The 1153433-nt window shown below is 43.0% G+C and overlaps 53 protein-coding genes and 7 long non-coding RNA genes across 181 annotated transcripts in view; 31 read left to right on the top strand and 29 right to left on the bottom strand.

Moving 5' to 3' along the window:
- The window catches only part of LOC122571820, a 158718-nt gene extending 102788 nt beyond the window's left edge, over positions 1 to 55930 (bottom strand). For 4 of the 9 annotated variants that reach the window (XM_043736012.1, XM_043736015.1, XM_043736016.1 and 1 more), the window contains exon 1: positions 55869 to 55917. The gene's annotated coding sequence lies outside the window, so the exon portion shown is untranslated. Of the gene's footprint in view, positions 1 to 4678; positions 4764 to 31568; positions 31739 to 55775; positions 55795 to 55868 lie in introns of those variants that run through there. The other 5 variants (XM_043736017.1, XM_043736019.1, XM_043736018.1 and 2 more) reach the window with 5 other exon arrangements.
- A 12450-nt stretch (positions 55931 to 68380) lies between these two features.
- LOC122571827 lies at positions 68381 to 84139 on the bottom strand. 2 transcript variants are annotated; one of them, XR_006318242.1, is made up of 5 exons: positions 83358 to 84137; positions 80499 to 83021; positions 78189 to 78421; positions 77445 to 78120; positions 68381 to 69714 (listed from the first exon to the last, which is right to left on the bottom strand). It is a non-coding gene; the product is annotated as an uncharacterized LOC122571827 (long non-coding RNA). The 2 variants fall into 2 exon arrangements; XR_006318243.1 differs by lacking the exon at positions 68381 to 69714 and having other exon boundaries at positions 77893 to 78120; positions 83358 to 84139.
- LOC122571828 lies at positions 73235 to 78163 on the top strand. The gene is made up of 2 exons (XR_006318244.1): positions 73235 to 76531; positions 76612 to 78163. It is a non-coding gene; the product is annotated as an uncharacterized LOC122571828 (long non-coding RNA).
- A 12516-nt stretch (positions 84140 to 96655) lies between the features above and the next one.
- On the top strand, positions 96656 to 104788 carry LOC122571821 (MAP/microtubule affinity-regulating kinase 3-like). 2 transcript variants are annotated; one of them, XM_043736025.1, is made up of 10 exons: positions 96656 to 96915; positions 98302 to 98506; positions 98593 to 98739; positions 98813 to 99133; positions 99211 to 99334; positions 99416 to 99630; positions 99746 to 99891; positions 100396 to 100940; positions 101018 to 101436; positions 102293 to 104788. In XM_043736025.1, the coding sequence occupies exons 2-10, from the start codon at positions 98381 to 98383 to the stop codon at positions 102425 to 102427; spliced, it is 2178 nt and encodes a 725-aa protein (XP_043591960.1). In that variant the 5' UTR covers positions 96656 to 96915; positions 98302 to 98380; the 3' UTR covers positions 102428 to 104788. The 2 variants fall into 2 exon arrangements, with proteins under 2 accessions (XP_043591960.1, XP_043591958.1); XM_043736023.1 differs by lacking the exons at positions 96656 to 96915; positions 102293 to 104788 and adding an exon at positions 97771 to 97787 and having other exon boundaries at positions 101018 to 101803.
- LOC122571825 (39S ribosomal protein L41, mitochondrial) lies at positions 104782 to 106130 on the bottom strand. 2 transcript variants are annotated; one of them, XM_043736030.1, is made up of 3 exons: positions 105717 to 106130; positions 105312 to 105583; positions 104782 to 105196 (listed from the first exon to the last, which is right to left on the bottom strand). In XM_043736030.1, exons 2-3 carry the CDS (start codon positions 105469 to 105471, stop codon positions 104847 to 104849), a joined length of 510 nt encoding a protein of 169 aa, XP_043591965.1. In that variant the 5' UTR covers positions 105472 to 105583; positions 105717 to 106130; the 3' UTR covers positions 104782 to 104846. The 2 variants fall into 2 exon arrangements, with proteins under 2 accessions (XP_043591965.1, XP_043591966.1); XM_043736031.1 differs by having other exon boundaries at positions 105312 to 105517.
- A 4174-nt stretch (positions 106131 to 110304) lies between these two features.
- Positions 110305 to 113344, top strand: LOC122571823 (sorting nexin-17). The gene is made up of 9 exons (XM_043736028.1): positions 110305 to 110739; positions 110980 to 111350; positions 111418 to 111783; positions 111874 to 111964; positions 112039 to 112289; positions 112385 to 112591; positions 112657 to 112845; positions 112911 to 113006; positions 113075 to 113344. The coding sequence occupies exons 2-9, from the start codon at positions 111291 to 111293 to the stop codon at positions 113264 to 113266; spliced, it is 1452 nt and encodes a 483-aa protein (XP_043591963.1). The 5' UTR covers positions 110305 to 110739; positions 110980 to 111290; the 3' UTR covers positions 113267 to 113344.
- A 176-nt stretch (positions 113345 to 113520) lies between these two features.
- LOC122571822 (serine/threonine-protein kinase 3) lies at positions 113521 to 118750 on the bottom strand. Of its 2 annotated transcripts, none has more exons than XM_043736026.1 (10): positions 118559 to 118750; positions 117980 to 118060; positions 117698 to 117878; positions 117394 to 117621; positions 116987 to 117305; positions 116778 to 116911; positions 116485 to 116647; positions 116326 to 116417; positions 116050 to 116244; positions 113521 to 115908 (listed from the first exon to the last, which is right to left on the bottom strand). In XM_043736026.1, exons 1-10 carry the CDS (start codon positions 118570 to 118572, stop codon positions 115729 to 115731), a joined length of 1587 nt encoding a protein of 528 aa, XP_043591961.1. In that variant the 5' UTR covers positions 118573 to 118750; the 3' UTR covers positions 113521 to 115728. The 2 variants fall into 2 exon arrangements, with proteins under 2 accessions (XP_043591961.1, XP_043591962.1); XM_043736027.1 differs by having other exon boundaries at positions 113521 to 115887.
- A 345-nt stretch (positions 118751 to 119095) lies between these two features.
- On the top strand, positions 119096 to 134552 carry LOC122571455 (transcriptional coactivator YAP1). Its single transcript, XM_043735196.1, has 6 exons — positions 119096 to 120928; positions 129398 to 129621; positions 129786 to 129976; positions 130050 to 130236; positions 130663 to 130748; positions 130834 to 134552. Exons 1-6 carry the CDS (start codon positions 120285 to 120287, stop codon positions 130927 to 130929), a joined length of 1428 nt encoding a protein of 475 aa, XP_043591131.1. The 5' UTR covers positions 119096 to 120284; the 3' UTR covers positions 130930 to 134552.
- Positions 134553 to 145911: 11359 nt separating this feature from the next.
- Positions 145912 to 153160, top strand: LOC122571686 (uncharacterized threonine-rich GPI-anchored glycoprotein PJ4664.02). Its single transcript, XM_043735749.1, has 4 exons — positions 145912 to 146318; positions 148968 to 149132; positions 149510 to 149877; positions 149957 to 153160. Exons 1-4 carry the CDS (start codon positions 146289 to 146291, stop codon positions 152880 to 152882), a joined length of 3489 nt encoding a protein of 1162 aa, XP_043591684.1. The 5' UTR covers positions 145912 to 146288; the 3' UTR covers positions 152883 to 153160.
- A 2472-nt stretch (positions 153161 to 155632) lies between these two features.
- On the top strand, positions 155633 to 156495 carry LOC122571469. The gene is made up of 2 exons (XM_043735245.1): positions 155633 to 155719; positions 155786 to 156495. Exons 1-2 carry the CDS (start codon positions 155633 to 155635, stop codon positions 156089 to 156091), a joined length of 393 nt encoding a protein of 130 aa, XP_043591180.1. The 3' UTR covers positions 156092 to 156495.
- Positions 156496 to 156990: 495 nt separating this feature from the next.
- LOC122571367 (adenylate cyclase type 10-like) lies at positions 156991 to 162836 on the top strand. The gene is given in 22 exon segments (XM_043735016.1): positions 156991 to 157154; positions 157241 to 157467; positions 157535 to 157641; positions 157714 to 157841; positions 157913 to 158267; positions 158351 to 158557; positions 158633 to 158917; positions 158919 to 159255; positions 159348 to 159500; positions 159503 to 159700; positions 159789 to 160012; positions 160094 to 160274; positions 160357 to 160566; positions 160646 to 160837; positions 160923 to 161164; positions 161245 to 161501; positions 161578 to 161698; positions 161763 to 161946; positions 162000 to 162084; positions 162142 to 162238; positions 162309 to 162590; positions 162630 to 162836. Coding segments are annotated over 22 exon segments (4317 nt in total). The 5' UTR covers positions 156991 to 157083; the 3' UTR covers positions 162804 to 162836.
- Positions 162837 to 162871: 35 nt separating this feature from the next.
- On the bottom strand, positions 162872 to 205529 carry LOC122571364. Of its 5 annotated transcripts, XM_043735009.1 has the most exons (18): positions 204044 to 205529; positions 203699 to 203967; positions 203126 to 203620; positions 175524 to 175701; positions 173920 to 174015; positions 172110 to 172557; positions 171571 to 171626; positions 171132 to 171286; positions 170814 to 170986; positions 170658 to 170707; positions 169878 to 170009; positions 168992 to 169033; positions 168248 to 168441; positions 167164 to 167389; positions 165006 to 165135; positions 164619 to 164926; positions 164343 to 164541; positions 162872 to 164204 (listed from the first exon to the last, which is right to left on the bottom strand). In XM_043735009.1, exons 3-18 carry the CDS (start codon positions 203196 to 203198, stop codon positions 164040 to 164042), a joined length of 2625 nt encoding a protein of 874 aa, XP_043590944.1. In that variant the 5' UTR covers positions 203199 to 203620; positions 203699 to 203967; positions 204044 to 205529; the 3' UTR covers positions 162872 to 164039. The 5 variants fall into 5 exon arrangements, with proteins under 5 accessions (XP_043590944.1, XP_043590943.1, XP_043590942.1 ...); XM_043735008.1 differs by having other exon boundaries at positions 203126 to 203967; XM_043735007.1 differs by lacking the exon at positions 167164 to 167389 and adding an exon at positions 165845 to 166070 and having other exon boundaries at positions 203126 to 203967.
- A 141-nt stretch (positions 205530 to 205670) lies between these two features.
- On the bottom strand, positions 205671 to 210968 carry LOC122571366 (exostosin-1). Of its 3 annotated transcripts, XM_043735015.1 has the most exons (9): positions 209808 to 210203; positions 209078 to 209518; positions 208456 to 209002; positions 208181 to 208382; positions 207986 to 208105; positions 207671 to 207901; positions 207326 to 207592; positions 207004 to 207254; positions 205671 to 206274 (listed from the first exon to the last, which is right to left on the bottom strand). In XM_043735015.1, the coding sequence occupies exons 2-9, from the start codon at positions 209337 to 209339 to the stop codon at positions 206094 to 206096; spliced, it is 2061 nt and encodes a 686-aa protein (XP_043590950.1). In that variant the 5' UTR covers positions 209340 to 209518; positions 209808 to 210203; the 3' UTR covers positions 205671 to 206093. The 3 variants fall into 3 exon arrangements, with proteins under 3 accessions (XP_043590950.1, XP_043590949.1, XP_043590947.1); XM_043735014.1 differs by lacking the exon at positions 209808 to 210203 and adding an exon at positions 210742 to 210968 and having other exon boundaries at positions 208456 to 209518; XM_043735012.1 differs by having other exon boundaries at positions 208456 to 209518.
- Positions 210969 to 211482: 514 nt separating this feature from the next.
- On the bottom strand, positions 211483 to 212664 carry LOC122571511. The gene is made up of 3 exons (XM_043735355.1): positions 212013 to 212664; positions 211834 to 211941; positions 211483 to 211755 (listed from the first exon to the last, which is right to left on the bottom strand). Exons 1-3 carry the CDS (start codon positions 212348 to 212350, stop codon positions 211557 to 211559), a joined length of 645 nt encoding a protein of 214 aa, XP_043591290.1. The 5' UTR covers positions 212351 to 212664; the 3' UTR covers positions 211483 to 211556.
- Positions 212665 to 212784: 120 nt separating this feature from the next.
- Positions 212785 to 261454, top strand: LOC122571509 (protein FAM76A). Of its 10 annotated transcripts, XR_006318103.1 has the most exons (13): positions 212785 to 213190; positions 213679 to 213743; positions 213824 to 214037; positions 214109 to 214245; positions 214403 to 214646; positions 214726 to 214963; positions 251478 to 251726; positions 255107 to 257542; positions 257735 to 257795; positions 257981 to 258073; positions 258144 to 258208; positions 258263 to 258393; positions 259057 to 261454. XR_006318103.1 is itself a non-coding variant. In XM_043735351.1 (7 exons), the coding sequence occupies exons 1-6, from the start codon at positions 213095 to 213097 to the stop codon at positions 214957 to 214959; spliced, it is 990 nt and encodes a 329-aa protein (XP_043591286.1). In that variant the 5' UTR covers positions 212785 to 213094; the 3' UTR covers positions 214960 to 214963; positions 215645 to 216230. The 10 variants fall into 10 exon arrangements, 2 of the variants coding, with proteins under 2 accessions (XP_043591286.1, XP_043591285.1); XR_006318102.1 differs by lacking the exon at positions 258144 to 258208; XR_006318101.1 differs by lacking the exon at positions 258263 to 258393.
- Positions 216331 to 257700, bottom strand: LOC122571505 (PR domain zinc finger protein 1-like). Of its 7 annotated transcripts, XM_043735339.1 has the most exons (9): positions 227264 to 228395; positions 225408 to 225620; positions 224570 to 224689; positions 223984 to 224109; positions 223755 to 223881; positions 221826 to 223676; positions 221395 to 221736; positions 221145 to 221313; positions 216331 to 218257 (listed from the first exon to the last, which is right to left on the bottom strand). In XM_043735339.1, exons 2-8 carry the CDS (start codon positions 225612 to 225614, stop codon positions 221153 to 221155), a joined length of 2934 nt encoding a protein of 977 aa, XP_043591274.1. In that variant the 5' UTR covers positions 225615 to 225620; positions 227264 to 228395; the 3' UTR covers positions 216331 to 218257; positions 221145 to 221152. The 7 variants fall into 7 exon arrangements, with proteins under 7 accessions (XP_043591274.1, XP_043591273.1, XP_043591271.1 ...); XM_043735338.1 differs by lacking the exon at positions 227264 to 228395 and adding an exon at positions 257604 to 257700 and having other exon boundaries at positions 216331 to 221313; XM_043735336.1 differs by lacking the exon at positions 227264 to 228395 and adding an exon at positions 257406 to 257530 and having other exon boundaries at positions 216331 to 221313.
- On the bottom strand, positions 260500 to 330541 carry LOC122571502 (four and a half LIM domains protein 2). Of its 14 annotated transcripts, none has more exons than XM_043735320.1 (10): positions 330248 to 330541; positions 308475 to 308560; positions 286156 to 286330; positions 285410 to 285643; positions 285125 to 285334; positions 272514 to 272714; positions 270762 to 270936; positions 263159 to 263328; positions 262774 to 262960; positions 260500 to 262656 (listed from the first exon to the last, which is right to left on the bottom strand). In XM_043735320.1, exons 1-10 carry the CDS (start codon positions 330290 to 330292, stop codon positions 262499 to 262501), a joined length of 1641 nt encoding a protein of 546 aa, XP_043591255.1. In that variant the 5' UTR covers positions 330293 to 330541; the 3' UTR covers positions 260500 to 262498. The 14 variants fall into 14 exon arrangements, with proteins under 14 accessions (XP_043591255.1, XP_043591250.1, XP_043591253.1 ...); XM_043735315.1 differs by lacking the exon at positions 330248 to 330541 and adding an exon at positions 311153 to 313729; XM_043735318.1 differs by lacking the exons at positions 308475 to 308560; positions 330248 to 330541 and adding exons at positions 289492 to 290365; positions 292869 to 293010.
- On the top strand, positions 275916 to 281001 carry LOC122571513. The gene is made up of 2 exons (XR_006318104.1): positions 275916 to 276509; positions 278932 to 281001. It is a non-coding gene; the product is annotated as an uncharacterized LOC122571513 (long non-coding RNA).
- LOC122571508 (DNA-directed RNA polymerase III subunit RPC4) lies at positions 293255 to 334579 on the top strand. Of its 5 annotated transcripts, none has more exons than XM_043735347.1 (8): positions 293255 to 295084; positions 332724 to 333004; positions 333075 to 333201; positions 333272 to 333512; positions 333586 to 333678; positions 333735 to 333859; positions 333934 to 334173; positions 334258 to 334579. In XM_043735347.1, exons 2-8 carry the CDS (start codon positions 332751 to 332753, stop codon positions 334375 to 334377), a joined length of 1200 nt encoding a protein of 399 aa, XP_043591282.1. In that variant the 5' UTR covers positions 293255 to 295084; positions 332724 to 332750; the 3' UTR covers positions 334378 to 334579. The 5 variants fall into 5 exon arrangements, with proteins under 5 accessions (XP_043591282.1, XP_043591283.1, XP_043591284.1 ...); XM_043735348.1 differs by lacking the exon at positions 293255 to 295084 and adding an exon at positions 332218 to 332364; XM_043735349.1 differs by lacking the exon at positions 293255 to 295084 and adding an exon at positions 332349 to 332470.
- A 479-nt stretch (positions 334580 to 335058) lies between these two features.
- On the bottom strand, positions 335059 to 341905 carry LOC122571504 (serine/arginine repetitive matrix protein 1). 4 transcript variants are annotated; one of them, XM_043735329.1, is made up of 16 exons: positions 341788 to 341897; positions 341647 to 341725; positions 341441 to 341530; positions 341183 to 341305; positions 339412 to 339582; positions 339068 to 339231; positions 338797 to 338988; positions 337923 to 338729; positions 337708 to 337839; positions 337121 to 337633; positions 336748 to 336973; positions 336574 to 336659; positions 336254 to 336489; positions 336031 to 336186; positions 335461 to 335951; positions 335059 to 335378 (listed from the first exon to the last, which is right to left on the bottom strand). In XM_043735329.1, exons 2-16 carry the CDS (start codon positions 341656 to 341658, stop codon positions 335166 to 335168), a joined length of 3612 nt encoding a protein of 1203 aa, XP_043591264.1. In that variant the 5' UTR covers positions 341659 to 341725; positions 341788 to 341897; the 3' UTR covers positions 335059 to 335165. The 4 variants fall into 4 exon arrangements, with proteins under 4 accessions (XP_043591264.1, XP_043591265.1, XP_043591268.1 ...); XM_043735330.1 differs by having other exon boundaries at positions 341809 to 341889; XM_043735333.1 differs by having other exon boundaries at positions 337454 to 337633; positions 341647 to 341905.
- A 1227-nt stretch (positions 341906 to 343132) lies between these two features.
- LOC122571510 lies at positions 343133 to 350912 on the bottom strand. 2 transcript variants are annotated; one of them, XM_043735354.1, is made up of 5 exons: positions 348133 to 350912; positions 347506 to 347666; positions 347248 to 347408; positions 345726 to 345894; positions 343133 to 345288 (listed from the first exon to the last, which is right to left on the bottom strand). In XM_043735354.1, exons 2-5 carry the CDS (start codon positions 347664 to 347666, stop codon positions 345099 to 345101), a joined length of 681 nt encoding a protein of 226 aa, XP_043591289.1. In that variant the 5' UTR covers positions 348133 to 350912; the 3' UTR covers positions 343133 to 345098. The 2 variants fall into 2 exon arrangements, with proteins under 2 accessions (XP_043591289.1, XP_043591288.1); XM_043735353.1 differs by having other exon boundaries at positions 350519 to 350912.
- On the top strand, positions 345115 to 345791 carry LOC122571514. The gene is made up of 3 exons (XR_006318105.1): positions 345115 to 345233; positions 345332 to 345539; positions 345654 to 345791. It is a non-coding gene; the product is annotated as an uncharacterized LOC122571514 (long non-coding RNA).
- A 136-nt stretch (positions 350913 to 351048) lies between the features above and the next one.
- Positions 351049 to 355296, bottom strand: LOC122571506 (nucleolar protein dao-5). Of its 3 annotated transcripts, XM_043735341.1 has the most exons (5): positions 355100 to 355296; positions 353032 to 354807; positions 352872 to 352958; positions 352183 to 352665; positions 351916 to 352093 (listed from the first exon to the last, which is right to left on the bottom strand). In XM_043735341.1, exons 1-4 carry the CDS (start codon positions 355199 to 355201, stop codon positions 352204 to 352206), a joined length of 2427 nt encoding a protein of 808 aa, XP_043591276.1. In that variant the 5' UTR covers positions 355202 to 355296; the 3' UTR covers positions 351916 to 352093; positions 352183 to 352203. The 3 variants fall into 3 exon arrangements, with proteins under 3 accessions (XP_043591278.1, XP_043591276.1, XP_043591277.1); XM_043735343.1 differs by lacking the exon at positions 352183 to 352665 and having other exon boundaries at positions 351049 to 352093; positions 355100 to 355295; XM_043735342.1 differs by lacking the exon at positions 352872 to 352958 and having other exon boundaries at positions 355100 to 355295.
- Positions 355297 to 355428: 132 nt separating this feature from the next.
- LOC122571512 (mitotic spindle assembly checkpoint protein MAD2A) lies at positions 355429 to 356770 on the top strand. The gene is made up of 3 exons (XM_043735356.1): positions 355429 to 355822; positions 355934 to 356296; positions 356378 to 356770. The coding sequence occupies exons 1-3, from the start codon at positions 355750 to 355752 to the stop codon at positions 356575 to 356577; spliced, it is 636 nt and encodes a 211-aa protein (XP_043591291.1). The 5' UTR covers positions 355429 to 355749; the 3' UTR covers positions 356578 to 356770.
- A 209-nt stretch (positions 356771 to 356979) lies between these two features.
- Positions 356980 to 555636, bottom strand: LOC122571467 (protein vein). Of its 7 annotated transcripts, XR_006318061.1 has the most exons (9): positions 551894 to 555636; positions 442151 to 442313; positions 417926 to 418068; positions 400004 to 400112; positions 380003 to 380061; positions 365342 to 365416; positions 364641 to 364962; positions 361840 to 362073; positions 356980 to 361032 (listed from the first exon to the last, which is right to left on the bottom strand). XR_006318061.1 is itself a non-coding variant. In XM_043735235.1 (7 exons), exons 1-6 carry the CDS (start codon positions 553206 to 553208, stop codon positions 365364 to 365366), a joined length of 1842 nt encoding a protein of 613 aa, XP_043591170.1. In that variant the 5' UTR covers positions 553209 to 555636; the 3' UTR covers positions 363656 to 364962; positions 365342 to 365363. The 7 variants fall into 7 exon arrangements, 4 of the variants coding, with proteins under 4 accessions (XP_043591170.1, XP_043591168.1, XP_043591169.1 ...); XR_006318062.1 differs by lacking the exon at positions 364641 to 364962; XM_043735235.1 differs by lacking the exons at positions 356980 to 361032; positions 361840 to 362073 and having other exon boundaries at positions 363656 to 364962.
- Positions 555637 to 664477: 108841 nt separating this feature from the next.
- On the bottom strand, positions 664478 to 673280 carry LOC122571617. The gene is made up of 2 exons (XM_043735585.1): positions 667969 to 673280; positions 664478 to 667592 (listed from the first exon to the last, which is right to left on the bottom strand). The coding sequence occupies exon 2, from the start codon at positions 667567 to 667569 to the stop codon at positions 666229 to 666231; it is 1341 nt and encodes a 446-aa protein (XP_043591520.1). The 5' UTR covers positions 667570 to 667592; positions 667969 to 673280; the 3' UTR covers positions 664478 to 666228.
- An 18093-nt stretch (positions 673281 to 691373) lies between these two features.
- Positions 691374 to 694557, top strand: LOC122571438 (reticulocalbin-2). Of its 2 annotated transcripts, none has more exons than XM_043735176.1 (4): positions 691374 to 692175; positions 692666 to 692901; positions 692988 to 693591; positions 693666 to 694557. In XM_043735176.1, the coding sequence occupies exons 2-4, from the start codon at positions 692685 to 692687 to the stop codon at positions 693835 to 693837; spliced, it is 993 nt and encodes a 330-aa protein (XP_043591111.1). In that variant the 5' UTR covers positions 691374 to 692175; positions 692666 to 692684; the 3' UTR covers positions 693838 to 694557. The 2 variants fall into 2 exon arrangements, with proteins under 2 accessions (XP_043591111.1, XP_043591110.1); XM_043735175.1 differs by having other exon boundaries at positions 691376 to 692175; positions 692678 to 692901.
- A 113-nt stretch (positions 694558 to 694670) lies between these two features.
- LOC122571440 (DNA-directed RNA polymerase II subunit RPB3) lies at positions 694671 to 695999 on the top strand. The gene is made up of 5 exons (XM_043735180.1): positions 694671 to 694883; positions 694967 to 695111; positions 695191 to 695398; positions 695476 to 695682; positions 695744 to 695999. The coding sequence occupies exons 1-5, from the start codon at positions 694798 to 694800 to the stop codon at positions 695926 to 695928; spliced, it is 831 nt and encodes a 276-aa protein (XP_043591115.1). The 5' UTR covers positions 694671 to 694797; the 3' UTR covers positions 695929 to 695999.
- A 157-nt stretch (positions 696000 to 696156) lies between these two features.
- LOC122571430 (structural maintenance of chromosomes protein 3) lies at positions 696157 to 702586 on the top strand. 2 transcript variants are annotated; one of them, XR_006318051.1, is made up of 19 exons: positions 696157 to 696375; positions 697324 to 697399; positions 697488 to 697666; positions 697757 to 697915; positions 697981 to 698140; positions 698211 to 698496; positions 698575 to 698749; positions 698809 to 698922; positions 699001 to 699251; positions 699323 to 699466; positions 699525 to 699836; positions 699933 to 700244; positions 700324 to 700816; positions 700888 to 701150; positions 701239 to 701404; positions 701509 to 701647; positions 701726 to 701963; positions 702039 to 702370; positions 702487 to 702586. XR_006318051.1 is itself a non-coding variant. In XM_043735161.1 (18 exons), exons 1-18 carry the CDS (start codon positions 696361 to 696363, stop codon positions 702163 to 702165), a joined length of 3609 nt encoding a protein of 1202 aa, XP_043591096.1. In that variant the 5' UTR covers positions 696157 to 696360; the 3' UTR covers positions 702166 to 702586. The 2 variants fall into 2 exon arrangements, 1 of the variants encoding a protein (XP_043591096.1); XM_043735161.1 differs by having other exon boundaries at positions 702039 to 702586.
- LOC122571443 (probable signal peptidase complex subunit 2) lies at positions 702403 to 703936 on the bottom strand. Its single transcript, XM_043735182.1, has 3 exons — positions 703780 to 703936; positions 703110 to 703414; positions 702403 to 703030 (listed from the first exon to the last, which is right to left on the bottom strand). The coding sequence occupies exons 1-3, from the start codon at positions 703807 to 703809 to the stop codon at positions 702787 to 702789; spliced, it is 579 nt and encodes a 192-aa protein (XP_043591117.1). The 5' UTR covers positions 703810 to 703936; the 3' UTR covers positions 702403 to 702786.
- A 270-nt stretch (positions 703937 to 704206) lies between these two features.
- On the top strand, positions 704207 to 706500 carry LOC122571432 (pre-mRNA 3'-end-processing factor FIP1). Its single transcript, XM_043735163.1, has 4 exons — positions 704207 to 704444; positions 704691 to 705599; positions 705714 to 706057; positions 706136 to 706500. Exons 1-4 carry the CDS (start codon positions 704265 to 704267, stop codon positions 706254 to 706256), a joined length of 1554 nt encoding a protein of 517 aa, XP_043591098.1. The 5' UTR covers positions 704207 to 704264; the 3' UTR covers positions 706257 to 706500.
- A 5636-nt stretch (positions 706501 to 712136) lies between these two features.
- On the bottom strand, positions 712137 to 775576 carry LOC122571429 (pumilio homolog 2-like). Of its 3 annotated transcripts, XM_043735158.1 has the most exons (20): positions 775443 to 775557; positions 774287 to 774609; positions 773185 to 773406; positions 772903 to 773031; positions 772692 to 772814; positions 770284 to 770433; positions 761796 to 761928; positions 758774 to 758885; positions 758595 to 758694; positions 758378 to 758508; positions 755914 to 756265; positions 719798 to 720181; positions 719227 to 719467; positions 718594 to 718758; positions 718189 to 718308; positions 717808 to 718102; positions 717479 to 717719; positions 716918 to 717308; positions 716669 to 716837; positions 712137 to 716529 (listed from the first exon to the last, which is right to left on the bottom strand). In XM_043735158.1, exons 2-20 carry the CDS (start codon positions 774380 to 774382, stop codon positions 716214 to 716216), a joined length of 3870 nt encoding a protein of 1289 aa, XP_043591093.1. In that variant the 5' UTR covers positions 774383 to 774609; positions 775443 to 775557; the 3' UTR covers positions 712137 to 716213. The 3 variants fall into 3 exon arrangements, with proteins under 3 accessions (XP_043591093.1, XP_043591095.1, XP_043591094.1); XM_043735160.1 differs by lacking the exon at positions 718594 to 718758 and having other exon boundaries at positions 774287 to 775576; XM_043735159.1 differs by lacking the exon at positions 770284 to 770433 and having other exon boundaries at positions 774287 to 775572.
- A 378-nt stretch (positions 775577 to 775954) lies between these two features.
- Positions 775955 to 778737, top strand: LOC122571431 (alpha-(1,6)-fucosyltransferase). The gene is made up of 5 exons (XM_043735162.1): positions 775955 to 776138; positions 776530 to 776806; positions 776908 to 777081; positions 777166 to 777466; positions 777551 to 778737. Exons 2-5 carry the CDS (start codon positions 776583 to 776585, stop codon positions 778610 to 778612), a joined length of 1761 nt encoding a protein of 586 aa, XP_043591097.1. The 5' UTR covers positions 775955 to 776138; positions 776530 to 776582; the 3' UTR covers positions 778613 to 778737.
- A 1028-nt stretch (positions 778738 to 779765) lies between these two features.
- On the top strand, positions 779766 to 781033 carry LOC122571441 (dnaJ homolog subfamily B member 14-like). The gene is made up of 4 exons (XM_043735181.1): positions 779766 to 779985; positions 780059 to 780149; positions 780268 to 780422; positions 780510 to 781033. Exons 1-4 carry the CDS (start codon positions 779906 to 779908, stop codon positions 780817 to 780819), a joined length of 636 nt encoding a protein of 211 aa, XP_043591116.1. The 5' UTR covers positions 779766 to 779905; the 3' UTR covers positions 780820 to 781033.
- LOC122571439 (arylalkylamine N-acetyltransferase 1-like) lies at positions 781017 to 787335 on the bottom strand. Of its 3 annotated transcripts, none has more exons than XM_043735177.1 (5): positions 784201 to 787335; positions 783743 to 783854; positions 783123 to 783387; positions 781843 to 782059; positions 781017 to 781681 (listed from the first exon to the last, which is right to left on the bottom strand). In XM_043735177.1, the coding sequence occupies exons 1-5, from the start codon at positions 784257 to 784259 to the stop codon at positions 781483 to 781485; spliced, it is 852 nt and encodes a 283-aa protein (XP_043591112.1). In that variant the 5' UTR covers positions 784260 to 787335; the 3' UTR covers positions 781017 to 781482. The 3 variants fall into 3 exon arrangements, with proteins under 3 accessions (XP_043591112.1, XP_043591113.1, XP_043591114.1); XM_043735178.1 differs by having other exon boundaries at positions 784759 to 787271; XM_043735179.1 differs by lacking the exon at positions 783743 to 783854 and having other exon boundaries at positions 784201 to 787253.
- A 2169-nt stretch (positions 787336 to 789504) lies between these two features.
- LOC122571447 lies at positions 789505 to 791510 on the bottom strand. The gene is made up of 4 exons (XR_006318053.1): positions 791370 to 791510; positions 790742 to 791125; positions 789787 to 789996; positions 789505 to 789643 (listed from the first exon to the last, which is right to left on the bottom strand). It is a non-coding gene; the product is annotated as an uncharacterized LOC122571447 (long non-coding RNA).
- LOC122571435 (fasciculation and elongation protein zeta-2) lies at positions 789554 to 802652 on the top strand. 2 transcript variants are annotated; one of them, XM_043735173.1, is made up of 9 exons: positions 789554 to 789686; positions 794523 to 794775; positions 800547 to 800669; positions 800847 to 801003; positions 801071 to 801179; positions 801262 to 801524; positions 801603 to 801678; positions 801743 to 801808; positions 801888 to 802652. In XM_043735173.1, the coding sequence occupies exons 1-9, from the start codon at positions 789614 to 789616 to the stop codon at positions 801902 to 801904; spliced, it is 1137 nt and encodes a 378-aa protein (XP_043591108.1). In that variant the 5' UTR covers positions 789554 to 789613; the 3' UTR covers positions 801905 to 802652. The 2 variants fall into 2 exon arrangements, with proteins under 2 accessions (XP_043591108.1, XP_043591107.1); XM_043735172.1 differs by lacking the exon at positions 789554 to 789686 and adding an exon at positions 792599 to 792910.
- On the top strand, positions 791407 to 792646 carry LOC122571446. Its single transcript, XM_043735186.1, has 2 exons — positions 791407 to 791587; positions 792465 to 792646. Exons 1-2 carry the CDS (start codon positions 791407 to 791409, stop codon positions 792644 to 792646), a joined length of 363 nt encoding a protein of 120 aa, XP_043591121.1.
- Positions 802653 to 802875: 223 nt separating the features above from the next.
- Positions 802876 to 803848, top strand: LOC122571445. The gene is made up of 2 exons (XM_043735184.1): positions 802876 to 803139; positions 803300 to 803848. The coding sequence occupies exons 1-2, from the start codon at positions 803116 to 803118 to the stop codon at positions 803675 to 803677; spliced, it is 402 nt and encodes a 133-aa protein (XP_043591119.1). The 5' UTR covers positions 802876 to 803115; the 3' UTR covers positions 803678 to 803848.
- On the bottom strand, positions 803691 to 805497 carry LOC122571436 (arginase, hepatic). The gene is made up of 7 exons (XM_043735174.1): positions 805198 to 805497; positions 805056 to 805128; positions 804766 to 804971; positions 804532 to 804695; positions 804334 to 804449; positions 804144 to 804266; positions 803691 to 804081 (listed from the first exon to the last, which is right to left on the bottom strand). Exons 1-7 carry the CDS (start codon positions 805294 to 805296, stop codon positions 803846 to 803848), a joined length of 1017 nt encoding a protein of 338 aa, XP_043591109.1. The 5' UTR covers positions 805297 to 805497; the 3' UTR covers positions 803691 to 803845.
- A 133-nt stretch (positions 805498 to 805630) lies between these two features.
- Positions 805631 to 808597, bottom strand: LOC122571433 (fumarate hydratase, mitochondrial-like). Of its 3 annotated transcripts, XM_043735167.1 has the most exons (8): positions 808333 to 808474; positions 807927 to 808076; positions 807357 to 807491; positions 807071 to 807271; positions 806717 to 806999; positions 806380 to 806642; positions 805919 to 806308; positions 805631 to 805842 (listed from the first exon to the last, which is right to left on the bottom strand). In XM_043735167.1, exons 2-8 carry the CDS (start codon positions 807927 to 807929, stop codon positions 805714 to 805716), a joined length of 1404 nt encoding a protein of 467 aa, XP_043591102.1. In that variant the 5' UTR covers positions 807930 to 808076; positions 808333 to 808474; the 3' UTR covers positions 805631 to 805713. The 3 variants fall into 3 exon arrangements, with proteins under 3 accessions (XP_043591102.1, XP_043591099.1, XP_043591101.1); XM_043735164.1 differs by lacking the exon at positions 807927 to 808076 and having other exon boundaries at positions 808333 to 808597; XM_043735166.1 differs by lacking the exons at positions 807927 to 808076; positions 808333 to 808474 and adding an exon at positions 807569 to 807640.
- A 69-nt stretch (positions 808598 to 808666) lies between these two features.
- LOC122571434 (acyl-CoA:lysophosphatidylglycerol acyltransferase 1-like) lies at positions 808667 to 814316 on the top strand. 4 transcript variants are annotated; one of them, XM_043735169.1, is made up of 8 exons: positions 808667 to 808907; positions 809430 to 809534; positions 810418 to 810635; positions 810720 to 810934; positions 811017 to 811290; positions 811392 to 811543; positions 811622 to 811895; positions 812029 to 814316. In XM_043735169.1, exons 1-7 carry the CDS (start codon positions 808804 to 808806, stop codon positions 811856 to 811858), a joined length of 1305 nt encoding a protein of 434 aa, XP_043591104.1. In that variant the 5' UTR covers positions 808667 to 808803; the 3' UTR covers positions 811859 to 811895; positions 812029 to 814316. The 4 variants fall into 4 exon arrangements, with proteins under 4 accessions (XP_043591104.1, XP_043591105.1, XP_043591103.1 ...); XM_043735170.1 differs by having other exon boundaries at positions 811017 to 811281; positions 811622 to 814316; XM_043735168.1 differs by having other exon boundaries at positions 811622 to 814316.
- A 1021-nt stretch (positions 814317 to 815337) lies between these two features.
- Positions 815338 to 816596, top strand: LOC122571444 (N-alpha-acetyltransferase 20). Its single transcript, XM_043735183.1, has 6 exons — positions 815338 to 815527; positions 815641 to 815665; positions 815800 to 815890; positions 815965 to 816094; positions 816169 to 816305; positions 816378 to 816596. The coding sequence occupies exons 1-6, from the start codon at positions 815475 to 815477 to the stop codon at positions 816461 to 816463; spliced, it is 522 nt and encodes a 173-aa protein (XP_043591118.1). The 5' UTR covers positions 815338 to 815474; the 3' UTR covers positions 816464 to 816596.
- Positions 816590 to 915182, bottom strand: LOC122571427 (uncharacterized protein CG43867). Of its 15 annotated transcripts, XM_043735143.1 has the most exons (22): positions 914884 to 915182; positions 912822 to 912991; positions 902320 to 903535; positions 832256 to 832318; positions 825757 to 825924; positions 825305 to 825490; positions 825021 to 825238; positions 824344 to 824575; positions 823999 to 824173; positions 823685 to 823921; positions 823310 to 823601; positions 822950 to 823223; positions 822476 to 822865; positions 822184 to 822402; positions 820167 to 820459; positions 819749 to 820082; positions 819436 to 819675; positions 819224 to 819360; positions 819020 to 819149; positions 818737 to 818946; positions 818530 to 818665; positions 816590 to 818458 (listed from the first exon to the last, which is right to left on the bottom strand). In XM_043735143.1, the coding sequence occupies exons 3-22, from the start codon at positions 903289 to 903291 to the stop codon at positions 818394 to 818396; spliced, it is 4971 nt and encodes a 1656-aa protein (XP_043591078.1). In that variant the 5' UTR covers positions 903292 to 903535; positions 912822 to 912991; positions 914884 to 915182; the 3' UTR covers positions 816590 to 818393. The 15 variants fall into 15 exon arrangements, with proteins under 15 accessions (XP_043591078.1, XP_043591077.1, XP_043591080.1 ...); XM_043735142.1 differs by lacking the exon at positions 912822 to 912991; XM_043735145.1 differs by lacking the exon at positions 912822 to 912991 and having other exon boundaries at positions 820167 to 820456.
- A 342-nt stretch (positions 915183 to 915524) lies between these two features.
- On the bottom strand, positions 915525 to 921887 carry LOC122571909 (thyroid adenoma-associated protein homolog). 2 transcript variants are annotated; one of them, XM_043736223.1, is made up of 12 exons: positions 920573 to 921887; positions 920360 to 920500; positions 919657 to 920301; positions 919172 to 919591; positions 918858 to 919100; positions 918416 to 918775; positions 918077 to 918355; positions 917280 to 917477; positions 917018 to 917205; positions 916255 to 916952; positions 915932 to 916194; positions 915525 to 915862 (listed from the first exon to the last, which is right to left on the bottom strand). In XM_043736223.1, exons 1-12 carry the CDS (start codon positions 920738 to 920740, stop codon positions 915557 to 915559), a joined length of 3909 nt encoding a protein of 1302 aa, XP_043592158.1. In that variant the 5' UTR covers positions 920741 to 921887; the 3' UTR covers positions 915525 to 915556. The 2 variants fall into 2 exon arrangements, with proteins under 2 accessions (XP_043592158.1, XP_043592159.1); XM_043736224.1 differs by lacking the exon at positions 920573 to 921887 and having other exon boundaries at positions 919657 to 920303; positions 920361 to 920490.
- Positions 921888 to 933004: 11117 nt separating this feature from the next.
- LOC122571914 lies at positions 933005 to 934929 on the bottom strand. Its single transcript, XR_006318291.1, has 3 exons — positions 934884 to 934929; positions 934535 to 934742; positions 933005 to 934353 (listed from the first exon to the last, which is right to left on the bottom strand). It is a non-coding gene; the product is annotated as an uncharacterized LOC122571914 (long non-coding RNA).
- Positions 934904 to 1040980, top strand: LOC122571907 (putative uncharacterized protein DDB_G0271606). Of its 10 annotated transcripts, none has more exons than XM_043736222.1 (12): positions 934904 to 935094; positions 936079 to 936376; positions 941846 to 941901; positions 1012487 to 1012627; positions 1017609 to 1017735; positions 1034570 to 1034817; positions 1035156 to 1035657; positions 1035746 to 1037264; positions 1037990 to 1038769; positions 1038852 to 1039018; positions 1039100 to 1039299; positions 1039458 to 1040980. In XM_043736222.1, exons 3-12 carry the CDS (start codon positions 941869 to 941871, stop codon positions 1039491 to 1039493), a joined length of 3753 nt encoding a protein of 1250 aa, XP_043592157.1. In that variant the 5' UTR covers positions 934904 to 935094; positions 936079 to 936376; positions 941846 to 941868; the 3' UTR covers positions 1039494 to 1040980. The 10 variants fall into 10 exon arrangements, with proteins under 10 accessions (XP_043592157.1, XP_043592156.1, XP_043592155.1 ...); XM_043736221.1 differs by having other exon boundaries at positions 934904 to 935171; XM_043736220.1 differs by having other exon boundaries at positions 934904 to 935619; positions 935697 to 936376.
- Positions 1040813 to 1048618, bottom strand: LOC122571913. Of its 5 annotated transcripts, XM_043736229.1 has the most exons (7): positions 1048478 to 1048618; positions 1048252 to 1048344; positions 1042778 to 1042888; positions 1042525 to 1042705; positions 1042012 to 1042453; positions 1041713 to 1041939; positions 1040813 to 1041638 (listed from the first exon to the last, which is right to left on the bottom strand). In XM_043736229.1, the coding sequence occupies exons 2-7, from the start codon at positions 1048259 to 1048261 to the stop codon at positions 1041557 to 1041559; spliced, it is 1053 nt and encodes a 350-aa protein (XP_043592164.1). In that variant the 5' UTR covers positions 1048262 to 1048344; positions 1048478 to 1048618; the 3' UTR covers positions 1040813 to 1041556. The 5 variants fall into 5 exon arrangements, 4 of the variants coding, with proteins under 4 accessions (XP_043592164.1, XP_043592165.1, XP_043592166.1 ...); XM_043736230.1 differs by lacking the exon at positions 1048478 to 1048618 and having other exon boundaries at positions 1042778 to 1042994; positions 1048252 to 1048343; XM_043736231.1 differs by lacking the exons at positions 1048252 to 1048344; positions 1048478 to 1048618 and adding an exon at positions 1046706 to 1046781.
- Positions 1043585 to 1046624, top strand: LOC122571910 (ESF1 homolog). The gene is made up of 8 exons (XM_043736225.1): positions 1043585 to 1043743; positions 1043847 to 1044559; positions 1044643 to 1044818; positions 1044884 to 1044991; positions 1045063 to 1045263; positions 1045332 to 1045554; positions 1045628 to 1046385; positions 1046468 to 1046624. Exons 2-8 carry the CDS (start codon positions 1043848 to 1043850, stop codon positions 1046570 to 1046572), a joined length of 2283 nt encoding a protein of 760 aa, XP_043592160.1. The 5' UTR covers positions 1043585 to 1043743; position 1043847; the 3' UTR covers positions 1046573 to 1046624.
- LOC122571905 lies at positions 1046859 to 1059552 on the top strand. 8 transcript variants are annotated; one of them, XM_043736207.1, is made up of 11 exons: positions 1046885 to 1046978; positions 1048001 to 1048101; positions 1048595 to 1055173; positions 1055276 to 1055926; positions 1056658 to 1056987; positions 1057059 to 1057569; positions 1057641 to 1057822; positions 1057905 to 1058052; positions 1058127 to 1058333; positions 1058759 to 1058874; positions 1059119 to 1059552. In XM_043736207.1, the coding sequence occupies exons 2-11, from the start codon at positions 1048095 to 1048097 to the stop codon at positions 1059232 to 1059234; spliced, it is 8847 nt and encodes a 2948-aa protein (XP_043592142.1). In that variant the 5' UTR covers positions 1046885 to 1046978; positions 1048001 to 1048094; the 3' UTR covers positions 1059235 to 1059552. The 8 variants fall into 8 exon arrangements, with proteins under 8 accessions (XP_043592145.1, XP_043592142.1, XP_043592140.1 ...); XM_043736205.1 differs by lacking the exon at positions 1046885 to 1046978 and adding an exon at positions 1047745 to 1047886 and having other exon boundaries at positions 1047979 to 1048101; XM_043736206.1 differs by lacking the exon at positions 1046885 to 1046978 and adding an exon at positions 1047747 to 1047886.
- A 453-nt stretch (positions 1059553 to 1060005) lies between these two features.
- LOC122571911 (diphthine--ammonia ligase) lies at positions 1060006 to 1065817 on the bottom strand. 3 transcript variants are annotated; one of them, XM_043736227.1, is made up of 13 exons: positions 1065741 to 1065817; positions 1064568 to 1064771; positions 1064312 to 1064496; positions 1064167 to 1064240; positions 1063845 to 1064025; positions 1063569 to 1063660; positions 1063407 to 1063497; positions 1063160 to 1063334; positions 1062923 to 1063090; positions 1062512 to 1062813; positions 1061877 to 1062204; positions 1061715 to 1061816; positions 1060006 to 1061645 (listed from the first exon to the last, which is right to left on the bottom strand). In XM_043736227.1, the coding sequence occupies exons 2-13, from the start codon at positions 1064680 to 1064682 to the stop codon at positions 1061341 to 1061343; spliced, it is 2118 nt and encodes a 705-aa protein (XP_043592162.1). In that variant the 5' UTR covers positions 1064683 to 1064771; positions 1065741 to 1065817; the 3' UTR covers positions 1060006 to 1061340. The 3 variants fall into 3 exon arrangements, with proteins under 3 accessions (XP_043592162.1, XP_043592161.1, XP_043592163.1); XM_043736226.1 differs by having other exon boundaries at positions 1065590 to 1065793; XM_043736228.1 differs by lacking the exon at positions 1064568 to 1064771 and having other exon boundaries at positions 1065590 to 1065793.
- Positions 1065818 to 1066816: 999 nt separating this feature from the next.
- On the top strand, positions 1066817 to 1073724 carry LOC122572035 (REST corepressor 3-like). 2 transcript variants are annotated; one of them, XM_043736549.1, is made up of 10 exons: positions 1066817 to 1067073; positions 1067601 to 1067669; positions 1067791 to 1067865; positions 1067939 to 1068153; positions 1068234 to 1068416; positions 1069104 to 1069214; positions 1069730 to 1069818; positions 1070135 to 1070309; positions 1070435 to 1070749; positions 1070814 to 1073724. In XM_043736549.1, the coding sequence occupies exons 1-10, from the start codon at positions 1066971 to 1066973 to the stop codon at positions 1070895 to 1070897; spliced, it is 1419 nt and encodes a 472-aa protein (XP_043592484.1). In that variant the 5' UTR covers positions 1066817 to 1066970; the 3' UTR covers positions 1070898 to 1073724. The 2 variants fall into 2 exon arrangements, with proteins under 2 accessions (XP_043592484.1, XP_043592485.1); XM_043736550.1 differs by lacking the exon at positions 1069104 to 1069214 and having other exon boundaries at positions 1066818 to 1067073.
- Positions 1073725 to 1074286: 562 nt separating this feature from the next.
- LOC122572032 lies at positions 1074287 to 1081775 on the bottom strand. 2 transcript variants are annotated; one of them, XM_043736542.1, is made up of 8 exons: positions 1081441 to 1081775; positions 1079769 to 1080021; positions 1078781 to 1079664; positions 1077947 to 1078709; positions 1077491 to 1077878; positions 1077276 to 1077418; positions 1077036 to 1077187; positions 1074287 to 1076974 (listed from the first exon to the last, which is right to left on the bottom strand). In XM_043736542.1, the coding sequence occupies exons 2-8, from the start codon at positions 1079844 to 1079846 to the stop codon at positions 1074757 to 1074759; spliced, it is 4626 nt and encodes a 1541-aa protein (XP_043592477.1). In that variant the 5' UTR covers positions 1079847 to 1080021; positions 1081441 to 1081775; the 3' UTR covers positions 1074287 to 1074756. The 2 variants fall into 2 exon arrangements, with proteins under 2 accessions (XP_043592477.1, XP_043592476.1); XM_043736541.1 differs by having other exon boundaries at positions 1077276 to 1077878.
- Positions 1081776 to 1081927: 152 nt separating this feature from the next.
- On the bottom strand, positions 1081928 to 1087869 carry LOC122572036 (Golgi SNAP receptor complex member 2). 4 transcript variants are annotated; one of them, XM_043736552.1, is made up of 3 exons: positions 1087727 to 1087869; positions 1082901 to 1083155; positions 1081928 to 1082738 (listed from the first exon to the last, which is right to left on the bottom strand). In XM_043736552.1, exons 2-3 carry the CDS (start codon positions 1083038 to 1083040, stop codon positions 1082240 to 1082242), a joined length of 639 nt encoding a protein of 212 aa, XP_043592487.1. In that variant the 5' UTR covers positions 1083041 to 1083155; positions 1087727 to 1087869; the 3' UTR covers positions 1081928 to 1082239. The 4 variants fall into 4 exon arrangements, with proteins under 4 accessions (XP_043592487.1, XP_043592486.1, XP_043592489.1 ...); XM_043736551.1 differs by lacking the exon at positions 1087727 to 1087869 and adding an exon at positions 1083972 to 1084090; XM_043736554.1 differs by lacking the exon at positions 1087727 to 1087869 and adding an exon at positions 1083407 to 1083523.
- Positions 1084071 to 1086926, top strand: LOC122572034 (beta-catenin-like protein 1). The gene is made up of 10 exons (XM_043736547.1): positions 1084071 to 1084157; positions 1084245 to 1084374; positions 1084502 to 1084881; positions 1084960 to 1085291; positions 1085364 to 1085587; positions 1085710 to 1085892; positions 1085962 to 1086109; positions 1086182 to 1086348; positions 1086409 to 1086592; positions 1086658 to 1086926. Exons 2-10 carry the CDS (start codon positions 1084345 to 1084347, stop codon positions 1086744 to 1086746), a joined length of 1737 nt encoding a protein of 578 aa, XP_043592482.1. The 5' UTR covers positions 1084071 to 1084157; positions 1084245 to 1084344; the 3' UTR covers positions 1086747 to 1086926.
- Positions 1087870 to 1088087: 218 nt separating the features above from the next.
- Positions 1088088 to 1126776, top strand: LOC122572033. 4 transcript variants are annotated; one of them, XM_043736546.1, is made up of 13 exons: positions 1088088 to 1088356; positions 1112435 to 1114973; positions 1119634 to 1119728; positions 1119813 to 1119942; positions 1120156 to 1120259; positions 1120398 to 1120575; positions 1120962 to 1121205; positions 1121292 to 1121466; positions 1121537 to 1121663; positions 1121736 to 1121909; positions 1122032 to 1122114; positions 1122516 to 1122554; positions 1123076 to 1123214. In XM_043736546.1, the coding sequence occupies exons 2-12, from the start codon at positions 1112847 to 1112849 to the stop codon at positions 1122535 to 1122537; spliced, it is 3459 nt and encodes a 1152-aa protein (XP_043592481.1). In that variant the 5' UTR covers positions 1088088 to 1088356; positions 1112435 to 1112846; the 3' UTR covers positions 1122538 to 1122554; positions 1123076 to 1123214. The 4 variants fall into 4 exon arrangements, 3 of the variants coding, with proteins under 3 accessions (XP_043592481.1, XP_043592479.1, XP_043592480.1); XR_006318349.1 differs by lacking the exon at positions 1122516 to 1122554 and adding an exon at positions 1124381 to 1126776 and having other exon boundaries at positions 1088089 to 1088356; positions 1123076 to 1124260; XM_043736544.1 differs by lacking the exon at positions 1122516 to 1122554 and having other exon boundaries at positions 1088089 to 1088356; positions 1123076 to 1126776.
- LOC122572038 lies at positions 1090044 to 1096864 on the bottom strand. Its single transcript, XR_006318350.1, has 3 exons — positions 1090920 to 1096864; positions 1090691 to 1090797; positions 1090044 to 1090624 (listed from the first exon to the last, which is right to left on the bottom strand). It is a non-coding gene; the product is annotated as an uncharacterized LOC122572038 (long non-coding RNA).
- Positions 1126777 to 1127053: 277 nt separating the features above from the next.
- LOC122571499 (protein O-mannosyl-transferase TMTC4) lies at positions 1127054 to 1129943 on the top strand. Its single transcript, XM_043735310.1, has 9 exons — positions 1127054 to 1127232; positions 1127311 to 1127536; positions 1127607 to 1127790; positions 1127873 to 1128052; positions 1128114 to 1128574; positions 1128645 to 1129025; positions 1129093 to 1129200; positions 1129301 to 1129442; positions 1129509 to 1129943. Exons 1-9 carry the CDS (start codon positions 1127202 to 1127204, stop codon positions 1129941 to 1129943), a joined length of 2148 nt encoding a protein of 715 aa, XP_043591245.1. The 5' UTR covers positions 1127054 to 1127201.
- Positions 1129919 to 1132121, bottom strand: LOC122571500 (snRNA-activating protein complex subunit 3). 2 transcript variants are annotated; one of them, XM_043735311.1, is made up of 6 exons: positions 1131994 to 1132121; positions 1131261 to 1131936; positions 1131002 to 1131191; positions 1130655 to 1130927; positions 1130338 to 1130582; positions 1129919 to 1130251 (listed from the first exon to the last, which is right to left on the bottom strand). In XM_043735311.1, the coding sequence occupies exons 2-6, from the start codon at positions 1131449 to 1131451 to the stop codon at positions 1129981 to 1129983; spliced, it is 1170 nt and encodes a 389-aa protein (XP_043591246.1). In that variant the 5' UTR covers positions 1131452 to 1131936; positions 1131994 to 1132121; the 3' UTR covers positions 1129919 to 1129980. The 2 variants fall into 2 exon arrangements, with proteins under 2 accessions (XP_043591246.1, XP_043591247.1); XM_043735312.1 differs by having other exon boundaries at positions 1130338 to 1130548; positions 1130804 to 1130927.
- A 192-nt stretch (positions 1132122 to 1132313) lies between these two features.
- Positions 1132314 to 1150938, top strand: LOC122571501 (paired box protein Pax-1-like). 2 transcript variants are annotated; one of them, XM_043735314.1, is made up of 3 exons: positions 1132314 to 1133667; positions 1148475 to 1149092; positions 1149775 to 1150938. In XM_043735314.1, exons 1-3 carry the CDS (start codon positions 1133649 to 1133651, stop codon positions 1150239 to 1150241), a joined length of 1104 nt encoding a protein of 367 aa, XP_043591249.1. In that variant the 5' UTR covers positions 1132314 to 1133648; the 3' UTR covers positions 1150242 to 1150938. The 2 variants fall into 2 exon arrangements, with proteins under 2 accessions (XP_043591249.1, XP_043591248.1); XM_043735313.1 differs by having other exon boundaries at positions 1148448 to 1149092.
- The last annotated feature ends 2495 nt before the right edge of the window (positions 1150939 to 1153433 follow it).

Raw genomic sequence — 1153433 nt, 5'->3', positions numbered from 1 at the left:
GTAAACAGAGAAGAGAAGAGAAGAGAAGAGAAGAGAAGAGAAGAGAAGGTAAGAAATTAGAAGAGGGACGAGAATGTTGGAATAAAAGTGAAACGAGAGGCATTTCTTCATCGAAGGTTTTGCTGTTTCGTAGCGACGTGAACAAACGAACCTCTTGCTTTTTGATTAATGTCTCCGAGGAGACGAACAGATGCGAAAAAAAGTGTCGTCGTGTTCTATGAAAGCTGCTCGGCAGCAAAAACGTGGAAAATAATGGAGGAACAGGTGAAGATACGGGCTTGCAGATTGATGAGTGTTATGTTGAATAATGTTTCGTACAGACGCGTCGAAATGATGCGATTTGTTGGAAAATCTCCTAGCGCTCGCAACTAAGCTGTTATTGTAATAGTGTTTATTGTATCAGATAACGGGGAGAACGTGTTAAATTATATTTGAATGAAGCTTTAATCGAAATCTAGAATGAAATATAAATACGTATCGAAGGCTAAACTGTGTATAAATAAAGCTATATTAACATGTATTCAATTTTTTATTGTTCATTATTAGATCAGTGGCACGTATACGTACACGCTTGTACATGAAATAATAAACAGTCAGCAACGAGCTAATATCGTTTGATTAAAAATCCGCGAATGATAAATATAATTCGCGTTTGTAATTAAAATGTCACGAGGATGAATATTTATGTGGATTTAACTTGGAAAGTGCGGAAACTGCTTGAATTCTCGTTGAATCGTAGATAATAATAGTATATAGAAGAGAGATCTGTCCTAGCGTCACGGCAATTTATCATAGCTGGAAAATAAAAGTATTTATCCACTCTAATCTGAACATTCGACAAAATAAATGAGAAACGAGGTATAATCTAGAAATAATGAATTGAACTCGGAGATGATAAGATTAATCAACGTTTCGTGTTGGAATAACTAAAACAGGCAATCGCTTTGCTACAATATCGCTTTGTATGGATTCAGCTTCGAAACTGCTATTATAAATTCATCAAAAGATCTCCCAATTTACTCGAATTCATAAATAAATAAGACGGTAATATGAATTCCTATGTACGTCAATTTATTATGAATACACGATAACGCGATATTCGATAAAAGATTTAAATGGCTAAGATGAAATCAAGTCGAAAATGAATATTGTTTAAAGAACATAAGTGTCTGTATAAAAACGCCGATTCGAAATGGAGGAAAGAGGTTTCCACGTCTATAGTTTTCAGATTAAATCGTTGAACAAATGCTTTATCAATTACTACGAACAAATATCGGAAATTACATTATACCTGTTACACATATTTTCGAAGCTTGAATAAATATCATTCGCTGTTATCTTCTACATTATCGGAAACTCTATTGACTAGACATTCGGAAAAATATCCATTTCCGCCCAGGATGCAGGGATTACGCGAACCTTCTGCAAATTTCCATCAAAACAAATACTTCGTTAGCACTCTAACAGTTTTTAGTAATATTAATCCAGAAATATTCATGATAATGAAATAATTATAATTGTAGTATTTAGCACGTACGTATTTTTTATAAAATTGTGGTTCGATTATTTATTAACAGTTTCAATCTTAAGTTATAAATATTTCAGGAAAATTACAGTTATACTGTTTCATACTACGATACAGAGGAGAACAATATTTGAAAAATTAAAAATATGAAATATAAAAATGGTTCTATAGAAAAGTGTTCTACAGAAAAAAGTTTGTGAATTTTTTTAGACTTCGTTAATATCGGTTAAATTAAACTAATTTTTCAGTTAATTAACATCTTCTGACTGCTACGCTTAATGAGATTTTATTCCATTATTATGAACCTCGCTCAGTTAGATCTTCGTTAAAAAACTAGATGAACGTAAAAAGGACAAAACCAGGTCCATGCAATTACAGTGATTGTACTGTTTTAATAAATTCTAATAACAACACAGTACAACTACGTGGAAACAGGATAAAATCGAGAGGACATTGATTAAACGAAACGTTAAGAAATATGAAAATAATTCTTAGATTAATTAATTGCACCTACGATTTACTTTTGCAGTATCTCAAAGCGTAAACAATTCGATATCATATGTTTTATATTAAAAACAGCAATAACGAAATTTTTAATTTATATCAAATTACATTAAAGATAGACCTTGTTCAAATTAATAAAATTATTTTATAGTTACACAATATTGTTTCATAAAAATGTACCTAATCTTTGATTAATACAATTGGCCTTTTCTTTTTCGTCACAATAATGGCCAATCGATTATTAAGAGTCGATAAACATCGACTTGGCTATACTACGACAAACATATACTACTGATTGTTGAAAGAAGAGTAATTTAACGAGAAAACTGAAACAAACCTTGTCTTTCTTCTTATACGTATACCCACCATATTCGTTAACAAAGGAATCTATTTACACAACCATTCTTGTTTACACACACGTACGTACGATACAAATAATGCATGGTCGTGTGTGTCAATGTGCAAATATTGAATATTATCAGATTGATGGAAAAATATCGTCCTTCTTATTCTTTAAAAGGAACAAGATTAAAAAGTATCGACGCACTATCTCTTGTCTGAAATATCTTTACACATTGAAATGGTACATTGATATCAAATACTTACGTCCTTCAATGTCATTATAAATAAAGAAGTAGCGTGATTTTCTCAAAATACTTAATAATTTTGTGGAGGGAAATTATGAAAGAAAAGTATTCTTTTTTTAAATACGCTTACTAAACTGTTTTCATATAACAAGATGGTGCATAGGCAAATGAAGGAAATTTCTGAACTAATTTAATTAGAAAATATGTGATATGAATGTCTATTAAAGTTTGTAATTAATTGCAAAGTTCCATTAAAATTTCATATTAATTGTAACGTTCGATTGAACCATTAACATTTCATTTCCGCAATGATATTATTGAACATTATCAAACTCTACTTAATACATGCTATCTCAACCTTCTCGAAACGCAATCTCCAACTCCAATCCTCTATCATTTTTCCCAATTTTCCTGTATTCGTATTCAATTATCCCTGTAATAATTAACGAAAATACAATAACGTCGCGTATGAATTATTTCACTGGCACTACAGGCATTTTGTGAGAACAATTCAAATTTATTAATTAGGAATGCAAATAGTCACGGCAGAAGTAAATCCTCTAGCGTATCCCCGCAGCTCGTCAATAATTTACACGGATGTTATCTTGTCGATCGTCAAAGCTCGTCGGCAGGAACATCTGCATACCGTACAATTAATAGTTCCGCCCGATTATGGTAAACTGCGGCCTATACGTGATTCGCGAACCGAATTAGTGGAACATTACTGCTAACGATTACATTCCGTGCATCTTTATTCGGACAATAAGGGACAACATAGGAATATTGTTATCGTAAATAACCGAAGCTGCTTTTCATATATTACCATAATGAAGTGCTGGACAAATTAAATAATCGAACGTGATAAAAATAAGAAAAATTTGAAATTGTCGACTTTCTAGCTCTTTTATAATGTAAGAAAAATTCAAACAAGTAGCAATCATTTTTTCTAGACAAACTTTTTTGATATATTCTATGTATATATGTAAATTAGGAAAAATGTTGTAAATTAAACGGTGTTAAATGTTATAGGTAGTTTGAAGATTGATTAAAAAGTTATAAGAAAGATACGAAATATGAAAAGAATGGTAATTGATTTGAGACTGTGGTACAAGAGAAGGATAGAAAACCCCATTTCGAAATGTCCACCATCCCTGTCAGTAAATAAATACGAGACTGACGATAGTGTAGAAAATCAAATTCGTCAGTCGACGAAGTTCATTTCGATTTTATATCGCTTATTTTATTATATTATTTCAGTGAATCGATCATCGATACTGTTCCTTTTCCAAAACTTTCCACACGTAAATAGTAACATGAAGTAACATAAAGCATAAAATGGAACATATATAAAACACCAAAAATTTTGTAACACCTTGGAAAATGAAAATTGATAAACAGGGCACTTTATTAAGTGTACAAATTAATCGGATGCCTTTATATGTAATCGATTGTAACTCTGTTCTAAATTTACAAATTTCTCTTATCATTCTAAGGTTTCGGAGTGACAAATTTCAATTATAGAATTTATTAAATTGTTTCTATTTAATTTAGACTTTTATCTAAGTATTTAAATTATACTTTTGTTGCTTATATTTTGTGTTATTCTACACCGCTGACTATCTGGAAGATTGGAATCTATTTTGCTTTCGATAATATGTTTAATTGTATAAATAAATTACATGTGATAAAGGCACCGAATCAATTTGTACATTTAATAATTAAGCAAAACAGTTATGTTTCCAGTGAATGTTATTGCCGTACTTAGTAATTAAAAAAATAAGTTGTACATCAAAAGTTTGACATTTTCATGATGCAGATATACATAGTCATTATACGATTATATCCTAACATAGCTGTTTCAATTAGTATTCGAAAGGAGTATAATTACTGTTGGATACAGTTTATACTCAGGGAGCTGAAATTGTAACAGCTATTAAGACACGTGTAAGAAAGGTGTTTTGCTTATGGTAATATCGATATAGTGCCATGAAAAGTAAGTACATCAAGATTTCGTAGGGATATAATTAGTAGCCGCGATATAGTTATCGATGAATTTACTCACAAGGTAAGTTACCCAGATGTTAAATTAGTTTTGAAGAAAAAAGACGGTCGAAGGAAAATGGTGTCAAAGTCCGTCATAAGCAGCTCTGAAAAATGAATATAAATAATTTTCTGTTTATTTCCAAAGTTCTTTCGTACACACACAAATAAAACAGTTAAAACGGAAACATGAAACATCGATGTAGCATATAAGATCGATAATGGATGTTTAAAAATTAAATATCGTGGTGGGGACGTTAGTGATTTGAACGAAAAGTTTAACGAGCAAGCAAACTCGAAACAAAATTTAGTGTATTAATGTATAGCTTAACATCCAATGAAATATTGAATTTTATCCTCTTACGGAAATTCTTCATAAAATTCATAATATTATCAATTGCCTATTAGAATAATTTTATTAAACAAAACATTGAAACCATTGAAATTCTTTTATTAATTTTATGAATTTATACTTCGGTACTTTACATTCTCGCGTATTAATGCTTTCGTCGATACTTCACGTTACTATTTGAAAAATATTTTTATTAATACTTCGATATTTTACATTTCCCGTTATTAATATTCCATAATTCCTACGTCACTACGCTATCCAGAGAACCTACGATTCGACACAGAGAATAGCAGAAAATGGCTTTTTCAAAAGTTACACGACCCCACAAAGTTACACTATTAAAGGAAACAAGATGAAATCGTGAGTAAAACTACGATCCTTTCAAAGTCGGGCAAAGGTAAAAGGCGCACGTTTGAACGCCGTTCAGAAAAGATTTCCCTCCGATACTACCACTTTACCTTGACACGTGCTTTGCATTCGTCGTCTCCGTGTCTACGATCGATGAACCTCCGATTCGAGACGTACGAAAACGTCGACGAAAACTAGATTCGCCACGGAACGTGACGTGTCCCGGCCATGATTTTTCCCTCGCTCGAAATTTCACTGAAATTTCGGCACGTAACCTAATAATCGAACTTCGCTCCATCGGGACTACGAAAGCGAGTTTGCGACGAAAGCATGAAACGACGACGTTTAAACGTCGAACAGGGATCGAACTTGGTTCCCAATCTTTGTAATAGAATTATTATTCCGGAGTTACTCTTTTCTGCAGGGGTAAAAATAATAAGAGAGAAAGGAGAAGAAAGTTGGAAAGGGTGTTACGCCTTGGAATTCGTGTTTTATTTGATTGATTTGGAAGTTTAGTTTCATGGAAGTATGAAGAATAGGGTGAAAGAAAATGATATAATTGGATTGATCCGTTGGATTTGCAATGTAGAAAAATTCAATCTAAATAATCTCCTTCCCTTCTAAGAGTTTGACGCTTTACAGAAAGAATTTGAAAATAAAACTAATTGTATGACTCATTCACAAATTAAACTTTCCTTATAAACGTGTATTTAACTTACTATCTTACGACAAAACATCAAACGATCTCAACAATTTCACGATTTTCCTGAAACCAATATCCCCAACAATTAGACGAAGTATATAGTATCGATATAAGGTATTTCTTCCTTTCTTTCTCACATATCTTTCTTAAATCAAAGCGACCCTTAAAATTAAATAAACTTGAATAAGCCAAACTCAGGATAAATCGCTCCGACATTACACATTCTCATCTTATCCAAAAAAAAAAAAAAAAAAACCAGAACCTGGTATTCTGGTAAATATCGCAACACCGACAACACCATCGAACAGCTACATTGCTACTGGACTAGAATTCGAAGAGGCAAGACGCAACTTAGAGATACCCAACAATATACAATCAATTCTAACTGATAGAACACAATGTAAAAGAGCTCCGAAGTTTCTAGAAGAAATGTACTTTTTTCACCGTCTATAGAAGCATACAAACCGTATCAACTTGCTAGCTAACAAAGAGCTAAATAATTACTTAATAAATAACTAAGACAGCTGTATCAAGAGAGCTAAGCATGTAAATATTACTTAACAATTGTATATATAGAATACACGTAATCACTAATACTTTACCAACTAATGTAGCGATAAACAAGAAATATAACAGAACTTAAATAACATATTCAAATATAAAACTAAGCAAATGGATTATACACTAGGCTTCCCCTAGAACCATGTATCCACTTCATCATCTTCCAATGAAACCAAACAGCCTGAAACCTTCCACAACTACCCAAACCTCGATGATTAAATTCCAACCTGTCCTTCGCCATCTCCGCAAACATCTCCTCCAATCAACGCAACTATGAGAACCAAATATATTCAGACAATAAGACCGCTGTCTTATGCCTAAGAAAATAATCTGCAAGACATACATAAGCCGCGGAAAAGAATCTAAACAGGTCACACAAAGAGCCGAAAAAGGGACAGCTAACGATCGAAGGAACGCTCTGTCAGCCCCTCGTTGTCCAGGGACTTAAGCTCCATCGATTTCGCATGGGGGTTAGGTTGGCCCGCGATATTAGCCCCATGGCATGAAGTACGCGTGGCTTTTTCAACGGGATTTTACACAGAAAGGACAAAGTATGGCCAAGAATAAAAGGGAAGCCATGGGCGACGAGATTGAAGGCGAGGAAAGATAAATAGGCGGCGGGAATGGCGTATTGGTGTTATGAAACGGGAAATCGCGACGAAAAGGGACGAGCAGCGCACGTCGAAATCATGGTATCACGGGATTTCACTGGAAAATAAGGGGACAGAGTGTGACGTGACTTCGGATCTCGTTTGACACGCTGGCTTGTCGGGCCAACTCTGATTTTAGGATAGTTTGGTTGAATTTTAGTTGGACAAGGTCGAACAATGTGCTTTTTCACGATAATGTAACAAACCTGGATATTATGTAAATATTTGATTATTTGGAAAATTCGTGGGCCACAATGGTGCAAAAATTCTACAATCGAAATTTGATGTATTGTTTACAAATTTCAATTTTTCCATCTCGGCTATAATGGCCATCGTCATTTCTTCAATGAGAATATCAATACATTGATTACAAAATATGTTTCCAATAATTCTTTGGAGACTACTTCATCAAAATCAATGATTTATATTTGAAACCTCTGTGTTGATATTAGTGCGATTTCTTCGGTATCTCATCTCGGAAATGGATTTATCGAACCCGATACGTTACGTCTTTCCCGTTCTTCTTTATCTTATAGTACACATTTTTATCAAAATCTTTTATTAACACGAACCTTACCACGGCCGGTCAAATGACTGGTTTCAAAATTTAATTAAAATGGTACGTTCGTTGCTGTTTCTTTTGTTCATTTAACTCTATGTAAATTCTTGCGTTATCTGATTAATCAATTTCTCGATTTTTGTTAATATAAGGAATTACATAAAGTTAAACGAACAAAAGAAATGGCAAGGAATATACAATTTTAAATTCAATTTGAAAATCCAAATTTCTTCTTCAAATACAAATCCTAATTCATTTGATCCATAGACATTCTTTTGTAGACGATTCTCCTATCGACATTCACATTCTAGATGCTTGTCTCTACTGCGGAGACCACGATAGATGTATAACAGATGCCGTGACGTGGATGGAAAAGCAGTTGCACGAACGATGAACAAGAGACGTTGCTGGAGAACACACGAGCTTTGTCTAATTCCTATGAATCCCTCTGTAATCTATGAATTCTACTCTGTAGGTTTACAACACGCGCGACACGAGCATGTAAAACATTGATTTAGACGAGATTTGCGTCAGCAACAAGCACTCGTAGTTTCTCTAAAATGTGAAAATAATAGCCGAAAGTTTAAAAAAGGGTAGACGGAATTAAGATAATATAATATTTTACTCGTCCGAAAATCACGAAGAATTCACATATTTAAAAGATCTAAAGATTAGTTGACTCTTTTACTCGTATTTAAATTACTGTTTAAGCTTAGCTTTTAAGATTTCTTTTACAAATATCTAAAAAGTATGTAGGAAAAAATTAACATACAGAAGGGAGAAAGATACGATTAAAAATGATTCAAAGGATACGCTACGGATAATTTCAAATAATTATGCTATCGCTTCATATTTAATCCTTTGGCAGCGTAATAAAATAACGATAAATTGAAAACGAACGATTTAGAAAATTATTTCCTTCTCGTCTTAAATTTCTTACGTGTTTCTAGAAATCTGCACTTGTACTTATTTACTCGTATATGTTCACAATTGTACGTTTATAAGGACGAAAGTATTTGTCAGCAAGAAAGAGATTAAGATGATCGATACAACGAAATCGGGACAAGTTATATATGTCATAAGTTAATATATGGAAAGAAACCTGCAGCCGAACGTCATATCGATTGGCTTGATGTTCGAATTTCAGCGAACTGACCGAGAACTGATTTCCAAGATCGGCATAGTTCCCGTGGCCCGCAAAATCTGGAATCGTGTCTGACGCGTCCGGGTCAGAATCAACAGTTTGCTCTATCGATTAGTCGCCAGTCGCCGTGGCTTACGAAAAAGAGCGGAAGCGTAACCTTACTGACAACAGCAGGGAATCTTGGCGGAATCTAGGTTTCCACGTGTCGAGGGGGGCACGTTCTCGTTTCCAAGACAAACAATACTCGAAGACGCTCGATAAACGAAACGAAGAATAAATAAAAGTATTATATAAGAGCGCGATACTTCATCGTTCGTAAAATATTGCATTTCTGCTAGATTTAATACATTCTTTATAGATATAGTGGTATAATTATGAGTACAATCGGATAACGAGGTGATTTTACATGGAAAAAATAAGTCGAAAATATGATATTAGATTTTATTATTGGAGGCACGGTTTTCGAGAATTTACTGATTTTATAAATTTATGAATTATTTTCGATTTTATGAATATTAAAGAGAAAGAGATTTAGTTGATTTTATTAATTATTTTCGATTTGCAGTTTTAAATACAAACAAATGAACTTGGTTTCATTAATTCTTCTTGACTTCGCAATCTTGAACAAAAATATAGATTTCGTTGGTTTTGTTCGTTTGTTATTTAAAAATCTCGGAGAAAAGTAAAGATTTATTTAATAATAATAATTATATAGATAATTCTTATAAATGGTTTTTTATTTTGAAACCATAAAAAATACAAATTTGATTGAATTTACGAATCAATCATTTTACGTGGAGCCTTAAAGAAGAATAAAGTTAGTTACTTTATCCACGACATAATGTAATAGCATTTAGTCGCAGACGAGATCTCCTCAACCACAACGACATTACTTTTATATCTGTCGACAATTTATTTTTATTTCTCTCGATATCACGTCGATATTAAATTCATCTTCAACTAGCCTCGTCCTAATTTCATTAATCCGATATTTACCCATGACCGAGACTTTTATTTACATTAATACTTTTACGTCGCCCTCTCCAACTTCAATTTCTCGATATTTTGTTTGTCATCGATTGTAGTTCACCTACGTATTTAATTAAAAAAGATTTCATCGTATCTTCGCCTCGGTTCGTCTTTTCAACATGGAAAGACGATATGAAACATGGATTGTGCTGCATTTAGAAAAAGGAAAACAACTTTCGTATTCGTATCGAATTTTTTAAATTCGAAGAACGTTTAAACGAAAGTTTAGTTTAGTTTAGTTGGAAAAGCTAACACGAACCGATGTACGCAATTCTAGTTTTGTGACCTACTTTTCCATCGGTTATTTGTCAAAACTTGTTCAACCATGTGCATTTTATATTTACTACGTTCTAATAAATCTCGGTAGAAACAAATATTACGTGCTAACATAAACACTGTTCGCAAAGTTGCAACAAGGGACCAGCGATCGTATAAATTATTACGTCATGGAGCCAGCTATTTGACGCGTTCGATATTCGATGATTTTATCTTTTGAATACTTACATATATAAATGCATTTCTTTTCTATAGAAAAAGCTTCATTCTATAATAAATTTCATATTCGTAGATATTCACAAACAATACGTTTTACGTAACATTATACATATGTATATCAATAGAGAAGAGCAAACAAAGCCAAAGTCTGTTTCTGATAAATATTTCTTTTATTCTAAAATAATGGAGAAAGAAAAATTATACACGACACGCCTATATCTTAAGTAAACGTGAAGTATTCAAATTACTAGATACAGTGCTTACGTTACGTTTTATACCTTTGTCATCAAAATTTTCATAAATTATTTGCAGACATTTTCCAACATAATATTTCAATTTTACCTTTTTCTATAAAACTCAGCAGAGTAAAATTTGTATGGAAAACCCTAAAATACTTTGTGTACACAAAGCACGCGCTTTATTAATTTCACAGTCCAATATCTCTCGATTCTATTGGTTGGAAAAAGAAGCTTTTCATCGATAGGAGAAAAGGGATCATGGGTCCTGGTTGCCAGTTTAATTTGAAAATCGGAGATAGTGGTAGGGAAAACAGCAATTTCCGTAGCTGTAATCCCATCCAAAAAGGAGGGTGCAAATCGGCAAGCCGTGACTGAATCAATTATCCGTCTCTGATCTTCCAATCCCTCCTGGTCCCATTTTTTCACGCAGTTGAGTTCAACGAATCGGTTCGTTTTCACCTTTCTTTTATCCTACGCTTATACCTCATTTCGTTTCTCTGTCTCCTGTTTACGAAAATTCGGATAAATGAATATCTGGAATTGGGTCACAAAATGGGTGAATTTCGAATCACCTGATACGAGGATTTATTTCAACGAGCTACGAGAAAACTGAAATGGTATTTTGGATAATTATAGTGGAACGTGATGGATTTTGGTGATTTATTTTAATTGCCGTAACGACGAGTGGAGAGGGAATTTTATTCGTTGAAAAATATCTTGACCAAGTTAAGGATACTTGATGAAGATTCTGGCGAAGTAATAAACTGTGGAAATAATAGTTTTTGCGCTGCAAATTAATTGTTTTACTGTTCTAATTGCTTTTTTAATTACTTTGTTTTTTCTTTAATTCATTAGTGATCTTTGAATTGGTTGAATTATATACATCTTCGTTATCGCATGATTAATTAATAATTAGGAAAATTTTCATATTAGGTATAGTCGATATAAGTAACTATAATTATATAATAAGTAATCGTAAAGATTAACATAATAATATACAATTAACTTGTGAATCAGTTTTCTCTGAAAATTTTATTCGTAATTTCTCTGTTCAATTTTGCGTTAATGTTTTTCTGAAAACGTACAAATCTTCGCTTCTTTAAACCACAAATGCGATCGAGACATGAAAGTTCAAGGATCATAACAGAGGTTAATCAAACCAAGGGAGGGATCGTTCCAAATATCGTTCGATCGGCGTTCAGAATTTATGAAAATCATCAGTGTTACCACGTTTCGCAGTTCGTTACCGAGAAGCTCGCCTAAATAGGGTACATCGGAGCAACCGATGCGACGGGTAAATTCACTGGAAACTTCAGAAGTTACGAGGTAGGGAAAGGAGGCCAGCCAGTGGCTTTACGAGAGCACCGCAACCGCTGTGACGCTGATATCCGCAACAGAGGGACCAGACGCGGACGGTTCGAAAATTTGAGAAGCCCCAACAGGACTCTGTTGAGTACGAAGAAATTGAAACTTCCTCGAGAGAGTTCGACATTGCATGTCCGTCTATCTCGTCCTCTTCTCTCTCTCTCTCTCTCTCTCTCTCTTTCTCTCTATCATGGCATTTGCTCAAGGATCCTTTTGAAGGAACTTCATTTTGTTCAAACTTTCTTTAGGATAAGGTCACATTTGATAAAGGAAAAAATAGGAGGATTATTCGGTAAAAATGCAAAAATTAAACATATTTGTCACAATTTGATCATTTAATCCTAGAAATATATTTTTGTCAATAAGCATTACGATATATCCTGATTTTACACAAGATCTAAATTTTCGAGCAAACGATTAATCGATCAAAATTTTGCAAAGTTCGACTTAAGATAATGATTTGAGAATTTATGGAAATTATTTGTAAAAGTTACAAGAGGAACATGATGAATTAAAAATTATCCTATAATTATTAATATCGCTAAAAAAAATTCGATTGCTTGGTAGACCTTAACTTTGCAAACATCAGAGATCTTTTTACAATACAGATCTTTTCGTATATTCAGAGATCCAACGTAATTCAATTACAATTTTTTATATTTCTATTTCACAACTGCAATTTCGTTCTTTCTCAATTACCGACGACGTTGAATCAAAGTATCACTTTCAATTAAAAACCAACATCCCCCACGAATATTTCTTTTTACTTTCACATAACAACTAACCAACATTCGAAACAATCATCGCCACGTTATTCTTCTCCCTTTCGAAAACATTCCAACGTAAGAGTGTCAATCTCTACATAAATAGAAGAAAGGATCTGTTTTTCGTAGGTTAACGTCCTTTCTTTCTTTTTCTCTTTTCTCAACAAACCTTTTCCTTCCCTTTGTTTTCTTTCTTTTCCTTTTTCTTGTTGTTGTTGCTGTATCTATAACAGCGTTCAATTTATCGAACTTAGCAAGTTGCTTGTAATAAACAAAATAACCGAAATAATTGAATTGGAACGGCATACGATACATATAAATGGTAAAAAACAAAATAAAGGACGATTTTTTGTCAATTAGTTAGATATATATCAGTATACGTCAACCTTATAAACCAAGAAATCGAATCGAATTGCACCTCATCATCATGAAACGAGAAAGTTCCGAATAAATTCTGCGAACAAAGGATTTCCATGGAAACCGTATGATAATTAACGAACATGCTTCTCATTAGTACACAGGCACCTGATATCGTTAACCGGATACGAATCCAGCGCGATGCTGATTCTGCATTTATTAGATTTCTACTAAATATTCGTTATTGAAGCACGAGCAAATTTTATCTGGAATTTCGGTGCATGTAATACGATAAAAAAGCGCAACTGTTTTCGAAGAATTTCAATTTAAAAAAATGAACACGATTGAATGCTGTACAAAAAACAAACGATACAAAATACATTCATTTAACGTTTTTTTAATAATTTTGTGCGTAGCTGAAAATTTATTAATAATAATAATAATAAATAACAGTTATTAATCCAGTGAGTTTTTAATCAAATTACAGTCGATGCAAAATTCGTTGTAAAACAATATATCATTTTAAAGTACACCAAATTGTAAGAATGTAAAATTTAAAAAGTATATGTCTTATTACTAACTTTTTTAACAGCATTGAAATTTGTAATTTGTTGACATCATAAAAAGGTGGTAAACATCGCTCTTAGTCTATTATTAACTAAAAATTCGGGAAATTTTATACATCGTTACCACGACTTTAAGGAAATATTTACATACTTGTGAGCAATGATGTATAAAATATAGTATATTTCTAAGTAATTAGAGTACGTTCAAAACCGATTAATTAAATCATTTTTACGTCTGTTTCAATGAACTTTAAAGGATCCGAGTGAGATATTAAGTTAGAATAACACGAGCGTACAAATGGCAATTTCAAACAGTAAAATATTATTAAGATCGAATATGATTTTATTAAGCAAGAAATTCATTATTTCATTATTTAAAAAAGTAGTCATAATGAACGACGGTAAAAAAAATAGACGTTTCGAATATTTTTCGAAGCACGTCAAGAAATTATGTAGCATTCTCTTCGTTTTCCAACTGTTATTATCAAATGACTCTCCGAATGTATATTTTACCTGTAATTTATTCAGAACGTTGTGAGTCTTGGCCGAGCGCAATCAAGAATCTGTTTTCGAAACGACGACCTTGTTAAAGTAATATATTTTAAGTGACAATGGCATTTTTTAGCATTTAAATTTGTTTTAAGTAAAGTCACAGTCATTTCGATATTTAATTAATGATCAATTTTTTTCTTGAATCTATCCATTCAAAAAAAAAAAAGCAGTCTTGACTTTGTTAAGTTTATAATTAAATTCATAAAATGTAAAATTTGTATACGTTTCATTTTTATTACTTCAATTTTTATTTTCTAAAGGATTCGGTTACAGCTATCTTTGTTATTGGTTAGACTGCGAAGAGAAAATTACATTTTTCCTTCTACAGTTCTTTTTATTAAAACTCAATTTAAATCTCGATTAGATTTCCAAGGTTTCTGATTAAACATCCCTCGAGTCTAGATATCTAGTACGCCAGTCGTTCCCGACTCAACCTGAGAATCAACCAAACCATGGAAATACAGTATTACACAGTCATTTAAAAAAATTTTAGTTTGCAATATTCGCTGAATATAATCAAACAATCAAAGGCAAATTGTTCGGAACCTCAAAAGCAGCGATCTATACGTGTAACAGAATTCTATCTACCGATCGAATACATGCAAATACGATTTCTACCTATATACGTACTTCCAAATTCTAAAAATTGAATATAAACTTTTAATCCTTTCAGTGTTGAAGTCAAAAGGAGATAAGTCCATTAAAATCTCAAAGGATAGCGATAAATATAAATAGAGTTCCACTTATTCGCTGAATACACAACGCAGTTCCATTTATCGACAAACAAACCAATTTCACAGTACTAGCAAATGAAATCTAACTATATCTACATCTTTTATGTATAACATAATACATCGAACTTAAAATTCACGTTATACAAAACTATAATTAAATAAACTAAAAGCTATAATAAACTAAAGTAAACTAAAGAACCAAATAAAATAACTTAGAATGCGATATTATAGTACCTACGAAATATTATTTTATCCCACCGATAATTATTGTTACCTCTGTTTCATTCAACGATAATCATCATCCTTTTTTCGATGATCTTAGTCGATAGCCCTATAATTTCCGGCGTTATCGACGTCCTGTCACGAACAGATATCGAACAACCGATACCTCGTTGGAAACAGGCTTTTGCACAAATAAAAGGTGTACCAAATACACGATGGTAAGTGAAAACGGCGTGGTATTCTTCCAACTTGTTGCTCGATTCTTTCTCTCGTTGATTTAAGCGGTTACTCGAGAACGCAGCCACCGACAAATAGAATGCTTCTCTCCAATAAAATGTCTTTCACAACACGTTTGAAGGATGAAAGGAGAAGTACGATCAGTTGCATTAGTTTGTAGGAAGCTTTAAAGTTCAGAAGGTTTAACCGCGTCAATTAATCCTACGTTGGGTCACGGGAATATTCGTACACTTTCAGTTGTCGTCCTCGAACGACTAATATTTTTTCGCGATACTACTTTCAAAATTCTTACCAACGATCAAGTTTTTTTCCTGTGATTTTCATTTGAAAAATATTGTTGAAGAAAGTTGAAATATATTGAACAGATGAAAAAATATTTGAAGATGCCAGAGCATATTTCTGTTCTCATGAAAAAAACAAAATACGGATAACAGCTTTCTCGTCAAATTCGAAACAGGGATTTTTGTATCTTTAACTTTCACCATGTACAAACGAAGAAATTTTATTTTCGAAAATTGAATCCCACGTTGTGGCAGAAATGATTTTTGGGACCGTGCAATCGAAGGTGTATACTAACGCAAGAACTATAAGATATGCTTCATGAATAACACTATAGAAGTGACTTTGAAAATAAACAACATATGGTCCGTTCATTTTCTTAATTGAACGTTGCTTTGCGCGTTGCATTTTACTTCAAATTACTTCGGCTTTCATGTAACATTTTCTCAATTAATTTGTCTTTGCACCGTGGCGAACGCTTTATTATTACTTTGAAAGTTGATTAATTTGGGAGAACGTTTCATAGCAACATGGAGTTTCCAATTCCATTAAAAAATGTTTCTCTGTCGAAGGTTATATAGCTTCAAAATATCTCTCGCTGTGCTTTATAGAATTTTTAAAAACTCCCACGATTCCAACATATGAAAATAAAATTAATAAATCTTTAAACCAGCAGCATATCAAACTTGAATAACGTAAAAAGTAAACAAATATAGTATACTCTGTAATCTTTTTCGTGCTGTTAATATATAGAACGTACTGTAATCTCTTCATAGAGATATAAAATGTTTCGATAAAAAAGAAGCAACAGGAAAAAGCACCGAAACCATGGAAAATTTTAACGAACAATGTTTTCATCTCATATTTATTCTTCATAATTATAACCCAACAAAATCCACATGGAGCGCTGTGTATCGTGAAAATTATTCAGAAACACAGAACGCAGAATTTCGAATTCAGTCGAGTAAACGCGACATTTTCGACCGATTCTCAAAAACGACAATACATATCGGTTACAGAGACTGGACGTCAAATATTTAATTGCTGCAATGAAAGTTCGTTCGCGTAGAAATTTCCCCGAAACTACCCGAATCGATGTTCGAATTTGTTTCTAATTGAAAGCAAACAATGCGACGCGTTGTGATCTAAAACGATGGAAAAAGCGAAAATAAGCATTTTCACTCGCTTTCTTCTACTATATTCTTTTTCGTAATTTTGAAAGTAAAATTAGTTAAAATCTTCTTTTTAATTCCCTTGGTATAGATTGAAGACTGCAGGAAGAAGATATAGTGAGATCATTTTTGTTGATTTTCTAGCTTCAATTCTATTCAGAGGGTAAAAGAGAACTTTCTACATTCCTAATATTTATAGTTGGGAAGAAGAATTGTTAAACTTTCATGGGCGGCCTTGTACACACCGCGAAATTTCACTCATAAATCTCTGTGAAACGAATTTCTCTCCCAGAAACTTCTTCCAAACCTTTATATAGAAATTTATAATGTATATCATGACATATATTACATATTAATGTATATGGTAAAAGTTTCAAGAAGTATCCTAGAAATTTTTCGCATCTTTTTGCGAATAACAAAAATTGAACATTGATATAAACGAACTGGTTCATCCATGGAACGTATGAGAATATATTTATCCACGGAGGGTCTTTTTGAAGTATTTTAAACCTGAAGATACAAACCTTTCAGACACAGCTCATAAATCTATAAAATACCACGATGTTTTTTGAATGTATTTTGAAATGTTCGAGAAAGTGGCAGAAATACATATGTTAGATAACATTAAAGCCAAATAAAAGGGCAAAAACTAACAATAGAAAATTCCTTGACAATATATTGAATTTTAATACTGTTCCTCTGTAAAACATGAAAAATGAAACCTACCATGTTCTTCCTCCGCGATCTTCCATTGAAAGCAAAAGATTGCGCAATAATATACAGCTTCGTTTTAAACGTTGTCAAATTAACGAATTCCTTTCGAAATCGTTATTCACAAGTTCTTTGAAAATTCTCCGTTTGCATAACTCGCGATACTCCAAAAGAATTTCCTCTTGAAAATGGAAGGGAGAAACCTTCCAAAGGGACACAAAAAGTCCACTCATTTCTGAAAGTATTTGCCCTGAAGAAAGAAACAGCAGTTTCCAATATGTTAAAAACAACTCGTTTCTATTTTTCTCTCTTGCTTTCGCTTCTTTTTCCCCTTTTTTTAATAAAAAAAGGGAAATGTAGGATACGCCTAAGAGACACGGAAACCTTGGAGTGCCCATCAGGGAAATTTTTAAAAACTGGAGAAGAGTAGTTACGTCATTTGGCAGGGCAATTCCTTGTAACGAAAAGGGGAAGCTTCGAAAATCTTAAAGGAACTTCCCTGCGGGGAGGAGAAAACTGAAATTTTTCAAGGGTAGCTACTTCTGTCTCCGTGAAATTATGTAAATTACAAAGTCTTAAGTTAAGAAGGATACGTGTAACACAATTGTTAATTTAAAATTTCTAGTCTTAAATTTTTGTATCTTCGCATATATTATTTACATTATAAACGTGTTACAAGATGCAGTAGAAAAATATATTTACGCAAGAATTTTATTACGAGTATTCGAATACCTTTGTCTGTCACTATAGATATACAGGTATTATAAATATCGAATTTCTGTATCGTATTACAAAAGAAATATCAGGGCGAAGCTTTTATATTTAGAATGCATTATTGAAAGGTATCAAAGAAAAGAAACATTACGATTATGCAAAGAAACCGGGTCAAAATTTAAAAGTAAAATATCTCCGAACTCAAATGTATAATAATGAAATATTAAACATTTTCCTGCTGAAATCTACAATTTAAATTATCTGAAAGCCTAGTCAATTTTCTGATGAGCTTGTCGCCTCCACAATGTTTACCCATTACTCGTTCGATCTGCAGTATACGATATTCTGTCACAAAAGTATTATGTACTACCTGAAGGACATTTAAATTTAATACTTTTCTCTATGTTCCTTTAATATACAAATAAAGAATAGGTAATCAAATAATATTCAATATTTAACGATAATAATATTCACTAATGGTATTAATGATAATTAGACCGTGGATTTTCATGCATTTATGAAAAATTTTAATTCGCAAATATATACAAAATACGTGTAATATACAAAAGCATAAAGAGTATTCAAAGTGAAGTATTTGTTACAATATTTGATGGATAAGATAGATCCTTATGTAGGTTACATTTCCTTAGTTACGTTGATAAGAATACGAAATTCCATAAAAATCTGCAGTCTAATGGTAATATTGCAAGCGTTTTTCCTGATCGATATTAAGTTACTATCAATTTATCTACTGTTGGAAATCAACTATTCCCGAGTTTCAAACAAACCTTTTAAACGATCCAATAATATTTAATACTCCTTCAATCCTCAAATAAACAATATCATGTGTAATACTATCCAACAAATTTATCAGCCACAAGTTCCATAATGTTCCTAAATAAATAAATAAATTCACGCTCACACAACAATTCGCTTGTGTATTTTGCATCGAGCATAACAGGTGTATCAAAAACTATGCAAACTAATGTCAGTACTTCCCTGGTGAGACTGCATGGCTCTCGTTTCTCATCTTATCGTCTCCAAAGTGGAAAAAAACTATACGTGCATGAACACCAACACTCGTAATAATATAATCTTTGATATGATAATTTACCGAGCGGATTTCCATGTTCTATGTTCGTTCTATCTCGATTAAGTTACACTCGATGAGAGAGACATACGCGAACCATTCGAACGTCTTCTAAGGATCTGTCCGCGTGGATGAATCGTCCTATTTTTTATGTAGATTAAATGTTGAAATCCCTGCAAGCACGTACACGCTGGAATATCACAATGGAATCGTATGCCTGACGCTTTACAAGGCTCTTTATAAAAAAACCAAGCTCCGTGAGATTTTGCTGAACAGAATATCCAACGTTGGCATTTTGTAGAATATGTATAATACGTATGATGTATGATAGAACTTTTTCTAAGCGAGTAAAAACGATTAAATATTGGAAAAGGAAGATTAATTTGAAAACTAGATGTAAAAGGTAATTGTTTTAAAGAATAAAATGTATTTTGGTTAAGGGACGAAACAGAAAGAGAGAGAAGAAAAGAATGTAGGATCAAAGGTTATTAGCGAACTTGTAACTGACATTACCTATTAGATGCATATTTTATACGTCAGCATAGTAACGTTGGAAGAATACTTTTTCGATGCAAAATGTAAAATGGAGATACAAAGTGTAACAAAATAAAATAACAAACATAATAGAAAAATAAAAGGGTCTAAATTATGCTGTCCTCAAACGAAACTTCAACCGACTGATTGTAACACTAACAACTAGAACGCGGATTTTTATGCAAATTCGTACTTTTATAAATATAATGTAAAAGCTTTGTTCTACCTATTAAATACTTAAAACAAATTCTTAATATTCTAAGAATTATTAATTGATTTAAACCTTCCATAAGCTTCTCATAAATCCATCGAAAAGCGCAATCTACTAATAGCTATATCTCTAAAAGTAATTAAGATATCAATAACCAATTAATTATTATAAAATGCAAATACCATATTCCTCTATCGATCGATTCTTGTGTTACAAACAATTTACCAGGGTACGAACAGGCCAATTAAAAATATCTTGGCAAGCTGCCGAAGGAATTTGAGGAAAGGAAACTCTTTCAAGCGGTGGTTTTCCTTTGAACATGAAGAAACCACCACGATCTTTCTCTCGTCTTCTATCCTTCTCTCGTCAAACGTTCGTTTTCCTCCTTTCGACAGACCTCATTACGCAGAGGTTGAAACGTTCCGGTTTTTAAAAAAAGGGATTAAAAAGCTCAATCTGAAAGAAAGGAAAACGCGTAGCCGCTGGTCTACCAGTTGGAAAACAGTTTCTGAGTATGCCACTAAAACTAAGTGTTTCCTGCGCAAACGAATCGTTGAATAATTAAGCGAAGAACGCTTTGTTGTGGATCGCTAGGATCAGACTTGGAAAGCACTTTCAGCGGCCGTGTTTCTGTCTCGCACTGAATAATAACGATGAGTAGAGTGCGTATATTTATGCAAATTTATATTTCTATGAATATCATTAAATTAAGAAGATGGAACTAGATTGACAACTGTTTCATTTATTGACTATTATAACGAGTATTATATCTTTGATATATTTATATATTTCTTCTTATTATGCGCATTCTGTGTGTTTTTGTGCCTTTCCCTTAAATGCATAAAAATCCGCAGTCCAGTGATAATATTACAAACTAATATTTCTGCCAATCCGTAAATTATTATATATTACAAAGTACCCGAATAAAAACGAAAACAGAGAATAGTAAAATGAAAAGTGAGAAAAACCTTTGGAAAAATTGTCGATAATGCTGGAGAGAAACGAAAACACTTGGCAATAGAAGATGAAAATAATTGGCTGGCGATGCAATAACGCGATGAAAATCGAAAAAAAGAAACTGGCTAAACGAGTGGAATGAAAGCGCTGTGAACGCTTGCTCCTTCACGGAGAAATAGTTCTCCTGTAAACTGAAATTATTGAATACGCGTCTGCTCGTTTCGCGGCGTAAATAAATACGAGAAGTTCGAAAAAGGAATATTCCATTCTAAACCGATACAACCAGTTTCTCAAACGTCCTACGTGCAAACAGACCCGATAGTAAGTATTACGCAAAAGAAAATAAACCTCTCCTGTCTCTTTTCATTCTATTCTTGATTTCTCTCTACTTTTTGCCTTGTTTGAGAGTAGGTAAATATCAAGATGAGAAATACCAGAGGACCTAATAGACCATTTCATGCAGGTTTTAACGGAACGGAACAAAAAGGATGCTTGAAGGCTCGTTAGAATATTGTATGTCGTCGTGCGTAAAAAGTCTCTTAAATTTCTCCCATCTTCCACGTGTCTCGTATGCTAATCCTTTTTCCAGCGAGAGATGAAAGTAGAGGTAAAGGTTGAAATAAAAGAATCGCAATAAAAGGCAAAGGATATTCTCTTTACTCATGACAGTGCTTTTTTTCAGAGACCTTATGTATTCCATTTTTTCCAGATCTTACTCGTTTATGTAAAGCAACATTAAATAATGTCTTTCAATAGAATTGAGTCTCGTCAGGAGTTAAAGGGGATACTCAGGAAATCAAATGTAGCAGGATAATTTAAATTTACCCCCCAAAAAAAAGATTGTAGTCGAGAGTATAATCCAAACACGTAGGAAAATAACTTAAACTTTATTGAAAAAAGATTACTATAGATTTCGGAAAATTAAACATTTTTGTATTATTTATAATGTAACAGAATTTACCACTTTTATTAAAATTATGATTATTAAATTATATCGTATAAAAATGACTGATGTCGGATTTTTCTTTTGTACAATCACAAAATATTGTACGTCTAACATACTTTTAATAAAATGAACGTTAATTGTTACTCGAATTATATCTTTCATGTTAATAATAGTAAAATCTACATCTTCTTTTTGCGCGCAAGCAATCTCAATTTAGAAAGCTGAATCAGAAACGCCGGAACTCTTCAACTACGAATTCTTAATCGTTATAAACGTACAAACTCTTAGCTGCTTCTATTGTCAGTACCCAACTCAAGAAACACGGATCAAACACGATTGGTCAGCACAAAAGAAAAGTCACCAAACGAAGAAGAAATCGTGTCACCAAGTCCATCCAAGTGCTATTACAAACGCAGCCGAAAGCTCTTATTGTGCTATCACAAAGCAAAAGCAAGTTGGATAATCATCAATGTGGCTAATCGGCAAAGAAAACTCATTCGTTACAAAAGGATTGTTTTTTTCACGCAATTCAATGATTACATTGTTTCAAAAGTTTCGACACTGACCAATAAAATTCTTGGCCAGTCACCGAACGAAGCAAAGCTACCGATGAATGAAACAACTTTCGCCGCGTCTATAGAGTCGCGAAATGAACAAACATTTCGCTTCTCGACGACAAAATGTGAAAAGCCAGTGGCCAGGGAAACAAAGTTCAATAAAGGGTACAAAATGGAAGCGCTGGAGGAACGAGAGAGGTTGAAAAAGTACGGTGCAGAGGAACAATGGCATTGAGGAACAATTCATCCGTCAAATGAAACGGCGAGGGTGCCAAGGAGAATTTAATCAAGTGAATTTTGTTTAAGATTCCTCGAAACGTGACGTTTGTGCTTGTAACAGCTAAAGGGAGACGTTTATAGAAATTCATCATGATGGAGTTTATTAATCTTTTGCATCCCTCATGTTCTTTTTTTTTTCTTTTTTATTAAAGGAATGTTTATCTAAAACACACGTATACTACGCTTGATATTGGGGCGTTAGTGAAGAAAATCGATGTAGAATTAACACGTGAGTTCAAAGGATTAAGTGTCAATATAGTGTCATATAACACGATTACATTAAACTAATTGTTACATAATTAATCAATAATCGATGTTACTTGTTTCTGACATTAATCCGTAACTCAGAAGCTGTAATTAATTTTCCTCTAAAGGGCAGTACATTTTTATCAAACGGGTGTCACATCTAACTACATACGTTCTCATACCACTTATAACTACTCGTTCAATATTTCTTCGTCAGATCACGAATGGTTTCTAATGGCTTTTTGCCATCCGTCGAACGTCAAGTGGACGAAAACTAAAGACTACAGTGCCTTTTATTACACTTTTAAAAATATTTTTCCCGGAAATGAAGTTAAAAGTTAAAATACACGAGACCTATTTATACGTGTTTGGTATAGTATCGGCATATTACTTTCTCGTGTAATAGAAATTAAAATAACGAAGAGATAAATTGAAATATAAACATTCAGAAGTTTATGAAGTGACATTCAAGTAATAAAACTTTTTGAAAAGATTGAAATGTTTGTGGTAGTGTGGTGAATTTTTCTTCTTGAATCATGGAATTTTCTTTATGTCTCTGATTTTTCTTTATCGAGCTTGCGTAAGAACTATTTTATATATTCTGATGCATTATCTGTACATTGATAAAACAACATCTAAAATATTTTATTTACATTTCTCGGTAATACTCTATATTCTATATTCTGTGTATATTATACAATTTTTCATGTACGTTTTGTTTTTAATGGGTCAATAAAATGGATGAAAGGCAAAGTATGGGAAGAAAGAAAGAAAGTAAAATAAAGTGCGGTAAGGTAGCGAGTAAAGTAGGATATCGGGAGTTGATATTAATTAGTCTTACTAGTGAAAGTTTAATATTTTGAGTCTTTCTCTGCGTTGAAGAAGCGATGTAAATTTCGCATGAAATCCACGGAAGTTCGGCACCGGAGACAGAGTTTAATATTCATGAACACGGCGTATGCAAAAGTTTTAATTCGACAGTTAACTTCTCAGTAAATCCTTCCTCGACTTTTTGAGAGACGTATTGTCTTTGCCGACTTATATTTAAAGCAGTAGAAAAGTGCAGATTGTTAAAAAGTTTTGCAACGTTCTTCGTTTTAATGTGTCACACGTTGATGTACTGCTTCAAGTTTTAATTCTTATCGAAGTAACTTCGAGTCGTGTACAAATGTTTAATATTTAATGGCAAGACGTTTACAGAATTGAAACCACTTTCTCATATTTTGATATTTTATTCAATAGTTACAAAATATATACAATATAAAATTTATAAAATATACACGAAGTTTCGTTACTCGCTGTATATTTAGAAACTAGAACTACTAACGATATTGTAAAAGTTTTAGAAACTTCGTATAATTGAGAATGTTCTACAAAATTTCATAACGCACGCACAGTTCAAGATACACGAGAAATGGCTCGATCTTTCGTTTATGTACCATTATCTGACAGCGAATTAGGTCCTGAGCTTTACAGATAATGCTTTGCCACGTTATCGTGTCGTAAACAGTTTTAGAGAGAAAACTTTGACAAGGTCATTGGGCTAATCCTCAACCACAGTAGCTACCATAAGAAAGAACTCCCCTCAATCTGCACGAACAGTTCTCTGTTTCGTTAACTTGCGTGTTCACGCGTTACTCGCATTGATCTAACACCGCAATTTTCCACGTCCTTTCATCAAACCGGGGAAACAATAGTAACCGTGATGAATCGGACGACATATCTTGACGTCCGTGTGATTAATTTCGGAGAACGAAAATGTTGAAGAAAACCAGAGATTTTATACCGAACTTCGAGTATTTAGGTCGAGATTATTTTCATCTTTTTTTTTTTATTTAACTATGCTTAGATTAATTTGCGCAATTTTAAATAAGTAAATAATTTTCTTCAGACCTTAATTTTTAATCGAAACAAATATCTTTTTATAGTTGGTAGAAACATTTTATTTACTCGATGCACATACTTTTCTAAATAACGAACAGTAAGCTGAATGAGCCATTGGTTTTCAGGATACTCACATAACGTCTAACCTTACTGTCTGGATAATAATGCAAGTCCCTATACATGTAATTTAGCAGAAATTCGTTTATCGCTCGAGATAAAATGTATCCATGATCGACGAACCATCGATACTCCACAATATGACATGAAATATCACGTCGACAACCATAGCGGTAGCACGACAACGACTCAGCGATTCCCATTACGAGCCGGTTAAAGCCATTACTGGGTCGAGGTTCCGGAAGGAAAACACGCACCGAGTAAAAATAGAGTAAACGATGGGTAGCGAGGTAAAGGCGGATGGAAAATGAAGGAAGGGATGAAAGAAGGAAACGGGAAGAAACTGGAGTCGATATTCGTTAGGGTGACCTGCAATGAAGCAGCAGCGGAAGAGTCGCTGGTTTTGCTCGCGAACGATGCGTCAACCAGTTGAAGAACGACCGAGAGAAATCCATGGAAAAAGATGTGGAAAAAATGAGGGGAAGACACGACTCAGTTGCAACGATACGTAAAAGAGAAAAGAAAAAGGAAAGGATACTCGGAAAAAATCTGATAACAGATCTTTTAGAATGAAAAAAAGTGAGGAATTTTAACATTTATGCAGTGTCGAATTTAAAATATGAACTTAAATGTATATACTTGTTAAAATACACGAATTAATGGTAAATTGGTGATAACTAGTACAGAATATTATAACAAGATTAAATTGATTTTTTGAAAGTCAATATGCATTAACAGATCTGTATGAAAGACAAGAAGAGAAATAAAACAATAGATTTATGCGTTCTTTGTCTTTCATACATTAAATTTTGCAAAATTATGAATCATATAATTTCATTTATAAAACTAAAAGAGGACTTTAAATCCATAAAACCTCTCCAGTACAAACGTATGTATCACGTAACCATACAACTCCATCTCATTTTGTCTAATGAAATTTCTTCCTGGCTTTTATTCTTAGATTATGGTTTAGCCTAGTTGCCTCTGCGTATATAAATATAATTTTTCTTCTAGACATGAAATGGCTGTTAGCAGTTTTCAGCTACAATTACAGCTACAGCTAGTTGCAGCTAAGTTATCATATTTTCAGAATGAAAAGCTTTTAGGAACACAATGCGTACACATTTGTAAAATACAATATTATTAATCTCTTGCAAGAAAAATTTCATACAGTTTAATTTAATGGTATATAACAGTAAATTTATGCTCAATGTGTAATTTCATTTAAAATAAAGTACAATCACAGGTTGACCAGAGACATTGACAATCGCTGTATAAATGAAATCTAAAAAAACTCTTGTTTCCAACGATCAAATCAAATCCATTAATCCACCACAGATAATTGTCGGAACAACATTTATTTAATTACCATTCCATCATCCCATAACACTACAACCATTTAACCGATCACATAGAATTTCAATTCGAATCGAAACTACTTTTATCTCGAACACTGCATCTCTCTACGATCGATAACCGATATCCTATAAATTTTATGAAAAGATACAAATATCCCTAAAGCAGCCACTAAATAAACCATCAACTGAACGAAAATGAAACGAAGAACAAAAGAACACTGACAAACGTCCAAAAAGAAGAAGAAAAGAGAAATCTGCGCTTTCAAATTTTCTATAAATGCATAAAAGTTCGCAATCTATATTAAATAAATATCATAATATTTAATACACGAAACAAATCCCATTTTTTCGATCCCATTTTTCAGTTATATTCATGGAAATATGAAACTGCATAAAAATCCGCAATTTATTTATCGTTACCATTGTACAGGGTTCTATCAGAAATATCCAACCGCCATTTCACTACCTCGCCATATTTTCAACAGGTACCAAAGAAAAATCGTTCGAACTAGAAGAAAAAACAAAGAGAGAAAGCATATATATCTCTCGCAGAGAGACACGAACGAGAAAACCACGGAGAAGAGTAGCATAGAGAGGGTGGAAAGTGGATGGGAGCCGCGTCTGTCCAGGGATGATCCCGGCTGTGTCTATTTATACGGGCCAGGGGACCAGCGCAGCTACCTGTTGGCTGGCTGTGCATAGTGGGTAACAGGGCGCGTTTCACTTCTCTGTATTGTACGATGCTATACAGTATACTACGGACGATAGGCAGGCTAGCTGGGCGCAACAGGGAATGCCTGTATAGCTACGCGCGTATACAGTATACACATATACAGTATATACACGTAGCAGGCGAAAGCGGATCGACGACGGGTAAAGCTAAAACTGGGTCAGCGGCTGGAGGAAAGTAGGTCGACTCAGACCTACCAGAGCCATGATAAAGCTTCGTCGCCGGTAGACGCGCGGTGTTCTCTTATGGGGGTGCGTCTCACTCACTGAAAATCCGTTGCACTTGCGCACACGTCGATCTCGGTTGATCGACGGCTTATTTTATGTTGAAAAGAGTATTATGAGAAGCTTCGGTGAAATGATGGAATGAAATTTTAAATAAATTATCGGTTATTCGAAACACATTGGAAAATGAATTAGTAGTGTGTACTTAGAATTAATGGAGTGCCCGAAATGACAAATCTGTAATTTTCTATAAAAAGACTTTATGCTAGATATGAATTACTATTAATTTAGATAGTTATATAATACAGTCTGAATTATTATTTATTTCAAAAGGTTATATATAGTTTAGTCATTTAACATGTTACAGCTTCGTTTTTTCTTTTCTTTTTTCTTTTCTTTTCTTTTTTTTTTTTTTTGACAAGTTAAGTGTGACATATTAAATCAAAAAGATACATCATTTTGCAGTTAGAATCTCTACACGCAATTATCCCGAAACTGCATTCTCAGAAACGACGATAATTGTTTAAAATTGTAGTTACTAATTAATGAATAACGCGAAACAATGAAATGTAATCATTTACATTTACAGTTAATCCAAGTCAAAGTGAATTTTCCAGTTAATTAAGACTAAAAGCAATCAAGCTCCCAGTTGGTTAAAATTAGAAACAATTTAGATTTCAATTAATCGAAGTCCAGTTTACCAACTTGTACTCAACTTTCCTTAGTAAATCTTCGCGTAACTACCACAGTATCGTACAAAATAATATTCTCTAACTATCCTAACCACTAGTTATTGCTTTTCTAATGATCAAAATGTTCTAAAGCGACCGGAATCGTTTACTTAAAGTTGATTTTCCCACAGACAAATCTTTCCACGGAACACAATTCGCAGACTTTTTACCAACTGATTTCTGCCCTGGGGTGACATTTTCCTGTATGAGGTTCCATTCTCCGTTACTAAACAAGATCCTTTGGCATGAAACATCACAGGAAACAGTTACAGTTTAATATGCTTGTCGTGATTTATTAGTCAAACACTGATCATACGTTTAAAAGTTATACTAAGCTTTAACTACGAGGGCTTTGATCGGTTAAAAGACGTTAAAGCACAGTCTTTATGAAATATAAATTATATTTTTAAATGTGTTTGAAGTACAAATGAGAAGTTCCACATATTCTAACCTAATTATGCAATTCATGAATTTAACAATTCATTTCAATAATTTGCGGGTCAAAGATTCAGTTCAAAGGAACCTATTAACCCATTTGCTTAAAATCTGGATAAAGGAATTAACTTAAATTGTGAAATCAATTTACAATATACCTAATTTACAACTACCTAATTTACTTGTTTCATTTTATTACAGAGCGTAGCACAATTCCCTCGTTTCTTCCCCTACGTTCATCCCTGCCGTACCGATAATCGTTTAAAAATCACCCTATATAATCGTGCATATTTAATCAACCGACCAGAGGCTGGTCGATGTTGCAGCACGACGCCTATTTTAAGATTAATTCTCCGCCGATGAAAATACGCGTGAAGGACGCGTCACGGCCTTCCATCGTTCTAATAAAACGCGACCGGTTCGTTTTTGCCTCGAACGGCTCCTGCATGGATCACCGATGTTTTCTCAACTTCCATCCGCTGTTATGTGAACAGCCGTGAATAATCATCGAAACAATGCACCCTCTCGAGCGAATGACATCCAGGAAAGAGAAAGAAAGAAAGGATAAAAAATGAGGAGAAAAGTTACGATTCTATGGTACATAACGGGTGGAGAAATCGAATTATTAATTAATTATCGAATTATGGATTTCTGCAAATTGAAATTTATCGTTCGTGCAGAATTTATAAGATGATTAGTAGTTCGCGGATATTAATGAAACTTATATTTTTATGAACAAACTTAAACGAATCGAACCTAACAAAGATTTGTTTCACCTTCTACGTGCTACAACGATTACTTTGCTTTAGACATCGTGTATATATATTTCTGCGTATTATGTGCGATAACGATAGCCATATTATCAAGTAATACGCTTCTTGATACGATCCAGATGGAAAATTAAGCGAATATTTTAATGTCACAGTTTAATGCATTTAAAGTTAATATAATAATGCTGATACTAACTACGCAACTATATCGATATTAACCTGATGACGCTCGTACGCTATTAGATTGGTGTCAACCTTAAAATTCATCGAGAATGGGCCGAGTAGCTTGGAAGGCGCGTTAGTTGCAAAATCGATACGCATTCACCGGCTGTGTTTCGCTGCGAGTGGGTTTTATGTCTACATACACCCTAACTTTGCGACATTGAATGTAAAAATAGATGTGGGGCATATATGCAAAATTCTGGCGTGAATATCGTTAGGAGGGAAAAAATCTGAAGATGGATTATTTGGGGGCTGGGAGGTGGAAAAGTTACGTTGCGGAATAAAGGTCATAGGAATGAGAAAATACTAGGGTGTCCTTTCGATCTTCAGGGAATAAGTTTATAATACAACGTGTATAAAGTGTCGGGTATTATTTGAATAAATTCTTTTTTGCATTAAAAATAACAAATCAAAGTTTGTTCTGCTAATAGCGATAATAATTTTATAATACCAATTAAAATGTTCATATTTGTAATTTTAATTCCTTATTCATTTATTCGTCGTCTGTTTTACAATTTTATTTATTCTTCTTTTCGAAGCTCGACCCGTTGGGAAAGACCAAGTGGGTGTTAGAAATTAATCAAAGTGTTTAACGCAGGATAATTTGGAAAGTGCACATCGAAATGCTCTTTATGGAACTTTCGAATCGCAAAACGAATAATTGAAATTTCTCCGTAAATACGCTTGCACAGAAGTGCAGAATCTTAAATAATTTGATAGGTAAAGTTTTCCGTTCGACGGTGAGGAATTTATTAAGACCGTAAAATGCTTGATGAAAGGGAACTAAGGCGAACAACGAAGCATGGAACTTCAAATTGCGATTTATTATTTATCGTGAAAAGCTTTCGATTTACGATACGATTTCGTATCTTCAATTTATGTGCATCATGATTTCTGCATTTATGGTAAAATAATTCTCTAAGAAGTTGCTGAAGAAAAGGCTCTGATAGAATAAAGCACAGTGATGGACAAAACAAAGTTTCGAATGATACCAGCTTTGTATAGTATTGATATAATATCAGTATTATATATGAATATCAGTAATCTTTACATATTTTTGTATCATGTTAATAATAGTCATCTATCTTTGAATATATTATCAGTCATAAGTATTGCGATACATACATATTCGTTACCTTTATTGGGAAACTATATCAAATTTTATTTTACAAACAAAATAGTAAATTTATAATAAAATAAATAGAAAATAAACATAATGGAAGACATTAAAATTTTTCTATCAGCAAATATCCTAATATAATAAGAAAAAGAAAAGACATACATATATGTTATATTTGCTAATAGAAAAATTATGCATATATATATGACTGGTAGTACACACTGATAGTGTACATTAACTTCAGAAAGTTTAGAGCATTTTTTATAACTGTTATGTCCTGTATTAGATCTTGCTAAATTTGAACCAATTTTGTTATTATGTAAATGATAAAGACAACTAAAAAAGGGGAAGTATTTAAGAATTGGTTAGAAACTTATAATAGGGGCATCAATGAAAATTCTATTTTATTCACTGAATGCAGTATAATCGTACTATATTTATTCTGATCTTCACAAATCTTATTCAATTGCAAAATATTGTATATTTTAGAGATTCATGAAAGCTACTCGAAATATAATTCGTTACCAAAAGGACGAAAACTTTTCAAAGGTGGTTATATTATAGTCATTCAAAAATACGTACGTGTAAATTATTCATAAACTGTGAATTCTATGAGAAGACATTATTTGGAAATCTTTCACAGATATCGCTATGAACTTTCTGAACAGTGTAATATTACATCTAATTAACTTTGTCAAACAAATCTCTGGTTCGTGAAAGTAGAATAATGTTATTTCGCATGACTTACTTTTAGAAGACGAGATGGAACAGGAAAGAAATTTCACTCAGATAGTTGCTGCACTGTAATGTGTACTCCACTCATTATTTGCACTGCAAATATACTGAGAAGAAAAGAATATTGCACAAAAGCTTGCTTGGAACGAAGTTCGAATTCAGCCTCGGACGCGTTACTGCGCAGCGCAGTTTCTGGCGTCTCAGTGGTGCCAACCTAAAATCGATGGACGAACAGCGCTAAGGGCGCGCGATTCGAACGTATTAATGTACAAGCTTACCGAAGTATTCAATTGCTTGCAGACACTTTTTGCGAACGTATTATTTGTATTATACAAAACGTCTTGAAATTTTATTAGCAGTCGGCTATTATGATTACAACAATAAACAATATATGTAGAAATTACAAAATATTTAATACAAGTATACAATAGTAATTATACTTAATATATTAAAATATACATAGTAATGTCGCAGAGATTACAAAAGTATACAAAAATATAAAAGTATAACATCATTTTATCTATTATTTATCCATTATATCATCCACTGCATTTGCAAAAAGTATCTTGTAACTTTTACATATATTTTAAGACTTGTTTCAAATTTTTTAAATTTGACAGGTTTGGTTCCAGCTAGTTTCAAGTTCTAAGCTCATATTTCTCTAAATCCTTATATTCTATATCCACGTAGTAATCTCAATAGCAATTTCATCCATTTTGATAGGTTTTCAACCAAAATATTCTAAGCTGACATCTATATAAATTTTAACTCGCATAATTCTTTCCAGTAGTGTATATCTTTATTCAGATATATGTATACCAATTGTATAACAAAAGATCAACGTTACGAGACCCTCTATCCAACTGAAACAGGCGAAAATCTGCGGTTTAACGAACTTTCGACTCCACGCATCATATAGACATGGTACATTCACGATTCAGCGACTGTCGATTCGCTGAAGTCGTTCGATATTGTATTTAGCCGAGACAACGGACTAGTCTCCAAGTGTTCGAACACGGGGATGAGAGACCGGAAGTAGCGAAGGAGTGGAAGACTCGACAGGTTGGAGAGTTGGCAGAGCCTACACAATGCGACTATTGTACGAGCAACTCCATTACAGCAAACGTTCTCCTTCGTTGTTACATGGAAACAGAAAATGGAGGCAAGAAGGGAATGAAAAATTCAGGAAAGACTATAAGCGTTACTATCATGCGAAGAAATTCGCTATAACCCTTGGATGACGCTTAGATACGTGTCGATCTACACGAACTGTTAGATTGTACTATAAGTAAATATTGTATTTCCACACTAACTTTAATTATCGTTTAAAAGTATTACAAAATAATTTTATCTGAAATGTATCCTTTTTCCTATTAAATATAACTTCCCCCATTTATTTGGCAACATATCAATTCTTAATACAAAATAATTAGATATCTTATTTTGGTAAAAGGGCCTTGTTGTAAGGATTTAATTAAATAATAAACTCTAAAAAATTAGCCAAAATCCGAATCTTTTATACTCTAATGTTGCAAATGAGATTATAATGCTTAAACGTTTTGATAATTTCCTAATGATTCCTCAAGTTTGCATAAATTCTGAGATGCGTGTAGAAACGACAATTTTATAGAAATGAGGAACATGTTCCTCACAAGTAGAAATTATGAAATAGTGAGTGGATCAGGTTTCGATTTGTGCAAATCGAATCTATTCGACAACATTTTTCAACTAACGTATGACGCAAACGATGCCCTCGATACTAAAAGTCGTGCGACATACGCATTTCACGAAGCTTGCAAAGTAATCCGATCGTATGGACATCGATGTGAAACGTTGCCGTGGCGTTTCGACGATTACATTCTACGTAGTGGTACTTGACCCTATTGAGAATACTGGAAATTCGGGAATCCTCCCTCGAGATGACTGAAGAACTCCCAAATGAAACTTCTTTTCAATGGTAACGTAGAAATTGTACATCACAGTGTCCAATATCGTTAAAATAAACTTGAAGCTTTGAAATTAAAAGCTGTTAATAAATAATTCAAGTAATAATTTTTAAATATTTTTTGATCATATAAATAATACAATATTATCGAAATGACAAATAATAAATGCTAAATTATAAACTATTGTTGTACGAAAGCGACTTCTCTATAATATCACAATTTTAAGTTAAACAGAACAACAAACTTGTAAATCCACTTACAGAACTGCTCTTATTTTATTATCAAACTTGTTCCTGTTATACGCTTAGAACTTTGTTGATAATATTAGTTCAATTGTCCGAAAGCCGAAAGTTGAGTTAGGAAATTAACCAAGAGTCAGGATTAAAGCTGAGACTCAAAAATTAGCAATAACAACATTGAATAGAAGTACAATAGTTGTATCATTATTCTTCGATACAGTTTCATTATTTCATTTAACATTTCGTGAAACAAAACTCTTTGCAACCCAAGATTTACATATTGTACATTACCTGTAAATATTAAAAGCGAAGTTCAGCATGAAATTTCATTTGAGTTTTCAAATCCAATACACGAAATATTCAACACGACTTTTTTGAAAATAACAAACACAAGTTCAAACAAAAAAGAAACCCTTTAAAGAAGCAAATAAGGGTACAAATGTAGGAGATTATTGATGTAAACATTTTATATTTAGTTATACATCAGTCGTATCAAACTCCTTAAAGCCTCTGTTTTCGTGATAGCTGCTCAAGCAATGACCTCCCTTTCTTCGAGTTCCTGTAATATACGTATCAAAAAGTCGACGTTTCGTCCTCACTTATGTTCGTTGGAGGATTTTGAAAAATAAATAGAAGGTATCGTAGCATCGTATGATCGATCGTCACCAAGATCTCACGGGGATAGTATTCCCGTAAGTAAGTTCAATTTTTCCAGGCTTATAATAGCCGGCATCGGTCACAATTTACAAGAATGCCATTGCGAAGGAAAAGAATCTCTCTATATGCGATCTACGCTGCGATCGATTTTGGAAACAGAAGAATTCTGTGAAATATTTTGTGGAAATTTCGACAAAAGGCTTGTGGATGAAGAAAGAAGAAATGTTAATGTCTTACTTATGACAGAAATCGTATTCATTGCACCTTGTGTAAAATACACACGCTTATCAGAAAGAATTCGAAACAAGAACTTTTCGATTAAATTTGATAGAATCGAAACTGTGCTAAATTTTTTAATTAATATTTTAGATATAAACGAACAGTGGAACATTGCTAATGGCTGTCGATGTTGAAGCAACGTTGAAACCAACTTAAAAAAAAAACAGGAGAAAAAGGAAATAGATCCTAACCAATTGTTTTATTTTACATTTTACAAATCAAACTCTACCTGGCCCAGGCTATCTAAGTATATATTCAAAAATTTAAAAACGTGTATATATAAAACGAGTTCTGTATTTCACGATCTGTGTCACAAAATTTCCAATTATAAATTATGGTCTATCAAGCAAATATAGAACGTAACAAATTTCCAAGTAAAGTCCAACCGGTTAATTAGCTCCCACGCGGTCACCATTCGCTCCGCTCTATAACAAACTCGATTGAATCGAATGTGGCTGGCCCCGTGACAAACTGTTTCGCGGCCAGCCACGGAGTCATGCGGAAAATTTTCGCGAGGAAGCCGTCAAAGCGTCCCAGCCAATTCGATACACCGATTAGAACGCAAATTCATTTCCGTGGCGCGTTATCGAAAACCGATATTTCCTTCTCTTTATGCGGCGACGCTGTGGATTCTTTGCCGATGCGATCTACTCTAAGCCAACGACGTCTCTCCACTACGTTACCTGAAATTTATAGACAACATCCATTTCCATGGAATTTCTTCGTTCCATTTTCGTACAGAGAAGAGCAATTATTTGTAGAACGACGTTGTTCCAATTTTAATCAAGTTTCAGTACGGAAGTGCGAGGAAGACTTTAACACATGTGATGCTACTAAAGTAGGGGTAACTGATACAGAAACTGCACAGTGGAATAAAATTATGTACATTACGCTTATCTCCAACCAATTAAAGAATATCGATCATCATTTGGCAATCACTTCAGAAGAATGTTATAAAACGTGTACATTACAATGAATTATTATGTTCGGCGGTTTTCAAAATTATAGTGTATTATGTCTTGGTGATCAGTAGATAAATTACCGTATTAATACTGTTATGAAAAATATAAAGAAATTATTTACAAGATGCTTTGTTTTTTCGACCAATCGCGGGGAGACGCGTTCGCGAGATATCACGTCAACGGGAGTCGTAAATTCCCGCTACGATTATAGTAATCGACACCACGATTTGATCGATCCCCTGATTTCAGTTAAGATAATAGAGGTGATTGGTTTGATACAACACCGCGGTAACAGAATCTAAAATATGTATATTTCTAACAATTTACTATACAATATGGACACAGAGAATTCAATGGTTACAGAACGTGAGCCAGAAGATCAACAACTGTCTGTCTGCTCTCATGTAATCACGGAGGAAAGTTCGATTGTATTGTTTTGTAATAAAAGAGAGAGGGTAACTATCCCCGCTGCTTGTGCGTGACGTAGTTTCTGGAAGAACCCAGCTTTTCCGTTACGCAAATACTCGATTTCTCAGTGATTCTTGAGAGCGTATAATAAGCCTAAGGACTATTTTAAGAACCAGCTATAAACCGAAACCTTAGCAGGATTAAACATAATGTTAAAGGCTAAACTAGAAGCGTAGGTTTATGGTGGGTCCTTAGGTCTATTGAAGTCAGAATTACGGTATCGGGCCTTGGCAAACCTTGCTATGCGAAGGTTCTAATATCTTTAGTAAACTCGTAACTTATCAAAAATCTGAAATATCTCACGAAATATTGATCCTTTCAATAATGTAATCAACGTACAAAAGATATGCAATTTCGCGTTTAAGAGAAGAGGTATTTTTAATTTGCAGATACACATCGTTGTAATTATGAAGTTAGCGGTGAGATCATTCAATTTTTTTCAATTCGATTTTTAATCAAACTCAATTGCAAATTATATTTATTAATTTATACTTAGTTGATATTTATTCTTCAAAACTTGTTGAGAAATAATGCAAAATAATAATAGAAAGTGTTGCGAGTGTGAAGTAATTATATAGGAAGCATTCGCGCTACAGGCTATTAATCCTAATTTTCAGAAGACATTAATCGTAAATAAAGGCGAACACCCTTTTCTCGCGTGCACCACTTCATTGCAGATCGAAACAATTCCCTTGTTAACCTGTATCTGATTTGCGTACATTTCCATATAAGTGTATAGTTTTGTTTCGTTGAATTGGAATCAGTTGGAGAAGAATAATGGCGTGGATATGCATTACTTCTAATAACATAAATTTATAGAAAGTCCTGTTACCAAATTTTACTCGTGTATTTATAATTTTATTTAGAGGTTTCTATAAATCACAGATAATTAAAATGTAGGATAAATGAAGAATTGTAGATAGATGATCATAAATAACGATGTATACTGCATCGAAGACTAATTAATAGAAATTTATATTAAATCGATTTGATTTTTTTTCTTTCAAAAAAAAAAAAAAAACAACGCTCGACGGAGATTTTCGGGCAACCTGATACGTTAATATCCGATCCAACGCATTTAATATGAAAGTTTCGATAAAACTCTGAAATCGAAGCTCAGAAGTTAATTAGAAAAGTAGTCTACCCTGTTTCAATAATTATTCAGCGAAAGTTTTATCAGTAATAATGCAATATATAATACATGTAACTCGCAGCGTGTTACACGAAAGTATATTCAAAAATACATTCTGAGCAGCCAAGCTGCAAATATGGGACATCTATCAGATTACATCCTTTAATTTCCTGTCGTGTACATTGTGTTTCGCTCAGTTAGGCATTAACTTGACGCGCAAACATTTGTATTACAAATTTAAATAGTAATTAATCGGAGTGGTTTTTATTTGAAGAAAAATAAAACTGGCTGAAATTTATTCAAAATATGAATTTAAACGTACAGATAAAATCGATTCAGTGACTTGATTTCAAATAAACTTCATATAAAAATTCTTAGATTTCGTCATAAAAAAAATGTCAAAAAATGCCTAAAATGATACCAAATCGCTTACTCGTTTAATTCCGTTTATTACTTATGCGTAGCTCATTTGTTTCGTAATTTAACTTCATTGATGAAAACCAGTATCAAACAAGAGAACGCACTCTTTCCCACTAAAAAATTAAAGATAAATTAAATAAACGCTCAAAGAAACAAATATCAAACAGTTCACAGTTGCTGTCCTGTGTAAAATTAATTTCAAAAGGTCATAACCATAAAGAACATAGACACAAAAGCACACAAAGTGGACAATTACATTGGGGAAATTTGCAACAACGCGTATATCTTTCGTTATCTCTTCGAAATAGATCGTTACAAAAATAATTTCGCAGAAATCAGACTCGTTATATCAACTTCACAGAGGAAACATTTCTCGTTAACTTCTTTGGTATCATAAAATCCGGAGAAATGGCAATGTCATGAAATTTCATCGTAAATATCAAAGGACCGGAGTGAAAAAGCTACAAAGAACGGACGAATTCAGCGAAAATTCATTACTCGGGGCCATAATCTTGTACAGAAGCGTAAGTCTTCCGATATCGGAGCAAAAGTTCCAGTGAATCCTGGTCTTTGTCGAGAAAGAGTGCTCTCGCGTGTTCGTTGATTGGCGTATCGGTAAAAAATCGGTTCCAATCGCCTTTTTCCGTTTCATCGATGAGATTTCCTCTTTCACAGGAAGCTCGTGCACGATCGAACAACGTCCGCGATCTCGATGGTCCTCGGGGATATTATTAGCAGATTTTATTAGCCACCGATGGCAACAAACTGCTGATTGCCTTTACTGACGACGATCCATTGACGTACAAGGCGGTTTTGGTTCTGATAATTTAACAAAGAAATTTTTCCAACAAAAGCTCATTGGTATCAAACGAAGAATTTACCGATATAAAAGAGAATTGATATTAAAAATTTGTATTATCTTCTCGTAGAAGGTAAATATTATTTTGTATCTTTTAAATAGCACGTTATATTTTTCTTGTCATATTCTGAATAGATGCGCTATTTAAAAAACATACAGAGAACGACTCTTGTTTCTTATGAAAAAATAATACTTCGCAAAATTAATTCGTTTTTACGTCGGCAAATTTTTCATTTGACAGGATATTTTCAATGGGCTCGTTGGGAAAATCTTTTATTCAAACCGCCTCGTATAATATTGTGCTCCACGATAAATTTCCAGGACGAAATTAATATCGCAATCGTGGAATCGTAAAATTGACGAATTTAATTATTTGTAGCAATTATTTGCAGAAATGAACATTTTTATTCGTAGAATTATTTGGAAAGCTAATTATTAAAAATGCAGATTATACGGAGAACGGAGATTTTAGAGACGAATAATTTTTACAAGTCGAAAGTCATCTGGATGAATAAATTACGTGCCGAGTTGGTAATTCGAATTTTATTCATGAAAAAATTGTGCTACGATGCGCAGATCTGAATTCGTTATAGCAACGTGTAACGTTTGGATGATTCTAATCTAAAAGTAATCTTTAATCATACGCCGTATGAATTTAAGTAATTAAGTTCTACTTCAAATAATTACAAATATAATATTCCTTCCAATGTTATAATAAATGTAAATCGCGTGTCCAATTACAATGCAATTTATCCCGTACCTTTAATCAACGTCACAGATAATCTTATAAGAGATATGTCTTATTCCATCCTTCTGACAAATCAGTAAAAATACTCGTTTCTTCGGTAGATCATTTTACCATCACGTCCATAACCTTACGTACCGAGTGCTCGAGCAAAGAACCCCGTGGATATGTTTTCTCTCTCTCAACAGGTGGTAGTCGATTGGAAAGAAACAGAAACAACGTCAGGATTCCCCGGAGATTGAGACAGTAACTATAGCGCGATATCGATAGCGCGACGGTATACCAACCGATAATAACTTTGATCACGATGGACGAATCAGATATAGGAATTATAGACTTTTAACGCTCGCGAAACTTTATCTTCATTAATGGAAAAGAAAAGAGAGGACAATTAGGAAAAAAACTTCGTTTTGACGAAGAAAGGGAAAAACAGTGAAATTCTTTCTGATGTCAAATTTCTCAAATTGTTAAGGCGTTGCCAAGCGTTAATTTTAAACCGGCTTCGTCACGCGGACGCGATTTCTCTATTTTTGAGTTTTAGATTTTTATACGCATTTTTAATATATTTCGTTTTAGATTTATTCATAGGCAGAAGAACTGATTTTCTAAGATTAACAAGGAATCCGTAGCTTCTCCTGCACCTGAAAAGCAACTGACGCATTATGAACCCGTGAAGACTCGGGCTTTAGCTGATGCGAGAAAGCAATGGGTATTGTTTTGGATTTTTTCTAACTTGGATGACTGTACGTCGCTCCGATACTTCAAAGTAGACTTTGCCAATATTCAAGAATTCAATTAATTCGTTGTTGTTCATCACCAACCAGAAATAGGGTTTTGTGTATCTTGCGCATCAATTAGTGCCAACGGAATGTTACAATATTTCGTATAACACGCATAATACAAATATTCATAAAAGGTATCTACCAGTCTACGAATATTTTCGTGAATCTATTTGTGCGTGACATAAAATCGATCGCACGTTTACGATAAAAGAAAAAGAAGTTCAAGGATGAAATTTTCACTTGGCGCTCTCCGTGTCGAAATCTATTTGCAAACAGTTAAAACCACCTTACGTCCACCTACGTCAGGGAAGGACAATCTCAGAGATAAATGTATCTCCGGGCTGTTTAAACAGAAGCTGTTTCCGTTTCTCCTGAAGAAAACAACGGTGAGATGCAAGTAGTTTAATCAATAAATACGGAGGCGGAATGAAGTGGAACAGTTTGAAACGCAGGGAACGAGCCCTGAGGATGTGATTATACATCCGGCCAGACGTGTCGTTGCTACGCGTGATAAGCCCGATGAACAAACGTCTGATCATAATTATAATGAGCTGCAAATTTTGGCGGCCGATAACGTTCGTCGCATCACAGCGGCTAATCAGAAATTCAAAGATTGAATCACCTCTGAAACCGGATGACGAAAACGCTGACGAAGTTCATTATATACCGAGTGATACCGTTAAAGAATCGCGAAACGGATTTGCATCGTGACCGCTGCGCTGCATCGTTATCTTTACATCTACGATCGTTGAATGTCGCGTTCATAACTGAGATGGATTTGGTCTATCGTTAAGTTAAATCAGGTTCAGCTTGCGTTCGATCCAAATTGGAAATAACGAAATGGAACATCGTTTGTAAATATTTACGTTGCATTACGAATTATTTGCATTACGTTAGTTTTCGTGGAAGTTAGAGGGCAGAGATGGTAATGAATTTTGTTTACAGAAATAGTAAGTAAGTAAGTATAGTAGTAGAAATGGAGAATTAATAGATTTTACGTGAAATAATTACGTTGACATGTCTACGGAGTATTAGAGATACGAGTATTGGCAAGTAACATGTCATTTGAATAAGCGTACATTTTAGTGACGTAGAAATAAGAATCGAAGCATCACTGATACATCTTTAAATTCTCATTCTAACACTAATTAATTTAATAAAAGAAGATAGTAAGAATGATTTGTTGCGGATCGGTCAAGAGGTTTCGTTGTGCTAATTATGATAGCTCCTGGCGGTAGATGTCGTATTTTCTTCCTATTTATGTATCGCGAAAGAAAAATATCGGATTACGGGCGACTGAAATCGAACCCGGGTCCCGAACGTTCGTAACCTATGTCGCTAACCGCTATCGTCGTTTTCCTCTTTTTGTGTTGTGCCTATGACCGTGATGATTTCTCGTTCGTTTCCGTGAGCGTTTGTGAGAAAGAGTTCGACATCTGCGGATTTGTCCTTTCGTTGCGAGATAAAGGCGTCGACCCCGTGTAGTCAAACCCGTGCAGATGTTGCGCGAGGTCTTCGATGTGGCAACGGTGCGGTCGTCGTAGCGGTACAAGGCCCCCAGTTTTCCACAGTCGTAGGTTCGCGGCTTGAAGTCTCTCGGTAGCGCTATCACGGTCACACCTCTGTTGTTGCGTGTTCATATCACGTCGGGGTCACCAATGTCGGTCGGGTCGGGATTCGGCCAGAATTCGCATTAACTCATCCTTCAATGCGTCGTACTCGCCCGTGGCCAAGAGATTCACATCGTGACATCCTCGACCCGCTCCGGGTATTCCGTATCTAGGCATCCTAAGGAGGGCTGCTGCTGCTGGCTGTGGCTTTATATCTTCATCGTCCGTGATGCTTGACCCCACCCCAGTAGTGGAGGCACATTGATTACTTGACTGGTAGTAAGCCCGTTTGTTTTTGTGTTCGGACAACATTGTTAGCATGTTTAAAATCGCGGTATCAGAAGGTTACGGCGTGTTCAAATCGCGTCAGGGTCACCAATGTTGTGGATCGGTCGAGAGAGGTTTTGTTGTGCTAATTATGATAGCTCCTGGCGGTAGATGTCTCGCTGGTGAGGTACAGTCGTATTTTCTTCCTATTTATGTATCGTAGAAGAAAAATATCGGACTACGGGCGACGGGATTCGAACCTGGGTCCCGAACGTTCGTAATCTATGTCGCTAACCACTGCGCTATCGTCGTCCGGTTATTAGCTAGTGTCGAATGGCGGTATATGTGCTGTTGAGTGCCGCCACAGATTTGTTGCAATGTTTTCAAAGAAGAAAAAAAAGATAATAATTCGTAAAAATCCACGATTCTAAAAATGCCAATCCAAAGTTCAAAAATTTTAATTCAAAACCCACAAATTCTAAAGCCAAATTTCTTACAATTCTCGATTCTTACATGGAAAACGTGCAAAATAAAAAAATAAATCTTCAGAATTTGAAATATTCTATATACATGAACTGTTTCCTATCAATCACAGAAGAAGCGAAGAACTGAAAGCTGGATGAAGATAGCACTCTTTTCTTGAAAGGTGAAAGAACAAAAATTTTGCTCGAACAAATGTGATCAAATGGTGGGCAAACGAATATCGTTTTTTTCTCTTTTTTTGTAAAAATTCGCATTGGAGGTGCCATTTTCGCCCGGCTAAAATCGAAACGTGTGAAAGATACGAGGCTACATAAAAATAGTAACACATAATCGATGGCTTGTGACCATAAATATGGTTCTCGTGTAAAACGGTGTTTTCTTAACTTCCAGCAAAGTTTCCTCCGAACTTAAACTCTTCTACGCAATTTTCCTGAATTTTATAAGGCACGCCTTAGCAAGTTAAGTGGCCTTAATGGATGCAATAGTAAGCACTTTACAATCCAACAATTTTTTAGCACATAACGTTTCCGTTACGATTTCTCCATCCAGTAAAAAGAAAATTGAATTGCTCGTGCTACAATTAATTTTCAAATTGAAGAACAACAGTAGAACGCACGTTAAACAGCGTGTAAAAATTTAATCGAATAGTAATTAGTACGAAACAGTCGAGACAAAGTAATTTCGATGTTAGTTGGCGTGCAATTAAGTAGGTTGCTTAAAAATTTAATTAAACGAGACACTTCGACTAACTATAAATTAAACACGCTGCCTCATTCACTTTGTTAAAGCCAAGCCCGGATAATTACACAAAATCCTTCCCTTTCGCACGACTTTCGTTGCAATTAACCCAGGTGAAACAAATCTTGGTTGTGGAGTACAAGTATTTTTCTCACACAGTTTTTAATCGCCTTTGTGCGTGGAATACACCGAACGCTGAAGAGGTAAAAGTGGAAAAATCCAAAGGTGAATTTGTAGTAATCAAAAACTGAACAAAGGCTAACCCTTAATTATATAACATTTATCGCTGAGGCAAGGCTGAAGTTTCGTTTTATTAATAACAATCTAACGAGGAACTCCAGTGAGCAAAGAAATCATAGAGGTGTAACTCAAGACTTAAATGGTTTATGGTTCATGTTATATTTTTATGGTTTAAAAAATATTATAAATTTTGTATAACAATTAATTGGGAATATCATTTCACGAAAAATAACATTGGACGATTTTAACAATGTTAAAAATGTCGATTTTAAAACGCACATTTGTTCGTTATTAGTATTTTATACTTTTCGTGATGAGTACTATGAAACCTTAAATTCCTCTATCTTTTGACTCTGTATATTTTATAAGAAATATGAAAAAGTCTCAAGAAAAACTCATCGCAGAATATGAATACCAAAAGTGTAGAAAAGATGTAATTTACATTCAAGACCTAGAAAGAGTTTAATTTTCACAAAGCTCGTGTGCAAATGTTGAGTTACACAATACATGTGCAAGATTAAAATGTATGGCATTTCCTCTTTGATTAGAACTAACAAATACGTAGAAGAATAGAAGCAATATGAAAACCTATTTTCAGGATATTCATTCTTCTCATAAGTTCGAAGTTAAATAGCCTATTATAAAAGTTTCTTTCATTTCAAGAGAATTTTTACTATATCCATGAGAAGTAACATAAGAGAAACTGAATTTCAAATTATATCACATTTTCCTGGAATTTTAATAAGAATTTATCTACTGTGAAAATATTTCTGTAACTTAATAAGCTTAAATTAATTAGCTACAATGTATATTTCATTGAACGTACTGCAGTTGAAAACAAATAAAATAAACGTGCTGCTATATACATTATTCAAGTTCCAATTGTAGAGTTCCGGCCAATGGAAAGTATGAAATTGGTAGAATTTAATATAACACGAATTTCACGAAATCTTTAATCGTTATTAAATATTCCGTGATAGAAAATTAATCGTATAAGAAAACACAACATTCCATTTAATCGTACTATCGCTCTTCCTATTGCTTTATATTGCGTGAAACACGCATCTGTGAACATTCATATTCATGTACAGAATATGAGATTTACAAAATTTTTAAAATTTTCATACAAAATTCAAAACTGAATCTACACATTCTAACAAAATGTCGCGTTTATATTTGAAAGAGAAAAAGAGGAAAAGTTCGGGGAAAAAGTTCCTACCTTTAAAAAGTGGGGACCGTTTGAAAACTGTATCGTGTTGTTAGTTTCGAATTTAATCGATCGGGTGATATCGCATTTCCCAACCGCGGTATCAACGTTCTTGCTGGTAAAAGCATCTCGTGTTCTCTCTAACTAATTGAATCTGCCGCGTTTTCCTCGATAAAACACGCGTCTGTCCCATCTCACGAAACATCGCCACGTGTACGCTTCCGAATTCTCAAATTTCGACAGTGAACAAAAGAGAAAAAAAAATTGGAAAGTTTCGAACACGAAATAGAGGTAAACTGAAAGTGTAATGAAGATTTATCGTAACTTCTTATGTCTATCGTACTGCAGATACAGTTGCAAAATAAAACGCAACGCAGATTGCTACAAACTATACTTGAGAATGTGTGAAAAGAATTTATATGGTTTAAAAATTTACAATCTAAGTTTTTAGATCTTACAAATATATATATAAGTTTTTTATACTTATTTTTGCACATAATTTTGCATATGTAATTTTCTTTGAACAACTGATTTGCTACATATATCAGTTGTTAATATAATATTGAAGACATTCTCCAAATGTATGAATTCGAGATGAAAAAAGAATTATGAAAATGCATGAAAAAATATATCTTATACGTAAAATTTGTTCCCATCTTAATACCATCTTTTTGCAAATATTAGATAATAGAATATTAAGGGGACAAAAATAGGATGATGGAGAGAATTATCACCTATATGCATATATTCTACGAATGAAACAGATGACCCTAAATTATCAGAGTTAATCGACGAACAGATCTAGATATCAATTAACTACAATTAGTTGAATTAGCATTGAAGACTAATTAAGGACCACTGGAACAGGTTATTCCGCGTCGCGTTATTAATTAAATCACGTCACGTGGAACGAATGTTTTGCTACTAGAAAATGAAATTGCTTGATCGGTTCGCAATCAATTGGATTCGATAAATTGAATAAACAATTTGTTGTATATGTAGAAGCCTGGAATAGATTTGTTGGTGATATAATTCTATTATTTTTCCAATATAAACGAATAGTATTAGCGTAAAAAAAAAATAACATTAGAATAAAATTGTAATGAAAAGAGTATGATATCGTAAAATTGGATTAATTACCTATAAAATCTAAGAATTATAGACAAATATTGTCCCTAAGATTTTCTTCTAAAAGGCAATCTTCTGTATAACAAAGAATCGAAAATATAAAATAGAAATTCAAATCTCGACTTCAAAATACACTCACACGAATCGCCAAAGCTAATTAGCCTTAAAGATGTAGCAATACCATCAAACAGATTTATATTCAAAGGAGTTTCCAAGGTCGATCATTCGATCCAGCGATAATAATTAAACGCTTCATCTTGATGCAGATTAAAGCTTTCACGCTTCAACGTTTAGCACGAATTTCCATCGACTATGTAAATTCGTATCTTCGTACAAATTTCCTGCTCTTATTTGCTTTCATTGCTATCGTAAGCTAGATGAAAAAGAAGAAACAGAGTTAATAAATAATTTCTTCCAATGAGGTCATCCATGATTGAAATTGCTTTCAAGAGGAATTAAGAGAAAAATCGTTATATACCAAGGGGAAGAGGAGCAAGAATTAAAATCTCATTCGATTTTTTAACGAAACAAAACTTCAATATCGTCTGGTAGAAGAGAAGTGCTTATTTAATTTTGTACCGATCACAATATGATAAAGTTATCGAGAGGAACGTCTGAAGAGGCAAGATTATGTTAACGTGAAGGAAGAATTATCAAAAGGATCCATTCAGATGCTCGATGAATTCGTCTTCGCAATTGTAACGCGTTTATTTTGTGTTTGCAACTTTAAAAATAATACAACTCGTAAGGCAAAGTGTATAAATCACATGGACCTTACGAATTCTCTTATTCGTAACCTATCAAAAGAGTAACATTGGATTTTTACGAAAGATACTTACATCCATCTATTGGGTTGGCAACTTTTGTCATTAGGTGGTATTGACAAAATCCGCAATCACTTAGTTGCCAACCCAATATATATTCAACAGCCATAAACATTGATATAAAAATTGCCACGATCATTTCCTACGAAGTCTACAGATTGAAAGAGAAAGCTGAGCAAAAAATAAAACGAATATTCCACATTAAAGGACTAAGTGGAAAAGCAAAGCAATAAAGGGATTAATAGCTAAGAGTTGCGAAGTTACAACACGAGTCGGCTGGAAAGTGAAAAAGACGAGGTGTACAATCTAGTCGGTTATTCGATTTCAACATGGTTGCTCCTTTTTTCGATACTTTGACCATCGTTAATTAACGGTACCATGGGAGATCGTTAAGTGAATTACTGGCAGAAATGCGATTTAACGACGATCGTATCGGGTTCTCAACAGAAATTAACGATCGACCAATGAACGTGGGAGATGATTCTTAACGACGTGTCGACGATGAAATCGACTACGGGAAAGAATCTCGGACGAAGGAAATCTCATTTCGATCGCATTTCATCGCGTTTCTGCTTAATTTCTGGTCGCTTCAACCGTTTTCAAACGCGATGATGTAGCAATCGGCTGAAAACAGGAAGAATCCAATACTACGAGGATAGAAAATTTAGAGATCCAACACGAAAGAAACGGAATGTAATAATTTTACAAAAGAATTTTAAGGAAAATAATCTTACTCAGATCATTCGCTATTAAATTGTTATTGTTACCAAAGATTAAGTTTGATGGTAAACAGCAAACATTCTTAAACCTTTAATCTTATATAGGAGATTCAAGATAATGATATAAATCATTAAATCTTTAATTTGATATTGAAAATTGAAAACCGATAATTATAAAGATAAATTTTGATAAAAAAGATCTGTATGCTTCCAAATATTAAAATACGTCAGTATACATATTCACGAGAATTTGGAAATTCGTAAGGACATTTTCGAAACAAATACAAACCTGGAATATCATTTTCTTGCGAAAATTACGCTTGTAGCACCATTTCCCACTGAATTCCTCGATTAAAACGATCTTAAACGGTAGTACCATCCGATTTTTATTATTAAAGTGAGTAAGAGTATTTCTATGTGCATGTAGAATCGAACAAGGTGTAGCCAGGTGGCGCGTTAATTAGAACGAGCTCCACTTTGAATCTCAAACGACGATGTGTATCATTAACGATACACCTTTTAATGCTTGCGCGATTTGTTTCAATTGTTCGTTGAGCAAGCCAATTAACGACGAGTGTTACAACACCAGGCAACATCTCTTTTCTTTTTATCGAGAAATCGAAATTCAGATAAAATTTTAATAATTGATATCGTTGATAATACGTGAATCGTTGATAAAGAAATAATTATTTTCTTAATCTTTCATTCTAAATTCTTTCTTATTTTATTATACTATCAAAGAATTAAGAATCGTCTTGGTTTTCTTCCAGTAAAATAAGTGGAGCAGACAGAATCAAGCAATAATGGTCACAGTATCTTTAAGTGACCGTGACCGTAGTAAATGCTTGGAAAAATTCTTCCGATTCTTCTTAGAAAAACTGTCGCTAAAAATAGATGGTCTGAACTACGATACCCTTAATTCGAAGAAACAGATTTTTATAAATAAATTTTTTATAATTAAAAGAAATAGAACCTAAATAGAAATTTATTTCGCCTGCTAAATATTCTAACAAGTGCATTACTTTGAATATTTTATATATTCTTGCATATTATGTAGATTCTATATATTTTTATACGTTTAAATGTCTACTAAATACACAAAAATCCGCAGTATAGTAATCGTTATATCAACACGAAGAAGAAGAAACCTATTAATCTGCTAATGACATTCTATGTCAAAATTACTCTAATTATACAGTAGATAAAGTCGTCGACGTGGAGTCATACGACTCTCTTAGTTTTCATCTCGCCGAGTTGCTTTTATCGGGCCGGATTTAAAACAGATTTCGTTCGCGGAAGAGAGGCGAAAAGCGATCGATCGACGTACGGAAGGAGCCGCGGCAAAAGGAGATCTGGCAAATTACCATATGCATTCGAGGTCTCCAATCACAGGCTACGTGATTACTCCGGAAGGAAAAAGTTCCATTCCGTGGTTGCCCGCGAAATTGCTCGATCGGAATCCTCTCCACAATTTTTCCGACATGCACAATTTCAACGACTCAGACATATTCTAATTTTCGCGAAGCTATTCGTTTCAATAATCCTGTTCAGACTAGCCAAATCGCTTGAAGTCAACCTTATGTTCATAGTAAGCATTTGTATTTGATATTCTTCGCACGAATTTTTCTATTTTTATTGGTTGTATACGATATCCGATGCAATAATTCGTTTTTCCATTAATAAATTATCAAGATTTAATAAGAGAAGTCTCGTTTAATAAGAACCGCCTTGTACAACTTTTTATCTCCTTCTCTATGCTAAATTCAAATATTGGCTACAGTTTTCAATTTATGAAATAGATGTTGTTTCCTAACAACAAACCCTAGGCCTGTGATACGATAGAGTTATAACAATGAAGTGACCTCAAATGAGACAGTGTATTGCATTCGTGGTGCAAGTCAACTCAATTGAATTAAGCAGCTATTCACCTCCAGACATTAAATTCAAGTAGGGAAATTGTGATAAGAAATCATATGTACGCATATCAGAAAATAATTATAATAGTATTTGAAACCACGATAAATCAAATTTGATGTGACGAAACAACATGTAATGAGGCGAAGAAATTAAGAAAAATTGGTATCGACCAGTTCAGCTTCTTCTGAGAGACTCGCGTAATGTATGACACACGAATATGAATATGAAGCAAAAATTCCAAAATGTTCATCCTTTGTGTCTCACATCCGCTGTGACAAGGAATGTCTCATCAAAGAAACTAAGACAAGTACCTAGCAAATTATTCCTTGAATACTTGAATGAACAAGGAACCAACAGGTTTTCCTCCACCTTTCTTCCTCTCCGCCAACGCGTCGAACTTAACGACTCGACCGATCGATCGAAAAACTTTGACCCAGTTACGTGTTTCACCCTCCTGAACAATGAGTGAAAAAGTCGGCCTGAACATCGACCCTGCCATCGTCTACTAGGAATCCTGCATTGTTTAACACTGAGGAGGAACGAAACGAAGTCACAGAAACGAAAGCAACGACGAAACAGTGGCGAAATATGTTCAGAATCAAAGCGTGTTCTCGACCGCTTTTCACAGCGAACAATAGACCTACTCATGGAGCACGGGGACCTGTTTACGATACCTGCGTACGACGTAACTTTGCTCTCACAAGTTGAATTTAGCTCGTCCCACCAGATAGAAAGCGCTGCACCCTATATTCGGAGTTTAAGTGGGCTGGCCTGAGAGTAAGAGCAAAACTGGAGGCTATTAGTTTGATTTCTGACTACATTATGGAGGTGGAAAGAAATGGCGAAGCGCGTTGCTGATAGAATCTGCGATGTGAGCATAAGATTCCTTTTATTTCACCTATTTCTTATTCCTATTTTATCCGCTTAATGCACATGTTTATGATATATAGGAACATGAATTATTTCTGATTTAGTTGATTATTTTAGCCATTGATCTTTATAGATTTTAACTACGATATTTTACAAACTGAAATATCTATGTATCTTCTAAAAAATATATTATACTATACCTACTTGCATTGTTGATTGTCTTTTACTATAAAGGAAATTTATTTTCATCGCTTCTATTAATAAATCGAGGAGAAATTTACGTTTTAAGGAATTAATTCAAATAATTTTAATTGGAGACTATTAAATATCTGATGGCATTATAAAGATGGAAGAGGCTACTGAAACCTATTGCTACTCGCTATATTAATAAAATTTAGGATGTGATTCTACGATCTTTTCCTATTTAACCTACTTTCATTTTTTTTAATTGAAATAATTTTAATTGAAGGCTACATCAGTTCGATTTCTGTCGACGTTACGAAGATGGAAGAGGCTAGTGAAACCTATTGACGATCAAATTTAGCGTGCAATTATAGGACCTTATTATTTTATCTATGTTTATTTCCTCTCTATCTTCTTCCTTTCTAAAAACGAATTTAATTGAGATCTATTGCTTCTAACGTGAATTTTTTTTATTGAGAACTCTGTTATGTCCGATCGTCGACACGATCCTGAAATCTCCTAAATGAGAAATTCACTCTCTTGATTTCTCTTGAAAAGAATAGAATATATTGGTTACTTTGACGGGGCACGTTATTGTCACACATATACACACATAAAGTAGTATTTGTGCACAGTTGTTTGTTGTGGTTTACATTCATAAAAAAAGAGCAGGGGACGGTTAGTGCTGTCAGGACAACACACGATTCACGTGTACGCAACACCTTGGCAAAAAGTAGTTTCCAGGCACAGAAGTGTGTGTGGAAACACTTTTCGAGGCTCAATTCAAAAAATATTTGTATTTCATATCGCTATAGAATAATTTGCAGTATTAATACAATTTCATATAATTTTACAAATTCAATATAACTCTGAGATAAAAATTTTCATATTGAAAAATTGGTAATTTATGATAAGATTGTAAGAAGTAACTTTTTATAATACTAATTCTATGTGACGAAGTATTTCTATTTTGATGCTGGTAATTTGGATTCTTGCGTATAATTTATTTTTTTTCAGGGTTAATTCTAATTGGATAAATTTGAAATTGCAGAATTAAATTTTAGACTTAAACAAAATTAATTTGAATAATATTAGTAAATAATACTTTTAGATTATAGCTGCAATAAAAAGGAATATTTTTGAGTGACATTTGCACTAAAAAGCAACATTTTTAGACAATATTTCACGAGACTGACTCATTTATATTGTCATCTGTCTGAAATTTTTATTCCGAGTACTTGTTAATTCACTAGAAATACGATACAGCTATTTCATGACATTAAAATCAACTTTTATTCGATCATTTAAATAAAAGTTGTAATGAAACTATGCTTAGGTTAATTGAAAGGTTAGGGAAGTAGAAAATTTTTCAACGCATGAATAGGCACGAAGTAGGAGTGAACGAACAACATGTCAATTTCATTTGCTCAAACGCGATGCATGTATAAGCAAACGCTTTGCATCCTAAATTTTCTTTATCGATTTATTATTGCGCTTCGACAATTTTCCTAAGACGTTCAAGTTCGCCTATATTTAGTTTTATAATATTTCGAATTACCGTGTGGTCAAGATGTTTCAATAAAGAAAATTTTAAGGATAAAAGTTAAAATAAAATAAATCAAAAATTAGAAAAATACTTCGAAATACCTCGAAAAACTTATATTTAAATAATATTCTTCTCAGACATTCTTACTTATATTTAAATAACATTCTTCTTAGATCCAATTATGTAGTTTGAAACAAAAATTCTTGAATCACACTACGATACACTTTCACATTTTTCAACATTGAACGATACCCGTTACAACTTCTCTAACAGCGGAACCCTCTTGAAATATATCATTAGTAAAAGTCTATAAGTTACAAGTTACGAGTTATTAATATTAATAAAGTCTTCACTATATAAAATGAAGTAACGAAGTAAATCATTCATTCGACTATCCGGTTTGACGTAAATTGCAAAATTATGAAAGAGAAATATAACCTTCATCTTGTCACTTGCCAATTCACTAACATTGTTAGTTCATAATCTATCGCGCAAGAGGGCTCAGCGATCACTTATTCTCCTCCGATATGACATCATAACTAGCCCTGTCGTGTCAAGCCCTGTCCTGAAGTGCTCCAGCCATTATAAATATTATCATAATTTCGCTCTCAAATAACACGTGGCATCAAGTGTTTCAATAATCTTCTATTATATAATCTACGAATCCAAGTTTCAGTTGTTCATTAAAATATTTTGCAAGTGTTTCAATAATATTCAATTAATTTAGAACCTATAGTTATAACCTATAAACTCAAATGTCTCTAAGTTGTTTATTGAAATATCCCACAACCTCGTCGTACAAAACACGCATTATACCGTACAAAAAAATCTCAACGCAAACACACAAAAACGACATGCCACACGTAAATAGTTACATACATAATAGGTATATCATGTTACTTCTCACAATCTTAATCAACGCAAAAATAACACAAACGTGATCTTCACCTTTGTAGATTCTACGTTTCAGACAATTTGAAACCTCGAAGACAATTGTATACAAACAGTTCTTGAATCGAACCGCGAATGTCATGGTCGAGAAATCTCGTGGAAGACGAGGGCTGGGCACACGAGGCAGTGTTTGCATTTTGTATTGTGCTAAAGCAAACAAAGGATCAAACGGTGACACTGTCGTTTATAATCTCGTTCTGCTAACCGCGTTTCCTCGGATCGTTTAAAAACAGCTACGGGGATGGTTGGTAAAGCATCGTTTCCCGATATCGTCGAAAGAACTGTGCCATGTTGGAGGACCTTAATTTCGAATAATTGCGGAAATTCTCCTCCGTTCGTTGAAAAATTCGTTTTCGATTAAACGTGCCGCGTTCCGCGTTCCGCGTTTCGCACGCGCGAAAACTCTTTGAAAGCACTTCTCTCTGAAAACGTTCTCGGTATGGATTAATTTTGAAAAATTGTGAAAAAGTGGTGAAATGCAGAAAAGTTAAATTGAAGAGTTTTTCATATGGATGGATTCGGCTTGGCTGGCAAAGATTTTTTGAATTTACAAGTCTTCAGGTATGACGCATACATTTTTTATTTATTTTTCTATTTTTGTGTTTGTACGATATACGCTGTTATTAAAAATTTGGGATTGTTTATCTTACAAGGGGCGAATTTAGATTGTTAAATAGAAATTTTAATAATAAAGGGACCCAAATTTTTAGTAGAAAAAACAATAGTGCATGTGTTTGAACTTTTAATATTTTAAATTGTCAAGTGATTAAGTTGCGATAATATTTAAGATTAACAATGAGAAACACATATAAGTTATAAATGAGACAATCCGAGGATAAGCTTTTAAAATATCAGAACTGATTTTAGATATCGTAGTTTTCAAAACATAAATACGTACGTATAAATACGTTATTTTTACGTAAATTACGTAAAAATAAATACTCTCTCATTTACTCTTTCAATTTATTCCTCTCTTTTCTTTGATTAACAATCAATGTCAGTTAATTTGTTACAAAATTAATAGCAGCAGCTTATAAAATGTATTGCATTCTATGTGATTACGTTTAGTTGTATATATTATATTAAAAGTTCGATTAATTTTATTTCTCGTATAAATCTCAACAAATCGTGGATCTTTTCTCGTTCCGGGAGATAATAAATGTATTACGATCGATGTAAAGTTATAATCCCGGCTATCGGGTGCTTATAAAAAGAGAAAGTGCTTCCGTATCATTAGTCGGTTACTCGAAATGATTTAATAATAGCACGAAGGGAATCGATCAAAACGTGAACCCACAGAAGATTCACTAGGATGCTACTATGCAATGTATAAGAAAAATTGCATCGTTTAAATCTCCAATGAAATATATATTTTTTCAGAGATAAAAATATCCTTTATCAAATTATATCGTCGATTTGCCAGAAGAGTGACCGTACTAAATAAAGTAAATTTCCCAAGAGATTAATTTAAAATAGAAAATAATTAATTATTCAATTATTTATTAACGAAACAATTTTGTTTTTTACAATCTAGTTAATATTCTTGTATGTTGTATGTTCTTGTAAAACTTTCTGTTTAGATACACTAAAATAAAATATTGTTTATACATATCTCCTCCATATACTTTACGTCATTCTTGCTTAATATCTATAGCATTTTCTCGTATTATTGTCAGTCAGTATAATTATTACATAATTAAATTGAAACAAATTATATTTTTATAATTTATCTAATTAAATAAATACAGAAATTGTAAAAGGCGTTCACACTTTTATCAAACCGACGATATAATGAAAATAAAGCTTCTTTTGTTCTTCAAAATAAAGAGAACATGTGTTTAAAATGCAATTTTTGTCTAGTTTCTCGAGATACATCCGAAAAATCTTAAATAAGATCCATTCGAGATCTTCAAAATTTTGCACGATGTAGGTTTTAGCAATATCAAGAAAAAAAAGACAAAGAATAATCAAATAGCGAAGAAATAAATCTTGATTCCGTGGCCCATGGTTTATCCACGCGGTTTAACGTGATTTCACCCCCGTCGTTCCATGAGATCCTCCGCGAAAACATTCAGAAAAACGTATGACGAAGTGTGAAGAGCCGCGCCGCTGAATCAACTCTTAAACCGATCTACCACTCGGTGAATAATTCGATCCTTAATCGAGGAAATCGGACGATTAACTATCTTAGGAACACTTAACATGCATCCTTCCAAGAATAAGAACTTTTGAAATTTATTCATCGTCAAATATGAAATTTTCTTAAAGATCTCTCGAAAAATTCTCGAAGACCTCTGATTATTTTTTGTAAAAACTATGGTAATATGTAATATTAATGACTTAGAAGAATTTGTAATAGTTATGAATTACAGAAATCTTTCAATTGTTATTATGAATCAAGAGATTTAGAAATTTCTTTAAATAATTATCAAGAAATGTATAAGAAATCGTAAGTATATTATCAGTAATTTAATAAGAAGTTCAAAGGATATTTATCAATAATGTGCAATTTAATTTCGATTCAGAAAATTCTTTGTTATCTCTGGTAATCTTTGCAAAACGAATAACAAGAAGAACGCTGAGCCAAAAGAATTTAATTACGGATCAAAGAAATCTTGCACTTGTTATGACCGAAACAATCTTAAAGAATCCTTTGGTTACCAACAACTATATAATTTCACGTTATTATGTATATTCCAAAGAAGACTTATTTACAGCTCGAAGAACCTTGTACTTGTGACAAGAATGTGCAATTTAAATATGGGTCAAAGAAATCTTACAATTGTTGTGACCCACGATATTTTAATGAACTCTTCAGTTATCATGTATATAGATAAGTATACATATAATTCTACATTATTATACACCAAAGAAAATTCATATCTAGTCCAGAGAATCTTCCATTTATCAATAACATATAAATTCACGTATTGTGTAATACATAACTTTACGTTTTATATAATCTGGAACTGTTATCTTACCCGTAATACGAAAGAAAAAAAAATGTGGAGGAAAAAGACCGTGGATGAATCTGTTAATATCACGTACCCAGTGAATCCGGTTTAAGAGTGGACGAAGGACACGACACAGAAAGACAGAGAGAGAATGTGTGATCAGCCAGGGTGAAGGAGATTTACTCACGATTATGTTGCACGTTTCGTTGATGCGGCAGGACTGTCGTCGAGGGTGGAAAAGCACGTCGGACCGGCCGCGAATGAGGCTCTCCTCTCTCGACGCGCATCGCGCAGACGTGCCTCTCCAACCCCCTCTGCATTTACGTGTACACACGATAAACGCGGGGAGTAGAAGGAAGATCGCTCAGCGGTTTTCTCGGGGCTGATACAGCGGGACAGAACAACCGAAGGAACGTCAAGGGATCGTATCGCGAATATGCTTGGTCAAACATACACGTGCAACTCCGCGAAATATTCTCGAGCGCAGAAAAAGCGCAAAAGACCTTCAATACTCAATTTTCTTTTTTAACTGGTTTAGGGTTGAATATTATGACTCGACGGTGGATGCTTTTACTTATGAATACAACTAAATAAAGTGGAATTTAGGGAGAAAGTTGTTTCGTGGAAAGGATAGATCCTAGTTTGAACGATGGTGGAGGATAGGTGAAATTTTTCTTTTTTTTTTTTTTTTTGTTTTCTTTTTTGCTGACTTGTTAGAGTTGAATAGAAATTCTTATTCTTGTAGATATAATTAAAAGGATATATTATGTTATATTATAAATTTTGCAAACGTGAAGTTATTTTGAATGCAGGATGAAAAGCAAAAAATGTCCCAGTTCAGAAGCTTATTTTTCAATTTTGCAAATGAGAATAATTATTCTAAACATTGGAGTGGAACTTGTGTTTTAATACAGAATATGATAAAGATTATTTGTTGGAATTTATGTACAAACGAATATCTTCAAATTTTCAAACAAAAATTGGAAAGATGATATTTGCAATGAAATCATCACTTTATACAGTGGGATATATAATATCATTACATATTATTGGATACAGAATTGAAATAGTAATATAAATTTAAAAGTATATATTCGAATTCGTACAAAATAGAGAATTTAGAATAACACGAGAGTTGAGAAAGTTAATTTTTTAAGAATCTTTAATAAAAAAAACTGTTCAATTTATATCGCTTAACTATTAGAGAAGGGATTAAGACAGTTTTTAAATCATAATATTCTTATTAAATATTACAATCTCATTAGGTAAAATAATGACAGTTCCATTCCAGGAAATAGTTCATTTCTAAAGCCAATTTCCACAGATATTTCAAGATTGATGATTCTTAAAGCTTGTCACCCTTCTATTTAAATCTGAATAATTATAATATCCAATGAAATTCAAAAAGTTACTCGAAGCTAGAATTTGTTAAATCCTGTTACTATACCCAAGACAAGGTAACATGGCATGCTACATGTATAAGATGGCGTGTAACATCTTGCGCGACGACGCGACGTGGAGAAATACGTGCGATGGAAGAACATTTCCGCAGATTTGCTGCTCGATGTTCAAGGGAATCGTAGTGAAATTTGGGCGAGTGACCGTGAGGAATCGGAACGCAGGTTTTAAAGGGCGTTTCTGTTTTAAAAATCCTTTCGGAGAACTCCTGAAAAATATAAAGCAGAATTCGAGTTACTTCGTTGCGCGCACGAAGAAAGCAACGTTTATTATCCGGTGGATTTTTGTCGCAAACGGTTTATGCGTTGAAAGTACCTTACGTTTTCTATCTATAGTTTCCTGGCTACATTTTTCTTTACGAAATTTCTTTCAGGACAGCGTCAAAACAATTGAAAGATCGTAATAAGGTTCGTGAAAAATATGCGTGGGTTTTGGGGATAAACCGTTTTCTACTGTACAATTATTTTTCTATGAGAATAAAATTGATAAATCTCTTTATGAGAATGAAGATTTCAGAAAAGTTTTGAAACAAAATATTGCAAAATTATAGTAAGATTCGTGAAAGAGAAGCCTATTTCTTAGGAATGTTCTTCTCTTTTGTTTCGCGCTTTGCAATACTTTCTGATAATTCAGTTGAAAAATGTTTCAACAATAAATAATTCTTTTTACTAAATATACATGGGGTTAAAAGACGTAATCAATAAAAGCTTGATTTGTAATAAAAACATGATGAAACGTAGCAATCTACTTCCGTTATTTCTGTAAACGAAGGGGAAAGTTATAGGAGTTCGAAAACTTTCATGTTGAATGTGTTGATTCGTAAAGGGAAGAAAAATCAATGAACCTGTCAATTATTCAGCCGGTTGCAATAAAAAGAAACATCGTGATCGTGGGATACTACTGGATGTTTTTACTCTTACTTCTTCTCCGAAATGACATCACTAAGTCTTCCCTTGTACGTGGGTATCCGGCCCAATTTTACTGCTCTACTCAAGACCCCTAACACACTGGCTTTTCCCAAAATTTACTTTTTCTCCTGACAAATACATACAGTTTAATTTAGAAAGAGGATAGAATATAGAATAAGGTCTGCATTCTTTAAATCAAGAATTCTCTTTAAAAATGTATATTGTTTATTTCATAAATATCATTGTATTTACTATAACTTGAGAAAATTAATAGCACTCTATGAGCAAAGAAAATTAGCTTGATAATCACAATTTTTGTTAAAGATTAATTACTTTCTACATAAAAAGAATATTTTTCTTCTAATTAAACATAATTTACGTATAATAATTGCATATATGGATATAATAATTATACATTTATTAACGTTTATACGATAAAACTATAGAAAAAGGACTTTTACATTAATTTCGCTAATATTTGTGTGTTATACGAAGGGTCCTGAGTAAAATGCACTTTGTCCGAGGCCTGGGATAATCAAAAGTTACGAGAGAAAGAAAATTGAATATATTACGTTACATTTGGTCTAATATAAGTTATTTTTCTTATACGATATTGACCTTATTCTAGGCAATAAGTCAGTGTTTATATTCATTAGTCCTAACCTTTGTTTCTGTGTGTGGCCTCTAATACTCTCAGTGTGATGTTATTTGTTCTTAGTGTACCTTCAGATTTTTGTTCCTTTGTACGAGCTTTGAGCACAATGAGTTCATACAAATTTTATTCTTCTTTATTTCGATTACTCTTACGCAACTTGAAAGCATGATTATAAAAATGTAAGACGTAACGCACAAATTTTACCTAATCTGATCGAACCTAATTTTTTTGCCAATAATTTTATTATTTTCTATAGAAAAAATATCAAAATCTGTGACAAGAACTCAATAGCGAAACCATTTTTCTATAGCTTTACATCTAAATACATCTAGATAATTGTAACATCGTAACGTTATATATATTTTGTGGCAAAATTTCTCTGCTCCGAATACTGATCTTAATCTTTTTTCCTTTTTGATAATTAAATGAAGAATCCTCGAGAAACTGTCCGTCTGTTCGAGACAGAATCTCAATTTTCAATTTTTGGTTTTCGTGTCTTCTTTTAAACTGCAGATTCACTGAAATAACTTTTAAGAAAGTTACAGGTAAAAAGAAAATATAATGCTGGATACAACGAAAAATATGAAAGAATTGAAGAAAATGCTCATAAAACTTAAGAACAGGGAGACAATAGACATTCAGACGTGGATAATAATAATATGCGTATCGATCGGACGATGAAAATTGTATATCATTAGATATTCGGTCAGCTTATTACCTATAAATTCCATCTATAACTTCCTTAATCGAAGAAACTTTCTACCCCTGTACGTGATAGAAATCCGTCAGAAAGATAAGATAAGAGTACAACTTCTAATGAAATGTTTATGGAAAATCTAACTACATACTTCTAGAATTTAACCGAAACTATAATTCCTCGCGAAGATATCTGATCTACTTGTACGACAGAAATGTATCGTGTTTTTAATGATACGATTTTTTAATTTTTTAATTTGTCGACATAATCCCTTTATTTCATTTTGTTTTTGTCGTACTTCAAGATGATTTATGATAAAATAGGAATTGTTAATCGATATTAAATTATTTGAAAATACGATTCTTATCTTACTTAACATTACATTTAAATCGCCTTTACAATACGGACTTCAGTTAACTATAAAATAACAATTATTTTCTCAACAAAATACACAAGTGCAAAAATTTCTACGTTTGTTTAAACATCGAAGTATCCAATGTTCGAAGATAATTTTATCCGAATTTTATTATTTACGTAATAATATATCTTCTCTGATTAAATAACTGAGATATTTAAAAACATGAAAACATCACCCATCTCATCGTTTCTCGCTTTCTTTTCTCTTTAGCTTTATTCTACTCGAAAGATACTTCCTCCAATAGAAATCTGAGTATTTTCAAGATGGTTACAGAACTAAAAAATTCGATTCAAAAATAAATGGCCCTGCGGAGGAAAGGAAGACTCTTTTTCGTGGTTTTATCTGTTCCTTTATATTTCCAAGGGTTGTACAACGTGTCAAAGATGAAAAGCATAGATCTCAAGTACTTCTTCATGCAAGTTTCATTTAACTGCACCTACGGTATTCTTTATCTCGCGAACATATTTTCGAAGGATAGTATTTCGTTGAAGTATTCGGTTGAAATATTTTAAGAAACGTTGTCGTGTACGAAACTTCCTATTCTCTTTCTTGCTTCATCATATTTAATGTTAAAGGTAAAATATCTCGCAGCAACAATATCGCTTAGATATGTATTTCGTACGGTCTCAAACGCGAATGAAATGAATTCTTTCTTCTACCCTTCGCGTCGCCACTGAAAAATCGTGTATCGTTGAATAGCAAACGAATATGATACAAAGCATCAAAGATTCACTGAAAAACTACGGCTACGTGTTCGACGCTTCAAAATTCGAGGATAAAAACAAAGCAATAAATGGAAGAAAGATGAAACTTTTAACGAACATAAGAAATTGAGGTGGCTGTAGAGTGCCAGGGTGTTTAAAGGATTTGATGCGTACAGCCAGTGTTGTTAATATTAATCTCTTATATATATATATATATATAATATTCTATATATATAATCTAAATTATAACTTCTCTAGGGAATAACTATAATCTAACTGGAGAAATACTGGCACATGTATCAGGATTGAGAGATATAGAAGCGAGAATTTAGTTAATCATGATTTCGACCTCCTGAAAGCATCATCAATTTAATTTCACAGTTAATTAACAAGAAATGGTAATTTCGAATTATATTCAGAGCGCCGGTTTATGAAAAATAATAGTAGTCTAACTTTGTCGTTTAACAACAGAGAAATGTTTATTCGTCGTTAAATACCGAATGTCTCGATGATAGTGATTATTCTAGTTAGGAATCGCATAACTTTTTCTACATATTTTTCTTCCTGTTAAGAGTATATTATGTTACATTTGCGAAAATTCAGATCAATTTGTTTGAAATCGATTTATCTCGATTAATTTTTAATCCCTTGGTCCTGAAAACTTTTAATTAAAAAACGCCTCAGGCAACAGATTAATGATAAATTAATAAAAAATCGATCAACGAACTAATAATTGCCAAAGGAAGACATTTTCCATAGTCCCGAAAAAAAGAACACACTTAACCCTGAAATGTTTAAAAACATAATTAAACAACGTAAAGATCGACGTCCAATATCCTGAAACAGTGTGATAAAGAAACTTCGCCAAATTGCATGCAATGTTTATAATGTATCGTCCTGGAAACGCATAAGAAAGTGTCCTGACCTGATAAACACTCCATTTGGTCCTCTAATTAAAAAGTTGTACAGGACACAGCCGGTGCAACGTCTTCGCGGCGCTCTTGAATCTTTCATGCGTCACAGGATACGCTCCATTACGAGAGCAGATGTTCCACCTGCGCCCCAAAAAAAAGCGAATATCAACGGAAAAACAAGGTTGTTCCCTCGTGAACGGCCACTCCAAGAAGATTGATGGCTGCTTGGAACACAAAACGATTGCTCCTTTCTACAACCCAAACGTCATGGTTACTGTTGCTTTGCATCTGACGATGTTAACTATACCAGTGTGATCTCTTGGTGGTTGATCCTTTTTTTGAGTTTATGATTTATTTCGAAGTTTCGCGCAGGTAATAAAAAAGACCAAATTTTTGGCGACTTAACTTTCCTTTTATTGTATTTCTTAATCGATATATATATATATATATCGTGAATATTTTATAGATATTCATATTTTATGAGCACACCGTGCTTTTATACGACGTTGACTTTTGTCTTTTTTAAATGGGAACTGACAGAAGAAATACGAGCGGACGTAAAAACCATAATACCGATTATAATTCTAATCGATACTCATTACAATAGGAGCAGAACGTACGAAGAAGCAAAAACGCTAACTATACTTTTCTTGCTATGAAAGAATAAAGGAAGAAAAAGAAAATAAACGGAGACAAAATGGGCGAGCAAAGAGAAAGGAAAAATGAACGAGCGTCTGTCATTAGCTAAAGATGAAATCGGCGTGTCTGCTGCCGATGATCATCGAAACATACGTAACGTAACGTAAGAAGAGAAAAATACAGAAAGGAAGATAAACAAAAATATGTTTTCTTTACCGTGCCATTGTGAAAAAAGGAAAAGGATAAAGAGATTAATCACGAAAGGAGGAAATAATTATTCGATATTGCTCGCAATAAGACACATTCTTGTGAAAGATATAATTTTGAGATAAAAAGATAATTTTATCCAAAAAACTGCATCATTGGATAAATTACTAAATTGTATAAGAAAGTTCGTTTGGCTTCTGGTAATACATTTTGAATACTATTATAAAATCATTACTTCGAGTGGACATGAGAATAATACGAATAAATATTAATTATAATTGCATCATTTAATGATAAGAATAAAGGCAAAACGGATATTATGAGTTAATATTTTAATGAAAGAGTTATTCATCAATATATACATGAGATTATTGACTTCTTTCGTGACACAGCGAAAATTATTGTTAATTTTGCTCGAGTTTACAATATTTCAGATTATTCAGATTATTGAAATAGTTTATTAATATTGAAATATCGTTTGTTTTAATATCTGGAAATATCTTTCACAAGTAATCATTAAATAATTAGAAAAACGCAGGGATATCGACAATTTTTTACGAAAAAGCTTCGTTACACATATTCTTTTCTTTTTTTTAATTCTCATGATGATTAAGCTAAAGAAAATGAGAGACTGAAAAGGAAAATTATTTCATCATACTAATGCAGTGTGCAGAGGAAAGAAAAATACGAGAGGAATGAAACAAAAGTGGCTGGTGATTCGAAATCCTTGGCTGATAGTTGTTAGGAAAAAGAGGAGGAGATAAGTAAGTTAGAATGGAGGATAATAAAAACGGAAGAACTCGAAGTAACGAGTAACCTCGAACTAATTTAACGCAGGTGACGCTAAGCTTTTAATCATTGAAACAGAGACAGGAGAAATAGCGGTGGAAAAGGAGCAATCTCGTAACAAGAATTAAGCCAAAAGACGAACATATGTATTCCATTAATAGTGAACTTTCAGTGAACTGAGATTAACGACGTTTTTATCAAAATAATAAAGGAAATCAAAACTATTAGGCGAGGCTAAGCTATTGGATATTTAAATTAATTCGTCGATGATTCGGTAAAATCTAATTCCCAGTAACTGGACTGAAGATATTTATGCAACTTTATATTTCTACGAACAGAGGTAAAAGTAGAATTTAAACACAGATTTATTTCATCTGTTACAAATTATAACGAGTACGAGTGCTTTCTGTATTTTATATATTTTTGCATATCATGACCTGTGTATTTTTCTACCTTTAAATTTCGCGTAAATATATAAAAATTCACGATCTATGTATAGTATACATACAAAGTATACACGAACGATGAATGATGGGAAGTTTCCTATAGTGAGTGTTGAAATACTTTCGTGAATCGCTTCATGTATGTATATACCACTCTAGTGAAATAAATAAACTTCGCTAGAAGAATTCGCTCACGGTTGCGAATTTTACTTTAGAAAAATGGAAAATGTTGGAAACGTTGAGCGATTCTCCATAGAATTCGATAGACAAAAACTGTAGAGGAATCTAGAGTAAAAGGCAGAGAGAGTAGAGGCGAGAGATACAAACTCAGGCTTTGGGTAATGATTACTCCAGCAAGCTCATGGGGGATTTTAATAAGGAAACGAGAGCTTATTCATATACCTTCATGGCGCAAGCGCCAGAAAGCCACCTGTAGCCCCAGCTTCCAATCAATACATCACAGACGCATATCGTGCAGCTTTCCAGGTAGCAATGTGCATACATGTATATACGTAAGCAGGTACGGATCCATTCTACGAAGCCAGAAATCGCCTGTTGCTGTTGTCCACGTTCTACCAACCATAGTGATTTCGATTGCGATCATTTCAACTCCCTCAGACATCTCCGATTTCTCAAAAGCAGCTGGAAGGAATTGGATCCATACATTGACAATTTCGCTTTCTACGACCATCCACGATATGATCCATAGTCATATTCCAGCAAATCAATGTAGGTCACCGTTTAAAATCGGTCGTATCGAATATTACAACTTCGAAAGTAAATACAGTACGTTCTCTCCCTTTCTCTCCCTCTGTTTGTCTGTCTGTCTCTTTCTCTCTCATATTCTTTCGTTCTTTACGAATGTTGTAATGCTATTCAGTACTTGCTAATCCCTTTCCTGCAGAAAAAAGGCAGCTTGTCCTTGCTCAATGTTTAATCGATATTTTCCTGTTACTACCGAAAGGCAATAATGGGAATTGTTGTATTAATCGTCGAATTTGAGAGTATTAAAGTTCATCGCAGAGTCAAATATAAGCTTCTTAACGCCTCTAATATATGTATATCATTATAGCCTAATATCAGTTGACTTTATACGGTAAAGCCATTACCTATTCTGCGCTTTAGAGTTGCTAACAATTTTTTCAGAAAATAATAAAAGCTATTTAACTGAAAATTGTAAAATTCTAAAAAGGGAGTCTACAACCTTGTAACTTCTCAGTTCATCGATATTGCTGTGAATTATTGTGCAACAGTGCCCTGATTTTTATATTCTACCATAAGCGTAATACATCGTCTGCGTAATTATGTAAACGTCTACCCGATCGTGCTACGAATCTCAAGTTTGTATTCTTAGGATTTCATTTTCTTAATTCGTATGCTAAGAGATTAATTTTATTATCAGAATTCTTGGTACTAGCCAATGTTAATATCGGAAAATAACACGATTAGTTTAATGTTTCAGGATTGAAAAGATCAATATAGAATTGCTTCGATAGAATTGGTCAATTTGATTTCAATGTGTATCTCTATATCATATAATATTAAAAAAATTAATAAATATAGCAAATGAAAAAAATTCACGCTGCGTAGAACTTCGAAACTTCTGAAATCAACGCGTGAATGAATCATAAATATTGAAGGATTCATAAGAGGATTGCGCTACATGCATTTATCGTTCGCGAAACAGCTTAATGGAAACATTACTTGGATTCGTGTAGTATCAGTGGAGCATTTATAATATATGATTATATCCTGTCTATAATCAGACAAGTGATAATTATATGCGTTGCCCGATGGAATGAGAGAGACAACGGTTTCGATGAAAAATTCGTTATACCGATAGGTTCCTATTTACGGGACGAAATTTATCAAAACCTCACCGCGTAAAACCGTTTTAATGATAATATGATTTATGGATCAGCGCAGAATAAATTGAAAAATAAAGCGAAAGGGAAAACAGCGTTACCGCGTATCGAATGTGTTTCACGCGTGTTTTCGTATGAAAAAATAAAAATCGTTTCATCGACGATGAAATAATTAATCGAGTCGTGAAAGCTATGTTTTTATCCGCGTAGAAATCAATAACAGCGAAGAAAGTCTCGTTTATACTGTGAGTTCGCTCTTAAAAGGATTTTGCAGGATCGAAAGAAAAACTACGACGAATCGGTCTTCTTTTCTACCTATACAGTTAGCCTTTATCTCTCACAAATATTTCACTTCACGTATAATCTAAGTTTACGAGACTTCTTTATTAAATCACTCAAAATGCTTCAAAAGGAATTCTTCGTACTACTGGTGATAACCATTTTTATTCATATTTCAAATACATTTCTTTAAGAACGCTGTGTATTATATGTATAGTATAATAAACGAACTCTAATTTCAATCCATTCATCCACATACAAATCTTTAAAACGTTCGAAGGTATCCTCTTCGTGATATATCTTTGAAATTGTTGACGTACGTATGGTAAGGTAAATATTTCGTAGAACAGACTATACGCTGAACGACTTTTAAAACGACTCATGAAGGGGTAGTCAATTCAACCCAGCCCGTAATACAACAACCCCTCGATGTTCGTGAAGAAAATTTTGCACGAGATCGTTTTCTTTTTTCACAGCTCCCTTAAGGTTCTACCCTAGCCTCTTTGTTAGCCTCATCTTCGCGTAGATCGACATCACTGCCGGTCGGATGTGTTCATAATGGAAATATGACAGAATCAGCGATCAGGATCTCGAATGTCATCTCGACGATGTTCAGAGAAAAGCTCAGAAATAATCTGTGCGCTCTTGGATTTACGTCGTTTCAAGACTTCATGGTTCTCCTTGGTACTTCTAACTCTGAAATTGTCAGAAGTACCTACACACATCATAAGTGTATAAATCTTTCATTTGTTTCAAAATATAAGCGGATCGATAGTTTATAGATTTTCATACATTCCAGTGACTAATTTAATATCTATTCGAATGTTCTGATTCATAATATTTGGATCTTTGGATTTTTCGATTGGTTACTTTTTTTCAAAATGTTTGATACGGCAGAGTTCAAAGGACTTAGGACACCTTTCATTTTGAACAAAATTTCAGTATCTAATTAAATATCATTAATACGAGCATCTACGCGTAATAATAAGTGTAGAGGAAGAATTTTAAGTTAGTATCTGCGGGACAAGCCAATGTATATTACACAGATAAACTCTCTAAGGAGTTAAAGTTACCACATACGTTCTATAGTTCTATGGTAGACATCTATGAAAGAGTTGTACAATGACGCGCGTAAAATCGACTAACGATTTATCACGGTCATTTTTCACTTAGAGATGAAAGTTTCTATTGACTGGTTAGCTCGATAAATGAGTGATATATGGGGGGCAGATTAATGGAGTTTCCAGATTTTTCTTATTCGTTGTAAAATAAGTTGTTTAAATAAATTACACCTGGCTAGATTTTTCCGTGTGAAAGGTCGGTCTTTTACATCGAATCTTGATTACCTCAACACGTTCGATGTCGATGACTTTGAACAAAACTCTTCAAAATAAGCAACAACTTGTTTGCATTTATGATAAAAAAAAATAAGTGAAACTAGTCGATATAAAAATAAAAAGGATCGCTTTGGACAATTTTTATTCAAAAATAAGTCGTAACGTTATGTAATCGAGCAACCGTAATAATTTTGGTGTCGTACGTCCACGTAACATAACGTGTACGTTATCCGAGTAAAATAGCGTTTTAGTTAAAACTTCATAAAGATAAACACACAAAAAGGTAATTATATCTGTTTCAAGAATGAGACAGTTATATAACGTATGTATGACAGGAATAAACGTTATTCATATTTGTAGGCCAAAACCAACAAAATATGACACACACGCAAAATATAAAAATTTTAATAAAATATGTAGATATGTTGATATATATAGTTAAACGAAAAAAATTGTTTAAAGTAATATAAATCATACGTGACGAAAATTTTTTAGATGCTCTCCCAAATATAAATATTATCTCTGCAGTCACTGTTTTGTTGACTGTTGTCTGAAAATTGTCTGAAAATACTGATGATGTTACGTCGTGCCAGATGGGCCGTGTGACGTAACTCTGGATCTGACCGTCAAGGCCCCACATACCGTAATTCCGACTTCAATAGACCTAAGGACCCACCATAAATCTAAGCTTCTAGTTTAGCCTTTAACATTATGTTTAATCCTGCTAAGGTTTCGGGTTATAGCTGGTTCTTAAAATAGTCCTTAGGTTTATTATACGCTCTCAAGAATCACTGAGAAATCGAGTATTTGCATAACGGAAAAGCTGGGTTTTTCCAGAAACTACGTCACGCACAAACAACGGGGATAGTTACCCTCTCTCTTCTATTACAAAACAATACAATCGAACCTTCCTCCGTGATTACATGAGAGCAGACAGACAATTGTTGATCTTCTGGCTCACGTTCTGTAACCATTGAATTCTCTGTGTCCATAGTGTATAGTAAATTGTTAGAAATACATATATTTTAGATTCTGTTACCGTGGTGTTGTATCAAACCAACCACCCCAATTATCTTAACTGAAATCAAGGGATCGATCAAATCGTGGCGTCGATTACTATAATCGTAGCGGGAATTAACGACTCCCGTTGACGTGATATCTCGCGAATGCGTCTCCCCGCGATTGGTCGAAAAAACAGATGATATACATGTGTTGTCATGCGACAAGATACTGCATGGCATATATGCTATGCCACCGGTCTCGGATGAGTTAAATAAATGCTGTTTATTTTTAATATTATACGATTGCATAATAATATATTAATTTAATACTGTCTAATTATTAGGTATTTTCTACTCTCCTGTTTCCAATTAGTAGATCTAATTACATGAGAACATTCGCAGCCTAGTAATCAGTTAATAAATTATTTTACAAAATTGCCACAATGTTTCGAATGAATATCCGGTAAAACAAAGTCAAAAAATAGTTCATTCATTGCCTACCCTGTATACGTGATACGATGCAACCTTCTTGGCAGCCTTTACTTTATTAATAAAACCGCGTGTGCGCTGTATAATTAAAGTAAAACGTAAACATTGATAGCGTCGTCGACGAGAACTGTGGCGACGGCTCCTGTAAAATTTTCACAGTCGTGTTTGCTATTTGTGCAAACCAAACGCGAGTACAAATCGTTGAAACGACGACGGAGATAGGACTTTTAATGTTTTAAGCTGATGTAATAACAGTGTAGCGAACAACGGAATTCGACGGAAACCGAATTCTTAGAAAAATATTTTCCTTTAATCGAACCCCCTGCTATGTATATTTAAAAAATTCAACTTTACTTGGTGATAAAATTCTTTCGCTCTTTTTAGTTAAAAAATGGGATATACGAAGATTGAGAAGGAATTTTATGAGAAAAAGATCGATGGAGAATTGAACATTTTTGTTCGAATTTAATAATTTTACGTTTGGCCAAATCATCAAATCCTATTCATTCTAATAACGATATTTGTAAGATTATTTTTCGTAGGTACACATTTCCCTATTTAGAATTTAATTAAATTTATAATTATTATGCCTTTTTTATTAATGTTCAAATTTGTGTACTTTAACGCAAATTACATTGAAAGGAGGAGAATTTTGTAGTAAAAAAAAATGGGTCAAGATAGAATTAGTTTATTTAGAATAACAGATCTTGCAATTTATGATTTTAAGATAATTTCTTCGGTTAAAAAGTATTAGATTAAAGCTGATAAAAGCTATTATATGAAAATCAAGGAAAATAGAAACACAAGAAAATTTCTTTCCATCAATAATTGAACTATGTAATGCAATACAGTAGTCTCGCTAATGACCCAAAAAGATTCGTGCTTCTCCTGACAAATAAGTTAAATTAAATTAAAGTAAATTAAAAAAGTATTATCTATAGAATCGTTCGGTATACTGTCAGAAGATCATATTAAAATAAGTAGAAAATTACTGTTCTCTCTCATGAAAAAAATGTAATGGTACTTTATAGAATTCTAATGAACTTCTCGACCTACTTGCGAATATTCAACCTACACAATTTCTCTTCAATTCATCATGTTGGCCGATATGCACCCGTTTATAGATTAAAGAGAAAGCTTCTTTATGCAGGTTTACACATCACACGTTGGTTTCATATTGAAAGAGTATGTAATTTCCGTCTCTGTCCTTTTCCTTTTCCAATGTGACCCCTGAAATAATAAAACATTCATTAAGAATCTTATTACCGAAGTGTAATCATTCAACAATTATACTTTAACAACTCCTTTAACTATTTTTACAATTTCTATGACAACTTTGTTATTTTTATGCTGTATCTTTACATATAGGATATTGAAATAGCAAAGTCTAAGGTTTTAATCGTCTGCATATAGCGTTCCGTGAGAAGATTAAAAATAAAAAATTATATTATTATGCTGTATTAAAAGAGCATTGCATAAATTATAAATAAAAGTATAATTAACGGGAGAGACATAGGGGAAACACGAAACATCATGTTCATTTCACAATTTGAATATAACATTCGCATATATGAATTATGAATTAAATGTTACTGCCTTGTTTCATATTGTATGACATACAAACGTTTCTTACTCAACTACGTGATAATAAATTCAATTTTCTCTGTACATTTCAGATTTCCTTTCAAACTTTATCAATACAATCATGATAATCCTGTCTCATTACAGTGATATTAAAATTTCAAAGAAATTTCACATAACATAATAATATATTTATAAATTGTTCCTATAGGCGTTCAAATGTTGTTATGAGCTACTGTAATTCCATTTTCTAAGATTATCGTATCCTCTCTTAGCAATCACTTTTAAAATTCTCTTTCGTCTGCCACTATAAATTGCGTGTTTATTCAATTTCGATCCTTGCCTGTACCAAAACCGCATACATATCCCAAGGTGTGCATATAAAAGCAAATATTCACCGTGGCTTGATGTACGACACTCAAAGTATCAACGAAGATGGGATATAGAATCGAACGTCGCAATATCTGCTTTAGCCACCATTGAGAACCATGCATACGAACTTTTATGCTTTCAGATTCTAATATCGGTCACGGATGATTCCACGGAAAAAGATAAAATTAGAATATGACGTTTGTCCTTCCTAGAGAATTGATACGTTTGAAATATTAGTACTATTTCGCGTAAATTTTCACAAACATTGAACGCTTCCATCGAATCTCCTTTCTCGAATTTCTTTTTTTCATACGTTATATCGAAATGCAACCTTTTTTCTTTTTTTTTCTTTTCTAAGTTGTCGAAAGGATATTTTACTGTTTACAGTAAATTATCCAATTCTTCGATCCAATGAGAGAGAAACAAATGGAACGACGGGTAAACAGCAAAAAAGACTACGCAGAATAATCTTTGAAGCAAATTTAACTCATGCTTTTTATATTTCTCGCGATAGAAAAATATAAAAAGGATGATATACGCCAGCGGACAAAAAGATATGTAAAAAACTTTCAAAAACAAAACTCAAAAATTTGAAAAATCAAACATTTCGAAGAATATTTTTTCATCCAATTAAACTTCCAACATGTGAAATAAAGTCATTCTTTGCTGGAACAGGAAAGAAACAAAAAAGACGACATGTCACTGAACAAAATGGGGTGCGATAGAATTCCAAGAAATAAAGAAAAATATAAATTGTACAAATACAATAAACAAAAATATGTTTCTACAACCAATTGAACTTGCAAGATTCGAAACCAAATACACACACGAGCACACTACATATTTGTGTTATATTTCTCGTCTCAATAAAAGAGGAACGAAATGATTGAACAAAAGCGTCTGTATAATATTTGTGCCAAACAAAACCTAACAATTTTTAGGGTTGAGAATAGATAAAAATATTTCTTTAATAAATTAATACTTAAATTATTGATAATCGTATTATGAAACTTGTAGACTTTTTTTTACTGAGGAAACTAACATCAAACTTACCTTATCAAATATCATTCAAATATAATAATGATTTGCATATATATAGGTTCTTAGCCTGCTTATGGTTTACATACACCTATTCTACCTACGGTTTACGTAGATTCAGTTCAACCAGAGGAATCAAAATAAATTGCCTCTGAGACGAACAAGTTAACCTAACCCAACTTAGAAAGACTGACTGCGTCGAATAAAAGCTCATGTCAAAACAATATGCCACCAAAAAAGGCACACGAACGTTACGATCACTCGACTCTACCGCACAGAGCTAAACTTCGATCGAATGGAAATAAAACAACGAGAAAATCGACTAACCAAAAAAAAAAAAGAGAGAAAAAGGAATAGTCATCCACATAGAATAACGCACAATGCTTCGTTAAGATACAACAGAAATCGTACGAGCCTGTTACACGCGATATCGCGCTGTAACATCTCGATATCTATCCAGTTGGAGATTGATACCGATGGGATCAAAACTTTCAAGCGTTCTAAGCTTCGAATCACGTTATAAGCGACTTTTTCGTTACATAGACATATTCGAAACTTAGAAATCTTGAAAGTTTTCCTGAATCTTGAAAATGTGGAACGTCTTAGACTTAAGCCTAAAAAAAACTTGGAAGTCTTGGAATTCTTGGGGATATCTTGTGAGGATGATTTCTATATTGAGGAAGTATAGAGCGCGGATTTTCTTTTCTTTTTCTTTTCTTTTTCTTATTTCCGTCCCTGTCATGTATGGTATATCACGCCATATGAGCGAGCGTGCGTGCGTGCAATTGTGATTCTATATAATCCAGTCGAGTTTTTCTATTCGATTCACTTATTACACGCGATACATTAACATATTCGTCGTATAAAGACACTCTGAATTATTATTTCAAGGCTCAGCATGTCTTAAAAGCCTTGATAAGTTTCTCTCAAATTCTTGAGAGTTTCGTTTGTAGTACACGTTACGAGCACGTAAATGGTGGACCACGATGCAGAAACGGGCATTGTTAACCGCGTTAATATCCGTTTCCAGGGGCAGTCGCGCGAGGTCCACCGTTCTACCGTGCTACTTGATGACGAGGGAAGGGTCTATATCTAAATATAACGTTCTGGGAAGGGCTCGTCGGTTTGCGCGGAGCGAACCTGGATAATATCGATTTTTCCCGTCTCTGTACGCCTCTACCAGGCGAGCTTTCGGCTCTCTGCTTATCTACCGTAGATAGCAGTATTTTACCGTGGTCTCTGCTCGAGTTCTGGCGGCGATCCAGCCCTAATAACAACATACGGTAATTATAACCAGACGATTTATTACCGGTTCTCGCGTTTTATGTACGCGAGCCACGATTTGATAAGGTGTCCTCCTCCTTTTGATTTAAATTTCTGAGCTACGTGCGTGCACGTTGTCGCAAGCAGTTGCGAAAGGGAGAAGGCTATGGAAGTCACAGAAACCTGATATACGTCCTCCACTTCCGGTGATGCTAACAAATGGCTTCCGGGAGAGTAGGCGCTGCGGTGTTATGAAAATATTGCCACTGTGCCGGTTCTAATCGATTTCTTCCCTTTTTCTTTCGAAAGGTGCTTCCTTAATCAGGGTTTCGGACAGTTGGAAGTATTTCGCGGATTTCTTATTGAGAAATTGAAGTTAGGCTAATTTTATTAACTTTATCGATTTTGAGAAATTGTGGAAAGGGAATGGCTAGATCGCTGGGTAAATCTTGTAAGTTGAAATGTTTATTTTCTTTTTGGTGAGAAAATTGAACTATGAGACAATTATAGAAAATACATAGAGAGGTTGAGTTTAGTTTAAAATATTATTATACCTTGAAGGATGGAAATATAAAAAAGATCGATAAAATGTCTGCTTGATCGCAAAACTTTTTCTAAAATGTATCTGACGTTTGACTTTTGTATACCTTCAAAGGTAACTACGACGTTTAAAGTAAAAATGTCTAATAAACTATCTTATTTATCGACCCTGTTTCATCGAGTAATTTGTCTTAACATATTTTCATTGAAACTTTTCTTCTTTTCTTGACACATACTTTTCTACTAAAAATTTTACGCTTTGCGATTAACGTATACACTGAAATTATACTTCTCTAAAACTTCATTAAAAAATCAATTCAAAACAAACGAATAATACACCTTACAATTCGTCTATACGCTTAATTTATACGCCTTGAAACTAATTTGAAACAACGTTTCATTCTTCGTGGCTTAATAAATCCCGCCATTTAATTTGTATTTCGTACGCTTTTGCAAATGCTGCCAACGGAAAATCCGGGAAGCATTTCATCGAACACACGTCGATAAATAAATTTCCATCCTCTAGAATGCTTCTACACCAATTAAACTCAAATTCTCCCTGCGAATATTAATTATAAAAGTATTAATCACTGTCTTAGTTCTTTTTTCGCCCAACTAAAACTAACAAACTGTTAACGAGCATATTTACATTACAACATTATCAACCACTCTCTTATCTATTCTCAACAATCAGCATTGTAATTAAACGAAAATATACTTTAATCGATTTATCCATCATTAATCATTCGATAAAAAAAGCGAAAAATCCAGCTAAATAATTATTAGCAATTATATTTATCGACTTGTTATTTAAGCAATTAAGTCAATCAATATATAAGATATCAAGTTGACAGGTCATTAATATTAAGACAGTAGAATTATTTTTCATCTTTACGTAAAGAGTAAATATACCTAACCGATATGAAATTTCGCTGTAATTTCTCTCTGTGCATACAGGGTGTTGAAAAAATAAAGTGCAAATTTTTATGATTTCCTTATTGTGAACTACTTATTGATAATATCAAGAAATTAACACGGAATCAAATTCAAACGAAGCAAAATTTTTTTTTTTTGGATAGAGCGTAACTTTATACTATGTACACACAGATTTATTTTGTAATTTGATCTCTGCTTAAAACCTGTTGTATCGCCCTTGGATACAAGGTCACCCTTCCCTTCTTGGACCAAACAAAGTTTCTCATACATTCTTCTGAAAAGTACTAGTATTACAACTGCAACTTACGTTTTTAAATATCATCAATTACAGTTTCAATACTACCAGAAAATAATTCTATGATTGAAATATCTATTTACTTAAGGAAGACATTGTTTCATTTGAAATCCTAACACGCTGCAAACTTCAGAAAGGTCAAGTACAACTACTCGCGACAATAAATCATTTTTTGAATAATCGTAAATAATATATATGTATGTATATTAATATTCGATAAAAACAAGAATTCTAAATAAAAATATAATAATTTCTTTCAATGCCCATTTTTGTTCAGCAATTTTTCTTACACAGGCCAATTCCCAAATTTTCGATATTCCCACGATCAATCGTATCGTTAATCGAGATTCTACCATTCAAACGCACGCTTGCTTGCTTCAATTACAATATCACAAAATACATCGAATTGTAGTGATCTTAATCCGTGGAAAAAATTATTTCGCGATTATGGTAGCAATAATGCTATATAATAATATCGCGATACGAAACGACTTTTCCGGAAACCTATTGATAGATGGCGACGTCGTACTGCTGCATAGACGCGATACGAAGATAATGAATCCTCGGCGTTTTTCGTTGTTTATCGATGCATCTATCGCACGCATGCACCAATGATACAATGGCGTGCCGTTCTTTAGAAATATCTTGCCCTTGTAAATTTCGCGCTACAAAAGCCACCGTACTTTACATTGGCGGCAATAGAGCGGAGCAGCGAAGGGCATGAAAGGTTGTTGCAGAGGACCCGGAGTCATTGAAAATTGTAGGCTGTTGTAGATGAGATCGTTGCTCCCCTTTGTCGCGGCCAACCTTTTTTCGCCCTGGTAATACAGATATTGGCCATTATTTCGCGAACTATTCATTCTTGCGAGACTAATCGTTGATGCTTCGAGACGAGTCAACGGTATTTTCTTGAAGATCGTTTCTCAACTCGTTAAGGATCAACCGTTGAAATAGTTCGTCAAAAGTTACGTAAATGCAAATAAAATAACTAATTGCGAAAGTAACTTACATACGGTTTCGTCAAGACAAAAAGTATGTTACATCAACAGACGCTTTTCAGAAGCTCATTACACGAATAAAAGATGGAAAAAATATTGCCGTGATTTTATGAAAAATAAATTATCGCGCTGCTATAAATACATCAATTTCTTGACATTCTCGAATATTGGGGTCGTATAATTTCATATTTTACAAGTTCAATGAGAAAAGAAATCTTAATGAGATGCTATAATTTCTTTTCCTTTGTATAGCGATAAAAAATAGATATTATTCGAAAGACTCGTTTCTTATTAAAAACAATATAATAAAAGAATTCCCCTCCTGTCTCTCTATCTTGTTGAAATGCTAATTAGCGTTTTTACGAACGCTTGCGTAAGTGTTTCCAGACACCTGCCGTGTGAAAAGCATAACAGTAAACAAAATACTGTTTGGAACAACATGCGTAACTTTCGCAACATTCGAAAACTGACGAAAATTACATAATTGCATTATCTGCTCTCTATTTGCGCAAATACTTCATGCTCGACAGAAGAAAACGCGCGAGGGTACGCATCATGTGACGTACATTAAACCGAGATTTCCTACAGCGAGAGCTTCGCATACGCGAATCGAGCCTCCTACGCAACAGCTGTTTTTCTCCAAATTCGCCAAAATTATCTATCGATCCTTACAAAACTAGCATACAACTAAATTATTACGTTAACGTTAACATTGCTTTCCCAGTGAAATTTTCAAACGGTGTTTCAAACATTATCGAGGACGCGCGATTTCTCTTTTATATTTTTCAGTGTCTCCCGCGTAGATAAAGAAAAATGTCGAATTTTAATTCGACTTGTTGCTGGATAAACCTGTCGTCACGTTAGAAGGATAATTTGTGCTCTAGGATGGATTTTGCGAAGCTTCGTTAATGGTAAAATATATCATCAACACATTCGATGTAGAACGAAATATTATTTCGAAATCGTCGCAAAAATGCTTCGATAAAAGAAAAATTATTCGTACGTGCGACTATTCGAATTCATCGTACGTATTATATTTCACCGATATACCATTATTGATAGTAAATTAATTCAAATGTATTCCTCACGATTATTCCTCTCTAGATATCACGTAATCCTATGAGAATTCTAATCTATATACAGTGTAACAGAACAGCAAAAGTAAAAGTAACATCTCACATTTATACCGAACTAATATTTATCGAAAAAGAAGACAGACACCTTTGGACTTCATATTCGAATATTGGCTGTCCAGGAATTTTTAGCACGTTTGAAAGAGTGATTCGACGCAGGTACGTATATTCGCGTACGGTTCCTTTGTACCGATCTAACACAATGTAAATATTGAAATTGCCTTATCGCTGCTGGCGCTTCGATTGTAAAAATTTCTAGCTTAAACGGTGGCTCGGTTAACAAAGTGAAACGATTCACATGGATAGAAGAAAAATGGTAGTTTCGATTCGACGAGAAATCATCGAACGATTAGCTTTTCAGAGACGTTGCCCTCGAAATGCGAATTGAATAAATCGCCGTCACGCTCTAGGAAACCTTTTCGTACAAAGTACTCGAGGTACAGAAAGGTTTCGTCTCGGTTTCCCTCGTACAATCCCCTTAACGCCGAGTGGATCGAACTCTGGTGCATGCTCGAGGTGCTCGAGATCGCATCTCTTCACGAATGCTCTCACGTGATACCACTATAATGTCATACGTCGTAACGATCGCGGCATAGTAATAGTCCAAGAACAAACCTGTCACGCTACACGTCTCTACCGGCACACATACATATATGCACTCCTTCCACCCGCTTACATATACAAAAACGTGTAGTATACACAGAGATGCGTTACGCGACCAATCGATCGAATTAATATTCACGATTGTTGAAGCATGGAATCGACGTCGATCGGAATCCCTCTTGGTATGCCTGATTAGCTTACTTGCTCTTTAGCCACGTTCCAAGTCGAAGGAGATATTATCGACTCGAGGATATCGTTGACTACAAGTTGTTGCATCCACGTGGTTTCGACGTTAGCCACATTAAATCGAAAAGCATCGAAAGGCGATGATATTTGAAACACTATTTTTGAAAATCTTGGCACTCAGTATCGTTATTCTTGTCATCTTCTTGTAACAAATGAATGTAGGTAAATACTCGTGGTAGTAGACAATTTGCTTCCCGAGAATCGAATATTAATCAGTTGCTTAAATTGAGAAATTGAGAAATTGTTTAAAAAGTGGAGTTGACCTGTTTGGTCTGTGAGAGGCTCGCTTATTTGCGCATGAATGAAGAGGATGAGGATTATCGTTGGTAGAGTGGATGTTTGTGTAAACGTTCATTTTTATAGGAGATCCACAACGAAGGACAATTTGAATAGAAATGTAGAATTTTGGAATTGTTAGGTCATTTTATACGTTACAGTCTAATATTACACTTTTGCAACGAAACAACGAAATACTTCCTCTTCCTTGGTAATTATTTCCTCAAGGCTGGTTGAGCAAGCTGTGTTGTAATCTCCTCGAGCGGATTTTCATTGTAGAAGCGTATCAAGCGCGTTTGTAGAGATACACAAGACCCAAAGTCGGAGAACGTGCCCATGTTTTTTTTTTTACTACCTTGATATTGTGAAATTTTTTAATAAAGGAATTCGACTAACAATGAATTGAATATCTTATGAAAGTACCTCTACTGGTTTGTTAAATGCGAGATCGCAACCATTCCATTATCAGTCTTCGGCTCGTTCTAAATCGTTCCTACGTGTAATATCCTAATTGAGATAGTAGATTTTTTGTAGCTGGAGATAAAATTTTATGACAGATAAATTGAGTTTCTTTGTGGTAGCTGTGATATGGATTACGATGTTTCCTTTCTTCTTTAATAACGGTATGTAGATGGAATAATTATTCGCGGTGGCTTCTTTGAAAATATTGAAACGATACATAAATTATCGAGATGCCGTTTTTCTTAAAAGCTTTAATACGATCAAAATTTATATTTTATTTTATATCACCGAAACGCATAATTTTTGTTAACACGGAAAAAGAAATAGGTTCAACAAGTTTAACATTTTGTTGGAAACTTTCTACTATTTACAATTTTTATTATACCATCTTTTTGCATAAAAATTTATCTTTTAAGTACAATAGAATATCAGATCTATGCTTAATATTTCATGCAATCGAAGTCATTGAACGTGAAGATATTAAAATCTAGAATTATTTAAGAAAAATGACAGCGCCCATATGACTCAACCTTCTAAACTTTTCAACGTCAATATATATTATTCGCGACCATTATACTACTAATAAGAACGTAACTGACGTATACGTGCACAAATGAGGAGAAAATTCTGTACAATTTCGTAACCTAGATTGCTCAATCTTGAACTTTGACGTCAAGCCTACCTTTGTCACGAGTAATCGTCCACGACTGAAAAAGAGCACGCCAACATACGAGACTAACGTCATGCGAAAAATTAAAATTTAGAGTCACGGAAGAAGCATTTTGTTTATTTCGAATTCTCGTTCTAACTTCTTTGTCAAACGCGTATAGAATTTATTTGCAGCTCAAACACTTTTGAAAACTACATATGTATTTCCTATCATATTGTACGCAGTAGTCTATGCACAATATTATTCAAATCGTTTTACTCGTTAACAATTAAAGTACACAGCAAGAAGCGAAGAAATGTGATAATCGAAGTGTAGAAATGTGATACAGAATTTTCAATAGAAATAATTATTATATTATCCATATAAAAAATACTTTACTCGAAATTTAATTCGATTTACTTGAAAATTTAGTTTTATAATTGCTGAAAATTTTCAAATTTAATTTTGTAACATTATTAAGAATAAATTGCATAAAAATAAGTATATTATTTTATCCTGAATATTCGAAACATAATGCTAATAAAATATTTGAAATATTTTGTCTATTTAAAATTTTGTTGTGTATTTCTTATAATTTTCGACACAGTCTATATTATTTGTTAATGAATTTACAAATTTGTGATAATAAACACGTATCAAAAGTTGAAGTTAGAGCGTTTCCGATTAGATAGGCAGCGAACTGGAAAACGTGCTTAATGTTCGTAATGAAATTTTCCAACATTCCTGTTCCGCGAAGCACACTTTGCAAATTTGCATACACACGACAATAAGATTTCACCATAATCTCGTTTACGTACTATGGTAACTAACACTAGTTAATAACTCTATACTTGCATCTTCAAACGATAACACGTTCCTTACATTAATCTTCGTGATTTTGTCAACAATAAGGATCATTTTCGCGGAACAAAGTTATCATGCTTGAAATGTATAAAATTTTGGATGTTATTATCGAAACATTTTTTCGATAACAGATGTTATTATACACATTTTCTTACTCGATGGCGCAATAAAAAATCAACTAGAAAAAAGAATTGCGTTAAAGCAACGTGCTGAGTAAGTTAATGTGGAATTATGATTAAAGAAATCAATATGAAATTGGAATATTTATTCCAAAAAGTTCTACGAAACAATTTTCACGCATGATCGGTACTCGAACAACGAGACACTTGTTTAAAAATATTTTACGAAAAAGGATTCACGCAAGGCTGGTAATTAATAAAGATGCAAAGTAGAAAAATAATCTGGCTATAATAGTAACCTTTAAGGGGGGCTGAAATAACAAAAAATTGTAATAATTTCTTTTAATACATTCGACAAGGTTCTTAAATGTCAAGACATATAAAAAGTCGTAGGTTGCGAGTTATATAAAACGCCTACACGCCATATCCGAACGCGAACCTTTGGCTCTAATTATTATACGCGAGTAATTTGTACCTTTGTGCGTGCTTATTACGCGTTCGCTATTAAATACACAGAATAGCAAAGAATAATAGAACCGACAGGAAACATAATTAGTACACATCAAGGTGTATTACGTGTCTAACGAATACAGTTGAAGATCGCACGGCAATAATATAAGTCCATTTTTATTTATTTACCAACTATTATGTCGTTTCGTAGATGAGAAACAGCATGAGCCTTGGAACAGGAACTGTTTGGTCTTTCACACCGTTCGTTACTCGTTTTCCTCTTTCATCGTATTGTGCGTCAATGGGATGAATCGTGTTGCAGAATTTTTGCTAATTACGCAAACGAAATGACGCAAGTTCGTAGTACTGAGAACTACAGCTTGCAATTGGTCCACGATAACGAGGAATGACTTGAAATTCAAAAAACCGATTTGCGATGCGCGTGTCAAGCCATTGATCGATAGAGAAACAAACTGTTTACGCTGCGTCTAAACAAGTTGCAACAACGCAGCACTCCAGGTAGTGTTTATTGCGTCAGTCTTAAATTTCCACAACGATATTGTTGATACAGTGACTCGTATCCGAAGATAAATATTTTGCAATATCTACGTATTTGCCTTTTTTTTTTTTTTTTTTTTTAATGAATTGTAGATAGACGTAGGACTATGTCTTTATAGGAAAATATATAATAGAAGAATTTGCGAAAAATTATTTGAATTAGTATTGTGCCACATTTTATAAATTTCATTTTGGCTGAAGTTTTAGAATTTTTAGGAGCTTCGAGAATTTAATCTTCGCGTTGAACAGATGTACGCATACGTATTACTCAGAAATTATTCGTAAAAAAGCAAGGAAATTAAACCGATGCCAAAAATCTGTCCTGTGGTAATCTTTTATAAGACGTAAAAATATTCGTGGCCACGAATTATCGCTGCATGTTTTGTTGCGATGTTGCAAACGAATGAAATATTATTTTATAAAATTATGCGCACCTTTTCTTATTTATCGTCACCACCCGCCAACCAAACGTTTCTCAAAATACACGTATACCGCAATTTCTAAACGTTTTGCCGTTTTTTCAGCGCGGAAAAACTAGTATTTCATTGATCATGAATATTCATTCGAATCCGTGCGATTTCATTTTCCTTTCAGGTGTTCTTTTTTTCTATGTCGCATACGTTTTATTAAATATTGGAGATTTATTTATTTAATTCGATATTTATATCTTGGTACACTTTGAAACAGTTAAAATTTCTTCCTAGCAATTAATCACCGTAAATTAGCCAAATCAACATGCAGATCCTTGATGAAAAATAAGATCAAGAGAACTACTTTTCCATTGACGTGGCTGTATATGTGAAAGCATTATTATCTCATCGAGGGATTTCCACATTTTCTGATAACATGATGGATAGTAGCCAACATTTCTCGACTATCTTTTTTAACATCGTTTGATATACGTATACATATATCTGTCGTGGATGAATGAGAACGCAGATCATTTCCATTTCACCATCCATTCTCGTTCAAACGATGGACCATTAAAAGCCGTCATCGCTAGTTTTTATTTCGCTTTATTTATTCCGTTTTTTCTTTTTTTTTTTTTTAATCATTTCGTAGCCAATATACCGAATTTTAATAACGAATGGATATTTTATCACTTTTTATAACGTCATTATAAACATGTCAATGAGAATACAATATACAGAATGATGCAATACTGAAAATAGAAAATAAGCAGATTTGTAATGTTAATTATAATTCTAATCGACGCAGTAAATATGCATTTCATACAAAAATATAGCATTTAAACTATTATCATTGCAATTTGCTTCGCATGATTATCTTTTCATCGTTTTGACATGACAAATCTTGCGAAACATGTGGATCATATGACGAGTTTAAATAACACTGTAACTAACAGTAGATATTTTTTAATATTAAAATGATATTAAGAAGAATATAACACTCTGTTGGTAAATAAAGAAAATAGAAACATTTTGTCCAGTATAATACACATTTAAATGTATAAGCGTACGTGATAATCTTTAAATCATTATTATCTCTATTTTGTTCTTTCTTTTTATTTAACATGAATATTTTTAAATTATGATAAAGCCAAATTGAAATACGCATTTCACCTTGTTGGCCACAGAGAGCTTTCTGGCCTTAATCATTTCTCTCTTACCAGGGTCACTCAGGAAGTCGTAAAATATAAATATTTTTTCATTCGTAATTTTCCAAGAATACACCAGCAGTATTCTCGTTAAATTTATTGCCATATTTATGTCCTACGATACGAAATGAAATATTATTACTCTTGTTCACTTATCACCGTAGACAGGTTTCTTTTCCTTACGATACAATATACTACTGAAACTAGAAATGAATAAATTGTAATAAATGTAACATATAAAATAAAAATATAAAATGAAAAACCAACTATCTAGTCAAACAACGAAATCGAAATTCCACCGTGTAATAAACAAACAAGGAAATAATTCAATAAAGTTGAAAAATGTTCTACCTCGTGGATGTTGTCAATTGAAATTGGAAATCTCCCCCCAATTGGAAACATTTCACGTATACTTGTAGATATGTGATACAAGATTTGGCATTATCCAAATAAGTTTTTATCCAAGCAATAATTCAAATAAAATTTTTATTTTATTTGTTATTTGCTTTGCTACTTTATCTCAAGAATAGTAGTGTCTTTGGGAAATAGTTTATGTTAATATTTGTTATCTCATTTAATATACAGATATTCGGTTATTGATTTTACCAGGAATATATGAAAATATTTATGGATATAAAGAAATATAAAGAAATTAATAGAATAACTATAGTCTAATTAGTATACTATATCAATGAAAGACTGATAATTATAGAATTACAAATTTACGTTCTTCATAGATACATGAATATTCCATTAGTTACATTAAACATCACTAATTCATATAAATAAGTGGGTAGCAGTGGTCATGATTTTAAAATGCATATTGAGTATAATAATCTGTACTAAGTGTATACATATAATGAAGTACATACGTATGTAGCGTAGACGTACAAAGTGATTGCACGTGTTTCGTGTACACGTGTCTTTTCATTCAAACAGCCGAAACTACGTCTTCTAATTAAAATTGTAATACTCAATCTTTTACGTGCCCGTGTCTTAAAACTAAAATATACCCTAAATATTAAATGGTCTTCTATTAGAATGTCGGAATATAGTAGAAAATGCATATCGTCACCACCAAGCCAGATCTTCATTCTAATTTCTTCCCAGACCTTGGATTTGATCCGAAAGATCCGTCGAGGCGCGATTGTGACATAAGTTTGGATAAAGTGGCGACCGAAATAAATCGCGAGTTCGCGCGCGTTTCTGACAGGAGAACAGATAGAGAGAAGGATAAACTGTTACACGGTACACGTAGTAGGCGTGAGAACTGAGCACGTGCGAATATTTGGAATATCGAATTTGAATGAGGATGCTCAAGACCTCACAGTATCCTGGAAATTTCGCAAGAAACTGCACAAACCATGCGAACTCTCTGAAGCATTCGCCTGATCGGACTACGACCGTTTGTACGATTAAAAAATGTTCATCTTTTTTACATTGGTATATTGCGAGAAAAATAAAAAGTAGTATGAATAATTTATTGTAATGGAGGAAATTTATTCGATATGCCTTTTCTCTCCTTTATCATAATACTTTGTACAGTGTTGCTACATTTTACATTATTTACTGCTATATTTTACAGTAAGATATTATAGTCGAGGTGTTAAAGTTAAGAAGAATCTTTTGTAAACATTCTTAAGTGGAACAGAATTTAACTTCCATTTTTATATGGATGTTGGCGACTATATTTTAATGCAATTTTAATTGCATCGTTAATAATTTACTATACAACAAAATATATATTACGTATATGGTATTAATTGTATCATTGTTGATTTCAACGAAAGAAAGGTCTTTTTTAACGAAACGCTGAATTCAATGAAACACAACTTTCTGGGGACAGCAAGCGTGAAAGTAAAATTTATTAAACATTAACGATACATTTAACCATGACGCCACTAAAACAACATCGATAAACTAAAAAATTGTTTTCTACATTATTCACACCGATAAAAAGAAGAAAAGCTGTACAAATAAATTTTGCAAAAATTTATAATCTTTTTCTGTCCGAACGTGAAACAAAACTCTTGGTTTCAAAGTTTAAATTTCATTCCACAGATATATTCAAGTTGTTGGTTGATCGTATCATAAAAAAGCAAATGATTAAAGAATTGTAGAAAATAATAAAGATTAATTCTTGCTCTCTAAAGTATCCGTGTAGTCTCGTTGCAACCGTTCGCATGCACAATGCTGTTCATTTTCGAACTTTGTTCGACATACTGCAAGGATAAATAAATATAAATAATGCAATAGATCGGATATGCTTTTATTTTTCATTTTCAATTTTCATCTATATTCATTCAATGGTAACATTTAGTTTATGCTAGATGCAACATAGATGTAACGCGTAGAGCTGCATTTTTCTCTTTATCAGTCGTCTTACTTTTCCTCCTGGTTTCACAAGTACAAATTTACAAAGCAATACGATCGTAAAGCGATATAAAAAATGCGATTTTAAAGAATAAACGACTCTATGTATAATAAGTGCACGCTGTTTATTTTTTTGAAGAAACGCTATTTTTTCTTTTCCTCTCGTCGATTTTTGTCGTTTTCGCAGATGAACGTATGATAAAAAAAAGCAGATATTCCAAAAAAAAATAAAAAGAAAGAAGAATTTGTAAAATAGGGGATTTCACTACGGTTTGAATCGTTACGGTTATTTCCAGCTCCTTCTGGCTTTAGAGACTTTCATAAATTAAACTATACTACGCATTCAGCGTCGGAAAAAAGATTGTACAATGCGAGAAATAAAAGATACGAGTTGAACGAACTATTTTTTCAACTGTGTCCTTCCATCAATTAATCATTATATGCTTCCGTAATAAAATTTATTACTTCGAGTTTTCTGTTGCTTCTCAAAAATTAATTTTCCAATTATTGTAACTTGTACACGTTAATTAAACGTAATGCGTTATTGAATCTCTGATTTCCATGTATCGATTATTCTCGTATAACGTTTAAACGACCAACCGTTTCTTGAAACGACTTTACGAATCAATTTCTTCGTGATAAAAAATCAATAATCGTATTAACTTTCATCCCCAATCACATTACTATACAGTTATACCAGTCGTGATAATCGACTATTTATTTCTAGCTCTAAATATTTCAATATGCCGAAATCACAGAATAAAATACTTCCTCTTATAGAATAAGTAACTAATAATTATTAATCCATTCATTATATTATTTAGCATAGACTGTATTATCGATTCAATTAAATTGCACTAAACCATATAAATACAAATACGCGATACTTTGGTATATCAGATTTCTAATAACATGCTGCGTTTCCTAAAACATTTAGATACATTTACGCGCGCAGAACTCGGTTATGCTCGTTTAATTTACAAAGCAGAACCCTATATTCGCCCACAAGAGACAACAATCCTTAATCGTACAACCACTAACATTATCTCGAACATATGAAAAGAAAGAAGTTTGTTTTATACGTGGCTTATATTTTCGTATACATGTAAATACTTTTCTTAGTTCGTAGCATTACTATACTCGAAATATGTTTCACAAAATATATTATATATGATATAAATAAATAAATAAATAAATACATATATATATATATTGGATTAAATCCAAAAAAATTCACAAAAATTACCCAAAGACGCGAGGAAAGAAAGAAATCTCCACGCATAATACACCAATCAACGTTCAATATTAAAAACAAATATTTCGATTAAACGCATCAAAACCAACAAAATCACCTAAAGACTCAGAAAAAGAGGGAAAAACTTCTGTATAGATCAAACTCTTGGATTCTATCCTCTATAACACCTAATAGCACACTCTATTTCCTTCACCATTTACCTATCCCAACAGCGAGAATGAGAATCGACGCGAGTCATGCCAACACACAAAACCAGAACCCTAAACCTTCGACCATCGAAACATCAATCCCGTATCGTAAAACCACCCCAACAACTTCGCCCATCTTCGACAATATTAAAGACAACGACCTTTCACGCCTCTGACCCAGGATATATCTTTGCCATTTCTTTTTCCATCAAGGTTCAAGCTATGTTTCAGGAATTCGGCATTATTTCCTCTTTGCTCCCACAGGAATCTCTTCTCCGCTGTTATTTCAGGTCGATTCGAGAGTTCTATTTGCAGATGACCGATGAAAGAGAGACGGAGACAGAGAGAGAGACAGAGAGTGGTGTAGCGTTGGCATTTCGTAAATCTCGCAGGTTTAACCGTATCGGGCGACTTCTGGAGGGCTGAGGCGTCGGAGGCGGCGGTAGTTGCTGCGTCTTCTTACGTTGACGCGGTAAAGCGCGCTTCAAAGGAGGGCCGGGGGATCTGGTGGGGCCCGGGATTGACGTCATTCAATGACGTCAAACCAGGACCGTGCCGAAAGCGATCAGGAACCACGTCCAACCGAATATCCTGACTACGTGACCTACTACGACTATATTTCAATCGTACCACGTTTTGCAATACGGTTGCTCGGTAGCTGCTTGGATTAAGAAACCAAGTTTACATATTGAATCACAGCGAAATTTAGGGAGAATTTCCAAATATTTTATCTCTGTGGAATTGCCAAATTATTAAACAATACACGCATCGTGCGATCGTAACTTTTTACCGTTCATTGGATATCTTTGTGATTACTTTCGGTGAAAAATTATTTTTCAGTCAATTAAAGTATATACTTTCTACAGGTTTATAGAGCATTCGGTTACTTGTCATGGGAGAGCGTTTTGCTTTGAAGTATATTTTGCGTTAAAGTATATTTTCATTTCTTAAATCCATCGTCGTTTGAATCACCTCGATATTCGTCAGCATCTTCGTTGCAATTTTCAAATTACAATGCTTGATAAAAGTATAGAAAATATAGAATTTCCCAAAAATCAATTTGACAACCCATAGGAACTTTAGCATTTCTTAATTGTTTAATTATTATGCAAGCACGTTCAATTATGATGAGTCATAATGGCTGCAAGAAAAGGAAGCTAATATCTTTTAAGCAACAAAAAAGATACAAAAGAAATAGATGCGTAAATGAAGATTACTCAGAACTTGTAGTTTTCCCAATTTTGTATGCATTTATGTAAACGAATTACACGTATCGATAATATTTAAACAGATGCAATAAAAAGCGACAGCTTGCTATTGATAGATTGTTTCTGCATTCCTTATCAATTTTTTACATCTTTGTACTGTATTTTAACCTTCGATAAATTTAAATCCTAATATTCGATAAATTCAAATCTACCAATAATTTCACAATTTCTATACAAAATTGACATAAATTTACAAGAGTATATTTGAGATTGAAGATCAGAGACAAAAGCCTTTAAAAAACGTTCCAAAAGTTTTTGAATTTTGGACTTCAAACTCAAGACGTCAGAAATCGCCTTGAATTCCATTATGCAACTTCGGTACAATTGTCAACTCATATATATTATGTACATACGTGCGTACTGTACGATATGCAGACATTGATAAATCAAACAACCGCTCGTTATCGATAAGATCTCGCTTCGTCTTCGCGTAATGTCAATTGTCTCAAAAGAAGACAGCAAGTGGAAGACAAAAAAAGCCTAAGACTTTTGAAATTTTCAGTGACTTTTAACATCGCCGTTTCATTAGAAGTGTGACAGAATTAACGATAAAAAGGATTCTTGTCACATCTCTTATGTCTTGTACAACCATACTGGAATTAAAATATTAGATTTTTAAGATCCCATGTAATTAGATAAAATTAAACGTTTAGGTACATATATGGCTGACCAGGAATCATAATTGTATCAGAATCATAAGTCAGTCCATTGTTATTTTTTATAAAATAATATCTTAGTTCTATTGTTACATATTATATATTTATATTATTACAAATGTCAATATGTATTTTGAAATTATAAAAACACACTGTGACGTAAACTGAGTTTAATGAAATTTAATCTTTCAACTGAGCATCACAATCTGTATCGCAACCTACTGCACGAACAAAAGACATCGGGAGATTATCTTCGGTTTAATCTATCTACTACTATTAGTGTCACTTTTATCACGAATAAAATTTACAACACTATTATCTGTCTAACATAAAACTATTGTAAAAGATCCCTCGACATTCAGAATATTCTTCACTTCCATCGATCGGAAGGATTTATGTCTACGTGTCCTGACTGAGGCAATCGCCAACTATGACGGGCAAACCAAGTAGAAATCGTGAATCGGTTCATCGATGCTATTGCGTGGCTTTTCCCGTGAAATCCCTAACCATTCGACGTTTATTATGACACAAATGGTTAAAGCGCGAAGATTGTTTGCACAAGAATAGAAAGTGAGATTGTAACAAGACGTCGAAGGCAAGAAGCTGTAAAAAAGATGGAAAGTTGAGCGGTTAAGGCTGAAGGGAAAGCGAAACGTCTTGTACGGTTTTTAACTAATTCATCGAAAATTAACAGAACTCTATTAGAACAATAAGCTAACGAATCTGCCCTCCTTAATTTAAACGTTCGATCTACTACACTTTATATTTGTATATAAATTTATCGTATAATTTTCTTTGTGCCATTCTTGTCTATTTTTATTTTCATTCAATCTGTAATATTTACCTCTGTGGTAAATATTCCAAATATTTAAATTCATACGAAAACAGGCCATTATTTGATCATCGCATTAGATTAGAACATATTGATATCTCGATGGCAATTTTCCATTCCACAATGCCTTACCAATCCTTTCGGCATACAACTTTATTGTATGTATTTTTTTTTCTTTTTTTGAAAAAACAAATCCAAAATTCAAACAACGAATTAAATTTTATTCGTGGGATAACTCGAAGGAAAATTTCTATTAATTTTATTATTGTATTAAAAATATAAGAAAGATGTCAATCATATGAATCTTTATATATGCGTAATTTAAAACACTGATGCAATCATGTGATAAGTCGAAATAGTAAATAGACTGCGGATAATCACGCATTTGTGGAAAGTTTAAATATGCAATATTATATAATATATTCAAACTACAAAAAACAAACCTCTGTATACATTTCATCTCTTCAGCGTGTTTGTAAAGATGAATTTACATAAATATCCGTAGCCAAAAGAAAAAGCGATTTGCAGACGTTCGTCATTCAACCCTGTTGTGATCCACAACGTTCTTCGATCTGGAATCGTTCACGTCTCACGAACGTACGTACGATCTTCGCCTTGTTCGACGAAATAAACGAACTGATGAGAAAAAGCAAAACTACAGGATTACTTATTTTAAGAAATCATTTATGAGCCGCTATTTTAAGCTCGCGACGTGCAAACCTTTGGAGGCACGCAAACTGACCCCAGGTCCGGGTTGTTTTCCTACTTTTATTAATTGTCACACAAAATTTTTCTTATTACCGTTGTGTGATTAAAACAATTATTAGAGATTATTGTACAATAATTCGATAGTCTTTAATTGATCTTTTCGTTACATTTTATTTTTCCTATTTTATTCACATTCTTAATACAGATTAAATTTATAGGATACATATTTATATTTATTATTATTACTTGTACGCTTACATCTAAAGAAATGAAACCTAAATAGAGACTCGTTTAGGATCGTTCACTTGCAGTATTTATTTTTTCATTTTCACGATACATGCTAGAAAATTTATATGAGCATCCATTTCTTATGTTTTCCTAGTGGAAACCGCGGCAACTAATGGATTAAAATTATCAACGAAGGGAATAAATGTCCTGGAAGCCAAAGTGTGTTCCAACCATAAGTTTCTTCCCAACGCAACATTACGCTGTTTCCCGTGAGTGTCAGTTTAAGACCAATCTTCGCAATCCTATTATCCTGATCCTATTACTAGATTTTCTAATAATGCTAACAGCTTATGTGGTAGCTTAACGTTTCCTACGGTTCAATATAATATCGTTCTACCGATTATCTCGATATTTAAACGTAAAAAAATATATTATTCCAAATAAAAATAATTAAAAATGCAGAACGACGCGGATAAAACGTTCATCAGCTACATTGTTCTCTTCTATGGTGTTTCTGTATCGTACAAAATTGTGGTTCGCATGTCCGAATATCGCAGGAAAATAAAAAAAAAAAAAAAAAACGTAGATCGTGAAATAGATTCTGCTATATTAAGAGAAAGCTTTTTACTGAATATCCAATGTGCGTAAGTACTTATATATAGGTATGTATACCATATGGAGTTCGCGCGCAATATGATGGATGAGATAATTTACATACTCAATTTTTCAATTGTCGTTCATTTCTAATTTCCTTAAATTAAAATTAATACAGCCAATAAATTAAGCGATCGTTAAACTGCTTGTATCGATTTTATCTTTTTCCTTTTTTTCAATTTGCTTTATTTAACCTACGTTCAAAAATTGTATTCTTCAGTTCTTAACTATGAGCATAGCGATTCTTATTAATATATATGGATTTATTTTCATGTATACTTATATTATATTATACTTACATTGTTTCACGTACTATTCGTGCTATCACGATTACTTGCTCAGTTTGCCATTATTAAATATTCATTATATTCGAGTTCTAAATGAAATTAAACTAGCATGATGCCGAAAGAAACGGGCAATGAGTCATAGCTTTCACGTGACGAACAAAATACAGCGTTAATAGTTATCGTTCTTTCGAAAACGGGTTAACTAGAAACTTCGATAAGTTTGAATCATACCGTGAAACACGACTGACGCACGACGACTTTGTTATCAGTATAAAAAAAGAGTTAAAGAAAAACGATGGTATCCGAAGAAAAGAAAAAGTAAGAAAGGCGATAGAATGAGAAAAAAAATGGGAAAAGGAACAAAAATACTTCAGAGAGAAAGAGGAACATAAAGGTAATATAAATATCTAAAAAAAGAAAGGAAAAACATAGAAAAAAACAACAAAGGCGAAAAAATAGAAAAGGCAATGCGTAGCCTACAAGAGAAAAAAAATGGATCAGAGGAGAGGGCAAGAGAAACTTAAAAATAAGTACAGGAAAGTGTACAAAAGAACGAAACAATTTCTGCTGTTAGATCGTACTACATAATATCAATTCCCGTTGTATAAAAGATGGCTAAAAAAATGTTAGTCAAAAATTACACTCTAACTATGCTTCGACAAGATACCAAAATAAATTAATCTTTCCCAGATATTATAAGAGTCGATTTATGATTTATAGAAAAAAGAAAAGAAATTTGTAAAAATACAGAAGAGCCTAAAGAGAAAGAAATAAGTTAGCAAAAACAGAGACAGCCTATAAAAGAACCCAATAAAAGAGAACAAAAACATTAACAATGTACGAAGAAATAAGAAGAAAACGTGAAACATTCCAGAAGAAAGAAAAAGAAATGGAAGAAGTAAGAAAATAAACAGAAAGAGAGGTGTCTCGGCGGAAAGAAAAAAATAGAAAGATATGCAACAAAAACACGTAAGAAAAGAAATGAAAGAAAAGGGTGACAGATGCGTAAGAAAGGGTGAAAAGAACGGAAGTTTCCACGAGGTGATTCGTGCGAAATGAAAATACCTGGGCATCGGAGTTTCTTCCGCGATCGTCATAAGCTTTCGACGAATGTATCGTGGCGTTCGGCTGTTTTAATTATGACGCACTTGGAACATATTACACCAGCTTGTCCGTGGCATGATGCCGAAAATACGTCGATGAAAGACACGCGATGACGCTCGAAAGCCAGGTCGGCCTGAACGGGATTACGTCTCGTGTAACCCGAATAAATCGCGCGGACGTTCGCGTTGTACGATTCGTGAATTGCTTTACGGTGATTCAAGTCGTTAATTGCAAACGTGTTGATCGTAGGTAAAAAGAAAAGGGAGGAAAAATAGGGAAAAGAGAAGGGAAGCACGTCACGTACTTTATAAACTTTTTAATATGTTATCAATATATATAAATACACAGCGATGTGATCGCGTTCGAATAAATTAAATCTCTACGACGAAAAAGCAATATCGTCGAGCTGCACGTGAATATGATTCGTTCTTCGTTTTCTTATTTTTAGGAATTTTCGTTTTATTTAATCTTTGCTGACGTTTATAAAAATACGAATTTTGAAAAAATATATTTACATGAATTTATCCACGATTTAATTACAAAGTTCTATTAAACACGTAAATAATATTCGTGCCAATTGAATTTGTACGCAATTTAAAAGATAGTTTACTTCGTCTCTTAATAATTGTCTCTTCCAAGAAAACTATCGGTACTTCGACTTCTTCTCGAGTTAGACGATCACCTCTCGAGACCGTGAAACGGAATGGAATTTATTCAGATTTATTTTTACCAGTAGAAAAAAATAGATAACACGAATATCTATCCTTGACTAGAACGATTACATAGATTAAAAAAGAACGAAACGAACGACGTCTCTATTGAATAAAAACACGTTCATCAATGACACCGTGAATCGCTGTTCGTCATTTCCGTCCTATTATCTGCCATTATCTATCGTTATCCGTCATTCGAGCAAGATTTTTACTGCGGTCACGATCGTAGGCGTAACCGGCTGGAATTATGCACAACCGATGCGTTTAAATTATTACAAACGTTTCGTAAATGCACATGGATCGTTTCGATATGAACGAACACCGCCGCGTATGTAACTTTACATCTATGTATAACGTTACTACGCCCTAATGCGGGAAGTCTATCGTGTAACCTTTGCCTAACATGCAATAAATACGTTATATCGTTCATTTATGAATATTTCATTTTCCAAGCGTGGAACTACCAATTACCAAGTACATGTACGTGGAAAAGGAATGGTCATAGATATTGGTAGCATTGGAGAAAAAAATCGATGAATTTAAAAAAAAAAAGAAATACACCAATCGCATACGAGTAAGATAAGCAAACGATCGTGTATAACAGTATACATAGAGTTATTGGCGAATGTATCCGCTTGGTCTATGGATGCACGTAAAAAGGTGTTTGCTGGTTTTAATATTGAAGATGAAATGATAAGTTGAAATAATTGTACAAATCTTTATTGTTACTAGATTGTAGGCTTTTATGTAAATTTATGTTTCTGTGAACATATGCAAGGAAATGAAATCTGAACAGAAATTTGTTTCGACTTTTAAATATTGTAACGAATATTTTATCTTCGACTTTTAGTATACTCTTACGCGTGTAAATCTTCAATCTTCGATGTTGCTTTATGATTAAAAGCGATATTTTGATACGATACAGTTCAGAATGTAAAGAACTTGTTGGGCTTAATGATATGAGAATGTAAATTTTTGAAAAGTAACTGCTAGATCGATGAAACTTTGTAAAAATAAAAAGTCAAAGATATAATTATTAAGAAGCAATATTTGTATATTATGGCAGATTGACTTTGATGATAAATATAAATATTCAAAACATCTTCCACTATATCTAATATCTTTCTATTTTTAACTACTTTTGTATTAAAATATTCCTTGCTAGTCATAAGGTGACGTTAAAATCGAGGAATTAATAAAAATGTATTTATCATGTTTGCATTTCATTCGTTAAGCCTTAAGGACAAACAGAAAGAACTAGTAAAATTTAATCTGTGGGTTTCATATTAACGTATTCACGTAATTTGAATTTATGACGTACCTATTCAAGGTTAAAAATAGTTCACTGTTAGATATTGCGACTTGACATTGCATCCCGACATAAATCTAGTATTGATGAATAACATCGTTATATATATATATAGTAAAAAATTATTCATTTATATCACAAATGAATGCGCAAAAAGTTATTTACAACTACATTTTATATCTTTATCTTCTGCAATATAGACATAGATGACTTTTTTATGCATATATGTCTAGAATCGAGCTAATTCCGTGAATAATTTTCCCAATAAAACGTTTGAACACATATATTTATTAATCATTATAGCATTATTAATAAACGCATACATATACTTTTGTAATAAAAGTGTTCCAGCACAAGAGCAAGAACATTTTTCATTTGCAGATCTTGGCTTTGATATTCAAAAAATTATGACTTTCTGTGTCACCAACTCAAGCATGTGATTTTAATTAATAAATACAACAATCTTTCTTATTATTATTTGAAACTTAAACTTTAATATAATTTAACTTGAGATATTATTAAATTTATATTATTAATATTATGGTATTATGGTAAAATTAATTTTCTCAAATCTATTATTGTATTCTCAAAAATGTCTTATTTCTTATTTTTTTTTTTTTAGTACTTTTACTTATTAAAAGAAACCTTTCGGACATAAATGATCCGCGTTTATGATTCGACGCTATCAGAAATACGTTTACGGAATAAAAATTCAATATGTATCGATAGGATTATGGTAAACATGACGCTCATGAAATAATCAAGGTCGAAATAATGTTTCGTAAGAAAAATATCAATTAATCAGTAACGTAATATCTAATCAACGGAATTGGCGGCATAATTCTTGTTATTCTTTGATATTTCACAAATTTTGATAACGAACGGGAAAGGAGCATTCACCCTGTGTGTCCCTTGACCTACCGTAACAAACGATACGCGTGCCGACCGAAAGTACACAATTGCGTTCGTTTACTTTTTTCCTTTTCACTCTTACTGACGCGCAAAAAAATCTCTAATCTCGATATAATTTACGAAATACGTAGCTCGCCGCCTGTTTTTAAAAATGCTTACGATAGGAAACTCAGGTTTGACGTCAATTCGTTAAAAAAAGTTACCAGTATTTACTGGTATTAATTATCTGCGATCGTCGATGACGACTGATCGTAAAATTGCTGACGACTATCGGGAAATAAGTAACCTGTACAGATAACGTAAAATTGGAAATATGTAGTAAAGCAATTTAAATCGTAAATACCAAACGATGAACTATATACATATATTGTATGGCAACGAACGTGAAATTGGATCACGTTAAAGAAATAGGTACAGCGAGTCGTGAAAGTATCTAAACATTTGCCATAGAAATGCTTTTATGTGTATATTGTACTTATTATGTAAAACGTTTGGAAATTTCATTAACAATATATGGAGAATCAACTATCATTGGTAAAGTCCATAATAAATCTAAAAATGTATAGAGAAGTTAGTTACAAAATTTAGATTTGTTAATAAAGAGCGTACATGTAATCGTAATAGTATAGTTTCTTTCATCGTCAGTTTTATTTTTATCTTAATGTATTTATTTCTTTTATACCAGACTTTATATTCTTTTTTGAAAGATACAAAAATAGTATCTAGTGAGGGCATAAAACAATGAATTTGTATGAGAGATTTATAAATTCGTAAAGTATAATATATTACATACATTTAAATAACTTCTTGTCTTCTACTTTTAAAAAATTATTTCCCAAAGTCAAGACTACAACATGTTTTGTTAGTGATGTTACTAACAACATTAATTATCTATTTTTATGATAAATGTTCAAATATTCAAATGTTCCGTATAACATACATGATAAGTTCGTAAGAAATTTCTATATGAACATATCCAAATACGTTAACGATGTATCTTTGAAATACACTTGATAATATCAAAAACCCTTTATAGGAATTAACGATGCATCAGCTCCTACGTCAAGTAATTATATTCCACTTTCTCCCGCAAGCGAACTACCGCGAATTTCGTTAGAACGACGGATCGAATTGTGTTGGCGGTGTGCACGTAATCGCTTGGTTGGCATTTATCAACGAAAAAGAAATCATTCGAGGAAAAACCAGTAAGAAAGACAAAGAGAAAAGTCAGCAACTAGCCGACCACGTGGTGGTACACGAACTATTTGGTTAGCAATTACACCCAGGAACAATTAACGATGAGCCGATAGTAGCACGTACATTGACGTCAATTGTCGAAGATAACGTGTATGCGCGCGTGCACGTCTCCTGTAACAGTGTTAGTGTAGGAGACATGGTGGGGGAAAAACGACGATACGCAAAAATAGTAGTAGGGGAACGGTAGATAGTGTTAGTATTCGCTAAGAACGGAATGGTGGGGGTAAACGACGATACGCAAGAGTGGTGGGGTGACAGTACGTAGTGGTAGTGTTCGCTAAGAATGGTGTGATGAAGGAAAGGGTATACGGAGGGGGTTGGAAGCGAGCAATGACGAAGAGTAAAGAGTGGGAGAAAGAGAGAGAGAGAGAGAGAGAGTGAGAGAGAGAGAGAGACGAGGCCGGCGACTCTAGCATAGCAGGGGGGTAGCAACATGGCCGTCGGTCAGTCGGTATCGAACCGCCGCATTACGCGAAGCTCCTACGACCCTCGTCGTAGGACCGCCGCCGCTTTAAAACGAGATTTCGGAATCTCGTGAACGTGAAGGACGATTTTTGTACCGATGGCATCGGGTTTCCGGCCTTACGCACCCATCGAGGTCGGCAACGCTAGCGCGACATTTTCGCTTCAAAAACGGTTCTACCGGTTCGAAACGTGTACCCGGTAATTCTGGCCAGAATCGAATTGTAAGTAACAAGCACTTGTCCAATCAGTAAATGTTATCTGGGTTCTCTCTGTTGTCTTGCTCGTAGAAAAACCAACGTATAGATCCATGGAATGAGTTGTAGATTTTTTAATGTTCTTTGCACGGCTTTTTCCTTCATCTACGTGCTCATTTTTTTTTTCTTTTATCGTCTTATCGAGGACTATCGACGGGTATCGATCCTGGACCAGTCGATAGGCAAGAGGTCGTTGTCGATCCATGACGTCAGTTCAGAATACCTATTGTACTTGTTGCAGGAAGCTTTTACACTTTTGTGAGGATGCTTCTTTTGTAAAGGCCTTCCTCGTCTTTTTTAGTAGTTTTTCACGGAATAACGATGTCATTCTTGCTTATACGTTGCGGGTACGAGCGCAACGCTCTCCGTTGAAAATGTTCGTTTTCGATCAACACGAATTGTAATGAAATTTCTTATCTCGTTTAACTTTCCGCTTCCTATATACACTACATGTATAACGGAATTCTACGTACTATCTATTAGAAAGAAACGTTGCTGTTTTGAATAAATTGTTCGAGAAAATATAAAACGACTATTTGGAAAGATTTTTAAGTCGCGATTAATGGATATCACACAGAAAAAATGTTTTTTCTCGGACTTTATAAGGAAACAGTCTCAGTACACTGCCTATTAATCTTATGTTAGTAACAATGTGTATTTTTTTAATTAAATATGAAAACCATACAGGAAATGATAAGTTCATATTTGTTAATTTACTGAATTTTATATCCTTTGGTAGCTAAATAAAAGTATCTTAATACAGATTGGTTAACAAAATGTATAAAGTGATAAATTCAATGATACGTGTCATTTAAAAATAGATGATCTTGAAAGTAAAAGTAAGTGTTTTCCAAAAACAATGTTTTTTAAGAAACATGTAATATTTATTAGTATATTTTATTAATTAATGATAGTTCATGATAACTAATGCTATTAACATTTCTTAAATGTGCAAAAGGCTGACAAAAACATATTTAATCCCAAAATCAAATGCAGTTGATGTGAAATTAGTTGACAACATATTGAATTTAAAATTTGCTCTTCTATAAAATCTTGTAATGTATGTCATCTGTGATCATGTTCATGTATACCTTTGCTACCCCCTTGAATATTTCAAAAACATTACTACCTGTAACATTAATTGCGTCAGTGGTTTGTATAATACATTGTGCATGTATTATCTATTTTTGCAACTCATATGCCTAGACCTAACAAATTATTCCAATTCATTGTATTATATTAATCCATTTGTTTTTAACTATCAAGTAACGTAAAAATTAGAAAATAGATTTATCATGTTTGTTCTCGTGTAATCTTCAAATATTTAAATGCATTTTTTCTTTTTATTTTCAGTGATTTCGAACTTGTACAATAGGATTAAAAGAATACAATCATTTGAAATTGTTTGTTGGTAATAAATTTTTTAATAAAAATGGATTCTGGAGTGAGTCAAGGGAAGAAACAAATTCGTGTTGGATTTTATGATATTGAAGGCACCATTGGCAAAGGAAATTTTGCAGTGGTAAAACTAGCTAGACATCGTATTACCAAGACAGAGGTAAATATGCTTTATCACAACATATGCTTGTTGATATTTCCTGTGCTATCTTTCTCATTTAAAAGTTCAACATTCTTTCTTCTTAGGTAGCTATTAAAATAATTGACAAAACACAATTGGATCCTACCAATCTTGAAAAAGTTTATAGAGAAGTAGAAATAATGAAGCAATTAGAACATCCACACATTGTCAAATTATATCAAGTAATGGAAACAAAAAATATGATATATATGGTATGTTTCAGTGATCTTTTGTATCAAGTTTGAAAAATTTAGAAGATAATAGAAAGTTTTATATTTCTGTTAGGTGTGTGAATATGCAAGCAAGGGTGAAATATTTGACTATATTGCAAGATATGGAAGAATGGGAGAACCCAGAGCTCGGGCAACATTTGCTCAAATACTTTCTGCGGTTGAATACTGCCATGCAACGGGTGTAGCACATCGTGATCTCAAAGCTGAAAATTTACTCTTAGATGCTCAGATGAACGTTAAAATTGCTGATTTTGGCTTTAGTAATAGATTTTCACCTGGAGAGAGACTAAGTACATGGTGTGGTAGTCCTCCTTATGCAGCACCAGAAGTTTTTCGAGGAAAACATTATGCTGGTCCTGAAATTGATGTGTGGGTAAGCAGGTTATATATATTTATATAATAAACAATTTGTAATGCAAATAGTTTGACATTATGTTTTTATTATTACAGAGTTTAGGTGTTGTATTATATGTACTAGTATGTGGAGCACTGCCCTTTGATGGATCTACCCTCCAATCTTTAAGAGATCGTGTTTTGAGTGGAAGATTTAGAATTCCATATTTTATGAGTACAGGTATTTTTTGCAGCTTAGAACAAAATTTTGAATATTTAATTTAATGCCGCCTATGATAAAGCTTTAATTCTTTTATTATAGATTGTGAAAGCTTAATACGTAAAATGTTAGTTCTGGAACCTGCAAAACGATATACCATTCCACAAATAAAGAGACATCGCTGGATGGCTGGATCAGCAGACACTATTTGTTCAATGATTATAACAAGATCATCATCTTCATCCATCCAAGAACCAAATGAACAAATACTTCGACTTATGCATAGTTTAGGCATAGACATCACGCGAACCAGAGAGGTATCTTTAATATATATATTTTTTTATTTATAAAATACTTTAATATATAATGTTATAGAAAAAATATTTCAGTAATAATTTATATTTTCTAAAGCAAAGTATTTACTTCTTTCAGTCATTGAGGAATAGTAGCTATGATCATCATGCTGCTATTTATTTCTTATTATTGGAAAGGCTGAAGCAACACCGTGTCACCAGTACAGCAAACAATACTTGCTGGCCGAGCGTTGCAAGAACAAAAGATGACAAATTCAAATCAAGGTATGTTTATTGAATTATTAATATTGTTTTAAACTATTAGTTTTTATAATAATTTTTATTATAAAATTTTCCTTAGATAACGATTTTCTTGTCTTCCAATCCTGCCCGTCAAAAAAGTTGGTAAAGAATCGAATTTTAATCATATAATTTTTATTTACAGCGATAGCTTAGTGGGACGTTGATCTTTATTGACGGTGATGCATGTATTGAAGATTTTGTCAGGACAGGTTGGATTGGAAGTGCTTTGCTGTCACTTTATTTTTGGTAATTCTTTCATTTTATTTCATTGCTTTCCTTTTATTTTGAGTTGTACGTATTATATGATTTTCGTTATATATATTTTTATGTCCTTATATATGTTGATAAGAATAAGAATGATGCAGCACATAGAAGAAACAAAAGTCCAGTACAAAAATCTTGATACTTGTCCATTCATCACTACAAAAGCTTTTACCGAATAATTAGAGTATTGTAGGCGAATTTGCATTATATATTTGTTTCTAGAACAAGGGAAGACGCAACTCGCGGTGGAAAAAGATTTAGTTCAACTAGTTCTTCGACTGATGAAGGATGCTGTAGTGCGGAAGGTGAATTAGAGGAAGGTCCAAGTGGTGATGAATTGAGAGAAGCTCAAATTAAACTCGAGGAACATAGACTAGGCCTAGATCATGATATCAGTCAACGAATTGACAGTCAAATAGTTAATCGAAGATTAAGTGATTACCAACAGCATTTTGATACCCCACTTATGGATTCTATTGATCCTCCTAGTCGAACGACATTGTTTATTGCGGGTGGTAGTGGTAGTTCATCATCCGAGCTTTTTGAATCTAGTTTTGATTCTGGTTGCCCACCAGACTACTCAGGGGCAAATTCATTTACAAGTAGCTTGCCCTCTTGCACGCCTCCACCACCTATGAGCCCATCGCCAATTAGCGGTAGAATATCTAGAGTTTCTCAAGGTCGTAGAGCTTCAGATGGTGGACCTAGATTATTATTTTGTCAACAAGGCGGAGGGGACAGACCGACCAAGCAGCGAAGTATTCAAGGTACTGAATTATAAAGATATTTCATTTGTAAAGGATTTTCATCACGTGGTCATGACAAATATGTTTTGTTTACATAGACTCTGGTAAGGCTAGAGGCCATTTAGATCTTGTTCATTTGAGACCACCATCTACGCCGCCAGAAAATCAAACACAGTTTAAAATTCGTGGCGACTCCAGTACACAGCTACAGCTGTTAGTGCAACAGCGTATGTTGCAACAAAAACGAAACTTATATCACAGACATAGAGGTGGAGGCAGTCCTACTCCAATACCAGTATCAACAAGTACCACGAGTAGACGCGTTGACCACGTACCGAGACAAGACAGTTATAAACTAGCTCAAAGAACACAGATCTTACCACCTTTATCTCAGGGACATGTTGATAGAGACTTTGATAGAGAAAGAAAACGAGATGAAGAAAGATGGAAAAGTCTACCATCTCGACTTGCAGCAGATTGTCAGTTAGCAGAAAGGACACTGCTGTGGAGCCAACAGGTAATTCTATAAATAGAAATTTAAAAAATCGTTTGGGTTGAACTGTCCAATAAAAAAAGTTATCGAGTCGGAATAAAAGAACGCAAAATAACTTGTTGGTATCTGTCCAACGATCCATGACGTCATTGTTCTTTTGGAATAAATTTAAATCGTGCCAAAATTGCGTACCTATATTCGAACTCAAACAGAGTATTATGTTACCTGTTCCTTTCATAATGTTAACATTGTTGTGAGCGTGCATCATGTTCACAACGATGAATTGATGTAAATATTATTAGTATTGTTTATATTAGCGATTAGACGTTACTTGTCATACGAAAGCACAATTATTTGTGTTAGATGCAAATAAACAATTATTTTTATTTAATTTGGCAATTTATTGTTCACTCTAATTTGCCTTACTTCGTGCATGTACAAACCCTTAATTAAACATCAGTGTACAGTTAACAAAAGAGTTCATATTTGTTTAAGAAACGTCTAGACTACTGTTATTATATGAATTACCATATGTGCATTATTAATTGTTGTTATGCAAAAATGAAATTTTATTTTGATAACTGTGCAATACAATTTTAAATAGTTACTTACTTGCCTGTGTTAAATACACAAACAATAACACGACATATGCACTAGTACATAATTTAACAACAATGCAACGTAAAGAACATATATTAGCACAAATGCGATTGAAAAACCCATAAACAATGCAGTGTTAAACACCTAAACATTAAGCTTGGAAGATGCATATATCATTTGTAGCACCTTTCCCTTATTTGGCTTCCTAGATTTTATTTCTTAACATTCTGTAATGAAGATATTGAACACAAAAATGACACAAAATGTAAATAATTTAAAGAAGAAAATATATCAGGTGGGCCTCAGTGGAGGAGCATCATATTTGCCACCTGGCAGTGTAGGTGGCTTCTTGTGGCCCACTGGAAGCAACCCTCATTCAACCATCTTCGAAAACGTTGGAGATCCAATGGAATAAACATCTAATCCTGTTGTATTTTTAGTATTGGAGATTTTGAGTCTGAAAGACTAGATTAGATACAAGAAATACAATAAGCAGTATTGCCTTCCTAGTCTTTCCATATCAGTATTTTCATTTATATAATTATGTATTTTATTATATATATTTTAAGTATTCAAGGAGAATATTGTATAAATTTCATTGTAGAACTGTTTCCTCCGTGATATTCTAGCTTTCATACACAAAATCTTTAATTAAATGGAAGGTACATGTTACTAAATGTCAAAGATTTCTTCTTAATTAAATTCGGTTTTACAATCAATATGCTTTGAACAGCATAATTTATCACATATCTTTATACATTTATACACTTCATTCATTAAAAAATCATACATATATCACACACACACACACATACACACACATATAATAAAAAATGTAAACATTGTTAAAAATCTTTGTCATGTAGTAGCATGTGCGCCTGCCTTATTAACTGGCTGATTTTATCAGTCAAATATATCCAATTATGTCATAGACTGATAATTAACAAGAGAAAACACCAATCGAGTTTATATTCATGAGCAAGTGGCATATGTCTTGCTTTACAACGACTATGTTTAATTGGAAGTACAACATGTATACGCGTGCATATTTTAATGATAATTAATGAAGAGTGCTTTTGATGTGCTTCCTGAATACATTTCGATAAATTATCATATAATGGTGGCAATGTATAATCTGTACGCGTCTGTTATTTTCATCGTATTATAACGCAATAGAATCAGAAGATAGTATACAAAACAAACTTAAAATTAATTTATGCATCTTATAACTTCCATATGAAAATTTTAGACAACTGAGAGTTAGCTAAGATATTTAGTCCAGATTAAAATTTGGGAAACGAAGTAAGAAAAACCAGTGCTCAAATACGAAAATAAACTATAAATATGTTATAACATGAAATAGAGACACAATAATCTTCACTTCACAGAAACACTTGAGATAAACTTTATTTAGAACTGTGACTGCAAGAACTATGCCACTTATGCTTTTCTATGCAATTTATTGAAGAGTGGAGTTAATAAAATGAGAGAGCAAGAGAAAAAGAGAGAAAGAAACCATGTTAAAGTTTTTTGTTACACATTTTTATTGATAACTATTCTAATAATATTGTACAAAACTACGTGTTTCATCATTCCACTCTTCATTATGATCGTTATAGAAAATTAAGAAATAATAAAAACAATAAATAGTGATAAATAGTAGCTGCTGTTTAAAGAAGTAAAAAAAGTGCTGCATTCTGTAAAGATGTTTAAATAAAATTGTTGTATATATAATATTTAACAAAATGACTGTTTACATTTTGAATTATACGTTTTTTATGCATTTTCATTTTCTACATAAAATACAAATTGTATCAATAGTTATCGATACAACATTTTGCATAAATGTAAGTACAAAGTTATCATTTTACTCAGAATGAAAACCAAATAGTTTTGCTTTACAAGCTTTTTGCACGGTTATTATTAAGTGAAAAGGAAAGGAATCGATAATAACTTCAACATGTCTGTACATTTTGATACGAATACAGCACTTTTTAAAAGCAAATATATATTAGGTCCTAGTAGTCTAGTCAGTAGGAAGCAATACCGGCCGCGCACAACTGACAACGACTTTAATATTCAAATTTTCCGCCATTTTTTACCCAACAAAAACAATCAAACTTCGCTCAAAAAAATCTTTTGATAAGTAAAAAGATAGCTGTTAAGTTAGCATAATCATGCGAGATCTTGTTCTGGCATATTGTTCCCGAAATAACATTCCGAAAACTGTTTTAGAGGAACTCAGGAATTGAAAATCAGTTTTGGCATTGTTGCATTTTTCCATCCATGTCTTTTTTGTAATTATAAAAATTTGAAATTGCATGAAACAGACATCATCTATAAACGTGTATCGTTGATTTACTAGTTAATAAATTTGTTTTATTGAAGTATCATTGAATTTTGCAAAATCATTTTTGTCAGCAGTAAAAGAATTTACAAAAGGTTAGATGATATGAAATTATTTGGCAATGTACTGTACAGCTAACACGTACAAGGAAAGTAATTGTTTACCATTGATTAATATAGTGTTAAAAAATATTAAAACATGATCTAATTACACAAATCTAATGGAAACGTGCAATACATTCCACTCATAATTGAAATAGGTCGTTTTTGTACTTGCAATAAATTAATATTTTGTACCAAATTAATATCTGATTTCCTTAAAGTTATGTGTGATGGTAAATAATTACTGTTTATAAACTACAAAACTGTCAACAAATGTATACATTGTGCGTATGAGCATATTGAATAAAATATTATGCAAACTATAAAACTAAAGTTATTTTATTTATATTTATTCTAGTTTGCTTAATTTACATTTGTTATAATGTTTAAGACTTTTTTGGACGTTCTACATCCATTTGGAAAATATCTGTGCCAGTCATTTCAGCCCGAATCCTAGCTTCTTCAGGTGTCAATGCTTCATATTCATTGGGATTTAATGGTTCACCATCTGGGCTTAATTGACCCTCTTTAAAATCTTTCTTAATTTTATCAGCATACACTAAATTAAATAGATCTTTAGCAGTATATTCACGTTTTTTGACATCTGTAACTCTATAAGAGACATATGGCTTTAAATGAAAATTTTCCAAGGAAGGAACAATAAGCTCCGGTATCATTTCTGGTATGTTAACCCAATGATTGTTTACCCATTTCCCCGTTACTTTTACACCTCTCCCTGAAAATATTTGTTAATTATCATACGTTTACCATTGTGATTATTAAAGAATGCACATAGAAGATATTTTTATACTTATTATTGTATATCATATTCAAAGACCAAAATTACATACTATCAATAGGAATATCGTAGTTTGGATCCTTGGCTCGTGCTTCTTTATATGCACGACTACCTCGCTTATTGAATAGCTGTATCATACGAAAATTTCGTTTACCAAGACATGATGCTGATGTTGAAATTTGTCGAGTTACAACCATAAACGTAGATGCCATTTTATTTTTTACAAGAAAAACAATTATTTAATTCGTATACAAAATTCTAAAACAATGATCAACTTTTTTTACACATTCCTTATCGCTTATACAGAGAAACAGAAATTATGACCTAAAATTGTAGGTTATATTTTGTTTTAATTATTTGATACTTATTTAAAGATATGAAATATTTCTTATTCGATTAACATTATAATTTTACTATGTTAGTGTATCATAATTGTACGAAACAATTCTAAACTCACTTTTTTTAATAATATTTGAAACGAAAGTTTAAACAGGATAGTCCAGCTAACTGGAACCACCTATCTGCCATACTTATTGTTGAATGAAATATCTTCTCAGAATAAAGTTATACTATTTCAAGAACTACATGTAACAGTAGAAATAGTTTCTTCTCGTGATCATTTTTTTTTTTTTTACTGCATTTCATTGTCATCGGCATTTTGTTAAATAAGATAAAATATATTTATTATTGTTGGCAAAGATGGCAAAATTAAAAAATCAACGTTTTTCGGCTCGTAGACAGAGATTTTTAGCGTCTGAGGGCTCAAATGAAAGTTTAGAACCCAAAGAAATAGTTAAAATTAGTTTTGTCGAAATATCCTTCCTAGTTTCTTAATTATAAATAAGTTTTAAAAATCGCCCAACCTACAGACAGCGAAACACTGTAACCACCTAGCGGTGAAAAATGTAATTATTCTCTCTATTAGAAAACTATAAAATCAAATGTTTTGATTCGTAAGGCAAATTTTTAAACTATTCAGAAATTAAATAATTACTGTAGTTCTCTAAGATATTCTCTGTATAATATTATTCCGATTACGTAATTAATTATTTATACGTATTTACTAATTATATGCAATTAATGCAGTCTTAAGTCTTAAGTCTAAGACAAGTAAGTCACGTTTCCTTAAATCTTGCGAGACTACGGAACACGCTGTATGAAACGTTTTCTCTATATTTTCATATCGCATTCACGTGTACAGTAACATTTATTTGTTTCGTTTTTATCTTTATATCTCTATGGTTCTATAATAATTAATTATTACTTTCTCGCTTATAACATATTTATTAACTTTATTATGAAATTTATTATCAAACCAACTAACCAAAGCATGTGTTTTAGACTTAATAGCAGTAGGGGAATCCATAAATTTGATATTACTGCTATAAGCTTCTCCTAAATATTTACAAATAATATACAATAAGGTTATTATATATAAATACTACTACCTGTCCAGTTAGATTAATCTCCATGAATTCATATTGCTTTTTCCATAGATTTTCGTATACTATGTCACAGAAAAAGGATGTTGATTTTAATAAATTTCTTGCATAATCTTTTATTACTTCTGTACTTATCATTTCATAGTTTGACTATGTGGCCCGGTTGTGGAAAAAATTCAGTGTCACACAGTGGAATGATATAAATAAGCATTGGAGTGACAAATAAACATTGGAGCAATAATTTTATAATCTTTAATGTGATGTAGCATTGTAAAAAATGTAACGTATCAAATTATGTGGCTAATGTAGAATATACTCTGCTACATAAAAGAAAAAATGTAATATTTTATGCGATATGGAGGCAAAACTCTATAACGTGGTCAGATCAGATCAAACGAAGCGGCCATATCAGAACCTTTTTGGATTGCATACCTATTTCATTATTCGTTTTCTTCTAGACTATAAATATAGGATTAAAATATATTATCCCGGCAGTTTCAAAAATCTGTTAAATCAAAATATATTATCATGCTATATTGCAATGTATATTAGAAAATACTTTTTGGTTATAGTGGAGTTTGCAAATCTGTTACAGCAAGAATAATAGCTTTATATTTGAATTGTTCATTGGGATCAACTTTTGAACTTTATGGATTATGTGAAAACTGTCTAGCAATAAAAAATTCAAGTCATCCAGATGTGACTGAAATTGATGCAGCAAGTCACACTAGCATTGAGGATATTAAAGTAATCTTAGGAGATATTTACTATTTACCCATAATTTTCACATTTAATTTATTTTTTTTTTTATTTGATTTACTAAATTATAGATGAAGTACACTTATTATCCAGGATTTAATGCATTACTTAAAAATCTAAAACAACCACCATCTAATGTAAAGTTTATTTTGATAACTGCAGAAATAAAAAGGATACTAACAAGTATCATTGCATACTGTCGATTTGACTTGCATAATATTCCTGTAGCGAAAATAATGTTGCGTTTGAATGATATTACAAATCCGTTTAGATATTAATTATACCGTTAAATAGTCAACCTTACTTTAACATACGAGATCATTTTATTAAGTTGTTGGCAAAATAATTTCGTTCTTCCTATTCAGATATCGTTAGTTGTACCGTTAGGTAGCCAACACATTTTAACATATGGAATTTTTTTATTCCATCAGCTTATCAAATAGCTGGAATTATTATCTCTGCTTTCTCAGATCCTGTTAGTCCAATATGTGATGAAGAAAGAAAATTAAATACACATATTTATAAAGCATATTAAAGTCATTGAAGATATTAAATTAAGATATTTTTATGCCTAATAGGTCAAGATTACTACGAAATAATGTAGAGGAATTAAGTTTCTTGCATTGTAATTTAAAATGAAGCATCAATATACTGTTATTCTTTGTGTATTACTATTTGTTCGTCTTCAAATACAAATATATTATAATTTGCATGTTGTAAGATATGGTGCATTTTCAGGATACCGATTAATTTGTACATGGTTGTGATTGAATATATACTTTCGCAATCCCGAAATGTAAACTTATGTAGCATGCAGTTGGATATATTCGGGATACATACTCAATAGTCAATACTCAATACAACATACTCATACACCCTTACATACTAAATGATTTACTCAGGTAGTATCGAATTATACTACCCTGAGTACCTGAGTAAAAATATACCTGAGTACTCAGGTAGTATCTAATTATTGACAAGTATCCAGTCGTTATCGAGTCTCGAGTTACGGAGTATCGTTCATATAACTGTCTTCGAAGGACATGCACGACATTATTTACACGCGGGCTATTACATTGTTAAATTGTAGATATTTTACTTTTAGAATACTGCAACAAATTGGAGGAGGTATTGCTGCACTTTTGGCAGGCTCTGAGAACATGGCATTTGTACTCGAACCATGGAGGCGAAAAGTATTGATAAAATTTCATTTCTAACATGAGTAGTTGCTATCAGAAGTATTCGATTTAGTCGAAAGAGTTGCCGCGATGAACAATAATTTTAATTAATAACACCGAGTACAAAAATTAGAAGAACGTGCCTCATATAAAGTGTCTGTGAACAATTAACCCTCGCGTCATTTAGTAAAGGCGATCCCGTTTCGTTTAGCGGTTATAAACTCGGTGAGAATGTGAATTTGTGATGTGATATAATATAAAGTAGCACACAGGATCTTGTGCCATCGTAAAGGTCGTGATTAGTTGGTTTGTTAGTGGATGGTATCACTGTATAGGTACTGCACCACGCGACCAAGTGCTGAGTTTCACTAAAATTAGCATGTACAAGAACCTATAAAATTAGGGATCTACCCTGTTTGGTTATGGTTACTAGCATAGACAAGAACCTATTAAGTTCCACTCCACAAGAACCTTGTTCGGTTCTACGGTAAAGTGCACACCTACTTTTCTATCCGAGATAATTAGTAATAAAACTCTTTAGCCAATTATTATCTGTTTCATTACCTTCTATTAAGGCCCACTCCCTATGTGCCCTAGAATACTAGAGTTCTTCACAAAAACTGCAATGATATATGTGTGAGGTATAACCCAATGTAGTCGCTAATGACCTCGCAATTAATACGATTATAAATGAGCAATACAAACGAACAATTCCCAGGACTTGAATTATAACTTTAAATTATTTTTTACGGTAGTATAAACTAGCTGTTTGATCTTGAATCAGAGAAAAGGGGGCAGGAGTTGAAAATCGGAAACGAAAAAACATATTAATGTTCTAGTGTCAATCAAGCTGAAAAAAACAAATTTCTGGAATTTGGCATTAAAAAAACCAAGTTGGTAACTCTGTATTATGGAGCACTACCAGATTCAAGGAAAATGGCGGATCAAAGTACACCCACTGCCACTCTAATCTCCTCATCGCATCTACATATCAATGTAACCAAATAACGTTGTCTTTACTGGCCGTATGTGGAGAGACGTAAAACGAGTGACATAACTGACGTAGGGGTAGAATGACAATAGGGGAATGTGGAAAATTTTTCCTGGCAATCCTGAATCGCCTCCATGTTTTAAAAGAACCTTTATCGGACTTTACTGCATCAATGTATGATAGCAGAGAGAAAATAGCCATTAAGAGAATAAAATAACATAAGAAGTATTCGAAACGTTTTGAAATTCCTAGAAATGACGTTATTTTCTAAAAAAAATCCGAGAGTAAAACACTTGTCGGCCAAAATAGCGATTTTATATATATATTAGGAAAATGTAATAGCATAGAAGGTGACATAATTTCGGCGACTCTTGGAAATTACGTCATATTCCAAGAATTTTTCAAAACCGGAATTAAAATCGAATTAATTAACCATTTCCCGATCTCATTTTTCGATTTTTTGTGAGTTTTTGTGGGATTGGGTAATCAAAAATTGTAAAATGCTGTTCAACTATTCGGACTTATTGAAACTCTTTCTAAATATATTCTATATAATTTTTTCCAATAAATAATCTCATTTTTTATTGCATTATATCATCATTTCCAAAAAGATCCTCGCTACTGGTGACTGTTAACTGCTTGTGGTATCCTGATTGTTGTTTTCGTCCTCAAAGTAGCTTTTTCTGTAATCAATACGGAAAAGGAGCAATGTTTTTTCTATTATTTGATTAAACTTTAAAGCAATTTTTATGTTTTATCGTCTTTAGTCTTCGTTGGTCGTAAGTACGAATGCAAATTTCTGTTCTCGTTGTGCATATGCACGTTTTTCCCACCAAGAGCACCAGAGAAAAAATGTGTCTATAGTTCGGCTGCTGTCAGCTAGAGGCTCGTATTCTTAGTGCGCATTTTTTAACATTGCATCTGTGATCTCGCTATTCATCTCTGATCATTCTAATACATACATATGTACATATCAATGGATTGTATTATTAATCATCGTAATATTTATATTAACGTAATCATTAAAAAATGCATCAGTGTTAATCGTTAGAAATATAGTTGTTGAGTGGGTGTAAAGCGAATACGCCTATCATAAATAATGATAGAAAAGTAAGTAGACAATATGAAAATATTTCATATAATTAATAATTGAGTAATTATTGCCAATAGAAATAATATAAAAGTGAAATCATATTATGTATGTATAATTTAAGCTATTTAATATATATGAATTTGAGTTTAAATTATTGCAATATCTGTTAATTTATTATATGATAACATATATTGAAATATATTTGAATCCTTACTTAATCTATTTTCTTTATATTTTATTATTATTTTATTTTCCAGATGGAGTAATATTTGGGAATATATATATATATATATATGCATTTCTAAACTCAACTACATTTTGATTGTATATAATGTGGAATTTTTTATGTAGATATTTTTGTACATTTTGGATTATCTATTTACATATGTTGATTTTATTAAAAGTTTTTCTTAAGTAACATATGTGTATATCTATAGACAAAGACATAGAATATAAATTTCTCATATAAATTATAATTTATTATAAATTTATTATATCATATTGTTTAATATACAATGTATCTTAATTATAAAAAAGATACAAAGCATTGATACTATATTTTATAAAAATGCATTTTTCTATACCAGATACACAAGAATTTATTGATGCAACTGATAATACATATGTGGTAAATATATCTGTTATATTATGTATATTGCTATATATTAATATATTTACTTTATTTTCAATCCCAGGGTTACAACATTCATATAAATGGATTATTTCATTGTACTGTGAGATATAAACAACTACACAGTCTTCATGAACAATTGGCTAGAAATTTAGATATCTCTCTCCCAGCATTTCCCCCTAAAAAATTTTTTCCTTTAACAACAAATCAGCAAGAAGAGCGTCGTCTTTCTTTGGAAAAATATATTCAAACAATTGGACAAAATCCAGTTGTTAATAATTCGGGAATGTTAAATGGATTTTTATTAAATGCTCAGCAAGAAACTATTGGAGGCCCATCTAATAATGAATTTATGGACATTTTTCTTATGAATGGTTGTAAAATAACAATAAATGTTTCTACAGGGGATCATTCTGGTAGTGTTTTAGAGGTAACTTTTGTTGTATGAATATTTATATATATTAAACTATATATAGAATATATAAACTAGAAATATAAATTAACATTTTTTATTCAACAGAAAGTATACAAAAGCCTTAGACTACCTGAAGAATATTATTCATATTTTGTATTATTTATTGTTGCCCACGATGAAGCAAATAGTGTTCATTGTAGGTATATCCTTATCACAATATTTCATACATGATTAATGAATAAATTATTTCTTACACATTATTTTTTTTAGTACTACGAAAATTGCAAAACTTTGAGTCCCCATTTATAACTATTAAACATCTACACGTTATAGGAAGTAAAGTTGTACTTGGAAAAAATTATTGGGATGTGGGCTATGATTTGAAAATAATGGATAATGAGGTGGCAATGAATTTATTATATATTCAAGCAGTTGCAGAAATTAATTGGGGATGGATTCCCATTACAGATGAACTAAGAAATAAGCTAATAGTCTTAAAAAAGCATGGAAAGAAAAAAGAAGTATATTTATCTATATATATATACACAAGTAATGTAATAAACTATATGAAAAAATTATCAATAACTAATATCAAATTTAAATGTTATTATTTTAGTATCTGGACATAGTACGTACTTCAAAGTATTATGGATATATTCAGTTTGCTCCATGTTTTTGTGACTATCCTCAACCAGATTCAAAAGTATTAGTAGCCATAGGTAGAAATGAATTAAATTTGCGTATATTAAATGATGGAGAACAATGCGAAGAAGTATTTAAAGTCTCACGAATGCGTTGTTGGCGTATAACTACTTTGCAAAATGTAAATTGCAAAAAATAGTCGTATTTTAACATTGCGGCGCGTGTTTTAATTTATTCTAATTTCAGGGATGTGAAAGGGGAGGAGAAGAAAGTGACGAGTTTAGTTTAGAATTATCGTTTGAATATTTAATAGCTAAAAATCAATTACAATGGGTTACAGTTACTTCAGAACAAGCTATCTTAATGTCTGTATGCTTGCAAGCTATGATTGATGAATTATTATCAAAGACTGTTGATAGTAATAATAAGGCTCAGGTTAATTAAAAATGCTATTTATTGCTAAGTAAAGTTATTTGTATTAAATACTAATTTGTTTATAGGAGGTGTCTCAAAAATCCTGGATTTATGTTATGAGAAATGGCCAGAGTATTACAGTGGGATCGAGCTCTAATGAAGAATCTGAAGAAAGTAAAAAGGTATGATAGGTTAACAGTATCTATATTTTATTTATTAATATTTTTTATATCGTTGGGTTCTATTTTAGAATCGTTGTATTAAACAACCTTCTAAATCAGAACCAATTATGAAGAAACTTGCTGACAGATTATCAGTAGTAAAAATAAAAAAATCTAGTGATGTTAGAAGTAACATAAGTAGCAAGGTTCAAGGAAAACAAACATTGGAATATGATATGGAAAATAATGCATTTCGCATGATCGATGATGACGACTTATGAATATATAAACTGGAACTGTGAAATGAAAAATAGATTAGAAATATCTTGAAAAATATCAAATTTTTAAAATCATATTAATCCATATTTTTGCTACTTTTATTTTTAACCCTTAAATGATGTAAAATATAAAACTTAGATATCAATAGATTTGTAACAATTTTTTTGTATGATATATAAATATATTGTTGATAATAAACAAATTTTTTAAATTAATGCAAATATTTAATGAAATAAATAAACAGAACTAAAATAAATTATAGTATATATAATACTTTATTATTGTTCAAATCATATACGTAAAAGGCAGTGTCTTATATTAACATTTGTATTTCATTTTGCTTTATTTTAAATGAAAATTAATATCTGTTATTGTAATACTAAATGGGAGTAATTCATAGGTTACGCTGCATAATGAGATTATAATTCTAACTAGATAGGTAATTATTTGTTTGAAAGACAATTTTCTGCCTTCAGTCTGTATATTTTGCCCAAACATATAGAGAATGGTACAATTCATAAGAAAGGTGTAAAATTAGAATGACTTCCTAAACAAATAATTATAAACTGTAATATAAAATGGTAGTATTTTTCTAATACGAAAAGTAAACAGATTCACTATTGTCCTATGAAATAGACTTCTACATGTGTACATTATATTCATAAATATTATAGATCTCTATTTCATGGACTATTTAAGTTTTCATAGAAAAAAATTTTATCGCATTTTTTTAGTGTTGGATAATAGATAAATATATGGAAATGCATAACTATTTTTTACAATATCACTTCCACATGTTTTTTTTGCATTTTAATAATACAAGTGGAAGATGAACATAGAAAATTTGTCACTACAAACATATTTATGTTCTATCAAATGTGTAATTCTGTACGAGTAAAATTTATTTGTTTCTGTTAGAATATTGCAACACGCTATATATTGTATGTCGCAGTGAATGGTGCGCACTATTTTTTTCTCGAACAGTAAAGACATTTTTTTTAAAGAACATAACTTAGTTAGTTATCTGCTTTTCTTATTAATGGTGAAACCCAATACTATTGTTTTAATAATCTTGCATGTCATGGTAGGGCCATATAAAGACTAGATATAATAATTAATATTTGTATCTTTTTCGACCATAATGTGCATATCTTCTATATCAAAAATATGTTGTTATTCTGTATTGTTACTTCCTAAATAAACAGAAAAGTCAGTTCTGGCTATAGCATTTAAGTATTATAAATCTATTTCCGCTACTTGTAAAATAGCCCAACGTCAGCAAAGAATTACTCCACTATATCATAGTATTCTCAACGATACGTACACGCGTTATTGTTATTGTGGTATGACTTATAAAATGTGTATTGAAAGCTTTATCAGTACAAGAAATAATTATATGCTGTTTGAAAATTCTAAATATGGTAATGATTTAAAAGATATGTTTTAATAGAATAAAAATTTTATATAAAGCTAAAAAGTATAAGTCTTGCCATTGCGACTATCTCAACAATTTAAATTACTGACTTAACAAATTATTGAAATATCAAGATACGTTCTAATACGGAAGACTAATTTCGGTAAGTTAATTCGTCAAGTATTTCTTCACATTGAAATATTATCATTCTCATCGTAATCTTGCATGGTACAATGATACTACTACAAAATTTCCAATTTGTATTCACAAAATTTTAAAATTATTCCGTAACTTAATTATATCAATAGATAAACGCGTAATATACCTATGGCAGTTAAGGAGGAATAAATTCTTCAATATGTTCTAAGTTGTTCACTTATCTGAAACTGCTTCAAGTAAACAATACATTAGCATATAAGACTACATATATAAATATATTTTCGGGATAACTTCCATGCATATATTTCGTATGAGTGATGATACTGATAATGTAATATTATCGATAAAATAAATGGCATAATACGTGACTAGCGTAAGATGGAAACCGAATACCAATTTCACATGGACGCGCATCTAATTTCTTTTTACATCAAAAACAAAGTTGCAAACATGGCATAATTATCTTCATTTGTTTTTTTAATCTTTTAGTTTTAATTCCTAAATAAAGATGTTGAAGAGATTTTATAATATTTCTATAAGATATCCATAATAACAGTATATATGTAAACATAATGTTAAAAATTAAATATGATTACTTTTTCACCTAAATCATGTATAATAATTTACATTGGTGACGTAAGGCTATTGGCTAGTATTAGTTACTCGTACTTGATTCCCAAGGAGATAAACATTGTTTTGAACATTGTCAAGAAGAAAATATTTTTAATCGTTATTAATTATCGTTTCTCTGCTACATATTTAATTAGCAAACAATGTTGTTCTCTTTGATGAAACTAAGAACGAGATGAATAAAATCTATTCATTTATACAACTGTACACCCTTTATCTATCATCATCACACTTATTTGCATAAAAAAAGTAACCAAACTGTTAGAAGTTCTGCTGACGTTTTCGCTTGGTATCCATAGCGTCAAGAATCGGTTGTCTCTTCGTTTGGTACCTTCTTCTCAGCTCATCAATTTCTCTTTCCATTTCTGCATCCAGATTAGCCATTCGTTGCTGTAGTTCCTCATATGAGAGAAACTTCAGCTGCAGGATATGGTTGTTTATCTATATTCAAGTTCTCTTTAATGATGCCTAAAGTGGTACTATATCGATCGATTTTAAGTTAAAAAAGATACTAAAAATACTAGGAAAGTTCTTAATCTACTTTCAACCTTCTGTGAGAATTTGCAAGTGTCTATTACTTACGAAGTCGAAATCACGTTCTGTGAAGACATTTTGGAACTTGGATATGTTATTATGAGGTTGTTCTTGTACAGGGTGAGAAATTTGGTTAAGTTGTAATTGTAGGTGACTTTGAAACCTCTGAGATTCTGTAGGGCTTCGTAATTCTAATTTATTTTCATTATCTTGATTGTGTACTCCAAGTATTTGTCCATTTCCCTAAAGATTAAGAAATTAATTTCGTGCATGTATATTTTACATAATATAATCATCAACTATAACATATTTATTATTTTATACCTTTCCTATTTCAGGTGCTTCTTTCTTATCAAAATGATCTAAAAATAGTGGCCGGTATTTTTTTCCGGATTCCACTGACCCTGTATTGTGTCCTACAAATAAACGATATTTGTTACTTTCCTTTTTAGCGTTTTGTCGTTCATTACATTACGTGCTTACGTTTCATAGTAGCTTCGGTATCGGTGTCACTATTAATAACCATTGTTCCCAAATCTAACATTGCTGAAACAAGTGTACCCGTATCTGGAAGATCATGACTCGGTACTAAAGTTCCCGTGTCTTCTGGCAGAGGCTTCATTGTTCCACTACAGTCTTCTTCGTCCTTACAATAGACATCAAATGTTTATTACTAACATTAATGTGTGTACACACACACACACACACACACACACACACACACGTGTGTGTGTGCGCGCGCACATAGCATTCATAATAAATCTCAATATAAGTACCGAATCTTCTGCCTGATTTTGATTTTTAATTGCCACATTATTTATAACATGAGCACGATGTACACTTTGTTTTTCTCGTATTTCATGAGCTTCTGCAATCATCTGACTCAGAATACTTGGTTGCTTGGCATTGCCTGTAATAAAATATCTTATTGAATAATACATGCAAGAAAACTAGAGCGAATTTGTTTCATTATCATAGATTTTACCTATAAATTCATGATTTAGCAACTCAGTTGCAGTAGCTCTTTCTTCTGGATTTTTAACAAGGCACCCACTGACAAAATCTATAAATTCAGGACTCCATTGATCAGGTTCTCTAAAGCTAGGTGGTGGTTTTGTTGGAATCATAAATATTGCTCTCATTGGATGTATATCACCATATGGCGGCTTGCCTTCTGCCATTTCTAAAGCAGTTATACCAAGAGACCATATGTCTGCGACACAATCATATCCAATTTCCTGTATTACTTCTGGAGCCATCCAAAATGGAGTTCCTATAACTGTATTACGTTTCGCCATTGTATCCTAAAAGAAATTTTCAAAATTAATTCCTACTTTGATCGATAAAAAGATTTATCACATATAGCGATAAAGATTATATTTTATAGCTTACAGTTAATTGTCCTGCTACACCAAAATCAGCTAATTTTGCATGCCCTTCATTATTGAGTAAAATATTTCCTGCTTTAATGTCTCTATGTATTTTTCTTCTCAAATGGAGATATTCTAAACCTTTTAAGGTATCACTGAGAATCGTTGCTATTTCATCTTCTTGAAGGGTCTTCTTCCTTAACCTCATAATATCACTAACAGATCCAGCTCCACAATATTCCATTACAATCTATGAAACCATACCTTGATTATATACAAGCAAGGAATGAATAAAAAAATATTATTTATTATATTATCAATGTTACCCATAAATCAGTGTTTTTAAAGTAACTTCCATAATATTTAACAACATATGGAGAATCACACTGTTGCATGATGGAAATTTCTTTTATGATTTCTTGTAAATCCGTATCAACAGGGACTTGTTTAATAGCAAGTACCTGTCCACTTTCCTTATGTAATGCTTTGTAAACTGATCCATAGGATCTATATGAAAAAAAAAACATAAAACAAACATTATAAAAACAATTACATAAAAAAGGATTTCATTAAAGATTAAATGCCATTTTATATCTTTATCCACTTACCCTTCTCCCAACTTGCATATTATATCAAATACTTCTTCAGGTTGTCTGGTTAAACTTTCTTCAGACAGCTTTTTTAATTCACTAAAAAAAGAAATTGTAATACCTGATCGAATATAAATATGATAGTTGTACATAAAATGTGAAAATATACAAAGAAATAATACTTGGATTTTTCTTTTTAGCTTCATTATATGCAATTTGCATTTTTTTTTAAACAAGGTATTTATAAGATAAGTGACATGCTACATATAAATGCGTTATTTCTATTAAAATCGAACTATAAGTGCATTAGATAAGCAGGTTTGTCGGTTATAAAACAAATTAAAAGATGTGCAGAACTAATATTTTCTATATTTATTAAGAAAAGCTGAAATAACTTTAAATATAATAAATAATACGAATAAATTGATAATGCAGGTTAACAAAGAAACAAAGAATCGATACTGTACAATTGTTTCATATAACAAGTGAAACGCGCTAAAAATCGAAAGACGATTCCTTCTAGCTACAAATAACTTCCATCCATAAATTTGTGAAGTTCTGCAAGTTTAAAAACACGAAGTAAAAACAATTAAATACCTCTTCGAAGACATTTTTGCTTTTCGTGTCAACGAGTTCTTACTTGAATAAAAACACCTTCAATATTTACACAAATAACTTAACGTGGATAAAACAGATATCATTCCGGTTGTAAAAACATAGTCAATTTAAAATAGAAGTGTTACATTTTTGTCAATAAATTAAAGTAACCACACAACCGAAATATCGAAACCATCAACCATATAATATTCTAGATAGCAGAACTGAAATGTCTCAATCTAGGAGGATTGATTAAGCTTACTACTATTACTTATTATTTTAAGCATGATAAAGGAACAAGTAGAAATAGAAATAGAAGGTTTGGAGCAAAATTTTTATTTTGAACCAACTAAATGTTACATTTTTAATAAAAGAAGCTGTTAAGGTAAATTATATCTTTTAAAAGTTCCAAATAAGCGGTGACCAATCATCGTGTAGCTGCATGTATACATTCGTAAATGGCACTTCCCTGAATCTTGTAATTATATCTTCAGTACGAGATTACCGACGAGGAAATATGATTTTGAAAGGGTACTTGAAAATGTGTTTCTCATACTCTACACTACTCAATTGTTCTTGATACTTTTCATGTAATAAAGTTAATTTTAGTGTTTAAATAAAAAAGAGCAAAAAGAAGGTTAGATCTCACAAGCATCAAGAAAATTCAAATGGTATGGATGTATGGTTTTCTTATTTTATCGAACTTTAAACATTTAACGAGATAGCATCGTTTAATGAAGGCATAAAATGTATGGCCATTTTAAAAAGTTATCGAAGGTAGCGCATGTACAAATTTATTAATCGCATAATAACATCGTTAAAGTCTTTTGATTCTTTTGTGATTGTTTTCTTCGAATTTATTAAAAAGTGATGAAGTAATACTGTCTTCGCACGAAGGTAGTTTTATTTTCGTATTTGGACGTTTAGTGGCAAACAACATTATTGTATCAAACTGACGATAAACTTTCGAAAAGAGCGCCGTTACAATTTGGTAACAGTATCAGCCAGTAGGTAGCGTGGAAAGATGAGAATCAGTCGGATACACGGGAATTTCTAGGCCCTGTACGTAATCGCGTGTCCACGCACGGTGAACGCTAGCACTCGTTTGCTAGACGGCCGGCTAGCAAAACGAGTCGATTTCTCCTGGTGCGCGATATCGTGGTAAGAGGTGGAGGAGACGTTACTCGTCGAAAAATTCGAGGGTATTGTCGAAGGTTAGAGGTACAAGGGGACCTTGTGGTAGTTAGAACGACGGCGGCAGCGACGGCGGCGGCGGCGGCGGCGGCGGCATTGTCCTGCTTGTTTTGTTGTCTCTCGCGACACGCACAGGTGGAAAAGAGAAGAAGCTATCGCGTTGTCGAGGAATCGAGGAGTGACGGAGGAGAGCGAGACTGTGTGTACAGGTCAAATAGAGAAGAGACTGGTGGTGTGCTATGCACGAATGCCCATAGGTGTACCGTAAAAGACAAGAGCAAACGTAGCGTAAAGGGGAGAGGGAGAGGTGGAAAGAAGGTTCAGAACGACGGTGACGAAAGAAAAAGACAGGAAGGAGATAGGATAGGCGAGAAGACGGAAAGAAGGGAAGAAAGAAGAGTGTAAGAGAGAAAGAGAGGGGAGAACTAAAGAAGAACGAAAGGTAGCAGCAGAGTGTACAGGATACGAGGAGAGAGAGACGACAGGGCGAAAGAAAGACACGGACGAAGCGCGTTAGAGTGCGTGATCCAAAATGGCGCTGAACCAGGACGTGGACCAGTTGTCGAAAAGTAATCTGGTAGTAAATATCGATCAAAACTCGGAATCGGATCTACAGGCACTGTTCGACAGCGTCCTGAAGCCAGACTCGAAGCGTCCGCTGCAAGTACCACTGCGCATGCGCAATTTACCAGATTCCTTCTTTAATCCACCGTCGACGGGTAGCAAGAGTCCCTCGATTTCGCATTCACGGGAGAATTCGGCGGATTCCGCGTTTGGTACAGCGGCCGCGGTCGCCGGTGCCGGCCCAGCACCCGGTGGAAACGCCACCGGTACATCAGCTACCGTAGCAGCAGGTGCGGCTACTGGTGGAAGTGGAAATACTGCCGCTGGTACCGGATCAAACGCCGCAGGTGCGGCTGCGGCTGCAGTCGCGGCAGCGGCCGCGGCTGGCCTCACCGTTGCTCATCCTCGCGCTCACAGCAGCCCGGCCTCTCTTCAGCAAACCTACGCCTCAGCTCAGCAGGCGCCTCAGCACGCGCCCCAGCCGCACGCGCGTCACCATCATCACCAGAAGCAACGCAGCTACGACGTCATCAGTACGGTCGACGACCTAGGTCCCCTGCCACATGGATGGGAACAGGCGCGCACCCCCGAGGGACAAATCTACTTCCTCAAGTAAGTCTACTTTCCTCTTTTTGTTTTCCAAAGCCTGCTGTTCTATTTTTTTTTCTTTCCTTTCCCTATTTCCGGCTCATCTCCCTTCCCGCCCATTTCTATCTTCTTCTCCAATCGATCGAATCATACAGATTTTTCAACATTTTTCTAACATGTCCACAGAATCTGACTAGTTACCTATCAACGGAACCCTTGTTCATGAACGTTCTTAAGGTTTCCTCGATAAACGTTAGTTTCACGTTTGCCGATCCTCTTACGGCATTATACGAAGCAGAAGATACGGGAAGGGAATGCCGAGAACAGACGACATCGATCTGACATTTTCTTAGTCATTTCACAACCTTATTGATTCATCTCCAAGTGGATTCTATCTATGACCATTGAATAAACGATCCTACTCCGGATCGGAGCAGTTCACCGTTGTACGCGACTGCTGGCTGGTTCACATTTTCGTCGTGTTGGGGTCTCACATACCTCAAGGCCGTTACTGTCTTTATCACCACCTCGACTTACTCATCGTTGTTTCTCCGTTCCTCCGTTTCTCGGCCGCGTCTCCCCACTGCCAATTGCTCGCATATCCTCCTTGTCCCCGCTATGGATCCCGTTTTCTCGTCTTTCTCTTGGCTCGCCTCTCCTTGTCAATCTCGAGCCGCCTACTCGATACCTCCACAGTCCCTTCCCCGTTTCTCTTCCATCTCGCTCGTTTAACCTGATCCACCTGCGCCGTCACTAGGATTCCCACGTGTCACCTGTCGTGGGAAACGCTCCTCGTCTGCTTTGTCGCCTCATTCGCTTCCTTCCACCCACCTGTCTTTCGCCGGTGACTCGGACATTTCTCTCTTTTTTCGATCGCCCTGTCTAATTTCCAATATTTCACGATTTTCCTCACGAAGCTGCTTCAAACAGCAGTTTTCAAAGAATTAGAGATCGCCCAAATCATCTTTCGCTTTGTTCCACTTATGGAACAACGTTTTCTTTCAGAGAAATCTCTCTTTTATTTTGTTTATTTTTTTCTTTCTTTTTCTTTTAATTTCGAGCATAATAGCTAACGTCGGCATGCATTACCACGTTCAATTTCTTCGAGTTCACGTGTTTTCCTCGCAGTCGATCGATCGACCGCGTTACGTTTTCCTTCTTGTTTGCTTTGATGTCTGATTACGATTTCGTTGGTCGAGTGGCTGATGTCACGTACAGATATCCCGGCGATAATCGATACGTTTTGCCTCCGTATCGATAACGAGTACACCTGCGAACGAAGGGATTCTCGTTCATTCAGTTATACCTGTACTTTTGTAAATATTCATCGTGTCTTCTTTTCAACGTTCGCCTCCCTCAAAACCGATTGAAAAGGGCTTCCATTCGGTTAGCCGGTATTGTTCTTCGCCTCATTTCCAAGTATTTTCATCGTCGTTCTCACCTCCTTCTCCTTCTTCTTTCTCTTTCTCCTTTTTTATTTGTAAACGAAAAGAACGAGATTTACAGAGAAGCTGGAAAAAAACTCGAAAAGTTTCCGTTCTCGTGTATGCGTCTTCTTCCAGAAAGTTTTACCTGAGTTTTACCATTCGAACCCTGCCTATTAATGCTTTACTGCGAATTCTACCTGCTGCTGACATTTTTATAAGAACCAAGGCTAGGCAGGTTAGTTTTTGAGAATACCAGCTATTGCCCGTGAGAATTATCCCCTTATATAGTGTCCATCCCTTTCAATTCTCCACAGTCAAATATTTTCCGTTTGAACATGAATTTCCTTTGTCTTTTATTTTGGAACCCTTATTTTGTCGAAACAACAACCAAGAGAATCTACTCTACCAACTTAAAATTTTCGAGTTCGGAAGCTGTACAGCCAAGATGGTCGGTCTCGTCTCGTTTCGTTCCGTTTAAGGGGAATTTCTTTCAGGGAAATCATTTCCGTTTACGTTCCATGATTTCAGCGTGAGCTGGAAACTCGAATGAACGTCGCGCAACGAGCCTTCGCTTCGAGATAGCATCGTGAAAGTTGTAAAACTCGTCGATAGGTATCGTCGTCGAATCATCGAGCAATTTTCAGATTTGCTGTCGTTGACGTATATTTTATCGTCTTTCGTTGATCGTTATTTAATCACTCCCTCGTCCTTAATTTCTCGAGCCACTAAGTCCTACCGAAATGTTACGTAAAAACGTAATTAGACAATCTTTCCCGTCGATCTTTCGCCGTAACTTCTATGTTCTTAATGCTCGTAACACAGCTCGTTCTGTAATTTTCTAAAAGGTTCTCTTTCTAGTTTTCTAAAAGGTTTTATCGCAATCGTACTTTCTACAAGGAGTCGCGTCTTTTTGTTTGCTCATTCGTATCGAAACGTATATCTGAAAATTAGTCGTCTCTATAAAACGGAGCCGTTTTCCCTCGGTACTTTGTAATGTATCGGTAACGTTCCCATTTGCAATGCAGGAAGCGGAATGAAATGGTAAAAGAAAGAAAGGAGTGGCTCGACGAATAATTACGTTTACCCGGGTAGCCTTGTATCGACGAGAATTAATCACGTTTCAGGTTCGCGCTTCTCCTTCGACCGATTTATGGCTATTCCGACCGCGACCGATCCGACGTAAATATCGTTTAATTGTTTATAGTAAGATACAGTAGTTGCTGCCGTGCTCCGGTGCTACTATGGATTATCGTTCATGAAACGAGAAAAAGCATGGCATTCCCTCGATAGACGTAACACAGCGGCCGCGAGGAGAGTTGCTCGGTAATGGCCGATGGTAAAAGAAGTGCAGCCAACCGAGAGCCGCACGGTTGTTGTATTATGCAGTAATGACTACCGTGACGGCACCCGTGTCTTCTCTCTTATTTCTCTTCTCTCGCGCCGTTCGTCCAATTACCTCTGGCCCGTCTCTCCGAGCTTTTGGATCTTATCCAGAAGCGGGACTTATTAGAATCTAATTTGCGTAATTGAAACGTGATTCGAGCCGCGAACAAACTGACTCTTTGAAACCTTCTAGGAAGTGTCGCCTCGCCTCTCTTTCCCTTCCTCTCTCTCTTTCTCTCTGTTACGTCGCTTCTACTCCGTGCATTCTCTTCGTGTATTCTATATTCTGCCAGAGAAAATAACGAGAGAGCCTAAACAGAGAAACGTTGACGACGACGCGCCGTTTAAACGTCCGGTATCGTTGGAAGCGACCAGATCGCGTCATCGTCTTTCAACCAACTCGGTTGTTTCGCGCGAAATTTCACACGATCGACGGAGAGTTCTTAGTAGAGACCCATCGTTGGGATTTTTTCTTGGATTTTTCGTTCGCCGCGCGGTTGGCGCGCAACTCGCGCGTTACTACCTCGCCGTATAATGTTATACGTTGGTCCCGTTAGCTAGGTTCGCGTATTACATACCAGCGAGAAGCAGCAACTGTATACCGTCGAAACGAAACGACTTTGCAACGAATCAGTGGAGGGATCTTTTTTTTTTTTCTTCGTGTTTCATCGACCGGACGTAAACAGCGGCGCCGTCTCTTCTCTCTCGGAGAGACAGGCAAAGACATCTCGCTCTCTTATCGCGATGTACGTTCGCTCGCTCGAACACGACGATCTTGCCAGTTCGAGAAACACGTTCCACCGCCAGGTGAACACACGAGACATGACGAGCAGGCAACCAAGGTTTTCCGTCAACTGTATCGTTTGACGAAACATTAGTCACGAGCAGAGTCACACTATCCGTGGAATTCAACCGACTCTACATTTATTCGCTTCAACGGATCTCGTTTATCGAGCTCGTTTCACCAACCAGCGTCATTCCTCGTTGTACCGATTCTCGTTCGTTCGTATGTTTTCTTTGGTTTCTGGCGAGCAAATATCTAATTTGTTGCTTTTCCTACGATATTCTTGGGAAAGTTGAAGAATCGAACGACGATTCTCTTTGGTTGTCACTGGTATTAAGGTCGAGATAGGTGCGGATTATTCGGAATTGTTTGCGACTGGTAGAAATCACGCGTCAAAAAATCACGCGTTTCTATGTGACGCGATAAAACGTTCGAAATCGTACGAGTAACGAACCACGCCCGCGCTCTAAAGTATCCGAGAAACGAATACTGTTATATACGGAGCGTAATCGCGAGGCTGAGATGCTAATGGCAATTGATTCGCGGCTACTTCCTCGTTCGAGCGACGGAGTAACGCGAATCTCTCGCGAACTGGTCGATAACGACCGCGAGAGAAGCGATCCACGAGTGGAATCGACCGTGCCGATATATTCCAGCCGTTTTCCTCGTAAATTCATTTCGAGGACGTTTAGTATCTATGCATTTTCGAATGCAGTGAAAGTTGACCGCGTGTGCGCGACATCGGCATCCTGTTGTGTTCAGGGTCAGTCCGACAACGCGGACACGCATTTTCCTTCTGTTTTTTTTTTCCATCGTGTTCGATATTTTATCTTTTTCGTCGGTTGTTCGTGTCTTTTAAGTTTTTATCTGAGAGAAAAAAAGGAAAGGAAAAAAGGAGAAGGTGGGGGGGGGGGGAAGAAATAACGCTATTTGAGAAATTCAAGAGGAAACTATGCGCTGATTGCTCGTGGAACGACCACATTTCCGCGGCGCGGCGTGTCGAATGGATATAATCCGTTTCTCGTTTGGTGTGCCGCGTCTCGAAAGACGTTCCTCTCGATAAGCGAAAGGTACAGAACGATAAATAACATTCGTGACGCGAGGAGAGCTAAAAACGCGAGATAAACGACACACGGCAGACTTTATTTTACGCGCGCATCACGTTCGATCTATTTGTATTACAATGTACGGTGTGCTCGTGTGCGTCTGTGCGCGCGTGTGTACACGCGCGCGTAACAGTTGCATCGGTAATATTATGCGCGTTATATAGTAATCGGTGTTTTCCACGGAACGAGGAGTAGGTCGTGCTCTTTTCCGCAAAGTCGTTACAACGTTAAGACGTTCGCATAAGGATCGAAGTTTTTGCTCGGCCACTCGACAGGCTAAAGACCCCGACACACCTGTAGACGAGAGAGAGTCTTGCGCTGCAAACGCGAATGCCAGATAGCAGGACAAATCTCCGGGAGTACCTCGAATGTATCGAAAGTTCAAGGCGGACCGAGCGTCCTCGGCGAGACTCGCTCTCGCCGCTTTCCGACTAACGATCACCGTTCTGTCCTTTTTCTCTTTTCTTCGTCGTTGATTTTCAAGCGACTTGCCAGGCGTTTCATTTTGTCAGCCATTCGAACAATAACTTATCGCTCCGGCTAATCGAAGTCGGAGGGGACTACGATACGTCGATTAGAAAATTATTTTTGATTGGACAATCTTTTCGAGCTCGTACAAAGGTTTATAGGTTTTTAGTAATCCTTGTGATATTCGTAGATTTCCTTCAATGATTTTGACGCGTAGTTAAATAGAGATTTCGTGTATCGTTAGAGGTTTCCAGTCGACTCGTAAATATCATCTATGACGTCATAATCGGTCCGTGTATATTGTTTCATATTTGTTCCATGCGACGTGACGGCGATGTTCCGTTCGCTACGTACTTCGGCTACAATTTATGTACTCTCGAAGCGAAGATTCTCAATTGATACGCTGCGTGTCGTGTCTGAACGCGTAGCCCCGTTCATTCAAAGAGGCCTTTGCTTTCTCGCACTGTCTCGTATCGAGCGCTCGGTGTTCGTTATCGATGTTTCGCGCGCTTGACTTTGAAAACAAGGAATCGCCTCGATTTCCGAAATGAGCAGCCGACGCGACGCCTAGTCTAGAGAGAAGATGAAACAGCGTGGAAAGCGAGGATGCCTCGATGTCTAGGTTTATCGAGCATTGTTCGTTAAGCGGTTCTGCTGGCAGTTGTTCGTTCTCGTAGGTCGTTAAAAGCATGTATTAACTCGGTACTTGGATGTCATTTTTGGAAGGGGATCGGTCGTAGCTTTTTCGAGGGGGAGGGTACTGGAGGGATGTAACGAGTATCGTGCATCGACGACCACGGGCACGACCACGACGACCAAGACGACGACGACGACGACGAAGACGACGAAGACGACGACGACGACGACGACGACGACGGGAGAGAAGAGCAGGCAAGCGAAAGAGAGCGTCGGTGCGAGAGTGTCTATTTACGAGTTGTCCGGCGCCGTGATGTCCGGAGTAAAAATACATCGTAGTCCGTATGCTGTGCGCCACACAGAAACCCTCTTGTAATTCTCCAATGCTCTCGAGCTGCCTGCCTGGCTGCCTGGTTGCCTGTTCGCCTGCTAGCCTGCCTGCTAGCTTGCTTACTTGCTTGCTTACTTGCCTGCCTGCTTGCTTACCTCTCGCTCTTTTCCTCTTCTCGCTTCTTTCCTTTCTCTACCCTTGCCTCTCGGCCACCTAGCCCTCTCTCTCTCTCTCTCTCTCTTTTTCTCTCTACCTCGGACTCTCTTGGAACGCATCCAACCGCTCCCGGAGAGACCCGCGACATGTAGCTTTTGGAACACACCGCCGTTCTGTATTCTGCTATGCCACCGCCGATCACGCATCCTGGAGATAGATTTTCAATTTCTTTTCCTTCGCCCGGTTGTTCTTCCTTTCTTCCTTCTCTTCCTTTTTATTACTTTAGTCGTACGATTCTTCTGTCATCTTTTTGATCAACGAGGAAACGTGTGTTTCTCTCGAAGCTAAATCGAACAGTACGATGGAATCGCAGGTGGGGAAGGATAGGAGAGGCCAAAGGAAATCATCGTTTTCGAGAGTCGTCTGATAAAAGTTCATCGGGATGATCGTTCTGTTCGATTTCCTTTCGTCCAATTCGACGGAAGGAAGCGTCATTCAGCGAGAGTTCGGAGGGAAATTTGAAATTCTCTTGACCGATCAACGCGATCGTAAAGCCGCGTCTCTGTTGTTATCCGGAGATCGCGTCAGAGGAATCGACGAGCCGTGTTTTGTTCGTGTCCTTCTCGATCCGTGGCTGCCCGGTGACGGATCTCGGGAAACGACGCAGCTTAACACGCTCGATCAGATATATCTCGATTGGATAATGCTCTTAATGTTAAAACTACGTCAAACGCGTTCTGTTCCGCGGGTATTATTAACCGTGTAAGAAGATTTGTTTCTCGCTCGGAAATACTGAGAACCGGTGCACGATATCCCGATGCGGATTTAGACAACTTGTTTATGTCGTCGCCGATGACTTAAGCGAAACGCATTAAGTCATCGTCCATGGAATGCAAACGAGTGACACTTTTGGCAAAATATAAAGCGGGCTGAACTCTTCTGCGTTCGTGGTGATTCGAGAATCGGCGGCGGCCGCTGTTCGAGGAACTCGTGACAAGCGATTTGAACGTATTCGTTTAAATGGTTACGAGAATTATCATTGGAAAAGGAATCTTCTTCCTACGCGTCCACGAAATTTGTCACGCGGTTGGATCTGTTGGTTGATGATTCTGGCGATATACATCTGGCCCGATTGAGAAATTTCGGTGTTCGAACCACGGTGTCGTATTAAGCGTGCCGCATGTTCGATCGTTGTCTAAAATTTCTATGGAGTCAGGCAAGGTAATCGGTTCGCAAAGGTATTCGTTTCACGAAGGTAAATAAGAGCGGCGGTCGTGCACGGTGTAGTGTTTTCTACTTCCTCCCGGCTGAAAAGTGACACGTGAGTAAGGTAAATACGTTAGGTAGAGGGAAGACGACGAGATCGGCAATCACAGCCATTAGCTGTTATTTTTGTCGACCGAGAGACGACGTAGTGTTTTCGTGCCGAGTAAAGCCGTTTCGGATAAAACGACCACGACTCCATCCACATCCCCGTGTGCTAAGCTGCTGCCGTTGCCGAACGATGCTTTGCCATTTAATTAACCACGATGCTCGTCCCGCACAGTAGGAGGAATTAGTTGGACGATCGAAGAGACGCTCCGGGCCGTGCGTGGCTACGATTTCAAGGACCCATGCTACACCGTTTCGTCCCGTATCGGAGCTAGATCGCGGTGTGTGCGGTAACTTCTCAAAACGGAGTTCGGGCACATTCGTACGCAGAAACACACGGTACAGCTTTTGCTGCCGTCTGTTTCTGCGAAATGCTTTAAAATACGATCATGATGTGTTGGAACGTATATTCCGCGGCTTCTTGTTTCTTGAATTTTCGATTCTTCGACCTGCCACTGATCACGCGACGAATAAATAAAGGAGACGAATCCGAGCGTTTCCGCGAATAACAGAGCATAACGTTTCGATCGTTGTTTCATATTGACGACGAGATCGTGACGTGGAAGAACGGTACAAAGTGGTTTGATCCTTGGGGAAATTTCGTGAAATACGTTTTATTCTGTCTCTCGAGACGTTAAAACTCGTATGCTAACTACCGCTAGGCGCCTGCTGTTACTCCTTCGCGTCGTCTTTTGAATGGAACTATTTTTAGAATGCGCCTACTATATGTGGATAACTGTACGTGCCGTGGCGTATTCAGTTTCTGCACGGGGCCACGCTATACGTACAAAATAGCACGACGTCTGAACGTGTTATAATTTTATTTTCCAGCCACCTGACGCGAACCACGACATGGGAAGATCCACGAAAAACAGCGGCAGCAGCGAACGTGGCAGCTGTGGCTGCCGCCGTCGACAATGGGAAATCCTCGACCGGCGCTACCAATTCTCTAGGTCCATTGCCCGACGGATGGGAGCAAGCGCGTACTCCTGAAGGAGAAATCTACTTCATTAATCATCAGACACGTACCACTTCGTGGTTCGATCCAAGAATCCGTAAGTTTCATTGCGATCGGCCCACTCTGAATCGCGTAGGTTGCTTCCAAAGGTCGATCATAGACGAGTGTCTTTATTTTCATGCGAGAATTCGTACTTCTCTTCGCACGAATCGTTCAACTTTTACCGGATATTGTATCGAGCTCCGCTATCTCTTGTTTTAGCCACGCATCTACAAAGGGCTCCGACTTCAGGTGCGATGTTACCACAAAACTGGCTTCAACAACAACAACCCACAGGTGGTGGCATTCAGAGTAATCAAACATTGCAAGCGTGTCAACAGAAACTCCGTCTTCAGTCGTTACAGATGGAACGTGAGCGTCTTAAGCAACGGCAACAGGAAATTATACGTCAGGTGAGTACTTATTCCAGTGTTTGATCGCTCGCTTTTGTCTTTCATAATATCGCGCGATCTTCTCTATCTGTAGCAAGAGCTTATGCTCCGACAAAGCACTACCGACGCCGCTATGGACCCATTTTTATCGGGAATCAACGAACAACATGCACGTCAGGAAAGCGCAGACAGTGGTCTGGGTCTTGGTTCTGCTTATTCTCTTCCTCATACACCGGAAGATTTTCTCGCAAATATCGACGATAACATGGATGGCACCAGTGGTAAGATGTTCTTTTATATGCGATATCGTCGTCCTAATGCTCAATTGTTCTATCTGCATTCTTCTATCTGCAACAAATTTAATTAACCAATTCACATATATCTCATTGGTATAAAGAATACAAATTTATAATAGTATGATGAAAATCCCACTTAGAAAACAACAAATTTGTAATGAGCTTTTCTAAGTTCCAACTTCGTACAATAATTTAAAATTTCATAAACTTTGAACACAATTTTTTCAGTTTATAAATCAGCGAAGATAGAATAATCAAGAAGTAGAGCGATAATATTTCACGGGAAGAGACAACGGTCCGTTTTCCATAAACTTGAGCTTAAAGTCTTCCTTGAACGTTATCACACCTGAACTCGCTTCCTGAACAATATTACGGTAATATTAAAAGCTTTCTTTCTTTTCTCTTCTACAGATGGTGGTGCACCCATGGAGACCCCAGATCTCTCTACACTGAGCGATAATATCGATTCGACGGACGATCTTGTTCCATCGTTACAGGTATTTATTAAATCTTTATATATAAAAGTAGTTACAGAGACTGTTTCAAATATCACTCTCCTGTTTCCTGTAATTTTGTTTCCAGCTGAGTGAAGATTTCAGTAGCGATATTTTGGACGATGTGCAATCGCTGATAAACCCTAATACGACAAAACCTGAAAACGTGCTGACGTGGCTGTAGTATGGAGGAAAGAATTGTCTATGACAGGCAAGCAATTTATGAAATCGATTCGTTAAAAAAAAAAATTGCAATTTCAATACGTCTAAACTAAATGGAACGATTCTAGAGGATCTTACCAGTAAAGTAACGACTATTCCATTAAAAAAAACGCACGTGAACGAGAAAAATTATAAAGTTTAAGTAGAATGGAGCCTTAATTACAAAATGCGCTATGCTCAACGTATATACAGAAATGTGTATGCAGAAACATTCACAGGGTGTCCTAGAAATGTTGACGATAATTCGTAAGATTATAGTTCTTATTGAATTCCATACTACGAATTTCTTGTTATATATCATGCTTGTTGAATAATGAGAGGTGGTAAAAAATAGTGAAATTCGAAGCCTTAAAATCTAGTGTTCATGGCAAGCTTGTCGAGTCTTCCTGAAGAAATTTTTGAGAATGTTGAGCAGGCCGTAATTATCGTTGAGGCTTCTTCGGAAATTAGTTTTCTTTTCCACCATTTTTTACCATCTGCTGCGTGGAATAATCGAAATTGTTGGAATTGAATGAAGAATACGATCTTTGACGTTGTATTTTAAGATTTTTAGGACATCTTGTATGTAAAAAATGTATTCGGGTCTTTCTCTTTCTCTCTTATTATTAGGGTATTTGAGTGTTCGTATGCTTGTATGCGTGTATGAGTGCATTTGTCCCCACAACATTTTGTATATAAGTTTGTATTTCTATACTAAAGCATTGTACGAGAGGGAGCGAGAGAGAGGACTGAATATTATTCATTTTATTATGAGTAATAATATTTAATGTGCGTACCGTTCGGGTCAATGGAGGAGAGCGCAATGAATGGAGAAAGCTCGATATACTTCCCGATAGTATGGAGTAGACAAGTAAATTGTTGTTTAATTATATTTATATCACGTTGGTTTACAAAAGGAATCTGATATCATGACATATCAGATTTTTTTACGATCATGGATCTCGCATGTGATTTAAATTTAAAAAGAACAGCATCATACCTGATGTGTTCACGGAGTTTGTGAACGTACATTGAAAACTCGTGGAACGAAATAAGGACGAAGTGCAATTATTAGGAAAACACTATGTACAGAGAGAATGGAAGAACAAGAAGAAAGAGGGTATGATGTTCGATAAATGATATTTTATTCGATATTCATCGATTCATATAGCGGTGATCTTTATATGATGTTTACGGAAGCAACGGCAACGTCTAAAAGTATCGAAGCATTTTTAACACACGGACACTTGTCTATACTTCGAAGTTGGCATACGGAACAAGTCGTGTTACATGTATGATTCAGATTCGAAACAGATTTCTCCGAATCGCATGTGTGTGTGTATACATATATACACACATGTGCACCGCAATCGAGTGTCGATAATGCTCAGACTATTTTACAAGCGATATGCTTAAACGAAGTGCCTTTTCTTTGCAATCGATTAGAACGACAATATTGATCGTCATGTTTTAAAGCAATAACCGTCCGTCTATACGAGATGTTTATATGAACATGTGGTAATTGTTAAAATAGACAAACAAGTTTTTAGACCCTTTTAAATACTTTGAAAGGGGGAACACAAAATGAATATATATATTTTTTTTATATATAAAGTCTATACCTGTTACAAATTGCAGTTATTGGTATTTTGAAATCACTGTTAGATTATAAAATTCTCTTACGTTTTATACTACATACAGTTATATTATGGACATTAAAAAAGGAGAGTATATGATGTTTATAGATTACCTTTAAATATCTTTAGCCTTAAGGATTTTTCGCGTATTTCTTTCCCTTAGTTCTTGGGGATAAGAAAATTGAAAGAAAAAAAGAGGCCGTTAATCTTGTACTTTGTATGTTCCTCGCGAAACAACCAGTAGTAATGGTTATTATCGAATAATCAAAGCGACATGGTAAAGAGGAGACAATACGCGTACATGTATATTTAGTTACGTGGCAGCTTAAGTGTATACATATGTTATAAAAAGAAGGGAAAGAAAAAGAAAAAAGAGGAAAAAAGTCAAGAAAAGAAATATCGGAGGTTGACGTAACTTTCTTTTGTTAGTCCGAAATAATGCGGCGATAACGTTGATAAGTACTGTACCCCAGTGATAACAATCACACGATCACCAATTTTATCCGACTGATCTATTCCATGTTTTCCGTTTTTTCTTTCTATAGTTCGAAGTACACGAAGAAAGAGCTGTTATCTTTCTCAAATAATCAAAACATTATCTTGTTAACGTTTCCTTGTTAATCATCGAATTTTCATTGTTATCGAATCGTCACAGTTACGTCTGCCAACCACGGTCGTTCATCGAAGATCATAGAATTTCATTGATAAATTAAAAGAAAGAAAAGAAATGAAAACACAAAAATGGTGGAATGAAAAATCCGTAAGCTCTCCTGCCTTTTCCCTCAGTAAGGAAAAGTTCCGGAGACGCAAGTTAGATTTTTGTTTTGTAGTTATTCGCACGCTTGGTTTTATCTTTTATACTGCTACAACGGTAGCTGTGCGAATAGCACGAGTATTCGACCTCTTTTTATTTTTTAATGAAGTAATAAAACGATCATGTAATATTCGTTCGATATTTGTGTTACTATCTGTATTATTCGACTGAAACTTGGAAAGCGATCGCTGTATAGTAATTACGTGTAGCAACACAAAACACGGTAGACTCAACGCTCCTGTTATCTGCATTAAAAATCATTGTAAGAAGAAAATTTTTATAATCGTTTTATTGTAATTTTTTTTTTAATATTAGGCACGATATATATATCGTTTCTCGAATTACGAGTGTCTCTTGTTTCCTTATTATCGGTATATTAAATGTTTCTGTATAGTAATATCCTAATGATTTTAACGCGAATGGCTATATAAAGAATAAAGCTGTTGTACAAACGTATAAAAGAAGGCATTCATAGTTTGAGAAGTCTATGTCGATAGTGATTTTAATCATGTCGCGAGGCACAAAATCTTTCTTTCTATTATCGTTGTCTACTATGTTTTCTGTTCATGGTTATTATGTTCGATCGTAACGCGAAGCTTGTATTAAACGCGAAGATCTATTTTCGAGTGCGATCCAAAAAAAGTTACCATCGTTAACAAGGATCACGAAATCGTTGCGTTACGTTACTCTCGTTGCGACAGCTTCCAGGCGTGCAGGTCAGATACATTTAATGTATTATTTTTATTGCTAGTTAACGATAATATTAATATTACCATACCGTATCTTGCTTTTAGTCTAAACTCAATTTAGTTGTTATGTGTAGGGGCGGGGGGAGCATCGCGTGGAGGCGGAGACCTCTTACAAAGTGCCTTCAATTTAACGTGAAGAAAAATAAGTGTTATTTCACGAAACGGAAAGCGTTTGTTAATAACAGTCGAATAACAGTAACAGAAAACGAAAACAAGTCAAGAAACTCCCCTTGGGTGACATCCATAATATCTGAGATTATACTACGAGAAGCAATTAGTTGTTTAATATCAGTATTTATATATGCTCATTGGCAATAATTTGTGACGTACACATTTTTATATCGGTAACAAGTGCCTTAGTAATAACGATAATGATAAATATATTGTTTACTTACGTACTGACAAACAGTGTTATTTTTCTGCACTCCTAAACATTGCTTTTATTTAACACGTTCCGTATACGCCCCACGCTGAACTTTCCGTTCAGGCCATTTGGAATTTTCATTGTGAAACGAATAATTTAAAAAAAATTAATTTTCACATCGTTACAAAATATTACGTAGGAGCATCCGACTCGTCTGGTAGAGCAACTATTTCAACCATATGTTTGTTAAAACAATTGCTTAAAAATTAAATTTATTCGTTTGATGTCTAAAATACATTTAAAACAATACACCTTTTTCTTGTTAATTATGTTTTCTGCAATATTAAACAAAATTGTAAGGCATAGGCAAAAATATCGAAAGCAAAACTATCAATCGTAATAGCTTGGAGCGTATACGCCCCACGCGGTCTGAACGGAAAGTAACCAAAAATTGGTCCGGCACAGAACGTATTAAGCCACACGTGCATTTCTACATCGTAACGTATACATATAGAATTACCTATATGCATACGTACGTAGATGTAGTCAATCTCGATAGGTATGTCCCATTTACCATCGTCCCACGCAAATTGCGTGGCATCCAAGTCTCTCATTTTTCTCTATGTACGTCCTTGCGTTCCCGATTTGCCATTGTTGTTAGTCACCGCGACCGCCTCGTTTCGTAGTGAAATGATCGATCGACAAAACGAGAGGAAAGCGTAATGCTTGTTCGATGTGTTCTTTTTTCGCGATACCTCGGATCCGAGCATCAGCCATCGCTGCCGAGACGAGATGGAAGCGGCAGATTTCTGATTTGGCAAGGGGTGGGATTGAACGGCGATAGGGAACGAACGGTGGCAGTTTGCGAGGGTGGCTACGAACCCCATGACGTCCTGCACGCTTCACGAGTATTTTTATGGATTCTTCCAAATGCGTTCGATCATTCTAAACGCAACTTTCTATTTAGGTATACCTCCCTCGTTTCTGCGCATACTTAACAAAACTAATTCTTTTCGAACCATGTCTATAGAGTCGTTGCGTCGCAGCTAAAAGATTTATATTTTTATTGCTCCCTTGATGGAAAAGACGCTACTTGATGAGGAAATTTATTGAAGAAACTGATTACCGAAGAACAATACACTTTTGGGTTCAATTTTTTGAGAAGACGCTCATGAGATTATACATAGGAGAACATACAGTTTTGAATAAGCTTTTTCTAACTCCTACTGGAACTCTTTACTGTTTAATGTAAATTGCCGATTGCATACCCTACTCGCAAGCGATTCCAGGAAGCTTGGAAGGTGCTGCGAAGCTTTATTTTTGATATATTTGTGACTACAGGCAAATTAAGAAGATCAGGAACAGGCAATGGAAGCGAACGTGTAAATGGTAACAAAGTAATACTTCACAGTTCATTTGAATAAAAAGAGGTACCTCAAGATAGAAATGAAAGTTTCTTCTTTTGCAAAATCTATGTGAAAAAGAGTTTGGTGTACTAATCAATAACAATAAATCACACTGTAAATATTTACTTCCTCTGTACCTTAAAATTTGCTTATTTTCCAGTAAAAGATATTTATAAGTCTCAAAAATATATCACGTTAGTGAAGTTCCAATGCTATTTTCAATTAGTAAAGAAATTGTTTAAATGAATTCTTATCGATCAGCTGTCTTTTGAAATACATTCCAAATAAATTTATTTTAAAATTATAAAAATATTTAAAATAATAGGAAGAAAATTAAAAAGAAAATTAAAAAAGAATTAGAAGTTCATTTAGTCAAGCGAATCCTTGTACTTTTTCTTTCAAACTTTCTATCAAAACAACGAGGGTTAGCACGCGCGAGGACTTCGGTTACAAACGTTTCTCTTACGAACACATATACGGGCTAAAACCGCGTAGATCGAGTCGAGTAGAAGAAATGGTCTCCTGTCAACCGATAATAAAGCATCCGCGAGGACTGGACGAACATTAGCCACAGGATACCTGTGCTTTACCACACCTCTCTCCGTGCATCCTTTCAGCTAAAGAAAACCTTCAGGTTGTTGAATTATCTTCCACTGTAATTTTTTAACTATACTTAAAAAATTGCTCATAGTACTCAAAAACGGATAATCCTTTGTGTAGCTCTGTCATCGTACATAAGTGAAAGTGTTACACCAGGAAAAAATAATTCTCCGAATGTTTTTTATTGAATGACAGAAACGTTAAGCATCGAGGTAGAGGATCCGCGACCAATGGTGGGCTATAGCGATGTAGTTAGGACTATCCCTTTTTGTCTTAAAGAAGAAAGAGGAGTTAGATGCTGAGGAAAGTATTTCTTTGGGTTAAAAATATATCCAAAATGGAGAAAACGATAAAATAAAATATATCCGCTAATAATATGAAATCTACATATTTTCGGCGGTACCACATAGTTGCACCTGCTTCTAAACGTGGAAGATTCCGATGCAGCATGATTTTTTGTCGATCGCAAAAACTCGATAGAAAAAAAACGACTCCACACGCTTACCATGCTCTTCCCCTATGATATACCGCGTCTAATAGAAGCAAAAAAGCTCCCCTTCTCTCAACAGGTTGATATCCATTGTGCAAGCGGGTTGTAACGCGAGATCAACGCTGTACGTAAAAAAAAAAATTGAAACTTCCCTCGATGTAACAGGTGATCTTTTCACGGAAGGGGCGTTTTATAGCCGGCATCGTTGAAATCTCCGTTACCCTTCCACATGCCCCTCCATCGAAATACTCTGTCACAAACTATACAGGCTTATAAGTATTATATCTCTATTAAAAAGTAACCTACTCGATTCGATTCTACGCAGTTCATTATTTTATAATATTATTTACGCCGAATGCAGCTGTGAACGATGGATCAATGTTTCGGCAGCAGCTCCAACAGTAAGATATTCTGGAAAAACGCGTGGCTCGTTAAGGATCGTCCATATGTCGGCATCCACGACTATTCAACAATCGTACGATGACGTTGCAGATCGATCGATCGTCCCAAACGATGCGGATTTCATTTACACCGAGGGATTCCTCTTTTTTATGCGTATTTTTCTGCCGCTCCATGCTACTTTTCACGACCGTCCGGATACAGTGCATCAAAACGCGTTCTTAATGGCCACGATTTGGGTCCTTTGTAGAAACTTTCCATTTAAACGTCGTTCCATCAACGTGTTGCTCCTTCATCTTCGTGATTTGCAAAAACTCGCAAGTTACAGGGGGAAATGGAGAAAAAATAGAGAAGAAGTTTTCCAATGGATCTTGAGGCCCGTGTCATTCGATTTTTATGATTTTTACGGACAACCCGTTTGAACTCGTTCGAAGCGCATTTCCTACTTTAACGAATTAATTCTTTTTTTAAATGCAATAATGACGGGACAGAAGAGCTTCTGGTGATTAGTTAACAGCGTTAGAGAACCGCTAATCCTCGCTGACATCCAGGGAGCTTAGACTAGCGATTAAGCGCAATAAGTGGTAAAGGAAGGTGATTCCTGCGCGGTTTCTCAAGCCGACGCTTGTCTTCAGGAATCCAGAGGAAATTTACTGGCACCTACGCGTGCGCGCGCGTCGAGTTCCGTGTTCCTTTCAAGATCGTCGGATATATACGTAAAATGGCTCTATAAATAGGATAAGAGAGACGCAGCTGAGGCGGAAAGCGGAAATCACGGGGAAAGCACGCGCTTGGGGTCGTATCGTATGTCGAGGCAGCGTAACAAAAAGACGAGAGAAAAAAAAAGGGAGGAAAACTAGCAAGGGAGGAGGACGAGCGAGAACCGCGCCGGCACCAATGGGTATTCGATGTTCCTTTTTGCGGATTTTCCGAGAATCCGCTCGGACAGACATTCCGATTACTTTCGACGCCCTTCAAAAATGTCAAAGTGGAAAGTGTAGATGGGGAAAAAAATGAATTTTTTATTCTTGAAATTATTCGTTTTTACCTTAACGGACTTTAGAGTTTGAAGATTTTCGAAGAACGCGCATGCGATCAGACACGCAGGACGTAAATTGCGAACGGTTCATACTCGGGTAATACGCGAGTACGAAGAGGATAAAGAATGAAAAAGAGAATAGGAGGTGGAAGGGGAAGGGAAAAAATCCAGCAGGGTAAGGACGTTTGAAAAGTGGCCAGAATTAACGCGTGCGCCTTGGCCACCCTGCGATCTCTCTTTTCTCCCGCCTGTCCACCCTTCATACTTGCGGTGCCAGGAGGGTGCTGCGGCCCCACGCTCCGCCCTTTGAGGGCTGACTTGCCCCTCGCCAGTCGATACAAAAAAAACCCTATAAATGAAAATGATCAGAGCTCCACGTGAACGCCACCGTTTCCTCGTTTCGTAAAAACGGAATCCGATTACGCGCTTCCATCATAAATGATGCTGGATCGTTATCCGGTAGCGTAAATCCGTTGTAAAGCGTTACGGATTACGTTGTTGTTTACTGTACGCCTATCCACCACGATGATTAAAGACAAATCGCTACATTTTGCGATCTAGAAAAAGCAAATACTAAACAACAACAGTATGTGATTCGTATCGTAGCTCGCTGATGCAAGCACTGGGCGGTCTAACCTTTTGTTTGTTTCAGTGGACGGTCGCAGTTTTTGCGATCCGTAAATACGTTTTGTTATTAGGGCCGGTCAGTCATTAAGGCCGCACGCACACTCGGGGTGTCCGATTTTCTGTAATATGGGGTGAAAATACGATTCCAGACTTTCTCACTCGACAATCGTCGCGAATTCGGCAGAACGGACGGCTGCAGCAGCCGTTTTCGAAAATCTTTTGGCTAGCTAGGGCTGGAATCTGGCTGGACAATGGTCACGTATGCTTCCATCTATAAATCTTGCATTGTCCAGTGCTGATGTTTAGTCGCCCGCATATTAACCCAGGGGTGAAAAGGCCGCGCACCCGACATTGTTCAATAGTTGACCCCTCTCATGGTTCTGTGACCCCCGGCTTTCTTATTTATCAGGTTACGAGTCGCTCGTAACCGATCTACAATTCCGTCCTGTCGAATCTGGATCCGTCATTGGTTTCGTTCTCTCCCTTCTTTTTTCTCGCGTGTCCGCGCGGTGACCACGCGCCCTTCGCGAAAACCAGAAAGTCGCCGTTTCGCTTCGCCTGATCGCCGTATCTCCGATTTCCGGAAGGCATCATACGATCAAAGCCATCGAGCATTGGCCATTATTAGCATTTCCAGATTTTTGAAGATCGCAAATATTTACGAAGGTTCTTATCAATTTTGATGGCTCATCAGTCCTTTAACGTAATAAAAATCCGATGGACGGTCATTACGAAGATATGGTAGGCTCTCAAAGGGAATCGGAGAAAGAAACGAAGATGAAAAGACCGAGATCGGGATCTGTAAAGCGATCGTCGATCTCGTGAACGAGGCACGAGCCAGATGCCACAAAGAACATCTTGTATTATTAGTAATCCGAGAGGAACATCTTCAAAGGTGACTTCTAAAAAAAAAAAGCCTGTATGCAAGCTAATATTCTCGTTCGATGACACCTTGCGCTTTCAAAAGAAGAGGAGACTGGAAAAAAAAATTTTTTCATCGCATGCTCAGATCGATCCCCTTGTTACATTCCATGGGTGAGACGAATTTTTTGTAAACCTGTTCCTTCCGTCTAATAATCTGTTTCTCCTTTTTTTTCCGCTCCCCGTGCTCTCGATTCACGTTGGCTGCACGGGACCGTTTTATTCCGAAGCTGACAGCGGACTAACGATCCCTCGAATGTGTGTTTATTATACGCGATGTGAGTCGCGCCACGCGCTCGGAAAAACCAGTCGAAACGAGGAGGGGAGAGAAAAAAAGAAAGCAAAGAACAGGGTGAAAAAGAGAAAAAGAGAAAAATTGGAGGGATGTCCGTTCTTCCGATTTACGGGGAACATAAAAAGCTGGGGAGAAAGGAAAAGACGAGGGCTGGGAAAGGCAAGGGGGACATAGAAGGACGAACACGCGGACTTGTGGGTAGAACTGGCACGGAGTGGATTGGGCCACTGAATATCGAGAGCCCTTCAATCCGCAGACAGCGTCCGCGCGGACCGCTTTACGCAAGGGGGGGGTGAGGCTCGGAGGGATGCATCAGGGGAGAAAAAAAAATCTATTTCGAAAAGCGACTGCCATCGGTCGTCGCTGACCGCCAAGTCGTCACTTAGGGGTCTCTTATGAACGCCACCATTTTTTCCTTTTTTCTCTTTTTTTCCTAACAAAACGTTTCGATGTCCGGTAAAGTGAGATTAATGTCCAAGCTGGAAATCTTGAAGCTTTCTACTATTGGGTTCGATCGCGTACGAGAAAGCATCTGTTACCTTTTTGTATTGAAGATTTTTTTACATGTAGGATACACGTAAAAATCATATACATATGCATATACACGTGTGTATCTCGTGCAAGGAAAACGAAATACATTAGGCAATAACGTTCATGTAAGAGAAAAATACAAAAAAGCAGAAGATAGTGTCATGCGGTAGAACAATCTCGAGGCGAAAAAATGTTTGATATCATAACGCGAGATAGGCAAAGGGGACAAGAATGCTGTCAGCAGATGAACCATAAGTGTAGGTCAAGCTAGCACGAGCGTGGGTCAGCTGTCAGTTGTTTGTCCTTATAGAAGGGCGCCATTTGTGCGTTGCAGGCTATGCTGCAGCCGCGAACGGCCGGTCACCGGTGCCTCCACGACACTCTCGGCCACCGTTCTGCTTTTTTCTATTCATCTCGCCGAGTTTTTGGACCCCTGGACCGTTGCCCGGAACAAGGATTCGGGGCACGAGACTTCGCCTCATTCACCGTTCCACTCGTTTTCTTGGAAATTTGAATCTTTCGTTAAAAAATCTGGGCGAAGGGTTTCTTCTTTATCCGAGGAGAAACCTCATCCATTAATCTTTTTCCAACCAATACCGTTCCGTGTTTAAAGAGTTACTTGCATTGACAAATTTAAACTTACACTGATTTCGAATGGCCTCGTGTGATAGGGATTCGACGTCGAACATCGGACGAAGCAAGTTTATTTAGAATACACGTCATCGAACCAATTTTTCATCGAATTTTTCTCAAAAAAACAATGACTTCGTCCTATTTTTCCTCGTAAGTTAGCGAAGTAAATAGGCATTGTCCAAACGAGATAACAACCGATTATTGTCTCTTGGGTTTCCAAGATTATTGCCTCGTGGTTGCGGTTAATGTCGAAAGGAAGATTATAGCGTGGAAAGGTACAAGGGCCGTGTTATGGTAGAAAAAAATGACTTTAAGCCTCAGAAATATCGGATCTATTGAATTATTATCTATGTTTGTTAACAGATGAAACGGCGAGGGTTCGAAGATATTGTCCTCGTTGACAGTTTAAACACAATGAAACAAATCGTAAATAAATATCTGTCGCATCTGTCGAGACGAGAGGAAAACATCTTATTTTCTATCATCTAGCTGTAAACAACGAATGGATAAACTTGTTGTTTGCGGAAAAGGATCGAGATCGATAGGAAATAATCAGTTGGCAACGACAACGAAGAATCCAGGGGTCAGTGATTAAAAAGTAAATCGCATTAGTCGAGACGATGAGTCAAGGGGGGTTTAAAAAGGAGAAAAATCCCAGTTAAATCACGATAACGTACTCGTTATGCATTTTCGAGTTCATTTACCGATGAGTGCTCGTTAAACTTGTTCACGTTGACATTCTCCGAGTTCCTCGATTATCGCCTCTGTTGGAAAATTACCGCATGTCTTAAATTTTCAGTCGTTCGATTATTCATCGGAAAAGAAACGGCAAAAAGATGAAAGCTCAATGCACATAGCGCGTGATACGACGACGTCATTTTTATTTGTATACACAGAATGAGAGAATAGCTTTCTGGCAGAACAAGGAGGAGATTGCAGCGTATTTGTCGTACGGCTGCTGCGAAGCGGAACGGGAAAATATTTTTCTGGCAAAATTTCGAGAACTTCGAAAGGGGTGCGAAAGGGGTTACGGAGCAGCTGTTTAAACGAACTTGGGCACACCCACGGTCAGGTAAGGTAACGCGAGTTTGCCGGTGTTTCCGCTGATCCAACATTTTTGCATGAATTTCGTTAACATATATTCACGGCCTGAAATTATATATTTTCGCACAAGTACTAATTCCATGATCTTTCTTCTGTCAACAGGAATGGACAAGTAAATAAGACCGGTCAGGTATTGTGAAATATTCGCCAAGACAATTAGCGCAGTAGCGACCGGCATGTCCTTTTATTCTTTATCTGGTTGTCTTGTTGCTCGAATTTTATTAGTGTTTACGTTTAATTACTTTATCATTGTGTAATGTTCTGTGGTCTATGTTTGACTCCATTCATGATGTTTACAATATATAAATATTTATGACCGCTCCACAAGTCAATACATATAATAAGAAGCACAACAGTAAGTAGGATTGAAAAAAAAATTAAAGAATATACGAAAATGTAAGTTGAAAATATTATCCTAGGCTCCAATGCCAAAATAGGTTTACAGATTTTTGGAAAAACAAAATGGTCCGATAAATTCTATTTACAATTATATAATAACTGATTGATCGTCGAATGCATACAGTTCTTAACTAGGCTGAATCCTTGTGTGAGAATTTTATATAGGTTGCTTTAAAATCCAAAGATAGGTCAGACGGGTAAAACGAGGTAGACATATCGTAGGTGCGAGAGACAGAGAGAGAGAGAGAGAGAGAGAGAGAGAGAGAGGGAAAGAAAGAGAGAGCGACAGCAGGAAGAAAACAAGAAGGTCATTGAACAGGGAGAAGTTCTTTTCTCTAGTCTCAGACAATAATCTGCTCTACTCTTTTTAATTGTTGGCAGAAAATTTCTCGTTCTTTTTCACGTGTGAAAAATTTGTTGTTCAATTTCTCGTATTCGTAGATCTTTTGTAAACGATTAATGGAGTAATGTCGATTTTTGATGTTTAACACTTTTCGGCCACATTTTTAGATAATTTTAGAAAGTAACAACCTCAGAAAGATTACCAGGAAGGCACAGGCTCACAAAACTACGTAGGACAGCTGGCAAAATCGACAGAAGGAGAACTGAAACAGAACAGAAATAAATCAAAAGCAGCAAAGAATATTACTTAAATTTTAACCCTGTTAACAAAGTAACAGTATGTTCTCGGGATGATGACGGGAAGGATAATAAAAATTAGAGTTTCGGTCGTAAATCCTGAAATAAGAACACCTAGCAGTTCGTAAATCAAAAGGAGAAATATGCAGATCCTTTTCATATTCTAAGTAATGGATTTTCTTAAGGCGCTTCCCCAACCTTTTTCCCAATTATTGAGAAGTTAACGAGTTTTCTTCGTCGAGTACTCGTCCGCTACATCCTTTTGTTAATGACTTCCGCGTCTTTTAAGTACTTTTAAGTATTTAATATTGTCACTGTATCACGCATTTAAAACGATTTATTATTAGGCTTTTTTCCTTAAATGCTCTAATCCTTAAATGCTAAAAGGTATTTCCTAAAAGACGCACGTACAATTGAAATTCTATTAAACGCGATAAAATGGATCAATAATCACGTCAGAAGAATGCCTCTGATCATTTTTAAGGTTACACTTATACACAACATATTTCGTATTTTACAAAAATGAATATATTTTCCTGGTAACTTTACGTAACGAAATGCAAATGAAATACCTGACTGACTGAAAGGATTAAAGGACGGAAGGATTAAAGAAACAAAATTTATAGATCTCTTTCAAAAACGGTATATCCTTGTACAGCTTTTGGGTACGAGGGACAATTGTTCGAAAATATTAACACTGGTCTCTTGTTAGTAAAGCAGAATATAGCAAACTAATAACATAATAATTTATTACCACGACGGTTGTTAACTGTTGCATATAAATGTCGCCGTACTATTTATTGCGTTGTATTTATGACAGAAAATGCTATGCGAAAACGCGGATTAGCAAAGAGAAACTAGAGTATGAATACACAAAGGGTTGAGAAGATGTAAAAATATTTCCTTCTTTTATGAGAGGCGAAAACACTTTCTCGTCTTATTTCTAGACCTCTGCAAACGGTAATGAATTGAAAAGCTTTTGCAAAAGTGAAAAATTGAATTACAAGGAGATGAAAGTTGGAGGACTCGGAACCTCGTTCGCAAAATTTCTTGAATTTTTCTTGTCAATCTATTGTTACGCTATTAGGACTAAAGGGTTAAAAGGTTATTGGCTAAACATAAAAATCTTTGAACATCGATGGATAAGAGTTTACGATAAAAAATTGGCCTTTTTGCTCGATTAGAAAAACAAGGTCGATGAAGGGTTACCGTACAACTGTACGACAGACAAGAAACGTGGAAACTGTTAGAAATGTATGCGACCCTCTTTTTTCTTTTGACGAGATTTTAACTGTAAAAGTACAGTCATAAACGTACAGAAATAGTTCCGCTTGCTGGAAAAGCAGATTACGGGAAAGGTTTGTGGGAAATTTTTTCCTTTTCCTCTCCCGCCCAACTTCGAAAGGGTTAAAAGACGATTTACGGTATCGAAGCTGTTGTACCTGTTGGTCAAAGCCCTTGACAAATCCTCAAGGTTACAATTTCAATGTCATTTTCTACAAGATATGGAAAACACCGAATTCTACAGTTTTATTATTTAATTAAAATTTACTAAGATTTTCATGCTACCAGCTTCCTTCGCATCTCTCCGCATCTCCTTCTCGGGTTTCATAAAATTTGATAAAATAGCGGAGAAAAACATTGGAAATTTTGTTCGCCATTACCAGCGTTTTCTGAACCGGGAACAACGAGTTTGGCTAATGGTTTAGCTCGATGCTTTCCCGAAACGCGGGAAAGGGTGCGATGTGTCTAACAGGAGAGAAAGCAGACTGCCTCCGACGGAAAAAGAATAGGGCGCGCACGCGTATCCACGCATTTTTCGTCCCTTTTCTCCACTTGGAAATCGCCAACGCTAATTAAAACACGCTCTCTTCACTTTTAGATCTTCTGTTTCTTTTTTCTTTAGCTAACGGTGCGTAAAATCGCCAAATTCGATTAAACTCAATAAACTAACAAAAGTACAGTAAAAAGGTTAAAAAAAGGTTATAAAACAAAATTATATATTTAAAAAATCTTTAGACAAGTATTACGAACGATAAGAAACAGTTACAGAGTAAGGAATTATCGATGGAGGGAAATGTTCGAGCCAATAGAAGAGAAAGAGAAAGAAGGAGGATGCTTGGAAAACATTGAGGACAAGCAAACAGCTGTGTCTAGAGGGAACGAAGAAATGTCATTGGGTAAGGAGTGATAGTGGTTGATAAAAAGTGCTAATAGTTTTCAATGTGCAGGAAGCATGACAGGGTCAAGGGTGGGAACTGAAAAAACGAATCCAAGCGATTCGAGGCCTCCGATTGGGCAGGCGGTCTCGAAAGGGAGAGGGTAGCTGCCCTCTATACACGATCCACAAATGTAGCTAGTACTTCATTTTGGGACTTAGGTCATGTTCGCCAGTCGCTCGGCAGTTTCTTGCCAGTCATAGGACAGGTCGCTCTTAACGAGGTTTAGTTGTCTATTTGCGTACTTATTTAGCAGTTGACGTATCTGTCGGTTTACTTATTATGTATTCGATTACCGGCAGAGTTAGTTTTTTAAATTTTCTTAGCTTTTTTTCTTAGATTAAAATGTTTATATCGGACAAGTTTGTGTGATTGAGTTCGTGTAATTAAGTTAGTGTAATGTAGTGTAATGTAGTTTAAGTTCGTGTATTAAATCAGTGCTAATAGTGTGTAATTACAATCTACAGTTCGTGACAATGAAAAAAGCGAAGAATTCAAATTCCCAGGTGAGCAATCTTTCAATTTTTCTAATCTGACATTATGCGATAATTTGCGAATAAAGGTAATCGCGGTAGAAAGAAAATTTTAAACCATGCGATCCATAATTGATCCGATGGAAAAGCAAGAAAAATTGAAATTCGAACAGCAGAATCGTTTTCGGAGGGACGATCGCCGATCGTTTCCTCTCTTTCGCGCATTTGTTCGATCGTTTTGCATTCGATCATGCACTTTTTTACGCTGCTCGTTTGTTTTATACGGATGAATTAAAATGTTCAATTGCTGGTGTATACGCGTGTCGTGTCCAATTTACAGATTCACCAGCAACGATACGCTGGTTTCGAGTTCCTTTCTAAGCCGAATCCGAGAATCATTGACTTTTCTATCGAGGTATACGCGCGCATCGAAATTAGCCGTTGTTTAGTTTGCACGTTTCGAAAAGTATCGATATAATATAGCAATGACATCGTGTACGGAATCGAAACAAACACAGAGAAAATTCAACATGTCGGGAGCAACAAGGATATCGGAAAAACAAACGTTATATGTTTTCTCGTGAATATGGTCGCAAATCTTTCCGTCTTCTTCTTTCTTACTTCTTTCTCCTTTGTTCTCTTCATTTTTTCTTTTTAATTTTAATTAAAAAAGACAGGGCAGCTGCGAAGTCAGCAACGATACTCGCCGATTGTTTTCCGAATCGCCATAACGTCGGTGTACGCTGTACGGTGACCGATGGAAATTCACGTTTGCTCTAGTGTCGCCTCATTAAATAGTCTTTCAAATTTACATTCATTGTCCTGATACATCCGTATTATTGTCTTCTAGTCTAGCATGGATACAGGCTTCAACTTTATACAAATAAACATTACATCGTGATTTAATAGATAGATAGTTTTATTTCAGTCTGGCGACCTTCAAACAAGACGTGCTTCACAAATTTTACAAACTTCTCAATATTGCACACATCTGAAAATTACAAATTCGTGATTTAATATGGATATTATAATTTCTTAAAGATCGTTTTCGAATATCATCAGTTAACAGTTTTTATTCCTCTAATAATTATTACCGATTTCACAGAGATTTTAGTTGTAATTCTGTAAAAATGACTACGATTCGTTTTATTACACTCTATTAAGCTTTTTTCTTAGCATGCATTAGTTTGATACTTATCCTAATTCTAATTGTCCATCTCGAACGAGTTCGTTTTCTCTCGGATCTATAAGTCATCTATATTCGCGAGTCTGTATCCGTTTCGTCCCTTTGTTGTAAGTTTTCTATTTACCTACTGTTGTGATTGTGCTAAGAATTTCGAAAGGTTCTCTTCCTTCGACCTTTACCAAAGTCTTTTTGTTCTTGTTCAAACGAGCACGATGGAGTTCGCTTTAATCGACATATAAGCGTTCTTACTGGAACGCGAATGTTTGTGCGTCGTCGAAAGAATTCCGCAGCGGATGATCGACACGAAATTCTTCGAACTTACAGTTCGAAAAGATTTGAATTTTTGGGAATTACATGTCGGATAAATTCGTCACGTTTAAAGGTACACTATACATTTTTGTAGCTGCAATTTAAAAATTGTAAAAATTCGAAAACTTGGTGCAAAACCCATGCATTGCTAATCCAGGGTAGACCGAGACGACCTTATTAATACAAGGGTTGTTTTGTTATTAACCGATTTTTAGGTACACTATGTCGTAGAATAGTCAAGTAAAAGGGAAAGACTGCTCTTTAATTTATGACCATAGTCGTGCGGTGGCAGGCGGACAATGACAGTAGAAGTCAAAAGTAGGATCTTCCAACCCTGTCACTTTTGAACCTTTTAACTGTGCTCTACTTGAATAAATGAGGTAGACTTTAACTCTAGTGCCGTTTATCCTTCGTCTGGCACATTGCGGAAGGTAAAATATATTTTCTCGCTTTTCTTTGTTCTTAAATTACACTGGGTTATTTACATTTTTAAAATACGCATCTTGTTGTAAATATATCAACGCAGTGGACGACGATGGAAAAATAAGTTTTCTAAATATTTGAAATTAATTAGATAAATAGATCGAATAAATTGGTTCATTAAGATGTACCGATGTAGATTTTGACTAATTTCATAGGACGATATTTCGTTTCTCGGAATCTCTGAACGATAGAGATACGTGTTTTGGATCGGAACGATTTTACCACTCGTTATCATGCTTCGAGTAAAATAGCTTGACTGATTCCATACATCAAAAGTAATTTGTTCTCCTAGTGCGTACAAGGCAAAAGGACGACGAGAATAACAGGCAAACATTGTGAAATGATTTTACTAGGAATTTGCTTTAGAATAGGAGTAGGCTAGTTGCCGACGCTGTCTGTTCTCTTCTTCATGGAAATTCATACAATCATTCTAAATATTAACCCTTTTCAATTATATTGTATCGAAGATCAATTCAAGCCGAACTGTTTTATCTGTTTCATTATTGCATCTTGCTTAAATCTTTTACCTCGATCGTCGAATTTTCATACTTGTTATTGTCCGTGATACGAATTCTTAATTTTCGTCTATGTAATAATTTGAACGATTATCATATATTATCATATATATATTTATCGCATCAATTTCGAAGCAGCATGCTCCAAATTAAATACGATTAAAAACATTTGTTATTTATTCTGATAAGCAAAGGGACGATAGGGAAGCGGACAGAGACGACAGTGCAGGGGAACAGAATAGCAGTTTTGAAACAGATCAAAAACGGAAACGAACGATGCCTCAAGAGAAAAATCCCCCGCCTCAAGTTCAACCGTCAACCACGCCTGCCTGGGGTATCGCCGATAGAAGCGTGGTGAGTAATCGTTTCAACCCCTCTCCGATCAAATCCTTTTTTTCCCTTTAACACATTCATCCCTCTCGTTTTCTCTACACTCGCTTCTTCCCTTTCTCCACCCTCCCGCTTTTTTATCCCCCAACCGCAACCCCCTCTTCCTTTCTCTTCGGCGATCGACAAAATGTCGTTTCACTTAACTCGATGGTCTCGGTTAACTCTTCACAGCTTTACTTTCAGAACTTGGCTTAATTTTGCTATCGCTTGACCGACCACTCGCCAACTTTTATCCACCACCTGTCTATCATCCTACCTCACATTTTTTTGTTTTTCTTTGGGAGACAGCGTATCTGGATCGAAAACCTTAAGTAATAAAGTGCACAATACTCTTTTCACAGAAAGAAGAACCAAGCGAGGAAAAAAACGACGATTCAGGTGTATCACCTGATCATTCCACGAGCAATTCTGGTTCGCCGAGTACATCGACATCATTTTCGACGGCAACGTCTAGCATGTCACCGGAAAGTGGGAGCTCCCAGGATTCTCATAACGTAGAATGCAATACATACTGTTACAATTCACAGGTAGTGCTCAATAACAATCATCCATCTCCCGAATCTTCGGGACGTACTTCAAAGAACGAAAGTAAGCTGAAACAAAAGGGTGGCGTTTGTAAAGTGACAAAATCAGCAAAGCCGAAACAAAAACGTACACCTAAGAAGAATATCCTGCAATGTCCTATTTGTGAGTTCTCTACTTACGACAGGTAACTAATCTATCTTTAATCTTAGAGATTAGTATGAAATAGCACAAAGACAAAATAAAAGGGGGATTTTCTCTTACAGAGCACAGTTCTCGACTCATTTGACGGCACATTCTACGTTAAGAAGAGACTCTTCAGAAGCGTTAAAATCTATAGCTAACCAGCTGGCAGCAGAATCAGCATCCAATGCGGCTGAAAACAGATCGGCCTCAACTCAAGGCGAATGTTCGAGACAGCAAGCAAACGAAGAGCCGGGACTCCGAGTTCCACGATTGAATTCGCAAGGCAAAGTGAAAACTTTTAAATGCAAACAGTGTACTTTCATAGCCATAACTAAACTCGAGTTCTGGGAGCATAGTCGGTGTCATATTAAGGCTGAGAAACTCTTATCCTGCCCAAAGTGTCCTTTCGTCACGGAATATAAACATCATCTGGAATATCATCTGCGGAATCATCTTGGCTCAAAACCGTTCAAATGCAGCAAGTGTCCATATTCATGTGTGAACAAATCGATGCTTAATAGCCATCTTAAATCTCACTCGAATGTCTACCAATATAGATGCGCCAACTGTTCATATGCCACCAAGTACTGTCACTCGTTGAAACTTCATTTGAGAAAGTATGATCACGATCCGGCAATGGTGTTGAACGCTGATGGTTCGCCAAATCCACTTCCCATTATAGATGTGTATGGAACACGTCGTGGTCCGAAACCAAAGGCGACCAAGTCTCCTGATGACGCAGGCCCGAGCACCGCTGTTGACAGCAACGCTCAAGTTCCAGAATCTTCTCCTCAATCAGAGTTTCCACCGGAAGTGTCTCCGATTAACCATCAGTTATCGATATATGCAATAAATGACTTGAACATTATAAATACAGCGAACGCTGCAAATACTTTGAACAGTGCAAACAATTTAAACATCGCAAATAACTTGAATGCAGCGAATATTATTAACGTTGCAAATACTTCGAACAGTGCAAGCCCCTTGAACATCGCAAATAACTTGAATGCAGCGAATATTATTAACGTTGCAAGTATTTCGAACAGCGCAAGTCCCTTGAACATCCCAAATAACTTCAATGGACCGGATACTCTTAACGTTGCAAATAATACAAACGCCGCAAGTCCCTTGAACATCGCAAATAACTTCAATGGAGGGAATGCTTTTAACATCGCAAGCACTATGAACAGCGCAGGACCCTTGGACACCGCAAATATCTTCAGCGGAGCAAATGCTTTCAGTGGCGGAAGCCCATTGAACATCGCGAACAGTATCAATGCAGCGACTGCTTTCAACATTGCAAATACTTTGAACAACGGAAACCCTTTGAACACTGTAAATAACTTCAATGCGGCGAATATTTTTAATCTTGTACGTACTTTGAATGGCGGAAACCCCTTGACCATTGCAAATAACTTCAATGCAGCGAATATTTTGAATGCCGCAAACACTTCGCATGGTGCAAGCACTCCGCATGGCGCAAGCACTTCTCATGGCGCAAGCACTTCGCATGACGCAAGCACCTCGCATGGTGCAAGCACCTCGCATGGTGCAAGCACTTCGCATGGTGCAAGCACTTCGCACGGCGCAAGTACTTCCCACGGCGCAAGTACTTCCCACGGCGCAAGCACTTCCCACGGCGCAAGTACTTCCCACGGCGCAAGCACTTCGCACGGCGCAAGCACTTCGCACGGCGCAAGCACTTCGCACGGCGCAAGCACTTCGCACGGCGCAAGCACTTCGCATGGCGCAAGCACTTCGCACGGCGCAAGCACTTCGCATGGCGCAAGCACTTCGCATGGCGCAAGCACTTCGCATGGCGCAAGCACTTCGCATGGTGCAAGCACTTCGTATGATGCAAGTACTTCATATGACCCAAGCACTTCGTATGGCCCGAGCACTTCGTATGGCCCGAGCACTTCGTATGGCCCGAGCACTTCGTATGGCCCGAGCACTTCGTATGGCCCGAGCACTTCGTATGGCCCAAGCACTTCGTGTGGCCCAAGCACTTCGTGTGGCCCAAGCACTTCGTATAGCGTGAATAACTTCAACGCTGCAAATATCTTCAACGGCGCGCTTAGCTTGAACGGAGCAAATACTTTAAACAATGCGAATATCTTCAACTTTCCGAATATGTTGAACTGTGCGAATATATTGAACGATACTAATATGTTGAACAATGCTATCATATTAAACGCTGCCATCTTGAATGGCATCAACATATTGAACGCAAGTATTGCGAGCGGTGCCACCTCCGCAAAGGGATTCAACGGAGTCATGCAGAATCAATCATTCGTGACTTACCCATACAATCAGTTATTCGCTCGCTTCCCTTTAATGCCCTTCTTCGCTGCCAAGGGCAACAATATTATAAAAGAATTCGATCGAATACAATCTAAGGTGATGATGGACTACTTGAAGATGTTAACCGGAGAAAGGGTGATGGACGATTCACCTGAAAATCTTGTGCTCAGATGCGCCAATGAGAACAATGTTTCAAATGATGTGGCCGATGATTCGCTTAATAACGAGACACTTCGCAATATGATTTCCATTCAGCCTGATTTGATGAACATTGTGGAAGAAACAGAGGAGGAGGAGGCACCTTTAGACCTTAGTAAACCCAGTACTTCTAATGATGTTAAAAAATCAAAAGCGACAGGTACTAGCAGACGCAAGGGGAAAGCTGTGAAACTGGATCGTCAAGTAATCGAGGACTCCGATGAAGAAGAAGAATCATATGAGCCACAAGAACAATCGTCCAAGCTTTCAATTCCCAATGACTTTTGTGTCTTTGGGCAAACAAGTTACGACTGGAGCAAGTTTACACTGAGCCAGAAAATCATTTGTCAATATTGTAACATTGTGTTTGGTAACCTAGTGATGTATACTATCCATATGGTGTATCACAGTGAAAACGATCCTTACACTTGCAACATTTGCGGCGTTCAGTGTGGTAACAGAGCATGCTTCTTCTTGCACATCGCCAGATCGAAACATTGGTAGATCTGCTCGGCAGTAAATCTGCGATAAACTCTGATTGACTTTTATATAACTCTCGGGAAGAAGATCGAACGATTTTTCTTTGTACTTGTCTGGTGGTCATATTGCTTGAGTGTAGAGTCCAAAGTACCAGACGTGACTGAATCCGACGAAACACCAGAGCTTAGTTTTTTTCTAATGCTTCAAGCTACACGCTAACTTGAAAGAATAAACCTGAAAGAATAGTGTGCCATGATCCGTAAGACATTCCGTCTTTCGTGTTATACGCTTAGGCAACTGAATATGTAGCTAATTGTTACAGATATTAAAAAGGACTATAGATAGGATATCTAATAGATAGAAGTATACGGTCATTTAGATATATATATATATATATATCTAAATGTGTGTGTGTATATATATATATATATATATTTGTATTTTCATATAAATTTTCTAATAAAAATTCCCTATTTTTGTAAACGACAGATGCTCAAGGCAGCTTTACCGGAACAAGTATATAACCTTCTAATAATTTAGGATCAAGAGAAAAGTATAGTAATTGAGAATGTGTAGAATATTTCTTCACGTATTTTTTTCATGCAATCTTCTATATAGAAACGACAAGAGGGAAATTTAGTAAGTTTTATCTCATTAAGAGATCTTATTCCAGGAAGAGACTGTATATATATTATTGAAAGATTAAGAAGACTAAAGCAATCCATACTAGCTATGTAATAATACATTAATAAGACATACTTGCTCAATAATGAAGTTATTAAAATGTTAAGTTCCTGAAAGCATTAGCGCATTGTTTACGATCACATTCTCTACATGCTACTCACAGACGTCGTCTGTGAATAGCCAGAGTATCGCTAGCTTCGGGTTAAATTGTGCAATCCAACTAATTGTAATAAGAAACGATCACCGTGTGTACAATCGTACAATAGCAAAAACATTTTTGGTGGTTGACATTTTGTATTCTAAAATTTATTTGCTTCGTTTGTCATTCAAAATAGTTGGAAGATTCAAATAGAATCAAATTTTCCATGAAAATAAACAATGTTTCAATGTTTTCGTTGAGCGCTTTTCGTCTTGACAAAGTTCTTCTTTCGTTTGATTTTTATTTTTTTTTTACTTTTTTTCTATTTTCAATTATATTTTACGTTTTGGCTCTTTTTGTATCAACGAAGATACGGAGCGTATAGTGGTTAAGATAGATTATAACTTTATTCTTTTACGAAGTTTATGTTCTTTTCATTACGATTTTAACCGAGATATATTTCTTTTCTATTCCTTTCTTATACTTGATGACGTTCCGTTTCTTAATCGAATGCTCTAACACACTTAGTCACAGATCTTATAGGATTTATCATTTCGAGTTTTCGATATCTTTTACCACCTTTTATCATCTTTTACCATGGCGAAATTTGAGAAAAGATTTATCATAGTTAATCGGTTAAAAAACACTTTGTCAATGGACGAACGAGAACATCGTAAGTAAACAACTAAGATTTCCACCAATATGTCACCCAATTTATACAACAAATATGTATGAATGTCTTATTTGTGTAGTAAATTTCTTAACGTGCATCAAATTCCAATATACGATGATGTACACAAACAACATAACATGAAAGGAGATCTATTTTTGGTTTTCTTATGTTCATGTTGGAATAAGACTGAATGTTTTATTGCGGTGATCATTGTAAATAGTAGAAAATAGTTATTTCTAAGGGAAAAAAATTTATTTGGGTTGCAATAAAAATAAAAAATAATTTAAAAATAAATATAAAAACAGTACTTGAAAAAGTATTTAAAAATAAAACCAAAAAGAAACTTGGGAAGAAAAAAAATTTATGTTTATATTTGTAAATATTATATATTAAATTTTACATTTTCTTTTATCGTTTATAGGTTAGTTTATAGGCTTGACCCATTTGCATCATGATTGTGTTACTGTGTCCAGACATCAGCGTCGTTCAACTGACGATTGGCCCGTATCACCACGCGCGGCCGTATATCGGTAGTTTTATTATTTTCGTTAATTTCTATGGTAAATGACTTCTGAATAGTTCTTAGAGTTCACTTGACATGGTATTTTTTTAACAGCTCAAATGCTCCCAGATTAACAGCAAAACGCGAACTGTGTCATATGTAGAATATTCCGCGGCCAGTAATAAAAGAAAGTCACGACTTGCAGAACAGTCCGCGCTCGATGATAGAAAACGATCGTCATGTGTCAAATACTCTATTTACGGATGCAAATGGGTAAATATATAAGTTCATTTGGTTCTTTTTTGACTAAGCGTTACGCTGTTTTTTGTTTATTTTTTAAAATGAAAAGTATCGCAAAATGCGACAATATAATTATTTTGTTTTTAAGTATTCTCATTTAAGTATTATTACATATATCTTGCCTTTTTTGTATTTGTGATATTATATTTTAAATGATATAATATTCTGACATTCCTTCCTGTATTAATTAATAACATAATAAATAGATAATTTATATAAGAATTGCATTTGTTAATATCCTTAATGTTCTGTTCTTCCTACTTCCGTGAACGGTGCAAGCTTAGAGAAATCTTTCATTTTTAGAACTCTTCACGCGCAGATGTAACTTATCAATCCTTTCGATCGATATCGTATCGAAACAAATGATAATCGAATTATAATTCTTTACGAAGTGTAATCGAGCGATTCCGAGCGAATTAAAAATATATTTTGATTGCCGTATCATTCGTACTTAGATTTAATTAAAGAGTATAGTAATGTCGTATTCCGATTACGTGGAAACTGCATGGACGCCAGACATCATCGGACCGATATACAAGAAAGAGAGTACCAATTTGCGGGAGGTTAGACTTTTTCTCTTTTTACATTTAATTTCGTATCCACGTATGACATTCGAACAAAATAATTAGGTATTAAACGCTCACCGAGACGACAATTGCACTCGAATAATGGCAACATTCGTTCCTGATGAGTTAATATACGAGAGCGACTTGTCCAAGAAGAATTTCCGTAAATTTACCGCGGTCATGGCGATGATCAGCCTGACGCAATTTGTCAGCCTCTACAGAAAATACATCAGTGGTGAAAATGGCGGTAGCTATGCTCTGTTCTCTCTTTTGAACCGTTACATAGAGATTATAATCGAAGAAGTGTACCTCACTCACGGAGATGTGTTGAAATTCTCTCGTACGTCTATCGATTTCCATTGGTATTAAGAAAACAAATCTTTTCAAAAATCGTCGTTGCACGTAGATGATGCTCTACTAGTCATGTGGAAGGTAAACAGAGATGAATTCGTTTCAAAAATGGTGCATCACGCGATTTTATCCGCGCAACGAATCCAGAATGCCGTTGCTCACGCGAAGAATGAAGATTTTGTCTCGAAAGGTAACATAATCCTGTTTAGGTGCGTATAGTTAAGTAAGACGTGAGTCGTAGTAATGTATCGATCTTGACGTTGATAGTGAATATCGTAATCTCCATGGGAAGCTTGACGTTTTCGATAATCGGCGACGACAGAGCCAGACACTTTGTAATTGCTGGCAATCCAGTCGAGGATCTGAAGCACGCGAAAAGAATCAGTTTACCAGGCGATCTTGTATTGTCCTCCAGTGCTTGGGAACATTGCTCACCCAGCCAGTATGAGTACGTTATCAAAGACGCCAGGAACATTAAGGTGCGAATAACTTAATTTCGAATAATTTTGAAGATCGAAGACTATCTTTTTAAATATCGATATATCATCGATCGTCGGTATGTAATAGATTATTAAAGTGGTTGGACCACTGTCGGAACCACCGAGAAAAAGCAGCGCACCGGTGGATAACTTATCGTTGAATGGTCATCCCAGTTTGACTCGGACGTTATCGGAAGTGTCATTCGTCTCCGAAGTATCCATCGATCCCGACATTAATGTTATACATTTTCAGAGTAAATCGTCGCGATTTAGTAGCAGATTAATACAGAGATGAAAGAATTAACGATAATGATAACTTTTCACAGCGAGAGTTTCCGTAGTCGACGCGTTGCGAAGACGTATCGGCATATACTTGAAAAGTTACATATTCAAAGAGGTCCTAGCGGTCGTAAGTTTCGTAATTTCCCGTGAAAAACGGATTGCATAAAAAAATTCTGTTCTCAGATCAAAGACGAAGAATCGTTGAGATATTTAACGGAATTGAGACAAGTTACCGTGGTCTGTATCAATATGGTTCCCAGTGAGTGTACTGTGTACGAGTTGATTTCTCTGGCGGACCAACTCTTCGAAATTATTCAAAAGTATTTCCGTTGGAATAGATTCATTGGAATTGAAATTGTGCTGCGCAATTGCTAGAAGTGACGAATGTTTAGATCTTTTGTTGCAGTATAATCGAAGGATATTTTGGATGCCCGTACATGGTGAATCTATGCGAAAAGGATATATCGTTTTATATCATATACGGAATGAAAAGGTATCATAATAGCGAGGAAGAGAAAGAAAGAGGGAGCGAGAAGAATAATGCAAAGAACGCGTTATTGACCTCGCTTCAAATAATAAAAGAAGTAAAACGCGTCTCTGGTATCAAAGCGGTTCTGATTGGCATCTCGACTGGTAATCTTTTGAATTTTAAATGTCGAATTTTTCAATTTCGGATTTTACATTATTGCGTATTTAACAGGTATAGCATTCTGCGGAGTAATAGGTCATGCCGTTAGAAGACAGTACATGATTTTTGGTACGCCTGTCCAGAAAGCGATTTCTTTGGCGATTGTTTCATTCAATACAGTTTGTCTTCTAAGTTTTTAACAATTCGTTCTAAAAATTCCTTTGTGAAACCTACAAAAATATTTATCGTAGATATGTTGCGACTACGATACCGTTCTAAACAGTGCTCTGCCCAAGGAAAAATTTCTTTCGCAAGGTATAAAGATATTGAGGAAGTTTGGAAAATGTCACGTTTATGAATTCTCGGCTAAAGATCCGTCGTAATTATGCCCTTGATCGTTAATTACATGTTCCATAACGTTGTTTTGGTGTCTATTTAAATCCATTCTAGTTCCAGGAAAACCGAATTACTGTCGAACTTGGAGTATGTTTATCCCATTCTTGGCCGATATAATGAAATAGAATACTTCAAGGATATTCTAGATGACATCGGAGTGGCAGAACGTGTTTATTCCGGATTGCTTATCGAAGTTCTGGTCGAAACGTACAAATTTCGGTATATGCAATTAAAATCAGAAATTTCATTTTGATTAATCGCATAGGGCTGTGAAAGATCTGGCAAATCGAGGATTCTCGACGCTTTTGTCACAATTGTTCGAAACAGACAAATAAAGCTCGTTCAACTTTCTTTGCATCCATCGTATTCGGAGAAAGCTTACGCTGTACTGTACCATGTGTTTCTCCAAGTAAATTTAAGAATTTCAGAATTTGCTTTCATCTGTGTTTGCCGAAAGTATAACAAATTTTTCATTTTTTCTCGCGCATCTAGCTTTTCGAAGCTGAAGATTGCTCGACCATCGAGGATCGTGAAAAAATTCTATCGTACACGCTGTCCAAAGTACTGGAGCCAGAGGATTTTTGTTACCTGAATCCCATCATGAGAGTACAGTTTCCTCTATCAAAGAAATATTGCGAGGATACCGATTGGCAGCGTCACAAAAAAGCCACCGAGATCTTCGAAGATATATTAAACGAGGTTATAACGTTGCAAATGATTATTTTTATAAAGCGGTCTATAAATATTATTATATGGAGTTAAATTTCAATTCAGGTCATTGGTTGCTTGTGCATCCTCCTGGACGACGTGCAATACATGGATCTTCTTTCCTGGCAATTTTTATCCTCTACTTTGAATAATAACCGCGTGGTTGTAGGCATGACGATAATGGAATCTACTTCTTCGGATAATTTATCTCAAGTCGAATCTGGCATTTACCAAGATAAAAGACTGATGAACAGAATGCTGGACGGATTAGAGCCGAAATATTTGACAGCGTTTGCTTGCCAATTTTTAAACGTCATTGCGATTCCTGACGCTCTCGACAAGTAAATTCACCCTAGTCTCTTTCTATCGAAACGTCGTACGGGTGTATCAATCGCTTGATTCGTTTAGAATCCTACAGCAACGTAGTAAAAATATGATTTGCTGGTGCGAAGCGTTCTTGATGTCAGCTATACAAGTTAATTCATTGGAAGTTATCACGATATCGCCTATGGAAGCGGCTCGCTATGATCTCGTTTTCCCAGAGCAATCGCTATTGTCAAAGATCCCAGCATATTTGACACCTGAAGAGTTGGCACCACCGTTATACTGGACGCAGATGAACGCGTTGAACGTATGCATATTGTCCAAACAGACGAGAGGTTTCGTTGAACCCAACCGAGACGTTATAGGTGACCTGGGGTTTTGTCTATTATTCGAATTGCGTTTTCATATGCTCCAACTTAATATAAGATATTTTAAACGAGCATCGTAACGTCGTTAGGCTTGAGAATCGATATCTATAACAGAATGAACTTCTACGAGCAAAATTTCGTCAAGTGTGCGGCAACTTTGGGTGACATTTTTCTACGCAGTATGTTGGACCAGGTCATGGTTGACGCTACACCGATATACATACAAAAAGGAAGTATTAATTATTGAAAAGAAATTTCGCAATTACCATATTCTTCCTGATTACTTTAGCCGTAGCAGAGATGATCAAGTTAAGGATTTTGGAGTGCGCTATGGTCCAGAGAAAATTCTATCACTCGGAAGAGTCACTGCATCACATATTCAAACAACAGAAAACGTTCAGCAACATGCATCATTTGGTGATTTGCGAATGTCAAGCGACCCGTTGGTTGATTCGACACATACCGTCGTCTTTGATCATTCCGGATCATTCTGGATAATTCTGGATCGTGATAATAACATTCTGTTCCAGCTATATTTGTCAAGAAAACGTTGCCTTCGTACGCTTATTGTAAAATGTTGAAGTTCACAATAGCCTCGTTTCGCAAATTTTTTTACGATGTGCTCACGCCACACGAAAAGCAAGACTACCACTCGAAGGCTGTAGACGAGTTTGAAAAGGAAACTTCAAAGTGTAATACCTGTGGCGGAGGCAAATTTTTCATAACGACCTCGAAGGATGAGCTCGACGCAGTCGTAAGTATCTAAAAGATAAAAGCCTGTACTAGTAATCTAAAATGACTCTCGAATTCTTCGTTGATTGTTTCCAAACGTAAGGAAATGTCGCAGGAATTAAATCTAGCGGCACAGAAAAGAAAACCGTTCCAGACTCGATACGATAAATTAGATACTAGACGAAGCACAATTTTTGCTACCGATATTAACAACGATAAGAAGCGTGAGAATGCGAGTATTCGCAGGATTTCCATTTTGCCAACATATACTGACGAAACCGATGGTGAATACATGTATATACTGAAATCGTATCAAACTTTAAACACATGTATGTACTTGCATTTGACTCTATTTATTTTCGATAGATCATACGGAAAGCCGAGACACGAAGACGGAAGGCGATGCATCTAATTTAATAAAAAAGACGAGTCGATCTACTATTTTGGATACCGTATTAGAGGATTCATGGGACAGCCGTTTGGAGCAATTTAGCTACATTGATTATCGTAATTGCAGATGTATTGAAGTAATTGATTATGTCTTCTGGAAGTTGCATCATCACATTTTACGGTCTGGTAACGTTTCACATTTCCCCTAACGGTGTAGTTGTTATAATAGCGGATGGTATAATTATTACAGAAATATATTTTTCAGACGATTCTGAGAAATTTGTTACGTTTATGTTGAACTACAGCGCAGGTTTAATCGAAACCGGGCAGCCTCTCTCTGCAATCAAATTTCTCGCGGCCATGATCACTAATTTCGATATCGCAGAGATCAAGGAAAAGTCGGAAGTTGAAGCTATAGATCAAGCTATTGACAAGAAAAAATACTTAATTTTAATGGGTAAAGTCTCCTACCTGGTTATTGTATGACATTACAAGATGATATTCAGTAGAAATCAAGTTCTTGGAACGCGGTTGTCGCTCAGGGGATGCTTACATTGCCTGTGGAAATTATTCTCAAGCGAAGAAATTTTATACCGACGCTGTGATGTTGAATGGTGAACTACCGCAGAGCGCCAAAGCAATCTGTTACAATATTGCGTTGGAAAAAGTGCGGTATAAGATGCTAGGTATTCCCAGTCGTACCGAAAATAAAAAATCCGAGAAGGAGGTTGCTGAGAAGATAGAGCACGCTATCGCTCTGCAACGATTGTCCATGGCTTCGATGGTTCGAGACATTTGCGATCCACAAAACGATTTTAAATCTTTAATCGGAATATACGTATAACGTGATTGATGAAATTTCAGCTGCAGAACGAAATGAAAATGGCGGAACTTACCATTTTGCAGAGTCTTCGAATCGCGTTCGGAAGCCCCGACGGCTTCTTGGAGAAAGGAGAGATTTATTTATCCGCTGTGCAAACTTTTCGACAGCTCCAAGAACCATGCATGATAAAGTCCCTGGAGATACCGATATTATCAATGATTAAAGAGAAGCTTGTTTGGAACCAACCCGAAGAAATGATATTGGTAGCTCGGATCTATCAGACAATATTCGAAACCAGGTGATTCAATAGGTTTAAAATATTTTAATTCTTCGTAATAAAGAACAAATGTTAATAATTTATTTGTTGATGAAAGAATACTACAGGGCAAGCTGGTGGAAGGTATCGAGGTTGGAATAAATATCTGTAAAATATGTAATTGTTTGCACTTGAATAAGATGAAGCTTGCTATACTACCGTCGCTGATAGAAGCTATGGTAAAGCCTTTTTAACGTGGCACCATGAATCTTTTGTACTTTAATCGCGGGAACATTATATCAGGTTTGGACGAAGAAGATATACGAAGCTGTCGATTTGCTGTACGAATTGTATCATCTCTCTAACAGGGACGTAGATTATTCTGCTATCATATGGTACTATGCTCTGTGCATGGAATTTTTGTTAGACGCTGCCATGATCTTGGAAACATACGAAACTTGTTATAATTTCTATAGAAACGTTGTAGGTAAGAATTTCTCGATAAGAATCTTCGCTGAAGTTTTCTTTGATGTTTCTCAGCTTTCAGATCGAACACTTGTGCCCTACGGGATCCAGAGAGTGTGTTGCGTCTGACAAATTGTCTAGCTATCTGGCAATTGAGAATGTGAGTACTCGTGAGACTCGATCACAACATTTACCCTAACAAATAATTCTTTTTTAGGAACGTAATAGTGACCTCTACGTTAGTGGAAGACGTCGTTGAGTTAAAACCTCAGGTCACGCGTAATAACTTTCAGAAAATATGCAACTGTTTCAAGGTTAGGACGAATTAATTAGAAAAATATACGATTATATGTAAAATAATAACTTCTCGGCCATTCATCACAGGCACTCGAGTGTTATTTGTTAATACTGAAGCGTCAAATTCACATCCGACGATCGAGCGATCTGTTTAATCGACTGGAGAACGCCAAAACGATTATCAAGTTCCTTCGTAACGAGTCTCTATCCGCACCATTTGTCAAACCATTCTTGTACTTATTACAATCTTACATGGAACTGCTGTGTGCTCGAAAATTACGGTCTCAATCAATCCTCGTAAAGGCGTGCAAATTCGCTTCCTCTCAGGAGAACAAATTGGTTCAGGCTTGGATCGAACAGAACAAAAGGGTAATTAATAATTGTTGGATCATTTCCATGGTATCGTAGATCGAATGCATGTCGTAGACTTGGGAGGAGAGTAATTATAACAGTATGGCGCAGTATTGGGTGGAACACATAGGTGGTATGGACGGAATCCGGTGGGAAGAGATTCACTCGTTCAGTGTGAGCGCTTGGTCGACCATATTGTACCCGTTTCCACCTCCATATTCTAGTTTTTAATAGTCAATTCCTAATGTATTCTGACACGCGCCTACGAGGACGATGCAGCAAGGAAATAGAGGTAGGAATTGTAGCGAAATGTTTATTGAATAAAGGCGTATTACAGTTTCAGGTTCTAAAAGGTATACACGACGATCCCCTCGTATACACGATACTTCGTTTAAGGTGAACACTCGGTTCTCTCGGTTCGTTTCTCTCGTCCGCAAGGCGATCTCCGCGCGTGCTGAACCTCCAGGTCGATTTTAGGAAACCTCTCGCGACCGACGACGATTCCAGTTTTTGTTTGCGTTTGCACATCCACGATAATATACTTTGTAATTAATTAATTCATCTATCGGATTTAGGCCGAGTACGCCAAGGATACAAGCTTCGAGCTAAACGAGAAAAAAGAATCGGCGAGCGGGAAGAGGACGAAGAGTGGAAGAGAGAAGATGACAAAGCAAGAAAATGGAAGGAACGACAACGCGGTAAGAAGATAACCGCGAATCGGTCGATGCCTCGATTTCAGCATAAAGTATCGACCGATTTTTCGATTTCCACGATTCCATTTTCTGGCACAACGCTATAAAGAAACTTTATTTGACTTACGATCACGGCTAATTAATCGAAAGAATTACAAATGTTGACGCGATACGTTAGTTAATTACTTAATTAAAGAGTCTTGATTGCAATGATATGCAAAAAGACACTGTATCGATCTTACTATTCGCCAAACGAAACTAGGATCAATTAATACGGCCTAATCGAGTTATCTCAAATCGCTTAAATACAACCGACGTACATTAATATAATATACGACAGGCACACGTTGTATGGCGTGGCTAGAATTTTTGTACGTTTGCCGATCGGAATACAGAGACTCGAAACGTTCGGTCATCGTGCGTTCGTTCGCCGCGTCGAACAGAATGACTCGTTTCGGAAACGAATGCCTCAATATGAGTCGAACGACACGTTTCTTCGTGTATGTTATCGAAGACCCACCGCGTGACGCTAGTTCCTTCGCGATTTGTCCATTTTCGATGAAAAGAGGGGGAGAAGGTGGTAGTGGCGTGATTTCGAGTCGATTTCGTTGGCGTACTCGACCTGGGATATGTTTCGTAGGACGTGGCTAATGGAGAAACAAGGACGGGATATTAATCGAATCGGTGTAAAAACGTCTCATCTCCTCCGTTGGCGCTGCTACTCTTCTTCGGCTGGGTGGGCCTCGATCGCACGGAACACCGATTCTCTTTTCGTTCATTCGTGCGCTTCGACGTCGTTGTCGATACGACTGCTTCGTATTCCGGTCTTGCCCGTCCATGGATAGATGTCCGGACACGTCTGGCAAGTCTTCATGTACCTCACGCCGCTCTTATGCCACAGATTGCAGACCTTTGGATTGTTACACTTCTTCGGCCGGTCCTACGGTGAACATGAAATAAATTAAGCCGAAGATTTATGCGTGGATCATTCTTTCAAAGCTTCTTCGAGCCATCTCCCAGAGTCGTGCGAACGAAGCAGCTTTCGCCTATTAAATAATGAAAGAAGATTTATGTATACCGGGTAGTTACATCCGAAGGGTTCGAAGGTGTGTAACAGCGGTAACGGTGTAGGATTTCTGACCCATTGAATTGCCTGCCAGTTCGTCACGATCCACACGTCGTCCATAGCGACTATGGTATCTAGGAACGAAATGAAGCCCTCTTTGTGATGGGGCTGCGTGAACCAGGCGGCGTGATAGAATAGACCAAATGGCGCTCTGAAAAGTAATTTCTTCTTACAATTAGGATAACTGTACATTCGATCGATAACCGAGTAGTAATTCGCGAGACCGACCTGTTGGTCGTGTAATGTCTCTCGAAGTTCTTGATGAGCATCTTGTAAACACCGTCAGCAGTCGGTGGGTTGCTGCACGCGTCTCCCATCGAGCATCTACCTCCGTTTAGATCCTGCCACATCACCATAGGAACTTCCCACAAGCCTGGATAAGACCTGGTGGGGCAAGGAGGAATCATGCAATCGTGGAACAGCTTGTAGTCCAAAGTGTACGGCCAACTTGGGGGTCGATTCTCGTATATCGGCATGGAGGAATCGTACGTGAAGTTCGTGTCCCACAACATTTTGAACATGTTGTTTCCGCCGACCTGTTTCGTTAGAATTAAAAACGTTGTTATCGAGTACGTTATATTCTTCATTCTTATCTTTTTAAAGACGGAGGGTTACCGATAGGAACGGCGCCCTCATTCCCCTGACATCTTCCAGTTTGACGCCTCCATAGGCTGAGAGAATTTCTCGCTGTCCAGCAACTTCTCGCGCCCATTTTCGCTGAGAGAACTGCTCACCGAAACTGTGCCTATTTTTAGAATTAATCAGCCTGTTGATCATCCGATGGTAAAGAAGACATGCGTTCGCAGAGCCACGATCCAAGAAAATCGATCGACCGGTAATCGTTTGCTCGCTTCTAAGTTACGGACGCGATCGTGCAAAACTGATTCGGGAATCCTTTGCGAGTGTCGCTTTCCATCGATATCCGCGCAATGTTTTACGACGCGTTCGAAACCGGTTCTTGATCCGTTCTTGCATCCTGACCCATAGCGAGGTGCGAAAGCGGCGTCTTTTATCCGAATAAGCGATTGTGTCTCGCTCGAACGGACTAATCAAGCTGGCATTTGTTACTAATTGATCGGCGGTACATACAGGCTGAGCGTGAACGACTGCGATGCCCGACAATTGCTAGAATCGCCAAAGCGCCCAGATTGCTCGATGGTAATGAACACGTGATTAATGATCAACAACAGACGATGATGTATTTCGTTAACTCGATCGATCGAGCAGCGATTCGCGGTGTTATCTTATGAAATAGAGTCAATTACGTAGCTGCTTCAGATATCGTGTAACGTGTCGATCTTCTTGATATCGATAGACGAATACAACGATCAAAATCGTATGAAAGATTTTCAATTCGAAGGGAACTCTACCGATAAGAAAAAGGTAGAAAACGGCAAAAGATTGCTTGGAACGTTTTTGTTCAGTGATTCTTCTTCTCTATCGAGAATACTTACGAAACCGTGTGGGAGGCAATCTCATGACCACCGGCATAGAGGTTTTGGACTTGGCTGTAGTCGGTCCACTCGTGGGAGACGTAGAACGTGGCCGAGATGGGACAGCCATTTGGATTTTTTCGTCCTTTCTCGAACAGGTCGCTGTAGAGACCCTTGTTCAAATCGTTCACAGAATCGTCGAACGTCAGCAGAACGATTTGCGGTATTTCCTCCGGAAGGTAGTCACCTATTTCGGGGATCGTTGTTCCGGATCGGTGGGGAAGGGGTAAGGTGAAGGGGAAGGACGATCGGAAACGTGGACGTGTTTTATCGTGTGGGAACGTGTACACGACGATTGTTTGTATTTCCGTAATTTGTCGAAGAAACGGCCATGTCGTGTGTGTGAATGTACGTCGACGAGTGTTGCGATCGGTTCGGGTGTCGTTGCGTGATGGGAATGCGAGGGATGATTGAGTGATGCGAATAGAAAGAGTGAGAAAGAAAGAAGAGAGCGAAGAGAGAAAAGAAAGAAAAGTTGCGGTTAGTGTGCGTCATTAGTACACGGCACAGGTGCGGTGCACAGCTGGTGAAACTGCTTCGCGACCCGTGTCACCGTTCATCTCCGATCACGCTCATTTCACCAGCCGTGCGTCGCAATTTACGTTTTATCGCGATCTCCGACAATCCTCTAATTGCCTGGCCCGAGCGTAACGCGGCATTCGCAATGGGAGCGGAGCAATTTGTTCCGGAAACACGGCATCGTATCTGTGCCTGTGCACGGAGAGAAGCTATCGCTTCTTTCTACGAAACGCTCCGATGCGCGTCAATGAAATAAGTCGTCTACTTCTTTCCAAACAACGCGTCGGAGGACATCGCGCGACGATACCATCGACTCGACTTTCTTTCCTATCTCGGGCCTATTCTCGGGCCTGAAATAACACGTCGGCCGAGAATACGAAATCTTACTTTCAGATTAGCCGGTTGTTTCTTCCGTGCAGTCAGGATGTTGCTTTTCTTTTCCGCGCATCGTCTACTCCGATACAAATTATCCCGGTTTCGTTTGCACGAAATTAGAGGATCGTCGAAGAAACGAAGCGTTCCAGAGTTTTTCTTCTTTGGAACCAGCGCAGATATATAGGCGACTAGTAGACTCTGAAGTCTGCAAAGTCTAGCGGTAGAACGTTAGTGGAAGAGTGACGCAGGCAATGACGTTCGATGAACCATGTATTACGCGAGCAACGAATTAGCGTAGAAGCGCGACATTCGTAACCTCGCCCGTCCCGTGTACGGAGCCAGAGCGAAAAAAAGCTGCGGCTACTCTTTCTTTCCGTTTAACTTACGAGATCGTGTGCGATGCCATTTCGTGACCGTCCGCGTAAAGATTTTGCACCTGGCTATAATCGGTCCACTCGTGCGAAACATAGAAGGTGGCCGTGATCGGACAGCCGTTCGGATTCTTACGCTCATTTTCGAATAGATCGCTGTACAACGGTTTGTTCAGATCGTTCACGGCATCGTCGAACGTCAGCAGAACGATCTGCGGCGTTTGTTCGACTGGGATTCCACCTAAGTACACGACATTACACACATGTATCCTACGTTGCGCGACTTTCATTCGTTGTCCACTTCTAAGAGAGATCGCGAGATATCCTCGTGCAATTTACCGCGACCGAATCCATGTGATACGCAACGCTTATCAGAAAAACGAAATCTCGTCGGATAAAGAAGCGCGGTTGATCCATTGCTTAATTAGAAACGAAACATAGGCAGAGACACCCGACTCTGGCAGATTCTTCCGGATGATTTATGCGAGGTATGCGGTTGCACAATCCACTCTAGACGCATGTACAGCTAGCTAGGCTGTTTTAATCGCTTACGTATCGCTCGCCTGCGGCCAAATATTATTACCGCGACTCGACGCGTTTTGTTTCTGCCACACGCTTTAATTTAATATACATGGATAGTTTTCTTTTGATATAACGCCTATAAGATGATACCTCGACGCTTTGAGCGTCGATATAGATACTTTTGAAACACGAATGCTTAATTCGGATTCAAAGCACGATGGGAGCTTTCGATTTCGAACAGTCTTACGCGCACGTGCGAAATTGCAAGCGGCTAGGCGGATCTGTTTCACTTTCGAGCGGCCCATGGAACGGTTATGTGTAACGTTAGAACCGGAGAAAGTCACGGTGGCTGCTAAACCGATCGGCTAAACTTAACATTCATGGCGTACGGACGCTTGCGTCATTGGCTACTGGCTACCCACGTTGTATCGTTTCAACTTCGATGATATCGATTCGACTTTTCCGCGTGTTTAGCTATGTATGCGAGTCTCCTGGACGCGAACCGCACCGATCGTTTTCCCCTGCTTCGTATCGGGCGTCGAACGGATCAGGAAATAATTTGCGTGTGCTCGCATACCTGGAATGTCCGCGCCGCCGCAGCTGCAATCAGGAAGCAAGCAGACGTCCTTGCGACACTTGGCCGCCGGTTTGTCGACCTGAGGAGTCGGATAAATCGGCGCTGGCCTCGTCGGTGGATACCTGTAAATATCGATGAACTCCTGCGCTTTCGACACGATCTCGGTGGACGGTTTCAAGGTTGGTCGCGATCGCCTGAAACCCCGAATTATCGATTTCAGAGAATCAATCGCGAAAAAAAGGTCGCGTTCCGCAGTTCGCTGAAACTAGCTATTGTTTCCTTCCGCGCAACGTGATTTCACCGTTCTGTCAACGACAACGTTCGTGATCCATCGATCAAAAATTGATTTATCTCCCTTGCCGTTTCTATTCTTTCGTTTTTACTTTTCCCGGTGGCCGATGGTGTCCGTTAGAGGCGGATAATCGTTTAGTAACTTTATTAGCGACAGCTGTGCAGCTTACACGCAATTAACTTTCTAACTGCATTAATTCGATGCAGTCACGTTCGTTCACCTCGTCGGGAACGAGAAAAGACGCCGAGAGGCGACGCGACGCCAGTGGATCTCGTGATTTTCGACATCCCGGATCGCATGTTCGTTTTCGTTGCAACGATCATTCTCGTAATCAACCTTTACGATGTTAACGTTGCACGAAAGAACCCGATAATTTGTCGACTAATCGGAACTGGAGCTAGTTTCTCGAATAGACAGAAGAGCGAAATATCATGCGAAGAATCTCGACTTACGGTGGTGCCGTGCCACGGTGGACCTGCTGTGGGCGACCTCGGCTGTAAGAAAAACACAGGAAAGAATTAAAGAAAACGGAGGCGTGATAGAAATCGAGGTAAAACGTGAGGAGGAGTCGCGCGCGAGAGGGAGAGAGAGAGAGAGGCAAAGGAAAAGAAAATGGAAAAATCGGTGATGTTTCCGGTGGTGCACAAAAGGAAAATGTTCGACTGCCGGGAGAGAAAGCGAATGCTTCGTTTAGCGGAATACAGAGACCGGCGAAATCGGGTCTTGGTCGATGGAGACGCTGCAAGGCCGTTCTATCGTTCGCCGTGCAGAAATCCAAAGAATCGGTTCAAGTAGAAACGGCACAAACATCGAAGATGCTGATCGAAACACGTCGTAATTCGTCGTTACATTATCGAAAAATTTGAACGTGACTGAACGTGTTACTCTCAAGAGAAATAATCCTAAGTATATTACGGTATTCAACGTCTTCGATCTCGCTTACGATAGTTTTACCACCACTTTCACGAACTCTTGGGCGCGAGTATATAATGAAAGTGAACATGTACGAGCGTACTTACGCATTGCACTCAATCAGCGTTCACGTTTTATATTTTCGCGCTGAGTAATACCGCGTAATGATCCTCGATCATGGAACGAGTCCCCGCTGAATAAACATCGTTGGATTTTTATTTGTGCGAATACGAAAGAACGGGGGAATCCCGTATGCCTCTCGACGTTCGAAGAAAGCGAGAAATAATGTCGCATTCGTCACTATCGATTTGTCGGAATACTATCAAGCTGTGAGCGGTGATCCTCGCGATCTCAGTCCTCTCTGGTTGCATAATTCGGGAAAAAACTAGTCGACGACGACCGATAATGAGTATGTGGATACTCTACCTGGGTGCATTGACTGTGTAAGGCCTGCTGGTGGTAGTCGGAGGCTGCGTGGTCGTTGTTAACGGGATAAACGTGTCTACGATGGCATTTGGAGTCGTCACGTGAACGACAGGGTGGCTGAGCACGTTCGGTCTGTGCACACGCGACGATTAATTAATAAATTGACGAGAAACCGAGCAACGATTCTCCTCGTGATCCCATCGACGCTTTCTGCGGTGAAGGACCGCAGACGGCACTCCAGAGACGGATCGCTTATCCAATTTTTCTATGTTATTAACCATAACCAATTGTTCTTCTGCCTGTCGTTGACTTTACGTCGTTCGAATTAGAAGAGATTTATATAAATGAAATACAAAAATATAGCGATTAAAGCATCTGATAGGACAGGCGAGAAAAAGGAAATTCAGCTTGAAATGGACTTTTAGAAGCAGCGAGTCATCCAGACCAGCTGGACGGGTGTCTAGCAGGTTGCGCGCGTTTGTCTGCACCGACTACTATTTTTAACGCTCCTTAAACCGATAACTTGGCGCGTTTACGTAAGCACGATTTTCGCTTGATTTCACGGAATATCAGTCAGCGGTAAGAGTCCGCGAGCGTTGCACGTATGCGCCGATATCATCTTCAATTCCTAAGAGACGTAATTTGAAAGAATAGCAAAGAGACATCGATGAAAGCTCAAGGCGACGATAGTTTCTTTCTCGCTTCACGCTCAAGGAGAGAGTTTGAAGGTTTAGCAAACGTCGATGAGTATTTTGCATAAAACTATCAAAGATTTCTCACCTGAACGACTGGTTTTCGGTAATGCGGAACTTGTTCTTGTTAAGCTGAGCCTGGACGTACATCAGGCACATGGCAAACAGAAAAACGACACAATAATGATTCGCGATTTGCATCCAATTCGTTTCTAAACGCGCAATTAGACGCTTTCCATCCTACCTGATTCTCGTAGATATCGTAATCCTGCGCCGTAACGTCCTGGTTCAGGTTGTATTTGTCCGCTTCATTCACCGCGACCTTCTTTGGCTTTTGGTATTGTTTCGTGTTTACCTCGCTGATCTTGACACTCGGTTGAACGGGCACTGATTGGTTCACGGTATATTGGTTGTAATCTAACCGGAAAATACTATCGATTACTTTTATCGTATTCGCATTATTCGCGATGCTTTCATCGACTCGTTCGCGATCACGGACGACTTCTAGCATTTCGATTGGATAAACGAGCTACGAGTCTGTTTACGTAAACAATTATCTTACCGTCATCTTTGTAAATGGACACGTCGTCATCGTAAATGGTATAATAAGGATAACTCTGGTCCGGATCGTTGTAGTACGATTTGGAGATGACCGGGGCGACGGTGGACGCCAAGATCTTGGCGACTCTCGGCGACTCGGAGGATGGTACTTGCGTCCTGTGCCACGTTAAACAGGATTAACATTCTGGAACGTTCTCTTTAGAGGGGTACTTATCAACGGAGAGAGTTATCTTAAACGATCACTGGCAGCTAGAGCCGTTTCGTGAGATAATCGGCGTTGGAAGTTGGAAAAAAGGAACGTCGAATCGACGTTACGTAAAGGCGAAGCAGCCACCGGTAGAATTAAAGGAGCCCACGGCGAAAGAGAAATCGAGTAAAAAGGTCGTAGCGCGCGCCGCGGCAGGGCTGCTCGGTCCGATTTCAAAGCAGATTTTACGTACCTGTAATGGGCTTCCGTTTGGGCACGCGTGCTCACCAGACTCTCCTTTTCCCTTTCCTGCGGGACATTAATTGAGAAATTAATTCCCGCCTCGCTCGTTTTTTATTTCTCGTCGAATTTATCTTACTTTCAACCACGCTAATTGATTTGGCGCCCGTGTGGCAACGATTGCGCGAAGAATTCATTTCTTACGAAAGTTATTTCCTACGCAACGCGTACGAATAGATTCAGAGCCCGAAAATAGCAGAGAAATTTATATTGTACGAACACGAGTCTTCTGTGTCCCCGTTTTTACGCTATGTAGACTTTCTTGTTTAGCCGATCGAGTCGGGCAGTTCCAATCGACCAGCCTACGTTTATCTCTGATTGATTTACAATCATCTTGTCAAACGTTTTAAACAAATGGCAAACCGGTACTTAATCATGCTATTTCTGAAGTAGAAGAAAGCAAGGGATTGCTGAACTTATTGTAGCTTCGTTAGAAAACTTAAAACAAACTAATATATATATATATATACTATAGCGATTAAACGAACTCACCGAAATCACGTTTCTTCGAAGACCATCTCTATCCCGTTGAACTTGGCCAATCGTCGAGGGTTGTCCTCTGTAGACTCGTTGCTGCCTATCGCTCTCCACTTCTGACGCTGGCTCGTACTCGTCCTCGTGATAGTTCCTGGCCTGTTGCCTCTGTCGAATCTGCTTTTCGGTGATTTGGGGTACGGGAGACGGCGTTGTCGTGATAGGAATCGGTTGTCTCTGAACGGGACGCTGTTGCTGTTCGCGTCTGTGTTGTTGCTGCTGTTCTCGGATCTGCTGTTGTTCTCGGATCTGCTGCTGTTCTCGGATCTGCTGTTGTTCTCGGATCTGCTGTTGTTCTCGGATCTGCTGTTGTTCTCGGATCTGTTGCTGTTCTCGGATTTGTTGTTGTTCTCGGATTTGCTGTTGCGGCCGTTGTTGCTCCTGAAGGGTCTCGATCTTTGCCGATCTGCGCGATTCAAGAGAAACGATTGCGTCACGGTTAATTGACGGCCTTTAACGATCATTGTGGCCGTTGGGTTGGGTGGGTTTTTCTCGACCTCTGAGATTTCGCAAAGTTCCGTGTCGAACACGGCACGCTGGAGAAAATATAACCAAGTTGACCGTGTTAGCTTGAACGAAAATTCATTGCGATAAAAGAACGGCGCGTTGCGCCGGTAACCGGACCGATCCGAGCGGATCGATTCGTCGATCGAAACGGATCGATTGTAGCGTCTCATCGGCCGGGCGTGCCGATCGAACCAGTTTCGGTACCAAAACACGTTGCCAGGAATGGCAAGGACGTTGATCAGACACGGCGAGACGAAAAGAAGTGGGGCACAGGTTGGGAAATCGCTTCTTTCCCCGATTACTCGTGCACAATACGTTAATGAGCGACCGGCGACCGCTTGTTGCCTAACTTCTGCTCGCACAAGGGAAGTCGTACCCGGTTCCGAGGTGTAGTGCTCTCCGCGAGAAACAGCCGGAGAGAGTGGGAGTTCATTGTAGGCTAGCGCTCGGTTATACAACAAATTCACTGGCTTTCCGCTTAATTCTTTCGGCAACGAGTTTCAATGGACGGGAGAATTAACGCGTAGCCGTTTTGACGGTTCTTTTGATCGAGATCCAAAGAATTCTAGAAGAATAAAGTAGCGTAGTATTGTAAAGGTGGAGGGAAAGCAAAGATAATAGGAAGTCTCATATGTGGCAACCGGTCTGACAAAGCATGGCAGACCTGAATTGTAATTTTAGCGGTAAATAAGGAGGCAGAGGAAATCGTAATCGGATTAATCGCGATCGATCGACGTTTATTGTTCGATTCTTGACGTCATTGCTTCTATTTTCTCAAGGTACTGTTTTCTCGCATGCAGTCAGATCGTTGATCAACTCGTAATTCCGCAACAGTTTCGACAACTGGAAAAATACGACCGGATCGTTCCGACGATACGTTTCTGTCTCGATCGCTACGCCCTTCCCATTTCGTTTCCTCGTCCTTCGAACTCTCACTCCGTGCGGCTTTTCCTCTTTCCACATCAACAGCGAACACGAGTGAAGTTCTTTGGCAATCACCGTCAAAGCTGAATCGTTGCGCAATCGACGGACATCCGGTATTATAGATTGATCGAGAGAGGATTTTGTCTTCCAAAGACCAATCAAACAGATCGGCCTGGTCGCAGCCTGTTCTTGGCTGATCGTTCGCATCGAGTAGCAAAGCGAATAGCAAAGATAACCAAACAGTCGAAAATTGATGAATAAATTGGTACAACGAACGGGTATTGTAACTCACGTGTGTAATAGTTACAAGCGACACGTAATAGCGTTGAAAGCTCACCTTTCCAATAGCGGATCTTCTTCGGCTTCCTTACTGGGAGATCCGCCTTCGGGGCAACCTACGTTACGTGGCCAATCGCATGTCTGCAACTCGTGACTATAGAAAAGAAAGCAACACAAGTTTCTTCAATATCGATCGTTGTAGTTCGTTAACCGTTTTATGAACTTCGTTTTGGCAAACAATAGCAGGGTTGGTATACTTATGATAACTTGATTGGAATAGCATGAAACCTTTCTTTTTACGAAATTTTCATCTTGTGGAAATATTCGAGGGTTGTTTTACGCTTTAGGTTTCAGGTATGTTAACCAGTGTCTTTAATGAAACGTGGCATTCACATGAAGCTCGGTTTACTTTAGGTTAAACAAGTTTTAGGACAGATTTACTACTTCTGACACTACACGCGCAGGTTGTTTTCTTTTTAGGGTTAAAGTAAATTACGTTCTATTCTTAATTTTTAATCACATACTTAGTACTATCCTTAGTGATACAGTCAGAAGTTCGGTGATCGCTAAAATTTGGTATTCTAGTAACCTATGTTAATATTTGCAAATAGAATGTAAGTGTGAAAATAACGGTTACTTGAAAGATCGTATAGCCGATTAAAGACAGGTCGTTCATCCGACGATTCACACGCAATCCTTACGGTAATTCGTCAACTTTTATACTATTCGCCCACTATAAAACATCATTTCGACGTACGGCGTATGATTCTTTCGATCAAACATGATGATTCGACCGGGAAACAAGTTTCTTCGATTACCGACTCTGTATCACGCGAACCATCTCGCGTAAACGGAATTCTTTTATTCGATATCAAGATGTTTGTTGAAAGTATATGAAACGTACCCGCCAACAGGCGATTTTAGATGGTTGAAATCTTAGTTCGAACAACAGAGTATAGCGCATTTCGTGTTATCGAAAATGTTTAATTCCACGAGTAGTGCAGCTGGTCGGTGGACGTTCTGAGGCTTGAGAAGCATTCTGTTCAGGTCTGAAAACGGACAAGAAATAGAAATCTCCACGGAATCTCGTAATACACGAGTCCTGGGAATACGGGAGAGTATATCCATTAGACTTGTCTATATCTGGACGACAATACCGCATTTCGCTTTTGATCCGACTCCTCGTATTATTCGCTCGAGTTTCAATTTACCGCGCTACCAATTTCTACCCGTATTAGTTGATCGTGTACGAGAATCGTTTCTACGTTTTTGCTCGCAATCCGTTTGTTCACCCGTTTGCACGTGTCCTCTCGATCAATTATCAGCTGATTCGAGGAAACGTTCCGCGACTGTATCTTACAATGAGAAAAGATGTTGGCTCGACGGTAGGACAAAAATTATATATTATAACCCTTCTAATCATTTAATTAAATTGAGTTATAGTTAGGTTTAGTTAATTAAGGTAAAAACTGGGATTATATATCCTCTTGTAGAAACAATATAATTAATTTAATTAATAATAATAATTAAACGTAAAATCATTATAGTAATAGCTGCTGCTAGAACAACTAAAGATAAAATTAATAAAATTGCTGTAATTAAATAAGTTTTTTTCTTTGTAAAGTTCGATGCATTAGGATAATTTTCGAGGATTATACTTGCCTGTACATTAATCCTCCTGTGCAGGATTCGAGCAAAGCACCGCCAAACACGCAAACATAGTATTGGGTACAGTCACGCGGATGAGGGTAATATCCAAATTCCTCGGGACACTCGAATTCCAATACCGCTTCGTTTCTACTCGCTCTGGCGCTTCTAGGAATGGGGTTTCGTTGACATTCTGAAAGCAGAATAGGATACGATTAAGTTCAGACACGTTCGATATCCGCCTACGCAGCAGAAGTGGTTTAACGAAAAAATTCAGAACGATAAAAGATACTGTCCACGGGGATCCGATACAGTTTGAATTATAGTGGCGTATGTTCTCGTATCTCGATGTGGATCGGTTGGGGTATTGGAACGTGAGCGGTAGACGAGATGGTGGATTGCGTAACGCGGATTGTAAGTAACCGGATTTTTTGATCGACCTTGCGCGTACGCACATTCGAGAAATTCGAGCAACCTATTGCAGATTCGGATGCATCACAACAACGACTCGGGAAGGGAAAGAGGCAACTGAAATCGAAGATTTGGCGCCAAATTTTTCGTAATCGGTACGATGTAGTCGCTATGGTGCGAACTTGCGAACGATATTTCACCAGAAGTACAAGGGAGACACGAAGCGAGCGAGATGCGTTGCGTTTGGCAGCGGTTGCGGTGCCACTTTGTTACCAGCTAAATAACATGCTATCGTTGAAAATAGTTTCTACGTTCTACCATTGTTCCGCCTGCTGGCGGATTCGATTATCCCACTAAAGCTTTCTGGCACAACTTCATCGTGAGACCGCGCCACCGCTGGAAAGACGAATTGATTTGTTAGAAACGTGACTTACGCCATTCCTTGTTGTACTTTCGTCGTGAGAATACGTGCCTGTACAGTAACGCCTAGACCGGCTGGTTGTATGTAAATCCTTTTTCACGTCGTTACCACTTTTATAACGGTGTTACCGGAGTTGCGACTAAACTGTCAAAATCTATGAGCCAATGCTTCCGTTAGATGTTCTCGTTCACCACTTAAGACAGGGTAGCATGAGTGTGTCAAATTTGACAAAAGTTAGGAAAAACGAGAAGATGGTAAATACATACGTACGAAACGAACTATACGAGTCGAAAGTTGGCGTTCGCTTCGATTTTCCGACTTTTCCCCAATTGCCGGTCGAAAGCGATAGCAACCACGTGCATCGAAAGCATTTCTGGGTCAACGTTTTTGCGCTCAGCGGAGCTACGAGGCGCGGTGAAACCGTGGAACGCCGAACTCCCGGTGTGTTTCTTTGCCTTCCCATGTGCGGCGAAGGAATAACAGAGCGATTACGTAATTGTCATTAGGCTGCGGGCATCTGACGCGCGGGATACCGGTAATGAATTTTTGTTGATGCGAAGGACGAGAAGAGACACCCGTTACCGGTAGAATTAAGCAACTGTAATTGGAGACGCGGTTTGTATCGGAGCCCCTGCGAAGGTAAGCCTCGCGTAATAACTCGTAGACGCGATCGATCACCGAGAACGCGTTTAATTAGATCAAGACCGGTTTATCGAGGCAGCGGTCGGAAATTCAATTCTTTCGCAAGTTTAACACGCCCTTATTGTTCAACGAGACGGAGAACATTTTTCTATACGATAACATCGAGGAACAAAAAGTACGAAAAACGAGAATCGTTTGGCCAACCTTCGCCTTCCAGTTTCGCGGCGTTCCATCCAAATGCTTTCAGTTTTGCAAGTAAAATATGAAGTCATGCGGCAAGGGTTCGACGTACGTTAGAAATTTTCTTCGTCCGACAGTGTAAAAACGAACGGCCTGGTTTGTAACCGCGAGGGTACTTTCTATTAGCGACTTAACGTGGTTCGTAACGGTCGCTGTTCGTAACACGCGTGGACACATCACGAATACCAGTCGTTAATCGAAATTACACGCAATTGTGGAAACTGGTGCGCCGCGAAGCGCGATTAACGTGGCAGCCCTTGGCAAACAAACAAGAAAATATGATTATAGATGCAATCCTTCCCACCCAAGCGACTTTTACTTTTATACCTTGTTAATAAACCGACCTCGCTAAATCGCGGCACACATGAATCACACTTTCGTTTCGTAATACGAAAAGCTGCGTAAATCCTATTAAACCACTCTACCATAATCGTGGTCAATTACCATCGCGTGGTCATCGCGAACAAACTATCTGCTGGAATTGTTTATCGAACGTGGCGATGATTACGAGGGCAACGCGCGTCCTCGTGGATGTACTTCGAGTAAGGAGACGCTGCTTGGCGCTCTTCCCGGTGTCATTGAAAGTATCAACTAGCCGCGACGAAGGTCACCAGGAAAAATCGAAATGGAGGAAAGTGAGCTCTCTGGACTGCGTGACGGAATCGACCTTGAAGAGAATATAGTTCAGAAGGTACAACAAAACGAGCATTCGGACGAATATCCTGGTACCGTTCTCTCGACCTTCAGGTAGACCGACGTCGACCTTGCCGCAATGGTAAGGCAGCTGATCCTCAAATATTTGTCGACCCTTTCGATCACGAATTCCTACGATTCTCTTTTTGGAACACGATCGCTTTACGACTTTCCTTTTCGGAGGAATGATATACGATACCGATAACCCAACTCGTCGTTGTTGAAAGGAATGCGACGTTGCAGTACTTACTGCGGTACCGCATCGAGTCGCAATTCAATTTCCTCCACAGCGGTGCGATCTTTTCTCCTGGCGTGAAATCGATTTCGCGTGAGGAATCCTCTTTCCTTAAGAGGGATAATAAGATTTCTTACGGATCTCGTATGATTCTGACATTTGCTCGACGTTCGTGTAAAATGTAATGCGATCGAGCGTCAGGGCCGATGACGAGAGGTGTTTCAGACGTTCTAGAAAGGCGAATAATATACTGATCCTGTGAATGTTCGCGCACTTTGGCCGCGATGGAGTAAATGTCAAATGAAACGCGGTCCCACCTTCGACGCGCGTTCCAATTTTTCGTCACTCGTGTACGCGTACATTCTCTGACCGTGCTCCTTGGCATTCTTTTAGTCGTTTGACCTTCGTTGTTAATATGTCTCCGTGTATTTTATTTTTCCAATCAACGCGAGCTACTTGTTATCATTCGATCGACGTGTTAAGGAGCCTTTCCGGATTCGTAGGAGGGCGCGTGCTCGGCCAGACATTCCTCTCGTTAAAATCTTGATAATGGAGAATAAACGGGGGAGTGGCGGTCGTGCGCGGCTCATTGTGACGGAAAAATTACAAAACTCGTTGAACGGCCGAGCCGGGTTTCGCAAGAGTTGCGGTTTTCGGCGGGTTCTTTTTGTGAGAGAGATACTCGCTGAATTTTCACATGACATCAACCGGGGGTGGGTGGCAAAGAGAGGCGGGAGATCGTGGATGTAAAGTTACACCATTCAGCCTTATTGAATGTTGCAGAAATGTGAGAACTGTATTACCAGACAGACAACGTGGTCTCATTATCGCTCACAATAAAGCCATCCTGGAGGAACGCCTTCTTCGATGTATAGCTGAGAAATGATTACGTTACGCTGATTATCGTAACGCGCGTTTTAACGAGCGCACTTTACACCGAGAGCTACCCGATTTTTGATTTTAAATCGTTAACGATTTCGGAGTAATTGTAAAAACCGTGAAACTATAATTTAACTACCTCGTGTTCGCCTTTGGAATTCTCATATTTCGAAGCGTATGAAGCAGGATCAATCGCATCGGAGACGCCAATTTGTTCGACACGAATGTAAGAATGGGATAAGTGGATCGGCAAAAGTATCATCAATACCATGGAATCTCGAACACATAATTAACAAATTATCGTCGGCAACTTGGTACGCGTGGTTTTCCGTGCAATTAGTACCAGCGGTTGGTAATTTGCCTAATCACAGTCTTGCCGGTCGTTCAAACATAATTTGGAAACGATAAAATCATTGTTCGTGCAAAACCAATAGGAGCACCGAGTTAAGTGACGCCTAAACGTGTCGTAAAACTAGCAATTTCAGGGGTTTCGTGGAACGTGTCTAGCCTTTGGCAGCAGAGGCGATAATAGTCGAAATTTAAGAAACAGATCGCTTCTCGGTACCGATATTACCGTAAATTCGTCCCTCTAATGATCTACTGCCACGTAAGGTGCCTATTTACCACCTATAACGAACTCGTCAGTCCATAAATTACGTAATTACGACCTGTTAGAACGGCTAATTAGAATTTTTACACGCTGAGAATAAAGCTAGCTAAGTATGTAACGAAAGACAAGGATCGCTTTGCAAAACGCGGGAATTGTCGAAGGAACGGCGTTTTCAATCAGCCGTTGACGCATTACAGACCTCTCTAATCGACTACGAGATAAATATTATAGCGACAACCTGATAATCTTCCATATTGCAAGGAGCTCGGTACCTGAACACCGTACGTTCCTGGGATCGCAGGAACACGCAACAGTTGGTCCGTGCAAAACGAAACGAACAACTCCTTCGAAATATGAAAACCGGCAGGACGATTTTCATCGCCACAACGCCATCGTAAACTTTCTGTTGCCTCGTAAATTACGCGGTTTACGATTGTGTTTTTAACGAGATACGAATCTTTCGAGATAAACGTGCATGTAAAAAGGGCTTCGTTCGGAAAGGCTAACGTCGACGTTTGCGATAGCCGAGAACCGCGAAACGGGAAGCGATTTTCAGTATCGATCGGTGGAGCGATTCGCGTCCATAGTTGCAAAGCAACGATAGTCGCCGGGGCACTCTGTAAATCATAGGACTATGGTTTTCTAAGGCGTTACAAGTGGAAGTTTGCAGCGAAAGACGCGGGGCAAGGAAGGAACGACTTACGAAGCTAAGAGAAGTGAAAGTCATACGAATGGCAACGAGAGGGAGAAAAAGAACGCGGGAAGGAGGCAGGCCGAGAAAGAAGAGCGAGCGAGAGAAGTCATGATAAAAGAGTTAGCGAGTGAATGAGTGAAAGTGAGTTGGAATACCGAAGCGGGGCTTTAAAACTGGAACACGGCTTGCATAATATCGGACAGTTTAAACAGTTTAAGGCGCGTGCATGTCCGCGGTTACCGCGTGTCCACCTTGCCACTTTGCTAAACATATTGCACGGAAATTTGCTTAGAATTTCAAGCCGGACGTCTATCTTCAACGTTCATTCCCATTAATTCTGAGAAGAGATCAAGATACTTCCGCGGTACCCATGGACCCGCCACTTGCAATTTCAATACGATTGCGCAATCGAATACCATATAGCACATCGATAGTCTGTCCTTTCTTCGTAGCAGCTAATTCCATATGTAATACTCGCTTGTTAATGCATTGTACTCTCGAGTTTTCCCATGATTAATAAAGGTCCATACAGTTGCGGCAAATTAAATACCTTCGTTCGCGATTGCATGCAACGTGAAGCAGCAATTACACCGTTCTAGACTGTACAAACCCGAATCACGTTTGCGCGAGCCCGGGAATGTAGCAACGTAATATCATAAACATACTCCAGTTGCATTGAGTTCCCGCCAAATAAACTCTCAGTCGCAGAATTACGGAATTGCATCTTGTCGGTAGGATAAATTCAGATCTTAAACTTTTCGATTTTCAACTTTATAAATTGTGTAATGGCAACGAATTATCGAGTCGGTTTCTGTATTGAATAACACGGTCGATAGGTGACTCGGAACTTTTCCTCGTGACTTAGGCTTTCCTGTGTTCCTCTCCAGCGATCCGGCACACAATCTCGGAATAATTTGATTACTCCCTAGCGATCGGAAAGGATTGCTTGATGATCGAATCAGCTGCGCGCACAATTACCGTCGAGTCACGCGTCCAATTACGCAAAGGAAAAGTGTATAATTATTATAGATCCAGAATGCGCAATCCTTAGTTTTTTGTAAGAACACACCAAAGGCAACGAATCTTGTCTTTGCTTCCCATTTATGGAATTCTCTTGTTTTGGAAGGGTGAACGTAAACTTTGAAGCTGATTCCATCAGTCTCTTGGGTGGAATCGATGATGAAATTTATAGAAATTGAAATATTTTGTGATCGTGTCGAAATTGAAAGACTCTGACAGAAGCGAAAGAAGCGAACTATCAGTTGCGATTGGGAAATCGCATATATATATATATATAATTCCCCTATTAAGCTCGATCGTAAATCAAGGTAGGAAGAAATGTTGTCATTAACAAATGACATCGCTTATAAATTGGACGTAATTAACAAAATCGAGCACATGTTACTACCGATTTCTACGCGGAAGCGCAGCAGTTTGCATCAATTTCGTGATACAATTTCGAAGCCTGCTTATTCTATCTAACCGCTGTTAGTGGTCCCACCGATCAACGCCAAACTGAGCGGATTTCTCTTTCCGATATAGTTTCCTCGCGGCACGAACACCCAGATTGTCCGTGTACCGGAGCGGAGTTTCGCAATCTTGATCGTTGTGTGCGCCAGCAAAAAGAGGAATTTGTGAATCGAGCAAACAGCGTGGAAAACACGGGCCTATCGCGTCGGCGAGTCATTCCAAGTCAGAGAACACGGGTAAGTACGATTCACGTTGCGATTTGCTTCGAGTTTCATTGCCAACCGCGACTGCCGCATAACGGACAGGCGCACTGTTAATTTCGATGTTTTTCGCATCTGGCATGGAATCAGAACGTTGGGTTTCGCGCGATCGAACCATTTTGCCGAGTATATCACGAAAAACGAGGAATTTCAAGCATCGCCTTCCTGTCGTTCTTGTAAATCTCGAGAATTTATATGACTCGTTGAATAGACTTCCGACTTCAACAGCGAAAGAGAGAGAGAGAGAGAGAGAGAGAGAGAGAGAGAGATACGAGAGTCCGTAAATCAAAGCATTTCTCTCGATCGACGCACCGCGTACTTCGTTCGAACGGTAAAACGAGCATTGCGTTTGATTCGCAATAAATTAAAAGCAGAATCGTTTCCGCGTCGATTTCACGAATACCTGCGACGCCTACGGGCCGGGAAATCTAACGAATATATCTGCTCCGGGTAACGGCTTTTAGGTTTCTTTGCGTGACTTCGGGAACCGATTCCCACTTTAAGTGGAGCATCGAATCGTAACCGTACCGGTTACCGTCACCCGCTACACCCTGCGATTTATTCAATCCGATAGAGTCTTGGAACACGATATGATTGGCAACCATAACGAAACGGCTCATACAGCGCGTCTAGAAAACGCGCATGCCATTTGTCTCGCGTTTCTCGTTAGGATTGAAGCCTTCTTCTCCTTTACGAATTACGTAGCCGTCCTTCGAGGACAGGCAGATCCGTTTATCTAGGAAGGATGAAAGATAAAAGGATTGAGCAATACATAGTAACGAAGTGGAAACAGTGGATTCGGTGAAACATCCGTCGACCTTTCTCATTATTAAACGACGGAGAACGACCTCGAAAGGAAGGGACAAGTGGAAAACTAGCAAAGATGTGCATCGTGCTGTGTCTCCGCGCATGGGCATCGTGTATGGTAATAATCAGAAGATGCATAATGCTTTGCGTAATCGTCTATCTATTCAGCCATGTGTTCGAATTAAGTGAGAATTAATCCTTTCGACATTGGCAGGATGAGTGAAAGGTGGAAATGTTCCCTGACGATTAACGTCGACAAGTGTCGTGCAAGCAAGCGCGTACGAATCAGCAGAACGAAGACGCGCGCCAATAATTAGCAGTAATTGCGAGAGTATTGTATTAGTGGTTCGCAATTAAATTCGTAATCCCAGCAGTACAATTGCAAGATGAAACGTGACGACCGAGAATAACTTGCGACCCAGTTTCTACATCACGTGGACCAATTACGTTCGCCGAGGAAAACTTTCTTGGGGAATTTCTCTCTCGAAAGCGATACAGTTTCGTGGCATTGTGCGACCACCCGCTTTCGTAACACTTACGTTTTCATTTACGGACTGTGAATATTCGTTACAGCGACGTTTCATCGCCGACAAATAGCTTTGTCGAGCTAGACATGTCGAGCTAGCACACGCTAAACTTTTCCTCTTTGATACGTTTCGTCTTTTGTCTTTTTCTTTTTCATATTCATAAAGGAAACTTTTAAAGGATAAGTCTATTAGGCAACTGATTAGCAAAAACGCAAGAATCATGTGCCACTTGAGCGGCGACCGAACAGGTGTTAACAGATTCCGATACGCAAGTCGTATCGTACAACGACAAAGACACGACCTCGATAGTTGTGCCATCGCGTCCATGGAAACTGTTTTCTAGTCAGATATACGAGATTCCCTCTACTCCAGCCGTAAACCGAGTATCCTCGGGTGAAAGAGAATTTACAAGGCCGCAGGCTTCTTGGTCAAGTGAATCGGTGTTTCTAGACGCGCGTCTTAGTACGTGGATGCAATCGGGTAACGGTGCCTCGTCCACTGGACGGCCTTAAAAGTGAAAAGACGCATCTGCCGAAAAGAGGTCGTACTCGTATTCATGCATTTCCGCCTGTTTCCCTTCGATATTTCCCGCGGTAATTCCGTTTTACCTGGCGTACAGAATACGTAATATAAATAGCGTAATGCAAATTTGATAGAACGAGACAAGCGCGCTTTCGTAACCAGTGGACGACTCGATAAAAGTGCAGCCTCGACCATAATTTAGCGAGATCAGCCAAACGAATGTTAGAAGACTTCCGCCGTTCTTCCAATCAACGATATCGAACTTTCCATCGATCGACCGTTTAATCGTATATCTTTCAAAAGTCTTTTTTCAATCAGCCGGCATCGAAGCAACGCAATTAAATCATTCTTTTAACGTTAACGTTTGTACGGAACGTATCAACTGCTAACTTCGAGTAGTTTATTTAACAAATATCGGTAGCAAAGACCAGCGCGCGAAAGTAACGCTCGCGTATAATGGCTAGTTGCTTTTAACGATCGATTTCCACCGGAATATACCTACGTATTAACGTTTGAGAAGAAATTGGCAAGCAATCGAGTCGAATTCCCACGTGCGAAGCGGCTAATTAGAACGTCGCGTTATCGAACGGTTGTTCGGATTAGAAGTTATTGACCGACGACGCAACAGCGCGAACGTGACTCACAGTGACGTACGCGACGCCATCGAAAGCATATTTTACGAAATAAAACTTCACAATCACGGGATGCCGTGGGATAGGCTGCGCGTCATTCCCCTTACCCTTTTACCCGTGATTAATCGTCTGTTTAAGAGAAAGACCGCTGAGAGATCGCGTTTGTTCGCAGGGCTGCTTGTAACTTCACCGATATACACGAATGCATAATGGTAACCAGTGAACGCCCCTCGCTCCAGTCTTCAATCCTGCGGATCACTTGGGAACACCTACTCACGATTCGCTGGATCACTCGGCGTTATTAAAGATACTCCGACCTCATCGGCATTCGTGCCTCGATCCCACGATCTTCTCTCCCCTTACGAATCTCTTTCTACTTAAGTAGCGACCAAGTGCCGGAAGACGAGGCCGTTGATGCTGCGTGGGCAGCGAATTCACCGAATATTCGAACAGGACCTTAACCTTCCGCTTAGACCGTTAGGTAGATGAGCGCGCGAATCGTCGTGAAAGTAAATTCGTGAAGTCATAGCACGAGGAAGAGGAAAGTAGGCGTGAAAGGAGATACGTGAGTGAGTTTTTTTAAAACATTCGCAAATTAAGTTGCTGGATAACAACTCGCATAAAGGTACTCGTTGCGTTAGATGCGGAAGAAAGCGCTATCGATCTACGATCGGTTCAAGACGTCAGATAGGCAGCGGTAATTCGCGCATAATCAAAGAGTCCGTATGAAAGAAGCGTATAAGGCGCTGCCGTTTCTCGAGATGATAGCATTGTCGAAGCGGTAAGTAATCAGTAGGTGGTCGAAGGCACGAATCACCGATTGTTTAACCTTGCAATTCAGGTTATGCAAAAATCGTGCGAGACGGAGAACGTAGAAAGCGGTTACCTCGTTAAGCACGATTATTGCGTTCCGAACGAACACGTGATTAATTACTATGTCATGAGATTGACATCGAACGTTCGTTGCATCGACGAAGACAATTCGGAGAGATTACCTTGTGACGTGAGAAGAGAGTACAAAGAAAGTACGAAGACGAAAGGTTGCGCAAGTTAACTTCTGCCAAATATTAACATTCGAAGGTAGAAACAAACCACCGGATTAATCCTCACGAATCACGCTCCGAAAATTTATCGTGGTTATCGTTAAATAACAGACAGAACGTTTGTTCAAAAAAATTTTCCGTTATGATTTCGCGGATCCAATTCATAATTCCGATGCCATAGATTTGATTGCGTGAAATGTACACAGGCGTGGAAATGTACCGATCGGCCATGAAAGTTACGCAGTTGCAGGGGCGTGTGCGAACAACGTGTTTAACCTTTGCTATTTCGATTAGCGTACAGCCACGAGTTAGAAAGGTGCAACACGCGGGACACGGTGTTCGTTTCAAAATTTCCTGAAACCCATTCCCACCGTCTCCGTTCTAATTTTCATCTCGTGTCGTAAACAAAGCGAAACGCGCGCGGCCGCTTGGAATTTCCTTAGAAATTTACATGAATTCGCGATTCCCTTTATCTCGCCGTTAACTTTCGACCGATTCGTGGCGTCGTGAATCACGACACTAATATCGAAATCCGGGGCACGTAACGTCCATCGAAAAAGATCCTGAACGATGAATATCTCGCGCAAATCCTTAAGATAAATTACTCGTAAATTTGAAACGCTTGTTTCCATTGAAAATGACAAGCGAGGGGAAGAGAGGGATAGATGTCAAAATGTAGTTAATCTTGCCTTTCTACGCGTGACTCGAAACGATCACTTTGCGAAATTCTATGCTCTCAGTGGAACAAGGGAGCATAAGACTCGCGTGATGAAGCAAGTGGAAAAAGGAAGGTAGTGATCAGGCGCGATCTCCTGTGCCCGTAAGTACTTGTAGCCGTGATTTCGAGAAATCCGACGTTCCGTATATTCGAAGTATAAACTACTATTTTACGCAAAGTTTCAACATTGATGTCGTGTTACCAAGTCTGTAAGTACACCGAAATGCTTGATATCGACAAAGTAGCGTTTGACCACCGAATTAATTTATGAGTGTTCGTCGAACCGTACCCACTTTCGGATATCTTACGTCATCGTTATTTAGGCACATCTTTTACTATTCACGCTCATTTTTCTCAACTTGTATCGGCGATATTTTAAACATGGAGTTTCTCTTCGTTTCACAGGTCGACGGCTATAACCCAAATCGAAATACGAGTTTGCGATCACGGACTACGAAACGTGAGGAACCCAGCGAAGACGCTCTTCGAGTCTTCAAGACGGAACTACCGATGGAATGACATTAAAGATTCTCAGTATGGGGCGTTAGTTGTCGAAACGGTACAGGGCATTTTCTATGAGAATATTCCCGTGTATTAACTAGCCACGAACGTCCGCGAGGTTTCGAAATCATCTGATCTCACTCTCGCTATCGCGGGCCGGGCATACCGTTATCTTTTTCGCGCTCGATATCCGATACGGTACGCTGCACACCCACGTAAACGCTCGACGAAGTGAAACACACGTCCGCACGCTGTGTGTGCGGGAACGGGGTACGTAATGAGGTGAACGGTTCCAAGGGACAGACAGATACACATCGAGTGTGCCCTCGTCTCCTTTTTACTCGCTCGATGTTCCACGATGTGGCCTCCAGAAAGAGAAGGAGAGGCGACGGAGTGTCGCAGAGGTCGGGTTAACATTTAGTAATCGACGAACGGCCAGAGGGCTGTGGCTTGTTTCGCGGAAATTGGAGAAGAGTACCTCGTCGTTGTTAAATATGGTGATAAACGTAGTAGATTCCTAGGGGCGACACGTTCCTGACCCGGATATAACTGAACGCACGAGTATCGTTACGTGGCTCTCCGTTTCGTCATTCGTAATACCAGGACGATCTTGAATGCTTTCGATGTCTCGTCGCGAGACAACCGCGACCGAGGAAAACAAAGGACGCGAAACTTTCTATGGAAAGCGGTGGTTCTACACGAGAACCCGTGCATCGGTTCTGCCGTTCTACGTACGAATGGAAATTAACCGTTGTACCGTCGGTTATTATAGTCACTGAATCCTAAACATTACCTCTTTCTCGCGATTAATACCGTCTCGAAGTAACATTCAGACTATCTATTCAACGTTACCGCCAATTCTAGCTCGTAATCGGTAGAAATCAGCAACGAAGTTATCGGCGACAGCCATCTAACTGGTAATATCCTAATATCTTTTACTTCTATTCGCGTTTCCTAACAAATACCCCCTCGATTCGATCTATCTCTCGTCCCAATTAATTTTCGGCACGCGCAACGTTCATTGTGTTCAAAGGCTGTGAAGGCTAGGAAAGCTAGCGCTGTTGGCCAACCATTAGCCAGCCATCCTCGATTTAAGGTGAGGCAAGCGATGGCCTGTAGATCGTTAGAATAGACGTAGTAACGCGTCGAGAGAAAAGATAGATATAGCTTATCCGAGGCGCGAGCGAGTTTCATTCTCGACGTTCCTGTTAAAACATGCATCTCCTTCGCGCTCGCGTCGACGTGGAAGTCACTGCACCCACGTAATCGAACTGTACACACCTACGTCTCGTTGTACGGGTTTCTGACTAGCGGATTGACTAGCCGCTGCCATGTAACGAGGTAAACGTTTGTACGCGGCCGCCTTCGATCTTGGTTTCAATCCAATCAGCTGACCACCGGGAATGGCGTGAACCGACTCGACGGTTTCGCCGCGAATTGTCGAGCTACAGCTCGAATATGCTCGGAACGTTTCTTTAACAAGCATGATATCGAGCAAAGGAATTCGACCAAATACAATTCGCTGGACGAATGGTATGCCGATCGTAAGGGATGCAGTATCTTTCTACGAACAGATATTAATTAATGCGCGACATAAATGTCGTATGTGTGAAATTTTCTAAACTAATGGACGGGAGATGTTAGCAGTAATATTTTTACGTAACTCGAATCTTGCCGGCTTCAGCAGGTTAAGAAAGGTGTTCACTCATCAAATGGTACATACTCGGTTATGTATCGTTCGCGCGTAATCCGAGATTAACCGAGGCAGAAAGCGTCTGGCTCGTCGTATTATCTCGTGCACCGTGTAACGTAAAATGACATTTTTCCTCTTCGCGACTTTTCGACTCCTCTTGACAAGGCTATGCGCACGGCAGACGCACGGTTACGCAAGGAGAGCGGACAACTGGTTCGTTAAAACAATTGTCTTCGTCAACAACCTCCTACCTGTTATCGACCCATCTGAATGACCGATCGTTGATCTCGCGAAACAATTAGGACCGTGTCCCCATCGGTGAGGCGAAACAGAGATGGTCCCACTCTTGATGAATTTCTAGAGTCTTCTTCGCGCATCGCGATTTCGTAACCAAATCATCGACGACGTGCATATTTTCTTGCTGCGCGATTTCTTTTTTTTTCCCGTTGCGTGGCTTTCTCCCGCGTGCAAGCTCCTCAGAAACGTGCTATAAATCAGACGTAAACCAAGTTTTGCGTTTGTAGACGCAATTTAAGACATCGTTTCCACGGAAAAGGAAAGCGCGCATCATCATTACTAAACATCATCGTCGGACGAAAATTGCGCAAATCTTACGTAAATTTTCAATGACGTTCCATCCAGCTAACCCAATGCGTCAGGAGCTATCCCTCTACTCGATTCATACGTTTTCTTTGTGCAAGCCGACATTTTCCAAATGAACAGATCAGATCCTGCAAATTCCATGGCGTTCACTCTTCTACGGAAAATATTTAGAACGATGCAACGATTAACGTAAGAACGTTCTTTTTTGTTCTGTCTATCACATAGACTTGGTTCTCCGTGAAACGGTGCTCGCGAACCTTCATGTATTTACCGGTATCTTGGTATTTCTATTAATAATGAAAAGTAACGCAGCGTTAGGCGGCGGTACGAGACTTGGACTCCTGGTTGAGCAATCGAACGCTGAATCGTTTCCAGGAGCCCGTTCGTCGAGCGATTAAACAGCGCGTGCAGGCGAGGACGACACAAAAGGCTTCGCCGTGATGCAACCGGATCGTGATGGAGAGCGTGATCGTGCGTTGAAAAATAGATCAAAGTCACGCGAGCGTTGATCGCGCACGCTTCCACCCGTTTCCAAATCGGTGACGACCTTCGGACCATTTACAGCGAGGAACAAAAGCTTCGGAACGATAACCGCGCGTAACCGGTCGATCGACGTGCATCCACTTTCGTTTGCGCGTTACGATTCTGTCAACACCACACCTGAAGTTCATTATCATATTGTTATCGACGCGCGTCACTGGCGCCCCTTAATGCAGGTGCTCCTTAATTGGATCGGCGAGAACGATTACGTCGCGTTACGAAATCGTGACAATGTGACTGGAAATAAAATCGCCGAGTCGTTCTCGGCAATTAGAGCGTCTCCGATATTCGACGAGGAACTTATCGAATTGCCAACTTCCGCTTTCTCGAGGTGTCGCCAATGAGAAAGCATCACGAACGTGACACGCGTTTTTTGAATTTCGAGAAAACGTGGCATGATGCGATCGTTATCCGTCGACCGAAGGAGAAAAGAATAAGATACTCTCGATATCCAAACTGCGAGGTGTCGGCTTTGAAAAAAGGGTTGTCCGAACGCAGAACGCGCGAAGTCAGGCGATACGTTCGTGCCGAAGGTCCGGAGCAGCGATTTCACTTTCACGAGAGCGGGACGTCGTGTCCGGGGTCAGAAGAAACAGAATTCGGCGACAATCGCCAATTGGAATCGCGTTTGCGATCCAGAGAAAGGCTGGATACGCGTCCCAAGGCTGCTGGAATACCTACACAGGCGTTACCCGTTTCTTCTTGTCCGACTCGAACGCCTCGTGTACGTTCACTCACGGAACTGAAGACATTGCCGCCGCTGCCGCGGTCGATCGTTGCGATACGCGTACGTTGGCGAAATCATCGTTTCATTTGCCATTGTTTTGAACTTGTTCGACGTTGGACCATCTCTGTTGCCACGGGATTGCGCGAATATCCCGTGACTCAAAATTTGTCCTGCGCGAGACATCCTCACGTCCAATTCTCGCAACCATATGGTAATGAGCAGCGATGTCTACGCGGTGTTCTTCATTAAGATAACGATATGATTGTTCGTGATTTTAATAAGCGTGTCAAGATCTGCATCGATGCCAAAAAATTTCCTAACCGACGGTGTAAGTTGATGAAATTTTCACGATGCAACGTTCCCAGAAGCGAAGGCGAACGACTGACCTTTCGTTCTCGATACTCCTTTCCTCTTGACTTACCAACTAAACGCGAACCAAGAGTTAGCAGTGGAAAAATCACTCGCAGAGGGTGTTGCGATAGATCGCCGTCAAGATACCATATGCCTTCGAGATAATGTGGATAATTAGATGACAATTAGGATCGATAGCTCGGTGTGTTGATTAAATCGTGGGTTCGTGGGTCGATCTCGTGGTGTAATACACCGAGCTTATTTCTGCTCTTAATAGACTCCTGCTTCGTGCAATTCGCCTCTTACGTCCCGGCTATATATCCGTTTGTAACATTGGTGCGCAAGAAATAGCGGCCCCCGACCGAACGAAAAGGGATCGCTAATGCACTTCACGGTAAATGACCGCAAATTCAGACGGAATTGCCCGACTCGTCGATTTTTCGCGCGACTAGTTCCCTTGGCTAATAGTCTCGCTAACGATCAGCAAATTATGATTTATAGCCTGTCCATCGGCATACGTTCGATCGACTTTTCGATAGAATATTAGCTACACGTTCGAACGTCGTTTCGCGCGATTCTTCAGCGGATCTACTCTTTGTCCCTGTAGCAGCGTAAATCCCTGCTGGTAAGGGTTTCATCGACCTGAAAACGAGTTCCAAGGTTGTACAGATGCAAGAAGCGTTGTTACCTAGACGTGAACTCTGAGACGTGAACGCCGCACACACGCGTTCACCCATGAATCCAGGAGAGATATCGCGCTTAAATACATAAGCGCTCGGTATACAATCGGCTGCGATCGCGAGCTATACGTACGCTTACATACGTAAATATGCGTATGCCTGTGTTAAATTATCACGCCGACTCTTGTTACGTGTTCATACAGCATGATCTAGCCAGGATCAGCTCGAGAGACGGTAAAGCAACCACCGATCACGTACGAAAGATTACACCGCTTGTTAAGTTAGGAACAAAAACCGGAAAAATTGATGACGCGAATTATATATGTTCCTATGCGTAACGACGATACAAAAAGCGAGCTTCTCGTTGGCGGGCGATTTCTCAGGTGTTAACAGCGGCAGGCAATGGATCAGGAAAGAAACACGATATTCTCGCTTTCCATCGATCGTTCGGGGACAAAAAGGAATATCGTAATTGTGGTTTACGAGTTCGCATCGTAGGGACTTGGGTTCCGTTGAGCAAAACTAAAAAAGACCAGCCGGACTTTCCTGGGGAGAACCGGTAACTCGTTTGTGCGTGCTATACACATATTTCTCGATCGCGTACGCGTCATGATTTTTATCGTTTTTACGCGTTTCCACGGTCGTATATCTCTACAGGGGTCGATTTGCGAGGTGGCATCGACGTGAAACGAGTTGTACGATGCACAAGAGCAACAGGTCGAACGTCGAGACGATAGGCGGTCAGCGTGCTTCAGTATGTTCGTATTTGCCTCGATATACAGGCTCTCGACACCGAGATACGTCCCTTCGATAGCGTTCTACGTCGAACGAGAGAGGGTCAGCCGAAGGCTTTCCAGACGCGAGAAATCCACCCGTAGATATATCGTTGACATGCTCCACGTTTTGCCTTATACGTTCGCGAGTGATCTGCACGAGTTTTGCTGCGTTGCGACACATTTCTCGCGAAACCCGTCCTTCCACCGCTGACTCCCGATATGCAAAGGTAAATCGTGACCTGTCCCGTTGGTTTCTTTTCAGACCAAAATATTTCCAGGCGTCCGTCCGTCGTTATTAACGTCGGTGTCCGAACGTGACGCTTGCGTTTCGCCTGAATTTCAATAAGAGAGTCAACCAGCCAACGATCGAACTCCCTTTCGATCTCATTAGCGCACCGGATAAGCGCAGCAATGCCGAGAAACGCACGGTTCACCAACAAAAAATACCGCGTACTCGCGGCGCGGCACTCTAACGCGTATATTCTGCAATATAACTTTCTCCGTGAACGAGCTACTTGCTTGCTGCCAATTCGGCACACCGATTACGTTCTGTTCCGCTATGCCGTCCATACAGTTCGCGCGGAAACATTTTCTTTGCGATCTCGTTAGATCATGAAAGTTATGTCACACGAAGCGTTCGATACAGACGCGAAGTCATGGGAGATTCCGCTTACCATCGAAGAAAAAGATTTATACTGGAAAGATACGCGCGATAACGCGTGCGCATAATCGTAATTACTTTCTCCGTTGGCCAGGTAGATCTCAACCGGAAGGATCTCGATCGCGTTATAAAGGTCGATGCTATTCATCGCGAAATGGAAATCGCTGACTCGCCGTCTCTCTTGCGATTTCCTAGTTTCGATCTCGTTGTTCCGTTACACTATGATCGAACGTCCAACGCTCGTGACAGGAAATTTAACCGAGAAGATGGCAAACGCTCGTCATGATAGGTAATCGCGTTGTGCGAACATTCGGACGTTAAAAATCGCGGTGTCACGGCGAGCACAAAGGAATTCGATCTTTTATTGGGAATGAAAAAAATTGGAAAAGAACACCAATGCGGGTGCGTGCGACGTCGAGAAGCCGAGTTAATCCGCCTTTCTACGAGTGGAAGGTCTGTCGTGCGTTCTAACACGCGCGCCGGTTACGTGCCACGCGTGTTTCTTAATACTGTATACGGTTACCGTCAGATTTCCGTGGGAGTGTGCAGAATCAGTCCCACGGATCGATCAAGGTTTTACGTTACCGATCGCGGCCACTCGAGAAAGGAGCAACCGTCCTTCTCTTTCTCTAGTTTCGTGCCTTTTTGCTGTCACCTTTATCGCGCCTATTGTCCACCGATAGCTTCTGATAAGATCTCCTCGCTCGCCGAGGTCTTTCAAACCTCATGGTTCTTTTGTTTTTCGTAAGCAATTTGCGCAACTTTCGTGGGTAGCTGTCAAAGGGGTTATACGTTCCATGGCGCGCAGGCACTTTTATAAAATTTCTAAAAAACATAAATTCTGTTCATACAGAAATCACTGTAGCGAGAGATAGATAAAGACAGAGAAGTCAGTGGGTAGAGACGGCCAATCTATTTAAAATAATCGATAATAGCTCGTAACTAACGTAGAATGTGAATATAAAGTGGCGCTTGGATGTTTCTGTTACTTTAAATTCCACGATGAAATCTCGACGACTCTCGAAGGCGGATCCTCGTGGCTCGAACCTTTCGCAAAAAATGTCTCAGAAAATGTATGCCACTTACATCTGTTACGTCCGATCTCATTTTTGTCGAACTACAATCAGTGTAAAGAAAAAAGGACAATCGAGGGAGAAAAGGACAAGGTTACGTTCGTTGTAAGGCGATCTAAAAGCGAAAGAATCGAGATCTTATCTGCACGTTGCTCAATCTAAAAATTGTTGCCCGAGGGTGGCCGGAAACCAGAGCAGGTTTCGTAAACGAAGGTCAAATATTCGAGCAGCTATTCTTTCTCTGCCGTTCGTTTGAATGTTTGATTTATCGAGGCCGTCAACGTCGACAAAAATTTGCATAGGCAGCGAAAGGTAGGAGGCCTGCTTTTGAAGGTCCTACGTTCATTTTTTTACGTCTCGTCGAGCGACTGCATTTTAAACAAGATAAACAGAGGTTCTTTGAACTAAAAAGTTTCTATTTCACCAAAAAACCTGGTATTCTCAGCGGATCCTGTCGCCGAAAAAACCAGCAATAAGTTAGTCCAAAGTAGCACAACAATACCATCATAATGCCCGGTTTGTAAATTTGAAAGGCATTTTTTTGCATACTGGACACATAAATCGTCTCGCGACATAATTTCCTTCGATCGCTATCGGATTATTCAAATCGCTTTTGTCGTCGAATTGATATGTATTTGCATCGTAAATTAACGAGACGCAAAAAGTGAAATATTTATCATTGACAGACTGCGAGATATGGCACGATCGGAAGATTTGCCAGCGATAACGCGTGCGACTCCTGCCAACAACGAACGAACAATTATAAGATTCGAGGGTGTACGCGTAACGGAATCGATTAATGAGATGCAGCAGTATGCACGAGCGCGTTATCAGGCCGGAACATTCTCAAGAACTACGAAGGAAATCGGCAAGGACGCTTCGGACTCCGGGTTCAAGATATTTTTAGGTGGTTCGGATATCTCAGAGCGCGGACACGTATGCTGCCCTTTCTCTTTCAGCTGGTTACGAGGACTTTGAGGGAAAGGACAAGACGTCGACCTTGAAGTGCAGGCTACATTACCTTTTTTCTCGTCGTCATAACGAAAATAGTGCGAAAGAAAGATGGTGGTTAGGTAGGTATTAAAACTTAGAAAGAAACGCGCGACGTCTCAACGAACGGGTGACGGCATTCACGGAGGGCCAGCTTCTTCGATTCAACGTTCTACGTCAGTTTTGCGTGGATTCCAAAATAGTAGGTATGCGTGGAAAGTGAAACGTGCCGCGAGGCGATACACATACCTTGGATTCCGTCGAACTCAGCGAAAGGGTGACGCAGAAGCTGTTTTTAAAAATTTATAGCGGCGCCAACCGAACGATCGGAATGTAAATCGTCCCACATTGAAATAAAGAAAAAATTTAACGAGTTGTCGTTGTTTTCTACGATGCCACAAAAACAAGTTACCACGATCGGGCGACGATCTTTAATTTCCGCTAAAAAGAAAAATCTGACACGAAGAAACGAAGAAGGAAAAGAACGCGGCTGTGTACACGGCTAAAACGCAATCACTCGACTACACGGTCGAATATCTTGGTTGAGAATCGCGCTGAATTCTTTTTCATGAATTCCTTAATTAATTAGACCATGCAACGTGAGCGCTAGCCCGATGATCACACGCTGTCTACGCCGCGCCGCAATGAAACTTTGTCTACACGATGAAAGTAATCCCACAAACGAACAGCCGTCTATGCGGAACGATTGCATTCCTTTTTTTACCAACCCGTCCGTTAGGCTGCTCGTGCTTGTTTGGTTTTACTTGTAAATCTTTACTCCGTAACACTTGTGCGACAGGAATACTCGAACGAATAGCGTATCGTCACTGGGTGAACAAGAAATTCTCGACGACTGTGTTCCTTCCTGGATTTTCAGTTCAATTTACGATCTTTCTGTTATTTGTGCTTTCCACCGATCTTCTTCCCTCTGATGCTATTTCACACAAACGATAATTTAAAATAAACAATTCTAAAGCAAGAACAATACTAAAAGCTTGTCAGATTATTTTGGTAACATTGTTTCGAATTCTCTTCAATTCTTCTTGTAAATTACCGCTTATGTAATAGGACATCGAATGGCTGTGGGTGATTATTGGTTATTTACGTGTAACGTGAATCGATTACACGGTGTGCTAATAATTGCAGAGGCCAGCGAGGAAGAGTTAAACCACAAGATCGCGACTGCGTTTCCTATGTGTTCGCGTCGACTGATTACTCGATTGCATAACTTTATTAATACGAAGTAACTATTCGCAATCTTCCATTATTAGCGAATTTGTTAACCACAGAAATTCTATCTCGAACAAACTAGAGGGTAAGACGTCCCGAAGATATGAGAACAGCTACCATTACGACTATTATTGTATTTATCGACGTAAGATTATAAATTATTTGTTCCGAAACGCTAATCCTAGTAGCACCAGAAGAAAACGTAATAAACAAGTAGTTATGAAATATCGAAGAGAGCCAAACGGTACGCAGTCGCTTTCTTTCTCTCTCTAAAGTGTCAGTGAAAAACTGATACCGGATATTGACGACCTACATACAGAAGTAGCTTCTTGGTTTTGCGAACAAGCCTTGAAAAAAACTTGACCGAATTGTTACAACACTCTACCATTAGCATTGTTATTAGAAACAAGAAAAAAAACAGGTAATCACAATTTTGCTTGGAAAAGTTGCTCGTGTGAAGCGTCTGCTGCGTAATCAAGCATCTATCACGCTGTTTTCGCTATCGTTGTCGACGCAAGCGCACGCTCGCGCGAATGCACGTGCGAAAGTCCCGTGAGTAGCAGGATTTCGCTGACACCCCAAGCCTTTGGAATCGGTGTTGTTCCTCGCTTCGGACACCAACGACAGAGTGAAACTTCCTTTCTCGGCTATTTTCTGTACACGTGTCGCGCACTTCGTTTGCATTAATCGAAGATTCCAACACGCCAGACGACTATTGTTTCACCTAATTTGACAACTATACCGCGACTCGATTTCGTCAAAAATTATTCATAGAAGTTGCGGAAGAAGGAAAATTGACGCAACACTGGGTCTTGTGACAAGCAATTAATTTTCATGAGCAAGTTGGTCGGCGTAATTGCGCTAATGGCGCGGCCTCGGTAATTGCATAAGAATTTCAACCACGAAACGTGGAATATTTAATTGTTAGCAAGCTATCTGTCTAGATTTGGTCGCCTCGGGTCGCGGACGTTCGCACCAGTGAAAAGGCAAAGAGATACGGAGCGAGGATACCGTTCGAGTTGTCGAAGGAGAAGGTGAAACCTCGTTTCTCGATGTACCGTGGCTTTTCGAGGGCACGGGACGTAAGTGCGAGCGTACGCGAGCGTGTCTGTCCTTAATACCCGTTTCATTTTGTTTCTTCCCGCGTAACTCGTAAGACATAGGACACGATGACGGAGATGCGCGCGTACATAGATTCAACGTAAATTGAGTGACCGTGCAAGCGACAGAATTCATTACGTATGTACGTAGAACTTAAATGCGTTCGGTAAAAGATACGGGAATATTGGATAAAAACGGACGTGCTCGAAACTGGATAAATATTTCAAACACAGAGCATGGAGCATCTTCGATAAGCGTAAGATCGCGATAAATGCTCGCTCTTTTAGAATAACGATTTTACCAAGACGTATACGTTCGCCGTTCGCGACCGAAAGGTTAAACAACGCCCGACTGAAAAACAATAGCAAAATAACGGTGCATGAAATCGCACGTCAATATCTCGTAAGACTAATAGAGCAGACACATTACGCCACTCTGGTCGATTTCGAGATAACATCGAGAGTATGTCGTTCCATCGAACAGGATCTCATTTACGACGTAGGTAGACGATTGTCCGGTATTAAATCATATTGGACAAGCTTCGACATCCCTGACGACGTACGAATGCGTGGGCGTTTCTTTGCGACGTGAAAAATGCTTGACCTACGACACCAACCATCCTCGACAATTCTCTTACTGATTCGACTTCGACTTCGAGTTCAAGCAGCAAATCGGTGCAAATTGCGTTTAACAAGCTACGCACAAATCCTAACTGTGTTATCTAACTGTGTTGTTTATTGCGAGCCTCTGTCGAATCTCTTACTGCGGCTGATAGACGACGTAAGCGAAAGTTTCGTCTCCTAGATTGGGAACGACTTTCAGAAATTTCACAGATAGACTATACAGAAGGCGAATATTTAATCGATCGATCGTTAATGCGGTCAAACACGCGATTCTTGAAGCTCGATTGAGGCTAGCCTTATTCGGAGTAATCGACGAGTAGGGGAAATAGCACGATGACGCGATGACGAAGGATCTTGGATATTTGACATTTGATAATCGGTGATGCCGTCGCGATAGGTATGGACGAGCAAAGACTCTACGCAGGTGAGTACTTTTATTTCGGTCCTCGGATAATTTAAACTCAAGTTCAAGCTGAATTAACATCTTCGTTATACACACGAATGAACGATAAAAGTGGTTATTTCGAGTATCATAACGTGTAATGAACCTGGTTATTTGCGAACCCAAATATGGATCCTGGTTCATCGATCGATCGTTCGAAGCTCTTAAAAGCGATAGCTGGCTCTACACGTATTATTATGGTTCTCGGCTAGTCATTTCCTCTACGTATTGTTGCGAATGTTTTACGACGCGAACACAGACGTTACCGCTGCGTTCGTAATAGGTAACAAGGTGTGTTAATACCATCTGGTGCTCTTAAATTCAAGAACTTAAGAACGTACTTTGTACTTACGTTCGTTTACATAATTCGGCGAGATTTACGGTAAAAAGTGTCGGTAAATAGAAGTCAGGAGGAATTGACACAAGGGAGGGTCGCTTATAGCAGTCTGTCATGATCGTCGAAACTCGTTGTTGTTGTTGCAGAGATGGCTACGAAACCAGTCGGCGGTCCAAGGATAATGGCGGCTGAGGAGTCGAGGAACTGATATCGGTGCATTGGCCACGGTAAATTCTCTTGGTAATTGGCGAGCAGCGAGAGCTACAGCGAAGACATCGATGGATAATGCGGCGCGGAGAACGTAATAGGCAACACGGCGCGGTTCATGGCATAACCTATGTACGCCGTGGTAAATTCTCTCGGTAATTGCGAACAAGCTGCAGAGGGTGTGGGTGCTGATGGAATCCCGAGGGAAGGATAATGGCCGGAGAACGTTTCGCCGCGACACAAAGCGGCGAGTTTGCTGGTACTCGACCGGACAGATCCGTTCTCCGCGTATGCTAACAAACGGAATTACAAGCCTGCGATATTACGATATCGGATACCCTCGAGGAATACTTTGTCCGACGTGGAATTCTATCCTCGCTAAACTTCGCCCTCCCTGGTGTAATACCGTGAAAAACATCGAAACGTATGAGCATAATAACCGCGACACGGCGGTCGTCGATGAGAGTGAGAAGCAATTTCCCGTGAAATCGATGGATAAGTCGCGAGCCGCCGTTCATGCCAGCACCGATACGCGATTTATATTATATTCCTAAACGTACCATAAACACAGGACGCTATGATTGGCCGTATAACGGACGACAAGCATCACAAGCGAATTCCTGTAATAATTGCGAGGCAGAAGTGCAGTGCGGGTGCACTTGGAATCCCGGAGAAAGGATAATAGCCGTGGAACGTGTCCAGTCACGGTTTGTATCGTATTCCTTGAATATTGGACGAGCACGTACTACTCGAGCTATCGGTTTTAATACGCCGCGCGAACATAATTTAACCATCCGACTGTCGACGGATAAAATATCGTCGACTGGCTTACACGAACGCTTGTAATCCCGCCTTTTAAAGGAACAGTACCGACGAATTAAAGTCGCGAATACCTATGCGATCCGGTTAAAACGGGGGGTTCTGTTGGCGAAACGATTTCTTCCCCGCGACATACTTTGTATCAGCGAGATCGTCTCCTTCCTCGGAAAATATTGTAACAATTCGAACAATCGGTAGTTAAAAAAAAAAAAACGCGATGGCCGATCTGGTTAGTGCCGGAGAGTAACAACTCAAATTTCCGATAATTGGAACGATCACCGAGCAGGTTTCTCTTTTACTCGGAATGCTACAACCCGAAAGTCGTACGAATTTTAGCGAAATAATTTGCATTGCAGAAAAAGATCATTGTTTTCGGTTGGCGAAAATTACTTGTAAAAATTTGAATCTAAATTTTCAAATGTTTAAACCTTCGAGGAGATCGACTGGATATCTAGCACAAGGCGCATAAATAACTCGAAGCTGTAATCGCGAACAAAGAAACGATCACGACCTGCTATCCCAAACGATAATGGAAAAGCTAGGGAACCGTGAGGTAATTCATACTCTTTTTTACAAGAGTATCGACTCGAGAGGTTTCCTCAAGCCGCACCCTGCGCCACCCAAACGTAATCTCGGTAATATTTCTAACCGAGCCCTTGACGCCGAGGTTGAGATTGGGGGCGGATAAATTACGGGGCGTAAACTGCATCCTGACAGTAAATTACTCGATAGCGGTAGACGATACCGTGGAACGTGGCGCCTACGCGTGAAACTACATCTACTTCCATAATCCTAGGACCCTTGATCCGCGGGATTCCTGCGAGAATGTTACGAGGATACCATCGCGATTCCTATCTTTTGTCCGATAAATTTCCTTTTTTCTCGCGGTTCTGAGAAATCTCGACTTCGATCGACCGACAAAGACGATAATTTAATTGCCTGAATAATATTATTTTTTCAATTTCTACGCATAGGACGGAATCTATTCCAATTTGTCCGTGACTGAAAGAGCGAGAGCAAATCGGAGAGAGATTGAATAAATTTGAATACTCGTAGCGGCAGGCACGTGGCTGCGCTCAGCTGTTTTCATGGATAACATCTTCGTCATCCCGTGTAGCGGTGTATTTCTAGCGAGAAAAAAATATTGAAACCACCGTCGAAGGTCGGATTCCAGTGAATCTCTGCATTCTATTAGCGTGTTATCGCCGCTGTATCTTCGGGAAGTTACGATAAAGGTCCACTGGCGAATGGCGCCATTCAGCGACGTATAATCGTTATACTCTCTCGTGTTGTTGCAACAAGATGATTCAATCGTACGTTAAATGTCGCCGATGCTAACCTTTTTTTTTCAACTTTCCGATAGCATTTTAAGTAGCTCGTAAGAAATACGTCAAATCGTAAGCTGAGATTTCATAGAGTTGCCCAGAGTGAACGTAGCTGAATCGAACGTCACTCATATAATTTTTACAAAAGCATCGATTTCCCAACCGGTATAATTATATATCGCTCGCGGTATCAAAGTTCACAGGCGGCTAGAACCAACGGCGGATGTACGTTAGAGCGTGCGCGTTCCTTGTTAACCGATGGGAATAGATTTCTGATTCTATCCACAGCGGCGGCGGGCGTCTCTTGTGCTAAGAGAGTACCGCTAGCAAACGATTTCGCAAATGGATCGTTTCCACGGCGAGCCCATCAACCGTGTTACCGAAATCTACCACGGTGTTGTTAATATTCTCTTTTGTCTGCATCTAAGTCATCTTTGAATCGAATCGTTTCGTTCATTTAATAATTGCGATTAATAAATCGAATCTCTTCTGATACGATCATCACGGTTCACTGAGGCACGATCGATCGTCAGTTTTGCAATAAATTTGTTAGAGATCGTTTGTTGTCGATCGATTCGCGCTTATTCGAGAATCGACAGGATTCACGTTCCACCGAAGCTTTCGTTTGCCTTGCGAGAACGTAAGAAAATGATTTCGTTGTAAACAAACGATTTGTTACGGCAAGTAATTTTTGGCAGTCAGTAAACAGCGTTGTTACTTGTTACAAGCGGTTTCTGTTGATTGTCCGTTTCAACGATCGACGGGGAGAAACTCTTGCAATCGAGGTGCTGGTAGGTGGATTTCGCATGCGAAACAACCGTTTTGCGAAATCCTGTTACGGTGGCCGCAGACTTCAACGGAGGCGCCTAGGTGAATCGACGAAAATTAACGACCGCGAAATTGGATTGAATTTATTAGTACCGGATTACGACGAAAAATTTCAAACAATCAAATTGGAAATTTGCGAGTTGTCGTAAATAATTCTTAGTCAACTTGATATGCAAGATCAAAAAAAATGGATAACAAAAGAAAGTATAAAGAAGTCCCATTTGGAAACTAAAATGATATTTCCTTAAGAAAATGTTAAAAATATGTAAAAAGGTATCGAGTATTCTCGGCATCTCTCGATAAGAACCGCTAACGAGTAGCAGATTTTTCCCAAAGCAGTCCAAGCGAATTAAACCAAACTGGCTATTCAAGGAAGCGTTTTAGAACGTGTCACCGTATTTGGGGTTCGATCGAGAAGGGAACCGCCGTGAACGTCGAGAGAGAAAAAAGGATCATGCGCACCCTTGGGGCACGCCCTCAGGGATCAAAAGCATTTTGCTTGATTTCCTCGTGTACCAGTTATTCAACGATCCAAACATTACGTAAACTGACATTTTCGCGGCTAACTTAAGCCAGTCAAAGAGTGCGCTAATCGGTATATCACCAACTCGGACAGAGTTACTAGCAGAATTAATCTTTTTGAAAACTTTCTTCACGGCGTTGTCATTGAATAATATCTCGTAGTGGAAATATTAAATAAATAAACAAGTATACTTTAGAAATAAAGTTTAAATATCATAATTCTATAAAAAAAAAAAAAAAAAAATTGGGAATTCATATTTTTGTATTTGTCTTCAAGTTCTCTAGCAAATTTTTTCTAATATTTTTATTCTAAATTTTTTTCGAAACCCATTCCGAAACTAGTAAAATATCACTTGTGCATTATGTAACGTAAGCCGTAAGCTATTCAAGATATTTAAATACAAGTTTGTGTCGCGTTGCCGTTCACCACTTCGTCTACGATCGGTTTTCCTCTTCGACCTTCGAGAGTGATTTAAAGACACCGGCGCGAAATACGTTTCGCGCGAATAGAATTTCTGTATGAACGAAAGCGTGAGCATTACTTAGAGTCTCGCGAAAAGATTGAACACCGCAGTTCCAAACAAACAAGAAGGAATGGCAAAAACAGCGTACTTGTACAAATAATGATGTAATAAACTAAAAAATACCAATTAAGTATTCGACAAAAAGCAAAAATTAAAATCCAGATGCCAAAGAACGATATCTGAAATTCACTACATCGGCGCACGAAGACAAAGAGAAAATAAAATTTAAAGATAATGTTAAAAAATTGTGCAACACTCACCCACTCTTGATAGGACCACCAGTAGGAGCAACACGCTGCTCACGATGATCATTTTCGTGTTCTTCTGTCTCATCCTAACCGCTCGACGAATTCACGCAGGAAACAAATTTCCAAATCGATAACGACAATGTTGATGCTTGCTATTCGAACGTCGAAGGATTCGCGCACATATGCGTAAAAATGGTCGCAAGGCGTATACGAAAATGAAAACTAAGTTAACCGGTGAAACGGTGATATCGCGCGAAACGGCCGACTCCGCGCCGACGTTGTTGCCGCGGTGGTTTCCTTTCGTTTTTCGTTGTTTACGTTTTTACCGAGCTTGATCCCGATCGAACGAACACTGGCTGTCTCCAGGTGCGTTCTTCTTGCTCAAGAAGTCGGTAAAAATTCAACGGGAAAAAGGGAAGGAAGGAGGCAACGAGGAGCCGGAGCAGCAGCTTCAATAGTAGCGCCGTTCAAAGCCGTGAGAGCTCCATCGACGTCGCAAAACATATGCTACGGTCACGAAGAGAGAAAGGTGACTGGGTATACGCAAGGCGTGCTCAATACCTCCTGTCTTCTTGGCATAGTCACCTTTCTAGCAAAGCAGCAACAAAGAAGGGAGTGTTGGTACTATATCGCGTGGCCACCACCATTCTCGCGCTCGCGATCACCAAACGACCGATGGTGGTGGTTACGGCGGTGGTGGTACCGATACACCGATCAGCCGCCTTCCACCACCAAATCCGCCTTCCTTCGATCAGATTTTTCTGTTCTTCGTATCGGTAACCCTGAAACCATTCTCGGCTTACGTGACCGGCCAACGAGAGAAAAGTTTGACGTTGATCTCGGCGCTCTTTCTCCTGCAAGCGAAATGCCGAGGGTTAATTTCGGTTCTTTGCGAAGACACGGCTATACAGTCGCGTGAAATATCCCTACCTTTCTTCGTGTCTTCCAGGAATCTTTAATGGTGTATTATATTTCGGAAGAAATGTTGCGCAGTCGAGTAGGGGGGTTCATGGGGAAGAAATATGGTTCTTACATGGAGGTAAATCTCTAATAAAGAAACAAGCAATGCTATAGAATGAATCATAAATAAAAACGTGAGAAAATAAAATTAATTACAGATATATCCTTCCTACGAACCAACGATTGTAGGTTTGTATAAAAACTTTATTTTCTCGGCCATATAAAATCACCAATATTTGTTCAAACACACGTTATTTTGACGCAACAAGGTTACATTGATAATAAGCTTCGAATTACAACGAAAACTACGTTAATTTTAAAATATCCTCTTGTTAGAATTAAAAATTAAAGTTTGATATTTGCAACAAACGGCAAAGCTATCGCGGATAACTTTGTCCGGAATAAAAGCGACCATTTTGCACAGTCCCGTACGTAATTAAATTTATAGGGTGGAGAGTATGCAGGAAAGAAGAATCAAACTTATTCGTGTCGATAAATAGCAACAACGATAAGACTTTAATTTCTTGCGACCTTAATCTTTCGAATAAAAAAATACAATGAATCAGAAAATATTTATCGAAAATTATTCTTTGTTCCTGCTGATCTTTTTGGTATCGAAATCAGCGATACGATAAAAAATATAACACTTCCTATAACATATATTATAACGTATACCGCGACAAAGAAATGCCATTGGTGGAATTACACAGTCCTTTTTAATCCTGCATCCGATAATTACGAATATATCACATGATAATTATAAACGTATCACATATATATGTACATTATTTTCATTTTTTATATTGTGAAAACACAAATACGGCATCGAGTTTAGCTACGTGGATCGTGTACTTTTCCCTTGGATGAACCAATATAAATGAACATAAACGACTAGACATACTTGTGATGTTTTGTCACAAGTAATTTCTTACTTCCTTCCAAAGGTCTCCTGAGAGCGATCGAACTGTACACGTATTCGTAGAGAACAAAAAAAATACGCAACATCTGTATGTATACATATACAACAATACGTAAAACCTTGAAATACTTTCTACGTACTTGATTACAACTTACGAATAATCTGTGCCTTGGATATAGAGAAACTTTTTATAGAGAAACTACGAACGTACGGCGTTGTGTTTACATTGAGAAATGAATTTAAACGTTTTACGTAAATTTACATTTACTACAACGATGAACCCTGAATAGAGCCAAACATTCACTTCTCTGAAACTTGCAAGGATAACAGCGTTAATTACTATCGGCGGATTATCAAAATTTATATGTAGAAATAACAAAATTATTATCAATTGCTCTCAGTCCACGAAATCGTAAGCTGCATTTCAGTTCTCGCGTTACATAGATCCATCCCTGAGGCTACTATTATATTTTCAACACTCAATCCGACACAGCTACGTCTTTTGTCTGGTTTATATAAAATATTATCTGCGCGATGATTATTGTTTCAACGATTAGAGAAAAGTAAGCGTTTAGTAAATTTGGTTTCGAGCGATTTCAATTGACTATGATTAGAATACTTTGTGTAGCTTCCAAAGGCCGGTTTTAAAAGTCGAAGAATTTGTCAAATAATGTTAGCTTTTTTTTTTATTTTTTCGTTTTATTAGTAACTGTGAAACGATTCGTATGTACATCAATTGAACACGGCAATATATACAACAACGGTTGCACGCCGTGGCTCGAGTTAGATTCGAACAATATTACAAGATACCCCATACTTTGTACAAAATTCATTTTGCGAATACATAAAAGCGCAGAGTATCGCCATTCCTCGAGAATGAAAGACCTTCTTAATTTGCTGCCCGATAACCACTGAAACACAGTGGTTTCTTACTTACAACAATGTAAGTGTTCTCTATACATTTGGAATAGCCTCTAGCGCGCACACGCGGCTGCAATTAGCAATATGCGCCACTATTTAATAGAAATATTTGAGGCTATATATAGTATGCCCGTTTCGAGGGTAGATAACTGCATAACTGATAAAATATCCTGTATACTTCTAGTTACTAACTAATTCAATTTGCCTATACTTTTTGCGCAAGTTGCTTACAGAGTCTTTGAACAAAACAGGGTCAAGCCTCATATTGGATCGTAACAACGGCATGTACCCGAAAACAGCTACAAACGTATTCATACACGTTTGCCGTTGTATAAAATGATCTGGATCGTTCCATGGGGATCTGAAAATTTGACGTGTCAAATAAGAGAATAAACTGAAGATGCTATTCAAGAATACGACACATTGCTACGCAGGTATAACGATGCATTATAAGCATCAAGCTGACCTTATGGATAATATATAATTATTTTACACATCGACGAATAATATTTTTAAATCACAAAAAATAAAAGATTTAAGCTTACCACAACTGCAATGAAAAACAATGAAAACTCAATTACCAATGGCAATAGAATAGAGACAGCATATACATGATACATTTACGATAAAAAGCATGACACTTTTAAAACTTACAATAAATCTATGATTCAATTGTTTCCAATATTTGTTGCACAAATGAAAAACAAAATGAATACTTAATAAATTTAACTACCGACTAAACGGATTTACACATCATGGCGTCGCTTTTATTAATGGCGGAAACTTTGAAATAACGATCCGCCAATCAGAGCTGCAGATCTAATCGATATTGTGAAAAATCGATTATGCAATATAATGTCATTAACCGATTTTAAATATTGAAATATCAACGTTCCTTAATTTAAAAGATTGGGTATGAAGAAATGCTTACAGTTACCAGTGTCAGAGATATTGTGTTCATTTTTTTAAAAAGTGACAAAGTGGACCATTTGTATGCAATCAAAGAGCAAACAGTCGCGACAGCCGCTAAAATCATTCGGTAAACCATATTTACCTGCGTAGCAGCTTGACAAAAGTACAGAATACATACCTGATTCCACCCACTGTAGTATCTTTATACAATTTCCTTTGAGTTACTTTAATAGGTGGTCTTCGCGTAACATGACTTACTAAAAAATTCATAAGTATGTCCTCGCAGTTTTGTGATTGCTCGACAGTCTTGTGTAACGTCGAACTCAGTAATTCGGTATATAATGTGTTATAATAACGATGATAAAAGGCGGCACCAGTAAGAATTATACTATAATCATTTGTCCATTTGCTTGTATAACCCCATGAGCGCTTTGAATGATAAAAAGATTTGTATAAAAAGTACCGTATATATTAGATGAAAAATGTTGTTTTATACTTACTTTAGAGTCATCCCAGTAATGTGACCTTGCTGGGTAACCAACTATCCGGTCAGGAAATGATCGCCATACCGTAAAGGCGAAATCAATTTCATCTGTGTTGAGTGTGGCATCTTCGTCTAGAGATAATATGGCACTAGTTTTGATTAATGGGTGAGGATAGAAACGTTGAGATATACCATCGACCGTAACGACATGTATTGATGCTTTGATCCCTTGCCATCGTGGTCTTCTTGGTAAGGGAATGTCCGAGTTCCACATGAGAATAATCTAAAGCGAGTTGTGTGTTAGTAGAAAATATAAAAAGGAATAGAGGAAAAAAGGAGTTGATTTATATGATAAGCTCACCTTATCTAGGTATTTACTTTTCGCAAGACTTTTAAGCAGGCGATATAGCACAGCAGTGGATCCCAACTGCGAGTATATGATGGCAGTGAAGGTATTACCTGGATTACTTTTCGAAAATGGAAGTTCTTGCTGACTATCGGCAAATTGCGGTAATATTGCTAACGCTCCAGGACTAGTATTCCAAACAAATTTTTCTCTTGTACCTTCCCAAGGCAAACGCTCACGGATATTCTACGAGTTCGGCAGAATATTACGAAGTTAAAAAACGAATTATCCTCTTATCGCTAAGATATTAGCGTTACTTTATAATATTACCTCAAATACTGTAAATACAATTTTTTCTATCGAGGAAAAGTATCGTTCCCAAAGAAACTGCGTTTGCTGCCGCAATTTAAGAATATGTACATTGGACACAGACCGCACTATATCTGGAATCTGAGAAAACAACATTTATCTGTAGTTCATCTTGATCACTCTTTTGATAATAGCCTTTATTTTAATCTTATTTACTTGAAGTAGCAGTCTTTCATCGGAAAATATAACAGCTTGTGTCCAATCAATTCGTTCATGAAAAGGAAGCGCCCAGCCATTACTTAAAATAACTGGAATGCATCCAGCTCTTAAAGCTTCTAAAAATCGGAAACTGCCAAGTCTTCTTCCTCTTGGTACAAGACAAAAGGTAGCATTCATTAATAAAATTTCATAATCATACCTGAAAAAAATGAATTAAATATCAGTTTTGATTTTTTATTTAAAATAGTTGTTTATCCCTCCTTGATGCTCACGTATCATATTCTTGATTATCTTGTTGACAATGTTCATCTTGTAACTCTCTCCATGCTTTACCATGACGGCAAGTTGTAACGAATACCAAATCCTTGCCATTATGTAAATGATAGAGAGCATTTCTAGTTTCAGAACCTATACCATGGACGTATCTTTTACCTTTGAAAGCTGCAACGTATTTTTTATTATTAGGAAAATTATTTTCTAAAGCTTGACCTGGCTCTCCACCGCGTTCTGGATGTTGTTTTCCAAACAATGGTATAGATATGTCAAAATCTGGTCTATGTCTAAAGATAGACATACTGGCCTTAGCAAGCATAGCATATCCCAAATCAAAGGCCAATGATTCTTCTGCATAATCAGGCCATGTTCCAGAATATAAATTAAATATCAAATGATTTCTGCCATTATTCCAATATGGCAAACGTATTAATTTTGAAGGAAGATTATGCACAAATTCCGTTGATAATGGATCTCTGTCTAATGTATCAAGAGCTAATACAAATATACATGCCCGAGTTGGATCTGATGTATAATATCTTGATTCTGTAATAACATTCAATATTTTTTGGTATAATGGACTTATCACATCTTCAACCGGATACACATATACTGTGAAACCTTGTTTGCATCTGGTAAAGTCAAAACAAGTCTCCATACGACATTGCCTTGTACGATGAGACATAGGTGGGTTTCCATTTGATGTTCTCAAATCCTTGTCATAGAATTCTTCATTTAGACTTAAATATGAAGGCAATCGCTCATAAGGCAACTGAGATCTGCCTGTCCATTTTTCACTTTTTAACCGATAACCACCAAAGTAACAATATCCAAGAAACGCACATGTTACAAATAATAATAAATAGCGCTTCTTGGCTTGCATTTTTAATGCAATCAGGTTATACTCCAATATACATTGACTTTAAACATTATTTTTCACATATAGAATGCATGGCATTTGATCATAAATGCATTGTAATGGACCTACTACTATTTCAATTTTATAAATACACAAATTCAAAACTTACTCCAAAATGAAATTAATTTCATTCTTAAAGATTGCTGGAACAAAAGAAAAGAGAAACTGAAGAAATTGAAGAAAATGAAAACATTTTCACATGTATATATAATATATATATACATATACACAGGCATATACATATATATATATATATATATATATATATATATATATATATATATATAAGAGAGAATAATGTAATAGACTTTCATGTATCATTATCATACAGTATCTAAATACATTGCATAGCACTTATAAAAAGAACTCCTATATATATTGCAACATTTTTTTTATATTAATTTTAAATATATGAAATATATATTTAGTTACCTCCGAATTTGCATGATCCAATATTGGTTAACAGGAACGTTTTAAAGGTTGTAATTATTACAAAATACATGGCAAAAAACGCGCTGTATCCAATAAAACATCAGCTCTATATTTATATTTATGCATTACAATATGATTTACAAAATGTCGAATCTAAATGACAGATTGTAAATGTCTATGGACGCTGCCGTAAGTTAACCTATACTATCCTATATTATTACGGACATTGCACACGAGAGAGACAACGTCAAACTTATCGAAGTCGACATTCGATAAGACGGGGACAAATAGAGGTTCATACTTTTTTACAATAATCTATTTTCTTGTTAAAACAACACAGTGAATTTTTTCCTTAGTTAGGTTAGTTCTGACGTACATTCAATTCGCAGAACGTGCCGGCGTTATTACGCCCATTCGCATTTTCGGTCGGCGTCACTACACACGCGTGACATCGATCGGAAAACGCCTCCAAGTGCAAAATCATTGTACGTAGCGCATTAAATAATTGGTTTAAAAAGCAACGCGAGTTATGCAATGACGTTGGAACGATTAGACTGGCAAATCGCTTATTGGTTACTTCATGCCGAGCGTTGCAGAATGTTTGATTGTGTGAGAAACACTGCAAACTACACTCCTACAAATCTAAACAAAACTGTCGATCAAGGTTATGCCGCTACCTAGTGGTCAACCGATAAACCTTTCGAACCGTTTCACCCGCTTCGATTAAATTTATTAAAAGCACATATTTTTTTTATTGTAAATCAATACTCTTTAAGAGAGACATAGTTTAGCGTAAAGGTTGTATGGTATCAATTAGAGTGAGGGTTATTGTGTTACACGAAGAGTTTACTCAAGTAAAGAAGAGAAAATAATAATAGAATGAAAATAATAAATGAAAAAACATTGAAGTGACCTTTTTATCACAAAAACTCACCTTATATTACGTTTTTAGTATCGGACCAAAATTTTCGTTTTACTATAAAAATTATAGAATTAACCGTTATACAATTGTAACATACGTTTCGATAGAAATAAAATATTTTTGCCTTTTGAATTATTTCACACGATCATGCTTTACTCACTCTCTTAACTTGTAAACTATTTCTAAGTTAAGTACTATCCAGCAACCATGCTGCAGTAATAATGATTTTACTTTGATCGTCGATTCTTGCGAATGATTTGTCGAACACATACTATTAAAGCATGCTCTGTATATATATATATATGTATATATATATATATTTTCCAATATGGAATTTGAACTTATCTATAACGTGACGCAAAAGTGTATACTTAATAAGGCGTGTATGCATATGAATATGTCATTTGTTGCCCTCACATTATTAAATGTCATATTTATGCAAATGAATTCTTTTATCCTGCTTCTTATAGACCTTGATAATTCCTTCTAGTTTCAATTTAGCACGTAAATGACGTAATTATGAAATGAATTATTATGAATTTAGCGATATACTTTTAGTGATATATTTAAAAAAACTAAATTAATAACAAATAACTGTAATAAATAATGATTTATGATAGAGAATATTAAGAAACTAAAGATACACTTTTTTAAATAATTATATTCCCGTATTCTTCAAATTAGTAGTGTGAAATAGTATGAAATAGTATACTAATAATATGGAATAATGATATAGTAATAGAATTCAATATATTTGAAAGCAAATAAAAATTTAATAGCATAATAAATTGTATACATCTTATTTTTAAGTATGATATAACAAAGTTTTATTTCACTTTTGTAACTTCTTGTCCTATTTCTGTTTCACCATCATAAATTTTAAGAGGTTTCGATTCGTGTCTTCTATGTCTGTCTCTAGTGTCTGGATTTAACCTTAATTTTCTTCCTGCTACAGTTGGTTTATCTCTTACATTCATTAAATATTCTGCTGCTAACTGAGTACTTTCCATTTTAACTATTGCAGCCCTAAACATATAATTTTGAGATTTGTGTTTTTTGCATATGATACTATTGATACATCTACGCAAACAATAATAAACTTACTTAGATGTCTGCGAGTATGGTTTTAACATTTTAACAGATACACAGCCTGGGATAACTGCCTTCAATTCATCAGGTTTTGTTCCGCATTTGATATTTGATACAAAAAGGCTATTAAAGATATAAGCACATTTTATTATTGGTATTTCATTGTAATTATAAAAGATATGAAATGTACTTACTGTTTTGTCAATTTTTTATCTTCTTTCACCTTAGGTATAACAATCTTTTTTCTTACTATTGTAGTTTTTCTCTCAATTTTTGTATTTGCAGGTGCAACCACTATACGTTTCCCATTTATCCTTGTATTCTTCACTGCTGTTAAATTTTTCATCTTCTCCTTTACATCGGGAAATACCACATAACAATACCTACTAGATTGCCGAAGTAAATTTACTTTAAAATTACCAGTAAATAATTTTGCAACATCGTCTTTATCTCGAATTGTATGTGGCAAACGAACATATAGAGCTTGTTCTTTCTCTTGCTGTCGTTGTATAATTTTCTTTCTAACTTTCATTTTTGTACTTTCGCGAATTCAATTTTCGATAGATATTTGCATATTCAATAGTTATCAATGCGCACGCAAATTAAACATATTCATGATAGAAGTGATCGGGCGTTCATAAAATTTTAGGTTATATTTGTATTTGTGGTTAGGTTGAAAAAAGTATGTAAACTTAAGATGCGTGCATTGATGCACGTGCGTAAACGGAACTGATCAACTGCTCAAATGAATAGGGCCTACTGATTCGTTAGCTCCAACAGGTTCCAACAAGGAAAGGTCAAAGAGGACAAATTCTACAGAGGACGTCCGTAATACTGGTTAGCAATATACTAACCAATTGTCAATCAGATCTTTTAGGTAGAAAAGTAATGATTGGTTATAGCATAGTTTATATTCCGTTGGATGTGCATAAGGAAAACGAAAGCGACATCTAGTCACTGTTGTGAACTAGTAAAAACGTAAGAAGTCACAGATGGCCGTCTCAAATCAACAACCGGTACAGTGAACGAGTCAAGTGACGCGGTTATGTACGCAAAACAATCGCGTCAGACGCGGAAAACGTCGTGAAACATGTAAGGAGTTTCTATCATAAGTGCCATCGCGTTGAATTTTACGTTTCTTTTTGTTTTGCAATACCATCGATCAGCAGTGAAAGCAAAACTTGGCTCGGTCCACCGTTGCTTTCACGAATTGGTTTTATCGTCAGTGACGTACGGTTCTCGAACACCGAGGCCAAACACAATTTGCTGTTCGAGGATGAGCGCGAATAATGTGCAAGCACTTTTCGCCTGTTCAAGATGTTTCTCAAGGCATCCTTTCGAGGAGCTTTCGCCGGGGCAACAATTGTGCAAGGTATTGCTTTGGAATTTCGTATTTTTCCTCGAATTCCACCACGCGACTACCGATTCTTTTGGAGCGTCATTTTTCGTGTTTGCAAGATACGATGCTAATAATAGAACTTTTAATTCAAATGCACGTTCCAGATACAATTGTTGCTGTTTTCATACGATCAAACCTTAAAATATGAGTTAGATAAAAATTTGGTTGCATACAGACTCGCTTTTAAACTAAAATTTAAGAACAATTGTGCATATGCACCTAAGAATCAAATAATTACTGTTTTAACTGATCATTTTTATTTGAAAATTGTCTCAATTCAATGAGACATTTTGATTTGGATTTTAATAAACATTTTTTTTCTTCCAGTATTATGTGTTTTGTGCAAAAGCTTGTGTAATGTGTAAATATTAAAACTGACTAAATGTAAATACATACATTGTAAATTTTTATATTTCTGCATTCTTTTAATCAGTTTTTACTATATTATGTTGTTTATTTAGGAATGCAGAGGTGCATTTCCTGTGGTGAAATGTACATATTGTAGGTCAGAGTTTCAACAAACAATGTAAGCACCACACGAGTTATTTCCCATTTTGGTTAATTTATCTAATATATCTCTAAACAATTTTATTCTTTAATTTGCAGAAAGGGTAACACAAGCACTATTTGTAAGAAATGTGAGCAGAATGTGAAATCTTATGGTAAGCCATCGGCCTGTGAATATTGCAATACCATAGCTGCATTTATTGGTAGTAAGTGTCAAAGATGTACAAATTCTGAAAAACGTTATGGGCCACCAGTTACTTGTGAACAATGCAAACAGAAGTGTGCCTTTGACAGACAGGATGAAGATAAAAAAGTAATTCATTTTGATAAGATAATGATATGCTTGTAAATTGTGAACGATAACTACTAATATCCTGATTAAAGGTTGATGGAAAGTTATTATGTTGGCTGTGTACACTGTCATATAAACGAGCATTGGCAAAAACAAAACAGTCGGATGCTGAGAGGAGGGCACATTTGAAACTTGCACAACAACGAGCAGCAAAGCACAAAGAACAAAAGTAATTATCCAAATACATAATGTCACAAGGTAACTTTGTGCTTAGTAGTCTTAATTGTGTTCATCACAATTTCCCTTTTGTTGTAACATAACCCGGTAATGTTTAGTATCTAGGCATTTTGTACGAGTTCCTGGTCAATTCGATTATTTTGCTTCAGATTAAAAAGTCACAATAAAAGACCACACAGAGTCGATGTAACGAAACTACCGCCTCAGTCGGAAGGTGCAGACACAAACGGTCCGACACCGGTGAAAGCAGCTCGGATGGGTGGCGTTCACGATCCGCATGACCCCAACAGTTCGGATCACGTAGTTGCGGTTACACAACTTAAAGAAAAGATAGCCCATCTCCAGAAACAAATCTCTATTAAAGACGGGCAATTACTTGCTAAGGATAGACAAGTATGTATATTCCGAAAGCGAAAATCTCTGAAACGTTATCGACCAGCTTTGATTCAGTTAGAATTACTCTTGTTTACAGATTACAGAATTGAAGGCAAAAAACTTCACGTCGGAGACGGAACTGCGTAACAAGATGAAAGCGACGGAGAAAGAATACGAAGCCAAAATATCGACGATGCAACTCAAGATCTCCAGTTTGTTAAAAGAAGTTGCTTCTCTATCGAAGAGTTCTAAGCGGGGCGACAGAGTTGCTGCCACGAAAACAGAAGCTGGGACCAACAGTGGAAGTGGAACAGACAGTCCTGTACCTTGATAAGGTAGGACATTTCACATCCTCATTATTCTTTGTCAATTAATGTTCGAATGATCATATTCTATATTTACATTTTAATTCGTCGACGCGACATATTTATAATAATAAAATGTTGTAATTGAGTATATATTTAGTGTTTGGAATGATATTTTATTTGTGATTTAACGTTCATGGCTTCCTAATCTTTTACTTCTGATAAGAGCCAAACGTTATCAGGATTCCATTTCTTGTGCTTTTAGTTGTGTTCTATTATTTCCAAATATGTGTATAAGGATGTATAACTTTTACTACCTCGCTCCTATAGTTCCGTATGATGTATTGCTTTGGAGTGATTTTACGATACAAGGCTCATAGTTTCCTTTTATGTTCCGAACTTTATAAAATGCTTTGTTTTGCGTTAAAAATTACGCGTTTTAAAAAAATTATTTTGATATTGTGATTGCAATAGTTACTGTTACTACGAGTCTTCTTTATCATTCTTTTTCCTTTATGCGTTATCGTTGCTTAAATATTTTAGATATGAAATTTATAGCACCGTCAATGATTTGTGCTTATGCTCCTTGCGGTTATGTAAGATAGTACGAAGTAAATCTATTTTTTGGCGCGTATTTTAAAGAATATTTGTTCTAGACAAAGAACGTGTAATTTTTCTGCGAGATGAAAGAAATCTTAAAATTGTTTTCAGGGACTTGGTTAGCCGTGACAACATACTCAAATGTCCATACCCGCATAAATCATGTAGTATATTACATATAGCTAATTGTTTCCATTAACAAGGCAAAATCTGTATTATTTTTCTAATTAATATAGGAGTATATATTATCTTCGACGTGTATACGGAAAGTTTTACACGTTCTTCTAATGGGGGATGATGACGATGATGTAAGTGTAAAGAAAAGGTGTTATTCGTAAGTTAGGTAGCTTTCCCCCTTTTGTTCCATTTTGACCATTTCGCGGACGCAAATTTTTGCAATTTCCATTTCGCGACTAATTTGTTTATATGACAATGAAATTGCACATTATCGAATTGTACATTAATAAATCGGAAAGGTATCCGGTCTGAGAGAAGTGATTTTTAAACTTTATGATTAAAGTTGATACTTGCGTGAAATGAACAGAGTTATATGCAGACACATACATACATACACACACTATAATTGAGCAATAGTGCTGCTGTAACATTTTCCTATCTATAACGATGACGATGTAACGACGATGAACCAGGATATGGTGATTGTAGATCAATTTACAATAAAAGGTTAAAAACGATATACCTCGCCTTATAAGTTGAAACATATCCTTGGACTTCCTTCCTGTTAGAAGGATCCGTCTTTCTATTCGATCGTCGTTTTACACGATAGCTTATATCGACGGAAAACAACGAACGATTTTTAATTTTATGGAGAGGTAAAGTGAATGATTGAAATTAGACCTTACAACTAGAGAGAAAGGTGTGAATGATAGGTAGTGATATGTGCATATAAATATCCAACAGCCATATATTTATTCTTTATTTTAAGAAACAAATGCTAATTGAGCATTACCTATTCAATAATTGTAATGATAATAAATGCGTAACAATTTACTATATACGAAGTGTAAGGATAATTAACATTTAATTTATAGTCGTTTAAATACGTACGAGTGTGTACACGTGTGTACAGTACAGTTGGAGTTATCGTTTAATTATTACGAGATGGTAAGAACTAAATATTGCTTGTCTGTTGTCGAGGCGGTTAGTCGCTTGATTCCTTCGTTTATCTACTTTCAGCGTATTTACACGATCTTCTTAATTTTCCATTCTCTACACCGTTTTTTCGTTTCCTGTTTTTGTTTTCTCACAATTTAAATCTTATACTTTAGGTTTATTTCTCTTCCACTTTCGCTATTTCATTCTCTCCCTTACTTTCGCCCTCCCGTTCGTTCGTTCGTTCGTTCGTTCGTTCATTCATCTGTTTTCTTTCATTCCAGCATTCTTTCTTTCTCTTTCATTTCTTCATCTCGTTATTTATAATAGTGCGTTTAATGCAGGCAAGGTAGGAAATCGAGGCAATATACGGAATGACAATCGTCAAAACGTCACTGGAAACTATCTCCCGAACTTTCATATTATACTTGTATAATATGAAATACATATGAGTATGTAAAAAAATATACCTGATGTGGTTGAATTCGATAATCAACACTTTTGCGATCGATGGATTCGAATTGTGTCAGATGTCTTTTAGGATTCATTAGATGTCGTACAGTCGTAATCAGCACGATCACTGACCAGCGTTATATATATATATAACTGTCATGTTAGCAGTCCCGAATTTTCAAGGTACTATACTTAATTAGTTTATAGTAGCACGGTCGCAAAAGTATTAAAATTAATGATTGGAATGTACATCTGTTACGTTTGATGAGTGCGAAATGAATGGTGTCGTATCGAACGAACGTAGAATGTTCTACAGATTGTCGTTTCCAATGTCGTTTTCACGGCATAGAATACATGCAGGCCTAAATTTACTACCGAAAGTCAACATCGTAGAATCGTTCAGTCCGTGTTTCTCCTACGATTTTGATGCGATCAAGGTAGTCCTCAGCGTCCTGCGCGTGTCTCGATTAGCCGATAAATCGCTATTATAGCGTACACATCGTGTAAGAAAATTTTCATTTGGCCTAGGCATTCGGTAGAATGCCCGAGTCTTCTACATTGCCTGTTAACCTGTTTGCAAAAATCAGCATAAAGGCCTTGCGAATCGTACCGTCTTTTCTATCGTTCTCCTTCTTTTTCTTTTCTTTTTCTTTTTTTTTTCTCCCGTTTACCTTCTCCTCTGGGATACGTATGAACGGAGATTCGCCGAAATAAAGTAAACTTTAAAGCTGCCTTAAATTTATGACGCATCGAAATATCGTTTCCCGATAAAGATTCTATGATAGAGGAGCCTTTACACAAAAGGGGTCAGCGAAACGGAAGAAACGAACTAAACGATCAGTTCCAAAAATCTTACGACGAGCACCATGATATTTGCAGGAACCATAGAACTTGTCACGTTCCAAGCTAAAACGGATAGATGATGGATAGATTGCGATTATTGGACGCGGAACCTTTGGATTTCTGTAGGTTAATTGTTTACGCGAGTTGCGCGATGACTTTTTTTCTCTCGAAACTGAGACATTAAGAAAGGAAGTTTGGAATATTAATTGTCCTTGAACGCGGTCTGTGCTTCATGCCATTTGTTTCTTCGTTCTTTTCCTATCTTCCTGTTTAATCTGATTTCTCGCCCTTGGAGTCGTATCGCGATGCACGTACCTTTAGAATGTTTTTATAAACGATTGATAACCGTGCGTATATCAGTCTGCGATACGTTTTAATGTGCTATCGTTATCGATTAGCGATTCCAGCGTCACCTCGTTTTTACTCGCCTCTCAAAAGTGGGGAATTCAGGAGGCGCATGAATCATTAACCGATCGCGACTTTTATCGTTTCGTATCTAATGGTAGGCTGCGCTTTCTCACTGATTTCGACTGTCGACGATTCGGCACTTAAAAATTAGTGGAAGTACGAGTGACGAAATTTTGTGTGCAACCGAATGGAAGATACGAAAAAAAAGAAAGAAAGGGAAACAGAATCAATGGTGCGTGGCCATTGATGCGAGCCTGATTAATACGTTCGAGTTTCTTCGGCAAATTTTTTTTTTTTTTTTTTTTTGATCGATCGTTCGATAACGAATCCTTCGAACGATCGACTGGTGATCAGTATTGTTATTACTATTATTATTAATATTAATATTATTATTATTATTACTATTATTATTATTATTATTATGGATTATTGGTTATTATTAATATTATTTGCTTTCTTGTTCTTGATAAAAAAAGACTTATGGTATTTTTGCCAATTACGAGTAGCGTTCTAAAACGATCTTACAAATTTCATCGTAATCCGAATAACTTTACGTACATCTAGAAAGATACAATTCTTTATGTGCTAAACGTTGACGTTAAATCGAAGCGCGAACCGAAAGTTGGAGGAAAGGCTCAGGCGGATCTTATAATTATACACGAAAAGTTACCCACGAGACGCAGCCGTGTGTTAGTTTTTTTTTGACTAGATTTTCCTTTTTCGCGTGATTATGATTTCTGCGAATTTCTCTACCCGATGTTCCCGTGTTAATGTGCGCTTTCGACTTGTTCCCAATGAAAATCACGCCCGAGTCTTCGCCCCGACGACGAATAGGTTATTTTGTACACCGGACATAGCGAGTCAACGGCTTTCCTCGAAGATTAACGAATTAATGCCTTTTCTTCTGAATACTGCGTTTCCAGCGCGCATATTTCTTCAATTCTTCTTATTCTTTTAACGACACGAAAATTAATCAGCTTTCTTAATCGCGTTACGTCGCGACGAGTAAACGAGTTTTGTGCGCGATCGCGATAAAACGGGAAAGATAAGACGTTTTTCCGTCGAACGATCAACCGTGTGACGATGAAAATCGTTCTAGATTTCTTTATCATCGTCTTACCGCATCGGCGTTTACAATCGACGACAGAAAAAAAGAAAAACGGTACGTTCGAAAATCGATCGATCGAAACGAGAAGAATAGTGTCGCGAGAGGAGAAAATTGAAAACAGGAAGAGAACGAAAAGAAGGGCGGAGAAGGGAAATAAAAAGATTCGTTCGCGTGGACCGAGAGACTATGCTTTCCGTTTCGAAAATTCCACGACAAAAGGACGCCTAAAAAATATATATATATATATATATATTTTTATATATATGTATATGTTATTTATATGAACGTGTATAAATATAGATATAGATACTCGATCACCGAAAGCTTTTTTCTCGTGTTTTAACGTTACTACAGTACGCGGTGTAATAAATTACCTAATTTCTGAAAAGGTTTATTCCTATCAAAAGGATTATCGTAGAGCGCAGCCTACCGTGCTTCTCGCCAATCGACGACGATTTTAAATATACATATATAAAGGTATTCATAAATTAGAGCTCCTTATATTATTACCTTTTTAAATTATCGAATAATTAATAGTAATGTTAGTATATACAGGTACAGGTCTCGTATAGTTGCAGTCGTGTCGTCACTGGTTGTTCGATTATCGCGTTCTCTCGCCTTTGTTTCTCGCGCGTTTATACGCGAATATGCTGACGGATGCCGACAAAATCCGTCATCTTTCACTTTCAACCGCCTAAGCTCGAACGCATAGAAAATGGTACCGTGATATCGCGAGAAAGAAGGAAATACAATAATTATTCGACGATGCGTATGTTTCATAATAAAAATAGTGTAAACTATGTTCGTAGCGCGCAAATTACGCGTTACGTTTCAAGAGTAAGAATTATGCACGGTTGATAAAGTTCGTTGTTCAGACGAACGTTGGAAGTATTTGCGGAAGTATCTTTTATGGACCTTGTATGTAGATAGAAAAAGCAACGGCTCGGTGTACCGCGTTAGTACGGTACCTTTTCTAAGCATCGCTTTAGGATAGACCGTGGAAGGATAATCGAGAAGCTCGGACGACTTTGGTACTCGATTTCTCTCGGTTTCTATCCGATTCTATCCGGAAATGGCAGCGTGTGACGACTCGAGACATATTAATCCTATCGTTCAATTCGTCCCTCTTGTTCATTTGTTTGACGTTTTAGATTTGTTTTCGTTGGTGGCGCTACCATAGAAAAAATATAGAAACGAGTATTTACAAGGAAGGAACTTTGTATGCTCGTAGCTGGAATCTCGTCGATTCGTCCACCCTCGTCAGAGAAATCGAACTAGTTCGCGTTACGATTAACGTACGTAAAGTAACCAGCTTCCAAGAAGTGTATCTACTAAAAGCTTTGAATTCCTTCGCGTTAACAATAACCAAGCAACAATATTTAACAATCTCAAATTACTTGTTCACGTAATCTCACTCACGTTTTCGATCGCGTTCGACGATTTTCCTGTCTCCGATCGTCTCTGCCTCTTTACACGTTCTTCTTACACGCTGTTTACGACGAACGAAATGAAGAAAAGTACAATTCGAAAATTTCTCCGTTCTTGCGACCCACTGCGAAGGGAAGCACGAACGAGTATTATCGTTGTCACTACCATCTCACGAGGGCAACGTCGTTTTCGTCTGTCGTGAGCAACTCGTTTACTATTCCACGGCTGGATTTTGCGTTTGAGCGAAAGGGCTCATACCCCCATTTTTAGGTGCACTCGATTATGTGAGGCTGGGAGGTCTCTATGACGCTTGGCCGGCCTACGGAATTCTCCAGGTTGTGAAGAGACGTCGAGTGTGGGCCATGCGTGGATCCGTGCCTCTCGTAATTATCGATGTGCTCCAGTTCGCATTCCTTCGGCATATTTCCTGCGATCGAAACAACATTCTCCTTCAGAATTTCTTCCAAGTTGTCTAATAGTCGATCAATCTCTTCTCAGTTGTACTTACCGACGTTCATGTCCGGGCCGTATTCGTAATACGTCGGCGAACCCACGGCCGCGGCTAGGGCAAGTTCATCCTCGATATTATTTGGTCTGCAACTGGTTGTCTTCCAATGGGTCCTAAGACCGCTCGCGCTAATGTACTTCTTGTCGCAACCTTGACAGGTATAGGGCCTTTCGTTCGTGTGTAACCTCTTATGTAACTTGAGGTGAACGAACTGAGTAAACTTCGCGGGGCACAGGTCACAAGCATAGGGCTTTTGGCCGGAATGCAGTCTCAGGTGAGTCTTCAGATTTGAGGTCGAGCTGAACCTCTTCTTGCAGATTTCGCATTGATGTGGTTTTTCACCTATATCGTTGATACAGTATTAGTGTTCTCTCCCTCTCTCTCAAGTTTCATATCCTTTCAAATTATATGGAAAAATATAGTTAACTTACCTGTATGCACGAGATGATGTTTCTGTAGATGAGCTAGCTGAGTGAAACTCTTGGTGCAAACGTTACACTTGAATGGTCTCTCGCCGGAATGAGTCCTCAGGTGCACCTTGAGATTCGACAGTTGGCCGAACGTCTTGCAGCAGACGTTGCATTCGTAGTGCATTTTTCCGTCCTTCTTCTTTAATGGGTATGGTAACGACCTGTAGCCCCTGGATCCTTGGGAGTTCGGACTCAGCGAACCACTCTGCGAACAACCGTGGTCGTCCGGGGATAAAGAACTCGCGGGCGAGTATCGGTTCAATGACGAAGAGTTGGCATGAATGGTGAGACCAGGGTGATGACCCAGGTGAAGATTGTGCGTGCCAGCTATTAACGTTTGGTTACTGTCGATTTGCATGGTCGACGAGGTCGGCAATTGGTGACTGCTCGTGGCAGCCTCCAGCCTTCTTCCATCGGCTCTCTCGTAAACCACGTTTCCGCTAGGGGTTGGCGAATAGGCGGTGCAATTGATAGACAACGGCGCCACGTTGTGATGCAGCGAGCCATTCTGATGATAAATGCCGTAGGGATAGGACGAAGGCGATTGAATAGGTGAAATGGGCGAAACACTTTGATTGCTGTTCGCCGCGGAGGTCGGATACACCGGGCTGGATTCTATTTGACATCCGCCGGAACTGGAGTACAAGATCGTCGGGGTGGACGCACCCGTGGGATTCGTAGACGGTGACGGACTCTTGGTCTTTCTCTTAGGCGGGCAGCTACTGGATGTCGTCGAAGAGTGAAGGTTACTCGTGGATGTCAGTATCGTGCTGGACGACAGAACGTTCGCGCTGGAATGGTGATTGTTGGAATTGCTGGACGAATGGATGTTCCCTGGATGAGACTGTAGAACGTTGCTGGGTCCGGTACTGGAGTGTAGATTGCCTGTACTCGAGTGAAGGTTTCCCGTGCTGGAATGCAAGTTACTCGTCGGACTTTGCATCGGTAGCGTGCTGTTACCACTGGTAGTGGAATTGACGCACGTGTCCGCTTGCATAGGCAGATTCGAACTGGAATCGGGACTGCAAGGTAGAATGTTTCCGTAGCGATGAGACTTTTTGTAAGAGTACGCCATTTCCGTTGGACTGGATGGCGGTGGCGTGACCGAATCGGCATGCGTTTGATGGTGAATCTGATGGTGTTGCTGCGTTCCATTGTGATGATGGTTGTGGCTGTTGTTATTGTTATCGGTACTGCTACGAAGGAGGATATTTTCGAGGATAGAGCTACTCGGGCTGGTCAGATAGGCTGGTCTCCCGGAAACGGGCAAAGCACCCTTGACCTCGGACTCGTAAAAGGGCTTCGGGTTTTTCTCTGGAATTTCATCTTCGGTTACCGTCGTCAGGACGGCGTTCTTCTGAAGAATTATGGGTGACACCGGTTTCTGTAGTTCCGGGGTCACAGCTCTGCTCGGCAATTCTTGATCTTTGTCCTTTCCGTTAGCGTCTAGGTTCTTCGACGCCTGGAAGTTCCCGTAGGTCTTGGTGATCTTGATCTTAACCTTCCTGTACTCGTTCTTCGCAACTGCATTGTCTTGTTTGAGCACCTCGTTGTTGCATACCGACGTTTTCGCGTTCTTGCTGAAATCTAGCACGTAATTGTTCTCCGAGTCCGACTCGCTACTCTCTTCCGGGGGAGTGAGGATCTCGTCGTGATAACCATTGGAATGATAGCCTTCGTCCGATCTAACGGAACCGTCCGTTGGGGTCATTTGCGAGCGTCTCTCGTAAATCGATGAATCCTTTAACGGTGACACCACGTCCACCGTAGGTGGAATTTCCGTTGGTAACGTAGATTGTTGTACTTGTTGTCCTGTAACAACGAAACTTCCGTGTGAAACGTCGTCGGCCACGAAGCACTGCCGAAGCGACAAACGAAACGTGTGCTTACGTATTCTTTGAAGCATTAATTCACCCGTTAGTGGGTAATTGAGCCTTTCTGCGAACTCTCGACAATACCACACCAGAAGCTCTTGGTTCGGTAGTATTGGTTTGATTGTGTAAAAATAAATGTTCATCTGCAAAACAACCACGATCGAGATGAGTTACTGTACCAGAATGACTCTGTTAGAGTGCCTCGAGCTGATACGAACGCGTGGCGTTCCATCAATTCGGCTCACCTTATACTGGCATGCTATTAAATTCTGCGATTCGGACGAATAAGCCGGGTTTACGTAACGCATCCAATTTGATTTCTGGACGTCATAACCGTCGATGTAGTAGAACAGCTCGTTGTTTTTGTACACCTATCGAGAAAAATGTATGATTTAATCGTGACAATGAACACGGCCGATATATTCTATTGCGTAGAATGGTAGCTGCAAGAAATGTAAGATATCGCGAGAACTTTAGCTCGTGTTCAAGGTGCAGACTAAATCTTCGATGTTCGACGCAGTTAAGGCGCCGACCAACGAGGAAATATTGGCGATTTAATAGTAAGAATCGAGAGAGAACCAAGTTCTCTATCGTAACTCATCAATTCGTTACGAGGCATCAATGGCTTCGCGGGTTTCGCTTTAAGGCTCGCTAGATCGGCTGAAACCAGTTTCTGGTCTTTGCAGGCTTCCCTCTCTATCTTCTTCTTTCCCTTTTCGCCTCCTTCTTGTTTTTTTTTCTCATCATCCGAGAGACTAGCCGATGATGATAGTCGAAGCTCGCGAAATAACTGCTACGAGGATTTTGAATAGGCACTTAAATGATTCTTACCCTCCAGAAGTACTTCCGGTTCGCGTCGGCCGGCACCGAGTCCTTGGTGTACACTTGTCCCACGAGAGGACCGAACCGTGTTCCCTTGGGAATGTAACTTGTGCTCCACACTCCCAAAACCTGCGAATACGTACCATATTTTTTTATCGTCTGTCGACTCCGACTTATGCATCGTTTCGCTAGAATTCCTTTGTTTGCTTTGTCATATCAACGCGAGGAAAATTGATACGGCATTCGATACTTGAGATCTTTAATGTTCAGCGTTGACGCGAGGTTCGTAGAACGAGAATACCGAAGAACATGCACGTCAATTCGACGGGGAACGTACGTCACGTTAAACCGTTTTATCCGCGTGATATTTACGAACGTTTCGGTAGGCTGCTCTATTTTCGTGTGGAGAAATGTTATCCATACTTAGATCAGGTATATCTGGGTATCCTTCGTCTCTCCGATGCTTTTAAACTTTGATTTCATGGCTTATACTTTTTCCTCTTTTTTCGTACGTCGATTCTAATCAACCGAATAATACTTTGTACTGTTCGAACTTGAAACGCGTCGTGCAATGACCGAGACTGCTGGTCTCGATTCCTGTCACCGAGGAAAGTGTAACGATTTACTTGAGCTCTAGGTCATACTCGGTAAGTTAATTAGCTTCGTTACTCGGTCAAGTTTGATTCATCGCTGGTATCCCTTAAATCGCGACAATCGCCCGGTCCGACCAAATTGAAGGAAATCAAGTTCCCATAGGTTTTCGTAAGTCTGAGTTGCTTGAATGGTATCATTAGCGAGTCTAGGGAAATAACTAACGAGAAATTGCGATTATTCTCGCGACTCTCACCGAGGAGGTCTCGAGAAAGGATTCTTTGGCGGAGGAACGTACATCGTTGAGGGCCTGAGAAGGTTTGAGGACCAAATTTCTTGGCAGGGATGCCTCCGCACGATTGGTATCGCCTGGCGATGCCGCCACATCCGGTACCAAATATACGGCATGCTGCTCGAATTCCTCTTCTCTCAAGGTCGCGTGATCCCACTCGCTGGCCTCCATCCTTCACTGTACAGAAATTCAAAAAAGTAACGTTAAATTTCGATATTCGATTGAAATGTTAGATAACGGGCAAGGAAAGGAAGAAAAAAAATCCTAGTATTCGAGTAGTTTCGATCATAGTTCTTAATTTGATTTCGCTACACGCGTGTAACTTTGGTGCGCAGAAACGCAAAGACTCGATACGTGTTTCGATACCGTTATAGCCGAATCGTTTATTTAAAAACTTAGCACATAGCGATGCGCCGTTATCTACGAGCTTCTACAGCCAGGTTCGATCAGGTTTCGTGTTTGATTCGATGAATTATTTAATCACTCGATTCGTAGCATTTAATGATCGAATAACTCCGACTACACTTTTCAACTTTGATATTTCGATCTAAACCTTTCCCCGAGCATTGACCGGGAATGTGTGCGGAAGCGATTTTATAGTTCGAGCGTAGATCATCGCGGGTGAAAACGAAACGTGAAAATCGCGATATTATTAGAATTGACTTAGAAGTGTCTATGTATAATGACGACCGACAACGCAGAGGGTTATAAATAGTTGAGATTCCGGTAAATCGATACGATCAATAACTCCAGCCATTAACTTCGAAACGCTTGTAAAAGAAAAGCAACGCGTTCGTCCGCGTGTCGACGCTTGCAACCAACGAGAAATTTATTTTCACTCATTATCCGTTTCTCAATAAGAATCGGTGAATTTAATGATCGATCGTTTTTGGTTTACGAATGAAAAAAAAAAAAAAAAAAGAATTAGCCACGTGATAGACAAAAATCGTGCTTTTCCTTGTCCCTCAATCGGCGATGGTGCAACACTTTAACACCGCGAAAGTGAAACCCGTCCACGCATTGATCGACTGCAGGGGTGAGTGGGAGGGGGACGGGGCATAAACTCTGAAGTCCGCCCCTCCGACCTCTCACCCCCGCCCACCTAGCCATCGGGGGTTTTCGCTACTCGTTGAATTTCCATTTCCGTGGAAATAGCACGCTACCAACCCGTTCACTATTCGTTAACTTTCTGCGTAACTTTTTGATTTTCGTTCCTCGTCTCTCGATCCCCTTTGACGAAGAGGATTTGTCTTTGCTCCCAATTTTCGATGCTCTTTCGAATCGTATTTTCGTTAATCGACTGCTAAACGATATTTATTATTATATTAAAGTCGCCTTCCTTTTTCACCGTTTATCGCATGGCATTTTTCTAAGGATGAAACCTGTTCTTCAGAAATACCCTAACACATTTGTTGGATCTTTTTTATAAGTAACGACTGAACGTTGAAAATTTTCCGTTGATTGAAATTCGATCCCGCTTTTTGAACGATAAATCGTTCAGACATGGTTTAAAGCGTTTGAGACAAACGTTGCAATTTCCGGTGAACGATCACGTTCATAATGCATCATGTTAACACGTACTTCTATGAAACTGACTTAAAAAAGGAAACATAAAACAACAGTATACGTGCATCGACTCTGTTGAATTTTCAGGCATTTAAATATCTTATAACTTCCGATGGGGTACACCACTCGCCGTACGTGTTGTTTAAACGTTTCAAGTTTTTGTTCGTCGTACCATTAATTTATTGTTTTTGGTCGTCCGTTCTAAACAAAATCATGCCAGTTGATATCGTGCAGCGTTAACGTGCAGTACTCACGCCTTTTGGTGCATCGGTCGCGAGCTGCGAGTCGACGAAACGAATTTAATACCGCCTCGCGATGATTTCCTTCGCCGCTTTTTCGTCTATATTGTGCCGATGCGACTGATTAAGTCCCTCCGAGGGGATGATTTTCGAAAAGAATTGGCGGGTCCGGTTTTACGTGATCCTGTGATTTCTCAGGGAGATCGGCATCCCGACGACTCTTTGGACACTCGGGAGCCTCGGCTGGCCTCGCGTTGAGGGATGAAACACGTTGACTTTTCTCAACATTTATTTGAGAATGTCCCTCGGCAAGGCGAAATTTCGACGTCGATAAGGCCGATCGCTGCCGGCCTAGGCGGTTCTCTACCACCTATACGACGCTTATCGATTATCAGGACATCGAGAAAAGGAAATTTGGATCGGCGCTGTCGTTGCACCCGATTAATCAATCACTGACACTCTCTCTTCTGCTTGTTTATCAACAACAACTATCCTTTGGAGGATCTCGACGCGACACCACTGCCCTTCCGTTTCCTCCTTGATCTCTCCTTGCGTGTTTATTCGCGCGATCGTCGACGCTGTTTCCCGTCGAATACGAAGGAAAAATGAAACCGGAAAGCACCGTTTTCCTTTTCTCTTCTCGAAGGCACACGCGAACCACTTCCACGCACTTCACCTCTTTCTGTCTCACACCCTCTCCATCCCTCGTTACTTTTCCAGGTTGAACAACTACGAAGACGGATCGACGGCCCGAGAACTCGAAACCAACGAACGATTTTATCACGAGGGAAAAAATGACGCACTAACGATGATCGGGGATCTTTCTACCCTCTCTGTCAATGACAGAGTGGTCTCGCGGTTAAACGGCGAACGCGAGCGAGCACGCCGCGCTACGATGCCGATCGTTTGACAAACAAACCGGTGGTGTTGGAACGCGATCGATTGGTTTGGTTTTATATTTAACAAAAAGAAAAAATGTCGTCGGAAAAGGCAACACTCTTCCGCGATGACGGACGCGTTTCGCGTAATTTCGCGTTTCAACCCTTTTTCGAGGGTGGTTGGTCTCCGCCTTCGGGTCTCTTTGGATGGCACACGCAGAGCAGTGTGTGGAACTCGGGTAGACCTGACCTAGCCCAACGCGAGTCGGCTTGGCTCGTCCTCCCCCTGCGTCGGTATTGGTCGCTCGCTATCCCTCTCTCTCCATCCTTCTCCCTTTCTCTCTCTTTCTGGCGAACACGGACGCGGTGGTGTGTGCCAGCAAAGCTGCCAGACCAGAGCAGAGGTGGTGCATTTCTCTGCGCTGCGCTTTCGATCGACCCGTTGCCAGAGGTTCTCTCCCTCCCCCTCTTGCCCCGTTCTCTCTCTACTTCACCCTTCGCCGTTTCGTCCTCTTTCCCATCCTTCTCTCTCCGCTTCCCTTCCTCGCTCTCCTCCGCCCCGGTACCTCTCGTGCATTTCCCCCTTTCATCCTCGTCGCTCCGCTTCGCGTTTCTTCTTCTCTTCGTCGAGCGCGCTCTCGTTACCCCTTTCAACCCCTCCAGCTACTCCAGCGCGTGCAACCGTGTCCCCTTCCCTTTCTTCTTTCCTCTCACCGATGCCTCCCCTTTCCCTCTTTCTCTCCTCTACCTCCTATTTCTCTTTCTTCCGTCCTCGGATTTTCCATGCCGTCGGCTCTGTCTCTGTTCGTCGATGTCGACAGGGTGCATGCGCTGATCGCTTCTAAGTTTAATTCTTCGGTAACTTCTCGCGATCGTAAGACGTTTTACCATACCACGTAATGGAAAAAAATAAGGCGCGAGCCGCGCGTGCATCGCGCCAACCGAGGCCTATTCCGCGTTCATCGCCGCGCGTATTCTCGATACGAACGAGAGCACCGCTATCCACATTTCGATTCGGTTGAAAATTCGAATGGATTTCGTAAGGGAGCTTAGTTTTGGCGGAGGTGGTTTATGTAACGCGTAAAATCGATAAGGCGAGAGAGTTGGCGAATGATCTAAGAATACAGTAGCGTTCAACTTCTCTTGTGCGCAGTTCTACGCGAAAAATATTGGAGGGAACTCGTTCGAATGCGAGTCGATGTAACTTAAGGACACGCGAGGGAAAAATAGTTTGATGGAGTGGCGAAAATTTGAATTTAAACGAAGTCTATACACAAGACGATGAAATTGACCTCGTTCCGACAGGTTTCCAACTAAAATGCGACGAGCTAACAACATTCGCGATTTAAATTTTCATATTATCGTCCATGATACGGTGTATAAGCTGGAAACGATTATCGTCGTTATTATCGAAGGACAATTTTTTCTGGTCTGGTAAATTTACAAGCCAGACAGCCGTCTACAAAAATCCTGCGGTGTTTTTCTCCCGTCCTTGTTTACACCTCCTTTGAGTATGTGCTTTTTCTACGGTGCGTCCCTCTCACACGGTTTCTCCTCGTCCGTTGTCCTCAGGCAACCCCTTTACGGGGACGTGCATTTAACCCCAGCGCCACCCTTTACCTACACTCCCACCCTCCTTTTCCATTCACGGTTCGCTGCATAGACCGATCACGTTCGAGCCAGATGAATGTAAATCGGCCCAAATCGATCCAGACCAGTCTGGAATCTAAAGAGCTAACGATCTTCTCTCTTCGATCGCTTATTTTCACGTTGTTTCCTTCTTGTTCTATCGATGTCGATCTCTTTCTTTCGCAACACCAAGTACGTGGAATCCAACTGGCCCAGACCCTGGCCCAGAGTCACGGCCACTCGAGATCGGTAACCCCGTTCACTTTGGTTAAACGAGCGTCGCTCGTACATGGCTCGTTTTTTCGTCTGCGCGTCATCGTGAATATCTAGCTTGAAACTATCGGCACCTCGTAATAGACGAACATACACACGGGTCGTCGAACTTTCTCGGATTCTAATCCCGAAGACCGGTCTCGATTCCATCTACCGCGTTACGTGTACCAAATCTACCACGCACATAAAAGCCCGATTTTCATCGTGAGATAATACCGTCGTTGTCTCAGCCACGGTCGCTGCCATTCGCCATGAATATCTTTGCATATTCTCAAGGAAAACATACGTACGAGAAATAAATAAAAGACAGTGTTGCTTAAATGCGCAGCTAGGATTGTAACCATACAGACGGAAGACCGAATACGGTGTAATAAAGAGTATAGGGAGGAAAAAATAGTCTGTCCGAGGACAGACCACGAGTGGGTGTATGGAAATTTTCTACAACGTACTCAATGACCTGGGAAAAATATTTACTGCGCCGACGATGAGGCATTGCAGTGTATCGACTAGCAATAATTCACTTGGCACTGTTCCTGAAATTAATAGAATATCGTGCCAGCTGTGATTTATTCGTAATTCTGTGGAAATGCCTCTACCGGTGGAATTAAATTTATGGCAGTAATAGCGCTTTATCGGCCCTCGTGTGCATTGTCTCTGTTGCACCTGAATCCGTCTCGTCGCGATTCCATCTTCCTCTTCTTTTACAGGAATAAAATAATTCCGCTTTAATCCTACCATGCGTGCGAAATTTAACGGCAGGCTGCTTTTAACCCGGTCGCGCGTGCACTGCACCGACTACTTTCGGCGGAAATTTGAAAATAATTAAATTTGTTCGCTCCGTAAACACGCGGTGTCCCCGGGCCAGACAGACAAATGTTTCGATTATTCTCAGCGAAAGTTCAAAGCGATATTCACGATTGCGCTTTTATCAGAGAAAAGAACAATAGATCGTTATTTCGGTATCGGATCTTGAACGCGTATCCGATCGGGCTGACTTCTTTGTCATCGAGACTCGATCTCGGTGAAGTTTCACGACACGAGTCTGAGAGTGACTCGTGCCGGTATGTGGGCGAGGTCGTTGATCTCTCGGTGAATTCGTGCGACGAAATTTTGTCAGCGGAGCACGGCTTATTCGAAATTTCACTTTTCGAGGAGAATCGACGAGCTCGAGATCTACCTTGCGAATTTCCACGCGGCGCCCTCCTAGCGAAAGAAGTTTCCGCGTGAATCGCCGACGACTACTAACCCAGATACGTTCCCGGGTCGTCGATCTTTTCCCTCCTCGGAGGAACGGCTGTACCAGATATATTAATTTCCTTCGGTTCGACCGCTTCTTGCGAGAATCACCGTCAGATAAGATCGCACGATTTTGGAATAGCTCACCTTTTTTAGATGCTATGACGATACCGAGAAACAGTGTCATTCGCTTCGTTAGATCGTCGATTTAGACGTCGGTCATCCCGTTCATCCTTAGATATCTTCTGATTATCCAATTTTTCATCGATGTCGATCGAATCACAGAATTTCGCAGAAACAATTTCCATCCGATACTTCGATCTCGAATCGATCGATGTTTTCTGAACGTTGAATCGATATTGATCGGACGATATTCCCTGGATACCTTTATTATCGGTTAACGACATTAGATACCTTCGAGTTACGATCGAAAGGGAAATCAAAGGTTCTCGATCCTTTGTCCTCGTAAAATGAATGACGGAAGCGCAACGTGTTGTCTCGTGGCTGGCAAGTTTCTAATCAGACGCGTAATAGCGGCCGCGAATAGAAAACCGAATGTGAACCGGAAATGCCGTTTCCATGGAACCCATTCGAACTATTCCGTGGTGTAGCAGGATACTTTAACTCTCGTACAACACTCGTAACTGTTACTTTAGAGAATAACGGGCCATACGGGCGTATGCGTGTTTATCGCGGCGATTGCGTATACACACACGGCTTTCCGAGAATAACGGACAGAAATTCGCCTAGAATGAAATATTGTTGACTCACCGAAATGTTTCCGGGCTCTTTACAGATTTTACTTCTCTCTTTCGAGTAGCGTATACGAATAGTGCGAGGGAATTCCTGGAAGATTCGTCAATTTTTCCCGGAGAGTCTCTCGAAATTCTTTTACCGCGTAAAGTTGAACGTCGAAAGTTTTACCGATGGACGCCTGGACACCGATTATGGCGAAAATATCGCGTAACGAGGTAACTTCGATCGACTGACCAATTAACGGATAAGTTGAGGATTCCGAAGGTTTAGAAGCTTACAGGATCGTCGCATCAAATATTCATTCGGTGTTCTTGACGGTTAAGAAAGGTCTGGACATCTGTAAGAAGGTCGATGCTTTGCCGAGTCACCGCGGTGTCAATGACCCTTAAGGCTTTGAACCGGGACATGTTGCGTTTAAGCTTTTTGTAGAAAGTGCTGTTATTCCACTGATCTTGCAGAGAACTTTACTTCTTTACGCGCGATAAAAAGCATCTACTATTTTCCGCGTGTAGTTGTTGGCATCTCTAAAGAACTTCGCCTACCGTTCCGTTAGTCGATTTAAATTTCCACGACTATCCTGTGCTACCTTGTTTACAAATAATTCATTGTCCAGATATTTCGATAATTTTAAAAATCAATTTCGCTCGAGCAGCTGCAACATTTCTCGTTCGATTAGTTTCAAATTGCGAAACGAGAAACGATTTTAACGAGAAATAATTCCAATTATTTCTCGATAAAACCGAAGAACGCCTCTTCCTTTGGATCAGCGTTATCGACGGTCGATTCTTAGCGAAAATCAAAGTCCCGTTTCCGGCGCGTTTCTCGGACTAGTCGGCGGCGCGTCTTTAAAGGCCGACGTACTCTCGGCTGGTAGCAAAATGTAAACCGGAAAAGCAACGAGCAAGTGAATTAGCGAAGTGAGTTCGCGATTGCCTCCCCTTCTACGCCTGCTCGCTTCGTCCTTCTTTCTCCTCGTTCACCTGGCACCTTCCATTCTCTCTCGCCACGGATCTGAAAGAAGGTCTTTGCCGGTCATTGTCCCACTTGCAAGTCTACTTGGACTTGGACTTGGACCACGCTATAAGCATGGTGCGCTGAGTAACGAGGTTCCGATACCCCCATAGGGGACCCCCTTTTGCGCCTATATTCTATACGCAACACGTACGTGTACGTTCACAGACAGGGACGGACGGAGACAGTGTTCAAGCGGTGAACGAACTTTAACGCATCGTGTTCCTAGCCATGCGCGAAAATCTTCCTAAACGAGCGCGCTGCGTTTCCTTCTGTTTCTCAAGAATCGTAGTTTTCTTTGCACATCCAACTGCTACGATCCTTTCTCGTATGCGATTCTAAAACTGGTTGCAGCGTCCAACCGTGATTACATTTCGTATCGTAATATCGCTAATATTCGAGACGATGAGTCGCAATTTTTGTGCATCTGCATCAAGATGAATTAATTACACGCTATCGATGACGCCTGTCGTTCACAGTCTTGTCTCATGTTCCATCTAATTAATCGGCACGGGCAAAAACATATCGAATGATCGGCGATAAGTCGACGTGGCAAAATTAGTTCGTGACACACGAGTTACAATACTACGAGGCTTATGATCCGCCCCTGCATATCGCCACGTACTGGCATCGAAACCAAACCGCGTCACTCGCCTAACTGTACATAGGCTTGTGTATACCAAGGTACCGTACAGGTACGACTACCAAACGGTCGTAAAACCATGAATACGTGAAGACGTTTACACGTGGGCCACTATGCACGCGTCTATGCGTGTACAGGTGCGTAAAAGCACCGTTGTACAGCCGATGAAGGCGCGGTCAAAAGTAAAACCGAATTCGTTTTCGGTAGGACTTCGGTCAGTCGTGTTTCTCCTTATCTTCCGCGCTTTATCTCTCCTCCTTCACTTTTCCTTCCATCAACATTATCATCTGCTCGACGTTTCTATTTATCGTACGACGTACTATTCTGTATCTTCGTGACGATTTTCCCTTCGTTTTCAATAAAACGAATGAGATTTTCTTCGAGAGCTGTGCGAAAGCCGGGAAACTACCGAAGACGATTGAGCTTTCCACGATAATAGGATGAACGATCGATGATTTGGTTAATCGCATGCGTTAATGTCGCAAGGTCCGCGCACACGCGCCGTAAAAGGTAACGCCGGCATCCTCTGCTTCTTATGTAACCCAAAGGCGAGAGATGAATCGAGCTGTGCCAGGTCAGAGACATCGTTTCCTGGCTCTGTTCTCGAGTTCAGGACCTCGAACCGAAGGGAATTCGTTGAACCTTGAGAGTTCATCGTATCGAGTAGAGCCGAGCGTCACGTTGTGCCGATCTTCGTGATTAGTCGTGATCGAACTGGACGGCCCTGAATTCCAAGTATCTTTTCATCGATCTCGACAGGACAATGATAGTCGGAGTGGCGCGCCGGCTGGACTCGTTCTTCATCCTCGATGAAGTCACGAACGAACCGTGACCAATTTTGTCTTCGTCTGTCAGTCGAGGTATTACTATTATCTTTCGGGTACTTCTATGCTCAAACTCTCCAATTACGAGCGACGAAAAATTGATTTCGTTTGGTGGAATCGCGAAGAGAAGTTCTTCCGCTAACCGAACCGTCCTATATGGTCGAATGGCGTCGAAGCGTATTGCGTTGGAAGAGTATCGTATCGTTCCGCAAAAGTACAAGTGGAAACGTACAATGTCTGGTCGGCCGTGATAGAAGCAACGTGGCGCGCGAAGGTAGAACGCCGCTCTCGAGTAGTTGTGATCGACGTCAGGCCGTACGTGGCCAGCCGCTTTCAATGGGGACACGTGATCGGCAGACTACGGCAGTGGTGGAGGTCGACCGGCTGGTTCGCCGGTGTGTCCTCTCTTTCTGTTCTTTCTGTTCTCGGCCGAGGACCTCCTCTACGTACGCCGGTACGCCGTGGAGTCACGGACGACCGCTATATCATTTTCGCTACCGGCCTGCGCGCCTCGGTTCACCGTTCTCGTCGGTTGTTGAACCCGACTCTCTTTGCGCGCTGCATAACCCATTTTGTAATAGCACACTTCGAACAGGCACACCGGTATCGTTCTCGAAAATCGACGATCGACGCGTCGATACTTCGCATTTCTAGCCATTCGCTTCGATATGTTTTCGATACGTAGACAAGAGTCTTCTCTGGAGAAAAATGTGGAAAATTTGACGATACGCGAGAAAGAAGAAAACTCGTCAGAAAAATTTAGCAGAACTTTGATATTAGTTTCTTTTCTTAACGAAACTGTTCGATAGTTTGGCATAGTCAGCGAATCCTTGGAGAATTGTTAGAGCGGAGAATGAAATCGTCGAGATTTTTACGAGCACGAGTGAAATGAATTTGTACTAGGTCGCAGGTTTCTATTCTCGTCGGTTATTGAACTTGACTCTCTTCACGCGCTGCATAACCCATTTTGTAATAGCACACTTCGAGCTGTCGGCTCGACCGTCTCAAAGACAATTTACGCTTGGTTTCCATTCTTTCGCATCGAAAGAACTCGATGAACCGCCGGATACCTGTCGAAACGAATATTTGTCTCTAAACGAAACAGAACATTCTCTCGAAATCATGGCGTCTCCGCGTGTTCGATTCCCTTTTGCCGTGTGCCCGATTTTCACCGAATGAAAGGCGGATTTTCATTTTCCTGCACGGTCGATGAACTTGGCACTCGCCGCGCGGCATAACCCATTTTGTAAGACCGCAAATCGCACCGGGACCCGCACATCCTATTACAAAATGGACTACGTAACGGTGTCCTTGCTGGAAACTATCATTCTTTGCCCGCATTCTAATTTCTAGATGATTCGCTCGGGCTAAAAGTCGGATTCATAAAACGAACGTATATAAAAGGGGGCTAGAGGAGAAAAGTGAGCGCTCGAAGAAACGTTCGTTCTCATCCATGATCCGTGTTGCTACGGCAAAAAGCAAACGAATGGGCAATCAGCTTGCGCATTGCAAACCAAGGAAGAACGCTTATACCGTTTCGAAAATTTCCCTCCGCATTCCTGCCATTTCTGCCTCTCGTTTGTCCATGTAACCCATTTCGTGGAAACAGCCACGGTGGAGGGACATTTGCGCTTTGATAAAATTAATTCTTCTTGTTCGGCATACGTGGTCTGAGTGCTCGTTTTGCCGCTTTATCGCCTGCATTGATCAGCCCAGAACACGAAGAATCGAACGAAAACTCGGATGGACCTTTGCACGCGCCGCGTTCAATGATAAAAAGTGAAAATGAAGGGTGGTGATCCCTCTGGTAATCGTTGACAATTTATGCCAAAATGTTATGAAATAAGTTTCGTTAAAAGGGAAATACGCAGGATTATCAGCATCGGGATTTGCGAGACGATCCTGATAAGCGGGTGGCACGTCACCAAGTACGGACCTGCGGTACACCGTTGGAGGAATTGTCGTAGCCAGATAAGAGCGTCGGTTATTCGGGTATTGTGCTCGACTGCGTGGTGTAAGGCAGGTCAGGTACTCCTATATCTCGTTCGAGCTACTCTTCAAGGATCAACGGAAACATCGCGTTCTAGTGAAACGTACGAAAGATATAAGCAACGTTAACGTTGATCAGAGAGTACGTTCGTTTAATATTTTCAAATTTTGACCAAATCGTCGGCATGGCAACGTTAAGAATGACACGTAAAAACTACAGAAGAGAGAAGATATGTATAATCACCGGAAGCTGTAGTAGCAGCCTGTAACACGAGAGAAATTGATATTTTGCTACGCACCGCGAGAATTCTAGCCGAGCTCGTTCGACGAAACACGTAACACGCATTTGCGCTTCCGGTCGATACCTCCGGCCGATAAAACGTTCCCTCGTAATCGTTGTGAAAGAGATTAAATAACGGAGTTTGTCCGTTTCCGCATTGAATAGCACGAACTTCAATGTCAATGTCAGTCGCCCTTTCACCTTATATAACCAACGAGTGCGCTCACCCGCTCGTCCGCTCGCTCGCTCTTGCCTGCTGCATATTACCGGTTTAATGCGTTTCGAGTGGCCCGAATGAAACGAAATAATTTCCATTCGTACGTTCATTCAAGGAGCAAAGTTAATTAAGATGGAATTATCAACATCGTTCGGTAAAGTTTCTCCGAGTTTCTTTTCGAGGGGAAAATAAAAAGAAAATAACAGAATCCAACGGGAGGCGAACGTCAAAGGAAACGAGAAGCATTGTAACAAGGCTGAAAATCGTTCTGATGAATCGTCCACGGTATCAAGAAGAAATTAGAAGTTAACCGCATGGTCGTTTTGAATTGCAAATTGGCATACTTGCTCCGCGGCGATCGTTACTTCGCTGCTTATTCAAAGTCGTTCGCGGGTACTTGAGAAAATGGAAATTTTACGTGGTATCTTTTCTAGGTAAGTGTACCTCCTCTAGTAGCTTGACGATAGTAAAGCGCGTTTATTACCGGCGAGAGAGTCAAGGATAGCTCAGCCTTCGACACTAAATTTAGCCTGCATACGTAATTACCATCTGGAGGTGACACCCGGAAAATGATATAAAATCGTGTCAGAATCGCGTTAAACTTGTTCGCGATCGAACTCTGTTCGTACATCTTCCTATCGAACAACTTCCTGTTTTACGCTCTTTCCAGATAGCCCATCAGCTGCCGCGTTCAGACCACGCAACCGATTTGTCTTTTTCCTTTTTCGATGTAAACTATAATCTTCATCGTGCTCGACTCGAACAATTTAAATTCAATTGGAAGAACGATAAAGCCTGGTGAAGTAACAAAAATTTATCTCAAATACCAAATCGTATTTTAGATGAAAACTTTTGAAATCGAGTATCTAAATTTAACTCGATCAATTGATAATCGATCAACGACCTAAACCGAGTTGAACCCAACGGTGTTTTAAAATTCTATAGCGTCTAAACGACTCTTGGCCGATATCGTGCGCGTGTGATATAAAAATTTGAGTGTGCGAAAAGAAATAAATAGAAAAGTAGTCGGAACGGAAGTGACTCTGCTTAGGAAAAGTGTGTTTTGATCGTACTCGAGAGTAGCTCGGGGCTGTCGACAGGTAGAGCAAGGCTATAGCGAAGCAAAGCGAAGCGAAGGGAGGGAATCTCACGGCTGATGGCTGGCCGTGACTTTACTCAACTCAGCCGGCACTCGGGCCGGCGCAACGCGTCAATGTAGAACGGTCATTGACTCCTGGTGCTCGGCTCGCGAGCCTCCTATATACGTGCAAGCTCGAACCTTCCTCCTTCTCTTTAACCAGTCGCGCTTCTGCGCGATGTGAACACCCGGTACGTAGCTTTACGTGGCTCACCGTTCCTCGTGATACTTCGGCCTTCTTCACTACTCGATCATCGAACCGACTCATTTTTGTTACCTTTATTTACCATCCAATTGTGATCATTCGATCGATCGAACTTCATGCGCTCCGTTGAATGTTCTGCTATGCTTCCTATCGCTCGTTCTTGCTAATCACAACGTGTTTTAATTGATTTTTCTTTATCTTTGATTTTCCAAAATTTTTCAGCCTTTGCGTCTTTCGCTGTTTCTTGCATTTTTATCGGAACCAATTTAACGTGTATTTCGCGATATAGTAGTAGTAGCAGTAGCAGTAGTAGTAGCAGTAGTAGTAGCAGTAGCAGTAGCAGTAGTGGTAGTAGTAATAGTAGTAGTAGTAGTAGTAGTAGTAGTAGTAGTAGTAGTAGTAGTAGTAGTAGTAGTAGTAGTAGTAGTAGTAGTAGTAGTAGTAGTAGTAGTAGTAGTTGTAGTAGTGGTAGTGGTAGTGGTAGTGGTAGTGGTGGTAGTAGTAGTAGTAGTAGTAGTAGTAGTAGTAGTAGTAATAGTAATAGTAATAGTAGTAGTAGTAGTAGTAATAGTAGTAGTAGTAGCAGCAGCAGCAGTAGTAGTAGTAGTAGTAGTTGTTTTTTCGATAATACAGGATCGATGTAGGGCGGTTATTGGCTTTTTGCGCTAGACTCACTCGAGACCCCCTGCTCGTGTACACACGCCATTCACATTTACGCTCGACGTTGACTGGAAACGAGTCACCCGGTATATGATACGTGCCTCTGCAGGATCCGTGATACTTTAGGCTTTTTCGGTGCACCGAGCACGGCCAGAAAGTTACGATAATTTTTCTCTTTCTCTCCCTCGATATCTCGTTGCTCCGGGACAATCTTCCTTCGAACGATAAAACGTTTCAGAATGAATACGTACTTCGGTGTACGCAGGATGTGAAGTACCACGGTTCGTGCTAATGGTGTTTCCCTCGGAATACGAATGTGTTTATTTTTTCCCGGTTGACCTTGGAATCCGGCGGCAACGAAGGAATTTTACGATATTTTTATGGAAGATTTACGCGCCGCTGCCACCGCGAACTTTATCGCGGTAAATTCTTGCGAAGAACAGGGTAAGTGAGAATGAGGAAGTGAGTATAATGGCCTTTATAGCGGGGCGCATTCACGCAGACTCGCGCACCTCGCTTTTAACCGGTCCTACGCACCTTCTCGATAATAATAACCGCAACAGCGATAAAAATAATGACTTTGATAATCGCGATAAATTCGCTGTTTGATAACGACACGAGGTCGATTAATTGCGATGATGGGGCGTGAAATTTAAGGAATCGGAAGTGCACGTTAAATTATCGTTCCAGAATCGGCGTAAGAAATATCTCTAAGTACATTTTGGAGTAAAAATACAAATTGTGAAAGACGATGATACCGCAGTCATTTTTGCTTAAATGTTTCTATGGACTTCTTGTAATTTAATAGACGATCTTGTCAGGATCGCAAGGAAAACGGCGGAAAGATCACTTGAAAAGATTTTAGGAGAGGATCGAGGGGCGTGTAGACAAATGTGCGAATGCGCGATAATTAATAACAGAAACGTGAAATCCGTGGAACGGGACACCGTGTATATACCGGACGGTCATCGTTACGGTAGCGCGTAATACTTTACGGTTCGGCGTATGTATTATCGTGGAATCGCAGGACAAGCACAATTTTTGCATGGAAAATGGCGCTACGGTACTTTCAGCCTCGCCGCTCGCCCGCGGCGAACGAATCTAGGCTAGGCCTACGAACGACACGGTCATCGACCACCCTTGATTTTTTTTTTTAAAGACGGAGAAAGCGACACTGCTTCTGCCTTGTACTAATTAGATTATGACAAGATCGAAGTATCTTAAAAAAGAACGTTATAATATTAATCTGATCTTTAGATTCAGTTACATTATTTCGCTATTTTATATCTAAATTCAAATTTTTTAATTTGGATCTTTGAATTTGTATCTTCTTTGAATTTTTACAAAAGTTTGCGTACCTTCCGTCGCATTAAAGAGATTTTTCCCTTTATTTTCTGTCACGAGTGTCAGTTACGCTGTAATCATTGGAAAAGGACCCCTTCGTCGAGTGGCCCGTTTGAAAGGTGCAACGACCGTTCCAATAAATCGACCGCCCCCGTCCCCCACCTCAAAATGATTACATACACGCGAGTTTGCAATGACCGCGGCTACGAACCGCGGTCTGCGGATACCGTTATGTCACATTAGTAGGCACCTGCGAGCGTCATTATCCTCTCCTACGGCGTGCCATTCTCAAAATCGAAAACCACTTATCTTGTAACGTGGCAGAAATCGATTCCGTTTCGCACCGTTTATGTCTCGTTTGAATATCCCGACGTTCGCCTGATGGAGTCCTAGTTAAACGGGACATAGTTCCAGTTAATTCAAGCTGTTGGTTGATTAGACGTTACGTTCATTTCGATATCTTTGGTTTTCCTTTCGCACTTTTAACGAATCTTATCGCTTATCATTCCTGTTTCCGCGAAGTACAGCGAAGTACAAATGAAGAACGGAAACGCGTGATTCCTGAAGGATCGACAGATTTTCAAGCAGACGAGTGGAGGAAGAAGAGACCAACGGTGCACCGTTATGTCATATTAGGAAATACGCGCGTTTAACGGTGTTTCTTTATACTCGTTTCGTTGTTTGATACTTTCGAGGCAGCCGAATCGTTTACCAACTGTTCGATAATGAACAAACGTCTTCCGATTACAAAGAACGATAACTCGATTTGTTCATGTTCGGTGTAAATTTACGTTAATCTTCGAATGTCGAATCGGCGCACATGGATGGGGTCTAAATTACAGACATGGTGATCGCTTTTACATTAAAGCAAATATTTGCTTTCCTATTTGTCGTTGAAACTCGATGGATTTTTTCAACGGAGAAATGGGAAAAATAAAACAGTAACGACAGATCAGCAAAAATAACACGATTATTTTGGATCGACGAAGCTTATACGATGCGAATCTGTAAGACAAGGTGAATCGCGAACAATGCACTCGGGAACGAAGCACGGATTGCGTTATTACCGTTCTCTTTTTTTCCAGGCTTTAACTTTGGTCCTGGTACCGTTAGGGCCAAGGCTCTCAAAGAACCGAGCGTGAAGAAACACTTTCTGTATTCGAAGAGCTCCTTCTATGACGTAACTCGCGCACTAAAGGGTCTCAACCGTTTGAAGTAACATACTTCATGCTATTTTATTGCTCCATCGTAGTTAAGCCATCGATTACACGTGGAATTTGCTGGCAACGATTAGAAAAGGAATCTTACACGTCGTTTAGAATTGCTCGATACCATTTATTCCATTCTTTGATTAATTTTTACCAGCGGAATGTGGTTGTACGGTATCGGATTCGCAACTTTCCTCGTAACAATTTTGCTCCGTTTAGCGGTAAAACTATGTCAGGTCACCGCGTATTCTCCGGAACTCTCCAGAAAATTGACCGCTTCTTTTAGAATGATTAGGAGGGGGTGCGCGCCTACTTTTGTAGTAAACAAACGCGAACATGTTTGTTGTAAGGATTGTTAGACGTGAAACATTACTCGGACCAGGGGGTTGCTTTGAAATTTAAGACATCGTATACCAGCTGAATAGGAGGACTCGACACTCACCTTAGACGTTTCCCTGGAAGCCGGCGAATCCTGACACAACCACGGTAAACTGTCAAAGTTCACAAGTCAAAGTCACTGACATATCTTCAGGTCGTAATGTGGTCCGTCAGCGGTCACTAGCGTCTACGCGCGAAACTTTGGCGAACCGAGTCGATCTCATCGACTCGATTCTTGTTCCCGACGAACAAACAAACTTGAACCGAGTTTTTCAACTGCTTTTGCCGGCACTGCTCTCAACGTAATCTCAACTTCCTCCCGATCTTTTTGAGGTCCCGGAAGAGGAAGTTCCCTGTGAGTGGAACAACTCGAAAATAACGACAGAACGTCGCTGCTGTGTTCTCTCCCTTATCGACGATACGCTCGATCTTCGTGGTCCGACCTGTCCGTGGCTTCGTCACTAACCTCGCAGGGTTTCTCGCGGAGGTCCGAGCGCGCGTTAAACAGAGGAAGACAGGCGGTGGCGCGGAAGAACTAAGCGCGATGAAGAAGCGATCGGAATCACGCGCGGAGGACCTCTCCTCGCTCCTTGGCGAAGAGGACTGCCTCGTCCTTGACGTACGGTCGTGTACACCGTGCGAAGCCGCGTGGTTCGAACTGACGAGTACGGCGGGTAAGGTGAGTCTAGGTGTCTCCTTGTGTACGAATCGCGGTGTGCGCGTGTACGCACTAACGTAACCACGTTACCGTGGCGCGTTCGTGTGCGTCGCCGGGAGGACTGACGGAGGACGGGTAGCGAGGAAGGAAGAGGAGGCCGGCTCCGCTCGCCTCGACTCGACGAGTAGTCTCACTTCGCTTCTTTTCTCTCTGTTCCCTTCTCTTCGATTCTCTTCTCGTTCCTACTCTCTAACCGGCCCCTCGAACTCTCTTCGTCTTTCTCGGCCGCGCGAGTTCGAGAAGCGCGAGCAGCAAGCGGCGGCAGCGGCGAACCTCCTTCCTTCGATTCGTTCTTTCTTCTGCCTGACTCTTTCCTCGTTCTCTCCTTCCTTTCTTTCCTTGGATTCTCGGCTCGTTCCTCGACAGTGCAGAGGACGCGGTGCAGCCGGTACGTTTCGTTCGTTCGGTTCAGTATTCCCCATCGACAGAACCAACGGTACTCTTCCCCACCCCCTTCGCTCGGCTCGGCACAGCTCGGCTTCGCTCCGAGTTCTCCTCAGCGAGAAGGCGGTAGCCTTCTCTCTGCTTCTTCTCTCTTTCTACTCTGTGCTCCTCTTCTCTGTTCATCGCCTCGGCCATCGAGTAGCCCCGCTCTCTTCGCCTCTTTTTTCATTTGATCGCTCTCTTTCTCTCTGTTTTTCTCGACGCGCCTTCCCTCCCCAAGACGTGTCCGTACACGCGCGTAGGCCTCGCTTCTTCCGTCTCCCTTCGCGAACGAGCGCGCAACCGTGTCTTCTTTCTCTTCTGGTTACTGACCTCCGAAAATACGAGCCGAAGGACCCAGGCGCGCACACGTCTTTTCAACCTCCGAGCTTTCCACTCTAATCCATCTTTTCACCGCGGCCAGGAAGACGGCCAAGGGGAACGTGGTCGAGCCAGATCGGCAGGTCGAAAGGGGGTGTGATTTTCCATTGTCACGCTCTTGAATATTCTCACAACTTTTGGGAAACTCGAGTTAGCCGCGTCGAAAGCGAAGAACGTCGTTCCCATTGTTTCTTCTTTTCCCTTTTTTATTTCCCTTCGAAAAGGGTCTGAGTCCACAAGTCGAAGATAGCGTTAAATGGAACGACAGCCGTGGAAGGTATGGAGTCACGCAAAAAGAAACGTCTCTTAAAGGCGGCTGGAATCGGCGATCGGTTAATTATATAATTTCAATCGACGTGCCGTTTTTACGCTGGCTTGTCTCTTCCGTGTTTCTTGCTCCTGGTTACTGACCTTCGGAAATCCGAGCTATCAGCCGCCACTCGTTTTCTTTTCGCGTTTCTTCGGCTTCGTTCTTAACGGCCGAGGAGCAACGACGGGGAATCTGGTGTTGATGATCGCGGAAAAACTCGCGGATCGATTTCGCCACTTCCTTTCTTCGCCACCGTGGTAATTATCGCGCAACCTCGCTACCGTCGCAGGCTCTATTCCTCTGTCATCGTATCTTTAATCGTTGCATTGCCCGATCGATTATCGTCCACTTCGATAACAGCGCTTCTGCGAGCGGAAAAGTAGGAAAAAAGATGGTAGCGCGAATGGCCCGCGCGCTATGCCGCGTGCGTTCACCGTGAATCGTCTTTCCGGGCGTTAAAGTCTCCGAGCTGCAATGCCGCGTGATGGCGCGGCTCCGTCGAGAAATACGAGACCCTCGACAACCATGTCGATTTATCGACCTTTAACGCGTTGCGTAAGAGGGCCTCGCCGATCGAATAATACGTTTGATGCGTTGCGTCGGTGTTTCCGTCTGTGTAATCGTAAATTTGAAAGTCGATTGAAAGTAACGACGAGGGCAAGCGCGCGATCACCAGAGAATGGCCGTGAATGAATTATTTTCCATGTTGATCGTCCTCCTCTCGAGGATTCGAAACGCAAGAGAAACGTGAAATCGAGAAAGACGGATACGACGAGAAGAGGAAATGGCGGTGATAACGAAGAACGATAGGATGCGGCCACTTTTACATAATACCGCGTACGCTTGGAAACAACCACGCCGCGAAACGATGCCGAGATCGATCGACCGTGTCCTGTCGAATTACTCCCATTGGTTAGTCGCGTTAATTTTTTTCGTTCGTCGTCGCGAAGGATTTCTATCGAGCTTAGAATGTCTATGATGGGAGCGTCTTTCTAAGCAACGTCCGATTAAAATGCACGATGCTGCGGTGGAGAGAAGGGACGAGCTAACGCGCGATAGAAGCGACGAAGGTGAATTGTCTTGGAGGTAAATATACCGCATCGTTAGGATTATGCTCCAAGATCGTCGATCAAGATACTCGATCGTCGCATCGAACAGCGTTCCATGAAAATCTGCTATCGGGTTTCCTCCGTCGCGCTTGTCGTAAACTTCACCGAGACTGTTTTTATGTTATGTCCTTTGCCCGTTAGACGCGTAAAACTGAAGACAACGAAATTGATTTCCCATCGCGGCGCCGGCGTGGAAAAATTACTCGACGTTTTACGAATACTGTATAATTTTAGAGGGATTAGCAGCTTATTAAGGGTTTGTATTATTTCAAAACGTTAAGATTTATTTCTTGGAAGCGAGCAGAACAAAAAATTCTATCTCTGGATAATCTCTGGAGGAGAAGAGCGATCGGTCGTACCGCGCGGAGCGGGTAACCGGAACGGAACGGAACGGAGTGGAGCGTTCGCAAGTGGTTACTGACCTCTAGCATCGAGCACTCTTACGCTTGCACTACTTAGCTAGCTCGTCGTTACCGAGCTGCGTACCGAGCTGCCGTGATCACGTTAAATCGCCACTTTTCTCGGCGTACCTTCGACGTTGCGGCGTTACCTTTACCTTCACCTTGCGCTTCCCGCCACCGTCGCTTCCGCTCACTGAGACGCCGGAAGGCCAATAACGCGTTTCACCACTCTTCTACCGGAAGCGCATTCTCCGATCTATGTCATAGACTCTTCCTATATACATAGAATCTTCGTGCAAGGAATTTACTTTTCTCTACGTTTTTCGTTTACATATATCGTCGTCGTTGTCTAGTTTTGCAAAGTGCTTCTTAACGTCGGTAACGTTTCCTTTTCCGTAAAAAAAAAAAAAGAAGGAATCGTTGAAAATCGATAACGTTGAAAAGTAAAAGGTTAAAACGCGCGAAAAAGCGTGCCGGCCGCGGATCGACTTTCGAACTGAGTTCAAATTGAAATCACGTTCGCGGAATCGGAAGAAAAATCGATGATTTTCCCCTGATATCGCGTTAAACGTGATTCAGAAGCGCAAAGTATGACACGGCCGGCGAGAGATGTCCGCTGCGAGTTCGTTAACCCCTGAAAATACTCTCTTACATCGTGGTTGCGTGCACGGCGCACCGGGATGCACTAGTTTACTTCTTTCCATAGAGGTGGAGGTGGTCTTGTCTTGACTGTGTATACGTGTACGTTGCATCGCGCCGCGGCGCTTCTCCTCACCGGGACTCCGCATTAGAAACTTCACCTACATCGGCCAGATGCCTCTCTTCTTGCCTCGAATTCTGCACGGCATTACCGCCGCCACTGCTGCTTCGAACAGTAATTAACTCGAACGATTCAACGATCCACTGTGAAACCAGGAAAGTGTATAAACTTTGCTAGCTCTAGCAGCTCTAGATTCAATGAAAACTTTCCAACATCGATGTTAGAGATTTGCACGGTTAACGTTATACAGCACCAAGGAGCGATGCTTTTTCCTTTTCACGTTCCTCCATGGATCATGTGTATCAGGATGAACGATGAAATCGACTAAAGAAAGTATTCCCAATTGATTCCGTTAGCTGGAAAATCTATTTCACCTACATTGCAAGACTAATCTCGTCTCCGCGCAAAGTGTAATTACGCGCTCGAAATTGCCACTGTTTTCGAACGCGATAAGAACGTCGAACGATTAGTGCGGATGACAGCTGCAAGATTTGCAATCAAGCCGCGTGTCCGTTTCAAGATAAGAAGATCCAACGATCATCGAATATTACGTCCAAACACTCTGTAGAATTATAGAGTTATAAATTTCGACGAACAGATTTCTTCCAGACTTTTCCTCGAGTTATTCGACACTTTCCCTGCTTGTACGGTAACGCTTCCTGCCGTCGACTGTTCGATCCGCAACGAGATCCTCGATTTAGAAATTTTAATCCGTTTCCATGGAGCGAAGGTCCAATAACCCGCGAGAACCTTGAATACTCGATGGACAGCTCTATCCTTGAAACGTCCTCACACCAGTTGCTTAATTTAGCAACCGCGTATTCTGAGAAATGTCTCTCTATCGTAGCCTTCGCTACCGAAATACCCACGCGTAAACCAATGCACAGTGGCACTTGACAACACTCTCCTCCTCTTTTTCGGTTTTCTAACGAAACTCTATAATCCCTTGTACAAATCTCAGAACTATCAAATGAGAGAAACAAGGCTTGGTCTGGGAAAGTCATCGAAATGTCGACGCTCGAAAGGGAACGAGCCTGGAGGTCAGGGGAGAAAATTGTGTTAACGTTACTCGAGGCTGGCTGACTCGTTTTCGTTTGGGCCCAGAAATTCGAGCGGTACGTCCCTGACGGTCTCAACGTCTGGCTAGGCTAGGCACGGGAGTACTGTTAGCTTTGGGTCTGAGTCGCGAATCGAATTGAAAGGAGAAACTAAAGAAGAGGAAGAAGAAGAAGAAGAAGATGAAGAAGTAGAAGTAGAAGAAGAGAAGCACGAGATGGAAGAGGAGGAAAAAGTTGAAAGGGAGGAGGCGTTGGTGGTAGAGGGAGGGGATCGGGGAGTGGGTAGAGAGCTGCGTGGAATCCTAGGGTGAGCCATAATGTAACACCAAGTCGGAAACATCGAGGTTCGTCCTCGCTTGCCTCGAGCGAGGGACGCCGCCGCTCGCTCGCTCGTTCTTCGTCCTCGCTCGCCTCGAGACCGCTCAGAAGTGAAGTGGCACACAATGCGTAAGAGTATTTTCAGGGGTCGACGACCGCTCTGCTTCCTCGAGGCTGTCCCTAGCGATGGCTTTGACCGCGAATCGAACGGTATCGACGCCTCGCACTTGACAAGCCTTTCATCGTTCTGTGTCTGGCAGAGATAACTTTTACGATTAAATTCAATCGTGTCTACCTATGTATCAGTTAATCGCATATTCGTATAATATAATAGCGAACTTATGAGCAAATATCGAATATCAATCGGATCGGGACTATGAAATTGAACCGGGTCTGTCGTTATCAAATCCCTTTTGCTTTCCCTCACGGTCATCTGTCCCGTTATTTTTTCTTCTTCCTCTATTTGACTCGTTTCTTTTAAAAGTTGTAGCTTCTTGGTTGGCCCGAAATACGACTAAATTTTTAATCTTGCATCTTTTTTTAATCTTTAAAATTGCATCAGTGGAGTAGACCTAACGTTCTCGTGAAAAACTATACGTCATAATTCGTCCCAAGCGCAACATTCGAGCATTTAATTAACCGGGCGAAGGTTTGCCTCTTGAGATCTTTCGTTTTCCCAACATGGATTCGAGAAACTCCGACGAGAAACATTCGCGCTCGTTGAAAAAAAGCGCGGGGTTACGGTTCAACGATTTTTTTCGCCGCTTTGGCGACCGGTTTATCACATTTTTAACAACCGGTTCCTCTCGACCGACCGTTGGAATCGCGTTACCGATTGTATGCAAAGCGCACGCAACGCGGAAGTTTTTGCACCGCGAAAAATTTCCAAGGGTTACAAAAATCACCATCCTGTATGATACCGATTTTCATCGAGCGATCCTGCGCGAAACCCAGGAAACCACAGATCCTTGGTAAAAAAACGAAAAGAATCAGTGGTCTATTCTAGTCGGTAAGTCATTTTTTGCACGGAGTTCAATGCTCGAGGTTAAAGGCCCGACCCTGAAACTTTCAACCTGTCGAATTCGTAGCCGTCGATGACTAAGCTTCCCATCTATCTCATATCGACGATCGTATTATTGTCGTGCTATTTCGTAACTAACTAAGCAACATACGTATACGAATACACAACGATCCTCCTCCGCGTTGCTCGTTCGATCGCGCACAGGAAACGCGTGCTACGTGACGCAAGATCTAAATTGGCGTTGATGCCGCGCAAAAAAAAAAAATACGCCTTTTAACATTTTTGTATATGATCGCTCGATCACGCTATTATAACGGCAACAACGTGACCCACAGAAATATTCGTCAACCTAAGAACGTACGTGTTCTAGGAAAAAGAGCAACGACATCGATGATCAGTTCTCCTAGTTCGATTCAATTTCTATCGTGCAGCGATTTTGAATATCCGCGGGTGAAACGCTGCTGTAAGACGTTATCGCGAATGATCGAATCGAAGCACTGAGCAATACGACGAACAAGCTGGCGAGACATTGGCGATCGAATCGATCGTAGGTTGTCGAAGCGGTATCCGTTTCGGGGTGAGAATGGGGGCGCGCAAGGTGATCGCGCGATTCCGCTTTGAAAAGGGAATTCTCCCGTGACACATTCGTTTTTATCGCTATCTGGCTCGAGCACGAATCTCAGCCGTGGTTTCTGGGCATATACGGAAAGTCGGCGAGTCGTATGCTGCTCCGTATACGAGGCATTGACCCGACGTCACCGCGTTTCGTTCTTGTACCTGGCCAAGCTCCTATGGAATGACTCGCTTACTGTTCCCCTCGCCATTCTCGCAGGTGTTTGTCCCCGTATGTAAACAAATCCGTTTCTAACGGGGCCCCGAAACGATTACGTTCCTCATAGGGGAATACAGGAAAACGTATCGCCTTACGTAATCGTCGATTTCGACCGGGCCCGCTTGCGGTACGGTCGAATTCTTGCGACCGAAACGAAATTTCCTCTTCGTTGAGAAAGTCTCGGCGTATGGTCTTGTCCGGATCGCAGATCCTGCAGAGTCTAGAATGCTCGATTAATTAGAACGGACGATTGGCAGGACTTAGCGTAAAAATTGCTGCTAACTTATTATTCCAGAGGAAGATAAGAAATTGTCATACTAACGAAGCACTAACCGACGACGTTACAAGCTATTACGTCTTTCAGCGAATCATCGCTCGACGAAACCCAAAGCATATTACCTTGTTCGCTCGAGAAGATTAATTTCTCTTGAAACTACGAATAGAGGTGGTTTAATCTCTTAGGTTGCGCAACGTTCTCGCATTCTACTACCATCTTAGGTCCACCGAAAGTTCCACGAATTCCAAGCTTTCTCGCAATGACTGATTAAACAGAGACCTAACCGTTCGAGGGAACATTTACGAATTAAATAGAAAGATGAATGAATAGCGGTGCAGGTGTATCGCGAAAGATTAGAAAGATGACGGGCCTGATGCGCCGGTGCATTCTCGATGTCGTTGGCCGCACGGACTTAGTTGGGAACGAGGAAGACCTAGTTCGAAGGTAGAACGGCGCAACGGCACTAGGTCACGCATCGCAGTTCCTGAACGGCGCGAGCGTTTGTCTATGTGTACACGGGCTTGTGTGTACATGTGCATGTGCATCGAGCACCCGGTACGCGGCACGCATACGCGACGAGAGAGTCCGACGATAGTCGACGTGCTAGAAGAGACGAGAGGACCTTCTAACCACGACAATCACCACTACGAAATTTCGAACGTTTCAGACTCTATTGTCGTTTATCGGCCGTTTTTCAACGATCGTGCGTTAAAGGACAAGGTAAGTTCAGAAGAATGGTCCTAGAAGTGAGGTCGTTCGCTTGAAATTATTTTTGGATATGAAACTTCAAGGTAAACATTCGAAGGTTAACATTTTTTTCAACGCTAGATGTATAGTTTTAAATGTATGCAAAGCCCAATAACCTTCTTCGAACAAGATACAACTTTCATCGATGGCAGACTTTTCGAGTATCTTAGAAATTTTTCTTAGCGAGAGCAATCTTTATTGGTTTGACTGCATAGAGCTCTTGCGGTCATCGAACGCGATAACGATCACGGTTTTCGAAACAAACACGTCCATTCATGTCGAATGTTTTCGTAGGGCTTTCACCCTCTATCTTCGTGCTGAGGTGCGGCCGCCTTCGAACGAACGACGAGTAAAAGGCACGATCACCGCGAGGACTAACGGTAACGCCGAGTCGTTTTGTCCCGATTGCGTTTAGGGAACTTTTCCATTCGACGGTAACGAAAGTACCGTGGCGTGGCCTGGCGAGCGTATAGGGACCCGCATGCGAGAGAGTGAATTTCGTCATTCCAGCCATCGACGAGGAAATCTACATCCGAAAGATGTACTGTTAAGCGACCGCTCGAAGCGAAGGTGAAACGACCGAGCGGACCGTTGGGTTCAATGGAACCGATAAAACCGAGCATCGATTCGATTGCTGTTATCGACGCCAGCGAGGCTCGTTTCGACCGATGAAAAACGACCTCGCTTCTCCGACACCGGAATTCGTATCGAACCAGCTCCAATTAGCGTTCGAGGTGGATGAACGAGGAGCTCGAATGTGATCGACGCTCGATTCGAATAGATGGCGGGTGTTCAAGGATAGCGTAGTAGTATAATTTTCGGAGTGACAACGTCACTCTATTGTTTAGCGAACACTGGAGGCGACGGATTTCCAAGGGACGTAGGTAGTCGGATTTTTCTCGTCTGCCTGGAGAAGATGGACGCGGTGTTATTACGGTGACAATGCGAACGGGATGAACGTCCTGATCTCGTCACTGTCCTCGGACAATGACCTCTCGTAAAATCGTCGACAAAATTTCGCGAACGTCCCTCGCTATTCACCGATCAGACTTTGGTCATTTCCAGTACCTGTTCGACGCGAAAGAAAGGAACAAAAACTCGAGCTCCGTTATCCGATCCATCAGTTCCCCTAAAAGAAAGAAAAAAAATTTGCCCGCGATGTTTAGTCGTGGGGGAGAATTAATCTCGTGGCTGTTAATTTCCAGACGCTGTGCAGAGCGGCAGGAGCGAACCGGCCGGAGCAGAGTCGGTCCGAGCGGAGCGCGATTAAAAGTGAAGCCTCTTGACCACGTGGCCGGAGGTCAAAGTGGCGTAGGCAGACGTTACTCTCTTCGTCTGGTTGGCGGGTTGGTGGCCGCCGCGCGGTGGAAACGAGCCGCGAGGCTGACAGTGGCGGCGGCGGTGGCGGCGGCGACGACGGCGGCGGTGGTAGCGAGGCCTCGTCGAGCGGTATGGTAAGTGTGTTAACTACGTAAGCGGGGTGAACGCCCTCGATAGACCTAGACCCAAAAAGCGCTCGTTCCATGGGCAACTGCCACTGGCACTGGGTTAAGGCGAAGTCATGTGACGTGGTGCAGGCACATAAGTCGTGCACATCGCACGCACACTGGCGCAACGCCATTACTTTCACGCGTATGCGTTCGTTTCTGCTCGCATGGACGCGCACGCTGGGGTTCGTCGGCCTGACCATCTCGTGGAATGCCACGGAATTGTTTCGACACGTTCTTTTCTACGCAACATTCTACGACTCACCGTTACTAGGACGCTCGCTATTTATAAGTTTTTTTCATTTTCTTTGCTGCTCTACGACGATGGCGGATTTTGGTCAGGAAATCATTTGTCATCGCGTCCCTGACTTTTGATTTTTCGACGTCACACGTGATTCTCGTTCTTATGGCGAACGAGTTTTATAACGGACAAAGACGTGTTTGAATGATCGAACGATAGATCGTCCGAGTAGGCAGATTCTAAGCGATTCGGAGCATTCTTGTTGTGTAATTAGCGAAAGTACAAGATCCGAGTTCGATCGCGCGTCATCCTCGAACCTTTATGATTCATTGCTTACCGTTTGTGGCGTGTCGAAGCATTTTCCTTTCGATCGTTCATCGCCGGGTTCGACGTCACGCGATACCAATACACTTTCGAATATTCTACGAAATTTCAGAGGCGCAGTTCCCTATTGTTAACGAGAAGCGTCGTACTTTCAGTCGCGTCTTACAAATTTGGAGCGAGTCAGCACGGATCGGTGGTCTAAAGATTAAACGAGAATTTCCCTCGTTTTCTACGATTCCTGTTCTACATTTCGACTAAACGGCCGACCGCTCGTCGACGTCATTATCCGCTCCGGGCGGCCGTTGAAAGAAAACAACGATACTTTTTTCTCGACGGCCGTTCACCCCGACACCCGAACTCCTCCAGCCGATAAACAAATTACAATCGACACGTGAACCATCGGGATACCGGTACATCGACCGTGTGCGAGGATCTGCTCGCGCGACAATCAACGACCATTTTCAGGTCCAATAATCTTGGGCTCCTTACCAAACTGTCTTGAAAATAGAAATTAATCCCACACCGGGATACGAATATTTCTGCCCTGTTCCGCTCTATATTCCCATCACGGATACACGTTACACGCTACTGCGATCGGTATACATCGTTCTCCAAAATCCTTCCACGAACAAGCATTCTCGGTTAAAGCATTTAACTCCATTATTCTTCGTAATCGATTCCGTGATCGATCGAAACTAGTTGAACGAGCCGCGGTTGCTCGTTCGTGGGTTTAAACGGAAGGAACAAAGGAAAACTCGGAAGTAGAAAATCCAAATAGCGTTTCGCGTGAACTCGATGTTTGGGAGATGAGGATCGGGGCCGCCCGCTACACGATGATTATCCAGCCTCGCATAACTGGCGAGGAAAGGTATGGATGTATAGTACGTCCCAGCGGTCGGTGGATGGAAGTCCATCCTTGATGGAGGTTACTCCGGGCCATCGTCCCACATCTTCTTGGATATGAACTTGTGTCTTCGTTCGACTTGCCTCCGATCGTCTCCCTTCGCTTCTCCTTCGTCCTTCTTCCTGCCACCTCCACCGCGTCCCCGCCACCATCGTCACACACCATCGTCACCATCCTCGTCCTCCCTCGTCTTGTCTCCGTTCGCTTCTGGCTGTGTCGTGTTGCGTGTTGCTCGTCCTCGCCACCTCCACTCGGTCCTGATCCCCTCCAACAGCTTCGGATTTTCTCCTTCTTCGGTATTCTCATCCCCTTCCTCCGAGAGGTCGATTCCAGTGGCGTGAGTTACTCGCGATTCGGATTCCGAATGCCGATCGACGGAGAACTCGGGCTGCCCTTCGTTAAGGTAGCTCGGTTAACGGAGATCAAGGGATCGATGATACCATGTGATCATCCCTGTTCCTGCCGGTGACGTAAAAATCGAAGAGCTCCGATTACGATAGAAGAACGTAGTCGCTTGCGATCGATAAGTTGCAAGAGAAAGATCTGTAGATAAGTTTGATACGAAGAAAGTAAGTTTGAGAAGAACACTTTCGGTTAAATGTGCTTACAGATATTCCCAGAACTGTTTTTAATGCTGTACCGATTAAATATCGCCGTAACTCGGATCTTTATTCCACGATGAGACATCGTACGGTGAATCGGTCAAAATTATGCTAACTGTGACTCCTGAGAAAGAATGAGTTGTCACTAGACTGGGAGTAGGGATAGAGGTCTAGGACAGGAGGATAATGAACTGCCGAAAGATTTGGGAGTTACGTTGTTTTGAAAGTGAAAAAGGCAACGACACCCTTAGAAATATTTTTAACTCGACGCTACGTTTGCTGGCACCGAATGAGTTTGTCGCTGTTACGCGTATTAACATCAGTAACAACGTCGTTGCTGCTGTCGGCAACGAACATCATGCCGACTTGCGCAGGAATACCGCGGAAGGTCGACGGACAAGGTAGCGCGACCTGAATTACGCTCGAGTTATCGGTTCCCTTCGCACTTTGTCGCTCACAGGGTTAAAGCAATCGCTTCTCGCGATTCTGAAAAAGAAAAAGACTCGGCGAAAGAGGCGGTACTCTTGCATCTCTTCTTCGATCAACTCGATCGACGCGACTGGTGATCGATGAGCACATCCTGATCGGTGATCTCAGTCCTCAATCTCGTTTTCTATCGACGCTGACGGATTCTTTGAAATTCTTTCTACCTGTAAATCTTCTACCTGTGAATCATCAGACAAATTTCGTGTGATTCCAAATACGTGATCGTGGAGGAAATGATAATGCAATGGCGGAACATCGATAACGAAGGACTCAGCGAGCAGAGGCCAGGTAAATGGCCCGAACATTGAACCGACGAATGACCTCCGACAACAACGGCCTCCGTTTTCGGTGTCGAAATCACCGCCGCGCCAGAATAATGTCTTTACGGCTTCGTGCTTTCGACTTTTACGACTGATCGTTAAACGAAACTCCTCCTCCAAACTTGAGCTTCCGAGCTTGTTCATCGGTTACAGAGAAAACACCGATCTCTGTCTGCGGAATTTTTTCAATGTCTAATTGTCTCGTGAGATTTCGTTGGAAAGGATGTTTCTTCTTAAGGAGTCATGGACAAATACGCGAGCCATCCGCTTAGTCACTAAGAATGACTGTAACAAAAGCTTGAGAAACTTATTCTCAAGATGGAATTTCCAGCATAATCAAGTTTAACAATGAAATAAAGTTTAAACAAAATGTAAAGGGAAGCAGCTATGATATCTACTCTCTTTCAAAAATGTTCTATGCATTCATCCTGTTCTGTTAAAGTTAATAGATCCATTATCTGTAATTCTAGGAAACTGGGAGCTATAGACAATTCTGAAAACGGATCCGAAGGAGAAAGGGGGTGACTAGCTGCGTCGACCCAATAAGACCGAGGGGATTTTCAGGGACACCGGTTACAGAAACATCACGACAGCTCATGGAAGTCAGAAGAGGAAAGGGGAAAGATGATGGAAAGAGTAGGGAGGAAGAAACACGGTCGAGAGAGGGTCTCTATGTGTTCGGGACGCGGTCGAAGACACGAGACACACGGCGACCGCTCGTTACATAAGTAAGGTAAAGGATCTCCTCTTCTGCTCTCCTTGAGCCGATCCACATCCGCGATTATGCCACTTTCCATCGACCTCGCTTCACCTCAGCTCGCCATACACCGACAGCACGTGTGTACAGTGTATGTGCAACGGAAGCTCGTGATTTTCTTTATGGACTGAATTCGGAACTTCGTGAAATCGATCGTCAGGGATCTCGGATTTCAGGGAAAGGATATGCTTGTCTTAAAAAATCGAAAGGCATCGAGCGATAACTTTTTACGATTAGTTAAACAAAGTACTCGAAGATACTTTAGATCGATCTTTTAAACGGATGCTTTGGAAAATGAAACTAGTTGAGTTTGAAGTCGGAAATTCGAAAATAGAAGATTAGATGTGACACTGTATTTTATCTCCGAAATAAAAGGAACTGTGTCACTTTTTCTCTGACACACCCGGAGAAAAGGAAGCTGAAAATTATGCCGACCTATTCTGTAGCCCTTGCTACACGTTGTCCGGGAAAATGCTGCGGTGCGAAAAGGATTTATTAAATTTCCCGTTTTTTCTTTTGTCTCGGGTCAGAGATGGTTTTAATTAGATACCGAAATTTGTACTTTGGTCTATCTACTTCCTTCTCTTTAAAGCAAAGATGCTTCTCGAAATTTTGCCCTGCCTTTTTCTCGTCGTTCCCATTACTCTTTCACAATTCTTTGCAAACGGGATTCTATTTGCTCTTGATTCACCGTTAACGAAAATTAACCGCCCGAAAACATTCTTTGTTGGTATCTGTGCGGAGAGGGATCAAAGTAAATGAAACTTCGCCGAGAATAAAGTGCATCGAACGAATCGGCGGTAATCGAACTGGCGTCATTTTAGCACGCGGTTCCGTATTATGTAAAGCGATTCGCATCGGCGGAAGACGCGTCTTGCTTCGTGGACCAATTTGTTACGTCCACGGTTTTTACGAAACACTCATTCGCCGCGCTGGTCCGTTTTATTCTTTCCCCTTCCATCCTTTTTGCTCGCCATCGCGATGTAAAGTTAATTGGCGTAGCGCCGCGCGGTTACTCGATTTACATGAGTTTTAATTAAGCGACTGCGTTTGCTCGTCTCACAGCGAACGAAACCTACCGGGCCACGTGGAATTTTTGAAGTAATTGTTATGTGTTTTGCACGCCTTGCCCTGCCGAGGTATGAAAGAGGGGTTGGGCAGATACAAATCTTCAAGATCGTAAATTCGCTTTTTTAATGTTACACCGCGAGGGCTATCATTCTCATAATGGCCTCTTTAATTCACCAGCATATTTTCGACAATTACTACGCTCTCTCGTTTGCTCTCCTCATCTTTTGCCTGACGTAAAAATCGTTTCCCGTGATCGTCGAGGTTCCTTCGAATAAATGAACATTAGATCTTTTTATAGTCGGATTATGGTTCCCCGTGTGAGATCGGTGACATTGATAGGTCAACGAACTTCTCGAATGACCTTGCCTTGGCAAGTATAGCGGTACGGTGAAAAGATTTATAGGCAAGTAAGTTTTCTCCTACTGGACGAATAAGACAGAAATATTGTGTTTGGTATTATCGTTTCTACACTTTAGACGATAAATAGATACAGTTACATACTTTTTTACGTCCCGCTTTTGTTAACTCTGTTCGTTGTTTTAGTACTTTGCTGTGACATATATTAATTGTTTCGATCTTTTACATTTAGCGGGGTTTGTTCGCACGCGACTAAACGGTATGGCCATCTGGCGGTGAGAAAGCTGAACTAAAATGTTACTTATAATATGCTGCTACGCGAGTACATCTCGTCTGTAATGGTATATAAGTTCGTGTCACATGTCTCAGTCATTAAAAAATTAGAGATTCTGTTATGTTACAGATACAGACAACGTACATAATAGATGTAACATGCAACACTTTTGCCTCACGTTTTGAGGATTTCCTGATTCTCTTATCATTTTCGTGTCACATGCGATGTTATCGATTCAATATACATATCTACATAGTAGCGATTTGAATAATATAATACATAATTTACTAGAAAGAATTGGATAACTTACATAGAAAGTTTTCGAACTAGTGTGCAAGATTTGTAAATGATCCCAACCAATCAGGAGTCAGCCAGGCGAAGATTTGGCGCTAGATGACATTACACAGCGAAAAAGTGAGAAAAGATGAACATCTGTACGATTATTAGGTTCGTTTAACTAATACGTTCTTATTTAATACTTTGTTAGATATTATTGTAGTGAAATTACCTGAGTGTAGCTAACTTGTTCGCCGATTATTATTTAAGCGGACATGTTACCAGTCTTCTATTTTTCTATGTTATTATAGTAGAAGTATGTTTTTACGAGCGAAGTGTAATATTTTGCACATTTTGTTACAGATTCTGCATAGCATTTCCCCTTTCGCTAGGAAGGACGTAGCGGTGCCTCAGCTTTAAGCATGTAAGAATTTTTACACTGTATCCCAATTAACTTTATTCCCCTATTTTTCCGTAAGAATGTAACATTTTATTTTGTACTTCGTTTCATTCTGTTCCTTGTATTTTGCGATACTATTACTTCAAACTTTCAAATTAATTAGCATTGTCATTGAGAATAAATTATAATACTTTATGCTTTATTACAAGTTTCTTTTGGCCTTCGCTTCTTCCGTCGAATTCGGCGATTCTGTTTGATGACGCCTTGGTCATGGCTTCCCTTGGGTCACAACGATATCGATGGTAACGTTCTTCGCATTTAATTACGAGTCGCATGCATCTTTGTTTTTCTGGTCACTCAATCGTGTCGTAGGTCCAAATCAACACGGGTGACCGATCGTATTACGTAGAATTTTTTTACTAGCATGGTGACTGCAGGTATTTATTATATCCATGAGTAGTAACTTTTTTTATTTGTATTTTATTTTTTAGTTGACGGCAGGTTTTCTTGCGCATCACGTTTTTAAATGTTGACAATCAATGCATCAACATGTATGTCAGTATAATATTTACATACTGCAATATAAGCAACCTGTATGAATAGCATAATGTAAATAATTAATGTATGTATAAAAGATTGAAAATTACAGAATATATTCATTATAATTATTTATAAAATCAAATTATACTCAATATGATTATTTACAAAGATTAAATGTCCATACAGCATATACTGTATGAATATTGAAATAAATAGCGAAATGGCTTTGTTCAAGTATTCTGTAGTGGAGAAGTCTGATACAGTCAAACTTCGTTAGCACGAAGATTTTAATTATGATCGAAATTATTATAATGCTAATGATGATTACATTCAATTTTATCTTCTATTTTACGATAGCGTGGAACAACATTACTATTTAAGTTGTATTTTCAACATAATTTTAGTGCAATTTGGAATATGAAATATGAAGGCATTAAGTCTAATTTTGTTCACTCGTTAAAGCGTATCAAATTTCACGTGTAAGCAGACACTTCGCGACAAGAAGATTTCAGAATCAAAACAAGTTTTGAGTCATTCTTTGTGCTTCAAAGATGTATTTTGACAACGAAATAGCTTCAGGATGTTTCTGTTGGACAGTATTTCAGTTAGAATTATTGATATAAATATTATTTGAAAATTAATAATGTAAAGTAAAGTATAGAGTCAGTAAAATTTTAATGAAATGGGACTATTATCCCTTTACATGCAAATTGTAATAGATATGTCAATTATATGTGTATCCTAGAATCTTCAGGTTTAACCCCTTCCATGTTCATTGCCAGCACTTCACTCACCGACTCAGCTACTGCCGGATAGAAGAAAGACAATGGGTACGATGACTAGTTCATAAGATTAATAATTTCTCAGTAACTGATGTTGCGTGTATATCCTGTATGACGTATTTTGTACTCTGCGTGTGTCTGTGTGTGTACGGCTAGGCCGTGGAATTGCGTTGTTTCTCAGTCCTTATTACATTCACTATAATCTACTAAAATAATTATGGAGTTCACAACTGGTGACGTAATTAGAATTCACAGCTAGATCCACAATTAAATACCTACAAAGAATTATAAGCAACAAAAAATATGATTATTACTGTCAAATTACAATGATATCCTCCATATCATTTATACCAGTAGTGCTAACTTTTTAAAGATGTCCGTACGTATTATTGTAATTAAAATTGAAATTTATACGTGTTTTTATCATGTTCAATGCACACCGATAACGCCTTCGTCAGACAATTTCAGGAAGATACTACGTAGATTGAAGTGTGAAAATTGTGAGAACCGTAGAACCAGCGTGTTGGTATGTCTATTTTGTCATTTTTTAAATATACAGTTAAGTGAGATAAATAGGATACTTTCCGGTATGAGCGTTAATTGTAGATAGGGCCAGACACGTTGCTGCAATGGTTAGAGTTAGGCGCATTTTCATGTGTTTCGGGAAATTTGATTTGGGAAATCGACGGTGAATCACGATGACGGAGCATGCCATTTATCTCTGACTTTGCCTGTCGATTTTTCAAATTTCGTAGATTTTCAAACAAACGTTTATGTATTGTTGGAGCATACACATGCGAACGGACAGCTATCACTGTGCGACGTTCATGTGCATTTGAATTAGCTTCCTCGATTTATATTTTTATTTTACATCATACCTGTGACAGCATGTTCCTGCTCCTGAGTCATTTTATCCAGTTTCGCCAGTAGCTTCCTATATAACTACGCTAGAATGTTAGTAGTGTTGCAAATATATAAATCTGAATGTATAGGTTGATAATTATTACTGTTGCGCAAATAATTGCTATATAAAATCCTTAGATCTCCGATAGATAGAACTTATAAACATTTACATTTGCAATAGGTTTATGATTGATTTGTAATAGGTAGGACTTATACAAAGTTTTAAATGTCTTACAGGAATCTTTATGTAACCAGTAAAGCAAGATCCAAGTGGTATTTAAAAATACGTAAAAAGACATCCAAGGCTTTAGAAGGCATATTCATCCCACACACCTCTTCCCTTGCCCTTGTTATATTCGTATAAATTTACAGTTAGGTAGCCTGCATTTGAATTCGATTTATAGTTAGTAGTTAGAAGCAAAAAGGGAATTTTGAAAGCAACTTTCACTGTTATTTCCATCTTAGAATTTCTATGTAATGAAGTGGATGGTAAATGAAAGAGCTTTTGTAAATAATTACATTTATTTATTTATCAATTTCACAGTATAACAGTGTATACGATACGCTGAATATAGAATAATCTCTGCTCTTTATCGTTTACTAATTAAGGCGATTAGTATGTGAGTGATCGGTAAGAACATATATTATATAGCACGTGTACTTTTTATTGGTCGTCACGATATTTTTTTTTCGCTTCTTATTCTTTCGCTTTCCTTTTATTTCGTTATAGAGGTACGCTATCGTTTGTTAGCCTATTCTCTTGCACGTTTGTCCTTTCTCTTCTCGACGGTAACACATCTCTACCAAGTACCGTATCAACAACTAATTATTTTTCGTAAGACGTTAGTTTTTTTTTTATTTTTATGTACTCGTGCGGATAAGGCCACAATTAGTGATTTTCCGCGTGTGCGTGTCGCACACTCGTCCGGCATGCGTGTGTGGATGCGCGTGATTCTTTTTCCTTCTCTTCCTTTTATTTATTTTTTTTTTCGATTTTTTATCATTTTCTCCACTTTGATGTGGTTAATGCAAAAAATGCTCGCGAACGTATATCGCGGATACGCGAGATAACAAGATCATTTCGATCCTTATTGACTTTCTTGTTCGAGAAAAAGTACGACGATCGAACATGAAGGTCGATTGCATTTAAAATTCGCGTTTTCACGCATTCGCGAATATGTGCACTTGTGGGCCCGTGTGAGAGTTAAAATCGTTCCGAGGCTAACATAGGAAAAATAAAAATTTAGTTAAAACCGTTAGAGTAATACAAATGTAAAATTTGTACATTAAAAATCTCATACATCGAAGAACCCTTGAATTTGAAAAATTTTGAATTTTTCTAACAACTGTGCACCCGAGCCCCGTCGTTTTAATTAGTCGTTCGTTATACTCGAATTTTGCACGAGTCTTACTGTACAATATCGCGGAGCGATAGATAGAGATAGAGAGAGAGAGAGAGAGAGAAAAAAGGGTGCAGTTTTCGCGCGTGTTGGGATTCGCGTTAGTGTGTACGTGTGTGATTATTCGCGATCATGTTCGTGTGTGTACGTGTGAGTTTAAGTTAAATAAAAATAATATTATCATAGGTATATCAAATTTAATTCCGTAAGAATATATAGGATCCATCTGTTCTTCCTTTCTTGTCCCTGTCGTTTTACTTTTACTCCTCGCGTTGATCTTCGTCGTGCGTTTCTCTATCATTGTATAAAGCGAAAAGAAAGAAACAGTAACGTTAATAACACCACGACAGTACGTAGCTTCGTTCCACTTCTAAACACACAGCTCGATAACTTGACGACAGTAACTATACTGATTAAGGCGGTTTGATTCTCGTACTTTTCAAGGCATATTCCTTCGGTTTCTCCAACGCGCTTCTCTGCGATAATTTTTACGTTTGTTCGATTTTACTTTCCTTTGTTTCTTCGGCTGTTACGGCGCGACGGAGAAATCGGAATCGCGAGTGACTAAAATGACCTCTAAAGGCTACGAAGCTAGGAAGTACCCTCATTTCTGCTCGCGTTCTCTGCTTCCAGATAATATGCACAAAAGCTCGGCATTATTACCGAGCCGATCGAGAAGAACAGAGAGCTTTCCGACCAATACGAAAAAAATCGTCGCGGGATGGTGTCTGGTTTTTTAATAAAAAGTACCGCGTTTCTCAACTACGAGCACGTATACATACGTATAATGATATATATATATATATATTATTATACGTATGGGAGAAAACACGGTAATTTTTATCGCGTTCGAGAGATGGTGACTAAACTATTCAATTATCCTTCTGCAATTATGTTAAAGTTGGTCGACTTCCTTCTTCTTTCTTTCTTTTTCTCGAAGCGGACTCTTCCAGTTGTTTCCAAGGGAAGGTTTCTTAGCGAGGACATTATTCCCGTATATAGACTGGACACCGTAGACCCTTGATAATTCTCGTTTTCTTACTCCTTTTCCCTCTCCCCTACTTCTCGTTCGTTCTTCTTCGCTCGATGTTTCACTACCCCTCTACATCAACTTCATCTTGGCGCAATCAGGGCAGATAATGTCTTCGCCGTCGGTGATGAATCCACGACCGACCAGCGAGGTCTTGCAACCCGCGCAGATGAAACAATCGTTATGCCAATGCCTGTCCTCGAAAGAGATGAAGCGAGTTCCGCCAATGCCTGAAATACACGGACAACGAATCAGAAATTTAGCCTCTTCAGCAAGAAAATCTTCTAAGAGTTAAATGAACATCGCAAGGAATAAAGTTTATCGCAAGAAGAAACAGAGATAAATACCAGTAATCGGTTTGGAGCAGGCGGTGCATCTCTTGGCGAACAGTTCTCCAAAGCAATCGGCGCAGTAGGGCTTGTCGTCGCGGGATGTAAATCGCTGGCCAGCCAGTGAATTGTTGCAGTTGCTGCAGGTGAAGCAATCTCTGTGCCACGGTTCGTTCTTGTACGTTACGCCGCCACTGGTGATAATCTGGAACGGTAAGATCCCTTTTATCTATCCATTCTCTATACGAGAACGCATTCTCCTTCGGCAAACGAACTTTCTTCGCCAAACGGTTAAACGGCACGAGAATTCTTCGAAGAGATAATCGTTTGCTGAACCAAAGATATTCGTTAAAACACGCGAACAATTTTCTTGCTTATAATGCGCGAGAATTCATCGATTTACCTTGTTGCACTTAACGCATCGGGTGGCGAACTTGTCCTCGTAGCACGCAGCGCAATAGATCTCTTGCTCGCGCGGAATGAAGCTCTTCGTACCGATCGGGTTCTTGCAGACCACGCAGCAGAAACACTTCTCGTGCCACTGCCTGGTCTTGTACTCCATCTTCTTGGTACCTAGGATGCGAAAGATACCCTTCAGACCTCGAAAAAGACCTCTTTCCCCCAAACGAACAAATACCCTCGCGTAATATCACGTTTTCGCGAAATAATTATAAAGCAACGTCAAAGAGGTGGAATATTGTAGCAATGTCTAGACGATCGGTCTGTAAGGGTGAAAGTTTGCAGCGTAGGGTGCATTTTGCGTTTGAACGATCGCGTGCGGCGCCCAACGAGCTCGCATGTCCGTCTTGCTCGTGCAATTCTAGGGAGATGACTTTCCGACAGCTCACCGATAAGGAATCATTCTTAAAGGGAAGGCAATCTGCTAGAGAAACGCGATTCGAACCGATGGTCGTTTCGAATTTCGTCTTCCGTTCCTAGAGGAATTTGATTTTATTGGCGAGAAGTTATTTCGACCGACTTCCGTGACGATTGGTCGTGTTTGTACAAGAAGTAGGTTAGAAAGTTCAACGAGACAGGTGTAAAAAGTCGCGCAAAACCGGAAGATCGCCGGCGTAGATAGGTGTCATCTCCCGCAATGCGGTTTTAAAGTTTCATGCACGGAACTTTCTAGTCATGGCTGTTAATAATCTACATAAGATGGCTCGCTGTACTCATTCCACTCGATCGTGGTCATTTCTATCGACTAACAGAAACTTACAACTGATAGCTACCTTTTCTGCGATACCTTTACCTACAAATTCGCTAGGGACTTGACTCGTATACTCATGACCAAATTTATTCCAAGTGGTTGTTTTCTTCGGCACGAGCGGAGAAGGAGAAAATAAATTTCGCTTTGGTACACCGATCGTAACGTGTAATTCCACGATCGACAAAATTACCGGGTTGCGAGCGAGCTCATCACTGGTCCTCTATAATTGGGCAGATCATCAAGTCCCACGCTTACAATCTTTCGCTTTCCGTTTACGTGAGAAGTCGCGCGAGCTTCGAGTCGCTTCCTTTCTCGTAGTCACGATGGACACAGAACCGAAGTTTATGATCACGATCCGTCACAATCGTACGAGTGGTTACGCGTCCACTTTTCAATCGCCTTCCTTCGCTATGATATCAGAGAATCAAGCGCTGTTTACTAATCGTGACAATCGTGACACTTCGACGAGTCTGAGTTTTTACGAGCGCCGCGGAATCTTCCCTCGTAGGCGTTCCGACATTTCTCTCGCTCCTTAGCTCCTTCCTCTTTCTTTGCGCCGCACCAAGGGCAACCCGAGTTAACGATGACTCGCTATTCCGAAAGGTGATCTAATAGGACTTAGAAGAGGTCCGAGTGATCAGTTAAATAATACCATTTGTGGTCCTCAAAGTTTCATGAATCATCGGTTTCAACGTCTTTCGACACCTACTATGTTTCCTTCTTTTTTACCAGCTTTAATTCCTTTAAATGTTATCCATTTGCCCACATTTTAGGAAACTTTTTCGCAGTTCTTGCGCTTACGGAAAAGCGGTGGAGCGATGAAAGAATCGACGAGGCATACCCAGCTCCGCTCGACCATCTGTTGCCAGCAACGTCAATATAATCAACGCTTTGTCATCCACCGCGTGGTCGTTGATAAATGAACAGCGCGCCGTTACCGGTCCCATAGTTTCAGATCAATCTGTCACTGCGAATTAGCCTGTCCCTTGTAATGCCCGTTCGAATCAAGTTTATTTCCATTTATCGGGATCTTGGATCTACGCGTGGACGATCGTATGCCTAATTTGCGCACAGAAGGAAGTACAGCGTCGGATCACGCTATAATAGCAGAACAAGTTTTGGTAATGGTCTTTCTTTTCTTTTTTTTTTGATATCGTAGAATACAATAGCGTTCGAGACGTAGAAGAGATAGCTAATCATCCGACGCAGACGCTATTGTATTCAAACGGAGCTCGTGTATGGGAACCGACGAAAATATAGGTTGAGAGACCGGCAAAAGGTCCTAATTACGAGTTGTGCAAAAGGTTCTGGGGAAGAAACGAGTAGCAGGGACTGTAGCCCGTGTATTTTTTGGCCGTTTGCCTCCCGATATAGATAGCCTAGATTCCAGTGGTCCTCGAAAATGAAAAAAGCAACAGCTTTCCATGCGCTATTCCTCTGGTCCACCGTGAGTCAGGAGAAGGCTTGTGACGTCACTTGGTCCGAGCAATACCTCCGTATATGTATAAAGTCTGATGGTCCAAGGCCGGCGATGTGGTAATATCGCATTATACATGTCGCTTTAGCTCGCTCGTTACCACTGTGTTTCATCGGTCTGATCGACTGTGAAAAATTGCGCGTTCATCCGATTTACGTATTAGAATAATTCGGAGGAGCGGTACCGTTAACTGACTGTTTCCGATGTTTTTCCCAAACTTTCATCGAGATCGTGTCCGCAATCGGCTCTTTTAACCGAAGGATCGAAATAGATTCGCGAGAACCTCGTGTGATTCGAGTATTTCTGGAAACAGCTAAGCGTCGATCCGCTAACCGCAGGTCGAAGATTACAGAATCTTGAAATCGAAGATCGTTAACGCGGTCGTTCCGGATTTTACGAGATCTCGAATCGACGAGGTTCTGGTAATCCGTTGAAAGCGGCGATTCTCGGCCACGTCAAGTCTAAATATAAATTCACCGACGAGGAGAACACCGGGCCTCGGACTTTCCAGATCTACGCGAGCGCTCCGGGACTAACAGCCACGAGAATTTGGTGAAGTGAACACGTGAAATTCGACGCGGCTCAGACTTCACGACGCGTCCCTTCATAAAGCGTTATTAGTTATTGTGCAAGAGGAAAATATAGAACACGGTGGCCGCATCCGGCCCGTTTTTAAATCATTCGCCGTTGCACAACGGACTTGAAACGTTACATAAAACTTTACTCTTCGCCGTGTCGTGCCTACGACAAGCCTCGAACGATCAATCTTGCCGCGATTGTTTTCCCACGTCTCCTTTCTCGCGAGCAAACTCGAAATCGTTCTTTTCCTTACTCTATCGGGGATTTACGAGGCGTTAAATACATAGTTGATAGCGGCCAAGGTAGATTGCGCCGTGATAAGAAAGTAAGAAATTTACCTCGATAGATATTGATGCATCTAACAACAAGCGTGAATGACAATCTGGCAACAAATTACATCAGTTGTATTAATAGGATTTCTTATCTGCATGCACAATTTTTTAATTGATTGGCTCATTCTGCTCGTATCTATCGATCGCGGTTGCCCGCCTGATCTATTTGTTGTTAGCGTTTCGATCGATCCACGCAGGAAGAACGAACCGTGGAAAAGTCGCGTTTCACGAGGATCTTTTTTTTTTTTGCCAGAGTTCGCGAACATTCGAATAAACGACGGATGACATCATTATTTAATCGCAACGAACTCCAAGCTGTTTTGCAATTGACCAACGACAAATTTTGCCGCATGCATTACGCGACGATGCTAGGCTTCGTTAGACGGATTTGCATTATGAATTATCCGCAAACAAACCAAACACCAGTATCGTCCTTCAAATAAAATAGCTTCTGTTGAACGTTAAAGTTAAAATCAACTAGAAGAGAAAAACGAATTTTCCAGAAAATGTTGAAACGTTCATTAAGTGACACACGTGTCGCGACCGCAGTCGGAAGTATCGAACGCTTTATTAATCCCACGACACAGTCGATCACGATCGTATAGCTATATTAATCATAAAGCTTGAGTGTACGATTAGCATAGAAACCCGTCTGTTTGGTTCCCTACCGCGTCTCTGGGTGATTATCTCTTCTCTAAACACGCGCTTCGCAAACACGTTTCCATCTTTCCCGCTAGATTTAGTTAGACGTTTCGTTATATACTCTCGACGTTATTTAGGATTTCTTATTAAGAACCGTATGGTTGATCGAGTCACGGTCAATTAACCTGATTCACTAAGCAAATGTAACCACGGACAATCGAACTGTGTGGCCGTGCTCGTGTTTCCACATAAGGTCACGGTTCCCTTCGAATTCCCTCTTTTCCTCGGAGCCTATTTTTCTTTCTCTCTCTCATTCCGTTTTCCTTTCTCTGTTGCACGATTCGCCGACTGTCCGTTCGATCGGATAGTTTATCGCGGGCCGGTTGCGCGACATCGACCCACGATCGACGTGCCGATGTCGACCTTAGGAAAACTTGAGAACGGAACCTTATTCGTCGCCCCCGCGTGCATCGCGTGGTTTTGCAACGTCCTCCAAGATCGATCCGGAATGTCGGACACGATACTTCCCAGAACGTTTTGTTTTCGTGCGAGTTTTTAAACAAAAGATGAATAAAAAATAAGAAAGAACGTCGTTTATCATTTTCGTCACCTGGATCTGCCTTTTTCGGATCTCCCAGCAGACAGTCTTTGCCGAGACAGCATCTGAACTTAGGGTCACCCTCCAATGAAAACATGCTGAATATCGCGATATCCTCGTCCTTTTCTTTTGCCCTTCTTATCCTGTCCTCGCCCACCTTCTTCGTTTGCAGGTGAAGCTTAGTGGATAGCCGTTCGCTCAACGTGTCTGTGGCCATCTTTCTCTTCGTTTTGTTTTTCTCACAAGTCTCTTAACTTCCACGACAAAACGTTCACTGAAATTTCGATATCGCGATAGGATATAAAACACCGACCCTTAGTTTTCTCGCCCTCGATCGCGCGATACTAAAGGAGTTTGCACTAAACAAGCTGTAAAACTGTCAGACATAGAACGCGTATCGTTATCGTAAAGAATAAAAGAATCGTTGTTTCTACTATCGAGAAAGTTGTAAAAGTCAACGAGACGATCGCAAGTGCCAAGTATTTTTATACCGGTGTCGTTCGAAGTAAAAGCATTCGAGCAAGATATCTGACATTTGTCCAAGACCAGACGTGTTGCGAGACGTGTTTACACCGTCGTTAACCAAAGTAAAAGCGTCCAAAGAATAAAATACGATGCCTCTACTATCAATTTTGCCAAGCAACGCGTGTCAAGGACCGATCGAGAAGCGAGAAGATCAAGGGCTAACCTACGGGAATCGGAAGAGAGCCGGATTGACGCGCGAACACGATTCAAACACGACGCAAATACAGCGTCTACGGAGAGTAGAAGCTAAGGAGAAGAAATCGGCCGATCGTGCGATTGGCCCGGAGTCTTGCGAGCCACTGAAGCAACCGAAGCGAGCCCCCTCGCTGGACTCACCGTGCACACCGCGAGCACGCGCAACGTGTCTTCTACTCCGCTGATAAGTTCGCCTTTCCGCTCCACCAGACCCACTCTCCGCCATCCTGGAGCGCGTCCGCGAATATTTATATATTTACGCAGCGCGTTCGCTCCAGCCCAGGCCCGGCCTCGTTCGTCGAACCGGCTCCTTTTCGTCTCTTTCGAGATTCATCCGACCATCTCCTCTGCCGAGTACGTCTAGCATCGTCACAGATGCAGAAGCGAGGAATTGTAATTGACGCGTGCATTAATCGATCGAACGACGGCACGTTTATTTCGATCGTTTAGACGTCGTGACATTGATGGTTGCTTCTATAAATGCAGTCTGCTTCTTTCGGCTTAAATGATATGCATTAACCTCGAAGTTAACAGGCGCGCCGATCGCTTTAGCTGCGGTAGTCATCGGTTTTACATCTCGTTTGTCACGACGTTCACAAAGGGGAAGGATTTCTCGTCGTAGACGAACGATTTTCTCTGCACGATTACGCCACCGAGTACCGTGGTGATTAGCGCACGGGCAATTAGTGGCACGGAACTCTTAAACTTCTTCTTTTTCCGACGACCAGATTATTGTTCCTGCGGCGCAATAGCCAAAGAAACGAGTGACAAAGTATTTTGCCTGAAGAATGAACTAATCGGCCGTGATTCATCGAAAGAATTGAGTCGATTAACACGTTCCCTGATAAGCGACGTCAAACGGCAACAGAATGCGCTCAATTCACGATCGTCGGGCTAGTTTAACCTTTAGTTAGTCGTACTCGTTCGATCAAGTTATTGATTCTTCTGTCCTGTAATCTCTCGTTTCCCTTAATGGTTGAATAAATAGCGGTATCTTCATCGTCGATATCTCGAGACTGCGTTGTAAAACTCAATTACTCGTTAAAGAAATCCTATGCTAAAAATTTGCAAAGAGCGAACTTCTCTGCGGGAAACCAGATCGCTCGAATGCGGCGCATTTCTTTTTCACGAAGTTCATTCGCGATGCACCGCGCTAGATATCGCGATCCGATACGCGCGGTTCGAAAGGTCGAGCCGTATACGGACACGCGGTGGTACCGAGTCATTTTCGCAAACGATTCCTCACCGATCCCGTAACTATCTGTGCCTCTCTTAAGATTTAACGAGACTCCCACGCGCGTCACGTAAGTCGAAACCAGTCCATCAGAGGCACGAACCTCGTTCGCCAAATCGATCATCCATCCTAAGCTCTTAGCTTTCTCCTCGACAGTTTCGTTTAAACGTATTCGAAGCTTAATTCGTATTCTCCGAATTTCGTTGCCATACGGTTTTACTTACACGGTGTTTCGTTCATCTTGTGGCGTACTTGACCGAATTACCAACCCGTAATCTTTCAGCGGAAGTAGCTGCCCTCGACCGAAGAGCTACCTTTTCCCAAAAGAAACAAGGGGAACTAACGTTTAATCGCCGGGGCTCTTCCGAGGTCTACGATTCTCGAGGAATCAGCGGCTCGTTAACAGAGGCTCTCACGTTGTCGTCCCAATTACCTGTGTAGTGGCCTGAAGCATGGTCGCCGAGGCACGCGTGAATCACGCGATATATAGGTCGCGGTGCGCTCCACCACGCCGTCTGCGATCGCCGAAGGTTGCGAGGCGACAAAGCGATAAGTCGTTTGGAGATTGCGTTCCGCGCTTGTCGAAAAAGGTCGCGCGCATAATTGCTCGACAACCTTTTTCGACCCACTTTCCCGCTTCTCGATTCGCTCGGCTCGAAATCCGCCAGAGAAACCGTACAACGCAAATTTCGTTCGGCAAATTTCTTCTAAAATGCAATCAAAAATCGATGTCTGCCGGGTCCAGAAATACGACCAGGTTTGTCGTTTAAAATAAGATTCGATAGGAAGCGAAATTTTTGGGGAAATCCAACGAACCATCTGAACACGCGCTGGAGAATCAGTGGTCACAGAGGTTTAAGCATTTCCTTTCCCTTTGAAAAGGATCGCGATAATTGTTTCGAACCTTGACTCGATTGCCTTAATAAGAAACGCCGAATGCGAGATCTATACTGCCCGTGTGTCGCACTCGGGACCGTGAGTCATTCCTCGGGGGTCATCGCTGCTGGAAAACAGGTGGTTCGATCGATCGTCTAGACCGGGCCTCCTATAGTCGGCCGGTGGTGAACGAATTTGTTATTTCGGGTTACGACGGCGGTCGTATTTTTATCGCTGTTCGAACAGCGTTCCTTCGAATTCAAGCACTCGACAGGATACGCGTAAAAGAAGCGTTCTGCTATTTCTGCGATCGAAGAAATTGGTTTCGAATTACGTACCAGCACGGAAGATTTCGCCGCATCCATCGCAACGGCTGGCGAATTGGGCGTCGTAGCAGTTGCCGCAGTAGATCTTGTCCACCTTGCTACCGAACTGTTTGTCCACCAAGGACACTCTGCACCTGTTGCAGAGGAAGCAGGCCTCGTGCCAGTGCTTATCCTTGTACGACAAATCCTGCAAACGATTCGTCGCCAATTATCGTTTGCTCGCTCTCGCCTTACGGAGGTGATAATCGTTTTCGTTTCGTGTAACGGACAAGCGACGGACAGGTTGCGAAATGAAAATACGCGAATGCGAAACGAAAAACAGGATCTCGCGAATTACACGCTGGACGAGCAGAGGAAAACATCGATTATGTTTGACGGGACGGCCTTTGCGACTATAAGGAACTCACTTTAGATCCAGCGTCGCCTTAAGCAAATAGATTCGTTGTCAGTCAGTCGTCTTGCCTTTTAGGCTCGAGTTACACAAGCGTCGTGACGATGACGTCCGTTGTGACGGAAGTTGTAGCTACAGTCACACGAGCGTTGGTTTTGATCTCCGTAATTTTCTCATATCACTACGCGTATCTAGTATCCATACGTAGCCAAAACTCACGATGAATTCGAGATTACTAAAAGATGCATTTTACACGATCTACGATGCATTTCGAACCGACGAAAAGAGATTTTTTGATTATCTTCGCATGTCGCGGTCGCCGTTTGACGAATTAAAAGAACCGAGAAGACAAAACAAATTTTCTGTTTGGGTACCACCGGATTTATGCCAATTTTTATAGATCGTGTTTGCACATAACGGATATTAATTCGTGTGCCCAGTTTTTAAGGAAAACAGAAAATGCAACAACGTTCGTGTCAAATCCGACCAACGTAACCCGTGTGACTGATTTTATGCAAAACGATAGAACGCTACGACGGACGTTCTATCGTTCCGACGACCAACATGCGGATACAAATCATCGAATTTAGAGAGAGAAACGCGTTTGTATCGAAATGAAACGCGGGTTTCCATTCCGGGATCGATTACAATCGCGAACTTGTCGACCTTTAAGCAATGCTACTAGAGCAGTGTGTCATTCCGGCGAGGAAAAGGTACGCGGATCCTTGGGTGTTTGGTTCGCTATGTGAGAAGATAATTTTCTCTCGAGTTGGCAAACATCTCGCGTGATGTCGATTTGTCACGAAAACCGGCCGGCGAAATAACGCTGTTCGTGGTACGCTTCTTCTGATTTGGCTGGCCAAGTAGGAGGAATAACAACGACGAACCAGCGAGAAACGGAAATAAGCAGGCACCTGCATCATCGTTTCTATTTCTAGGAATGAGTAAATCAACGCCCATGCTCGTTCGTATATTGCCACCTCGTCTTGTGATCATACACGAACCGATAATTACCGATTTTTTTCGCGACGTCCGATCGGCTTTACTTCGAACCACGGAATTCTTCGATACGGCGAAGGTCTTTCGATTTTTTTCACGCGTGGAAAGGGTGGAACGATCGATCGACGAGTGCCGTGTGCCGCGAATCTAAATTTAGGGGAAAACTTTGGTTTTCCGCCCGGTTGGATCGTATCCAAACCCACGTATCGTTGTCGTTTCGTGAAATATCTTCGTTTCCATCGGGCGCGTGTTCGCGACACCACGTATCGAGAGAAAAATCGAGCGTTTGGGCGATCGAGGTCGGTGAGTCAACGCGTTTATCGTTGGGAAAATAAGATCGCGAGATATCGGGAATGGGACCGCGATATACGTACCTTGGAGTCGATACCGATGATTTTGTTGCACTCCTCGCAGCCATTAGCGAAAACGCTCTCGTAGCATTTGATGCAGTAAGGGTGCTCATCCCTGAGCACGTAACGCTGCCCGGTCAAAGATTCGTCACACTGCCAGCAACAGAAATGGCCGCTGTGCCAGTCCTTGTTCATCGCCTTCGTGTACTCGCCACTGAAAATCAACTGGAAACGAAAAACGCGACCTGTTTAGAAACGATCGTTCCTGCCAGGTTTCTCTCGGAACGCTCGTTAGACCCGATCCCCTTAATACGTTAAGGCAATCGAACGATTCCATGGAACAAGGAAAATGTCGCTTTAAAAGCGAGGTACTTCTCCACGACAATTTTTGGCAACGCGAAATGTTCGAGAGATAGTTTCGACTCTGTCTAATTTATACGCGACAACTTTGTTTTTCCTTTCGCGATAAATCTCGTGGCATGTATGACGACATAAATTCCAGATACGCTCTTCTCACAGCATCGTTTTCTCTCGTTTTTTCGTCCGACGAAATTTCCCACCGACCGAACCGCGAAAGTTCCTCGCAATCTCTCTCTTTCATTGCTCGGTGCTGCAGTGTCTAGCGTATCTGCGACGGTGTTGCGATAGATTTGCTGGTTATATGTACCTTGGTTGAGTGCTGTTGTATGTGCTGGCTGAGTATTTTTTGTACGGGAACATATAATCGTGGCGTAAAGAAAATGCATAACATGTATCGTACGAATTACGCGGCACTCTCGATCGTCGATCGAGAGGATCTCGCGTCGCGAACCTCTACTCCCATGAGAGAAGAGCGCCCCTCGGGACGAGAAGCTGGCCAGTTACCCGGAAATTTCTCAAAGCGAACGTGTTTTCAAAACATTACCAAATCTTTCGAGCTCTCGTTACTATCGGAGCTCGTTCCTCTGTAGTTCGTTATTTTAGTAACTCGTTACTTTGAAACGGTAAGGAGGAAACAACCAATGGAAAGGGGAGAGGGGGACGAATCGTCGAACCGACCGCGGCAAACGTAACCATGAAATTTCGCTATCGAAGTAAAGTAGGTCGAGTCGGAAAGCAAATACAGCTCGCGACCAAAGAGCTTGCTTTCGTTCGTTGCCGAAATGGATCGTCGATTTTTCTCGTTTCCAGCGAATATCGAGATTCGCGTTTGTCTTTCACCGTCCATGCTGAAACTTGGACAAACGACGAAAAAGGGAAAAATTTCACGTGACAACGATCGAGTTGGAAAATCGCGCGGGTTCACGGGTGACGGCCAAGATCTCGTTTCGCGAGGATTGCGATCGCAAACGGAAAGCTCGTGACTGAGAAAAAGGGGATCGTCGAAAACGTGTTCGGGCCGATCCGAGTTAGATCTGCAGCCAGCACATACTCTTCGATGGCGTGGTGATTCTGCGTGCTGTCGACCTCGGTGATCGTGACCTCGGCGTTCTGATCGTGGCTCTCCCTGCGCTTCGTCGTCTTCTTCACTTTGCGAATCTTGCGCTCGGTGGTCGTGAACACTACACCGTCTACTTCCGCCATCGTGTGCTACTCGTTGAAGCTTGTTCCGCGCGTTTAACAATCTCGGTCGCGAGAATACTCTCGAATGTCGTCTCACGAGGAAACGAGGAGAAGAACCGGGAACCGGACGTGTAGTCCAGGAGAAGAGACGAAAAGAAAGACGAACGCTTGGAGCTTCGGAAACGAAAAAGGCTGATTGGCGCCTCTATGAAAATGTAAAACCGGAGCGTAGTCGGAGTGTTCCGTGTGTAGCCAGCAGCTTTCGAGCTTGCGAACTGACTGAAATCTAGGATCGTCGCGCTCCGGGCATCATCATATCGGGACGCTATTTTCGGCGTCCCGACGACTCCAGAAACTCGCCGCGCGCGTCCGCCACCCTCTTCCCCCATCCTCCTTTTCGCTCTCTTCTCTTCCCTCTTCATCTTCCCTAACCTTCTACTCCTTCTTTTCCTCTGTTGCCTCCTCCTCGTCGAGATTCTCGATGCAGTGTGCCGGGTGCAACTTCTCCACGACACCCCTCTTTCTCTCTCCGACTCCGTTGTCCCCCTCTTTACTCGTTGCCATTCGACTCGTTAGCGGTCGACCGCGACAGGTTACAGGTTCGCGACAACGCCGGTCCGATTCCTTCAGATCTTTCCCTTTTTCTTCATTTTTATTTATCTTTTCTCGATAGCGATATTTCTGGACACTTTAACGTTGCCTCCTCTATCTGCCCTCTCTCGACGAAACGAGATAAATACAGACGATCCGATTTGTAAATGATCGGCAGGACGATCGTTGAGTATCGTTGAGTATCGTTCTATACATTAGCCCATTCGATAGATCGAATTAAACGAAATTATATGTTGCTTTCCGTTTGCGATCGAATCCGTTCGACAAGTCTCGGAATTGGGAGCAGTGGTAGTGTGGTAGATAATTTCGTCGATGAAACGGAACTAGGTAATCGACGATCAACGAATCGGATCGTTGCTTCACGATCGATGAAATTGGAGTAAAGATTTTTCCAAAAACTTTCCGATCTAGGTTAGATAGGATCGACGCGAAAAATACTCTTATCGATAAAGCTATTTGTAAACTATTGCGATCTATAGAGATTCATAGGAAAGGTACGAGAGCGTCATCGATCATTCACGATCGTTTCTTGAAACATCGACAAGTTGATCATGTGCCAAACAGGTGGTTCCTGGTTGACGCGGGGTGAAACTACGCGAAAAATAGAACTGGCCGGAAAAATAAAGAAGAAGTCCACGGTGTAATTGGATCGGAATGTTCCGCACATCACCAATTCGTGTGGCCCACCCACGTTCCGCATTCTCGTCGTCACTGATACCTCTTTCAGCCGTGATTATCAAACTCGACCAGTGATTCGCGTATTCTGGTCCGGTTTGGAAATCGTAACCATGGCCGGCGAGAGAGAATTACGGGAACACGGCCATGGTAGATTTAGGCGGTGGTCTCGATTTCACGGTTTCACGGTAAATCGCCATTCCATCATACAGATATTTCAGGAACGCCGGCCGTTTTATAAATAGCTGGAAAATGAAAATCGCCCGTCACAGGAGGATGTGATCGCCTACGCGGATTGAGAATCGTGGCGGGCGGTAACATAATATCGGCCATGAGGGGTCCGGAAGAGGGACGATTAAAAATATAACGCCGCTGAAAAATCGGGTCGACCAAAATAGTGGAATATCACGAGGATTCTTCTGGCGATGAGCTTTTGGTGTATCAGCCATCGGTTTGAAAACGTCCATGGTGATCGTAAACGTTCGATGATCAGCGATAGATCGCTGATACCCGATTAATACATTGCCACGATGTACATTTTGAACTTTAATTCTGTTAAGGCACTAGCCAGGAAGCTTCGAAGACGATCAGGTAAATATTAGCGTCCCCGTAATCCCATAAACGTTCGTAAAGGGAAGCCCTGAGAAAGTGTCGCGTCTGAGGTAAACGACGAGACAGGAGTGCGATGTATACGTATATTATTTGCAAGCGAGTACGAGATTGATATTTTGGGAGACCCCACGCGAGGCACACGGCACCAATGAACGTGCCAGAGAACTGTGAGTATTTTGTGCGAAATTGGGATCGCGTTTTCTTACCCCGTCTCCTTACAATTCTTTTTCCCTCTACAACGTAAGATTCCAAGATTTTGGGGATAACAATAGCGGGTCCAAGATCGCCAGTGGCCTCGGCCAGAGTCGAGGCTGAGGGATATTATGCAACCGTCGCGTCGCGTCAGTGGCATATTTTCCATCGTTTCATGTTAGAACCAGGTGGCATTTGTTTTTTTATTTCACGTAGAATGAATCTGATACCAGTCGGCGAGTAATTTCGCACACCGCCGTTGTCTCGCGGCCAAAAGCGAATGGCCATTAGTTTTACGACTTCGTCGCCGCTATTCCAGGTCGGTTATTTGACAAATAACGAGCAAGAATTCGGAACCATCAGTGAAAACACGAGACACCGTGATTTGTGAGTATACCGTCGTTGTTTCGCGCGATCTCGTTTCTACACGCACCTTCTTAACTATTTAACGACCTGGTTGAAAGTTAAAATCTATTTTATAACTGTAATCGTGGTTAATACGCAGAGTTTAAAATGTATTGCGATTGCCGAGTGTTACACGAAGCAAGTACGATGACGGTGATTAGAGATGGTCAGTGTTAGTGAGGGAGAATATTCGATAACGCGACTCCTATCAAATTGTCTCGAGTTCGAATCCCCCCTAGTGAGGTTGGAAATTAATTTCTCTGTTTTTTCTGTGCACCTTTTGGTATATTAGATCTCTAACAGTCAGCAATTAGTAATTTCTTCGAAAATAAATATTCCTAGGATTAACATCGATCTTTGGGATTTTCCGAAATCTCAATTTCTCCCAATTTCTCGATAATTGAGTAGGTGACAGCGACATTGAGTCGAGTAAAATCATACAAACAGCGGGGATAGTGTGTATGATCATTTTCAATTGTATTTCACTGTCTAAAAAGTGTTGAATGAATTGGGTGAGTGTTGGGTGAATTGGGTACTCGGAGAGAGACGGGAGGAGCTTCATTGATTGCGTCATTACCCAGAAAGCTTTGTTTCGATCGGGATCCGGTATCGAGTACTGTATCCGCCCAGTTGCTGCACTCACATCCTCCGCGTCCCAATAATCTTCGTCCTCGAACGAGGACACGGACCTAGATCCCTTTCTCCTCTTCTTCTCGTTGACGTCTTTCGAGTCGGAGTCTGTTAGGATGTTCCGGATTCTCTGATAATCCTCATCGTCCGCCTCCTCGAAGCTGGATATTTTCAGCAGACGCGCCTCATCCTTGGATCTCTCAACGGATGAAGTTGCATTAGTCATCGAGAAGTTATCTCGAGCGCCGTCGCCGTCGTCGCTGGCCTTGTCCCTGGAACCGGATCCGAATCTTCTATTCTTAAAGGTCCTTCTGCCAAAATGATCCCGAGTCGTGAGATCTCTTCTGCTCTCGGACAGACCCAGAACCGAGCCCTCCAGTTCCGTCGAAGCTTCCAAGCTCGGTAGTTCCTTCTCGAAACTGGTCTGCACCTGGACGGACACGCTCCTCCGACTCTCTGATCTGGACATCGTGGGACTGTCTGGGGGCGACGTGTTGGTCCATTCGTCTCTCTGGTAGCTGTCGATGGTCTGAACGGAGATATCCGACTTCCGTCTCTCCGGATCTCGGTGCCTCTTCGACTTTCTCGCCGTTAAATTCTCGGCGCTTCTGCTCACCTGTGCGTCCTTCGATTTCAACCTCGTGGGCTTCCTCGTGATCGTGCCGGAGGACTTGATCTTCTTCCTCTGACTCGGTACTCTTACCGATTCAACTTGATGTTCGGCCGCGTTCGGTTTCTCGGAATGAATCGATATTTCGGTTTCTCGGAAACTTTCGGAACTCTTCGAAGGTTCGGGAGACTTGGAGCGAGACTTTCTGATCGGTTTCCTGGGATATTTCCTTCGCTCGTTGCAATCGGACTCGTCTATCGAGGATCCGCCTTCCGAAGGACTCTTGTATCGTTTGATCATTGGAATCGATTCGAAGGATCTCATTGTGGGCGCTTCGTTTCCGGAATCGTTGTCGAACGACGTACCCACGTCGCTCGAAGCTCCCGAACTGGACAACGGATCGTCCAAGTTGAAAGGAATCGGCGTCGGTACTCTGACGTATTTCTCCGGTTCTGCGGTTATCACGGATAATGGTCGGTCTCTCGAACTACTTTCCGTTCGCCAGTTTTCAGCCGCATCTTCGTAAATATCTCTTTCGTATAGATCCCTGTGGTCGTCCTCCGCTTCCGCTTGATCCTCTCGAGAATCGCTCGCTTGTACCAGATACTCGAAATCTGGACTGAGCCTGGAGTCCGGGCTTACCCTGGAGGGTAACAGGAAATCTCTGGTGCTGCATTCCGACAACGCGCTGTAGTCAAAGCTCTTGTCCAGGGATCGCAGTTCGGTTCTGATTCGTAAACTGTACTCGTGGAGATTCTCCAATTTGTGCTTGGCGCCACGAGGCAAATTCACGTCGGTCGAGTGACTGAAGCTACAGATGGAATCATGAGTGCTCATAGTATCGTTCGGCTCGTGATACGAGAGACACGGTGTGGCTGGTTGATTGATCCTGATCACGACGCCGTCGGTGACGTGACGTAGGCAGGCGAGCAGCTCCAACATGCCGACGCACCCGATCAGTATCGACATCATTAAGCCCATCTCGAAAAGCGTTCTTGGATTTTCCGATGAGAAACGGTAAGAGCGGTCTTCTATCGTATTATCATGAAGAAACGATATTTCTCTACGCGAATCACTTTACAGATAGACTATGTTACGTCACGAACTCGACACGTCAAATACCCATACAGTCGGCGATGCTTCATCCTATCGTTCTTTTTCCAGAGCTCGTCGCTCTTCGGGAGCATAGAAGGGGCCCCTCCAGGATGATCTACGAGAGAAGTCCTCTCGGAGACATACACCGGAATTCCTCGATTTCGGAGGGCGAAGGGTATCTCGGTGATGTGCGTGCTACATCCATAAGATATCCTCGGGATCTGGACCGAACTCTTGGTGTCACTCGGGTAATCCTCTGGGCTGACGTCACACACCCGGGGGACGAAAGAGAGGAAAGAGACGAGACGAGAAGTTAAAACGACTTCCTAGGGGGGGCACCCACCACCCACGCGCACCCACTGGTCCACAACGGTGGCGTAGCCCGTTTAGCAGGCTGAAAGGCGTCGCGGGCCCTGGCCGAGCGGCACGTACTCGAGGAGGCGGTGATCACGCGATTATCGGCTTATCCATGCGGCCGGATGGCGGCCAGAGAACTGTTTTATTTTCCGTGGGCAAACCGTTCGGACCCGGGGTAAACTAGTGGCCGTTCGGCTCGTTATGTCGACGTAACGTTCGACTTGAGGAGCGAACTGTGGCTAAGGCTAAAGTTAGCTCGAATGTCCCTGGACGCGAATCTCTGTCCTTAATGCAGCGTACGCGTCGCGATCGATCACTCGCTCGAGATAATTAACGGAGCCCGATTTGGCAGTCGCCGCGTGCGACGTCCGATCATCGGCCGCGCGATTAATTGCGATCGATGCCGAGCTCTAATGAGCCAATCCGTTAACCATCGTTCCTCGTCGTGTTCGGAAACGTTGGCGCGGGGGCGTCGTTTCGATATCTGCACGACGTCGCGACGAGAGAACGAGAGTTTGGCACCTTTGGTCGCGATCGTTTCGCAAAAACGAACGATTCGCCGCTTGCAATTTGATTCGCGTCCAAGCGCATCTGTAAAATCGATCATACAGCAACTAGCACGGTCAGTGCGAGCTCTAGTCGCCGCCATTCTTTTCGTTTACGTCGTCCCATCTTTCGTCGCGAAACTTTCGAGCGAGAGAAAGTTTCCAGGATTCAAGTTCAATTGCGGCGTGACCTTTGATCCGTTACGTCGATCAATTAACCCAATCCCATTCATCGTTGCGCTCTCTCTTTCTCTATGTTCGTTCGAACTCGACGGAGCTCCGGCGTGGAAATTCCGGCTTGTTTACGTGGCCGAGATGCGCGGCCGAATTTCTGGCGTTACTCGGACGACTTTATTTTGGTTACCTCATCGGTTACGAATCAACGAGTCGAGCCGATCTTCGATACACGTTTTGCGCGCGGTACGTCTCTCTGGCGCACGTCCAAACAGATATCGAAACACCCAACGTCCAGCTTATCGAACTCTCGATGATCTATATTTGCGCCGTACCGCAACACTGTCCGATTGTTCCTTAAAAATCGTTTGCCTTCGTTTGTATGCTTTTCGTCCGACCGTATCGACGTATAGAATAAGATGATAGAAATCGATAGGCTAGGAAAAAAAACGCGATAAAGTTTCGAATTGCGTATCATGATAGCGTATGACGCGTAAACACTGGCGTCACGATGGCGTCAGTTTTCATTGCACGATTTATCGAACACGATCCGGTGGAGTAAATTGATTTACGATTACGTTTCCCGCGCAGAGAACACCGCTGGTTATGCAAAACGACTGCGTCACGTTCGTTTGATCTGTCGTGTAAATACGAAGAAGTGGACGGAGCGATTCCGTGTGCTTTTCTTTCGCAATGATCGAAGGAGCGCTGTTTGGATTATGAGTATCTTTATTTCCGGAGCTAAAAGAGGGTCCAACGGGACGAACGAGAGCTTTGCCCTCTGCCTCTCTCCATACTTGATCCATCGAATCTATTTCTAACGTTAGACAGGATTTTTCCTGTAATTTGTATAGTTAATCGAGTGGAACGACTTCTGAATGGAAAGCGTCGAACATACGATAAGCAGGCGCAAGGTTATCGCTCTCTGCCGGAAAGAAGATCTCCACGTCTCATGAGGTTCCTGCTGCTGTCGAACGAAAAGCTGGCCGTGTGATCGATGGTCGAATCATTTCGTCCACACCTGGCACTTGGTCGAGTAAATAAATCATCGACGAAAATAAAATTCCGTCCTCCTCGTCCTATCTAGTTTCCTTGTGTATTTACATCGAGGAACGACCCGAAACAACGTAGCGGCAATCGTGGGCCGCGACGATTAATATTCTGATTCACGAAACGTTTCTGCCAGCGAAACTGCACTCGTCTCGTTGTTTTCACGACATAGTTCCAAACTTCCTTCCCCGGTTCAATTTGCAAGGTTACGGTTTTCTAGTCACGAACCATGGAATTAATTTCTCGTTTATGAATCGTTGGTTTGGCAAACAGTCGTGGTTGGACCTTGACCCCTTTCGCTCATGGATCGACTAGAAATCGTACACGGTTTGTTTGAACAGCGAAACGAATCGAATCGACGTTCGTTCGAAATGGAAGAACGTGGATCGATCTGAAAATGCGGCCGTAGAAGGCGCGACATTCCACGGTCGTGGCGAAGGGTCGAAATTAGTCGACCCGATTGCCACGAAAGCCGGTTCTTCTGGAGGGAAACGGAACAATGCCAATGTTATTTCGGTCGATGATCGAACGTGTGTGCCATGGTCGGAGAAAAGCGTGCCACCGGATCTCTACGAAGTCATTTCGCGAGCCGACCGAATTAGACCGCTGAAAACTTTGCAGCCGTTCCCACTGTTCCTAGGACGACCCTTCGTTCCACCTTGTGTCAGGTGCATGGAATCTCTTGCTCAACGAACACGCTTCCAGCTTGCGATTTAGCGTTAGCGGCTCGTCCACGCTTTTGTGACCTTCTCGAATAGCCTTTGGATCAAAGATTAATATCCGAACGCGCACAGCTATTTTTCTACATTTTGTATCGTTGCTCGGATCGAAATTGATTCTGATCTTGCGTGAAACTTGGACGAGTCGAGTAGAGAACCGAGCTGAATACAAAATGCTAAAAACAAAAGCTGCGATCTTAGCTTGCCATCGTATTATATCGAATGTCCGTAGCGCAGGCGCCCGCGTGTTTACGCGAAATAGGTTGATGGATACACTTTTTTCGATAATCGCTCCGAGAATAGCCAACCTTCGACGCTGCATCGTCCATCGTGTTTATTTTCCACGATTCCTTGCGTGGAAACTTTCCTTTTAACTGTCTGCGATGCTCGAAGTTGATCGTCGCGGCTCATTTTGGAACCGGTCGATACGCGAAGAACGCTGTAGCAGCAGAGAAGCGGTCAAGTGCAAAGACCTAAACAGAATGCTAGTCGTACAGCTCTATGTTTCCACGACTTATCGCCCAAGTTGCTCGGTTTCGTTTAAGTATTTTTGACGAATGAACGCGGCTCCGGTGACCTGAATTCGCGTCATTCATCTTCGCGTTGCAACAGCAATGCGCTATTTTCGAAATTGCTCTCGTACGCGGCTTCTAGTCCGAACGATCGATCCTGTCTGCTATAATACTCCGAAGCGTTCGCTCGATGAAATGTTACAGAAACATCGAACGTTAATTGCTCTCGAAAAACACTTTTATCCTCCGAAGCGAAACTTGGATGGAAAAATAGTAACGCGTGGCTTATACATTTTGTCATCGATAGATCATAAACAAATTGTCGCTATCCCTTCGGATGCGCTTGAAAGCGCAAACTGCGAGACGACGTGAAATACAAAGCGTCTTGCTATTCGCTTTTCCATTCGGAACGTTCTTTCGTTTTCTAGCTGCGACGATCGAGCAGGATGTCCGATCGATCGGAAGCTAACCCGTAGCGTTCCTAGCGCGAGTTAGAACGGTCGAGCGTTCGAGGATGCACGCTCGCGGGTCAAATGGAGGCGCGTGAGACAATTTTTGCGCAGTAGACGCGTAGTACGTGAACCACGACGCTCCCGAAATAGACAACGCGGTAGAATTTTACGACGGCGACGCTATAACGACTTGTTGCGTCACTGTTACGCCACGCTTTTCTATAAAGGCCGTTTGTTTCCCGTCGCAGGCTCAGACCGTCTTCCGAAATGATCGTCGATGATGCTCGAGTCTCGCGCTTCTAAACCTGTCGCGTGTTTTTTATCAGAAATATTCACAAGCTTGCCGACGCTCTCGCCGAAATTCCTAACGAGATTCTACCGAGATCCGGTTACGATTACGTTGGCCGTACGCCCGAATACGAACTGGGAGGGAACAATGCGAATGTTCGTTGGGTGTTCTGTATTTTATTGTCAGACAGAGTGAAAGAGTATTGATCGTCGATCGACGAAAGGCTATTGATCGTCGATCAAACGAGTCTTTTGAGGATCGAACGTTGCCCTCGGCGGGTAGTGGCTCGTGTGTGGCTGAGTGTGACTCGTTTCACTTACCGAAACTAGAGACCACTGCTTTTACTGCTGCAGAAAAAATCAAAGACGATCGCGAAGATCCGAGAACGCCGGTCTCGACGTGGCTCGCGCGAATCAAGAGGACGGGAAACGCGACTAGATTCGATCGAAGAGGGAAGAACGGGTTGGTCGATTATTCTCGCGGTTTGCTAGGCCTTTCGTTCGCCTCCAATTGACTGACTCTAATAAAAGACGGGAACGGTTCTCGGTGTCTGGACACTACGCGATCGTGGTGGGAGCTTCGACAAGAAATCAAAATAGATTACCGACCGGCCGCAGGTACGATTAATAGGGTTTCCGGTTGGAAGAAAACCAATTCGGACGTGTTAGACGAACGAGAAAGGTGGTAACAAATTGTAACAGCTGAAGCTTTGTAGCATCTCGACTTAGCCACGTTCCAGAGAAACCGTCTTCCGTTCGCATCGAAGTTTTTCGATTCTGAAAAACTTCGGTTTAGGACTGTCACAGTTTGAGTTAATAAAAAAGAAAAAGATGAAATATCGACAAGTTGTTTGATTATCCCAGTCATTTCTTTGAGAAGAAGAAACGTGGAAACGCGCGGTACTCGATTGATCGTATATTTGAGTAACGTTTAATACAGACATCGAAACGAGTGAGCAAAGTTATTAGTCAGCGACGAATCGAGATAAAAAGATGGTAGGTTTGGCCAATTCGCGTTTCTACAACATAATTCGCATTGCGCAGTGGCCATGGTGACGAACATGCTTGTACGATGTTCGGCTTCAATCCTACACGATTCCTATTTCCGTCCATCTAAATAAAGCCGAAAGCGGCCCAGTTCCGGCGCAACGCGCGAGACAACGCCTCGCGATTGCGTTGCACTTCGTATCATTATGCCGCAGATATTTTAACAACAGTCAGACTGTTTACGATTAGCCAAGAGCGACGTTTAAACTGTCGCGAGAGCTCGATATCTGTCAGCGAGAACAGCGAAAGTTTCCAGACAAGGGAGAGAAAGATTCTGGAACAACCGAATAAATCGTTTGACGATTGCATAAAATTGCACGGTAACTTGTATATTACTCAATGAGAATTTATTTGCGCCGGTGATCGCGTCAATGTCGACGGTAAATTGTTCGTAAGTTCGGAAACGATGTTCTCGTACACTTAAGAGCGGTAAACAGGCCCGAGCTTGGCACGAATCGCGATTTACGCGCACCTTGACAGCTGACTGTGCGCAATTGGGTCACCGGTGAGATTTCAGGTTTTCTTAATGCGAATGCAATGCCACCGATGCAATAAAAACGCTCGGCGGAACGATGCAAAGTACCTTCGCAAAACAGTCGCGCGCGATCTTTCGTTTTTTCGCTGGATCTTAACCGTAAATGGAAAAATCAACCGCGTGTGGGACGACGAATCAGATACGCTTGAAAGAGTAACAGTAAAGATTGTTGGTTTCGTGAAAATTAATTAAAAACATATGAATTATCGCTTATTCCGCGCGAACGATTCAGTATTTCCCGCGTTAGAATTCGAAACGTGCATCGAGATTCGTTTCTATGTATCGATGGCAACGATCGATGTTAGCAAACCTCTACCGTCGATAAAGGAGATTTCAGTAGATAAGAACGTTTCGTCACGGAGTGAGCTACGGCTATCTTACTAGCGCCGCACGGTAAGTTTATCTGATCGGGTACGGCCGGTACTATTTGCTCTTTCGAGCGGGAAATTGAAAACGTTTAGGAACGTTTCATTAAGCAATTCGCAGCTTATTCTCACTTTCGTCGACTTAAACGTTGCCATAAATTGTCATGGAAATTTCGATTACCGAAATTTGCCAGCAAACGGCAAATAAACGTACTCACCTCGTCGCAAGCTGCGCACCTGGGTTTCAGCTGTTCGGCGTAATGCCTCTCGCAGAACAGAGTGTCGTCGTGTACGCAGTAAGCGAGATCAACGAGAAGCTCCTTACACTCTGTGCATCGGAAACAAGCAGGATGATACAAAAGACCCAACTTGCTCGCTGATACGGCGAGACTACCGTATTTCAGGGGTGCGTGACACGCGCCGCAATCCTACAAACGAATCAAACATTCTTAGTTTCGTACTTCGATAGAATCGCATAGAATAATAATTAATAAGATACTTACGAGATTTCTCTCGAGTACTTCCTGTACGCTTCCGATATCCAACGCGATCTCGTTCCTCGCCGCCATAAAATCGTCGGCGCTACTGGCATGTTTCGGATTCAAATGGCGACAATAAGCTCTGGCTAAGTCCTGCTTAGGTAGCTGAATCGCCAATTGTCGGTCCCTGTATCGTTCCCCAGGCGTTCCTAGCCTGGGTACGGATATCTCCGGCAGCATGGAGAAGTATTCTTCCACCTGTAACAAAAGGGAAACGAGGGTGATGTAGCGCCGATGTAATTTCTAAAGAAACAAGGACGGATCGCTGCAAAAACTCGCGTATCTATCCAATGCCCAGTAAGATATGGTAAACGCGAGTGAGTAGCGGAAGGAACGAAAGATAGAGCATCCGTCGATGATAAAGACCAGCTCCTGATAATTTACGCCGAGGGTTTTAGAAAATATTGTAAACTGCAAGCGCGCGTAAACGTGCTACTCGGCCGTGAACGCGTAACGCAACGTTTTTCACGATCGTATTACTACCGTATCTCGTTATTAGAGAGTTTGTTCCATCTGCAGATGGTATCCTCTCGACGTAATCGACCAGATAACTCCCGACAATTGCAGAATTTCATGCGTTACGATTGTTTGTTGAATCTCGGCGGTTGCGTCAAATCGAGACGGTACGCGCGCGGTTAAACGGGATCGAGCAGGAAGCGATTATCACGTTGCACGGAACGAGCACGGAGGAAACGATCGCGATTACCCACCTTGTGAGCTGGTAGACCAGGAGGAGCCCAGGCGAGGCCCTTCTCCCTGGGGTCGAAAGCAACCGGGCACGAAGATTCTTCGCCTTTAAGGCCCAAACGAGACCTGACCGATACCCATTCTTCGTGGCACACATCGTGCGCCTCTCGGGGACACTTGCAACTGGTGCAGTTCTTTCTGAAAAGGAGAAAGAATCTCTCAGTGATTCGTTACTTTGCAAAGTCATGCATCATTCATGATATACTCGGAATTTCTCGTGGTATCGAGCAAGAAGATTAATGTCTGTCTCCCGTTTAGGAAACTGCCTTAGTTTCCCCGTGGCTGTATGTAGGGCGAACACCAATACCTTAGCTGTGCGTATCTATTAAACCGAGAGGATACCACGGAGGCTAAATATTTGTCTCCAGTCTTTCATTAACTCCGGATACGTCCCCGTGTCCTGATAGAACCTTTAATCGAATCCAGTTTTATTGCGCTTTAACGCGAAGCGCTTCCTGCCGATGCTCTAATCAATGCAAACATCTGCGTTATTTTTTTCCAACGATGTCCTCGTTTCCTATTTTTTTCAATTCATCTACTGTTTCAACTTTGCAACTGGGATACGCTCGTTTCGTCAACGTTAACAACTCTCGATTCCGCGACCTGATTTTTCTTAGCGCGTAGAAAACTACGATATTAATTCCACCAGAAACAAAAAGACGTTTGGAAAAACTTTGCCTGCAGCAATCTGCCATTCGATTCGGGAATAACAGGGGAAAGGCTGATTGCGTAAAAGTCGCGACTCTAATTCCTGCCGCCTACGTATCACACGCTAATGGTCGGATCGAACGTCAATCGTATAATCAAGGGGATGCATTTGCCCTGTTGCTGGCATTCATCGCCGTTCTACCGCACCCTTCCGGATATATCAGCGACAAGGTCGACGCGACGCTAACACGAAACTCTCTTTTCTTCTTTCGTGCATTTGACCTCGATAATACGGCTACAAAAGCTCTCAGATAAATCTAACAAAAGGAAGCTTTATCCGGCGCTATATTCCGGGGGAAAACGAGGAAAAATAAGACGGGGAAGCGACGGGTGGTGCGGCGATTTGCTCACAAATCTACGAATTTCGATTTATAGAACCAGACGAATGGTGGAAACGGGCGAAGCATAGGCGAAGATCGACGCAGAGGAGAGCTCGTTAAATTTAACAGTGCCAGCGGACGCATTAATGGGCCGCCGTAAAATCGGGTTTCATAGAAGCGCGATTTCGAGACCGAGAAGACATTCGCGCTCGACGCAACTTGACACCTTATTTTCGTCGATCGAGCAACCGAGAACGAAAAAGATTCTTCGTATCTCGCTCGTAAATTCCCGAAGCTAAGCTAGTCCATCGAGAGGTCCTTTCGCGGGTCGTTCAAACTGCGACCGAGAGTTCGTAAAAGGCGAAGCACCGCTCTGTTCTTACGTGACCGCGAGAAACAACGATTTTTAGCTCGGCAACCTTTGAGGAATTATCCTCGTGGGACACAGCGAAACGCTTTTCATAATGTCGCGTCCATAATGTCAGAGAAATAGACGCTTTGTTTGCCAACGAACCATAATCCGCCCGTTGGCAAAGAGGTCTTGAGCGATAAAGGGTTCTCGCGGCTGCTACGGAACGGCTCGTTTCTCGCGCCTTTTTCGTTGACAAGGGGACGATAACGTTGAACATCCACCCGCGCGTCGTGTTACGTTCTCTCGATATTATACGAGCGGCGTGGATGTGTCCCGGCATTGCAGGGTGGATGCAAATTAACGTTGACGGCTCGTTAACTCTGCGAACGTGAAACGTAATACTCGCATGGTGGACCATAATTCATTCGCATTCATGGTACGCTGTCCTAGAGCCGTTTCAACTGGTTCGCTAGCGACACGCTCGTTTTCCTTTGCCCACGTGAATATCCGCTGACACCGATTCGATCGCGAATACGATTCCGCTCGACGTACGCGTAAAAAAGCAAATTTTCCATGAGAAACGCCGCGCTTTCGAGTAACGGACGTTTTTAAATTTGGCTCGATCGTGCCTCGCATCGAGCTAGTGAAAAACAACATCTACGGGTTTAACTAATAACGCGCCTCCTTCCAGTTAAATCTCGCTGCGAACCAGTCGAAGTGGCTCGCTACAATGCTCGAGTATAATCAACAACGGTTAGGAAGCACCATGCCCTGGTCTAAAATGGCATCTCGTAAAGAGCGACGAGAATCACGGAGATGCCATCGTAAAAAATTTAGCAGAATAATTTACGAGGTCCCACGCGCGTCACGCACGACTATTTGCGTCCTTTGGTTCGAGCAGCGAGACCATACCGCGCGATTAATTCCTCGGGCGATATATAAACCGAGCGATTTGTCCCGACATTCCACGATGGGTGATACAAGCGTAACGCGTGTAAGCGGCGCTGTTGGTGCGGAATCCGAAAAAACGTAAAACTGAAGAGACCGGAGCCAGAGTGGACTTATATTAATGCGCTTCTACCGCGAGAAAAGAAGCCGCGCGAGAGGAAAATTGCCCTGGAATCGTCGCCAGATCATCGAGTTTATTAATTACCAGCGGTGGAAGATAACGCGCCGACGTGGTTCGAAGGAACACGCGTAACACGACTCGTTAAACGACGTTAATTCGATTTGCACGAGGTGCGATTGAAGGAATCGCGCGCGTGTCACGCGGTCGATCGACCGGCTACATTTCTATGGCGCGGCGCTTCGCGTGCCAAGAAAGGTGCGCGCGTGAAATCTGGAAAAGCGAAAGACTGTGTCGTGAGAAGTAGTCGTCGACGTGACTAACTTCGATCCGACTTTCTAAGCTGCTTTCTGTCGCGAAACGGGCAACCAACGAGCCATCGACGGTAACTCTGTCTGCCTGCTAATGCCGTTTAATTATATTTATGCTGGCCTTCCCCGCCAGTCTTCTCACCGGCTCTAATGGACCTCTAGAATTTTAATTGGTCGCGATGTTATCGAGTAAACGCGTTGCCTTGAGATTGTTAGACGTCCGTGAAAGGTGTTACGGTCTGCCCGTAAACGATCTATCAACTGTGATGGCACGTGTCTGGGAGGAGCAAATATTAACCGTGTACTATCGTTAAACACGTCGGCTGGAATCGAAAGCGTATGTACCTTAGGGCGCCAGCTCGAACTCGATAAGACCCAGCGAGAGCTCGATAAAACCTGAATTCAAATCTCGTCACGGTAAAACCTGAATTCCCTACGTTTTAACCCCAGCTAAATCCAAATCCGATAGAACAGGTTTGCCACATAATCCACTCGCGGCAAACTCGTTTGCAGAAACTAACTTTGCCGCTTTCTTCAATTACCTAACTATCAGCTCGAACAGCTCGAACTGGTCGAACACCTTACAGTACAGGTGCAACACCCTGACGCAGGCCCACTTCATGCCGGGCCAGGGTGCCAGGCTGAGATCCAGCCCGTCCTCCAGGGGACACTTGCCGATGGCGAGGCCTCGTTTCAGCTCCGCACCGGAGATCGTTGGAAATCGATTTTTTCGATCGAGCATGGGATTCCTCCTGGTCCGTGGCACATCCACGCCACCGGGAATTAATCCCCTTTTGATCTCGGCGCCGGACAACGTTGGGTACCTATCCCGACGGTCCAACGATACGGCTTTCTTATAAAAATCCTTCTCGGACACGGAAGGACATCTGGCGCGCGTCGCTTCGTGGAAGGGAGGGCTCATGGGTCGTTTTTTCGGCTCCGGTATCTTCACTCTGATCCCTTGAGGTTCTGCGCCCGGCGACGATACGCAGGACACCCTCACCTCCATCTTTGGGCCCTCCTGACTCGGTCCCTTGGGACTCATCCTGGGGCCCAAACCCGAGAGCAGCGTTGGCGTCGTATGACGCCTTTGCAGTTTGTCGTTCAGGATGAGCCGCTCAATTCTCTACCTTTGATCTCCATCTTCGCGTCCGCTTCTAGAGATTTCAAGGGTTCTCCAAGCTTCGTGAATCTTCTTCAAGGTTTTTGCCGGGTGTCTAGAATGATTAATTTCAAGGCTAGGAGAAGATTTCTGCTTTCTCGTTGATCCTCGTGATCGCTGGCCGAGTCACAGGTGTACCGGACTTTCGTCCCGAGTGTGAGTCATCGAAACATCACGATGATTGCCGTCCCACAGAGCGAAGATTGGCAAACGGCACGTCGGCACGCGCGATGATCTTTCAAGACGTGCAGTTTCTGGAAAATCACGCGCGAACATACTTTCACCGGACAAAAAGCTAATCGAAGAGTAACGGAAAGCGGGGCGCGGATGATCGAACGTTCTTCTAGCGTGCAAGAAACGCTCCCGATCCATACTAGCACGTTTTTTCTTTTTTCTACCCCTCGTAAAAAGTCCCATCCATCGAACGAAAACGTAAGAAAGAGAAACGATCGAAGAAGCGACGAGCGACCGGGAAATAACGCGATACAGGCTGAACGTTCGTTTCGCAACTAGATCGCGAAATTGCCAGTGCTCGTAGAAAAACGGCACGGTCAGTTTATAATTCGGCTCGAATGCAGGTCGATGGTCTGTTTTATCGCCGACGAACGGACGGCTGTCGCCAGAAAAATTATTACATCTAGACGCGACGGACGGACCACGCGCGCGAGCGCTTTGTACGCGCGGCCGGTTGAATTTATTTTCATTGCGGAAATCGCCATGGTTCATCAAGACACGCGGTTATTTATAGGAAGGACGATCCTCCGGGATATCTGTGCGTGTCATCGGTGTAAAGAAGGACCGAAGGTTGCGCGTGAAAACGCTCGATCGAATCAAGAACCAAGAGATCGAAGCCGAGAGCTGCTTTGTTCGTGAATTTCGCCAATCCGTTGTTCTCAAAGATTATCACGTTTTTCGAGCCGAACGATCGCTAACTTATCTACAAGGTCGATGAAGTCACATTTGCCCCGAATTTTCATTTTTGCCTGCTTTCGATCGACAACCTGGCCAAGCGTTGGGGCACGGTCATACAACTCAAACAATCGGTGATCTGAACGCGAACAAAATTTTCGGAACGTCCCACTTTGAGGAGACGCGTTCGACGTTCGATACGGTTTTTCGCGGCCGTGCTAAGCTAATAGAATCAGAGTGCTGTACGTTGTCGCGATGAGATAATCTCTATAAATCTAACATCGAAGATAACAGGATGGAAGCAAGAAGTTGCCTTTTCCTTACAGCAGCGTGCTTCTATCGACCCACTCGCGTTCCGATGAAAACGAATAGGAATTTCCGTACAGAGACCTGGCATTAATCCTACACGCTTTTCAGCTTCGAAGCAACATCTACAGTTCCATTGCAGATAGTTGCGGATCTATCGGAAGGGCGATTAAAATCAATTATCCCGGATCTCGCAGAACCGCCGCGAGGAAGACTCGGTTCTAATAACGTATCGATATGAATTCGATCGCTAACCGCCCATTTTGTACCTCCGTCGTATAAATAACACGTTAGACAGCAGATAGCGAGCAACCACGTATGCCGCTTGCAGCGTACGCGAACAAGGTTGACGTAAGCAAGAAGGTAGGAGCTAATAACGTTCGACGCGCGCGTACGATGTATGTATGTATATCGGACGTTAATGGCTTGATATAATCAAAGCCCGGTGACGACCGACTACGATCTTTCTCCCATTTCTGAAATGGTTTTACCTGGAATCCGATTATTCCGTCACAGGTGAATCATCGCGAGCGCAAATCTAGCGCGAGAATCACTGACAGGGAGAAGGGGAAAGGACAGGGGTCGGTTAGTTAGTCAGTCGTCAAATTGCATCCAGGCGAATTCGTTTGCCAAGAAGAGAATCCGCTAATAAGAGCAAAGTATTTTCGTCGTTCGTTCGGTGATCGCGTACCGGTCGTTCGAAAAGAAAAATGCGTTTCGCGATTGAAATATCGGTGACTACGTACGTACGTACATCGTTGTATGAACGTACGCAATCGTATGCAATCGTTCGAAACGCTTACAAAAGACTTTGATAAGAAATTCTTACGACGATAAGAGATTTATGCCGTTTCCTACGATACGATAATTTATCGCGATAGAATGGCAGTTAGCGAAATTTTTCACGCTGCGTTCCCGCGACCATGCTTCGTACTTTCTGTTTATAGCGACTTAGAAATCGCATAGCGCTCGGCAACAGGCATGAAAACGTTGGATAAGCGCAGTGACAGGTGTCAGGATGTGAAACAAAGAAGCTAGACAGGCAGCTTTCGCGTCAAGGTAACGGATCTTGACGGCATATTATCGAGATGGGAAGGCGGACGGCTAATGGCTATTAATTAGATAAATGTTGGCTATATTAAGAGACGGCGATGCCGGCCGAATGGAAATAACTCGGTCGCGGAATAACACGCAATTTCGCGTTGTTTTTGTCTTCCCGTTGGCGTGTTTCGTCTATTGCCTATCATCGGCGATCGCGAGCAAGCCCCGCTCGTGTTTTTCGATGCTTGCATCGTGACTCGCGCGTTTCGCGTCCCGACGAAAGTGAAATCAACTAGGGGAGCGGCTCGATGCCGACGTAGCCATCGTCGTTCACGATCGGTATCTCGGCCAAACGAGCACCACGATAAAAATATAAGTAGGTAATCTCGCCTCGGTGAATTCTCCGTCGTTTCCGTTTATCTCCGCGACTCTAGACAACTCGCATCGTGCAGACCGTTCGACCTCCGCCGCGTCTCTGTAAAACGTATGTATATCGCCTACCGTAACAACTTGCACGTGTGTACACAGAAGCGAGGAACGCGCTTCCACTGTTATTATTCGCGAACTGCACACCACCACTCGTAATCTCGGCCAACAGGGCGAAATCGCCGCACTGTCTTCTAGATAGCACCGATGATTATTACGAATGTGCGATCGGAGCGAGAGCAAGATTACCGCGATAAAAGTGGAGATACAGACGCGCGCGGTAGGCAGCCGCGGGAACGCGGGAGATTCGAAATGAAACGGCACGGCGCGACGCGTGCCACGTAACAGAGTGCATTCGCAGAAGGAGCGTACTTCAAACTGGCGCCATGAGATTCGACGAGAACGTAGGTAGGTGTGTACCTATAGTTAATACCGGGTGGCCCGTGAAACAGTGCGGCTCGGTGGCGCAGGCGCGGGCGACGCGAATCCCTCGAATGTCGTCGAAAGCTCCGACACGGACCAAGCTCCCACCTTGTCGTGAATTGCAACCGAACACGAGTCGAATTAGAAGCGCGGCCCGCGCAGCTTGCTGATCTACCATTTACGCGCGCTACCAGTCGACTTAACCCCCGGAAAATCTCTGGTTTTAAAAACCCTCGAGCGGGGCTGATCCTTCGGGATCACGAAACGTCGAGCAAACTTCGAGGGCGACCCGATGCTCTTCCAACGAGGCTACCCTTTTCGTCGGTCGCATCGATAAACCGACGACAAATCCCTCGAGAGCGACTGGATAAATCGGTAAAGAGCGAACGAACATAACGACGACGAAGCGACGTCTCGTCAGGGTTCTAATTCGCAAACTGACGCGAGAGTGTAACGAATGCCGGTGAAAATAGGTAATTTGCTCGACGATCAATAACTTCGGAAGCTGCTCGATTCGACACGCTCTATGAGCGCATCAAGTAACAAACGCCTGGCAAATGTCTCGTTACAGCGATTCGATAAAAGGTGTACAGCGTGTAAATCACGGTGCAAGACGACGCTGTGGCATTTCGTCGTGGGTCGTTAACGCGTTTGTTGGATGTGAAGTCAGCATTTTCGATTATGCTGCTCGAGGCGTGTATCGCGTTTGAACGACACAGGGAAACGCGTTCAGGCCGACCGTTCTAAAATATTGGCACTGTCGCGTCGCACGGAAGTTGTCATTTTGCTCCGACGTGTGCAATAAGATGGACGATGCTTTACGAATCGTTTAACGCTTGCCATTTCGAGCACTTTTTCGCTCGAACGCAGTCAGCGGAGAAAGGAAAATTACCCAGCTCGCTGTTTCTCGCGAGACCCTCCTCGCTGCTCGACTTTAATTATTATCATTATTTATTTATGCAGCGTAATTTCTCCACGATGCGGAAGAGAAATTACCTTCGTCTTTTTGCGAAAATCCAAATACGGTGAAAGATTCACTGTGCCTCGAAGCAGTCGTATCTACCGGTGAAAGGATTTTTAAACGCATTATCGTCTATTTCTTCTTCTTCTTCTATTTTATTTTTTTTTTCCTTCTCATTGTCCGTGCTGAGCTACGTCAAACGCAATTGTAAATTGCACAACGACCAATTAAGCGCGGTGCGTTTATCTCGAAGAGCTAAATGGTTGGAAGTAATTTCCTTCTCTTCAAGAGGTAAATTTGACGTCTCGCGTGTTTCCTTGCGTTAAACACAAGGTGAACGCGCCGAGATTCATGCTACATTTGCCGCTTGCACTGGAAGATCTGTCGCGGTCAGTAGATATCTCGTTCTTCGCGCTTACGTAAGAGGAAGCGCTAATAGAGAGCGATTTCGGTAAGCGGGCGAGCCTCCCTCGAAAGCCGCGCAAATTGCCACGAAAGTATGACATAAGTCGACAAGATTTTGGCATGGTCTACCAACAACGACTGACGTTGGGACGCGCAAGACAGCCTGTCGTAAACACACGCGTATGTTTCTGGATTATCGCCCGTTACTACGCGTGTCTTTCTACGGGCAAGTATTTCGCTCACACAGTATGCAAATTACACGCGAGGATTACTCACAAATGTTTTCCAGTTTGCGCAAGTTTTCATGGATTTACGTTTCGCCGAAGCGGAAAAAAGGAGGAAACAGATCGATCGATTAACAGGCAATCGGTATTTTATTCTCCGAAGAAGTTACGATGCGGAAACTACGGACGCGGAGGGATCTGGCGCTATCGAAAACCGAAGAATAGCCGGAATAAGTTTCAAACGAATCACCTTGGCAATGAGTCGCTGATTTATTCTGGTACGGACGTGAGTGAGATTTATTTGACGTACCCATATATTTTAACTAACCACGAATTTCTAGGACGTTCGCCGTGAATAACTAACATCGAATGACTTTGAAACAATAAACGATCATTTGCGGTTTTGATCGTGACATCCTGATACTACGCAGACCAGCTTCTATAGTTTTCATTCGACTTATCTATCTACTGCGATAGTTGAGGGAAATTTCCAAACGTAAAACTTTCAGCCATATGTCGCAACAAGCTCGATTAGTTATATTAAATCCAGCACGATTCCGTCCGAAACGTTAGAAGCCGAGGAATTAGTCGTATTATCGATCAGTGATGTCATTAATCTCGCAAACGAAGAGCTACGTAATCGTCAAAGACACGAGACGTACGCTCGCGTCGAGATTGGACAGGTACAAGGAGGATTTCGTAAAATGTCGTCTCTGAATAATTCGCATTGCGTAAGCCATTCGCGGTCACCCGCAGGTTCGCAGAAACACGAGAGTTGGAATACGTAGAATATACGTTGCAAAATTTTGCGTTCGCTAGGCAGGCCGATAAGGTAACGTTCGTTGGATTTGTAACTAGAATCTGAAATAGCAGTTGCGGTAAATTTAAACGGAAATTGCTAAATTCCGTCTCATCTGTTTTCGGATGAAACGTAAATTGCCATGCGCCAAAATTAAGCGACATTGACGAACGAACGAGCGGACCGTACGAGTCATATTCATGAGCATCATCCTGATTTAGATTCATAAGAGGGGAGTTTCCTTGCGAAGAAATGCGCGTGTGATTATCGATAATTCGAGGAAAAGCTTATCAACTCCGTAGCCAGCAGCGACGAGAACGTCTTCTTAATGATCGCATTAAATGAAAAAACGACAGTCAGTACGAGCTGTCACGTGTCATCTCGATTGTTGAAAAATCGACGATCACCGACGACGGCTCGTGATCCGTCGCTAATTTTCTATCTTTGAATCCATCGCATCATCGATTTCCGAGTTAGCCTTCCGAAATGTTTTTCAACACTTTACTATTCGAGTTCCTCTTTTCTTCGGAAAACGATGATCCAACGGATGCACGAATAAGAAATTGCTAAGGTTGCGTCACCTAACATGGCTATTCTCTCTTCGAGGATATCGATAATTCAAGTAGTTCGAATCACGGAAACACATGCCCTTACAGTGTACAAACGTCATCGTTGCAGGATTGATCGTGCGTGCAGTCAGTGCGTTCCTCCTCGTGAATATCGGGTGGCGGGCCTGAGAGCGGAGATGCACTGCCCAGGCTGAGAGAAAAAGTTCTCCGTACTCCCCGTCTTCTCATCGCGAAATTCCGTTCTCGCGAGGGGAATCGCGGCGTTTTCTTCCTCATCTCCGTGAGCTCCTTGACGGAGAGCCCATCGTCCCAAACCATGGCCGAAACACTCGCGGAACACGAATCGACGAATCGACGATCGATCAGAAACTGAGTGTATCGCGCGGTAATAACGCGGTCCCTGATCCTCGTAGAGCAGGAGGCTTATCGTTCGAAAGCAAACACGGCCGCGTATCGAGATAACAAAATAATTCGTGAGAAGCTTTCAGAGAATCACGAGGTGGCTCGACCTTCGGCCGCGACAACACTGAAACCAAACTCGACTGAACGAGGCCAGTTGGTTGAACGACGTCTCATTGGATCCCCCTGGCAGGCAAATCGAATTAACTTAATGCGGTTATGGAATCTACGAGCCTTTTCGTTGTCCCGATCGCGACACGATCTCGGTCAACGCGTGACGCATGTAACGATCGTTCCGCGTGAAACGAGCCACGATACACTCGAGAAATCATCAACGCGTAGCTACGATTTTGTTCGATAACGTCACAAGTGTTGCTCGACGATTGCCGACGATGAATTAACAGAGGACACCGACGATTCGAACGTATGAGAGATCAGCTGAAAATCCCTGATCGCGTCAAGCCAGCTTCCATGTCGATCCACGCGCGACTTTCGACTGGCTGGTCGTCTTCCAGTCGACGCACATCGCGTTTCGCTTGAGAACAGAAGCCGCAGTGACCTTCGCTCGATGGTTTGCATTACGAACACCGTTGTTCGGAATCGTACGCGGTCTGTGTCATCGCTACCAATCGTTTCTACGTTCGAAGATAAAAGTCTGCTTTTCCTTCTAGCCGATCAATACGGCAATAGATCCGTGTTCTCAATCACGTACGCGTCTGAGTAGCTCGTTTTATTTCACGCAATCCTATTGAAACGCTTCGAAATGCTTCTCGACTTTAAGTTCCAAATCGTTCGAGTACCTGCAGCATTGGGAAGGTTAATACCTGGGTTCAAGCATATTTGGTTCGTAACACGATGTGCATTTTGCCGCGTGAATCATCGAACTGCGATTACACAGCGGCCTTAATGATATCGTGAAGCGTTTGAAAGCCTCTCTAATGCTCTAATCGGAACTTGCACGCAGCACATACGCGAACTGAAACGACCGACGATGGCTGCTATTGGGCAATTGACGAGAGAACCTTGTTGCTCGACATTGAGTCGGACTTTGACTCTATGCTGCGCGTCTGGCAGCTGCAATCGCGCGAGCCTCGCCTCTAATCGTCCCCTCCATTCGTCGTAAATTCAATCCGCAGTTCAAAGATCTTATCGCCAGTTATTTACAGTCATTGATGTCGAATGTAACGCGCAAGCCGCGTTTTTCCGCAGCCGGAATTTCGTGCGCGAACGACATTGTTGCTGCGCGGTTAATTAATCGTTCGAGACGACGCGTCGACTATAGAGGGAGAAGACGGAACGATTCTCGCGAAACGAACTTGACGCAAGACGCTTTCAGCCACGTGAGACGTATGTATATCGTGGCGTATTCACGGGAACGCTGAATACGACTGAGACTACAATGCCAGTGGTGTCCTCGTCGATAAAGATTATCACGAGCAAGTAACCTCGTTATCTCTGGCTTTGGTGAGGCGTTGCCAGCGTGCGTCCCATGAAACGAGTTGCGTTTAAAAGGACGTTTAACGCGCATTTGCATACAATCAGATTCTCGAAACCACTCCATCATTCGCCTTCATTCCTGTCTGCAGTGGTATAAACGATTTTTCTGCTTGTCGCGTATCCAGGTTTTCGTTTGTTTCTGTTTTTTTTTTTACCATCGAATTCAACACGTTACGGCGTTACAACGCGTACGTCTCGATAACGACGCGTTGCTTCGTGTGTAGCTTAACAAACAGTCGTCTGGTTGAACAACGCCAAGTCTTTAATTGGGAAGTCACGTTTAAGTACCGGGAAGAGCAATACCTGTCGGGTTTCTCAGATACGAAGAATCCTTACAGCTAAGACTTGTAATTGAATTATCGAGCTTCGCAACAGGGTGATACAAGAATTTCCGAGGCAGCCGTTTTTCCTCCTCTAGAGCTGGATCGTTTAAAAGGTTTGCACAGGCGAAGGGATCGACGAAAATCGAGGAGGCGGTAAAACGATCGCACGGAGAAACCAACGTACATTCAGAGATGAAACGTGAACGCGCGCTGTCACGATAGCCGCGATCTGTTTATTTGTTGTAATCACAAAGAAACTTACTCCATTACTGAGATGGCTGACAGCCAGTACATTTACAAGTCAAAACGTGACACAACGCAAACACGTATCCCATCCACGCAACAAGCCTTCGACTTTCGACCAGCCTTCGCTTAATCCTTCTGCAAACTTAATTCCGCCGCGTGTAAACCTATCAGCGTTTAGCAAAGTCTCTGTGTCATCGTCGTCTCTAATCGACTGTCGACTCACCGATTGCCATGATAAAGGGAGGAGTCCTCTTTTCCAATGACTCGAGCGGTATAGCTCGAACTCTCCCACTTGGCGCCCATCTCGCGTGTATGCACGACAACGTTGCACGTGCTCGCCACGTGGAAATGCGACACGATTCGCCAGCGAACCTCCGGTAGACTACGCGCGAGACGATGCAGCGAAAGAAACTCGGCGAACGAACGACAGGATCACCGACACGGCGGAGACTCGCGAAGCGGCTCTAACGAAGGAAGGTGGAGAAGCCGCGAGCAATTTTGACGACGATACTTTGCGTCGGCTTTCAGCCTGTTCTCCAGCCGCGCGAATGACTTTATCGCCGGGTTATTTGTCCCGATAGCGCGAACAACCGGTCGATCATACTCTAAATTTAGCGCGGCTCGATCGGTGGAAGAGCGAGCGAGACAACTTGAGAGAAACGGACGATATTACGCGCACTCACGCACGAAGGCACGCACGTCCGCCGGAGAAGGCAGGAATATACGCACTGTTCGCTAACCGCTGTAACTGTTAACTTGGATCGAAATCGTCGAGCTTCTTCTTCTGCCTCTCCGGCGAAACCATCGTTACTTGTGTTCGTGCTCGTGCGCTGTCAATGCCAGCTGATCGGATAGAGCAGCGCGCAGCTCGGCTTTACGCGCTCGATGATTTATCGCTGTCCCGGAATATAATGCTCCCGTTCATCGCTTCCTCGGAGCTGAAACGCCACTTTCAAAAAGGGCTTCTCAAAGTCAAGGGGTCCCCTTTCGCTTTCAGAGCTACCGTGACGTTGCATTCGTCCGGTCTTCGTCTTTCTTCAGAGGAAAAGATACGCGTTGTTATGTGCCGTTGATTCAACAGCCGATAACGAGAATCGATTTAAAGAAACGTCGCGGCAGTAGCCGTCGCGAGCAAAGCAATCGACTCTGACGAATGTCGCAATCGGTATGTAGAAAATATTATCGGCGAGTGAATGAACGCCTACGCGCGCGTGGCATGTCGGCCGTGTGTCTTTCAATTTATTTAATCAGAATAAATTTATCCGCGTCTGCCAATGTATTACTTAACGCGTACTCGTGTCGCAATCGCGGAGTTAATGAAAATCTCGGATTGTTCTAGGATTTGTAAATGTTTCCTTACTCGATACTGCTATGTATTTCATGTATTTCATTTCGTGGTATTGTAAGAATATCGGATGGCAGGCAAATCTTCGCACGTTAAAGTTAGATAAAATAAATAAGCCTAAAATAATAATGATAATAGATTGGAAACTCTTAAAGATATCACACGCACGACACACATTCTTGCCACGCGTAGCCAAATCTCCACGTGACATCGTGCAGTCCATACGTGCATCCTTCAAATCGTTCCACGCTCGCTACCGATAACTTATGCTTTATATAATCGCACGGTTATTTGCTGTTCGCCGTTATAACTCCAATAAGTTTAACGTAATAACCATAGCAGCAGATACTTTCAATTTTCAGCATGTACTCGGAAGAACTTGTACAAAATAGCCGAAGGACTGTTAAAACTACTAATGCGAATGTAACATTGACGAGTTCAGTGGACCCAAACGCGCAAAACAAAAAGTGAAATTCTCGACACGATTTGTCCGTGCAAAAAGAGACTTGAGCGCTAGAAAGTCATGTAAACCGAGGAGAACACGCTTTTGCCAGGAATTCTAATCCCTCGCGTGCTTTCTTCACCCACGCGTCGCATTCCCATACGACGACGACGACGACGACGACAACGACGCGGCGTGATTACGCTTACGTACTTACGTATTATAGATGCCAGCAGAATGCGAGCGAGCGAGCGACCGCACGCGAGTACCGACGCGATCAGTCGCGCCGATATGATTCCAGCGCGAGAGTAAACGCTCTTTATTCGCTGACGATAATATCGCGTTTGTTGTACGACCGCGGGCAAGATGTAACGTCCATCAAACATCTTACGAGACATCTTGTCGGCTTAACTGAAATTAGTTTTGAAAAGGTTTTGAAAAAAGTCAAAGGTTTTATCGTATCCTTAGATATAATCTGAGACGATGGGAACAGGAATTTCGTTCGATTTGATCAACGACGAAATGGATAAAATCGACAGACAGGAGACCTAACGAAGTGATTGGCAAACGAAGATTTACATCGTTAGAGCAAGCATAAAAATAGCGAATGTGATGATTCGGATATGATTGTCGCGTTTCGAGTGGAGTTCTCGAAGAACAGTCAGAAACGATTACCGTCGTGTAACATTTTGAAGACAGGTTAACGATTATAGCAGCACTTGTTTATACTTGATATGCGACGACCGTTCGATCGATCTTCAAAATTTAGTAGTTTGTTTTAAGCAACTGGAGATAGTCCAGTGAATTATCGAAGTGTTTACCAGCGCTGGAGTTATTGCCGGTTTATAGAGGATAAATTTCTCGGTATTTTACAGGCGGTTAAGCCAAATAAATAGCCGTGCCGCGTGCCGCATCTCCGACCTGCGGTGGCTCGCGGAATATTAAATATAGAGCTTTGACACACATAGAATGTCGCGTGATCGTTCCACGCGAAGAGATCGCGAATTCGCGCGTGTTTTGCCTCGGTCCATCTTCTCGTAAATAAACATCCGAGAATGTGTCGCATGCAAACCGCGTTTCTTTGCTTTGACAACGGATTCGTGACAACTCCCTGGCACCTCCCTCGTGATTCAGTGCTCCGATCGAACTACGGTGCTCGCGCGCCGATGATGGCGGGTCAATCTAAAAAACTGCGACGAGCGCGTCCCTCGAAGAGATCCTTGAAAAAAGTGTTTCGTGCCGAGATCTATTTGCCAAGCGGCTTATAACCATCCCGCTAAGTGATTCGACACGAGCTGGTGTAAAAAGCTTACGTTAGGGCGTGCGTTGTATCTGTTAGAAATGTCACTGACTACCTTCCTTTAGAATTTTCGTATTACCCGATAGGAGCAGTTTCTAACAAGCTTGATCCCGCAATGGTGGATCATGTAAGCGAGGCTATATTCGGCCCTATTCTAATCATAGAAAAAGATCGTGGTTCCTATACCATTTCCTAGGTCCGTCGTTCGAGAACGACCACGAGATCACTGCGATCCTACTTTTCCGGGCGATGAACGGCAGCTTGGCTAGGTAGCGCGATAAATCAATTCGGGCATTAAAATCACCGTGGTCGTTCGACCGACGCGATCCCATTATTACGCTCTTCGCATTGTCACCGATCCGCCTGCGTCTCTATCTTCTCGCGTGTCTGCGAATTGAAACGTCCCACGGTAGGAAAGATCGATCCAGAGAGGCCGAGAACGGCTCGTGCGATTTGTCAAGTTGGCGCGTTACGCGCAACCACGTGGTGTCGCTTGTCGCGGGCGGATTTAGTCTCCACGAAATCGTACAACCGCGAGGGAAGTTGCTTGCTCGCTCGGATATTCGATGCAAAAGGAAGCTAAGCCAACGGGGAACTTGAAAACAAGCCACGCCAATAAGTGCGCAGGATTTGCTGGCGCCTACAGTAAAGCAAATTAGCGGAAAAACAAGCGGGGATTAAGCGACGAGAGATGGAGTAGCGGCGCGCGTGCGACATTGCCGCAAGGACGATTCAATAAACGGTTTATCGCGTATCCGGAAAAGTAAAACGCATCCTGGTCACAGCTACAACTCCAGGAACTTCGAGCGATGATGTCAGAGAAAGAGGAATACGTGGCTGGTTGTTAACGATCGTTTTTGGCCGGGAACCGTTTCGACGTTCCGGTATTCGAGCCGACAAAAGCCACTGGTTTTCGGTCGAACGGACGACACTCTCGAGGCAGCCGTGACTAAGAAAGTTAAAGTATAAAGGTGATCTCACTGCGCGGTACGCGTGGGTGACCGACATCTTGTCAGTCCTACACGCGACGGAGCACCTGCGTGTCATCGCGCGTAGTAATCGTGCGAGCAATTATCGGCGAGAATCACTCGACGGGACGGACGCTCGTAATAATAGTCGCGCGAGAAATCGAGCGAGTCCTCAAGGTTCTCCGATGGAAGCACAAAGGTGCTACCGACGCGACGCGGCCGCAAGGAGTATCCGATTGGCTGAATACCAAGACGCGGGACGTTCGAGGAAACTATGCGCCCCTTCTTCGGATTTTCGCTAAGGGGAATACCGCGTGGCTCGTTCAACACCTTCCGCCGGTCTTTCGACGAGCCTCGAGGATTCGTAGCGATCAAAGCAAAAATACTGGCGCGCTCGAAAGACGCGCGACTTCAAAGCGCCAGTTATGTCGCGCCACGCGCAAACCAAACATTTATTTGCCGCGTGGAATCAACTAAATAACTGTCGATAACATTTTCTTGAAACTTAATCGGGGCTGTCTCGAATCTGGCGTCGAAACGCGGTTTTGACAAGCGAAACTCTGAAAATAATTTAAAATAAATAACTTTAACCGGGAAAAGCACCATACCGGCTTTGAAGGTACTTAACCGACAAGTTCTTTGAAAAGGCCAGGGACGACGTCGGCATTGGCCGCACTGAAAATAGTCTTTTATCGTGTTTTCGGAAGCGGCAACGGCTGCGGGAGGTGGGTGCCGCTTGTAAATCAGCGTTTAAAGCGTTTAAAAACGCGATAGGTGGGCCGATTTAAAATAGACGGTGGAACGCGCGAGTAGCCGCACGCCAGAGCGCAATAGGCAGTGTTAAATCTCGCGAAACAAAAAGAAACGAGTACGGGCGACTTTCTGCATTTCGTCATTCGATATTCCAGCATGCAAATCGAGAAGCCGCGGTTGCGCCAATTCCGGACGCTTCGCTGCTCCGCGAGCAAACGCGGCCGCCACGATGCCGATGCTCTGTCGCGGGAGAATCGCCTTGTTAAACGATCGTTTTTTCCATTCCATGTTTCGACATTACCTGTTCGCCGACCGCTTCTGTCCTCGTGATACTTTTCGCTAAACCGCGAATTTTTATTCGTCCTGCTCGACGGACGGTCATGAGAAGAATAAATTTGGACACTGGACGAAATTGATATGCGAATTTTAATAGGTCATCGTGATCTCCGCTTGAAATAACTAGGCCTGCATAGCTGAGTAGGCCGGCAGACTTCTGCATTCCTTCCTCTGTGCTGAGATAATTCAAAATATTATATAAAAATAGACACGTTGAAACTATGCTGCTTGCAACATCAGAGGCGAGATGAAGGTCTGTCGTCGACCCTAAAGAGCCAGTAACCATTAACGATCCGATGCCAGAAACAACGATTATGTATTCTGAAATCTGCCTAAAATGAACCATTAAAACCGGGCTCAACGACGAAACGACGTGTCGTAAGTGGTGCTGACCAACGTTGCCTGATCTCTGCAATAAAAGAAACACGAATGGATGTTAACGGTATGAGACCGAGTTATACGCGAATAATAGCGCGTTACTCTCGGCTCTTGTATGGTGTTATACGACCTTACGGCGACGCAAACGTTGAGAGATATCGTCTGCTTTTTGTACCGCTACTTTTGCGACGCGCTCATCGTCGGTGCTGCAATTTCAATGAATCATAGACTCCCAAGAACACCGTGCCTATATTTCACAGGCTACTTATTCTACAGGCCTTTATGACTACAACGTCGACATAAAAACGTCTTTCCTTCTAAAACGTTCGGATTATTTTCTACGAGGGGTAGATTTCTAAAGAAAGATTCGACGCGGTTCGAGTTTCTACGTTCCCTGAAGTAGATTTTTCATTCAAATTTCCGGAACGAAAGGCAACAGACTCGCGGTAAAGCGGAGCAACAGGTGCCCCCGTTGGTCTGACTAGAATCGATCAGAGCCACTGCCCGCGTAAACTAGTCCACGGACGAAATTAATACGACACGCGACTGCCGCACAGCTGTTACTAAATACAATTCTATTTTACCTATGTGCCCGTCGAGCAGTCGCCAAAGCAGGTACCGAAACCCAGCTCCCACGCGCTCGCGTAACAATCTCGAGACATCGAGACCAGTCTCCCCGGAGCCAGTATGCAGCTAGCAGACTACACAGGGCGCTAAATCAAATCGACTCGAATCACTACTGGGAACGTGTGATACACTACTCTCGATTGTTCACGAAGCACAGTTTCAGCAACGAACGAGTCGTGCAACAGGTACACGCAGCGAACCCGGACTCGACCAGCTTCTAATCGGCCCACGCACTCACACTCGGTCTGATCAGTTGCGTAATCGCGATACCGCGATGTCAAGACGACATCGATGGAGAATTCCGAGCGGTCAACGTAAAATCAAGATGTCACGCCTCGACGAGAAGAGAAGATAAACGTCGCGTCGGTCAAACGTTGATCTCGACTGGACAGGTGCCGAGAAAACACGACGATCACGGTCAAAAGGCGAAAACGAACTCGTGCGCTGCTCGCCGACCCTATACTGGCGCATATTGCCGAAGCACGTGCACGCGTGGCGTATTGGAGTTGCCAGAAAGAGGCGAGGCGAGACGAGGCGCGATGCAAGCGAGCTAGCTAACTCACTCGCTTGCTCGCCAATGACTCACGGACGGCTTCTGGTGCGTAAGGACGCACACGCCGGTCGACGTCGGTGTGACGGGAGCCTGCGTGACTCGAGTTTCGAGCAATTGCTGTTCGATCAAACCGACTAGCCAAGGCTTACCGGTTCTACTCGCGGCGAGACAGTTGTCCGAGCCTCTGTTCGGCGGAACAAGCATCTATTCGACGAATTTACGGTGATTCGTACGTGATACCTGATTTTCGTGAGAATCGATCAAACAGCGATGTGCCGAAATTGGCTGTCGCTGACATTGTGAGAGCAATCACAACCAGAGTTCGAAATAAACCGAGAATTTTCAGCGGGCTCGTTTGACGTGATCAGTAAACGAAAATAGAGGTACGGCGCCAGATAAATCCGCGTGGACAAAGAACAGCGGGAGAAAAATCCAGCGACGAGAGAACCTTGTTCTTTAAGAACGCCTCGAGCTAACGAGTTAACGCGATCCATCATTGCGTCGCTGGAATCTATGCTAGTCTGTTGGTTCTATGACTCGGTGGATTTGCTATGCTCACAATCGCAGACTTGTTTAGACCGTATCTAGCGTAACTGCGCGTTAGCCTTAAATCGCGTATTCGTAAGCCGGAATCGTGGTGAATCTAAAGTGTTCAAGATCTGGTTTAGGTCTAACCGAATATGTAGGAGAGGAACGCCAAACTAATTCCGCTATGATATTATATCGCTGGCGATGTTTGGAAAATAGTCGATCCACAAGTAGGGCCACGTGCTCCTGTCGTGGCATGAATCGTTTGAAGCGCGATACGCTCGTAAAATCTGTATAAGTCAGCGTAATACAGGCTGCACCGCTTATCGTTCTCTAAAACGCAGCCGCGAATTAAGTCGGTGACGAATAGCGAATCCGCCTAATTCAGAAAGCTTTCCGCGAGCTGCAGACGCTATTTGGCAACTGATAAACCTATAAATACGAGCACGTGCTTCACGTTTCACGAAGGAGTGCAAGAGAGACGACTGTCTTGGATAAACAGCTGCTTGCTAGATTATTCGGATCCGCTCAGGCTGGTAAATCAGTCAAACGGTATTTCGCATCGAGTGACGCGCGCGCTCTCGTAAATCGATAAAAGTTAAACGCTTGCTTACACATGGTCGACGCCTATGCGATTTCGTTGGGCGAACAACAGTCGAAAATACGCGTGTCAAACGACTCGTCGACGCGTATCCGTTCGCTTTTATCGCGTAAATTATCGACATTCATAGGCGTAGGCGCTTCGATAAACGGAGGTGCGGTCGAGCGCGTAAACTTTGATAGAAACGAATTGGTAACGATTCGCATGCAGCGTGTAAAATTAAAGGCACCACCTCTGTTGGAACTATGCCGTCGGAGAACCGACTACCGTCGCGTTTTATTGGATTTAAGTGAAAGCGGGACAACGGGACGAAGTCTCCGTTGTTTCGTAAGTTCAGAGACGTCGATACAGCGTCTCCGATCCGATGATTAATAAATCAGGGAACATGCAACAAGTAAAAGTTTGCTGGACGGAAGCCGCGGCGAAGACGGCGCTTACGAAGGTCGATAATCGATAAGTCACACCTTTGTTCGTTCGTGTTTGTAGTCTAGAAACGAGGGAAGAATCGCTCCGATAATAGTCGTTACGAGACTTTCACGACGATCACGTGAATTACATCGTCTTTGTCTTTCGTTCTGAGAAACTGGAACGGATTATCGAGGACAGAACGTAGACCAAAACTGCAATCGTAAGGCACAAAAATCTATTTCGTAACGCTTTTGCTGGCTAGAAGAAATCACAGGCGAAGCCTAGCCCGGAATCCATTAGCGATACCGATCTAGGGACGTAAATTAATTATCTAAATTTACCGCGTATGAATCGAGCATGACGACGCGCTTCTTCGTTCCCACATGTCAAGGATTTATTTTTGAAACGAGCTACGACCCGCTACCGGGTCGAAATAATTGTAACAAGCGTTTCTAGCTGACGTTCGACCTTGTTTTTCCAAGCTAACAAGCTTAATTCGTGGCAGCAGGCGGTAGGAAAAGAGAAACGACGCCCACGCGTTTAACGTGTCCAGAAAAGCAACGGTCAGTTGGATTTCCTACGCACGAGCTCTCGACGAAAATGGATCGGTAAAATTTTTCCGAGAAGCACGGCACCTGAGGGGCGCAACGATCGTCCCACGCTAAGGGGAATGAGATTGAATCGAGAAGCCTAGCGACGATCGAAGGCCGCGCGGATTTGGGTGGCTATAGGTGGCATAACTGTAAATCCATCTCGGTGGTTATAAATGCAGCCGAGCACGAGGTAGTGTCCCATACCTTTCTCTTGCAAGCGCCGCGATGCTGGAAGGAAGATCGGTTCCCTTCCCCGCTACTCTGGCCAATTAATTCGCTATTACCGCATTGCTGGTCCGTAAATCACGGAGGATAATTACTGGCTGGTAATTTCACCGCTGTTCAGTTACGCTTGGGATAATGGATAGGTTGTGAAGCGTTTCGGTGAACAATTTCGCCATGATTCGATCTTGTGTCGATTCTTTGTCCCGTTCCGTCGCCTTTTTCGCTTCCTTTTTCGTGCCGTTCCTCTCGACCTACTCATCGAGAATATTCTATTCGACTCGTTGATCACGTTGATTTTGTGAATTCAATTCTCCTTCTTACCGATCAAAGCGATCTCCTCTCGCTTGATAATCGGAGGGTGTGAGAATGACGCGATTCCCTGTCGCTTCAGCTAATGGAACGAGATAATTATTTCCGGATAAGCAACCCGATATCCCGATTAGAGAAACTCGTCGATCGATGAAACGCATTAGACAATGTACGGCTAATTGAAAGGCGACGGGATTCATCGATCGTTGGAGCGGATCGCGCGCAAGTGTCAACAGACGTGAGAAACTCGAAGACTTTGACACCAAAGTGTGTCAGCGTTACGAATACGCCGCTGGAGAGAGAACACCGATTCGCTTAAATGCCATCAAGGTTTACGGAAGCTCGCTTCCTTCTTGTCCCTATCTTCGCAGAAAGCAAGGTGAATTAAGGTTTTTTTTTTTTATTTGTGATAAAGGACATCGCGGTGAACTACTGAACGCAACGGTATTAAAAACGTTTCGAAACTTACCTCCACGTGTGCGGCGAGAATCCTGAACACGTATCTCCGCATTGTAAACAAGGTTGCCCCTCTTCGACGTCCGTGATCAGCACACCCTACGATCAAACAAATAAAAATACATTTTCGTTTAACACATATCGCAATCACGGCGAATCTAATAATATCCGATAAAAATGATAGTTGTTGCGATAAGGTCGCGTTAATTGCAAAATGGTGAAAGGTCTGGATCATCTTTGTAAATGTCAATCGCCTACGGCGTCGTTCGATGATACCTCTATTCGGCTACGAATCGACTCTCCGATCTAACAGGGATACGTTGCTCCCTCGATCGTAGAGAATAAATAAAAAATAGGAAAAGGTAAGAGTTAAGAGCATGAAAGACAAGCGCGTCATCCTCTCGCACGATCGTGACGCGTTCGTTAATTACGTCCGAAGCGGGACAAGGTCGGTACAAGCGAGTCTTGTAATTGGGAAAAGTTTTTAATCGCGCAGCTCGTCGTTGTTCGTGACAACGGATCGCGCGAGTATCCACGGCGCGTAGACGTACTTCCAAAAGCGAACGTTCGTCTGAGATTTCCCGGTAAATCGGAAGAGTTTGCCTTTTAAGACGTTTCACGCGGGCTCTCCCACGTTGTCGGCTTTAAAGAATCGTTGGGTGACATTTGGACGCGGCGCGGCAGCTTCCAAACGCGTCGTCGCGAACGTTTACGAAGCGGAGATAAAGGGAAGCAACGACGATGGAAAGCTCGAAGCGCGTTGGATGCGTTCAAGAACCTTCCGGCCGGCATATATGGTCGGTCCGCCCACGTGAAACAGGTCGCGGCACTGGCATCGCCAAATATCGAGTAGACAAGTAACGCGCCATGGAAAATATGTAAGCCGATGTGTCTCTAGCTGTCTATATATAGGAATCTTGAATAATGATCCCTGAGCGAACGCGCGTCGCCTAATTAACATATTTTTCGTCCTGACTCACGAGTGAAAGGACCGGGTACTCGTTTTTTCTCCGGAGCTCGCACTACCAGCTGGAAATCACCTGAAAACCGAGCGCGCGTACCTTGCCGCGTTTGATTTATGCAGCCGTTCTTTCAAGCACCGTCGGACATTTTAATCTCGAGTCGAGTCGAGCTCGAGTTGTTTTCCTCGAGTGTGCTGGACTCGCGTCTCGTTTTCGACGCTGAATCATACGCGAAAAGACAGACGATTAGATCATTTTTCGAGTGAAGAAAAAAACGATTTCAGAAACGTACAGAACGAGATCGTCGGTGACCGTGTAAATTCCGTAAATGTAAACGTCCGTACGTTGTCGCTATTTCGTCCACGCACAGAGCGCATGTCGTTGACTCCTCGTCCGTTTATAGCGCGGTTAACAGCTTGGTAAGCGAGGTCGCTTCGGTCGTCGCGATTCTATCGACTTCCATCGTTAACGACGATGATTGACGATCGTCGATTATATGGACAAAGGCTTGGCGTTTTTAACGCGGCGGTTGCGAACACAGCTCGAGGAAAGATGTGATCCGTACGGCTGCGTACGTGTCCTACACGCCGCGCGACCATTCCACTTGTAGGCGGTTCGCTGACATTTCCATGACGCGTTAGCCAATAGATGGTGGAATTACGTAAGGACATTGAAAACTTGCGTTAAGCCGACTGAATGACAGACCGTTAACCCTCCGACCGACTGGATGGATAACTCGCTCGCGCGCGAAAAAATCCAAGCGGTGTAATTTTCGCTCGGACTAATTGCGCTCCGCGACCGTTCTGACCAACTTTGACTCGAGAAAGTTCACGTCTTAGCCCGTGGCGAGCGGTATCCGTGCTCGAAGAAAGGCTAAATAGCCGAGTAACGGAGTGGATTAATTAAAGGATTAACAAGCGTTGACGGATAAAGCAGCGGATGGATTTGCTTTCACCCTGATTGACTTAACAGCCAGCCAGATTTTTGCGTCTTCAAGCGCTCGTTATTCCCTCGATATCGTAGCGGTGACGTCGCGTCGACAGCATAGCATTAGCGTTGCAAACGGCAAGAAGATGTTCGAAAGAACAGAGGCGTATTGGGGTTGGATTGGAATCAAAAAATTTCACTGGTCAACTAAAAATTTAATCAAAACTTTCTACATGTACTCGTTCATATATACGCATCTAATAATTCCATAAAGATAAGTCGGTAATTGCTCTCATAATTACTTTCACTTATTTCATACATGTCCGTTGAACGTTCAACGAGCTCTCGTGTAGTTGTACGTAAATATAATAAAAGCATGCATACAACTATCTCGGAAGTAACGTGGATGGTACCGCCGTATAGTTAACGTATGGCGTGAAGGAAAAAGAAATCGCGATACAAAAGCGTGGCAGGAGCGAACCACGACTAACGACCGATCGTCAACAAGAGTAAATCGCGTGAAACACGGCAAGAAAACGTTCGCACCTTCCAACGATCCACCAACACACTCGGCACGTACTGATTCCGTCCAGCGGCGCGTCGCCCGGTGAAAATCAGAAAAACAAAATTCCTCGCTGCGCCGGCCGATTACCAGCGTGCAGCACTCCGATTCGCCTCAGCTTTCGAAACCGTTACGAGAATCATCTCGCTTTCATCTTCTCCATCGATTTATGAATATAGCTTCTCGCTTCTGAACCATAAAGGATCGATCGAACGCAATTGACTCATGAAAATGCCATACCCCTTCGCGGTAATTCCAGACTCTTCTCGAAGGTGTAGAAACGCCTCTCCCTGGTATAAAGCCGTCTCCGCGCGTCGACCCTCTCTGTCGACGATCATTCTCCTCCTCGTCTTCGTCACTGTCCGCTTCGTCCTCCGCCTCGTAACGCCTTCTCCTTTCCGCGTACGTGTCCTGTACAGGACGACGGCGACGCCTCCTCTCGGCCGGGCTCGTCTCCGGACTCGTTCGAATCCTGATGATCGTCGCCCCGTTTCTCTCGTGGGTCGACGTGTATCTACTCTGTAGATCTCGAGGATGTTCCCCGTTGCCAAAGCCGCTGTACGTTTCCAATTTCGTGCAGCTGCGTTTCGAATCCTCTATCTCGTTGCCGAATCCTTCGTTCGAGTGCTTTCTGCCATGGAATTCTTGAATTCCCGTTTCGGGAGAGGGATCTCGGTCGATCTCCGAACGGCCCTCCGGATTCGCACGGTATCTGCTGTTCTCTCGGAAATACTTGGCGGCGAAAATCCGGTTGCTCTCGTGCCACGACTTGGAATCGAATTCCTCGCGGTCCTTGGCATCCTTTCGACACTCCGCTTTCGGTTCGTCCCGTTTCGGCGGTGTCAACGGTCTGGAATGTCTGTTCGATCTTTTATCGACGGCCTCGTGATTTTTGCTCCTCGAAGACGTTCGCCTCTTCAACGAGGAGTCTCTCTCCAAATCGTAATCCTGATCGTTTAGGGGGCTCGTTCGGATCTCGTCGTCTTGGGTCTGGAACGACACGCTGCCAAATTCGACGTATCGTCCATTAGGAGAGTGCCTTCTCCTTGGCTCGTCCAAATTTCGAAAAGACACTTTACTCGGCTCGTTATCCTGGCTTTTGTGCACGGGTCTTCGATCCGCATCGTCGTTACGATCTTTGTAGGAAACTCTGCCAAACTCGACGGTCTTCTCCTTGAAGGAATTTTTACGACCTAAGTCGCCGCTGGAATGATCTTTGAAGCTAACTCTGCCGACGTCTGGCTCTTGATCCTTGTACGAGTGAATTCTACCTGAATCGAAGTCGTGTTCTTTGAAAGTGATTCTACTGACTCCGTCGGTATGTCCTTTCAGCGAACGCTTCCTCTCCTCCTCATCGTCGCGATTCCTCGGCAGAATTCTCCCGTAATCCGAATTTTGTTCCTTGAAGGAATTTTTCCTTCTTGCGTCGTAGACCTGCTCTTTCAACGAATTCTTCCTCGAGACGTGTTCCGGCTCTCTTCCGAAGTATCTCTTCTCCACGTCCTGACCCTTGAACGAGTTTTTTCTGTACAAATCGTTTTCTTCGTCCTTGAAGGACGTTTTCCTACTCAAACTGGGCTCCCTGTCCCGAGAGTGGCTCTTCTTCGTGTCAGCGGATTTAAACGAACTTTTTCTCGTCACCTGTCGATCGTGATCCTTAAACGAGTCCTTTCTCCCTAAGTCGACGTCCGAATCTTTCAACGAAACTCGCCTAGACGATTCTAGATCTCTTCTGGGTTCTACGAGAGCTCTCTCGTACTTCTGTATTCGCACGTCGAAATCCTCCGGATTGCCATCGTAAACGTAACTCCTTCTCTTTGGGCTGTTCTTCCTTCGAGAAACGTCGTCTTCCACTTCTCTAGGTCGTCTATGTGCTTTTTCCACACCGTACGCGTCGGTTTTCCTCTCTGTAAACGCGTCATTGGATTTCTCTATCCTTCGGTCCACGGAACGATTTCTATTATCTTCCTGCTCGTGCGTGTCCAGATCTCGCAATTTGGATCTGCCAGATCTGCGCTCACCTTCTCGATCGTTGATACGATCTACTTGAACTTCGCCTCGACCTCCACTTTTCGACCTATAGTCGTCCTTTTCCGGACTGTGCGAATCGCGCTCCGCTCTAAACTTCAATTTGTCTTCTTCTCGAGACTTGAAGCGCTCTATCATCGCCTTGATCCTTCGATCCGGCGATCTTCCATCGACGGCCAAGTTCTCGATCTCCTTCAAAAGTTGATCCCTCTCGTCGTTTCTCTGCACGTCGTCTTTGTCGTCGTATTTCGATCGAGCCAGCTTCGACGTAACTTTCGAGGCGTCCGAGTTTTCCCAGCTTTCTTTCTTTTTCGCAGATCTATGCGATGCTGCATGTTCGCGATCGATGGATCCTGTCCTCGTTCCATCGTCACGCTGCAACGTCTCCTCGTGATCGTCGCAACGATCCTGCTTCGTGGAATCGTTCTTCGATCGTCCGTTGGTTAATCGAGAACCCTCGAATCGATCTGTCTGCTTCCTCGATCTGAGACTCTCGTTCTGCACAATGTCCTTGATGTCCCAGGCGCCAAAGTGTTCCTTACTCTTTTTATACAATAAGTCCGCGTTTACGTTACCGTGCTCCTTATAGTCTCGACCGTTCTTGCTCACCTCGTCGTTCTGTTGCCCCGTCATGCCAAAATGGTAACGATTCGAGATGTTCTTGTACGACTTTAACGCGTGATCTTCCTGCTCGTCGGGCAAACGGTCCTTGGAATACGAGGTCACTTTGGAACCTTCCTTGATCGACGAGGAACCACGAAGAAGACGCGACATGGTCGTGTGCAGCACCGTATATCAACCGTGTATCTACTAGAACCGATCGATTCGCGTCACGTTGGAAACTTTTCAAGGTTCCGTTACGGTTCTCCGCGAATCCAGTTTGCGACGTGTATTACCGCGTCCGATGACTTAATCGGGTTCCTTTCGATCCGTATCGCGAATATTCTCGTCGACAAGTCCTGTGAGGAGAAATCACACAGCTCGATCACATATCAGCGGCGCAGTTCACGGAACGAAATTGTCCAGTCGCGACTATCGCGAGCAGAATTCAGCAGCGAGTGACATCGGTAGTCGGTCAAAGAAACTCGATGCGATGGTTTCGTTCGTTACGGCACAAAGACGACAACGACGACGAGACCGGGAGGGAAAAACGCGCGTCGTAGACTCGGTGTCTCATCGGATTCTTTGATAACGTGGTATCGCGGATCGACGTATCGCTATCGTGGTGGAGAGAAGACAGCTCTTCTCGTCGCTTCGGCCACCTCGTAACCGTAACAAACAGCAGTATCTTTGGATGCCTCTCGGTGGCTTCTTTTCGCGAGGCGAAGCCGGCTTCGGCCGAACGAACGGAGCAGACGACCCTGAAAGTCGTCTGTGGACTTTCACGAACGCGAGCACTTTGCCAGTCGGAGTCACCACGAGAGTGTGCACCGGAGGAGAGCGTGTTGTTCCTCTCCCCCTTCTCGTCCTGTCCACCACCTTCCTCCTCTCCCTCTTTCGCTTTAGATGCCTCGCTCTCCACGTCCCCACTCACTGCCTCCTGCATCCTCCTCTCCTTTGCACCGTCACCTCCTTAGCTGTCCTCCGTCCTGCGGTCCTCCTCGAGGTGAGGCGGACCACTCGATTCTCCCGTTAATCCGGCTCCTCTCTGCGTCCTCCACCTCCACATCTGGCGCGACACGACCACGTGAGCTCGACCTCGCTCGAGTTCACCGGGATTCTGGGACTCTTCTCCCAGCTTTTCCGATCTGTTCCAGCAATTTTCACCCGAATCTCGATTCTCTTTTCCACCGTAGTCCTTCCCTCGTCGACCTTCAGTTTCTTTCGACACATGTTACGATCGGAAGCAACACATTACGGCGAAACGACCACGACGACAGGGATGTACAATGTACGCGCGCTCGTTTAGATTATGTTCCATCGAATGCTCGGGTAAATCGAGCAGATCTTCTTCTTCTCCCATTCGCGGAGCTTGTCTAATTACAGTCATTTCGCTGGGACGATCGACTCTCCTAATCGGCTCGTTTTCCATGCCACAGACCTCTCATCGGAACGACTCTCGGCGTTGTTTTGCCTCCTCGATTCCTGCTCGACGAACAAGTCTGGCAAAAAGTCGAAGAACGTCGTCACCGACCGCAGCAGCTCCTAATGACAGTGCGTCGTGGTTTAACCGACACTTGAGCGAGTGCGTAACGGCTCGGAGCTCGAACAGAGATAGGCGCCACCGTCGTTTAATAGCTGCGTTAGGCAAAAAACAGGCAAGATACGGTGTCTTTCTCCTATATTTTTTTTCTCTTTCGAAAGGGGACTAGGGAGAGATGACAGCTGAGAATGGTCAGCGGGGCGCATCATCGAAGCGATTCGCGAAATGAGTTGCTCGAGCTTGACTCATCGAGTCCTTAGAAAAATGATCAGGGGATCGAAATAAGGGGGAAAACTAAAGAGAAAAGGACACAGATCCCAGGAAAAAGAGGCAGAAAAACAATCATGGCCTTCCTCGGAAATCTCTTCCACGCGTTATGGTCATTCGGTCAGGACCAACGAAAACCTGTTGGATGATTCACAGTATCCTTGAAAAACAATAAAAAAGTGTGCGTTTTTTCTCGGCCGTCCTCGGCAAATCGTTACCGAACGAAACCATCGGATCGTACGGGCGAGCAAAGTCCTCTCGCGTCACGAAAATGCTCAGCGGAACGTTCGGTCGCGCGATAAAATCGTCCGTGCGCGTCTAATAAGTTCTCGGACGCGAGATCCCGCGGGTGTGGTTACCGGATTTATCGCGAATCACGGCCTGACAGGTACGTTGATTCGCACTGCAACGCGTCGGCCAGCTCGAGGGACGCCGCTGATCCTTGCTTAATGAGACAGAATAATTCTACTTAAACGAGGAGACGTTAAGTAGGAGACAATGCCAGCCCCGAACGTGGAGGGGTAAAATATCGTGGCATATCCTCCGCCGATTACCGTTCCCGCGTTATAATTTATAACACAGTCGGATTTATTGCGCGTGGGTGGCGACTCGGTTGTAAATTGACACAGACAGATAATTTTCGACCGGGTTTTAACACGCCGGCTGAAACAGCTTTCGTATATCTCTCGTTAATCGCGTATCGGCTCCCCTAAGTGGGCTGTCACTGTTACGCCACGCAGCTGAACAATTGCCCGTGGCTCGCGTATCGCGTTCCTCTCGTTTAGAATATGACTTACGACAACGGCACGCTGATATCTCGGTCGATCTCGTTGGATAGTTGAGATTAACGTAGGACTATTCTTAATGATAGACGCAGAAAAATTTGTCGGTCGTACAAATATTATACAGGAATTGGGCAACTTGAGGCCTGCCTCGACGAACGACAGTTGCTGGTCGGAACCAGCTGACCGATCAGTCTGGCTCGGAAATATTTCCAAGCCCTTTCCAAACAGTGGTGGACAGATGGTCTAACAGACGATCGTACCCAGTATCCTGTTTCCTGTTTCGGTTCGAACAAACGCCACCCACGATTTTTACGATTCCATGGATTCGAGCTGGATTTATGCGTCGATCTTAACTAGAATGCGACGATCGCTGAACGGGTCCACGTGCCGCCTTTGCGCTCCGTTCGCTCGTAATTGCTCGATGAATTTCTAACCGCGAAAAACCTGTGAACCGGGACGCTCGTGCTCGTTCAAGGAAGAATCGGCAAGGGTATGAACGCGTCTTGTTTTTTCTCCGCCGCCACCAGAAATCGTGCTCGGCCGATTTCCATGAATTATTTTGTTTCACCGCGACGAACTAAGGTAAAAGTGCTCGCGGCATTAAGAATTAAGAGGCCAGAAAAAAAGAGAGCAAGAGAGAGGGAGGAAGAGAGAGAGTGGGAGAGAAAGAAGCCCGCCACTGAGAGAAGAAGGAGCATATCGGTCTTGGTTATCTAGGCTAAAGGCTATGAGCGCGATCGATTTCACGAGCGATCTTTCCGTACGCATGAACGAGAAATCAAGGCCGTCGCTTTATGCATCTTCTTTGATGGTCGACGGAAACGACTGTATACCCACGCCTCCTCTTCTGCTTCCTCCTACACGTGATCCTTTGAAAAAGTCGGTCGAAGATCGATAATTAAATATCTTTGCCTGTTCGCGAGACCATGCAGGAGCGTATACTTAAAATATATCGAGGACTCGATGACGATGATAAAGACGCCTGTAAGGAGCAGCGACGTAGTCGCTTTTAAAAAAGCGATTGATCAAAAAATACACCGAGTATTGGACATCGGTGATCGATGTCAGATACTTTTTCACGCGAATGGAAATTTCATAACAAGGAGTTTTCGTAGAACTCGCTGCTACAGCCCTGTGTGTGGGCCGCGACAAGGTCCTGTCACAACGCCCCCGCCGTTTTGCACAGAGAGGTCTAACCGCTTGGTGAACGGGGCCTTACGCGCGCGTATCGACCTTTTCGCCCGAAATGGTGAGACCGAGGATATCCGTCGAATCGACGGCTTACTCTTCGATTATCTGTGTCACGGAGAGACTCGATCGCTCCCCGCCGTACGAACAATCCAACAACGATCGCGAGCCTCCTAAGAGAGCACCTCAGAAGGATCATCTTCGATAAAATCTTCGTCGTTCGGTTTCCTCGATCGGTCACGGATTTGACGACAATTCGAGAAAAAAATAGGAGATGGAACGCGAAGCGTAAAACCGCGTCGAAGCGTGTCTCTGTGTCTTGGAGGCGCGTAAAAACGTCCTTAATCCGGGAATAGATGCGGGCATCCGTTTGCGATGTAATGCACGCGATGCCTACGTACTTGTCGGATTCAAGGGCGACGTATTCGAGCACCGATGATTTTAAGGCGTCGTTCTCACATTCCCCTGGCAATTAATGAATGCGCGAATACCAGGCCGATCCGACAATAGATACGATTTGCAACCGACCCCGCACGCATGTTTATCGATGCGCGTAAACGCGACCGATTGCAGCGTTCTTCTAACCTACGCCAATCGTCGATCGCTAGATCGGCTAGCCTAGACCCCATTATACACCATAGACGAAACGGAAGCCAGATTCGATCTGTATCGAAAAATACGGCATGAATTTGACACGAGTTAAATAACGACGTGCCAAAAGTAGATTTAGCTCTGGAGAATGTCTCGTTGCAAAGGGGAACCCTTTACTACGTAAGTATTTGAGAAGCGTTGGAGAAGCGGTGATGGGAGTGATTCGTCCGTAACGATCGAACAAAGGGAGATAGAAATATTCTAATTGGATTTAACCAGGATACCGTTAAGCATTTAGCGGTGCATGTCACAATTGTTCAGCGTCTGATCGTAACACACTGTGGTGAGTCATTCGGTCTTGTACCGTTCTCGTTTCAATGGGGAACGCTGGACCGTTGCACGGACATTCCGTCGAAACGCAAAGTTCCAGGATCTCGAATTCCAGTACGGAACGTACGCTATTTGAAACGCTGACTAATTACGGAACCGCGTAGGATCGTTCGCGAGCTTTCTTTCTCAGACTTCTTCGAGTCTTATTTCACTCCGGTAGAGCTTCGCCGACGAGACAGTGATTGATAAATATGTTCTAGGTTGTGGGGAAGAACCCGAAGATCGTTTAGAATCTAGCTATTCAAGTGGCATGCTTTTTGCTTGCGGTTCCGTTACTCGTTTGCGTTGCGAAAAAGCTTGATGGCGATCTATGCTGTTACGCGTTGCTTGTAGTCTTCGCCGAGCTATTACCAGTACGAAATATATCTGAAGAAAATGTTTGTAACAGTCGAAGCAACGAACGAGGCAATCCAGTTTCGTATAGCAAGTCGGCGCGCGCCTCTAAATCAATCGATCATCGTGGCTTAATCCAACGGCGACATCGTCCGGTGATCGTAAGACCGCTGCGATGAACATCGACCGTATCCCAGGCCGGTGCTGCAGGGATCTGCAACGTTTGATACTTGAAAACCGATTGGAATTGCGATCTGTATTCCTTTCGACGATGCAGAATATAATTATCATTGAACGCGATAAATATATTTTAACGTGTGAAAAATTTAATTTCGTTCTACCTGTAAAATAAAAAAAAGAAATTGATTTCCGATTTAGGAAGCGGGAACGATTTTCGAGCAGATTACACCTTACGTCATCGTGTCCAACGATAGCCTTGCTCTTTAAAGAAGCCGCTGAAAGTAAATCGTCCTAATGCTACGAATTATCGAAATTCGATAACGACCTGAATCCCGCATAACGTATATCTCGATTGGAATTACGCTAACGCACGTTAGTTGGTACGTTCGATGCAGAGACGAAGAGCACAAAGTTGTTGCTTTGGAGAAGTTGCGGAACAAATACGGGAAACGAGCGTCAAGCTGCGAGAGTTACCACCCATTTCCAGCTGTTTCTGATAAACTATTTTCTGCGTAACGCGTCCTGACGTGAAGCCGACCACAATGCTGATATTTCGCGAAATAGCTTTTCTCTTCGTCATCGAATATCTATACGTAAACTCCGAATAACTTTCCTTGCAATCGGTAACGCGTAGGAATACAAGCGATAGACGTCTTCGTTGCATAGTTGCGGTTACCATTGCATCGCAACGCTCAAAACAGCAGTGACAATTGCGAAAAGATAATCCTAGCTATTATCCGACGTCTGTTTTCTTTTTTTCTACGTCGGACTCGCCATATCGTCATAAGGGGGGAAAAAAATGCCATGGAACGTCCCAGATTCTGGAATACTCCGTCACGTTCGTAATTTCATCAAGGAACCGGTGTAAATGAACGCTGACATTGAGCATCGACGATATGATGTCACCCGCGCGGAAGTGGCGTCATTTAGCCGTTCAATTTAAGGCATAAATAATTCGTGTCTGGTCACGATGACCTTTATTTCGTCTCTACGCTCACGGCATGACAATCCACTCCTTCGACCTATTCGTGCAAAGATCGAGGATCGAGATCCTCGTATACGATCGAAAGCGAAATTTACAGGATTCTCGAGCGCGCTCGAGTCTCGGCGATATCATTCAGTCGAAAATACGGCGAAGCCTAATATAGATAAAAAAAAAAGAAAAAAAAAGAAAAATACAAAATCGTTGTAAAAAAGTCACGGAGCGGAGCCATTTTCCGATAGTGGCCGGTATCGCGGCGCGAGATAAGAATTCCATTCCCGCGAGATTGATATTTTTCAGCACACGTCGTAAATTTTGGGTGAGCCAAAGGGAAAGGAAAAAAAAGGAAGAAAAGGGAGAATGGCGACGTGCCAACTGCAGCGTTACACAGCATCTTTCTTCGATCGGTTTTTGCGCCCGTCCTTTTAATCTACATGACTCTCGCACCGTTTCTCTTTGCCTCCCTTTCCCTCGATATTGCTCCCATGTCCTCCCTCCCTCTTGCTTTCGCTCCTCCCGTTCACTATTAGACATTTGACTCATACGCGATCGTGCGCGGGCGATCGCCTCGAAATATCGACGAAGGATTAAACCGCCGATCGACACAGTTCCTTTACGTCATCCCTCCGCTCTTTGCAACGAGGGCTTTCCCTTTCTTGCTTGCGTCGCTTTCAGCGCGAGCAATCGGTCGTGATTCATCGAACCATCAGCGCGAGCCGCCTCGAGATTTGTTAACAAAGCGCTCGAAAGTATTTCAATTAGCATTTCTTTCTTACATTATTCATAAAAGCGACCTACGACCAACGACGAAAGCGAAACTTTGCGTCGTGGCCGCGATCGGTTCGAATGAATATTGCACGTTTCGATGAAAAATTCTCGAATATCCAGAAACAGTGGAAACTGGAGCCACACCCCGATGGTTATCGTTTCAAAGTTGCGTACTCGATCAAAATTAATCCGAAGAAAGCGATCTTTCGTGAGACGGTTTCGTACGCGCTTTTTATTTAACGATCGCGTTTACTTAACTTCCCACACGAGAAATCGCATCGTTGCGACTGGATCGCGAAGAAGACGGTAAACCGAGAAAGGACCTATGGCCCTCCGACACTGACATTCCCCAACGATTGTGTCACGCGTGTTTATAGGCTTCCGATGCGTTTTCGTCCAACGCTGTGCGCTCGATCGTGCTCTGTCAGGTCACTGTCACCTGTGCTCGCTCTCACGTGTCCGACACGCTATTCCAGATATCTCTAACCCAGCGTTCGAGCAATATTTTTTACTTTTCCCTGGCTGCAACGGGAACAAGTATCGCGCGAAGAATGTCGCGCGCGTGGGATTATTCGATGCGATTTTATTGGACTCGTTTGACACAGGAAAAGCTGCCTACTCTCGGTCCGCATTTCCGGCCGAAGCTCGATATCGCCATCATTCGACTCGGTGATATTCCTCCTGTTGCATTCCACGCGCTTCGCCGCAACTATGGCGTTACGGTCGATATTAGCGGCGTTGCTAGCAAACCATCACTCGCTCCGGCAGATTCTTTAAAATTCGATCGATGAGTCGCATCGTTGAACTTCGTTGCGCGTTCTCGTACGCACTGTCGGTTTCTAACCAATGTTCACGATCGGAATGCCGCACCACTTGCCCGCTATATTTAGATACGCGAGTTTTAATTGAGCACGCGACAACCTATAGCACTCGTGTACGAAGTATCGGGACAACCAGAGATCGAAAATAACGAGTCGTCGCGCATCGACTAGTAGTCGCTGTTCCTTGTCGCAAGGAAGAATTCGTTCCGCACATGTGTGATAACGGGGAATTAGATGGGCGATCATGGATTACGAGCATCGGGCGTGTAACGAGGAACTTAATCGATCGTGTTACAACACGCGAAGTCGGCCGTATTCAGCGATAAAGCATGCGACGAGAAAGGAGAATGGAAAAGAAATGTTAGCGATTTGACGTTGACGAATTTTCGATTTCATAGATCGCGATCGACTCGACCGAATGACGTTTCGTGGTGCATGCAAAAATATCAATCCTTGAGAACTGTTTACATTCTAAAAAAATCACGATAGAAAGAAGTGAACGAACGTATGTCATCGGTGGGGATACAAAGGACACGCGTATGGCGTACGGCGTACCACGAGAGTTATGTAAAAGAGAGAAGTGCGACCAGCGAGTACTCGGCAGAACGTAAATCCTGGCGAGCAGATTTACTGTGACGGAAACAACGAGCAGAGGGATTAACTTTTAAGATATAGCCGACAACACGTTAGGGCCACGAATATTTAGGAGGATGACGCGCGTGTAATGCAGAGTGAGAGTGGAACGCTCGTAATTCATAAATTATACAATGGCGTACTAACATCGTTGACCGGAGGGCAATTAACCCTTATTAAATAAAGTGATACGACCCTGACACAATCAGGAACCACGGTCAGTTCTATGCACTCGACATAATGTAATTTAATAACATACTTCCTCGTGATTAATAAACCCTTGCCCCGTAACGGTGGCCAAATCTGCCTAAATCCCATGGACTGCCCCTAATATCCAGATGCCCTAGCGATAAGCTGTATCTTGTAAGCGGCAAAACTTGTACAATAACCAATGGAACGATAAGAAAAATTTCACTAATGGATTTGGATAAAAATTGCTTCACCGAGAAGAACAATGAACGTGTGGGTCGAAGTTATCGAGTTGTCACACCTTGCGAAAGAATGTGTAACTACAGAAACAGCGACCCAAAATTTATCGCAGGCCACTGTAAATGCGTCACTGGGAATTTTAAATCGCGGCAGTATATTCCGCCAACCGATAATATCTCGTTAGGGAAACGTTGCAAAGACAAAGTGAAGTTTTCCTTAGACGCGTCGCGATAACCAGATACGAAGCGCAACTTTATATCCAGCATCGAGTTGATCGCTCGAGTTCTAAAAAGCTAGGCTTGTTCTCGTTTCTTTGTAAGAGTAAGAGATACCCTGTCGAACGTTAGCCACATCCGTTTCTATCGTACAGTCTAACGCGCCATTCTTAGAAGCCGTTGGTGTACAATTTTCATGTCGTCGTGGAAACATTATTCCGAAGATAGGAGTGACACGCGAAACGATTACGAATGAAAAAGCTTCTGTTCTTTCAGCAACGGCCTCTTTGGGCTCCTTTTCTTTCGAGCTCTCGCGTTCACGGTCCACGTTCATTCGTCCGTAACGCAAAGACACCTAAAGGCTCGTTCTTCTCTGTCCCGATGCAGCCGCTCGATGATCACCAAAAAGGGAAAACTAGTAGTCGGATGTAAATCAGGCCGAATGGCCGTTAGCTATGGCACGTGCTCCAATCTGGTCACGAAACAGACTGCACCGAGATCTCCCAGTATTGTTCCACACATAACACACCGACCCCGATTTCTCTATTATCGGTGTTCTGGCTAAATATCGCGGCATCGAAGGACGCACGCTGCGTATTTGGCTTGCCACCGATACACTGGAATTCCTTACGTCCCCGACCGACACGGTCAGCCTTGATCGGAAACCGTATGGGGTTCGACGGTATCCTATCCTGAACTTGGCCCTGAAATATCTGCCTCGACGTTGCGCAATCCCATAAATTAACTGTTACGTGAAATTTAGTCCAAGTCGGGTTTCCCCAAATGTCCCCGAATGCGATTCAAATGGTAACGGATACGATTTACGATGTGCCTTGTAGGCGGTACACGGTATGCATCGGCGTGATTTCTCTTCGAAATTATTGCTTATCAATCTCCTTGAACGGGCGGCACTTGTGCAGCTTCTTGTTCGATCGTCGACCAGAACGGTACGTGATTCCTTAGATTTCCTTCGGTATAAAAGCAGAGGAATCAAAGGATCGTTTCGTAACCGGCAATGAAGAGGCAAGGACGGTTTTTGACGCGGCAAATGAAATTAAAGTAGAAGAATAATTCACTAAATCGCGAAAACTTTGCGTAGCTATCGGAATATTCAGAAGGAATATTTCGTATTTCGCTATCGTTAGCTCGCGATCGATATCCAATATTTTCAACCAAACACGGTCAATTTCTTGGAACAGCGGCTCCGACAGAATCTTTGGGGCAAACGCGTCGATTATCTTCCGCCCACTTTCTTCTGACCCTACGTCTGTTCTTCTGTCGACGAAGATTCATCGTCGAAATTAAAAAGATGCGAACGAATTTAACTCTCTTGAGCGCTCCCATAAGCAAGTCACGGAAGTTCCGCGTAAAAAGGGAAACCACTCCTCCTTTTCACTTCAAAAGCAAACCGTACCGCCAACGCGTCGAAACAGGATTCGACATCGTACGATTATTCCTATTTCTCCCTCACAGTTTCATCGAGCCGATTTATCTCGCGGGACTTCCTACACGAGGCAAAGCTAGGCTAACCTTTCGGGGACGAACTGGCACGGGAAGGGATGAAAAAGATCGAAGGTTGCAGTCTAGATAAGATCCGAAAGGGCGTGGTTGATTATAGTTGCTGTATATCGCAAAGGATATGTTCAGCTTTTCAGGGTTGACGCTATCTCGAAACTTTCGATCCAATTAATCGCATCGGAAACCCGATATTTATCGGGAAACGTTTAGGCTCGCGTATAGAGCGCATTGTGTTCTGCCGAGAGACGTTCCGGTCTACTCCTGCGTTTCTTTTTTCGCGACTATTTTTTTAATTGCAACATTTTGTCCTTGTATGGTAAATAACGCGTTTCGAGCGAAGACTCTCGCTCACCATCTCGTGGCCAGTTAAAAACCCGATAAAGAATCTACGATTCGAACAAAACCACTGACTCGCGACGCATTTTAACTTGCTGTAAATCATGGCGAGGATAAGGAATGCCGATATTGCATATAAAAACTACGTATCGAGGAAAAGAAAACTGAAAGCAAAACGGGATCATAAAACGATTCGTTGGACCATGAAATTATAAATGAATCGAATGATTGCCAGTCATCGAGTTCAGAAATCCCACGAGCGAGCGTGAAACGGTTCGCACGTGAGTTTACGTTACCGATATTCACCGGAATTATGATACGATAATCACTGATAGTTACGAGTGATCTATCGGATAAGCGATTAAACGTACCAGTCAAGGTTCTATTCTTCAAAAAAAAAATTGTCAAGGATTGAAAAGAAATTATTATCGGTTAATCCGATGATCAGATAACGAGCACTCGTGAAATCATGTTGTCAACGCGTAATTATTAATATATTATCGATTACCAACAGATCTGCGCGATCACGTACCATTTATACGATTGCTACGTGTTTACCTTCCATGTACGAATCAAGTGTGAGTCGGCGTTAAGTACCTACGCCAGAAATAAATATTCTGCGAATCAGCCGAATTCATATTTGCGATATATTCGAACGAATTAACCGACTGTTTCTTAAGCATGACAGTCGTCTATCTGGTTCGTTTATAAACACGTCTCGTGGGATTGCCGGCGCCCCGTTTGTAAAGTCACTACGTTACGTAGCCATAGGACTTGGCCAACGTTGGCCACGTTACATTACGAATCCTCCTCGAGCATTAGGTAAGCATCCCACGGGAGTCACGCGACTCCCGGAGGAGCACAACTGCCGACAAACACGCGACCGTTGGCTCAAAACGGTTTCCATTTTCCGCAACGTTTCTCAGTTTCTTCTTTAAAAATACTTTTCCCTTTCCTCTGTTGCCGTTTAGCACCGATGCGGCTCCGTTGTACGGCCCCGGTTTTCTTTTATCTATTCTGCAAATTTGCAATTAGCGAACTATTAAGGAAAAGTAAGAAGCGAAATCGTTTTGCTTGCCGCGAAACGACGCTCGTTTCAATCGGAACAAAAAGATCGATCCTACCTGCTGGAAGACAGAGAAGCTGAGGTTGCTTTATTACCGGCAATTACTTTGGTACCCTCGTCGATCGTCAGTCACTGTTAATTGAAATCTGTTCAACGCGAGGGTACACGTGTAATCACCCACAGAAATCCTACGTTGACCTCGCGCTTTCTGCCTCGACCGTTTCTGCTTCTAATAAATCAGCAATTTCTCCTCGTTGGAACGTCTTGGAAAGTTCTACTAACGCGACGCTCTCGGAGGAACTCTACGGATAATTCTAACCAGCTGTCCGGAAGAACCGATACCAAACTGCCTACGGTGCCGCGTTTCGAGGCGCTAATTTCCAATACCGACAGACTGCCATGCGAAAAGGTACACATCGACCTACGAAACAAACGTTTCCATTTCTCGTACCATTGATCGTGCGACGTGATCGCGAAAAGATGAAGACATAAATCGCCGAGGAGAAAAACAAGTCGTGGAAACGTACTCGGGCAATTACGCGCGTCATGCGTGTAATTGATAATTGATATCGTATCTTTGGTCGGTGGACTCCTGTCGGGTATGAGAAATAATTGACAAACCTCCATTTCGAAAGGCAATGGGATCGCGTGTCGCCGGTATCGTTCGATCGACGAGACGATCGCTTCGAACCCGATGATTCCCTAATCGATACGCGGTAACCATGTTCGTCGTCCGAGAACTCGTTTAACCGTAAATGAAAACACGACGCGCAACATTGGCACAATTCTGCTCGTTTCTACGAGACGCTCGCGCGAGTCCCCTCTTCGTTCCATCCTCGACCGTTCATTTTCTATCGTTGGGATCTTTCGAAATTGAATCGGATTTACGCGTTCAATCAGAATTCGCCCCCAAAGATGGTAGCGTAGTAGATCGCGAAATTGTGGTTGCTGCTTGTTCTTTCGTTAGACAACTTGCTTGTCAGCCATTCAGAAATCTAGAATAGTCTGGATACCGATATATACTCTATACTCTACAGGATAGTCTGAATACGAGGACATCGCATATTCTTTTCGCTGGAGCGCGCTCCGATCGCAGATAATCGTACAATCGTCTAGACAAGGCTCGCGCGAACCAACTTTATCTCGTCATTTTTTTCAACGTTTAACACGTAGCTATAGGAGGAGAAACAAAGGAGAGGAAAATATTATACGTGACGACGATGTTGGTGAGTTATCCTACTTTCGCTGGTGAACGCGGCGGAAGTTATGAGGTCGCAATACCGCGGAACTTGGTCGCGATGCATCATCCGCGGCTCGCGATTTCTTTTCCAGTCGCGTCACGAACCGCGCAATGATACGGCGGTGCGGCGATACGGAGCGGCGTTGGAGGATTAACGTGGATAATCACGGAGGGAAGAGCGCTGAGCCGGGGACGTGGTAAATCGTCGTAAAAGAGAGAAGGAGAAACGGTACGGTTGTACCTTGTTTCCTAACGTTGTCTCGTGCGTAGCGAGAAACTCGCGCCGGTTTACGACTTGTTCCAGCAAATGATAATAATTGACCTAATTGCGGCAAATGAACCGTTCGCTTAAATACGCCGTATATCTCGCGATTTGTGGCTGCCGTTTTGCGAAATAAGATTAATAGCTGCCTGTCCGAGAGAAACCGATGATCGATCGCGCGTTTTATCACGGCAATTTCGTAAGGTAACAATAGGCCTCGGTTTTTAACGAGAACCGTGGCTTGCAGTTAGGCTAAACGTCGGTCAACTACCAAAAGCGAGGTTTTGCTCGGCCGCGACGAATCGTGGCGGAAATTCGAACGGCGCGGAGCGGTTCCCCGCGATACGATCGGCGATTTTCGATTTCAGTCACGTGAGTCTGGCTTAGTCGCAAGCGCACAACTGGACGTGGCTACGTGAAAGTCTTACGGGTAACGCGAAACTAAAGTTCGATTGAAAAAACCATGAGCAGGGAAAAAGAAAAAGAGTCCGAGCGAATGGGTTCCCGTTGCTTTCACTCGAGCTTCGAGATAGACCAGCCTTCGAACGTTCCCGCAGCACGCGCGACTAGTTTATTGCATTTTAATAACACGAGACCTTGCGCTAACCATGGCTGAGATGTCTATGCGAAATATCGAAACGGGATCGTTCGGTGTACCCGTTTAATTAGCAGCCTGATCGCCATCACGGAGCGACGAAGGTTCGGTGAAATGTCGTGACGAGAAAACGAGCAACTCGTTGCGAAACCGACAGGCGAACGATGTACGTGGATACGAAAATACCGGTACCTTCGCGTGTCGTTTCGTTCTTCAACTTGTCCTAGGAGGAAAGTCAAAGCGTCCGCGAATACGTCACAGAGACCAGACTTGCAAAATATTAGCTTTAACTTGTAAGAGGATCCTCGAAAGCACGCGTGACCGTGTTCGCGGATTTGAAGAATGAATCAACAGTGTCGTGTACTTTTTTACCGATTACTGCCCAGCTGATAAACGTCGCTTACGCAATGCGCAAACACCGCAACAACGGTAATATCTTTAAGTTAGGTCTATCGTTGCGATGTAATAGATTTATCGCTTCAATCCAAGCCATCCTAATCGATTAAGCGCCTCGAATGGCGTGTATTATTCGGCTGGCGAAACAAGGAGCAAAAAGCGCAAGAAATCGCGAGGCGATCGCGTTACGAGATTGCACGGCATTCGTCAACGCTATTTATATCGGTTACACCAACTTCCTCTCTAAGGGTAACGTTATCGTCCAACTCGCCTGCGTAAACAGCATTTCGGAGATCTCTGTTGCGAAGAGATATCGGACTATGTCGTTTCTTCCACCGTGATACTATTTTCTTCTAGTTTCGTTCACATTAAATTCTTCGTCCGTATTCTCGTCCATAGTACAAAAATCGTTCGAGCTTGTTGACGAAACAAATAGCTAATGTAAATAAATGCGGAGCAGCAATCCCAAATCAATCGAAATCCAAATCCAAATAGGACAACGAATCCAATCGCTAGTAATCGCCTATACCACTAGAACATAAAACGATCCTGAAATCTAACAATTTTTGCAGGCAGAAAATACCAGACAATCGAAGGAGTTTTCTAAACACGACGGCAACGAGACAAGCCTGGAGGGTTGAAATCGACGCTAGCGTGTCGATCAGCTCGAATCAAGCTTGGGCTCGATGCAGTCGCGTTGCCATAGACCGGTATAGGTATCGCGTTACCTCGGTGCACCAGCCTCGGCGTTAAGACACCTAATTGCACGTTATGTTCGACGCGCACGTACGCACACCACCGAGCCCCTTACCGAATGGTAATGCTCTCTCGGTGACCACCTTGCCAGGCAGGAAAGTGGGTGAACTCTGCTCGTATTTGTGGCGAAGAGACCAGAGTATACGCGTTTCCTTTGTCGCCTCTCTACTCTCGTATTTTTTATTTTTTTTTTCCCCTCACTCCAGCTTGTCGAGCTTTCCATGGACGATCTCCGTGGAAGGGAACTTGAGTCTGTTCCTGACACGAGCGATTACTACGAGCTTCCAATTAAACATGGATTCTCCTCAATTTTTCGAAAAAAGTCCCTGCTAATTAATATTCTTCCGATACTTTAACTCGAGTGCTGTAGGCTGTAGAATTTTAATTCCACTATGACGAAGTTAGTGGATAGGAGGTATATCCAATTTTGCTCGGAAATCGCAACGCAACAAGCAAACGGGCAAGTGAGTGAAACGATGGAAGAATTCCTATTGCATCGCACGCGATATCAGGTTTTTTTTACTAATGTGCAAATAATCGAAAGCGCCATGAAATATGTTCGTGGAGAAACATAGCGCTTCTAGCGCGAGTATTCCGTGAGAAAAAAGTAACACGCGAGGTTGCACGGTATAAATCTAGCCGCGATCGATGTCCTCTTGGTAACCATTTCCGAGGACATTCCGTTTTCTCGAATGGGACCAAGAACTTGACGACGATCAATTTTTTATCTACTTGCAGTGAACAAACAAATTTAAAACGGATTCGCAATGGTGAAGCGAGCAATAGTAAAATCGATAAACGATTGGCTGTCTATGCAAGACAGGTGATGTAATCGATAGTGATGTTTGTCGAAAATACGTTACCGAAGGACGAGTCGCATTGCGGAAAGAGAGAAAAAAAATGTTTTTAACGTGGGAATGCGCTTATCTGTGCCACGGATAGGCGGAGCGAAGTGCCTAGACAACGACAGAAACTGTGTACGATCGTTTGTTCCTACGAGAAGTAACGACCCCGTTCAAGGACGTCTTATGTACTGGGTTACGCGGGCCAAGGTCGACCCGATTACGTGTCAAACGATGCTTTTTAAATAACCTTCATCGTCTCGGTTTACTTCATCGACTAGTGATAACCTCGCAAATCGAGACACATTTGCAACAAATCGCGTCGTAATTTTCATATTCTTTATTTTTTATAAAACACGTTCATAAATCGTCGCGCGCCTGTCCACGCTAACAAAGTTTCTACGTTCGTTCCTTACGACGTCGTAACGTTATTCATATTAATTCACAACAATACTTAATTATCCAGGATTGCTGCAAGGTGTTAAATGGTCATTTGCATAAGTCTACTATGTACAGAATATTCGAGACATGTTAATTCGCAGACGTTTGAACGAATAAATTGTAATCTCACCTTGGTGTCGAAGGCGTCACTAGGCATTCGCTGCACGCCGTTCATCTTGGCAAAACAATCGCTTTTCCGGTCCGAGCCACTTCCTTGTAACGTCGACGATCCTCGACGATCCTCGATATCCCAGAACTCTCGAAACGCCACTCAACAGAGTACAAGTTCTCGCCGTGAGATGAATGGTATACCACGCGGAACACCGACACGCGCGAACGCGAGTCAAAAATTTAAACTCATAGGAACTAGGAGTCGCCTCGACGCATCCTCGTACACGTGCGCGCGACAACTGAAAGACATTTAAACGTCTTTCGAGTACACGAATTCACGCGAGATTTCACACACCGTTTGTGCACCTCGACTCAACCGACAAAGGACAACGATGCGATTAACGGCCAATTGTGAAATCGACTCTGCTAATGTTATGCCAACGAAGGAAGTAAGGCTTGCGAAACGCGACACAAGTTGTTTCTATAAACAACTGGTTATTTACAACCTTACCATGCAAACGTCGAAACGCGATTGCATCGAAATGACCACGAAACGATCCGTGTACATTGACCGAATAATGAAACGGTTATCAACGAAAAAGAATACTCGTTTTATCCGGTCTGTTAATATTTTTTATTTCGAACGTCAACTGTGCGAATGATCTCAAGCTTTTGCTAGCAAACTGGCTATCGATTGCTGCGAGCAATCTCGAATTTGACACTCTGTATATCTGACAGCATCCGGTGCACGACACGCGAGAATTAACGTTCACGGTTCTATGAACAAAACGCGCACCGTTTCATGCAGAACCACGCTTTGCAGTCTGCGATAAGAGATTTGAAACTCGCCTACCGAGCACCGTAGTTCGCGCCTGCGCCGCGATATTTTGCTCGTCGTCGCGTACCCTGAAACACGTGGTATCCTTCGAAGCACCGCCCCCTCCAACTTCTCGCGGTGTTCACAAAAGTTTTGAATATTTACAAAAGGTAAAAGGTATTCAGCCCGTGGTGTGTATTAGCGGCGAAATCGATCGAAAATACGAAATAGTCTCGGGCCGCAGAAGTTCGTGCATAAACATGTTTTGATCTTGAAGCGGAGAATGCCGCTCTCACGGATAAATTTTCATCAGATCAAATACTAGAAAGGACTTGGACCGAAAGATACCACGCGTAGGTATCACGAAGGCAGGCTACTCGAAAACTCGACGTGTTCCATGTCCAAGGGGGAGAGAAACAGGTTTAAGAACCGTAGTTGACCGGTCGCCTTTTAAATCGGTCATCTGTCTAGCCGGTAGAAATTACGTCGAATCGGAATCAGGCACTCGTAGCCACAGGTTCTTGGGGCTCGAAACTCACTGAAAATCGTAATCAGAAGTAGAACCAGCAAGTCGAAGCGAATGAATTAAAAGGAAGGTGAACGTGTTCGCGTACGAACGACGGTTTCGTGACACCGAAAAAGAAAGAGGACACGTTGCACTCGCGATGGGAGAAACGATACGTCGTGGGTAGGCACATGGCAAGCATGTCCCTGCCGCAGGATTATACGTAGCAGCCGGCGTTCGGGCGCTCCGCGTCGCGACTGCCGGCGCGGCTAAAAAACCATACGATGACCTCATCACACGAAGTCTGTTCTCCTGCCCATGTCACTATTACTAGCCATCCTGAAAACATTGCTAACCTCCATCGTCTCCTGGAGGTTACTGTTCGCATTATCGCTTATCTGGAATATCCTGCCAGGACTTCAAGATACCAGCACACTAAAAAATCGCATTTACTCTTCAATGTCTTATAGCAATTTTAAAAATACCCGCCTTTCCACTGTACTCTAATTGTACTTGCAACACACGGATATCCGAAATAAACATGAGATATTATTACAAAAAACATATTTTCTGAATGTAAATGAAAATATAATTATAAAGTTTCTTTTAATACAAAATTCCTTTACCTGTCTTACGTGGTTTTATTCTATAAAATAATGACTGCCTTTTAAATTAGAAATAGGATATGTGTACATAACATGTCACAATATACGAACAAGTCGAAATAAATTATTTTTACTTTTATCTGTTAATATATCATCTCTGTTTTCAAATTAAAATTGTAAAATTTTCATAACTAAAAATGCATGCAGAAGTAAGTATTCATTTCAAACATCATATGCAAAACAAAATGGAAGAGTATAGTAAGACATGTGCGGTCTATACCCCATAGTGTAACGTATGCGTCATGGATCCGAAAGGTTTATAAGTTACATCGCAAGACACGTTCAATGAAATTTTGTATTATAATGTCGTATTTATTTATTGATACTTACACGTCTTGATAAAAGACATTTTATAAAATTTGTGATTACTATGTGTATTAGAGGTTATGTGTGATGTACTGTGCTTAAATATCATTGTAGTAAAACCTTTTATACTTCTTCGTGGTGAGAATATATTTTAAAATTACATTGTTTTTATCGATAACTAATATATAATATTTGATTTTAGCTGTTAATTGATTTGTAATAATTGAAAATGTCTTCTGACAAGTCTGACAATGCAAGCAATTCACTTCCATCAAATATCAAAATAAAAGTAGAACCTGGCACATCTTTGCCTGTACCTATACAAAACATTAAAACAGAACCTGGTTTATCAGGTTCTACTACTACTAGATTAACTTCTTTCCGTTTGCCAAGAGATTTAACATTGGGGGGTAACATTAAGACTGAGAAATCCAAGAAAGTATATATACCAAATTTAAATGCTCAGAGAACTAAAAAAAAAGAGTAAGTCAACTTTATAAGAGGAATTAATGATTGAGTTTATGAATTTAATGAAACGATGCTTATTTTATAGAGACTTAACGCAAAATGATTCTGCAAAGACAAGTAGAGGTAGAGACCATAATAGAGGACGTGGCAGAGGTAATGCAGATAGAGGACGCGACAGAGGACGTGGAAGAGGATCTAGCAATCTGATTCAAGTATAATGAAAATATTTTTTTTGTAAATATAACTTTATATTACGATATTTTATATAAAATATGTTTGTAGTCTAGTGGTGTTTGGTCCACTGGAATAGTGAGTACACCAGGAAAACGCTATAGCGGTGGTTCTAGAGATAGTGATAGAAGTCCTCAAATATGTCTAGAAAAACCAAAATTAGAATTGAACCGTAGTATTGATAAAGCTGAAGAAGAAGAAAAAGTAAAGTTATTGCTAAGAGATGATTTCATTGATGATGGAGAAACTGTAAATTTTGATAATGGACCAGTTATTTTGCCAATGATCAAAGGTTTTTATTATCTCCTAGGTATTAGTAACTATTTTTAAAAAAATCATATTTTATTGATTTTTACTTATTATAGGAAAGTTATACAAAGAAGACACTAAAGTACCAATTGAAAAAGAGGAGGAAGAAGAAATAGATAGGAAACCCATTATTTTGGAAAATGGAGAGGGTAAGCATAATTCTTTTTTCTCTTTTGATCTATAATGATAATAACATTACTTTTAGTATTACCACCAAAGAAGGAACGTAAACTTAAGATACCCAAATCTGATGTTGAAACAAAAGAAGAATTTTTAGAAAGCATTCCTAAGATTGTTGAAAATAAAACAAACTCATATATTTTAATGCAGGTAAGGAATTCTATTAAAAATGAAATAAAAGTAATATTCATTTTCACATATAATTCGCTAAATAATTAATACAGTTTCCAGATTGTTTACCAGGTTTAGTAGGTGGTGCAGAAGACACTAGACCAACTCGATCAAATATTGCAAATTACGAAAAGGAGAATGAAAGTAAACAACAAACGGAATTTTGTACTTTAAGTAGTTTAAAACCTGGTATTTTAGGGAAGTTACAGATATTGAAATCGGGTAAAGCACGCTTATTACTGGGAGAAAATAATTTAATTGTTGATGTTGGGTCGCATCTTAGTTTTCGACATGTACGTATCTGAAATTGTCAGTATTGTTGAAGTTATAATTATTGGATGAAGTTATAATTATAATAATAATAATTAATATTGCAGGATCTTATTGCCGCAAAAGTGGATACCGAAAATTCAATCGGCGATCTTATTAATTTAGGTCCAGTAACCAGTACGTTGATATGTTCACCTGATTGGGAATCAATGCTAGCCAAATTATAAATAAAGTTTTAATATGAATAGATCTTATTATTCTTTATTATGTGGAATATTTGTAAATGTGATGGAAGCTAATGTTATTTAAGATACAAAAAGCGAATTTTTCAAAAATCATGTATTTTCAATACTACAGTATACGTGAAAGTCATGTCACGTACAAATTCAGTAGTAATTCATAAATCTAAATAAATTTACAATAATTGTAGAATAAAGTTTATTATATAATTTATGTGAATGAATACGTCAACAAGAGGGCGTGATTCCTTATAAAGTACGTTAATATTTTATTCCGAGACGCAATTTATGCTTCTAGCTTAATAATAGATAATTCGATGAAAAATTATTTTTACACAAATCAGATTTAGTAATCAAATTCATCAATGCGCTATAAAATGATAATTAGCTTGTAAACTTATAAACTACAAAACCCATGTATTTGCTTAGTTGTGTCAACTTTAAAAGATGTAAAAATCGTACATTAAAGTGGCACAAAAATTATTATTCCTATGATAATAACTACTTTTGTTCGTTAATAAGAAAAAAAAAAAAAAACAGCTATTGTATTCAACTTTGTAATCTTAATATTTAGAGTCATAAAAATTAGGTTTCTTCATCTAAGTGATGGATCTGTTTAGTAACGTCAGACTTGTTTTACACAAAAAGTGTGACAAGATAAAATCCTACTTAACGATAATAATAAACAGAAATGTATTCGTGATACAATCAGAGCAAGTGCATTGTAATACAGAGATACACACACGTAACACACCCTCGATAAATCACACAACACCTCAATCACTTCCTTCTATGCTGTGTCCTTTCTTCATCGATTTTAATGCTTTCTCGCGAAGTTTTTTTTCTAATTCTTCTGTATTACCTTCACTTACATCAGATTCGTCAGAATCTGCAACCTTCTTCTTTTTATGTTTTCTATGTTTCTTATGCTTCTTATGTTTCTTATGCTTTTTATCCTTCTTCTTTTTCTTTTCTTCTACTTCACTTTCCTAAAAATACAAATTACAAATAATGAATCAAGTGAAAATCTAGATTTTGCACAAATTAAGCCTCGATGAAATAAACAATTACCTCTGATTCACTAGTGCTAGTTTTAGTCTTCTTCTTACGTTTTTTCTTCACCTTTTCTTCATCTGAACTGTCATCCGCTTTTCTCTTTTTCTTCGCATCTTTTTCTCCAATCTCTTCATCATCTGTACTTGAGTCTCGCTTAGATTTTTTCAAACGTACTTTCCCTTCGTCTTCGCTCGTAGAATCCTTTCTTGACTTCCTCGTTCTTGACTTTTCATCTTCCGAAGAACTGTCTCTTCGTTTTCGTGTCTTTTTCGGTTCATCGTCCGAACTCGAATCTTTTTTGGGTTTTCGTAATCTGGACCTATCGTCTTCACTTTTATTTCTTTTTATCTTCTGTTCTTCATCTCCCGAAGAGGAATCTTTTCTAGATCTTTTTGATTTCTTCGTTTCCTCTTCTATCTCTTTTTTCGGTCGCTTACGAGATTCGTTTTCGTTCATTTCCCGTTTTCTACTATCTTTTCTGTCTTTTGTACGTTCATCTAATGAATCTATGGAAACCACCGGGATTAAAAATTTTTTAAATTGTAAAGAAATTAGAATTGCAAAATTAAGATATGTAAAATTTACCGCCTCGATTCGAATCCCTAATTTTTTTGGTTTTCTCTGCGTGCTTCCTTTCCTCTTCAGAATCTGAACTAGAACCACATTTGTCTGACTTCTCTTCATCCGTGGAAGCTTTCCTGGATTTCTTGGATTTCTCTAACTTTTTTGACCTTTTCTTACCTGCAATGAGAAACAATGTAAAAAATGTTGAAGAAACATAATTCCTGCATGTTCAATTTCTTCCTACCTTCGCTTTCACTATCGTTTGAATCTGTAGAACCATCGCGTTTTTCTCTCTTCGATTTTTTTATTACTTCTGCTGGCTTTTTCAAGAGAACTGGCTCTGACGATTTTTGACCTGACTTCTTGTCCTCAGATGTAATTTTAATTGATTTGATCGATTTTTCATCCTTTTTTAGCGGGAACGTATCCGCAGATGAAAAGCTCGATTCTTCTTTTGGTGATCCCTCTTTGTTATCTTCTCTAAAAACGACAATAAATGCTTAAAATAAATGATTTTCATTATATATCTTAAACAGTACTTAAAGAACAAGACTTCAAACTTACTTCGAAGGTTGTTTGACTTTAACCGCTGCTATGATGTCTTCAGTCTTTTTAAACGGAGACGGTGTTCTAGATAAACTCTTCGAAAACTAGAATAATGAAAAAAAAAGCAGTTACAAAATTAGAAATATATGTTATATATTACAAATGTAATGCAAATGACTGTCTTAAACTTACCCTGTGTCTAGTTACAGGAAGCGTAGCAGATTGAAGTTTTTTAGGAGAAACGCTGAGATCTGGTTTCTTGATGTTCACAGGTTCAGCTTTCTTGATGTCCTTTTCGGGTCGTTTAATGGACTCCTCCTTGATAGGCTTCTCCTTTTCTTTACGTTTCTCATCTGCGTGTTCACGATCCCTCTCACGTTCTCGCTTTTCTTGAGACGATTTCCGCTCTAGTGACTTTCTGCACACAGACAGCGAAAATTATTATTAAAGAAAGTAAGAACGTTTGTTCACTGCTAAGCAGGAAACACAACGTAGCTGCTTTACGCTCCGACAATCGTAAGGTCTGTAACAAAACGTGAATGTATGAGATAATTCGTTTACTCACCTGGTCACTTCATCCTCATTGCTAGAGGAACTACTTTCGCTACTTTCCGAGCTACTTGACTTAGACCTTCCGTTTCGTAATTCTTTTCGCGATCCCGTATCAGATGATCTTTTAATTTTTTCATCCACTTTCTTGTCCTTTGTCTTCTCCTTAGCATCTCTTGAGCGATCGGGAGATCGTTTTCCATCTCTCGAATGATCCACCGATGATCTTTGATCTTTTGATCTAGACCTACGATCCCTAGATCTAGATCTTCTATCTCTATCCCTTCTGTCCCTGTCTCTGGAACGGTCTCGCCTACTCGATCTGTCACGAGAGGAAGATCTATCGTACCTGAGGGATCGGTCCCGTCCGTCTGGCGAACGACGTCTGCTATCACGACGATCCGGAGATCGACGTCTGTCTCTTCTTTCCGATGATCTTCGTCTTCGATCGAGAGATCTTCTTCGGCGCCTATCTCCGGGACTTGGTGATCTGCGACGATATCGTGCCGGGCTTCTTCGAGGAGGGCTTCTGCAATAATTACGAATTTGTCGATGTACAACATTTAGTTACGTAAAGGTATGAGTAACAAATACAATTTATACCTGCGTCTACTAGGTGCTCTGCGTACAGATGGCGGTCGCATGCTGCGACTGCCGCTGTATCTATCCAATCTCTCCCGTTCCCTTTCTCGCTCCCGTTCTCTTCTTCTTTCACGTTCTCTGTCTATGGATCTCCTGAACACAGATAATTCGGAAGTCATATTTAATAATGATTATTGTAATAAACATTTGTAATATATAATAATATTTATAGTCACCTTCTATTCCTATCTCGAGATCTATCCCGAGACCTATCCCGTGATCTATCGCGTGATCTATCTCGCGATCTATCTCTGTCCTTTGATCGACCTCTATCTTTTCGTGGCGTTGGACTCCTTCGCTTAGGAACTGATTTTCTTTCTCGACTCGAGTCACTGTCACTACCACTGTCATCCTTATTTGTTTTCCTATATGATCTCTTTGCCTGTACTCCATCTTTCTTCTTTCTAATTTCGAAGTCATTTTTATCTTTCGCTCCTTTTTCTTCTTCTGATTCAGAGCTACTGCTTGTAGTTGCATCTCGTTTCCTGTTGGAATCGAGAGTATCCTTTCTCTTATCCGGTGACTTCGAACGAGATTTTGATGATCTTGAATCGCTTGAATCGGATCTCGATTTTCTAGACTTACTTCTATCAATGCTTTTCGATCTTGATTTTTTAGATCGTGAACGAGATCTCGAATGCGATCTCGGAGATTTGGACTTTGTACGTCTCGATTTCGAGCGATCTTGCGACCTGGATTTGGATCTTCTAGACTTTGACCTAGACCTAGAACGTCTTGATCTTGACTTAGATCGAGATCGCCTCGACTTAGATGCCGGTGATCGAGAACGACGTGTTTTTGAATCTCGACTGGGCGATTTGGATCTAGATTTTTTGGAGCGGCTTATAGGCGATTTTGATCTAGATCTAGATTTTTTTGCTTTTTCTAATGATTCAGGAGATGGAGTACGATTGTTTTTCTTTTTCCCATCAGCAATGCTCATTAATTTAGCTTGTAATCGCGATATCGCAACAGCGGCTTCCCTATTAAGACATTTTGATAAATAGCCTTTCCAGAGTTTATATTAAGCAATGAAAGAAGAATACTTACGGTTTTGTCTTAACTGGCATGAGCGGTATAGCATTTTCAGGTTGAGGTGAATCTTCTCGTTCGACTTTAATTTCAGTCATATCTTTTCCGTTGTCTTTAAGCGAATTTTTACTAGGCGATCTCGAAGATGATCGTCTTTTGCGGCTCGATCTGTCACGATCTCTGTGTCGATCTCTCGATCGACTTCTTTTTCTGCAGGTAGTGACATATGTATTTTTGAAACATTTTTAAAGGCATATAACGATACTATTTTATGAATTCAAAGAAATACCTGTCTCTATCACGATCTCTACTTCGATCTCTTCGACGCTCCTTCGAAGAACCACGTTCTTTCTCTTCTTTTTTTATCTTGCTTTCGGCTTCATCTTTTTCTTTCTCTCTTTCCTTTTCCTTTTCTTTCTCCGCCAAAGAAGCTTGGAGTTTCTCCTGCTCTTCCTGTTTTCATAAATCACTTATTTATAAATAAACATAAAAAAAAATGTATAAACTGAATTGCATGCATCAGAAGCATTCACTCAATTGAACTTTCCTGAATGTCAAAATTTGGTAACTCAACTGTTTTGCTACTATCAGATCAGTTCACACAGTATTAAGAATATAAAAATTGATAATTACCAAACGTTTTTTTATTTGATCTTTCTTTTGTTGCAAGAAAGCCTCTGGAATGCCCGTTACACTTTCTTGAGCAGAGACCAAGAGGTCCCATAGTTCACCCATGAAAGATCGAGCATTTCTTCCATTCAGAAAGCCAGTGAGGTTGATCTGCATTTTTCGGGGGTCAGGAAACTGTAAAATATGCAATATCGTTTTTTATTTTTCTGTACATATATTATATATTATCACAATAGAAAATTTTATGTTCAGTTCTATGCAATTTTGGCACGAGAGTAAACATTATAATGTCCATCTCCCTACGCTGATACTAACTGCTTTTCCCCCTCGAAAAAGCAGATACATTTCTCATATTTCTAATATACCTTACCATCAACAGTAAACTGCTCGTTTCACGGCTGCACTTATATGCAATATGCTAAGAAAAAGATATACTCATCGATAAACGCACACGTAGCACAGATACATAGATACCTTCTCAATTTAATAACACTGCTAAAGTAGATGCTGAAATAGGATTTGCAAATATGTGTTAAAAATGTTAGCTGAAAATGAAAGGATTAATTTGGAATAGAAGGAACACCGTTCCACCAACCTGTGATATTGACAAAGAGTGTCAAACCGAGTAGTGATACCTCCGGCATCGTCCACGATCGCCAATCGCATCTGGGATTGACGGAATGTCTGGAGAATCATTAACTGGAGAACAGACCTGCACGATGTAACGATCCTCAATCCCTCAGGATGGGGCTGGGAGGCACGGAGAATGGAGAAACCTGCATCTCGGGAGAATCCGCCATGTGTGTCGATTGTCCTTGTGTAAGAAGACCACAGCATCTGGATAGCGAGTGCGATGAATTTCTTCCGCTCCAGTTTGAAGTGCCGATTATTGGTAGACGTCCAATGATCGAAAGCCGCAGCAAAGCTTTCGCAGTTGTAATTTGGAGTGTAACCACCTCGAACGAGGCAGTCACAGGTTGGCGAAGACGATGCTCAGTGCAGCTAGTAGATGACGTAGTTGCAGCAACGAAGACAACTGCAGAATGGTAGGAGGCCGAGGCAGAGCTCCATATAAAGGTGAGAAGATCAGGAACAGGACGGTGCGACGATATTTTTGCGAATACGCCGTTCCTCCGATGACGATGAGTCGGAGCTGGACGAAGTGCTGAGGTTGAAGTTTCAGCAGTGTTCTAAGATGACGTTGACATACCAGCTGGCATCAGCTAGCGTTGACGGCTGATAGAAAGGCGGCCAATCGGATGTAGAGAGGAGCACATCCGAATGCCATTTGGACAATAGGGTTGAGCCCCACCAACGGTCTCTACTTATACTAACGGGGAATTCAAACATACGTGATAAAACATTGATTTTATATGTTACAATGTTGCAGGATCAGCTACATCAGTTTTCGTTGATATAGGATATAGCTTGGAGTGGATACTTAAGATCAATAAAAATTGGATACACAGGATATAGAGGTTTGATGATATATTATCAAAATTTAAAAAAAAAAAGAAAAAAAAAACAATGAGGCAAGTATGACTAATATGGTTTCTGCCTCCTTGCTTTTCATCTCCAAAGTCAGCACATTGTGCAGATTTTGGATGATGGCATTTGTAACTGGTACAAAATATTGTGCTGAAATAATGTGTATTTATCGATTTCCTATGATGAGGGGAAAAAGCCAAGTGAACGCATTTTATATTCCATATCATTAATTTAAAATCTCTTAGGCCAAATTGTAATCAAATTGGTAATGTAACAAACTTCTTACCTTTTCTTCCAGTTGATTATATACAAATTCTACCACTACATCATCCTCCATGCCTAAAATCTGGGTAATCTTTGTAGTTATCCATGGTTTAATAACATCCAGCTTAACTTTGCTCATATCCACCTAAAAATAAAGTACTTTGTAACTAGCATGAAAACTAAAACCATAATCAACGTAACCAAATATACCACGTATATATCATATATATATATAAATATATATAATTAACGTAACCAGATATTGGACCCAGATACTTACCTTCTGTGTAAGAGAGTCTCCAAATTTCATTTGTTTAAGAAGTTTCTTCTCCTTATCGCTGAACCTCGTGTCCTGCGACGCGGTAGTCCCCTGAAATTCGGCAATTAATCCAAATTAATCCAAAAATATCGAAGAAAGCAACAGTTTGATAGGATTTTAACAGCACGAGGCATTATTTTTTAAACCAAAAGTTTTAGCGAATTTACCGTGTACATCATTTTGGTAATGTACAGAAAGCAAAAATTGCACGATGTTCGATGTTAACTGCCTTCTTCAATTCGTTTTCTGAACAGAGAACGGGAGAATGTGAGTCAGAAGAAGATGTAGTTAAATTCTACACCTCTTACTATTTGCAAAATTCCATATACTTTTGTATATACAAATATCAAACGCGGCAGAATGTAGCACGTATGAACACAGACGCACAATGGGATCAATCCGCCAACATGGCGTCGGTCTTGTTAAAACAGGAATTTGAAGTTGCTTGGAAATAAGCAGTGCTGTCACAATTCGTACGTGCTGCCAACATTTCCATTTATCTGTTGTGAACTGGTGTAGACGCGTGGTTCCCACTAACGTGAATATATTGTATGATAATCGAGTAAATTCTAACGCTGCGAATTTAACTGTACAGCAGCGTAACCGAGACAACGAATAAAAGTTATTTAACACATCTATTGATTAAATGTCAAAATTATTTATCAGTAATAACTGTGATTACTTTCAAATTTCGTATTTACTTTCGTTATCATAGGAAAGAACATTGCCATGGCGTAAATCGCTCGTTTTCTAATATTGTAAGTTCCAATCAAATTAACGTTTATTAGCATTAGTTAATAGGAATTTATCTTATTGGATAACAAATAAATTATAGATTATCATGTAAATCAGAGCAGATAAATGGGTTACTTTACGACCGAAAAGTGAAAGAATCATTAGAATCGTTGAATCGTTAGAATCTTCACGTTGAGTTTAGAGTCTAAATAAATCTCATTAAATCATAAATCTTGATTAAAATAGTCAATCTATTATAAATATTCAGTTTTAAATATAAATCATTATTCACGTTAATCTTTCTTGTTATATATTTCTTTGTTTAAACGTCGAGTTAGTTTTTCGAATTGTTTGAAGTTGTTACGCGAGCAGAGTGCTTCAGCACTCCACAGCCTGCAACCGCGCTAAATTCCCCAAAATCTTAGCAAGGCCACACAACATATCATAGTACTATTTATTGACAAGAATTTTGACTTTGTCAGATTTTGTCATCATATTTTAAGATTTAGGTAATCCAACTCTATTGCCTGTTGCAATATAATGAAAAATAGTTTGATTTAAGAAAGTGAAAAACTAATAAAAAGTTGGAATAAAAATCGACGCAACTTCTCCTGTATGTCTTCAAGTAGAAAGAGAACGTCAAATAGTTGCTTTGAAAAAAGTAGATGGATATTTTTCTGATCTGTATATTTTTTCCGGTTATCAACGTGAACTGTGCGTATCTTTCTAGTACCGTTAGCTGCTGAAAATAGATTTCAAGGTATGTATTTATACCGTTTCTTCCCTGGTGCTTGTAAACCAATCGCATGCCGAATCGGAATAATTCCCTTTCGACGGCTCTTAAGAGGTGAGAAAAGGACACAAAGGTTTATGGTAATTGACTGAAGGAAAGATTCATTTACATAATACATCGAAATCTAGTAATAAATTATAAATATATACTTGCATGTTACAACTATAAATACAAAAGATGACATGTGATATGAAAGAATTGTTCGTTGCACGCGTAACATTTCGGTATTTCTCTATTTATCGCTTTTCCCATACGACATTGGCACAGAACGATGTGCGAATTCGTATTTGTTCAATTCAATTTCTTTCTGTGTTATATTAACAAAAACGATCGACGATTAATTTTATATATAAAACCGAAAATCATTTTGCTCAACTACTATGTTTAAAATAAAATATTTCCACTTTTGAATCAGTAGGGCGCTCTTCTATTTGGAATCGCATAGGAAACTCACAAATACCGTAGAAAATGGATACTCGACCAAAGAAATATAAAACTATCGATGATTAAGTGGAGCGGCATGAATGAACGACACGAGTCAGCTACTTTTGGGCGCTGCATGGATCTCGCCTATGAAATAACCAAGTGAAGTAAATCGAGGTGAAGGGTCCCGCAAAGCGGGTAACGGTACATTATACTCATCGGAATTCATGGTACGGTCCATTCGTACTGCGACTGCACGTCCATCCTGTTTGTCGGTACGATTCCAGCGCGAGCTTTCAGAGTCCGGTTCTGAGAAACATAAACGGGCCAGTGACGTATCTTAGCACCGATTCAACCGACTCCAATATGGGAATAAGAATGATCCTTTTGAAGATCTCGCTTTGTATTGCGATTGAGATCGCACGGTATTACATTTTCCGACGCTCTACCGCTACAGAATCATCTTTTTTTCGTTCATACACAATGATGAGAAATTTTTTCTTAATGAACGTATCCAGGAGTTGTAATATACGGGAGAAAAAGTCGAAACCGGAACTTTCGCTCGCTTAATGACCGCTCCAACTAATTAATCGTCGGTATTTTGCACTAACACACAGTGCAAAGAAGATTAATTCCAGAAGTTTATTTCATAACAAACGAAACAGAATGAACGTATAACGATTCCAAGCGTTGGACGAAGCGAGCTGGGGAACGCATTAACAACGTTTCCGCCTTGTTACGATGCGGTCGACGCAAATGATATAACTTTATGATACCTTTCGAAAGAATTTCTCGCCTATACTTCCTGCGGAGCACTGTTACAAGTTGATCTATACACCTGCTCGAAACCGGCTCGTGGGCAGGTCTAGTGAACTCGATCGGATTCCGAGACCGGATTCCGCGAAATGACCGCCGCTGCTCCGATTTGTTTTTTTCACGCTAAAATAAGTTCTTCTAGATTATTTTCTTCTTCATTTATCTCTCTTTTTTTTTTCTCGCACGACTTAAAAAAAAAAAAAAAAAGAACGACGATAAAAGAGCAGCGCGGTACTGTTCGACCGTGAAGCACGCCTAAATATCGATGTTTCTTCGAAGCTGTCTTCTTTTGCAAACAAACTGATGCGAACAGTTCACGGATCAGCAGATTTTATAATCGAATAACTCTACCGATGTACGACTGTTGCGAATCATCTACGATAGAGAGTCTTTATTTCGAAACATAAATTATCTATACGTTGACCCCTGAAGCCACCAAGTATTTCTCGCGAAATTCTTGGTCGCAACGAGAGGAACCTTCAGCTTCGGCTAGAAAGCTGTTCCTCGTGGAAATCGTGACGTGATACCCTGGACAAACTAGAAAATCTGATTGATTCACGTTAAAAGTTGCTATCCCATTGTGCAAGAGAGATGTGTACTGTTGCATTCCCAGGGAAAATTGTTCATGTCGCAGATTTCTCTCGAGAAATCAATTCTCTAGTGACTTCAATACTGGTTTCAGTATTCTTTGCTAGCTTCGTCAAAGAGGTTACTAGGTTCTTCGGCGAGGTTGTTCGAGCTTGGGGTCACCTTCCACCGATTCGTCACGTTCGACGCGGATCTCGATCTATATCCTCCAGCGCAGAGGTGTACTGGTGCGCTCAATGTTGATCGCTAGAGTTCGACGAACGTTTAAAAGCTTGGAACTGCCGGAGGCTCCGACGTGGCGCTCGCCGAATTTCTCGGCTTGCACACGCAACCGCTTTCAACCAGAACGTAATCTTGGCCAGTCAAGGTCACCGGTCCAAGCGGTATCACCAGAAACAGGTACGGCACGTATGTCTGCGTGCATTCACCGTGGACCACGTCGCACTCCTTCGATCTGTAACAATGCGTTCACGTTTTTATGCCATTCGCATTCATAGTCGGCGATAGAGAATATTTTATCGATAAAGGGAAAGGAGGAGAGAACGAAGATTGAAATTTCTCGGCAGTTTACTTTTGGTATGCGACAGTTCGTGGCCGGATAATCGCGCTGACGCATACCGGCTCAAAAACGTTCCAAAAGTAGGCTCCGTGTTGGTTAGACCTGTTCGGCCCACTGTGCTACATTTGAATCGATACGACTTACCGGTAGGTCTCAATGAAATTCAATTGGAATCACGTCGCATGTATTTACAGATCACGATCGAACGTGCTAAGAAAGTAACAGTGGATAACGATCGGGCCTATCCTCTTGATTTACAGGTACAGATTTACAACGGATGAGCGAATTTTGAAACGACATATTCAACGACATTGTCGTAATGCGATACTCACTCGCAAACTTCGAACACGACTTGCTGCAAAAGGTCGGGGAACTTCTGCACGATGGTCACAGGCTGACCGCTGGTTAAGCTGACTCCGTACATAGGAGCCGTGGTGTTGTACCTCGTTTTGCATAATCTGGCTGGGGAACCACATGTCTCCTTCGAGGAAAATGCTCTACCTGGAAACAAACGTGTTGTTCCATATGAAAGACGTATTTCTTGATATTTAGATCAGAAGTTGTACCAGTCTTACGAGTTTCGTTGACCTAGAAACTACTACAACTTTTTCGCAAAACTCGTACAAACGATTACGATAGACAGCTTCGTGTAAAAGAATTCTCGGGAGCTACGTAAAAAGAGTGAAAAGAATCTAAAAGAAGATGTCGTAACTCGTTTACGAGATTGGCGCCCTTTCTTTGGAATTCTGTCGGTTCGTGTGTTCGAAACGACGAGTGGGTCGCCGGTATCCCGTTATGAGCAGAACGAGCGATAACTGTATTGGCCGGATAACACGGTGCCTTATTACCGTCCTCTTGCACCAGCCAGCCATTACCTAAAGGACGGAGAATCGATTCCAGTAAATGAAACCTCCCGAACAGGGACTAATGCATTTTTCGCGGGCACGGGCAACAATCGACGACGAGTCACGATTTTAAAAAGGAATTCATCGAGGATATGCGCACGGCGGGTGTTGTACTCGGTTGGAATCAGGTTTTCGTGTCATAAGGACAGCTACATAATTCAAGGCTGCAAAGTGTCGGTACATCGCGCAACCGGTTGTTCCGATTTTTGTGGATTTTTCAGCACGTTTCTGACATTGCTAACGACTTTACAAGATCCTTTAGAAACGTTCACTACGTAATCGCTGCAGATATTTGGTAACGCTAAACCGTCTTTAGAACAAGCTGACGTTTCAAGCGTTGGATCGTGCTTGACGCAGAGACAACAGAATTACAAAACCAATAAAAGCAGCTCTCCTTATAGACTTAAAACGTATATTCTACCTACGTCGAATTTCTGAGAATGTTGATCAAAGAAACGACGATAGACGAGAATACGATGTTTGCATACAATGACACGGTACAGTAATCTTGTAAAGTGCAGGGATAAGGGCAGTATAATATCCCGAAGAAACAATTGTAATAAATCGTAAATAGAATATCGAACAATATAACGTGAATCGCGTTATCAAATTATATTTGAACAAAGTAGTAATCACAGGATAAATAAATAAAACAGAGGTTCGACGAGGATGTAGGTTATAGCTGTTTGTAATTATATTCGTGATTCAAGTAACCGGCTCGACTACTGTTGCGCTTCGAACAAGAGGGACAAGTTCGTCTTCCGCGTGTTTTCAAGCAAGCCACGTCCTCGGCTCGATCGTGATCCGTTAAATTGTTTCGCAGTTGAATAGGAAACGTCGTCGTTCCCAAAACGCGTTTCGAATACGATCATAAATTTCTCTGCAGAACTGGAAGCTCTCAATCTACTTTCGACGGGAAAGAACGAAACAAGTACTTTTACGAACTTACCATTTCGCGAGGATTCGGCGATCGAATAATCTCCATGAGTAATCTTGTAATTGTGCAGTAGCGCCTGTCTGGTTAATTCAGGATCGATTGTTCGAGGCTGATGGGACCTCGCTGTTCGACTGCTCGCCCAAATATTCTTGTAACTTCTCGATATCGCGGCTCTACGGCAGTTGTTCGTTTTGGTAACGACGTCGCGAATAAAGCAGACATCTTTTAAATCCTAACCGAGAACCTCTTATATACTATAGGAACACTTACGAGGGATACGCCATATTATTCGGACCTATACAGTCGGCTGGATCTGTGAGCGCGTCTCCCCACACGTATTTCAAGCCTAATCCGTTCCCCTCGCATCTTTTGGCATACACGACGTGGGCGCATGTGGTGATAACAAGAATCAGACCCAGGTACGTGGACATCTGAAATTACAGGAAAAATCATGAGAATAACACGCTTGAAAGCGTAGAAACGGACAGATAGTTTCACGTATCGAGAGTCGTTTCAAAGACAGGTATATTAATGAAAACTAATTACGCCGGTGAGCAACATCTCATGAATAAAACAATCAGAACTGGCTACTAATCGGATTACCAAAACTCGTACGAGAGAACGTGTTGTCACCGCGACGAAGGAAGGTGACGAAGGAAGGTGTGAGTGAACGCACGGTCTTGGAACTCGAGTTCGCACGAGGTCAAGAGCAAAAGTAAATGACACTGGGGCTCTGCTTTGTGACGCGTCGCGCAAAAATCCACCGAATCTCTTCGAATAAGCGCGTGTAATTGGGATTCGCGTAGCTGTACGCTTTTACATTTTTAGTCTACAATTCTGTAAACGTTTAACGATTGACTGCTAGTCTATCATTATCATTTCCTTCTGCGAACTCACCGGCAGAGGTTCCGTTTCACGGGCTGGTAGCGGGTACTGTCTGAACGGCAAAGAAACGAGCGAGCGAGCAAACTTTTTCCCTTTCGAGCTTCACGAACGATGAAAATCGTCCGGACGACACGAGAGAGTGACGACCGTTCGCAATTAAGAATAACAATTAGCGAGCGTGCGTAACCAATAGGACTCCATGTATATACAGAGTTTGGGGTTTCTAGGTTGTCAGGTCCACATTACTTCCGCTATATGTATTTCTCGTCGTTAATCGAACACGAGTGAAAGCAACACGATAGCATGCGGCCAATAGCGTTCGATGCTCAATTTCGAATACTTTGCAAATTTTATTAGCGAGAAACCTCAATATTCGATCTGGTTTTTAAGTTGCTCGATCGGTGGATTTGTTTGATGTCCATTTTTTCATTTGTCGGTCATTTGGATGATTCCAAGTCGAGAAGGAAAATCAATGCGGCAGAAAATTGCGGTTTAATGTTTGGCCAAGTGATAAATTGCGCGTGGGAAAAGGAAAGGAAGAAACTCATTAATGGGCAGCACTCAAGGCTGGTCATTGGCCGTGACTGACATCGCGTATCTGTTTCTTCAGGAAGCGCTGCCTACTTTTAGCATTCCTTATTCCCACTTTATAGAAAATATAACTGAAATATCTATAAAATTTGTAATGCCAGAAATAATATTCCAATGTCGTATATTATATCGATCGAATCGGATAAGACATATATTTCTATATTGCTCGACTCTAGAAATCAGAATGTACATTTATTCTTTTATTTTGATTAATTTTAAGCATTCCGGAGAAAATCTCTAGATCCTCTTCGATCGAGCTGTATGTAACCGAGTCACGTTGCATCAACGTCAATGGTCAATGACATAGCATAATTGCCACGTGATATCGATCACGCTGTAAGGACATTCGGATAAATATCTATAAGGCATCTTTATCGCGTCTCGATGGATTACATAACGGCGAAAAGGCAAGACCGAACAACTAGAAGAGACGTGAGAATCACTTGAACTTGGAAGATAGAGGTTTTCCGCGAGTTCACGGATTCACGGTAATTTACTATCAACAAGAACAATTATTCGAGCAGCAACTTCTCACGTTGCTAGCAGCTTCTTTTCCCAGTAATTGTTGAGAGAGTACTGTTAATATGCTAACACGTCGCGGGAATAATTAACAAGCTACCACCGATCGTGGAAACAGTTGGTAGAATTTGAACGAGACTCGTCTAACTGGAGCTGCGAAACAGCTTCAAGGAAGTTCGGACGATTAGATGTAATACGAGAATTGGTAGGTGAAATAGACTTGATGAAATATGACATAGAAAAAAGCTTGGGAAGAACTATGCTTCCGGCACTCAGGAGAGGATTCCTCGTGGACCATGAACGTGTCATGCGGTTGTTTCTAACGGTAAAGATGAATCGTCCTAAACGCTTTTTCCTCTCGCTTCGGCTGTTCTTTATCGAATATACATTTACTCATCCTTGGTCTCTGTTAACGGTATAGTCATTTCGGTATTTAGTTTCACGAATAAATTATTATAACTGTCACGGAGTTGTTACGTATTCGAAATTCCGCCTCTTCGGTCTCCGTGTTCATAGCGCGAAGATTTCCTAGTCAGGGGCTCGTTATCGCTTTCGCATGACAGAGCGCAGACGCCTCGTAAAATATGAAATGTTCAATTGTAATTTTATTGTAACAGATCTGCACGATTAGCGATCGTTTCCTCGTCGCAATGTACTTGATCAAAAAGTAACTGCAATTCCAAACGGAGTAATACGGTGGTTCAAACACGCAAGGGAGCAATGAAAAAGATAAGAACGTGATTTTGTGACAAGTAATAAGCAAGGGAAATGTTAGTTCGAGGAGATGTGTCTAATCATTGTTCCTTTGCTCTGTATTTTAAAGCCTGAAAGAACAGTAATGACTTTTAAGATGCTGCGCATCTCCTCTCGTGACTGGTTGGAATGTTTTTCAAAGTCTATCATAATGTTATCGATGCTCGAAGATTGACGTGCATTCGCTGTATTCGTCAGTGTTGCATTGAAAGCTTCAAACTTTATGATTATTCTTATATTTTTGCATTAGAATTCGAGTAGCAGTAATTCTAATTAAAAGCGCAATCACGAAGCAGAAATTCAAATTTAGAAATTTCACGATTTCAGAATGCTGGCAATCTGTTTTGAGATCTATCTCTCTTTAAACAGATCAGAACGAATGTTATTTAATTTAAATGGAATATCGTAGAATATTAAAAGTTTTTGAGCTTTCGAATCATTAAAATTTGTACATACCATTTTCAGATGTTACATTCAGTCATGAAAATTTGTCATGAAAATTATTATCTGTTACAACCTGTAGGATGTCACTCACCGTGAGAAAGACCGTTTTTAACACTGTGCGTTTGAATCCTTTTCTCGGTCCGTTTGATAATATGATCGGTTATACGCGTTACATGAATCGATCGCAATGTTCGGGTCTAAGAAGGAATAGAATTAAAATGGGGGCACACGAGTTCCTTAAACACTGTTCATGTCACCACACCGGATGTCGTGGGGTCGAACACCTCCGTCCTCACAGGTGGATGTCTAGAGGTTGACTGTAGAATTGTAAGTAACCGCTCTCCGTGCTCTGGTAGAGTCAGGGAAAAAGGGGGGATGAGACGAGGAATATCGGCTCCTGTTCTACTACTTTGAAGCCTTTTTTCTCTTCTTTGCGAAGAGACTAAAGAGGGTAAATAAGAACACCCCTCTTTTTCCTTTGCGTTTTGCCAAACTATTAAATATTCCTCACTTTCTGAGGACTACTTTCTATATAAAAATGTATTAGTAAATTACATTCATAGACTAGGAATATTAAAATAGGATTTATAGATGTGGAGGTTAATATAATAATGCAATCGGTAGAAGTACATTGTCTTTATAGCTGTTCCATGACAATGTATTACAAAAGTACACGTATTTTTAAATGAACAATGATGGAGTGATAATAAATTTGTGTGCCCAAAATTATTTATATCTTTTTTTGTCTAATTCGTTATAGCCAGATTCATTAAATTATATATGGAAATATATATATATATATGGTTTATATATATATATATAAACTCTGACGGATACTCATGAAATTTATCATTTTCATTTAAATATTAGTTTGCATATTGTATTTCATATTTTAAATTTTAATTACATGTCATATTTGCAATAAAATTTTGTTACTAATTACGAAAGGAAGCAATGTCAAAACGACATTCGTGTACGAAGCTGAATGTTATATTACATAGAGAATATTATCTTCAAAAAATGCTTAAGAGATTTGACGAGAAAGGTGGAATTATTCAGGCTTCGATAACGACAGACATAAATATCTGTTGTACTCCACGTTAATTCTAAGAGCAATAGATATACGAAATATGTTACATATTGCAATAAACGATAATTACTTTTTAATACAGTAGTCCAATATCGAAATATCTCCTGTAAGTCATTTTCTTCGTATTAAAATAAGTAATAGAAATTTTCGTCAGATACACTCAAATTGCAGTCTTATAGATATTAATTGTTAAAAAGAGACTACGTGGAATCAACTTAAGAGATTAAATAGCAAAATTGTATATAGTTCCACTTAATTTCATAATAATCGAGTACAATAGCGTTAATGATTCTAAAAATACTATCCAAGTATTTCACTAAAGAAAACTTAGACTCTTAAAATTCTTGTATCTGTTACCTTAATTAAATATATAGGCTAATAATAATATAACGTGCTCATTTACTTTTTACAACTGCTTTTTCAGTCGTCAAATTTAATAGAATTGACGCTAGTATCTATTTGACCACCGCGGTAACTACCACGCTTTTTTTTAGTTTTCTCGTGACGAAATGATTTTCCTCTTGTGAATTTGAGGTCCTGATTCGCTTTTTCTCCCCAAGAACCACGAGCACCTTTCTGTTGAACAAAAATTGTATATAATATTTTTCATTTACTACATAAATTTTTACTTAGATACCTGACTATTTTTAATTAACTTCCCTCACCTTTATATGCAATTTCTATTGTCAATTGTCAAACGTAATTTTTTTATTTTGTTGCGGTGCGTTATCGAATGATCTTTGCCTATCGAAACCACCTCTGCCCCCTCTAAATCCGCCGCGACCACCACTCCCTCTTTCACCGTCGTCGTTACCCCATGATTTCCTAAATCCGTCGGATCTACCACCTTCATTAGTACTTCCCCTATCATTCCCACCCCATGACCTTCTATTGTCAAAACCACCTTTAAAATTTCCTCGGCCGCCTCTGAAACCACCTCTTCCTCCTCTATCGCCACCACCGCGACCTCCCCTATCACCTCCGCCGCGACCTCCCCTATCACCTCCGCCGCCACCGCGACCTCCCCTATCACCTCCACCGCCACGACCTCCCCTGAATCCACCACGACCAAAACCGCCTCTGCCTCCACCAAATCCACCCCCCCTTCCACCATGTTTTTTAAAACCACCCTCTTCCTGATTGTCCTCCTAAAACAGAAGGAAGACTCAGGTCAATCGCCGTTTTTTATTCAAGTCTATTTATACGTGAAACATCTTTAGAAGCATTTTTTTATACTATCTTTGTTTAAAAAAAAAAAAACATGAAAGGTGTTGGTGAATGCAGGGAAACATGGTCTCAAGCTTTTATAAAACGGCGAGTGACCTGTGTTTTTCAAATGTTTCCAAGCATTTACCTTTGCCTCAAAAGAATTGTTTGCCAATTTGGGATCCAATTCTAGCTCATCATCCTTTACACGACGAAATGGAGTATTTTTGTGTCGCTAAACACAGAATTATGTTAATAAAAATGTTTCTTTTCTCTTGTATAAATGCATCAAATGCAATAATTATTACCTTGTCATTATTGAAACTATTATTCGCCTTTACAAAATTACTGTAATTATTTTTCTGAGCTTTTGCAGGGGGCTTCCCTACATCTTCCTCTTCCTGTTCCTGTTCTATTTCTTTGTGTTTTCTTTTCTCAACTTTAGGTGTCTTTGGGGTTGGAGTTTTTATTTGCTGTTTTTCATTAGAATCACCTTCCTCTGAATCTGAATCTCTTTGACCTGCTGTTTCTTTTGCGACAGGAGTTTTAGCAATATGCGCATTTGATTTTTCATTGTCTGATGAATCTGAATCAGAATCTTCACTGGATGATTCCTTTTTAGCTTCAGTTTTCTTTATTGTTTTTGTAACTGCAGGTACTGGTCTTTTGGTTGGTTTTTCATTTTCAGATTCGTCCGAATCTTCAGAACTGGACTCAGCTTTCTTTGCAGGTTTTGTTGTCGCTTTTGTAGCTGTCTTGACATTTTCATCCGAATCATCAGAATCTTCACTAGAAGATTTTGCTTTTTTAGATACAACTGGTGTTACTAATTTAGCAGGAGCAGGCTTTTTTGTTGGCGGTTCTTCTTCTTCACTACTATCTTCACTGGAAGAAGATTCATTCTTCTTAGCAGGTACTTTCTTTGCAACTGCGGTTGTTCGTGGAACAGCTGGCTGTTTAGCTGGTGCTACATCTTCACTGCTGTCTTCGCTGGAAGAAGATTCTTCTTTTTTAACTACAGCTTTCTTAGCTGCTACTGGTGTTGACGGAGGAACAGCCTTTTTGGCTTGTGGTGCTTCTTCCTCACTAGTTTCTTCACTAGATGATGATTCTTTTGTTACTGTTACTGTTGGTTTTGTTGGTAAACCTTTGTTTTGCTTTCCTAATTTTGTTGTTTCCTTCTTTTGTGGACTAGGCATTACTTCTTTCTTTTGTTGAACAGACTTTTCCTGTTTTTTCTTATTTGGAATAGCTTTAGCAACTGGTGATTTTGCAACAGTTGCCTCCTCTGAAGAATCATCCAAATCATCGCTCGAAGATTCCTCTTGTTCTTTAGCAACATTAGTAGGTTTAGCAACCGGCTTGGCTTTAACTGCTGGCTGAGCTTTGGCAACTTCTTCTTCTTCCGAGGAATCATCAGAATCATCACTAGAGGATTCTTCTTTTTTTGCTGGTGTTTTTATTATAGTTGGTGTAGATGTTGGTTTCTTTAATACTGGCTTAACTGGACTTTCTTCTTCGCTATCACTACTATCTTCGCTCGAAGATTCCTTTTTATTCATTGCGACTTTTGTTTGAGCTGTTGCAGCTGATTTTGTATTTGCTTTTGCAGTTATATTTGTTTTAGATTCTTCTTCGCTATCTGAATCTGAGTCATCCGAAGATTTCTGTGTTTTAGATACCTGAATTACTTTTGGCGTTGACACTGCTTTAGGCTGTGTTTTAGGTACCTCTTCCTCTTCTGAAGAACTATCATCTGAACTTTCTTTTTTCTTTACAGGCGGCGTTTTAGATAATGGTTTAACAGTAGCCTCAGTTTTTGTAGGTACTTTTGGTGAAGGTTTTTCATCTTGGCTAGAGCTTTCTTCTGAAGAAGATTTCTTTTTTTTATTATTCACTGCAGCATTAACTGCAGCTTTACCATTTACTTGTGGCACCTTCTTTGGTGCATCTTCTTCACTCTCCGAACTTGTATCTGAACTTGTATCTTTAGTTTGTGCCTTTATGTTTAACTTTATTTGCGATGTCTTTTGAAAGTGATTAAAAACGTTCTCAATTGTTGGTGCGCCCTTTGGCAATGCGGGCTGTAAACGAAATAAACGAACATGAGTGAAGGTCGTACTATCTATACAATGAATTATCCGGAATTAAAAGAAGATAATAATATCTAGATGAGAATATTAATTAATATACATATAATGAGTAAAAGTGATGATAATCAAGCTCTACTTTAACATAAATTCGAAATATAAAATAACGAATTTATTTCGCCCACGTGGTACGGCCGAATGGCGGTACTTCTGGTATCGCATATACACTGACTTCTTGAAAGTCGATCGATTACTGTATGTACGAAATAACTTGTTATAACCTTACCGCTTTTGTTTTCTTTTGAAAAACCTTCGCCAGCGACGCGTCCTTTTTTAGTAAATATTCGTATACAAGAGCAGAAATACTCAATTCTTCAACAGATGCCATGATGGACGCGTGCGAACAACTTGAAAACCTAGCCGCAATTGAGTGCACGGCGACAATCTCATACACTCCCCATTTTCACGTATATGGCGCTACAGTCGAGCACGGATTGTATTGGATGAAGATGCGTTATTGTAGTAACGTGCAGTGTATGCTACTTGTGGAACACATTGTTGCGATATCATTTCGAATTGGTAATAAGATTATTTCTGTTATCTTAAATGTATTCTCATTTTTTCTGTATTAGTTTATTCATATTTAGTTAACGAACTATTAACTTTTGTGATGTAAAGTTATAAACATATATTGTCAGTAGTCGCATTAAATCATTTCCGTAATTCTTTGAGCTTATACTTTATGTTGATTTTGTGAACGTACTCAAAGTTCATAAATTTTTCCTCCGTCTTTTGGTTGGTGAAATATCGGTTTATAAGCACCGCATTGGATGTTTTTAAAATGATAAACCGGCTTCGTTATAACCTGTAAGATACTAGAATTTTCGGCGGAAATTTGTTCATTCAATTATATCGGGTGGTAGTTATTTGAAAATTATGACAGAAACTCAGCAGAAAGCAAAGTGTATTACGCTAAAAGGATCAGCAGAGCTGGTTAAAGAATATCTTCGTAAGTTTATCATACTTTTTACATTCTTTTAAAACTTATTTACAGTTGTCGAGCGTTACTTGGAATTTAATCAGAATTCATCGTCTCACGTATTGCTTCTACTCGTTTCAGTTTATGGCGTGAATAGTATTTTGTATCAAAGAGGCATTTATCCTCCGGAAACTTTTGAACCCGCCGAACATTTTGGTTTGTTCGTTTTAATGTCTACAGATGAAAAGATCAAAGGATATTTGGATACTGTTCTTAGCCAGATTCAGGAATGGCTTACTCAACGAAAAGTACAAAAGATAACGCTTGTTATAACAAATGTTAATACCAAAGAAGTATTAGAAAAGTGGGATTTCAAAGTAGATTATGAAGGTCAGTCGTCTAATGGCGCCAATGATAACACAAAAAATAGTCTTCCTGAAGTGGGTACAAAGGACGTGAAGGCTATACAGAAAGAGATTCGCGAAGTCATACGTCAGATCACTGGTAGCTTGTTCGATAATTCAAGTCTATATAGTACAGTGCTTTACATTTAAAATCTGATTTGTTGGATCTTTTATGTTTCAGGTACAGTAAGTTTTCTTCCACTATTGGATTGTTTATGTTCATTTGATATTTTGACGTATACTGTACCTGACTGTGGTATCCCTAAGGAATGGGATGAAACCCAGCCAGTATTTATCGCAAACAGTCAAGAAGTACAATTACGATCATTTTCAACTTCTATTCATAAGATGGATACCATAGTTAGTTATAAGAATGTTTAGGTATTACATGTTTTATCTTTGATAATTGAAATGTACATATGAAATATATATTTCTTTCATCTTTTTAACAATAATTGATATTAAAGACTGTTATTTAACATTCTTTTTCTATACAAATGATTATAAGATGAAAGTGGTCGTGTTGTTTTGAAAGGTTTGAATATACGTTATGAATTATTAGTATTACCTACAAAGAGTTTTATACGAATATATATTTTGATATAACTTTGATAGTTTGTCAGTTTATTCTATAGGAAATCCTACTTCCAGTAGTTATCCTCGTATCTTAGACTCCTGTTTCTTCTGTCTAGTATCAGTATATATTTTTCTATTTCACGTTCGTATCTAGAGTTATTTAATGGTTTAGTTGATGGTTAGGGGAAGAAGAGAATTGACAAGAATCTTGGCAGATTTTATTAAAACATAATTGACTATTACACTTAACACAGGAATTATATTATTTTACTTGGCAAAGCATGAAAGATACGACTAGAATAAAATATTTTTCGTGTTTGACGTTTGTCATATACCAAATCGCAAGTAACATCGTTAGCATTACTTAAATATTCTTAAATGTACAAGTGCTCCAAATTTATCAAATACTTCGTTCTGTTTTCCTTTTTTTCTCGATGTCGATTCACGATTAAAGAATGTTACAGTAATACATGAATATCGAAATGAAATCTCGAAATGGATAAATACCGAACGGAAATACATTCTTTGGGAGCACGTACATGTTGACTAGGCATTTCTCTTCGTTAGGTGTAAGTAATTGCGGCGGATTCGGATCATATCGTTTTGGATGCGTCTTCAACCGAAATTCAATAGAAACTTCGTCTCTTACATAAAATGTTTTTTATCGTTTTTTATTTCATTTTACGATGTCGTATAAGTGGTATTTGGTCGTAATATCCTCGTTTTCGGTACCTATTGTACCCGATCTCTTCGACAGTAATCGAAGACCACGTTAGGAAACATCAACAGCGGCTTATGCTTCGTTAATATCTGCAGCGTTCGTTTCTCCCTTACGACAATTTCGCTATTAACTCGTTAGTACTTCGTGCTGCTAGAGTTAGCCATACGATCCATAGTGCACTTGGTTCGCTATTAGACCAGCATGGAACGTAATCGTTCCCTGTCACGCGTCGTACAAAACGAATCGTTCGATCGGCCCTCTTTTTTTCAAAACTAACATTACTTAACTTTCGAGAACAAGGCAAGCTTGCTTGCATCCGCATGTGTTGGCGCATTTCACGCTTATGACCACGTGCAATCATTTCGAGGGCGGACGGCACGTTCGTAATAATCTTTAACGCGCAAGCTGTACGCTCTTAAATCTCGCCTAGACTAGATTTGCTTCGGTTTCTCTGGTTAGTTTTACACACTGCAAAAGCTGCTGGAAATACGTTGAAGTTTATAAACACTCTAATTCGGCTGATCCGCTGTGACTGTAAAATCTGAATTGTGACTGAAAACCATTGCTTTATTGTACCTTCGAGTTTAGTTTGACTTTTATTCTATCACTCTGAACGATCGCTATGAATACTAAAAGGGTGCGAAATTGACAGGTCCGTTTGGTCGTCACATAATAAGCACAGCACCGCGGATCAGAACGAGCCATGTCTCTATAACATTACGCGATAATTCTCTTGAGTATCGTAAAAACGCGTCTCCTAGTAAAAACATTGAAAAATAAATAACGTGAAATAATATACAATATTTTACAGTAGCGCTTAGTGTTATCCGTGATAGGGCGATTACCACGGAACAGTTGCCGATGTTCTTATTCACTTCCGTAGAAAGGAAAAAACGTAACGTCCCGGAAGTGGGTTGGTCGCATTTCCGTTTGATGCGATCCTGGCACAGGATGATCTCGTTACGGGGCTTATGTTAACGATAATGATCGACGATCGCCTATCGGTAATTAACTATCATCGTCGTTGGTACAATCGTTAGCACGCAATCACTGTTCCGCGGCCCTTTTTCACTCGCTCGAGAAAATCGACGCGTTCACTTCTCAGCCCTCGTAAATATCGTGTGCAACATTATGCACACTTTGGGTTCTCATTTATACACCTCTACTTAAGTTTACCTTGGACTAATCGCTATATTCGATTTACGATCATTTTATGCGTAAAATATCATAAAATACATTCCTCTTTTGTTCGCTATGATCAGGCTCGTCGTTCCGTTCCGGTGTCGATATTCGTGTTTCTCTTTGTCTTGGTAACAAGATCGAGCGTGAAAAGAAATCAGAATCTCTCGGACGTAGCCGAATACCCGATACTCGAATAATTGTCATCTATTTGAAAACCAATATTAATAGGAGCTAGTTAATAGAATCTTGGGATTGGGAAGGGGAACGGCACTAGACGGAACGGCGCGCCATCGATGACTTACCATGACTTTCATACAAATCGTTCGATAGGTACGAGCGACGAAATAAATTTGTAACGAAAAAGCACGGCGGCACTAGTAAGCTTGCACGGACATCATACGCTGCCACGATTTTCTTCTCTTCTCAAAGTTTCTGATATATCGCTAGAATGGTAAAGTATTTCCTCTTCTCTCGCAAGAAGAACTCTGGAACACTGTTCGCTCGTTCGTTCAACAACTATCTATATGTAATTCTTTATAGCTCTAAAATGTAAAAAGTAAGCGTGCGTGTGTTCACCGATCGATGGAAACGCGAAACACCACGGTCTCGATCTGTATGCCAAATTTCACTCGAGTAACATTAAAATACGCGAGAAGCGAGAGAAAGAGAGAGAGAGAAGGAGAGAAAGAGAGAGAGAGGCATTTTAGCCGTTAGTTTTTCTTCTCAACGAGTAACTCGCTGGCTGTTATCGTTGCATTCGACTTGATTATAAACGCGCCTTGTTTTCCACCGCTACTATCGTTCCCTGCTATTTCCTATTTTCCGTCGACGATCGTTTCGGCGAGGCCAATCGAGGCCGATATTACGATTCTCGACGACGGCGCCAGCGAAAATGCAATTACTCGTTCGCTGTCGAGGCGTAACAATTCTTACGACGATGCTTTGCCGCGAACTCCGTTAATTAAAGTGCAGCCTGATTTCTTCGGTCTCGGCGTAATAACGCAACCACTCTTGTTGCAGGCGAAAACTAGAATCACAAACGACTCTGTCGACCAATTTCCACCCAATCTCACGATTTTTGCTTTATCCCTGAAGAATAGACGAATCGATCGCTGTTCGTCGTTTCCATCGATTGGTGTTCGACGCACACACCGCACGCACACACGCTGCTCAAAGGGATACAAGGAATACTTTGTACAATACTCTCCTGGACGCGTCTGACATACGTTTCGACGAACTGTCGCTCGAAAACCGAGAAGCGTCTTTTCACGGTAACATTGCTCCACGTTTGGAACATCGGGGCCGTTCATCGAGGCAGATCCGTTCCTGTCGACGAATTAATCGCAAACTGGTTCTTGATAGTTTCGCTTGACTTTGAAAACGAACGAGAATACACGTTGTTGCGTTCGATAACGTTTCGATGGAATTATATCGAACGAATTGGACGAGCCAAACAGGTTTTCGAAATCGTCGAAATTCACGTCGCTTCACGCAATTACGTTTCTGCCTCGAAGACATTGGCTGTCGCGTAGGAAGACTCGTTGATCCCGGAAATCCTATTACAAGATCCGGGATCGTCCATGTCGTGCCTTTCTTCCTGCAATCCCGTAAAACGAAATCGTCGCCTCCACGTGGTGTTCTAACGATCCGCACGTGCTTGCGGATAAGGTTTACGACGTCTACCCCGTTTCTTTTTTTCCTCTCTATCCCTTTTCTTACCTGTCGAGTTCTTTCGCCCGGTGCAAACCTCCCGAGCGATAGGAAGTTCGAAAAAAGAAAGGAAAACATGTATTTGCGATTTGCTCTTCTCAAGAAAGATTAAAGGAGACTTTAAAGCGTGAAAACGTCGGAAGACGATGTTGTCGCTTTCTCGACGATGATTCGCGAAAGAAAAATCGATGCGCGTACGTACGTACGTGGCGCGTTCCGAGTCCCGCTTTAATTTTCGATACGCGTAAATGATGGACGAGCGCAACGCCGATCCCAAGGGAGAAAATTAAAGCTGTTGGGACATACCGCGCGAAATGCCAGGAAAAACATATCTCTGCAAATACAGTTTACACACATGGGACTTAAATTTGATTTGGCCACGATAGTTTTGCCCGTGCCGTTAGTCGGTGCGGCAACGTTTATCGTATTTCTCACATTTTCATGCGGAAACCATGGGAAAGAGAGGAATAGCGGGGCAAAAAGAGAATGGCTGGACATTTCCCTCGTTGTTTTCGAACGTCGAATTCAGCTACGATACTTTTTCCGTCCGTGAACACGGTGTTTCCATTGGATGGCGACTCTTGTTTCTTGAGATCCTCCGTTCTTCGTGTTTGCTCTTGGACGATGTCGAACCACTCGACGATGCTCTGCAATGAGAAAGAAGTTCGGATCGATTAAAAGGAGTCTCCGTTCGATGTGTATTCAAGTCGCGCGAAGAGAAAATCGAGTCATCATCGCGACGCGACGTTCTCTGTCTTCAATTTAAAGGGCGTCGTCGTGGACGGGATAAATTGTAGCTAAAAGAAATTACGCTGGAAGGTAAATTAGCGGTTTTACAGTGATCTCGCCGCGTCTGCGGGTCAATCAAATATTCAACAGTTAAAACAAAACTACCAGGTACTGCGGTGTTGATTCATTTATCCTGCCAAGTCCTCCAGCAATTTCTCATTTCGAACGAAACGGAAGGCAGGCTTCTCTGTTTTCCCTGCAACTTTCTTCCCTTCCGTGGTGTTGTTTCGACGCGGTTGTTACTCTCCCGCTTTTCTCCTTTGTGCTATGGATGAAGCATCGTTCAGAAGGATCCCCCGCAACCCTCCTTCTTCTTTCGTCTACCCTATTTGTATCCCTCCTTCCGTTGCTAGGCGTAGATTCATCTTTATCTCAACGCAACTCACCCTCGTGGATATTTGGTATAACAGGGCATCACTGTTCTGCTTCTCCTTTCTGCCTTCTCTTCGACAAACGAGAGGCTTAAGGTGGCTAATGGAATCAACCTAGCCAACGATAGTTTACCTTGTCTCTGCTTTAACGAGCGAACCAAATAGAAATTCCATCCCTCTGTTCCGCTATATCTGTTATTCATACTATATACTATACTCGTAGTACGATCGGTCTCGCCTCTATTTCTATTATCTTACGTTTAACTAGATAAGAGAGAAAAAGAGAATTCTTACCTTGTTCGGTACGATCAAGGTGGAAGAATGGACGTTGCCGATGTTGTCGGAGAGGACGTAGCTTGGCGTATCAGAAGGACTTCCTGAAAGGCTCAACCTTCCGGAAAGTATGCCCCCCGCAGTGAATTCGAGCAGACTAGTTGACGACGATGCTGAATTATCGACGATCCAGGATGCGGGATGCGCGTGGATGACGTTGGTCGGCGAATTGCTGCTTCATCTCCTGGGGCTCTCCTGTGGCAGCAAGTGGCCGTCGAAATTATTCGTGAGCCGCAAAAGGTACCGGTGATTCCTCCGCTCCCGGACTTTCCGGCCTAATTAGTCCGGTTCTATTAAGTTTATCTGGGGGCATCAGGGTCGCCAAGTTCCTCGGGGAACTGACGCCGTAGGAGGAAAGTTCGGTCAACGGGAGGGAGATAACTCTGGACTAAGTAGCGAATGATTAAGCCTGAATAACGCGGGATCGTATGCTTCCGCTACCCTCGTTCTATCTAGGGTCGATGCTAAGTAACAATTAGACCGTTTTAACCATTCTCCAAAATTGACGATTCTTAAAGACTTTGCTCTCGTAGGGTGCTAGTCGTTGAATTCTCGTCGGAGAAGGCATCGTAAAATAGGGAAAATAGGGAAAGTAGCAAAATAGCGTTTAATGGATACGTAAATGAAGGAGCAGCTACCATGGTTTAGTGTAGGTTAGGTTTCGATCGAATGTATATTTGATTATGTATAGTGCAGATTCCCGTTAGCAGTCGTTACGAACAAGCGGAATCGGTAATAGATGTGACCGACAAATTTGTTTTTGCCGGCTGGAGAGGGCCGATAATGGTCTTTGCTTCTAATTAGCATGGGCCATTAGGTTTATCTATGAACGTTGAAGTCGTCGAGTTTCGTTCTTGTTGCGGCTGGCAACCAGACGATTTCACGGTTTACCGATGTGCTCTCGTGCAATTATCGGGGGCAACATTCGTGTATTAATACGTGATTACACTCGGCGACGATTAAAAAATAATTGCCGTCCGCTCGCGGCCGCCAATGAAAATGGGAAATTTAATTTTTATCTCGCGTTCGCTTCGAAGGACGCTCGTTACAATTTGTTCCCGTAATTGATTTCGATCGTCACAGAATAGTCGAGGCATGAAACGCGCCTTTATCCACCATTAACAAATTTCCTGATAAAGTTGTTCGCCAATTTTGCTGTTGCTTTCATCGAGCAATTTTTATTGTCATTAATCCTTTGCTCGTAATCGTTATTCTTCCTCTTAGGTGGAAGTTCCACGCGTCGAATAACGAGTTTCTCTAACACAATTTCTCTAATACGCGATGGTCAGCACTTGTACCATCTTCGGATTTGTAATTCGGAAGTGTCCTATAGTTGGAGACCGTTGGCTTTGAAGCCAGGCTAAGTTAGCTAGCTGGCTTCCCACACGCTGAATAGTTTGCAAGTCCATTATGACGGTGTTAAGGGTGCGTATCTTGTACACGTTGCACCGCGTATACATATAAATCTCTGGACACTCGGTACGTATAGCTGACGCGGTCGCCTGAAACACTTCGGCCAAACGATTATTCCGATTATCTCTAGAGCAATTCGTGTTTTCCGATTTCCTTTGTTTTATAAATGAATACAATTCCCGGACTCGTAGTTTTCCTAGAATTTTAACAAATTAAATTATTCTATCCGGGTAAACGCGTAAAGGAAAACGTACACATTCTGGAACTCATTTCTAGACATGGAAAATTTAGCAGCGATTTCTTTGGACGATCGTTGCGAGTTTCTCTTTCTTTCTTCTTTTCTTTCTTTCTTTCCTCCTTCCTTCCTTCCTTCCTTCCTTCCTTCCTTCCTTCCTTCCTTCCTTCCTTCCTTCCTTCCTCTTTTTAATACTGACCGTCTCTTTCTATTCTCTCTTCCTCTCCCTCTCTCTCTATTCCCCTCTCTCGCTACCTCGTGAAGCGTTCGAACTCCCTGCGTTTCGAGAGTTCGCCTTTTTTCCAGAGCAGCTTTTTCCCCCCTGATGTAAAGGTTGCCGCGAGTTAGCAAAGAGCTCCGGCGCAGATATCGCGGAGCTCATATCCCTGGGCACTCTTTTCGCTGCGTTTCCCGCCTCTTCCTCCTTTTTCACTGGCGTTCCTTCTCGCAAAACGACCATTCCTCCGCATCCCCCTACTACGTCTCACTATCTAAGGACTCCAGGGAAAGTCGGCTGCATATTACATCGGGATCTACGTTTGTTAATCTACGAGTTGCTCTTCCAAAGTCACGGAAATGTGTGAGAATTATCGATGGAAAAAGCGCCACTTCATTTTTCAGTGGTCGAGGCACGTTATGCGAAAATTTCGTTTGCGGTCTCTTTTCGCGGGACAAGGAGGAACAATCGAGTAACTCGAATCGACAGGAATATGGTTGATATCTGGTGCGAGCCCTTTTGATATCGTAATTAATTCGACGGGGAGAACGTCGAGCGATTTGTCGATTATCGTCATTTCGTGCCACTGTCTCCAAACTCGAAGCAAAATGAAATCTGTCTCTCTATAAGGGCTTCCTTTGACAAAATTCTGACTTTCTGAATTTCGACACTTGACAAAGTTTTCATAAGAAGCGGATATGAAATACCAGAAATACTGGAAGGGAATAAAAAGAATTTCTCTCTTCGCGTCCCTTCACGAATAAAAAGAGACGCGAATATCGATGCCAGACGAAGAAATATAAGAATAGTAAAATTGAACGATTAAAACTAATAACGTATGTAACGTGGTTCAGGTAATATCGGTAAAATGCCGAGGACGCGGCGTGATAAACTTACCTCTGAAAATTGACGGCGTAGCCAGGTACTCGTTGCGGGCACGAAACGAGGCAACGACGAACAGGAGCATAAGATAGAAGATGTAGGAAACGAAGCGGGAAAATGGGAAACGTTGGAGTCCCGAGAAGGATGAGGTGAGAAGGTCGCGAAAGCTCGAGACGTTTGGTCGGGTCGGGGAATGGAGATACCGCGGGGAAACGTGGAGAGCCCGAGGAGAGTGGAGAAGTCGAGGACGCGTATGTAGGAACCTGAAGGGGTATTGGGAAGGAATGTGGGTGAGGCTACAACAAAACAAAACACGATGAATGTCCCGATGTGCAAGCTGCAAGCACAACAATGTCAGGAAGATCGATGGTTAGTCTTTGTCGAGGTAGCAATGCCGCGAATTACCTGGATAGATAGGTTCGATAACGCGCTTTCCGATAAATTTGCCCGGCGACGTTTAATATTCCGCGACCGGTTCTCTGTCACCGGAAACGCTTTCCCATTTGCTTTGCGAAGCAACGCGACACGCGTTTGACTTTATATCCAGGTGATTCGTCGGTCGTTCGATTAAAGATTAGTAGTATTATCAAACGCGTTGTTAAACGAAGATCAGCGCAAGAGCTGTACGCAAGCGACAATTGTTCTCTTTCTTCTACGGTCAGCAAAGATCGTTAAACACGTTAGTTTACAACTGAGACTGTTAATCGTTAATTTACCTTGACAGTGCCGCTAGATGCGCTAGAAGCGGGCGAGCGTCACGTCCTCGGCGAACGAAGAGAATTTATCCATATCTTGAGTTAGCGAGAGCAGAACAGAAACACGATTCCATTAATTCCTTCGGATAATTGTTAAATAGACAGGACTTTGCCGATTCATCGTTCGTTCGATTCAGAATCGGTTTGCGCGGGAAAAATGATCGATCGAAATCGAACAACGGCGAAAGATTGTGAATCGAACGAAGGAATTGGCGAAGCCGGTGTGACAATACGGCTGAGAAAACGCGAACGCGCGGAAATTCATGTGGGAAAGAGTGCGCGTGCGTTTTTGAAAGCGGGAGTGGTCCGGCCTCGTACTACACCGGCGGTCGTCTTACGGGCTCTTTAGGGCTCTTGGTCGACCCTCGAGAAGAGCGAACACGAGAGCTAGCACGGGGTCGAGAAACGGTCATAGTTCTATTTCCGTCCCTCGTGAATCATTCTCGCTTCACTTATCTCTCTTAATGCTGGTATAACGCCGTTATATGGGTCCGTTGAAAGATGCTGCATTCCTGATAAAGCTCCTTCGAGGATGATTTCGTAGGGAGATCGCCTCTAGAAGGACTTTCGCGACGAGAAAGAGAAAACCTTTCCGCTCGTTCGGCTGGTTACGTTCGGCCGCGGTCTCCCGCTGGTGAAAACGACGAAGGCGAACCGAGGCGTACGATATTTCGAGGTTATTCTCGCGCTCGAAACGATCCTCGAGCGTCCTCTGGTCAGTAGACGTTGTAACGATGGAAATTTGACCAGAGAGTCGGTGGTAAACGGTCCGTTGCCAGACGGCCCTAAAACGATAAATTTCTTCACGGTAAAGTTGCTACAACTCTCGGGAATTGCTTTAACGACGTGTACCGATGTCAAAGTTCGCGTTAAAATCCAACAGCGTTGGGAAGAGTCCGATCGACAAAGTGTCCCGACCAACGAGATAGTGTTCCGCTACGTTTCGCGAAAAGTGATCTCGATATTTCGCGAATCTCCATACAACGACCAATGAATCTCGTGGCCGTATACTCGTTGATAATTAAGTGGTGCTTCGCGTACGCACGGAGCTTAACCTTGCAATTAGCCCAATTCGCGGCTTAAGCGATATCAATTAGCCAAAAAGTACACGACTATCAGGTCGCGCGTAGCATCCTCTCGTCGGGATTATATCGCGAGCACTGGATCCGCAAGATCGAGATCTCGGTTTGTAGGGCTGGATCGGAACGGTGTTCGATCGGTCGGCAACGTAGTATCCAAGTGCATAACGGAACGATAGCCTCGCCACGGTAATACGTATCAGACTACATTTCACGGTTGATCGAGGCCCAGCCTGGCGCCATAGACAATTTCCCAAAGGGTTCCAGACCGATATAATAGGGTGGCCAAGGCATATACCGTAGCCGCGTAACTCTATCGCATTACCGTTGACCCGAGTAACCAGTAGGCTAGATGCCGGCTCGTTCTCTCGGGGTGAATTCGTCAATAGCTCGTCGATTCTTGATCACGGCCAACGACACTGATTTCGGGATCAATTTTCAAGTTGTACTTCGCGGCACATACGCCGATCTTGCGAATTCCTTTCTTTACTTTCGCAACTATTTCTCAGCTACGATACGAACCATCTCGTTAATTTTTCCTCGTATCGTTTGATTTTTAATAGGGTCGAGGAATCAACGTAACTTTTCCCCCGGAATCTGAACTAGAAAATGAGAGCTGGAGTCACGTTGGCTCGACGAATTCAATCGTTGAAATCGTCGGAGTGTAGATGACAGGAAGATCAGGCGACACGCATGGTCGCTGTCCAGTTGGCTGGCTATGGTCCACCGAATGTCCTCGCAGTCGTTATAGTTTAATGCGCCGGGCAGCCTCGTAATGCGGATTCATTGCCGGGCAAGAGCATCGAGGTGGCTGTTCGCTCGTGTAAACATTGCGTATGCTCAACGACGGTGAACGAGAAATCGTGCGACCGCGTCTATGAACCTCTGTGCGCCACAGCTACAGCCTCCTTATAACCGTGCGCCATTCCCCCGGGGACATATGTCCTTATACCGGCTCCGTGAGCTTTAATGAAAGCCATAAAGCGTTCTCTGGATCGTGCTTGCGGCGCTATAGCTGGCTATACTGGTTACGGGATGGAATGCGGTTCGTAGCTACGAACATGAAGTTCGAAGCACGCCCTCGCGAGTGGCCGATTAACAATTGAAGCGACGATCCGGATAACGAAGGTGACGCCAAGAACGTACAGCTACCTGCGACCGTGAATCTCCCTCTCATCTTCCCTCGGCTTTCAACTACGCGTCGCTTGGTCGTCGTTTAAGGTTCGTTCTATCGATAACAGAAATGGTATCGTTGTCGATGTATTCGCCGGTTCTCGGTTAACCTAACAGGCTACACGAAGGCGAGGATCGACTCGGTCGGTCCTCGTTCGTCAGAAACGCGCGTCGATGGAACGCGTTGTGGATGACAGTTTTTTTAAATTTAAAAAACCGCTGTCACCAGCGAATCCGGGAAACGAAAAAACGTCGCGTTTAAATCTTTCGATTTCTACGTGTTCGTTGACCGTTTTTTTTTCGAGTCGGCGAATATTGCTCTCCGTATTCGGTGGAGGATGAATTTTCGTAATGAATTTTCGGGCGGATCGATCGAGGAGAAAAGGGAACGTAGCATCGGCGAAGAATTCTCGGCGTGTTTCGTCGGCAAAGAAGGCGAATTCGGCAGAATGAAATTTTGTCGTCGCAAAAATATCTTCACGTGCAATCGAATTCGGCCCTCGAACGTATTAATTTCGATTTGATCGTTACGTTCGATCACGGCCAGTAATACGCGGTACGTCCTGTTCACCACAATCATCGAGTTATCGTTGTTTCATCGTCGTTCACGCTGTCGATACGTTCTCTCTTCATACATTTTAATTTACTGACCTTTCATCGTGCGCGCACTTTAATTCGTTCCTTTTGTTTCGCGACCGGATCCATCATCGTTCCCCGTTTTATATCTGCACCGACGTGCATTGTTGTAACCACCCCTTTGACGGTTTTGCTAAGTGAAGTGCACCGGCAACAATTTGTTCGAATTCCCGCTACCACAATGGATACATTTCTGACCGAATACCTGTATTTACGTTCGCTATTACGACATTGGTCGTTAGATTTTTCACGCTGTGCATTAATGCTCGACTCATTAAGAACGTGCGAATCGTTTAACGCTTAATCTGTAGCTGTGTTTAGCATTACGGGAGTCGCTCGAGTTCGAGTCAACGAATCACCGCTTTCTCCCCGTTTCGACCTCTTTCATTACAATTCCAATTTCATTTCTGCCAGTGAAGCTTGATCGTTCGAACCGCCTAATGCGATCTTTCGGGAAATCAAGATCGCGTTTCTCACTCGCGGTGCGAGGCTGTAAACACGAAAATCGATCACGTTCTTCAGCAACGGTCCCATGCATGCATAAAACGTTACTGCTCGACGATAAATATAAAATATCTTTTTTAGCGATCCTCTGGAACTTAAAGTCGTCGTTAGATATCGTCGAGAGGTACGCGGAAAAATTTATCGAAACAATTGGGTGCAGAGCATTCTAGCCGCGTTTCTTGCGACTGGAAAGTGCTTATCGACCGAGCGAACGTTTGAAAAATCATATTGTCGAGGCCATGGCGTTTTCACCTTATCGAGACCGGGATACAGATGGAAGGAACCGCTACCATTTCAGCGGCGTATTTGTATTTCGACGCGAACGACAGGGCGTAAAACGCGAATCGATGGTCTCGCGGTAAATATAAATCCTGCGACGATCTTACGTATTCGAAAGAATTATAGCCGTTAAACCGGTGCAAGCGGAACGAACGTAGAGCGAGGAAAATCTCTACTGGGCTGGATTTCATAATTTTGGATTACGATCGTATAATCCTTTTAGCCATTTAGCAGTCTCCGCTGTACGAGTGGAATAGATGAACGGACGATACATGCGATATTTATCAGCGACAAGGGTAATAGGAGATGGCGGGTGGCAGAGGAGCAGTGTCCCGGAAGGACGCGAGGCAGTTAGAAATCGGTTGTTTGTTCGCGGGATGGTGTCGCGTCGTCGACGTCGTACTCGTATCATGATAGCTGAGCGAACGATCCGGTCTCGTAACGCTTCGATTCGTCGTCGAATGCTCGCATAACCGGCTAGTCTGAAGCCGGATTTTCACGCGAGGACGTCGCTCGTAAAAGCCGGCGCCGTTCTCTCGCATAATCCTGCGGCTACGCTGCTCCCGCCCACGCTTTACGACCGTTTCACCTCTGTACCGGAATGACATAATGCAAAGCGAACCAAGATTTACATCCCATTTGCCTTGCTTCCCGCGATTGTCCGGGGTTAACGGTACTTCCTACTCGTATTTCGGATTTTCTGTCGGCCACCCAGGCTACCCCTTTGTTTTCCGTCCGAGAATTATTTCGTTTCGGGGCTGGTTGCCTCCCCTCCCGGTCACGCTCGCAATTACTGCCGTCCCTCTGGCGGCCTCGCGTTTTTCACAACTGCACGTTGCGCGGCGATATTTTTTTCCGCTACTTGTTGCTCCTTTTTTCGCCGTTCTGCCCGCGTAATTGCGCTTTAACAGTCTCTTGTCGGTATTCCTTCCTTTTTTTTCTTTTTTCGTCGCCTACTCGCTCGTCCCGTTGTTTCGCGCGCGCTTGCCTCACGCGTTCGGTTTCGGGCTCCGAGCTCCGGGCTCTCTTATCGATGCCACCAGGGACAAAAGGGTGTCGGTGCCCTTGGCGGTCCCTCGTCGGCGAACGATCGCGATGTAACGCTCTCTTGCACCGGAGCCGATTCTCTGTCGAGCGGACGACGACATGCAAAACGAACCAAGATTTGCATCCGAACTGGCTGGTCGCTTTACGCCGCGCCGGCCACCTCTACACGACCGAACGAGTTCTCCCGTTCGATTATGCGAACGTTCGTGTCGTTACGGACGACGTGCATTGCGCGGCATAATTTCACGGATCGCACGTGATGCTTGCAGCCGCGCGAAAATATAACCTGTCATTCCGCTCTTCTTCGTAGCAAACATCGCTTCGCGCATCTTCTGTTTCTTTCTTCTTTCTTCTCTTTTTTTCTTTTTAGCGAACATCGAGGCATCGAAGAGTGGATTTCGCTGCGATATCGATTAGTCAGTCGCTCGGCGACATAACGTTTCGGGGAAATAACGTTTCGGTGAACAAGGTTTTTTGAAATCCAGTTAGAACGCGAGCACTTTGCCAATTCGTAAATTTAATCTCTCTGACTTGTATTTCTATGCGTTAATAAACGCAGAACAGCATAACAAGCGGGCCAGCACGTTGCATCCTTTCAATCACGGCTTTAAAACCACTCGAGTTCCAAAATTTTCATTCCATATTTCGTACGACCTCGTTGTTTACCGTGGTATCCTATCGATTCTCTGATACTATACGCGTTATTTTCCTGTCGTCCTTTCGTTTGTTCGTTGCGCCTATTCCAACGATTCGGTGTAATCGTTTAGCGTGAACTGTAGCCGTCGAAAAGCTTTTTCTACCTTTTCAGAACTCGTTTCCGAATTATCGCGTGGATGGTTTTCTGCGTCGCACCAAAGTCGTCGAACCGTTCTCCTTCGGTTGGACAACCTTCTCGCTATTAATAGGTTCCTCCCAATAACACGCGCGACAGATTAGAATTAAGAATCGTTCACGGTCTCTTCAAGGTTCTTCTATCTTTAAAAGAATCGCTTTCTTCACGCGTCCGCCCTCCCCCGTCTTCTTTTCTACCGCGATCGTTTTTTCGCCAACATGCACCTGTTTCTCGCCCGAAGGCAACAGTGGAAACGTATCGTTAAATTTCAAACCGCAATTCGAGAACAGAATCCGAACGATTCCGTTACCCGATTATTTTCCTTGAAAAATCGGGGTTTCGATTGAAAATAGCGAAATCGATGTGTCAACGATTGCCTCGCGTTCCTCGATAATCGGGAGTTTTCGTTCGCGGTCGAGGATCGTCGGGAAAACAGTTGCTGATATTTTTCACCGGCCAACGAGAATATGGAACAAAAAGATCGCTGTTTCGATTACGTTGAAAAAATGAGGCGCGCTGTTTTCAATTATAAAAACATCGTTCCGGGAGCAGTTGTTTGTTCAGTCGCAAAAAAGGAAAATATTTAATCGACCCTGCAGCGAATTTTCGAAATTCGTATTAAAATCAACGTATTTCTTGTTCCGCTGTTTTCTCTCTGTCTTTCTGCCTGCCTCTTCCGAATAATCGCGTTACTGGTGTTTCACGACCGGGGATCCCCGCTTCGAAAGTATCGATCGGTCCGTCGATGAATTATTAACAACGCAGCAGGCTGCGTCAACTCCATTCGTAATAAATCGCGAGCATGCAAGAAGATCAGGTGAGATTCGTCTGGCGCAAATTTTTCAAATCCTGGATCATTCCGCGCAATCTCCGTACAAACAAATAATTCGCCATCTAGTCTTGGTTTTTTCAAAGGTTTATCGCGACCACGGAAAATTTTTATAACAGCGTGGCTCGTTCTAAAAAAGATACGCCACGATAATTCCGATTCGGCGAAAAACCTGATACCGTTTCCAACATCTTTTTGAAGCGCTGCTTTTAACGACTTTCACTTTCTTTCTTTTTTTCTTTTTTTTTTTTTTTCTATCCGTACGTCGATGACAACGTGAACGGTTCTTGTTCGATTGTCCGGCAGATTTTTTTCCAACACGTTACTTTATAGGATTACCTGTGTGTCGCACGATACGTTTCCGATAAACGAATTAGAGATCTTGAACAAGGGATCGTTTCCTTTTTTCTCTCTCATTTTTGCTTCAACTCTCGGATAAAATACTGCGATATTTTTCGGTGGTGTTCTCCTCGAACGTTTACTATCAAAGCATCGTTAGCTAGCGGTCTCTTAGCAAGCTCGAGCTGTGCTGTTGGTTCTCACGCGCTCCATACGTCAACCGTGTTAATGCAAATACAGCCCAGCACTACGAATAACAAGGTGCAATGTTACAGTTCGCGAACAAACTTCACTTGAGTTTTGAAACGGTGCAAAGTTCACCTCTGATGCGGAATTAACCCTTAGTAATCGTCGTTACGGGTAATAGCGGTACGTGTAATCCAATTGCGCCGAGTTGTTGCAGCTTAGATCGTGCAAGTCGTCTAGGTTGTTTTTTTATCTATTTCAAAAACGTTCCCGTAAGCCACTGCGTGGCTCGTTAGCCAACGTTCAGCGTCGAATTTTGAATCGTCGCAGCGACGAAATCACGCTCGGACCTAATTTGACAGGGAACACGGGGGATAGTAGGTAGGGGGAAGGGCGTGGAATGGAAAGCGGCGCGGTGTGACAGGCTATAGGAGTGTCGCATCGGTTAATACAACGGGACTAATGAGTCGGACGCATCGAGTCTCGGAATTCGTACACTCGGCTTTCGTTTCGGATACGGTCGCTCGAATTCACCTCTAATTAAGGCGTTAATGAAGAGCCTCGGGGAGAGTCCGATGATCACTTTCCTCTTTTAGTTGAACCCTTCGTGACTTTCCTGCTCGGCGACCACCCTCGGCAACGGGCATTCGAGGAAGGGTGGTCGATTGTCGAGCGGGAATTAATCCTACGCGCGATGAGCGATGCCTGGAAAGTACGGCTATGCACACGCATCCGCTATTGTGCGCCGACGGCTTGCCCGTTAATTAAATCATACCTAAATAGGGAGCTTTGTTTTCCCTCTACGAAATTTCCAGAGATAAACTAACCGCGACACAGTTTGATGGTCTGATTTTGGTGGTTCGGGCGATTTCACGGACCCTTCTCTCGTGCTAATACCAGCAGGAGAACGATGGATCAAAAAGTGGCAAATTTTTACCTCTTCAGGCACTTAAAATTCTAACGAGGCATCGTTCTGTAGGTTCTAAGATATCGTAAAAGTATAATCATTTGTGACAAATTTGTCGAGAATGTTATAAAAAATGTAGATGAATTTAACGGTGCATCGAAAAACGAATCAGAACTGTCTCGCTTCAAACGATCGTAACTTTGAAATTAAAATTCCAACACTGTTTTGTAAAGGAAAGTAAATATAGTTTATATTGCATGTAAGATCATATTATTCAAACTGTTAATTGAACACGACAGAATGCGAGAAATCGATACTCTTAATTAACTTAATTTGAACATTTATAGAATACTTTATTAGAAATTTAAGCGCCTGACAAATTATTGAGCAGCTTTTAATTTCCTATTTTTAGATGAAGACTCAAAAATAGCTACGTCTAAAAAAACGGCCCCTTTTTCACACGCATCGATATAGTAGTTTAGCATCGTCTCGTGTAGTTTTTCGGAGGTCCTTAATCGTAAACTCGTCGAGCTATGAACATTTGGACACCGTTAAATTTCGATTATCGAAGAAGGCCTCGGGGGAAGACGAACGAGGACGGCAATCGATTCTCTTTTACCGATCTACCACGATAATGCAACCACCCCTTTGCAGTCCAGCCAGCCTACCGCTCGTCGCCCTTTTCTGTGTTTGTTCGTAGAATATATGAACGCGGAAAGGAGGACAGAACGAACGTCCTCGTGTATTGAAAATTCCCTGTGATTGGGCGTAATTGATCAGACTACGGTATTGCGGACTACCTAGTCGCTACCGTTCGTGATTTCAGTTCGTATTACCGGCAGGCTAATGTACGCGCAAACGCAACGCGAATCTGTCGGATTAGTCGCTCGTGACTATCGATAATACTAATTTTCGATTCTCGTTCCTCGGACCATTCGGTCCGTCTGTTTCTGATTATGTCCCCGAGGATTATCTAGGATTACTTCTAGTTCCCCGAAGCCACATCTTTGTTTAAATTATGGAATTTTGACGCGTTACGCGCCATCCTTCAACTTTTCAATATTTTTTTCCATTTTCATTTTCGCTTTCCATTTGTCGCATTCTGTTACTCTCGAAGTCGAGAAAGAAGGGCAAGGTATCATTGTTGAAGTTCATTTAGACGATTGAAAACAATGAAGTTATTTCAGGTAGGCTGCGTATTGTATGGTATAAGAGTAAAAATATCTGGAGAATATTTAAAATCCAATTTAAAGAGAAGCTGCCGGTTCGCCGTATTGTGAAAGAAATCCGCAGCTGTTTTTCCAATAAAGCCGAACTTCGTTTCTCCGAGTTCGAGCAGCTTCTCGCAATCTTTCCACCGGTATTGTGCCATCCTCGGTTCTATCGCGAACCAGTTTCTCCTTCTTCGCGTCGCACAATGCCTGACCGTTGTCTCCGGGCTAGAGGTCGATTTAAAACCGTGATTTCTGCGCGGCAAATCGATACCGTTTATCTCGACAATTCTCAACCGGAAAATACAATCGAAACAATTTTTACTCGGCTCTCGTACCGCTGTATTCCACCAAGTTTCCGCAAATTGTTTAAGAAATCTCTTATCGAGGGATTAGTGCACTTTCCCAAGACCGAGGGGAATCGAATTTCTTTTATTTCTCTATCGCGATATCTCGTTCTTTCTCGATGTGCTTACGTCCATAGTTTCCACGATCCCGTGCATTACGATGATCGTCACGTTTACACACTTCGAAAGATCCCAATTAAACGCATACGTAGATCAACAGCGTGTTCGTGCCTGGATGCGCGATCGCGTCCTCTGGACAGTCCGTTTGGAAATCACGTACTCAGCTCCCGATGGCAGGAGAACGTCAACGCGCGATATCCCTTGGGAAGGACAGAACGTTGACGTATGAATTTTGGTTTCATCACGACGTTTTGCAAATAAAGTTAGACCGGTTCGGTGCGGTTTGGTTTTTAACGTATAATAATAGCGATTCTGGTCCACTATTGGGAATCGTAACATCGCGTACGACGAAGTAGTCACCGGGGAAAGAGTGATCTCCGGGCGGTAATTAACGAGCGGTCTTCGCAGTCTTCTATTTCCCGGGAATGCGCGTTGTTTTGTTTTCTCTCGAGTTTACCGATTCATTATTTTCCCACCGCACCGCGTGATGGATCCCTTCTCGATAATTAGCATCGCGATTAATCACCGCGTTGTCCGGCACGACAGCGTTTGTTAAAGTTCATCCTTGAACCGTGCTTGAATTTTTCCGGACCGATCGTGAGCGACAAGCAGCGGCTGGTTCTTTGGCGGCGAAACACTTGTCGCGTTTCGTGACCTTTGTTCCTGACGAAAAAGCAGCGAGGAAACGGCAGCGTGCGGCAATCATGAAAATCGAATGAATTTCCAGGCAAGGGCTGGCGGTCGCGCAAGAAGCAATTTCTCTTTCGGTACATGCACAAGACAGGTTTAATACATCTCGCGCGGTAGATATTCATACGTTTTACTTCACTCGGCGAGCGTTGGTCGCTTTTTTCGTGAAAATCGGCACCGTCAACGGCAGAGCGGCGAGCCTCATCGTCGTGGAAGAAACGCGAGAAAAATAAGTTTCGCCAGAAATAAAGCAGACGATAAAAATCGCTTGCGAAAATAAAAGCTAACCACGGCCGATTTACTTTGGGGGGCTGATTTTCGCGTGGAAAGTTCTCCGTGCAACGAAGAAAAGACAGATTCTCTGGCCATGTTTTTTTCTTTCCTCGTCTTGAACCGGGACGACGCGAATCGCGGTTAGCAAATATCCCAGAACCAACCGCGGTTCGATTCGTATTTCTATTTCGGTAATCGCATCCGAGGCGCTGCGCGAACTTAAGCTCGTCCCGAGCTGCATTCTCTTCCAACGAATGAATTAAATTTATCGCCCATTAAAATAATCCGAATCGGTTAAATGCGATTATTTCCTTTAAGCAGGAAGCTTCCTTTAACCGAGATTCATATTAAATTTAAAGCGATCCCTATTGCGGCGAGTGCTTGATTATATTTCACAAGGGGTAATCCAGTAAATCATTTCTATTTTCGAGCGTCTGCCAGAGCGACGGTGTACATTAATTTATAGTCCGCCGGCTTGGCCAACTTATTCATGAATTATCACACTTTTAAACGAATTTTCCCGAAGTAACAGGTTGGCTCGGTTCGCCTCAGCTCGATTCGACTAGGCGTTGATCACGCGGAAACTTTTCGTTGTTCGATCCATACAGCGCGAAATGCAATATCACGCGGTATCACCGTATTCCGATACCGAGCGTAACGCCGTTTTCAATCTTCTATGGTGTAGCCAGTGATCTTCCAATCTTTCCGAAGGAAAGTTACGTTCAAAGCAGCAAGTTCGATTAAGTGAAGCGGTTACGAGAATCGACGTGGTTGCGTAGTTCGTGTTTTATGGACGTTGCTTCTTTTACGACGGATCTTTTCGCGCAATCGCGTTAACACGCACGCGAAACGACGCTTTCCAGCGAATTGTTTCCTTTTTCTCTGTTTTTCGTACCTTTCTGTTTTTCACCGCGCGTTGTCCTCGCGCATCGGATCGGTCCTTCTGATTGTAGCACGGTTCTTTGACGATTTCGAAATGAAAACGCAACGTCGCGCTTCAGCTCGGACGTTGTTTATCGTTTCTCGTCCTTGGTCGGAAACAGGCGGAAAGTTATTTTCACGGGGGAAGAAAAGTGACTCGTCTCGAAACGACTCGCTGGAATGCAATAAGAGACTAAAGGCGGCAGACGAGAAACTGTTTGCTAGCTATGAAAATTTTCTATTGGCTTTCTTCGAGGGTTCTTTCGTCGCATCGCGACTCCCTCTCGTGCCACGGACTGACTCCGTCTATCAACTTTCTACGGGAAGAATCTTTTGTTTCGAATCAGTCGTTCCGCGTGCCGGTGCATTTACCTTCCTTTTGTCTCGCAACGAGATTCAACGCCATTGTCGAAAACTTGGAGATCTTGGGACTTAATCGGTGAGATCGTCGTCCATTTAGCTTGTTGCGAGTTCGCTGCGCAAACGAGGCGAAATCGATGGTAACAAAAGAAAATACGTACACCTACCTGCTGGCGCTTAACGGAAAAATCAAGGAAACGCAACGTTTTAATCCGTGAGAAACTCTGAATAAAAGAAAGAAAGAAAGAAAGAAAGAAAAGTAACGAAAAGGTCAACGTAAGATTAAAAACAAAGGCGGTTACCGAGATGGAGATGACGTTTAATCGTAAATCAATAAAATTAATGAATTAAATAAATAAATTAAAAATGTTTATACACATATTTATATATATAATATATATATATATAATATAATATAAAACATAAATAGGGTCCCGAGACTGCTGGGGAGCACAGCGCATATCCTAAACGCCCCCTCCCTTCCATTTTTCTTTACGATCTCGCGAAGCCGTAACGTCGAGAATTCCGGAAGAGATCGATTCGCCATCGTGTCCGCCCAAAATATCATCGTTCCACTTTCTTTCTGGTAGCTGTCGGAAAAGATGCGTATTTTAAGAGGGAGAAAAAAAAGTACCACACCGTGTAGCAAAGGAAGTCTCGTTCCGATGCGAAAACTAAAAACCGTCAAAGACGTGTCGAACGATCTTTCGAAAAATCGACAAATTTCGAAACTTAAGTTTGCGTTGAATTACTCGACCCAATCCAATCGTCTCGTTCGGAAAGTTCTCGACCAACGTACCCATTCTCTCTCCATTTCTCTACTATCATTTTTCTCTCGCTCTCTATTTTCATTAACTACCTTAAGTCTCTGCTTTAACTAGCCTAGCGCGTATTACATTATCATATTTTACATAAAATCGTTTTTGCCTAGTGGTCTCTCTCTTTTTCTCCCTTGGTTTCTCGAGTGGTTAATATTCTCGTTTCTCTCGGTGATATTTTTACATACGTAAAGAAGTTACGGCCCTTATCAATCGTTGTTGGAAAATTCTGGGTTAAAAACGCGACCACGTCGCGAAGAAAGGAACAGAGTCGAAAGCGAAAAAGCGAGACGACGACCACCACGCGTCGATGATAATTTCGCTGGCGACCAGTGAATTACGATATTTATTCCGGTCGCGCGACACAATCGATCTACGCGAAGCGTTCTCGAATTGTCCCGATGGTCGCGTAAAAATACGAAGAAATTTTCGGCCAGACGTCCAACGATATATCGCCTGCCCGAGGTTCTCGTTTCTGGTGTTGCGTCGTTAGGCCAGTTTTCGCGACCAACCTCTTTGCTCCCTCACTCGCAACTTTACGCTTCACCGGTGTGGCCTACATTTTCCAACAACGACAACAACGACGACGACGACGAAGACGACGACGACGACGAAGACGACGATGACGACGACGACGACGACGACGACGACGACGACGACGACGACTATGACGATGACGAATACGACGATGCTCCCTTCCATCGTCGCGAAAGAGAAGTCACCGAGGACGAGTAGCAACGGACGTTAAGCGTGCGATACTTGGTTCACGAAATTTCTCAACGAATCGATCGTCGCGAAATCTCGAATCGCGTCTACCGTCTTTGATCTGGAACAATTCGAGACGGCAAGACTCGAAGCTGTCAAATATTTAGACGCGTTTCGAGATTGCGTTAATCCCGCCGCTGAAGATGGATACCTGCACGAAAGGTACCCTTTCGTAACCTTTAACCTCCTTTCTCTACGCGTGTTGCACACTCGTTTTTTCCTTTTTCGTATACTTTTACGTAGACGTATCGACCAAGACGATCTCCGAGCGTTTCAACCGTTCTCACGACGTCCTTCATCGAGACCCTGGGCTCTTTGGTATTGTTCTCCCGTAGAGACTCCGAAAAGTGCGACCTTCGAATGCTCTTCTGACTGCATCCCTTCCTTTTTACGTTCTCCATCGGTGGTTCGCGATCTTTCGAGGTCAAGCACCACTTCTGAATCACGAGCGTCACTCGAACGCTCTCTTCTGCCTTCCCGATATGAAACTGAAGGGGTTCGGGACAGGCGAGAATCCGCCATAACTCTTTTCCTTGCACACCCTCTGGTACGTTCACCTCTGTCTCTCCGTTTTCCTTTCACACGCGCGCGTACACACGGACACACAGACACACGCACACTCAAACGTACGAGAACGTACATGCTCTCCCGTTCGTTTCTTTTCTTCTCGCGAATAGAATTTCGATAGAGACGCGAGGCACGTCTCGTAACGCGACATTTTCTAATAGAGAAGTAACAATAGTAACGGCGGTAGAAGTAGAAGAGGAAGAATCGAGGGAGGAAATAGAGCAAAATAGAAGAAATTCGTCGAGGTGATGTAGAAACAGAAGAAGAGAAAGAAGAAGGTACGAATGCCCGGTGCCAAAAATTGATTTTGGAACCCGTTCCTACAATACAGAGGACTCGTTCTAATGCCCGACAACAACGGTTCCCGAAAAATCCGCACGTAGATTCGCTCCCGTGTTTGATTTTCTTTTTTTTTTTTTTCCTATTCCCCTGCTCAATGTTCTCGTCGTGTATTTCGCTGCGTTTCCGTTCGCAGATATATTTCGCTCGATCTCGAGATCGATCGCGTTATTACAATCGCCTCCACGTTTGTTATTTTGGTCGCGCGTTGGCCCTCTCACGACATTCTTCTCGTGGGCTCGAAAGGCTGTTTCGACCGACTATACCGAGTACACCGAGTTCTACGTTAGAAAAGGGTCTACTCGGAATGGAAGGGCCCCGCGCGATTATCGCTAGCAGTAGTACGAGGTCGATAGTCCCAGCTTGCAGGAAAACGGCGCCCTACGACGGTTGTACACACTTCCGGTGCTGATGACGTCCTTCGTCTCGCACCGCAGACCCGTGAAGCCTTCCGCGCATCTGCAATCAACGAAAGAAAAACATAATTAACAAGGTGTCTCGTACGACTTTATTAGCAGCTGGTTATCGTTCGAACGAGAATACGAACGAGACGTACGTAGACGCGTAAAAATTTCTCCGATTCCTCGGTAATTTTTGGTGTCGTGTGACAAGACGGGAGGGTGAAAGGAGGGGAGAGATCCCGTGCAGAGACAGCTCGATGTGTCCAAGACGTTTCTTTGGAAAAATAATGTTATGCCGACGTCGAGGTATTTATAGCACGGTTAACTAACCGCGACGAGACGTACGAACGCTGGTAGACGTGTCGTTTGCGGCATTCGCGTGTTCGCAAGCCACAAGCAGAGGGTCATCAGCGTAGAATCAGAAATGTCCGCCCGGCTGCTAAACGATTTTACGCGTGTTTCTTCGTAATTACGTTTCTTTCTTCGAATATAGAATTCAATTGAAGCAAAACAAGAGATTTTCGTTCGAGTGGAATGTTTTCCGATTACCGACGAGTTCCCAGCAACACTTTTACCCTCGAGAAATTTTATTTGCGAAGGAATTTCAAGACGATACGGCACACGCGAGAGAATAGAGGATCCAAGGAACGTGGATTGTCCCATTGATACGATCCTAGGGGAAATCAAGGGGAACGCTTTTGTCGTGGTTTCGCGGTCCGCGCTTCCGATAAAACATACTTTCGTCAGCGTCGAATTTGTAGAGTCCGAACCGCGTGTCTTTTCTACTTCGTGAAATCGCAAAGGTAAAATTACCGATAGAGCTTTTTGGTATTGCTTGACTGTGTCTGGTCGGAAGATATAAAGAAAAGAAGATATAAATAAAAAATCGCGGCAATGTCCCTCCAAAGGGACTGTCTGCCGTCGAATATCGGTTTCTGTTTAAAGCGTATTAAAAAACTGACAAGGAACACACGGCTAGAGCCGTTAACACGGTAAATACCTGCGAAAATGCGCGACTCGTTCGCGCTATTTATTCCCCGGAGAACGATCGTGCAATAAGATTTTATAATAAACTTTGCCTGGCGATTTTTAGGACGGCCGTCCGCGACGATCCTATACCATCGCATTTCTTTCCGTCTCTCTTTCTTTTCTCTCTCGTTTTCCCTTTTCTGACGCCTCCTTTTTTTCTTCTCTCTTCGTTCGAGCAGCACCCTCGCGAATTTACGAGGACCACGTACTAAATATACTTCGCGGTAGATTTACCGTTGGACAAACCAGAAACAGCACCGGAGATAGTGCAATTTACTGTACCATTCACTTGAACCCATTAACGCTCGCTGGTAACTTCGACTCGCTTCGAACACGTAATTGGCTTTCCATTGAGATTTATCGTAAACACGCGTATTTACCGGCACGAGTTGCTCTTTTACACGCCATCGTTGAATAAACTCGTCGCGAATCGGTGACTTTTCCAATATGAAAAGCATACAGCGACCCTCCGCGTTCTCCGAAATTTAACCCTCTGAAAGGTGGCGTTCTCGCGATTCGGTTGACGATTTCGATAACGAAACACTCGGCACTCGAACACTTAAGCTTTCTCTAAGATTACGCCGCGCGATATTGTAACCGGCAAATTTTCCATAGAAATTAATTCGAGGTTTCGTTAAACGAAAGACAGTGTATTTGCTTTGAAGCACTGCACTGTCGAGTTAAAACAAACGACATAATTCGATGATAGGATGGGACAGCTTGTTAATTAATATTTTTGACCGGAAGCTAGGTATAAACAAAAAACGCTTTCCGCGACATACAACCGACAGCAGTCGTTAAAATCTGATCTTCCTGGATGACAGGTTTTATGGGAACGCGATTTCTCGGTTGAGCGTAAACTGGTGATACCACGGTGTATCCTGAGCTCGATAACACTTCCGCGGCGAGTGCGTTACAAGTGCGTGTTGGAATATTTACACACGCTGCTGACGCGCCATAAAAAAGGAAATGGCGAATTAAAATTCTTCGTTACGTTGCCATCGTAAAAGTAGCCATTTCTCAGAATCGATGTCGTGGTTTGCGCACGTGATCTTTAGTAATTACGATTTATCGACTGTTCTACATTCCCTCGATAAAGAATAATTTTAAGACTAATACCCGGTATTCACGAGCAGGTACTTTATGAAATTATGAAATATACGATTTCGTTTGAACTCGATTGATCGTCGAAGCGTAATTATTGTGCATACTAAAGGATTCGTTAGTCCGTTTTTCATGGTAAAAGCAGGAAACGGAATGAAACGGTAGATGAATCGTAGGAGTCTCGCGATTGATCGCTTTCTTTCCGTGGCGTACATTGTATTCGCGTCTCTGATAACGCTAGAATGTCGTTCCTTTCGCTCCTTTTTCCACGGTGGTGGACAGCGAAACCCTTTTCCACTCTCGTAGCCAGAGCTACGAGTTAGCAAAAGTGTCAAACTTTCAACGAATAAAAAGTTTGAGAGGCGAGTATCAAAGCAGATTCTTTGCGAGAGTCAATCGCTTTAAGGACGTCCTTTATTAGAGGAAAATTGCTCCCGAAGTTTCTCGAAAGTCGTTTGCTTTTTCTCGCCGGTGTCCTCGTGAAAAGGGTGACTTTTGTTTTTGGGCAGCAGTTCCTTTGTTTTTTTTTTTTTTCTTGGATAATTAGTAAATCGGAAAAGTGCGGGGGTCGAAGAAACAGGCGAGAGGAAAAGATTTTACCGTCCTTGGGCTTTTATTAACGAGATTCCAGATTTTATTAACTAATTCGACGGAACTACGCGGAGCTCTCTATCCGGCCGGGCTTTACAGGAAATTAATGGTGCACCGATTACAACCAACGGATTTGTTGAATCGTTTTATTATTAACGGCGCATCAGTGAACCAACGTGGAGCACCGGGGGAAAATTCGTTTTTAAAAGCTCCGCGCCGTTGTCCTGTCCCAGTTGGGGAAAAAAGCTTGTAAAAATATCCGAAGGTACGTTTGCATTTGGAGTGGAGTGTGCGCATCCCGAATTGTTGGTGCGTCGGCGGAAGTCTTAACCACGGTTCTGGCGATGGCCGTCGGAGACCGAGGCAACTACGTATATTACGATCGCAAAATTAAAAGCAGCTTTTTATACGGGTTGCTCCTCTACGTGTAGGAATATTTAGGTTTAGAAAGTCAATGTCGGTTGGCTGTGTGCAGCGAGAAATAGAAAGGGATGAAAGAGGCGCAGGGTGGTGGTTTTCCTCTGGTATTAATTCCCATATATGCCGCGAGTGAGGCTCAGTCTGTAACTACACCAGGACGCGCAGCCATGTATACGGTCTGTGGCTCGAAAGAAACTTTTTTGCGGTTTACTTAATTTAATAACGCTCCCGCGGTACGCAATTTCAAAGATAACACTTTAAATGGGCGGGGGCACGAGGCTCACCTCTTTCTCTCGCGTTCAGCCCACCCTTTCTTCGCGCTTTCTGTGTTCTTCCTTTTTTTCTTTTCCTCTTTCTGCCAACTCTATCTTCCTTCTTCCATCACCGTTTTTATCACCTTCTGTCTCGTTTTCCGCCCGCCTCTCTCCTGCTAGTTTCTCGGCCCGTCTGTCTGTTTCTCTTTGAAATTATTCGAGCGTGCGGAGAAACGCATGCGCGCCTACCCTCGCCATTCGTGTCTCTGAATGTGTGTAGAACGACTCTGGTTATAATGTACCGTACTTTATTTCGAAACACTCTCTAGCATCCACGCGGGGCTAGCTGGTTGCCTCTTCCGCACCCCTTCTTGTTACGTGGGCTCGCGCCCTACTCCCTTGGCGGATAGTTTCCTGCGAGCAAAACTGGGTTACTCGTTTGGTCGTATGGCGTTTCCATCCACCGGGGCGTATACGTATTCCTACCCTCTTGGCATTCCCAACAGGGCTCGAGCAAAGTTATCAGAAGTCCCTCTCAACCGTTCAACCCCTTCGACATGAACTGCTATTTTCCTTCGCCGAGACATTCATTTACAAACTGACGCGTAATAAATGTAACACCCATTACCGCGATACGGTGATCGCAATGAAACCCGACTCGTCCGAATGTTTGTTTCTATAACGCCAAAGGGTTGCTTTCTCTTGCGACTTAATCGCTGGTCGGGGAAAATTGGGAATCGTTCTTCGAGCATCGAAGCCGTCAAGCGAATCGTTCCTCCATTTGATGAACGACGCAGGCAGGAAGAATCGATTCGTTACTCTTAATCCGGTGTCTTTCAACGGTTCACCCTTCTCATCGTGATATATGACGATCATAGGGTTAATCGTAGTCCAAGTAATTAGCGCGAAGTTTCTCTGGTCGACAGCTGTCCGGGGTCTCTAACCCCCTTGAAATTTGCGGTCAAATCTCTGGACTGGAATTCATAATATCCACATCCTGAATTATAGTTACATTAGCGAAAACGTCGAACCAGCTACTCGCAGTCTCTCAATTACCTTAATCTAGGAGGAGTGGTATCGCGCGTAGTCGGATCGATGAACCGACCGAAAAAACGGCGAAAGAAAGCGAAGAGCACGGGGAAACAACGAAGAGGGGAAGAGATATGTTACTAGATAGGCTGTTGCCGGGTAGTAACCAACCCCTGTCCATCGAAAAGGCACGATTTACGTGGCGCGTTTATGTCAAGGAGGAGCTCGTGAAATAGTCCAGCGTCGACGAATAGTTGCTGGCCGTTATAAGTAGATTTATGCCGAACCATAACCTTCGGACGTGGTATATGGAAAGATAGGGGAGGGATGTCACGGATGGGGAGGATTCGATGGTGGGAGAAGGTGGAGGGAGAGGTGACTGCTGGGTCACGAGGGAAAACCCTGATGTCCCGAAGGGTGCCAGCTGGCGGGACAGGTTACTGTCTGGGAAATTGGGACGTCGGCTAGAGCCGTTCACCCTCGATCATTTTCCATCGTTGCGCCATTGCCTGTTAGCACCGGCCACCAGGAAAACGCTCGAATGCCGCTAGAGGTGATTTCTGCTGTTGAGTAACCTCAGCCCGGAAGTTCGGTTATTCCGTTCCGTTCTTACCGAAGCGAATCAGCCGAAACTCGAATTTGCTGGAATCCGTAGGAATCCGTTGGACCGATGACCACGAAACTTGATTCGACGATTTCTAGATGCGGTGCTCGGTTACATTTCGCTCGGTGCTTCTACCGTTACCCTCGTCGATGATCGTTGACGTCCAACCAAAATTTAACCAAAGTTTCGAAAGCTAACGAGGTCGCGTTATCTCGAATTAGCAAGTTGGACTAACTTCGTAGCAAGGAGTCACGTTCTTTTATGCAGTTAATCGGGAAAATCGATTAATTAATTAAACGCACGTTAAATACACGGAGCGAAAAAGACAGCGTATAGGAGACGAGATTTAGGTAGGTTTCGGGCGTCGTGCGGATCTAACTGTGTCGAGAGGGGATGGACTTTTTCAGCGGTTGAAAATATAGTGGAGAAAGTTTCGTCCAACTTCGCCGGTGTACATTCAATAAAGCGACCAGCTGGAAAAATTCCGAATATGTTGGTGAATAAAAACGGTGCTGGTGCAGAGGAGTACGGCCGGCGGACGCATAAAGTCGGGGGTGAAAATTTTACGAGCGTTGACTTACGATCCATGCAAGTGTCCTTCTGCCATGGCCCGGCACGTCGTTTAGCCTTCGAACGGTCCTCGATCTTTCTCTAATTAATTAAGGAAGCGTTTAATTAAGCGAAACGACCGAATTTCGCGCGGTACGAAGCTACGACCGGCCCCGAGTAAACCTTTAAGAATCGGCGCGAGCAACGTAATTAGCCGGGTTCTCGATATATTCTGGTGTTCAACCTGAATTAATTTGCACGAGACACGAGTTTCCACGAAGCTTCCTCTTTACCGCGTTGTTGAACGCGTCGCATGAAGCAACTCCGGCTCCAGCGAATGTAAATGGTGTCACGCTTAAGGGCGGTGAATTAAATCGACGTCGATATCTGTTCGTTGTTCATTGCACGCGAACGCGTGTAATTATTAATAATTATTTAATCGGAGCATCGATGACGCGAATCAGCGAGCGTAACCGCGCATCGCGTCATACGCTGTTCCACGGATTCGCTATGCCGCACTGATTTGCGGTCACGATCGGCCGGCGGAATCGTCCACGATTTCGTAATATTTATATTCGATGTCGGTGAGGGCAAGCCGATTGGTAGGCCGCATCAGGAAACCGATTAATTACTTCGAATGGCTGGCCGTGACTGATCGAAATCCAGTGGAAATCCGCGTTGAAAAATCGGTGGCCGTGGAACGTCGCACGCTACATAGAAAAGCACTTCGATCGGATTGGTCTGGCTGCGACGAGTCGTTTGATTAAGTTTCCGTTTATTACCCTCGTGGACGAGACCACGTCGAGTTTTCCCTCATTATTATTCATTTTACCGTGGCCGACTTACGCGTCCACCGAACTCGATACCGATTCCGGTTAATTTCGTACCCCGTAAAGCGATATTAAAATCCGCAATGACGCTGATGTTTTTGCCTTCTAAACAGACAATATCTGCGTATCGTTGTGTACGTGCATGTTTAAAACACAGCAAAATAAGCAAACACCTCTTTCCGTGACTATTAATGTTACCAGTTTTAAGGATGGCGCGTTGAACGCCATTATTTAACTCTTTTTCGTTATTATCTTTTCTATCGCTTTTATCGTTATACGAGGCTAATTTTCAATTGAAATTTTGCAACTGAAACTCTCAGATTCAAATTCAAACATTTCCTAGTCGAAATAAACGAACATAACGATGATCAAATAAGAAGCTAAACGAAGATGTCTGGTTTTCGTCTTCGACTTGTCTTGGTTCGCGCATCTTTTACCTTGGATTACTATTTATTGGCATACCTTGAAAGCCAGTTGCCGTGGCGAGAAGCGGGTTTGCGTCGGACAGCTCTATTTCCTTAAACGACGGTTCGAGGTAGTTACGGGGTGGAAATGTCACGCAGCCCGCAGCTAGCTGGTCCTAGCCGATCCCGGCTCAACTTCCGCCTCTACATGTGTTGGCCACATATGTCACCAGAACTAACTTTTCAAACCCCGCTCGCTCTCCTATATAACCTTCCTTACACATTTCGCCCCGAGAGAGTCGCCACCGATCGCTGGGTCAACATATCCACCCGGAAAGTTATCTTCACCGACCGAGATATTGATAAAATCGAGACGGTTGTTTACCGTTCTCCTCGCCAACTCGACGCTTCCGCTAATTATTGCTCCCGTATGCTTTTCAGTTTCCGCTTTTAACGTCGTTTGCGAGTACGTCGTTCGACGGTGATGGACAATATGTATATCGGTTCGAATTGGAACGTTAATGACAGGAATACATATATCGATCATAATTTGACAAACTATTTCTCGTCGATAAATAAAATGACACAGTTTGGAAACTCCAGCCGTCCTAAGTAGTTCGTAGGTATTATCATCTAAAGGTTAATCGTTCAATTGGTTTCCTCGACGAAAGTTTCGATATCGATTACGAATATCTTTTCAATCTATTTTAGATTTGCAATGTATGCATAATTCATAACGGCCGACGAGAGCGACTTGTTATTCAAAGCCAATCCGGATGCACGGCGTGGGGAATGGCACGAGCGCCGCGTACGTTTTAATACTTTGGCAGTTTGTCCATGATAATTCAATCGTTGAATCGACTGTAGACATTGTGGTCTTAATGTTTAGATCGCTACGTAACATCTGCAAGGGGTATTAATCAGCGGAGCCATTATTCAGCGTTTCGAGTGTAAAACGCGCAAGCAATGCGGAGGGATGCACGTTAATTAATTAAGTTGCTAACGGTGCCGTCTTGCCGGTTCGACTTGCCAATGTTTTGCTCTGCCTTTGCGAATCGTCGTTATCGCCAACCGCTGCGTTTCCTCGATTTCTTCGTGTCTCCGTTTGAAATTTCTTTGTCGCAAAGTCCCAAAAACCATGCTCGCGTAAGCGAATATATTCTTGGCATTGTCGGTAGTTGACGCTGAAATGGATTTAATTGCACGATGATCGCGCAGAAGTTTACGACACAATTGTTTTTAATTTTATCTACCGTGTAAATAATAAATCCTGGTCGATGGTCAAGATATAAATATCGTACTGGCGCCGCGATTTCGTTCGATCGAACTGTCGAATCTATCGATTTTTCGAGACAGACGGTTTTTAGAGACCGGAATCAGCGGAGGATCGGCGCGACGCGGTTACGCGAATCCTTTTCGGCCGGATTTACGACCGCGAACTCCATTCAGAATTGGATTTGAAAATAATATTCGTAAGCTCACGCTGTGATCTAACTGGAATCTGCGTTAACGAAAACTCATTCATGGTTTGCCTTTATCAGATTCTATTTCGACAGTTCGAACGATCGCGCGAAAGGAAAACGCCACATGCACCAACTTGAAACCGGCCTCGTTGCTACGAGGGCATGCGGCGCGATGGAATATTCAGCCGTTTCCGTTTTTATTAGGTCCAACAGATTTGTTTCGTCTGGTTGTCGATTCATTTTTTCCTCTGGTTTCGGACAACTATCTCCGGTAGCCAGCTGTAATTCGACTATAAATTTCGTATCGGAGTTGCACGTATCTCGAGCGGCAAAAGGGTCGCAAGTTCTTTTTATATTTCGACCCCGCGTCGTCCACCGGCGTCCCCTCTTTCCGTTCCGCGTTACTCTTTGTCGCCTCAAAAAATTTATTCGCTCCTCTCGATGTTCACCGACGCGCTTGCCTCTGTTTTTCCATCGCGCGACACTCGTTCGTCGAAAGGTAAAATCTACTCGTTTCGACCCTCGATCGGCTGCACCGTATCGATTTATCCGCGAAAACTCTTTCCGCGCGCTCGGCTTTATCGTTCTATGTTTTTTTATGCTTCAGCTTTTTTACTTCGGAATGGTCTCTCTGATCGAGAGAAGCCGAAAGCGCTGACTAGAGCTCGCCCGTCGTAAAGATAAGAATCGTATGACTACGACTTCTTTTTATTCCCAGAATGTTTCACTATTACGGGAAAATTAGAGAAATCGAATACGATCGCTCGCGGCACGCGTTCGATATTCGAGAATAAGGAAAATTCGCTCCGCTATCTTGGTTTTAATCGTTTGTTAAAATGCTTTTTTCCCTTCCCTTGTTCTTTTTTCTCGCATTCGCGATTGCTTGCAGGGGGTTAGCAGGGGGATGATGGAGAGCTTACGTAATTCGACATCGATATAATCTAGCCCGAGGGACATTCAGCCGGTAGGAAGGTGCTTTTAAACTTCACGAGGTGTAAATCTATCTTTACCGGCAAGCGTGCCGGTATAAATCAAGCGCGAAGAAAGCGATCGTTCGACGATAATCCGATGGATTAGTAACGTTCGGTCAGTAGCCGTATTTTCCATCCCTGAACAAAGACCGGCGAAAGCTCGGAGAAGCTTTCAACGCGGCTGTTCCATTTTCCCCAGATTTTTTCGAGGAGTTACACACCTTTGGGAAAAATACGTACAGCGACTTTGCGTGGAACAGTGCATGCTTATGATTCTCATTTTCTGGCGTAATCCTTAATTAAATTATGAACCATGAGCTACGCCGAAGTTCAGAGATAGAAAAAGAAGGCGTGTTATTTCGAGTCGTAACAAAGTACACGGTCTCTCTCGAACAACCGGGAATAACATTTTCTCATTCTCATAATTTTTACTTTGCGAAAGAGTGGCTGTAGATATGTATTTCAAAATTGTTTTCGCAAAAGTATCGAATTTCGTCGATGCGAAAAGACAAGCACGCGTAGAGATCAACGAACGTTGTCCCGTGGCATCTGCCAGTGGAATCTATGATAATGGAATACGCGAGCCGCGTTGCGAGGAAAATACGTGCACAAAGGGTTCGAGCGTGCGTTAACGTGCGGCTCCAATGGCCGAGCTTTGAATTTATTAAAATGCACACGAAATGCATGACCGTCGATGAACATGCCGATCACGGTGATATCGCCCAATATTAATAAAAGTTCGTCGGCCAAAGAGAGCGACAAACACGGTAAAAACAGGTTTGTAAATATTAGCGGCGAATAATGGATCGTATCCCGTAGAGCGATCGATTTTTTAAAGGGGAATGAACGATTGCGAGGGACGTTCGCATTCTGATAATTACAGACATCTGGTTGAAAGCAGGCTAGCGTTCATTATGGAATTGATCGCGGCCGATGCGACACGATGTGGCGCGAATTCATCGCCACGCGAGAATACGTGAAACGTCGAGGGGTTACGCCGCGCCGTTCTGCGCCGGGTAAACGAAAACCGGGCGTGAGATCGAGAAAAATAGAATCGTTTCCCTCCTTTTCCCGTGGCTCGACGCTCTCCACCATGGGCCAGGTGTATCTTTTTGGCGGTGCGATGAGATTTTTGGCTCGCGATCAAGTCTCGAATGTTTTGGCTAGCCGTGGCCACGGTACCGTCTTGTCTGCCGTGCCACCGCGTCGCGAGAAAAAAAGCTTGATCCGAGCTTCCGCGCGACCGACGGGCTCAGAGAGGCCAAATTTTATTTTCTCTTCGCGAAGTAGACGAGTTTGTCCAGGACTGTAACGCGAGACACCGACACTTCGTGCTCGCAGCTTTGCGTTTGGTCGCTAGTCGTCGCGCGTTCTTCATGCAAATTTCCCCCGGACGCGATCAAAATCATCGACGCGCGCGCGACCTCTCTCAGCGGAGGGCTTTAATTTCGCCCTGCCAGTTATGTTATTTATTTTTCTGCCCTGCGGAGAAATCAATACGCGCCGTAATGCCAGGCCGACGTTTTTCCACGACGCAATAAAATTTCCCCCACAGCCACCTCTGTGCTGTGAAAAAATGTAGCGGAGGATGTTCTCACAGTTTCTCTACAGCGCTTGAATTATTGGCTCGCTCGATATTTTCGATTGATATCATTGCGCTGCTGAATCGGAATAAACTCGAACGTTTGATATTAATATTTGCGACAGAAGGAAGCGCGTTATAATGTAAAGAAAACGTCGAAAGACTGACATGGTAGGTATTTTAGTCGCGTGTCTTCCGGAAAATCGCGAGAACCGTTCGATATAGTTTCGAGGCTGTAAACGGTAGCGACTCGTCTAAGTTGACCGCGCGTGCGGGAAAAGCAGCGACGACAAAGATTTCGCGCGAAACCAGAAACGGCAACGGGACGCCGAGAGGTGAGACGAAGCTCTATTTTGTCTTCGCGAGAAGACACGTTAAGACAGGAGCGTAACTCTTCTTCGTCGTTGTTCGTCGTACCGGTAGTTCCCTTCTCTTCCATCGTTCGACCATCGCAGCGTATATTTTCGTCGTTGGTGCGACGTGGAAACGAGCGCGAGTGCCGATTTGCCAGAGTTTTACGTGTCAAAACGCGTTATCGTGTCGGTTGCGCGTTCGCGACATCCTTCCCAGCGATTTTCCACAGCGGCTGGAGTTTTCGTAAAGCCGATTCCGGCGAAGGAAGAGAGTGTCGCCGACACGCGTCGAAGATTTCCTCGCGACTCGCGTACCGGGGGTCGACTAAGTGGATCGGGTTAGGGGTACATCGAGTGGGTTACTGAAACGCCATTCACTACTGACGTTTCGATTTGCGTTCCGTTTCTCTTCCTTTTTCTTCCGCTTCTCTTCTCTCTCCCTCTCTCTCTCTCTCCCTCTCTCTCAGTTAAGGGAACGTCGTCTGTAGGCGATAGGAGGCTATACAATGTGTGGATTTCTTTGCGGTGAAATGGGTTGCTAGAACGTCGGTATCGATAAGAGAGCTTGGCGTGATTCGCGAGAATTTTTTAAAAGTCAACGACATTACGAACGCGATATACGCGCGAGAGGAAAAAGAGTGAGAGAAAGTGAAGGGGAGAATAGAGAGAATCATAAAAATTTTCGCGTTTTAATGTGCGAGCACCGGCCCGGTTAATGAAGACTGTAACCTAAATGCAAATAGGTGACCGACAATTGTTTAGCAATGTATATGGATGAGTATGGAAGTTTGCTTTGGCCAGCATGAATATGGAGATGATAGTTTAATTATATGTCACGAGTTGGCGTGTTGTACGGCTGTTTGGGGCATGAAGGGATCCTCGCAATTTGAACGCTTATGCGCGTCGCGCTTTTATTAATTTCATCCCCATTGGTCGCTTGACGAGCTACATTGGGACGTATCACAGTTGTAGAGATGTCGCTTGGTAACCCCGGTGAATTCGCAAACGGAACAACACAAAGAGAACGTCCAACATTTCATTGCGTCGGACCCCGTAGCTCTTGCCGAAGTTTCGACCGAGTAAAGATATCACGTAACATCATTAAGAGTCGCAAAGATAATCTCGCTCCCTTTCCAGAGGAATATACGGCTGCCGGCTTAGTTGCGGCTAATGTGTGTCTCTTATTTACGTATGCTGCATGGGTAAATAAATCATTATCAGAAAGAGGGAGAGAGAAATAAAGGGAAAGGGAGGAGATGCAAAGCGGCACTCCTTGAATAATACAGTGTACGATGGCGGGTGGACGACTGGATTTTAGGTGGCTTACGGCGGCGTAACGGAGCACGCAAGCACCGAGGGTGACGTGCCTGTGGTTTTCGTGGATTAATTGCCCATTCATAAGCCGCCCTTTGGACCTGCAAAACCTCGCCTTTCGTCGAACCAACCTACGACGCAAAGATTGAAAAGAGCTTCCGCCGGATAGCGACAGCTTCAAAACGATCCGATTCGATTTCAAGGCTTTACTACACTTTCCAAATTCAGACGCTTCCTATCCGTCAAGTTCATTAAAATTTCTGACTCAGTTCGACCGGGAAACATGGAGGTCTTTCGGATTCTACGATCTTCTTCGACGTTTGAATTTTTACGCAAGAAAATTACTCGAGACGGAAGAGGCATGAATGCCCATCACTACCTTCAACACGAAGATACGGAAAAGTAACCCTCAGGATGAATTATTAGGTTGCACGGAAGAACCGGTTACTTAAGTTTTCACGAGGGACTCGATTCACTTTTAACGAGGTTCACCCCCGTGAAGACACAAAGAAACACGCCTCTCCGTGACCAGGCGTCATGGTGATCTTGCCTACGAGTTTGCCCGGTTTTTTCGGCGAGTGTTTCGAGATTCCGAAAGGCTTAACGAAGCTTTTTGTACTTTGAGCGTGGCGCGGTGTAACGCGCCTTCAAATCAGCTTACGGAAACCACTTTTCTCTCGTCGATCGAGTTGGAAAAGTTTGCCCTGACAAAAAACAAAGGACCTTTTTAAAGTTGGAGGATCTGACCGTCGAGAAATCCACGCGTATTGCCTGAATAAATCGTGGCAGAAGGTAGAATCGTTCCGCAAACTAAATCAGAATTCTCGTGGCTTTACGAATCCATCGTCTCTCTGTTCCCGCAACGATAAACTCGTTTTCCTTGCCGTGGCAATATTTTTTATATCTCAGACGTAGAAGAAATTTATGTCGCCCGGAGCACGAGAGGCTGATTTCCAGACAAGCCGATGTGTTTTCTAGAGGGTGTTTCCTGCAATTGCAGGGCTCGTACACCGTGTCACGTGAACGATATTTATACGTTCGATACGAGGGACGATAGGAGGCAAATGGTATATGGGGATGTTCGACGCGTTCGTATCGGCCATCCGACAAAAAATTTTCATAATCATCACGTGCCACTATGCGTTACAATGTCCTACTTGCCCGACCTTCCGATAATTATTATTATTACTTTTTTATCGCCGACATTATTTTTAATGTATTCATCGCTCAGGAAACAAGGGTGTTAGCGTTTGCAATTCACACAGAGACGGTAGATTACGTTAACCACGAACGCGCACATATAATTGGTAGGTCTCGCAAGACCAACACCGAGACTTTCACGCAGCTCTTCTTTAACGAGCAGACGAATCTCCCGACACGTATGAAAATTAAAATTTCCTTGGCAAGAATAATGTAGACGGCGGCAGCGGTTGTAACCTCAAGGGAATGGCGTTACGATGCAAGTAAGCTACCAAGCGGTTAATTGAGTCGGCGAAATCGTCGCGAGACCTTCGTGTTTCGATACGAGCTGTAACTATTTCGCGAGAGTATTACGTGGCCCCATAAACCGTGCTCGCGTCTATATATGTGCGTAAGCGTTGTATTTGTCAAGCCGGGAGCAAGGCAATACAGCAGCGCGTTTATCGGTTCGCGTACTGCTCGCCCGGTAAATTACGGAGGCCGTTGCATTGTAAATAGGGGTTGAAAGGGCTGCTGTTGAGTTTCCCCGACTCCGGCATTTCGAGGCGCTCTTGCGAACACTCGATTACGAACGCGAAGGACCGGCTACGAATGGGCGGTGTTCGCGCATTAACCGTTTTCTCGGTCAAAGCGACGCGTTCCGCGGTTCTTCGGAAGTACGGGTTCCACGTCCGCGCGTCTCGAGGACACGGCACTTCTGTCGCGCGGGAATGCCGAGCCTGATCGTTCCTCTCGTAGTAAACCGTCTGCGGCAGACACGTTGAATTTAGTCGGCACTCGGTGCGCCCGAAGAGACAATAAGCTAGTGGTTTCTCAGGCAGTTCCGGAAAATTGGGGCCGAGCGCCTCGTATTTTCGCGGTTTTACGTGATCGCAGTGGACCAACTAGGACAGCTCGAGTTCGTCCTTCTCTCCGTCGGTTTCTGGGAATTGTTCCCTCGAATACGCGGATCTAAGATGTCGGGATAGGGGCGAGATTAAAGTCGGAGTTTTACGGTAGTCACGATTGGAGGATATACGCAGCGGTCGGGAAACGAATGGTGATCGCATTCCGAAAGTTCAAACTATGCCAAACTAATCGTCGATCGGCTTCGAACGTTTCCGGCTCGTGGTCTGAATGTTAAATGTCCCTGAACGCCGAGCCGGTCTGCACGTTACGTCTTGCGGTCGTCAAGGAATCCGATGTCTGACTGCTCTTCGTTCCCTGTAACTCCGCAGCACGAGCTCTTTCGCTGGAAGCTTCCTCTCGCTGCGTTCCAGCGGGAACGTTATAGCAGACACGTAAACTCGTGCGATTTCACTCTACCCGGAAGTTTCATTTTTCTCTCGTTATTTGTGGCTGACACGCGACCGCATACCACGTGTCGTGAATCGCCGTAGCATCTCGAGCAGAAACGAGCAGAAACCACCAGTGGATTAATTGAATTTCGAGTACTAATGAATTCTCGCGACCCGATTAATTTTTCGCCGATGTCGATGCACTGTCTCGCGGCGTCGTTATCGTTTCGTATGGACGTCACCGCCGCGATTTCACCGAGCTTATTATGCTCGGAAATTTGAAGAGGAATCGTTGATGGAATTTTGATACTACGCCGCTACGCCGGCGGATCGTCCCTTTTGCGACGTAATCTTCTTCCAAAGTTATTTTCCTTTTAAAAAGACTCATCTGCCCCGTAATTTTCATCGTCTTTATTAGCGAGCCTTTTCAAACGAGCGCGAACGGAATCCGCGGCAAAGGGAAACGAAAAGCGGGACTCGCTAGCAGAAGCCGTGCGCCAGCTTTCATCGGTTTTAATTTAACGCCTACATGAAATTCAAACGAAAACTCCAATTTAAATGTATAGGTATATGCCATTTTACTCACAACTCTAAGCGGGATTTCGAGTTCTATTAAGACGTCCATAGCGTCGTTCAGAGGCCGCCGCCGCTTTCTCCGTTGATTCTTATTGTTTCCTCTCGAGGACGTGCTTTTTTTCTTTCGCTTTTGTTCCGTTCCATTAGACGTGTTCGCCCGAAGTTGCGTGTTTGCCCTGGAAAAACGCGAAGACAAACAGCGGGACGACAGGGGGCGCGTTATAAACCGTTGCTCCAACGTAATGCAAACTAACAGCGTCGTATTAGATGTGACAACGCTCGCTCACTATTCCTCTTTTTTTCCTTCCAACTCATGAAAAATATGGGCCAAGTAAAACGCCGAAAATGCACGCTTTACGCGTCTCGCGAATCTGTCCATCCATTATTTTAACTTTTTAGTCGGTTCCTTTAGTCCATCCGTACTTTTGTCCCGTTTCGTACAATGCAGCAGCAGCTGGATAAATCGGACGCACCAACCCTTCGTTTTTCTCACTTCGAATCTGTAAATTACAACGCGGTCTCTTTATCCATCGACGCGATCCATCCTCGGGATTAAGTTCTGTATGACGATTTCAAAGATGAAAGATATCTCGCTACGGTCGATCGAACGGTCGGCTGTCGCGGATGTCGCTGCTAGCACGATAGCGTATAGAAAATGTCAGCGTTGAAGTCGGTCGATGTCGTAGTGTGATCTACATTTTCATACAAAAGCTCGGCTCTTTCCGTTAAAATAACGAGCATCTAAAAAGGAAGAATTCGTATTCGGAGAGATTCGGTGGCGAGCGGGCGGTACCAGCAATGCGTCGCGTCGGTCCACTTTGTGCGACAGCTTTTGTGCGTATGCAGGTTGAGATTCGAGAGACGCGATCGTCAGTTGTCGTATATGGGCCAGGGTTATACGGAAACGACTCGATGAAGAAAAAAGCCAGCACGAGAGGCTGACAGCGCCAAGCAGTGGATATCAGAGGTTGTTTCTCGCTCTTTCTTCGCGTCCTTTCTTCCTTCCTTCCGGTTTAACAGCTCCTGCCAGACAGGTCGGCACGACCTGGCCGTTTCGCTCGAATAATCCGTTTTTTACCCAACTTATATGTCGCGAATTGCGTCATCGCAACGCGTCAGCTTTTCGGCCTCTGTCGAATTACCCTGGCGATCTCTGCTGTCGAATTTCCCTTCAACGATGGATCGACCGTTGCACCATCCGACATTCGATATTTCGATAGAAATACGCGTTTCAAATGTTTCATCGATGTACGCTATATAATAACAGGGAAGAGCGTATTTTATGCGACGAAACCTCGTTGCACTCGCTTATCTGTCACTTAGGCGTTGAACGGCTTGGCCGCGAAAGGAATTCACTTGGTCGGGGGAAATTTCCCCGTTTGCTTGTCACGTACGTTTTAAAACGGTCGGATGAGAAATCGGCGGAAAGATGCGACAGAGTCTCGCCGTGGAATAAATCAAAGAGAAAAGAAAGCACTTGGTTTTCGGCGTCTTTCGATATCGGAATATCGGAGTCTTCGTGGCAAATGTCCTCGTCTGGAATCACAGGTTGTACAGGTGGAGGCGGGAATTGAATGGATCGAGGGTACGAGATGAAGTGTCTCGAGCAGCGAGATTTACGAGCATCCTCCCCGGGCTGGGTGAGCGCGAAAGCTTTGCATTTGCCGTGTATTTTGGTGAAGTGCCGCGAGGCTGACTGCAAAAGGGATTGGAAAGGGTGGTGGAGGCGGCAGCGATGGGACCCAGCTGCGATAAACTGGATGCTCGATTCGCGACACCGACTATCGTCGGTTCTACGCGCTGGAATTTTGCGGTACGACTTCAAACTGGGCCATCGACCCTGCGAGCCACTCTCGACCTCTCTTCTCTCCACTCCCGATCGTCGATCCAGACGATCCTGTTCGCTTTTTAGTAGGTCGTGCGCGTCTTTCCTCCTCTCTTGCCCTTTAACGCTGCCTCTTACCGACGACGATTCCGAGCCGGGTTATAGCGAGTTTATCGGAATCACGGTCGCGAGGGAAAATTTATTCCGCGAAAAGACGAGTCACTGGAAATCCATAAATCGAGGATTCCCGAGATACGAGCTGTGATTTATTATGAACAACCGAAAGGAATACGTAGAGTTGCAGCCGGTGCCACGGGGAAGGAAGATCCGCGCGGCGGTCCAATTCAGCAAATTCGAAACGACATCCTTTATCTCGCGTGGAAACGTACGCACGACCTAATAACTAACGCTTACCGAAAGAGTCGCTATCAAAATTTCGTATTTATGGGACTCGCGTCTCTCGTACGAAGCAACTCATTTTCCATGGTCGTACGAATAATAGAATACGAACGTGTATCTGTGTTCTGTTTGTGCCCTAGTTGGTTGCATGCAAGTAGACAATGCCCGCTGTACGCTCATTTGTCCATTGTCCATTCTTTCCATCGGACGTTTCTTTTTTCTCTCGGCCCATGTTCCTCCGGGGACGACCTGATTCCTCGATAAAGCCAATAAACCCTCGTCAACCGATGGCAGCGCGGTGTTGGTTGAGACTCGTCCATAGACCACAGTGTTTCCCTTTAGCCTCTCCGCTCTCTTTCCGCGCTGTTCGCCTTTTTCTTGGCTTCCTCGTCCTTCGAATTTATTTAACGAGCGGCTAATCAACGTCAAAGAGCACCGACAAAAAGACCATTGTCACCCGTTGAGCAGGGCTTTTTTTCGCGCGACGTGGCGCGACGTGGCGCGGCGTGGCACGCGGCGTAGTTGTCCGACGAAGTTGAACCTTCGTTTGCAGGTTTCCGCGACGCGTAGAAAAGAAAGAACGAGGGAGAGCGAAGAGGAAACGACGGGAAGTTGGCCACGTCGCTGGAATAATAGCGACGCGTATAGGTTCGCAGAAGCAGGTAGTCCCGCCTCGCATTTCCACTCGTTTCGTTGAAATTAACGAGTCGAGTGTTTGCCAGAATCGGGGGAAATGTTGCCTCGGCGAGTGTTTGCTTTGATATTGGCCAACTTTTTCCACCTATCTCTCTCTCTCTCTCTCTCTCTCCCTTCTTCTTTCTCCCTCGCTTTTTCTGGCTGTGATTTTTAACACGAACAGAAGTAACTCGACCGGTAGAAAGAACGCGCGCCAAAAAACGTGTTCCTTCGCGATTAATCGACCGGCTAATTTCGCGGAACTATCACCGATCATCGGGAGTGGAACTTTTTTAATTAAACCTATGCGCGATCGATCGACTGGATCCAGGGTGCGAGAATACGGGGGCCACTTGGGAAATTTAATTTTCGAAAGAACCGATAAAATCGCACCAACAACGGGTCGTAGGAAAATTCGGCCGAAGCCGGCTACGAATTCTGGCAGAGGGGTGTAAAACGCGCCGGATGAACGTGAAAATGCAGGCTTCCACCTGAAAGAAATTTTTTATGAAAAACGATTCAACCGTGTTGCCTTCATTTTTTCTCCACCCCAAGGGAAGTTCTCATTCGAGCGTTCTCTTGCCCTCTCGCCTTTCGATCGACGCGTTCGAGTCAACCCTGAAAGAAAGGCATCCACCGCCGTCTGGTATTTCGAAGGGAGCAGAAAGGGGCGGAAAAACGTTCGGGATGTGCGGTCTAAGCAGTAAATAACCGAAATTGCACACGCGGATGACCGTTCTAATTTCTGCGACGGGCAAACAGTTTGATTAGCGAAAGTCTGCCTGCCGCCTCCTGAGAGACAGCTTCCCTTTTTCCGGTAACGAGAGAGCACGGGGAGGAGAAGGTGGATAAATAAAGAAAAAGGAAAGGATGGGCATGGCAGAGCTGGAGAGAATAGAATATAAGAGAAACGAGAATAAGGTGTTTTCTTTAATGGATGGGGAAAAGAAGAGATGGAAGTTGAGGGCGACGGAAAAAGAAGGAAAAGGTTCAATTGCAATTGGAGTGCGAATGGCACGGAAAAAGAGGAAACGCGAGTGGTCGAAAGGTCAGTAGACTCGACGTGTCTGGCGAGCTGCACGAAATCGGTAACAAACATGCCGCGAAATCTCCTCCGACCTCTTCGCAATCTCATCCGCTGCACCGTCCCGGCGGCCGTAGGTGTTCGGAGAAAAGAGGATAACAAGAAGTGAAACTCAATTTCGGCTGGCTTGTATTTCCGTCTTGCGGACGAAGGAGGGAAGAAGGGAACACGGGAAAAGCGTTTCGCAGTCGTTTGTTTCAATATTTTGGAGCGGCAGCGTGTTGCCGATAGGCGAAGTACCTCGTGGATGTTGAAACGTGACTCGTTTACCCGCGATTACCTCTTACGGGTCGATAGATCTGATAATCCGACGGATCGTGGATAACGATGGTAGGCTGCTCTCGTTGTTCGTTAACGAAATATTAAATAGGGAAAGAGCGAGGGTGGATGGGAGCACGACGCGTTGTTTGTTCGGAACGCGACAACGGTCAATTATGCAGAAGCAATACCGATCGATGCTCGCTCACCTGCATGCTGGTTCACCGACGGTCTCGAAAAACAGGCAGGTACCACCGTTCATGCAGAAGTCTCCAGTTATCGGACACGGCTGCTCCTGCCTCGGCCAGGCCGCTGTCGCTGCAACAAAATCAGAGAAAATATATTCGTCGGCATTGGGAACGGAATGCGCATAAATTCCGCGAGCTCCTCCGGCGATCCTAAAACTGATCCTCGTCGATACGACGCTTCCCTGTACTACTCTCGCCATTTTCCTTCCTTCTTTTCCTTCTTTCTTTATCCCGTTTCTTTTCATCGTCGACTTTCACACGATCGCGAGCTTTGGCCTCGTTTACTCGCGCGATTAAATCGGCTGCTGCTAAAGCTTTGTCCGCCGCGCGAGAAAATGATATTCGCGCTCGCGAGGCGTGGATCGTGGATTCCGGGCGAAACCGTGCATTTTCATTTCAATCGGTCTGCATGCGGATTAGTCTTTAGTATGCAAATGGAGCGGCTGCTAAGGAGGAAAGCCGAGGGTGCGAGAAACGGCTGGATTTACGAAGAGCTTAAAACATTCTCTCCTTTTTTCCTCGTCGTTTCCCGTTCTGTTCACCCCTTTGCCGATAATCATAGAAATCGAACGACGCGCGACGCCAAAGAATCGCTGTCTCACGAGCAACAGAGTGTCGAATGCTTGGCCGATTTCTCGCTCGTGAATCCGTCCGGACCGTAACCTATAAATTTCTCAGAGAGTCGCGTAATGCCGCGGCAGACCGTAATTCCTCACTGTCGTTTGTCGTTGTTCAAACCGTAATGCATAATGAATCTAGCCGCTATCTTGCGCCTCGTCGTGAATACCAATTAATCATTGCTCTGCATGCATCTGCTACGGAAATACGTCCTAATGACGTGATACAATCTTCCATACTTTCGGTGTATCGGATCGTTGCTGGCGTAGGCAACGTGTTGAAAATCGATGATTCCTTGACCTCTACGTCGTCGGCGAGTCGTTCGAGAGCACAGGGTATCATCGAACAGCGTCAGCTCTTTCGTAGATTCAGAACGTTGGGATTTTGGTTCCGCGAGAAGCGCGGGACACGGTGATGAATCCCGAAAGAGCAGTTTCAGAGCAACATTCAGCAAAGAGCCACGGGAACCATGCACAGAGCGGCCGTGTGCAATGTATTAAAAATCGTATAATGAGTTTGAAAGCGTGCAGAGCGGTCAGAGCGGAGTAATAGCGTCCGAAGCGGCAGAATGCGACGTGGCGCGGTGTGGCGAGACGGAGAGAGCGTTCGCGTTCGTGCGATGAGCTTGCAAGCGCGTACACCATTATTACACTCGGATTAGTACTCGACCATTCGGACCGGTATTACCGAGCGCAGCTTCAACTTCGGAAAGCTCTCGAGTAGCTTGTACGCTCGGCTTTATCCTCTCTCGCTTTTTCACCCACTACCCGTCGCCGTTTTAACCTCATCCAACGCATTTCTTCTCGTTAAATCCCTAACAAGCTGAAGACATTTCGCGGTCAGAGTAGCCCGGTTTTTTGTGCTATCGAGACGAGGCGATTAGAGCGAGGCATAAACGGCAGATCGCGTTGAAATTTTAATCTTCTACCGGTGTTGCTCGTTTCAAAGTTTCCGGCTTCCCTTTGCTAGAGATCGGATACAAATTGCAGTTGCGAATCGCGTTATTTTGCGGAAGCGACGAGATACTCGAATTGCACCGGATTTCCCTTGATCCCGGTTTTGTCCTTTTTATTTAGTTGGAAGAATATTCATAGCGAAAAGGCGCAGGGAGAGGTGGAGAATTACCTATGCTGCTGGGATCCGGAGTTAATTGAAGACCGGCTTTCGTCGTTTTCCTTGTTTTTCGATGGCAGCGTCGAATCGCGAAAGTTTGATCTCTCTGCCGGTGGCGCGAGCTTCTTCCTCGCCGGCGCGGAAAACATTCTGTAGCAATCTTGTGGAATGCGAAAGTTCGTCGCGCGAAACAGGGTTAACAACGGCGGGAACGAAAGAGGAGAAAAGTTTAGATGAGGCGAGAATCGAGTTTGAATCGCGGCTATATCGATTTGGTTCGACAGCAGCCGCGTTTCAATTCGTTTCTCCGTTTTGGCTTGTGCGATGCGACTTTGCGCGCGTTTACGGGATTCGACGAAAACGCTAAAACTTTTTCGGGCGAAAAATAGGAAAGCTTATCAGCCAGGATGTCGCGGTCGCCGTGAACACGACAAACGCGAGGTTCCTCGATTTACCGACCGGTTTGTATCTCGAAATTTCGCGGTGCTCGTCCTTCCACTCCAATATCGTCGATGCCTTGCCATGCAAAATCTACTTTTGCATGGCTCAATCGTGCGACGAGAATTTTCCAAAACGGTTGCCGGTACTCGTGTGCGACCAAAAGATCCCACGATGGACGGCATCCATTTACCCGGGCGTCGATCTTCGACCGCGAGCTGCGAGAAAACCTCAATCTCTGGAAATTCCAACAAATTTCTCTGCCTTGCTCTACCTCTCAAATAACTTACAGCTTTTCGGTGAATAGGTGCGCCGCCTGGTTACGGTACCGACGTCTGTCGCGATTTTTTTCCCCCTGATGAATCGAAGCTGTAGCGAGGGCAGAATCATTAAAATAAGTGCCCCGAAGTATGCGAACGTGCTGCTTAACTTTTCCTTATAAAGTCGAGAATTTCATTTGGAAATAGCGTCGCTGGTAACTAGATCGAGCAAGTTGTTAAGGTACAATGAAACTCAATGGCAAGATTTCCAGCTTGTCTACTTGCGTATGTGCGACACAATCAGCATCACCGTATTATCGTTCAAACTTTTTACCATGACAGACTATCCCAGAAATTTTCCGGTATTTCTAAATTAATTTCCACGATATTTTTTCTTTTCGGCCTTTAAACGCCTCGTAAATCAACGTTCACGCGAGAGGTGTTTTTCGATCAAGAGGTATCCAGTGTGTAGTAGTGGATGCAAGCTTGTCGCGCGTTTATTTCACGAATTTTCCAGGTGAATAGAATTATCTCTCATTAAGAGACCCGCTATAGTTAGCGAAGCGTTCTCGATAACAAACAGTTTTACCGTTGGCTGTTCCTGACGCGTGTAACATTGTTTGAATACCATTATCCCTGTCGATGTAACATCAATCGGTGTCGCGGATGCGTTTAGATAGCCTCGACCAGCTGTTTCGCGTCACGCGCGAGTCTCTATGTTGATACGTCACTCTTCGACGTGTTTACGGTCGAGTGTTGCAATTTTTGACATCGATACAGGGCTTTTTTCGATCTGGCGTTTCAACCGGCCTTTGTCCACGTTTTGATCGTACCTGTCGCGACAATTCCCGTGTCACAACTTTTTTCCCCCGTTTAATACAACGATGCTCGCGGGCTGTGTAACTTTTTGGTACGACAACCAGCCACGCTTTCTCTCTCTCTCTCTCTCTCGTGTTTTCGTTGCTTGAACGATGAACGCGTTTAGCGGCAGGAGAATTAGTTTTGAAAATCTATTCTAGTTATCTGCGCTAACTGGCTGCACATGCGCGCGCTAATTAAGGCTAACACGCTGGATTCTTCTGCCCCATCCTCCGTGCTCGTATTTCAAGTATGAAATACGAGTTGTTCGTTCTTCGAGCGTGCTCCGAAAATTGCGGCGAAAACTCGAGCAGGCTCGCACGGAAGCCGACCAAATGATGAAACTTTTAATCTGCTCTGGTCGCGGTGCTGTCGGAACCGCGAGACACCCGGGGAAAAAAAATTCGGGAGACCAAATTATACGACCTGTTCTCGTCGAGAAACGTTGTTCCAATTACATCACAAAGTGCGCCGTTAGGCACATTGATGTTCCCCGTTGCACGTTCTGCGAATAAAACGAGTAAAATAATTCTGCCAAAATTACGGTATCGATTCAGGATGACGAGACCTCATTTTTACGCACCGATAAAATACGACGAACGAAAGTTACATGATTTTAGTTAGAACAAACTGGCGCATCGACGAAAGTTTCTCGAGCGTGGTCCATTTGTATCTTTATATTTTTGCAGCGAGTGCGAACAGCATGGGAGAAAAATCTGGTATCTCGTTTGGGCAATGTTTCGATGGACAGGTGCTCGAGCTGCCGGAAGATGGGAGGACGCGCTTTCATCCAACGCTAATTTGCATCGGCAGTGTTCGAAAATAGGTGCGGACCGGAGGCGGTACGTAATTAAGTCGGATATAATTGCCCTAATATATCTGTTCGCGAGGGTTTGCGGCTCGGCTGGTCGCGCACGCGTACGGTTCACACCGTTGAACATGGTTCAGAGTCGGTCCATTTGCGTTTCCAAATATCGTGTTTCAAACGCGAGGTTGCTCCGCTCTATTGGCTCTCGCAACGACTGTTACCGCTTGCGTCGAACGAATCGACTCGCGACCATTCCCATCCCGAGAGAAATCGGTGCCCTCGACTGGTTTTGTTGCTCGTCTTCGAGCAGAACTCTATCATTTCGTATTTCGCCGACGTACGACTAATACGCTACGGGATCGCGTAAGTGGATTTCAGCTGACGTTTCGCGCGTTCCATACGTCTCTAACGGGGTAAAATGATTCGGGTTACGTGACTACGCCGGTGTCCTTTGAGACAGAAGGAAAAAAGTAGCCTTCCAAAGAAGCGAGAGAAAAATCCGGACCAGAGCCTTGCGGAATCATCGCGCTCGTCCACGTCTGGAAGAATGAAATTGTGAAGTTTCAAAGGACCCTCTGAGCTTTAAGCACCGTCCACGGATCTCCACGTGATGCTTTACCGAGCGAAATTCTCCTTCCCCCTTTCGTCTACAATTCTCCATCCCTTCTCTAGGCCGCTCGTGCCCCATCTGCGACCGTCTTTACCCTCTCGCTCCTAGTCCGTACGTTCTTTCCCTTTGTCGGGGTAGATTCCTTCCTGTCGCTAGAAAAAGTAAATTGAATAGATCTAGCAAACCGTGCAAAAGGAAGAGTCCCGCGGAACTGAAGAAGAAACGAGGATGGAGAGAGTGAGACCAGATTCTCGCACACGCACGTCGCGGAACTTATCGAGCGAGAGCACGTCGTTCCCGTTGCTGCGACGCTTTCGAGCCGACTTTTATGAGATGTCTCCGACGTAGCTCCGGGAAACGGAATTTTGACGTCATCGACGATATCTAGGTTTCTATCTGTCCATCTTCTTCTCTGCAGGATCGAAGGCAAACGAGCGAAGGAGCAACCAAAAAGCGGGTTTGTACGAAGTTGGTAAGGACCAGGTACATGGCAATCGTTTTGCGGGCTGTTTGCAAAGAGATTGCAAGACGGTTGTTTCGTCCGTGTTTCACTCATAAGCGAAAGAGCGCAATTTTCGAAGAGAACGGAGCGCCCTTACATCATCCTCGTTAAAGTTTTATGGCAGACGTATCGCGCGTTCACGGATAAGACCATCGCCCGACCAGGCCATTGCTCGCGAGTCTTTTTAAGAGCGTCTCTTCCCACAGGATGGAACGAGTATTCTCGCAAAGAGAATTTTCGCCACAAAGAGAAAGAACTAAGAGTTTTCGACGGGAGAAATCTTCCATCAACGGAAACAACCGGCCGAGCGCGAGTATCCCCTTCTCGATGCAACTCGAGGCGCTGTCGCTTTCCGCCGCGCTTCGTAAACCTCTGGCTCTGAAATTTTATCCACCGTTTAGTTTTGATCTTGGCTTTCCTTTCTACTCGGCAGACTTTCTTTCTTTGCAACAATTTCTCTACCGACGTTGTATAACCACGGAAATTTTCTTCCCTTCCAATTTGTGCCACGTTCGAATTCCCTATTTGAATCTGTCAGTCAGCGGAGAGATTTTTGAATGGCATTTTGCTGCGAGCCTTCCCCAGGAAAATACCGTTCTGCCTGAATTTTCGGAGACACTTTGGTTTATAAGAATACCAGAGGAGCGCAACACACATAGACATACACAGAGTGAAAGCATATAAAATGGGCACGTCTGCTCGATATGACCGGGCCAATACTCACCAGAACGTTCTCGAGAACCTCGCAAATCCGGTAGCTGGCCCGGTCAACGATCCGGTTTAGATTATTTTTCAGACATCCGCCGCGTGTATTCACTCGTATCGCGGTAGGAGAGAACGATTCAATAAGAGCGCGATATTGCTGACCCCGGCTAATACAATCTTCGATTCTGCTTGGAATTTCAAATTCACCGACTGCCCGGTTATCGCGATCGCCTGTTTCTCTCTTTTAGTCGGACTCGCGGGATTGTTAGCCGTTGCCTTCGGTTCGGAATGGGCCACGCGATTTACGCCTTCGACCACAAAGGCAGCACGGGCAAGATTAAAGGGTTACAGACGTAAGATCAATCTCTAGAACAGAGGCGCAAAATTGCTCGAATTTTCGTTCGCCCGTTTTCCTTTCTCTCGAAACTCGTTTCTGCCGGATATCGTATTTCTTCCACTTTCGATCCACCGTGAATTTCTATCTGTCCCTTCTCGCGGTACACACCGGAGCATCGACAGGTTCTCGCGAGTTTCAAATCACATTCACGTTTCCGCTTTGTTCCTTTCCTAGTAATCAAACAGTCTGCTCGCCACGCTATCGCGCTTCCAATTTATCCAGCAGCCAAGTACCGGCGGACAAAAGATTTTTGTTATACCGCCTTTGTTGTTCTCCCGATTTTACGAATTCGTTCGACGACCGTTGCAGCCAGCGTTTGCAGAAAATGTCTTGCGCCGTGTACACGCTTTCAACCGTCTTTTGTTCGCGGAGACACGCTTGAATTTCCTGAAAAATCTACAGGGACGGGAGAGGTTGATATGCGGGCGGGAGACGATAACGAGTTGCGATCTCCTTCTGCGAGCTTGGACACCGAGCGTCCAAGCGAATAGACGCGAAATTTCGTCCGTTGTCGGAACGCACAGAATCCTTCGTATCGGACGCTATGCTTCCGTTTTTCTCGTACTTTGCTCGCAAACAAAGCGGAGCTGCGCGCGAAGCTCGCTCAGGGTGGCTCGGTTGTTTGCCTTCCATTAGCCTCGCTCGTTTTCGTCGAAAGTAATGCCCTCCGGTTAATTCGCTTTGACGACACGTCCGCCAAGGGTCGTTACGCGACATCTCAATTCGCGCGACAACCGAAAGAAATTGATCGACCGTTTCAGATAAGTAACTTTACTTTATTTCTCCAGTTATTTCGTTCCTCGGAGGCCATTTAACCAAAGTGGAACGATACGAGCGTGTTCCGTTGAACGAATTCTTTTCGACAACGAGCCAACGTTTTCGCGCAATGATCGCTGCTAGCACTCGCGATGCGGGAAACACGGTCAAAGACGAAGCAGAGGGAAAGGTAGGCGAGAGCGAGCGCGGAGAATAAGAAACGGGACGAAAATCCGTGCTGCGGAATTCAAAGGGATGGGAAACAATGGAGCGGCTGCCGTGCTGTACGAATTCTTTTGCGAATTCATTTAACGATGTAACTACGCGATGAGAAACGACATTTTGCCGATGAATGCGCGAACGTAGGACAGCAGCGCCGGGTGCACCTGCCAACGGAATCGGCGCGGGGATGCACGCGATTGTACGCTTAAGGACAACCCGCCTCGGCCTTGTTTCGTCAGCCATTTTTTCCGTAAACGAACTCCCCTCCCCACGCTGCTCTGCGTCTATTTCCATTTCGCTCCTCCACGTTTTTCTTTTTATGATACCGGCCGTCGGAATATCATCGGCCTTCCGCGTTTTCGCTCTGCGCGAATTGCGGCGTGTAACTTTGGAACGCGCAAGCTGGCGATATATTGTTAACGACACCGAGATGTGTGTCAAGAACCGAGTCGGTTGATGTCAAAAGACCCTCCGCCGGGGGAACGTAATCTGGAGCGTTGCTTCAACGTTGTCTCCTCTTCGGAATCACGCGGTGGAACAGTGGAGGTTCCGGTCTCGCGCACGTCAGCCTGATTTCCTTTCCGTTTGTTCTAGACAGTTAGCTTTTACGAGATTCACGAACAACCTCTGATTATTCTTTTTATACGACGGCCGTAGGTGGAACGATTTCGAAGATTGATCAAAGTCGCAAATCTAGTTGTAAATTTCAAAAGTTACCATTACATCGCCACTTTTTTCTTTATACGTTTATACGTTCTTTTTTCGACTGTCACTCTTTGGCGACTTACTTCTCGTGCCCGCCTTTGAACAGACAGATTACTTGCTAATTCGTCGCTGTTCCGGTATTCCACCCATACGATGGATTTCTTTTTCACGTCAATTAAGTCGCATGTCGCGAACCGGCGAGTTGATTTTTCGCTAGGCGATATCTCGCGTTCTTCGACTAACCACTCTATTCGTCGGGCACGTACATCGCGGAGCTACTCAACGTTTTGGAAGTTTGATCATCGTGATCGAGTGGATCCAATCGCGCTCTCCCAACGACAATAGCTGGCCAGTATTGAATCAACAGCTCGTTTGCTTTATTGAATTCTGACAATATTGCCGGGTAGGGTGATAGATAGTCGGCACGATACACCGGTACGAGCAACTAATGGCTACTCTCAAATTAATAGGGAACGCATTAGAATGTGTAACTCGTCGCGGTATACACGTCGTGCGGAAGTGATTAAAATTGATCCTGCAATCAATCCGCGAACGGCACCTATCGCGCGAAACCGATTTAATCGTGTTTCGTCCGACTCTCTGTTCGCTGTTTCAGAAAACCTTTCATAGTCATCGACGCGTGACCACTCCCCCAATGACCTTCGTTCTAGCGGCTAATAAATGGATTACGCTTTCGTCGCTCGTGTTTCGTTCATCAACGCGAATTTCTGTTTCCTATCTCGTTCCAAACGATATTATAATCAGATTGAACGAACATCGTATCGACCACCATGAACGTTGGATGCTGTGTAGATTCGAAATAGATACGTGACGTTCGCGTTCCACCCATACGACTGTTCCAGCGAAAGCGCGCTGTCGTCGTCGCGATGAGAAATCGGTCGGCTGGCTCGTATCGGCGACATTCACGAAGGCGGAGTGCCCCTCGGGTAATTCCGGTATGCACAGGGTTCGTAGGATGCAACGATCGAGAGTGACGCAAGCCCTGGAAACGTGTGCAGCCGCGCAAAATTCTCACGTGACGCGTGTTTCTATCTTTTTGCACGGATTGCTTCGTCGCTAGACGACGCGGCGCGTCGCGCTGCTCCGGTGCGAAAGGCAAAAGGAAGATTGTACCCCCAGGTGCCGTCCCTGGGGTTACTGCAGGAAAATGCACTTCTCTCTGTATCTAACCAGGCACTCAGCCGTGCGTGCCTTCTTCCGTGTATCTTTCTACGTGCGTCCGTTCGCGATCAAAGATCCGCGAATGTCTTTTCCCCCGTAGCGCCGCTTTAGAGACGCTTGCTGCTTCGCGAAAGAGGGGAAAAAAAAAAAAAGAAATTTCGGCCGACGCCGCCTCCGGCTGGATTCCTTTAGATAACTTCGCTCCTACTCGCCGACTAACGCGCGGATGTAAATTTCGAGAAATAGCAAACTCAACGCGATCTACGTGGTTTGTTTTCACTGAGAGAATCTCTCTCGCTTGCATCTCGTCTGGTCTAACGCGGGTCGCTTCTACTGCGGAATAACTAGGAAATAATCTAAATCCCAGGTATAACACGGACCAAGTAAGCTCCGTTCTCCATTGGAAAAAATGTCGCTTCTTTTATGCCTGCCCGGCACTAATTTTAAATTAACCAAGTATAATTAGACAATTCCGGGGATTCTTTAATTTCGGTACAACGTAGGTGTTTTAGTTTTCGAGCTAATTTAAGTTCCTGCATAGCCTAGATCTTCTATTATTCCAGTCCTGCTGCGAGTAACCTGAATCTACCCTATCTTATCGTTACACGGCGCACAGTCTAGATTCAACATATCTCGAAGGTAATGCGAGTTCTGCGCAATCTAGACGTGCCCTGTTTCAGTCTTCGAATTTTCTCCAACCGTATTAGGCCTAACATAGCATACTTCAGCAAAGTATAATCCAGCTCCATCTTAATTCCGTTGCCACGTAAACGGAGAAGCGTCGGAAGTCTTTCTCTATCGATCGAGCCGCGTACTTCGAACAACGCACAACCCAGCTCGTGACCCGTCTATCCTGCGACGCGTAATTTAGTAATGCGTTTTTTTTTTTTTGTCCGTCACGTGAGTGACATTAATAAACCGTGTGTCGTGTCGGTGGTCGGCCATTAGTCTTCGACGGTAAAGACCGACAGGCGGAGGCAGGTTTCTTGTCGATCGAAAAATCGAGATAACTCTGACAGTTTAATCAAACACTATATTTTCATTCCGTACGGGCGCGGTGTAATATTTGCGCGCGCGTATATGCACCGTCGATTGTGTAGCGTAATTTATTTCAAATGCACGCACACTCGTGAAAGGAAAAGGCTCGCGAAGCGTATGCGCGATATCTTATCATTATCCCATTTAGCCGAGCCAACGGGAGCAGAACGCATCGTATTCCTGCTACAACTTTTTTCCCCATTCTGGGTCGAACAGTAGTGTTGTTCGGTGTTAACAGGGTCGCCAGCTTCAACCCTTATCGCGCGTACAAAGTAAATATCACGTGCTCGACTCGAGTGTCATTCAAAGAGACGCACAAAGAATTTTCTAATGGACCTTACAGGTTCGATCTCTCTATTGAATCGCAGTTCTCGCCGAACGAAGCCTTGTAACCAATCAATCGCGTAGTCGATATTCCCGGCAATATCGGATGTTAATCAACGATGCGTACGAACAATTATTTTAGAGGCGATACGGCCGAAAATCGAATGGAGCTTCGAAATAAAATTTTCACAGGCAATCGAACATAGGTGTACGCAGACGCACGACCGCCTGCCCCGACGAAAGGAATTGCCGACAATAAATGCTCATCGATATTCGCGGTCGCATTTTTCCGCAATTATTGCGCTCGAGAATTCTGTTGCCGGTCGATTCGACGGGAGAATATTAAATATCTCGATGTTCCGTGGTCGACGGGCTTTCACATAAACATAGCGGTAATTAGTTTTCCTAGGATTTCATTGGCTATTGCGTAGTCTTGTTTCGCCCCAAATTTCCCACTAAGTAAATTAACGAACAGCCTACGGAAATGTCCCAGCTTTTCACTACCTTTCCGCACTTTTTCGTTGGAAAATGCGATTCGCTGCCGGGGAATATTTGTCAGACAGATTCCACGTTCCTTGAAAGGATCTTTTCTACCCTTTCCAACTTTCATTCGCCTCGGATGGCAAATTAGCGTGAACGCCGATGGTACTTCGTTAACGAAGCCATCGCGCAGGAACGATGAAATATACCAACCTTCCCTCTGGTCGCCATAACTCGATCGATAAAAGCAAGATTTCTCACGTACAAGTAAGTCAAAGACGAAATGGCCCGAGTAGCCGCGGGCTGATACTCGGCAAGTGGAACAAGTCCGTCAGTGGTCAGACAGATTCACGAACGCGATAGTAGCTTTCGGTAATTCGTAACCAATGGCTTTTGAACGATGAAATAAAAAAAAGAAAAAAGAAAAAACTTGTCAGAGCTAAACTAAGTTATCAGCCTGGTTCTTGTACGACGACCTTTTTCTTCCCTTTACGAGGTACGAGGCTGTTACGAGCACCGGCAAAGCTGTCGGTTGATTTCATCGTTGAGGGCATTGTCGATACACGACGAACTCGCTGTTCCATCGTACTTGAACGAACACCGCGTCGATGACGTACGAAGACAAAGTGATCGCAGAGAAAGGATCGATCTTTATTTTCGTTGTGAATTATTTCGAAATAGCGTCGTAAATTGACAGGACTGTAAGAGCTGTCTTCCTGCCTGGAAAAGCACGCGACATATACAGACGAGTTTTCAAATTTGGATCGGTATCGACACATAGATAGCTCCGTTGCTTTTCATCTCGCACATCTCAATTCGACTCGATCATAGCGAAAAGCGTCAAACTGGCGCAGCCAAACTGCAGCTCACGGAACACGATCTTATGGTACGCGAAACACGATCTGGCGCGTCTGGCTTCATATAAAATTCCATACGTTATAAGCCTGGAACCCGTCGTTCTCGATGCAGCCGGTGACGTACACGTCGTGGCCGGTTATCGCGCGAACATCGCTCGCTCGCAAAAAGAACTCGTCGATCGTGCCCGCTTGGGAAGACGAGTTAATGCTTTTACCGCTCGCTCAAAGCTCGTACACGCCCGTACTCCACGCCGCAGCCGGTTGCACTATCGTTTCTCGCTAGGCAACAACGAGCTGACCGACGACGCGGTGGAAAATCAAACGGCTTTCGCGGAATCAACCTTTTGATCCTGCGATTGGATTGCCAACCGAGTGGCTCGCGCTTTTCTCCGACAGTCGATCAACAAATAGGATTCCGTGTTGTTCCGTCTTTTTTATCTAGCGCGCGTGCTGCAGATACAATTTGGTGATTCGTCTGTCTACGCGTCGTTTCATTCGCGGTGGTTTCGATTCGATTCGTCGAGTCTCGTGACTCGGATCGGCGGAACTCGCAAGATCGAAATTTCTATTTCGCGAGATAAAGGGACGAAGAAGAGGCATAGCTCCTTGCCGGGCTACGAAATGGTTAGCCGAACTGTGAAAAATCGAAACAACTTTGCAGCCTCCGTGGCATCGAAATGGCGATAAATAAGCGAATAATCGTTTTTCTTTGGAGCTCGTTAGAAAACGGTAGCTCCCTCGATAATTAAAATGTTATTTCGCAGTCGAAGCTAATTAGCGACGCGATATAAACGAGGTAAACGAGTAAAAGGCAGCATCACCTTCGGAGAATATTCGCTCCTGATAGCGGCTCTCGTAACTGCAAGCTTTTACATAATACTTCTTGTTTGTTCTTCCAGAGAGAACGAGTATTTCTTTCCGAAGAAACGGAGAGGTTGTTGACTCCCCGCGGTGCGCCTTACGGCTAATGGAAACCGGCGCTGCGCGTAGACGATCATAAACGTTTCAAGAATCGTTCTTTATATCGAGAGGGAAACAGACTGGGCGCACAGGCGGTTGATGATGGCGTTGGATGCATGCGCTGTTTCGCGCACCAAACAGCTCTATTCTATTCGATTCGTTCGGTCGCGACTCCCATTGTAGAGACCCGGACTGCGCACGGAATTTCGCGCCACGTCCCGCACGTTACGTAGTAACGATGCTGAATGTATGCACGTTCTCGCGTCTATGCCGGAGAGCTAAATCGCGCGCGGTTTCTGCATCTGCATCGCATTACGTTCGGAATTGGCCGACGAATGCGATTGAAATTCGTTGGAGTGCCACTTCGCGGAACGAGCTCGCGATTAAGCAACAATTCGACGCTGTTGCCTCACACTTGCACGGATTCTCTGCCGATCCTTTGCGCCAAATGTTCCATCCTCTTTTTCGGAACGGGCGTCTAAAGCGAGCGCGCTCACGTCGAATCTTTCCTACCGCGATCTCGTTCTCTGGTAGCGTGCAAATGCGAATTCAATGGGTTTCCCGTTCTGTCGGACAAGTCTTCGAGTTTTGGTTAGACGAACGTGGTCGCGAGGCCGAAGCGAGACAACGCGCGTGTACGAATTTGCCCGACACCAAGAAGCGCAGACCATTCGACGATTATTACTCGCGATACCAACGGCTGTTTCGGCAAGTCCGACCAAGTTTGTATCATGCGAGTTCCCGCCTAGATGCGGATAGTTTAAACGAAGGGTCGCGAAGGGCTCGTCGAGACGAACGGTCGCGATGGGAGGCGTATTTCTCTCGCGACAGAGTTTCCCAATGTTGCGTAGACCATCCTCATCGAGGCAGACTCGCTAAACAGACTTCCTACTGCTGTTACCGCATAATATTATTCATGTCTTTCTGGGTCGTCAGTTGCGAGAAGCGTCGCTTCGAACCGACAGCGCGTCTAATCCATCCAAACAACACGCAGACGATTACGAGGTGTCGGGAAATTGCTCGAGGTTCGTTCTAAGACGGATGTTTGAATTTTTCTAGCAAAGAAATTGGGCGAAAGGTGTCATAGATCGTTCGTTGGAAACCTCGACGTTATATGTAACCTATCGATTCCTATCGCACCGATTTACTATGCTCGACAACTTGGTTCCCACGACCGCGTCAACGACCACGAGAGAATGCAAAATGATAGGTTGCACGGTTCGCTCTGCCGTAGCTGGAAATATCGTTGACGGAAAATCCCAGGTGGTAGGAGGATGATCTTTCGCTATGTGTATTGCGTTTTTCTTTCGTACATGGCGCCGAACTTTGCCGCGGTGACGTGCGTAATATACCGTCAGACCTGGCAAGTAGTACGGGTAAGTAGTATGAGCGACGTGTAGTCAGACGGAGCGTGTGCCGCTCCATTCCACCGAGGACGGTTGTTTATTCGTCGTTGCGAAGACAGGCCCCGAGAAATCGCGCGCGACAAGTTTCGGAGTTTCCAGCAGAACGCGCATCTTATACGCCGAGACAATGCCGCGAGCCACGTTGCGCGTAACGACCTCCGGAGAGAGATCGTATTCGTTACACGGCGAAATGCTTCGCACCGCGCTTATCGCGCCTTTCCTGCAACATTCGCTAACGATATTCCTCCCGTGTCTCGTTTTTTAAGCGTTCGCGCTGCCTCGATGCGAAAACTCGCGATTTCTTACGACCTCGTAAAATTTAACTTTTAAGAGAACCCGTAGAAACGAGAAGAAATTTTAGGAGAATCGTGAGCCAAGAGGCTGCTGTCCCAATCGATGTAACGTTCTCCGCATAGTAGTAACGTGGGACGAGGCCGCAGTGTCTATCAATCTGCGTTTAATTAATTCCTTAGGAACAATCAGCTTTATATCCGCGTCAACACGGCAGCATGCCAGGGGATGGCTATCGCCGTTGTCCGTAGCGTTCGCGATGCTCCACGCAGATGGAGTTTACCTTCCGCTCATAATTGTTTCTATTTCGACGTTTCGTCGCCCCTTCTAATTGCCTCTGTTCCTTGTCTCTTCGCCTCTGAAAGCATTAAACGGACTTGAGCGATTCTCCAGCACCGGGTCCTTCCTCCGCTTCGCTCCGTTATCGTTATCTGGCGTATCAGTATTTAACCACGGTCATTAGCCGCGTCTCTGTTGATCATCCACTCTCCTCGTTTCGTCGTTGCTCGCTCGAGCGAGAACTTTGAAACGATCGATGTTCGAGCCACATCCGCTGCCGTTCAGGGCCGCTGTCGAGGATATCGGAGGCTGGACCGGGAAACGACTCTTTGTCCGACGCCGAAAGCGCGCTTTCTTCCACCGATTCTCGTGGTCGGTGAAATCGTACGCGCGGATAAATTGCCCGGGCCGCTGTCTTGGTTTTTACAATTTCACGGTTTCTGGCTACGCTGACGCGAGCATTCGCGTACCGTGCAAAAGAAACTCGTTCCTTTTCTCTGGCCTCGGCTCACCCTCCGCCCCGGGTATTTGACCGGTCGAGGATTTCTCTCGCGTAACTTAAGCACGAAACCTTGGCTTTTGCGCGATTCGCGTGGCGACGTGTGACCCGCAACGTCTGCTTCGTCCCCTCGACGAACACGACGACGAGTTTTCCCAAGTGCTCGAAACTCGTCAAAGCTTCTAACGGCGATATCGATAAACCGGAACAGCTAACAAGGCAAACGATGGAATTCCAACAGTTCCTTGGAGGTTCGTTAGATAGAGAACGCCTTGCGATGCATAATTTCGCCGATCTGCGGCTACAACACCGATGGCTGGCGTGAGTCGGCCCTTTCCGACTAAACGACGCGGAACGCGCGCGTTATTGTATCAAGTTACACCTCCGTAGTAGTAAAGCGTGCCATTGCGACTGCAACGGCAATTGTTAAAACATTGTGCAGTGGAGAGAGCGCTCGGGCCACGAGTAGGGCACGAACATTCGAGTCGTAGTAAAAGTTTGTGGTAAATGTTATTGCAGTCTAGCTAGAGCGCTGTTCGCTCTTTCGAGTAACTCTAGGCTTATAAACATTACCACAATCTGTTACCGCAATCGAGCAGCTAACCAGTAAGGAAACAGAAGTCACGGCCGCGGCGCGTCGTCGAAATGCCCTCGAGCGTGCTACCGACCGTAAGAATAAAAGGGCCGGTCGAGGAAAACGTGTCGAGTGATTGTTTGCCAGGGCACGTTCTTTCCATCGAGTTCACCGACGTCTACGGGACGAAACGATCGCGATCGTTTCCTTCGATCGATCCTTTCGTCGATTCGATCGTTCGTATCGCCGCTCGTTTCGTTGCTCGAGGCGTAGTGGAGGGAAAATGCGGGTAAATTCCGCGAGAATCAGGACAACGTTCCATCGTTCCGGGATTTACGAGCCGGTCGAATGTACGCGAGTGTACACCAAAACGGGCAGCTGACCCGCCATCAGCAGTTCAGAGCTATATGAAACCCTGACGTGGCTGGCAGGGTTGTAATTGTCGCCCTTTGTCCGTCATACGAGCTCGCAGTGCCTCGGTGGCGGTGAACCGCAAGCTTTCCCGGCCTTGCTGGAACCGAGCGCCGGCTGCGCGGGCATTATCGCATCAGGTGCTTAATCCTAACTTTATCACCTACGTCTATCGGCCCACTTCTGGAATGGATCTTTCCTTTCATCGCTATTCCCGATATCGTTCCGCTTGCTGTCTCGATATTTAACCAATTTTTCCACGATTATCGTTTCTTCGGTGCTACAGCTAACTTTGCAGTATTCCATACGTACGAACGATCCTTTGTGCGCGGGTCTCGGTCCGTTTCGCTTCACGTTCGGTATTTTCGGCGAGGAATTTCTCGCTCCAACACCAGCAATTCCTTCGAATTGATCCCGTATCGTGCTGGAAATTACAGCACACTGTAAACTGAGTTACGCGTTTGCAGTACGAATTTCACCGCGGTCGAGCTTCGCGTTTTTCCCGGTCTAGCTGTTACCGCCATGGCTGCATTTCTCAGTTGGCATAAATACCCTGGCGAAAAACGTCTACCAAATGTTGCAGGTATTATGAAAACCCATAAACTAAGGTTCCGCGCGGTGGCCTTCTGCTCGAGGTCTAGCCGGCTGTCGATCGATAAGCGCCAATGCGAACTGTTTCAGACGTTTATGCACAACGTGGTCGCATCTTTACGCGAAACGTCGACCGTAAAGGCTACACCATCGTGCCAGTGAGCCGATACTCGCATCCTACGTGGACGATCGATTATCGTTTCGTTCCAGACGTCCTGACCGAGTTTTCTACCTGCACTTCCCTTTCATACGTATATCTTCCATCGTATTGCGAGATAAATGAAAAATTACTCACCTTTCCGATCCTACATTTATGATTTCCGTTTGCACCGCGTTAAACTTACGTAACATATCCCGAAAGGGATCGAAAGATGTTTTTATATTCGCCTTTTATTGCGCGATGTTGCCTTTCGGAACGTCACGCGATCACGAATGAAAAAAGAAAAAAAAAAAAAGGAAAAAAGAGGAAGAGAGAAGAATGATTTTCATGGCGACAATAGGGTCATCGAAATGTCGCAGGTTGCAGAGCAGTGTATCGTGAAGTCGCGTCCCGTTACGCGTACAAAACGCGCGCCTCTATTTTTTCGAGGATTCAATGGAGATTCCGCTGCGGGTGCACGCACCATCGGAGTTATGACGACAACGAGTGAAAACTGAAGCGCGCCGTGATGTGCCGGCAGGTGTTCACCGATCGATCGATCGATCACCGGAAATCCAGCCGGCATCGAACAAAACGCGTCTCTCGTTCTCTTTGTTCGCGAATGTTCCTCCTCCCGTTTTTGTATCGACGATCGACGCTCGAATAACGAAGCTGCCGTGTTTTTAAGCACGCCAGAGTATCGTGTTTCTGGAGTATTTTTATTAATGAGATAGATAGAGACAGACATCTATTTGTATCAGGGAATAAGTAGATACTCCATTCTCGGTTAGCCTCTCGTTTGTTACAAAGATGGAACCGTACGATATGTACGCGTACACGGAAGAATCGATGATACTCACTGGTTTCCGAAACTCTCGTATCGTGAGCGACTAGAAGCTGGGCCGCGAGTGAGGCTCGATGACCGGAAGTACTCTCTGCTACGCACTCGTATCTGCCGCTGTCCTCGGGTTTCGCGGAGGATATCACCACTTTCGATCTCCGCCTGCGAACAGATAACGTGATATTCATTAGACTTTCAAGACCTTGTGCCTATATAAAAGCAAAGTTTACGCCATCGACACGGGGATTTGCGATAATCGTTTGCTCTCGTAATATTCAATGGAAACGCGGCCAGATAGCGGATTAGTTCGTTTATTATCTTTCCAACAAGTACACGAATATCGAGGTGGCGTGGACCGAGCTCGCGTACCTTTCTTCGAGTCCCGGGAGAAGATTCCGCAAAGTTCGGGCAAACAGGAAGTTTTGCCTGCGCTCCCAAGGATCCAAATACACTTGCCTGCGAGCTTCCATGGGGTTTAGAGCGGTCTGAAATTTCTGGACTTCTCTATCCGGGAAAACTCGTTTTTCCGTATGAAGAAGCCGAAACTTCTGCCGGGGAGCTTTCGAACTTGCCCTCGAGACGCCGGCAAATTTAATAACTTTTCAAACACTGCGGATTACTGCCGGTGAAATTCCCTCGTAACGCAAATATATCGATAACGATCGATGCGGTTCCCGACGTTCTACCCACGTCACGTTTCTCCTCTGTTTTATCTCGAATTCCAGATTATTTCCTAAGCTACGCGTCGAAACGTATGAAAGCCGCTTAGGAAAATCGTTGCCGCCAACTTTACGCGCGATCCGTGCTCCTTCGGGAACGAATATCGAATAGGAAAACTACTAAACTGCAAATACTCCGCTTCGACCAACGATGTTGGTTTGCAGCTGTCTCGAGACGTCGATGCGTTGGAAATTCGAAAGAGTGGAGCAAGAGAGCAGGGACAACGAAGTCCGGTAAATTCGAGAACAGGCAGTTGTTGGCTTGAGATAGAAATGCAGAAGCTGGCAAGGTCGAATCGCCGGGAAGCAACGGGGAGCGTGGCATTTCCGATCGCCAGGCAAAACGTGAGTTCGTCCTGAGATAGCTCCTTAAATTGGAAGCGATTCAACCGACTCTGGGATGGTCCCTTGTCTCCTTCCACTTGTCAGAGGAGTTTCTCGATGGCCCTGTATTACGCCGCAATCTAGCGAGTCCACGTACTGCGACTCGGAAAGTTAACGGACCGAAGAGAAGAGGAGCTTGATCGTAAATCCACAGTCGGCTGGAATTCGCAGTCGGAATTTCAAGGGTGGATCTTCGACTATGGCCGAACATGTCAGACACCGGACTTTTTCCTCTTCGTTTCGATAATTTTCGTCTTGGTAATTCTACACCACATTCCTAAGAACCTCGATGATAACGTGAATCGAAGCGACGTAGAAATAAAGGGCCGGTAAGCTTTTTGGCGGTTAAATGACGCGAATGCCACGCGCTGGTGCCATAATCCTTCGTCGATCGAATGCCACGATGGCTTAGACGAGCTGTCATTTCGAATTGGTTTTCAAGCTTGGCTGGCGCAATTTTGAAACCGAGATAGGATAAAATGGACAGCGCCACTTTCTACTAATTCCAGCATTTCAACTGCAGCGATGATTAACGAAACGCGTGCGCAAATCGCGATTGGATCGAACGCAATATCCGTGCCCGTTGCGCCGTGAACATCCGGAGAATAATCCCTTAATTGCGGCGAGATCGATGTTTTCTCTGGTCCGTCTACGTTGTTATTAATTTCGCCGTGTTGTCTCCTGAGCGAAACTCCACCCAACTAACAACCTGTCTCGCACAATTTCGTCCGACGAACGTTCTTCTTCGATCTGGGCGTCGCGATCGTGCTCCACCGCCCACCATTCTATCTACCATGTACCGTAGGAATCGAATCGAGGAATTTCGCATCGACAACGACCGATTTTCAGAGAGAAAGAAGCTTGGCTCTTTGCTGCGAGTTCAACCGAGATTTCGCAGAGCGAGAAGTTTTAATTCGGCAGCTCTTGGGGCGGATCGAAGCGTGACGAAAGAATTGAGAGATCGCCGAAACGGATCGAGGGACGGGGTAATTGCCCTCTCAGGTGGAAGGCCGAGAGGAGTTAAAGGTAATGAAAGCGAAGAGTAGTGCGGCGAACACAATTTGCGCGGCCCCTGCATTAACTTCAACTTTTTACCTTTACGGTCGACCTTTACGCGATACCTTGGTTCCATGGCTTCTTCTCGTACACCCCGTACGTGTGTTTACATAAATGTATGCACGCGGCCGATATCAGAGGATGAATACAAGATCAGCGGTGTTTTGCATTTGCAGGAGCTTGAATTTGCCGAAGCTTCGCCGTAAGCTTGTTCCCCGTCGTTTTCTATTTCCTACCATCGGCAATCTTACATCCGAAAGATCGAATCGTCTTTCGTAAGATCGATCGACTAGAAATTTTCCAATTGCAACGTACTCCGAGGACGAGCATTTTCCCTAACACCCACTATTTTGCCAGACCACGACCGATGGTTGCGAAAACGAGATTTTCATTGGCATCGTTTGTCGACTTTTTTCTCTCACATTTTTTCGATTACCGAAAAGCAGCAGCCTCCGAAAGGTCCGGAGCCGCACAGGTCGCAGCGAAAATATTTGCACGAGAGTGGAGCGCGAGCGAGAGCTAAGGGCCACACGGCTTGTCGTCTGTTCATCCCCTTTAAGCGATTTCGCATGCGAGCGTTCACGAGATACGGAGATACACGGTGAACGAGAGAAACGTTGGCCGAAGAGAAGAAGAGCAGGCGAGTGGGGAAAGAAGGACGAAGATGAGAGAGACAGAGAGAGACAGAGAGAGACAGAGAGAGAGAGAGTCTGGTGCGACGGTCACGAGGAACGAGAAAAAAAGAGAGGCGGAGAATGGTGGCGCGAGAGGAGCAGACGGAGAGGCGGTGGAACCACGCGCACGCCATGGATCCAGCAGAGAAGGGTTTCTAATTTGGTGCCGCGGCAAAAATCGACACTCCGTCTAGACTACCGCTACTCTCCGGTTAGTAGACGCGTATATATGCCACCGTGGGAGAGAAGAAGCTTCCAGGAGAATTCGACCGACGGAGAATGAGAGAAAAGGAGCGAAATGGGAGGAAGGAAGAGGGTCGGGCGGAGAGAAAGAAAGAAAGAAAGAGAGAGAGAGAGAGAGCTGGAAGCATGGGCCGATGGAGAGGGATAAACCGAGATTTCTATTTATGTATTCCACCTCGTTCATGAGTCGGTCCGTCTTTCGCGCTCTTCTTTCATCTCGTTACGTTTTTGCGGCCGGTTAGCCTACCGATCCTCCTCCCTGGCCGTCGTACCGCCACACCGCCATCCCTCCGCGAACCCCTTTGACGCGTTCCAAAGGGAATCGATCCACGAGGATCTTGTAACGACCGGCTCAGGCGAATCGCCAGCTACGCCTCGCCACGCCGCTTCCCGAACTCGAGGCCGTCTACGGAAATTTCCTCGCAAAGTTTCCGCGCGAGGAGATAGCCTAGCGTGAGTCGATGCATCCGGACACCTTTTTCATCGAGTCCTGCTTTCGCTCCGGAGCCTTTCTGCTTTTAATTACTCTCGGCGAACGAGGATTTTTCTGGGATAGAGCCGGGAAATAAGTTGGAAAGTTGCTTGATTACCGGAGAGAAACTTGGGAGATCGATTTTCAGTCGTAACACGTCGATACGTCACGTCGATAGCGTCGTCGCAGAAGACGTTAATATTAGATGGGGCGCGGAAATTAAAAGATCGGAAGGAACTTACGGCGGAGCTGTTCGTTGCGTTGCATCAAACGGGAACCCGGTTACCCGGTTCGAATAACTTTCAAAAACGTCGCAGGCTTTCGATTATGGGTACTCCGATATTCCGCAAGTTGATGTCACAGGCGTGGAGATTAGGCGGTAACTCGGGAGCTTAGCAGGCCAACCGCCTTAAGAATGGATTTTACGATCATCCTAAGTGAATGCAGCCCCTCCACTTACTCCACGAGATAAGTACGAACGCGCTAGGAGTATCTATACGTAAGTTCCCCTTAACGTTTCAATAACGCGCCTCATCCTGACTTACAATCCCTATATCACTATAACACCAAATAACGCTTCTTGTACTTTGCACGAGTATCCCTCGTTTCAGCCACGTGTTAACTCGACCTCCGCCGACGCTTTTTCTCATCATATTTTCCCGTTGATCGCGTAACGAACGGGACCCAATTCACATCGGCTGGCTCATAAATCTCGCACGGCGCAATAACGTTCGTCAAATCGTCGTTCAGCCCACGTACTCGCCTACGTCTCGCGAACAAAAGCAAGTGCGATCGCACCGCCGTTACGCGATCGTTTGCCGGCACGTTAATTCGATATCGTTGATCCTCGATATCGGACACACGCTCGTCGAACGTTCGCGATTTTTGCTTCGATTTCTTTATTTCCATGGACCGTGTGTTTCTACGTTCGCCTACTTCCGGGCAGAATTCACGGTTAACTACCAGCGCGCGCTCGACGAGCCGCGATAAAACCGAAGCTGGACGTCGCTCGTACCACGCGACGTTACGAGCGTCTCTAGCGCAATTATTGCCAGACTCTCATAGAGAAATTCATTTCCGCGACACGTCCCACGGTGCACCTTTCGTTTATTAACGTTCCACCGGATTTAGACTGTCGCGCTAGATCCCCTTCTGCCATGTCCCTGCTGGCCGTGTTATCAAAACTCGTTCGGCCGACCCATTCTGTCTCGCGATTAATACGAATTACGCATAGCCCGTTTTCCGCGGCTTATTTCCACTGGTAAACCCGTGGCCTGCATTAGAGATAATAGCCGCGCGGTACGCTTATTTGTGCTTGTAACGCTGCTCTTTCCCCGTTTTCGCTGGATCGTAATTGAAAAACACACGTAGGGAACGCAGAGCTGGCGTTTAATCGCCAGCAAGTAGAAATTGATAGTTCCGAGAGCGTCCTAAAGTCAATTAGTTGCATGGAATTTCTATGACAAAGCGACTTTCTATTCGAAATTAAATCTAGAGTAATCTCTGACAGGCTTTTCGCTTGCGTTTCGTTTCGCCGAGAGGTCGCCGTCATGCGGGTATTACGCTTAATTTCCCTCGTCTGTCCTTCGCTTTTCCTCGTCTCTTCCTTTTTTTGTCCCCTTGTTACCTTCGCCCGAAGGGACCCGAACGCGATGTCGCGACGGAACGAGAAAAAGTGACGCGAAGAATTTGTCAAGAAATTCTGCTCACCTGAGCGTTCTCGCGAATAAGAATGGAGCCGCGCGCTCTGCGATTTCGCAGTCCCAATTTTTCCGGCACCTCTCGAGTTTTTTCTTCCCTGCTATCGAAAAACTACCGCCGAGGAAGTGGCGCGGATTTTTCGTGGAAGCACATTTGCGATACACGCGCGAATATATGCAGCAAAGAACGCGTCGTTAGATAGCTACAACGCGGTTTGAAACGATATTCGCACGAATAGTGGACGAAACTCGCGGCTTTGAAAGTAGACTCCTGATATCGAAGGATCGGAAGTATTCCTTGAATACGACCGATCCGATTGACCAACGACGTAGAATGGATTCCTAATGGCGAACGCCGCTGCGAATGGCGAGCGAGGACTATCTGTCTTGTAATGGAAACGGCATGTCGTGCACGAGCACAGCGACGGGGTGAAAAAGAGATACACGCCGAAAGGGAGAAAGAGGGAAGCGCTGCTTTCTTCGCCCTTCTCCTTCTGGCCCTTCTGTTTTTCTTCCATCCCGTGGAAGCAGTTAATGGTTTTCTTTTGGCCGGCTGGCTCTCTACGTTAGTGCTTCTGTCGGTTGAACCGTACGACCTGCTCCTCTCTTTCCGTCTTCTATAGACGTTTTTCTTCGCTCAACGTCGACCGCGTCCACCCGTTCTCCCGTGCCACCGTTGTTCCATGAAATTCTTCCGAGCGCGATTGTATCGAGAATCGGCTGCGAGACCCGCGCGTTTTGTACCGTGGACATCGACGCGAACAACCTTTCAAGGACGCTCGATAAGGCTTTCTTTTCTATTATCGGTTCGTCCAGGTCCTATTCTATCCGGGTTCTTTTTTTTACTTGGCTCGTTCTCGCGAATCGAGATGCGTAGCTGAGATTCGACGGCGAACGAGTCGACCGTCAGCTGAAATCAGCAAGTTGCAGACGAGTGCTTCGAGCAACACCGCGCACTACCATTCGTCTCTTCCAAAGCACGCTATGAAAGAGGAAGTAGAAACTACGAAGATCGTGTTTTTGATGGAGGTGACAGAGGAGCAGGTGGAAAGGACAGGGTAAGAACCGGAGAAGAAGTACGAGAGAAAGACGAGGGGAGAAGTTGGACGAATGCGAGAATCGCGAAAGATTCGGTCTGGAGGCAGCGAAACGTAGAGAAACGTGGCACGATCGGTGGGACGCGCGCGTCTGACTTATGGTCGACGCGAATTCCTTTCGGCTCGGTGACGTACCTTGTGACGTAGTCCGGTGACGATCGTCGCTCGAACCGAGCAATTTCGGTAGACTTTCGTCAGGCGACACGGTATCGAATTACGTCGGTATGTTGTCTGGAAGTCACCGCGGCTGATTTAACGAATCAGTTACGTTAGCGAGATACGAATAACGATGGCCAGACAACGCGACGCTTCTCGGTAGTCACCGACGAGACTCTGAGCGTATCTTTCTAATTTTAGTCGGGACAGTTCAGTGCCGTAGTTTTCGGTTCGTAGCCAAGCGCGTTTTCGCGTTTCCATCGTCCCGCGTTTCCTTCCTGATGCAGTTTTCTCTCCGTTTTACTCTTATTTCCATCGAATTCGATTCGCGTTCGAAGGAACCTCGGACGAAAGGCCTTTCTACCAAAGACGTAACGTCCCGTTGCAGGCGCGCGGAAACTCGCGAAAGTAATTCGAGCCGACTCGATTTCGATCTCCTATCGTTAGTTGTAATTTTAATCCAGCGGGGAACATTAACGCGAAACGAGCGGCGTTAACGATGCCGTAATTCCGGCGAGTTCCAGTGATCGGTGAACATCTACGAGGTCCGGAAGGCCAGGCTGAATTCTCGAACAGAAGGAAAACTCTGACGCCGCGGGCTCCCGGTGGACTGTTCCTGAGAAATAGTCCGGATCCGTTCCCATCGGGATTCCAACTCTCGTCGTGGCAGCTCGTTAAGCCGCACGGATTTTCCCGAGCATATCACGCGGAATTCCGCGTCCCACGTGGGATGAAATTTCGATTTCGAGTTTCACGGCGTTTGTGAACCCGCGATAAAACATTCCGATGATCGACTCTCTCTCTCTCGCCTTCTCTTGTTTCGAAAGGCTCAAGGTATATCCCGCATTGTTTCAAACTTTCCACGTCACGACTCGAGTGGCGCAAATTTCACTCGTGGCTGATTCGCTCGCGTAAATATCGTTATCGGTAAATTCACCTTCCAGCGACTGCTCGAGGAAATTTTCCAAAGATTCCAGCTTTTCGAAGAAGCCTCCGTGACGAGATGAATGCCTTTTTCGGACAAAGAACGGTCGCACTACGGAAAACTGGCCGGATTTATGGCGTCCGTCGTTTTTCCGAGCGGACACTCGGTTGAAAGCGCGAGTCTCTGCGGCCCGGACGAAATATCAGAAAGCGGAGCTTCCTCCGTCTAAGAGCAGGTAGTCAAAAGCCATGGCGTTCGCACGCTCGCTTGGTTATAAATACTGTGACCCATCAATGCCACTGCTGCGCCACCATTCAGAGTCGCGACAGGAACGAAGGAACGGGGTGTAAGGAAAGGAGAAGAGCTTAATGCCTTGACTGGTGAAAGAACCGGTGCTCCTCGCGTGCTGGCTACCAGCCTTATTCTTTCGTTATTTTTCACCCCCGATGTTACACCGACTTTTTCGTCTCATCACCATCTGGTTTTTCCACCACAAGCTGTGAAACGTTCGCAAAACGTTTCATTCGGGTGCGACCGTCGCGTCACCTCGCGTTGCGTCGCGTTGCGTCGGTCTGTTTCACGACGATTTGGACATCGAAAATAATATCCCACCGTCGACACGATAAATTATAGAAGCGAGACGAATAGAGCGTGTCATTTATGTAAAACAGTTTAGTCTGGTGTCGCGGTCGCTGATTTATCCGGCGCGTTAAACAAACGTAGAAATAAAGCATCGCTGCAAAGACGCTTGTTTTATTTTAATCCAATCATTGGCTGGGCTCGCGGCATTCGTTTTTCTCACCACTCGATATTCGTTTCTTTCAATAATATCGCGTTGCGTTTTGCAACCGGTCCCGCGTTACATTAGCCTGCAGTTGTTCGCTTTAATTTGCAATTCCGTTTCGCGCGACTTCGACAACGCGATCGCTCATTCTCTTCGCCAGGAATCATAACGTTCGTCTCTTTGAAGGTAAATGTTTCGTGCAAGCAACGTTTTATGCGGCTCGTCCCATTACCGTTTCACCCTTTCTATGCATTTTTCAGCCACCTTTTCACTCTGCATCCGCGTTGTTACGATCTCTCGTTTCAGTTCGATCAAAGCGCCTTGGGATCGCGTTATTGCTGTTCGCCCTTTGCGTCTCGTTCGACCAGAAAACAAACTGCGATATTATTCCGCTTGTTTTCATATTAATCGCTCGTCGTTTCTGCAGCACCCTCTTCTCAGCTCGTGGCTCGCTTACGTGTTCCGCTCCTCTCGCTTTTCCAACCTCGGCTTAGATCGCTTTTCCTTTGTTTCGCGTCAAATCGAAACGAATCGCGAGTATCTTTTTTCAATTCCAACGCGATGAATCTCGTGCGATAACGAGTCGTGGAGATTCTCGCACGATCGTCGACCGTATCGAAAAGGATCAGCTGATAGACGCAAGACCGTGAGCTACGTGTGCGAGCCATTCGATATCCTGGAAAAAGCTCAAACGATTCTGCAGTCGATGGCACAGATATCGGAACAAAGGTCTTGGCTCGAAAGTCCGGCGGCTGGCTGTTTGGGCGGTCGCGAAGAAAAGAAGCCGAAGAATCTGGTATAGTTCTTGGCGAGGATGAAGTGGCCTACGACGGTGAAGTCCTCTAGAGCTTTCGAGCGCTCGCTCGTATTCGCCTGCCCGCGCCTCTAATCTCGCCTAACCATCGAGCCGCTCTCACAGCCTCTTTCGGTGCAAAAGTCTTCTTCGTCTGCATCTATACAGGGTGTTTTCAAAATCGTTGTGCAACTTGAAACGACATACCTCGTGTTAACACGTGTCGTTATTTACGTTTGCAGCGTATACCTCGAACCCTATATTCTATCCATTTTCCTTCATCTCACATCATCATCATCGACGTTTTACGTCGTGTCTCCCACAAGCAACACTCTGCTTTCCATACCTAACACCTCAAAAATGGCACATTAGACTCGATAATCACTCTCCGTCTTTCCATACTCTCGATATCTTATATCCAACATTTAATATCCATCATCCCACGCCCAATATCCCAAATCCATTTCACAGATCATATTCCCATCCCACGCTCTACATTTCACATATTTTATCTCCTATGCTACAATATATCGCACGGTAACGGTAGCTAGACAAATTGGGTAAATTAAGCAGATCACGAGCTAGTTGAGTGCGCCTGTACTTAACGAATGTTCAAACACGATGCTCTCGAAAACGGTGCTCCGCGTGGAAAAATTGTACTCTATATTTTCCACTTACTTTTACACGAGCAATCGTTTCTTTTCCGGGTGCAGCTCGATTTCAGGAACACCCCGTATATTGCGGGTTACGCCCTGATTCGTCAAGAGTCGCCTTAACTCTCCGTTCCCCTTCGCTCGCATTTTTCCTGCCTTCCTTCTTCCTCTCCGGCTTTCCTCGTTTACTTCCCTTTCGAGACTGCGTTCGACTTCCGCCTCGTCCAGCTTTCCACTTCGCAAAAGTTACCGTTTGCGACCACTTCCGCTTCTTTGCTCCGACAGGAGGGTGATCTTGGTCGGGCCGACTGCCCTTTTTCATCGCGAAATTTAGTTTTGTGACCTTTCGGTCTAATCTTACGGCTACGGCGATTACTCTTTGTCCATGTCCCCTTCCTGAAACGCCCTCTCGGATAGAGCAGATGAAAGAGTGCGAGATCGCGTATTCTCATTTCCGGCAACGTTAATTCCATCGAAACTTTCTGATGCGAGATAGAGATATTAGGTAGGCAGGTAGTTTTTGTAGCTGGTTTCATCATCAAAGTTGTTGCATCGCCCTCGAATCCCTCCAAGACAAAAACAGCTTTTGTACCTACCCTTCGATTCGATCTTTCGTCAATTGATCTTTCGTGAGGTTTGCTTTTTATACAGCGGGAGGGCCCCCTAAGCCCTTTTTTTGTTGCTCGACGGCATCAATAATTTTAGAAAATGTTCTCCAACCCCGCATTCTTTTATCCTTTATTTAACCCGTAGGAAAGTAATCGATCCTCTCGAGAAGTTATCGAAAGCAACTTCTGTTGTCTACCTTCTCTTCGCGGAATCTTTTAATAGTTTCGTAAAGTTTGCAGAGGGCAGGTTTCCCTCGCGTTCATCCGCGACTCGTCAAGATATTTCTAGCGAATCAATGGTTAGAACGAAGAGAAAGAAAGAGAGAGGGAGAGAGGGAGAAAGAGAGAGAGAGAGAGAAAGAGTACGCGGTTCGAACAGACCGATTTAAATCTAAGCAGAGTGTTGGCAAGAGCGTCGAGTCTCGTCTTGCTCGCTCTTCTCTCCGCGGATGAGAGTCTCTTCTCGGAGTCTTGGTTTTCCTCTCTCGCACCTCCGCCTTCCTCGCGCGTTCTCTCCGCTCTTCTCTCGTCCGACGTGCCCGGCTGTGACTCATCCACGGAGAACGGAGATGCTGGACCTTGTCGCGAATCTAAATAAATACGGACACGCGCGCGAAAAACGAGGCAGAGGGAGGATCGTAGTTGAGAGTCTGGGCACGGGGTGCGGCCGGCTACCGAAACATCGCTTAGAAATGCGTGAGTAAGAACCTTAGCCCGTGGTAAATTTATATCCTCGCGGCTTTCGCCGTGCCTTTCAGACTGTCCGTCTTCTCCACGGCCGACTACTTTCTTTCTTCGTCTACGAGGGAGCGGGGGTGGTGGGTATCGTGGCAGAAATTCGTAAAAGGATTACGCGCAGGCTGACCGAGTAATAGCAGAAAAGTCGTTGAAAGTTGCGAAAAGAGGCTTTTAAAACGGAATAAAGTACAAAAGCTCGGGGCCGAAGAGGCGTGAAAGAGATTCGGGTATAACGAACCGCGTCGTAGTTCGCGTTCGTTGGGATCGTTGGCGACGACCGCACCGTCCCAGCGAAATTGTTAAATTATAAACTAACGCGTTACAGTTGGCCGACGGCTTGGTAATTTGATTCGCGAGTCTGCCGCGTCTGGCTGGATTTTCTCGAGCGTGCAAGGTCGTGCCCTCTCGTCTCCGGCTGGAACAATCGATTTTTCCGAACGAGAGCCTGTTCGTTGCGAACGAACGAAACTTCCAACGCTGTACGTTCGATTCCGCGGTCGTATTTCTCCGTCACGTAAACGCGTTTTCGAATTTCCACAAAGTTACAACGTACCCATGCTCCGTTCGCCACGATCGAAAAGAGGAACGATTATCGATTTTCGGTGACGAATGAGATGGCGTCGCAAACCAATTACGACGAGGAGGGAAAAACGAATAAAAACGGTGGCGAGACACGACCGTGTGTACGACGGGAACACGACGTATTTATTTCGCTTTTCTAATTAACGATTAATTCGCGAATGCCGTGTCCTTTTCCACGGCTTTCATGTAATGGAACAAATTACCACAAAGCAAGGGTCGCGACTAAAAATGGTAGTTCGCCTTATGGATGGGTTGAACCTTTTTTGCGAGACAACGAACCATCGCCAAGCGCGCGTTTGGAGAAGCTCCGCGTCCAAGCTTTGGCCACGGATGCCCATCAGTTTTAATTAATTATTAATTTGCCGTGCACAAAGGCACCGACCTCCCATTCGACCCCGTGACTCTCTTGACGCAGTCTGGGATCCTTCTCTTTCCGCGCCACGTGAGCAGCCCTGATGATTCCACGGCGAACGTCGACGGCCCTCTCCTCTCTACCAAAATTTCATGCAGGTTCCATTATGAGCGTCGGGGTCTTTAAAGGAAGAAACCCGCGCGAGCGGAACGCCACGAATATTCTTAATTAATCGTTACTAATTGCCGAGAGCAGATTGTATATTCCTTGTAGTAACGGCGGGAGGAAGCGTTCCTCCATTTCTCTTTGCTTTTGTTTCCACCTCGTTGCTTTCTCGTGAACTACTAATACCGTTGAGAGGACGATTGGCTGGTTTTCACAGCGTAATTTCCAAGTCCCTTCGCAAATGGAAGATTCGACTCGGAGCCTCGTGAAGCAGCTGCAAGAAAAACCGTAAGTCCTCTGTTTTAGGGGCAGAAAACGGGCAAAGTTTCCAGACGCCCTTTCATAAATATTCCAACGATGCGAAGGGTTAATTGCACCGGAACGAAGCTAGGTTTCGCCCTCGTTTCTAGGGATTAGTGGAGGCGGTCGAAGGTTGCCCCGCGCATTTCCGGCACGCTCGAACGATCGGTCAGCCGATACATTTTCCCCTCCAAGGAATCTATAAATATTTGATTCGAGCCGAAGGGTACCGCAGTAAGTTAACCCCGAACCGTTGTGGATCAACCGTGGAAAATCGCCAGTTGATTTTACCCTGGCAGCCCTTCGCCCCGCTTCGATCCTCCGACAGCGACGGGTGCTCTCGTTCGGCCTTTACCCTCACCACGTTCGCAGTCCAACCTCGTTTTCCACGTGGAGGGTTTCGACAGGGTAAACTGGCCGATATGCCACTGTCATTGGACAACATCCAACCGGCGTCGCAATTGCAACGAAGCAGATGGGTAAAGGGAGCGGAGGAGTTGCCGTTGCGCTATGCCACCGGCAATGGAAGAAACACCTTGCAGATGTCTCAGGTATCGGCCCCTTTCCAACGTCTCAACCTCCGTTCTTCCTTTTTGTTCCCTGGAAGGAAGAGGGCGGCGACTTAATCGTGTTTGGCTGTGGTCCAGGACACGACCAAAGTTACCAGAAGCTTGTCGGTCGGTCACAGTTATCCCCGAAAGTACGTTTGTTTCATCCGGTAGCGGAGATGCAGCGAGCGCGAGCAGCCCGCTCGTTTAGTCGTTAATTTCGTTCCTCCTGGCAGCAACGTCGGTGAGGGCGGTTCGTTCTTTTTCCTTTGCCAGTTCGCTCGACTCAGTGGCTGCGATATTTTTTTCTCTCTTTCCTTTCCGCCCACGATTTTCCGTTCTCCCACACGCGATTGTTCCGCGCTTTTTCAACCGCAGTAATCCTCTGGCAGTGACCGGCCAGACGCTAGCCAAAAGAGTCGCCCTTAAAGTACCTCCTGTGGGAGAAGAATTTTTTTAATGAATGGTACCGCGAATCCACCCGGCTTACCGGGAATTTCGAACTCGACCGGGCAAACTTCGTGGGAGCGCCTGCTGTTCCGTCGCTTCCGGGAAATTCCTTAAATCAACCTTTCGACCGTGTCAGGCTACCCTGTCCGCTACTGTCCGTACCACCTCTACTGTCCTCGTTATCCAACTTCAAAGCGGATCGACTACCTTCCGACCGAACCTTCACTAGAAATATTTTATACGCAGGAACCAGGGATTCGGGAAGCGAGAGGGAGAGTGAATTTTGCGATCGATCGCAACTGTGGATCGCGAAACACTTTCAAAGATCCGGAGCATCTGCTTCCAAGTTCCGGCAAGTTTGTCGGACCAACGAGAACTTCTTGACGACCGACTGTCCGTTAACGATGTAACAAGTTCCTGCAAATAGCTGTGCGTTGAAGAGGAATGGAGCGAAGAAAGAGAGAGAGAGAGAGAGAGAGAGAGAGAGGGAGCGAAGCCTCGAATTTATACGCGCAAATAATCCGAAATAACCCGGCAAGTCCGTTTCTCACGTTAATACTTAACGATCAAGATATATTAATCTCCGCCGCCCCGGCGAGCTTTCCGTGTTCATTACGTATTTCACTTCGCCTCCCTGCGGCACCCGCGCTCTTCAAGCATTAAATTAATAACTACCGCACCAGCATGATAGGATTTCGCAGATTTTGCCAGCTATTTCTGTCTACTGCTTACGTAGATAATGCCTCGAGTCTTCTTATCGCGGCACGCGCGCGTTGCCCTATTTTCCGATTTCCAAAAATGCCCCACGGGTCCCCGAACTGCCTCGCGGGTCCGTTCTCATTTCCAGACTGCTTGGTTCTACGCCGATTTCGTCGGAAATTCCCTTCTAGGTAACACTCTCCGTGTTAACTAGGCGCGAACATTTTCTTTCTACATTTTTGCGTCGAGCCTCGTTGCACTTGCGTACTAATCGATTCCAGTTTTTCACAAATTTTCGACAACTACCTGCTTGTCTCGTAACAACGTAAATTTTCTTCCCGAAATGAAACATCAAAGTAGAAGGAACTTTAACAACATTTGAGCACTGGATACTCGGCGATCCCTACGCGACGTTTCAGTAACTTTTTCCCCGAGAACGGGAAGGGTTTCGCCGAGAGAAAATTTCGTGCGTGTTCACAAAGAGACGGCTGCGGACACCGAGGGAAAGCCGAGATTCGCGAAATAATAGGCAGCGCGAGTTGCCGTTTGTTCGTCGCGCCTGTGCTACCTTTCGCGAGTATTTTTACTGCACTCACATTCTGGGCTCGTTTAAAAGTTACCTGTCACTTGTCGTGGGCAAAAGCTCGCAAGCAGAAAAGAGGAGGGACAAGGGAGGGAAAGTTCGCCGTTTTATTTCGCGCGTACGCGTAGAATTGACAGAATACGCGATTCATTTCTTTCTTGTATTCCCACCGACCGACCAGGGCGATGAGAACTTTTATCCGTAACGATACTCGTTTCGATACAAAGCTCGCTTGTCTCCATCGTTCATAGAGCTGAGTTTCGCGTCCTCGACGATCTCGCGGTCGAATCACCGTACGATTCGATCGAATTTATTTCTTATACGGGTCAAGTACCAATTTAGTAGGAGAATATCGCGCAGAGAAAGCCAATTCCTAAGAAGAAGGAAAGAAAACGATACGGAATAAGCGAGCAACGATAAAGACAAAAGAAACGTAATAGAAGACGAACGAAAGTTAAGTATGCAATGGACCAGACCAGCTTGACGCAGGGAAGCTAAACATCGTTTTCAAGTAGAATATCGTACAGCGAGCTTCTTAAGGTGCTACCATTCGCGCGAAAAGATCAATTTTGTCGGTGTAGGAGTCAGCGAAAGAGCGTATTCGGCAAAAGGGATCGACAACATTGAAGATTCGAGACTTTGTAAGACGATTGTCTAAAGACCATTGACGTCTTAGAGGAACTGGTTGCTGCGTTAAAATTGACAAGTGACGAAACGGTAGCGTCGTTGGTTTGTCCAACGAGATGATAGATGATCTTGCAAAGGAAACAAAAATCTGCAACACGGTTCTTCGAACTTCAAATGTATGCGATATCCAACGTTTTCATCAGAGATCTATAACCATAGCTACGATCGACGCAGGATGTCCCATTTTAAAATGGTAATCTGATCTGGAATTAAATTTTCCACAAGCGTTACGCTACCTGACATTCAGAGAAATAGCTTTCCGAACGATCGCGCGTTGAAGCGCACGAGGATGAACAGGTAACGTGCAGATATGTAGGTATATGCAGGTATATTAATTATTACAAATTATGCTCGTACACATGTTGTGTCAACGGCAACAGCATTAGCAGTAAGAATATAGCGATAATACCGCGCGTACGATGCTACCATTACCGCTCCAGTTAGCGCTGATATTAATAACCGTAACCGTGAATATTAACACCTCGAGTCGTGGATAACGATTATGCGACGTATAAGGGAAATGGTAAAGGGAGGGACAAAGTACCTATCCGTGGCAGTTCCCTTTGACGAATTACGGGAAGACTCGTTATTGACAGAATGTGACGAATTTCGAGCAATTTTCAACGCAACGTGCTCGAGAGACCTTTTTAATAGGATGTGCGGATGAATTTTCCACGGCCCGCGAGTTTCGGCTTAAAAGTAACCGTTGCCACGCGGCTCAGCGAATCGCGTTGTACGTTTGATCGCCCCCCGTTTTTTTTTTCACCCGCCTATCGCTCTCTAAACGTTTCGTCAACCGGTAAATGTAGAGCGTTTGTTTTATTGTTGATCGTAAAAAAAAAAAAAGAAAAGAAAGGAAATGTATACCGAATTCGACCGGGACAAACCGAAACTGGAAGCTTAACGAAAATAATCGTTCCGTCAGCTGGAGAAACAGGCAGGTGTTGGAACGTAAAACGGGAGAAGGTGGAAATTTATATACGAGGGAAGAGTTTGAATCGCGAGGAGATAAAGAGAGCGATCGATTATGCGACCGTGGCGAAACCCGGCGCTTGTCAGCCGTGAAAACAGACGCTGGTTTCGAAGCTGGCCCATGGCGTTGGCGGTATTTCAATGAAAATGCCGTGCAGTTCGAGAAGTCGGAGAATAAGCGACGGCGCACACCCGAATAACTCTGTCCATCCTTCGCGAGCTCGTCCGGCCTCTGGTAAATTATACACACGGGCCGGCCGTATTCGTATGCGTTTCTGGAATCGAGAACCGTAAAGCTGAGATACTGCTTGAAAAGCCGGCTCGAACGGCCGAGCTTTTAAGCCTGGGAAGCTCGCACGCCGTACCTCGCGCACCATTCTTTCGCCCGCTGTTCCGAATAAAAGCGGACGGCCGACGCGTCTGCGAGAAACGAAATCGCGCGCTGTAAAATTGATGCGCTCGATAACAAAGGGTCAACGAGACTGCAATTTCTTTTTCATTATTATAAAAGTCGGCAGTTTTAATAGCGGTCGGTAGCTGCAAGTTTTTCGTTCAGCTCGCAGACTTAATCGAAATTGAAAACCAACGACAGTACGGGATGGCCTCTGTTTCGACGGAGAGCTAGGCCGAACGAATCCTATTTTGCGTAAATCTGCATTCGACCTGACTGGCTGCTGATCCGGGCTAAACTCCGTGGCCAGAAAGTATATTTATCGACGGAAATGCGAGATAGTTTGCCCGCGTATGCAAATGCAGTTGTCGGTTGATTTTTTTATCGGCGACCGAGAACGAGATCGGAGGCTTTGAAACGAAAGCGAAACAACTTGACTCCAGACGGCCGGATAAACTTTATGACTGGCGCTCGCTTTCGAGGATCTCGCCGATGAAAAGTGTTCGTAACGAAGCGCGACGCGCATAAAGATCCCCGCGTCATCGTGATAATGGCTCCCGCGTGAACTCTAAATTGCTTGTTAAAAATCCTGTTGACTTTGCCGCTTTGTTTACCGGGGACTACGGCAGCCACTCGCCTTCGAGTCTGCAGCAGGCTTTGGATTCTTTTTCGACCGTCTCGCGATAAAATTTATCACTCTCGTGTCACTCTTACGGAATAACAGACTTCGGCGAAAATTTTTAACTCTTTTTGTTTCCGCCGACGCGACGTTTAGAACATTCGTTGAGAAAGACGTTGATTCCTCGCTGGACTAGAAAATTACAACGTAAGAAACGGAGGAATCAAAGGACTTCTTCCAGCTCGAGCGCCTTCCTTCACCGCTGTGATCAGAATCGGCAAGTAGAAGAGGCCCGTGCATGGTCAGACGTGCTTGATACGACCGTGTTTCGCGTCTGAACGCCAGAAATCTTTTTCGCAGCCTATCCATTCGAACAGAAGGATAACACTCTGTTTGAACCACCAAATCCTCCTAAATATTTCCTATCCGTTTCACTTTTCGATGCTCTATGAGATATTATACCGATCGTAGATGACAAGAACCCAGCCTGGCTAGCATTTCCATTTTCGTGTTTATTGGATCAGGAACGTTTGTGCATCGATGTCCCGTTTGTTTGCGCATAAATATTGATGCCGCGAGCCTCGCGAAGAGGAACCAAGCTTCGACTACGAATACAGTTCACGTCACGATCAGTCTGGACGGAGGACTACAAAGAGAAATCGAGAAGCGTATTTCGTAAAGCGTGTGTCACTTGCCGAGGTTTAGGCATTAAAACCAGGTATCGTTTGAAGCGTTCGGATAGGTTTACAGTTCGTTTACAGAGTGGAACGTAAGTGGTCGAAAGTGACCGCGACGTTTCTATTGAACGGAAATTTCGGCCCTTCGTAGTTAACGTCGACACGAGCTTTCACGTAACAGATTTTTTTTTTCAACACGGTCACCAGAAACACGTTCGGCATCTAATCGATAGAGCCAAAGAACAAAAAGCCGCGGGGCGTATCGCTTCTAACGGACTAACAAAAGAATAATCGATAGGTCGTGAAAATAATTAGTATGAGGCCGGAAAGTGCCACGTCGTTCCTGGCCCATTATTCATTCGAATGTATATAAATTCACGCGAATTAGAACATAGTACAATCTCTCTGCTTCATAAAGCTTTGTAGTTTCGCGCGAGAGACGCTCTTGTTTCGATACATTTTTATCGGATTTAAATATCAACAAAATTCGTTACGCTGGAAAAATCTCGGTCCTTGGATACCATGCAACGTGTAAGCGCAACTTTGATTTCCATTGTCGACCGCGAACGAGTCATCGTGCAGCAGAAAGTGTCAGAGGCTGGTTATTTCGTCCTTCGAAAAGCGAAAATCACGAGCAATGTCGCGCAAATTACTCGAATTCCCTTCCAGTAATTTCGTATTCAATCAGCACGCGAAAAAGGGCTCTCGTGTCTAGCCGAAGGGATTCATGGGGTGCGGTTTCCGCTGATTTATTAATTTTCATTAGCGATGAGTTCACAAGGCGAAGGTGAAACAGCGTAACACACAGGTAGAGGGAAAGAGGGAGAGAGAAAGAGAGGGAGTCTGAGAGAGAGAGAGAGAGAGAGAGAAGAGGCAGCTTCCGCTCAGCAATAACGCGGTCTGTTTGCAGAGTCCCCGAGAGGATCCGGTTGTTACTCGTTAACCTATTAACATTTTATTGGTGGCAATCTTTCCTGCTCGGGTAGCACGTACAAGCGCAGAGAGACGAGTACGAACGGTTTCGGTGTAACGAGCAACGAACGCCACTTGCCGTTTGCACTGGGTTAAGACCTTCCGGGGGTGGTTCCGTTTCGGAGGTAAGAGGCACGTTCAATGGTCGTCGGAGAGATTTGTGAGTGGAAAACGGTAGAAACTCGAGCGTGCATTCGTACGCCCCTCGAACGAAACGCAGTTCCGTTACACAACGATTTACTCGCGACTACGATCTTTGGGCGGTGTCCGTTTTTACAGCGAGCAAATTATACCGCATAAATTTCCTCTCGTGCTTCTTCTATTGGATCATTCCACGAGTTGTGTGCTTCTTCTAACAATTAAGTTTAAGACGATACGAGCCTTGTTATCATCGGATTTCTATGAAGTTGGAGATAAAACTTACTAAAAAAGAAAGACATGAAATGACAAAGATAGTAGGAACATTCGTTATTGATCGATCTTTTTTATTTTCAGCTGGTGTACGTAAAACCGATGGTCGCATTAGTTATGGGATGACTTAATACCGGCGTTGCTTCGTTACTGGATTATATCCAGAACGAATTACGCTTTGCTTCACCGGATAATCACGCGGTTCGATTTAAGTGCTGCAAAGTTCCGAAAATTGGCTGCAGTGATAAATAACGAAATCGAATATTAAATAATGGAATCGAATAGTCATAAATGGATTTATAGGACATGGAATCACGCTACTCTGAATGGTCACGAAAACGGCACGGTCGTCGGTTCGATAAGTCGAGACGAGTCGTAAAGCTAGCGGTCATGGACTTGTCTCGCGGTCTAATATCGTTTATGTCTCGCCTTTATGATCAACTTGTCGCGCTTTTGCGATTACCCTAGCATAATATTCGAATGTTCTCAACATCGTCGTTGAAATTTCGACGATATTCAGCGATAGATAACGGCTCGTTTCCCCTGAAAACTATCTTCGTTTCCACGTTCTTTCGAATTCTCGTGTCGCTTCCGCAGTCTGGTCCCGAGCAACGCAACGGGGAAAATTACGAGATATATCTTTCTATTAAATTTTCTCTCATGGACGAGACGCAGGAACGGCGGTTTGATCGGACGTAGTTCAAAGCTGGCCGACGCTCCAAGGTAGACGTTCGGAAAACGTAGAGTTGAAATACGTTTTGTATACCTGCAATCACCTAATAGCTTGCCGCGTCGGATAACGCTCGCTAGCCTAGTGTCCACCGGATCGATGGAAATTCGATAGCAATACAGCAGCGATGAGTAAATGAAAGGCCTTCGTTTGAAAACGGGATACCTAAGGTTCGAAATCCTCCTGATTTGCTTCGCGATCGTTCCCATTGCGATATAATTAAATGGCAAAGAGAGTTACGTGCTTCAAAAAACACGGCACTGAAGGGAATACGGAAGAGCCGGCAAGAGAAAGGAAGAGAAGATTCACGGGATTAACGTGTTTGCGAAATGCAGGGTGCGCGACTCCGATTCTTTGAGCGGCACGAAGCGCAAGGCGTAAGGCGCGAAGCGCACGGCTCGTAATTATAACATTTACCCATTTAATTTACGGGCGAGGGGGCGCAAAGAACGTCGCGCGGAAGCACTCTCGATAAGGGCTCTTACGCGACGGTGCACTTTTGTCAGCCGGCTCACCCCTCCGGTACTTACGGATGACAAATTAGCGAGATAACTACTGCCGGCCGGATAATAAACGCCCAGGAACACGGTTGTACGTAACGACAACGTACGAACGTGATAATTTCGGAATAATTGCCAGCTGCAACCGTCGGCATTGATCAAACTTCAACGAGAAGCACGCGTATTCGTCTTGCCTTGATTAATTGTTAATATTAATTCACCGGTGCCTGGATATCGGACTCGGTTTTCCGCCAGTCGTTCGTCATATCGACGCCGAACGCCCGGTTAAATTAATTTCGATGTCGAGATTCTCGCGGTGAATATTAATCAGCGTCTCGCAGGCACGCGCCACTGTCCTTTCTTTCCACTCGGTAGTCGCTTAACGCGAAATTAAGCAAAGACACGGCAGAGGTTTTCGTTCGCTTTCAAGGAAATTAGAAAATCGTCAGCGGACTGTCAAATAAACTCTGTTTTCCTCTAATAGAAATTCTGTACAACCGATTACTCGAAAGGACTGAATTCTTTCGAGAATGTCTCGTTCCCTTTGCTTTCTGAAAGCAACGTTCGGTGGTCTCGCGCGGTACGCGAGTTCAGGCATCGCTGCTTCCACGAATCTTGTTTATTGCTTAATTCGATTGACGCGTAATTTTGAGCCGCGTCCTGGGCTTTCAAGTTAATTGAATGCTGGTGGAAAATTAATGTCGCGAGGCAACGTCGGGACTCCTTTCAACGCTCGCCCTCTGTTTTCTCTTTGCCGCTTTTTTGCCCTCTCCTTTTGTGCGATAGGAATCCATCGGCGCCCCGGCTGAAATTTCTTGCCCTTAGCAAAGAGGCGCGATCGGCAACAACGTGGCTACGTACGAAAGGAAAAACAGATTCCATTACGAACGATATCAAAATTTCTCGCTGGTCAAAGCGAACTTTCGTTTCGCGCAATATCGATATCCTCCTCTGCTTGCATCTGGCTGCGCGATAACTTCGATACGGTGACATTCTGTCTATCGAAACTCTGTTGATCGTATTAAGAGACGGTGTGGCGATCTTACGCTCGTGAATCTTCCACGTACACGCGACCAACCCCGAGCACGTTCGATTTTACGACGAGGACCCGTGCTTCCAGCGGAATGAACGGGCTTCGGCCGGTCCACGTCGTAGACAGTAATTGAAAATTACGACAGAGCGTACGCCAGTCCCGTCCATGACAAACCCGGTGAAGGATCGTCGTAAGATCTCTCTTTTATGGCGTTTCTCACTGGCCACAAGTTTGCGATCGAAGCTGTCCCCGGACGACAAATTTCTTTCTTTATCAATATATAATTATATATATATATATATATCAGCTTATCCTCGACATATCAAACGGTCTGAAAATATAGAAAATAACGTATACCATAAATGATGTACGAAACATTTTCATCTCGCCTCCTTCGTAGCTGTTTCTCCGTTTCGATGCGACTGTTCGAGAAATTAGAGCTTCGAGCGATGGCTGGAACTTTAGCGACAGGCAGTTGATTAATCCGCGAGAGGTAATAAAACTCAATATCGATGGGCGACGTAAAACGGTATAGAATGTCGGCCGCTAATAATTCCAGCGAGGAGAATGAGTTTTCCTCGCGAGTCATAAATCAACGATACGCGAGTACAGCTGTCTTGACCAACGCAACGTAAACGAGCGGCGATCCAATAGAGAACATTCTTTCACGCGTGGTCTGTCGATTAATTAATTACTAGTAGCTCGTAAAAAATTCTGCAACAAAAATTTCGCCCCTGCAGTATACCACGTAATCTTTGAGCGACGTGCTTTCCAGCTATTTTTTTTTTCCGTCACGCATCGCGCTTCGTCGAACCCTTTCATCATACGCAAAATATGAAAAATCCATTTCTTCGGTCTCTAATTATTTACGAGTGTTCATTAAAATTTCTATAAAAACGGTGGCGGGCGTGTCGTCGCGGAGCAATCGCGGCAAGTGCCACTTTCCTATCGATTCGCTGGCATTCTGGCGTTCCAGGTAAAGCGTCCCCACCGACTAATTACAAACGGCCATTAAACTCACCCTGCGAATCCTCTCGTCGCGTTTTCGAGAGCGAAAGCAAAAATATGTCGCGATTCACTTTCTTCTCGCCTGGAACGTTGTTGAAAAGCAGAGCCTTCTCCGACAGCTTTCGAAGCAACTCGCAAGAAAACAGTTTACAATATCGCACAGTTGCGAGAGATAGTGGCAGAAAGGAGAGACGCGTTGCTTAAGCGTTATTACGAGGAAAGGACGGGAAAAATGAAGAGCGACGCAAGCGGCTCGGTAGAAAAGTTTGAAACCGTAGACTTTGACGGGCAAAGGAAAAAGAAGCTGACGGTTTCCATTACAATATGCTCGCGTCGGACCGGCAAGAAGCTGCACGCACACGCGGCCAGCTCGACTGCCACACGAATACATCATCTTTAAAGAGTAACAGCGGCAGAAGCAGCACCAGCATCAGCGAAACGAGAGTCTTGCCAACAGTTGAGTCATCAGAGAAGAGGGCCGGCCGGCTCACTCGCTATAATCGTTCCTCCGTGGATAGTAAATCCGGCCGAAAGGCCGTCTGAAATTATTACGGTTCCCAGGGCCGTGGTAACCGCTCGCGGAGCCACACGGCCACGCGAGAGATTTACAAACCGCCAATCGCTTTAACAAGCTCGGCACGTGTTCGCCGCACGAAACTCGCGTTATCGGCCTCCGAACGGCGACACCACCCTCGCCGTTTCTTCCCTCGATCTTTCGTCGCGATTACGCGGATTGCTCACAAGCGAGAAAGAAACAGAAGAAAATAGAACACGAGAAGGTGGAGATCGCTGGTCGAAGATCGCGGCTTCTTGTGGACAAGGCGAATAAATATTTTGGAGGCGGTTCAAACGAAACGATTAAGAGGCCTTTTTTATTTCCCAGCCGCGGATTCTAGAGGAAACCGAGCCACGACGGTAGTAATAAAAGAAATCGAGCGTAATAATGGCGATTATGTCGTTACGATCGATTGCTCGGAGGCACGCGACTACGACGGAGGCGGGCAGAAATCGATGTCACACGCGAGTAGTATTCTTGGCAACGATATTAGAAGCTGTACGAACGTTGAATCGAGAGGATGGTGGGGGACGATGAAAAACGACGAGAAAACGAGCGGCGGAAGTTCGCGAGTCGTTGTTGGAAATCGGTGCCAAACACGAAACGATTTCGTTAATCGCGAATTAGTCGGAGAACAGGCGAGTTTGTCGTACGTTATCCCGGTTATAAACGTTCGGCGAAAATCTGAAAGTTTCGCGGTGTTTCGTAACCGTTTGCTTCGTGTTGAGAAGCAAAAGTTGTCTCGCGAGTGGGAGCGTGCGCTCGCTACGAGCGAATAGTTTCGCGCGGGCCGCGACGAGCCGTTACCCCGACGATTTTTCCGACGCACGCGAAACGCTCGCGCATTATACTCGGTGCTTTCTTTTTTTCAGAACGGCTCTATTGAATTCCTTTTACCGCAACCTGTACGTTTTCCCTCGTAAATAGCCGGAAGCGCAGACGCGATGTTTCCCCGAGCTGTTTCGCGAATATTTTTCGCTGGAAACCAAAGTGGAAAGCAGACTCACCGTTTGTGTTGAATCCTGAGGCCTCTTCGAGGGTGCAGCGGTATACCGTCTTTCAGCCAGTGCACCCTTGGGGGCGGAGAACCCCTCGTTCGGCATACGAGCTTCACTCTCTCCCGTAACCTCGCTATCGAGTCCCTGAGCTCGGACAACGTAACCTCCCTCACTGCAATCAGACATATTACGCTCGTTAAAGTCGTGTAATTACATCGTCGATTCGTTGAATCGATGAATCGATTCGGATCTCTGATACCTCTATGTGATATTCGTCGAAGTCATGTGGACGATCGCGAATGAAACGGAAGCTGGACACGAAATGGAATATCCGAAAGACGATTAGGGAGAAAGTTACGAACGACGTAGCTTCGTCCGTGGGAAATTCTGACGCGTAATGAATTTCGCGACGGGTAAATCTGCGCCGTTGAAAGAGAATTCTTAAAGCGGCCACTTTCGAACTTTTCGTCCAACTACGTGTCTCGAAGTTCTGACGAAACTTCCGACGAAATCCTACCGGAGTTTTAATAAACTTTTCGAGAGCCGTACTTCTCGCCACCGGGAGAAACGGCTCCACGAAGCAATATGTGTTCCAAATTGCGCGATCTTTGACGGGGAAACTATTCGCACGTACCGGTGATAATTTCTTATCATTGAAATTTCCTTCTAAAACTATCAAAAGAATGTACCTAGCAGTGGAAGGGTTGGAAAGGATGTATTCATGGAATTTTTCGTTTCCCTGCGGTGAACGTGGAACTGAGAGCATCCGGCTTGCCCCGGCGCGGCCCGAGTTCGTAAGAAAAGGCAGAATCGTTAGAGGCAGGAAGAAAAGGGCATTCTTTACAGGGAAGTAGCGTAGTTCGCTTTAAAGAATCGTCTAGAGTAGGTTCCTTTTCGGCACGGAATACCCGGAACTATTGATTTCAAGTCAAAGCGTTGTATTTCCCGGGGGCTATTGAAAATCAACGTTCAAGATTATCGAGTAACAGGGACTTTGAAAGCTGATCCACTTCTAAAACGGCCGACGAAGAACAACGACACTACGAACTCCGATTGTTTGCCGCATCGCACGCGCTATGTGTAACGTTTCACGAATGCACGGAGAAAGCACGGAATACTCTTTCGTCGAGCGATCTTACATTTGACGAGATGCAACGCGTCGCAGCAGGATACGAACTCGTTTGTTCGACGACCTCGCGAACAGACACCTTCGAATCTATCGTCCATTGAACGCGAACCGTGCAACGGGAGGACTCATTGTATTTAATCGGATGAATCTCATTTGCGCGATGCATAATACACCTCCATTACGACCGAGTCGTTGCTCCCCCCATTCAGGTGGAGCCGCGGCGAGATCAAGCGGCTGAATAATAAAAACGGCCGAGACTCTCCACAAGGAGAGAGCTTTCGGCGTGTTTGGTAGGCCGTCGTGAAGAAATCCTTTGCGCCGGCCCCGCATTATTTCCCGATGAAAATGTCGGACTTCTCGGTCGAACGCAACGAACACGTTCAATGAAAACGCCCGTTCCATTATGCCGCGGACCAGGGAGAATAATAATAACGGGGCGGCTGCCAGTTCTTTGCCTTCGTATACCCTGTAACGACTCGTGCACACGCTTGCCTCTCGTTACCGAGGATTCTCTAATAACCGTGCAACGAGAAAAAGCGTCCTCGTGCTCCACGGTTCGCCGGACGGTGCATTCGAAGGCTTTCGTTTCACTCGAGGAGTTGGATTTCTGTTACCCCGATAGCTGCTGCCATTCTAAATTGGGTCCGAATCAAAACCGTTGGGAAAGTGGGTCGGTGGTGATTCTAATTTTAGATCCGCCAACCTTTCCTTACGAGCTCGTCCATTGTATCGTAGAACGAGTATAACGGATAAAAATGGATCACGGCTCGCTTTACTCGTGTCCTTTTCTTACCGATTCTTTGTCATCCCATCGTGCTACTTCGATAGTTCTCGTGTACTTTTCATTACGTATGGTAATGTCCTCGTGCCGTCAGTCACGACAAGCTATCAGCCAAGAATTCAGGACAATCTACGTTAGAAACGCGGTATCATCGAAATAATCAAGGGCCCGATACGCGATCTTAATCGCGTTTCCAGTCTCGAACGAATTTGCAAAAATTATTGCGCGTCTCGCGAGAGATTGATCACAGCTTCGTGGTTTAATAGCGAAATCGACGATATTTGCAATCGTGTAGAACCGAGCCCAGCAATCTCACCAGCAGTTTCTTTCGCTAGGGTTTCGTTATTTTTCAAGTCCGTTTCTCGTTGCCGCGGCGCCTGGTATTTTGACTAGCGTGCTCGGCGTAATTACAGCATTCCCTCGGGAGCCGAAACGCGACGCTCGAATTATCCACGACGTTCCACGTCGCGGCAAGAACGCCTTCGGACATTTAATACGTTTCCATCAATGTCGTCGTCGCTGGGCGACGCTGTTACTCGAAACTTACCGTGCCACCTCCGTATTCGCCGCGTACGATCCTTCGGAATAGCGTCGCGTACGAATCTACCTCGTTCTACGAGCTTACGTATCTCACGGACGAAACATCGGGCTTTGGTTAACGCTATATCGCACGCCATGCAATCTCGTCATTTCCGTTCCAGAATCCACGCCCGAGATTGATCCGCCTTGATTTTTAAACGATTAAAACGAACCTTTCGTTAATTAATATTACATTCCTCGAATTAACAGTTGTTATTCCTGGCTGACCCGATCAGTAAAAAGGTGGATTCGTTCGATAGATAAAGAGTTCCTAATAAGCGCAAGTCACTCACGAGTGTAAAAAGCTTGTAGCAGGTTAAGAAAGATTTTCAGTAGTACGAGTCAACGTATTGACGCGCGGTAAGGTTCTTAAGAAGATCTATGGAAGAAGAGATTGGAGACCGTCGTTCTTATTATATCGGAGACATTTATTCACAGCGACAGGTAGATTGTTTCAGGTTGATTGACGTCCAGATTTCGGTTCTAACAGACAGTACAGTGGAATAGGTCAGCGTATGGACGAGCGCCAATGGTATGGTTTCTTGAAGTCGATTATCGACTGATTCGTAAATACATTATCAAACGGAGGCGAATTTAGTTTTCGTTTTTATTCTCGTATTATAGCGACCCGTGCCTCTTTGTCTATAGATCGGAGCAGACTGCAGGAAACTCAGCTGTCGCAACATTTTTACGACTGTCTTGCATCGTGACCCGGTTAATAATTTCTTGTCGTCTTGGAACAGGTGTTAAAGATACGAAAGAAGCGACCTAGAACTCATTAATTATGACGTCTGCAATTTCCCGGCGATCTGGTCGCGTCTCTGGTACTTCGCAGTTCGAAAAAAAGTGGTCGGTGAAACGAACGTTTAAGCTAAACGACTTAAGTCTTGATCCGTTCACGAACGTCGTCAAATATTTGCATCTCCGAGTGTATACAAAAATTTACTGCAACTCTATTAGCGTCACGCTGCCTAGTTTCCAGAAGAACGAAGTAAAAGCTGTTTTCTTGACCGAACGTTTCCCCATTTCGACGTTTTATTTCCGAGCCGTGGATTATTTGAAAAAACGGAACTATCTCGTAGTCGTTGGTCGGATTAAGTCACGGAGATATTAATTCGAGCCAATAGCTAAAGTGCTTTTGCGCGTTGAACCGAAAGAGGTAGAAAGGCAGCTAGCCCGAATCGGACAATGCCTGAAATTCACTTGGAGGTAAGAGGATTTCGTGTCTGATTTTTGGCACCACCAGCTGCCCGGTCCATGCGTTATTAACCAGTTACGTCTGTGCGCGTACGTTCGAGGAGAAACGTGGTGGCATTGGTGCGAATAGGAACGAAGAAAAACCGAATAGAGTGGGTAGACAGATAGAGAATGGGAGGGGGAAAGGAGTGGGGCGCGAAGAGACGTAAAACGAACAAGAGAAGAGACGAAGCCTGGGATGGAAAGAGGCGAAAGGTGGATATTCACGGTATTCCCATGTTGCCGGAGGCCGCCGCGTGCGGCCCTCACTGCGAAACGTCATTTAACGATTAGCCGTGCGAACTGACTGCGAAATTCAAATTTAAATGGCACTCGCGGGATCGGCCTCGATCGAGTTCTCCAGGCACCTGAATTTATGCTGGAATTGCAGCGCAATTGTCGTGGTAACGGGCTGTGCGAGCTGTCGATGACGAGGCTGAACGCCGCCACGAAGAGCGAAGGGAGAAGAAAAATTGTTCTGAAAGAGGGCCGGACCTTTCATCGAAATACTTTGTCAGCGTGGTGCTTCCACGAAAACGCGGAAAAACTCGTTTTAGCCGTGGCGATTCGTTTCTCCTTTCAGCCCTTTCGCTTCTCTTCCATGAATCGTGAATTAAAAATGTTGGAACGCCTGGAGGCGCCTGACGGTACCACGGAAATAAGATTCAAGGCAATGTAACCGTCTTTGATCGGACCACGGTTTCATATCGAATAATATCGAATGTGTTCGAGTTCGACGAAGTCTTCCGGGCTGGAGAACCGAGCGAATCGGAAAAGAGAAAGACGATGTTGAAAAAAGTCACTAATATTAACATCGGGTCTATTGAATGTTTCCAGTTGATAGAGAATCGTTCGCGAATCGTACTTCGTCTCACTCGACGATATTCGTTTATGTTCTAGAATGTACCTTCCGATTCATTTACCTCTAATTCGTCCATCATCTTCGAAACGAAAGAAATACGCCAGGCAGACTTGGTGGGAGAAGCGACACGACGAAAGTTGGACGCTTCCAACGTCCAAAAATTCCAAAGTAGCGCAACGTCATTGAACGCGAGGCGTCGACTAAGCGTTTTCAGTCCTTTGCAAAGAATCCATCGGATCGTCTTTTTCACTCAATCCTCTTCCGATCTTCCGTCTTTGCCGCGCTAAAAGTTTTCGTCGCAAAAAGCTCGGTAGCCGACACTGTGCGACGAATAATGCGTGGTCCCGTTTCGCGACAACCATGCTCGGTCGTTCGATCCGTCGTCGTTGTAGATCGATCGAATCCGTGGAAGAACGGAAGGAAAACGGAGACGCGGAAAAGAGAAAAGCAACGCGGGGTCTGTCAGGCGGCGTGTCACGGGCCGCTACGAGGGATGAAACATGCTGAGCGACCAGCAAAGAGAGCGGCAAGGTTGATTAATGAACGCGTCGCCGAAAGAGCAAAATAACAAATAGCGCGTTGCCACGTTGCCCTCGAGCTGACGCGATGGCGACCGTTCGACCTGGTCTGCAACGGGGGTTGCGGCAACCGGCCACGCCGCTTGCTTGATTCATAGTTCCCGCGGTGCACCGACGGCTTGTGACGAGGCGCAACCTCGTGTTAAGCATACGGCCGACCCTCGACCGACCACCCTTTGCTCCTGATAATTGATTGTCTCGCGCCCTCCGACCTGGCGCCGACCAAATTTCATTTCGTTCTCGCTTCGACTCTATCGGGCTGCTGTTCTTGATTATCGTGTCCTTTCAAAAAACGCATCGATGCGACGGTCTCAAACTGTCGATCTTGGTCGCATTCCCCTAAGAAGTTCACCGAATATCTCGGATATAGAAAATCTGAGCCATAAAAGCTCTATCCGATTTCTGTAAATAAACTCAAGTAGAAGAAAGACGACCAATCTACAAATAGTACACTTAGCAATGAAATAACCTTTTCATCGGTCGTCTAAAATAATTCAGCTATTTTTGTATAATTCGTGATTTGATTACCTAGAGGTTCGGTGAGATATAAAAGAAGCTTCATCAGGAACGTGGCTTTTTCAAAAAGTGGATACAGCTGGTATAATTTTATCGAACGGTTGGTATCTCGAGGATTACACAATGGGTGGGTACTGGGTCGATCATATCAAGTCGGCGATAGATTATGTAATTTTCGCGCAATCTTTGATTCCTGGCACGTCGTCGGCTGGAAACGAGTTTGGCTGGTAGCTGGATGTGGGTCTGAGAAAGTGGCGTTTCCAACGGTATCGCGGCGTCATCGACAGCCCTCTTCGTGTATCGCACGGTACACGCGACATCAACCGCGATATCATACCCCGACGTGAAATCTGTTTCTCTCCTCAGGGTCTTCTGTTGCTCGCTGTAATTTCGCTTCGATGGAGATATTTGCGCGTCGTCTGTTCATACGAACATACGCTCGTCGATATTCAAATCGACCACGCCGATTGTGTGTTGTGCTGTTATTACAGCCAACGTTTGTCATCAACGCTTCGATCGACACTTTTACCGGGAATCGCGAGCAATCACGATTCTCTACGGCTTCTGCTCCACGTTAAGTATTTATTCGCACGTAAACTTACAGAAAAGTACTTTCAACGAGTTCCCTACGATAAGACACTCCGATCTGCCGGTGAAACTATTCCATCGTTATGAATGTTCGCACTCTACTATCGAGGAACATATCTACTTGAATCGTAAAGCCCGAGGTGGAGTCTACGAGACCCGCGAACGTACAGACAATTTATACATACATATAGAACGTTTTTGACAATTTTTCTTACCGATTTACTTTTATCGCACATTTTCCCGTTAAACATAACGGAAGAGAACGGTCAGCCGGCCGACTTCATCGTCAGGAATTATTACTCGCAATACGAAGATGCGATATCATTCTTTGTAAATTTTCCACTTTATCTTTCAAAACTGACAGGTATTCTATATCGTAAAAGAATGCAAAGTTATGTCACTATTAGCTTACTGCTTTCACTCGATTTCTTTTACCCCTGACAGACTACACCGTACACGTATCAAACGTCGTTTCGTAAAATGGACAAGCCATGTCGCTCTATTTGCGTGAATACGTAGACGAAATTCAAGTACTTAGTTATAAAAAGAACGGTAGAAAATAAGAAAGATAAAATCAGCGTGGTCTCTGAGATTTCAGCTCGGCGGTAGAGGGTTAAAGATAGAAGGCGCGCCAGGTGATACGCGATACCCAGATACCCGAGTGAAAGCCGATCTTTTAAAACCTTTTCGCAACGAACTGAACGCGGATAGAGCCGTTTCACCCGGAGGCGAAGAACGCTATTCATTGCGGCGTAGACAAAGGTTCGCGCAATTCCCGTTCCTGCGCCAATTCGTTTCCAGACAATTTTCGTAATCGACTAACTTCCGGACCGGCGATCATAATTCTCGATGCGCCGGAAGATTCGATATCGCGCGGTTTCACGCTGCGCTTGTCCGTCCGGCCCTTTGCGAAACGATTAATGCGGGCTCGTGTATCGTCCGCAGGATGACTCTGTGCGTTTGCACCTTTGTCCGTTCGTTGGTTTACAGACCGCTTCTGTCCTGCCAGCAGAACCGCGCGCTTCCGGTTACTCACTCGATTCGTTAGGTCAACCTGATCGGTTGTGCGCGACTGATTACCGATCGATCCTGACAAATATTTAATCGCGATCAATCGGTCGAAAGTCACCGGTTTCCCTTTGTTTTTCAGTCACTTCGGCCGACTACCTTTATCGAATTAATTGGCCGCCGCTTGCCGTCGATATCCTCGTTTTTTCATCTCGAACCATTACCCGTCCCTATCGATCGTTGTTCCATCAAGACTTCGCTTCAAGCGTGAAAGGTTTGTCGTCGTCGGACGATTTTTCTCCAGTTCTCTGGTAGCCGGCTGTAGCATACGGCTGGTCACCATTCCGAACATTCGACGTAGCAAATTACGTCTAATTATCATTCTTCGGCACTTCGACAAAGTCTGCTCGTGTTTTCGATCGATCGAGTACAATTCGGTTAATAAAGTCAGAAGTATCGTATTTCTGAAGTATCGTACATCGTGAATTTTCATTTTTCGTTCGTTATTACGCCCGTGACTTCTCAAACTTTTGTTGCGGACATTACTCCTTATCTCGAACATTGAAAAAGATGGCTCGTCTTAAATGACTCGCGCTATATCATAGCGTATTTCGTATAGTAAATGGAAATGTTTAGAGCGATCGTGCGATTCTCTGCGATCACGAATCGCGCAAATATCCGTGCGAGATCGTTACCGAGAACACGGAGCAACGCTCAGGGAAAAGTTGGTCGATTTGTTTTCGGTAATTCACCAACTCGTCCACTAACCATAAAATCCGACCAACTTTTCCAGGACTGCCGGAACTCCTTCCTCGTTCGTTACTCTCTTCCGCTCGTATATACGGAGCCATAGGTACGGCTGTGTCGTAAACGTTAGAGAGCGCCAAACACTCGGCGTTTCTCTCTCCGTTTCTCGAAGATGGCCGCGATTCTCGTTCGATCTCGAGGAACAAGGGCTTGTTAATCAGAGGTCAACGATTAACCAGGGCGGCACGGCGAGAAGGAAGGGCCGGAAACTTTTAAGCGCGAGAAATTGCAACAGCGGAGGCTGGCCGGGGCAACTTCTTTCCATTACCTAGCAGGAGGAAGATTACGCGGGCGGGTCGGAAGTGCCGTAGAAAGAAGGAAGCGGAATTTCTTGCCGTTGTTTTTCGTTTTAATTGCAGCCGACACCGGGAGCAGAGTCGAGGCATGGGAGTTAACGAGATGGCGTAATATCCTCGACCCGTTCGTAGATCGGTCCCCATCTTCATCGTCGTTTCGTTTTCACGAGCCATCGATTAACGCCATACAGGGAATATCGTTATGAGCATAATTCTCTTCGTAAGCGACTGTCGTTCGTCTAAACCGTTCTCCGCGAAACGCGTCTCTTTCTTTTAATAGCCCATCGTTCGACGCCAAATTCGACCATTCGTCCGATCCTCGACGTTTGCTTTACCTTGACACGGAACGAGCTTTCCAATATACGAAACAAAGAGAATCAGGAATCGAGAATACCAAACATCCGGGGCTTTGCGGTTTCCGGTGACATCTCGTCAATACCGCGGTTTCCAACGTTACGAACGAGTACCGATGTCTGCACAGGGATCATTCCGGTGTCCTTCGAAACGACGAGCTGACCATCGTTTCGGAAACGCGTCTGCTCTTCGAGAGGAAGGACTCGTTCCTGGAATTTTCCAAAGGATCGTGGTCATTAAACGGCGAACGTCTCGATGGGATGGTTTCTTCTCCCGGAACGTCTTTCGGATTTATCGCGACGGCGATATCAAATGAATACAAGGATGGCGTGTTTCCAGCAATAAACCCACGAGCCTTCGCTCGCGATGAAGTTTCTCACGCCGTGATACGTACAGTATCGGTTTTTATTTCGCCTCGGTTCATAAAGTTCGAATGGATAATTTGTCGAAGCTTTCCTGCCCGAGGAAATTGAGTTAGTACGGTCGAGGCCGAGGAAACTGTCGCTCTTCGATCTTTCGACGCGGTGCAGATCCTTTGAAGCGTCGAGGCTTTTATCAAGCTTGAACATGGTCTCCGAAAATCCTGAGGGGAAAAAAGTAAAATAGCAGGAAGGAAGTAGGATTTCGGTAAATGAATTTTACATCTAAGCAAAGATTATTGACGATGATTCGGAGAATAACTCGGTACGACAAAAGCGAAACACGCGATGCAGTTCCGTCAGTTAATAGCCACGATGGCCATGTGCGGAAAGGCTGACGTGACGAGAGGCGATGATTCTTCGGCCAGGAGTATTTTCGTAGGCGCCGGCATAGATACCGATAAAAATCGCGTCGCGTCCACGGTTCGTGGGAAGCCGACCGGGCAATTTAATAATAATTGACAGAAAATACGGTTATCTGGCGAGCGATTTACGAGCGCGCGCCATGGTCGCATTTAGAGGTGTTCTACGCAAGATGAAACGGGTAGATCGTTGCTGGAAAATCGCTGCGTGTAGGTAGATCGAGATAAACTTCGCCATCCGGCCGGCGTTCACGGTAGAAACAAAATTACCGTTGCACCGTTACACGTCGAAGACAGGAATTACGCGGGGTAATTGGCATCGATTTCGCATCGAGTTAAATTTTCTTCGCGACGAACGAGTGAAAAAAAAAAATACAAAAGAAGAAAAAAGATTCAATCGTTCGTGGAACGCCGGCGTTCGGTGTCTCCCTATTTTGCGTCTTCATTGGGAAATCGACAAACTGCAGAGACTCGATCGACAGGCTATCGCGCGGAGCGACGACCATTTCCATTCGTTATTCGTGTGGCGTACACATCGGAGGTCGTCTCTCTGTCAAAATAAAAGAGAGCGTCGCAGGTTTTGCGGCGGTCATTATTTCGAAGACGTATCTGGGCTGCATCGATTAAACGTCGGTGGCGTCGCGTACACGGACCTAGGCCCGCCGCTTTTCCATTTCATCGCCCTTGTCGATACTCGTTAACGACGACAAATCTACTTACCGAGTTAATCCGACGCGTCGTTGCGGACCGATATCAGCCGGCTCGTAATTTTACAATAATTCGCCCGCAATTTTTCATCCGACGATTTACGAGTGCCACAGCCCATCGTGCTTCCGCGTTTATAAAAATAGAACGACAAGAAGAATATACGAAGAGAAGAAGAAAAGAAAGGAACGAGATAGAGCAAAGGGGGAAAACACGGTACATCACGTGGAAAGAGGAGAGGAGAAGGAGGAAAAGGCAAACGAAAAAGGAGGGTTGCGACGAATGGAGGGCGAGGATCGCGCATAACTGTAGCGCGATGTTCGATAAATTGCCCCCAGGTTCTTTTTAGTTTACCGCGATATTTTATTTACAAACTAAACGTATCTGTGTGCGCGTGCCGCGGGTACGTCGTCCGAATCGGTTCTTTTTTTGCCAATCTCGGAAATCATAACCGGAATTCTCGATTTTTTCTCGAACACGGTCGCCGCAATTTCTCCGCCGCTATATTTTATCTCGCGTCGTCTCGCGGCGCAAAGATTAAAAATGCGTCGAACGTCTGCTCGGAAATAACTGAGAACCATATGTAATATTTGTACGTTAAATTCGGGACAGATATCGACGGGTGGAAAACACTTAAATTAACAAACAAAAATATTCATGGGAACGGTAAATAAATTACCGCAAGAGAATGACTCCCAAGTCGCACACGCTATCTCTAACTATTTCTATATTTAGGATGAAAAGGTCGCTGCCTTCTGTGCAGTAATATGTAGCGTTAAATTTAATAAACTTCAAGTGAAACAGACAGATTTAACGCGTCTATTAATAATCCTGACTACGAATTTCAGATCGATTACTCTATATATCCATAATACTGCGTCGAGTGCGCTCGCTATTCGGTATATTCGTCGGGCGAATTAGACGCGGTATGACCTAACGTACCTATCGTATACGCGGTGAATTCTATCTTAAGCTCCTTGGGATAGTAATGCGTCTTCTAAATACGTCGAGAATCAAACTCCGCTCTATGTACCCCGAGTGAAATGTGATTTACATTGCGAAACGAAGCGAGGCAACCTATTATACAATTACGTATGAAATAACGATCGATCAGAAGATCAAGAGACAGCGTGAGAGTTCTCTCAGGAAAGTACGAACCGCAGAGACAAGCGGAAAGAAAGCCCCGTAGTTGGTGAACTTCCTTTTTCGTATCGACGGTGGTTTTCGATATCGGTTCGAGCATAATCGTCGGTGAATTTTCGTGTTGTCTCCTAAACGAATATATAAAACTTATGGCGAGCACGACAAGAGAAGAGAGTGCGGCGCGGCGTGTCGTAGTAAATTCCGGAGAAAGAATGTCCCTAAAATGTTTAACGAGTCATCCTCTCTACCGATAGACACGTCAGCCTGGGAGAAAGCGAATTCCATTTTTGTGACGCTGCCAACCTACCCGTTCGGAATTCTTTTCTTGGCATAATGAACTCCGCTCGTTTGCACGCGACCGATTCCTCTTCGTTCCGGCTTATTTATCGGGAATACCTCCTCGAGCAAACCGCTAGACTTATCTTCTACCTCGGTCATCCTCCCTCCCGTCGTCGTTCGTTCAACGAGCTCTCGTCACGGAAAATTTCACGAGAACGTCGCACGAGTAGACCCTCGAAACGAATCACGGAAATTCCGTGTACAGATAAGCGTTTATCGTCGTGTTTACAGCAGGTGGTCTCACGAAAGCGTCGACCAACCGCCGATTTCGATTTTCCATCCGTCTCGCGAAAATTGCGAAAGCCCAGCGGGTTCGTGCAATCTTTCTCAGGAAAAATTGTACCGCCATCGCGTCTCCATTTCTATCACGGCTACACGGAAGCCCCAGGTCTATGGTACGCATTTAATAAGTGAACAGATTGAAGAGTCGGTGGAAAAATCAATCTTGGAACGGAAGTTGCCACGTCTCGAGAAGACTCGAGAACGCTTTTGCCAAATGGAAAGAGGAAACGGGAAGAGGTTCTCGTTTACGTAATTCGTCGCCGGGAAAGGGTGACGTTCGCGGCGTCGAAGAAGGACACGAACCGCGACGAAAATAGATCCGAAGGTTCCAGGAAGGGATTCGTGCGTGGTTTCTGTCTCGTGTCAATGAACAGCCGATTCGACGTACTTAAGGCGTGCGAGAACGTAATACACGGGTCCGAAGGGGAGAAAGACAATTTGCCGAAGCATAATTTGCTGAAAAGCAAACGACGCTTTGCGGTCAACGATAAACAGGGCGACGTGAGGGACGAGAAAGCGCGGTACAAAGATCTCCGCAAAGTGGATGATAACGGCGTCGCGCAACCGCTCGCCGATAAGATCCTCGCTTTCTCTTGAGAAATGCCACGAAAAACGCGTTATCGTTTGTAACGACGTTATCCTTTCGAGCGATCCACCGGCGCGCATTTCGTCGCTGCCATTTTCCACGCGATAATTGAATAAACACAGCGGAACGTTCTTCTTCGTATTTTTTTCGTATTTTTCGCGATACATTTTCCTCTTCTGCTATTTATTTTACCCAATTGCGTCGCTTTTGCGCGGATACACGAACGCGATAATTTCGTAGGGAACGCTCGAACAACGACAGCTTCCAATTTCACCGTGAGAGCCTTTGATATCGGTCGAACTAGCTGTAGAGGAGCGTTACGCGCAGATGCGGCTCACTCATCCTCCCGATGTAAAAGTTTCTCAAAAGAAGCGATGGCCATTCCAGTGAAAGTTTCGGCTGGCTGGTAACGGTTACGATAGAAATACGTGGCGTCCAGTGGCGCACAAAGCGGCGTACATTATTTACCGGCGGATCGATAGCCGGACAGCCAGCGAAAAACGGACGAGCGTGGCAAAAATTGCACGCTCCTCTTGGAAAATCGTTCTCGTCCTCGACCGCTCGAATTCCCTTCTTCTCTCGGCGACTCAATTTCGGTTATCTGGTCTCGAAAACGTAGCCGCGGCTTATAAACGCTTGTCGACGATGTAAACAACTTTCCGGTTTGTGTATTTGCCAAGAGCGTGGCGGCAAGCGTACTGGCCACGGTATACGCAATTTATTATTTCAAGGATCGCGTGAATTCGTGGAGGACGCGCGGTAGAGACGTTCTCTTCCGCATCGAATTGCTTCCAGAGTTCGACGACGTGAAAACGCTACACGAGTATCCACCGAAATCGAACGATTCTCTGGCGGTTCTCGACTCCTGCAGAGCCGCGCGCGCAACAAACGGAGGCTATGCTTTAGAAGCGAGTCAGGCGAAACGGCAACCCGAAAAATTTCTGGCAACGACCACGGTCCCGAGAGCGTCGTTGGACTATTGTAACGTTTGAGTGGCCGCTGTGTGACCGTTGCTCTTCGCCTCCAAGCAATTCTCCGGTGAATACCGAGTCTTGCGACTGTTAGACGTTGTCCGCCACGACGATCCTTCAATCGCAGACAGAATTTTTGCGGACGCACGAGTCGTCGGGTCACTCGAGAATCGCGAGAAGGGAGCTTTTGCCCGGTCGTAGTTTCGCTTCTAGAACGTTCATCGTCTCGAGCCGAATTTACGCCGTTTCACTTTGAAGGATGAAAGCAGCATTCATCCGCCGTGTTCGGCATTCATCCGAAACAGTGTAAATTCGGCTCAACGGAATTGCGCGTCGTTGCGAGGACAAAAACGATATCCGAGGAGTTTGATCGCCAAGAACAGGCGCACTGTCGTCGCTGAATAGCAAGGCTACGTAATTTTATCCTGTTTCGTTCGATACAGTTTTCCGCAGTACGCGGACGCTCTTCTTCCTCGCTCCTTCTTTTCGGCCTTTCTATTTCGGTTTCCCGTAGATTACAACCGGTAACACAGACCCCAACTATTATTAGGCGACGCTGCTCCCTCCTCTTAGATCGTATTATTTGTTTGACCTCGCTTTCTCGCGCTGTGCCTTTTCGAAAAACTTCGCGCTCCTCCTTCTTGACGGATCGTGCACCGACGGCGATGTTTCGTCGGCTGGGCTGACAGATTTTATTTCTAGGACAAGTCGGAGACTTCGAGCAATCGGATCGAAGCGCGACGTCGCGACAGGAGTGACTCTGACTCTGACATCGTCGAAATTCATTGGAAAATCGAACACGTCCCGATACTGTTATTCTGTTCTAATCCTTTTCGATTTCAATTATCGGGATATTCGGAGGAGGATCACGAGGAAGAGGAATCGAATACTTGATGGGAATTTCGTAAGAGCGAAACTGGAACATACTCCTCTTGCCTTCGTTCCCCTCGGCCACCCCTTGTCCTGGCTCCCCCTTCAACTCCGAGCAGACCGAGTATAAACAGCTCGTGGAATGCCATGGGGGAAGCATTAGCAAGTGTTAAGCTAAATAAACACTCCGGCTGACGGGGAACGGGGCTGCGTTTACAATGGTAACGAGTGCCGACTATGGGGTGACTGGATGATGCCTCGAGTGTCTGGTCGCTAAATTCCTTCGACGATACTCCTTTGCTCCGGAATAATGTGACCGGTTCGTTGAATCATCGCGTACCTTAAGTCTCCTTACAATTCGTGTTCTCAGTTCCTCCTTCCTCGATCGAGTCGAGGATGATCGTTTACAATAATGTTGCAATAAAATTGTACGGTGTATAGCGGAGAAAGGCGTCGTCGTTATTTAATCGAGGGATAATCAGCTTTCCTTTGTTCGAGACGTAACGAGCTTCCTACCACGCGTCTGGACGCATTAGTCGCTGCCTTCGCGAACTTACGATATTATGCGGCTGTCGGGCTTCTTTCCTGAGACTTCTTTGTCGCTCTTGATAACCTCGTTTCTTACGAATTAATCTCGACATTGGTTCCCACCTACCGTGCCAGCGACACCAAGCGTGGCAAGAAATTCTTGGTCGCGTTCAATTTGCGATGGAAGATCGCACGCAAGAAATCGTCCGGAATATAAATATCATTGGGGAAATCGCATTTCCTTCTGCATCGAACGTGCGTCTCGATTGGCAGAACAGTCGCGTGAACGAGGCACGAATACAGGCGCACGAAATTCGGACGCCGATCGTTTAATCGACGCTGCTAGAGATTAGCGAGCGACGGTGTTAATGCGCGTTGCCATTAAGCGCGTACTTAGCGCTGCGTGCGAACAAGTAAACGGAGAGAACACGGGACGGGGATGGGCGACACAGGAGGTAGACAGCTCGAAAGCCGTTTTCTGGCCAGCGCTGGAAATGCGTTTAACTGGTCTGGGTTCGTGCCGCTTATCGCAAACTTAGACGTTTCGTCGCCAACTTATCGCCAGGGAAACGCGTTTACGTACGAAATTACGAACCACCAACGACACGGTGGCTTCCCGCTGGTTTTTTTCAATAATTCCGGAAGACGTTCCCGGTCGTAGATCAGGAACAGAAGCGACGAACATAAGCGTTTCTTAGCACGTTCCCGAGCGTCGCGCTTCGAAGCCGGCCGCCACGGAGCGTGTACCGGAGAAATTAGTTCGTGCACGTGATTACCCGTGGAGGCACGCAGCCTGCTGCCAGAAACCACCTCGGGGAAAGAGACACGATCGCCGGCTCGGAGTTCTGGGAAACGCGTTTGCTAAACGATAAGGGGTTGCACGGCTGGGGAAACGCGGCTCCGGTAAAACGCGATCGTACCGCAGCCTCGAATTTGGCTACCGGAACTGTACTTGGGAGAATCGTAGATGCAATTCGAAGAAGTTAGTCGATGTTAGCCATGACTCGAGCTTTGCGCCCTACCAAGACGAGAAGTAGCCACTGTTTCTAAATGAATCGGGAGAATGGTCGCGAGCAACGGGACAGCCAAGAAGGCGAATCGATGCGTGAATTGTTGACGATCAAAGGCCGCACCATCGTTACGCCTTGGCTTCCTTTGTGTACCGCTAGAGTCATCAACAACGACGCAAAGAGCACTTGGCTAAAGTGGACGTGGATGGCCGGTCGAGACGAAATTAACGAGCCAGAATCCGTGAAGCTTCTGTAAAGGGAATTGCGTGGCGCGTTACGCGCCTATTTCTAACGATACTTTTCGCCACAGATAGAACTGCCTTACCACGGCTTTTTACATCGTCCCCTTCGCGCTTTAAAGCGATTTTTATCTCCGATGAACGTTACCGAACGGGAAAGTAAGCCAAAGGCCGTGGCAAATGATAAGAAAAGTAGGCCGCTTTCATATCGCGGAATTAACAGGCTAATTTTTTCCGCGTGGCAGAACGGTAGATCGATGGCAACTGCGTTTGCGTTGCACAGAGAAAAAGTAGAAGGAGAGGAAGAGCAAGAGCAGAAATAGAGAGAAAGATCGCCCGGAATCTCTCTCTGCTCGCAATTAATTAGAGACGACCGGTCTACATTTTTCCTTTTAGCGAACGCTTTTAATCATCCCAGCGATTTCGAGGTCTCTCTTACCAGCTGTGTTCTATCTCTTAACCTCTTTACCAGCCAATCGTTAAAGATATTTAATGAAATTTCATCCAGGAACGACATACTTCTATCGAAATATCAAGCAAAGATGACATGTGTAAATCGAGTTCTCGATTAGCGTGGACGCGGCCAACCGGATCAGCATTCGAAAATATTTCGTGGCTTTGAAGTCTGGAAAATTCGACGAGTTCGAGTACATATAACAGATAGTAACGGATATGCAAGACAGACGGTTGTTTACAGCGCGAGTGTTCTACACGAGGCTATCGTGGAAGTAGAAAGTCCCGACTATAGTCAGACGCACGGTCCATTTCTACCCATCGATTTTCGTTAATTCTAGGACAATTGGCGCACAGCCTGGCCACGAAATAATTTTATCGGATTCTAACCATTTTATTCTTCCCCGCCTTTTACTTCGAATTAGCTGGATTTTTATAAACGCGGGATTAAGGTTGGCGAATTAAAAAAATTGAGAAAATTTGTAACGAGATAATTGCGTGCGATATAAAGGAGGGAATAACGAGGGAACTTGCTTTTTACGTTAATTACCCACTGATATCTCATAATATACCGAAGCGTTTTCCACCTTTGCCGTCGATATTATTTACCTGCGGCGGAACGAATTAAAGCGAAAGTATCGCGAAGGAGAATTCACCAAAGCAACCGGACTACAGAAAGAAAAAGGCTCTCTCAACCGCGAACTCTTTTCCGAACCGTCGCTGAAGATGGAGGCTGATGGTACTCGAGGCTCAAAACGTTACACGGAACCGCATTTACTTCGAGGGTTACTTCCGCGACTGCACTCGACCCCTTAAATCGCAACAGCCCTGTAATAAAGCGATACTCTGAAGGGCCGCGACGTGCTCGCGGGTCAATGCGCATAAGTAGCTTAAAAAAGTTGAAAGTGTCGTTTCCATCAAACCGACTCGCCCGTGTTCCACCGTTTATCCTCGAGCTTTTCCTCAAACATCAGAAGGAAATTCTTTGCGTGCGAGTAAATATTTACGAGCACGATCAAACGACGCCCGTGGCAGAATTGGAAATATTTTTCGAAACGAAAGGAGGGAAATTTGTCGATCAACGCGAACTAGCAGCGATCGAGTTTCACGGCTACTCGACACTTCTCGAGTTTACGGCGGGACGTCTTGTACAACTTGTAACAGTGTTTCTGCTTTGTCGAGAGGCGAGCGCCGGGAGCCGGCTTGCCTGCCGCTAAGGTATTTCTAATTTAAACGTAGCCAAGCAAAGAATAGGAAAAGACGCGGCGACGCGCGTTACCAGCTTTAAGGCCGCGTTCACACCGGCGAGAACGCGGTGGGCGGAGAGAAACTCTCCGTTGAACGCGGCGAAACAAAAGGATGGCGGTCCGCTGCGGTGCAACAAGAAACCCTCGAGCGTATCCCTTCCGCCCCGTGCTGCCCCTTCCATTCTTTCTTTCGCGCTTTTCACGCGCTTGTTCCGCCGACTCTCGCCACGAAACCGCGCGCACTTTTAGCACCTCGAATTAGATTTCCTCTCATCGGTAACCAGGGTCGACGATCTCCTCCGATTCTTCTCTGTTCTCGCATTCGAAGCGTCGTCCTCGATCCCACGAAAATGGGGGAGCAGGTCGGAGCGGAAACGCGAATTCAATTTCCCCGAAATCGTTGGTTTTCATTCTGCCATAGGAACATCGATAGCCTTGCAAGATAGCGAATCGACCTTTCCTATCCGCAGTCGACTTGTTCGCGGCTGGTGTCGCGGCGGAACATGCGAAACGGCTATTACAATTTCAAAAACGCACCCTTATCGGGTAAGAAGACTTATCCGGCTGAATAAATTTCTCGCCCTCGGCAACTCGAGAGAGGGAATCCATTCTTTTCGATTCTCCGTCGATCCGGCGATGTTCGAATATCTCGGTGAGTTTTGCGAGGGAACGCGAACCGGATCGCTCCGGGCGAAAGTAGATTTTTCGATGTGTCGTCGAACTCGCGAATCTTCGTTACCGTAACGCGACATCCTCTCGCCGTCTCGTCTCGAGATGACGTCTAGCGTTCCTCGCGAAGAAATATCGACACGAGGCTGGCTAAAAGCTCTTGGAAATCAGCGATTGAATCGAAGGTAAATTACATTTCCGCGGTATTCATCGAGCAGAAAGGAGAGGAAGATGGGGATGAAAGGAGTTCCCGTTTGACTTTTTTCCCACAGCAACCCGATATCGGTCCACCGTCTCGGATATCACAGACCTCGGAGCATCGATATTGCCCTCGTTACGTGTATCGGTAAACATTGTCTTTAACACGACAATATACCTTTTCCGCTATTTCCTGAAAATGTCTGGAAATCGTGGCGGACAACACGGACGTGCCCTTTGATTAAACGACGACGACGATCGTCGATCAAGGAGCTTGTCCTCGAAAACTCTTGCGAGGTAACGTTCTCCGCACAATAAGGAGCAACAAGAAAGCAGAGGTTCCGTGCAGAGATGTTTCCTAAATTGGATCGAATGGAACGTGGACAAGATTTGCGAAGGCATCGCGACACGCCAGATTCGCGGTAATCGATCACGGTAAGTCCCGGGGCGGGTCGGAGTCGTCGCGACGCCCGAGCGCTGGGAATTGCGAAGTTGCGACGCGGGACCGCGTCCTGGATTCCGGGACATCGGAAACTCTGTCGTTACATCGCACCGAAATCCCGTTGAATTCCTGCTCGAGAGAAAATTCGCGAACCCGTAATCGAGATTGCTTCTCGAACCAGCTTCGCCTGGCTGCTACGTGGACAGGGGCGTGCGCCGAACGAATTTCAACCAGAAGGAAAGAGGATGATCGAACAAGAACCCTCTAACCTTCGCGGAGTCAATTTCCACGCGCCGAGGCTCCTCTCGTTCGTCATTGTCGCAGAAACGGGGTGGCGTTATTGCGCGAACACCGTCGAAGCAGCCAGGTAAAAGGCGCCTGTGATGTGTAAGCCCGTTCGTGCAGAAGCGATGGTTTAATGCCGGCGACTGGCAGACTCTTCGACCTCCCGATTCGGGAAACAATAGGATCGTGAACACCTACGAGAAACGATCCCGGTGCACAGGGGAAAATACCAAGCCAGGGGGAGAGTGTTCGATTGCTGGTTCGCCTTTCGATGGCACCGGCGTTCCAATTCGAACGAGTGAAACGAGACTCGGTGTGATCGTGTGTCATGGAGACGTGAAACGACAGTTTGCACGACGAAACGAGACTACGAGAATTTGGATAAGAACGCGTACCGTTATTACGAGTGCTCGGTTGATTTTCTATTGTCGTATGCCGCGTCTTCTATCTGCATGTAGCGAAATTAAGCTATTTTCCTGTTAACTCCATAGCATAGCGTTGTTCGTTAATTACAATTCGAACGAGATGACATAGCACGGCGGAAAGAAGAGTTTATATTCGTGCTGTGGCTGATTAAGATGAAAACGATTCGACCAGGGCAACGATCGACTCGCCGCAAACGGGTGCGATGCACTCGAGAAATTAGGAAAGCAGGAAGAGACGTCCGGGAAGGGGGAAGTCAGGCGAAGCGCGCGGGCGGTCTAGTTTTCCTTAACGCGAAGTGGCACCTCTAAACTCGAAAACGCAAAAGGGGGACCGGAGAGAAAAGGCTGGATAGGCAGAGACCGGGCTCGTGCACCGTCGTTGGCAAGCGAGAGCGAGTCGGAGATTCGGTAGAAGAGAGAAGATGCGGTGGCGAGAACAGACACGCTGGGACGTTAGAGGGGAAGAGAAGCAACGACGAAGAAGAAGGCGGAGGCGGCGTTGGATGAGGCGGAGGAGCCGGAGGACCGAGTGTTTGCCTAGCCGGAGCACGAACCCCGTAAATAGAATCCCATTAAAGCCTTGACGCGCTGCCGCTCGTCCTCTTCTCGTACAGATATACGAGAATGTACGTGCACTGGTACACGAAGAGGAGCGGAGCCGGTATGGATCTTAGGCACCTGCACACAGCCTAGCCTGCTGGGGATGAGGCGCGCTACCCGATGGGAGAAACGCCGTGGCCGAATAATGCCAGCCACCTTCGCTAGCGTAGCCCGATAGAATCGAGAGTGCCATGAAAAGCGGCGAATCGTGTACTTTCAGAATCTCTATTTCTCCCCCCTCTTCTTTTTTTTTTTTTTAGTCGTCGAACGTCCCTTTTCTTCTGCTCTAGCGGATCGTTCGTCGAGATCTTCTTTTAAATTACCGGCTACAATAAGCGGAGAATTCTAATCGTTTAACCACTTAGGAATTCCATAAGCCTGATTCTACTGCTTCCTCGCGAGGTTACCACACGGAATACTAAAGCGGAAAGAACGAAAAAACGAAAAGAATCTGAAACTCCTTTCCTTGGATCGCCTTCGTTTCAGTTTATTCGCTTTTCTCCACGTTCGACAGTCTCGTTCTATTTATCTCTTCAGCCCCTCGATTTCCCACTACACATCAATTTCTCCTTTCAATCCGTCACTCGCTGTTCCTATTTGTTTAGCGATCTGTTCCTCGTATTTTTCCTCGTTCTCGAACCTTTTATCTGGCGGATTCCTCCGCGGCGTCCCTCTTCTGCCCCTTCGACGCTCCTTTTAGAAGAGCTCCTTCGTCGTCTGTCCCTCGAGAATTCATCGTTCCCGTGTATGCGTCCGTTTCGTCGCTAGAAGAAGAAGAAGAGAGAGAGAGAGAGAGAGAGAGAACCATACAGGTGCGCACCGTGCATCCACGTCGATGGAAATTGATTGATCGACTTCGCCGCGTTTTCCCACGGGCAGTCATCGCAGTTCCTGTCCCGTTCGAATGGAACTCGCAAGACCCGGGATCGATGTATCCGCCGCGGATTGCTCTTCCGTCAAGTTTCTGATTAATTCGACACTGCTGCGTTCTCCAGAAAGTATGGACGAGCATTACGAACGATGGAGCACGCTGGTGTTTCCGGAGAAGCATCGCTTCGAACGTGGTCGCGAGACTTTGAAATTTCAGATATAGAAATCTACCGAAGTTAACGATAGCTACGACTCGTACGTTTATTGTTCCTCTGCCTGAGTTTTGCCTGGTAAATAACGCCTTTGAGACGTCGTTTATCAACGAAAATGTCTCGCCTGTCCTCTTTTCTCCCCCGAGTACGGTATACCAAGTGGCGACGTTTCCAAGGGATGAGCAGGGACCAAGAAATCTTCGTTCACCAACTTGGACGCGTTAATAATGCATGTTACACCAACTCGAAATAGATTGTACAATATGAAATTTCTTACTAAGCGTTAAATGTGTCACATGTTTCGCAGCGGAGGTCGATAATCTTTCCGTATCGGTCTTGAGAATTATTCGTTGCAAATTATTCACTTCTCGCCGCGCGTCTCGGAGCTCGAGCTCGACGCCAACGTCTCTCGATAATTCAATTCTGTTAGTCCTTTGATTTCAGGATACGTACATGAAAATCTTCTCATGAATTCATATCCGAGAAAGTACAATCTCTTGAGAAAGTAGGAAGGATACGTGGAGGATCGGAAATTTCGTCGAAGATAGGAACCTCGGGACTTGGTTGCGTTACTCTGACGGAAATCGCAGTACAATCCTCGGCAACACCGCGGATCCGTCGAGCTCGACTTAAAATTCCAAAAACGATCGCGATCACGGCCAGGAAGAAAGGCTCGCCGTATAATTCGCCACTAAACGGAGTTACGTAACGGGTGGATGGACCATTTGGTCGGCGTTATCGTGCGCTTTTATCCGTTATTTCGTCTCGGTGGCGGGATTCCGCTCGCCATCGTGAAACGGACGATCGGGTAGGCCGCGTGCGGGCCAAAATGCTGGAGAACGAAACAGCCGGCGCGATCGTTTCTGGCAAGATATCCGCCATACGATGCTGCCAAATCGAATTCCATCGAGAAGAACGCGCGCGTATCCGTCGAGAATTTAAGAAAAAGGCGAACAGCGGGTATAGGGGATGGGGAAAGACGGACGAAACAGCGTCAAAGACAAAGGAGCAACTTTGGAGTTTCGTGAGTAACGACAATGATGTGCAAGGAACCGTAAGGTGAACTTCAAGCTCAGTTGGAAATTTCGCTTCTGAAACGATCGTTCGAGAGAGAGAGAGAGAGAGAGAGAGAGAGAGAGATCACAGTCGTCAACGCTGAAACGCGTTTCCTCTCGCTGAAATTCGTTCACGTCGAAATCCACCGGGACTTTCGCTCGAGGTTAAACGCTCTGTCTTAGACGCATTAGTAGATTATTTACGGCCATAGATTCGATCGATTATACGTCCCAGGACAAATTGACGCTTCGAACGTTCACGAAGCCGCCATCGATCGATCGTAATCGACGCGCGTCCGATTAGCGAATAATTGGAGACAAGGCCGACGCATACCGATCAGATATTTAGAATCTGCGCGGACAAATCGTCGGAATTTTCCGCGGCTCTGTGCCACGATCATTAACTATCGGTAGCTACCATTCCATGCTGACACGAATGAACGATTGGTGGATCGATGACTGGCCAGCGGAGAATATTCATCGAGCCGCGCGTTATTTATTGTAAACGGCGCATCGATTCGCAGCCGCAATTTGATTTCGCGTGATGACGCCCGATCGAGTCGGAAAAGTGACGCTTCCGGTGTGCGCCCGACCAGCTACCTATTCGATGATTCGATCCAATTAATCGCTTGGCCCGCACCGCCCTCGCGCTTCCAGAATCCTGAACTCACGGGGCGTGGTATGCGGCTTCGGAATCGTGGCGAACTGTCCGCCTCGAAATTCCTGTGGCGAAGCTATGGAGCGGCTTGGAAAAACGGGACACGTGATCCTTTGAGATCCGACGAAATTTTCACGAGTTTGTTCCATCGTTCTTAAACCGGACTTGTTTGGAAGTCGACAAGGGAGCCTTCGATTTCAAAGTTTCGCACTTTGTCGGCGAATGGAGGACGACGACGCAGGCGTGCTTTATGACGCTTTATAAAGCACCAAGATGGGACGAGGGAGCGAAGAAATTAGGTGTAAAAACACCGCCGCTTTTCCAGTCCCCTCCCTTTGTCGTTTTGCCTATCTTCTTTTGCACCGATGTTCTGCTTCTTTTTTCAACAAAATGCCGCGCGCGCTAGGTAGACACGGGGAAATCGCGAATTACACAAACTGACTGGCATTGCGCCAATTTCGCAGCGCGTCGATAGGACCCTTTACGCGCGATAAGTGCACTCGCGTTGCACGAGTCGCGTCAATGAAAATTCCCGGCGCCGCTATTATCAGCGAAATCGCGGTTACGTGGAAGCGCTTTCGACAGATAACAGGTATACGTTTCCGAGTATTTACACACTAGCTATCTTTCTCCTCTCTCTCTCCCTCTCTCTCTCTCTCTCTCTTTCTCTTTACAGGTCGTCACGCGTACCAGAGAAATACGCCCGCGTGTACGGATATATTTTTCCCGCCACGCAAACAGCTCCAGATCGACTTTGTTCTTCCCCCGGAGCAACAAACGCGGGCATATTTGCTTCTTCCCAGGGAAATCGATATTCGCAATAACTCAGGCCATCGACGGAATTCTGATTCCACGCCGGTATTCCCGGCGAAGCTGGTCTGTAATTGGAACGCGCCGCTAAATGAAACATGCATACTACACGGGTCGGGAATGCGGTTCAATCGTTCACCTGCAGGCTACGCGAGGCTAAAAAAGAAAGATGTCACGAAAGGTCCGCGAGAGTAAATCGTTTCACCAAAAATCGAATCCTTGATACATAAATTTGAAAACGAATCATCGACCTCTGCCGAAGAATCGTGGTAATTTGATGGCTTGGACAGCTTAATCGATATAGAAGTCTTTCGAAGAGAAAAAGTCCTTTGACAGAAGGTACGAGTGGATGATCGTGAAATGTCCTTATGCGAATTCGACCGATAATTATTTGGTGTCTTCCGGACTGCGAGGTTCTTGAAGAAGTTTCCGTCGATATCTATAATGCGATAGGGTGCCGTTTGTTTCCATTCTGTTTCGCAGTGTAACTTTAATCCGTTTTTGGCCGTGTTTCTTTGATCGTTTAGGTTTAGTTCGCTATACTAACTTTTTATTATCAGCCCGACCACCTGCGTTCCTACTCGCATTCTAATCGCCTCTCTGATTGTATCTAATTCGAATTGGTCGATCGTGTAGACGAGACAGATAAAACACGAAACGATTAAAATTATCTTTGTGGAAGTTTACGTAACGTTTCACGGAAATAGACTCACTTTCGCGCTTACTAAAATATGCAGTGGCAATTTCAGCGATGCCTGGAAATCCTCGGAGGATCATACTTTTTCGGTTATTTCCATATCCGTAGTTCGGTGAACGTATCGACTGAGAAACAAAATGCGTCTGATTCCGTCCAGTTGCAGAGGAAAGAAAGCAACGAGAGGCGAAAAGCGTTCTACGAATTCTCGATAAAAATCCAACGACGTCGGGAGAAGGGGAGGGCGCGGCTGGAAGTTGCAATAGGATGGAAATAAAATTACAGCGGGAAAAAAGTCTGGGACAAGAGGGAGGAAAGGAACGTAACCGCCTGGATTCGATGTTCCTTGAAATACACCGCTTGTATCGAGAACGTTAGCATTAGCAATGAGGCGGGTTTAATTCGGCTCTCGTTTACCTAAATTGCTCTGCTTGATGACGATAGCCTGCAAAGAATGGTGTACGATCAACAAAACCGAACGATCTAGACCATTGAATGCTAGTAAACCGTGTCGTATATTCAACTCTTCTCGCGCAATTACAAAGTCTTAGGATACCGTTGTTTGAAATTCCTCATTCCGAATTAAAGCGTATCGTTATCGTCGGATAAGGCCGGTCCAAGGTGAAGGAGGTCATCGAGGTCACTAACACTGGAGATTACTTTTCCAATCTACTCGGTCCAGAAAAGAAAAAGAGAGAGAGAGAGAGAGAAAAAAAAGAAAAAAATCAATAACTGCCTGGATGATCCAATATAAATACTTGGTAGATTTTTATGGATAAGGGTTCCTTTTCTGGGATAGCGCGACAAAGGATGCCTCGTTTCAATCAAGCTCGATGATCGGCGATAAATCAAAGAAGATTAACGGCGGCCGATTCACGACTTCAGGAAGCGCACTGCTCTATTTACGGGATGGTCGATTTAGGTCGATAATGCGGAAGGACGAGAGCCCTCGCGTACGTATATCAATATACACATCGGTTCTGGGAGTATAATAGAATGCATTCGAGGTCGCAGCACGAGTATGCCCTATCCTTCCGTGGATATTAATGGCGCTAGATATTGCTTTCGCACGCCGGCTATACCTACTAGCCGTGCTATGCACTGCTATGTATTATTAATGTCGTCATGAGACAAAAAGGACTCGCGATCGAGCATGACGCGCCATGCTTTAACCTCGCTTCCTACGAATCCCCTCGTGCTCTCCTTCCGGCATACGTGTTTCCGCGAAGAACGATTTTCATCGCGTGAAAATATCTCCTAGGAATATCGCGCGTCCATTAAGCGCAGCCATTCTCTTTGCATTTAGCGAGGCTAAGTCGACCGAGACTCGAGACGCAGCCTTTGATTTTTCCTTAATTACGTTAAAGTCGTAGCGGGACAATAGACGGAAAGTTTCGAACACTACGCTATTCGATCCTCAGTCGACAGGGGTTAACTTCGCGACCTATTTCCTTCAGTGAGTTAAGCCCGACGATCACCTTCTACGGAGACTATTTGTCACGGGCATGATTTCCAGTTCCGAGTTGCCTGTAACGCCGAACAATATATCTCGCTTAATAACCGTGCACTGAAATATTTCGAAAGTTAGCTGGTCTATGCAGAGACAATACGGCCACGATACTTTTGGAATTATCGTCGAAGGAATTAGTACAACTAGTCGGCAGATTTCTTTAACCCGTCTGAAAGAAGGCCACGACTACTCGACAAACGATCCCCGGTATTTCACCGTTTCGTTAATCTCAATCCATGCCTCTGGGAGGCAGACGATCGATGGATGAAGTTCGAATTAGAATACGAATCCGAGGAAGTCTCAATTTTTTTTTTTTTTTCATCCTTTTCGATACTACGGCGAAAGAAGAAGACGCGAAACGCGAAGAAGGAACCCCAAGGAAGCCCTCGCGAGCCATTAATTTCTCATTCAATTTGTAGGCTAGGATGATCCGCATGCGCTTCCTTCAGGGGTCGAACGAAGCTCTCCCGAAGACGGAAAGAACTTACTGGATTAGAATCAAGCATCGGGATGGAAAAGTCAGGTCGACGCGACGGATTAATTTACGATGGCTCGTTGAAACAGATCCGGCAGATTTATCGAGGAACGATGACCTCGTGTGTCCATCCCCTCTGATACCCAGCCATTTTCTCGCGAGTGCCATTGCCAACGATCAAATACCGCTTCGACCTTCTTCCGTCTCTTCTCCGCCACCAGTCTGTTTTCTTCTTCCATCCTCGTCCCATAATCTGGAACCTCGCTAACGAGATCCCAAGTTTGTCAACGTCTTCGCGACGATCTTCGAGGGCGATTTTACTCATGGAACGATATAACAGGGGATTGGGCGATCGTTCTGACACCGAGTGGTCGTGAATCCAAGTTCCAGACGATCAGGTTAACTCTTACAGCGTCTCGAGTTCTTGGACGTTGCTAATGAGCAGTTTCTTCCTCGAAGAGAGGTTTTAATTATCGGTGATTTCGATATCTTCCTGTTCTCTTCTCGCCCTTGTCGCGATCGGTAAAACATACCCCGATCAACCGTAGCGTTCATTATCGACGATAAATATGCAAGAACGGAGAAAAATCTTTCGATAAAAGACTTTCTAGGCGACTGGCGGCGAAAAACAAGATTCTGCTGAAATTTGCACACCCGGTCGAGAAGATACGAGCGTGGAGGCGGACGTTCTCGTATTGTTTGCAGTACGAGATTGGTTGGTTCGTTTAAACACGCGACCCCGTGATTTCAACGGGAAAGAAAAAAATATTTTCAACGGGAAGATTCTCTCATTTTCTTCGGTCGTTCGGTCGTCTCTTTATTTCGTCGGTGATCCGGCGGCCCTTGAACGCGGTAAGTCGGTGCGACTTCGCGCGGAGAAAAGCAGGGATTTCGTCGGTCTTTCTCCGAAGAAGAAAACACGATATTACCATCGCCTTCGATGGCCTACGAATTTCTTCGTCTTAAGGCTAATCCAGCTTTTTTCGCCCGATCAACCCTCCGAGGGGTCGTGTTCTTACGCGTCCGTCGTAATAAGTCCTCGGGCAATAGAGAAAAAGTTTTCCATCGAAGCTCGATCGTTGCGACAAACGACAGGCAGTGGAAAGTAGCGAGCGAATTTTTCGAATTCGACGAAAGGATCGAGTGATATATAAAGCGGAGCTGCGATCGTCCGTAACTTATTGGGTGTCGATTCAGACCTGTCGCGCATTAATTACGTATACGCATCGTAATGGGTTTCCATTAAATTCTATTCGAAATCCCATTACCCGGCAATTCCAGGAGCATCGAGATTTACTCGCGCGATAGTCGATCAATGGTAACCTAATTGAATTCATCGAGCCTCGTTGCAAGTCGGTTTTCGGCAAAAAAAAAAAAAAAGAAGAACGCGATTAACTACGCATCTATTCCAACTTCTTTGGAACCGTTGTTCCCTCGTCGAAGAGAATCATCGATAGCCGCTAACTGTCGTCGAAGACGTAACTAACCCTGTCGATGCGTAGAATCGCCGAGTTAATGTCGCGCGATGAGTATTAATTATTAGCGGGCAGCGCCGTCGTTCCCTCTGATCAACCGTTCTGTCCGTGTCTCGCGGGTCCAGCTTCGCATCTACGGACGAGAAACTGAAAAATTAGGGCCGATTTTAACGAACAACGACCGAATCCAAGTCGATTGCACCGGAAACTTTTATTCGTAACTGGGTAACTCACTTGCCCGAGTTTCCAACTTGCCGACGATCGAGATGGAAAACAATAAAACAACGGGGAGAAAGAATATGGAATTACAAGCGAAACATCGTTAGAAAAGGGGGGAGGCGGGGATTTCGAAGCAGGCTCGCGCGCAAGGTTCGTTTAAATTACTAATTTCCGTGCAATTTCACGCGAGACCGGCGAGAAGCTTAAATGAACCGGGAACACTGAATAACCGGTTAACTACGTTTCTGATAGTTCGCTGGAACTATGACGATATCCGGGCAACGCTTAACCGTTCCCATTTGTTCGCCGACAAATTCGCGGGGACGCGTAAATACACGTAAATCTAGGGGTTCCGCGCGTGCAAGCCTCGTGTATGATAATCTAAACGGCTCGTATATGGTTTCACCGACGCGGACCACCACCAGACCCCGGTTGATTGACGTGCGTGTGAGGGGAAGTAGACGGCGCAGGTTTGCTTTGCCGGTATTCCGCGCTGTAACGCCAGCCATGTAAATTGTTCTTCGTGACTGTCGGGGCTAAAGCAACCCCATCGGACGTTCTAACGAGGCACCGCAACTGTTTCAGGGCAAACGTGGCCGGTGTTCGGTGCTACGATCGGCAGAGTTCGGTATACCAAGCAAGGCGATTGTTTGCCTCTTTTATCGGAATGCCGCCGCTTTAATAAGTTGCTACGGCTCGTTCAAATTCGATGACCGAAGAACAACCAACTAACGAACCAACGAGAGACGGCGGGGCAACGATAAAGTGGGAATAATCGCAAACGTTGGAACGGGTAAGACGTAAAGCTCCGAAATCGAGGAAACTGGAGCATTGTTCGATTCTCATGGTGGAAGATTGGCGTATTATTCCCTTGACCAAAGGGGAAAGAAAGGAACGGTCGCATTGAATTGGAGGGTGAATCGAACGATAAAGCGAAGTCGAGACTCGAATCGCGTTACGATTTACTCGAATAGCTGCATTCCGGATGATTGGACGTGATTATTCCGATTCCGGGCGGTGGAGTTTACCTTGGCTAGCGAGCATTGGTTGGCAACACGGTTGGCGTGGATGCGTTCGAATCGGCCCGCGCGCGCGGTTTATTGACCCAGCCGGTTAAGTGCTCGTTCTGATTAGCAGAAGTTTCCAATATCGTATCTAGAATTAACCCCCGTTAATAGGAGCAAACTGACGAGCGGCGGAGTGGTCCATGCGAATAAATAGATGACAAAGCGTTGATTAGGGCCCATTAATCGAGCCACGCCACGCCGCTGTTTCCTCGCGTTCCATCGGTTAGCTCATTTCTCGCTCCAGTAATTTTTCATACACCGCGAGAAATTGGAACGCGATCCGCCTCCCGCCACATGAAACGCAGCCGGCTTTCCGAAGCGTTCGACCGGGTTAAACTGACTAACGATATGCAGTCGGATACCGCATCTAATAGCTCGCCTGATAAATTATCGAAATTGCCGGATTCTCTAACTCCGCCGAACAGCTGCAGCAAGTACGAGACGAGCGTTCCAACGAAGAAGAACTGTAGATAGGGAATCGAAAGAGGATGGAAGGGAGGGTTAATCGTGATTCGAGACGATTCCAAATGGATCCGAAGGTAATTTGAATAATTGTCAAATGCCGCGTGCCACGCCAGTCGGTCGGTACCATGTACTTTCTTGGTTCGCGTCTCGAGTCTCGTTCGTTGTCCTGTTCCACGACCCGCTCTCCTGTCCGCGTGTTCGCAACCCTGTCTTTCCTCCGGTCTCGTGTTTCCTCTACCATTTCAAAATCAATTTGTCTTCCGCGTTGCCACGTACCGTACTGCTCTTCATTCCCTTCAATTTGGCTTGTAAATGTCGTCCGTCTATATTTCGTTAGATCGGGAAAGCTTGGTTTTCCCGTGACCCAGCCGGAGATGCCGAATTCAGACGAGCGTTTCCTTTTATCTATCGGCGTCGATGACGAAGACCGGGGGACAAGAAGCGTCTTTAGAGGAAAGTCTCGAGCGCGTCGAATTTGGATCGTGAGCCAACGATGCCGCTCGTCCACGTTTCCGTTCTCCATTTGTCGATCTTCTCCGATGTAAAAACGACAAACTACAGACATCTTCCTCCGATTTCCACGTCTCTACGCATTTATTGTACGTTTTATCGACGTTGCAATAAGAACGAACGATCGATATTAACCGACGCTGATCAATCCCGATCTTTGTTCGAACTTCTCCACTCGTTAATCGAGGCATTCCGTGTTTTCATCTGAATTGGCTTACCCGGGGAAAATTGCGGTACATCGAGCGAGACGGATCTTTGTTCGCGTGCTATTCCCCATAAATTGATCCGCTGTTCTGTTATCCTTGCGCTATAGAAAATAAAATTAGTTAATTGCGCGAACGCGAGACTAGAGGTACTTGCTCGATAAACGCGTATGCGCAACTCGGTTCGATCGGAAGCTATTTATTAGCACGGATTTCCTAACAAAAGCGCTCTCTGGCAGCGTATCTTTGCAAACAACCCTCCGCCATCCCCGCACGCACGCAGGACCAAGAATCGTGGAATTTAAAAGCCAGCTTAATTACCGTAAGATCGCATTCTGTTTCCTCCAGTTATTAATTTTAACTACTGGCCGTCGTATATCTCCTGCTCGACGAGGCAGCCCCTCATTGTTACCCTCCGCGAGCAACAATAAATCGCGTTCTCGTTGCGTCAGCCCTGGCCCAGCCACCCGTCCCACCCGCGTTCTGTTCACGTTCCCATGAATTAAAAGCCCGGGTACCGTTTGCTCCGAGTCCACAAACCGTCTGCGTTCGCTCGCTCGTTTCTTCCTTCTGTCTGTTTCTCGACTACGACGCCGAAGATAATCTTGTTATTACGGAAAACCGTCGGGAAGCCCGCGACGCGCCTTCGCGTCGGCTAAAATAGGTGGCATCGTAGGAAGTAGAGCATCACATCCTCTCGCATTAAATTAGTCGCCTCTGTGTTCTCTTCCTGCTTCCTCCCCCTCCCCCCTCCCGCCCATTTCTGTTTTCCCTGTTACTTGACAGACCGGCGGGCGAGCTACCCCGCTCTCTCACGTTCGTCCTTCTTTCTTCGCGTTCGTCGTTGGATCTCGTCTAGACGATTCGATCCTCGCCTTGCCGGAAGCTTCGTGGTACTCTCAGCCGCGTGATTTCCATCGTTATTCGTAGTTCGATGTTTTCGGGAGGCCGAGGCAAGCGCAAAGCATTGGAAACGCGCGGATAGGCTGACACTGCCAAAGTTAACGATGCCGCCCGTTCCAAATTCTAGACAGCTCTGCTCCTAAATTTCTTGGAAGCTTTGGGAACGAGCGACACTCGTTGCTGGTTCTAACGTTGACGCCGGCACTCGTTTCATCAATTACGGGAGAACAAGACAACCGGATCTTGTTACGGACGCTCGGATATCACGGACTAGCCCGACGAATGATCCGAATCGATCGTCCGGCTCCATCGGGCCATAATCGTTACTTTCGGCCGAAATGCCAAAATGTCTGACATTAATTGCGGAACACGAGAATTCCGTGCGACGATATGTCTTTGTGGTCGGATCGGGTCGAACGATTCGAATGGAGAGCACTGTGGCTGCTTCAGAGAAGATCGAACCAGAGGAAGGATAACGGACGATACGAATGGAGATACGCTCATGGCCATTCATCATTTTTCACAGAGATCCGGTGCTACTGTCCCGTAACGTCGATCTCGTCGATCACTGTACCGCAACGCAGTCTCTGCAGGGGTGGAAAAAGAATTTCCCTCGTGCCTCGAGAAAGGCAAAATCGTTCGATTCGGCGCACCCTTCTTTCCTGCGGAAACGTAACATTCGTCTCTGCAAGTTTTCCAGAGTCGAGCCAACGAATCTCGTTCGTGTCTGTGGCACGGAAATACCGACGGTTTCTCTCTCGCGAAGGGAATAGCGCGCGAGATGACGCAAAAATCACGCGACTGCGAGACTCTGCGTTAAGGGCGAAGGACTCAAGGACGAGGGTGAAGAAGAGAACGCTGTTCCTCGTTTCTGCCGATGTTTATGAGATTGCTCGCAGACGAAAGATCGATCGCGTCGGGCGCCAGAAAGGCGCGACGCGAGTCAAACGAGGCGAACCGGCTGCGTACGCGTCTTAATCCATCGTCTGGTTTCGCCTGTTTTTCTCGCGACGAGTCTAGAATCGTTGCTTCTCCTTCTCTGGTACGTCGACGGCGTCTTCGATTAGCACTCGAAGGAAAGAAGCGCGAGTCGTGATTGTAGCTTTGATCTCGACGAGAACCGTGTCGATTTGCCGATCGTCTGCTCCGAAATATTTTCTTTCGCTTGACACTACGTTGGTCGATGCGAAGCGCGTTTTTAAACAATGACCACCACATGGCACGGATAAACGTTACACGGTAGGTTTACTCGAAAGCCGTGAAACGACCGCGGATGTTTCGCGGGTTAGGAGAGGATCGCGTTAAAAATCGGCTGGCGCCAACAATCGCGGGGTTCGCGAAAGCTGCGGCACGCTGTTAGGTTTTTCTTTTATCTTTTTTTTACCGGTAATCCTCTTACGGGAGGGATACGCTTTGCGCGTTAAATCACACCTACCTATAACGACGATATTTCTTTCCGCATTGAAAGCGGTAATAAGAGCTGGTGGTATCTAACGCGTGAAAACACTATTCTAGAACCACCTATACGCAATTTTACCCGGCCAGAGTACGTGCTCGGGAAATAATTTCACCACCCGATGTTCGTTCAGTAGTTGAACAATGGTTATCATTTAATATCCTCTTTTGCGTATAGTTTTCCGTACGACTCGCTGTAAAGCGACATGCTCGCGGAGCTTGACGCGGAAAATCGTTTCGAGACACGGCACAGATCCGGATCAGGCAAAAAGCTCGCTAAAGAGAACAAAGGCGCTGGTAAAAATTGATTAAACCAAGCCCGGCCCCGGAAGTGTCGACCCTACTCTATTTTTCCCGTTATACGATAATCGAGAACAAAAAACCAGTGTGGAAGGGGACGAAAACCTTGGACAGAATTCTTTCGTAGGGGCAGAAAACGACGTCAACATCCTTGGCAAGTTGTAAGAGATCCGCGCCGTTAGATAAACTCGTGGAACGTGTAAGCCGTCACGAAAGCCACGGTTGCCGATCGATCAAGGGATGGAAAAACCGACGAACGTTGCTGGATGTCAATCGCGACGCGCTTCGACGCACCCCAGATAAACAACTGGCCGATAAATCTTCCCTTGCTTTTCGCTCGGCTCGCGGTCCGCTAGCCTCGAGAAGATGCCTCGATGAGAAGCTGTAGGAGGCGCGAGGGTTGCAGCCGGCTACGAGGCAATTAAAAACTGGGGCTCGCCTCGAGAGGGCTTGTTACGGCCGCGGCTTCACATTTATCATTTTTCCGCTGCGGATCCTCGAACCTCGGCAGCGTGGCACGGCATGGCGCGGCGCGGTGCGAGCTCGCTACACGCTTCGGGCTTAGTTGAATTTCATTGTTTCTCTTTGGGCCGGGCTACCTGCGCCGATAAATCGGTGCTGAGCGTTTTTCAATGGTGCCTCGGAGAATGGATCGGTCTACGGCTGGAATAAAGAAGGAACTGTGGGCTATTGGGCGCCGCGGCTACCAGACCCGTATAAATTCCACCAATTATTACACCCTTATCGAACTCGTTCGCTCGCAATCGATACACCGAATCGGCATCGTTCCTTCACAGAACGAAGTTAGTTTCTTGGATTTTTACCCAACTGGTCGGTCTTTGGTTCCGTGCGACGATTTCGAGCGCTACGAACGTCGTCCGTTACGACACCGAAAGGAAACTTTAATCGCGTTAAAGCACGGCGCGACGCGAGAACTTTTGATTGCGAGCAGGACGGCTCGGTCTTCGAATGCAAACTATCGCGAGTCTTAATGAAATCCGTAAGCGCGAGCGCGAGATATGCAGATGTTACAATCAACGGCCGGTAGGATGGGCAATACGTCGAAGACGTAATCAAGAGGGCTTAGTTAATCAGACGTAATGTAGTCACCAAATAGAGATAAGTCTAAGCAAACGGAGCGCATCCATCTACGTAGCGATATCCAAACGACACGGACCCCGGGTTTGCCTGAAGTGGATGTCGGGTATAAATGAAATATAGACGTAGATTTTGCCTAATGACGAAGCTCGTCAGAACGAACCGTTCCGCGACAAATTGGATGCCAGCACTGTCTTACCCCGTTAACTAAAGGGATGCGTTTAAATCTTCGAGTCTCAACGGAGACGCGAAGATTCCAGCGAAACTTGGCGTACGTCCTCGCGGTTAGGCGTTGCCAGCGTGAAATTAACGGAGAAATAGAGAGAGAGAGAGAGAGAATGGGGCAGAGTACAGAGGCAAAAAGCGAAGCGATCCTTGTTTCATAGATATCCGTGAATCCGTAATTCGACGTGTCTTTATCGTGTCGTAGGGCGACTTGATCAAGGCGGAAGAAGGCATTCCGGTTCCGTGGCGGGTGTAAAGCCCGAAAACTGACACGACTCCCTCGCAGGAATTCATAGCGGTGAAACGGCGAAGATAGATTTATCCGTGAGATAATTAGAAATGCCAGGCTGACTGGAATCGCATACAATTGCTGTTACGGATAATCCGACCATCCGTTGTTGCGCAGCCAGAAGCCGAGACAAACTCGATACATTACCAAACCCGATGTATACGCAATCGAGCAGGAGGCAAGACAAAGCCGGTCGAATATACTCGAGCCGGCCAGCTAGCTCGACGGAAACGCGCGGCATTAGTTCTAGAATACAATTTCCTCCGCGAGAGGATAATTGCGCTGTTTTCGCCAAGATAAACTCGCTACCCCACGCAGCGATCCTCTGATGCTCTACATAGATCCACCGTTACGATCCTCTTTGTGACGAATATCGATTCACCACCGAACCGCCTTGTGCGATAAAATTAGTTTCTCTCGCGATACAAATTTTCTATGAGCGCCTTGTTTTATTTCGCGTAACATAGACGGAAGCGAACGATCTACTAAATCGCCGGAGAAGCTTGCGACCGTTGCAACGAGCATTAATTCGCCGTCGGTGTATGTACAGTGTACACCGTCTGGGAGTAGACGGAAGGAGATCCGATACATTAGCAAAGGGGTTGGCAGGGTTGGTTCGTTTACGATAGAAGACGGGTCGCAACAGCGAGGCAGGAACGCTCGAACGAGCCAGATCGACGGAAGCACGTGACGTCGGCCCAGTTACAATTCCCTTCGTGCAGGTAATCCCGAGAATCCCGCGAGGAGACAAACGCGGAGTGTCCTTTCCGGACACCGGGAAGGGTGGTTCGTGGAACCGCCCACGACAAGGCGCGTTATCGAGCATCGAGGTTCGGGGCCGTTTCGCATCGTGAAACGGAACGCACGTCGGGCTAACAAGCTCCTCCATTAACGGTACGTTAGACGTGACACGTTACGCGAATTTCGAAACACCGATCCGGAACTGTTACCCCCGTTGCGTCTTACCGAACTACCTGACGCCGGCCACCCTTTGAATGCCCTTCTTGATGGACGCGCGCACCCTCAGCTGCTTCGACTTCCAACGGAATTGCCCTTTGTGACCAGGGTTTCGTCAAGCTTGCACGCGACAACCCTGTTAAAATACATAACTTTCTGAAAAGAAGCGCTTCGTTGACCCGGCCAATCGACGCCCTAGGGTGTGGCTTTGATCGGAGAAAAATCAGCCTTCGAGTTGGAACGTTTCGTTTCAAGGGGCCGATACGCGTTCGAAATCCGAGTGTTTCCATTTTTTCGCGGAAAAAGTTCCTCGTAACGGGTCCGATGATTAAGCAACCTTTCGGTTATCGGGCAAAGTTGCCCGATAGGAAAAATTCTCACCCCAATCTCGTTCCCTGACGTTAAAGATAAGTGTTTAACTCGAGTTGATACCGAAGAACTTAATAGGACTTAAGAAGACTTACTCGCGGTTCGGTTAACGAAGTGTTCGACCCTCGAAACTTCCTTCCCGAGTTTCCCTTCCCCTTGAACCACGTAAACCAGTCAGTCAGGCGCGTCGGCGCCTGGTTCCGGTTTAATGCGCGCTGCGCAAAGTCAATACCAGACGAGAAAACACTGCTTGTGTGTACGAGGCTGTCGACGCGGTTGTCCGTACGTTGACGAGGAGTAGAAACGTACCGGTGATAGTCGCCGTCGACGAGAGAGAAAACGAGATTCAGGAACAGCGGTTTCTCATCGGGGTGGTCGCATGCAAACCGTTCCCAGAAACGTGACACGAGCAAGACACGACGACGACACCGGGACACCGGCCTCGTAGGGCCGACGTGGCTCGTTACTAACGACCGAGCCACCGGGATATACCTGTCGGACGGTGCGTCGCGCGTCTAATTGCTGGAAAATACGACGTAGACGTTGCCACGCGAAACGGGTGTCCAGTGACGACGAGCGTCGACGTTGGCCGACCAGGAATAGGCGCGTCGGGAATAGTAGCCGCGGAGAATCGGTCGGCATTTGCTGCTCTCTTCCACTCGGCACGCGTGCTCGTAAAATAGCTTTACGTTCTAGAATTTCATAAGAGGGTAGCGATCAACGGTAACGTTGGACGTTCGTTATTAAATCCCGTTAATTACGCGGCTGGCTTTAGATATACATCGAGTTTGACGGTTTCTGGCGAGTCGTTCTCTGTGTGACCAACGCTAACGTCGAGGAATTCGAATAGATTGTTCCGTCGAGTTGTTAACTGTGACGCGCAGTTGCACGAAATTAGCTCGAAACGTCGTTTAATACGGTTTCCCTTTGCAGTTAAGAGATACGGTTCCCTTTCCCGGCGATCGTTTCAACAGCTCTGTTGTCGAATATTTCCAGAACACGGTCTGAAACATCGCCAAACATTAGTATACTATTTCGCGGTGGTAGAGGTACTACGAGCGCGATGCGCCGAGCTTTCAGCTGTCAGCCACGAGAACATATAACCCAAGGAGTTTGAATTTTATTGCGAGAGTATCTAAGTACAGCGGTGGTACGAATGGCTGGCGGAATCGAAAATGAGACGTGCGCTGTGCGTAATAACTCTAACTGCATAAGCCATGGCGTTCGGCTAAACTTCTGTTGAATTTCAACAGCCAACCTGCCCCGACGTTTCTACGCTATCCATTAGTATCTACGTTTTTGATTAAACACGACGTTAACAACACACCGCGCGTATCCGACGAAAGACAGAGAAATTTCCTCTGGAAATCGGCTTTTCGCCCCAAGTCTACTTTCGGTTTCCATTAACGGATCACTGGATTTTTTCCACCCATCGATCTGCCGCGAAGCGTTCGTCTCGCGTAGATAAACTTTCCATGGACATCCGCGCGAGCGTTTAACGCGCGCCATAAATTTCCAAACGTTGTTTCGTTTTGCCAGCCAAGTTATACACCTGTCTCTGCGCTCGAAACTCGCTCGATCGATGAGACAACGTACGCGTACCAGCCACGTTGCGATTGGTCCTTTGCGCGGCCGTTTAATTACTCGCTAGAAATTGCGCCAACTTCCACTCGAAATCGCGAGCGTTTTGACGACCCGGATGAATCGGGAACGCGCGACAGATCGATCGTTAGTCGTGTCGGTCCGGACAAGACCACTGACGATGTTTCTCTGCTCGGGCGTTCAAAGAAAACGACGTGGCGAGTGGAAACAGGATGACGAAACGAAGCGATCCGAGTTTTTCCGTTCGTTCTTTTTTTCTTTTTTTTGCGGCAATAGATTTTATCCGAAGATTTCCCATAAAGGCAGCGTCTGGAAAGCAACAGACGCCGGTTGCAGCGACGTTTCTCGCATGGATGTGCAACATTCAGAGCTTACGTGGCTTTGATGGGTCTCAGACCGCCCTTTTCCTGTAGTTACCCTCTCGACCCCGATGGAAGAAGCTCCTCCACTAAAAAGCCACACCATCCGCGTTTTTATTCTCTAACCCGCGTCAACCCTCGTCCTCTCGGGGGACCGTCTCCGTTTCACAAGTGCCGCCTCCGAGGTGTCTGCGTTTCGCGACTCGATTCCCGACCCGTTTGAAATTTCTTTCGTTCTCATTCTCCGGCCGGCGTATTTCCTTCTCCCTCGGTCGACATCGACTATCGATCCCCCGGTCTCGCAGACTTCCGCTTCCCATCCCCGCGGGATACTCGATACTTGCGAAACAATTCTTACGGAAAACTTTGTTTTCAAACGTCTTGAAATCGCGACGGGCCAACGTCGGGGCAAAAAGAGGTGACTTGGCTACTCGAATTTCAAAGATGCAAACTACTTACCAAGAAGCGAACCGGTGCGTTCAACGACGCGGTATCGAACGAACAAGAAACGCCCGCTTCGTGTTTAACGGGATTTTCTTGGCCGAAAAAAATGCGACGTCTCGGCGACGATCGAAGATGGGGAATGAAAGGACGCGGGAAACAATGTCTCTTACCGACGGCGTGAACGACGCGGTATCGGAAATTGACTCGATATTTGCTCTTTTCAGCGAAGCACAATCGGACCGGAGGTTGATCATTGTGAGCGTTTCGAGGGAAACCGCCAATCAACGAAAGGGAGCGAAGGATCGCTTGGCGCGAGTTGCTTTGGAAAACCGTTTCAAACAGGGATTAGATTCGGAAACTCGCGTGCTTCGATTCGCCAACGTTAAAGAATCTCTCGACTCGGAAATTGCTCGGGAGAACCACTCGGCTGGAGTGTGGCGCGAGTTGATAATTGCCAGATTGCTTTCCCTTCGGTCGAGAAAGAAATAAAAAGGAAAAGAAATGTGGGTTAAGGTTCTTTCTCCTCTGAACAAACAAACATCAACGTTGGTCGAAATTTTCGAAAACAGATCTATCGTCGACCGCCAACGATTCAATTATCCGACATTGATTAATTCGCGACTGTCCACTTAACACGGCGAATGCGATTCACCCAATTACACGGAAGGACGATCCAGTGGTCATTGGCTGGTTTACGTCTGCCCTCCCGTCGACATTCTCTTCAAACGAGCAACCGTTCGACGAGCGATCGTATACCCCGTTCCTCGGTCGCCAGCAAACATCGGCTCTAAGACGGACGGACGGAGGAACCGAGCAAACTAATTATCGCGTCTGTGAGTCGTCTAGTTTTTCATTCGCTGTGCTAGTCGGGAAGATCGAATTAATTATCCACGAGGATGTTCCTTCTCGCGCGTGATCATCTAACCTATTCGATGCATCGTTGCGTCGACAAAGATCGTGTCGAGCGCTTTCCAAGCGGAGCTTTCGCGAGACGAACAGGCGCACCGAACCACCGGTTTTCCTGCTTATAATTAATTCCCGATTAGTCCGTGATTATCCACTTAATCGAAGATTCGTCGGGTTTGCCCGAGATGGGCCGGCATAGCTAGACGTTCGTGGCGCGAATAAATCTGCGCGACTGATCGAATCGATCGATATCGATCCCCGAAGACGGCTTAAGACGCTTAGAGGGAGTTTGCGAATCCGTTTGCATCGACCACGCCGTGTTCCGACCGATCGTGCACCGGCCCAATTGGCATTCATTGGCGCCAATTTATCTTGGCAGACGCGGGGCGTGGCCCGAACTTAAGCGCGCCCGCTTAATTGTACGCCGGTACTAATTAAGCGACGACGAGTCCGGCGAAAGGCTGAACGAGACGCGCGACCGACCGAACAAAGACAGAAAGCGTCTGCTCCGCGCCTTTCGATTCCTCGGAACCGTTTTTACCGTTTCCCTTCTGGCAACAGGATCTTCGAAGGGGTTGGGGCTGGACGCGCCGTAAAAGGTACCTCTACCTAGCGAAGAACGAGAGCCGACGTCCGAGTGAAATCGAAACTCGATGAAATACGATCGAACCATTATTGGCGTTCCGAAAGGGAAGACAAACACCGTTCGCGCGTGATCTCCTACCTTTGCGCTATTTTTCCGGCCGCTCTGACTTGGATGGAAAATCGATGCGAATTCCCAACTTCCGGACTGGCGAGTCGAGATTCACGACGAGCGATCTTTTTCTATTCACGGGGAAACAAACGAGAGATCGGCGGTAATTCGAGTTCCATTAAAGGAGGCACAAACAACGAATTGGCCAATCGTCGAATGGCTCGTCAAAGATCGTCGTAGCAACCAAAGAGGAAGCCTGGATCGACGCTCGATGAAAGGCTAGTTACCGTCGCTTCCCTCGATCAATTACTTAAACCAGATTACGTTGACGTTCACGCGTATCGATCGAAGCGCGTTGCTATTGTTTGGTCTCCCGGAACGCGACTGCCAATTCTCCGGTACGGGAATCGATCGCGAACCGAAATACCCTGCAGAGGCAAGCTCCTCTTTTGCGACGTGCACCCCGCAAACGAGCTTCCGACCGATCTCCATCCCTCGAAAACTACGCTGGCTCTCAAGACGCTTTCCTTTGGCCGCGCGGAAACATCGTTAGCGGCACGAGAATTTCATTAGTGACTGATAGGAAGAGAAAAGAGAGGAGAGGAGGAGCCAGAACGGCATGGTGTATCGCGTGGATATCGATTGCAGCGGGTTTCCTGGCAATAACAAAGCAGGAGATACGGTCGAAGAGAGAGCGTCGCCGGCGCTGTGCATCGGCCACGGAGACAGGCACAGGAACAGAGGGGCTCTTCGGATCGGAAGCTAAGTATAGCGAGCGGGCCGATCGCGTCCGCGTCACCGTTAATTAAATCCAGCCCGGTGATTCAGGAGGGACGACCTTTCGCCGGGAGTACAAGCCGTTTGTGTACTCCGGTTCCTCGTTCATTGCTTTCAGGTGCCGTTGCCAGAGTCGATGAGGTTTGCCAGCGGCCGGGCACGCGTGGAATAATTGCTTTATGTCCACTTGCCGATCGATACCGACCGCGGAACAACCGAATTTCTCATTACACGCCGCCGGCCGAAATGTCGATACATCCGGGACACTACGGATTTACGCTGACAATTTACGGGCCGGCTAGACTGCTCGCCGGGACCCTGTTACTAGCATCGATATCGTTCTCGTTTGCGTTTCAGGCCGACTTCGCGACGTTTCTACCTTTCTTCGATAAACCGTTTGTTTAATTAGCCGATATCGTTTCGACGACCATGTGCACACTAAATTATCAATGGAAGAAAATTTGATGTAATTGTTACGTGGAAACGCGGTCGCGTATGCAACGAAGAGGACGGAAACGCGAGGAAGTGTAGATCGCGATCGATCGATCGGCGCAATTACGAGCTCGCGAACGTAATTGGATGCTATTCGAGCGAACGGCTACACGGGATGCCGATAAATTTAAACGAGACGCGCAACGTCCCAGGCGATCTTTTATTCCGGCCGGATTTAATTTGACGCGTTCGCGAGCCTCGTGACACCGGAATTATTAAAACAGGCGAAACGCGTCAGCATGTGAAACGCGTATCCGTTGCCGAGAATTCCGCGCATACCTTCCAGATTACGACTCAATTATATCTTCATCGACGAACGTATTCCCGATTTATGCTCGCCGGAAGACAAATCTTCGATGAAATTCGCTGCAACTATCGTTCCTTCGAGATCAGTTTTCGAATCGTCCACGTTTTAATTGCCAGCTTTATGACTCAAATTTTAATCGTGTTTACCCCTTCGCTTTCCGTTAGTGGAACCCGTATATTAGCCGATATCACGAAATAGATTAAATTTTTTTTCTCAAATCGTTTTTTTTTTTTTTAATCGCTTTCGGTGATTCCTTTTTGCTTTATAATTGCCCCGATGAGTACTTCGTGTCGTTATTATCGGCTCTTTAGTCTTTATCCTGCCCTCTGTTGTCTCGTTATTTTCGCGAACAGTCAGAGCAATCTTCGCAAGCTAAAGAGACATCGGGAGACGAACGTTACTCGAGTTTCCCGATCGAGCTAACCGGGAAGTATCGTCCAGGTGCTTGGAAATGATCCTCGTTTAGGATTTGAATTATTCCCGGCAACGAACAGCGGGATTTTAGTCGGATGAAACACGATGAAACGGGCCTTGTATTCGATCGGCTAATAAATATGGTGGATCAGTGTTGTCCGATAAATCGTATCCGACTCGGTAATCGCGAGACGATTTAAAATAGGCCGTGCGAAGACATGCGTCAGGTGGTGGTGGTGGTGGGTACCTGGAAATGAAGAGCTCAGAGAGGGGAAAAATGCCGCGACGGTAAAATAAAATGGCAGAAGCAACAAGAGCTGGCGGGCCACCCGTAAGAGGTCCAGCATCCCTATGCGGAGTCGCGTGAGAATCCTTCGGGAGTAAACAAATCAATTCCGGCCCGGGACACGTTTATGCCCCTGATCGTAAATTATCATTAAGGTGATTGCCTGCCTCGACACACGGACGTTGGTGCACCGTGTGCATAGGGAAAGCCAGGTAATTCAGTAAACGCGTAGCACACGCAACCAAACGCCGCGAGAACCTCTTGTGCGCGCCTCTCGTGGCTCCAGAGATCGCCTCGTTCCGCGCCTGAACGCTTAAACGCCATCGGTCGATTAAATCTTCTGTCTTGCTCGGCTACGGTGTATGCAGGTACCTCTCGACTGATCGACCGTCCGTCTGTCAGGTGCTTATGGAAATCGCGTGCCTCCTCTCTCCTCTCTCCTCTGCCGCTCATAGCTTCGCGTTGCTTCTTTTTCGGTGAAACAGAATTACGAGCGTCGCGTGATTTACGAAGGACGAGAAACGGTTGACCCGGTACCGCGTTGATTTCCAGCAGAATGGATCTAAATCCGGCTGGCGAATACTTGAAAAATTCCGCCCCGCGGTGCTGTTTCGAAGCTAACCAGAAAGCCGACCATGAGAAAGGGAACGTAACTCATCGCGCTCGCGACCGGATTTTCGATACGCGAACGGGATCGACCGCGGTCGAGGGGACATCTCATTTCCGCGCGCTTTGAAAAATGGCTGGTGACTTCCGGGCGCTGGCTGAAGGGCCACGTCGCCTGCGGTAAAAACAAAGGCGCCGCGATAGACGCCATGGAAACGCCGACTACGCCACTTTGTCGCCGTTTCTTTTCAAAAGGATTACGGTACTTGGTTCGTCGACTTTCAGGATTTTTCTCGCTTTTCCCACTTCTCCCGCGTTGTTCCCAGCCGCGAGAACTTCCACGAAACTTCTCCCTTTCGGAACCGGTGAATTGTCTTTAATTCGGTATCCTTCGAAAAGTACTCGTTTCCATGTGTCTGAATCTGTAGAGAAGCCACGGAATTTCTCGCGGATTCTATCCTTAAAAACGTCTGTAAACCGTTCGATCGCGTTCAAGGATGGTTCAACGAGAATCGTCCGACAGGTAGGCGAAGGCGGAGTTTTCTAATTCGGGTGATAATAAATCGATTATTGTCGCGCTTTAATGGGTTCGGTGGTGAATCTGTTGGATTCGTATCTTCGTTGGCCGGTATCGTTGTGGCAGATATTTCGTTGCGCTGGGACGGAATAATCGGGAGAGGCGCCCTTTAACTGGAAAATCGGCCGTGTCGAATATTCAATATTCGCCTCCCCGCGCCATCTATGCGCTGGATTTTATGCGATCGGCCAGAATTTTTTATTTCGAGCCGACCGAACCTGTCGCATCTGCCAATACCGAGCGCTCCGTGTAATTCCCATCGCTTTTATTAATTGCTGTGAATCGCTCGAATCGATAATGTTGTTACGCCAAGAAAACAAAGAATTACTTTCGAACATCGATCGTAACTTTGTTCCGTTTATCGTTCTTAAAGATACAGCCGTAGATTGGAACAACTTTGGAGATCGTTTCAGAAACATCGCACGTTTCTCGTTGCTTCTATACGCTCGTCACCGATAATTCGATTTGAACGAGAATGCCCCATCGAAATGTATCTCGAAGCTGAGGATGGCAGCGAAAGAAGCCGGGAGAAAGAGAAACGGGAAGCTCGGCACGAGCTGTTCCTATGAAAGCGTTATCAATCTTGCCCGGTTGTTTACGACAACCGTTCGAGAGGTCTCGATTTGGCGAGGATCCAGCCAGCGTATGAATACCGGAACAGCCGCGAAGTCGACGAGGATTCGATTGTAATCGATGATCACGCGAACGACAGTCTCGCGCGAATAACGATCGTCATGAGGAAGAAATGTGCGCGTGCGAGTGAGAGAGAGAGAGAGAGAGGGAGAGAACAACAACAAACTGGTCCTCGTGAATTTATATTACTCGTTATACCGTGGCTAGTTGCAATTAAAGTAACCGATCATTAAAAATATGTTTTCAACCGCGTGCGAGTAAACAAAATGCACGCGAGCCAGCTGTGTCCCGTTTATTATGGCTTTTCCCAGTCGATTCGTATTCGTTATCGCTTTAAAACATTCTCCGCCGATGGTGGAACGCATGGAGGTTAAAATTCGCAATGGGTTTTAAACCGCGATACTTTAACGACGATATTTTTCCTCGACGTGGTACGACCGTACCGTGAAACCATTTTAATTCTCCCGGCATTGGCCACTGGCTCGAGCTGTTGCAGCGGCAAGCTCAAGGGTTTTTTGCCGACTTATCCCTCTCTAGAGCCGGGCTATCGAAGGTTCGCATCCCCGAGGAGTCCTTCGCGAAACGACGATTGCCTCCGGCTCGACATGCACCCCGAATGTTCCATTTAATGGCGGCCAGAGTCGTTCAGTGTCATACGGGGAATTCTCGCGTCGTGATGTTCTTAAAGTTTCTCGCCAGGATAGTACCGCGATAAGCGAGATTGTAACGCGACCGGTCGATCGAACGTACCTCGACGTTTCTAAAAATTTCATTTCTTCGTTACTTGGCAATCGCATTGTCCCTCTTCGGTGTAAATGCAGTCGGAGAATCGTTGCTTTTAGCTCGGCAACGTTCGTCGCAAATTCCTGCGGCTCAGTGTCTTCGACATCGGGCCGACGAATTTTTCATCAGCGTGGCGCGCGTGAATTATATATAAACGTTGAAGATTTCTCGAGATGACGACGGTTCGCATGGCCGCGAGCTACGCGAAATTCGTCCGCGCGAATCATCAGCCGTCTCTCGAAAATGCGCCGTGGCTCGTTCAAAAGTTTCCCTGGAGCGTGCAATCCCAGAAACGTGGCGGCGTCTCTCGTTTTATTAATCGAGACGCGGTGTATCTCTTTTTCAAAGGCATCTGAAAAATTCCGCGCGACGAAGCAAGCGAGGGTTTGGTGGAACGTCGCGATATCGCGCGGTGCCCTCGAAATTTATACGTACGCGGTACAGGATCGCGACGAAGGGCGTGCAATTTTTCAGAAAAGTTTCGTGTCCGCGGGTTACTGCGAAGGAAGTTACCGTCGCCCGGTGAGTTGGCCGGCACATTCACCTGGGGCCGAACTTTATCTACGAATAACTCATCGTAATTTACGACACGGTGTAGCGACTGTGAATTTTTTACAGCCAGCTTCGAAGAAGTTGCGGAAATAATTAAGCAATAATTTCCATCGTTGCTTATCCGTTTTTCAACGGCCTCCAATTAGCTGGACGTCGAAAACCGGAAAGCAATCTCGTTCAATGTTTCCTCTTTAATAGTCATTCGTGTAACGAAAGCAACCTATTTAGAGAATTCTGTAAGCGCGGACTCTTTGCTGATTCGCCTTGAACTCGAAGCGGCAAACGTGTCGAGGGAGAGACGCGGTCGGAACAGTATCGAGGATCCTTAATTCAGCAGGGCGCGCGTTTTCCATAACGTTGTCACGCGAAGTCAGATTAACGGCTGCAATAGTTGATAGGGCCGCGTAATACAACCGTAACGCGCGATCCGTCGCATGCATACTTAATAATTCCGCGGCGATCGATAGATTGGGGAACGACGAGGATGCCAACCCTGTATGTAACGCGGCCAATCTACAGGGGCATAACGATATTTCGCCGCGTGATTAACTATCGATGTAAATGACTCGTTAGAAACTCCGTGGCTCGATAAGAAACACGATCGTACGTTTACCCTTGACCCGTCTAAAAAAGAAACGTTCGAATTTGCTGTGTAAATCTTCCTCGCTCAAAGTCTATGGATTTTTGGTTCGCGCACGCGAGTTTCCGATCGTTTCTTAACGCATAAATTACATCTCGTTCGGAAATAAATTGAAAAAAAGCGAGAAAACGAAGAAACGGAAAGTTGCAGTAATCGAATATGCGAGCGAAACTTGTTCGCGTGTTTCCAAGATCCGCGAATATCCGAAAGTTTGGAATTGTACGGCATAGAAACCGGCGAAGAAGACGGCTGAAGGAAGAAAGTAGCTCGCCAGGGAACGTATCAAAAAGACCCTAAAAGAATCGAAATCCCTTTGAGCTGGCAACCCGACTTTCCATCCGACAAAGAAACAAACTTTCAACTAGGCAAAGAACGTCCATGGCATCGGACGAAGCAGTTCGGCTTTCTTCGCTTCTAACGTTTGACCGTCGACGTCCTCGTCGTCGCCGCGTTATTTTCTTTTGTCGGGGTAACGAGCGGCTCCCCGGGATGAAGACCTTTCTTCTCGATCTCCGACGAAAGACTCCCCTCTGAATGGGAGGCGAGGTACGGCAGAGTCGGGATTTTTCGCGAGAGGTTCGAGAACGGCAACGGTGGTCGCGCACGTACAGCATCGTCGTAAAGTGAAAAGTTGTCGCACGTTGCCCCGGACGCGTTCGTAGCTGGGCCATTGTTGGTTAACGAGGTAACTCGACACGTTCAAAGATAACAGGGTTCGTGCTCTGCACGAGCAACTCCGCGTCGCGGGCAAAAAGTTCGCGCACCAGCTCGCTCGGGCGAACCCACTCCTCCCGTTCTCGAGTTATGGGAACGCTTTGCGGAAATCGAGCCACTTCTCCCTTGTGAATCGGGATAAACAGATAGAAAGAGGAAGAAAGAGAGACAGACAGACAGACAGACTGACAGACAGAGAGAGAGAGAGAGATAGGTAAGTAGCGGTTTATATTATCTGTGGCCTGGAAAGACGATTGGATGGCGGGATTTTTAGAGGAATTTATTGAACTCGGATCGTCTTACGGTAGCGTTCAGTCTCTCAGAAAGGACACTCTGATCCTGTCGGTGGACTCGTGTATTCCACGTCTCTGAATCGGAAAGCTTTAAGCCGGCCGTTCGTATAGCCGCCAATTCGAAGGAAAATAGAGAGTTGTTTGAAAAAGCAGAGCGTATCCTGCCGCTTGGAAAGCTTGATCAGTGATCGGGCAATCTCCTACTCGGCTAGTCGGCGATTGGTTGCATCGTATCGAACCTGAACTATGGTCTCCAGCTCGTGCACGTGACGCCAAAAGTTTATCGCCGTCCAAAATCGACGTACGATTACGCTCGGCTAGATCGACCGCTGACGGGCAACGAATTCTCTGTAAAGCGCGCTCGAACGATTATCGCATATAACGACTCGGTTCTGGGGCGATTTTCGTGAAACGGTGTACGGCGATTCGTGGAATCGAATCGGAAACCATTAGCGGTTGTCTTCGAGAAACAGTCAGGCATCGACGAAATAATCGTGACTGCTCGTACGATCTTCTATATCGGAATTCCGCGAGACATCGGCAAATTACCAACTTAGTTTCCGCCGTTCGAACCTTCCTGCCGTCTCGTTATCCTCTTAGAAACCGCGGAACGAGAATGTATTATCGATTACTCGCGTCGCCAAGTTGTTAACTCGTTCGCCGGTCGACTAGACACGCGCGTCTTTTTACGTCGATCATCGTATACCGTAGACACGTACCGAACGCGCGTTTGTAAAAGCTAGAATAAGTTTGTAAAAGCGATAGAACATGCGGCGTTATCGAAACGCGATATAAATAAACACTCTGCAATTGCAAATTCGATAAATAGCGTATAATTAGCGGTTACTATATATAGACGGATGGAAAAGTCGATTGCACTGAGGGAGAAAACGGCAAGGGCTTAATTTTTCCCGCAATTTTTATCAACCAGAACGTCCACGAGAACTTTCGAATAACCGTGATATTTCGAGTTTAGTAAGGGGAAAAGTAGTTTATCCAAGCAGTTAATTACTTGGAGCATTAATAAAGCATGCAGATAATCTCGGCGGTCCGTGTTAATGAGTATGTAAGAGACCTGGCGCCCTCTTCAGTTTCCGCAGGATTACTTTAACAGGGACCAGGGATATGCAAGGAGCATACGTGGAAGATGAAATTTACGCGCTTTTTCGTGGCCCATCGCACCGTCGTAAAAGGAAAAAAAAACGAGCGAAATATCAGCTACCCGTTTGTTATAGTTTCGCTTCTCTCTGGTTTAGAAGCTTTGCAATTTAATCCTTATAAATTCGTACTTTCTCTACTGTTCTTGGCCGACCGAGCTTCCCTCGAGGCTCATAAAGCGCGCGCAAAGACGCATTCCGAAACATTTGAACCTTTGCTGGCAGTTGGTCCGCGGCGTGGCGGTCGGTTAACAAGGCCGACGCGAATGTAAAATCGTAGGCTGGAAGGTGAAATAAAATTACCGCTAACAAGGCAACTCTGTAACTACTTTGCCGCCGAGAAACATCGTTGCGTTAAATTATTAAAACGTCGAATGCCAGGCGAATTCCGTGGCACGGCCGCGGAGATGAAAACGTCAAAGTTTCAAACGTAACGCGACACAACGTCGTATCCGACGCGAAAATGCATCGAAAATCTTTTATCCGAAAGAAAATCTTTTGGTAGAACGCTCTCATTTGCCGCGAGTTCCAGGGAAATTTTTCGTCCGCGACCCGACACGACCGATTACTTCGCGCTTAAGGCGTTAGCATTAAAGTAATCGCGTTGTCGCGTGAGTGGAATTGTCTCGGGAAGATTCGAGCGGAAGCCGGGCTGGTATAGCGGTAAACGACGCGATATGGGGGCGCGCGGCGACCCAACAATTTACGCGAAATTTGCATAAGTCGTGAAAGCGTAATGCTCCGTAGTGGATGGGTGTTAGCGGCAGAGGAGGGGATGGGAGGGTGAAAACCAACCCCGGTTTGCACGCCGCTAAGCAGCTCGACGTCTCGGGGTTGCCTTCGATGCTCGTTGTCCGCGAACCGAAGACGTTGCTCCTTCGGGGTTGATCCTGGGAAAGCCAGCAGCTTCCCCTTGCTTGAATTCATACTTGGTGGGTAACGGTCTGGTAAAATGGTTACACGAGGGAAGCCGCCCTCGTAATTTATTCCCTGAGCAAGGTGTCAGAGGTGTAACCGAGGTCAGTTCTCCGATTAGAGAAGACGTGACTTTCGTGTTCGCGTTTGGCCGTCAGGCATCTTAGGAATATTTGCGTTGGATCGTAGAAAATATTTCAAAGGAGATTCGCGTTAACGGAATAGAAGTGGTTTTCCACGATACGCCGTTCCTCGTTCCGTTTAATCAGCGCGAATCTTGGCATTCAATTCCCTTGAGAAATTAAAGGTGAATAAAATCGAGCGATGTTAATAGTTGGCCTCTTTTTCCGGGGCTGGCGGTGCACTTCCGAGAATGACCGTTCGCCCATAAAATTTCTCAAGGCGAAGCTTCCAAGTCGGGGAGGCGGAATCGTAGAATAATCGTCCCTGGTGGAACGAAGCCGTAACACGATTTTCCGCGATGCTCGTTTTATTCGAAATATCGGGGCTTTTATAAAATTGGATGACCCGAGTTGTGCATTCTTTCGTGGTTAAGCGAGTCCTCCGCTTCTCCTTCCTTCTCCCACTTCCTCGTCACGAGAGACACTTCCTCTTTCCGACATTTTGTCTCTTTCTGCCAGCGAATCCTGTCTTCGCTCGCCATCCATCTTCTCGGCTCTCGCTATGTTTTCCCATAGAACGCGGTATAGAACCGAGTCGCAGGAGCCGCCAACTTCGCCGAGTTTCGCCAACTGCCTCCGCTCTTCTGGCTGGGAATCGCGAGGGACAAGCGGAATGGGTCGCCTCGTCTGAACGCGGAGCGAACATCCAACTGTCTGCGTTTCCAAGACAAACACGGTCGGATCTCGGCTTATTTTTCGAGACGAAAGAGACCATAAGGAGAATAGTTGCAGCGCATCGTGCCAATGGAGCATCGCGAAGGAAACAAATTTTTTGGACTCCGCCCGCCGCGAAGCTTCCCTCTCGTTCGCAAACAAACTTATCCACGTCACGATTAACTCGCAGGTAATGCGTTTTATGACGTTGTTGAAACACAGGAGAAAGAACAATCGAGGCGGAGAGAAGTGAGACGAGGTTCAAAAGTTTGCCGGACTTTTGCGAAGCTCGCGAGCCCGGGTCACACGACCGCGAACTTTCCCTCCCAATGAAATATTTTCCTAGGGAAAAGACATATTGCCAGAGGGGTCGACGACCGTCCCCGCTATACTTCGGGTAATATTTTCGTTTGCCGCGAAACGCTCTCGTTGCCGCAATAAAACCCGACCGGCCACCGGGCCAGCGTTTTACGTTTTGCTGTTTTACACGAAACAGAGATTGGAATTCTAATAAATTACCAGGCGTTTTCCTCGTCCGCGTTTCCATGCCGTTAGTTGGTCGGAATTTCCCTCATCGATCGAAAAACATTGCCGAGCAAAACGAGAATGAATTCATTTCGCGATTCATAGACCTATTCCAACGATATCTCGGTTGGAGAAGAGGAGCGCAAATGGACTGTAGCCTGACGCACGAGTTATAAGAGAAACACAGGCGGAATGTTTTCCGGTTTCCGTATAGACGTTCGCGTATAGAATTACACGGTAAAACAGTCGATGGGAAACAGGTCGGACAGAATCCTCCGGGAAGATGTTCGTCGACCGAAAGGAGACCATAATCTAACGTTAGATTCCTCCGATTACACGACATTTAAACGACGCTGAGATTCCGAGGACGCGCAACGGCGACGCTTATAACTCGACGAGATTCCGCGGAAATCCGGACCCACTTTCGAATAGAATCTTTATTCGCCGAGAAAGCGAGATCCTCCTTTCGACGCTTGTCAGGCGAAACGATGAAATCGGAGCTATACAGTCCGTATTATTTCGACGAGGATTGCTTTTAACGAGGAAGGGAATTGGACCGGGATAATGGACTACATCCGACGACCATTAATTAGACGAAGGTATCCGTTGTTTTTCGTCTACTTGCTGAGAACATAGATTCGCCAAAGGCCGATAGAAACTCGTCAGGTCGCGTTTCGTTAAACCCTGTTTCTACTTAAAACGCTAGACTCGGTTGAGTTAGGAGTACGTCGTACGATGATTCGATCTGGGAATCCGTGCGTATACGCGGCGGAGATTTGTAACGCCAAAAAAATTAAAATCACCGTCGGGAGGAAGCGACTACCTTCGAACGCAGGTAAAGAGACGCATCGAGCAAGTGTTTCCGAGAACACGGTGAATTGAATCGGACGATCGAACGCAACTCGTCAGGAATTTCTCGGATATTAAAAGTTTTAATTAAATTCTACGACGACCAGGACAGAGGCGAGGCTCCCGTGAGAACAGCAGCGAACGCGTTAAGGGCCGCGACGCGGCTGGATCGGTAAACAGAAGGAGAGAGAGCAGAGAGTGGCTGATCTCGTCGATGAGATTGGAATCGAGTGAAAAGTTTTCGCCGGTCGTGGAACGGGCGCCGCGACGATGACCGGAATCGAGACCGAGGGAATCAATAAAAGTGTCGCTTTACTCATCTACTAATTGCGACAATTTCTCGATTGCGCCAATTACAGTAGCCGTGCAAAACTGTGTAATTATCGGCTGGCGGCCGGGACATTTAAACAGGATTTCCAACAGGGGCAATATCGAGAATAATCTCGATAACAGATTGCCGATTTGTTATCTCGCCGATTTATGATATCACCAAGCGCATCGACGCGCGGTCAAACCTCTCTCCCAGCAGATACCACTATCCAAGGGAATTTATATTGTTTGCAGTCGCGTTAATGCACTCTTTATGCCGTGATTTATTCGTTTCACCGAGCATCAGAAAAAGGGCGAGAGGCAGAAGTAGCCGGCCGGTCCGCAGTTGGGGTTGTGCTTTCTCTCTTTGTGATCGCGATTAAATTATCACAGAGAAACGGACGGCTGGGAAAAATCGCGGACCGTTCGCTGTTTGCGGAAATTAGCGGGCGATCGTGAACGCCGGCCGAACGAGAGCAGAGTCGCCCGCTAATAGAAAATACAAATTAACGCTGCTCCGCGCGATTCCATTTAACATTCAAATAACTTGCCGCGTCTGGCCGCGTCCATCGGCGTCCGATTCGTTCGAACTTTTGATGAACGTCGGAAATTATTCATGGACAGACCGGATGAGGGCCGTGCGCAATGCAATCCGTCGAGCTGTCGCGAATTAACGCGCTGCCGTCCGACTCAACATTTCGATACTTTGACGCGCGTTCTCTTCCGACTGATCGACGGGCTAGTCATGCATTTCATTAACCGACACGAGCTTCTGTATTTCCTTGTTGACGCGATTAAACGAAAAATATTTAAAGAGACCCCGATTTCCACGACTTTAACACGCCCTCGAAAACAAGCGAAAGCACCTCGAATTCTGCTACACGACACTCAGGAAGAAATCGATCGGTCGTAGCTAATAGGAGGTAATCGTGAGACGTGGCCGGCGGTCAGGAACGAGTGACGTACGATCGAAATAGTCGAATCCGCCGCAGTTAACTATCCGGGAAGGTAGCAAGCGGCTTCGGGTTAACTCACCGGTACGTAGCCGCGATCCGGTAACGTATGCACCCATCGGGTCGCTTCCTGGTAATGCGTTACCGCTTCTTGTCGGCCTGCGCGAGCGTATATCAATGCCTCTTTCGGCTACGACAATGCTCTCCCGGTCGGTATGCGTTCTGCCCTTCCCATCGGTCGAGCCCCAATGGGGATTCGCCGGAACCGGAATTGCGACCAGCCACGCCATCGACGGGCCACGACGGATATTGCGGTTCTCTACTTTCGTTCCGGCCTGCATTTTTGTCAAAGTGATCCCGACGGTTCTCCGTCCCTCGCAAAATAGCCTCGGCCCGTGTCGTTCTCTGTCACCGTTCTCCTTCAGGAAAATTGCCGCCCCGTGTTCGCCGTTCCTTTTTCTCGTTTTTCCGCAGCCGCGTTCGAATTTACGCGCCTCGATAAAAATGGTCTACGGCGATAATTCGCTACGCCTTCCCTTTCGTTGCTCTTGAGGCTGCAAACGTTTACACACGTTGGAATTACTTCTCCCCTCGACGTTCGCTATGCGACGTACGAACCGCAACGCGATTTTCCTCCCCGGCCCCTGAGATTAGGGCGGAGAAGTAACTGGTGGAAAGAACGAGCAAGTTTAAAGGTTACTGGCAAATCAGCTACCCCCTTGTCGACGAATTTCACGAGACTTCCGACGTCGAACGAAAGGGGATGGAACGAAGAAAAAGGGGAGAGATGTTTCTCGCGTCCCTCTCCGTTCCATCCATCGGATCTCGTTCCCTAGGTCGATACGCACTCCTTGCAGCCTCCGTGTCCTTCGGACCGAGTGTGGTCGCGTTCGTACGTCGTTGTTTGTCTAACCGGTGCATTCGCATTTGCACGGCTGACCGAGCATTGGATGAGGGTTTCGCTCGGCCGAACTTGTCGGCCGATTCCCTTCGGCCGTTTCAACCCCTTTTTCTTCTTGGCTCACACGAGCCTTTGCGCGACATGCCATCTACCTAGCACGTTCGCACGTGAATTGGAAATCAATTTAGGAAAACGGTAATAAACGAACACGACCGTACAGTCTGTCGACCCACCCTTTGCCACTCGCGTCGCGACCAGCCTCATTCGCGATTTTCCCCTCTTTTTCTCGTTTTCCCCGACTCTTTTTGTCCGGCCGTTTGAAGGCCCCTAACGTACCACGCACGCAAATAACATCTTCGTTTCTCTCTCTCGGCATCTCTAACCGTTCTGTTTTTCACCGAGCGACGATGAGAATAGTTGTCCACCGATTCGTTGCTTTTATCGTTTGCCTCGCAATATCGGGCGTGTGTACGACCGCTGTAGAACCGCGATTCCAACGACACGACGCGAGACAAAGCGTTTCGATTTTGATGAAAATCGATCCCCGGCCAGACGGGAATATCGAAGACGCGGAAGAATAATCACACCGGTTGATTCCGAGTACGCAATTGTAATTTCACGAGCGGCTGCCTTTCCGTCGCGAGATTGTCAGAGAGAGAGAGAGAGAGAGAGAGAGAGAAAGAGGGAGAGAGAGCACGCGCGAGCTACGATACGTTTATGATTTACACGCGCTGCGTGAATAAGTTCGCTTCGCAGACGATGGCTGGCGGAAAATTTATGCTCGTACGTGTCTGCGTGTGTAGCGGAGCTTGATCCGAGATTGCGGGCGGAGGCGGTTGCCAGCATTGGCCGAGATTTTCCGAGGAACTCGAAACCGGGGGTTGGAAGAGGCCCACGGAGAATCTCAAGAATCCCGGAGACCTGCGAGGAAGTCGCCTTTCTCTGTTCCGTATCCGCATCGACGATATATACAGTGGCAGACGACTTTCTTTCGTGTAGATATCTGATAAGATTTCTCCGGAGACGCGACCCAGCGACGCGTCGTTCCGCTTCCGCAGGCTTCTCGACTTTTTCCACGGCTGATCGTCCACGCGGGACACGTCCCACGCGACTACGCCGTTTGAAATTATCGGCCGGTCTGTCGCTGCTCTTGCAATTCGAATGGCTGTAGATACTTTTCCAGCTCTTCCGCGTTTCATTGACGCGCGTGGTAAATGTGTGTCTCTTACGTACGTACAAAATTCCCCGTAGAAACGTCGCGACCCTTTGAACTCGCTTTGGCCCCGAAACATCGACGTTCCGAGTTTCAGCGGTGACAAAAACGTTGGCAAAAAGGTATCTAGATTTGGTAAATGGTCAGGTGGATGGTCACGCGAGGTGGTCGATAGAGAATGCGCGCGTGTCGCGACCGAAAGAGCATGCGGATGCTCGTGTCGGGACTTTTTGCGATCGAAATCTCGCGACTGCTGGACTAATGACCCGGGAGGGTGCGCGAGACACTGTAGGAAAGGGGTCGCCGGAGCGGAGGAACCGCGCGCCACCAGGCTGAGTCGAGAGAGATCGACGAGCGCGTCGTTAAACTTGCCCTCGAGACCGTAAACTACCGGAGAAGCTCGTGCCGGAGAGCTTTCCGACCCCTTCCGGGTCTCGACCGCTCGGAGGAGGATCAGACGACGGCGAACGCGAGCCGACAGGGGTTGGACAGGCCGACGAACAGGTGGATAGATACGGATTGCCGGCGAAGCCGAGGAAAGAACGGACGAATCAGATAACGCGGCATGGGGATTTATTTGACGGCCGCGTTTCCTGCGGGAATTTGCGTCGCGAGATTAAATAAATAGTCGTCCCCGTTGGAGAAGCTTTTCGGGGGCTCTTGGAACGTACCAGACGTGATTATACCGATCGAGATAACCACCGGTCGACAATACGTTTCGCAGCGATTTAATCCTGCGAAGATCACGGTTCTAACTAACATTTTTATCGTAGGTCGCGCTGTATCTGAGAGATGCAATGACTACAACGTTATACGAACGCATGAAAATAGGTGGATTTTACTAAGATATAATTTGCGATTATTAAGCGAAACATATTATAAAGCGAGGTGCAAATATTGCTTTGTAACAAATTGAAGTGCCGCGTTCATCGTGCAGCGAGTACAGAAAATGAGCAACTAAATGATACTAGTACGTATCACGAATAATAAAAGCACGTTCCGGATAGAGAAATTTCTCGTATTCGCGAAGAGTATATTACGTGTACGATGTACGTTTACGTTCGTACGATCAGCGTTACACGAATTTAGAGTATCGTACAACAGGTATTCTTCGTCCACGAGTTTCACGATCTGCCTGTTGAAAAACGCTTCTAAAAAGATTTCGCGTGTATCTGACGGGTCGCTGGCGATTTCAAACAGAGTTAATCGCATCCCTGCATGTTCGTACAGGTGTAAATTGATATCCCCGAAAAAGTAAATGTAAGGGGCGAGCGAGATATTTCTCGAACGCACGCGATAAATTCATCGAATTGAAAAAGTTGTAGGGGCGTTTCGTGCGTTCTCGGGGTAATTAAGGGAGAGGAACAATCAGTGGATAGAATGGAACGAGCGACTGAATACGTGAAAAAGTATCGCGGGCATTTTGGTAAATTAATACCGCACGCGTCCCACCGTCTCTCCCGCCGAGCAACTATAATGGAGATAAACTGCTAGAGACGTATTGCGAACGAGCAACAAAACCCAAACAAAACCAGCGATATAAACCTGTATTAAAAAAGCGAGCAAAATGATATATAAATTTCGATGAAGCTTTATAAATCTTCTACCACCAGCCAAGCTTCTTAAAGGCTTGATTAACGTCCTTCCATTTGCGGGAGGAACAACACGCGGGCATTAATTTTTCTCCATCCCTGGAACGACGCGGTTTCGTTTCCGGGGACACCGGCCAATCCTACGTAGTCAGCCGGCTGTAATTCCGACCGTGATGGCGTTTAAAACGAGTCTCACGTTGATGGGTTAAATATCCATAAAGATGGTGACACGTCTCTGGAAACAAGGCCGCAATAGACGTTGGAAAATTAAATGGCCGTCCTTCTATCCGACGCAGACGAATACAAGAAACGTGGAAAATCGGTAAGACCGAGGGGAGTCGTCTCGGCCAAGATTAATCTTTCATTTGAATAATGAAAATGATAAGGATCGCGGATACAAGGCCGAATTACGGCAACGAAATTATCCTAACCGCTTCTGTAAATGACACGTTAGAACTGGCCGTGATCGTTGTTTCGTGCTTCTGTTAGGTGTTCGCCACACTTCGTCCACTCATTCTACTGCCTTTAACTACTAGGCAGAGGTACGAGAGCGTAAGAATGTTTAAGAGGGTTTATTTTATCGTCGGGGGTAGATCGATGGACTTTGTTACGCGCGTAAATTCGCGGAAATTAGGTAGTTAACGCGAAGAGAACGATCTCTATTTATACCTCGTTTCTTTCCTCGCTCCTTTATTTAATAATTTTCACGTCTTTTAAAACGCTTCAACAGCTATTGTACAGATCGATCGAGTGCAAATCGAATGGATGGAAAGAGATGAAAACGAAACTCGACAAGTATGCGAAACGAGGAGCAACAGCGGAAGGAGCGTTCGAGAGGAAGCGTTTGCAAGCCGTCGCCGGGGTTTAAAAGTTCCGACGACCAACTTCAGCCGGAAGATCAAACTCGTGTTAAAGGTTTATCGTATCGGCTTGTCCCGTCTGTTCCCTATTTTCCATGCGGCTCAAGGAGTTGGTGTACGAAACTGCCGCGTTACCGAGACGAGTGGTCGTTCGATTCGTCTCTTGACGGTTATACCGATCTCGCGCTTCTCCAGATCTCTGAAATCGTCGATTCTCTGAAATTATTGCCGACCAACTTTCTAGTTGGGACGAATCGTTATTAAATGGAAGTTAAATCGTTCTGCTTACGATTCGTTCGTACGATAAGGAGAAAAAGAAAAGGATCGGTTAAAGTTTTGCCTGGCTGGGTGGCTGGCTGCCGAAGAAGTGGCCTATTGATTGGTCGTTCGTCAGAAAGTTTCGCGACAGAAAGGAGAACGCCGACCGTGAATCAACGGCCATGATCGCGAAAATCCGGTCGACGATATTTCCGTTGCGCTGTCCGTCTCGTCGGTGAAATTACGGCGCGTAGAAGGTTGGGGCAACGATCCAGTTAAAACTTTAATAACGAATTAACAATCACGGTCGACGCGCGGAATAACAGCCCTCCGACGGGAAGGGTAAAGCAAAAAGCCAAGGGAATGAGGTGTGAATGACGGTTAAAAATAACTTTAATTAATGCTGCCCCTGTTTTCCTCGCCGGTCGGCTTGTTTTGTGCTTTCGAGTGCCCCGATCGTGCCACTCGTTATGTATTTTAATTAATTAAATTCACGAAAAGCGTATCCTCTACGCGCGGATCTATTTCGCGTATGCTCGACCGAACGGCGATCCAGAAAATCGATCGGCTTTGTTCAAACAATCAAGGTCAGTCAGAGTCATTTTTCTAATTCGCGTGCCATCTCTTTACGACGAGTTCGTTATCCTTTTGGATTAACAAGAAACTACTTGGTACGAAGCAACGGTGAGGCGGCGCATCGTCTAAAGTCCAATAACCAAATAAATCTATTCTATTCTATTCGATGACACTTTGAAGGAGCAATTAGAGCGAATACAGGTGAATCCCGTAGAGTTTCCTTTGACGCAAGATCGGTCACGTACGCGTAACGCGATTCGATTGGAAAATGCTCGCCGGTGGAGGTCACAGCGATCCGCCACCTCGAGAATTCAGGCCATTGGCCGAATTATGAAACGATGTCATTAGAGAAACAAAGTCCAAGGCGCACGTGAAGCTCGTTAAAGCACGTATTCCATTCGTGCCGTTCCCTTTGGTCGGCGTCACGCAGATTCAGCAGAGAAACTCGCGTGTCTGCACGGAAGAAAGAATCACGAGTCGACGACGACGACGTTTAATCCTTTGGCGAGAAAGAAAAGCGGCGTGTCGCCGAGAGAGAAAGAGCCGAGCCATCGCGTGCGATTTATTTTCGAGCGAGCGTCGTTCGAAGTTTCAGCCGGAACGGTGATAGTCTGTTGTTAATTTCTGCTGGCGGTTTTGCTACAGTGACGACGACTACGACAACGACGAGGACGACGATGACGATAGGACCCAAAGTTGACGGTGGTCGGATCGGTTTGGAAACTAGCGAAATTGGAAGGCATAGGCGGAACGAGGGTGGAAAAGGATGGTTCGCGGGACTGGCAAGCGGTGGTTCATTAAAATGCGGTAACCCAGCGAATCGTCGGTAATTGAATCGACGGGTGTCTGTTCGACGACGCTCGTTCAACTACGAACTAACTTTTCCCTCAAGTTTGACCGCCGAACGGCGGCGTGTCGATCCGGAAGTCTGTCGCGCGGAAACTCGGCGACGCGCTCGACCGTGCGTAGTTTCCGCCGATCCACGAGATTGGAATTCGAAACTTGAACCCAGCCCTCTATTTCCGCGCTACGAACGATCGAGAGGCTCGCAGGCTGCTGGCCAGTATTCGGATATCCACGTGACTCCTAATTTCGTCGTGGCGATTTACTTTGAACCGACCAATCGAGATTTTTACCGCCGTTGCTCGTGAATCACCGAACTGGAGCGCGAATCCCGACAAGTAACTAGAAAACCGACTGAATTTACGAGCTGTCCAAGATCGTAGCACGGTGAACTAGGGTTAATAATATAATTTGTAACGTCGTCAACGGTAACCCATTTGCAGGAGGCGAGGGGCGTGCTTCGTGTTCTCAAAGTTAGCCATAATGCGAGACACGCAACATTCTGCCTCTGGCCGATAGCAGCCATTTCGTCGCGAGTCGGAGAAAATAAAGCGGTGAATAGAAACGGGCCAAAGTTCTCTAATGATATTAAAAGGGGTGCGTTTAACGATACGCGAGAACATTTCATTTGTTCTCTCAATGGGTCCGCAACGAGCCGAGAAATGTAATTTTGTTCGCGTGCGACCAGCACGATCGAGCTCGCGGTACGAAAAACATCGCGCACTTCTGATAAATCGACTAGTTGCCCCTTAAACGAACGACATTCTGTTTACGGCGAGCAATAAAGATAGGCAAAGGTACGAACTAATCTTTGGAGCAGCTATCGTGCTGGATGCAGTGGCTGTTAAGGGTTAAATCGCTTCCGTGAGTGGCGGAGAAATGTCGTTTCGAGATCGAGTATATGGTTACGTACGGGCAACGAGTACCCTCTTAGGCGCCGCTAAAACTGGCGAATATTCATGAACCCACTTGCAGCTATGAGAATCCGAGCAACTGTTTCCAGGTCAATATTTGATACCTTACGAGTCGAGACCGAGCTGTGACCGTGAAAAAATTTACCTCTTCGTTTCAACGTCTGTTCGTCTGTTCTGCTCTTCTGTCTTTTATTTCTTCGTCTTTCCACTCGTTAAACTACTATTCCTAGATTTTTCCATCCCTCGGCTAACTCGGTGTTCCAGTACCTCCGAGTTCTGATATTCCATCGATTCGACGAATCCAAATATCTCTTAGCAGATTTTCTATACTTTCCCATCCTTGCTCTTGGGTTTGTCTCATTAACGAAGAACATACACGAAGAATGGAGAACGATCACGTGGATTATTATCGCGCGTTGTGCTCAACAAGCTCGCGAAAGTTTGCACGGGCAAAAGACGTATCAGCTTTAGATGATGAATGAGTAACGAGCTCTAGGACGTCCGGATTACCGAGCATCTTTCCGGTAATTCTGCATTCGAGATTCACTCGCCGCAGCTCGAACGTAAAACTTCCCTCTCGTATCTAAAGTTCGAAGGCGCATAATAATTGAAACTCGTGTGAATTAAGAAGTATCTCCATCCCTGCGAACTTATCTCGGTCACTTGCATATTCATGCTCGTTCGTCAAGTCATTATGAGTCGGAGCAACGTTTCCACGCTGGTTATCACATGAGTTTAATTAGAAAAAGCAAGAAAAGAGAAAAGGAGAGAATGCTGTCTAGCCTTGCATTTTCCCGAAGCACAACGTAACGCATCGAGTCAGCTCGCTGAAAGCGTTTTAACAACCCTGCCACGATATATCCACCGCGCGAGATTCCATATACAAAGCTACATTCTCTGATAATTCGCGCTTTTCCGAATTAACAAATAACTCCGAGACTTGTTCAAACTTTAACAAACGGGCTGCTTATACCGAGCGATGGGAGAAGGGTTTTCGATTTTCGTTGTGGAAGCTGAATTCACTTCTTTTTGATCCGTAATTGGAGCCACGTTAGTAACGTTTGGGATTTCAAAACGAAAATTGTTCCATCGAAATAAGCTCTCCGAACACATGACGGCCAAAATTTCAAATATGTCAATGAGCCTCGCATTTGCTGCGCTCCATATAATTTTATAATTTATGCGACGACTAATTAATTGACGCATCACCATAGAGTACCTATTCATCAATGTTTTCGGTGAAATTTCACCGACAAATTATGAATGCCTACTCTCTGCCAACAGAAACGACCGCGCCAAATATAACGAGTTCGAAATCGATCTTTACATCGCTCAAACTATATACTTCCGTTACATTACATTCGCTAGAATATTTTGCATTCTCTCTGGCGAAACGCGTCGAACAGTTTCGATAAAAATCTCGTCGTATTCTGCGTTCACTTTTTTTCGCACACCGTGATTCTTTCTCTTGACAAACGAGGAGCAACAACGATTAAGGAGATGCCTACCGAGTGGCGGTTCGGCTCTCGAAGGGTAGTTTATTTTGAAAATGATTTCAGCGAGCGGTTTAAGCCCGCATTGATTTACACGGTGCGGACGAAGAAACGCACATCGGTTGCAGGCTGCGATTTGTGGGCCGTTACCCTCTCGTCTCCTTCTATTTTTTCTTGGTACATCGGTTCGAATAAAGCGTCCCCTTCGCCGATGAGCCAGCGAAGAATAACAAACACCGATAACGTAACTCTATTCGCGCATGAACGATCTTCCGCGAAACGAAGCCTCGGAAACCTCCATGAAACGTGTCCACCCGTCTGCTTCGCCTCATAATCGCGATAACTGTTGACATTCTTACACGATTATAGGATACGATCACAGCCGGTATCCATTATACGAGCCGGCTGGCGAGCAAACGAACAATTAGACGGAAACCAGGACCGTCCGGGATCCCTGATTATATTCAAATTCGTTCGTCCGTCGAGACCCCGCTGGAAACTGACCCACTAACGTTCGCCAATTGGTCGTAACAGGCCGCGAATTAACCCCGACTAATTGCCACTAATTCCGTTAATTGCGCCTTAGGCGATCGGGCCAACTTTTCGCACCGACTTGCCGGTTCCACGCTTCGATTTTCCCTGGAACTTGCCGCGTCTTACGAACGCCGATGGGCAGACTGAACATCGTGAACCTTTAATTCTCGGGTTTCTCACGTTTTTCTTTCAATTTTCAATTTAAACGCTCGTATCTCCCTTAGCACAGGGGCCACAGCTTCGATCGCCAGTACCTTGGTGTTTTTGCAAATGTACGGTCAGACCGCTGTAGCGCGTTTCGGCGACAATCCGGTAGCAAAAATACGACAACGTTCGGGATGAACTTTCCCGACGGACAAACGGCGCTTCCATGAATTATGCGAAAAGTTGCACAGGTTTCCATTACATCGCTGTGTCCAACGCAACGTTTTACCGTTTTAATAAAAGAATGAGGACGTTTATCGCGATATATCGTCCGAATTGTTCGTCTCCGGCGAACTCCGCGGTAGCTACATAAAACGGCTGTTGGAGGGGTTTACAGACTCCGCCCCCTTTCCTCTTAAATTTAATTACTGGCCGACGATAACAGGAAGATGCTATATCAGAAGAAGTACGGGAAAGTAGTAAAGAAACGGCACGCAGGCCGTTACTTTCATGTTACGAGGGTAATACTGGATTTAGTGGAAGTCGCATGGCTTTTCGCGATCTACCGTTGCGCATTCGTTAACCCCACCTCGACGTTGGAAATAACACCGCTTCCAAACGTTCTTTCCCTCGTTCTATGATCCGATAAACCTACGCTCGATAACTGGGAAACGAACTGTACACGAGACGATGTTCGAGGAACAGCTCCTTCCGTTGAAGACGATCCACGCGGAAGAGTGCCAAGGAAATTGGTTGATGATTCTATGAACAAACGGGCGAAAACGCGAACGGGAGGAACGCGACCGACGAATCCGCGGAATTTAACGATCTCGCGTACGTGGCTGCTTTGGCGAAATTTACAGGATACACAAGGAACCGCGAGATCGTTTCGCATGCGGCGAACAGAGACGGGACCACCTGCCCGCCTACATAGTGGGCTATATCACTTAGACGGTGAAACTGGGTGCGCGTTGCGCGTCAAACGGAAAGGAGACATACCCAACAGCCGCGTGAATGCTCTTAAACCCGTTTAACAACTTCTACCGCGTTCCTTTTGTCTCGCTCGTGATGTCTCGCGAACAATGTGTACCGTCGTGGGCGAGAAATTTAGAACGTCTCGCTCACCCAGGCGAAGGGTGTATCTTCCTTCAGAGGTATGCCCTCTTAAAAATACAACAATACGTCGGTGGATACGTTGTAAATTTATTCCGGCGTATGTTGACACGCGAGAAGGCTAGTCCAGAGGAACGAGGAAAATACGTGGTACGTGGACGTACAGCCACGTATCCGGGCTCGCATTACGGAACTCGAGCACGTAAGGAAGAGAACGGAATCGAGGAAAAGTATGTTTCCATGGCCGGTTTCCCGTTTGAGCGAGTAAATAAATAAGTAAAGTATGGTCATCCGGGTAGGCACGTACGCGTACGGTAGCCAAAACGTATCCGATGTGTGGCAAGGAAAGAAAGAAAAAGGCAAAACATGTTGCGATAGGCTGCGTGGTATTTTTGCGGAGACACGTACCCTTTATCTTTGGCTCGTGTCTAGTTTTTCCATTCGTTTCGTGCGGCAGGTACCTTTGCCTTCTCAAAGGATATAAGCGACCGCGAAACAATGGGGTAGAAACGCGGTGAACGTTGTGAATAACGGTTCACTTTTACTCCGCTCGATAAATTAGAAGTGATGGATTAAGATCTGCCGTGACGACCCAACGCCGGTTCGGTCTAAGCCGATCTAATTTGGCGATTAATCAAAACCCATGACGGCCGCCGCCACTGCCTACGCGCTAACTTTCTAACGATTCAACGGCGTTCCTCTACGCCCGAGACGAGATGCTTCAAGAAAAACGAGGCGAACGAACAATTACGAACAATTCGTGCCAAGACGTAGGAGCAGACGTTGGCCGTTTAAACCGATCCGATATAAACGTCATCGAAGAGAAGAATCCATCCAATCTTCTATCTTCTAATCTTTTAATTTCCCAGATGCCGAGTCTCACTCAGTTGTCAAGATTTTAAGGGTTCAGCCCTGTTCTGTGTCGAATATTTCCAAGTTGTATCGGTGGTGCTCGACCTCTTTCCCATCGCCGGAAGAACCCACTTGCAGGCTCGGTCAGCGAGAAATCGAGGCCGAAGTTCGCGGCAATATTTGGAGACACGGGTCGTTTCTGATCGCTGAAACCAACTTCGACAACGAAGCGATGTTCATCGCAGGCTTCTGGCTGAGGTTGAAAAACTAGCGGCGGTTATAGAGCCGGACCGAAACAAAGTTAAAGGGCTGTTGTTCCGTGCGCTATCGTACGATTTTATTGCACGGTGCTTTGGCCGCTCGTATACGAGCTAGCATAGATAGCAGCTGCTCCGTCACTTGGAAGTTTCCGCACGCTCCGTAGGCCAAGCTCAACGACACACCCGCTTTCCACCGTCAAGTATTTCATTACGTAATAAATCGTCGATTCCCGCTCAGTGAGATGAAACGTAGCTCCACGAACCATTGCCGCCTCTCTAAACTTGCGCGAAGAATTACTTCCGAAACGTCTCCTCGTAAAACCCGCTATGGAGCATCGCTCGCCAATGGAAAAAATGTAAAACGCGTGGCAGAGTACGTTTAATCAACCTTTTCACCTCGTGGCCCTGTTTACGGATGCACCCCTAACCGAATCAAGACGAGATAGGGAATAGCTCGAGGCAAAGATTCACCGCGAGGAAGAAAGGAAGGACGGTACCACGCCGTCATTCCCAGGAGCGTTAGAATTAAGCCGCTCCGAGGAATGCTCCACGCTTCTAAGAGAGGAGATTTCAGAGCAACGTACCGCCTGAAATTGCGGATTATGCGGAGTTTCTGACGGCGCCTCCGTCCGTGTCTTTTTCGCAACCTCGCCTCCCGTATACCAACGTTAGGGCGATGCCGTGCGTTTAGCATTAAAATTCATGGAATAATAATGCGGCGGTCGATCGTAAATACCGACCGTATCCTTCTTATTCGGCTGGCTCGCGATACGGAAGGAAGTCCGTTGGTTTTGGCAGGCAGCGCGGCGCGCCGACAGAACGTAGTCGATCCAGGTCGTCATCCTGCTGAATGCGAATCGACGTCTTCGCTCGCAAACTCGATTAAGCCGGTCCTCTTTGTCATTAACGCGCCGCTGCCTTTCGAATCTCAACGCGAGACGTCGTTGAAACGAAGTCATCGCGAGAAAATATGATTGCAGAGGTGGGAAGAGTGGAAGACGTAGCTAGAACTGTGCAAGTGGAGCCGAGGCGATTATTCCTTAGGTCTTGATTTAAACGACCAAGGGATGACGCGAAGAGAATGTAATGACAATTTGAATTTAGATTTCGAATTAAGAAGATGATGAGGCGCCGTGCAGCCGGCCGAGCTCCAGAGAATATTTACTGAAATTCTAATGTGAAATTTGCGTCACCGAGCGACGGGCTGCTACCGGTAAGAAAAATATTTAAATTGCGAGAAAGCGGGCCGCGGAGTCTGTCCCGTGCATTAAAGTTACTTCAAAATATCAAGCCCAACGAGCCAGAGAAACGCGCGCGACATTAACGCATTACTCGCTCGCTCTCTTCCCCTTAAGCTACCGGAAACAGCTGGCACGAGCATTCGTTCTCTGCCTATTTAGTGTCGTGGCCAAAAAGAACATATCGCCGCGACGAAATTGCTCCAAGACGTCGAATCGTGCGCTTTAAGCCGACACGCGAGACACGCACACTGTTCCCTTAATTGCAAGTTATACCGCATCCCCAAATCTCCTCGATTCTCGACGCAGCGATCGTGCGTCTCCGTCGGATTATCTCCCCTCGATCGCTATCCCTATTCGCGGGATTATCCCTAACAAAGCCATACTCTACGATGAGCTATCTCGCCCTTTCTCCTGTCATCTCTCCCAAGTCAGTCTCGAAGATCCGACGTGCACGAGGCAGAACGCGAGCAATCGAAAGAACTGCGGAAGTTTCGAAGCTCGCCGGGTGACGAGGACACCCACGAAACGGGTCGATGGATTCGGCACACGATCTGCGACTGGCAGGACGCATTCGTGCCGTGAATAGAAGAATGCAGCGGCCTTGGGGAGGATGGAATCGCGTCGCGATGGGTACAGGTGGAAGGGACGCGAAACGGAAGACGAACGGGGATGGCTCGACCCGAGAGAGGGTTATATTGGGTGTATTGGATTGAGTATTCCATATTTTCTGCGTTCGGCCAACCGGAAGATGGAGCTCGTCCGACCGGAAGATTCGACAAAGGCGAGTTATTGGCCGCCGTTACTTCGCCTTCAGATGTTTCGCCGCGATACGAACCTATCCCCTTCCATCCATCGGGAATTATTACGATTTACCTTTGAATAGCTCGTTCCACGACTACTGTGACTGACAATACTTATCGCGATCGGCTCATAACCGATCCACGAGTTCTATTGTGTGAATGGAAGACGATCGAATTAGCCAGGAGTTGTCTGCATTGCCGGCGATCGATTCTCGGAGGTGCAGGCGAAAGTAAAACATGTATGAAAGTACGCATGTGTCTGTGAGTCGCGACGATGAATTAAATACTCTCCTTCGGCCTGGATCTTTCATGAACCGGCTGGAACACGGCACGAATTCCCACTGTATGTTTTATCGCGAAAATGCGCGACGTTCTACTCGTCCTCGCGAATTCGCGAAATTTTCCCAAATTCGTCCGGAACAGGACAGGTTATCGTGTCGATGGAACGACAGATCGATCGGTGGCCGGATTTCGTTCCGTTTGATTGAAATCGAGTTAGCCAATAAGCAAGGAACAGATAGCACCGAATTATAGCTGCTCCGGACAGTGAACTACGATGTTGCGGTCAACGTTTGAGGTTAATTGTTCGCTTTCCGGACGAGCCACCGTACAAATTGCGTTCGTAATGTTTCGACTGTCGAGTATCGCGATGTCGCGCGGATCGAACCGCTCGATACGTCACGCGCGAGAACCACGGGACCACGCGAGACGATCCTCTCGTCCCGTCAAACTACCTACACGCCGAATAATTTATTCGCGAAAGGTTTCGAGTTGAAACGACCGTGCAAAAGGATGAAACACAGGGCTGCTGTAATTCGGAACTATACAAAATCCACGATCATTACCACTTCCGTCCCACGAGAACAAACGCGTTGAACACGAAGCAACCCACCCGCGACTCGTTGATACCGGATTTCATTAGCAAGTTCGATTTAATTATCGGAGTCGGTGCTAACGCGGTCAAACCTTTAATCGCACCACCTATTTATAAATCATTAATTTTCGGGTTCTGGCAAACGGCAAAGTTGGAGTCTGTTCGTTCATCGATTCTGTCCTGTCCCTTTCCCTTTCTCTCTCGTTCTCTAATAAACCACAGTTTTATCGCGCTTAATAATTTTCCGCCTTTTTCCTTCCAACCCCCAACGTGACGCACGTTGGGCAGATAATGGGATGGCGTTACCGTGCCAACGCGTTTACTTTTTCACCGCGTTCTTTCTGCTCTTAACCGACCGGCTTTCGTCCCGGAAAAATACGGCCAGATAACAAAAGATCAAAAATGAAAGCGGAGGGCAAGGAGGGAAAGGGGTTGCTCGATCGACTCGCGGGGTGTGAATTGCTCATTGGACGGTGGTCACTCGATTAACTCTTTACCGCCGGTTTCCAGCACGGTCTCCTTTTTATCTCGCATGGGACGGTACTTTGTACTCGCGTGCAAAACCTTCCCAGTCGCTTCTGTTCTTCGCTCGTCTCGCCATTATCTAATATTCCTCGACGACTGGGAGGCGGGCGGGGGGCAGGCAAGGGGGAAAGGCGCAATCCCCATTTCCTCGTTGTACCGTCCCGCAATTTCGTTTATCCGCGTTTTCCTACGAACGAGCCCCGCGGGCTCCAATGCACGAATGTGTTCCATTAGAATTCGCGGTGCAAAGAACCAGCGAAATCACAAGACAGCCAGGAGGTGGAACCGCGAATAATTTCCTGAGGGGGTACGAGTCAGCGTTAATAGAGGAGCGCGGAACGAATATACGAGTTTGGGGGAGTGGTTAGGTGTAACCAGTTCCATCGTCTCCGTCGTCGTTTTTGCGTGGAGAGATCGTGGAGGCCGGATCGTAGAACGTGGGGTGGTTAAAGGGGGTGGAAGGCCGACGGCGTGTAATATATCTCGGCGTTAAGTACTCCATTCTGGCCCATGCTGGGGCCGGCAACTACGCGCTTGTTCAAATTGTAGAGGCTCACGTCATGTCTGAGCAAATCTTCCCGTAGCTAGACCCATCCCCTCGCTGCGGCAACCCCGGTCTATCATCGATTTTCATCGAATCCATGTCGACAGAGACGTTCGAGCCTATCCGCATCTCCTTTCAGCCGTGCAATTGGCTCGGCGCCTGAACGATAGATTAAAATTGCTCCCTCTCCGTCCGGTAAGGGAAAGGACGCTGGATGGGGCCGGATTGCGCCTTGTAAACGACCCTCTTGAATTATCTTCGACCATTTCTTCGAATCGAAGAAGTTCACCTTTCGTTTGAGAGGATTCTTTGCTCGGAGCTGACAAAGGCGCGATATCCTCTTTTTCTTTGGCATGCCGATTAAGACGACAACCGTGAAATATCGTCTCCGTGTAATAACCTGCGAAGACGTGGAACTCTTTCCATCGGTGTATAAACATCAGACGTAGAAGAACATAAGAAAACACGGAGGTGGGAAAGCGGATGAATTAATTGCACCAAACGAAATTCGATTAACCCAGATCGAGTCTGACCTCTCTTAAAGCGTGCTAATTGTTTCACGAAATTGGAATCTCGGATCTGGCACTCCTTCGCTTTTCGAAGAGCGTTTTCCTAGATTCGACGCGATGAACGGTACGCGCGTTAACCGACACCGTCAGAATGATTGAGACCCGCTGAGATCCGAATTAAGGTCTCTCGAACAGATAGAGAGCGAGAACGTAGAAACAGAAGCGAAGACTGCGGGCCTCTGCCAAGTATCACTTGACCGCGCCATAAATCACTCGATAGCGGCCCTCAAAGACGAAGAAATTAAAGACGGATAAGGTGGATGACGCTGCCTAGTTTCCTCTCCGTGCTTCTAAAGCTTCGAATAACAAATAAACACTGGCGTCTTCGTTCCAGTCTGTTACTGGATTCGCGGAATTTGCCGAAGATGATTTAAACACCATCCCCGTGCTTTCTAGTTTACAACGTGCTCTATTACACAGCTGTACCACGGTCTGGCAATTATCATCGTTTACTACTTATTTTCCTACTTATCGTGTCTAATTGACGTAGAACATAGTACGCTTTTATCAAGCACCGAGACGAAATCTCGGAGAGAGAGAAAGAGAGAGAGAGAGAGAGAAAACTATAGCGTAGAAGGAAGAAAATTGATTGGAAAGGACAAGAGTCCCGTTGCAAACGATGGTTCGGAATCGAACGATTCTAACACGGAAGTAGCGGCAGTAACTTCCAATTTTTGCCAAGATCGCTCAGAAGGCCGCGAAGCGCGGCCGACGATTCGCCGAGCTGGGGTGAACGATGTTCTCGGTAAAGCGTCTTAAAAGCTCAGACTGGATGCACGCAACGGTTCAACGTACCCTGAGGGAAGAGTCACGAGCGGAACAAAGTGATTCGACCAACGGAGCCCTAGTTAAGGCCTTCTGCCAGTTCGATTTTTTCTCCAGGCTGCGATCGAAGCCGATCGATTTGTTTGTTCTACCGCTAATTCCATTAGGTTTATTAAGCCGTGGCAACAAGGGGATGGCAGAGCAGGACAAGGTGGCGAGCGGTTCAAGGGGGTGAGCTTGAAAACTCGAATTAGCATCATGCAAGCGTGCAATCTCGCCGGATAGCAACACGCGATGATTCGTCAGTTTCGGATTGAATCTAATTAATCGGGTTACCGGTCGGCTATCCGACAAACCTGGACTTCGTTATACAACCGGCTGTAACTCCGTCACGAGTTAGGCCGAAGGGGGGAACGAGACGATCCAGTTGCAACTTTTTGACGTATTTATTTCGCTTCAACTTCCCGTAGGCCATTCTGACGCGGTCGCCGCTTCGCGTCAAACTCCCGACAGAGCCAGACGCGACGTTATCGCGGCAATTATTGCGAAAAAAAGCCCCGACGTTGTAAATAATTTGTTCGCGCGACGAACGTCGCCCCCGGTCGGCCGCGTATTTCATCGCGCGCTGAATTTTTAGCTACGTCGCTTCCCTACGCTCTTCGGGCTATTTTGTTTCGTGCGAAACCTCCTGCCGCTATAAATCATCCTCCGGGGTAATTCCCTGTGACCGATTAATCGACGCCAGCACCGCGGATATCGATCGAACGACACAGGAATTCAGAGCAGATCATCTTCAGCCTCGACGGCACGCACAACCGCCATCGACCTTGTTTTTGTTTTTTCACGATTTATCGCTCCTTCGCGACTCGCCAACGGTCCCGTGAAATAATTGATCCCGATACGTTGATCGAGCGCGCGTTCGTTCGTCGATACAGCCAACTAGTAGCTAATTACTATTTACGATCTTGTTGTTCCACCGATGCAAACCTTGGCGTATTTATCAACCCGACGTTTTCACTCAACGAGCGTCCTTTCGATAATCCATTTCCATCCGCGCTCTTGCATCCACGGTTCGTTCAATCGCTAGTCACGAATCATATATCACGAAATAATTCAGTTCGCGAGACAGCTCGCGAGAGAAGGACCATTCTAATTACCATGGCGCTGATTGTCCGAGGCGAGTGAATCGTACGAGGACAACGAAAACGAACGGATAGATAGACGGGAGGAAGACAGGCGTGCACGTAACAAGCGCTTTCCTGTTCTTCCTCGCTCCGACTATTTAGGATCGCTTAATAACCGCCGGTGGAACGATCTTCCACCGGTAATGCGGTTTCCACCGGCTCATTTGCATGTTGCATCGGTTCCCGCGGTCCACGGAAATAGCTGTACTTGCCTCGATTCGAAACGCGATCGCTGCGAACCAGTTACCAGCGAATCGTTGCGGATGGTAACTTCGCGAAGATCCAAGTACAGAGTGGCAATAGAAGTATAGAGTATCGTAGAGAAGTACGCATAATTTCGCTGGATCCCCGATGAAAGTTATTGCCACGCGATTGAACGAAAAATGGACTGGGTTCACGGCGAAATCACGAGGTGGTTGATCGATCGCTTACCAGGAACCGGAGAGCCGACCAAGGGCAGAAACGAGGCCACCATGCGGTTTCAAAATATCCCCGAACCACGTCGATTAAAGTGTAACATCATCCACTGGTTAATCATCTAAATATAAATCGAATAAATCGTACCAGATTACCGTCAACATCTGTGTTTTAGGAATCAAATTTACATGCTATTCTTTCCTTGTCTGGCGATATTCTAGGTTCGATAAAATTTCGCGAGATTCACTCGCGATAAAATGCCCGAGAAATAGTTGGAAACGATCCCCGAAGTGGATCGTAATTAAAGCGAAGAGCGGTGCCAAGCATGGGACAGAGTCGGCCGGAAACGGTGTCCGAGGAAGAGGGTGAGAATCGGAACGAGTGTCGAGGGAGTTGTAACGACTTTTTGGTGGCTCGAATCCGACTGGCCGGCTGTCTGAAAACCATTAAAACCCAAGGAGAGAGCAACTTCTCGAACTCTTGCAACTTTTCGAATAATATGCCTGAGTGACGGTAGTGTACGCGTGATCTTGGTAATTTCGCACGCTTATTCGGTTTTATTAGGATCGTGGCAATTATCGGAAAGTTTCGGCGGATCCCCAGAACGCTGCCAACCGCCCTGCCGTTTCCGCTCGCGTTTTCGTTCACGCTTCCGTGTCGTTCCGAAACTAGGATATACCGTGGCTCGTACCGAGGGCGAAAATCACGCGGTGCCGGGTGCCGCACCCTCCGCCCTATGGAAAGGTCTCGCAATTAACGGAGATAGCCGTTCCTTCGATACGATTAAACACTTGCTCGTTAATCCTTCGTAATTTAGGGGTAACGAGACGTGGACGCGGTTTCCGTCCGCTTTTTGCACTTCATCCTCCGACAGGGTTGAAATTCAATCACGAACCAAGTCCGAAAGCTTCCCCAAAGGGGTCGCTGCACAATGGTTCGTTGTTACGTGGCACGTAACGTTCGGGGGATCGTTTCCGTGCCACAAACCGAGGGATTCTACTGTGTATTTAATGCGGTAATACGTTACCCTCCAGCTAGTCCACCTAGGTTTCCATTTTGAGCCGTGTTTTTAGAGAAAACCCGAGTAATAAGAGGGAAAGCACGAGAACGAAAGAACGGCGGAGGTCACGAATCGGTTCGACTGTATTCTTTTCATTTCGTTACCGTAGTGGTATCTTTTGCTCGGCACGATCGAAGAGTTTGCTCGATTTACAGCAAGGGGACATCTTCTTCGTATACGAATATCGAAATTAACAACGTAGGCAAATATTTGCCTTTGTCTGGCTACTAGTTGGTACCGGTATCGCGTTTGTGGCCCTCGTGTGCTGATTCACGGCGCGTCAGCTTTCGAACAAATTAAATGTCCCAGGCTGCGGAAATGGGGACACGATGTTTGTCCACGAGAAATCGTGGTGGCGTTTCGTCTTCGCGTCGTTTTAATTTTCCCCTCACGTAGCGAGTTTCGCCGGATAGGGACACGAATCGACATAGACCGACTTTTTTCCTTGGCGCGGTGCTGTCGCGAAGCAGCTTAAGCTGTGAATGGCCACGTTCTGGATTTCGCGCTGGCGCTCTCACAATTCTGTTAACGAATTTAATAGGATCAAATAATCCTTGTCGCGTAGGCGGCCGTTTAGAAACAAATAAATACAACTGGCGCGCAATGTGCAACGCGCGGACGAGATTCGAAAACTGTGACGCAGCAGAGAAACGGAGAAAGAAAAAAAAAGGAACGGAAGGAGTGTGTGCAGAAGTCTCGTGATTTCTTTAGGCCTCCGTTCGCTCCGTATTGTGCCGCGGAAAAATAATTATGCGAAAATAATTACGCGAAAATAATTACGATATTTAAATACAAGCACCGGCAAATACGCAAGCGAACAACGACTGAGATATGCATTCAACGTTATCGAAAAGCCTGGCTCGCTCTTGTTCGAGGCTTCTGTTCTCTCCGTATCGCTGGCGATATTTACTTTCGTTAAATCGCAGTTTTCCTAAATATATATAGATATATATCGTACACAGGCGTGCGGTAATATATTGGAATCGGTTAAATCTTGGCGAAACAAACAGAATTGGATGTCGACGGAGACCGTGGGCGGACGATAGCAAACGAGCTCGAAATAGGATTCGAACGGGATATCGTAACTAATCCGTGTCCATTTAAGGCGAAGCGAGTTGGTCCGGCACGATTTCTGCAACGGGAAACAATGTACGAAGCGAGCTGATTTTCGCGACAAGCACGCCGCGGCTGGATTATGGAAGCATTCCGCGTTGCCAGCGATGAAGCGAGATTTATCGTGATTGTTACACGCCGCTGTCAAAAGCTATTTTCGCTCGGGCTGCTCGCCGCGCGCCATAAGTCACGGCGCGCTTCGCACCGCTCTCTTTGCCGCGCCCGCCGTGGAAATATCGGCCCGTAGAAATATCCCCGCGTAAACTCTAAATCTTCTCACGTAAACGTTCCTTCTCCCGGACAAATTTTACTTCGATCCTCGTCGGAGTTCTCCCGGTCCGATTCGTTTGGTGGAGAAAAAAAAAAAAAAAAGAAAGTAAATAAAACGAGAACGAGGCTCTGCGAGATCGTTTTTGCGAAGGTTAGCGGTTGAGCATCGGTGTGTTGCGTAAAATCGAATTTGTTATCGAAGAACAGAGGCGGGAGGATCGATTCGAGAAGAAAACGACGTTCGAACGTTTTCCGAACGAAAGATGGACAAAGAGAGAAACAGATTGAGAAGCAGAGCGAAAAGCTCGCAGCAGGCAATCGTGATACGTGGACCGTTAAGCGGTAGGAAAACCACGCCGGCAATCTCGCTGCCACCATACAGAGATTTTCCCTAGCTGTACGGCTAAAGATTGGCCAATTTCCGACTCATCCTACCGGCCTAGGAAATTTCTATCGGTCTCTTCGACGATCGAACACCGGCAGATCGCGCGTGCGCGTTTCTCTCTATCCGAACATTCGCCCTCGCGCGTGTGCCAAAAACAAAAAGCTGTCAGTTTCGCGAACTCGATTACGGGAAAAATGACGGTAAAAGCTTTTGGAAATAGCACTGAAAACATCAGCGGCAAACGGCAAAGTTTGTCCAGTTAAATGTTTCGCTTCGCCACGCGAGCATCTCGATCGTTGCCGCGTGTCTTCCACTCGGCTAAAAATAATCCAGCGCGTTTAATCGAAACGGGAAAATTCGTGCGCCCGCCTGCAGGCTAGGTCAAAGGGTCTGAACGATTTGCGAGGCTATGAAACTTCTCCGATAAATACGAAAGACTTTATTTATAAGCGAAATTCTCCGATTTCGAGCCAAAAAGCGAAACAGAGGAACGAGAAAAGTGGGAATGCCAAACGGCGCGCAACGTTTCAAAACGATGCTTGCTTTGGACGAATTAATGGCCGATGATTTTTACGATATCTCACGGTGACGCATCACGTCGGTTGCACACGTTCTCACGTACCACTGCACACGCTCCTGTGTTCCACAATCTGACCCAAATCTGAAAGCGCGCGAGAAGAGACCGCTCGTCTTGTCCCAGATGTTGTCCTCATCTACCAAATGAAGCAAAACGGTGGGTACGAGTCGGAGAGACTATTGGGACGGTTCTTCGCGATGGGTTACAAATGATCTCGTTGAAGGGAAACGCGGGCGCCGATGTCCGTGTGCGAGAGACGCGCGATTACACGCGCCAGAGGAACAAATAATACACGGCTCGCACACGGAAGATCGATAACGAGTGCTAGAATGCACGTGGTATTCTCACTCCGGTTCCCGTTGATGGGACATTATTCAAATACAATTTCAAGCAGTCCTTTTATCGCAGGCCGAGGCTCGAGCTTTCAAACTTTGCCCGCGAATCTAATGCACCTTCTCCCTGTGAATTTTAATTAACGTTCCGTCGGAGTTGCGCGCGATATCGTTCGCTTCAACTTGCAATAAGATTTCGTTGCTTGTTTCTTTGTTCGCGTCCCACCAACTTGCCGCAGTCCTGCAGAGTCGTGTCGCGCCGTCGCGCTGCAGCTTCCACGTCTGACGACCAATATCCGTAGCTACTTTCTGTCGACGATAGAGAAAACACAGTCGCGCCCGCGGATCGCCATTCGTCATTTTCTGTTCGGATTACCCCACCAGGTTTTGTCGGTACAAACTTTGGCTGCGATTTAGAGCGCAACACGCATATATATTAACGATTAAATAATCACGAGTATCACCACGGGATTTATACAAATACGCGGCGGTGTACGGACGACAAAAGCGTTCGAATAATATACGATCCGACTACGATGATACATTGCCGGATGTCGCGTATTAATTGCTAGATCGGTCTTTACGTATGTTTTGTTCGCGATCAATTATATTTTCGGCTGGCGGATCGTTTCAAACGGAATAAATCAAGCCGATCGCGATAAGCAGCACGGCGCAACCCCTGCCTGCCCCGGAGACCACTGTGTCGAGGGTAAAAAGTTCCAGTCAGTCATAAATCAATCCCGACGCGATTTAGTTTCTTGGAACGGCGCCAGCCGAACGACGAACGGAATCCTGGAGCCAACGATTTCTTCGTCCTTCTTTCGTAGGGGCCCGCCACGTCGCGTCGCGCCGTGCCGATTTCGAATCCCCCTTTTATCCGTAATTTCGTCGCGGTACGTATAGACCGGAACGAATCTCGATGGAACATACTATCGAGAATAATCGAGTAACGTCGTCCTCTGTAAGCTGCATTCCACGGAACGGGCCGCGTCGCACTACTTACGCGGAACTTCGCATCGCCGAGTAGAGATGTAAATCGGGCCTCGCGCTAATATGAATTTCAGATCTACGTTAATAAGAAAGGCGGACCCCGGTGCACGGACCTCGGCTCACGCCACGTGGAGACGGATATTTCTGCGAGGCATTAAGTCGTGCCTCGCCAACTTCTTCTAGGCTTTGAAAATTATTACGCGAACTTTGCCGCGCAACGAAATAAAGTTCCGCCGATCCTCTTAATCCTCGAAGAATTCCTTGGTGATTTTTTTCTGATAAGAGAATTGGCACCGGTACTTTATATATCGTATTATCGATAGTAGAGCAACGTCCATGTGTATTAAAAAAAAAACACTACGAATCGTGTATATGCAATTTGATAAGAGGACGAGCGAATTAACCGTAGCTCGATAAGATAAACATTCGAGTCTATGAAACGATAGAAAGTTGCGTGCAGTCCTGACGATGTGAAAAGTGCAACGTCCATGTTGATTCCGAGTCGACAATAACCTCGTTACGATAGCAAGATAATAGCAAACTGTACGATCGAAATACCTTAAACAGATACGAAATGCGTCATCCAGATTACACCTAATCTTCAGAATATTTACGTAATAGGATAAAATAGAATTTATGTAGAAAATCTTCAATTTCCGGGATAATTGCGGGATATTTCGTTGTGTCTTACCACGATATCAACCGTAGGACAGGTTTCTACGACGAACGATATAAACCATCGATTAACGCGAGAAACATCGAAAAAGGAACGATAAGATCGCCTTGGGAAATGGCTGAATGGCCATGGTCCGTCGAAAGTGTGCAAAGCGATCAGATTCTGTCACAAAGGCGTCTATTCCTAGAGCAACGAAAACTGTGAGTAGGGACACGGTGAGAACATTGCGTGATCTCGACAAATATCACGCGAGAACGTATAAGATCGCGAGATTTATAGCTGAAAATCCAACGCGATCGTGATCTAACTAAACGAAGCGTTCCTTCCATGTGAATCGCTGCTTATAAAATAGATTGGCCAGGGGCACTGGACAAAACGATCACCGTTGATGTCGCATTCCAGAAATCGACGGCCAACCAGGGATTAATCTCGAGTTGGTGGAAAATCATGCGCCACGATAATAGGAATGACGGTCGACCTACTTACTTCGATAGTCCTATTCTAGGCTGGCGCGTTTATTATCGACGATAAATAAGCATTACGTCGTCGTAGTTGGCGCATATTTACGAGAAGTCGCGGCACGTGTTTCACGTCCTTCGTCCACCTCGTTACGATCGGAGAATTCATAGCGAGTAGAACTAGGATCGCGATTCGAGGCTTTCCTCGGGGCACTTTCGCTCGACGACGATCGCGTGACTTTCTCGCCAGGTGTGCAGCTACTTTAAGGATATTTTAATTAAAGGTAACCGTTGATAACTAAGTGATTCTACGCTGTAATCGGCAGAGTCGATTAAAGGAGAATTTAACACCTGCTCCTTTCGCGAACAATCGGGCCGGTTCGTTTCAACGGTCGTGTACCGGACGATGGCGCGGCGAGGAAAAAAGCGCAAGTTTACGAGCGGCGCGAGGAGATAGCGGCGGTGCACGCGGGACGATTTTATACGTTGGAAAGCTCGTTCGATCACGCACGAAATAACGCGGACAAATCGATAATTCAGTCGGCATTGCGGACTCGACACGCCGAGCGATAAGTAATTAACAGCGCGATCGGTGGTATCTAGGCACGGCGTTAATTCCTGCGAACGGCGAACGGTGAACGGTATCGCGAGAAACCGTCCGGATAAATAATACAAAGGGCGTTTCCATATTTTACACGGCTCACGTGTTCACGTCGTCGGTCGACGCGACCGGATCGCAATTAGGATTCCGCTTTGTGCCGCGTAACGATTTAATTTGTCTCTCGTCCCCGCGCAACAGACTGCAACGCCGCAAAGGCAACTTCCACAAAATTACTTTCCGCTAATTTCGCGCTAATTCGAGAAGCTAACGTCGTTTGTAATCGCGTGGATCGCGAGTAGAATTTTAATCTACGAGAGCGACAACGCTACGTGTGACAATAGATTTTCTCGATCGAACGGCGACACACACACACACAGTTACTACGCTGTCGTAGCTCGATGTCTCTCGAACGATGGTCATGTGTCGTTAAATCTAGGAAAATGGAGAAGGAACAGTCGTTTTTCGAGTTATACTGCCTGGGCGAAAAAGCTACGCGCCTGTAAAAGGCAACCCAGTTATCGGGCGTGCATCGTCGCTTTTATCGTCCGATCGATGCATCGTGTTCTTCTTCTCGCCATGATGAGATCGAGTACGTAACTTTCTTTCGTGGCATCGGGCCACTTTCGTGTTTTACCGTGAATCTTTGATGCACGATCGCCACATAAAATCCAATAGAGGATAAAAGTTGATAGGAAGAATCGATAATCCGAGGATAAAGAATGACAAAGATCCGAGAACTCGCGCGACCCTCCGATGAATTATCGTCGTCCTTCTCGAAGGAAACATAGCAGCTATTACGTGGCACGCAACACGACGGTGACAGAGCGTTATAGAAATAAGTTGTGCAGAACGATCGACGACACTTGCCGGATGTAACGCTAAAGGCACGTTGAACGACCCTGAGATCATCGTGGCTGAGCAACGAGGTTGGAATCGATGAACGCACCCACATGGGTACCACCCACAATCGGCATGGATGCGTCCGCCAACTCCCAACAATGATCTATTTTCCCAGCGACACTGAAAATCTACAGGACGAATCCATTTAACTTTCCAGTCGATAAAACTTTTTCTCTGTTAAGCGACACGTTGAAACGGGCCGGTTTATCCGGCCAGATTATCGCGATGCCCGGCAAGAGAGCATAAAGACGGGCGTGAAGTCACGGAGGTGACTTTGTAACGAGCGGCAGGTGTTTCATAGATTTAAATCCGCTTACCGGCGGCATATTACCAAGCTATTCCTTGATAGTATTCACCGCACGCGACGCGTTAGAAATCTCCTCGCGCCCACAGAATCTACGGGCTTTATGAGTTTATTGCTTGTCGTAAAGGTGTCGTAAACTCGCTGAGATATTGGCCGATGCGCCGGTATCAGATTCGCGAAACCCACGCGACCTGGGAAACAGATTCTTTCGTAGAATGACTTTTCACGGAACGCCAACAGCTCGTACATTATCCGAAGTCAATTTGTCAAACGTCTGGAAACCGTATAGAAACTAAACGTACAGAAACTTTGCGTATAAAGTTCTCTCGTGAGAAGGACCACTTTCGTTTGGTTGATCTGCGATTACCTTGCCAGTGACGATCTCCGCGGCATTCAGAGCGCGACGAAGAAAGGAAAAGAAGGGGGACGAGGAGCGGACAGAGAGGCACACGGAAGTCGACCTCGCAAAATCCCAGGACTATCGAGTCGTTCGAGCGGAACAACGACGTATTTCGACGTCGTGCTGAGGCCCACCGATGCACCGCGGCGCGTCTTATGCAGCGACGGTAGCCCGCGCTCCTCCACCGGACGTAATTTAGTAAATACCCGTTCGCCTCTACGAGCCTGTATTACGCACGTACACGAGGCGAAGCTGGCTACATAAAGCGCGATGGACCCCACCCGATGCGAGAGGCTCGATCGAGCGTGTCCTGGCATTATTGCGATCGTCGTGCCACGACGGACACGATGCCCTCGCTCTCTCTCTTCCCCCGCTGTGTCCCTTTCTCCCTCTCTCTCTGTCTGATTCCGGCTTCCACGCGGCCACCGCCGGACTCGCCAATTTTCAGCCGTTCGATTTATCCTCGATGCGCGTGTTTTCGAGGAAATCGGAGAGTGTTTTTTCCGGAAGCGGATTCTCCGTGCAGCAATTCGAAGGTTACGAGGCAGGCAATTTGACGATAAAGCGGAATGGTGGAGAGAAAAAAAAAAAGGGAAAAATCAGTGAGAAAAATCGACCCACCTTTTTCACTCACGTTATCGCGATCAGTATGGCCAATTAAAAACCCTCATTAGCGAGCACGCGAAAAGCCGCTCTAGGGTGTACTGGGTGAATCGCTGCCGATGGACATGTGTATTCAAAAAGTTCGTCATATTGCTATTGCGTAATTAAATTATACAGTTGACGCGGGGTCATCAAGAGCATTCACTGTTCGTCCGGTAGGGCGAATGGAATGGCAGCGGATGCGCGCGGGGTCCGCGCGTTTTATCGAGCTGTCCGCGAATATATTACCATGGAACGTTTGTTGATTGAAACGCGGAACGATTTGCCCGACCTTCTATTGAACGTCATTCCCGAACACATTTTTCGCTTGGCCAAATTAACAGTTCACGCTCCACCATCTACAAAATCACGAGGCTGCGGATTTCACGATTCACGAACCGTCCGCCGTGTACAGGAATTTTAACGATCCACCTCGAAACCGCATCGATCCATCAAAGCTCGGATCTTCGTAACAGCGGTTATTATCGACGTGAACGGCACGGTCTATTTTATTTCATCAATAAAGGGAGGCTGAGCCTTTTCGCCTGTTTACGATGCAAACAACAACACGAGGAGAGCAAGTTCCGAACGAAAGAGATTTATCGTTTCGCACGGACAGCAGACCGAGACGCGAAACGAAGCAGAAGCGGGACGAGGTGAGACGAGAGGCAACGAGAGAAAATCACGGTGTCGTTTGTACTCTTCGGGGATTCTCGTTAGGCGAGTGTTCAGAGTTCAGAACACGTTGCGGGGACGAAAGGTCTTTCTGACCGCTTCCGTGGCAGCAGCGGAGGGCGGCGGTGGAAACATCACGGAAAAGCTCATGTACTTAGTCGGGTCGGACCGCTACGTCTCGACCGGATAGCCGTTCGCAGGGATATCGTGCTTGCGAGCACCACGCTTGGACTTGGAAAGCACGCCAGTGGTGGCAGCCATTATTTATCCATTCCCCGGTGTCGGGGATTCCCCTGGGATAGCCGATATACGTGCCTTAATCGTGGCAGTGGCATACTGCCTGCGGCATATATCTATCCGAGTAGTTCGAAGCGAAAGAATCGACCTTTGAGCGAGCAGGAGAACAAAGCTGAAGGCAACACGCCACAGAGAAGGACAACAAAGGGGGCCAGACAGAAGAACGGAGCGAGGCTTTCGTGCAAACGTTCGAACCGGATCGGTATCGGGAGTAAAATAGAAACACTATCGGCAGATTGTTTCCTTTCAGGAGGAAGAGGAACGCGCGTACACCGGATTGATCGATTCTCTCGCGCTTTTAACCAGCAGCAGCTTTAGCTCGGCCACTTTTCGCGGCGTCAGAGTGTCGATTGGAATCAAACGGGAGCAAGGAAACCACGAAAGGAAAGGTTTCACGATACTCTAGTTTCGCCGAACGAGAGTCAAGTGCACACACGTGGAGTGACGAGAGGCGAAAAGAATGCACCGGATTGCCAGGCGCCGTCGCGCTAAGTGAAAAAGCCTTTAATCTTTATCGGTAGCCATGTGTATGTGTCACCACTGATTCAGCCTCGCCGATGATCCCCCTAATAGACAATGGAGAATGTTATATAAACAATGGAAATTGATAACGCTGGTGCAATCTAACACCGGATGAAGAGCGTATCGAAGCCACAACACGGTGGAACAGTCGGAGGAAATAAAGGGGGAAGAAGCTCGACGTGGGTGATGGGAAGCAGCGAAAGTATTCAGAGTTGCGTCTCCAGGCGATATCGATTTGTTAACCGAACACCGGGGAACGCTCACAATGTTGCAATAAATAACCATGTCCTTCTATAGTCGACGGCTCGGTTCAGTCCCCTTGGATAGCAGTGCGCTACCGGTTCGAACGGCACCGGTCGTCGAGTCATCGACGTTGTTCCATGAAATTCCTGTTTCCGCTAATTTGGTAACAGAGAAGCAGAGGAAAAGTCGCGACGCGAATGACGCACTAGGCCTTGATACTATTCTCGATACGGGGCAGAATCTCTTTCAACTTGTGTACAAATTCGGTGTTAGACGTGGAATGAAAAGCGAGAGCCACGGTGGCGCCTGGTTCACGCGGATGTCCAGTCCGCCCACGCGGCGACACGGCCCTGAGAAGGAGAACCGCTATACCGAGAAACCGAGAACCGCTTTGGAATGCCGGCGATTGTACGCGATGAGAGAATTATCTAAGACCGATATCTTATCGGCGACTCCGGGACAGGTAACCGGAAGGTGGAGTTCATGCTTGTCGCCGATCTTATCGGAGGATTTGCACTTTGCCGTGTGCCCACGCTCTCCTCAATGTCACGGTCGATGCCAACGAAAAAGTGTTACGAAAGATTTCCAACAGCGGCAGGATTTCCCGCGACATTTTCGAAACACCCCGTTTCGAATCACAAGCTGCAAAGAGAAATTCCAGGCTAATCGTAAGTTCGGAATTCCCGGGAACCTGCGATAGTTGGTATGCACCGCGGTTACGCGATTATCGGTGGATCTAGAATTTGTCAAAAAACGGTTCGTTCGTTCGGCCAGGGAAGATGGCTTATCTCTCGCATCGGGACTATTATTTGTCACGCACACGCACGCACGCACACACGCATACACACACATACACACACACACACACACACATATATATATATATATATTTCTGCCGTTCGCTTATCCGCCGCGTGCAACTGACCATGAAACAACGCCGAGTCACAAAACGTTACGTTAAAATACACGAGCACACAAGGAACACAAAGCTCGGTGGTTAACCGCGCGCTCGTGTTTATTACCCCCGTCTCTGTTTATTTATTATTCCTGGAACATTATCATTATCGTAATTACTGGCGAGCATATGAAGCTCGTTCGATTAACCGATTAACCAAAAGAGAAACGTAAATAATAGAGAAAAAGAGTGTTTCGATATTCCGGGCGATTATTCGCGAACAGAGATTATTTTAATCGATACCGAGCCACGTGTCTAATGACTACGCCGCGATTAGGCGAAACGGATTGCTCTTGTCCAGACCGAGCCAGATTAGTCTCTGCTCGTCCGCATACTCCGCGAGCTTCGAATCACAATGTTATATAGCGGTAATTTACGCTCCGCGCGAAACCGAGATCGCGTAATCTATGGTTACTCGGTGCGATACGATACGGAACCGCACATCTAGCCTTTCTTGGGCCTGGTTCGCGCCTCGCGTCGACCAACACAGAAATTGCGAACGACGCGAATCGTCGAGAAACCGTCTCTCTCGATGGATCGAGAAACCACGGGAATACGGTGTGGCAGGTGGTTCAAAGTTGCCACCGCGAAAGAAAAAAATTGGAAGGTTCGCAACGCTTATTAGATCGGCCGATGCTCGTTCTCGCGACCTGAACTCGTTTGCCGACTCGAAAGTCCGAACTTGTAATTTAATGAAGAGCCCGTTTAAGACTCCCGCGTAACCGGAAAACGAGCTGGAACGATCGGTCGTGTTTCCGCGGCCGCTTACCCAGGAAAGTCGTTCGTTTCGTCGACCAGCAGAAAGAAAAACGAGAGTCGTTCGAGACAGCCCGACAGTTTCCCTCTAATCGAATGAAATCCGGCCGGGAAACCGGCGAGAAAACTCGTCTAGCTCCGTGGATCTTCCTTTTGACTTGACTCCTGATCTCTGGTGCTCCGCCAACCGGCGGGCAAAGAGAAATAATGGCGCTTCGCGTCGCCGGCTCCCGACGCAATAACCGAAATGAGGTAATCCGTCGCGCGGTGTGCGGCGGCTGAAAAATCGCTGGGTGGAGAACAAAAGTTTTTCGGTGCTTCCTCGAAAGAGAATGAAACGGACGTGAACGAAATGTAAACGATCGTCGAGCGTCGTCCTGCTGGACGTTTTACTGCCAAACGTATGCCGTTCCTGCGCACGAGTACACCATCGTCGCGACCAAATTACCAAGGCATCATGGGGGAAGGCGAGCACGCGGAATGCCTTGGATGCGTACATCAAACGAGTACGCGCGTTCTTTGCTCGAGGAATTCGCTCGGGTGGCGATCGATTTCTCGCAAAGCGGTCATAAACCCGCGTGTTAACACAAAGTGAAACATCGCTCCTGGAAAACTATCTCCTCTCTTAACAACTATAAGGAAAATTCCGAAAGACGGGAACGCGATGTCCAGAGAAATCTTACACGCTTGCTCGTGGACTAGTTTCCGTCTATCTCCGAAGGCAAACAAAAAGTAAGGAAAGAAGGTAATTCGATTGCAACACGTTTGGAAGAAGACGGACGTCGCGTCGTGGAGAAGGAGTGGTGCGACAGAGAGAGAGAGAGAGAGAGAGAGAGGAAACAGGAGGTCAAAAGGGTGACGAAGGGAGAGAAAAGCGAGATCGACGAGGCCTTGGCGAATACGGGCCCGCCTCAAGTAGAATGACAATTATTTCTGGTCACTGGGTAGATGGCGCTTGGCGGCTCTCCTTTGCCCTGTACTCATATGCATGCCCGTCATGCTTAAGTAAACCGAGTTTATTCTAAGACCAGGGTACAGTGCCCTAGAATACTCGTTTCGATGGTCAGGTTAGCCAGCAGCGAGCAGCGGCGCCGCTGGAATCTCAATCTCGAGAAAACGAGACGCATTGTCGATTACGAAAGCTTTCGTTGTCATCGACGCGTCTCGGTCGATTTCCTGGCTACGGTCGACGGCAGCAGACAGCGCGATAATTAAAACACGCGCGCGATCAAACAACAAACCCTTAAAAAATAGTCTCCGTCTCTTTAAATCTAGGGGAGGTATTTTAACCAGTTTAAAGTTTGAATCAATATTTTGCCACAGTCGTATCTAAACCACGCTGCTTCACAATGATTCAAAACGGCTGCAACTTATCTTATCTCGGCATATGCGTGTACGCCAAAGGGAGAGTACCGTCTAGCAATAAACGAACAAATAAACAAGTCGCCGAGCCTCCGATGTACAAGTTACCAAAAGTACGAGACGCTTTCCGAGGCAAAACGAAACGAAACGTTTGGGACGGCCGATGGAATGTCCTTCTGAGGGATCGTGAGGGCCCACGGGAAGCTCCAAAATTTTCGAACGTGATCAAACAACCACAACAATTCACAACCGCGCGCAGACCTATAGCTGAACTTTTTTCTCGGGTAGATCAGCCAAACAAACACATTACACGTCCGAGTCGAAATACATATTGGGTGTAGCGGCCTAGAATACTGCTTTCAACGGTCAGGTTACCCGGTAAGCGCGCAGCGAGCACGATCGAAAGCGACAAGTGCAGTAGCACGTTGTGACGCTGGAATCTCAGGGAGTGGGAATAGGAATCGGTACGATTTCGCGTCCTCGACTTTATCGCGGTGAGCCGCGTTACGTCAGTAGAATCAGGATCGAGAGCAGAACGAAGCAACGTTTTGCACCAGAATTAACGAGCGTGCAATAGGGCGATAAGAAAAACGGAATATGATAAAAGGATGGCGACGAGGAGCGGGGCATCGGAAACCTGGCCGCTATTGTTTCGCGAACGTACAGACGCGTAAAAAGTTAATTTTCTAAGACAATAATTAATATGGTAGCGCGCGCTCTCTCATGAAACTGCATTCCTGGCATAACCTTTTATCAGCCGTGGGGACTCGACGGGTCTGGGCCGGGCGGCGCGCTCTCTTTGCGCTCTCTCGCGTTGCCCTGCACCTTTTACTTCGGATATCTCGCATTCTACGTGTATATTATCTTACTTGCTTTCGTGTAACCCAATAAGGCGCCTATACCGCGGAGCCCGGCAGCGCCTAGCGCCAGCTAATAATACTGAATGCCGCGGTTTCACGAAAGTCTCTCCCTTTCTCTCGTTGTCTTCCTGTCCTCGTTCCTCTCGCGTCCCTGCCTACGGCGCACCAGTGTCCTGTACGTGTGATCGCCTCTGTAGAAGTGTACGCGTATACGTGTATGCGTAACGGCGTTTGTTATTTATCGTTTAATGAAATTCCGTTTCGTAAATCGTTCTGTCTACTCCGCTTCTCTCAAGTCCGCACTCTTTTCACGGTGCTCCTGATATTGGGTCGCGAATCAAGTTCCACGACCGTGGGAAATTTCGTTCCGGCGAATATGGAATAGCGCGAACGCGGCGACCGAGCCAGCTGGAGAGCGCCAGCGTAATTGTCCCGATGATGTTTTCGTTCCTCGGGCCACTCAACGCCGACAGAAATTGCAGTTTCCATCGTAAATCACGAATACCAACCGGATGACACGGACTTTGCGTTTTCGACCGGCTTTTTATCAGCCATCGCGACCCGGCCGATATTAAAATCACGGATATCTCGTCGAGCAGCCCTTTATTCCGTCCCGGTTCCGATGAAACTCGAGGGTTATTGAGAACCCGCCCTGAGTAGTGACGCACGCTCGCGATTTAAAGAAAACGTGTCACCGTTGTATCACGGATATTTCTGTTACCGCGTTTCCACAGCTAACTTATGCAAATGTTATGTACACGAATGCCGTGACGCGAGTGTGTTAAAGTAAAATAATTTGAATAAAATATAGCATACCGTGAGAGAATATGTGTACGCAACCGTCCGCGTCCTCCGGATAAATATAATATGTACGTGTACGGGTATATTTATCGTGATACATATATATGTATATACATATATATGTTTCGTAATTAACTACATAATAAACGATATTGTTATTCGATGTAAACAAGCCATATTTTCGGATTTGTTTCACGGTGAATAGTTGCTAGCCAATATCATCGATAACCAACGAAAACTCTAATTTCCTGGTAAATAATTAGCTTGGACGTAGGAAGGAGCGGTATCGAAGAATTGAAAAAAACCGCGTAATTGTCGCATAGAACTCACGATGGAAAAGTGTACCTCTATTCGAGGCGTACGCGTGTATCGTAGAGAAACTTGGAGATCAAAGTGACGGATTAATCTCGATCGTGATTGCGGGACTCTGTTGCCTGCTCCCGATGCGAGCGTTTTCGCAACGAAACGGTCTGATAGAGGAACGGCACGAAGAGATGCAGACGACGCGGCGGGAACGTCGACAGGGATCTTTCATTCTGGTCACACGCAGTCGAAATTTGAATAGCCACGTAGAGCGGATTCACTGCGAGCCCCGGAGTCTCTTTCTCGGTGACTAAGCCACACGCGAAAAGAATACCGTCGGAGAGGAGAGCGCGTCGCGACTGAATCGAGAAGACGCACCGAGGCGGGGACGACGAATTGTTCAGACGCGGTCCGTCTTTTTTCCTTCTCTTTCACTCCACCTTGCCATTCTCGTTTTTCAACGTGTCTTTTCCTTTTTTTCCTCTCTTTATTTTGTTTTTGTTAGTTCACGAAACCCGCATTAATATTCATCAGGATTACAGAAAACAATGCCGCCCACCGTCACCCGTGACCTGTTGATCTACGGCCATCAAACGCGGATTATGTCGGATTACAAGTTTACAATTGAATCTCTATGCGAAACGGGTCCTTCCTCCAGTCCACCCACGTCTCGACGCGGCTTCCAACGCCAGCCGAATTCGTGGAACCGACGGTGAAACACGGGCATGGTCGCCTTTAATGACGACCCGTGGATCAGCGCCGAATGGACGAGTGATTCACCCGACGCGAATCCGTTGACCCGTGTGTCGTTTCGCGCTTTCATTCCACGAATCGTCGATTTTCCGAGAAGAAAATAATCGATCGAATTCTACTTCTGACTCGGATGCCAAACAAGAGAACAACAACTTTCGCGTACGCCGAACGACACGCGAGAAATAACTATGGCTGCTGAACAGCTTTTGCCTCTGCGTGAGCTACGAGACAAGGTCGGAGATCGTTATTTATGGGTTACCGGGTATGTTAAAGCGAACCACACCTGCGTTCCGCCGGTCTATTATGTCGTCGATTACGAATCAAGACAAATTGCCAACTATTTTCCTATTTAACGGGAGTTGCGGGTATCGTTTCAGCGGAACGTTACGTGGCCGTCCTCTTTTTACGCCGCGGACGTTGTTGTTCGCCGATCGAAAAGGAAAGTCTTTTCGATGGAACGATTTTTCTATGGCGATTTCGCGCGGGGCGAACGCTTCCGCGAATCAACGACGATAGTAAACAGGAGGGACGGGATACGCTGAGGTTCGATGCATAAAATGTAGCGGCGATTTATGCGGTATCGATGCGTTGCCGCGACACGAGGATAACGGTGCTTGAAATTTTCATCACAAGTGGACAGCTTATGTGCGTCAAAGAGTGTCCGCGTAATTACTAGCGACGCGGAGTAAAGCTAATTCTACCCGGGAGTTATATTTAGCAGAAGGAGTTAAAACGATTCATCGGCAGAGGCTCGAAGCATGAAAGCGCGCTCATCAAAGCCCAAGTATTTGCGGAGCTCGGCGCCTTATAGCCATTCAAGGTAAGTAACCGGAGCTCGTATTGAGTATCGTGAGTACCGCCAGGGGCGGTGAGTTAATCAGCTTTTCGCCGGGAGAACGAACCGCACCGTTTACCAGAAAGGTTTGCGAGCATTTGCGAGCATTTCCCTTGCCGGCAAACAACCGATTCACCATCTACATTCGCATCGACTCGACGTTACAAACGACCGAACAACGCTCGCGATCCTAAGACTCGCGTTCACCGTCTGTGCGCGTATTATCCGCTGCCGCATCGTGACAATTACCGAGCAGACAACCTTAGGCTTAATTGTCGATCGCGCGTCGCGTCATAGAATCGAGGACACGGAAGCTCCCTGCGGAACGGTCGGTCGCGCAAGACGGCAAGGTTACATCGCCAAGACCTTTTTACGATTAGAATGTCACACGCTCAAGTAGAATCCGTAGCTCGTACAGGCGACGATGGATCGCCTTGAACGGCACGGCAACTGCAAACGCTTTAATCGGCTTTCCGATGCATAACGAACGGAATAACGATGCTTTACCGCGTTTCGCCGGTTTCTATGCGAACTCGGCCGGACAGATCGCCGTATGTGCTATTCACATCCCAGTTGCCATTCCCGCTGGACGCCCTCCTATGTATTCATCGCTCTCAGCGAGCACACTGGCACGCCTCATTACGAGGAAATCAATAGTTTCCTGCTGACAAATCTGCACAACGCTCGCAACGAGATATCGTGCGACATGGCGCGTAGCCACCGTTCGCTACAACTTTCCAACGGATCCTGTGATTCCTGTCACGACCGATTCACCACGGCTCCCGAAAGTCTCATTGATTTTGTCGCCTCGTGAAATGAAATAACATCGAATCGCAACTCTGGTTTGTTTTCGAAATCCAGCTGGAACTCTCGATGCGAGAACTTTAATTACCCACCATTGAGCTCGCGGGGCCGACGACGCGTCGCGTCTCGGCTTCCAGTAAAGACCGTACCGCCGAGTATTCTTAATATTCATACGATCGGTGATTACGCGTCGTTAGAGAAACGCGATATTTCAAGCGCAAACATTTCTTTCCATTTCTAAAGTGTGACTCACGTAATCGCATGGTGTCGCTTCGCGCTGATAGTTATACACGGTGTGCTCTTTATATAACTCGTGCGTACCCGGTCCCACTTCATTCGTCTAGTATCATTCTCTTCGTTGTACGCGTATAGCGGCTGTACGTTTCGACAGTGACACTGCGAACCTTTCAATCTTGACGTGATTCGGCACCGATCAAACTGATTGCGAGGGATTCCAACAGCTTTCAAGCTCCCTCTCGAAATTATTGACCGCGTGTTTCAGGAAATGCTCTCGTTCAGCAGGCAAACGGCGTCCAAAGAACCAACCATCGATGGATTCGTGTTTGAAATCGATCTGGCTCGTCGATCGTTGATCACCGCGCTAATTTTGGCAGGAAGCTTGAATCATGGTGAATAATATTTAACCGTAACGGGGGTGCGTGACTGTTTATCCGCGCTTGTTATCTATATTTCCGTTTACACGACAGATTCGAAACGAAATACGAGAGTCGTCCAGAAAGTAATACTCGTTTTGAAATAACAACAGTACAAATGCATCGGAAAAAATTGTCTTTGTTTGTAATTTTAGTATACGTGCTAAGTTAGTTTTCGTTACAACCACCAACCACCATAACGTTATACAAGTTTTTATACGTCTTCGTCATACCCTTCCGTCGCTAGTTCACATTACCATCGTCTTATGCAATCCTTTAAATAATCGTTTCTTGTGAAGCATCATCGACCAAACAACTCTTTAAGCTTTGCAAAAAACTGCGATGAATATCATTTGCAATGAAGTCTGTAACGAGCGGCTTGAACGTTTACGATCACGTACAGTTTCTCTGTCCCTGTTGAATTCCCGCAACCACGATCTTACCAATAATTTATCCATAACTCTATTACCGTTAATTCATTGCTGTAATACGGTGAGGAATTCCCTTTGGAAGTACTTTTACAGCCTTCGAAAGACGTAAAAGCGTCATCGCCAGGATTTTCGATTCGCATCGTCATTTTAAACGCGTGATACACCGACGCACGAATGAAGCTAAGTGACCTTCTGTGAGACGGTTCCATCGTTTTGTACGGCTTCTATATGTAAACGGATAGTATTTACTTACCGTGGATATTAAAAACAATCCAAGCCGATTTGCAAACGCGCTCGTGCGTCTATGTGACACAGACTTTGAAACCTTTTGCACGGGTTAGTTCGCCGGCTGCGATCCGTACTCCGTTCGATTTCCAATCAGGTTGGAAGTTTATTCGCATGTCGAAACTCGCGCCTCCGCGGTCCGCTTTTTTCGCATTTATCGTGATTACGAGGGTCGATTGCAAATTAAGAACACGGCTCCTTGGAGAGCGAAAAAGGCGTCGTAAAGAAGAACCTCCAACCTCCGGTAGTTTGTTCGTAACTTGTGGAAAACCGATTTCCCGAATGCCTGGCTTTGCGCTACGATCTCTATTTATCGATGGATTTTCCGATACGAGGGAGAGAACGGTGAGAAAGTAAGACGATGGAGCGTCTCATCTAGCGAACACCTTTACAGGTTTCTTTATCGAAACACCGACTGAAAAAGGCGAAAAACCTAAGGCTCGAGGCGCAATTACACGGAGAGCTATGACGAGCTGGCAACTGATAATTAAAAGTTTTAATTACGCATAGACAATGCTCGTTGCGCGGGATCCACGAAACCAGCGAGAACATAGTAAAAGACTGGTGTATCGAGGCGAAGAACGGTGTCGAGGTTCGGCTATTTGCCGCTTGTGTAATCACAGCAGCGGCGCGAATAATGGAACCGATTAATTTTTATTAGCTGCCCGCCATAATTTACCAAGTCTTTCTCTTCTTTCTCACTTCGTTGCTTACGTCTCGGCGTTCTTATCCGCGAACAAAGGAACTTTCTAACAAAATTCTAATCGGATGCTGTACACGTCGATGTCGTTTAATCGTCTCGTTCCCGGCGCTTTTAAACAATGTATACCAGGTAGCGTTTATGTCAGTCACCGGTTTAATACGCTTATTAAAAGTTCATTAATTAATCTCGCTCCGAGGGAGCGATAACACGAACACGCTGCTAGACGCGTATGGCAATTAACTTATCCCTTCATAGTCCCTTGGGTGGACTCGTCAAGCGTGACATTCGGTCCAACTATTTTTACTTTCGACGACGTGACAATGACCCAGTCCCGGCGTACGATCGGCTGCGACGTCGGCGGCGAACGAGCCGGAACGTAAAGGAAAAAACATCGGGGTTTTCCACGTGACAGAAAATCGTTAAAGGTTTTCAAGTTTCCACGTTACGCCGCTGCTATGCGGAACGGGCGTCCGTAACGGGCGGGAAACGTACGTTTTCTTTCCAGGCCGTGGCACGCCTGGGGGCTGATTCGGGGGACGAAAATGAGCGGACAAAGGCAAAGGGGTCGCGTGTCGGCTGCGAGGCAAAATCTTCCAGATTCAACGCCGTCCGTCGGTTTTCCTATCTTTTTGTGCTGGTGAACGGGTCCCGCCTCATTGTGACTTCAATCTTTTATGAGCTTCCCTGAAAGAGTTTTCGCGATCGAACGTTAAAAAGAAGAAAAAAATATTCCGGGAAAGAAGTGGAAAGCGGGAAGGAGAAAAAGAAGGCAGGTGCATGGAACGTCGGCGGAGCTTCGTCCAAGCTCTGACCTCTCTCTGGCTTTACGACCCTTTCACCTTCCTAGAGGAAGAGAGATAGAGAGAGAGAGAAAGAGAGAGAGAGGGAGCTTTTAAAGTGGAGCTCGCGGAAAGCCACGAGAATACAATGCGGCTTCGTACTACTCGTGCACGCCGATGACATTTTCCGTAGCCCGTTCCAAGCACGCTCGTTGATTCCCCGCCACGCCTTTGACACACGCTGCTCACTTCGCCCTCCCGTTTTCATTAAGCCTTTATTAACGTCCGAACGCACGATTGGAAAGCTCGTCCGTTCGGTTCCGCGATGCATTTCCGCTAGGAAATGTTTCGAAACGCGCGACCTCTGTCGTTTCGCTTCTTCCCTCGTCGCGAGAATCGCTCTTCGTCGTTTCTAATCATTTTCTCTAATCCACCCATCGGTATCTGGCTTGGTATCGCGTATACGCCATACACCCGGTGTTGTGCGAACCATCGTAAACTACCATTCTATTCTAGGGACGTAATAGTGGTAATAAAAACGTGGTTGACGCGGAAATCGAACGCATCGCGTATCGTTTCGCTGGCAGACAACAAACGGCGTGGCGTGGATCCCGCGAGCGTGTATAAGCGGAAAAGGCACGGTGGTCCAGTGGGAATGGGCCACAGAGCACGCCACGACAATATACACAGTTGGCCGCGTGTAACCGTGGACTCCCTATCGATTCGCGATATCGGGCCTCTGGTATCGTTGCTCGATCGCGACAAGGGGAAAAGATACTACTCCCGCGAGGCGATTGATCGAAGCGGTTTTACCTAGCGCTACGGCCGAACGAGCCGGCTCGAAACTTTGACTTTTCCTGACCAATCATAGTGCGCGCGCGATTCCCGTCTGCACCTTCGTACGGAGTCTTTTCCCTCCTCTGTTTCGCAGTCACACAGACTTTTCCAGCTCGTTGCGATCTCTTCGTGAGTTTCGCCTTACTCATCGGATAAGCAGAGCTATTTGCTTATTTATTTACCGAGTAACAGAATCTACGGTCGATCGAGAAACACGGTTTCGCACGGATGTAACGGAAAACCGAAGTACTCGAAGTACCAGGTATTTCAGAATGATGATCGTTTATCAGATCTACATACCGATAGGAGCTGTTCGTTTGTGAAAGCCGTGTATCGTAAACGTAGGTGTCGATACTGTATCCTGAGCTTCGGTTTGTCATCCTTTTGCGGTAATAAAATATCATTCGAGTCGAGACATCTGAAATTGTCCATTCTATGAGGTAGATATTGTTTTAACAAGATAACAGCGCTTCGACGATCGGAAAACAGTCAGAAAAATCGGACCAACGTTTCGAACCGTGGAATAGGGAGAAGAAGGGACACGATCGTTTGGTCTGGTCGTGGATCGGAGATCTAGGGGGGCGATCGATGAAATCGAATTATTTTCGATTCTCGGGCGAAATCGGGCCACGTTACGTTCCGAACGAACACTGTGGCGATTATTGTCGAGGTCAACGACGCGACGCCCAAGCATCGATGTCAATGGTTCAAATGATCGGTGCCGAGTGTCGCGTCAAAAATTACGAACACAGACGTAAGCGCATTCCCCGGCCGCTCGATAAATCGTTCGTGATTTACGATTATCGACACCGGCGATACCCTGTAATTCGCAGATACATGTTTTATCCGTTACCGGCTGAAGAAACGATCGGCCAGTAAATACTCCACGATTACTTGCGCCACGAACATTTTCAACCGTTCCAGTTCGGCTTCGTTTTTTCGTCTCTCTATTTTTCCTCCTCTTTTTTTTTTTTTTTTTTTTGATAGTTTTATTGTTTTTTTCCTGTTTTCCATTTTTATCTTTTTTCAGATGGAGTGTCACAGAGGGAAACGGAATTTGGCGTTCGAACGAGATTTACGACGCAGCCTTGAACGCGCTCGAAGCGCCGCAGAATCGTTTCGATGGCAGTAGATGCCAACAGGTCGAAAGAACGCGCATTTAACGATTAATCGCATAATTGGCGCAACTTCTACGGCCTTGAGCCTGTTAGAAAAGCGTCACGCTCTCGACCCGGCGAGGACGCGCTCGTAAACTCTCTAGTGCTAAGTCCATCGAACGCACGCCGTCTTACCTCTGTACCTGATTCGAGTCGAGGAGAAACGCGATGTCGCACGCGTGCGAGAAAAGCCAACCGTCTGATCGGTGACGCGTCCAAGGACTGATTCCACTGTCGCGCGACGCGTACGTTACGTGACTAACGATTGACGAACCTTTGTTTCCTATAAATAGCGAGTGTCAAAATAGCGAATGAAAGTTAAACGGTCGCGAAAGGAAAACGATTGAAAGCATCTTGTAGATATAGCGCGGAGTCAGGAAAGGCAAAAGATAAACAGAGAACCGTCAATCGGCTAGATGGAAGGAGCGTGTCGTTGGCTCGCGTCTGAACGAGGCGCTAGATCGTTCCCGCGGAGGCAAACCAGCAAATAGGCGTTGCACTCTAGATCGCTATCAGTGTGGGTAAACGTTTGAGCGTTCACCGTCGGGCCCGAACATAGAAAACTAGGAGTTCGGCTCGTATATCATGACGGCAGATAAAAAGTTTTTCGCTCGTAAGCGTGAGGTTATCTCGCGGATTCCTGGTAAATGTTGCCGAAGCCGGGCCGGCGCAGACGGAGACCGGGCGTCGTTTAATCTGCCCAGCCATTACGTTGAGCCGTCGATGGTAGTCACGCACGACCACCGCGTGCAACAATGTTCAAGAATGTTGTTGCGGTCCCTGTACCCTTCTGCGTGTACTCTGGCTAATAGATTTCCGGTTGTTCGTTCGAGCATCGACTCGAGGCGACGGGAATCGATCGCGCGAAACGACTTCCGACTTTTCGCCGTTTTCAAACGGAAAGTCAGCAGCGATAAACTAGAGCGAAAGGGCTTATCCTGTCCTTGTGTGTTTGCTATCACGATATAAATGCAGAGAACAAATAGCCGCTGTTAAATCAACCGTCAGGATAGGTCGAAGCTTTAATTCCAAGTGGTAATTTAGCCTCGAGAGGAATTGAATTCTGAAGCAGAAATTTCATTTCAAGGTATCGCGATACCGATTTCGCGGCCAACCACTTAACCACTTAACGCGTCGCGGCTAGATATCATCGAATAATGTGCCTTCGCATCGAAATCCCTCGAAATCGACATTGCCAAACCGATTAATGAAATTAGCGGGCGCCGGGAAGGGTGAAAAGCGCGATAAACAGTGAAATGTAGTTTTACGTGGCAGCGAGCAGGAAGGACGGCGTACGTAGGCAGAATGAAATTGTCGCTGTTTCGAAAATGATATTTCACAGGGATCGTAGGAGTAACTATCGTGGTAGTAGCGAGCAGGGGACTCGTCGGATTGTATATCACTCGACGATACAAATTTACTACTCGTTAGTGGAAAATACAGTAAACGCGGGTCAGTGATCTATGGGTGGTTCCCCGAGACAGTTGCGTTGCAACAGGAGCTTCGCCGACTGGGCTGTCGCGATCTACCGTCGTACTTTATTCTGTCGAACTCTCTTAGCAGCTGATTTATTTCAAGTAAGCGCACCGTGGAAGAAGCGTCTCCGCGGAATGAACTGGCAACGCGTTACGCTTCGCGTCGTCTGCTCTGGATGAAATACTTTCGCGGCGAATCGCGTGCGACGATACGCTCGTGAAAAGTCAGGTGGGAACGAAACGGAAGGACGTCGGTGTAATTAAAATCGCGCGAAGAACGAACGTGAGAAACGTACGCGAGGGAGTCACGGTGAATTCGTCGGTTGCAGGTTTGCGCAATAATTAGCCGCGCGACCGTCACCTTAGCCAGGCGCAGAGAGGCGAGTGCGATCCTGTTTAAAAGTTGATATTTAGTAAACCACTGGCTGGCGACCGGTGTTTTATTAACACGTGCCAACCGCGTCCGCAACGCGTGCCAACGTTCCTTGGTCAAGGGGTCAGTCGAGCTACAACGCCGCGATTACAAAACAAAAGGGGAGCTTAATTGTACTGGACAGTGGTAACGCTGGATCCTCCACCAGCGCTCTTTTTATATCTACAACAATAACTTGTCTCCGGGACCAGGCTAAATTTAGAGTTACCATATTAGGGAAGCGAGCGTATTTTCTCTCTCTCTCTCTCTCTCTTTCTCTCTCTATCTTTCGCTCCCTGTCTGCCGCTGGAGTTCAAATATTTCGTGGTAACCATGAAATGGTAGGACATAGAGCACTGTAGCTGCAAGCTTTTTCCACTTCATTCGACAGGCAGTAGTACCGGTGACCCGGTAATTATATTATATTACCAGCAATTAAGGGAACTTGCTGAACTTTTGCTACGCATCGCGATGTTTCCTGGACGCGGTGAAACGACCGCTCGTAGATAAGAGAAATTTAACGCGCGTTCGTTTTTCTCTTGTTCGGCCGACGAGCCTGGCTATTAAATTAAGGGAAGTCGTTGGGAAAAATCCTGTCGCGGCGATCTCCCGAAAGTCTCCGCGGCTCACTTAATTGCTTACGTTCGTGCGAGCGCAATTACAGGACCGCGCAAACGTGGTACGCGAAATTTAAAGGATACGTAAAGAGCTTCGGCTCTCCCAATTACACCACGTGCCTCTGGATTTTTGACAATTCAACGGCTGAAACACTTAACGGATAGAGAACCTAACAACCCAGAGAGTAATGCAGAGAAAATCGCGCTCATTGACCGATTCTCCGTCTATATTCGTGAAAAAATCGGCGCTCGGTCGACGTCGCGGCGGATAATCGAGCGGAGGAACGGTCGAGGAGGAGTGCGTCAAGTTGCGTGCTTGTGGACAGAAGCGTGTGCGTGACGCGGTGAACTGCGTGTAGGAAAGTCGCTCGGCCGACGCACCGAAATAGAATTTCGAAATAGACCCAATATTTTCGTCGTCTCGCATTTGCGCCACCTCTCCTTGCCTGCCAGCGTCTTCTTAGTCGTAGTCGTCGTCTTCGTCGTCTTCGTCGTTCGGCGACGTCGTCGGTGCTAAGAACGCGCGAGAAAAGAGGGAAAAAGAGAGGGGAATCGAATGAGAGACGGAGGAGAGACGATCCCTCCTCACCGATCCCTACGTTTCTTCTCCGGCCCGTAAGAGGCTTTGCTCGCCATTCATACCAAGTCGAGTATGCCGATGTTTCGGAAATTTACTCGCCCGAATTTCACAAGGAAGCGAATTAGAGCATGGTCCGCGTTTTCGAGACACTTGATCTCGAACAACGAGGACGGTCACGAGCAAAAGAACTTTTTATTCCGAGCGCAGCAATTGATCGTTGTACAAGGTTTCGTTCCTCTCGTTAAATACGGCAGATTCTTTTTCCTTTCTTTGGTTTGTGCAAGAATTTTCCCTTCAACTCGAAGGTTCGCGATCGACGACGTTAACCAAAGTGAACAATTAGGGGGTACATTTTTGGAGTTTAAACATTTATTAGCAGACCCAGCGGGAGGACGTCCGTTCGAAAAAGGGGGTAATAAATGAAGTGGCTTCCCTCGTTGCTCCTTTTATGGCGTTCCATGCGGTGTCCCATTAGCGCGCGAGAAATATTAGGAACCGTCGTTATGCCGATAACGTAATTGCCCGTAAATCACGAAACAAAGTCACGTGCCCAGGCTTCTACGCCGCTCACCGCATTATAGAAACATAACTGAGGCTCTCATGGGGGTAAGTGGATTTTCAGATTACTTAAGGGTATATTGGAAAAAATTGCCATCTTCTTGCCGCAAACGTCTAAACGGTTTCACCAACGCGTAACTGTAAAAGTTAACCTGCGCTCCTTTATCGGTACGTTCGATCTGCAGCTAAATATTCCAAAATAAATTACTCGGTGGACCTTCCCGTTCCTGCGAACGCTCGAGTAGAAGGGAAAAGAGAAAATACCGGCGAACGTTTTCGAGCAGAGAAACAGTTCGGTTCCCGCGAAACGGGCGGTCGCCAGTCGCCCGATCGGGAGAAAGAAAATTCCTGAAAATCTTGCGACGATCCGAGGCAATCGAACGGCATGTTGCGAAAAGGGTCAGGGAGCGAGAGCAAGAGAGAAAGAGAGAGAGAGACGCGAAAGATCGGATGGGTAGGGAATGGTGGGAGGATAAACGAGTTTGTTTTCTACGATTTTCCCACAACGAACATGGCGATACGCGATAGGCACTGTCCACGTATAGAAAGATAGGTACGTACACGGAATAGCAGAGGACACCATATAAACACCGCAGTACAGTTCCGCGAGCCAGCGATGCGACTAAAGGCAGAATCCCGGTCGTCGTCGGATCCGGCTACGGCCGCTTCGCCTTATACGATGATCGTCCGCCATGAGCGCGCTGCCAGTTGACCACTGCATTTGATGCAAAGAAAGTAAAGACGGCGATCTGCCGATTTAAGAGCAAATGCCACCGTCCGTCTGTCTCCACCGACTCTGCGACTTGATGTCTCTTCTGCGGTTCGATCTCGACACAGAACATCGACTGCTCTCATGTCCATCAAGCGAACCACGCGATTCACGCGTCCTCACTTTTTCCTCCAACCTTTTGCTTCTCTCGTTTTTTCCCGCATTTTTTTCTTCTTTTCTTTTTTCGATCGTTCGAATTTTTCACATTTGGACTTTTCGCTTCCTATTTACCTTGTTCGTTCGGGCACACAGAGCTGTTCTCGATGGAAAAAGCATCGCGATTCGAAGATACTTAGCGTTTTTCGATGGCGCGTATTATCGCGCGACCACCGGTACATTTACGAGATCATTAAACTCACCGAACAACAAACGATTATTCCGATTATCGTTGGTTAACCGAACTCCGAAGTGGAACAATCGAACAATTATTTGGTTGGCCTGCAGCATGTACAGTATGTACGATCATGGACAGCAACGTACAACGCGTCGAGCAGCAGCTTGCGCCGTTATCGAATTTTCGACTACGCAAAACAATAACGAATTTAACAAGGAACGCGTAACGATCAGGTTCGATAACAGACTGCCTGTTTATTATCGTCGGCGATATTATTACGGACGTACGCGCGCCAAGAATCCATGTTTACACGGTTCGATACAAGTCTCGCAACAATAAACGACCCGCCATAGAAGCGACTGCCTTCTAACGATCATTTTTTTTCATCCGAGGCCGGATTTTCTGCGATCTTGTCACGCATCCCTCGTCCATAACGCCTATACTTGTTCTCCCATATTTCTATATCAAACGCGTCGCGCGTTCGACGCCTCCTGCGATTTCCCATTTCTCTTTTCATGGTTCTTACGCGTTTACAGATGGCAGATAGCTTGGCGAGCTCGAGCTTGCCAGAAACGTGTACCTAAAAGCGAAAAAAACGACTAATCCTCGGACGTAAAAAGATTTCGGGGAAAACGACGAAATTTGAAAAAACAAATGCAACGACAAGCGAAAACAAAACGGTTTCATTCGTTCCGGGCTATCCATTGCCAGCGCACCTAAAAAATGGAAAAACCAACCTATCAAGGACACAAGCCAGATCGATTTGTTTCCCGCTACGCGTTTTGGAAACATCGGTTCTCAGCGTGGTATATTCTCAACAACGCAGCGGTCTGTCTTTACTGCGTTCCGGGGCTTCGAAAGAAAAGCGTAGTCCGTGGAAACGAGGACCGCGCGATTACAGATATTTGCGTTAACGGCGAAGAAAACGAAAAACGGAAAGATACTTGGGGAAATTCAGCGAGATCCGAGTGTAGAGCTGTGGGGAGATTTCGCGTCGCGGACAGATTAAGTCAAAGAGAGACAGCCAACGGGCAAATAAAGAGAGGATTTTTTCTGAAGTGCCTCTCTCGCCGAGACATTCCGTCCAATTGAACTCAGCCGGCAGTCGGTCGGCACCCACGTCAACCAACAGGCGAAACAACCAGTCGTCGCCGGTATCTTCGCCGCTGTGTAACGCAGTTATTGTTGTGACTGGCTCGCGCTTCGGGTTTCCCGGTTCCTATGGAAAAACGAGGGGCCTCTTCTTCCCTTCCTCCCTTCGACGTTTCCCGTCCTGCTTTCTCACTCGGCAAGGTAACTTCGACTCGCGAGCACCCCCTTTTCCCCTTTGTCGCCCATCTTTCTCGCTCGGACGCGCTTCGTTGCATCTTTCTCGTGGATGTTCTCTCTTCTTCGTCTGTGCCTCCACCTCCACGCCATCAATCCCCTTCCTCGTGAGCTGCCAACACTGCCAACACCGGCTGCCGCCTCCTCCTACTATCTCGTTCGCGTCCTCGCGCAGCCACGTTCGTTTCGTTTTCGTCTTTCCAGCTTCTTCCATTCTTTTCTGTCTTCTTCGTTCCTCTTCCCTTCTTTCCTTTTATCTCGTTCTCTCTCTCTCTCTCTGTCTCTCTCTCTCTCGTTTCGAGAGGGTGCTTTCGTCCAACCATCCTTGTCCTCCTCGATAATTCCAGACTCGGTTTCTCTAACACGCACAGACGATCGTCGCTTTTTTGGCTGCGAATTGGACGAATTAAGTCGGAGGAAAAGTGGGTATGCCAACTCCTCGCGAGGAGGAGGAAGAGGAGGAGAAGGAGGAGGAGGTGGTGGACGTGGAGGTGGAGGTCTCGGTAGAGCACTCGGGGGCAATAACTCGCGGCGTGTTGTGACTACGCGATGACGGCCAGACCGCTGGTCGCTGCTGTCTTTCTTTTCTTCCGTCATTTGCTCTCTCTTTGTCTGTCTCTCTCTTCCTCTCTTTTTCTCTCTAGCTTTTTCTCCTTTCTGCTCGCCGTGTCTCTCGCTTCTTGTTTTTTTTCCGTTTTATCGTCTCCTCCGGTATGACTCCGTGTTTCACCTGGCGCGGTTTTCACGTCGCATTCGTCTCCGTCGTTCCACGGTTTTCCCCACCGAACGATCGTATCGAAGGAAAGTGGCGCCGACATCCGATCTATTTATTTTGATCTCGACACGAAATCGTGTGCCTCTTCTCATTTCGAGGTCTCGCGATGTATAAGAAGAAACGGAACGCGAACATAATAAACGAGAGTTTCGTCGTGTTTCGAACCAATCCTCGATTGCCTCTCGTTAGCAAAGCAAACACTACGACACGATGAAAAAACAGACGACGATAACAGACGCAGCCATTGGACAAAGAGTTTCTTTTCAAATTTTCCGAAACTCGAAAAATCGCAAAGTTAGGCAACCAGAAGAGAGCCTCTGTCTCTTGACACACTTGACGTCATCCTGTATCGTAATGCTCCCACGAATTCTTAGCTCGTGTTCCAAGGAAAACCCTGTTTCCGTGCGGCGGCCCATTCCCCGTGCATTAACCGTAGCGAAGTGTTCTCGAGTCTGCCAAGATTTCAGTCCCGATACGAACTCCCTCCCTCCCCCCGACACAAAACGTTTTTCCATCTGTCCGCCGACTGTGTCTGCCCGCTACGGATCAACGCTAAATTCGCGATTCCAGAGCAATGCAATCGGTTCGCCATCTCGCTGTGTCCGCCCTTAATCGAGATCGTCGATGCCGTTTAAGCGAAACCCTTCGACCTGATCGGTCGGAATAGAAGCGAGAACGATCGGAGCGTGCACCAGCGATTCTCGAAAAACGAATCGATTACCATACAGAGTACGTGCTTGGTAGAGGAAGATAATGGTTGCTTCGAATGCCTTCGCAAATCGCTCGTATCTTCTGCCAATGAGCGATAAGCTCCTTCCGTTCTCTTACGGAACGAGAACGTTCCAAAACGTGGCGGAACAAAGACTCGCGACCGGCATGGACGGTTCTGCTTTGCTTTAGAAAAAAGGAAAGGAGCAAGAGGGGAGAAAAAGGAGGAACGCTGCATTCCAACGGGACCAAACGAGGAAGATTAGCCGGTGGGATTACCAAGGGAAGCTCGGATTCGCGGGAAAGCTCGCGACAACCTTGAGCGAGCGCATTCCTCCCCTTGGAAGGGGTTGTTCGGAGGAACGACAAAGCTCTCGGAGTTGCGCAAATACGGGTGTTCGTCAAAGGTATCCGATCCAGGAATTATTTAACAAGCCGGAGCAGCTCGGCTCCTCGTTAATTATCAAATTGTCTGACGATTGTACGACCAACCGGAGTTCCATATCAACTTCGCTTGTGTTTCGCGAACCCTTCGTTGACACGAAATACTTCCTGGCTGGGGTTCATTGTTCTGCGAATTCGCGCGACATTTTACCTTTTTTATTATTTCAGTAGGATACTTTCGAGCGACCGCAGCTGTTGGATCGTGCTTCCGTGTGGCGAAAACGTTCGTTGAGTCGAAGCTGCGGCTACAGATTTCCTACTTCCTCCTTTTTCCACGCTCGCATTACGTGACCTCTTTCATAGATCCGAATGGGTTCTAGACCGTTCGGAAATAATACTCCGTGAGTAGGTTATTTATAACCGCGACAACGGACCGGACGTCTGATCTACCAGCTCCTAGCCGCGTTGCGTCAGCCGTCTTCTCAAAGTATATTTTTTCGCCCGTGGAAACTGCTCGGCCGACCTTCGCGTATGCAGAAATCGCGCCAGGGTGCTTTCTCGGATCTCGAATAAAAGAAGAATGCCAACGAAGATGGAAGAAGGCGAACGGTGGGGCGCGATAACGGCGGGAAACTCGATCGAGCGAAATCAACGGACGAAAAAAGAACAACACGGCTGCCGGAGCGTAAATTGATCATAGTGATCTATAAGCGGTATACGAAACGGAGCAGCCTCGTCTGGAATATAGGACGAGCGAAGAAATCTGCGCAAAAGTGGAAGAAAAGAAGAGGCATGAAAAAAAAAGAAAGGAAAAGCGCGAGCTCACGGAAGGGTGAAATAGTCAACCGCGTTCGGCATACAAATCGCTGGGCGTATCCGCATGCTGTGGCCGCCGCCAGTCTCGCAGCCGTGATATTCAATCTACGATTCTTTAAGCCGGCTCATCCCTTATTCCGACTAGAAAAGAAGCGTGTGTAGGAAGGGCAACTGATAGAGAGAAGCCGGAGTCGCGGGAGAAGGGGTGGCGGCTTAACCGGCAGGGAAAACACATGTTATCGACAGGCTGTCTTTTTTTTGTTGGCTCGTTCGTGGCGGAGGTTGAAATCGAGGTTAAAAAGAAAACGAGAGGAGGTAAAAAAAGGGGGAGCATGGAGGGGGATCCTAACTCCAACTTTTTACCGAGTTTTTAACGAGATACCGAAGCGTTTTCCACGGGATAGTAGAAAAGGGTAGACGAGTCGAGTGGAGAGAGACCCGGAGAATCGTGTTTCTCGGAACGCTGCGTCGCAGTTTAGGCTGCTTTTTTCCCCTACTTTCGCGCAGGCTTTCTGATAACAAGGAGCGAGGTTCGTCCTCTCCGATGGATCGATCGATCTACCGCTTATACCGTGATTATTACGACACTGTGGATCGAGCGGTCTGTCGCACAGGTCGCGAAGCGCGTGCGTTGATTTCAAGTTTGAAACCTTGAATTTCGCGAAAGCGGGTCGCGGCTTCGAATTGTTGCCAGCTACCAGTCATTAAAGATTAACGATATCTTAACATTCACCTCGTTACCGTGATACGCGACCATAAAAATATTCATCGCGAGTTCCGTTTCGCATTTGCACAGAAGAAAAAAACGATCGGTCTTTTCGACGATGGAAGAATCTTTTGGCGATTTTGAGCGGGAAGAAAAATCGACGAGTCCGAAGGGACAATCGAGGCATCGTTAATCACGCGAACATTTGTCCATGGCAGAAGTAGTCAAGCGTCAGAAATGCGCCGGTACGATAATAATATGCCCGTAATTCAATCGTTGATGGCGACAAGCGATAGCAAATTATCGCATTGTATTCGGGAACATTGATTGTCCTACGGCAACTGTTCTGCCAGCTGTGCCAATTTCGTGAATCCCAATCCTGTACGACGAGACGGAACACCGAAGGGAAAACATTTCCGCAAACGCCATCGAATTGCGAACACCGGCCAATTCCCCAGTGGAGAAAAGGGGACCATAAATTTCGCGAGCTGGACGATATTAAAACTTTTCTTCCTTCCAGAAATGATGCATGTCGTTCCTTATCACCGACCACGGAGATTCGTCGCGATTCGTGGACATTAATCAACCACGAGTTTCACATTTTTCGAGAAGCTCGTCGTTTTTGAAACCGAGAACGTTCTTTCGCGTATAATCCGTTCTTTTGCGAAACATTCCATCGCCGGCCACAATTCGACGAAATTCGCGCGATAAGAGGATCGCGAGGATAGATCTTATCGCGTCGCTCCGTGATAATATCGAGGTTTCGTTATTGTGGAAAAATCTCTGCTATGTTCGCGAACGGACAGGCGGACTGTGCGCCGTGCCGTTCACGAACCATCGATGCGGTTCACCGTTCACTGATCGCTTGTCGTTCGGATCGCTAAAAATAATCACGCTCGAGTGACCGGCCACGTTAGATCGGCAGTCGCCCAGCAGTCTACTCGATCGTCGACATAGCGAACGACATGCCGCAATTTATTCCGTGTTCCAGTTCGTACCGTTGAATCGGCCGCTCGACATAGACCTGCGTCCATTTATCATGATCGAATTATTACGTTAAACCTGAACGTATTAACGCGTTGGAGCTGCTATTCAAATTCTACTCCAAAATACGCGTATTACGTTTTGTTGCAGCGCCGATCATCGATTCGAGATTATAAATTCCACTCCGAAAAGAAGTTTCATCGTTTCTTCGTTCTTTTCTATCTATCTACAAACGCTCTCGAAAGTCGAGAAATTCCAACGGAAACGTGGCATTTCCACGGACCAATGAAAGGGCGTGACAAGGCGGTGTCACGCTCTCGATCCAATTGCCGATCCCTCGTCCTGACTCTTTCGCCAATTAATCTTATCTGTAAATTAATTTTCCAAAGGAAGGAATGAACCGAGCCGTGGAACGCGAACGAGAAACGATCCGAGTGTCGCGCGGTGAACGCATCGCAGCGCATCGCTACAATCGCATTCCGGGTAAACTAATTTCGATGCGAGCGAGCCAGGTGGAGCGCAGCATCGAGAGCACCGGTTCTCCAGATCGGCGGCGGATCACCTCGGAGACCTCGTGCTCGAGGCTGGATCGCCGGCCGCCCAGCAGTCTACCTGCTCGCCGCTACGGTGTATACACACACCACACGTGTGGTCCCCCACCCTGACCACTCGCATACCCCACCTCTAGCTATGCACGTGCGTGTGCGACCGTCTGTCTGTGCGTGAGCCACCGTCCACAGTCCACGGTATATAGAGCGTACCTGCGGGTTCCTCTGAGTATGGGCACAGGGCCGTACGTGCTCTGGATACGTACGTGCCGATTTCCCTCCTCTTGCCCGCCTCGCGGGCCCACTTCTCTCCCTTACTCCTTTCTTCGTTCTTCCTTCCTCTTTCACCCAGTCCTTTCTTTCGCTTTGCTTTGTCTCTCCATCTCTCGCTCTCTATCCGTCTCTTTGCTACTCCTCCTGATGCCCTTGTGCCTTACTCCCCTTCCTTCGACGATCAATCTCGTGTCCGATGTACGAGCTCTGTTCCCGCTAAGTTGCCAATTATGCTTTATCGATCGACTATCACGAGACACCGACTTTCGCAGAAATGAATAGTCGAAATTCTCTTTGATCGAACCAGGCGTTTCATTTAGCTAATTCACGTTAATTACATCGCGCTAATCCATCGTCTGTGAGCGTACAACGGAATAGGAGATGGGAAAGAACGAAGCCAACGCTGACCCATATACAATTCCCGAAATACGCTGTCGCGAGCGATACATCAAAGACGCTTCTATTAATTTCATGGACAGTAACAGGTAAAGGTTGACATGGGGGCATCGCGTTGCCCGTTACTCGTTTTAAACAGAGGCATCCAATATCGTCTACGCGATTAGCCACTTGAAAACGCGTAACCAAAGGAATGAACCGAATTTCAACGGCGCGCTCAAAAGTGTCTTTGATCAAAAGTGTCACAGCAAGACGATCGTTATTTTCGAAGGATCGGTCTTTTAACTATCTGCCCGAAGCACCGTTGCACCATAGCACCGTTGCACCGTGCACCGACACTCGATGGTGCGTCCTACATACACCCGTCGAACGCAACGATAATTGACGTCAATTAATTTCTATAGTAATTCGTTGCTTCGCAGGCGACAGCTGCGCAGCCTCGATCAAAGATTTCTCTATCTAGCAGTAGATGAAGTCGTGAAAATCAACGCGATTACATTTTCGTTTCCTGGTGAAAATACTTGAAAATTGGAGCTTTCTGATTAGACTTCGTTCATGCAGAGAACAGCAGCTCCCTACCGAGAAATTACAAGTATCGAAACGATTAACCAGCACCCGCATGTGCTTGCATCGCACGCTCGACGGTACTCGCGGTAAATGCCAAAATAACTCGTAGCCCTGAACGTTGCACGCGTCCCTTTTAGGACCTGTCATCGTGCCGACACATTGCGCCCGAAGATTCTAGTCTCTTGCGCGATAACGCAATATCGCGTGTGCCACAAGAACGATCGAAGGAACGAACCAGATATCGCGCCGCTGAACTCGTAGTTACACCATAATGCGCAATCGCTGCATACACGGTGCACGATCTAAGAATAGCACGTAGAAATTTCTGCGAACGCGAGCTCTTAATCTGCCCGGCGAGACCGCTTCCGAAAAATGGTCGACACTATGGTTATGCGATCTGTACTCGGTTGCCTTTCCCGGTTTCATCGGTTTTACAGGTTCTCATATTAATAGGATTAATATTAGTCCCGCCTAACGAACGTTGTGTTACAATGTACCAAGACAACAACGACAGACCGTGTGACATTTTGCGGCACATGACTAAACGCTTCCCCCTTTTTAAACTACAGATACGGCTTTAAATACCCTGTGCTTATCGCTCTCGAGATTACGCTTGGAAGTTCATCAATCGTAGGAGTAGACATTTAAACGGAGACGAACGGTGTTGACCCGAAACAATTCGGTGCTGATACGTTTTCACGATTCGCAGTTAGTTGCAATTACTATCGGAGAACTCTTATTTACGAAAATGTGATTCACATCTCTGATCATTGATCACTGCCGAAACGGAGATTCAACATGCGAATTCGTTAATAGCTCTCGATGGATTTCGAGCTGCAAGTAGCGGCAGATTCTTGTACCGTGCAACCTGTATCCCCAAGAGAGTCGTCCGGAATCTCGTAGAAGCCTGAAGAAAGACAAGCGCTCCCTTGGAAGCAACGGATCGCGTTGGCCAAAGGCGAGAACAACCGTCGAGATACGATAACAGTCGCAGGTATCCGAGGGACTTGGGGCGCGTGACGACGAGGATAGTCGCGCGCGACACGACTATGCTCTCGATATTCCGTTTTTCTTCGCCCGCTGTCTCACTCGGGTGGCATGGCCGAGTGTAAGCCAACAGAAGTAAGGACGGGTTTCCGATTAAGGCCTTATAATTGACGTCCCGGGTCCCCCCGTCTGGCTTAGTCACCGGCAACTGGGAGAAGGGCTGGCGGACCCGCTTTTGCGGATCGCGGATCAACGAACCGTCGCGTCGCCGGACACCAGAAGCGTTTGCGCCTCTTTTCACGCCCAACTTCTGCACCCCTCGTTTCCTACGAGTCATACGCTTTTCATTTTGGAAAGGTGGTTTATTTAAAAATCTGCCCTTCTCAAGAAAATACTTTGAGAATGCTTAACAAAGCAAAATCAAATATTCGCGAGAATCGTTAAATAAGAGCGAAATAATTCTCGATAAGAAAAGACTGGAGGTTTCAGGTTTACGAGATTTTTTAACGATCTGTGACTAAGATTCGACGAGATTATCAAGATTCGAAGCTCCCGAGAATCCAATTTACCCCTCAACGTTCAGACGTACATGATAAATCGGTTTAAGCGGAGGCAGAGAAGCCGAGTCTCTAGCCGAGTGGGACGGCTCCTCTCCGCTCTTCACGAAACGAGATACTCCAAGGCTTGATAATGGGATAAGTCCCGGAAACTTTCGATACGCGTCAAGGCGGATGTGTAATACGCACAGGTGAAGAGGGTTTGGAGCTGGGCTGCTGGGCAAACGAGCGCAACAGTTCCGAAGTCGTAAACGAGACGAGGAAAGTGGACGACGAAAACGACGCTAACGACGCTAGAGCCAAGTTACTCCGAAGAAGTATCAAAGAACTTTCCTTCCTTAGCGCCGTACACACCAGCAAACCCGATCGAAAAATGTCCGACATATTTGCAAAGCGTCGGCTTTACGAATAAAACAGAATCTGAACGAACGTGGTTCGAATAGACGACGCTTCGGTCGATGCTTCGATTTTCTCGATCTCGCGACGTTGATCTCCTTTAACGCGTGTTGCGCGAATATCTCAAAACGCTCCTCATTAACTCGCCTGTATCGGAACGTACAAGCAACGCTAATTCTGCGACGCGACGTTATCTATGCGATCACGGCGGTATCGATAACTCGTCTCAGAATGTCGCAATACACTAAGGTAATACATTATTCCTAGCTGTGACTAATTCGAGTAAACTAGTAGATGATAAATATTCGAGGAAACGTCTCGATGGATCGAAAAGTTGGAAAACGCGGTGCGTTACAGGTCGAAACAGGGAGACCACATGTGCGCGACGAGTTGAAACGGAACATCGGCTCGTCAAAAGTCTCACAGATGTTCTGTGACGAGCTACTTTCGATATCTGAAGCCGAGTCGACCAAGGCGCACAACTTATCGCGATAAATCAAGTGGCGGAAGGTCGCCGCCACGGTAGTCATCGGACAGCGCGAACAAGTCTTTGGCCGGGAATCGTCACGGTGGGAACGAGCAGGGAGTCGAGTGGAGCGCGTTGAACCGCGGGCAAATTGGACCACCTTCAAAACTCGAGACTCGTTACGCTCGTTCTGGCGTCGAGTTCCGGTGGAAATGCCCGATCACGTCGTCATCGTAGTCGTCGACGGTCGCCTGTTCGGAAAACCGACGAGTGGCTCGTAGTCGAACGCTCGCGTGAGCGAGCGAGCGAACGAGCGAACCACGCACGCCGACTTGAAGGCGATCCAACTTACGTGGCGGTTTAAATATACGCGTGTTCGCGTCTCGATTACGCGCCTCGAGGAAAGCACCTCTTCTCTTCTACGTGGGCGTACTCGTGTAGCCAGAAACGAGTCTCAGATACGATAAGTAATAGCGTCAAAGCTTGGTTACAATTTATTGTTCACGGTTCTAACTGTCTGGAATGATTTTGCCGAAGCCGAAAGACGTTCTACAAGCTTGTATCGCGCGCGGATTAGGTTTCTAACGGACGGCAAACTGCGTTTTTTCCATCATATATAATCCGACCGTATCGAAGAAACGTCACGGTGGTTCAACGTCTAAGCATCCGTGCGTATGATATCCAAAAAATCAGGATACCAGATATCGTATCGGTGGAAGATTTTTCGACAGAATCCAGGCCGAGGTATAGCGCGTTTTCGATAGGATCGTTGGATGCGAGAATACGCTCACGCGTGAAAATAATAGCAGGAGTTGAAGCATACGCATCCGTAAACGCGACGCGATGCGATACGAGACACGGGGGGTCGCGAATCAAAAGCACGCAGCTGCAATAACTCCCGATCGTTCTCAATAGTCGTTTCTTCGGTCGAGAGCGAAGCTCTTAGATTAATGGGCTAGAGATGATAATCGTACTCACCGTAATCCGGTCGAATGACAGCCTGTACCGCCTGTTCGTTCTTCTTGCTTCGTATCACCGGCTCACCGAGGATCGTGAAGTTTCTGGGTCCCACGCGATTCACAAACACTAGATACACTTTACCCCTCTTAATATTGGCTCGCACCACACCACTCTGATTATCGCGTTGCTGTTGTTGTTGTTGTTGTTGTTGTTGTTGTTGCTGCTGCTGCTGCTGCTGCTGCTTCCCATCGTTGTCGTAGCCACAGACCGTCGACTTGCCGGGCGCCGATTTGTCTCGAAAGTGAAGCCTGACGCTGTCGTTCTTTTGCAACGGCTGGAAACCGGGCTGACTTTTGTATACTTGTTTCACCTCGAACGTCACCGCGTAGTTCGAGCCTGGTTTCCTCACGGAGGACATGCTTCTCGCTTTTCCCTCGAACACCGTTGGCGCTAGATAAGCTCTGTTCCCAACGTCCACGTCGGGACACCAATTCTGACCACGACAACCCTTGTTCCGGCATCTTCGTCGCTGTTCTCTCGGCGAGTCCGCTTTCGTACGGTTCTTTGGTCGTTGCTTGGTCGATCTGATGACACGCGGCCTCTCCATCGACGATTCGGTCCCGGACGAACGCAGAATCGGTGTTTGCGTGGACGAGTGACGAGGTAGCTGGGTCAATCCGGTCTCCTCCATCTTTGGATAAACGTTCGCCGTCTCGTCATCTAGACGACGGTTGACCCGCTTCGACGATGATACGAACACGTCGCGTATCGAGTCGTCGAACTCTTCCTGAGTCGTGTATCTCTTCGAAGCATCCTGGGAACGAAGGTTTCCCACCGGGAAAGTCGGAGTTCGATAGCTGCCAGAAGCTTGCTCGATCGTCGACGATGGACCCTCGTCACCGATCTCCTGGTACGTCCACGAATCCGATGCAACGAACCGTTTATCATTCTCGGTGGCGAGTTGCAAGTTCGAGGCGGATCTTCTTCCTTGCTGTTCCTTCCGAAGTTGTTCGGATCGTTGGTTAAGCCGCGACGTTGGTTTAACGTCGTCGTCAACCGGTAATTTGTAATCTCGGGTAGGTTGGGCGAGGGTCTGGTCGGCTGTTCGATGCTCGCGTATATCGATAGTTCGCGTAACGAAGTTCCAAGTTGGTAAACGGTAATCGAGGGGCTTTTCAACGGCGGCGATGCTCATCGATGGTGGATGGTCGCTGGTGGTCCTCGTCGACGTCTCCTCGAGGGAGTTCCAATTGGCGGGGGGTGCCGCAGCGAGCGCCAGTGCGCCCCACCAGCCGCTTAAGATCCCGGCCAAAAACAGAGACGCCCACATCATCCGACCTGCTTGCTGGTTTAATCGGGGGTGAGGTCGACACCTCGGTCACCCCGAACGCAGCACACACCACTTTCTCTCTTTCTCTCTATCTCTCACACTCTCTCTCTCCCCCCTCTCTCTTTCTGTCTCTTTCTCTCTGGTGCTTTCTCTTTCTCTTTCTTTGTTCGCGAATTCGCCTAAAAATCTCGCGAGAAGATCTCTTTCGCTATCGATATCGCGTCCCTCTCCTCCTGTCTCTCGCTCGCGTTCAATCTTCAGCGAAGCCTCATTCGCTCGGAAACTGCTGTCTTCGCGACCCCTTCGTCTACCAAGGTCTCCTTCCTTCCGTAGACGACTGTCGTCGAATAATGAGAATCGCTCGTTCACGAGGTGTTGTACCACCGGCAGCAGCAAAACATCGGGACTTCCATCGGACAGATTCTCAGCTGTCTGCTCTTCGTCCAGCCTAGTACCGTCCTCTTCATCCTTGATGCCTCGGGATGGATGCGACAGGAACACCGCGGTACGAAATCGTACTGCGTCTATTCGCGATTATCGCAAACGATCACGACCGCCGGCTACTGCGATTGTACTCCCTCTAAACCGCATCGAGAAGTACAGTTCAAAACTCGCGATCATCCTGTCGATCGATCGAGAATAACATCCTGCTCGCGATTCCTCGTATCCGTAACAGGCGCCGTCGTCCCTTCTTAATGTTGTGCCTGCGTTGTAAATAGTTTTGTTTATATACGCGACACTCCTATATTGAAAATAATACAGTACTTCTACGACTTTTTCGTTGGATTTCAAACCTTTTTCGGATCGATCGAGAGACTTGGTTCTCCAAATCGACGATCGTTGTATCCTGTGCGTACACGTTGAATCGACTACTCCTTCATCGTTGTCGAATCGATACGATCCAAGTCATCCGAGATACTGTTCGACCGTATTTGATTTTGGTTTTTTTGGAGCACTCTCCCGGCGGCGAATCGGCGGCACTGTTTCCGTATCTCGAAATAAATTGTCGAGAATTGATAAAGAATTTCGCGCCACCCCCGATCTCGTGGCTCGGTCTCTCGTCGTATCACGTTGCACTCCGAACGAGGAAAAGCCGAGGATGATGACACACGACGTAGGAAGGAGCGGAATAATAAGAAGAAGAAGAGGACGAAGCAGAAGAAGAAGACGACGACGACGACGACGACAACGACTACGACGACGACGACTACGACGACGACGACAACGACGACGACGACGACGACGACGACGACGACGACGACGACGAAGAGGAAGACCAAGAAACTGTCGGCTTCCTCTGACCAGCCAGAGAGACACACTATTTAAATATACTCACGAGGCTCTCGCGCGGTTGGTAGTGTCGACCGTCGAAGTCTAGCCCTTGCGCGACGCACTTCACTGTTCAGTTTTACCACACGATTCTTCCGCCTCCTCCTCCCCGTTGCCGTCCAGACTTGTCGACGTTTCGCGGTGATCGCGGCACTAACGTCGTCGACGACGACGACAACGATCGCGCACGTCAACGAATCGCGAGTAACGTAAGAACGGGAACGAGCGAAACACGAAACGCTGGTTTGCGAGCGAAAATTCTCGGCAAACGGTGAACGGAGCAACGAGCGTGGTCGTCGGATTCGCGAGGAGGAGCGACCGAAGAGACGATTGTAGTACACGGTTCAACTTCGACGCCGATTCTACGATGGCAACGATGCTTCTGTCGGTTGTGCTGGATGGCGGGCACGCGTTCGGTTAATATCGTGCGGGGGATCGGCGCGTGTGTTGCACGCGGCATGCACGAGGAGCCTCGTGTCACGTCGAGGCGGAGAAGGGATTGTCGGTGGCCCCGCGTCGGGCGCGCGCGACGGTTCAAATTAGACTGAACGGCCCGCTCGCGCAGCCCGAGGCCGGCCACAGCGCCAGCGACTCCTGGCGGACGCCGGTCGAGGCTCTGCGCGCGCACCGACCGAAGCGGCGACACCGAGAACCCCGCGCTCGCTACACTCCACTCTACACACAGCCAGACGCCAGACCACGGGACCTTTAAGAACCTGTGTAACGACGACCTAACAACCGAGGAACCGCACGCGTGATCCTTCTCTTTCTTCTCTCTCTCGCGTCTCCTTCCTGACTGCACACACACAATCACCATGTGTCTCTCTCGCACCTTCACTCTTCCATCCAACTTCATCTGTCTCCAATCGTGAGTACCAAACATAAATGTCCTCTTTGTTACGCGGCCGCCCTCCTTTTTTTTGGTTAGGTTATACATTCGCGTAATTCTGATTGCTATCGCGAATCTCCGTCTTAGTTATCTACTCTCGTGATGCGTTGAACGCGAAACTGCGTCACGAGAGCCAGGATAGAGACGAGGATCGCGATGTTTTCACTCGATATTCACTTGTTCATGACGCACTATAATCCGAGCGCGTAACGTTAATCGGGATGCATCCGCGCCAAAAGTTCGCGCATTAAAGATGGCGGTCGCGTCATTAACGGTACACTCGTGAAATGATTCGAAGCGTCTTTATGCGCTTGTTGCACCATGCTTCGCGTTACAAATTCCATTCTTCGTTTTACGTCGTATTTTCACGCGGTGTTGACGTACACGGAGGTTCTACTGACCCTCGTCACGTTTATTTTTTGTTTACGCTTTTTGTGGAGGTTTCACTTTGCTCGGTGCGCTAAGGCGACATGGTTCAGCGCACAATAAGCGCCTTTCTCCGTCTCTCTCTGTCCTCTACCTCGACGTTAGATTGTCCTTCGTTCAGACATTTATAAGTACAATCTAGTGGACGACGTTGTTACTTTTTATCCTTCCCTTCTTTTTTTTTTTATGCTTATTTATGTGCCGAGAAAATCTCGTTCGCAGCCATGAAATGCACATCAGGTTCTCTCGTTAGTAGTATCATTTTTATTTCGATTTCTCTCGATACTGTTTTCCTTTACACCGACAAAATGTGATTTCAAGCGTGCTTCGTGTTTCTATACATTGACGTACGATACTTCGATTTTTAACGCATGAATATACGCGAGACGTTGCGTCGTTGTGATTATTGTTATTGCGCAATTAACGTCGACGGTTCTCGTAATTTCTGGTAAACATTGATATTTTAACCCGTAATACGAGTTAAATCGGCCCATACGCGTACACTGTAACAATGTTTTCAAAATAGATAGAACTTTGTTTTCACTCGGGCAGTATTCGCGTTTCGGCGGACGTCGTTTACCTTAGATCGCAACGTTTCCGATGAGATATACGCTAGCTGGGATTTCTCCGATGTTATTTGCTACGAATAGTTTCAAATTAGAACGCAAATTAATATCGTACTTCAATATTTACCTGCTCTTGGAAGACAGGTCGAACAATCGAATACGTTCGGGCATAATGACGAAGCACTTATTAAAATCAACACCGGCTACAACGGCACAGGCCCAGAGTGCAATCAGGTTGCTCCTATAAAACGTTAAACTGTTACGAATCACAGACTGCGTTCAGAGCCATTATCCGAGTCTCGAGGACATTTCGCTTTCTTCGTGTCTCGTCCCCTCCAGCCTGCCCGTTCCGGCGCTCTTTTACGCTCGGTGTTCGACGGGTCGTTCCTCCTCTTCTTCCACGCTCGCGCCTTTCAGCGTCATCGGGCCACCGAAAATAAAGTCTTCCTTCGTTTCCCTGCCGTTCCTTCTTGCGCCCCCTCGTTCCCTCCGCATCGCGCCGTGCTTCCGACTCGAATATACGAACGCACCAGTAGTCCCGGAGAGGTTTTTAAAAGAGAGAGGGAGCACCAACGACGTTCAAGAGGAACTCTCCTCGAGAGCTGCCAATCAAACGACCCGCCAAGAGAGTCGGCCTCTTAAACGGGTAGTTTTTCACACTCGTTCCGTGACAGATTAATTCCGAGTTAAATAGCGACACTTAAGCGTGCCGCGTCATAATTAACGTTTTCATTCCGTTCTCCTCTACGCTGCCATTTACGCGGAACCTCCCGCGGTGTTGTTTCTTTCTTTACCGCGTGAGCCATCGTAATTTTGCATTTTCAACCGTTCCGCATCGTATCGTCCTACCGTTTCGGCCGTATCGTTTTCGAGTGCTTAAATAATAAATAGAAACAGTTGGCGATCGGCTGTATTCCGCATATCCGAACGTTAAATAACCGCGTGTTCGAATTCGGCTGATTAATCGGCGCCGTTTCGCTCTGTAGCCGAATATTTACGGCGCGTTCATCAGGATAATGCATCAGTGACACGATGGCCCTTCATTATCTCTCGTTGATGGGATCGAAACATTCTGCACCGCGTTTTATTTTCCCTCGAATGACCGGAAATGACATCCTGCAAATAAATTCCGCGTATCCAGTATCCTTAAATGAATTTCCTTCCTACTTTGGTATCCCGGCCGTCCTCTTTTAATCTGCACGACAATGCATAAATCACAGCATGGATTTTCCCAACGAAACCACAGCCGTATACCGGTGGCACGATTTTTCAAGCGGAATACTCGTTCTTGCAGCGATGTCGCGAATTGATTCTTCCGATTTTTTCGCTTATCACATGGTCATCCGGTGATTACCAGAATGTACCTGAACACGAGTGGAATGGGGTCTAAAATGTGTTTGATGTCGACACGCAGTTACGTGTTTGGAAGGGGGTTAGATCGTTGGAACGCGTGGTATTCGTTTAACGATCGGCAAACGATCGATCGCCGAGCAAGAAGTGGGAGGAAAATGCGGAATGAGACACATTATACGATATAGCGTTACACGTCGACTATCTCGCGCGCATAAACTGAACCCGAGGCATTTTGTTGCACGAACGACTTACCTCGTTCTCACGACACTCCTCTAATTCGATTAATATATCCACCCTCCATCTCTAAGAGACGAACAGTTTGATTTACGTTGCGCGCGCTTAATTTATGCACGGCGGATGTTCGACAAAAGTACCGGAGAATAAATTATTTGCCAGACGATGGAAATATCGTCTCCAACGGGGAGAAAGCTTTCGGGGAACCGATCTCGGAGAATCGATGTACCTTGAAAATATTTTGAAAAGTGAGCACGACATGGGAAATGTGGACCTGTGTGCTTTTCGCTGACTTACTTTAAAAGTCCCTAGATCGAACTACGTGTATAAGTACGTGGTGCACAGATCATTGCGTCGTTTTGTTCCTGGTTCCTGAAACCGCTTCGCGAATACACGAGCCTTCCCGTTCATAGTCGGAAAGAAAATAACCCAGTGTCGCGTATGCATCCGTAATATCTTTATCGAACTGGAATGATGAGATGCCCTGCGGAACAGGGGAAAAGCAAATATTTATCGGCGAACCGGTAAAATTTCCTGAGATTCAATTGGCTGGCGTTTTACGTGCTTATATCGAAAAATTTCGGAGCAGCGACATAGAAAAGTAGGTACCTACACTATGGAAAAGTTCGGAGCAGAAGGGAATAAAACAAGTCCTGGTTTGAACAGAATTGGAAATGCACAGTAGAAAAATACTTCCTAAATATCGAAACAATTTTGCTGAATGTAAACTACAACCGGTTCCGGTAGGGGAGTGCTGTGATTCAACGCGCGAGATAAAACCTCGCGTCGAACGAGAATCAATTGGTCACCGTGAGAAATCAAGATCGTGAACTCTCGATCGTTCGCCGGTGATCGAGAATGTGGTACGCAGTTTGTTCGACAAACTGGTGTCGCGATCGACAAATAACCCTTCTGAAACTGTTGACGCGATAAGGTTAAGAGGGGACAAAGAATCCTTTTCAGTGAAATGTAAAAAATTAAACCAACCGAATACCGAGTATTACGGAAAAATTGAAAAATTCTCCAACGTAAATGCACGGAATCCGAATGAATTACACCGAAGGGAGTGAAACTATCAGATGATAAATGCAGGTACAATGTGTTATCTTGTACAGATTTAAAGACAACAAGTTACGACCCCGAGTACTATAATTTAATATTGAAATGCGTTCGACCTCGGTGTCCATCGATGTTCTGGGCCATTTTTTTTTTTTTTTTCATCGATCACATCTTGCGCTTTCCGTAGTCACCGGGGCATACATATTGCTAATTGCACAGTACAGGAACAAGAATCCTGACATTTCCAAAATCACGGTGATTCCCGACTTCTCGGTATCTTTATTGCTTCAGCGCCTATTACAGAAATTACAGCTGGGAGAGGTACAATTATTGAGATATATAATATACCGAGCGAATCTCCGAAGCAGTTGCAAAATACGTATCTACGCGATAAAGTGCTTTCTAGGAGAAAACGTACGATCGACTAGCGACAAGAGAGGAAAGTAAAGGAGGAAGCAAGTTTTTAGTAACTAGCAAGAACAGCTCGCCAACAGATTATCGACAAACACTTTCGATATTGGCAAATTGCTCTTACTGGGCATCCGTTGGCACTCTCTCTTCCTCCTTCCCTCTCCCTTTAGGTTGATCTCTGTGTAGGTTCGCCTGGTGAGCTTGCTGCCAGTCGAGAACCATGTCGTTCGCCCACAGGAGAAGTTAAATCGAATCCGCTAACTGCAGCCTAAGAACAAACCGGAAGGGACGAGAAGAGAGAGGGTGGACGGTCTCGATACGCGGCTAACTTTCGTGGAAGTTTGATGCTTCGTAAATCAATGGCCATTCGTCGGGCCACGTTAAATTATTCTCGGCTCGGCGCACCTTCCCTTCGATAGAAGATTCTATGGATTTTAACGTGGGGAGCTTATCTATCAACCGAGAGTGATTACTTCAAACCAAGACGATTTTCGAGTCGAAGAGCTGGAATTTTAGAACAACGATCGAAAAACTTTTAATCGAAACTTCCTAATTAGATTTATTCGAAAAAGATTCAAAGAATATTCGCTCGTAGTGCTTCATATTATCTACTATTTGTAGCTAGTAATACTTCAGGGTTACATAAAGCACAAGCGTGTTACATTTGTTATCGCGCCTCTAGCTACTTCCATTTTTTCTTCCTTCCTTCCTCTTATTCTGTGTTTTCTTTCCTTGTTTGTTTCTTTTTTTTTTTTATAATAAAATTCAACGAGCTTGCAGTCGATTCGCCTGAGCAAGTTTGCACGGCGGATAAAGTTACGCTGCATAAATGTAACTTTGCAAATGAGCCACGCGCGGAACAATGGGAAGAGAGCGTGTCTCTTCTGGAAAACTCCCGTCTCAGAAAAAATGTCCTGGAACGAGATACCAAGACACGGCCGACAACCCTCCCAACCATCTTCTTTCCTGTTACGTAAGAAAGTCGAGAGGAAAAGAAGAGTGGAAGTTTGTCGCAAGATTATCGTAACCGGTATCGCCGGCGGAACGACGAAAAAATGAAGAAGGTGAATTTCTAGGGACGCGAACATTGGGTGACAAGATAGCAGACATTGAATACTTTGCACCGAGTCTTAAGCGTCATTAATAATTCCGACGGATGATGCTTGAAAACTTTCGATCGTTACTTCCTTCCAAAGAAGCGCCTATCAGCAATCACGAAACTATAATAACTCGACCGCATAGATTGGAAATATATTTTCATATGGCGGGCTCTTAATCATTAAATACGTGGTATTCGTTGGCCGTATTTTTCCAGGAAGCTGGTAGAATTTACAGAACGTGAATTCTCGTTTTCCAGTTCTCGCCGAAAATACTATCGAATGAATGGAGCACGATTTCAAGGTGCACGGTAAAGCTGAAAGCCCCGTAAATACGGTTTTTCACGTCGTTTTCGGGTGCAGGAAATTTGCCGAAAGGGCAGAAACAGGATGGGCAAAAGGGCCAGAGACGAAGGTAGATCGAGAGAAAGATAGAGACGGAATAGGTGGTTCATTCAGCGAGCTGATCCCCGCAGTCGAGGGTAAAAGCGACAGTTTAAGCCCATTAGGATATTTATGGATTGGCCTTCCACGTTAGCGAAATGGGGGTGAGTAGTTATAGGAGGGCGCATACGAGGGGTTGGCTATTCAAAGGTCTGACGGCACGCGACTATCCAACGATTCCTTTCGCTCCGACGTCTTTCTCGCCAACCGACATCAACACGAACACCTTTCGGGGGTGGTGCATCTTTACTTCACTCGGTCGAACGGTGAAAAACGAGTCGGTGATTTATGAAACGCTGTTGGACGAAGGAATCTCTTTAATGGGATGTCTAAACGTCTCAATTTCGACGCTTAATACGCGTTCTAGTCGACTCGTACGATCTTCATTTTGCTTTCGAAGTTCATACGAACGGTTTCGTGTCGTGATTCGATCGTACTTGGACCAATCCATGTTATTTTCCATTTATCACCGGGCAAATTTTGCTGGCAACGCATTAGCTCTTCGTCGGTTTCATTTTAGCTTCAGCAAGCTAACCGCGTACTCTTTCTTTCTTCCAGTATTCTTTCTCGGATGCGTTGCGAATGCGTAAAAAAATCTGGTTAATTAGTATTGGCGCGAAGAGTTTAATTAATTCCGGGGTTAGTCGAATGGGGACTACACGACAGTCTGAGGTCGAACAGCACGTACGAGCATCAGTCGTTAGATCGCATTAACGTGCACGAGTATTTTCCAGTTGGGCACGAACGAGATCTCGCATTCTGCAGACGCGCTCCTTTCTTCCTCTTTAATAAGAGCCGCCTGTGTACACTGTACACGCTTGTATTTCGACTTCCGGCTGGCCGGAGTCCCCCGGTGCCTAACAGAGATGCATTGTGTGCAACGAAGCACCTGGCACGCGCCAGCTCCTGTCTTTATGTAGCCGCCCACTCTCTCTTTCTCTCGTCCTCTCTCTCCTTTCCTCCCTGCTCTCCGGCGTGCACCACCTTCGCTCCATCGTTGGAGCTGTTTCGCTCGTACACACGTACCGTTCCCCCGTCCTACCACCCACACGTGCGCGCGAGTCGTTATCCTGTGGATATCCTCCGGACGTCTGCCTTCTCCATTCGAGTTCCTAACAAGATTTTCATCTCAGATATCTCGAACTCGGTTAACCGCGCATGGACTATTAGCGATAAAACTTGTTCGGTAAGTTCGTAATTCAGCTCTGCTCAGGAGGAATAAATGTATCTTAATAAATACGATCAAACGAATTTCGTTTTCCTATGGCCAGATAGAATGAACCCATCTGCGGGCAAATATCCCTCGTGCAACGTATATCTCGACACGTTATCTTTATTTCAGCGGTACCGGGCGTTATGATGAAGTCGTCGTGTCGATCAAGATTGCGACGCATGCAAACGACGAATAACTGAAAGAACCTTCCTCCCCTCGAATACCATTCTTGGGTGTTACAAATTGCTCAACGATTTTCCATACGAAATCATAGAATCACTTAGGAGATTATTTCGTTTTCGGCGGCACGATGTGTCGGCTAATTATACGTCCCGTTAAGGAACGATCCCTCGGTAAATAAACCGATCGCCGTAAAGTAGTCTCAAACTACCCTCATATAACTCGAAGGGTCGGTCAGGTCGGGGGACGTCCCGACATACGATCGCAGTCGCTTGGCACGCGTCTACGGTGCCTGTCAAAATATGCGTCGAATCGTTCGAACCCCTCTCTTCCGTGACTACTCGTCATCCTCGACCCTTCGAAGGGCAAAAGGCACGTACGTACCTCCACCCACTCGGCGTCCCTTCACGCGTCTGTCGTCGATTTCCTTTCGAAAACCCTCCGCTTTAGAAGTCGCTCGTACACAAGCAACCGCGCTATACATGCGTTCACACAAGTCGAAGCTTTGACTTTTCATCGAAGAAACATACACCCCTATAGGTTCTCGTGTTTCTGCTTGCTCCGGGGGTCGCGAAGGAAGATCGTGGGGGGTCTTCTCTATTAATCTTGGGAACATTCTCAGTTTCTACGAGACAAACGCGTTCGATTGATTTACTATCGAAATATGCGAACGTTCGTCACTTGACACCGATAATTGCTATCATCGATTTTTAGCGCGCTCCCCTTCGAGATAATCGTATTATGTATTTCTCATTGTTTCGTTGGAAATTGTTCTTGCTTCTTAGAACCCGTATCGTTCTCAATAGTCTAGACTAAAAGAAATTAAATCGATCTGTGGAACGTTGTTTCCGTCGACCTTTCAGACTCCTTGGAATATCAGTGGCGCGTTCTAATAAATCGTATCTGAGAATCAGCGTGTCTCCGGCCACGCGTGAGCGTTCGATTAAGCGACGAGAATACAAACGGGATACCTCTCGTTTCACAATCTATTGGCATTCGATAGTTAAAACGAGTACTTGAACACTATTATTCGTTCTCGGAAATATCGACTCCATAGAACGACGAGCTCAAACATTTTCTAGAAATAAACGCGTTCGAGGAGAACGATAAGATAAGTTCGCGAAATGGAATCTTATCTAGGCGCCTGGTCTATCTTCGTTTTCTTTTTCGCGTAGAAAGCATCGGCGTTTTTTAAAAGGGGTAAGAACGATAGGCGAGAAACGTTGCCTGCCTCTTATCGCTCGTCATCGTAATTAACGCGTACCGTCACGCAGCCGATAAAAATCGTTCTAGCCGCTCGTGACTCACTACGTCGTTTGCTTCCTTATGGCGACGCCGTGTCACCGGAAGCTCTTAACTTTTCCGGAAATTAATAACGTTTTAATCGATTCTTTAAACGTCGTCGCGTTAATAGAAGTGGAAAAACGCCGGCTACAAAAAATTTCGTCTGATCGCAATCTGGCAAAGTTTGAGAAACTCGTAAGCCGAGGCTATATATTATCAAACTCGATTAATTGTTTTCCACGCGATATCGAGAATTAAACGCTTAATCGAAACGTTGATAAATCACGTCGATCGTGTTTTCCACGTACCAGAGGAAGACGAAACACTCGTCGTCCTGCTTCGCCTCGTGTTATTCCGTTCTTTTTTTCTTTTCCTTTTTTCTACGCCGCCTTAACAGAAAACCTTGCATTCGAAAGATAATATCCGTTTTCGATTTCGTTTCTTTCATCATAAATCTTACAAGAAGAAACAGATAATCGATATTGCGGCGGCGATAAACAGCCGCAGTGGCCTTATCGCGGTCTCTACGGAAACCTGTGAAGATAGGTCAGTGACTAGCCAAAGGAATTTACCAAGAAAAGAATTATTGAGAACACAAGCTACGCAGGATAAGGAGAAATGGATGGTGATTTCTTTTTCTCGGAATAAAACCGGGCCATCGTAACTCGGTCGAATGACAGAGAGGGGGTTGAAAGTGTCGTATATACTGATAAACGTATGCCATTTAAAGGAATTTATCGTACCCTCTCGTCGTTGTTCTACGCCCCGTGAAAGTCTTCTTTACCTATCTCATGAAAATGTGTAGAAAGATCACTTTTACCGCGGCAACTTTACGCACAGAATCGAGGTACTCGCCAAGCGATTCATTATCATTTACTGAGATTATACGATACAGCTAATTACACGATATAGCTATCGACCTATCGACGTTTTTATATCATCAGAGATCGATGGATATCTCTGAAACAGAAACACGCACGAGAAGAACCGAGGAAATCGCCAATGTATTTGCATTAATAGGCAGGTTAATATTGATGCGCGTACTAATCCTATACCGATGCTGCGAGATATCAATATTGATAATAGCGTGCGAATCTTTGGCGGTGCTCGACCATCCATAGTCTATATGTATCCGCAACGAATCAATGGCCGCGCCATCGAATTTGTACCGTAGCAGACGCGACTCTATCATTACTGGTCAGCCAGCCCCTGAATTCGCGCTCTTTCACCCTTTAATAGCCGACAATCATACACATCCACGTTAATAGGGAAATAGACTCTACAGCGACTGATCAAATGGTAATGCTGATTGCTTTGTGAGTTTTGCCAACAGACTCGTCGAAAGCATCGCCTACTTTTTTATTTAACTTCAAAAAATCTTCTATCTGGACGAGTCGCTGGCAACCAGTTACCGGGAAATGCTTCCACGTAGCGATTGTAAAACTCGATTTCCCTGCGTCTCGTGTTCAGTCTCGAACAAACACTTTTTTAAACAGACACTCGCGTGCCGCGAAGCAACGTCGCGATCGGTCATTAGCGATAACGAATATTATGCTTCTCTATCGTTTATTTCCCGTGGTCGTTGTTGCCCAGCTGTCAAAAGGGTTTGATCTTCCCCGATAACGTCGCGACAGGGAGGAATCCTCCGTGTGACCGGTTAATTCACTGAATGATAATAATAATTTACACGCGGGTATAGAGCGCGAAGAGAAGAGATACGAGGTTTGCGGGCGAAGGAAATGATTACTTACACGAACAAATGATAGGATTGCACTTTCCAAACGACGAGAAATCCATTAACGCACGGTTGCCTGAAAGCCAGAGAAATAATTCCATCGATAATTGAAATGCAAAAAGTACAATTTTCAAGTCAGATTAACCTTTAATTGATTCCGTGCTACAGCATTTCTGCCCTCTCAAAGATTATACCTCCATTTGTTTATTTACGTTTTTAACGTTTTAACAAATTTTAAGCAGCAAAGGGCGGATGAACGGACAAAGTGCATTTGCTTCGTTCGAAATACGTTTTGCGTGAATGCTGGGCGTAGTTTTGCAAAAACGCGCTGTCTATGGAGGGATATACAACACCGAAACTCTTCGCAATCAAGAAATAAATTCGCGAGAGCCTGGCGTGCGGAGCAGGATGCGCGGAGTAGGGCGTGCAGAGCAGCCGTGTCTTTGCTCCAGTTCTTGCCTTATGGTCGTTCGGTTTCGGTGGTGCAACGGTTCCCCGTTCTTTTGCGACGCGGCGGTGATTTGTCACGTGGTGGGTGGCGAACGATTACGTTGCATTTGCAATTTCACGCGGCACTCCTCTCGCCTCGCCGTTTCTTCTGATCTCTTTCCTTGCGCTCGCGCGATCCACCGAATACCACTTTGTTCGTCTTCGGCCCGCAGGCTCCGCGCCGTCCTCTCTCTGTTTCCGAAAACGCGCCACGATCTACGGAATTCAAGAAGTTTTGGGGAACGGGGGCAGACGGTGGCCAAATTACTCGGGCCGCAGATGATTGTCTCCGTTTCGTTCCGACGGCTCGGCACCACCCTGAATGTGCCAGCTAAATGAGAGCGTGACAAAAACACCTGGAGAAACCGTTCGTTCTATTAAACTCCCGCTCTAAGTTTGCCCGCAGCGCTAAGTAGCGACTGCCGTCAACTTGTGACAGACGTTACGCCGTAATCGTCGGCTTCTCCTCGATACCAATCGGATCTCGAGGCTCAACGATTTTCCAAATTCCCAGAGAAATCGGACAGCGCTCGCTTGGGCGGAGGCGCGGCCAAATCTCGCAGATTGGAATACTGTAAGTTCGACGTGCGCACCGCAGTCATTTACGCGAGCGCATTCGTTTCGCGCGATTTTCTCTTACCAGATGATAACGGTTGTAGTATCCTCTTACACGGCCGGGCCATGCGCTAATGGAGAGAATTAGCAGGGCAACGCGTTCGCGCGCAACGATGAATCGGGAAAGAGCCCGCTGTGGCGATGACCAAATTACTCGCGGCGCAGATGATCGTCTCTGTTTCGATTCGTTGCTCTTCTCGTCGAGAGAACTGCGCTCCAGATAATCTGTCAGGACCGCAGAATCCGGCCGTGGCCCTGCCTGGGAACGAAGCGGTGCGAACCAGACGAACCGAGGGTCATCGACCAGAACAGAATGGCCCCCGTTTTTGCGGTCCGCGTAATGTCGTGCTCGTAGACGAACCGCGGATTAGCAGGATCGTCCGTTCGATCAAAGAACCTGCTGGTAAAAACTGGCTGTTTTTGGTGAAAACAGGAATCGTTCTAGGCTCTTTTCCCAGTTTCTACAAAATGGCCCCTGTTACTTGGCTATCTTTGCACCATTTGCGTTAGCCGAACGAGTACTCGAGGAGGAACAAATTCGCCAGACAAGGACATCCGTGTACCTAATATTCGAGGGCGTGAAACGATCGTAATGTTGGAAACGTATCTGTTAGCCGTCGCGTGCAAGATGCCGCGTGAGGTCGGTGGTTCCATCGTGACACATTGTTGATGCATCGTTGAAAGAGCGCAACGATCTCTCCATCCCCGAGATAGAGAATTGCGGAGAAACAGTTCCGTAATAGTAACGAGTCGTCGCGAACAACGAAGAATTTGCCTCTCTCCGCTCACGAGAAAATATGTTAACAGGGAAGCGTATCGGGCATCCCGGAAGCCATTGGCCGGCGCTCGCGTTATCTGTTTCAGGTGCATTGAACGCATCTCGACACGATGATGATACGAGCGCAACGAAGAGCGAGAGAAAGAGAGCAGCACGGGTAATGGTTATCAGCCGCGCGTGCCTCCTCCCCGTTCATTCGATAGGAACTTTTCTGTTGCTTTTCATCGAGGATCATTCGAGAGATTCCAGGACTCACGTTACCAGTTGTCGCCGCGTGTTTGCTTTTCTCTTTCTCTCTTCGCAACTTTTGAAATTCCATGACCGGATAAACGATCGCGCGACGCGTAAATCCTGGCCGAATAGAATCCGGAGCAAACTTAAAACGGACAAAATAGTAACTTTAACGAGACGCTACATCACCATGGTTGCATCTTTCTTCATCCTTTGTCGCGAAAACGATGCTTCTCGCTAGACGTGAGAAGGATCCGTACTAGGCAATAGCTCGAACGTGGTTCGATCGAACGAAACGATCCACATTCCTCGGTCGGATAGGTCCTTTACCGATCCACGTACACGAGAGATGAGCCACTTATACGGACGACGAAGTCTCGATTATGACCTCTCTACGTGATACGTGCGTGACTATCCGGAACGGGAGGTTGGTCGGCTTCCCGAGGGATGATGTCGGACCATTTAGTCAAGTGTTATAATTGCTGACACTTGCATAATGGAACGATGGATCATTAACGAACACGAGTAGCATAGACAGACGAGATACGACAAACCAACGATTCCACGACATTACCGTTTTCCTTCGCACTCAAATTTTTCATCTAATCCACGAAAAGTGTCGAGCGTCGTTAACAGCGAGAATTTTCCAACAATATCTAACGATATTATTCGCGTTGATCTGCCGTCATTTACCAACATCGTGTAGGATCGTGCAACAGAATGAAGTAGAAAACGAAAGAACAGGATATTAAGATTTCACAGGGAGTCGAGGCACGCTTCGACTCCATTTTCTACGAGAAATTTCGTGCAAGCTCGACGATATTGTTATCACGAACAGACACATTTCGCCGTGCTCTCGGGTGGAAGGTTATGGATTATTTAAAGATTTCCGTGCAATCGTCACGCGAACCGTGGCGAGTCTGCGAGCGAAAATAATCGTAGAAGAGGAACAACGTTATACTCTCCACGTATATCGTGATCCACTCTCCCTCTCTCTGACTTGCCGTGTGTTTACGTTGCGGCCACGGGGCACGTGCATGTACGCGACTGCAACTGCAATTGGCGTGTACGAGCGCGCGCCCGAGCAGCGTTCACCCTCGCCCTTTCGCTCCCGTAGGGACGTTCTCGAGCATTTCGGTTAGGGTGATAATTGCCGTTAGTGTTCCCTGTGACGCACGCATATGCTCGACGCGCCATTGCTCAGGTATGCGCCACGCGATCCCGTCGACGCGTACGTGGTCACGTTAAGCTCGATTCCTGGTTCGTATCGGCCCCATCCTTTCCGACACGCCCGCCATCATCGATTCCAACGAGATATCTTGCCAACGCCGACCATTAAGCGTTTGATCTTTCGCAGGATGGGCGTTGAACCGCTTTGTTACGCGCGACGATGCCCATCGTGTTTGATCATGTGCGTTCCGGATATTGAATCATGCCGTAGTACCTATTCAAGGCTGTCCGCGTGCAAGTATTAGGACGATTAGATGCTTTGACATCGATCTGTCGCTGTCGTGGTACTAAGTACTAATCGATTCTTCGATGCTGAACGTGCCACTGTGATTTCGTCAAGGAAATATATAAGAATCGAGGGTTTCCACGCGTGTTTCCACGATCGATCGATGGTATTATGTCGAGTGTCGAGTTATTGGAATTTACTCGCGTATGATCGAATTAAAGATATTTCGACAAAAGGACGCAATAATCCTCGGAACAGCCGTTCTTTCGTGGTTTATCGTGCTGTTCGCAAAGTCCTGCTGGCATCCATGGCGTCCAGTTGCTTCGTCGATCGGTAGCGCTCGATCCACGAAATCGCCGTACAACCGAGCGAACATTTATTTCTCGTGCTTGAAAGGACAACGAGAGAGAAAGAGAGAGGGAAGGAAGTACGGTAGGGAAGAAAGAAATGGCAAGGAATAGAGGGGGATGGAGTATAGTGTAACAATACGGCATATGGCGCGTGCTCGTCCAGAATGCAATGGCAGCAACACGCGATGCAGTTCAGCTGCCGACCGCATCATCGTTCGGTTCTCGCATGAACCGAGCATCAAGCTGTCTCGGGTTCTTCCTTTATTCTCCTCTCCTTCTACTCTTGTCCCTTTCTTTCATTCAACCTTTCTCCACCAACTTTCTCTTCGTCTTCGATCTTTCGTCTATTTTTCCATCGATTTCACTGCTGTGAGATAGCAGTAACGAGTACTAGCCCCCTTCGAATCTCTCTTTCTAGTCTCCTCGCCAAAGAGATCGAGTCTTTGCAGGTTGTTCGCAGGGTTTCTCGCGGGACAAAGTTCTGGCATCCCGAGCCGGGGCCCCCGGGGCGAGAAATTCGAAGGATCCCGAGCACGTTGCGTGCTCCCTCTCCCAGCGGCACCACGAGATATTAAGAGCTACCTACGTCTTCGTTACGTACGTTAGCTCGCCTCGGCCCACCCATGCTTGATGGCGAGACGAAAAGCATTACCCCCGAGGGCAGCCGCGAGCCCCGAAACCAGCCTCGTCCCGTCTCTCTTTCCGTGTCCCGCGTCGCGGTTCCTCTTTGTCAACTTTCCAATCGCGGCAAAATTCCATCTTCTTTTCGTCGAGCTTCGCATGACGCGGCATCGTTATCGTTTAGGAGAACCGATGGATACGAAGGGCCGCGTACAATTTCTAGTCGGACAAAAATATGAAGAAACAGGGAATGGGGCAAAGTAACAATATGGAAGCTAGAGAAACAAACGAGACCGTATGAAAAAAGAAGAGGCTGTAGTTTGATACAGCGAGTGCACAAACGCGCGGGATTCTCGGAGAAATCTCATTCCCTCGTAGCTCGAATCGTACAAACGCGCAATTAGCATTTGGAATAATTTCGCGATACGCAGCGGGGCACGGCGAAAGGGGAGTAAAATCGTAGTGGCGCGTTTCTCTCGGATCTGTAGCGAGAGAGGAAGGACGAGAGTAAAAAGGAGGACGGGAGAGAAAGAGGGGCGGCGGTGTAATGGTGTTGGCCTCTGCATCGAGCACGGTGGCTGGTCGCACCTGTCGCGATCACGGTGGTCTCGTCCAACCGAGAAAGAGACGCCCCCACGGCTCAAACGGGTCCCGAACGAGTTCGGTTCCGTTCGAAATTCCTTCCAATTTCGCTGGTCTTGTACCACGTTGCACTCGGCTCGTTCCGAATCTTCGGTCTAGAGCTAGATCGCCGGAGAACGAGCGGGGAACTTTATTTTAGAGGGGAACGTAATTCGTTGCTCGTCAACTAGACGAAACAACCAGGGCAAACTTTGCCGGCCGACAACTTCGTTATTTCTTTCTCTGTTTGCGCGCGGGAATTTCGCGCTTTAGAGAAGTTGCCGAATGATCATGAGGTTTCGTATGGCGAACGCAATAATCGTTATTGTTAACGCTGAACTTAATCAAAGCTTGGCCAGCTTCTCGAGTAAACGAACGCCACGACTCTGTGTAATTCGCTGGCGATGAAGTAACTCGAAGAAACCGGTGAGCGCGAGAAGTTTAATGAAGTTTGCTTCGGCGTACCGTCCTGCTGCAAAGTTTTTCAAGCAAATGAGTCACAGCCCGAGAGGATCGGCGAGATCGAGTCGTTGCGCGAGTGCCTGAATTTTCGGCACCCGATTCGGCTTAACAGTTTTTAAGGTCATTACGAACCATTTAGACGCGCGCCGCTTGCCCTTTTTACCGCGGCTAACGAAGACATTATAAGCGACCGCGCTCCTCTCCTCTCTCCTTCCTATGGCTTTCTTTTTCTGTCTCCATCCTCCCCTTGTACCTTCAACTTTCCGTTCGTCTTTTTCCCACCCCCTCTTCACCTTTCACTTTGCACGGCCATCCTCTCTTCACCGTGGCCATTACGAGGTATCGTTAATACGGAGGCCGGCGGTACGAGCAGCGAAACCATCGAAAAATGCGCGTTCTTTGCGTTTCATTGTAGCGCGGAGAGCCGAGCGCGGTGGACACCGTGTGGTGGACCGAGTGAAAGTCGAAATCAATCTGCGATCGATCGTTGGCCGATAAAGACTATGTCGGTTCATTTACGCGGCGAACACGAAACGCTTCGTTCGTCGATTACTCCCCAAACGAAACGCATACAGGCCACGTTGTAACGCGCGATACGATCTAGAATCGGGCGAGAGATCGTCCAGCGAGAGTGTCGCGTCCTTTTGAAAACGGAGTCATTGCCTCTTAACCGCAATTAAAACGTTGTACGCGCATCAAGAGCCGCTTATCAACTTTCGCCTTGGATCTTTTCCCGTGGGGCCGGTGGCTCGGCCAGAGTCGCGCTTATCAGTTGCAACGAGATCTGCCGGTGGAGTCTGACATGATTGCATAATGCCACGCCAATAAGAACTCTGCACGACCACGCGAAACGGGGGAAGAAAAGAGGACAAAAGCATCGCAACGATGCGTCATACTCGACGAATGGCCGCGTAACGTCTGTCCGTCTCTCTTTTTCTCTCGGCGCTCTACTCTCGACTTCGTCGTTCCTCCTCGAACGACGACGGCGCGGAATCGATCGTGCGGATCGATCGACGACAATGCTCTTTCCGAAGCGTAGCGTATATATACGATTGCATAACGGTACACGTCAGAGTACAGCGCGCGTACGCACACCGAGAACGCGCAACGAAAATCAGCAGGACGAGTACGCGACGCGTTGCGCACCGAGTTTCAACGAGCAGCACAAAAGGAAGCGATCGCACGTCATACTTAACGAGGGCCCGTCCTCCCTCCCCGTACCCTCATGCTCTCTTTTCCTCCCTTCCTCTCTCGTTCACCTCCTCGTCGTCTCGATCTTTTTTCGTCTCCTCCTGCCTTATTCTTTCCCCCGTCAGCTCGTAGGTTCGAATCTCTGTTTATCTTTATCTCTTTTGGTTTGGTTTGTCGGCTCGCGGCTCGGCACCGTGATTACAGGGTACCCGGCACTCACCTCGGTAACTCTGGTGGTCCTCTCTCCTCGTACTACCAGAGGGACGATGCGCAGCATCCTCGGCAGGAGCAAGGAGGACCCTACCTCCCGACTCTCGGCGTCTCCTCTTCTTCTTCCTCCCTTCGTCTCAAATCTTCTCCTCTTCTCCTTGTCTTGTTCTCTTTTGCTCCTCGTTCAACTCCGTCGTATCCTCCTTACCTTCTCCTCTCCCTCTTTCCCTCTCTGTTTCCTTCACCTGTCTCCGTTCTCTACGTCGCTCCGGCTGTCTACCTTCTCGACTCTCTTTTTCATTCGTCCCGTTCGATATTACTTTTCTATCTTCATTGTATTTCGCCTGGCTTTATTATCCTCGTCATTCGCGCTTTAACCTCGCTCCTCTCGTCCACCGTCGAACCCGTCCGTCCTTCTCCTCGTTCTCTTCCTTGCCCTTGCTTCTTGCCACTCGGCCTTCTTACTCCACCGATCTCCACCTCCTTCCCCTCCCTCCTCTGACCGCCCTTCGTTCGCTACTCTCTTCCTTTCTTCCTCTGCTCGCTTCGCTCTCCTCCTCTCCCCCGGCACTAACTACCTGTGTCTTATTAGCGATACAGTCGGGGCGAAAAGGTAGTCTTGCTTGCGCCGCTGATGTGTTAATCAGGTGATTCCAAGCGCCGCCGACGTTTTGCGCGCGCACGACACTTTTCTTGCCACTACGAGCGATTCTCTCTTCTCGCTTCCACGCAACACCACCGGATCTAACCCTTTCCTCTCTCCCACGCGTCTAGTTTCGCGTTTACCAATTCGTTCGGTTACCACGTTGTCGAACCGTTTTCAATCGGTGTGCCCGCTCGACATCGCTGTATCGACTGCGTGCGACCAAAAGCATGGAACGGCACGTTCCAATCGAGTCGTTCGCGATGTTGAATTGTTAAGACTGTTTCATTATCCGCCGATTGCCGTTTCGCAACTGACTTCCATCCGCTCCGGGCAAGGCTGATTAATTAAATAAGTCGAGGGTCTCTCGCTAAAAATCATTACCGCCCAGATGATGGATTAACGACCTCGTTTCGTTTCCCCAGTCGCTATAAAACAAACGGGCGTTCCAGTCGATAATTCGCACGATGAAATATTCATTCGGCTGAACTATCGTATCTTTAAGCGTAAAAGTTTTAATGGCGTAAAATCTTTCATGGAAACAAAAATAGCTTAACCGCGTTACTTGCAAATCAAATATCGCCGTTCGAAATAGATGGAGGATATAATCGAACGCGAGTTCCAAGAGACGCTACGACGATGATCGCCATTCGTCGGCCTTTACGCTCTGAATTTTCGAGTCTCGATCGCAGCTTCGCTCGCGACGCCCTGTCCGAGTTACCGTTATCGGTCGCTCGTCCATGCGAGACGTTTTTCGAAATCGCCGATGAAAGAAGTACGACCGCGTTCCACTTTCTAACGATCGCGACGGAGAACGACGGTATTGCTCGATCGACGTGGATGGAAAAAATTCAGGTGCTCGAAAAACGAGATAACAGGAGCAGAGGTAGAGAGGCAGAAAGGGGAGAAAGAAAAGAAAGGACGGGAACGAAGTTTCGTCGGCTGTGGAGAGCACGAGCCGAAACGAAGCGGCATGGCCCCGTAACGAGGAGTTAGTCTTCCACCTGTGGCTAAAGGAGAGAATATTCCGATTTTCCGTCCCCTTCCAGGTCCGGGCGATCCTATTAGGAGTGCACGCGGCGATGCGCTCGCGGACTCTAACGAGCCGTGAGAGAAAACTGCTGCAGCCGGTTCGGTGGTGCCCGTGGCCACCACCTCTAATCTAAAGTGAATTTCAGCCGCGAACCGGCGCCGCGACGCAGCCGATTTATTTTCCACGATTTTATGACGACCATCCCCTCGCCGCCCTCGTCTCTGGCATCCGACGTCGGCGTTACTGGGGCGGTTTTGGTTAGCGCGCAAAATGTCCTGCGGTTCCGGCGCCGGAGTAATGCTTTCGGTGCCAATTCGCTTTAATTACGGCCGGCTGTAATTATCGAGTTCGGCTGCTGCAAGGAACAACGACCGGGCTCGATGCCGCCCCGGGAGACGTTCACTTTTACCGTTTGCTCAAATCGTTTAATTGCACGTCGTTTGCGTCTACTGTTTTAAGGTCGTTCAGACCACGTCCCACCCTCATCCCTCTGCCTTTTCACCGCGTTTACTCTATTGTCCTCGAGTGTCTTTCGAAAATCGTCCCATTTCGTCGTTAAGGAAATCGTACGTGGGTCGAACGACAACGACGACGACACGTTTGGCCGAGGTGCTGTATTTATTTTCCCCGGCTTGTCGAGATAAATCGCCGCCCGAATTGATACTCGGCAAATGGATGCAGTTCGCGAACCGTTCTCCTGCGTGAAATCAGATAGCCCTTTAGCCAGAAACGTTTCTCGGCTGTATCTTCTTGCCTCGCGTCCCAGCCAGAGAGATTTGGAAGGCTGACAATTCACCGTCGACCGGCTCCAGAGTGTCTTTATTCAAAGTAACGATCCACGTAGCCCGCCCGGGAGAGGATGTCTCCATCGAGAGAGCGACAAGCGTGGCGGCCAACTACGGGATCCGGCGAAAGATCTCTCGGCCGGTGAACGATTTTACGATCACGTTGCGAAGCACGGCATACGCGGTAAATTGTTGCCGCCCCGTTAACACGGCTCCCGAATAGTCGCGTTAACGGAGACGATGCGCGCATCATTCTCTCGGCTGAAATTAAGGGATAATCGGGACGGAGAGCGAGTAGAGGATCGCGTGTACCGAGGATAAAACCGGACTCTCACGTGTCGACCTGCGAATCGTCGCACCTGCGAGTTTATCAGACGGAAGAGGCCATAGAGTCACGGTAGCCGTCTTCGAGTCTTAAACGGTCAGCGGTAGTCGTACACTGTCCGTTCCGGGCTTATCGCCGGGAACGCTACCAAGGTAGCTTGAGCTAGCGCTCGTGCTTCCACCGGTCGGAATCATTCCATCGGGGAGGCTTTAACGCCTCGTTGAATCTCCACGGAAACGTTCGCGTGTTGCCATTTTCTGGCCGTGTTCGTTTGTCAATCCCTGGCGAGCTTCGACTCGGACGCAGAGAAAATGATAAAAAGGAGCGGGGATAAAGAAACAGGTACGCGGGAATCCACGGTCTGGAGTCTAGAGTTTTCAAAGTCGTCGGGAGAGGTTGTAAGTTTCGTCTGGAGGTTAGGCGCTTCGCCGGGGCGCGAGAACCGACGGAACTCCCAGCGTAATTAAGGGAATTAAAGAAAAAGTTTCCACGTCGTACGAGAGCTGGCGCGCGGCAGGAGCGAGTACATTACGCGCAGCCGAGGCGACAAATGGCATTCATACGTCGTCGTCGCTGGATAAAAAGCTGCAGGAGTTAACGATGTACCGGAGGACTTCATTACCGCGGGATTCCCGCCTTCCCTCTGGCTCTTCCTCGCGGCCGCCACCCAGGGACGTCATTTTGATGGACCGTTATTTATTGCGCGCTTTATAAATAACCGTTAATCGATACCGAGTTCTCGTTGCTCGCTTCGAACATTCGCGCATTAACGAGTCTCCAAAAAAAAAAAATAAAAAAAAAAAATAATAAACGGATTCGGTAGGGAAAGATTTTCGGAAACGAGCTCGAACTTTGGTCGATTCGGATTCTTTTTCGTCGTATACGGGAAGGGAATTCGGCCCGGGACGAATTCCTTCGCGAATGCTTCCTCGTCTAGACGATTCTCTGGCGCGTGTAAATAAGAATACAGAAAATTCGTGGAAAAAGAACGAGTTCCCCTGGAACGGACTATTTCGGTAGGATCCGTCGGAGCCACCGACATTCTTGGATGCGTTCGGGCCCAGAAGTGACAATTCCGATAACAAATACACAGGATTTACGAATTATGGCGCGCGGCTCGATGCCGAAAGCGATGCGTTCAGAGGGGGAAGAATCGCGTTCGGACCAAGTCGAGTTCGCGCATAAATTCGCCACGTCTGGGAATACTTTTGTATCAGGGCGCATCCACGGAGCGAACGGGGGTCCCCGAAAACGGCGCTGTGGCCGGTGTTGGAACGAAGCGAACGAGGCACCGTGTAAGAAGAAAGAACGAAAGGGAACGGGAGTCGCGGAACGTGTAAATTCCTGTGTGGTCGTTTCCTACCTTCTCGTGCCACCTCCTCCGACCACCGTGTTTCTCTCTGTCCCTTTCCTCCCTTTCTCTCTTTCCCCGGACCGCTCTTCCAGCGGAGCACAGGCCGATTTAAATATCAAAGGCGGCTTAAATCTGACCTATACCACGCTGAATCATGTTACCTCTATAGACTTATAAGGGATTTACCAGTGCGCTATTTCGAGGGAACTCCTCTTAGCAGCGTGTTGACCGAGGCGCTAACATCCTCCGGGACAAAGGCGGCCACCGCGATCCTAACGATCGTCCCGGGGAGAGCCGAGGGAGAATGGAAATATGCATTCGTCCTTGGACCCTCCTGTGAGAAAGTTCCTGATCCTGCTTGTCGCTAGCGCGCGCGAGCCTCGACCATCCGCTCGTTTACTCGGGCGCAACCGCGACTGTCTTATTTCACCGAGTGCAATCCTGCTCGCTGCTAGTTCTCTGTAATCACCGTTACGCTTCATTTACACGTGCCTCCCCACGGAACGCGATCCAGCCGGTTGCCGGTCGATTCTGCGCTCCTTTGTCGTTCCATCTGCGATCGAAATTGCCTCCTTCGAGGCGTTCAACGCGGTATCCAGCGTCCGTGACTCTCCCACCCAGCATCTTGTTAAACGACTGCTTATATTACGGAATTTATGACACCCTAATTACGCAAAAACCAGCGACGAAGAATCGCGTTTACGATTTCCTCTTCTTATTTCAGATCCGTCTTATCGAAGACGGAGGTCCTGCTTCGAACGTAAGCTGTCGCCCTTTCCATGCCTCCCCGTTTTCCGGGCCAACGGCTCGCGACTCCTCCAGCACCTGTGCAATCGTCTCTTATCCGTCGAGGATATCCGCCAGGCCAGAGAAATCGCGTTTCCTTCAGGCACAAACAAATTTGCTTTCTCGTCGTTCGAGGACTATCAGCGATACGGATTTCCGCGTGATCCTCGATTAGGAACGATCAACGAGGTTCACAAAGGCGATTAAACAATCGAGGCTGCAAGAAACGTGCACGCGTCGAAGGTGATACAAGACGGTTTGTGGCAAAGGTCTTGGCAAATGGTAACTGGTCGAGAAACGAAACGAGGGGAAGAAAGATGGCCGGCGGTTGTCGTTGGGCCAAGCCTCGAACCAGGTTATATTTTCTCCCTGTACTGTACCTTATTTGCCGATAATCACGAACGGAGATCGGTCCTGGGTAGACAGGGTGATGGCTATTTTAGTGGGTGGAAAATTATATGGCGGCTTCCACAGGCTCTAAAATGGGCAGCTCTTCGGTTACGAACTATAATAATCATTTCGTCGGATGAGGAAGGAGCTGCGGCAGTGGTAGAAGAAGGGGAACACGAGTGAAAGAGTAGGGGTCTGGGATACGCAGGCCTATGTGTATACGAGTCGCTTCCAAGCGTGCCGATGTGGTAGTCAACATATTTACCGGCTCGTTAACGTCTCGTAGAGAGAGGACGACGTTCCCCCCTCGGGGTATCTCGACGTCTCATTCCTCGTTCCTCCCCGGACCCTAATACGCACCCCCAATTTAGTAGTAACGTGACTAGAAGTAAGTCGTTTAGCGGCCGACTGTCGGTAGGCCAGCGTCGTTCGGGTAATTAATTTTGCTCTCTTTTTCGTAGCGCGCATAGAAAGTGGCGGCGGCTAGGGACTCCTCCGGTTCCGAGCGAGCACGTGATCGCCGCGCGACGTAGCAAAAATTCCTTCCCTAATTGAGATCTCGCGGTGGCCAAGCGCCGGGGCTGATTACGACATTCCAGAGAGACTGTTGCCGCGCGCGTGAACCGCGCTGATTGCCACGCCATGCCGCAGAAGAAAGCAAGATCGAACCGCGGGCTAGAAAAACGTCCGGACGAGAGAACCAACGAAATAAATTCGTTCCACGCGCTCTTTCTCTTTCTTTTCGCCAGCCGTCGTGTGGTAAGCGTGCATAAATAATAACACGGGTAGAAAACGGACTCGAGCGGTTCGAACGATCCGGTAACAAGATCGCCGACACGAAGCGATCGAAAAATTTATGAGCGCGATCGTCGGAAGGCGGGGTTGGCCGATGCGGTGTCACAGCCACGATTACGCGTCGGCACCCTCCCACGGGAACAGAACCGTGAGAATACTTGTGCCGGCTCTTTATCACTACCGTATCGTTTCATTCTGTCGGCGAAACGAATTCTCCGGCGGATTTTCTTGAATAAAATTTCTCGTTTGCAGGAAAGAGGACGGAAGCTTCGGGGAATACGAACCGTTGTACACATAGAAATTAGTAGATAATTTAAAGCTTGGCGCAATCGAGACACCGAAACACGACAAAGACGAGAAACTACGACGGCGGTTTCTCGATTTTGGATCACCCTGTCCCCTTAACGAGCCAACACTTTTCCAACTTGCTACGGTTAACCCAGAAGACCCTCCGCGGGTCCCGGCCCACGGTGATTTTTTCCCTTTTACTCGTTTTTGATTGGCAGCGGAGAGAGGGAAGGGAGACCTATAAAGGGCCGCCGAAAAATAAGACCAAGCAACCCCTTCCCAGCGTTCCTCTCCTCTTATTCTCTATCGTCCCCTTCCTGTTCCTCTTTCGTTCGTTCTTCGTCCAGTGGTCCGTCTCTTCTCCAGTTTTCTCCCTTTCTCTTTTATTTTCTCTCCCCTCCTCTTGCGTGGCCCTACCTCCTCCGCTTTGATTTCGGTAGGTAGAGAGGCTGCGGATTGACCGAGAGGGAGCAGGGCAGAGCGAGAGAGAAGGAGAAGAAACGAGGAGGCCCCCGAAACCGGGCAGTGTGTAATTTTGCGCCGGCTTAGGAAAACACGGCGGCCACCCGCGCGTTTCGCGAGCGGCGGAGATTTAAAAATAAAAGGCCTCCTCCGTGGGTGGGGTCCAAGGGGAGTGGAGGGGTGCAAAGAGAGAGAGAAGAGGGCCAGGCCGATCGCAGCGGCCACCTTGTTCTCCATTCGGGCGTCTCTTTGTCTCTCCGAGGCGAGAAGAGAGCCACTTTGCATTCCCGAGCTACGCGCGTGCTACTCGCCGAAAAGCTCGATGAATCGTGCAACGCTGCGTTCGATCAACGATCGACGCTGCCGAGTATTTTTACATCTCCGAATCGCAGCCGTCCCGTGCACGCTCGAACGGTTGTTTGCCATCAGTTTTTGGTCGATTTCGAAATTACCGGGTTGATCGTTCGTGCAAACCTACCGCGGAATAAATTTCCGGCCAGACGAGCCGGGGTGATTTCGCCAGAGTGAAAGCACCTGAAAATATTCCGACCCGATTAAATATTTTCCAGCGGCGGCAGTGTTACTAGTACGCTCGTCGTTCGACGATTCAATAGACAAAACTTTGGGAGGTCCGGTTACGTATTCCTCCCTCGACTTAGAGATCGCGATTAGGGGAGTTTTAGGGGTCAGACGGGGAAAAAGCCGAAAATCCTGGTTCCTCGCGTTTTCTCTCTTACGTTTTAATCCGACGCGCACGTATTTCCACGCTCCGTGTGAGTGCGCCCGTGTACGTGCTCCGATAATGGTTTGCGCCGCGAGAGAAAAGACATTTCTCGCCACGTTGCGCCGGGGCTCTCGAACTCTTCGGAGCATAACCACGTTCTTTCGTCTCGAACCGAGAGAAAGGAGCCCGAGGTGTTCGCGGGATTCTTCCACGCCTTCTACCGTGTCCTTATCCTCCTTATCCCCTTGTCGAGTCGGCGTATGAAAAACTCCGTATCGCCTGCCGGAATCTTCCCGAACCCGTGGCTACCGTCCAAAGTGCAAGTTTTCTCTCGGACGCGAAATATATTCTCTATTATCGTCTCTCGCCACGGGCTTTCGGTGCTGTCACGCAGAAACGCCCCACTCCCTCGTCACTCGATAACGCCTCTTAAACTCGAAAACACAAATCCCACGCTTCCTTTCTCGTCACTCTGACTCGCAACTTTTGGCTCCCACAAGAAGCCCCCGTTGCTGGGAACCCAAGTAACTCAATTTACGGAAGAATTTCCAACCATCGTATCTCCGCGATCTTCGGTTCTACCTGTATCGACGAACATATTACGACGCCTTGTCGTCGAACTATCGAGCGGAGGTCCGGTTGATGTTGGACGGCTTAATTTCGAAAGCAAAGTTGACGGTAGACAAAATTTTGTCGCGCGAGTCCGAGGCCTCCGTGGATGTGTTTACTCTGCGCCGTCACTTCGTGCTTGTTCCTTTTTCTCGCGTTCTCTTGGCCCAGGTAACCAGATACATCGGCGGCGGCACGCCGTTGCTGGCCAAAAGGGACCCCCACGGCGCCGATGGCGCGGTGGGTCCGCATACGTGCTCTCCTCTCCACGATAGAGACCTCGCCTTTTCGCTCGCCTTATTTTTTCCACGGCCGCCGATCGATATTCTCTCGCCTGTCCTCTCCGTGCCGACCGCCGACTCTCGTCCATACGCGTGCATTTAGACCACCGATTGCACGCAACGCGTCCACCGTTTCAACAGCCTCTCCGCTCCGCTTCCGCTTGCACAAGTTCCTTCGGTAGTCCGGTTTTTAAACGAGGTTGCAATGGTCTTTGCAGCGGCATGAAAACGGGAATTCCAACCGGGAAATACGAACAACCGGGCTACGAGTGCGATCTTTGTAATTTCTCGCTCGAGGCGTTCGAGTTATTAACACGGACTTAAATGTTGCTTCGCGCCGGAGAACATTAACAATGATGGTATGCTGCGAAGCGGATAATACGAACGGTTGAGCAACGTGCTCGCTGGCGAACAAAGTACCGGCTGTAATGACGAGCCTGGTCCCGAAATAAAGTACCATTCGGTTACACCGTAGCCGAGCTAATTTTCTCCTAATTGAAATTTCAGGTTGGAAGCAGGAATTCGAAGATCGGGATCTGAAACGGTTGCGCCGCTTAGACCAAGGTTACCGGAGAGAACAAGGCGCCGTGGTTCCGTGGAGGTAATCTAGATTTCTGAACATCGGCTGGCTGCAGTCGAGCTGGCCGCATTCTGATAGTACAATACGATATCCGTGATTTGAATCTTCGAGCGTCGTTGTCTTACGATAACGGGGCGAACTATTCGCGATAAGGCCAATGCAGTGATTCGACGGCTAGTTGTTCGATCGTGCGGTTGTTTGGTGATTGAATGTCGCGCCCTAGATAACAATGATTCGATTACGTACTTGGCCGACGTCGAAAGACGTCCGACTACGAAACGGCAGAATCTACTAACAATCGTGAAATAGCTGCCCGGGCTTTTGTATTCTGGCGACGCTGGAATATCTTGGCGGTTAGAAATCGGTGGAGATTAAGAGAGCTCGTAATTCACGATTTTCTGGATGATTTCTACCGGTCATAAACGAATGCAGCTCCGCTATGAATATTCCATTGTGTACCATGCGGTAGCAGTTTGACGGTAAAGCCTCGTTTGTATCGCGCGTAATTCCATTGCGACCCTTAAACCTGCCTCCCCTTCTATTCTAGCGTTGCTTAGTTTCTTTGCACGATATTTGCATGAATCTACATAGGCATGATCGACTACGATTTTATGGGCGGCGGACGTTCATTTCCAAATGACTCGTACGCTGACTTATCCACTTTGTTTCGCCATGAAATTACCATACGCGTTCGAAACGATCGCATTTTTATGGGATTTGTTCGAGCTCGAGCGACGAAAACAGTGGGTCAGACGTGTCGATAAACACGATAGAACGTTCGATTTAGTTTCGAATGAGAAAGCCAGTTGCTTCCCGTCTTCACGAACGTGAACACGAGGGATACGATGGATACGTGTCCAGCCTGTGCTCGAAGGGAAAGAAAAGGAACCAGCGGCCATAAACCAGTTTGTAGTATATGTATAAGAGGCAAATTCGTAAAAGCGTAATCTTACGGTGGCCGGGGGCCGTCTCGGGCCGGGGTCACGTTATGATAACATCTTTATCCTTTCTCGTATAAATTTTACGGGGAACGCCGCTTTAACCGAAATACAGCCGTAACCGACCGCACGAATTATAAGGATCGTTTCGCGGATTAAAGGGACCCCGGCCGCGACGGCGATAAAATTGTGTTATTCCTGTCTCTCTTTCTGCCACGACAAGGGAACGGAAAGGGGAGGTGGTCGGGAACAAAGATATCAAAGGCAACGGACGGCCAGAAGTCTGCGGCGCCACTCTTTCGCGTCTCTTGTTCCCTCCCTAATAACGGACGGATAAACGACTTTTTAACTGGCGTTTGTATAGGGAAACGATACGATTGTCGCGTAAAACGTCTTACGATCGCGCACATAATCGTCAATTTTCAAACTTTCCCCATTAAACCTTCTCGTTGTATTGGTTTATGTTCCTTTAAATGAGTTAGTCGAACCGTTCGTACATCCTCCTGGTTGTTCCTTCTACCTCGATAGAAAAACACACGACGCGTGAGTCACTTCGATTCCTTTTATCGTTACGAGTAGCATCGAACTACGGTCGAACGGTATCGTTCGATATCCATTAATTATCGATCGATTAAGTGGAAGCGCCTACACATATATAGCGCTCGTTCGCATAAACAGGATGTTTAGTAGTTCGGGCAGGCGAGCGTACGAGATATTAAATCTATGCTGTTCCAAAACTATCGGCCACCGCACCGGTGTTTCCCTTTAACTTCCTACATATTCCAGACGCGCGTGGAATTTCAAGTTTGAGTCCGCGTCGTTGCTCGAACAACCCCTAACGAAAGCGTTGCACGAAGATATTCCAATAATGCGAACACGGTTTAGAGGACGCGCCGTGCGTGAGTTTCGTCGCGGTTGCCTTTTTCCTCCTGCTCCCCGTTATCCCCGCGAACAAAGATGGACCACCTTGCGAGAGGGAAAAATCCACCCCTTCGCGGGATCGAGACTTTCTCGCGCGATCGAACAGAAGCTAAGTCAAGAGAAAAACCGATTATACCATTCAACCCTTTTTTGTTGTCTTTCCTTTACCGCGGCAAACAGAACTATCTCGTTAACCCTCGACTTCTATGTTCGGCTACCTTCCTGTCTCTACAAGGAGCAAACACTTGCCTCGATACGAGTGTCCTTCTTCGTTCGCTGCCTTCTTATTCGAGTCTTTGTTGTCGGATTTAATTGCGTGATAACGGTGTTGCAACCTCGCGCGGATTTTCTACCTTTGCTCGCGTTTCCGAGGACAAACGATATCCTGGTTGCCTACTTATGGCGTCGAGTGATACGCGTCGCGAGAAGCAGCACGCTTTGAAGGTTGCTTCGTCTGTTTGTTACGTAGAAGCACCGTCGACGTGGGTGAGCTGACCTCGGCCATTCTCGCTACATTGTTACACATTCCTCGGATATTAACCGCGACGCGATTCTCTCGCGATCGACTGAAAAGAATTCCGCGAGTCGGATTGCAGTCTGGAAGACAAAGGCGCGACCTCGGCCGGGGTTAAATTGCCTCGCGTACCCAGTCAACTTCTCGCGCAGTTCTCTCTTTTAACGTTTTCCGTGTACGGTTTCAAACGGCGGGAAACGGAGGGACCCTACGAGAAACGGTTCGCCAATGACTCAAAGTGCGAGATTTATTTTCGCCGGCGACCAGGCTCGTTTCGCGAATCGACGCGATTCGTTCTCCGTGCGCGAGCATTTTTTCCCCCGGTGACTTATCGAATTCATACCTGATGTCCTCCATATCGATTCCCCTCTGGCAGAGATTAATCGTGCCTCGTAACTCCCGACGTATCTTCCTTAGGTTTAAAAATTCACGCGAACGTACGTCGTATTTCCGTGTTAGACGCGCGTGTGTCTTCGGGAAAGACGGCAAAAGAGAAGAAGGAAGTGTACGTTTTCCCGTTAGCAGCAGCGAAGACATAGGATACGGAGGTTGTACGGTATAAAAATGAAATCGAAAGAAATTTGCTTTCTTGCAGGTCGGGCGAGACGGTAGAATTCACGTTGCAGCGGACCTCGTTTCCGTCGTTGTCGTAAATCATTCATTTCCGTCGTTCACATCGTTTTCCATGAAAAGCTGAAATCCAACGGGAACCGGGGAAAAAATTACGTTAGAGACCTATTCTGGGATTCAGATTCTTCGAGGCAGCGAATACCCACGCAGATATTATCGAACGAGAAACGGTTCAACCAGCCAGTCTGTCAGCAACGCCCGAGAAATCGAGTTCCCCTTTCAACGGGACCGTCTCCTGTGCCTCGTTTGTCCTATTACTGCAACATTGTTCGCCCGTTCGTTATCGTCCCCGATGCGAATCACGCTGAAAGTCGATTTGCGAGTAATTTAATTGCCGAATAGCCAGGGGTATTGGATTAATTCGTTTCAATTTAATCGCCGCCGAGAAGAACCGATAAACATTTCTATCGAAATTTCTACGCCGTATTGTATATCTCTGAAAGGATCTTGTAACTGTACGGAGCCAGGGATCGGGGAATGTAACAACAAAAGAAATAACTCACAGATTTTCAAATACTGCTGTCAATATTGGATGGAGCCGGATCATAGATACGAACTGTACTGTTCAATAATTCATGTCATTCGGCTGAAAAGCTTAGCACGGTTCAACGATATTCAACATGCCACGGATATATTCTCCCCTTTTCGCGGAGAATGGCCCGAAATCCCTTGAGAGGCTGCAAGAAATATTCGTCAAGTATGTTCGCGTTGAAACTGGCGTATTTAAAGGTCGATAAACTTGGCGAACTTTTATTCGTCTGGAACGCCGCTTGGTTATACGATCTAATTAGCCAGGCTACTTATTTTAATTAGGATCGCACAGAAATCTATTTTTCTTCGGAGTGACGTACGTCCATTAACGCGTTTGTGAATTTGATATTCTATTCAGTTCCAAAGGATCCCCATTTATAAGAGCAAATGATTCTCTTTGTATCATCTTCTTAGTACTGTTCCTTTAATTTGACAGCTAAGAAATTTCTTTCTCGGACAATGTCGAAACCTTGAGCCAAATTCGGTCAGAATCAAACGTTGCATGGCGAACGGAAACGACAAGGATAAATAGGCAACGAGAAGCAGGCGTAGAAAGCAGGGAAAAGCGAAGAAAAGAAGCGAAGCGCGACCGGTTGTCGGATTAAAATGTTATTCGCCTCGGGCGGTCTTATCAAACGGAGCCAGCGTTGCTACGATTTCGCTTTTTGTATCTTTTTCTCGCTCTGGTTTTAACTAGTGCGATGTTTCCAGCGAATTCACGCGGGTCGTACGACAAGCCAAGCTTAATGACCGAATGGAAATTTTTGTTTGGCGAAGAAACGCGCCGACTAATGGAGAGGTTACGGGATTATCACGGAGATGTTCGGCATGTTTCGCGTGTACACGCGTGTGTAATGGTGCAAGCGGCGTACGCCCCGGACCGAAACTTAGGTACTTCCGAAGTCTTGTGTTCGTTGCGTTAGTCGAATATGCGACGACAAGGAATTAGTTACGTCTCTCTCTAGGCTATCAGTGACTTGTTAGAGAAACTTACGGAATCCGAAGAAAACGTGTAATTAATAGTTGCGGGCGACTTGCCACTGGCAATTAGCCACGCGACAAGAAGTGGAACAGATTTAAGTAAGCAGTTAGCCGAGCTGGCTCGAGCTTACGTGTTTTCCAGTTTGGATCGAACCGACGCGAATCGATAGCGACTTCGATCGCGAAGCGCGAGGATAACGCAGGCGCCATTTCCGCCTAAAGTATTTACACAACGTCACTCAATTAACGCACAGTCAATAGGGACACACGTCGTGTCCACGTCGTCGAAACAACGGCCCATTAATTCGCGCCCCAGCCCGTGTTTAGTCGGCGACGAGGTAAATATCATTTCCCGGACGAAAAGTACGCTTCCCGCGCAATTCCGATGCGCATCGTTGCCTTCGATCGCGACAGCCCTGATTGCGTGTCGATACGGAATTCCGATTTCCGCTGCACGCTTTTTCCCAACACCGGATCCGGACATCACGCGGCACGCAAAAAGGAAGCGCGTTACATCGCGACAGATATTCAATTTTGTCCTGTTCGAACTTTGATTTATTTAGTCGCGAGCTTGTCAGGGAGAAATTCGCTGCGGTGACGTCATTTTCGGTTCATTTTCAAAGTTGTAAACGAAGCTGTTTAGCGGTTGCCACTCGTTTACGTGGGGCTCCGGGTATTCGACGCGCGTTCGCTATTGCACGTCCACGCTAATCCAATAAAAGTCCCCCGGCTAAACTTCTCATAAACGTAAATCGTGTTGGCCGAACAGCTCGCGCGTTGTCCACCGTGTCCACAGCCAGTTGCCACGATGTCTATTCGCGCCTCGATATCGTCCCGGCGTTTCATTCGATTCGTGCATATTTAAAGAAAGCGAAGAGAGAACAAGGCGAAACGATCCTCCCGCGACGAGTAATTACGAGACGAGCGTCGAGTTTCCTCGTCCTCCGGCAAGAATTACGCGACTGTAATAAATTTCGGCGTCTTTCGAACTCGTCGAAAGAGGGAACCGTGTTACGTAGAAATTTCGTCTTTTACGTGCTCGGCCCGTGAAATCGCGATAAGCGGTCGATCGAAACCGAGCCGTGAGAATTAACGAGGTCCGAATACTTGCCGCCGACCGAACGGTATTCGCGATACCGGCGAATTCCGTACAGATCCGCCAATTAGATTTGTATCGATGCAGGTCAAGAATACCCAAAACACCCGGGCTCAGAGATATTTCGGGCTGGTGGAGGAGAACAGGTAGCGAGAGAGGAAACGCCCCTGGTATTTCCAGTGTTTCGATCGGTGGTCGTGTTTATCGAGAAAATAAATTTTGTCCCGGCTCGATTATCCGCGATGATGTTTGCCACTCCGCGATTGTGCGATCAATTAATGCTCAGTTTGCGCGCCGGCTACTCTCCGTGCCACTTGTTCATTTCCAAGCGCAATGTTTCTCGATCGTAAACGACCGCTTGAAGGAAAACTGGGGAAGAGACCGAGTCGAAACTAGCTATCTTGTAGCTAATTAGATCGTGGTATCGAGAGAAAGGGTGACCAGCCTTGACGGCAGTTTAGTTCGCCGATAGCTACCAGTTCCATCGCGGAGGACCACACGCGAGCCACGTCGTTTCTTCTTCCCTCTTTTTTCTTTTTTTTTTTTTTTTTGCCTTGGTGGTTTACTCCGTGTTCCTCGGATGCCCCAGGCATTTCGCAACCAATAATCCAAGTCCAACGAAGATAAGTCATTCGGTGTATCCTTGGTTGGATCGCAGGTATCTTATCGGGAGCGAAAGTGGCAACGATAAAGGTGGGATATGTCGTTCAATTGGAAATCTCGAGCACTAGGTTCTGGACACGGGCTCCATTTGCATTAATTCTCGCGTTCTGGACGTCTTCCCGGCTCGTTCTTGTCTCTTCCTCCTTCTCCCCCGTCTGCTAGCAGCCGGTCTTCTTAATTAGCATTAAAACGTGCCAGAAATTTCTCGCTGCGGAAATTCCAAGTAATTATGCTATTTCCGACTGTGGCCGTTCAATCGACCGTTCTAACAATTCGATGAAACTTGTACGAACACCGAAGATAAAAATTCAGAATCGTCTCGTGAGAACCGATAATTCTGATAGTGGGACGGGGTATCGAATTTCAAGCAGATTCTGTCGCGTGGCCGTTAAGAAGAGAAAACTTGAGAAAGCTGCGTGGCCATCGGTTATCTCCAATTGTGACTGAGAGGAGAAGTTGCAGCGACGCTGTTAAAGAACGCGTATAGAGACGTCAAGGGACGAGATATCAGGCGCGTGGCTAATGCGGCCGTTACCACCCGCGTGTTTCAAAACGGCCACCCTCGACTTGGACCGTTCCTTCCTCCCCAGATTCTTAGCCGCCTCTCGTCTGCGCTCCGCTTACCCGGAGGCTCCTCTTAATCAGCGATCGCAGCCTGAGAAAAATAAATCGTCGCATTATTCAAGGGCCCCGGTAATATGGATCGCGGGATGATGAAAAAAAAAAGGGTTAGGGAAAGAAGAGAAGAAGGCAGAAGCGTAGACGTGAGGGAGAAGAAGAGGAAGAAGAAGAAGTAGAAGAAGAAGAAGAAGAAGAAAAAGCGGAAGAAGGAGGAGAAGTTTGTGGGATGGGACGCGGAGGAGCCGGCGCTAAGCGTTTGCTCGTAGCCGACGAGATAACTTTCTGTAATTCAACCGTACGGCGACGAATACTAATTCCCGCCATTAATCTCCGTGGGTCGCCTCGTACGGACCTTTTCGATCCTGGCGCTGGTCTGTCCTCTCTTCCGGCCGTGAACGTGGCTTTAAGAGCGCCCTTAAACGCTACGAAATCGTTGCCCGTGATTGTCAGACCGTGTCCGCCCCAACCTCCGGCCGAAGAAAATTCAAGGGTGCTAACTTTGCGTCCCGAACGGAGAAAGAATTTTCGCGCGTCGCGTCGACTGGAAATAATTGGGATAAAAAGTCGGTCAGCCGGTTGAAATATCGCCCTCGTTTGTCCAGGCTAGTCGCGTATCCATACGTTGACCCATCGCCTCGTAGGGAAGAGGCTTTTTCCTTCTAAACCCGTGTCCGTGTTTTATCGAAAAGCAATTAATCCCGCTAACCATGCAATTAGACGTTGGAAAACGGTAGATTAACGCGTGCCTGTAAATCGAATTTCATCTTTATCGTTGCGTACGCGACGATTTTTGTCATGCCTCGCCCCGTTTTTTTCCCCCAGTGGCTCAGACAGCTTGCCGGGATTATCGACGAGCGGATATGACATGTTATAACGGAATCAACGAGCGGCGAGGCATGATGAAATCCACCCACACTCGGCCGACCTCGATACACGTACGAACGTTTTTCATTTCATCGAGTTCATTTAGCCGCTTGTTAATACCGACCCAGAGCCCTTTGCCCCCGTTATCCCGCCACCGACGTAACGCTAGTTGTCAAAGTAAAAAATCTGCCGAGAAATCAATAACGTAAGCTCCATTAAAAAACTGTCAAGTTCACGTCCTCCTGTGATCGGCCGGTACAAATTACACGAAGCTTCGTGCAAGGTTCGATGTCTTGCCAAGGTATTCCATAGGGTGGAATTCGTCCTTGTCCTTCAAACGTCCCTCCACGTCATTAAATACCACTCAGTGTCGACTGTAACGCGGCTCATTAATAAAACACTGATGATCCTCGAACGAGCTTACCTACAAATTACAACGTTAACCCAAATAATTTCTCCGCAAACATTTCATTCTGACACCGAAGACGAGCCACGTCGCTATAATTCTTCCCGCAGCATTTGCTCAACCGGGATCAGAAGTACACGAATACTCGTCGAGTATTCCTCTCCTCCCCCTCTTCCTCGTAATCCCATCATTCGGTTTATAGTCCATACTCAACCCGCGAGCATCGCGATAAATCGTCGGTCGGGAAATATGAGAACGAACGGCGACACTGAGGCGTCGGACGGAATCCACATTGCGGAATTGGCACGATTCCATCGGTCGCACCTGTCGCTCGCTCGCGCGCGTACATAAATTCTTTTCCCTCGGGATTCCCTGCTACGTTACCCCCTAACTAGCCCTCGCAGTCCCAATTAAATAGGCTCAGATTAAGCGAGGATTTCGTGCCGCCGCGAATTTGCTTAGCCACTACGAATGAAGCGATTTCCGCGGTGATCCGGCCGCGACAAAAATCTCCTGGTAACCGCTAAGCCTATGCTTGCTATTCCTGGTTGCGGTGTAATCGGTTTCGCGGAACGGTTAACGACGCTTCGTTTTGTCCCGTTCGTCGGTCCATGAATTTCACGACGATATCGCGACACGGGAAATTAATTCCGGCATCGTCTGTTGCATTCGACCAGATCCCTTTACGGCTTCTCTCCGCACGGCAACCCTTTAATATCTCTGTAACTTACAGAATAACATCGAACTTAATTAATTCTTGAAAAATATAAAAATCGAATCTCTTCCGTGCGATCACAAGGACGCTTTTCATCTACTCTGCGGGTAAGGGGCAGTAGAAACTAGGAACGCAGACGGCCGCGAGCGATTCCTTTGATCGGACTGATATGGACGCGAACGTGCACGATTATACTCACGAGATCGGTCCGTGCTGCTCGGTCGATCTGAATTTTTTACGCAGTTAATTTCGTCGGGTCATAAATCCGACCGTACGGGATGAAATGGAGTCGCCACTTTTTTGAATTTCATTGCCATGCAGTAAAAATTTCGGTGATAAAAAAACACGTGCGCGCTGATACAAAAAAAGAGAAAAAGCGAACGAAAGGTCGCGATAACATGCGGCAGAAGAACCTAGAACGCTAGAAAAAATATGAAAAGGCAAGGAAAAGGAAAGAGAAGAATGTTTTATCGTTTCTGATTTCTATAGATTTCACTTTGTATTATTCGTACGATTGCAAATGGGGCTTCATTATTCAACACTGCAACAGTGTACACATTTCCCTGTGCCACGAATATTCCTCGCCCGTTCTATTTTACATTTCCCGATCTTTGTTAATTTTTTAATCGCATGCAACAAGTTGTAGCTAGTATCGGAGATCTTTGTCGGATTTCTCTTCCCGAAAGTTTAAAATAGAAAATCATTCCGATGTTATAGGTAAATAAAAATTAAATGTAATCTCCGACGAGAATAAGCGATGTTGTACTTCGTTTTGGAATGGGCCGTTTTCTCCGGGTAAAAGGAAAAAGGGGAGAACTTTTCCTGGCTCGACGTCGGTAGACGGAAAGAATTACAACGGACGACGATAAAAATGAGGCTCGCACGCAGTCCTCGCAGTTCAGCAGCTTCATATTAAATCATCATAAATTTGCATTCGGAATTGACTTAATGACTAGCAGCAGGTCCGACCATTTCGAATGCAGCCTCGTCATAGTGCACGTTTCTGTGGCTCGTCCTTTCCACCCTGTTCCGGCGTGGTTCGCCTTTTTGCTCCGATTTCCATGCGGTTTGTCGAATTACTATGAGCGTACAAGATACGCCGTGTTTGTCACAGAGACGATGGAGTACGAACGCGTTTATCCTATCTTTTGCATAATTTTCTTCGTGAATTATACTTTCGGTGGTAGTCGGTAGAAGAGAAATTAAGGCAGCCAGCAAATCAGACGGTAGGGTTTCCAGGCTATCGCTTGACTCGGGAATTCTAACCGAATCCAAATTACTTAAACTGCCCTGAGCCCTGGTGGTAATTTTAAAGGGTAGATCGCGACACACCACGTGTCGGTTTCATCCTGCGAACGTTCTCTAGAAAGAACAAACAGTTGTATCGAGTCGATGGTATTCCGTTCAACGCCCATCAATACGTAACGCGTGCAAATTAGTTAAATAAATCGTATGTTCCGGTTAACTACAGTTAATGGTCTATCACTCGTAACAATACTGAACTTGTTCCCCTTATAATTAATTCAGATGTACAGCGATTCAAATTCAAACATGGCACAGCTGCTCAAATATTTGCGTTCCTCTTTCCCCTTCCTATCGCGTGGATTCCCCGTTGAAAATTACAAAAAGCGAGAAACGAAACGATCGAACATGATTTTATGACCGACCGGAAATTCGCTATCAGAATAATTCAATTACATTTCTACTCCAGGAAGCAAGATCCGATGTCTGTCTTTAATAACGCGTCGATACAGCTCCAGGAAGCCTCTGTCCCCTCCCCCCCTCTCATCGACTCCATCCCCATTCTATTATCCGAGCATTCTCTCCGGTTCTTATGTAGCTCGATTTCTTTGTCTACCAGCTTCCTTCGGGCTTCGGCCGCTTCGTCGCGGAGCACCTTCGAAGAAGGTCTTGGCCCGATTTTAACATGAACCTTTGGCGCGAACGAATTCTAGACCGCGTAACCGGACGTATTAGGAAATGAATTTGGCGATGAAACCTTTTTATCCCTATCCCTCGACCCTCTTCCATTCCTGTCTCGATTCCTGTTAAAGTCGGAAACGAAAACGGTTACACCGGCCTGGAAGAGACTGCTTGAAACATTTTTAATCCTTAAAAATCGTGTAATTGCGCGTTATACTACTCGTAAACTCTCCGTTATTATATTAATTCGTCAACCACGGGTAGATCCTAGGAATCAATGTCGTGTCCCTTGCCAGCCGTAATTGCTGCATCGACGTTCAATTTCCGTTACCAGGGTTCGGTTCTTTTTAGTCTAGTTACCTCAAAGGACCTTGTTACCCAAGGGAACAGATTTCGCCGCGAAAAGGAACCGGATCAAATGGAATTTAATCACGGGAAAGCCCGGCAATCAATTTACCGGCTTATGAAACAGCTCCCGCTTAAACGCGCGCGCGGTATAAATTTTCATAACTCCGGGCCGCGGCACCGGTTTACCCAGTCGAAATCTCGAGCCGCCGCGAAACGCGATAGAAAGCCGGACAATTATTAAAGTGATAACTAGTTTTAATAAAGGGGCTAGGATTATACGGCGCTGTCGTGGCGCACGAGTCCGTGTTGCCCCAAGTATATTAAAGTGTGGTGCGGCTATGCGACAACGATCCGCGTACACCACGGTCCCGTGTGAAAATCCCCTTTACGGAGGCCCACGTGGCACCGATTTTCTTCAGAGAGTCCAGAGAAGAACGCGCGAACCGCTGCGCTGCGAACAAACTTTCCTACCCACGGACGAAGTACCGGCCTGCTAGCTAATTAACATAATTAGAATCGCTCTTAACCGTGGTCCAAGCGAGAAGCAAAATCCCCGGGTAGAAAGTGACGCAGTCAGCCCGAAGAGTAGACTGCCAGTCGAAAGACACTGACTGGAGAGTAACTTTTTCTGGATCGCTAATTTTCCAGACGGTCCGCGTAATGAAACTTCCTTTCGAACGTAACGTAGCCTGGCCACCGGCCATAACCGAGTTCCACTTCGGGATATTTTTTCTCCGGGACGGTTCTCTTGGTAGCTGGATGGTTCCTTCGTCGGGTATACGCGAGTTTATCGCTCTTTAGACGAAGGCATTGGTCGATGGCGCGGCTAATTTTACGGTCGATGAATTGGAATGATGCTGGAACGGTCCAGTTAGTTAGAGGGAACGAAAACTGAAAACGAGAGAATCGATAGATTCATGTACCTAACGAGATGATGAAGTAGCTTAAAAGCACCGACAACGGTGTGTCATGGTAATAATTATTGCGAACATCGGGGCTCGCACGTTGCAGCTGCGAAATATTCGTAGGGCCGGCCGCGCCGTTGCACTAATTTACTTCTAATCGCTGCAAAATACCGGCGGATAGAATAATATTATTATCCGGCATAATGATATTATCGCGATTTGGTGGGACGATGCGATAGAGAGAGACAGAGAGAGGGAGAGAGGGAGAGAGAGTGAAAAGGGAAGGGTAAAGAGAGTCGAACCACAACCAGAGGGGGACGAATGGGAGGGTGAGAATCAAATTTCGACGAAGTTTGCGCAAAATCATTATTACTATGGCAGATCGTTGCAAACAATGCGCTCAGGATTTCAAATATTGATCCTGTGACGTAATCGTTGCTGAAATTGCCCCAGCGGTCCGCTGTAACGTGTTACGGTCTCGTTATGGCGTTGGTTTATGGTGGCCTGTTTAGCAAACATACCATTCTAATCGGTGATAAGGCCAACGCGCACCCCATTTTTGCCAATATTCTCGCTTCCAATTAACTATCTTCCTCGAACGATCCTCGAGAGCAGATTATTGCTTTTCAAGCAGACGCGTTTAGGCTCGAAGCGTAACATTGACCATTGGTAGACGAAACACGACGATGGAAACTTCGCCTGATTTTCTTCTTTTCCTTCCGCTCGTTTCCCCTCGCATTATTTTCTCGCGTTCCCTCGTACTCTCGCGTATTACGTGTGGCCGAGAGTTCGCGTTTATAACAGTGAATTAAAAAACAATCGCGCTCTCGACTGTCGACGGAATGAAGGCAAAAGGAAATTAGCTCGTAAAGCTCGTAGTCGCGCGAGTGCGGCGCAAAATTCAGTCTCTTAATTTTCCAGCCGCATTAATGGTTGCCGAGCATATAGGTCGACGCCGTCAAAAGATGAGACGGATACGACGTGGAAAGATGCGCCCTCGCCGCACAGCTCGCACTGCAGGGAAGAGCGTAAAAGTGCCACCACGTTCAGAGCCAGAAATTACTATTAAACTCGATTTCCTCGAAATATCAAGGGACGCGTATATATCCGCGGGTTGATGCCATTTTCGCGTGAGGATTCACCACCTCGCGTTCCACCGAGCGCGCTTGGTCTCAAAACCGAGAAGAAAAACGAGTGGCTACGAACGAGGACGCGCTTTTCGATTCACTGTTTCTTCCGCCGCTGGTGAGATATTCCAACTTCCTCCTCGCGCTGAAAGAGAAAGCGAGATAGAACGGGAATCTCGTGCAAACAACATTGCTGTAAGGAGGGTGGTATCTCGGGATCGAAAGGCAAGATACAACTCGGAAATGGAGGATCGACTGATTAGCGATATAGGAGATACCTAGCGGAAAGTTACTTCAAGATCCTTCGTCTTATATGTGTTCCTTGGCTTCTCCTGACAACGCTAACACACGCTTGGAACTCACTCTGACAACCTTATAACCAGAATCTACGTTCTAGTACGTAGTCAAAAGGACACGTGTACTCGTGTATTACGCACACATATCCGTACTACAAACCGTATCTGTATTTTCCAGTTTCAGTACACGAGCACCATTACGAGCACATGTACGCATTATTTCACGCGTATCAACGTATCCATATTTTGATTCGTGTGATTTCTCTCTGCGTTATTCCAGTAGCTACGTTGAAATACTCTAAATCCTTTATTAATTTCGCAACCTTTCAAATTTCTCGCATATCCACATATTAAAAGTCACGCGAATTAAAATACGAGCTCGTCAATACACGTATAGCTGTATCTACTATCTATATACGCGTGAAATAGGGATGTCCACTTGTAACGCCAACTGGGTACTAAAACGTCCCTGATCCGTTAGGATCGCGCGATTCGAGAAAAATTTGAGCCACACGACAGAAGGAAACACAGATAGTCCATGATACGCCGTGTAGGGGAACGGTGAATTTTGACACGGCGACGACAGAGTTGCCGCGGAGGCTGTATAATTTAAATGTAACTCAAACAGTCGGTATCCGTCGAGTATCCACTTTAATGCCGGGCAGGAGAAAGAGAGAAGCGGGAGAAAAAGAGAAGTGTGTACGGGATCACGATGTGCACATACATTTCTGTCAGCCGACGATGGAAGAAGAACGATGGCTACGCCGAGCAAGCTGGCTCACGGTGAAACAGGGAAGGAAGAGGGTGACTACCTCCATGGGGGAAAGAAAGGCAGACGGACGAGCAGGAAGGGTGGTTTGAAAGAGAGACGGAAAGAGGAGTGACTCCGAAGAGAAGCCGGGGATTTCAAAGCAAATTGCCAACCTCACCCACGAACCCTGCGTCCTCTTTCTTTCTCTCTCTCTCTCTCTCTCTCTCTCTTTCTCACTGTTCATCCTTTTTCCTTCGTGCGTCTATCTTGATTTCTGTTTCTCTTGCTCTTGCCGTCTTCCCTTTTCGGCTGCCGTGTCGCGTTGGCTTTCCCTTTTACGTACCGCGACACACCCTGCCAAAAGAAGTCAAATTCGACGTTCGTGTCAGTGTCGCGCGTAACGTCTCGTTAAACGTTTTCACGTTCTTTCTGCTTTGAATAATCGTGCCGCGAAATTTAAAGTTTATTAAATACACTTGGTTTACGTGGGCCGGTCTTCCTAGCCGCTTTACGCATTCTCCTTCACCAAAGTCGCAATTAATTCCTCGTCTTGCTACGCTAAAGCATATACGGAAGCCTTAAACTGTAAGCTAAAACAGGGTTGACGTTCGAAGTGAATTGAACGCGAGTAATTCGTTTAAAGTAATAACGTCTGATGACTCTCGGCGATATAAGTGGTAATCCTGATTAGAAGCAACGTTCGCAAACATGGAAGGATATCGTTGAGTTATGTATTCGCTCGTTGAACAGTTTCATCGGGAACAACATTGTTGGCGTAATAATCGACAAACTCGACTTTGTCGATAACGCAAAGCTGAAAACTGGTTTAATCAGCCGCAACGTTCGATTCCACGACAATAATCTCGAGTAATACGGGATGACGAGGAAAGGACGTGGCTACGAGTTACCAGCGAGGAATTAATGAATTCGGTATCGACTTTAGCCCGGGCCACTCGATACCGCGGCCGGCTAATTATTGCGTAATTTGTCTCCGACGATATTAATAGCGACGTATATTGCGGTACGAAAGACAGGCTGGACTGGTGGAGGACCGAGTCCGTAGACCGAGAGATCGCACGATGAGATTGCGATTGTAGATGATTCGAGCTTCAAAGGGGAACCCCCCAGGGCGAGGATAAGCAGAGGAGAGTTCTCGATGTGGGAGGACTACCTCGTAATCGAGATGCAGCGAGAGGTAATCTCCGGCCTGTCCCCTGGCCAGTTACCTTTTTGTTGCCTCCGTCCTGCCGCTTCCACCCCACCTACCTGTGTTTCCAGCAACTGTTTAAGATAGCGCGCGGCTTTCGCGTTAATCTATCAAGCCGTATTAACGAGTCTCGCAATTATTACGCCATTATCGTGGCCGACCTGTAATTAACCGTTACGAGATTATTAATTTCGCCCCGGGTATTTACTCGAGAAGTTGATGGTGGTTCGCGAAGAATAATAGGTTGCTTTCGCAAGTAGCGCTTAACGCCATGGTATTTGTCAAAAGCGTCGATGGTGTCTTGATCGTCTCTTGATTACAAAATAATCGAGTAACGCGGGAACGACCGAAATGACGCAGGGGAGGCGGACGCGATCCGCGCGGAGACCTGAGGCTTCACGGCGAGGCGCGGCGAGGCGCGGATTCCAGTAGTGGCGGCATAGGACTTAGGTCTGTTCATAAAGCGACCGGGTAGAAAGCATTTATCCTTTCGGGGTAGAAGGCCTGGACAGCGGTAGAATAAACGGAGTCCAGGGCAGTCTTATTTTGGCGAGGACTACGGCACAGCCGGGACGTGCTCCTCCGACTTGGACGGGCACCATTATTTCTTCAGTGTCGACAACTCCTTGCCGCTGCCCTTCTGTCCTCCTCCCTACGGCCCCTTATAGCTTCAACAAACCAACGCCAAATACAGAGAGAGAGAGAGAGGGAGAGAAAGAGAGAGAGAGTTCGACCGAGAACAGGCGAATGAGAGAGAGAGAGAGAGAGAGAGAGAGAGAGAGATAAAACGGTGAAACGCCAGGAACTGTCCCCGGCGGCGAGAAGAGGACAGCGGGAGAGGCTGGCTGCGGCCATTCGCAAGGACTACGCCGTTAAGCCGGGGGAATGGTGGCCTAAGACCATCCCGCGGGCTCTGCCTCTTTTGTTGACAGGACTATGAGAACTCGCGCACGGTGATTTATCGAGGCTCGCTTATTCTTAGTCCTTTGCGGCGACTCGCGTTATACCCAAGCCGCGTTTGCTAACTGGCTGGATTATTAAGCGTGATACGCGCGCCAGCTCCGCACAGCCGAGACTCCATCGAATTCCCCTTTCCTGTCTCTCGCTTCTTCCTCGACATCCCGCGTCCCTTTTTCTCCCTTTTTCCTTCTCTGCTTCTTCTTCTTCTTTCCCCGAATAACGTTTTTCATCTGTAGCTCGAACGTGGATGCATTTGACGTCTTAGCCGGCTTTTCGCCTCAGCTGCTGCACCATGACGGAACTTGGCTGCTTCGAACGTTACGGCTCACGAAAGGGGCGAATCTCGACATCGCCACAAAGTGCTTCGACCTGATATAATCGTGGAAAACGTGGAGATTTTAATATTCGTTAGACATTAAGGTGAGAAAGGTAGCACTTCCGTAACGATTTATGAAGAATTCCGTTCGCGGATTCTGAATAGAAAGTTCGATTTGTAACGCGCGATCGTATTTCTAGGAATATTTAATGCAGCCAAACTCGACGGTAACCCACTCTCCACTCTAATTATAGGTCGGTGAAAACATAATCGGCGTGACGCGCGACTGAATTTAACGTACGCGTGGCCGCGACGATACGAAACCCCGAACCGGATTCGGGGCGCGCAACTTCTCGTGCAATTAATTCCCAATGAATCGTTAAACACGCGCTCGCGCGTACATACGAGGGGAGAATTTTTCCCAACTCTCGTCTAGCCAATCGAAATTCAAATTAACGCAGATTCCATCGCTCGTTCTGCACTGCGAACATTCTGCACGAGCACTCATATGCGTTAGAAAAATTTGCAATCGTTATTGTTCCGGCGAATTCGTAAATATTTTCGAACGAATTCGCGTGTCGGACGGGTTTTGGTCATCATGATTTCGAAGCGTGTTTAAACGTTGCGGTCTGGGATGAAATATTCGTCGACGGTTGAAACGCGATAACAAGGCCGTTGGGCCGTGAGAAAAAAACACACATCCACCGATCGGGAAATATCGCCGAGGAAAAGCTGAAAACTTCATCGTCCATCGCGGGAACGAGTCAAGGAGCTGGACGAAGAAACGGCCCCCTATGTATAATAAAATATGATAAAACGGACCACCCATCGGAACTCGACTTCCCTCGCGGAAGTGAATTCTCGCTAGTCACAATGCCAGTCATAGTCTTACCCTAGATTTTCTACCCTTCCGCGAACTCGCTCGATACAGGCTGATCCAAAGATACCGCCACGAAATCATGTTAATTTCAACGCAGCGAAAATTTCCACAAAGAAAATAATCGACGAGATCTGCTCCATAATTCAAGAAGGGAAATGGAAAGGACGGGATCTCAAGAGGCTCTCCCCGAAGATCAGCCGGAGTGGGAAAAATGGAAAACCTTATCGCGAGTTACGCGGTTGCTTCGACGTGGGTTACGACCGCAACCCTTGGAGGTCGCCAAGCCGATTTGCTGGACGAACGATCGGTAATTTTTTCGATTTCCGTAGCTAGAAGGCACAGGTTGAGAAACGATCCCGGTTGCACGTCAATTTTTCAGAGGAGTCTTCCGGTAAACGTACGGTATCGCGTATCCGATTCGAAATTTGATTTTCCCCGCTCTGTGTAGATTAATGCGCACGGTTGATCCGCCGGTAACAAGAAACAAGAGTAGAAAGCAACGTTAACAGGATGAAGCGTTTTAATCCTTTCAACGCGGCAGACGATGTATGGCGTGCACCGCAGCGCGCGAGCGTGTTCAAAACACGGTCGGTAGAGGAAAAAATGATTAATATACAAGGGCGTATATATTTTTGAAATTTCGACGTAGCCCGTTGATATCGGGAAACGATGAATTGCTCTAGGTAGGGCGAGTAGATTTTTCAAAAGCCCTCAAACGTTCAACGTGATATATTTACCTCTCGATACCATATAGAACACGCACGGTTCGTCCCAAACGATAACATACTCGAAAAATATGATGAAACAAATTTGATTTTCAAACGGCTTCCAAACTCTACAGCCAATTACACTTCACCATTTTTTTTTTCTCCCCGCTCTTTAACGAATTTTAACCGTCGTTATTGAACGCAGTTTAAATTAGAATTCAAACTTCAAATTCAATTGAAATAAAAAAAAAAAGTGGTCTACACGGAGCTGGTCAAGCGGTGAGGTCGATTGTTTGGATTAAAATCCAACCGACCGCCGACGCGACGGCCAGGGTAAAATAAATATTTTGCGTTGCGTCGAAAGGAAGCTTCGAAATTTCAAGTCACGCTCCGTATAGCGTACTCTTGATTCAAAATCACGGATCAAAGACGCATCCCAAGACCGCAGACGGTGTTTCTGGTCGGGTTTTCGACGGGAAGAGTCGGCTAGAGCCGGTGACGGGAAACCGGTGCGCAGTCATTTACTCGACATTACCATTCGTACTTGGACCTGTGTTAAAATGCAGCCTTCTCGCGTACCTGGAAACGAGCTACATCGTCCTTCCTTTTCGCTACCCTTCTGCCACCCGACGTGACCCGATGCGTACACGGCACGTTAAGGGGTTAGCGAGAAAATTTATGACCAGACGGCGAGATGAATGAGAACAGGCGAAAAAGAGGGACTTTGGAGAAGGGATGAAAACCGAGTTGTTGCAGAATATTATGTGCCAAAGTCGTAGTATGTACTCTTGATTTCACAATGACACAGTCCTTGTAGGTCTTGACGAGACCGTGCTTCCCTTTCGTGACTTTATACGACCGAACTTTGTCTTTGTGGACATTTTCTCTTTGCGCTCTAAGCCGTTATTTGAAGCGATGCAGGTTCGAAAAGGACGACGATCTGAATCGTTGATCTAAGGGATGGATCTTCTCCAACGCCACGGTTCGGTTCTCTTTATTTCCCTGGACTTCTTAACACGGTCTATACGTCTACGCTGGTTCATCGATCGCTACACGCGCCAAGAGCAAACGTCTTACAATGTTCAACAGTCTGTTTAGTTACCTTCTATATTTGTAAGTTTATTCTATTACATCGTTACAGGACAATTGTTCGATGCACCGTGTAAGATAATTGCGTATCGACCGATAAACGACGATTTTTCTTTCTACATGTGCAAGATCGTAATCCCATAGATCAATAGTCAATTTGTACCTTCGTGTTGTTTTCCTCCCTGTCGTGTCAGTAGACGGAGAGATTACCGATCAATGTACGATACCATTATATATATATATATATATATGTTATATTTTAGTTTTTCGTTGCACGCCTGTGAGATAACGTTTTTAACGAGAAATCAAACGACGCCGAAACGTTGCTACCTGTCACGTTTGATTACGCGATCCGGAAACACGGTGGATATTTAATCGGCTATCCGTCAAACCGAATGTCAAAGTTTCACGCTACTTTCCATCGGTGGAAAACGCGCTTCGATTCGATAGAACGCGATTCGTTCAACAAAACTGGATCTTCCTTCGAGGATCTTGACCGATTATCCGATGAAATTAGTCTCGCGTATTAACGTTCTCTCGTTTCGAGAAACTGGCTCCGCACATTGCCGATCGACGCAACAGAATGTTTCATCCCCGCACTGTCTGTCGATTGGTTAACGAAATAAACTTTTATTGCAATCTGCCGACACAGAAGGAGAGAATGGAACTCCGTTCCGCGTCACTGTCACGTCGGATAATTTTTATTTTTCGAATTAAACGATAATCGGCTCACCGGCACGGCTAATTTTTATCGAATTTCTGCCGCTTTCGGTTGTGTTGTTCCAAACGACGTCCCGACAAATTTCATTTCGACACTTTGATACCGGGCGCCACCCGTTTCGCGGTGCATTTTAATTCGATACGCTTTGATAGCCCGTGAAATTTGTTTTCCATCCGAACGGTACTCCGCTGCCTGCGTCAATAAAATTGGATATCGGAACGGGGTGTCGATTTTTGGGAGGGTTCTCGACGATCCTTTTAGAAACCGAGAGCCCATCGCTCCAACGACCGCGTTTCTTATTATGCAAATTCATTGTTGATGAATTGAAAGGAAGGATACTAACCGTTTTATTAACTTGCAGACCCTCTGGCGCGAACATCTTATTTGTATTCAGAGGGCAAACCACCCCTGTTCGCGTCGTCACGGCCAATACCTCGGGTCGGCCTTCCGCGATGGGATATTTGTGGCAGAGATAAAACTTGCGCCACGTTTTTGTAATCGTGGTGCTGGCTGGAATATCCCCGATACCCTCGTAGCTTGCCGAATTTGTTTCGCGAATAAACTCGAATTCGACAAAATTCGGCGAAACATCGGCATTCGTCCTCTGAAAAGAAACGATTAAACTTTTTAACAACGTTGCGCCGTAACGAGATTTTCCGCGATGATTGCAGCTTTGCGAGCCGATTGCAATCAAAAATTTATATATAATACTCGGTGAACAAGCGGCGTGAAACGTCCGATTTTTGAGCGCTCGTTTCACAAAGCCCGACTTTAAATTCTCCGCGCATGTAACGCGAAAGATAAGACCTGGCTTCGTAAATTTCATCCCCTCCTGGCGTCAAAATCCAATTAACAATCTGTCGGTCCTATAAAAAACTAAACACATCCGTAAAACACGGCGCGGACAGATAACGGAACGGACGAGAAACGAAAAACTGGGATTGTCGAACAGTTTCGCGTGAACGAAATAACGGAGCGGCCGTCCGGAAACGCGACGTCGGAAGATCGATGGTCGATCGCGATGAAGATGGAAGAGAATACGGAGTAGGTTGGAGCGCAGAGAGGAAAAAGAAAGAAGGGGTCGGAGGAAGACGGAAAGGGGAGGAAGCGCTAAAGAGGGTTCGTCGTGTGGTACGCGCGCGTATACGCGGACGCGATCGCGCGGCTCAAAGGCTCGCCGCTAAAACAAACAAGAATCGAGGTCCTATCCCAAGACGCCGAGGGCGACGCATGCCTCGGCGGGCCAAGCTTTTTTCTTTTTTCCCACCGGTTGGCCCTCTCGCGAGCCCGGCGTGGAATTATGCGAGAATTTTAAACGCCGAATATTATGAAATTCTTTCGCGTAATCTCCCACCCGGTTGTCCGACCCCCCGTTTCGTTCGAACATCCTCCTTCCCGCCATCCCGTCCGGCAACGTGTATTTCTCCTCGCATCGTTGCCTTCCCACCACCGAGCTGTTCGCCCTGGACCGCCCTCGAAATCTTGACGATTAATGCGCCCCTGCGCGCGGGCCCAGCCGAGCTCCTAATTAAAACGTCACTCCTTCCTCCTTATCTCGTCCTTCGAGGAAATGCGTCTTCATGTCGGCCGAACGTTTCGCCGAATGCTAGACACTCCTCTCGCGTAATTGCTACCTCCTCGCGGAGACCACCGGAACGCGATTCTCTACTCGCGACCGTTCGAGATCTTTATAGGAGGATCGTCCGACGGAGGGCGGGATGTTTTTTTAATTAAAGCGTCAACGATGCTGGCGTCGAAGACGCAACTAACGAGTAACGGTTTCGACGTTCCTGTTTTCGCGACACGTCGCGTAATCGATCCTTCCTCCTTATCTCGTTCCGATTTTTCAATAGTAAGACGTTTTGATCGTGGATAATATGAAAGCAAAGTTTTTACGGTATCGATAAGTTCCCGGAACGCGGCCGATCCCATCCCCGGCCACCAGTTAACGACAGGTATCCGCGCCAGTTTACCCCGAACGTTAACCCCCGAAGCGGCGAAAAAGAGGCCCCGGGGGCAGCCTCGTTGGGGACCACCGTCGCCGTGCGGGAAGACAAGTCGGAGCCGTGAAAGAGAGCGACGCGCCGCGAGAGAAAGGAAGACAGCGTGATCCAGAACGCGGTGATTTCCGAGCGGGTAAAGAAATGCGGCCGAATTAAAGCTCCGTTTGCTTCGGGGGGCCCGGAGAACTGGCCTGCGAGAACGTTTTCGGTGGCAACAGTGGAAAGGGATGGGAGAGAGAGAGAGAGAGAGAGAAAGAGAGAAAGAAAGAGAGAGAGAAAAGACAGAGAGGAAAACGAGGCGGCACAGGGCCCTACCGTAATTGGTTCTGCATATTTATGAAGGCGCTCCTACCAGAACCGCGCTTCGTCGCACCTCACCTTACCTCCAGCCTTGCTCGCAATTCACCGTCGTTGGGTTGTCGCGGTCGTTCTAAGCGTGTGCGTTCCCATTTTATCTCCTTCCGATCGGTTTTCCCGCATTACGCCCTACTTATGTAAAGTCGTCTCGCGAGTCTGGTAAAGTCGTCTAGCTGCACTTTTTACTAGTTCGAGAAATGTTTTCCGATATCTACGTCTGCGTCGAATAATCGTCGGAGGTCGACTTCCGCCATAATTAAGGAAACGATCGTATTTCTTCGGCGCATCGCGACGGCTGGCGGATACTTTAATTGGGCAATTAGTCGGCAGAGAGAATGGAACCATCGCCGAGCGAACCTCGGTGTCTCGTTAAATTTCCGAAATATAACTGATCGTAGATCCCTTCTCGCGAAACGACCTTCATTCCACGGTAGTCTAGTCCTGGTTCGGTGCGGCGTCACGATTCAATCCTCGTTCCATTCGTCGATCACGCGGCGTCGCTATCTTCGGAGGAGAATCCTCGAACGGGTCGTCCGTGTACACGCTCGACCCACGCCCCCGGGGAAACGGGCTGTTTTGTTTTCCCTCGGTCGGTGCCAGTCGATCCCCCTATTTGTATCGTCGAGTGGAAACATTTTTCAGATCGAGCCGAAACTTGTTTGCCGTTCCTAGAAAGCACGGGTTTCCAGCAGACGCGTTTCGCAAATCGTTCACGACGTCCGCTCCGCTCGATCCGTCGAAGACGCGTTTCTATCGTTAGGCTGTGATCCACGAGCTCTGAATTTCGGCCGAACGCTATTTATTGACCTTTAAACTTGGCACAGGACTCCATTCGTTCCGGATCGAACGTGCGATGTGTGGTGGATACTCCGTTTCAGTGGTAGAAATTCCACCAAATAAATCGGTAGTCCGGGGGGAGGAAAAAATAAAATACTACGATCGAAGAGGAATTTCAGGACGTGACCTCCGATTAAAAGAGCGAAATGAAAATTCTGTACAGCGGGGCGTCGCGTCGTCGCGTCGCTGCGAGACAGGGTTCGATCCGACCGACACCACCCGCGGCTATTCCTGTGAAACGAAGCTGTACGTCAGCGAATCCGTCCTTTTATCCAGCCGCGAAGTGTTGGCATGCCTCCCGTCGAATCAGCGTGTCAGAAAGATCGAGAAATATTGGCCTGGTTTGTTTAGTTTTCTTGCGAGATGAAACGCGATTTTGCCGGCAAGGTTACGTTTTTCCTGTTCGCCAACCGATTCGATCCGGTCTTCCGATCGAACTATTATACATCGATGCTCTAAGTAACGAGCAAAACACGAAACTAAAAAGCCCGGACGATTTTTTCACCGGATATCAATCCAATCGGGCCGAGAGTTTCATCGGTAGCTGCTGTTTGCGATCGCACGGATGACCAGAGAGACTCGCGAAACGAACGAACGCCATCGTGTCGGTTTTTTTTTATCGAGAAAAGTCAGCGTATATCGAAGTTCGATTCGCGTTACATGATTTTCGGCGAAAGTCGGATTATACACGGAACCTATGCGATGAACGGTAACGACAAAGGTTGGTCGAGAGGTCGATTCGATGACGGGATTTCGTTGTGCAGAATCAAAGCGATAGGTGGAGGGAACGGGTGCCCCGGCCTATCCTCTTCTTTGTCCATTATCGGGCGTGAGCTGCGGACGCGCATCCCGTACCGCAGCGACGTTCAAAAGAATAATGCAAAAGCAATAATGCCGGTCGAGCCGAAAATTCTACCGCGCCTTTGACGTTCTGGAATCGGTACGCGTTCGAACACTCGCAACCATACAGATTATTATGTTTTTTCGGAAAGCTGGGAACGGTTCGACGCGCGGCTACACTGTGTCGTTTTGCATGTGACATGACCGTGATTTACATGCGTGGCTCCGGTCGAACTTTGATATTTCTTTGCAACCTCTGGCTCGAACACAGGGCGAGAACGTTGACGCGAAAATCGATCGGCAGATTTAATCTCCCTTTGTGGCAGCTTCTGTTCGTGCGATACAATCGCACGGCGGGCAAGGGGAACTTTTGCAAACGTTTGTCTCCGAGTCGTACGATTTCGAAAAATGCAGCGCGCGTATCCGTCGAACGTTTCACGAGGAATAGAATACCTAAAATAAATTCACGTTCCCATTCTATTTTCCTGGTATCGAGAACGGTTTCGCAGCGCGACGATGGTTTGCCAGTTCCCACTCGCTTGCCGTTCGTTTCCCGGCAAACAAGTCTCCCCGATACAAATCCCCGAGAGCGATCCCTGGCTCCCCTATCGACTCCTCTAATCGCTGAGATTTCGAGCGCTCGACCCCCCGATGATCGCTGCGGGCTCGGAAGAGTTTCCACACCGGGACCAAGTTCAAACAAACAGCATACCGCGCAACGGATATACAAACGAGCCGAGAAGAGACACGCGCCAGCACCGAGCCAACTGTATCTATTTTTACGGTCCCGTGAATTTCGATTCTCTCGAGCTCGTCAGTCGACTGGCTAGAAGATCTCGTATCTATGTCGTAGAAGCCGCCAGGAGAGACGTCTGACCAGGAGCGACCGTGATCCCCTAATCTACTAGCGCGTCGACTTCGTTGCTGCTTCGATCAGTGGCGGAATTTGTAGAGTGATACTACCGCAAATATTCTCGTAATTACAAGATCCAAAGAAACGCGATTGAAGTCGCAAATAAAAAATTCTAGTTGCTGTTTAAACGGTGTGTTTAAAGCGCTATGTTCTTTCTGGCCTGTGGCCGCCATCCACGTTCCAACGGCATAACGCAGCGCAAATAGAGTCGCGTTTTTTTTTCCCTTCGATTCGTTAAAAATGTTCCATCGAGTGATGCACGTTTACTTGGTTGCGCGCCGGGAAAATTAAATCGCTGGCACGGAGGAGGCACGCAGGGGAAGGGGATGGATCGAATTAATTACCAACGCGGAATATTTTTCCGGCTGCGTTCGGTCGGTTTTGACGTGGTGCGCCGCTCGGCAATGGCCTCGATAAATTCCGCGAAAACGGCCGCGTCCCGGAGAACACACGGTTTAGCATTATGTAAATTTATTCACACCCACCTCCCTCCCCCTCCAAACGGATTCACCCGACGCAACTGAAAATATTCGGCCGACGCGATAAAAATGCGAGAGTCTTTATCGCGCTGGTGCTTCGGGAATAGAGCGAGAATCGTTCCGATAAATCACGCACTCCGTCGTCTAGCGACCATCGTCTTTCTCCTCGAGGATCGCTTTATGCTTTCCCTTATTTCCCCGGCGCGACTGTGACTTTCCTCGAGCAGTTTGTCGCTACGACTACGCGTTCACGGCACACGGGTTACTACCTTCCCTCTGTTTCCTCTACTAGCTAGCGACAAGGGCCGTTTTTCGTCACACGACAACCCTCCTCTGTACGCTACAGGTACATATATAGTTCGTAGTTCTCTACGATCGTTTCCTTCATACGCGTTACCAGCCACACTCACGGTAGACAGGGTGGTCACGTGATCGTAAAACGTCTCTCTTCGCGACGTTCCTCCCATCGTGCAACCTCGTTCTGGACACCGTCGATCGTTCTGTTCGCTCATCGAATCGACGTTTACGAGTTTCACGAAGAAATCGTAACGGCGGCGAGCTCGCTGACAAATGTCCCTGTCACCGGCAGCCATCGTTGCACCTGAGACCCGTCCAGGGATACCTTCGTCGAGCATTCAGATTTGTAGAGGGAATTTTTTTCCCTTCGTCACGCTCCCTCGGGAATTGGACGATGAGGGTCGACAAAAGACGGGACGGTTCGGCGAATTTATACCGACCTCTATCTCGCGACGACCGCTGTCGAGACATTCATAGGGGAAATGGAACTTTATATCGACGTTTATACGCGCTCCCTGCTTCCAGTTTCTCCTTCGAACGCGTCTGCTAAGGGAGTCGTCCACTGATAATGCTATGGAGGACGTTCGTGTCGGAATAAAGCGGAATTTATCCAGCAGACGATCGCAAAGATTCGCGGAAGGAACGGTAATCGGTGGTACATCGTACGGACCAGACACGAGACCAATTTAGCGGTGGCGGTAACGAGTCTCAGCTCGTTCCCCTGGTCGCCACTTGTAACTTGTATTACGTTAAATTATCGAGAAACATGTAAAGTACGGATCGCGTTGACGAAGATACGTATAATTCGGGACCGTTTCACGGCGGGAACATGCTGCGGCAATGTCTTACTCGATAAGCGATACCGGTGGCTGCGTTCGCTGAAAATCGTCCGGATTAAACGATGCGAAGATCGACCACGGTCTCTTAATCGATCCTTGAATATTAAAGACCGTTCCAGCGATGGACCGGGGGTAAATAAGTATAAAGACGTCCGACGAACGAAGGAAAGGGAAAAGCAAGGAGATAGGAGAGAGAGGAATCTCGAACGAATTAGATTCGATTCCAGCCATCGGTTTTTCCGATATTCAGCATTCTATCGGAGAGAGAACGATCGGGTAACGATCATTTGGAAAAAGGGAACGCGCCGATACGAACGTAATGCAATCTGCGAACGCGTAGTCACGCTTGAATTCGACGAGGTGCGAAAGGCAACCGGGTTAGGGTTGGAGAAAAATTTTAAGTAACCTCGAAGAAGTAAATACAGGGGAGGGAAAGGGAGATGGCACAGGGTAATAGGGGGATGCAGGTACGGACCGAGGGCGGCTTTCTGTCAGTAAGAATGCCCGGCCGTCGTAATCGGGTCCCCGCCGGAAGTAAAACCCAGCCCGTTTCCATTCTTCGTCTTTTCAATTTCCGATATCCCCGCGGAGAAAGCGTCTAATGGTAATTTTAAAAGGAAAACGCAATGGCGCATGCATAATACACTCCGCGGGCTCGTTGATTTTCCCGTTGATCATTCCGAGTGGGAAAGAGAGGACACGAAGGAAAAAGAAAAATGCACGGGGAACGATGTAATTCCGAGGGTGCGGCGTCGTCGAACAAAACTTCGACACGGTAGAATGGTTAGAGGCCGCAACAGACAGAGAGAGAAAGAGAGAGAGAGAGAGGAACCTCCTCGCCTTTCTCTCCTTTCCACTTTTCTTGCTTGTCCCCTCTACCGCCTCTCTTTCGCGACAACTTAAATAAATAAATCAGCGTAACTCACGAAGTAATAAGAGGAACGAAGGGCTGAAAGCTCCGGAGGATTTTCTTATGGCAACGCGACAAAGAAGCTTCGTCGTCGTTCCTCGCGTTCCGGCTTTTTAATTCGCGAACCGCTTAATTCGCGATGTGAATCGTTGATGAGGACGCGAGCCACTTCTCTGGCTGCACGACAGAAGGAAACTTTCCTTCGTAGCTATATTTCCTCTTTAAGGAAGGAGGAAAGAGCTCGGGACCGAGTCCAGAGGAAAGGAATCGAAGCGGATAGAATTACCGCATAGAGACGTCGGATTAAACGCAACGAAGGTGCAGCGGTCGATCGATAGAACGCATAATCCTTTAATAAATTCACCGGATCGTCGATCGTCGAACGAACCTGGCCACATGGTTCAATTTTAGGTTAAATAGCTGAAAAGCGGCGAGAGCATCGAAGCGACGTGGATCTCGATGCGAAAGAAACGAAAGAGGGTAGAGAGCAATTATTAGCCAAAGGAAGGAGAATAAGAGAGAAAGAGTGATGAGCGGGGGGTTGGGAGAGGCTTAACGCGGGGCCCTTAATATGGCGAGGGCGGCCTTAATAAGGGAGGGAGTTTCGGCGTATACGTAGCGGGGACACAAAAGCCGCGGACTCTGGGCCGGCCCGATACAGGAGGTCAAAAATGCGCTCAAAAAATTGCCGCCAATTTGAATTGCTAATAAGGACGATACGCGAGTCCTCGACTTCGGCCTAACCGGTGCAAAACAATGGTCCCGCGTATAGCGGTATACCCTGAGCGGCAAAACGAACGCCGGTGACGAAGTCCATATAAGTGTCCCGTTTGGCTCCGCAGAAATGCCGTCCGAGGGGAAAAATAAACGAGTGACGGGGAGCAAGAGGGAAGGAGAGAGGAACGGGATGCCACGAGAGGATGCCGCGAGGGGATACACGCGGTGGATAGAGGGGAGATCGACGCTACCGACCACGAGGGAGAAATCGTCGATGCAACCCTAAATAATTAGTCACTGCCACGTCCGAGGTTCTCTGTTCTCCACCCGTTGAAGGAAACCGTGGAAAGGGGACGCCGGTTAGTGGAATACTGTCCGGAACGTTCCACCGCTCGTGGGAAACGTTCGCGACCGAGTCCAACTCGGAGAATTCGCGGCAGAACGGACCGCGAGCTTGCACAGAGGAAGAGCATCGGTAAGAAAACGTCAACCCCGATTTACCGGCGACTCAACTGACGAATCCACCGCGGAATCCACCGATCAAAGTCCCCCGCCGACTTTCTCCACTTTACTCATATTTTCATCATCTCGAACAAAGTTGACAGTCGACTCTAAAGAGTGCGCTCTTACGAGGAAGGATCAAGTCAAAGAATTATGGCGAGAATAAGTAACTTCGGCGCGGCGCTGTCTGCCAAAGTACTGCACATTTTTCTTGATCACGAGGTTCCTCGCGTGTAACGAGTTTAATAGCCAGAGCACCGGGTCCGCGCTTGTATTAATTGCTTCATTAACGTAACGATGCGTCGGTTATCGAGAGATTCGGTATTAAAAGACGAAGCTTATCCAGCCGATCGCGCAAACGAGGGCCTGATGTATACGGGATATTAATGCTTGAAACGCGGCCACCGCTACTTATTGCTCATCGAGATAATCGGTACTTCCACTATCGGAATGCTTAATTCCTGCAATTTATCCGTAGTTGGCCGCGCTCGTACTTCTTCCTCGCGGCGCGCACGCTCGCACTCGAGAAAAAGCGAGTTGCGGACGGATCGGTGGCGTGGAAGCGTGTCCGAGCATTCGTCCTTGATAAGATAGTCGCGAACCTACCGCCGCGGTGTCTACGCAGATAGCCGTGTAACCGGGAACCGGTAACCGCGAGCCGCATTCCCGAGCCAAACGCCGAGACCGGCCTCCGTCTCACCGCGACGCCTCGCCTCGTCGAGGACGCCTCCTAGGTTATCTAGCTTCCGGTTAACGTCACCTCGACCTCGCCTCCCTTCCCCTTCACGGAATTACTCGGCTATCGCGTGCCTGACGATTCCTCGCGACAAATTCCTCTCGCTGCATTTCCGAAATTTTACCATTCAGAAAATTACTAGCCGATCGTTAATCGGCAAGAACGTAGAACGTCACGAGCGTGTTTGCATCCGGATGTACCCTTGCACGTGTGGAACAGAATTTAACCGAGTTTACAGAGGCGCCGACCGAGTGGACTTAATCACGCATTCACGGAATACAATCGGCCGTTCGCGTTATGCATGCCGAGGATCTCCGAGTGGTAGGAGACGAGCTCAAAGGGAGATAACTGGTCATCGAAGCAATATCCCAACGTATCGATCGATACCAGACCTCCCTCGTTGTCGCGATAACCTCAAAGCGCTATAATTGTCCGATGAGATCTTCAGACGGTGGGAAGGGAAGCGGCGAGGCCAGCTCTGTCGAGTGACGCAAACCGGAAACTGGATAAGGAGCCGCTCAGAAAAAATCCCTCGACCGAATCTACCGCAAATACGCTACCGGCATTTCGTATCCACGAAGATCGTGCTGTCGATTGCTGGCTCGAGTAAAAATCAAATTAATTAATACATCGACGATTACGAACGTTCTTTCAATTGTTAACTACGACCTTTTTATTTCATCCTTTTTATTTCATCGTAGATCGAATTAGATAACGAATTTTCGTTCAATTTTAAATCAAATTTTAAAACAAGTAAGAAGAAAAGAATTTTATTTATGACAGTCTGACGATGATCCGTGAAAATTTAGTTAAATTAATTTCGTCGGAAGCTTTCGATTCGCCGGAGATGCTTCGATGATATACGAGAAAACCACGGGACCGTGTTAAACGCGGCATATCCGAAAACAATTCGAGCAAATCTAGCGAAAATCCTACGCGAACGCCTCGTGAAAGATGCTGCACGGACGAATGCGAGGCGCGATTGGCCGCCGCGTGAAGGATCAATTTTGCCGGAGATAATTTTTTCCCGACGAGGTTAATCGATCTCCATTCTCCGACGGATCCGTCATTGTTCCGAGAAGCGGGACCGTGAGATCGGTATGGTTTATCGATATCACCGTAGATAGACCTATCAGCCGTAGCAGGTACGGTTAAATCGTCGTGCACGCGTCGCAACTGGCAGCTGCATCCAAGTAACGTTACCGTGGCTCGAGCTGAACGATCCGGAGAAAGAGAGTGTAGAAGGTTGAACGAGGAAGGTCTCGGGACGCGGAAAGAGACAGTCAGATCGATCGTCCGTGCAGCACGGTCTGCCTCCTTTGTGAGATCTCTTCTCGTTCGTCGTTGCGTTTGCCATAGAGTCGCGATCATGAATTTTCGAATTAAATTTCGATCAACATTAGCCCATCCAGTGGTCATTTACAAAAATTCTGCATGCCCTCTACTAATTGCCAGAGAACAAAGCTATCGGTTTCAACTGTCGCGTATCTACCGTCCGAACATCGGCTTGGTTTAATGGTCCAGAGTGTCTATACGAAAGGAAGCCTGGGAATGCTGGGAAGGTGGCGCGCGCAACGAATAAGAATTATAGCTCGTATCGTTAAGGAACCGTGGAACGCAGCGAGCATTAATAATTGGAACGTTCCTGTTCCGTGCAGGCGCGAAGCCAGCCCGATGAAAGGAGACAACGAGCTGCCAATGAATACGACTCCGCAAAACGGCGCGAAACCCTCGGTCCTTCCGGTTGATGGCGTGAGAGAAACGCCGCCAGCCAGCCAGTCGCTAACTTACGTACTTAATTCCACGGTGTTTTGCCTGGCTGCCGTTGGCGGCTGCCACCGCGGAAATATTAACGATCGGGAGGAACAAGTTTGTCGCAGCGTTTAACGATTGTCTCTCCAGCGAGACGAGCTGCATTACGCGGAAACGCCTCTTCGCCACGAGAAGAAATTAATGGCGAGCCTTCCACCGAGATGAGGAGAGTACGAAGAGGAGTTTTTGTTTTCTCTCTGGAGATGCCCCTTTTCGTAAAGCTCCGATTTTAGTGGAGCTCCATTATTTACGATCTATCGGCAGATGGGTTAAAAGGTTAGAATGCAGTTTGCCCGGTAGCACCGGGACACAGGATTAAGGAGGGTCCCATTTGTTCAAAGTGCCATTTCGTAGGAGCATCGAGCACTCGATTTCCATCGGCTTCTTCATTTATTTTTCTCTTTGATCGTTTAACGAGAGTCCACTGCGACGATAGAGATTCACGTGAAAATAGAAAACGCAGAAGAAATGAGAAGAACGAGTCGTGACTTGGATCGTTTCTTCGGTCTTCATTACGGATTAAGGACGATACGTATATCGCGATATCGACCTCGCAGACGTAATTGTGTTAATAAAGCAATGAAAGCAGAGGAAAATCGGGAAAAAATTTGATCGTTATGTATTGCTAGGTTTAAAAATGTCGCCGTCACGTTTTCGTTAAAGTGCAAGCTATCTCGCGAATATTGCGGGTATTTCTGATCCGGCCATCCAATGAACTATTCCAATAATTAAAACGAGCTAAACTTTGCGACACGATCTTGTACTTTTCCTGGTTCGGACGACCTGACCGAGAAAAGAAATGTTTGCACGTCGCATGAATTTCATTTACGTAGATCTTGAAATCGGCGCTCCTTTTAATTTCTGCCCTTCATCGTTTAACAACCGTGTACCTTCGCGCACCTTCCTACGAACGTAGAGCACGATTGCACGTAGAATATCGTACAAAGCTCGACCTTACTTACCATCGGATCAGTGCGCGGAACTCGAGGTCGTATCGTCGAGAGACAAAAAAAGCCTTTTGGCGAAACGTTTCCTAAAGAGGAGCGGCACGCGGACCGAAAAGAATATCGAAACCGATCAAGCTCGCTCGTAAACCAATTACTGCCGATCCCTTAATAATCAGCGCCCGAGAAAATTCCATTTGCTGAGGTGGCGAACAAAGGACGCGAGTAAACAGCACGTTGCGATCGATCGGCGAACTATTCCATCGGAAACTTGGGATAAAAGGATTGTATGGAGAAGTGGGACGAGATGGGTAAAGAAGATCGTGCAGGAAGGGGGAAGATCGCGAAGTTCCGTCGCGGCGACGATCCATTAAGGATTTTAATCAAACGCCCGTGGCCAGGGAACGACGTCTGGCTACTAGGAAAGTTCTGGCATAAGATCCCAACTGGACTCTCCCGGCACGCGGTCCCTGGATGGCGAGGCGGACCGTAAAAGGACATTTGTCGCTTTATATGGGCGAATCGGCTACCAAATACATCGCGAGCCGTCCGTAGAAAAACAAAAGGAGCGCGAGCCAACAGCGGGCTCTCTCACGAGAGTCGCACTGACACATCGGCTCAAAATAATGTCGTACGTCGTACGACATCGTTTCACTCCAACGAAAACTGCGTGCTGCCTTCGACTATTGTTCCCTTTTGCTCTCTTCGATACGGGAAATCTGAATAACAAATGCTTCGATTATTTGGTCGGTTGTCAATCTAAGCGATCCTCGATCAGCGATAAAAATAACTTTACGATCGATCAGAGTGTTCATTAATCGAACGCGGAGATAAAGGAGGAATAGAAGGAAAATCGTTAGAGAATCGATGTCGGACAAAACGAAATCTCTTCGATGGCCGTCAGTTTAGTGGAAGCAGCTGCTAGTCGGGACTCGAGACACCTCGATAGGAATGGGATCGGCCTCGCACGTTCCTGATCTCTCGAGCGGTCGCGCTCCTACGGAATGTCGATGAAATCCACGGATTCCCGGGGAGAATGTGCGTTTATCTATTCGACCCGCGTCTGTTTTCAATCCCTTAAAACTTAGTCGAGCAGCCCATACGGCACGAAGCAGAAAACCGACGGTTCCCTTTCTCCGCTCGTTCGATCGACTGCCAGCCACCGGATTTCCGCGCTTCCCGACTTCCCTGTCCTCTCCCCCTCTTCCTTTTTCCCTTTCGTTTCGTTCGAGTTCCCCGGATTTTCCTTAAATCCGGCAGACCGTCTATGTAAATTCAATTTCTCGCCGTCGTTACATCGCTCCAGTTCTCTCTATCGTCCTTTCCGCCGTTTATTTATAGGTCCTTCAAATTCTACCTTCTCAAGGACGTTCGTCTCCTCTTCCACGTTTCGTAAAGAGAAAAGACAGAGAGGTCCGGTCGTTTACTCGACTCCGATAATAAAATATAACAGCTGTCTATAGAAATCGAACTCGTTCGAAGCACTCGCACCGACGTCGATTATTAAGAATCGAACGACGTCTCGCGATCGTCCGCCCGCAATTTGTCGACGACTTCTTTGTGCCTCGCTTCGTCGGAGGCGAAGGTAAAACTCGCGAAGGGTATGAGATCGGAGGCCGTGGAAAATCGCGACGCGTACGAAACGACTGGCCCCCAGCTTCTGCTCCGCTCAGCTACGTAGAAGTTTGCAAATTCAATTTCTCGGTTCCGCGAAGCTTCGCATATTTCGCCGTACCTCGAACTCCGCGGAGCGTGTAAAGCTGCTAAAGCGCTAAGGAGTTCCCCGTCTAGTCCGGACCTTTCATCGTCCTCGACGTACATCGAATTTAAACCTGAAAAATGCTCGATAGAGACCCGGCCTTGCTGTCTCTCAGTGTCTTGGTGGGAGGCAGCGACCGGTATGGAGAGCTACCTTGCTTTTTCAGCTCCTTCCATGGTTACTTCGGTTCTTCTCCGATCGGCGTGTTTCGCCAGACGTTCTAAGGTGATTAGGTCGAGGTGATGAGGCGCGCACAGGCGGAACGGTGCTCTTCGCGGTAATTTCCCTCGAACGTGGCTATCAGGTTACCGGTGAAATCCTATGGAACTAAAATGGCGCGACGAAAATCGTCGAACGGTTGAAAAGTTGACCGAGTCCAGATGGATGATACTGGAAAATCAGATATCATTCCGCGGTCCAATCATCGACGTAATATCGTCGGTAAATAAATAAATTTCCCGGATAAAGGAACGAGTAAATGAATGAGTGTGCATGCGCGTGGTCAACTTAATTTATAATTACATTAATCAGCCTTGACCACGATGGCAAAGCTGCAAGTTACAGCCGAAGCCGGCGTGCATGTATGTAAATAGAATATTACGGAACAATCGATAGCGTTGTCGTAGAACGGATGTTGCCTGGTCAAATGTAATTTATCCAAGCGATATTTAATAGTAGGAAATATCAAATAGAGTGGCGCGCGTGGCAGCGCGACGAGGCGTTCTCAAACGAGGCCGCCCCATTAGTTAAATATTCATTATCCGATATTTGGATGCTCGTCTCGCGTTTCGTACGGTCAAACGACATAATTCGATACGCTGGTTAACAATGCGTTCCGCAGGACGCGTTCACGCAGTCGATTGTAATTTTTCGTTCGGAGCAATTATCCGTTTGTGTTCGTAGCGTCACCCTTCTGGTCACCCTTTGTAAAACGGCCAAATGCCCCGTCATTATGTGGCAATCGGTAAATTGAGTTGATCAGAGAAGAATAGGATTGCTGGCAAAATTGAGGCCAACTACAAAAGCAACGTTGCACGGCATGTCGCTCTTTTACCCCTTACCGCCCTCGTTAAAACGTTTTTCGTTTCGAGGAATCGACCGGTATTAGCCGTGAAACTTTCCGACGTATAGTTTGGAAACGACTTTTCAATACGTTCGAGCATCGTCCTTCGGGGGAATTACCTTTAGCTAACAGGTATCAGACCTTCGTAGATCTCGTCGCCGTACATCGACCCAAATCTTCGAAGATTCCATTCACGCGTACCTTAGAGCGTTATCGTCGGATCCAGGTGCTGGAGGGTCGTCGCGCGATAACATAAAACGCAATTCGGAAGCGAATTTCGACAAGGACCGCTCGTTATCCGGCCATTCTATCTACGGGTAAGTTACGTCGCCCAGATTCGTGGGCTAAAGTTTTCCGACCACTCGATTCGTACACCTCATCGTCTCGTTTCCCGCCAGGCTTTCTCCTTGCGTTTCTCGAGTTTCCTCCCGACTTAAAAAGCTTACAGGGTGGTCGTCCCTGTGGCGAGGCGGCACGGTTCGAAAGGCCGATTCGGTTCGATATCAACCAACTTCCAAATAATTTCCTTCCCGACTTTCGCTCGAGACGCCGGCAAATAGCGAAACAAACTTCCGCCCTCGCGATCCGGGAAAGTTCGCGGCAAATTGCCCGATAAGCCACCGCTCCAACCACCGAACAGGAACAAACGGCTATCTTTGTACCCTATAAGAACTATGGATCAACCTAGCCAGCCTCTTATCGTTACCTTTCGCTGTTTTTCCGTCGATGACGGTGTTCCTCTTTTCTATAACACGAAACCGAAGCTCGAATACATCTTACGTCGTCGTTAAATGTACATAAGCACGGCTAGACGCGAAAGTTTGAGATCGTGAGCCTTTTGGTGCGCGATTTTTCGTACAGAATGTCAATGCTTTTGATGAGAATTCCGAAACCCTTTGTTCGTTCCTTATCCATTAAGTAACCGGTATTACGTCGGAGCTCCTTGGAACGCGACGATATCGATTCCTACGAGTTTTCTCGCCCCGGGGAGCTCTCAAGAAAACGTATTCAAATCGTTGTACGCTGCAGAGAATAAAGAGTCGAAGCGTCCTGTAAAAGTTCCGCAGTGTTTGAGTCCTCCGCGTTGAAAATACATAGCAGCGCTGAGATTTCCTAGTTTCTTTTTTACAAATATACATTTGCGGACGTAAAATTGCTTGCGGTACACGCGAAGAAGTTCGATAAGCTCTAAACCGTTTTGGAATATCTTTTTATAGCCGCGAAGCAGCCATAGCCCATTTATTTTCTCCCTTTCGATCATGGTAATTACCCGAGATGGTTCTTCATTTTTGACTTTACGTGTGAAATTGATCGAAAAAAATACAGAGCGAAAATCGGCCGTAGCGTAAACTGGAACTGAAACTGCAACCAACAAACTATGAGCGCGTATGTAAATGCCAGGGTATTCCAACAGCCGGAGGATTGAAAGCTTCTGCATCTTTTCCTCTTTTTTCTAAACAACGGAGTATTGTTTTCGCGGAAGATGGATCGTCCTGTTAATAATATCGTCCCGGTATTGTTTCTGTCTGTGTCGACAGTGTGCCAGTTTCGCTTTTCAAAATCGCGCTTTGCACGTTCCCGTCAAACGGATGTTTTCAAAGGAAACGCTCGAAACAAGCAGCCTAGCCGGTGTCTTAAAAGACAAGCGGCCACCGCGTTTTGCGAACAAACTTGACAGTTTGAGCAAACTCGGGTGCCACGGCTACACGTTAACAGTCTTATTCGGCGGCAATCTTATTCCCGTTGGAACACGGAAAAAGCTGTAACTGCGGAAAACAGCGTCGGGTCAAACGACAATATATACGTGATAACTTCCCTGCTCGTTTCCTCCACTTTAGCAACTTTCACGCGTATCGGGAAACACCGTGTATTTTTCATTGGTCGTATCGATGGCACTTCCGCGGACCACGATTTTCACGCGAGAGTACGTCACGAGGAAAATACGATCGGGGAGGCGTAACGTCGACAACGATAGTAACGTGCAAAGTTCTCCGTCCCTTCTTTCGGGTTTGATAATTTTAGGAGAGTTTACCTTAAAGGCGGTTCGAGCGTCCGGGAAGCAATAGCCTCCACGAACCGTGTGCTCGTACACCGGCTGTCGCTATTCGCGAGGCCGACGCGGCTTATCGCGGCGAGTAAGCGACGACTGTTCAAACTCCGGCGTTATATCGTCATCGCGATACCTTTAATTTTATCCTACCTCGTTTATGTCGACGGTAGTTGGGGAAAAAAGAGGAAAATCGATTAAAACAGCGCCATAATTTCGCGGTAAAATCACAGTATAATCTGGACGACCGTCGATCTCTGTCCCATTCGGCGGACATTTCCGTCGCGCGAAGAAAATATTTAGCCGGATAGACCGCGCGCTAGCGATTTCCGAAGAATTTTATCGGATTAATTGCAGGTCGGGTTAGAAATTTCCGTGACCGTCTAAAGCGATGGTTGACCAACCGTGCGACCGGCCACCGCCGTATTTTACAGTAATTTTTATCGTAACTGCCGACGCTTAAATTATTTGGACGTTTTTTTTTTTTGCATAGCGCGAAAATATTCATCTCTGACTCACGGCGTGATACGCGCATTCATCATTTTGATACTGGTCGTGTTACGAGGCGCGAACGTAAATTTTCAAACTTCCACGGGAATATTCACGTTCCCCCGGTGGCCGCGCGCGTAACTTTCGCGGAATGCCGTAACCCAGGTTCCACACTGTTCCTACAGGCCGGTGTTTACTTTGCATCTCGGCCGATTATGCGAACGCTTGACCTGCCGAGTGCTCTCGCCTTGCCTCGCCGTTCGTGTTCATTGATAATAATTCCCTGCCACTAGGACTAATCTGACCCTGCGTTCCGAGGCAGCGTTGCCTCGACCTAGTTCGCTAGCGGCTCCAGCGACTTGATTTCCATCGACCGAACTGTCAATACGCGAACGATAGAAATTAGTATACCGCCGCTTCGCGTTGCCACGAGTCACCGGTTATAATAGGAAAATAACGAACGCTCGAGCTTGAAGAACTGACGCTCGTTTGCGATTCGTTGATATTCGTGTCGCGATCTTATTCGTGTCACCGGCCCCCGTCAAAAAGGAAACCTTCCGAAAGACCTCGATCGTAGTTGGTGGTTCGATGTCGCGCTATAACGGGTAATTCAATTTTGATTAATAACAGTGCGAGGCATTTTCGTGGTTAGCCGTGTTCGGTGGTAAAGTCAAAATGGTAGAACTCGGCGAAATAGCGTCGGTTGATACGATAGCATCGTACCGATATACACGAAGAACATAACGAAACGAATCGATGAGGGCTCGTGAGCTTTCAGTCGTCAGGATCGGAATTACAAGGCGGAGACGTTGATAAAGTAAAGTACACATTTATTTGATTATCCTGTGGGGCCACATTCCACCGAAGCCTCGAACGTGTCCCGAATATCATTGACCAGCCACGCCGCTATCATCCGAAACCGTATTTCCCTAATACGATTCTATTTGCGTAGGAAAATCGGAGGACGACGCGGTCCGATCTTCTCTCTCTCTCTCTCTCTTTCCCTCTCTCGTTCGCAGTGGCTATCACCGTGGAGACCGTGGCAGACTGCGAATTAACGCTACACTCGGTCCCATCGGAACGAGAAAATGATGTTCCAAGTTTCGTCAGCGGCGAGACAAAAGTAATTAAACCCAGAGGACTACTCGATAATTTAGCATACGTTCCGCGGTACGTTCCAGGACTAACGAAAGTCCGTGCAGCCAACGCTACTGAAACGAACACACCCTTAGCGAGCCGCAGAACGTCCGAGGGAAAGTTTATAGAATTTACAGGCGGGTAGGATCGATGAAAGCTTCGCTACCAAGACACCGCCTGCGACACACCGTCGACGAGCGTCTTCTATGCTGCGATCTTTTACTTTGTAGAACGTCTCGTAATAAAAGGGCGGGCTTCTTCCGCCAGAAATATAATAGTTCAAACAGTCCGATCAAGGTAATTGGAATTGAAAAGCAAGCAAAACGCTATGTACACGGGACCGGAGGAACGTGCAGACGCAGAGGCGATGGAAATGCATTGTCCACGAGGAAAATGCAAATTAAACGCAGCGGTGTAGACGCCTGTTCGAATGCATTAAGGCAGAGCCAGGAAGACGGGGTGAGCTGGTCGTTAATTTTTTACACAGCTTCCCTGAATGGGGATCGCCGAATGATAGGACGAGCTTCCTAGCCGGCCATTCCGCTCGTCATTATTGCCAGATTGTAATTATCATCGGTGACTGAGAAAGGTGAATGCGCGTCTGGCTTGTCGATTTCATTAAAAACCATATAAACTCGACGATTCGTCGGCACAATAGGATCGGTAATTACGGATGCATCGTCGCTCGTCGGATTTTATCTTCGGTATTCGTATCGATCCGCGAAACGGAAGGAAGACAGGAAGACAATAGGCCCTCTCCTCGTGTTTTCTACCTATATTTCATGACATGCTACAAATTTCAATTTGTTTGCCCTCTTCTATACGCGTAACTGTAGAAGGCTGAAAAGCCGCTTCCATTCTCACTTCCTTTGTTCGTCGTCATCTTTTCTGACCGTGGCCATTGTGTCGTTCGTTATTGCCGAAACATAATTATTTTCGTTGTACCTCGTCGTCATCGTCGCGAGGCCGTTGTGTTAACCTTCGTCGACGTCGCATTTTCGTGGTGCTCGACTGCTGGCGTGGGGTCCTCCTATAAGGGATAGGCTTTCGACGACGCTATCGAATGTCACCTACTATCGTCGACTCGGCTCTTGAACCCTCGAGATATCCTTTGTAAGGTCGACGACGTCCTTGGAACGTCCTCGGAATATCGATGATGGAACGAATCGACGTCTATTTTTACTGTCACGTCGTTGCGTATCGACGTCACGAACCACCTGCCATTCGAAATAGAGCTGCTTCGACGAATCCGTTCAACGACGAAGCGTCGACGCCTACAACGGAATGCCGTTCGATCTGCTCTTAAGGCTAATTAATGCCGCGAGTACCGGCTCGAGTACGACGCGTTCTGGTGTGATTCGAGAGCTGCTTAACAGGATCTATACATATATTTACAGGTAGTAGCACGCCAGGTAGATACAATAGCCTGTATTCTCACTAGTTACCGATTCGATATAAGCTCCGTGAATGTTTTTGTTCTCTTTATCCATCAAAAATTCTACCGAGATTTATCTTCTTTCGCGATGCAATTTATCTTAATCACAAGGCACGCGAGCTCCATTTCACACGGGAAGAAGCAATATATCCACATAGACGCCCCAACGGTTACAAACTTGCTTAGAAACCGGGTGTCGTCTCGAAGGCCAAAGTACAACGGCATTACGATCGCGCGAAGCACAAGGGACCCCTGTTCGGCGCACGGAAATCCGGCTCTATTTGCACCATACTTACATACATAATTTACGAAGTAAACAGATGGGCCGGACTTTGCGTTCTCCCGGGATGTTCGTCGTGGTAGATCAGGTTGAGGCACTTTGCTGAACTAATCAGTCCTCGAGTAGACGACTCCGGGCGACGCGTTCTACCTAGTATCTCCGGAATGTGGTGAAAAAGTCTGCAGTTTGCCTCCGAACCGGAGAAAAACGAATGGGACAATGGACATCTTCCATAAATCATCGGATCTAATGGAAATTGTCCATTATTTCTCTGTTTGTGTCCAGGATTTTCTCTATAGAAAATCTATACGTGTTTCAAGTATACGTAGTTGAAAATATGTTAATACAAAATATGTGGAACTAGGAAGATTAAATGAAAATAGATTTTCTAGAATCATTCGTTCATCCGAACAAGTGTTACAAAACGTTGAAATTGTTCTTCACTCGATTTATGTTAGTAAGCAGCTGCGATTCGCCAACAATGTCCAGGGACATTGCTCAGCCGTCGTGTCATTTACACCGACTGTTGCATAGAGCGGAACGCTTGCCAGGCAACAGGCGAATTATTAACTTGTATCAAACCGAGGAGACACGTTACGCGAAATACGTCAACCAGCGCGCAGTCGTCTTATTTTCACAAGTCGGATAGATTAGACCGGCGACTGTTGACGGGAGTTGGCGCCGTGCCGCCGCGCTGGTTTCTCCTTCGAACTAATCAGCCTCGAATTCTCCGCGGCGGCGGACCACCTCGCTCGAACGCCGTCAAAGATTTCTACCTAAAATCCGTGGCACGCGGCAAAGAAATTCGTCCGTCGACCTGGCAGTACCGTAACCGACAAAAACACCCCAGAATTCGATGTTCAATTTAACAGTGAATCGCGGTGTCTACGCTCGACTCAGAGTCCCGAAAAATCCTCGCCAACGGATCGCTCGGATTACGATCGCGTTTCACCAGAAAATTAACGCGATGCGCAAATTCTGAAACTTCCAATATCATCGTTCGCCAATTGGAAATTGAATCGAATGAGAAACTGAAGGACGGAGGATGAAATTCAGGCGGATGACAGAGAAAGCCAACGACGTATCAATTCCGAAATGCTTCAGGGCTCTAGCAGAGAGACCCACGGATGATCGACATTTTCGACATCGTTTGCAACACGTTCCGGGCGATCTCGGATCGACGAACGACGCCTCGAATAATAACCGTGCCATAATGTCGTCGATGGCATTCTGAGACTCCGTTTGGACGCCACCGGTTCCTTCGAGCTGGACGTCTGCCACCCTCCAAGAACTTTAAACGCGCCACCTGTTCGAGACGTTGACACTGTCGCGCTTTCTGATCTCAAGGCAGTCGCATAGCTCGAATCTATTCGCGGAATGTCCACGGGTTCGATTCCAAACGCCCGCGTTTTCACGGCGAATGGAATTTTTGATAGTAACAGGAGAGCGATTGGTCGAACATCTCGCGAATTAAAATTCTTCGCCGTCTGCGGAAATTTCTATCGACTCGAATTACCCTAGTTTCACAAAAAGACCAGACGAGCGCTTAACGATAAAATATAACGCTCTTTGTTCGGCAACTCGTGAAATAATTATGGCCTGATTCCCTTTGACTTTCGCGTTTTCGATCGACTCTTTTGTTAATTAAAGCTTCGCCCAACTTTCTCCCAATTACCGCCGTCGATGTCCCAATTACATTTTCCACGTTAGAAACCTTATCAACGTTCTCGTTACGTCAACCGTATCGCTGCAACATTCTCACCGCATTTTCATTCGTAGTTTGTATCTATGTCGCAACGTTCTGATCAACATTCTTCGCTATGTCGTAATTTACATTTTCGATCTACCGCGGTGCGGAATTTTCATTCGCACCAGACCGCCGCCAAGCAGAAAAGAAATCACTCTATATTTTGAGAGATCGCAAAACCCGGACAGGACCGCAAGGAAGGAAACTCTACGAGCATAATAACGGCGGCAGTACGCGCGTCGTTAACTTGCAGAGGGATGGTCGAAGGGGAAGATGGGCCAGCGTGGCGCACGATAAACTAGAACGCGGCAGGAAGACGAGCCGGCTTTCGCGGGCCTGACGTACGACCTTCCTGACTTCCTACTTACGGCTACAAAGCCGTTAGCCCGACCATACCCGCCGGATAACTTAAGCAGTCGGCCGCAACCCCTTCGCCAACTCTGTTTAACCAAGCACCGCGTACACCGCCGGGGAAACTGGATGGCTGTTACTACCTCTAAGTAGTTGCGCATTCGTTGGCCCCCTTATTAAAACGCTATTCGAAGAGATGCATCCTCTTCTGCTTCCACCATACCCTGACTCTCGCTTCCTGTTCGCCCGGGCCCTACTCAGCCTTTTCTTCTCCCATGTCTTTACGCTCTTCGTTCGTGGTATTCGCCAGCAGGTACGAAACACTGTGGTTAAAGCGATGTCGAGGTGCACTGTATTTACGTGTCGAGTTGAATGCATGAAGGTAAAAGAGTCGTAGACTGAAGTTATGGATCCTAAGAAGGTGTCAGGAATTGTTTAAACAAAAGTGAGATTAGATGCGCGTACATTTGAAACAAATCGAACAGCTCGTTTGCATCTGCTCCGAATCCGAGCGAAACGATCTCGGAATTCGGAACAGTGGCGTAATTAAACTCGTAATCGTTTATTCAAACGGGCGTGTTCACGTCCGCTAGAAATGTAACGGGAGATTCTTACAACAAAGAGAAAGCGATCCGTGTTCGCGCGAGGCAATGTGAGAAAGTGAAAAATTCGGAGGAGGGAAGAAATAAAGTACAACGGGGGTGTGTGTGCTCGAGGAAGGGACGGCGAGGATCAGAGAGAGAGAGAGAGGGATGCCGTTCCTAGGAGAGAATTAAAACGCGAAGGGAGCGAGGCAAGAGAAAAACTCTCGAACGTGGCGAGAGTCTGGAACGACAGCCGAAGCGTTCCAGCATTCTCGAAATTTTCAAAGAGTCTGCCGGCGTGCGCGTTCGAGCGTCTCTCCAGCCATTACTTCTCTCTTGCTCGCCCTTCTACGTCCGCCTGGCCTTGTAGTTCCGCGAGGTATTTCGTTTAAAGCTACGAAAGCACGAGCTACGAAGAGCCCGCCGTGGATACTTTTCCTAGAGCCCTTTTTTCCAGAATTCATCGATCTTCTCCCCATGGCGAGAAATGGGCGGAATTGCCGCGCGATCGAGGACTTTCCTTTAGAATTCGAGAAACGTACCAGGAATTAGGGGAACACGTTGACGAAGACCATAACAGAAAGCACATGCTGTCGAAAGAAAAATCGTCGCCCACATCGTATTAACCTTTTGCGGTTTTTTCTCACATTTATAGGGAATTTTGCTTCGTTGAAGTTTTGCTTTATCTACACGACAGCACATTTAGTCCCTGTAAATACCGGAAAAATTTGCAATTAACGTAGAAGCAATTTTCCATTTCGCGGAATATTCCAAGAAAAACCTGCTACGCTTCCCTAGAGAGTGTCCAACGTTATTATTTGTCGATCGAAAGGTCGTTGCGGTTTATTAGCGATCGACCACCCTACCAAATAGGGGATCTCCTAACCGCCATAGAACCTTTCCTCCTTTTAATCGAATCACTTTATTTAATCGAGCAACGAAGAAGTCGGAGCTCCGGAGGGAAGTCCGGGATACTCTAATGGCGGCACAGTAATAAAATAGTAGTAATTACACGGTGTAAGATAGACGGCGGTAAAGTTGGAGGACCGCGTGCGAAGATCCAGGCCCGGGGAAATTGTAACCGCAGATAGCGAGACAGTCGTAATACTAATATCGTTTCGCAAACATACGCTGCCAGAATGGGACACGTGGAGCCGCCTAATGCGGCACGGCGATTCCGGGTCACGGATTACATTGTAGCACGACGTTAATTTCATTTTGCAAACGCTGTAAATGGACTTGGAACGCCGATACGTGGATCATCCTAATAATTTCGCTCTGTAAACGGTGACATTGCCGATTACACTGTTCTGTCTGTCTACTGTGATAAAACGGAGACACTTGGCTGTCCGTGGTTGGTCGCGATTTCGTTTTCACTCTGCCTCCTCCGGCGTGATTGCTTGTTTCCTATCTACGATCGTGCTGGTTCTAACAGCCTCGTACCCCCCTCCGTGAAAACGCGAGCAAGGCGCCGCTAAATCATCCAGAAAGCAGTTCCTCTAAGTAGCAAAGCGATAAATAAAGGGGTCCAAAGTTGCGTGCCTCACGCCATCGTCAAGCTTCTCGATCGGGGCGATCGTATAGTCAAAAATGGCCATCGATGAAAGAAGAGACAGGATGGGCGTGTTCTTAAACTAGACGCTAATTTCGCCCGCGGAACCAACATGATGGCAGGCAAAGCACACAAGGTGATTCCGTGTAATGGATTACAATGTAACGCGATGTAATCCCGAATCCTTTTATCTTTCGGTCGCGAGCACGCCATGTTACGCCACGCGGTGCAGTTAATTTGCATTACTTTCGGAATCAGCAAATCAGCGCTGGCTATTTCACCGTGTATCTCAGACTTTCATCTTAATACGCGTCACTTTGTCCTTAATCAGCCAGGCGATATGTCATTCCCTAACGAGGAGTAAGCGCGACGTGACTAACCACCCAGGCGAGCGTAACTTAAACCGGATAATTGTATAATTTTCGTGCTGTCGACGCGTACAAACGACCGGACAGCCCGATCTTTTCCTTTTTTCTCGACTTCCACAGAAGTAATAAAAAGCGGATTCGATGGTCCGAAGGCAAACGCTGCGCGGCTCTTCTGCCGACGATAACGAGATGCAAACTGATTATTCGTTCAATTACCGGTGATCCTGCGCGAGATGTCCACCGTTTGTCCGGTAGATCGTTGCTAGTGAAAACAGATCGTTGGAAGTGAAAACAGATCGTTCGTCGCACTCGTCTGGCCTCTTCTCTCGTTAGAAATGTCAACCATCTGCAAAATTGCAACCTCGACTAATGAGTAGCTAAAGACCAGATATAAGATATCGCGAGCAATGCAAGGCAGCCGTACGAAACGATTTCGTTCACGCGACTCTCTCCACGAGGGTTATTAACAAAATCGATGCTTGGAATAGAAAGGTCATAAGGGGAACAATAAAACGCCTTGTAACAGAAAGAAAAAACGAGCGGCAGCCGCTCGAACGTATCTCTGAAACGACATTGGATAGAAATCTTCGGAAGCCCTCCAATTCTTTAAACGGTCTTCTCATCCCTATTTCTGTCCCTATCGCGTAGTCGGAGAAACCAGGAACGACAAGCGGAAATTTAGGGCAGGAAGTTAGGGGCGTTAACTAACACGAATTTATAGGCGATTAAAACAAAGTGGTCAGCGTTACGCAACGTGATTTGCCTTAAACAGTGGATCGTTACGGATTCGAAAAAGACAAGGGACGCTTCCTTCATTTCCATAAACTTGCGCTTCTTTCACACTAAGATTCCGGGTCACGGATTACGCGGTAGCAGACGCGATTTTGTCAGCGACCGAATTACCTCCGTTGATCCTGGCCGCTTCGAGCGTGTAACGCGACGATTCGACCGCGCAAACGATGGCATTGTCACGATCGTCGCGCTTCTTTTATCGCAGCACACCGCTTGACGCCAGTTAATTTTCCTTATTTCCACGAACAAAGAGTGGAGAGACCGAGAATTAGTGAGCACGGTGGGGATGGGCCACTGGTTTCGTCGTTTGTCTGCGGCTAACAGCCGGCGAATCGTGCAAAGCGAAACGCCGCAGGGATTTAACGGTCCGCAATTAGACAGCTTACCGTAGAGATAGAAAAATACCGGGCACAACGCGTGCCGAGCTTGTGCATTCTTCGACCATCTTTTGCTGTTCGTTCCACTTTAAATTTCCCGCGTATAAAGTTTACCTGGAATCTCCGAAGTACTCGCGATGGAGATCAACGTATCGAGATCGAGGATCTATCGATGTTTTCTTTCATCGAGGAAGATTAAAACGGTGGACAGAACGGATGGAAGGTCATTCAGAGAAGTTACGTGGTACACAGCGAAAGTATCAGAGGCATCGAAGCATAGCAAAGTGCAGTTTGCAGTCATTCGACGAACAGACCGAGTTACAGTGGAATCGATTACACCGGTTACACGGCACAGTGCTGATTATAACATGGGGGTGTTCAAATTTGACCCGCATCTCGAACTTTGGTGGAAATACGACCCATCGCCGTATCCTGTTATACAAAATGGCCATGTGCCAGTAATTATAGTCAAGTGACGCAACTAAATCACCGTGCAACTGTATTTATTCGGCGCAAAATAGAGTGGCTTATACCGCGTGTGGCGACGATCGAACAGTTTATTTCCCAGACGTGTTCGAGTCGTTTCCAAATCGAAATCCTCGCGAATTCTTAAGAGCAAATCGAAGGAATTCTAAAGGCAAATCTCTCGCTCGCGACAAAAGATTCGAGCAATCACGACGAACAAACGTCGTTCGAGAGCGTGACGAAAAAGGAGACCAAGAGATTTCCGATGGAAGAGAAACTCTGAAAATTTCCGTGTTAGCCAACACGATGCATTATCCGAAGAAATATTCATTCATACGTTGTGCCCGTGGCCGAATGTTTGTCCGTCGATTGTTTGGCCGAAACACGTGAAGTATGCAGTGTGAATGATAAATAAATAGCAAACACGAATCTCGCATGTTGTTAGAGAGCGATAATTGCGAGTGAAGTCGGTCGGTGTAGTCAACGGAAGCGGAAGGATGCTCCATCTCGAATCACCGATCGTTCTTTGGAATCGCACATCCTTTCTAATTTTCCCTCTACACGTTTTCTTTCAGTGCCGTAAACCTTGAGAAACACATTGCCCTATCCTTCGGATTCTCGTTCTTTCCGTCCCCGATAATCTTTATCCTCCTTTCGAAGCAGAGATTGTAACCTTTCTCGATCTACCATCGGCATCGTTCTTGGTAATTGTACCTTAAGCTTAGGAACGAGAACTTCTGAGTACTCCAAATAGAAACTCTGAAATCTTCACGATTCAGAATCGATGATCGAGGGATTCTATCTGCGCGAATCTATAGCTGGAATGATTCTCAATTTCCGGATCTCACGTGTATCGTCGCTCGTAAACAAAAGACCGTGAAAAAGGCGATGAACGAGGTCCGAGTTCCCCTTTAATTGGCACTCTAATTGCTCTCTAATTGTGTATCGATCCGCGTTTAAGTGAACCAATTACCGGGGATCGCGTTTGAAGCCCTCGTCTTCTCCCTCCACCAAAGGCACTCGAACAACGCGAGAGCCGCTTTCCACCGGAAATAATATAGAGTTGATCACGGAGAAAGATCTCCCGGTTCCACATCGGGCTGCACGCGTACTCGACATTGTCTTTGTGTTCGTGCATGCACACACCGAGTGCTTTTATGGTTAATCGAAATCGCTTCTCGAAGCCGCCTTCGCTGGCGGAGCTATACAATCCGCGACTTCATTGTCCGAAAGTCTTCCAAAGCAGGCAATTTCTGCACGGTATTCGATGCGCGTCGACGAATCGCAAGGAAGCATATTTGAGTGCCGCGAGTAGCGAAACCAGCTTTTCAAGCCGCGACTAGAACCGACTATGGCACAACGCAAACGAAATGTTTTATCGGAGGTGTTGGTAATTTCTGAGTCACGTTATGGAAACTATATCTGAGCCATTTGGTACTAAAACTATGTTTAATACGAGTTACGTTATACAAGTTGTCAAGGTGACCAATACCTGATTGTTGATAGAATTTTTGTCGCAAGGTATATTTTCATTATATATTTTCTCGTTCTGATTTCTTTGTCACTGTTCCGTACCGGATAACCGTTCCACTCGTGGCTCCTCTAAATCGAACAGCGAACCTACGCTGTGCAGCATTGGATTTTTAAACAGCAGCTCAAGTTTTAAGACTGACGAACGCGCTAAATTCCTGGGAGGTGGCCGTTGTGTAGAATTAAAGTGGGCTGAGGTCGGGAACTTTTGTACGCGTATAAAGCTCGAATAGTGGCGCGTTACCGTTGCAAACGATCTCTGCAGCAAGCCTTTTACCGAAATTGTAATTCCAAGGAACTAGGAAGCTGTAGGGATAAAGTTTACCTTAACACGGTGGGTTTTCTCATAAATGCGTACGTGGAACGACCCATTAGCAAATGCCGTACAGAGCAGCTAACTCGAAATACCGTGGTGTATCGGTTTAAAAAAGCTAAGTATGTCTAAAAAATTGTATACCCCTACGTTCAATTTTCTCCTTCTCCGTAAGAGACGTTATCAGAAGAACGGCCACGGAACTGAAATGCACGCGTTACGTACGAATAATACGATCTCGTTAAAGAACGTCGGATCGCTTTGCCGAGTCCTCCCCGTAAAACCTATAAAACGATAGGCAGTGCAGCCGTAAAAAGTCGCTACCGTTTATTACCGATAAATATTGCTTCGAACGGACGCTTTCGTAACGTTGGTGCGAGCAAGTAGCGTATTAATTTATCATTAAATAAATTTAACACATAAGATGCAACGAATCCCCGTATAAAACGCCGATGTTAAGTTCGTTGCTCCTCCATCTTCTACCCTAACTTTCCCATCGATACTTCTATTTCTACGAAGAGTCACGTTCCACCTCAAAACACGTCTTACCTAGTAAGATAAGGTGGCGGCTAGAAATAGCCGGCCTAATTTCTAGGCGCCAGTAAATTCGATTCGCATCAGCGCAATCGGCAGTCGTAGAACAAGCCCTAATTAAGTTAACCGTGTGCGCGCGTACAGTATCGAGAAACTATCCCTGATTGCCTTGTTAACGGGATAGGTTACCAGGTAGCGACGATATCGATCTGCCGACACAGAGGAGAAAGCCTGATAAGGGCTGCAACCCCCCGTCCGTTCACCACCTCACGCGCTCTGCCCCTGGCAGATTTATACCTGGCGTTCGTGAATATAAGCGTCGCGGCGATTTCACACCAGGCAAATTAATAAGGACTGGCGAGCCGAGTTCTGGATAGCAAGACCCGGATAGCGAATCCGGGGACCGGTGTCTTATCGTCGATTCGCCGCCTCTTTGTAGCCGGCGATCGTTATTAGAATGATAACGAGAACTTTTTCCCCCGGCTCTTGCCTGTCGACTGTGCTCGACCGGCTCGGCCAGACGATTAATTAAATTATACACCCAGTTTCACCCGACGTCGCTTAACCACCCCTTAACGAGCCGCTTTTCGTTCCTTTTCACGGGGACGCTCGTTCGACTATGAAAATGTCCGCCAAAGATGTATAAATTGACGGGACAGTTTGTGTCTTATAGGGATCACTGTATCTCCTTTTCGCGCATCGTTAATAACCAAAGGCGACGGTTCGCAACGACACTAAAGCCTCTCTCTCTCTCTCTCTCTCTCTTTCTTTCTTTTGCGGATCTACGCTCTATAAACGTTCACTCATGATTTTTCCTGTATAGTTGTTTTTCGTGGTATGTTAAAAGAGAAGAAAATCCAGCGTATGGAAATTGGGAAGATCCGCGTGACGCTCACGACACTGGAAGCAACGTGATTGATAGTTTTTGGGATGAAGGAAAAAAATAAATGATCTCGGCTGTGGAAATCAGGGAGATCGTCGTTTCTTTCAACAGGAGAGAATCGGTTAGGATGCGTGATGTATCGTCGTGTCGGTTAGGATCATTCACGGCTCGATAACAGTCATACAGCGTGACACGGCGCGTCGCCTAACGGATAACTGTCGCTGTTCGTGTATCACAAGGGGCTTTCCGTCGCCATTCATAAAACGACCGATTAATGTTGAATTCGTTAATGCGATTAATATCAAATTGGATTATATAACATCTCTATCCGGCTCGCGTTATACGAAACGAAAACGCAACCATCGTCGCGAACAAACCGGTCACGACCTTTTAAGTTATTTTCCAATTGGAACGAGCTGGCGTTTCCGCGACGTGTTCGTAGTCCGATAAAGTAACCGAAAGGAAAACGGCATTGCAAACCGAAAGGAAAACGTGCATTGCAAACGCGTAACGATTGCGCTAGAAGCGTGCGCGTCTTGGAAAGCGACATTTCGTTGTAACACCGGGGGCAAGCATAATTATGGCCGCATCGATCGGCAAAACTCTGTGGCAGGAATGCCTAATTTAAACAGGGTACACACGCGCCGCTAGTGTTACGTAACGAGAAGGGAAGTTGAAATTCATTGGCTCGCTGCTGACTTAAACTCTTTCCCTCGTCGCGGAATACTTAGTGGTCGTGGCGAGACCGTAGCCGCGGAATATGAGATCAGTTTCGCGGGTAGTTTGCATAAATAGCCGGTCGAGTTTCACCCCAGTGCCATCTAACCGGAAGATCCATTCACCGTTTCGGTTAAACCTCTGTTACGGTTTGTCCTCGTTCCTCCGATTGATTCTCGTGTGATTTTTAATTGTTTTCACGACGGCATTTTCGGAATTTAAACAGAGGAAAGTTCGATTCCGAGTGAATATCGAATTTCAATCTGTTTACAGATAAAACGTTTATGAAAATAGCAGCTTTCCGTGCTACCCATACATAATTCGTTCGCTTAATAAACGATCACACGTGTGATCAGTTAAAACTGATGTGCACTCGGCGCATTTTTTTCGCAAATAAACGCCATCGAATTTCGGTGAAAGAAACAAAAAAAAAAATATATATCGGTGTTCTGCATACGAATCTACTGACGGCACGGGATGGAACGAATGCAAGTAACACGGTGCGAAAATCATTGCGTAACGAGCCAGAGAGCAATTCGATGTACATATTCGCTAGAAAATGATACCGAAATAATGTACACGTATCGGGCCGACAAATGGTGGATAACAACGTGTTCCCGAATCGTCTGCCCCCGATTCACATTCTCTTGTTCCTGCTACTTCTTTTTTCTATGGAACACGCCTAGGTCGACGCGCGTTTCAAAACGTAATTTATAGACGAAATATCGTGCGTCACTCGAGTTATTACGTGATATGTACCCGTTACGTGATATGACAAATATTATGTAAAATGTACCCGTTCTCGATCGAACTGCATTCGTCATTCTCAGTAATTTCGTTCGATTTACACGTCGTTGAAAAATATAACGCTGATTGTACTTTCGAGCTCACTTTCGCATTTTAAACCGACGCGTGCGTGTCGTTCATGCCAATCAAACGGGAAACTTTGTCGGCTGATATCTTTTTTCTCAGAGTAGTTTACACGTGGAAATCGGAAATTCGAGATTGTTGTGGGAAAACGAGTCAGCGTATAACAAGATATATTTCCTAAAAATGAAATATGGCGGCTGGGTGGGAATCCGAAAGCGCAGTTCGTTTACCAAGAACAATATCCATCGGCTTGACGATAATGAATGCGACTGCGCGATAAAACCGTCGTGGTTTTGCGCCAGCCCTGCATTCACATAGTTCACGCACATAGAATCTTCCACAGGCAGAAAAAGTGAAATTAATTTATTAATAACGAGGCCTTTGATCGTCAATGGACGACATCGCGTTCGCGGTTTTTGCGCGTTTGCACGCGTAATCTCGTCGCGGCTCGTTCCTTTCTTTTTGTCTCGCCGTTCGTCGAGGCAAAAGTACGTAACAAATTTGCGACCGCAAGAACTCGCAGAGCAATCCAACGGATTTACCGTATAAACAAATTTCATCCTCTTTCTGTCGGCGAGAAACCGCGAAACTAGCGGAAATTCCTGTAAACGTCGTTCGAGGGTTGATCGTGACCAAATCGTTTCAGCACAGTTTTCCCTTCTTTCCTTCTTTCGTTTCCTTTTTTCAAAGGAACAGTGTTGTGCGTGTTACACGAAAAAGAAAAATGGGTTCTCCGTTCTTTTTTCACAATTAGAATGCACGATACCTTGTCTGGCGGACAGTTCAGCGGCGTCTTCCGGGACGATGAGATTTATGAGACGCGCGAATCTTCTTCGCGAATATTTTCGCATCGTAATGCATCACTTTGTCGAATGGCAAAACGGATTTCGCGAGCGTTTCCCCTCGAAGCGTTTCGCAAGCTGGCAACTGTACCGTAATCCTGTTCAAGGCGGTACCGGCATGGCGTGCGGCGAATCAAAGCCGGGAATTTAGGCGTTGTAATTCGACGAGTTTGCGAGTCTAACGAGCCGCACGGACTCGCCCGTAATTTTTCCATTTCCATTTCCGTCTCGCTTCTACCGATCCACCCTCCCTTCGCCTGTCAACAGACAAGGAAAACGGATTTCAGAGATTTTATTCGAGGAATAGCTGATTTACGCGCGTACCCGATGACAGCAAAACGAGCTTGAAATGGAGGACGATGAGAATTACGCGGAGATTATAAATGAAGTGTAAAGATGGGTTTTTTCCAGGATTTTTTCGATGGGTTTCATTTTAGCCGGAGAGCCAGTTTGATACCGGTATGTGTGGTATTCGATAATGGTATTCAAAGAAACGTTATATGAAATCGGATATGTCACTCTGTACTCATAATCCATTGTCGCGACGACCGGATAAAATCAGAAATTAAAGGCGATCTAAATGCTCGACAAACCGCGTTAACAGAAATGAACGAAATTAATGACCCGCAGAATGAAAAAAGGAGAAAGGTAAAGGGTATAGGAAACCGTGGATTATTTGCAGAAATTTAACTGATTCGCCGATGATGCACGAAGTAGCGAGATTGAGACCAATTAAACTAAAATTAGACCATAAATCAATCAACGAATCGACAATGACAGTAGGCAGTATCGATAGAAATCTATTTCACCGACGATACGAGAAATCTTCCAGCTATGATCGTTCGTAGAGATACTACCAATCGAAATTTTACTTTCGCTTCATATTATCGGTCTACAATTCTATCGGTCAATTGCACGTATAGTTAAACATTTTATTTTTACGCCCGTCGTCCTGTCAACGAGGGAGACATGAAACTGCTCCTAAAGTTCCGGGGACGCGAGTTACGGCGAATAAGACACGGGACAGCGTAACGGGACGGTTCAGGCCCTCACTTCCCAGTCGTCCGTCAGTAACCGGCTGCATAATGCACGCGGTGCAGCTACTTTGGCAAACTGAAAAATGGAACAGCCTGGGACGGCTGGCGGAGCACATCGAAACGCGGCCCCCTCGAACACCACCGTCCTCCCCATCACTTATTTAACGTCGTTCGCCTTCGCCCGGCTGATGCCTTCGCAGCCATCTAAACGCTCCACGACTTTCTATTTTCCACTTCTCACTCTGCCGTCCGGCCTTTTCATCTTCCGATTCGACCCTTTTCCATCCGCGTAAATCGATTTCCCCGCTCGCCGCCGAGGATAGCTTCTTCAACGGTCACGGGAGCGTCTTGATATTTCAGATACTCCTGTTTCTTGTTCCTGTTTATTTTACCGGTAACACGAAAAAATATTGCGATGTCGTGAAGTAATTTTAAATCGTTGAGAACGCATATACGTTATTATTATCAGGAGTGGATAGCTGTCAGAGATATTCGTGTATTCGTTTATTCGTTGAAATTGCACACTCGAATCGAAACTTTTCATGCACCGCAGAAGGTTTTCGGGAGGAAGTTTATGGAGGTCTTTCCGACCAGAGGGATCGCTATAAAATGTCCCGAGAAGAATCCGGACCGCAGGCTCAATGATTCGTAAACTTCTGACCGAGCGATGTACCTCGAAACGAAGAAACTTTCCAGATCGAACGTGTCATACTTATCTCCTTATGAACGGTTCAATTGGTCCAAACAACCGGACTTTCCGACTGCGGAATCCGCGATCCAGGGATTTCTTCCCCTTTCCAAGAATCAATGAGATAAACCAATCTCGAATTTTTTCCTCTCCCGTGTTTTTCCTCCCCCTCTCTTAACAAGCAACGTCACGATGGGGATCGATATCAGCCGAATGGAATCTGGATAGGGAGCGTGGAAAAATCGTAACTAATTACCGGTGACATTAGCGAGCAGACGGCTGGCCAGTCGGATTTCACGTAAACGGATTTGAGAATTTTTTTGTGGACCACTGATGCGGCGACGGACGAGGCCGCGTTTTTCTCGCCGCGACCGAGCCAATCAGTGACGGATGCGATTTACGATGAGCCGAGGTGTGTCGCCACACTCTGATTGCCGCGATAACGATTTCTTCGACCGCTTCGATAATTGACGCCCCGATCCCTCGGCCTATCGTTCGTGTTCCGTTCGTTTGTACCGCCGCCGCTGCTCTTCGGGTCGGGTCTCGAGGAAAGAGGTAGCTGTCTCGTGGGTGAGATTTTTTCCACTGACCTTGGCGATTATATCGATCCGCATGGAATCCTCAACGCGAACCAGAAGAACCGTTTGAAAAAAAAGAAATTTGTCCTACCTTAAAAGAACAAAGACCTCCGTATGAGATACTGATTTTTCGCACTCGTCCTAAATGTCCAATAACGAATAGAATTTTTCCGATAAATAACTGTCGGACAAGATGGCGACGACGAACCGAGAGCGACGGCGCCAGCCGCAAACAGCTTCTATTACGAACGAAAAGGGGATGATGGGCCTCGTCGAAATGAGATAAGGATAACGTCAACAAGAGCTTTATACGTTCGCGTTCACGATACTTCTATACGTCGCCGTAGTGACGAGTCGCATAGCCACCGAACCGTCGTAACTGTCGTCGTCGACGGGCCTCTATCGGCATCGACGGTTCCCTCGTTGCTTAAAGTCACCGACGCAGAGGGATGAACGGCGTCCAGAACCTCGTAAAGAAGCCTGGCGCCATCGCGAATGCGATGCTTGCGTGGGGTGAGTTATTTACACCAAATGGAAAAGGCGAACCGCGGTGTTTTTCTTGGCGAACGCGTAACGAGCCCAGTCCAATGGGATTTCGATAAGTTGTTCTCTCATACTCGATGCAAGAAGGTAGTTAAGATTGATGGCTCTTTGGTTGGATGATCGGTGTTACGTTGAAAGAGCGATGTAACGATCGTAATCGAGCTGTTTCTTTCGTCGAGAAATATTCTTTTTAGATTTCTGTTCGCGGCGATGATTCCTCAGACTGGCGATGAACGATAAGCAGCAGTGTTTTGTACGTTAGTGCCGGAAGAATTCTTCGGGAAATTCACGGGCTATTGGTTGTTGTAAAATCGCGACGATACATCGAACGATAAACTGGGAAAAAGCAGAGGAAAGTTCGAACGAGGAGTGAAGTAATACGCGGTCGTAACGAAACGACTTTATATTTTTGCAGTGGATGGGACGTAAACGTGGATAACGAGAACAATAATCGTCGGGGAAATGGCGAACCAACGGCTTGCGTCTAATGGAACGGGATCGTTCGAAATTCAAAGGGTAAAGCGCGGCTTGATTTTTCGTTTGCGAAGGAAATGATCGTCGAAACGAACGATGCTTGTCCGAGAAATTAAAAATAGAAATTTGTTCCACTTTTTGACGCCGCATCGCGTGCAAAATGGTAATCGGCGTCGATCTAAATTCAGTAAAAATGTCTCATTCCCTATTTAACGCGAAATCACATATTTTCTGTGCAGAATATTTCCAAATTTCTTTCTAGAATCTTCCAAGGCATACCGGGAGGTCTGTCTAAAGCACAAAAGTCTGGGATGATCCAATAGCGAGGTGAATCTCGGTGGAAGTTCCGCGATGGGATTTCCCTGGGACGGAAACCGCGAGAACGAATGCCGGGCACGATCCACGAGGCCGCATCATTCACCGACAGATCGACTGGTAAGACACTTCTCCGTGACATGGTGGAAGAGAACACGCGATGGGAAAGAAGAGGGACGATCGAGCTGATGATTAATCACTCGGACCACCCTTGGATTTTCGCTCGTGAACGCTTGCACCTCTGACGTTCTATCAATATTTTCGTTCCTGTACCTATAATGGCTTCGCCGTAGTCTCTTCTGGCCTGTCCTCCCGTGCGTCCTTACCGTGAAATCGATCGAGAAGAAGGATAGGAATAAAAGAGTTTGTACGATTTTCCAGATTTTCGATGCTTGACCATGTTGGTGCGCGTTGAACGAAGTTGAATTTAAAACGGGTATTCTGCGTAGAAAATATTTTTTCTCGCGAGTACGTCGAGTCGTAAAGCAACGTCTCGCTTTTGCCACGTCGAGAAATTCCAGGCCAGAATACCGAATCACCATGGTCGCGCGCCAGTTACGCGTTTGCGAGAATCGAGCTGACTTCTCTCTGCAGCTACGCCGTCCGGACAAGGTAAAATGAGCGTATGCAAAATTCATTGAAAGTCCTATACACCTTATAAATTTAAAGAAGGAAACCCTGCCATCGTTGAGCTTCGAAATATGAGGAACGTGCGCGATATTTCATCCCGCTGGCTGGAAAGACAGGTAAGGTCAATATCGCTTTGTAACGTTGCACAGCGCAGGTGTAGCAAGACGATCGCCGGTTCTTCTCGTGCAACGTTGCGCTTTCTGACTTAACGACAATAGAAACGAAGCAAAGATCGAATAATGGAGGGGATAAACACTTTTCGCAAGAAATTCCGCTACTCCTTCCCTCGAGAGCTGCATCTCGAACCGCAGCAAGTTGTTACTTGTATTTTCCTAGGAAGCACGTCTAGCAGAATGCAATTTCGATCCGTTCGTTCTTGTAAGTGGAATCATCTAGATGTTCCCAAGAAACAGGAACCTCGTTTCACCGTGTACAGGCGAGAAAATACAGAACGGGAAGCGTATTAGCATTATCGTCGTTAGAAAGGGGAGGTTGTTATCGCCTTCTTTGACGTGCAAACGCGGCCAATCGCGCAAACTCGCGGATAGTCGTCTCCATCCGTTGCGGCACTGCCCCGTTCACGACCCCTTCTCCCGTGTATTGTTTTATTCACCCTCTGCGACTCGTTGTTTTCCATCTAGATTTTTTCCTCTTCAATTTTGTTTCCCGAACTGTGCAGTCGCTCGTTTCCGAAAAATGCTCGAAAGGGTTAATTAAATATTCCACACGGCTGGAAACAATTCAACCCCCTTTGACGTTCCATCGACCCGACGAAGGAACTATCGACACTCGTCGAGCGCAGCGTGGAAGCACTTAACCGTTACACTTTGACAAGCCTTTCAAGCGCGGGCACGCAATAAAACTTGCATCTAACGTTCGTTTAAAGTTTCTTCCGCCACGGCGAGAAGTTAATGCCTCCGACAGTACCGGTGAAAAACTTCTCAACAGAGGAGGCATCCTTGCTATTCGACTGCTTCTTAAACGCTTACACGCCAACCGATACTCTTTGCAACCTCTTCGACGAGTTTCGATTCTGCCGAAACTCTCGGCGAAGTTTTACATCTTGAAACCAAAACTGTTTCCCTGTCTTTTGCGCTAGAAAATCGCAAAAATGTCGTCTCTGTAAACGAGCGTGCCTGGTCCTGCTGCATTCTCCGGAGTTCTTAGACACGAAGACCGTGAAGAATGGAAGATCGAAAGGGCATCGGGTTCTAGGCGAGGACGCAAAAAAGTCACCGGTCGAAGAAGATGTAAATGCTTCTTGCTCCGCGCCAAGAAATCGTTCGATGATTCTTGCGTCGCGCGGTGTGTGGGCAGCACGGCGGACCTCCATCGTGGGCCCCTCGCCTCTAAAAGAAAGCCGGAAAGGGCGGTCTCGGGGGGCCATGGGGGGTGCAGGGGGAGGCCGGGGGCCTCACACGGGGCCCGGCGTGAGTCCCGGCGCGAGGAGGTCTCAATCTTACGGGATACGCCGCGAGCTCCGTCCGCGCACGCACACACAGGGTGGTTAAATAATTCTGTTGTTCCGTTCGGAGACCACTTCGATCTCCGTCGTTTCTCTATTCCTGTCGTATAGTTAATATACTCGCTGTTTCTCTTCTCATGTAATAGCTACGATTCGAAAGTGGAAACTGCAAGTTTGGATGGATTTCGATTACGGTCTATTGTCCGCGGAAATATTTTCGCGAAATTACCGTCTGCAGCGGTAGGTTTCTGTGACGCTCTGCGATTATTATACGAAAATGAAAACACATGCATTTTTATACAGCAAACAGCTATTTGAAATTGTAATTCCGCGAATTTTCGAAATTCTCATCGAAATGACTTTTATGTTTGAAAAATACGATGGGACTTTTTATTCGGACGTAATTTGCAACGGATATTCGTATATCGTTTTTTTCCACTTTCCGCTTCCTATTGACAGATATCCTTTGGTAAAATTGAAGATACCTGATTAAACCCGTTGCGGCCACCCTGTATGCGTGTACGTGTTCCACACAGATGTATGCAGACTTACAGTTGGAGACAGAGAGAGAGAGACAACGGTGTAGAATGAGAGGGAGGGAATCGGAGCGGTACCAGCCGAGTTTACCATGATTAATCGGCACCGCCTACTTATCGTGTTAGATTTAGACGGGTGGGCCCGCAGGGGCCAGCAGCCCTTGTATTTCGGCCACCACAAAGAGCGTAGCCGCGAATGATTCATTGGCTCGCGAAGAATGCACGACACATCGACTCGGGAAGCTTTTTCGAGCCTGAAAGCCCGGCCATCGCCAGCAAGGCTATACCAGCCGAGGAGTCTTTAATTAATTATGCTCAAAACGTTCGTCGTGGATTTAATGCGAGACTTTAAAGATCCCTCGTGTATCATTATCGATCGCCTGTACGCTCGAAGCTTCTTTTATTTTTCTACGACTCGCCGATGGATCGCCGGACTTCTCCTCTCAAACGCTTCCGCCTCGACTAATCCTAAGACGCCGGACGGTTCTACGCTCGCATTTTAACGATGATCTTCGAGATATCATCGCTGAGCGAAAACGAAATTTCTCGGTAACGAGCGTCGATGTTTAACGCGGCCGTATCTTCCACGTGACCGTGAAAAGCGTGGTCGACGGGAAAAGGAAGTTCTTCGAACTAGCGTCTATAGGTTTAGCCACCGATCAACTCCTGTGTTTGCTGCTTCGAACGTAGTCTAGACAGCCAGCTTACTTAGTCGTAGATGGAGACGCAACCGGGAGTCTAAGCTGCAAATTGGAAGCTGACAGCCAGTCGAAGCATACCTCGGGGCGACTGCTTTCTCTCCGTTGCTTAGCATTAGTTCACCGTCGTTCGGCGCACTCGCGAATAAATTAATCGGCAGTTCAAAGGGCGCGGAACGCGAGCACGGATCCTCGATCGAACAACGCTAGCCCGTCTTCGCTCGTTTCACTTTCTCTCCTTCCACTCTCTCTCTCTCTCTCTCTCTCTCTTAGTTTCCAGCCACGTTCCGCCAGGCTATATAATTATGACATTAGCGGGCAATTTCGCTTCCCTTATAGTTCTCTTGCTCTGTCTCTCTTTCTCAACAAGTTGGGTCCGCTTCCTTTCTCTTTCCAGTCCACGGCTGCTCTGTCTGCTCGATCGCTTCCGGCGATGCATCGAGAGTAGATTCTGTGTCCCAACGCGGACCGAATTCGAAGATTCCCTTTGAAGCACCCACCCCGGACACTCCCAGATGATTGACTATGAATATTTATGCCTGATATCCTGCGTTCACGCGCCCGTTAGAGCTCGATGGTACCGTTTAAACTTCGCTCGGAGCTGGCTACGAGTTTCGCCTAGTGTCGCTCGGTACCGCGGGCGATCGTTCCTCTCGACTCGTTCGTGTACTGATATTGCCAATTCGGGAGGTGTTCTACCTCCGGTTTGGCCCACAAATTCTCCACACAAACGTGCTGTTTGCGAATCTTCACGTTCAAATCCATTTGAAAAAAGCTTAATTAGATCGTTAGAGAGAGGATCATGGAGCACAAGGACGAAGAGAAGGAGGGAGCAGGAGGTGGAGAAGGAGGAGGAAAAGGGTCGGAACAGACCGTGACGGTGTCGGGAACTCGAGGCGAGAATTAATTACGGCAACAAATGTCGCCGAGAGTAGCGGTGTGTCCCGAATGATCGGAACTTTCGAAATTCCCCGGCGGAACGGGCACCGTTTAACGGTGTATCGACAACATTAAGCCAAGCTCTCACGTACGTAGTTATCGGTGGTTCTAGCCACGGCAAACTGGTCTAGGCTGGTCCTGGCAGAGGCCAACCAGACAGAAGGCAAAGCGAGAGAAAGAGAGAGAGAGGCGTGAGAGCTGGACGGGTCCCATAATGCCACGGGATTCGATGTGGGAACCCATAACCCAGCCCGAACGCCGATTAGTCCTGGGCCACCGCGTTGTTTACTCTGGACAGCTCCTCCCTGCCACCTAGTTTACGTTATTATATATGTTCGTCCACGCAGCAGCCATCGACCGCCGGCGTGGATGCAGCCCACCACCGTCGGCTTTTTCAAACTGATTTCCCCCATACTTGAGCACGTCGCGCGAGACGATCGTTGAACCTGGTCGCGCGACCAAGTATCAGTTTCTCGATCAGCGATCGTAGCCACTCGCGAGGATGATGCGGCAAAATTTTAGAAATGGAGCTAAGTTCGGCTTACACGGGAACAACCGAACGATAGAGCGTAGTGAAGCGAAACAAACACCGCACGTAGAACTTTGAAATAGCTCGTAAACGTCTTGTTAGAGGACTCGTTAAGCGAAATCTGCCGTGCGACTGATCGTCCTTGAATAATAGATAGGCGAATCGAAGAATGGTATACGGAGGGACCTCGAGGTAAATTGGCGACTGTCATCGGCCAGTCTATCCTCTCCAATGTCTGGATATACCGCTTCGTGAAATCGAAGATAAACTCTCCTTATTATTCCTCTAATATTCATCAATGTCTCCAGTGTTCTATGAAATTCACTCGAGCGACTTGGCTCGATTCCAGAATCGAGACATATTCAGAAGCGTTCCTAATTTCCTAATGACAAGAAAAATTCAGCCGGCGAAACAACAGGGACAATGTTCTTACGCCGGATACATCGGATTCCTCGTTTCGGCGGAATTCAAGTGAGAAATGGAAAACGGCGCAACGTCCGCCGTTCTTTTTTCTTCCCTCTGCACTTTTCCCATTACGCCGCCACATTGTATTACTACGACCCTCAACCTCCATCCCATTCGCTTTGTATGCATTATTCTTTGGAAACACGTATCCCTTGCCACTGGCCGAAAGTTTCGAAAATTTCGCTACGTTCTCGCGTGCTCGTTAACGCGATCGAAGAAAAATCTTATTTTAAATCGCGTTCTTCTCTCTCGAACATCCCTGGAAGCTTGCCTGGTGGTGGAAACTGTGGGAAACCAATAAACGAAGAATTAAGCGCCGAATTAAGCTTCCCACGATTCAAAGCGTGAAGATTAATCGCGTGTGGAGCACGTACCACGGAGTTATAGCGGCGTTGCACTAAACAATAAGAGAAACTGTAAAATCACCAGGCAAAGGGATAACAAACGGCAGCTAGTGGCATCGCTAATTCGGGAATTATTTGGGTAAACAACGTTCACGTTCCGTGATTGTCGGCTGAGTTCGTGGGAGATGGGAAATCCACAGCGGCGTTCTCGCGTCGTCCCGACGCTTCCGAATTCTCAGAGAAATCGTAGAGGTGGCGTAGACCTTCGATTTGCCGCCGAACGACCACACCCGATCTTGTTTGACTTTCTCATTAGCCGACAAAAAGCCGCGGGATCTTCTTTAATCTTGTTCAAATTTTTTCACCCCTCTGTCCAACAGGGAACACCCTGGCGGATTGATTTTATCAATCGTCGTGAATTTTTCACGATCGATCGAACAAACACTGGAAATTGGAACGAATAACAGTGTTTTCCGTAGACTTTTCGTGACATTTGACGTAGTCCGAGAAACTTGCACCAGCTTTTAACGAAAAATCGAATTCCACTGGCAAAACATACTTCAAACCCGTGGAAGCTGCAATCTTCTTATTCGTACAAGTTCTCGAAGGACGAGGGTGATTTTGTCGAGGCTGAGGAGAGGTCGATTCGTACGAAGAATCTTCGAAGTTTCGTCGACGAGGTTTCCGGACGAAGGAAGCGTTTCGGGGCCAATCGAAGGAAATTCGAAAGCTCGAGGATAGCAATCATCGGTGTGCCGGTGATTCTTCTCCCTCGTCGTTCCTCTCCAAATAGAGAATAATGGGGAGTGAAATATTAACCGGGTCCGTGTATTTTCATACGTATCTTCCGGCACGATGGCTGATTTCCATTTTCATAGGAGAAACTACGACAACGGAGTGATCCATAATATCGTACCGGTGGAACATCATAAAAAAGGAGGAACGATATCGCGGAAGTAAGTGAAGCCCGCGTTTTATTATCATCGAGGGGGCTGGGTTAAAAAAAAGAAGGGAAAAAAAGTAGAGAAAAAAGGGAAGTAATGAAAAGTGAAAAAGGAAACGAGAAGAGAGAAGGAACGTGCTCGAGATCCGTTCAGCGTACAATAGGCGCGTTTAAAAACCAGAGTCGATTCGAACCAATCGACGACTCGTTCTGTCTTCGAGGGCATCGATCTTGTAACTCAGTGGATATACCGAGAGAATTGGTAGTTCTGCTTCTTCGGTTCATGCCGGTCCTCTGTTAGGTGAAAGCACGGAAACCGCGATCTCCGGGGTTTTGCCACTCGAAAGCTTCGAATGGATCGTTCCGAGGAAGATAACAGAGAGACAGTCGAGTCATTTGTTTCGGTCGTTCGAGCTTGTCCCCTGTTTTGCATCCAAATTTCCGAGTCAGTGGTGGAAGACGAGGCTTCGTAATTTCGAAGGCAACACCTTCGAAACGACTAAGCGTTTCTTTGAGCTTCATTTTTCAACGACAGCCATGGCTCGTTAAGGCGAGACCCAGAGACCCGGCGCAATATCTGCTGCAGTTCTCGCTCGTATTCCGTTCGCTCATCTTAACGCGCTTTGAACTCTTTCATAAGACGAGAGGATTGTCTGTTTCCGGAACAGTAAGAGGAGCTACGGAGACTTAATTGCCTCTGTGAAACCGTGGATTCAAAGTCCCGCGAAAGGGAAGTCTTGCCAATAAACGATGCCCGGTTACCGGGACACGGCAGCGCTTATCTCTGTAACTCCTAAAGCGTCGTCGATAAAAGACGAAAATACGACGGAAGAACGGTAACAAACGAGGATATCAAGGCTGGCCGAGTAAAAGCGATTCGCTGAAACGAAACGGTTTCTTGGCGCTGACATTTCGTCGAAAGCCAACCACGAAACCGTACGATCCGCGAAGCTTTTTCCTCGAGACTCTCGAAAGAAAGCAGCGAAAGAGAAGTACAGAGAGCGGCGGAGAAGGAGAAAGAAACAGAACAGACAAAGGCTGACAATCTGACGCCTTCTAAGGTGCACCGTGCCAGAAACGGAGCCACCGAGCACCTGGGACTTACTTCTTCGACTCCTTCTTCCTCCTCTTCTTGCCCCTGTGGTCCTTTTAAGGACCACAGCTTCGCCAAATCTTTCTCCGCCAGCCACTTTTTCACCCGCCATGCCGACTTTTGGCCACGGAGAAACTTTCGAAGAAACAACGTCCGTATACGAATTCCTCGATCATCGACAGTCTGTCGTCTTCAAAGGACTTTCTGCAGAAAAGAAACGGACAATTGAAACTTGGACCGGGCCGCTCACGAACCGTCCGACTTCTCTTCCGCCGGCAGATTAAAAACCTTTCCTTTGTCTTTCTTCCAAGGATCGTAAAAGCATCGAGTAGAATCGGCCAAAGGAGCGAGCCTCGTTCGACTCTAGTGGAAGTTTCGCGCTGATCGGACAACGATATCGGACGATCGCGAAACGAAGATTCGGCCAACGGGAGAGGCAGAGAGATGGAGGAGCGAGGGGAAAAGAGAGAGGCAGAGGCGGTTTTTCAAGCGATCGACCATAAACGGGCGAAGACAAGGCTGACTGTAAATGGCCGCGACGGGAACCACGATGCCACGTGTATGCTCGTGCTCATAAGTCCTGACACAGCCCGCGAGCGGCTATCTTTTCGACGAATCGTCCTTTTTACGTCTACGCTGGCCGCTGCCAGTACCAGCCGCATTTGCAATCGCGCGCAGATGGCTCGTGGAAAAGGAGATGCCCGCGGATGAATATGCACGGTAGTCCTTAGAACAGAGGAGGGAAAAAAACGTGGTCGAGGTGCGCCATAGCCAAGCCAGCCTGTTTCGCTCGCTTCCAATTATGATTCGTTGCCGCGTATTGTTCCAAGGTTTTAAAGCATGTCAGAACTCTTGGATATCTGGCGACGATATTACGACGCTCGCGAAACCTCCGTAACTATTTTCAACATTGTTGGGAAGCTCGGCAACTTCCAAAATGCCAAGCGTCCTGGAGCCTCGACAACGTGTTACAACAATGTTACAAAACACAGGCGACTGTGTAATGATTCACAATGTTACGCAACTCTGTCGTGAATACGTATATTTCGAGTACACGAAAGTGTCTCGCAAGTTATGTCGTAACGCACGATGAGACTCGAATTGCTATGAAAACGTGATCTCCTATTATCTCGTAGTTCATTTCCAAAAGCATAGAACATTTAAAGCATTTGCGTTTCTTCGTAATCTCGATAGAATTCATATACCGTTTAATTGCGATTGATTCGCGCGAACGGCCGTTTGATACAAGATCGAACCTGTGATACATTAGTGTACCTTCACACGCGTTGTTAATGACGTTACATATATAGTATGTGTATGTACCATGTACGGCCACGCACGCGTTACATAGCCGACCTCTAACATAAACGTAAACTGGGGGTCGCATAATGCGTTCACCTGCTCCTACAGGATTACAAATGTCTCCAGGGAAATCCCTAACAACGCACAAAGACGCTTTGTCGGTCGTATCGCTTTCCTTTCAAAGGGGTGTAATCAAGTCCGGCACGTCCGGAAGACTGTCGTACGTGCCGGACCGATTCGTGAAGAGCCCCTTTGTAGCCGAATCAACCAGCCCGTCCGTTACTGTGGACATCTTCCACGGATTCGTGCTGAACAATCCTCGTTAATTCTAGTTAACTTAACTCGTACGTACGTCGTTTCGCTCTTTACAATCCACTCTGGTTCCAATTTTTGTTTTACCTGGTTCTTTGCTTGCTATTATTCGACGATAGAATATCAATGATATATGTAACGACAGAGACGAGAGTGCCACGGGCGAAAGGTAATTATTGGAACAACGCTATTTCTTCGAACGTACGAGGCTCACCCCTTGGTCTGCCAACATTTCCACCCTTCGAATTTTGCCGCAATATTTCGCGCGGATATTGAATGGGCCGGTGATTCGTGTTGATAGGCAATTTGCCAATTTCCACTTCTTTCTCTTCCATCCTATGCCTGCACGAGTTTTGAATTTTCACCTTTCGACACTTCATTTCTGTCTTCTCTTCGAATTTTCATTTCGTTCGATTATATCGTAGTTTACCGCTATCGAATTAAATAGCGAATTGCTGTAACATTTTGTTAGATGTTAAATTATTAATCGCAGAGTGTTACGAAGATCAGAGCCATTTTCCGACGTTGAATAGCAAATGGCTGGTAATAAACCGAACTGGTGTGGCGCGTGACTATTATTTTTTTTCTTTTTTTTCTTTTTTGTCGGAATGAGGTCTAATTTTGGAATATTGGCTTGGTCATTTGAAAAGTAAATCTGATATTCATTACGCTTTCAACATCGATCCTGACCAATGGGGATACTCTCGTGTAATTTGCGAATTACGCTCGCGTACCTTATAATCAATGGATCGGTTCGGTTGATTAAATCATTTAATTCACCATTTATAACGTCGCGGTGTTGCCTGTTCCTGTATAAAATTATCAAAACATAACGAGCAATTGCTTATTCGCGTTAATTGCAACGTTCTATCATGTAAAATGCATTCAATGAACAGCTCGCAGTAACTGCTTTCGCGTAGTGAAATTTAATCCCGGCTGATTTAGAAGTTTTGCAGAGGATTAAAAGCATTATGCAGTTCTTTCGTTAAAAATTTGGAAAAGCGCAAGGTGACGACACCTATAGCTCTGGAATGCAACGAATACTTTTCAGTTTCGCGAGTTACAGTTCGGTTTTGACTTCGTTAAGTCATCGACGCGATCGATATTCGAATGCTGCAGAGTAGATTTCTCCTGTATCAACCGTGGGGTGCGTTTGTTCAACGCACGATAAGCACTCGACAGCTAGTACACGATCCTTCGTCCGTTAGAAGAGTTATCATTCGTTGGAAAACAAATGTAGCTACTGTTTTCTACATTATCTACTACCGACAAAAGGTTGATTTTTCTTAATGATCGTTGAAACGAGAGGGAATCGACCTTTTCGACAATCCCCTCGTTGCATTCTATCTTATCATTAAACGACCAATGCTAATCTGCTCTGTTTGCGGAAATCGTTAAATTTCCAAATGTTTACCCATCGGGAAATACGTGAATCGACGATTGGGCAATCAGGTAGTCGTTCTAACGGGGCTATACGGCAGCAGGGGTGAAAAGGCAGATTCCTGGTGAGCAGAGGGGAGGGGGAGTCGATCCACGTGACGGACGAGGTCGCGAAGACGCGTTATTCAGATTTTTCTATTCGATTATGCAAATTAATGTGAGACACATAAAACTGTCTATGGGGGGTGGCGAAGGGACGACAGCCACGCAAGAGAAACGATTTTTATGCTTCTTCGGAAACAAAAGTCTGCCGGCGCCAATCTTTCTCTTCTTCCCTCTTGGTTCCCTTTCTACGGCTTTGTTGTTCCCTTTCGTTGCCTGGTTCGCTTCACGAACGTCGTAACTTCTGGCATGGTGCCTCCGTCACGAAGATGAAAAAGGGGGTGTCGCGATCTAAAATGGTTCCCTTTGCCTTGTCGTGCATATGTCTCTCGGAAACGGGAAATATTGCAGTCGAGACCGATCTTGTCGCCATGCAACTATTCTCATGATCTTTCGCCTTCCCGATCCTCGGATCCTTTCTCTATCAGTCCATTTTGAAATTTGCTGACAAATTTCACCCCCCGGTTTGTTCACTTGCAAATTTTCTGATATCGACCGTCAGAATATTCCCGTGAAATTCAAATTTGAATTGAATCGGGATTGACATTACAAAACACGGCGATTATTCGCTGGCACGACACGCTTCCAACAAACGAAACACGAAAACGCGGCGACATCAATTTCAACATTCGACGAAATATCCCGCGACAGGGCACCGCGGTTGCAGCGTAATGGAACACCGTGTATTTAGATTGCGCTCGGTAAATCGAGTTGCCGAGTAGGAGAGAGGGGCACGGGTAGACACCACGAGACCGAGGGACAGAGAAAGAGAGAGACCGAGAACGGAGGGGTTGTTTTAACGAAATCGCCGTGATGCCATGCAAATGGCTCGGTAACAGCTTCCGCGGCTTCCTGTACCCGCCGCCGGACTGCACGCCGCGCCGGCTTAACTCGATTCCATACATATTTTAACACGGCCGAAACCGTAAGAAAATTGCGTGATATGCATAAACGACTTCGCAAACTAGGTTACTCCGTGGAGCGGGGCCGCCGTCGGCCAAAATCTTAGCCACGGAATGCTTCTCGATGATGTTTTACCAAAGATAATCCGGAATCAAGAGGAGACAAAGTATATAGAATCGTCGAATGGTTCTTGCGCTCTTGGATTTACATCTTCCAGTGTTCACCGGTGAAAAGCTGACAGGTCACATAATTTTGCCCGCACCACGGAGCCAATGGAAGTCTCGAAATGACAATATAAACGATGCAATACATAATAATGCTTTACAGAATCGATACCTTTACAATGTAAAGAGAGTCGGAACGGTGACAAGGAAAAATATTTAACAGTTTCCCTGCAATAGACGGGGCGAAACAAATAATCTCGTCGAATTTAATAAAAGTCAAATATCGTCAACCGCGATAGACCGCCTCCAATGAAATACAAATGGTGAAGGAAGAATTACAGCTACGGGCGATCGATCTTCGTGATTTGCATTCCCGTTCGAGGAACGAAAAACCTTCGTAGCGTCGAAGACCGGATCGACGCGGAGAACACGGTCCCAATCACTTCGACGTTTTGTCCCAAAGATAAGGAACGCTCTTTTTACTCGCCGGTACATGGTTTTCCGCGTGGTTTTGTGGGATAAATATCGGTGAAATTAAAGGAACGTCGAGAGTTGGCGGATAACAAACGCGAGCGGATCGCGCGCCACGTCGGCCGACGTGCAGCGTGCACGTTAAATTATCTATCGCGCAATTATTCATTTATGCTTATTCGCCTTGATACACCCGCGGATCTTGAATTATTACCGGCTTAACCGGACTTTTAATTCTAACGTATTACCATACTTATCGTAGCGTACGAGCGATTCGCTGCCCCGCGCCACGCTGCTGTCACGCGGTGTTTTTACTCGAAGAACGTCGTTTAAAATGCTTTTCTCGAAAACCTGTGGCATCCTACTGTGCCAGATTTCTTCCGTTCTAATTTCTCGTACCAATCTTTCGAAATTTTTCTTGCAAAAAATGTAATGAAATAATCGAAGGAACGAGTATGAGAAAGAAAATAGTCGTTTCGTGTAAAAATTCTCGCATAAAATCGTTGCGGTTCGGAAAATCGAGGAAAAAGGGGAAAATATAGAGAACGGAAGCTCGGTGTACCGGAGATGAAACAAAAGGGGATGCTTCCAAGAATTCAGCAGCGGGAACTCGGCAACGAGAAGCTGTGTTGCTCTTCCAGGGAGCTTCAACGGTGCTTGGTTTGCGAGTAAGGCATATTTAGTACATAAATCAAAGCGCAAGTGGCCTTCGCTGGGGGCTATGAGTTTATATGCTAATATAAGGTAGAGCACACTGTACACCGGGACGCCATCTTGACCGCCCCCGAAACGTCTTGACGATTCACCCCGGAAGATATATTCGTAACGTTACAACGCGACGATTCTGACTCGTTTCATAAAAAATGAAAACACGTGCCCTTTTTTTTTTTTATTCATTTTTACAAAAATAAACGGAACGGTGTCACCAGAAATTCCCAATTCTTGTCTTCATGAAACAGACATCGCTCGATCATCTTTTATATATATCCTATATTCAAGGATTTATGAACAACGATACTCCAGATATTACACGAGTGCGACATTGTTATATAAAATCGTACTAGATCTCAAATATCGTATTGTTCGTCAGAAGGTTGGTTTCGAGGAGCAAGTTCAAAAAATGTCCCACCGTTTCCGAGAGAAAATACGCCGCGTCGCGTCGCGTCGCACCGAGTAAAAGCTAAGATCTAGAACGCCGGAAAGTTTATATGGAAATGGAAATCGTAGTGTACCGTATAGAGTCCGCCATCTTGACTGCGATAGAACGGACCCAGGGGGTTGGTCGGTGCTGGCGGGTAGATGAAAACGTTGGCAGAAATATTCTCCGCGCTCGAGATTACCAATATGCCCCCGACACGGCGAGTCCATTCCTTTTCGGCGAACGGAAGCGGAGTGAAGTTCCTGAAACCGATCGTGGCGAAACTTCTCGCTTCCGTGTACTCGCAGAACTCTTAGTTGCGTCCGCTTTCAAACTGGGAAACTTTCGAGCGTTCTCGCCGAGTTTGGCGCCCGAGAGAAATCGATTACGTGTTGCATTTTCGTAGGAACGGGAAAAAGTCGTAATTAAACGGTAGAAAACACGCGAGACGACTTGTCCCTCGATTTCTAAATAGCAAGGTCTCCCGAGTCTCTTTTCGAGATCGAACTTTAAACAGAATTTCGAGAGCAAGAAGCAGTTGCGGTCGAGGGGGTGTTATCGAGAGATCGCCGTTAAGACTGGAAGATCCGAGCTCGCTTTCTTCGCCAACCTTTCGTGGCGTTGTTACGGCAAACGTTTAATTAAACTTGTAAAGTTGCCGCGTTCCATGGCCGAGCGACGGAAGGGATTGGTGTTGTTATGCGCGGGGCGTGATCCAACCCCGTTTAGCCGTATCGCGGCGTCGTAAAGGCGACTGCCGCTTCGTGTTTCGTAATGCGGGCATCTTCGTACTCGTGTTACGAGAGTCGTTCCCTTATCTCCGCCCTGGCGAACGTGTCATCTGCTCGGAGACTCTATTCTCCGCGCACCTATGCCTCCGACCGAACCTGTTCCGTTATTCCTGGCCCCTGCGAAACGAGCTTTCGTCGCGCCGTAAAAATACCTCGGTAAACGATCGGCTCGACCGTTCGTGTTAGTAATTAGGTGCTTAGAAAATGACAAAGTTCATCGTGATTACACGTTGTATCGCGTTTTCGTCGCGAAGCAAGAATTCTTGGCCAGTGTTAAAATATAAAAGAGCGTCAACGGGAGTACCGAAGGATAGCTATTTCCATTTTTCATCAGACCGGCCGTAATACGGGCTGAAATAAGTCTGCTGGCGGGAGGGGGGCGGATGGTGGTAGTGAGGGTTGCCTGAAAAAGGCGGAACGGGTGTTGTATAAAACCGCTCGCGACATTACCTCCAATATTCGCAAAACGGATTCTCCGGCGGCAGCAGCCTCGTCCCCCCCCCTTCCTGGCAAACCCCTTCCACGCAACCCCCAACCAACGGCTGGTAATGAGGTGGTTTCAATTCTGGCCTCGGGGAACAACCCGGCCCGGTGTGTAGGTACATCAGCTATTGCCATGTAAATGTCCGAGAGCGAGAGGGAACGAGCGGTCGAGATTGATAGGAGGGACGAGACCTAGCTACCGATCCCGTGCTTTCCACTTTTTTTCCTCCGAAAATTCCCAATGAATCGCCTCGATCGAGCTAACTTGCACGGCTACGGAATTAACAGAGAATTTAACGCCTGAGATTTTTAGGCGACTAGAACGTAGATACGTATAGACAAAATTGATGAACTTTTATAATGGAAGACCCTTTAAAAAGGGAGAGGGAGAATGAACGATACATTTTTTGCGAGATACATAGCGACAAGATTTCATGCGAGCTACGAACGTTGCTACACAAAGTTCGAGCGAGTGGAGAAGGCTGGCCGGCAAGTGCTTCCATTCAAGAAAGCTTCGAGGAACTACGACGAGCTCGCAAACACCAGCGTCGAGTTATCGTCGTGAAACGGAAACGCCGCTTTAAATCTTTTTCCCAGAGAGCAGTGAAAATTTGGTGGCACGAAATCACAGCCCAGTCTTCTGTTGGCCCCGATAACGATATAAAACAGTAGTCCACGTCCCGGTCCGCGACGAGCATTTTATATCATCGTCGACCGATGAGCGGGCAATATCTCAGCGTCTTCAAAACGGTCGCGAACTTTTCCCGCTTCTCACCCCGTTAACATTGAGAGTTTCGCGTAGAAAGAAACTTGCAAGAACAAAGTGGCGAAAGAGGGACGACGGGAACGGCGAAACGAGGCTCGTGAAATAAAGTAGACAGTGTCACTCGGTATAGTTTTACGGATATATGCCCGCGGGGGTTGCCGAGGGGGTGGCACCCCCCAAAAATAAATCGCGAAGGCGCCGCTGCTCGTAATTTAAACTAGCGCAGTTTCGGTAACTAGTTCCTATCCCCGTTCCGCTTGGACTTTCAACGACAAAGAAAACGATGGAACGATCGAAGGGTGAAATGTACGAAGGACAGAGAAAGGAAGAGAGGTAGAGGGAGTAGAGCAAAGTGGTGAAGGGTCAGAGAAGCGGAATAGGTGACGTCGTAACCGAGACGGCTGTAAAGCGATTCGCAGTAAACCGCGGAATGAGTTTATTGCGCTTATTGACCGAACCCACCAAGCAGAAGTGTTCGTGTTAAAATCGCTGTTGCAGGTTTTGCGCTAGCTCGTCGATGTTTGCAACGCTTTCTTCCCTTCAATATGGAAGTCCCTTTGGCGGACGGGACGCGTCGCCTCAGTTTGTCGCGAATGTCTGATATTGCTAATTTCCTGCGAACGATAAATATTCATTGAACATAAATCAAAAGCAAATGTCGTACGTAACTTAATCGATCAATATTTGGAGTATCTTAAAGACCGGAAATTTTCTGTAGGAGCTCAGACGATTCTAAACTTTTAGTCGAAAGTTCCTAGTAAAAAGATACAACCATGGACTTGGATCAATCTGGCTCCGAGGCAAAATTAATGATTGTCAGATTGTTTTAAAGAAATGAAATTCCACATGCAACTCCAGGCACATCTGAAGCAATTGGCACCGCTGCTTAATAGTTTAATCTACAGTTTAATCTCATTGTCATCAAGCCAGACCGATACGAATCTCGGAAATATTTGAGGATATCCTGTTGCCATTTGCTTCGTAATCGTCAGTGACGTATTACGTTCGATTCGTTGCTTGTTTTTCACTGGGAACCGCCTCTATTTCTTCAGCAAGCCACCGTCCCTTCCAAGGTCCATAGACGGCACAAATGGAATCGCGGGAGGGCAGTATTTTTTCTTCCGGACGTTATCCGCGCTCTTGCGCGACGGCCTTTTAATTCGAGGCCTCTAACGAGTAGTAAATTTTCTGCAAAGGCAATACCGGTAAACGGGAGACTGCTCCTAACAGGACAGAACCACTTAGTTTTTTCCCCCTTTCCGGCCGGCCCCTTTCGCGCCCCCAACACCCACCAGTATTAAATACTAATTCCATTAAAACCGTAGAAGGGTTGCGCCCATATCTCTGACCCATATTTCATGCCGAAAGCTTTTCAATCTGAGAAAATACTTATGGACCCGGAGCGGACCCTCTGGGATCGCGGGACGAAAAGTATGGAAGCGGGACCACGAGAAAGGATCGATAGTCGAAAGCTTTTGTTTGTCCATCGAGCCGTCGTCGGATCGTAAAAAAGAGAAATCAATTACCTTCTCCCTCTAGAAAAAGATCTCAAGCCTCCAACGTCTCCTCGTAACATCGATCGACGATATTTAAAAATTTTCATCAGCCTGTCACCTGTTTTCTTATTCGATAGCGAACCATCCTCGTACGATCGCTATTAACATATTCCACGAGAGGAGATTAATTTACGATGCAGATACGACGGAACGTTCGTTCAGCGGTACGTTGCGAACGAACAAGATCGAACGATATCCGTAGCTCCGATTTCATTAAGTTTCTTCTTGGAAGGGTGGGTGTCGGCTAAAAAGACACGGTTTGGCGAGCGATCTCATCGATGAGCCGCGAGATCGCGCGAGAACTTCTTGCCGGCAGATAAACGCGAATGATTCGGCCTCGCGCTACCGATGCAATCACGTAGAAGGCCGCGATAACAGAGTTTCAATTACGGGCCATTCGCCTGTTCCCGCCTAATAGGCCGATCGACGATCGAAGATTAAAAGCCGATCGCGGGGGGATCGGCCTGTGTCGACCGATAATAATAATAGTGGCCGGGCGTCGGCAACTTCCCGCGGACACTTTCCAATTTCGTTTTCTTCTTTTTTCTCCTCTCTGTCTGTTCTTCTTCCTCCTCTTTGCTCGTATTCCTCGCGTCGCATCGTTCGAAGGAAAGAAAGGGAGGAAGAGAAAGGATAGAAAGAGGATCGGTAACCGGTGGCGAGAAAGTTTTGGTTCAATTACTTGGCCGGTGGCGTCGGGGCTATCGCGCGATAACTCAATCGACGGGCCAGATACATGGGTGCAATCGCTAAAAGGCCCTGCGCGCCTTCGATGACGATCGCTCGGACTGATCGTGAGAACGCGCCACGGGAACGATTCCACTTACGAGCTTCTTTACGAGCGCGTAATCGTTCGCTCTGGGAGCAGCTCGTAAATCCACCTCTTTCTTCGTGGAGAACTCGCCAAACGTACTGATTTCTTCATCGTTGATGGCCGATTTATTTGTAATTTGTTCGCTTGAGGATGTCTCTGGATCTCAGAACAAAGAATGTCATCGAAAAATGCGATAATATGTCTAGGTATACTCAAAATCTCGACTACGATTTGCTATAACTTACACCAAACTTAAATAAATATTCATTGAAACGATAGAAATCTTAGAAACTCGTAAATAATATCCTTTGGTACAGAAAAAGATCGATATAAAGGAACAAGTAATTAACAATTAATAGGAAATGACGTATGGTGCGAGAATAAAGACGAGTTTCTGACATGTTTCTTAAACACGAGCAGCAATTCGCAGAGGAAGTCGGATAGATGGACGCGTGAATTAGCATGTTTGCAGGTACGCTTGATAGGCATAGTTAGTCAGAGCCTGTACAGAGATGTGTAGAATAATGGAAACTTTCTGAAACCTCTAGATGGAGTATTAAGCTTAAAAAACAGGAGAATTTCTGAACAGTCTATGTATCTGTTTACAGTTCCATAGACAAATGTAACGTCGGCTAGTAATCTACGTTATTCCAATGTAAAAGATCCACGGGATATTAAGAGCGAATCATAGTTATGGCATCATAGTTATCTGAATAGGCTTACCAATTTTGCAGGAAACAAATTCTCAATGAAACCAGCATACGTTCGGGGGCGGAGATTCCAGATAAGCGAGCAGTATTCGGGGTGGAAGAATCAAAACGGTATAGAGAATTCTAAATATTATGCGATTCCTATAAATATGTGAAATATAAAAGTCCACGCAAATTTTCGATAAATGTTTATCGGATAGAGTATAGAGGAACCGCGTAGCTCGATTTCTGCAGTGACTCAATAAGAACGACGATGGTCAGCGATTGGCCACGTATCAGTCGCGACGAATCGCGCGACGAGCAAGAAGAATGATCGGACCGGACACGCACTCGAATATCTAGGAAATCCATGCAGATCGTTAACGACGGTCAACGACAGTCCAGAGAAACGAAGCGAACGTCCATCGAGTGGTAGAGCCATTGTGTTCCCGACCCCCTGAGACAACAGGGTTCGCACCCTATTGCTTCCGACACGGACGTCTCAATTAAATGTATACGAGGCAAGTGGGGTTGATAAAGCGTTCAGTCATAAATATGAATTATCCGCGGTAAACGCTCCCTCGAGAACGGCAGTCGGGGGTTCGAAGGAGACTAAAAGTCATCCGCGAATCTGTCCTAAGAATTTGTCAAAAGTTGTTGATTGATTGCAAAGAAAACGTAGATGTCTGTGGAACTTTTAAATTAGAAAATCTTCGGGAAATGAACATTTTTCGCTATGATGCAATAAGATCTTCAAGGGCGGTAGAATAGATTTCAGGGGGATAGAAAGCGGACGGAAACCATGGGCGCGGATATCGATTCTTCCTTTCGTCCAATCGTTCTAATAGAAAAGTAATGTCACTCCCGCTCACCGTGGCATCTCGAGGCTAATACGTCTTGCGGGCATGCAGGGGTGTTTATGAAGTATGGCGATGCGTTTTAGCAGATTGGTGACGATACTAGGGCGAGATCGTAATAACGCGAGCCGATCGAATGAATCGGCAAAGTTGCGCGAGCTTTCTATTTCAGACTGATAGATCGATGCTTTTATGAAATTGCGATAAAAAGCCAATTCATCTCGTATCTTGAAGAAAACTGTTCTGTAAGAAATTCGCATCTTTTACTTTCTATGAGGAACGCCATTTTTCTGTGATATACAGATTTTAAATTTTAAAGTCGCGAGGAAAGTTCGACGAAAGTTACAACTAAAGGTTTGAACGTCGAAAGTGACTACATTATCCCTACAGTGTCCTTTCCTAACGTGACTTTGCGTAGAACGGAGGCAATTTAACTCCAACTAGCACCTGGAACGAGATCTAAATCACGTTATCCTTTAGCCAGTGCGAAATCTGCGTTCGGGAAGTTCGGCTACCGAAGTACCTGTCTCCGACTAGCAAGGTCAGGAAAGGGGCAAAAACGAGTTCTAGAGGGTGGCGGGTGGATACAATCCCGACTAGCTAACTCGCACGGTCGCTCGTCGTGTATCCAACAACCTACATCGGTGGTTTCCTTCCTGTGGAACGTTTGTCGGTACCCCGTGCGGAATAGAAGCGGCCACGACGATTCAGAGGAGTGTGACTCGACAAGTCCCAGGAAGCGTGTGCTTTGCTAACGATGACAAACTGCCCCGTTCTAAGACGCCATATTTATGCTAATCTAGCCGGGTAGACTCTGCCTCGAACCTACGAGCTTTCTCCCTTCTCTTTTATCCTCTCCACAAACGTTTGCTTACACGTTCCTTGCATCCACAAATTCTTTGATCGAATCGCGGGAATGGATCGTTCACCGTTCCCTTCCATTTTCCTACGAAATTGCTTTGTTCTAAAAATTCATCAGCTTCGTTGCAAGCGCGGATATTTGTTAATCAACCCTCAAGAGAAACGACGAAGAAACAGAAAGCAATACTATAACTGGAACCGACTGTTCTGCAAAGTTTAAGGAATGGTATCATCGATGAGAAATCGTTTTCAGAGAGTCGGTTATAAATTCTTTACGACGTATCTCGACCTCTCGTGTTCGATAACTCCGTACCTATGTGATGCCAGAATCTAGGGGCCACACGTGGTGGTTGGAACGCGACAGGAACCATGCGTGTCTCGCGACTTCTTGTCTTGCCAACAGCGTGTTTTGCCTTTCTTTCCACCCTTCCTTCGATATTCCCCCGTCCTCTGGATCTAGCCGGGCCCCATCCCCCTGCACGCTCGCGGAGAATATGGATCGGCCCTGACAATATTGCCGCTGGAACCACCCTGTGTCTAGCGACATGATATACGCGGCCGCATTTCATATATTCCATTGTTTCCAAGTTTTCGGATCCATTTGTAAGATTAAATTTGTAATGCGGCCCACCACCCCGGACCCTGCCGCTTCGCCACCTCCTCGACGCCCATCCAGCTTTTCTGCGCGCTAGAACTAGAGAATCGACGCATATGGCCAACCGGCCAATTTCCATCAGACGCTTCAATCGAAATCTGGATGCTGAAATTTTGCAGATATTTTCATACTTTTGATGATCGCCAAAGAAAGAGAAAGAGAAAGAGAGAGAATTAATCGTCGCTCAATCCAAATCACATAGCTTTCTGGTTTCAATTTCAATAGAAACAGATCTGACATAAGCCCTGTACAGTTCGAATGAAACTTCGATCACTCCACTTTTCATCATTTCGCATCCATACGCGAAAGTATTCTCGAAGAACGAAAATGGAGCGCGAAAAAGGAAAATCGGAAACGGGATCTGGGCCAGCGCTACGCGGCATTCATTTCCATCGGCGGTTTTCGTTGCTTCTGGACGAAATCACGAACGTGGGCACGAACATGCGCCCGAAACGTATGGTGCATAAGCTGTTCGCTTTAACCGGCCACTTTCAGATTGGATGGCGCGCTCCTCGGCATATGGATTCGTCGCGGATTGAGCCGCGGTTTTCATCGCGAAATGGGAATTTCATTTCTATCGGAACCCGACACCGGGGCGACTGCCAACAGAATCGAAACAACAATCCTTTTAATCCAACAACCAAGCTTCGTTCCTTTTCCCAATCTGAATCCTGACCAAATTTTGCGAATCTTATTTTATATTCTTCTATATTTATTATCAAAGAAAATGTAACTGTTCTACGATGCATAGAATAGAATATTCCTACACACTGTTGTATCTGCCGTGTCAAATTCTCTCTAACAGTCAAAGTGACGTCAACGCGACAGAAAATACTCAGGGGGCGGGTCGCTTCTTCCGTTTCCGCAACGGAATCGGGCAGCAGCGCTCGAGTGAAGCAAACATGTTCAGGACGGTGCAAAGCACAGGTCGGCCAGTCCACCTTCGCGCTGCCACACATGCGGCAGCCTTCCCAATTATACCGCGAGAGGTCCGCGAAACTTTCATAAATTTCGTCACAGAGCGAGCAAATGGCTTCCGGTCCAGCGGTCGGACATTGTCGATAACAGGCACGTCGCCAGGGGCGAATTCAATATCGCATTCGCACCGTTCTCGTCCAACTCCACCATTTCCAGTGCCTCTACCCTCCTTTCACCCTGGCGTTGTTCCATCCCCTCTGCGAGCGACGGTGTCCTCTCCTCCGCACTACCTCTACATCCCCCGTGCACCACCCCCTCCCCACTCCCTCCCACGCACCCCTCGCATTGTCCCTCGCATTGTTCCGAAAGTTTTCGCCGGAGCCGCGTAGTCACTGCGCCGCGCGCGATTACCATATGAATTAAAGTAATGTGATATACGATCACAGGGACTATCCGGCGGAGAGGCTCGAAGAAGACGAGCGGTGCCGCGCCGAGGAGAACAGCCTCGCACCAGAAGCTATCTCGAGACCGGCCCGATCGGAGCAGCCTGCCTCCTTCGATTGATCCATCAGATTCTTCTTATGAAAGCAACTTATAGTATCGCTAACAGCGACAACGATCCTCTAGCGGAGGGAGAATACGGTCGTGACAAGCGACAAATATTTTAATTTATAGCAATTAAGAAGAGAGAAAAAAACTTTTCACCCCGATATAATAATGAAATTAATTTAAGAAATGAAACCGTTCGGATAGTTTCACAGAATAATAATTCGGACATGTAATTTAGACAGAAATAAACGTGAAATATCTAAATGACGATTATCCTTCGATGGTTGAAAGAACTATTAATTCGATGGGATTTAGCGAATAAAATTTTACGATCTCCGGTTGATACTTTCGAATGGATAGAATAAGCGGAGCTCTATAAGCAAGAGTCAAGGTCTCTGATCGTAGAGAAAATTAGTACAATGCAAGGATAGAGATGATGCTCTGCCTTCGGAATTCTAGAAGAATCGTCCGGCGATCAAGGAATCACGGTATCGCTCGCAATTCATTTAACCGGAGAAGAAGCTGTACGCGTGGCAGTCCCAGATGCATTCAGATAAGAAGCTCGACCCCAGGAAAATGGGTGGTTGGTTTAAAACAGCGACGGGTCCCCTTGGTCGCGGTCTGGACCTTTACTAGGAACGATTTGAAAGCGGGTGCACAATAGCTATCGGTTCGACGGGGCGCGTAGCACGCGTCTCTGGTTTCTGGCCGACGTGATATCTCGATCGCAATAAATTCACATTAACCTATCTGCTGGTGTGGCCCTTGCCGCAGCTTTAATACATCCCATCGGGCGGCCCGCCCTCTATATCGGCCGCGGATCCGCGCCGTTGTCGGCGCCGATTTTAATTTTTCAATTTTACGAACCCTGTCGTCTTCCCTTGCCCTCTTCTTCTCGCCCATCTCTCTCCTTTCCTATTTCCTGCCTTCTTACTGATTTTGAAGCAGATGCAATCGTGATTCGATGATAATTGGATAGACCGCGTATGAAATATTCCGTTTAACTCCTTTCAAGATAAAGCGATTGAAAGAGAGGATGAAAAAAGTCTCGGTAAGTGATGCAGGTATCGCGATTAAAAGCGTAAAAGCAAGTAAACAAGGGTTGGTTAAACGACTAGGTTCACAATGACCGGTGTAAGGCTCGAACATTAATTTCTAGTAATTATCAGAGGTGTAATTCACCCGGCGAGGGTCCTGGGTCGCGTCCGGGGTCGGCCAGTGCGTGTTAACGCCGTTGTTATGCCCCATTATATTGTCCTACCTACACGCCAGCCACAAAGGGGAAACGACAACTCTGCACAAACGACGAACAGAACAGATCTATTTTCAAAATTCTCACCCGCTGCTTTACGCTACTCTGTAGTAAGCAAAAATAATAAAAGGAGCCAATACGTTGCAATCTTTTTCCAGCGAATTTTCCTTTAAAAGCTACAAATATAAGTGTAGATGTAAGAACTACAAATTGTTCGGCGACGTAGCGATTCATCGATCCGCGAAATGTTTTTTGAGGCAGCGGAGAACTTTTTCAGCAACTTATCACGCGGCAAATCGGTTCGCGAAAGATGATTCATCGAGGCGTAAAGTTTAAAACTCGAGCAATTGTACGTCGGAACAATGGTGAATGGCGTCACCGCGTAACGAATCGCCGCGAAAATTGATAAAATATTATTAAACGCCACCCCGGGCCGCCGACCAAGAGATAGCATTACTAATTTATTTAAATGGACTTATCTTTCCGAAGCCCCGATAGGAATGTAAATTGAACCCCACTGAATCAAGGGAGTAATGGCACGAGTAAGATAAAGATATTTTATTGCTTTGCGGTCGGACATATTTAAGCAGGATGGAAAATCTTTTTTCCACCGTACAACCGTCCTCTCTCTTTCTCTCTCTCTCTCTCTCTCTCTCCCTCTCCCTCTCTGACTCTCTCTCTCTCTCTCTTTCTCTCGTATGTTTCGATATCACAAAAAATCGTCCACCTTTTTTAACCACGTTAATTGGAAAAAAGATATTCTTCTTCAGAATTCACAAAAAAAGTACCTTCTGAACTTTATCAATGCTCAAACGCCTATCCAAACGTGTAACCTTGAACACGAAACACCGCGGCGCACGAGGCACACAGTGACAAGGAACGGAAGCTGGTGAGGGCGCGATCGTGCGGCTGGACCATCCGCAGAGGGATGAAACAGGCCTGCGAGGGTGGAAGGGACAGGAGGGTAGAGAGCGTGTGAGCCAGGGGATGGGAGAAGGTGGTGAATCCTCTTCTACACCTTGATTTACTGTCGGCGATATTTTCTCGTCGGCGCTAGTTGGCGCCTACCGCACCACCGCACTCGACAATGGTGGCCGCTTGACATTTTGTTTCGAATTATTGCCCGCCTGGCCGGTCCTTTCTATTTCGGCCTCCACCGCACGACACCGCTGCGGTCTGCTTTTTTCCCAGACAGCTCTTTGTCGAGCCGCAAACTATGCGCGAACGGTGCGCAGTATCCGCTTCGAATTCGGCGGCTGTCCTTTCACCGCGGATTTACCATCTCCCGCGACAGGACAGAAGGATTCAGCGATACCGGCGATATGCTGGACGTGTGTTTATTCTCGTGGTTGAGAAATTCGGTAAATTTGACATGTTTCCGTATTTTATACTACAAGCGGATGTATGTATTTCCATCGTAATTGCTTCTGGTATCGCGTGTGAAAAGGCTTAAAGGCGAAACGAAGCATATGTCCTAGAAAAGTGGCGTCGTGAAAATCGTTTAGCAACGTCTGATTGAGATCGATACGCCGAAACGGGGATCATCGTGAGACCGATGTAAGCTGCGTGTTCGCAGTCAAGTTACATAATCGCGACGAAACACCGTGGCTAATTGGGAATCGGGGTGACCGACGGCATTGGGACCCATCTTTCTGCCAGCACTCGTATTAACTCTGACTTTCAGCCGCATACCTTTTTATAAAAATAAAGTGCTTCTTCGATTACAGTATCTTATATAAAAGTTCAAATCTTCAAAGCAAGTCCCGTTTCTTAACGAATGCAATGGAAGATGGAATATGTAAGGGTGAGTCACGTCTTGCTCGATCCGCTCATGGGAACACAGAAGCGAAGATATCGAATGATCGACGTAGCGTATGTGGTCTCGCGTCGAAGACGTGACTCGTCTGGCGAGAATCGGCAAACCGAGAAGTTAATGTCTTGGAACGGACGCCATATTAGCATATCCGCGTCCAATCGTCGCCCACGTGGCAAGGGCGCCGTGGCAAATCAGCCCGGAGCTATGACATTGTCATTATTTCACTGACAGAACAAGCATGCGCGCGATTCTCCACGGTGAAGTATCGCTAACAAGGGTGGGAAGACCGATTGTCTGATCGGAACCAAGAGGGATGAATGGCTGCGATGCTCCTTTTAAATCGAACCACCGAGCATAATGGTCAGGATCTCTTTCAAATCCACTTCCACCTCCATACCGCGATTCGTTTTTATTGAATCGTTGCGGTCGTCGATTGATACTTTCGTCAACGTTTCGTGACTGTAAGAGAACGATTCCTCGAATTCGGTATCGAGTCGGTAGAGATGGAAGGGCGACGATAATAAGACGAAAGCGTGGAAGAAACGGAAGCGTCGGGGACGGATTTGCTCGTTAAATGGAAGACAGGAGCAGGCCACGGTGGAAAGAGGATGATGGGAATTTCCGAGGGGGTTCTTCCTAGTTTTATAAGGGATATGACTGTTCCCGGAGCCCGTGGGCTGCTTCATGTTATTTATCTTTATGGACCTCGGGCAGAGGGTAAGTACACTTATTCTCGGGGTAGGGGGTTAAGGGGCGAAGTTAAGCCGAAACGAGGGCGGTAAGAGATTGTTTGTCGTATTGGCTGTGGTTTCGGCGGGCTTAACGTTACCCGTTTAGGGGATTTCTCTGTGGCTTTTCTCTCGAGAGGCTGATACCTCCCTGAATAGTCTTCAGGGAGTTTTCTAGCGTGAATGTTCGATTCAACAAGTCGATATTTGCACAAGTCACTTTCGCTGAAATATTTGTCAGTATCCTGCTTTGTAATTGTAATTTTTACGATCGTTTCTAACAAACGTTATACGAGTAAGGTTTCTTAGGAAACAACGATCGATACAACGACGTTCGAAAGTATCCGAGTAGGGGGAGATTTCAAGTGGTCAAAAATTAATCTATTGCCGTGTAATTGGCTTTTGGGCGGTGCAGGGACAATCGTACAAAAGAGAAACGAATTAAAAAATGTAACTATAATACCTCTCCCGAATGAGGAAGTTGTTACTATGAGGAATTAAGGACAACGAAGAAAATACGGTGTAGAATAACGTTAAACTTCTGTTACGAAACCATAGAATTTATAAGATGGAGGAGAGACGAAACGAAGAAGTGGATAAGGTTTAACGTTCGCAGAGTTCTCTTCACGGATATTCTTTTTATTCATTAACAACGATTCCGAATACATACAGTGCTTATGTACAGAGTGATATTTACATTGAACCGATACAACGTGACACGTCGTGATAAATAATTCTCATAAAACAAAACAGAACGTCGATGATAATTTTACACCTGTATGATGAGTCATTTACATTGGACTTACATCGTGCACATATATCTAGGACAACGTCGTATGGGCCGCAATATTCTAAGAAATCCGTGCATTCGATATAGAATCGTTATTTGATAACGTCGAACTTCCACAGAGACTATTCCATGAGTCGCTTTTACAGTATTAACGTCTCCTTTAGCGATCGAGGAAAGAACACCCTCATTTTTTTTTTTGTCAATAAAATTGAAAAAAAATCTTCGAGATCGAATATATATACACACTACTGCAATTATTGCTGTACAGAATACTGTAGCTTTTTATCATTCTTATCCTTAAAAAGATTTATTCGTTTGTATTGGCTCGAATCCCATCTGTTTCCTTATTTTATTTCACCTCTGTCCCGATGCTTTTGATAAATTCTTAATTATCAATGTGCTCGATAGGAAGGACCAAAGAGGGAAACATAACAGAAATACACAGGTGAGCGAATCACGATTCAGCAGAGCGACGAAATAAGCAAACATTAAGCCAGGAATGGAAGTGGCGATAAGTCAAGCAATTCCGGGCAATATTAAGCCACTCCGAGCGGCAGGTTAACCCTATGTTAAGCCGTACGTCGAGCAGGAGGGGATCATAGGGGCGGGGGAGGAGCGGCGGGGGTGGAGCCGGGGATAGCTACGGAGGTCGCGTGTATTTAAAACGCGAATGCGCGCCAGCCGATTCACTGTTTGAAGTTAAATGGAGTGTAAATGGCAGATAACAAACCGGCACTGTTTCCGATTACGGCATTCATTGTTTCCTACCATTATGCGCGCTCCGCCGGTTTGTGTGTTAGCCGGGGTACGGTTTACGATCTATTTATTGCCGCACCACCCCCGACACACAAATGAACGCGGCTTACGTCGCGTTCTGTCCCCGCCAGAGCACGCTCTCTGCCCCACCTGTGCTCCAACCCCTTCGACACACCTGCCTACCAGCCAACGTGAATCAAAACGTTCGGTTTTTCCAGCTGGAAAAAAATATTAAGAATATTTTAAATCGCGAAAATTATGATGGCGTAAAAGAAAATAATTGGGATTCAAGCGATACACGAGCGATCTATCATACCCTTAAAACTAGGATAAAGTCCGATCAATCGACGATTAATCGCGATATTTACAAATTTCTCCTACCTAATATTGACTAAAGAGGGAATATCACCTTATCTCGCGAAGGTAAGATCTCTTAAGTTAACCGGTAAAGCTTCTAGCGATTAGTTCGTTATCATACACGTATACCATGTAAAATGTCGTAATCGATTAATCTCGTGAAGTACTTCAGTTAAAATGGACAAGTGCAAAAATCTCGTGAATATTTGGTTAACGAGGAGTTTATGGTAGAATAAGTGATCCTGTGTATCGAGCTACGTATGTTAGGAGATGATATCTTAAAAAACTGGAAGAGCATTTATCTTCGTCCGATCGAATTTCAATTCTCATAAATAAATAATCATATTGAAAACAGATTAATCGAGTCTTATAATAAAATAACAATAAAAAATAACAGCCCTGAAACAAATTATCTCACTTCTCCTTCCAAGTTCTCAAAGTCCTTAAAATTTAAACTCCATATCCTCCCCTTCGTAAAAGAAACATCTTAATTTTCAAACGAATAGCCACTGGTCAGTATCGTGTCTTCTGTTGACGATTTCCGTCGTCACTTGCTGTGAACAGTGGTGGCTCGCCTCTTCACTTCGACCTGATCCACGATCGCGTCGCTCTCCTTATCCTGATGCGCGGTCATGTGCCTAGTCAGATGATGCCTTTCCCTAAAGCTCTCGTCGCAGACAGGGCACCTTAGTTTCTCCTCCCTTCGCCTTCTGGCAGCTTCACCGGAGTTTTCGTTCTTATGATGTGACCTCATGTGGTACACCAGGTCGGAGGTCATCCGAAATGATAGATTGCACTTGGCGCAAACATTTTGCGCGGGCAGGGTCAACGCGGCGAACGACGAGGGCAAAAGACCAGCCACCCCAGCGGCCGTCGCCAGAAATCTCGGTCTAGTCAACGCATCCGCCATCGGTGGAAACACAGAGATCGGATTGTATGACAAATTCGGATAAACTGGTGGTAGATCCGGTCGGAAGCTGGGCATCTTTGGACTGGGTACTTTGGGCGGTTGGGCAATCTGGGGTATCTTCAAGTTCTCTAGTAGACCAGGTTGACTGCTCTCGGGACTGACTAGGAAAGGATAAGACATTTTCGTTGGAAACGGCGCGTACTTGTATCCAGTAGTAGCTGTCAGTGGTACCACTGGTGGACTGACGCTGCTCTGGTATCCGGTACGATCGTCTGGCGATATGGAGGATCTTGGCGAAGTCTGTCCATCGTCGTTAAAGCCGTTCCTTTGTGCTGTCAGATTCACCTTCGTAAACGCGCTTCGAGATTCTCCATGTCTGTCAGTCGGACAGGGTATAACTGTATCGTAAACCTTGTTGCAAGTCAGGTTTGGCTCTACCGCATCGGGGCAAGTGGTCAACATCGACTGATGAGTAGCAAACGCAGGTGGACTGGGTGATTTCTGTAGACGGGTGCCAGAGACGTACCTCCGAGTGTCGGTATCAGGTGACAAACCTGGTAACGTCGGAGTCAGCGTTCTCGGAGATATATACGGAGGACTTAAAGAGTTCTCCGTGCACTGCATCATCCTCCTCCTATCGGAACCACCGGTGTCGTTGTCGTAGTTCTTGATCGTGAGATTCTGCGGCAGTCTGTCCGAGTCCAAGATGTTCTCCGTTGATATTTCTTCGCGACAACGATCCTTCCTGCTCGACACCATCCTCATTTTCTCGCTCTGCCGACGAGCAAGGTTCTCGTCAGGCGCGACAAGGAACGCCACGTCGAAGGAACGCTTGCTAGCACGCTGAAGAGGATACGAAGCGTCGGAGGTGACGTCGCTGATAGACGGAGGACTGGACGACGTCAACCCCGACGTGGCCGTCGTAGACGTCGCGGGGGCGGCACGGTCGATGCCACTCGTACGATCTTCCATTGTCATCCTGCTCGCTCCGGATGATCGACCTGTGACAATGACGGCCGATGGTCAATTTACCAAGCTCTGCGGAAATGATGGATGAGGCTCGCGCTTCTATACTCGAACACCAGGTGTTACGACCATGCTCAAACTGAGGGAAACTGGGTCAATAAAAATAGACGAGCGATTTCGTAGATGCGTTTGAACGAGCGAAGACGCGTAATCGAACGTCGGTGAGAATTGACAATATCTTCTAAACGATTGATAGCGCGAATAACAAAGACTTTCACGTAGAAATTACAAGGCAATTAAGTACACGAAATTAAGTATAGTAACAAAGTAATTATCTAAAAACTACAAGTTTCGTGGAGAAACGAAAGACTACTTAATTGCTTTGTTTCAAGCATACAAAACTAAACTTACCGAACCACGCGTCCAACAGAGAATTCTTCCTCCGGCAATCACCGTGTATCAGCCACGCTGCTCACCCCCTTCGGGTGTCAATCCTCCTTGGTCTAAGACATCAGTTCACACAGTTTCCTCCCATCGGATAACAAACATGAGGTTAATCACAAGCGTCGGTGATAACACCGGCACAGATGAGCGATCCGATCGCAGTAACACCGAAGAAGAAACACAGAGAACGAGGACGAGGGTACAACGTGCATCGGCGGACCACGTTAAAATGAGGGAACCGGCCGCGCATCCCCTGTATTTAGGGGTAGAAACCCGCGGAGGGTAGCTCGGCGTGGCAGGTGGAGGCGCAACGAGGGTGGCACCGGCCAATGGCAACGTTCCCAGGGTTAGACGGGGGTGGAGCGTACGAACGGGGTGAACATATTCGGTCGTCGGGACGCGTCTGCTAGTCCCATCCAGACCACGCCTACATATTTCAGGTTCGACACATGTGCCCGGGATCGTCGTCGTCGTCGTCGTAGCCGTCCTCGTCGACTCTTTCCTCTTCTGCCCTCTCTCCACGTTGCGCAACGCGTTCCGCAGGATCCCGTTACCCCGTTAGCCCGAGATCTAAAGGGAATGGGGGTGATGGCGGGCCCGAGCGGGGCTGTAATTCAGCCTGACAAACGATCTTGAATATTTTTAACGCCCGCGCCAGCCTCGACTCCTTTTTTTATGGTCGATCTCCTGGATATTGGACGTTCGGCAGACTCGTCGAATCCGCTGATGGACCTCCACCGTGCCCGATTATCCCGCCAATGATCATTCGCCCCGACTTTTCGAGCATTTCCTCCAGCATTTTCTATTCGAGAGAAATATTTTCTCCGATCTTTCTTTTCCTCTTTAACGTCTATAAGGTTGCATATAGATTCAACGACGTTGAACAATCATTTCGATTTTAATTCTTCATTTTTGAAGTTCAGGACTATTCATGATTTAATAGTTGGTCATCTTATGAACGCCTCGTTACCGAAGAGAAACGAGGTGCATTAAATTGACCGTACCGGACAGAAGGTACCAGCAGAGCCACCAGAGATCATCATTTTACGGATTATCTTCTTGACGAATTCCTCCCATTTCTCGGCAGTTCGATAAATACCACGATCCCTCCAGGTGATATGCGGCTCTTACGAAAGCATTTCTACCCGATAATCACAATTTTTTATCATCCTTTCAACGCCACTGTTTTACCAATACCTTCATCGTGACCAAATTTCACATAAAATTATTCGGCAAGGCTTGTTAATATTTGCAATATTTTTTCAGGGGATGTTAAAGCATAAAAATAGTAAAACGGAACGATACAAGTGAAGGAAGCAGAGTGAGACTGGAGTTCTATGCTTGAGCAATAATACCCGCTATCGCGAAAAAAAAAGGAAGTAAAAAGGCTGGCTTGCTCGCGAAGCCAATAGGCGATCAATCATAAAACTGGTGATCTATTTTGCCCGGCATGTGAGAGCCGTCGAGTTCTTACGCTCACGATTCCCGGGATTCTGCGAACTCTGCGGGGAACGCCTAGAGGTTAAAGGACATTAACTTCTTGATTGAGTCGGCAAAAAGTTGTAATGACCTTTCGATTGGACTGGCCGACCCCAGCGGAGATTCGCGGATCACGGAAGACGAAACGACCTGTATCTAAGTTTTTCCCAGCTTCCCTGTTTCGAAATTATTTACTACAACCATATTAATAATTATTATACGACGAACCACCGTTATAAACATTTCTCCCGGTGTTGTTCCACACGAGTAAGAGAAAAAGAGAGCTTTCTCGAAGCTGGAATAAATTGAATCGTTCGACTATCAACGAAGCAGATGATGGCGAACGGTCCAAGCCGGGTTTAATCCTAATTCGTGGTCGTAAAGTCGACAGAGCCGTTTCGTCGACGTTATGTGTGACACGCGACTCGCTGCGGGACGTCTAGGAACGTTTCTATATCTTTCGCCAGCCATTCCTGGCTTATGAACCATATTTATTGCCGATCGTGGCATCCTGTCCCTGCGCGCTTCTGATGGCGATATACCAATCCCTAATACCATTTTATGCTTCTCCGCTGACTACGCTCCAACGACTATCCTTGCTACCTTTCCTCCACTGCCTTTCCCTTTTTTCTTTTTTTTTTTTAAAGAACGAACCAAAAGAAGAAAAACTTATTGTTTTATCGAGAAGGGTGAAGGCTCGGATTCGTGAGAATCATCTAGGTGTAATTTCGCAGGCATCTGTCCTCGTTATCCTCCAAATCGGACAGAAAGGGCAACTTCGCGACGCCCAATTCGTCCGAGTTAAACGAGCAGAGGGTCGCTGGTCGACCGGCACGTGACTGACACGCGTGAGCTGTTAACGCTGAATCGTAACAGGGAATGTTAACACTGACGTTGCTTCACCAAAGGGACACCTTGCAGAAAGCTTTCCACTCGCTCGTATGGCCCCCATTGCTGCATTGAATTATGCGAAAATTTCTAGAAGATTACTCGAATTAATTTTCAACTACATCGTCCAGTCTATATATGTCCGAAATCCAATGGGTGTTTAATTTATTCATTCCTTTTTAAGAGAAACGACTCGACGTGCTTCCAAGCAATATCTTGCGATACTTTCCAGTTGGCTGACGCTAACACGAGGACTGCTGAGTCTGTCCGGTGATAAATATGCAGCCGATGCAGTTGATGAGAGAAGGTCGTTTATCAATCACCCATTAACGCAGCCCCAGCACTCTGTGCAGCTTTACCGGCTCCGTCGAAAACCTGCTCGCTCCTGCCTCCATATTTCACGGAATCATCGTGATTCTCTTCCAGCGGGCTTCCCCGGGCGCAGTCGATTTTCCATTAAAAGCCGGCATCCACATTGGTCGCATACAAGCTCGCCGCGTTTCAAGGAAATATCCCATCGAGATACGTCCCTAGGCCAATCATACCTCTTCAGAAGCTTGCTAAAATCGTGACCTATAATCTGTGGAATTGCGTCCCATATACCACGAATGAAACGTGACTTAAGTCGATCGAATAAAGATTAGTCGATCGAAGGATTTGCAGAAGTTGGAAAAATATTACAAAACCGCGGTATCCAGACCAATTGGAAAGTCCAATTTCTGCATGTCTTCTGGCAATAAAAAAAATAAATGAACAAACGATTTTTAGAGCTCGAAAAAAAACAGGGCGGTACATCTTGAGTCCTTGATGAATTGAATGTGTGATGAGGATCAGAGGATTCTCGAAAATAGCTGGCCGCGGTGTACGTCATCCGCGAAAGGGGAAGAGGTACGCAGCCCTGACGACGAGTACCAGAGATTTAGATTTTACGGCCGCTTGAGCAATTTCTTGACTTATAAGCGGAACCATGCATACCAAGTGAGCCATCAAATGTTTCTGACTGTCTTAATTCCTGGAATCACCCTCCAAAAAGTGGCACAGCTTCATAGCGAGCCAGGTTATTAGCCAGACTCTTCGCAATCTCGCTTTATCGCTTGACATAATTGCCAATTATTTTTATGTCCAAATATTATTTTCCTAGGAACTTTGTGATAACATTTGCGGAAGTTACAAAGTTATATCCAATCAAACTTCCAAGTCGAATCTTCGCATTCAGCCGTAGCGTTGTTTCAAACTGTGATCACTCGGCTCCGCAATACGGGGTTCCAAATAAACATCGATCAAAGCCCACCCGCAGCATCTTTTGGCTAACACCAAAACTGCAACGACATTGATCCGTAGCTTCTAAATCTACCGCAACAACCGAACGTCTCCGATGAAATTCGAATTCACTTTGCGCGTTTACAGAATGGCGGAGAGAAGTTTGTCCTCCCTCCTTCTCTGCCGCTCTTGTTGATATCATCCGGAGACGATATCGACTTGCTCCGCGGTTTCTCGGGGAATTTAATTCTATTCGAAGTGCCACCTAAGATGCCACCTTCGCCTCTTATCTCTGTGCACACGGTGGGCTGCGCGTGGCGGTTGCTTATGTGTTACGTGAATACCTTACCTAAACGCCCGGCGAGGAAGCGTTTCTGCGTGCCGTTACCTACACGCCAAGTCCCCACAACCCTCGATAGAACCGTACCATCCCCCTGTCGCGTTTCTACCACTGGCACACAGAGGGGGAGTCGACCGAGAGAAATTAATGCGACTTCCAACCGGGCGTTATCGGACGCCGCTATCTCGCGCCTCGCTCGCGGAAAACGTGAGTCGCCTAGGCGAGAAGTTTCAGAATTTAAGTGGCGAGGCGCCACGAAACGTACGCGACCCTCGGATTTCAGGATTGACCCGATCAGATGTAGGAATTCTATATAGAGGGTTCCTGATAGCGGTGATTTAAAATCGAAGGATATCGAGAGCTTGTAAATCCCGACGATCCGATGTATACGAATTATGGTCTGGCGTGTGCAGGAAGCAACCAATCAAACGATACAAATTAATGGCACGCGTAAATATTCATGGGTCATTAATCATCGGCGTGACTGGCATCGACGCGCGAACGCGATGCGCTCTTAAGAGCGCACCCCTTAACGCCGATTTAATCACAATGAATAATCGTGTGGAAGCAGTTCCGTATAATCCAACGTATCTCGAGAAACGATCTTCATTTTGTATACTTCTATTAAGAAAAATAGACGCGCGATACAAAATGAGAGCCGCGAAGCAACAAAGAATGCCTTATAAAACGCCGAAGATCGCGTAGATGCAATGCACAGGCGTCGCGACGGTCTTGTCGACGGCTTTACGATTATATTTGCCGAAATCTTGGAAGAGGGGTGACCGTTCCGCGTGCACGGGTTCGTGATTCCCCCATGGTCGTCGACGCAGGCCGAGCAGCGCCAGAGAACGAGGAGGGTTGGAGGTCGAGGAAGGTAGCTAGAGGCCTGGAGGAAGCTGGATAGAAGGGAGTTATTAGAATGGTCCGGAAAAGATGGCGCGGAGTCGCTCCGTATTTTTATACTGTATGGCCGCTGCTTTGCATAATCCCGCACTTAGCTCGCTCGTCCCGAGATGCCGACTCGCTATGCAGATCTGCTCCGCTCTCTGAAAACCCGAACCTACCGAGCGTTTCGTCGTTTCAGCGAATGATGGACGATGCGTAGACCCTGCGCTACCCTGCCGCAGACCCTCGAGTCTTCCCTCCGAAGAGAATCCGCTTCCTAAACCGGCAACTGAGACGATATCGGTAACGTTGGCTGTAGAACGGAGAGTGAAAGTCGAATTTTTAAATGAACGAAGACTTTGTAGCTTTCGAGGATATTCCTACGAGGAAAAGGATCGTTTGGGATGTAGTTAAAGACAAGAATAATGGAACGAAAATGTTCTAAAATATCGAAGATCGATTTACAGATATCTATAGATTACCTGGTAGTTAATAACGATAAACTTATATTTTATATTTCTACTTCTATCGCAGTTTTTTACTATCGAAATATCACCTAAACATTTTTTCCTTTTAAAAAATCACTCTCGCACTTCCACGAGTATTTCTCTGGCCTAACTGCATTATTTTTCATTGTCGGATTTCGCTGTCTCGATTCCCCAGACTGAAATATTTAATTATCTTACGACAGGTGAGTGTGACAAAGATTGTTTCGAGTGCAATGTCACGGAACATTTGTCAGTGGGCTCAGTTGACACGGAGACGAGCTTCTCGCTCGGAGACGTCTCATTTGAAACGGAGAAATCGCATCTTCCTTTCTCCTGCTGTCTCGCGGCGGCTATGCCCGCAAAAGAGAATACTGGAAACGGTGAGAAAGCGCGGGAGGCGTCATCAATCTTGCAGCGAGAAGACCCAGGACGACCGTGGCGTCGTTCTGAACGTCACAGATGTGACTTTGATTCTCTTTCGGCGTTCCCAGGAGAAACGAACCTAGATTAAGTCTGTCCCGCGTGTAATTTGTCCGAGTCCTGATTCCCGAGCTGCCTCGACGTGCCGGATCCGCGAAAATGTAGCAAACACCTGGGTATCTCAGAAAGAATTGGCAGAGACTTCGAAGAATTCGACCACGATAAGATGGTTTTCGACTTTTTGCTTTAAATCGGATCCTTTGTCCCGTCATTTGAGATTCAATGGATGGAAAAAGGCTAATTAAAATGTCGATTAAAGGTGTAGCGATAGATACGATTAGATACCGAACAACATATTTCATAGTTACAGCTAGAACGAAGCATATGTGCAGAGTATCCAGTTTCGCTATCTTTCGATCCACCAATCGTCCGTTCATCGCCCCTAACTGCGCTGTCAGAAGCAATCACGTCGGATCCTCGGAGATCAACCCTCTGTCCAATGTTTTCCTACCTGATCGCTCAACTGCGTCTCCACGGAAATGAATGCGGTACAAATGTCGAGACTGATTCTTAAACATGCCATGAATGCTTCGGACGTTTAAAGCAACAGGTTTTACAAAATGCAAAGTTCAAGAATTAACTAAAAAATATGACGTACTCATTACGTCACGTGTCGTTAAATATTACCACGCATCTTCCTTTAGATATAAAAATCTTATTTTACAGAGAAGCGTAAGAAGAATATTCTTTATCGTAAAAAAGTACGAAGGAGGAACACCAGGCATTCGATATCTGGCTGCGGTTCCGAAAGTTTACGCGCAGCGTATTCCGTAAGGGCAGCAAGTGCGACGGACTCGGTCACGGTGGATGCACTGACTCCGACAGAGAAACCAAGGTATAAAACCTCTGGCCCGTTGCAGTGCCGGCCACGTTACGAAAAGCACGATTATACCGGAGGAGCAGGGGATGAAACCGGGAGCATACCTTAGTTGTCCGCTCGTAAAGCAACCCCGTATGCCCGAGGAGTGCGTGCCGGGTCTGTCTATCTCTCTCTATACCCCTTTCGCCGCTACTCTTACTATTTCTGTATTTCCGCCTCGACCCTTCTCTCTTTCTCTTGCCCACGTCTCTACGGAGTGTTTGTTAAACCGGAGGAATATGCATGAGAGGGCCAGCCGGCACGGAGTTATGCTCCGCTGATCTTAACGTTGGTCACGACCTTAAATATGTATATAAGCCCAGCTTAGCAAGGTAATCGAATGGCTCGGAGAAGAATGATCTTGATTGAAGATGGGCATCAATTTTAAGAAATGTATATGGTATACATAAGCGAACATCTTCCGATGGAAAGATTTTAAGGTCGCAACTATCGTATCACGATTAGTATATCGTATAATCGTGTACATAGCACAATCCTCGTGGTGAGCGGAGAAAGAAAGCACGCGACATATTCTCGTAAGCATGCATCATGCGTTTAGATGTGCACGCATATACATACGTAGGACATATGGTGGTTGGCACGGTGCTTGGCCCCCATGCAAAGACTTTACAGAGACTTCTAGGGCAGGGTTCAGCCCTTGGCTCACCTCCCCCCGTTGGTCCATCCCCCACTCTGAGAGTCCTCATGAGTTTTCAATGAGATTAGCGGCCCATCTGTGCGGAGACCGACCCCATCGTCATCATCGAGCACGAACAAAGCTAGTCAACCTGCTCACTGCCCGTACACTCTCCGTGGGGGTCTCTTCTGCTTCATGGTGTACGCACCATGCGTGCACTTGCCGCACAAACTCATCCGTGGCCCTCGTCTCCGGTTGCGCGATGGTTAGAGAAAATACCATGTTTTTAGCCGCCCTCATCATATGGTTGCATTTAAAATCTCCGACGACCGCAATGCTTATGGGAATCGATGGAAACGATAGACCACCCGAATTATCTTTATTCTCAGCCTCTTTTAGCGTTCAACGCGCTTTTCTGCATCATTCTCCGTAAGATGTTTGAGAAAGATATTTTTCTTTCTTGCGGTTTCTCGAATCCTTGCAGTTTGAAATATTTACTAAGCGTTTGTATAGTTTTCACGATAATCTAATTTTCTTCGTATGAAGCTAATACATGAGTCGTAAACTTGATACGAAGAATGTTTAACCCTCGTAGTTAATTATAAAAATCTTTGAAAAACACTGTGGAAAGCCGCAAAATCTGACCGATTAAAGAGCGAAACGGTATCGATCCCTTTTGATGGGGTACGGTACTTTGGCTCCGGGGGCTACGTATTTGGGTCCATGGTGGCCCATATGGAGCCTGCCGAGCGCATATGTTGCGACAACGCCGCTAACGACCTGCCTTCGGCCTCCGTAATGCTAAACTGCGGTTCGATTCTCACCCCATGAAACTAAATAACCATTCGATTGTCATTGGTAAATAGGTAATCAGGACCGTCAGTATCATCACGGATCTACGAGCCGCAACTACTTGTCTTTTTATCCTCTTCCCATTCAAAGAATATAAGAGATCAGAATCCAAATGTTATGATTATAACAATTAGAATTCCATGAAATTCGACATTTTTTATCGTTATCATCACTGTGCGCATCTTCTTATGAAAAACGACACAGCAAAGTATCTTACTGTTTCTCTGAAACTGAGATTCCAATGGCAAAAGTGAAACGTCCGCGATTTTTTGATCAAAGATCAGCAAAAAGCGATCACGGGGGTGCGTTAAATGCTTTGGCCAAGCGAAATCCCGCGGCAGTTCCGCCCTCCTTACTCTTTTCGTCAACCTGCAAGACTAAACGAGTTACGTATTACGAGGGGGGGTTGCCGAGGGGTGAGCCGGTACTCAATACCAGGTTGTATGTTCTGGCCGTGCCATCTGGCACGCTATTATACGAGTATTTTAATTTAATTAACTCGCCGCATCGATCGATATTATCGGCGCTTTCCCGGGATTAAGCTTGTACGTGGACCACCGGCGAATTCGAATCTGCCGTTTAATTAGGATTTCGCCCAGCAACGCGAGCAACAGATTTTATGGAAACGAACCGCGCCGCATTCGTGAACGCAGATCGATCGCATCACTTGTTTTTTCCTACATTCGCTTTTATTAAACGTTGACTGATTTGCTATCTCGACAATCATAAAAAACAAGTAGAGTTGAAATCTAAGATCCACCTAGAAAATGGCTCCTCTTTAATTTCAACAGGATGAATTAAGACGTTGAATTTGCATTTATGAAGGTTTCGTTAACGACATATTTTCCCAATCTTGGCCAAGGCAACAGAGCTTTGAATGTTTCTCACTGGTAATGACGTCAAGGCGCTATCTGGTGCTCGAACAGAGTCGAACAGGATTGCCTGGCCCCGATGAGACACTTTCAGTGTATTCCTGTATTTACAACATATTTGCGGCAGCGCGAACACAGCTCTTTGTCATAGCCGAGTGATTTTCGGGTCGGCATTGGTCCCGTCGAAGAGAGCTAGTGCGCCATTGTACTTTCAGGGGGTCATTGTGATCGACTGTACCCTCATCCATACTGCACAGTGCACTTCCCCTGCTCGTGCATCTGTCCTCAATCAACGGCCTACGAAAATGGGATATATGCGACCTCGTCGCGGCGAAACTATTGGCCGTCGGCATCTCTCAGATAACCAGATTATATCGAGAAGAAGTTTTACTCGAATATCAAACGAGAGAATAAAATAAAAGCGTCCGTTCTACGACTTACGTAGATATCCCAAAAAGTAAATAATGGTAGAAGAATGGCACAAGAAACTAGTTTTGCATAGGAGAAATGACTGGAATCCCAAGCAGAGATATCGTTATCTTGTCGCGATTTCTTCCTCTGGTAAGAAAAGAAGATGGAGTTCGGTAGATTCAAAAGTGACGAGAATCACGGGTGACATAGCTCCTGATTCTCGGGGACAAAAACAACTCCGTCGGTCAACGATGGAAGACTGGCGACGGGGCGAAGGGGTGCTCGCGAAAGAATGGGACGCACTTAACTCGGTGCTGTTTAAACAGTTGTTTGATCGATATTATACATTAGCATGTGGCTGGTGCCAATACTTATTGGCGATATAGTGTCGAAAGAAGCGCGTTAGGATGCAGGCATACAATACGGAGGAACTTATCAAAGGTCCTGTCTCTAAATTTCCATGAGAAATCCTGCGTCTGTCGCTTGGTCGTAATCCGTGCTGCCATTAAACGTAGCTTCTATCCAAAAAGGAAGGAAGAGCAAGACAAAAAACGCAAAAGGAGAAATGTGTCTGGCTTGCGGCCATCGACGTTGCTCTACTCGGCCAACACGAGGAAGAATCCTTGCACATTTCAAAAGCTGAACGTGCCTCGCGAGAAGCGAAGAAACACCTCTTAAGAACACTGAAACGGGGATCCATTCGCGTGCGATCCCTTTTGTCGTGTTAGCAAAGCCGCGTGTCCGCGACAGAACTGGCGAGAGAGAAAGAGAGAGGGAAACCTAGGTATATTATTCCGGATATTAAATCGCTTTTAAATCGGCTTAGCGTTAACTAGTGGCACTTTAAGCTGCCCGGTGAAATGATTATCAGGGCTTCCCACTCCGTCGACCCGGCTAGCTGTTATCGCCCGTTGATTAATTGTTATGCAATATGACGTCACACACGCCCGCCTACCCGGATTAGAATCCCGCGGTGGAGCGTCACGGCGACTGCCACGATCTCTCCCTCTTCCCACCGTCCTAGCTCTCTCTCTCTCTCTCTCTTTCTCTCTCTCTCACTCTAAACCCTTTGACCGTCTTCGTCCTTCTTCGTTAGGCCGACTCTCTCGTGCAACGGCGCGACGCTTGCATAGAAGCGGAGGGAGCGATGCGAAGTTTCCGGCTAATCCTACGAATTTGAGCCAACCGAACATAGGACGCTGATGAATATTGATACAGAAGCGGCGGACCTGACACCCACCCGGATACTCTTCTTCCGTCTCCTCCGCGCTGAGAAACACAAGGTGTCGCGAGAGTGCATCGTCAAGGATACGCGGTACTACCGATGCAACGCTTGCTCCGTCCTTTGAGATTCCTCCGGTATGTCGATAGATTGCGAAAAGCTATTTACTCTGCTCTAAAAAAGCTCTGCTCGAAGAAACTATGACACGTATTCGAAGAACGAAACCTGGTTTCTTCCTTATATATAAAACAAGGAATACGATCATGACTCGCCTCGTCTAACATCTCTAAGTTCGAGCGAAGACTGGTAACCTTACCCATTATTCCCCTAAATAAAAGAAACCATAAATCGCGAGTGTACGAGGCCGTGGAAGAGCCACGGTGAGGCTCTATTATATCTTTCGCCATGAACGGTGCCCTCCTTCGTCGGCCATTATGCCGCGGAGATAGTAAGGAAGGAGCCACCCCTTTATCTCGGCAGACTCCGCGGTGAGAGTAATGCCCGGAAATCAAGGGTTAATTCCTCGGCGTCGTAAAGCATTTTATCTGGCTCGATTCTCCTGGCTGCTGCTAGAAATATTCAAATATGGCGATACACCGCCGAACAGAAACTCGCTACTCGATTTCCTCGAGGATTCGCGAGTTGTATTCGACGGTAAGAGAAGAAAGAAAAGACAGGAAAAATATGGGATAGTTTGGATGCGGTTGTCTGTAGGAACGGACCGCACGGAATGCAAGAGAATTATTATGCTTCCTGCGTGGCGCTGCAAATGGCGAACACACCACACTGGGATCCCGAGAACTTCCAACACCTGATCCCTACTAAAGATCGTATCTAGAAAATTGGATTCGGTGTCAGGGTGACCGCTGAAACGTATAAGCAGCTCGTAAAATACTTTTTAGCGCACCACCGCCTTCGCATCGGAGGGATTAAGCTTTGTGGACAGATAAGAATCCCGAATCTGGATCGACGCCTGCTCGTCGAACACTTGCATTCCCTTCGAGGGAATATTAACGATTAGCCACGATCCCTGACTCTGTGCACGCGGATGTTCAATCAAAAATAATCTCTCCCGGTCGTGAAAGACAAAGTAGAATCGGACAGAAATCCGTTTCTTATTGTTAACTTCGTCGTAAGGAAAAAGATCTTTTCAAAGGAAATGTCCCTTTATGACGAGCAACGAGCGAAATATCGTCTCGAAACTCATTCTTCCAGCGGCAATAGGAGTCAATTTGGGTCAGAGAATCGCCTTATTGAGGAACGGGCCACAGGGACCTTCAACGTCTCAGATGGAAAGCAAAATCGAGTTACGTCGACGCCATCGCCGTTGCAATAAGTGACGGAGAAAAGGTGCCGAGACGATATATGGAACGGCTATTACGGACCCTGTTCGAACCGGTGTTCTTTATTGAACGCTTTGTATCATCGATCAGACTCGTTTGAAAGCTTGTTCTTATATTTTCATCTTAACATAGTTCCATTCTAGTCTATAGATCAATTTTGTAATAATTCGTTTCTTTATATTTTAGATTTACTTTAATTCCGTACATAAAAACTCCACATGACAGATTCTTTCGACGATTTCACGGTAAGAAATGTATTTATTCGCCGTGGAATTCGGAGATGTACGAGGGCGAGAAGTGAAATTGAGAACCCGGACGAGCACGTTGCCCGATAAAATGCTGTCGGGACAGCAGGGTCTCCCGATGACATAAAAAAGTGCCCCGGGGATGGCGACTGGGAAAAGGGGGAGGCTCGGTATAAGGCACGGAGACGTTTATTCGCTCGGACAGGAGCCGAGTGACCGAGTCAAGTCGAACGTACAGCTTGGTCACACTCGGTTTGATCTAATAAAAAAGCAAGACTTCTCTATCCTTCTGCAATTTCACCGACCGAGTATGTGCTTCACATCTAGCTACCTCGATAGTCGACGCTCGTGCATCTCGTTCTATCTTCAACGAAATTTCCCTGTTTTCGCGTTGTATCGCGTGCTCTCGTATCCATGTTTCCATGCTTCTTTTTCGTGAAAATTAAAAAGTTCTGTGCAAATGACGACGTACACGTCGAAGAGAGCGTGCAACAAGCACGCCAATCTCTTCCATCGTGAAATCAGTAAAGACTGCAAGAGCGAAAGAAACATCGTCGCAGCCGTCGATTTTTTCCTGCTGCTCGTCAGGGTGCTGTCCGATATAATCCGCAGTTGATCAGATTAAACGGTGCGCAGAGGGCGAGTCGCGAGGGTGTGGCGGCTCGCTAGGAACCAGCAGAGCAGCGTCGTCGACAACGGCAACCATTACCGTCGGAATCGCGGCGCGAGCACCGTGTCGCCGGATGAAAGAGGCTCAAACTCATCGTGCCGTAAAATAACATTGTCCCGGTGCAGAGAGACAGAGCGAAAGAGGGAGAGGGCAAACTGAGAAGATAGTAGCCGGGCAGCAGGAAAAAGGTCGGGCGAGGCGAAAACTCGAGAGGTTTCTTTATTTTCTCCGGCGAACTCCGACGTACTTACGTTAAGTACCACGGGAGTACGGCGTTTCGCAATGGCGAAACACCGAAAAGACCGCCATTGGCGCGACTGATCGGGGACAGAACTTCCTCACCCCCTCGTTCTTCCCTCCTTCCCGTGAAATTTACTCGCTGGAAATTTTCCGTAGAACAGAATAGATCGTGGAAAAATATTACAAAGGGACGAACGAAGCGCCACTTTCGCTGCAGATTTTCTGTCCAAAGTTCATAGAGAAATAGCAGAATGGTAGTTAAATATCGATCAGCGAAAACGGAAAACTCGTCTGCTGAAATATATGGGCTGGGTTAAGAGATCGTCGTTCTTTCATCGTGCGGAGCAACGACGGAAACGGCGGTTCAAGAAAATCTCGTAGTCTACGCTACTGTGACGAAGGGGGTGGCTGGCGTAGTGGAGCGAAACGCGGTGGGCGGCGGTCGGGGTGAAACAGGGTGTCGGGGGTGGAGATTACGGCAGGACAAGCAATATTAAGCGGCCAGGAACAAAAAGACGATCCAGCACGCCGGATTACCCGCGATGCACCGCGTTGTCCCGTGAAATTGATACGCGAGTTGCTTTTTAACGGGGAACACTGGCCCGGGGGCGGACCGGATCTCTAAGCGTGCTACCGTGGAAATATTCGACGCGATTTAGATAACGCGCAGCCGCTACAAAAGGAACGATTTGCGCCGGGGGTTGGCCACCATCGCGAGAAGAGGGAAACAAACGAGGAAAGACTGAAAATAATTAGATCGTCGATCACCCGAGATGTTCTTTCGTTGGGACTTGTTTTTACGCGTGCTTTCTCACGTTCCGACCGCGAATTTTCGGAATTATTTCGTTGGTAAATGGATATCACGAGATAGGACGTGAACGAACGGAACTCTGCTGTGTTATTAAATCGTAAATATGGAGTTCGATCGAAAGGCAACATCGCAATTTTTACTTTACGACAGCTATCATTTCGCAGCAGGTAATTAAACATATAAAACCGTGCCGTTCTCGCGATGAGAAAGGAATCGGCAATAAAACGCGCAACGTTTCCCGCGTGTATCTATCACGCGAGTGTTTCCTAGTCGACGCACGTACCGTGGTTTATCTAAATATTGCTATAGAAGAAAAAAAGAGCAAATTTTGTGGCGAGCGTGCTTGTATCAGCCGCGTGGGAAACATTACTCTCGACCAAGCACGATCCTTATCGCTGCGAACCGATTGTACGAGCAAAATTTTTATTTCCCCGCCGTGTATCTGCGACGTTATTTCGCTTATGCTAAACAAAGTTGATTAATCAACCGAGCAGACGATATTCTAAACGACCGTTGAAAAATTTCGTCGCCAACCCGAACACTTATGTGATCACGTGTTACGAATCGAACGAAACGCTGTGTTAGGATTGAAGTGATCGCCATCAAAAACGCTTGCACTAGAGTCACAGAGTGGCCCTATGGGAATATTATTTCTGACCATAATGAGGCTCACCCTTCTCGAGCCCTTCGTCCCTCGTGAAACGTAACCGGATTTGCAACATGCGGGCCACGATCTCTACTCCGGTTTCTTGAATCCGACTAATTCCACGATTACAGATTAACCCACAAAGACTATAGGAAATCCACGAAGGAAGCTTTTATGACACTCCGCTATTGGATTGTCCTCGGGAAACCTGATTTTATGATAACATGAAGAACAGAACAATTCAACGATTCTTGGTGCTTAAATTGCACAGGTGCATGAAAGAGAAAACGAAGAGGCGAGGGGCTTCGTTGAGCAGCACGTGCGAGGGGAAAGGAACGTTATTTTGATCGAGAGACGCATATATTATCATATCCGAACGAATAGCACGGGAATATTGTAATTTGCATCGGAGACGGTGGAAAGAACTAAGTCCTGGATGGGGGCAGACGGCGGAGGAGAGGCGAGCAAAGCATTGGAATCGGTGAAGTATGCAAATAAGGTGCCTCGGTGCGTTCCAAATCTTTAGATCTGGACGAATAAGTCGGAAGTGGCGAGGCAGCCCCCTCCGTTTGTCCATATCGCGACCAGCGAGAGCCAGAAGATCATCCAGTTCCGAAAATACGGATAATCCGAACGTCGTGGCTCTCACGCCGATGCAAATGCCCGCGTACTCGTCACGAAGCTGCTGTTCGCCACTTTGTATCGGCTCTGATCATTTTGGCATTATTTTCTCTACGGATATTCAGCCACGATTGCGCTGAGATCTTGCAAAAAATTGATGCGAGTTAACTGCTTTCGAATATTTTTCCAAAGTTTCTGTAGGAGGATCAATTTGTTCGAAACGTAAGGAAATGAGAAAACGATAAATCGATGGCAGAAAACGAAAAGACCGACGGGGAAACCACGCAGAACCCATTATCGACTATCCTCGAGGCTCGTTTCCTCGTATGATCGTGGTTATCAGTCGTGGTTCACGAGAGAAGAGGTCGGATCGAAGGATTTATGCTCGCGTTTGCTGTCATAACGATTCGAATACGTGTTACACGTCGCGTGAGGCGTCACGGTGGGCCGCGCATCGCGCATCCTACCGAAGAAAAATCGTCAAATCCAATAAAGGGTGAATAATGCTGCGGCGGTGTCGATGCGCGAGTCCACGGGTTCCTTGAAGCGAAAACAGTACTAGAAAACGTGGATAGGAACAACAAGAAAATCATCTACTATAATAAAAAAAAGTAAGTAAATAAATTTGACATTGAATTTAATAAAATTTCATTAAGACGATGAAGAAAACGCTTGCGCCGGTGCCCATTTGATATACACAAAAGTACAGTTGACAAAATAGCCATAATTGAATGATTAATCGTCGACTCCGATCGAAATTTCACGTGCGTATAAGGAACGAAACGAAGCAAGCGACAAAGCGGAAAACGACGAGACACACGGACGAGAAAACAGAGAACGGGGAAGAAGGAAGAGCGAGTGCGAGTCGGCAAAGCACACCCTCGCGGAGGGTCGTCCGGAAAACGCGAAATTTGTAATCGAGAGAAACACCGGCCGTGAATATATGGCCGCCTTCCGCAGCGGCGACGGGTTTTACTAATAACCGATACCCCAAGCGAACCGTGGAATATTATAATTGATTTATTGCGGGAACGAAGCGTAGTCGGATTTATCAGCGCCTCGGCTGAATTTCTGCTCTTCGTGCTCGGTCCGTGCCGCGGACGCGATCGAACGGAACGACGGCCAACGATGGACCGCATCCGGTTCGCTCACGCTGTTGGCTGCATTCATTTCGCGCGTCGTTTCGATACGTCAACGAACGTTCGCGCTCTCGCGTTTATTCGCGTCCGATCACCAGATAACCAGAGGTAACTCGCGACAATCTCGAATCGCGAGAATTTGAACGGTGCTTAGGCCTCCGAGAATGGGAAAGTTCGGGAACATTTATTCCCTGTAATCGATAGTCGAAGTCAACCATGAAATATTATAATTGATTTATAGCGGCAACAACCGTCGGATTTATCAGCCGCTCCGTTCTGCACGGTTCCACTCCGCTCTGTGCCGTGGACGCGATCGAACGGAACGACGGCCGACGATAGACCACGTCCGGTGAATGAGTGGCCAGTGCATTCGTTCGACGCCCGTGTGTTTGCTTATGCAATTAACCATTGTGAACCGTGGCCGCCGACCGAGCGGTGAACACGCGGAAAATTCGATTGGATCGCGTCCGATTTTAAGAACAAACGCCCACCACGAATCGGCATGTATTCGCTAGTGAAACGTTTAAACGTGCGGCAATTTCTCCCCTTTTCCTCGAACGTTTGTTGTATTTCTTAGAAGCTGAACAGTTCAACCCTTCTAGCGGAAATCTGCGATTTCGACCTCTTGGGCCGAGCACTTCCGCGTCAGGGAAAGAGAGGAGAAAACTCGACTCGATCGACGACGAAGGGGAATTATTCTTTCGACCGTACGATCGCCATCCAACGGCAGCGTGCTCGTTCCAGGCAAGGGTTGATAATAAATTCAAATTTAGGGGTGAGCGCAATCTGTGATTCAGCACCATTAAGCACAGGATCCAGCGAAGGACGGGTCGCGTACTTTCTCCTAACTTGGCACGTCCACGAGTGGTCGCCTCTTTAAACCTGCTAAGAGGTAAAAGAGATCAGTTTGACGGCAAAAGAACGCCGCCATATCAATTCCTTATCGTTTCACGATTTTACGAGGCTAGAGAGCTAGACGGATATTCCGACCGAATGAAAACCCCTGTTTGTCCCACCTTCTCCAACTTGCTGGACAAAATCCGGAATTTCATGGATTCTTTCTCTACATTATGTTTCGACACTACGTTGTTGCTCAAACAGCCGGAGAATTACCCTCGCGTTGATCTGTCCACCGATTAAGGCAGAGTATTGCAAACTTTTTAATATGTGCCTACATAACAAGTGAGATCTATAGCTTTTTTATAGTTTGCCTAGCCAAGACGTATGCACGAAAATCCCACGCATCCCGAATCGAGTTACAAGACAGAAGTATCGCGGTCGTAAAGCAGGCGAAATAAAATCTACCTAAGTACCTTAGAAACAGAATGCCGAACGAGCGCGCTTTATGGGTAATCGAACCAAGTTTTTAACTATCTACATGCTCCTCCTTTCCGGGACATAAAATCCCAGGAAATATCTACATGTACCCACCAGAGGAATATTCGCGTCTAATATGCGCTCCCTGTACACCCATTGCTGTTCGTTCTTCTCTGCGTTTCTTTTTTCTTTTTTTTTTTTTTTCAACGGAACTCGAGTGCCTCACCATTGTGCATTGGAACCGATTAATGAGTGGACTCGAAAGATACGATGATTTATCGTTGGTGTTTCTTCTTATTTGCGTGTCTCGAATCGATTCTCGTGCACTCAGGCTTGTTTGTTAACAAGGAAACGAGGATCGATCGTCGGCGATAATGAATGTAGAATCGGGACGAGAAAAAGAAGGTTTCTAGGAGGTCTTGATTTATATCGGCTCGATATTTTCCGCAGCTCTCAGTGTTTCTTAATTCGAGGTTTCGCCGCGTGCCCGCCGCGGAGGTAATTCGATTTCCTGGTGAATCGGTCGGAAGTAAATCAGAGTACAGTCCCCGGCGAAACTCAATCCGGGATATTGTCATAATTTCCCCAAGATACATGCACGTCTCCGGGTCGTTTCGATGGAAAACGTTTCTTAATCTCGAGCCTTCACCGCGATAGAAATTATCTTCCCCCTATCCTTCATTTTCTATCAGGAATATTTTGAGAAATTATTCATTCCGAATCCAACGTTTGTATTCGTATTTCACTTGGTTTAGAGCCAATTTGGAAGCCAAACTTTCCGAAAGAGGATTCATCCCTGTATAGATCGTAGCATTTTTGCGGATCGTGGTGTTCGTCCAATCGGCTTCCGCGGCCGCATGTGCTCGAGGATGTCGAGCGGAAAGGACGGCCGAAACCTTCGGCACGACAGCTCGAAATACGGCTTGTAAGTTTTTACACCGCCGCCTGGCCTGCCATATTCCCGAAAAGGAGCAGAATCGAGCCGCGGGATATCGATACCACGAGGGTACTCGTGCTAAGCTGCCTCGAGCTGTGGCCTGCTGATAACAAAAAGGTCGAACCAAGTATTCCGTTTAAACGGAACGGACGTTCCTTCGCGAAAAGAATTCCATTACAATACAGGAGAATCTTTGAGCTTGCTAATCTTTGTAATCGTTTCATCGTGGACAACGATATCCTCGAAGAATTTCACTTTTAAGTGTCTCGGTGGCTCGATGCCGACTTAATTCGAATTCCTCGTGTCTCCAGATTCCATGACCGGTTAACGATCCGTCAGAAGAAAGAACGCTTGGCAACGTACGCTCCTCTTTTGCCAGTCGTTAGTATTCCGGTGCGAGGTGATCGTCGGGAAGCGATTTGACCAAGTTTAACGGATCCACACGGGTCAGCCTTGTCCGGAGGGCCCCTCGTGCGAGAGAACTGTTGCCGGTCTCCGTGCTTTAGCCCGATGTGCTCCTTCGCAAATCCGTCTGGCCGTCGCGGCAGCCACGAGCAGAATACCAATTCCCAATTTGTCCAGGCATATCGACTGGGTACTCAAGGGCGTGACACAAATGCCAGATGCAATCAACGGCCTCCGAACGTCGACACTGAGAGTGCAGTATTTCTCTTAATCCGCGTCATCGACAGCCGCTGAGCGACGCTAAGAAATTCTGTATCTCCTTCCGAAATGGGACTTTAACGAAGATATGGTTGCTCGATAGATTATAGAGAAAATCAGGAAATAATTTGGATTAAAATATAAATTCACGTTTTAAATTATTCTTGATTCTGTTGATCTGGAAACAGAGATATTTTATTCGTAGCACGAACTGTAATCAAAGCAAAAGAAAATAAAGGAAAAGAAGGACAGTGACCTAAGATCGACACGAACTAGAGCCAAAATCCAGTTGGTTTTCTTCGGCGCTCCCGTCGCCTCAATATTGTCGCTATCTCTTGTATACAGTTGCCGCCATATTCCACGGGAAGCCGCCATATTACCAGAAACTTCCACCCCCTTTTATGTGGCTTGCCGCGGACCGTCTCCGCGAAAACTACCCCCATAAAAGTTGACGACTTAAATCGCGGGGCGTATGGCCTCGGCTGAGACAACCGCGCCACGGAAACGTCGAACACCCTTACGATTCTGCGAAACGCCTCGAAATATTTCGTCGTATACCGCCGACAGTTCTAACATTTCCGGTTCATTCTCTCGTAGTGAAACGGAATGGAGAATTCTACTCTACGAACATCTCTTGTTTTTAAAAGCAATCGATACGTCTTAAGTGAAATAAAGTTGGAATATTCCCTTTGTTATTCAAACCCGTAGAATCGAGAAGAAGACTCGTTCGACCAGCTCCCATGGAAATTATTATGAAAGCCATTCGATTATGCTTCCTCAGAGAATTATCATCGCCGCTCGTAAATTCCCCTGGCGCGCAAAAGCAATCTGCGTGTTCGTTCCAAATAGCGGAGGCGGCGTTCGTTGCCGAATAGGCTGATAATCCCAGAGATACCGAACGATAAAAAGGAAAAGAGAAGAAGAGGAAAAGAAATCTTCGAGTGGCCCCGTAATGAAGGAGACCAAGATAAATATGGAAAGGAGGGCTTAAAGCAAATGGCGACCGGCTACACGATCCAGCCTCAATATGCTTGAAAGTGTCCCGCTGACGTGGCGTTTCGGAATTGAATGACCGAGGGATTAGTCCGATGTCATTGCGTTGACGATACGAAGTTCGGGATAAATTAAAAGCTAGATTGGAAAACTTATATTGGGAAAAGAGAATAAACAACGTACAAACGTTGTTTTATTAACGATACACTTTAATTAGCGTCTCTTTGTCAGATCTTGGTCCAGCCAATTTTCTACCTAACAATCCGAATTTTCATATCACTCAAAAAATAAATTAGTAGAGTAACGTCATTAAGTTAATTCTTGCAAATTTTCTGTCCGATTCATTTTTGAAAGCGAGGACACAATCTTGCATTAAGTTTTAAGAAGCGCGGAACAATTCGACGCGAAAGTAGGCATAAACAAACGGAACCACTCCGAGTATTCCGCTTTGCGGCTAATATGACCGATGTATGTATGAGGGCAAGCCACGTATAGGGCAGGGGTGCATAAATATGTGCGTATGCGTCACCGCGCGCATAAGTGCCGATGAGGGGATTTGTAAATGATCTTAACGTCTCGTGTCAATCACTTAAGTATGACGTTTCAAAGTTCGTAACCTCGCTGGCTATAGAAAAATCGTCGCGCTGGGCAATGTTTCGAATCGTTCGAACGTTCTTTGCTAACCAAAGTCTTGTTCTCTAAGAAGGAGCGAAGAATTGTCAGTGAAATACAACCGAAACGTCTTCTTGCGATTTCCGCGAGGGAATGCGAAGGAAGTCGGCTTAGAATCCTTTGCCCGCGAAGCAGGTCGTGACATCCGGTTGGAATCCAGCAAAAAAATATATTCCGCCGGCTGATATACCGTGGTGCAGAAGCGAAGTTCTCTTAAGACGTCGGAAACCGCGTAAAAAGAATATTTGGTGGCGGCAGCGCGAAGGGGCGAAATTACGTCAAAAAGTCCGGAGAATTTATCGGAGCACTTTTTAAACTCCGCCTTCGCGCGATTAGCATATTATTTCTATGGAAGCTCGGCCGGAGGGAGAGAGAGAGAGCGGGTAAGGTTCCTCCGTCGGGTTTAACGCGGCCAGGAGCATATCAAATATGTTGATAAATGATCCCTTTGAGCGATGAATAGGCGGCGTCGGGCTTTACGTATCCTTTTTCGTTCGTGCACCGAGCATTTGAATGTCAGAAGGAATGCTTTCAGTGGCTGCCCGTCCCCCGTCTCAGCCATTGGGAAAAATCACAAGCGTCTGCGTTCTCCGCGTCGGAATATTCCACCGGAATCGAAAATATCTTGAGGAACTCGTCGACGACGGATTCGTTAGAGTCGATCGAATGTCGAATTCAACGGCTTTTCCTTTGGGTATTACATTGTTCGACAGACGCGGGGAGAGAATGCTTATGAACGTTTGAATTTTCTCGCAAGTGAATGAACTTTATATGATCGTAGAAGAGTTGTAAGTGGAGCAAGTGGTAAATGCTGCACGCGACACTAGCGAATATAAAGATTAACGTAGTCAAACTTTTGGATATTTTACCAGGGGAACATTCGTCATTCTGCAAAGAGGGTGAACGACGAATTTGCAAACCTGATGGAATTGACACTTGACTTTGATCTCGAAATCAGTGCAGTTCGCGGTTACGGTCACCGATATAAAACTGTCGTATTTCCGTTTCGCCAATCAGTTCTGACCGACCGCACTTTTCCCAATCTCCATATCATTTCACCGCAGACGGAGAAAAGAAAACGAGAGAACACCTTCGGCGATTTTCTCGCTAAATAATTACGGGGTCAGTGAAGCTGGAAAATTGATCGCGGGAATGAAAAAAAGCCGACGGTTCGAAAATTGGAAAAATACGGTAGCGGCGGGAAATCGCGAAAGCCCGATGATATTTTACAGCATCCGCGTTACACAGCGCCATAGAGAAAATTGAAATATTTCGCTGACCGGCGATGTTTAACAAATTTTATCGTTCGATTGTATTTTACGGACGGCGAACAATAACGTTCTGACAATTAGCATTATAAAGGGAAGAACACACGTCGGAAAGCATAACGAGAACGGAATAAATTTTCGCCAACGTAAAATTAATTGTTAACACTCCCTATTCGACGAGTGTATTGGTGACGACAGCAGACAACGCGAAATTGTCCTCTAATAATGAATTCCTGTGTTATTAACCGGGGGTACGAATCGTCGATTTTATCGTCCGAGACCTCCGAAATGCAGAACTGTTCTGAAGGGATAAGTTATCGGCCACCAATAGATCACGAAGAATTGTGCGATCGTATGGAATTGCAACATTATCATAATAATTCCGGCATAATTTCATCGTTTGCAATCCAAACGTATAGCCATTACGCAAGATTTAAGACCGATAATAAAAATGATTGCATATATTACTTTCCAATTGTTTAATAAAAAAAAAATCATCATATTGTCTTTCATCGTTATTTAGGAAACAATCGATATTTTAAGAAATACTCTGAAAACAATTAAGTGATACATGCAATCAATCATCGATTAAGGGCAAAATAGACATTAAATAGGACTTTGCACCTCGGGTTCTGAAATACCGACGTGGAAAAAATCAGAGTGTTTCTTACGCCCTCTGCGTTTTGTTACGATAAACATAGTAAATAGTAGCATACCAGTGCTTACATATGCAATGTCATCTGTATATGCATGTACAATGTACATATATAATTTATAGCACTATGTATGTATATACTTCTGACATAAGATAAATCTATAACAAAGTTATTTACATATTAGATTAGCACATTAAAAACGTTTCAGTTGGGAAGAGAATACAATAGAGACAAACAGAACAAATGTGAAAATTTAAAACTTTTTAATTTTAATAATAAAACTTGAATTTTATTCCTAATTCAGAGATTTAGAATTTGTAAATTGAAATTCAAAAATCTAAAAATGAACAGTTGCGTTTAAAAATTTAATCAAACGTGGCCATGATATATATATATATATATATATATATATATATATATATATATATATATATATATATATAATGACAAACATAAATATATAGAATGTATATAAATGTTGGAAACAAACTTTTGGGACATGGTACAAACGAGGTATCTGTGGCAGTACTCATCAAAAAAAAGTAAACAGGTCTTAAAAAACGTGGATTCAAAGACAGACAACTTTAAAACATTCAAAGAAGCTGACATTTTCAGACGGCCTTCGATAAAATTCTTTTTTTATAGCAATAAAATCGATATCCTGCTTAGTTTTAAAAGTAGTTTTACTCAACTTTATACTATTTTACATATGTGGAAAATAAACGAAATTCTAATAAATATCTTAAACCTTTATACTAAAAAAACTGTATTTCCTGTACGATAAAATGGAAAAGTGGAACTGAATTACGCTTTCGAGCTAAAAATATTTTTAACTGATATTTTTAAAGTGTACTTCCGCTTTACATCTTCGTAGTTTATCAAATCATTATCACGAGTCAGAAAATAACGGATATTATGATACTTTACGGTGTTCAGTCTCTTCCTGTCTTATCTATGTCGCTTGCTTGATGGTTACTGAAGTTAGAAATAAATTGAACGCGTGTTAGTATATCTATTTTTGAACGCTCACCCTAGAACAAAATCATGACCGCACATACTGATCGTGGCTAAGGTAGACCTGACGTTCTTTTTCTTCATCTCTTTTCACGGCGCGACGTACCAAGCACTGATATTCCAACACGCGCGTGTGCTACTGACACCCTGAACGAATGTGAAGTTTCGTCTCATTATCAAAAACGTGAACTCAAAGAGCAAATTGAGAATTCTCCTAATTACAATTTGTTACAATGACCAATCAATTTTAAAAGATTTCTTAATAAGTAAGTAAAATTACTTAGATAATATACAATATAAACTCAAAATTGGAAACTGTTATATTTCTTCTTCGTATAATACATAAAACCTTTCTCTTAATATATATTGAATTTTTTGCATGAACATCTTATTAGTACTCATTCAGATCTCCTATTATTATATTTTTCTTATCCTTGACTGCAAATCTCCTAAAACAATCTTTTTAGATCTTGTTATTTTGATAATTCAGAAGTGAATTCACACTAATTATAAACATAATATTATATATTTCACATGAGCACTTTATACTTAAACGTTTCGCTTTCAGTAACAATAGGGAAATCTATGAAAAATTGTCAAATTTAAATCTTATCAAAATCGATTTTCGAGAACGATTATACGACATGCGTAACGACAAACAGTCGATAGAAGTCATTATGGCACACTGTGTAGATAACAGTGCACCTGTCAAATTTTTCTCGTTCTGAGGTTATCTCTTCTTATCCTAATTCTTAGAATTTTCCCAAGGCTTACAATGGGTACACGCCAAATGCGTGCAGAAATTCTTTTTATCTTCACGATTCTGGGGTCGTTTTCATTCGGAAATGCAGCCTCCGCACATATACACTCGCATCAGCACAACAAACAGAGCAGCAATGAAAGAACAGAGGATGGTGCATTTAGTCCACGAGACATGGACCATTACGCTGGAGGAGAACATCATCAGGAGTTTGATCATGAAGCTATTCTAGGTATTCTTTACATTATATTACATTCATAACTTATTACAGTAAAACCAAAATCTTATCAACAAAATCATGTTTCTCACTTTTCATAGGAAGCATAAAAAAGGCAGAAGAATTTGATAAACTTCCAACAAAAGAATCAAAACGACGTTTAGCAATTTTATTAACAAAGATGGATTTGAACAATGACAAATTTATTGAGAGAAACGAACTGAAGGCTTGGATTCTGCGTTCTTTTAGCATGCTTTCTGCCGAGGAATCTCAGGATCGATTAGAGGATGCCGATACAGATGAAGATGGTAAAGTCAGTTGGAATGAAATTCTTCAAGATACATATGGCACTGATCCAGAAGATTTAGCAGTGGATGACAAACTTATCACTGATGACAAGCAAACCTTTCAAGCTGCTGATATAAACAAAGATGGTTATCTTGATACAGAAGAATTTAAAGCTTATACACATCCCGAAGAAACACCAAGAATGTTTCCACTCCTATTGAAGCAAGCTCTGGATGACAAAGATACAAATAAAGATGGGTCTATTAGCTTCCAAGAATTTATTGGAAATAGAGCTAAAGCTGAAGATAAAGAGTGGTTGTTAATAGAAAAAGATAAATTCGATTATGAACATGATAAAAACGGAGATGGAAGATTAGATTCTGATGAAATACTTTCTTGGCTTGTGCCTAGTAACGAGTGAGTAAAAATTTATATAAAATATTTTTTAATTAATGACTTAGGAATATATCTGACATCATTAAATATTTTAGGGAAATTGCAAGCGATGAAGTCGATCATCTATTCGCAGCATCCGACGACGATCACGATAATAGATTGTCGTTTGATGAAATTTTAGACCACCACGATGCTTTTGTTGGTAGTGAAGCTACAGATTATGGAGATCATTTACATGACATTGAGCGTTTCACGGACGAACTTTGAAAAACGATTGCTAAATGCATTAGCAAAATTTTACTTCCTTTCATAGCTGTCAAAAACTTATATGGCTGAAAATATTTTTAATAATTCTTAATGCTATGCTTTCAGCTCTTATATGTTTAGTATCTCTATTTATACTGCATTTAGAATACGTTTATATTAACACAGGTACAATATCATTTACAATTGCACGAACTTGTTGCAGATACTCAACAAATAGTTTCACAAACCACAGTCTTCCAATTTTTACAAAAGTTTAGTGCCATATAAATCATATTATACAAATGTTAGCACTTTAATATTTATGTTATAAAAGCTAGTACTGTTTTATAAGAGTTACCAAAATTGTACTGTCTCATTTTTATTATTTATTATGTAAAATGATCGCTTATACGTGCATGCAATGATATCATTTTCTTTTCGTGAACTTACAAACATAGGTGAAAGTGAGATATAAGAATTTAGAGAAATAGTAATTTAAAGTGTTAGATTTTACTGATTATTATTGAATATTTGCACATACGTATGTGTGTATATTATCATATATATAAATTTTTCATTTAGTTCCATTCACGAATCATTTTCATCAGAAACTAAGGATATGTATAATGATTTATGTTGAGTATTTATAAATACTCTTTGATGCAGTTTTGTCTACTTTTCGTATTATGTAATGAATGATATGTAATGAAATTTTTTTAATAAAAAGTACACTACATCTAACATGAGTTTTTCCTTTACATTATTGTGGAAAAAAATTAAACGATATTTCCTGATATTTTTTAAAAGATTATTTTCAAACTAGATCTTTCATGGCGGCGCTGCATTTCTAATTTATATGTATGTCTGTAGCAGGAAGAATAACAGTAATTTAAGACTGTAAAGAGAATATATGTATTAACTGAGCTGATATTAACTACAAAACATATTTTGTATTGATTTCAATATAAGGAATCCGTTAAAATGCCATACGCAAATCAACCATCAGTTCATATTTCAGATTTAACAGAAGAAAATGTGAAATTTCAAGTAGAAGATACAGAATTGAGGTAAGATAGGTTATATTGAATGATAACTAAATTCTTTTTTATTTTTTTTTTCTCTTATTTTATTAAACTTTTAATTTTTATAGTGTAGCAAATAGTATGCGACGCGTCTTTATTGCCGAGACACCTACTATGGCCATTGATTGGGTGCAATTAGAAGCCAATTCAACCGTGTTGAGCGATGAATTTTTAGCACATAGGATCGGAATGATACCATTGATAAGTGATGATGTAAATAATTAAAAATCAATACTTCAATATATTTAAGATTTTTTAACGAAAACGGAAAGTTGATATTAAAATTATTTAGGTTGTTGATAGGATACAATATACAAGGGATTGCCAATGCATGGATTTCTGTCCAGAGTGTAGCGTGGAATTCACACTTGATGTAAAGTGTACAGAAGATCAAACGCGACATGTAACCACTGCAGATTTTAAATCCAGTGATCCAAGGGTACTTCCTGTTACATCCAGGCACAGAGAAGATGATGCTAGTGAATATGGAGAAACAGATGGTATATATTTATTTAAATATTATATCCATTACTTTTATAATGCATTATACAACATGAATTGACATACTTTTATCCAGAAATACTGATAGTAAAATTGAGAAAGGGCCAAGAATTAAAGTTAAGAGCATATGCAAAGAAAGGTTTTGGAAAAGAACATGCAAAATGGAATCCCACTGCTGGTGTAAGCTTTGAGTATGATCCAGATAATTCTATGAGACACACGCTATTTCCAAAACCTGATGAATGGCCAAAATCAGAATACAGTGAATTAGAAGAAGATCAATGTAAGCATCACTTTATTATAGACATTGATTTCATACTAAATTCAATTGTACAATGTTTCAGATGAGGCACCATTTAATTGGGAAGCTAAACCAAACAAATATTATTTCAATGTCGAAAGTAGCGGAGCTCTAAAGCCTGAGAATATTGTCATGATGGGTATTGCAGCATTGAAAAATAAATTGTCTAACTTACAGACACAATTGAGTCATGAAGTTCAAAGCGATGCTTTAAGTATTCATCATTGAATGAAATATATTATTAATATTTATATTCTCTCTTTATATTCTTACAAAAATTAAAATTTACATTGACATGACTTGTATTGCAATATTATTTCTGTATCATTTATTCCCATAATAAAAGAATAAAATAAAACATTCATAATTAAAAAAAAATTATATTATTAATTAGAGACATAATTTATATTAAAAAAACAAAGTTGTTTTTTGTTAGAAAATGGTATTTTTTTGTTTCTATAGTGGCCACGAAAACGCGTCTCCCGCCCAAATCTAGGAACTTTATTATACCGTCGCCTTGCAGATTATTTTACAAATGTCGCTGTGCCAACAAGTCGGTTGAACGTTTTTGTTCCATTCAGTGACAGAGAACTTAAGCTTCTGATTGAGTTGTTGTAGAGTGTTAACACGAGAAACACTCGTGTGAATAATAATCGCACCATGTATATCAAACAGGTATCACAAAAAAGATTTAGAATATCCTCTAAGCTCCTGTCTATTTTTGCGCGGTTTCTACAACTTCCTTTTGATAGACGCTCTTCGTTCATTAGAAGTATGGCTACTATCGTTTAGTGTTAACACGCGTAAACATTGATTTACGCACGATGCCTTTATTCCTTTACATTCGGTATGAATATATTACGCGATTACACAGTTAGATTAATACCTTCAGAAAATGTAACCACACATGTAAATTTACCTACGTGCAGTGCCGAACATAAGTATTGGCACACCCTGTAAAACGGAATAACTTTATAAAATTAGACCAAATGTCTTGATTTCTTTTGTGAAATTGGAAGGATAATAAATATCAAACTTAGAAGGATTAGTTTATTGAATGATGCATAAAAAATAATTTTTTAAAAATGCAATTGGGCATAATCACGGTGAAAATAGTGAAAATCATATTTTACCACCTTTTCATTTGAGCTTTTAATGAAAATTAAAAAAATGCGTCTTATAAATTTATGTCAGTTATACACATGCTGAAGATTTAATCGAAATCAGTTAACATTGCTATGAGCTACAAACAGCTAAAATTGATGAAAATCGTAATTTTTCACGACTTTTGGACTATAACTGTATGTTCAGATAAGTATGTTAAGATAAGATTTGTTAAAAGTTTGATTTTTACTATTTTCCTCGCGATTCCGAAAAATTGTAATTTTTCAAAATGTATTTTATATGTCATCCAGCAAATTAATCCATCCAACTTCTAAAAAAAAAAATCAAGTTGCTCTGTCCGATTTTAAAACAGATATTCCATTTTAAGGAAAAGGCCAATACTTATGTTCAGCATTGTAAATAATTAGAAATATGTGGACAAAAACTTTTATATAAGGGAACTTACAATTTTAAGACATGCAATTTATATTTATACGCAATGAATCTTTCTGTGATCAGGTGATTATACAAGGTTTCAAGTCATATCGTGAACAAACAGTGGTAGAACCCTTTGATCCAAGGCACAATGTAGTAGGTATGTGCATATATTTCATTTATATCATTTTAATAGTATATAATATGTTTTTTAATCAAATTTATGAATGATTTCTCTGAACGTCAAGTTGGAAGAAATGGTTCTGGCAAGAGCAATTTTTTTTATGCAATCCAATTTGTTTTGAGTGATGAATTTTCTCATCTCAGACCTGAACAGAGACAAGCTTTATTGCACGAGGGCACAGGACCAAGAGTTATTTCTGCACATGTGGAAATTATATTTGATAATTCTGATGGGAGATTACCAGTATGTAAAATTTGCTATTACATAATTATCATGCATTCTTGTTTATTTAACAACTTTCCATTGCAATCTCTACCTTATTTGTTCTTATAGATTGATAAAGAAGAAGTATATTTGAGAAGAGTAATTGGCTCAAAGAAGGATCAGTATTTTCTTAATAAAAGGATAGTAACAAGGAATGATGTGATGAATTTGTTAGAATCAGCAGGATTTTCAAGATCGAATCCATATTATATTGTAAAGCAAGGGAAGGTATGCTTCATGCTGTGTTTGTGATTTATAAGAATGGGAAAAATATGATACATTGCATTGTGTAGATCAATCAAATGGCAACAGCACCTGATTCTCAAAGACTTAAATTATTAAGGGAAGTAGCTGGTACTAGAGTATATGATGACAGGAGAGAAGAATCAAAATTTATTTTAAAAGAAACCGAAGGGAAACTAGAAAAAATTCAAGATTTTTTAAGAACTATAGGTAAATTATTATTTAAGTTAATGATGTCGTTTTGGAAAATAATTAGTAATTTATAATTGCATAATTGCAGAGGAACGTTTAAAAACGTTAGAAGAAGAAAAAGAGGAACTTAAAGAATATCAATGTTGGGATAAACAGCGTCGATGTCTAGAATATACAATTCACGAACGAGAGCTCAAAGAGAATAAAAGAAAGTTAGAAGATCTAGAAAAGTCTAGAGCTAATAGCGGGGCTGAACAAGCCAGATTATGTGCAGAAGCAAAAACTGCGCAGGAAATGGTGAGAGCAGCAACAAAGCGCCTTAAGGAAGCAAAGAAAGAAGTGCAAACTGCTAAAGAAGAACGGGATACATTAAGGTAACATTCTTAAGGTTACATGTGAATAATTTAAAACAGTTGTTTATATTAGTTGTAAATTGAAGGTAAAATTTTCAGTGCTGAACAACAACAATTATTAAAAGAGAAAACTAAGTTAACATTAACTATTAATGATTTATTGGAAGAGGTAAAAGGAGATAATGATAGTCGAAAACGTGCTCAACAAGAATTAGAAAAATTAAAAGTAAACATTGCGGCAAGAGAAGCAGAATTAGAAGAACTAAAACCGGAAGTAAGTTATATCATTATTAATATGCTTGATAATAATTTCGTTAATAATTATTATTTTAGTATGAAGAAATGAAACGTGTTGAAGAGGAATGTACGCGTGAATTACAATTAAAAGAGCAAAAACGGAAAGAATTATATGCCAAGCAGGGTCGTGGCAGTCAATTTACTAGCAGGGTATTCAATACAACTTAATTGCATGCAAAAAGATATAGGAAATTTCAATAATTTATTTTAATAATTCCTTCGTGTTAGGATGAAAGAGATAAATGGATACAAAATGAGCTTAAACAACTTACTAAACAAATTAAAGATAAGGAAGAACATGAAAGGAAAATCAGCGAGGACTTAAAACGAGATGCAGAAAAACAAATTACTTTAGAAAAAAAAATCGAAGAACACACACGCGAAATGGAACAGCAAAGAACTTCCATAGACGAGCACAATAAACAATATTACGAACTTACCAAAGCAAAGGATCAGTGTCAAGCTACTCGAAAAGAACAGTTTGTTTATTATGTAGCCTTTTTTATAATTAAAGAATTTTTACAAAATATAAGCTAAATTTTCGTTGTAGATATCGACAAGAGAGTGTATTACAACTCAATTTATCTGGATTAAAAGAAGATTTGGCCAAGGCAGATCAAAGCTTACGATCTATGGCAGGGAAACCTATTTTAAATGGTCGAGATAGCGTACGAAAAGTGTTGGATACATTTCGGTAAGCATTATTTAAGTAGTTTGAAAATGTTATTTTCTAATGTACGTTTTCTTCCCAGAACTCGTAAAGATATGGCCCATGAGGTAAGTAGTTATTATGGGCCTGTAATTGAAAATTTTAGTTGCGACAAGAGTGTTTATATGGCTGTAGAAGTGACTGCAGGAAATCGTTTATTTCATCATATTGTCGAAACTGACAAATTTGGAACAAAAATTTTAAAAGAAATGAATAATCAGCGTCTTCCGGGGGAAGTAACATTTATGCCTTTAAATCGACTCCATGTAAAAGACATAGACTATCCAGAAACCGGTGATGCCATACCTATGATATCACAGTTAAATTACGATCAGAAGTATGATAAAGCTATGAGGTAAATAATAGTAAAATTTCTAGTAATACATTTAATTAATATAAAATTATAAAATAATAAAATACGTAATATTTTTATGTTTAATTTTAAATGCAGGTATATATTTGGAAAAACATTAATCTGTCGTAATTTAGAAGCCGCTACAAATTTGGCTCGTACCTCGGGTTTGGATTGTGTGACTCTTGAAGGTGATCAAGTATCCTCAAAAGGATCTTTAACGGGCGGATACTTTAATACACTAAGATCCCGGTTAGAAATACAGAAAACTAGATCAGAGTTAATAGCTCAAATTTCATCTCTCGAATCTCAGTTTTCTACTCTTAAAGAAGAAATCAGAAAAGCGGACCAAAATATCAGTTCTTACGTTAGCGAAATGCAAAGGACTGAAACTAAAAATAGTAAAGCTAAGTAGGTTACTGAAAGATGAAAATGAATGTTTGTGTGAAACATAACAATTAGAAATCCGACAATTTTCTTATTTTTATAGAGACGTATACGATAAAATGAAAGCAGAAATACGACTTATGAAGGAAGAATTAAGTGCAATAGAAAGATACCGCACACCGAAAGAAAGGAGTCTAGCGCAGTGTACATCGAGTTTAGAAGCAATGCGAGCAACGAAAGAAGGCTTGGAAAGTGAATTACATCAAGAACTCATGGCACAATTGTCTGTTGCTGATCAACGTCAAGTTGATACGTTAAACGATGACATAAGGCGCTTAACAAAAGATAACAAAGAAGCATTTGCTAAGCGAATGCGATTAGAGGCTGAGAAAAATAAATTGGAAAATCTGTTAACCAATAATTTGGTCAGAAGAAAAGACGAATTGGTTCAGGCATTGCAAGAGATATCAGTAGAGGATCGACAACGTCAATTAGAATCATCAAAAGCACAACTAGGGGATATTGAAAAAAGATTAGTGAAAGTAAATGCAGATTTTAAAGCTCAGAATGAAAGAGTAACTAATGCTATAAAGAAGGTAAATATAAAAATTATTACCTAAATATATTAAGCCTAATACATGTTATATATGTACAAAGTCCTTTGTAGCAAAAAGCGGAATCTGCAGAGGTCGAAAAGTGGAAAGCCAGGGAGAAGGAAGCACAGGAAAAAATAGAAGCAGATGCTAAGGATCTAGAGAAACTAGCCAGCAAATTGAACATTTTACAACAGAAAATAGTAGAATGTACACAAAAAATTACCGAACTTGGTGCATTACCTAGTCAAGAAGTATATTCAAAATTTAGTACTCTGACTACTAAACAGTTATTTAAGGAAATGGAAAAAGCAAATAATCATTTAAAGAAATACAGGTAAACTAACAATAAAATAACACATATAAAGATATGAAAATGTTTTATGTTATGTTATAATAACTTCTATTATTACCTTTTGTTTTAGTCATGTAAATAAAAAAGCATTAGATCAATTCATGTCATTTAGTGATCAGAAAGAGAAATTGGTAAAAAGAAAAGAAGAATTAGATAGAGGTGATGAAAAAATTAAAGAGCTAATGTCAGTACTTGAACAACGTAAATGCGAAGCAATTCAATTTACATTCAAACAAGTATGTAATGTAATTTTATTCTATGCTTACATTATGGTACTGTTTCGCCGTTTATCTTTTAACTGCTACAAATGAAGCACTCAAATCGTTCTTTTCATACTTAGGTAAGTAAATATTTTAGCGAAGTGTTCAAAAAGCTTGTACCATCAGGTCATGCTCAGTTAGTTATGAAAACAGCAGATGGTGACGAAGGAGACGATACGACAACAGAAGCAGCTGATTCTGATAGATTTATCGGTGTTGGTAAGAAAAGATGCAGCTTTCTATTTTTGTTAGTAAACAATAAATAAATAAATCATTACGAAATCTTTTTTGGTACAGGCATACGAGTATCTTTCACTGGTCATAGAGCTGAAATGAGAGAAATGAATCAATTGTCTGGAGGACAAAAATCACTTGTAGCATTAGCATTGATATTTGCTATCCAAAAATGTGACCCAGCGCCATTTTACTTATTTGATGAAATTGACCAAGCACTAGATGCGCAGCACAGGAAAGCTGTAGCGGATATGATCCATGAACTTAGTTCCGATGCACAATTTATCACAACAACCTTCAGGTAACTTTCTACTATTTTTTCTGAATTAATATATAATCTCTTATACAATCACATACATAATTAATTGTATTATAGACCAGAATTGCTGCAACACGCGAACAAATTTTATGGCGTTAAATTCAGAAATAAAGTTTCTCACGTTGTATGTGTAACACGAGAAGAAGCAGCAGATTTTGTAGAAGACGATACAACCCACGGTTAATGTAAAATATGAATTATTTATAAATTATATCATCGATCTGGAAACGGTTATTTTTTTCAAAAGCAAGGTTTATATAGGGTGTAAATTAGCTGAACTATATTGCGTTTACTCTTTTTTTTTACAACTTTTTTAAAAATAAAACTGCACATTTTATGTTAATGTACCTGTCTAGGGAACAATGAATAATCACTTTTATTTTACACTGGTAAGTCACGAGATATTTATATACTCTAAACATTTGTTACTTTGCTTTCTTTATTCCTTGATTGTTAAAGATATGCATAAATCACATTTCAATGGCTATCATCCATTTAATTTCAGCTGTGATATTGAAACTGAAATTGTCAAATAGAGCATCACGTAATCATGTAAATAATTCACTAGTAACATAAATGAATACAGAAAATTTTTATTCTATTAACAACTATGTAAAAGTTTATATTTGTTTTTCTATTGTATTTAAAAACGAATTACAATACGTATGCCAAAAATCGTCGGATTTTTATTTTTGAGACAGATTTACACCAATATGAAGTATGTATATGGAATATTAAAAAGACAATTGTTCCATGAATTGTAAAAAAAGAAATAATTGCGTTCAATTGAATATCATTCCTCCTGCTACTTTTCTTTACGTTGATTAGTTAAGCTATCATGCATACTTATTACCACGTTTTCTATTAATTCTGGTATAACAATACCATTGATATCAATAAAATTCGCAACAGATTTTGTAACACTAGTTTCATTCACGTTTCCTGTGGCTGTACTTCTGACGGATAGTACAAGATTATATTTGTCATCATGTCTCTTTAAATATGAGCTTGCTTCCCAAACCAGATCTGGATTAAAACCTGCTGGATCTCTGAAATAAAATATGATAATTTACAACTTATTTATAGTCTTAGGAAACAGTAAATAATATCAGATTTGATGCACTTTACCTTTCAATGGCTACGACAAATATACCCTTTTCTTTGTATGCTGTGTACAAAGTCAAAAGTGCCATTAAAAAGAAATATAACGAAACACAAACAAGTAACACAGGTTTTGATGCAGGGAAAGGATATAAATAATCACAGAGGAGGGCAACAATTGCAACTATTATAGCAATTCCACATAGAGCTAATCTTCCATCCAATAAAGCAAAATTCTCTATGTAATTGTATTTTTTTGTAAGTACATCCTTAACTGCATCATCTAATGCATTTTTTACTGCAGATCCATCCCATTTGTTGATTTTGATTACCTGAAACAATAAATTTTAGAAAAAAATTAAATTGTTTAAGCAATAAATGAATTAAATTATTGTGTGTTACAGTAGCGTCTCGTGTTTAATACCGGTGAACACAAATTTATTTCAAACATGTATAAAAGATAAATTGATAATGATTAGAAAAAAAATATAATGTTATTCCGAATAAATTCCCATTAGTAAACACAGAAAAATGAAATAAATTACAATTTTTATGTTGTTGAAGCGTCATACGTGGCGTGTTCTAACACATGTTATAGCTGAGTTGTATATCAATAAATCTTTATACCAGTGCTAGAAAATCTAGAATACATATTTTATTAAGCATTCATTTATTAAAGTCATACAATTAAACTTACAAGATTTTCTGCATTCTTATCCGGACTCATCTTAACCACAATCTTGTAACAAAACAGTTATAGTTATAACTATACTAATTCAGTATATAGAGTTGTACCAGAGATGATTTCTAGTTGTACACGTCAAATCATTAAACCTTTTGGTACATTCATACCACTCTAAGAATACTTTTTTGTACTATGTGATAGTCAATACATGATTTATCACACTTTTATCCTTATGAATGATTAAAAGAAATGTAGAAAAATTATTTCTTAGGATAAATTAATAAAGATATCGTACATTGAACGCTTTAAATTATAATTAATTACAGAGAGTTAGTTATTATACTAGTCGCTGTGGAAGGTTGGCGAACTTGCAGGAGGAAGAGCTCGTATTTTGATTGTTTAAGCGTGTCAAAGGATGTATAGTTCTATGTTTCTCATGGACATAGCAATATATGTATATGGTATTTCTTTAGTTGTCAAGTTAAAGGAGAGGAAAAATGGCGGATGAAAATGAGGATCAATGGTTGTATGGAGATTCAACTGATGGAAAAGAATACACACCAACGTCTGCTCAACCAGAAAGCCAAGAAAATGATTCGCTCCCTGCTACGATACAAGAAAAGTCAGAAACCTTGGAAGATCAAAAAACAGAAAATGTTCCTGATGCACCAACAGAGGTATGCCTCTTCTAACCTATTCATCCGGTTATTGCTATTGGATTCCATTGAAAAAATTGAATAAAGATAAATACAATGAACTAAATGCTTAAGCTCTTTTGATACGGAATATATGCGTGATTAGGATATCAATAAAGATATTTTATCATAATTAAAATATACCTTATTATTCGCACAATATAACCTATTTGAGAGGTAAACGATCTGAAACTAAGTACAATTTTGAAATGACATTTATTTTCATAGACGCCTGAAGAAACAGAACCACAGGAGGAAGAGTCTCCTCGAGCCGATAATGTTCAGAACGAAAACAATACAGAAGTGAACAAAAATGGTGTAAGAGAAGTTTCCAGTCAAGAAGATGGTGAAGCCGCTAGTGATTCGGATTCCGATGACGACGTACACGTTGTCATAGGTGACATTAAATCGACTCCAGCATATGGTAGCCTCAATATCAAAAGAGGAGGACTACTTACAAATGCATCGGGAGTACCAGATAAATTGAATAAGCAACCTGGAAAATTTAGTATAGATGAATTTGAAACTATAGGCGTTATCAATGGAATGCCTGCTCATGAGTTTAATTTAGATCAATTAGAAGACAAACCTTGGAGGCAACCTGGTGCAGACATTACTGATTACTTTAATTATGGCTTTAATGAAGAAACATGGAGAGCTTACTGCGAAAGACAAAAGAGAATGAGAAGTGAGTCTGGAGTAGGCTTAATATTGAATGCAGGAGGAGGCGGTGGTAATGCAGGCAGCATGAGGGTACCTCAAGTTGCAATTACTAATGATAACAGTAAATATTCTGGTATAATGGGACCAAAAAGGGCAGGTCCACCTCCAGGAAGAAAAATGGCAGGGACAATAGATGTAATTGGTAGTTCAGGTTTGGCTTCCAGAAGAAACCTTGATAAATCTCCGCCAAAAGGAAATGTGATACAAGTAATGACTGCAGATAGGAGAGAGTACTCTAGGAAGCCAGGTTATCCTGATATGAGTGTGCCACCTCCAGGAGCAGGAATGCCTCCTGCATTTGATATACCTCCTCCTGGATACCCTGGAGAGCCAGCTCCTTTTTATATCCCAGAAACAGACCCATATTATCAAAGCTATGAGCCTACACAAGATAACCAATGGGGCAATGATCCGGTATATCTCAAACAATCTTATTTATCCTACCAATCTGATCTTTCCACTGCATGATGTCAAGCAGTAAGTAGCTTTTTATTTCTAAAAAAAATTTGATTATTCTTTTTACTTTAGACATGGCAACCGACAAATTTAGCTATTCCAATGACAGAGGGAGAAGATGATAAAGATACTGGCCCAAAAACGATACCAACCATGGTTCCTCCTACAAATATTCCTCCTATAATGCCACCTAGAGATTCTCGAGATCGTGAAAGAGATCGAGAACGAGAAAGAGATCGCGACAGAGAGCTGGATTCGATGGGACGGGACAGAGAAAGAGATAAGGATAGAGATCGCGATCGTGAGCGTGAAAAGGATTCTATGATAAGAGAACGAGACAGAGAAAGAGACTCGATGTCGCGAGATGAAGAAAGAGATCGTGACAGATCTCGATCTCAGTATCGACACAAAGACCGGTAATGAAGCACTGCGGAATTAAAATTTGATACCGTGTCAATAGAACAATAACAATACTTGCCATATTTTTGTTTTAGACATCGACATCGATCCAGATCGCGATCTCGTAGACACAAATCCAGGTCCAGAAGCCCAAGTCGGCGTAAGAAGAAATCTAGACGCTCTGAAAGAGAACGTTCTAAAGAAGAGAGCGAATAAAAATAAGAAAATATGTATTTACAAACATCCGTGATCACATTGGTATGCTGAATTTAAGATGTCGATTCATTTAATAATGTAATTTTTCATATGTTACTTTCAAGAATATACGTTGGTACAATTGTCGCACGAACTATCAACAGACAGCGACAAATCATTTGATCGAGATTTGTATGACACTCTTCGCGATCCTAGCCAACAAATAAGTTATAGAAAGTACCAATAAACTTTATCTTTAACGATACGAAATGTTCATTACAATCCTCATATTTAATGCGTATTGTATACGTGTTACACTATTTGCAATACACTTGTGGCTGGTAGATCTACAAGGAAACGGGCACGGGACACCAAAACTACTAAGATTTGCCATTCAATGTATGGTTTTATATCATAATGTTATTACAGAAATGGTATTTTATAATAATTAAAAGTAATAGTAGTTTATTGGTAAATCACTCGGGAGTGAATTGATCGATACTCATACCGACTACATAGCCGAACTCGTACCGATCGATGCGTACACGCGCGAGTTCTTTTTTCTCTTTTTGTAAATTCAATTATACCACATTTTTTTGCATCAAATCTTTCCATTTTTCATTATCATTAATATCATCATACATAATGGAAAAAAATGTTACATTTGTACAGCCATCATATACACGTTACATTTAGAATACCGTTAATTCATTATTTTTTTCGAGTGTGTAAGTGTGTAAAGGTGTGGTGTATACCTGATGCATTAGGTACGTCTACTAATGAGTAAAATGCTAATCAAGACAAACTACCAGTACGGCTACCTACGTTTTAATTTCAATTTTCTTATTTTTGAATAGTTATTTTGGAATTTTAAGCGCGCTTTCGAAATTCAAAGTGATCCACTGAATTATTTGTGAATATATTACTAAAAATTTAAGAAAAGTAACAAGTGTTCACTAGAAGCGAGAACGTAGATCGCCCTACACGTAAATTGTCTCGAATCATCGGTGTAGGAGATGACAATAAATAATATTTAAGGTAGGTATTTCTTGTATACAAAAAAAAATGAAAAAGAAGACAAAACTCAAGCAACAGAAAGCATATATATAATTATCATACTAATTAATTAATGCATCTACTAGTTATAAGGTTTACAATACGAACAAATACCATTTAAAAAATATACTAAAGAATATTTAACTCGACTAAGTAAACGCTTGTAGTTTTATTTAGTGCGACAATTTTAAAGGAGAGCACTTACGGTTGTAAAAATGCAATTGCATTGACACGGTTTGTCCTTACTTTTTACTTTTAATATTTTTTTTTAATAAACAAAAAAAAAATTACAGCATTTAATACAAAACGATGTACAAAATAAAGAAGAGAGAATAAAGAAAAAAATAAACGCATAAGCAAAAAGCATGAACACTAACGACGAAATAAGTTGAAATAACGTTTGATTCGAAGTAACCGGAAATGCACTGGATCCAAAGAGCAAAGCTTGCGCGACGAGAAAATCTATAAGAGCGTGAGAACACTGAATCGATTGAATGAACAGGAAAATATGGAAATTTTTCTTCGTTTCGTTTTGTTTTCCTTTTTTTCCTTTTTTTTCGTTTTATTGTAATAAGTTATCACGACATCCTCTTTTCACATTATATTCAGATTCGAAAATCCTTTTTATTTAACGTTCTAGAAAATATGAAATACAATCGACAAAGACGCTAATTAGTATATAATAATACCGTAACGATGTGTATCGTTCTTGGAAATAGTTTTACAATACATATATATCGGCGGAAACGCTTTGCATATTGTTGGTTTGACAGAACGTCTAACGTAAAGCCGCAAAACAGAACTCTTTGGACCTGGGCAATGTTAAGGAACCGCTACCACCACGAGTTAAAAAGAATTCGTATATCCCAATTAAAGAATCGATCAACAGAAAAACAAGAATGTGATAATTGATGAACGAACGAACACGGTATATCGTTAAACAAGAAAGGAACAAGTAATCGTGGGAAGAACAAAACTTATTACATGAAACCGTTCGTCTTCTGGCTTTCATATGCTCGTAAAAAGTGATCTCGCATGCGTCATTTCTCGCGTACTCTTTAATCTCGAAAAATTCCGGTACGTCGATTCTACCATCGACACGTGACTATTTAAAAAAATCTACGCTCTGTTTTTTTTTTACCGAGGATTGAGTGTATATTACTTATTTCTTATTATTTCTTTCTTCTTTTTCTTTTTAAATGTTTTTCTTTCGAGGTGGCGGTTTGTAGTGGCTCTCTTTCGTCGCTAGTGCATTTTTTATAAACCGTTTTTTTTTTTTGACATGCTCTCTTTCGTTAGTTTTTTCCTTTTTTAGTTTTTACTTAAATGGTACAATGACGTATTTTTTATCATTTTTTTTTGTTTGTCTCTTTAATCTACTCGCACTGTTCTGCCTGCTTGTAAAAAACATCGTCGAAAATGATTCTTTTCGTGGCTATTTCATCGTTTCTACGTTCTATACACTAATATACAAGTTACGCAATTTTTTTGTTTTAATCCGTATGCCTGTCCGTCCCACTTATCTAATTATCCGCTAACATGGAATACATTTCTTGTTCTTTATATCCCTCTGCATCTACCGTGTGTCCCAGAAGCATCACCGGCTCGTACATTGCTCGCGCGATTATCGAACAACAATTGTCTTTTTCTTTTCCATTTCGTTCAACGTATGAACGACTGTTATCATTAAACGATAATGTTAACAAGAAGCTAAGAAAATAAGAAGAGAGCTTTCAAAAACGTTACATCGTGTTGTCACAGAATTTCACACCTCTCCTCTCAAAGCGAATCGAGCAACGCAACATGTCAAACAATTTATAATTACAGCTTATACATGCTTCGTATATATTACAAACAGTTTACGATTTAGCCGATGACGCTTTTTTTTCTTTTCATTTCGCCGAAATGAACGACATTTAATTCGCAACAATGTACACGCGCATACGATTAAATATCGAAAGAAAAATCATGAATGACACGAGTCGACCCGCGTGCAATTGTAAGAGCCAGTGGCGTGGCAAACGAGTGTACGCATACATATATGACATATATCTGACAAATATATACGATATATATATATTTATATATATATGTTCAATTAGCCCTGCGAATCCGTGATTGTTTCGTGTAACCGTGTCGAGGATAGATGTATACGTGTATACTGTGAGATTATGTAATGTAATGAAAATGACGATATCTCTGCGGTGAGAATAGCGCGCTACTGTACATCAGTCTTAATATCAGGGCGCACCATTCCCGTGGATGTTCTTCTACGTCCTCTTCGTCCTTCCTTGGTTCACGCGTGCGACCGCGCGCGTATTCGCGTCCCGTCACCTAAAGAGCCAGCCAAAGGAACGCTGAACGGTGAACCAAGGATGTTGCGAATCAATTTTCTATTTCACGTTTTCCTTTGTTATTCGATTAACTGTATAGCGCCATGGCAGTTGAAACCGGTGGGTGCGAAGATGAAAAGTGAAGAAGAACGCGGAGTCTTAGATCTGTGTTCTTCTTTCGTGCGTGTATGTTTTTGTGTATGAGTGTGTGTGTGTGCGCGCGCGCACGCGCGTGTGTATATTGTATGTATTCGCAAGCTTGCATTCAACGAAGAGAGGTAAGCTGTTGCTTTTTTTCGTTGAATACTTGTAAACGGATACCGTGGCATATCATCACATCACCAAACAATATCGATCTTGTATGTCTACCTATGTGTGTAGGGCATGCGTGATATATGCACATGTAGCGTATACGTGTGTGTAGATGAGTGTATGTTGCCTGTGTGTGTACGATCGAGTGTGTTCTACAAGTGGGAGGTCGCAGATCTTTCATATATATATAATACAATTAGCATGTAGTATTAAAATCATATACAATTGTTACAATATTTAAATAGTACTTATTACATATATATCATATATCGATAGTTTTCAAAGGTTTTAGGTATACATATACAGATATATATATATTTATATGTATATATATGTATAATCAATTATTTATAGGGTTGCTTAATTGTCCTCCTCTTTCGGATCATATGCGTTCCCACCGGGAATCCTTTCTTGATTTTGCGTTTTCTGTATATTTTTGTTTCTTTATCATGATGTTCGCAAGATACCTTCAAGAAAGAGTGGCGTGTGTCCGGGTATAGATAGGGCGAAAGAGAAAGAGATGATTGTATCTAAAGTACAAATATTAAAGGCTTAAAGGGAGCGCAAAGGGATATACGTAACGCAACGTGGGAACGCTGTCATATTACTTGCACGATATCTCTGTATATGCCGAATCGAGCATCGTGTTGATCGTTTGCAGATAAATGTTGATATATAAAACAGTAGTCAATTTATCTTTCGCATAAATTTCGTTTAATCGATAAATGCTCGTCGTGCCCCTCTTGGTGAACAATTACAGTTACAAGAATTTAGAGTGGGGCATTTAACTGAAATTTAGACGGGACAGTAAAAAACATTCGTTTATCAAATACTGTTCCATGTGATCCGTTACATATACAGGGATATTACAACACGAAGATGCTTCTTTGATAATGTGATCGGCGTGCGCGAAACTTCATGAATACGAATTGTGCTGCGGCGAATTTCAATGGTTTTTGTCCAATTGAATTGCTAGATTGGGATGTTTACACGCCTTCTATAAATTGTGAAGAGACGAACGAGCAGGTCGGTCGTCCTTCCCCTGGTTTTACTTTGCTCTTTTCTTCGTTAAAGGCAAGAATAAGTTCGATATTGTTTGCGTTACAAATCCCGCGATTCGGATCCTTTATTAACAAAATTTTTCATTATTCGATGACGAATCGTATAATCGCACAGAAATTTACAAAAAGACATACCAAATTGTGTGTACAGAAATACTGAATAATGTGTATCGCACTTTTACATATTTTACAAACAGTACACGCTTTCAAGGAATAGGATGTACGATTCGCTATAGCTAGACAAATTTCGCAAACGGATCTGAGATCGCACAATCCGTAATGCAGGAAAAGAACGAACGGTGAAAAAATACAAAGTTCAAAGTTACAAAAAAAAGAAAAATCGAGAAACCGTCGTGTGTAATGTTATGTGTACCATGAACGTATAATTCCGATTTTTCCATCTTTTTCCCGCTCTTTACGTTTTGTTTTATACATGGTGCACGAGCACATCGTAGAAGTCGCGCAACCAATAATTATTTCATTCTTCTCGCGCTATATAAAAAATTTACACTATTTATAATCAAAAGATATTGATGAATTTCTTTTCCATTCCTCAGAAGCTTAAGTAGAGATGTATATATATATATAACACGACAGCAATAAGGTTGTCAACCTATCGCTAAACATTTGCGCTAAACTGTTTTTTTTTTTTCGTTTTTTATCTTTTAATTAAAGTAAAGAATCGTATCTTTTCTTTTACTCTTGCTTCGAAAGGACAAAATGAAAAAGCCGGAGCATAAAAAAATGTGTTGGTACTATTTTATGTATCATATTTATAAAGCGTTATATACGTGAGTTTGTCATACTCGTGTTTTCATATATATATATATATATATACGCACATATATATATATATATATGTATATATATATATATGTATATATATATGTATGCATGTATGTATGTATGTATATATATATATGTATATATATATATATATATGTATATATATATGTATGCATGTATGTATGTATGTATATATATATATAAAAGTGTGTATAAAGCAATTATTAGTAATAACAATAATAATCCGTAGAGGGAAGGTCGTTAATCAAACAATATTGAAAATTATAGCAATAATAATAATAATAATAATAAGAAGAAGAAGAAGAATCATAATAATAATGATAAGAATCATAATAAGAATATTAATAATATAATTATAATAATAATAAAAGTATAATAATAGTAATGGATAACCTTAGCTGATAAGACATGAGATTTTGCGTTCGATTTTCGCTTCTGTTGAGTGACTCTTCGGTATTCATTTTTTGCGTTTTTTTTCCTAACTCGACAGGGTGATTATCGATGGTTCTATTACAAATGAGATGTTGAATTCCGACGTTTAATTTACAGATGATGCGCGCGATTTACACGGACGAAGGAACTATCGTCATTCCTTATTAAATATTAATACAACATATTAACGTCGCATATTTATGTAACCCGCGTTTTAAAAACGGCAAAGTATCCTGTCGGCTGAGGGTGAAAAGTGGCGGTTGGAATGTCTCTGTCCTGTATATGTTGAGTTTTTCCGTTTCGTTATATCGTACATGTGACACTGTTTTTTATCCTTAATTTCTCTTTTTTTTCTATATCCTCGATATTTTTTTGTTTGCTATTCGCGGCTCTAAAACGAGCAGCCTCCTCTCAGCGATTTCCGAAAAGATCGAATTCAGGTATGGGGAACGGTAGCTCGCGTACGTTATCATCCATTCTCCACGAGTACCAGTACCAATCGATCGAATTACTCAGAGAATCCGTGGGCAGATTGGAGGGAAGCAAACGAGAAAGAACGAACGGTCGTTTAAAACCCGATAAGTACTGAGTCTTACGCACTTCCCCTCCTAAACTTTTCCAAACTTTTCCTCCCTACTTTTAAACCTGTCGCACCATTATTACTTTTTGACAGCAATCCTTCAGCAAAGACGAAAGAGAAAGAGAGAAAGGGTTTACCTAAGAATTTGTCAATTTCGTTAATAAATCGTTATTTACAATATGTTACAAAGAAAGCGGCTATTTTCTTCCTCTTCTTTCTTTTTGGCTCTTTCCTTTTCTTTCCTTTTCCCTTTTATTTTTCCCATCTTTTTTGTACAAAACCCTGACGGACCCTCGAGTTGTTTGCGCTGATTCCTTCTATCTTTATTTTCTTGTTCCTCTATTTTTTGCTTCTTTTTAGAATTCTACACGTTTAACATCTAAGTTAACAAAATATTATACATTGTACACAGTTGAGATACAACTCGATCTTATTACAACTACCTATCGGCTGTGAGAACGCAACACGCAACGAACTTCTTCTTTTTTCGAATGTATACAAATAGGCGTGGCAAATGTGCGGCGCACACGAACATCGAATTTAAAAACTTAGCGAGATTTTCTTTTTGTACAACCGTCGAGAATCTCTCGATGAAGAATAATTATATACATACATACTCGTGAAGTGATTTAGATGAAACGTTCTACTTCGAAATGCTGTTCCGTTCTTCGAATTTATAAGAAAACCTCTTAAGAACGAGCTACAGGTTATTCCAATTTTGTCTTCAAAAATGGAATAAGAAATCTTCAATTTTGATCTCAATTTTTATTCCTCTAGGAATACGTCTTAAACAAATATAAAAATCCTACGCAACGAAGTATGCGTGAGAGTCGCTGAAATGAACTAAAAGTAGTGTATATAGGTGAATTGTACAAAAGAAAATCCTTCGGAAAAGAACGCTATGAAATTGATGATTTTGATCGATGAACTGCTTCACCGAATGTACAAAATCTTAGAAATATAGAAAGTGACGCAAAAATACGTGATGCATGCACGATGTACGAAGCTAATCGTTAAAGCGAACGAGGCGATTTTCCAGGATGACAGAGAGGAAAAAAGATACGAGAAAATATAGTTATGCGTGTCCTTTTACAATGCGAAAGTTCGATTAAAAGGAACAAGTACGATGTTATTGAAAACAGCTGAGAGGTGCTCTTTCCAACCGTCTTGTGTGATCAGTATATATAATACAATTGAAATGCTTGGTGTGTATAATATGTTTGAACTAATGTGTGAACGTGTTGTAAAGGCGTAGGGAAAGAATGGCGCGAAAAGATATAGATACACACGCATTGGGAATATTAATTTCCTGACGTTTTTCTTCTTTTAAAGAACGCGTTATCATTTATACAATGTACAATGGATCTCGGTTACGTTCAAAAATCACCGCGATAATCGCGATGGCTGCGATTATTTAAAAATGGAAGGGAGTTATCGGGGATATGGACCAGAAGGGCTGGGATTTTTGGATGAATTCGAACATAAGTGATTTCTTTTCTCTAGAGTGTTTCCTTCGTCAAAAATCTTCATATTTTACAATTGAAAAGTATGTATAAATGTATGTGCCTGTACGTGTATAGAGGGGGAGATCGATGGGGAGATCGTTGGGGTGGTTGAAACCACTTTTAAAACGGTAGGAGAAAGGGAAATATTAACGTATATTGATCGAGGGTCAGCAGCATTAGAACGTAAATCATATTTAAATTTAATATAATTAGTAATTATTATAATACACGATATTCACAAAGTGCGTTAAAAAGGAGAGAATTCCCGTGAAAAATAAAATATTCATTGAATTTACGGTTCCTCACGATAAGGTTGTCACGTCGTACCTATACACATTTGTTATTTATTTATATCACAATTTACAAAATTTGGGGATCTCAGGAATAGGAGAAAGGAGAAATAGGGCGGAGGGGCAAGGATCGGGAGAAAAGGGATGCAAAAAAGGATGTAAGAGAGTAGAAAAAAAAATGCTTCGCGCTCCTGAGCGACAAACGTAAAAATGAACAAAGGAGAACCGTGCTAACGACTTGATGTCTCTCCTCAACGTATTGTTTCTGTCTTTTAGTTTCATTCTTTTCATCTCCTGTTAAATTCTGTCTTTGAGAGAAATACACACATATACATAATATACTGATTCATCTTCCAAATTCTTATAAACGTAAAACGAGTAATAAAATCGATTTCTCTTTGCTTCTCTTTTCTTTCTTTTCTTTTTCTTTCTTTTACGAACAATGTGAAGCAATCAAGGAGGCAGATCAGCGGTCAGGTCAGGGGTACTCAGCTTCATTCCCATGTCAAACGCTATGCTAGATTTAATCAACATATCTGTAGCTCCTAACCTCTATCGAATCTGAATCGATATCGATTCACTGATCGGACGTATACCGCATAAACACTATTTTCAGCGTGCGAAGATAGTACGGTACACTTGCGATCAAGACATTTCGTGCATGGTGTTAACGGCCATCGCACCCTCATTACAACTCGATATAAATGCATGCAGCTCTAAGATCTATCCTAGCTGTCTAAACACAATTTTCTCTTCTTCAAAATTTTTGTTGTTATTACCGAGCTTGAATCACGACGAGCCGTATGACTCAACTAACTTCTCCTCTTGTTCTTTCATTGTTTTATACTTTTCTCATAGGTGTTTAAATGTTTGCCAGAGGGCAGAGCCTATGCTCTTTCAAAAGAGTGCTGAGTTTAAAGAGGTTAACTAACGATTTTACCCAAAATGAGGGGAAAGTATGTTATAAATTGTTGGAACTATCATGCCGTTAAAACTGTTCTAAAACTCATTGAAAACGAGTGGTGTTTAAAATACAATCAGCCATCTCAGCACTAGCTTCTTTTATATAGTTGCTCGAAGCTTATCCAGCTATTGTGAAGAAACTCGGCTCTCGAACGTTATTAATGCAACTTTCGCGACATTTCAATGTAAATCGCTATTGATATATTACTCGGCAGCACGTTTGATTACTAATAGAAAAAATGCACTGTACTAACGTTATTTTAGAAGTTGATTTTTCCTGACACACATTTGACCTAAAAGTTCGTTCTCCTCGTACCGTAATTTCGCGTTGTCCATTCTTGTTAATCTGTACAAATTGTTAGTGTTTTTCGTTCTTTATGGTTTTGCAAAAATAAGAAAAATTATCTCGGTAGTTCTTTTTTTTCGTCTTAAGTGAATACGCGCGTGTTTTCTTTCTTCAGCTTTATAGTTTCAAGAAGGGACAACGTGACAAGCGGCACATTGAAATGCATATTTTTTTTCTCGTCCATTATATGTTTAATGGCGATAGATACGTTGCATAAATATTACGTAGATCTTAGTACGTGTTTTTTTGGACGTACGAAGATCCTCAAGTTGTTACTTTCCGGAACCGTACGCTTATAAAACCTGCGTTGGCTGCTGAGCTGGTGTAGATACTGCACCAGCAGCAGAAGCAGGCGGTCCAATAGGACCAAGATCACCTCCACCACTCGTAGCACCAGCAGGTGTTGCTACCCCTATCGCGGATGCAGTTTTCATGAAGAATTTCTCCAGCTTGACAATGATGTGCTTGCCATAGGTGTACTTGCGCAAGCTACCTAAATGTGGGCGGATCTTGTGCATCAGTACTTTACGTTGTGCTGGTTCTGCTACATCGATCATTTTCTGAACCACGTAGTTGGCATACTGATCCTTCATCATGACGTTCAATGCGCTATTTCGTAACAAGTATAAAAAGTAAGCAGTTAATAGCAAGTACAAACGAATTTTAGCAATAAGTTGCAACAAAAGAAATATTGGTGGAAATAATTCTCGTTAATAAACATCGAAGTTCTATATGTTGCGAAACTTACTTGTCGTTAAATCCGCATACTTCTTCAATGAGTACAGCACGCTCTTGTCTTGTAGCATGGGTCACGCACTTTTCAACGACGTTGCTCGCAAATTTATGTTGAGAGAGAGTAAGTACTTTACCCCTAACACTGCTGATTAACTGTGCCTTGTCTTCCGGCTTTCCATGTTCTATAAAACAAACACGTACAAATGAGTTACTCTGGTAGGAAAAGAAAGTCATAAATATATTTTTAAGCAACGACATTTACCAAGCACATGTTGGATCACATAATTTCCATATTGATCTTGAATAAGTTGGTCAGTTGCAGCGTGTAACTCTTGAAGAATGCCCTGAGTTTGTTCAGGAGTGCAGTGCTCAAGAATACGTTGAATTACTCTGCAACCGTAGGGATGAGTACTCAAGGAATATACTTGACCAGCAAAAGCTCCGATTACGAATTGCAGTGCTCGTGGTTCAACGCACTCGATGCATTTTTGCACAACGTGATTTCCATTTTGATCTTTAACGCATTTCAAAACGTGCCCGTCCAGTTCACGGACAATCTCTTGTTGCTGTTCTGGTCCGATCGATTCGAGAGCTTTCTGAATCACTCTACAACCGTACATTTGCAGTGCCAAAGGCAGTACGTGTCCTCGAACCTAACATCAACGATTAATTTAACGCTAGTAAAGACCTAAAGACTTTATGCATCTACTTTAATCGTTCAGCTACAATTATTTTCGATCAATAAGTATCAGTTGACACGCAAAGGTATTCATCATTTAATCTACTTCCTACATACGTAAATAAAAATGAGCGTCGTAATTACCTTCTGGGCAAGGGTGGATTTTTGTTCCGGCGTACCGAACTCGAAGAACTTCTGAATAACATAATTCCCGAAAACATCGGTCATCAATGAATAAGCAGAAGTAAGGATCTCTTGGAATACAAGCTGCTTTTCGCTAGCCGAAGCACGTTCTAATTTTTGCTGAATAAAACGAGAACCATGCTGATCTTGACTGAATTCAACTATGTGATTGGCCAAATCACGTAACTGAAGACTCGGGAATCTGAAGTATATGAGAATTGCTTGTAACATAAGCTGTGTTACGAGACAAGACACTCGTGTCCTCGAGTGATAACTGGGGAAGCACGCACCGGTTATTTCTAAAGTCTTCTAATAAACGTGATCGTCCACCGGCATTTTTGTCTCCGATGCTGGTCGTACCACTGCGGCCAGGTTTGCCCACCAAGTTCGGGAAAAGAGAGCTACTAGAGCCGAAAACCCCGTTGGCTGTTAAAGCTGGAACTGCGCTAGCACGGAACTTGGCTTCAGCGCCGGGGGCAGCGGATACCCGACTTGCTCCACCGACGAGTCCACCTAAAGACCCTCCCAAAGTTGGTGGTGGTGTTAAGGATAATCCTAATGGGCTCGGCGATGCAGTTACCGTGCCTGCAAATAAGATCGTGCAACTGTAGACCAACGTACTTAACACTTAACCTCCGAATTATACAACACACAGAGCAGCGGATCAGTACCTAGGGCTCCGTAACTCTGAGGCCATTTTGCACGGCTGTACTCCAAGCTAGGGCTGAAAGCAGATGTATTTCTATCGAACGAATCTCTCCGGGCGGTCGAAGAAGCTCCAAGACCTAGACCTGAGAACAGATAAGAAGAGATGCGAGATTTTCTAAAAGCCGAATTTCACTAAGGGACAAGCTCACGATTGTCGATGTACGATTGTTTTAAGATATACAAAGACGTCACTAGGAGAATACGTTCAAAATGACAAGTGTGTAAAGACAAACGATAAGGCTCTTGCAAAGCATGCAAACATATGCGGTCGTTATGTACAAAAGAGAAAAATCGAGGACACCGCCGACGCCTGAAACTGAAACATCCGTTTCGAAAGAGTGTGTTGTTCGTTGGCTAGGAATGTGTACCTGTACTCTGAAGCTGAGCGGGCGAGCCTAGTGCTCCCAGAGGGGAGCCGCCATATCCTAGTGCCGCTAAACCTGCGGCTAGTCCTGATCCTTGCTGTTGTGCCTGCTGCACCGCGACTGCTTGAGCCTGTGCAACCACTGCTGCTGCACTGCACGCCGCCAGACCTGCACCAAAAGCCCGCAACCCACACACGCTCTTAGTTATCAATTAATTTGCCGTACCTTACCGACCTTATACCGTCTATAAGCCTAGCGGTACACCGTTCCAACACATACACACGCACGCTTCCGGTATCGACAACGAATTCGTACTAAACATTTTTAGTCACCAGGTTAATACGTGGCGTGTATACACGTATATACAAGTAACGAAGAAGTTATTCGACGTTAATATATATATATAAATACATATGTATATTTATACCTATAACTGTTTCTCAAAAATTCACCGATATATTTAATCGTGAGTCATGCATATGTATAGGCTATACATAATATGTATATAGATTTATATATATATGTATATCACGTAGAACAGAATCAATATGTCGGAAAAAAAGTAACACATATCTACAATGCTGATGAGCAGTCCGGATATTTAATTACAATCTCTATGACTACAACGCTTCTTACCCAAACATTCTCCAGGTGTTGCGTTACTATGGGACGTAGGAGTTGGCTGAGAATATAGACTCGGTGGTGGTGGAGCCGGTGGTCCTGGTGGTGGTTGTGACGGAGCTCTGTTTACCAAAACGGGCGCTGGGCTGACTAATCTCATAGGGGTTGCCGCGGAGCTTAACCCACGCACCCCGCCCATCACAATGGATCCATTTTGATCATAGTACGCAGGTATCACCTGATATTGGCCTTGAACCTGTCAATACATCGATATAAAATCAGCTGTATATCAAACGTAATATCAATTTGAAAACGCTGCATACTAGAAGCAAGTCGCAGCTCTGTTTGACACAGAAACGTAGGAACGTTAATGAGCTGGCAAATTGTTGCTCGAAGTTTATATTTAATCTCCACGGCCAAATTTAATCGAGAAACGTTCAACAGGCGAGCGACGGGAGAGACCTTACACGCAGCGAGACACATATCGGCAATAACTGAAATTGCGTCGCGACAATAGGATTTATTTCTAAACACATGCGTCCGATCCGAATGTGCCATTGGAAAGCGGGCTAATTAACTTGCTTACAGTTTGAGCCAAATTATTTGCAGTGTCTTGAACGGCAGCTGCCGCTGCAGCCGAGGATGGTGTCAATGGTCTCCTAGGAGGCGGCGGAGCGGCAGCTTGAGGAGGTGCCTGCGGTAACAATCCGGCTGGATAAACCCACGGCGCTACTCCATAATACTGCGGCACCACTGGAGGTGGTGCACCGGCTATCAATGCTCCGACATATGGTTCTTGTCCGCTGATTACGGTATACGGTGCCGTGGGAAAGTTCTGTTGCTGTTGCTGTTGTTGCTGCTGTTGAGCCTGCGAGGCAGCCAGGTACTGCTGCTGTTGCTGCTGTTGCTGTTGCTGCAGGAGTTGCAATTGCTGTGGCGTGGCTCCTTGAGGCTGACTTCGGAACAGTTGCTGCAATATAAGGAAATAGTATTCGTTAACCATAATTTTACTCGTTTCTTCCGCAGTTACGTGTGGTCGTCGGTAATAATTCTACCGGACTCTGTTAAAGATACATGTAAGTTCACAGCGCGAGATACTCGTTGTAATCCGCTGTAATTTCACGTCCCTTCGTATTATTACCTTTTACGAGATACCGTACGACTTAATATGCCCAATTATTAATGAAATGGGAAAACAGCCAGCTACCATCATGTACGGGAATTTAGTCGCAAAAACGTCAAATAACAGGAGCAGTTGGTAGCGACAGGCGATCGCGAATTTTCGGTAATACGTGGCAGGTCCACAAAGCATTACAAATGACGTCAGCTTCTCTTCATCGTCTTAATTTATTCGACAATACGCGGCGAGCGTTTACCGAGGAACTCTGGGCAAAACTCCAATAGCGTTGGACAGAGATTAAAGCGTCCAAGAGTTGGAGAAGCAGTCGATTGAATTGTTAGTCGTGCAAATCCCCACGGTGGTAACGTAATCGGTGCTCCGAGGCTCGATGGCGACACTCCGTTACCGGGTGAGAATCGAGCCGGGCCAGGTTTAAAGTTTCGGATCAAGGTCGAAACATGAGAGAGAAGAAGTCAGGAGGCGGGATTGTTCACGTTCACAGATATCGGTGTAAAAGCAACGTTAAAGCTGCAGACAGCTAAGGCCTGGTTGGCTTGGGTCGACGACCCCCTGCGGACGTTCACCGACAAGCGCTTGCCTCTATGTTACCGGTACTCGTTCTGGACTCTCTAATTGACCGACAAACGCGGTACAGTTTGACCGTGGACGGAACGCTCGTACCAAAGAATCGCGTTTGATTCAATCCATATCTTTCTATCGATATCTCGAATCTTCATATCACGTTGCCTCGGCGACTAGGGACTAGAATTGGTCAATTTTGGTAAACCAATTTCACGTAGAAAAGTTCCAATATATTGATTCTAAATAGACTAAGAACGAAATAGTGACGTGAAGTTCGATCGGCCGTTACGTCAACGTTAATTGCTAGGATTGCAATACAAATTACAGGCGCTATTACGAACGAATAGTCTCTGGCGTCAACGTTTCATTTAGCCGGGAAGAATGCATTAGCTTCTTCCCCAGCAATTACGCTTTACTCGTTATGGAAGAGGACCACCTACGACATTTTTCCCGTGCCGTCATTAGCTTTGACCATAAAAATAATCCCTCCAGGTCCCTTAACGAACACAACGATCTGTGTCTAAATAAATAGGCATTGTTCCGAGTAGGTTGTTGCTCCGCGAGAGCGTAGAAACTTGAACCATTCACGACACGCTCTAGCCCTCCGAGTCAGCGATGCGTTTCGGGTATTAACCTCTTCCGGAAGCGGCTCGAGCTTCAACCAAGGCCACGGTTACGTTCGGTGATTGTTTCATGCGCGAACCTTGCGGACCCCTCTTCTTTCCCAATCTGATGTACACATTGCTTTTCTTGTCGCTCAAGTTTTAACAAATTCGAAAAGTCTGCCTATACAACGATTCAACGAAGTTCGAGATACCGAGGCAAATTTATCTAAGTAAAGCGATTTTAAAGATCTGAGGTGTAGGTGTATTTAATAATGTTATATTAAAATTTAGTGTAACTACAAGTATAGAGATATTGTATACCGGTTGTAATCGTCCGCTTGTCCAATGTTACTATACCGATCACACAAGGGATAACAATTCAACTGTCCTAGGGAGCCTGTTAATAAACATTTATATCGACAGACTTGTTACAAAAAGTTCAAAGTTACAGTTCATATGTAACTCCGGTTGAAGATTACAAATAACGGGAATAACAATTTGTCCCGAGTTCGTTTGCCTCTAGTCCTTGTAAACCAAAACAACGTTGACACAATAATATGAGTCTCCCCAGATTCGAATTTTCCGTTGACCTTTCTACGTTCATGTGCCGCTACAGATCATTCTAACGCAACGTATTTTCGCAAATCTATGAGGCTAAAACGGGTTTCACAATGCAGACAATCTTTTTGATACGCAGGATTTGAAAATTCACAGGGCCTAGTTGCAATCAACGTTAACCCACTTCTCGATATGGTACAGTGTAGCCATTCGAAGTAACTAAGGGCCATAAAACTGACTGACTTGTTTATTTTATCTCCAGATACATCTCTTGTTACAAATCTATTCGAGGAAGAGCAGCACAATGTAATTCGCTAAACCGGCTAAACGATAGGCGCCAGATCAGGCTCTTAATATTTATTGCGTCTACGAAATGTTTAATAACGCTGTATACTATCTTATCGCTGGCCTGACCTGTGTGGCACCAACGATATACAACGGCACTCCACACCCTATTACCCCGCTCTATCTTTCAATCTCATTCAGCGATTAAGTTTCAATTACTTAACACGCTGTAATTTTCAATCTTCCAGTGGGTATGTTAAAAAAGTCTAAAATACTGCAACATCTTATACCGATACTGACAAAGCAGATACAAAGAGGAAGCGGACAGGATTCGAGTTGTGGTGTCACCGGCTGACGGTTGTCACGTCGATGGCTTACCATAGGAAAGCGTAGAAAAGAACGGTCGAGGGGCTACTCAATTCACGGCACAGTTTTCAATGGAAGTTGCAGCAGGAGCCATTACCGCAGAAGTCATTAGTGCCCTCGAACGGGATGAGGTGAAAACGAACGCCTAAATGGAAATCACGGTGATTGCGTTTGAAAAGGGGTGAAAAAAAAAATGGGGTTGAAGCTCGACACAGAACCGGGGGAACCGTTTGATTTTGGCAAGGGTGGAAAACAATGCCCGAGAACATTGTCGTAGGTGAGAGAAGAGGGTTGCTATACGTTCCTGGAAGTGTGACTCACTGTTGAATACGTAAGGTTTCCGCCGGCGGCTTACAAATCCGCGCTACAATACCAGGCCTATTGATTCCTGCTCTCTACACGCTCGAGTATCCACACGTTGAAGAGAGAATATCTGGCACGAGTCGACCGTGACAATCGTTGCCAGATTTTTCGAAAACCCTTCGGGCATTATCCGTCCTTAATGGTTGGTGGCATTCGAGTTTTCCGCTCATACGACCGCGATCACGATGCGTACACGACCGCACAGTTTGTGCGCAACGATCATTCTACTCGTGCTTGCTAATCGAATATAGCTGGCGCAAGCTCGTTCGAGCTCGTACTACTATTCGATTGAGGAAGTTAAATGGCATAAATTAAGCCTGGTGAGGTTCGCGAGAATGCGATCAATTCTCTTTGTGGAACAGGTATTTTAACACGCCTTCATAGAGCTCGATCGCCTTCCAAACGAGACGATTCGTTTCTTATTAAATTTCATTGGATCGGTAAGCGTTAAAAAGACGAGCTTTGACAAGAGGAGCTCGGTCTCCAGTGCCAGAGAATTACACGTCCAGCGAGGAATGGTAGAATTGGCGAAAAGCCCGAACTTCGATTACCAACGGTAGAAGCGGTCCATAGCCGGCGTAATCAGTGATATAAGAAGCATTAAGCGAGAGATATTCGTTACTAAATCCCTCGCAACGCGGTCGTGAAAACGGGTTTCAACGAACGGAGTTCAACGAACTTTCGAGCGTGCTCGTTTGACTTTCAAAACGGCGTGCTTCGAATGGTAACTTTAACATTTACCACACGAACTGCGCCTTTCTTGCGGCGCGAGTGAACCACGTTCGAAACGATCGATCGTTTTGACCGTCATGCCGCGCTGTCGAAATTTTCGACTCGACGATTTTCGCTCGGCCAAACGCCGAACGTCGAAAATCAGCCAAGCAAAACTAGCACCAAGTTTACGGCAGCCGATGGCCCAATGGTGTTGCGACGTCGTTGCAGATGAAGTAGAAGGGAGGAGACGACGTTTCTCATTGTCTTTCTTTTTATCCGTCTCTGTCGCTTTCATAGTTCAACAATCAGCGACATCGCACTTTCGACGTGGCAGGACGTGCCAGCAACGACACTCTCGAAGAGAGGAAGAGAAATCGTTTGGACGCGCAACGCCGATAACTTTTGTCGTTAATACGTAGCGTGTTGTGTTCCCTTCGTGTGTTACACGCGTAAACTCTGTGGAGAAAGATCGATGTAATACGGGCATGAAAAGGTCTCGAATCGGAGCATGCATCCGCCAGCAGCGTTTTATCGTTCATGCATTGTCACAATCGCGAGAAACTTTGATAACGGCGTGGATATCGTACCGGTGGTGTTTCGATAACGCATTTTAGTTTCGCTGACACTAACGTTACAAACATTCAATTCTCAACGCGTTACGGTTTGCCGATCGATCGCAACGCGTTTTGATACGATTATTCCTAACCTGATGTGCGCGATTCGAGAACACACCACCACCACGATCAAGTCGATCGGTCCTCCAAACGTGTCGATAGATTCTTATCTTTATCAAAAGTTCAATATACATAGCAACCAATTACTTGATACGGCGTATACGTTGATTTGAAGATGATTTTTATTACAATCGGAATGGCGATTATTCGTTATCTTGAGAAAATACCGCGGAGGAGTATGAAAAATATTATCTAAATTTATAAATTTCATCGGGAAAGGTTTGCACAATCGAGACCCAAATCTTGAAAGACCGCATCTGTTTGGCCGAAATGTGCTTTTCAGTGCACGATCGATGTTGACGTCAGGCAGCTAACTCGAAAATGGGTTGCAAGTAAGTATTGGTAGACAAGGTACGCTCCATTGGCCTTGTAATGTCACGCGTACCTCGATAATTACGTATTCTGATGCCTGATCGTCGGTGTTGTATCACGCGTTCCCTTCTCTTCTCTCGACTTCGCACTACCGACGACTCCGGCGACAAAAAATAGAAAGATCCGTGTTTTTCCCGTGTTTCTTTAATTCCCTAACTAATCTTTCACCTGTGTAAGACGGACCACCGAAGAGGATGGCGCAACTATTGAAACTTTTCGATTACAAGCGCGCGCGAACGTCAGAGACCGTAATGTTCGTGCATCTGCGAGTGGTAATGAACGATGGAACTAGCCGGTAAAACTTTCCACCAGGCTGAATTGAACTGAATCTAGATTTCGGCCTGCACATTACCATATCTCCTAGGCGAGCGCGTATTATTGATTCTAACCGAGCAAAGTCGCTATTCCGCTTGGATAGCAGCACGGTGTGCCGCGTGCACGTAAACCGCTTTGGCAAAGACGAATTTCGCCAGGGAAATTTATTAACATTTCGCGGCCGAGGCAACGCCATTAGCTCGCTTTGATTGCCGCCAATCTGAATATCAACCTTGAACGAGCGTTTTACGAGCCCCGCGAAAACTATCTATGATATAAGCAACCAGAGTGTGCGCATTCGCTTTCCGCGGGGAACAATAGCGATGCGTAACGAGAGAAACTTGACTTTTAAAATTAGAACTTTTGGCCAAGGGAATGATCTCGATGATCGTGGATTGATGATTGATGAATCGACGATTCATTTCTCCGGCGATAAAAGAGTCGCTCGGATTGGCAGAACGACAGATGGGAAATGTGGCATGAAAAGCAGGACGCGTATCGATGAATCGAAAACTGGCGGGGCAAAGCAGAAGCAGGATATTTGTGAAACACGGGCTGTTTGCGTGAAATAAAAGTACAACGACAAATAGCGGAGAAGCCCGTTACTTAACCGCTTCGGAGCACCGTTAACTCACCTGACTGCGTGTACGGAATATACAGGGTGTCTTCGACGTGGCTGCACAACGACATGTTCCCACTCGGCTCTATATCGAAAACGTTCGCGTAGGTAATTTTCCAATCTAAATCCCCCATCGACGTCGTAACCCGTTCTCGGATTATCGTTACAATTGTATCACGCGCTATTAATTACCAAAAAGCCTGGCAAACTTCGCGTTTCTCAGCTCGTTCTCCGACATCGATGTTAATTAAACCGAACGTTCTTTTATCACGAATTTCCTCTCGGATCGATCGTTCCTCCCAAGCACGAGTCACGATCACAGTTAGATAGATAATGATAATTCTTTTAAACAGAAAAATATTCCGGCGTTCGAACAACAGAATTCCGGTCTACTTCTACATGGACGCGATTCAAGAACTGGTTCGATAGCCATCAGGAACAATCGGGGACGCAACAATTAAGACGGTACAAAAACAACGAGGACCCTGTGAATGCAGAGAGCCGAAGAAATTATTCGTTCCCGGAGGCGACCGTCTCGGACCCCGCCTATACGCTAGCCGGTAGAGACGAGCAGGATTCGTGACAACGACGACGAGAACGACGACGAGATCGACGACGACGACGGCGACGGCGACGTCGACGATGGCGAAGATCGCAATCCCCGATGGATTCATTTCAACGAAAAGAGGTCAAGGGTCGAAGTGTCCGATTGCAACGACAATTTCCAGAGACGTCGATCGTTTCATGAAATTACCGCTGCGTTCAGCGGCACGGTATTTCGATGTGTACAAGGCCGAAATTGCGGAGCATAGTTTGGTGAAGCTGGTATTTCGCAGGCAGATTTGACCGAGTCATGAACTTGGCCAGTATTCCAGTCCGGTTTCCATTGACCGTAACGCGGCTGCGTTCGTTCCGCGACGTGAAATCGCGTGCAGACGTGTTACGATTAAAGCAGTGGAATGACTAATTAATCGGGTAGAAACGTTCGCGTGTTCGGCTGCGATACAGCTCGATTCAAAGGAAGTGCGATCGACGAGCATTCTAGAAACGCCTGAAACGACAAATTTCGTTGATAACGCGTAGAAGAATCGTTTTGCAGGTTTAAGTAGGCCAGACAGGATATGGGGAAAGTTTTAAATACCCTTATCTATCGTTGAGCTTGTTCAACCAGTGTTAGGAAAACGCGAAAGAAAAGCACAGTGTAAAACGTTGTTTCACGATGGCTACCGCTCGCTCCAGATAACGCGTCGCTCAGAGCGATGGCAACTTTCTAAGCGTGTGCAGGGTCCGTTCTTTCCGCAGTTCCCGGTATAAATCACGCGATCGGGCCAACAACGATCTCTGTGTATATGTATACACGTGTATGTGTGTGTGTGTATGTGTGTATGTGTGTGCCGGTTGCGGAGAACCGCTGGTGTTAATGTTCCATCGGCAGAAACCGGTTCCCCAGACACCGGGAATCGATCGAATTGACCCAAGCTTGCTCGACGCACGATACCCTCCTGACTTTGTACCGTTCTCCAACCAGCCACCGAATGATTCGTTGTTTTCGCGTCGCGTATCTCGTCAACGTCATCCAGGGAGAGCTTCTCTGCTCCTGTCACGACACATGTCTTTGTGTCAGGAGGAAAAATGGAAGAAAAAGAATTTCGCGGATGCCACCTGTAAATTCGTCCGGTATCGCGTCGCTAGTCTCGACGTACAGACACGTAGAAAATATGCGACGTCGAACAGATTGAACGACGCCCGTGACGAAATCTGTAGTCAGGATGGGACAAAACCAACTTAACTTTTCAAGCAGACGCGTCGCGAACAATCTCTCTGTTATACCGTTAGCTGGAACTGGTGGCGAGTCTCGGTTTAAAGCGGTTCATTCACGAAACATACATCAGTCCCGTGGTTTCGTGAGACTATCCACGGTACGAAAAATGAATGTGGAACGGATTCACAATTATCGAGGTAGTCCGTAGACATCCACATCGGGACTTGAAGACAATGCCTATTGTGAGCGTCTATTCGTGGTCTGGTCTCGCACGCAGCGCGTTTCCCGTTATAGGCGCTAGCCTAGTTGCAAAATTCAATTAAAATAAACTCTCTCGTTGGGACACGCGTCCTGTTCTCGGTGACGGCCGATCCCATAGGGAGAGACGAGTGAAAAAGTTAAAAACAAAGAAAAAAGACACTGAGCGGAGGCGGATACAGGAAGGAAACGAGGGAGAAATAGATAGATAGATAGAGAGAGAGAGAGAGAGAGAGAGAGAGAGAAGACACAAAGGTAAACTCGATGGAGGAGAACTCGCGTGATAAGGGTTGGAACCACACCTTGATACCAGATACCCCTTTGCGGTAGCTTTTAGCCAAATGACGCGGATTTTATTATTGGATGGCCTTTAAGGGTGCGGCCCGGTTATCCTGCCGCAGTCTAATGGGCCGTTAACCAGCCCCACCTTCCTCTTGGCATTTTTTTTTCACGCGACACCCGTTATGCGTCACGTGGAGACCTGGATCGACCTCCGACACGCGACTCTATCGTATACGTAAAAAGAGGCCTACAAGAAACATCATTTTTTTCTCCCTATCACGAACGAACCCTTCGTCCTTCGTCTTCCACCGTACGAGCCTGAGATTCACGTGTCACGAGAAGAATAGTAGCCGAAATTAAGGATGACAAATTGGTTCGTGCCTGATAATACTTCTTCGAAATGGACTGAATCTTTATATACGTGGTATCATAATATAATACTCGCGAAAGCGTGGCTTGACTTTCCTCTACGTTTTTACCATGAAAGTAAAATCACGACGACGAAGGAGGAAATCGAAAGTGTGTTTAGAAGACATCCCACGAATTTCGTCTAAGCGTCATTGAAAATTAGAATTTCGTTGGATCTGCGTTTCGACAAAACCGCATCCATGAAAGATCGCTCGTGAAAGCGTGTCGGCGGGAAGTATCCGGCGAAACCGATGCCATGTAATTGTTCTCGAAGAGAAAAATCGATCGGCGAAGAAATTCGAAAGTCCGAGAACGAGTTGGATTTTGTCGCTAGAACGAAGAATGGGAAACTCTGGGAGGAATTAAAGGAAGTCCACCGTGGAAGCGTATAAGAAAGCGTGTCGTTGATGGAAACCGTGCCGAATACCTGGTCATCAAGACGAGACTAATTTCTACTACGTGATATCCCGAATTATTTGCTGTGCAATTTGAACACCGTTACATGAACACGCGCTCTACTACTTCTAAATATTTCTTACTCATTTGAATAAATAACCAAGTAAAACTTTAAATGTAAATACACGGCAAATCTAAAACGAAAATATCTAATATAATTTCCTGGTAATGCCGTCGATGTAGCATCTACTTTAATCAAGCTAGTAGAACCTGTAAAGTTTCTCCGATGTTGAAACTTTGGAAATGTAGAAAAAGAGTTGAAGTACACTCGATGCTATTGGTACAAAAGCCATTGTCACCAGTGGTTTAGGATTTCTGATCCCGATCGTCCACTCCACCAGCTGGAGTGCCCTCTGACGCGAAGCGAGCACTGGTTAGAGGCGGAAAGTGGATTTAGAAAATCGAAACGGATTGAAGTATCGACGCGCCACCGAAAACGTACAAGTGTCGAAAATATTTCACGGTTAGTTAGCTAAACCTTCCTAGCGTCTAGGCTAAGTCGATCGTCCAATGCGTCTTCGCTCATCGGCCAATTCGGCTGATTAGCGAAGAAACTCATTCGCCGCTCCTCTCGGCGATTTTCTCCGCAAATTCGTTTTGAGGCAAATTTGTTCCGTGGACTGCGGGACGTTTCAGTTCATTGAGACGTTTGGCGAAGGAAACTGGGCGGAGAAAAGAGCGAGGTGAGCCAATTAGTTTTATTAAGGGGAGAGAAATCGGCGTAGGCGTCGTGCAGCAACCTAAGACGAGCGAGGAAGGTCTTCTCTCAGTGGCGCCGCCGATTTTATTAGACCGTTATCGTGCACCAGACAGAATATTTGTCTTCGCATCGCTTCGCCTCTTTGTCGTGCCGCAATTGTGCCCGTCCACTTTTGTTCGACCTTCTGCTTTGCTCACGCGCGTGTTACGCGGTGAACACATTGTCGTGTGTATACGATTGTACGCGTATAAGAGCCTCACTCACGCCCACGTGTACATATACGCGCAACTTACGTTGCTCGACTTTTCCAGCAGGGAAGGTCACAAAGTCGGTTCACGCCTCGTGATATCGGATTTATCAAATAATGGCCATCGATGATCGGATAAACGAAGCAAATATGTGAACGGCGAACGAACGGTGAATGGATTGAAAAAGCCTACAGACGATATGCGTTTTGCTTCGAAGAATTCAAATAGAAACCGATACGTAACATCGACGTATCAATATTTGTCGATGCTCGATTTCGAGGAGCGATGAATTTTCTTACGTAGTCACCGCATTGGAAATGTTATCAACGCGTGTACAGTTCTATCTATGAATCTTCTAATCGTCGTGTTTTTTCCGACTGCGTTCGATTTTTCCTGCTGTTATGTTCCCAGCATTTGTCATCGATGGGATCTCGCGATCTCATCGACGAGACTGTAGTTGGGAGACATCAATCGAACACGACAAACCAGGGGGTGCTCGTTAACACGGCTGAACGGGAATCGATGAATTTGTAATCGTAAGAGTACATCGAGGACATAGAAAAAGAGGGAACGAGGAAGAGAAGTGGAGGAAACGAGAGTAGGCGTACGGGAAACTGTCGAGTGCGCGCACTGTCGAGGAAAAAATAAATAAACGACGATAAATACACGGAAGAACCGTTAATACGCAAAGATATCGGCGCGAATATCAAGAGGATGAGAGGAAGAAAGATAGAGGAAGGGAAACGGGTCCTCGTCGAGGCGTATGCTGCAAGCATGGGGTTGATTTTAATACCCCCCAGGGAGAGAGGGGTTGTAGATGTGACCTTTATGAAATGCTACAACCTTTGTAAGCCCTGATTGCACTTCTTCGTATATACAGAGAGGCGTACACAGACTCGAGCGCCTACACAAAGATGTACACGTATACCAAAGCGGTATGAAAGCGCGAGCGCGATGTGCATCGCGTGTACATGTAGAAAGCGGGCCTAACACAGTGTCTTAGGATCGTCTGACTGTACACGAGCCATTGTTTTTCAAACATACACGTCTCTTCCAACTATGTGCCTTAGGTTTGCCCGGCAGTATCGCATTCTGCGAGAGAAAGAAAGATAAACGGCTGGTGGTATCCGTATCGAAGAGGCGAACTGCTCGGTACCATCCTCCGACGTATTTCCAAAGGCTGACGCGACTCGTGTGTGTATCGCGTTGCCAGACAAGGAGAGAGCCATCGATCGATGGAAACATGGCTTTACGTGACGTTTACATACGTTTAGACGAGTTTACGGGTTCACCTTAGACCTGTCGCCGATGCGAGCGAAGCTCGTATCTGTCACCTCACTGGGAATTGCCGCTAGTTTGCAACTTCCTTTGAGAGTCGTGACGAACTTTGCTTGAAGAGAGGCTGTTAGATTTCATTACGCCCCGCGCGCACCATCGAGGTCAAAGCCATTCTTTCGTGTTCTATGTCGCTAGTATCCGAACCGTTTTCGAGGACAAGACCGACCAAGAGGAGAGTGTCACATCTACTTCTATGATACATTTTCGACGAGTTCTTTTCGCTCATTTCGCTCTTGTAGCGTTAAAGTCGTAGGTAGGAGCTGATAATTCGAGTATAGGTAGGCACAAAGTATAAAAAATCGTAGCTGATAACGTGGTTCGTGGAAAAGAGGCTGTAATCAGTGTAAATAGAAACGAAGGGGCAAAGGAAGCGGCAAGAAAATTGCAGGGATATCGTTCCAACGAATAGCTGCGCTGCGAAACAACGGTACTTCCGCGGTCGTAAACGTTGCTTGACCGTTAAGTTGACTCTTTTCGCCTCCTTCGAGGGATCTTGTTCTCCTCGTCTCGGTTGTATCTACGCGACCAAAGCCGCGAAAATTATTTTCATAACGGCGGGGGATCGTGGAAATAAAAATAAACGGCGAAACTTAATCGGTCGACCAACCGGCGATCGTAGCTCTCGTGAAAGCACGTAGGCTGCAATTCGTCGGTTTATTTACCAATCCGGTACTCGACAGATTACGTAATTGAAGGCGAGGTGGTTCTCCTAAAAATCTCATCAATATTCCTAGCGTGTTCGAGTCAATATACCATCCACAAGATAGAATTTAATTTTGTTTCCTTTTACGAAAGAACCTTCCGGCTTATTACCTCGCTCTCAAGGCAAACCGTGTCTCTCTATCTCCCTTTCTCCGAGTGGCTTTCTCCTCCTCCCTTTTCTTCCCTCGCTACCGCTTTCGGACACCTCGGTTAAACTTCCATCGAACAAGTTTCAAATGGAATTCTTCTGTCGGCCGTTAATAGCTCGGTAGGAAAGAAATCTGCGGTGGTTTGAAAACGAAGCGGAATAAAAGATCGAAGTCACCGCTGACTGTGATGGCGGTTGATGATGGACTGTGAAAAGCGTCGCGCGCGCGTGCCCGCAACAATGGCGAACTAAATAAAACACGTGAAAATACGTGATCCGTGAACGAAACAGAAAGGAGGACAGCGGGTGGGACGCGAGCTCGTACAATCGCGAATAATAAATTCCTCGTTGGAGCCTGGTATAATAAACGAAACCGGCTTCATCGGCATCATCGTAATACCTATCATCGTGTGAACTCGTCGAAGAAGAGACGAGCTCGCTCAACAACGCGTGGCGTCGTGTCACGCTGCCAGATCAGGAGAAAAAACGATCGAATTTCACGTGCAGCCTGCAATTCGCGTCGCATCGAAATCACTGGCGACTGTCGCGCTGCATCGTGCGGACGAGCAGAACCTTGATGGTAATTGCCAACGTCATCGATTCCTTCGACCACAGTCTTTGCTGAACGCCTACAAATCGCACGAATCGATAACTTTTCTATATCGCGATCAGCGTCATACCTACCAGTCTTCGCAGAATTATTGTATCGAATGCTTTGCCATAGAACAGAAGGAAAGAGGATGAGACACCGTTTTGTATTCAGGCGCTGAGGGGGAACGGCAGCTCTTGCGCGACCTGCAACGATTATTAATCGTGCCACCGTAAAACATATTAACCACGACACGTCTATGCATCGTTTTCTTTTGAACGTAGCGCGCGAGAGAAAAAGAAGGGAAAGCAAAACAGAGTTGAGGGAGCGGAAGTGGCAGTTTCCGGAATAAAAAAGCTAGCAGCGGAAATTCGTCGCGATAAGAATAATCGAGTCCCGCGAATCATCAGCCTGAAGTCCGTTTCTCGGGGTCGAAGGAGCTCGTTAGGAAACTAAACGCGGCTGTTATTAATCAAACGTTCGCGTATTTGCCAGCAGATCGTTCCTCGGTTCTTACACGCTCGCACGCGGATTACATTCGCCGGACTGCTTGAACTAATTAGAAAAATTCAGTAAGATAATACCCGAGATAGTCAGCACTTGAAAAACCTGATAATAGTAGAAACGTTCGTCCATTACACGAACGATAAAGACATTAAGCTTAAAGCGCGATACTCTGATTACGTCAAACGACATGCGATTCGACAAGAATCCTATTATTTCATCCGTTTCCCGCGTTAAGAACGTCGTTCGCGTTTCGAGACTCGCGATTCCGCGTAATCTCGAATTAAATTTCAACCGCAGTCGTTTGCTAAAAATTGTCCGAGCTACGATATTCGATTACATGACGCCGGTGTCGACGTCGACGATACCAAACCTACTACACGTCGTATTCTCGTTTCGATCTTTACGCGCGTGCAGAGACGAACTCCAGTGAAAAATCCAAACGAAAGTCGACGAAAATTGATCGACAAGGAAAAACCGCATGAAAGACCAGTCTACCGATCTCCAGATTACACCTCTCTATAATTTATTCAATAATATTATTCTGTACGTATGATAAGACGGTTGATATCGTTGAAAGCTACAACAATCTCGAGGACAAGGCTGATCCCACAGGGAACTATCCGCTAAGTGACTAACTAGCCACCGTGGTAACACGGTATACATATCTCTCTGGTTGGTTCGACCAACAAGAAGTCAGCCAACGTGAGAGCACGAAGGCAGAGGAGCGCTATCTCATCGTGGCCGCTTGCTCAGCGGTAACGCGAGACCTCCGTGGTAATAAGACCTGCCCTGGTAATTATTACATTCCCTTCGTGTGAGACGTATATACGTAAGGTAGATTCGCCGTGAGATGGGAGGAAGTGACGCGGTTCAACCGGAACGTGAATTATCGCGTCCCTAAACGACATCCTACCAGAAAACTGCCATCTTTATCGTCTAATTAATCGTTATTTATATCAATCTATTTGATAACCGGTATTTATTTACATGCGACCTGAAATGATGTATATGCGTAGCGATGTAAGATCGTCGACGACAATTTGCGCGTCGTTTATTGGATGAATATCGAAGGACGATCGATGGTAGTGTTATAATTTCGCGAACGGAAACGGAGTAAAATATGTGATCGGTGCGCATCGAACTGTAAGAAGGGCGATCATCGAGAGGAATGCGACGTAAGCCCGAGGCTGCGAACGAAAACTCGTGTATATCTCGCTCCGAATGAGGAAGACGCATCGCAGCCGTTTTCTATCCTACAGGAATTCCAGAATCAGGCCAGAGTGAGCAGCGAGCGGCTGTTATCGCGACCGACACCGAAGACGGAGCGCTTCTCTGAGAGAATAAAAGCCGGCGGAACTCGGACGAGCACGGGACGCACAAATGAAATATTCCTGGCATCTGCGCGTAGACTCTGCGTCTCCAATTTATTTAAAAAAGAAGCGAACGAAGAAGGAAGAAGGGAAAAGGATTAGATTTATTCTGAATGCCAGACACGAGAGAGGATAAAAGGCTGGCATCGCTATGGTCTGCACATGGGTCGCTCTTTTCGAAAAGTTAGTTTAACAATCCGCAAAAGAGATGTTACACATTTTAATCCGTTTTTCTCGCAATAAAAACAACGACGGCGCTCCCTCGATCCGCGAAAGCCGCAACGAAAAGGAAATAATGTTAATTAGCGCGGGACGGGTACTTGCCGGGAGTTCATCGTCGCGTTTTCACTTTAAAATTCTCGGATAAAAGTCCCATTTTTCCTCTCGGTGCGCGCTCACGCTGTTTGCACGACGCTTCACGTGCGTTCCTCGTCTATGGGATCCTCTGGAACTCGTTCTCTTCCATATGTCCATACTTTCAACGCGAGATCGCTATGAAAAGGGATCACCGAATCGCGCCGATTTCACCGCAGGATGAACCGTAGATACGAGAACGTCGTATACGTGCCGGTATACCGTGTATAGCTCCGTAAGCGAGATATGGCAGGACGACTGAAAGTGCAGCCTTGAATTCACGGCAAATCTGTCGTATGCATAATAAAGCGTCGTTCCATGCAAATCTCCCTCTGCCTCTCCCCTCTCTTCTTTTTTCTTCCTCTTTCTCGATCCCTGCTTAGCTATTTCACTTTCCCGCCGCGCGTTTCAACGAAAGAACGATCGCCTGGCATCGTTCTCCGCTTTATATTTTTATGGAACTCGTAGCGGTCCACGCGCAGAGGAAGAAGTATCGCGAACATTACCGAGCATATATGTAGCTCGATTTCGATTCCGTTCAGCTTATCGACCGAGTATCATCCTTATTCAAAGCGTTTTTCTTTTTACAGGAATGCATCGATCGGTTACGTAAAAACTTGGAATCCTAGCGCGGCTGTAGTGAACCGTCGTTCGAACGTTTAAAATGTTTCTAGCGTGAATCGTGAAGACGACCGAGTTACCAGAGGAAAGAGGAAGAGGAGGAGGCAGACGAGGAAAAGGAAAACGTGGAAAGGCGAGCGCTCGCGATCGATCGCGCTCCAAACACTTTCACGGCGAAAAGGACGCGGAAGTAGATAAGGACGAAACGTGTCAAAAGGAAGGCGCGAATAACCGAGTCACCAGCTCACGGACCTCGACAGCTGTGGGTTTTCTGGCTAGTCAATGCAGCGCGCCACAGACAATGCTCCATAGAAATCGCCAGATGCATCTACAAGTGCTACCGTTTCAGAGGAAAATGCGACAATGACATCGAAATGCATCGAACGACGTTCCTATCGGGCACCGGAATTGCGTACGTGGTTCGCGTATCAGACGCTACCTTGCCATTCACGATCAATCTAATCGTTGAACGCGTTTTGTTTTTCAAAACTTCGAAAGCGTACTTTCCATCTCGGATCGCGAATTAATATTCCCTGTTGGAGAAGTTCAATGAATATTCCTTATATTGGAAAAGTTGAGAGTTGAGAAAGTTACGTAGAATGCGATCGTTTGAAAAATCGTACAGAGTGATAATAAATGCTCTAGAATCACGACGACGTGCTTAAGCTACTCTAAAATGGGAAACCTAGCGTTCTGCATGAAATTACGCGGTATACACGTTTTCGCGAGTTGAAAGTGGCTCGTTTCCCGCGCACAATCGAACATGTTGACATTGGCAGTCGCCGCATAAATCCTGCGAGGCGTATAAATAGACCTCTCGTTCGCAAACGAAAGGTCGTTACCGAATGCACCACGAGTTGCACCACAAGTTACAATACACCGCTATGTCTGATGGATAAGACTTGAAAGGTGGATGGCTCGATGACTTAACTGGTAAAGTACGCGAAAACGCAATTTACTTCGCTCGACTGGCTACCGCAAATTGGGTCGCGTCGAATTCTAATGGCTCGCAAAAATATTTTAATCGACAACAACGATTACATCGTGATATTCTGTTAACAGGGCGAACAATAATCCCCTCGCTCAAGGAAAAGGAAGAGAAGAAAGGGGAAGAAGCCAGAAGAGAAGGAAGAAAAGGGGGAGGAGCGGAGAAAACGAGAGAGGCTTATTACCTCAAATCGCGGCTGCTCCATCACCAGACGTTTAATAACCCCAGACCGATTACAACGGGGTTTATCGAAATGGATTTTTTTTTCTGTTGGCATAGTTGGGAATTGAAAGGCTCGTCTTGAGAACTACTCGAGTTCCGGGTCTCTGTGGCAAGAAGCAAGCGGTTTATGCAATAGCCGATGCAACGGTATCGAAAGAAGACAGGCGAAGGGACGGTGGGGTGGAAGGAGGTGGAAAGGGGCTCGAGAAGCCCTCCACTGTGTTCTTAGCATTCCATCGAGCATCGTGGTTCGCGGTTAGACTAACCACCGAGCAAAATGGTATAGCATTGGAAGAAAAGGGTTTTGAAAGAGTACGAAAGAAGCGTCGAACCATTCGTTTGGGCATACACAGCACGCGCCATTGACGCGATATTAAGCGTCGTGGATTTCGTTGGATTCTTGAAATCCAATTGCCATTAAACGCGGAGACCGCCGTTCTTCTATCGATCGTTTCTACCAGACAGTGCGTGATCTCGTTATCTAACGATTCCGCGCGTTCATCCGCGAGATACCGCCGATGAAATTGACAGCGAAGCTTGTGAACCGCAATACGTCTTCATTCGTGAAACAGTTAATCGCGAAAATCTTGCACGCGATTCCAAGAGTCGCGCGTTTTTTTGTCGCGCACTACAAACAATGTATGCATATAACGAAACGTTTTCAAGTTCGTCGCGTATTTCCGCAACTACCGTCTCAACGTCTCGAAACCGGTGCGTAATTTACATCGTATTATGAAAGAACAGCGTAGGACGGAGATTAGTGAGAAGGGAGAAGAAGGAGAAGCAACGGAAAATCCGGTGGAACGAATCGTTTCGCGGACAAGCCACGGCGGCGTTATGCGTAAACGGGTCGTGCTCGGTCGACACACGATAATTAAATTTTCAGCGTGGAGGAAAGGTGAAAAGAGGCGGAAAGGCTCGGCGGCGGTAGGCGCAACTCGCGGACCAATTAGGAAGAATTTAACTTTTCCGCACAATGGGAGGTAAAGGTAAATCGAGCGTGGCGCGCGGTACACCGAGACCAGGCGTGGCGTTAACTTCGTTTTACGAGGTTCGTTTGTTTTCACCCCCGGTCGGCATACGCTAACTTCGATATCCTGGTGGAACTTTAAATTCGATTCTCGAACACGAAAGATCGACGTGTCCGAGCCGAGAAGCGGGTCAAATGCGCGCGAACCTTCGCGCCGAAACGAATTGGCATTGCTTATATAGAAGTTCTTTTGTCCAGATTACGATCGAGAACTACTTTGCGTGTTGGCGAGTACGGCCAGTACACCGCTCAAGGTGGGGTAATAATTAGATTTTCAGGGACGGAGGAAGCCAAGAACGAAATAGGTTTCGTATTTCGTCTTCGCGTTGCAGCGCCATTCTCTCATTGTCGAGAAAACAGAGAGAGAGAGAGAGAAGAAGAAGAATACAGGAAAATAAGTACAAATCTGTTCTTCACCGATGATGGCGATAGTCGAACGGCGATCTTTTTTCTTCCTTCCTTTGGAGGCGGGAGCGGAATGATTATGGAGAGCATAGAGGAAAATCATTATCGTGTGCATCGTAGAGAGAAAGAGCCAGCCGGCGTGATAATTAAATTTCCATAGACGAAGACTACGGATGAAAAGGTGGAGTGAGAGGAAAACCGTTGGCGGATAGAAGAACCCGGGGGTAAAAGGTGGAATTATGGTAAACTATGTTCCCCCCGTGACTTTCGTCGTTGTGAATTAACTCACGCTACGCTGCGCACGTTCTGCCGCGTCCACTGGATTTGCTTCTATCTCGAACAGAATATCCGAACGTCCGAAGTCAAGCTCACGGGGACATACCGTAAAAAATTTCCAATTATCTCGCGCGAACCTCCGATTTTTATCGAACTAGTTTGGTGAAAATTCTAATTGACGTCATTATCGTTTACGCGATACTATCGACGAGACATACGACACGATGAACAATACACCTTACAACATAGCCGTTTCCTCTCTGTGACTCACTGGGAGAGAGTCGACGAGGAGAACGCGGTGGTGATTTCGTGAGTTGCTGCACAAAAGTGGGGCGGAAAAACGGCAAGGAAGACGGGAACTAACAGATAAGACAAATATATTGGAGAGGTATAACGTACGTGGTTATGGCGAAGCATCACAGTGCCGCACGCGAACACCGAGATCTCGATAAATCGCGCTTGAAGCTAGCTAGGGTTGCTTTGAACATTTACACGTTAATAAAATACGCTTCTCATACCGTGATAATAAATTGCCCGAATATTATATGTGGCAGCGATAAACGCAACACTGCAAAATATAATAGAACAGAGAGACCGAATGAGAACGATCGAAAGAGATTTTAAACGTAATGTTCCTTCGCACAGACGTTTTCAAGGTTCGTTGAACGTTCGACGCGATGTTACGAGTGACCGTAGAGACTCGAGGACAGTTTTGGTTGCAAGGTGACGTCACAGTTGAGGACGAAGCGTACCGACAAAGGAGGAGAGAAGTCGCTGCTCGTTTCGAGTGGTATTTCGTCGCCGCGCCACGTTCGAGAGTGCCCGCATGTCGGAAGTATCGAAGACATTAGCATATCGCGTGCGCTTTCACCGAGGTTATCAAAGACACTTTGGGTTTATACCACGGCATGACACGTGCACATAAGAGCAAACAGGGTTCAGGTCTATTTATCAAAATGCCAATCAAAAAGACCCCCGCTGATAAGAAGACGCTCATCCGACACTAGCCAGCAAATTGCATAATCAAATTTAATATACCGAGAACGATAGGAAAATTCTCGAGTTACAAACACGCCACTATTCAGCCGACTGCCAGACGAGTCTAACCAACCACCGAACATTATCGATCTTCCTGTATTTCCATTTCATAAGATTCCCTTGGCAGAAACGACGAGTTATTCGACATTGCCTCTAACGTAGTTATCCTATTAGGAGTATATTTTGCTCAAACACAAGAATTCCGACACTTTGTCCGACTCGTATCGTACGAATTTTGGTGAACTGTACAAATCCTACAAAACTTGACAATAATATTTTTCTGAAGTATCACCAGTTGCATTAATCTGGCCATGTCTTCCTATTACTTTAGAGCATTCTTAATCTAATCTTCAATGCAGAAATTAAACAATCTGAAGATAAAGCGCTCATCGAGTAAATCGAGTATAACTGCACAATGTTTTCCAATTACAAACATTGGCTTTACTATTACATATTGGATTTCGAAAGTTAAATTAATCGCATCGTTATATCCTATACGTATATATACGTAATTGTGCTGCCTATAGAGAATAGGATCATCGTAGATCAAATTATTTGCAAGTTTGCAATGAAAATCGCAAACGCAACGGATCGGATTACCTACACAACGATGCTTCGAATCGAGGCGCAATCGAGTCACGTTCGTCTTAATTAATCGTCGTTAATTAAGACAACTACCGAACGAACCTAAGAACCTTGTAACGCTTGTATTATTAATTACCGTTTATAGTGGCTTGCCGGTGAATCGAATTAATGTCCCGGGAACTCAACGAGCTTCTCTAGCCGGCCGCCGGTTGCTCAAACATGATCCGAAAAAATTGCACGCTTAAATTTCGCGCCGGCGAACAATATGTAACCGGATTTCTGCTTCGTAAGACTTTTTAACGACGTCTTTGCTGGTGGTGGAACGCGAAGAAAAAAAGGAAAGAAAAAAGGAAAAAAGAGTGCGCTAAGTGCTTCTGTACGAGGTTCGTAGTCCTTGCGACGGATCTATGCGCGATTAGTATTCCACGGAGGTGGATCGAGTCGCGCAGTGATCGACGAACAAATTTTTAAACTCGCCGAACATCGTAGCCTGTAGTCGGTACAGAGCCAACGAGGATTAAGGAACTCGTAAACGCGAAACAACCGTTCGTTTTCCACGAGCAGAGTTCCGTTGGAACTTGTCGTGACTCCGCGTAGATAAAACACAGCTCCTGTATTCGTTTTCTCTCTTAATTATCGAGTGTCTCACGGTCTTCCGCTTTGAGCCGTTCTTCCTTCCCTCTCCTCCATTTCTTTCACTCGGTTCTCTTCTTTCCTTCATGAGGGTAAATTAAGAACCGCGACCGTGGCGACATCCGAGAACCAATTTTCCCTAGGAAAAAGTTCCTCCCAAGGGGAGAAAAATAGCGCGGATGCGCTGTGTAACCGGTAATCGGAACGTGAAGAGTATTTTCCAACGAGAATTACGAAACGTGTCGCTGCACATCGGTTCTGATTCGTGGCGAAGTCTACAACTTCGATACTCCTTTGTTACGCTGCTTCTATCTATCTTCCGGGCGGAACGATAAAAAATGCGGAAAAATACGATAATTCGTTAATCGAAATCACCATTTCCTGACACTTTTTTACATTGTATGTTCAATGCACGGCGAAACTCGAGGAATTTGTATCGGAACGATAACCGCAGGACAAATTATATTCCCCTCTGTTTATCGGAGATGCAGTTCTTAAATCAGGACGCGTGTTATTCGAGGTTAAAGCAGGTTACTTGATTATATCTGCTCGGATATATCGGTGGAGAGAGGAGGGCTCGATATGCGCATATGCACGTTCCTGACCTAATACAGTTAGCGTACGCTGATACACATATGCAGCCTCATTAACGGCAAAACTTTAAATATTTAATAGAGTAACTTTTTTATTGCGCATATTCCATCGAGAATAGCGTGTGTAACGGATAGCAATAGCCTGGCCGCTCGTTCGGTTAAACCGTTCGGAAACTGGACGTAACCGATCTCGTTCGTTTCATTAGCTCCCGCGGCGAGAGGAAAAAAATCGATCGAGATTAACCGTGTATCGTGGTGTTGATTAAAACGCTGATATATAAGGCTGCCTCGAAGCGTTGCTTCATACCTCGCGCGGCGCCGATGAGAGAGAACCCTAACGCTGTGAAAAAACGGTTCTCGATCTACGGAGCGCAAAACGATTTAGCCGCATTCTCGGCAAAAATCCACCTTTCTCCCGGATGATTTTTGCTCGTGCAACAGTATTAGGAAATCGTTTCGCGGTCCCGATGCATTATAAATAACATTCGCGCGGCTCGTCGTGGATTAGTCCCGCCGACGAAATCTTCAATGAACGGTTTTGTCTAATGCCAGCTGATGAGTGCATCGTGCAGGAATTCTACACGCTTATAAATATCGTTCGTGGCGACGTTCAGAAACCGAGTATCCAAAAGTCATCGTAAACTCGCACAAGTTATGTTCGAGGAGAGAATGAACGTTCAAGATGATCGCGCGGCAACCCCCGATGAGACAGATCTATCGAGTGGAATACGTATATCGTGGGGAGATGGCGCGTAAATGCGCAGTGGATTAAGTCCGTACCTTGTCAGCCGCAAGACGAGCGACCAGGGCCTCCTTCAGAGGGCCCAGCCAATGGTGTGCCCCGACGAAACGCTTGTTCAGCAATTTCGTATGGGGGGCGGCCTGGGCATATACGGTCTCCAGCTCGAGAACCACCATATTTTCAGACCCAGGGCTGAGATTTCCTCCTCCGCTCTTCTTTTTCTCCCCCTAATCCTTCTGCCGCTCAGCCAACGGACGGGGCTTCGCGAGACGCTAGCATTTATTATCGCGTCCGCTTCGATAATCGTCTCGAATCTATACAACGTTCACGTACACACGCGGGCACAAAAATTCACGGAGAAATCGAAGGAACTTTTCTTTTTGCCGTTCCTCTATCTTTTTTTCTCTTTTCTTTTCTTTTTCCTTCTATCGTACTTCCTCGCACTTTTCACGAGTTACGTTTCAATGGAATTTAAAGTTGGATTTCATGTTTCGTAAAGTTACGAAGTTTAGGAGGGAAACGACAGATCGGTGAAACTTTGCGGTAAACCGATGCTGGCATTCCCCCTTTTGATCCGCTAACGATCACTGTTCCGTCAGAGTGATCTGTCGCGCGACGATTCGACGGTCGAACATCGCTTTCCGCGAACGAACGAACAAACGATCGATCACTGTCAAAAAGGTAAACGAGAATTACGCGGAACCACGTGGTGTTTCCTTGGTTGCACACACTCCCGAGATTGGACACTATGTAAAACTATAGTATTGCTCTCGACGAGACACTTGTATATACGTCTGACCGTAATAACAACTGCGAAAAGGAATACGACGCGGGGGCGATTCTTTTAGAAAGAATCGCAGAAGGCACGAAGATTATGCGACTTAAACACGGAAGATCAGGTGATGATACACCTTCGAGGTAGAAGTCATAGTTTTTCTTTGTGGCACCGCGGATATACCGTCGAATGGAGCACACGCGTACGACACGACAATAGGTTCCTTGTGTCCCGATAATGCGTTCAAGCTGTTCGAGCTTCGTTGGTATCCAGTGTGCTTCGACGAAAGCGCGGTGTAAAGAAGGCCGGTTCTCCGTAGCGAGCCGTTAAGTCCAGCGTGATCCGGGCTTAAGCCGCGCTCGCAACGGTTGCCGCATAGAAAGGCAGTTGAGAACTGACTGCCTCCTCTCGAGCCTCCTCGCTCCCATGGCCCGAGCTTTGAGTGACGCGACGCGACGCGGCCGGTGTGACGCGTACACCCCTCTCTCTTCCTCCCTTTCCCACTCTCCTTTTGCCTCTCCGTTTCTCTCCATCCTAGCCCCCGTTCCTTTCTCTTTCCCTCTTTTAGCCCTGAGCTCGCTCCTTCTCTTTTGGCTCTCCGTGCTCATTCTCCTTTTATCGCTCCCTCTTTTTCGCTCTCATCGTCGTGCATCTGTCTCGTTTCCACTCGTTCGCTCCTCGTTCCTTCTTTCGCTTTTTCATTCTTTCCGTCTTCCTGCTCTCTCCCCTTCCCACTCATCCTTCTCTCTTTTTCTCCATTCCCTCGATCTTTCTCCTTTCCTCTAGCCCTGATTTGCTCCGAACTCTCTCTCGCCAACGAGCAGACAGTTCGTTCTACTCGTGGCAAGACCCAACGAGAATACAGCCCTGTCGCCCTCAGAGACTCCTTCACCCTCTCCCTTCCCTCCCAATGGGCTCTTCTTTTGCCGAGGACACGACAAAGCCACGAGAGCTTCCACGATTTCGCGGGAAGATTCGCCTTGCCGGTTTTCAAACGCATCTCCCTGTACAACCGCCGTACTGCCGATCGACCGGGAATTAATGACCGATTAATCGTCGCGACGCGTCGGTGTTCCGTGTTCCGCCTATTCGTGTACGCATAAGCACGGCCGCTTGTACCGCCCGTGCACATTTTTCCCATTACCGAACCATTTCCGCGTTTTTCTCTGCGCCGGAGAACATTTCTCGGGATCGGCAAACATACTGCAAACCAAGAGAGCCCTCTTTCCTCGTCGTACCATTCCCGATCGAAGAGAGAACGCACACCGACTGACTCAACTTCGACGATTTCCAAGGCCCTTCCAGCTCCCTTTCATTCGCTTCTTTGACGAGGATACGCCGAACCTAGCGAGTCCAACCATTTCTCCTCTAACATTCGTACGGTCGTACACCGACGTGCAGAGAATTCATTGATCCCATTCAAGAGCGTTGATGTACTCGAGAATCTGGTTGTACAGCGAACCTGCGTGTTCACGGCGTGTGATTAAATTTCGGCTTTTAATTGCGTTCATAGCCATTCAAACGAAACAGGTGAATCAACGATCGTACGTTAAGATACACGGAATGCTTGCCTGGTTTAACTCGTCGCTCTTTTTTATGACAAGACCTCGCGAGACGGTCTCTGTCGTCATCGTCCTCGTTGAAGAACGAATAAATATTTTCATAGAGAGAAATAACCGTGAGACGGCCCCCTTTTCTTTCTTTTGATACACTGCCTGAGCGACGAGAATGAAACTTTGAGAGGTCACCGTCGCTCCTAAAACGACCCAGCAATAAACAGCGCCGCCAGTGGAATGTTAAGCGTCGTTTGCTGAAAACGAGCCGAGTACGGGTGAGCATCGCAATGCCGTTGACTTCCGGGAAATGAAATTTTCCTTGGAAGCCGATACACACGTACGGGGGTGAGGAGATCCTGCTCGACGTGCCGTGCAACCCCTTGGTTTCTTGCGGTGTCCGGCGCGCGTACAGGCGCGACTATGATTATTCTGAATAATTCAGTTGCCCAGTGAAAGTAGCACGAGACTTTGCATGTAATTTCCAATATTGACAGACGTTCCTGAGACCCTGTCCCCGAGGCACCCTCCTCTCTATCCTCTCGGCTCCTTCCTTCTCTGTTTCCCTTCTCTTTCTTCCCGTCCAAGTGCTTTTGAGCGTACGGCCCTGCCGCCCCAACCACCTGCACTTGGACGAGGGTGAGACAAAGGCGGGCGCGCGCGCGAGTTTCATGAGATTCAAAAGAAGATGACGACTACCCCCTTCGTGCCTTGGCACACAGAGCGGAGCCAAGAGGGAACTGGCTCGCCCCAAAGTACGGCCCTGCCTGTTCTTCCTGCCTGCCCCCGGTATCGCCTTGCTAGTCGAGAGGTTTGCACGAAGATCAGAAACTTGCTCGCAGGTGAAAAAGTAACTAGAAGTATTAGCACGGCGGCGGCAACGGTGACGATAACGTCGACGAGGGCAGAAATAAGAGGAGCAGAGGTGCAAGAAATCGGGATACGATTCGCGTTTCGATCTCCTATTGCCATCGACTTCGAGACTACGCGTAGAACGTACAGACGAAGAAAAAAGAAAGTGGGAAGAAAGGAAACAAATCGAAGATCGAAAATTTCATCCCCCGGGGAAAGCCGTACTCGTGACACGGATGCACTGACGGTATGATGAATCAAGTCTCCGAATGAAACTGAAGGGTATCCAGAGATGATATCGTATCCCGGATAACAGAGGACAGAATAAAAAAGTAACCGTGTATACTCGATGTGTACCGAGCGTGATCCTTTGAAAGAGGGAGGAAAAAATAAAATCAATTGGCCTACAATACTCCTGGCATTGTTTCTCCTTCGATCGAACCGGCACACGGGAAAGGGTTAACACTGGGTTAGATTCAAAACGCAGCACTATATATATATATATACATATATGTCTTCTAAATGCCAATAATCGACTACAAACTAATACGAACGCAAAACAGGTCGCACTTTCCCATCTCTTTCCACTTTGTGTGCGTGTATCGATTTTCACGTCGACCTGACAAGTTTAGAAAAGCTGCAGACTGCTTTTGCGGCTGAGCGTTATTATTACGACGCACCGGCAACTCTTTTTTTCTCTCCCCTGCGTGTATTACCGCGGCGTCGAAAATATCGTCGATCCCGAAATATCGTTTGAACGCCGGCTAAAAATCCCGCCAACTTTTCGCGTCTCGCCCGTGAAATTTCCTTGTTCAGCCGAGAAACGCGTCAAGGAGAAAGAGAGAGAGAGAGAGAGAGAGGCGTGTTTCGCGCGACTTTAATTGGCCGTGCCTTAATTTTGATGTACGCTGTACCACCTCGAGGGTTCTCAGGGCCGGTGAAGAGTCGAAAGGGAGCGGAAGAGAGGAAGGAGAGCGCGGAGGAGAAGAAACGAGAGCGTCGAAGGAGAGGAAAGCAGACGGGTGAAGGCAGCCCTCTTTCTTGCACAGCCGGCACATTGTCGTCGCCCGTAGCCAACAGCCTATTGTCTACAGGGAGCTCTCCCCCTTTCCCTTTTGCGGCCACACATATATACATATAGAACGATACGGCGACACACAGAGTGGAGCTGTGCGGGGAGTGACAAAGAGAGAGATGGGAACCACCGACACAGAAGCGGCCACCGGGGAGGGAAGGGGAGTGTTATAAAAGAAAAAAGGAGGAAAATACACAACATGACGGAGAAGCAGAGCAGCGGAGAGAAAAGGAGAGTGCGAGCGAGAGAAAAGCTCGGAGACGAAGAGAAAGAAGACAGTGGGTAATAGTTAAAAAAAAAGAAGAGAGAGAGAGAGAAAGAAAAGGAATATGGAAAAGGGGCAAGAAGCGGGGAGCAAGATAGAGAGGATGAAACCGACAGTGTAGTAGTAGTAGAGTAGTAGATCGAAGATGAGTGGGAGAAACGGAAACTGGGCGAGAAAACCGATGGATAGTTATAGAAAAAAAATAAAAAGAAGTAATTATAGGAGAAAAGAGAATGTAGCGAGTGGAACGAGGAGAGGACTCGATGTATCGGCGAAGAAAAGGAGGAGAGGCAATCAAAAAGGGGAGAGGACTATTCATACCCCCTATCCAACCGTACCTTGCAGCAGCTATTATTTACATATCAGCAACTTCGTGCTTCCATGTACATAAATGCGCAAATACGGTTGCCCATGAGAATATAGCTGCCCGTGGAAGGGGAGGGGGCGAGCAAAGTACAAATGTGAACACACACCAGAAGCGGCATTGTACGGACGAATGGTAACCGTCAGGATGCTACTATCCGTTAAACTAGCCTGATTTCTGAAAAGAGGCTCGCGCGTTCCAGCTCCGCAGCAAAAAAAACGCTCGAGCTGCATATCGAAGGGAGCGGCAGCAGCTATGGTCAATGAATCGTCCCTTTGCGTAGTCGTCGCCAACGAATTAAAATCTCAACGGTAATTCACCTTGCGGCCACTGGACTATGTAACGCGACACGTCTCCTGATACATCCGTGGTATCGCGTATTTGCGTGAAATCAATGGCACATGGAGCGATAGAACGTTGAAAGCGTCGTCGAGCCAAAAGGCTTTCTCGTACTCGACTCGTCTCTTCCACCTCTCTTCCACCTTTTCGAGCCTTCGACAAATTCGTGGCTTCGATCGAAAAAAAGAAACGAACGCGGAGGAGTGCACGCTCCATCCCCGCGTTTCAAACTAATATACCACACGTTTAATTAATACATGTTAAAAATGGAGCGTGATCTTACGCGATAAGAAAAGGGGACAGTGAAAGCACGATATTGCTATCTTATATCTGTTATGCGGTCGAAGAAAATTGGGCCTTTTCTCGTGTCTTTCTTCCCCTACATACCTAGGAGGTAAGAAGAAACGGCGGAACGTTCCCAAAGCGCTCGTCTAGGCGATATCCGGTATTTTCTCGGGTGTTTCGTTCCACGACTGAATCGAATCGATGTCTTTGACCCCCCGGAGGGATATCGCGAACATATCAATCGGCCTATACGAATACGATTGCTCGACTGAGGCAAGTTGAGAACCTCTAGATTCGAAGGGATGGGCGAGCACGCGAGTTCGCGTGTTAGGTGCCGCGAGGCTCTCTCCTCGTCTTCGCCGTTTCTCCACACGATGTCTTTCTCTCTCATCGACCCCTACCAACCCTCGTGAAACACGGCAACGCTGCCCGCACCCTAGGATCTTTTATTATAAGAAAAAATTTCCAGCTGAACGCGGCATACGTATAAAAATATAGCTAGCAATTGCCCACACTTAGAGTCGCTCGCTCGGCTACCTGTGTGCACATGCACCCGTGACGACGGTGCAACAAACGCGTTTCCATCGTAGGAAGTGGTTTTTAAAGAGCCTTCGTTCTGAGGAAAAAGGTGATAAACACCGATCAAGCGACACTTGGAAATTTCCACCCTTTGTCTCTCTCTCTCTCTTTCCCTCCCTCTCTTTTAAACGCGGTGGTGTAACCACGACTGAAATTCTTTAACGAGTAATCGATAAAGCAAACTCGACGAAAAACGTAAATATTGAAATTACCACCATCGACGAAAGAATCCTTGACCGTTTACGAGCCCGAGTTTCTCTTTCCTCTCCGATTACATATTGAGAAAATAACCGTGTTCCAGGTAGAACGTTTTAAAGTGTCTCTGTTTAGATTGTTCGATCCTTCTCCTCGTTCCTGTGCATTGGTTATGTAACTCATTGATCGTTGTTTTTCTTTTTCGTCCATTTCTCGATGATTAACCAACACAAAGGGGACAGACAGACAGAGAGAGAGAGAGAGAGAGAGAGAGGAAGGGAGAGAGTGGAATAAGTATTTTGAGCACCGCCGGTTCTAGAGTTTGCACTTGGTCACGATTTCAGGGCGTTTGCTTTGTGTTTCCATGCTCGAGATGGTAGGTAGATGTTGCAAAAAAAAGGGACGAAAGATGCGAGGGCTACACGTTGAAACAGGGCTGGAGGTGAAGGTGGAGAGGCTACTTCAAGTTGGTTTCTAGCCTAGATTCGACTCCGCGGGTGATCCGTGGTTTTAATTAGGATCCACCACGAGGCACGACGCTGTTCTTCTAAGACTAATGATCTCTCTCGTTTCATTAATAACCTCCAGACCAAGTGTCATTTTCGTCTTGAGGCCGCGTTGCATGACAAAGCAATATTAAAACTAGTATTCTTAGCATTCGTTGATATTACGCCTCTCAAGACCGCGGTTCGTCGTCGGTTAATTAACTTCTCTCCACCTATCCGCCGAACAGCGGAGGTCTCTTAATTGAAAATGTTATCGGTGTTGCTGGTTATGCGTACGCGTGGAGCACGAAATAGCTCGAAAAGCGCCGACGCTCGGCATTTTTGCAATCGACGTTTCGAGCGAACATTCCGCGGATATTCGGATGAGTCATCAACGAAAGAGCTTTCTTCGTGAAAGAGAGAAGGAGAAGGAGGGAAATCGCACGATACTTCGACAAATTTCAACGAACATCAACCCTGACCTTTCTCTATGACCTATTAACGGGCTTAGAAGAGAGAGAAAGAGAAAGAGAGGAATTACGTGGTAATTTCGGCCTCCGGGGAAATAATCAGCTTGACACCGGGATATACTGTGAACACGAAGGGTCGTGAATATTATGACAGCTAAAAAACACGGGTTTAATAGCTGTTGAAAGAAAACCAAGAAGCTTTTTCGCGTCGTTGAAAGCTCATAATTTCCATATTTAAAGGCAATGGCCATTGGACATCGAATATTGAGGAACGTTCGTACGAAACTACGTCAGTGGTTCCAAAGTCGTAGAATCGACTGCATTAATTACGAAAGAAAAATAGAAGTAATTAATAAATCTGTATTGAAGCAAAGACGAGAATACAAATGAGCTCTCTTGTCTCCAAAATTCGATCTACGAGTTAGTCGGGAGCGAGGAAAATTTACGAGAGTGTAGCGCGTCTGGAAAGATCGGATCTTTCCACTTAATTGCTGAGGCGGTAGTCTTCCAGGAGACTAGTCCCCGAGGTGGAAAGGTCCTTTGACCTGCTCACTCGGTTTCCGCGACAGTGAACACAACGTGCGAGACACTTACATAGACTTACAGAACGGTGATGCCTACGCACGGGTGTTGGAAAAATAGGAGAAAACGTGTTCATCTTTAAAGATCGCGACGCGTGGAGTGCGCGTCCATCTTCGTCTACAAGGATCAAGGACGAGAGAATCGAAGAAAAACGGGAGGCGCCGAGACCGCGCGTAGCTTCCTAATTATCCGGAACGCGATAAATCAGTTTTCGATTAGCCACGAGAAACACGCCGTGAAACGGGTAGAATACAAGCCCGACAAATGAATCGTTGTTTAATAAATCTGTCGAGCGAGCGGGTTTGCAGAGAGGAGTATAGAGCGGACGAAGTAGATTATGCTATCTAATTAGAGTGTAGCCTTCCGATGAAAGCACGGTGTAATTGGTCGAGGTAAGGAAATGGTGCGCACATTCTTGCCGTCCTTAATTGCTTCAGCCTCTATCACGCTACTTCGTCATGGATTTGCTAATCCTTGTTGTTTTCGATTAGCCAACACGTAGCATTCACTGGCAGGACTGACGTTGCCTGCCACCTGCGAACTTCGTAGTCAACTAACCGCATGCCAGAATAGTTAGAGAGCTCGTTCGATCGATAATTAGAAAGAGTGTGGAAACGCGTTGCATTATCCGAAAGTCGAATCGCGCGCGACTAAAAAACGACTAAACGAAAGATAGAAAAAAGGAAGGGGAAAAAAAATAGTTGCACGGTCCATTAAAAAAATTCTGGTAAAAATTGCCGGTCTGACTGAAAAAAACCTGCAGCGCGGAATAATGAGATAGGAGCGATGAAGTTGAAGTACAGAAAATTTAATGTAATAAGCTAGACAAATCCCTTTGTAGAGCGAAACACGTATGTGAAGGACACGGTGATATTCGCGCGGCTTCCGTGGCTGGCTATGCCAAAGTGAGTCAGCCAGCGTGAAAAATTGAGGAGCACGCGCACGCGGATGAAGGAAGGGAAAAGGAGGAAGGTTTGCTACGTAAGTATGGCCGATTATGTAAGTCCACCAAAAATATCGTCGAATGAGTGACAAGCACTTGGCTTGTTCGCCGCTATCGCCAGGCAGTTCGAGGCGCGCTAGCAATTATTTGCAAAACTGTAGCAACGCAATGGTGAAACAACAAAGTCGATTCGTTGGCCAAAAACGCATCTAAACGATCTATACCAGCTCCGAGCAAAATCGAAACGACCTGACATTTAAAACCTAACTGAGTACGAGCAACGCGCATCGCTTGGCCGCAGCTACGCATAAAATTCGAACGTTTGATGGAAGCAGGCAGAAAGAGAAAGAAAGAGAGAAGAAACCCGTTCTGCTCGCGAAGAATTTCGGGCTCCAAACAATCGTATCGACTTCTTCAGCACCAGCTACAGCAGCAGCCACAGCGGAGAGAGGTATAGCTCGGGAGCAACAATAGCCGGTCGTGGATAGGGTGGCTCTCGCGTGCATATTTGTCAGTTCGTCAAAGGAACTGTAAAGCGTTTAAAACGGAAACGTTGGCTAGCTGAAAAGTTGGAAAACGGAGCTGCCGCGGAACTCGATATTCCACAACAAAGAAGGCCACTGGGAATAGGACAGTGGCTTGGAATTTCTGACCGGAACTGCAACGACGACGAGGAACGTCGTGCTTACCCCCGAAGAGTGTAGCCTTCGGGCGATGATACAGATTTTCATCGGAGGAAGTCATTGCACTTTATGCTGAATGGGCACCGAGTCAACAACCCGATGCCTGTCTACGTGCTTGCGTGTATATATGTGTATACACACCTTTAAAGGGTTTCTCCCGCTCTCACCCTCCCTGCCCTCTCTCCTCTCCCGTGCTCCTCTTCCTGCTTTTCGCGTGATCACAAGAAGAGCACTGTATGTATAGCCAAAGATGAGCTAAAACGAAGGAAAGAGAGGAGAAAATGCCAGCGAATCTAGGAGAGCGAGAAGGGGAGGGGGTGCCTCTGAACAAGTTGAAGAGGGAAAAACGAGAATGCCGTGGAGTGGTCGGGTAGAAGAAAAGGAAGAAGCGAAGAACGTGCAGAATGGAGAAACAGAGAGCGAGAGGCAAGGGAAGCAAACTGCAGAGAGAAGGGGAGAAAGGAGACGAGGTCTGGGAATCGCTTCATGCACTGACGAGCACGAGCCTTCGCGTAATAACGCGATCAGAGGGCAGCCGTGTCTCATGCGTGCACGCACTTCTCTCGTACCATCGCACACGCTTTCTCGTGCTCCCAAGGCAAGCACGCGTGCATAAACGCTGGCGTAATACGCTCACGAGCTGCACGAGCGTTCTATTTTTATGTGTGTTACGTCGTGAAAAACCATAGGCTACAACGTGGTGGAAATATTCGCGAGACGCGACGAAGAAAGGGACAAAAACGGAGAAACAACGGTGAAGTGGCGGGACAGCGATCGTGTCGCCGAATATTCGGTAAGAGGGTGTCATTGGGGGGTAGGTGGCACGTGTATCTGAACTCGCGACGTCCGATGGAAATCGCTGAAACGCAACCACCGCACGCCAGACGAACGGCGCGCAGCGTGTTAATTAATACGACAACCACTGACGGAATCCGGTTTGACGTATAATGCGGCACTAATTGCGGAAGGGAAAATGGAAAGGGGAAGAGGAGGGAGGGCAAAAGGAGGGAAGAAAAAAATTATAACGAATTCGTTGGCGAAACACAAGTCGCGTCGCGAGTTTGCAATTTTTTTCTCTCCTCCTCGGCGACCGCGTACACCGCGCTCGATGCATGCTTTGTGCGACATTTCGCGTTTTCATCGAGGCATGCGGAAACGAAAAGGTAGAACGAACGTGCAAGGAAGAAAGAGATTACAGGAGCCATGGCAGTCAAGCTGCACCTGTGCATACGCGCTTCGTTCGTCACGTGGAAAATACAACGCTATGGCCCCTACCCTGGGAACAATGCTGCCTACGATGGGTACTATTTCCCGTAGGAGAGGAGAGGGAACGCGAGCTCGCGCGCACGCCACGCACGGAGAGACATATCAAGAGAGAAGGAGAGATGGGGATACGAGGGGGGTGGAAAACGAGTTGGACGACCCGAGGTCTTGTACACCGCATTTTCTCCCCTTTCATTTGTGATTTCCTCTTTTCCAAGCAGAATTGTATATTCACGAGCCTAGCTATGCGATACACCGCATATATTCTTATTTGTCTTGTCACACAGACACTGGTGTAAATCGTACAAAAAATTTCCGAGTAATTCGTTAATCCAAATTTCTTATCGAAACGCTTACGCTTTCGAATGGCAACGCTTCTCAGCGTCTGTACGCTCAGAGGAACCGCGGTCATTTCGTACAAAGAGAAACTTGCTATCCGTCACACGTACACGGCATGCGATTATTGATTTTCTTACAAAAATTCTATCTTTAAAAGCGACGTTTCACGTTTTAATCGAGCACGCCGTCAAAGCTTTCAGCTTAGCGTAGTCCTGTTCGAAAGAAGAGCGGGAATATACCGCGACCGGACTAGGTACTACGCTCTAGGATAGGAAGAACGGTTCGCTGTAAACACATAAGAATATGGAACATACACCAGGCTACGTAGATTTATACTTGAAACGAGACGTCGACGAGAACGGAATACACATCGATGTCCTCAACTTCCGGTCCCCCGATCTAATTTCGAATCGATCTCGACTTCGATGATTGCGTCCACGGACTAAATTAAATGTTACACATCCCCAATTACATTGCCGAGGAATTGTCCAGAAAGGATACTCTGTCGGATATGTACATACGTATATTTATAGGTAATAACGTAGCGTGTTATAATCGCCTAGATATCGAGCGCAAAGTTGCAATAAAGATGAAAAGCACTGGCAGCCACGTAACACGAAATTGCTGGATGACGGTCGAAGTATGAAGAAGGTTTCATAACGAAAGGCATTTTGATGCATTCGCCGATATAACGTTCGGACATGCAGTGTAACGTGCATAAACATGAATATGTGCTAGAATGGCTATATAACGTCTGTTCTATTTTCTGAATAGGATTCGAAGTAGATGTCGAGAACTTGTCACTCTGTGATTTATACATTTGTCCCTGCCGGAGGACGAGATCGTTCTCCATTCCCCTTCTACGTGTCTCTTAAGCTGTCAGGTCATACCGAGTTCCAATACGAAAAGAGGGGGGCAGCGCTTTTTCGCTAAGCGAAATAGAGAGAAGAAAAGGAAAAAAAAAGAAAAGGTAGCTACATATGTCCTACGAGGCTACATTCTCAAGGATAAAACTAGCCAAGGTTGCCGAGAGTGGAAAGATTCGATCATTGGACGCATCTCGAAGCCAAGTTTGCGGCAGGATGCTCCGAGCGTGTCTAGTTAACGTATTGGAGCGGAACTTATCTTCAAAATTATGCAAACTATGATCGTATCTTGATGTTTATAACGAAACACTTCAATAAATTATCTGAATGACGAGATAGGTGGATTATAAGACAAATATTGACGTCAAAAATATGTGAAAGAAACAAACGGTCAGTAACGATAACGGCCCTGCAAATGAGCTCCCGTCAATGACGCAAGCTCGAAAAGTGACACGTCTATTTTTTCTGCTGGCCACGCTCTAAAAAAAGAGAACGAACAACACTTGGAATTTCAAAGGTTTCCCGTATCGTTGAATTGCTTTTAAACTCGCTTTTACAGTGCCATCTGATCTTGTAGTAAAAGGAATTCGTCAACTAAATCAAAAGTCGTAAACGTCGAAGGTTTGCCAAGTCTGATCAGCGGTGAAATAAACGTCCAATGTATGTTTTATACTTTGATTTGTAATTACGACGGTTACATCAAGTGCTATAATAATTTACGATACGGCTTTCTATAATTAACATTAGCTAAGAAAATCGGTACGCGGTTAATAATGCATCGGTGATTTCGTGGAAATGCTAGTAAATCATGCAAACTATTCTATCTATTCTATTGTTGCTCGCTTGTACTTTCACCCCTCGACAGGCATGCTCGTTCGAATGAAACGCGACTTCAAAAGCGAAGGAAGTCCGTCGAGAACCCGTACAAGAGGGTTGCTCGGTGGTTGGACCGCTCGTTAGTATCAGCTGCTTGCTGCTTAAAAATAACCTCTTCCTAGTCGCCAGTACAATCGCTAAATTAACGCCAGCAGCGGCACGACGCCCTTCGCGTGGAAAGCCATCTACAGACTTTAAATACTCTGCGCCGTTCTAGAACTATTATGGATTCCTCGAGTTCTAGACTAATCAGACCGTACTCTACTGCACCAAACAGAATTCAACGCAACGTTAACAAAAAAAAAGGATAACGTTTACGAAATCACGTACAAACCTACGGTATGATCCACGGGCAGGTTTGCTGACTAATTAAGATATTACGACAATCTGAATACGTAACTAGCATGCTTTCCCAGATTCGCGACGGATAAAAGAGAGGGCATCGGGTTCAAGTTTGCCCAAAAGTCAAATATTTTCTTTCATTGCGAAACGTCTCGTCGAAATGTTTAAATTGGATGGCAACGGAAGTGTATAAAGTGTACCGATAGCCGTCGCAATCAGTTAATGCACGAGCTTCGTCGAGCTACTTGATCAAGCAGCCTTTGATAATAATCAACAACCTTACGATGCACGTCTATGTAGGACGTTTAAACTGGTACGATTGCTTTCACAATTTACGAGTACGTTTGTGATTTATTAATCATTACACAAAAATATACTCCGAGCTAACACGAAACTGGGACAACCTTTTGATATTCCGTTAGAATCATCCTTAACCGGCTCCAAAAACAACAATCAGCCATATAGATAGGTGAACTTACATAGCCGTTCAAGTAAATTTTCGTTTGCGCGATGAAATCTTAGAGACGAGATATGTACTCTTGCTCGCTCGTTACTCCTCGTATCTCACGCATACCATCTTATATTGTCTTAAAAGTCGTAGTATTCCACCGAGAGAAAAAAATTCTTTTCTCCGACTTCGTCCCGTCGAATCAAAGAGGGAAAACAATAAGGTCGAGACTTACCTGAACATCAAAGTGAGTGGTGGTGTCTTGCGCCTGTGGGGGCCCCTGTTGCTGCTGTTGTTGTTGCGAAGGTGGCGGACCCTGTGGGGGTGGAGGAGCCTGTGCACCAAAGAGTTGCGCCGCATGCGAGTGGGGGTGCTGAAGATGATGCGTCGGTGGTGCTTGATGATGTTGCAAATGATGCGGCGGAGCCGCTGCAAAGGCGGCCATGAAATGTTCTTCGCTTCCAACCACATCGACACCAGGTTTCAATAACACGACTCCACCACCTCCGGCGCTCACAAGAGTCGTTGCTGCGTTCTTCTGAAATTCCTCTTCGCCCGGAGAAGGTTGCCGACTCCCGGGTGTACGACTGCAAATAAAAGACGAAAAACGGCATTAAGCGGTCGTTCTTCCAACGAAAGGGAATCCCTTCATTCATATAGCGGATAACATTTGAAAACAACGATAACGATTGTCACGTATAAATAGCAATCTGCTGCTGAATAACCAGCATCCGTAATATTATCACAATTAACCGTAACTCCGTTTTAACTTACGAGAGACGGGAACAAGCAAAGACGAGCAGATTATGTAACCGTCTTGGGGGTCGCGGAATCAAATACTTTTCATCTCTTTACTCTCTATTTCATGCATTTCACTGATTCGTTCTGATTAAAGGCAGCCTACGGTACGTTCCAGAGTACAATGCGTTCAACACATGATATACGCAAATATAAACCGTTTTGCTGGATACACTTATGAAAATAAAAGAAGCATAAATCATTCGCGAATCAACGTGTACTGTAACATACATGAAAAAATATACAGCTTGATATCTATGCGTATCTATGCCTCGATAAGGCCAATTGTTTTCCTTTCATGGAAAAATATCTTAATTAACGAAAGCAAATAACGATTACCGAGAAATGAATTTCAATTTTCGCTATACATTTGATGATTTAAATTTGGATTTCTATTACGAATTTCCAAAGTTAATTTTTATTATACTCAAGATCTCTTAAATTTTTTTAAAAAAACCACCTCTGATTGTAATGGCAAGGAAACCGTTGCACAGTGGTATTACTACACTGTTGTTGTTATTCCCTATATAAAGAAAGTGACGTAGCTTTCGCTGGCTATTATGACACTACAATCGTAAATGTCACGAACCTGATTCTATGTGACGTGGGTATACAATTCTTAGGGCTAAAAGAATTCTATTTTACATATTGTGATAATAATCTATTAGCAACATAACTCGCACGCTTAAACTTGTACGTGTGTATAATTATGTACAAATATCTTAAAAATAATTACAGTGCGTTAGAAATAAATGAGTAATAAAAAAAAAACAAAAATAACTAGAAAATTGCAATTAGTTTCCTCTGAAATCAACTTGTTTCACATTTCTCTAATACTAACGAATAATTAGGTATAAAATTAACGATAAAAAAGAACATTAAACATCGAGCTATCTTAACTTCTATGCATTTGACGAATATTTGCCGTTAACGTTATCAAATTCCAAGTCGATACCTTGAATGTCTAAAAAATCTTTACAAACTTGTCGAGCAAGATTCTACTAATGCACGATTAGCAATGCAGTATAACGGTATATTCTGTATAAGGACAGGCATAATATAATTTAATGTTCATGTTCAGGGACCTGTACCTTTGATCTTATAAAATGGGGAAATTCGATGCCTAGACCGTGGCGGTCAACAATAATGAACAAACATCATTAGCATAATGAAATTTTTAAGTAGCAACGGCAACGCTACTGTATAAGTTCCATTCTTTCTTTCTGCTTTATTTGCCACGTTTCTTAATCCAGTTGATCTCAATATTCGATTTTCACTAATACAGAACGAAGAATAATTACCGAGTAGAACATTTGCACGATAATTCACATAGTTCTTTAAATATACAATAAAATTTACCATCCTTTTTAATTATTAAAAAATATAAATTTTTGAGTAAACGAATTAAGGATGTTATCGTCATTTAACGAAGAAAAGAAACCACAGTGATACAGTATAAACAGCACGGAGAGTGTCGGTAATATCGAGTAGATGAGGTACAAGCGGAGCACCAGATGGCGTACAATGATGGTGCAACAAAAACCGGAGAGGCAAACTTATGATGTCATCGTCCGCCGAGTAGGTAGAACATGCACGCCCTTGACAGTTGCCACTTTTACGTTCGTCGATCGTGCTCCTCACAGTAATAGTAATTGTTCACGAACAGCATATGACACATTTACTGTCGTTCAATTGAAAGCAATTATATATAGCTACGCAAGAATAGCAACGCGTTTTTCTCCTAACTTATTTACGCAAACCCTGAATGTACCGCAGATTGCGCCTAATAAATACCTTCATTTTTTCATATTCTCGTAATACAATTATCTTTGCATCTTTTTATAATACTTCTTGTACGATATAATAGTTGATATTGCTCAAAATTAAATCTCGATACTCACTTAAATCCTTTATCGTCATCGAGACCATTTTGAGATGTTAATCCGTTGTTTTGTGGACCTGTGTCGTCTTTAGAACTGTCAAAAGGACTTGCCGAGCCCTTCTCTTTTTCTTTCTTGTCTGCATCGGTGTTCTACACGAGGAAACAAAAATATCTTTTAATAAAATTGTAAAATTTGTTTTGGTCTGCTCGATATTTTATTTCGTCTATATGCTTACCAATCTCAGAGAAACCATTCTGGGCTCCAAATCTTTAGGTGTCGTAGGGCTCGACCCAAGAACGTATTCGACCATTTTAACCCCCAGACCACCCGTTTCACTGCAAAACAAAACAATTCGATGACTCAAGGAACAACAAACTTGTCCCATTCCTTTCAATACTTAAATCATACGCTAACCTGCTTCTGGGACTAAGGACCGTTCCAACTTCTGATGTTTGATGATGATAACCAGTCCCGACACCCACACGCCTACCTGTGCCCATGGAGATCGGTTGTGAGACGGCATGGTCTGAAATTAAAAACGCCATTAATCACGATGCCATGCCGACGTATATTTCAATCAAACACCCATCCCCATCGAAAAATTACAATCAAGGTTCGCGTGTAAGACAGATATCCGATAATCCGTTATCCTTTAATCCCAACCAACGATTCCATCACATTACATCATAAAAGTTCTTTAATTCGAAGCTATTTAACCGTTAAATATTAAAAGAAGGCTAGCTTTTTTACGTGAACAAAATTCGACGATTCCAAAAGAGAACGTTAATAACAATGTCCCGAAACCGTATCGTGTTCGTGTCGTATCAACCAGTAATCGATAAAAGGCGTGGAGCGAGAAACCCGCAAAGGTGTAACGGAAATTCCATCATAAAAATCCTTAACAGTTTGCCACTGTATCGTTGGCTTTCCCGCGAGACCATTTTATTCAAAGGGTTTCAACGATGATCGAAAGGGAAAAAAAAGAAGATCGGCTTCGTACATTGTGAGAAGAAAACGTTCGCTAGGATTCTAGGGTACTATATGAATTTTACGATTCCATATGACGCAATTTCGTCGGGTCCAGGTGGATATAGGGGGTTGGTGTGCCGGCGCTCAGGGTGGATCAGTAGGTACGACCCTGGGCATTGGGACGTTGCTCCCACCGCCGCTGATGCCGGGCGTCTGTCGCCATGGCAACAGCCGCGTTGCACCCATCGAGGTGACGCACACATGCAAACTCGGCCCGCGTGCACATGGAAGCCGGTACATGCCGTCGCGAGAATCAGGTGTTTCGTGCATACACTGCACACACAACATCGCCGCCACGGTACCATCGCCCTCGCGCAACAACCCCGTACGACTTAAGGCTCCGTTTAACGAGAAAGAACCTCGCGCACAACCTTTCCAACGCACAACCTCTTTCCGTTTCTCTTTCTCGTTCTCTACTCCTTCCTTTCCGTACACCAATTACCGCGGTAATCCCTTTAATTGACGAGAAATTCTGATGATTTTCAGCGACACGAAACGACCAAGGTATAACCAGGAAGAAATCGAAATATCAACCACGAGAGGGAAGATGGACTCGTCTGGATTAGATGATAACAAGAAGTTTAAAACGGTTCCCGGGGTAAAGAGATAGAGAAGTTTGTACACGGACTCGAAAATACCAGAAGCTTGGCTGGTATCGATTGATCGTACAAGCAAGGGGAAAGAGAGAGAGAGAGAGAGAGAGACAGGCAGACAGACAGACAGAGGGAGAAGACTTTGTGGATTTCCTTGGTTTTCGTAAAAGCAAACAATTGGAAGAGATCTGTTTTGGTAGAGTATCGATTATTGACATTCCGCTCGAAGCTGCGGAGACACAAGTATTTCTACTTTCGCCTCTATATATTGTTCTTTCGGTGCTGTACCAATCAATAAGCGTGCACGACGTAAAACACACGGTATCGCTCGCATCTCTCGTTGTACCCTCCTCCCCCATGGACGATGAGTCCCTGACGTTCGTCTTTATTCGTTTTCGTTTGACTTTTTTATATAATTCTCTTTTCTCTCTAATTTTACCGGATCTGAAACACGTATCAGACGTTCAGGGAATTCTACGTCAACCGACAAGGACCTTCGACGATCGTTGACTCGCCACGCATTTTGTACCAATACGAAGAGCATACGACGTTAATCGGAATCAGCTCATTAGCTCGCTGTTTTGGACACGTCGTAGCTCTGTTCGTCTCGTAAATAATAAAGTCCATTTACATAATGCGAATATATTAAAAACCGAATTTACACTGAACGAAATAAACTTTGTGAAACCGTTTCGCCTCTTTTACATCTATCTTTTTACGAACGAAAAGATTCTAATATCGAAGTCGCTAATAGCAAAGGTAAAGAAGCCAGTTGTGAACGATGTCGTTGCTCCTATTTTAACCGCGATTAGAGAGAAGCCAATACTCGAATACCTGCACTAATAAGCTCAATATCCTGTAAATTGCTATCAATATATGTACATACTTCGAGAAAGCGATTTTCAGGCATAAAGGATCGAGATCCGTAGATATGTACAAGTCCGTATAAGATATTTTACGTTCGAAACTTTTGCAAAAAAAGGAAGGAGGCGAAGATAAAAATGTTCTACAAATCATAGCAAATATTCTTTATCGCGATAATTTTCTCAAACAAGCATAAAACGCAGTAGGTCATGTTCCTTCGGTTGACTGACTCACGCAACGCGATCTCGTTCCTTTCTCAACGACACGCGGCTTTCTTTTTCGAGAAGAAATTAGCGCGTGCAGTGCAGCCGATTTACCCTTAGAGATTATGTAACGATCAGCCACGAGTAGTGTCGACCGAATCCATATCGATCAAAGCTCGCGCGCTTAAATTTCGTGTCTGGAGGAGAACACGCCACGGAGACCAGCGTATTTCGAGGGATTTAAAGGACTTCGACGAGGCATCATCGGCCGGAAACGCATGAACGCGGCCGAGATTAAAGTCTGCCTTTATATATGGACCGGCTGGGTCAGGCTAGGTAACCATTCAAACTCTGACTGAACGAAAGCTGCAGATAGCCTGGGTGGTATTAATGGACGACAATTAATAAACACGATAAAGGGTCATCTGAGATTTTCAAAATACGTATAGAATAGATAAGCCAGGGATACAGCGGATCTACAAAGTGGTCAAGCGTTAATGCCTGCCATCCATGAATTATCGATTCCGATTAACCCCGTTCATGGATTATCCCCATCTCGAAACCCTATTCCAAATATCCTCAGCCCTATTGTCATTGATACGTGTCAGTACGCTCGATAGCACGCCGGCAGTGTGTACTCGCTGCGGTTAGTCAATGGACCCGAACGTTTCCGCGTGTGTTTCATTGAAAGTAGGAACCAATATGACAGTGAAACACATAAATACCAACAAATATACATTATCATACCTGAGGTGCTCCAGGTGGAATCTCGCCACATCTGGTGGTCGCCCAAGTGAAGTATCCCACCGCCTTTTACACCCCCTTCGTCCTTGGAGCCGCCCTCGTCCACGCCCCAAAGCTTTTTTGCCGAGGGAGCGATCTGAAACAATATCAGAAAACGGGTCGTAAGTACACGGGGTCAGTGAACACATTTTCAAACTCGGCGCGTGCTGACACGAAACTCCCAAGAGCTCGCGCCGCCTCGTGCAACGAAAGATACAAATGCGAACGATCGTATTAATTACACTAACCAACTACAGAGACTAGCTTAAAATTAGCGTATCTACCGTGTACAGAGTCGATCATCAGAGCTTGATATCCCTTGTATACATGCATCCTTTCTTAATGAAACAAGAATCTGGCAAATACGTTTCGTGCCAGCAAACCAGTAGTCTGCTTCTATAGCTTCCCCTTTTTTCATAAACTTTAAAACTTTCATTTTTCGTTACACAACGTGTACCACTCGTAAGAGATACGAAGAAAAGTGTGTACAGTGCCAATGGTCGAAATGTGACTTGGTTCTCTATCGGCAGTCGCAAATATTGACATCGTTCTTTCTCTCGACCGGCAAGTTGCTTCGGGATCGCAAAGTTTGGCGCGAAAAGATAATCTCGACGGAGGAATGGAAAAGACTCGAATCGAAAACGGAGGTGAGTTGTTACGTTCCATCGTGACCTGAACTCTGCTGCACTGTTCCCGACCTCACCTAACTAGAGGTCAGTGACGTAACCAGGAGAAGCGGTGGGGATGGAGGGAACCATCGTCCGCAGATTGCGGGATCCTAGATGCAGGTATACTGCACGTGCGATGGTGACAGTGCAGCTCAAGAGTGCGGGCGTCTCGATGCATTTTCGTCCGCATCGTTACTCACGCCCGGTCCGTGGATCGTTAAACGAAAGTACCAAAAGGGAAGGGATGGGTTTCGATTCACTCAAAGCTACCCCGTTTCTTCTTTCAAGTCGCTTCTTTTCATCAAGTACTATTCATCGTGAAACGTCAACGACTCGATTCCCCGGAATCTCTATAAGCGTTTCAATCGAACGTTCCTCTCGGTAAATTAGCTCATTAAGTACCATATAGCTATCGTTTCACCTTTATCGCTGACGTATACGAGCCACTCAGAAGCCCAGCTGATTAACTCCACTTTAAAAAAAAAATCTTGTTTTTAACTCTACAACATACGACTAGTATTTAACCTTCAAAGCAAATGATTGATGAAGTCGATCAGTGTGCTTTCTGTATGACTTCTGTAATGCGAGTTTTGATTGATCTTTTAAAACAAAGAAATCGATGTAAAATCAACTGATTTTACGAACGCGACGGCAGACTTTATAAGTTTGACGAATTGGTAGCTTGGTGAATTCGATTCCCGTGTGCGTGGCATGTATGTAGTTCATAAAACGATACCGAGGAATCGAGCGTTTACGCGCAACGCGTGGTATCGTAACGTTACCGCATCGACGCGACGGCGCTTCTGTGCAAACATTTCACACTTACTCGGACAAATCGCGCGTTGTAGCAGATTATTTAATCGGTACGCGGACAAGACATGTTGCGAGACCTTCGATGAATCAGTATGATTCATCAGCGAGACGCTTAAAAGTAAAAAAAAAAGAAAAAGAAAAAGAAAAAGTACCGTGGGAGTACGAGGGATTCGAAATTTCACGCGTTTCCACGACGAAGACACACGCGATATTTATATTTTATTGATCAAGCAAACGATACCAGGTACAATAGCATCGTGCGTCATTCACCGAGTGGGTATAACAGTTCGAATACATAAACCACGAAATATCAAACGACGCTGTTTATCGTCTACGATGCATCTGTAAGCGCATTAATTATATCTCGTGTCGAGACATGCTAGCGTGTGTCCTTTACAACGAATTAATCGTTATCAATTCTACGCGTGTATCGCTTTGCATGCAAGTCGTAAAAAACCACCGATAAAGAAACGTTTGAACACGTCACACGAACGAAATATATCTACGTGAGAGCTCAGAGGTCTAACATGAAATTCTAAGGCCTGATTCCTGGCGAAACGCGTACGTCTTTTCACCTAGTTCGACAAATCGGCGGATAAAAGGGAACAGAAGAAAAAATCGGACGGGTTGTACTAGTTTAGAAACCGGTTAGAAATCCCACGGGAGAAAACGTCGATCGAAGGAGCGCACGAAGCTGATGATTCGCGCGTATCAAGTTGGAAAGCGAATCTTCGTTTGCATCATCTTACGGCACATTTTTTTCCAACCTGTATTTCGTGCCGTTCCACCGGGTCATGGTTTTACTCTCTTTCTCTGTCTCTTTTGTAATACAACAGTGCTGCTGTCACTGTTTTCGATCGCAACGTAGTAGTGAAAATATCGTTCGAGAGCACTGGGCGAGCAACATTCTCCGTTTGTACGCATCGATGACGTTCGAATGATTTTCCAGATTGCGCGGCACGTACCCGTCATGCGACACACGAACTCTACGTAAAGGCAATGAGAAGCAAAGTTTGAAAATGATTGAAAGACTTTGAACCACTGTCACGCTACACGTTACGATTCTTAATTTTGTTTCATTCTATATCCGAGGATTTATATACCAGGAAGATGTGCTCGAGCCAGCTGGGTACGTCGGTGATTCCCATCGTGCTTCCCTGTTCCGGCGACTTCGTTGTATTATAACAACCACAACGAAGTTCTTTTTTACGCACACAAATGGGATGCGAATCGGAGCTACAGAGTAGAACGAAGGATACGTCTAAAGGTTTGGTAAGGTAAGGGTAAGGGTAAGGGTAAGGCTCGGTCAACCGGGGGCGATACGCCGTGAGTATCGACCGCGTCGCCGGCCGGCAGAGACGCTTTTGCACGTTAAGCACGACTACAGGGAGAAAGGGACGAGAAGAGGTCGAGAAGCGAATGAACGAGCAAGAGAAAACTCATCGCAAATTTTCTCGTTCCACCACCGAGAAACTTCGAAGAGGGAGGCTTCTCGATTCTCCACGCCATGATTCCCTACATTACGATTCCTGTGTACCGCAAGCTTGTGAACGAAGTAGTATGAACACGATTCGGAATAGAAAACAAACAAGAGAAAATGATAATTCCCGTTGATTCCGTTCGTTCGTTAGCAGAACGAAAACGGTAGCATTCCGTCCCCTGAAACCGGTCAGCGAAAACTTTTGCACATTCAGCGAAGACTGAGAAGAGTGGAACAAGAAGGGATAAAGGAGGAAAAAGGAGAAGGTAAAACGACGTGCCGCAGTCGTCATCTTTCGTACGCTAGACGAGGACAATATCGTTCTACCCATTCGAACCGGCCAGCAGCAGCAGCAGCAGCAGAAACAGAAGCTCTTTTGCACGTTGGCCGCAACCTCGTTGGAGGGAGAATTGCGAGGAGACGAAAATCGAGGGTGAACGAGCGAGAGAACAAGTCGAAGGGATATCGGGCGAAAGAGTAAAAAAGGAAACAGAGAATGAGACGAGACGAAAGAATACTGGATCTCTCTTTCATTGAACAAAGCCAACGATAGTTCGCTATACCCCTAAGCTATACCCCACCATACGTCGACGGAGCTAACCCCCTCCACGCGGGCCGCCACTCCAACTTCTCTCCCTACTCACCCCGCACACCCACGAGGTTCTCCCACCAGTGGAACGGCAGCGTGGATGTCGTCGCTAAACTGCCACGGGGCCACCGACCCCTCCCCAGGCCCCTCGGCCTCGGGTCACGGCCACTGTCCTCGCGGAGAATCAGCAGCACGAGGGAGGCGAACCCTGTTGTTCTCTCTCTTTCTTCATCTCTCTCTCGACCTCCTCACTCTACCCCTTTCCGACTCTTTCTCCAATTGTGCGTGTGCGTGCGCCTGCGTGAGCCAAATGCGTGCGCAGTAGACACGAAACAGAGAAGAACACGCGATGGGGGTGGTTTTTGCATTTTGTTGTCCCGGTTTGATTTTTAATTAAAAAGAAATCGGCGCGGATCTGGCATTTCGTAGCTAACGCCATCGCTATCGGTTTACCGATGTAGTAACCCGAGCAACATTCTTGTTCGCGTAAGAAAGCATAGTACGATGGTTTAGCTTGTAGAAATTTTAGACAAATGATCGCGATACGTAATCCTGGAGAACTAGAGAACAAAATACGCAAATCGATGTGTTCCGAAACGATGCGACACGAGCTACCACAGTCGTGGCCGCGCGAAGAAAACGTTTACAAATAAATTTCTTCTTCTTTGTGTACTACACACTGCTGTTCCCGATGACGAATCTGCAAGCGTAACCGATGCGTTTAGGTTCAACGACATGCGCGTCACGTCACTACAAGTCACGACGCGATACGTCACTTTACGGCATAAACGAGGGAATACTATCCGACGAGGTAACCGCCACGTTCGTAGAAGAAACACTACAAAATTTTGTACCCAATGCTGGTCAAATTGAACTGCTCCCATCGCCCCGTTCTACGTATAAATTTCCACGATACGATTCTACACAGTCCGGCACAGTTCTACACAGTTGTTCACCCCTAACGGTCGAAGGGAGCCGGGAAAGCTCGATCGACTTTTATCCGGATAAATTTCCAGAGGAGAAAATCGAGTTCGTGGACGAAGATTTCACGAAGATCTATTTTTGAGCCACGCTTTAAGTTCTACAAAGTGAAAGTACAAAATTAGAGAAACTGATTATACGATACGAGACGATTATACCAGCTATTAGTATGATAATTCGCATACTACATACGCATATAACATCTGAACATAAATCACTCTGAGAGTATGTAAAAGATTATGCAATTTATTTATATGTACGATAGGAAGTTTATAAAACTGGTATCCAATGTTTTAAGAATGGAAGTACCTGCAACATACGAATTATCCTGAATTTGAATAGGAAAAAACAGAAATATCATTGAAATTGATACGATCAGTACATGCAATCTTGTTTTTTTATCCACTCGCTTCGAGACTCGAATCAGCGACAACTATCGATTATCGATGACGCTTTGCGTAAGTTCACAGACATATAAGCCGATGTCAATAAACATTTCCCTCGACTAAGCTTTCCCTTATCGTCAAAAAGTGTCAGATTGCCATTTCAGGAAAACAGATTATCCACTGCTTAATAACTCCTTTGCATAGCGTCGCAGAACATTTCTTTCGAGGCTGACGTCACTTAAGAAACCGGAAACTGGTTTCACTCTTCTTTTATCGCGAATAGAATACGATAACGCGCGCGCGTGGGAGTTGTTTCTTACCAGTCCTGTCTTTACCGGTCAGCGTAGTCAACCATAATGTTGGCCGTGATTCAAGTCCGAATATTTTGTCGACAGTAGTTTACTTTTTCCGAGAATTCCTGTGTAAGAAAATATCGTGTCTAGACGAGACTCTCGTGGAGCGCGACTACAAAACGAGAATTTCGATAAAAAGGAAACAGCCTGATAATTTGCCGCCAAAAATAGAGAAGACAATGGAGAACGGTTCTTGTCTCTTGGATAGATTCTGCGTAAGATGTTTACCGTTCCTTTCAAAAGAGAGTTAACGCGTTGCAGAGAAGCACGGATGCAACATAATCGAAGAGCGACACTGATCTTGTGTAACGATTATCGTGGAGAGGCTTGCGAACCGTGGGCGTTAACTGCATAACTATCCATAACCATCTGTTACTGTCGGCCAGAGAGAAGAGAAAGTTCGCTGCAACGAGGTGACAACCTGATATTTTTATGTTGTAACATTATGTATAATACTTTACAGTGTACGCGTCCATAATCCATGAGGATTATACTACCAACTTTCTTCAGGACATCCTACATCACAAAACGTTTCGCGTGTAATATTTTTACCAGAGATTTGTAAAGTCGAATTACACGGATTTTACGTATATATCCTGCCATCGAAAGCGTGGCAATGCGAATGACGAGGCTAATTGAAAACATTTTGTGGCAAGTAAGGTCAAACCTGAACCTCAAACCCACTAGAAGAGATAGAGTGACTCACGCAAATCAATATTACCTCCAGGCATATTTGCCGTTTATATTGGTGCAAGAGAAGCGCGGCATCGTGCATCTGGCTCACGGATAAATGTATTTATCCTTTACGATTTTATCAATGCAGTATCGTTAATGCACACGGTTTCGAGGGGAGCTCATCCGAGTCGGCGTCTCGGTCGGTAAGCCAAATAAAAACATTCGACGCGACTCGAATGAAACGTTCCGCAACGAAATTCGCCGTCAGCGTAAAGAATCGAGTAGAAAGACTGGTAAGGGCATTTTACTACGATATACAATGGAAAATGTACTCTGAAGCTATGTAAAGTAATTTTGAATAATTATATTCGTGAATTCTAAAACGAAATGGCTAAATCGTCACGATATTATCAGACCTATATTACCAAACTGTAAACCATGAACGACGAACATCAAAGTGAAAAATTTCCATTGAGTTTTTCGGCACACGCACCATTTACATGTGTCACGGCAGTCCAGAGAAGACCCTGACAGTGTTTCAATCGATTAGGTGCACCGAAAGGGGGAACACCACAAGCAAGGGGAAACATGCAAAACATAAAGCCGTATAAATTTAAATGGCACCGGTCCAAACAACATGGCCCTCGTACAAAAAAAGAATAGCTACGGACAAAATACGGTATTCATAATCTAACACGATGCGAAAGGAACAAACTGATTGATAATCGGACCAAAACGAAGAAATCCTCCGAGAAGATGAAACACGTTTTTAATATTATACAATTCCACCGCGTGAAACATTCTTAGTTCGTGCGAAAGTACATTAACCTAAAACAACGCGAACATTCTCCCGTACCTCCGCTTTGCTCGCTTATGTATAAAAGAAAGACAGAGAGCGCAAGGAGAGAAGAGAAGGAGAGAGAGGAAGGATAGGACTCCGAACTCCGGGCGTTTTACTGTAGAGTTCGAGGACATAAACAATGAAGGAAATAGTTGAAGGAGCGGAGCGCTGCAAAGATTCAGTTCGGATGTCTCGATACATATTTTTTCTATGGTTGAAACGTGCCGGCAGCGCTCCATGGATCAAAATTTACAGATATCGCATTAAGAAACTTTCCCCTGTCGTTCAACGAGTTCTCTTTCCCATCGTCGAGACAGTCCTAAATTATTTAATCGTTTTATAACACGACCGTCCGAAACCCATTGTTTTGTCTAGTTCCCATTAAAATAAACACGGCTCGAAAACTTGCCATCTTTTTGTCGTAAAGGTACAAGGGTAATGCTAATGGTTCGTTGTTATATTACAAGGTTAAGCGAATTCGAAGACCTGATTGGCTGAGTTACTGTCGGATACCTCCATGCGAGAGCACGTTCGTACGAGTCAACTATCCCTGCTTACGATTCAGATCATCCGTTCTTTTTTACGATGTTTGATGATAGTCATCAATTTCACTTGTGGATAGTTTCGAAAAATTTTACCTTGATAGTTACGCGATATCAAGTATGTACCTACGAATGTATTACGATCGTAGTAAACAATCTAGGATCGATGCAAAAGAAAGCATCGATGTTGATATAATTTAACATATTGCAATATGCAGAAGTGCTTTCCTAATGATTGCACACCACTTAAACATGATCGTTAATTCGTTCGTTTTCTGCAAAACTATTCATTTATATAACAATAGCAAGGATGTTGTTTACGAGTTGTAATTATATCAATGATGAATAAAAACTGAATAAAAAGGTTAAAGTCATTCTTTCGGAACAAAACATTTTTGACCTACCATGAACCGAAGCTATCAGCTTTTTCATAAAAAGTTTAAAGTATCCTTGAGAAAGGCATAAAACTTAATAATATAACAAAGTACTCGTTTGTTTATGAATGCTAGTCTGACAATATAAGCTTGTCAATGCAATTACTGCATAAGTAACAATGAAAATATAGTTGTACTAATTTTTAACAAAAGAGTGCTTTTTGAAACTATCAGATAACGTAAACACAAAATATTTTGATAGATACACTACGACGCTATACTATATTTAAATAGAGTAAACACAAAAATTCATCGTTATTTAATACCATTGATTGAAATATTTTTTTTACCGAAAGAACGATGAACAAAAACAACGCCAACAGGAAAACGAGACACAAGATAAAAATACACCGTTACACACGGTATTCGTTATATTCATTAAATGTAAGATGAGCAATAAAAAGGTTATAAATAAAATAAAATCGTGATAATACAAAGTTTCCAAATTTGCAAAGGCTTTCTCTGACGAATAATACCCATTTTAACTAAGTTACGATACATGAGCGACAACAGTACAACCAAGTCAAGTTCCCCCCTAAAGCTTCATAAACATGGAGGTTTCCATTGTGGAATAAAAGTCTTCGAAACATAACCTACAAATTGGCAATGTTCGGCGACTCGTGTCGCGTGGAGAAGCAGAAATACGAAAAACTTGAAAATAAAAAAGTGTAATTGAACTGAAATAAATACCATGTCGGCCCCCAAATCCTTCATGTCGCAGTAAAGGAAAAGATCCCCCGGTGGTTTCATCCAGTCGCCTGTGCTCGTACCTGCTCCCTGGCCGTACCCTACACCGAAACTCTCCACCGTCTCCAAGGTACCCTCGGCACGGCGCGTCACCTTCGAGAGATTCACCGTTAACCCCGTAGTACACCAACAACGCGAACGAAAAATCGAACACACACTCTTTAACACGCACTATCCGGTAGACGAGGCTATCTTGGAGGAGATTCGTTGAATGTTGAGGATACGTTGTTGAAAAATAAGTGAATCGTACGTCGAACGGCGGCGTCGGGGCGCGGACGCCAATTCAGCCGGCACTGAATACACACCACTCCCGGTTGTTTTCACGTTCGTTTTTCCTCTGTGAACACGGACAGGCCTCTCGTAAACGGAACACACCACACCGCCGCTGAACAATACAAATCGCAGCACCACGAACGGGAGTGTGAGAGAGAAAGAAAAGCGCTCGGCCGCCTGTCAAACAGTTCGACACCTCGGGTGCCTCGATGCTGCCACTGCTACCTATGCTCCTCTCTTCTTCCTCGTCCTCTTCCTCCTCCTCCTCCTCCGCCGCCGCCGCCGTCGCCGCCGCCACCGCCGCCGCCACCTCCTCCACCTCCTTTCTCCTCTCGCGCACTTTGCACACTCACTCCGCGAATACGCGTTTATTTATTTACAGGGGGAGTAAGTCGATTACGTGTTCTTGCCTAAATTCACGTCCGTCTTGACATATCGCAAGACGCGTCGTTATCGGGCGTTGAAACAACGCTCGGCGTCACGATGCTCTTACTTGTCTCTCCTCGAATTTTCGTTAACCGGCCTCTCTCTTCGATAGAGACTGCCCTCTTAACCGAAACAAAGAACGACGCTCGAATGGTATGCCCTCTACCGAGCATTTTGACAGTTACTCTCCGCTTGGCGAAAGATACTGACCAATCATCGTCCTTTTTACTTTGCACGACCTCTCACGACGACCGGATGAAAATTTGATTGTGCTTAGTAAATTTACCTGGCCTGACTAAGTATTAACGCCACGAATGAAGGACAATACTATCCCAAACCTAACGTATATACGTTCGCGAATTTTCAAGAACTGTTTTAACACGATGCCAGATGATCTTAACCAGAAGAAATAAATTTTTGTTTCTTATTCGATTATCACAGATTATTCTCAAAATATACCAAATATATCTAAAGGAAACTAGAAATTAAAACATTTTTCTCTATTTTCTACAAATTTCATCTATGATTAAGATAGAAAGTATAACGATAAAAAAAATCTGCGATGCAATTTACCGTGTACAAAAGCCATTAACGTTAACAAATGCCTGCATTCGCTATAGTTTACAAAAATATACTTGAACGAGGAAAAAAATAATGAGTAAAGTAGGAATTTAAAAACACGTAAAGGGCAAATTGAAAATTACAGTTTACATCATTATTATAAAGAAATATCTCCTATTTAGAATAAATACGTATGTAAAAATGTAGTAGAATATTTCCTTGAAAATTGTAATGAAAAAATAAATAATATAACGCATACTCTTTTAAAATGCAAGTCTGTGTTTCGACTAGTTTCATACGTAATTAAATGTCGTAGTTTGAATCGCCAAATTTTGGCCCTGACACTGTTTTGTCGAGGAGACCTACGCATCGATTAAACTTTCTATTTAGTCGATTGATAACTACTACCGACAATGTCAATGATATTCTCTAATTAGACAACTAGTAGTACAAGATTTAAACTCCTACTAAATCGAATGCGTTAGTTATATCGAAAGATAATAAACAACGGTGAACTATGAACCAGTAGACAATAATGGCTAATTGTTAAATTATATAATTTTTTTTTTCATAAAAGAATACTGAAGATATCTTTTTGGATATAGGCCAAATTAGTTTTATGTTTCAAAAGACTCAAAAATCAATCTGTTTTATTAATCTTGATTATGCGACATGGAAATTAAATTTAAATATTATTGATATAGTAAATTTTGAGAAAGTTATGATAAAAACGCCTAAAATTTCTTGATTGATATGATATATACGACAGCATCATTGAAATTAAAATTTTGGTATATCACGGTCAAAACTGTATGTATTTCAATATTAAGCCAAATATATAATGGAAAAATAGTGGTCAATAGTACGGACGAGGAAAGAGATACGTATTTCAATGCATTGTTTCTTGGATATAGACATATCTTCATTACAAAGTTGATCACATCTCCATTGATAAATATACACACACACACACAAACAAATAGACATTCTATTCAATGACACTAATTTAAAACATTGAATAAACATATCTCAAATATCCCATCTCTAATTCTAATATATTCTAAAACTATTGAAATGATAATTATGCTTACCTGGCCATTTCTGAATTGTTGTTGTTGTTGTTGCTGCTGTTGATGATGAAAGAGGGCAACTTGTTGCTGTGCTGTCATTTGATTATTAAGGTAAACTAAATGTTCTGCTCCTGGTGCTCCACTCTGCACAACAATAAGAAATGCAAATATTAGTACAAAATTATAGAATATTTTTTTTATTAATCTTGATATTAAGTAATATACAACTTACTTTAAGTTGCATTGGATGGATTTCATAAGGTAAATGAACATTGTTCATAGTTTGCAGGCCCAATTGCTGTGGTTGATTCTGTTGTGGTACACTCAGTTTAGTAATGGGATATTTCCATTTTTCTGGATTCTATAAATCATATAAATTTGCAATCAAATGACAGTAACAGATATGCTACTCATCTATAATACTTTTGGGGTATCAAAGCATAAGTCTACAAATTTCTTTTCTCTCCTATAATAGACTGTGTAATGTATCTTGAAAAATATTTTGTACGCTTACATTATCAATAATAGCATCATCTGCAAGGGCCCAAGCACGTGGTGCCTGTTTTGTTTGGAAAGCTGAAGACTGGGCATTAAATTCTGCTTCCGTAGGTCGTTGAAATACGTAACCCACCATGGCATCATCTTGAGTTCTGTTCACACCAATTTGATGTGTTTGACCAGGTTGTATACGCATACTATCACCACCAGCCATTACTTGCCCACATTGTTCTGTATCCTATTAATAAACAATTATTTCATTACTTCAAATTTTCTTTATTACTCTCATAGATAATTTATAGTTATATTAAATGAATAATAACTTTTGCAAATAAAATCCAAGTTTAAATCGGTGTATTTGAATTGACATAAACTTAAGATGTATAAATCAATACATTATTTTGGAGTACATAATACTAAAAAAATTACAATTACTGAAAATTGTTTACTAGGTAATTGTTTACTAGTGTACATACAAAGAAGGATTGTCATATCAAATTTATTAAAGATGTTATTATAAAATTGTTAATAGCTAATGTATATATTATAAAGTATGTCATAACTGTTTAATCAATCATGGTATCACAGTGCTCTTAAATATGGATATATTAGTATTTTATCTATGCTTTATCAGAAAACTAATATGAACATAAAACAATAAAATCTGCTTTTGATATTAAAACACATATAATTATTCCTACAGTTCAAAGAAATTAGCAACATATGCAGGATTAGTCTTGTTTCACTAGAGTAAGCAAGTTGATAAATGCAACCAAAACATCTTCATTTCTATACAATATCCTGCCATGATGGATTAAACAAAGCATAAGCATATGTAATATTTATGCATATGAACTATATAAAGGACTGTTTTCTCATGTTTCAACAGTAGAATAGAACTTTCTACGTTAGATAATAATATACCAAATAAAAAATAAATAAGTATAATAGTAAATTTCTGGAGTAACGATCGAAAAATAATATTTTAGTTAGAAGACACATGAAATGATAGGTTATGAACACTTCGATCCGAATAAAACTTTGTAACGTTAGATCGTTTTACACGGTGTACTAATTACGAGATAGAAAACTAGAAAAAAATTAAGATAAGTGCTTACTGTGGGTATGTGTCCATTCGCGGAAGGATGGTGCAATTGCATAGAAGGTGCCGGTTCACCCGCAGCACCAGCGCTACTCGCACCGAGCCACTTCATCGTTCTGTCAATTTGTACCACTGCTTCAGGTCCAACGAACGATGATCAAATAGATAAGATGTACCCTCACTGTGAAGGTTAGCTCGCTCAGAACCGGCGTCTGGAGCTAAAGGTAAAATCACCCGCTATGTATGTTCTGCGAGCATGTTCTACGTGTGACTCTTAACAATGTGACATCTTCATTGTTTCCACGACGACGAGAACGGCAACGATAACAAGAATAAGCACTAAATAGAATCGTATTTATGAATGCCTGTGATTGAACGCTAGACAGTACAGCAATGGCAGCTGGAACACAGCGGTGCTGCCGGAATTTTGACAACACTGCCGGACACGGGGAACAAGAGAACACAAAGAGAATTGTCGAACCGAATGCAACTTAAGTCTACACGGCTCCTCGAGTTTTACCAAACGACACAACCGCTTCAGCGACGGACGAATGAAACTGAGGGGATGCCGAAGAAAAAAAAGTGAAACATGCAAAAAACGACAACTGCTTGTTCATCAACGGACGAGAGGGAATTAAGGGTAGGAAAGTAGAGAGGGGGAGGAACTAAAAGATTCGCAAAATTAGATTCTTTGTATCGTTGTTGATGTTAACAAATCCCTTTCCCCCGAAACTATACCAGGTACGATAATGGACGTGTTCCCTCTTTCGATTTACGTTACAAGCTTTACCTCAATTACTGCGATGACTATAGTCGAAATCAATTGACAAATATCGTTCGTTTCGTTCTATACTACTCGATATTTTCACGGTTACTATGTACGCTTCGGTCTTTCACACGCTCATCCCGTAAAACTAAAGCTTAAAATACACTATTCACAGGTATGTACATCGAAGTACTGGCACACAATGTGCGTCCACCGGCATACGCGTGTTTCGCGCGCAAGGATGCTACGAGATTTTCAGAAGGGATTCGGAGGGCAAGAGGGGAGGGGAGGGTAGAGAACCAACCCGCGTTTAGAAATACCGCGACACGATACCAAACCAATACGTTATTTCTGTCAATTTCATGCTTTTTCTAATCGCGACTTCCAACTTGATTTTTACTTTCACCTCAGCAATCGGTTCGTTAATAACACTAAAACTAACGTTTAAACAAAAGTTCGTAGACTTTGTTCGGCGTTAATCGTCCGTTTCACATTTACACAACGCCGTACTTAAAGTGTCAAGATTCTAGGTTATACGACAAAATCATGGATGAAACGAATAGATAGCGATGTTTCATGCTAGACTTAAACGTAGCATATTTACCGCCATCTGATATAAAAGTCGTGTTTTAAAATTAAAATAAAAATTGTTCACACTTGTAATATCTCATATATGATCGATTTCTTAAATATTAATCGAATTGTATAGTTTGGAGGATAATTTGAAAATGTACGTGTAATACTGTCGATAAAATATTTCATATACTTTGCGATATTGTGTAGCTAATTTGTTAAGTGAGCAAATTAAGTGAGAAATTCATGTTTGAATACCGTAAAACCAATGTAGCTACTGGTTAGAGTCTATGGTTGTGAGTACTTAACTCTCCAATGCAAACGGCTCATAATGTATGCGGAAGAATTGTAAATTGTAACTCACGCTGTCTGCGCTTGCCATATGAAACAGTGTTTAATGACTGTACCCGCACATGAAAGAAAATTTGACAATTTGATGCAAAGAACTTGTTCCTATGATTACGTTGATGATAACGAATGTTCTCTATCTCATATTTGAAATCTTTTTATAGGAATGCTGAAGCACGCGGTAAGATTGATATTTTATTCAATTCGTCAACATAAGATTATTCGTGGTTTATATAAAAACATGTTAATGTCAAGTTTTTAATGATAATTTAATAATATGTCTTGTATTATATTTTTCCTTCCTTTTTTAACTTTGTTTCATTATGTATTACCTTGTACATTCATACTTCCTACTGATAAATTAGTTTTATTGAGGATAATTTGTACTGTTATTGTGAAGTTACACCTACAATATATATTTCTTAATTGCCTAATAAAGGAGTTCAAGTAACTCTTTTCTGTACTCACAAAATACTATCTCACAACGTACTTTTAATATTCTACCTTTGTTACATAACAGTTGTCATGTAATAAACTTTTCCATTAAAAGAGTGATAATTTTACATTTATAGATGACGTAATGCAACTCATCAAATATAATATAATTCTATTACTATAATATAAAATGGCAACATTTTGGTCAGGGAGACCTGGTTGGTTAGGGAAAGTAGGAATAGCATTATTAGCTACATGGCTTTTGGTACTAATAATATCAGTATCACATATCTTTAAGGCTAATAATTTATCATCCAATAATGAGAAAGAAAATGCTCAACGTTTAGCTCAAATGGTTAATGATTTTGAAATCCTTAAGAGACAAAATGAAGCATTAAAAAATATAATTTTAGGGTAAGTTTATATCAGAAATTATAAAAGCAGACAGATTTATTTGAAGTTTAAAACAAAGAGCATTGTGATCTTTTCGTTGTACAGGATAACGTAATTTCCAGAGAAAGATCAAAATCTATTCAAGGAGACCATTTAGGTTCAATACAAGAAAAACTTGAAAAAGTTTCTCTTTGTGATGATTTGTTGGATCATCAGGATAATATTAAGCATGGTGTCCCTTCTTCTGAATATGAAGAATTAAGAAGAATGATAAGAAATAATATTCAGGAGACATGGTAAATATAGCATCTAAGGTATAGTTTGTCACTGTATATGAAAATATGGGAATGTTACATGTGATACTTTAATATTTTGAACAGGTACTATATTAATGCAGAACTAAGTAAATTTAGGAAAACTATTGATATACTTAATTATGAACAAAGAGAAAAGAAAATACAGGACACATTAAAAAATGTTTGGGATCATAAAAGATCTCTCATAATAGACATTGACAAATTAATGAAAGCAGATGGCTATGATGAATGGCGTAAAAAGGAAGCGAAAGAATTATCTGATCTTGTACAAAGAAGATTCAGGCATTTACAAAATCCTAGTGATTGCAATAAAGCAAGAAAGTTGGTTTGCAGTTTAAACAAAGGTTGTGGATTTGGATGTCAGGTAAGTAAAAGTTATCTTAAATAAAATGTAAGAATTTATATAAATCATTATAAATGAAATTTTGTACATTATTTTGTGTTTTAGATTCATCATATTACATATTGTTTCTTAGTTGCTTATGGTACAGAGCGAACATTAATAATTAAATCTAAAGGTTGGAGGTATCACAAAGATGGTTGGGAATCAGTCTTTAAACCACTTAGCGAGACTTGTGTATCTACAATTGGAGCATCACATGCTAACTGGCCTGGTGACTCAACTAAACAAGTCATTTCATTGCCAATCGTGGATAATGTTTATCCAAAACCGAGGTTTCAACCACCAAGTGTACCAGCTGATTTAGCTTCAAGGTTAGAGAAACTTCATGGCCATCCCTTAGTGTGGTGGGTAGGACAAGTTTTAAAGTATTTAATGCGACCTCAAGAACATGTGAAAAGAACATTAGAGAATGCCAAGGAAAAACTGGGTTTCAAAAAACCTATTGTTGGAGTTCACGTACGGAGGACGGATAAAGTTGGTACTGAAGCTGCTTATCACGATATAGACGAATATATGGTTAAAGTTGAACAATACTTCGACGAACTTGAACCAAAACCAGAAGTGAGAAGAGTTTTTCTAGCGAGCGATGATCCAAAAGTGATCACAACGGCAAGAAATCGTTATTCAAATTATGAAATAATAGGAGATCCAGAAATAGCAGAGACAGCTTCAGTTGCAAAACGATATTCCGATTCTTCTTTACAAGGAATAATTATCGATATACATCTCTTATCCGAATGCGACTATTTGGTGTGCACATTCAGTTCTCAAGTGTGCCGTGTAGCATATGAGTTAATGCAAACATATTATCCAGACGCTTATAATCGTTTCGCGTCATTAGATGATATTTACTATTATGGTGGTCAAAATCCACATCCTCATCAAGCTATTCTAGATCATAAGCCGAGAAAGGAGGGTGAAATTGAATTGAAAGTAGGAGATTTAATTGAAGTTTTTGGAAATCATTGGGACGGTTATTCCAAAGGATACAATACTAGAACTAGTATGACGGGATTATTTCCTAGTTTTAAAGTTAAAAATCCAGTAGATGCTGTAGATTTTCCGAAATATCCGTATGTCCCTTTACAAGAAAACAAGAACGAGTAGGCATACTCTGAATATGTAGTGATCTTGAAAACATTCAGATTGCTTGAAAAAAAATAACTTGCCTTCATATTTAAATTGTTAAAAACAGTAAAAAACTTCACAAACACGTATATATTTTACTACTAGCAAATGACAAATTTAATTCTTGCAAACTGAAACTATCTCAAATTATATAAAAAAAAAAAATGAATTATTCTATTGCCTATGCATATGTATATCTTGAATTTTGAGAAGACCGTATATAGATATTCGTAAACAAATATTATAGAAAATTTTGAATACATTTACGATCTTCTTACAAATTGAACTAAGAACATAAACATAAAAAAAATGAAAATGCATAGCGTACATGCGCGCAATATAATTAAAAATTTTTATATATTTTGATTGAAGTTACAAATTGTAGTCGTTATTTTAATAAGAGATTTTATTAGAACGTGATTGTATTAATGTATTACATTGCAACTCTTTAGCGAACTGAATGTATGTTTTTTATATAATGCATTTAAAATAGATACATAATTAACATACAATATAAAACAAAAATTATTTGTGCCAATGCACTTGAACTCAAAGTATTATTTACAGTGGCAAGCCAATAATCAGATAAAACCTAAGTAACATGTCAATTTTTATAAAATTGCAAGAAGGTTTTATACATTATTAGTTAATCTCATATCTCTTAATAAAGGCTTGCATTATAATTCATTGTCATAACGTACAATTTGTATATAAGATATACAATATAAACTACGTACATAATAATTTTTTTGATAATAATAGAGCTTATACAAAACGCATAATAAATATTGCATAAATTGCGTAATATGATAAGCCTGAAATGCATAGACATCGAGCTGGGCTTGAGGCCTATCTTATTATATAATTAAGGATGTTTCTTGTATACATATTGTAATATATTTTATACTATACACCAAACGTAAATGAGAATTGTTATTATATTATGAAAACTGAATTTGGTTTTTAATAAATATTTAATTCATGAATCTTTTGGTCTTGTTTCCGTTTTCATTTGGAAATAACGTTTTGATATCAGAATGTGTTATTACATAATTTACTTTACATTTTTTAACATTTTCATTTTACACGTTCATTTAAAAAGAAATATGGCGAAATTAATTGGTATAAAAGTTTAACGTCATCGATATAATGTTATGATAACATCACTAACTTCAGTTCAATAATGTCGTAGAATCATAATAGTGTTTTAACGTGTAATTACATTAAATTGTTTTTAAGTTTGCAATTATATACAGAAAAGTTTTCGAGGATATGGCACAAATTTTTCGTGTGTATAAATTTGAAGTACCTACATTAATTCATGTTTTCTATAGAAATTATAATCATCAAAGGTTAGAATCTGAAAATAACATATTTCACCACACATATACATGCATCAGTTAATGTTAAGTATGCTTTTTAAAGACGTAAATATAATTATTACGAAGTATTGCATATTTCTTCAAATGCAACCCAAAAAGAAATAAGAGACGCTTATATCAAATTATCTAAACAGGTATGTCATTTTTTTTTTTTAAGTGTTTCAAATATTTTTCCAATTATGTTTAATTTTGTGGCATTTTAAAATATTTAAAGTATATAGCAAATAAATGATAATTTCAGTATTTTTTTAGATGCATCCTGACTGTGGCAATAAGGGAAATCATGATGAGTTTGTGAAAATAAATGAAGCCTATAGTATTTTAAGCAACAAACAGAGCAAACGTAGTTATGATATTGATTTGAAGCAGAATAATATTCGTGAAAATTACTATTATCAGAATGCTAGGTATATTTTTTAAAGGAACTACGTTTATTTTAAGAATTATTTTCAAAAATTATTTTTAATCATTATTATAATTATATTTATTTTTAGATCTACTAATCATCACCAATATGCATACGATATGTACTATTCAACACATAGAAGAAAACCTTCCGAAGCAGAGAAAAGAAAAGCAATTATATTTTGGACGTTTCTACTGATTGTAGGATTAATAATTCAAGTGACGCGTGTTATAGTATGGTCAAACGTTAGTCAAAATGCAGCATTAAGAAAGAGTGGTAAGATTATGCTAGAGGTTGAGAACAGTAATAAAAAGTATGAAAATAAAACACTTGAAGAGAAGCTAGAAATGTTGGAAAAAATGATGGCAGAACGTGTGGCATCTACAGATGATAAATAACACATGTGAAAGTATATTTACTTTGATTCACATATTGTAACATAGAGAAATTTTTAAAAATTTTGCTGTGCAAAAACATAAAATGCGTTACACGAAGTAATAGTTGTGTTTTAAAATGTTATTTTTTATGTAAAATAGGTCATATTTTAAATTAAAAAAATTGTATTTATAGGTGAAAAAATTATTTATAATAGAAATTATGCTTACATACAAATTATGTGTCATCTTTATTTTTGTGTATAAATTCATTACAGCAGAGTAATAACAAATTCATACATATTTTAAACACATTCAATAAAATTAGAACATGTAATTTTTATATATCTGTCTATGCTGCTAATAATGCAATATTCATTTATTGTTTAAATCAAATGTACTTCTTAACGTGCGTTTTATTTCTTAAACTTTATTATTGTTGACATTTTGGCACAATTCGTTTTTATAGCATCGAGATGAAATAATTATAGATATATTAGATTAATTCGTAGAAAAAAAAAATAAATAAATGTTTATAAAAGAAAAGTAACTTTCAGAAAAGAAATGTATCATGTGTACGGATATTTGATAATAAGAAAAATATGACGTAGATATAGGAGTGCGTTTCTGAAAGTTATACTCGGTTTTAAACAGGTACTTGATTTCAAATACGTATCATGACACTTTTCACAATTTCTTAATGTATGAAACAATTTCTGTATGTGGAAATGCGGGGGTAAATACAGGATTACCATCCTCGTCTACATAATCCTTATAGTTGAGTTCGTATATTCGTTCAAAGCCCATTCGTGTACAAAGTTTCCCAGAAAAAGAGGACGAGCAGTCGGCACGTGCCATGTGAAAGCCTCTCTCTTTCCCAATTTCACTACAGACAAATTTTCGTGAGCAAATTATTTATATATAGTTAAGCATTATTAAATATTATTTGAATAATGTATTATATATAACAATATTTTAGTTAATAAAATGATATTGCGATTGATTCACTGTGTTCGTCACAGACTTAATTAACAAAGTGAGACTTACAGTGTTCTCTCCAGCAGCGCTTTGCCAACGCCTTTGCCTCGCCAATTAGAATCTACGGAAATTATTTTAATTTCCAAGATATCCAACCCTTGAAATTTGTCATCGCAATTTACATTCTGATCCACGTAATGCAGTAACTTAAGAATTTTTTTGAATTTTGGGTTTCGGCACCTAGCTATGAACTGTGGTTCTTCGTTGCTTGAACGATCCATCTTTCCTGCATTTAACAAGCACAATTTATCGATTATACTCGCGCAGAATTTGCGTGCCTAACTCTAATTTATGTAGTAACTGTTTAATTTATTATAACGTCTCCATAAAGCTAAATGTGTTGCATAAATTATATTGCATAAATATCAGGTAGTTGATGTAATTCAGCCTTAATAATTTACATCACGAAGGTAACTTTTTAACATCGGCTCTGCATTTAAAACATAATTATCTTTACACTGACTACGAAGATGTTTCTTGTTCAAGTTTCACAATTGAAATTCTGAGTATTTTTGGTCTACACTAAAAAGTTTATGGACGAAAACAAAATTACAGAGATATAGGAAACTGTAATTTCTCTTATATATTTTTAGCTTTATTCTTTTTATTTGAATAAGCATATGGATAACTAGATCTGTCGATAGAATTATCTAATTACTGTGATTGTGACAACTGGTAGCGATTAATAAGTCTCACGCTTGCTCGATACTGGCACAACAATTTATGTAACGTTGACTAGTAACGTTTTCTAGTAGGTGTATCTACTATTTTTCTTTGAATCTTTTCTTTATTTTTAATTTGATTCATTTAAATCTAACTCCTCAGCAAAATACATAATCATAAGATCACGCGAGTCTTTCAATACGATTCTTCCTATCTTCAGTACCGATCTGGTAGTATTAAACAATAGACCACTTGCTAGATGCTCAAACAAGATATGTCTCGTAAATATAGCAATGGCCTCCAAAGATTATGAACGAATATTTTGTACACTATTTTAAAGTATCTGCTCATCCTATTACCCTAGATTCACTTTAATATACAAACTCGAGGAATAATTATTCATCACGACCGACTTGTCACCACTTTGTATTCGTGGAACTTTTTAGCTCATAGCATATCATTGTCCCTGCTGAAAATAGAATGTTCTTGGTACCCGATTGTATTGTTAACCCAGATATATCAGAATCTTGGTTAACACAATCGTGGTTCCAGCAGCTTGCGCGTAAATATCCCAATGAACAGTGAAAACATTATTAATATTCGGTACTCATAGATCAAATTCTTACCATTTAATATTACACCAACTAAAGTACCGTTCGGTAAGACTGCCATCAGATTGAGATTGTTCTCAAAGCAAGTTAGACTATAATCCTCCAATTCGCGGCAAGTGTATGCTTCTCTCTCTGGTAGCAATTGGACCGATTGATTGAGCGGTTCGTCTCTGAAGAAGAACTTCCTGAGGAAGTTAAGTATCTTGAGCTTATCATTTCTAGTGATTACTTGAATCTGATAGTCCATGTCAATTCTTTCGCCGTTCGCTGAATCAGCTAGCTGAAGCAGACAAGAAATTTAGAAAAGATTTACGAAAGTTGCAAATGTGTAAAGATCCGCATAAATTGTTCGAATTACGCTTGTTGATAGTTGGTAGTTGGATCATTGCTTAGACAAAGTAGCAGCATATCTGATTGCACGAATTCTGCATAGCAATGTATGGTGCAACAATGCATATATAAGTAAACGTAACTTAATGCAACCAGGGCAATAACAATTCATTGTTTTCGCGACAACGGGAATTGAATTAACGCTTTCACACGCAACAATTAACGTAGCAATTCGCGACGTGTTCTTATTTGCGCAACGCTTTATCTTGATCATCAATGACCAACTTTGGCGAGGGCTGAATTACAGTTAATCTATTTCCATGCAATGATTCGTGACAGCTAATACAAGTTGAGTAGGTTTTGATTTCCAGAATCACAATTACGTCTTTTTCGCTGTAAAAGAATTCGTTCCACCATCTGTACAGGATATTAAAGAAAAGACTCATCAATAATATTATACTGTTATTACCACATTGTACATTTTCTCGGTTTCGCGATTTAATCATTTCAATGTAGATATTTTTCTAAATTAGTCATTGATACCCAATGTATATAGGCAAAATTATCGAATATTATGGAGAACGTGATACTTAAGTTTGTATTGCTTTTTACACGAGTACGGAAAAATCTTATGTTTATTAAATCTACTATATTAACGTATGATCCAGTCAGGTCGGATACAACGAAAAAAACTATCGCGCTAGTAAAATTTATCGCAATGCAATATCGTCGAATCTCCAAGCGAAAAATATTGCCAGCTTACCGTATACTTGACCATTTTCGGCACATCTTTCGCGAAAGTGGTCTGACTCTTGCCGACATCGCTAAGAGCAGAATCGACCAAGTCCGTAGATAGCGCAGTTTCCATAATGTAATATTCAACGTGAATCTTATACTTTCGAAACCGGTTTTGTTAAAATTTGGGCGATGATATCGTTTCGAAACGATGACAGTTGGTGATTCAATTGACCACTGAATGTAGAAACACCGGCGAGTTTGTCAATAACGCGAGGCTCGTTGTTGACGTCGAGGTGGTAATCTAACACTGCGCTTTGTGATAGGACGTCGTCAGTCTTATATACTCTCAGTACGGGCAAAAGCCATTCTTACAGGTTCAGGGACAGACGAATACTGTTTAGGATGCTTAGCGATCAGAAATATCGGCATTTGATCGTCAGCGTGTCTTGCTCGATTTTTTGTATTCTTATATTTGTTCGTTTGTTACGTATGGTTTGTCGCTTAAGCAATCGATCTTTTCGCCAGGAAACGACGATTTTTCAAGCAAGATTGATATGCATCTTTTAGGAATTGGAAAGGATACTTTACATAACGTTCGCGTACACGTTCGATCATCTCTCTCGCGACGTATTTCCGTTCTTTCCGCTAATAATTAGTCGCGCGAGTTCCTCTTTCAAGTCTCTTGATTATCGATGATGTCTCCATCGTGTGTAATTTACCATGGACGCAACAACCGAGGGAAGATCTAATATTTCAGATACATTTGTACAGGTTCTAGCATTTAATATCACTTATGCAAATGAATCGATTCAGGGAGGCAAAAAGCAAAAAAATAATATGCGTTAAACACATGTCCATGTTTGCCTGAGACACGCGATCGACGTTTAATAGAAATTTAAAAAAAGAATGAAATTACTACTTATGCCAATTACTCAGCGATATATCATAAGACCCTGGCGCACGATAGGGTCCTATAAGAATGAATGGTATTAACTAACTTGATTATCCTCGAAGCTGCCATGACATTCCGCGATACGCAATAAAATCCCCTACAATATTAGAACTGTCACGTTTTCTCATGATTCGTGTACATATTGCAACGTGACACGGAAATATAACAGTTTCGTGCGTTCAGAAAGCTCCAGTTGGTTTTCCTTTCACATAAAAAATCTCTTAGTATTTGCGTCGGTGGACGAGCGAGTTCTTCCGCTCCGGCGCAAGGTGTTTAATTCAAGTTCAGTGTACATATGCGGCGATAGATAAAATCGAAAAATAATTGGACAACGTTTGCCGATAAATTGACTTCCGTCATTCATGTGTTGACAGACATTCGTGACACTGAAAACCGATTAAGCCCGCAAAGACGTATTCGTTTCGGAAAATCACCGAGTATCTTCTCGAACATTTCGCTTTTACTTCACTTGGTACGGATCAAAACGTTCGCGTAGAATAGAAAGATATTGCGGTTTTATTTAAATGTGAAGGAAGGGGCTTGTGTGTCGGTTGCCAATGCACGCGTGGATATCGAATAGCTCGAACTTTAATACCGTCTTTCGAAATTGAAAGTCGATTCGCGTGTTACGTCGTCCCTTCGTCCTTTTCTTCCCTACCGTTGATCTACACTGTAATACCAATCAAAGGCTAGCGGAGGCACCGTTCAAACTTTCAAGATGTAGATTATCGAATGTGCTGGCTTTCCGCTTCGAGAAATATCTGGTCACGTGGACCACCGTTTGTCTCGGCGATACAAAAGAAATCTGTCACGAAGCGCGAACCGGATTCGGAGCTGAGGTTATTTACCCACGAATTATGCAATTCCACTGAATTATACGAAACGCAAAAGGTGCTCTGGACCGGTCACGGAACTGTCGTCGATCTAAACCCGCGAAGGTCAGCGAAGAGAACCGTAGCCATGCCTTAGGTGGCATTCAATGACGTCGACTTTTAGTTGCCGGGCATTGAGTATCGTTCCATATTCTCTTTTGATATTGAATTTAAAAAACGAAAAAAAAAAAAGATAGTAACTCGTAGCCTTCAAGATCTTTGTAACAATGTGAAGCTTAGTTAGAGTTCTTGACCCATTTTTCTTTCATTTTTCTAAAGGCGTTTACATGGACATCCTGTCGGTCGTCCGGTGATCTTTCGATCGGACCTCCGATGGACATTGCTAGGTATTCTGTAATGGTCGACAACGCGAATACAATCACCGGTTTCTGCAGCCTTTGATCGCGGGGCCTGATAAACGAGGCGATCGCTAACGCATACGACAATGAAATATAACAATCGTTCGTTTCTTCTAGGAATCCTTTCGAACCGGATTCGATAGCAGGTGTTAAACCGCTAACGATCTCCGTGATCAGACGACGTTGACCTTTTTCACTATATCTTCCTTCTCGTGTTTTCTATCGTGTTTTTTCATCGTTCTACGCTTTCCTGAGCAAATTTGTTACAAATCATTCGTCACTAGTCCGAGATGAAACGATAATGGTGCAAACAAGTTGGAACAAGTGCAGCCATTGCATCGCGTGATCCCATTGAAAAAAGATGAAAGGGGAAGGAGGTGGCGATATGAAAAATCGTGTAGACCGATGGAAGAATTAATTGTCCGACTTTGATTTATCTCAAAGGTGTTATTATCAGCGACGTGTCGTTGCGTTTATGATTGATGCAATTATTTATACCATTGATGTGTTTCTTAGACGCGAATAGATCGGGTCTCTTTATTCAATCAGAACTTGAATTGCTTGAGAGGCGTAGAAGGATACGCGTATCGAATGTACCGTTATTTAGGACATTGAGTAACGTAAGCCGTATAAGTTACGGAAAAAATGATATTACAAATTTCAATAGCAATGTTATACGAAGGATTAAAAGGACCTCTATTTCACCGAGTTTAAAAAATTTTGAATTCAACTTGGTCTGACTGATACGCATTATTGATTTATGCGATAGATTTTTAATGCTCATTAATAATCCCTTCCTAACGTTAGTCGATCGATCAATGATATACATAGTCGTAACTTAATCATCCATCCGTTAAGAGATCACGATACGTGTTACGTGTACACATAAATGATTCTCTATCGACTAGCAGAGGCGGTGCCAGATCCGTAAGTGGCAAACCAATCGGAATAAAGTAGCAATAATTGCATGTAAATTTACCTCGAGTATAAAGTACCTGCTTTAAAAAGTTACGACTCATAAAGTCAAGATGACTTTCTTTCTCTTTTTTCTTCGAACTATTTGCTCACCTATCAACAATTATCGTGCAACTTTTATTCAAAACCACAATGCACACGTTACGATTCGTAATTTCATACACTATATATTTTCTATATACACACATATCTGTAATTAAAAGATTCTTGATATAACGTTGAATCAGCTGATCTATGGCATAAAATATCTAGTGACATTCATGCGAGTTTACCTTGAAACCGGAGTGTAACATGTTCTGCGTAATAAATCTATTAATCGACATATAAATGTATTGATTACCATTGAACCCTCTGTCGTGCCCTGGAATTAATTAAGATTTACGCGGATAATTATACAGGATACGCCTTCGAATCGATCTATGCGCGGAAGTATGATTATTTCAAATGTACTAGGTAGACTCACGTACCGTTTAATACCTGTTCACGTTGAGATTTTTATTTCGTAACATTATATGAGTCGTTTGACAATAATAAGAGCATCGTTTACACGTGTGAGCACCGATTAATCAATGTTTCGATCAATTCGAAACTTCTAATCAAAACTGAGCGATAATTAACTTATATAAGTTAATGCCATCTTACATAGCTTTCTGATTATACAATTATTAAGTAATCGACGCCACAATGGAGTTGTATCTTTTATCAATCAGGGAACACATACTGAGGACAGCTTGCTCGAGACGCAAAAAGATAAAAAATAATACGTTGCACTCGACTGAGTTTGTACAATTACGTTATCGCTCGCTGCACGACAATTACTTAACTGTTGGGAAAAAAATGTGGATAACACGAACAGTTAGCTCAGCCGAGCGGTTTACGCAAATGGCCCGACCATTCGAACGGTGATCATGTTCCCCGTTTCCCTTTGTATAAACGTTCGTTCTCTTTAGATTCGATCGAATAATAATGCTCGCTAAATCAAATACGTGACATATCACAGTTTTTACCTACGCAGTAGTCTTCTGAAACAACGTCAAGTAAACATATAGCGAAGAAAATTAGTATTCAAGCTTTGCATGCGATCACCGGGTATTCGATCGCGCTCTATCGTTCCAATCGAGGCTAATCTCGTTTAGAGTTTAGTCGAAGCTCTCTCCTCGTGCTTGTTTTAAAGATATTTCCGAACGCGGCTGGATAACGAAGTTTCTAAAAGAATGCGAAACTCAACTTTTCTGTCGAAGGTATTTCGTCTCACTATTTAACACACACGAACGTCTTGATCATAGCGTCGTTTCGCGTTGGCTGAATGATCGTCAGCCCTCTTGCTAAGAGACTTGCCACCTTGAAGCTCGATACGTGACACGCATGATCGAAAAATAGCCAATACCTGGTGTACAGATGACGAGTTGGAACTTACCGTGCGGCGTGTGGTTTCAGGCAACAAATTCAAAGACAGATAGGATATATAGTCCCCGCTTCCGCTGGTCGTCCGGCGTAGATCAGACGATCTCGATACGTGAAACTCTTCAAATTTGCGTCGACCAATCCAAATATCCAAATATCGAAGTTGAACCTCTTAATGCAAATACACCAAACGTGGCATTAGGATATTTTGTACATGAGGCACGTGCACTGTTCCGAAAGCGGAGCTTGTAATCGAATTACAGCTGACACTGCCGGGACGAAACAATTCTTGTATACAGATCCGGTTGCCCGCGTCTACGATGCTTTGTTCATATTCGTCAATGTTTACATACTTTATTCATATTCTCTTGACTGTTTAACCTTCGTTGATAAAATTATTTACATAGATACATATAAATTAATTGTTCACTACAAACTCGTAAACGGCAGTAAGTTGATAATGTAATCTGGTGAAAAAAATTTCTTTAAAAAATCGAGTAGTATCGACAATTTTGCGTTGATTCAAAAGAAATATTCAGTAAAAGATTTGATAAAATCTTCTTAGCCAAGGTAAAATACTAGCGGCTATTTCTGTTCGTAAAACGAGATGCACCACGGATTCGTCCGAGAATAGAAGCCAAAGGCTTCGAGGAAAACACTGCCAATGTCGGTGATATATTTATTCGGCAACTCGGTGAACTTTCGCATCTTCGTTTCACGGAAAATGTATACCTTCGGTCAGTGAAACATTCGTCTTTGAACTCCGCTACCGTTTCTTTATCCGATAAATCCGGTGATCGGATTATTCTAACACGTGAGAAAATCGATTTATCGTTACGTGCAACAAACTTGTTGGATGAACCAGTTGACCCGGCCATGTATTCGATAACGTCCAATTTCTATTGCCTATTTATCCGAAGGAAATATGAGGGAATATATGAAACAAAAGGTATCTTTGTATCAAAATGTATTATTTTACACGAAATCTCTCCCTTTTTAATCTTTCCTCTTTCTCGACAAAATACGAACATAACGATACATTTACATACCTGAAGAAGTATCGCCTTCTAGGCGATTTTTCGTTGTTTCCAAACACACGCGTCCCCTTCAGTCTATCGCCAACTACGCACTGCCAACGTGAGAGCAATAGGGAGGGTCATTACCATGCAGCACGTAATGTCCCTTCGACAACAACCCATGGAAAGGGTAGCCCCAGGTCTATTTTTCCATTGAATTTCATTAGGTTGCAAGATCTGGAACTATCAGTAATTGGACCCTCAATTCGATGGGTCGACCGATCATAGAAATGCTCCCCAGCATTCATTTAGCCATAACTAAGTTAAGCAACTTAACCGTCCGTTGCTTTACTATACACACCGCGATGTTCGAGGTTTAGGTCAGTCTCTGTTTATGAGATAAAACGACGGAAATTTTAATTAATCCGTGATGCGTTATCGCGAGATAGCCTGGTACGGTTTAATATTTCAATTCAGTGTGTCAAATTCGTTATGATATCGACTCTGTTATTTAACGCTATTAGCCCAGATTACATTGAGCGAGTAGATTTAACAATATTCTACAAAATACGAGATGCAGGATAATTATGTTTATAAATAGGAAATCGTATTAGATATCAATGATTCATTCGACATCTATGATTACCGCGACGCTTGTAATTACTATTTACACAGCGTAATTACAAAGTATTCTACTTCGGTAGACCCTGTGATCTATATCGGTGAAATCAATTAAAGTCATCGATAGATTGACTTCAATCGTATCTATTTTACGTCGATAGGCGAATTAGCACTCAAGCATAAACAAATGTCAACTAATTGCAGTAGCGAAATGATTGATTACATTTTAGTGTAATCGAATTTTTTCAGTGTCTACGCGGCGATAATGATATGCGTATAACGTACGTCTGCATGTAGATATTGCGCAGCAATACAATGAATTGGTATCGAAAGAAATATTTTTCTATCTATTTTTATTAACACTTACTGCCCATAAATAAAGAGAATAACAGGTTCTTCATTCACTCTGCAGTTTCTCTTAATTCGCGTTTCGTGCTCCAGTTTCTCTTTATCTCAACACATTGTTGCATTCCGCGCGTAAGTCGCATTGATTTATTTCAACTACAGCATAGCAACGTTATTTTGCGACTGACAATCCGCCAACACAACAGTAAGCAGCATTATTTCTTGCCATAAGCCGTGCCTCATGAATCTTTTATGCCAACATCCTTTTCTTAATTGCAGAAAAACGTTGTTTTATTACCAACACTGTTAAAATGATCGTACCATCGATTATTCAGATAAATTTTAATCGGCATGCAAGAAACAAAACTTAAAATTACACGCTTCAAACTTCCTCTCGGTAGTTTTCCTGTAATGCAAATTTCTCTTTTTATCTATGGCACTTGTTACACCGATGATTTTCTAATAATGCAACTATAGCGATCTCCTTGATATCAAACCTAGATCGTGTATCAAAGAAATCTTACTTGTTGTCACTATTAATCACCACCTCCCGCTAACAATTCCGATATTATCAAGGTTAACTACAATCCCCCATTATAGTGGTGTTTTTTATTACACTCTTTACGCGACTCGCAATATATGTGAATTACCTTGTGCGCTGGCCCAATATCCAAGTTTCGCATCGAAATGTTGCAGGTGTTAGTAAATCGCTTATATAATATGGCATTACTAAGCAGCCACCCATGGGACCAAGTACTATCGGAGTTTGTCCTTTTCCAAATTACTTTATCGCGCTCGAGGATGCTTGTTTTGGCCTTTGCTGGGGCGATCGAAAGAGCAGAAAATATCAAAAACAGACCTTCGACCGGTAAAATCCACCTAAGAGTAATTGCTTTGTGCATTAGTAAGGCCACGCTACGTTATCGCGAACATCATGATGAATTATTTTTTGCTCGAAAATGAACGAGGTGTGGTTACGAAGAGAACTAGAAATTCATCGTGGTTCTTTTCCAATGAATTCGATGTGTAACGACGATATAAGTAATTATATATTTACGGTTCTGCAAAACGAAAAATCTTCACTCGGAATTGCACATTTAGATACTTTAATATGATATTTGTGCCCTTTGTCCTACATACGAAATATTCTATTTCATGGAACGATCCGGATTAACAATTTTAATATATTTAAGTACCGAAGCTTGTCGTGCGATTCTTATTACATTTAAATTAAGTCCTTGACTAAATACAGGATACAGTTGACGTCATACGGAACTTCACATCATTCTGTAATACCGACCTCGAAAAATTCAGAGTGTTTCCTACGCCCCCTGTAATTCGTTACGGCACTGATAAGTACAGGAACTTATCTAGGAAGATGATTATTTCTATCTATGTTTCATCTCTATTTGTAGTTACATTTTGCCTATTTGATGTTAGAAACTATTTGTACTCTTAAAGTGCATTCATACAATCTCATAGAAAACAATTACAATCTACATTTTCGAATCGCATGTGATATTATCGATTAGGTATAAAATACAGATAACTACTATACTTGTACGTAATCGGTAACGTTGGGAGTAACATGAAAATGTTAAGAGAAATCCTATATGGTTTTATTGTCTGCTGTATAATTTATACATCTCCCATATGATTTTATTTCGACAATTTGAATATATGTATACCTCAAATTCAATTATTAAAGGTTTTCGTCTAACAAAATATATTTACTAATTTCACAGGGTACTTGGTTTCTTGGATACGTTACTGTCGATGCTTTGTGTCACCGGCGTGCTCAGCCAGCGGTTGTCATGGCGACTGGCAATCATCTTCCCCCACTATTTTCGAGCAAGCTCCCTCTGCGTCAGTCGTTCGCGAAGCCTTGCAGGCGGCGGATAGTGCGCAATTCGTCAATTGGTTGTAGTGTCTATTGGTCTTTTTCTTTTCTACCCCTCTGTAAGAAAAAATCATAAAAAACAACGAGGAAAACGGTGCGCCTCGGAGGCGCTGCCGCAAGTGTACGGTGCCGAATTTCATCACGGTGATTGACTTCGCTGCCGGTTCTTCTCCACACGGTCAATAATGAGGGACATGGCGGGCAAGATCGCCGAGTTGAAGTTCGAGGCACCCCTCGCACGTTTCGAGGAGGAAGACACGGCCAGCTTGAAAAATATGAATCTACTGACAGGTGCGAGGGAACACGCGTGCCGACTTTCCTTTTGCTCTTTCCTGCCCGATTTGTGACGCATCTTACCGTGTCGGACTCTTGTTAACCTCGTTGTGGATCAAAGTTTATCGCGATGTTTTCCAATCGGAATTGTCTCTGTTACGAATGCGTTTCGTCGATTGGCAAAATTCTGATCTTAACGGTCGTTCGCGAAACTGAGAGTCAGTATATATAGAGCTCCGATAATCCTTACTCCTTCTCTATTTTTATGACAATCGATTTCGATTACTCGGAAAGTGGGTGACGATTGTTCGCTTATGAATAGACTGCGGATATTATTTATACATCTACGGGAAATTTAAATGTATATAGAAGAGTATGAGAACACGTTCAAAGAGTGAAACGAATCCTTGCAGTCAGTTTCCATTTCTTTGGTTGAGTCTACTAAATTATAAATTTGCGTAAACAACATCCGTAGTCTAGTTACGAAACAAGAATGATTTACGAGTGGGGAAACGTGTGGTTTTCTTGGTATCCTGGGATGTTCTCCTTTACTTTGACTAAAAAAGGCGTTCCAGTACGACGCCAGTGCGGCACTATAAGCGGAAATTTCGAAACCAAAAGAGTTTCTCGGTAGCGGGAACAGGTTTCGTGTGTCTTTCTGCATTAAGCGTGTAAAACGTGCGTGCACGCGTGGTCACGCTCATTTTGCGGACGTGCAAATTAAACGACGAGGGTGGCTTAGTATAGGCAGCGGTGAAGAAGCGACCTTCGGGCGACAAACGCGTAACAAAAGGCTACGTCATGCGTACAATTGGTGTCTAATATCCTTCATATACGCTTTAACTCTCGTATCACTTTTCACGGCATCGTAGAACACACATCGTTGGAAATCTGGCCTGGAAACGCCGCCGGGGCTCCTGCCTAGAGAAACGCAAATATATGTTTTACGGTGCTCATAGAAAAATCACGGATATTTAATCCTAAAAACATTCGATCCGCTATGCGTCACTGACGTCTACGCGAAAGTATGATCCATCGCGTTTATGTAACTGATAATACACCCGTAGCAAATGTAAATTAACACTCCCACCGGCTATCAGTGGGTGTCTTTACACCCAGAAGAATCAATTTCTTTTTCATTCGTTTTCTTAATATTTTACGAGTCTAAGAATCCTAGTATCTAATTGTATATCTCAATGATATTTTTAAAATTTCAGTTTCAAATTAGCAAATAAGACATATTGATTTATGTAATTACCTATATGTATACAGCGTTTGTAGCAATACAGAAAATCCAATTATACAGTAGCATGTAAATGTCAGAAAGCTTTTAGAAGTTCTTCGTGTAATTATTTTAGTGACAGGGAAATGTTAATAGCCTCTCCCTAGCGAGTCCTTTGTGACACGGCCCTCTACGTATTATGTATAGGAACAATAAGCCATTCCGGAGTATATGATTTATTGCGTCTCACGCTATCGAAACTTATCGATGTTTATTTTACTCTGAATTGAATTAAGAACGATGACTGATAAACCGACGTGTCACTGTGTACTAAAAGTAGGACAAAGATAGAGGAAGATAATAGATGTATAAATACTGATGATGGTCTCTCTTGTTTGTCATATTTAGAGCAATTGCTGGACACGAGTTTAAACACCAGCTACGGAGAGAATTGTAACGCGAACGAGCCAGCGACTACGCACGAAAATGGTACCGATATACTGCAAGAGGGGACATTCAGCCCCTTCAGCGGCAGTCTCGAGGATCTCGTTAACACCTTCGACGAGAAGATAACATCCTGCTTTCGCGATTACGGCACGAACGTCGAGTCCCTGGCACCCGTGCAAGTACGCACGCAGGAAGAAATTATGAACGAGTGCCAGTAAGTTTTTGGAGCGTCAATCGTTCTTTTTTTTTTTTTTCATTTTTATTCTTTTTTCTTTTTCTCTCGAATATCCTATCACCGTGACGTACGCAAATATAAATTTATAAACTATACAGTTTATTGTAATAATCTTGTTTGTCGAATGTAGGTATTACGTAGAAGTTGGTCAGAGTATTTAAATGGCAACCAGTTTACGAACGGTAGCTCCAAAAGGAAAAAGCTTCCTTGATAAGTCAATTAGTACGAGACATGAGATAATCTACTGGTGAATGGAAGATACAGCAGTTCACTTCGTTTCCTTGCTTTCCTTTTATGCATTATCATCGAACGACCTCTTTTTCACGGATCGTCGACAGCAAAAAAGAAATTATAAAGCGCGCAAGTGAAAATTACGTTAGTACGTGCGCGATTGAGAAGTTTCTATTACCCTTGGGTCACGCGATATCTCCGGTACAGTTATACCGGTTTATACGGCCATGTTCGATGATTAAAAAAGTAAAGCTGCTGACGCTGCGTGGCGGCTCCCCTGGTAAATGAATACCCCGAAGATCGTCGGAGTTATCGCATTCAAATTGTCGCGTTTACCTTGAGATATCTATTACGCCTTGCAGCTCTGCGATCCTCGTTATAAAGTAATGATAGTTGCGCCGCACTTCTTGTCGAACGGAAGTAATCGTTTACGGTCATCACCGTTACGATATTATATCCCGTGTGAATAATAATTACCGGTCCCGTGGTTCGGTATTTCAATGACATCATTCAAGATGCCTACCTATCCCGTTTAATGCAACTTTTTGCAACAGTTTATAGATCGTATAAACGAGGTGCAAATGTTATACCATTACGGTTCTATTGGTTGTTCCGTTCAGTAATATCTCATATTCCGTTTAAGTAATCTCGTGTTAACGCTTTCTTCGACTCTCGTTAAGACGCGTAAACAGTTTCACTCGTTGACTCTGGCTAAACCGATATCGCTTGAACGTTACTCCTATGGTTTCATTAGGAAGCGTTACAGCTACTTGCACTAAACCGCCAGATTGATACGGTTCAACGGGTATTATACTCTTGTTTTTGCCGACGGTATATGAATCGACCCCATTGATTTTTTTTTTTTCTAAGCAAAAAGCGAATGGGTTATGATTCGTACACGAGCTTGATTTACGCACGCCCACTATGAGTTAAAATTGGAACAAAAAGTGGAGCAAAGTAATTGTATATATGTTCCTGATGGTAATTCGAGGCGTTTGAATTCGTATAAACGAGACGCCAGGTTTCCGTTACATGTCTGATCATTAAGATCACGGTATCGATTTTACAAGAAAAGTGTGCCGCCATGAGTACTCTCTACGTGACGTTTGCGGCGCGCGTTCTGCAGCTTTCTCTCCGCGGAGTGGACAGACCGCGTAACAAGAAAGTAACTTACCTTCTAATTAGACTATCGTCGCGCGCTGTGCACCGGCACATCGATGCTTGATCGGCCGGTTCCTTCTCGATTTCTAAATTCCACGTAACAAAAGGCGTGCTCTCGTTATTTCTTCTATAACGTTTTCTCGGTTTCATCCTCGCGAATCTCTTTTTCTCGACCATAGTACGTTACGTAACGACGCGCTTCCTCTTTCGGTATATTCCGATAGGAGTTGCTGATTAGACAAACACGTGGTTACTCCGATAAACCAACGTTTGGAAGATGAGCCACATAGATATATGACTTTTACTTTTAATATACCCGTTTTTGCTTATTAAGCACGAATTTAATAACTTATTTAACTGCTTGCACGGTATTTCTATTCGCGAATACTTGATATATTTCATTATGCGCGGTACTGACGCAATTGAGGACGAAAATAACTCGTCCTTTGTGTATTAATTAAAGCAACAGACGTAGAAGAAGAGTTCCAGGAAAAGTCGAGCATCGTGAAAGCTAATTAAAAATAGTTGAAATTCCTGACCGAAGAGACGCTGGTAAAAGGTTTCAGAGATTCCGGGAGAATATTCTGCATGAAAAATCGACGCTGTTATCCTCGGTGCAGGTGTCCGACCGAATATATCCAACCACGTAACCACTCGGTGCAGGTGAAGCTCAACGAAGCGCAAAATTGTATCTTCTTCGCTGTAGAGTGTAGAGTAACACGGCGAGGCTCTTAAACTCGTTTCAACTCCGGTTGTGCATAAATTTCTTTGAAGTCGTGCCTTTCTCCAAATTCGTCTAGACGTCCTGCTGCCTTTCATCGGCCCGATGCGGTCGGAGAAGAAAAGAAAATAAACTTATAAAAAAGGCATCGGTGTAGGGCGCGTAGTCTTTAGGGGCCGGAGCTGTTATATCAAAGGAAAACCACTTTGAGATTGTAACGGAAAGAATTAACTCTCACCCACTAGGGGAGGTCCAAGTGACCCACGCATAGTTCTCCTCGCCTTGTATACTCGTATACCTGCGTATTACGTACCTGTCGCTTAGGCAGGCGCCTACCTAAAATTTTCTTCTTTTATTCCATTGCTGTAGAACTCTAGGGGCGGAGTTGTAGGGGAAATATATTCGATTCTTCCACGTTGCTTACGTCTACTTTGCTCTAACCATTTCTCATAGTACGTTTACTACAAAGAAGATCCTCTGTACTAAGTTTTTTATGGCACCATAGTGGGATCTTTCGACGTCGTAAACCGCTATACGTATATATAATGAAGTTATCCAAATCGGGAAGCTTAATTGAAGCTTTAATTAAGGATCATCCGAGTAGATCTTCTTCGAGAAGCATCAAATCGACTGTACCCTGGTGTTTCACGTTGATGGAAACTAAGATCCATCTGAAATCAATTTCCCGAATTTCAGCAAGCGCAAACGCGAGCACGGTTTTAGTTCGAGCATCGACGTATCGAAAGTTGAAGCGTCAGCGAGAAGTCGAGAGGTCAGTGGCCGAGGTTTGCAGAGATCGGACACGTGCACTCGCACGTGTCTCATTCGGCATCGGCGCCGCTTTCATATGCATGCACCAAGCCGGAAAGAATAAACGCATCCGTGCGTGCGTATCCGGTCTATTGTTCGTAATCCAATTTGCCACGAGACAAAGTTCCTCGCTCAGGAATGAGCGTTGTTCGACGGATGAAACGCGTCTCTCCTCTTTAGAGAGCCAAGGTCGTGGCTCCAATGGGTGCGCTCGCCTTTGAACGCGAAACGCGGTAGCCTTCTCTTTTCACCTCCGAAAGACTTTCTCGCCCCACGGCACGTAACTTCCTTTCCTTTTTTTCATGGCCCCCTTTTCAGGCCACGGGTCGTACGTTCTCTTTGGCTGCACTTTGCGCGTAGTCCTCCTCTTATCCTTTTCCAAACAGTTCGCCATCAAAATCCATGGAATCGCCGATTAGATGTTCGTGGACTAAAAGAAATCTTCAGACAAGTACGCATTGCAATTTTTCTGGAACGTACGGTTCAATGGAGTATTTGTATGTTTCGTAGAAAGCTGTTTACTGTCGATTGAATAATGGTCATGAGTATAAAAATGGTCGAATAGAACTCGTGACGAGGAAAGCGAGAGACATAAAGTAATGCGAAAATTCGGGTGCCGGAACGGGTCAGTAACGCGATCACGGTAGCGAGAAATCGTGCATCGATCGAATCGCGAAGGGGTGCCCCATGAAAATTTGATCTCTGTGTTTTGTTCGGTCGTTCGTATCGAGCCACCCCTCCGGGTGGACAAACGTCAATAAAGCAGCGCTTGCGCTGTATCGGCTAACCGCGGTGCGATGTTTCTACGAGCGCCGTTTTCTTTCGTGTCCCCTTTCTTTGCTTCTCAATTTATTTATTTATGCCGATGAAAAGTGCACGAGAAGAGGCACGCCGATAATATCGTAGAAATATGTAGCGAAAGTGCTCCGGCTCTTTTGCATTGTAATACGTTTTCTATTGTCTGAAAAAAAAATAAAAGAAAGAAGATACTGGCACAGGATTGCGAGGGATAACGAAACGTTCGTTGTAGATTTTATTCGCGTTTTATCCGCATCCTTTGCTGTTTTATCTGGTTCACCGTGAACTAAGCAAAATAGATTGAATCGCAGCAATTTGTTAGGATAACGAATCGTCGAAAAGCTACTGTTTTTGCTCGTAAGCTGTTTGTGTTACGCAACGGATAGCGTACGAAGACTGTACAAGCCCCGTCATGGATCATTGAACCGAAGAATGAATTAATAAGCAAGGGGGATACACTCGCCTTCCCGAGAATTCAATTTCACTGCGTTTTTCTCGTTCCAGTTAATGGGGAAAAATGTACAGGCCGTTTCAAAAGGGACGTCCTTCCAAGGGGATGAACGTTACTTTCTTCCATGTATTTTCATTCAATTTTAATACATCTTTTAGTATGGATGTTTATCCTTGAATTATTACACGCGTCGATTCCAATGAGATATAGAAATCTTAACGAATACGAAAGAACCGTTGCTGCTTCGATAACTCTTTCGTCGGCAGATCTGGTCGGGTTGTTTAGGCGTTTGTCCCGAATGATGAGACTAACATGCGCGCAGGATGAAGTCACTGCTTTAATGCACTTAACATTAATGAGAAACTCGAGTGGGTCGAATTGACCTCCATTTGTTAATCCAACACCATCGACCGGGCCGCCGTATGTTGCCTCTATTCTCCTTTTATTTCTGAGAACCGCTCGAGCGTTACCGTACGGCAACTGGCTAAATGAGGAGAATAATAAGACCGAGACAAACGAAGTTAATTTGATCGATACGAATAATTACAAGAAAAAATTTGAAGGTTGCCAGCGAACCGTGAAACTCCTGCTGCACTGCTAATTGAGTCTAATCGATTCGTTCGAGTTTAGTTTGGTTTACCAGATTATCTGGTAATCGTAGTGGGAACAAACTTAATTAAACCAACGGATAGAAAATAAATAAGAATAAAAAGACAGAGGAACGAGGACAGAATCGTCTTGTAGATCTTATATCGTATTATCTAATCGAGATTGTTTACAAATCGGAAGTATGAGAAAGGCTGGTTGATAGGATCTCATTCACGGGTACCGATCCTATGCGAAAATTCATTTCCCTAGAATGGATGCATTGTTGTCGAAATAAGTTAGACTTTGTTTGCAAGGCATCGAACGACTTATCTGTACGTGGTGTGTACGTGTGTACACGACCCGGGAACCGCCTACGAGGAACTAGTGATTCACACGGTATCCCAGAAAACAGAGACTTCGTTTGAACGTCTGCCTCCGTCCTCGAATCTTATCGTGTCTTTCAACAAGCATTTAAAGCGATAACGTGTCTCCGAGGATGGTGCACAGGATGTGTAGGCCTCAACGAAATTTAGATTACGTTGTTCACACGATTGTTCTCCGTTCGACAGAGTTCGCTGAGACAATTCGTTCGCGATACGTTGCCGTTACTTGGCTAGTTTAAAGATAGAACAGTTCGTAGCTAGAAATGTGGCATTTTCTTAAACATCCTCGCCACGAATTTTAATGTACACCGTCTTTTAACAAGCGTGCCTTTCTGAAGTCACGTAAGATTATACTTCGCTGTTGATCCCGAGTAATCGTTAAGACGCGGGATGTAAAAATAGCAGTCGCTTGCTCGATTGATGGTTTTGAAACAACGGCAGGCGACAATTCAGCGGGAGGATATGAGTCAACTGGTGTCGTGCCTGTGTAATTGAAATTAATAATACGCCTAATGAAATTTAATGTGCCTGGAAGAAAAAAAATTTGCCCGTTATCTCATCCTCTAACGAGAGATTCTCAACTTGATGCCTTTACTCTTTCTTGTAGAATGTGGTGGACGATTACCGGTACGTTCGGTAACATATTACCAATCGATTGGAGCAAGTCGTACGCTAGGAAAATGCACATGCCCGCGCTTAATTTGAACGAGGCTCCGGTTTCACATGAAAGGTAAGCTCTAGTTCCTACAGCGGCGTTTTAAGCAGCTTCTGTACTTTGTTTGCCGCTTTTCTTTCCGCAAGAATACATAGTTGATAACGATAAAAGGGACATTTCTTAAAGTGTTTCAAAATATACAAAGCGCGATCGACGTTTGCAAATTAGACGCTTTCATTTTGTTTGCTATAGACCTGAACTAGAGGATTTAAGTAGCGAAGATGAGGCTGTCGCAACTGATTTGGACATGCATGCTTTGATCTTGTCCAGTAGCACCGATACTCACAGCCCAGAGGAACCGCTTAAGACTGCGGAAGAAGTACTCCGTGAAATAGACGATATAATGCAGGTAAATATACAATTTCTTCGAGAGATAAATTCACAGGGAAAGAGGGAAAAACATCTGTGTTGCGTAGGAAAGTCCGTCGATGGAAAGATCTCCGGATTCCGATGGGTCTTTATTGGATAGCGACGAGGCACTGGAGAGGAGCAGAGAAGTTCTGGGCTCTCCGCTGCACGAGAAAAGTATATTTTCATAAGCAGATACGAACCAATAAACAGCATCAGAATGGGCTTCATAATCTTGAATCATGATCGTTTGTTCTAGAGCTAAAACAACTTACCTCCAGCCAACTGACTGAGTTACTCGGGGAGATGGAATCCTTGGTGGGAGCTCTGAGCGAAACTCTCATCGCGGAGCTTGCATTGCGCGACGAGCTGGAATATGAGAAAGAATTAAAGAATCAATTTATCTCGTTGTTGTTAGCAGTACAAAATCGACGAAGGCAGCATCATGTCACGAGAAAGAGAAATCAAATGCAAAATGGTACTAGTCCTTTACCACAACATAGATCGCTTCAAGAATCTAAGGTAATTCGCGATTGTTTCAGAACGTCGAATTCGTAGGTATAAATTTGAAATATTTCACTTGAATAACGTTGCTTACAGTATTTAACTACCGTAATTCCGTATCATATGGACAGTGGCCCACCAGACAATCAGGCATTACAAGTTCTCATTAAAAGTGAGTATCACTGAATAATTATGCGAATATATTAAACGTTTGACTCTGGTATTTTATTTTGCAGTATTAAAAGCAATTAGCGAAGACAGTCCAACTGTACCTACTTTATTAACAGATTATATACTCAAAGGTAAGTAAAGAAATCTTGAGTTTTTTTCAAATAAATGTGTAAGTTGAATGTCTAAAAAAAAAATAATTCTTATTTTCAGTATTGTGTCCTACTTAGTGAGCGTACCATAAATTCCTCACGGAAATCGATAAAAATCAGAAAGAAAGATATTAATTATTAACGAATACAATTTGCTCTCTTCTTGCCAATACGCTTTCAGCCGTTGTTGTGCCGCATATTCTTGCGTTAAGGCAGGTGATTTTGCTTCTAAATTGTGTCTGAAACTACACACTGTATCGACTTTAGATTTATAGATAGAATCCGTGACACTCACATCTAGTCTTACTTTATATATTATCACGTGTATATTATTTTACATAAGATATATTTCTAATAATCTATGTATGCGCTCTATAAAATACCTCTTAATCGTGTACGACTTATAAAATCTTCATTTTTGTATACGTCATCATGAATTTCGTGACAATTCAGTTTTTTGTAATTTTTTGTACATAAAGATCTTATCGAAATGTGTGAACAAATTTTACTATATTACCGAAAATATTTATATTTATGTAGAGAAATATACCGATTAACTTGTAGATTACAACATATAAACTTATAAATTTAGTATATATTGTTGTAATGCTCATGTACCTAGAATTATCTAGTAACGTATCGCGCAAAAATAAAAACATCTTGTTGCTGGAACAACCTTATGAATCTACACTTGAAATCTGTTTAATAATTACATGCAAGATGCCATTGAACACTTTGTGTATGGCAACACAGTTGTTTTACACATATTGCAGATATTGTGTTTGTTGAAATAAAGAAATAAATTGAACAATCTTACTATTGGAAAGTGTTATTTTTATTCGTAAGAAGGCAAGTTTTGTATAATTCATATTCCTTTTTATTAGTTAATTAGTTTCGATCTTTTTTATCAATTTTCATTTGGGTTTTAATGAATTAAAAGTTGTAAAGTATTGTAACCATAATTCGATCACGTGACGAAAAGATGTTCTATTATTATCTTACATTTATTATGCAATATATATATATATATATGTATAGCTTATATAGCGTATATATATATATTTAGAATTTATTAATAACGTGTAATAAGATTTAATTTCATTATCAGCAGTGTCTGTTTCGTTATTGTATATTGTACTTATATATTGTAATAGCAATTTATACTTATCGATAATGGAATAATGTAAATAAAGACATAATTGAATGCTGAACACGAGACAGTTACGGTGTTTGTAAGGTTACTCCAAACGTATCCGTAGGAAAATACTTCCTTGCAAATTGATTAAAAGATGATGATTACAAGACGATTTAAGGTATGTATTTAATACGTGTGATAAATCAGTATTGTGATTACTTACATACGTTATTATTTAAGAGATTTCCTTGTTATTTCTTTGCATAAAACCTAACCTACAAATTGTATAAAATAAAAGAAACAATTTGTAAATAACTTTTTTTCCATTTTATATTTAGATACCTTCGCTTAACGATTTATCAACAATAGCCCTTTTTGGAAGTGTTATTGTTACAGCTACAGGACTTATTGTACGATACGATTTAGAAAAAAAAATTCGGCGAACAATAACTTATAAAAAGGCATTGAAATTATTTTATGATCATAAGGAAACCATTAAACATTTAGGAGAACCTATAAAGGAAGGAAGAATAACACTTCCAGAGTATAAAACTGGTAATATTAAAAGATTCAGTATTAATGTAAAGGGAACTAACACTAAAGGAAAACTATATTTTGAATATCAAGTTCAACCGGATGAAAGTACTGAAATAAAGAAGGTAGAAATTAAATTTAGTGACATTGCTGACAAGATGTTTGTGATCCATGAAAATTAGTGCATATAATAATGAAATATATTGTATTCTTTTGTTTCTCCCTTATATTTTTGTGGTACTGTTTAAAAGTATACAAAAGTTTGTTATTATATAAGCTTCAAAGAAGGATTGACATGGCAACTTGATTGTCTTTAACATTATAATATCATCAATAAAGATGATTATAATTTATCTAAATGTCTGTAATGGCATATCTGTAACACCCTTTGGAACTTTAAGACCTCTTCTGGTATAACCAAATCCAGCTTGAATGATGTGTATAGCAGCTTCAACAGTTAATTGAATATCATGTTGATTACCAATGAAAGGATTTACTTCTACAAGATCCACTGCATTTAGTCTTTTAGTTCTGTATAATATTTCCATTAAGTGAACAGCTTCTCTGAGTGACAATCCACCACGTACTAAAACAAATAAACTGCAAGAATTAGAATAAAAATTATTTAGACAAAAGCAGATAATTTACCAGGAGTTCCTGTACATGGTGCTTCTAATGGGTCTAAGGAATCAATATCAAAACTAACATGTAATGATTTTGATTCATTAGGATCTATTTTATTTAGTGCCATGTAAACAACATCATGAATACCTGGACAAAGATATCATTTAATAATTGATTTGTTAATGTTTTGATCAGCTTAAGTATATAATATTACCATATCTTTCAACATCTTCCATACCAAAAGCAGTAATACCAAATTTTTCAATAACTAGTCTTTCATAACGATCAACAGATCTTAATCCAATATAAGCTACATTTCTAATCGATAACCTGTAAATAATTATAACATATTTAATATATTATTTTATCTATTTCGTTTTGGTAATATTATTGTAATATAATTACAAATTACATTGGCTGTTGCCAATCCATTCCTGGTAGATGTGGCCAGTAATCAGCTAATTCAGAAGTTAATAATGCTACAGGCATTCCATGAACATTTCCACTTTCGCTAGTTTTATTTGTATTTAGATCTGCATGAGCATCAACCCATATAACAGCTACATTTTCTTTTTCCTTTAATGGTATAAAGTATAATATACAATGTGGGAAGAAAAAACTGTAATTTTTGAGAAATAAATTATACCTTAACATGACCATCTATAGTTCCAATTCCTACACTATGATCACCACCAATAGTCAATACCCGTCGATCATCTTTCAAAATTTCTTGAACTTTCTCAGATAAATAACTTGTACAGCCAGCAACATCACCCAAGTGTGACATGTTATTTACTCCATCTACATTTTTTGCTTTATATGAAATATCACCATAATCTTTCACATCTAACCCTTTTTTAATGTAAGGAGTTACAAAAATTAGATTTTTAGTTTTTAAAACTGTTTGAAATCAGTGAAATATGTAATAATAATTACCTAATGATTTTAATTCTCGCACTAATCCAGCCGCTCTAATTGCCTCTGGACCATGTGCTACACCTTCCTTATGCTATATTTATAATTGCTGTATATTATTACTTTATATATTATGTTACTATATTACCATATACTATAATACCTGTCCTTTATCAAATGGCACCCCAATTATTCCAACTTTGCCATAATTGCGATTTCCAAGTCTGGTAATAACACTTTGTATTTTCTTTAATATATTCATTTTGTATATATGCTGTTTTAATGTAGAATTTAATAAGCTAAAATAACTGTTTATTGACCTATGCCCTCAGACTGTTGTAATACATATCTGTTGTAATATAGATAACACATGAGATTTACAGCACAAATTATAACATATTTGTGCAAGAACAGAATTTAAAAAGAACTTAAAAAGTTTATTAAATTAAGGATTATTACTTGTCGTAATATTTTGCATTTATTATGTGTAACATTTCTTATAAATGATTTATTATATAAATTATTATTAGATATATATAATTAATACGCAATAAAAATATTTTTAGTATTTGATAATAATAATACTTGTATCACAATTTACAACACATAAGCAAAAAATTTATTCAATAGCTTACAATTAAAAAATTTTTATTCTTAACTTCTTTCTGTGTGCTAAAATTTATTTGGGACCAATCATATTTTCCGGCTTCACCCATTGATCAAATTGTTCTGCAGTTATGCCATTCTTCAATGCTGATTCTTTTAACGTGAGATTTTCTGCATGGGCTTGCTTGGCAATTTTAGCAGCCTGAAAAATATAACTTTTATATTATATTTGAAGAATGTAATAAACCGGTCTTCTTTTAATTAAAAAATTGTAATACCTTATCATAACCAATATGTGGATTTAAAGCAGTAACAAGCATTAGACTTTCATTCAAAAGTTTACTGATACGATCTACATTCGGTTTAATACCGACGACGCAGTTCTTTGTAAATGAGGCACAGGCATCGCCTAATAGTCTTGCAGATCTTAATGTATTTGCAACTATCATAGGTTTAAATACATTAAGCTCAAAATGGCCATTACTTCCACCAATAGACACAGCAACTTGATTACCCATGACTTGACAACAAACCATAGTCATTGCTTCGCATTGTGTTGGATTAACTTTACCAGGCATAATAGAACTTCCTGGCTCATTTTCAGGAAGAGATAATTCCCCTAAACCGCAACGAGGTCCACTTCCCAAAAATCGAATATCATTAGCTATCTAAATAGAAATTTTATATAACGTAAAATAACAAATATAGATTTTTTTAATCGAATATTCCTTAAACATACCTTCATAAGCGAAACTGCTACTGTATTCAGCGCACCATGCACTTCTACCATAGTATCTTTAGTCGCTAAAGCTTCAAATTTATTAGGAGCAGTTACAAATGGTAATCCAGTAATTTCTGCAATCTTTGCTGCTGATTTTTCCGCAAAACCTTTTGGTGCATTTAATCCTGTTCCTACTGCAGTACCACCAAGTGCTAACTCATATAATCTTGGAAGAGTATCTTTTACCCTTTTAATGCCATTACAAACTTGTGCTGCATAACCTGTATTATAATTATTTGCTTTTATAAAAATAGTTTAATACATATATTTTAATCCTGAATATTTTAACCCCAACCTGAAAATTCTTGTCCTAGTGTTAAGGGCACAGCATCTTGAGTATGAGTTCTACCAATTTTTATAATATCTTTCCATGCATTAGCCTTTTCTTCTAATGCTGCATGTAATTTTTCCAAACCAGGAAGTAATACCCTGTTAATTTCCAAAGCAACTGCTATATGCATAGCAGTAGGAAATGTATCATTGCTACTTTGAGATTTATTTACATGATCATTTGGATGGACAGGATCCTTTGATCCAAGTTTACCACCAAGTAATTCAATTGCACGATTTGAAATTACCTAAATAAAATTAATAAACCAGTTACAAGTCTACCCAATTATACTTAAATTATTTAATAATGCGTTAATACCTCATTGGTGTTCATATTGCTTTGTGTACCAGAACCTGTTTGCCAAATTACCAGTGGAAAATGATCATTATAAAGGTCTCCACATATAACATCATCTGCAGCTTTACTAATAGCATCTGCTATTTTTGCATCCATCCCATATTCTTTATTTACTAGTGCAGCAGCTTTCTTTAATATACCCATTGCGACAATAACCCCATACTAAAGAAATATTCAAAATATAAACTAAGAATGTTATACACATTAAAACTTCCTTTCTCTATATTAAATAATTACATTTCCTTACAGGCATTCGTTCAAAACTATCACCAATTGGAAAGTTCATTTTTGACCGCATTGTTTGTGCTCCATAATATTTGTCAGCAGGTACCTTTAGTTCGCCAAAAGTATCCCTTTCAATTCGAAATTCACCACTTGACTCCTGAAATTACAACATTAAAAATTTATTATAATACTAATGATGAAATTTGTTTATAAAAATAATTTGTGCTCATGTACCATATTGAGAAGGTAAATTATATAATAGAACTGAATATAGCTTCAAAATGAGTACTATAGTAGCTTGAACAGAGGAAATTCAAGGTCAGTCAGATGAAGCCAGTTATAAAAACATGTATGTGACAATACGTATGTAGATATGTACTCAGATAGGTTTTTATGCTTGTACAATATCAAATTAAAAAAAAAAAAGAGGGAACACAACATAAAAGAATTATTAACATAATTATAATATAACATAATTATGTAATATAAAAATGAAATATATAAATATAGTATCTTCCATTATATAAACATAAGGATTTAATACGTCACGTTTAATTAATATTTTCTATAAAATAAAAAATTTGTATCATACCATCTAGTTTCATAAAATTCATTCCACAATCTCTATTTTCATTGAAAAAGTTCCTGTTTTCGTTTTCGGTTAGGGATGATTAATCCGATTAAATGTCAGACGTGTTCAATTGTTATATTACAAATGACATCGTAACATCTCAAAAATATTCTAAAAAAATTATTTATGACAAGGCAGTACATTTCTTGTTTATAATATTCTGTAAAACTATTTCAAGAACTAGTTCTTTAATGATTATGTAAAAATAGTGCACGAACTAATTTAAAGATTTTAGGCGAGAATAGTAGAAAAGAGTAAATTACGAAAAAAGATAAGTAAAATAATTTAACTATAAATTTAAGTAAGCGTTATTGAGAAATAATACATTTTTAAGTCATAAGATTTATTTTATATGACATAGTAGTACCTTTTTATTGCCTTTAGAAACTACCGATGTATACAATGACAGCCTTAATGTTAAAAAAGCCGATGATTTCTTTAATTCCAATAATCCATGATTGACAAGTGAACATTTCAATAAACTTAATGTCATTTTAATAATTTTTAACCTTTAGTTCTTTCAACAATCGTTCCAAAAGTTAAAAAGGATCGAAAGAATAAGTAAAAACGACTGAAAACGGCACAAGAGCAGAAGCTGAGATAGAAGTGTGCACTAACGAGTAGCTTGAAAACTAAGCACAAAATATGCTATAGTTAGATTCTACGTGAGCCAAGTGAAGATATCAATTTTATTGCAGTTGCATACAGTCAAGATATTGTGCGCAAATAAATAAGACCGTGATTGGTTTATTTAGTTCATTAAATGAATTAAATAAGTTTAATATTATTATAAGTAAAAATGTATTCTGTTAGACTGCAATAAGATTACTTGGAGTTTATGAAGTATTATTCTTACAAAAACTGTCTTAGATGTATTTTAATAGAAACATGTAAAAGAAGTAATCGAAAAGTTTACATGTTGGTATTTGAAATTTCTGATTGGTGAGCTACCATCCTGGTTTCCAAAAACATGAACTTTCAAACATATCATATAAACGTACCCATGAAATTCTTTTATTTTTGAATTGTTCTATTTCCAATTACGAATACAATGTCGACCAATTAATAGTATGTTAATTATCGGCGAAATTATGTAGTATTTTTACCAACCTATTAACTTTCGTCGCCATTGTATTTATGTTATATGTGCGTGGTGGTATTGCGTGTAGTTGAAGTAACAAAATTATGGTGTATTTTTGAAAAAACGTCATCAAAATAGTAGTCGATAACAAACCGATAAATTTGTGTAACACGGTTTTATCATACTAATCGTGTGTCAATTGGAACTAGGAATTTCTAGTGATATCGAGAGTAATTATTCAACGATTAAACGAAGCGGTTAACACGCTTATTGAATTTTAACAACTTTAGCAAAATTTTAAGATTTACGTCTCATGTAAACAGCACGAGAATCTTTACATGTCATCCCGCTTAATGATCCTTATTATGTAATTTATGCAAAAGGGAATGCTATGCACAAAAAATTGTGGTTAAAACTTCGTCGAGTTTGCATTACAAGTGGTGTCTTTCGAAAATGACTGACTTTTCTTCCTTTTCTACTTTTACGAGGTAAGTTAAAAACGTGTTTTATCAAAAGCAACATGTCCCGTTCCCAACTTCTATGTAAATAAACAAAAGTTTCTTACTACAATTACAAGTTATTTTACGAACAACATGTCTTCCAACTTTTAATCTAATAAAAAATACGTTTTTTTACCCTTAACCTAGAATGTCACGAGTACCGGGCTTTTTGTTCTCAAGTAATTTCTAAAATAATTTGAAATCATTGTAGCATTTTATGTTAATCAATTGCATTCTTTAACTTCTTGTAATATATGTTTAAAATTTATTTGACTGAGGTATGAAACCCGACTTTAGTATATAATCATTGCACATAACCGATCATTAATATTAGATTAACTTATATTTATTTTTCAATTAAAATCCTGGAAAAAAGCTTAATTTTAAGTTTAGAAAGCGTAATGTGCTTCGGAGAAGCAATTTCTAAAATTAAGAAGTTTTGTATGATATTTATTGGTTTTATTTAAGATGTTGTTTAAGTTGTGAGTTAAAGTGTGGTTTAAGTATAATTATCTAAAATAAATGTTTTCAAAAGTTAATTATTGTAATCAAGGAACAAAATATCAATAAGAGTCTTACGAGTAAAAATAATATTATTTCTTTTTGCAAAGTTATATGATGAAATTTTACATTATGACAAATATTATTGCAAACAAAGAATGTTTTTGTATATTAATTGGATGCAAATTAACTTTTATGTGAAGGAATCACATTATTCTATTAAATTACAGTTTAGCCATATTGTTATGAAATGTATAAACAATGGTCTTATAAGCCCTCAAAAGTTTAATAAAAGAAATGAAAATAAATATTTGAGTATTTAAGAATTATTTTTATGACTATAAATTTTAGTGTATTTATGGATTTACAGGATAATCAATAAAGTATTAAATTTTGTAAAATGTACTATTAGAACCAGTTTTGTGATACTCAACAATATTTATTGTATACCAACATATGTAGTATGGATGACATTATTGTTCCCTGTAAAAGTTTATCAACCACAAGTATATTGGAGAATCGAAGGATTATTTTTCCATTGGCTATTAGCAATGGTATCAACGTGGACTTGGTCTGCAGGTTATGATAGTGAGTATACAAATAATTTATATGTTTAATTAAAATAGCAGTATTAAAATAATACTGAAATAACAAATAACATTTAATTTATAGTAATAGAACAAGGTGATGATATACAAGAAATTATTAGTGAAAGAACATTAGTAATAGCAAATCATCAAAGTACTGGTGATGTTCCTATACTCATGACAACATTTAATTCTAAGCCAAATGTATTACCTAATCTAATGTGGATTATGGATAGGATTTTTAAATTTACTAACTTTGGTATAGTTTCTATTTTACATCAGGACTTCTTCATTGTATCTGTAAGTGACTATAGATTTGTTAGTTTATTAATAACATCTTAAGTAATTGGGTTACTTTATTTTTGATGATATTTTGTGTTAGGGTCGAAAACAAAGGGAAGGGAGTTTAAAAAAGCTAGAAAAGCATTTAAAAGAAACATATATTCCATTGAGCAGAAAATGGATGGTTCTCTTCCCAGAAGGAGGTTTTTTATGTAAAAGACGAGAGACATCACAAAAATATGCTAAAAAGAATAATTTGCCAATTCTTGAAAATGTAACGTTACCGCGGGTAGGAGCAATGCAAACTATATTTGATACGATTGGTCCATCACAAGAAAATAATACAGCAGAGCAACAATTGAACAGTAGGCCAAGTAAATAATTTTATAGAAACTGTAGCTTAACTTAAGTTCTTGTTTAATTACAATATATTAAGTAATAATATGTATTGCTAATCTGTATAAACTTTTTATAGGTATGACGGCAGCTAAACCACAAATTAATTGGATTCTAGATATAACAATAGCATATCCTCAAGGTAAACCACTTGACTTACCAACAATTATAACTGGTTCACGACCACCATGTGAAACAGTATTATTTTACCGAGTTTTTCCTAGCTCAGTGGTGAGTTTTTTAAACATATGTAGATCGTCACTCATTCATATTTTCCATGAGAATATTTTATTACATCATTGATTTTAGGTCCCACGAGAACCAGAATTATTGTCTAAATGGTTATATGATAGATGGGTTGAAAAAGAATCACTTTTGGAAAACTTTTACAAGTATGGATCATTTCTTGGCACTCAAGCACCTGTCAATGAAGGTTCTAAAATCCATCAGGATCCATTGAGATTCCTAGTCCTTCATTTATTTTTTATAACATCTAGTTATATACATTATAACATGTTTACGTATGTACTATCTTGCTTCTGGTAAAGCGTTTTATACTATACAAGAAATTACATTCAAATATGTAAGTAAAATTAAATTGTAGTAAAGTAAAAATATTCCTGCCTCAAATATTATTCTTGATGTTGACTAACAAAACTAACGGATGTATGGATTGTCAATTTCAAATGAATGTTTATAATCTAATTATGCCATAGGTAGTGAATTGCAAGTACCCGTGTCGTTACCATTCAGATTTGATCGTCATTATTTGCCTATTTTGTTGGTGGTACGAATATAATTTCAAGTATGCTTCATATTACAATAAGTTATCAACAACTTTATGGTGGACTGGGATCTCCAAAAATATTAATTTGAGACACTTATTTGCTGCTATTTTTCCATATTGACTTCACAACAATAACTTACAGTTCGCGGTATAGTATAAAACGCTTATATTTGATAAACAAAATTAATAATAACAGTTCGTTAATAAGTTTGTTTTACTTGGATAACTAGTAATTCAAGATAATATCAGTCTATTTTATCAAGTATCGACGCTTAAATTTCTGGATATAAAGCTTCATAATATTTTGCATGAAATACCATTACGTTTTAAAAACGATTTAAGTTTTTTTTTATAATAAATTCACGACAAAATTACACTTCAATATTCATATTACCTACATAAAAAAATAATTTAATGTTTGTTGATTCAATTACAATATCCAATGTTACTAGTTGCATGATAGTTTTAAAACATTCTCTATTGATATAAATGTTATCTTTTTATTTGTTCATTTATTATAAATTGCAAAAATGTATCTATATTTGATTATTTGTCTGGAGGACTTGGCAGCATTTCAGGCGATTTTCATAGTATCCTGCTCGTATGTTTTGTAATACGATATCTTAAATATTATCTTGAAATGGAATTGCGAAATGTAATAGTAAATTGTTACTGCTGTTTTGAAGCAGTGATAGTAAGTACCATTTCAAAGAATATCCATTTATTTGTGATACATGACGAGAAAAAAGTATTTTTCAATGCGAAGTCAATCATATAAACATAATTTTTTAAATTACATACTAGAAAACTTATATAAGTTCATAACTCTATGAAAAAGTAGATGTGAAATTTGACGTAAATTGTTTTGAAACTTGGCAGAAATAAAAATAAAATAATATCTTTGGAAATCTGTCAAAATAATTAAGGTGTGTACTTTATTGTTAATCTTCAACCAATAATAACGCTATTCAGTGAAAGAAGACGATACGTCAGCCGTGCCTTGTTCCTACGGACAAACCTCAGTGTTAATTGTATATAAGCATATGCAAATCTCATGCATAATTTTCATAGTCAAATCAACGCCTACAATTAGTTCTTAAGATATTCATATTACATCACTTTATAAAGGAGAATACATATTTGCATGTATGTAGAAATAATAGAGTTATTAAAGACAGGTTTTCAATGCTGCCTAATTGGTTATTGTAAAATAAACGTATAGTCCAAATCGAAAGCAATTTCTAGACTGATGGATCAAAGAAGTAATTAGCCAATGCACACATGAAATAAATATTCCTTGTCATGGAATAGCTGTAGTAGTTAAATTTTGGTTATGATTATTATTAATGGGAAATTTTTAAAATGTAACAAATTCAATAAGATCAATGTTGATATCAACTGATAGACGCAGATATTATTTATGTATAAAAGATTAAGTTTCTATAATATACGAATGCGCGTATTAAAACACGGAAATTTCGAACACATAAATTTATATGAAAGGACACTGTGTTATTAAAATATACTATTATTCCTGACATCTTTTGCATTTGATTGCATTTAATATAAAATATGTAGACACAAACTATCTTCAAGTATCTTACAGGCAGTATCATGATAGGAAAAAATGATCAAATCAAAAGAATTTAGATTTGCGAATTCACTGATTTCTTGTATCCTATTTTTATGTCATAAATGCATTTTTACTTGATAAGATGATAAAACGCTGTTACTGTTTTATTTAAGAGAATACTTTAAATCATGATGAAATCTCTAGTCTTGGTAGCAAATTTTAGAAACGATAAAACGAGGTTCTAAATATGTCACCAATTGTACTATAAGGGATTATTAAATTTATGAAAATAATCTATGTTTTTGCATTACGGAAACTGCAGTACGTCGTTTAAAGTTACTCAATTAAAAGAAATAAAATTAACTATATTGCTAATAAAAAAAAAAGTTACAAAATATACATTAAGATTCTGCTAATACTTAATTGTAATGTAAAAATAGCATAAATAAGTTCTTATTTATGTTTAAGAATATAGAAAGGAAACAAAACAAAATGTAACATAATGCTAATTGCATAATAACGTATTTACTCCATTATAAGGGCCAATATTTTCGAGATATTTAGCCACATTAGATTTAAAATAAAACATATAGTACAATAAAAATTAAAATGTCAAGATTCATTAATAATACAAAATGCTGTAATTAAAAACAATGTTGTATTTATTACAAAATATATTTATAACTCTATGGTTATTACATTAAGCATTTATTTCTGTGCTGTGTGTGAATTACAAAGCATATTGTTGAAACCTATCACATTTTATACAGCACACTCTTTAACAAAATATCAGTATAGAGAAGAGAACTAATTAACGAAGAACTGGTTGTGTTTGCTTGTGCTTTAATTTCTTTACTCTTAGTGCTTTCATAAAAGTATTTCTATAAGAGACAGTTATTTATATGTATTATATCTCAAACAAAGCTTTATTATTATTACAATATCAAAGCGTGTTTTACATATTATTACCTTATATTCTTTTTTAAAGATATACATAAATAGCATTTAAGATTTGTAATGTTGTAGATAAAATAAAAATATCGAAGTTGAAGACTTTACAGTATATACTGATATTTGTAACATTAGTGTCCTGTATGAAAGGTGTTTAGAAGCTTTGATTTTATACTTGTACATTGCATACGGTTTTTTAAAAAGTATAAACATATAGCTAAAAAAGTGTTTAACTATTTTTTCAGAAGAAAGTCATTGTAACAATGAATTTTTAATATCCGCGAAGGAGATGTGTAACGCTCAAAAAATGATAGGTCATTTCTGTGCAATGCACGAGGCAAATATATTACACTTCACATATTTGTATCATAAAAGTGTTTACACAATTTGCCGTGTTTTTGACTGCATATTGATATTCATAAATATTATATAAAAACAAATGTAAAAAAAATGTAACTTAGCGTAAGTCCCCGAAATTTTACAAGAAAATACCTTGCTTGTATTCTTTTCTTATAAGAACTTTAATAAAATTGTTTTTAAATTACGTATAAAACTTTTCTTGCATAATTTAATTTGTTATTATATGCATTCATTAATTTATTTTTCCTTTGATAAAACGTTTTTTAATGAATCACGCGTACTGAAGTAGAATGAAATTTTGAAATTCCGCAAGGTGGTGCAGTGGCGACGTGTAGCGTTAGATGAATAAATTACACTAGTCGCATTTACTTGATCTGGGTCTGAGCAGATCTGAGTTTGGATTAGTTTGGACTTAGTGCTGGTAGAGTTTTCTTGCGATAAATCACCTTTATATCACGTTTATTTACTTAATCTTTTATTGCATTTAAAACATGACGACTCTTAGGCCTTTCACATGCAACGATTTATTTAAATTTAACAATGTGTGAGTATCGAAATATGTATTTATCAATTGATAATATTGTGTTTAACCTAAATATACAATTTTGAATAAAAACAGTTATTTACTAGCATTTTTAATCATTCTATTTTTTATAGAAATTTAGATCCACTTACGGAGACAGTATCCTTTAAATATCTTACATCTTATTACGTTTGTTGTTTAAAATAAACATATTTATTTACTACACAATTTTGGCATATATTTTTCTTAATTTTAAACTTGTTAAAATTTTACTTGATAAAATTTTAAACTAGTATGGACTTTCTTTTTATACACACTATCTAGCACATTGGCCAGAGTATTTTCAAGTAGCTGAATCGCCAAGTGGAGAAATTATGGGTTATAGTAAGTTTTTTTCTTGTATCATATAAGATACTTCTCCTTGATAGTGCATTATAATTAATATTAGAAATTTAAAGTTATGGGAAAGGCAGAAGGGCAAGGAGAGAACTGGCATGGTCATATAACAGCTCTCACAGTTTCACCTAATTATAGGAGATTAGGTTTGGCTGCAATGTTAATAGAATTTTTAGAGAAGGTTTCAGAAAAGTAAGTTTAATGGTGAAATATGGCTTGATAACATATATATATTCTATGTTTCAATGCATTTTATATTGTTACAGGAAGCAAGCATATTTTGTAGATCTGTTTGTAAGAGTTAGTAATAAGGTGGCAATCAAAATGTATCAACAGTTAGGATATATTGTTTATAGGACTGTTTTAGAATATTATACTGGAAACCCAGATGAAGATGCTTTTGGTATACAAATTACTGTTACTTTTGTAAACAATTTCTAAAATATAAATTAAATCTGTTCTTTCCTTCTTTCAGACATGAGAAAGGCACTTTCAAGAGATGTAAAGAAAAAATCAGTAATACCATTAACTCATCCTGTAAGACCTGAAGAAATAGACTGAATCTATATTATGATTACGTATATTGTTAAGGATTTAAACTAAAATAAATGATACATTTGTAAGAAGCATACAAATTGTATCGTGTGATAAGGTTTTTAATACATACAGTAAATAAATAGTCTCTCAAAGTGTAGATCCGAGCAGTTTATTTCTCTTCCTGTACAATAGTACAATGCTTTTCGCTCACACCGCTCGTGCCTTTATGCGTCGTTTTATGCGAATAAATAATAAATAGAAATGTAAGGTGGTAGGCTCAGAATATTCTGTAGACAGCTAGACGATCGCAAGAAATTTCTACCACGATTGTAGCCTTTATCAGCTGCCCTCTTCTCATTCTACTATATTTAGAAACTTAAGACTAAGGTGATATTTACAGATCAGTGACTCTTTTTTTACTGCTTCATGATACAAAGGTGCTAAGCACCTAAATAGTAGCATTTCATTGCGTATTATAAAAATTAAAGACAAAATGTCGTTCTTGCATATCTTTGTACTGCTCCCAGTAATCTGAGGTTTCTATCGTTTTTTATTTTATATAAATCTTCAATGCGCTAAACAAAGCCGTGCATAGAGTTACTTTGTCTATACTGCTCAGAGAGGCACAGTCACACTCAGCCTATCTCAGGAATTATAAAATTATAGAAGTCTTGTACATATTGCACGAAAGCCCTACTTTTAAACTTTTATTTATTTCTGGATACTAAAGAGAAGGAAGACATTTGCTAGTTATGTAGGACACGTCAAGCGAGTACAAAACTTCTATACGTGACGGGATCATCGTTTAATTAGTACAAAAATGTTGCACGTATGTTACCGCAGGAACGATACTAATTATTAAAGAAAACGCGTTCCCATTACATCTATTTGGTCGTGTCCTTATAAAACGAACTTATTTGCTTAAACATTAAATAAATATAAAATATGAGACTAGCTGTTATCAAAATAACATGATAATGTGTAGGTTGCATTTGTCACTTTCCGTACAAAGAATTTTTTTCTTATGATTGAGCTTAAATTCAACCAGACTTAAAGTTAATACTGTCTGTACTTACTGTCACCAATCAACCATATTTTTCAAATTAGTCATTACCAAATATAAAAGAAGTAATTAGTCAATGCAATAAAAAAATCGTGTACAACACTTTTTAAATTAAAACAGATCATTATGTGAATAATGTAGTGATCGAAGGTAAGTTTTGAATTTACAATGACAGTAGGTACAGTTATTACACCTGAAATATCTTTATATTTGAAAAATCTAAATACTTATATCCATGTGTTTGTTTTTATTTGCACTGCAAAGCAATTGCAGGCTCCTCGTACGTGTATTGCGATCGATTTGGCAAGAAATAAGAATTTCGTCGACATATTCTCACATTAAAGACAAAGGTATCGCTGCATCACTCACTAGACTTCTAAACATCCATTAACTCCGATTAATTATATACATATGTGATACATCACTTCTGCATCCTTATCTTACGCTAAACGTTTTGAATTTGGTATATAAATACGGTAGCAAAAAGTTTCAGCACGATGCCTTAGCTTTTTTTAATGAAATTATTCGATGTAATTTCAGACATACTAATTTATTTTAGGCAGTGTTGCAAATCGTTTTCGATTAATTTTCAGTCACCCACGTTTAAATCGCGTTAACGTGGACCACAGAGTTTTGCATGCTGTCAGGTATGTACACAAAAACGTTGTCTGTCAAGCATCATCTCTAATTTACACAAAACGCAACTAAAATCAACTACAGCGCACACGTTGCTGAGCGTCGTCCAGTGTATCGTTTTACGCAAATTCTTACAATACAGCCTGTAGTACCTTCGAATATAAAGTTAGTGCCTTGGCAGGATCAGACTTTCATGAACGAAGTGCCGTATTCCCCTGCTTTTTCTTTTTCCCAATTCGATTGACCAGTCTTTTTTTAAGGTCTTTGGTGGTCTGGCGTCGACTTTAAAATATCTGGTTGCGTTGGAAGACAGCCTGAACCTAGTTTAATTGTTATTCAATCAGTAAAAACAGAGAAAAAATGAAGTACAAAGGTATGTATTTTTACAAACCGGTTGTAGGTCTTAGGGTCGATTTGATGGATCTGTGAGACCCATTACGAGTTAATGTGTTCATCTGTGGCGTGCCAGGTAAAGTATGTCCCAAGGCGTTCATGTAATCGGCAATCAACAATGTTATCTCCAGAATCTGTACAGATGCGAATAGATAATATTTAATATTTGGAAATCTTGTTTTAATTAGATTGCTCGATAATATACCTTAGGTTTTGATAGAGCAAATAAAAGTTTTTGTTCAGCTGCTCCTTCGTCAGGGCAAGCGACCAGCATAAAATCATCCAAACATCCTCCGAATGTAACTATGTTCGCATAATTATAACGACACATCACTGCCATCGTTTGTAATTCTAGAAGAGTAACACTATCTTCGGAAACGGCTATCCATACGGTTATCGGTTCAGCTTGCTTCAACTACGAAACAAGATATTTTTAAATAACTTTCTTTTTCATTTTTCTTTATCTATAAATATGTCCCGTTATTAACCTTTGCTTGATAGAGTGTAGCTCCGAAGAAAGGCCACTTCCTGGTACAAGTTAGATATATGCGAACACAGTCTAATACGCTACGACCTTTTAACGCGATCCACTTTTCTTGAAGTTTTTCTTGTAGTTCTCTGCAACAAGAAATCCGTGATTTTAAATATAGCTGATACTTATTTATGTTCTTTGTAATTTACATGGTACTTGCCTTAATTGCTCGGCAGTGATGTTTGTCCGATATCGTATGGGGTAAAATTTGTCTAAAGCTTGAAGCACCAAATGATGGGGATTGCATCCTGGGCCGCTGCCTCGAGCTTTATCGTTGTTATATTCACCAAAATCGATCTACAACGTTTCATCGTTACATTAACAGTATTTTCATTAAAAAACCGTACCATTATTCTCAAAGAGTAACTTTACCTGTGCCATTAACGACGCAAGTTCAAACGCAAGTTCTCGATTGACCGGAAATTTGCCTTGTACGACTTGCTGATTTATTTGGTAACACAGAAGAAGCCTTTCTCTGTCGGTTTCCATCTTAGCTGCCTGTCTCCAATAACATCGCGATTTGTACGTTAATTGTATCACCCTCGTATTCTCGAATTTTCCTGAGCCCTTCTCTCTTAGTGCGGTTTCCCATTTGGAGATTATATCACAAAGCTGGAACGAATAAAATTATCGCGTCGGAATATTTTCGTTTACTGTAATTTCCAAACTCTCCCATGGTGCATACTTTTGCTTGAAGATCGATGAAATGTTCAAGATCCTTCTCGATGGGATCGTCGCTGAATAACGTGAAACCCGATTGATGAACATCTCGGCAACCGATTTCCTGGTTCAGTGTATTCAGAAATTCTTCTATCGTTGTGCTGCCATCGAAGCTTACAACCTGATACGTCCCATTCAAGAAGTGAACCGGTATCGCATGTGGCAGGGAATGATGGTAGGGATTTTTCATTAATATCGATAGGACCTCCATCCTCGAGGGCTTCACCTCCCTTCCGCCGTTTTGTAATGTCCTTTCCAACGCTCTTTCGCAATAGGCTGCGTATTTGCCGCACTCCGTTCTAACAAAATAACAAATTCATACGTTTAAATTTACATGAAATTTTGAGATTTCAATGCTAATAGAACGAAAGAAGACCACTTACTTAGTATCAGCGTTTCTTTGCAAGTGTAACTTCAGGTACCAGAGTAGCCGATTGTTTCTTGGTAGGAATAGAGAAACAGCGAGCGCGAGCAGCTGCCACCCCTGGATAAGAACGTACTGGGCGGGATTAGTTTTGCAGTCCAAAATCGTTGACGTCGAGTGGCCCTGCATGAGCGGAGGACTGTGAGAAGTGGAGGCCGTCGACTGTGCGTCCGCATTTTCACCGCTGCCATTTGCCGCGGGACTTTGCGTATCGCAGGTGAACAGCGATTGCGTGGCGCAGAGAAGGAGCTGCTGCAATGGTATGCTGGCATACTACTATATCCCTGGATCGAACCAGACCTAATCTACTACTTTATTTTTTTTTTTTTTTGCTTTGCTTTAAATAAATCGCGCTCCACTGTCCTCGTTTATTATTCGTTTGTAGAATCTATTTTAACAGGACAATCGAGGGTACGTGTTTTAAAATCTTTTAGACCTGTGCAGCTCATCGAGTTTCTAATATGCATTTGGAATTGTACGAGGAGTGTCTGGGACAAACGTTCGAATGCCCTCGGATCTGATGGAACACTCTAGATTCGTTACACTTTCGTCATAATATAATGCCTGTTAGTAATGTAAGCAATCGAAATCGGTCTGATTAACGCATAACTCTATGTGTGTTAATCACATAAAACGCATGAACTGTAATAAGTCGAATGAATTAAGAGAAATGTGGATGAGATAAGCGCTTTCGTATATTTTTAGGCCATGTGAGTCTACCTTACAGCTCGAAACCATTTTTCTCTCGTTCGTTTGTCACGAACGAATCGCTCGAACGCGCTCTTTCCTTATTATTATTCTCCTCAACACTTGATACACTGTACTCAACGATGCATAGCTTCCGAAGCTCTCGATCTAATTACATTCTACGACGTACGTTCGAATCTGTAAGGAGCTTCTAGCTGTTGTTGCTATTCTTTCTTTTTTCTTTCTTCTTTAAACCAATTTTCTTATATAACCGTTTATGACCAGATAATCAAAGACTAATTTTTCTAAGCAGCATTCAAAAAACAGAGAATATTTTGTAATGAGCTATCGAGCAAAAAAACGTACGGAAACAGAAACAAAAAACCAATCTAGTAAAAAGATGTTTTTCTGTGTGTGGTTTTTTATGTACACCAACATACCATTCTGCAAGTGTGTGTGCCGCAGAACGTATTTTGACAAGTCCGGAGATCGTGGTATTTTATTAGCGAATCGGACGATCGATCGTTAATGCATCGATGATGAAGTATGATCGATGAAATAAAGAGTGAGTCTAAGTGATTCTCCAGCGATGAGAGGAATGAATTGTCGAAATATGTTCGGCATCACATGATAGGGCATCAGGGTACAGGTGATCGGGTATCATGTATAAATATCAAAAAGTACACAATAAAAATAAAACAAACTTAACATGACGATGTTGTATGAAAAAAGATAACAAGAATCGAAAAAAAAAACGCATGCGATTTTAGAGTAGCCTAGGAATAGCACACGTAAAGCAGCAAATGAAAATGAAATGTGAATGAATGTTAAAACTAAAATCGTTTTCTGTTAAATACTTCGTCAAGTATTATTAATGTTATTGTTATTACTATCATTACTATTATTAATTATATATTGCTTTGGCAAATAAACGACAACCAGTTGTATTAATTATTAGTGAGTTACTTTACAAAAGAGAACAAAAAAGAATAAAGAGAGAGACAACTAAACAGTTCACCGCTACTTCAACGGAATTACTTCGTATAATACTTGACTAAGCGTACCCGATGTACCATTTCTTCTGATTATACGAAGCGATATATCCAATTATACATTCGTTTTTTAACTAGCCTTTTTTTTTAAGAATACCATAGATTTTAAACCTATTAGCTTGATAGTAGTGTTCCGGCTAATAGGTAAAACGTTTATTATAAATTACGCGACGAACACGTCGGCTGTAAAAATGGTACAGGGTTCAGAGTGTTTGTTAAACAATAAGCAGGACTTACAACGCGCGCAGTACCCAGCGACACAAGTCTGGCGGCCTTTTTTACCTGTACGCCCAAACGATGTTGAGTATGACGACTTGTCTGCTTTACCAATGCACATATGAATTCAGATTGTAATTCAGGCTGGTCTATGCATTGTTGCAATGCGTTTTGCGCTAATACCACATGGTAGTCTATGCCTGCTTGCTCCACTGCCACCGACATGAACAACTGACAAGCCTGCGGCGTAAAATAACATTTCCTCGTATATAAAATGTCTGATATACGATATTTTTATATTTTGTGTATTAACCTTGAAAAGCTTGATAGCCTCGGTCTGCAAGGCTTCGGATGTCAAGCTGGTCAGTGGGCTAGTGATGTTCTCTTTCGTGTGGAGCAACAGCGGGTGTCTCCAGAGGACGCAACTAGGATCTCCATCGGTTTCCATTAATCTTTGTACTAGCTGCTCGTACTGAGTTCCAGCACTAGGTCCGCCTCCAGATACCACCGTCAGATGGTACAGCCAATTGTCTTTATCTTGTTTATGAGGCATCAGCAAGTATGTAGGGCCTTGATGAGTAGGAAAAATACCGATTGTTCTTTCGTGAGGACCCTCGGCGTCTCTTTCTTCGCTGTCGCTGTCGGACACGTGCTCGACTTCTTCTACTCTAGCGTCTCTCATATTTATTTGTCCAATAGGATTCTGAAAGACAAATGAAACGGAGACCTTGGTAATATTCACGCGTAGTCATCGAATAATATACACATTGAAAGATCAGTGGCTTACCGTATCGTTAGGGCACTTAAAGTAAAGGAACATTTTTCCGATGAGGACGCACCAGCACTTCTTAGCGTGCCCGTTTTTCACTTTCGTCAGCCATCCCTGTATCGTAGGCTTATTATCTTCCTTACTGAGCAAAAGTTTTGTCGCGTTCCGCCTTTGTACGTTTTGTAAAACCCTTATCCAGTCTTCCATCGTTGCGATACAGTCTGCCGTTAAATAATACGTTTTCTTCCCTGTTGCTATCTCAAACGTGGCAGCACCTTCCGCCCTGTTTATCCTATTAAAAAAGTCACGGATAATTTTAATTTTAATCGTAATTTCTACGAGGAAACTACGAGAAAATATATATCGTTGCACAATTACCTGCACACTTCATCCAATACAATTTGGCCTTGAGGTTTTCGATTGACATCGTTCTGACTTTTCCAATAGGTCAGCACGCCGTTCTTCAACACGAACCATCTCTTTCTCCAGGTTTTTAATTTACCACCGAGTTTCGCAAGGTGGCCGGTCTTCTCTAAAGATTCTTGTCGTTTTGGGCTCTCGCCGGAGACTCGCATTAGCAAACTCGGCATACTAGATTCGAAGGATGTGGAGCTTAGAGCGTCGGGAGGTATCGCGTAGTCTTCCGACAGACCAGATTCCAGAGAGGTGTCTGTAAGCGAGGCGGCAATTTCCAAGTTGTTGGATGTACGATCACAGTGTTCGACGATCGCCAATGATAATTGAAATGCTTACCACGTTTCACGCTTTTGCTAGGGGAGCCGCTGGAGCTTCTCTTGGCAGGACTAAGGCTGCTGGTGGTTTTAACGCTTTTCGAAGGACTACTTCCACTGCCAAGCGAAGAGTCTGTGTTGTCTGAAGAGCTATTGGTGATTCTCGTGTTGGTTTCCGTTTGATTGGGATGCTCTTCGCCGTCCGAGCTGTCGTCGGAGCTGTCACCAAAGGGCATTGACCTAATTTGACTGGCTCGCCCTAAGAAATCGAAAGAATCATAAACACTCACATTTTTAAAATGAACACTTGTTAAGAAACTGACGACAGCGACTTACCCTTGACCGTTGCATAGACTGGAACTGAAATATCGCAATAGCCTTGGGAGTTGTGCGCAGTCAAGTTGTGTCCTGTTGCTTGGGAATGTTTCGACGAGCTAGTTGTGTTTGTCATTGTGGAAGGCGCGGATTCCTCGTTCGTCGGTGGACCGATGCCAAGCCCGCCATCCGCTACCTATGGAATTCGTAAACGGGTTTGTTTCCTGACTGTAACAACTTGGCGAGTATGCTCGTAACGCGTGTTTTCTCATAAATATAAGACTCGTTGATTTTCTACTCTAGAAACTTATGTTAACCGTTCACACGCACAAACGGACCTAACAAGATTAACGCGTATATCTGTACCTGGTATATCTTGGCTTCCCAACTAGGAAATCGGTGCAAGGGTGGAGTGGGTGGTCGAGGACCTTGCGCGCTTTGAGCCCAATTCATTCCTTCCCTGCTCGGCGTATAGATCTCCGCGTAATCGTGAATAGCCTCCGAGCTGCCACTGTCTCTGCTCGTCTCCGAGACTCCGGGTATATTCGGTAACATCACCAAGTTTTCCACCGCCGCAGCGAGCTCCTCCGACAGCAAGCTAGAGCGGAAAAAGAACGGCAAGCATAAAACACGGAACTAATTTAGCCGGCAAACGCATTTTAATCGCTTCGATAGATACACGATCAGCGACAGCCCCGTAGCGATGTGCTCGTGCCAATAAGAACGAAGAAAATAAAGGTAAAAAGTAAAAGAGAAGCTCTATACTGGAAGGCAACAGAGAACAAAGTATACACGGGGTCGACAGATCCCCGCAGGAAGTCTCAGGACGTTACAGGGTACCACAGTTTCGAGAGTCGGGCGCCGCTATCACGTCGTGAGACCTCCCAAGGAGAATCGAGACATATTTACGCGACGCTACAGGCTAACGAACGACGCGCAAGCAGAAGCGAAAGAAGCGATCATTACGAAAACAAGCGATATGTGTGTAATAATGTACGTAGGCGCGAAGCGTCAGATGACGAAGGTTTCTCGCGAGATTCTACCTTGAATCCATGTTGGTGGTCGTGATCCCTCGTTGTATAGTTCCACAGGCGGACAGGTGTCTTCGGTGCTTTGTACCAGCTTGTGGTTCCGCTACGGCGCTTTGCACGCTTTCCGGTACCGCCTGCGGTGTTCCCTCCAAGCTTTCCGATCGTCTGCGTAACGTGGGGTCAACTTCCAGCGATAAGGATGCTCTTGTAGGTGCCTGAAATGACACGTACTATGGTAAATGAATATTGAAAATTCTTTCCCGATACTGAAACATTCGAAACAAGGCTCTACGTACAGGTGGTTTCAGGCCGATATTGGTTATGTGATTTCTCAATAGCTCCAACTGCTGATTGCACTTGTTGTTCTGTTCCCTTAGGTGTTGGTTTTGTTGCTCCAGTTCCCTCAACTTATTGGTCACCCATTCCTTTATTCTCGCGGCTTTCGCCTCGACCTGCCTCGCGTCTTGAAGCCGTAACTGCCTCTGCAAACGTTTCGCAATCGCTCGTAGATTATCAGTTATCTCGCCCGCTCTTTGATACGGCGCGTTGTTTTATCATGACGCAACCGCGTTAGATTATCAGAATACTGATTCTGCAAAATTGCTGATGAAATTAAATCCGTTCGTCGTATAGAATTCTTAGACGTTCGAAAGCAAGCTGATGCTACGAGGAACCTGACGAGGTTCCGATACGGCAGATCGATTCATATATTTCTCTCGGAAGAAACGTTTAGATTTGTTTGCATTACCTGTTCCTCGACCTGTGTTTCTAGCTTCGAGATGCAGGCACAATGTACATCCTCGATCTTGTCATTCTGCGTACCGGAAGTCGACGGCAGCGAATGCGGTGGAGAACCAACGCCGGATGTGCTCAGGCAGTATTCACCCTTCACTAGCCGCTCCTCCATCATCCGTACCTGTAATACATTCAACACGTCCTTCCAGTCGTCGCAAATCCGTTTATCCATTACGACAGATCGTTTTACTAACTTAATTCTGAACTTTCAACATCGTTGACCTCCGCTTTTGTCTCTTAAAGTACTCTTTAGCTCATGGCCCGGAAGACACCCATTCACCGATCCTTCCCCATAAAAACATTGCCTGCGCGAACCCTCTGACCAGCCTACTTTCCAACCGATAACTAGAACTCCGTGAATTTCGTCGGTTCGGAAAGCGTCACGCGAGCGTGCCACGCTTCCGGCGCGATCGAAGAAGCATGGCAGTCGGAGACGCGTGGCGTGGGATCGTCGAGTAAACAGCAATGACAAAGCGGGCAGAGCGAGAGAGAATGAGGGTGGAAAAGGGGAGGAGAAAAAGGAAGGGACGTTTGGCGTTGCGTGTGGACCTGGTGCACCCCTTTTCTGCCGCGATGGTGGCAATGCTCGTTTTGCAGCAGCTGTCAAAAATCGATATCACGCTCACGCAGTACGGATACGTAAGCGCTGAACTCCGCGCGTCCACCACTAAAGCAGGAAAAGGGGAGAGACAGAGAGCGATATTGAGAAAATCAATACGCCAACGGAGAAATCCTCTGGCCGAATGTTTTCCTCCTGGCACCGCGTGTGGTTGCATGTGCTCCGCGAATCATATCGATCACCCTTCGCGTTTTCACGTTCATTGTCGTCTTTTCTCCGGAGTCAAGGATCCCGTGATACTTTGCTTCTCTCTGTCGTTCGATTCCGTTCTTTTTATTCTGAATAGCAAATTCAGAGATTCAGAGGAAAAGATTTTAGGGTTTGAGTTGAATCGGAATAAGGAGACGCGTTAAGCTTCGTATTTTCGGTTGCGAGATTGATCGAACAAGGCTGTACCGTTTGCGGACGATGAGTAACAAAGCTGGGCTGCAACGCGAATCATCGCTGGCAGAGCAGTATTAATAGCACCGACATTCCACCGAACTGTCGTTCCAGATATTCGATCACTCTTTCACACCGAACCAGCACACTGGCCCATTTCACTGTAAATCTCATCTGGCCACGTGCCGCATCGTTACTCTACACCCCCGATACAATTTATTCGACACGCGATACGACGATCGTACGTTCGATTCTTGTTTTTCCACCAATTTTTTCCAAGAAATCGTATCCTACCGAAAGTTTAAAAAATACGATATTAGATGATTCCTTACCCAGGTTACGAGTGGCCATGATAGCCGATCGCGAGCTAATCAGAATCGACCAATGACCCCTTTAAACCCTTCGTTCCTCTCCTCGAGGGCTCTTGCTCGATTCTCGAGGACACTCCCACGAACAGCGAACCAGGACACGAGATTTCCCTTGCCTCGTAACCGCAACTCGAACGAGTCTCGGGGGATAAACTACGGGGATAAGGGTGCGCACGATGCCGATGATCGAACTGAACTGAACGAAACTAATGCACGTAAACTCTTCGGCCTTTCCTGCGGCCGATGAGTCACGTTGGCTCGCAGCCAATGGCAGAATTCGTAGAGGTCCTCGTGTGCACACACGCCACCCCTCAGGCAAGTACGTCGGCCTGACAGTAGACGACAGACGGCGGCTCCTTCCTTAGGCTCTCTGCCGATTCGCAGCCTCTAACACCACCCAGGTCGGAGGGAAACCGATGAATACGCGACAGCCCGATCGCGAACACGTTCCACGCTGGCTCTACGTCTTGAGATTTATCGATTTGCTCCACGTTTGTATCTCGCAGGCCTGCGCCTGTCGTCATCACGCGACACGTTCTGCGATGAACGATCGTCCACGGGGTGTCTCATAGCGACACTGATCGCTGTATGGGAGGGACGAGCCTTCCGGTTGTCGACTTCTGAACGCAGAAGTTGATTCGTCGTCGAGGATCGTAGGATTCACGGTTGCTAGCTTTCAATTATATCTAGCGGGTGGTACAGCAGTTCTAGGATTTCTCACTTTTAAGGGAGATTGTATTTAGAAATTGGCTATCTCCAAGGAATCAAATGGTCTGTGAAACTCTTTGTCTTTTTCAATGCTACTCGGTTCATTGGATTTCAATAGGGAAACAGAGGAAGGCAGACTTGGCAGTCGAGTCGGAGCTGTTTAATTCAGAGACAACGACCGGCTACGGCGAGTTTATCATTCGATCGAACGACTTCTGCGGACGTTTGAACTCTGTGCGAAGATTTATCGATTCGTGTTGCGTCTCCGGAGGCACAACCCTGAAAGCGAAATACTGCGAAACTAGAAATAGCTGCTGGCTGGAATAATCTAATCCCATCCGCTGATCTACAGAAACATCACGTCTGTTGCCATTTGCATTGTCTTTACGCTTTTTTCCTCCCTCGATTTACTACCTTCTTCATAGAAGATCGCAATAACGTTTCATGAAAATTAGATCGATCCATTCAGGATACTACATGGCAGATCCGATCCCACGTCTAATAACCTAAATCCACGGTATTACAAGCTTCTTGAACAAAATCGATCGTATGCGTTCGGAAGCTTACAGGGACCTTTCAATGGCAAAGGGCCACTTTGTTTTCGTTGGCGAAGGGGACGCACGAATCATAGTGGGTTCCATGGGACGAGCTGAGAGGCTGGCCCCCTTATCTTTTCACGATGGTTCGACGCACGTGCGCGTACACGCGACAAAGCGGTATCGCCTCTCACGGACGCATCGTCGAATCGTGCTGGCTTCCCGCCAAAAGCAGCCCGTTAACGTGCATGTACATGCAGAAACATTCATTCAACTGCGATCGTCGGGGGGAACGAGCCGCGGAAAAAAAGGGAACAGACGACCACGACTGCGGCTGGCTAAATGGATCAACGACCGACGAACGCGTGAGAAACGCGTCGTCGACCGAGAAGGGCTCGACATTGTCCGCTATTCCGCGTATATCGCGCGACCTCCGCGTTAACGAGGAATTGCAAGAGACTGAGAAGATTGGAATTTTGAGGCTCGAGTGGAGCTAGACGCGAGTTCATCCAGGAAAAGTATAGTCCACGGTTGACGGTAAGTTTGAAAAGAACGTTTTTCAAAGACGTAGCGAAAGAGATATTTGGAAGATACACGATGAACCTCGTTTGTCGTTTCTTTGTAGGTAGATCGCGGATTTGCACGCGTAATATTTAAAGATATCTAAGGTATCCAAAGTATAGTGTCATTTACGATATTTCATAGATAAAACGATCTTTTGCTCGAGTTTTATTTTTTCAATTATTTTAGTAAAATTATGAAGTTGCGCGGTCTATTTATCAGTTACCAAGAATGTTTGCAGATATTATAATCGTATTCCACTTGTGACAAGTAAGCGCAAGGTATAGTTACAAGCGCTGTTCTCTAAATTTATCTGAGAATTTATCGTCATTTATGTTTGGCCACGAACGAACCTGTGAACTGTACAATTTTATCTTACAATACCTTATTCCAAAGAATTCAAATTCGAATATCACATCGCCAAGACTAAAGATAGCAGCGCGCAACGAAATCAAGCGTTACATCCCTATGACTCAAGCCCAGCGAGAGAGATACCGAAACCCTAGAGATTAAGCGACCTGGATCGCACGACGAAGAAAGCTGCGATTCTACGGTGACTTTAAGAACCCTGTTCTCAAAGGGCAGATTCGGAGAATCGACGTTCGAAACACGGGCTTCATCGTAGAGAAACAGCAACATCGAAACAAGTCCGGCGCCACGGCTGCTTTGAAATATTTAAAGGGGAACTGTACGCGGGGAGTAAGAAAGCAACGACTGCGCGTAAGTACCTTTATTTTGTTTGCTTGCGCGGCAGCTCACGGGAAACGTGGATTACTCATGAATTGGCTGCACGCCAATTCTATACGCGACACGTCCCGTCAAAGCGGGTCGTTAAGTCGACCCGCGTCCGCTAAGACGCTCTTCGTCTCCCGTTTCTTCCCTCGCGACGCTTCGTGTCCACGCACTCGTAGATCTGCTTGGATTCAATCTTGATCGAACACACTGATAAACCTGCATCTATACCGAGCACCAAGACACTTGTCTAGACATTGTCCTTACAACGGCCACGATCAAGAACATTTCTTGAACACTACGATGAATGTAATATAAGTGGCTGTTCACCTAAAACGCTACGATAAATCCCGTTTCTTGATAGAAACACAGTTCGTTAAGAATTCATCCGTGATCCGTAAGATAGTTAAACATGGTATCAACATCGAAGGGAGCAAGTCGAACTACAAACTACGCACGATCTTCTCGAACCGAACAAGACTAAAGAATCAAGAAGAACAACTGCGAGTAATGGCTTCGTCAACCATGACCTCGAAGCTATGAAACTCGATTAAACGTCAAAATCAATAGGTGTAAGGAAAAAATGGACGAGATGTTTGAATTTAAAAGACAGTGTGTGTGTTGACTGGTGTCAAACGGTTTTTACCTTTCATCGGTGTCACCTGCCGGTCTCCATAATTTTCAAGAACGCGCTGGTTCGTCGACGCCGCTGTCCCGACCGACCGCTGTCCGTCACGATCGAGGGGTGCACGAAGGATCGAGGGAAAGAACGATCGCGGAAGATCTACCGCCGGCACCGGCACCGGATGCACGTGGTTCACGAACGCCCGACTTTTTGGCCGAATTTCGAGGTCATAACAAAACGACGGTCTTGCCGGCCGGTCGTACGGCCATATTGTCGCTCTTCTCTCTCTTTCTCTCTCTTTGCTCTTCTTGCCTCTCGCGCTCTCCTCGTTCGTCCATCAGCGGTTCCAGCTGGTCGTCTTTCTCCCGTTCTCGTGGTCCCCGTCTTTCTCGCCAGCCAAACGCAAAAATCAATGCGACGTAACATGCGCCCTGACACCCGGATCCTCCGGTGTACCGACCGAACTTTTACTCCCGAATTCTCTTTGCTTCCAGGGTAAAGTAAACGTTTCGGTTCAACATCGTTGCCTTGCAAATTATACGATTCCCTTTTTTTGCTAGATCTCTGAAGAATCCACGAAGACGGAATTTAGAGATTAATTCAAAGGCTGTTGTCTGTGTTTCGTAAATAACGTTTCGAATCGATCCACGTCTTCTTTCTTCGGTATCAAAAGGGAATTAATGTCGATTAAAGAAAACAGAGCAAACGAATCGGTGAGCTGGTATTCCAAAGGATCGATTTATCGAAACATCGTATGCGAAGTCGTAAAGTTCCGAATTGCGATTGCCCACGGTTGGTACAAAGCCAGAACCGGATGGTTTATGAAAATTTGAGTATCCGTCGGTAAAGGCCAGGCAACCGGGTTGCAAGGTCGGGGGAAAAAATCGATGCGAAACTCGGTAGAGACGATAGTCGGTGGGTTTCCAGGTGCACCCTCGAACGGTTGGTTATCTAGTCGGTAACGCAGTATCGATATTTTCACGTGGGACTCCGCCGTTTGATCGCTCACGTTGCGAAGCGTGATAAAACTAAGTAACAGTTAACCGGTTTTACGATATTTAAATATTCACTTAACAAGTGCTTTGTCGATGAGAGGAGACCGTTCGATGTTCCTATCTACGCTGGTAGATGGAAGATCAGACACTTGGAACATCCGTCCATTAAGATACGACTCCATTCCGCGTATGTTCGGCTTCGCAACTTATGCACGAACTTCTAATTAACCTGGTTCACTGAATTTAATGTTTCACGGCCCGATTAAAAGTCAGGATCTCCGGCAGAAACTCAGGGACAAGGTTCTGAAAAGGTCAAAGGGCGTGCATAGCTGCAATGCAACGCTCTCTTATGCCACTCTATCGATTACACAAAATTATCTATAAATCTTATTGTATAATTTCTCCATTTCGTTGAACGATCGAAAGAAAAAGCGGCGCTCTAATTTCAGCCTCTAAAATATGACTTTTAGATAAGCTGTAAGTAAGGCTATACCGGAGAGTAAATTATAACGGAACACTCGGTATATAAAATACTGGTCTGATGGAGGCGAGTCATTAAAGCGGACGGTAGGACTTGCTAGGAACGTCGTTACCACTCGCTAAATTAATTATTTATCCTTGGTGTCTTCGGGCCAGTTGGTCGAGCATTAACCAACGACACTGGCGTTCCGTTAATAGCAGAGCTACAGCGCAATCATTTACACCGAATCGATTGGACGTTCGTGAGCTACGATGCCGTGAGACGAAACCGATTTACCAGCAGCGTTTCGATTTCTCTCAACGGCCTGAATCGATGTTTACGACCTGAAGGAAACGTTAACGAGCCGAGAATCGAAAGGATGATCGGTGTTCTTGAGCGAAAAGCGCAGAGGAGGAGAAATCTCTTCGAGATGACGAAACGATCGCGACTGGAAAATTTATTCTCACCTTGTCCTCCGCCTCGTCGGCTCGGCCCTCCGCTTCCAACACCCGCTGCTCGAGCTCCGAGAGCTGCAACAGAGAAGAGAAAATCAGTTAGTATTTCTAGATTCTACACCGTAACGAAGTAACGGCGCTACTTTAATATTTGAGAAATTAAGTTTACCAATAATTCGTCACCATCGTTGCTTGCAAAATATATTTTTAAATAGTTCTTTTCCACAGGGAATTTATTTAGACAGCAGAGAAAACGACGATCCAACATGTTCAGAGCTATCCTACGAAGCGAGTCGTCGGGACACCGATAAAGCTACTCTGAAGCGCGTATTGTCCGCAAACAATGAACGCTTCGTGTCCATCGAGGTGAATGTTGGGTCTCGAGGACCATGGACGCGTCTACCGTGTCGAGGAAAAAATGAAATATTCATAATCTGGCGTCAGCAGGCACGAGGAATCAAGAAGCAGTTCGCTGGTAAGCCGAAAGGAAAGAGGGGCCGCGATATCTCGCGTCATCTAATTTTCCTTCCAGCGGGAAAACTTCCATCAAACTTGGTTAAGTCCATAGCTCGACGCGTGGATGCCTGTCTGACGAGAGTTTAATGGATACCACGGACTCAAGCGGTGCCACAAAACTTGCTTGATCCGTCAAAGATTGATACGCGCCGCTCCTCCACCGACACGGACATATTTCTACATTTTCGCCCCGAGAATTGATTTCCCCGCGAAAGATTTTTCAGCTCGATGCGAGATCTCAAAATTTTTTAATTTTTTCATTCAAATACGAATACTTGAATTTGAACGTTTACATCTAAATTGAAACAATAAATACTATATTCTACACTATCCTACTATTTCCTGCGTCTATCGTCACAGTAAGGGATCACGACTGTTGGGCAGTATTTTTACCGCCGCACATCGACTCGTCTTCGGAGGAAGCTGGACGTCGGTGTCCCAGAAGACTCATGAGCGACGAAAAAACGTCGTGTCCGTCCGGCGCGCGAGCGGCGACTATTTACGAAAATAATGGGTAATTCATTCGATACGCAGCCGTGATTTAAGTCTTCTTGGAATTAGCAGGGTGGCCCATTAAACCGGGCAGAGAATCAGACTCGCTCGTTGACTCTCTCTACCGTGGAACCGGCTAAAAAGTATTCCGTGGTTGACCCCTCGGGACAGTATGAATTGCTCTTAAAGCCGCGCCTCGACCCGTATATTAACCTCCGTTTTAATTAATCACCGAGTGCCCGAGCACAGCGACGCCTGCGTTGTTTCGCCGCGCGTGCACCAGGCAAAACCTTTCGTATTCGCGCGTGTTATATCGTCGAAAATTCCCCGGCTCGCTCCCCGGCCACTGTCGCCTCTTTTCCCCGCAGCACAATTTATTCCGCGGCAAAACTGTTTATACAATAAGGGCCTCGACACCGATCAAATAACCGGAGCGTTTATCGCGTCGTTTCTGCTCTCGCCGTTAACGAGAGAACGATTCATCGTTGCTGGTAATTGACACGGTGAAACGCGCGAAACCATCTGCTGCGAGGGCTGCCGCGGCGTTGCAACGCTGTGTTGGAACGTGGCGCATGCTTTAGCATCGCTGATGTATACAGCCACGGAGCGTACGAGTGTTAACGACTAGTCGATGTATCATGGTTGATTGGTAAATAATAGAACGCAGATGCATTTATAGCGGCGTCGGAACGCAAGTCGTAGATTCGACGGGACGAGCCAGCAGCGTATAGCGACAAAAGGCAGGGGAGAGCAAATGGGAGTCCTCCAATTATTCCGAGCAACTTTGCCGCCGATAAGCAACGGCACTCGCGACCCAATCACCGTGATGAAAGGCAGCAGAGCGCTCGACGAAGCGGTTGGCGACGCAAACAACCGCAAACACGGGGCTGGCGGAGCAGATAGCGAGGGCAAAGGGCGTCGAACGAGCGCACGAGACGTTCGATCCAGGGCTGGTCTACGTGCTGGAAGGGGCCGCGTGCGTGAGAATTCAGCCCTTCCTCGCGAAGACGGCTCGCTGGAAAGAAGCTGAACAGGCAGCCTACAGGAGGATCTCATCAGGAGGGTGCAGTTAGTAGCATCTGGCGTTGAGAGGGAGCGAAAAAAAAGGGGGAAAGTCAAGAGGGAGGAAGTACGAACGGAGGGAAGAGGAGAAGAAGATGTGAAGAGAAGTACGAGAGCAAGAAAGGCGGTACGGTATCGAGGCGAAGGTACGCAGAAACGTTCCTCGCAACGGGGTAGGCGCGGATTTCCTCTGGCGTTAAAGTCGCGGCTAGACTCGAGAAGAAAGAACGTCTGCGATGGAGGGTAAGGGCGGTACATTAGCCGCAAACGGGATACCAGGAGAATCTCTCAAACTGTCGTCAACGCTTAAGCTCTCCTTTTCTCCCGTTTTCCCTTCCCTTTCTCCCTTAGCTCGTTGTGCCCGCGATTCGGCAACGAACACGGCAATAAGGGCTTATGAAAATCGTGGCTCCCCGTCGTTGGGACTGCGCGTGTTCCGGTGATGTTTCGTCTTCTCCTAAGAAGAGAGAGAAAGAGAGAGAAGCACCCTTCCTTTCCTTCGTGAATACAGCCGACACCATGAATAGCAAACCGTTGAACGAAACTGTCAGGGCGAGCGTTCTCGTGAATCTTTTAGCGAACGACGAGGTGACTAGCGAAAGATCAAACGGTCTGTTAGATGGCAGGGCCGCTACCGATGTTCCTTGGAAAGCGAACAGATTTCTCCCGAACCTCGTGTTAAAGGAGAACGTTCCAGATTCTCGTGGATTTCGTTCGACTCGATCGACAACGGGATGTTTTTCAAGTTTCGATGGAGAAACAACTCCGTGAAGGAAAGGAGCGACGCCTCGCTGAAGACGGTGCGAGGGTATGAGAAAGCAAGGTATATAACTCGCAATGCAAGAGTCGATCGTTATCGAGCCGTTACACGGGTACGAGAGGATGCATTCGTTATGGGAGCTCGTGCGTACTTCAGCTTTCGTTGAAAGCGAACAGGTGACGCGAACACAGGCAGCAGGAAAAGGGGTCGGGGAATTAAAGCGGGAAAAAAAGAAGTTGGCCCCGCGGCTAAATGAAAACGTCTGTGCGGTGGTATTCGACGTCGAGTGCGCCGTGGTATGGCTGGAATTCAAATCGAATCGATCTCGGGCAGTGGCTACGTCGAGTGAAGAGACAGAGAGGCGAACACTCCACGAACTGATCGTTCCTTATGAATCGCCATTTAACAAATCTATTCCGCTCTGTTCTCCTTTAACCTTGTTACACTTCGATAAACGGGTCCTGCAATATCTTCTAGGCTTTTCTAAAGTTTCGAAAACCTGCGATAGATCTTCGCGATAGATCGACCTCCTAGCAGCGTCTGACATTTACGAATTACGGCTGGCCGTGCTCGGCGAGCTACCGATTCGTCACGAAACAGAAACATTTATCCTCGCCCGAAAAGGAGCGACTTCTAATCAGCGAATCCAACGACAAAAGGTTAATCGCGCCTGTGAAGTTCACGATTCACATCCCCGGCCACGTGTGTGAGCCACGTTCCATCCCCAAGGAGGGCGCGCCGAGGATGATTACGAGACAGGTTGACGATGATTACGCTCGTTCACTCCACGAAGAGGCGACGCAAAAACCGCACCGCCTCGAACGAACACGAGCGACCAGAAAAGCCACGCAACGGAGAAAAGTAGGCCAAACAGGGAGAAGAAGGCCAACGGATTCGTTAGGGTTTAAGTAGTCGAAAAGGGGTTGTTGGTTGGAGTAAGAAAGGGCGAGCAAGCAGAAAAGAACGCGAGAGCAGTCGGTCGAAACGATAACTCTCACCCCGCGGCGTTTTCTGAGAAGGGTGGAGGACGGTCGGAGAAGGGCACGAGGTTGAGATTGGTTCGTTAATGTTATCGGTGGGTCGCGTGATGCCAGACATAAAGCATCGTGCGCCTTCTTGAGTTTCGTTTCTCTTTGTGCTCCGACGAATTTATGGCGGGCCGATGGTGTCGCGTGAACGAAAAAGAACGCCGGTCGGAGGGAACCACGCTACACGGTCGCCACCGTGTTCGATTAATACCATTTCCCTTGGAAAACCCGTCACGCGACTTCACTCCCTCCGTCTTGCGAATGATACGTTTCTCGATAACGATACGCACCACGAATCGCGTTTATTTCAACGTTTGACGAAGAATAGAAACCGATTCCTTTCGCGTTTGATCGGGCAAGTTTTTCTACGATATACGATATACGAATGGAATGTCATTGTAATCCACCGTAGAATTTTTCTACCGCCTCTGAGTTTTCTTTTCAAGCCTCAAAGTCGAAGCGTTACGCTTTATCTTTGTGCTACTCCGTATTGCTCTTTACATCTCGCGCTGTAAATTATATTCAACGGATCTCCTTAACGTTTCCCCTTCGGTTAAAGTCGCGAACACTGCGGAGCGGTTCGCGAGAAAGGCAAACTCCAAGAACGCGTGCATCTTTTATGAACCGGTCCGGGCCAAGGTAGCGTGCAAGTCTTTACGGAAGCACATTAGCACTTCATGGGCTTCGCCGACCACCCTCGGAAAGAGCTTTCCTTGGGCCGAAATCCCACCGCCTACGGATCGCTCTCTCGTGCCTTGTATATTAATTATTTCGAGCGGAAAAGGGTACAACACGGTCGACGCTCCCTCGAGAGCGGAACGGCAAGAAAATTACGTGGCCGTAGCCGGCGACACATCGCACCGTTGACCTAGATTCGTCACGTTCACCGCGTTATCAGTTTCCATATGGGTTCTATTAATTAATAACGTCGATTCATGTACGCGACCGGATAGATTATTATTCACGAGGATCGACGAGCCTGCATTAATAAACGAACGACCAACGAGCAACCGGTTATCGAGCATCGTCGCGTGATTTATTCTTTTACGAGGTAGATTGGGTTAAGGATAATTGGAAAGGAGGATGAGACGTAAGAAGACGCTTCTAGCACGAGAGACAGACGAGTGTTAATATTGCAGGGTGGTCGGAACGGTCTTCTATATCACGAACCAGCGTCGCGGGTCTATCGAGTCTCTGCATTTCGTTGGATCTGCTCTTTGAAACGTCATTAACGAAGATGTAAAGCGCTTTGTCTTTGTTAAGGGGCTTTCACAACAATCGTAAGAATAATCAACTACCGGTTCATCATCCTTAAACGTATGCTTTTCGAAAGACGTTGTGCCCAATTTACGTGATGCAATTTGCGCCGGATATTTCAGTTAGACTGACAGGTAGACGAGGTTCAAAGAAAAGCCGGGATTAGGGAAACAGGAGAGAAACTAGTTCCACGATGTTTCCCGGCTGGTGACCGAAAGAAGGAAATTGTCACTTTCGGCTATTTTGCTGCGCGCTGACTTGCCACCGGATGGACTTTCAAAGTTAAATCTAATTCAACTTCCAATTTCAACTTCCACAATTTTCCTTCAACGAGCAGGCAAGTTCTCGCGGTGTCAACGAACTGTACGCGAAGCAGCAGAAAATTACTTTAATCCTCCTCTTGGCTCGTTCTCCTTCAACTTTCCTCGGATACATCGATCTTTCGTGAAACGTTCCATCGACAAGGAGCAAAAACGCGCATAGCAATGTCTCAAAATTTTTCGTGAAAAGGCTTGAAGAGAATACCGCGCTGACACCTACCGAGTTCTTTGTTTCATCCGTCTTTTATCAAAGTTTCTAAAAAAAAGTGTCTTTGAGGGGGATACTACCTGTTGTACCCTGTTCCACCTCCGGCAAAATTTCTTTTCGCTCACAGTTGCCATTATTACGGTCATCATCGTTGAAATTATCGCGGTGAAACCTACTTACGGTTCACCCTCGGCCCTGACCACCTCCAGCCTCTTTGTATTAATTGTTTGTTTAAGAAGCGACAACCTGTAAGCGCCCGAGGGGCCGGATTAATTCGCTTCCATCGCTTCTTTCAAACTTTTTCCTCCTTTACCGTTTTCTGGACACCTAGTCTTCCCTCCTGACTCCCTAACTTTATTCAAACATATTTATCCATCGTCTCTACCTCGCTCTATGACAGCGAGAGAGAGAGGAACGCGAAAATTAATCACACGAACGACACGCGTCCATAAAAATCCCGAAGAGCGAATGGAGATTGGAGATCGACGGAAAACGAAGCAAATTCCCGAGGATCGGCCATTCCAGGACGCATTACTTATTCAAAGCAGGTCACGCCGTTTGAATTTTTCCCAACTGAGAATCGTAAAAATAGGCCGTGAAAGATAAGGCGAGATTTCTCTTTCGGGCTTCCCGATTTCGGCATGGGAACGAGCGAAAGTTCTTTACTATCCTCGTGAGTCCTTCGTCTCCTTACGATTTCGTCGAGGTGTGGACGCGAAACGGGACGCGCGCGCGACACAAGCCTCGTTTCTATAAAAATCGATAACTCGATTTCCCGCGCGGAGGATGATCATCGGCGGCGAGCCGTTCGCGAATTAATTTTCGACGATGAAAATTTCGTTAGCGGTTCCGCGTTATATTCGCGGTCGTCGGACAATGCCAGAGAGGACGGCCGCGATCATATAATTCATCGCGCTTCTATTAGCGGCGCGGATCAATCAATTACATCAACCTAACGACCAGATCGCGATTAACAATCCCGTTGACCTTTTTCCGCTCGACGAGTCGCAAAACGCGTGATTCTGAGCGTGCCACGTTGCCAGCCTGGCAAATTTGCCTCGACGGAATTTCCATCATCGTGATCTCTTCCAGGGAAACGTCATGTGTTATGCATTAATTTGGAAACGAGCGAACAGTCGCATCGAGATAGGCGGTTTATCGGATTAGAATTTGAAATCGGCTGGAGCTGTTCTGGTAGAAACGTGATAATTAATTCGACTGTTTAACCTTCGCCTGGCGGGGACTGGGTTGTTGCTATCGCTAGACTGTCCACGTTTATACAAATTCAAATTTTTACAGATACAAGAAGTGGAACCTAGATACATAGAGATTTACCTTTTGTATTTTGCATATTTCCGAACATTACACGCGTCCCGTATATTTTCACGCGTTTAAATTTCCTATATCTGTCTAGTTACCACCAATATCGAGTTTCTTATTTTATCAGGATAAAGTTAAAGAAAGGATAACGTTTGGCTTTCACGTGATAATAAAATTCGCTTAACCTGTTAATCGCGGAATTTAGTTTCAAAAATCTCTTACGGGGTGCGCAGTTAAAATAAATTTTACGAAAAAAGTACAGCAAAACGAGGGAGGATTACATTTTTATTCGATAAAAAATTAACAATTCGTTGACGAAAAAAGTATTGTTATTAAGAACTTAAAAATTGCCAAAAAATAATAAAATTCATAAGCAAGAAAAATAAAAAAAGAAATTTAAAAAAATCGGTTGATTCCAGTGCGATTTTATTCAAAGCGAGGTACCACACAAAGTAACGCGACTCCTCGCGGGTTCCAGCAGACGGCACATTTTCGAAATAGATTTGTTTCCGATAGTATAGCTGGTATAATGTTATATAAGCTGGTATAAAACACAAAACAATTCGGGGAATAGCCGATGTACGCAGCAAAGAGAATAATCAAATAATTAAACTTTTGTTTATAAAGTACACAATAGGTTTACTGGCAGTATAAATGATACATACCAGTAAACGTAATTTGTATTACCTTTTTGCTAAAATCTTGAGGTTTTTATAGTAAATGGCAATTTTTTATTTCACACAATGAGTATACGCGTCAACCGCACAGAAATCGAGTTTTGGATTGACGTCGCGTATACACGTGGAACGCAGTCAACTGGTTAGGAGATAAAATCGTACGTAAGGTACCTTCGAAAGTAATAAACGTGAAATGATCTGCACGAGATCTTCCGAGAAATAATCCAGCCTCCATCCTGTTTGAGCATTAAACGTTTAGATAATTTTTTAAGAAGAAAAGCTTTTATCGTTTTATCGCTTATGACGTTAAATCGACGAGTGCCATCGAATTTCTCTGGGTAGTAAGTGGACAGGGGTTGACGCGTAAAAAATGGATAGGAAAATAATTCCAGTGGGCGTCCGCAAGCGGAATTGCATTGGGAATTGGGCACGTAGGCAGTCGAGAGGCGGAAAACGAGCGAGGGCCGCAACTCGTGCGTCGACCCAGCCACAGTGCAATAACAATAACGACGATCGTACTAACAATCGTGAGGACGACGATGACGGCGTTACCGCGTCGATAATAAAGCCTCGTCCACGGGACAATCGAATCTCGAGTGGAGAAAGAGGTGGAGTAGGAGGGCGAGCAGGAAGAAGCGGTGAACGCGACGACGATTCGATGCGACACACGCGCGAATAGCTGTGATTTTGTCGCGCGGAACTCGCGGCTCGTTTCCCTCTTTCTCGATGGTTCGAACGTTGGATTGCCAGGCAATCCAACTGGATGGTTTCCAGATTCCTTTTCGCACCTGAGAAGTTCCTGTAAAATTGAGGCAAATGCCTGGATTTTACCGCCGCGAGGGAACCCTGCGGCGAGAGGAGACTTGTTTCGTTATTGGAAACGATGCTCGCTGGATTTTGAATCGTACACTCCATTTTTTACATTCAAATTTGAAAATTTAAACCTTTTCTCGACGAGTTATCGCGCAAACGACATTCTGCCATTCCCAATCACCAATATTTCACCAAACAGAACCAATTTCCCATTTCTACTGTCATAGGTTTTTAAACCTTGCAAACGCTACGCAGAAAAATGTAATTTCTCCCTTTGTCTCCCCCCCCCCTCTGTTGTTAGCACAAACTGGTTACACGTACGTCGTTATTTTCGTTGCACAATATCCGGGGAATTTAATTTTCATACACGGTATTGAAAGCCTGTTCGACCGCCGCTTAATTTGCGTGACGATCAACTCGATTTTTCGCGACGAACCGCGACGAAAATCGCCCATGGAAAATGCATTATATTTGCTTTATTTATCGCCGGTCGTGCGGTTAGATCGATTTATTTTGCATATCGAAAAGCTAGCCACGGTTGACGAAGTGCGCGCATTTTGTTTGCCCATCGCTCGTACGAAGCGGCCTTTTGCCAGCCTCGTGTACAACACGATCATGAATTTTTCAAGAACACGCATCACATTTTCTACGCACGGATATCGTTTGATCGAATTTTACAAACTTTCCCTTTGGTTTCTGCGCTGTTGCTGGTTCCACTATCCTTTGAATTTTTTTTTTTTTTTTCATTATTGGAATATTCGTTTCGGTGTATTGGCACTTTTTTTCTACCGCTGTATCGCTGATACTTCCTTTCGGTCCATTTATTGAAAATTCTAGTACACGCGTGGTATGTTTTAGTCGTGTTATAATCATATCGCATTGAAAAGATTACAATCTGTTAGGCAACTCTAAATGCCCGTATATTTAATTGGTACCGCAACTCTATGCTTTAATGTAGGATCTCGCCATATCGTAGTGTCTGCTATACCTCCAGGGTAATTGCACGGATTGAAATATGCAGACTGTTCGTGCACGATGGTCACAGAACTTGGACGTATGCACAAATTCGCGCGACGGATCGACCGGCTGATAATTAAGTCTCTTGGGTGCGGAAGCAATCATGAATCCGGCCTTAAGTATCGTCTGCTGGAGATTCGTCGAGCCGGGTTACAGTCTGGGGAAGCCATGGGAAAAGCTGAAGGATGGTAATTATCGAACTCGAGGAGAGGAGAAACGAACGGGCGAACTTGTCTGCTAGCGATCGAATTGCTACAGCCACAATTTTGTTGGCCTCGAATCATTTCTCTAACGTATAAAATTTTGTTAAAACGCGCAGCAAAATGGTAATGTACGATCGATAATTAAATTTGTCTGGCACCATCAGCCACGTTGATTGGACAGTCGGATCTTTTCGTTGTCCTCGATGATTGACACAGTTGGATCATGGTAGGCTGAATGTCGTAATTGGATCTCGCGAGTATAGCGGCGATAGTTGTCAGGTCGGTCGACCACGGTCCCTAGATATCGGTTGTTGTCAACAGATGTCCCATCGGCTGGGTATTGTTAGCGAACTTGGGGAACAGAAATATCACCGATGTGTATATCTGTGTTCTGATGAGGGAACTTGCAACCATCGTGTAGACGCGCATGAACGTTGCTTCTCGATAGCATTGTTGACTCGATGATCGACCGTCGTTTGCTTCGTATCTCGTGTGACGGATGATTCAGTGGTATTTCCTTAACCAATCATAATTTCGTTTGAAGTCGTTTCAAGTTCGCTGGAACTTTATTGCGAAAGTTTTCGGAGAAGGATCCAATTAACGACTCGATGTTAAACAATAGTTTGGTGCATCAGGTGCTTTAACGCCGTCGTTGCAGGGCAAACGCGTCCAATTAATAAGGCAACGAACCACAGACTGGTCCCAATACCGTGCCATCCCTTGCCATATTATCTGCACACATTCGCTCTGGTTCGTTGTCTGCGCTTTCCCGCGCGACTACGACTCGGCTGGTCGCATTAAGCGTGGGTACACGAGTTGCCAAGTAGCTATCTGCATATTTACACGCGTTTCCCCGTGTACCGATAAAATCAGCCGCGCGCAACCTGCTCCGGAGGCGGCGGCGGCACTGCGGTGTCATAATCGTATTCCTTGAAATACCTGCGAGCATTTTGGAACCTCGTTACCGAGACGAAAGGTAAACACACGCCGGGAATCGAATCGAACTACCGCAGAGCCTTATGGCTCGTTGAATCGTGCATCGATTAGGGTTGGTTTATAGTTGCCTCCTTTGAATACCGTTTTCTTCCTCCAACAATCGTCCTCTTCCTGTCTAACGATTCGTGTTTGTTTGTTAGAACGTTGTATATACGACTTCTTTCTTGATATATTAAATTTCCTTCTTAGATATATTAAATTTTCACGTATTTCAATGGAAACGAAATTATTCTTTTCTTTTTGTTAGGCGAATAACGCGGCACTTTAAATTAACGGCGATTTAGTTATGGAAGTGATTTCATCGCAAATTCGACACTGGCCAGCGGAAATCGGTTCAGATATCGATATCGGGAACAAGGATGTACTCCAGAGGGAACGCGTGGCGCGGTATCATCCACGGTTATATACGCGTGCACTTAACGCTTGCAATTTTTAATTACGCTCCCCGGCAGAATTCGCCGGAGTGCTGCAAGTTTTACGATAATTTCGGGCTATAATTCGTTCTACCGCGCGATCCACCCCTGGTTAGGAATTTTATGTTATTCCCCCCTGTCCCCTTCTTTTTTCATACCATACAAACTAGCGGACAATGTGGTCCGCGATCGCGGCAGTAATTAAACACGTCCGACGTAAAACCGCAAAAATTCGTGGGACGAGGACGTTGGAGAAACAGAGGGGCGTAGTCTATGAAGAAGCGAGTGTATGGACGCGATATCGATGGTCCCCTTTCCGGTATCGTATTTAATTTTTCCTCCCGTAAGCCAATTAAAGTAAATACGCGGCTGGTTCTGTAGGTATTTCGTGGAGGGTCGTAGGGGCGGCTTTTTCGGTCACGCGTGAAATAAATGCGGGGTTGGAAAGCTAGCGAAAGTGGCTGTAACAAATCTTGGAAACGACAGAAAGCGGAATAAAAAAAAGGAAAGGAAAGGAAAGTAACGCGTAGAAAGGGGAACGTCTTCGCTCGGTTACCGTGCGATGACGATCGCGAACGTTCATTCGTTACCTTTTACTGCCTGCTAGTTAATGCGTTTCAACGACAGGGATTCCTCCTCGATCAAGTTCCCAGTTACGAAATATTCGATGGAGATGACGGAGAGCGTGTCTCGGTTGATAAGCGACGCTGTGTCACGATAACTGGAATGTGAAACGGTCGTTTGATGGGAGAAATTGGCCGGGCATGCCAGTTCGCGCGAATAATGCTCGCTTGTGCTCTCTTCCTTGTATATTCGTTCGGTCGTTTAATAGCCTTTTACATAAAGTACGAATTCGCGCGAGTCAGACATCCGAGAAGGTCAGGGGCCATCGACGAAGCAATCTTACGGGATCATTGGATAGCTGGCTGGTTTACACTCAGCCAGAATTTCAATGCTAATGCGTGGCTTCGCAGACCGTGCTTCCCTTTGACCGTGTTGCTGGAACGAGTATCCATTTTCATAAAGCTGGCCGCATAATTCCTTTAACCAGCCAGCTTAATGGGTTCATTTTCTAGTAGAATATCGAGTTTCTTCGCTAAGCTATCTATCGTAAAATATGGATAAACGTTTTCGCATAAAGAGCCTTTGCCATTTTACTGTAACAGAGAAAAGAATTCGCCAGCAAAGCCACGCGCGAATGCATGAAAGAAACGAATGGAGATGCGCGAGGGCGGTTTAAACGTTTACCGGTGTGAGAGGATGGTCATGCGAATCGTTCTCCATCGATGGGACGAGAAACGAACGAAGGATCTTCGCCCGGAGGTCGACAGGGTGGATGGAGAGGTTCGAGAGAAGAATCGTTCGGGGCGCGAGATAAAGAAACGAGGCACCCAGATGCGTCCCGCGTGTTTTATTGCCCGTTACGCGACCAGGCCACGATAGATGTCGATATGGTTTCTCGTGTGTTTCTTCCGGACCCCTAAAATCCAAGTGGGTTTGAGAGTTCGAATAAATTCTAGTCGTCCGCGCGATTTTTCCTTTCCCCTCGGTTGAAATTCGATTTGATTGAGCCTGGATGTTTCGCGTTGTCCGCGAGTCGAGATAATAGTTCGAGGGAGATGCTCATAGGTTCTTTTCTATTACACGGTTGATCTCGGAGAATGTGGTGAATGGCCGAAGAGAAAGCCGAGATAGAGGAAAGCAGTCGAAGCTGGAGAAGATTGTTAAATTCGAAGTAGAAGTGAATGAATGGAGAATTCGAGAATGGAGAATTCGACCGTCAATTATTTCAGTAACAAAATGAACTTGTGGGGGCGTCCGCGATAATTTGAAATATTTGGTACCGCGTGTTGCCAGCTGCAGACACGCCGGCTGTTCACCAATGCGGAAGGTACGCGGCCACGGTTTCAAGGTCACCGGCACCTGTCCGTTCGGCCGCATACCGGCTGGTTAGCAACCTGCCCAGGCACTTTCTCCGTTTCCCCGGCTGATATTATGCCCGCACGCACGGTAGGCAACCGAGCGTGCTCGCCTCGTTATGCATTTTTCAATGAGGCGGGTGTCCGCCTCGAGCGAGCCGCCCTTGACTTCGTCCGTGGCCCCTAACCCTCTCCACCGAGCTTCCTCTTTTCTTTCTATCTCTTGCTTTTTTATACCCGCAGCGCGTTAACTCTCGAATAACTCGTCAAATATGAACTCGATTAGAGTTTTCGAAACAGGGTTTAACAGCATCGCGTGCCGTTTTTTCGCCCAATCGACTGCTAATTTCACGTGTTTGTCGTGCGACGCGGTAACAGGACATACAACAGATATTCCTCTCGTCTAGCAAATGCTCGACGAGTATACTCGACGTATTACGAATCTTTACGTATCTTCGTACGTCTTTATGTATTTTATATACATTTTATTTGTTTCGCAACTAAGGAATGCGGATTTTGCCATTACTTGGTATTGACAAAATTCGCATTTCCTTAGTTGCCAGACCATATGACCCGCATTTTCTTAGTTGCCAGCCCATACGACCCGCATTTTCTTAGTTGCCAGTCCATAAGACCCGAATTTTCTTAGTTGCCAGCCGATAAGACCCACATTTTTTTAGTTGCCAGTCCATACGACCCGCATTTTCTTAATTGCTAGCCCATACGACTCTCATTTTCTTAGTTGCCAGTCCATACAACCTACATTTTCTTAGTTGCCAGCCCAATAAAATTCGCATTTTCATGAACTTTGCCAAATGGATGATAAATTGGTTCCTAAAGAGATATTCCTCTCGTCTAGCAAATGCTCGACGAGTATACTCGACGTATTACGAATCTTTACGTATCTTCGTACGTCTTTATGTATTTTATACACATTTTATTGGTTCGGCAACTAAAGAAATGCGGATTTTCCCTCTCACATGGACATCGTAGAACAATATGTCGATAGTTTAGAATAGCGTAGGAACTTGGAGTACCTGCAACGGTATATAATAAATCCTGCACCACAATTTTCAGTGGAACTTCAATTCACTGCGATTAAGTGGTCCCAGACTGATTATAGAATGGAGTAAAAACAACCGAAGTACGGGAACAGGTACAGTACAATACCAGTTTTCTCCTCCGTACAACCCTTATATTTTTTCCCTCGCATCGTGAATTTCGCCGGTGACCTCGTGCACGAGGGAGGGATTTCCTCGATGGAGATGGTCGAAAAACTGGGAAAACATGCCTTTCAACTTTGCCGTGTATCCCTGCAGGGATATCCGCGGATTCCAGGGGTGGGAACGGTCCAAGGGCTCCGAGGCTTTACCGCCCTTCGCGTGGTCGCCTAAGCGGCTTTTTGCGGGACGAGCGGCTCTATTTCTCGCACGATTCGGAGAAATATGGGACCTTCGTTGACCGTCGAGGGATCGAGGTGGCTTGTACTAATTGAACCTCCTATCTAAAAAGAAACGGCGTGAAGAGCGTGGCGCGAAAAACGCTCTTCGACGTTTAACGTTAGCGGATAAGCGGCTAATTGGATAGCTGACGATGAAAGTGAAATTGCTTGGCAAATAGAATCAACGATTTTGTAAATTGGAATTCACACGAAGCTTCGTTCGAACGAATTGCAGAGTTTCTTTAAAGTTCAAATTGTGTCACCCTTAATGTACAAGACTTGCACGAGTTCGGGGATTTGTTTAAACAGAGAATCGAATCAGAAGTTGCTCAAAGGATCGCCGCAAAGGACTGAGTAACTCTATCCAGCGTGCGTGCGAATGCAGCGACAAGAAGCAGCAAGCAAGGAAACAGGTTAATCTGCAAAATTCGATTTCGAAATTTGCTCATCCACGGAAGCAGAGCGAAGATCGTGCTACGTTTGCGGTTTTCGTCCTCTGGCAGGATGTACATATATCACAGCCGGTATAATCGAGTCGGACGGTTCGTTCCGACGAGATTGAATTAGAAAGCGTGCTGCGCTCTCGGATGTTGTCGCTCCTCTTGACGGATTAAGATGGAACCGCGTTGGACACATAAAAATGGATGGACCGATGGAGGACAAGGTGGAAAGAACAGCTAAGGGGATCGGAGAGCATCGAAATAAGGGACAGGGATCTTCGATCTCGCTAAGTAACGAGCCTTATCGCTCCCACCGCGAGCAGAAGCTTCTGCGATCAATATTTGAATAAAGCGATTCGTCGGTAGAGAAATATTTGACGGCGAACCCCGAGCAAACAACGAGAAATCAAGACTTCGCTTTCCGGAAAGAGAAAAACAGAAAGAGACAGAGAAAGAGAAGGAGAGAAAGTTCTCTTTTCCATTTCGAGATCGCTACGAGATCGCTTTTCCATTTCGTTAAAAGGCTGCAGAATATCGTTACCAGGAATCGTTCCAAGTGTTTCGCCTTTGAACCGGCCATAATTGCTCGGTGCTCGTAAATTTCCGCGAAACGTACGCGCGAGGACAGCGTTAATGATTCTCGGATCGCATGGGTAATGTCGGGATAAGTCCTCTGGAAGGGACGTAGAAACGTAGAAGAGGCGGTACAGCCGTAAGAGAGGAAAGAAAAAGAAAAGTAGGATATTCAAGAGGCGAAAGAGAGGGGTATAAGCCACCCTACTCTATCTATTTCTATTTTCTGCTTCTCAGAGAAGTTATCGGGCCGGATGAGTCTGTGCTTAGAGGGGGCTGGAGAGTCGAGCTGGAAGAGCCGCCACGCCAGCCGCGCTCTTATTATATCGATGGCATCAAGCCGCCCTAGAAAAGCCCCTGATATATTCTCACGATTTTCCGACAAAGCGTTCCGCCGTTTCGCGCCAAAGTGCTCGCGAATAGTCTCATTTTTAACAAGGGATGCGAGGAGGGAGCTGTTGTTCGTCGCGAACGCTTCCCGGTCAGGGGTGCGCAACCACGATCGTATGCGAGAATTTTTCCCTCGATGCTTCTCTTCGGTTAAAGGATGCGACGTGCTTGTAACTTTTATCTCCGAGAGATTTTTCCAAAATTCGAGACAGCCTATTTTGAAGTTCCGTTAATGTTTCTTGATTATTATACTTGCCGAGAGCGAATACCTAACCATACTGCAATTACCAACTTCCAAAGACTCCTCCTCGAGTTCTATTCGGAAAGCTATAAGTCAGGCGCCTAGAGATCTTCGAAGGATCTACGTGCCTCCGGTTGCGCGAGACAGCCGAGGAAACACGCTTCCTCAGACGAGGCGAGCGTGGAATCCGATTCCGGAGGGTGGTCTATTTACCGAAGAAGAAGGAGCGGAAGAAGCAAGACGGTTAGCCGGTGCACGAGCGATATTTGTTTCCGTCCTCCGACCGACTGATTCTCCAATTCGAGCTGCACGATTCATTACGTTTGTCGCCGCCCGTGTCTTATATTGTATTATACTTGGTCGTCGTTCACGGAACTTGACGGTTTTGTTCTCTCTCGTTAGTTGGCCATTTACTCGTTGCTGGTTGTCCATCCAAAAATTGAAATCGATCTCGAACTAGCGGTTAACGAGCTACGCAAACGTTTTTCTTATCTTCCAAGTACTTTCTACGCCTACGATGCCTGCACTCTCCGAGTTTTTCGCTCCAACTTCCATCAAATTATTGGTAAGGCAAACTCTTAGAATTTTTGCCGAATTTCCTCGGAGCAACTTTCAGAAGATGGAAACTCGGCAATGAAGGGTTAAGATAATATTTTTATATAATAGAGGAGGATGGTGTTGCGCACCTCTGCCTTCGTCGAGCGGAAGTTGGCGTTCACGGAGTCGCTGCCAACGCAATTTCAGCCAGCTGGACGTTTGCCCCACTAAGCGATACGAGCAGCCATAGACAGAGAGAATTTTTCATCCGTTAAGACGCAACCCCCGGAGAAAGGGTCGATCCGACGGTGCAACGACTACGGGCTATACGGAAGCTTTATCATCGTCGTCGTTGTCACCCGTCGTTTCGAGCTTTTCCGCGTAGCTTACCAACTGTTAGCCATACACCGGAAAAACGATGAAACGGAACGTTTCAAATCCAAACGCAAAGTGACTGTTCCAGTATTAGAACCAAGTAGTTGCTCCCATTTCCATTCGCATTCAAGCGGATGAAAAATAGCCGCACGAGTTGCGGGTTCACAGAGACTCTTCTATGCATATAGAATATTTTTTATGAATACAAATCGATAGAACGAAGTCTCGATAACCGATTCTAATTTCCCCCGAAACTTTTTGCATTAGATCGGCAGCCGGTTCTTCCGCGACCTCGGCTCCAGCGAATTTCCTCCTCGAAGCGAATTTCCTATCCAGAGAGGAGTTTTCGAAGAGCATCCCAGCCAGATCCGGATCGTTGGAAATTAATCTGGTCGCTCGGGAAATCCGGGATATATTCTTAACCGTACGCGAATCTCCAATCGTTTCTCGATCCGTTATCCATTTACGAATCTTCGCCCGGCTTCGATATCGGGCCAAAGAAAACGCTAATTGCGCGACTAATTGCGAAGACGCTGAACACCAGACTGTATCTACCGTGACAAAGGTAATTGCACGGTAACGAAGAGACAATTAACTGCTCCATTCTCGCGGACAAATGGTCCCGCATTACCGGTGTCCCCTTTACACGCCTAAACACAGCAACAGAGGCTGGTGCGCGGATGAAGAGGAAGGTGGTCGCGTTATTTAAGCGTTATTTTACGCGGCCAAGCTTTGCCTATGCAAATCCACGTCGGCGGATTATGTATTCCATGCATAAATTATAAATACGACATAGGTACGTGGCAGCGGCGCAAAATTTTTACTCTCTTCCGCTTTGTCGAACGTCCTCGCGTCTCGTTTCGACGTTGCGTTCTCTTTATGAATGCCAAAGATCTTCCTTTCAGCAACTAGAGAAACCCTGCTGTTCTATCGAACGAAGATCTTCAAGGAATGATCCTCGTTATGGAAAATTTATTCGCGATTCTGTGTAGCATGATTTCTACGGTTTATAAATTGTATCAAGATTGCAAATAAAAGTATTACGTTCGTACAAACTGGCAACAGCTTGTAACGTTTTGTAAACAAGCGGGGACGCCATCGTTGCCCGATCAAAGTTCAAAAATTCGCGTTAACACGGCCGTATTTTACGCACGAATGTGACGTTAATGGATCTCTTTGAACCGTGTTTAATCTTTCTCTGGGCGGGAAAAAAGCAAAAAAGGAGGAAACGCGTCGCGGGGATGGTTAATTCGTTCTTTTTAGCGTCAATTACTCGGTCGCCGACGATTTTTCCCGCGCACTCCAATGAATTGCACGCGCGTCGAAGTAATGAAAAATAAAGGGGCGAAGTCGCAGCCTTAACAAACGCCAATTAAAATGAAAATAGCCACGACGTAGCAGCGAACCTCGCGGAACAAACCGGCTCAGGTCGAGAAGAGGGCGGTTTATAATTTCGCCGTGCTTTTCCGCGGCCATCGGGCATGAATGTTTCATGAGCTCCGCTGAAAACGTTCAAATCAGAAACAGCTGCCGCCGAGGAAAAGATCAACCGTGTCGTGACCCGTGAAACGTCCAGGTGAAAAATGTGGTTGTAACTGTAAGAGAAAAGAGGAGGCAGAAGAGTCCAAAAAATTTGTAAAATATCCTGTCTTCGAATTTCGTCGTATTTTACACGACTCGAACAAGATGAAGACTCGAAGATCGAGCACCGATGGTCGACGAGGAAATCTACCAAAAAGGAGAAAAGGGGAGGGGGGGGGAAAGAGAGTCGAGAAAGAAAAAGTCAGCGAAAGAGATTGAATCTATCGTGCAGAAGCGAATAAAGCTTTGCCGTTCGGCAGACGTTCTATCTTTCCGGAATCTGTCGCGCGGCAGCTTTGCCCGATCATCGGGAGCTTTTGCTTTTTTCCCTACTCCTCCCTTCCTAACTCGACTAAAAGCAGAAAAATGCAGAACGCGCGGAGACAGCTGGTGGCGAGCGAAAAAAGGCAGCTAATACGCTGGCACGAACGCTCACGTGAAAATCAGCGCGACCGTTTGACGTGGAAAATCGTCAAAGGGGAACGACAACTTTCCCCGGTGCTACATTAAAGCTACATTACTGCAGCTACGCGAACCGAGCTTTTTCCTCCTTTCCTGGTCTCGTTCACTCCAGGCTCTCTTGTTCTATATCGCATCGAGCAAAGCCAAAGCTAGAGAGGAGAGCCGGAGAGGAGAGCTCGCCGTGTGAAACGCGTCGAAGAGAGAAGCGTTCGTCCAGCGGACGTACTAGGGAGAAGTCGGTAAAAAGGAAAGAAAGAAGAACGCGACTCGTTTAAACAGACTTTTCTCTTCTTGGCAAACGCGGCCACTGCGCCTCGTCATCGATAAATCCGTATTCTCCGTCTCGATCTAAGATTGTCTGCTGACCGAAGATTGAAAATTCAAGAAGATTGAAGTTGATTAAAGATTATCTACGGCAATGTGGGGGATGTCTTAATACATCGGATAACAATCGCAGGTAGTTTCTACGCTCTAAGAACAGACCGAACTTTGTTTTCTTAGCATACATTCGTGATTTATGACTACTACAGTATCAATATTAGCGTTCGTCAGATTCTACACGAAGTTAGTTATTATATTAGCAAAATGGGTATAACCCTGTCGGAGCTCGCGTTTTGCTTTCGAAATCCACCTGTCCATGGCTATCGTACGTCAAAACATCAGGTTACAACGGATGACCGTGCAGCGAGACGATTTAGCTAAACGGGAGAAAGTTGGTGGCGTTCTCGGAGCCACCGGCTCGCTTCCTGAATCAATAATTCCTAAAGGGTACTTCCTCGTTTTCGTTCCATCGGATCCCGCTTATTTGTCCACACCCACTCGACCCAGAGAAAGGGAGAGCGAGAGAGAGAGAGAGAGAGAGCAAGAGAAGAGCGACACCCGTCTGTTTGCTCCCCTTTTGCCACCGGCAAAGAAAGAAAGAAAGCGAGACAGGGGGGCGTATCGTTTTCACCGACATTCGGTCGACGCTGTTCTTTTCGACCGCGAGGGGTGAAATTATGGCGGGTCGCGTGGAAAAAACGCGACACGAGAGTCCTCGATAGTCCTCGATGGGCGAGGGGGACTTTCTGCTGAATTGACCATTAGCGCGGTTATTAGGAGGGCCAAGGGGGGTCCGCGTACATGCATGTATATGTATTATATATATATATACGTACGTGAGGAGGAGGAAGGCTTTAGAATCGTTAAAGCGCTTACGCTAGAAAGGCTGGCTCTCTTTCTCTCGCTCTCTGGCACACATGCGTGCGGGATAGTCGCTAAGTGGTCCATTCAGCGCTGTCTAACGGAATACATTACAGGAAGTAGCAGTTAAAAAACCTTTTCCCCCCGGCAACCCCCACTGCCTGTGCGTCTTTGGACCCACGGGACGTAGAGTAATTCCTGCTCGTTAAGCCGAGTTATTATATCTTCCTAATCTGTATTACGATGGCACGCGTTTGGGTGGATGCAGAGGTAGGTTCGAGCACGAGCAGAGAAACGGCGATCAACGTAAACTGGGGGAAAACCTGGTGTTACATAGAGTCGAAAGTTGTTGGAAAGTTGTTACCTTGCGGAGCATCTCCTCGAGCGACTCCATGTCCAGGGCGGAGTTGTTGTTCTCCGTACGTACAGGTTGAACCATTTGTCACAGTTTGTCGTCGCAGTTGGCCGCTTTCTGATCGCACTGTTCACTCGCGCGTCACTAGTTCCTTTGGAGGAAACTCACTCTTGACCATCGGCGTCCGACGCGAAGCAGAAACGAGCGGAACACGGAATATCGAAACCACGCCTCGTATCGAGCACGATCCAAACACGATTTCCATCGTTTGCTATTCAATGCCATTCGACGATCTATCTCCGATGATTTCTACTCGGCGATCGAGAGAATCTCGATCGTACTTTCCTAACCTGGAGAAGATAACGACCGCCGCTAAGAATTCTAGAAAGCTTTCGAGAAGCCAGAAGAACAAAAGAATCGAACCGTAGTTCGCTAGAACTAATTCCTTTTACCACAAAGGAGCATTACATCTACCGTCCAAGGGGACCGTAATTTCTACTTAAAGTTTCCATCGTGCTCCCGATCTTGGAAGCTCGTCAAGAACCCCTTCGAGTCTTTAAAATGCTTCAACGACCGCTTTGAGCGTTCAAAAATTGTTCGTAACAGCCGAACGAACGAGACCGAGAAACCGGGAGAAGGATTGGTAAAAAGGAGGGAAGGAAAGAGGCGGGAAGAAGACTGTTTCAGGCGGTCTCCTATTTTAACCAGCATATAAATTACGAACGGTGAGTCGACCGAAGGAGACCGAAAAAGAGAAAGAGAGGGAAAGAAATCGTTCTTGTCTTTTTGGTGGTGCTTTCGAGCTTTTCGTCGTGGAAACATAGCAAAACAATGAGAGAAAAACTGGCCATGGGGGCAAACGACGAGCATCGCGAGAGCATCGCGCGACGACGTACGCGTCGAGGGTGTTGGCGCGCACGAATCGACTATTTTCGGGCGGAGGATATTTTTAAGCCTCGTTTGGAGCACGAACGACCGATTTCCAAGGAGAAAGAAGCTCGCTCGTTTCCCGCCCCCGTGCCTCGCGTCGAATAAACCAAGAGGGGGACACGCAGTCGACGACCGTCACGGCCGATCGAGAAAGAAAACGCATCGGATGTGTGCCGTCTTCTTTGCCTCTTTGTATCTTCTTATTCGTCTCTGCTAACCGGGGAACATCGCTCGCACCCAACTAATTAAGCCTGGCCATTGAAAAACGCGCCACAGAATTTTCTTGCCGTCTGTTTTTCGTCCGAATCTCCGCCAGTTAGGTTATTTTACCTCGCCGTGATTTCCTTCGAGTTACCGCGATTCTCTAACTATGTTTATTATCGCAAGAAACGTATCGATTCGTTCGTCAGAGCAACGAATGGGGAATTCTAATCTAACAATCTGATCACTATACGCGTATACTCGCTTCTTCGTACTACTACGCGCGTTTGATCAGGATTATTAGAAACTCTTCTCCACAATTTCGTAATTTTTAGCTGACGTTGCACGTCCGAGCGGCTACTGGACACATAAACTACACGCTGACTCGAATCCGCGGCGAACGATCTTAAGAGCAACGCGTGATCTTAGTGACAATTTTATTGGCTCTACCTGGCAGATTAAAAGCGAGTCAGCGATCGAGAGACGTTAACCGCTTCTCGGTTGGAAATTCAAGCAAAGCGCGTTACCAACTCGGAGAAGACGAAACGCGAATCGGAAGGCAGTTATTTGGTCGTATTATCCGGCACGTTGGCTCTTGCCTACAGTTATACGAGTTTCAGGTAGTTTCGGGATTTTTACAGCAACGGATATCGCTTGGACAGGAGGGTGTTACGGCCTATCGGTAAAACGGCGAGCCTTGTCGCGTTTTCTCGAGAAGCACCACTAAAAAAAAAGAAAAGAAAAAAAAGTTTCGTCGTAAAGCCGATTTAATAAAACTGCGACAACCTGACTCGCATCACGGCCCCTTATTAATTCTCTCGAGTGGACGACCGACGAGCGTTCGTTCGATTCTTCGAGCAACCGTGGATACGAAGGTTTCGTTAATTACCACGGGAACGCGTCAACGAAGATGCCTTCGCCGGTTAATTTCCCGCGAGAGACGATACCGCGACACGATCGATTCAATTTTTCAGAACGATAGGTCCGACCGGAACGGAAATCACTCGGATGATTCATTCGCCTTGATGTTCCATTTGCCCGACGATTTTTAATCATTTCGCACGAATGACAACAATTTACGATTGGAAAAGAAATTCTTGGCGGTTGGATGCCGCATTCCCAGTGTTCGATGTTTGAGCAGCGCTCGTTAATTCGCGGACAGGCCCGAAGTACGGGTCAAAGCGGAGTTGCTCCTAGGGGCATTTAATTACCAAACACGCTAGCTCGACAGGGTGCTCCGCAAACACGTAAATACGCGGCCGTTCGTCGAGCTTTCGTTTATTTTCGAATGGAGACCGACGGGTTAATGTATTCCGCTACCCCCGCAAAGGGTGGAAATTTCGCGATGCGCCGCGAAACTGGTTCCTTTTGCTTCCCCTAATTGCACCCTTTTGCAAACTTTCTCCTTCCGTCTGGTGTTTTCTCGGGTACATCGAATCCTAGAAAATCGATATCGCTGTTTGCGAAACAGGCATCGATCCTGTAGAAAGGCGCGGAGATCGACTCGCGTTAGAAAGGTCAGCAGCCCGGACTTTTCACTCCATTAATCGCAAACAATCGACGGATCGGTCGGATCTCGCGGCGCTTCCGTCGATTCGCCGGCTACGAGAGCACGGTTCGTCGACGTATAATAAATGGATAGACACGGTGAAAGGCGCGTCAAAAACGATCGAGGCCGAGAGGTGATTTCGCTAAACCTACGTTTCTTTTTGTCGATTTATCGCGCGTTCCACGAGAGAGGAAGCAGGCCCGTGTGCTTCGCCACTCTCTTTCCAACTTGTGCCTCTTCTTCTCTCGAGTTTTTCCACGTGTCTCTGTCCGCCGAGCGATCGACCGATGTTCGTTCGAGCTCTCGACACGAACCGAGCCGACGCGTTTTATCTCGACTCTGTGATCAAAGCTTAATTGAAAAAGGGCCGAGCCCATCGCCACCCTACCGTCACCCCACCACCAGCATCGCAGCCGAATGGAAACTGATACCGACCAAATACGATCGACAATGCAGCCTTTTACCTCTCTTTCGGCGCGTACAACTTCGGTATTCGCGAGCTACTCGGCTAAATCGACAGATTAAATGCCGTGGACAAAGAGCGAGAGAGAACGCAACGGGGAAATGGAGAATGGTTGTGCAACCGCCCAGCCACGTCCAAGGTAATTCTCAATGGCGACCGCGTAATTCCGATATTATCCGCGATTAAACGTCGCCTGTCTTCATTTTTCGTGTATCTCGATGCACCCGGGTCTTTGTCTACTTCTGCTATGTGCTTCGATCGTTCTATCCATTAACTCCGCAACTCCCTATATTCCACCGAATCTATCGGGACGTACGATTTATCGGAGATAGCCGGATAATAGCGCGTTGTTTCTTTCATGGACGTTTAAATCGTTGTAGCTTTTATTACCGATTTAAAAAGCTCGTACAAACGAATCGATAGAGCGCAACACCTGTCGTGACACGGAAAAGGAATAAAGGTTCATCCGGGCGCGAAATGCATTCCAAAGGACAGCGATGACAAAAGGGGCTGATGCTCGGTTGCACCCGTTCACGGATCCACGGGCCAGGGTCCTCGAAAGAGACGTTGGCTCAGCACACGATCGCTCAAGCACCCTGCTAATTGGCTAGGAACTTGAGCCGAGACCGATTAATTACCAGCGCGAAAAGATCCCTTGATTTTTCTCGCTCGGCCGTGAGCCGTTTACCTGCTAATTAGTATCGTCGGCTACGAGGGCTGCTAATTATCTTAGCGGCTGCCGGCGCGACGCGTGTCACAGTCGTCGAGAGAGCGGATTCGAATACTCGTGTCGATCGACCCTTTCAGCCTGGAGAACCTGTCGACCGTTTGCCACCTGCTATTCGATCGCGTTTCATGGTACTCGATGACACTCGACTATGATTTGTTCCATCGAGAATGACAAAAAGTCTGCTTGAAAAAGTTAACGCAGTTCGAGTAAAAAAGAGAAAGGAAGTTAAAGGTACAAAGGATCCGAAAACGAAAAAAAGTTATATGGCTGTTCGCTATCAACCTCTCGACTTCGTGGAACAAAACTCGTTCGACGTCATAAACGAAAAGTGCAAAGATACTCGACAGAGATCGAGACTACTTTAGCATCCCTTTCTCCCAAACTACATCGATACGAGACAAAACCGATACTTCCTCGATTCCACGTTACCCTCCGTAATGGATCCTTCCATAAAAACACGTAACTCTATAAACAGGTTTTCCGGAGCAGCCCTCGTGAAGCTGGCTGTTCACCGGTAACGGCGAAATATACTCGAGACGCGAATAATTCATCGAATCGCGGGTAACGTCCCGTATAGTCAGCGAACGGATGAATAAACGATGCGGAAAAATGGTGCTCGATACAGAGCGGATGTCGTGCCGTAGCGTCCGCGCGAATCGTAGGTTCGCGTCGCGTCGCGTCGACGTGTCGATTCGCTCGTTATTAAGCCGGTCGCGTGCGCGCTCTCTTCTGGTTTTCGCGCCTCGAACACAACGCGAATCCCCACGCGTCGTTATCGTAACTTCATTAACCATGCGTTAACGAAACCCGTTTAATTATGCCGGCGGGCTCGCGGCGGTCGGACAGCGATTTTTTTAATTAAAAACCGCGTCATCGATCGGCCGACGCGAGCTCTCGTCGTCGGTATGCAAGGGCGGAGAAAAACGAGGACGAAGGTAAACGCGTGTGTGCGCGCACGGTAATAACGAGAGAATCGCGGCGACAATTAATTACCCTTACCGGTGGTGTCTTACGATCGTCATTTCACGGGCCGATTAAGCCGCGCCAGCGAATAAAAGGGAATTAAACCGCCGCACTTTCCTCGATAACGGCCTACCGAACGACTCGCAGTCGAATGTCTTCTATCGACCGATATCCGCCTCCTTTCCTTTTACAAATTCCACTGAACGTTCGATTAATCGACGCGGGATATGAGTTCACCCTCGATATCCGACTCGTAAAGCAGGTACTTGGAAATCCTTTCACCGATAATCGAGTTCCGAGCAGTCCATCGGAGACATCCTACGGTTGGTCCCAGGACGGTCGACGATCGTCGGACAGTTTTTGCTCGTCTAAATTCACCACCTTCTCTACTTGGAATGCGTTGTCGGATGTCGTCAGCTCGTGTCACTGAGTATCGGGGGAGAGGGGCGAAGAATGTGACGCGTCGCGGCAAGGCCGGCCGGAAATGTCCATCGCGAGTCACGGAAGCGTCAACGTACCAGAAGAGGAGTCGAACAGAGAGGGTCGGAAATAAAGTGGGGATGATCGCGTGTCTCGCAAAACGATGATCGATCGAACGACAACGAGAGCGTGCTGCTCCGGTCGCGGTTCACGGGCCACTGAGAGGGAACTTGTGTTCTAGCGTCCAAGTTGTGCTCCGAGCCACCGAAGAGACAGAGGGAGCGACAGAGAGGAAGAGAGCGTGCTGTACGTCACATGCGCGTTGTAACCCCAAACAAAAATGCCGGCTATCCTCGTTCCACCTGGCCGAACCCGGTGTCTGCCGTGTTCTCTGCCTCGCTGCTCCTCCACCGTGAACAACAATAACAACAGCACGCGCGCCGCACGGGGATGCGGCGGATCACTGCAGAATACGGAATCGGGAGTTCTGCCAAACTGTGCCCGCAACCTCTCCTGCCCTCCTACACGCTGCCGCGTCGCCTTCCCTTCTTGTCTCTCTTGTATCGCGCTGACAGCCGTTCGTAATCACCTTTTTCACGCGACTGCGGCAACTCTTGCTTCGCCCACTGTGCACGAGCTTAACTCCCACTTTCGCTGCTTCGGCAAGGGGTTACGTAACGGATAGGTTAACCAAGTATCGGGATCGTTGGGAAGGTGGGACGGTGACATAGGATCTGGATGCTCGATTGCGCAATACGTGTGTGCGCGCTTTTTCGCGATAAGGACTAGATCCTTTCCAATAGGTAGATTCCAACAGAGTTCGACAAAGACCGTTTGACACAGTGCAACTTGGTGTAGGTCGGTTCGTGTGAATCTACCGTCGTCAACAGATAGTTGGAACGTATGTCTACCTTGACCGAAATAGTAGTTGCGGAGTAAAATTGAAAAATGGTCGATAGATGTAACCTGTAGACGCGAAATACGTGTCCGGAGACTCGACGCCTTGCATCCAAATCGGAAGTCGCGCTTTCAAGGTGGATTTTTATTTCACCGAGCTTCGATCGACCGATCTAGATACGATGCTGATAAATAGATATGCGAACAACTACCTTGCACAGCCAATTCCAAAATGTGTCGCTTATTCGGCATTGGGACTCACCTGCAACAAAGAGAAAGCAAATTTCTACGTTAGCGCCTGGATTCGTTGGAAGCTTGAAAAACGCACTTGAAAAAGTCCCCTCGCTTTCGACGAAATCTCGTCTCCCCTTTAAAACACTCGGGGAGAACCGCGCGTCGAACGATGTTTCGTCGGCGCCGTATCGCGTAACGTTATTGTTCTGACGCGCGTCACCGCAAGAAACCGATAGCGGAAGCGAACACGAGTACCGAGACGCGTTTGATATTCGGCGCGCGGGTTAGACAGCACGGAAACGTGGCCAGGATGCGAGCAACCAGCTGGAAGCCGGGATATCTCGGCTCTTGGTCATCCGCGTGTCACCACGGACGACGACTCGTAGTGACGTCGTTTTACGGTTGACATCGACGACCGTCACTGACGGGACGCATATAACCAGGTTTACGCGCGACCAGCACGACTCGTTGCGCTTCCCGCTTCGCGCCGTAATTGCCTGGAATTCGAGCAACGCTATTTCCGATCCGAAATTTCCTTCTTTCTGTTTTACAAGATTTAATCGTTACACAACGGTGGATCCAACGATGATGATCTTTTGGAGATTACCTCGAGGGGAGAAGACCGTGTTCGGGAGAAAGGTAAATTGATTTTAAGTGGTTCGAGCGTGGGTGGGTTTGATGGTTTTGGCAAGTTTTTATTTGCCGTGCTGGGGTGAGGTTTAGAGGCTCGTGAAACTGTAGAAACTACCAGCCGGGTTTTAATTGCGCAATTTGGAATGTTTTTATGGGTGCTTGAGGGGTGTTTGGGTGGAATTCGACTGAACGAGAAGATGGGTGCTAATTAATTACGAGGAGAGTTTTAAAACGCGTCGAACGAATGAAGTTTCGAGCAAGTATACCGTCGAATAAACGATTCAACGAGGCTCGAAAACTTCTTTAACCGTTTTTGTATTTTCCGAACGACTCTTAGGAAGAACGATAAAGATACAGACAAGGGGAGAGCGAACGAGAGAGTTTAATCCCCCGAAGAGAATTCATTGTCTGTCAGTCGATCGGCTCTGCAGGCGCTTGGAAACTTTCTTTCGAGTCTCTTGTTCTCGATGATCGTTCGATCACCGTCCGTAGTACATAACGAAGAAACATGGCTCGTTTAGATTTCCAAACGCGTCCGGAGATCCAAGAATAAGACGTGTCGGTTGGCTCGGCTTAACAGGATAACCGATTTAATTTCCCTCGACCTCAGCTGAACGAATGAAATATGTGCGAATCTCTTAATCGCGGAAAGGTTTAACGAGATCCGTAGACGTCGTAAATTCTCCCTTATTTCCAAATTAACCGCGCAGGCACGAGTATGCTTTTATTTGCGCGAGATGAACGCGCGTCCACGTTCAAACTGACCGCCGACAATATTTTCTGTCCACTGGCGTGGCCGCGTCTTGCCAGGCCGAGGCACGCAGCAACTGGGCCGGAAGTGGCTATTACGCGCGAGGAAAATTAAGTCCCGCGCATAATCGAGCTGCAGCTCGACGAGTCTGTCGTGCTTCTCGCCTTCTCTGTTCGTGGCGCGTTAATTTCCGATTGGATACGGTGAATAGATGTTCGATCTTTTGGATCGCTGAACCGAAACTGTAATTCGCAACCCTTCGCTCGCAGGACGGCGTATCCGTCGATCGATCTGCACGGGCTCCTCTGCTTTAATCCTGGCGTAGAAACAACGGAGCTGCGTTGTTCACCCATGACAGATAGAACGATGTAAACAAAGAAACGTGTAAACAACTAGATAAATAAAAACGCAAGCAAGCGAAAATGTAAATAAATAAAAATGTCAACGAACAAACAGAAGGAAGAATAAACATTTTAGAATAAATTGTTGCGAGATGCTCGTCCAAGCACGAAACGTAGAAACTACAGGAACAGGCACGAGAGAACGAACGCCAGAATAGTAGGGGACCAATGATTCGCGTTCCTGAGCACTGTTCCATCAATTTCTTCCTAATCCTAAGATCTCGAACGGTTGTCGTGCACAGAAACGTCCATCATACCACAGAATCACAACGTAATACACTTTCTTCCGCTTTAACTGAGACCAGGATCTCGATCCTTGTCTCTTCCAGACCAACTTCTACCGCCCACGTGTTCTATGCGATCTCCGAAAGCGCGCTTCGAGTGCCTGGAAAGATGATTAATCGATCCGATCGGTTAATTAACCGATGCGGTTTCATTAGAGGGGCTACCGGTGACCGACGGCTATGCCGAGAATTTTCGCGAAATTCTCCACCGACTCCAGAGCGCAGTTCGTGCTATGAATTTTGAGAGGCGATCAGGCCGCGCCCACGCGTCGTCCCGCATCAACGACGAGCGTTTTTTTCAATTACTCGACCGCCCAGGCGACCGGCGACGTCGTAATTATCGCTGACAACTTTGCAACTGGGTCAGGACCGTCGCTTAATCGCGGATCAACGGCGTTCTCCTTGCGTGGCTAGTCGCGAGCGAAAGAATTTCTGCGTTGGACGATGGAGAATTCCATCGAGCCAGCCACGTTACCGTTCCGACCAGCTTTCCAGAACTGCGCGTTCTTAGGTCACCTTTATCGAACGATTTTCATCTCTTATCATCAGTACGACAGACAAAGGCAAACTTTCGTCTGGAATCTAACGCTAATGGACGTTTTCCCCAAGTTATCAACGTCATTCGGCAGTCGAGTGCTCTTCAACAAGGCGAGGGAGGGGAGCAAGAAACGACGAGGCAAAAGAGGAAGCTGCGTATTTTCCCGTAGGCCACTGCTAATAGACTCATCAGCTAGGCTACTTAGCGGAGCCCAGGGTCGGGAACAGACTCGTGGTTGCGGTAGACGATCTATATCGAGTGATCGATACACACCGTGCAACTCGTGCAATAGCGAAAATCGATGAACTCAATAGGGTCGATCGCCAACAACAGCTTAAAAGGAGACCCTGTAATGCCTTTGAACGAACCTTCCTGCCATTTTTTACACCGCCGTGTCTCCGAAAGTTTTTCACGGCGGCGGTGCAGGAATGGAAGCTGAATAGAACGACAAAAGGCGACCGGGACCAATAAATTTCGATTCATCGGCGCGGCATTCGAAGTTCGGCAGCGTCTAAGGCACGCAAATAGAGGCTAAATCGTTTTCACCGGAGCCTCGAAAGGAGAGGAAGCCTGGTAGCGCCCTTTTAAAGTCGACGTAAGTGGATTTTCGGCCAAAATCAGCGATAAACTTGTCGACGTCCCCGCCCCTTCCCAGCCGGCTCGCGAACAAAATCAATATTTAATTCTGCCAACTTTTCCCGCTGCCTGATAACCGGATGAACGAAGAATGGAGCGGTAAACAGGAAGGAAGGAAGAAAAGAAAGAACGAGGTTGTGGAAAACGGAAGGAGAAAGAGGGGCCGCTCGGTGGGGAAGCGGAAGTTCGATAAGACGTACTGAAAACCGTCAACCAAGAATCTATCGCCCTGCGACTGTACGTTCACGGGTGAATTTTTTCTCCAAACGTTCTTCCTACTTTCATTTTTTATTCTCTTTAATTTTTTTTATTTTTAGAACGCATGGTACATCGAAAACATGTTTGCGCGAGGTGTATCGATATAACTTTTGCGAGATTAAATATTGCATTTTGGCAAGAAGTTGCCAGTACGATTAAAACAACGTGGAAACTTTGGTGGAACAACGGGAGACTGATATAATTAGCAGCGCGCCAATAACCTTTGCACCGGCACCGTTGAACGTTTAACGCGCGACGTGGAACGAGGCAGAGCGTGATTTCAAAATCTCACGGCATAATTATCGGAATGTAAATGCTGCATAATGTAGTTCCATTTAGTTCGATAATTGGTAAATGCACGGAGGCGAGGCGCACCGGTCGCGGCGGCTTTAATTAAATTTTCGCCTAGCCTCGCCAGACCGACCAAGTGCTGAAAACGATACGCTTCCGACACCGTAAAAAATGTCTGATCACGTTGTTCCTCTTTATCCTTCGCGGATCCAATTTTATTCTTCCTTGAACAAATACCAATTTCCAGCGAAATTTCCAACAAACTCAGACTTCCGAAAATGAGAAACCAGCTACACTTACGCTCGATTTAGCACCGCTTTTATGCTTCCAACGGTATCCTGACGTACGTACTGTACATCAGGGACCACAGCGTTCTTGTAATTATCACAATTTCAATAAAAATAAATTGCCAGCCAGAACGAGGCCACGTACTTCCATTTAGATCCCAGGAAACATTTCACGAAGAATTCTGTGGTCTCGCGAGAAACGTGTCCGAAAGCAGCCATAAATTGTCAGGGAAGAAGAACGATATATCTAGTCGAAACTGCGGCGAGGGTTCGAAGCTAACCCTACGCACGGTCAAACAAGTCCCAGGAACCGATAGGCGTGCGCGTGATGAAATTTAATAACGCTCCCGTGTCCGTCTTACAAACGAGCCCGATTAATTCCTCGGATAAGGCTAATCATCGCGGCGATCGTAGCGAGCAAAACGTTCGCGTCTAGCGCGAGGCTCGGTTACCCCGCATCCCTGTAAACGCAAATCTAACGAGTGGAATCGGAGGGGGAGATGAGAAAGAGAGACGGTCGATAAGGAGTGCAGATAAGCTTCGAACGCGGCGGCGATTTTTTCCCAGGCAGAAGATAAGCCGGATATTCCGGGGGCCTCGAGTTTCCCCCCACGAAGGGTGCGCGGACGTTGTCGTGGAAAATTCGGTCGCGAAACACAGCCGGTAAATTGGCCGTTTGTCAGTGCGTCTATGGTCGACACACCTATGTAAGGGTCTATGGGCCTGTGTAGTCGGGGAAATAGTTTGCTGTCTGCGTATAGGCCAACCAATGATGCGACGATAAATCATCGGCCGCTGTACGACCAGTAGTATACGTGCCGTCATTGATTTCCCTCCGCCGACACGCGCACCGGTTGCGTCTCGCGATTTATCGCGACCGTTATTGTTCTGTCAGCTCGTGATCGCTGAATTCTCCGGAAATTCGTGTTAGGATAAATACGCAAAGTTGATAGGGCATTATTAGAACTAAAGGATTTCGAGGAATTCGAGGTATTTAAAGCCGAGTGGATTTCAAGCGAGTACGAGCGTACTCGGAACGGACTGACTCATTGGCTGATTGATCGAAATCAGCCAGATTACGCGGGCTAATGGTTTAAGCATCCCTCGAGCCGGTTCTGCACTAATGTAGTGCTCTACAATACCAAGTTACGACGTCGTTGCTCGATCGACTAATTTTCATGGCGGAGACTCGGCCAGCCTCGCGTGGCTCGTTTACGTACGAACAATCTTCGGTCTGATACGTTGGCTTAAAGTCTCGCAGTATTTCCAAATACCGCGACCTATCCATTGGAAACTTAGAAAATGTTGAATCTGTCGTTAGTAACGAGAAACCTAAATACTTCGAATACTTGTCGAAAAATATGACCAAAATCATGGTCAATGAGCTTTTAATTACGCGAAGTGTGTAAAATTTCGCTACGATCGGTCTGAGTAGGTCGTTAGACGGGCTCATCGAGTACGTCCTTCGGCTTGTAATCTCCGCGAGAGGTCTGAACAGGTATAACGAGGAACCAGCGAGGAGTACGGCGAAATCGATAGAATTAATGACTCCGCGGCTATATAACCGGGTAATATTATCCCTCGCATGGTCGGGCTGCGCGCGGGATCGCGCGTTTCCACGGGCTTGTTATTCCCGCCCGACTTCCGCTCGATCGATCCTCCTTGACGATTCCTCGAGAGTCTCGCGCCCGTTCACCCCTTTCGTCGCGAAAAACCTACATCTATAGGCGTCTCTAGACGCTGCATGCCCGCAAAAACCTATCCCGATGGCTCTGTTTTCGTTCCGGGATCGTTGGGAATTGCCGTGAAAGATTAATCGAGTTCTCCAAGACGAAACGCGTAGCGTAAAGCTTCCAGCGATGTTTTGTCTACCGTATCAGCCAGCTAGCTAGCTACCTAACAAGCCTTTAAGTGAACGATCGTTTCAACTTTCGACGTTATTTAGAAACGAGCGAGTCTGCTCAAAGAGATCGACGATCGAGCAGATTATAGAAGAAAAGATCGGTGCGTTTCATCGTGGAAGAGAAAAGCCTGTGTTTCATTGAGGATCCGATGGAAAACTCATCGAGTGGCGGACTAATCAGTCTCGTATCTTGGGAGAATTCTTCTAAAGGATCGGTGATTAGCGTTGAAACTCGCGGTGATCCTATCGTTATGATGAAAATCTTCCAACGCATCAATCTCCGAACGCGAGAAACGTGAAAAAGGAGGAAAAGGAGGAAGAGAAAGATGGAGATAAAAAGAAGGAAAGCGCCGACAAAAACTCGACCGCCATCGGAGATGAGAGACGGTGTAATCAACGCGTTACATTCGACAGCGATTCGAAAACGCGACTCGACAGGGAAGAATACAGCTCGGTAATTTATATTTCTGGTGCGCGGATGTGGCGCACAGGGCCACGAATGGGACAAACAAAAGCGACGTGTAAATAACGAGAACGCTGATGCTTTCCCAGCCACCGGATGATCGTCATTGTTTCAGCTACAGGTACTTCTCGTTGTTCGCGAGATGGCCGACGAGAGTAGGGGGTGTGGGGCCACTCCCATTTACCCGTTTTCGTTCGCTCACGATTCCTCGATTACAATGCCTCGCGAGCTTTCCACCAGCATTAACGGAACACTGCAGCCGTGTGCGTTTTATTGCGGTTCGCATTAACAATTTAACGTGCAGGAATTGAAGCTGCCATATGGAAAGCGTTCACCATCCTAAGTGAATAATTGGAACGCAAATGGTCTGATCGCTGTCGGCTTCTTCTACATTTACGGAGTGAAGCAAGAGTACGGTACCGAACCTGTTTATACGAATTTGTCAAGGTACAAATAGTTTATGCAGAACCTCGATTAACTGGCTTGATCGAGTGACAAACAGTCAGGATAAATCGAGGTTCAACGGATAATCATGGGACCAGGCGAAATAAGCGAGACTGTGTATTCTGTGCTACGATAACCTTGATATTTCTGGACATGCGTTCTCTTTTATGACATAATCGTTTTTTCTTTTTCATTTATGACTGCAAGGAAGAGAAACACTTGGTCGATCGGGTTACTGGACAGGGATTCGAACTTGGATCTTCAGCTCGCCAGGAAGATGCTTCTTCGATTAAGTTACCCAAGCTGTCGGCTAATACTTTCATCCTAAATTCTTAGATTGTTCACTGGACGGCTGCTTAGAATGTAATAATATATATTTTCAATTTTTCATTTACAGGTGCTTCGTTACGCCAATTTTTTACTATCGTTAAACACTCTGTTAAATTAGGTATGTCGTCTTGTTGCCCCAAATACTAAAGAGCAAAATCGAAGCACCTTCTTTACGACTAAGTTCATCTTCTACAAGTCCATCGCCGGAATCATTTTATATAGCAGCGATCGCATCTGCATCGGTGATGTGCGAATTATTAGCCACTTTCTTATCTTAACTCACAACTAATAACTTTATAGATTAATCTCTCCTCTCTACATCTCTAACGGTAGATTCACCTACACCGAAATCAAGAATCATCGATGCCAGTGACTCAACCGAATTCTTGTAATATATAATATAATATAACGGTAATAATAACTGTCGGTACTCGGATGGTACCGTGCAACTAAACGGCAGAATTTGTTATGTACGTAAGACACGTACACGCGAGTGTTTGTTACTAGTAAACAGAAGACTCCGGATAATCCTGATAATAGACATCTTGGTTGATTGAGATGTCGAATAATCCGGCTAATCGAGATCCTACTGCAATTGGAATTCGTATTACAGAAGTTCACACTCAGATTGGTAGATTCAACCGCCGGTAGTTCGTTTAGTCGACCACTAACTAAAATCTCGTTCAAATAAATGAGGTTCTACTGCGAAGTGCATTTGCATACGTAACTTCAAAAGTAAACAATTATTAATAGAAGATGAATAAATTCTGCTGGTTATCTTGTACGAGTATTTATGAGAATTTCAAATTTTAGTCTCCACTGTTTCCATTGAGAATGAGAATTTCCATTGTTTTCTCATCACTCTGTACAAAAGTTTCCCCCGAAGAATATCGGTGACTGCCACTTGGCGTCCGAGAGGAGAGCGACATTGCCACGATGGTATTTAGATGAACGATTTGCACGGCGCGATCCAATATTTAGACGAGGACGCACGTGGCAGTCGTGTCGGTTCGTCTTTCATCCCCGAAGAACTCGCGATCACCGACTCGCAGAGAGCTCGAAGGAGCTGCCCTAATAAAAACTGCATCGTAGCATGTCGCGTTGCACTATTTACCAGCGGAATCTCGAGGATCGTGGCCGTGTATCGCGTGTAAACGACGCCGGCTCGAAATCCGCGGTTACGTCGGCATCGCGCTGGAAACTCTATTCCCTGCTCCTCGGGGAATTCCCGGCGTCTGCTTAGCGCCCGGCCCATCCCCGGGATTCCCGGCTCCCAATGACACGCCATTCGTGTCAGTACTAATCCGGACTAAGGAGGTTGAATGTAGGATTGTGGCCATTAATTCGAGCCACCCCTCGTGGCGAGCAGCCCGGCCACCGCAAACAATTCCGCCGCCACCCCTCGCCGAGGTTATCGGCGTCGTCCCGCTTCGCTCTCGTCGTTCGAGGATCATCGAACGCGTTGCGTGATCGAGGATCATAAGTGACGGAATTGACACCCCAAAGATCGTGCTTACGAGCGCTTTGTTTTTAAAGGGAGAAGCTTTTCAAGAGCACGATACACTTGTTCGAAAGGGTAAACCGTACCTTCGCCAAGGGTTAATCCTCGAACCGGTGAAATATCCTCCACAGTTAACTGTTTCTGCACTTTGAAACTGATACAGGATTCACGAGGTTGCTCGCGGAAGATGCTTGCAGCACTGAGATCCGGATCGAGATACTGTGAGATTAGCTTTGTTGCCTGTTTACTGCCCACGTCTAAAAATACAGCGATCGATACGGAGCATTAAGCGGTCGGGGGTCAAGGATGAGGGACGCGTGACAGGGTTGGTTCCGCGTTGAATTCTATTCCTGTTCCAGACGCCATTCGCCGCGGGACTCGGTTAAGCTCGTCGATGATCCCGTTCGTCTTAATCCGAAGCATCGTGTCAGAGGGTTGAAGAGAACGTGACGGTGTAACCGATCGGGCGAGCGTGAAAAATCCGCGAGGAATCCGCCCGGACGAACGAAGGCTTATCCGATCGCGGAAGAACCAGCAGCAGGAGACATCGAGAGGGGATCGTGCCGGGCGATGATGAATTACCGGAGGAACCATCCATCATTGTCATAAACAGCGCGAAGATCGCCGTTCCGGGGAGCAACCCCGAGCTGCAGGCGGCCCCTTGCTAAGATAATTACCGGCACCTTCCAATAATAACCTCAGAACGCCGGTGCTGTCAGTCTGTTAAGTATTATCGCTCGATTCCGCCGGGCTGCAGCTTCATTCGCCGAAATGTAACGACCACGTGTACAAGCGGCGGAAAAAGCGTGGGTTATATGGCGCCTTGTGTGACATGTTTTGGTGAATTTTCAGGCAGTATCATCTATCTCAAGAATACGTTTGAATAATAACCGAGTGAAAAACAACGTAATCTTCAGTTCTGCGAAAAAAAGATCATCAAGAACAGTAGGATGATTCTACGATTCCAGAGACTCTACGATGTTTTTACGAAGTTTTTCTACTAATAGAACTAACTTCAGATGTTTCTCTCTTCGCAGTCGTTGGAATCGCGTGAGAGCTTTCGCTAAAATTGATACAATGTTTTAATAACAAAAGTTTGCTAATTGTAATAATAAAAGTTGGAATAGCGTTAAATATTTGACGATATGTATTTCGTTGGCGCAACACAGCGCCGCGAACGGTAATTCTACGACTGTGAACATTTATTTCCCATAAGATGCTACATAAAGGCACGTGAGCGTAGGACACGAGCGATATTTCAGCGGCGCTTTCCACGAGGCAGGTAGCCGGATCGCTGGCGGAACCGCAGCGGATGCAACGAGCGCTGACAATATACCTATAAAACCGTCATCGTGGTCGCGATCTTCGTTATTCTGGCGCTATTTTCGACGGCGTTTCCGGCGACGTCGTCGGTGAATCAGCGGCCAGACGAGTGGAAACCCGCGTGTACGGTGAAACGCGGCGAACGGAGGACAGGGAAAGGGAAGTGTACTCGGCGTGGGTGTGCTTTTATTATCGTGTCATCCCGTAAGTGCAGCCGGTCCTCTCTCGTCGTTTCGTATCTCGTCGTCGTGCTCTGGCCTCGTTCGCTTTTTTTTTCCATTCTCAACGTCCAAGAGCCTCGCTGCGCGCACGCGATAAGCGGTTTGTTTGCATTGACCGTCCACCTCGATCGCTCATCGTTCAATCGCGGCGATTTCCAACGACGCAACGGATGTCACGATGGTTGCTGTCGATCGACCGTGACGATGTCTATGAAAGGACGGACGAGGGAAGCGCTGACGAAGCTTTCATGTGGCTGACGAATACTTTTAACCCTTTACCTGACGATCTAATTCCTAACACGCGTGTAATATAGCCGACAAAGTCTTTTGCGCGCTACGATGTTTATTCATAGGCTACCAATTTGAAATAGTAGGTTAAAAAAATTCATGGATCGATTTCCCGAGAGGTTCGATACCTGATACGGTCAGGTATGTTGGCAAATACACAGGTTCGCGGTCTCCACGTTGGAATAATTCAAAGAAATAGATGTTTATTAAATAGAAAAAGATACGGATGCTCGTTTGCATACTAATAAACGACGGAACGTGTCGTTAATTTTCCATCGTTCTCCATCGTCCGACAATCACATACCTCGGAATCGCGTGGTATTTTATGGCAGGTCCTAATGAGGTTTTCCTCACGACCGAGATGAGTAAGTCGCGGTAGTGATGCGGCAAGTTTTTAATTAACACGTTGATGTACTCGTCACCGAGCATTCCAGGGAACAACGGGTTTGGGCTCGTAATTTCGGTCGCGTCAACGTTACGTCGTAAAAGTTGGTTCCCTGGACAGGCTCGTGTCGTCCGTAACGGGGCGAATAATTCCGGGTAGAAGCAACGGGAAAAGAAGCCGTCAGCTTTACGATGTAACAACACCGAGAACACCGCTACGTGTTGATTAAAGTTACCATCGTTGCTTATTCGACGTACCGCTAAAAACGCCTCTGCTATCTCTGCACCACGTGCCAAACGATCGTTTTAACGACAGTTGTAAAATATGGCGGTGCATGAAACTTTTTACTTTCCTGGTAGATCTTGCGACGATTCGAAAGAGAACTAAAATTCGATCGATCGAAGTTCGAGATACTGCAGGTAGGGTAAGGTTACAAAATTCGAATCGACTTGACACGCAGATATTTTAATCGCCGGTCGTTGAGAGCAACTCGAACATCCACCGTGTCAGGAACGAATCGTACGTGAATAAGTTTTATGTTTAATTGGCCGTGCTCGAGAATAGCGTCTGTTACGAAATCGTACGCATCCTGGCTTCTCCCATGGGGAACAAGCAAAAAATCCCAGGGAAGACCCCCGAAACGAGGAGTGAAATACGGGTGTTGCGAGACCGCGACGGATATCGATGCGACAATTTCCATGGAGAGTTGTTCCCCGTGAAAAGTGAAGACGGACGAGAGGGAAGAAAAGCGAAAGTAGAGAAAAACGAGCGTACAGAGTGAGGCAGAGAGAGCGTGCAGGAGGAGGTAAAAGGAGGATCGAGAGGGAGAGCCGCGTTCGAAGAGACGGCCGGTAGTTTAATTTATAAATAGCGCTGCCGGGAACGGACGCTAGCAGTTAATAAGCCCCTGCTTTGAACTTGCCACCAAGTGCGATCGTTCATATCCAGCGAATGGATCGATTCGAGGCTCACGCGACGACTTGTACTAATCGTCGCGATTAACGATTACGATCCATTCTCGCGTCCGTTATCTTTCTCTCCGACACGCGTGCATACGCGAAACAATAGCGGGTGCATTAAGAAAGCCACGGAAAGAATAGAAGCCTGGTCTGTCTGTGTCTGACAATGGCAGACGCGTTCTACTGGCGCCAGGGCGGTACGCTCACGAATCAGCCGGAAACGGGTGCGTCGTTTAGATCCATTTGCAAAAGCCAGCCCGCTTCAATTTCCTACCACCTCTTTCTTCCTCGTTCCTCGAGATATACTCGAACGTATAAAACGGACGGTACGCGACCAGACCTCGAGAAAGGGAGGAAGAAACCTCGTCGCGTCGCGAGAAAATGGCTAATCTCGAGAAGCTGAATTTTTCAAGCATCGATTTAAAGAGAACGCTCGTGTTCGAGGCAACTGGATTCTGAAAGTCGGTTACGAGAAATTTCCACGCCGATATGGGCTTCTCTCACTACCGAGAGAATCCACTAACCGACGACGAAGGAGGAAGGAGAATTTTCACTTTACGATTCTCTCGCCTAATCCGCCTAAAGGTCGCTCGTAAGCGAGACGGTTCGTTCGTGACGGGTACGACGATTGGATGGCCTCGCTTTGTCACTCATTGTGTACCAAACCGTTTCCGCGTCTTCTTCTTTCTTTTCTATTTTTCCCTTTCTCTTCTTCGTTCGAGAAGATCGTACGGAAGCCTGATCCGCGATATTTCCGCTCCGTTTTATTACATCGTAATTGTGGAATTGTCCCGGTAAAGGGTCGCACACCAACGAAGACTCTGTTCCGCAATTTCGCCAGTTATCGGCCCTCCTCTCGTTTCTTCCTTCTACATCCCTGCCTTTTACGCGGCCGACACTTAATGAAACGTGGCACGAGTCCGTGTCGTACACGCATTGCCAACGAAATGTATCAATTTCGTTGATGACACGACACCGCTACCTCGCCAAACCCATCTGGAAAATACCCAAACTCGCTCGCCACGTGACGCGTTTGATGTGGAACCGGACCACGATAATGACCACGTCGAGATCGATACGGTATCTAATTGATAGCGGAGTGTAACGAGCTGTGTGTTGCTCTTTTACGTATCCGTATCGGTGATACAAAGGCTGCCTGAAAATCCCGTCTGTTCTTTTTCTTCTTTTTGTCCTGTCACGATCGTTAGTTGAAACATTGTAACGAAAAAATGCTCGCATCCAAGTTTGAGAATCGGATTTTGTTCCTGCTTACTTTTTCGTTCGTTAATAACTCTTAACGAATTCTCCGGACGAAAAAAAAAAAGAAAATTACGTCGCCGTTTCGCGACGGAAGGTTCGACGAAAAAAATCGATCTCGCCTGATATTTACGAGCAAACCGGCGGAATTCTGAAAAGAGACACGTGGAACAGGGCAAGCTGGCACTGTAACGGCGGAATTACATTTTTTTCAGTCGCGCGACAATTTCTCATTCTCGTCCGGTACGGCCGAGAACGTACTAATTAAAATTCTTGCGCGAAGAAAGGGCCGCGCGAGAGCACTCGTTGAATAAAACGGAGAGAAAGGAAAAATGAAAAGCCGAATATACATCCAAGCGGAAAACCTGAGGCCGCGACCCGGAAACCGTGCCGGTAAATAAGGATAGCGCGGCTTTACGTCTCGCGGATACGAATACGCTCTACTGGCGAATGGTAACAGCCAACTTTTCAACGGAATTTTTCCACGGAACGTTTAACGATCTTAACGAACTGTGGGTATCGACGCGATAATCGTTACACGATCGTCTTACGAATTCTCTTGCTTCCCCACCTTTTAACTGTTATTTTATTTCCCCGCCTTTTAGCAAACTTCTACTTTCTATACAATAGCGAAAGTGAAAGAAAAGTTTCGTCTATGGCGATTCGACACATCTACAGGCAATGGCTGGCGCGCACCTGTTTGGCGCCGCAGAGTTTCCAGCATTGAATTAACTCGAAACAATATATCGCCGGCATTGTTAACCGAGTCTGCGTTGAGCTCCGGCGCGAGGCTACTTCATTTATCAAGTTAAACAATGGGTCTGGTTCCCCCTGGTTGGATGGGCTATCAGCCCTCTTCGAGGTTTCCACGGAAAATCTCTTTCCCCGTTCTCATCTTCCGCTCAAAATCACCCCGAACGTTTCTTCTCTTTGTCTGTGCGGGCCTGCTGTTTTTCTCCGGGCTCCAGTCCGCGAACGTGAGATTTTCCACGGGAGAACACGCCAACCGGAGGAGACGTTTCATCGTAAACCCACACACCACTTCTCGTCGACGTGGTCTTGCGGTGGATAATCAAAACTGCCGCGCCGCTCATCTTATTGGGGAACGCGTTTCATGAAATTCTAACTCAATTTTCGACGGCTCGTTGCCCGGCTTCTCTTCGACGTTATCGCGGCCTAATCACTGCGAGAACAAACCTTCGACCAGGCACGAATGCGACGTAAAGTTGGATGTAAAATCGTTCTCGCGCAGCTCTCCTCGGGGAGAATTGGTGTTTCTACGGAGAATTTGGTACAATTGTTACGTTCGTTTTACGATAGGGAATTTATGTAGCTGTACTCACAGAAAGTGGTTATAGCGGCGGTATTTCTCGCTGGTTATTTCGAACGGAGCGCCAGGACCGAGGTAAAGTCGATACGGAATCGAACATACAACCCTTTGTTCCTCTATTTCTTCGTTACGTTGGCGAACAAAGAGCAGGTGGATCAAAGGAACGCGTAAACCGTGGCCAGTTTGGCAGATGCCGGACAACGAGCGGAAGAAGGAAGGCGGCTATCGTTCGTCTTCGTGACGCGACGCCGACCGTTCAGGTTTGTTTAAAAGTGTGTTCTTTGGAGTCGAGCCAGGTCCGGTGTATCGATAGATCCCCACTGAACGAGACTACGTTCAATTAAAGCTAAGTAACGAACCGTGGTATTAGAATGGTACTATATAACGCGATAACACGCGAAACTCGAACAAGGCACCGGAATCGTGCGAAATTTAGTACTTTAATCCGACCGGCCACGTTTCTTTCTCCTCGTTCGTGGATGTGATTTAACGGTCGATGAAATTCTTGTTTATCGTCGTCTAGACTGTCGCGGAATTTTTTCCTTCGTGGTCAAATTGTAGCGCGGCAAAGGGAAAGGTCGTTCCATTTTCCTCCGGCGAATCACGACGAAGCAAGGACACATTCGGTAGCAAAGACTATTCTCCTCGGCAGAATGATTCTGGACGAGAGTTTCAAATGGTTGGCATTTTACGTTCCTCGGTATCTGATTCTTCCTCGCTTCGAGGAAGAGGAGACGGTCGAGGAAAGAAATTTCACGCCTGGAAATCAGTAGCGAATAGAGCGTGTCGTCTCTTTTTCTACTCGCGTTTCGGCGTCGCTCTTATCAAACGCGTGCACACGCGGCCTTCCTTTCGTCCACTGTTCGAAGAAGAACACCGTGAAATGGCAATTTTCTACCTTGCAACGCGCGCTGTTTCGCTATTTACTCTTTGTCTAACCCGCCACGCTATTTATCTGCTTGCTCGTACGATCAAAACTCGTACATTAAACGCTTTCGTCCATGACGAAGTATTCGATTTCGCGTGATTTCCTTCGCAGGACAAATCGAGAAGATTCTGTAGAATCGAGGACGATAAGTTAGTTTGCCGAAGCAATCTCGCGTGCATCCAAGTTCTCCTACTTTCCGACTTACAGCGATTTCTTCTTCCCCGTCCCGATCTACTTACCGCTAAAAACCATGGATTTCGAGGAAGATTCCGTGAAGTCGCCGCGAAAGTTCAACGAGGAAACAAGAGCCAGCCGGATGATTTTCTATCCCGCGTCTCCGAAGTTGTCGTTACATTCGTCTAACCTTTTAATCAATTTCCAGAAGCTCGGAAGTTTTCATACTTTCAGAAGCGAGCCGCCTCCTCCTCCTCCTCCTCCTCCTCCTCTTCTATCTTTGTCATTCTCTATCTGCAACTATTCTCATTTATCGGAAACTACATATTACGAGTCAATCTCCCGAACGTTTCTATCTTCTCTCTCCGATATGTTTCTTTCGAGTGATACTCGATAATTTTCCAACGGGGAGAAGAAAGGCAAAGAAAGAGAAGACGAATGGCGGAGATTTCGTCAGAAAAATTCGAAAAGCGGTGCCGGAAGAAGATAACGCTCGATCTCCGTGAATCAAGAAGACGCTATTGCACTAGCAGGCAAGAGATTTCACCGGGAGAGAAGGATCTCGGGCCAGATTTTCCAGCGGGGACCAGCAACGACACGCTATCGGGCCGAGATTTCCTCGGAAACGGGAGAAGATCGTTCGGGCTGGAACTCCGAGGCTCTAATCTCGCCGTTAGTATAAACTACGCTTCTCGTCGCACCTCGAACGACGCCCTCGTTAACCGTGAAAGCGTCGTTGTTGCCGACCCTCTTTCGAATTTCTATTCCCCCGATTAGGAAGTCGGGAAACGAGCTCCCATCCAGTCTTCGTCCGGAATATCTTCGCAGAGCACTCTCTTGTTTCGTCGTTCACCAGGGTTAAACTCGGCGAAATAATTAAAACGATCGGTCGAAGAACCTTTCATCTCGCTCGTGTCCACCGTAAAAACACGAGAATCGGAGTTCGGTTTATCGTCCATCCGAAGGGTATCAGGCAACGGAACTTTCAAACTTTTCCCGAGGACGGAACGTGGGTAGAGATAAAAAGAGCACTTGGAATCGCGACACCTGGATACCTTTTGGATTTACTGCGTAAGTCTAGCAGTTAGTATCGTTCCGGAGTAATCGAGTGTTCGAGGAACAGGATGAGGATCGATTAGATCCGAAATGGACCGATCGAACAGTCTTTTTTCAATTAGATTGGGAGGTTTCAGGTGGAAAGGGCTCGGTGAAAGGGGGCAAAGGGGAAAAGAAAAGGGTACGACGGTGATCGAACTGGACGTGGAAACTCGGTGGAAGGTCTTCCGTCGCGTGGACGATCGTCCGTTATCGCTCCGAAGGGAACCGCTTGACCAAATCGCTCGATAAAAAGCCCATCAAGCAGTTTATTCGTTTTTTTTTTCGTCAGCCTTTGTCTCGATTTAAAACTGTCCCTATTCGGAGACCCGCGGGTCCCATTATACTGGCCAATTCCTCCTTTATTTTCGCTTGCGGTAATTTATTGAATTATTTCGCATCGTCGGAAAAAAAGGAGGAGGACGCGCCACCAAAGCGCCAGGGAATTTTCCCCGATTGCTTTTGCTTCTGTTTGCGATCGTAAACGAAAGAGTATGTTTTCTTCGATAAGAAGAGACCCGCTGTAAGTTTGGACGTTAAGTTTCGCAGGATTTTAAGGTAAAATATTTCACGTTCAGCGTTCGAAGTCAGACCTGTTTGCTTTATCAATTTTCCAAAGGCTTAACGTTGAATGCAAACCGAAGTGTCTCGCTGCGAGCTTCCGCGGTTCAGGGTATTTCAATTCATCGAGCTTGCGAACGTTTAACGCTTGATACCTCGTAAAAATAACGAAGTGGTACGAGAAGGGGGACCAAGAGCGACCACGAAAGCTCCGCAAACGAGGAGCCAACGAAAATAAAACCACGCGGATCCCGATGATTCCGGCTACCGTGCTTGTTCCCTGCGTTTTTTAATCACGCAACCCGTCCCATTGTTTTCGCTGTCATCCGTCTGGACGGCATTGTGCGCCACAGCAAAATGAGTTTCCGTTAGAGCGCGCCCCATTAATATATATTCACGCGTGTCCATGTTCTCGTTCCTTTCTCGACACGCGTTTCGTTCCTTCGAATCCCGAAACTTCTGCTCGTATTTATATAGATGAGAGACGAAGGCGTTCGACGAGGTCCTGGACGGTGATAAAAGACACGGCGTAACAAAAGGGAGGCACTTACGCGAGGCGAGTGGCTCGATTTAGCAAAGTGATGGGAGAGACGACGAGGGACGCGGCATCCGGGACGGAAAAGTTGCCGGTCGGTTGTTTTACGCGATAACGTTACGTTTCTGTTCTCATCGGCGTATTAGTTGAAAAATCGAGCGAAGCAAGGGAGTAAGCAGCTATCGTGAGCAGAGGCGGGAGAGAAAAGGAGAGAGAGAGAGAGGAGGAGGAGGAGAGAAAAAGAACGAGTATGGGAGGTGAGGCAAGGTAAAGTGCAGAGAGGGTACTCCCAGAACCGATAAAGTTCGCCGAGATAACTTCTCCGAGGGCTAAATGGGCTCACCTCGTACGAGCGAAGCTTCCCGTTGGCAACTTTTTCGAAAACTAACAAGAACGAAGCGAGGATCAAAGAGGGAGAAAGGGAGAGAGAGAGAGAGAGAAAGATAGGGGAGACTCGCGGAACACTCGCGAAAAAGCCAAATGCCGCGTTAATCGAATCTGTCGGAAGCTTTTAAAGCACTCCCGATCAGCTAATTTCCTCGTAATCAGCGGTCAGACCGCGTGTCTCTTTAATCGCAAAACGCCAACCGTTACCTTTACGCGCGCCACGCTCTTCGTAATTGCATTTATCGATCAGACGGTCGAACGACGTCTTTCGTTAATCTAAAATATAGAAGATAAAAGAGAGGTAAATTACACTCGTGGATAATGGACGGAAGAATGTTCTGCTTCGAAATCATCGAGGGATTCAACGTTTAGCGCCATGACAGAGTAGAAACCATATCCGTCAGGATGAGAAAACAGCGGGAAACTACCGCCAGGCTATTAGATTTCAGAGAAAAGAATCTATGCCGATCGCTCGATCGATCAGAACAATCGTCCAGCAAACGAGAGATCCTCCTGTTCCTCTTGCCGCTCCATTAAATTCTTTATCCGATTCTTTTCCTTGTCACGTATGAATCTTACACGCATAGATCAACGATGATTATCGTCGATCCGATCTTAACGACCTTATTCTCTTCTCTGCTTCCTCCGTTCGTAAAATATAAATACTCGCCTAGCATGGGATCCAAGCACGAATCAAATCGACAGGCATCCACGATTCGTATTCCAGCGATCGTTCAATCCAATCCGCGCTTCGTAAAACCGCTCCTTATTCTTTTCCTTCCCAACGAGAGAAAATATACAGCCGGTTGAAACAATCAAAATTTCAACGAGGATTTCTCCGTTTACCGAGTCGGCGTGAAATGAAATTTTCACCGCATCGTCGGAATCTCTGGCCGAGAATGAATCGCTCTCGCCTTGCGCCCAAACTTTCACGCGAAAGATTCCCTTCCTTTCTCGTTCTCTCGCGATGAAAGAAAAATCGCCACTGCGTGCGTAGATACAGCTCGCGCGGCCACTGCCTTGGCCGCAGCGTGCCCCGAGAGTGTTAATAATAATGGGCAAAGTTGCACGGAAAAGAGAATGTACATCCACAGCTTCCCTCCGCGCTCCACTCGTACCCCATGACAAATTACACCCCAGGGTTTTATTGTTGTTCTTCTTGCTTCTTGCCTCTCGTGGCCGGACTCTCCGCATACTCTTTCACACGCCTTTCCACCGTTCTTTCCACTTTCTTCGACTTCTGTGCGTGCACCTCTCGTCGCGTCGTAACGCGCGTTCCGCAACTTTTCCACCCTGTCTAGGGCGTGGCTAATTAATATATTCCGTGGCTTTTACCACCGGTTGCTCGCTCGCCGACCGAGCTACGTGTTTTGCGGTTTACACGATCAGCCTCGAATAATCGTACTTCTCGTTTCTCTTTCTCTTTCCTATCCCTTTCTCCTTTTTTGCTCGTCCTTCGCCGTTTTAATTAATCGTTTCGACAAGACGATGAACTTGTATACGAATTAGTCGATCGATGAAGGAACAGAGGGGGAGGTGGTTGAAAAAGGGAAACGGCAACACGATGGAACTCGACGAAAGGGACAAGGTTCGGCAGAGGCAGCGAGTCAAGGAGCGGTTATGTAATCGGAAGGAAGCCCAACCTTGGACGGACGAGCGAAGAAAGCTCGATAATCCCGTTAAGGTTACTTAGCTCGGCCGTCTTCGCGGGGTCTCTCTGCAAGGGCTGCTCTCTGCAGCTACTCGTCTCGAGGTGTCGAGTTATTTATCGCGAGATACGAACGAACCGGAGGAGAAAGCCGAGGACGAAACAAGACGGGCTTAAGCAACGCGAGAGCTAAAAGAAATTCAAATAGAATCAAAGGCGGAGCGCTGGAATCTAGAAGAGAGCCGGACGGTAGGAGTAGAGCAATGTATAGTATATCGGGGCAATCGAATCGGATAGAGTAGAGTGCGGCATCAGCGTATTCCTCGGTTCGCGTAAAAGGAGAAGGACCGAGGAGAGCTTAGGATATATTGACTGCTTATCGAAGCGTTCCCCTTCCAGTTGCTCGTTCCCGTAGGAATCTATTCTTCTTTTCGCGCGTGTCCAACCCACCCTCCAGTGGATCCAGGAAGAAGTCGACTCGGAAGGAAAGTTGCCACTTCGGTTCGACTCACCGGCCAGTATATCTACTTTTTGACAAGCGGATACCGCGGGAACATGGTTGGTAAACAAGAACAGGAAAGCGGTGGAGGGCGATCGCGAGAAATAACGACGAAAAGGCATAACGTTGTGCCGTCGTATATCTCGAAAATTGGATTCGAGTCGAGAGATTCGTGCCTGTGATAAATTCTCGCGGGCAGATCTCCTGCTTCCCACCTGCTATGGTATCCTTGACCAAACTCTGGGGCCATGGTAACGAAAGATCAAGGCTGAAGGGACTGCACGATGGAGAAATCGAAAATCAAGAAGCCGTACAAGACAGCGGGGATAGATGGGACCGAGTCTCGCTGCCGAAACGAACTGCTTCCAAGTGGGAAACAACTTCGCTGACGTACTGTTGTACGTTTGGTATTTATACGCAGGCGGAACAGGGGGAAGAAAACGGTTTATCGCGGAAGGAATATTAAGAACGGGTTCTTGAAGGGAAAATTGTTACGCTCCCCTTTTTTCTTTCTTCCACTTGAATTCCCTTCCCGACTTTTTCAGCGGGAGGAATTAAAACGCTTGTCCGTCGTAATTTTAAACCTCACCCCTGCTCGGTCCGCGAAAGGGTGAGAAGCTCGTTTCTTTGCTCCCGTTTAATTTATCTGGTCACCTGTTCGCTTCAACGATCGTGATAAAAGGAATGCTACTCCCGGTCCTTTCGTTCGACACAACAAGTTCGCGTGCAATTTAAATTACAAGATCGAAGAAAGGAATAATAGCATTGCCGCCACGTGCAAGTTACCGTTTCTAAGAAACGAGCGAGAAAAATGTCGGAAAAAGAAACACGATCGATCGATGGAAAATCGCATGGTTAAACTTCGATAGCCTTTTCTCGCTAAGCAAACCGATCGTCGAAGCTCTCTGACAATGTGACGAACCGTAAAAGCACGAAGTCGGCCGGTTATTACGAGAGAAATGGAACGAGCAGAGGGTGAACCTGTGACCTCGACTTTACGAAGCCTGGTCGTCCTCTAACGAAATTTCCAGGCGCGAGGAATTAATTACTCCGACGGTTCGTCGCCGAGGCTTCGTCTTTGAGGGCTTAATGGCGGCTCCAAATGTCCTCACGTACGATTCAGCGTGGCAGCAGAGACAAGAGAAGAACGGCACCCTCTTGTCATCGCCCGTTGCACTTCGCGCGATGGGTTCTCTCTCGCTTGCTCGCGCGGCCAATTATTGTCGGACCGAGTTATCAACGACAGATTGTCGACGATCGATTCTCGTCTGGTCCTGGTTCCTGGGATTCTCGATCTCTCTACAGATTTGTCTTCGAACGAGCACAGTCTCTCCTTCGAGCTAGCATCGATTCGGGCCGGCAACGATCCACTTCTGGCGTGGCAATTGAACACACGCGCGATAATAATTCGAGATTCGGCTGTTGATCGACTTCTGAGATCAACGAGACGGATTTAATTCGACTACAAGGAGAAAACTGAAGTACCCGCCGCTATGGGATTCGAACTCGGAGAAGGATTACATGGAACGAGACGTGTATGTGTACAAAAAGGAAGGGATATAATTGAAATTCTAACTATACTGAAGTATATCTGTTTCGTTGCAATTACCTATCGTGGATGATAGTATGGGGCAAAGATAAAAAGTAAGAGAAAAGCGTCGACGCACGAGAAGCCATCGAAATAATTGGATAGCCTCTCGGTGCTCGAAATTACCGCCATAAGCTTAAGCTGCGCAGCGCCGTGCTTTCGGTCTTCGTGGTTAAATGGGGTCGTTTGTTATATGCAGCTGATACAAAGGAGATGGTCAACGAGGTAGCCACGACCGAGTAATCAGTCGTCGGATATCGTTCATAAATGTTTCGCTTCTTCTTAGAACGTCCTGTCTTCGTTCTTCTCACCTTCCGTCTCGTTCCAGAAGATTATAAAACGTTTCCACTATCCGTCTCTCGCATTTCACCCTGTTATCTAGCTACAAAATTTCATCAAACTTTCGTCGAGGCAAACTAGCTGGGAACCGAGACTCGTTACCGGAGAGCCGCAGCAGATTACCGCGATCGGATCTATCCCAGAGAGGAAAGAAAGGGAAAAGATGCAGGACAGAGGATCGAGAAGATAGAGTCGTCTGAACATTTCGGACAAAGGTAGAGAGGTGCGGGGAACGAATGTAGGAAAAGCATGTACGATCTTTCAACGTCGTTTCACGACGAATGCCAGACGACCGGTGCTCTCGTGGCGAGTTCCGAGCGTAGGACCACAGGATAAGCCTCCTTTCTTCTGCAATTTTCACGGCCGTTCTCCCAAAAATCCCTGGAAAATACACGATCCTACGGAAAGCTTGCTTTTATCACGCCGCGTGACGAGAGACCCGGTCTCCTTTGTCCTGTTCTTAAGCCTCCCCCGTCTGAGCTTCTTGGCGCGTGTTTCGAGCAGCCGTCGTCGACACGGACGCAAACAAAATTGCGACCGTAGCCTGCCGGCGTGGCTCGCCACTTTGGAAAATTGGAAAGAATTTCGGCGAGAATTTACCGGCGCGGGTTGTTCGGTGTTCTGAACGCGGTCTTGAGACGCCTTCCGCGGCAAAAATTGAAGCCGCGAAACAAATCGTCCTTTTTTTAGGAGACTCGTTAACAGCTTGCTCTTCACTCTACGGTTAGGGAGAGGAGAGAAGTGGAAGTTTCGCAGCTCGCTCGATCTTCGTCCTTTCCCCTAGGTTCGCGACGACGAGTCTAAGTTTTGCGACGCAGACGCCAGACACAAAGACGAAGAGCAGATCCCTGAGAAAGCAACGGGGAGAAAAGGGAAACGAGGACGACGAGGGGAGAAGGAGGACGAGACCGACTCCGGCTCTCGTTACAGAACCGACTGCCGGAGAATATTCTTTTGTACGGCCTCGGCTTCGTTAAAATTAAATATCGATTTTGCTTCCAGGGCATTTCAAGCTGGCCTCAGGAGCAACCGCAATTCCGCTCGTGAGCATTTCGTCGCCCGAAACGGATATGGCAGACGGGAAGATGCTCCGTTGAGTCTGCTACGATTTTCTCTCATTTTTCTCCGCAGCACGAAAAACGATTTGGAATATGGCGGGACGACTAGCGGACGATTGCGAAGGATCGATGAACGATTAAAAAACCAAGAATTCGGTCAACCGATATGTAACAGAGTTGCGAACTGACCCAGAAAGGCGGCGCGCAACAGTAACTAAGCGCATGATGAAATATTAAACGTCACGTTCTACTTTTTCCACTTTTCCTAAGCCAGAGGAAGAGCCACGAGACGATGCTAAAACACGAGCCGGTGATGGCTTTTGTCCCGGACTCTGTTTCCCCTGTACTGGGTCAAGACGATGCGCGGATAGAGGGCGGATGAGACGGATGAAGCAGAGATAAGAGGTGCTTTCTCGGACGAGTATCTTGGACGGATCGAAGTTAGACGGTGCACGATAATTGATCATCGCCGGCTGACACGATTCGGAATCGAATAGTTGGCATTCGGTGCGACTCGAATTAGCTCCTCTTTGTCCTTGACGAGTGTTTAATCGCTCGGCGACCCGATTCTTCGACAGATAACTTTTTCCTTTCGTCTAATAATCCTTTTGCACTCGAACTCTCTAGAATCTTCTCCTCCCAAGACCATTTTCCGAAGAAAAAGGGATAAAATCTATGGGGTCCAGAAGAGTGACGGCACCGTGGAGCCACTTTAGCGCCAGCCACATTCTCTGCCTAACGAGGGGCAAGGGTCGCGCCGCGGCTTTTTCCGTTAGGCACGCACGAAATTAATAAATAATGTCGGTCCACTTTATTGCCGGCTTTTCACGAATCACGCGGAGAAAGCAAGCCGCCGTGCAATATCTTGCCGTGTTCCCCTCTGCGCGGCTTAACCCCGAAGGCGCCAAGGGCGAAACTTTCACGAACCCCCGCCGCGTACTCGTCACGCTCCAGCCTAAATTGTACCGAAGGGCGGCGGCGAATCTATTGACTGTGGCTCGAGTAAGAGCAACAGAGACGCTGGTAGGCGACCTTAATAATTTACCTGGGCGAAATGCGGAGTTTTGTAAAATTAGTTTTGTTGTGCCATTTGACGTTCGTACTCCGGTAGCAGATTGTTCCACGTAGCTGATCCGTGCCGCGCGTTCCATGTGCCTTTCCTCTCCCGCAATCCTCTTTATCTAGAAAATACGCTCCTGAGCATCTCTAATTTCAGGGTTAGTTAAAGTCCCCCGGTGATTTCGTCTAGCGAGACACGTCGCCGCGTTTTCGCTTCCGCATTTCCGCATTTTGCAGTTTCGTCAGCGACCGCGACTTTCGCCGTTACGCGCCTCGTGCAGCGTTTCATGGTAGATTTAGGGAGGTTTGCGCGTAGATAGATTTGAAATTCGCAAGATAATACACATTTTTTATCAAAGGAAAGCAAAAGTCTGGCGAACGAATCCGAATAAAAAAGATCGGTCGCAGTGCAGAGAACAACGCGAGTAATTCAATTATACCGCGAGAAGCTGTCGCGAGTGGGAGAAACAGGCCGAATTGTTTAACGAAGCCGCGTGCAAGATGAGAAGTGTCAGTAACGAGCACGAGGAACGAACATTTCGTGTCTGCTTTGAATCGAATTTTTGTCGCTGAAAAACAGCGTGTCTACCTTCGTATTCTATTTTCGCGATTCCCATGCTCGGCTTGAACATTTCCCTTTGAAACCCAAGGAGGCAACGGAGTGAGATTCTCTGCGAGCGGGCTATCGCGATACCTTTGCCGAAAATGTAACGAACAAAACCTCGCCACGGTCTATCGTAGGTTGTCTGCAGGTCTGACACGCTATATCAGCTCGCTTTATATTGTCGGAGTAATATCTCGCGCCGCGGCGCCCTTTGTTCCGCGCGTCTGCGAGCTGTTCGCCGAGATACAAATCGAACAGCTCCGGTGAAATTGTGAATCTTCTTCGTTTCAAGCTTCCTTCCTTCTAGCGGTAAAACGAAAAAGCCACTTCGATTTCGAGTTTAAGAGATTTCAGGTGGCCGGAGGAATCGCGTCCATCGATCATCGACGACTCCGGGATGAATCGGAGCGACTCGGATCTCTGGAATAATATCGAGAACCGAAGAGAATTTTCGCCAAAATTTCGTGCAAGACCAGCGAATTTACGACTTCTCGAGCCAGGGAAGATCGAGAAGGGGCTTTAACGATAGAAGATCTTCGAACCTTTCTCCAAGTTATCCAAATTTCACCGCGTTCAACCCTATCGAGAGATTAATCCACCCTCCGTGTCTGTCCAGGTTTCCCAACCGTCCGAAAAACCTTCTCTCTTAGAATCTTGTAAACCCATTACGACTTCAGTTCCAACGATGATCTACATTCGTCTGTTACCGCGAATAATCGTGTCTACGATGAAAAAGGCTTGCGTTACGCTCGCCAGGAGGGGAAAGCTTTATAGGCAGCGCAATATGTAACTGTCGCGGGAGCGGCGGACGTCCAATAAAAGCAGGCTTTTTCCTTGGCCCCTTTTTCCCCCGCGGGGATAAATGGATCGGGCGGACGTGGGCTTTAGGCCGTTGCTAGCCGAAAAGAGAAAGAGAGCTACCAATCGCACGACGTCGCTCGTGTCAAAAACGTCCGGCGGTGTCCAATGAAGTTGCGCGACCTGGCTTCCACAGCTGCGCTCACAGAGCAACTATCTTGTAACGAGTTAGCGACACGTGCATCGAACTGTTGTATCCTGGCGGAAACCGGTGCGCAAAAACACCCTCTATCCAACACCGCCGTTATTGTTTCTGTCTAATGGTAACCCAGTTTCCGTGACGAACGGTGGCTCGTAACGCGTTTTTGTCCGCCGCTTATGCCTTCTTTCTGACTCAAGAATACAGCTAGTGACACAGGAATCGCATCCTAAAAACGTTTCTAAGCTTTCGACATCTGTTTGTTCTTTGAATCGTTCTTCCATATCGAACGACTAAGATACGAGTGGTAAGCGGATGGAATGCAGGAAAATAGTATCGGCGAACAGATCGGTGGAACCCGGAAATTCTTGGATGGAATTTAGAGGCGAGCAAACGCGTAAACACCGAGGGAAAGTCGAAACCGCGAGCGATTCTTACTTGCTCGTAGTATGCATACGAATCAGATTTCGCTTAAAAAGAATATATACTTGGGCTAGACACGCAAATTTCCCGGGAACATCGAAATTTATCGAAAGGCTGGCCGGAGCAGGAAACAAATTCGCCGCGCGGAAGTTACTCGTTCTGGGAGAAGTCGAGCGCAGGAGCGTTGGAAAAACGTGGCGGTTTTATTCCGCGCACGTCTCCGTTCGGCCTGGCAACGGTATCGAGTAAAATCGTTTAAATTCGCGAACGTGGATCGGCGGCATTCTCCACGGTGAATCGGCGACGCCGTTCAACAAATTCGAGCCGTTTTCTTCTCTCTTTTCTCTTCTCTTTCCGCAGTCGATATTCGTGCGAGCCCGCGGGACAAACTCGACCATGCGTCTACGCGTCTACCTGATACGTGTACGCGTGTACCGTACGAGAGTGTGCGTGCCCTCGTGTAATGGACACGGGGGAAAAATCAATTGTTGCCCGAGGGCTTTTAATCACGGACTCGATCTTTTTATTTCCACATCCCCGACGAAAAGTTCACGGGTTTACCACCGCATTTTTTCCATTACTCGCTCCGACGAAGAACACCAGGGCCAGCCGGCCTAATGAAAAATCACCTGTTACCCAAGGAAACCTGCTGCCGAGAACACTTGATCCGTTTATCAAATTAACGGATCCTGATGCGTTTCCAATTAACTCTCTAGATTACTCTATCCTTTTAAGGCTTCCTTTTAACGGAAAGAAATTGGGAAAAGATACGGATTGGAAATTTCCACCTACACGCATTTATATTTCTCGTGTAAGTGTTGATTTTTGGCGATGTGCGAGGTTATCGATCGAACACTCGTTCAATACGTAGCAGAGTGTGACGCGATGAATGACGGGCCGTGAATAGCTTACTATTTCTATAAGTGCTAATCGTTTGAATTAGAAGAGGGCCAACTACGTCTAACGATTCAACAAGTACCAGTCTATTGAAACACACGTACGTACGTACGTACACGCGAGTTTGCATCAAGATCCATTTCACTTTGCGTTCTCTCGCACAGAGACGAAACAAAGAGCAACTTTCGAGAAAAGTGGAACGACCGCGATCGATCACGAAGCGGGAACAGAGCGAGACAATGGCACAGTCCAGGCTCGTTCGTAGAACTTCTCTGATGCGTTGGGAAATTTCCCGCCCGTCAGACCCACCGTGCCGACTGTGGAAAATCAACCGACGAGAAAGAATCGAGCATGACGTTATTTAGGAAAACCGACCCGCGATATTCAACCAGCCAAGGGAAAAGTTCGTCTCTTCGACGAATATTCCTGGAGATATTCCCCCCTCGAGTCGCTTCTGAGATTATTAATCGCGAAATTCTCTAGACATAATGGAAACCGCGGACGACATCTTTGAGAATTGAATAGGTAGAATTCCGAGATCGAATTCCGAAGAAACGACACCGACCGAGGAAATAACCCGCGACAGAATCTAAGGCGAACGAAAGGAAGCCAGCGGAAAGACAAAGAATGTTATAGTTATCTTCCGACAGGATTCTCAGGCCATCGACTTCGAAATGTAATCATCGAACTCTACGGGACATCGAGATACTACTACGTCCAACCTACTACTACGTGGAAAGTTTGCACGGCGACAGCTTTCGATCGAAGCTTTCGGTCGATGTTAAGGATATTATGGAAATTAATTCGAATCCTCCGTTCTTTTCCCCTATTTCGATCCAATTTTCATGGAAATAAAATACTCGTTTATTAACGATCGAATTAATTCGCCAATTTCACTGGCAATAACACGCGCTACATCGACGCGATACAGCGTGACTATCAAAAGGATTTATCTATTAATCGAAGCTTTCAATGTGGAAAACGATTGCGCCGTCGAGACACAATAACGACACCGACGATTCCAGTGACGGGTCTCTCGCAATCGTCGTAACGTATCGACGCGATATCGCGATATCAATTCTTGCCGTTTCGCTCGGTATCCTGTCGTAATCGTATTCGCGACAATACGCTGGTCGGTGGTGTGTGTCGCGCGAATAGAGGTGCGCCTTTGCAGCCGTCCTATCGGCCCGCTCGATGGACGATCCGCGACAGCCATTGGCTCTATTCAATAGCCGGGATATACCGGTCTAACGGACGGCGTGTGTATACTGCGATGCCAAAAAATCCCCGATCGATCGATCGTACCGCGACAGCTTTTACGAGCCGCCGCGATCCAATAAACGCGCGCCGAGTGGCTGTGCCCGTCAAAAGTAGATTACATTGCTCCAGCGTGGAATTACCCCGGAATTCTCGTTCGACCGACTATTCTCTCTGCGATGAAACGCCTAAACCTGATACCGATCGCTTTTCACCCTATCTTACGATAAACGAATAGAGACACGTTGAGACTGGGAGAGATTCTGACGTAAAAATCGATGCTTTACGACGACAGAGGGAGAGCTCTTGGTATCTATGGACACACCTTTGAACGAGTAGAAACGAGGCAGTAAAAAGCCATCGGTTTCGTTGATATTACGCATCGAAATCATAGGATGAGAAGCGTTACTCTACTGTCGGCTAATATACGATCTGTTTGGAAAACAACGAGAAGAAATTGCTTGCGCGACAACCGATCGACGATAGCGGAGTCACCGAATCGAAAGAAGGCTCGTGTATCAGAAGGAGTGTATTAGGGGGTGCGACAGTTTGCGATCTCGTTACCGTTCGGTCGGTCGCGAGTACAAGCACAATTTGCTGCCTGTTGAATCGCGAGTCGGGGATGTCGGAGGACATACGAGCAACCCTTACACAAAGAATCCGCTCGTAAAGGGGCTGATGGAACGGAGTGGGAGGTTCGGCCCGTTAGACACGAGCTTTATCGTACGTCTGGTCAAATGAGCCCTCGGTGTGCGCTCGTCGTCCCTGGACTGTGAAACCGTTCCTGCCTCCGACTTCTCCAAGGAGCGTTTTCTTCGAGATTTACGTATTCTCCGGTGTCCCGGTTCGGGCAGGAAACCAGCCACCGTCGGAGGGTAGAGCGCGAGAACGGTAAAAAGTCGGGGGTCGGATTATTCCTCGGTGCTTACATGTGGCAGTTTGCCGGAAAACGAGCCCAGAACCCGGTCCAAGATGTATATACCCGGATACGCGAGCATTCGGGGGAAAAAGTTTTATTTGGGACGTGAAACGACCGCCACGATGCTCTTGAGTTCGTCTCGATTCCACACCGTCGGTATGATATATAAATCGTTGATTTTGGGATGCGTGAAATTGATTCGAAACAGAACTTCAAATACAATTATTAATAGTAAAGCGTACGTGGCTGGATTTTTATTTGAATACTTTCAAAGTTCGGATACCATCGGCGGAATTATAAAAGAAAAAAATTGTTTTCGTTATTACAAGAGGGCGGATCGTTTAACTGGCCGCGCGAGTTATCGCGAAAGTACCGAGTTCATTCGCGGCTTATTATTATTCCGGAAATCGTGGGGCGTCGTGGAATTAGAATACCGCGGTAGAAGCTGACCAAAATTCCATCGGACGTCGTTCGACCGGAAAAGCCTTGGAAATTTAGTGGCGCAGCGAGCCACCCCTAATCGTCCGGAGTCGTTTCAACGGGAGCGGAACGGTGGAAGAGACGGACGACGAGGAGAATTACACGAACGAACGAAACGAAACAGTCCCCGATGACAGGGGTTCGTGGGGAGAACTTGCTTTACGATCCGCGAGATGGAATTCATAAGGTCGTCGTGACTGCACTGCGGACGAATATCGATTACGCTCGTGAAACAAATGGAGAAGAAACAGACTCGTAGGACGGATAGATCACTCGATAAAAACGTTGGACGGTCACGCGAGATGGGAAACGCGTTATAAATCGTTCGAGACTTGCTCGTTCGCGGAGTCGCGGCGCGTAACCGCGGCAACATCTGAAACCGGGCTGGCTGTCTGAAAGAGGGTGAACAGGTGCGTACAGGGTGGAATGAAAGGAGAACACGCGGTAGTACGGCGACGCTCCTCGGTTGACGTTACACAGGGATGGGTGAGCCACCCCAATTTACGATTACGAGACACTGGAGGGCTCGAACGAAGGGTTAAACCGGGCTTAATCAATTCTCGTCGAGACTGTCGGTGTTTAGGGGCTGGATTTTCAACGACATATGGAATCACGATCGGTGCCAAGGAGATTCGAAAGAAGAGAATTCTCTGTCTCACGATAATAATAACGACGATATACATATAGTGGACGAATGAAAATAAATGACTAGCAGATTGGATGATTAAGAAATAACGAAGGCAGCGGACGTAAAAGGGTCGGGATCGAATTGTCTCTATTTCCCTTTCATTCGCCGCGTTTTCACGGTGATTCGATTGAGGGATGGGGGTACAGAAACGCTCGGGAAATTAGTCACAAAGGGATCCCCCCGGCGGGATATCGCCGCGCCACTCGGACCGTCCGAATCTCATTCCGGAAAGCCACGGCTTCCCAATTTCGTCGTCTAGGCTACTCCCGATGAAATTCGTCGCCCGTGGGAGAAGACGACGACGACGACGCCGCCGCCGTCGACGATCGCTCGCCGCCCCCGTAAAAGGCTGGGACAAGGAAGGGGGAGGAGGGGAAGAAAGACGTGTATCCAAAGGGTATTGTGAACAGGTTTGTCGATAGGATTTTATCACGGACTCGAGGGTGGACCGTACGTGCAAAATCGACTGCCTCGTAGCCAGTCGACCCGTGACGTACTAGTACAAGGCCTGCGGTTCATGGATACTTAATCAGACGCTTCAGTACGTGCGACTCTACGATTCTTCATTGGTTAAATCGTTTCGGGTGGTAAGAATAATCACTGGAAATTTATGAGAACTTGGAAAACTCTACGAGAGGATTATTTGTACTTTAACCAGCGAGATCTAAACGCCAGCTTTCGAGCGTGTTCTCTGTTAGAAATATGTTTCGAGTTTATAGCGTGCAGCGTGATCATGGTCCGCAGAGGATCAGTTTCTTTTTACGAAAATAGTTAGCAGAACGCATCTGAGCCACGTAATAAACGAACAACTTAGGAAAATTCTGCTAAGAATAATTCTACATCTTAAAACCAGACTGAATCGACATTATTTCTCTCGAAACTAAGCTATACGCCATATTCTTGCTCTTTATTTTATCGAAATACTGATTATCTATTTACGTCCCTGTACAAACGGAGAAACTAAGCTATTTCAAGTATACAACATTACTTTGGAACCGGCAAAAGCTAGGTCCTACTATTTCTCGACAACGATTTCCCTTTAAACAAGCCGGTTGAAATTGCAAATTTCGTCGTCTGGTTACACCGCTAGGGAGCAGACGTTGACGTAGGAACAGTAATTGAAGTACGAAGTACAAGCTGCAAAGCAGGACACACGTACACGGGTTAAAGCAACGTCTGTTTGTCGAGATGAAGTACAGACGGATGTGTGATCTGGGGCAAAAGGGACCCTCGTCAAACAGGATCCGGAAGAAACGTGGAGAGGAAGCACGTTGGAGCTTTGATCATTCCCTGTGGAACATGTCTGAACCAACAACAACGCTTTAATCTCGGACCTTTTGAAAAGATTCTGGCACACGTACGTATAATTGCGTGCGCGAAAACGTACGGTTGTTTCTAAAAACTGAAAACCTGGTCACCTTCCTCCTAAACTGCTGATAATCAAAAGAGTCAAGATGCCGGTAAATGGTCGCGACACCGGAACGAGCTCGTAATAAAAAAGGACGACTGCCTAAGGAGCGGAGAAGATTCGAGACTCATGAAAGACGATGCTGCATCGCAAGTTTCTCGACTTGCAAAGTCTTGGCGGGAGCTCGTTTCGCCGCGCGCGTTACCACCCTTAATTCGTATTTACTAGAACCGCAAAGCTTTCGTCTTTACGATCCTATACCGAGAATTTTTACCGCACCACCCATCCCCCGTGTTCTCCGCCGTTTCTTCTTTACGAACGTTCATTTGACTCGCTCCGGAACATGGAACAATCTTTTTTTACAGTTGCTAAAAGTTGGATGACTCGTAGATGAAGAAAGATCAAGAGTAGGAGAGAAAAACAAGGAGAGATCTATTCCAAATCGATACGAAGTGTGCGCGTTTTACCGATGCAGCGGCGTGCAGCGTGAAAAAGTCAGAGGGTGGTCCAGTTCGAGCGAGACGAGATTTATTCAGACGCGGTCGCTTATTGGTGTGGAACTTTTCTCGGCAGACAAGACGACCGGCGTCGTGGCGCCGGCTCCTACACACGCACGTACCCACACCGACCGTGCAGACGCGAGAGAGTCGAGAAGTCGTGTTGGTAAGCGAACGAGCTCCAGGCTCCTTCTTTCTCCGTTTCGCGCGGTGCTCCGCAAATAAAGGATCGAATTCGGCGGACTTCCGACCGTGTCCTCGACCACGGAGAACGGCTACGGAGAAACCGCCAGCAGGAAAAAGGGATGATGAAAAAGGAAAAAGACGACTACGAAGTATTTTAAAATGTCGCGCTGCCCTCGTGAACAAGAGGGACAAAATTCTGCTTCGATCGTGAGCAAATCCCTTTTGTGCAGAAGCGCCGAAAGTCGCAAGAACAGACTCTACAGAAAAACGGAGCAACAACCCGACGAATTCTACGCGAAAACGTCTACGATGTCTCTGACCGTTCTCCTTTATTCGATTTATTCAGAGAATTCTCGACGTTTCGCAAATTCCTCGAAAGCTCTAGAAAATAAAAGAAAGTATATGCGCAACTATGAAACACGAGCTTTCGAGACAGACGATTTCGATGTAAAAATATACATAAGCCAGGATATACACCGAGCCGTCGGTATTCGGTTTGATATTCGCGCTTCTTTCGTGTCCTGTCGTACTCTTTGCGATGACACGCGAAGCCGGTCGATTATCGGATCCAGTTCGATTCCAGTCATCTCGAGGCCAACACATCCTCGTCATCTCCGAGACAAGACCAGAGATCGAACCGCTGCCACACGCTCGTTTCTCATTCCAAGTGGAGTAACACACGCGGAGACGACACGCGCAAGGTGTTCCGCGATAATGCACACCGCTCGTATCTCTTGTTGGCTTTAAGAGGACGGATTGAGCGACGCGTAAAGATAAACGGTAATGTTTACTACGCTCGTGTAACCGGCATTAATGGCACGGCTCATTTGCATTGATAAGTTACGTGGCAATATTAAACGCGTCACGCGCCAACACTTTCTCCTGCTACCACTAAAGAGATCTAAAGTCGGACAGCCTGAATTGATACGTGAATTTACAACGCTATTCTTCTTGGTCGATGTCTACCATGGAAATTGGTTCACGCCTCTTTTCTGAAAGAAAGGTGCATTAACTCGTCGATGGTGGTGGTCACGGTGAGTCAGAAACATTACGCAGAGGAAAAATTCGGAATAGTAATTTCATTTCATAATTAACAAAGAATAACGTGATTCGTGTATTACTCCATACAAGGAGTGCGTCAAGGAAGATCAAAGGATTAACAGATCCATCCTCCTCGCACTACGATCGACGCACGAATCGACACAGAGCACACGAATTTTCACTATCGACGAAGAAACCAGAATATGTTAGGCATATCGAGATCAAACTGCAACCATTCGCGCATAAATTCTGACCGCCTAGCCTATAACGTTGCAAATTTATGGGAACAAGAGAATTACAAATTAGAAGCTCGAGGTGTATTTTGGCAACGTTCGACGATATTAAAAAGTAGCTAAAACTCGCACGCTTACAACTTTCACCAGGGTGTTTGCAAATAACCGACTGAGAAGAATTCGACGATTTCTTAATTCGCATAGAGGGAAAATTGGCACGGACCGTGCCGATTATTTCAAGAGAAACGCGCTAAAAGTGGCGATGACTCGGAGCATGATGCGGATCTAAAAATCGAGACGAAGTTCGAGTTGGGTGCCCCCGGAATGGCCGCAAACCGATTCAACGCCGTAGAACCATCTCGTGTCGTGGGACGCGAAGTTTTAATTGAGACGCGAGTTCTGCGAACTCGAATTTCGTTAAAGTTTCCCGCTGCCTTGGCTACTAATTGGACACGATGTCCGGGTTCCTGGTGCCATGCAATCCGACGTAGTCGTCGGTTACAACGAGGAGTTCGCAGATTGTAATTTTCCATCTTACTTCTCTTACCCTACTGTTTCTTCCCTCCGAATACCACGTGTATTTCTATATACGAGGTGTCTGACAATTTTCAATCCATAATATATCATTCGCCTTTTAGTTCGCGGTAAAATCATAAAAATCAAAGGTATCGTGAAATATCGTCTAATATGGTCGATGAAGGTGGCAAGGTGCTGTTAACAAAGATGGAGGAATATTCTAAGAAAGCTGCAAACTGTTTAAAGCACCAGCTTTAGTACCTTTCAAAGAAACCCACACTACTCAAGAAAGCAATTTTCCAGGCCGCTTTTCTCTGCAGACACATGCCGGAGTGGATTAAAACGAGACACCTTGTGCATGTACGTGTGTATGCGTGGCTCTCGTCCCTCTATCGTCGGAGTGGCCGCGACGAGAGGGCCGAGGGACTTTTGAGGGTTCCGTGCCACGAAAGGAACCGAGTCGAGTCGCTCTTCCTGCCTGCCTCAAAGAGAAAGAGAGACTCTTGACAAGCACAGAGGGACACAAGGCACGGAAACTTGGAAAAATATATATAACGTATGGGTGGCCGAGGTTCTAACGAGTGCGAAGCCTCGTCGTCCGATACAGCTCGTATAACATCAGTGCGAAAATTACCACCTTCTATATCTATGGCATCTTTAACGATGTTTTCCGTTTGCCCCGCTTTGATTAGCAGCCGGTGCATTCGTCGCGGAAAATTCGGACGGTCACGATGGAGACGCGAATATAGAAGACAGCAGAGTGTGAAAATTCGGATCGTACGATAAATTTAATCGTAAAGCAGCTTAATTCTCGACTCATATGTCGTTTCGCGGATCGTCTTTCTTGTTCAAAGAGAAATCTTCGTCAAAGCGAGAGAACCGAATCGGAAACATCCCCGAGACGGTTCGCTTAAAAACAAACACCACTAGCGATGGTGGTCGAAAATAACCGGCTACCACGTAGAATTTTAACGGGCTGTCGCCAATATTAATTTGGAAAATTTGCGTGCTGATAAATATCGCTGGTTCGCCATACGGTGCCGGAAATGAAACGGAACGAGATAAAGGACGTCGGCTTTTGAAAACGAGCCAGATACACGCCTCTCTGCGCGACTAGAAAACGAGTCGTTTCACGGTCTCTTCTCTAGCTATCTAGGTATACCTGTATCTCTTCGTCGTCTCGTTTCGTACTAGCAACGGGCGTATCACCGTGCTTCGTTGTCCACCGTGTGGAGAAGCGTACGCGTGTTCAGTGTGCAGCCAACGACGGGATAGAACACGCGGAAACGGAGAAGTTCTCTCTTTGAGACGACCTCTCTTAGATGGGGCCAATTAGAGACACCCTACTCCGCAGTCTCGTTCGGTCGGCGCGTCTTTGGCGTATTGCCCTGACATGCCAGAGTCTAAGCCGATACGAAACAGGAAACAAAGAGCGGCGGAAGAAAATGAGCCGAAGGGAACCGATAAACGTTGCCGGGAACTTTCGCGACGTTTGCTCGCCATAGACTTCGACCAGTATCAAACAGCTTTCAAAGAGACCACCAGACCACGAGCAGACTGACTTTCGTCGATCCATCCACCCCATCACGACAAACTTCCTGTTCGAAGAATAATAAAGTTCGCGTGCTACGACTTTTCGAAAAGCAAGTCGATTCGTAACCGCGCGAAACCTTATACGAGAGTTTCCCCGAACAACTGATTTACCTTGAAACCTCGTAAGAACGGAGGTACGAGGACCGACGCGACAAAATCGTGACGAATTACCGATGGCTAATCGTTCGCGGTTGCAACGGGACGAAGAATCGTGCACGTGTTACTCGGTGAAACCGAAAGTGACGTGACTGATCGCGCGCAAGATAATCGACCGATCCATTACGATGAAACATTAATGAATGGAGCGCGAGCGAATCAACGAACTGATGGACACGATGTGGGGACACTCGGTAGGTATACAAATCAAGATAATGGCAAATATTTCACGGTAATGTAACGGGTGGCTGAGTCGTATAGGTCCCACGAGCATTACGTATATACAAGGCCATCATCTGTATCAATAGAGTGCCACAGCCGGCGCGGGTTCTCCGTTTCCCTCTTACTCTTTATACCCGCTCCGATTCTGTTGCATAATGCTAGTGGAACGCAAACGGGCATCGATAAGTCACCTCGTGTAGCTCCAACGAGCCAGGATTCACCGGCAGAATGTTCTCGAGGGCAGTGGAAGAGGAACGCAAAAGGGGTGGTGTGAAACGATAAAAAGGAAAGGAGGAAAAACGCGGTCGGCGTGATCGATATTAAAGCGGGTCGTCTTTGAATATTGCGAGGAATTCGTTCGAGTCACGCAATTATTTCCCTTCGTTCGTCGACCAATTTAACATTGAAATTCCCACTATTGGCGCTGGTCACGAAACCAACGATAATTTCCTGGTGACGTTCATCGTTACGTAAAATTATTCGTTTTCGTGCGTTATTCGGCTTTTTGGAAAAAGAAGAAGACGGTATTTCAGCGGCCGGCTATTCGTAAGAGAATGAATAAATATTGCATCGAGCACTCTCGCAGTTTTACGCGACCGCGTCAACGACGATTTTAATGAAAAGTTGTGGTCACCGGAGGTACGTCGGGCGGACGATTCGCACGCGGATTCCACCCTAATTCCAGAGGGCAATTTTATTCGCGTCGCGCGACGCCAATTCAATGGGTCGGCGAATGCAAACATCGAAAGTGTCGGGGAATACACAAAACGGGTCGTTACGTTTGCGAAGAATCATCGCTAAATCCCAAAACTCATTTCGGGGAGGCGTGCGTCCGCGCGAATTAGTTATCGCAACGCCAAGTATCGCACGATGTGAATAATTTCATTAGCCTCGTTGCCTCGCCGCTCACGTTCCCGATTTCGCGAAGCCTTCGCAGAATAAATCTATCGAAAGCGACGATCGTGTTCCACGCTCCGTTCATCCGTCTATTCTCTAAACATCAACTAAATACAAATCCACGATTCGATACGATTCTCTATATATCTGTTTCTGTCGATTGAAACGGAAACGAGAAAAAAAAGAGGCGTGCGCCAATGGAAGCATGGACAAAGGCGAGAAAAAAGATAGAGATACTCGCGGAGGAGTCTCCAATTTTCAATATTCCCTGAAAGCGTACGAAGGCACGACGAACGCTCAATCAGAAGGCTCTGAGTAGTCGCTCAGCCTTCAATATCCTTTCCGCTCCCGGTGACAGAGAGGAGCGAGGCGCCAAGTTAACATCCGTTTCATCCGTAAATAGGTCTGAAAACGTTCGAAAAGGAGGTTCAGCCCTCGCTCCAGCTGAAGCCATCGAGGAAGGCAGCCTTTTGAAATCTGCGCGGCGGAAGGCTCGTCTGTTTGCACTAGAGCCTCCATTCACGCCGTCGCCGTCGAATCAATATTGATACGGACCTTTATATATGTATGTGGAACGCGCCGCTGTGCACGCCGTTCCGATGGAATGCAATATTAATAGGACGCCTGAACAATATATTCCTGGCTACCTGTGTGCACGCGCGTATACCAACGCGGCGATATTTGCTTAGGCGCGTCCTGGTTCGGCCTGTCATCGTCGTCTGGATAACGAGGTGTCGCCAGTTAGACAGACGTCGTTTCCTACCGTCTCTGTGGCGTACATCGCCGCGCAAATTAACCTTTTTAACGATACCGGCAATGGAAAATCGGTGACGTGTTAAGTCGTAAGTGTAAGGATTTCTAAGTGTGGCTAGCATGGTTTTTCAGGTTGATCGATAGATGGATCGGAGAATAAGGCAAACAAGAGTCGAACCGCTGGTGTTCCCGTATTTGTTCCAGTGATGGATGTCTTGTTTGGTGTTTGACGCGATGTATCACGTCGTGTAACTGACTAAATCCCAATAGTTGCGCCGAGCAAGATTAATTGAATCGATAGGAACAACCGGTCTGAATTATTAGCTCGAGGGAGCATTTCTGCGGAGCATGTACACGGACGTGACACAGTTCCGAAACTCGGATGTTAGGCGTGTTATTCGTGAATCCGCAGCTGACACCGTACAGTTTCACAGTACATAGTCGCGGAAATGGGAACGCCTCTCGTGGAAACAAAGATGACAAAACGGAGAGACGATGCCGCGATGTGGCACCAGACAATAATAAGAAGTACGAGCGAAGGTAGACAAAGGAGATCCAGAGCAAAATCTCTCGGGAAAGAAATATACCAGTTGGGTAAATAGCGGACCTCCTTTCGAAGGATCGCCAGCGTAAGACGAAATATCGCGTAATGACGGGCGGTATATAAATTAGAAATTCTAACGAAGACTGAGAGAAGGCTCGTTCGAGCTCTCGGCGAAACTGAGACTCGGCTCGAATCTCTGTAGAGCGACGCTTTTAAAGAAGCGCGAGAGATACGCGCGCACAAGGGAAGAAATAGCCATCGCGTGGAACTTCACCTGGAAACGTTCGTCCGAAGATTATATCAGCTTCATCGTGCGATTCAACGGCGCCGTATTTTCCACCTAGCATAATGCTCCACGGCTTTAATATTTCGCAGACAACTACCAACCATTTCGGACTTACAGCTAGAGTCACAGCGTATCCGTCTCTGGGAAGATTGTCTCTGTAATTTATTCATCAAAAGTAATAAACCTTATACCACGACCTTTCATGCCTCTGTCTTTTATATAAAATTCATACCTCGCCTTGTCTACGTTCGTACATCTACTGCGAATCGATATTCATTAGCAGAATACATACGTCGATTCCACCGTTTCGCCAGGAATCAGAACGGAGGATGAAAAACACAGCGAAAAAGAGAAAACAGGAGGATGGTAGAGGCGACGAAAACCACGTTCACCGACACGTACGAACGCGTCCGATGCACGTCGCGATATTTACCGATTCCCAGTTTAACTGGATGTTTTCGGGGGTGGAACTAAAACCGTAGCCGGAAGAAGGGCGGAACGCGAGGGACAGTCTGGCAAAAACGTCGAAATATGGCGGGTTCGCGCGGAGGCGGCCGTATAATTTCCGACTGAGCGCGGCTCGCCGAATTCTCGTCAACGTTTCACGTTCGCTCTCGCTCCACCCTCTGACAACACACGCGCGCGTCCTCACCCTTTCTCGGCCGCAGTTTGTCTGCATTAACGCTCAGCCGGGCGACTGTTCGACGCCGCTTTGCTGAAAATGTCGAGAATGGAAGAAGCGGAAAAGCCGGGGAGAAATTCCACTCGTGGGAAACCAAGGTTCGACGACGAGATTCTTGTGTCGCGCAAATTTCCGCGAGGCCCTAGCTATCTCGCGTCCTCCGACGCGTATATTTTTTCTACTCTTTATGGGTACCACGACCGTCAGCGGCGGAAGGGCTTTCAACTCGCGGAGAAATCGTATCGCACCGGAAGCGGCCGAGTGCCGTTAATTTTTTTACGAGGCCGTAACTCGTTAGTGCCCTTTGAGAAGGCTTTAAAGAGCGCGATACGCGGATAGTTGACGACTTGCGGCCCGCTATCTTCCTCCGTGTCCTCCACCTCTACCGCCTTTTCCACCCTACTGGTATGGTTGAACTATTTCCGTGGCGCGACCGTGAACGCGGAACGTAGTGTAGGCTCTTGTCACGCGACGAAAGGTCAACTCTCGGAGCACGTGAGCAATTTCTAAGAAACTATACCGCATATACGCGCGCCGCCCCCGTTGATCCAAACGCGAACATTGCGAACGAGTATTGGCGGGGCCATGGAGGAACCGAAGGATTTCCGCGGCCGAGACGCGGATTACAAGCTCGTTGTAACTTCTGCTTGTTAGGACGGTGGGAATCCAATTAAGCAGAGCTATTTATCGATTGGACTAAGGGATTATTCGTCTGGTATACCACGGAACGAAACTACTTACTATCCTACGGCAAACTATGCTTCGTCGGAGATAGTCCGAGAACAGAGAAACTCTGTTGTTTTGAATGGATTTCCAGGTTTCTTTCGTACAATCTTTCTATATTCTAACGTAATTACGTGACACAGTCGATCTGCTGCTCCGCTCATATGTTCAATCTCTGATGAATCAGAGCGTGACAGTCTTTTACGTATGTATAAATTAGTAAGTATGAATGTGCCAAGTATTAACATCCATTGTTCGGAATTTTGAGGAGCCGTTCGGTTATGGCACGGACAAGCCCATTCCCTTCTTTAAGAAATTCCGAATTACATGTCCTCCCCGAGCTGTAAACCTAATGACTCCGAGGCCAGGTAAAATATCCCGGGAAAGGACCAGCCGGAAGGGCACGATGGACGGACGAAACCCAACGGTTGGTAGGGAGAATCAGCAACGTAGGACAGTTGATCATCAGACATCGTACCATGCGCGTGAGATACTTCGCTCTCAACAAGATCTTATCACCGCCGTGTTCACAACTTCACACTTTACTTTGGTACAAGTGCAGATACAGTGCTAGATTACTCTAACATTCGATCTATTAAACCTCCTTCACCTCGGGCGTTAATTCATTCGAGGTGCGCGATATCGACCGATCGGTTTGACCTGACCGGTTGCTCTTCAGTCGAAAATTCGCAACATCCATGTTGCAACAATTTCGCACTCGATATGACACGAAACGAGTTAAACTAAACTAAATAGAGTAGCAGATTGTTAGATAGATCGTTAGATTTCGTGATTTTGAACTCGTAGTAAAACCGTACCTAATTGAAACAGCGAGGGAACCTTGGGCAAAGCTTGGGACGAGAAGTCGTAAAATCGAGAGAAAGGCGAAAACGTGGGATGCAGTGGAACGAACTTGAAGTTCCGCGCGAGCGTAATCTGCAATCTCGCCGCGAGCCAGCCGCGCTGTAAACAAACGTTACGTCAATCAGGACAACGATCCGGCAGTGATGCAAGCAACGCGTAACGGGCTTCAGCTCGGAGGCGCGATACAAAAGCGATAAGGAGCCATGGTCGTGGCTTGCTCGTCGTCCCGCCAGCTGATTTTACGACTTCTCCAAGTTACGTGCGAACGTTACTCCGTTTACGTTTACGAGATAAACGTTTCGAGTAAAGAATTTAATAATTAATACGATTCAGCGTACGTGTTTGTGATAAGATTTATCATCCTCCGTTAAAGAATTAAGATATTGACATGGAAATACTATCGGAGCTAATTAATTTCTTAGAAGCGATAAATCGATACAATAAGGCAGTACACGCAAGGCGCACGACGCTACTGTACAAACTGTGTATCTGTTATTCGTATCGAAAGGAAACGATATTGTGTTTTACAAAGCTATTACAATCGAACGATATCCAGTCGTTCGTATCGATTACGAAGTATTTAAATGCTCTTGAGAATATTCTATTTGCTCTGATTCTATCTAAAGTTCAATTTCCAAGGACTTATCTATAAGTTCCAAGCTATTTGTGTTATTCTATCGCTTTTTGTATTTTAAGAACGACTAGAGGCTAAAGATCAAGGACAAAGAAGTAGATGAAGAAATATCGGTGACTGGCGATATTTCAGTGAAAAGTTGGCGTGATTTTTCGACAAGCAACGGAGCGCGGAAAACAACGATTTAAGCTGCGGCTGCGGAGTCTCCTCGTCCGGTAAGTAATTCAATTCCGTTTAAGAGGCACGAGGGGTTTTCAGAGAGCAAAGAGACCATTCTCTCTGGCTCTCCATAGCGGCGGCTATGTGCCTTATCTAGGGTGGTCGCGTTAAATCGTGACGCGTGACCATGCATACTAAAGACGTATGTACCTAAGCGGCATTTTGCCCCTCCGCCGACCGGTTCACCCTCCTGTAATTCATTTGACGTATGTCGGGCGTCGGATAAAACCCGCTCGTGAACGGTATAAATTGTTCCAGGATCGTAACGAGGACCGGTTCGACGTCGTTTTCGATCCGAATCGCGACCTACGCGCGTCTGGCGAACGATCTAAAGCCTCGTTCACGCTTGCCGATGTAATCGACCAACTGTACGAACTGCTTGACAAGTATTCGATAGGAATTGGACAGAGCAGAAGGTATTTCCCCAGGAATTGATCGATCGATAATATACGACAGTGTTTCTTCGATGTTTCCCCGAATCTCTCCATTTATCGTATCAACTTACGTATTTTAAATTAACCTGTCTTCTGTTCCTTCTTTTAGGAGGCACAACGAATTTATGGGGAAGTGGACACAAATCCGGAGGGTTTTCCGGAGGAACGGAAGGTTTTCGCGAAAGTGCCAGCCGTTCGATGGTCGAGACAACGCGGAAAACGGAGAATAGTTATCGGGCAGAGGCCGTGACGCCGCCGGCACGGAACGGGATCGCTTATTGGTTTAGTCACGGACCGTTTGTCGCGATTGGTCCCCGCGGACTCGCTATAGAAAATATGGTTCGAGAGGCTCGGAGGTAAGCCATCTCATCGGCTGCACTTTCCACGATCAACCTCTGTAATTTCCTTAATCTTCGTTGGAATAATACGATTTCTTTGACGCGTTAAACATCGCAGTCGATCGTAACCGAGTAAACTTCCAGCGGCTCTGGAGATACGTGCTCCGCCACTGACCAGCTGAAGTTTCTCGAACGAATCCGGTGGAAAGCGGATGAACGAGAAAAGAAACGAGCAAAGAGGTAAAGATCAAAGTAAACAGACTCACCTTCTCGCGAAGCATGTCTCGCACCCTGGTGGCCTGACTTCTGCTTCTGTGCAGTTCGAGTTGCAACTCGAGGCACCTCTCCTGCCAATTAAGCTCCTCCACCGCGCTCGAGTATCCATCGAAACTCTTGGACGCGCCGTAAGCGGGTCTGCTCTCGAGCTTCTCCTTCTTCGCGTCCGAACTAGCAGCGGCTGCCGCAGCCACGGCGTTTCTTTGCTCTACGTACAGTCGATTCTCCGCAAAGATCCTGCCCGTCTGCTCTGGCTGCCTGCCGGAGAACGAATACGCTCGGTCAAAGTGTCCGCCACGTGGCGCCGGTCCAGGATCGAAGTTCGACCTAGCTCTTGCAAACGCGGCTAGATCGTTGGCGTCGTAGCAACTAGAGGAGCCGTCGAAGTCAGTCTGCGCGGCGAACGTTCGTTTGTCCGTGTACTCTACGTGGCCGCTCGACTCTGATGTGAAATCGTACGGGCTGCACTTTGGCTTGGTGTCCCGGAGTTCGACGTAACCGGCGCTTCTCGCCGTCTCCACGAATCCCTTGTTATCCTTTTGGAAGAGCAAGTTCGGTACGTTGACGTAAGGCGAGTCCCTGGCGTGGACCGGTGCCGGAAGGCTTCCAGAGGCGGCGATCGCCGCGGCGTGATTGTTGTTCGCGTTGTTCGCGTGTCTGGGTCGCGGCGGTGGGGCTGGCGCCTGACGAAATTGCCTTGGCCAGAGTCGAGGACTCTCCGCTCCGGTTGGCGGTAAGCCGCCGCCTCGACTCGATTCCGGGCCGACTTGCTGTCTACGTGTCGTGACCTCGGCTGCTGCTGGTCCAGTTTGAACGATACTGCCACTGCTCGCCTCGTGACCTCGTACGCCTAGTCTGGGACTGCAAGGGGCCGAGTTCGAGCCAAAATCGGTGGCAAGCCGCGCGATCGGGTCGAGGATCTGCGAGAGGCGTCGCGCCGGGGAACCTCGCACCTCCTCCATCGTGTTTTGGCTCCGTGCTTGTCTTAGCTGGCTTGCGTATCCTCCTCGATACTCGAGACACCGCTGTCGAGGCCTCAGTGCATCGCTGGACGGCGTGGCCGGTCCCTCGCGTTCCCTGCTTGCCTCGAGGGATCACGTTGAAACGCGCGTCGGAACGGGCGTCGCGGCCATCTTCCGGCGATCACGATGATCTCACGCACTCCTGCGTGCATCCTTGCTCACATCCTCGCGGCTATACTGCGACCTGCAACATCCAAACCGCCAACTGACACTGACATGGCCAATCGTGGGATCGCGAGACTGTGTACGCGCGTCACGCGTTTAGACAGCCGCTCTTCCGGCTACCTTAACCTCGCGTCAAGCTCTCGCGTGCTACGCCGCTACTGTAATACGCCGTTATTTACCACGTCATCGCGATCTTTGCCTCCCCAGCTGCCAGCAGAAATATTCGTCTAACCGCGTCTCACGTTCCCCTCGATCGTACGTTTCTACGCGTCGATACACCAAGCTTTCTCGAAATTTCTCCAACAATCCGGTAACACCCCAAATCCCTTCCCTACCTTCGTAGTTCATCTTCTGCGCACTTGAGTCACGTGCAACACGGTAACACAGCGACTCGAGACGAACGCGATTATCGCGGCGTCCTGGAGCCAGGCAGCATCGACGTTCGCGGTTCGGTAATCGGGAAGCAGGCAACTCGACGTCTCTGACGCGACTCTAATCGGCCGGTTTCGCAGCCTGTCGCTTCCAACTTCGAATCCAACCGTATCCAATTTGTGCGCGGCATTAACGAAGTACGCGTAGTCGTCTTCTCACGCGGAAAGTTTCCTCGTGATCGCGCCGCCGCGTCTCCGCGCCCCATCGACAGACGTGTGCTCCGTTAGACACCCTTAGGTTTAATCGACCCCCTCGAAAAACGACGCTTCTCCAAACATCTATGTCGTCGTCTAGTCGAGAAGAGACAGCAGGTCTCTTCTCTCGACTTACCGAACAGCGGGCGACAAGTTTCACGAATTCGTTTTCGCGGTCCGGTCCGACGAGGTTAAACCAGGAAATGGAAGGCAGATATTAACTCGCTGCGAGTGTTTGCAGTACTAAATTGAAAGCTGTAACTCTTTGGGGTGTCTCTTGAAGCGCTCCGCTCTCTTCTCTTTCTCTCTCGGACCCCCTCCGTTCCTATCTCTTTCATTTCCTTCGGCCGCGCTTCTTCGGCTGACTTGGCATGACGAGACGCGCACACAGAGCCCGAAAGGGAAGGGAGGATTGCGAAGGAGAGCGAGAAAGTACAGAGGGAGTAGGAGAGAGAAGAGGAGACGACTACGACGACGAGAACGACGACGCAGGACTACAAAGTTTATTTTAAGGTCGACACTAAAAGGGGCCAAATGAAAAACCGGATGGAGGGGTGGGCCGTGTAACGTTCCGTTCTGCAATTACCGCGAACGAAACGTCTGCGGCACTTGTCCGCTCGCTCGCAAAGGGAAGGCCAGGCGAATGGGAAAAACAAACGCGAAAATAATAGCCTGCGCGACATAGGCGGCTCGCGAAATCGGTCAAGCGTCAAAGTTTACGGCCGTTCGAGATATCCGCGATCGAATAAAACCAGAGAAGATAAAGACTCGAAACCACAGTGAAGGCCGCGCGAACGCTCACGTAGTTCAGTCCCTTGTTATCGTCGCCTATCGTTGACGTTCTACAACTAGCGAGACCACTCACTGATCTGTATGTGCGATACGCGTTGAAACGATGCATCGTCGGGTCTTTGCTCGCAATACCAAGAAGATAAATATTATTTCAATAAGAAAATCACGATAACAAATCGTCGATGAATCAACGAGACGCGAATCCGAATCGAAGTAAAATTACTCGGAAATAATCACAGTATCCGCTAATGAAAAGCCAAATCGACGCTGGCGAACAGCGTAACCATGCAGACGGCACTTCGAGGCCGATAGGATCAGCCGACTCGCGGAGTCAAATAACGAATAACGAGAAGCCTTTCTCCTTCCATTCGGGGATGCGTGAGAACTCCTAATCAGCATCTATTCACTTAGACAGCCAGTCGATTCACGAACTCGATACCACGCAGCCACATAATGAACATACGTAAGCGGGATTCGTACGCGATCCTGAATATTCTGAATTAATCTGACGTTCTCTTGAGCTTAACCCAATTCTCCGCCGCTCCTTGTGATCCCGCCAGACGAGTCTATCGGCTCGAGAAGACACGATTTCCTGCATTTTTCATTTCCATCTCGATTACTTTACGCGTGTACTTGTAAATGCGAACCTGCCATCTTCCATCGATTCGTCGGCCAATTACGATAATGGGACCGATGAGAATTGCAAATTGGAGACGCAGAAGAGACGGGATGGCGGGAAGCGACGAAACATCGACGCCAAACGTCGAGTCAAAGGTACGTCTTTCGGTGTTTTCGGCGAGGAAAGGGATAGAAAGTTTTTTCTGGCCACAAGGGACCACAGTGAAGCTGCTTTCAGAGAAAACAGTAATTATACAAATTGATGGCACGGCCGGAAACCAAATCTTCGTCTAGAAATAGCAACGCCGTGTCGGCTCGTTTCGCAGAGGAGTCGTCAGCCCTTTACGTGTCCTCTCTTCTTTCTACTCTCTGTTTGCTTTTCTCTTCGGCGCTGTTCATCTTATCGCGAGTGCCACGGTTGGCACTTGATGAGTGAAAAACCTCGTGTCAACTACCTGTGGCGTTCCCTTGCCGTCGATAAATATCGAACGCGACCGAACATCGACGGCCACGCGACAATTTCGTTAAGAAAATGATCGTCACATATATGCATCAATGATAACAGACGAACATACGTGCTGTAAGGAACGTACTCGAGTATGCTAACTACATTTACCAATCATGAAAAATTGCGCTTCCGCGCTACGTACGAACGAACGTTACGCAATCGCACTCGTAATCGACAACGATCCTCTCGATTCCAGACCCCCGTTCGCGTTACGTCGTTACGTCAGCTTGACGAGTATTTTTATCCATCGTGACTGATCATCTCCGTCGAGACCGAAGCGGATCGACGAGTCTGCCATTCTCGAGGAAAAATAGCTGACTAAACGAAGAAACAGCCAACGATTTCGCGAGTGGTGCGCCAGTATCGATCGACCGGTCGAACTTCCATAAACCGCGACGTTTTAATAAAGCCCCATGCAACGCTCGTATTCCGCGCGTTTTATTATTACTACGCTGTAAATCTATCGGTCGGTATGTATTGGCATAGGTTGATTTTGCGCGGCTTCTACTTCTCTCCTCTCTTCTGCCGGATTTTCTGCAAAGTGTATACGCCTCTCTCTTTCTTTCTCTCGTCGAACAGTCAGATTCTCTCTAACGGGCGGCCGCCTAATATCGCCGATTTTACGAGCAAGCGATATCTTTTACCACGCGATGCGGTATACTTTTGGGCTTGTCGTTTTCATGAAAGAAACGCTCCTCGACCGTGTGGCGTGACCCTTTTTGGATACACGCGAGATATACAGCCGCAATAACGGCGAGTTCCGCGTATAAATCTGAATACCTACACGAAATACCTAAATCTTCCCGATAAACCCGCGTCCCCTTGTTCCGCACCGTTCGGCTCGCAACAACATTTACTTCGGGATCACCGCGAACTTTTCGAATCTCAAGTACCTAAGCAATCTCGATATCTATCTCGAAATCTCTCCCTTCAAACATGATCGATCGTTGTGAATTTTTCTCTAACCGTCGATTCGAAACGACATTCGCTTTGACGTTTAGATTCGAAGAAACTTGAAACGGCCTCTACGCGAGAACGAGCCGTCGATCGATCGACAGGACTTAATTTTTAATCGTAATAAAATTACGTATTCATAGGAGGCTGGTTTGTCCTTTTTTTAGCCCTACTTTACCCCCGTTTGGTGGCGTATAGGCCTACGACCAGGAGCATCAACGTTCCAGCTACATGTACCTACGTAATAATACCCGGACGTATATAGAGAAGGCGGCAGCTAGTGGTCCCGTGGAGTCCATGAATAAATTTCGAATTAACTTTCGAACGGTTTTCGCGTTATACGAGGCGCGACGGAAGCCCTCTTCAATCTGGTCGGCTCCTTGGAGGCAGTCGTTATAATGCCAATGGCTCACTCCCGTGCCCTTCCCTCGCACAAAGAGCCACTGTGTGGCAAACTGGCAGCTACCTGACAAAGAAACGACCTCCTCTTCATCGAATCCAGGAAATTTTCTCGCTCTGAGTCAGTGGAATTGCTGCTGAATGCGAAGCTCCGATTACGTATTTAATACAACTATCATCGATTCGAATAAAAATTGAACGACAAGTTGCAAGTTTTAAGAAGAACATTTTAAGAAGAATCACCAGGTAAAATCTAAAGTTGCCGCCTAATATAAAGGACCGCCTAACGAACCGCCTCCGAATTTTAATCGAAGGCAATTCACAAATGTAGACCATCAATAACCGAAGCTCCAAATTAACCGCGCTTTCTTTCCACTGTGCCGTCATAAATCACGGGTATTCAGACTCCCACTACGTTTAACAAGTGGCCTCCACCATTCTCGATTCTTCTCGCGTTAAAAGAGAGCCGCTGGTCGAATCGGCGGACTCGGTCGGCTCGATTATCGAACCGTTGCTTTGATTCGCTCGAATTCGCTCTTCCAAACCGACCGAGAACATTTCCCCTGCAGGTATCTGGAAAACAAGATATTATCGGTTCGTGGCGGTGAAACAGCGCGGTGTTCTTCGTTTCCACGCAATTCCATCGGTCGGAACAAAGTGTAATGCCTCTTGCGAGTAGTCTGTGCGCTTGCACGCGCAATTACTGTTACGTGTATCGACGTTACGAAGAAACAGAGAAAGGAAGGAAGAGAAAGAGATCTGCGGGAAAAAGGAGCGATACAAGGGGGCTACACATCGATTCGAGGGATTCGACGTCTAACGTCTGTTCTTCTTTCAAAGGAATACCCGTTTGTCGAAAATCGAGCGATTTTTCGGTCATCGCTACTTTCATCGGGACGCGAAAATTGAAACTAAGCTTTCGCTTTTCGACGGATGAAGATGCCACAGGATGTCAAACCTTGACTCTTTCGTATTCACGAACGAAATGTCCGAATTTATGAAAGATGGAAAAATACCTGCTGTGCAAAAATATCGAGAAATATCCACTATCATTCGTAGCATCGTATGAAGAATGTCGCGTCGCGAGATACGTATCTCGTGCACAGACGCAAAAGGGTTAAGATGCAAAGAGGGATTCGTTGGAGAATTCTCAACCGATACGCGACTTCCACATCAGACTGTACACGCATCGATAAGGCTCGCGTCTCTTCTCCTTCGCGCCGCTCCGTTTCCTCCGACGTTTCTCCCCTTTTTTCCGCGAGCCAACTCGCCTGTATCCTGGTTATGTATTATTTATGGCCCGACAGATCCCCGTAGAACGAAACCGATTCTTTCTCCACGCGAACGGACAGCCGGCTCGTCGATGTAATTTATTCGACACCCTGTATGCAAACGCGGGTCCGATAGCTTGTTCAAATTCCGCGAGAGACGAGCCAGCCCCGATCTGGTTCGTTCTCCGCCGAAAACAACTTCTTCGATTACGCGACACCGATGCGTTTCTCTTCCTTCTATAAATCTTCCTTCCAGATTCTATTTGTTGTTCGATCGCGAATCGCGCGAAGATTTCGATGATTTACGTGATACGCGAGCTGATTCCGTGTTCTTCGACATAGGACAATCGACATAGGAACGCGAAATATGGACTTAAGTCTCAATCCTTCAATTATCAATTAAAAAGGAAAAAAAAGGGACGGAACAGGGTTGACGATTGTAAAATATCGACGATCTCCAAATGAAACGCAAGAATCACCGAAGGATCTGGTTGCAACGGCCAGTAGAGAAGGCAGAACGATCGAATGACTACCTGGACGAGGAACGCAAAGCAACGAATTTTCTAGATCAGGCGTACGAGCAAAAAGAGTGAAAGATATTTCTATTTCTCGTTCTATCTGTTGGTCGTGTTGCTTGCCGTGCAATTTCTGTGACGATCGTTCGCGTACACTCAGCGAAATAAAGGACGTTTCACGTGGAGTCGCGTGCGAAGAAACTATCCCGTGGATACGTGACACGAATACATCGCCGATGCTAATTGCGGGTAGAAAACCTGTGTACTGGGCCCCGCCTTGAAAACGCCACGGGAAATATCCACACAGGGAGGCGGGGCAGACGAAAGTGGCGAACTGAAAAACGCGGCGAACCCTTTTGAACGCAGCGACGCAATTACGAGTTCCCCCATTTGGTCAAGGAAGAGCATCCAGGACGAAGGACAATAGGAGGAAATTTACCGAGTGCCTGATGAATGAAATTCGTGTACGCGTACGAGGGAACTAACTCTAAAATGGAGTCGACGAATATTTTTCCAAAAGTGACCAGTCGCGCTGAAATTTGATGGAAAGCCGAGTTTACCATAGCAGATTACTGTTTACGATGATTCGAACGATGAATCGATAACATTTCGTGGTAAAATAGATTCTATGGAGATAAAAGTTAATCCTCGAGACACAAAGTTGCTGGTAGCGAAGTAATATAAATTTCACGAGATATCATTGCATATGGTACAGTCGAAATTCCCTGTAGAGGTGGGGAAACTTAGTCGAAACCCGGAGAAACTTTCGCGACCCTTTCTCGTGTCTAAAGCAATACGCGAGTGCCGAACTTTTGGACGCGTTTGAGTACGACCGGCGAATGTTTGCCAGATTGCGAGCACACCAGCCTCGAGTTTTATGGCCACGGGGTAACCCGATGTTTCGCAGTACCCGCTACAACCAACTAGTCGGTCCTGAATCTTCTAATAATCGAACCGATATCACCGAACGTCGAGGTTCAGAAAATCGTCCGTCTTTCGCTCTGAGAAACAGTTCGTATTTTACGAGCGGCGCAAAGAGAAAAGCTGCCATGGAAATCGTGCGAAGCGACGATATCGCGGAAGCGAAGGAGAAGTGAGAAAAGCAGACGCAAGAACGAATTAAAATCTTATACGTATTTAAAGATTGAAATATTTGAAAATCTTTATACTTTTGGAATTTCAGTATCTAGGAACTTGGGTACTTGTTATAAAAGTATTGGGTTGTTGTTATAAAAGTATCGTCTTATACGAGGACACCTGTACTTAAATTTTCAACACGGTTTCGCCCTAACGAGATTTAAGAATTTGGAAAATCGCCGTACAAAATGGCATATAATGAGAATTTTCACGGGCAAGCCAGGGACAAACTGAACGAAGTTGGAAAGTATCTGTTTTCGTGTTACAAGGTTATATTTGCGACGGGGATGTGGCGAGAGGAAGCGCGATGCCACTTTCGACAGCTCGTCCCATTTTCCAAATGGACAGAGGCCAGGTCGCCGACGACGAAACCAAGGGACCGCATCATCGATATCTCTAAACTGTCGCGCTCGTTAAAATGATTTGTCACAGGCGACAGACTTGCTTATCGGGATTCCAAAATTGGCAAGGACGTATCTACTGCAACTACGCGATGTCCTTGGCACGCACGACAGTTAAACGGGAACATGAGTCACAACGACACATGTTTGCTTCCGAACTATATCACTAGGACGGAATGCCAAATAACAGTTCGTAAATCATAGTATATCGTTAACGACATTGCTCCGTTGAAACGGTAGTTAACGGAGATTAAATGATGACGATGCTTCGGACGAAAGTATTCCGAGTAAACGTTTGCTCGCGCAATCAGTTAAATTATCTTGACTTTCTTTGTTACAGTTTGAGATAAGGAAAAATTTACCAAACAGCGAGAAACCGAGGCAAATAGCAAGGACAATTACCAGAGTTAATCGGCGTGATTTGGCCATCGAGCCGACTAAGCATCGTTAAGGGACATTAATAATCATTAAGAAGGCACTCGACCGTTTCCGGTGTAGGTCAAGATGCACGGTAATCACTCGAAACCATTAGACTACGTAAGTCGTTTAGACGACGATACGAATAATATACGCGACGTTTCACTCCTCCGGGATTTAGTCGAGAAACGGGAGCAGAGCTATCGAATTTCGAGACCGCAGATCTCGGATTTTTCCGTGCAAATTAATTTCACACAGAGGCATCAAAGAATCGGCGATCGTTAGATCTCGAAGTAGCTCGATCGATCACAAAGCTCCCGCCAAAAATTCCTTCTCGCTCGATAGGATCGAATTTCAACGAGCTATACCTAACCAGACCTCCCAACAAAAATCCCAACTACATTTTCTTATATTCACGATGTCGTGAATCATCCGGTGGTATTTGAACACGTCCCTCAAGATATCTGTCACGTACCGTGGCTGGCCGTATATACCGAACTGCGGATTCGATTCCACCGTTCGTTTATTCTACATTCGGTATAACGAACATGGCTGCTTTTTCTTATTCGTCGGAATCCTCCATTGTTCAATAACAATGGCTGAATTTCCGTAACCAGATATATACGTTCGAACGTGTAAAAGGCAGTTGTTAAAGGCACGTGTTAAAGATGCAAAACTATACTGAATAAATATTAATAAAGATATCATTTGTCTACAGCTACGAAAATGTATTTCAAGAGCTGGAAAACACGCAGATAGAAAATGTTTCATTTGTAAGGTTAGGTGATACTGTCGATCGCAAAGAGCACGAACGTTCCATAATGCGCAGACGTAAAAATATCCCTAATTTAGTGAACCGTGATGCAACATTGCATAAAAAAGGAGAAAAAAAGAAAGTGGCTTCGACCATAGACTCACTGTGTTCTCCGGTGTAGCAAAGGTTCAATGACCATAGATAAAACGTGCAGCTGTATACCGTCGTAAAATCGGAAACCAGGCTCGCATAGTTCGAAAGGCGACCGGAAGGTGAAAAGCGAACGCAGGCTTTCGAGGCCCGACATGGGAGCCGGATTATAAGCGGTATTCGACCATTGGAAATTAACGCGTTTGATTGTCGCGGAATCGAAACTGACAGCGAAACCATCCGATAACGGATACGTACAACGCGCAGCTTTCATGCGCATCGTGAAAACTAAATTTCTCGATCGACCGTGTCACGTGAATCGCAAAATACGCGGGAATGGATGATCATCGATTGCAAAATATACGTGTTCTTGATTGACAGCTTGTCAGACGAAAGTTCGAGAACAGCAGCGAATACGTTTCGACCAACGAGCGAGAATGCAAATCGATATACTATTGGTCTTCATAGATGAAATTTGATTTACAAAGTAAGTTAAGTAAGTAATTCCAATGAACTGCGATACTTTTAATATTAACGCACAAATACATACGGTGTGGCATAGACAATCGAATCGACGAGAGGCGTGTTATGTACATGCAAATCGATGCGTTCCGCATAATTCGAGTTTTTTCATTTTTATCGAATTCGAGCCGTAGTTACGGTCAATTACAATCGTTAAACATTGTTTTGTTATAATGTAATGGGCAGCGCTCACGAAGCGCGCCCGTAGGCGAGTGCGCGGCTTGCATTTTGCATAAATTACCTATATAGTTGTGTCTGGTTCGCGTGGTTGCTCGGCGTTATTGTCAAAATAATGCGGGAGCAGGTTGCCGCTGCAGGCTTGATAAAACAAATAGACCCTCGACACGTGAGTTGTATATTCGACCTTTTCCTGCTCTCTGAATCGCCCAATTGTTTCCCGCGAACACGGAACTAAACAAGAAGAGAAGAAAGGTTGGCTGCACTTCCCATACGAAACGAGACCTTATCCGTATGACGTTTAATGCGTATCGTGATAATGGAATCGAAAATAAACCGGAAAAATAAATTACGTTAGAGAAATTAAGAACGTTGCTTGGTTGCGTGTTTCGTAACGTATACATGCAGAAGTTGGTACTACTGTGGGGGTAGCTTTTTATGGGTCTGCATACGATATATACATGTAACTCTTTATGATATGTATGAATCCATGATTAAAATTTATATTCGAACTACGAGATACGTTACATGATATTACGCATTGTATTTTCATTTTCATCGATCATGGATCATAAATAGAATTCCTTGAAATTACCGGTTCTTAATTACTACGTTCTAAAAAGAACAGATCTTGTAACGATGCTTATTCGTTGGCAAGCAACGAGTTAATTTCTAATAAAATGTTTCCAGTGTGTTCTGTAGAAACAGTTAATACATGTAATTTTGTAAGAAGTAAGTGATTCCTGCTTCTCTTGTGGAACAGCCGGAGAGGCGGAAAAAAGAAAAAGAAACGCGAAGAAGCGACAAAAATGTAAATAATCGGGTATAACAAACGTAGTGTCGTTTTCTTCATCATCGTTTATTAAAAACACTAGATAAGCAAAACAATGCAAATGATCTCGTTATGAAATGCTTTTTTCCTGCGTAATCCCTGTGGCTAATGTTTGAAAAACGAATGTCGTAATGAATGACATTAACCAAAAATATTGTTCAATTGTCAAACAATGCTTAAATTTTTAAATCTTGAAAGGTGATTAGTAAACATTTTTACATTTCAAAAACGTGTTGTCGAAAAGCTATTAAATTAACAAATATTTAACTTTTACGCTTCAAAAAATAATCGTTAAATTACTCGTATTTATTTCTCACATTCTTTTACTTCACTTCTGATTATAATGGCATGTAAATGTGTACGTTATACCACATAACGCGTTAACAAACGAAAATTGTTGCTTGACATGCACCGCTCCATAGCCCATAGTGAACATAACGAATGATTAAAAATGTCATGGAAGTTATTAAAAGAAATATGGCTTAGCAATTTTCCTGTTTGCGAAACGAACGAATCAAGACAGGCGATCAAATCGAACATGACAGGACATAATGAGTCGTCAACTTGACATTGAGAAATTCGACCGATTACGAAAAAGAATCAAGCGCATTAAGGCAGAAGGTATCAAACTACTTATGGTAATTTAAAACAAGTTTGGACCAACGGAAAATATGTATGTCGTTGCGCATTACTACTGGTGTGCCTAAGGCGTGGACAAAAGATGAATTTGAGACCGATGACCTTTCTCCTCGAGGAGAAAGAGAGACAGGTCAAGAAAGATCATTCGAGAAGGCTCCGTTAGTTGATCAAGCGCGAAGGCTATTTAACATTCCGTGTTTGGAAGGACGCACTTTAGGAATCGCAGATGTTCAACGGACTGGCAGTGCTAGTTTTCAAACTTGTTCTCGCTGCTCTCGCTTGATCTTTCCGTTTCACGCTCCTTCCCAGTTCTTGCTCTCTCTCTCTCTCTCTCTCTGCCTCTTTCACTCTCTCTCTCTCTCTCTCTCTAACCCTTCGTTTTCTCTCAATGTGTTTTTTTACATGAAAACCTACCCGAGAAAGGCTATCGTGTGGCACGATTCCGGTCAAGAAGAGTTCAATCGCGGAACACAGCTCGGCCACAGACAGAAATATTCTAATCGAGAGATGACAGCTTGTACAACAAGTAGGTCATACATAGAACAGGGAATGAAGGAATCGACAGGATCTTCTAGGAACGATATAACAGTTCAATATGAAAGTGAAACAACATGTATGGAACGCGATCCCGCGTGTTTATGTCGGCGGAACTCACCTTGGTTCGACTGGGACTGCGGTAACGGCTCGTAACGATTTGAAACGAGCGCACTGAGTCCACTCCATGCCTGGTACACACACGGCCACTATCTTCTCAGCTGCTTTTTCCTCCGTTTTAATCTGTTCGAACACTCGTGGACATGCTGCCTCTTGTTCAACGCAGATAAAGATTGTCGGCGCACACTAATACTCGACGGTCACGACGCTGAGGCGCGAAAAACGCGAAAATCCGACGGATCCGCGGTATAATGTCACGAAATACGTACCGAGTCGGCAAACGTCGAGCCGCGACGGTGGCGTCTACCTGCGTCAAGCGGTTCAACTAAACTCTCTAGCCACTAACACCTGGGGATATTTCCCCAACCGACATTTAACTCCACTCTTCCGTTCTTTTTAAATTTAAAAAGACGTTATCTTTCCAGTTAAAAGTTCCTCACTTTGTCACAGAATTTCTTACTTTGTGAATGTATTCTTTATTTTACAAATAGAGCAACTTTGGCATGCAGAATCTATTTTCGGTGAGGTTCTTTTGCGAATAACGCTTCAAATATATCTTTTTTGCAATTCGATGATAACATTTAAATTTAAGTGCTTATATTTTTGCCTTGGTTGAATAAAAAGATTGCGACTATATTTTATTTAAAAGGTTCGATTTATTTTGTGTAAACATTTTATAATATATTTTTGTATTGTTCGTATGATAAAATTTGTAATAATTTATTCTTGTAAGTCGGGTTCAAAATATCGTGCAATTTATTTTCGAGAGTAGGCATGTAATTTTCATAATTCTTTACGAGCGTTCTAAACGAAATGGATTTTTGAAATTGGACATTCAAAAGGGAATTGGCCCAATTTATAGCGTCATCTGGCAATATAATGTCTATATAACACTTCATATTTTTTATTAAAAACTCAGCACATGTCCTTGATACCTCCAAAGGTTCAAAGAAGTCATAATTTGTACATTTGTTGAACACCTTAAAAGGAATAACATTACATTTACAGTATCTTTTACATTTTTAATACTTTAAATAATATTTACTTACATCTGTATCATCCATTTCATAATCTATATAATCTAATAAAGCAGTACTCCAATAAAAAAGCGCAATACACATATACTCAGGATGTTTATTACGTATATTGCATTCTAAGAATTTAGAAAGTAGTAAATTGATATATGAACAATCATTAATCACTGTACAATGTACCGGAACATGATCAATTAAAGAGAATGCTTCATTTCGTATTTCGCGATTATTGTCCAGTAACAATTGTAATACTGTTGTCCACCACTGAATCTGTACATCTGTAATCATATATAATTAGGATTGTATACATAAAAATATTTTAACATCTCATAACTTACATTGATACTCTTCACATTTATAACACGCTAGAAAAAGGCCCTCCATTATTTCAAATGCAGATTTTCTAAAATCTCCACTCAAACTTGTGATCCATAGATTATCACAGAAGCTACTATATACATCATTTGTACACTCTAAATTAATTGCTTCATCATGCTTGTTAAAAGAAGCTAAAGTCACATATGATTTCCCCAATAATCTTAAGTAGCAGTCTCTCTCATAGTATCCACTTTTATTATCCTGTAGACGTATTTCATTTAACACAAATTTACAAATATCAATTCTTCTCATGAAATCGGAGGATTCAGTTTGATTAATGCATGTTAGGCTACTGTAGAGGAAATCAAATATTGCATCTTGCAATTCTGGACTATACTTATGAAAACATTCTATAGAGTTGCGAATTTCATAGAAACCATAATTTACTAATGTCTGTAATACATCACTGTATTTCACTTCATTAATAATTTCTGAAACAATTGACCATGCAGCAATTTGCATTTCAGGAACTTTTAAATTATGCAGGCATATTTTGATTACTACGGACTGTTGAATTAGCGAAGTTTCTCTCGCTATTGATCGAATGAATCTAATTACTGATAATTTATACAGTTCTCGCGCAGGTCCTTGTTTTAATTTTTCACCTAATAAATGTGAAATTACAGTATATAGCATCGGCAACATTCGTATCACATACCTGCAATTGAAACAATTTTAGTATTTTGTTAATAATTCCAAACTTTTAATATTAATTTTCCTTACGTTCTATCTACTTCACATATTTTATTGCAAACATTTACATAATGTGCAGCCAATAAAAAACTTGGCGGTTTTGAATTTTTTTGCTCCAGATTTTCTATGATCCAAATTGTGCGTTTCAAAAATTCATCCCAATTTACATCAACCAATTCAAACGATTTAAAATTGAAATATATTAGTATTTCATATATCTATAACATTTAAAAAATATTTACTTAAAAATCAATTAGTATTTTAAAGAAATGTTCATTACTGATATGCATACTTGCAACATATAACCATGTATTAAATTTAAAGACGAATAGTTGGTCCCTGCAGATATTATATTCTCAATTATTTTTGTTAAAACATATTGAGCAGATTGTGTTGTTAATAAAGGTACAAGTGCTCTAGCTGCTAATTTCCGTGTTTCGAATATCGCACTTTTTGCACATTGTATAATTAAATCTATAAGATCATTGACCTGAAATAGACGTATAACTTTTGTTATGAAACTTTTAAGTACGAGCATGTGAGTAGCATTGTTTGTCTGTGTAACAGGGGAAAACAAGTTATTTAAATCCTTAGTCATGATATTTCAGGAACATTATCGGTTTGTAGAATAATTAAGAAACAAAAAGTGATTTGTAGTTATAGATATACTTTATATTTCTGGTGGAGTTATATTCTTCATTTCATCATCACTTCCACTATCATGAGGAGTTCCCGCTTTCTAGTAGTTGTACAAGAAGGTTTTTAATGCCGTGAGGAAAGAGAGAAAATTTCGAAGACTATCTCGTGACAGTAGGAACAAAACCGTTGACTATTCGCAATTACGTATACTTGTCCGTTGCTGCAGCCGCTAATGATATAAAGACGGTATAAGCCTTTGATACCATGGCGAACACAGATCAAACATGCCAATATGAAAACATTATCGTTCAGAGGCATGCATAATCTGCAAATTCATGGTCGCATATACGCGACAGGTAGACTGTACGGTAAAATTAATACGGTCGCGTATAAGTAACCATAGTATATAAAGAGTTAAGCTAAATTACCATATGAAGCACTTATAATTACCTTCCGTTGAATATCGCTAGGTTCCGTATTATCATTATAGTATAACCGTGATAGTAAAAGCAATATTGATTGTATATCGGCTTTTATAAGAGTATCATCCATTGCCACAAATGTTTGCAATTGATCCGAAATGAAGGATAATAGATTAGAATATTTTTCAGAAAATACTCTATAATTCATTTTATTATCTGTGGTAAGATTGATATGGTCTTTCGTTCTTTGAACGCCAAAGATTCTAGTAATAAGTGCACTAAAAAGTAATGTTGCTGCGTTTCTTTCCTGTAAGGGACAGCATACAGTTTTTATTTCATTTTCACATTATAGAAGAAGTTTACTTACCGCCCACGTTGCAGCATCGTAACTTTTAAATGCCGCTATTAAACCATCTTCAACATAATTATTTACTACTTCTGCAAGATGAGAGTGTCGAAAAATTGCTCTTAAAATATTTAGAGCATGTGTTTTGATTTCCGTGACTTGAACGATATTTTCGTTTACAGGACAATCATCGTTGTACTTCAATGTAGCAAGTGAGTTCTCATAATGTGTAAAAACAGAGTTTGAGTATATCAGTTGTTGCACATTTTCCCATAGATTTTCACTTTTTAATTGTGTAAGTCCTAAAAGAATTTTTATCACCGAATCAAAGGTTGTAGTTTTTGTATCTTTGTATTGACGAGGTTCTGTAGATAGTAAAGCCTGTTAAGTAAGATTCATATGAATAAGATTCATAAAATAATGTAAAAAATAAATCAGGACTGAAATATTTGATCTCATTTACCTGTATCATGAATGGTATTCCTACACTTCTTCTGGTTGCACACAATTTTGAGTTCTCTTTAATTCCTGTGATGGAAATCAAAATTTGATGCAACCACAATTTAGGTAATTCATTTAGATTTGTTTTATTTAAACGCCATAGTCGAGAACACAATTGGCTGAATCCTACATGAGCCTGCTCAAATGCTCCTCTATGCTTTGTTTCAGTAAGCAAGGAAACAAAATGTTCTCCTATTTTGATAATCTGTTAAAAATTTGTTTTGTCTTATTTTCTTCTAAAGAAATAACCTTTTAATACAAATTGTGAAATTTTACTTGCTCTTCATTTAACAATTTTATGGAAGGATTATCTTCACATATAGGTGCCTTAGTGGAAAGCAAACCAAACAATAAGCTAACTTCCTTTACAGTACGCCAAGAACAAAGCAACACCATTTGTGGTGTTACTATTTGTTTATCAGGCACAGAATTACATATTTCATTAATAGCTTGTGAATTCAAATCCATTGGTAAATGTCCCTCTGGTGAAGAATTATTTACTATTAAAGAAACTGCATGACTGCATTCGAAAGATATGGATATTAATTCTATTATAGTGCTCTGCCACAAACATTCTTTCCCAGCATTCTCCAAATTGCATTCATATAACAAATTTCTTATACAGAAAAGATAGCCATACAAAGAATGTTTAATAACAGTTTTCACTATATTCTCTTTTGCTAAAGTCAAGGAATCCTACAAAAATAATTTATATAGCTATCTGCGTAAAATAATTAAGTCATATAAATAGCCACAAATACCTTCAACTTTTTCAACAAAATTAGTATCAGTTGTAGTATTGTTGCTTCTTTTATATCTTCAAATTGTATTATTAGATCTAAATGATTTTCAAGTACTTTTTGCACAATAGGTGACAGTATACTAACTTTCAGCATATATACAGCTGTAATAGTATCAATAGGTCTTACACTATTGCCTAATTCAATAGCAACCATGATAATATCACGAACACGACCTTCATTATTTAATTGCAATAAATTTGGATCTATTGATTTTATTAGATTGAAAGCCATTACTTTATTAGTTTCATATGTATCTAATAACATTAGGTTAAATATTGCTTCCACTTGCTCAGCCTTCCAAATAACTTGTTTAAATTCATTATCTAATAAATCTCTCATTAGGAGCAGTATCTGTAGAGAACACCGCCTCCTATTATATGTTGCATCAGGGCTACATATGCACATCTGACGTAGAGATTCAAATTTACAACTGTACATGTTTATATCACTTTCTAAATTGCAAGATATTTTATATGATTCATCCATCACTTCTTGTTTTATCTCTGATGAACTACAATTTTTTTTATAATGGTTTCTCATTTTTTCTTCTTGTGCATATTGCCGCCTCATGACGGCTAAGCTGTCTTTCATTCGCTTTAAAGTCTACAAAAACAAATTTATGTTTCATAGGAAGCTTAGATCTTCATTATAGTGATCTTACCTTTTTTATTAGAGGAACAAATTCTATATTTTCTTTAAAATTGACTTGTAGAAACAGGATGATTATATCAAGTTCTTGAGATGTAAATTTCAAAGTGCTCTTCTTTGATTCTACTATAAGGGCTAGTGTATTTAATTTTATCTAAAATAAAAGTTAACATTATATAATAAACGGACGAAATTGTTTAAAAATTTATCTTTTATAAATTAGTACCTCTTCATCATAATGATAAACATAATGCTCCAAACTATCATACATGATACAATTTCTCCAATATTTATTATTCGAGTTAAGAAGCTTCTCCTCGGTGTCTAATTCACCATTACGTTTCAATATTAACAAATCTTTTAATTGCCTCTTTATTTCTTCTGATGTAAACATATTGTTTCCCTTTCTTTCGTATTAAATCCCAGAAGAACACATGTACTATATCACAGTTGAGGTTGAGAATGATACTTTCCTCACCTGAGGCAAAGTACTTACACAGACGAGGTATAGATATATATTTTCTCTGCTATAGAATAGACGTGGCATGCAATGCTTCTTATATCTTCAATCAATGATACATATTGCAGTATTACATACACGATCGTACGAAGGTCCAGTGCTTGTTCAATTTTTTATGCGGAATGTTATTATTCTGATCTGTTATGATACATTTTAGTTCCTTTATTAGCCGCATGGCATTATCACAAAGTTACTTTAGTGCGCATGCTCGTCGTTATCTGCACGTGATATGACTTCTGCCGGAAAGGGAATTTTCTCTCTACTTTTACAATGTCATGAATGACATCACTGAATGTTAGAACAACACACTCTATTGTTGACAGAAAAGTCATAATTTTATGTCGCATAAAAACGTACCATAAAAAGTTTTAAAAATTTAATTAAAAGTGTACAAAAGTTTGGTTATAGCTTGGTTTAACAAAAAGTGTTAGTTGAGGAGAAGTTTCTTAAAATGAAAAAAAAAAAAAAAAGAAAAAATCACAACGTAGTGCCACAGAGAAAAACTTTGAACAAAACTTGCGGTAGACCAACCGATTCCAAAAATAAAGTTCTCCCAACAGTTAGTTTTGAACGCTGTAACATTAAGCTCTTAAATGTTACTACCAAAATAGAAAGTTATGCATGTATCTGAACAACATGCTAGTCCTTATCAAAAAAATAGATGGTTTTTATCATGTTCTTACACATCAAAAGAAAAGTTCATAAAAGAATGTTGAATATATAGTATATATGTATTGTATTGAGTTGGCAATTAAGTGATTGCTGATTTTGACAATATCACCTAATGACAAAATTCGCAATCACTTAATTGCCAACTCAATACGTGTGAGAGTGAGGGAACGTAGAGCGAAAACACACACAAGTATGTATCCCTTCCTTGGTATGCATGTGAGCGTCGCATGATGTCTCCGTTGAGACCAAAGAGAAAAGTGCAGTGTGAAATTTCGTGACCTAGGCCTCCGACGAGTAACCCACGTGACGAACTAAGTTATGTGAATATTAGAATAAAGTTCTTTGTAATACCTCAACAGATCCTTTCCATACTTTAACAATGAATATGAAAGGCTCTACTACAGAAATACGAAAGCTAAAGAATTTTATCTCCTAATTTTAATTGAACTCAAAAAGGCGACATTAGGGGGCAATGTTGATAGCTTAAAAAAGTTAAGTAATTTTATTGATTGTATAAGTAATATAGAAGATCAAAAAATTTTGAGAGATTATTATAATAGTTTTAACAACCTTATTAAAAATAATAATTTAGTTATTTTAGCTTGTAAACACAATAAAGTAAAAACTTTAGAATACTTATTTCGTAATGACAGTAAAATTCTATCTATTGATATTGGGAAGAGCACTGTGCTACCAAATGATGAAAATGAAGCATGCCATAATGCATTTTACTATGCTATACGTTCAGGCAATATTCATCTTCTTGATATACTCATCAATAAATGGTCAGGTAATTATTTTTTTATTCATTTGGGAGAATTGGATGAAATTCTTTCTATACCTTATGAAGAATTAAAGCTAAGGAATGTATCATTGTCAGAAGAAATAGAAATTTTTGTTGAAAATACATAAATAAACCTCTGTTTCTTTTCTAATACTTATGGACAATATCAAAGCTTTAGGAATAATGTTATCAATATCAAAGAACGGATTGAATTAGTACTTCAAAACATTAGCCTGTTAAAAACAGAGTATTCAAACACAGGAATAGTAGATAAAAAGTTTTTATTCCTAGCAAAATTTATAGCACAAAATATTCATATATTAAAACAACAGTTGGAATCAACCTATGATAGATTACCTTGGGAAGAAATGGAGTTTTGTTTGATCAATTATTTTATCGTGCTATATCGAATAAGGGCAAAATATTAAAATTTGTATACTTTTGTACCTTTCGTAAGTACCTACAGTAGGAAAAAACGGACTCGTTCATACAGTACTGACATCTATAGCTTTAATTTGTAGTACTTTCAAATGGAACAAACGTGATTATCCCGCTATTATTGTTTCTTCTACTGCAAAACTTTTATGAGCGAAACAGTAATATTTAAACAAGATTAATTTAAACGTGGGGGTTATATGTACCATTTTTAATTGCATAAAGGGGTTATATAATTTAAGTCGTCTACTAATAATTGTCAGTTTCATCGTTTCATTATCAACTCCATTCCATCAACATTAATCATAAATAGCTTTATTAACTTTAGTCACAAATGTATATTGCATATGTTAATGTAATTTAAAAACGTACGCAACATCGTGCATGTTAATGAAATGAAATGAAGACAGCCAAATATGATAGCCTTTGGTAAAAAAAAATCAAATACATACGATGTTTGCTCATACTCGTACTCGTACTCGTTAATGATCAATTGGACGTTCGCGAAATTCAACGAATCGGCGGAAATTGAGGAATGTCGATATCGGAAAATAAATTAATGACATCGGTTATTTTCCGATAATTTCACTTAAATTAGTGATATCGGTTAAGTAATTGCAGTATTATATTATAATTAATCAATATATATTATATTTAAGTAAATTAAGTAAATGCTGCTTTGCATCGTTTACTGTAATAAATTCCAGCTTAATGAAAGTCGATCTTTTATCTACGAACTAACCGTTCGTCACGTGAACTCGCGATGAAACGGTAATCGCGATTAGGAATAGAAAGTTTGTTGACGGGAGACGGAAAAAGGTTCTTGGTACACAACGTTCGGACAACGGCCTCAGTTGCACTCGGTTTACTTTTTCATATAGTTCTCGACTAATTTTAACTGTACCGCGGTCTTATTGCGTAACTGACCTATACCGAGGCAACTGGCCATCTCTCTCCCTCTTTACACGACTCTTCTTCGATGTTTCTTTCCTTTTTACTATGCCCGGTGTCCTCGTTGTTATTTAAATCGGAACAAGAACGCCGGACGGTCGAAATGTTTCTACCTCTCGACTCTGACTTCCACAACGTTGCACTTTTTTATACAACCGTGCAAACATTTTCGTCAAACTGACGTAGGTCGAGGTGGCGCGCACAATAAAAGAAAAAAAAACACGGCCATTTTTTATCGCGCTACCAGCAGCCCAGGAGATGTTTGTGTAAATCGAGTCACTTTCGTGTACCAATTCCGCTGGTAACCAATTCCATGATGTTTTTGTTTCGGCCGCGAATACGAACAGTGGAGTTAACAGTCGGTATGGTTGTCCAGCCTGCTCGTTGCCGTTGGGAATTTTTCGCCATGATAAAATAGGATCGTATTTGTTGGTATGCATGATAAAAGGAAATAGGCCAAGAAGAAGTATTATTTAGAAAAAGTGCAAAGATGGGCTTGATAATTTCGAGAAAGGAGAACGAGGTGTGAAAGAATAATGGGCGAAAATAGTTCGTTTCTGTCACGATAGTGGGCGTAATGCGAGGTAATGGAAGCTGTTGGCGCGTGTTTATCGTGGTACCTGTACGTAGAAACGTGACATTTAGCAGAAACCGTCTGTCGAGCGCTTATCGCGCGAACCGTATCTATACATTTTCCCCAAACCGGATGAATGCTTTCGCGCCCATGAGAACCAGGAACCTATTTAAGGACGTCTTTTAGATACGAGTTCTTCTCGTTACACGAGATCGATTTTTCGTATAATAAATCGCAAGGTATACGTTTCGCAATTTCCCGTTTGCCCCAAAAACTATATAGTGATATATACTAAAAACGTTTCGTAAGATCTAAGATACAGAAGTCTCTACGATATAGGGAGCTCCTAAACCGAGGGATCAAATAGCGGTGTTGCTGGTCGATACGGTGACAGGCAAGGTTGCATGCAATATTCTGCCTGTTTTAACAGCTGTGTTACCTTACCTGAAGTTTTCGCCAATTTACTCAACCGGAAATCCCTAAACATAAAGGTATATACAAACATAAATAAATTTCATGCTTTGGCTGATTTTATGATCCTCTTATATCCTCGTGGATCTCTATATCTCTTCTCTTTCCTTATTATTTCTTATCTTATCTTTCCTACAACTTTCTTGATTTTTGTATGATCATACAACGAGATTGGCCACGTTGCTCGCCGTTAATTTCTGTCGCGAGAGAAAAGACGAATCCTTCGGTGTTGCGCAACGTTCGTTGTCTTCCTTTAATCATACATCTTCCTGGGAAGGATCCCAGGACGTTTCCGACCATTCTGTCTCCGAAGGCCTTTTTCTTTCCTAACCGAGACGTTCCTGCGAACGAATGTTTCTCGCGTGCGTACACGAGGCACCACGATGGTTATCGTTAATTGCGAGTCCCATTAAAACTCGTTAAGGATTTTTTGGGAATCTCTCGCGGACCTAATGATCGAACTTAGCCTTCCATTGTTCGACGCTCGAGACGCGTAATCGCCAGGCCCTCCGGGAAAGAAAGAAAGCGTATGACGAGTGTTTGACGTTCTGCTTCACGCTCGGAGAACGTCTGAAACGTGGGATTTCTATTGTTGTACGCGGACAGGGGCAGGGGGTCTGTGGAATGGTTCAACGGATAAGGTACAAGCCGCTTTTGACGTGTCTGACGGAGAATTGTCCGACGCACAGGTAAATAACCGGGAATCGTCTGCTAATTCAATTTGCCGCGCCCTTGTCGAATCCAATTAACAGCGAGTTACCGGGCTTCCCGGATAATCGTCTGCTATCCGCAATTAAATTCGACAATTTAATGTCGTACCGCCGACAAACGTTTTGATTTCTCCTCACGAGTCGCCGACAGAGAGATCGCGTCTTGAGCGATTCTCGTCGAATCTGCTATCCCTGATAAAAATTCATGAAAAGCACCGGACGATTCTATGAATTTTTATGCCATTCTCCTACGTCGCGGAACTGCCCATTCCTCTCGATGAGATTCCCAATTATAGTCCACGTAATTATAAAGTTCCGCTTACATACACCGTTTCACGGCCGCAATTTGTTTGGCCGCGGTTCGTGACAAACGTTTCTCAGGCGCCAAGAAGCGAAGAAGTGGCTGCTCGATCCGAGGTCGGTTTTCGCGCTGCGAGCAAACGCCGCCACTACGAACTATGCCGTTTTCCGGACCACTTGGTTTTCGCTTACGCGCAAGCGGAAAATAAACAACGCGAAAATGTACTGGCGATGGACGACGCGCGTGCAAAAAGACACACGCGTTCGCGTTGAAAGAAACGCGTGCTAGTTCTCGTAAAAGAGATAAAAGGATACGACGTTAATATCGGTCGTACGACGATATGAAAAAACGTTGCGACATAGCCAGTCGCGTTTCATTGTTTTCCAGCGGGCCGATGTGGCGTTCGCGAATCATAGCTCGGCGCACATGTTGCACACCATGCAATCTGCGATTGATAGTCGGCAGCCGGCTGATTCGTCTCGTGCATCCTGCACGTACTTACGTGCAGGAATTCGGTAACAAGAACCGAGAAATCTCATTTTTATTCCTTTACGAGGGGATCTCGTTGTTTGCCGCGGCCATGGACATCTCGCGAACATATCTTGGAATTTTCGAGTTCCTCCGCGAAAGGCGAATTTCTTAGACGTTTTAAACGACTGTTGCCTGCTTCTTGGATTAATCATTTACGAGGTAGCCGATGTTCTTGCGCGTACCTATTCCCGTTCGCGTCTCGGGAAGCATTTGCTAATTTTCTTTCCTCGAGACTCCGACGTCCGAAAGAGCCGGAGATCCTCTTTTTCGGTAAACACAAGCGTCCCTTTGATCGCGCAAATCGGGTCTTTTCAATTTGTACCGTTCGTAAATGAAATTTGCCCTGCTTCGTAATTACGAAAGTAGACGTCTGAAGATGGTTTTCGAAGTCTGGAGCACTGGCTTCGTGCAACTCCTTGTTAAGTAGGCGAGCAGAAGCAAGTAAGAAGAACTGGACAGACAGTGACGCTGAGAGCCAAGGAAAAAGCAAGAGGCAAACTCATGGCGTAGTACGAGGTTGGCCGCAGAAAGGGTGAAGCTCGAGAAAATAAATTCACGTCTTTGGAGACACTTGCGTGAAAAGCTGTGAAAGGGGCAGAAACAAACGGGTACGTGGATCCTATGCGCGGATGCAGCCAGAAGCAAGAAGCAACCACACGAGGTCAACCGAATTTCGACTTCTTGAAAGGATAGAGAGAACCTTTTTCGGTGCGAGCTCTCGAGCAGCCCGGAGATCTTTTTACGAAATGTTTATCGAGCTTCGAAAGAAAAACAGTCTACCGTGTAACCATCGACAGCGACGATTCTCTATCTCCTCTCCTCCTCGGAAAGCAATTTGCCCAGGTATCGCGGCTGGTTTTTTAAGAAAATCCCCTCTTTGCGCGCCACGTTGAATCGACACCGTGAAATTCGCATGGCGTGGAAATCGGAAGAAAAAACTCGATTGCAAGCCGATTAAGAAATCCGTTTAGAGAGAGAGAGAGAGAAAGGGAGGTGGTTTATTAAGTTTCACAAATGAAACCACGACCAGGTAAGCCATTGGTAAAGTCAAAATTTCTTTGCTTTTAAAGATCGAAGCTGAAAGAGCTCGTTTCGAAGCAGGTCGAATGAAATTTGCGTCGCTCATCCGTCGTCGCTTTCACCGGCCCGTGAAAACAACCTCCAGGAAATTTCGCTGAAAATGCGTTGTCTCCCTATCGGAACTTGTCGAACCGAATCGAACCGTGTCCTTTTATCGGCGGCTCGTTAAAGGCTGAACGACTTGCACGTAGGATCACGGTACGCGATACAATCCTTCGTTACGCAAACTCACCGATCCGATCTTCTTCCTCGTATTCGTTCCCGATGCAGCTGCAATCGGGATGGATTGATTCGTTTGAGACGCGCGTGATCCTCGTTGCAGCGAAATAGGGCGCAGCTGTTTGCATGCTCCGTGTTCCCCGTGTAATTTGTAGCCTATTGTTAGCGTGGCAAGCTTAAGGATATCCGTAAACAGGTAATCTTACGTGCATAGGAATTGAATCGAAGAAGAAGCTCGCGCGAATGCAAAGGGAAAATAGAGAAGAGAATAAGGTTTATCCGATTGAATATCGAATAGCAACGAGATGGAACTTTTTCGAAATATTTTTTCTCTCTTCTTCTTTTTTTTCCGGGTACGATAAGGCGGGCCGATCGAAACGATATCGAGAAGAGGCGACAAGATGCTCGAGCGTCGATCGACGAAAGGCTCTTCGTTGTTTGAAGCGGCAGCCCGATCGTTTCACGTTGGAATTACGCGTCGATATAAAGGTTCGTTCGAAAGGTGAAATGGTATCGGACATGAAAAACCAGATCGATCGGTAGATTGTTCTTCGGAGATCGGTGATTCCAGCCACGCAGTTACATTTTTCATCTTCGATCCTTTTTCCCGACTCTTCACTCGGCCCACATATCGAATAGAGATTTGCTGGAATCGCACCACTGAATTTGTCGCTTTCGCGAATGTCGATGGAAACTTTGTATCGATAACGAATTCTACGGTTTTTAAAATCTCGTGAATTTATCGTCGGTAAAGTGACGTAAATATACTCGCACCTTATCGTTAAAATTCGCTGAAATCGATCGACCTGTGCTCGACTTCCACCTAGTCGGATATTCATCCTTCTTGTCGTTTCATCGTTTCACGCGGCGAAAATCGATGCTCGCTTTCCTTTGTCCCTTTTATTTCCATGTTAATGGCCGTCGTCCATAGAAGGCAGCGATTTCGCGAATGTATTTCTGAACCGCGGATCGTGAGAAGAAGCGATTTTAACGCGGAGTAATTCGGCTGTAATGGGCGACGAAGGAACGATCGGTCGCAGGGCAGTGGTTCGCATAAAGACACCAACGGGTAATAAATTCGTATGAAAAAAGCCATGGAACAAAGGAGTACGCGAATACGGTCTGGAAACGTTGGGAAAATCGATGTCGCCGAGGAAATCGATTAAACGTATTGCAGTCTGCTGCTGTGGGATTTGAATTAACGTGAAGTAAAGGGAAATTTAAAGGGCTTGGTTGCTTGTCTCCACTGTTTCAGCTCCAATAGTAACTACAAATCGAGTCTGTTTTTTTTTATCTTCTTCGATCGTGAAATAAGAAGGTATATACGTGCATCTATATGAATGTTTATCGTGAAGTGCAATATAACTGGGATAGTTGACCGCGGTAAAATCTGGTTTGTAAAGGTTTCTTCTAAAAACAGACTCAATAGAACAATAGAGTAAGAAAGTAAAGTCCTTTGGGACGAAGGGAAAGTAACGAGCCCTCTGATCTCGACTAAACGCACTTAGTGTCCCCGATGGAGAATCTCTATTTGTCATTGTCGCGGCTTGAGTGAGATTAACGACCGTCAGAAGAAAACTCGGTGTCTGATGCAGCGACAACGTAGCGAGAGTACCTCGTTTTTCGTCATTTCTTGTTGCCCGCTGGATATTTAACGATTTCCAATATCAGTTTTTCATATCGGTAATAGCCGAGCGGATCTTCATAACCTTGTGAGTTTCGGTTTTTCATTTCAATTGAGAATCAATTGATTCGACGGTACGACGACGGTAAAGAGGAGAGGGGCTTGGAACGTCGCCTTTGCACGGCACTCCAGCAAGATTTATGAAATCGATATCGCGCGATAATCGAGTCCACGGAAAAGCCCGGTCCTGGGAAAGTAATGGGCAAAGTTCTGGCAGCAACCAGTGTTCGCGGATATACCCGTTTACATCGGTTGTTCCTCGTCCAAGCATATTTACGTACCGCGGGTTAAACTTCCCGTCGATGCACCGGTTTGCCTTTTTGTCCCGTTTATTTATTCAAACAAGACGCATCGTGTTCTTAAAAGAAGTATACGTCCTCCGTTGTTCACCACAACCATGCGAGAAACCATTCACGTTTTAATTCTATCTCACGATAACGGCACGCGTTTCCAGCTCGGTTACACGTTTCGCGTGCGGCTCGCGTTACGCGATAAACAGAATGTTTGTAAGGAAACGAGGAAAATTGCCGGATGATACGGTCGTTCTGGAAAAACTGCAGTTCTATCCGTCGTTCCTTCTCTTGTTCGTTCAACGCCGGTTTCTTGCGATATTCGCGAACCTACGGTTGTATCGTTAAGGAGACATCTGGAAGCTGTGTAACGGGTATCTCGTTAAAAGTAGAGTACTCCGGTTTTTATCGCCTGGTCGTGATATAAAAAGATACGAGGCGTTGGGTAATAAAGAAACGCTTTAAATTCGAGCCTGTGATTTCGAACGATGGGAGAACTGTCGCACAGTCACTGCGACCATCATCATTTTACACTGGATTTTGTTCCACCAGCGTTGCAGTTTACCTCATACCGCGTCACCGTGTTCGAAGGGCTGATTTTCATGTAACGATCACGACTATCACACGGGATATTCAGCTGCGAATCGCCCGAAAATACACGGAGCATACCCGAGTATTATATTTCGGGCTTTGTCCCGGAAACCGGAATGACACGCGACGAACGGTAACGAAAATTGTTCGCAAATAAGCATACGGTGATAGCTGGAATAAACGATCTGCCTGGAAATTCGCGCGGCCAAATTAGTCGCGATAATAACAAAAACCTATAGAACGAGCCGCGTGCACGCTATACGCGATTCGAGATTCGTGACGAATACGGAGGAAAATTTCGCGGCAGCTTTAATGACACGTCACGAACGTATGGAAAATACCGCGATCTTCCTGCGCTTCAACGATAACACGATCTCTTTTTCCAGATGCAAGTACGTGCGTTGGAATAAGGAGGACGCGGTGTCGAGCGAAAGTATTCAACGAATGGCTCGGAAAACACGGAAGAACAATACGGCCGAGGGAAAAAGCTCGATTGTTATGCGAGCAAACAACCGTTGATGGTATGTACCGAGACAAATAGATATAACGAAGTTACTCGTCCAATTCGTACAACTGACGATTGTTGGATCGAACGATTATTTTGTTTAAAAGGAATCTAGTTGTACATGGATGTAACAATGATATCGAGAACCAGAATCGGTTTCCATCGATGGATCTAGCTATGAAAGATGTCAAACAACCGGATGGATCAGCCGGAGCGATACGTAGATAGATATAGCGCGGGGCACAATTTTCAAAGCGTCGATATCTAGTTTGATCAAAGTCGTTGACTGGAATCGCTCGTACTAGGTAGCCCGGCTTATCTATGTTTACCAGGACAAATGGAAAAGAGCTGGAGAGGGGAATAAAGTAGTAGGCGTAGGTATGCTCGGCGCCAATAGTCTTAAGAGAGCGGTATCGGGTTACGCGCGATTGTTGTAATAATTACGTGTCACTCATTCCTGCGTACGTACGTGTTACGCTATTATTTAAGCCGCGCCCATCGTTGCAGACACATTGTCTAGAGACCATTCGAAATGGACAAGAACGTTCGATACGTATTTCTGGACACGTGTCCCATTCTGTGGTCAAATCGCTAGTATGTTCTGTTTTATTATGTATTTAACCTAAAATTTATTCAAACGCGTACATTTAAATTTATATATTCAAATTTGAATTTGCCAGCTTAAAAATTTAAATGGCAGCATTCGAATGTGAAATTTGGCAAGATGCGACATAAAGTCTCTCGAGAGGAAGCCCCGGCTACGCATTTACAGACGGGCACGTTCGCACAAAAGGAAGCGACCAGTCCTTTACGGCACGCACAAGGATGCGAGAGATTTCATTTCGTAAATTATCATTGAGCTCTGTCTGCATGAACCATAGCTGTCCGGAGAGGACAGCATTAATTACACCGGCAGGTAAAACTTGAGCTTTCTGCATTGTGCGCTGGGATTACAATGCATTTTATGCAAACCAGCTCGTAGAATAGCAGCTCGTTGAATACCGCGGCCAATCCTCTTTCCCCTCTTTGTTACTCGGTCCACCCGTTCGCCGATTCTCCTTCTCCTCTCTATCTCGTTTTCCTAGCTCGGTTCCTTTCTCCTCTTCCTCCGTCTTGTTTTCTTCCTTGTTACAAAATAATAAACGAATCTGCAATTACTTTCTTAACTATCGTACCCATTGCCGGCGAACGACGAGGCGCCTTTCGACTCTATTTTTTTAGGAAACCATCGTCCTCGACAAAATATGTAGCCGGACCGGTGTCCGTAAACGTAATATTTCCGCGCACCGTCGCTCACCAACTGCCTCAATTTGTCAAAACGTTCGCATCGCGAGTTGTCGGAGCAATTTGACACGGGTGCCCGGTCTCGTCGAATCGACGTAAATTGCGATTCGTCGCGTCATTGGGCCGCGCGTGATCGCAAAACTCCTCCACGCGCTCGCCAACTTTCGAAAAGCCGATTAATTCGCCGACGAGCGCGGTCTAAAGTTACTTTTGTCGAGGGTGAGCCGGGTGTGCCTGTACGTATACGGCTTCGTGGTTTTCGTTCACAGAGAAATCAGAACCACCACCCTTGGCGCTCCGTTATCAGCCAGCCGAGGGGAACGTTCGATTTGGCTCGAGACAAACGAACCTTAAAGCGATTTCGACAAAATTACATGGCATTAAGTACATGTGTATTTGCTGGATCATCCAGATGCGTAGAAGGTGCGAAGCAAACGTAACGTAACGGCTCATTGGAAATAATGGTTGACATGTCGTCGACAAGGGGGATGTTCACTGCCAAGCTAACTGGAGGATAGAAACGAGCGTATAACGGAAACAGTAGAGTTAAGGAATTCGGAACGATCGTAAAGCCAAATGAGATTCTTAGAAGGGACGCATTAGTTTAGTAGGCAAAGCCGAGTACGATTTGTCTTTAGCAAATTGTCGGCGATTTAACTCTTTCCAGACGATTGCCCGAGAACCCGTTTCTCTCCCCGTCACCTCTTTCCGTGTATCTACGATTCGTTGGTCATTGGAAAGCGCGTGCATGTTGAAAATTGAAATAAAAATCACTGATAGAATTCGTGTCAAGGATGACTTGGTATCTTGTTGTTCGCGAGCATGAAATTCTACGGATGGTCATGTTCGTTTCAAGGTAAATCGGAATGACGATCACATTGGGAAAAAAACGACGAAATTATGTTCCATCGGTGTAGGCACGTGAAATTCAACAAGTAATCGATTCCGTTGCGTAACTGTTTCTTTTCTTGTTTTCAGATTGCTACGTTCTCGGCGAATACAAGATTAAAGAAAAGTACATGTGTAGCATACGGAATGGATCGAAGTAAGCGGAAACCCTAGTTCGGGCTTCTATAGATATTTGATTACACGCTCTAATTCGGCAAGCATGTAGATCTCCGTCTCTGAAACGTATCGCGATATCGCGATACGAAATTGTATACGAGAGGCTTGCTCGAAGGTGATACGGAGGAACGAAAAGGGAAAGCAGCCAGCCAGCAGCAGACAGATATCGAGTATCTCTCGTTCTCACAAATCTTCAATGTCCCTAATCCACGTGGTGGCGGGTTGGCCGTGAACGAAACGGCGCTACAATAAAATAGGAACGAGTGAATGAGCAAATACTACGCCGAACGCGTGAGAGTACGCCCTCCATTCAGTGACGCCACCATATTGCTCCCACCTGTTATATCCGTCAGTACTTTATCTTTCCTTGGCCGTATTAACGTTACCGCACCACCCACCCCTTAGTCTCACTCGACCGATTTGCAGAGCACTTTATTTCTAAGAAGAATCCACTCGTTTGTCGGTCGTTCGAATAAAAAGGTAACCATCTTCCGCGTGAAAATCGTACTCGTCAGGTAAAAGACCTTCCACTTCCTTTTTCCTTTTACAATTTATTCGTCGATCGCCGGTCTTTATTTTCATCGTTATTACTCCCTCTGCGTCTCCTGGGCGTGCGTAGATAATGATTATTCCCTGTCGTAAAATGTAAAAGCAGATTGTGCCCGGTTTAACCTGAGCGTGACGAATAAATATTTACGGTGCAGCTGTACAACGACAATAGTGCAATATACTCGTGCTACGTAGCATATGATATATAGATACGATAATAAACGGAGAAAGTATTTTTAGCTTCGGGCAACGTCCCTTCCGTGTGCTTCTAACGATTCTATTGCTTCGTTTCGGATTCGATAAACCTAAACGAACGTCCTACCGTAGAACGTCCTCTGCCTTGTGCACATCAGGCGTGTCGTTGTCCTAATGGAAAGATGAGTATCTCGAAATTAAATATGACTCGTGTTTGGTGCACCGACTTGCTCCGAATCGGACACTTATTTCCCCAACGTTGGCGGAGGAGGAAGGTGCATCATATGGAGAACAAGAGAGAGGAACAGAAGGATAGAAGGAAGGAGGAAAGAGAAAAAGAAAAAAGGATGAACGTGGAAGAAAAAAAAGAGGCCGTGTCTGTGGAACAGCCGGAACACCCACCTTGATTCGATATCGACGTTCCAGACGATCGAAAAAAAAATCCATTGCAAGGGTCCCTCGAGAAAATAGAGTAATTTAGATAACAGCCATCTCTCCCACCACGCTCTCCGTCTATATCATCGGCCAAGTTCCTCGCGTAACGTGCCTCCGGTGGCACAATGCAGACGCTGCGCTGAGCGCTGGTACCCTCGCCGCTGTTGCAATTGAGAAACGACGTTATTCTCTGAAACTCTATATTTTCTCGCCTATACCTCTCGATATTCGATCAATCAGAGACATATGGTTCTGTATTAAGGCGTGATACAATGGCGAAAGTCGATCGCGAAAATTCGTGAAAACGAATGTTCCAAGTTACGCTTATGAACGTGGGCTTACCGTAATTCGCCTCTCTCTCTCTCTCTCTTTCTTTCTCCGGTCTTCCCCCTTTCGTGACTTAGTTGCTTCTCTTTCGTTCATTCGTCGGAAAGCCGGACTTTCTCTGTCACGTTACCCCTTCTCCGTCTTTTGTCGACAACTCCCCTCCAGGAGTCGAGCAGGTAACGTGCCAACGCCAGGCAATGGCGCCTTAGCCGCTGCACCTGGGCTAACCGTTCGCCAGGTGAGAGAGTACGGTGATTGGTCGAGTCGCGCAAAACGCCGCGCTGATTGGCCGATACCACGGTTCTGCCGGTACGGAGCTTTAATCTCGTTTACCGTAGGCGCGCTGCTGCTCAGTTCAACTTACCTTAGCCGCACGGACGGTTGGCCACGCAACTCACGCCGGACATTCCACGAAACGTTGCGACGAATAGCCCCCCTCTCCCCTTCCGCCCTCTTCGTCGCACAATAGTGTTCGTCCTCGGGTTAGTGGCGTGCGTAAAATCGTGTCGATCTTGGATCGTCGCGGGTGAGATCGCTGGAAAGCAGCAGGGAAGGATCGACACGACACAACACCCGTAAGATCGCGTCGCCGCTTGTCCGTGTGTGCGTGCGCGCGCGCGAGATCCCCCCTTCGGTGCCTGTGTATATACCTGTACGTAGTGTGTACGAGCAAGCGGACAAGCGCGCGCGTGTATATAGCGGCTCCACTTCTTTCTCTCTTCTTCTATCTTCTTGTACCGTCTGCGTTCCGTGCCCTCGTGTTCGTGATTGGTCGGTGCGTGGCATTTTTAAAAAGTCGTCCTGCTTCTGTCCGTTATAACCTGAAAGATCCGGCAGCGGCGATGTCGCGAAATCACGAGTAAATCGATACGGCGATCCATGTCGAAATAATGTCGGTACGACGAACCGGCTGCTCCTGGCTCCGAGTTTCTCCGGTTGTTCGCGATACGACGGTACCCTTCGAGTCGTGATCAACAGTGTACCACGGGTACTCCGTTGCTTTTTTCCCAGTGATAGCAGCAACAAACAACAGAAGAAACCGTGCAAGGGGCACGTATGAGATTTGAGCAAGAAAGGAACGGGGGGGCTCTACTGTTACGGTACCGGCTCTCTTGCTGCCAGAATTATTCGCGGTGGCACGTTCCTCGAATCAGCGGAAAATTCAAACACATTGCAGATCCATCCTGACTCGGCAACGCTGGCGACGTAACAACGACGCTATCGTCAGTGACAGGTAGAATACGCGACACGAGAACCGGAGGAAGAAAACGAAAGGGAAGAGTGCAGTGCAAGAGAAAGAGAGGAAAAGAAAGAAGAAAGCCGCAGCGTGCGCGTGTAGTTCCTTTTTCACGAGCTACCCCCGACTGACATATGCGTGTGGCGCGTAGATTCCAAAGCCAAAGATAAAGTTTCGTCGCGAATCAGAGTTCTGGAAAGCGGCTGAATTTCGAAAATAGTTTCTTGATCGTGTCTCTGCGCGTTGGAACCAAGAAGTAGAAGGAAGGGGAGAAAGAAAACGACGGAATAAACGTCTCGACGATTTTCTGGTCTGTCTTTAGAGGTGCGCCTACAGAGGCGTTCTCCGTACGTCGTGGATCGTTCGCGGAGTGTCGGTCGTGCCACAGTGTATTGTAGTTGTGCTGGTGCAGGGTGAGGTTAGGATCGTGTTGGAGAGAAAGGAAGCTAAAGAGAAAAGGATAGATAGGAGTGGGTAAATGATAAACTGCGATTAAGTGCAAACGAGAAGAAATATCGAAGCAAGAGGACACTGTTCGAAGAGGAGTCGCTCGCAACCTCGAGAACTGGATAACACGGGCGACTCGAGAATCGCCAAAATTTTGCCGGTTTATAAAAAAGGTGAGTACGCATGTTGATGTCCGCGGTTATTGGTCCCTTGTATACACCGATAGCTTATCTTCGGCAAGTTGAATAAACGCGCGTCCAATTTCGTTAACTAATACGTCGATCTATTTTTTTCTCTTATCGTTTGTTTTTGGATCGGCTTATCGAGTTTATTCGATAAGCTACGTTTATTCGACAGCAGCGATAGCGGCTGCGATTACAGCTGCGACAAATATACGGCCGCTATTTTGATTGCGTTACCGATTCAAAGCATAAAGCAACGCGTTAATTTGCAAAGAACCAATTTGCCGTTCGATCTTTAAGAGCCATTTATTTTTGAATGGATCCATCTCGGAAGATTATGGTCTGTAATCTTGACAGAAGGGAGAGCAATAATAATCACTAGGACTCTTATGGGCCGTTAATAGTATTAAACGCAGTTGGATCGAAATCGTACGATTTTTTACGTGACGCGTACAGTTTTTATGTGATTCTCTAATTTCTCGTCGCGCTACGGAAGAAGAGTTAGTTTGCTCGCCGTTTAACCTCAGATGTCTCGCTCCGCCTAACCTTGAAATCCCACTCGTCGCCTCTTGCGTGTTTTTAAAACACTCGGATCTTGCCTCTCGTAAGACGCGCGCATGCGCCGTACCGCTGGTCCTTTTTGTGTTCTTTAAGTCGTTTCTTTCTACCTTCTTCATACCCGCCTGCCTTCTGCTCTTGAGACTTCGACAAAATTTCAATTAAAATCCTTCCTGATGTCGCTGACACTGTCGAGCTCGATTTAATCTCGAAATAGAATTCCATTTTATTCGAGAAGCCGGGCAAAGTGCAAGAATGAAAATCCGATGAATTTCATTTTACGCGATATCTTCTGCATACTTGAATTTCGCGGTCTTATCTTTCCCATGTTTTCGTTTAAACAGCATGTGACCCAGAAGATGTGCGTCATTGTTTCGAATTCAGGTAACAAAGAGTATTGTGATCGATAGAATTTCTGTAATTCGTTGAGCGTTTCACGACACGAGACAAAAGATGTTTTTGTTCAACATCCATTAATATCGATCGATTCTTGACAATGGCAAAAGCTAATATTTTCGAGTTATCGTGCATCGATAGTGTATATCTTTGACGGCATTGGTTTTCCCTATTGTGCGTTCACCCTATGATGTCGTGTTGACAGCGTTCGGGAATGTGGATCATTGTGAGAATCACTGAAAAGAAAAAAAAAAAATCAGGTAAATCGACTATGACGAAGCTGAAAATTGCACAAGAAAATAACCAACGACTGTACAAACATGATTCGGTATATGTGCATGTCAAGGGCGTTGTAAGGCCATTCGAATTTTTTTTAGCCTCGATCGCACGTACGATTTTTTCGGATGCTACCAGCGTCACACTGTGACGCACCGATTTTCCATTGAGAGCACAGCATCATAGACACGTGACGACAATCAATTTTTGTTATCTCTGTGGAAACAAATGGATCCTACTCTGAACTTGGCAAATATAGCCGAAAATGGTCAAGTCTATAACCAGCGTGTATGATTTGAGGTTATATTATATAGTTAAAATAATCTATTAAAACAAAGTATCAACTCTTCTCCTCGTGTATTCTGCGATGTTACTCAGTTTTGCAATTGCTAAGATAGATAACAGATATGTAAGTAATCTTGAATATATATTATTGTCATATAATACATAATTGTCATAAAGTAGTAAGTAAATCTTCCTATCCTGGAGATCTTTCATGAAAAGCAGACGAATACTATATCATGGTTCGAGCGATGAAAGCATGATAATATGATGGAGATATCATAGATTTATTTGATAGTAGTACTTTGTCAGACGATAACGATCTCAACAGAATACATTTACCAGTCATTTCTAACACAAGCGATGATTCTCTCGTTGAAGGTTGTGATGATTCTCGTAATAGCGATTCGATGGAAGCAAACATTGATTCCGTTTTACATAATTTTACCGGAAAGTAAGGACTAAGAGTAAATCTTCCGAGAAATATTTCGGTACTAGATGCGTTTTGTTTATTGTTTGGCGATTTTCTCATGCAGAAAATTGCGAATTGCACCAATGCTCGAGCTTTCTTGTTATATCCTATACATGCATCTTCCTATGTTACAAAAAGAATGGAAACCAACTTCGGTTGAAGAAATAAAACAATCCTTAGGATTATATATTGCCATGGGCAACATTCGAACGCCTACTATTATGCACTCTATTATCACCCTCAATTTAGCAAAACAATGCCTTGAAATCTACATAAGAAAACTCCTCGCTGCCTTTGCTTCTATGAGCAAATGTGTGATAAATCGTACTTCATACAATTGATCAAGTATTACTGTATTGGATAAAAAATATAAAGGATTGCTATTATCCTAGTGAAAATTTTCTCGATAGACGAATCAATGTTATTATGCATTCGTATTAAATATTCTTCCTTATTCTGGAAAAGATACAGTACGCAATAAAATCGGACATGCTTTCTCCGTTGTTTATAGATTATTAAATGATTATTTGGGAAAAGGACATTTATTGCATCTACATCGACAATTATTACATTAGCGTTGAACTAGCTAGCCATCTCTTTGTACAAAAATAAAACTCATACAATTGAGACATTAAGGAAAGATCGTAAAGGTAATCTCAAGATTGTAATTCAGCAGAAATTAGAAAGTGGAGTATTTTCAGAAGAAAAAATAACATCTTAGTTCAAAAATGGAAAGGCAAACGAGACGTATTAATAATATCCACGAAGCATAACACAGATCTAATTGAAATAGCACCTTGAAGAAGAAAACGAATAAAAGCTCGTACTGTGTTCGATTGTAATAAAAACATGTCTGGGGTTGATCGGTGCGATCAGGCGACGGCATATTATTCCACGCCACGAAAAGCAATACGCCGGTATTTGAAAGTTTTCTTTCGCTTATTTGATATAACAATTTGGAATGGGAATTGGCTGCTGAATAGAATTAATTTCTCCAAAAATGTCTTATTTAGAGCTTAGAAATAATCTTGCACTAAAATTGCTTGATATCGTTACCAATGTCCTTGGTCTCAATCTTAGCGGGATGTAACATTTTTCAATAAAATTAGAGAAAAGATTAAGATGCCGTGTTTGTGCGAGGAAAAAAATCCACTGCCACATGGTATGCATGCGAAGTATGCAAGACTAATGAGAGTGAACCAATAGAATTATGTATTAGGATATGTTTCACAAAGGTTCCACAGTATATAAATTAATTATATTAATTTTAAATACACGTTTGTACAGTTAAACATGGCACATTTTTTCCAGTAGAAATTTTATTTACTTTATGGATCGAATAAAATTTTCCATGTGGCCCAGCGTCACATATTTGTGACACGATTTGTGACTGAAGAACTAGATTTACATGCTCATTTACTAGGTTTTAAAACTACCGGAATAAAAATCTGTGGTATATTTTGTAGAATTCTGAAAGAAAAAGTAATGGGCTGTGGGTGGAATTTCTTCTCCGCGGCGTGATAGCGAACGTGTTAAAAAAGAAAAAATAACTCGCCCGAGTTACGTTCACGTAAATTTTTTGCTCGTCGGATCGACGAATTTCGTAGGTTCCATTCGCGTGTAATTGCTTGCGTTTCGCGACTGAAAATTATAGGAGCTACTAATTTCGTGGTGCTGCCGCGGCGGGTGACATTTATTTAACTGTCGTATACTTTGTCTGACAACTCTCGGTGTACATTTCGACGACGGATAATAACACTTTTCCGTCTGAAATGCCGCAAGAACGTTAGGAGAAGGGAAGACGGCCACGAAATTACGAGGATTCGTCTCAACCACGGAGGAAAGGCGTCGAATTCGAAAAAAAAAAATGCCTGAAAGAATGCAGGAAAAAACGGACGATTGTACCTTGGTCGACCAGAGTCGACTTTCGATTCAAGTCGAAAATACCGAATATACTCGATTCGTGAAAACTGGACAAAATATTCGCGTTATTTTGCTTCGTTTTACGAGCGGTTCAGTGACTCCTCCCGCGATTACATAAGGTAATAAACACGTAACGCAGTGACCTAGAAAGCGCAGCTTTCGTCATCGTTTTCGAGTGACATAAATTGCAGCTTTAAGACCGTTTTATCACGCATTCGAGACCTTGAACGACTCAACGGTTGTCCAGGTCATCGAACTCGCTTCTACATGCAGACCTAAGGCAACTATTGCTATTCGAATGGTTCGATTCGCCGTAAGAGAACGTGTTATTAGCAAAAGCCAGCGCGATTAGGCCATTCGTAGCGGAATCACGCGCGCGCCGCACTCTCGGAGGAGAAAGATCGGCTCAGGCAACGGAGCAAAGTTGAAGTTTTCTCGGAAATCCTTTGGCACCACTTACGCCATTGCTCGTGCCGCACGGTTACCTCGAAGCTAATTACGTTCGGTTAAATTTCATTTGGGAAGGAAAAGTTGCGGGCCCGAGTCACCTACCTTTCGCTTGTGCCTCGTAAACGAAAAGAAGACGTTGATTATTTCGACAAAGTTACGCGTGCAACCCGCGGCTGTTCGATCGCGTCGATATCGGTCGCGGTCACTGAAAAATCTTGCCGCGCCTAATGAAATCTTCATGAACGTTATACCGTTCTATCGGTCGCGGCTCATGCCTCGGACTAATTTTCTCCGCGTCGGTTCAATTTTCTATTAATTAACTGGCCGTTCCAACCTTCCTCGTTTGGCTGAATTTTAACCATGCGTTTCCGTGTTTTATTACGTGTTAGCGCGACGGCGCTGGTCATTGCACTCCGGTCGCGCTAATTGAACGTTTCGTTATCGCGACTCGATCTCGTCTACGCTCGGATTCGATACGAAGAAGGTAAACGGCGCGTATTGCGAGTTTGAAAATCGCAAGACGCAAAGAACAAAGAAGAAACGGGAAAGATATGGCGCTTCCTGGATAGCTCGTTGCTCCCGCGATCCAATTCATTCACACGCGTTCCCGTACAGCTACTGGTTGCGCAATCTTCTCCGTTGCAAAACTTTTACTAGACGACTCAGCGTCTCTGAATAATTCATCGGAGGAAAAATATATCGAGCAATTGCGAACGTTTAATCGAGTACAATTTCTCGCTTCGATTACGTTCATTGCTGTTAAACGGTGACTATACGCGGGAGCGGAAGTCGGTACAGATAACACGAACGACCGAGCCAGATTCCCTGAAAAGCGGTAAAAAGGTCGAATGATATTCACGCGAGTGCTCGATCGGCTCGCGACTCCAGTTTACGCACTCGTGCCACTTCCGTCTAGCGTGCTCGTCGACCACTCGAGTGTGACGATTGGCCTGAATCCTTGCGAATACGAGTAAGAACGAGAGATACGCCGCGGTACGGTCCGTCTTTGTGAGAGTTTACGACGCGAGTTATCGAAGCGCGATCGTTTTACGCCAATTATGCAACTATCCGATTTCCATAATGTCTTGCATTTCCGTTTTCAGGAGGACGCACGGACAGAGATGGCATGAGGGACGGTTCCGGCAACGTTGCCGAGGTGGTAAGTGTTTTCTCTTCTTTCTATTCTCATTTGCATATCGAATATATATATATGGAGTTTGTAAATGTTTCTCCAATTACGCAACGACTCGTACGTGTTGTTAACCGAACGGTACAGTATATGTACATATATAGCTGTTACGTGCTACGTAACTTTACTGAAATAGGGCAAAAGTCTTGAAGGAAACGGAAACGATTCCCTTCCTTTTGTCTTCGTTCCTAAGAAAATGGATTCCAAACATACTTCCGGGATGCACATACTCGACCAAGTCTCGACCTCGCGGATATCCCTTACGGTACTCGTGTCACCCTTCTCTTGAAACTTCTCAACAACCCTTTTCCTCGAAGAGAGTATACGATAAACACAGGCTTAGGTAGTTTCACCGAGAAGCATGGTGAATTTCACGAATGAACGCCAGCATCGACCCTTCGGCTTACACAGGTTTAAGATAAAGTGGCGAGGAAGTGCGAAGGTGATAGGTGTTTTCAGTTTACGCTCGAAGGTAAAAACAAGCGTTTCTCCTAGTTTCCTTGCATTCGGGCGTTTACCTGGCGTCGAGTTCCTCGGACCTTTGTGAGCGTGAATAGGGTTTCTTTCGAGCCGACGTGCCGTAGGAAACGGCGAGTAGGTACGCAAAGTATTTTCGAAAGGCTCGAGGCTGTTGGCGCCAAGAAGTAGGCTACCGGGTTAATACTTGACAGGGAGAGCCGGAGAAAAGCACGAACCGTGAGAAGAACGTAGAAAAACTAAGGAGAAATTTCACCATCTTTAACACGCTGCTCCATAATTAGCCAGAGTGTGTTGCCTCCATACATATCGATCGTTCGAGATAATTGTCTCGCATTCGATCGAGGTACACGCGAATAAAGTTAAGCGAAATATCGGCGTGAAGCGAGATAAGTAAAGTAAAATACACCATCGAGATCGTATTGGCTAATAGCGGCCATTGCCGAAACAAAAACGTATAATGGAGCGTACGATAGCCAGGCGCGCCGGTTGAATCGATGAAAGCATAGTACATATATACCCGTTTCCTCGTTGCCTGACCTTGGAGAGATCAGGTGAAAAGTATACCGGATTGAATGGAAGGGGAACGTTCAGGTTCAATATACTTGGTGGATGAGTGTCACCCAGATCCACAGTGTGCCAGCCTTGTGTAAAATGGGAGAAATTATGCGAGCCGCGAGGTCACCTACGAATCAATTACGAGGTCGTGGAATCCAGATACTCGTTCGTCGTCGAACTTGCCGATTGTTCTTCTTTCGCACGATCTCTGGTATCTGTTCTAACGCGTGATTTAAGTTGGAAAGTGGACCGAAGAATGGCACGTGCCACGGCAGTTTCATAGTCCCTCGTCACCTTGGAACTTTAGCACGATTCTAGCCTCGAGAAACTTGTTCCCTGGAATAAAACGTGCAAAATAGCTGGTCTCGGCATAACTCGACACCCAAACGTCCAGCATTTTTACCCTCTCGCTTAGAAAGAACCGTCGTCGTTCTTGCTACGCCTACGGTTTTTGCGCGTGTCACGTTTTACGCAACCTACGAATAGACAAGGCGATATTTAAACAGGAAACCAAAAGTTTCTCCAACGTGATGACGATCGTCTGGTACGTTTAATCGGTGAAGAAACTTGAACATCGTTGAAGTAAGCTATTCGAAAACGCAGTTTACATGGCGGTTATACCCTCTGTTCCCTCTCCTGATTCAATCGTTCAACCAACATTGATCTTCCGGGCGGTTCCATCCTAATTAAAACGAGGCATTCCATTGACCAAACTTCGTTGGCCCGATCAATAGATCTTTGCTCCTTAATCGTTTCGCTTTAATAGCGCATAGTTTATCAAAAAGTGAGGTCGCACGACGGCAACTAATTGGGACACGAATTCCACGGGTTCTTGATAGCCATCGAATCGATTACAAGCGAGATCCGCGAGGTCGCTTCGAATTACCAAGTTGTCCGAACGAAATTGCGACAATCGGCACGGTAAACATAGCAGACTCTCGCGAACTGCTATTTCGACGGACGTGTACGTTCTCGCATATTTATCGCTGGTTCTGTATTTATTTTTACACGATCCGCTATCCGCCCCGTTCGTCGTCCCCGTTTCAGCTGGCGATTAAATATCGCGACAATGTTTGACTTTGCTCGCGTCAGCTGATCGGATTAATAAAACGTCACATACGGTGACAACGCCTCTGTTTCGTGCCTTTGTACGATCTTATCGTACGTGAAAAAATATTTCTCTGATATCGCAATGTATCGCTTGGCGAAATCTCCGGTAAAAAATTTCCTCATCGTGCGCGTACGATAATAATTTGTCTGTATTTTAATGGTCGCGTGTTATGACAATTCCATACACTCGACGCACGATAGAGAACGAGAGACCGATCGAACGGTGCTAAATTAATTATCGGCTCCCTTTTGTGGCGACGTCGTACAAGCGACTAACGGTCCTGTAAATGTTAAACTCGGATGTAATTGCTATTTCTACAACCGAATGGATCGACCAGGGAAATTCTCGATCGCAGAATTTCACGGTCATTTGGGAACTGGTCTGCGCGAGACACGCGGTACGTTCGCGTCGTCGTGCGAATCCTCTAGGCCAGCGGTGATTTTCGTTCCCGATTTTGATCAAATGCTTCTAATATCGAACGTAAACGCGTAATGGACGTGCGAAAATTGCCACGTAGATTGCACGTTTGCAGATATTATGGAGGGGAATTGGTGGCGATATTCTGCCGCGATCGAGTAATTAATGGGACGATAATATCGGAATCAATTGACGATGTAGACAGATTGAAACGATGGAAAAGCAGCGCGTGTATGCACACGCGTGATCTTTCACTGGGATTAGTATGATTTCGCTGGCGAAATGGGATTCGTTGTTTTCGCTGAAAATTGAGAAAATTACAGGTTGCGACATCCCGTGCGTGTATTTTAAGCTTTAAATGGAATCGCAATTGGATTTCCTCGTTTCGAAACGAAAGGTGACAGTCGGTGGACACGCAAGAGAAAAAGCGTTTGGAATAATGGAAGGATGGCGGTTGTTTCACAGAGTTTCAACAATCGGTAAAACACGAATGAGAGATCGGTCGGAGGGCGGGAGGGTACCGACAAACAACGAAATTACCAACGCACAGTTAGACAATGAGTGCTTTAATTAACCCCTATATAAATTGTCGGTGCTGCATTGTTTGAATCGGGCAAATAATACGCACGAGAACCCGCAATGACAGGATAGGTTGCAGCGAACCACGCAAATGATATATGACCGCACCACGTATCTAGCGTGTCTGTTCTATGCTTGACCCACTGTTTTGCGTCGATCTTGACAAATGACGTCTGCGTCGATGCTAAACGCATAAAGCAGACATCCGTCGGCCATGTATCATCGTTTCTGTAGCATCGTTGAAAACCGGCGAACAACCGAGATTTATTGACTCTTTGACCGGCCGACGTTGGCCGAGTAAGACGCTATATAGAACGAGTTTCTTCTCTGTCTAACAGCTTAAATATCGCGCGTCGTTAAATATAGTCATTCGGAAGCACGAATCTCGACGCTTTATCGGTTGGCTGTTGTCAAGACGTTCGATCGATTGAACAACGTACCGCCGACCATATTCTTGGTGTCACGAGCAAGTTTCTCAAACGCTAGGCTGTTTCCGCCGGTTCGAACAATGTTCACGTCGCGAAAATCGTTTCTCGTTGGCAGACCATTATAAAATGGCGTGGATCTTGACGTTAGGACGACAGCTATCGAACGTTACCTCGGGGACAACTTGCGTTTACACGCGAAAGCGTTCGCACGTGCTGCTATTTCTTCCCTGCTACGTGTCGTTGATGGATAGAAGGGAGTCGATACGTGTCGTTCCCATGGAACGAGTACGTTACGCACGTCGTACGTATGCACGCTTTTACTACCACATCTTCCGTGAGTTTCCAGTTACGAGAACTAGATTCCCGGCCCTTGGACAAATTCCAGCTCGCACCTCTGTTTGACTTCCAGTAGCGAAGAACAACAGTTGTTTCGAAGAAACGCGCCTCTTCGATTTTACTTCTGGAAACCGTGTCGTTTACCGACCCTTTTTAACGCCCCATTCCGCCCCATTCTTATACAGCTTTACGCTCTCATACCGGAGAGCCGTTTATCCCAAGAATGTCGTATTTATCGTTCACTTTGTTACGTACGGTTTGCGTATCTCTAGTTGTTTGTTTGTTTGTCTATTCTTTTGAATATTCTAGTTGCTTGTTTGCGTTTATCTATTCTTTTTTTATTTGCGTGTGATACTTTGCCGGGTTCATTTAAAATATTAAAGAAGCTGCAGGGCATTCGTTTAGAGTGTAACGACGCTGGGAACCATTTGCGAACAAATGTTCGTCGTCCTCGCTAGTGGAAAAGATGGTGCGTCTACGGCGGTCGAGGCGTACGTAATTAGCTTTCAAAGGGACTTAAACTCGGCTCGTAGTGCGGCTTCTTCTCCGAACGAAAAGGGTTATTATAAATTCCCATTGATTAGAACGGCTGTAAACGGGTTTATGACGTACAAACGAGGGGACACGACCTCGTGGTCGAAGAAAAGAAAGATTTACGACATCGATAGTCGGCGTAGCGCTCGCATAGTGGCGCGTACGGCATGCAGCTGTTTCTTTTGACGGAAGTCGAGCACGTTCCGCGAACCTAGCACCGCTTCGAAGAGGCCAGTGTCGTGGCCGCAGCGTCGAACGCCTTCCACCACGAACATCTCGTGCACGTGAACGCTCGCTAACGGTAGTACAAGATCTACGATAGTCCTCTTCCCCTTCCGTTCTCTGCGGTTTCGTTTCTTGCGGCCCCCTTCCTTTTTTCGTCGACCAATCACGAAAATTCTCGGCAATCGATCGTTAGATCTTACGCGAATTTCCTCCATAAATCGCGTTCAATTTCGAATTTGGTTACTTCCTTCCATTCCAGATCGCTATCTCTTTGAGCAAACGATGGCGAGGACGATAGAAGTTGGGGGAACTGATTTTTCTTGCCGCGTTGCTCCATAACGCTCGTATTTGCCACGTTTCGTTCCACCGCCGTCCATCGTTCTGCAAATTCATTGTCCAAATCGCGACGATGTTCCGTGTCGTCGCTCGCTGAGAAATCGCTGGAAATTTTTTTCTAGGTTCGTCCCTGAGCGTATCCAACTACCTTGAGGAAACGAACGCGATTTAAAAGTCCTGTAAAATACTTGCGCGATAACAGTGACGGTAACAGCATAAGGGTAGCGATACAGGAAACGCGAATGGGGTGACCGGTTGTATCCCCTTTGCTCGCGTCACTTTAGAGTCCTCGTTCGATCGGATGCGCTCAGACGGTTTTCGCTCTGGGCACTTTTAAGGCGTCCTTTCTAAGTACCTTTTATTCGATGTCGCGAACTTTCAGGCGTTCTTTCTTTCGACCGAAGATACGAGCTCCTTGAAACGTCGCTGACGTCTATAAAATTCTTACGACGTCGCCACGGGACTATTATCTTTAGCGACTTTTTCCTTCAAATACTTCCCTTTCAATTTATCTTTCAAACTGGTATTCCGCACTCGACGAAAACATTCATTTCCGCTCTATCGTACGGCCTTCGGAGAATCTGCGTAATGGTAACTTCATTCAGAACTACGAGCAGAACAATTATGGTAGCTAGACGGTTGGTCTACGTTTCTCCATCAAGCCCGTATAAATCATAATTAGCGGGAAGCTCGTAATTTAATCTCGCGTACCGGGTGATGAATGACAACAGATGTCGACAAGGACCACGAGCGTTATCGTTGCTCAATTAGGCGGCGCGGGCTAGGAGCGCAGGCTCAACCCACATGCTTTCCCGCACCTTTGACCTCTTTCGTTTCACCTCTATTCTCCATCCTCTCCTCGTTTCTCTGTTCCTCTTTCTGCTCTCTAATCAGCTTTCTCGAGGCGACTCCTGGGGAATTTGTTGCGAATTCACCGATTCCTCGTGCGTATCAAAATTCCACGCCCGTCCTGGTATCTTGCCGCGCGTAAAATCGAGACGAATTTCCACACTCAGAGCGTTCTAAGACGAGTCTGAGCGTTCTTCGAAGATGTCGCTGGTACAATGCGTGCGGTACAAAGCGCCGTAGCCGAGTATTGCGCTCGTTTTACAATCTTCGAACCAACGATCAGATGTGGAATTAATAGCTCTCTTAGAAATAGTTTCTCCTCGTGGAGAATATTCTTTCGTTTCCTATGAGCAACGACCGCGAAATCGTAGAAGAATCGCGGAGGAAGATCCGCTGCGTCGACAGGAAGCGGAAGCGGTCCAAGGCAGGTTTCTTTTAATTAAGCGTTTCTCCGGCGTTATTTTCACTCGTATTTCCCCGCGTGATTATGCGAGGATTCCTCGCATCACCGGTTTTATTTGTCGTTCTTAGAACCTGGAATTATTACCTTTTCTCTCCTCGTGTCTACTTTCGGAACGTTCTCCGCGCTTCCAGTCTAACGAAGCGTGCCTGCCCAAAAAGGATCGCACGTACACGCTGAAATACGTGGCGAGCTAACGCGTTTGCACGGCCATTGCCGCGTGTGTACGAGCGGGTAAATTGCGCGAAAGTTGTACGGCGCGAACACAAGCGGGGTTTAAAGCGGGATAACACGTAAGAAACGCGATGAAGCTGCATGTAGAGCGTAGAAAGTTGAGACTGTATATCGTCCCGTGGCAGAAACAGGAGAGCAAAGTGCAAAGTGCACGGACTCGTCGAGAGGAAGAGGGGAAGGTCGATGGTAGACGAAGGAAGAAGGGATAACGCGCCAAGGGTTCCTCTGTCATTGACTCTCTGCGTTTCATCGTCCGGCCTGAAAGCCTTCCTTGTCCTCGGCTACAGTGCCTTTCAGAATAGGCTGACACTATCCAGAAGCTGGCTCGCTGGATGAAAAAGCTGGGAGATCTCGTTGTCGGCGTAGTTTTGTACCAATGGTTTCAACGATCTTGACTGTTCGAAGAAAAGGAAAAACCGCTTATCGTGTCTACTTGAAATCCAGACTTTGACTAATCGAGGGTTCTAGTAGCTGTAATGTTCTTCGGTTAGATCATAGCGAAGTCAAAATTGATGAACCTCGTTTTTGTATCGTGTTCTGATTGTGTCGAACAGATTGCGACTTTCAATCATCGCCTCCATTTTTGATCCCACGGACACGCTGCGAAAGGACAAAAAGTAGTAGAATTTCGAAATAACAGAGCTTGTAAAACTCGATCCAGCAGCTAGCACAGGCAACAGCTTTGGGAAATTTATGCCACCCCGGAGTAAGAACTCGGCTGTTGGAAACGACGTCGGAAGAGGATGATCGCGCTGTATACCGGCGGAATACGAAGTGGAATTTCGCCGTTAATGATAACAGAAACAGAGTTTCGTGATGTGAGTCAGTCGCAGAGAGGCCACTCTTACCGAACCTGGCTTTCGTGGCACGGCTGCTGCATTCGGTTTTGAGCGTACCCACACGTGCTATAATGCACGCCGTGTGCCGATACCAGCTCGAGATAAAGTACTAGGAAACGAGCGTGCATAGGCAGAGAACCGACGCGCAACAACCCGGCGTCGTGCATCGCGATCGCCATAACGTGTATCGCTCGTTTCAAAGCTATCCGTGCACGGTATTGCACCGCGCTCGTTCCATACGAAGAAAGGTGAACGATCGTGCCATTCGACGATCGAAAACTTGCCAAAATTGGTAACGAGATTCGACGTGCTCTTTCGCTGTTCCGAACAGATACGCTAGATTTCATTATGCACACAATTTATATCATTTTAAACGAGATACATTTCGTCGCCCTTCTATCTCTATTTATAAGAAAAATGTAGTTAACCGATTCGCATATGTCTCATTCGTATAAAGAGATAATATGACGAAAATTCTACTTAGACAGCAACGAACGTTTAATACTTTCAAGCTCACGAGATAATATGAAACTTCATGAACTTTAAATTCAGCTTTCTCGATTTACAAACTGGCAGAGATGCGACAGAGTGAAGAGCTGGAACGAGGATTTAGCGCAGAGTTGCCTTTCGAAAACTCGAAACTCGAGACAGTGTTCGCAACGTCACCGCTTTTCTCTACTTTTCGATATACAGAACTGACACATTTCTCTTCCTCGGTAGGGTCCATAAAAATATAAATTTGCGCAAACAACCACAGTCTACTTACAACTGTGTAGCTTCTTTGTATCGTGTCATTTTCGCTGTAAATTATTTCTCAACCACCGACGAAATCTCGCCTTTGCTCGGAAAAAGGGGGCCGATTACGTCGAGTAAATTCCGATCGTAGAACGCGTTCCTTCTTCGCACGTAACGGGGTCACGACCTGCGAAGAGGCCCTTTCGCGGCTCGTCGAATCCGCTTTGTAATGAAATTATACCGGGACTCGTCGATCGGCAAATTACGGGCTAGATATTGGCCGATGTACACCTACCAACTTGATAACGCGGATATCCGTCTACGTTACAAATCGGAGGTCCGACGCGCGCCTCGCACCTACGTTAAGCAGATTACCCGCGCGTCGATGAATATGTATGAGCGTGGCGCATACACGGAGTCGAGAGACCCGGTGATCCGTGTCACGCAGAAGAGAGAGAACGGTGGGCGTGCGCGTATCGCACGCACGTGGCCACGTACACGCGCACGCATCCACCTACGTGAGTACACACGCACGCACGCGTCTGTGTACGAGCGAAAGCGTGGGTGGAGAATGGACTGGCGAGGAGTTAGCGCGAATAGACAACGACGAACGCGAAACTGTGTCGCTCCGGGATACCAGATTTCAGATTCGAAACGGGTTTCGAATGAAGACACGCCGACTGTAAGATTAGTAATACGCGATAATTAACTCGTTAACCTGTAGACAAGAGAATTAAGCGTTTTAATCTATGCGACGATGCGTTCATTCTCTCGGATCTCCGTAATTGCAGGTAGCTTGCTACGGGAAAAGGGATTCTAATTTTAATTGTGATTTAAAGCTTGGTTATTATTAACGGATACGAATATATAAATCGTGTAGCGGTACAATAACAATAGGTCAATGAACAAAAGAAACATCCGTGCAGTACGTTGTATGAAACTTTTGGTAATTTCATTAGCGCTGTAACGAGCCACGATTAACGCGATTACGTCGATTGGAACAACGAAATTTCAAAATATCTCGTACTTCACAACGCAATATATTCGTACAAATAATCTACATATAAGTTTTATACTTTCGCGAGCCACCGTAATTCTATGCGGGAAATTTCCTATTACGCACGATGACAAATAGAAGATGGAAAGATTGGACTCGCCGTGGACGCTTCCCCCTTTCACCTCCCAGGGAAAAATAATTGCGGTAATCAAAGCCGGGTCGCGTTACCGATATCCATCCTCCTCTACAGGCGCGTGCATGGAGCGATCAACGCTTGGTCGGTATCGCGTTAAAGCCAAGCTGCTCGACCCGGCGACCGGACAATCGCGTAGCGTGTACGCGCACGAATAGAGTCGTACGCGCGCGGAGAGAGGATTAGCGAGAGAGCGTGGGTGGAGCATGGCAATGGGAGCAACGGTGGACTTGTTAGCGCGAATACATCGTCAGGAATAAAGCGTGTCGCATGTATATACGTCTAAATATAAAGTCGGTGGAGCCGGTGGAGAAGAGACGCGAGTGCCACGGATCCCTGGCGAAAGAGCGGTGTAACCACCTAGTCAAAACACGCCTGTTGTGTCGCTCGGAGAACTCGCGAGGCGACGTCGCAGCAGCGACTGCAGCTGTAGTTGCAGTCCGCTGGAGCTGAGTCCGATTCCAGACCGCCCTCTTCTCCGTCTTCTTCGCGAATACGTCGTTCGAGTTCCTCTCGTCGATTATGTTACAGTTTCGTGTCGTTTAGTGGGTGCGTCGATGTCTAGTGAAATCGAGACCACCGTGCGAGATTGATAGTGGAAGCGGAAGAGAAATTGTGAAAACGGTGAATTTATTAAAAAAAAGAAAAATAAGAAACTTCGAATTTTGAATGCTAATACGTCGATGGCATTCGCTCCTTCTCGCTTTACATCTCAATCGTTCGTCTACGTCTTACGCGAACGCGTTTATATTTACATTCAATGACACGCGTCTAGTACCCCGGTGATTACCAAAATACGTATCTCGAAGATGTCGTGGACGGTAGTAGATATTCGCGAGAGTCGCGATACCACCGAACAGTGGTTAAAATTCGGTCGCAGTCGCGTGTCGCCGGGATTACGCGATTGGAAAAGTTGAAAACGAAAGGTTATTGGAAGTTTCGAAGCGGGAGCGTGTCGCGTCAGAGAAATATAATTAGCCGTGGTTTCGAGACGCGACTGGAAAGCAGGCTGTCCATTTTACGACGACCTTGGCTATGAGGAATCGTAAAAACCGACGTGGAACGCGCCATGCTCTCTGTATCGCGCTATTTTCGGGCGGATAGCGAGCCACTCGCGCGTAAGTGGCGGGCGAGATCGAACGGGGACGCGATACTCAGATATTTTACGACCGAGTCCATCCATTCACGTGGAAGTTCGTTTCGCCAACTTCGTTGCAGAGCGTCCATCCGTACTGGCGTTAATTAATTTATCGTTCGAAAGGGAATCGAGTCAACGGGGAAGACGCTTTCGAGCGATTGGCGTCGTCCGTTTACCAGAAGCATAGGCCCCGAACGAATCTTCGCTCGAGCGTGTTAACGGCAATTATCGTTCCTTCCCGGTAATCAGAAGGGTGGCGAAACAAAAATCGGCTGACGTGGACCGACGAAGCTGCATCGAGATTCCTCGAGTCGTAACGGTGTTGTGCGTAAACAGGTAGCTCTTCTGGCCTCGTCTACTGGTTCTAGATTCACAGGAAACGCCTTAGAACTGTTATATGTTACATTCTATTGCGGAATACTCGTCGTGATCATCTCTGCGCGTCCTATATCCGTTCTTTCGTTTCTTCTTCGACAGACTAGATTTCCTGGGGTTCTTGCATATAAAATTTATACCGTTCGTTAACATAGGAAGGAAGGATTTTACGATCGTAGATAGTTTCGCCCGCTTTACGAGGAAACAGGGATCGCCTGTCTCAGTTGGTCTCAGTCTACAGGTTGGAGAAATCCCGTAAATACCGAGGGTCCGGTATCGTCACCATCTACGATCCTCCCGTAATTAATTATTCTCGTCGAGTCGCGGGGCATTTAAACGAACGAGGCCGGAGGCCCGTGAGAGGAAAGCGTAATCGGTTAAAAATTGTGCCGTCCCAGAAACCGAGGGCCAACAATCTGGACGAGTCGGCTCGCAAGAGAGAGAGAGAGAGAGAGAGAGAAAGAGAGAGAGAGAGAGAGAAAGAGAGAGAGAGACAGAACAATAGCTCGGTTGATGACGATCAAACGTTCTCGTTGTTCCGCGTTTGTTAAAAGAGAGAACCGGCCTTCTCTTTCCGGGATCGACGCGACGTATCACGCTTATTACGAATTAAACGAAAAAGAGGTTAATTCCGTGGCGGCTAAAACGGTCGATTCGAGCGGCTATTTTCAGCTGGAAACGTGACACTTCATTCATAATCCTCGACCGTGTAAGCTCGCCAGCCGACACCTAATTAAATCTGAATTTCCTCTTGCACTTGTTCGAGCGAACAACTTCCTCGTTGCTACTCGAGAACAAGACGCGACGCCGACCCCCTTTCCACTCCGATGCAAATTTTATTTACCTAGTAAAACTTGTTATTCTGCATTTGCATCGTGCCATTGAACTATACCGTGTACATAGAGAAGCGTATTTGCTACTGTACATCGGCAAAATGACACTGGATGGATACTTCATCGACGCGTGATCGATGATAGTCATCGTGGCACATCGTAGCAACGAAAGGATTTCGCAAGCGAGTGTCAAGGGAACGAAGGACTAAGTGGAAACGCGTGTTTCCGTCCCCGTTCGGTTGCCCTTTCGCCCTTAATCCCGCCAGCCCGTTTCCACGACAGCACGGAACTGAGTCGGTAAATCAACCGGGTATTCCTTTCTTGGTCCTTCATATACCGAGTGCAGGCTGGTTCGCGATTGCGGCATTAAGTTTAACGCACCCGGATTAAAACCTTTACCGTATGTCGCGAGGATTAAAGTTTCCCCTTTATGCGGCGTCGCGAACGGGGAACGTTGTTTAATGTTACTAACCGCTCGTTGACCGAACGTTGTTCGATCTTCATCTGTCGATGATATTCTCTCTACCGATTCTGTTCCTGCGAAACAATTTCAAGGTGGACTTGTTCAGGTTTTTGACGAATCGTTCGCTTGTCGTTTGCCTAATCAGTAGTGGGCGTTACAGATAGTTCCGCGTTTAAACATATACTTTCGCTGTGACCTCGTATTTCAATTCTTTTCTAGCAAAAGCTTTTAAATCTTGTTCGTGGAACGAACGATCCTAACGATTCGCGCGCGTAGGACTCGGGTCGAAAATATTTAACCGACCGTGTCGAATGTTGACCCTAATCGCGACCGAACCAGATCGGACCCGGCAATTTGTGGCCTGTGCTCGGTTAGCCATGCGAAGATTGTGACTGTGCGCGAGCACTTCGTGGTACGATTCTACTTACCGAAGAACGAGCTGAAGATGGAGCGTGCCATTTCGACGGACAACAGTTGCGCGAAGAGGCTGTCGACGATCACGGAATACTCGGAGGCCGGGATCGACAGCGACGATAACGATCGCGAGGAACGCCGCGAGGAGGAGTCAGCGATTCCCAGAGGCGATCCCGAGCAAAGGCTCGAGGAGCAGGCGACAGCCGTCAAGTACTTCCTCGTGGACGACTCGCCGATGGCGAAGTTCAGTCGGAGCATCAAGTGGATCTACAAGAAAGTGAGTTTCGAAAGTACCTCGGTTAAAGAGCTTTGTACTTTTTCTTCGTCCCGAATAATCGTTGTAACGTTCGCGTAGTGGCTTTACGATAATAATTTCATAGCGGCGATATTACGATCGAAGATCTTTGGAGATCCTTGTACGACGAAGGAAACGTATAAGGGAATCGACGAACGAGAAACCGAATATCGCAGATTTCGCTGTGAAAGCAGAGAATAAGCAGAATTCTCGATACAGTTCGAACTCCAGGGAATCGTCTGTGAATGTGAATCTGCGATTCAAGCAGATTCGCCATTTGCACCTCAAAGTCAGCTTATGAGCGAACGAGTGTACCAGGGTCTAATTCGTGCATGTGCAGAGCAAAGCTCGTTTCCAGTTACGATATGCGCCTTTATCCCAAGTTGCCACCGTGGAATTATCGTATCCCGCGGATGTCTGACGTTGACGTTTCTATCGGGCCGGAAGGTTCGATCGTACTCTAGTCGCGTCCGCTTCGTCTTCGTCTCGGTGAAAGAAGCTATTAACCGCACGCAGCGAACGCCGCGCGTTCTTTTGCTCTGTTTTACTTTCGAACTCCTCGAGCCGTGTCTGCTTCGTACGGAACGAAACGTACCGTGTACGCCCGGCGGTTCCTGGCGCGACTCACGAAAGTCGTGACGGACCTCGCGCCTCTCCTCCGCTCATCTACGATGCCTCGGAACGTGCTCGAAAGCGTGCCCCGTCGCGGTGCATCGACGCTTCGCGCTGAAAAGGTCTAGCGTGCAGGAATTTTAGGAGAATTGGTTCGGAGTTGCGTCGATCGAACTTTGCGAGTGGCGGTTGCGCCAGGAATTTCTAAGCAGCCAGAGTGAGAACCGCGATCCAACAGGGCATTTTGTTCCGCTATATATCCGTAAGAACAATGATTTACGCTCGAATTAATACGTTTCCTCGGTCCCTACGATTCGTAGAAAAGCCTTTCCATTTAACATTCACTGCCAACTACGAGATATCTCGCAGTAAGCGTGTGTACCAAGACTGCCGACGATATCTCGTAGTTTGCGGAGTCAGGACTGGAATTTTATTCAGCCACGCCAGCTGCCAGTTGTCTGACACTGTTTTCTTTCATTTTCAACCTGGTGTAAACGTCATTTTAGTACTATATCTACAACTAACAAGATTTACAACGAATGGGTTAAAGACGTTACAATGCACTTGCACCTTCTTTTCTTTATATTCTTGGTCTGTTCGTTGGTATTCCTCCTGTTTGTTCGTTCTTATTTTCGCGCGACAAAGCGCACCGATGATGGTACACAAAGCACGGAACGTGTTAATGAACTCGGTGACAACATTCTCCTCTTCCGATCCGCGTCCCCGACCTCGGATGAAATGCCGGTGGAACGCGAGTGCCCGGAATCGAGATAGAATTCTCTCGCGCCCTCTTTCACCCTCCTTCCGCCTATTCTCCCGTTCCTTTCGTCCTTCTTGCCCTCAGTCTCGCTTTGTCTCGTCTCGTCCGCGGGTCTCCCGCTTGTCTTTTCTAATCTCTTCTCGTCGCGTGTTCGTCGCAGAATGGGGAGGTCGCGCAACAACCACCGAGCTAGTTGTGCTCCGTTCCTCGCCAGACGGATAAAGAGCATAAGTGGTGACAGTCGAACCGGGAGCGCAGAAGAAACAGCCTGAGAAAGATGAACGGAGCCGAAAGAGGGGAAAGAGGAAATCGCGTGTCGAGAGGCTCCGGCGGACCTAGAAACTCTTCTCCGGTCTCCGCTACTAGAGAGTCACAAGACCAGCCTCTCGAGAAGGTCTTAGGAGGCGGAATGACCTATTTCGCATTGTGGCTAGGTTTTCGGTGTACCGGCGGAGAAACGAGAGACGAAGCGATGCCGGGGTTACAGCAAGTCGCGTAGACTCGCAAGCGACTGTTAGTTACAACTACCTAGCAGAGTATTCTTTGAAACGGGAAGGTTAACGAACTTCCGCTGAATTCCGGACGCGTTTTCCACGACGTGGAATTTCGTGTTTTACCTCTTTGTGACTCCATGAAAATTGCCAGCGTCTTGCGCGTCGCGAATGAACCGCCGTCCGTGTATCGTTCTCGATTTTCGTGGCGAGAAAATTGTGATTCTATTTGAAAACTAAAGAATGTAACGTGATGGAAGACTCGGGAAGTAGGTTTGTAGAAAAACTTAATGGGCCGGTTAGGAGGAAATCGATACATCAGCGCGACCCGGTTACGCGAGAAGTGATAAATTTTAATTACCAAATTATGCTGTCCGACCTGACACAGAGTTAGAGAGCCGCACTAACCCATGACCGACCGAGCTAATTGAAACCTCGATTTTTGGTAGCTCTAATTCGTTCCCTCGGCTTTATGGAGTCGTGCATGCCTGAAATATCTCAGCCATTCGCCGTGCGCCAGGTGGAACGAATAGGCGGCACGAGTTCTACCCGAGATTCTTATCCCAACTGCGACGCGTTCCATGCGTCAGCAGGGTCTTCTCTCACTTTACGTTCCTTCGATCGACAATATTCCGGGGTCAATAGAAACCGAATCGTTTCAATTTCTTCCTGGTCGTTTTCTCTCCGCGATCGTTTCGCCCCGGTGTCGGACTTTCTTTCGAAGCAGCATCTCGCGCCTCGCTTCTGATACAAACGACCGAGAACAAAGCGAATCGCGTTTATACGCTTTTAACATGGCGGCGTACTGAACGAGCCCGCTCTTGGCGGCAAAACCAAAGTAATTTGCCACAGGAAACGCGCGTAATCGCAAAATCGACCACAATGTCGATGTCGTTGCCGAAAGTGCGGCAGCAATTTCCATCGATGGGTTCGTCCATCGTCTGCGGGCTGCTGTGTAACGACCAGACCTCCGATTGAAACTCGCAATTTACGTTACGAAGTTAACGCTTACGCACGCCAGTTCATGCTCCACGTTCCAAATAATATCACCGGTACCGGAAATATCGACTATTTTTCGAAATTACCATACTGCCTGAGTAATCCCATCCTCCGCAATTTCAATCGATTCCAATCCCTTTTAACCTATCGGCTACGATACGACTACCATCTGCCATAAATTTTCACGAATCTCATTCATCTTGCACCTATATCTTTGGAATTTGAGAAAACAACGGATCGCGACAAGGAGACAGGTTTAATTCCCTGGGTTACGATGATCTTTTTGCATATTTGCGACAGCGGTAGACGCGTAATCGTTGCTTTAAACATCTTACTATGTCTGAAGGAAAACCTGGAAATATGTATACGAAATTTCTAGTAATACGTAATTCTGGTTAATTCAGAAACTTGTTAATGGTCTTATCAACGATCCCCGAGTCGCTGTTCTAGCGTATTTCGCAGCGATATAAATAATCTCGTAGCTTCAAATTGAAATAGTAATTGGAGCTAGACTTTGATACTAATACGTAGGAACTTTGTTACTTGGAGTAATTAATTCTTACAATGTCGTTTCCATAGATCTTAGGATTTATATGCATATATATATATTATTATTATATATGTCGGAGAAGGATTTGAAGTATGGGCGTCTGATGAATCTTCGCTCGAATTGACCATCGTGGTTATGTATTCTCGCTGGTCGTTATTAGTTCCGAGGTGATGATTACAAGAAGTTACAGGGAATGACGGCAAAACGAGAGATCGATAACAATGAACTTAGGTTCGATACGAATCCACGGGAAGAAGTATCCGATATGATACACGATCCTGGTCAGATTCGACGTACAAGTCGTAATAACTCTCTCAATAACTAACTCCATAACTTTCTCGATAACTAACTAATTCCCCGTACAAATGGAACTGCTCTTATATAGTCTTCTCCCCACCTCTCGAGTCAATCTTTGTTTTTAAGGAAGGCTGCATGATTATTCCATACCTCTGTTGTTACATGTCCGTCCCGTGACCGCGGCTACGTTCGGCGACTCATTATGTCACCTCGAGCCCAAGCCCATCGTCACAAATCCTGAGTACACATAATCGTATTAGCGTCTTACAAATATTTTCTATTTTTATTGCTTAAGGGTAGCTACAATGAAAGTCCGGGCTAGTGTATTGGAGATTTTCCTAATCACTCCAAAAGAAAGGCCCCAATGTCCTTTTATCTACGACATATATATTGTTGTGCCAAAGGTTTCTTTCGTTTTATAAGGAAATAATAGACGCACGTTTTTTGTTTTGTCCTATTGGAAGAAAATGGATCGTATATAATTCAAAAAATGTTGTGCATTTATTATTTCCTTATAAAACGAAGGAAAGTTTTCGGGCAATCTATCGTATTATTGAATTGTTGGTAAGAAAGTGGTGACTTAGACTTTAGCCCTACGCAACAGAATGTCGAACATCAATCGCGATGATCGAACAGGTATGAACGATGCAGATCGTGAAATTCGATAGCGTGGATCACGATCGAACATTCCGGTTCGCCGATGTGTTCGTACTCGCAGGATATTTGATCCGCCGTGACAGTCCATCGAGACTTTTCGATTCGAGGACCGGACCGCAGCATCGTGTCGTGACCGACGCGTTAAAGCGAATCGATTTCACCGAAGCAAGTGTCACGTTAATTGCAGCGGTGCCAACCGATAATCAGCGTGTCATTAAACGTTGCGCGGCGACGCAGTTCCGGCCAAACAATAACAACAATCAGAACGACAAATCGGAATTTTGTGCTCGTTCGCGAATTGTTGGAATATCGAAGCCGCGACAGAGAGGCTGCAAAATGAATTATTTATTTTGTCAACCGCCGTCGTGCTGTGCTAATTCGATGGTCAATTAACGAATCCACCCCCTGTGACGCGATTTGTTCGTCTGTTTGCTCGCTAATGCGCTGGAAATTCGTTTATGCAGAAGACTCGAGCCCCTATTTATGCCGAGAATGATTTACGCTATCGCGTTCGATGGTTTTCGCTGTATGAAGTCCAGAGGCAGTAACACGATAAACCGTTATTATAATAAATATAGGATGAACGGTTTTAGTCTGCAAATTACTCCTGCGCTATGTGTGCTATAAAAGAAAAAATAGCTCAGATAAGAAGCGAATGATTTCGAGAGGGGCACAATCTGGTGTAGTAGGTAGTTTTCTTTAGACAGACTCGTGCAGATCGTGCGGAGGTGGCATACATTTCTTTACACGGAATTTCTAACGCACGAATCGATGTAGCTTGTTATTCTCCGTAAGAAAGTATTAACCTATTTCTACCGAACAATCGTTAGCTTAGCCGATATTTCAACTTTAATTTATCAAATCTAACGTATGAAAGATCTAAAATATCTGCCAAAGTAATGGTTTTCTCGGTAGAAATAGATTAACAACCTTTTTGCAGAAAGTATCGAACTGCGTCGACTGGCGCATTACAAAATATACAATTCCATTTAAAAAATAGTGTGTCGCCTTTGTACGATCTCTACGAAACTATCCACATTCTATCTGAACTATTTTGTTATGCAACATATAACGTACGAGTAACTTGAATTTATAGATCAAAATCGGTCATCCTGTATGTATCATCTTTATTAATGCGAATTATGCTGACAAAGTGGGATAAGCCCCCAGTAACGCACAGGTGTAAATGCAGAATACACGATTATTTACGCAGTTATGGAACGCAGGTATTGGGTTGGCAACTAAGTGATTGCGCACTTTGTCATTACCACCTAATGACAAAGTCCGCAATCACTTAGTTTCCAAGCCAATATATAGGCATATGGCACGAGTCGCATGCTTTGTAACGCTTTTGAGATGGAATTTCTAGAGTTGCAAAGTCTAGTACGAAAAGAATGTAAACAAGTGCGATACGAGTTGGCAGTATTACAAATGCGATTCGCATGATCCGAATTAACCACTGAGGATAAATAACGATGTGGGAGAAATATCCGTGTGAACCTAAACGATCTCGTGGGGGCATAGAGATTTAACAACTAAAAGAGTCGAGGGCGATCTATCGTATAGCGGTATTAATAATCCTAAAAGGAAATAACAATCCCGTCACGATTCTCCATGACTCGAGGGATCGCAGGTTCGGCAAGAACATAATTAGACTGCAATCATAGTCAGTAACAGACATACCCTGATCCAACATGTATTCCGCGAACCTAACACAACTATGCCGCAGTCTCTCAATGAGCTGCTTATATCGCACTGGTTTGGCGACCACATTACAGATGCATACTCTAAGTACGCGATATAAAAGTTCGATGGTTCGACGATGAGCAAAGTTAAAAGTACGTCGCTTAACATATTCTAATTTCCTGTACGCGTCGTTAACGACGATAATTATATTTTTGGTTTCCATGAAACTTTGTCAACTCCTCGGCTATCTTCAGAAGGTTCGTATCTTCGAGCTTGAGGAGCAGGCAGTTTGCATTTTCAATCGTGTCACGTCAAGACGCTGCTGTTTAATCATAAAACGCCGTTAAAATCGATAAACCAACAAAAATGTATCTCGCCATGTTTTTCTCCTGGGAGTTTCGTTCAGATTCGATGAAAAAAATATTTCTTTGAAGCGCGATACAAGCTGATCTTTTCCTCTTTTTTTCTCCTTTTTTCTTTATTTCCTTTCCCTCGAGGGATGCGCCTTTTTTCGTTCTATTCATCGCGAGACACCCTGCATAAAGCGATAAATTGGATTCCCGTCGACGAGGCAACTGGAAGAGGCGAACCGTAATCTTCGCGGGGACTTAACGCGTACACGTAGCATCATCCGACCGAAGAGAGCCGGCCTCGATTAATCATACAGTCTTACGGTGACAGCTTCTATGAAAGCTTGAATCTTCGCCTTGTTGCTCCGCGATGAGATCGATACGGTGATCCCATTGAGACTAAATTACCTCCCATTATGGGAGTCACACGGCCAACCGATACTCTCGCGGCCGCGCATGTTGCTCGTTTAATCTCTTAGCAGGGATTAACGATGCATGGTCCTGTGTTTGTCGAAAAAACTGTAGTACTGAATTCCCAGTTCTTTGGGGGTTGCCCCGTCTCCAGCTTCTATTTACTTTCCTGCAATATTTTTATGTTCTACGTTCCAGGTATTTTCGGTGGAACGTTGACGTCTAGCATAGGCAATCATTTCTATACAGATATTTCTTTGTACGATCTGTTTATTTTCCGGGGAAACTACACGAATATATTGCATATTTGTGCCAAAAGATTCTGAGTATAAAAAATAATATAAAGTTTCGAGGCTGCTTAAACGCTTGAAAAAGCGTTTGCTGGGTAATGCGGAAATATCATCAGATCGATAACACGTATTTCATGAATAACATTAAGTTCGGTTTAGTTTGAAAATCGAGTTGGCTGGATAATTTTCTATTTTGGCTATCAGATCCGCGTGTGTGTATGTTCTCAGGGAATGACTTTCCTCGGCAAAGGAATGTACAGTACAGCGCGACGGCGAATAAAATCATTGCGCGGGGTCGTGGTCGAGTTCAACGACACGAACCTTGGCTAGAGAAAGAGAACGGATCGAAAGGATCGAGGATCCAGGGGGGATCCGGCCGATCTCCGTGGACGTGTTTTGGATAAGGATACGTTCTTCTCTTCCTCTTTCATTCCACCTACGCTACGGTGGCGCTAATTATCTTTTACGTCGTAACAATATCGCGTAATTAGTTCTTCCCTTCCACCACCTTGAATAACACCGAGTAGAACTGCTGTTGCAGAACGCGGAAACACCTAGCGAAATAACGTGCATTTTTTGTTCGTTTTCATTCGGTCTTTCTTCTCTCTTTTTTTTTTCCTAGTCGGAGAACTGGACGAAGGAATTTCGTGTCGGGTATAAAAACTGGTAGCTGGCCAGCGGCCCGTTTTTATCGGCTCGCTTCACATTATCGGCTATCGTTCGGCCGTATCGTCCCGTTCGTTTATTCCGAAATTCTTCGACAGATTATGACGTATCGGTCGTTTATTCGGCGAGGCTGACGCGCGAGTGAAAGGGTCCACGTCCTGTCCGTCAGGATAATTCGGCTCTGTCCCGGACACCGATAGAGATCGATCGATTTTTCACGCGAGTTTATGGATACACGCGTACAAAAGATCCGCCAGGAAAATTACACGCGTCGTAATTTCGTTGAAAATGAATGCAGCACACGCTTGTACGATTTATAGCGGAGTAAGATGATTTGAGTCATCTCAACTTCCACGTCTTAAAATTCAATCTTCAACCTTGCACGGAGTAATCGAACTTGTCGTGTATTATGAAACACCATCGATCTTCAACGTAATAACCGAAGAACGAAAAAATATCGCCTACTTAGATCCGATCGATCTCGAATTTGTCGTCGAACGATTCGAGGCTTCTATCGTGCAGAGTTAGCGTAAAAGCAGCTTGTTCGTTCGTGCTTTTCATTAAACCCAAACTCAAACAGGATTGCGAAGAAAAAGAGCACCGCTGTGACTCCGTATTGTATCCGAGTGGAGTAGAAAACCGCGCGGGCGAACAACGAAGGAATTCGTCGTGGTACGAGTCGAGAGAAACAGCCCTCCGCTTCTGTCTACGCCATAGTTTTTGCAAAGGAGATGAAAGAAAAAGTTGGCAACTGCAATATCTGGTTCCCATCCGCGTTCCATGTGCCACCGATCAGTCGATAATTGCAAACCGAACGACCGACAAACATTTAATGGAGTTTTGGGCCACGGTCTCGCGCGCCACGATCCACTTTTCGTTTTACAAACGGCGGCCAATCGTTTCCTTCGCCGTTCTGTCCGACCCGGTTTCAATCCGCGTGTCGATTACACGTTTCGCGCTTTCTCTATCGTCCGCGACTCCATATCCACTTATTCTCCACTATTTTTACCTATTTATCTGGCTAGAGGTTCGGCCTTATCGAGATTCCAGCGACAATTAGTATCCTGTTTCCGGTCGAATTCTATCTTACACGGCTTCTTTCGTTCTGCCGTGGTTTCGTTGGTTCTTTTAAGGATACTTTTTAAGCAGAGACAATCGTAGGGAAATTGATAGTTTCGAAGCTTTATGATACACCGTGTAGGCTACTGCTACTTCGTAAAGTTGCTGGGTTAGCGAAAGAAACGAGATCCCATTCTTTGATGCTCAGCAGTCCGAGAATGCACGTTGTTACGTAGCGGACTAACCAAGTATCACGCAAATATGATTTTTCTTCGCTCACCCGTTTTACTAATAATTGAATATTACGTAATGACACGAATGCTAGAATGAAGTTACGTAATGTACGTACTAATCGAATACGGTATTTAGAATCTGGAAACGTTGTAAATGCATCGATGATACCTACAAAGAAACGCGGCGTAGCAATGCGAGGAGAAATTGAATTTCAGAGTTTTGTTCGAAGGATCTTTGCGCCTTCCAGCGAATCGTTGCGACATGGTCAGAACTCGCACAAATATTCTCAGTCGCGTTTGTGCTTCCAGATAACAAGGATTCGTTGCTAGTAGCGATTTATAAAATTATCTTCCTCCGTTATTTCCCGAAGAGAATGGAATATTTATATTATATTACATTTATATACTTGTTTACGTTAGAGGATCTAGTCGTCGAAAATAAACTTCGGTCCTCCAAACGCGGTTCGACGCATCGTCGAATTATTTACGAACCGATGTGCGAACAATGCGCAATCATCTTCGTCACGAAGGACACGGAAATGGGAGGGAAACGATCGCACGAAAAGACGTCGTTAAAGGAGCACGATCGTACGTTCGGATTAGCGTAAGTTCGCGCGTCGAACGAAGCGGAACGGCTCGCGTATAGGACCGTCCGTTGGCGACAACGCGTTATCGATAAAACGTAACTTTCAGTTTGCGAGGCAAACGTCCGGGCTGCGTTGCACGTCTGTCTTAATCCTCGCATCGGTGAAATATAGCAGCGCGGTCACGGGAACGCGGGATTTCGCCGGTAAGCCGCGCCCGTTGTTCCCGATTCTTTCTTTCTTTTCAGTGTCCCGGTTAAAAAACGAGCAGAAGAAACGACGAACGGGATATTCGCCAGGGTTAGAGAGGTCTGTCGGTGTCGCGATAGTTCAGTAAACCCGCTCGTTCCCTCAATCCCTCGTAAAGGAATTGACTTTGCCACGGATTCTCGTTATTCTCCAGGCTCGTGCAAACCGCCGCGAGAGGATTTGCTTCTTTTGGAATAGGACGATCCGGGTATCCGATGACGCAGGGAAGATTTCAATTTTCCAATGAAAGTATTGTTTATCGCGTACTTACTCGTGCGATCGGACAGTCGTTTAAAGTGCATCGTCGTTGATGTTCGTCGATTTCCCGTGGACAGGAAACACGTTCTGTAAAACAAGATGATATCGCGTAAAATGTTAAAAATTAATCGTAATTGGATAGCACGCGAACAATTCTATCTGTAGATACAACGATGGGATTAAAAACGTGGATTGAATTGTAGAAGCTATGTGCAGTACCGACGATAAGATTAGCTCGATTAAATTTATCACAAAATCTCCTGTATGATTCAGAAAAGAGAAGGGAATGACGTTTAAAAACGGTAAGACACGCGTGAAAAGAGATCTCGTGTACGATTCTTCTCTAGAGGTGTAATAATGAGTATAACGTGGAATGTATTTCGCTCTGACTGGGAATTAAAAATCGGTTGTCAGAATTGAATAGAGGAGGAGCTCGAACGAAGAAAGAGAGTCGAGAAGGAAGCGCGTTATTCCGGGCCGTGGTGCACGTTCGAATAATCCGCGGGAAATTCGTCACGGCCGACTGGCCGCATCATTCGACGATAGTTTTAGCGAACGAACGTGCCTCGTCACTGTCGCGCCATTCCCGTCCGTTCTCCTTTTTTTTTTCCCCGGGCGCAATTTCCGCGCTACCCACCACTCGTCGATATTCATTCCCCTTTCTTCGGCTCGTACGCAGAGACCGTTCCGAGGGTAAATTGATTCAGCCTGTGCCAAGGCAGGACGCGGACATACAGCTCCTCCGTTCGTTCGATCGTGTGTTCTCGCGATTCAGCTCCCTGCGTTCGGTGCAGATCGAATCGACGTATCGTGGAAAACGAAGAGGGAACGTCGTTTCTTGGAAAATCTTTTCGCCTGGCGAACGATGGAATTTTGACGTCGATGAATGCGCAAGAATTTTTCGGGCTACTCGATGAATTTTTAATAGGAAATTTCACGGTGAGGCGGACCTTTGTTGGGCGGCAGCCTCGCTGAGAAACGAGCATACGTTGACATTGCGATCATAGGGAAATGGAATTTCTGGAATAAAATTAGAACGCGCAGGCACTAATTCGACGATTGAATAGCGTAGAACGTTCGATGATCGATCTTCGTGTGGTTACCGTGTTACAATCTTTTTCGTCGAATATCCTAGATGCCCGTGCTTATGTATTTGTCAATCAGGTTCGTGGAAATTCACGAGGATCTGACATATTCGTCAGAACGTTAATTCGACAGAAAATTCATCCATCGTAATCATAGCGGCAGTTACTACTACGGTACGACCAACAATCAGCGAATCGTCGATATCCATAAATTTAGTCGAGTTCATCGCGTCATCCACGATCCGACGTGTTAGTCTCCGTGGCGATAGTTAAAAGCAACTGCTAAAGTTCGTACGTTTGCTCTTATTTAACAGGAGCATAATCGTTAAAGGGAGTACCGCTCCAGATTGTTCTATCGGAGCGAACACGTGTTTAATATTGCGCTTACCGATATCACCGGTTAAGCTTGTCGGAGGAGACTGAACCGTGGAGGGAGGTCATATTTGCAAGTTAAATTAGAGTAGGGTAAAAAAAAAAAAAAAAAGGCGGGAATATGCGCAGCGTGCAGGCAAAAGAAAAAGGGATTTTATCAAACTTATGGCTCGGTATGGCAAGGGTGAAACTTGAAAACTTCCCTCCTTCCTGCAGCCCTCTCGTCCGCTTTTCACCTCTTGGTCGGAGCATCCTTTTGTCGCTCGAGATTCATAAGCTTTTTTTTCCCGGTACCGTTTCTCCGCAATTTCAACGGAGTGGCCTCGCGTGGTCTCGAGACGAGAGCACAGGAATTCACCTGTATTCGAGGGCCACGAAATCAATTCTGTGTCTGCTCGTGAATTCAAGGAGAGAGGTTTGCCAAACTAAATAAAAGAGAGAGAGAGAGAGAGAATCTGGTCGCGTCACAAATTAAACGAACGCACCTGACTGGCGTTCGCGTGATCGAAGCTATTGTCGCCTCGGTGGACCCTTTTTCCCTGCAACACCGGATCTATATTGTTCAATTTGACCTGGTTGTCGGGTGCACCAGCCGGTTTCAAACGCGCAGAGTGCTTTTCAAGCGGGATGCCATTATTTAGGAACGTGTGTAACCGTGAAAGTAGCGAGCGACACACGAGCGGTTTCCTTGAGTTTTTGCCCGACAATTCTTTCCTGTCTAGCCTCGATTCGTCGTTGCTTCCACCGTTAGAAATCGTCGGAAACCGATGGAGGATTATCGTTGTCGTACTTTATTTCTCTTGCCTAACTCCGCGTATCACTCGGGATCGAAATTTCCACGGGGTCCGGATATTTCGTCGTTTATTAGAACGAGAGATTCATAACGAGCGTTAATTTTCGAGGCAAACGACGACGGAGACGGGCTCTTTAACGTTCCGCGAAATTATTTAACGGAAGACGAAACGATACACCCTGGCGGCTTATGAAAGCCCGGATTTTCCGGAGGAAACGGGAACCGTCGAGGAAAACGAGGAGTGGAGGTCAACGCGAAGAAGCTGAAAAATCTACTTTGCGTCGATCCCTCTAACGAAAATCTCGTTGAGAATTTCTGGCAGCAGATTCAACGTCCTAAGGTAACGAGCGGCATAAATCTACCAACGGGGTTAATTCGCGTTTCTTCCGCGCGTCTAGGAAAAGAGAATCGTTCGATGTTAACGTACGGTCCTCGAGAAAGATTATGTAAATATAGGCAAAAATATTAGAAAACAAGAGAGAATATTTCGCCGCGTTCGTTATATGTCGCGTGCAATTAGAAATTATCCTGCTGCAGGCTCCTTTGACCGCGAAATTGCGGTTTCTCTACGATGTAATATTTTACCCAGGTTTTTCCGTGGATGCGCGAACCACCGCAGGTCAGACAGGCTAGGTCTTGTTCCGATGCACGCGGTTCTTCTATTTGCGATAGCCTACCTCGTTGACGGGAGATGATGCACTCACTTTAATCAGAAGTCTGGTTCGACCATGCCCGAGGCAGCGTACGGCTCTCCTAAATGTTACGACGACGAACGCGGTCACGGATACGCGTGTTCTGCCTCTGTGGTATATACTCGCGACGTGTACAGCGTTGCCTGGCACTTCGTTGCAAAAGGAGGAAAGCGAGCTGGCAAAAATGACGGACCATTTGCACGAGTTATCAGGAAGAGCAATCGCGACGATCTTTTGCTTGATTTTCGCGAATATGCGTATCGATCGAACGGTAACGGTGATCTTGCAGCAGTCACGTAACTTCTCTACAAAGGTATCACGATGCATCGATAATTAATCGTCGGTAGAGATCGTGCAATTCGGACACGCGACTGTGGCGATCCGATGAAGCTGTGGATTAAAACGAACGGGGGAAATAAAATCGCAGACTCGGATTACTAGGAGGCGCGCACTCTCCACCAGATATCCACTTCCTCTTCTTCTTTTTCTCGCGTTCGAAAAAGGCTGAGGGGAGCCGTTAAAAGCGACGAGCCAGCGGTCGAATTACGCCGGGGAATGGATTACTGGAATTTATATTGGAAGTGTATCGTTCGGAGGACTCGATTCGAATGGCTTCCAGCCGTATCCTGGTTGACGATATCAGGGACGCCTTTATGGAAATGTGGAAAATTCCCGCCGGCGAAATAGCCAGCGCCAGTTATCGACCACCGGTGCGCCAATTATTCGGCCTTTCTATCATGAATATAAAAATAAACGCCCCGCCTCGTGCGGCCCCTGTCATGCCGCTGAGGTGGTAGAACGCGTAGGGTGCCAGAGAAATACTCGGCGTTTTATTTAACAGTGCGTTTATTAACTCGACTGGCGATTCCACTCTCGACTCGCGATTCGTGCGGACCACTGTTCGATCACGATCGAACTCTTAATCCGCTTACTTCCCTTTTGTCGTCTTTCGATATCCCCACTACGTACGATAGTGATCAGGTATGCCTTCTTTCGAGTATTTGGCGAAAGTACCATAGAGATATCGATGGTCTTTAGGCCTGTCGGCACTTATGCTTTATTACGGTCTTGCTTATGTTTCGTCGATCTGTCATAAACGGTCTTTCAGCGATGTCATATCGATGAAACCTTTGGAAAGAGAATTGTCCATTTCAAAGTTCCTCTTTTCACCTCCCGCTGACTTATCGTCGACCGTTTTGTCCAGGCTCATTGTGCTCGGGACGACAAACTCACAGAGTGGACGCGTAAAAACACGTAGGAGTACCGTTTTCCATGCGTTCACCGGTGCGTAAGACGGCCCCTGAAAGCCTGCAATTAAACTATTAAACGACGATTGTTTCGTTTTTTGTTTGCTTCGGTGGTGTTTTGCGATCCGGACAGCTCGTTTCGTTTTCCCTTTTCCGGAATTCCGGCGCAGTTTGACACTCCAGCCAATAAACCGTGACAACTGTGCGAAAGGTAACCGGGTCTAGGGCTCCGAGTCCCACAGGTTCATTACGGACGCTACCGTTACAAAATCGTTTTTATCGCGCGACTGCCTGGCCGCGTGTACTCGTATCTACTCGTTAAATAGACGGCGCGTAAGTCCCTGGGAAATATGGCGCGCCGTTATTGCTTGTCTGCCTTTAATAGAAAATTAAATCACTTTCCACCGGTGAATAAGCGACTGCGCTGCGTGACGCGATTAGAAAGTCGAGCATCTGGCGAGATGGTTCGCTGTTAACCCTCGGAGATATCGTGGTTCGTTCACACGCGAAATTCTTCTCGAAATGTTTTTTAAACCGATACATTGTCGGGCTTGTCGACAAATAAAAACTATATTGCACGAGCTATTGAATTTCTGCGTTCGTCGCTCGTTCTGAGGACTCATATCGTATGGATTTCTACGATTCTACTACGATTCGAGAGATAAATGAAAAAACAACAAAATGAACAAACAAAAGGAAAAAAATGTTTTTACGCGGAAATTCAGTTTTTGCTACCACGACCACCGCACGATTAATAAATATCGTCAAAGTCTTAAAAATTCTTCGAAATTCCTAAAGATCGAGAATCTCTGATTAGGAACGAAAAAACCTTGCAGAACTCGATATTCGCTAAACCCTAAATGCTATCCCCCTAAATGGATTTGTAACGGTACATGAGTCAACGAAAGATTCGAATTTTGCCTTGGAGTGGCAACGTTGTTTTGCTTTGCTCAACAGGTTCAAAGGTAAACAAACTCCAGACAAAATATTATCGCTGTTATTTGCAATCGTCGACCGGAGTCGCGTACATTTGAACTTTTCATAATATCACCGGACGATACAAATAGACGAACGTGCTCTCTAGGACAGTCAAAACAGCGGATCGTTATAGCGAGTCGCACAGTCGAACAGCGGGCGTACAATTGAAGAGTATCATTGAGCTGCGACGATTACGACCAGCATACACTGTCTCTGTACGTGTACTTACAGTGATTTTAATGTACACCGACTATTACAATTTTATCACTCGTCTCTTTAATAAACCTATCAACACGTTTAATAATTCACCTGAGATTCATCCCCCGTTAGAGGCAAATAAGATCGGTCGGAAATCAAACACTACCAGGCTGGCTGGCGTACAATGGCGTTCAATGAAGTTCGATATGTCCGACCGGGTTACCTGGCAAATACCAAGACACCATAGGGCGTAGTTCCTAGGGCGTAGTTAGGGGCCAGCGGTGGTGATCAGTATGCCAGTGGTCGGCCAGCGAAACACGGGTTGGAAGATCGGTCAGTATATCTATCGGCCCTGACCCTTGTCAATTCGGCCTTTTCCCCTCCTCTTCCAATCGAACTATTAATATCGTTGATAAACCGTTACCTAATGTCGTCAATTGCCGTGTATTTCCTTCCGACTGGGTACGCCGTAAGAAACCATTTTCCCCGCGTTCGTTGCGTAATCGATTCTATTTGTGGTTTTACGTGGGGAAACGGATAACTTAGGGTGACGCTTGAGATTGATATGGATATTGGATCCGATAGGATTTTGATGAGATTGTTTTTTGACGCGAACTCTTGACCAGACGAATATCCGAGTGGATTCCGATGACTCCGTGTCGAACATCTCATAAAGAACAGGGCAATTTTCTTTTCTCTCGAATATATCGAAACTTGGGATTTATCGGTGGCGGATTTACTCGTGTAATATCTCATCGATTTATCATCGGATGGCTAGCGAGGTAGAACGGTCCATTTTAGCGAATGTTTCAACTGGCCGGTTTTTGTTGCTCGCTGGTCGCCACGCTAGACGCCGAGAACGCCAAATGGAATTAAACCGAATAAAACTTGCATCAAAACACGATTGGATTTTGCCAAATGGAAATATCGGGTTATATCTAATTTTCCAAATTTTATCTCGTCGAAAACGGGAACGTTGTTAATCGACCACCCTGCGTCGTTCACGTACAATTGGCTTTTAACCGAACGATTGCTTTCTATATTACCAGTCCCGCCTCGTCGTTTACGTTGGCATTAATTTTCCAAAGAGAAACAATTTCGCTCGTCCATCTCGTTTTAGAAATCGAAACAGAAGCGAAAGTTTCATGTTATGGTTGATTCCGAGGCGAGAATCGTCGATATCTCTCGACGTCGAGTGGTTTTCCTCGAGCCATTCTGGAAACGGGCGCCCGCTGACGGAAGAATTTCCTGCCGACCGCCGAAATTTATTCCAAACGCGTACTCGCCTACCCTGACCCTACTCAAGCCAGGAAACTAATCGAAGCCGGAGCAAAGAAACGAGCACGAGGACGTAAGAAGTAGCTGCTAACCGTATAGAAACGAAACTAACGAGAATTATCAATAAAATAGCTGACGGACGTAAAATTTAATCTTTTAGAAGCAGCCACCCGGAAATTTCCGAGTGAAATCGATTTGGTTTCCCAATTTTCCATAAGTTGTCGTTAAAATCGAAATCTCTTTGGAAGAGGGCATTAACAAACGAGCATCGAATAAACTCGCAGCGACGGACGGACGGACCCACTTAGAATAATGGTCGCTCAGCCGTTTTAATAATAAAATCGATCAGAATCAGACGGCTCACCGTGTGGAAATAGCCGCGGGAAAATTGCCTCGTAAAACAGGGGAAATTATGATGCGCGTCCGGTGGACGTTCGATTAAAACTTGCGATTATCGTCACTATTCGTTATCGCGGCTATTAATCCCTGTTTCCTGAAAAACGATTTTTCGGTTAGTTTATTCGGAATGTTGAAGATCTCTGGTTGGAAACCGCGTCGCGGAAAAATCGATGAGATACGCTGAAAAGCGTCAGTTCGGTGCCACGTTCTCTATATTTCACGATTTTTCCCGGAATTTATACGGCCTTCTATCCGTTTGGTCGTTTTCATAAATTTGTTAGAAGGGATTCGACACCGAGCCAGTGTAAAACTTCTAAGGCTGCACGTCCAGAGAGAAAATTTATGTTTATTTGATACATCCTGTACCGCGACCTTCCATTCTGCCCACCAGAACCATCGATGGAGAAGCGTTACATTTTCCAATCATTTATCTCTCGGTTTATTACCATTATCAGACTTGCCTTATCCTTTTAATCCAATCTAACTTTATCTCCGTTTAATCGATAAACTTTATACGGTTAAGAGTTGTGATTTACCAATAGCAGCTGTTTGAATTGCCGTACCGCGATGAAATTACTGCGTGTAAAACGATGCTCTTCTCAACGATTTGGCTCCTCGGAGAAATCAGCCCGATCGATGGAATTATCTAATGAAACACTCTCGCGGCGTAATTGCACCGGCCGACAAACTCGATTATTCTCTCAGCCGAAACACAGTAAAGTGGCCGTAAAAATTGGACTGGGTGGAACGAGAAGACGAGTGAAATTCATGGAACTTTTCTCCGCGCCAAGCGCTCGTTACCATTTCCATCGAAACTTTTCGATTAATCAATGCCACGTTCTCGATCGCCCAAAGATATCCCACGCTCCTCGTCGCCTATCGTCCGCAACTTTTCTTTCTAACGCGGCGCCTTTAACGACCAGAGAACTTGGAACGCGACGCAACTTAACGCTCGGAACATCGCTTCCGAGTCGCATATCGACCCAACAGTTTTTCTCGGTTGTCGTTCCACCGTGGAACTACAGGAACACGCTCGCCGATGACAGTGGCGGACGATCGCGTTGAGAAGTTGGAAAGTTGGGAAATTGCTCTCTGGAAAAATGACCGGATGCGAAAGCGAGTTTCTTTGTCCACAGGCACACTAGTCATTGCCTCGAGTCTTGCTTTGTCCGATGGAAAAATTTCTTCCATCGTGGACGTCGAGGAAATTGAAAAAAATCGGACGACGAAAGCGAGAAGCGGTTGGGTTTGATCGGTCGAGAAGTCGACTCTGTAACTACCCTCGCGTCCACAAGATTTATGACTCTCATACCTGACGACCACGCTCTCTCAGCTGTCTCGTAATATCCCCTATTACTTCGTCGGACTAATAACCATTGTGCTCCGTCGAATATCACGGCTCAAAGGATTATCTCGGCTTCTGAAAACACGAAGAAATGGTGAGTCTTTGTTAGAGAGGGTTAACACCATCGGACTTGTGCCCGTCAAGGAGATGCTTATTCCCTGAAGAGGCGTAATCGTGCACTGGCTGCAGGGATACTTTAGAACGCAGACGGATTTCGGGTTTCCCGGCCGTGGGAAGAAATTCCAGGGGTGAATTGCCGAAAGGCATTCCAACGTACCTGCTCGAAGCCCCCGACCTTCCTTCTGCTTCCTGTCTGCAGAAGAAAGAGATACTTTTTCCAACGCTATCCAGTTGCCCTATGGTCTCGCCGTGAAACGTCTGTTGAGGTAATCGTCGTTGCTTTATCGCCACGATCGACTACAGAGAAAGCAACAGGGAAGAACCGTATTTAAAAGTGCGGTCGGCGTCGGTCTGTTACGCGGTGATGTACGTGTTATGCGTCGCGCGTTACAGTTTGCACGACCGACTCGCACATTATATTACCGACGTACAACTTCACCCGCGAGATTTCCGTTTCAGTTTGCGGAGTTTCGAGTTCCACCAACGAACAAGTGTCGGATCGATCGAGACGGTATTACTCTGTTTTATGCAGATTGTGGAAACTACAGAATTCGTTGCGCGGGGTAGTGTCGGGTCTTTTACTGTTACAAGTCGTAAAGTTTAATCTATTCAAGTAATCTAGTTTGTTCGAGTCGTTCAATTTATTCGAATAAACGGGAAAATCTCTTTAAGCTTGAGAACGTACAAATACACACGTAGGTACGTAACTTTGCGAAAAAGCTAATGCAGAGGGGAAAATATAACAGCTGAGATCGCAATCTTTCGATGCATAAAGTACAGCCCATTAGGAATTAGTTGATACTCTGTGTATCGAAATGGTGAATCCTTGCATGGTAGAGGACCAAAAGCCTCTCCGATTGTAGATGTTACAGCCTACTTCGTATACTCTATTTATGGTATTGCCGTGGTCGGACCTGGGGACGATGAGAGTGTTTACGTAAAAGAACTTTGATAATCTGGCAAAGAAACGTAGGAATATGGACGTGGTTTACGTAACTGTTAGAAAATTTGATATAGAAAAACTGCATTTGCGAGAAATCTTTTGACAGCGAGTGAAAAATATCGTAGAAATTGATGCCAGATTACCGAGGCATATTCCATACGAGGAAGAACGAGCGATTTGTACGGTAAGATTACAGCTTTCGAGGTTTTGAATTCAGTGCAGCTGCGTTTCAAAGAGTTCTGGATGAGGTGGCTATCATGTTCGTAACGCGAGGGTTAAACGTGAGCTCAATAATAGCTGCAAGATGCGGAATTTTTGTGACGACATTAAGGTTGCTGTTAGGTAATTAATTTACAAGACAAACTTACTTATTACCGCGCGAAGATCTTAGTAAAAGGCGTTTAATTACGACAATTTTCGTCGGATTATTTCTACGTTAAGATTCTAATCTTAAGACGCTTGGTCGAATAATCTATTAATAATTAAAGTTATTAGTAAAACTTCAGACCAGATGGATAAATCGAGAGGAAACTGGTAGCGGGTAGTTCGTGCCTTTGAATCTTTCAGTAAATTCTTCTTCTTTCGATACTAAAAGCATTAGAATTATTAAGATGAATATACACGAAGCGGAGAAATATCGGAGCTGCTAGAAGCTAGCAAGTAATAGGGTTGATTTTAAACGCTAGTTTAAACTCTTCTTTCGCTATCAAGAGTCGAAGAATGATCAAACAGAAAATACAGACAAACCGAAGAACCATCGAAGGAAGATCTTCCCTTGGAAATCAGAAAGACGGGGCAAATGACGTTGCGAAACGGCAACAGTTCGTTTCAGGATTCGCTCGACGAAGCAGTAATTAAGAAGCGGGTGCAAGTGGCCAATGTGTCGATATCGATCGAGGGAAGAGCGCGGGGATGAGCAGAGAGGAGGAGGAATGGGGTTACGCGGGATTTTGGAGGCACGTAAAATTTATATACAGGGTGACTGCGTCGCGTAACGACCCTCACTTCCGGCCACGGCCCGTTTCTACGTCGATTGCGATGATTCCAGCTGTTGCACGGATTTACCGAAAGCTGCACCAGCACGCCGTTACAGTCGGCCGCCCTAAACGAGCCCTCCGGCTATTGTCTTGGAACACAATGCGCGTGTTGTCACCGGCAAATTTTCGTTCGAGCTGTGCCCTGGACGTTTTGCATCTGTGCCGAACACCGCTAACTTTTCGCAACTAGGAAACACACCGCTCCACCGGATGCTTCGAATATCCATCCCTTTCCGGTGATATCGATAGCGGCGCTCGTGTTTTACACGTCAATTAGCGTTATCGACGCTAATGACTTTCGAGCTGCGCGTCCGCGCCATAAAATATGAAATAACGTAAAAGCAATGAACCAATTGGGATTTGTGTTATTATGCAGAAAAGTGGGATATAAATACTCATCGAACGATGCGATTATAATTTGTAGATGCGTTTCTCTCGGCAAATATGCGATACGTTGCGATCGAAAGTGATGATTCATCGCCAATCAATCGGATCTGTATTCCTTTTTCTCGTATTCTTGCCAGTTAAAGCTAGAACCGTGTCACGGTTTGTCTACGATAATCTGTACGGAGAGTTTATTATTATACGGAGCCAAGAATCAGTACGAAAGAATGCGACAGTAAGTACCGTAAGAAAGGAAAGAAAGAGAAAGAAAGGAAAATATTAAGAAGCGTGACACGACGCGAAAGTATCGTAGAGGTCCGTTTTGAAAGCGGATAAGCGTCCAGATAAAAAGTTGACATTTTCAGCGTATCGATTCGCTAATTTAATAATTCCATTTAATGGATCTCGCCAACGTGCGAAAATGTCGAAGTATCGATCTCTTTTTAATACCTACATTTGGGCGTTGCATACAGGTTGATTTGTTCCAAAAGGGACGACTTCGTTGTGCCATTAATAATTTTGAGTAGAAACGACAGGTATCCTACATTCCGTATTCACCTTACTCATACAAATATTATTCGAAAGAAGAAGGTAGTTGTGATCGTGCTACGACATTCTAATATCTAACTTAAAAAGCAGCAAATCTAAAGAATTTGTGTTGAACTCTCTACGATAGGGTTACGCATTTATCATACAATATTTATCATATACCAGGTCTAACCCGAAGCTTTAACATTTACACGTTCGTGGCACGTTTTCACGGATTTGTTCACAACATCGGAGCAACGTTGCGAAAAATCCGAGTTCGCTGTAAAAGATACTCCACGATCGTCAATTACAGCAAACTCTGTTAAGGTGCAATTTGATGGCTAAAACAATTGGACTCGTTTTACAACGGTCGTATAACAGCGTCGCATCTAATATTTCAGAAAGCACGCCAGATTTGTAGAAGACTGGAGTTAGGCTCGTGGAAACGGAGAGGAAAGACCGGCGCGATTTATACGTGGACAGGCAAGTTTTCAAAGTAAAATATAACCAAGAGCCGTAGCGGAGACGGCGCGATAATTTATCGCCGGTGTCGAGCACGTTAAACAAACTTTATTTACGAGGATCAAATTGCGTCGGGAGAGTTCCGTTCGCGAATCGGTGCAACAGAGAGGAGGAAAAAAGACCGAAATCGTGTGCAAACATTGATATTAACTCGTCGACGGGAATCGGGGTCACGGTTTCACGTATGCACGTACTTCGCGTTTAAAAGAGACCGCACGCGTACTCTCACCACGCATTCTTCTTCTTCTTCTTCTTCTTCTTCTTCTTCTTCTTCTTCTTCTGCCACGTATATCATCGCGGACACGTGCGATCGATTATGTCGATGGAATATGGATAATAAGCTTCGTGACGAGGTCGCCCTGCTGTTCAAACGATGAAAAACTTCCGCTTGGGATCGATATCGCAGCTAACCGTCTCGTTCTCCGTTTCGTTTCCTTACGGCTTACGTAATTCGGGATGTTAGTTTTCCAAATGAAACGTGGTAGCTCGACGATCTGATCTCGTTAGGTCGAATCGTAAAATAGGTTTAATTAAGGAACAATCTGCTCCTATCAGTTACCGACACTATGCCCTGATTAATCGTTCTTGAACCTCGCTGGTAAAGTGGTCTAGCAGTTACAAGGAGTTTCCACCGAGGTACAAGAATTGGAATTACAGTCTGATTTCTTCGTTAACGCGGCAAGATAAATCACCGAAACAGAAGCATAGTCGAACTAGATAGGTAGATTAGGAAAGGTGACAAGGTATAAACGGCGAGTTAACGCCCGCGGAGAAAGGAACGGGACCAAAGAGCACGCGAGTAACTTCACGTCTATAATCATGGTTCGCCGGTATCTCGGTGGGAAGTTTTACGAGGCGAGATACTAATACGCTTTTAGGTCGATATGGAAAGATATTACAGGCATTCGCAACAGATGCTTATCGTTCACGGTTCGTGTTTAATCGTGGACCCGATCGATCCCGATAACGAGAGAAATTACAGGTTGCTCGCGGCTGCATGCGTGGATACAGAGGTGTACTCTCGAAAACAGTTCTATCGAAACTTGGTAATCATCGAAACTTGAACGATTAACTACATTTGGTCCGTTGCAAACGACCAGTAACACAGCGCGTGCTTTTGTCAACGCGAAGCGCAATTGCAAATGTAGCTGGCATTCGTCAAACTTTGGCGTAATCGATGCCTGGCTGTGCCGACTACACAAACGGATTTCGCGTTAATTGGATAAAAGATGCCCGGTTAATTGGCCGGTCCCCTACCGCGAACCAAACCACGAGGAAACAATCGGTTAGCTGGAAATTCGGATCGTTTCGTTGATTTAAATAGTCCTTTCCGAATCGATTTTCCCAGCTATTTCGTACCAGGGGAATTATTCTATCGACGAAACGCACAGCTTCGAAACCTAACGCGAACTAACCGCTCTTTTCGTGTTTCTTTTTTTTCTTTTTCTCTCTTTTCGTCGATAGCTTCTGTCGCTTCTGTCGTTCGTCAAAAGCCCGTTAAGATGAAGTAGACGCGGCGGCACGTATCGATGTTCGTAGCCTCGAGGATGCTTCGGAGAACGCGTCCAAAGCCATCCACGTAAAAAAGCCACATTTCGTCAATGAGACGTATCTGGCCTCCGGATGATAAGGGCAAACGCGTGGAAATCGATTTCTCTGGGGCTTTATCGCGTCATTCCGCGGCGATCTTTCAACGACACCTACTAAAGAACGAAATCTATATCCATTGATCGTCGAACGGATCCATAGAAATTGGCTTGGCTCGAGACGGAGGTAGACGCCGATGTCTATAGCCCAGGGTTGTGGCGATTGCGTGCTGTTGTTGTCGTTCCATCGTCACGTTCCTATAGTAACCACAGGCCATTGTTCAATAAACGCTGAATTATGAGTCAGTCCTTGTATGTAGCCGCCGGTCGAACTCTGTGTGACGCGCGTGTTCGTGACGAAGCGCCAGGACCTTTTTTCTCTTCAACAGGGGTGGCCACGTTCAACGAATCAGGTGTTTCGTCAGAAGTTCGTGTTTGCTTTGGAACTTCGACCGACACCATCGTCGAGACGAACGAGAACGGCGAATTTTACCGACGTTCTCTCATATTATTTTTGCTCCGTGGTCGCGGTTACGCGATCGATCCTACGTTGCATCGGTTTTGAACAAACGGAGCGCGATAGTCGAGCATAGGCGGACGCGGGTTCTTCTTTGTCCGCGAAAAGACGCCAGGAAATCGGGTACTGATTAAAGGAATCAAGGTAAAGGCCGGGTCGAGCTTCAGGCCACGTATTTAAATATCAAATGCTCGCTTGAAATGTAGGTCGTAGAAATACTCGCCCCATTGTTTCGCTCTCAGCCACTCAAGAATTATCTTCACCGAGGGGGAGGAGTTTGTGGACTAGGAAGCAGAGGCAGAGCATAACTGGGAAATAATAATATTTAACTTACTCGCAATATAATTTCATTGCGGGGAAACTAGGTTCCCAATTCCCGCCGGCCTCGAACGAAATTTCAGTCGATAGAATTAGAGATCGCTCGTCTGTTCCGGCTGGTGAAAAATCACGATACGTTCGGGAATTCTTCCGTGACGTTTAGCAACTAAAAAGCGAGTGACGCGCGAGTTCACTTTCGTTTTCCCGCGAGTGCACGAACGTCCGTCACGAAACGTCGATTCGTCGACGACGCCCAAAACGCCATTAGATTCACTTTCTTTCCCATTCTCTGCGCAACGTCACGAGATCGTAAAGTTCTGGGGAAATCCACGAGAGGAAAAGAGAATAATCATCGTCGATCTCGAGGAAGAATACGGTATCCGACCGGTTTGTTTATTTTTCACGGCGAAAACGAACTGAGAATACGAGAGCATCGACTTAAACCATACACAAAGGTCCTATTTTTTTTCCACGCTGCAATCAACGTGGCTCTGTTTCGTGTCACGACAGTGCCGAAGACTGGTGTGGTCCGAAGACTCTTGTTCGTCCAGACCCGCTGCGGCACCTGCTGCGAGTAACGAGCGTTTGTCTGCCCGTGAATGCTCTGTTTCCTGTTAAGAAAAAAAAGCGGACGAAAGAAAAAGAAGTAAATGACTGTCAAGTTTGGTCGATCGCTCACGACGGCACAGCATTGTGTCGCGGACCGCGAGTAATTAAAAAACACGCATTTCCACGGGGCGAACGGAAGCAGAAAGAACGCGGGAATAAAATGTTTCTTGTCAAGTAGCGAGAGAACAGAAACAGAGAGAGAGAGAGAGAGAGAAAGAGAGGGAAAGAGAGAGAGAGAGAGAGAGAAAGAGAAAGAGAAAGAGAGAAGCTGAGAGCGACAACCGGTCGTTTAAACGGTTCGGGACGCTGCGTTCGTTCGTTTCCCATTAATTTATCAATCAACGTTGGCCGCGGGCCTGAACCTCGCAATCTGCCGATAATAAAATATTTCCCATTCCCTATCGACCAATGGGCCCGCGTTTCGGGCTAACAGATTCGAACGGCGGAACGTTTCATTGGAGCTGGGATTCGATATGGGCTTCCTCGACGCTCTTGGTACGAGTGCAATTATCTTAATGATTTCAGTCAGTGGGTTTAATTAACCGAACGGTTCGGCGCTCGGCGTAGATACATCCACATTTCGGAATTACGTGGATCTCATTGGGAGATTATCTTTCAGCCGCATCTAACTGTGAGTTTCGTTCGGCGCGCGACACTCGTCTACCCGAGTCCCCTGACGAAACTATTTAACGACGTCGCGATCGACGGGTTAAGGAGTTCGGTCGGTCGTTCTAGCGACGCGGCTTAAATTAAACGCCGAACAACTTTCCCCTGTTCACGACGGAAGCCACCGCCATCGTAACAGCGTGGACGACCGAGAACGACCTGTGATCGCTCTTCGAACGTCCTAAACGATTATGGATGACGCGCGTTTTTGTGTCCCGACTTTCCTTGCAATTTGTGCTCCGAGTAGCACGGAGAATCACTTTCTCTCTTTCTCTCTCTCTCTCTCTCTCTCTCTCTCTCTCTCTTGTCGAGAGTGGCCCGTTTCCCTCAAAGTTTTTTCATAGAATACTCAGACGAGGATCGCGTCTTCCTCGCTTTTCCGATCGATCCTCTCGTTCTGTTGCTCGTCCTACGAAAATCGATTTTGACATAGTTGAAGCGGCATAGTTACACAGGCAGAAATGATAACGAAAGCAACAGCAACGCGGTTAATACGCAAACCGCAGAGCCACGTAACCGGCTCGACGATATTTCGAGTTTATTTCGCTCGTCGGTGGTTTCTCGCGCGGTAAAAACGACGTAACGAGGCAACGGCTCGCTTTTGGTCGAAGGGACACGCTCGTGAATGCCGTTATCGGATTACCGTGCGGTCGCCTGCTAAAATATTCCCTGGAAATAATCGCATAGAATCGACCGATAATTACCGATTACATATCGTCCCCTGGATCCGATCAAGTACTGCTAACGACATAAAGAGTCGTGAAATTCGATTATCGCAAAAGTATTTACGTTCGAATACCCGTGCATACTCGTTATAATCGTGCTATTTCGTAAAATTAAATCACCGAACGGAGACTTCCAAGTTATTATAGAATATTTCGAACGCAAGACCGGCACCGGCACCATTTCAGCGCGAATATTACGCGCTGCACGTATCGGGAAGTTTCGTTAATTAGTTGGCGAGAATTTCGAAATGCGACCCAATTTTCACGCGAGCCAGAGTTGCACGCGGGCGTAGAGACTTATCTCTCGTCTGGAAGACGAAAGATCGCGTTGAAAGACGGTCGTGGAATCGGGCGAAACGAAATTATGACGTTTCCACGAGCCAGGAATTCGACGGAGGAAGGAAACGTGATCATTTTCACTCGCTCAATTACACGCTTCCATCTTCCCACGTCAATCGGCGAGCACGCACGAGCTTCCAGCCCTGCGTGAAGCCTTCGATCCAAGGTTCTTCCCAACCGACTACGTCGAGATCCGACAGATCAGCGAACTAGATCTCGAAGAGATGTTACGCGATTCCGAGATCCTCGAAAAACGATAAACACGAAACTGTCTTCATTGCGCATGGAAACAGATATGGTTGTATAGTCGTGGTAAACCAGAGACGAGTGCGATTGTGGGAAAGAGCTACGAGAGCAGAAGGTCTGTTTTCCTTCGACTTTGGAAATTAGGGGACCCGGTCGAGGGTCCTAGAAACTCCTTTGTTTAAGGAATACTCGTGGAACGCGTTTCGAGTGTCGTGGGATAGCTTTCACCGTACATTATCGTCCCTTTTTCCAAGAAATCCTCCGAGTAGAATGCAATTCGGCTTCAATCAACTCTCTTCAATTTTGATAATTACCTCTCCGTCCCATTTTTGGAACGGTCCAATTACAATCAGCGATGAAGTATGTATAGAGTCGATCAATGGAGGCATCAAAAAGGCCGGGGAACACAAAGAGCAACGTAAAAACTGGTGGAGCAGAAATTGCTGGAAAAACATCACCGACCCAATTGCCGGACGAGTAAATTTGATAACGATTTTCAAGAGCGATCCACCTTTCTCCGGGAGAATCGCTCGCCCGCGCGTTATCGAGTCACGATCCACGTCTTTCCTCGATCCCATCGATTTCGTTCTTGTTACCGCGATTAATGGCATATCTCCCGTGTACGATACGAGCGAAACACTTATGTAAATAACTCGTATCGATAGGAGCGCGTCGAGTGGAGGTGGAGCTGGTTCCGTTGACATTTGCGCACCATTCATTATCCAGGCAAGCTAACTAGCATAACCTGTCTCTGGTCGCTGGTCTCGTCGTAAAACTGGGTCAGAGGAAAGAAAATTCCTGGAAATTCTTCTTACTGCGTTACCTGTTTTTTCGGTTTTCTCTCGGACGGGTGCTATGAGAGTTGCGCGAAGGAAATGATAAAATTTCTTCTCCGATGTCGAATAGTTGCTCGTTCCTTAGCCATGATTCACGAAACAATGAATACGCCGAGTCGAGAAGCCAATTAATCAGCGTGTACCTACTTAATTTTACGAAAGGGAATTTACGCTCGCGCGATCGTATCAACCGTACTTCATACAAACCAACTTCCACTGTATTACTTCTAAAATAAATCGCGGCCGTACTATGGCAGCGAGCTGCAGCGCTGAACACGAGAAAAGTTATGCGAGATCTTCTAAAATAAACCAAGAACAAACGAAGCAGCGCGATGACGCGGTGTGGTTTGAATCGCGATCGGAGGATAGACGCAAGCGAACCTCGTTAAAATAATATTCACTGAACGAACTTAGCCTGTATTCGACTGTCGTGTATGCTCGTCACGGCGGAAAATTTCGTTTCGGCGAGCCTTTAACGCAACGTTACTTTTTTTATCGTTTCACGCGCATTTTTGTACGGTGCACAGCGGGTCGAACAACGGCGGAAAACACGGTCGCGCGGTTCAGGAGAAAGGTACGGACAGATTGCGCGAAATTTCATTGCGCGCCCGGTAAAAATATTAGCTGTCGGCTTTTCGGATCCGGCTGGCCGAATCCGCTTTCCCCGATCCATTCGATAATAAACGGTCGACAAAGCAATAAGCCGCTCGAAATCGTTATACAGATATAATCGAGCTTTGTGTACTCGTTGTTGGCGTAATGTAACTGACTGAAAATTTGCCTGTACTACGCGGATCGCTTACAATACGAGCATCGACAAATAGACGAGCGTTTTGTTAACAGTTCGCTCCAAAAACCTGCGCTTCTCCGTCGAAAAAACAACGACAAAAGAAACTGAAAGGAACCGAGGGATAGAATTCCGAGTGAAAAAAGAGTGCTCTTTAAGAAAGTATAAGTCCCGGTGATTAAAGCTCGGTCCTTAAAAGATTAAAGAGTCTTAAAACCGGTAACCTGACCGCGTATAAACCACCTAGCTACGACACAGCTTGCAGACACGCGTTCTAGTCGAACGGTTTGATAGAAAACCCGTAGAATTACCTTGGTTTTCTCCATTTCGAACGTCATTTAGATTGCTTGAATTATTCATTGGATTACGTGGGCCGAGAAGGTGGTCGACTTTGATGGAACACGCGGGATTTTTTTTTTTTTTAATCGAAGGAAGACCTCGGAGTCGCTTCGGAACAACGAAAACGAACGGGAAACACGGCGCGGCGCGACGAGTCGCGTTCAGACCGGAAGCTCCGTAATTGGAGAGGACTAACGCGAGTGTTGGCCTCGAAGGCGTTGTTTAAACTCCGTGGTGCGACAAAGTTCACGTTGGAAATTGCGCAATCGCTGCGACAATGCGAAGAACGCGATTCCAGTTAACGAACCTGCAGCTCTCTCCTGGTCTCTCCCACGAACTCGCCTGGCACATTGTCGATTAAACGAACCTGCCGGGCTTCGCCACAAAGTTTCAAAGCTTCCTCGAGTCGATCGAATCAATCTCACGGCAGATTTTCGCACCCTGGTCACGGCAACCGGTTACATTCTTGCTTAACACCTTCCTTCACCATTGTTTCCTCTTATTCCCTCGCGTAAAAAAACCGTGAATCATCGTGCGTAGTCGTCACGCGCTTTACAACTTACGACGGATTGTTCAGCGAAATCAAGGAGTTGCTTTCGAGTTTAGGTGGCCGGGTTTATTTAGATTTTGGAGGCTCGTGGCTGGCGTAGCGCGAGATCGATCGTCTTTCGTATCAAGTTGCACGTGTTTAGAGACAAGAGGGAGGACTATAGAGGGACGTATGTTACCCTTACAACGCATCATTATGCAGGCCAATCCGACAGCATCGGGATTTGAGCAGCCGAATTATGGAGCGCGTTAGGTGATTGGAATACGTGCGTCATAACGTAGAACCCAGATGTCTGCAGTCTCGGCTATTATGCGTGGAATTCGTTCACCGTCTCCCCGCGCATTGTACGACGTTTCGATTTTTACAGCCACGAGTATTTTCGTTCCGCCGACTCGAACTTGCACGAGATGCAGTTTTAATTATCCACGCTTTTCAATTGCATGCGCGATCGCATGATTTACGGTTACATAGATATACGAGAACAAAAAGGAAACGTTCGGAAAGATTTATTCAAATCGGAAGTTGCAATTGAATAATTCCATCGAACAAAGGCGGTACTCCGTAAAAATTGGCCAACTTTACTTGGAGACTTTCGTAAATAATTCATATCCACCGTGAATAATATACAGGGTTGCAAGCGAACCGTTATTTTTATCCGTTGAGTCGAGATGCTCGTTCGAGATCCAGTTTCACCGAGATGCTACGTTTTTCTCAAGAACCAAGGGAATTACACGACAGGAGAACCGAGGACGTACGTGTAATTAACCGTAGCGTGTACGGAATGATAGTCTACTGGCCGGAACCATCCGTTTCGCGTCTGTTTTCTTATCGGCTTTTTTCTTCGACGTCGGCCAACGAACAGAAAGATCCCCTAAATTGGGGTAAGAAGTATCTTCTCCACGAGATCTCTGCGATATAATGGCTATGAAAGTTGAAATAGCGTCCCGTTAAGTAATAGATAGTAAATATACATATATATATACACACCGCGAAGCTCGTTCACAGATTTCATAACCCAAATATCTCCAGCTACTATCGTCCATAATGGAGATGGCTTAAATAATTCGCACGATACGATTAACAGTGTCCGAAGAGCAGTTGGGCGTTCCCAGCTCTCCAACAAATCTACGAACAATGTATATCGCTGCAACATCGCGGAAGAATCGAGTTAATCCTAGACAAGCCGAAAAATCAACATCCCGAAACGCGCTCGATGGAACGTAGCACGCGCGTTGTCCTGCCGGACGCGAATCGGCGCGCAAATCGAATTACGCGAGGCGTTTCTGTCCGCGCAGAGGTTTATGGCTGAGTCTATCGTACTGTCGGGCATAATATGCAGCTGGTGGAGGTAATTCGTGTGTCCCGGGGATCCGATGAAGATCCTAATCAATTTAATTCCGTTTCTGTCCACGCATCCCCCGTGAAAGTTGCCGGCTAGCCGGCAAGGGAGTGCGCCGCGCTCGACGCATTTCGGTGGTCGGCCGAATACCGCCGAATACCGAAGTCGAACAGAGCCGAACGGAGCCGAACAGAGTCGAGCTCGGCGATGAGCGCGGCTCGACACTCGCGGCGGCCGCAAAGCCACGCAGTTGGTCGACGAGCGCGGCACGGTGTATTAGCGGACCGGTTTCCTCTCTTTCCTTTATCTCTCTTCTCTTAGTCGCGCGTCCTTCGAGCTCTTTGCCAGCCTCGTGACAGCTGTTCAGCCGGCTCCGATGATCCGCGAGACGATCCACGGCATACGAGGCAGGAGCGGGCTGCAATGGTTCACAGTAAGCCAATCATTCACGGTTTTGATTTCGACACGTTAGCGATGCGCGAACGCGACACGCGCGGTGTTTCTCCCCAGAGGGGGTGGTTTTTAGGTATCCGAGGCTTTCGAGAGACTGCGTGAGATCGCCAGTGTAATTTGTACGGATGATATAGGTCGGCTACTTTTCCGTGGTCCGGTCGTGTCGCGAAACTGGCGATAAGGCCGAGTCGATGCTATCGCTCGGAGAACGATAATTCAATGGCTATTGTCCGTGTTCTACTACGTGTGTAATGCATATGTACCAAGAGGTTTTGTACCTGTAGAGCAGAGCTAACAATATCGCGGCTTTATTTCACGGGCGGATACAACGTGACCGTTTTGTATGCATACGCTCTCGCGTTTAAGCATTCGCTCTCTTTCTTCGTCGAATGCGTTTCTCTCGCTCTGACTACCCCTTTCCGCCTATGTACTTTCACGACATTTAATTACCTTGCCAACGCACACAGAAACTCTACATCCATCCAAACTTTTCAGTTTGCGATTTCTAGCTGTCCTATATTTTCCCCTAACTTGCTCGCAGCTACCAATGTTATTACTGCTAAATACGCTTTAAGCTCGAAAGCCTCGGATCTCGTAGTCGCGGCTGTAATACACCGAAGCACGAGTTTCGCGCAAACCTTACTCACCGTCTAAACGGCTATGAAACACGAAAGTAACCGAAAACTAGGAGAGACTGTTACGTTTTAACCGATGAACGGCTCTGGGAAGGATTCGCGAGGGGTGACTTACGACAAAAACTTGCCCCATGGTTCTGTTAGTCGTCATGGTTCTGTTAGGTCAGGGTCATTGGTAATGAACGAGTTTTCTCTTCCACACGCGAATGGCCATCCGATATTTTTATTTCATGCGATATCCATTACGTAGAAACGGTGTCTAAAGAAGAAACGACGAGCGATCTTCGTCGAAGATCGGAATACCGAGCTCGTTGTTGGTCATTGGCCTGGTCGAAAGTAGCTTAATTTAATCTTCTTTCGGGTTGCTTAAAATCGATGAATCGATCGAGAAAGCCTTTTAATCGTGATCATGAAAAGGTGTTAATAAAAGGGAGTCCCGATAGCGAGTCGGGCAAACCTTTAATAGATGACCTACGGGCTACGGCGAATAGGAATATCAAATTTTCAAGAGATAAAGGCTAGAAAGGCCGATCGTGCCGGTTTAAAACGTCAGAACGTTATTTAGATCCCGATATATACGATGAACGGTGTGGCCCGTGCCTCGATTCCGTTCTCACGTTCACCATCTTCCCCAGGAATTTTCCTAATCTTCCTCCTCTTCTGGGCAGATAAGATCTTCGTTTATGGTCTCTGGACACGTTCGGTGCTCGATTAATCTTCGATTTAAAGTCCAATAGATTACACGAAAGTCTCCGCGGCGAATTAACCGAAACAGGCGACACTGAAATTATCATCTTCGATTCGCTTTTGTATGTTGGAAAGGACGATGACGATGTAGATCGATATTCTTACGGAGCTGTTTCGATATCGTCGAGTCGTAGCTTGAACCTAATATGGAAAGGCGCGAGATCGATCTGACAAGGTGACTTTGTCGTGTTTCTTGCGCATTTTTCCATTGCCAGTTGACGAGTTTCTATGCTCCACATGGTACCGTGATAAGAACGTACGGCAAAGGTTCTACAAGAGGCAAGGCGAGCCTCGTTTCACGGTTAACAATCTTGTAACGTCTCTCGAGGAAAAATAGTGGGAGCCATTGGAAGTCGTCGGTCTGCCAAGCTTGGCCGCCGATTCCTCTAAATGCAATTACTCGAGCAGTTAATCTTCCAAATCGATCCGTCGGTCCTCCAAGGATCGAATTTCTTTCTCCTCTTTTCGGCTCTGTCGTTCCCAACGTAAATTAGGTCATATATTTTTGTACCCGACATTCAAAGGGAAGTTTTTAAATTCTTTATTCAACAGATTCTCGTATTCGTTCGCGTAGCCACGGCGCGTTCCGCGTGAACGTGTCGAGGTTCGCGTATTGCTGCGACTAAAAATTCGCCTGTTCTCCGATCCAATTACGGCGACGTTGGAGCGAAATTCTTCGCTTTATTGCTAGAAACGATTCTTCGTTTGCGACCCAAGTTTTTTTTACCAAACTTCGATAAGCCTTCGTTGTCGCTAGAAAATAGACACGGTTTCCTCCGGGAGGCGTGTAATCGAAAGTTCACCGTCTCCTCTGTAACGTTGTAACGCGGAAGTTTAATAGAATCGACGAAGGAGAGCGTCGGGTTCTGTTTTCGAAAGTCGACGTGTTCTTTCGACGTCACGAGGGCTGGGCACTCGGATCGTTAATTAAAATTCTCGGCTTTTTCTCGCGCGATATGGAACAACATTACGCGCGGACCAGCCCCCGCCCGAATCACCTAATTTCACGCGCCACGGAAATTAAGCGAGCTCGCGATTCGCCGCATTTTCAACTTCTCCCGGCAGAATGCATCGCGTAACGAAGAAAACGCTGAAAGCGTTTCTTTCGCCCACCATTCCCCGGTTATTTGCCTCCCAGGCCGCGTTTTCTTTCCGCCCTTCCGCCACATTAACCGCGACAACCGAGTGGTAATTGCGCAACGCGATACCAACGCCGGATAACAATTATCCGAGAAAGCGAATTTCACAATTGAATATTCTTCTCGGGGATTAATCCTTCCTTCTTAGGGCTTATCGAGTCTCGAGGGCCACTCGTTCCCCTCGACAGTCCGAGGCGGCCAGTTTAAGGCCGCATTAAAGAGATTAGTTCGCGTCCAAGAGAGCCAACCTACGCTCTCTCTCTCTCTCTCTCTCTCTCTCTCTCTCTCTCTCTCTCTCCTTCTTTCGCTTCCTCGGTCTCTTTTGCTATCGGTAATTCGAAAATCCCAGCGTCCCTTTACCCTGGAGGCGACCGTTCCTCTTACTTATCGCCCTAACGAACCAAGATGAGAACTCTCGTCCCCGTTGAAAGCCGAAAATCGTGTTTGTCCAGCGGACGGAGCGCACTTCTCTTCGCCGGCGCTCTGATTCGCCATCGTTGCACGAATTCGGTAGTATCCGGCGGCGGTAGCAAATCCAATAAACTTTGGGAAACCTCGATGAACGATACGATAGGTTCTGGGAAGAATTCACAAGCTCGTGAGTCTTTTCTCGAAGAAAATTCCCGGTTTATGGGGGATGGAGTTATTATCGGGTTAATTAATGGGCAAGCGGAACTTCCTCGTTACGGATTGCTCCCTTACGTAGCCTGCGATTGTTTAGAGACACGAGTTCGCAAAGTTTCAACGAAAAGAGCAAACGTGGAAGCTCCGAATCGGGACCACGTTCTCGATAACCGGTTTTACGAGGGTGTAAAATCTCGTCGCGAAAGCACCCAATTCCTAGAGTTGGCTCGATGGAAGCTCCTGAAAATTCCTGCTCGCGTCGAGGCCGAAAGTAAAGGGGAACATCTTCTCCGTGGTATCCTTTTCCTTGTTTCTTGCAGACGAAGTTGATCTCCGAAACATCGCCGCGGTAACAAAGATAAATAAATTAACGTGAACGAGGGAACGTTGGAGTGTGCAGGATGAGAGCGAACGCGAGAATTTCATTTTCCGTGGGCCAGGAAATATCGAGCGATGTTACTTGGTCTTTTGTTTTCCGACGGGCTCGTATTCAACAACGTGCCTCTCGACCGAAATACAATTTGCCATAAAAGCTTTCCGTTCGCCGTTTACCGAATGACAAACCTTGTCGTCGCTTCTCACGTGATTTCCGAAACGTTTCGTTACAACAGCGTTTTCATGCGCGTTCATGGCGTAGCTATCCGAGAGGATGGTGTTTCGTACGTTGAATAAACTTGGACTTTGAGACGTCCGGTTTACATGCAATTCTCTCGTTTATTCCATCGAAAGTGGGTCGTTTCGTTTTAGCGCAACGTCGGTGTATTTTATCTTTTTCATCCGCGTAGCTTATTCAAAATATTATATTGCCGGCGAAGGGAGGTGAATTTAAAAATACAAAACACCGTCGGAGTAGATACAACAAAAGCACCGTTGCCAGCCGGATTCTCCCAAAACGGCGCAGCAACAACGAAGCACGAGCCAGCTCGAAAACGCGATTAATCATCCGGTCCTCTTTGCACGCAAACTCTAACCAACCCTTCACCATTCGCAGCGGTATCGCCGTTTCTAACGTACGTACATGGCAACAGCCCGGCAAGAAACTAAACTTCGATACCACCGCCGATACCAACCTCTGAAATATACATTCGATGTATCCAGAAATCAAACAGAAGTCTATCGAAATCAAATCGTTCTTTGACGAATACTCGTGCGATCGGCTCGATATCTCTCCAAGGAGGCTGGAAGAAGTTTCTTGCGGCGAGAAACGGACAGAAGAACAGAATCGTCGAGATGGTTTATTCGAGGTTCTCGATGATAAATCGAAGCCACGATCGACGAATGTTTCGCGAGCACGGCCGGTTGCGAGGGGCCGCTTTTAGTCGATGGTTTTATCTGTCTATTGTTCGTTGGTCCGCGAATAAACCGCTCACGCATCTGCTCGACGGTGCAAATAGATGGAAATTCGCCGGAGAACGAGGCATTTTTCTTTTTTATAAAGAACAGGATCGGCGACGATAACGATAGATTTATCGGGCCACGGACTCATAAACGACGCGTTACCAGTCGCCGCGAATAAAAACCTGTTGAGTTCCGGTGGAAATGCGAAGATCCTTCGGCTATTGTTCTCCGCAGGCTGAACACGTCATTTCGCTCGAATTTCGTCGCACTGCCATTGTTTTCTCCGCTAACGATTCCGCGGTTTTACACGCAAATCCACGTGAATCGTGGAATCAATAGACACGTTCACCTTCTTTTTTTCGCGACTCGGCAATTCCGAGTTGTCCGGCTGTAACGAAGATACCAGAGTAACTTCGCAATGTATCAGCTTTTGTTCGACGAAAGCACGATTTTAAGAAGTAACCTACTCGAAGTTGTAAATTTGCATTTAAATATTCCAGCGAAGTTTCATCGATTAGTTAGCTCGGTTTCCACGGCCCAAGCTTAACGTCGTCGTTTGTAACTGGTCCAAAATATGGCCGGTCTAAACTAGAGTATCCTTTTACGCGTCGTCCTTCCTCGTTAACATCGACGTCCTCCTTTTCGCACCTGCTAGCCTCAACGACCGCGTAACCGTAAATTCATTGCGTCGTTGATTTCAACTTAGCTTCGAGGCTTCAAAAACCTACGGTAATTATGTACTGGGCCCTTAACAAATGTAATTAATGCTCGTGTACCATTTTTTGCACCAGCGGGACTTCTTTCGCCTTGTCGTTTCTTTATTTCTTTCTTTTTTTCTTTTTTTCAAGCTTAAAAAAAACTTTGCGACACGATTGCTCGGTGTACAATGCAGTTCGTTATGCATACCATTACGATCGCGGAGTGCAACGGTATTCATTACCAGATCCATCGGGTTTTTCCACGAGGACGAGCCAGCTCGGGGCAAAAAAATCGTATCACACGTACGCCAAGCTTTTTCCCGTAATTAAATCACGGCTGCGTCGGGTGCTAATTAACCAGCGACAACTTTCTTAACTCGCCGCCTGTCCATTACGCGAAAATGCAGCATATCAATTTGCTCGCTTATTCTTCGACGAGGCTACTGTTCACGCTTCGACTTTCCAGCGTACAGGGATTTAAAATTAACAAATTATCGTCCCCTTACGGTAGAATCTAGTTATCAAAATTTAGTAAAATCTAGTAAGATGTAGTATTATCTAAAGATATCGTCTTTGTCTTCCAACTATCTTCGCTAAACCGATTCGACGATTTGAAACGAGCGAAGCTTTAGTCCCACGAGCTTCGTAGAATCAACTTCTATCAGACTCACATACCTTGTACAAGTTTTACACGGGAAAAGAAACTTTCATTTTCTCGGGCGAAACGAATTGTTCCGAGTGTCTTGGGTATCGGCCAAACAGCTTCCAAAGCAACAAGGAACTCCGGGTGTACGATTACACGCGACCGACCCTACGGTTTATAGCCAATTTTCGCACGCGACACGTCCACTTTCGTTCTACCCTTTTTCTAGCTATTTCACCGCTCGATAAACGATCAGCTGTTTCGTCGCGAATTCCAGAGAATTCGCCAATGAACCGTCGATTACATCGAATCCGACGATCGTTACCGCCACTCACCGCGTCGCTTACGCGTCGACGATAACCGCGACGGGAGCAGAGGCTCAACGAGAATCCTCCAATTTCCATAAATCGCGACCACCCTCGCGAAACGTAGACGCGCTGTCTGAGAGAGCAATTTGCGTAACCGTCTGCGAAAGTTACGAGTCAGCTTACACCCTGTCACTCTGTCCGGCTGACTGCTGCCCGTTTTCCCTCTCTGGCTCGCGTCCATTTGTCAACGACCGGCCACGCGAGCCGCGCTATCTTCCACCGCGCCATGGTGTCTCGATTTTCGCGGTATTTTTCGCACGAGTCTTTTTGTCGCGAGTCTGTCTTCTCCGATGAGTGTATCGCGTTTCTCGTGCAATAAAATATCGAACGAAGATTGGAAAGAGAGACGCGTGGACGAAAATCAAAGCAAATGAGATTCTCGTAACACGAAAAGGCGTTTGCTCTTTGTCGAAGACAATGCTACTTTAGCTATAACGCGTGGAGTAGCTATAACGCGCGGCAGCTGTGGTTAAATCCATCGGCGTGTCGGTACGGGGAAGAAACGTATTTTCTAGAGCATTGCCTCGCGGAATGATACGGCTGTTACTCAAAAGACGTGCAGCATCGCGAGCAAGATATATAATGGCGCGTGATCTATAACTCTCGGATAAAGCATCTGGAAAGCGTCGGTACATTGCTGGTAACGACGCCATCTTTTATCTCGTGTCATTTCGACGTAACGATGATCGAGGATCGGTTGGAACGGTCGCATTTATTCGTAGACACGCTCTTTCAGAGCTAGTTCATTTGCTCGATCCAGCTCCAAATTTCAAGATACGAGGACGAGTATTCGCGAGAAATCGATCCAGATAATCCAGTCTTCGGTCCCAGGCTACTGACTCTGTTTCTCTTCTCAAGTACGTACAACTTCCACTTTCTTCGGTTCTTCTAGACTACCTCCAACGGGCACTGTCGCCGTCTGACAAATGTCCACGGCGGCAGGAAGGCGGCAGCTCGAATCGAGCGGAAAATATAGCAAAGTATCGGCCGATCGACCGAGACAAAGCGTCTTCCGCGTAGCTTCTACGCGGAGACAACAGCAGCTGCGGATCTCAGTAACGGTACACGCGCGTGTTCAACGTACGACGCGTGCAAATCGCCGATCTTCGATCGACGTCTCCACGTGGAATCGGTTACAACCTTATTTCCCGTGCTCTTACGGGAAATCGTATTCCGAAACGTTGCAGCTGTTACCGACGCGACGATCGTTAGAATTTTTCCACCAAAGCTACCTCGACTATGGCTTCGTCGATTTCGACCAATATGAAACTCGAGACGGAGCGTCGAGCGCGCTCGATGGAAAATTGGAACGATGTTTCGCGAACGTGGTCTGTTGACCGACCGCTTAGGGGCGAATTACAAACACTCGATTCGAGATCCGTGGAACTGTCGCCGACAGAGGGTCGCTTTGTTTTTCCATCCGACCCTCGACGAGGGAAAGTCGTGCTGCAAGGTTCCATGGAATTTTTGGAGTCACCGGCCATAGAGAAAATTTGGGTCGATTGGCTGCTGCCGATTCAAAGTTGGCGTTTTTCGACGACAACCTGCGACCAAGTTCCTTCCAATTCGTTTTTCCGATGAAAGTTGAAGCATGTTGAAGCGAATGGGGAACTCTGATGTTTGAAATTTTAATGAAAAAGGACGTCGTGATTTCGATATAGAGGATCGGAATTTTTTACCAGATATTCGATCCCCCGCTCGTAGTAAATTTTCCCTTATCGATGATTACGTCGCCGATCGGCTTGCTTCTACCGGCAAAGCTCCAAGCGTTCGTCGCGTTATCGGTAGCTGGCGTTCGTCGAGTCAAACTTTCGACGCGTGGTAGCATGCCGCGGTGAAGTTGCAAGGGAATAGGACGGACAGCTTCGTTTCCTAAACGTCCCGGCCGGATAGCAGGAAAAAGGGCACGGAAGGGAACGTCACGTAGGCTTGAAACTCAATTTCATCGGTGCCGCTGCATGCATCGAGTGGTTATATTTTCTTTCGGGTCGATCGACGTCTCGGAACAATCGGCGTCCCAGCTGGTCGATTGTTACACGTAGCCTTGGAAAATCCACGTTTCTCCGCTGCTGTATCCGCCGGAAAAATGATGAATACGTTGCACGCGAGACGAATATCGATCGCCTAGTCTTTTAATAAGATCGACTTTCTGGTTTGTCTCGTCTTCGAGAGAACGTGACTACGTTCCCACTGAGATTTATACGATTCGTCATTGCGCTCGTGAATCGACTCTTGCTTGGTAGCGTAGTTTAACAACGATCTCTGTAGCAGACGTACGGTAATACAGCGATAGTTACAAGATACTTGCTAGTTAAAAGGAAAATTACTTGATATTCCGGAAGAAAATCATCCTCTAAACGTTGAGGCCGTAGGTCGAGTGTTTATTTTTCACGCGATTCAAAGGATTCTCGGTTGCATCTTCGCTGTGAAAAAATCCGTAGTATCGAGGACGTGTGTCAAACGCAGTGAAATTATCAGTGAGAGTATCAGCGTGGAGTGGAGTTCGTGGTCGATGCACGAAAAATCGATAGTTCCCACCAAATAAATTTATCAGCACGCCATCAAATTGCTGTCGCATTTCGTTCTCTGAAATAATATCTCGAAATATACATTTTTAACGAGTAGTGACGAGCTGAAAACTCCACGACGTGGTACTGTGCGCTAGGAAAATAGGAGAAATTCGCGAGGTGTCCCGGTAACGGAAGCGAAAAAGGTGGAAACACAGCTCTGTGCTCCTGTGTTCTAGTTAACGTATCACGAACTCTCCTCGTGTCCGACACGTACTCGCCTTATTTCGTTCGCTCAACGGGAAAAATACTTCGATAAGAAACGCGCGATTCATCGCGACTAAACGATCAAATCCCATCTAACAGTTTCATCCTTTTTTCTTTTCTTCGCTTCCATTTATGGAGCAAGAGGTGTAATGTTTGCGATATAGCGACATCCTAAATCAAAGCATCGAGTAACTGGCGCGATGCGATGAAATTTACGACGTTCGAACGTTTTGCAATTCATTTTTAGAGATGTACCGACTGGTTGTCGACTAATTGGTTAAACAAAAAAAAAAACGCGTCGTGATTTTTCAATGTATTTTCGCGCAAAATTGACGCGTGTATGTGTATGTGTATGTCTGTGCACAGAGACAGCGACGTTGTCACGATACTCAAACGACGTGCGAACCGATTTGCAGACAGATAGCGATTTAACTTGACTTTTCTGTGTTACCATTGGAATTCCTCTTTCGAAAACGCGCTATTTCAGCATTTTTAATTCCTCGTATCCTCCCTCCCATTGCACGTTGTACCTTCGGAAGGTAGAACGAGGCCTCGGTGCTGCTACGTGGGGATGCGCGCCAAGGTGGTGCAATTTACACCCCTGTGGAATATTCGAGAAGATACGAGTTGTGAAACCGTTAGATTGTCTCGTTGCGTGACCATTTGGAAACTCCAAGGTTTATGACAAGGTCTCTACTATTGAGCCAAGGAGAAGCGCTGCGATGACGTTAAAAATACATAGTACTGTAAGTCCGTTAAAATAACCCACGTACTATCTGAGCGCTGGCACGCAGATGCTCGTAGCGTTAAAATTCAGTTTCTCAAAAATGGCGATTGTTCTTGACCGTGGCATAAGGCTGGCCTAACGGAACTCTTCGTTACATCGCGTTATAACATTCAACAGAAATAGATTTTCTCTTCTTTACCGATATATATATATATTCAACATAGCCGAATACTGTTGTTTATCTCGATTAACTTTCAATATTTCGTAAGACGTTTTACTCAGATTTCTATGCATTCGAATGTATAAACTTAGAAATCGAATACGATTCCCTTGCGTTGAAGTGGTCACCACTTCTAAGAAAATTCTACATCTGGTCTTTTTAGTCTTCTCGTAGTTTTTTTTTTTTTTTAGTAATAAATTAATTTGAATGGAAAAGAGAAAGGCGGCTGGCAAATGTATTTGTAAAGACATTGACGAAGTCAAGGTTCAGATATTTACGACAAGAGTTGGGAAAATATTGGGAGATAATTGTTTGTAAGGATGTAGAGTTTTAGGGAGGGTGTTGAAGGTCACCACTTCTAAGAAAACCCTACATCTGATCTGTTTAGCTTTCTAAAGCACCGAAGCCATCGACAGAGGATAGACAAAAGACTGGGACGAAGGCAGAACATAAACAGTCGACAGGCGACGTTGGCTTCGGCATTTTCAGTTATAGGGTAACACTGTTAGCGTGCGGATCTGGACCAGCTCAAATTATTATTTCATACTTGTACTTTCACTTCCGTATTTAAAATATATTTTCCTACCTTATAATTTATCCACGCGTCTCTCTCTTTATACATCTAATAACCTCAACACCTTGTCTCTTAATTCTTTACGAGCGCCGGGATATCGGAAGCTGGTTTACACTTGTGACTAGCCGTTGACCAAGTAGCTGACGGAAACAGCGTCCGTCCTGTGGTCAGTCAGCGGTCGGTAGTGGTCACTTTCTCCAAAATCATTTCTAGCCAACTACCTAACTTCCGTGAACGTGCATGGTCGTTGCCTTTCCAGTTTCACGCACTACCGCGTCCACTCTGGATCAATAGTACGAAATAATCTATGATCTACCAGCTTCTCTTTGATATCACCGTCATCGAGGCAGCCAATCAGGATGAAGCGGATTCGGAGCTCCGGTGGACGCGAAAAGGATTTTCCAGGAGGAATTTCCGTGATAAAAAGCGAGGAACATCGACGAGCGAGTTCCATTGAGCGCGAAACATTTGCGACAAGAAATGGTGCAAGTAAGAAGGATTTCAGCGATATTAAAAAAATGTTTATCGCAGAAACATCAAAGAAGGGATTGTAATGAAAGGACGTAACGCAAGTGTACTTAAAAAACAAATTGAAACAGCCGAAAGAGATGAAACGGATAGAAGAGACAGAAACGGCAAAGAGCAACAGAAGGGAACACCATCGATCGAAGCGCAACCTGATAGAACTATAAAAAGAAAAGAAAGACATCGTTGATAAATGAAAATTCTGAGACTTTCTAGCACGAAACCGACATCGATATCTCCCAACTTTCAAACACGTCTATACATATGTCAGAAATCTGAGTATGGCAGCTTTTAGGTGGAACGGGTTCGAGCTACAAAGTTGTCAATGCGAAAGTACGACACGATGCAAACTATGCATGATCTGTAGTCTGCAACCTGGAGGTGGTTTTCTTATCCGCAGTTTCTTCTGCCGAGGAAAATAAGGAACGACGATCGAACCATTAAACCAAAGCTTCCCTTTTCACGGTCATAAATAAGGGTAGCTGTCGAAGTGTCGCTGCATTATCAGGGTATCTGTTCCCCGTGGTCGGACCGCGACGATTCATCACGATTTTATTCCATGCTTTCTAAGAGTCGTGCAACGCCTCGAACCTCACGTTCCTGCTTGACTTTGGAGTTGTCCGAGGCGGGATTTATCGAGATTTTTCGATCGTTCTTTTACCGATTGTTCGTTTGAACGGATACTCCGCCATTATCTTAAGAAGGTCACGAAATTAATCTGGTTTATAGCGACAGGAAAGTAGAGAACGGTGAAACCGTTGGCTCTAGGAGTCGGTTCGAGGAACGTCTTACGGTCACGGAACATAATCTGGAATGTCTGACAGACGGAGATGTACACCCTACGTGTCTAACTACAAAGGGCAGCGTGCAGAGCAAACTGTTCTCGATTACGACACTGGTTGAAAAAGTTAAAAAGAGGTGTGGAGTAAATAGATGGAAGACAGCGTCGCGGAACCTCTGTCGTTTTACACACAAAGGCTGCGTCGCCCCCGTGGCATTGTCCGCGTTCGAGGTGGAGCTCATCTCCACCTTCGAACCCGCGTCGCGTGTTCTCTTTTTTCCACTGTCTCACGCCGGCCTCGGGAACAATCGGTGACACTTTGAACTGCATGAAGAGGCGCGAGCAGCGTTACAAAGCCCGCTGAAACCAACGAATGAACGAACGAAAGAAAGGAGAAGGTAGAATGGCACTGTTCTTCCTCCAGCTTTCCACACGAAAAAAAGGAAGACTTTTCCCTCGTTGTTGTTGTTGTTGTCGTTGCTAGCAGGCAATGGCCACAAAGTGTCCGCTTGTATTTTTTTAGCACACCTTGTTGTCCGCGAAGAGAGAAACAAACTCGTGAGTCGAAACAGCAAAACGGTGTTGTTGTTTCGCGAGTGGTAAAGCTACTCCGCCCTTTTTCGCTGGCAAGCGCTCGAGAACCAGTGGATTCGCGTTTCACCGAGAAAGCACTGGATCAGCGGGTCTCGTGTTTCGTTAATCGGTTAACGCTGCATCCGTGGGATAGCAGAGCAACGCGGAGATTAACGCAACCGAAGAACGGAAGAGGCGATCGAGAAGAGAGCAGAGGGCTTGGAGAGCCACGAGACGAGACGTGGGTTCGAATCGGAAGACGCTACCTGTTACACGCCATTTCCTCGCCGTTATTAGCGATACAGACAGAGGAACATGCGATTTATAGCTGAAAGGATTTATAGCTGCAGATGGTGAATTATATCGTAACCGTTAAGTTGCAGGCCACGGTTCACGGAATCGGCGAACGCTTTTAAGAATTTACCTCGCGGTTTCTGCCGCGTCTCTCGTTCCATCCTCTCTCCGCCTCTTTGCTTTCATCTTCGTGTCTCTACCTCTGGTTTAAATAATTCTACGAAACCAGGTACTCGCGTGTCGCCTTGCGGAGAAAGAAAGGAGAATATTAGTTTTTTAGACACCGAAGGTTGGAGGGTTTAGCCGGCTAAAAAAGAAGAATGGAAATTGGACGAGAAACCGATGCATTCTTAATCTTCGAGCAGAGCTCGGCGAACTTATGAATTTAAATCATCTCCCCACCGACGGCTCGTTTCTAAGCGGGTACTTCCGAGGTGGCGAGAAAAATAGTCGTATCATCGATCCCTGTCTCGGTGCGCATTCATCATCGGTCAGTTCTACCCGCGCCGAGACGCGGCTGCTCGCGTCTGCTGAAAGATTGAGGCAGGTCCTGCCGGTTCCAACGAGAGTGAAAACGAACCCCTTCTCACATTGTCCATCTTCGATCCATTTTAAACTGCGAGCTTCTTCCACAAATATCTCCAGTGGTTTACTCTACTTTTTCCAAACGAATGTTCTCCTTTGAAATGTGATCAATTAGAACCTCTACTATCGACGCGACATCGTCACCATAGGTTTCCGTTGCTGTAAAACGGGACTCGTGTTTCTTCCTCGAAGCGTCTCGAGATCGGTTAACGAGCATATAACGGAAACGACCCCACTTTGAGTTAGATACTCGCACGGAGTTGAGCCTCCACTTCGGATTACTTATTTAAGCAACGACCTTTCCCTTTTCCATCTGTGCCGTCAATCGACAGGCATCGATCAGATTCTTCGTCTTTCATCGAACGCCTTGTCCGTTTTAAATTCTTTACTCCGACTGGATATCAAATATTTAACAGGGGCTGCTGCAAAGCGACGACGCGATCGCAACGCGAAATAACGAGGCCCCTGTCGATGACTGGTGAATATTTGACGATAAACAGCGACGGCATTCGCGTGCAACGATTAATGCGCCGATGGCTGAGAATCCGGAGCTCGTTTGCATTTCACAGGGGTTGTATAATAATTCCAATATACCGGTCGATGATCGTAATTGAACGGCCTCTCGAGAAAAAGGATATTCAGCAGTCTTCCCCGCAGTCTACCTATTCGAGGACTACTTCATCCGCAGACGAGAGGACGCGTTCCAATTGTGGTTTTTACAGAGATCTCGCGGAGACCGATCTCGTACGATAATGATATCGATCGGGTATTTTATTTAATGCCAGGTGTCCGTGAAATTTTCAGAATGTCGTCCGACTTGATTAAACCGCGACCATCGAGAACTCTCCTCCTCTCTTTTATCTATCCAGTCACCGATCTAAATGACATCCTTTCTCCATAACGAACACCTTTCACGCCGCTTTGCAAACAAAAACGATAATTTTTCGCTCGTTTAAATATTTTCTTTAGCCACTCTTATCTGGTGTGTCATCGAGGTCCCGTGATGGTTTTATTTCGCCCGGCGTCTCTTGCGTCCCCGATTCGACCCAGCCGAGCGTCCATTAGCCGAATTAACGAAGAAACACGAGCGTGTTTTGCGCGAGAGGACGCTTTTGATAGCAGGGCGTTGGTTTTTCCGTAAATACGCGGGAAATATTTCGACGAGCACGCCAGTTTCGTGTCTCTCCGGCTGTTTCATCGACCGCGGCTGGCGTTCCCTGTTGCAAAATCGTTGCAAACTGCGGTACAAGCTCTCTAGTCGTCGTCGATTCTGCGTAACCTATGATTATTCGAAGCGTGCACAGGCATCACCGTCCCACGGATTATCATTTCTATTGGGGTGAACCGCGAGAGTGCTTGCTCTGTCAGTTTTCCGCTAAATCGTGTACACACGTTGTGCAAACAGGACCGCGTTCTACGATATCCCATTTTCGGCGAACACTCGGAACGCGCTCTACCGTATCGTAGAACAAAAAAGATCCTCCGTTTCAGGAAATCCACGGCTTAAGTCGAGACTTTATTTGTCATACGTGGAAACGAATGAGAAAACAGCGTGGAAATTGCCGAGTTCTCAGCTGCCAGGCTTTTAGGGCGTCTACTATCCTGCCCGATCTTAATTAACTTCGATCTATTTGGTCGGTCGTGGTGGTTCGCTCGCGTCTGCAATATCCTGGCAATATTCGTGACCCTTTCACCGGAATCCATCCTCGGCGATGGATCGAGCGGACGCCACGAACCTGCTGCTCGCATTCACGAGCCTAAAACGGACGATAATCGGGATGCACGTGGAAGGTATTCGCGTTTACAGTCCCCAAGTTCGTAATGGACGCGTGCGGGGGAGAGCGAACGGGCGAAACGCCGACGTTATCGCGACGAGATAACGTATTCACGTCGATGAATATTCAGGGAACGGGGGCAAATTTTGCGAACGCCTCCGTGTCGATTTCGTGTCATGCTCGGCTATGTGTACGGGGCTTAAGCTCCATCGTATGTCGAGCTATTTAGACCGCGACAGGCTCGGGAACGTGTCGTGGCAAGACGATAACGTTGCATAAGGCTGAGCGAGCGGGATCGACCGCTCCGACGATCGGGACAGTAGCTTCTGTTTCGTGCAAGTGGGAAAATTTGGTGAATCGTGTTCGAAATAAAAATTATCTCTCGCGATCTCTATGTCTCGCGATAGGAAAGTAGAAGAATTTTATTTATAAAAGCTGCGAATTTATAAGTCGCATCGCGTGTTTTTCGCAAATCGTCAGAAATTCTGAAATGACGATGATATATTGTGTCCATATCGATTTGGATCAAGTTGAACGTTTCGATCTTAATGAGAAACACGTTTAGATGTCTCTCATGTACGGGACCGAGACGAGAGGTAGTAATTTCTCGAAAGATAGGGCTCGGATCTCGAAGCTGTGAGGGAAGTGTACGCGAGTTATCTTCCGGAACATGGCGCGACGCCATCTTCTCCGTGACGTTCAGACGAAAGTGGATGAAACCGTGGGTCGTTGGTTTATCGAACTATCGAATCGACCTCTCTCCAATCAGCTCGGCCGCTTGAGATTCAGCAGCGATAGCCGCGAATATCGGATCGAAAGAGTAGCTTCTCTCGTCTAGTTTCGCGATAAGAAAGCGATTAACGATTCTAGAGCGTATCATCGATTCCGTCGAAAGCCCTTCGCGTATTAATGCTCCGCTTCTTCTTCTCTCTCGTTTATAAAAAAAAGAGCGTTCTTGTCTCGAAAAGAATCCCTCGAACGTTTTAAATAGGTTCGAAGAAACGCGATGCCAAAGTTGGACAAAGATCTGGCGCAAATTAACAGCACCGAGTCACCGAGCGTCGAGGAATTGGAAAAGAAAGCCTCTCTCTCTCTCTCTCTTTCTCTCTCTCTCGTCGGAGTTAATTTCCAAGAATCTCGGTACGATACTTGAGAAACAATCTACTAGGTCACGAAGGCCTCCGAGGTAATCGAAGATCGAAATAAACCACTTCTGTTTCTTAGTTTCTCGCGGGCTGATTTTTGTTGCGTGCTTCCTGCTTTCCTCGAAGCGATATCGGCAGAAAATGAGAACGCGCGTCAAAGAATGGAACGGAAAAGAAAATTAGGTGCAGACTATGAATTACCGGTACAGAGAATCTGCCGCATGTTTATACGCGTACGATACTCGTTAATCGACATTCGAGCCAAGCATAATATAACCCGGCAAAATCAAGCTCTGCATGATTAATTTAGCGTAACAGCTTGGTGGGGTGGGACTCGACCATGTAAGTAACGTATATACTCGGTGCGCCAGTAAAAACATCCCCTCGAAACTCCATCCAAAGACAACTTAGGTTTCCGTGTTATAACAAACCGACTGCCAATTCCGCGTTCTCTTGCCTACAAAGCCAAACCTCTCTGCCACTCGAAACATGTAGTTTGAAGGAATCTCGGGACACACCCCTGTTAACGCGAAAATTCATTTATCGACGAGAGCTCGAACGAGCTTAGTCGGAGGCCGCAGGCGTCGATCCGTGGAAATACTTTCATTCCCGCGGTGACACGCGTCTCGAGCAGAGGGGCCTGTAATCACGTCCCGATTTTTCCCCTCGAGTCAGCCGCAAATTAAATAAGACAAACCCCGTTAGGGGAGCGTTCGCTCTCTGTCATATGGTAGATTCGCTTCTTCTCGCTCCGCGCGTTTCTCGCCACGCAACAGGCCTTCGGATACGTCGTGAGTGTGGCCTGTGGCAGACGTTCGAACAGTCTTTGGCGCGTTTTTAGGTCGTAAGGTTCGAGGACGATACGCTTCTTCGTCGTTCTTTCGTTTATTTTTAAAGAAACGACTATAGATCGACGGGATACCGAGACGGTGTTGCTTAATCGTTTCCGATTCCTCCTCGTTCCCATTGTTTCTCGAATGCACGAACAGCCGCCATCGCTTCCCTCGATCGATTTCGGATACGGCTAAACTCGAGTTACGCGCCGCTAAATTTCCACTCGGCCGGAGGATCCGTCCTCTCGGAAGCGTAGATTCCTCGCTCCTCTCTGTACTCGCTATGTTTTCCAAATTTGACTATGCGAGAACGAGAGTGGAATGTGGGATTGGGCGGTTGAAAAATATCCGATTGATCGGGGTTTGATTAACGAGCGCGGAATTGGACGAGTGCGCGGTAAACGATTTCAGGTTTATTTCCCATTTTCGATACCACCCCTGAAACCATCTCTCTTCCTATGTCTCTTGATCAAAGCACGCTGTTCCTTTCGCTCGTAACTTTAATCCACGCCACTAATCGGATCCGCGGAACAGACGGGAAAAATCAAAGGAACGCCGTTCGCAGAACACCCTTTTCATCCGAAGGAACACAATTTTCGTCACGAGGCCAGTTTTCAGTAACGTCGACCTGTTTGAACGCTTGTAATAGAATAAAGGGAGAAGCAGAGTGTTCCCGGGGCAGGGACAGACTGACCTAATGAAAAATTTACGATCAAGCATTCTCTGAGAAGAAACGGGAGAAAGAGGAAGTAAAGCCTGGTGAATACAACCCCCCTGTTTCCTCCCCTCTTCCGACGCTTTTACTCAACGCGAAAGACACTGGAAAGTGGTCGCTCTAGCATTTTCAACCCCATTGCCGTCTGCAATTCTTCGCAATTCCCGACAATTTCTCATTCTACTTTGCGATTGCTTTACATATTAGTTATACCGTGGATCGTGTGAAAAGTTGGCCTCGACGAAAGATTCTTCTATCGAGGGGAAAGTTGGTCGGTAATTCATACATGAAATAAAGTCAGAATAAATAAGACGCTTGTTCAATTTTAATGACTGGCAAGGGAATTAAAGAGAACCGCGATGCTCTATTAATCCAGTGACCCACAAACCTCTTAATTTATTGTGTACTTATAACGCGAAAGTCGACGAATTAATTAGGAAAAATGATGTGCTCGTGAAGTAACGCGAAATAAATGTAAAAGCGCACGATTTTCGTTGGTCCGTGTTAACTTTGGCTAACGTCGTTGACTTCACGGTTCGCGGAGATTACAGGAATAAAGGAATCCTCGACACGTTATCCAGCTTTATGTGAAATTCGAAGCTCGCTGCGCGTTCTACCCCATCCTTCTCGTACGTACGCTTTCAGAATCGAACGTAGAGACTCTTGGTAACCATAGAGAGACGCACAGAGAGGCGCATACAGAGTTGGCGAACTGTATACAATTGGCGAAGCTATGCGTCGAATCGATGCCCATTGCCCTTTTCCCTTTGCAGGCGGCAGAAGCGCGGTTATAATTAACAAGAGTTGCATTACGGATATCGCTCCTTGCAAACCGAAACTCGATTTACGTACAAAATGCAGCTCCAGATTTGCACAGCTCGACTTCAAGATGTAGATAAGCATTTCGTTCCATTTCTTTTCTTTCCTTTTCTCTTTTTCCTTTCTATTCTTTATTCCCATCTGACGCGTATTTAAAAAGCTTTTCGGCCTCGTTAGAGCCTGCAAACCCATTCGCGAATAATCGCTCCATCTGACCTGACAAACAGCGATACCTCTCGCAATTATCCTTCGTATACGGTTCTATAAAATTAACGAAGTTCATCGTACTCTTCTGCTGGCATATTCACGATCGGCGGATAGGTTTTCTCCAGCGAATTATTTTTACGTTACGGTGGGAGAGGAAACACGAAATAACGGTAAGCGATTACAATGAGACCCAGTGATGAGTTCAAGAGAAAACGGACGCTCTGACAGTTAGCTCGCGTTTTAATTGGCAACCGTAATGAAATCTAACGCGTGAGCACCGAATTCTAGAAGCGTTCAACTCTGGATCCTCGTTACGCCATGCAATCGTTAATTATCTTTGACAGTCGGCTATATTCGATGACCCGCTGATACTTCGTCCCGCGCAACACTTCCCAGAGACAGTCTCTCCGTGTCGAAGTCACCCTCTCGTAACCGGTTAACGCTCGTTGGTACGATATTATTCTAGAGGCGGTAGATTCGAGGAGGAACGATTCCAGCGAGCAACAAGCTCCGACGAAGAAAAAGGGAAACCTGTGAGAGTGTAACTCGAACGAACGACGAATTAACGGCGGCTGAAAAAACGTGCTTTTTAATTAATCGCGGAATTAACGAGTTTTCCGAGGAGCCGATGGGACCGCGACGCGCGACCCTTAATTGCAAATCGGAAGAAAATCGCGCGCCACCGAAAGAAGGAAAGAACCAAGTTCGCGAACGTTGAGCAAAAAGGGAAAAGTGGTAGCGAGTTTCGAGGATAGCCACGCGTCGGGAGGACAATCGAACGAAAATAATCGCGAAACCGTGCCAAGGCACGATGCTGGCGTGCGTTTATCCGGCGGAGAACTTCAAGTCGAAAGCCGTGACGGTGAAGCTCCGGCACGGCCGATCCAAGAGAAAACCGAAGCTGCTGTCCGTGAAGGAGAAACCGGCAGACGGCAAGCAGCCGGAATGCGACAACACCCCTAAGCTCGAGAACGAGGTAAGCTCTCGCTTCGTATTCCAACCCCTTGCTGCCATCGACCACGAGCTATTACCGACTACACTTCTCTTTCCCTACCTACTTTCATCCTCTCTGATTCTCTATTTGTTACGCGCGAGTTTCTTCCCGTTCCGCCGTTATCTTAGAAAGACATCACAGCCACGAGAAACTTCAATTATCGGTTTTATTGTTATTTTATCGCTGTGCAACCTGGACAGTGTATTCTTGACTTTTACGAAATCAAGGCCGAGAAGAAAAGGAAAAAAGTAACGGAAGGTAATTTCATGGAGAGATAGATCTCGTTAAACCTGCACGATCCTCCATCGGGATCGTTATCTCTGTCGCCACTGTCCCGCGGAATTTTTTCCCATTTTACGTGCTCGCCGTCCTCCATCCAATAAATAAATCAGCCATTTATCTCGGACGGAGGACGTTCATTACTTCCTCGCGATAAAACGTGGCCGCGCTCGGAGAAGGCGGGCCAAGAAGAGGGAACGCGTCATAGTTCACAGGGACTACATCGGTTGGTTGATCGAATAAATAATAGTTACGGCCACTTAAACTGCCGCGAGATAACTTTGTAAGGCGGAGGCAACTGGGATTATTTCGATGAAATTCCCTTGTTATTTATGCGTTCTCACCGGCAAAATGTCTCTTCGTCGGTGAATTTCCTTAATTACCACCCCCCTCATCCCAGTACCGTGTACCGCTTCGTACCAGAGTATCTGACCGCTTATCACCGATGTTTATTTAGCCGTGTTTATCAAAATTATTACAAATTTCCTATCTCGAGATCTACGTACGTGAATCGGTACGATGATAAATAAACGCTGTATAGGGTAAGGAGAGACGCCACTGAATTGGATACTGATCTTCCTATATTGGTAATTATTGTCATTGGTGATTGCGCTTTGATGATTCCCACGCAACAATCGCCGTATGTACACCCGGGGATCGTAACGACATGCGTGATCCGTTTCCGCGAACGTTTTAACTTTCGTAATCCGTTTCGACGGGGTGCTACTCGTCGCGTCGCTCTCGAGCGCGAAAAGAAAGAAAAGAAGAACGAAACGTTCGAACATAACGGCAAAGATAATTCCTTTCGATCGTACGAATGCCAATAGTCGTCGAAATCCTACAAAATCGTCCAGATTCTCGAGAAACATCCCGCTAAAGTTCTCAACGAGAAGCTGTTGATAGAGTCGCGCATCGGTTCCATCGTGTCCGCGTTCCACGCGATTCAATCGCGCGCTCGTTTGCCGACCGTTACGGACAAATGCTTTCGAAAAAGTTACAGTATAGTCGTTGGGAGTGTCGTGTTGCGCGATAATCGTCGGGGATTGTCCGTTGGCTCGATTTTCTCCCAATACCTCTCCCCCGCCCCCTGTTCTTCTCTTTTTAAATGCCACTGTTCCATTTCTCGCGGCTCGTTCGTTTGCTCTCCAAACGAAAATGGCGCGGTTTGCACTAAAAATTCGACGTTTAAACGGCCCCGCGAACGGGTCTATAGTCGTTGTGAAAATTTCACTTTAAAGAACGTTCCGGAGCAAACAACGCGCCAGATATTCTTCTTCGTTCTCGACTTTATTCGACGGTGGCAGAGGCAGCTGCCGCCGTTTCTCGTCCACAAGGCGAATTTACTCCTTGCAAGCCGGAGCTTCGTCTGGAAATAGGGCAATTCGTTCGGTTCGAAGGATTTTCCCCGGTAAACGATTCGCGACGGGGGAATTTTCGAGCCACCCGTTAGACCGTGATTGCCGGACTCGCGTTTAACCCCGACCTCCGGCCGAAATGAGAAAGGTCAATATGCCGCTCATTTGAAGAGGCTTAGCTCTGGTAATGCTCGACCGGTTTCGTTGCTGGCCATGTTTTTACTGGAAACCCTTGATGGATGCCCACGCCGGACTGAAACCACTCCTTTGGTCGCTCGTTCTCTTTATTCCCTGATTCTCGTCGAGAAGCAATCAGACCGTTGATCAGAATTTGGATAACGAGAATATAACGCTATATTTACATCCGCTTATCTCATGCTCTGTTATCAGCGAGTCCTCCTAGCGCCATGCCTCTTCTATCAATTAATCCTAATGTTGGTCCATCCCGTGTATCATTTATCTCGTAATTCGTATTTCTCTCACATATACAGATTATATTTACGTTAGTCTTATACTCTCGGGTTATTCATCTTCGCGTTTATTTCTATTCAAGTACATTTCGCCGACCAAACGTATAAATAAACGATTAGAGAAGCAACAAGGTAGAGACAGGCAGAACGTTGTCTCCGTGGAACGTATTATTACTATTTATCTTATTTACGAGCGCGCCTACCTAATCTTTCTGGCCATTAACGATTAATAAGACACATAACGAGAATGTACAAAAACCGAAGTACGAGAATACGACAAGGAGATTTACAAACGTAAATAACAGTATCCGTACATTTTGAGCATGCGTCGTACAATTACAGCGTAGTACAGTGAAATTAACTTCAACTCGAATTAATATGATACAGCGTATGTTAGAACCATGTCCTTAGCTTGCAATATCGTAATTGGCGATACAAATTAATATCTTTGATAAAACAAAGAAAATCCTCACGATGCTTTTTACGAGTTAGACGCGTATGAGTTTCGTTTGGAAGGGCAAGTTTAATTTTTTATTAGAAAACGTTGCTGCAATTTAGAAGACGATCTACGGACGCAGAACACAGTTTACAGTGATTGCTCTTATTCGGTTCATTTTTAGCTGCGAGATGACAATGTTGTCAGTTCAACGTGCCTTCGTGGAATGTAATATCGAGCGCCGTTGAAACATTTGAAATCGTTGCACGCGAGAATCGAGCGAATCCATTCTCGCAAAGAGGCAATTCGACCGAATATTATTTGCAAACGGAATATCCAAAGATCGCGACTTCCTGTTTGTCGTTCATAAAGCTCCCTTTGAGGAACACGTCGGAGAGAAACGGGGAATGATATCGAGAATTCCGTGGGACGTGTCTCTACGACGCTGTCTCGTTTCGAATTGAGGAAGGATTGGTCGGAGCTTCTACCGCCTAGAGTGCTGCAAGTCTCCGAAAATTATACGTAAGTGTCTTTCTACATTGCTTCGAGGCTGCCTGTTCAATGTCCTATCGCAGAAGACGCAATCTGCTCAAAGTGGAATCTCGCGAACAGGCTGGAACAACGAGCCTTGAAACGCCGCTGGGTCAGAATAATCGAGCGCTGTAAAAAGATTAACGAGGCCCCGCTGGTGTATAAAAATACGATTTTTTAACCGAAACACCAAGAAGAAAGAGAAAAATGGGAAACTATGTGCCACGAAGCGCAACGAGTTTGAAAATATTCGACGCGGTTCCACACGGTTTGTACAGAGATAGAATTTTCATGTTCGGAGACGCGTAGAGCGATAGAGAGAGCGAAATCTCTTCGCCTAGATCGATTCGATAGCGTGGCAGATAGAACGTCGTTTCGAAGGAAAATCGCCGAACGTGGAACGAAACGGGACGAAAGAAAAAATCTCCTTCGAAGATAAATCCGCCGTTGGAAAGCGGCGTTAACGAAGATAACGAGAGTTGGACAGATGGAAAACGTTCGTCTCGAAAGATCCGTTAGCACAGCTGTTTGGTTATCAACCGCATTGATTTTGCACAACGCAAATGGTAGGCGTGAAGATACAATTTGCTTTTGAAAATCGATTCGTTTTCATTTACAAAATAGAAAGCGTGAATTACCCGTTCGTGGCGATAATGAAAATTAAGTTGTTCGTAACTGAAAGGAAAATGGGGCTGATGAGCCGTGCGATCGAGCCATTAATAGTCGAGGACTGGCTTTTACTTCTAAATAACTACATGACTCGCAGAGTTATAGAACATCCGGTCACGTCTTCGAAACTCAGTTAAACCTCGTCTAACAAAGGTATTCGCCGGCCTGAAGATAATAAAATATTCTTTCGTCCATGGAGAAAATCACTCGCAGCGAACCAGCGTCGTTAAATCGCCTGCAAAGGATGCCGAAATGAGCAAATTCAGCGAAATTTCTGTACACTTGAAACACAATGCGGCCGACGAGATAGCTCGGAGGTGTTCCTTTCCGAGCGTACAGGATAATAACAGGGCAGTCGCATCGCGTGTCCCTTCGAATCGCACTTGTTCGAGCTTCACGCGCGAAAAACGCGGCACGCTCGGAGGCATGCCAGCTCCTTCGCAGGGAATTCTTTTCCCTGGATCAGTGACCGCGGTTCTGTCTATTTACGAGCCGACGGTGCCGTTGAAACGCGGGAAAAATTTGTGGCTTTCGAAGCGAAAATCCCTCGCTCGCAGCTGCACCGGGGGGTGTTTGATATTTATTCACCCTCCTGCTGCCTTATCGCGCGATTTATTGCCCACTGCAGCCTCCATTCCGATCTTTTTTCTTCCTCGATAGCGGTTCCAGCGAATAAGTAGACCGCTGTAAATTAGATGTTTTTCAAAAAGAGGTAAGACAAACGTTCGTTTTATATCAATATGGAGGCAGGATCTCGGAGATTCGGCGATCAAGTCGATCGTGATAGAGTTTGAAGGAGAGTAAGCAGGACTAAGAACGGGCGGCGGATAACTTTCGTGGTTATCAAAGTGCAAAGTAATCGAATTCGGATTAACGGAGGGTATCGTCGGGACAGCGGCATCGAGAAAATTGAATTGTCGGTTAACGAGCGGAGAAGTTTCCTCGATTTTCCGTTCGCCGGTGATCCTTTGCATTAAAGATTACTCCTAACTTGAACTAGAGAGGAAAGGAGAAGCCTCCATCCGCCATTTTCACCAAGGACTAAGCTAATAAAGGGGAGGAACACGAGGTGGAACGACGAGTAACGCCTCGATCGTACGACGACGTCGATCAATTCCACTGCTAATAATCGGCTTCTCTGACGTTAATGATGTCACGATGAACGTGTGGCGAAACAAAAGCCCACGTAACCTCCAGCCTTTCCTTATTTAACGACGATTCTCGATGAATTTGACTATCGGGAACGAAGCTTATTGATATTATATTTCAGCGTTAGGTGAGCGCGAACGTTTCGCTTAGATTAACATTCTCTGTGGAGAAATCGGATGATGTTCAATGATGCGATAAAGGAGCACGATAAAAGAGGACTTTAATAAGGATTATAAATCGTACAGCTGCTCCCAGTGTGGGAGGTTCGAAATCGGTCGTTTCGGGAATTAATGCTCGTAGCAACCTACGTAATAGATATTAATACGCCGGCAGATGATAAACAGAGAATTAGAGAAGATATTGATTTCGACTAAACAGAGTTAAAAAGAACTCGCGCTATTGGATATAATCTGGGTTAGTCCGACGTCTCGCGATCCACTTTCGCTTCAATTCGCTCGATCTATCGACGAACTTTTATTTGACTGACCGGCGAATCGTTCGTTAATGAGAACGCATCGAGAGAAATTGAAATTCGAATGGAACGGTGCGCGTGCAATCTGATTCTGCAGAATCGGAAGAAGTTTAATTGCGACATTGTGGGTTCGCTACTTGAACGAACGAAACGGAACGAAGGCGTAACTGCAATGGAGACCTCGTACAGATGGTAAATGGAATTTTAGTTATCCGGGTGATTTTCGTTATTCGAATTATCTTCCGCGATATTTAAAAAAAAAAGAGACATTTCCACGTTGAGTCATTTTCTTGATTACTCGGTCATAATTGTACGGATTTACAGGCAAACAGAAATCGCGAGTCGAAGAGCTCGCGAGATCCGTCACTGGGAAATGCAGCGAACGCGATACGCGAGAATCAGCGACAGACACGTTCAGCGCCTTTTCGTTGACGTACGAAGGTTACCGGGAGTCCTTGTCGCTGTGGAATTCGAAGGGCCAGGTCGACCTTGGGATTCTACTTGGTATCGGCGGCCGGTCCTTTCCAGATGGTACACGAGGTCAAGCAAAAAGAACCGCGAACGCTCCTCCAGTCCGGACCTACCACTCTTCGTCTCGCTTTTTCTTTTCTCCGCCACGTTACGCCTCTCCTCGGACACCGGCCCCCTTCCGTTTTTCCATTTGTTTCTGCTACCCGCGAAATCGCGTAATCCTCCCGGTTTCTCCTCCTCTCGTTCGTCTTTCCCTTCGTCCTCGTCTTCCTCCACGGGTTCTTCTTCCTCTCTTTCTACCTCCTCTTCGTTGCACTCTGACTCGCCGTTGCGAAATGGCAGCCTGACATTTAGACCGTTCGGCCTGCCGTGACATCCAACGAGATTTTATTGTGCAACCTCGAGTATCGTTGCCTTTAATCGAGATGAATTTCAAACCGAAGGCGGTACGTTAAATTTGGCGAATCTGGTATCAGCGTCATTTGTATTTATAGAGGCGAGAAATCTTACACGCTGTGGTTAAAGAATAAAGTTCCTCGCAATCAATGGATTTTCTATCTCAGTCATTGGTTTCTGGATTGGCCCTTGACTTTCCGATTACGAGATACCATTCCGGAGGAACATTTACAAACGAACAACTAAATTTTAAGTTAATTCGATGTTTTCCACAATTGTCCGAAGAAAATCCCAGTATAGAGAAGAAAATGCAGGACTAGTTTCACCTTCTCTGCTGCAGATATTTGTAACCGCTTTTCCTCATGTACTCTTAATCCTGTTTCAGTTACCAGTGGGCGGGGGTGGTGCTGTGCTGGTGCTCAGCGAGCTTGAAAGCATGGCAGCCAGGCAACAGCGGGAAATTGCCCAGCAAAGGCGCCTCCTGGAGCAGAGAGAGGCCCGTCTAGCCGTGCTTCGAGGCGCACAGGTGAGAGAGAACCACTTCTTCCAACCTAAATACGGAAATCGTTCTGGAAATTGCTCGACAAAGCTCCAGTAATATTCCCTCGGTCTTGGCCGGCTCCCGATGCGTTCACCTTCCGCTCGTCGATGAGCCCGGCTTCCGGTTGCGACTCAACCTCACCGCTCAAACACACCGCCGTCTTTTCGTTTTCGTCTCTGTATCCTCCTGTCTTCAACATTTTTCAACGCGCGATTGAATTCAAATATAAAACCCGTAAAAGACAAAACAGACGGGAGACGATAGCCTGGAAGATTCGTAAAATTTTATCGACTAAAATTAGGATGGATTCGTCCTTAGCGTCTCGACTACGGTTCGTCCGGAAGACAAAGCATCCTCGAGACAAAAAAAAAAAAAGAGAGAAATAAAAAGGATCATTTGGTCATTTCGAAAGTTTCTGACATTTTCAAAACCGAAAACTTCTAGGAAGATATAAAAATAACGAACGAACATGGCCAAACAAGATCTTGATTCTATAAAAATGTATTACCTTTGAGAGTTTTGCTAAAATTTGGCTACAAACTTTTCGAAAAACCTATTACTTAGAAATATTTATAAAATGACAAGATAAATACGTTCTTTAGATATAGAGAATAGAGTGGTAATTTTCTCGGCTATGTCCGACGTTAGCCAATTACCTTAAAGGTAGTCGCGGAAGTACCGCCGAGTCGGATCCAAAGTAACTAACTAAAAGAACACCGTGTTCAACGTCACTGTTCTTCCCATTCGGCAGGATTCGATGTTTAGCTGTTTACAGCTGGCGAACGACGATAAAACGGATCGTAAAGAACCTTCGTTTCCCGTGATATAAAATCTTGGAATGATCCTGCGACTTTCATCGGCTGCTGCTAGTCCCCGTCGGTCTCGCGACGACCAGACTCTTCCGTGGACCAGCCAAGCATCCGCGTCATGAATAATTCAAAGTAATAATAGGCTGGCAAACAATTTATGCCTATTATCGACGAAATAACTGTCCATTCTGTTCGGCCTCGTCATCTCGAAGACGATCGAGCCGTCCCCAGCTCGTTGCCCACCAGCGTCGAGCGGTTTCCTCGCGATTCCGCGCGATTCATGCGCCACTCGCCACCGGAAGATCTATCACGCGCACCGTAATAAAGCATAATCACCGCGCGAAGCACCAGGGAGCTTCGTAATTCTCGATTAGGAGGTAAACGCATTTTGTCCTCGGCCGTCCACCTCTCACGGCTATTGTAACCGCTCTCGCATGGAATCTCGCTGCGATGCTGCGCGCTTTACGACGCTCAGGTGGATTTCGTGGATGAGAAACGTTCAACGTGGTGGCGTTATGATTGAACTTAATGTTTATTAAAGCTAATGCAACGATAATGAAGATACGGCAGACTACGCGTGCGTCGTAGCGTTAGAAATTCAACGCGACGCGAGTAGACAGACTTGCGGGCACAGGATATAGCTACTCTCTAGAGGTTTTAGAGGCCGCCAAAGCCGAAAATTCGGGCCATTTTTTCACGGAAATAATTCGCAAAAAGTTTCGGTCAACCTGTTGATACGTGACATCCTCGTAGATTTTGACGATACCTTTTTTGAAATTACTGTATAACTTGCTCTTTATCCGTTTGAATCGAGTAATGGATTAGGTTTGGGTTATTTTTTATATTCCGGTCTTACGCGGGTGTCTATGGTTAAGACCCTCGCCGATCGAATATTTATAAGAGCGAATTTTCAAAACCGTTCATTTTCGTGAGAAAGGAAATTCGTTTTAGACTTCAGCGACCTAAAATGCCCCGGGAAAGACGCATTCGGATCAAAAATTGTGCATTCCGTATACTATACTTTATCCCGAGTAACTGACGTGCTGACATCATCTGTTACATCACCAATGACGCATAGAACGACGCGCGTGCAATTTGTGCGTGCAGAAGATGCCTGCTGCGACAGAACGCGTCATCGGAAGTCACGACACCTCCGCACACCATGACAAGGATTTTCATATCGTTGCTGGATTCCTCGCTGACGTCGTCAGGGATTACGCCAGTATATCTTCTGCGATGGCCACCGTATTTTTCCTTCCCTTCCATCTAATTGATTCAGGGTATCGTAACGGTTCGTACGCGTCACGAGACTCGCGATTCGAGTAGCTCGAAGGGAATAATTTCTGGGGCTGAAAAATACCGAAGAACACCTGCTCTGATCGAGTAAATAATTAGCAGGTTTCTATCGTTCGAAAGACGCAATAGCGAGCAAAGGGCAACCGGCAATTACATCCACCCAGCATTGTCAGTCTCCTCGAAAATGCCCAGCTAAACAGCCGGTTGTCCTCGCGCGAGATTCGATGGTAATTCGCGTGAAGGAAATCCGAAAGCCAGGTGTTCCTCCGGGAACGCCAGCGATTCGTCGTTGATGAATTCGCGATCGTGCGAGCGTCTTTCGCGTGGATCGAAGTCGGACGTGGTTGATTCCAGAACGAAGAAGACGAGATGGTGTAGAAGTTAATAGATGTACCTACCGTTAGTCTGGCATTGATAGCCATGACCTTGACCCTGTGTACGAAGAATCCGAGTACAGACGTTTGAAGCGAAGGAACGCGGGAGATCGATAGAGCTCGGCGATTATGTCGCAAAATGACGCGTCATTTAACGAAGACGTTACTCGGTTTCTATACTACGATTCCTCGATTTGTTTTCATCGCAACACAATTGCGAATCACGCTGTGTAGAATAAACTGCGTTCTCCTTTTGTCGTTATTATTCGTCGGGAACTATCGATAGTTCACAACTACAACGGACACGCGATAATTTTAAATACAATAGAACAAGGTCTGTCAACGTCGGTCGATGGAACAATGACGCGAAATAGCGGTATCGAAGAGGCCGCTATAGGGATGGAGGCGTTCAAATCACCGATTGAGCTCGATCCGCTTAGCGCGCGATTTTAATCAAGCCGCGTCCTCTCGACTACCTTGCAGCCCCTCGCGAGTTGGTTAAGCGCGTAGCACGCTGAATTCTTCGTCGAGGCGACGTTTCCTTGTCTCGTGTGCTTAGCACTCGACGGCCGTGTAACGAGCTCCTTCTTCTACGATATTAACGAGATTAAGAGCCTCTACTGCGCTCCGCATCCACTTCGTGTCGTTAGCTGGCGTCGGTCTAATCTTCCAACCGTTACTCTCAACAACGAGCCCTGACACTTTGTTAGATCGCGTGCAGAAGTCTTGAAAAATATCAAAGCTAGAGAGGAGACTAACAGGATGGCATAGGAGCAAGATATTCCGCTCGCTCCGCTGATTGAAGTATACAATTACGATTAACGATGCGACTATCTCAGCCAATAACACGCTATTGCCAAAAACACGTATTACAAGACAAATCTTCGTTTTTATGAACGCAACTAAAAATTGGATCTAAGCAGAGGTCCGTTTCGCTTGGATACCAAATATTTAATATTACGTATTTAAATTACCGTACTTTGAACGTTCTATTTATATACATGGCGTTTCGTAAGACGACTCTCTTCAGCAATGGCCAGGAGACACAAAAATAACGAAAAGAATTCATACGAACGTGTGACCTATCTGATCTTCTTTCCAAGTTATGACCACTTCTGTGTTATCATAATCCGCGGCAGCTTATCTTCATAGAAAGTGCTCGAAGTGACCACCCTCGGTTTGTACGCTTTCAGTCGTCGCGTCAAAGAATCTCGCAATCTCTCCAAAATTCCAGGTGGATGTCGAATAATACAGACAGAGGATAAGCATTTCGAGCACGTTCTACAAGGCTAAGCTGTCGCGGATTTTCGTAACGCGAAAGTAGCTATAACTTTGAAATATGGCCAAATAGGACACTTGTTCATACGAACTCTTTTCATCGTTTTCGTATCCTTTGTTCACTCCTGACGCGGGCCCCACGTGTTATGAAACATCCTATATTTTCGAATACTACGCGCATTCTGTCCATTTTTGTTAAATCTTCCATAAGCAGTTGAAAGTCCGCGGTCCAGTAACTGATCGAGCCAGCGTTCCTTTCAACTCTGTACAGTACCAAAGAAGCATGGCGGAAGTTTGCAGCTCTTTCAACGATTTCTTGTCTCCCATTTCTCCCGTTTCCACCCTCTAATACGAAGTGCTCATCAGTCATCCCGATAAAATCGAGCCGAAAAATCCCACGATACACATCGAGCCTCGTGTCACTTGCAACGCGCTAGCTTCACGAACGATTCGAAGTAATACCGGGTAGACGGCGACAGGACTCAGCCAGGATTTTCTAGGACTTGAAAGCCTTAATCCTCGGCGTCATGGCTCTATTCCTGGGACGAGACGAGACGAGACGAGACGAGCTCGATACCAAAGATAGTGTGGGTCGCGGATCCCTCCATCCGGTATCGCTTTAACATTGACGGGCGAGCTGCTTTTGCTCGTAAGCTCGGGGACTTTTTAACGGTTGACAATACGCGCCATAGAACGTTCTAGTACTAGCAAGCATCCAGGCGAATCTTACTTTCTACGCGGAAAGGTTGACGGTAATTTTAGTGGACGATTCTCTGGGGGATTACCGGACTCTGGTCCGACCGCGTCTGGTAAATTCCACGTGGATTTTAGAGGCGATTTCCGGAGAAAACTCGGTGTCCGTTTTCTCTGGACGATCGTAACGTAGAAGGAGGGTGATCGTTCCATCGGTGGAGGGTCCGAATTCGTCGCTGGTTAAGCTCGTCGGAGGCAGCTCGTTTCGGCGGTTTTGGTCGTTTCGCGAGCGGTATTAATAAAAAAGGCAAGGTGAACGAGAGAGCTGCTGGCAGCGAAGCGTAATGTCATAGAGAAGACAACAGGGCTCTCTGTGTTATTCGGTAACCGCATGAAATATTCTACGACCTCTGTGTCCGTCTCTGTCCCGTTCGTTAGTCAGTATTCACTTTGGATACGCTCTGTTATTCCGCTGCATTCAGCCCCGTATTCAACGAACGGTGTTTACTGTTTCAGGAGCCAGCACAGCAGGACAAACTCGCCAGATTGAGGCACAGGCTGGACCAACAACAAAGCAAGCTGAATCGGCTGCGATTGCTCAGATCGCAGACCGACCAGTCACGTGCCAACAACGCCACTTTGAGTGAGTTTATTAACAAGTCTCTTCCTATCTTTTACTCCATCCAGTTCGATATATTTCACCTTTGTTTTGGGCGTCATATGTTAACACATAGGAACTCCCTGATGGACCCATTACTATCCTCTATTCACTCCGAGCACCGTACATACGTTAGAAACTATTCGTGAATCCCTATAAAAGATCCCTATAAAGCAGAGAATCCCCGTAAAATGTCCGATGATAAACTTGTTTAATCCAATTCGCCGGGATTATCGACGTCCAGAGCGGCAGCGGCATATTGCGTCGGAGAGTGAAAGTTTGGTCCGGACGCAACGAATCCTGGCCGAGGAAATAGCCCGCGGAGAGGAATAAAGAAGAACTTCTCCGGCCATTTTGGTACCGAGAATATCGTCCGAGTCCGGCACGATCTCGAGCGAAGAAGGAACGAGCTTCGTTATCGTTTCGTTCGTGTTGGCGAGAGACGAACGCAGCAGGAAGGCGAATTCTTGTAATTTCCAAGGGGATCGAACGTCTCGTAAAAGGATATCGAACGAGCCAGCACGAAGGAATATCGGATTCAATAAAGATTTCGCGGACAAAATGGTCCCCATTCGAGGCAAATGGCTTTTCTCGGCCGTCTCACTCCCATTTTCGGACTCGGATGATACATACGCCGTATTTACGGCCACGATCTACCACGGCCCCGTTTTGGTCTTTCCGTGGAAAGCAAGCCTGCAGGATTTGCGACGAGATCCTCGGCCAAGGATCGTGCAACATCGTAGCTGTCTTTTCCATCGTCGAAGGCTAAAACGATTCGCGGGATAGAACCCCGAAAGTGACAACATCGTCGATCCTAGGTTCTTCACCGATACAAAGATCTCACAAGCTGGAGAATCGATATGGTACGATCAATCGTCGTGTTTGATTGGAAATCGCTTGCACGTCCTAAGTTTCCGAACACTCACGCTCGAACTACGAAAGTTCTCTACTGAGATAATTCGATATTCACGCGCCTGTTCCCCGTTAAGCAAGACGCTTCCTATTCTTAAACCCAATTCCCTTTCGAGCCAGGAATTCCAATTGGTCTCGTTATAAACGACACCTCTTCGGTTCGAGGCTTTCCAAACATCATCTAACTTGGTTGGAGAGGAGTTCGACTTACCAATGAGCGAAGCATCACGCGATCCTATTCGGAAGAACCTCCACTCGTTACCACCATCCATTTCCAGCAGCCCCTGCCGAGTGGTACGCCGCACGTGATTCGACGTCTGTCTGTTCCCGATTCAACCACTGCTGCATCATCGTCCTCGTTGTCTTATCCGCTGCGTTCGCGGATTTTCTCTACTGGAAGTCTATACGTCTTTCTCCAACAAGTTTGCCGCAAATTCTCCACAAGTCACTTCGCGACTGAAAGGCGGTAGACCGAGATCAGCCCGGTGAAAAGTGCAATCGGTCGAGAATAAGGTTCGGAACGAGGACAGAACCCGAATGGAACGATCCGATCGCGTTACCAGCGGAAATTCGTGTAATCCACTTCCTATAGAACGTGGAACTTGGTCCTCGTTCGCTGATAGATTCTCGTTTCCGCGGCTGAGAGCTCGTACAAATGCAAATAGTGGGAATTCATCGTCGGAACATCTTGGATAACCGTTCGAAGCATAAACTGCGTCGTACTTGCGACGAGTTTCCGGCGCGACGTCTGGAACAGTGGTACGGACTCGAAACTTTGTATCATCCTGACCCAATATGGTGCGGCGGCCGCAAACGTTAGTATCCTCGCTTTATCCGAATAATAATATCCGAAACGTTTATAGAGCGCGTAGCTTCTGTGTTTTACGGCTGATATTTGCGTGAAAATTCAATCTAAAAAAGACGATAATTTTCCGACGGAACTTTTATTTATCCTTTTTCGTTTCTTAAAAATCGGACAGACGGAACATTCTCTTCTCGTTGGAAACACATTCTACATCTCGTTAAATTAATTTCAACGTATCATTCGACGAATCTCTGTGGCAAAAAGAGCTTTACGTTCGCCATACTTGCAAACACATTGCATTCTAAATGCAAAACAGAGGGTTATACGACGCTCAAAATCAAAGAGAGTCTCTTTTAAATATACCCCCGACGCGAAAGCCTGGCGAAGATTCAGCCAGAACGAAATAGACGCGACCGTAATCCTCGTAATCCCGGCGTTCTACGCGCGATGCGGTTTATTTAAAAAATCCTGCGAATTAAACGGTCGACTCCATAGTAGCTGACGGGGCGGGCTTTAATTAAAGAGGGCTTTCCGGCCTCTCTCGTACGTTTCACGGACGGAATTAGGGTGGCTCGAGTGAATTTGTCCCGGCAAAAGTCACGACCGCTCTTCTTCACGTCTGATGAATCATTCTCAGATACGTATCGTTTGCCTCGCGATCGTTTATTTCGCGTCTGTATTATTTATTGTATTTACATTGAAATGTCTCCCGAACCGTTCCGAGGTTCGTCCAGGATTTCATTTCCTGGCTATCGGTGTCGATGCCACCGGGGAAAGATCCAATTCTCGACGTTACAGCAGGTGAATCGCTTCGTAGGGCGAGAAGTAGGGTTTCAACTACGTCTGATATGACAGAAGTTTCACGACGTCGACGAGTTTACTTCGTTCCAAGATAAAGCTTTTTGAGTCGCGTTGTCTCCCCCGACAAAGAGTCTGTTCCTTCCGACGAGACGATTCTTTTGGCCGCTCCGAAGGTAAGGGACGTTTGACGAGCCCTGAAATTGGGTTTGCCGATATTTCAGCCGTAGCAGAGTGGAGCGACTCTTTTTTCTTCTTTTCACGCAGACAGACGTCGTCGAGGAGAATCGAATATCGCTTTGTTTTTTATCGAAGACCATATTTACTACTGGAATCGGAGTTGCTCTCATTTTTTCTTTACGTCGAGGGGATTCCTTCGATATAGAAACAGCCGAAGCAGTGTTCTTGTTTCTTTTAAGGAAGCGCAGATTTCAAACACATCGAATACCAGTTACAGGGTGTACCGCGTGCAATGGCCAACCGACTAGGAGGTGATCCTACGCGCAAAAATGAGTCGAAAACGTGGAATACCATCTTTTTCGTTTTCGAGAAAATCGAGTTCGAAGATTTGTCAAGTACATTCGAATTTGGCTAATTATCCATTAGATATGGACAAATAATCGGTAGGAGGTTATTCTAGATGCGAAAATAGGTGAAAAATGTGGAGGAAAATCTTTCTGTTTAAGCCTTCGCTTTTACGAAAATAAAGTTCGAACATATTTAATTCAGAATTACACGCGTATGACAAACTTTTTCTTTCCTTTTTCTCGGAAGTAAAACGTCACGAGATAATCTCCTACTGACTATTATTTACTCGTACCTAGCCGATAATTAGCCAAATTTAAGTATGCTCGATAGATTTTCAAAGTTGATTCTCCCTGAAATCAAGCACGGAACAACAAAATTTTATTCCACGTTCTCGACTTATTTCTGCACGTGGAATCACCACCTAGTCGATTGATCACGTTATCTGGAACGCTCTGTATATCTCCGCGCGAGAATTCGATTTGGAAATTAAAGAATGGTCGTCGGACCGAGCAGCAGGAGACACTGTTTAGATAATCAGCTAAGATAACCGCATGGCATCGAAAACTGAAACCATCTATCCTCTTCTCGCGAAACAGCGAAAAGTTTGGAGTTAGCACCGCGGGAATTTCACCGGGAATAAATCTCCCACGGAGTTTCCGTCGTAGTGAAATCCGGTCCGCTAGCTGACAGACGTGGCGGCGTAATCGGGCAGACTCGTATTTTCCGTCTAATAGTTTCCACTTCGCCGCGTAATGGCCCAACTTTTTGACAGACCATGAATTCTAATTTCGACCGTCTCTATCGGAGAACGTCACCTCCCCCCGCCTGTCTCAACTTGAAAAGACGCGCTTATCTCCTACTCATCTTCCTGCAAGAGGAAACGTAGCTATCTGGAAGATTGTTAACAAGGTAACTCGTCGACTGGAGTAATAGGAGACAGACTAACTGGCTGGATCGAGGATGCAGAACGGTTAAATCGATATTCAATCGGATAATGGAAGCCCTAGAGGCTTCTGAAAAACGGAGATTGTCCCATGATCCGTTTCTCGAGACTCGCCACGGTTAACATTCTGAATGTCGATAATGGCGATGCTAATGGCTTAATCTCGAAAGCAAAGAAGATTATTCCAAGTCGTTCGTCGTAACGCGTGAAACGCGAACGCAGTTGTTATTCAAAGAGATTATAATACACGGTGTAACGTGGATTAATGCGTCCGAGGTACAAGGTATTAATGCGTTCGCGGAACAGCAGTTTAGAAGGTAAAACACCTACCCGTGATTACGAGTTACGCTTGGTCTTTCTTCGAAATACGCTTGCAAATAGGAAATTACTGTTTGAAATGTCGAGATCGTAAAACTGAAATTTGACCGCGAAATCTGAAGCAAACAAAGCGAATCTTTCTGGCCATTTCAACGAGTGGAAATTTATCAAAGCGTAGGTTTCCCAGGAATGACAGGTTCGCCACGTTCTAAACGTAAAAGTCACACCAGCCTTCTATGAATTTCAAACGATCTCGTTTCCCGTCGACGGAGTATGTACAGCGATCTTTTTCACATCGCGAACCTTCCTTCCACGAAATACATCCGAAATAGATTATTTCGAACAGATCAGGGGCAAAGTCGAGTCGATAATTTAAAATCTCGTGGGTGAAAGGTTAGCAGAGAGAATTAAAGATGGACTGCGACGTAGGTGGATCCTCTTGATAACGAACGGTAATTTCGTACATCGTCCACGGTCTAATTTTACCATATCTCGAGGCGTTTCTTCTTCCACGCAGATATTTCCCGAGATTTTTGCTCGACGAAACGGAGGAAGTCGAGGGAGACGGTCACAGAGGGCGTGGAATAGCTTCGTCCGACTTTTCCTCATTTGTGTACATAATGTGTTTTAATCCCTGCCGGACGATAAAAGTGGGGAAACGTAATATAATTTTTCTCTTATCTATGGTCTATGTTTAAAAAAGAGAGTAAGATACAATTAGAAAGCGCGTCATTCGAAAAGTAAGGCAGAGACACGGGGAAAAAGTGCGAAAGTAGAAAGAAGTCTAAAATACCAGAAATACGAAGGTCCCTCCTTGATTAGTTTAAGAAGCGTAAATTAATTTTCCTCGAATGGCCACGAGTAAACTTAGGTTGAATAAACTTAAGCCGATTTCCATGTCTCTAAAACGGTGAACTCTGATACACTTCGGCACAGTTTTAAAGACTATTGCGTTTCTTGGCAGAGAATTTCAGGACTATCTGAGACTCTAAACCTCGTGATAGACAGAGAGAGAGAGAGAGAGAGAGAGAGAGAGAGAGAGATCCTATTTAAATTTCGTCCTCGGGATATCTCGATGTAATTTCATCGTTTCGCGACGAAATTCCAATGAAATTTTCAACGCGAAAAATCGCTTGATTTCCTTTGATGTAATAAAAATCGCGCACCGATCCTTTCACGGATTCGACGCTTTTTCCCTCTCGAGTTCCGCCATTATCTCTGATGCCGAACAGACGGAATCCAATCGTACAACTTTGGTCGATCGATTCGAAGGTAAAGTTGCCTGTCGAGGAATCGCGAGATCAGGAATGGAAACGGTTGCTGAAAATAGCAGGACTTTTTTTTCGACGATGCACAGCGACGAAGTCTTTCGTCATCCCCCTCGTCGTTTCTTGCACTTGCGAGCTCGATACTTTGCATTTACTAGGTTCCTCGTATTCTTCGTATTCCTCGGCAACTCGTTCCGCGAGAATAGACTGATGCGCGCCCGACGAAAGGGAAAAACTCTCAAGTATCGACTCGAGCTGCCTTAAATTATTAATCGAGAACGGAAGCTGCAGAAAGGAGGATTCACAAGCCTTGATCCAATTGAAAGCCAACACGGATGGAAATTCTCGCGCGAGTGCCGAGAATATCATCGTTCATACCTATGTACGACGAAGCAGGAATCACAGTTAAAGGAACATGTTGAAGGTCACCACTTTTAAGAAAACTCTACATCTGGTCTTTTTAGCTTTCTAAAGCACTGAAGCCATCGACAGAGGATAGACGAAAGACTGCGACGAAGGCACACCATAAACAGTCGACAGGCGACGTTGGCTTCGGGGTTTTTCAGTCATTTTCACTTCCGTATTTAAAATATATTTTTCTACCTTATAATTTATCCACGCGTCTCTCTCATTATACATCTAATAATCTCAACAGAACATAAATTTGCAATATAAATCGAAGTCTCGTATCAAATTTCTCCTACACAAACCTGTTAGATTGTCCCAAAAATTCTTTTAGTTTTATCGCTAGTCACTAGGTGTACAATATTTCATGTCCTATAGAATATTTTTAAGTTACCGTGCGTACGATCCACTCTCATCTATATTATTTTTCCAAAACTGCTGTGATTTCTCTAAAAATATTGTACTGTTATTGTTCAGGATTTTCATCTCATTCGTTAAATCAAGGTCTTAGTTGCAATTCTGAATGCGCAAACAATTTTTTAATCGAAGCAACAGATAGCTATTTCTCAGCAATTTTTGACGTCGAGAGATTTCCGAAGAGATGGAAGAGGCTGATATATGAAAATGGATCGTATATAATTCAGTGATATTATACAGGACATGAAATATTATACACTAGCAATGTCTAGCAGTGAAACGAAAAGAACTTTTGGTACAACCCACCGTAAACTCTCCTTCGCGGATAAGTACGATACAATTGAAGAAGTTTTTAAATTGACCGGCAAACTTTCGCCTAGTGTCTATCGCAAATATGACGAGCTCGAATTCAAAGCGTACCGCAACGGAAATATCAGAGAATCGGGCAGCTGTTTTAAAACGGTTTCGTGGTTTCAAAAGTGAAGCGACTCGTGGAAGCGTGCCGTTTGTTCTCCGATTCTCGGCAGAAAGAAAAAAAGAGAAAAAAAGTAACGGTGGAAGGAAAAAAGAGGAGTTTACGCTCTAACGTTCGTTTAATTAACAACGCGAGCAGTACCGCTTTTAATTGCGCGTCTAACGAGCGAATTCTGTATTTTTAGTTTCACCAAGCGGGATGAAAGTGGGAAGAAAATCTGTCGATCGGTCAGCTAATGCGCATTCCTCTCCAATTAACGATTACACGCATCCATTTTACAATTATCGACCGTCTTATCGTGTCTTCTCACTTGGATTCATAATCAGTGGTTCATCGTGTTTTTCCCTTATCTTGGAAGGATTTTAGCTTGGTGGAGAGCAGCTTGCGAGACGCTGTCAAAAGGATGGATGTTGATAACCAGAAACGATTTTACACTTAGCGCGCTCTATGCATGTACATGTATCCATGTAACGTGTAATCGTGAACAGTCGCAAATTATTAAATCGGCTCGATGATCTTTTTCAGCTGAGAACATGTCTGGTGTTGCAGCAGTTTTGCTCTCCTCGGTTGTCTGAACGATAGTCAAATCAGCAATAGCACTTCCCCTTTTGATTTGAATCTATTCTTCAAAGGATCTTTCCGCAACGACGAGATCACGTAGAAAATGGTTATCTGCACAAAGAATCCACGGAATTCACTTTCAAGGGTCGATGTACTCGCGTATTAATTAAGATTCGAATTAAAGCAACACAGTGAACAGAAGTACTGTCAAACGTTCACAGGATCCACGCAGAACGCACGACACTGACTGCAGCAACAGGGAACAGAACGTCTTGAACGAAGAAACAATGTGTGAAAGGATAAGGAAAGAAATTAACGGCTATACCGATACAATGGATAGCGATAGACTTTTGTTTAATCTACAAGCGATTTTCAAAACGTGTTCGCGTCTAACGAGCGGAAGACAATCCACGAGCCAGCTGCGGACATCGAGGTCTCGTTTATGCAAGAGATCAACTGGCACTGACAGTAAACCACGAAGAAATAACAAGACAAAACGAAAATTCGAATATCAATGATTTCCGAAATGTGTTAACGTGCTGCAGCGCGGTAGCACGAATTGAGTAGCTACCCTCGCTGGAAACCACATTTTCGAGTCTCCTCCGTCTACATTTCACGAACTGGGTTAACGCAACCGTGACCCTCTTCCGATCGCGAAATCTCGTTTCGACGGAGCACAAATATGATCGAGCGAACATTGTTCGCTTTCCAGCGGAGAACAAATAAGAGGAGCGACGAACGTGATCCCCCATTCCGTTCTCTCCTCATCTATCTTCTGCATAGGGTTGTTCGTCTCCTTTGCACGAGATGCGTGGATCGTTTTAGAACGAGTGCTCCGGAAGACTGTGCCTGAAGTACTTGGATCGCGAGTTCTCATCTCTATTTTCTCTAGAAACGGGGCTAATTTCTGGGCTCTTCTTGCTCCACGAAATTGTTAACACATTGCCGTGAATTCGCCCCGAAGGGAATTTCCCGATGATCCAAATGGTTTAAATTGCTTCTGATAAAAAATACCGATGGCGGTGTTTCTCTTTCAATGTTCCCTGTGCGCTGCTTTTAAACTTTGAGCGTGAGTTTATGTTTGCTATACTCTCGAAAGTTTCGTATAAACTCCACTCGTGCAACACGCTAGCTATTCCAAATGTGATTACTTATATACGTGTAGGCGGTGAGTCCTAACCTTGTTTCATGTTTCATTCTTGGAACACTGTCCGGAGTTCATAAAATAAGTTACAACTTGAAAAAACGACAAAACGAGTCCTTTTTCGAGTGTCAGAGTTTTTAAGAACGCTCGATCGTTCCTAGAACGTCTCTTCGTGTTTCCAGCGATCTTTTATCCTTCGCGTTCCATTTTGGCTCTCGTGCAATGCTCCGTAGGCTCTGCCGGTCGGGAAATCTCGTTTCCATGGGAAATAGAGAGGCTGGAAGTAGTTCCGCGATAGCAAATTTTGTAAACCTTTCTAAAAGTGTATCGTCACGAAGAGAAGTAAAGATCATCGACCTACGTACAAATTCTTTGCATTTCGATTTCTCTTTCACTCGAGAAATTTCGTTCTCGTGGAAAATGAAGGCTGGAAGCAGCTGTGCGGCGAAAGAAACCTCTAAGAAACGCGTTGCCGCGAAGAGAATCGAGAACCATCGACCAACGTACGTACAAATTACTTGGTTCATCGACGAGATCGGATACGATGCTCGTTCGCGATAACAAGAAATCATCCTCGCCCTCTCTACGAGCCGACAGTCGAAAAGTTTCGTCGACGAAAGAAAGTAAAACAACGATTTCCCGCGACGAGCATCGGTAACCATCGGCTTTGCAGCTTTTGAGCAGTTTGAAATCTCGCTGGCCTGCCTGTCGACAGGGAGAACGCAGCGGAAACTTTTCCAGCGAGCCGAAGGACGCTTTAAAGGCGCGAGGCTTCCACCTGGAGATTTGGTATTCAAGATGGAACGCTAGTCGAAGCTCCCTTGGTCGAAGTTTCGCAACGTCCCGTCAAGTCCTGCGAAGAATAAGAGAACCGATTTCTCAGTTCGATTTTTCGAAGGCGTCGCTTTTATTCCGGTCTTACTATCGACGTAAAAAGGGAAAGAGCGTCTCGGGGCGCCTTTGACTCCGTCGAAACCCAAAAAACGGAATCGCTTATCTTTCCGAGCTCAATTTTGAATCGATTTCTCTCGTGGGCTTGCAAAAAATCCCTCTAGGGAGTCTGATATGTTATGAACTGGCACTTCTTCCTGGTTGAACTTTTCACATAAAGAAGTTCCTACGATACAAGTTCGCGTAAGTCTTATCTAATCACGTCTTTTTCTTAAAAACTATTGCTCGTTCCTTAATGGGTCACTGATTACGCGTCTATCGAAATTAACTTTTCACTTATTCATATATCGACCCTTAGTATGCTTTGGCTGTAATTAATACCTAAACTACGAAATAAGTTCAAGGACAAAGGAAATTAATTTTTCCGTGTTCCTTAAAGACGATATGCAGGCCCGGAAGTCTAAAAAAGATAGAGTTAATCTAACATTTTTCTTTCGCTTACGAGTATTTGATAAAAGATTAAGACTTTCTAATTTTGTGTTTTTGTTTCTTTTATTACATGAAATTACAAAATAGCGGAGTGGCATAACATTGTCTTACTTCATATTCAGTGGAACCTTGTTTGCTTGCAGCCAGCGACAGACGTGGCTGGAATGTAAAAAGTAAAACATTTTTGTACGAACGTAAACAAAGATAGATTATAGCGTTTGATGACTTTTTTAGTGTCTTGATCCGCTGAATTTCTACAAACGTTTAAAGTTGTTTTTTTTTACCGGAGAATAATATTTTGTCTCTCACGAGCGCCCACTTTTCGAAATTATGGAAAAATCCTATGCTACATCGAAGGTAATCTATTTTTGTTTTTAAGTTCGCGTACAAAATGTTTACCTTTTACGCCGGATATGGAGACAGATAATGTTGCAACGACTGTGCCATTTTGTAATTCTATGTAATACAAAAAATATAAACACAGACTTAAGACATTGCTTGAAGTTTCCTATAAAAATCTTCGTCCTTTACCAAATATTTGCAAACAAAGAAAAAAAGAAGAGATGTTAAATTAAAATAGCATACCCCCTTAAGTTAAGTCTCGATCGACAGACAATCGCCCGCAAACACGTGTCACAGCCAATCAGCGTCTGTCTCCCGTGGAAAATCCGCAGAAAAACAGATGCTTATTTGGCTGCGACATTTGTTTGCGAACGTCAGTACAGACATTTAGCCTCAGTAAGAATCTTCAAATTTCGTTACTCGAAGTGGGAGTTACTCCAAAGTCGCCGGAGAACTAAAGGCAAAGAGTGACGGCAGCATTCACTCAAGATACTCGAAAGATGGACGACAGGAAAATTGCCAGGCTACTTCGATAAATTTGAATCAGGACACGGCGCTTGGCGTATCGGAGGCACGCGATGCTCGCGTATCAGAAATCCATTCGGTCGGCGTAGACACGGAAAACACGGTGTATCCGCGGCACGGATGCCGAGAGGCGTATCGAATCTCGAAGCCGCGCGACAGCCGGGAACACGAGCGAGAGTTCGCCAGCCGGCACATATAGCCAGAATTCGATAATGGAATTCTAGGTCATCGGACAATAGCGCCACGCGACGATACATCATCCCCTCGCTCTCACCCTCCCTCTATACTAGGGAGATTATGTAGCCGAAGCTTCGAGCGATTGGCCCACGGTCTCGCGAGTTAATTTTAGACGAACTTCATCCGCGAATACCGCAGCTCGTAATTTTAACGAATCGACGTTGATCGATTCCGGCGATCGAACAAGTTTGGAATAAACGCTTGGATAATTATTCGGAATCGGGTACATCTTGCCGATTTTTGACGACCGTGAAATACGTTGTCGAGGTCATCATTCTGAACAGAGTTTTCCCTATGCATGTTACCGCCATTCGGCTTTGGTTTTCAAAATATTCGCACACAAAGGGCCTCTATGCAACGTATTCTTGCTATTCTTGTATCGCTTTTTCAGCTCGCAGATACGCTTTATCTTTACGTCTCTGTGACTGTAACCATAGCCGAAGGCGTATGGTGTTCCGATGATTTTCACCGATAACAGTTTCGCAAGAGTTGGGATCGCGAGTCGGGAAAATTGAGGGCGCGTTTTGGAAGATTCGAGGAAGTTCCATAAAACGAGAGCTCTGTCTCTGTAACTCTGCGGAAGTTTCTAGGGTTTTCTTTGCCTCTGTTTCCCCTTCGATTCAAAAGGTACGATCGAGAAGCTTCAGGATAATGGTGGAAAATTTGGACACCAATTATAGATAAACATCAACTTTTCTCGTTAAAATAATTCAACAGCTTCGTCGAAGCACTCCGTACGTCTAACTATTGTGTTCTGATCTACTAAAGCTCGTCGAATTTTCGTAAAGGAAAAATAGCGGAATTAAGCCAATAAACCCCTGCGTCCAACTTCGAGACACCCCACGTATAAATAATAGAATGCTGGCCATTTCGTGGTAGCCCGCGCAACGCGAAATCATTGGCCAGGGAAAACGGGTGAGTCTAACAATAAGAACAAGGGTGGATCTTCGTGGCCGATTTATTGTTTTATTTCGACTATATTCTGCTTCGATGCAACGAACTCTGACAATCAAATCCAGCGTGAAAAGCAATCGAGCCATAAAGCATCCTCGACGATTCTAACCCGTACTCTCGTTTAAAAAACAACGAATCGATTCTCGAGTACACTCGATTCAAATTAAAACGAATCTGCGGGATAATGAAAATGAGAAATTTCTAAAAATCCATCGTTTCCATGCCGATTATTAAAAGCTTATATCGCTCCACGCGTAAGATACGATATGGTTGTTCGACTTATCGTCGTGTTCGTAGTAAATTAACGGAGAGAAGTTTCGAAATTTCCGAGAAACTCCAGAGTGCTGGAAACGGTCGTTTCCGGTGAAAACTCGAACGGAAATCCTTGTTCGCTGCTGATAGACGTGGGAAGTCGTCGCGAATTTGCATGAACCCGGCAACTCTCTGGAGAATCGAAGAAGTATAATAGCCGTTGGAGAAGCGGTGGCCAATTTTCGATAGTGCAATCGAACTTCCAATTGCCGGAAGGTCCGGTGTTCTGAGGACGTGTTCGAGCCGTGATATCCTATGTGCGTCGCGACCTCGCGAAATCGATAATCACCGCCAACGAGCGGCCACAATGACAACGTATCATCAAACTCGAAGCAATTAATAGTCTCCTAGTACGACTGGCACGAGATTCCACTTAATTATCAGAAGAATTTGACGATCAACTGTTATCAGGAACAGAGATACTGTCGCGGATAAATATTTCTCGTTATCGCGTAAAGAAATTAATACGATCGAAGAAGTTATGCAACACGTAATTTGAATTGACCAACGAAAATTCAGCTCACATTCGATCAAGATCGAATTGCTTTTCAGAACGTGCTGAATGAAATTTCCGAACAATTAATATTCTTAGTAATATTCTTCTACAATTTGAGCACGAAACTCAGCTTTTAAGCTGTCCTTCCAAGGTGTTTTTCCACTATATACGATCCAAACTCTTGAATCTTTAAGGAAGAAAAGCGAACCAAGAGAATTGCTAAATTTTCTGAGATCCATCGAGGCAGTAGATTCTTAACTGAGGATTTTAAATCGTCAACGTACCTCTCAACGAACGACGAAAGTGGCCTTTTTTCACGTTCATAGCGAGCATCCTCTTAGAATGGTATGAAAGATGCAAACAAAACTCAAGAGGGGTTGGTACGTAAACTCTGTCTACTAACCAGACCAGAGAAATAATCATTAACCAGATGGTTTAATGTTTCTAACGTCAGGATCGCGGAGAATGTGGAAATTTCTCGCAAAAATCGGCAAACGTTGTCGGAGAGGAACTCGCGCGATACAGCGGCCAGCGTTTAATTAAATGGCATCCTTTTAATTGGTGCATACAATTAAACGACGAGAAATCATCGATGCGAACGCAGCACGCTGTTGTTGTTGTTGTATCGTTTATCGAACGAATATCTCTTCGCGTCGCTGCTAACGATCGTTGCATCTTTAATCGTGCAACAGTATCAATTGAACACGTTTTACGCAACCTGATCCAATTAATCAGACCGTTTCGCAGCTCGCATTCGTTTATCGTGTAAAAACGAGGCAGCCCTCGATCGTTTCTTTCATCCCTTCCGTTGGTCGCTGGATTTCGAGAGATTTTCAGCAAACTAGCTATAACTAAATCGGCGAGCAGGCTCGCGGAATACAGCACGTTTGAAACTCAGGAGCATACGCAGGAGACCAAAGTCTGAGAATGTTCAGCGTCGAATTAGAGTGCTCGTGTTGTTAAGAGTAAAGTTCGCTACTAGTCTAAGCATTCTCCGCTTTTATAAAGCTGCTGCGCATCTAGTTACCACGTATTTTACAATTCTCGAGACAGCAACGCGACCGAAAACGACAAATTGCTACGTCTCTCTGTAACTACGCTTCGAAGAGTGAATTTTCCACAACGAAAATTTTGGTTCGCCCGCTAACTCTCGCGACATAATTTCCAAATTAGGCATACACGAAGGCGCGGCGTACGGTTCGACTCGGCTCGCAGTAATTTCGAAAAGGGACGAGCTTTCGCCACAGCATGTCTGTCTCGCGGTTCACGAGCGTTGCCGAGAGGCAATAAGCTGAATGCAGAAGAAAAGGAAAAAGAAGGACAAGAGAAAGAAGACGAAGAAGGAAGGGGGAATGGAAATGAAAAGTCTAATAAGGCGTGGCTGAGACCGATCGTTCCTCTGTGGAGCAGCGCGACAAAAGGTCCCTTCTCCTACATTCTTCGCCTCCATTTTTCCATCCTCATCGTTTCCCGGGCTGTTTTTGCTCGCCGCTTTCCACCCGCGGGAAATGACGGCAAAGCGGTCAAAGGCCTACGAACCAGTTCTCTGGTTTTTGCGAATCCGGGTCTCCTTGAAATTAAACGCGACGTTGCTTTAATACATACGGTGAGAGGTTCATGAAGACTTCTGGCCAAAGATTTCGGTTGGGAATAAAATTGCGAAATTTTAATCGCTTGCAAAAGTATTCCTAGTGTGTAATCGATATTAAATGTTAATTCGTGAATTTACTTTCTGACCGATATTCAATGCCGATCACAAAGATCGTCGATCGGTCGCTGTAGCCAAAAAAATCGTACGAAGGATTTTGAAGAATTATTTAAACCTCAGAGGTCCTGAAATATTTGGAACCGCGTTCTCGAAGAAAAGACGACTTTCCTGAGCGTTTTATTTCTTACCCACGACTTACGTTCGTTCTTCGTATATGAATTCTCCGGAGATCTTCTAATTAAGCGGAGCTACGGCTGCCAGCGGATCTGAAAAGCTTAAAATTCTCGTCCTCGGTACATCCAACGAAGAGATTCGCAATAAACGTCAGCACGCTGCAAATAAATGAAACACCAGAGACAAATAAAAGAATGGAGGCCAGTCGAATCATGATCGTCGCGCAGTATTCCACGCGAGACGCTCTTCTTCGCTGGATATATATCGAGGACACGAGACGAAGAATCGTCCCTTCCGCAGGACAACCATTCGGTCGTCCAGGATACGCGTGGTTTACGAGCTTTCGAGGCAATTCTTCTGCGGTGGTATCGAAACGAGACAGTCGAACGCGGACGACTGGTTCGAACGCGATGTATTCCAGCGAATCGAGCTGGAAAACGCGAGACAGCCGCGTTGCAACTTGAAAGAACGATCGTTCGGAAAATCGAAAGGGTGGTGGGATGCCCCGATCTGGTCGATTTACTGGAACAGTCGAAATACTTTTGACAAATTTAACAATCGAAGAGAATAATTTCTTTTTAAGATTGTATATTTTCTGTTGTTTATTTGTTTGTTTGTTCATTTATTTATTTATTCATCGACGTGAAAACCCTTTAGAAAGGAGAAGATTATACATCTATGGAATGCAAAATTGTATAATGATATAAAATAACGGAGAGAGATGGGAACAAACAAAAGTCATAGCGAATTACGAGCTCGTAAATGTTTAAACGAGTGGGGCAACTGATAAAAGAGATCAAAGGATGCATGAACGTTTCATGATTAATTTGCTGAAAATCAAATTGTGGAATAAATAGATTGTTGAAAATGAATTCTAATTGGATTAAATTTCGTTTATTCTTACGAGAGAAAGGCGCGCTTGTAGAAATCATTCTTGAAAGGATCGTAGGTGTAAGTTACAGTACACGTGTAATGTTGCGAAATGCTAATAGAATTTTCTAGAACGAGTCTTCGTTTTCAAGAGATATCTTTTTCATTACCCGTCGTTCTTTTGTATCGAACTCGCTAAAATCAAAAAGAAAGTCATGCGTTAGGCCATTCAAATCCTACGAGATTTTCCGCGAACCTTTCAGGGGAAAACCCGTACAACCCTTGGTGTTTCCCTTTCAAACTCGATAACGGAGACTTCGAGTTCTCCTGCAGCTCGAAAAACCCTCATCCATCGGCGGTAATTCGATGTACGAACTCGCGCGAGGCAAAGACCCGTGCGACGAGAAAGCTACCTCGACTGGCGAATAACGTTGGAAAGTTGGAAAAAGTGTCAATTAAAGGAATGATTTACGAGAGACACAACAGGGATTCGCGTTACGAGTCGACGTGCTACGATCGGGCAATTAGTCGTTGAATTGTTTCGCCGTTCTCGTTCCGAGAACGAATCGATAGTCATCGAATTGAAAAAACGGGGACGGAAGATCTTGGAACGATCGTCATTTTCGCGGTCAGCGAGGAAAGCGTTCGTTTCTTTATCCACAGATGCGAATTCCTCTGCTTGGAAGATACACGACTTTCTCATCCTGGGAGAAAGGAGAAGATTATTTGTTATTTCAGCTCGGATACGTTTCTTGTTTTCGATAACTTCTACTTTAAAGTGCGGTGAGCGACGGAGAGAAGAAGATAACGTCGTTAGACAGAGATTAAAGCTGCGAAGAAAGGTGTCGCGAACGAATCAGGGAACGGATCAAAGGAGCGAGGAAATAATTAAACGAAAGTTTCATCCTCGCAAACTATTGCTTTGTCGGGTCAAACGACCGACTCGTTTCACCTCCTCTTACAGACTCCTGCTTTATCTTTGTAGGGATATCGAATCAGTTTCCGGTTCATACTCGAAGCCGTGCAACTCTAAAGAAGAGACTCGACAAGTTATATATCGACTTGGAACGATACTATTCCATTCTCGAGAACGAGTTTCCTCGATAAAAAAGAGAAGAAAAGCATTCCTTTTACGATATATATCTTCCACCTTGATTTCTCTGTACAATTTCTTAAACAAAATGTAACAGTTCGTAAATAAAATATTGCTTTCCGTTGTAACGTTCTTGTTGGTTTGATGTTCACAGCCTCGGACCTGGACTGCATAAGGGCGCTGTTTAACGAGAAGGAGAAAGAGCTCTCTCTGGCGGTGGCGAAAGTCGAGGAGTTGACGCGACAGCTGGAGGAGCTGCGGGGTCGACAGAACGCAGCCGGGACCGGAAACGGAGGTGGAGGTGCCGGAGGCGTCGGTGGCGGAGGCGTTGGCGGCGGCGGTGGTGGACACTTGTCGACGCCGGCCAGCGCCGAGCTGGAAAAACTTAGGAGGGAGCTTATGGTGAGCCCTTTCACACTCTCTAGCCGTCGCTCCTGTTCGCAGCTGCACCATTCTGGGTCGTGGCTTCCATTTGCAATAAATTGTAACCGACCATCCGAGGGCGAGTAGGTCGATATCGTCCGTTCCGCGAGTGTGACCGGAATGCTTTTACCGATCCCACAGAATTTTCTTATACGATGGTTTCTTATAGGAATGGTTGAAATCTTAAAGGGTCGGATAGAAATTGAACAACTGTTTTTCTTCTTTTTCGCTTTAACGTCTTAAACGAAGCAGGATTCGTGTTACTGATTTTAACGAGAGCTAGGAAATTGAAACGAATCCCTTTTCCCCGTCAACAGTATCGTAATAAGATGAACGAGCAGCAAAATCAGATGGTGTCCCAACAACGGTTAGCCCTGGCACAACGACAAGCGGAAATGGCGTCGATAGACGCGAGGATAGCCCAGCTTCAGGGTCGTCTTCAGCGTAAAAGAGCCTTGAATCAACGACTAAGCCAGCAACTAGGCTCTGGAAACCGCACGAACGCGAACACGGGGTTCACGGAGTCGAAGCTGGACTTCAACGCCGGAGGAAAGTCCAGACCCGCTGGAAACATAGCCGCCATCGAACCATACTCCCATATACCGAATGACAACGATTTTAATCTGAACAAGAACGACCCCAAGTACCAGACACTGCCTTACAACACCAAGTTCACGGTGAACTTCAAGGCGGCCGAGGACGACGTTAACAAGAACAAGATTCAGCACTCGGCCAGCGCGTCCCAGCTGGGTCAGAGAGCGGCGTTTCAACAGTTTGGTCATCAAATCGCTCACAGCCAGTCGCAGTCGCATATTCAAGGTTAGTAGTTTGAACAAAATTTTCGAAGAACGATTTAATCGTAAGCTACAAGCTCGATTAATCGATGATTCGATTGATATTTTCTTAGGTCAATCGCAACTGCTAGGCACGAATCAACAACAGCATAACCAGAACCTGGCCAACCAGCCCGTGAACATGCAACAGACCTGCAACAACAATAACAATAATAACAACAATACCAACAGCACGAACAACAATTTGATCAGTTCATCCCACAACTTCAGTCCGGAGAGTCTGTCGCAGAATCTTCGGATCCATCAGCAACAACAACAGTCGCAAACGCAACAGCAACAGCATGGAAACGTGCAACAGAAGCAACACAACGTTGGTTCGTCGGCGTCGAACATTGGCACCACGGTGTCCCTTACCCAAACTCAGAACCATAGAAACCTTCAAACGCATCAGAAACCGGTATCCAGCGTGGCGCCGAGTTTCTCCGTCAAATCTCAGATCTATCAGACTTCCTCCACGAAAATTCATCCTGTAATGCCTCAAACGCTGAGTCTGATAGGCCGTGGACATAATAACGCGCAAAATTTTGTCGGCTTGAACGCTCAAAATTCCAATCAACAGCAATCAAATCAATCTATCCCTAGCAATCAAACGCCCAATCAGGATCAGACTTACTCATCGAGGCATAATTATCCTGTGATTCAGCATCCAACTCAAGCAAACACTCACGTGTCTTCGTCCTCGGTCTATCAGACTCAGAACTCTCCTAACCCTCCGTCGACCATTCACTCGTCATCCAGCGGGACCAGCTTCGGGAATTCGGTTCAAAGGTACAATCAAACTCAACCGATGACCAGTCCTACATCCAGCAACGAACTATCCGATAAGATGAAGTTCGAGCAAGGAAAAGGCCAAGAAAAGTTCGAACATGTTCTTCCAGCTAAGCACGAACAGCAAAGGTACGAGCCCAATCAGGTGTTTAAGTACGATTCTCATCAGATAAAGTACGAGCAACATTCTAAGTACGATCAGCATGGAAAATACGACCAGACCAATCAACCAACGAAATTATACGAACAATCAAACAAGCACGAACAAACTACCAATCAGACGAATAAGTACGATAACGTATCGAAGATCGAGCAAGGGAAATACGAATCTGCGCAGAACAAGCACGAACAAATACATGGAACAAAGTACGATCCTAATCAGAATACTCAGCAGTACGGCAAGCACGATCAGCACGAGGTTAGACCGTCGGTGGTGAAGTACGAACACAATGCAGGATTCAAGCACGAACCCTCGAACAAATACGAAGTCGGTGGACAACAGTTCAAACAGGACCCGGTCAAATTCGAAAACAATCAGAATAAATTCGAGCAGGGTTCCATGACGAAGCACGAGCACAACGGGAAATTTGACATCCCCGCGAAGACCGCGGAGAAAACGTTCGAATTCGACAGGTTGAAGAACGAGAACGAGAGGAAGAATATGGGAGAGGACAAGACGAAACCAGCACTACCTCCTAAACCGAGCAAACCAAATCCTCCGCCACGGCTGACTCATCATGAAAAGGTGGATAACTCGACCGACGGTATTAGCGAGTGCAAGAACAATTTGGGAATCAATGCAAGGTTTGTGCGTTATTTCGCTACCGTTTATTAGGCGTATTAATTTAGATTATAACGAATTTCACAGATTTCATACCTACTTTTAAATTAAAATTTGAATTTCGGAATTTAGATTGGAATTTTGAGATTGAAATTTCTATCTCTATTCGAATCCATGCCAAGCAACTATTGCCCAAAGGAAACCGGTAGATAGAACAGGGATTTTGGGAACAGCTCGTAAAAACGATTACCGGGTTAATTATAAATGTTAATTAGTCCGTGATCGATTTGGCCGGTGAATCGAAGCCTGTCTCGAATAATAGACACCAAAATAGAACCACTACCGTGCAGCTGAGACAACAGTTTAGTGTACGCGAGCTCTTCGATCCATCGAGGCGGGATCCAAGTTCCTGTTTCCTCATCTAAGTTCCCTCCAAATCTTACCATCAAATCGCGCGCTTTTCCCCTTTCTTCGAATACACGTCAATCATCGAAACTTTTTTAAGAGATTAGGAGTTTGATAGACCTGGCGTCTTCGACCATTAATTAATTCAAACACTTGACACGGAGTATCAAAGTTAGTTGTACGTATTAAAGCATCTAATTGTTTCGAAACTTCTTCGAGTCTCTAAGCTCGAGGATTAACCACGTCGATCGTACTGTCCCAATTAATGCACCTTCTTGGACAACCGCAATCCTCCAAGCTATTCTGTCGATCCTAACCGACGTTTCCACTGAATCGTTCACAGAACGGAGAAAGAAGAAGACGTACCGCCGATTCCTACGTCCGAACCGCCGGAATCTCCAACGGAAACCCAATTCGGCAACCATCAGATCATCAAAGCGAGGCCTCTGACCCTGAAGAAGGCGCCGATCTCCGAACAGCCGAAACTCCGTTACGCCAAATCGAATGTTCACGTGTCGATAAATCGACGGATTGAGATGCCACCGGCGTTTCTATTCCCGGAAACCGAGATTCCAGCGGACCTAATGCAAACGGAACAGCAGCAACAACAGCAGCAACAGCAACAGCAACAACAACAACAACAACAATCTCAGCAACAGTCACAAATCATCGACACGACGGACAATTGCAAGAAGAGCGGTATCAACGAAGATGTAATTAGCAACGAGAAATTGGAGGAAGCGGACATCATTGACGCGTTGAACGTCATTAACATCGAGGACAAGGCAAAGGCGAAAGAATCCGAAAGAAGAACCGAGCTGGAAGTCGATGGGAAGAGCAACGAGGTGATGAGGAGGAAAAAAGGGAATCTCAAGTCTAGCACAGGGAAGGTGAATCTTTCGAGGAGGGTTTCCTTTGATCCTCTGGCGCTTCTGTTGGACGCCAGCCTCGAAGGTGAATTGGAATTGGTGAAGAAGACTGCTAAAGAAGTGGCGAATCCTAGTTCGGCTAACGACGAAGGGATTACCGCGCTTCATAACGCCATTTGCGCCGGTCATCTGGAGATCGTTAAGTTTCTGGTGGAGTTTGGCTGCGACGTAAACGCTCAGGACAGCGACGGATGGTAAGAGCCGCTCATTTTGTTTTAATCGTTAATTTTATCTTGTTGTAAACCTTGAATAATTGTTCAATTAATTTTACCGCAGGACTCCTTTGCACTGTGCCGCGAGTTGCAATAATTTATCTATGGTGAGATTCCTGGTGGAACACGGAGCTTGTATATTTGCCACTACCCTCTCCGATCATGAAACAGCAGCGGAAAAATGCGAAGAGGACGAGGAGGGCTTCGACGGCTGCTCGGAATACTTATACAGTCAGTACTAATTTTAACGACTAGTAGAATGTTTCTTGAATCTTGATGAGCAATTGCAACAAGTTTTATAACTCATTGCAGGTGTCCAAGAGAAGCTCGGAATAATGAACAACGGGCAAGTGTACGCAGTGTTCGATTACGAGGCACAACACAGCGACGAGCTTACACTGAAGAACGGCGATTCCCTAGTTGTACTCCGAAAGGGCGACGACAACGAGAGGGAATGGTGGTGGAGCAAACTGGGACACAAGGAAGGCTACGTACCTCGGAATTTACTTGGCGTAAGTTGTTGAACTATTTACGAAGAGAGAAGCCACAACGATCTGTAATTTAAAAAGAAAAAAGATAGAAATTCAAGCTTGAAACGTCCTGAAAATATCCTAGATCCCTCCTTGATAACTTGTACCTGTTTTATGACCTATTTTATTCATTCTTCTAGCTGTATCCAAGAGTGCAACCGGCAAAGGTGGACTGAAGCGCGTCTCAGCCGGCGAACTCGTAATATCCGATGATTCATTACCACAGTATTCGATTCGCAGCTTTATCTCGTTAAGTATCATAGTTGCATCGTCGCATTACGGATCGTTATCTTAATTTAATCGCGTCCCATTGTCATCTGAACAAAGCGAGCAGCAAAACGTTCTATATAGTTTTTTTTATGTTTCTTTTTCTCTTTTGTAAAACGAAGTGAAGAACATTGCTAACAAGCTCGGATCATAGGTGAATCGCGTAACATTAACGAACAGTTAGGATGTAATTAAGAAAATCGGAAAAACGATGAACTGGATCTTGTATACACGCAAAGTTTAATTGCACTTACTTTTTACACTCTTGTTTACTTCCTTTTTGTAAAGGAAAAGATATCCACAAGGTCAATTTAATTTTGATTATTATAACTGTTAGTCAGTTCCTTCAGCGAAAAAGTACAAAAGAAAATTTCAATCTCACCCGTGATTCCGCTTTTAGCCTGTCAACCGCATAGTTCAGAGATGGAACGTTTTCGTTTTAATATCCATCAGTTAAGATCACTCAGAAAGTTTCAGAAAGTTTTAAAAATGTCAAATTAGAAATTAATGCAACTTCATTTATCTCTGACACAAGATAAACGCAAAACTTCTTCCTATTACTTAAAAAACAATTTTAATTAACTTGATGTAACAACAGACGATAATAATTTGCTTTTTAAGCTTGATCGTTTCTATTTTCTATGCTTTCCGAAACTGGTCGAAGCAGAGTCACGAAACTTTTTGAATGATCTTTCAACCTTATCAGAGAGGCAACTTTTATTTTACCCATATTATGCGAAACGTTCTACGTGAACAGCGTAGACAAATCTAAAACGCGTTTGATTTGTTTCAACTAAATGTTTTTATTTAGATGAAGTCAAATTATATTGTTGCGCTCATTGTTACGTTTTTATTCGTCTGGTGAAATTTTCCAAATCCGATCGAGGCAAATTCGGATTTCGAAAATGTTCCTAAGAGTGGTGTATAATGTAATCTTGCCAATACGCACTTCTAAATGATCCGTTGTAAGAAAGAAAATTTGCGCTTATGAGCACGAAGGAGATCAAAAGGATCTCGATAATGGTACACGACCTTTTTGTCGTTTTGAGTTGTATTCATCAGTGCGAATTTCTAAGTAATCGACTTAACACTTGACTAGACACATGTATAATTGATTATCGTCTAGGAAAAATTCAAACGGCTCGATCAGAAAGATTCTGAGCATCGTTATACTGTCTAAAAGAGTGTACAGGTATGTGAAAAGAAATTTTACACGCTTCTTAGAATGTTTCTGATATTTACACACACACACAAACGCGCGCGCGCGCGCGCGCGTACACACACTACGCCACATCATACACCCGTAAATGAAGTATGTGCCTTTCAGAAGTAATAATGGATATATTATGTAAGAATGCATGATATATTATGACGAATAAATTGTTTTTAATAAAAATCAGTTTAGATGTATGTTTATTGTCATGAAAAGATACAGACGAGAAATTGTACCAATGAAATAAGTTCGTCCTTAAGTATTTTTGACAAAATACACATGAAATATATTAAAATAACGTTAAAATACCTTAAAAGAAGGTGTCTATCATAAGTAAATCATAAATAACAAACGACACTAACGGTATACACACCTGAAATAAGTTACCTTGCACTGATAATGTAATATCATTTTTAAGCAATGTTCCTAGTTCGTATAACATTAATTATAGTTGAAAAGTTTATAAAATGTCAAGTATCTCGAACAATTAATACAAACGTAATATAAAAATATCATTTGATTATCTTAAATACTATTAACATTACTGTTTTAATACCATTCTATATGAATCTCATTATGTGCTATTATTATAAAAAGAAATAGTAAAAAAAATATAGTTAATTTAACAACTATCAAGACTCGTTAGAGTCTTTACATCACGATTAGAATTAAAATTTATGCATATATTAAAAATATATATGTATATAAAAGTAATAGTTTTGTAATATGGCATACTTTATGTTGACATAGAGAAAGCATTCAAGTTTCATTGTTTTTTACTTCGTTTATCAACTGTAAACAAACTTTTAAATCCTCATAATCTGCAACCATCGCATCAAGCCTGTGAACAATTCCATAAAACAGGGTAATATCTTTTATGCTAAAAATACAAAATCCAAATTTTTTTGTCAGTACCTATCAGTAAATATATCCAATATAGTACTCGTGAAGTTTCCTCTTTTTAGAGCTTGAGAACAAAAGTGTGTCAAATTTTTAAAACATTTATGAGTCAAATTACACAGGCTTTGATTTTCCTCTTCATATAGTTGCTTTGTAATATTCCATGCTGCATAAACATATTGCATAACTGATACCCAGTGCTGTGATTCTACAAGCCTTTTCCCCTGATCTATAATAGTTTTCTGTACAAATTGGATATAGCGTTAATAACAAATTAAAAAAATATATAAGAATGTAAAGAAATCACTGCACACCTGAAAGTTATCTAAATAAATGTGAATGTCAGATAAATCATCCCTATTAGATAGCACGATGCTAATTTGAATATTTTGCTTTAAAGTATTTAATGTGTCGACTAGTGGTTGTATATCAGCCATTGGCATCTTTTTTAACAAAACATTTCTTATTTTTTCATTCTCATGTAGCAGACCATCCTCTTGCGTGGAAACCAAATCCATAATCATGTGAACTAACTGATTATGACTAAGACCTCTCAAACCATTTAATAAATTGCCATTAAAATATTTCGGCGAATTATTAACATCCAAAGAGACCTGTGACTTTTTCTTCTTATCTGGTGTTGTAAACTGAGATTCATTGACATCACCAAGAGTAAGCCTTTTTCTAGGTGTACTTCTCAATACCATACTTGATTTTGACGGACTTTTCACCGGTGTGCGATCTTTAGAATTTGAGCTACAACAAATTCAATATATTTTTGCCTAATTGACTTATAACAGAAGTAATTGGGAATGAAAAATCTTTACCTAAAGAGGCTGTTTCTTTTACAAGTATCAAGATCAGGGGACCACACTATAGTTCTACGACGACGTCCTCGTTTTTGGATTACCATCTCGTCTGGGCTAGGTGCAGGGCTCCAAGAGTCAGTGCCATGTCGACTGTTTAAAAAATTATCCATTGCATTAACTTCGGTAGAATTTGCTTCTCCTAAAACACGTAAATTGAAACTAAAAGAAGTAAACAAAAGATAAGATGACATGAAAGATGTAAGGAACGCACCAGGTGAAGCGGAATTATTGACAGGAATCACCGCTAAGGCTTGACGAGAAGATCTCCTACGCGTTCCATCTGGCCTCCGCAAGAAATCTCTGGTTGTTGGAGTATTCATTTCTTTCAATATTACAGAGAATTATTCATTCGAAGATATAATTGACTGATGTATGTTTTCCTCGAGAAATTATTACTCAAATGTAGAACGAAGTGTCAACCTTATTTTCTGATAAGAACAGAATATTTAACTATTTCACATGGTTTATTGATAATCAGATGAAATTATTATCTATAAATTGATAAAAAATACACGTAAGATCACAAAGAACACAAAATATTTAGAAAAAACGATCACAATAATGCGTCAAACAGAGTTATAACTTGTAACAAACAAGACCGGAAAATGGCGGGAATGAATCTAATTGGTTTATTCCAATGTAACTTTCTACTGAATTCTATTACACTACTTGAATAAAATTGATTTAAAAAATAGAGCACGTCTTATTAACTAGGCATGTATGACAATTATTTTTATAATCTGTGAAAGTTTTTAATTTTATAATCAAATATAATTTTTATATTTATTTCTATATGTTTTTTCATGAAATAATCGCTTATTTACAAAATAATCTTCAATTTTTTACAAAATCGCCTATTCGTTGTTTACTATTGTTATATATATCTGAAACAAATTTATTAAATAATTTCCAATAGAACTAACAATTAACCAATTAGAATCAACGTAATAGAACTTGACACTTTGAGGCTAGGTAAGGTTATGTCAAAATATAATATTTTAGTAGCACATGAGTTATGAGAGTAGGACATTGTCTGGCAAATTATTAATTTTATATTATATAATTATTAATTTTAAACTTTAAGATAACTTTAAGTACTTTATTTAAAATTTATACGATAATAGATATCGTAGTATTAAGTATTTTTCAGTCACAAGTTCTTATAAGGAACAGTAAAGTAAGTATGAAATGAGGTTATTTACAGTGAACATTATACAATAGTTATACGTAGACTTATATACTTTATCAGAATAAAAAGTAATTTAGCATTTTTTCTCTAGCATGGATGAATTATTAAATGATAACCGATTTGCTCATATTGCAAGGGATCCTAAATTTAAAAGGATCCCAAAAGCAGAAAGGAAAGTGAAAATAGATAAAAGATTTCAAAGTATGTTTAAGGATAAAAAATTTACAGTTCAATATACCATTGACAAACGTGGTAGACCTGTAAATCAGACATCGTTTGAAAATCTTAGAAAATATTATGATTTATCTAGCAGTGAAGAAGAAGAAGATAGAGAAAAAGAACTTGAAAAACCTAAACAAGAAGAAAAGAAACTTAAAAGAAAGAAGCTTAAAAAGACAAAAAATAAAAAGAATGAAGTTCTTCGATCAAAAAAAAGTGATTCAGAAGATGATGTAAATAAAAATGCGGATACTGATTCATCAAATAATAATTGTTTTTCAAGTAATGGGGAGTTACTTAGACTTAAACCAAAAAAAGAAAATGATGTAAATTCTGAGGAACAGAGTAACACAGAATTTGACTCTGAATCTGAATCAGATATAGATGATGCAACCAATGCAAGAAACTTAGAAATAGATTTGGAAGAAAGTAAAAGGCAACTGGATAATAGAAGCAAACATAAATCTGAAAAGCTTACAGATAAAGTGAAAGAAAAGTTAAAAGATTTAACTGTGAATTATGCCAGAGGTGAAGGAATTTTGATGACAGACAGCTCTTCTGATGAAGAAAGTTCTGAGATTTCTGGTAACATATATTAAATGATTCTAATTTTATATATATATATATGTATGTATATGGCATCTGATAACAATTTGTGTTATAATTAGATGAACAAGATATTGAACATAATTGGGGTGAATTAGACAAAGAGGCTGAAACAACAGATGAAATTACACATAGATTGGCAGCTTGTAATATGGACTGGGATAGAATACGTGCTGTAGATTTAATGGTTTTATTTAACTCTTTCTTGCCTCCTGGTGGCTTTATTTGCTCAGTTACTGTAAATATAATTAATTAACAGATAAAACAAATATTTTCAACATTTTTATAGTTAAATAATTTCAGATTTATCCATCAGAATTTGGACTACAGCGGATGAAAGAGGAAGAAATTAAAGGTCCAAAAGAATTAACAGAGATAAGTAAGGAAAAGGAAAACGAAAATGGAAGTGATGTACGAATTCATGCTTTTCTTTTTAGAAATACAAGTGAAATTGTATATTGACTTAGAATATAATTTTCCAGGACGAGGAAGGGTCAGCATATCACATGGAAAAATTAAGACAATATCAACTAAATAGATTAAAATATTATTATGCTGTCGTTGATTTTGATTCTGCTGAAACAGCAAATAAAATTTACACTGAATGCGATGGTATAGAATATGAATCTACAGCAACAAAATTGGATCTTAGATTCATACCAGATGATATGAAATTTGACCAGGTATGTTACTTAATCCTAATGTATGTAAAATGTATTCACTGTATATGATCTTAGATACATATTTTAAGACTCCTAGAGAGGTATGTGATAAACTGCCGGAGCTTACAAAGTATCAACCAAGACAGTTCATAACTACAGCTTTGCAACAAGCTAAGGTACAGTTAACTTGGGATGAAACAAACCCTGAAAGAACCGAGATTGCACAGAAACTGAGTTCTGGAAAACTGAATGAAATTAATGAAAACGACTTACAAGGTTATTTAGCAACTGAGTCAAGTGACAATGAATCAGGTACCATATCTTTTTTATCACTCAGGACTTCGTACTTCTACTATTTCATTAACATATTTTTTTATTACAAAAGAAAAAGAAGAACAAAAAGAATCTCAAGAGGATAGAAGCGACTCGGAAGCGGAAAGAAATACCGATCCAGTTGAGAAGTATAAAGCTTTATTGAAAGAGATAGAAGAGAAAGAAGAAGCAAAACAGAAAAAGGACGTTGAGCTAGAATTTACTTGGGGTTTGGGCGCAAAGGAAAAAGCTGAGAAACTGGTACAAGAAAGATTAAAGAAAGATCAAAACCTCACGCCATTTGAGCAATATTTAGAAAAACGGAAAGAGAAGAAAAAAGCTAAACGAGAGGAACGGAAGAAACATAAAAATGTAAATAAAGATACATTGGACTCTGAAGGTTCAGAAATGCTTGATTCAGATAATGAAATTGGAAATAATAAATTATCTTACAAAAAGAAAAACAGTATGGAAAATGATAGCCTTGCTTCATCAGATAGCGAAGACGAAAAAAAACGTAAAGCTGAATTAGAACTTTTATTAATGGATGAAAATGAAGATAACAAACAACATTTCAATATGAAGAAGATCGAAGAAAATGCCACAATGACAAAGTCTAAACAAAAACGATTGAGTAAGAAGAAAAATAGACAAGACCAAATAGTAGAAGATAACTTTGAAGTAAATGTACAAGATGCAAGATTCAATGCGTTGTTCACATCGCATCATTTCAATATCGACCCAGCAGACCCACATTACAGGAAGACTAAAGGTACTGAAGCTCTAATAAAAGAAAAATTGAAAAGAAGAGCTGATAACGAGTTTAATGAAGTGAGTAAAACTTATTTCTATGTATTCTCAGTCTACTTATATATATTACATGTATTTATTCTTGCTTTTTTAAATATTTTAGGAAATACCTGTTAAAGAATCAAAACTGAACTCTAATACGGAATTGCAGTCATTAATTAAATCCGTGAAGAAAAATGCTAAAAATATTTCAAGACCTATAAAATAATTCCTTTTATATATAATGTCATATGTTTTTAATAAAACGTTTGTAAATACATATACAAATTTGTAAATTCAGTTATATTGAATTTTGTTAATTCAAATGTGTATTTCCGATAATTTATGCAAACCTTCTATACCTCATATATTAATCTATTTTGCATAAAATATGATGCTGTAAAATATTTTAAAAAGCGAAAGTCAATAAGTTGTGACACGACAAAAACAAAAACTAAAAAACTGTTGGTTGAGTTTCCCTTCTCCTACGGAAGTCCAACCCCACTCCTATGGCACTCGCCTTCGTCTCTCCCCACTGCAGCGACCATAGACTGAATTTTGAAGCAGTGTAAAAATATATACTAATAATATCGATAGTGCGGACGAACCACCATAAGCTGTGAAATTTCTGTAAAGTAAGATATAGCAATTATGATCTATGTCTATAGTCTATGAAATGTCTCCAGAATAGTAGCCCTATGAATCGCCGTGTGAGATTTCAATACACGGTGGTATATATATGTACGCGTTGTATACGATTGTGCTTCAAACTTTAAGGGGGGAGGTGTCGCGTCTCGTGACGCTCATATCTCTTGCGATTCTCGATACTTCACAAGTGTAAATTGGGTTACCCGCCAGAATTCGAAACTATGACACCAATTATCGGTGTAGACTAGGTTGTTTGAAATTGCGCAACTTTTCATGCATATTCACAACGCAAAATCGGTCGAGCTCCTACGCTTTGACAAAGCTAGTCATCATATGAAAGGTACGATTCTCGTAGGAGAAGGGAAACTCAATCGAAATTTTTTTATTTTACTGTCTTTGAAGGGTCTTGGGATGCGACGAGAAATTTCAATGTCTTTGATACGATAATAGTTATAAAGCCTGTTTATATATTATTACATATAATACATTAGATTCACAATTTTTTGTTTCTAGAATTACACATTTCCTTGTAAGACATTTTCATTATTAAACCGAGAGTTGTTTCTGCTTGATTATTCCACATTAATATTTCTTTCTATCATTTCTCTATTTCTTTGACGTAACAATCATTCTCAGATTTTTTAAAACGATTTTATGTCATTAGGATTATTTTTCTCAGCTATAGGAACTTTTCTTTGGCTCTGGTCACATCTTCCTCTTACATTTCAGGTTTTTCTGTGTTATGGTTTATTGATTTGCATCCGTCTTTGATTCTATGATTATCCGAGAAAGAGTTGTAATTTCACTTTCTAAAACAGAATCTCTACCAATGATATCATTAATATCCATGATGCTTAGGGTTTCTGCATTATAACTTTCGGTCAATAACGGTCGGGTAAGTCCTTCCTAGTTCTTCGTTTCTTTCGTTTTATCTTTAGAATAGGCTCACCTGAACATTATTAAATATTTTTTAAATATTCGACACAGGGTACGTTAAATATGCTTACAGGAGCTATGATGACAAGTCATTTAACTATGGTTAAACGTGGTTAATTTTCCGATCGCTGTCTCAATTCTCTACCGTGCTGGTCCATGTGAGCACAATGTTCGGTGAGTTCTGACGGGAACTTCGTTATTTAGAACTTTCCGATTTTGATTCGTTGGTATGATAGCTATCATTGTAGTTTTTACTTACCGCGATTTTAAGTTTATTTGTTTTCATTTAGTTTACATATATGTATAACAAAAATTTCCTCTTACCTGACCTCATATCGATTTTTACAAATCGAGGGCGCGAACTAGTACCGAGAACGCTATTGTCTTGTAGCGAGTGTTATTCACTCCTAACCTAACCTATAATTTTACGAATTATCCATAGTTCTGTTTTATATATATAATCTATGTTTATTCACCATATATTACGAAATAATAATAAACAAATATTTTACTTTCGATCAAAATATATATAACGAAAGGTAATAGATACCTTAAAAATATGAGATAATACGTGGTGTTACAATCTGTGTTTGTTGAATTTACATTTTTTATGAGGGTTTAAATTTTAACTAATTATTTATTAATAAACCTGCATTTTTAACATTAGATCATGCTGAAATCATAGTACCTGCAGAGGATACAAAAGATGAAAATATGGAAGAAGAAGTGAATTTAACTTTAAAACTTGAAGAAACTGAATCACAGTCAGAAATAATGAAAAGTGATATAGAAGTGGATCCTGAAAATAAAAAGGAGAATTCAACTGAAGAAATTGTAAAAGAGTCACAGCTAGAAATAGTTAAAAATGATGTCACAGATGAGCCTGAAAATCAACAGAGTAGTGCGTTTTACAAAGAGATTATAAATGAATCACAACCTGAAATTGTAACTAAATCACAGTTAGAAATAATCAAAAGTGATGGTGAAGAAGAGCCTGAAACTAGAAAGTATGCAAAACTTTCGAAAGAAACTTTAATAGAAAATGAAAAAAATTTTGTCATTAATATGGATGATAATATTGCACATTCAGCAAATGTGGAAACAACAAGTGATGTTGAAATGGATGCAGAAAAAGTTGTAAAGATAGCTGATGCGGAAGATCTAGAGTTAAATAAGAATGAGGAGCTCTCTAACAAGCAACAATTGGAAGATAATTTAAAGTGCAATACCGATAAAGATAATTTGAAAGATATTTTAGAAACTGCTAGTAAAGTAGAAGATATATTTTCTGAAGAACAGTGCCAAAGTACACAGGATATTGTTACAAGTATCCTAGATGATGTAAGAAATGCAACTGATTTCAAGAATATTTTAAGCACGGAAGCTGTTGTAGCAAATGAAATAGAAGAGGTTTTTCAACAATCTGGAAGTATTCCATTAGCAGAGACTGAAATTGAAGAATTGACTGAAAAATTACCACAGGATTCAGAAGATATCCTGAATAAGGATATGGAGGATTCAATCTCAGAACATATAGATTCCCTAGAAGGACTATTAGGTTTAGATTTAATACCAGAGGGAGAGGATTCCTCATTGAAAGCAACAAAAGCTGAAGGGGAACTTCAGAAATCAGACCAATTATCAAAGGTTGTAGACATGAGTCTTTTGTTAGAACAATCAGATCCCATTTCTGACATGGCACAAACTTCGGATTATATAACACAGGTGATCAGTAGTTGTTTAACAGATAGAAATGATTTACCATTAGAAACTACAAAGAAATCCAATACAATTGAAGTTGTTGATGATAAAGTTAAAAAATCTCCAGCTAGTGATATATTGAAAATCGATGGAAGTATAATTGTTGAGTCTATAGATAAGGATGAAAATGTTGAAGATTTACAAAAAGATTTAAAGCAAGTTACGGACCTAGAAGAAAATGAATTGGACATAGATTTTGAAGAAGCTCAATTGGAGTCCGTAGGTGATCTTGAAGACATAGAATCACAGCCAGAAATAGATAAAAATGCTGTTGACGAAGAATCTGAAAATATTAAAAATGCAGGACTTTCTGAAGAAATTATAGCGGAAGATCAAGAAAATTTAGTTATTAATATGGATGATAATACTGTAAATGCAACAAATGTGGAAACAGCGAGTGATATTGAAATAGAATTAGCTTCAGATATCTTGCTGCATAACATGGATCATAATGACAAAGCTGAAAATGTAGGAGATATACATAAAGTGGATACTGATTTAACAGAAACTGAATTGGATATCGAATTTGAGGAAGCACACCTGGAATCTGTAGGTGATCTTGAAGAAATAGAATCACAGACAGAAATAACTAAAAGTGATCTTGAAGAAATAGAATCACAGGCAGAAATAACTAAAGGTGATGTTAAAGAAACAGAACCACACACAGAAATAGCTAAAAATGATCTCGAAGAAATAAAATTACAGGCAGAAATAGCTAATAGTGATGTTAAAGAAATAGAATCACAAGTAGAAATGCCTGAAAGTGATGTTGAAGAAACAGAATCACAGACAGAAATAGCTAAAGGTGATGTTGAAGAAACAGAAGTACAGACAAAAATAGGTGAAGGTAATGTTGAAGAAACAGAATCACAAACAGAAAGAGCTGAAGATAATGTTGAAGAAACAGAATCAAAGGCAAAAATAGTTGAAGGTAATGTTGAAGGAACAGAATCACAGGCAGAAATATCTAAAAGCACTGCTGAAGAAACAGAATCGCAGGCAGAAATAATTAAAGGCGATATTGAAGAAACAGAATCAAAAATAGAAATAAATAAAAGCAATATTGAGGAAACAGAAACACAGATAAATATAGCTAAAGATAATATTGAAGAAGAACCTGAGAATAAAAACAATATGGAACTTTCTGAAGAAATTATAATTGAATCACAGTCAGAAATAATGAAAAATAGTGTTGAAGAGTGTGAGAATAAAAAGAAAATGGAATTTACTGAAAAAATTGTAACTGAATCGCAGCCAAAAATAATCAAGTGTGATATTGAAGAAGAGTCTGAGAATAGAAAAGAACTTCCTGTAGAACTTCCTGTAGAACTTCCTATAGAACTTCCTGCGAAACTTCCTGAAAAGATTGTAACAGAAGATCAGGAAAATTTAGTTATTAATATGGATAATAATACTGTAAATTTGGCAAATGTAGAAAGGGCAAGTAATATTGATACTTCAAATATCTTGTTGCATAATATGGATTGTTATGGGAAAGAAGAAGATGTTGGGGATTTGCAAAAAATTTTAAAAGGGGGTACTAATTTGACAGAAAATGAATTGGGCATGGATTTTGAAGGAGCCCCACTGGAATCTGTAGATGATCTTGAAGAAACAGAATTACAGCCAACCATAACGAAAAGTGATGTTGAAGGGGGATCTGAGAATAGAAAGCACATAGAATTTCCTGGAGAAATTTTAACTGAACCACAGCCAGAAGTAGTGAAGAATGCCGATGAAGAAGAACATGAGAATAGGAAAGGCGTAGAACTCTCTGAAGAAATTATAACAAAAATCCAAGAAAATTTAGTTATTGATATGGATGTTAATGGTGTAGATTTATCAAATGTGGAAAGATCAAATGATATTGAAACACAATTAACCTCAGATATCCTGTTGCATAACATGGGTCAAGATAACAAGGATAACAATTTTGAGAATTTGCAAAAGGATTTAAGAGAAGGTACTAATTTGGACATGAACTTTGAAGAAGCGCCATTGGAATCCATAGCTGATCTTGAAGAAACAGAATCACAATCAGAAATTGTTAAAAATGATATTGAAGGGGATCCTTCTGAGGATAGAAAGAATGCAGGACTTTCTGAAACAATTGTAACAGAAGATAATCCAGCAGAAGGTAATCTAGCAGAAGCTAATCTAGCAGAAGCTAATCTAACAGAGGATAATTTAGCAGAAGAAAATTTAGTTACTAATATGAAAGATAATATTGCAGATTTCCCAAATATGGAAAGATCAAGTGACATTGAATTAGAATTGCCTTCAGATATCTTGCTGCGTAACGTGGGTCATGATGAAAATTTAGATGATGCTCGGTCTGCCATAGAAACATCTCAACCTAGTTCTGAAATATCCGAGCTTGAATCAGCTGTTAAATTTTTGCAAGAGTCTGAAGAACAAGCAATGGATTCTCCTTTGGTATTATCTCCTAAAATGATGGAAAGTGTCGTAGATGATATATCCAAACAAGCTGATGCATCCTCTCTGTTTGTACCTAATGAAGATATATGCGAAAATACGTCAGAATTAGAAGTGGAACTACAGAACATCACGACGGATTCGATTTCTATTTCTGAGGCGGAAATCATCTCGGAAGCTGCGAAATTGGAAAGCGAGAGAAAACTTGCCGAGCAAATTAAAATTGATGCTTTACAAGACAAGTTTGAGATAGATGATGATAAAGAGACAATAAATGAAGGTATAATCGAAGGGAAGATAACACTATCTGAGACTAAATTTGGCGTAACACCTTTGGAGAACATTGAAATACAGCAATTACGAAACTTAGAAAGCAATAAGGTATCTGACGCAGTGGTAACATTACCACATGTTTCACCCAACGTTTTAAAGACATCCGAATCTATACCAAAAGTTTCGATTTTAGAAGAACGTCTAAGAGAACCACCCAAGATAGAAATTCCTACTACAGATGTGGCAAAAGTATCGATATCTCCGAACATCTCTAAAGATAGTCTCTTGATTCAAAAGGATGCAAAATTAATTGCCTATCAAAAGATGTTGGAATCGCCGAAGATGTCCGATAAATCAGAATCGAAGATAGTTGACACACCACGAAAGGATTCCGAAAAACACGATTTCGAAAATGTAGGATCTCCACGAATCATTTTAAAGATAGCAAAGTCTGCAATCACTGATTGTGGCGAACCAAGATCACCTAAAAGTCCGAAGATCAGATCTGCGACCAACTCGCCAAATCCTGAAGATAGTCCAGGTCAAAAACTAGGGAAAATAAAATTGAAATTATCTAAAGGAGGTCATCCTTCTATAATATCCAATGAGAACATCGAAGAAGTTGGACAGTGGTATTCCGAAGGATCATCATCGTTGTCTCCTCTTGGTATGAAGATTAAATTTTCAAAATCCGGGGATCCATCTATAGTTTCCGCTGAGAAATACGAATCGATCGATGATTGTAAAGAGGGTAAACACAAATTCGAAGAAACTGTGCGAACAGAATCACCGATTGGAATGAAAATCAAATTATCAAAAAGTGGTGATGCGTCTATAGTGCAACAAGATGCAAAAGAAATGCAGATAAAGCATAAAGATAAACTAGATATGGTTCAGGAAAGTCCAAAGAGAACGGAATCTCCAATTGGAATGAAAATTAAGCTTTCAAAGACCGGAGACGCCTCGATAATACAATCCGAGAGACAAGATTTTTTGGAAGAATATAAAGATAATGTGCAAATAAAACCAAAGGAGAAGCTCGAATCATGTTATGGCTCTCCCAAGAGAACTGACTCTCCTATAGGAATGAAAATCAAGCTATCTAAAAGTGGGGACGCTTCGATCGTTTCTCCGGATTTGCCAGAAGAAAATAAAGATATCAACAAAATAAAAGATAAATTAGAGTTATCTCCAGAAATCCCAAAGAGGACCGAATCCCCAATTGGAATGAAAATTAAGCTAGCAAAAATGAAGGGTGGCGGAGCTTCTATAATATCGGTAGAAAACTCTGAAGAAGTAAAAGACAAACTAGAAATTCCAGATATTCCCAAACGGACGGAATCGCCGCTTGGAATGAAGATCAAATTGTCCAAAACTGGCGATGCGTCGATCGTTCATTCAGAAGTATTGGACGAAATTAAAGATAAAATGGATACAGTTCAAGATGCGTCGAAATCATTGGAGTCATCGCATATTGAAGTCTCGGAAGAAGAGCAATCAGTGGAAACTATACATGAAACTTTGCCAAAAATTGACTCACCTCTTGGTATGAAGATCAAGCTTTCTAAGTTTGGTGATGCATCCATAGTTTCTTTAGAAAAGCAAGAACAACTGGAAGAAAGCCCCAAGAGAACAGAATCACCTCTTGGTATGAAGATCAAACTATCTAAAAGTGGCGACGCTTCTATCATACAAACTGATACGTCTGAAGATGCGAATAAAACGATACGAACAATCGAGGCAGAACATTCTAAAACCACTGATGCTTCTTTAGGTATGAAGATAAAGTTGTTAAAAACCGGAGACGCCTCTATAGTAGATCCAGAAAAGAAGGATAGAGAACAGAGACGTCGAGATGCTGAATCATCTCTGGAAATGAAAATTAAACTATCTAAAACGGGTCATCCAACGATAGTGGCTTGCGATAATCAAGCGGAAGTATACAAGTCCAAAGAAGCTGTTGATCCGCCTCAAAATTTTGCGCAAAGGTATAAAGAGCCTGGGCAAATCGGACACAAAGAACCTGCACTAAAGATTCTTAAAAGTGGTAATTCGACTATTTTACAAAGCAATCGCTCAGAACTGACAATTGAACCAGTGCAAATGCAGGGAAAAAAATTAGAGAATGTGATTGAAATGTCTCCAAAGCGGAAAGATATCACCATCGCGCCGATCGAATCAAAAAAGTCTAAGCTGGAAACTCAGCTTACTCAAATTTTACCTGAGGTTACTATTCAGCCTGTAACGTCTAGAGAACAGAAGCAGTTCTTGTTCGATCCAAAAAACAGTGCAATCAGTCTTCAACAGATGAATGTGATAAATCAAGAAATCAGTATTACTCAAGTGAGACCTCAAAAATCGACTGATGCTTCTATGAATGAGAAATTGAAGGATATTTTATCGAAAAACGTATCCGGTTCCCCGCTGAATTCCGACTGTGAAATTATAGAACACCGTTCAGAATTGATAATAGTAAATGAGAACTCAAACTCAAGCCAGGATGTTGTCATAATAGAAGAGGTATCTACGAATAGAATGCCAGAAGTTAAGGTGCCCAAGAAAAGAGGTAGACCCAGAAGGAATCCATTACCACAAGGAATTACTCATCCTCCACCTCATTTGTTAATATCTAGGGATCCTTTGCCTTTAGACGACGCACAACAAATGCAACAACCACAAGTACCTCATTTTCCACAATCCAGAGAGAATGAGAGACCTAAGAGAACCTGCAGAAGCCAGAAGAGTTATGCACCTCCTAGAAGAGGTAGAGGGCGAGGTTTGTATCTTAAACTTTTCATATGCAAATATTATAATATTCTTTTTCATATTTTACCTACCACTTCTCTTTGTTTCTTCTTTTTCGTTTCTAATTCATTAGGTCGAGGAAAGCGAAAATTGGATACTGTGGATCCTCAGATAATGAAGAAGCCTAGAATCGAGCAAGATCTAAACGCGATAGAAGCGTCTACTACGGCTGTAATAACAATAGATGATTCCGGGTTGCAACAAGAATCTTTCAGAAAGTCACCGGAATTGTATAAAGCTCTTAAACAACCAGTAATGGATTCCAAAATTGTTAATTCTTCGGGTAAAGTCAACAAGAAGATTATGGGACAAAAGAATGGCGGAGTAAAAAGTGCAAATATAGTTAATAACACGCTTCCAGACTCCACGGGTATGCAATCGGAAACAAACAAAACACCGGAGATGCGATTACCTAAACCCATATCGAATGACGTTAAGGATAAAAAGTTGGCTGACATCGTTCCTGAAAGAATGCAAAAGACTGCAACGAAATTAGATTCCGATAATAGATCCGATAAACCGACGGAAAATGCAAAATTGGAAAACAAGGACATGTTAGTACCACCCGGACATCCAAATTGGTTAACACCAGCATCGAAACGAACAGAAAATGCTACAAAGCATGAGAATATGTCTATGGTACAAGTGATAGATGAGGAAACAAGAATGAGTGCAGAATCGGGTTCCAGATCTCAGACTCCAGCCAGAAATATTTCTGCACCAGGTATGATCTTTGCGCTTTTTACAGATTACTGCATCATTTATATTGCTTATCAATTGTATAAATAACACAATAATTATTATGTTACATTTATTTACATATTTTACACTTATATTAATTATTATAAATTTGCAATATAGATAAATAACAGTAATAACTTTATTTTACTTTATTTATGTATATTAATATTAATTATAAACTAATTATATGTCCTACATAAGATATGTCTTTTATTATATTTTAAAAATAAATTACTAAGGTAAAAAGCATATTGACTGATAGCCATGAGGAGCATATATAACCCATAGTCATCATATGACTAAACTAAATTAAAAGATAAATGCATTGGTAGACCTCCAAGCAAGGTATCTATAAATAGATCTTTTTCTTGTGTCCTAACATCTCTCAAGTACCTAAATGTGAAATAGATGTATTTCAATCAAGCATAAAAAGTACTATTATTTCAAAACAAAATTTTTAAATCACGATGATTAGAGTTTTATCTATTACTTATATTTAATCTATCAATTTTTAAAAATATTTCTATCTTGGAGGATTTAATAACATTGATATTGAAAGTTAATTTTAACTGTGAATAAGCTGACATTTTTTTTAAGTTCCATTTATCTTAGTTTCAGTATAAAGCATATAATTATTTTATTTTCCCATAATTGTTATTCTATAATTCAAATTACACAATAGTAGATGTAATACAGTAATAATAATTACTATAGCCTCTGATACCATAGTAAATGAGGAGTCTCAAGGAAGTGTACTTAGTACTGCAACTACAGAATCAGAAAAAGTAAAGGTCAAGAATCGAAGAATGGAAATTAATTTTGATCCAGACGAAGGGCCATTCACAGTCGATAAAATTGCTGAGTATGAATGGCCACTTGACCGTAAAGGTGAAACCTTTATGATACAAGAACAAATATCTCAATACCTTGGTGTAAAATCTTTCAAAAGAAAATACCCAGATTTGAAGAGAAGAGTTGTGGATATGGAAGAAAGGAATTATTTGAGAGAAAATGGTTTGGTTAGCGAAGCAATGTGTGATATGGGTAAGTCACTCACTATGTACATGTAAATTGTATTTGTTTACTAATGTACTCTCCTTTTAACATTAACATAGGTCTAACTGCTATATGCAGTTCAGAAGTATTAGATGTAATGTGTAGTGATTTCCCAGATCAGTATGAAGAATATCGCAAACATATGCGTGAAAAGCAAGTAAAAGAACATTCCAAAAAACAGAAAGAATTAACAGCAGCTGCAAATGCAGAAAAAAATAGAATTGATCTAGCAGAAATGGCAGTTCAGTCTGCATTATCTTGGAATATTAGCTTAAATAAAGCTCGACGAGAAAATAGGAAATGCAGCTTAGACTTACAGACTTTCACAATCCATGTGCCAAAGAAACAACAGGAAGTTGAGTCGGAACGCAGAATTGGTCACTATCCTGTTGCGTTGATACCAGGGCAATATACAGATTATTACCGCGAATACACACCAGCTGAGTTACGGTATTATCCTCTAAATACTGTTCTTTATGGTCCCATGAGGCCAAATGAACGTAAATTTGATAGCCAATCAGAAGGATCTCAAAGTGATACCGATAGTGATTCATCTTCAGATGATTCGAGGTATATCCCATCATTTTAAACAATTAGTATTTTAATATTTCGTGAAAAAACAGCTGGTTTTTTTTATGTAGTTCGTCTTCTAGCGTGGGAACGCAAGATACCGAAGGCTCACAATCTACAATGGATGACGTAGATATGGAAATAACAAATCGAAAAGATGAAATAAAATTAAAGTGCAAGATGTGTTTGAAAACCTTAAATAAACATAGTAAAAATGAAGTATTAATTCAATGTGGTACATGCAATGGACATGGTAATTACTTTATTAATCCATTATCCTTTACTGGTATATTCTTTATTGTTTTACAATATAAATCATAATATTTTTATTGCAGTCCATCCATCGTGTATAGATTTAACATTAGATATGGTTCCTCATATCCAATCATATGCATGGCAATGCACAGATTGTAAAACTTGCGCTCAGTGCCATGATCCTGCAGACGAAGATAAAATGCTGTTTTGTGATATGTGCGATAGAGGGTATGTTTTTCTGTTTTATTACAAAAATAAAATATATGATAATATATATTTATGTAATATTTAATACTATTCAGGTATCATATTTATTGTGTTGGTCTCCGACGAGTACCGCAAGGAAGATGGCATTGCCAAGAATGTGCTGTCTGTGTGAATTGTGGCTCAAGAGAACCTGGTGGTATAAATTCTGATAGAAATAGTGTCGCTCAGTGGCAACATGAATATAAGAAGGGTGACAAGAATACTCGCGTTTATGTTTCTACACTGTGCGTTCCATGCTCGAAGTAAGTAATACTAATTCTTTTCCCTTCATCTTGTGGTGTAATGTATGAGTGAAGATGTGATTCAGAACACACATACTAAATGTTAGTCTTCAAGTTTTCACGGGGCTTCGTTACTGCTTCACGATTTCCATAATTCACACAAAACTCCTTTGTTATAGAAGTTTTTGAACTAATGTTTAGCGTTCATTTTTATCATATCTGAATCCTTGGATTACGAAAGTTGAATATAATACAATTATTTCCTTAATTGATAACATTCATAAATGTTAATAATATACATTCATTTGTACTTAATTTATCCGTGCATGACTGAGATAACAAAAAATCGTCTAAGGTTCAGGTTTTTATTAATTATACTAAATGCTGACATTATAATAGACCCTCATCCAAGTTCACTAACCCTATGATCTTTATGCAATAACAAGGCTATGGCGAAAGGGTCGCTATTGCCCGCACTGCAGTCGCTGTCATACTGCCCCAAGACTTGACCTGGAAGTGAATCTAGTGCATTGCAGCGCATGTGACAAATATCTGCACTTAGGTATTGACACAAATTCCATATAATTCCGCTATATACTTTTCATTGCATGTTGTTGCGTTTGCATGTTTCATCAAATGTAATTGTCTTTAAAAGTAATGTAAACATTTGAAATATGTATGAGAGGTTTCAGGTATAATAAGATATTAAATACGAAAAATTATTTGGTGATGTAGATACATATATTAATATATGTGCATAGCATACAGAAGTTGTTATCATTAGTGTTATTAATATTTTCTTACAGGTTGCGTGGAGACCAAGGGAATGCCACTAGACAGGAAAAATTATCTATGTGATTTCTGTGCATCAAATCGTCAGCAAACGATGAAATCACTAATATCGAGAACATTGAGAACGTAAATAAAAACAAAATTTTTATTTCAGCTCTGGAAGTGTATAAAATGTGAATCACGTGCGTAAACGATAAAAGTTTTTATTTATGTGGACAATGAATACATTGTGAAGACTTAAGTATGTAATTGATTTATCATGAAATGTTTCGTACGAATTTTGTGAGTGAATGAAATACCATTGTACATAATTGTATGTTTATGCTGAATTTGAGATATTAACGTTTTGTTATACAGTAATGGATATAATTAACTACATATAAAACTTAGAATATAAAAAAATCTCTCTTTAAATGTTAATGTTCAGTAAAAATCTTAAGGATTCTAATTTTCTTTATAATTTTTATCCTTTTATTTTTAGATATGAATTTTCCTTTATGAAGATATTGCTGCAAAATGAATCGAGAAGTCAATTTTTTTGTTATATATGAATTGTGTTTATAATTTATCTTCTTTTTTCATTACTTATAGATAGAAATAAGGTATCATAATAAGAAATAATTATGGGAGAAGACTGCTTCATAGAATTATATAAATTTTCTAATGATTTTTAACATTTCTTTTTAAATGTACATAATGTGCTGTTGTTTTTTTAATATTTACATTTGTTACATGCATACACACAAGTTCAATAATAACTTATAGAATTAATTTTAATTTATAAAAAACTTAACAATTTTATAATTTATTAGTACGTTTTCTAAAAAAGCACTGAGAATTAATGCATATGTATATTGAAGGCAAAAAAGGGAGTATAATAAAATATGAAACAAAATAGCAATTTCTTAAAAATATATATCACTTTCTTTATTTTTCTTTGCAATATAATCCTCGGAATAGTATTTTGTTGCGAGAGTTGTATGCCTTGCAAATATCTTTTTACATATTTATAGTAACGCAGAATCCACGTCGTGAACAGTATATTTCATGTTCCTTGTATCAGAATTTTATCTTTCCCTGATATTCACACGTAATTGATAACCAATTGTCGTTTTCGAAACTAATTACATTTTATAATACATTGCAAAAATGTTTTAGATTATTTAATAATATGTACAAGAAAATAAGATGACATAAAAATCGATTAAACAATGTCCAAATTGTAAAATACAAACTTTGGCATATCGAATATTATACTGTCAAAAATATTTTAATATATGTATAGCACATCGTTTTTGTACAAGATGTATCTTTAAAACATTAGATCAATTTTGCAGAAACTACCGAGGATTTAAACAATACCTTTTTTGCGAAACAGTTGCGAATTTTGTTATATCTTTTTGCAAAGCTACATGCCTGCCATTCAATATAAAGTCTAAATGATAGCGGAACAACATCGGCAGCATTTCAAAAGTGAAAGAAGATAATCGTTGAGAAGTGCGTGTTTTAAATTTCCGCGTATCGTTCCAGTCTCCTTTTTTTTCTTTTTTCTCCTTTTTTAAATGTTTTTGGCTAAAATTAGAGAGGGCATAAACTAGTTTTTTTTTTCATATCTGATGTTAGAATGTATAGTTTCTCCTAGTATGTCTGATACATTTTTTTATATTCAGTTTACTTTGAGCGCTACTATAAAAATGACTGTGCACGCTTTCAAATTCTTCCATAAAATCACACACTTAACACTCCGCACGTATCGTGAAATTGTGAAAAATAGAAAATAACTTGAGCAAAAACGAGGCATAGCATACAGCACACGTTATGAGATGGCATAACGTGTTTTACATTATGTAGAACACTTATACTAACGAGACAAAATGACTTAAAATCACTAACGTCTCGTTGACTAGCCGAATATAAATACACTATTGACAGATGTCAAGTGAATTCTGAGCAAACCCAACAAGCAATCAGTAGAAAAGGTGAAAAATAACGTTTACATTCGAGCACTGATACTGCTAAGTAATTATCCTTTAGAATATATATAAAGTTTTACAATCGTGGTCGAGTTTCCACATAGCCGTTAATTATTTTCATGTTCTTATCAAAATCAATTTGTTCTTAGTTCATATATCTATTGATTGAAATAATTTAAACGGCAAATAAAATCTTTGCAATGTTTATACGAGACAATAATGTTAATGTAAATAATTGACAACGTAAAAACTATTGTTAGGCTTTACTCGTGTCTAATACCACATATAGATAAAAATGTACTGAAATTATGTAAGTGCGTTGCCGGTATAATAGTAGTGACTAAATTTCGTGTAGAAAATTTAGAAAGAATGTCCTGAATAAAATTCGGTCCTGGCGAACTGCCGACTTTGTAGAAGATGCGTAGATTGCATGTCGGATTTACAGTTTGGGATCCCTTTGTAAGTTTACACAATACATATTCGAGTGCTTCTGTTAGTTCGTTTACAGTTAACTCTGCAGAAGATAAATTCGTCTCCGCGGCTAAATTACCAGTTGAATTGGACGAACCTAATTAGGATAGAATACTTTTTATTTGTTTACGAAAAGTTGTAAAAATATTCAAACAAAAATATGTACCAGTGGACATATAACACACAATTGCTGAAACGTTATTCTCGTAATTCCATCTACGCCTTATTGCCACTTTGAAATTGCCTACGCATTTACCAGTCTCTTCATCTGTAAAAAAATGAGTTTTAAAAATATTGCTTAATAAAGATTAGTCCTTCATATACTTACATTCAAATCTATTATTATCTCTATGAGCCCAAACGCACCATTCAACCTGAGCACCACGTGGAAGATTCGGTACAACGATGTAATCCACAATAGCATTATTTGTTCGTTTCTCCCATTCCTTTCGTGCATCTGGTATATAACTAGAATGAGTCAAAAAACAAATACCTTGCACAATATCCCTGAGTTGCGTATTCGAGTCCATAGCTTTAACAATACGATCTATATGCCTCAACGTTAAACGACATTGCCTTTTAATATTTAAGTTCAGAATAGTCATACTACCAGGCACCAGTGGTATTTGGCCAGCAACTGAGATAATATCACCCACCTATCAAATAAACAATTAAAATTTCTGTTGTAAAAAATAATATAGTTATTTTTTTATATATATACTGATTAAAATAGATTCAGAATTATTAGTAAGTGTCATTTAAATGTTTTTTTATATTACTTATTAAATGTTCAATTTCTTATTTTCATTCTAAAAAATTTTATTTTGTTTACCTCACTGTTATGTTTCTTTTGTAAACCAGATGTGTGTGCGTGCGCGTATGAATGCGCACATACACACATTTTGTCTACATATACACACAGAGACGCGCACGCAAATTGGTTTGTAACGGTAGTACACTCACACGAACAGCTTGAGAATAAGGACCAATGTTTGCAGGTGCCCAGTGACTTATGCTCTGAACATGCATTGTATGTCGTTTGTGAATTTTCTTATCACCACAGTCTTGAGTTTCTTTATAGGCTATAGCATCAAGTACAACATGTATATTTAACGGACATTCCACACATACACGAACTGGTGGATTTGTTTTGTTCAAACATGAGATATAAACCTCGTTTATAGATATGTAATTCGACATATCTTTTATATATAATGTTACAGCAACGATGTCCGATATTTGAAGATTTTCCTTTTTGACTAGACCTAGACAGTCGATACGTGTGTTTTATCAATCTACATCAAATCCAAAATACGATATTACACGAAAAAAAATTAACTAAAAGATGATTTAAAAAACTTAAAGTTTACCTACTGCTTAATTTCTCCAATGCCTCTCGCATCGCAGATTTAGCATCCGGATGTTTACCAGCGATACCGCCAAACCAGAACCAGCCAGTTTGATTTCTGTTTACTACTGGCACATCAGGATAGTCTTCTTCCTCATATAAAATTTCCATAGGACTCGGTGGGTTAAATTGACCTATTATTGTTGTAAATTGAATTAATTTATTATGTGATAAACAAGATAATCTGATCGATTAAAATTTACCAGAATTCGAAGTTCTTAGATTATTGTCTGTACAATCATGTTCATCGTTTTCATCTTCCGATAAATTACAGCCATCATGTAATTCTGGTCCAACTATTTCTGTAATGTAATCAGATGGGGTTTTAATAGGAACATTTTTTAATCTTTCTTGTAACGTTAATCCTTCTAGACCATCCTGAAAATGTTTTTCTTGGTTATTTATGGGTTTATTTAGAGATTCATAAAAATATAAAATATTTCAACTTACATTTTTTTCTTGTACATGAATTTTTTTAAAGTTTATATATCCGACGGGTGCTATGTTATCATTTGAGTGAACTACACTTTCATATTCATCTCTAGAATAAAATAAAAAGTACATATATGTACTCGTTTTACATTCATGTTGATAATAAATTTGAGAACTTACATTACAATACTTTTACTAAATAAGGGGCAATCTAATATAAAGGTTTCATATTCTCCTCCCTCTCCACATATGTTAACACCATATTTTTCTTTCTATAAGTAAACATATAGCTATTAACATAACATATATATATATCTACTCGTTTACAATTTCAATAAGTTCTCTTTGCATATACTTTTTTTATATGAGCTATTTATATTTGGAATACTTCCAATATAAAATGAAATCAAAGGAAAATCTTTTGTATTAAATTAATCATTAAGACATTTTACTTACTATTTTGGCAAGATGGGATTGCATTTCAGAAAGTGATTTACCCAAATGCCTTGGTTCAAGGCCTAAAGCTGCCACCTTAATTATAACTGCATTTACAGAACTTTCTATCATTTCTTTTAATAATTCATCTTGGTCTCTTCTCCATAGATATGATAGAGAAACAAGTCCTAAACGACTACATCTGAAAATAAACTTTCAATATATTAGATATTTTTGTCTTTATTAAATTAAATTATAAAATTAAAAAATAAAATTTTTATTTTCTGTTTCATAAACTTTTTTATAAGAATTAAACATTTAAAAATCTGCATTAAATAATTACACATTTTCCACACGAATTCGTTGATAATCACTCAGAATAGCTCCTGATGAAACAGCTTCTATATTTTCTTTTTCCTAAGGAGTCAACGAAGTTAAAATAATTAAACTAACAAAATTATCCTATAATGTATTTTTTCATATCTTACCTTCACTTTACTTAACAACCTAAAGAGATCTTCAACTTCATCATTTTCTGTTGGATAATAATACTTTTCTTGCATTTTTGACCTACCAAAGGTTGGTTCACGATACATTGGTAAACCTATAGCTTCTGCAATGTATTCAACACCTTGATATCCAACAGTTTGAAACATAAATGAATCTAGTTCATCTATAAATCAGTTGTTTCATTGGTTATAATATATTTAAATAGATTGAAAGATTTTATCAGCTATTATTTACCCTTTCCAACAGGATATAAATTAGCTAAGGCCACAATATCATGGCCTGCAGCTATACATTGCATCATATTAAAGCATGAGTCTTTACCACCACTGACTAGTGCAACAACCCTCATTTTGTTTAATTTACACTAGAATCTCTCAAAAAAGCTTATCAAGAGCTTAGAGTAAAGTTAAATCTCAATATATTGTTTCAGACAAACATCTGTAATAAAGCAATAAAAAAAAATCCAATGATAATGATAATCTTATCATATTGACATGTCAAATGTAGAAATAATTTTTTATGATAGTAGACAAATAAGATTACAAATGGTTTTTTAAATACTATATATATCTATATGTATGTATAAATGCATAAACAGACACAAAAAAAATAGCTTAATAACCCAAATATTTATAAAGAATCATTCCTTTATTTGCAACATTTATATGAGGACAGACTATTTAAATATAGATTAACAAATACTTACTACTGAGGGTAAGAAAATATCTAAACTATAAACAACATAATGATAGGAGCTTATAACATATTTTAGATTACATATGTATATATACTACTTGCAAATATATATTAAGCCAAAATTAAATTTACAATGTATGTACACAGATGTTTATCTTGAATGGTCTAATATATAAATAATACAATAAGCATTATTATTTTTCAATAAATATTTAAGAATATATTCAGGAAAGTTCCTTTTTCTTTTCTTAATTCTAACATGTTTTCAATAAAGAAAAAGGTATGTACTATTTTAATGAATAAAATCTCGTAGGAGAGAAGCACAGAAAGGATATCAGATATTCAATTTAACTTATTAATATGTGTAACAATTGGCTGGTGAACAAAAATTAATCACTGTACTATTCTAAACAGTAAACGTCACATAATCCGAAAAAATGTAGACAGAACCTAGATTCTTTTTAGAAGGGTTATAGAACTTGATGTGAAATAAAATATTTAACATTAATGAGATGTTAAGGAAAAAATCAGCTATTATTAAGGAAAAAAAGAATACCTACGGAGAGATTTTTTGGTTATTGCCGATCTCGGCTAAACGAGAAATATTACGGAATGACGCCCAGCAATGAATTGCACGGGGAACGCAAACAATAATTTCGAACTTATGTATGCTAAAATAAACTCTAAATTCTCAACAAATGTAATATTTACATTAAATTGGCGATGAAAGTTCCTTACACGGCAAAGTCTATCAGAGACTGCGATTGCTTGATAGTGGCGCCTCTTAGTGATAAAACTTTCAACATAAACCGTAGAATTGAGGTTATGACTTATTTTAATTCTATGATTATTTATAACAATTATTAAACAATTTACTTTCTGTATTCGTCCTTAATAAGCGTTATATTTACTATTATCGCAAGCTAATATTTACAATTTGGCGAATTTGTTACAAAAATTGATGTAGCCTACGAAAAATTCTCAGACATAATTCGTGCCACTATACCTCATGACATCATCAATGTATAAAGTATATCGATGTCTCGTTATTTCAATCTGCTTCTATGCTATAATTTACTGATTGTGATATAACTTAAACCAAATTGTAATTTAATCGTAATTCCTTCCTTTTTATATGTATTTATTTATAATTTTTCATACATCCATCTACATTATAAAATAAGAATATGATTTGTTGCAAAGATGAAATATATAGCATCAAATATCAAATGTGTATTGTAATACAATTGGGTTGAAATAGTTTTCAAATTCATGCTTTCTCGAATTACATAACTTCAAGTCATTTGTTTATTACCATCAGTATCATTTGTTTAGGGTTTTAGTTGGCGTATTCCAAGTATAGTTATAGGATAGATGATTGAAATTAATATGTATGTCTTCATTCATGATTCGATAAAATAATGATACTGATATATTTTGTACAATATAACAATATTTTACAGTTATAATTGTTCATTTTGTGGAAATAAATAGATTTTTCTAAATTGATTCAAAACGTTATATATTTTTATATATAAGTAATGTAATTGTGTTAAGAATCGAATGTTTTATTATTTTTGCATATATAAATAAAATTGTTTTGCTTAATTTATGTTATAGGTTCAATTGAAAATACTTGTATCATAATTATAAAGAAATTATTGTAAATATTCGTTTTTTTTTTTAAATACGATTCATTTCGAAATACATCGAAAATATACGTTGCCATCTTTACTTAGTAAATCGTTGACCAATCGAATCACTTTCAATAAGCAGCCATTTTACTTTCGCTACGGTCGCACGAAGCGTGAGTCGAACTCTACCGAACACGGTGTAGTTTCAAGCTATCGCCTCCAACGCAGGATTTGCTGCTTTTCCGTACAAAAATCTCTTTGCTAGGGTAATAATTTGATACAAAGTAAATCGAAGAAAAGTTGGAGGATGGTTCTGGCGGAGAGAAACTCAGAAAATGTTAGAAATGGGCGCAGATCAAGGGGCCCCAGCCCTAATGGACAGACGGAATCCTCAAGCGAAGAAGACGGAGGTACTAATTTCATATTGCACTTCAATTAGTATTATAATTAGTGTGATCTTTCTAATCCTTATTTCAATTGATATATCATAAATATGCAATAACTTTAAGAATATATTCTCCTTTGGAAGTTTGCATACTTTTATATTGATCGAACGCGAAAATCCGTAAGGATCTTCAAACAGCGCGCCCCACTTTTCCTCTTTTTAAGCTTCTCCCATTTTCAGCCAATTCCTATGAATATCTCTATGAAACAATTTTAATTCACTTTTTCGGTATTATTGAACTTTTATTTCTATATATCGTTGTAATAATATATTATTTTTTTTAATCGAACTAAATTAAGTATAATTGAGTATTTATATATGTAATTGTATATTAAAATAATTTGTAGATATTATTGTATATGTATTAATAAAATATAAATAGAAAAAACATTTTTGGAACTTCATGTCTTAATAAACTATACAATAAGTTCACTTATATTTTTCCATTAATTTAAAATCTTTACATTTTTAAAAAATTATAATTTCTCTAAGTTCCAGCAGAGAAAATCCGTGTTGGAAGGGATTATCAAGTTATTGTTCCAGAATTTGTTCCAGTCAGTGGTATGTTATTTAAACAGAATTATTAATTTCAGGTTCTTTTTACATATACATTGTAATTTAAAAAAAAAGTTTTTTTCAAGTTCATATTCTTACTTTCATAATTATAAATTTTATATTTTAGAACGACGATTAGATCAGTGTCCTGATAGAGCATTATTGGTATGGTCTCCTACTACTGATATACCCGATCAAAAATGTAAATATCAACTATTTTATTTATTTGATTTTTTATAATATATATATCATACAAATTTCTTTTTTCTTTATAGTGGATGAATATATCATATTAGCAAAGGAAAAGTATGGCTATAATGGAGAACAAGCATTAGGAATGTTATTTTGGCACAAACATAATTTAGAGCGTGCTGTATTAGATTTAGCTAATTTTACACCATTCCCTGATGAATGGACAGTAGAGGACAAAGTTCTTTTTGAACAAGCATTTCAGTTTCATGGGAAAAGCTTTCATCGAATTCGTCAAATGGTAAAATCTTTCCTGAATTAAAAATTAAAAAACACAAGAATTATATAAAAAATTATTAATTTTTTGTCTTACATCTACAGTTACCAGATAAATCTATTGCCAGCCTTGTTAAATATTATTATAGCTGGAAAAAGACACGAACTAGAACATCACTAATGGATAGACAAGCAAGGAAACTAACGAGTGGTGGGAAAGAAGGTGAAAATGGTAGTGAAAATGGGAGTGAATTAGGTTCTAATACAGACAGTGAATCAGAAGAAAAAGTAAGACATATTTTTCAGATATTTAACAAATGCATGCACTTGATGTCCATGAAAAAGAATAAATTTTCTCTCTCTCTTTCTATCTAGAATAATATTTTATATTATAAACTATCATAAAATATCAATTTTTAAATATTTTAGTAATTACAAATATAAAATTTTGTTTTATTAATTAGAATAACAAATTTATTTTCGTTGCTTGTTAACTTTTTTTACAAACAAAGTTAGAGCTTTTTGTTTCCATTTTAATTTTGCTATTTTTTTTCATCAAGTTATGTTAAGTAAATTAACGTTTGTGCTATTGCGTGTGGTAGTGTTCTCCTTTTGCTGCATTTTAATGCCATGGCACTGGCTCGAAATCGTACATATCTAATATGCAGTAATATGCGTCTAAAAAATGTATCCACACGGTAACGTATTCCATGCGGTGAATAATACGAAAATGATAAAAACACTGATCTACAATTGGTAAAAATTATCAAAACTATGAGTTAAGAGACGAATATGGAATGAACTAATATAATATAAAAAAATACGACTTAGATACATTAATGTTAAACTTCTATTTTTCGTATCTTAATAATTTTCTGAACTATTAAAAAAATCTATATAACATCAGTAATACAAGACTAAAGCTAGTTAAATTATCGTTGCATCGTGTATGAACGTAAATGTGGAACGTTCTAGAAATGGACGATCCACCGCGGAATACGTCGTGGAAAGAACCAAGCTGTGCCAGGAAGCCAAGGCACTGACGCCAAAGCCCCATCCGACTCGGAAAACGCCCCTCAGGTTCAGGTACTCAGCCTAAACCTTACCCTGTTGCATAGCATAGTATGCTTATTATATTTTGCTATTATTTTTACCGTCCCGTATTTATTATTTCTCTGCCCTACATCTTTTTTTTTTCTTTATCAAAAAGAACAAAATTTTGCGAAAGTAATCTACATAGTAGAACTGATAGGCTGAAACCTTACTGAGGAAAAAATGTTGAAGCCCAAAAATTATCTAATACAAGGGAGATCTAAATATCTCATGAACTTATTAATTCGAAAGAAATTATTGGTTTTTTATTACTTAAAAGTTTGACTAAAATAATAAAACTATAAAAAGTTCGGAGCTTCTAATTTTTTATGGCGGGCCGATTTAACGTTTCTAAATAGAATTTTAAATACTCTCATGTATATATTTCATTCTTTTCGTAATAAAAAATTTCTAAAGATTAGTTTAGTTACATGTTAGATAAATATTAACGGATGGAAAGGGTGGGGGGATTGTCAGAATATATTTTAAAAGGGTATTATGTGTTGTAGGGCTCGTGTAGCAACTGTGGCGTTGCTTGTCATAGTGTTCGTGCGACGCCGAAAGGACATGCGTGTCACAGCTGCTATCTGCACTGGAGGTCAGTGAGCGCAAGTTAAATAAAATTTCAATAATTGAGAAACTATTAGAACTTTTCTTAAAATTAGAATGTTCATGCACATATTTCATCATGAATTAAAGAATTAGGAAATTAATTTTATATATTTAATGAGTAAAGTAATAATACATGTATCACAAAACTTTTTAAAATATACTTTCATAAGAATGCATGAGCATTCTTATTTATGTTAGTTAATTTTAAAGGAAGTTTCAAGAACAAAGTAATTGTAGATCAGATATATCACTGATAAGAAAATATTAGAAGTATACATTACAAATTTATTTAAATGATTTAGGCGAACTGGTGTAGCAAGACCATTAAGTTCCATGCCAGGTCGAACAAATAAAAGAAAACCACCTCGCGGTCTCGTTGTTAATCACGATGATTTAGCAGCATTGGCTGGTCAACCCAATCAAGCAAACAACAGCTTACAAGCAATTGACACCGAAATTGTTAGCCTAAAACGCCAAGTACGTTTCACAATAAAATAATATGAAACGTGTGGATACATTTTTATATGGAAGATCTATATAATTTATTGTTCGATTAAGAAAATCTGAGTTAGCTGAATAAAATTTTTGATTTTAATACACAGATACAATCAAACAAACAGCAAGTAAGCGCATTGAAACGTAAAACAACTGATGGTATTGATGATTTACGACCACCGGAAGTATCCAGCCGTATAAATGCTCGTTGGACGAATGACGAATTGCTCTTGGCCGTTCAAGGTGTCCGAAAATATGGGAAAGATTTTTCTGCAATTGCTGATGTAATCGGAACTAAAACAGAAGCTCATTTGCGGTCATTCTTTGTAAATTATCGACGAAGGTATAATTTAGATGCTGTCTTGAAAGAATATGAAGCTGAAAACGGTCCGATATTAATTGATGATGAAAAAGAAGAAAAGGTAAAATATTTACAACTTATTCTGCTTACGTTATAATAGGTATTATTGGATATCAATGTTTCAGATGGATGTGGATCAGCCTAATGAAACAGCAGAGTCATCTCAAAAGACGAAATCATCCGTAGGTCTTGGACAAACTGCTAAATAACAAATGACTATACTTTTGAATACCGGCAAACGTGAAAAGAATAATCATAGGCACTTTGATCATCGATAATATTCTGTAAAAGGTATTTGTTCATGATTCAGTTTGCAATTTTTATTTTTAATTTTACTACTTTACGCAATACTAATGCAATACTGCATTAGAAACATCAAGTACAAGCAACAGTTTTCATTGAACTTATGCGTGAATCAATAATTCATAGAAAAGGATAGAAATAAATTAATAGGAACAAAAATATGTGAATTTATTTAGCTAAACTTAGTTTTGCATATTTCTAATATGGATTTTATTAAGCAATATGGAAGAAACGTAATTCTATTAAAGACATCTAGTATATAATTCTAAGCATAGATAAATTAGATTAAAGATGAATACATCCAAGTGCGAATAATAAGTATGTCTGCAACATCCATTGTACATAATCATGGATGCATAATAAGTTTCTTTCAAATAAATCAACTGTATTGTGTAGCATATAATATTTGTAGATATACATAAGGGATATCGAATTCCCATTTTAAATGAAAGTAATTTAAAAAACAAAATTATTCACTTTAAATAAAGAAAGATTCAAACATTAATAAATGAATGAAAGATTGATACAATTGTAAAAATATTGAAAAAAATGCCATAGTTTACAACGTTCAGAAAGTCAGGTATGGTTCAGTAACTTCGATTTCATATGCGGATAAATCAACGGTCTTCAACGATTTTTTATCTATGCTCAAATATTAACTAGATATTATTCTAACGATTTGTCGCTACAATGAAGCTGTGTTTGTATTAATTTCAAATTTTGCATGCACTTTACGTTGACTTATGTCCTGTATATTTAATTTTTTATAAAGTGTTTATAAGAAATTTACATGATCTATGTTACGAAACTTAGAGTAAAAAGAATATATAAATAAGAAAAAAATATAGAGAGCTATCACTTATTTATATTCCATTTATGTAAAATGTTCTCAAACAGTTTTCATGATTATTTCGTAATTACATAAATCGGAAAAGAATTCTTGTCTTGTGCCTATGCATTTTTGGGCGTATGAAAATGAAGGAAAGAACAGTAAAATTTTAAAAAATTCAACTTTAAAGATTGAGAAGATATTTCTCTTCTTTCCCCACTGCTTCCTGTTTATATAATATGTATTCAAAGTATAACATTGAAATTTAGCGAGAATTAGACAATCTTCCATTCTTTATTAAAGTAAATAAAAATTTGGAGAACAAGAGAAATTCTTCCAATTTTTAAATTTTTCATATAATTGATTATGAATACTTGAAACTGTAACAATTTCATACTGTTCAAATCATTTGCACGTATATTATGATTCACATCATTTGTGAAGGTACTAGCAAAAATTTAATGCCATCATTGCCAAGTTATTTTAAAAATAAAATCAATGATCGCGTTGAATGATATATTTATTAAAAGAATAATGCTCAAGGAAATAATACAATTTCATTCACATTTTAACAAAAAAAATTTAATATTTTATTAAAATACATCACAATAGAAATTTTTTTATTAGTTTTATAGAATAAAAAACTTGAGAGATTGAAAATCGAATATATCAAATTGAAAAGAATATATTTTTATGGCTTGCTGCTGCATACTCAATCCATGTGTATAAAAAACAAAAAGAAAAAAATAATGGTTCCTGATATTTCTATTGTATTATGCAAAATTATGTGTATACTAAAATTGCCCGCACTTCAAACTGATGGTGCTTCTATATTTAAAAGCACAACATTTTATAAAAAGGGAGTATTTTACTTGTATAATAAAAAATTATATTGAATAATTTTAATTCGACAAAATCTTTATACAAAAAAAGATGTTTTTTTATAAATTTCCCGAAATGCTTGTGTAATGTTAAATATTCGAACAAATAAGTGTATGTATATTAATCCGTATACACAATTCTATCTTAGAAGAAATTATGTCGTCAATTTTCTAGGTTTTAATAATAATTGTAAAAGATATAAATTTAGTTTGGAAGAAATAATTATTATTAGACATTATTCTCAAGATAAACTTACTTCCAATGATTTTTTACTGTTTTGCAAAAGAACATTTAAACATCATATACCTGTAACTTTGCTTATAGTTTCATGTGTACATTCACATTTACTATTAATAGCAATAGCAATAAGACCGTTAGTTTAATGTTTGTCTAGGGTAGAGTCTACTACTTAATGTTAGCCGTTTAAGTCCCAGGGGTCTTTGAAGAAATAGGATCGAAAAATCTCGAATAGCGCGATAGCGCTTGTCTTAATCGATTGCGAAGAGAAACAAGCGGCGCAATAGCGCTCGTCATATTTGTTATTTTTATGAAATGCATCTATATTATTACATATTCATACTATTAGTTTATAAATATTTCAAGTTTTGTTCAATAAAAATTATTGAGAAGATAACAATGAAATACAAAATATCGTCAGTCGTCTGTAACATTCAAATGTACAGGGACTTTTCGACACAAAATCTAAACAGCGCGATCACGCTGCTTGGGACTCAAACGGTTAATAAAAAAAAAAAAACACTCGCAAGCGTGTGTGCACGATTTCTTTAACAAAAGATGGTATTCTTGAAAATGATTATGAGATTAGGTACACCGTAGAAATTATTATATAACATGGATGTAAATAGAAATGATCACCAAAGAAATTTACTGTTATCGTTAGCGACATATCACGAAGGCGGATGAAATAGCCGACAAAGACTATCTCGTCAAACAAATAGTTCGCAAAACTCAAATGAAAAAGTATATAGTACGATTAGAAGTAAATAGAAAATTATTTGAAATCTTCTGTCCTTTTTTTATTACAATATTCCATTCAAGCATAATGTAATAATTGTAAAATATTAAAACTTTTAATGAATAGTACCTACATAGAAAAGCATTTGAATTTACTTATATAATAAGTAAGAAAAAGTTAACTTTCAAAAATATTCAATGAAAAATAATCTGTTATGTTCTGATCGTTTTTATATTTTTAGTACGTGCAATTCTTTCACACACGAAAGCATGGCGCAGTGTTCAAACATATTATTAAATATAAGCTTTCATAGTTTAAGATTGAAGAAAGAAGTCACATTCAAATATTTTGCTATGTGGATGTTCTCTTTTCCTGCTAAAGGAACTTCTTTCTTCAATACTTCTTTAATTACAAATGCATTTAAACAAAAGATGATGGGCTGTCAGCGAATAAAGGATGTTTTAAACGAATGGACTTGCTTGATATCCAGATATACTTTTGAAATTGAATTTTTGTAATTTTATATATACGATATATATTGCCAATTATTAGAATGTTTGCATAAGGTTGTTCTGATAATTCATGAAGCACATTGACGTTATACAATACTTTTAACTTGCACGGACAACAAAATTTTAGTTTAACGATTAGAAATATTATGTATTTTGAACAATATTACGATAAATTTACTATATTTGATAACATTGTGTAAGAGTGTTAATTGTAGATACGGTAAAGTATGAACAATGGGACACATTAAAGGATGAAAATTACACAGTATGTAATATACATATATTCTATGATCGTTCAAAATTTTCTAATATTTTAAGGCAATTAATGTAGCATAATGTAAATATAAAGTTACAAGCTTTGTGAATGTATACACATTCATATGTCCGTAAAATGTACAGATGTATTTATTCAGAACTACATATTAAATATTTCTTGTGTACTTTGATAGGCTAAAAAGCATTTATTTCGAGACACCTTAATAAAAAAATTATAAGTATCTAGTTATAAAGAGTACTCCGTTATTGCTTATCGTTTATTCATTAAAATTGTACATTACATATTATTATTAGCTATAATTCTGTATTACAATTTTTTGTTTCATTAATAAATAATTTACATACTTAGTATTTAAAATAGTTTCTAAATTCATATCATCGAAATAACATTCTCGTTGCAGTTGATATTTCGATTCATGCATTTCATTATCGCATCCTATCGTACTATCTTTTGTAGAGTAGTTATCATGGTTGTGCTCCTTTCGTTTCATGTAATAGAAACAAAGATTTAGAAACTTCGACTCTTCTCTATAAAAAGGATTATCATCATGGTAGAAAGGATTTTCAATAGCCGTGTTACTATCAAAATACTTAATACTGTGTGTGAACAATTTTACGAAAAATAGATTCATATCGTTATCCGTAGGAAAATTTAATTTTTCAAGCATTACTTCGGATAATAATCTTTGATATATAAGTTCATCATGCCCTAAAGCATTATATTCAATATTAATTGTCTGTAGAACATGCGCCCTTAAATTTTCCGCAATAATTTCGCGTATCTCTGTAATTTCATCTTTCAGCAGAATTAAACAGCAATGTAAAATACTTAATTTAGTTTTGCTTGTTAATTCTGCAAATCGATGAACTAAGAATTGCATAAGTTCAACTGCGATTCGTCTCATGTGTTCTTCTTCATGAACACTTAATTTGAGTGTATGAGATAGTACTTTGTCTATCATTGCCTCGTTTCGAGAAAAAATTATCAATATGCACTTTAAACTCCATAAATTATGATACCTTACAGTTTCTAATTTTTCAATAAACGAAATTTCTACTATTTTCGTAATATCTAATTCATTTATATCTAATAGCGGCCAATGCTTCAAAGTTTTCAAAATGTAATTTATCATTGCATTTAAAAGTAGTTCATTACATCCGTATTCATTCAGCAATACACGTTTGAGTAAAATTTCCAAAATTGGGATGCTATGTGACACGTGATTTAAGAAAGAAATACTTTGATCGATACAAGGGGAGTACAAAATTTTATGCAAAATATCAATATTAACGTTATTAGTACGGTTTATATACTCAGCATATAACTTTGTAGAAAGTTCTACAAATTGGAAAAATCCTGGTTTTATTTTCTCAGAAGAGAGTAAAAATCTGTTTCCGTTAAAAATAAATATGTCTTCTTTAGATATCTCATCGGAAATACATTCTTTTAATTGTAAAAATAGCATTTCAATCATGTAACATATTTGTGAGCTACATTCTTCTTTCGACATATTACTCCAAATTCGTAATATTTTTCGAAATCGCAGCCATTCTGGAGATTTTTCTAATCCACGATCAGCGTATCGCTTAACATTCGAACACACATTTATACTTTCAATTTCAACGGATAATTTTTCTTTGAGAAATTTCATAGTTAAAAAATAACCATGGATTAAATTAACACTCTGGCATGAAGAAATATCGCACTCTAATTTCTGAATCTCGAGTTGAATTTGTAAAAAGTCCGTTAATGCTGCATATGCTTTTGCAGCTAAGAATCTAACATAGAAGATAGGATTTCCAATCAGCATATAAAGTAAGTATTTTACTTTTGATACATATTTTTGCGAGGAATAATCAATTAAGTTGCAAGCACTACAAGAAAATTTCGAAAGCAGTATAAGAATATGAACGATATTCGAATGTAAATATAGAGCAGTAGAGAACCTTGTAAAGGTAAATGAAAACCTATGTAATTCTTTCATGGCATAGTCTGCAAGTAGTGGATAATGCGTAACAAAATGATTAATGGAATAACCATTTCCAAAATCTAAGGTATCCCCATAACTTTGGCCTATTAATCTTGGAACTATCGAACCAAATAATTGTAGACTTGCATTTCTGATAGTCCATATTTCTGATTCCAAATATTTAAAACAAGTTAGTGAAATTCTTTCCATGTATGGAGTTAACTGTGCGTTTATTTCTTTATCAGCTACTAAAGCCCGTAGAAAATATAAACGTCTTGCCCATGGAGAATCATGTTGAAATTCTATGCTCTTCAAATTCTCATCAGAAACATCGTCCAACAGGTCTAATAATTTTTGTACTGCAAAATGCAAAAGAGGTCTATCTCGTCGACTGTCGCTAACGACAATTCTATGAAACATAATTGATAATCCAGCACCTCTTCTGGTAATGTTTAAAGAATCCATAGAATTATTTTCTAATATACGCAATATATGTGTTTCTGGCAAATTAGAATACTTAGCTTCTTTGCACAAACATCTGAAATAACATAATCGCTAGATATTTAATTTTCCTATTATCCTATCAATATGAATTATACCTCGTTAATTGTCCAATTGCTGTACCCGCTGCTTCCACTACACCTTTATGTCTACATCTGAGTAATACAGTAACGATAACATTTGCGGAACGTTTAACTGTATCGTCGGAATACATTAATGTACCTATTTCACAAGCTATTTCACAGGAGACCTATATAGAAAATATGCTTTATTATCTTACTTTTGTTTACAGAAAGATATATTTATTAAAATTAAACGATAAAGGTTAAAACTTTTACCTTTAAAGACATCCAAATGCAAGAGATGAGTACCTGATGTGCAGGAGTTAAACTTAAATCATCGAAATTGATGTCGTCTATCTTACTATTTTTAATAGCTTCGTTAATTGCTAATCCCATTTCTGCGAACGATGATGAATATTCTACAAATTTAGTTACAATTTCATCTAAGGCAAGATATATTTTAGACTTCAATGAAATTGAATGAAATGTACCTGTATTTTTGGATTTTGAAGAAAATATATATAGAAAAAAATCTGTAGCATCTTCCAATAGATACAATATTTTTTCAATAAATTCTGAAGATATATTAGAACTTTCTTGACCATTTTGAAAAGCAATATTTAATAAAGCAGTCATCACACCATAAAATGGTTTATTTTGAACAATTGCCTTTAGTACATCTTCTTTCATTTGTATTAACTGATTCGTAGCTTCATTAAACAAGAAATCCGAATATTTCAACTGATCATTATAATCCTTACGATCTCGTAAAATATTTAAAGGCAACCATTTTACTAAAATTGACATAAGAGCCACACCACTTTCAATTTCATAGAATTTAGAAGAATTACAATTTTTCAATGCCGTGTGAAATAATATCTAAATCAATAATGTCCTTTTTTTTAATGAAAAACCAACTGTTGAGAAAAAGATGAATAATTTCTTACCTGCTTTTCTACATGAGACAAAATATCTTTATTGAAATAATTAAGAATAATAGAAGCAGCTAATTGCTTGACATCAAGTGCAGAATCTAGTACAAGTCTTAATAAGATAAATAAACTCCTTCTGTTTGTGAATTTCCAGTTTCCAGTTGTTATTAAATGTTTTTCCAGTAATGAAATGCACAAAACATTTTCGACATTGGACTTATTTGTGACAAAGCCATTGGTAAATGAAAGTATGGCTCTATATAAATTTAAGCCTAGAATTTTTCTTTGATAACAAGAACCAATTTCAAAACAATCCAAAAAGAATTCATGCAACCAATGTGTAATGTAATACACATCTTGTATACTGTTTGAATTATTATCACACATTTTTAGAACGTTAGTATAAAATACTTTAAAATATTTGACAATTCCATCTCTCATGTACACTGTTGTACTATTTGCATTGTGCCATAAAAAATGTTGTATTGTAAAAAACTGATCTCTATTTTCATTGTATAATCTGGTTATTTGATAACAATTTATGGCAAATCCATTCAATCTTATGATTTCTTTGTTATGATTTATATAACATTCTATCCTTGCTTGTTGTGGAAGATCAATGTGCATTTCACAAGCCAATTTTTGAAGATGTGAACGTAAAAAATGTTGTCTTATATCTGTGATTAAATTCCATAAATAAAGTAAAAGATTCCTGTACTTTTTAACAACTGGTTCAAGCCAATGTTTATAAAGTAACTGAAGAGCATTATGATTTTCACTGAAATTAAATATCCATATTTTGACACTCGAATTTTCCATTATTTGTAAAAATTTGGTCGTTTAACTCACTTTTCTGAAGATTCCCAATGGTGAAAGAGGTAGTTCATTATATGTCCAAAGGCTTCTTTCCATTCATTTTCGCTTAATTTTTTTACAATAGCAAGATAAACTTTTGTACCAGCAGAACGCAAATAATATTTTGTTAAGCTAGTACATAAAGAAAATAAAAAGTCATGAGATGTAATAATTTTGATTTTGTCCAAAACTTCGCAAATTTCCGCAAGTATATCATATTTTAATTCGTTCTGCCAAGAAATTGTATTGACACAATGCTTAAACAGATACTCCAAATATCCATTATATTTGTTTTCCATGATTTTCAGGTACATGTTAAAAATAAGTGCTGAATTTTGCTTACTTATGTCATTGATAGCATTACACCAATTTGAAAAGATAATTGCTTCAAATCTCTGCTCTACTTCCGAATATGTAGTCCAAAAAGTTGTGCTTATGGTTCGTTGCAACCACATGTATAATATTTTGTATGCAAAATAAGAATGTTTAGTATATCTTATACAATGCTCGAATATAACATCGAAAATGAGAAAACAAATATCATTAGAATATATTTTACTGCAATTTACTTGTAAATACCCATAAGCACAGATCAGTTTAAATAATCCGGATTCAACAGTATTATACTTTTTATTGAAGATGTATACTTCATTATGTTTAGAGCTCAAAAGATTTGTAAAAGTTTCTTTTAGAAATACTAAATTAGATTGCATTGACAATAAAGCAAAAAATGTATGGGAAGCCAACAAGGTTTTCTCTCTTTTTATTTCTGTATTCGAAGCAAAAGCTCCTATAATGTGTATATAAACTGGTTGCCATTGTTTTAAATGTTCATCATTCCAGGATTCTTTGCATGATGAAGCAAAGCTTATCAGTTTCTAAAAAGACAACAACAAAATACTTTATGTTTATGTAAAGTAATCTAATAGACATTAATCGTTTTAAATGAAATTGTATATAAATAGAATTATAAAATACTAACTCTGAAAATAGCAGTGTCTTCTGCACATGTTTGTAACTCTTTGATTACATAATTCAATTCCATATTTTTTGTACACATTTTGTTATTGTAATTTAGTAACAGAAGATTCAATTTAATAATTATGTATATTATATATATTTTTGTACCCTAGTCATACGTGTTTGTATTTGTTGTTTGAAAATTAAAAACTGCTTTTGAAGTTTGTGCAGTTGCATCGGATTTGTCTGTTTTGTCTCCATCAAGGCTGCATGTCCTGCAATTAATATGTAATAATGACATTCTTTAAAATTTTATTTTTTAAGCATAAAAAAATTAATAGAAAACATAATTAATGCCTGCAAAACCATAAAAAAACGTTTAAAAATTCAAAAAATAATGAATTATTGGTTTAAATGTAAATAAGCATATCATCCAGCAGCCATAAAATTAGCTTCTATGTGTAAAATAATTGAGAAAGAAAATATGATCTGCTTTTAATATAATGGATTAAGGATCATCGTACAATATAAGAAGACAATATTGTTACTTGCATTTGTTTTATTATAAGTAATAAAAATAAGAAAACTTAATTTGGAAACAATTTAATAGCTATTAGTTCAAATGTAATAAATTATAAATTACAATTGCTAAATTAGTTTTATATTTTATGTTGCATTTTGTTCTTCAGGAACATACCCCCCTTGTTCTAGCTGCTCTTTGAATTTCAAGTACTCTCGTTTACGATCAAAGTGTTTTACCTAGTAAAAAGTGATAAACATGAAGATTTAATGAAAAAGAAACCGGCATTACATATAGGAAAATTATTTCCTTTACTGTTACTTATTATACTTCATAAGTGAAAAACATAATATTACAATTCTTCAATTATTATAATAAAGTACAAAATTTACCCATAGTGCAGGACAAAACTTTTCATATTGATCTCTAAATTTTTTACACTCTGTTTCTGTTTTACCATCATCAAGACACTTCCAATATTCATCTCTATGATTCCAACATTTTGCACGATCTTCTTTACTTGGAAAAGACATCCTAAAATAATCCAATTTGTATATCCAATTATATATTACACATTTATGCTTTCCTTTTTTAAATTAATATGCATTCCTTTCCTTTAGCTTTACAAACTTATTAAATAAATTTTTATGTATTTTTTAGTAAAAAAGAAATTACAATGTTCCAACTCAAAAGAATTAATTTGCACTTACCTATATTATATATTGTAGAACTGAAACCTTTTCAGAATTGACAGAAATTTTCACTTACAAATTCAAAATGTGTTACAAATACTTATTTTTACAGAAATTAAAAATAAGAACCTTAAAATAAAACAAAATGATTACATAATCTTATAGCACTATAATGTAATTTATACACCAAAAATCATAAGGAAAAATTGAACTTTTTTATTTTTTAATTTAAAAACAACTTTCAGAGATATAACTTAGTGATTTAATTTTTTAATTTATTATATTGAGTATGATGTGTGTTATAGGTTACTCAGGACAATAAATTCCATTTTATTAAATAATTTATAAAGTTTTTAATATTATAAAGGCATATATACATAAATAAAACAAGTAAATTGAAATTTGTATTATTTATGTATTTTACCTACATATAAATGGGGATTACTTTATTTTTATGCTAATAGAGGAAAATAGAAACTAACCTGTTTATTAGTTTCCTTAAGATAAACCATGGAGTACTACAACACAAGATTATATAAAATTTTGTTGTATCGAATTTACATTCGCTTTTTAAATTACAGATATATATAATCCTTATTTTTTAAATTTATTGTAAAACAGTATGAATATTTAACACAAATAAAGAGTCCTTGCAAGCATAGTTTATTATTCTTAATGTGTACAGTCAAAAAATATTACTTTATCATTTAAATTAGGATAAAAAATGAAATTTAATCCAATTATTTTACAAATAAAAAAGCACATGGGTATCCATATCTAATATTCCCACATGTACTTACTTACTAAATGGAAATGAAATCAGTGTTGCCAATACCCATATATTAATTTGTAATTTTTAGGAATGAGATTTATTTCTAGCTAAAATCGTATAAAAGTGGTAATAGACTATCAATAAAAAATTATAAATCTATTAATGACATTGATACCGGAATGAATTAAATTGCCATATTTATATTGTTAACATATAGCTCTGTCATTCTTATTTTATTGTGTACACACATACAAATACATGTGTATTAATATTTAATAAGTAACAATTACAAATTTCAAGTTCACAATGCAACATTCAACTTAATATGTGAAGGATGAAGCATTCAACATTATTAATTCAAATATATTATACTATATCTCTTATAGTAGTAAAAACATACCAAAATTCTTTATACAATGCCAAAAACAATTTGCTGTTTAAAATACTTCAATAATTAATAATGTTAATTGCATCATCCTATGTACTTAAAATGTAAAAGGTAATATTTTCTATGTAAGATAAATTATAACTAAAACTATAACAAAGCATGTGAACAACATTCCACCAACTAGGATAAATCCATCCTGTCTTGCTCTCTGCTCTATTAGTCTCATTGTGGTTTGTGAAAGTCCTAATGTATTCCCAATGTCTATTAATTTCCTATGAGCCCCTTTTAAAGTTATTCTTTGAGATCTCAAACTATCCAAAATACTGCTACCACTTTGAAGGAGATCATCCATACCACTAACTGCATTTCTTAAACTATGATTGTGTTGTACATTATGATCTATCATAATATCAACATGATCATTTGTGGTAAATGTCCTAGACAGCAATGCTTCCCTTTCAGCTTCTTCTCTTTGCTTTCTAATCATTTTGTTGCGCCATGAATTTAAAGCAGCTGTGAGATGACGACTGTCATATTTCAGTTGATCCACGCGCATTTTAGCATTCTGTCTTTGAGATATAGGGCCTTTACGGCATAATACATCTAATTTCTCGCAATTACTAAAATGTAAGAGCATGAAATTGTATATTATTATTTCATAATATTTTTATAAAATACATGTATACATACAAGTAAAATAAATATATCTATGAATTCTGTATAGATCTATGACTTCTTTGCATAATTACCTACATAAAAAAAAAGTTTTTTTAAATAACTACCTGTTGATGAGGTTTATTTTTGATTCTATGTTGTTTTCTATTTCTTGTACATCCAGGTTAGGCGTTTTTTTCTCAAGTTGTGAGAAAAGATGTTGTGTTTCTTGGACCAGTTTGTTTGTTTGATGATATAGAGTTTCCATACTTAATAATAAATAGTTCCATTCGTATTTCGACAACTCGTGTCGGACCGTGTGCGAAAGTTATGACGTGTACGTACAAATACTACTGTCACTGTCAGATCATCAAATGGGATATCTGTAACAGTGGTTATCAAAATCTATCAGAGGATAACTTCCAATAACTTTTAGATAGAATAAAGATAACAGATCAAACTTCAAAAAGCAAATAAATGAAGAGGGCCAAATATGAGACAGGCCAAAGAGAAAACTCAAAGTGTTAAGATACATTGCACATATAAATAAAGGAGCGGACCCTGAAAACCATGCTAATACTATACAAATCATTGATAAAATCGGTAATAAAATACGGAATTAACATATACTTTCCAACAGGAAACCATTAAGCAAAAAAACAGAAAAAATATAAAATGCAGAATAGCCATGCGCTATAATATAACAATGCCAATCAACATGATGAATGCGGAAGCAGATATCATGGACATAGAAAATAGAATCGAATTAGTAACAAGAAAGTACATCATTAAGAAAGAAACAGACTCCATAGAATAGAGATATAAAGATAGAGTGCGTGAGTGAGCTGAAAAAAAAATATATGAATTGAAAGAGAATGCTGCATAGAAGCCCCTTATGTCCTTGTCTAAAAAAGCATACACATTGGTACTTTGTACACCGTACAGTAAATATGGAAATGTAAAACCGGTCAACGAGTGGCGTCAATGTGTTTGCCTGATTAGACAAGCACAAACACGCGCTCTATGCAGCATTCTCTTTCCATTCCCATATCACATCTACCTACACGGTAACATATGACTCGTGCACTTTATCTTTATCCTATGGCAGATTTATACAGCGCGACACTAGGGAGAATAAAAGACATAGTAGATATCATCATTATAGATGCCCACACAAGAAATGATTATACAATAAAAACCTTTAAAAAATAAACCCGCTCATGGCGATTTTTTTATTTATTAAATCATGAAATAACTATAAAATTTTCTTTTTTTTAATCAAAAATAAAACAGTTCTTGCCTGCTTGAATGAAACGGAAACTACTGACATCTTTAGGTTTAAATCGTATATAAGACATTTTTGTAAGTCAATGAAATTTATGTTGGTAAATATAATTAAAAGATTAATTAATCTATTGGATGTGTAATTTTTATTGCATAATAGAGTTTACACAACTTTTTTTAATTTACAGTGAGTTACTTATGACCATGATATATATTGGCTGAGAGTGATAACCAAATTGTGTTTGTTGCATGTAATACCTTCTAAAAGGAAATCTATCGTTTTTACAAATGGATATCGGTGAATTATTATCGTACAAAGTAAGTTTGTAAAACAGTATTATTTATGATACGAAAATTTGTATTATCTAAAATTTTGATGTTAACCTAAGTACACACAGTACATACAAGTTATTTTTATTTGATATTCTGTGTTCATTTTGTATAGCCACCAAACACACCAAAACGACCAGTAGCAGGAGAAGAAGATGATGAAGATGAGTGGGAAAATGCTAAGAAACCTAAAAGAGTAATTAAAACTCCATATCATGCGCGTCAAAGGCAACAGAGAGAAATCGAAGTGACTCCAGTTAGAAGCAGTGAACCTCCTACACCTATCAGAGCTGCTTTACCTTCACCTGCAAATGATGTTGTTGAACCACAGCTGACAGAGAAAGAAAAGCAAGATATTTTAAAATACGTAGAAACTGAGGCTCCAGAAATAGAAGCATTAGATGAAGCAACACTAAAGAGAATGGTTCTTCTATTTGAAAAAAGGGCTCTTAGGAACCAAGAAATGAGAGTAAAATTCCCTGATCAACCAGAAAAGTATATCATTTTCTAGCATTATGCATGAAAGATCAAACTTAAAATATAAGATTGAAATTATATTTTAAAATTTAATAGATTTATGGAATCAGAAGTAGAACTGCATGAAACTCTCCAAGAACTTCATGTCGTTGCAACAAATCCAGATCTATATCCTTTAATGGTGGAATTAGGTGCTGTACCTTCACTGCTTGAATTATTATCTCATGAGAATACGGATATAGCAGTTGGTGTAGTAGACCTTTTGCAAGAATTAACAGATGTAGATATTTTACACGAAAGCCAAGAAGGTGCTGATACATTGATTGATGCTTTATTAGAACAACAAGTTTGTGCTCTTCTTGTACAAAATTTAGAGAGACTGGATGAATCAGTAAAGGAAGAAAGTGATGGAGTTTATAATACCTTAGGTAATTATTATTGTAAGTTGGTGAGTACTGTACTTTGGAATTAAAATAAATATTACGGTACATTTTTTTCAGCTATTTTTGAGAATCTTTTAGAGTTTAGGCCAGAACTGTGTGGAGATGCAGGGAAACAAGGATTAATGCAATGGCTCCTAAGGAGAATCAAAGCAAAAACACCATTTGATGCTAATAAGCTTTATGCTAGTGAACTTTTATCTATTCTTTTGCAAAACACACCAGAGAATAGGTTACTTCTTGGTGAACTTGATGGAATTGATGTGTTATTACAACAATTAGCGGTAATATTATTATAATTTTCCCTTTTTCTATATATTTTTTGTATTCTTTTTTTATATTTTACTTATTTTTATACTTTTCATACATTTTTATGTGCTTTTAAAATAATTTCCATTAATTTTAGTATTACAAAAGACACGATCCTCAAACAGCTGAGGAGCAAGAAATGATGGAAAATTTATTCAATGTATTATGTTCAAGTTTAATGGCAACTGTAAACAGAGATAGGTTTTTAAGGGGAGAAGGACTGCAACTTATGAATTTAATGTTGCGAGAAAAAAAAATGTCTAGGAATGGTTCTCTTAAAGTAAGTAGCAGGTTAAAATTTATATTTAATTTGTTTCTTAATATTGATAAACAACAATGTTATATTTAGGTATTAGATCACGCAATGAACGGCCCAGATGGAAAAGATAATTGTAGTAAATTTGTTGATATTCTTGGATTGAGAACAATATTTCCTTTATTCATGAAAACACCAACAAAAAATCGGAAGAGAATGCTTACAGCGGAAGAACACGAAGGTAACTAAACCATGAGAGATTTTCCTTAATTACGTCCGTCTACGATATTTTCACGAATAATTATTGTTGTAGAACATGTAGTATCAATTATAGCAAGTATGCTGAGGAATTGCAAAGGCCAACAACGTCAAAGATTGTTGAGTAAATTTACGGAAAATGATTACGAGAAAGTGGATCGATTGATGGAGCTCCATTTCAAATATCTTGAAAAAGTGGAGGAAGTTGAAAAAAATACAAAGGTTAGTAAAAAGATATAAATTTTGAAGATATTTTATTTGATAATATATTCAATGATATAGGAAGATGAAGATGAAGAAGAATCGTACCTGAGAAGATTAGATGGTGGATTGTTTATTTTACAATTAGTAGATTATGTATTATTAGAGGCGTGTACCGGTTGTCCACCGGCAGTTAAGCAACGTGTAACACGAATTTTAGCTCAAAGAAGAGCATCTTTAAAAACTATAAGGCATATCATGCGAGGTATGTTTTTTATTATAATATTTTAGTACTATTTTATTTGCTTTTAATTTAATTATTTTGTTTAGAATACGCGGGAAATCTTGGCGATGCTGGAGATTCGGAATGGAGAGAAGCAGAGCAACAACATATATTGCAATTAATCGATAAATTTTGATGTATACTTTTTAATGAAAGAGTTAAAAACTTTAAGCTTTTTGCCTTTTTGTAAATTTTTTCCAGAATTAGCAATCCTATGAATATCTATCACATGTGTAAAATATATCATTAGAAATATTCATTTTTATATACAAAGATTAAAAGAAGCGTTTGTAAAAAATTAAACGAGTGTCATATATTTTGTCGCAGTTTTATTTTGTGTATAAGTAAGTTGTGAAGCAAGCACTATATCAAATTTTACGACGATTAATCGATAAATTTATTGTTTTAATTCATATCAGGCAACATGATTGATAATACTATGTTGTACGATAGCGCGTAAAGCTTTGTACTCAAAATTTATAATTGATTTTCGTTCTCCGAAGAATTTTTTCACCCATTGATGAAATATTTCGTAACGATATCATAGATGCACGTTAATAAAATGGGTGAAAATAAAGCAGTGATCACAAGTCGTTATTGTTTGTATCATGTCAGTTTTGAGCAAGATAATCCCAAGTTTAATCGATGTTGTCCATCCATACGAATCGGAAGATACCGTTTATAACTTTCAAAATTACTACGGCGAAATTCTATTATCGGGCTGTTTGTGGAGGAGCTGCTACCGTAGAAAAAAATTTGGTTTTTACGAAAAATTCATTGTTGACAGTGGCTGCGTGAAATACTTTCATCGATTCAACGATCGTGACAACGTATTTCATTGTCAGAAATACTTTTCCTATTTCGAGTTCATCATTTGTCAAGTAAGTGCAAGATTCTACTTAAATTTCTCAAAATTCAAAATGACGGGTCAATAACCCAGTGTATACAATACGAACATCACAACTACGAATGATACGTGTATCTACCACGTAATTGTACTTCGTACTTGACACTCTGTGGCAAACCTATATTTATGATAAAATTTAACATTTATTTCGTGAAATTTATAACTAAATGTAATAAAAAAAGAATGCGCGCGTTTTCTCTCAGACTCACCGTAACCATGGTGACCCACGTGGACGCATGCGCTTACAATACGCTTAATCGTAGTACCGTGTCTTCTCAGTTCTATATCAGTTATAGTCGTGCATGCACTTATTAAGACTGAAAAGAGACGTTTAATTAATCGAATTTAACGTTTACTATCAATCACGTGTTCAGAATCTATAGTGTTCACACATGGTATTCTAGCTGTCTGTTTCGAATGTGCTGCCAAATAGATATGTGTTATGATATGTATAAGTGGGGTGGAGGGGTTCAACGTTCGGTGAACGATCGATCGCGATTGGTTTAGCCGCCCAGCTCTCTACCAATCGGAGCGCGTGCTGCGCCCTAACATGAAAGTTTGCTGCACGAGACAGGCCAGTTTGCTGTTGCAAGCTTCAGAGGTGCGGTTGTTGGTTGTGTAAGCCGGTTCGCGGTGTTTTCGCTGTTCTTAATTTTCACGTTTTACAATTCACCGCATAAAGTTGAAGACACTTGTCGCAGACATGCCGAGGAAAAACGATATTCGTGCGTGATGCGAGTGGTAAATTTTGTGCACCCATTTGTGTTGCAATTACGACCGACTGAATTTGAAGAAAACTGTTACGAGAAAGTGTCAATTCCTCTGAAGAAACAACCACGGTATGTCACCTGTCAATTTCATCCCTTGTTTTACGATTAATTCGTGCATGTTATTGATTGGTATCGTGCTCTGGATCGGAGCGTGCGTACGTGCGTGTACCAGCATATTTACGAACACGTATTGTGATTCAGAAATTCAAAATTATTTTATGAATGGTTTTCCAATATTTATATGACACTCGATGTTTAGAAAATATTGCGACACACCATTCATTATGGCATAAGTATGTACAGTTTACTTCATCTTTACATTTTCTTGTTGATCGTATACGTATATGCGTATCCTTTTACCTAACATACATATCCAAAAAAAGTTCATAGAAATTAGCATTAGCGACTAGTGCCATTTATAAAATCGTCGCATATTTATAATTAGCTATCATCTGGTATATTATAAATTAAGCTTCGGTATTATGAGATTTTACGACGCAATCAACCAGACAGTCGATTGAACCATGTTAATATTCCATCGAGCAACATTATCATACACTCATCTCTGGTGCTAACTTGTTCCTCACATCGCATTCCTAAAATAAACGCTTTTTACGGTGTCGTTAAAATTCGTAGTATGTAGTTTCTGTAGCACGGTTGAAAACGAAGTTTTCGTTTCGCTCGCCATAAAGAAGGAAAGGAAAAAGAAGAATAGAAGAAAACGATATCGAATGACGGTGATCACGCGGATAATTTTATAATTCCATCCGTGTATTTGACAGCGTGGATTAGCATTCCGGCGAGTTGTTAAACTGTGTTCTAAAATTAGATCGTTTCAGATTTATCTGTGAAGCTTATTTGCGCGATTCTAATCGTTGCAGTCTGGATTGTCTGTAATTCGGCCGATACTCGCGCATGTAATGAACATTGAACAATTTTCGTTCGTAGGGCTTCTTCGTTCTCTCGTAACCTAACTCCACTTGAGCGGTGTCTTCTTGCTACTCAAAACCAATTTCGCGATTGCGTACCTGATGCGATTGTGTATCGGTGACGTAACATTGCTTCTTCCGATTTGTTGTTACGTGCACGTGCCGCGGAGCAATGTTCGTCACGTGATCGCTGGAGCTACTGCTTAGTGCTTATTCAATAGCTCCGTGTAAATCTCTGAATCATTCAAGGTCATTTCCCCCTTTATAAGTTTGGAGAAAAGATTTATCTTTATTTTTGGTCATTAAAAAATTTAAATCGATTCCTACATCTTTATTAATGATAGTACCTAATCGACTAGATGTGTCTAAAATTAACAATTTTGTGTTTAAACTATTCTCTAACCTAACTGAATGTTTTAACCTAACTTAATTGAGATTTAACGCAAAACTGTAATCCAGATTTGGGAAATTTGATAATCTAATTGAAACTTTAACTTAACTTACCTGTAAATTAACTCAAAACTACAACTCAAACTTAGCTTCCTTTGTCCGCGAACTGAACGCTGTTTTGTGAAAGTAACATTTTGCACTGAGTTCAATATAACTTCTGAAACAGAAATAATTTTCAGACTGGCCGCTCTCTCAGTTCAAAAATTGTATTTTTTTTGTTCTACTTGAGTAGTATTCAAATATAGATTACAAGGATGAATAAAAAATTATTGGCACTTTGAAACGAAATTTAGCCAAAAAAGAAATCGTTCTTTTAATTCTAGCATTTTTAAGTTACATTAATTCTCTTAATGGGGGATTAACAAGTTCAAAGCAACTTTACAGCGCAAATAACCGCGAGAGGATTCTTTACCGTATAAATTGATAGGAGAGAATCATTCAGGGGTTGAGTTATCTCTTTCCTCGAGGGATACGGTAATTATTTCTGTAAATTACATGCTCTTGTAGCTTAACCACGTTGCGTAGTTGCACGTCACTGGAAAGGGGAGAAAAAGGGAGAAAGTTGGGAACTTTTTATAGTTTGGAACGGGACGTGAAGTTGCATGTAAAATTCTCCATTAATATGTTTAAAAACCTGACGAAATTCTCTCGACAGAAATTAAACGATTGAATAGCAAACGAGCAGACATTAATCTCAAATGGATACGTTGGTTAGTTTTGACATTGGAAAACGTTTAGATAAAAAACACGATAAAAACGATATAAAAGTTGCGAGGTTGAAAATTTGTTGGTTCTGAGATACATAGCGAAGGTTTTAATCCCTTTGCCGTGGTTTATCGATTCTCGTCGGTGCAGAATGCACGCTAGTGCATCACTATGAATGCTGCGGACGACGTGTGACCTTGAACGAGTGGCTCGCGAAATCCAAATAGAACCCGGACAAACAAACCCTATGACACTTTTCAAAGGGATACTAGTCATTTTTCTGTTCTGTTTTAAATAGTTTTAATATTCACCTACTTACATCTTCACTTCACCCTTCACTTTCCACCCTTTTGTACGAAGTTTGTCTTCGTCTCTTGAAAATCCTCGAATTTTTGTTTCCATGTGATCCTCTTCTTGTTTCTATGGCTGATCGACCCACGAATATTCAAAAGTTTCTTTAATTAACTTATAAATGGATTGTAATATAGTTTAAAACGTTGTTTTTAATTAGTTTATATTGCTTAATTGGTAGATTTAAGAAGTTTCACCTTTCGAAAGGATTCGAAAAAACGTTCGCACGGCTGTTCGTCTCGAAAAGAGCGACGTGCCTTGAGAGAACGGCGGGCTGCGGGTAGATTGAAATACTTATTTAAGGAGGATCCAATTAGGCTGCCATTCCTGGAATTGCCGCGGCCAGGTTTACGCCATTATCGATCAAACTGTCCCAGATTCGCGAATTCTTCGTTGCTGAAGCGTTCATGCACAACGCTCCGGCTATCCTGTGCGCCTATAGTCGAAGCTTTCTGTTCAGTCTTGATAAAATCACCACGTAAATACTTGGCTTCTACCATTGAAAAATTCCTTTTCATTTCTCGATCGGTTTTCCCTTGTTTTTTTCTTTTGGTGGAGATTAAACGAGAAAACAATTTAATTTCCGATTTTGTCCTCGAGTTTGATCCGTCTATCGACAAGCAAAAAAAGAAAAGAAATATGACTGAAGAGCGTCTGAGAAATTTGGAAAGCTCGTTTCCTTTATGCTCGAAGTAATTCGAGGCTGAAAGCGGTCTGGAGTCGAGTCAATTAGCCAGAAGTGGATGGAAATCAAGGGTGGTTAAGGAATCCCTCTTACGAGCGACTTTTTCCCACTGATTCTTTTCGTATGGAATCTATTTTTTTCCCTTTTCCCAACTCAACCCCGCTCCTCGTCTGCTCTCTGAAAGTTCGTGTCTGAAAGGCTCGTGTGGCCACTCAAGTCGCGAAAACGCTGAGCGAGCTACTCAAGAGCGACGAGCGAGCACGCCTGGTTGGAACGTGTAAGCCGCTTTCGCGAAATTCACGCTAATTTTTAGGTCAGATACGCGCCAAACTGACTATTAATTTCGAATGGTACCCATGGATGATGTCTCATCACGAAATCTTGCTCGCGTGATCTGCTTTCACAGAGAAATTTGCATAGGATGTTGCCATAAACAGTTTATCCACCAAGAAGATTCGTCAGCCTTTCACGATCTCTAAAGATAAGCTATTTTATATTTTCGAAAGATATTCGCGATCTTTTCAAAGATACCGCAAACAATGGAAATATTAGTTAAACAGACATTCAGTGAAGTTTCTATACCTTTTACAAAATATAGAACTTTTACAAACTGTGGAAGAGACGAGAGAAAGAGAATAACGTCGAGAGAAACTGTTGATGAAGAATAATCGGACAACAATCTATCAAGATCAGATGTAACATTTAACTAATCGATAAACAAATTGGTAATAATTAAGATTAGTATAGTTTTGGCAATTAAACGTAGAGGTCCCAGTTTCTCGTCAATCAGCTGATCGGCGAAGAAACGAGTCTTTTGAATAGCAGCCAACGTCCTCGTTACCATTGTTCGGCTGTCTCAATGTTCCCAGCTTCCTATACGTACCTTTCGACGAAAACATCCCTTTCAATCCAGACTTGTTGTTTTATTCGTCGGCTATTTACTTCCCGAAGTTTTTGAACGATTCTGTGGTGAAGAAATAATTGTACACAGGCTGAATCGAGCGTTTCTTTTGCAATCGGCCGAAGGAAGACGAATACGGGATTATGGTCATTTCAGGCGGTTACATCACGCGCGTTCATTCCCCGTCGAATTACTCGTCTTCGATGCTAACCCTCTTTCCTTGATTTTGCAATAGTCGCGTTGCATTAATTATGCGCTTCCGTGGGCAGTGGCATGCGCGAACGTCGAGAAACTGCCACGATTTGCATGCACACTATTGCACACAGTGGTCGATTATGTCATCGGACCAACGAGGAGGAATTAGTCGGACAATGTTATCTTTGCGCCTCGAGTCATCGTGAAGACTTGTCTTCTTGTCTTGTCTTGTTATTTCAATATCAGGTGTGTCTTGTTTGATTCATTGACAGCAACCTCTTACAAAAATAAAGTGGAGTAATTCTTTGTTTTACCTTGCTATTATTCTCGCATCTATATGACCTGAAATGTCAAATGTCATACGTGTCACGGTTATTACTATTATTTTCCATAAGAAGTTAAAAGTAGTTTCTTTATCTGATAGCAGAAATGCGAGAAGTCTTGGCGTTAAAGATATACGTAACTATTCTCCGAGTTCTTTATTCTTTTACTACCCGCTTTTGACCCTTTTACAACATAGCTTAAGCCGTCGTGGATAGTATTACGTGTACATATTTTCTGCGTATGACGTCAAGATATCGGAGAAATAGTCATTTTTTAAATTCATTCTGAATTTCTCGCGATCTTGTTACAATGTGAAAGGATTAGTAATTTAAAAAAAATAGGTTTATTAGAAACTATAGGAGACTTCTGTAGGAGGTAATGGTAGTACACATGGTCCGAATAACTTTTGTGTCACCCCGTGATTTTTCAGTTGCACATGAGTACGTAGAAGGGTAGAGAGATAGAGAGAGAAAGAGAGATTCTGTGGCGTAGAAATCGCGAAAGTGAACGGTTCTGGTCGAGTTCCCATGGACTTTCTAGATCAAAGAGGTCCGACGATTCGCGCTATTTTGCATGCGTGTACGGCTCCACTGTGTCGTCGTCACACAAAGTGGTTTAATCGAGCTTACCGACAAGAAACTCGTCTCTAATCGTCAAGAACCATTCCTCGACTGGTGATTTTCTTGCTTTGAAATCTCTCTGTGGTAGCCACTTTGTGCATTGGCCTCTCGTTAGATACTTTTTTTTAATGGTTTAGTTAATTGCGGAAAACGCAGAGCCAGCATTCGAGGGATTCTATTATACGTTGGTAATGCGTTTCCCGTGGCACTTTGCGACTACATGAGGCACAAAGAGGTATTATAACATGATACAATGGCATTATAGTGTAAAGACAAAGGCTGATCTCGTTTAGCTTCCGTCGAGACAATCTACTTTTACGGATGATCGATAGTGTTTGCAAATTTATTCACGTAGAAGGTATTAGTTGATGTAGCAAATCGAATTATCGGGGCCATAAATAATTCTATAGAACGAGCATTGAATAATCAATGGCAATTAGGACGAGTAATACGGTCGTAGATATTCGTCTATAAGCGTGATGTTACATTGAACGTGGTTTGATCTTGCATTGCCGAATACGCATGGAAACGATGAAAAACCATATGGAAATATCGTATCTCGGCTAGGTCAACGACCTCGAGTATGCAAGCATAGCATTGTGATCACGGCACAAGATAAATTGGCAGTAAGCATAGCTCATAATCGCGGCAGCTGACAGTACACCGTCTTCTAAGGTCTTCGCTCCAATGCATGACGGACGTGCAACGAAATATGTACCCGTTTCTATATCGGTGACGCAACACGTTCGATCGTACTGTTAGAAAATTTCTATCTCTCTCGTGTATACACCTTTGAATCTGTTCCTATCTTGTTTCCTTCCGGATAAATAGATTCTTCTAAGAAATTAGAGTTTGAGAGTCGAAAAATTTCTCCAACTCGATGCAATGCTTGACGCAAGTTTAAATGTTTCTTGCGTAAACATCAAAGAACGCGAAGCTTCGCTTTTAACGATTTAAGGAAGCTCATGGATCGCTCAATGACACTGCAATTTGGCAAATTACGGACCAGCTAATCCCAAAGATCGATGAACGCTGACATTTTGGCCCGACGATGTTTTGGCGATGGCGCCCGCTGCGTCGAGACGGTCTCATCGATCCATTCACTCTCACTGCCGTTTATGTGGCCCGGTCTTCTCGCTTCCTCCAATTTTCTTTCCTCTTTTCCTTCTCTCTTTCCCTTGCCCTGACAACCTGCTACCTTACACCTTGCTCCTATCATAGCACTTCTATCGACCTACGCTTATTTCGCTTCCTCGTTCTCTCTGCTGTACGGTCACCGGTTCTTTCCTTCGTTTATTTTCGCGCAAGTTCGTTTGCTTCTTCACCCTTGTGTTCACTCTTCCCTGGGTTTGTCCATTTTGTTCTTTAATCTTCGTCAAAAGACAAAACAATCCGGAGCTCTTTTTACTCACGATCCTGTAACGCTCGAACGATCAAGAGATTTTTAAGATGATGAAAAGTACGGATGAATTTTGGAAAACGTATGACCCAGATTGACGAAGTTCGACTAGGTTACTTTCGAGCGTTTTGCATTCGCGGGACGTTCGGTTTTGCGACGCTGGACACATATTCGATAGAGTTATAGAAATTCATTCACGAGAACGCGCGAGTTATGACGCGTGTAAGAGCGACAAGGACGTGCGAAGAGTTAGAAATGCCGGCCGTATTACCGAAGGAAGGCGCGTAGGAATCGAGGGGAACGAAAAGTCAAAGTCGTAACGTTTTAATGAACAACTGCGATTTGTCATGTTGTAGGTGATGTTTAAAATAAAAAGTATTTAAGAGCCGAAGATATCAACGTATATGCGATATTTTATTTTAATAAACGATAAATGTATTTGTTTCTCGTGAAATTCAAAATTTAATATGTCATGTCTTCTTTACTAAATCATTCGAAAAGCTATGTTCCTATCAATGGTATTTCGTTGGAAGATATTTCAAAGTTTCTGCGAGGATCGATGGACGAAAACGGTTCAGGAAATTGTACACAAAGGTTGACGTAGCCTTGGAGGGAAAAAGCCGCACCTTCCCACGGAAAGTCGCGTAACCGGTGATCACCGGCGAAGGTCTACGGTGTCTAATGAAATTGCAGCCTCGTTTCGATAAATCATCGAGTGATCAGCACTCGAAGCATTCACCACACCCTTCTGACCTGACCCAGAAATCGGAAGGTGGGCGCGCCAACCCTGTAGACGACGAAAGGTATCCTTTGAACTTTAGCTAGGTGGTCACCGGCTGTTGAACGAACGAACCTAAACGTGTTCGTATCCGGATCTCGTGGCGAGTATCCGACGATCCAGAGATCGATCGACAATTTTCTTGGACGCGAAGGAAACAGTGCAATTCGGTGAATCCACTTGCAAGTGGACGCTGCAACACAGCATACAGATCCGAAAATAACAACGATTCCTGGCGTCTCTTCAGCAGCTCGTCTATGTCCGAGCGTTATTAAATATTGCTCGACGTATCTGAATTAGATGTTTGTCGAGTCGGATTGCGTATCGTTTCACAAGCATGAATTTTCTTTCTTCTTAATCTTCCACTGCCAAAATAACGTTGATAGGCAGTCGTTTGTACGAAATATCGCATTTTGCGCTCGAAGAATTTCGTAGCTCCGTTTTCCTGGCGGAAAAGTCGGACGATAGAAAACACAAACGGGAAGTGGCTTCCCGGGGTACTCGATTAAAATATTGATTTATCGCGGGGCGGTTGGAAAAGAAAATATTGGCCCTTTTCCATCGTCACACTCAACTCCTTTCTCTCGTCCTTCTCTGGAACGATTCCGATGAAATTGACCGATTCACGAGTTTATTTGCTCGAATACCAAGTTCGAAGTGCACACGGGAAATCGTTCCTTAACCTAGCAAGCGCTTTTCTTGAAGACTATTTGTGTCAGAGCTCGAATACTATCGTATGCTGTTGATTTTCTATATAACGTGAAATTACGTGAAAAATGTACTTTGTTTCCTCCTTATTCTTCTTGTAACTGTGGTCTTCATCTTCGTATCTCGATTTCAGTCGATCTCAACGAGAATTAGATATCGCAATGGAATATGAAAACACGTTCAGAATTCGGTTTCTCCGTGCATCGGGCGCTATAATCGTTTCAGAAATGATCGATAGCCAACGTGGTGCATAAACCTCTCTTATCCAACCTGTTATCCTTCCAATCCCCAGTTGCAGTCGGATAACTGTCATCTCTCCTGAGTTACTCCAGTATGCGATCGTTTATTTCGCGTTTTTCGTTCAGCCACGATGCTCCTTATCGTCCTACTTGCCTCCGTATCTTCCCTCCTCGTGGCTCTATTCGACTCGTTTATGCTTCGTCTTGGAATTCTATCGCATCGGTTCTCACCCGAGGCGGTCGTGTCGTCTCCGTGTTCGCGGAGAGGAACGAAGCAGTCCGCTCGGCCGGCTCCGGCGAGTGTCGTTCGGGCTCGAGCAGTGCTAAGAATACCGCGGCCAGCCATATTTGGCAATGAGACCGCGTGGCTGCGCGCCGCGTTGCCCGCGGGAACACGAAAGGGAGAACCGCCTCTCTTTTCGGGGGCAGAATCGGATCGTCGTTAACTCGAAGGGAAGTTACAGTGGTTCCTTCGTCCCCATAAATTGTCACTTTGCTATCTTCTAATAAAATATTTGTCCCTTTGGTGGTGGAAATTGTCCTTATCGATGATCGGTTCAATGCTGATTTTTATGCGCTTATGGAAAATTTAAAGATGCAATTACCCATAGAATGCACACAGCATGCTAAAATATATAAAATACCCAAAAGAAAAAAAATTCTTACTTCTTTTAGTTGTCATGAAAATATGAATGAGCATTCCTGCTTGATTAAGTCACAGATTTTGGTCCGAGCAAAAGTGATGTCTCCATGATCAGAAAGCGAGAGTAGCGGAGTAGTTAGGATGTCACGCTGTTAGCCAATCGCGATCAACAGCATTCTCTTTATGATTTCTCTTAGAAAATTTGTTCTCGATGGAGGATTTTTCTAGAAAATTCGAATATTCCTTTTTTTATCTTTGCGCTATTGATTCTTTGAAGATATACTACGTTATTTCGTTTCACAGCGAATGAGAGAACTGGACGCTGATGGTTTTCGTTAACGGCGATGGGGGACGACGTCGCCGGTCGCTTACAGCGTTACAGGTTTATCGCGACGATACCGGCGCTTTAACGCCAATTAGGCGGTAATTAATTGATCGTCGGGAACAGGCAACGAGGTTATTAAGGTCACCGAGCTCCGGTCGACGTACGAACTCCTCTATGCTGCTCGACCGTTGCCACAACGATGCTCAGAAATTGTCTCTTCAGGTTCGTCAAACAAATGATTCGTTTTCGAGAGTCTTTGATGGTTCCGTATAATGGCCACGTTGCAACGCGATCAATCTTCATATTGTTTTCGTACGGCAGAAATTCGCTCATTTGATGTCATCGCAGAACAAGCGGTTCGTATAATTGAAGTTCACCTATTTGTCCCACTACCTATATTTAAAATTATTTTTATTTCGAACGATGAGAAATAACTTCATCACTTTTTCCTATTTCTTAATTTATGGAGTTGATCAGTATAGCTTCTGAGTGACTCGTATAACTTGGAGATATTTTCTATTCTCCTTTAGTTTCTTCGTTTATCGAGGCCTAATTGCGTTAAGTGCGGTTAATATGCTTTCAGATGGCCATCTAAGATGTCTATTGCAAGCAAATAGGTACTCGACCAGAATCGATAATTCAGCGAATGACCGACTAATCGTATTATACGAGGCCTGTTGGCGCATGCCAGAAAGGCCAGAAACGCCAGAAAGAGGTTCACGGTCGCGATATTCGTCGAGCGAGTTCTTTCGTCGGTTTCTTGTGAAAAATCGGTAGATAATCGTTGCGCAAAGCCCGTGCGTTCACCTACGACCCACGCGTTCACCACCAATCGTTACGTTATGTTTGCAAAGCGCGTACTATTGCACGTGCCTGTATTTTCGAATCGATCGATGTACCAAAGCTGCAGCCACGGAGGCCCGTTACATCCGGTTCGCTAGCGATTACATCTGCAATCGAGACGCGATGTGTCGTTTAGAGGGGCATTAATCACAGGCCTGGATCCTCCGCGGTTATTAGCTTTCCCCCTTGTTGCTTCCTTTCGTGCCGTTCTTCCTTCAATGCTCCCCTTGTAGCCCGGCCGACAATTTTTCGGCCTGATTTCCACTGGTATTCCACCAAGCAAAACACTTGCTCGTTGGAACGACGAGTTCCATGTCGTTGTAACAAGTGAGTCATTCCGAAGTGAAAAGTTTCTTGCGTATCTTCTCTTCAAAGATGCCATTAGTTTGATGAATTGCACGAACAAAAATCAACGAAATAGACGACGTAAAATAAATAACAAATAAACATTTTATTTCTCTTGTAATTGGAAAGCTTATGGCCCTTAAATTAAATTTCGTTAATAGCAGAAATATCGATGAGCGATGTACTAGACATAGATAATTGTAATTAACATTGAAATTAATTTTAATCCGAAATCTGTCGTTTTGATAAGTTTGGTAACTCTAGCGTTGACTGTTAAGCAACGATCATGTGATTTCAGCTGATGAAACAAGTGGAAAAAAGTATACGAGATAAAAAAGTAATTTTATCATTTTTCTTTACGGCAACTTTCACGACGTAGGTTGAAGAACTTGTAGATTTTTCGTTTCATTGTCAGTGAGAGGTGGTCGGCGACGATATCGTACATAAATCGCGTCACTTGATACATGCATAATGTATCTCATTCATAAACACGAGGCCACCTATCGAAGAGGGTACATAGGGGCCGCGTTTCCGTAATTCGAACATTCGTATTCGACGAAGTCCTTGCATAAACGCGATAATTCCTATCCCGTTTCGTCAATTAGATTCCGTGGAAAATTCCCCCCATCAGTTTGCATTTCACGTGTCGTTTCACGGTTTCGACGCTCCAATTCCGTTCTGTAGATAGTTTCTCGGAAAAAATTCTTTTTCCAAAATCCTCGTCATCTTCTCCCTCATTTCGATATTTTAACTCGAAATCCCAGAATTCGTGAAATTTCACGGGGACACATTTTTCTATTTCTAATCTAATAATATATATTGTAATGCATTTATTAAATTTCACGGTCTAGAAATTTCTCTTGGCTTACAAAAATATCTTAAAATATCCATATCTTCGTCTATCATTCATACGTATCACGCCATTTCTAATGTAATGATTTTAGCAACTTGTTTCGAGCAATTTAGATCACATGTGTATTGTAAGAATTGTACTTGGAATTTAGAATATAATTTGCGAGATAAGTTTTCGATCTTCTTTGACGCCGAGCTCTTCGTTGTAATACAATTTTAGGTAGCGTTCGATTATCCGATACTACTTTGCGTGCGTTTCGATAAAATTCACTAGAAAATTGAACGAAATAGTGGAAATTGTGTTAGAATAATCATGATTATTCATGATACGGACATATTTGATGTAAAGAGTATAGTATTCCATCGACGGGCTAACTGTATTCTAATAGCAGCGGATCTGTTAAACAAATTCCTGTCGATTGAATTCATTGAATGAACGAAAAATCATAGGTGATAGGTAGAATCGATTTTTATTACGATAAAATATTTGTTTCCCATGAGATTCGGATAAACGAAGCTATGCTATGCTGTATTCCAAATGTACCGCGTCAGACTCCAAGCATAAAGCGACACGAATCAATCTTCGATGAAATCACTGCAATTTCCCGCGGATGCCCCATCCATCATCCATCAATATCTTCGTAGACCCCGAAACCACCTATTCATCGTTTCAACAAACTCGGGATTCGCCTCGCGGAAAGTCAACTCGCGAGAAATCTGGTTTTCCGCTGAATCCAAGCTGGTTTCGAGGCATCCGGGCCGAAGTTGTAAATAGAGATTCTAGGAAATGCTAATAAAACATCCTATGGCATCGCTCCACGGCGTGGCTAGACACGACTGATGAGGATCCGCGCGCACGTAGGTATCTATGCTCGCCGGTGCCCCCTTCAATTTGCGTATTCTCTTTTTTTTTTCTTCATTCGCGTACCGTCGCTGAACCGACTGAATAGCTGGCTAAAAAGCTCTTTTCATCCACGGCTTAGAACTCCGTGACCGTGAACGCGCGCCAGATTAGACGTGCCTCTTTGCTTTCTCCTGGCTTCGTCTGACGTCGACTCGATCTTGGAAAAATTTCTTTTCACGCAGGAACTCTAATTAATTTAGGCTTGACGTGTTGAAATATTTAAAATACACCAGAATATTTTTTACATATTTCTGAAAATATTCTCGTTTTTTACTTTATTTGAGCTCTCAATCTTATCGAATGTATAGAATATATCACTTACACGTTAGATGATTTCTTCAAAAGATTGTGATTGTTCCGAAAGAAAGTCAACCAAGAGCAGTGCCATAACTCGATAGCTACTTATAGCAAAGAAAATTGTACATTCGCGTCAAATAAATAAGTTTAGGCGAGAGAAGGTATCCGACGTGGACACGTTCAGGCTGCTCGATTGCTTGTATTTTTTTACGCTACGCATCGTTAGAGCGTCATCAAGAGGCGGATGATAAACGACGTAAAGGAAACAGGTTTTCAATTTCGAAAAAGCCGCACATCACATTCACGTGAGATTAGTTAATGATCCGCGCGACTTCGTTGCCTCCCAATTAGGTGAAGTCGGAAGAGGCGATGTTTGGTAGAACGACGAAAATTATAAATTCAGCATTTTTCGAATAACTCGACCCACGTAGAATATCAATTGCCTTTTAAGTATCTTATTCGGGACTCGAATTGAAACACGACTAATGAGACTAGATTCTTTTCAAGATTTACGAGCGTTTCCTGCTGAGTGGAATTTACTGTTTATAGTAAAATAATCCGAGTACGTAAAGAATACACCTAACTGATAATTTCCGAGATTTACTCTCGCCTTCGTAACTATACAGTGTTTATTTGTTGTACTTAAAATTTATTTGAAGAAGATACCATATTAGATAAGTTGTTTAAATTAACGATACGATAGTTCGATAAATATAGAAGTTACATACTTGGAACGTGACCAAATTATAAAAACCGATGCTTAGAAGTTTTCCTCTTCTTTGAAAGACCGATAAGCGAAAATAGATGCAGGAAAGTGATGTGCAATCTGCTTGAGACCTTCGATTCTCGTTACGTTCGATTGTTTATTGTCTTCACCTGCGTTCTATTCAACTGTAAAACGTAATTGAAGTAGGTCCCTGGAGATCGTCATCTTTTTCCTCGTTCGACTGGCAATTAGCGGATGATTAGATGATGCAGTATGTAGGTTAGGCGATCACGAGCCACGAGGACTGAAGGAAAACAACGAATTATGCGAGTTCTTACCCGTGTCGCCTGTTACTGCGATACACGACATAAGAATGATATATGGCGTGAGCTGAAAATAGCACCGTGAATATATAGAAACGTGGAAACGGAAGTCTGGCTATAAGCGAACGATGCTCTTTGAAAATTATTCCTTCTTAGAATTGTGTTCGTTTGTATCTTGACTAGAATTTGTACGATTGTTGTTCTATAAGGAATCGTGTAAAAACGAGAGGGTCGATCAATTGACAAAAGCCATAAAAATTCATAAAGACGAAGTCGTCTTGCGTTCTCATTTAAAAACCGACTACAGAACTCAGAGTTCATTCGCGTACCATTGCTATCTCGTTTCTTTCAGTCGACGACCCTCTTGGTTGATAAAAATTCATAGTTGCAACGCTTGGCTCACGATTCGCGAATTACATAACGCGATCTCGTTGCGTCACGGCATGGATAAGCTCCGTATTTCTCGGTAATTATTGAATCGTAAATGAGAAACATACGACACTGCCCGCAGCAAAAACGAGATGTCACGTGCTAGTTGATTAATCCGCTGAAATCGAGACGCTTGCCGTGCCACGTGCGAATTCTCTGTAACAAGCGAAAAATGATCCGCGAAAGAGACCTGGTCGACCGTTCTTATAAGAAATTACGATAAGGAACGTTAGTTCCTTGATACCGTGGAACGCAGAACCAAGTCAGAGTAGAAGTGAAATTTCAACTTTTCATTCCGTAAACACCTCCGTAATATCCTCATCGATTTTCTTGGCAGAATTAATAGCCAAGAATTATCTATCAGCTTCTGGACGCGAGGAAGTGAAAGCGCGGCTCTCATTAATTTCTTCCTAACGTTCCCATCGAATTACCAATCTCTCGACCAGAAGAGAGCCGTGTTTTTCTTCATCGAGAGTCGATAGATCGAGAAAATGAAACTCTTCGCTTCTCTTTGATTCATTTGAAAGGTCGACGCTCTAAGAAGACTCAGCTTCTCTGTCTGCAGAATAAAACTGTAGGCTATAGGAATCGCGTCGATATCGGAAGGAACCAAGAAATTCCATTGGAGCAGAAGAATACCTCGCGTTACTGGACATCGTAACGCGGAACGAGGAAGCGGAATTGGCGCGGATCTCGAGCGCCGGACGGAACGCAGGAGAAAGAAATTGAAAGCCACGGAGAAGGATCTGTTAACGAGTTCCCGGAGAAACCGCGCGGTCTTGAAATCCTCCAGGGAGTAATAATAACGAGCGGGCAAGTAGATCGCGAGGTCAGGGCATTTGCTTCGATTAATAGCGGATTAGCCGTCTAACTCTGTCTCTCAACAAGAACAGCTGGTCGTGAACGACCAAGAGGACGACCAAGACGACAAGGACTACGCCAGTCTGGAATGAGAATAGACGACATGCCGTGTATATTTTATCTCCTCCTCTTTCAACATCTTTCTCAGTATAGTCGAATGGAAAAAGGAACAAACCAAATCGTTTCATATGCTCCGTCGTTTTCTTTTTTGTTTTGCACCACTTAGCGACGTATAGTTCTCGACATGTCGAGAGCGTATTGTTTATCAGCTGACTGTTTCACTTAGCAGTGTTCCATCTTTGATAGGAAAATTTCAGAAGAACTGATAAACTACTTCATGAATTTCAACAGTGGCGAACTATAAATCGAAGGACGTAGAAATAGATCCAGGAGAAAAATTTTGATCAAATTTTAAGTTATGGATTTGATATGTTAGATTTAGGAAAGATGAATTCGGTCATTCAAACTATATTTCTAAAGTTTCTACGCGAGAAGGAATGAAAACGTTGACGATGGAACGGTGCTTTTCTGTAATAAAAGCTTTCGATAAAAAGACGACGAAACTCGTGAAACGACCTAGTAACAGGAAGAATACACGGAAGAGCGAAGGATGTGCGAGAAGAATGTAGAGAAGTCGAAAAACAATGAAAAAGACTTTCGAAGGAAGACAAAAAAAAGAAGAACGAAGCTCCGAAGAAGAAAAGAACGCGAGATCGACTACGGTAGAGGGAAAAGAGGAGGAGGGAGGCTAGGAAAAAAAGGAAAAAAAATGTCGAGCCGTTTCTGGCGTCCAGAAATATATTTGGCTCGGGCTGTTCTTCCGTTCGCAGCGCGCTACCGCTGCCGGAAAACTCAAAGCGCTTACCTTCGTGGAATAATTAAATCGGTTCGTAGAGAGTGGTCGAGGAACCCTCCAGGGAATGGCAAAAGGGCTGTCACGACTTTCTGCGTCACGCGCATCCGTGGACTGAACTCGAAAATTTACTCGACTGTTGATGTCGTCGACTTTTGCTATGCTTTTCTAGCTCGTCGTCTCTGCATTCGGTCCTATTCTTTACAACAACTCTGTTTTCTGGCCGCGTTGCACCGTCCAACGAGATTGCACGGTTGCTGAAATGCAGCAACAAATTGTGAACGAACTGTACAGTCCAGTTCCTTGAAACGATTCGTACACGTTCACGGAATTACAAGCGACTGCAGTTCCGTATTCACGATTACAGTGATAGGTTTAATGCATAGGTAGCAAAGTTTATGCCGTGGTCGTCATTATGGTTTCGAAATTGTACGGTGTAAGAGAGGATTTTTCGTATAATGTTGCTAGTGATCGAGCAGAATAATGGCTCAATCGAGTTCTTGCCTTATACGGAACACTCGTTATTCGAGAATGAGGATTCTTGAAGCAGTTTCAACAACAGCAAACACAAATTAACCTAATCTAATCTAAAACTACTAATGATATGTGGTATCTTTGTAAACAGAAAACGCGACAGACAGAATTTTGGACCGACGAACTAACCGAGTCCACGCAGGCATCGTCTCCTTCCCATTGTCACAATTCAGCTATTCCGCTTAATAGTCACGTGGGAGTGAGAGACGTCGAAGCGAGGAGGATTCATTGAAATTACGGTCAGAGGGGAGTGGGCAGAGACATAAAGCGAGAAAGAGAGTCACGTCGAGTCGCGAATTAAATCTCATCATCGAGGAGGAAGGTATACTTTGACCCAGTGACACCAGGGTTTTAGCTTGACCCCGTGATTCAAACAAAAACTAGCAAACAATAGGAAATACAATGGCTTCGAAATACACACGTCTCTCCACTAGGGTGGTCCTCTTTTACGCCAAGAGAAATTCTCAACCTCTCGATGTTATATTTGCGCGAATCTCCTCCTCCTCATCCTCGTAAGTCATATGTTTTCCTCCTCACAAAACGCAACGCGCGTTCTCTAATTACCAGGAACATCGACTACGTGCGAGTTACGCGATTACAAACTTTGCTGAATTACGAGTGGCTACGAGTGATGCGTATTCTCACGTTGATTTACGTAAGTAGCGTAAATTGCGTTGGTCCTGGCACGCGTTAAACAGCGCACGCCTACTTGAACAATGAAACGTTGCATAGTCGGCGAGAAATCGGTTTGGTGAACGTGTCTCGTTCGATCGTAATACTGGTCACGTGCATTCGATCGATTAATCGTAGTTTCGAGTCACGAATAATTCTTATTTTCTTCTGAACACAATTGCTTGTCCGAATTTTAGAGATTCAACTTTGTATCACTCTGTATATTTTAGAGATCAATTCATCTTCGTATACCTGTCGAACTGATCTAGTGCAATCCGTAACTCTCTCGAATCAAACGATATAATATATTATACCTGCCTAAAATAACTGGGATAGCGACAGCCTGTGGAAAGCGTATCGCGATCGTGTTCCGAAAGCCAATATCTCATGCCAATCAGAATCGCGCTTGGACATTTCCCAATCCGAAATAAGCCGGTATTGTCCAACTGAAAAATCATTTCATCAATTATATCATTCCGCGTCGCTATATTTACAATCGTGTATCAATCCCGCTAATAAATAAATCCGCTTTTTTATTCACATCAATCATTAATCACATCAAACGATATTATTCGACATTACTTTGAGTTCGTAAGATGGACCGTATAGAATTTACTATCGATAAGCTTGTCGAGGGGACAGTATCGTCGCTTTGAAGTTCTCTTTTCTGTCATCGTACGATTCAGTTGGTGTCGCGGGATCGAGCGACGCGTGTCGTCGATGCATGCGCTTTGCATGTCGTTCAAACTTTTTTCTCGTTCGTGATTTTTACTCTGTACGTACCGTGTGTCTACGATGTTAGTTGTCCGTTGCGAAACCTGGTATTTTTGGATTCTAGATTTTGGAATTAGAATAGAACAGAGTGCGAGAAAAATAGAAGAATAATCGAGTGAGTTCGGCAGGCTGAATGTTATCGCGAGACTCGTGGGAATTCGTTTAGTAAATTTTTGCTTGTGGTGGTGTGGTACGAGCGTGGATTTTAGGGAAGTAAACGTAGTATCTCGATGCCAATTTTATTTTTAACCCTTTAAAAGCTGCGGTTGAATGGAAGAGTCGCGTCACGGAACGTAGATATTTCATTGTATTTGAATGGAAGAGACGCGTTTGCGCTTTAGTGAAGATGATATCGAGAGTTTCAAATGAACCAGCTTTGATGAAAAGAAAGATCACAGTGGACTTTCTTTTGCCTCGTATTAGAAACTGCTTTTGTTCGTTTATTAATTAATCTCGCTTCCGTTATTCTTCCTATCCGATAAACGTTTGACGGATAACTCGTGTTATAATTTCAGACGATTCAAATGTAACGTCGATGATTAAATGTATTTCGTTCGTATTAATCTGGTTTTGGAAACTCTGTTCGTTTTACCGTGCCTCCATAAGATAACGATTTCGTGGAATTTATATTCGGAAGATATAAGACGAGTCTCGACGGAAGAGTTCAATCGGTCGAATACACCGAGGTAGTACGCCAGGTTACAATTTTAGAAGCGGACAGATAGAAAGAAGGATTGTACTCCGTGAATATCATGCTCCGGGATTCGACACGAGCCGATTCAGGGGTTTCTGCCCCGAATACGTGTGTTCGACTTCGCGTACGAGAGTATTCGCGGCCAGAAATACATTTGACCGTAAGTTATCTCGGTGTCGATGATCGACACTGTTCGAGTATTGACTCGAGCAACGTGACAGACACTTTCCTTGCGATAGTGGCGACGAACTCGATTCGATCATTTTTAATGCGTCGAAATATTTCATTCGTCATTAACTTCCATTCCAGGAAGTTTATTGAATTCGTTAAATAGCGTTAACGTAATTAAACTCGCGATTCTGATACCTTATTTTCAGAATTAGGATACTCGAATATTCCAGTATTTACTCGATATTTACTCGATGTTTTCCGATTCAGTCGTCGCCTCCTAGATCCTGCGTGTGAATGTTCGCATCATGTCTAATATTACAGGACGAACCGAAATAAACTTTGCTCGAGTGCACATAGTGGTGCATGTACGCATACGAGTCGCACCTATCGCTACGTTCGCGTTTGCACACAGCCGTACACATACACGAGCCACGATCTGCATGCGAAAGCACGCACGACACGTCTTGCTTATTTGCAAAACTGTGACTCGTTGATCGGTGGATTTTATCGCGACTGGTGACGATAGATCGCTGTTGCTTGGGCTTCCGTTCGAATAATCAATTCCTTTGAAATCTTCCGGTACTGTCGTTCGGTTGGAACTGGATCGAAGGTTGTATGGAATTATCTCGTGACTATTTTTGTCCTATTGTTGATTAACTAAGCAACGATGTTACGACGCGGAAAGAACCGTATCTTGAACATGAAAAATTCACGATAAAAAACAGAGTAGTTGGAGAAATTGAAATTGCCTATAGTTGCGATGAATGGTAATAACTCCATCGACAAAAGAAGTTTTATCAACGGAATTATAGTCGTCTGTCGTGGGTGAGTGGCGTGTTTTAAGCTGACACGCGAGCATTCGGCCATCGTATTCTTTTAATTTCTCATCGACGTAGTTTTTAATCGGAAACCGATCGCAGATGTTAAAGGCGTTCTCTAGTCAATCCATGTTATTTCAAGAATTTAAGCAGGCCAGAATATACAAAACTTTTAAGCAGCCTATCGGCAAAACTTCCGACGTTGTCGGAAGTTCGGAAGACGTAGAACACTCGCCGAGAAAGTTGATTTATCGAAAAGTTCGCCTAGTAAATTCGAGGCTGTCCCGACGTCGTCGATAATCGTATTGATCGGTTCCTTTTCCTTTCGCTTATCGAGGGAACTCGATGACGAGTTGGAATTTTTGGGTCAATCTGATGGCAAAACTATCGACTAGAGACAGTTTCACAGAGTTTTCTGCCAGATAATAATTCATATCTCCGATCCTTGGAAATATTTCAAAGAGATCTAAAAATATTTGCGAAACAAATACTTGATCGTAATCTGCCGTTCATCGGCCTTGTGAATTTCACTTGATCTTCTTTTTCAGACGATAATAAATTACATTTCCGAAATTTTACTTCGCAACGAACTTCTAAGCAAAGTTCCTTTCGGAGTGCTTATTCTTGATCCTGATTCTTCATATTTCTCGCCTGAGAAGGCAATTTCACGGGCGAACCAGGCAATAAAGAATTTAATATAACGCTCGGAGACTATGGATGAATGACTTTAGGCTGTTAAGCCTAAAAACTGCTTGACTTAGCGACGAATTCTTGGGTGAAATTCTGTGGAAGGCAAGAGGGCTTCGGTGAGCGACTTTTCGACCGGCTATTTCGAGAGCCGAAACGCTCAAACCTTCGTGGCGTTCGTTTTACATATTATCGCGATTCCATCTGCGTACGGAGGTTTTCGCGTTGACCGCGAGAACCAAAGGATCCATACAGCCTTGAGATTAAGTAAACCATACGGCGTCGTTCGCGTAATCGCGCCAATTTCTCTCTCTTTGCGTATTTACCATACGGACATTTTAAGGAGAAGAAACTCACAGTTCTTCAACGAATCATGTGCAATTTCAACGTCTCGATCGTTTATTATATATAATATCAAGTCGTTCCATAAGTAACGTTCTTTATCTTTGTTCTGCGAATTTCCAGGGAAAAATCGAACGGCAGCTGCTGAAAGCTTGAGTTCGAGCGATTGACGAGTTAAAACGGTGAATGATGATGAAAGTGATGAATCGGTTTTTATATTAACGTTAAAGAAAGGGTATTTTTAAGGATAGAAATTGGTACTCCTAGTGTGAAATAATCACAAGAGCTTGAAGGTTCGATAGAGGGATTCTATATTTTGCCAGTGGATCGATATCGGAATCGATGGACCGTGTCGGCGAAAAATACACGGTCATCCTTGAAATCGATTTTTTCCCTCTCTTTCGCACGTTGCATTAAGAACTATTTATAACGAGACACCCTTCTCATCTCCAATTGTGAAACTGTCTGAACTAATTTTCTTCGCGATGCTCCCGCTTCGTTGAGATCTGTATTCTTCCCATCGCGTTGTCCCACTTTTCCCTCATAGATGATAAGCAAATTGAAGGTTTGCGCGAGATGCGTTTTAATTGAGCACGATCGAAGGTAGAGCGAGATTAATTAAGACCATCTGCATAGTAGTATTTCTATGGAATCCTATGGCATCGACGAGTAACAGAACTTTGCCGACCTTCTGTTGCAACCTTTTAGGGATTTAGGTGAAGGTTGTAGAATTTGTTTGGTCGTAACATCTATTACATAATTCGCTAATATTATTAGCTTGTAAATTATTGCGCAAAAGAAGAATATAGTAGTAGGAGTATAGCAACTTTTTGTCATGTACACTTTAATCTTCTGAAACATGACAAGGCCGAGGCTATTCAGTAATGCAGAGATTTGAACTTATTTGAAGTAAATGTCAATCGTGCAAATTGCACGTTTATTTATTTTCATCACCGGGTATGTATTCCTCGATAAAATTGCAATTTGAGAAGAATAAAAATGAAAGGTAGGATTATTGCATACACGCGGAAACTGAACGTTGCGTGCACCCGACGTGGTTCCGATCACGGGATTGACACCGTTTACAGCGTATCGATATTGGCTTGGCCGCTATTTTTAGTGGGCCGTATCGTATTCTAACGATGCAAACCGCAAACGTGACCGAGTTATGCGACGTTGAGAGTCCCTTCTACGTAGAAAACGAAGCGTGTACACCGCTACGTGACAAGCTGACACGCGACCCATTACGATATACACTTATCAGGCCGCGATGTGCGATCGTTGTTCGACTTTCTGTCGGTCGTTCACGTTCGACGGTCGTTGATTATCCGGTCCTCTCCTGGAATCGTTCCAGGAACACGCGATTTCGACGGTATTTCCGGCGAAATTCCTAGGTAAACTCGCTTGTTATCCACTTTCGTCGAATATCCGACGAACATCGAAAACGAAAATTCCGTTTCAGTCCGTGTGTTTCAATGCTGTGATTTCCCTGGTGAATCTTTTATTCGAAATGATCGAGAAAATTGTCGAAAGGACGAGGTGTGATGCGTTTACCCCAATTTAGAGGTGGAAAATCTGGAAGTGTGGTCCGTTTGCAACCTTGTTTCAGCATTTCGTTTGTTTCATCGTTGGTTATTTCAGACAGAGAGAGAGAGAGAGAGAGAGAGAGAGAGGGAGCTGGAAAAGGTAGGTGGTGCCGTTATCACAGGCCAAAGTGATTCATAGATTGGTAGAAAATAGCAAGGTTGTGCAGAGGTTGTTGATTCGTGAAACGGTGCGGTGGGCAGCAACTCGGAAACCAGGTCGAGGGAGATATACTTTATTTTTATTGAGCCAGCGGAATTGCGCTGTTAGAACCTGTACGCTATGCGTTTCGAAACGTTAGAAAATCCGTCGATCAGAATACTTATTCGGTTTTGAAGGTTACATCATATTCCTGCAAAGAATTTATAGTTTTCGTTGTTACGTCACCTCTTATCCCTAGCGAACGATATATTTAGAGTACACCATGAATCGTTTACTACAAACTTAAGATTTACCTAGCCGAAAGTTAAAAACTATACGAGGGTAGTTACTAGACGTTCATCGAGTCGAGTTTCATCGCAAAACAACTTTAAAAGAAGGAACTTATTCGAGTATGTTCCGCGTGAAAGTAGCGAGATTGTTTGAACGATCGTTGACATTAAGGACATCGATGGGTCTCGAGTATCTCTCGAATCTGTATTGCCAAACTTTCATAGCAAATGTAATCTTTGGATAAAAACGAAGCTAGAAAATCTGTATGTACGAAGACAGGTTGTCGTAGATCGGAGAAATAGCTTCGGCAGAAACGGTACGTCCATAAATTCGTTTGGCATATACTGCAGGGATGGCGTGCGAAAAGCGAGGACGCCAGGTTCCATTGCTAGATTCCTCGACTAAAAAAAGAAACGACCGATTATTACATACGACGATGATTTACATAACGATGTAGAGATTAGCTGACTTACATTGTCACTGATATCAGAGAAACATTAAAAACGCTTATCTTTTATTCTTATCGAAACAACGAATGCAATCTATCATTGTAATCTACGAACGAGGTGAAGATAGAGAACTCGACAAATGTGATAAGTGGAAGACTATTAAAAGTCGGAGGAACGCGCTTGGTTCGACGCAAAAGACAAACGCGAAAAAAGAGAAGTCTCTATCAACGGAAATAGAAAGGACGAATTGTCGGCGCGACGATTTACTTTAAAAGCATAGAAATTAGAATAACTCGCCAGTGTTTCTTCGTAGTTCCCGCGAAGTCTTTGACATCGTGGCGCGAGTAGAATGCGGGATAACGTTAAAAATCATCGCCAGTAAGTTGCCAAACGCACGTCGGTCAGCCGGAGACAAAGAAAGCTTCGCTTCGGGAATACAAATTTCCCCTTGCTTGGGTTAATGGGCCGGGGAAAAGGGTAGAGAGGAGAGGAAAAACGTGAGGAACGCGTAACGTGCACGGGTCCCAGCCATTCGAGCACGATCGAAGCCGTGCACGCACGCCTGGTCACGGCCCGTACGCACGCATTTGCATACGCGTAGCAATGCAGGGTGAAAGTACCGATACGACGCTGCGATCTAGCTTGGACAAAGCCTGTCACGCGTTTCGTATACTTCTTCGCGCTTTAGGAAGCCTAGACTGAAATGCGAAATTTCGGAAGAACTAGCTGGAATATAAATTCATGGTCAAGTAAGAAACGCAGCAAGATCGTAAATCGACTTGCATTGACTATTATAGTAACTTCCAAGATCATTCGAGGCACTTTACGAGTCTCCATGAGAATTGTAATAAAGATAATCTTTTCACGAACGAGTATTTTTCGAGCAGCGAGAAAAAATGTGTGTTCGCTTCACGTTGTAAAGAATACATACTGCGTTCAAATTTAAGGTCAGTTTTAACGAGAACGTATGGATTAATTACGTAAGAATTTATAATAACAGTACTTTATACGACTTTGATCGAGATTTTGATTTCTTACTTTCTTAAGTTAAAACTTACTTTGATCTTACTATCTTGCTACGTTTTCCATATCAGCTGTAATTATCATTCTTATCAAGCCGCGTACGAAGCAGTTACTCGGGGCAAACGTAGTAGATGCCACAGTAAATCATTTCTAATTACGTATACCGTGTCCAAGACAAAGGGTGAGATTTATAGGACGCGATCTCCACGGTTTCACACCGCGTACCGTGGGTAACATATCTGAAAATACATCCACCTCAGATCAGCCGGGATAAATACTAATTTATATTTATCTTCTTTCAGATCACGTCCGATGCCCGCAATACATCGAAGAACGCGAAGATGTAGCTTGATCAGCCGCCACCAGCCGCGTGACCATCAAGAATCGAATTCCGCCGCAGTAACAGTGGACATACTTGGTCTATAATTAAACTATATAATGTGCTGACGGTGTACCCTAACGTGAACTCGCGCTCGCGTACCAGTTGAGCTCTACGACAAACAAGAACCATCCTCCTCCGTTGTTCAATGCTTGCTAAAAGAACTACTTAACGTCTAAACTGTCGAGAACAAGAGATCAGGCAAAAAGACCAAAGGAAAGAAAACGAATCGAACGATGGGGGGACAGGCAGAGGGAGCGAGGATCGCGTGGACAGTGGCTCGACTTCCGTCGTGGCCGTGGAGAACGAGAATCTTGGGCCAGTTGGCCTGAGATATGCCAGAAGTGGCATCGTCAACGGTATCATCGACATCGTCATCGAGGCTCAAAGCGGAGACGGCGACGTCGAGGTCTGGCGGTATCGCTGGCCGACAGCTGGCGATAGAAATCGAGACGATCGAGCGCCGGGTCTGCGCCACCCGTCGCGACCTCTTCGTCCCCGTGACCATCGATCCGCGGCCCAGTCGGGCTGTCCACTGTCCCGATCTGAACGCCTGTTTGGTGAACGAGTCTCGAACCGGCCACGAACAGGTAGACTGTCAGGCGATTCACTTTGGCTACGCGATCCCGGTGAACGTAGTCCCCCTCGAGACCGATCCACGGCTCGCCGAGCTCGTCTTGGACCACTCGACCGAGTTAAGCAGACGCGCCGCGAGCTTCTTGCTCGAGCACCATCCCCAGCTGCGTCAGCAACGACAGACACAGCACGAACGCTGCTCAAGCATGGCAGCCACCGCGAAGCACGACCTACGTCAGAAGTTTCCGACAGAAACGTCGACGTCCGGTGACGAGGATATTGCCGCTATCGCCAAGCAGATCAGCGATCACGCGGAGGCGATCTATCAGACATGGAAGAGTCGAGGACTAGCTCCTACAGAGATATTGAATTGCCACAGTAATGCTACGGCCGCGGACAAATTTGGAACTGCTCTTACGCCGACTTCCGCGTCCAATAGCCCGAATAGTACGGGAAAAGTTACTCCTACGAGCTCTAGCCCTGCCACCGCGGTGGATATATTGAGTCAAACGCCGAATCTCGATAACGGGAACTTGGAGAAGCTAGTGAACAATTTCGTAGTGGAGGACAAGGCTAGGTTAGCTGCGTCGAGGCAGAGGTCGCCGTCAAAGACTCTGCCCTCGTCGATACAATTCGCGTTGGAGAAGTTCGAGAAGAACTCGATGCAGCAGCAGCAACAACCGCAGACTTCTCCTTTGAAGAACAGCAACGTTGGTAGTCAAGTGAAACCGAAACAGGGAACTGTTTTGTTGTCTCCGACGTCCCCTTTCGCGAACAAGCCGTCGCAGATAGTGAAGCCTCAGGTATCCACAAAGATTCCCGGTGCTCATCACCGGGAAGTGTTTCTAGAAACCATAGAGACCACTTTTCCGGCGGACATAACGCCGTCGAAGATCGCCCAGCAGAAGAGGCCGACGAGTACGGTAATCACCTCTCCCACTGCCTCTAATCTCGATGATCCTTCGACGAATTCAGGACTGACTACGTGGCCCTTAAAGAACAAATTAAATGAAAGTAAAAGAGTGACAGATCCTTCCAGATCGCCTCAACAGGAAGTTAAATCGTTGACAAGTAAGGAGGAGAAAAGAAATAGTGGCTCTAATTCGAGCGTTTACCTCGACGAGGTCGCTCGTGAGGAGGAAAGACTGATAAATGCCCTGAAGACGGGCTCGGTGATCACAGAGGAGCCCGTAGAACGAACAGTACCTCTGACTCGCCAGAAACCGGCGATAAAGAGGGAGAAGCCGAAGGTGGAGCCTGTTAAACCGATAATTATCGGTCACAATCATCACGCAAGCGGTCTGGTGACCACTTCTGGCGCAGTAGTGAACAGTGCCGCGTCTCCGACGCCTGGTAGCAACGCCAGTGCCACATCGGATACGAAATCTCTAAGCAAGGATGATTTGTCAAACATGTCAATGGTGGATTACGCGAAAGTCAGATACAGAGCGGCTCAGCAAAATCCTCCGACTCAACAGAGGCTGGAGGAGCAGAAAACAAACAACAACTTCAATTCTACAGAGCAACTGGTGTCGACCACGAGGTCCAAGTTCGAAACGGAGATACAAAAGGACAAGGAAACTAACAAAGACGAGAAGGATCCTGTTACGTCTAGATGGGGTCCTAGAATAAATTCTCCTAGGCCGAGAATCGAACAAGTGCCCCATCCGGAATTGACCACGCAACAGAAGCAGCATATAAGAGCTGCTGCCGCGACTGGCACCGGAAACAATCCTATTAGACCGTTTTTGACCAGAGGATCCGTCGCGGAACGCGTTTTGATCTTCGAGAAGTGTCCGAGTGAGCTGTTGCTTGACAAACGGGGGCCACGGCAACCGGCAATCAACACTTGGAGAACCGGGCACGATGTTCAAAACAAAGCTCAGGTAAGTCGACGTTCATCGATTCACGGTTATCGTTTTTCTTTTACTTTTTAGTTCGTTTATCGAAGATTCATTAACGCGACGATAATTGGAAAAATGAATTAACGAAGTTGGGAAACTATCGAGAGGATTGAATTTCGTGCCAGGGATACGGTGTAGAGGCGGAAAATTTCGAAGAGGTTTATCGAGTCGAGCGAAGATATCAGCCGGTCGAAAATTTCAGTAGGTTGTGCAACGAACGTGGGTGCATAAAGAAAATCGTGCAAGACAAGCCACGTTTTCCTGGAAGCAGCGTCTAATTCGACGGGATGAGTCTGTGCCTCGAAAACCTCGAGTCCATGCCGATCGAAAAGACGTGTCTTCTCTCGCGCGTTCTCGCCGCTCTGGGTGGCTTATATCGGGCGTTTTGGTCGCCGTCCAAATTCCTCCTTCTCTGGGAGGATGTTCGACCGGTCGACTCCTGCACTTTTGTCTCGAAACGAGTTCAAGATCTCTTCGCGTAGAGGTCGTTTCTGCATGCCTCGAGTCTTTCTTCTCGAGCATCGCCCGATGCTACTTCTCATCTTTGTTATCGAACTCGCCTAGCTGCCTTTGATCTCTCCTTTTTGGAGCGATATGAACGATGTTATTAAATTGGAGCACCTTCAAAATTATGTACCGAGGCTACGAAGAGTATTGGAATGTCGAATATCATTTGTCATCGTCTTTGAACCATGTCAAAATACCCGATTTCTTGAAAAACTTGGTTACTGATTCTTCTAAAATTAATCTTTACGTGAATCTATGAATATTTCAATGTTGTTCTTAGAAGATATACTATCGAACGATAATAAGAAATACAAGTTTAAATCGATCGAACGATTAAGAAAGAAACATTCTCGCGAGTTTCAAAGTGGCTCTGGATCATAGCCAGGAAGAGGAGAAATATACCTGGCACGATTCGCCTGCCAAAAGCCGTTATTGCCCTGGCTTTTTCTAGTCGAACATGGGTATACTTGTTTCGAGTGCATCCACCGGTCTTCGTAACCTTATAATCACTTCAAACATACTCCAACCACGCGCCTCTTTCCAAATCTTCTTTCCTTTATTTGGTACGATCTATCGAGAATCACGGAGGCTATTAAGCTTAATCAGCGAATCTTGGTCGGGTAGTCAAGGAGCGAGTTAATCGTGAGTTATCCACCATGTGATAAACCACGGTTCTCCAATATGGCGTTGCTGAATGATCAAATAATACACATGGCACGAGAGCTCGGCTATGACATTGTTATTAGACGGTTATTGCCTTTTCAATGTGCTTTGATATCAAACTAGATTTTGCTCAGAGGAATTCCTGCCAATTCCGCCTACAGCTTTTACAATTAATTCGAGATCATTATCGAGCTGATTCGAGAAAATTGATAGCGAATTCTCGATATCGTTGTAATAAACAGTACAAAGTAACAATGGGAACAACAAGATTCCACGGATTCCAGCGTGCGTGTGAAGTAAACGAGAAACACGTGGATATTTATGGATGCAATGTGTAGCAGAGAGGCCGCAGCAATTCCCTCGCGTTGCACCGTCGATGGATATAAAAGAGACTCGAAGAAAATTTGTTGTGTTTAAAAAAAAGCAACGTGGAAGTTGGTGGATGTATCCAGAAGTCAATGATGTTTGTTGTCTCTGCCCAATGCCAGATGTATTTTCTTATGCTTGAATGAAGTCTCTCCTTCCATGTGGTAGCCGATGTTTTCGTCGCCAGTTTTCGTGGCTATTAACCGTTTAAGACGACTCATAAACAGGACGAAGAATAAAAAGAAAGATACGTCGATGAAGTTTAAAAAACGCAGTTCATCGTGATATCAGAGAAGAGGGGTCGATTAATTTAATCGACGCGTGTCTCTCGTTTGTTTGATCGCCGAGCCGCTGAGTCACTGCTCAGTTTTCGTTACGATTAATGTTATTCGACCTCGAGAAGAGGAATAAAGCGGACCACCATGGCCATAAGTGGAAACGGACAGCTCTCGACCGCTTATCGTCTTGTACTCTTGGCTAAATAATACCCATGACGTTATGTTGGTGTTATTTATCGTGCAGGGTGGTCCATGATTCGCAAGGCTATTATATAGAAACGAATGACAACTCGATAGAATATAGTTGGTCACGACGCACGATAGGATTACTGGAATTGGTAATTTCGCTGAAATTGCCAGCTGGAATTAATTTAACGATAGAAGAACGGCTTAAAGCGATCACGCGGCTAGGTAAGGTTCCAGGTATCGGGTAATTAAAATTCCCATTGGAAAGGACGCGCGATCGGTGAAGCCGCGTTGTATCACCAGTGTGTATATAGCCCGATATGGAAAAACGTGAATACTCGGGTAGCGGCGACGTGAGATCTGTGGCACGACGGTCAAAGGAAAATAGGAAAAAGTTTCGAGCGCCCTTGGGGTTAACGGCGAGAAATCGTTCTCGCCGGCGAATATCTGCGACGACTGACTGACTCATTGTAGCCGCTCCATATTGGATACCGTGCTAGATTTTAAAAGGCCGTCGTCTGTCGCCTTGGAATCGAGCGTGGCTGACTCTATCACCGCTTATGGCTGAAAAGCGGACTCTCAAGCCAGGAAAGTTCACTGTGACCAACTACAAGCAACACTCGTTAGGATAATGGGAACCAGGAAGGAAACGCTTCGATATGAAATATCTTTAACGACGTACAGGTTTTACATTTAAACTCGAACATATAATTGCAACCATGCAGGTTCGAATATTTAAATTTAATATCGAAATTTGGATATTCAAATTCGAACATTTAAAAGGTTAAAATGGTAGAACAAACTATTCCCCTCTTAAGGATAGAGCTCTCGATGAATCCAATCAACGAATTAGGTTCCCTGGCTGGCGCATTTCTCTGCGCAGTTCTCTTCAACTTTCTGTACGATCCTCGCAAGAATATCTGATTGAATCAGGACTTTGATGAAACTGCCACTCTCTTTCATCGTCAGAGCCGCGGTTCAATTAATTTAAAATATGTTTACAAACTCGGCATCCTCCTCCTCCGTGAATTAAAGCACCGATGGGCAACAAAATCGAATGTAAATACCGCAGCATCGGTCGAACGGTGAAGGTCAAGTATTCGGTATCGAAACGAGTGGTCCTTGGCCGGTTGGCAGAGCGAGGATTCGATCGGGAGGCGTAGCCGAATTCGCTATGTCAATTGGAACGCTGATTGACGGTATCCCGTGTGTCAGACAGCGAACCGTGCCAAACATGAGACTGCGATAATTGTACCAGTCGTTTTGCCTAATCTGTCCCAATGTCACGGGATGTGGACCCGATCTGCTCCAGGATTTCACAACGATCCGCGTCTTCGCTTATCGATAACTGTCGATTCATTGTTTACACTATAATTATCTATACTATATCTGCTTTATATTCCAATTTCGTTGCTTTTCCACTTGTTAACTTTCGCTTGTGAATAGCAACTCTTATGTTATGTCTATTTTCATTCCAAGTTAGGTTCCCCCGAGTCTTATCCCCCTCGATACGTTCGATCTGGGACTATCGTTGATTATCGTTCGGTCACTCGAGCGGACGTTGCCTTATATTCGCCTGGTGGAACGGGCGTGCATTATTGATCTTCCTTAAACGGATTTCATCGAAGAAGCTCTACCGCTATTTTTATTACTCGCAGTATTTTTTTCTCGCGTCTATTATTACCGCTGCTGTCGTTAGCCTTGCCACTATTTCTGGCGATCATTGACATCTCTTATCTTCGATACCTTCGTTGAGCAAACTTTGTAAAATCTCCATTCTTTCCGTTTTTTCTTGGAAAAAAGCAAATATTTGAAATGAAGCAAAGGAAAGGATGTACAATGTTTAACGATTGACACCTAACACGCGATGAACCGAAAGATCCTGTCGTCTCTTGACCGTGATGTTGGAAACAACAGCGTATATAGGAGAAGACTCGTGATGTAACCATAGTCACATGGGCGAGGCGATGCATTAGCCGCGTTGGCCGGCCTCTTTGCATTCTTCGGATCCTTGGCGTCGCGTAACAGGATGTCGTGTCCTTGGTACGCCGATATCTTCGCCTCGGAACGGCGCTTTCGAAGAAGCATAGAATTATTCCGACTCGTCGACGACGATCGATTAGACACCTTGGAGAACCGCATCGATCCAACGTAACCGGAAGCTCGAACAATATAATGAGATCAGGATCGTGGCTTGCCGTGTCCTTTGTTTGTAACACGCGACATAAACCAAGTTATGTAACGAAGGAAATTAACTGGAGGAAATAAAGCCAATTTAGCTTCTCCAACATGTTTCGAGAACTTTATGCTGCATTACGAGATTAACCCTGCTGCGATTCTTGAATTTTCATGTTTTATGGAACGAAAGAAACTTTAGCACATGATGCGAAATTATTCGGCTCCTGCTTAAGAAATTTTTTAACCGTAGAAAATGTAATTCGAAGAACGCAGCAGAGTTGAATAATTCTAATTACGGGTTCGTTGCTAATAATATCACTAAATACACGGTGCAAAATCGTAACCATGTTCAAATAACGATCGATCGTATACTAAGCGAATATATATAGACGAACGTAGGCTGCGATTTTGCTACTTTTCACGGTCCCAATCAGTCTGGTAGGAACGATGCTTGTTGGTTCTAGACGTACGCGAAAGACAAGACACAGCAAAAGAGCTTGCCACCGCACACGACACTCCAGAGGCACGTGAAAGCGAACAGAAACGTTCACATACCACGGTAAACGTTGATCCAAACCGTATACGATACAACAACCGTTGAAATATTCGATTAAGGATAACGAAAACGAAATTTCTATTGCAGATTTTACTTTCCCGGAGGGAAACCTCTGCCATTGTCGCAAGTAGAGGCAACTATCGCGAGGATCACCGCTGCTTTCCAAACTCTTCCTGGTCATCGTGCATCTCGAGCCCAATTTCACGCTATCACCAAGGTAAAACGACCGTTGGAACTCGTTAAAAGTTCCAAGGATAACGTTCTTCCTCGTTTACTTGTTCTTCGTTTTAATACAGAGATTCGAGTCGAGATTTGATCTTGACCATTCGCGTATTCTCTCACGTGGGCAGCGATTTCACGTGGGAAAGCCGTAACTCTAACGTCCCGTGGTTAGAACAGCTGCATACAAAGGCTATGATTTGTCTTGCAGGCATGCGACTTGCCGCTCTATTGGAAGGTGCCGCTTTTCCTTGCCGCCGGAGGAGATCAGACCGGCTACGTTGAGATGAACGCGTTCCTCGAGTTTTGGAAAGAGTATGCTATAACATACACCTTATAAAAGTCAATAAACACATCTGAAAAATGAATCGAGATATTTGAGCGCTTTAATTCGAAAGAATTGTTCTCTAATTCGGTAAGTTTAATTAATGTCGTGGGATTGATTATTTATAGACTGTCGAACACCTACCATGACGCGGCAAGCAAGTTTATCCGAATCACAACCCGGGGCCAGAGGAACAATATACTACCAGAGGATTTGATCCCATTGGTACAAGACGTAGTCGAGACTCATCCCGGTTTAACTTTCCTCAAAGAAGCTACTGAGTTCCATTCACGCTACGTACACACGGTTCGTATTCGCGCGATAAATATTTGCTGGATATTTCTCTCAATGCAGGCAAAGATAGAGGGAGAAGAAAAAAGATTCCACGGAAGATGGACCGTAGTTTACGCAACGTGGATCGTCTTGAATTATTCAAGATGATCGTGCTCGCCTCGAGCAATTATCACGCGCGCTTCTGGTCATTGGAAAATCATTTTAACGAGCGAACGTTGCGCTGTTTTTTTACACGATTTCACATCAGCCACTTAAGTGGAATCTTCCAGATTTTTTTTCTATTTAACCGGCTTCTGTATTTGCACGTCGTATTTGTACGTTCAATATAGAGAATGTAGTTAAAGCGAAGAATTTATATTTATATCTTGTTTGATGAGTTTCACGATTCTTGACGCCAGGTGATCGCCAGGATATTCTATTGTGTGAATCGAAGCTGGAGCGGAAGAATTTCCGTCGCCGAACTGCGAAGAAGCAACCTTCTGTCGGTGATAGCGATCCTCGAACACGAGGAGGACATCAATCAAGTGACTGCCTACTTCAGCTATGAGCATTTCTATGTGATCTACTGCAAATTCTGGGAGCTTGATCGAGATCACGATCTCTTCATCGATAAAACGGATCTCACAAAGCATAATGATCATGGTGAGGAAAAATTCTCCCAGAAAAAACATCCTTTGTAAGTTTCGTTGCTAGGGAATTCTCTTATTTTTGGTTGGATCGTATTGCAGCTCTTTCCAAGCGTATGATCGCGAGAATATTCAGCGGTGCAGTGACCAGGGGTGGCGTGAAAAGCGGAAACGGCGTTCAACAACCCCAGGATAAAATGAGTTACACGGAATTCGTGTGGTTCTTGTTAAGCGAGGAGGACAAAAACCATCCGACTGCTATTGAATATTGGTTCAGGTATAACATGTAATGTTTAAGCTGGATGCGTTGTACGAACAATAGGTATTTCATTTCGGATGATCGATAGATGCATGGATCTCGATGGCGATGGATATTTGTCGATGTACGAGCTGGAATATTTTTATGAAGAACAGTTGCATCGTATGGAAGCGATTGGACTGGAAACGTTGCCCTTTGAGGATTGCCTTTGTCAGGTGAGTAAGTGAAAATTACGTCATTATGTAGTTTTGTTTATAATTTTAAGTTAATAATTTTTTGGTTGGTAGATGTTGGACATGATCAAACCAGCGACGCCGGGAAAGATATCTCTAAGCGACTTGAAGAAGTGCAAGATGACCTCAATCTTCTTCGACACGTTCTTCAACCTCGAGAAGTACCTGGACCACGAGCAGAGAGATCCCTTCGCATCTGCTAGGGAGCATGACCCTGATGGTCACGAGGTAAAAAGCTTTCGAAATTATCAAATGCAAATAAAATGAAATCTACCAGGAAACACCCGTTGTTATGAGTACCTCGCTGATATCTGTTATCGTTATGTTTTCTTTTGTTTTATTTGCAACAGCTGTCGGATTGGGACCGATTCGCAGCAGAGGAGTATGAACTGTTGGTCACCGAAGAGAGCGGTAACGAACAGAATGAGCAAATGTAAGTATTGATTTCGCGCGACTTACATTACACACACGGTTCGTCTATGTCATATAATCGATACGTGAATATTGTTTTTACTATCATCTATTAACGTCATCAAGCATATAACTCATCGATATTATTAATAGCGATTAGTATTCATTAGAATGAAATCAGTCAGGGATTCGTTTAAAGAATCGTTTAAAACATTAAGAAATATCGAACACTAGCGTGCAGTACAATAGACGTTTCATAGAAAGTTCTTGCTTATCATATCAAACTATGAAACGAAAGTCATAGCTTTCAAATTGTGGCATGCGTTGTCGTTAGATAGACAGTATGCCCTGCTGCGGGATCTAACAATTTCATTTTGTACTGTGACCGTAATGACCATAGTGCGCTCTATGCGTTTGTTGCAGGCTGTGTGATGATGAAATGTAACCATCATCTGCAGCTCAGTAAGTAAACAAAACAAAAACTGCATGATCTAGTGATGCACGACCTTCGTGTATGCATAATGTATTAATTAGAGAGTCGGCTAACCGCTTATTTTTATTTCTTTCTTTTTTTTTTTTTTTTTATTCTTCGTACCGTTTTATCCGTACCGTATTATTCGAATACTAACTGGTTCTCGGTTGAACATACGGTATATTATTAATTTTAATTCATGCAAGATGGTCGAGATATTTCGAAACTACGATTAACGCTATTAAAAGCTGTATATTTTTATTCCTATAATCGCTGGATGAAGGAAACTCTTTACACGCTCGTAAGCCAAGAGTGAATTTCGAGGATTGAATTTCAAATGCTTTTTAGACGCCGTTTTTGCTTCTACTAAAATATGAACCTGTGTTGCATCGTTTTTCAATCGACTAAGTGCTGTAGTTGAATCACTGATAGTTCACCTATTACTTTGCCCTATGACAGAATCGAAGATTTATTTAAAGCAAAAAAGAAAAAAGGCGTTTATTTTTCCTAGGTCAAACGATTCCATGTCGGAAGACGTGTTTTCCCAAAACCTGGAGGTTCTGGACGGTGAATCCGTGGATGTGCTTCAGGGTATAGACACCGAATTCCAAGAATACCCCGATTTATCTATGAACAGTCCATTGGATTTCAACTGTCAACAGTCGAGGTACCAATATTACGACAGTGGTGACAGCGACGATTACGCTGAGAGCGATAATTGAATGGGAATGGGAAAGCCGAACGTCAACCTCGGGAAGAGAAAGCAAAGGAAGGGGGAAATTGACTTTTTCCTCGAAGCAATTCAGTAGTCTAAACGCGTAGTTGTTTTCCATATAGTAGGAGTGTCGTGTAATCTTTTTGTGAACAGCCGTATATTATGGTGAAACGATTCTCGACGAAACTGTGCATACGAATCCATTCGGTGATCTGGCAAGAATCGTTTCTTTCAAGTACAAAGACATCTGAGAACGATTGATTTTAACCTTCTACCTGGATAGTATAATCGAACAATCTTAAAAACGTATTAATGAAACAGAACCGGAAGCTTTTTTAGAAGCTAAACGTATTTAATCGTTTGAGATAAGAAAATAATAAGAGGAAAGTATCGAGCGATCCTCTTTGAAACGGAGAACCTTCGATATCACCGAATCGATCCGTAACTATGAATAATAGTCGAGAGGAAGATTCAGGCAACGGCACGGCGATGTGTGATAAGCAAGCGTCATTGTTCAATCTCTCTACGATATACATATTGTGTACTTCACGTTGTAAATAGACAGCAAATCACGGACCCTTATTTTTACTTAACGCGAGAAAGTCACTTGAAAAAAATGCAGGTCTTTCAATTGCTGCAGCCATTTATAAGAAAGTCAACTGACAGTAGTTGTAGAAATATAAAACAATTTAATCAGTCGGTTCTCAAGCAAATTCATCCCGATGGACTACAATTTTTCTAGTTCGAAGGATATTATTTTTTAGACGAGAACGGGATGAAATTCCGCGAAAAAATACACACCCTAGTTTCAGCCCGAGGCTGCAACAACTGGAAATTGCGCGTTAGAAGATTCGACGTCGTTGGATTTGCGAGTAAGAGGTGCTGTTACCCTATATAATCGTCTTGTAAGCCATAGTGTTACACTGTACGCAAAGTATTGCACGCACGAGAACGTTCAAAGGATCGAGCGAGATCGTAACAGTAAGATATTCCTCTAATTCGATCCGGTATAATATTCGTAATGTGGGTGTGCCCTATTCTTTTTTTTGGAAATTTCAGACTACGATCTACGATTGTTGTTTCTTTTCCACGTGTTTGCAGGCATTTCTTGCAAAATGATGAATACAAGCCAAAGATGAGACGTGTTCTGTTATCTTCAGCGCGAAGGTAGAAAGGAAAACGAAGAAACAGAGAAATTGTGTGAACGCAGACGCTGCTCTAAATGATAGGAACATCGTCCCTTTCAACCTATAAGTGACATTTGTTTCGAGGTTCAAAGGGATTTATTGGAATCTCCCTTTACCAGTTGGACGTTGAGTGAACGTAGCTTTTTTTATAAACTAAGTTAAAGTTGCTTTATAGTGTTCTCCTCGAAACGATGCATTCTGAATATCGATTGTTTATCTTCTTTCCATTCTTTTTTTTTTTTTTTTTTTTTTAATTACGTTAACAAATTTGCCCCGAGAGTTTAGATACTTTTTAAATCGTTGTTAAGGAATTATTGTGGTTTAAAGTATGCAAATCTCCGCTGACAGATGCAAGGAGATTCTATTTTTAGATTCCTTTTCGTTAGGAAAACACCATGAAGAACGTATATACGACGATCATTGAAGAGCGTGTAGTGAAATTTTGTTGAAAGTGTCTACTGCCACAGCAATGGATTCTTAAACGCGGCTCAACTTAACCTAATTTACGACATTGGAGAACGGAAGTTGTACCCTCTTGTTTTTTAAACATCTCTTAAATACGTTTTAATTGTTACTGTTAAATTAATTGCTCATTAGAGATTTTATTTCTGCGTGAATTCTACGACTTGTTGTTCCATTAAATGATAATTATACGAACAATATATCGTTACGTTTGATTGTGAAAGTACTCAAAGAGTACTCGTATGTTCAGGGTACAATTGATTTACGTGAATCCGCTTGAGCCGCCAAGACTGCTGGAATGTATATATTAATTTCGTTTCCGAAATTTAATTTTAACTGCGTATACATATATATATAATATTACTCTAGTCGAAATGTGTGCTATAATTCACATAACGAAGACCACGTGAGATGGCGCGTTAATTTTAAATCTGTTTCGTGTTATTTGTTAATTAACAGAGTTGAATTGCAAGCAACGTGAACGAGCGTTGATGGAAAATTCTTTGTCGTAAAGGATGCTCGAGTACTGGACCATATTACAGATAATCACTTTCGATAATACATCTTGGAAATACTTCCAAAGAATTTACCAAAATATATCATAAGTAATTCGCAATGGTAATAAAGACATATCGAAAATCTTTGAACGATCGGGCGTTTTAAAATGAAATATTTATATTAGAAAGAATTCTATCGATACTATCGATACTATCGATACTCCTGAAACACGGTTATCGTTCTTGTTGCTGTTACGTACCTGTGTTCGCTTGATTACGTAAATCGATTCTTTTAAGAACCATTCTTTAAAATCGTTCATTGAGATTTCGTGTTTACCAGCTTTCGATATCACACGATGGAATCACACGTTCCTTTACGTCGTTGAATTTTCACGATTAACAGTAAAAGAGAAATAAAGTGATGTAGGTGTTCAATAGAAAGACCTCTTACAGAATCGAATTCGTAAATATCGACGTAATATTTTTTAAGGATGGCTAATCTTTTATTTGGCGAGTTATCTATTAACTTAAAATATTGTTAGATATTCTATCATTAAAAAATGAGGAAAGAAAAAAGGAAAGTATCTTTCCGATAAGAAGAGGAGGATATTTAGCGCTTCCTATTGACCATTTGAAGAAATGAAAAAAATGAGGAAACGATCATCTAAATAGGTCTCCCCAAATAAGAGGTTGACGTTTATCACGGAAGTTATTTAATTTCTCTATTGCGTTTCCGCATTCAGAGAACCGTTTTCACCGCGAGTGATCGCTTTTGTTGACTGTCCAAAGATGTAACTATTAACACTTACAGTTGTATCTTTTATATAGCTCGTTATGATTTTTTTTTTACAATATATATATATATGTATGTATATGTATATATATGTGCATATCTCTTGGTAAAAATTTCGTTGTGACAATGTAGTGCGCATCGAGTTTTCATTAAACGAAAGTTGAGACACGTGGAAGATGGACGAGAACGTCCGGTTATATTATTCGTCATTGCATTTGGCCATGTTTTCGATTGTTATATTTATTCATTATTCTATGATAGGTTTATCACTGTTCTATAGATCTGTTACGTGATTTCTTAAATCGAGCGTCGTCATGCCACGATTTCGTGTCTTTTTCGAAGAAAGGAAGGAAGACGATTATTATTATTATTTTCTTCTTTTTTTTTCGATGTGAAATTCGAATTTGTGGTTTAATTTTGCACACGCGTGCTTAGACCGTCTCGATAAATAGACTCACGTTCACTATTTACCTACATTTTTATTTATATATTTTATCTGTGCATGAGTAGACAATTAAGGTAATTTTGCAAGTTAATAAAAATGAATGGTAAAAACTATTATCTGAAATCGATTTTTCACTCTCTTATCCTTCCCTTTTATCTTTATTACTTTGATATGAAATAAATTTCAAATAATGCAATCATATACATATGTATGGATTCGTTACGGTACATCGCACAGGGCGCAAGATTGTAAAAGTTTTTCGTGATCGGTATTACAGAACATGAAACATGACACGAGTTATATGAAATGCCATCTATTTATTATTCTATGAAACTCGTCTGCGTAATTGTATTTTATGCTCTACCGATAACATTGAAAATGACATGAAAATGGTAAGAAGTAAGGAATTCACAATTTCTCAAGGCGTTTTGTTACGGAATACAAAGATACAGAGATAATAAATTTTTAATTAGAAAGAACAGATATATAAGAACTTGAAGATGAATATTTGATAGAATTCGCTAGAGCGGAAAACAATATGTCATTAAAAACGAATACCAAATTACCAGGTACATTAATGTACATACCTGTACGGTATTGTAATTTATAAATTAAACAATACTAATAATATAATTTAACTTTTACAGATGTTCCAATATCATATTCTTTAATCATAATCACTGCATTATCCCTGTGTTTTATTAATAGCTATAATGGTGAATTTGTATTTGATGATTCTGAAGCCATTGTACATAATGAAGATGTACAAACCAGTCCTTTGTTGGATATATTTAAAAATGATTTTTGGGGTACAAGACTGACGTATAAGCAAAGCCACAAGTCCTATAGACCACTTACGATCTTATCTTTTAGGTAGCATTTTTTTATATAATAAGAACTAACGTATTAAGTATATTTTCTAAGTGAATTGCATTATTTGTAGATTACATTTTTGGCTTCGTGAAAGATTGATAGCTCAAGATTACCACATAGTGAATATAATACTTCATACCATTGTTTCCATATTAATGTTACCAGTATTTAATATACTTATAGGCTCAAAAGAAAGGAGTACTACGTTTTATGCTGCCGCATTGTTTGCTGTCCATCCAGTGCATACAGAAGCTGTATGTAATTGTAATTATATGCTTTCCTTTTATAAGAATAGAAGATGTACCTTTTGTTTTCCTAATTCATGTAAATGCATAGGTTTCAGGCATTGTAGGTAGAGCAGAATTATTGTGTGCTCTATTCATGTGGATATCCATTATATTTTATTACTATTCAATCTATGCGAGGAGATTATTATACAGATGGCTCAGTATGTGTGGTTGTATCACATCTGTTGCAATTGCAATGCTGTGCAAAGAAACAGGAATTACTGCAGTGGTAAGAAATATTTTTTCCATCTGTTAGTGTGTAAATATAATAATGACAATATCTTTTTCAGGGAATTTGTTGCATATATGACATTATAGTAGTGAACAAGCTATATCCATTTCAAATAATCTTGTTCATTACATCAAGACCTTCGTGTGAACAACTGAAGAATCTTATTAAGCAAAAACAAAAATTACTAATCAGGCTCTTTATACTTTTTGCGTCTGGCTTGATACTTATAATTTCAAGATTTTGCATAATGGAGTTTAAGGCTCCAATCTTTCAACCTGTGGATAACCCAGCATCGTTCATGCACAATATATTTTTACGAATATTAAATTACAATTATATTTACTGTTTGAATATATGGCTATTGATATGTCCTGAATGGCTATGCTTTGATTGGTCAATGGGTTGTATACCCTTAATTAATTTTAACGATAAAAGAATACTTTTTGTTCTTCTATTCTGGTTAATAGTTGGTGTAATGTTGGTACATATATTTAATTCTTATGAAGATACATTTTTAAGGTAATTATATACTTCGTAAATCTATGGAACAATAAAATAAAAATATAAGAAAATTTTTTTTGTATTGCAGATACTTGATTATGGGAGTGACAATGCTTGTGATTCCATTTTTGCCAGCGAGCAATATCTTTTTTAATGTTGGTTTCGTTTTGGCAGAGAGAACTCTATACATTCCCTCTGCTGGTTACTGCCTTTTAGTTGTTATAGGATTACAGAAACTTTATAACCGTGTCCCTGTGCAATATTTGCTATTAACATATGTAGCTTTAATTTCGTTGTTTTTTGTGAAATCGTGGATAAGAAGTGACCAATGGAGAACTGAAACTACCTTATTCCGATCAGCATTACATGTTTGTCCATTAAATGCAAAAGTACACTATAATATTGCGAAAAATGCGGCTGATGCCGGAAACTCTACATTAGCGCAATACGAATACGAGGAAGCTCTGAGGTATAAAAAGCTACAGAAATAAAATAAATCTCTCAAACGTAAACTAATTTTAATATGTATTAAGCAGACTAAATCCCACGTATGCTCAAGCTATGAACAACCTCGGAAATTTGCTCAAAGATCAAGGAAGGTATTTAAAAGCAGAGACGTTGTTTAAGCGAGCTATTGAGTTACAGTAAGTCTAATTGTATGTATGTATATATGTCCAATTACTTAATCGTCTTGGTTGAAATTTTCTATTGGGAAATGCAGTGTTACTAAGTTGTCATTTTTAGGGAGGACTTTGCCACAGCATGGATGAATTTAGGTATTGTTTTATCGGCTTTAAAACGATACGAAGAATCGGAAAAAAGCTACTTGACTGCTTTGACTTATAGAAGCAAATATCCTGATTGTTTTTATAATTTGGGTGTACTGGTTAGTAATATTAATTAAAACCTCAAAGAAAGTAAATACGGAAATTCTAAGTGACTGTGTTTATAGTATTTGGAGCAGAAAAATTATGATAAAGCATTGAAAGCTTGGGAATCTGCTACGAAACAAAGAAATACGCACAGAAGAGCATGGACCAATATGGTATTACTTCTTGATGATTTAGGTATGCGTGAAGATGCTCTAAAAATAGCAAATCAAGCTTTACGATATATACCGGATGACGCATCTATTCATTTCAATATCGCAAACATATTGGGGAAAGCAGGAAATTTTGTGGAAGCGGAAGTGTATTTTAAGAATGCAATATCAAGGAATCCTAAAGATGCTATGTTTTATACGAATTTGGGTGTACTGTATCATAGATGGAATAAACTCAATGAAGCAGAAGATATGTATAAGAAAGCATTAGAATTCAAACCAGAATTAAATAGCGCAAAGGAGAATTTGAGAAAGCTATATTCTCTGAAAACGTTAATAAAATAATTTATTTTTTGATGCAAACAAATGGAGTTCGGTACATTTATATTTCTATTTTTCCCTTCACGGCTTCAATATTTCGTGGATATGCGTACGCTTTAAATTCGCCGACCTTTTTACCGTTAATATAGTTATAAGACTTAAAACAAATATCACAAAAATAACAAGGATTGTGCGGTATTCTTTCATGTTCCATTGTAATCCATTGAACAGTGAAGATACCACATATCATACAAAATTTGGAAGATGTAGGTCTTAATCTAACTATTCTTGGATACGCGGATATCGCTAATTCATCATCACAGTTAATAAACCTGAAAATAGTAGGAAAGTAAAATGAGGTCAAAAAAGATAAATCTATTTCAAAATTAGAAGTTTATATATGACGCAATAAAATTACCTAGCATCGCTAAACACAATTAAATGTTCACAACCACCTTGGTGCTTGTACACCCATGGGAATCCAAACCTTACGCACAATGAATCCAGCGTACCATCTTCCATTGTGGCAGTTTTAAAAGGTCCTAATTTTGGTCTTCTTTGTGCCCAATTGATGATTACCTTACTATAGTCAACATTTGTGGGACACCTCATATCGTTATAGAAAGTATCTTCAATAAAAAAAAACCCTGATTTGTAAACATCCTAAAGTCATGAAAAATACTATAAATTACAAATGTAGTGCATCTAACTAAACATTAAGAAAGAATAAATTACTTTTGCCATAGGTCCTATCGCATTGTCCAAGTTATTGCTACATTCTCTAGAAATACTGTAATCAGCAATACATGATATTTTATCCCGTAATTGAGCAAGTGTTTGAGAACCTAGTACCGCTATAATATTATGTAATCGTAACAATGTACCACATTCCGTCTTTGGTGCACTTTTTCCACGGTGCAGGAAAGGATGGTAAATTCTAACAAATATAAGAATATCATGACCAGGAACAGCACATGTTTCATTTGTTGCTTCTACCTTTCTATAATTCTGAGGGAAAGAAAAAATAGTAATCGTATACAAAACATATTTGTTTTCATTTCCATTTCAAACTAGATACTTACTACGAACAATTCACTTAGGTATTTATAAGTAGGCTTTTTGAATTTTTGTTTTAACCTTTGCCTTAGACTTTGAATAGTTTGTAACTGTACATCTTCTGGTGGTTCTTGAGCATCAAACACCTCTTTTTTTCTTATTTTTCTATTATTAATTAATTTTGGAACTTCTCCTTCCACTGTTAAATTATCAACGCTAAAAATAATTGTTTTATATTATCGTAGAACAACTTTGAAAGGTCAAAGTTTACAGATGTTGAAAAACCTGCAATATTCTGTTAACGTGGACATTTCTTCCTCTGTAAGCTGGACTCCCATCATTTCCATCAAATTATTTTCATCTTTTTTCATAGGTATAAAACAATCGGATATCAATTTCCGATAATTATCAAAATATTCTTTTATATGCACTTTCGCTGATGCATTTCTATTATAAAATTTATATACATCGTCCATTGTAACGAATTAAAGAAATATCTTGAACTACAATTATTTCAAGGTATAAAATGAGGTCGCCAATTTCACGTTTTGTTATTGTTTATACTGCACCTAACCCCAACCTAACCTGCACCATACTTTGGAAAGCGGTGTCTCTCAAACTTTCGGGGTTAAGACTGAAGACCAAAGACAATTAATAATTTTGACAGTTCAGAAGAATATACGATCGACAAATGGTAACTTTCGTTTTGCATGGAGGACGTGTTTTGTTAAAACGATGATAGATAGCGGTGCAATGCAGAGTAGAAAGCCACATTATTCACGGAGACCCGTTCTTTATCATCGGCCAGTTATTTATCTCAAAATCAAAAATTAGGGTACTTACGTTAAAAGTGGAATTTATAGAAAGAAAGTATATTTTACTATTTATCTCACGCCATTAGGGTTACTTTCTATATCGCATAAAGATCCGAAGGAAAAATCCAAAGACCTAAACAAAACACCTAAAGGCAAATGTATCAGAATTAGCTTGCAAACTTCCTCGTACAACGCTCTCTTACCCCGCAGCAGTCACGACGGATAATTCGCGAGTAGAAAGTGTCAAGCGTAGTTCGACCGAAATGGTATATATACAGCGCATTCGAGTCATCAACAAGGGAGAAGTAGAATAAGACAATGAACGCGTGGCAAAAGACCACAATGAAGAGGCGTAAACCAGGCTCGCTCACGGTGCACTGCTCTCGCCAATGGTCCGTGCGAATGTGACTCCGCCTCTTAAGCGTGGCCAACTTTCCCCCTTAGTCCCATCGTGATTATTGGCCGTGCTTGGTCGAGCGTGCGCACCAGTACTCCTACTCCGGCGCACACAATAGCAAGGGATCATAATTACAAGAGAGCATGTACTTTACTTGGTCGATCACACGGATGCGCAGAAGTGTGCGCAGAGCTTTAGTGTGAGCGGCCACCGATTGGTCGATCGACCACTTGCAGCCCTCTCATCTTCCATCTCCTTTCTACCCGCACTTCTTTGCATATTTCTCTCTCATTTCCACTCTCTATCCTCGTTTAATCTTCCTTGCACGGATGAGGATCTTCCTCTATATCTTATCTCACTCGCTCTCGCCGAATCTTTACGTTTCCTCTTATTCGCTCTCGTTGCGACGAGTATGCACGATCACGCACGCTTAAAACAAGAGTGCACGGTAGGTGGGTACGTTCTTTCACGCACACACGCGTTCAATCACGAAAGATACTCTCTCTCTTTCTATGCTAATTCGTGTGTCGTACACGTATACGCGTAGATGGAGTCTACTTACACAAGAGAGCAGGCGGGGGACCGCGTTCTAAAGGCTACGCTACTAGCCGGAGAGGAGATTTCTTATTTCTGCTCTGGTAAATCTGTCGCCCCAGTCAGTGAGGCAGCGAAGGGCGAGCCGCGCACCATTGACCGTGTCCGTGCTTCTTTTTTCGTCTCGTCTAGCCGCGACTCCGCTGTTACTGCCTTTCTCGTTCTCGCTGCCCCTTCCCTCCCCCTGTCCCTCTCTCTTGTTCCTCTTTTTCGTTTATGTCCACGTTTCTTCTTTTATAGGGCGAGTGCACACGGACACGGTGCCGCGCACCGGATTATTTACCGTTCAATTGTCGCGTTTTTCCGTGGACAGCCGCGAGAACGCCTTCAGTGTCCCCCTTCGGTGCGCGTGAATGAAGGACGACGAAGGAAGGCGGCGTGGCTCCCTTCACGCTCGTTACCACTCGATTCTTCCAGTGTTCTCCACCTTTCACCTGGCTCGCGTGTCCTTTCCGTATTCGCCCAAGTGACTTACCGATACCTCCTCGGCGAAGCTAATTACCCACGTATTCTGTTATTCGTTGTTACGTGTACGATAGGAGAATCTCAAGATCGGAAGATCGTTCGAGATTCTTCGAGACGATCGGAGCGATCTGTTGCACGTATCGGTGGAAAATGTGAAGCGGGAGGGATGCTGATAGTCGAAGGAACACGGTTGGTGCACGGTGAACGGAGTGCAGACTTTATGAGATCGTTGGACGAGCTTTGCAAGCTATTACCGAGATCGGCAAATCGAAAGATCGAATAAGCGAATCGCGCGATCAGCCTGGATAGTATAATTAAAGCGGAGTGAACGGGACAAGGTCTGCGGAGGAACTGGAGGAACCGCGTTGCGCGTAGCCGACGGCTGCAAGGCTGCTCTTCCTCATGGATCCCATCGTGCTAGGTGAGAAATTGCTCCTACAGTTCCCACTTCGTGTTCATACCATATGACAACGTAACTGCGATTACGTAACGTACCTCTGAATCCTTTTTTAATAAACATTGCTAGATGTTGAGGAGAAATTCATTCCTGGTTTGTTGGAACAGTTGGAACAGTCGAAGAAGAATTTGCTTTATGTTGCTGAAAATAGCTGGAGAATATCAGAAACGTATCTGCGGAAAATTATATTTGAACGATGTTTGTTAAACCGTCTAATTATGAAACTAACGCGATCGAAAAGTTGAAACTCGTACAAGCAGAACCTTCGAACTTGTTGGATACAAGAAGCTTCGCTCGAAAGTTTCAGGACAGTTGTTACGTCTTCTCCGAAATTGTAAAATATTAAGAGATAGTCAACGTTCGTAACGATACATCGAACACCGATGTTTTGCTAAAAACAAGAGATATGTTGCTCTATGTAGTTGTTACATTACATTGGCATAAACTTACGTTAGCGTCACATGCCATAGAATTGATTTACCACGCTTGATATGTACTTTCGTCAAACTTTGAGTTATGTTAGCGTCACGTTATTTCTGTTTCGCGATTAATGGGACTATCCGCGCCTTATCTGCGGCGAAATTTCAAAGCGTGATGTAACTTTATACAGAGCGATGAATCGCGGGTGTCTGGACGCCGGTCTCCTAGTGAAACTCATTTTCTTCTCGTACGTTTTTGCCCGAATGCGACTGTTCGACGAGATGAAAGATCGAATCTCGATGGCGCGCGATGTGTTTGCATATGCCAATCAACTTCGACCTAATTGAATTTATAATTAAATGAGACGTGGCGCTTGGTTGTATCTTGGTGTGGCGCCGTCGCTCGCCACTTATTAATTTCAAGCGAATCGCGTACGATAATGAAATAGGTTGCCAGAATTATCTACCAACACGAGCGCATCTAAACACCGTGCACAAGCTCGTTTCACTGGAGTTTTTTGTTTACGATCGCTAGAATGCATCTAAATCTTTTCTATCGGCTCTGCCAGTCTCGACAAACAATATTCGATCATTCCTCGATCGTACGTTATCGTCCAACGAAGCTTTCTGTTTCGTTTTCAATCATTTTTACCATGTAGTTGCTCGAGAGAAATTTTAGACAATCCATTTACGAGAAATGCGTATCAACGACGATGTTTCAAAAGAAATTTGTTAACGGAGGAGGACTCATATTACAATTTTTTAATCCCAATCTCGCTCTTCTTTTTTTCAACAAATGATCTTTATCGTTTGACATTTAACATACGCTTACAATGGAAAATTATACGTATCAGCAACGATCCTGTCGTATTCTATACCTTTTTCAAACGTTAGAGATTCGTCAACAATAACGAAGCGTTAATGGATTAAAAAAGCGATCCAAAGAACTGATAGCAGAGTTAAGAAGAAGAAATATGCGGAAACAGAAATTTATTTACTTATTTACTTATTGCATACGGGCGAAAGCGTACGCATTAGCGTACGTAAGCTGAATAGCGTGCTGACTTGGACAACCGATAGGATCGATACGATTTGCGAAAGCTTGAGTATAAATATAAATAGTTGGCAAATGGTGGAATAATTCGCGTGAAAGATGCTACGAGTCGATCCATTCATAGAAAGTATACTGTACTCATTTCTCCAGAAACCTTTGACCTTGCTGGGTGCCGGATGCCCTCCTCGGCTCCTTATCGCTCTGCTTTCGATCTTTCTTCCTTTTTTTTTCTTTTCCTTCTGAAACTCTCGACCAGGCGTAGCAACCGTATATCGGGACTGGCCGTGGCCACGAAGCGTACAACGAATCCGTTCGGTGTTTAATAATTATGTCAGCGGCGTTTTCTGGCTTGACGAATATCGAAGTGGACCGTCCTAACGAGACTGTTTCGCAGACGGTTCTCGGGGAGCATGATCTATGCCACCAGATACCGGTGAAACGTCCAGCCAACTGCGCATTTCTGTTAACTAAACAGATCTTTGGAAATACGGAGAGAGTTTCCTCTGATATATGTTATCGTAACGTTGGCTGTTATTACGCTATCCTCCGATTTCCTCTTCTTCGATTTTATTATTATTATTATTCTTATCGCGACAAATCTGAAAAAGAAATTTATTCCTTGAACAATGTCGATCGTATTGTACGTTGACGATATTGTCATTTCCAGAGGCAGTGGATGAACTCGATTTAATAAGAATTTTCTAGATCTTACTTCGGCGACGAGTATCCGCGATGATATGATAGTTGCAAAACGTATGACAATTGCGAATGTGTTGATCTTTTTTGGGAAACGTCTACGATGGAGGAATGACACGTCCGATCGACGATGCTGAACCGAGTGCACGATGACCTACATTTTGGTAACGCAGGATCATAAATCTCGATGATGTTCCACGTTTATTGTGACGCGCGAAACGCTGCCGATGACCTAGATCTATCGTTACCCTTGCAGCAATACCGATCTTTACACAGACGTATGGACGCGCGACATTATTTCGTACATGCACGAATCGCCAGCCAACCTATCCATCTTACTTACGCATAATTACAAAATCTATTAACTCGAGCGTTCCCCAAAAAGGATTCGATTAGGACGAAGACTTTGTGCAGGAAACATGGAATAAATTATAGGAGGCGTAGACAGTATACGCGGTACAGGTCCTTTTTTTAAATATTTATAAATATTTATAGAAATCCGGAAATATCTAATCGTACGAGTCGTGTTTTTCTTGATGATAAATGATAAATATACAGCCGGTTACGTTAATTCGTCGAAATAGGTCTATACGGAAACGAGCTTTAGATTTCAGGCTGAAAACCGTGGAAAACTGCGTTTCTCGCTATTTTCGATCGTTCGTAGCTCGTAGCAACGTTCACCGGTTCCGATGAAATTTTCAGCGCGTACTATAACGTAACTGGCATAAATCTGCAAAACGTATCGTTTAATTTTTCGTTACAATATCGGACGGAAAAGTTGTAAAAAGCGACGTTTATTATCGCTGACCGATCGTAACTTTTTTCGAAAGTTTCTTACGCGTCATTCGGCGCGTTAATTCTTCCAACTTCTCAAGGAAATCCAAGTACATCGATTCGATTTTAAAAATGTTATTCTACTTCGAAGGGTATATTTTAATACGACCGACCGCGACGATCGTTGTGAAAGTCGGTAAAATTTCGCAGCGCGAGTAGAAAGAAGAACGATGGAAACCGAGGCGATGTTTGAGTCGGTTTAAAACGCCTGTGTTATCGGGCTCTGGTTTTTTCTCCAATGACGTTGACAATCTCCGAAGTCATTGACACCAATACACCCGTAGCCACATGTACGGTTCAAGACCTCGATATGTAACCGCGGCACATTGGAAACGTATTCTGTAGATAAAACGATGTTTTATGTTCCTTTTGTATTCCTTCACGCCTGTTTACGTGGGTGAGACATTACGGCGGACGATACAAATTTGTCATGGCACTTCGCAACGAACGATTGACCGTTAAACGATCCTCCGTTATTTTGCACTGATCGCGAACCGTTTCACAAAGCTATCTGTGGACGTTGAGATTCATCAATCGCGTTTAACAATGCTCGTAATGTGCACGCTGCTATCGACGTGGAATAATTAAACGATTAATGCACTGGTCGGCTGATGCTTAATTCTTCACTGCTACTGTGGGGGTCCAGTTAGAATAGTATTGTTGTACTTTCGCTTTAACGCTAGAACTATAGACCTGTAATGCGTTGTAGCGAAAATAAACAGGTGTATTTCATTGTTAGACTGCCGATTTTTACGCAAATTCATATCTTACGAGCACAAAGATTTAGTTCACCTACTAAATATTATAAGAAATATCGTACATACTGTGAGATCCGCACTAGTTAGAAACAATGTTGTACTTTTGCTTTAACGCTAGGATATATAGATATATATTAGCTATAGATAAGATAGGACTCGTAACATAAAAGATTACGATTAAAATGAAAATATCAAACGTAGCGGGAATAAATGCGTATGTTTTGTTGTTAGATTTCCGATATCTGCTTGTGCAAATTAATAATACAAAGGGAAAGCTAAAAAATTAAGATTAATAAATTCTTACGAGGACAAAGATTTAGCTCGTCTGTTATAAGGTTTGAACATTTCATGTAGCTTTTTATAGACAACATTGGGAAAGATTTTCGCGTTAATTTGGATGAAAGGAGGATACTGTTCGACTCTGTAGTCTAAGTAGAAAATCAGATTGTTCGCTATGAAAAATTCGGGAGGACGTCTCGCGTCTTATTGACACTGTCAGACAATGTGCAGTTACAGATTCATTAGCGTTCAATTAGTACCGTTTGTTCTAGTTAAACAAGGAAGCTAGCTTTTAAAGGGTCCAGTTGACAAAGGACTGCTCAAATACTTGTGCTAGCTTCTGGAGTTGTCTCGAGCTACCTACCAACTGTTCCGTCTCTGACTTCCTTTCTCAGGGATGTTTCGAATCCTCTTTCAGCACTCTCAGAAGGTTTGAAAACTTCGCGACAATTTGGTCGTTAATTTCTCGACCCTTTTAAAGCTAATTTCGTAGGAGAACCTCCGTATTTGCTACTATGACTTTTGACTTTGCTACCTACAAATTACAGATTCCTAAAGGTCCTGCAAATACTCCGAACGCTCCTAAAACATCGTCGTATGGAATGGTAAAATGTTTCATTCTGGATGTTTCATCGGGTTTAATTGTAAGAACGTTAAAACACTGCCTTACGAAGTAAAGCTAAAACGATTGTCTACCAATTACTATCTAAATGTACTAAATTGCATTTATCTAAATTCCTGGCAAACGTAAACGCTAATTCGAGCAGTTTAAGCGTCGCGATATCGCTAAATACGTAAATAGTAGATTACCCAAAACGTAAGAGATGATATCTTCTTTTTTGCCACTGTTAAGCAACACTTTGACGTGTCTCTCTCGTTCTCAGAATCATATTTTCGGGATTATGGAACTTTCAGTAAAATGTTATTGGACGACGATCTCATCATAATCGACGCGTTGTAAACGGTAAACGATGTAAACTATTAAACTATGTAAATATCTCAATTGGAATAAGAAACACATTTCTGTTTATTTTCACATTTATATTGCCTGCTTAACGTAGTTAAATTTGTTTATTTGATCCTACGCTCTCGTTCGTATCTAAGCATCAAGACACCTGCCAGTTTTATACGACACTTCACGATTAATTGAAAGTATTCAAGAAACAATTTAATCGATCAAACTTCTGTATGCGACGCAGCAACCTAATATTTGTCCAAATTATTTGCATTGCAACATGATATAGTATTATAATAAGCTATGATTGATCTCGAAAGTTTGCTAATCTAAATCCTATTAGAGAAATTGAAGGTGAATTAGATCGGATATTCCAAAAAATCTGTTCAAAGTCTGAATGCATATTATAAAATCATCCATAGTCTATACATAACACGAGTCCTTTATAGTCTAACGTTTCACGCGAAACGACAACTCTTGATGGTTTTGATAATTTTTCAATGACTTTTCAGGTTCATTGAACTTCTCGCCAAGTGTACCGTGATGCCTATGAACGGAAACCTTTGATTTGCACATACCTATAGGAATGAAAATGAAAAATTGCGAATGAAAAGACGAAAGAATGTTCTCGACTGATATTAACGAAGTTAATCCTCTGACTGTAGCTCAGGTAATGTAGCGTGGATCGCGATTTGGCTATGAAAGCGTGGCAAGGTGGAACGTATCGTATGGACTATTAGATACGGCATATAGTCATCCACAAACAACGATCGTAAGGCGAAACGATCCGGAGATGTATCGTTGACAAGTTATTACTTGCACGATTTGGACGTGAAGTTTTGCATACTCGTCTCGTGATTCAAGATCCTGGCGGCCCGCCACAGGGGTTTCTTCTAATAGCCCATCCCAAAAACCTGTCGCGACTCTATAGCATTCAGAGTCGAGTAGCAATTTTCGTCTCGGCACAGAACATGCTTTCAATTACGGCTCGCTCTTCGTTTACTTCGGTATTCATCTTCGCGGTCTTCGTCTTCTCTAGGAAAACTTAACTCTCTCGATTCTGCCTTCGGTATATTATAGAGAACGATGTGCCAGAATAGACAAAACGATCGATCGATAAATTTCCTTAGAAATCTCATATCTAGATTCGCAAGTCTGCTAACTTCAAATTACAAACTCCACAAGGTCTTGCGAATACGTACTCCGAACGTTTCTAAAGCATCGTTTCATCGAACTGCATCGTAAAATCGTTTTATTTTGAGCGATGCTGCATTATTGGGGAATTTCTGTGATTTCTGTTTTTGTAGAGTATATGGACAAAGTCTGTCGTATATCTCGTATTTTGATTCCTTTGGCCGATTTTCCTAGTGCGCAGAGACAAAATTTGATGGAACGGGAAGGTCGTTATTAATCATTTAGGCGAAAGGAATATTATTTGTTTAATTTAACGAAAATCGAGCCGCGTCCGAAGGATCTAAGTGAAAAAAGGGAACGTAATTTTCGGCGGAGCGCGTTTTTTGTTCGTCGATCGAATATATTTCGGTCCCACTGTCATCGCGTATTCCAGATGTGAGCCGGCCTCACGCACACGCGTGTGCGAGATAAATTTTGCACGCGTGTATTTTAGGTTGCGCGAAGAAAGGTACGGTCTCTCGGAGGGAAAGGGAAGCCGAGTAGAAATCGCGCGGGAAACTCACAAATCTATTCGTTAAACGCTTAATGAATAAAACGAGTGCGTAATTTCGTCGACGAGAAGAGACGCTTTCAAAATCGCGATTTAACTGATGATTAAAAAGTTGAATTGTGCAGGCTCGATGTCGCGAGAAAATTAACATTAAACGATCAGTATTATCGGCCGTGGTTGAAAACTGAGCTTAAAGTTCAAAGGAAATGGTTGGATATTTACAGGGAACATAAACGTCATGGTGAACAATTTTGAAGAGGAGAGTTGCTTGACGAGATAATCGTGTTTCGTTAGCAGAGAGATCAGACAGTTCGATTGAAAATCATCGTAACACTCGGTTTGCTCGGCAGCCGCATGTGGAAATCGGCAGAGCTATGATGAAACTATGTTCGACGAGGTCAAACGAGGTTATCATGAAAAATGTACCGCGATTAGCATATAATTAATTTCCTCGTGCATCGAGTTGCATAAATTTCACGCTTATAAATAGACTCTCTGCTAATCGACGAAAAAAATTCAAAATCCGTTCTTTCGATGTCGGGATCCGACGAGTTTTTTTCTTAAAGAGTTCGCGAAGAATATATTCCTGGCATATATAAATTAACCATTCGCGATAACGCGACATGATTTACGATTTATATTACTTGCATGTAACATGTAACGTGTATTGCTATACTTGGATCGAACGCGATAGACGATTCGATTACAATTCCCAGTTTTTAGATTACGCGAAATCCCGTTCGAATTATTGAGAATCTTTTCGGTCTCACAGCAGAATCGAAGAAAAGTAACAGAGATTCGCGAACTAACGCGCTGTTATACGGCGAATCGGAGGCATATGTTCAACGCCCTTTTGTTAATTATTAACATTATGACTGCGTAAGAGATGGCACATAGGTCCTAACAATTCTATTTGGCCAGTGCCCAGGTTATGAGGCCTCTGGAAATAATGATGAAACATGACAGGACTATTTTCAACGTCTGCGGATTCAACGTGAGCACGTGTTATAAATCTATGCTCGTGCATCGACTCGGTATTCCGCTAAGTATTTCGGCTAAATATCAAGATTCACGACCCTTCAGAATATTCTCCATTCCATGAAACGATCTCGCGAATCCTAACTAGCTCCGCGACTCCACCTCGTTAACTATCCTTTCGTTAATTTAATTAATTACCGAACGCTGTACGCTAGCGATGAGACCAAGTTCAATGCGTAGTAGTACGAATACGAGTCAGTTCTAGTACAAAGATGTGGCTTTATGACATTCTATTGTTAATCGTAGGAGATTATGTTCCGCTTTATTCGGATCGATTCTGAATTTCAAAATGAGTAGCTGCTTTGATCAGATTTGAAGGAAACCTAAACTGCTAATAAGTTTGGAAGGAATTTTATAAGAATGATAGGTCGAGCAATGAAAGGCAGAAACTAAATATTAGGAATATCATTGGATATTGTTCGATAGAAAGCTGAAGCAAATAGAAAGCTACCACAAGGATATCGACAACTAATCTTCTACTTAAAGTATTCATAAAGCTTCGAATTTACCTGATCGAAATCCTCTTATGTTTGAAAACATCGTTTCCATTTGTCAAGTTCCATATAAGCAGTTCGAACTTATTTTCTTTCAGAATATTCGTTAAATAAGCCTACCTTCTAACGATGTATGGAGCTGGATGGAAAAGACTGAAGCAAGGAATGTAGGTCTGATTGTTTCGTACAAACTCAACGCAATCGTAGAGATGGGCAGGCGTATTGGCCGAAAATGTCACATATATACAAATAAAACAACGCAGTAATGCGTGAAGGTGAGCGATACAGAGCAGTGCCATTCAGTGCTGTACCACTGTATTCGATGGATTTCGAGCCAAAACTTGCTCCAGATCGTTTCAGACCGTTTCAACTTGTTCCACGTTCACGGTGTAAAACGAAGAACCTTTAATCTTCGACACGGCGCGGCATTTGCGTTGGAAGGAACTAATCAGTGACATGTGGGCGCCGGGGTGCAGACGAGCGCGGAAATTAAACGAAAGATCCGTTTCTATAAAAGAGGAGCGAGAGGCCGACAAAGGGGATAGGCAGAGGGGTCGATAATTAGCGAGTGAGAATGGTAGACAAACACTGGTCGCGTTTCGGGCATCTATGTAAGCGGAACACGTGTTTTCGAGGGTGACACTGACATCCATCACTCGTCCGGTGTACGCCCACATCACGGACTCGCGCGTCCGTCGTTCAATTTTTCTACTTATACACCAGCAGCGTGCACCAGCCGATTTTTGCTGCTTCTTTTATCCGCGACAATTTGTTCCGCCTCCCCGGTATCGTTTTCGCAAATTTCCAGCTACCAAATTAGTCGATCCTTCCCTCGTCGTCTCGCCGGCTCGCTGCTTTTTATCGTTTTCTTCGTCGTTCCTTGGAAAACGAAGCGTGCATGCCACGAGAAATAATTGGAGGATCGTTTACGGTTTACACGAATAACAACATATATAGCTACGAGCGAGATCGAAGAGATTTAGGACCACGCGCGAGACGAGTTAGGACCATGTTTCACTTTTTCAGTTGCGCATCGTAAACGTCAGATTGTCGTTAGCTGTCCATGTTATTACCGAACCTGTGTAAAAGCTCGTGCACTGATCTATTTGATACATTGCTATACTGTGTCGTGCAGCTATATTGCTGCATAAATTGTAGCATGTCATGCTAGAGTTGAACGTTATTGAAAATATCTGGAACCTATTCAAATTATGATTCGAAGAGAAAATTTCAAAATGTTTGGCAAAATAACGAGAACATAAATTACCTGATACGACAGCTCATGTGGAACGTATCTGAAATGTTACGAATTGCAATCCAAGCGGGAGAAGTACAAATTATTAACATATAAAAGTACTTAAACTCGATCTCTCGAAGCTCGTTCTATAAACTTACATAAATTGGAGGCGACCTATCTCTATAAAGGTATCATATACCTTTGGTCCGCATGGTTTTCGATCAATCGACCATTCAACGTAATGTCCGTGTCACGGTTTGACGTTATCAATTATGCCTGGACTCGCGCTATCAATCTCGATCACGAGCATGACGTCGACTTCCATCGTTTCTCTAATATAACCCACGATTGTGGTAAAATCGTCTGTTAACCTATAAAGCTTCCGTTGATTCGCTTGTGATTCATTTCATTTTCTTTCCCTTTCTTCCCTTTTCCCCTGCGTCTACGCGAAGAACCGCTCAAATTTCTCGGATCCCGCGAATCGAGGTGGAATATATCGTCGTAGGAAGATCGAGTGGACGCATACGTCTGCGAATCGCGCGCGTGGAACCAACGATCTGGCCATTTCACGCGCGCACACGCGCGTGAACGTCGCGGTGCACGCAATATTATTAGACTTTTTCTCCGGTCTACAGTGATAAATGGCCGACATCAAAGGGTCCGACGCGTGTAGTCATTTTACACGCGTGTAATACACGTATTCATCGTTGAGGAGGGTGAACCGTGCACGCGTGTGTGTCTGCACACATGCTCTGCACCCGGAGGATCTCTTTCCCGTTCGGGACATTCTTCTTTTTCTCTGATACTGTCAACCGAGAAACATTGACGGTGTAGAGTTTATTAACACTGATAGGTATGAGCTCGAGTATACTTTAACGTTTACAATTCGCCGCTCCAGTTCTTAAGCCTGATTCGTACCAGCGGTCAAAGTTACGGTCAGATCACGATCAATCAAACGCTTGCCCACGGTGTCCTTTTTCGACTGTTGACCGCATTGACCGCCGTTTTGATTGCTACTATATCGATGCTACGGTCTACAGATTTTTATTTGAGCCGATCGTCCCGCCTACTGTGAATGGTCCTCTTGAATTACGTATATAGCGATTTTCACCGACGGTTCACTCTATGTGATCTGACCGTACCGTGATCGCTAGTGTGAATCAAGCTTAAAGATATTCGTAGCGCGACGACATCCCTCGAAAGTAAAACACGCTGAGGCTCGAAAGCCATATTCTTCGCGTATGTCTAAGATTCTTTCCCTAGAAAGAAATTTCTTGGCTGTCTGCACTTCCTGCACGCACATACTAAAAAATAATACGTAAATGGACAGAATGACAATTTCGCATTAGAACATAGAGATATTTTGCACGATATTATATATTCCACGATTATTTTTATTCGAAACTGGCGAGGTCGGAGCTGCACTTGAAAAAGAAGGATTCTTCTAGTCGTTTTACAGAACATTAGTTTCCCAACAACTTTGTGAAACCGGTTTTTCCGTAATTGATCAAAAAGTCAGTTTTCCAGCGACCTTACTACGGGGGATTACGTGTTAAAACTTTCAACCTTGAAGATGAATATCTTTAGCGCTATAAACTGGTACTATAAACAACTATAAACTGGCAAAACTTGTTGCGAATTTGTATTCTTTATACCAATGAGACATATGTGGATCAGTCAATTACATTTCGATCGATAGGATTGTTACAATAAGGAGGGTAGCTTCACTTTCCAGTAATTGAAAAGCATGTCACTTTTATTGAAAGTGAAATATATTCACAGCCAATTAATATTCGTTGTAACAATACTGAAAGGCGAAACTCTTCTCCATATGCTTTACAAAGAGATCAATGTATGGAGCAATGTCTAAATTGGTTTATAAGATTTCGATATTTGTCTTCTCGAATCTAGTATGTTTTCGTTCCTGTTATCGGGTGGACTTACAAGCTGGTAGACTTAGGGAGAAACCTATAAACCGCCGAGAATTTATTGCCGACCCTTATTGGGTTTCTAGAGCTTAGGTCCTTTAAGACTCGAGGACTAATGCTCGAGGAGTAAGAAAAATATTTCCCTTAGATCGCATAAAAAATGAAACATTTCGTTGAACGTAAGGTGTGCTATTCTGTAAACAATCACGAAGATAATAATTGTTTTACATTTTCGTTATTTATAAAGACGAGAAGTTAGAACAAATATTCCTATTTCTTAAAACAGGCTCCATATCTCGCAGCCTAGAAATTTTATCTTTCAACGTCTCTGTCTCGTCCGACAAATTTTTAATTCCACTTTACTTCCAATTCTATGGCGAGCGTAATCTCGATTCGGCGAGTTGTCGACAGTTTCGTGGGAACAGCTCTAGAGCCAAGGAAATTCATCGTAATTATAAATCTATCATGCGAGCGGTTTATCCCTTCATTAATTACTCACCTATAGAAGAGAGCCGACGAGGAGCACGCATAAACCACGGGGCTTGTCTTCCGTTTAACGAGCCCGCGCTGCTCCCTCGCGATCGAACGGTTCGCCGGCAAAAAGACGGAGTTTTAATGTAACGCGGGTCATTAAGTCCAAATCGTTGGAGTTTAACGGGCCACGTCGGGGTCGTTCCACGAATCGGCGATCCGCTGAAAAACTCGCTGCTTTTAGCGGGGTGATTCTTCGAAAATCGCCTCGTCGTTTGTCTTTCGATTAAAACCGGAGAGCTTTTTCTGGATTAAAGATAATATTTTCGAACCTGTCAACGGTGGATAAAAATTATGTCGAGCGTATAGCTCGTGTAACTCACAATACAGTGTCTAATATATGCGCTAACTCGAAAAGTAGTAAAATTGCGGTAAAGGTATTAAAATCGGAACACCCTTGTCTTTGAAGCGCTTTATTAATACGATAACTGGATAGATAAGACGAAGAAAGTCCAATGGTAAAAAACGATCACAGCTATGAGCTCGCTCAAAACTCCCTTCGTCTACGTTCTTCTGCAGAACGTAGACGCATTGACGATCTTATCTTCCTGTTTAAATTTATTAACAGAAAAATGAACTGTTTTAATCGCTCGTATATACCATATCTAATATAAAATATAGCAATCTAATATAAATCTAACATCAAGTAAAATGCGACTCAACGACCCTTCCAGACCTTTTCGTTTCTCTCCGCTTTTTTTTTTCACAAAATTACTACACAGCTAACTTACTTTACCCTGATCCGTCCAGTAGAACGTGTATATGCACAGCAATGAAATACGTAACTCCGTAGACTTTCTTCCTGAATCTTTCAAATCCTTCGAAGCTTCCATTCTACGTGTTATTAATTACAACCGTCAAAATTATATCGTTGTTTTTATGTAATCTTTTAAATTACACGATATTATTGTTTTGTTCGCCTTTACTGCTCTACGTCGAGTAGGTGAAGTATTGTAACTGTAATCTGTAATAGAGCATTTTTCCATGTATAAATAGATAAATAAGTAAATATCTATCAGCGAACAGCGAAAGAAACGAAAGTCGCGAGATCGCACCATTTGAAAATTACTTCAAGCACCGCGAGTTCTAAAACAAACTTGCCCCACGTAAATTGATAGAGGATCGTTGATGGTGGAAACGTGGCGTAAAGGGCGCGTGTTTCGCGCCTCTGCCAAGAAGCCGCCATTACGGGGAGATCGAGGGGATGTCGAAAAGGGGGACGAAGAAAAAAAAATGGTGGCCGGTGGCCGCGCAAAAACGCGTCTCTACGGTCGGCGGCGTCGCCGACGAAACTCTTCTTCCAGGAATCACGGAGGCATCGTAGAGCCCTCCTTTCCGCCGCGGTTTTCTTATTTATTCCTCTTCTCCGTAACGCGTACGTCAGCTCGGCGTTCGCGTAGAAAAGAGAGACGATGGGTAGGGAATATGGAGACCGACGTAACCGAAGGGAGAAAGGGCCAAGCCACATAAATTTTGCCCCTTCCATGGACGGAGGAAAGTACACTCGCGTTCCTCGATGACGACTTCGTACTTCCTTCACGGATATCCGTTCACCTCTCTATTTCTACTGCACGTTACTTCAAATAGATGCAAAATGAAGAAAGGAGCTTTCGATCCTCGACATCAAAGAACCTGGAAGATGTCAACGCATTAACGTTTTTGCACTCGAGAAGACATCTGTTTGCGAAAAGGAGGACGTTCAATTCCTTTTGCTTTTCGTTCTCGTTTACATTTGTTTCGTGTCGATCGTAAAGTAATATAGAACGAGGTATTTGCATATTGGCGAAAAATTCTATTTTGAGCGCCGCTTATAAATCCTCTGCGTTTTCCTGAATAATGGAAAATTAACGTGCTCGCCGGGAGTCCTAACAACACTTGAGCATCGGTCTCTCGAGTTAAAGATAGCTCTCTTATTATTCTCGTGACGGGTTGTTGTCTTTGCTTACCGGAGAATGGAATTTAGGTGGGTTTGGAACGTAGTTAGGGGCAATTGCTAGGGCATTGCTTCGCTAATTAAGGGTTGTTACAGACGAGCTCGGCCGAGTAGAGGCAACCGACGTACATCTGCATCTCATTAAAACCCAACCCAGGCGCCAGGTGTAAGGCTCGATGCGAAGTATATTATAGTGGCGTTATTTAGTAGCCTAACCCGTCGAATCGATGCGAGATTACCCGCTCGTTTTACGTTCCAACGTAACGTAAAATTATCCATGGCTTTCCCTTCGCGACGATTTTATAAGCCGACGTCGCGTTGCTGTTTCCGCGAACCGGAACGCGAGATTCGAATTGAGAAACGGGGTGTCACGTATCCGAAATAAGAGGACCGAATGAAGCAGAAATTTATTAAGAGTTTTATGGGCCCGGAGGGTCGCGACGTAATCAACCACGTTTTAAAAAGACGACCGACCCAAGGTGGCTGCCTAATTTTTCTTCGACTGCTTCCAACCGTTCTTCGACCACAACGAAGACGACCAGAGTTAATACACAAGTGGTGAGAATTTGCCCTCGACGTGTTCGCTCTATTCCGACATAAATGAAGAAAATCTTTATTTTTAAGCTATTTCTCCCAGACGATCAACAAATATTGAACGATATTGTACTGACAATATGTACACGTTGATCCTTTTAGTTAAGAACCTTGAAATATTTACATATAGATATAGCAATGATAGTCTGAGGGCAGCCTAAGATTGTACAACGAATGTCCCACCGCCGAAGAGTAAATTGAAGAAGCAACAGCTACAAATAAAATTGATATATCGAGTCTGGTCGTCTCGAGTCGATTGCTGTTATAGTTACCAAAAGCTAATGCACCGTTCGACGTTGTTTACGGACAGAGAGTAACGGGAGCGAACTCGGTGCAGATCAGCAGCAGCAACAGCAGCAACAGCCCCATCAACAACAGCAGCAGCAACAGTACGGCGAGGTGAACCAATTAGGGGGTGTGTTCGTAAATGGCCGACCCTTGCCAAATGCGGTCAGGTTGCGAATAGTGGAGCTTGCACAGCTGGGCATCAGGCCGTGCGACATCTCGCGGCAGCTGCGAGTCAGCCATGGTTGTGTCAGCAAGATCTTGGCCCGGTACCACGAGACAGGCAGCATACTGCCTGGCGCGATCGGTGGCAGCAAACCCCGTGTCACCACCCCGAAGGTGGTCCAGTATATCAAACAATTGAAACTGAAGGATCCTGGTATCTTCGCTTGGGAGATCAGGGATCGTTTGTTGTCGGATGGCGTGTGCGACAAATACAACGTGCCATCGGTGAGCAGCATCTCGAGGATATTGAGGAACAAGGTCGGCGCGGCGACCGCGATTCATCATCATCCCCATCATCCGGCGCATCATCACCATCATCATCATTTGTACGCGGCCGCGGCCGCGGCTGGAGCCGCCCTTTGTCCTGTCCCGTATCCGCCGACGCCTTATCACGCAACGCCGCCGCCCGCTGTAACGCATCATCACCATCATCATCATCATCAAGGTTGGTAGCCTCAATGATCTCGCGACTTCTTGTTCTTCTTCCTCGAGCGAGAACTTTCTGCGATTTTCAGTTTCCCGCGTTCTCATTGATCCGCGCTGTATTAGATAATTATATCAACGATATATGACAATGTAATACATAGATACGTATAGGTATCAGAAGTGCCATTATCGATAACTCTTAAAGGCTATCGTGGTGGAAGTTTCACCCCGTCTTCGTGTTACTTAGTTGATCTTGCTGTTATTCGATCGAGTAGCATTTATTCGACTCGGGTGATTTCTGAGATAAAATGGAACGAACTGGGTGAAATTTCGTCCTTCGTAGTATCAACGTGATTCCCTGATAGCTTTCAAGGGTTGCATTCGGAGCAAAGTCCTCGCTCGAGACGCCAACCTACCGGGCACGGTACGTGACACATTGGTGGAAGAACACAGTAGGTGTGGCACCTCCTCTCTGTTCGTATGCCGATACGACAGAGAGGAGGAACAAAAACGCAAACCTGTCCAAAAAAGAAAAACTTCGTTCTCCACCAGCGCAACTTGAAGTGTGCGTTCAGTTCTAGCAGCGAGCTCGCGGGATATCAGGCAACAGTCGCGTCTCTTTCTTCCATCCTGATACGAGCGCTGAATAATCGAATTCGAACGAACCTCTCCATACCAATTTGGTACCGGTGCGTTTCCAGTTGGGCCGACGACGCCGGGCAAGCTGTCACCGTCTTCCCCGACCGCTATTCATCCCGGTGTCGGTCATCAGACGGCTACTTCCGTCGGTCTACAGTGGCCGAGTTCTCACACGGTTCACGACATCCTCGCCACCAGCTGCAACTTGATCAATTCGCAGTCATCTCCGTCGCCAACGTCGCCATTGTGCGCTACGGTGAACAATAATCATCACCACGGTCACCACCATCATCATCAGAGCAACGACAACGCTGCCAGCAACAATAACAACGAGGAAACCAGCGGTTACCATCATCCGCACCACCATCACCATCATCAGCAGTATTACGCGTCGGCTCTGTACCATCATCATCATCACCATTCGGACACCGTGACCCCCGTGGCAACCACGTCACCGATTCTCACTGTACAGTCGATCATGATGCAGTCGTCGGCGACAAACAGTCAACCAGCTAGTCCCTGTAATTGAAACGATCGTGACGTTAGATAGGATTTTATCGGATAGTAAACGCGAGTGGTGGAAAGACTAAGTAACTGGATCGTGGTATAAGACATATACATAGTGGTTGCATATGTATCCATGAGTTAATAATCGATATGTAATTAAGGAAAAGGACGATGGAAACGATGAAAGTAAGTGGTTGTAAGTGAGAATAAAGACAAGAAATATAGGAATAGAGAAAGAGATATGAATAAGTACCTAATGGGGTGTGGCTGGCAAGAACGGTATATCATCTCACCAGTATTATATATTTTTATCGTCATTTGCCAAGAGTGCCTTCCTTCGAGTGCCATAAAGAAAATTGTACGTTCGTTATTATTCGTGAAACGGACTGTGAGAGAAGACGATCGAGATTGTTGCAACTTTTGAAAAAAGGATTTGCACGTTACTCGTGGAACTGTTTTAATCGTTTACCTTGTTTTATTTTTTCTTTTTTTTTTTTTTTTGTATGTTTGTTCAAACTTTGCGTAGATTTAATGATATAATCGTTAAGGAAAGAAGATCGTTTATTCCCAGCGAAGCGAGATTTACGAGCGAGACGTTCGAGAAAAACTCCCCCGTTAAATTGGGAGGATGTTGTCGATATTATTTAACTGATAAACATGTACGATCGTGTCACGATTGTGCGATTATAGTCCTCTGCCATGCTTTTTTATGGAATGCAACTTTTGTCATTGGGAAATATATATTTTCCGTCAAGTTAAACAACGAACTTACGTACTTCTTTTCCTTCTTCCAATCTTTTTCCATCCATACTTCGAGATCGAAGAGGAAAATCTGCAAAGGACGAAGGTATCTGGTATGTATTAAACAAATTTATTAATCTCGTGTGAAATATGAGTATCAAAATCAAATTGTTGGAATGACGAGATTTAAGTCTTTCTATAGTTCTTGTAGTTACTACAAACAAACAAGTGCCTTGAATGAAATTAATACCGATTCTCAATAAATTACATAGCCGTCTATTTTCGTGATACGACTTTAGATCCACATAATAACGTGTATTATCTTCTACGTGTAACAAATACCAGGCGAGTCAGTAGCATCTGTCAGCGTTGATCTGAGACATCGGAAAGATCGATCTGATAGCAACGTATCTCAGACGAACTGTCTCTTTGCACGGCGGCTTCGCTATAATTCACCGAAAATTTTTCGCCCTCCGACGTTAATTTACTTCCTAGCTCACGGCTCAGTTGGCACGCTGAAGAGTTCGGGAATACAACGGTGCTTTAGATTTCCTACAGCGTCTCTTCTTTTTGGCACAACTTTCGAACGTTCGGTTCCCTACGGATGATAGTAAATAATTTATTTTTTTTATCTTTTCTATCTTTATATAATTTCCGAACGTTCAAATAACGCGGCCATACTTCAGTCGAAGTTAATCTGTTACGGTGATCTTCGTAATTACCAAGGCTTCCGCGAAGCAAAAGGAGAAGTTCGTTTGAGGCGCGGCGATCCAGAATGAAAGAAAAACCGGCGTCGTCGAGATTTAGTTGTCGGTGTGCTCGTGCAATCACGAGTTCCCAATCGATCGAAGCACAAGGTACGTATTCAGTTTGATCGCCGCTCCAGAAACAGTCGACGCCGTGCTTAAGGAACGACGCAGGAAGAAGAAAAGGCACGATATATTTACATAGTTTCAGCGGCTAAACGTGAGTCTATAATTGCCAACTATAAATTGCTCGGGTTGCTTGCACTTTAAATTTCAAACTCGAACGTTCGAATGTCCACACGTGCAAACGGAGCTTTAGATTTCAGCCGCTTCGTGTTGCAGGGAAGCTTCCAACAACGAAGAAATTAACTTTCGATCTTCGTTCCGTCGATTCTTTATTGACTGTGGCCAGGCAACGAATGAAAGAGCGAGTAGAACGTATCTAGAAGAATGGGATAGTCGTAAAGCACGTTCGATGGTATTGTGCCCGATAGAATTATTGTCTATCTCGGGCTTTTACGTATTCTGTTAACGGTCTTGTAATAAATGCGCGTACATGGATCGATTCGCGCGTAACTACCGATAACGTAGACTGCTTGATTGATGCTTCCATTCCGAATAATCAGCAACGTTTCTCTGTAACCACAGATAATGGCCGTGCAATGTTTAATGAGCTGCGATATCGTTCTTAAGGCGTACAAGCTTACAACTAAATTAATCGTTTCCTCTCTTGTTTTTCACAGAAACAATGTTTCTGGAAGAGAGCTAGCCGTTAACGTTTTACCATTTTAATTAAACTTCGACCGGCGAAATGCTTGTTGCATAAGGGAACTCTGTTCGCCACGTAGCTTCGACTGCGAAGAACAAGAATTATTTAAGAGAAGTAAGTACAAGTAATAATAAATCGCGGAATAATAAATACAATAGTATCCTTTCCGCTAGTCTTAAATTTGGTAATACTAGTTATTTGTGACAACAAGCATAGATAGAGTACATAACACGCTCGGCGCTCTCTTCTGTGCAAGTACATACGGGAGCGCGCACGAGCGTACGAAAGCACCAAGTTATAAAAGCAAACGGACCGGCGTTGTCCAATCAGCGTTGATCGAGCGTGAAATCCCTCCTCTTCGACGAAATTAGACACCCACTTGGTGCTTCCAGCTTCACGATTCTTGGCCAAAATAACCAATGATAGTTTTTCCAATGGACCTCCTTTCAGCCGCCATTTATACAAAATCAACGTGGTCGCCATCTAAACATCGTTGACTTACCATCGTATTTCATCGAAGAACGAGAAAGGACAAACTTTTCTAATTTCACGATCCTCGCCTTTGCCGGAAACGATGTGACACCAAACAAACGAGATTCACGAAACTCTAAAAACTTGTTGAATAGCTCTGCTGCCGACGTACACGCTATATAACCGTTTGCCTTTTTCTCCTGATGTTTAGTCGAGTTATAACATAATGAGCATCGCGCCGGCATGACGGTCTGTCCCTTTGAAATACGAATATCCCCTTTTCCATTCCGCGGTAAGATACTCCGCCCCGATACTCTATTACTCCCTAGTCAAAGGAGCGACAGAACCTGCTCACGGGAACCGCTTCTTTGGAAGTCGTTCAGTGTCGGCTTTCCATGTTCTCATTAACAGCGGGCGGCTTTTATTAACCGCGAAAAAGAAAGGGGGATGCTCCTTGGTCCTCGTAGTCTCTCCTTCCTGAAAAATT

The sequence above is a fragment of the Bombus pyrosoma genome, linkage group LG10 (genome assembly GCF_014825855.1).
Source record: "Bombus pyrosoma isolate SC7728 linkage group LG10, ASM1482585v1, whole genome shotgun sequence".
In the NCBI taxonomy this organism is placed as follows: Eukaryota; Metazoa; Arthropoda; class Insecta; order Hymenoptera; family Apidae; genus Bombus; species Bombus pyrosoma.
Note: the sequence above shows the minus strand (reverse complement) of the source record. Positions and strands in the feature narration are given on the sequence as shown.

Coding starts and splice junctions, on each gene's coding strand:
- LOC122571821 (XM_043736025.1), top strand. CDS start 98,381: ATGGATTCTGGAGTGAGTCAAGGGAAGAAACAAATTCGTGTTGGATTT. Junction 99,134..99,210: donor GTCCTGAAATTGATGTGTGG/GTAAGCAGGTTA, acceptor TTATTATTACAG/AGTTTAGGTGTTGTATTATA. Junction 99,631..99,745: donor ACATCACGCGAACCAGAGAG/GTATCTTTAATA, acceptor TACTTCTTTCAG/TCATTGAGGAATAGTAGCTA.
- LOC122571825 (XM_043736030.1), bottom strand. CDS start 105,471: ATGGCATCTACGTTTATGGTTGTAACTCGACAAATTTCAACATCAGCA. Junction 105,197..105,311: donor CTACGATATTCCTATTGATA/GTATGTAATTTT, acceptor AAATATTTTCAG/GGAGAGGTGTAAAAGTAACG.
- LOC122571823 (XM_043736028.1), top strand. CDS start 111,291: ATGCATTTTTCTATACCAGATACACAAGAATTTATTGATGCAACTGAT. Junction 112,592..112,656: donor GTATAACTACTTTGCAAAAT/GTAAATTGCAAA, acceptor TTCTAATTTCAG/GGATGTGAAAGGGGAGGAGA. Junction 113,007..113,074: donor AATCTGAAGAAAGTAAAAAG/GTATGATAGGTT, acceptor GTTCTATTTTAG/AATCGTTGTATTAAACAACC.
- LOC122571822 (XM_043736026.1), bottom strand. Junction 117,622..117,697: donor TTAAAAACACTGATTTATGG/GTAACATTGATA, acceptor ATGGTTTCATAG/ATTGTAATGGAATATTGTGG. Junction 116,245..116,325: donor AAGCACCTGAAATAGGAAAG/GTATAAAATAAT, acceptor CTTAATCTTTAG/GGAAATGGACAAATACTTGG.
- LOC122571455 (XM_043735196.1), top strand. CDS start 120,285: ATGGCGCTGAACCAGGACGTGGACCAGTTGTCGAAAAGTAATCTGGTA. Junction 120,929..129,397: donor GGACAAATCTACTTCCTCAA/GTAAGTCTACTT, acceptor TTTATTTTCCAG/CCACCTGACGCGAACCACGA. Junction 130,237..130,662: donor TAACATGGATGGCACCAGTG/GTAAGATGTTCT, acceptor TCTCTTCTACAG/ATGGTGGTGCACCCATGGAG.
- LOC122571686 (XM_043735749.1), top strand. CDS start 146,289: ATGAAAAAAGCGAAGAATTCAAATTCCCAG. Junction 146,319..148,967: donor CGAAGAATTCAAATTCCCAG/GTGAGCAATCTT, acceptor TATTCTGATAAG/CAAAGGGACGATAGGGAAGC. Junction 149,878..149,956: donor GAGTTCTCTACTTACGACAG/GTAACTAATCTA, acceptor TTTCTCTTACAG/AGCACAGTTCTCGACTCATT.
- LOC122571469 (XM_043735245.1), top strand. CDS start 155,633: ATGTCGTATTCCGATTACGTGGAAACTGCATGGACGCCAGACATCATC. Junction 155,720..155,785: donor AGAGTACCAATTTGCGGGAG/GTTAGACTTTTT, acceptor CAAAATAATTAG/GTATTAAACGCTCACCGAGA.
- LOC122571364 (XM_043735008.1), bottom strand. CDS start 203,198: ATGAGACAGAAGAACACGAAAATGATCATCGTGAGCAGCGTGTTGCTC. Junction 172,558..173,919: donor GAAGATCCGCTATTGGAAAG/GTGAGCTTTCAA, acceptor TGAATCGCGCAG/ATCGGCAAAGATCGAGACCC. Junction 168,442..168,991: donor CACCGTGGCACGGCACCACC/GTAAGTCGAGAT, acceptor TCGGGGTTTCAG/GCGATCGCGACCAACCTTGA.
- LOC122571366 (XM_043735014.1), bottom strand. CDS start 209,339: ATGCAAGCCAAGAAGCGCTATTTATTATTATTTGTAACATGTGCGTTT. Junction 208,383..208,455: donor GATAATCAAGAATATGATAC/GTGAGCATCAAG, acceptor CATTTTTTTCAG/GTATGATTATGAAATTTTAT. Junction 207,593..207,670: donor AAAGTAAATACCTAGATAAG/GTGAGCTTATCA, acceptor AACTCGCTTTAG/ATTATTCTCATGTGGAACTC.
- LOC122571511 (XM_043735355.1), bottom strand. CDS start 212,350: ATGAAAGTTAGAAAGAAAATTATACAACGACAGCAAGAGAAAGAACAA. Junction 211,942..212,012: donor GATAAAAAATTGACAAAACA/GTAAGTACATTT, acceptor TATCTTTAATAG/CCTTTTTGTATCAAATATCA. Junction 211,756..211,833: donor CCATACTCGCAGACATCTAA/GTAAGTTTATTA, acceptor TTATATGTTTAG/GGCTGCAATAGTTAAAATGG.
- LOC122571509 (XM_043735351.1), top strand. CDS start 213,095: ATGAGCGCGAATAATGTGCAAGCACTTTTCGCCTGTTCAAGATGTTTC. Junction 213,191..213,678: donor CGGGGCAACAATTGTGCAAG/GTATTGCTTTGG, acceptor TTGTTTATTTAG/GAATGCAGAGGTGCATTTCC. Junction 214,647..214,725: donor TACTTGCTAAGGATAGACAA/GTATGTATATTC, acceptor TCTTGTTTACAG/ATTACAGAATTGAAGGCAAA.
- LOC122571505 (XM_043735338.1), bottom strand. CDS start 225,614: ATGGAGGCCAGCGAGTGGGATCACGCGACCTTGAGAGAAGAGGAATTC. Junction 223,882..223,983: donor TAATAGCATGCCAGTATAAG/GTGAGCCGAATT, acceptor GTTGTTTTGCAG/ATGAACATTTATTTTTACAC. Junction 221,737..221,825: donor ACATCATCTCGTGCATACAG/GTAAGTTAACTA, acceptor TCAACGATATAG/GTGAAAAACCACATCAATGC.
- LOC122571502 (XM_043735315.1), bottom strand. CDS start 313,714: ATGTCGCGTCTTCTTCGTGGTTCCTCGTCGATCAAGGAAGGTTCCAAA. Junction 308,561..311,152: donor TCTGGAATTACCGCGAAGGG/GTATGGCATTTT, acceptor GTTTGATCGTAG/GGTGTGCTGATCACGGACGT. Junction 285,644..286,155: donor CTGGTCTACCAGCTCACAAG/GTGGGTAATCGC, acceptor CTTTTGTTACAG/GTGGAAGAATACTTCTCCAT.
- LOC122571508 (XM_043735347.1), top strand. CDS start 332,751: ATGTCTTCTGACAAGTCTGACAATGCAAGCAATTCACTTCCATCAAAT. Junction 333,679..333,734: donor TATTTTGGAAAATGGAGAGG/GTAAGCATAATT, acceptor CATTACTTTTAG/TATTACCACCAAAGAAGGAA. Junction 334,174..334,257: donor CGCATCTTAGTTTTCGACAT/GTACGTATCTGA, acceptor TTAATATTGCAG/GATCTTATTGCCGCAAAAGT.
- LOC122571504 (XM_043735329.1), bottom strand. Junction 341,306..341,440: donor GAGACTCTCTTACACAGAAG/GTAAGTATCTGG, acceptor CTTTATTTTTAG/GTGGATATGAGCAAAGTTAA. Junction 335,952..336,030: donor TAGGGATTCGAATCGAGGCG/GTAAATTTTACA, acceptor TGGTTTCCATAG/ATTCATTAGATGAACGTACA.
- LOC122571510 (XM_043735354.1), bottom strand. CDS start 347,666: ATGTCCACGTACCTGGGTCTGATTCTTGTTATCACCACATGCGCCCAC. Junction 347,409..347,505: donor AATAATATGGCGTATCCCTC/GTAAGTGTTCCT, acceptor CAACTGCCGTAG/AGCCGCGATATCGAGAAGTT. Junction 345,895..347,247: donor CGCCGAATCCTCGCGAAATG/GTAAGTTCGTAA, acceptor GTTTGTTTCCAG/GTAGAGCATTTTCCTCGAAG.
- LOC122571506 (XM_043735341.1), bottom strand. CDS start 355,201: ATGGCATCTGTTGAAGAATTGAGTATTTCTGCTCTTGTATACGAATAT. Junction 352,959..353,031: donor ATAGTTTCAATAATGACAAG/GTAATAATTATT, acceptor TTCTGTGTTTAG/CGACACAAAAATACTCCATT. Junction 352,666..352,871: donor ACAATTCTTTTGAGGCAAAG/GTAAATGCTTGG, acceptor CTTCTGTTTTAG/GAGGACAATCAGGAAGAGGG.
- LOC122571512 (XM_043735356.1), top strand. CDS start 355,750: ATGACAGAAACTCAGCAGAAAGCAAAGTGTATTACGCTAAAAGGATCA. Junction 355,823..355,933: donor GCTGGTTAAAGAATATCTTC/GTAAGTTTATCA, acceptor TACTCGTTTCAG/TTTATGGCGTGAATAGTATT. Junction 356,297..356,377: donor AGTCATACGTCAGATCACTG/GTAGCTTGTTCG, acceptor TTTATGTTTCAG/GTACAGTAAGTTTTCTTCCA.
- LOC122571467 (XM_043735232.1), bottom strand. CDS start 553,208: ATGATGTGGGCGTCTCTGTTTTTGGCCGGGATCTTAAGCGGCTGGTGG. Junction 400,113..417,925: donor TACGAGAGTTTCGGAAACCA/GTGAGTATCATC, acceptor ATTTTGTTGCAG/CGACAGCGGCCTGGCCGAGG. Junction 380,062..400,003: donor GTCGGTGAACCAGCATGCAG/GTGAGCGAGCAT, acceptor CGTTGATTGCAG/ATGCGCGGAAGGCTTCACGG.
- LOC122571617 (XM_043735585.1), bottom strand. CDS start 667,569: ATGACAATGGAAGATCGTACGAGTGGCATCGACCGTGCCGCCCCCGCG.
- LOC122571438 (XM_043735176.1), top strand. CDS start 692,685: ATGGGTACACGCCAAATGCGTGCAGAAATTCTTTTTATCTTCACGATT. Junction 692,902..692,987: donor TGATCATGAAGCTATTCTAG/GTATTCTTTACA, acceptor CACTTTTCATAG/GAAGCATAAAAAAGGCAGAA. Junction 693,592..693,665: donor TGGCTTGTGCCTAGTAACGA/GTGAGTAAAAAT, acceptor TAAATATTTTAG/GGAAATTGCAAGCGATGAAG.
- LOC122571440 (XM_043735180.1), top strand. CDS start 694,798: ATGCCATACGCAAATCAACCATCAGTTCATATTTCAGATTTAACAGAA. Junction 694,884..694,966: donor GTAGAAGATACAGAATTGAG/GTAAGATAGGTT, acceptor TAATTTTTATAG/TGTAGCAAATAGTATGCGAC. Junction 695,683..695,743: donor TGAATTAGAAGAAGATCAAT/GTAAGCATCACT, acceptor ACAATGTTTCAG/ATGAGGCACCATTTAATTGG.
- LOC122571430 (XM_043735161.1), top strand. Junction 698,923..699,000: donor GCAGTCAATTTACTAGCAGG/GTATTCAATACA, acceptor CCTTCGTGTTAG/GATGAAAGAGATAAATGGAT. Junction 701,964..702,038: donor TTTATCACAACAACCTTCAG/GTAACTTTCTAC, acceptor ATTGTATTATAG/ACCAGAATTGCTGCAACACG.
- LOC122571443 (XM_043735182.1), bottom strand. CDS start 703,809: ATGAGTCCGGATAAGAATGCAGAAAATCTT. Junction 703,415..703,779: donor ATAAGAATGCAGAAAATCTT/GTAAGTTTAATT, acceptor TTATTGTTTCAG/GTAATCAAAATCAACAAATG. Junction 703,031..703,109: donor TTTGTCGTAGCCATTGAAAG/GTAAAGTGCATC, acceptor ATTTTATTTCAG/AGATCCAGCAGGTTTTAATC.
- LOC122571432 (XM_043735163.1), top strand. CDS start 704,265: ATGGCGGATGAAAATGAGGATCAATGGTTGTATGGAGATTCAACTGAT. Junction 704,445..704,690: donor TTCCTGATGCACCAACAGAG/GTATGCCTCTTC, acceptor TTATTTTCATAG/ACGCCTGAAGAAACAGAACC. Junction 705,600..705,713: donor ACCAATGGGGCAATGATCCG/GTATATCTCAAA, acceptor TTTTTACTTTAG/ACATGGCAACCGACAAATTT.
- LOC122571429 (XM_043735158.1), bottom strand. CDS start 774,382: ATGAAGTGGCTCGGTGCGAGTAGCGCTGGTGCTGCGGGTGAACCGGCA. Junction 756,266..758,377: donor GATGACGATAAAGGATTTAA/GTGAGTATCGAG, acceptor TTTTATTTGCAG/TCGTACACCCGGGAGTCGGC. Junction 717,720..717,807: donor GAAGACTTTAGAAATAACCG/GTGCGTGCTTCC, acceptor CATATACTTCAG/ATTCCCGAGTCTTCAGTTAC.
- LOC122571431 (XM_043735162.1), top strand. CDS start 776,583: ATGGCAACATTTTGGTCAGGGAGACCTGGTTGGTTAGGGAAAGTAGGA. Junction 776,807..776,907: donor TTAAAAAATATAATTTTAGG/GTAAGTTTATAT, acceptor CGTAATTTCCAG/AGAAAGATCAAAATCTATTC. Junction 777,467..777,550: donor GTTGTGGATTTGGATGTCAG/GTAAGTAAAAGT, acceptor TTTGTGTTTTAG/ATTCATCATATTACATATTG.
- LOC122571441 (XM_043735181.1), top strand. CDS start 779,906: ATGGCACAAATTTTTCGTGTGTATAAATTTGAAGTACCTACATTAATT. Junction 780,150..780,267: donor ATATCAAATTATCTAAACAG/GTATGTCATTTT, acceptor GTATTTTTTTAG/ATGCATCCTGACTGTGGCAA. Junction 780,423..780,509: donor TACTATTATCAGAATGCTAG/GTATATTTTTTA, acceptor ATTTATTTTTAG/ATCTACTAATCATCACCAAT.
- LOC122571439 (XM_043735177.1), bottom strand. CDS start 784,259: ATGTCGGCAAGAGTCAGACCACTTTCGCGAAAGATGTGCCGAAAATGG. Junction 783,388..783,742: donor TGCATGGAAATAGATTAACT/GTAATTCAGCCC, acceptor TGTCTGCTTCAG/CTAGCTGATTCAGCGAACGG. Junction 781,682..781,842: donor GCGCTGCTGGAGAGAACACT/GTAAGTCTCACT, acceptor ATTTGTCTGTAG/TGAAATTGGGAAAGAGAGAG.
- LOC122571446 (XM_043735186.1), top strand. CDS start 791,407: ATGTTGCAGGTGTTAGTAAATCGCTTATATAATATGGCATTACTAAGC. Junction 791,588..792,464: donor CAAAAACAGACCTTCGACCG/GTAAAATCCACC, acceptor CTAATTTCACAG/GGTACTTGGTTTCTTGGATA.
- LOC122571435 (XM_043735172.1), top strand. CDS start 792,805: ATGAGGGACATGGCGGGCAAGATCGCCGAGTTGAAGTTCGAGGCACCC. Junction 792,911..794,522: donor AAATATGAATCTACTGACAG/GTGCGAGGGAAC, acceptor TGTCATATTTAG/AGCAATTGCTGGACACGAGT. Junction 801,525..801,602: donor GATCGCTTCAAGAATCTAAG/GTAATTCGCGAT, acceptor CGTTGCTTACAG/TATTTAACTACCGTAATTCC.
- LOC122571445 (XM_043735184.1), top strand. CDS start 803,116: ATGATGATTACAAGACGATTTAAG. Junction 803,140..803,299: donor TGATTACAAGACGATTTAAG/GTATGTATTTAA, acceptor TTTTATATTTAG/ATACCTTCGCTTAACGATTT.
- LOC122571436 (XM_043735174.1), bottom strand. CDS start 805,296: ATGAATATATTAAAGAAAATACAAAGTGTTATTACCAGACTTGGAAAT. Junction 804,972..805,055: donor GCGAGAATTAAAATCATTAG/GTAATTATTATT, acceptor ACATTAAAAAAG/GGTTAGATGTGAAAGATTAT. Junction 804,082..804,143: donor ACCATGTACAGGAACTCCTG/GTAAATTATCTG, acceptor TATTTGTTTTAG/TACGTGGTGGATTGTCACTC.
- LOC122571433 (XM_043735164.1), bottom strand. CDS start 808,458: ATGACATTAAGTTTATTGAAATGTTCACTTGTCAATCATGGATTATTG. Junction 807,492..808,332: donor TTTCTAAAGGCAATAAAAAG/GTACTACTATGT, acceptor TTGTAATTTCAG/GAGTCAAGTGGTGAATTTCG. Junction 806,309..806,379: donor TAGCAGTTTCGCTTATGAAG/GTATGTTTAAGG, acceptor ATTTCTATTTAG/ATAGCTAATGATATTCGATT.
- LOC122571434 (XM_043735169.1), top strand. CDS start 808,804: ATGAAGTATTATTCTTACAAAAACTGTCTTAGATGTATTTTAATAGAA. Junction 808,908..809,429: donor GTATTTGAAATTTCTGATTG/GTGAGCTACCAT, acceptor TTTATGCAAAAG/GGAATGCTATGCACAAAAAA. Junction 810,636..810,719: donor TTGGTCTGCAGGTTATGATA/GTGAGTATACAA, acceptor TTTAATTTATAG/TAATAGAACAAGGTGATGAT.
- LOC122571444 (XM_043735183.1), top strand. CDS start 815,475: ATGACGACTCTTAGGCCTTTCACATGCAACGATTTATTTAAATTTAAC. Junction 815,528..815,640: donor TTATTTAAATTTAACAATGT/GTGAGTATCGAA, acceptor TATTTTTTATAG/AAATTTAGATCCACTTACGG. Junction 816,095..816,168: donor TTAGAGAAGGTTTCAGAAAA/GTAAGTTTAATG, acceptor ATATTGTTACAG/GAAGCAAGCATATTTTGTAG.
- LOC122571427 (XM_043735143.1), bottom strand. CDS start 903,291: ATGGAGGAGGTGCGAGGTTCCCCGGCGCGACGCCTCTCGCAGATCCTC. Junction 823,602..823,684: donor TAGCAAAAGCGTGAAACGTG/GTAAGCATTTCA, acceptor CCTCGCTTACAG/ACACCTCTCTGGAATCTGGT. Junction 819,150..819,223: donor ATCACTGCCGAGCAATTAAG/GCAAGTACCATG, acceptor TTCTTGTTGCAG/AGAACTACAAGAAAAACTTC.
- LOC122571909 (XM_043736223.1), bottom strand. CDS start 920,740: ATGTTTACATCAGAAGAAATAAAGAGGCAATTAAAAGATTTGTTAATA. Junction 919,101..919,171: donor AATTGTTAAATGAAGAGCAA/GTAAAATTTCAC, acceptor AATTTTTAACAG/ATTATCAAAATAGGAGAACA. Junction 918,776..918,857: donor GAATACCATTCATGATACAG/GTAAATGAGATC, acceptor CTTACTTAACAG/GCTTTACTATCTACAGAACC.
- LOC122571907 (XM_043736214.1), top strand. CDS start 954,494: ATGGAGCGTGCCATTTCGACGGACAACAGTTGCGCGAAGAGGCTGTCG. Junction 1,037,265..1,037,989: donor AATTTGGGAATCAATGCAAG/GTTTGTGCGTTA, acceptor AATCGTTCACAG/AACGGAGAAAGAAGAAGACG. Junction 1,038,770..1,038,851: donor GCTCAGGACAGCGACGGATG/GTAAGAGCCGCT, acceptor ATTTTACCGCAG/GACTCCTTTGCACTGTGCCG.
- LOC122571910 (XM_043736225.1), top strand. CDS start 1,043,848: ATGGATGAATTATTAAATGATAACCGATTTGCTCATATTGCAAGGGAT. Junction 1,044,560..1,044,642: donor AGAAAGTTCTGAGATTTCTG/GTAACATATATT, acceptor TGTTATAATTAG/ATGAACAAGATATTGAACAT. Junction 1,044,992..1,045,062: donor AAAACGAAAATGGAAGTGAT/GTACGAATTCAT, acceptor ATAATTTTCCAG/GACGAGGAAGGGTCAGCATA.
- LOC122571905 (XM_043736207.1), top strand. Junction 1,055,927..1,056,657: donor CAGAAATATTTCTGCACCAG/GTATGATCTTTG, acceptor TAATTACTATAG/CCTCTGATACCATAGTAAAT. Junction 1,058,053..1,058,126: donor TGTGATATGTGCGATAGAGG/GTATGTTTTTCT, acceptor AATACTATTCAG/GTATCATATTTATTGTGTTG.
- LOC122571913 (XM_043736229.1), bottom strand. Junction 1,042,706..1,042,777: donor CAATAATTCCGCTTCACCTG/GTGCGTTCCTTA, acceptor TACGTGTTTTAG/GAGAAGCAAATTCTACCGAA. Junction 1,042,454..1,042,524: donor AAAAGAAACAGCCTCTTTAG/GTAAAGATTTTT, acceptor AATTTGTTGTAG/CTCAAATTCTAAAGATCGCA.
- LOC122571911 (XM_043736227.1), bottom strand. CDS start 1,064,682: ATGAGGGTTGTTGCACTAGTCAGTGGTGGTAAAGACTCATGCTTTAAT. Junction 1,063,661..1,063,844: donor AATCCCATCTTGCCAAAATA/GTAAGTAAAATG, acceptor GTTTACTTATAG/AAAGAAAAATATGGTGTTAA. Junction 1,063,335..1,063,406: donor TTCATGTACAAGAAAAAAAT/GTAAGTTGAAAT, acceptor AAACATTTTCAG/GATGGTCTAGAAGGATTAAC.
- LOC122572035 (XM_043736549.1), top strand. CDS start 1,066,971: ATGGTTCTGGCGGAGAGAAACTCAGAAAATGTTAGAAATGGGCGCAGA. Junction 1,067,074..1,067,600: donor CTCAAGCGAAGAAGACGGAG/GTACTAATTTCA, acceptor AATTTCTCTAAG/TTCCAGCAGAGAAAATCCGT. Junction 1,070,310..1,070,434: donor TTGTTAGCCTAAAACGCCAA/GTACGTTTCACA, acceptor TTTAATACACAG/ATACAATCAAACAAACAGCA.
- LOC122572032 (XM_043736541.1), bottom strand. CDS start 1,079,846: ATGTGTACAAAAAATATGGAATTGAATTATGTAATCAAAGAGTTACAA. Junction 1,078,710..1,078,780: donor CATTGGGAATCTTCAGAAAA/GTGAGTTAAACG, acceptor ATTTAATTTCAG/TGAAAATCATAATGCTCTTC. Junction 1,076,975..1,077,035: donor GCAATTGGACAATTAACGAG/GTATAATTCATA, acceptor ATGTTATTTCAG/ATGTTTGTGCAAAGAAGCTA.
- LOC122572036 (XM_043736552.1), bottom strand. CDS start 1,083,040: ATGGAAACTCTATATCATCAAACAAACAAACTGGTCCAAGAAACACAA. Junction 1,082,739..1,082,900: donor AAAATAAACCTCATCAACAG/GTAGTTATTTAA, acceptor CTTACATTTTAG/TAATTGCGAGAAATTAGATG.
- LOC122572034 (XM_043736547.1), top strand. CDS start 1,084,345: ATGGATATCGGTGAATTATTATCGTACAAA. Junction 1,085,292..1,085,363: donor TGGAGTTTATAATACCTTAG/GTAATTATTATT, acceptor CATTTTTTTCAG/CTATTTTTGAGAATCTTTTA. Junction 1,086,110..1,086,181: donor TACAGCGGAAGAACACGAAG/GTAACTAAACCA, acceptor TTATTGTTGTAG/AACATGTAGTATCAATTATA.
- LOC122572033 (XM_043736544.1), top strand. CDS start 1,112,847: ATGCCAGAAGTGGCATCGTCAACGGTATCATCGACATCGTCATCGAGG. Junction 1,120,260..1,120,397: donor TTCCTCGAGTTTTGGAAAGA/GTATGCTATAAC, acceptor GATTATTTATAG/ACTGTCGAACACCTACCATG. Junction 1,121,467..1,121,536: donor GCTATTGAATATTGGTTCAG/GTATAACATGTA, acceptor GATGATCGATAG/ATGCATGGATCTCGATGGCG.
- LOC122571499 (XM_043735310.1), top strand. CDS start 1,127,202: ATGTCATTAAAAACGAATACCAAATTACCAG. Junction 1,128,575..1,128,644: donor TATGAAGATACATTTTTAAG/GTAATTATATAC, acceptor TTTGTATTGCAG/ATACTTGATTATGGGAGTGA. Junction 1,129,443..1,129,508: donor TTTATAATTTGGGTGTACTG/GTTAGTAATATT, acceptor CTGTGTTTATAG/TATTTGGAGCAGAAAAATTA.
- LOC122571500 (XM_043735311.1), bottom strand. CDS start 1,131,451: ATGGACGATGTATATAAATTTTATAATAGAAATGCATCAGCGAAAGTG. Junction 1,130,928..1,131,001: donor ACCTAAGTGAATTGTTCGTA/GTAAGTATCTAG, acceptor TCTTTCCCTCAG/AATTATAGAAAGGTAGAAGC. Junction 1,130,252..1,130,337: donor ATTGTGTTTAGCGATGCTAG/GTAATTTTATTG, acceptor TACTATTTTCAG/GTTTATTAACTGTGATGATG.
- LOC122571501 (XM_043735313.1), top strand. Junction 1,149,093..1,149,774: donor CCATCATCATCATCATCAAG/GTTGGTAGCCTC, acceptor GTGCGTTTCCAG/TTGGGCCGACGACGCCGGGC.